This window comes from Rhinichthys klamathensis, unplaced genomic scaffold, assembly GCF_029890125.1.
Source record: "Rhinichthys klamathensis goyatoka isolate OS25496 unplaced genomic scaffold, OSU_Roscu_1.1 h1tg000110l_1, whole genome shotgun sequence".
NCBI classification, from domain to species: domain Eukaryota; kingdom Metazoa; phylum Chordata; class Actinopteri; order Cypriniformes; family Leuciscidae; genus Rhinichthys; species Rhinichthys klamathensis.
This window is the reverse complement of record NW_026606648.1, coordinates 6,868-1,160,300: the sequence shown is the minus strand read 5'-3', so window position 1 is coordinate 1,160,300 and position 1,153,433 is coordinate 6,868. Positions and strand designations below refer to the sequence as shown.

The 1,153,433-nt window shown below is 39.4% G+C and overlaps 24 protein-coding genes and 1 non-coding gene across 44 annotated transcripts; 15 read left to right on the top strand and 10 right to left on the bottom strand.

Annotated features, from left to right (window-relative positions):
- Positions 1 to 222,497: 222,497 nt before the first annotated feature.
- Positions 222,498 to 671,881, bottom strand: cbln2b (cerebellin 2b precursor). The gene is made up of 4 exons (XM_056254090.1): positions 671,863 to 671,881; positions 224,894 to 225,275; positions 223,710 to 223,829; positions 222,498 to 223,568 (listed from the first exon to the last, which is right to left on the bottom strand). Exons 2-4 carry the CDS (start codon positions 225,179 to 225,181, stop codon positions 223,371 to 223,373), a joined length of 606 nt encoding a protein of 201 aa, XP_056110065.1. The 5' UTR covers positions 225,182 to 225,275; positions 671,863 to 671,881; the 3' UTR covers positions 222,498 to 223,370.
- On the top strand, positions 240,993 to 248,960 carry fbxo15 (F-box protein 15). The gene is made up of 10 exons (XM_056254088.1): positions 240,993 to 241,101; positions 241,197 to 241,286; positions 241,629 to 241,733; positions 241,847 to 242,080; positions 244,415 to 244,615; positions 244,702 to 244,825; positions 247,122 to 247,201; positions 247,651 to 247,796; positions 248,412 to 248,536; positions 248,625 to 248,960. The coding sequence occupies exons 1-10, from the start codon at positions 241,025 to 241,027 to the stop codon at positions 248,892 to 248,894; spliced, it is 1,452 nt and encodes a 483-aa protein (XP_056110063.1). The 5' UTR covers positions 240,993 to 241,024; the 3' UTR covers positions 248,895 to 248,960.
- neto1l (neuropilin (NRP) and tolloid (TLL)-like 1, like) lies at positions 411,410 to 547,554 on the top strand. 2 transcript variants are annotated; one of them, XM_056254087.1, is made up of 12 exons: positions 411,411 to 411,598; positions 411,716 to 412,487; positions 413,360 to 413,413; positions 413,500 to 413,634; positions 414,605 to 414,853; positions 518,152 to 518,193; positions 518,293 to 518,420; positions 532,543 to 532,771; positions 537,961 to 538,074; positions 539,474 to 540,050; positions 544,614 to 544,688; positions 546,207 to 546,895. In XM_056254087.1, the coding sequence occupies exons 2-11, from the start codon at positions 412,460 to 412,462 to the stop codon at positions 544,672 to 544,674; spliced, it is 1,617 nt and encodes a 538-aa protein (XP_056110062.1). In that variant the 5' UTR covers positions 411,411 to 411,598; positions 411,716 to 412,459; the 3' UTR covers positions 544,675 to 544,688; positions 546,207 to 546,895. The 2 variants fall into 2 exon arrangements, with proteins under 2 accessions (XP_056110061.1, XP_056110062.1); XM_056254086.1 differs by lacking the exon at positions 546,207 to 546,895 and adding an exon at positions 547,522 to 547,554 and having other exon boundaries at positions 411,410 to 412,487.
- Positions 552,341 to 555,139, top strand: timm21 (translocase of inner mitochondrial membrane 21). The gene is made up of 6 exons (XM_056254089.1): positions 552,341 to 552,743; positions 553,004 to 553,066; positions 554,147 to 554,244; positions 554,341 to 554,414; positions 554,486 to 554,591; positions 554,690 to 555,139. Exons 1-6 carry the CDS (start codon positions 552,476 to 552,478, stop codon positions 554,792 to 554,794), a joined length of 714 nt encoding a protein of 237 aa, XP_056110064.1. The 5' UTR covers positions 552,341 to 552,475; the 3' UTR covers positions 554,795 to 555,139.
- si:dkey-118j18.2 (uncharacterized) lies at positions 555,805 to 567,638 on the top strand. The gene is made up of 5 exons (XM_056254091.1): positions 555,805 to 556,123; positions 556,477 to 556,547; positions 556,722 to 556,881; positions 560,901 to 561,030; positions 565,990 to 567,638. Exons 2-5 carry the CDS (start codon positions 556,528 to 556,530, stop codon positions 566,166 to 566,168), a joined length of 489 nt encoding a protein of 162 aa, XP_056110066.1. The 5' UTR covers positions 555,805 to 556,123; positions 556,477 to 556,527; the 3' UTR covers positions 566,169 to 567,638.
- Positions 600,664 to 751,292, top strand: sema5a (sema domain, seven thrombospondin repeats (type 1 and type 1-like), transmembrane domain (TM) and short cytoplasmic domain, (semaphorin) 5A). 4 transcript variants are annotated; one of them, XR_008807377.1, is made up of 23 exons: positions 600,664 to 600,868; positions 644,139 to 644,366; positions 657,024 to 657,123; positions 660,753 to 660,798; positions 680,773 to 680,835; positions 685,447 to 685,545; positions 688,686 to 688,899; positions 690,198 to 690,483; positions 690,896 to 691,031; positions 694,057 to 694,261; positions 698,502 to 698,709; positions 703,017 to 703,134; positions 705,605 to 705,786; positions 707,686 to 707,829; positions 714,929 to 715,076; positions 722,045 to 722,270; positions 734,976 to 735,185; positions 740,878 to 741,048; positions 744,431 to 744,586; positions 745,354 to 745,398; positions 746,560 to 746,771; positions 749,106 to 749,281; positions 750,456 to 750,572. XR_008807377.1 is itself a non-coding variant. In XM_056254083.1 (22 exons), the coding sequence occupies exons 2-22, from the start codon at positions 644,210 to 644,212 to the stop codon at positions 750,573 to 750,575; spliced, it is 3,246 nt and encodes a 1,081-aa protein (XP_056110058.1). In that variant the 5' UTR covers positions 600,664 to 600,868; positions 644,139 to 644,209; the 3' UTR covers positions 750,576 to 751,292. The 4 variants fall into 4 exon arrangements, 2 of the variants coding, with proteins under 2 accessions (XP_056110058.1, XP_056110059.1); XR_008807378.1 differs by having other exon boundaries at positions 749,106 to 749,292; positions 750,456 to 750,531; XM_056254083.1 differs by lacking the exon at positions 749,106 to 749,281 and having other exon boundaries at positions 750,456 to 751,292.
- A 90,881-nt stretch (positions 751,293 to 842,173) lies between these two features.
- On the bottom strand, positions 842,174 to 870,656 carry mtrr (5-methyltetrahydrofolate-homocysteine methyltransferase reductase). Of its 3 annotated transcripts, none has more exons than XM_056254080.1 (15): positions 870,516 to 870,656; positions 868,363 to 868,516; positions 868,113 to 868,266; positions 867,921 to 868,038; positions 867,454 to 867,832; positions 867,013 to 867,126; positions 865,700 to 865,853; positions 865,446 to 865,534; positions 865,065 to 865,245; positions 861,324 to 861,366; positions 860,636 to 860,822; positions 860,203 to 860,321; positions 846,474 to 846,566; positions 842,753 to 842,938; positions 842,174 to 842,661 (listed from the first exon to the last, which is right to left on the bottom strand). In XM_056254080.1, exons 2-15 carry the CDS (start codon positions 868,504 to 868,506, stop codon positions 842,517 to 842,519), a joined length of 2,106 nt encoding a protein of 701 aa, XP_056110055.1. In that variant the 5' UTR covers positions 868,507 to 868,516; positions 870,516 to 870,656; the 3' UTR covers positions 842,174 to 842,516. The 3 variants fall into 3 exon arrangements, with proteins under 3 accessions (XP_056110055.1, XP_056110056.1, XP_056110057.1); XM_056254081.1 differs by having other exon boundaries at positions 865,446 to 865,531; XM_056254082.1 differs by having other exon boundaries at positions 865,709 to 865,853.
- A 324-nt stretch (positions 870,657 to 870,980) lies between these two features.
- Positions 870,981 to 876,950, top strand: cct5 (chaperonin containing TCP1, subunit 5 (epsilon)). Its single transcript, XM_056254077.1, has 11 exons — positions 870,981 to 871,205; positions 871,692 to 871,752; positions 871,835 to 871,999; positions 873,188 to 873,386; positions 873,486 to 873,678; positions 873,768 to 873,917; positions 874,363 to 874,482; positions 875,426 to 875,611; positions 875,720 to 875,857; positions 875,937 to 876,117; positions 876,694 to 876,950. Exons 1-11 carry the CDS (start codon positions 871,101 to 871,103, stop codon positions 876,819 to 876,821), a joined length of 1,626 nt encoding a protein of 541 aa, XP_056110052.1. The 5' UTR covers positions 870,981 to 871,100; the 3' UTR covers positions 876,822 to 876,950.
- A 117-nt stretch (positions 876,951 to 877,067) lies between these two features.
- LOC130087656 (kelch-like protein 15) lies at positions 877,068 to 893,648 on the bottom strand. 2 transcript variants are annotated; one of them, XM_056254079.1, is made up of 9 exons: positions 893,400 to 893,648; positions 889,639 to 889,720; positions 887,509 to 888,220; positions 885,153 to 886,244; positions 878,411 to 878,622; positions 878,226 to 878,333; positions 877,995 to 878,137; positions 877,799 to 877,890; positions 877,068 to 877,327 (listed from the first exon to the last, which is right to left on the bottom strand). In XM_056254079.1, the coding sequence occupies exons 1-9, from the start codon at positions 893,458 to 893,460 to the stop codon at positions 877,148 to 877,150; spliced, it is 2,682 nt and encodes an 893-aa protein (XP_056110054.1). In that variant the 5' UTR covers positions 893,461 to 893,648; the 3' UTR covers positions 877,068 to 877,147. The 2 variants fall into 2 exon arrangements, with proteins under 2 accessions (XP_056110054.1, XP_056110053.1); XM_056254078.1 differs by lacking the exons at positions 885,153 to 886,244; positions 887,509 to 888,220; positions 889,639 to 889,720; positions 893,400 to 893,648 and adding an exon at positions 879,701 to 879,784.
- On the bottom strand, positions 882,157 to 882,230 carry trnat-agu (transfer RNA threonine (anticodon AGU)). The gene has a single exon. It is a non-coding gene; the product is annotated as a tRNA-Thr (tRNA).
- Positions 893,649 to 894,754: 1,106 nt separating the features above from the next.
- On the top strand, positions 894,755 to 906,697 carry eif2s3 (eukaryotic translation initiation factor 2, subunit 3 gamma). The gene is made up of 12 exons (XM_056254076.1): positions 894,755 to 894,859; positions 895,695 to 895,758; positions 897,641 to 897,768; positions 898,042 to 898,163; positions 900,317 to 900,411; positions 900,512 to 900,670; positions 902,631 to 902,765; positions 902,854 to 902,948; positions 904,086 to 904,230; positions 904,345 to 904,514; positions 905,988 to 906,160; positions 906,358 to 906,697. The coding sequence occupies exons 1-12, from the start codon at positions 894,791 to 894,793 to the stop codon at positions 906,419 to 906,421; spliced, it is 1,419 nt and encodes a 472-aa protein (XP_056110051.1). The 5' UTR covers positions 894,755 to 894,790; the 3' UTR covers positions 906,422 to 906,697.
- Positions 906,698 to 907,550: 853 nt separating this feature from the next.
- Positions 907,551 to 916,386, top strand: zfx (zinc finger protein X-linked). 2 transcript variants are annotated; one of them, XM_056254074.1, is made up of 8 exons: positions 907,551 to 907,993; positions 909,327 to 909,425; positions 909,522 to 909,836; positions 910,825 to 910,980; positions 911,056 to 911,193; positions 911,277 to 911,411; positions 913,407 to 913,556; positions 914,648 to 916,386. In XM_056254074.1, the coding sequence occupies exons 2-8, from the start codon at positions 909,359 to 909,361 to the stop codon at positions 915,880 to 915,882; spliced, it is 2,196 nt and encodes a 731-aa protein (XP_056110049.1). In that variant the 5' UTR covers positions 907,551 to 907,993; positions 909,327 to 909,358; the 3' UTR covers positions 915,883 to 916,386. The 2 variants fall into 2 exon arrangements, with proteins under 2 accessions (XP_056110049.1, XP_056110048.1); XM_056254073.1 differs by having other exon boundaries at positions 909,519 to 909,836.
- Positions 916,387 to 916,987: 601 nt separating this feature from the next.
- Positions 916,988 to 918,464, bottom strand: LOC130087653 (lipocalin-like). The gene is made up of 6 exons (XM_056254075.1): positions 918,297 to 918,464; positions 918,077 to 918,216; positions 917,912 to 917,991; positions 917,704 to 917,817; positions 917,517 to 917,618; positions 916,988 to 917,412 (listed from the first exon to the last, which is right to left on the bottom strand). The coding sequence occupies exons 1-6, from the start codon at positions 918,387 to 918,389 to the stop codon at positions 917,393 to 917,395; spliced, it is 549 nt and encodes a 182-aa protein (XP_056110050.1). The 5' UTR covers positions 918,390 to 918,464; the 3' UTR covers positions 916,988 to 917,392.
- Positions 918,465 to 919,533: 1,069 nt separating this feature from the next.
- c8g (complement component 8, gamma polypeptide) lies at positions 919,534 to 923,462 on the bottom strand. Its single transcript, XM_056254029.1, has 7 exons — positions 923,238 to 923,462; positions 922,877 to 923,013; positions 921,389 to 921,459; positions 920,742 to 920,849; positions 920,437 to 920,538; positions 920,333 to 920,362; positions 919,534 to 919,616 (listed from the first exon to the last, which is right to left on the bottom strand). Exons 1-7 carry the CDS (start codon positions 923,406 to 923,408, stop codon positions 919,606 to 919,608), a joined length of 630 nt encoding a protein of 209 aa, XP_056110004.1. The 5' UTR covers positions 923,409 to 923,462; the 3' UTR covers positions 919,534 to 919,605.
- A 2,571-nt stretch (positions 923,463 to 926,033) lies between these two features.
- Positions 926,034 to 928,301, bottom strand: msrb2 (methionine sulfoxide reductase B2). Its single transcript, XM_056254071.1, has 5 exons — positions 927,990 to 928,301; positions 927,043 to 927,140; positions 926,839 to 926,915; positions 926,420 to 926,567; positions 926,034 to 926,285 (listed from the first exon to the last, which is right to left on the bottom strand). Exons 1-5 carry the CDS (start codon positions 928,114 to 928,116, stop codon positions 926,181 to 926,183), a joined length of 555 nt encoding a protein of 184 aa, XP_056110046.1. The 5' UTR covers positions 928,117 to 928,301; the 3' UTR covers positions 926,034 to 926,180.
- A 345-nt stretch (positions 928,302 to 928,646) lies between these two features.
- armc3 (armadillo repeat containing 3) lies at positions 928,647 to 937,280 on the bottom strand. The gene is made up of 17 exons (XM_056254070.1): positions 937,214 to 937,280; positions 937,019 to 937,136; positions 936,757 to 936,882; positions 936,599 to 936,667; positions 936,314 to 936,489; positions 935,872 to 936,066; positions 935,505 to 935,688; positions 932,368 to 932,520; positions 932,128 to 932,236; positions 931,787 to 932,036; positions 931,473 to 931,609; positions 930,594 to 930,762; positions 930,385 to 930,485; positions 929,593 to 929,691; positions 929,327 to 929,518; positions 929,080 to 929,242; positions 928,647 to 928,852 (listed from the first exon to the last, which is right to left on the bottom strand). Exons 1-17 carry the CDS (start codon positions 937,259 to 937,261, stop codon positions 928,652 to 928,654), a joined length of 2,490 nt encoding a protein of 829 aa, XP_056110045.1. The 5' UTR covers positions 937,262 to 937,280; the 3' UTR covers positions 928,647 to 928,651.
- Positions 937,281 to 938,499: 1,219 nt separating this feature from the next.
- pip4k2aa (phosphatidylinositol-5-phosphate 4-kinase, type II, alpha a) lies at positions 938,500 to 965,360 on the top strand. Its single transcript, XM_056254067.1, has 10 exons — positions 938,500 to 939,400; positions 951,101 to 951,198; positions 952,377 to 952,473; positions 955,991 to 956,143; positions 956,277 to 956,423; positions 956,508 to 956,546; positions 960,322 to 960,435; positions 960,572 to 960,812; positions 963,050 to 963,153; positions 964,172 to 965,360. The coding sequence occupies exons 1-10, from the start codon at positions 939,260 to 939,262 to the stop codon at positions 964,250 to 964,252; spliced, it is 1,215 nt and encodes a 404-aa protein (XP_056110042.1). The 5' UTR covers positions 938,500 to 939,259; the 3' UTR covers positions 964,253 to 965,360.
- A 10,475-nt stretch (positions 965,361 to 975,835) lies between these two features.
- skida1 (SKI/DACH domain containing 1) lies at positions 975,836 to 979,722 on the bottom strand. Its single transcript, XM_056254065.1, has one exon. The coding sequence runs from the start codon at positions 979,207 to 979,209 to the stop codon at positions 976,795 to 976,797; it is 2,415 nt and encodes an 804-aa protein (XP_056110040.1). The 5' UTR covers positions 979,210 to 979,722; the 3' UTR covers positions 975,836 to 976,794.
- A 10,624-nt stretch (positions 979,723 to 990,346) lies between these two features.
- mllt10 (MLLT10 histone lysine methyltransferase DOT1L cofactor) lies at positions 990,347 to 1,042,865 on the top strand. Of its 11 annotated transcripts, none has more exons than XM_056254054.1 (24): positions 990,347 to 990,855; positions 992,743 to 992,822; positions 1,003,140 to 1,003,265; positions 1,003,859 to 1,003,913; positions 1,006,352 to 1,006,461; positions 1,007,528 to 1,007,631; positions 1,007,858 to 1,007,951; positions 1,014,134 to 1,014,223; positions 1,017,742 to 1,017,837; positions 1,017,952 to 1,018,264; positions 1,020,378 to 1,021,028; positions 1,025,424 to 1,025,596; positions 1,029,476 to 1,029,590; positions 1,031,755 to 1,031,827; positions 1,034,079 to 1,034,251; positions 1,035,819 to 1,036,010; positions 1,036,276 to 1,036,349; positions 1,038,566 to 1,038,885; positions 1,039,825 to 1,039,845; positions 1,040,151 to 1,040,288; positions 1,041,211 to 1,041,234; positions 1,041,540 to 1,041,630; positions 1,042,086 to 1,042,298; positions 1,042,399 to 1,042,865. In XM_056254054.1, the coding sequence occupies exons 1-24, from the start codon at positions 990,693 to 990,695 to the stop codon at positions 1,042,444 to 1,042,446; spliced, it is 3,537 nt and encodes a 1,178-aa protein (XP_056110029.1). In that variant the 5' UTR covers positions 990,347 to 990,692; the 3' UTR covers positions 1,042,447 to 1,042,865. The 11 variants fall into 11 exon arrangements, with proteins under 11 accessions (XP_056110029.1, XP_056110030.1, XP_056110028.1 ...); XM_056254055.1 differs by having other exon boundaries at positions 1,039,822 to 1,039,845; positions 1,041,214 to 1,041,234; XM_056254053.1 differs by having other exon boundaries at positions 1,039,822 to 1,039,845.
- A 24,837-nt stretch (positions 1,042,866 to 1,067,702) lies between these two features.
- Positions 1,067,703 to 1,077,965, top strand: LOC130087648 (polycomb complex protein BMI-1-A). Of its 2 annotated transcripts, XM_056254069.1 has the most exons (14): positions 1,067,703 to 1,067,888; positions 1,068,575 to 1,068,686; positions 1,068,796 to 1,068,859; positions 1,068,944 to 1,068,972; positions 1,069,472 to 1,069,526; positions 1,074,628 to 1,074,757; positions 1,074,873 to 1,074,969; positions 1,075,230 to 1,075,285; positions 1,075,541 to 1,075,591; positions 1,075,721 to 1,075,826; positions 1,076,016 to 1,076,058; positions 1,076,167 to 1,076,265; positions 1,076,457 to 1,076,537; positions 1,076,734 to 1,077,965. In XM_056254069.1, exons 1-14 carry the CDS (start codon positions 1,067,753 to 1,067,755, stop codon positions 1,077,052 to 1,077,054), a joined length of 1,380 nt encoding a protein of 459 aa, XP_056110044.1. In that variant the 5' UTR covers positions 1,067,703 to 1,067,752; the 3' UTR covers positions 1,077,055 to 1,077,965. The 2 variants fall into 2 exon arrangements, with proteins under 2 accessions (XP_056110044.1, XP_056110043.1); XM_056254068.1 differs by lacking the exons at positions 1,067,703 to 1,067,888; positions 1,068,575 to 1,068,686; positions 1,068,796 to 1,068,859; positions 1,068,944 to 1,068,972; positions 1,069,472 to 1,069,526 and adding an exon at positions 1,071,427 to 1,071,958 and having other exon boundaries at positions 1,074,625 to 1,074,757.
- A 2,244-nt stretch (positions 1,077,966 to 1,080,209) lies between these two features.
- spag6 (sperm associated antigen 6) lies at positions 1,080,210 to 1,086,808 on the top strand. The gene is made up of 11 exons (XM_056254066.1): positions 1,080,210 to 1,080,318; positions 1,080,581 to 1,080,676; positions 1,081,216 to 1,081,382; positions 1,082,888 to 1,083,071; positions 1,083,166 to 1,083,371; positions 1,084,599 to 1,084,772; positions 1,085,104 to 1,085,256; positions 1,085,836 to 1,086,027; positions 1,086,153 to 1,086,269; positions 1,086,376 to 1,086,521; positions 1,086,664 to 1,086,808. The coding sequence occupies exons 1-11, from the start codon at positions 1,080,294 to 1,080,296 to the stop codon at positions 1,086,725 to 1,086,727; spliced, it is 1,524 nt and encodes a 507-aa protein (XP_056110041.1). The 5' UTR covers positions 1,080,210 to 1,080,293; the 3' UTR covers positions 1,086,728 to 1,086,808.
- Positions 1,086,809 to 1,091,823: 5,015 nt separating this feature from the next.
- LOC130087632 (polycystic kidney disease 1 like 1) lies at positions 1,091,824 to 1,112,106 on the top strand. Its single transcript, XM_056254040.1, has 50 exons — positions 1,091,824 to 1,091,831; positions 1,092,433 to 1,092,581; positions 1,093,005 to 1,093,202; positions 1,093,297 to 1,093,465; positions 1,093,648 to 1,093,887; positions 1,094,511 to 1,094,643; positions 1,095,584 to 1,095,787; positions 1,096,190 to 1,096,371; positions 1,096,458 to 1,096,661; positions 1,096,793 to 1,096,956; positions 1,097,055 to 1,097,441; positions 1,097,906 to 1,097,977; positions 1,098,097 to 1,098,162; positions 1,098,261 to 1,098,437; positions 1,098,587 to 1,098,664; positions 1,098,827 to 1,098,969; positions 1,099,086 to 1,099,206; positions 1,099,326 to 1,099,449; positions 1,099,539 to 1,099,731; positions 1,099,819 to 1,099,875; positions 1,099,961 to 1,100,179; positions 1,101,154 to 1,101,399; positions 1,101,481 to 1,101,540; positions 1,101,686 to 1,101,834; positions 1,102,044 to 1,102,144; positions 1,102,370 to 1,102,565; positions 1,102,829 to 1,102,912; positions 1,103,005 to 1,103,212; positions 1,103,326 to 1,103,432; positions 1,103,543 to 1,103,759; positions 1,105,000 to 1,105,173; positions 1,105,299 to 1,105,418; positions 1,105,597 to 1,105,663; positions 1,106,465 to 1,106,597; positions 1,106,719 to 1,106,803; positions 1,107,548 to 1,107,709; positions 1,107,822 to 1,107,940; positions 1,108,018 to 1,108,128; positions 1,108,207 to 1,108,330; positions 1,108,431 to 1,108,514; positions 1,109,055 to 1,109,185; positions 1,109,278 to 1,109,512; positions 1,109,719 to 1,109,820; positions 1,109,907 to 1,110,047; positions 1,110,289 to 1,110,423; positions 1,110,526 to 1,110,738; positions 1,110,904 to 1,111,065; positions 1,111,179 to 1,111,346; positions 1,111,509 to 1,111,627; positions 1,111,728 to 1,112,106. Exons 1-50 carry the CDS (start codon positions 1,091,824 to 1,091,826, stop codon positions 1,112,104 to 1,112,106), a joined length of 7,620 nt encoding a protein of 2,539 aa, XP_056110015.1.
- A 775-nt stretch (positions 1,112,107 to 1,112,881) lies between these two features.
- Positions 1,112,882 to 1,116,597, top strand: pdia4 (protein disulfide isomerase family A, member 4). The gene is made up of 10 exons (XM_056254052.1): positions 1,112,882 to 1,113,185; positions 1,113,434 to 1,113,599; positions 1,113,684 to 1,113,889; positions 1,114,000 to 1,114,138; positions 1,114,255 to 1,114,460; positions 1,114,536 to 1,114,694; positions 1,114,792 to 1,114,943; positions 1,115,256 to 1,115,412; positions 1,115,512 to 1,115,745; positions 1,115,970 to 1,116,597. The coding sequence occupies exons 1-10, from the start codon at positions 1,113,098 to 1,113,100 to the stop codon at positions 1,116,383 to 1,116,385; spliced, it is 1,923 nt and encodes a 640-aa protein (XP_056110027.1). The 5' UTR covers positions 1,112,882 to 1,113,097; the 3' UTR covers positions 1,116,386 to 1,116,597.
- Positions 1,116,598 to 1,118,962: 2,365 nt separating this feature from the next.
- ezh2 (enhancer of zeste 2 polycomb repressive complex 2 subunit) lies at positions 1,118,963 to 1,130,474 on the top strand. Its single transcript, XM_056254051.1, has 20 exons — positions 1,118,963 to 1,119,328; positions 1,121,073 to 1,121,196; positions 1,121,391 to 1,121,519; positions 1,121,810 to 1,121,929; positions 1,122,007 to 1,122,127; positions 1,122,293 to 1,122,472; positions 1,122,840 to 1,122,942; positions 1,123,167 to 1,123,330; positions 1,123,439 to 1,123,536; positions 1,125,811 to 1,126,042; positions 1,126,271 to 1,126,440; positions 1,126,642 to 1,126,736; positions 1,126,866 to 1,126,906; positions 1,127,028 to 1,127,153; positions 1,128,442 to 1,128,620; positions 1,128,752 to 1,128,847; positions 1,128,968 to 1,129,049; positions 1,129,130 to 1,129,210; positions 1,129,285 to 1,129,369; positions 1,129,464 to 1,130,474. Exons 2-20 carry the CDS (start codon positions 1,121,080 to 1,121,082, stop codon positions 1,129,522 to 1,129,524), a joined length of 2,280 nt encoding a protein of 759 aa, XP_056110026.1. The 5' UTR covers positions 1,118,963 to 1,119,328; positions 1,121,073 to 1,121,079; the 3' UTR covers positions 1,129,525 to 1,130,474.
- A 328-nt stretch (positions 1,130,475 to 1,130,802) lies between these two features.
- cul1b (cullin 1b) lies at positions 1,130,803 to 1,148,928 on the bottom strand. The gene is made up of 22 exons (XM_056254049.1): positions 1,148,815 to 1,148,928; positions 1,145,423 to 1,145,765; positions 1,140,945 to 1,141,122; positions 1,140,364 to 1,140,531; positions 1,139,653 to 1,139,703; positions 1,139,452 to 1,139,542; positions 1,139,119 to 1,139,282; positions 1,138,822 to 1,138,984; positions 1,138,563 to 1,138,693; positions 1,138,100 to 1,138,207; positions 1,137,368 to 1,137,474; positions 1,136,944 to 1,136,992; positions 1,134,176 to 1,134,307; positions 1,133,418 to 1,133,535; positions 1,133,207 to 1,133,283; positions 1,132,951 to 1,133,082; positions 1,132,758 to 1,132,850; positions 1,132,415 to 1,132,462; positions 1,131,953 to 1,132,035; positions 1,131,686 to 1,131,791; positions 1,131,487 to 1,131,600; positions 1,130,803 to 1,131,407 (listed from the first exon to the last, which is right to left on the bottom strand). The coding sequence occupies exons 2-22, from the start codon at positions 1,145,560 to 1,145,562 to the stop codon at positions 1,131,327 to 1,131,329; spliced, it is 2,334 nt and encodes a 777-aa protein (XP_056110024.1). The 5' UTR covers positions 1,145,563 to 1,145,765; positions 1,148,815 to 1,148,928; the 3' UTR covers positions 1,130,803 to 1,131,326.
- Positions 1,148,929 to 1,153,433: the final 4,505 nt, after the last annotated feature.

Below are 1,153,433 nucleotides of genomic sequence, written 5' to 3'. Positions count from 1 at the left end.
ATTTTCTCCCTGATATTATCAATCTTATAAGTGAAAAAGTTTAGTCATTACTGTTCTGCTGCTTGGAAACTTCTGGGCTTGAAGCTTTGTTTTTCGTTAGTTTAGCCACTGTTTCAAATAAATGCCTAGGGTTTTGTTTATTTTCTTCTAATACGGTTGAAAAAATAAGCAGATCTAGCAGCTTTTAAGGCCTCTCTATATGCAATTGAGCTCTCTTTCCATGAAATGTGAAATACTTCTAGTTTTGTTTTCTTCCAGTTTCACTCTATTTTTCTAGCTGCTCTCTTAAGGGCCTGAGTGTGCTCGTTGTACCACGGCGTTGGTCTATTTTATTTAATCTTCTTAAAGCGCAACGGAGCAACTGTGTCTAAAGTACTGGAAAAGATAGTTGAAAGTTTCTGTCGCAATATCGAGTTCTTCTAAGCTATCTGGGATGCTGAGATGATGAAACTGATCAGGAAAATTATTAATAAAGCAATCTTTAGTGGCAAAAGCGATAGGTCTAACATATTTGTAACACGGAGTCAGCTTTGCAGCCTTGGATAAATGAAGTTTACAAGAGACTAGATAAGGATCTGAGATGTCATCGCTCTGCTGCAGAATTTCAACGGCATCAACATTGATTCCGTGTGATAATATTAGATCTAGAGTATGATTACGACAATGAGTAGGTCCTGACACGTGTTGTCTAACTCCAATGGAGTTAAGAATATCTTTGAATGCCAATTCCAAAGCATCTTTTTCGTTACCTACATGAATATTAAAATCACCAACAATTAGGACTTTATCTGCAGCCAGTACTAACTCTGATAGAAAGTCAGCAAATTATTTGATGAAATCTGTATGGTGCCCTGGTGGCCTGTATACAGTAGCCAGCACAAATCTCAGATGTGATTTATCATTTACATTATATCTTGTTACATTAAGCACTTCAAAAGAATTATATTTGAAACTAGATTTCTTAGTAATTCTGAAAATATTACTATAAATTAGGGATGGGCATTTTTCAAAAATAATGCATTCGAATATTCGGTCTCATAGAAATCGAATATTCGAATATTCGTTTAGCCTATTTAAATGACATTTAACGAAAAAGACGTTATTTTTTAAGTACATTTTTCAAAAAGTTTTTGTCACCATTTCTTAACAAGCTTACGATTAGGCAATACACAACAAGCTTACAATATATGTTAAAGTTTTCTTTTAGTTGAAAACATTAAACAGTTGGCCTATGTGTAAACAAAATATAAATAAGCTCAAGCAGCGCGAGCGGAAAAAAAACGCCTAATAAAGCAGAGTAGCAGACTGCGCCAGATATCGAACAGAACGTACACACACACACTCGCGTCAGCATGATTATCGTGTATATTGTTTCACGTTTATGTTGAGAAAAACAATAATGTCCACATGCAGGGGCGCCGCCAGCAATTTATGCTCGAGTGAGAAAACGCGCTGCACTGACAGACGATTCAGAGACACAAACGGTCACGGTACCAAAATTTCAGTATTCGGTACCAATACCAGTGAAAATCCACGGTTCTCGGTACCAATTTCGGTACCAAAGCTTAATTTAGATAAAATGTACATATATTAAAGTGTATAGCAGTTACAAAGATGGAAACTGTAGTATTAAAAACACTTTACAATAAGATTCTGTTTGTTAGATAACATTAGATAAAATGACCTAACAATAAACCATAGTTATATATACTGTAGCAATTATTCTCCTTGGGGTTAATTTAAAAATATACTAATACATTTTTAAAATCAAAAGTTTTATCTGTTAACATTATTTAATGCACAATGAATGAAGTGAGTGAACAAACATGAACAATCAAGTGTTTGTATTAAATAACATTCACAAACATTAATTCATGTTGTAAAAATATATTGTTCACTCAATGTGTGGATGTTAACACATTAAGTAATGTTAATGAATGGTATCTTATTGTAGTGTTACCAAACTATAGGAGATAAAACATGTTTTATTTGACTTAACTGTACTTTTATTTAATCCAAAACTGCCAAAAATGTCACTCTTGCCTGTCTTCAAAACTTGAGAACCCTGTAGCTGATGTCTAATGCAAGGGCTAGAAATCAATTAATTCTTTGCTGATACTTCCTCGTCATCACGGAGAGCACAGTTTGCACCGCTTTCTCCTTCTCTCCACAAGCGCTCGCTCTCGCGTGTCTCCGCTATGCAACCATAAACAGTGACGCGCCTGGAAAAACAAGCTTGCACGTCGCTTCTATTATGAGCGCGCTTCCCGCGCGCCAACATTTGAAATTTGCACGCGCAAAAAACGTGCTATGTGAACGTGTGAACGGCCCTTTATGGCAACTTGACATTAGCCTAATTCAACATATTTCCATATGTGGCTCTTTCCTCCTTTCTTGTCAACAAGTGGATTCAGAGCCAACGCATTAGCAGCGCCGCCGGTCGCCATGTCTCAGTGTTTTTATGAAGAGGACGCAACTCTGCACCTTTCGGACAGCGCATCAAGAACCGGATTAACCCGGTACTCGGTACCTAGAAAAGCTGGTACCGTAACCGTTAATTTTTTTAGTACCGACTTGGTACCGAAGTACCGAGTTTTTTGACAACACTAGGTCACGGTGTTATAAGTTTCTAACAGCACTTTGCGTTTTCTGTTCTTAAACCTGTCTCTCTCAATGAAACTTAAGGGAAGTATATGTCTAAAAAAATCATTTTGCTATTAGGTAAGTTATCATCTCTCGGATCACGCGCGCTACAGCTGCGCTTACCTGCAGTCGTAGTGATGGACAGCTGTCTTTCCTCAGTCGCCTGCTGTTTGGATTTCATGTGATTTCTCATTGTGTTGATGATATTATAACTAGAGCCCGACCGATATGGATTTTTGGGGGCCGATACCGATATTAGGGAGTAAAAAAAAGCCCGATACCGATTTATCGGCCGATATTATTTATGTGTGTATTATAATACAGTAGCAATATTATTTATGTGTATTATAGTACAGTATACCAGTCAAAAGTTTGGACACTTTCCTATTGGTGTGTACAAACTTTTGATGGGTACTTTACACAGTAGCTATAAACAGAATAAATATATTTTATAAACACGTTTTGCAATGATCACTCAAATGTGGTAATCAAACACTTGTGTGACACAGATATGTAATGGAGGCAGGGGGAATGATAGAATGAGAATTATACATTGCATGTTATATTATATTATATTCTAAATACTGTTGCATAATCTTCTCTAACGACGACTTTGTCTTTTAATTTAGTCATAACTTGTATCAATAAATATATAAAAAGTGTCACTGACAAAACCTTATTATCTTCTATTTTTACTCTTAATTCCTCTAATCTCTACCAGTGGAGGAAGAACTTAGATCTTTTTACTAAAGTAAAATTAATAATATCATAATGAAAACGTTTTTAATTACATATGTACAGTACTTTTATACTATTTTAAATAATTAGTAAGCAAAATGTACTAAACGTGAAACTAGGCTACTCTTAATGCAAAATGGCCCTATATAAAGTGTTATAATTATATACATTTTTGGAATATTGCTTGATGTTGAAACGTAGCGTTATCAGGCAGAATGAGCTTTAACACTGTGTCTACACACCGGACGCGGCCGTTACTGCTCGCGTCGCAACAGCTGTTTACCCGAGACAAAGCAGAATCAGTTTACTGTCGGAGATCGCTCGCGCCACGCATTTTAATCAATGTTTCATCAACCAATTGCCTTAATAAATAAGAAGTAGGCCTAAATATAGCAGACAATATAATCAGGACTTCTCAGCTGCGCGCTTGCAATAGTCACAAGCTCACACAATACGTGACAGAGGCTTGTAGCAGAGAAATCAATTCTGTGAATTACACTGCGTAAATCACAAGTAGGCTACTATTAACACTATTATTATTATTATTAAGTAGGCTACTACCCACCGGATGAAGAAGGGTTTGCTCTCAGTCTCCACAGGCTACATAAAATATTCATTTTATTTTATTTTTCGTGTTCGCATTTATGAGGAAAAAACAATGTTACAGACGCAACAGTTCAGCACTACGGACGTGAGCGCTCTGAAAGGGGCACTAATGCTTTGAAACTTTCACATAGACATCAAACAGAAAGCACAAAACCTTTCGTTTCAAAGTGAATTTCGTTTTGTATTAATTGTATCTTAATTTTAATCAATGTTTCATCAGCCATTTGCCTGGATTTAATTTATAAGAAGTAAATTTAGCAGACGATAGATAATCTCGACACGGAGGCGCCTGCGGGTGAACTGGAGCTTGTCTCATGAACCGAAACTCAGCGTATAGACATGAGAATTGAAATATATCTATATTGAAATGTCTACTTTTAAACAGAACAATTCAAAACGAAAGACAGACTCATGTAATCGTATGAAATGTGCATTTCTCTCTGGCGCGCGCTCACTGAAGATCGTGAGTCAGCATCGTCAACTTCATCTTTGGCTGACACTGACTGAAAACACTTGTTTATTAATAAACAATTAAAATGTCTCCTTGCTATATTTGTTGTATTCATAATCATTACTTTTGCCAGTTCTTGTGCCAGTTTTAGGTGCTTTATTGGCAGCGCCACCCTTACATGAATCACCGCACCCGCATTTTTTTAAATATTCATTTATCGGCCATTATAAATGCCGATACCGATAGTTAGGAAAATGCCTAAAATCGGCCGATAATATCGGCCCGCCGATATATCGGTCGGGCTCTAATTATAACTCAGATTAATTAATTCATTTGATCAAAAGTAATTCCCTTCTGTAAGATCATTTAGTAACATAATTTTCAACTAGTAGTCTAATTCCAAACTTCGCGAGGCAGACGACGGCGACATTATGTGATCAAATACAAACAACTTGTTAAACACGCACCACAGCGCCACCCAGAGGATTTAGTTATAACTGCGAGTTAGTGCTTGGGATTTATCAGGGATTCACTGCATTTACGGCCAGCAAAGCATTTAGGCTACGGCTTCATAAATTCAATAAAATTCGAATAGTATTTTATTTTTCGAATAATAATTACAGATCGAATATTCGTGCACATCCCTACTATAAATTACAACATAATCAGTAATATAACAGTTTATAACAGTAATCCTGGGGGGTGGACTCTAATGTAATTGTTTGGTTTTAGCCAGGTTACTGTCAAACACAACACGTCTAGGTTATAGTCAGTAATCATATCATTGACAATAAGTGCTTTTGAAGTAAGGGATCGAATATTCAGCAACCCAAGCTTTATCATTTGCTTATTTGTATTATCTGTTTTTTATTTGTTGAACATCAATAACATTTTTACCCTTTGATGGGTTTGGAAGTTTTTTCTATTTCCTAATTCGGGGAACACACACAGTCTCTATATGATGATATCTAGGTGAAAGAGTCTATATGTGATGGGATTTATCTGACCTTGGTAACGTGAGACAGCTGGCAGACGGTTGGTTTAGCCAGTCTGTCTACTTCCTGACCTGAGCCCCAGATTGTCATGTTTGAGCTCTAAGACGTGCCATATTACTAGAGAGAAGAGCAGCACCATCCCAGGAGGCAGAGGCGTCGCAATAGGGCAGGCAAGCCTGGCTGTAAGTGGTTTAGGAATAGGATTTCAAGTGATTTTGAAAAAATGGTCAAAAAAGAAAATCACATACCCCACCTTTAAGCATACATTTATATAAACGTGTTATTAGTGCGAAAATCTTTAGTCTATGGCAACTCTAATCAATATATTTACTATAATTGACATTATTTAATTAGTATCCAGCTCTTTACATTAAATTAGTTGAGTTAACAATTAGTTAATGAACTAATAAAATAATAAAACAAAGATTAAATTAAGATGCTAACTATATATTCTATATAGCATTGCTTGTTCCACCACGCAAATTACTGTTTTTAAGGTGACAATCTGTTACAGTATTGTAATCTGTTACAATACATTCTGTTATTTGAAGATTTACTGTATCTTGAAGATTGTTGTATTGTATCTTCTGTTATAAAGATGAAGATTGACATTTCGATGATTAAAAAAAATTAGCACAATGTTGTAAAAAATAAACAACTTATGTTCTGTTAGATGTTCTGTGTTTTGACTACTTTTTGAATTTTGTATAATAATATCTCTAGGTAATGAAGATATATTAACACAAAAATCGTAGGCCTATATAGGCTATTATATATAAAACATATATAAAATACATTAAAAAAGGGCCTCATTGATTAATTTTGCCTGGGGCCCCCACTCAGTGTTGGTTAACCTCTTCCAGGAGGGATGAATACCATTCTTTCAACAGGTCAGGTCTGCCCCAAAAACTTTTCCAATTGTCTATGAATTCTATATTGTTTTGCCAAATAATATAGTCCTAAGTCCAAACTAATGTGACAATGACAGTATTAGCCATATATTTTAAAACGAATGCACTGAAATATAAATGACACTTTCACAATTAGTTTTGTCTGAATTTCTATACACACAAGAGATAAACCTGTGAGCTTTTATTTTGACGGAAACTGCAGTCGAGCTTTTATTTTGGCGGAAAATAAGTTTGCAAACGCATCTCATTACAAGTCTAGTGAAATGCTTTAATCATCAACTATGCAAATGTGAAAATGCGTAACTGCGTTCCCAAATGCACACTAAATTCACCAGGTGCACAGATGGAGTTCACTGCATTCATTCACTGTGAACTCAGACTGTTGCTTATCATTAATATATTGTAAATAAAGTGGTAAATTATGTTTGTTTGTTTTTTCAGAAAAAACAAAGCAATCATACCACTTCATAAAATTAAGGGTATATTGTAAAAAGACAGGATTTGAAACTGATTTTTGGAGTTCTTTTGGAGTTCCGTTTCAGTCTTTTTACTTGGTGTCAAGGCTTGTTCGCCGACGTTTAACGCCTTGTGACTAAACAAAGGGCGCCAATGTTAGTGTGCACACCGACGCGATAAACGCCACGCGTAAAAGCGTATTTTTTTTTAAAACGCCTTGGGTTCGTTTTTTTAGTTTGACGCGCCGCGTCAAAAACTATCCGACCAATGAGATTGCCGCTTTTGCTCACGTGTCTAGAGCTTCTGAAGTTACAGTAAAACACAACTTGGGGGCGCTCAAACATAAAACGGTCTTGCCGAGCACACATACATAACGGCGAAGAAGATATATACGCCAAGTAGCGCTCTACGCTGCCGGGAAGAAATAAGACGAGGAAGATGCAAGGCCAGATGAATGTAGAGCTGCTGGCTCGTTGCTGTCGGAACATAAAGAACTATGACAAACGCGACAGCGACTACAAAAACCTTGATAAAAGAGAACTGTTATGGAGTGGTATTGCAGAGCAAATGGGCGGCATCTAATGTCAGGGAATGAATTTGCATGTTCACTTGGCTCATTTTCAGCCAAAATCGCATGGGTGTGAACACAAAAAACGCGTTGAAAAACGCTGCCGAATAACGCGTGCCGATATTCGTCCCGGTGTGTACGAGCCTTTTAAAGGTAAAAATTTACACCAAGTAGAAATAGCGATAGATACTATTAAAGGTACAATATGTAGGATTTTTCGCCACCAGGGGTCGCTAACCTCTTACAATAAAAAAGGTGTATATCGATGACGCAAAGCATTAAGCTGAATTATGGATCTTGTCGTCAAGCTGATGGATCTTTTATGGATGCGTGAATACTTCGATGTTTTTAACGTGACTGTGGTTTATGAAGCAGGGCGTGATTGCTAATGAGAGACGTATACCAGCGTCACACGCAACGCGAGTCCCGCTGATATAAAGGAATAAGGACATTTCAGTCTACCGAACTACCCGCAAGTGCTGAATTAATACTCACACAGGTGAGTTTATTAGACAAATTAAACTTGAGGTAACGCAGCGCTGTTTCACTTGCTCTAACAGTTACACTATCACACTAAACGCCATTTGAATGTGTTGAATATTGTTAGTTAGGTTGTTAGCTGGCTGTATGAGACTAGTAAGCTAGATCAACATTAGAATAACATGCAGATCATATAACATGTCATCATGTTGAACTAAATAACATTAGTTTTATGTACATTTGATCACCTGTCTATTAAAGTACATGGAACACTCGCGTCTCTGTCAAGTCGAAGTTAGTCGCGGATGTGGAGCTCTCGGCATCTCGAAAGATGTTGATCTTCGTTTTAGTCCTCTTTTTGTCTCAAAGTCTGCTTGTCATGGTCCAAAATGTTTGAACAAATCAACAGCGTGAGCGTCCTGCTAAGCATAACCCAGTTGTCCACGTCTGTCGCCATGCTTACTATGGCAGTATGAGCGGAAACCGAGGGTAACGCGGATATGACGCCATTGACTGGCGACTCATCACCCCTTGCTTACACGTCCCGTTTCCTTGGTTAAAATCGCAATTTTCTCACGATTTACAAATAGTTGGAAACATTGGGGATATTGTAATTAATCAACTAAACAAAATATATAACATTGGCCTAGTGGTTTTTGGATATTTTACTGCAAAAATCCTACATATTGTACCTTTAATACTTAATGCAAATGGTGGCAGATACTATTGCACCTTATTGTATTGTAGTATATTATAAAACAGTATGCAATAATAACAACATATTCAGTGTGTAAAGGATTATATTTATTAAAATGATAAATATATGCTGCCTTATTCAGACATAGTCCCTGTCCCTAAAGACCTCCCCCACACCTACTGTTAAATACTGAATCTACTGAATCTGTTAAACACTTCATTCCCACTAAATACCCATTAGGCACTTTATTTCCACTTTTTAAATATTTTATTCATTTTCTTATTTCAAATAAGCACCTCTCCAAGCTAATATGCGATGGTAAAAGGGAGAAGAATGATTTCAGGACAAGGCAGATTCAAACTCGTGTCAACCACATCAAAAGTTAAACCTTAATGCTTTCTAAACTGTATATCCAATCTTATAGCATTTTGGAGCTCATATATATAGTGCACCATGGTAAAAGGTATTGGTATTGAATTTAAACAGAACTGAAGTGTTGTTTATTGTTTGCCCCAGTGCACACAGAGCTATATGTGTGTTTTATTTTATTGCATGCTGGGAACATCAGCAGGCAATGCAATTGTTCCTAAGACTTGGCAGGACTTGATTTTGTCCATGGGGAATTGACTGGATCATTGGATCGTTGTCATTTGCTAATTGCTGTGATCTCATGTGAGGGACAGGTTGTCCCGCCCTCACGCCGAAAAACACGTCATCAAAGAAGAGATGTCATTGCTAGAGGGAGGGGATGTTATTTTGATTAAAGATTACGAAGGCACATAATGTGCACGGATACATCATTTATAATAAATACTGCAATATTCCATTTAAAAATAGAATTGTCCATTTTGATTTCATGGTGACTTTATAAGACAAGCAGTCTTGTCCCCAAATCCTATTTGTCTGGTACACTTTAAAATGTATGCATTTGCTTTTGGAAGACATTTTTACCAAAAGCAAGTAAGCAACCCATAATTTTTAATAAAAAAGTCAGTTATCTTTAGACATGCTGTCATGTTACATGCTGCTATTTTACCAACACAACCGTATTCCGTCATGTGCAAGTCCTAAAGGATGAGTTCTAACATATGTTCCCATAGGAGTACACAATATCAGATGATTTCTGCTCTGAAAAACACTAACCCACATTGCAAATTTTTTTATCTTTATTCATTTATTATGGATTACTACACGAATAGCTTTCTTAACTCTTTCCCCGCCAGCGTTTTGAAAAAAGTTCCCGGTCACCGCCTGCATTTTTGCTCATTTACACAAAAAGTTTCATGGCACCACAGATTTTTTTTTCTATGAATATGCAATATATCAAAAGAAAGAACAAACCCTATACTCTTAAAAATAAATAAAAAATAATGCATCATGCACTCTTTTTTATCAACACTTAAATGTGGTATAGTTTTATATATATATATATATATATATATATATATATATATAAACATTTTGAGCAAAAAGCTGAGAAAAACAAATTTTGTCAAAGACTAAATCCAGATCGGATTCAGAACGATGATCAAAACATAGAGTAGAGCGAGCCCATCAACACCCCCAAAGCTTCACAGACATCCTATAGGGTCAACATTTCATTCAGTAACATTAGGTAGTTTTGATTCATGCTGTTTAATGTTGATGAATGCATTATTTTACATATGCATCTGCTTACGTATGATACTGCTTGTTTCTGCTGCTTCTTCGCCTGTTTCGATCAGGAGATTCAGTACTCTTTCAGAAGATACGTAATAGCGCCCCCTACTGTATAACAGTAAAAACACAACATTTCCGTCAATGGCGGGGAAACGTTGTCTCACAAATTACGGAAATTTTAGTTAACCAAGCCCCACAGAAATCTAATTCTCCTGCTGTGAGGGCAAAAGATGAACCTTTTTATACCACACTTGAATACATTCATAAATATACAAACAAATGAATGAATGAATAAATAAATAAAGTCCAAGTAGCGAACTAGCAAACAAAAGTAAACAGTTTCCCCAAATGTAGCCCAACTTTTGCTTAAAAATTCTTCCTTGCTGGTATACGCTTGCTTGTTCACTTGAGCTGGTGTCAGAAACTCGTCTTGCCTCCCCTTTGTTAATCTGCAGTAAACAACACTGTGTCTGGGGAGTTTGCATTGCGTGGGGACATATTTTTACTCCAAAAAAAAAAAAAAAAGTAAAAAAGAGAAAGAAAGCAGGGGAAAGAGCTAGGGAGAGCATGATTAAATATGATGCCTCTCACACTCAACAGTTTGCACAATGATAAAAGCTGTTATGACATCCTGTTGACAGGTTAAACCGGCAAATCCAGTTAATTGACGTTGCCTCAGATTCATGTTGCCCTATCAGAGATTTTGCGAGTTTCATATCGTTAGCGTGCGCTTATCTTATTCCCCGGAGTGAGGTCTTGCGTATAGCGATGTTGCCAGCAAAACCTCTATCTTATCTGATATCATGACTAATCACTCAGACCTTGTGTAATGCATACATTCTACATGCTTTGTTTCTTTCCACTTCAGATGTGGTGGCATCCCTGGGAACTGTACCTGTTTGAATTTTATGCTGTAAAATATATTATTTGTTGTATAGAAGACACCGGGGTTAATTGTCACACAGTTGTTCACTTCATTGAATGTTTTTCAGGAAAAATAAATAAAATCAGTATAGGCACATTCCTTAAAGTGTTTCTGATCACCACTATAGAGTATAGGGATGACGAAAGACCAATTCATCACTGGTTCCATCGAGATTTTCCTATGGGGTTTTTCAATTTATGAGTAAAATAAAGCTTGTGGTAAACATAACTTGATACTGACGTTTTGGTCTACACTCCCATACTGAAAATTTACTTTTGAAGTATTTGTTTATATTTGAATTTATGTTTCTAATAAGTAACTAGATAAGACAGTTTGGGGTGTGAGTGTGTGCAGTTTACGGGTATGTTTTACACAGAAACGATACTGTACTAAAACAACAACGTTGTAAAAACGATCCCCATTCACACGGATTTGTGAAAATTACTTGAAAGGCTGTATTATGCATGCCAGGCCAGTAGTTGGTGATGTCACTGTCGCGTATATACGCATGCGCATGACATCATCGTCTTCACAAACTCACGTTTTTGTTATTTACACGGCGACGGTAAAGGCATCATTTTCAAAACCTTGCTTGAAACCCATTTTCAAAAGCTTGTGTTTTGAGGGCCCCAAAACGCCGTTGTCGTGTAAATGAGGCCAAAACGCAGAAGTTTTCCATTTTCTGTTGAATATGGTTTCATCTTGGAATACTAGAACAACTAGACCTGCTGGAGAAAACATGCATCTGCTTAATTAGACTTTTGATTCAGAACCTTATTACTGAGATCCAGACTTTGTGAAACTTTGCCGTGTGACAACTAGCCCCGGTCTCCTCAATAAGGTGTAAATCTCTTTTTCACATTATTTCATGTGGCAAATTTATGCCAAATCATGTATTGCACTGGAGATATTTTTTTTCATCTTAAATCAAATATATTTCAGTGGTAGCTACAGTCTGTCACAGGTATGACAACCTGATGTAATCTTTTTAGATTTTTCTTCTTTGAGGGATCAACTAAATGCAGATGAGAAAGATCTGAAGTGGGAGAGATTTTTTTCCCCTTCCAACATCATATTAAAAGACACTATCCTTTCCTTCCTTGAACAGTTTTCAAGTGCACGTTGCATTAAAAATATTGATTTTGACTTATTCTTTTTTTTTAAATTTGATTTATTTTTAAATTAGAGATGTTAATTAACAACAATTTATTTCAATATTATAAATGGTATTATGAAATGATGTGATTAATACATTTAAGGGTACACTATGTAACTTACTTTGGTAAAAATTAATTGCATTTAAATGTGTAAATACATCATCAATCCTTGTTATCAGTATTTGAGTCCAAGTTCAAACACTATGAAACGCTCCAATGTTAACGTACGGAGCTGTCTGAAACACTGCCAGCAAGACATTAAACAGGAAGTGTTTGTCCGAGCTCACAACGGGTTTTTCCATCATAATGTCCCGTAGGAGGCTGCAGTTTGAGGACTGCATAGGACCCTAGTTTTATAGCACCACTAGCCAACTCTACTCAAACAGAGGAGACCTGATTCAAACAGATGCAAAGACTAGACCCACGGAAATATTTCTTCTTTTTTTTTAAATTCTCTTTCCCACCTTTTTTTTTAACGTAAGAGCAGGCATGACCATTTAAAACTTGAATGTGCGGTGCTTTTGGTGTCAGCAGTCTCCAGTTATTATTTAGCTGTGCCAAAACAGTTCATTGTGCTGCTGGATGTTGTAAACTATGGTATTTGTTTTCAAATTATTTTAATTTATTATTAATAAACACACCATTGTAGAGCAATTGTTTTACTGTTTACTGAATTTTAAGTCTTGCATACACAGAAAATAGTCTTTCCAAGAAACCTCAATTTAAAACCAGAATAGTTGCACATATATTGAAACAATTAGGTTAAATGTACAAACCGGTACGTTTAGGGTTGGGGGTTGGTAAGGACTATATGTCAATTAAGTGTGTACTATTGTATTGTACAACTGAATCATTCCTGAACAATAATAAAATAAATGAATAGTAGAATAAGCAATAGTAAAGAGGTATTATAAACTGCTAACACATAAAAAAAACCATAGGGTCCTTCTTTTGTCCTATATGTGCATTTCATTAGGATACGCCATGCTTAAACATAGTGCTCATGGCATCAAAAAAATCAACTGTCAAAAAAAGTCAAGTCTGGATGTGTACATTGATTATTATTATTATTATTAATAAAAAAAAAAAATCTAAACACAATTGCACTGAAAATGTTTAATTGACATACGTGGATTGGATTGCCGTGGACTGTAGGCCAGTGACAGGCTCTTTGTTATGTTTACTCAATGCTTTACATTATTGTTTTATAAACAAATATTCATAATTGTGAGCTATTTAAATTCATTTACATATCATGATTCTCCTTGATTTAGTTTGATATTCAGAAAAAATACAGTAATATCACTCACTAACCATAATGTTTCCTCATTCTACAGATACTTCCTCATCCTCACCTACACCTATCCTTACACCTGGCCAGAATGTTGACTTTGAGCCTGCATGTGAGAAATGTTTGTGCTGTCTGCTAATTAAATATGTGAGTATTTAAAAACAACCACCAGCTGTAAATAGCATGAATGTCTGTCCCCGGGGAAGCTGCCAAGCTGTTCTCTTTCTCGTTTCTCACGAGTCACAAACAACAATTTCAAGGAGTCTCCCGTCTCTGTTACAGGGGACACGGTGTTATTTGTACAATCAGATTTTTTATGGGATGCGGAGAACGCTGCACTCGGAGGATACAAAGGGATAGTGTCCCAGAAGGCTGTGTGTGTGTACAGCTTTAAATTAATAAGGGCACCTTGCACCATTCTCAGCTGTACTCTTGTCTTACTGTACTCTCTAAATGTTTCTTCATTATGCTGCATTTTGATTCATTCTATTTCAACCATTTCATTTGCACCACAATTAAAACAACAAATCATTTAATATGTTATTTTATAATTATTAGCTGCACTGATATTTCATCAACATATCATATTATTTTAAAGTTCTGTAGAATAATTCATAGTGCACCTTTCCCTCTAAATATTAGATATGAAATTCCATTTTTCCTTTATATTTCAATGGTGCCACTAGTGTCAACAAATGGAATTGCTAAAATCATGAGTGTTTTAAAACAGGTTTACCTGAACAGCAATCTTCGGATACAAATGGGTCATAATTCGCCCGCCAAGGGATGAACACATTTTTACACATAGATTTACGCTAAAGGAGCGTGAAAACAGGAGCATTTACCCTCTGCTTATCAATAAATAATCATGAATAAATTATTCATACAGAACAAATGACAGCCAATAGTTTTGGAGGGAATATATTATGAATGGCCTAAGGATAAAATGTTAAACAACGTAAATAATTATTTCTGACTTATTTAGCTGTCGATTCAATGGGTATTTAGGATGAACCATTGATGATTCTCACTTCGTCACGAATGAATAGTTTTGATCATAATACATCACATTCATCAAATTAGATCTGAAAATCCTGCATACGCCCCAGTGTGGCTTTCCATTGGAAATGACTGACTTCTGGTGTCTAGCTGTTTGCTGTAAGTAGTGAAAAGGTGGTTTAAATTGCTTGCTTATAGCTAAGATGGGATGGGAGAAAGTATTTTAACATTGAAAAATTACACGCATTACTTTTAAGTGGTTCTTTGTTTATCCGCTGTAGGGAAAAGGACAGATGACATTTAAATAAGATTATTCAATCTTATTGTATTGGTAAACTGTGTCTGCTTTATGGTAGAAACAAAGGGGAGAGAAAAGAGACAAGACTTTGTGGCAAAGATGGATCTACTTAAAATTAGTTGTTATTGTAAAGGGAAATACCATAAAAATACAACAGTAAATTCATCAACTGTAAGTTATACCTTACGTTAAAAAAATATTTTAAAGGGTTCATTCACCCAAAAATGAAAATTCTGTCAGTAATTACTCACCCTCATGTCGTTCCAAACCTGTAAGACGTTCATCTTTGGAACACAAATTAAGATATTTTTATTCCTCCATAGACCGCAACGTCATTGCAACTTTCAAGGCCCAGAAAGGTAGTAAAGACATTGTTAAAATAGTTCATGTAAATAAAGAGGTTCAAATGAAATGTTATGAAGTGATGAGAATATACATCACTTCAAAAATAACGACTTTATATTCAACAAATTATTTTCTTCTGTGTCAGATCTCCTACGCTATTCGTGTAGTAAACACAGTACAGCGCTTCCGGGTTCTACGTCAGAGGAAGAGAAGAGATTGTTGAATAATTTTGTGGGTTTTTTGCGCACAAAAAGTATTCTCGTCGCTTCATGACATTCCATTTGAACCTCTGTAGTTACATGGACTATTTTAATTTAAAACGCCTTTGCAACGTTGCTGTCTATGGAGGGATCAGAAAGCTCTCGGATTTCATTAAAAATATCTCAATTTGTGTTCCGAAGATGAACGGGTTTTGGGTCTTACGGGTTTGGAACGCCATGAGGGCTAGTAATTAATTACAGAATTTTCATTTTTGGGTGAACTAACCCTTTAAAAGAAATGAAATTATTTTTAGTCTCTCTGTTTTGATGGTGTTTTGTGTTTGGGTAAAATTGTGCCCTGTTTTTAGTCGCCATATAGACAAAGAGGTGTTCTTTTTTTTATTGTGGATACTTGCCCTTGAAACAAGCATAAAATGCGTGTGGCTAAGATGAGGGGTGTGGACATCAGAGAAAGTGAGAACGCCTTTAACTCTATATTTTTACCATGATTTTCAGTCTGATGATGATCATTAAAACCCGAACACACCCAGAAGCTCACATGCTCTCTGACTGTAAGAGATTTGCATATCCTATTAAACACACACTCAGAACGAGCCCCTCTCCAGCTTTGAGAAGTGTTCAAGTCGTGCAGCGAGGCGCACTCCGCAAGCTGAGCCTCCCACTCTCCGGCACTGCCAAGTGCGTCATCCCCTCTCCCCTCTCGCCCTCTGGCCCTGGAGTGGCCCCTCAGCCCCTGACTCTGGATCCATCCCCACAAGAGCCTGTGTAGGACTGTTTAATATACACTGTGACCAATTATCTCCATTCGATTAGCTTCCATAATAATTGATTCTGTAGACGTCAGAAAGCACCAGGCTGCGTGTCAAGAGATCCTGAAAAAAAGAAAGTTATTTTTCCTCCCGCACTTCCACAATTTTTTCGTTCTTCTGTATTAATGTGGCAGTCAGACTAATTTATCAACTGCAATTTTTGAAGTGCCCTTGGGAAGAAAGTTGCTCGTCATCGCATACTCCTGAATTATTAGGTGGATGGCTCTGAAAACGCAGCATTGTTTGTTAATATTACTTCCTGTAAGGATGGTTTCATAAACACACACCAATTTATCACCGAGGATAAAATAGCAGAACACATTTTCGTTTTATTATTTGGGCTCGTGTGTTCTGTTTGCAACATTCATCTTCTGTGTGTTCAGGTGTCACTTAGCGCTCTAACTTAGCAGACTGCTGATGGCACAGATCCTGCTGATGTGGACCTCTTTTACTGAGCATTTTTAGTTCTTATAAAACACTCCCGTAATTCCTCTTCTCCTCTATCCACCTCCGGTTGTCTATAAGCCATTTTAAGCCCCTCTCCGGGGTGGCATTACCAGGGATAGTGGTTCATTTGTTCTGTTTACGGCAGGGATGTCCAAACTTATATACAGGGACTAACATTTGAGACCAGTCCAGTGAAACCAGCACCTGATTTGGTAGCACTGCACCGCACATATAATATCAATAATATTACATGTTGTGTATCTTGGAAATGCACATTTGACAGTAGCTTGAGTTGACAGTATAGCTGTAGCTGGAGTTGGGGTTGAGGGAAAACCAGACATGGCACCTCACCACTATGGTAAAAAGTAATAATATGGTATCTAGAATGGCTTTATGGTAATATTAGTCCAGTATAAACACATTTAGTATCAATACAAATGAACAAAAATGCTAGCTTATAACAAACATTTCTGTAATTTGGCCTATATTTCATAACTTTTTAAATGTATTTCTAAATACATGGTACATTTTTGGTGATTTGTGGGTTGAAAAGCCTTCTAACTGGATCGTTGTGGCACAATGTTTCTCTTGTTTTCCGCGTCAGTATTGTTGAGAATGTCAGGGTTGTTTTATCCGGCTTGACGTTTGAGGTTTATTTCAGAGACCTCTGCGCCAAACTGCTGTTCAGACGGCCAGTAAAAATCAGTTTTTTTGCATATCCTGATGATTCTGAAAGCATTTAAAAAAAAAAAAATCTGATTCAAACCCCATTTGGTGGTGTACAATTTATACCCCTCTCCTCTATCGCTGAGTTTTTCTTGTGCGACTGAGAAGTTCTGCAGCGCGACTCGACAGGGCGCTTATTTGGAAAGCAAGATATGATGCACCTCCATTTTTACAACATCTGCTTATCAAATTGTTGTCACTCACAGTTTACTGCTACACCTGGCCTAAAATATAGTGCCATCACCCTGTGTTGACATTGCGCAACTGCATGATTTGTAAATTATGCATGGCGGGCCACATATTTTAATGGATAAGCTGCTGGCCATTTGAAATTCGTCCCCGGGCCGGACTGTGGACACCCCTGTTTTACTGTTTAGCTCTGGTCTGTTACACTTCATTTCACAGAGGCCGAAAAGTTTTTCACTTCTCTTCTGTAACATCTTGTTGGGATAATTCTCGAAAATTGTACCGTAATCGATTGCATCTGTATTTCTTGGGAAATACTTTGTACCGATTGATATTATTGAGAGCTTGATCCCAGCTGGAGATTATATTTTGTGTGTATAGTCAGCAGATATTTACATGAGCAGAATCTGTTTATGAAATATTCTGGCTAATTTGACAATGCTTTTGCAGATTTTCTTGCAAAATTATAGTTAAATGTAATCTGGGCCTGATTATAGCAGTTTATAGATAGGCAAATCTGTAATACATATTGTGGAAAGACTTTCAAAATAGGTTCATTTAGTTGTGTCTTTCGATTAGAGAGCCTTCGTCACTTTGTACACTTCTGTTAAAAGTTGGGGGTCAGTAAGAAATTAATACTTTTTTCAGCAATGAGGCATTAAATTGATCAAAAGTGGCAGTAAAGACTTTTAAATTCTTATAAGCAATTTCTTTTTCAAATAAATTAAGTTTTCCAGAAGAATATTAAGCAGCATAACTGTTTTCAATATTGATGATAAGAAATGTTTCTTTAGCACCAAATCAGCATATTAGAATAATTTCTGAAGGATCATGTGACACTGAAGATTGAGTAATGATGCTGAAAATTCAGCTTTGCAATTACAGAAATAAATTCAATGTTTAAGTATATTCAAATATAAAACGGTTATTTTAAATTGTAATAATATTTGCCAATATTACTGTTTTTACCATTTTTTTTAAATCACATAAATTAAGCGTTGGTGAGCATAAGAGACTTTCGAAATACATTCTGATCCCTCAAACTTTTGAACTGTACTGTAGATGCAAAAGTTAGTGAGAGAATTATACAGTAACCTGTCTATGGAAATGATCAGTATTATGAATACTGCTTAATCATATTTCTCCTCACATTTAATTTGGGCAGTTATGGTGAAGTGTTACAGCTACATCAGTAGAATATGTGCATAAATTGTCCATTTTACATTACATTTTTGCATTCAACTTAACCTGGGAGTATGACGGATCAGTTTATTGATTTATGCCATAATCAACTATAATGTAGCCCAGTTAATATGTGAAACACATCTTGTACAAATGTAAAATAGCATGCACAACTTATGCACAATAAGATATCAGATATGTGTTAACAGATATATATATGGTCCAAAAGTCTGAGACAACTTATGACAATGCTGCTTTTCAGATAAATGTTATAATGTTAGTGTAAAGTAGAATTGAAAAATGAACATGAATGCCTTAGTATTTGGTTTGTATTTTGCTTTATTAACAGCAGAACTCGACAAGTTTGTGTAAATCCTGATGATCATGTTCTCCAGCATGATGTGAGAATGATCTAAAGAACATCTTGACTTCAGCTTCAGTGGAAACAGACGTGACTGTCTATACAGTCACATGATATTTGTCACAAATTTGCTTGTCATCAGTAACCTCATGGTGCAATCTGAAAAATATCAGACTTTTCTGTTACGGACCTTACTGTATGTAGTCCAACCAAGATATCACAGATATCCTAATCATAGGTCCATCGTTTCCTTGAGTTGCTTTATGAGATCCACTTGTGCTCTGAGTCTTGAACAGCTGCTTTTCCCATATCGCCACTTTTTCTGCTGTCACACGTCACATTCTCACCCAGCTGTCAGAATCACTCCCGTCTTAGACCCAAGGGTGGATCCACAGCCTATGGCCCCTCCTTTCAAATGCATTTAGCCAGCTTCCCCTCCTCTTCCTCCTTCCCTCCTTTCCCTCTTCTCACAGCATTTCTCTGATCCATTCATTGACTCCATCCACTTCCAAAGCTTTGGAAATCTGAGACATCTGGCTTCCTGGGATCAATCTCTTTGAGATAAACCTTATATCGCCAACCTCCACAGCACACTGACAGATAATTTTGCTTCATAAGCAATTAACCCTCTGGGGTCGGCAATCACGCCGGCGTGATCTGCTCGCTTTTTTTCTTATCAGTGCAAAAGAGACTCAAAATACTCGGTTGATTTTGATCTTACATTTAAGTGTTATACATCATTAGATCCTGTTAAGTTTCTATTTTTTTTGTGGATGCTTGAGGGTGCTGGGACTGCTGGGCTTGAGGGTGCTGGGACTGCTGGGCTTGGGATGCCAGCTGCTCGTGCCGACATCAGCGGGAGATCTGCCACATTGGATAGCAGTCTCTTCCACCCAAGGTGGTCCAGTGAGGCGCTACAATCATAAAAGTGTTCGTTTATTCCGGTTTATTCTGCCTAATGCGCAATCTGCTGCCACACCGCGGCTCATTCAGAGCGATTGAAAGCTGGTAGCAGATGAATTCAACAAGTGAAACGTAGCTAAAATAATTCATAATCACAATACTGAAATTAGGCTACTGAAATGTAATTGAATAAATAATGAAAACATTTCAACATAAAACATTGCAATAAAAACATTTAGGCTACATCAATGAGGCTTTACAACTTTAACAGCGAGACGGTAGCTCAGTGATCAACGCAACAACACGAGCTTCGAGGAGCTTCAATCGACCCGAGATCGAATCTCAATGTAGCATAGGCCTACATGTTGTTAACCGATGTTGTCCTACAGCGTTTATATTTTACCACCTTGATGCTTAAATAGTAACTGTTTATAACTGTTTACTTATTTAAAGTCAAGAGTTTTGTTTAATTATCATTACAACATAAATTTGCTACATTCCTGTAGAACCGCAGCCGCTGCACAAACGACAAAAACTGATGAAGGAAGATTGTCAGCCGATTGCATCAGAAAATGAAAATGAAGAAGCTCGTCTTTAGTCTGCTAAATCAGGGGTTTTCAAACTGGGGGCCGCCAGGGGGGCCGCAGCAAGTTGGAAGAAAAGTAAAAAAAAAAAAAGTAAAAAAAAAAAAAGTAAAAATATTTATATTTATATTATTATGAGTATTGTAATGAAATAGCGTTATAATAATTTGTGCATAGCTTATCTGAACATTATACTTGTAATGCTAATCTTTTAGAGATGCACCGATTGATTGGCTGGTGACCGGAATTGGACGATTTTCATGTGATTGTCGACCGGCCTATCAGTCTGACATGCTGATTTTATGCCGGTCTAATGCACTCGGGCGCCGCATGATTAACATCGCGCAACATCAGCATCCCACATGCACACGGAACGCACATGTAGGAAACCTCGTGAATTACGGCCGTTTCAGATCTCAAGCGCGAAAGGCGCGTATTTTTCGGCGTACATGTTATCAATGCGCGAGCTTCATTCACAGCGCGAGCAGGAGCGCAAAGCAGGAGCGTAAGCAGCAGTGAAGCGGGTTTCGGCACAATCTATTTTTGCTGCGCAGCTCACACTCAATTAAAGTGAAAGCACACTTTTGATGGACAAAATAAATATGATTTCACACAAAAAGTGCCTAAAATGCACATAATTTGCATGTCTAGTGTGTTTTAACAAGAACTGGAGTAGGCTATGTCAGAAAAGAAAATGAAGACTCAAAAATATTTATAGAAAATTTACCCATTTAAACTTAAACTTGTCTTAAAGGCACACCGCGGAACTTTTGGCCACTAGTGGCGCTCGACCTGTAACTTTCACGTCTAGCGTCCCTAGAGACCACATTCTCCGCAGCACTGTCGCAAAAGTCAACAAACCATCAACCGGTCAGCCCATAGACAGTGGGTCAGCCTCCCGTGTCTTTAGATTGTGTGCAGTGTTTGAGGCGGGCAGCCTTGCCGCGCTCGATTCCCTTACACTGCACACGTCTGCGGCGCATTACGGCTGCGACACGGCTACCGGAGCTGATCGCGGCCATTCTAGTCAATGCGTGTGTTTACACCGGCCGCGAAGCGGCGCGTTTCAGAAGCTTCCCAGAAGTGAGTTGGCACTGTGTGAAGGACGGAATAAAACCGTGTCGCAGCCGTAATGCGCCGCAGACGTGTGCAGTGTAAATGAGGGGTTATAGCAGTCTGCTGAGAGAGAGCGAGCGCGGCGAGCCCCGTGGGGCTTAGTGCTAACATGTCTGTGAGTGAATGTGGGCGCGGGACGGCGGGCACATTTCTACTGCACTAAAAACACCGTCGGCCTGAGCTGACTGTAACTTATGTGTTGGTTTCGTTTTACAGAAACCGTGGGACATGTTGTGTGTAGTGTTTGTGGGCACTGAGTCGTGGGCACGTTCACTACATTTAATGTACATTTGACATGAGTCGACTATTTGTGCGAGCCCTGCACTGTGGCGGGCTGTGTTTGTGTGTAGAAATGAACAATGGGCTGTGGGCATTTTATTACACTCATAACACCATCGGCTGTGGCCGGAATACCAGAAAATACTACACTACTTATATGATTTATCTGGGTCACCTTGGAAACAGCATTTGTGTGCAGGCAAGCGTCAGCATCGGTCGGGCACCCCTCCTCCTCCTGTAGCTCACGCCAGCGAGCGAACGCTGGACCAATGGTGATCCTCGTCCGGGCTTTACATTTGTCACTATGCTTTTTCTTTTTTTTTTTAGTGTCCTCTGACAAAACCTTTGCCTTCTTCCTTGTGGCTGTTGGTTCGGCCATGACGAAAACATACAGACGGCAATCAAACGCGAGTTGAGCACTCACGTCAGAATCTGAGGAAGTTGTGGGTGGTGGGGGAAGTGACGTATGCCGTAAAGCGGTTGAATTTTGTAGTTCTTTTTGTGCTCGGGTTCCTACCCGAAACCCGAAGTTACATAGTGCTAGGAAAAGCGATACAAACACCTTCAGGCTACGGCAGACGTGTCATTCAACCTATTCTAAGTCGATGTACCATCTCAATGGGTTTTGGTAATATATTATAAAGGTTGAAAAGTTCCACAGTGTGCCTTTAATTATTCAGTTTGGGTAAAACTATATGATGTTATATATATATATATATATATATATATATATATATATAGCATTTATAAATATATAATATATATTTATAAATGCTATATATATATATATATATATATATATATATATAGAGAGAGAGAGAGAGAGAAAGAAAGAGAAAAAATTATTTGTGTGTGTTGTAAAGTGGTTAGAAAAAAGGAAATCAGATCGGCTAAAATCTGTATCGGTAGGTCAAACTCAATGAAAAATTGTAATCAGCCTAGAAAATTGTAATAGGTGCATCTCTATAATCTTTCTGATAGGCTGGTATCAAACACCATCACATAATCTGATGTTCACCTAGAGGTTTTATTTATTTCTACATTTGCTGTAGTAGTGTCGATGGGTTCAATAACACATCCTGCAGAAGGGGGGCCTTGGCCAGAAGCTATTGGTATTTGGGGGGCCTTGGCATGGAAAAGTTTGGGAACCCCTGTGCTAAATTATTGTGTAATGTAAAAGAACACTAAAATGTCTGATTTTTTTTTAAACAAAAGAAAAATTGTATTCAGCAAGACTGCATTAATTAAAATTATCAAAAGGGACAGTAAAGACATTTATGATGTTGCAACAGATATGTATTTCAAATAAATGCTGGTCTTTTGATCTTTCAGTTCATCACAGAATCATGAAACAAGAATTATCCCAAACATTTGAACGGTGGTGTATAAAGGTCAGAATGAAAGTGTCTTGGAAAGTTTTGCATTTGTTTTGATTTATTTTTGTCTTTTAAATGCCTTTTATATAGAGATTTTCCAGATCTCTTATTTTAGATCTCCCAGACCCAGATTTTTTTAATCTCTGCCCTTAAATTATGAAAATGTAAATTATGAAAAATAAAAATGCAGATAATCTAAACCAACAGTTAAGTAAACACAAGCCATTTACATTTTTATGTCAAAACTTGAATTTCTACACAATTTATGACTGTCACTCAGTAGTGCCCTCATTTCCATCACAACCAACATGGTGTAGCCTACTTGGTTAACAAGGAGCTCAGTGAAGAGCTTGAGATGAAACAGAACAGATTATTTATATTATGCATCATTTAGAACAGCAGATTTTTTCTTACATGATGTTAAAATGATGATAATTTTGATAAGTTTGCCATACAATGTCATACAAATAGGACAGTATTTGTGGACAGATTACATAAACTAATGCAAATGTAAAAACGGTTTTAAATGAGTTTAAAGGAGTCCACAGGGGCAGACATGGCCATAGTTGAAGAAACACTCTTATTGAACAGATGCCATAGAAATGCTCTGTTCAAGAAACATAAATACTGCCAGAGATTCTGTTCTCCTGTGTCATTAAACAAACCCTTGACACTGTAGTCTTTATCACTAGCGGTGATGCCATGTAGGACCCTATGGAGTAAATCTAGTTGTGCTTGTTGTGGGGAAACAAGGGCAGCTCCCTCAGAGATCATAAAAAAGAACACTTAAAACTTGACAATAGCTTTTTTGACTTTTGCAGCAAGTTGGTTATTTTCTCTCTCACTTTATCTCTTACTTTCATCTTTTACACTCATGTCGAGGTCCAAGCTAGTGCCTGGGTTCCCAGGCAAGGCTTAAGCTTAGTCCCAGACTAAAATGGATGTTTGAGTTGTCTTAACTGAAAGCAACTCACACTGACATATCTTAAAATATGTCATTGCCATTGTTTTGTCTCAAGATGCACATCAGTAATGTTTTTTTTAAAGGCACATTTAAAACAGCTACTTAAATGTCCTTATTTAACTAAGGCCTACTCCTGGCTTAGTAATCTAAGCCCTTTCTGAAGAAAATGTGTACTTTTATTCTAAATTGATTTTTATGCATATAGTATTAATTTTCATAATATTTATTATAGACTATTTAGTCACACTAATATTAGGTGTCTTTTACTACCTTGTCCTTACTTAAAGGTGCAATATGTAAGATTTTAATATCCAAAAACCACTAGAACAATGTTATATATTTTGTTGACTTCTGTACTTGCATTATCCCAAATGTTTCCAACAATGTTTAAATCCAGAGAAATCAGCAATTTTAACTAGAACACGGACCGTGTCATTGTGTCGGCTGTCGATGATGTCATATCCGAGTTACCCTCGATTTCCAATTTTACTTTTGCAGAAAACATGGAAACACCAAAGACACTTTAATATATTATGTTTTATTAGACAGGTGAGCAACTGTTTGGACACATTTATCAAGAGAAATCTAATCATTGTTTTATAGCTTAACTATAGCTTAGTCGTATTGTTTGAATCATTTGTTTTCATGATTTAACACGAGTACCATGTTTTACCATGTCTCAGAGACACTACTATGTTGTCAAGTGGCTAACATGTCATAATCAGAGAGAGCTTTCTCCATCATACAATAAATTAGGGTTGTGCCGATGGACGATATCATCGTCCATCGTGATGGCTGACAGACATCACGATGTTTAGACGGCATCGGCTAAACATCGTGTGTCCCGTTTCCATGGTGACGCGTCATGCTTGGCACGTGATTCACCACAGCCAAAATAGCGCTGTATGACAGATTTAGCGCTTTTATTTATAAATATTAACAAACTTGCTTACCATGTCATGAACTATCTTCTATTCCGATTCTCAAATATGTGTAAGTGAGTTTTTGTCGTTTAAAAAAAACTTTATAAATTATCTTGATCTGTAACATGAGATGGGCGCCGTGTTCGGGCCGCAGTTCAGAGATTTCTGTCTGTTGGATTTATTACAGCGCGTGAATTCACCAGTTTCTCCCGAAAAACATGAAAGTAAGTGGCCGGTGAACTGGGAGAAAAATTGAGTTGACATTATAGTTATTTACTGCTACACTGTGTCTCTCTGATATGAATAAAAACTGTCGTCAAATATATTTGAATGGGTTGTTATTGCTGCTTCCATAGACACCATTGTGTATTTTACAAACTATAAATGTATTGTTTTGCTATAGATTATATGTATTTAAATGTCTGAAACCTAAAATAAACATTATGTGGTTAAAAACACTGAACAGTTGTGATATAGCCTATGACAAGCGCTGAACGCGTCCGTCTTTGGCTCAGCGCCAGCCATAGCGCGAAAGCACGCAGTTTGATTCTGGCAGTGATGTCACGTCACTGTACATTCGCTCCTTAGTGCTCAGCTGCTGCCGACATCGAAATTGCTGATGAGATATTGAGGAAAATATCTAGTGGAAAATGAGAATATTACGAAAATACCACAGAAATTTGGTACGAAAAGAAATTTACGAAATTTATGCACAGAGTAACTAACAAGATAACAAGGGAACAAGAAACACCTAGGGATAAAATCAAGGAGAACGAATGAACAAAAGAACTACAATCAGTGCTGGGACTGCTGGGGTCGAGGGTGCTGGGACTGTTGGGCTTGAGGGCGCTGGGACTGCTGGGCTTGAGGGCGCTGAGATTGCTGGGGTCGAGGGCGCTGGGACTGCTGGGGTCGAGGGTGCTGGGACTGCTAGGCTTGAGGGCGCTGGGACTGCTGGGGTCGAGGGTGCTGGGACTGCTGGGCTTGAGGGTGCTGGGACTGCTGGGCTTGAGGGTGCTGGGACTGCTGGGGTCGAGGGTGCTGGGACTGCTAGGCTTGAGGGCGCTTGGACTGCTGGGGTTGAGGGTGCTGGGACTGCTAGGCTTGAGGGCGCTTGGACTGCTGGGGTCGAGGGTGCTGGGACTGCTGGGGTTGAGGGTGCTGGGACTGCTGGGGTTGAGGTTGCTGGGACTGCTGGGGTTGAGGGTGCTGGGACTGCTGGGGTCGAGGGTGCTGGGACTGCTTGAGGGTGCTGGGACTGCTGGGCTTGAGGGCGCTGGGACTGCTGGGCTTGAGGGCGCTGGGACTGCTGGGGTCGAGGGTGCTGGGACTGCTGGGCTCGAGGGTGCTGGGACTGCTGGGCTCGAGGGTGCTGGGACTGCTGGGCTCGAAGGTGCTGGGACTGCTGGGCTGGGACTGCTGGGCTTGAGGGTGCTGGGACTGCTGGGCTTGAGGGCGCTGGGACTGCTGGGCTTGAGGGCGCTGGGACTGCTGGGCTTGAGGGCGCTGGGACTGCTGGGCTTGAGGGCGCTGGGACTGCTGGGCTCGAGGGCGCTGGGACTGCTGGGCTCGAGGGCGCTGGGACTGCTGGGCTCGAGGGCGCTGGGACTGCTGGGCTCGAGGGTGCTGGGACTGCTGGGCTCGAGGGTGCTGGGACTGCCGGGGTCGAGGGTGCTGGGACTGCTGGGCTTGAGGGTGCTGGGACTGCTGGGCTTGAGGGTGCTGGGACTGCTGGGCTTGAGGGTGCTGGGACTGCTGGGCTTGGGATGCCAGCTGCTCGTGCCGACATCAGCGGGAGATCTGCCACATTGGATAGCAGTCTCTTCCACCCAAGGGGGTAATCCACCAGCCGGAAACTGAAGTCTCCCCGGGCGCCGCCATTGGCTAACAAGCCTTCACCTGCTGTTAGCATTCCATTGACTCCCATTCATTTTTGCGTCACTTTGACAGCGAATAACTTTACATCTGAGACGTTTAAAGACTCCATTTGTCCATTATTTATTTCTAAAGAAACACGACAATGTATAAAATGCTCCATTACCTTGTATCTTACGTTGTGGCCCCGTAGAAGCAGTTTTTGTAAAAATAGGCTAACGATTGCGTCATAACACGCGACTCTCTGTCGCATAGAAGAGAAATGACCGTAAAGACAGATGTAGAAGCTCACACACAATCGGGGGACGTGGAGGCATAAAGTCAAGGGAGAAGCCCATAGAGAGTCATAAAGTTGCTCCTGCTGCGAGCTCATAAACAGCTAATACTCACGATCTCCGGCTCTGCAAGATTCAGAAGGGAATGATTCAGATTCCTCTTGGCACCGCTACTAGAAGACGTACAACTGTCAGTCAGGTTGCTCACGTCACAACTACGTCTTCAAGCTCAGTTTGAGCATGCGCAGTGCGCTTGGCAATCAGGAAGTGAGTGCTTCTATTTGACTTCACTTTTCTCCGTTGAAGTCTATGGGGTCGCTGTGTCCATTTCTTTTACGGTCTATGCTTCCACCCTGAGACTAATCCAGTGCCTGGATGGTACTGTCCTGTGATGGCGTCTGTATCAAGCTCTGCTCCCAAAAACTCTGTCCAGGACCATCTATGGAAAGTTGTGCTTTTTGATGTTCGTTGAGTCGTTGATGTTCGTTGAGTTGCAAAGTTACTTATAGTTAGTAAAATGACTAAAGTGGACCTTCTAAATCAAGTGTTACAAAAAAAAAATAGTTTGGTACAATGTACAGTACTTATTGTCTTCATGTTGTATTGTATTTTGCTGCTACTGAGGTGGGATTTGGATGCGGTTAGAGAGGTTTATTGGTATGGGTAGGTTAAGGGGCAAGATAAGGGTCAACAGTGTAATTATAGATGTAAATATTATAAATTAAAGAATTTATAACTACATGCAGGAATAAAAAAAAAAGTACAATGTAAAAACGTACATAATACGTGCATTGTGTCAAATGATTATGATTTAAATGATTTAAATGTTGGTATATACTGCTTAAATACAATATAAAGTTGGCCCAAATACTTGTATTTAATTATTTTTTAATATTTTTCTAAATATTATGTTTTATACATTTTTCTTCATTCCAAGTAATTTCCAATTGAGGAAATTCCCAATAGGTTTTGTTTTCAGTAAACTTCTGGGGATGATTTAGTTCCCAATTTATAGCTAAATAACACGCGGACACACACACACACAGAGCGTTTCCCAGAGAAATAAATTTGTCCACAAACCCTTTGTGTGTGAAAACAAGTGAACTTTCATTATTGCCGATTCTGTCTAACCCACAAATAACTTCACATGCGAGACAGGATGATTGATACTCTTCATCACCCGGCCTCTCTCTCTCCTCCCCCTAATTTAATTCCCAACAACTGCCATGCCCCGTCATCCATACCAAAGTGTCTTACCAATAGAGCAGCCCCTATTGATCGACAGTAATAACACAAATTCTCCTGATACATCCATGCTCAGTGCTGACGCAACAACACCAGCTCACAAAAAGGAAAACAATTCATAAAAGTATTAAAAAGCACAGATTGATTTTCTGATCAACAAATCAATCAGTGTTTCTCTGAAAATGTGCTTTATTTTAACTACTTGAAGGAAAAGCAGGCTCGCTGATCAGCTCATAGCAGAAAGCGCCAAACATCCAGAGATGAATGTGCGCAGTATCCCCTTATTAGAATGTCTATCACCCCCATGGCCTTCCTCCCACAATGCCCCGTCCCTCTTTTGGAGGTTACCACGTCAGCATCCTAGTTTTGCTCCTTAATAGTCATCAAATTTTCTATCCACAGTGGTATAATCGAAGCAGATGAAGATGCTTTTGGACTCTGATCTAAGCAGTTTTTTTTTTGCACTAAAGGAAGCCCGGTAGCAAACTCCAGTTCTGTGTTTTCTGCCGTGGAGGAGCCTTGATCACTCTTACCCTGCAGTCTGTATATTTTTCAGCAAGGCCTTATATTTACCACATCAAAGACGTTGCAAATTGCTCTGTAATTCAGGTTTGGGAAATTCTGCCACTACTGCAAAAAATCCAAACAGTCTTAATTTCCCAAGAAAGTGGCGTGTTTATCTTGAATTATTATAAACGGAGGGCCTTGTTTGTATTTTGTTCATTAAATAAAGTTTTTGCTGAGGGTGTTAAAAATGGCTCATTGTCGACTGTGCCCCCTCTGTATGGGACACCTGATTTCATCTTAGGCTCAATGAGATGTCAACCCCCCATGATGCTTTGCTCAAACTGCTTAGCTCAGCAGAGAGTGACATAAATCAGCACACAGAGTTGGGCTCATTAGGGCTTTTCACACTGCACTTAACCACGAGTTAACGTTGTCCTAAACACTGCTTTTAACTCAGAGTAAAGGAACATTTCACACTTGCAATTTAGAAGTAAGGGTTAGCACAGCTTTTTACCCTGGGTTATGAAACTCTGCTCCTGGAGCAGGATTAGTGCCGCTTTTGCGATGTTAAACCCTCATTGCGGTGCCAAACTTGTGAAAGGATCTGCTGTTAGAACGTTACAGTTATTTGCTTAGCAGCAGGTAACAGGCAGCCAGTGTGTGTGTGTCAATCTCCAAATTAATGTAGAAACTAACGTACAGTATATTTTAAATATTTGATATAACAGGTAGGAAATATACAGAGACTGAATAAAGTTATCAAACACTTCACAGTCTTCACTGCATAAATTATAAATTAAATAGATTAATCCTTATAAAAGCTACAAATGTTATTCAATCAAGAGCAGTGAGTGATTTTCTCTTTGTCTTTTGTTCTTTTATTAACAATGATTAATAATGACAGACATCACAGCAGCAGGTTTATTAGGCTGCTGTTACTTTAAAATCTGACGCACATGATGCGGATCTGACACATATCAGATGTCCTCACAACTCTTTACGTTCATTTAAGACATTTAAGAAATTTTGGCATACTTTGTGTGTTTTTGTCCCTTCAAGCGCGAAAGAGAACTCGCAGATAATTCACAGACAGCGCCAGAACAGATTTAAGCTCTTATTTTTACATCTTATCGTGCTTGAATGGTCAAAAGCACTTGAATGAATGATAGCGTGATCATATACTGTAGTGCAGCCAAAGGATGACTATACAGGTCCTTCTAAAAAAATTAGCATATTGTGATAAAGTTAATTATTTTCCATAATGTAATGATAAAAATTAAACTTTCATATATTTTAGATTCATTGCACACCAACTGAAATATTTCAGGTCTTTTATTGTTTTAATACGGATGATTTTGGCATACAGCTCATGAAAACCCAAAATTCCTGTCTAAAAAAATTAGCATATTTCATCCGACCAATTAAAGAAGTGTTTTTAATACAAAAAAAAAAGTCAACCTTCAAATAATTATGTTCAGTTATGCACTCAATAGTCAATACTTGGTCAGGAATCCTTTTGCAGAAATGACTGCTTCAATGCGGTGTGGCATGGAGGCAATCAGCCTGTGGCACTGCTGAGGTGTTATGGAGGCCCAGGATCAGGGCTCGACATAAGCGATGGCCCGGGGCCAGTAAAAGAGTATGTCGGGCTAGTTGATTGGCCAGACTAGCAAAACAAACAGCAAACGTCATACACAGTGGCGCGAAGAGTGTAATGGTGTGTTCACACCGAACGCGAATAGAGCGTCAAATACGCGTCTATCGCGTCTAGTTAGACGCTTGAACATTCGCTCGAGTTCAAATTTTTCAACTTGCGCGGAAGACATTCGCGGCAATTCGCGTCATTCGCAACGCCCGGCGCAAAATGATGTGTCTATTCGCGTCTTTGCATTGACTTTGTATGTAATCTACTCGCGCAAATAATTAAATTCGCGTTCGGTGTGAACACACCATTAGTGTTACTTCAGGTTATTTTAACGTGTTAAAATGTCAAAGAACTACGAGGCTGATACGAGAAAGAGGACATTCCCAGTGTCATGGAAAACACAGTAGGGCCTACACTGGTTGGGATGGCGGGTACCGAAACCCGGTATTAAACGAGCCCGGGGCTGAATTTTGAAAGACTGTATCGATAAGCTCGGACGTTATTGGCTCTGCTGTCGGTACTGGAGAAATGATGGAGGGTGATCAGACGTTATTGGTTGTTTTTTTACCATCTCGCTGGGTCACCAGCCATTTCTGGATAGGCCTATATTAATAATAAACCATTAGTCTGTGATGCATTTTTGCTATTCGCAGTCCAGATAGAGAGAGATCTCTCACGCGGTGCCACAGTGCGCACAGCACGACAGCCCCGCTTAATGAGTGACCACAGAGCAGAGGACAGAACTAAACATTCAAACGTAGCACACTTTAGATCTGTGATATTACTCTGATTTTATTTTAGATTTCGGCTTCCAAAGATTATAGAATATTTGAGGTAAAACCATTAAAAACTATAGCCGCATTCTGTCTAGCGCAACTTCCTTCCCATCGCAGCAGTACGCTGCCATTTCACCTTAAAACTAAAACTTTAAGACAGAATCAGCACGATCGGTGATTGTTGTAAAATGCAGTCTCTACTGTTGCTAAATTGCGGGACGCGTTTAATAATAAAAAGAGCTATTAAAAGCACAAAAATCTGCGCAAGAGATGCTGTTCCAAATGCGGCGCGAGCTCCGAAACATACCGTAACGAGACAAGCAAATTACACATTGGGCTTCATGTGCGCGTCTAAACGATCAAATATACACAAACATATGTTAAAATGACCGCCTTGGAGATTCACTTAAACAGTTTATGTCCAAAATGGACGTAGTTATGGAAATATTTGGGAGAAAATATGGTGCATCAGTAGACTATTAGATCTGCACTCGTTCTTAAAGGGGAACCAGTCTAATAAACATGCTGAGGATTGCGCCATTACTGAGAATTAAACAACAAAAGGCAAAAAGAAAATCAGCTCTTGAATGAATAACTTTAGCTTTAATAAGCATAAGTAAGATGAGGAGACTGAGAAAAAAAAGAAATAGTGATGGAGATGAGGAGAGAGCAGGTATTGACAAATAATCTACTGCAGGCTGACATTTGGTTATTTTTGCATAAAGGGGCTCTCTCTTAATTCCTGTACTCCCTTTGCTGTATTGATTAATCCTAATGTATACAATAAATATGCCTACAGTTTAATGGAAAAGTGCTTTTCCTTATATTTCTTTCAGGTCCAGTAAAAATATAGAAGGGGCCACCAAAACTCTGATCTACTGGCCCCGGGGGCCAGTGGGGATTTTTTTTTATGTTGAGCCCTGCCCAGGATGCTTCGATAGCGGCCTTAAGCTCATCCAGAGTATTGGGTCTTGCGTCTCTCAACTTTCTCTTCACAATATCCCACAGATTCTCTATGGGGTTCAGGTCAGGAGAGTTGGCAGGCCAATTGAGCACAGTAATACCATGGTCAGTAAACCATTTACCAGTGGTTTTGGCACTGTGAGCAGGTGCCAGGTCGTGCTGAAAAATGAAATCTTCATCTCCATAAAGCTTTTCAGCAGATGGAAGCATGAAGTGCTCCAAAATCTCCTGATAGCTAGCTGCATTGACCCTGCCCTTGATAAAACACAGTTCACCAACACCAGCAGCTGACATGGCACCCCAGACCATCACTGACTGTGGGTACTTGACACTGGACTTCAGGCATTTTGGCATTTCCTTCTCCCCAGTCTTCCTCCAGACTCTGGCACCTTGATTTCCGAATGACATGCAAAACTGAGCAACAGTCCAGTGCTGCTTCTCTGTAGCCCAGGTCAGGCGCTTCTGCCGCTGTTTCTGGTTCAAAAGTGGCTTGACCTGGGGAATGCGGCACCTGTAGCCCATTTCCTGCACACGCCTGTGCACGGTGGCTCTGGATGTTTCTACTCCAGACTCAGTCCACTGCTTCCGCAGGTCCCCCAAGGTCTGGAATCGGTCCTTCTCCACAATCTTCCTCAGGGTCTGGTCACCTCTTCTCGTTGTGCAGCGTTTTTTTGCCACACTTTTTCCTTCCCACAGACTTCCCACTGAGGTGCCTTGATACAGCACTCTGGGAACAGCCTATTTGTTCAGAAATTTCTTTCTGTCTTACCCTCTTGCTTGAGGGTGTCAATGATGGCCTTCTGGACAGCAGTCAGGTCGGCAGTCTTACCCATGATTGCGGTTTTGAGTAATGAAACAGGCTGGGAGTTTTTAAAAGCCCCAGGAATCTTTTGCAGGTGTTTAGAGTTAATTAGTTGATTCAGATGATTAGGTTAATAGCTTGTTTAGAGACCCTTTTCATGATATGCTAATTTTTTGAGACAGGAATTTTGGGTTTTCATGAGCTGTATGCCAAAATCATCAGTATTAAAACAATAAAAGACCTGAAATATTTCAGTTGGTGTGCAATGAATCTAAAATATATGAAAGTTTAATTTTTATCATTACATTATGGAAAATAATGAACTTTATCACAATATGCTAATTTTTTTGAGAAGGACCTGTATATACATTTGTATATACATTTTATGTAAAATACACACATATATATATAAACACACACACACACGTATATATTCTGTATATATATACATGTGTGTGTGTGTATATATGTGTGTATTTTACATAAAATGTACACTACCGTACAAAAGTTTGGGGTCGGTACGATTTTAAATACTTTTAAAAGAATTCTCTTCTGCTAACCATGGCTGTGCTTATTTGATTAAAAATACAACAAAAATCAGTTATAGTATTAAATATTATTCCAGTGTAAATCAGCTGTTTTCTGTGTGAATATATAGTAAAGTGTAATTTATTCCTGTGATCAAAGCTGAATTTTCAGCATCACCAGTGTCAGTGTCTTATGTATCAGTATAATATGAGGATTTGATGCTCAAGAAACATTTATTATTATTATCAATGTTGAAACAGTTGTTGGTCTTTCAGTTGTACAGTTTTTTTTTTTTTTTTTTTTAGGATTCTTTTGATGAATAGGAAGTTCAAAAGAACAGCATTTGTTTGAAATAGAATCTTTTGTAACATTACAAATGTCTTTACTGTCACTTTCGATCAAATTAAGTATTGATTTCTTTCCTCCAAAAAATAAAAATAAAATTCTCACTGACCCCAAACTTTTGAACAGTAGTGTATATACAAATGTATAAGGTATACAAAAACATAAGTTAATTGCAGGTTAAATGGTATTTCAAGGTTTAAAATGTAATGTTAAATACCTTTCCATTTTATGTATCATCAGAAGTTCTTTTTAATAGCCGTATCATTTTGGTATCCGAATTGGCCTTCATATATGGGATCAAAATGAATATAAGTGGTATGGCCCATCCCTAGGCTTTCATGATATCTATAAATAATCTCGGCACACAGCTCACAAGGGTAGTTTCCAAGCCTTCTCCCTGATATTACTAAACCTTGATTCTACACACACATTTGTTAATTGAGCAAATTTTGCAATGTCTGCATTTAAGGAACATTATCATTTCCCTTGAGTCATGGAATGTTATGAATATGCAGATGTCCACAGAGATAATCTTAATACATCTGTGACTGTGCAAATTAGGCAGACTATGGCTGTTTCATTTTAATCATGTGCAGGTGCAAGTAGGTCCTTGGCACTTTAATTAGAAAATGTTCTGGACTTTTTTTATGCCAGAATTGCGGGATCTGAATGCTGGCGTGTTCAGCTCGATGAAACATTGTGAGATCGGACAGTGCCTGCACTCGGTGTATGTTGTCAATGGTTTGTGCAGTGTTTAAAAATACTGTGGACATAATAGAAAGACGTGTAAAAGTGCTTTTTCTTTTTACGCTCCTTGGACGTGGAATGAACTACAAAATGTATTGAAGCTAGATGCACTTCCAACCCTGACCTCTTTGAAACGTCTTTTACTCAATGTTTTAAAGGAAAATTGTAACTGTTTTCCTTGACTCATTTTTATCAATGTTGTTTGTGAATGTGTAAATTGTGATATTTCTTTTCAATGATTCTTGTGTATGAATTTTTTTTTTTTTTTTTGTGCCGCCGTCTTGACCAGGTCTCTCTGGAAGAAGAGATAGCAATATCTCAATGATGTTACAATATCACAATAATAATAAAGAGAAAAAAGCAGAACAATGTAGTGATACATTGTATCCATAATGTCTGAATTCAATACAGACACAGAAAGACAAGAAGGCAATGCTGAGGGAATGCATTGATATTAGAGTGGGTGGCTTTCCAGTATATCGTGAATACATAATGAGCAATGACCTCTGACTCCATTGACTGTTGGCGTCAGAAAAACAGAGTTATAGTCATAGATATGTCACATTTGGCTGTTCTAGGCATGTTACCAGCACAGCAACTAGAGATGTTCCGATACCCTTTTTCCCTTCCCGATACCGATTCCGATACCTGGACTCAGGGTATCGGCCGATACCGAGTACTGATCCGATACCTGGGTCTGTACAGTATCTATACAATTGCAATTCATACTAGCACTGTATGAATTGATAGAATTATTTTATGGTGTGCTTCAGACTTATCCCTTAATTAAACATGAACACAATACATAGAGTGAACTAGAGTATTTTTATTCTCTGACATACATTTCACAGCAATATATTATTTATCTTTCTATTATTTATCAAACTTAAAATGCAGCCACACATCTAATACTGTAACACTGAAAAAAGGTATTTTAGATTTACAATATAACTGTATAAAAAAAGTGCAACAAATAAATCTAGGAATCTAAAAAAATGATATGAATAATATAAGAAAATTATCTCTTTATAATTTAAGGTCCATAAACAGTTTTGTTAAATAAACGGCATTTCGGTTTTGACATTGGCTGGTCATCCAGAATAATAAACTTAATAACTTACATGTTGTCGGTTATATTTATCGCTCGTTGGCTGTCTTTTGAAAACATTTCTCTTCGTTTGAATGAAGCTTTCAGAGATTGTTGATTCTGGCGCGGCTCATCCTTCTCTGCCCTTGCCTTTGTGTAATCGTGTTCTGCGGGGTTACTCGGTGTTACTTGAAGTTGCTAATACTTGTTCCACCCCTCAAAATTGCAGTATGGCATATGAGACATGTCGCCGTTTTACTAGCTGGTTGTCCAGTCTGAAAAACTGCCAAACTGCGGACATACTGCAGGGCGCGCGCGCGTTTTCTTCTTCGCTGCTCTAAACAGTGGTTGCTTGTGTGGAAACAGCACGACTTCCTGTGTTGCCACAAGCAACCACTGTTTAGAGCAGCGAAGAACAATTGAGCTCCGATTTGCAGCGTTACGCAAACCTAGTGTGCATAACTAGTTATTGTTGAAGAAAATGGTATCGGATCGGTACGCGGATAGCACTCGCCGATACCGATGCCAGAATTTTTATTGGTATCGGCGGCATTTCCGATACTAGTATCGGAATCGGAACAACTCTAACAGCAACTGCATTTGGGGTTCGCTAAAGGAAGCAAATGCTTTTCTAAGAGAAAGTTTTCTAAGAGAAATTAATAATTTTGCAACAGGAAGAAGTTTGATGACGTGTCTTCGCTTTAATTTAGCATGGAAAGCGACAGCTCTGCTATGAAATGAACAGCATTTCTGTTTTCAAGCTCATTTCCCAGTACATTCAGCATCTGGCTCATATTCGCGATCTCAAACAAATTCTCAAAACTATCATTTTCAACATGTTCAAAAAAAATTATTTTGACAGTGACACTAATATTTTATTACGTTCAGTACGTGCTCTCCAGTAAATCGCTGAGCCATTTCAAGTTTTACTGATGATACATCCTATTCTTTTGTTTTCTGCCTGCAGTAACTATGAGTGAAACATCACTTCATCATTGTGTATCAGACATTGCCATCTTGTGGAATAAAGTTGCACTTATTCAGTCAAATTATTTTTCAATTAAAACTGTATTTCATGTTAAAATAGAGACAAGACCTTTAAAATACGATTTTTGAAGGCAGATTAGTGTCATCTGGTGGAAGTAAAAAAAGAAAAACCTCTGTAATGCCATATCTATTTTGCACTCTTGATCATTGACTGTCACCCCTTTACTGTTGTGTGGTTTTTTTATGCATTGTGGCTGATTTCTAGATTGTAAAAATTTCTCTTTTTTATATTTTTTGTATTTCTGACCATGAACAACACAAGTGTGACTATTTTTTTTAACGTCCATTTAGGTTTTTTGAATCAAATCCACGTTTTTTTTTTTTTTTGTGGTCCCATAGTGTCTGCCGCAAATGGCACAAAATGTCATACCATTCCGATGAAGTGGCGATTTTTTAAAATTCAAACAACATTTTTTTTGTCTAAAATGACCAAACAACACCAGAGGGTTAAAAAAAATTTGTTTTAATAAAACATAATTTCTGTTAACTTTACTGGAGGAATGTTTGTTCATAACTTTGAGAGAACCTTGGACCAAATGTTATCCAAAGTTCTGAGAACGTTCCATGTTAGCTGGGTTCTCTTACGAGAGTATCTCTCGTACTGCGTAATAGCTTACGCTAGGGGAAAAACTCTTTTCCACGAGATATTGAAGCCAAAAATTATCCTTAATTTTTTATTAATGTAAAACGCTTTGCAGCAGCAAGCAGACATAGGCGAAACAGCTCGCGCGCCTATTGGTTGCTCTGCAGCAAATGCAGCGGCCTATCGAGAGAGACTCTGCGTGACGTAATGGCCAATGGGGGCAATTCGCGCCCATATCGTCACGTCCCGCCAGAAGGGGCGTGGTCTCACCCTATAAATATGCTCGTTAGGCTGGTACAAGCTGATTTTTATCTCTTCAGCGACGCACACGCATCGCTGGATCCGGAGTGAGAAGCCGCGCCGTCGAAGCAAGCCTTTCAGCGGGACGAGCTCTGGAGTCGCTGGCCCTCGCCGCCTTCAACTGCCGTACCTGCTGCGCTTTCCGGCGTTCTATATCCTTTTATACTCTGTGTGTATTTACTCTGTTGAGAGTGTTTGCTCGCTTACTTGACGCGACTCACACTTCTCTCACAAAAGAGCTGCGTCTTTTTAAAGATGCCTTCCTGTGGCTCGTGCCGCGCCCCGCTCAGCGATGGAGACCGGCACGTCATCTGTGTTTCCTGCCTGGGTGAGGATCACGCGGCTCTCGCGCTCGCTGACGGCGGATGCCCTCATTGCGAGCTTTTGCCTATGGTGACTCTGAGGACTCGCCTGGCATCATTCTCCGAGCCTTCACCGCAGCCCGCCGTGGTGCCGCGCCGCAAGAAGCGCCGCGCCCAGCGCGCTCCCGAGCTTTCTCCAGCCCGCCAAAGCTCGCCGGTTCGCCCGCCAGCTTCGCCGGCTTCGCTCGAGTCGCTCACTGACGGACAACGGCCGCCGCCTCCATCCACGAGTTTGACGAACCCACCGAGGCGTGTTCTCTTCTGGCATCCGATAGCGAGGATTGGGCGAGCTCCGTGGACCTCCCCTCCGCTAGCGTTTCCCGCCAGACCACTGGTAAGAGAGCCGGCATTGAGACTGAGCTGATGCGTCTGCTCTCTCAGGCCGTGGAAAGCATCGGCCTCGACTGGGAGGCGCCCGCGCAACCGCCGCGCAACAGGCGAGCTCTGTGGACCTCCGCCTTCTGTCCGCGAGTCGTCAAGGAAACGGGCCAGCATCAAGACCGCGAGCCCTAAAACCGCGGCTAGCTTTCTTTACGTTATAAGAAATCTACCCCGCCCCCCATGGGCGTGCGTCACCGGCAAATGAGAAAAGAGTGTGTTTTAGTCCCCACCGAGGCCGGACTAATCTCCATTTCTCAAACATTTCTCAGCTCCTCGTTTGAGCGGCTGAAAATGTCATTATTGGAGCAATGAGCCTGTTGTATAACACGCACACCTGTATACAAACGCCGACACACACAAAACTGTGATGACGCTCTCTTATCTGCTTGCGCTAGTGTAGTTCTCCCTGTGGCCCAGTGGCGGAACCCGAAGCTTTCACGCGGGAGACCCGTGTTCGATCCCGGCTCTCGCAGCAGATAAAAGTTTAGTCTCGCCGCGGCCAGACTTCCACAGAAACTTTTCGCTCGTTCGGTTCCAGAAAATGTGACTGTTCCAGTGTATGTTGCAGTAAACAAGCTGGTATTTCTACACACAAACACAGCCCGCCACGGTACAGGGCTCGCACAAATGAAATCGACGCATGTCAATTGTGCATTAAATGTAGTGAATGTGCCCACAACCCAGTGCCCACAAACACTACCACGGTTTCTGTAAAACGAAACCAACACAAGTCTTCCTAGCCTCCTAGGAAATTGACGGTGTTTCAGTCTCGCCGTGGCCAGACTTCCACTGAAATTTTCGCTCGTTCAGTTCCAGAAAATGTGACTGTTCCAGTGTATTTTGCAGTAAGCAAGCCAGTACCATGCCCGCTTGCCTGCACACAAATGCTGTTCCCACGGCGACCCAGATAAATCACATAAATGGTGTATTTTCTGGTATTCCGGCCACAGCCGATGGTGTTATGAGTGTATTGAAAATGGCTACAACCCAGGGCTCATTTCTACACACAAACACAGCCCGCAAAAATGCAGGGCTCGCACAAACAAAATCGCCTCATGTCGATTGTGCACTAAATGTAGTGAATGTGCCTACGTCTCAGTGCCCACAAACACTACACACCACATGTCCCACGGGTTCTGTGAAAACGAAACCAACACGCATTCAGTCAGCTCAGGCCGACGGTGTTTTTCAGTGCAGTAAATGTGCCCGCTGTCCTGCGCCCACATTCACTCACAGACATGTTAAGCCCCACGGGGCTCGCCCCGCTCTCTCTCCCTCAGCAAACTGCTATAAGGGTTTTGAGCGCGGCCAGGCTGCCCGCCGCGATCGGCGCGCCCCCCGCCTCACACACTGTAAACACAGTGTCTGCGTTACAGCACGCCGGAGCTCTCTTGCCGTCACTATGTTTCGGCCAGAGCCCAGATCTCATTCTACCCCTAGCTATTCACGCGAAAGTGTGGGCACAGCTTCCTGGGGTATCAGAATGGGTGCTGAACATTATATAAAGAGGCTATTCGCTACAGTTCGCTCGACGTCCCCGCCGTTATACGGCGCGCGTCGAGACGACGGTGGAAAACGAAGTATCTCATCTACTTCGAGCCGAGATAGCGAAACTACTGAGCAAAGGCGCTATAGAACCTTTATCTCAAGCTCAGAGCAAAGGGGGCCTACACAGCAGATATTTTCTGGTACCGAAAAAAGATGGAGGTCTCGGACCCATTTTAGATCTGCGACAGCTGAACAGAGCGCTTGTGAAGCGCCAGTTCAGAATGCTTACGACCAGGAAAATCCTCGCGCAAGTGCGCCACGGGGACTGGTTTATGTCAATAGATCTGAAAGACGCCTATTTCCAAATACAAATAGCGTCCCATCACAGGCGATTCTTGAGATTCGCCTTCGAGGGCCAGGCATATCAATACACAGTCCTGCCGTTCGGCCTGTCCCTAGCACCTCGTACATTTACGAAGTGCATGGATGCGGCGCTCGCACCCCTGAGACTTCAGGGCATGCGAGTCCTGAACTACTTGGACGATTGGCTGATTCTAGCTCGATCACGATCGGAGCTCATAGAACACAGGGCCGCATTACTCGAGCACCTCGAGGAGCTGGGCCTCACAGTCAATTGGGCGAAGAGCTCACTGTCTCCCAGTCAGAAAATTTCCTTTCTGGGTACCGTGTTGGACTCGCTGTCCATGACAGCACGCCTGTCACCAGAGCGCGGGCTAAATATTCAGCGCGGCGCGAAATCCTTCCGCCACGGCGCGATAGTTCCGCTCAAAAGGTTTCAGAAAATGCTGGGGCTGATGGCCTCAGCAGCCTCTGTACTCCAGTTGGGCTTGCTCCGCATGCGCCCACTGCAGATGTGGCTGAAAGCGCGGGTTCCACCCAGGGCATGGACAGCGGGTCTGTTTCGCCTCAGGGTCGACCTTCAGTGTGTTTCAGCTCTGGAACCTTGGAAAATAACCAACTGGTATCAGTCAGGGGTGAGTCTGGGGACCGCTTCGAGTGTGAAGGTGGTGTCTACGGACGCCTCCACCTCGGGGTGGGGAGCGCTGCTCGAGGGCAGACCGCTAGCTGGCCTGTGGTCAGAACGGGAAAAGCTCCTTCACATAAACTGCTTGGAGATGATAGCAGTCGACAAAGCGCTACGGCGTTTTTGTCCCCAGGTAACAGGCCACCACGTCTTGGTCCGGTCGGACAACATGTCAGTGGTGGCATACATAAATCGCCAGGGCGGCGTCAGGTCACGAAACCTTCACAGGCTGACGGAACGCCTCCTGGTCTGGGCTCAGCACAACCTGCTCTCACTGAGAGCAGCGCACGTGCCTGGTCACCTGAATGTGGGACCAGACAGACTGTCCAGGAACAATGTTCCAGCAGGGGAATGGTCGCTGCACCCGCAGACGGTCCAGCTGCTGTGGAAAACGTTCGGCAGAGCACAGGTGGACCTATTCGCGTCCCACGAAAACGCTCATTGCCCGGAGTTTTTCTCGAAAAGCAAGAACGCGCTGGCTCATGTTTGGCCCCGCTGCCCCCTATATGCTTTTCCTCCTGTCTCGCTCCTGCCTCAGGTGTTGGAACGAATCAGGGAGAACGGATGCCCAGTGCTGCTCGTAGCTCCGCTCTGGACAAACCAGACGTGGTTCCCTGCCCTGATGCAGCTGACCAGCACTGCCCCATGGCCTGTACCATTGAGGAGAGACCTCCTCTCTCAGGCGGAGGGCTCGATTTGGCACCCTCGCCCGGAGTTGTGGTCCCTGCACGCATGGGCCATCAACGGGTACCCGCTAGCCTCCCAGAAGGAGTGTTAAACACGATCGCGCAGGCTAGAGCTCCGTCTACCAGGCGGCTCTACTCCTCGAAATGGTCTGTTTTCTCTGCATGGTGTCAAGCCCAGAGCTTTTCACCTGTGGAATGCGGGGTTTCGGAAGTGTTTTCCTTCCTTCAAGAGCTACTGGATAAGGGCAGGACCCCATCCACGCTCAAAGTATATGTGGCGGCCATAGCAACGTTTGCAAAACCGGTGTCTGGCCAGTCGCTGGGGAAAAACGACTTAGTCGTGCGTTTCCTTAGGGGAGCTCGGAGGCTGAACCCTCCCAGGCCCCCTTCAGTCCCGACGTGGGACCTTTCCACGGTCCTGGAGGCCATGAAAGGCGCCCCGTTCAAGCCAATCCAGCTGGTGGACATGAAACACCTGTCGTTCAAAACAGTGTTTCTCATGGCTCTCGCTTCAGTGAAGCGCATAGGGGACTTACAGGCGCTTTCAGTAAGCGCGTCGTGTATGGAGTTTGGGCCTAATGACTCGAAGGTCATTCTCAAACCAAAGCACGGGTATGTCCCGAAATCCCTCAATACACCGTTCAGGGCCCAGGTAATTTCCCTGTCCGCCCTTCCGGTTCTCAGTGAGGAGGAGGATGCGAGTCTCCTTTGCCCCGTCAGGGCATTGAGAGCTTATGTGTCACGCTCGTCTGTTTTCAGACAGACGGAGCAGCTTTTTGTTTTGTTTGGCGGGCGTTCCAAGGGACTCGGAAACAGAACAGAGCGCCTCAACACAGCGCCTATCCAGATGGATAGTGGATGCCATTGCGCTCGCTTACTCTGCGAAGGGCCTACAGTGCCCCTTGGGTGTCAGAGCGCACTCCACGAGAGGCGTGGCCTCTTCGTGGGCGTGGTCGAGCGGGGTTTCCCTGCAAGATATCTGTACGGCCGCGGGCTGGGCCTCGCCGTCTACGTTTATAAAATACTATAACCTGGAGGTACCCGCCTTACAAGCTAAGCTTTTGGCGGTCTAAAATTCAGTGCTATCTGCCCCGCTGTGCGGCCCAGATGCTGAGTTTACTGCAGCCCCATGAGTGTTGACACACGTATGGCCACCCAGATCAGGCTGAAAGCTTTCACCCTGGCTGCGCGTTTTATTGTCATATGATAGCCCCGCTGGGTGCTTTTTTATAGGGAATGACGCTTCCAGCCTCTCTTCCTCCACTCTATGTGAGTTTATGGTGATTATGCACTACATGAGCCCTGGGCTTCGGCCCCCGGGACTTTGGTGTTGGATCCCTGTACGCACGGCGTGTTGCATTGTGTTCCCCTAGCGTAAGCTATTACGCAGTACGAGAGATACTCTCGTAAGAGAACGTACTCGGTTACTAACGTAACCTCGGTTCTCTCTAGAGAGGGAACGAGTACTGCGTATCTTGCCGTGCTTGGAATACGCTCTGGTTCGCTTCAGCGATAAAAACCAGCTTGTACCAGCCTAACGAGCATATTTATAGGGTGAGACCACGCCCCTTCTGGCGGGACGTGACGATATGGGCGCGAATTGCCCCCATTGGTCATTACGTCACGCAGAGTCTCTCTCGATAGGCTGCTGCATTTGCTGCAGAGCAACCAATAGGCGCGCGAGCTGTTTCGCCTATGTCTGCTTGCTGCTGCAAAGCGTTTTACATTAAAAAAAATTAAGGATAATTTTTGGCTTCAATATCTCGTGGAAAAGAGTTTTTCCCCTAGCGTAAGCTATTACGCAGTACTCGTTCCCTCTCTAGAGAGAACCGAGGTTACGTTAGTAACCGAGTACGTTTTCCCAAATTGGCTTTAGAGACATACTCAGAAGTACTAATAACTTTTTTTTGACTGATATCTCTTCAATTAAGGTAGTTGTAAATATTTTCTTGTTAGCTCATTTTCTGAATGAATAGATCAGTAGTTTTATATTAATGGTGTGTGAGAAATTATGACATTAAATTGTAATGACAAAAAGTAACCATGTTATATAAATGGTTACATACCTTTCAGCATATTTTACATAAACTTTCGGATATAGGTGTTTGTATAGGAAGGTTTATTATGCAGGTTGTGCACGGTTGTTAATTAAAGGTTTAAACTCTTACATCCTTGAAGGATAAAAGCTTGCAATTATTCCAAACAAGCCATGACGAAAACCATCCCTTCTTCAACATGAATTACTTTCCTCCCACTTTCAGATAAAACTCCTCAGGCTTGAAGTGCTGGCTACATACACGTGTACGCCACGATTTCTCAACTCTGGCTGCCGTTTTCCATCTCTCATTATTTTCCTCTTTTTGAAAGTCATGTCACATTTTATTTCAACTGTTTATTTTATTTGAGTTTTTTATGGTTGTAGTTTGTTTATAACCCTGCAACAATATTTCTGTCAGTTCACTTTAATATGTTTACGGGTGAATATTGACCTTTCCAATGTGGTGACCGCGCATTATCAGAAGCAGTTGTGGCATCCACTTATTATTGTCTATTTTTACAGTAGTACAGCGTGCAGAATGGATACCTCTTCAAACTAAATATTTTTTTCTCACAAATTATCAAACTGAAGTTTTATTCTGTTTCAGTATTTGCAGCTGAAGTGTGCAATTTTTACACCAATGGCGTTACCAAATCTAATTGCAAAGACTGATTGTTTTCAACCCTGTCTGTAATTGGCTGGACAATCAGATAGTCTCACCCCAAACACACACTATTGGTTGAGCCAGTGTTGCTATACTGAACTGATCCGGATTCTTTAAGTCCCACTCCGATCATATTTTGAGCTATTTTTAAACATTCCCAGTGGCCTTTAAATTATGATTATGCCATTTTTAGCCAAACTCACAAAACCTGTGCCGTTTTCTGGGACTTCTCTTCAGCCAACACATTCTCATCCCAAGGCGTCATCTAACTGACACTTTTGACCATGCGTCAACATGCCGACGCACATGGTACCCCTTAAGCGTTAATATGAGACGCTCATCCTCGGGCGTCATCTAACTGACGCTTTTGACCATGCGTCTAAATCCGACGCACATAGCACCCTTTAGCGTCAGTTAGATGACGCTTCCGTTATGGGTAGGTTTAGGTCTGGGTTAGGGTTAGACCACTAGGAGGCGTGTCTCATATTGACGCTTAAGGGGTACCATGTGCGTCGGCATGTTGACGCATGGTCAAAAGCGTCAGTTAGATGACGCCTTGGGATGAGAATGGGCTGCTTCAGCAGAGCAGCAGTAGCTCATTAGCAATTCGCCTCTGCGTTGTGGGCGGAGATCGTTGGATTGGCTCCTGACAGAAAAGCGCCACTTTGGCCGCACTGTGCTAGCAAACAGGCGGGATTGTTGAACTAGCTCCCGACAGAAAAAAAAAAAAACTTACCGGTAAAGACACAGGCTGTCCAGTTGATGGTGTCTTGATGGAAGGCACTGCATCCGGCTTCAAAAACAATTTACTGACGAAGCCCATTTTTTTTCTCCTGCCAGTTGGTGAAACAGTCTTCTGTGAAGTGCTGACCGCAAACCGATGTGTGGTTGTTAACATTGCCGTGACCAAGGAACGTAATCTATCTCTCACAGCAACATGTTTTGGTAAAGCATGAAAGCTAATACCACTATCTCTCCTCTTAGCATTGCAACCCGCTACCGCACATAGGTGTTGATCCGCCATCGTCTTCTCTACTCCTCAGAACCTGAGCGGACGGGGCGGAGGGGAGTATGAGCTTGTGGCCCCGCCCAGTGGAGTTACTACGTCACAACTCCAGTCTATTTTAGCCGGCATTTTAGCGTCTGCTACTGATTCACAGCCATTTGAATGTAGAAATACTCAGAAATACAACTTTGAGCTTATTTTTCTCAAGATATGTCCTCTAACATCAGAAAAATGCCACAAGAACATGTAAACACCTAGAAAAACATTATTTTCATCGGAGTGGGTCTTTAAAGACCCCCCCATGGTGAAAATCAAGTTTGTATTGTTGTTTATACAGTATGTCTATGTGGTGTTTTAATATGCTTTAAGACAAACCATGTGCAAATTCATAAGTCAACACCATTGCTAAGTATTTTCTGCAGTGAAACTGCAGTGAAAAAAAGACGGTTTGAAATCGCCGGTGTTTCTGACGTCACAAACTAGCCTGTAACCAATCACGTCATCGTGCTGGAGGGCTTTAGCATATCGTTACTAGCAATGTTTGGGGTAATGTATTACAAGTAATGTGAATTATGTAATCAGATTACTTTTTCAAGTAACTAGTAAAGTAACACATTACTTTTAAATTTACAAGAACATATCTGAGTTACTTTTTCAAATAATAAAACAAGCTACTTTGTTTTCCTATGTATTGACTGACTTCTCTCCTGTCCCCATGTTGAGAGAAATCGGGAGTAAGTTCAGAGACATTGTGTCCGCCGTGTAAACATGATGGTTATTTTAGTTCTAGACAAAATGTGATCATCTCACTTGCCCAAATACAGATGCAGTATTCCTAAAAATGAATAAAAACAGTGACATGCAAACTCTGAATTTAACACAAACCTGCAATAATTCAATGTTGAATTACACAAATATACTTTATGTATTTAATCTCACTTTATTAACCACTGTCTTTGCTGCTGACTTTCGCCTAACCAATTCAACCATACTAATAAGCCAAAATGACTTTAGATAAACATAATATTTGTGTTTCATTTTTTTATCTGCGATCCAGAACAGCAGCACAGCTGAAAGGTTTGTTTGAGCTGCGCCCTCTACTGTACATCCGTGAATTTGCATTTCCTTCAGACTTCAGACAAAAAATGGCTTACTAGTAGTTATTAGTTGTCTCTGCATATTCAACTGTGATAGGAGAAAGCAATTTAACATCAAGACAATGACACACTTCCACTTAAACTGCAGTATAAATAATATGAGTTACAATGTCTAAAGTCTCTTTAGTCACCTCTGTCCTCTGACCAAATAGAGCATCTTTATTTCTGGCTGCTGTGTCAATTTCCATTTCCCAGAATTGTCCACATCCTTCATTCTGAGCGTGTGCATCTTAATCACACCATCAGCTTCATTTCAGCAGAAACCTGAGCAAAACGAAGGTAAAGAACAGGAAAAGGTCAATCCTTCATCACAGCTTACAGCCGATAGGGTGATTGAAAGACATGATATTTTCACCAGAACAAGACAGGGTTGTTGGATAGCCTTCGACTTTACATAAAGCAATTGTGTCACCATAAAACAGAATGGAAAAACTTTTTTTCTGTATAATTTGACAAACACTTTCAAGTACGTGCAGAACATGTTCATTGTAGTGCATGCCCTTTTTGCTATGACCTTGAATCAACTTTCTGCATGATGATTCTCACCTTATTCACAGCGTTGAAATAGTAACTTCAACCTGCTTTAACTACAATAATACCAATGAGACCGCTCAGAATCACCTCATTTAGACAGACTGTCAAAATCAGTTCCTTCTGGAAGAAAAATAAAATAAAAGAGACAGTTAATGTTTTATTTCCAAAAAAGGAATCTGGACAGAAATAAGACATGCTGTCCATTGGGTGCATACAAGGATATCGATGTGTTTTTGGTAACGCTTCCTTTTACAGTACAGTACTTACGTGTACTTACAGTGTACTTACCTAGAAAGTACTGGCTAATATATGGTAAGTACATGGGTTAGGGGTAGGTTCAGGGTTAGTACCTAGTTATTACCCAGTAATTATAATTACTATAATAAGTACATAGTAAGTACATGGGTAACAGGACTGTAAAAGGAAGCGTTACCGTGTTTTTGCAACAATTGTTTTCTTTAATCAGAAGCAGGTCTTGTTTACAATAATTATCATTTTCTGAAGAGTTCATGCATTCATAGATCAATATAATGATTTTTAATGCCATTTTTAAAGGTTCTCTAAGCGATCCTGGTTGACGTCACTTCTTGTTGACGTTTGAACTATTGTCAAACAAAACGGAGGCTAGCTAGACCCTCCCTCCTCCTCATCTGCACACTAACCCCCCAAAACACACCCCCAAACCCTTCTTGTCGGTCATTGGCTGGAACAGTTTGTTATGTTTCGTGGAGCGGGTCGCTGCAGTTTGTTTTTGTTGCTGTTTGTGGAGCCTGGGCTGTCTACAGAGATCGCGTTTCTTTACAGTGTGTTCAGGGGACAGGCAGCCAGCGGATAGTGAGGAGATGTTTGCTGTATGTGACAAAAAATGTTTTGGCCTAAAAAACGCGTGACATCGCTTAGAGCACCTTTAATGTCACTGACATATCTTAGGTTCCTTACTATTTATTACCTTTAAACCATGCTGTTGGAAGAATGCATTGTCACAGCACACAGCCCATGAAAACTACATTTTCATTGGCTTTAGAACAACCATGGGGAGGCTAGTTTATCTACACACTACCCACAACCTAAAATTACCTACAATCAAGGCAGCGGTTGGCGAGTCACGACACTACATTACATTGAAGCTATGTGCCATTTTTAACTGAATCAGAGCCGAAACAATTCAGGCTTTTTATGCGTATCTAGTTGTTGCTTGAACTGATGCCTTCGATTCTGGTCGTTTACTTTGTTAACTCCATGAACAAACTCATTCACGAGCATGACTTTTTTAACGCTATATGATAGAAAGGACCGCGTAATTGATCCCTTCAAATCTACAGTAACATTGTGTGCCAAATACAATTTGACATACAAATCGTGTATTTGTCGCATGACACCACTACTTGAGGAAAAATGTAGCTTGTTTCTAAAAAAAATGGTTTGTACAGCCGAACTACTGTTCGAAATGTAGTTGTTACCTTTACTTACAGTAGTTACAGTCCAGCATTGTCGGCAACAGTTTGATTTCGCAGGCCATCCAGAATCTGATGTCATTGTTCAGTAATTTGAAGCTTCGAGGAGTATGTTTTTGATCTTTTATAGATTTGGATCTACTTGATATTCTTGTTTCTGCTTACGAACAAGATTTTCTCAGCCTAATAATTCATAAATCACCTGCACTGTCATCTTTCGTAGCTGTCAGACCCCTACACTCGTTCTCTTGAAATACTGTACGCATCTATAGCATAAGGGATTTCAAATATATACCTTTTGTCTCTTGACATATCCTTGCCGCTGTGCTTAAATATGTTTGTGTGACTTTGACAAAGGCACGTCACACATTAAGCCAAAAGCCTCCACACAGTTCCATGGGTTGATTTTTCTGTAAGCATTGTTATTCTTTATTAAAGCCACAATCTCAGGCAGTGGTAGCAGTGAATGAGGGCTGGTGTGCCTGAGTCTGACACATGGGAAAAGAGGAGTGATGAAGAGGTAATTAAAGACAGGAAAAGGTGAATATGATTTTGTGGGGATCTGTCGGTAATTGGACACATGAAAGACACAAGTAGGGTGCATCGCTAGTGCTGCTGCTCCTTATTAGCCGCTAATGTGAAAACCAATATTTCAGCCCACGTCAAGGTGCAGTGGGAGACGGCAGCTCTCGCAGACAAGTGTGGGGTCCCCACTGAGAGTTTGAGAGCATGCCAGGCATTGTCCTCCACCCTCCTCCTGTTTAATTCGTAGACATATCCTGGTTCAAATAGCCCTTCCTTGTTTTGGCTGAAAGCTAGCTCCTCTGTGTCAAATCAGTTGGGTTAAAGAACACATACCCTACAGAGAAATACCCATATCTTACCGCTGTAATTGGAAGAATATGCCTCGCTATTGGACTGAGTGTAGTCTGACTTTTGAGCTTTTTAGGAATTTGTTCAGTCTTTTGTCAAATATAATGACTTTTAGGGCTGGATCAAATATACAGTATATATTTCAGTTAATTGCAATCTTAATTTGAACCATCTCATTGTCAATTCTTGAAATCCTTCAAATCTTTACTCTAGTGTTTCCTTCATTGCTTTTCAGTGGTGCAAACATGTGACCAAATGACTCTAAAGAGCTGTTTTTTTGTGTGTGAATCAAAATCATGTTAATGTGTTCGTGATTGTGTTTCTCTGAGTTATTCTCCTGTTTATTGTTTTGAATTCTTGGATTAAATACTATTTGAGTATCTTCATCATTGTGCGCTTTCATTATAGCCACCGACCGTGACACAAGTTTGGTCTTATTCACAAACAACTGACTCTCTAAATGAATAATTAAAAGAATAATTTGTTTGAACCATTCATGAAACACTCACAAAACCATGAGTTACAAGTTTGAATCAGTCTGATGAATCCTCTACTGAATTCATATAGGCTACTTAATTGGATTCATATAGTTTAAAACCTCTTGAGTTTCACCGGCCCACCGGTGGGCCCAAATCCATTACATTTTTAAAACAGTAATATCCTAAAGTAATCTTGACAAACTATATATCATTTGAAAGCTTACAATCTCTAGTTTCCATATTTGGTGATCTTCAAAATAAATTACAGAGGAGCCGTAATTTATCAATTTGCAACAAGAATATTTTCATACTCCTAAGGCGTGTTTACCTTTATTTTGAAATAGTGATGAACATGAAAAATCATGAAAGAAGGGTAGAAACCTCAGTTTGTTTTCATGCCAAGAGTTTAAAAGATAGCATCCATTCAATTATTTTAGAAAAAAAGGTCTGAAATGTTTTTAAATATAAAGGAAAAAATGATAGATTCACCATTTGTGATGTGGCAGCAAGCTATAACGCACATACTTGTTCCTTTTATGTGTTTCTTAGAGGTTGAATTCATATCAAAATCTACCAAACTTCTCATATTACTTCTGAATAGGATGTCTACTTCATAAATTGTATGAAAATTGTGAAAATAATGGTTCATATCACTCAAAACAATGTAAATGGAGGCGCCCTTATATGGGCAGTAATGGAGTCTGGTTATCATCTAGTGAAAAAGTTTGGTACTGCGCCCAAACAAAATCTTATTGAAAGCTAATTTTTTGAGATATCAATCTAAAATTTGAAACACAACTTGTTCAGATTGTTGGCTTTGATTTTTTTTTGTGTGCAGTTTTAGAGTCGCCCAGGTTTTGAAAATATATATTTTATATAAAATATGAATAATTACATTTTTTACATTGTACATTTTCATAAACCCAAACTTCTATAACTTTTTTTCTGTTTCACTTTAATTTATTTCTCTTCTACAAAAATCTGCCAAATGTCTTCTCGAGACCAATCTTACGTCTATATTCCAAAGCATTCTTGAATTACAACCATTTAAAGGGGTGATTCAGGATTTTGGACATTGGGCCTCATTTCCAAGTTAGCCTTAGTGTTATTTATCAGTGGAGACAGTTTTAAAAAAATTTCATCCAGTCGTTCCAGTTGCATAGTTCGCCGGTGCTAGGCTAGCACGAGTCAACGGTAGCTGCTAGCCTGCCATTAAAAACAGTTTTACCCACTCCACAGTACACCAAAAGCAAATAAATTATAACGCCAGACTATCGATGTAAATGTCTGTTAAAATATATTACCTTTTTTAGCACACCAGGGTGACTAGGAACATGAAGTTGTCTAGCTATGACTTCTTGTTTCACAGGAGTTTAAATATGAGGAAACACAAAGGCCAAATTCCCTTAATCATCCATCACAATGAGTAAACCCAAAGAATATAGTTCTGATGTGCATCAAAAGATTGAAGGGGAATCACAAAATAGAAAGTGGCTGTAAGAAAATATAGCTAAAGGATTGAAAATCCCCATTTTGACCATCAGGGCAATAATTAAGAAGTTCCAATCAACTAAAGATGTTACGAATCTGCCAGGAAGAGGACGTGTGTCTATATTGCCTTAATGGACGGTGAGGATGAAAGTTTGAGTGGCCAAAGACTCTTCAAGGATCACAGATGGAGAATTGCTGAGATTAGTTGAGTCTTGGGGTCAGAAAGCCTATAAAAAAAAAATCAAGCAAACCCTACATCACCACATGTTGTTTGGAAGGGGTTTCAAGAAAAATCCTCCTCGCTCATCCAAAAACACACTCCAGCATATTCAGTTGCCGGACACGACTGGAACTTCAAACGGCACAGGGTTCTGTGGTCAGATGAAACTAAAAAAATAGCTTTTGGGGAGCAAACACGCTAGATGGGTTTGGTGCACACAGGGATAAAAAGTACCCCATGTGTACAATTTAATATAGCCTACCGTTGGATCTTTAATGTTGTGGGCATATTTTTCTGCTGGAGGTCCTGGACTTCTTGTTCAGATACATGGCATTGTGGATTCTATCAAATATCAACAGATAAAAAATCAAAACCTGACGCCCTCTGCTAGAAATCTTATAGCCTAATGGGCCGTGGTTGGATCTTCCATCAGGACAATGATCCAAAACAAACATCAAAATCAACACAAAAATTTGTTACGGAGCACAAAATGAAGCTTCTGCCATGATCGTCCCAGTTCCCTGATCTGATGAGTGTAGTGAACTGAAGAGAAGAAGCACCAACATGGATCTAGGAATCTGAAGGATCTGGAGAGATTCTGTACGAAGGAATGGTCTCTGATCTCTTGTCAGGTGTTCTCCATACTCATCAGGCAATATAGGAGAAAATTAAGAGCTGTTATCTTGTCAAAAGGAGATTGAAAAAAGTATTTTTAATTTTTTTTTTTTTATTCTAGGGTTACCAATAATTATGGCAAACGTGTTTTGGAGAAAAACATTTATTTCATAATGTGATTTCCCCCCCACTTTCAATTCTTTTACTTCAATGAAAGGTTAGATTTTTGGCAATTTTTTTAATGAAAGATCTAAAGGATAAACAATGCAGATTTATTTTTTACAGCCCTTTACCAGGGGTGCCATTAATTCTGAGCATGACTGTATATAGTGCCTTGCAAAAGTATTGGTAGCCCTACATTTTTTTTCCATTTTTTTTTTTGCAGTCTTATGCTAAACTGCTTTAAATTGTTTTTTCACATCAATCTACACTCCATACACCATGACGACAAACTGATAAAAATGTATTACAAATAAAAAATTTAGCTCAGGGGCATTCCAGTTTTGCTGGAGGATCTTTGAGATGTTTATACACTTCGATTTGGAAAGGCACACACACCTGTCAATAAAAGGTCTAACAGCTGAAATTGCATATCAGAGCAAAAACCAAGCCATGAGGTCAAAGGAACAGCCTGCAGAGCTCAGTGACAGGATTGTGTTGAGACACAGATCTGAGGACGACTACAAAAAATTCTGCTGCATTGAAGGTTCACAGTAGAGCCCTGAACGGGACTGTTTTCTTACAGCTCCCGCTGAACTTCTGACCACTACTGCCCACTCTTGCCCGCACCCGCAAATGTTCTGTTACAGCTTTGTAGAAATTTGTTAAATTTCAGACATTAGGGCTATGCTAAATGTTCAGAATAACAGAGATAAAAGATTGTGTTTAATTAAACTGACCATAAGATAAAGTAATGCTAGCACCACATATGACAAACACATTCAGTCAACATTTTATTAGCTATATAAAACTCTATCAGCTAGTGGAGCCTAAGACAAATTTAAGCATATGACCTAACAAGGCACAATATTTAATTGAATTATTTATAAAATAAATAAATATTAAACAAATTAAATATAAAATGAATAAAACCTCAGATATCACAGGTGTTTATGTAGCTTATTAGGCATACCGTATTGTTCCGATTATAAGACAATGTTTTTTTTTCTTAGAAATACATCTGAAAAAACATGTTTGTCTTAGGGTACATTTACACGACAATGATGTTCTAAAAACGGAAACGTTTTTTTTATTTGTACAGATGACAACGTTTTCAAAACGATCCCGTTCACACAAATCCGTGAAAACAACCAATAACGCTGTATTATGGATGCCAGACAAGTAGTTGGCTCCAGATTGCATTGAAGGAAGAGAAAGTTACTGATCGACTGCGTTGAACTTCATTTGTCACTCCTTTCTTGTTACGTGGGAAATCGCAGGACTGCGGGACCACAGGACCTGCACTATATTTTTTGACCGCCCACTCCCACCCTCAGCAAAGATATAACGGCTCGCTTCTGCGAGATTTGCATTGGGTCCTGAGGGATCCTCCATAATGCTTAAAGGGATACTCCACCGTTTTTTCATATTAAACAATGTTATTCCCTTAACTAAGACGAGTTGATACAGACCTCTCTTGTCTCAGTGCGTGCACTAAATCGCTCTGGCGCGCGGAGACACTTTGATAGCACTTAGCTTAGCCCAGTTCATTCATTAGGATCCAAGCAGAGAAGCGACCAAACACCTCCACGCTTTCCCTATTTAAATACAGTAACACGAGTAGTGTAACTCGACCAAGAATGGTGACACAAAATAAAACGTTGCGCTTTTCTATGCGTGTAAAGTGGATAACTATAATGTATGGCGGAATACCATAACAAGTGCTTGGGAGCACTTTGACTCGATATCATCACTCGTGAAAAATTCTCTCCCCCTCTACTTTTCCGGAGTGATGATATTACTGCGCCGAGTCCATAGATATATATGCGCCGAGTAGAAATGCTCCCAAGCACTTGCTGTGGTATTCCGCCATACATTATAGTTATCCACTTTACACGCTTAGAAAAGCGCAACGTTTTATTTTGTGTCACCACTCTTGGTCGAGTTACACTACTCGTGTAACTGTATTTAAATAGGGAAAACGTGGAGGTGTTTGGTTGGTTCTCTCCTTGGATCCTAATGAATGAACTGGGCTAAGCTAAGTGCTATCAAAGTTTCGCCGCAAGACAGAGCGATTTAGTGCACGCACTGAGTCGAGAGAGGTATGTATCAACTCGTCTCAGTTAAAGGAATAACATAGTTTAATATGAAAAAACAGTGGAGTATCCCTTTAACGGAAGAAGATCTTCCTAGAACTGGCCTCCTGGCCAAACTGAGCAAATGATGGTTAGAGTAGTGACCAAGAAGCTGATGGTCACTCTGGTTGAGCTCCATAATCATATATGGAGATGGGAGATGTTTACAGAAGGGCAAACATCTATGCAACACTCCACTGGTCTGGGGTGTATGGCAGAGTGGCCTGACTCAAGCCTCTCCTAGGTGAAGACACATGGAAACCCACTTGGAATTTGCAAAAACAAAAAGCTATACAGAACTCTGACTGAGAAAAAAAATTCTCTGGCCTGATGAACCTCAGGTCCAAGCGTCAAGTCTAGAGGAAACCAGGCACCATTCATCACCTGCACACTACCATCCGATAAAGCACGGTGGTGGCAGCTTCATGATGTGTGAGTGTTTTTCAGCGGCAGGGAATGAAGGACTCGATAGGGTATAGGAAAGCTCAATGCAGCAATGAAATCATATCCTTAATGAAAACCTGATCCAGAGCACGCAGAACCTCGGACTGGGCAGAAGGTTCACCTTCCAACAGGACAATGACCCTAAGCACACAGCTAAGAAAATGCAAGAGTGGCTTATGGACAACTCTGTTAATGTCCTTGAGAGTCCTAACCAGAGCCCGCTGCAGTACCAAGTACAGTACCTATACCAAGCCATCTGCCATATTAGAACATTCAAAACACTGATCAGACAGCAACATAGTGTCGGCCCAGATCCAGGTCACACCTGGTACGAGTGGAATCGTATTAACTTTAATATTTCCAACACACCGTTTATGTCTAAATGACACCACAAACGTAACAATATAGACATTAACCTCGAACACATCTCGGTTTTCATTTTGAATACAGAGTGTGTATCAATGTCAAAGACACATTTGCGCATAGGATATATTTACGGATTAATCTGATTAACACACTTATTGTCATGGTTATAGAGAGAAGCAGACAGGTGAGTAGTAATATAAACAGTGTTTATTGAACAGAGGCACGGATGTGAACTGCAGTGATGATCGGTGAGTAGACATGAAGAATCAGAATTGGATGAGGAACTGCTCGATGGTTAACTTGATATCTCTGTTATAGATGTGGGCTGGATACAGCATGCCAAACGACAGATGGCGGATGAAGAAGCAGCAGGAGATGATGGTCGGAGATGATGAACGGGATCTTCGTGGTAAGTATTCAGGTAAGGATAGGTGAGAGTCTGTGTGGTAATGTAAGGACAAGACCAGACAAGGAAGCGAAGGGGAAGTGTCTCTTTATAGTGAGGGTGATTGATGATGTGCAGGTGCGGTGAATCAGAAGTCTGGGGAGAGTGAACGAGAGGGCGGAGCGTGCTGATCTGGTGACTCCGTTACACTTATATTGAGCGATTCACAGCTGTATCAGTATATTTAACTTATGCCTTAGCCTACTCTGTCACCTCACACAATAGTTTGTGCATGTATTTGCAATTATTTCTTCATTAACAGCACATATGCCGTTGCTCATAGGCACATGGTATATTACATCAAATGCACATGCACTTCTCACCTTAGACCCTTAGCTGTTCACAAGTACCTATCAGAACTAGTCTATGCCTTTTGCAGGTTGTATGCCTAAATTAATTATTTTTGAACACCTATGAAAATTACATTCTCTATACAGTATGGAAAATTAAAATGAGATTATTGTAGGTGTTGTACACAGAACTACATTCCTCATTATCCAACAAAACAAATCAGGATTGAATGAGAAAATATGCATCAAAACCCAGTTCTTGTGGCTTGCTTCTTCATACTCCCAAAACGTTCTCCTAAAATGCTCCTAAAACATTATTCTCTCAAAACAAACAATTGCTCTGCTGGTGGTGGCATTTCCGACATTTGGCGAACACACTGACAGATATGATTTGTCAGTAGCAGCCATTATGTTTTTTTTTTAGATGTAGTTTGATATATGAAGTAAAATGGATGCAAGACTCAAGAGCTTGGTGCTCCTGGGAATAACTCATGAAAGCTTGACGACTTCTTGTCTGTGATGGTAAATTACACTGACATGCTTTGTCCTCAGCTACATGCAAAAAAGGAAAAATTGTGTTTCTTTAGGATGTGTATTTCCAAGTTAACGCTGAAACAAACCCACTTATTTGTGATTTAAATATGACTTATATGATTTCAAGCCTTTCAACCCATTTTTACAGTGCATATACCTGGGCTGGCATTTTGAGTCAGAAATGTGGAAGCAGAGAACCTACGAGCAGAGACACTGAGCTCCGGCGCATTATGACGAATGATTTTGACATACACTAGAGATCCTGACAATTGATTTTTCTGCGGCATGACACCGCGCGTCACAGGCATGCCCTCATTACCGGCCACACATCAGGTGATTTCACTGGGACCAGAAGGAGAATGTCATGTTATCACATCCACAGTGTCATGTCATGTTATATTTGCCACAGCTTGTCACAACAGTGGCGGTGCAACGCTTGTGATGGTGTTTATAACGGTTTCAGTTTGCAAACAAGCGCCTTTCAGAAAACTTCAACATCCCGCATGGCTTATCTGCAGAGAATTGTGGGATATGTGGAAGATATGCAAGTTTGAGAGAACGTTAAGAGGCTTCATTTACACCAGTTTTACATATTTCATAGCTTTCAGCATAATACCGGTAATTATTTCACAACAGCCTTTATTTTAATTCTAATTGATATTCAGGGAGAGTTTAGATACGCAGTGTGATATTTATTATATTATGTGCACGGTTTGAAATTAACACCCGCCAAATGCGTGTAAAAATCAACTGTGGTGGATAACGCTGTCCAATCACGAGCCAATGTGGCAGGTTACTTATTATGTTTACTCACTTTGCTGGGGAAGTTTGTGTAATCCAAATCTGCGCATATCTGGCTTACTTACATCACTACGCAACAAATAACGGCGTGCTTGTTCATTTGCATTGAAGCAATAGCGAAGATTAAAAAGCAATTGGGTAACAGAAAATACTTTATTATTTTCCAACATCCTAAATATTTTTGATGTTCTTTGTACTGTATTGATCTGTCCACCTAAATATATATTTGTGGTGACGAGGATGAAAGAGAAGTGAGATGACTGGATGACAGGATTTTGTTTGAATAAGAAATTAATGTATGAAATCCAAATTTTATACAAACATAAGGTCTTATGTAGTTAATCTGGTTTATTTTCTTTTTTTCCCTTTTTTTTTGGGCTAGTAGAAGTTCTGAATGGCCGGTAACTTAAAAATGTAGTAGCCAGATTGGCCGGTAAGTGAAAAAGATCATTTCAAACCCTGTTTATATGCACAGACTAGCTAGCAGTTCCTGCATAAATAAAGAACAAATAATTTAAAAAGACTGGTTCAAAAAAGAGAGAGGAAAAAAAAGAGAAGACTGTTTTGAAGGAGTATTATGTTAATCTATTTAGTCAGCTGTAACCATTTCAGTATCTTGTGTTGTTTCTTTCCACTAATACTAACTCAAGTTCATAGACTGTCCCAATTTTGTGTAAAATATCTTTCTCATCCTTTAGAGTTCACATTCCTTCATTATCCAATCCAATTTGCATGTACATGTATGCACAATATAGATTTCTTTTCAAAACTAATTTCAAGCATTTGACCATAAGCTTTTAGACTGAAAGTCTTTATGAGAAACATAAATTGCATAACATAAACATAAATGACCTGCGTCCAAACATTTGACTTGTAGTGTGTGTCTGTATTCAGAATATACATCAAATATTAATGCCTTCATAACTTAATAAAAAGTGCCACAGTCACATTTTATTTATTGTGCTGCATTTGATGAAAGGCACAAATATGTAATCCTGCAATGGAGAGTGCATTGAAAATAAACCGACTCATTAATATTAGAATAAAGCAGTCATTAGAATTAATTTTCCTCATGTAGGTTTGTTTGAAGACAACTTCTTACTCGCTAAAGTCCCGCATTTAGTCTAGTATGGATGAGAATTTGTTATATGGTGTTGAGGTTAATTGCTCCAGTAAAACATTCTATTAAGTTATCCATTTGTCATCACACCAGTGTTTTCTTGATCTAAAAATATTGCGCCAGATATTGAGTCTGTTATGATTAAATATTGATGCCCAATTTAGTCTGGTTTGCTCTCCCTGTCTCCAGTGCTTCTAAAGAACTGCAGTATTGAGTTCAATAAAAGGAGATTGTTGGCGAGCAATGCCAGAGCATAGAAAGGTCCCGAGGTCAAGTTCACTGAGGGGGTGGAAGAAATGAGCACGCTGAAGGGTTCTAGTGCTGAACGTTAACTTGTGGAAAGCCTGCACATATAAATGTCAACATAAAAAGAAAACCATTTACTCACTGGACATCATAAAGAAAATGGGCACGAGCAATTTTACAAACACGCGACAGAAGGCGGGTGATTTGTGGGGGTGAATTAAAGGGATAATTCACCCAAAAAATGAAAATTAGCCCATGATTTACTCACCCTCAAGTCATCCTATGTGTATATGACATTCTTCTTTCAGACGAATACAACCGGAGTAATATTAAAAAATGCCAAGCTTTATAATGGCAGTAAATGGTCGTTTCTGTTTTGAAGTCCATAAAAGTGCATCTATCCATCATAAAAGTGCATCTATCCATCATAAACGAATTCCACACGACTCTGGCGGGTTAATAAAGGCCTTCTGAAGCGAAGCAATGCATCTGTGTATAAAAATTATCCATATTTAAAACTTTATAAAGTAAAATAACTAGCTTCCGGTCAAACGAAAATACGGATTCCACTTAAAGGTACAATATGTAAGATTTTTGTAATAAAATAATATTGGGGGTCGGGTTGACTAGCTTTCGTGAGGCACACTCGCAAGGTCTCTCGCTCTCTGCGCGCTATGCATGTTATGCGCGCAGTATGTTCTATCTCGCTCTAGATTCCAGGAGATTTGAACTAATTTGCGGGCGTCAGGGAGACGCTTTTAATATGCGGGAGACTTGGGATGTCTGAACGTCTTTCACATGGTAACATGTGCTAACAATTTGCATTCAGAGGTTACACCTTTTGAGAAAAGAAGGGTTTAACCCTCCTTTGTGTGTATGTTATCTCTAAACTCTTAAAAACCTTATTGCCTTTTGTTTTACTTATTTGGAAATGAGACATTTGTATCAGTCGCACTAAGACATTTTAAATGATACCAAACATGTATAAAACTCGATGATAATCATTCACATTAAAGTTAAACCATTTAGATTCTTGTGTGAGTTTGGGTAATCTCTGTAAAGCCGCTTTCACACAGCGAGTTGATCCCGGGAAATTGCCAGAACACCTTCTGTGTGAATGCAAACATGACCCGGGATTGATGCCGGGTTGGGGACCTAGTAACATTGCCGGGATCAGTCCCGGAACGCGCGCTGTGTGAACAAAAGCCGTAACCAATGCCGTGTCGTAATGATGACGCTGAAGTGAAGTGAAAGCAGGCTAGTGAAACGGTACGTAATGCGCTAGTTTATGATCGAATCAGAGAAAAAAATGCACAAGCGTGGTTTCTCCAGAGAGAAATCGCAGCTCATAAGCAAACTATACACGCTGCTGAGACATTACATGTCACATCGATGTCACGTGTCTTTACGGGATTTTTACGGGTTGTGTGTGAACGCACTCTCTGATTCCCGAAAATCACTGGCAGTGTGAATGAACCAAAATCAAACGAACCTGGGTCAAATCCCGGGTCGCTTTATCCGTGTATTTTCCGGAATCTCTGTGTGAAAGGGACTCAAGAGTGAAGGATGAGGGGGAGAAATGTAGATTAGGATGAGGGAGGTGAGACCTTCGTCTCAATAGTGCACGAGGGGGAGTTCAAATGTTAATTTTCAGCAAGGTCCTTTGTCCACTCGAGGAGTGGTCGTTCCTCAACCAGTTCTTCCAGTTTTTCCAGTCTTACACACAGTGTGATATATTTCCTGCAGTTGTGTACTTACAATATCACAAAAGTTCCCAAAGATTTTTAATTTCAGAGAAATTCCAATTTTAAATAATGGCTTTTCCCTGGTAATTGTCGCCTGTCAATGATTTAATATCCGCGTTATTTCTGGTTTCCGCTTGTACTGCCATAGTAACCATGGCGACAGACGTGGACAACTGCGTAACATCTAGTGGCACGCTGTTGTTGTTTTTTGAGGATCAATATCAGCGTGGCGTTTTCGAGATGCCGAGAGCTCCACGTCCGCGACTAACTTTGACTTTGCAGAGACGCCGCTCTTTCGTACTTTATTAGACAGTGAGCAAATGTACATATAACGAATTAATGTTATATACAGTAGCTCAACATGATTATGAAATGTTAGAATATGATCAGTATGTTATTCTAATGTTGATTTAGCTTACTGCTCATACAGCCAACAAACTAACTCATAGAATAACATTATAACTTTCAACTCACTCAAATACAGTTTAGTATGATAATGTTGACCAAGTGAAACAGCGCTGCGTTACCGCACAAGTTAAATTTGTCAAATAAACTGACCAGTGTGAGTATTAATTCAGCACTTGCCGGTAGTTCGGTAGAATGAAATGTCCTCAGTCCTTTATATCCACGGACTCGCGTGTGGCGATGATATCAGTCTCTCATTAGCAATCGAGACCTGCTTCATACCACAGTGTCATGTTAAAAACATCAATGTATTCACTCATCCATAAACATTATTAGATCCATCGGCATGACGACAAGTTCCATATTTCCGCTTATGCGGCATCAACCTACGCCTTTTTTATTTTTGGGTGAACTATCTCTTTAACTGCGATTTTTCAGGATTTTCTCACGGTGGATAGTTATAAACTGGATGTGACTAGTAAAAATATATTAAAAATCTGCATTTGTAAATTTTAAGCCTTAAACTGTAGGGTTTAATATCATTTTTTTCCAACCCTGTCATTCTTTTTTGCTGATGACTAAGGGACAGTTTCTGCTCAGGAGGAATCCTCCAGTTGATGTGGCTAAGTGAGGAATGTGTCTGGTGCTGGAGGACTTTGACACGTGAAGTGTGTGTCATGACAGCTCAGAGTGACTCTATACCCACAGGCTGCTGCACGCACTGCTTTATTGATGCCAGTGGTAAGGGTACCGGGAACACATTACTAATATGTGGAGTTCTCTTCTGGAGGGAATTGGTGGAATGTAAAAACTCTGGGTACAGGAGTCCAGGAATGAGTGTGTGTGAATATTCTAACAGCAGACGCTGCAGGCTTTGATGAAGTCATTGAGACTCATGAACCCTCAAGACAGATGCATCACGCTGACAAAGTATTGCTGTGACTGGAGAAATCATTTCTTTCTCTCGTTCAGTCCATTTATTCATCTGTCATTTTTTTCTATCCACCCTTCTTTCCCTCATTTCTTTTTTTAATCCTATCCTCGCATTCGTCAGTCTGTCTGTCTTTCCTTCTTTCATTTGTTTTTGTCCCATGCATCCCTTTCCCTGCATCTGCTCTTTTCTTTCCATTCATCATCTATCCATGCATTTATTTATTTTTCCTTCCTTCCTTTGTTTTTAATCCACCCATCCATCCATCCATCCCTTTGGTTTTTGTTCCATTAATCTATTATTTCCATTTTTTTATCCATCCATTCATTCATTCATTCATTCTTTTTTTTAATCCATCCATCCCTTTCCATCTTTCCTCATCCATCCATCCTTCCATCCATCCTTCCATCCTTCATTATTTCCTTTGTTTTTTGACCCACCCATCCCCCTTTCCCTCTTCCCACCCATCCATTCTTCATCTTTTTCCTTTGTTTTTTGATCCACCCATCCCATTTTCCCTCTTTCCATCCATCCATCCATCCATCCATCCATCCTTCATTATTACCTTTGTTTTTTTGACCCACCCACCCACCCACCCACCCATCCATCCATCCATCCTTCATTATTACCTTTGTTTTTTTAACCCACCCATCCCATTTTCCCTATCTCCATCCATCCATCCATCAATATTTTCTTTCTTCCTGCTATTCTACATTCTTTACTTTTTGGATCATCCATCCATCATTCCTTCCTTCCTTTCTTTGTTTTTTTTTAATCCATCCATCCATCATTCCTTTATTCCTTTGTTTTTTAATCCATCAATATGTTCTTTGTTTTTTGACCCATCCATCACTTTTCCCCTCTTTCTATCATACATCCATTCAACCTTTCTTCTTTTTTCCATCTATCCATCTTTCCTTTCTTCCTGTTTTTTTGTTCCCATCCATCCATCCATCCATTGTTCCTGTTTAGTTTGTTCTGTTCCATTCAACCCTTCTTCCTTCCATCCATCCATTTTTTTGTTCCATTAATCTCTTCTTTCCCTTTTCCATCCATCCTTTCTTCCTTTGTTTTTAATCCATCAATCCAAACATCCATCATAATGTCCTTTGTTTTTGACCCATCACTTTTTCCCTCTTTCTATCCATCCATCCATTCAACCCTTCCTCTTTTTTCCATCCATCTTTCCTTTCTTCCTTTTTTCTTCCATCCATCATTTGTTCCTGTTTTATTATGTTCCATTCAACCCTTCTTCCATCCATCCATCCGTCCATCCATTGTTTTTTGTTCCATTAATCTCTTCTTTCCCTTTTCCTTCCTTCCTTCCTTCCTTCCTTCCTTCCTTCCTTCCTTCCTTCCTTCCTTCCTTCCTTCCTTCCTTCCTTCCTTCCTTCCTTCCTTCCTTCCTTCCTTCCTTCCTTCCTTCCTTCCTTCCTTCCTTCCTTCCTTCCTTCCTTCCATCGGTCTGTTTTTGTTCCATTAATCTCTTCTTTCCATTCATACATCCATCCATACATCTTCCCCCATCCCTTCTTCACTCTTTACCATCCATCCACCCACCCATCCATCCATCCATCTGTTTTCCTCCATCCTTTCTTCACTCTTTACCATCCATGGATCCATCCATTTTTTGTTTCCTTGTTCTATACATCCATTCTTTCCATGGACAAGGAATCCTTTCCATCCTTCTTGTCACATGGCAGTAAAGAAATTGCTACAATAAAAGTGTTGAGTACAAGTCATTGAAATAGAAAAAAGAATGACATATTATGCTGATCAGATGGGCCAATCACAGTTGATTATTCTTGAGATTACAGGGGTAGATTTCCATTTGTATCTCTGGTGCCAAAGAGTGCAAAGACGGAACATTTGTGGTTGAGTAATCAGGGAGAATTTAACATAATTCTTACCATAAAAGTATCTTTGCGGTTCACTCAGATTTGAGCAATTCACATTTGCAGATTTTTACTCTCCAATATTTGCTAAATATGAAACCAAATTGATTTTAGCAGGAGGCATGGAATGAAACAGAAACATCTATCTATCTAAAGCAGAGCTGATGGCCTTTTCAAGGAAACGACATGTGTCATGTTTTCTGATGAGTATTTGACACGGAAGCCTTTAAGTCTCGTCAGACTTCATTTGCAGTCGGAGGGTGCCGTGCACTTATGCAGTAGACTGAAATCCCTTATCTGCAGACTGGTTCAAGGTTCAGTGGCGTTGATGACGGCTCATGACAATCCCGAGGAGACCAAAGGAAGATGATCTATGGTTTAAAAAGAAATAGGAGATGCGAATCTACATGAACGAGTGAATAACAGTAACATTACTCATTTATTTATTTGAATTGTATCTCCTCTCTGTGGTGTTGGTCGGTTCTCCTTGTGTATAAATTAGAAATCTTTAGCAGTAATGCATTTGAGACACTGTAGCCAAATTAATTTTAATTACAGGTATTACTAAGCCTTGATGTGGATATAATATCATGCTTTTTGTAATCCTTGTCAGATTTTGAAAGAGGGTGCTTAGGGCAGTGTGAATGGTGAAGTTACTTATCACCTTTGAAATAAAACTTTCATCTTTTAAATAAAATACAGTATTTGACATTAGAGCGTTTCATAGTATGAATGTAAATGGTGTGTTGGAAGCTGCTTTGTTTACATTATAGATACTTTAATCAATTTGTGTTGCTTAGACTGCATACAAATTTTTGGGGGGATTGATTATTTTGTAATTTTAATTTTTTTATATTAATTCATAAATAATTATTAAAACATTTTTAATTATTAACTTGATTTCAATGCTCTTCTCAATTCACGTGTGACATTTAGTCTAAGTTATTCGAAAGCCTGCTTTCTCTTGAATGTTCACTTCAAACCACAAGAAAACAAAGTCATTGATGTTGCAACCTTTATTTCAGATTTGTCAAGGGTAGAAATGCAAAGCATTATATTGTTTTATTTTTCTCTCAAAGTTTAAAAACTTGTATCTAGATGTAAACTTTCTGATATCAAGGACACTTCTCAGATATCATTCTACCTTTCCAGCTGTCAGGATATTTTTCAGGTTTTCAAATGTTTCGCCGTGATTTTTTTTACTGATGTGCAGCATCACTCAGACAGCCACTGAATCGCACCACTAAAGATTTTTAGTAAGAAATAATTTGTTTAAAAATAAAATCTGCTCCGATACCTACAACTATCAGTGAATTTTAAATGGAATTCATTTTGTAAGGCCTTGATGTTATGTGGTATATATGCAGCATCTAAAATAATACTCAACATTTTCACCCTGTTCTTGGTGAGCATTGTTCACTCGTCCTTCAGTGATCAATCATTCATAGAATCTTTGATTCTTGCATTGGTATCTTGCCTAACATCACACCTTATAGACAGCTCTTTAGAATTCTCAATTCTGATAGGTCAGTCACATCATAGCTGTCAGATATTTTCTACTCTTTGCTGTCGTCGTCATCGAAACAACGCTTCCACAAAAAGCTGAGAAAATCTCATTTTTGTCAAAGACTTAACATAACATAACAAAACATAATCGAGTCCATCAACACCGCTAAAGCTTGCACAGTCGTATACCTCTCCGAGGGTTCAACATTTTGACATTAGCATGTAAAGGGTTAATTCGTCCAAAAATGTCAATTCTGTCATTAATCACTCACCCTCATGTAGTTGCAAACCAGTAAGATTCTCGTTCATCTTCAAAACACAAATGAAGATCTTTTTGATGAAATCTGAGAGCTCTTTTTTGTCCCTCCATAGACAGCTACGCAACTGACACTTTGACGCTTCAAAAAGTTCATAAAGAGATCGTAAAACTAATCCATTTGAATTGAGTGGTTTAGTCCACTATTTTCTGAGGAGACACGATCGCTTCATATGATGAACAGATTGAATTTAGGCTTTTATTCACATAAACATTCATCAACTCACACATCAGTTGTGGTAAACGGAAGCTCAAGCACGTTCGCTTGATGTGTGAGAACCAATGAGGTTCATTCTCATGTTATGCAGCAAATCAAATAGATTTGGTTGAGCTTCTGTTTATGTTCGCTGATTAATGTTATATGTGAATAAAAGCAATTTGTTCATCATTTAAAGCGATCAAGTCTATTCAGAAAATTTGGACTAAACTCATTCAGATAGATTAGTTTTACGATATCTTTATGAACTTTTTGTAAGTTTCACTTCTATTAACTTGCGGGCCGTGATTTTAGAACGCCAGGTCATGCACAAGATGCTACAAAAGCCCCAAACGCATCAGTGAAATGTGTCCGTCTAGTCTGTGTTTACAAAGAAAAACAATGGAATAGTAGCACAGTTGAATACAAAAACATATTCTGTATAAACGGCCCCTAACAGATGCATTGTATTTAGGTCTAGAGACGTTTTTTAAAAGTTGAATTTCTTTTAACTGTGTTTTTAGAACTTGTCATATGCGAGACGCTGCATAACACATCCTTCTAGTGCGTTTACATTGAAAAACAATGGGAAAGTAGCACAGTGGAATGGAGAAAATGAAAATGACCCTATCATCATTGCAGGCATGGGGCAGGGGTTATGTGTCTTTATCAAGGGCACAATGGTTGTACAGCACCCCTATTTGGGCTGAAATTTGGGTTTGTAAAGTTGTCAGAATTGTGAGCTAGATGAGGGATGGATAGATGGGTGAGTTTAGGACTCCAGGGACTGGTTTGGTCATGTGGGGAAAGGTGAGGTGAGGGATGAGTTCAAGGGTTTAAAGTCAGCGAGAGTGGGCTTAATCTGATGGGAGTTCATCCAGGCAGGAGAACCGTGCTGGGATTCATAGAGCTAGCTGTAAACCATATGGGACCTGAGATAGATATTCTTGTTGTTGTGTTTTAATGGTCTCTGTCGTGCAGTATAGGTTCAAAGACATTCGGTAGGCTACAAGACCAGGTGCAGTCTGATTGTTGGGGGAACAGCTTTTCATTTGTTCAAAAGCTATTGAAAGAGCAGCATTCACACCATGTTAAAATCAAAAGCTGTTATTTTAGCTATTTATATGCTTGTATATAGGTTTTTGGTTTATTTATTAAAAATGTTTAACATGAAGTTACCTTATGCAAAATAAGGCACTTAACAAACTTAGAAAAGCCTTGAAACTCAGAACAGCTTTCCCACTAATTGAAACATATTGCTTTTGAGACTGTGGGCAAAAAGCTTTGAAAAATATTTTAGGAACAAATAACACTCTTTTTATATTGCAATTGTAATAAATAAGACTCCTCTTCACTTTTGTAGGTCATATTTATTCAAATGCATGCTCCAGAATCAGGTATTGAATTGCATGTGGTATTTTTGAATCCTTATTGATAATATTTTTACAGCTGCCACCCTGAGTTGATGGGTGTTACCATGAGCAAATGGACATATTGATTTATGTGAACGCTGCCTCGGCAGGGTCACAGGGTAACAGGCTGATCAGAATTCTGCGGTTTTGGCTTCTGCGTCCTGCATATAAGCATTTGAGCTGCAAAATGACAGAAACAGAGAGGTCCTAAAAAAGGGCAAAGAGATTGAGTTGAACAGAATTTTGCTAATTTAAAAACAATTATTTTCACCCTGAAGTAAAAAGCAACTACATTGAGTGGGTGTGGCTTCATTATTGTGTATGTGGTGGTGATGTCATAATGGGAGGAGCTTCACCATCATATTGAGATCTATTAAAAATCAGTTTCGGAATATCCATGTGGTATTCTAGGTCTTATCCGTGGGTGACTGCCAAACTTTATAATTCACAAATGTACATGGATGTTGATAAAATCAACCCATTCCCATTTACAGAAATACAATAAATGAGGCATGTTGCATGTTTGTATTGTCTATACTCAGTGTATATTTTATGCGGTTTGTTGTAAGTGTGTGTCGCAGTGATTGTAGCCCAAGACAAATTTCTCCTCTGGGGGACATTAAAGTATATTTTATCTTTATCTTTTATCTTATACTTCACATAAGAATTAGGAAAATTCTTTGCCCCCACAAGCTCTTGATTTGCTATTGGCCTTAACAGATGCTGCAGACACATTGAATAAATCCAGCAGACGAAGCATTCTGTTTCTGTTTATGCTTTCTGAACACTACTCTCCCTGTGTAACTGCCTTGGAGGCCCTACATGAGAAAACACAACAGAAAAAAACCCAGCATGGGTTTAATCTCATTGGTGCAAATGCTCTCTACTCTTACAGCTGGGATTATCATCACTGGTCTGAGAACAATGGGATGTCATGGAAGCTTAAATTGAAGCACATTGGATGGCTCTTTATCATCCCATTGAGACACATTTTTTAAATGATGCTTTCACAGGGGAGCGTTGCTCTCCATGTTTACAAGAGTGTAAAACAGCTCCCCCGGTTGTGCTTAAATTCTTAAACAAAATATTAAAATAATTATGCAGATTTTTAAAAAACGATTAAATTTAGCACTGGCTTGGTGCTTCACCATCTGAGGCATATTGTTGATTTGTCATGGTAATAATTAGGTTAATAACATGACATTGTATTCATCCTATTTATTAATTTATTTAAAATCCAATAAAAAATGAATGAAAATGAAATGAAAAATCTTTTGGAGGCGCAAGAAAAAACATAAAAAAAAAACTTAAGTAGCTTCCTGGAAGATGACGTAATATTTTAACAAAATGCTTTATCAATATTTGAAAAACCAAAAATGACTCAAGACTGTCTGTCAGGTCAATAAGTCTTAGAATATCTGATATTTTAAAGTTTGACATTTTTATGTTGTAAAATGCCATGTGGTTTGACTCTACTTGGTTACTCACGTAACCTCAGTTCCCTGAGTTAGGGAACGAAGTATTGCGTAGCTATACGCACTGGGAAAACTCCTTTTTCTCGATTTACTGAAACCTATATGTAAAACGCATTTGCAGCTGCACAGCTAGCCCATTGAGCGTCTGGCTCAATCATAGGCTGTGCTGCAGCAACTGCACATCCAATGGTCCACCCGTCAAGGGGCGTGGCCTCAGCCTATATTAGTCCCCGAATTCGCCATTATAGCAGGTTTATACGACTGAAGCGACAACTAGCCAGTTAGTACAGTGCGGCCGGCTACGCAATACTTCGTTCCCTAACTCAGGGAACTGAGGTTACGTGAGTAACCAAGTAGTTCCCTTTCGAACAGTCACTTCGTATTGCGTAGCTATACGCAGTGGGAACGCTATGCAAAACGCCGCACTGAGTAACTGGTTGCCACTGCAGCTCAGGACCCCTGAGCATACAGAACAAGCCGTAATCCTAACATGTAGCTTCAATGCATTTAGGGGTGTGGTCCTGGTCAAGACAATCTCCTGAACTCCAAACTGAATGTCAGAATGGGAAAGAAAGGTGATTTAAGCAATTTTGAGCATGGCATGGTTGTTGGTGCCAGACGGGCCGGTCTGAGTATTTCACAATCTGCTCAGTTACTGGGATTTTCATGCACAACCATTTCTAGGGTTTACAAAGAATGGTGTGAAAAGGGAAAAACATCCAGTATGCGGCAGTCCTGTGGGCGAAAATGCCTTGTTGATGCTAGAGGTCAGAGGAGAATGGGCCGACTGATTCAAGCTGATAGAAGAGCAACTTTGACTGAAATAACCACTCGTTACAACCGAGGTATGCAGCAAAGCATTTGTGAAGCCACAACACGCACAACCTTGAGACGGATGGGCTACAACAGCAGAAGACCCCACCGGGTACCACTCGTCTCCTCTACAAATAGGAAAAAGAGGCTACAATTTGCAAGAGCTCACCAAAATTGGACAGTTGAAGACTGGAAAAATGTTGCCTGGTCTGATGAGTCTCGATTTCTGTTGAGACATTCAGATGGTAGAGTCAGAATTTGGCGTAAACAGAATGAGAACATGAATCCATCATGCCTTGTTACCACTGTGCAGGCTGGTGGTGGTGGTGTAATGGTGTGGGGGATGTTTTCTTGGCACACTTTAGGCCCCTTAGTGCCAACTGGGCATCGTTTAAATGCCACGGCCTACCTGAGCATGGTTTCTGACCATGTCCATCTCTTTATGGCCACCATGTACCCATCCTCTGATGGCTACTTCTAGCAGGATAATGCACTATGTCACAAAGCTCGAATCATTTCAAATTGGTTTCTTGATCATGACAATGAGTTCACTGTACTAAAATGGCCCCCACAGTCACCAGATCTAAACCCAATAGAGCATCTTTGGGATGTGGTGGAACGGGAGCTTCGTGCCCTGGATGTGCATCCCACAAATCTCCATCAACTCAAGATGCTATCCTATCAATATGGGCCAACATTTCTAAAGAATGCTTTCAGCACCTTGTTGAATCAATGCCACGTAGAATTAAGGCAGTTCTGAAGGCGAAAGGGGGTCAAACACAGTATTAGTATGGTGTTCCTAATAATCCTTTAGGTGAGTGTATATGTGAATGTTACTGTGCACCGTAATATTAATGACAGGACCGGACACATTCGGGCCCTAATCATACCGAAAGCACCTTCGCCTGTAGGGAAGGCACCTCCATATTATAGAATTTCATAAATGTGGAAGGCGAGGACCAACCGGCCGCATCACAAATATCCTGAATGGGACAGCCAAATGACCAAGCCCATAACGAGGCCATGCCTCTGGTCGAATGGGCCCTGATACCTATAGGGCAAATCTGACCCACTGAGGTATAAGCCATCGCGATAGTATCCACTATCCATTTAGACAGTCTTTGCTTAGTGACTGAATCCCCTTTGGATCGACCACCAAAGCAGACAAAAAGCTGTTCTGATTGTCCAAACGGCGCAGAACGCTCCAGATAAATTCTCAGCGATTAACCTCCCCATCCTTGTAGAAGGGGGAAGAGCCAATAACGTCACCACCTGTGCTCTGAACGGTGTTGAGAGCCCCTCCCCCCCCCCCCCCCCCCTCCCCTCCCCCCTCCCCTCGCTTGATAGATGCCAATGCCAACAGGAGAGCGGTCTTCAGCGAGAGAGGTGTATATGAAGGTAAAATGATGCCTAAAAGAATCGCGTGCGCAGGGTAAGATTTGTGAAAGTGTAGGCTACATAAGATTGCAAGCGTAAATTAAATTTGCGTGTGCAAGAGAAAATTTGTAAGCGTATAAATCGCATATCAAGTGTAAGAAAAAAATATTTGAAGCATTTTACTGTTATTGGTAAGTGTAATACATGTATTGTGAAACTGCAGCTTCATGCTAACGCAAAATAAATAGGATCTGTATTCTTCTGACTTCCATTTTTCCGCGCTTACACTTTTGGCACGGTTTTTGCGCACAAATGCGGCCAAAAGCATTGCAAGCCTGTGAACAGCTATTTGCAACCGAAAACAACAGAGTCAGGGACTGCAAAACAGATTGATCGCGTAAAACAAACTTTGTGTAAATAAATAAACTGTTGCAAATGTCTAAATTACTTATTGTGTACATGCGGCAAAAAAATTCCCGAAATAACCAGATTTGTACAGTTGCGTCTTTCTTTTACCTGCGCTTCCAATTTTGGCACGATTCTCTCACTGAATGAGTTTTGCAAGCGCGAAGAGGAGGGTGGGTCCACCTTCATCATGCAGCCAATCAGATGAGCTTCTCGCTGACACTCGATTTACTCTTATCTGATTGGTTCAATAAACACGTCAGTCTTTAGAACGTATTAAACCACCCCTTTAAACAATTCAAATACATTTTTCATGTTCGTTCAATAAACCATAAACAATTATTGCACATGCATTATTGCACATGCACCTGTGGAACAGTCCTTAAAGGGACTATTATGCCCCCTTCTTACAATATGTAAAATAAGTATCTGATGTCCCCAAAGTGTGTATGTGAAGTTTCAGCTCAAAATACCCCACAGATAATTTTTTATAGCATGTTAAAATTGCCACTTTTGGGGGCTCCATTTTTGTGTGTGTCCCTTTAAATGCAAATGAGCTGGTGCTCCCAGCCCCCTTTCAAGAAGAGGGCGGAGCTTCAAAAGCTCATGCTCCGGTGATCTCTCACAGACTGAAAATGTCAGAAACTAAGTAAGCTGTGTTCAGCCTTATATGTTTGAACCGGAGTTGGGCAATGATGGGTAGACTAGAAACAGGTTGTTTCTGAATGGCTAATTGATGAATTTATGTAGTTGATGTGGAATTAACTATCTTCAAGTCATCGATTAGCATGTTCCTGCATGATAGCTAGCATGATAATCTATAAATCGCTGTACATATGCTTGTTTGGGAACTGTTGTAACATGCCTACAGAGCCAGAACATACCGGTATATGCTGCATGGAGATAGAACGTCTCGGTTACGGATGTAACCCTCGTTCCCTGATTAGGGAACGGAGACGTTCCGTCGGATGACGACGAATGGGGTTTCGCTTAGAAAGCCTATCGACTTCAAGTATACAAAACGAGCCAATGGCAAACAAATGCCATGGGTCTGCGGAATTTTTATGGCGCAACTCCACCCCATCTCGTGGGAATAAAAGGAGAAAGCCGGCAATATGCAGATATGTTTCTTCGCTGAGGAGCCAAGACTGAACTCGGCTGTTCCAGCGGTACAGCGGAAGTGGCAGGCAGTGGCAGGCAGACGGAACTCCGAGTTCCGTCGGATGACGACGAATGGGGATACCAGTCTAATCACGCCACTTCTCAGCTGTCTTCCAGTGCCCTGCGTAAATCTGAGATCCCTGTCGTGAGACTAGCACGGACGAAGGACTCCTATTTAACACAGGAATACCAAGGTACACTGGGGAGCATATCCCAGATTTTGGGGGAATATGCAATTACTGCCAACCCAGAGGGGGGGACTTAAGAATACACATATGACCCGAGGGATGCATATGGGGAATCACTGGGGTGTCCAGCCGCAGGTGGAATATTTCAACCCCAGGGGTGGCAAGGTGGCTTGCCGAGGGAAAGACACATGCTCAAAGAGGCTTACAGTGGAAATACACATGTGGGGGTAGCTCAGAGGAGGTACCATGCACACGGAAGGCACCTAGCCGACGCGCAGGCAATAGACACTGGCGCCAGCGTCAGCAGTGCTGGAGGAGCTCAGGGCTTTCGGGGAAGCTCACCTGAGGAGAATATCGCACGTATCCAGTCCGTGGAGTGGCATGGCGAGCAAGCGAAGACACCTAACGGGTCCCATGTTAGCTTGAAAAAGACAGTACATGGGAGGAGACTGGCTCCACTCGGAGATTAAAAAATCTGCGAATGTGTTAGGTGTCGCCCAGCCTGCAGCTCTGCAGATGTCTGTTAGCGAGGCGCCATGCGCTAAAGCCCAAGAGGACGCCACACACCGGGTGGAGTGGGCGGTCACACCAAGGGGGCACGGTCGACCTTGCTGCTGGTATGCCAAAGCAATGGCGTCCACTATCCAGTGAGACAACCTTTGCTTGGAGAGAGCCTTTCCCTTCAGCTTCCCACCATAACAGACAAAGAGCTGGTCTGAGGTCCTGAAACACTGCGTTCTGTCCACATAGATGCGAAGAGCACGTACTGGACAGAGCAGTGCCAAGGCTGGGTCTGCCTCCTCCGGGGGCAGCGCTTGCAGGTTCACCACCTGGTCCCGGAAGGGAGTGGTAGGAACCTTGGGCACATATCCAGGCCGGGGTCTCAGGATCACGTGAGAGTAACCCGGCCCGAATTCCAAGCACGCTTCGTCAACGGAGAATGCGTGCAGGTTCCCTACCCTCTTGATGGAGGCCAGTGCAGTCAGAAGCGCTGTCTTCATTGACAGGAAGTTAAGCTCGACCGACTGCAAAGGCTCAAGGGAGCGCTGCGCAGGGCAGTTAAGACCACTGCGAGGTCCCAAGAGGGTACGAGAAGAGAGCGAGGAGGATTCAGTCTCCTCGCTCCTCTCAGGAACCTGACGATCAGGTCATGCTTCCCCAACTTTTTCAGACTTACCTTCTATTGGGTCATGATGTGCGGCAATGGCGGCGACATAGACCTTGAAGGTGGAGGGAGACGGCCTTCGCTCCAACCCTTCTTGAAGAAAGGAAAGCACGACACTGATCGAACATCTCCGGGGGTCTTCTCGGTGAGAAGAGCACCAGTTGACGAAGAGGTTCCACTTCCACGCATAGACGTGTCTCGTGGACGACGCTCTAGCAGAAGTGATGGTAGCCACCACCGCTGGTGGTAGGGTACTCAAACCTGCCTTGTCCCGTCCTGGAGCCACACGTGGAGGTTCCAAAGATCGGGACGAGGGTGCCACAGGGTGCCCCGTCCCTGAGAAAGGAGGTCCTTCCTCAGAGGAATCGGCCAAGGAGGTGCTGTCGCGAGGAGTATGAGTTCGGAGAACCAGGTCCGGGTGGGCCAGTAGGCGCGGCCAGAGTGCCTTGCCCTCGGTCAGGGAATAATACAGGGCACAATGGGTCGAGTCGTGAGAGGCAAACAGATCTATCTGTGCGTCCCCGAACTGGTCCCAAATCAGCTAAACCGACTGGGGATGGAGTCGCCAATCTCCCGGGAGGGGCTGAAGCCGTGAGAGCTCGTCGGCTGCACAGTTCAGGGCTCCGGGGATATAAATGGCATGAAGCGACCTCAGATGCTTCTGACTCCATAAGAGGAGGTGGCGGGCGAGTTGCGACATACGGCGGGAGCGCAGACCACCTTGACGGTTGATGTACGCTACGGTCGCGGTATTGTCTGAACGGACTAGTACATGCTGGCCCCTGAGCACGGCTCGGAAGCGGCGCAAGGCGAGCTGTACAGCCAGCAACTCGAGGCAATTGACGTGCCATAGGCGGTGGGGTCCTGTCCAGGAGCCCGCGGCAGCACGTCCATTGCACATGGCACCCCAGCCCGTGGTAGAGGCATCTGTCGTTACGACAATATGCCGGGAAGCTCATTCCAGGGGCACTCCGGCCCGTAGAAAACTGAGGTTGGACCACGGGGTGAAGGTCTGACGGCAGGTCGGAGTAACTGGTACTCGGAGAGTGCCGTGTTGCCATGCCCACCTCGGGACTCGGTCGCGAAGCCAAAGCTGAAGCGGTCTCATATGAAGTAATCCGAGCGGTGTTGCCACGGCTGCGGATGCCATATGCCCCAGGAGCCTCTGAAAAAGTTTCAGTGGAACCGCACTCTTGCCCTCGAACTGTCTCAGGCAAGTCAGCAGTGACTGCGCGCGCGCGCTCGTAAGCTGCGCGGACATGGCGACCGAGTCGATCTCCATACCGAGAAAAGAGATCCTCTGCACGGGGCAAAGTTTGCTCTTCTCCCAGTTGACCCGAAGGCCCAGACGGGCTACGTGGCGGAGCACCAAGTCCCTGTGTTCGCAAAGCTGATCTCGAGAGTGAGCTAGAATTAGCCAGTCGTCGAGGTAATTCAGAATGCGAACCCCGTGTTCCCGGAGGGAACAAGGGCTGCCTCGACGACCTTCGTGAAGACGCGAGGAGACAGGGCTAGCCCGAATGGGAGAACTGCGTACTGATATGCCTGCCCCTCGAAAGCAAACCGCAGGAACGGTCTGTGTCGAGGGAGAATGGAGACATGAAAGTAGGCATCCTTCAGGTCGATCGCTGCAAACCAATCCTGGTGCCGCACACATTCGAAAACGCGTTTGGCGATGAGCATCTTGAACGGCAGCCTGAGAAGGCAGCGGTTCAGAACGCGCAGATCCAGGATTGGCCGTAACCCACCGGTTTTCTTCGGGACAATGAAGTACGGGCTGTAGAAGCCGGTCCTCATTTCGGCTGGAGGGACAGTCTCGATCGCACCCTTCGCCAGCAGGGTAGCAACCTCCGCTCTCATGATAGGGGCATTGCCACCGACCATAGTGGAGCGGACTCCCCTGAAGCGGGGAGGAGACCGCGCGAACTGAATCGCGTAGCCGAGCCTGATCGATCGTGCGACCCAGCGGGACAGGTTGGGAAGCTCTAGCCAGGCTCCCAAGGACTGTACCAGCGGGGTCACGCGAACCACAGACTTCCCGTCGGTGGAGCAGCGAGGCGGTATGGCTGACCCAGACGTGGACGGCATAGCGGCCCGGTGTGGGGGTACAGCCATAGACCGCGTCCTGACAGAGGAGACCAGGGAAGGACGAACGTTCCGCGGGGGTCTCCTGTGCCAGGGGTCTGGCGACAGAGGAGGGTGAGAGCGGAACGGTCCGGGGACGGCGCGCACTGTCATCCGGCTCTGGGACAGAGGACGAGGAGGGGTGCACGGCCCGGGGGCGGCGCACCGTGTCGTCCGAGAACTCTGTGTGCTTAGAGATGGGAAGTCAGCTCTCTGGAAAAAGAGGTTCTCCCCCGGCCCTCCACCGGGGAAAGGAGTGGCCCTGCAACCACCTCCTGGAAAACTGCAACCCATCTCTGAGCTGCCCGTAACGGGAGTGCCGCTTTGCCTGGCATTTGGCAGGCTGCGGGGCTGGTACGGGCTGGGGCGGCCCGGAGCTGCTGGGGCCGGGCGGGAGGGGGCGAAAGTCGCAGGAGGGCGCGTTCGGCGGCAAGCTGACTGAGGCGTCTGAGCCGGCGGCAGGAGCTGGCCGCGGGGTCAGAACGTGTTTGGTAGCCTCAGTCTGCTTCTGGGCGGCCGAGAACTGTTGGGCAGAGTCCTCGGCCGCGCCGCCGAAGGGCCAGCCTGGGATATGGGGGAGTTGAGGAAGCGGGTTCGCTCAGCCTCGCGCATATCAACCAGGTTAACCCAGAAATGTCTGACCACACAAGTGGACATCACCTGACCCAGGGAGCGTGCGGTCACCTTCGTCACTCGTAGAGCGAGGTCGGTGGCGGCAGGCAGTCTCTTAAATGAGCCCTGAATCAGCCCTACCCTCGTGCATGTCATTGAGCACCCCGAAGGATGGCAATAACATGCAGTGAGACGGCAGCCTGTCCGCTGCTCTATAGGTCTTTGCCACCGGAGTAGACAAAAAACCTACAGGCATTGGAGGGGTGCTTAGGGTCGCCAAGCCAGGTGGAGGCGCTGTGGGGGCACAGATGTGCTGCCACAGAACACTCCACGGGGGGAACCCCAGTGTACCCATGGCCGCGGCCTCTCGAGGGCAGAGAAGGTGGAAGAGGCTGCTGAGCAGTCGCGAAAGTCAAAGGAGACTCTCATGATCTCATGACCTCTTCATGCACATCCAGGTAGAAAGGATTTTGGGTTCGCCTCCCCAAAACCAATCATCAGCCTTGAGTGCTCGAGACATGGCAGAGTAATCCACACATGCCCGATACTCGCGGTGCCCCGGGAAGCATAGCTGTCAACTCTGGATCAGACTCGCTATGTTGAACACCCGAGAGTGGCAACATAGACGAGCCCTCACTTCCAAAGGACTCCAGCTCACCTTGTGACGCGGCGATAGACATGATTTCATCAGCCGGGGAACTGAATGAGATGCCGGCCCGCCGGCGTCCCTGACCAGCTAACTCATTCAGAACCGCGCGGGTTGCAATGTTAAAGAGAGGGGTGTGGACCACGGATATTAATCGGCGGTTTAGTTCCACACCAGCCATCTCAGGTCACCCTGGCCACCAGCCAAAGTATTCTCTCACGTGGAGAAAATAGATCGGGGTGTGGATGAGGGGACTCTCACTCAGTTGAGCTCATTGAGTCTTGACCGTTACATTGCGATGGTCATGTTCCCTTTAGAGAACATGACGCATCCGCGAGCGCTGTTCGAACGTGATCGAAGCCCAGCACGTCAAAACAGCGCTCGTGCCCATCAGCTGAATCTATCAGGCTACCGCACTCAGAAATGCACGGGCAGATCGTCTTTAAAAAGACGCGCCGCATGCACGCTCTTTTTGTGTGAGAAAAGCTTGCAGCAGTGCTGAAGCGCCCAGGGAGAAGCACACAGCTGTTCAGATCAGCAGGCAGGAATGTGAAACTCGCTGGAACACGCCATCACACCAACACCGACTGGAAGCTGCTCGTCTTGAAGATTCTCGAAGATAGTCAGAGAATAGACTGCAGGAGTGAAGAGAACATCTTGGCTCCGAAGCAAAAACATATCTGCATATTGCCGGCTTTCTCCTTTTATTCCCACGAGGTGGGGCTGAGTTGCGCCATGCAAATTCCGCAGACCCATGGCATTTGTTTGCCATTGGCTCGTTTTGTATACTCGAAGTCGATAGGCTTTCTAAGCGAAACCCCATTCGTCGCCATCCGACGGAACTCGGAGTGACAACGAAAGGGAACAGGTATAGTTTAGTTTAATTACGGTTATAACTTATGTTGTCATCTTGCTTTTATAACATGCTGTCGCATTTGTGTTATGTATAAAGGTGAAAAGACGGAAGCGACAGCTTGAGCAGACTCCCAAATGTATGAATGACCATCCTGGACTAGAGCCTGTTTGTTTAAACGTGTATTCTCTTCCAAACGCTTGTAACATTTATCGAGCCGACTATGCTCTTTGTATAAGACTTTAACGATTGTCTTCAGAACATTTCCTTTGAAAATGTAATTCAACCATGGTGTCCTCAGTGACTCGGATGCCGGGAGTCTATGGAGACTCTTTTGTTTGTTGGTACATTCAACAACAGAACATTTGTAATGCTTTTTTGGCGCAGACATTGCAAATCTCTAGCTGATACAGCGAGTAAACAGAAGTAGCGGACTCGGTGCTTCTCACTCAGGGCAGTGTCTATGCTACTAGCGCTGATCGTCACCAGTCGTGGGTGGAGCGTCCCTACTCTCAAGAGTAGGGGGAAATCTGGAACCGTGTGTTTGGAGAGATTGTTAATGATTGTGGGGATTATAAAAAAAAGTATTAAGTGGATTTTTACCATTTATAGGCTGGTTGTTTACACACACTGTAGACACACATCTGTGTTCAATGCCTTATACAAGTGAATTTTGCATGATTGGTTCCCTTTAACACAATAACAGTTTACAGGTGGAAGAAAATGAATGTTACAGTTTCAAGGACATTAAAGAGATTTCTACTGACTCTGAAAAACACCAGGAGAAAGATGCCTATATAGGGTCCCTGAGCACCTGCGAAAACATATAGTTCTTCTGCAGGGAGGCTTGAGATCTGCAGATGTGGCCAGAACAATAAACTGCAATGTCCGTAATGTAAGACGCATAAGAGACTGCTACAGAGAAACAGAAAGGACAGCTGACTGTCCTTGCAATGCCAAACCACATGCCACCATATGTCCCCGCAGATGTGTTCGAGAACTTGCAAATTTGTTCTGTTTATGTCCCAGTTGTTGAATCTTTTTATGCTCATACAAATATTTACACATACTAAATTTATTTGCTGGAAAAAAAGCAGTTGAAAGTGGGATGACGTCTCTCTCTCTCTCTCTCTCTCTCTCTCTCTCTCTCTCTCTCGTTTCCGGTGTGAGTGTGAGCGTGAGCGTGAGCGTGTGGAGCGTCGTGAGTTTCTTTTCCTTTTTCCCTTTGTTTTTTCTTTTCTTTTTTTCTTATTTATCACTTTATTTAATTTTTTTGGATTGTTTAAGTTTATTTATCTTTTTTGGGGTCGCGTGGGGTTTCCCCTTGCGTGACCATGGCGGACTCACGAATTGGTGTTCTAAAGAATCTCACGCGGCGTCACGGTGTTAAAGTGGCGTCCGCGGTGAGTGTTGAAGATTGTTGTTTGGCAATGGGAGAAGTTGTTGGGCATGACAGTATTTTGTCGGCGTCTAAAATGAATAGTGCTGTTGTGGTCTTTTTGAAGTCGGTTGAGAAGGCAAACGAATTAGTGGAAAAGGGAATTGTTATAAATAATCTCTTCACACCTGTTCTACCTCTTTCAACACCCTCAAAAAAAGTAACATTGTCTAATATTCCACCTTTTGTTTCTGATGATACTTTGGTTGAAATCTTGTCCCGTTATGGAAAGCTGGTTTCACCAATTAAGAAAATCCTCATTGGTACTGCTTCACCACTGCTAAAACATGTAGTTTCTTTTAGAAGATTTGCCTTCATGATTTTGAAAGACAGTGAAGAACTGGATTTGACTTTTAACATTAAGGTTGACAACTTTGATTATGCTTTCTATGCTACAACTGATAAGATGAAGTGCTTTAACTGTGGTGGGGTAGGCCATCTGATTCGGACTTGCCCAAAAAAGAATAAAGATCGTTCATCGACTGATGTGCAAAGCATGATGGAGGCTAGTCTAAATAGTGATGAGGAAAGGGTTGAAGCAGGGCCTTCTAATGCTCCCATTCTGAGTGTGAAAAATGTGACTGTTATAGAGAATAGTGGCGTTTCTGGGGCTCAGAATGTAGTTTCTGATGATATCACTGAATCAGTAGAGTCTTTGCAGGAAGGTGAGTTGAATGCTACTGCTGTAGTGAGTGTAGGAGTCAGCGATGTCATTACTGAGTCAGTTTTGATAAAGGATAAAAATAATATAAAATGTCAATCATTTGAACTGTGTGATGATGCTGTTGATCTAGAGTCAGATGCAACTGAGTTTAAAATTCCAGGTAAAAGGAAAAGTTCAAGTGAAGTTGAAAGTGCTAAACAGAAAAAAACAAATGTAGTTGATGATGATGACCAAGAAGGCATGGAAAGTGGCAATGAGTCTTCAGATTCAAACTTCAGTTTTTCTCAAAGAGCTTCATCCAGTCGTGATTATGAGGTAGAAGACATTAAAATATTCCTCAAAGCAACGAAAAATAAGAGAGGAGTACGTGTCTGTGAATATTTTCCAGACATCAAACAATTTGTTGACAAAACCAAAATGTTCATGGCGGAAAGCTTATTTACAAACAAGGAAATCTATCGGTTAAAGAAAATTGTACGAATTTTAAACCCTGATCTTGTAAATGATAATAGCTAAAAAAACAGATGTGACACATGGGTTTCTAGTTTTGTTTTTATCAACTTTCGCTTGTTTTTTATTTTCTTCTTTTCTTCTAAAAATGAATGAAGTTAATATTGCTTCCTTGAATATTAATGGAGCAAGAGATATTAAGAAAAGAATGGAAATTTATGAATTTGTGAAACAAAATAAGTTAGATGTGGTGATGCTGCAAGAAACTCATAGTGATCTAAAAAATGCTTCTGATTGGGCTAGAGAGTGGGATGGTCTTTCTTTTTTAAGTCATAATACTTCACTAAGTGGTGGAGTAACCATTCTTTTTGCAAAGAATTTTAACCCACATTCTTTTCAAGTAGAAGAAATAGTAAAAGGTAGACTTTTAAAAATAAGAGCAAACTATGACAAGAATGTTATTGTTTTTATTTGTGTGTACTGTCCTGTCTCCGCAATAGAGAGAATGGTGTTTTTAAATATATTGTGTTCTGTGTTACAAAAATGTAATCAAGAAGAGTTTTTGTTTTTGGGAGGTGACTTTAACTGCACTGAATCTAATCTAGATAGGAATCATTTAGAACCTCATATACCTTCTAGAAATCGATTGATTCAATTTGTTAAGATGCATGAACTGTGTGATGTTTGGAGACGATTAAAGGGCATGCAAAAACAGTATACTTGGACTCATGTGCGTGATAGAATCATTTCTATGGCAAGATTGGACCGATTTTACGTTTTCAAACACCATTATAATATTATAAAGAATTGTCACATTGTACCTGTTAGTTTTTCTGACCATTGTATGGTCAAATGTTCAGTTTTTATAAATCTTTTAAAACCTCAAAGTGCGTATTGGCAATTCAATACTGCCTTATTAAGTGACACATTTTAAAGAGTGTTTTACATTTTTTTGGGAGGATTTTAAAACTAAGAAAGGTTTGTATAACTCCGTACAACAATGGTGGGATGTAGGAAAAGCCCAAATTAAGCAACTTTGTTTACAGTTTACTCGAAACATCACTACAGAGACTAATTTTAGAATGAGTATCTTGGAGGCTGATATTTTAAAACTCCAAGAATTGGCAGAGTCTACTGGTACAAGAGGTTTCCTAGATTTACTTTTAGATAAAAGAACACAATTGGCTGATCTACTTGGTTCTAGGACACAGGGGGCCTTGGTCAGGTCGAGATTTCAGAATATGAATCAAATGGATGCTTCAACCAAATTCTTTTTTAATTTAGAAAAAAAGAATGGTCAAAGTAGAACAATTCATGCTTTACGATCTGAATCTGGTATTCTTTTGACAGATCCCTCGGATATTCGCCAGAGGGCAGTTGATTTTTACGAGAATTTGTATAAAAGTGAAGTTGCTGTAGAGCTAGAAAACGAGGGTGAGTTCTTCTTTGAAAACTTACCTCAGGTGCCTGAAAGTATCAACACTGGAATCTCTGGCCCTCTGAGTATGAGTGAGCTACAGAAGGCATTTCAAGGGATGGTGTCTGGAAAGACACCAGGAATCGACGGTATACCAGTGGACTTTTACAAGTCTTTTTGGTCAACAATAGGAGATGATCTCCTAGAAGTGTTGAATACCAGTCTGGCAAGGGGTAAACTGCCTCAAAGTTGCCGAAGAGCTGTGTTGACCCTCCTACCGAAAAAAGGAGATCTTGGAGACATAAAGTGTTGGCGTCCAGTTTCTCTGCTCTGCAGCGACTATAAGCTTTTATCGAAGGTCTTAGCTAACAGACTGGCTAATGTAATGGACAGTGTTATTCATCCTGATCAAACCTACTGTGTCCCAGGTAGATCGATATTTGATAACATTTCTTTTATTCGTGATCTTATTGAAGTCTCCAAGATGCTAAACCTAAAATGTGGTTTTATTTCGCTAGATCAAGAGAAAGCTTTTGATCGGATAGAACATTGTTTTTTATGGAAGGTCTTAAATGCATTTGGCTTTAGTGAGAGTTTTATTAACTATATTAAAGTCCTTTATAATGATGTGGAGAGTATTTTAAAGGTCAATGGTGGTTTATGTACTCCTTTTACAGTGTTTAGAGGCATAAGACAGGGTTGTGCATTATCGGGCATGTTATATTCTTTAGCAATTGAGCCCTTGTTAAATCAGATAAGGTGTAAACTTCAAGGTGTAATGTTACCAGAATGTAGGAATAAATTCATACTGTCAGCATATGCAGATGATGTTACTGTGTGTATCAATGGACAAAGTGATATTCAGTTTTTGGTAAATTTGTTGAAAATTTTTAAAAAAATATCTTCTGCTAATATAAACTGGGGAAAAAGTGAAGCTTTTTTAATTGGGGATTGGAAAAATGATAAACCAAAACTTCCTATGGGCCTGCAGTGGGGAAAAATTGGTTTTAAATATTTAGGAGTTTTTATTGGAGATGAAGTAGTCACACAAAAAAACTGGGAGGGTATAATTGAGAAAGTTAAAGGTCGACTTGATAAATGGAAATGGCTGCTTCCAAAAATGTCATTTAGAGGGCGAGTTTTAATCGCTAATAATTTGGTGGCTTCGTCGCTGTGGCATAAGTTTGCTTGTCTAGATCCCCCGTTAACTTTGCTAACAAAACTACAAGCATTGCTTGTGGACTTTTTTTGGGATAAGCTGCATTGGGTCCCGCAAAGTGTCCTTTTTTTGTCCAAAGAAGCAGGTGGTCAGGGACTGATACATCTGCAAAGTAGAATAGCTGCTTTTAGATTACAATTTGTGCAAAGACTTTTAACTGTTTCAGATGTTTTTAATTAGAATGCTGTAGCAAGATTGATTTTGAATAGGTTGGGTAATTTTAATTTGGGCAGGACAATTTTTTTGATGGATCCACTGAAATTAAGTTTTCCTACATTACCTGTTTTTTATAGGAATGTTTTTAAAGTGTGGAATCTTTTTACTTTTCAAAAAGTGGAGGACTCAAAATCTCTTTACTGGCTTTTAGAAGAACCCTTAATCCATGGGAAGCGGTTGGACTTAACAAGCAATTGTTTTCTTCCTGGACTAAACAAAGCACTTATTGACAACAAAATAGTGACACTTGGACGTTTGCTGGAAGTAGCTGGACTTGATTTTAAAAACAAGGAAGCAACATCTCAATGTCTTGGAATTAAATCCACTCGTGTTATAGGCCAACTTCTTCAGAGATGGGAATCTGCGTTAAGTGATCAAGAGAGACTTTTGTTATTGGATTATAAAAACGAACTGTGTAATCCAGACTCGGAAGAGTGTTTTCCAGGTTTGATTTTTGCTCTTAAGTTGGATGGGTGCTCTGGGTTTCATTTTGAACAAGCTGATTCATTAACTGTTGATTTTTTTTCCTGTGACAGAAAGCGTTTGTATAAATATTGTGTAATTGTTTTTAACAAGGCAAAGTTGAATAATAGGATAGATACACCTTGGCGTGGTTTTTTTAAGTTGAATGAAGGAAAAAAACCAGAATGGAGAGTTTTTTACAAACCACCATTGACCAAAAAGACAGGAGATTTACAATGGAGAATTGTTCATGGTGTTATTGCAGTCAATGCTTTTACTTCTGTTTTAAATCCTGAAAGCACTGATAAGTGTCCTTTTTGTGATGACAGAGAAACTATTTTCCATGCTTTTTTAAACTGTTATAGACTTGAACCATTGTTTTTTGTTTTAAAGGATGTTTTTAAAAAATGCCATGAGGTATTCTCACAAGAGATTTTCATTTTAGGATGTAAATATGTCTTAAAGAAAAAGTTTGTGTGTCAACTGCTTAATTTTGTGGTGGGACAAGCAAAAATGGCTATCTATTTGAGCAGGAGAAAAAAAATTGAACAGGATGTAGTACAAAACATTGTTGTATTGTTTTTCAATTTGGTACAATCTAGAATCTTAATTGATTTTTATTATTATAAATGTATTGGTGATTTGCCTTCCTTTGAAAATATTTGGAGCTGTAATGATGCTCTATGTGTTATTTTTGAAGATGAATTAATTTTCACACTTTATTGATTTATATTAAGATTTTGTTTATTATTTTGGAGGCTATATAATTGTAACAAGATGCATTTTTGTAAATAAAAGCTTTGTGAATTCTCAAAAAAAAAAAAAATTCTCTCTCTCTCTCTCTCTCTCTCTCTCTCTCTCTCTCTCTCTCTCTCTCTCTCTCTCTCTCTCTCTCTCTCTCTCTCTCTCTCTCTCTCTCTCTCTCTCTCTCTCTCTCTCTCTCTCTCTCTCTCTCTCTCTCTCTCTCTCTCTCTCTCTCTCTCTCACTATGCACATACATGCACAACAATTATTACAATTTCCCTTTTCTTTATCATAAACACTCTCATATGTCATTGACCTGTTTTGCTTGAATGAATTAAAAGTTGGTCATTAATGTGTGATCGTGGATGTGTGTATTTGTTGCAGGGCGGATCAAATAACACGATCCCATGAGGTGTTAAGGGGGAAAGTCCGGTCCAACTACAATCACAGCATGGCCACACTGGACATCAACTCAGATTTCATGCTTTATCTTGCAGAATGATTTGAAGGACAGCGATCCCCTTTGTTCCAGCCTGCACTTTTCAGTCTGATCAAAAGTTAGCTCCTTTTGATGTTTTAACCCCTTCTTTTTCTTTGAATAAATAACCTTCCTTTGAACCATATGGTGTCCTTCTGTGCCGGGAGGAGACCGGGAGTGTTGCAACTCCCACCTGTGGTTTTAATTACGGCCTATGACGAGGTGAGTCAGCCAGGCAGAAACAGAGGAATGGGAACAGGAGTGCCGACCCCAGGTGTTTCCCCTTCCTCTGCAGGAATGAACGAATCACAAGGAGGAACGTGCAGGAGACAAAGCGTGACCTGACACTGAATGCATGTTTGCTATTCAGAATTATCATATGTTTTTAAATGTTTTTCTCTTGGTAAGAACCATGTTGCACCATTCGCACATGCATCAGATTCATCCATTGATGATTGATATTCTATGTTTGAGCTGTACCTCTCCAGCTCCTTTGCCATAATGATCAGTGGATTGCCGCGAGACCTCTCCATGGCTCTTGAGAAGAAGGGCCGAGCTGAGCACCCCTCAAATTAAGCCGGCTCCAGTTGTACCGCCCTCGATATTCGTGGTGTGATCCTTCTCTTTCCAATACCCCCTGCCCCTGGAGTTCACAGCTCCTCCGCAACCCCTCCTCTACTTCTCAACACTAGCCCTCCTTCGTTCTCTTGGCTTTTTTCTCTTCTTCTTTATGCACAAATCCTGCTGAGTGTGTGGGTATTTCTGAACATAAGCTGAAAGCCAAACCCTGCAGGTTCATGTCTTTTAGGACCGGCGCTCAGATCTAGTCCCATGTTCGTCTCAATTCCACAATGCATGGCTATATTTGATTTTCTTTGACGAGTTAAAAGCGAGATGGCTGTTTTGTAGAAATTTGGGTGGATGCAAACATGATCCATCGATCTTCTTGACGTCTCTTCCTTAATATGCACCGGAGCATTCGAAATGAAGGAAAGTATCAAATGAAAGAAACATTGCTGCCTTGAAACCATCTTCAAATGCTGCGGTTCTGAAGCTTATTAATTTCTTACCTGACATTGGTAATACTTTGAAAAGTCAGTTTTATTTTTCAGTAATGTATTCTGTGAGGATTCCTTTGAGGCTGTGGCTCCAGATTTTATTCCTGGTGAACGTTTCATATGGCTGCTGTATGTCAGATGTACAGGAAGCCTGCAGGCTCTTCCTAGGAGAACTCTGATGCAGTCAGACAACATAAATGGGGTCGTGCAAAAAACCCTATTTCTGTTTAGTTGGTTTCAAATTAGCATTGCTGTTTTCTGTAATCAGTTAGCATTTGAGCTAATAAAATTATATTGGTTAAACTCTGTTATCAGGTATTTCGTTGATATTAATTTTGTAACTTTAAAGAATACAAATTTTAAGAAAATACCTTTGATGTGTCACACTTAGTTTGTGGCAATCGCTCAGATTTTTTTAAATAGCTATGCTAATAATGCTTCAACTACATTTAATTCAGTTTATATTATGTTTCCACCCTAGTTTGGTTCTTGATGTTCGGCTTTGGAAACAGTTTATTGTTTTTTGTTACTTGATTCAGATTGATTGTTCACCCAAAATATAATCTTATCATCCTTTACTCACCTTCACTCAAAACATTTTTTTTTTGTTCACAAAATTAGATATTTCGCAGAATGTTAATGCTGCTCTTTTTCATACAATGAAAGTGAATAGTGACCAGTCATCTATCTAACTAAATTGAACTAATTAGAAACAAATAAATACATAACAAAAAAATAAAATAAAAGCACACCAGTTGCTTGCTGGTACAATAGCTTTGCATTTTCATTCCTACTATATTATAATTATTAATTAGCTTTCCCCTCGGCTGTAGATTTGTATGATTTCCATATGTACATATTCAAATTTGGCACATTGTGATGAGTTTTCAATGATTATTCGAATTATTTATGTCAACCTTGGTATTACAGTCTTTAAAAAAGTACCCCCCCAGCATGAAAGTGAGTACACGATGACAGAATTTTCATTTTTGCTGTAAGAGATGGCAGAAGTGGCAGGATTTCTTCCAACAGATAACTACTGCTCCAACTGTTATACACAGAAGAACAGTACAATGATTCCGTATTGGCAAAGTTTACCCATAATTACCTTTAATAACCCATCAGTCTGTACTGTAGTGTGAGTGTATTAATATTCATTACGTATTATGTGGGAGAGCAGTAGAGGATATAATAACAGCTAGCGCTCGCAGCCTCTGTGGTTCCGGTACAGGGCCTTTGTTGAATACGAACCACCCCATTCAAAGGTCATGTAAATGAGAGCATCGGTCTGGAGCTAGCAAGGACCTGCCAATGGAGGAGGAAAATAGTGTAATTGCAGCTTGTGAGACTGATTCCTGACATCCAGTCATACCTGAGTGGCTGTTTCTGTAGCTGAGACCCTTATTCCAATCATTGGCATTCTGTGGGTGGATTGTGGAAGAGAGTTGGGTGCTCTGAAGCACACAGAAACATGTCATAGGAGAGTTGTGGCTGTTCCTATCAGACATGTGTCACAGTGTAAAAGCGCTCTTTGTCACTCAACACAAACCCCAGACTGAGTGGCTGCTCAGGGCAGAAAAGAACTTCCCTGTTAAACTCTGAGAGGGATGTGGAGGTGTTTCACTCGCCGCCCTTCGAGAGCCCTTTACAAAACCTGATGGATGCTAGACAGAAGCACAGACATCCAAATCCTTGCTGAAGTTTTTTTTACAATTTTGATTCTTTTAGATTTATGATTTTTTTTGGTCATTTTGTCCATTTACTATTTGACTACATTTCATCTTATATAGTTTATTTTTATACTTTTATAATATACTATATATTTATATATAAATTAAAATAACTTTTCCTTCAGAAATCATTCAAGTATGCTGATTTGATGCAAGACACATTTCTTATTATTATCAATGGTTACATTTTATTTCAAAAGCCCACTTTAGACATTATGCTAACTAAGTAAATTTGCAACTACATGTCACCTTACTCCCATTAGAGTATTAGTAGACTGTTAGGTTTGGTTTAGGGTCAGTAGAATGACTATTGCTGGAACATCGTTGTAAAGTGTTAGCAGATATTAAGCAGTCAGTCTAATACTCTAATGAGATAAGTTGACATGTTGTTTCAAAGTTGCGTATAGTTAGCAGAATGTCTAAAGTGGACTATTGAAATAAAGTGTAACCTTATCAAGGTTGAAAAAAAAAACCCAGTGTTTTTGTGGAAATGTCTATGATGAGTAGAATGTTCAAAAGAACAGCATTTATTTGAAATAGAAATAATTTGTAATGTAAAAGTCTTTACTTTCACTTTTTATTAATTTCGTGCATCCTTGCTGAATAAAAATATTAATTTCTTTCATAAAAAAAAAAATCATACTGACACTAAACTTTAGAATGGTAGTGCATAATATAAAACCATTTAAATTATATACTGTATGTTACAACTAGCCCCTTCTTCTAGGTGTGTGTGCTGTTGGAATGGTATGACATTGAATCCCCTATCAATGAAAGATGTTTGCTACGATATATGACCTTGTCCAAGTTGAATTTCAAAAAGAGAAAAAGGGTAAATCTTCTTCTGAAAGACAAACGTAAAGCATAATAATTCTACATCAAGAGGTCACTTGAAGATCAATAGCCTCTAGAACATTTCAAAGGGAAGCGCAGTGACTGCTGAAACACAATATTCATAAAGTATATTCACTTCGTCCATACATTCACTATGGAGATGATTGTTGTAAATAAGTCCTTTGAGATGTTAAAATACTCTTTTTGGCTGTTTTTACTTTGTTTAAAAGCTTCAAAGGGCACAGCTAGTAGCCAGAAATAGTGTAAATTCAACCTAATATGTTTACACTATACGCAAAGACAATACTTTTATTCCCAATTTGATTTGAATATCCTGATTCTCCAGAAGAAACATTACACTAAATGGATCCCGTATAGCACTGCCTTATATTCTTGTATCTCAGATAACAGCGCCTCTTGGTTGTCATCTAAAACTTTCTCGCAGTGGTCTGACTATATGTGAGAGAGCAGGCGGGTCTTGGAGAGTCACTTTGTAGATTTTTTTTATACACTTATTCCTAAGAGACATGGAGAGCTAGCACCATCTCACTTCCACCCACAGCCAGACTACTCTCATCATAAATAATCTGCCATATCTGAATATCATGTGACAGTGTGGGAAGAGCCATTCCTGTTTCACAGCTTTAAAAATTATAAAAGCTATATTAAAATCTCAAATAAGAAGCGCGTTGGGGGTTTTGACTGTGGTTTTGGTGTGATTTGCAGGGAACATACGAATAACGGCTGTCGTAACATCACCTTGCTGTCAAACTAGCTCTGATATCGGGGAATTGTTTTTTAATGGTCTCCTGTGAGTTGTTTCAGTAAGGGTTTTAAAAGCATGATCTTTTTTGTTTTTCAGCTCTGAAACAAAAACTGCAAAGGATGTTGGGGAAAAAGAAACGTTGGTAAAAAAAAAAAATCAAGAGATATAATGTTGCAATTTCCAAGTGGTCTCTTCAGAAGTGAATTGGAGCCGTTCTCTGTCTGAGACTTGAGAAAGTTTGCCTTTTCTTCACAAGCTAGTTTTTTTCAGGTGATGAGCTGGCTGATATGACAGTTCATCAAAGCCTGGTGCCAGTCAAAGGGCACAGCTGGTGGGGATAGAGACAAAGCAGAGACACACTCACAAATGGAGGTCCGTGTCACTCAAATAATGGCCACATGTGTATCAGCCTTATCGTCACGTTTCAAACAAGCACATTTAATTTTAGATGGAAGTTAGAACGACAAGCTCACTCTATTCTAGTCGGTGTATGAATGAGTGAGTGAATGGGTGAATGTGAGGCAAATTGTAAAGCGCTTTGGTGGCCATTGGGTCTGTGAAAGCGCTATATAAATGCAGTCCATTTACCATATTCTCTATTGTAAGCCAATCAACACTCAAAAAAACATTAAATATTAAATATTGTTCAAGTCCTGATGAAACTGAGGGAGTGACGTAATGTCGTTTCGTGAGTAAATCCAAATGAAGCGGATTATTGAAAAGAAAAAACGTAGGACAGGACTTAGACCGTGTGTCCACCAATGCGATTTAAGCCAGCTGAAAACACTAGCGCTCTGCTGGAAACGCCAAGCTGTGGGCGTTTGAGAGCGCTTTGGCAGCGCAGCGTTTTTTTTCACTTGAGACGCTTTGCTTGTTATGGAATACGGAATATCCGCGGAAGTGTTATTAGTATCTCATTTCACTGATAGTTTGTTTCTGTATTGTTTCTATATAAAAATGTCGATACAATGTAAAGTGTTTGCTCTGGCTCTTGTTTTAAATTATTTTGTTCCGTTATTATGCTTGTTGTTGTCATCTGTTGTCTTTGTACAAGCAGAATGTGGTGGTTGGTCGGTGTTGTATTTGTCCCGCCCCTCCTCCACTGTGATTGGACGGCTGGGTAAAAACGTGACAGTGATGAGCGCTGCGTTTTACCCAAAGTTGAACATTCTTCAACTCTCAGCGACCAAAGCAAGGGGCTTCAGCGTGAAAAAGACGTCGTTACCCTCCCTGACGTTTTAAAATGCGGCGATCCCGTTGAAAACAATTGTAAAAAACACACTAGCCGCGGGAATATTTATTTTTGGGTGGACACATGGCCTTATCTATCCATCGGTTGTTGATTGGATGGAGGAAGATCTGAATGTGAGTTGATTGTAAGAAAGGGGTGGAGTTTAAAAAAACTTAAGTGATTGATGATGTCCAGCAATACGGTATGTCACCAGAGACAAGTCAGTCGTTTTAACGGAATATAGATATATGATATTGTGATTATGAATTATGAAGTCATATTTGTTTTTTATAAATCATTCAAGATTCCTTAATACTTCAATATTCAATGTTTTTCCAACCCCATATGCTGTATTTTTTTTAGTGGAACACTAAAGGAGAATTTTAAGATCTTTGTGTAGCCATTTTCTATACAATGACAGACCAAAAATACAATAAAAGGACCATAAAAACAGTCTGCTCGATTTGTACACTATATTCCAAGTCTTCTGAAATCGTACGATAATTTGAGACTGAAATTTAGGTCTTTGTTCAAGGAAATCTTCCCCTCTGCTGCAGCTATTAAATCTAGTTATTTTTCCTGCATATTCGAACTGGGACCATCTTGCTACTAAAGATCTTCTCTTGTGTTCTAGATTTAAAAGAAAAAGAAAAAACGGTTCGGAGTGACAAGAGGGTCGCCATTATCATTTACCATTATCTGGTAAACAATGGCAGAAAGTAATGTTTTGAGTGAACTATCCCTTTAAGTTTTTACTAAACAATCATGTCAGTGCATTGAAAGAAAGAATTCTCCCTGCAGCTAATGCGACGACATTATAGAAACGCATGGTAGGCCATGCGCTCTTGCGCAAATCGGTGATGATTTAGGAAAAGGACCTATCAGAGGTCTTCCGTCTCCCTTCTCGGTCTTTAATTGCAGTCAGTTCTGAGTCACTGCGCTCTTTTCTTGTCAGAGCTGTTAACAGAGGGCCTCAGAAGAGAGCTGTTGATGCAGTCAACACAGCCGACTAAATATAAAATAGTCCTGCTCTTAACGCTAATGGGCCCTGCTGAATAATTCAACTACGATGATAATAAAAGGGAAGGAAAAAAAAACCCTGTCTTGCATCAGTACCTTATGGGTTGGGGCAGGGACATAATTTGCTGTCAGCAGCAGTAGCTGCTGCTTCCTCTCAGGTCTTTCCTGTCTCTCTCGCCCTCTTTCTCTCTCTAATTGCATTATTCCACTGGAGATGAAGAATAATTCCTGAGGAATTTTCATCAGTCATTATGTCAGGAGTAAGGATGGTGGGGTGGAAAGAGGGTGCGAAATGTTCCTTCTCTGAGGTGTCATGCATTAACAGGAGAGGAATGAGATTTGAAGCGCGCGCACACACACACACACACACACACACACACACACACACAAACAGAAGCCGTCACAGAAAATAAGGGTAAGACGTGGGGCAACACATTGACAGGAGGACAGTGCCAAATTGGACTCTCCTCCATGTCTTCCACTGTCTTTCTAATTTCCCTCACTCGCCACTTTCCGTTTCTGCCTGTCTCTCTGCTGTCACAATTTTCCCAGAGCTTGCCTCCAGTTGCCAGTGCTATAAAACCTTGTTTATTCATTTACATCACTAAATGTAATACAAACCATATACCGTATGTACAAATCCATCTTATTTGCAGCTCCGTTTTCATCTCTGACCCATTTTAACTCCCTTTCCCTGCCCCTTGTTGTGTAAATGTCACAACAAAGTGCTTTGTGTGGCACGTAACGCTGGTGTACGGCTCACACCGAGGTGTTCTCCGCCTGGTCAGGGCAAGCAAAACCCTGTGGATAATGAGTCGAGACACTTTATGCATATTAAACCAATTTGCAAGGAGTGTAATTAGTATCATAGCAGGGGTTTGACATGGAGGCCAGACACTGTCAGCACTCTGTAGAGCTCTTTTGAAAGTCTTGGCCCACAAATTACATTAGAGTGTAAATACTGACATAAATGCCTCTATGTTCGGCGGACTTATTGCTCTCCATGAACTGTCACCAGGGTGGAATATGACTGCAGCGTCGCTCCGATCTTCCCTTTATTTTTCCCACAGAGGTTGCGTTGCTTTACGAACTTCCCCACGGTGTGGCCCCTGAATTTCCTCTGATGTTTTTCCGGCTTTCTCTCCTTCCTCCTCTTCCTCTAAGTGTTCCTGCCTCTTCCCATCTACCTTTGAGCCAGTGCGAGCACTTACATACAACTGCTGGTGATACCTTTATTTTTCAGTCTCTTCATCAATGTGGCTATTTACATAGTGAACAAAATGAAAAATTAAAGGTATTAATTGTTAAATACTTTCCCCTATTCTTCCTGAATATGCAGAGATGATTGTAATTAAGCCATTCGCATGCTGATTTATTCAAAAAGTGGGAGCACTGTGGCTCATTTTTAAAACATTGCTCTGTTTAATTGGGCATCCCAGCATAGCAACACTGGCTCAACCAATGGGCTGATTTGGGGGCGGGGCTCTCTGTTTTTTTCTACTATTGCATGTAGGGAACTATTTGGAAACAATCATTATTTCCATTCAGCGTCGCTCGTGGCACAAAATTGTCAAGTCACATGTATTTATATTGTGCTTTTTACAATACAGATTGTTTTAAAGCAGCTTCACAGTAAAAAAAAAAATATAACAGTGTTAATTTAGCCAAATCAATTGTGATGCGATCTGGGAAAACCCGTCAGATGTCGCGCTGGGCCGTTTTCAGGAAGATCAAAAAATAGTTTGAATGTCAGTCTCTTGTTGAATATTTTTTTTTCATTAAATTATTATTCTATAACATCTTGTCTCTTATCTCTGAAAATATCTTGACAAAATTCCCTTGTTTAGTGCAGAAAAATAGCGATTTATAGTGACAAGCTGAAAATACTCTTTCTCTAATGCAACCATTTCTCTAACGCCCGGCGGAGGTGCAAAAATTCGCCCATACCTGTCCGACTCTTAACACTACAAAGATAGTTTACCTATCAAAATAAACCACATAACATGTACAGTGAAGGTGTATCAGTGCACATTTCGCGCCAATCCTATTTAAACTGTAACGACACGCAGTTTTATAACGTTATCTCGAGATGGAGGAGAACAAGAGAACAACGGAGTCTGAAATAGGTGCTCACTTAAATGATCTTGCTCGCCTCAATCTGCTAATTCCTGGGGGTGTCAGTGCCCTAAATGATGTCATAATGGACTCACAGGATGAATTTTGAGTTTGTAAGCTTTCAAATGATACCTAATTTATGATGATTACTAGAATATGAGATATGAAAAAAGGCAATAAAAAAAGAGTGCCAAGTGTACCGCTGACTAGCGAGACGGTGACAGTTAATTAAACCTGTTTTTCTCAAAATTCCGTTCCTGAAAATCATAGCCAACTTCAGATAAACATAACTTTTGCTACCAACAAGCTATGAAAAAAATAAAAACAGAGTTGGAAAGGGCTTGATACCAGCTTTCAAATTTCACAATGGGGTGGGTTTTCCCAGATTGCATCACAATTATGAATCCACTTCAGTGTCAGAAAAAGCAGCTCTACAGAAGACATTAGTGTCATTATTCAGCTCAATTTACCTTAATGTTGATACAGTTCAGTTCAATAACAGTAAAATAGTGTCAAAAATACACATTAGACCTTCAAAATCATTAGCACACTGCATACTTATTGGATTTCCTAATGTTTATATGCTATAGCAATTCTAAAATTGCTAATTATAAAAAGGTTTGATGTGATTTGCTTAGTTACAGATATTTGTGATGTGTTGTAGTTACCCAGAATGCTTTGCTGGTGGGGTCATGGGGAATGACTACTTGATAAATATAAGCAGCACAGCCAACGCCATCTCACGACCAATTCGTACGAATTCGTACGAGTGATTAAAAGGTGGCTAATTCGTATAATTCATACGACCTCACTCGTACGAATTTGTACGATTTGTCTAAACCCACGTGATGGGTAGGTTTAGGGGCGGGGTCAGGGGTAGGTCATTCGTACGAATTCATACGAATTTGGTAACTCGTAAAATATGTACGAATTAGCAAAAATCGCATGAATTTGTACGAGTGAGGTCGTATGAATTAGTACGAATTAGCCACCTCGTAAAATTCGTACGAATTGCCGTGAGATCGGGCTGGCACAGCACAACGGTATATGTTCTGTCGTCTCGTAAAATTCTGTATATTCGTGCAGTGTGCGCATGTCCTAAAAATAAATTCCTATTTGAAGCTGACATATAAACGGGCACAGCAAAACACTTTATTTAGCATTCATGTTAACACTACATTCGGATTCATCAATCGGAATGGATTCAAACAAGGTGTCCATGTAAACGTGTAGCTATTGTTGCGTTTACTCTCAAAATTAATGACCATATTAAACTGTAATTTGGAGTCTGATTGCAAATATTTCTATCAATTACCAAAAAAAAATTATGAATACACATATCTCTGACAGTAAGATGTGACATGATAAAAGCAGACATTAATTTAGTCAGTGATGTGTTTCCAGGGATGTTGGCAGAAAGATTTCTTACTGCTAATTTTTTTTTTAATATTTGTTACTTAATTCTCTTTTATTTTTCTCATCTACATTTTGAGCAGTTTTTATTCAGCTATTAGTTGTAAAACAACGGATGTTTTGGCTTCAGCACATCTCCCTGTTATCTCATTGAAAAACCCTGATGACAAGCAAATGTGCATTACCATTAAGCTTTTCTTTCACTAATACGTAATATCGCCATCTGCTCCGAACTATAAGAACCCATAAATATGGAAAGTTCTTATTTGCAGATGAATTTTCAGTAATCATCACTTAGTCCCAACGTCTGAATTAAACGGTGATATTCCTCTGGGTATTTTCGTCATTACACAACAGCGAAACGTCCTGAAGGCCCCTCGCTCAGATGAAAGAAATAAGGGATGCTTCATTATTTAACAATATTGAGATCCTGATGCTAATGAGTTATTAACAAGATTTATTTAACGATTTTAGAATTATGCAGCAGGGTAATGCAACATATCTGAGGGAAATTTGTATATTATAGATGTAAATGCAAAAAAATGTTAGATGAGTGTGAGGAGGGAGATAAAGACAATGTTTGCAGCTGCATTTTAATCTGAGAAATGGAAAGTATCATTTTCATTGGATTGGTGGAAAGAATTTAATGAGGAGTGATTAAGGAACTAGTTTAGTAACTAAGCGGGAGGAAAGGTTTAGTGTTGGATATTTTTATACATTTTTTATCATTTTGTTTTTATAATTTATTTATGTTTTTTCTTTTTTTGAGAGAAGGATTCTATATGCAAAAAAAAAATACAAATAAAAAAATACACCAGTGAATAATAAGACCCTTTTGCGGTTGCCATGGCAATCCTGACAAAACTGTCAAGTTTCAAACTCTTTTATACATCTCGTGTGGGGTCTGCATGGCAACTGTCACAGAAGCACTTTAAACTGAGATCTTTTTAGCGGAGCACATTTTATATCTGGCAAAATAAGCCAGTTTTGAGAGCTATATTCAACGACATCCACTCCAGAGATTCAGCGACTCAAAAGAGCACTGTGCTGAATAAATAAGAAAGCTGGAAACGAGATGATTGTGATTCTTAGGACGTAAGCTATTGCCACACGTGATCCAAAATCAGTGAACCTCTTGTCAGCTCGAGCAAGGAAGACAAGAGGCTTTGGAATCACCTTAAGTAGGTTGCGAAGTAAATCCAATTACAGAATGTTTATGGATAGCGAAATACCACCAATACCATATTTTGTGGAGAGTGTCTGTGAAGGTACTCTCGATGGTCTTGTGGGGACACTTCTTTGAAATTTAGAGAGATACTAGATGGGATGGATTTCATTGGTGTTATTTAATTCCTGTACTTTTAAACAGAATTAAACAAAACATCTTTGGCAATGACCTGCTCTGTTCCCACTGTGTGCTTTTGTGTTGAATTAAAAGGGTTGTTTCTACAGTTAATGGGTATTATTTTGTGCAAGTATAGGCTGTTTACACTGCAAATATTAAAGGGATAGTTCACACAAAATTGAAAATGATGTAATTAATTACTCACCCTCATGCCGCTCCAAAAACCTGTAAAACTTTTGTTCATCTTCGGAACACAAATGAAGATCTTTTTGATGAAATCTGAGAGCTTTCTGTCCCTCCATTGACAGTCTACGCAACTACTACTTTGAGGCTTAAAAAAGTTTAGAAAGAGATCGTAAAAACTAATCCATATGCATTGAGCAGTTTTTTCACGGTGTGGGTCTTGTCTGTCATGTGATTCCCTGTTTGTCATGTGATCCTGCCATGTGTCTTGTTATTTGTTTGCTTATTGTTCACAGGTGTTCCTGGTCTTGTTGATTAGTCTCTCCAGGTGTCTCGGATTAACCATGCCCCCTTGTTATCTTGTTTAGCTTGTTTGCTTGTGTATTTATACCTCTGTGTTTCAGTTGTGGTTTGTCGGTCGTTGTTGCTTGTAGTGTTCTCCATGTTCCGTGTTCCTTTGTTTGACCTGTTTCCTTTATTAAATTAGCTGCATTTGGATTCTCTCACCGTTTCGTCCTTGCCGCATCATTACAGGTTTAGTCCAATATTTTCTGAAGAGACACGATCGCTTTATATGATGAACCGATTGAATTTAGGATTTTATTCACATAAACATTCACCCTTTAGTCACTGTAATATAGTCTTTCTTTATGACATTCTAGAGTTTTTTTCCATAACCAAGATTTAAATGTACAAAACATGTTAAGTAACGCTTCAGTTTATCATTTTCCTCCAGAGACATTGAAACACAGAGTAGTAATTATACTCATTCACAGAGATCAGCCTGTGCCACATGGGGATTTGCTCTAGTTCTGTCCTTTGTTCACACCTGGGGGAGCAGCAGAGCAAAGGGAAAGCCCTTCTGCCTGAATAAAACTACCTGTCAATCACTCCCATTGTCTGCACTGAGCGTGTTAGATACCTGATGCACATTTAAAAAGAAGCAGAGAAGGAAAACCTCTGTTCATAACAAAATATTGTTAACACACTCTGATGAAAACAAATGGATAAAGCAATATACTGTAGATGTAGCAATCACAAAGTTACATTCGGTTACATTTTATTTGAATGTTAGTTAGTTACATTGTACTTACTCAAATAAGTACTGAGTAATATTGATTAACTACATGTACTTATAGAGTTAAGGTCCTTTCACACTCAGTCCAAAATTTTCGAATGTGTTTTTTCGTATTCGTCATTCGGTGGCCCTGAATGGTCAAAACACATCTCATGCTTGCTACGGATGCGAAGAACACAGAAAATCTAACCCGATCCGAATTTTTTAATGACGGGCGAAAGTTTCGGAGGCAGTGTGTAAACGTAATTGACACGTAACGTGAGGTCGTAGTTATTTTTTAACCTGCGAAAAATTCGGACGACAATTTCGGACTCAGTGTGGACCTTTACGGTTAGGTTTGGTTCAGGGTTAGTTACTTGTAATTATGCATGATTTACTGTTATTACTTGCAAGTACATCACCTTAAAATAAAGTGTTACCAGCAATTCTACAAGTACAAAATATTATAATTGCAATCATTTGTAGAAACATCTTTTTAAAAGCCATTCCGCCACTGGACAATCTGTCACTGAGTAAAGACTTAGTTTTGTTTTTTTACATTTTGAATCTTACAAGGAGTTTACCCCAAAATGAAGTCTAATATTTTTTGTTGTGTCCATGGGTAGAATTGTGTTGTGACTCCTATTTTAAAGAGGAAGTCTGAACTGTTGAAGTGTTATGTTCTGACAATGCATGCGAGAGCAGAAGTGAAATGAGTAAACAAGATGAATGAAGTACTCAACTCCTGTCTCATCTGCTTTATTGCTTAATAACTCTTGAGAGATACCACATTTTTGTCTGTGGAAAACAGAATTTTTTGAAGAATCTTCACACAGCTGATTTTACCAATGTTGTATTGCCATCTCGCTAGTTATTGTAGGTATTAGAATGTAAAGTGTGGTAGCCTATACAGTATATAAAAAAATAAAATAATGTTGTGCATTAACACTTTCATTTTTCATTTTCATCAACTGTCAATATGTCCATATTGTACTTTTCAGCATGTTTCTAAAACTACAAAATTGTGTGTGCAAACATTACATACAAATAGTCTCAAATTCTTATGAAATCACACTGTATAGTCACCATGTCTGTCAAGCTCCAAAAACCACCATAAAAGCACTTTTCTCATTTTAAGAGGTCCATTTCAAGAGGTCACGATAGCTTTGTGTAAGGAACAGGTCTCTACCATCAGCCATGGCCACTTTCGCATATGTTGTATGAAAATTCTCCTTTTGTTTCCACAAGAAAAATACAACAGGTTTTGGAAGAACATGAGGGTGCATGAGTAAATGATGACAGAATTTTATTTTTTGGTGAACTATAAATGTAATATAGCAAGAGACGAAGCCTTGGCTGTTAGTTGTGTTGGGCATTTGTTGAGTGTGTGTGTGTGTGTGTGTGTGTGTGCATGTGCGTGTGCCTATAGGGCAAGAGCCACAAGACTACTGAGAGGGCAGGACAAGGTCTTGGAGGGAAGCACAGGGTGAGAGATGACTCAATCAGCCAAAAGCACCTGCTCCTGCTACTACTCAACGCTCAGGCCTATTAATACAACCACACACACACACACACACAACTCAAATAATCCTACTTTCTTCAGCTAGGTTCCTTTTCAAGCTGTCATTTTCAATCACATCTCAACAACAAAATCTCAAATATATTATTATTATTATTTTTATTATTATTTTTTTTTTGAGATTTTGGATCATGTAGTCCTTTCAGCGTTTTGTAGGGTCACAATTTAATTTTACTCGGTGATTTTAGTTTTAAGTCCTATTCAGAATGAGATCTACTACACTACACTCTTAGATAAAAAGGATCAGTGGGGTTCTATTTGGAGCCCAAGGATTCTTGACTCAAATTTTAAAGAACACTTTATGCTAAAAATATTCTATATAAGAAGAAATGTCTTAAATTACTTTATAATACTTTTACGTTTAACAGGTTATTTAATTTTTTTCTGTATGTTTACATGGTGTTTAATTCATAAAATGTAATAAAAAAATGTTTTTTATGAAAATAAAATTAAACTAAATCTATAAAATTATCCCATGATGTGAACCCCTAAACGGTTCTATTTATGAAGCACCTGAATGAACCCTTTAAAGAGCCTTTACTAATAAAGTTAACGATAACAATAAAGATTTAGTTTTAAAAATAGTTCTCAATTTAAAAAAATAACAGAGTCCACACCACAAATATAATGATAACTGCACAGAGGAACGATATTATTGGAATCACTTTTAGACAGTTTTTTTTTTTTTTTTTGTCAATCATCAGCAGCCAATTATAAAATTCATTCTAAATGTAAAAGAATAGCAGTCCACACCACAACAATAACGATAACGACACGATATAATTGGAATCACTTTCAGAACTTTTTTTTCAGCTTATGGATGATAAACACATTGACAGCCAATCACAATCCATCCAAATGACAAAACTTTTTATAATAAACAGATTGATATTGTCCGTTGGTGTGAACGCTAATATAGTTATCGTTATAGTTATCTTTTTTTTATTATTCATAAGCATGAGTGTTTGATGGAATAATAAAATCACACTGAAGTCTGAATAATGCTGAAACTTGACATCAATGTTTCATACAAAATATTGCTCCGGCTGGTTGTTTGTCAAATGTCAAGGTCATTCAAATGTTCTTCTCTGTGAATCACTGATGTAGTCCCCCCTGCTGTAGGGTCAGAAACATCTGTTCTGTGTTTATCATAATCATCTAAATTAATTAGGGATTCAAACCATGCCAATACAATACATATTTATTATTCTGCTACCACTGCATGGCTTTGAAAATTTTAATGAGACACAAGCTGGAAATGCACAAAAGCTTCATAAACGAGCTGGAAATTGTACTCTGGTGAACTGTGGAATTTTACTCTGGATTTGTAAATGCCATGAGATGTCAATCATTTAGAGCTGTGCCTGTGGGGTGTTCATTGAGAAAGCACATTAAATAGAGGCCGATGAACGTTGAGTGTATGACACTAGTTAATTCGGTGCATTACACTCTTTTGACATCAAGTAGGCTGATTGTACCGCTTAAAATTTACACTTGGAGCAAGGTGACTTTTCACTATTTACACTGACCGTAACTGTAAAAAAATTAGCCAAGATAATTTGGGGAGGAGCCCTACAAAGCCATATGGAAGGAGGGACGAGTCAACGACGAAGGCCCATAAGTCCATGGCGACGGCAGAGCCATGACTGACCAAGGTGGAGCCGGAGGGACGACAGGTCAATGGACCGAAGTGGAGTGATGGGCTTGGAGGTTCTATGTGGAGCAAATGGTACACTCCAGGGTCGAGCTGGCGAACTATCAGCCTGAGGCGGATCCACAAAGTTAACAGGACAGGTCTCCACACCATCCCCTCAGTCCACCAGTTATCCCTCTGGGACAGACGATGTTGCCTGCTCACGCACCTGGTCAGATTTGTACGGCTCGGGCTCCGGGAAGATATTGGACTCAGATTTCGGCTCTGGCGTCTATGGTGGGCTCATGTTTGACGTCTGTTGGGACGGTGGCGGTTAGTGGCACAATATGCGCGGGCTAGATTGCTGCATTGTGATCCTCCTCCATCTCACTGATGGTAAAGGGGGACTCACAATGGAACAGGACTCTATCCACAAACTTCTGGAAGCTCCCTTGACGTCCATCTCTGAACATGCTCTTGTCACTGAAAACACATTGTCGTTGTAGTGGACCAGATTTTTGATTAAAGATTATGAGTGCACATGAAGATGTGCATGGATACATATTTTAGAATAAATACTGCAATATATCATAAAAAAAAGAATTGTCAAAGCTACTATTCTAAGCTACTGTCACATTTTGAAAACGGTGAGTTCAGTAAAAATGAATATGAATTTCTTAAAAGTAGATTTCTCAATCACACCTATTATATAAACTTTGCCTAAGGTTCACAAAGGACTAGATACCCCTTTGAAAGGTCGTTCTATTGTGAGTGGTATTGGTAGTCTCACTGAGAACATTTCTTCTTATGTGGATTTTTATATCAAACCATTTGTACCCATGTTGCCATCTTATGTAAGAGATTCTATGGATTTTATTGAATCATTATATGGGGTTGACTTTGCTGTTGATGATGTGCTTCTTACTACTTTTGATGTTCAGAGTTTATATACCAACATACCTCATATATTTGCTTTAGAATTTTTTTTACCACAAAGATCTGTGGATGTAAAACCTAGTACAGCATGTTTATTGGATTTAGCAAGTATTGTCTTAACTAACAACTTTTTTCGTTTTCAGGACGATTTGTATTTCCAAATGAAAGGTACTGCAATGGGTAGTAAAATGACACCTAATTATGCTTGCTTGTATATGGGAGTTTTTGAAAATGACTTTATTCTAAATGAGTCAAATTCCTTTTTTCCTAAGATTTTGCTTTACAAACGGTATATTGATGACATTTTCATGATTACTAAGGCCACACCTGCCGAGATGTTGATGTTTTTGAATTATCTTTAACTCAAGGACTGAGCATGTGAATATCACTATGGAATGCGATCCAGTAGCATTAGTTTTCTTGATGTTCGTGTATACATATGTGATGGGAAACTCCATACCGATTTTTACCGAAAATCAACGGATCGCAACACTATTTTAAGAGGCGATAGTTTCCATCCTAGACCTTTAATTAAGAGTTTACCTATCAGTCAATTTAAGCATGTGCGTAGAGTTTGTAGCACGGATGAATCTTATACTCATCAATCCAATGATTTAACTAAAAGATTCTTGAATCGTGGTTACCGTATAGAATGGATCGAAAATGCCAAAAAGAAATTCAACGAGACATCTCAAATGCAGTGTTTGCGAACAAAACATAATAATAAAACGCAAGTTCTTAATGTTCCCATTTGCACGACGAAGTACTCAGCATTGGGTGAGGAGTTTCGTAGAGTCTTAAATAAACACTGGCATATTATTTCAAGTGATCCTAAATTGTCAGGTGTCTTTAAAAATGGTCCGAAATTAGTCTTTAAAAGTCAAAACAATCTTGTAAAATCTGAATATCCTTCACGTACAAAACAAGGTATTCCAACTCTTCCTCCAGGTAATTACAGGTGTGGTAATTGCGCCCAGTGTGCTTTTACACACAAATGTAAATCGTTTAGTCATCCACGTACTGGTCATGATATTCCGATACGGGGTACTATTACCTGTGCTTCCACTCATGTGATTTATCTAATTCGTTGTCCTTGTGGTCTTGCATACGTGGGTAAAACATTCAGACAATTACACACTCGTATTAGTGAAAATCGCAGTAACATTAGAACTGGAGATATGCACAGTCCTATTGCGTCTCATTTTAGATAAGTAGGCCATAACGTCAGCGCTTTGCAGTATATCGGTATAGAAAAGGTAACAAACTCTTCAAGAGGAGGAGATTATGAAAATAAATTATTACAGAGGGAATGTTTTTGGATTTATACTTTAAGCACTTTGTCACCTTTAGGGTTGAATGAGGATTTTGATGTTAAGCCGGTTTTATAGTGATGTTAATTTTTTGGTGTGACTTCCATTTGTTACGTGACTTGTAATTGTCACGTGACTTGTATTTGTCATATGATTTTTTGTGTGTGCCCAATTAAGGTGATCACCCGTGTCTATTTAAAGTTGACTTCACTCTACATTGATATTGTGCCTGATGAAGACCTGAGGGTCGAAACGTTGCCTTTTAATAAATTCTTTTGGAGCAGTATTTTTCAGTGTGCGGACTTCACACTTCTTTATTTGTAAATAAACAAAGGAGCCCATAAAGTGACATTTGTAGGGGGAAAAAACACTCATGAGACTGTCGCTTGCACAAGAAATGTGTCTAATGCACGGAGGTATAGCCTTTTCCTGCAAATGTTACTTTTGGGGTTCCATAGAGCAGTGGTTTTCAATCCCACCTCTCTGGACATTTTGTGTGGTTCCCTTATGCCGAGTTCAGACTGCACGATTTTCACAATAATCGGGTCACTGTTGTTTTCACACTGCATGACTATCTGGGGTAACATTCAGTTGCTGCTGTGTTCACACTGCACGATGGATCGGCGACAGGAGGTTTCACACTGCATGACTTAACAAAAGAAAGAATCGCCGACAACTTCTGCCTGGTCCGCAAACTACGTTTCACAACCAAACAAACGCGAGAAGTGATAAGGAAATAACGGAAGATCACTCGTCTGCGATTCTCTCAGATCGCGTCTTTGCTCATTCACACTGCGTGATTGTCACTCGCGTGAACGAGCACCGATTTGCCTGTGATTTCGGGCATTTGTCGGCAATTTCTCAAAACCTGTCGGCGAGCCAAAATCGGGGCTAAAATCGTGCAGTCTGAACTCGGCATTATCTGACAAACTCTCTGTTAACGAGCTGATGATCTGAGTTAGGTGTGTTAAATAAGGGAAAAATACAAAATGTGGAGAGCGGTAGGTCACTAGGACCAGGATTGAAAACCACTGCCTTAGAAGGTTGGCAGTGATATGTTTCTTTCCATATAGAAAAACACTGTGGTTTTGTACAGAACATTTTTATCAGTGTATTGGCTGGGCTGGAAGAGTGCCTTGTCTTGTTGATATGGTATTTCCATATTAAACCTGGAGTTTAACCGAGGGCTTTGAAAACCTGCTTGCTCATGAGCTACTCGCAGTCCCATGGGATCTAAACAAGACATGTATTCGCTCTTAGACCTGCACGGTGCCCTGCTCGTTTTACCCTGTCACACTTCTTTCAGTGAGGGCAGCCGACTGTTAATTAAGAAAATGTTTACAGCTCTCTGCATTAATTACATGCTTGCTGCAGAAAGTCAATGAGATTCATGTTTGGCTTTTCTCTAAAGGTGAGTATTAATAATGTTTTATACTGAGCTAATTGTTAAACTTTACATGGGTTCCAGATTCTCTCATTACCGTGATGACGTGTAAAACACTAAAATGGGATAAAAAGCTCCACTGAACACCATATATTAATTTTTGCAATTAATATATTGCTGTTACATTTATGTAGATTAAATTTTTTTTAAACGAAATTTCACGATTTTGTCTTGACTGTCGTACAGTCTGACATTAATGACAACTGAGATCTTACAGTGTGACATGGCTTACAGCGAGGATCAGGTTCGTACAGTCTGACAAGGAACAATCGTAAAGGAACCGTAAAGGGAGAGCAGGGATAATGGTAACTATCAACCATTATTTCATGTTGTTTTCTTGTCTGATTTGGTCACAATATTATAAAACAAATTGATATCACAGTGCATTTTAAACCTCTGCTGTCTTTTGCTCTTAAAATGCCTATAAAGTATAGGCCTACCGTATATAAATTATTTCCGATGGAGAATCATCACAAGTTGTTTCATTCCTTAGTGAATGAGTATTTTTGAACTAATTGGTTGAGTCAGTGGATCAAAGATTAACTCATAAAGATGTATGAATCCGAAATGAGTAGGTAGGCTACTTTTTTTGAAAAATTAATCACTTCATGCCTGTTTACAAAGTGTTCAATTGCATGAATGTGTGCAGTATGAATTTTATCCCGACGCACTACATTCAACATGTTGTCACTGTTGCGCAACTAGCATCATTTGCATAATTTCAGTGCCATTCACGTGGCCTCATGGGATAGTAAGGTGTCCATTGGCACGCAATCACTAATAGTACACAGTCAGAATCGAAGAACGTAACTAACTAATAAAACGAAACATTTTCTGAGTACATTAACAAAAACACCATACTGCATTAGGAAACAACAAGGTGTATGGAAAAACACAGAACCTTTTTTTTTGAAAACACACCCCTTGTATGTCCTTGCTGTACAGATCATTTTCCTTACTTAACACATAAAGACCTTTTTTCCAGCTCTTCCATTAAATTGGTAAAATTACATTATAACATACAGGTATACGGTCATAGATACGATAGAAGATAAGTGTTCGAGAAGTCGTGTGGCTGCAGTTTTCTCTGCCGGCTGTGCCTCAGGCGGAGGAATTGCCTGCTGTAGTGGTTGCTAAATTGTCCACAGACGGTTTAAAGGACATTGGGAGCTCTGTTATCGCGGCAGTTTATTTCTGTTTTCATTTAAGTGAGTTCAATCTTGGTTGTTTGTGATGACACAATGTTTTCTGCTGTTTCAGTACTAGAGGATGAACAAACTGAACATCTCACGTCATGTAAGAGCTAAACACTGTGATTACTTGTTACCAACCCCAACAAGTGCACTCTGGGAAACCACAATTTACTGAAAGCAATTTGTGACAGTGTTAATAATAGAACTGTCAGCGGTGTAACCTGCAACCAAGGCTGCCACTCAAGCGCTAACATAGACACATGTGTAAAGATATTACAGCCCATCTGCTTTTGAAGGATCTAGTTGTCATATATAACTCATCTCAATAGCATCATATCTATAGGTTATGGAAATGGACCAAGGGCCTCTTGTCACCTTCCTGATGATAACAGGTAACTAGCATTAAGATAAACTATTTGCTGGAGGGTTATTTGTGTCTAAAGAGGTGAGTGTCGTCCGGTTGTGATATAGTTGCTTGGAGTGATTGAGAAAAATGTCACTTCACTCAGCAAGTGATGAAATCTGACATATGGCATCAAAGCGTCATTAAGACTACACCTGCTGGAGGAGGGTCGAGGTCTTGAAGAAGATTTTAGCACAAGGGTAAGTGATTGCAGAATGAAGAAGGGCATGAAACAGCTTGGAGGCACCACTGTTGGGTAGATATAATACAGAAATTGAGTTAATAAGACCACATTGTAAGATGTTGTATGTTGATAAACAGCTAAGCGTTGAGGAGCCCAGCATGTGAAGAGCTAGATTTGGAGGATCGATTGATCTGACTCTTTAGGGATTTCATTAGTGCAGACCTCATGTTATGTTCAACAGTAAGTGATTTGCAGCCTATTTAAACCATGAACCAGCCTTTCAAAGGAAGACACCTTCTGGCTGATATGTATAATGACCACTCACAGGGGCTGTTTTATGTACCAGAATTATAGATGCAAAATAAATAAAATAAAAATTGCACTTTGGCAAATAGTTGTACAGAAAACGTGTATAGACGTGATAAGAATGTCTGCTTGTCGAAAAATGTCACATATAACTGAAAACACAGCAGAATACAGTTCTTTTCATGGATATCTAACCAACTTCACAATATTATCAATTGTATTATTATAATATAGTATATGAATTAATCAAATGAAATTAGTTTATTTCAATAATTGCTAACAAGCATCGTTCAATACTGAAGCCACATTTTCAAAATTCTTCACACATTCAGTGAAACTGTGAATCATTTTTTCATTGCTTTCACTCAAAATGCATTCAATGACCACATTTCCCAAAATCCATGAACACTTTAGTCATTCATATGCATCATCTGCAAAACACTATATATTTGGAGATTTTTCAAATGCTAACACACTGCTTTCAAAACTGATAAATACACATTCAAATCAGCATGATGGCAAACTTTATATTGAAATATATTAAAATATAAAATATTAGCAGCATATTTACAATTAAATGAAATAATAATTATTACAAACATTCCTATTTCAGTCTCTATTACAGTTGTAAAAAAAAAAATTCTGTCATCTTTTGGTAAATCGGGATGGCTTCAGAATGATTTTGTTTGGAAACATCAAGGAAGACACATTGGTGAGGAAAGAAGAGTGGCAGAGAGAGGGAGGACTAGAAGCCTCACAATACTGTGCATCCATCCATACATCTCTGTTCCATTCATTTTCCAAACTACTTGTCCTGTAGGGTCGTGGGGAGGCTGGAGTCTTTCCCAGCGTCTCGGTTCATGGGCAGGAAAACACCCTGGACAGATGGCCAGTCCATCACAGGATGAGACACACACATTCATATTCACACTCACACCTGCGGACAAACTTACAGTCTCCAATTGACCTGTCCTGTACTGTATGTCTTTGGATTGTGGGGGAAACCTAGAGGAAACCAATGCAAACACTGAAAGAACTTACAAACTCCGCACAGAAAGGCCTCCTGGGCAGCTGTGTCTCCAATACACATATGGGATTATAATAGATAATGTTTTTTGTTGTTGTTATTGTTTTGTAATTATTGATTCAGGATTTTGTTGTTGTTGTTATTTCAACATTTTATTTTTTGCATGTAAAGATGCAATATATATATATAAAATGAATTGCTTCATTGCTCATTCGTTCTTTAAACTGTAATACAGTCAGTAAAATGAAAAGATCTTATTCGTATCATACAATGAATATTTATGTGAACTTTAATATTTAAAAATTAAAGTTCAACATTTATGTTATGCTCCCTGTTGTTGGTGTTTTTAGGTCAGTGCGTTATGAATGACGTGTGTTTTCTGAATGAGAATTGTTGCCAGTGTTATGGTGGAACGAGCATAGTTTGAGAAATGTATGAAGTGTGTTGTTGGTCTGAGTGAGTTTTGGAGGTGAGATTAACTGTTTGGCCGAGATCCATCTTGGTAATGCAGACTGTGAAGAGTTTTGAAAATGTGGCTTCAGTATTGAACAATGCTTGTCAGCAATTACATTTTTTTTTTGTTGAGTATTTCATGCCATTAACTAGAAAATTTGTCCAACCCAGAGATTATTTCATCCTCAAAAAAACCCCAAAAACTTATTTTATCAAAATAGTTTTTCAAATTGCCAAAACACTAAACCCCATTCTCTGAACCCATTTGTCGCATAAATCACTCTTTCTGCAAAACCTTAATCAAGTTCAGGCTGTTAGACACCATTTGCAAATCCTATGCACTATTTTTTTGCAAAAATCTAAACACATTCTCTCTCACTAAAACACATTTCGCACTGTGAGGCACTTGTGTTGCAAAACGCTAAACACAAGTGGAAAAAGTTAAACAACTACAACACAGCTGTCATCGTTTACACACAACGGCTCAAAATTGTTCCCAATTGTTTCTAATGATGTGATCAAACCAACTGTACTGTAAGCCAGCTCAGATTAATGTTTATACCAACAATAGAGGAGGAAGAGGATGAGGATGATGAAGAGTGTTGTCAAAACTGGATCCGGCACACCAGAGAGTTTTTTCTTTGCCTGGCAAGAAACAACATTGCTTGTGACGAGGACAAAGACATGATGCTGAAGCAGAACGAATCTCTCATTGACCTTGATTTTGGAGCTGCACAACTTTTTTGAGTGTACTGTAACATGCTTTTCATTTAGAGTTTTCTTTGACTGTTACTCGTTTTCTATTCTCTCTTTTGTTTTGAAAGTGTTTGTGTCCAGGACCAGGTGCTGATTGGCTCCTGCAGGCTAATGACTGGCTCATCGGGATTGGTGCATTCGATTCCAGGCACACCTTAAAAAGTCCTGATGTCACTTCCTTTGAAGGGCATGTTGTGTTGTTGTGACTGGAGAACTGTTGGTTTAGGTGGCTGTGTAAGCGTGATTAGATGAATTTTGACTGTTAAGAGCGATCATTGTTTGTTCTCTAAAAGAATTACAGATTGTAAGTAGGAAACTGTTTGATATTTCGACCCTATACGCTGATTTCACACAGCCGCCATTTTCCCGGTGGGAAGAAAACCGGAAGTGTCACCTTTAATCATAGGAGAGTCGCGAATGCGATGGCGTATTGTTGTGTTTAACCCTTTAAGGTACTACTCATCCATTTGGTAGACCACACTTCAAGTCACTATATTTTATTGAAAAATGCATCAAGCTTAACTCAACCTGAATGAGCCATCTCTACCGTTTGGTGTAGTTGTGCAATGCTAAAAAAATCCACTAGATGGCACTGTGTCTGAGCAGCATGCCATTTCAGTGTTCCTTCAAACAGCACATGACACGGGGAAAATGTGCTCCTCCTTTGATGACGCATATCGGCGGGACTTTAAAAGGTGAGACTATTTGGTTGACATATTATCGTTTCAGAGGAGTTGTTAAACAGAATTATGTAACTTAATTAAACAAAAATAAGTCTTATAAGGGTCAAATAATTTTTTTTAAACATGCTCTACCAAACGGTTGAGTTGTCCTTTTAAGGTAGTAAAAATTAGCTAATAAAATTAGCTAATTTTGGTAAAATTAGCTATTTACAATGAAAAAAAGTGTTAGTGTTGTTAAAATTATTAATTTTAATATTCAATTACATATTTGATGAAAAATATTTGATCAATATCATTTTTTCACCATTTCTGTACTGTATTATGGTAAATATCAAGAATACCTTTGAAGAATTAATACCAATTCTGGTGTTACTATTAATTTCATAATTTAAAATTGACTATGTTTGTGTATTACTATATGACTAGCATTGTAAGAGCCATCAATAGCAGCCATCAGATTTTTTTATTGGTCAAGAAAATGCACTTAATATGACTTGTTTTGAATTTTGTTCTTTTATTATGAACAGACGTCTCAACCGTTTGGTAGAGGATTGTATCTAAAATACTGTAGGGTCTAATTATTACTGACCTATAAAGCCCTAAATGGTTTAGCTATGTTTGTGACTATGTTTAGCTATGTTTTAGACTATGTTTGTGTATTACTATAGAGGATTGTATCTAAAATACTGTAGGGTCTAATTATTACTGACCTATAAAGCCCTAAATGGTTTAGCTATGTTTGTGACTATGTTTAGCTATGTTTTAGACTATGTTTGTGTATTACTATATGACTAGCATTGTAAGAGCCATCAATAGCAGCCATCAGATTTTTTTATTGGTCAAGAAAATGCACTTAATATGACTTGTTTTGAATTTTGTTCTTTTATTATGAACAGACGTCTCAACCGTTTGGTAGAGGATTGTATCTAAAATACTGTAGGGTCTAACTATTACTGACCTATAAAGCCCTAAATGGTTTAGCTCCTGTGAATTTAATGGACCTTCTATCGCCCTACAATCCATCGCGTTCTTTAAGATCCCGAAATTCGAGGCTTCTGGTCATTCCTAGGATATCTAAGTCCACTAAAGGAGGGAGGGCGTTCTCACATTTAGCTCCTAAACTCTGGAATAGCCTTCCTGATACTGTTCGTGGCTCAGACTCGCTCTCCCAGTTCAAAACTAGATTAAAGACGCATCTCTTCAGCCAAGCATTCACATAATGCTTACCTTTTATACCACTGTTGAATCAGATCGACTGCATTAATATTATGAACAGCAGCTACGCTAATTATTTCCCATCTGCTTTTCTGCTGTTATCTCGGGACGCTAGTCCCGAGGTAAATAGCGTTCGTCAGCTCCAGTTTGTATCCAGCCTCTCACGGAGACTTCAGACGCTCCAACACCTGCGATGAGATGACTAAACGCCTATGAAGAGACGACTCGACGCCTGTGAAGAGACGACTCAACGCCGGCGATATGTTATGCCCTAAATTAATACATGATGATTAACTAACTATATTATTCTATGTACATTTCTGAAATGTACTTTCTGTAAAGCTGCTTTGAAACAATATGTATTGTGAAAAGCGCTAAACAAATAAATTTGAATTGAATTGAATTGAATTAAACAATTTTTTTTGATTGTTGTTATTGTTATCATAATTGAATAAAAAATGCAAAGAAATAATTTTTCCTTTGCTTTTTTCATGGTGCTTACCTTAAAGGGTTAATGTAGAAATTAGTTATTCTAAAAATGTACATACATTTCTTTCATACTTTAGACTATATACAGTGAAATTCATTTATAAATAAAATTATTTTTTTATATATAATTCAGAACGTAAAAAAAGAAGCAGGAACGAACTATATACATATCCTATATCGGATATTAACATCTAATAGTGTAAATCAGGTTGGTAGTCCAAGGCATTGTTGTCTATCTGTACTTCCGGGGTTCTTCCCACCGGAGCCTCGCTTTCGATTTCAAAATGGCGGCTGCGTGAAATCAGCGTATTGAATGTTACTGACACTGATTTGGACTTCCTTTTCAAAACTGTTTGTTTGAGCTTGTAAGCATTTTGTATGTCATTGTAAAGTGTGAGGGTTTGGGAAATTAATGAGTTTGACGCCATTATTGTTTATTGTAAACCTTTTGATCTCTGTTTTAGGTTAGGGAGTTAGGTTAATATATTGTACTTTTATTTTTATTTTGGTTAGGTTTTAGGAAAGAGGTCAAAGTAAGAACGTTTTGTGTGTTGTTTTGGCCGGATCAACTCCTGAAGAAAACTTCCCTATTTATTTAGATGTTACTTTTTGTTTGATTTCAATAAACCCTCAAAAGATTCCCCGCTTCCACTCTCATTTCATGTTGCGTCCTTTACCCCTAGATGGGGCACAACATTGAACTTCTGGGCTTTTGCATTTGGGCTATTGTATTTTTACAGTATGACAATACTATACAATATTCAATACAATACTATAATTGCAGTATACATGCAGGATACAATATATTCACCTTGCTAAGTTGCGATAACCTATACTTTTTCTAACTAAAGCTTTCATTTCTCTGCCCAGTGTATCACATTTTTGTATTCCACTGTGCTGCTTTTCTATTATTTTTCAATGTAAACATGGTAGATGGACATCTTTGACCGTTGCACTTGTGCCTTGAATATTTTGCAGTGTCTTGACAAGGCGGTCTAAAAATGCAGCACGCAAGTTAAAATAGTCCAACTTTTAAAAATGCTTCTCACGACCTTGTGTTTTTCCCCCATTCCACTGCTCACATTAAACATTTCTGTGGGATTTTCAGGCAGGCAATATGATTTAAACTTAATAGATTAAGCAAGTGGCGTCCAGTTTTGTGTTCAATATGTATCAGGTGGTCATCAAACATACCTGTCTGAGTGTCCCATCTGACTAAGTAACATAATGAGCATACCATCTAATTTCTAGCAATATACGTTATCCTGATTTGGGCTTCCAGCTAGCTCAGGATCTGTCTACCCCTCTCCTCGCCATGTAATCCTGATGGTCTTTAGCAAAAGCATTAATGCAGATTTCACACAGCTCAAGTTTGGCTCTAATGAGGCTGATTCATCAGAGGCAGATGCAGGGTTGCCCACAGGTTGTGATGTGTTTGGCACAGAGCTTCAGATTCTTATGCAGGTGGTTGATTGCATATGTCAGTTCTTTGGCCCTTTCACCTCTCACTGTGTTAGCTTGATCTGCTAATAGCATTACAGCGCACATTGCGTTCCACCAAGATGAGCCGCTCAGTCTCGGGGCAATGACTTTATTTCAGGCCAATTATTAAATAATGACCAATTTCGTAATAAGTAACCCGAAAAATCGGTCAAATAGAGCAATACGCCTATTGCTCCTCCTTCCTCTCTTCTGAATGCAGATCAGTGGTTTGTTGTAGCAGGAAATATGGAGGTTCTTAACAGAATGATGAATGGATGGTTTGGCTCTGGCTCACCATTGCAGTGTTTCAATATGCTGCATGCACTGAACGCTCCACTTGCCTTAGCAATGGATTCTCAGAGTGATCTGAGTTTTTCTATTTAAAGCCATTAATTATAAATGACATGTAGTGCAATGCATATGGAGTACCACAACAACTGAGTCATAATTAGCAATTGTAGAGTATGCACTGAGTCAGAGGCAAAAAGTAGAGCCAGTATTTTTCTAGTGGGAATTGTAATTCGTTCAAACGCTCAATATTATTGTTCTAAATAACAATAAGAACTGATTTTCACATTGTCTAGACTCTGGAAGGTCATGATCTGTTTTTCTCAGTAATGATTTTAATTAAAAAGCAGAGTGCTGCAGCATTAATTTAGATCTCAGAATTAAACTGAATATATAACATATACAGTATATTTAACTGCAAATATTAACATTTTTATTTAACAGGGATGCATTAATCCTAATTAGTTTTCTGTTTAAAAAAATGCTCTTTTCATAACCCTGAAAGGAATGTATCATGGTTTCCACAAACATATTAAGCACCTGTTGTCAGCATTTATCAACATGAACTGTTTTCAAAAGAAATACCTTTCAATTCTAAAGTTTAATTATCTGCTCACTTGAGATAAAGAATGCCTTTTCTGACCCACTATCTGTTAATATCCCCTCTGCCCAATAATGTCCTGTGCACCTCAGAAAAAGCCCTTACAATGGCTGTTTCCCCCTCTTACTAAGTCTCCTCTTTATCAATTCATTGCAGTAACTGAGGGCTCTTACCCCTTCCTCTTTTTTATTGCCTTTCCGGGAATTGGAGTTGAGATTCTGTCCACTTCATTCTGAAAATTAATGGGAAGTTTCTATACGGAAATGAGACGGATAATCGCATATGTCCATAAGTGAGGTGCATTTCTGTCTTTAATGTTGCAGTTGAAAACTAAATTCTTGATTTCAGGTCTGGTGGTGACGTATAACAAAAAGTCACAGAAATCAATTATGAATAGAAGTATTTTGAATTGAGATATATAATTTAGAAAACTACTGTTATTGTATATTAATACTAAAATAAGCGCCTCTAAATGTAGATATACATTCCCAAAAGGCATACAGCCTCCACTATCTGTGAAAACATTGTTTATTCCAACCTAGTGAATAAATAGTCCTTGTAGACTTTGGCCCCTATTCAAGAAAAAACTCTATTCCGAACGTGTTGTTTCTTTGGCACTTTCTTAAACCAGTGTTTACAGGAATGGCCTCTGCGTGCTAGATCTCTGTTCTCAAATCATGGCTTTCTGTTGCCCTTTGCTGTAGGTTTGATTACAGACATTGTGAAACATTGCAGTGTGTGAATTGGGGTTGAATGGGTAAACTTGAAAACTAAAATGATGATTATAAAGTTTCTGCAGGAAGATAACGTTATTATAGTTTTGACAATGAAAGAGAAATTCTCCCTGGCGGCATTTTCTCCCACTGCAGAACTGCTTATAGTAGTTCCAGTGGGAATATCGGTGGTGGACATGTAATTAGTTGTTTGTTTGTGTGTGTGTGTGTGTGTGTGTGTGTGTGTGGTAGGGGAACAATATCCCTTGATTTAATGGGTCAAAGTCTGACAAAGCCTTTTTCTTAGATGTACATATATGCTGCAGTAGCATTGTTAAAGCAATAGTTCACCAACAAACCAGTATAACTTTTTCTTCGGTGGAACAAAAAATAAATAAATAGAAGTTTAGCTAGATGTTCACCATTTTTCATACAATGGAAGTAGACTGTGAGCAAGAAATGTCATACTTAAAAATCACCAACAATACCATTAAAAAACCCATAAAAGTTTTTTTTACTTTTGATATGATATGATTCACACCCTTTATTCCAAGTCTTCAGAATTCATACAAAAATATTCATTATTCACTGATAGTCACCTTCTCCAACACAGATCTAAAATATAATTTACCTTTATTTGTATATCCAAATTTATTTATTCATTGTTTTATTCATTTATTTATTCATTATTTTTTCATTGCACATTTTTCAATTTAAATAACTTATTTTTAATATTTTTTTTGTGAAATTATTATAATCAGAGGTGCAACTTTATCAAATTCTGCAATTATTTGATCAAAAATACTGCAAAAAAACAATAATATTGTGGAATATTATTACAATCTATTGTAATATATCTTAAAACATAATTTATTCCAGTGATGGCAAAGCTGAATTTTCAGCATCATTACTCCATTCTTCAGTGTCACATGATCCTTTAGAAATGTGGTGCTCAAGAAACATTTCTTTATTATTATAATCAAGGAATATGTGCAACTTAATATTTTTGTGGAAACTGATACCTTTTTTTCTTCAATGAATAGAAAGTTGTCACTTTTGGTCAATTTAATGACGCCTTGTTGAATAAAAGTAATCATACTGATCAAAAGGTCACACTGACCGTGAGCTTTTGAATAGTTGTTTATTTGGTTTGTTCCTTAAAGATATTAGGGCTTCAGAAGACTTTTCCCTGTTTTAGCCATGCTTTCTTGGCTTGGATTGACCTGATTGATAAGCTTAAGTTTATTTTCTAGTGTCTGACCATTTAAAAAGCTGTAAGAGTGGCTGCAGAGTCAGTTGGTGAAATAGGTTATACATACACACCAACAGGTCCCTGTAGTGTATGATAGAAAAAGAGAAGAGCAAAAGACCAGAGGCCAGTTCTGCCCTCAGGGCTCAATAACTCTCCAGTCAGCTTCAATGCTTAGTCCCAAGATGAGGTTTAAATCACATTCATTGCCATCATTTTCCCAGAAAGCCGATTTACCCGATGGCGGGATTTTGAAAGCAGACTGCACTTGTTCACATGTCATCAGAGCGGCTAAAGCACATTCAGTCTGAAGTGACGAGAAAGAGAGAAGGAGAATCAAAGAATGGAAAAAGGCGGCTTATAATGGGTCACTTTTGAATGCTAAGTGATCATTACTCTGTCAAGTAGAAATGGGTTCAGGTAGTGCAGAACTCTCTTTACTCTGAGCAAGTGGAGGACTAAAACAACATATGCAGTATGAATGAACAGAAAGGTGATTTTGTTTTTAGGTGCATTACTTTAAAAGTTTGGGGTTGGTAGGATTTTTTTTTTTCATGTTGAAAGAAGTCTCTTATTCTCAGCATGGAAATAATTTTTTTCAGGATTCTTTGATGAATAGAGAGTTTGAAAGAACAGCATTTGTGTGAAAAATGGTAGTATATTAGCCTGACGTTGTCATACTCAGATTAGTCAGAATGTGAGTCTGATACTGCTCCATTGGGCTGCGATTATGGGCCGTGTTTCAACTGAACCAGGAAAAAAAATGCCTCTGCACTCAATTGGACAGACCGAATCCCGTAGGAAGGATGGCAAAAACATCTTTCCGATCGACAAATGCCTTGATCGCGGTTCTCTGTTCCTCTTTTAAAATGAATGCGCTGTCTACATCTTCTATAACAGACGTGATGGCTGAATCTACACATCTAAATTCTCCAGCGGCAGCCATTCTTTGTTGTAAACGAATTCAACCCAAGCGCTCTTTGGTGACGTGGATGATTAAGTTACCGTTGATCATCTGTCCATCATCGTATAAAGCCCGCCCCGACAATTTGATTGGTCGGAACAGCTTTGGTTCGGGCATGCTTGCTTCTCAACGGATCAAGTCCAGACCGAACTTCCCATCCTCAAATGTTGTGGGCGGGGCTAAGTTCGGCTGGCATCCAGGCTAGTAGTATATACCGCAGTGGAATTGACTAATTAAGATTCGATTTTGCATCAAAATATATTTGATACTCTTCTGGAAACAACAGCTAAAACCAGCTTAAAGTGGTTTGCTAGTCTTAGTTGGCTTAAGCTGGTTTAGCTGGTGTTGAACCTAATGGCCTAACCAGCTTTATTTCAACAGGATCCTCATTTCACCAATATCCAAATATTTTTGCTATATGAACTATATTAAAGGAAACAATTTTCATGGACAAGAACCATGTTTTGAATAGTTTTTTCTTTTGACAGATCATTTTGATTAGCTTGTATCTCATAGTGATTCTGTTCAATGCTTCATGAAAGATGGAATATCAAACAGAAGGTAATTGGCTGGAGCAAAAAAGTTTCTTCTGAAAAACCCCTGATCAATACCCAAGATTTGCTAGTAGCGAAAAGGTCAATGATCTAGTTTAATAAGCAAAGTTACTCATCAATCTGACTGAAAAAAAAAAGTTTTATTCCAGTAATCTCAGTTGTAAAAAGCATCATCACTATACTACAAGTTGAACAATCTTACTATTAATTTCTTATATTCATTTAATGTACTTGCACAATTGATTTTCAAGCTGATCATCAAAATCAATTGATTTCTTATAGTCATTGATTTTTAAAACGATTCCAAAAAGAACTACCTCGGCATCAAAAATATAAGATCTGAACAAAACGGTGTTCAAAATACTGATGGAAGATTTTTCTTTCACGTTATTTAATGAACTTAAAGCCGCAGTTTTAATGAAGGAATGGGAGGATACTTGACGACAGGGGGGTTTGTATAATTCATAAGGCCTGAGCTGTTGGATGATCTGTTTTCTTTGGGGTGGCATGTGTACTCCGTCATTTAAAAACTCATTTTTAAGTGAGTCACTGGAAAGCAACCGCATCGTTCCTCTCTGTGAAGACTATCTTTTATTTTTTCAGCCTATTTCTCAAGGAATCAAGGAGATGTTTCACTGAACAGTTTAATGAGATCATTATCTCACAGCCCTTTGTCTTTTTAAACTTTTCAAACATCTTTAAGAATAAAGAAGTTTTGGTCAATGACTCGTCAAGGTTAATTTAATTGCTATGGCTCTTCCGAGCCATTGCTATACTATTAGGATTTCTTCGCCTTTTGTGAAGGTTGAGCAGAAAGTCACGTCTTGATGCTTGACATAACAAGGGTTAGCCATGCTTTCACCGCCCAACAGTGCTTTTCACTTTGCCATAAGAATGTGATGTTGAGAGTATCGAGCAAAAGAGTCAGTTCTGGTTCAGATCAACAAGACTTTGAATGGTGCTGGTGGGGAAATCAAATGTTTTGAGTTGCTAGCATGGCTCGCTCTTAAAAGGTGGATTGCTAATCTGGGTTTCTTTTTTCCTCTAAGGAAACTTTCCCACCAGCTGAAGCACTATTGTTTTCTGATGCAATCGTTAGTAAGAATGCTTACATGCTTCGGGCTCTATCTGGATTCTGACTGAAGAACTGGAGCACATGGACGTCTGATTCCACATTCCAGTCTTGTATTTTGTGCAGCTTTGAGCAGGGTGGACCAGCTCCTTTCTACCATAATGTTCAAAGTGAATTTCAGCTGGGTGTTCCTCTTTTACATCAACAAAGCTCCTCAATGATGGCTCTCCTGTGGATTGGCTGAGGAACTTGGAGTGTCGCTTCATAGAGTCATAAAAAGGTCCCAGTGTTATGAAATTGCAAATATCGCCCTTTAAGTGTTACAACGTCTCTTTGTGATGACATGCCCTGTGAAATGCTTTAAAAAAAATTGTTTTAGATGCAGCATAGCATTTCTCTAATTGTCTTATAATATATAAAATTTATAATTTTTATACGCTCATATGATCTGAAAGAAATATATAAATTCTTAATAATATATTAATACAATTGTTTATTAAATAATAAAATAAATAGTGAGCAGTTACACCGCCAATGAGATTGCTTTCAGCAGCAGCATATCTTACGTGCTCGCAGAATTCATGTATCTGCGAATCCATGCTCTGCAGCAGCAATAATCAACAGCAACCAGCAGATCTAACCATTGCCATATTTAATAAATGAGTTGATAAATCAACTAATCGTAAGCACCACCCAGACAGCAACATAGTGTTGGCCCAGATCCGGCCCACATCTGGTACACCTGGATTCCACACGTACCAGATGTGGGCCGGATCTGGGCCAACACTATGTTGCTGTCTAGGCAATTTGACATAAATCACAATAATCAGAAAATTATGAATAAATACATTGTGTAAGCGATGGTTGAAGATTTGTCAATGTAAATACAAAAACTGTATTAAATATATAGGTTGTCAATAAAATTAGATTTTTTAGATTTTCAATAAAATGTTCCTTTTTTCCTTTGAAGAGAATATACCCATTTGATTTATGCCAATTTAATATCCTTTTATCACTGATGAAGAGGCAATGCTCTGCTAAAAGCTAATTAGGAATTAATGATATATGCATAGTCAATTAAACTACTTGGAGAATGACTTCAAGGGGACGCATAGACTAGACACACAGCTCTTATCTGTAGTCAGTTCAGAAATCATTGCAGTGTCCTTCTGTGTAGTCAGTCTGTACAAAAGCATTATGTTGGCTGAAGTGCATTGATGTCGCAATATTATAAATTAGGTTGTTTATATTTAAAAACCACACAGGGAATTCACTGTCGTCCACTGATTATTTCAGCTGAAACATGCGTCTTATTCACTTATCACAGCAATTTGGTTTTACCAGGCATTTGTTATCGTTACCTGATTTGAACAATTCCTTTAGTAAGTCGGGTGTTAAAACAACACTATCAGTGCACGACTCGTTTTTAGTTAAAATCCCCCAAGTGTGTTGATGCAGCTGATGTATTTAAAAATCCAAATGTAAAATGAAGCCAATTACACTATAAGAAGGATCACATTCATCATTTGTTCTTGATAAATCAGGAACACATGGTCAGTCACACCTCATTAAGTGACTGTGCTATGGACATGGGCCAAATCCCAATAACAAGCAGATGTCTAAGGCTGTACGACTAACCAATCATAGAGTGGACAGCATAATGCAGGATCAGTTACAGAGAGTATAATAACTATGGTGTAAAGTGAGTTGCTAACTGCATTCAATATGTATTTATACACAACTCAAAATATTTTTTTTAATGATTTTGAAAGAAGACTCGTATGCGCCACCAAGCCTGTGAGGACTAATGCTCACCAAATACTATTACAATTTAAAATAACTGTTTCCTTTTTTAATATATTTAAAATTTTATTTTATTTCTGCGATGGCAAAGCTGAATTTTCAGCATCCTTACTCAGTGTTCAGTGTCACATGATCCTTCAGAAATCATTGTAATATGCTTAATGCGCAAGAAACATGTCTTATTATCTGAACAGCTATGCTGCTTAATATTTTTGTGTGAAAATGTAATTATTTTTTTTAATGATTAATAGAAAGTTCAAAACAACATTTTAATGTTGAAATCTATCACAATAGAAATCTTTTGTTACATTCTGCATGTCTTTAATGACACTGATCCATTTAATGCATACTTGAACTACATTTTTAAACGGCACACACACGTGTTTGTGTGGATATCATTTTTTTTCAATTTCATTGAATGGACAAACACACATGAGGCATTCTTTGAAATCTCTTCATTTGTGTTCCACAGACAGTCATATCGGTTTGGAACAACATGAATGTGAGTGCGTGACAGTATTTTTATTTTTGAGTGAACTGTCCCTTTTAGTTAGCCTGGTAATACCAGACTCTGCTACTTCACTTTGCTTCGTACACAGAGTCTGGGATAGCATAATAGAGAAGTGTTTTCTCTCTCGCTAGGGGGCGCGTACTGAAGTTTAAAATCATTGGTTACCCGTAAGCCAATCAGATAAGTTTGTTTATGACGTATGTTATGCTCCGACACAGCCGCATCGAACCACAGACATCATGCATCGAACTCAAATCTATGATCGAACTTCCACTGTAAACACTTGGGCTGTGTCTGAAACCGCTCACTCGTTCACTCATTCACTAATCCCTATATAGTGTATGGCATTTAAGTGCACTATATCTGCAAGGAGTGAATGAAATGAAGTGAGTGAATTCGGACGCTGACGGTTACACTGTGCGTCGGAGAGCTGGAGCTGTCGCAGAAACGGCTTCGTCACACGTAGTGATAAAACTCCTTTTATCTTACGTTACTTACTTTATAAAATAATATTAACAACAATAACAATTATAATGATTTTATTTTGTAATTTTATATATACCTCCGTGCCAGCTTTGTAGTTTCATCGATTGAAATTGTTAGAAACTCACGCTCACAGATGACGTGGTCGTCGAGCGCCCTCAGGCGACCGTTATGATTACATTCGAATGAACAGATGATTAACGAATATTTTTAAATCATCCACCAAATTATCATCCCTTCCTTACAGTTTAACGAATTAACAACAATGCCACAAATGATTAAAACACCTGGCTTATAGTAAAACACATTAAATTGAGTTAAAGCCTAAATAATATATTTTAATTAAAAAAAATATATATACCTATATAATTTACCCTATTAATATCAGTTCATTTTAATTTTAACATTCATCTATATAATATTTTCTCAATATTTTAATGTGTTTTATTCAAGTAATGATTAATAAAAAAAAGGTAGAAAAAAAGCTGTAAAGTAATTTCTGGTTTGCACTTTCATGCGCACTCAGTCCTCTACGCATTGGATTCTGGGAAATAGTGCTTCAGCAAGTGTACATCGGATGTACACTCAAAATCAGAGGATTGTGGGTAAAAGTAGTGAACGAATGTAGGGAATGATGTCGTTCACTCGGACACCACTACAAAATGGCCGACACCCTATATAGTGCACTATATAGTGGATAGGGAGCGATTTCAGACAGCTTTGATGATGCGAGCGAAATACCCGAGTGAACATGGCTGTAAACGACTTTTTTGATCTGTGAGTGATGTAATAGAATGACTGCTGCGCTTGACAGGGCACAAACGAGCAGAGAGAGAGAAAGAGCCCCGGCCGCGCGCGCGCACTCCCACGTCTACAAACAACACGAGCGCTGTCTTGCTCTCTCTCCCTCGCGCATATTCATAAAAATCAATCGACAAGATAGTAAGAGGTCGGAAGACCGCGGTTTCACGTGGAGCATTTGGAGATTTTTAGAGATTATAGACTCTAGGAACAACATCTCAATGAACAACATCTCAACTATAAAGGCCTGTCTCATATAAGTTAGACGCCTATCTCAAGTACAAGCCAGTGCAGTTCGACGATTTGGGCAAATAAAAGCCCGGGCTATTATTTGATGTTTTACGGTATTTAAGACCTGGAAAAGAAAAGAGACACTGACCTGTCAAAAGGCTCCCCAGTTTCTCGCGGACGATCGGTAATAGTTGATAAATTAAACTTTTCCCAAAGGGAGTAGGGCCACAACATCACCTCCATTCAAAATGTTTAATACACACTCTTCGTGTTCGGGCTTCAGTTTGCTAATGCCGGGAATATTCTCCACAACAGAGCGAATTGCATCCGCGTCTCCATATCAGCGGTCGTTTTCGATTTCCCTGACCTAATCTTAAACACGGCGCTTACCGACTACGTCACGGCTTTCAGCCCGCCCTCTGTTCGTTGATTGGCCAGGCTGTTTTCAGGCCGGTGGAAAACAGAAAGATAGGCTGCTATCTCAGACTGACTACAGGAGCGAAATGAAATTAGCGGAAGTAGGAAGTCTGACGTAGTCAGGCTACCTTTTAGTTGGTCGCATCTTCATATTATTCCTCCCTCTGGCAGTGTACTGGGGAGGAATCTCTGTATATTTACAGTGGATTAAATGCAGTTTTCCTTCTTCAGAGCTATACAGCAATAATTTGTCTCATTAACAATTGATGATTTCATGCTATACTCACATTTCTACTCTTTGAGGTATTGCGCAGCACCACTACACATACAGCCACATCTCTCTGAAGCCAATTTAAGTGGCCCTTCCCGGAGGTTATTCACACCATCATCTGACACTGAAGGGAATGACCCGTCAAAGGGAACCAGAGGCGTGGAGCATGCGGTCATAAAACACCAAACAGCTCTAGTAACAAGCTTGCGTATGTTAGGATCATGCGACGTAACAACCCAAGTACATAAAATATTTACAACCTAAGTATGGTATTGAAATCCAAAAGGCTCGTAATTTGTGGCTTAATTAGTTATTAGCACCAGAATGCTTGCCGGTATGGTTGGCATGAATAATAAAAGACAGTTTGAAGGTCATTAAAAGCAAGGCAGTTCGCCGTAGAGCAGGGGGAAAGCAGTTTGAATTGCCAAATGCTGCAGATTAACAATGCCATCGCTCGGCTCCCCACGCTCAAGCGACCAGTAAAGGCAAGGTGGGGGTAATTTGTCAAGCGCTCTAGCGGGGCCATCTGTGCTACAGACTGACAAATGTCCCCCTTATTTGTCATAAGGACACATGTCGTACAAGCGCTGAATTAATTCCCCCTTTGCAATACATTTATTTGTCATCCAGGTATTTAACCGGATTTCGTCTTGCATTGCTCACACTGTATTACGTGGGCTTGACAGGACAACAGGCGGTAACGCCCTGCCAGCTTTTCCTAATACTTTACAAGGGAAGGTGCAATATGAGGTGAATCTGTTCTGAAAAAAAAAAGCGAGGAAAAGCACACTCAGCATTGAGCGTCATTGCGTAAATCAAGATACGCCAATTTTGAGGGTAGCAGCCGTCCCCATTTCCTCAGTCTCAGAGGGCTTGTAATGCGTGCATGTGATGAAATCTCCCTGTTGTTTGAGCTGTATTCTTCCATCTTGACAGCACACCCTTGAGAGCTGACGACTTTGTTGTTGCCAGTCTATTTCATCTCTTCCTATAAGCAGGCGTCGTGCAAATAACGCCATTTGGTAAATATGATGGAGTGCCATTAGAGCAGGTCAGGGCCAGTGATCTCCTAATCTCATCCCAGGCAATATGGCGCCTTCCTAGTGAACTCTCTCAGTCCGTGGCCCCTTCACCTGATAAAAAGACACAAATTATTTGAAGAGGCCTTTCCTGGAGAGGGCAACATTTCGACCTTAATCATATAAGGAGGAAGAACATAACTAGCAGTGTGCTTTATTATCGCCTTTCTTTATCTATTGCATTTCACGACAGGGATGCCAGGCATGACACAATATGTTTCCAGGGACTAGTTATTTGTCGTAAAACTGCAGCACAATGTGACACAATTACAGCCAAGAACATATCGTCACTGTTGGGCAGAAACCTCTTATCTCTGTATTTCCTCTTTTTTTTTTTTCTTCATAAACCATTACTATTGGTCACACTTGACTGAACCTCATAACTCCATTGTATCCTCAAATTGACCGTTCGCAGGCCCCTCCCCCAAAACGGCTATTGTCCAATCACACATCATAGCAACCGTTACTATGTGAGCAGGTCCGTCAAACATTGACTCCAAGCAAGATGGTGAAGCGGTGCGGCCACGGCGTTTGTAAATCGGACACTAGATACCCCGAGAGATTGTCTGGAGGAGTTGTGTTCTTTCCGTTTCAAAAGCCGAAAACACAACGTGCGCTGTCCCTACAATGGATAAAACAGTGTGGACGGCCCCACTCCCAGTTAAATGTGTCGAACATGGTTAACTCGCGTGCAGCGTGCGTGAGACTGAGACAATGTGATTAGTCAAAGACACATGGAGAAAGCAGATCAAGACGATCCACAAAGGAAGTACGTTTTCTAAAGTGTTGTTGTTAACATGATATTTTAGGGGGGAAATGAGCAGCAGTCACTAGCAGTGCAGACGTTAGAGGAGTGCACGTTCGCAACGGGGAACGCATGACGCTTACTTGACAACATCAGTTCATATCAATATCGTAACGAATAGAAATAATGTATGGTTATCTGCATCTTTCCGTCTATTATGTATAATTACTTTTTAAACACGAAAATCGCATTCAGCATGACACGCAAGCGGTTGCCGTGGTAATGACCAACCTGCTTGTTAAAGCGAATGAATAATCCTGTATCTGAGGCAAAATTACTAAATATGCAGCGCGAATTATATATTTCTAACTCCAAACAATTAGCCACTGAAACAGCTTATAGAATCTTCTTCAAGGCTGTGCTGGTTGCATTTGAGGTAACGTTACAGGTCATGGGGTTTCTCAGATTTCGCTTGAGACCGGTTTGAGAGCTTGAGAGCATTATTAGGCTCGATAGTAGTCGTGTCTCCTTCATTGCGTATTTTTATATTTTGAATATATCCCTCCACTGCATACTGTAACCCCTTTTGCCTCGATCTGGAGGATATCGCGGAGGTATTGCTCCAAAAAAGGTCACTGACGCACCTCTTCCCATCATGGCAATCTGTGGCGCTGGCATAGACAGTAAAAGAAATGGACACAGCGACCCCATAGACTTCAACGGAGAAAAGTGAAGTCAATTAGAAGCACTCACTTCCTGATTGCCAAGCGAACTGCGCAGGCTCAAACTGAGCTTGACGACGTAGATGTGACGTGAGCAACTTGTACGTCTTCTAGTAGCTGTGCCAAGAGGAATCTGAATCATTCCCTTCCGAATCTTGCAGAGCCGGAGTTCGTGAGTATTAGCTGTCCATGAGCTAGCAGCAGGAGCAACTTTGCAACTCTCTATGGGCTTCTCCCTTGACTTTATGCCTCCACGTCTCCCCGATTGCGCGCAAGCTTCTACTTCTATCTATACGGTAATTTCTTTACTGTGCGACAGAGAGTCGCGTGTTATGACGCAATCGTTAGCCTATTTTTACAAAAACGGCTTCTACGGGGCCATAACGTAAGATACAAGGTAATGGAGCCTTTTATACATTGTCGTGTTTCTTTAGAAATAAACAATGGGCAAATTGAGTCTTTAAACGCCTCAGATGTAAAGTTATTCGCTGTCAAAGTGACGCAAAAATGAATGGGAGTCAATGGGATGCTAACAGCAGGTGAAGGCTTGTTAGCCAATGGCGGCCCCCGGGGAGACTTCAGTTTCCGGCTGGTGGATTACCCCCTTGGGCGCTGGTCGTGTTTGACCATTTGTTTGACGGGCGTAGCAACAATAACTAGGGGGCGTGGCTTTTGCGAACGGTCATTTGACAGTAACACCTCATATCTCCACCCCGCCTTGTTTACAATGCAAGGATAAATAAAGAACTGGTTGTTTGAATATGTAAAGCGTTTTCTTTACTCAACAAACACTATATAAAGGCTAACGCTTTATGTGTTTGAGGAGCAGAGAAGAGTGTCTTTAATACTTTCTTAAATAGCCTGTGTAACACTCCATCTTTTATAACATGAGATTTTGTCCAAATGACAGAAAAAAACTGAGCGTCCACAAAGCTATAGAGTTTTATAACATGTAAGTTGATGAAAATGTAATGTGATTCACTCACTTCCTCAAATGCGGTCATTCCAATGATGGACAAAACAGATATGTCTGATATTCACTGGTCAAAAACGTCATAACTCCAAAACGACACAAAAAGCACCATAAAACTAACCATACTTTTCATTTTTTGGGTGAACTATCCCTTTAAGGGTATGTTTCCATAATCAAAAAACTATAACTATTCAATAATAGAATTTATAATTTATGAAGTGTATCAAGATTAAATGGTTAAATATATAAATGCAACAAAAACACCCTAATTTATATAAACATGAAGTTGTGGCTATTCATTGCATAAAGTAGCTAGTTAAAAAGCTATATGCTGAAACGAACTCAACTGTATGACTACTGAGAAATCTAGGTATGTTACTAGTGTCATTACTTTTAGTTAGCTATTCTCCAACACTGGTTTCAATATTTATGATTCAATATTTTTAGGCATGGCTGAACTCAGGAATGATGACTAGACAGCCAATCAAAAACCAATGTGCAGCAAAATTATTCTGAAATAGAAATATATTTGGGTCAGATTGAAATCAATTATGGATATCCTAAATGGCGGTGAGAGCAATCTTCAAGCTTGTGAGTTTAATCAGAGATTGAATGTAATGTTGAATTGTTGTAAATTCATATGGCGGTGGTTTACAGGTTGTTCACAAGGAAAGTCATCCAAACATGGATCTTAATCCTCACTTTTTTTTAAATTTAATTTCAGAAACTGACAACTTGGAACAAATTTATTAAATTAAATGTGTATAAATTAAATAAATTAGATAATTTCCCCATCTACAAATTACACTTAAGGAGAGATTTCGATTGCATTCTAATAATATTTTTTTAAGGGTTGTTCACTCTTGTGAGGCTTTGTTGACAGACATGTTTCAGTCTCTGACCTATCAGGAAATATGGTGAGATTATTTATGTGATATCGTTGTAATTTATGACCTTTTCAGTGCCGCAATATCAGAGGACAGGATGAAATAAAGAGCTTAGTTTATGATCGATCAAATCAAGAATAAAGTCTTAAATCAATTTGAACTTTAATAACCAATATACTGGCACATTTCGGTATCTCCCAGTATATTGATGTTTCACCTTAACTGCAAATTATATATATAATTAAATAAATAGCTTTCCTGTAGCTCAAACAGTAGAGCGTTGGTGCTTGCAACGCCAAGGTCATGGGTTTGATTCCCAGGGAAAGCAAGAACTGACAAGAATGTAAAAAATGCAATGTACTGTTAGTCGCTTTGGATAAAAGCATCTGCCAAATGTTAATGATATGGGCATCGTTGAAGGGATAGTTCACCAAAAAAATGGAAATTGTGTCTTATTTACTCACTCTCATCTAATTTCAAACCTGTATGCTATTATTTTCTCTGAGGAACATGCAGGAGGAGGATTTGGAGGAATGTACCATGAAACCTTGCAATATGAAAGTACAGTAGACTTAAAATATGTTCTTTCTTTTGAGCGAGTCATTTGGACACCTTATTTGGTGCTTTTTGTGCCATTTTGGAGCTTGACAGCTCCAGTCCTCTTACACTTCTAATGTATTAAATTATTAAAGGGGACCTATTGTGCTCTTTATTTAAAGTCTTTATTTTGTGTTTATGGTCTTCTAGAAGATTTTCAAGCTTGATTTTTCAAAAAACACTTTTACATTTTCGTATCACCTCTCTTCCTAGTCTGTCAGTAACACTCTGGCTGTGCCCAAAATCTTCCCTTATATCACTATTCCCCACATTAGTCCACTAATATAGTTCACTCGAAGGAGTGAATGAAAACGAGTGAGTGAATTGAGACACTGAAGGCTGCCGCTTTTGTATAGTCTGTGCCAGAGCCATAGAGAGAAAGAGTTGCGACACTCCCATAGACCGCCAATAGGAACTTTGTAATGCGGAAGTAACGCGTGTCGTGGAGCAGCCAATAGTTCCAAACACTGATAGTTCCAGCATTGAACCCCATTCATTTTCAGTGCTTCCGAAGTACGCTCGCTGGTAAATTAATGAAATTACTGTATTTTTTTACTTTTACACACATTAGCCGACCTCTCGTGAATCTCACTGTAAAAAATATTTTAGCAATTTAGTTATTTCAACTTTTTCTTTGTGTGTAGAGATAACTAGATTGTCCAGACAACAAGAAATTTTAAGTTTTCTTGTCCTCAACTTATCGAAATAAGTTAGTTAAACTAAAAAAAAAAACATGCAAAAAGATAACACAAAATAATGAGTTAAGTTTTTTTACAGTGTAGTCTGTAGTTATATTTTATGTAGCCAGTTTTAGTAAATGTTTATTGGAAGATTAATTGCAGCGATAGCTTACGTGACCAACACTTCACTAACGTTAGCTAACTTACGGTAACCTGATGTATATAATATATAATATTTTTAATAATATTTTATATGTATGTATATATATATAGCCTATATATATAATATTATATATACATACACACACACACACAATTCATTTATTTAAATGGGTTAGGGTTATGCATGTGCTTATATGTATTTAGGAACATAGTTAATTCACTCATTAACTATCTCTCAGGTTTAATTTTATGAAGAATATTTTTCGGTTGAATATTTACCGAACATTGCTGTATATAGTCGTTGCTTTCTACGTTATGGGAGCAGTCTATTTCCCTCCTAAATCATTCATTTGTACATGCGCAGCGTAATTATTTGTATTTTATGTTGGTTGGAATTCTGACCGGACTGCAGACCTCTTTGCATGATCCCGAGAAGGTTAGGCTAATGGCTGAATCGGAATTTATAAGCAAGATCACGTGAATCAATAGCCTAATACAGCCCAGTTGTGCTAAAATAAATATCATGAGACATCCATCATCAGATGAATGACATGAAAAAGTTAAGTTAGAGCCGCTAAAGCCAGTGCTACTACCCATGCGAACATGAACACTAAGCTTTTCCCTCCAAAAATATAGCCTAAAACTTATCTAAGTTGTCACCCTGCCTCTCCAAATGCAAAACTGACATTAACAAAATGCAATAACAGCTTAAAAAGTACTTGGGTGTGTGTTTTATTTTATATCTACCGTTTAACTCTCTGGGGTCGGCGGTCTCGCCGGCGATACCAGCTGACTTTTTTCCTTATCAGTGCAAAAGAGACTCAAATTACTCTGTTAATTTTGATCTTACATATAAGTGTTGTACATCATTCGATCCTGTTAAGTTTGTATTTTTTTTGTGGAACCTCATAATAAAAACAAAGTGTTGTGCTTTTCGCCTAATAAAGGAAAATAAACATGATGCGCGTTCTGCGTTCTCTCTGTCAGTGAAGTCCATTCTCAAACGCGTCCGAAAAATGAACTGTAACTCTGCAAATACTCAGTCAAACAGGTATACAGGCACACAGGCATGAAGCCTGAATTATCTTCTTTTAAATGAAGTAATTTATATAAAAAAATTTTTTTCTCATTTTATGTAATCTGTACGAAAAGAGAGAGATGATAGTCGTTCTCGTCTCAGCTCATTAAAGTTAATTTGACCACGCCCACAGAGCGCGCGCTCTATTCAAACACAAATGCTCTGAGGCGATCCACGCCCACATCAGCTGGATAACCCACCGAAAGAGACTCATATTACGATGCTGTGAGGAATAATAGTACTATCTTAATAATAATCCTGGAAAAAATTACCTCAGAAGTAGGCTACAGGTAGTTTCATTTGGAGGAGCAACGGATCCAGCCGAGGAAATAGGTACATTCTTTATTTTCAAGTGCTTTGTTCTAATCGCGATATGGAATAGTGTCTGTAAACAAAAAGACTGTTTGAATCGCGTTGTTGTGTGTGAATGAATTAACAGCTTTTACCTAACTATATTCCAATACTGAGATGAGTAAAAATCGACTGAAATATGTTGAAATAAAATATTTTTGTATAAGCAACGTATTAAACTGCAAATTAACATTTATATGTCCTAATCATAAAAACGATATGTTACATATGAAAGACAAGATGTCGTTTTTACTGTAAAATACTGCCACATCAAATAAGCTTGTTGCTAAGATGTTATTAGTGTTTGTTCGATTGTAAGCTATATTCAAACTAATTAATCCGCAACTGTGAAATATGTATGATAAAATGTATACTTTATACAATACAAATAACTTTATACAATAAGTATATAATACAAAGAAAGATTACATTTGAAATATAGTTAATTTTAATTGTTGTTGTAATTGTAACCTTTTTATTAAAATAGCAAAAATATATGTAGGCTACATATAAATAAATCTTAGGTAAATCTTAAAAGCTCAATATAAGCCTCCTCTTTAAATTATTTGTATTGTGTTTTATTAGTGACACATTTGGGATACATTCCCAAACTTTCTGTAAAAACAGTATGATAATTAACTGCACAATTACTAAAATTTTTTACATTTGATATTATACAATATATATATATATATATATATATATATATATATATATATATATATATATATATATATATATATATATATATATATATATATATTGTCATTGCATTCTTGTGGCTCAGTGACACACCTGAATGAAAGGGTCTTTAGTATGCAGCCCCATTATGCGCTCATTATGCGGGCCAATTGTCTTCTCAGGTGTGAATCACAGCAGGTCACACCCCTGCGCATATTGCCTTTCCAAACAAAAAGTGTCATTTTTAAATTTAAACCAATCTATTGTTTTATGTGAATGATAAGGCAGGATGATTTTCAGATCATTTTGAAGAAAAAACTCTAGGCGACAACATCCATTAGTCAAAAGTCTTGTGGACACATATTTAGTATGTGTTTTGTGGCCTTATTTCAGAAACTTTAAGTTTTAGTTTTTTCAATAACCACGCATAAACAATATTCTCTCAAAAATACAAAAATGTACATACATGTTGATAACACATTATGGTAGCCCTGTGTGTGCTAAATAGAGTGTAATTACACCTTTGCCAGTAATATGTTTATAAGCAACTGAAAAAAGCACAAATGTCAGAGTGTGTCAAAACATCTCAAGGACCCCAAAAACACCTTGGACCCCAGAGGGTTAATAATGCAATCGCTGCTGTCTGTCCATAAAAGAACATGACAGCCCGCGTATGTTTTGGAACTATTGGGGCTTACATGAACCACGTGACAGCCGTCGCGGCGACATCAAAGCGTGTCGCAACTCTCTCTCTCTATGGCTCTGGTCTGTGCTTGCTGTTTAACAATTATTTGAAACTTAGCAAACTGCCATCTTCAGTATAAGATTATAAGATTTATCTTGTACTCTATCATGGAATTTTTAAACCTTAATCAAACAATTTAATAATCAATTAAAAAATATATATTCCTGAATGATATTACACTGTACCCACATTGGACCAGCTGTTCGGAAAGTAGACGGATGGATGATTCAGCTGCAGGGCACTATCATCTTTCACAGTGCATTATGGGTATTCTCTAGCCTTGTATTTTTTTTTTTTTTTTTTCATGAATATCCCTTTAATAACTGGGAGATAAAGCAATAGTTTGTATATTTCAGACATATATTTCTATCACTCTGTGCTATGTCTTTTTTTTTTGTTCTACCATCGTAAAGATTGATTCTTGTTTTGGGCCATGCCTTTGGGCCTTATTAAATCAAAATGTAAACTCACTCTCCTCTAACAAACGGCAGAGAAAATGCCAGTGGCCGGCTCCCTGCGGGGTTGCACTCAGATTACTCTGACAAGTTAACTACCGTATAAGCTTCACTTCTCTTCTTTTATTTAGTTAGGTGATGGAATACTCTACATCTCTCCAATATTGCGGAGGTGAAGAGCGGGGTATCACCCCCTTGCCTGTTATTCTGTTTAAATTGCAGCCACTATAATGGGTATTGTATGATTATATTGTAATACATTTTGACAGGGTCTGGGCTTGACTGTGATTACCCAGTATAGTATATACAGTGAACGTGTCTCGAGATGTGTCGATTCTTGACCGTATGGCACAGTGTTACCTTTTGCATATGTAAGCACTCACCTTGACAGATGTCCATACGTGGCTGGGTGGAGGACACTATCAAAAAGGCCAAGGCAGCTGGACCATCTGGACTCCATATGGATCAGGGCTAATATCAAACTATTATCATTACTCAACACTTTGGCCAGTGGGAAAGGTTAGCAGGACGGCACCTATCTGTCAGGACACTTAGAGAAGTCAAATTTTAATGCATGGTCTTTATTGCCTTTGTTGGTACATCAGTACAACCAAGGCTGTAAATTTTGCATGTTCATTTTATGGGATCAATTATAAAGACGATTACACAATAAAGTATGCAATAAAACGAATCAAATTTAAAAAATGTCATGTCTTTGTATCTTAATTTTGGAGCGAATTACATACACTTGCATACGTTCAAAAGTTTTGGGTCAGTAATATACTTTTAATGTTTTTGGAACATTTTGAAACTTTTATGCTCACCAAGGATGATTTATTTGACCAATAACACAATTTGTTTACACTTTTATTTTATGGTGTCCTTGTTACAGTGTAATTACACATACGTACTGAGTAATTTTAATTAACTACATGTACTTACTACAGGGTTTGGTTTAGGGTTAGTAACTTGTAATCATGCATAATTTACTGTTATTACTATAGTAAGTATGTATGTAAATTTAAAATAAAGTGTTACTGCTGTTTTCTATTTGAATATATTGTAAAATGTAATTTTTTTTTTGTGGTTTCAAAGCTGAATTTTCAGCATCATTTGCTGCTCAAGAAACATTTTCTTTTTTTCAGGATTGTTTGATTAAGAAAGTTTAAAAAAAGAGTCTTTGTCTTTATTGTCACTTTTGATCAATTTAATGTGTCCTTGGTAAATAAAAAAATTGTTACTGTCTCCACTTATACTTTTGATATACACTTATATTTTTGATACTTTTTAATCGACTAATAGCCCTATTTATATTTTATATGATCAGTTTTATTACCACACTTACAATATCGTTTCATTTTCCTAAACAAATAAACTTTATAGGCCTACTTTAAACTTACACTGTAAATATTTTTAATCACCGCATTAAAATAATATTAGCTCTATTAGTGCCTGACTGGATGATGAGGATGATTATTGTACTTGCTGTGTGCAGAACACCTGCTATAAAACTTTGCCCTGAGCTTTTTTCTTTTCTTTTCTTTTTTTCCCCCTCCACAGACCGTATACTCTCCCTGCAAATGTGAAAATGAAATCCGTTGGCACATTGAATTAATATAGAGCATGTGTGCACTTCTTAAGGTGTTTAACATTCACACTTAGAGGCAGGGATAAATGTATGCCCTCATTAAATCTCAAGCAAGGATATAACACGGTTTGTTACACCGTAGACTTGAAACCACTTAGCACCCTGATTAAACGTGAAAACAAAATGGTTGCGGTGACTTTGATAAGGTGTATTTGCGATAAGCGGCACTATTCTTTCTCTTAAGCAAATGCGAGGTGTTGTAACCAGGTCGTCGCTAGTGAGGTGAATGGTGGTGACAATTATATAGGGCCCCCGCTGCTCAGGGGGCCCCACAAAACCCAGCAGTTATACTATATAGCCCCCTGTTGTATGAATAATTTTAATATTTTTATTAGTTGTATACCTGAGATTTAAATGAAAACCACAAAAACATGCAATTTGGTTAAATATTTCTTATAAATATCTGCTTCTCTTACCTCCCTAAAAATAGCTTAGTCCAATCTAAAGTATTATTAATTATTCAGTCAGTGACAAACATCAGATGGACCCAATAAAATTGCAAGCCCCACCCCAGCTCGTGAACAGAACCAATCAGAGTTGAGGCGGCAGCTGCCTGAAGTTAACGATGAACGTTTACTTTTTGATGTATGAATTATAACAGACTGATGAGGGAAAAAAAACATTATTTTGCTGTTACTTTTTTAAAATTGGTTTTATTATTATTTAACAATTTCTTACTTTTTGTTAGTTTTTATTAGTTGTAATTTTATATAAACATTTAACTTTTAAAATAAAGGTTTTACAACAACATCACCATCATCTTCTGTTATATGTGGGCCTCCATGCTCATCTATTGTACAGTATATGATATTGGTGGAGGCTGGTGGAGGCCCACATTTTTTTTAGGGGCTCCCGAATCCTCTAGCTGTACGGCGTTGTAACGGTTATATTTAGCTTGCGCTAAACTACCTAAACCTGATAATCTGTTAAAACAACTTATTTCAGCTCGAACAGCATGTGTAAAAGACATGACAGTGTGACACAACACAGCAGATTGTGAGAAAATAATCCAGTGTATGAAAAAAGGTCTCTGTTGTTTAGTTAATTGTAGCTAACAGCACCTTTGCTGTTTTGTTCATCACCTTCTTTGTTTACATTTGAGTTGAAAAGTTCACCGCACGAAAAAAACCCTTTCTCGGTTTCCTCATGGATGTAGTTCTGGAGACCCGCATGTCTCAAAAGTGTCATTATAAACCCACTCCTTCGTCTCAGAACAGCCATCAGAGCCACTGTACTGAATGTGCAGCATTCGGCCACAGATTCATCACACTCCTGCGTGTTAATTAGAAAGCAGAGCAGTGATAAACTGATGATTTAAATGAAACATCTTGTGTGTTTATCTGTCATTTGGGATGGAGGGTGGAGTACAGCGATAGGCAGATGGAGGTGGCTTATGTCTGCTCCGCGGCATGCTGGGAGAGGAACAGGAATGGCGCCAAGCGCTTCTTGCCCCATAACACACAACCCGACCCAACATGCACAAATGCGCACGTACAGTCCGTGCATCTGTCTCTGACTACCACAATCCTGGTGAGAAGTGTCTCTCATTATCTAAAATTAGCAGCTTTCCATAACGTCGGTAATGAGTCAGGGATGGGAAATATGGATCCCAAAGCCCCCCCTGGTTATTTCCTCAAATATACTAGTCATTCCCAATTCACATTTACAATATCAGTTAACACTTAATGGCAACATTGACAACGGGCTGCTTAATTTCAAGTTTCTGAGAAAGGAATGAGCTTTCTACGGTGGCCCAGTAGTGCACAAAAAAACGGAATTTAAAAAGCAAACATAAGTTCACAACACAACGGAAACAAGCCACAAGACAACGAAAATGAGCCACAACACAATGAAATAACGCCACAACACAACCAAATTAAAGCCACAACACAATGGAAATAAGCCACAACACAACAGAAATGCTCCCAACCACTATAGGGCTCTCGGAGCATGGTAAAGGTAGTTGTCCTAGTCTGCAGTCTTACAAAGATATCAATACCACGAATAGTTTTAACAGTATGTATCCTTGATTTAAAGCAATCTATTGTTTAAAGTTCTATAACGTGTCTTGACTTGACTTGAGTGCCGAATAGCAGAGCTCGTGTAAACATACATAGCTATGATCAGATGCTTTCTTAACTTCTGTTTTCTTATCACTCACATGTCATTTTTGTTGTGTGTTTATTTTGTTATTAAGAGGTATTTCAAATGTCTTTTTTGAAAATGTCAAAATGTATTAGTTTACAAATCATGCACTAAAAGTGTTTTGAATTCTTTGTTAAAGGACAAGTTCGGTATTTTACACTTAAAGCCCTGTTTTAAGATCGTTTCTGATGAAACAGAATGGTTAAGATTGAAATTTGGACACATGCTGCTGGCCCGAGAATTTTCGGTTTCTGTGGTTGCACATTAAACTTAGCAACCACAGAAACCGAAAATTCTCGGGCCAGCAGCATGCGTCCAAATTTCAATCTTAACCATTCTGTTTCATCAGAAACGATCTTAAAACAGGGCTTTAAGTGTAAAATACCGAACTTGTCCTTTAATCGATAATATGCCCCTGTTATCATAATTAGTGTGAAAAATAAATAAAAGTCGTTGTTGTTTTACTGCCACTAGTGTTCATTTTAACTAGAAACTGCAGTTGAATTGGTAAAGGCATGCATGCTTTTTTCCAATGAGCCTTGACTAAAAACATAAAAATATATTCATAAACAGTTTGTAACATCAAAACTATTCACTCAGAGTCTGATGTAATTTTTTTCCTTTTTTTTGACAAATTATTTGATTTCTGAATAAATTCCTTGGTGTCTCAACAAAGAAGAAATTCGATACATATCCTTTGCAAAGATATAATCCCAGAATGCATAGCAATGACCTTGGTGGAAAAAATACAGTAAACAATGAGCTTAGTGAAAATATATAGAGCTTAGAATATGAAGCTTAGTGAAAAAAATACAGTAAACCCGAAATGGTGGATGAGGCAAGAAAAAAAAAATCTATCTCAATATTGAGTTGTCTTTGTGGATGTTACACATTATTATGATGCTGTCTTAGAAGGTGCCTAATAAGTACTGCAACAAATCACTAGGTTTTTGGAATAGGAGTTGTTCAGAGGTCTTGGCGAATTTGATGTGTACTTGTCTTGTGGACTTGTAATGACCATTGCGAAGTTTTTGTACTTTATTAAGTGCATAAAGCAGCAGCTCTTTTGCAGGGCAGTTGAGTAGGGAGAACAACAGCATAAACAGAATAAACTATACCACCCATGAAACACAAGTATGCTCAAGGGTACAACAGCGCTGAACTGTTAAAATGGAGGAAAACAATTAATGCTTATATAATATACCACCAAGTTTATACCATTTACTATACTCTGGAAATTCATCCACCATCTGTCTGCATCTTAATGCATTTGACTTTTTAGATATTTTGAACACTGTAATGATGTATTTACATGAAAATAATGGTAGGACATAACATCATAACGACTACAGGTCATGTTTTACAAGCACTTACATGAGGTTGTTTAATCCATCATGTCAGTAAGGTACATGACAAGCATAATGTGCAGTAAAATCCTACAAAATATACAGTTTGCTGGAATTAAGGGTCATAATAATTTATATATATATATATATATATATATACACTCACCGGCCACTTTATTAGGTACCCCATGCTAGTAACGGGTTGGACCCCCTTTTGCCTTCAGAACTGCCTCAATTCTTCGTGGCATAGATTCAACAAGGTGCTGGAAGCATTCCTCAGGGAGTTTGGTCCATATTGACATGATGGCATCACACAGTTGCCGCAGATTTGTCGGCTGCACATCCATGATGCGAATCTCCCGTTCCACCACATCCCAAAGATGCTCTATTGGGTTGAGATCTGGTGACTGTGGAGGCCATTTTAGTACAGTGAACTCATTGTCATGTTCAAGAAACCAATTTGAAATGATTAGAGCTTTGTGACATGGTGGAAGTAGCCATCAGAGGATGGGTACATGGTGGCCATAAAGGGATGGACATGGTCAGAAACAATGCTCAGGTAGGCCGTGGCATTTAAACGATGCCCAATTGGCACTAAGGGGCCTAAAGTGTGCCAGGAAAACATCCCCCACACCATTACACCACCACCACCAGCCTGCACAGTGGTAACAAGGCATGATGGTTCCATGTTCTCATTCTGTTTACGCCAAATTCTGACTCTAACATCTGAATGTCTCAACAGAAATCGAGACTCATCAGACCAGGCAACATTTTTCCAGTCTTCAACTGTTCAATTTTGGTGAGCTCTTGCAAATTGTAGCCTCTTTTTCCTATTTGTAGTGGAGATGAGTGGTACCCGGTGGAGTCTTCTGCTGTTGTAGCCCATCCGCCTCAAGGTTGTGCGTGTTGTGGCTTCACAAATGCTTTGCTGCATACCTCGGTTGTAACGAGTGGTTATTTCAGTCACTGTTGCCCTTCTATCAGCTCGAACCAGTCTGGCCATTCTCCTCTGACCTCTGGCATCAACAAGGCATTTCCGCCCATAGAACTGCCGCTCACTGGATGTTTTTTCTTTTTCGGACCATTCTCTGTAAACCCTAGAGATGGTTGTGCGTGAAAATCCCAGTAGATTAGCAGTTTCTGAAATACTCAGACCAGCCCTTCTGGCACCAACAATCATGCCACGTTCAAAGTCACTCAAATCAACTTTCTTCCCCATACTGATGCTCGGTTTGAACTGCAGGAGATTGTCTTGACCATGTCTACATGCCTAAATGCACTGAGTTGCCGCCATGTGATTGGCTGCTTAGAAATTAAGTGTTAACGAGCAGTTGGACAGGTGTACCTAATAAAGTGGCCGGTGAGTGTATATATGTGTGTGTGTGTGTGTGTTCTCTTTGCTTTTTCTAAACATGAACAATGAAGCAAATTGCAGAGGCAGCATTATAAAGACCTCTTCTGAGATATAGCATTTCAGCATTTTTGTTTACTGATAATATTATGAACGCTCTAAATATTCAACATATTGTGTCTGAAACTATTGATTAAAGTCTTTTGAGATGCAGCTTTTATAGATTGTTTGGAGTATTCCACATCTTAAACTGCTCGCTGCACAGACGACCAGCATCAATAATTCAATTAGAGTTTCCTATTCTTGAAATAATGCGATTTGCTTTCATTGTCATTTTGTGCTACACACATTCGTTTGAAAAATTCTGCAACTGCAACATCCTCAGCTATTAAACTAACTAATGAGATTTGTTGATTCCATCAGTCTTGAGCGTTGTTTGGATCGCAGACACTCGGGGAGGGGCTTGTGCTAGACTTCTAAACTTCTGGACCGCAGAGTGAGACAGAGTGCTTTCATTAATTTCATTTGTTTCTGTAAAAGAGGATTATAGCGTGACCTTTCTGTGAAGCTGGACCAGCATCATCATTCGCACTCATTATACCAGAATTCGATGGGATTGAACCCGACACCTGCATCCTAAGGGGGCAATTAGACAGTGAATGAATCCTCTGCAACTTTGTAAACTTATGCTGGACGGCTGTGGCACAAAAGTGCAGGGAAAGAAAAAGAAAAAGCAACAATAACTGTTTCCGGCACCACTGATGTGCACTGGCAGAACTATTAGGTTTAATGGTATTTAGTGCAAATGTTTCTATTTTGCATTTTCATCTAATTGAATACAGTTTTTTCTTTACAATATCAGTACCAATTTAAGTACAAAGTTGAATTGACTTGAAAATTAACGTGATGTCACCATTTTGCTTTAATGACACCAAACTTTCCGTTTATTTCCAGTTTTAAATGAGATTTTGAATCCCAGATTTTATATCTTTATATTATGTTAATTTTCTAATTCCCTTATTTCCATAACAAACGCATTCCAACAGCAAGAACGAGTGCCGTTTTATGTGTCTATCTATCAAGTTTTTGTAATGAGTTTGACATATTTGAACCTCAGAATGCAGTTAAATGTGATTGTGGTCCTATGGCCACATGGGCCATTTAGCCGGAATTTTTTAAAATCAGCAGACTTTTAAAAGTTTGGTGGTATTATTTTTTTTGTGGACATTTCAAACTATTTATTACGCATTCTAAGAATACATACTAAATTTTAATGAATGAACAAAAAATATCAAAATTACAGATGTACCACATATTTAAACCCTAGTACTACTTTGTAGTTTGTGTTCGCACATAGCTAAGTCTAAAATCAATTGCTTGTTTTACATGAAACTATATATTCAGAGAGACGAAACAACACTACTCCAGCACACACTCTTGGCTCTGCAGCATCCTGACACCTCATCCCAACTTGAGTGTATTTAAAAAATTTATGAGGGCATTTACAACTGGCTCTGTTATATAAAGACCATGCAGATGGGTTTGAAAATGCTATTTGGCATAAATTAAAGCTTAATTTTTGTCCTAGATCACTTGCCTCGTTCACAGCCATTATTTACCAGAGACAACACTTCTTTGTGCATAATTATTTTGACTTAAAACAGTGGCATTGCTGGCTTTAGCTGCAGGTAATGCATTGTTCATATCTATTTAATGAAGCAGGTATGGCGCAATACGCATGAGCAGATAAGAGTGCAGGCGTCCTGTTTCACCTAATACTTTTCTTGTTATCATGAGATGTTTCTTTTGCAGATTGAACTACAGTATTACTTTCTTTACGGTATTGCTGATACGTTAAATCAGCACCTAAGCAAACGCATATTTTAAAGGTTCCGATCATTTTCTCCAACAATAGGTTTACTTGCATCCAAGGTCAAAAATACACTACAATTTTCAGCTCTTTTCTCACAGAGTCTGAAACCATTTGATAAAGAATTCAGTCTGTCTAAACCCCTTCTTTTCAGGAGCCTACTCTGTTGAGTAAAGTAAAGTCAGATGGCCCAGTCTTTTGTGATTGGTCTAGGGCTTACAGCACGTTTCGGAAACTAAACGACTATTACCATATATGAATTTCCACTCTGGAGGCTTCATCAGCACTTGTATACACAGTAATACGAACAGTTACAATGGCGTCTGTTTTACTGTAACAATTCCAGCCTGAGTCTTCATCCTTTGGAACTTGTTTTTCGCAGCATAGAAAAGAGTGTCTTCTTGACATTTCGACAACATGAACCAAACCAAGGCCTCAGCTAGAACTACTGTGTTTCAGAGCCGGTCAAAGTAGACGGTGTTCACCGTCAGCCAATGAAGACCATAGGCTGGCATTATGCAAATCTGTTACAAGACTACATAGGTTTGTGCAGGAAGTAAGACTGGAATTACTGATGACTCGGCAGTTCAGAATGGGTTCTTTCTTTTGGAAAACTCCATTTTTCGTGCACTTTTTTTTTTACATTCACAAACAGCTATACACAACATAAAAGGTCATTTCTGAAAAAGCATAATAGGGGCTCTTTAAAGTGGCATGCTGGTTGAAAAAATAAAAATAAAAATGAAAGAATGCTCTTTTCAAGTGTCGACCAGTAGTTTATAGAGAATGGCTGTTCAATTTAATATTTACTCCAGAATGTTTGTAAAGTCAATCGCGAAAAGTCTGCGGTATTAAAAAATGTCCTGAACATTTTGATTTGTTCTGAAGGTGTTTCGCTATAGCTGCAGTATTGCACATACATAAAAGTGTACTTGACACAATGATGAAAAACAAATCCAGGGTGTTTTAAGTGGGTTTTAAAACATAATTGGGAAACTATAGTCCTGGGGTTTCTGTTTCATCATAGACAGATCAATAATTCCTTGGAGAGAACCCAGCAAATTATCCCCCAGATCAAGCAGCAAAGTTCTCCCTGATGATAGGGGAGGTACCGCAAAAAGCCCTCACAAATGGCAGGGACATAATGAAACGTAGCGCACAAGGAACCCACATCACCATTTCCTGGTATCTTGCTGTGCTTTGGCAGATTTAAGGAGCAGGAAACTGGCAGACAGCATGTCTAGACCGGATGAAATTCTTCATTAATTCAGACTGTTGTTCTTCTGCTTCCCAATTTAGAAGCTCAGCAATTAAAACGACGCAGACACCAAAGCAGATCAGTTTGAAAGCTCTCATTTTCTAAGCTCTTGGCCACACTGCCTGAAATTTGAATATGGTGTGTTTTGTCAACTGCTTGATTTGAAATATGTTTTATTCTATGTATTTAAAAGTTACTTATTTTTAGTATCTAATGTAAATTCATTGTGTGTGTGTGTGTGTGTGTGTGTGTGTGTGTGTGTGTGTGTGTGTGTGTGTGTGTGTGTGTGTGTGTGTGTGTGTGTGTGTGTGTGTGTGTGTGTGTGTGTGTGCGTCAAAAGCAGCAAAAATGTAAATATTATTACAAATTATGATGTATATTTTTTTTCTTTCTGTAATAGCAAAGCTGAGACTGAGCTTTGCTATTACAGAAAAAAACATTTTAAAATAGAAAACAGTTATTTTTAATTTGTAATAATATTTCTCAGCCTCCATTACTCAGTCTTCAGTGACACATGGTCCTTCAGAAATCATCTTAATATTCTGAAGAATAGCATTTATTTTAAATAGAAATATAAATTGAACGTGTCCTTACTATTGAAGTATCAATTATTTTGATTCTTTGCAAAAAATCGTACTGATCCACAACTTTTGAATGGTAGTGTACATTTAATTTTCAATTAATGTGTAAGTAAATAATGTGAAAAAAAATAATTACAATGTGCCCTGCTTCTACCCCCACAGTCACTCTCCACTTTGTCTAATAAAAGCAACAACAATAAAAACTTTCCCAAGTGTCCACTTGAGCTTAGAGTTCATGTGGCTGTGCTTTCCATATGCTGCTAATGAAGATCAATACATAACTCTGGGCATTCTGTTTCATTTTCTCTTAGGGTTGAAGCAAAAAGGTGCTTCATGTGGTGTGTAACTGATGTATTACTTGAAAATATAACCTGTAAGTTTGATTCATTCTCTTCAGGCCATCAGTGGCCAGCCACAAGTGCCTCCATTCCCAATGAAAGTAATAAGGGGTTATCAAAATAAGCCAGCAAATGCAGTACAGCGACTGAAAGCTGAGTGATTGATATGCACTAGAATTACTTCAGTCTGGCTAACTTTCAGAACTAAAGAACAAATACTGTATAGTCTGCTTGAATGTGTCTAAAACCTCATTTTGAGGTAAAAAAAAAAGAGAAAGAAAAATGGCACTGTTCATAATAGGCATCACGTGATTGTGTTCTTTCAAATGGCCACCAATAGGTTGAGCCAAATGTGAAGAAAGCTGCAGGATATTCAGAGGCATGCTCACAATAAACTCTTAAAATTAAAGGTTTCATGGCAATGCCATTGAAGAACACTTTTTCGTTCCCCAAAGAACCTTTCAATGACCAGTTCTTAAAATAACCATTTTTTCTTAGTGTGGAGAACGTTTGAATAATCCATAAACCCTTTTTTCCATTATAAAAAACCTTTTGTGCAATGGAAGAAGGTTCTTTCTGGAACCACAGATGCCAATAGAGATCTTTATTTTTAAGAGTGTATAGTCTTCAAATTGAATGGTCAACTGACTCAAAAGTGTCTGGTAAAAAGCAGCCCCTTTTAATTTAACTATTTAAATGAATAGTTCATCTAAAAATGTATGTTCTGTCATCATCATTTCTACATCCTCGTGTTGTTCCAAAGCCGCATGACTTTCTCTCTTCTGTGGAAGACAAAATAATCTTATTACCTGTGTTAGGGGTAATGCGAGTAACATAATCAAATTACTTTCTTCAAGTAATGAGTAAAGTAACGATTACTTTTAAATTTACAACAAAATATCTGTTACTTTTTCAAATATATTGACTGACACCTCTCCTGTTCACATGTAAATCAAGAGTAATGGACAGAGGCGTTGTGTACGCTGTGTGAACATGATGGTCATTATAGTTCTGGACTAAATGTGAGTAAGCATTTACTCACCTCACTTGCACAAAAACAGATTCAGTATTCCTCAAAATAAATAAAAACAGTAAAATGCAAACTCAGAATATTACACAAACCTGCAATAATTAAACATGTTAAATTTTTCTCCCGGTTTCAAAGACAATGCTTAAGCTTAGTCCCAGACTAAAATGCATGTTTAAGCTGTTTTAACTGAAAGCAACTTGTCATTGGTTTGTCTCAAGATGCACACTAGTAAGTTTTTTTTTCTTTTTTTCTAGGGCACATTTATAAAAAGCTACTTAAATGTCCTGGCCTAATCCTGGCTTAATCTAAGCACTGTCTGTGAAACCAGGCCGTTACGTATTTAATCTCACTTTATTAACCAATGTCTTTGACATTCGATGATCCAATTCAACCATACCAAAAAGCAAAAATGAGTTTAGTTAAACATTATGTTAATGTTTATTTTGTTTATTTTTTATTGCTGAAGTAATGCTGGGTTCAGACTACATGATATCAGCTCGATTTTGGCATGATTCGTTTGCTGTAAGGTGTCGTGGTGATTTGTAAATAACAATGGGCGTCAGGACGCAAAAAATCTTTTGTTTCACGTCCCGATAGAAAGACTTGCTTGTTTAATTTTTTTTTGTCCTCCACGACAGGTTCCGTCACATCTGTGAAGTTGACCAATAGGAGCATTTCCTTCAGCCTGAGGCTTATTAGTCGCATTCACTGTCTGGCCAAAAGAGAGCGTGCTAGTGTGTGCCAGGGCCAGTCGCGTTCCCACTGTCACTTCTGGGGCTTGATCAGGCCTCCTCAAAGCCAATGGCCAGGGCTTTTTGGCTCAACAAATACCTTTGTCCAAAGCAGGCTAACTGGGGCTTGAGGAGTGGTCATAACTAAGGCTAAGTTTATCTGAGTCAGGAGAGGCTGAGTCATTGCTGCTCATTTCCCATGTTTTCATATTAGCTACCAGCTAACCTCGACATTTAAGACATTTAAAACAATTTTCAGCTCAGAACTCACTTTCAGACATCGGCAAGTGTTAATAACTTCCAATTGCGATCTGATGGTGATTCTGATCACCGTATGAGGCAGAAATATGTTATGCTAATGACCACTTATACTAACCATTGGTTTGATTTATTGGTCCCGCCCGGCACGTTGCTAGCCCTGCTTGCACTGGCCCGACAGTGGAAAAGCAGCTATTCAATTCACTTTTGGTGTGAAAGGGGCTTTACATTTGCCAAAACTTAGTTTTTTTTTAAACAAGCTAGCCCAGCCCAGGTGAGAAAAAGTAACTTTCCCCAAAGCTATCTTAAAGTCACCATGAAATCAAAATTGACAATTCTTCTTCTTTTTTTTTTATGGAATATTGCAGTTTATTCTAAATTATTTGTCCTGCACGTCATTCATTTATTTTATTTTTTAATTCTCGTGACCTCGTAATCTTTAATCAGAAAAGGCGAAATTTCCATTTCGAGCTGACTTTAATATTTATTTATACGCATTTGAGAACAGACCAAAATGTGTCATTATTCACTCATATTCAACCTAGCTAAGTGATTAGCAAAGTCTGATTAAAGAGTGAATCATTCTTTCGACTCATGAGTCAGTTATTTTAGATGAATGAACACATTGTTCTTTTTCGTGGGTTTTCAACTCACTGATTCACTGATGTGGTTGCAGCAGCTAATAGCATATGGAAGGGAAAAAGGTGGTTAAAAAACAACTTAGATGTATGTTTGTCACACAAAGCTATATCAAACGACTTCAGAGGACTTTATAGTGCACAATTTTATGACACTCAATACATTGAAAATAGTGTCTAGGATATTCACCTTCTTTATTCTGCGAAAGAAAGAAATTCACACAGGTTTGGAAATACATGAAGGTGTATAAATAAATAAAAAAGAAGTCTGTCATTTCTTTTCTTTTTCTTTTAATGGTTTGGGGGCAACTCAGCATGATCAAAAGAATGAAATTTGCTTTGCTTTGTTTCTTGTACCGTTTAAAGGGTGAAACTCGCCTGTCTCACACTTTGTTTGTGTTCAGCAGAAAAGCAGCTCATTAGGAATCAGTTTGCCTTTGATATGAATAAGGACTCGCAGCTGATTCACTCACAGTGTCTACAGTGCATCTGAATATCCCCCGCTATGGCTGAGTGTCACAGTGAGTTTATTCCTTTGTTTCAGCATTGACTTCTGCGTCTGCACCACAGTGTGACTCTTTTGGATTCATTTTTTATTATCAACAAATGCTGTGTCTATAATTGACAAGGCTTCTAATGCAGAAAGAGGAAAATGTTTTCTTTGATGCATGATGCTGTGATGATTCCATCAGCTCTTCTGATTCATTACTTTAACTCTGCTCTGCAACAACACAATTGAATTACACAGTCAATATCGCTAGTCTTTTGTGTGGGACACACCATATGAGAGACCTATGACCATCATTAATTTTCATTTAGGAGAACGATTGCCCCTCATTTGTAACGACTCTTGGGTGTATGACACATCTATAGAAGCTGGCAAATCTTCAGCTGTTTCTTGTTAGTTTTTAGAACACGGTAAACTGGAAGTAAAAATAGAAATGTTTTATTATTATTTAGCAAGGACACAATAGATCAAAAGTGAGAAAAAAAAACATTTATAATGTTACACAAGATTTCTATTTCGAATAAATGCTGTACTGATCTTTCTTTTTATCAAAGGATCCTAAAAAAATGTATCATCGTTTCCACAAAAATATTAAGCAGCAGAGCTGTTTTCAACATTGATAAGAAATCTTTTTTGAGTAGCAAATCAGAATGATTTCTGAAGGATCATGTGACAATGACTGTAGTAATGATGCTGAAAATACAGCTTTGCATCACAGGAATAAATTACATTTTAAAGTACATTCATACAGAAAACAGTGCATTTAAATTGTAATAATATTTCACAATATTACTGTTTTTTTTTTTACTGTATTTTGATCAAATAAATGCTGCCTTAAAAGATTTCTTTCAAAAACAGCATATATTGAGTGAATGATATTCCTTGCTTCAGAGCTAAATGCTAAATTAGCCAGCATTGTGAAGTGATATTGAAGTAAAAAGATCTTGCCAGTTGCAAAAAACAACAACTTTATTGCTCTAAGGAGGTGAGTGATAGCGGAACATAAAACTGAGTCCAGCTGGAACAGATGGAAGCTTGGTGACTGTAAAACCCAAAATGTCCACGGAAGCTTTTCATTGGTGACTTATGAAAGCATCCTGTCAAAACAAGTGCGATGTTAGCTAAATAATATGCTAATGAGAACCGGCTGCCGAGCCACAAATCAAGTTTAAAATGTCAATTGTTTTGGAGAGATGGAGAGTTAGTGGTTGTTTTGTTCAAAGACATCATGTCTGAAATTGACCTGGATGAGGGATCAGCGAGATAATGGGGAGCAGTCTGTGTTCGGCTTTGCCAAGTCATCATTTCTACAGTAGTGTGGAGCCAAATGCTGTAGACGTTCACTTTTGAGTTTCCACTTTTTTTTTTGTCCATATACACTACCATTCAAAACGTTGGGGTCGGTAAGACTTAAAAAAAAAAAAAGTCTTCTTGTTCACCAAGGCTGTGTTTATTTGAATCAAAATACAGCTAAGGCAGTAATTTTGCAAAGTTTTATTATTATAATTTAATTTTCAGCATCATTACTTCAGTCTTCAGTGTCACATGATCCTTCAGAAATTATAATGATATGCTGATTTGCCTCTCAAGAAACATTTCTCATTATTACCAATGTTGAAAACCGTTGAGCTGCATAATATTTTTGTGGAAGCCATGATACATTTTTTTTTTTCTCATGATGTTGTGATGAATAGAAAGTTCAAAAGAACAGCATTTATTTAAAATACTTTAGTGTTTTGTAACATTAAAAATGTCTTTACTTTTGATAATTTTTAATGCATCCTTGATGAATTAAAGTATTATTTATGTAAAGAAAATAACAGTAAAAACATATGCTAAATACACACAATTATATATTATTTTCACACTTTTTGCATAGTTAGAAAAATATACAGCTTGATTGGAAATTACGCAGAACTATTGAAAAAAATATTGTGTTTGTGTTTTTAATTCATATATTTATGATATGTTTTACGATTGAAAGTCTGGTACAAAAGTAAAACAATAAGATACATAAAAGACATTTGAAGTCTTTAAAAGTAGCAAAATGAATCATGAATGCGCAATTCCATTGTTACCGCTGTAAAACAAAATGTAAAGTCTTACAATCTGTTAGTTTTAATAAAAAACAAATACCTGGGACATAACTGTGTCTGTACTCTGTAGTTGAAGAAATAATAGGTAAAGTTCAAATAAAAAGTTTGTTTAGACAAGAGATCATAATGTTTTGAAAGAATTGAGAAGAGAAATGTCAAGAGACTGTGGGACATCCACAGCAGCAGTGTTAGCATGAAATGACTGACAATGCTAAGCACAACAAAACAGTTTGAAAATAAGCAGTATAGGCAGATACTGTACATTTGTGCTCTATGTTCGTGTTAACTTAATTCCGTGAACCTATCTGAGGTACAGAAAGAGCAGGGTGAGCAATTTGATGTCAACTCTCAGTGGATCATATTAAAAAAAGCAGACTGTTGCAGTCCACAAAAGTAAGAAAGGGCAACACCGCATGACATTTGAAGATGGAATTATTATAGATGTTTACATGCCAGGTGTCAGTGGTGTCACAGATTGGCATTCTAGTGTGCTCAGCATGGCTCCTATGCAGTAAACAGACTTCAAAGGGCTGCTACTGTGCTCACACGCTAGCCGGGCTGAATAGGTGCCTTCACTGTCTGAGCCCTTCGCACGCATCACACAGAGAGTTCATTCAGCGGGACTGACGCGCTGTGCACAGCCGGACACCAGCGTGAAAATTACACCCTTAAAAAGAACAACTTCATTCAATAATGTCAGGTATCTGGCTCTCTTTCTCTCCCTCCCTGTCTCTCGCTCACTGTCTCTCTGTTGTTCTGTCGTCCTTTCTCTCTCTCAATGACATGTTGCTCAGTATAGAGATAAACGCTATTATCATGCACTCGATGCTGTTTCCCTAGTCCTTGTGGGGAAACATGCTAAAATATGCTAAACATATATTCACTAACTAGCATTTGCTATTGCAATAGGTCTGTGACTGTATAGAGAGTGATGTCAGTACATTCTGTTCAAAAGTTTGGGGTCTGTACAATTGTTTTTGAAAGAAGTCTCTTATGCTCACCAAGGCTGCATTTATTTGATCAAAAATAGAGTAAAAACAGTAATATTGTGAAATAATATAACAATTTAATAATATTACAATTTTAACTGTTTTTTATTTTTTTTCAATTTCACAATTTTCAAATGTGCTTATATTTGAGAAAAACAGCACATTGCTTGTGTGAAGCGATCCTGGGTGACGTCACTTCTTGTTGACGTTCGAACTATTGTCAAACAAAACGGAGGCTAGCTAGACCCAGAGCCATAGAGAGAAAGAGTTGCGACACGCTTTGATGTCGCCGCGACGGCTGTCACGTGGTTCATGTAAGCCCCAATAGTTCCACAACATACGCGGGCTGTCATGTTCTTCTATGGACAGACAGCAGCGATTGCATTATTAAACGGTAAATATAAAATAAAACACACACCCAAGTACTTTTTCAGCTGTTATTGCATTTAGTTAATGTCAGTTTTGCATTTGGAGAGGCAGGGTGACAACTTAGATAAGTTTATAGGCTATATTTTTGGAGGGAAACGCTACCCAGATAGCAAAATTTGTCTGGCCCACCTCTGGGCCTCAACCTTGCTTCAATTCTGGCTGGGTCCCCGGCCCAAAACTGGCCCAACACACTGACAACGGACTCAAACAACTTCCTCTGGCCCAGATGTGGCCCACACCCTGTAAAATGACTCTTATTAATTGATATGGCCCAGGTCTGGCCCAGGCACTGTAAGACGGATCTGGCTGAGAGTCGGCTGGGTCCCCGGGCCAGATGTGGCCCAGAAACTGGCAGACAGTGAAACACAAATTCAACCGTTTAAAAAGGGTTTTTATTATAAAATTAACAAATACACTTTAATACAAACGTATTAATGAACAAAATACACTTTATTAACATTTAACAACAAAACAATTTTAAACAAAATAATAAGTGAATTGTATTTATGATTAAAAGAAAAACATCATTCTCTTTCACACACAAACTCTCTTTCACTCTTTAACACTAAATAAATTCCTTTTGCAAATGTCAAGTCACCATTAAATATATAGCCAGCCATATACAGTAATGACTGTTTCAAAGCAGCTTTAAACAGGAAAATGATCAATGATGCAAACAGAGTTCAATTTGGCTGTAAAGCTGCTCTAAAAATAAAATAGTGTCATTGTTCAGTTGAATTCAACTGTGTTTATTCAGTTCTGTTCAATAACTGTATAAAGTATATCAATTATAAAAAGAGTCCATTTTCATTATTAAGCAGCTCTGCAAAAAACAGTGATGTCATCGTCCAGCTCAGTTCAGTTCTCATATAATGGTGTCAATGCCGGCCGATCAGTAATATTAAGAATAAGTGTCCCCAACTAAGCAAGCCAGAGGTGACAGTGGCAAGAACCCAAACTCCATCATTGACAAAACGAAGAAAGAAAAACCAGGCTCAGTCGGGGGTCCAGTTCTCCTCTGGCCAAACAACGAACATGGTGTGTGTTAGGGTTCCAGGCTGCTTCACAAGTCAGATTTTGGATTGATATCATTCAGAGTATTTTATTCAGCTCCTTTTGCTTGAAGATTGGAAAAGATTACACCAAGGTAAAAGAGTAGCAAAACTCGAGAGCATGTAGATGTGAATTTGAGAATTTGTACAATAAATATTTGTACTTGTACAATAAAATTTACACTCACAGCTCTAATGTAAAAACCTCCAATGTGAAAACCCTGTATTAGGCATTTGCAACTTCTCAAATCTGCCATTGCAATTGTTTTAATTGCCCCGCCTTTCTCTCATCGCCACTCAGTTTGCAAATGCACAAGTTAGTTACGCATCTAATATATTACGAAAATAGTTGCAAAGTCAATGCGTGAAGATTTGAAATAGCAATGGCAGATTTGAAAAGTTGCAAATGCCTAATTGAGGTTGTACTGCGAATGTGAATGAACGAATACAAGTTTTGTGTCTGTCATTGTATTTCTGTGAATGGCATTTTACACATTTGTGACTACTTGTCTGCAGCTTCAAATTCAGAATACAGGTTTGTGACTATTGTCTGGGAGTGAAAATCTCAACATTCAACAGGTTTTCAAGGTCAAATAATTATTGTACAAGTTCTTAAATTCACATCTATGTTCTCCAGTTTTGCTCCTCCTTTACCTTCATAAGATCACGCCGGCGTCGGTGAGAGGGGAGTTGAAGCTGGCCGTTGGGTCTGTGTGGAGAACTGGTCTGTTTCTCGTGGATCTGATTCGATGACTGTGCCGAGGACTGTTGTGTCAACGAGGTCTTCACAGGCGTTTGTTTCTAGGTCTTGTCTAGTTGTGATGTTCTCGTCTGGCATTTAGGCTGTTGTGGTCATCTTAGGGTGCAGGTCCACCATCTGGTCTGGATGCAGACTAGATCCGGCTGACAACAGTAGCCTAACCTTGGGATAAGAATGAGACAGAGAGACTAACATTAGCATAGATGCCATTCTTTTTACGATGTAACAAATACATTTGGTGTAAGCTACCTTACCGGATGTGAATTATAGAAATGTGGGAGTGTGTTATGTTTATGCTAGGTTAAAGAGTTGTGTTTTTAATATAGATTTAAACTTATCTTGTGTCTGCCCCTGGATCTGCTGCCAGTTCATGGATCCCTCGATCTCCATTTCAGCAACATTAGCCATGAGAGGGTTTCTCTGAACTGCATCTTTTAAATAAAGGAATAGATATTGTGAAGTCAAAAAAATTCAATCTTAAGCATTAGTTTAAGCACATAGGTTAGACAAATGCTGTTGCCAGAGTTCACGCAGCAGTTTAAAATATTGGTAACACTTTATAAGGTCTCATTTGTTAAAATTAGGCTAGTTAATGTGTTAACTACAGTAACATTAACATTGACCAATACATTTGTTACAGTATTTATTCATCTTTGTTAACATTAGTTAATAAAAATACAACTGTTCACTTTTGATTTAATAATGTATTAGTAAATGTCAAAATGAAAATTAACTAAGATGAATAAATGCTTAAGTATTGTGCATTCTTAATCCATGTTAACTAATGTAGTTAACTTATATTAATGAATGAAACCTTATTGTAGCAGTGTTACCAAAATATCTGTAAAAAGTGTTGGTGTACGATTCCAAACAGTGCGTTCAGATGAAACTTCAGTTTATGTTCGCTTAGTCATAGTAACGTTATCATGCCCACTGCAGTAAAAATGTTAAGAGAACTACCATTTTAATAACATTATACAGAGATATACGCTTTATTTTTCTTTCACTCTAAAGAGCTGCTCTAAAAGCAGATTACGTTACATTCAAAAACACAAGACGTGCCAATCAATGAATTAAGAAGCTGCACTTATTTTGCAGCTTCTTTTGTTTATCTATAACGCTTTTCCGTTTCGGAGTTCCCCACAGGAGTGTTAAAACCAAATAAATCGTATTTTTAATTTCAGATTATACACGTTGTCTCCGCGGGTGTAGTTGTACTGCAGCAACAGAGTGTAACGTCAGTTCGATTCACAAATAAATGACTCTTTCGCAAACATCTAGATATTAAACACTGTTTTTATCTTGACAATTTAAACATCAAACAACTCTAGAACAATAAATTAATTAAATTACTTACTCGTTTTTGCAGCTGAATGATTCCTGAATGATTCCTCTGGAAAACGTTGGTCTGCGTCTGCAGGATCTTCCTCAGGATTTAAATTAACCGCCAAAACCTTTTTCAGGCGGCTGAGTTCTTTAATTCTAGTAGTGGCCCGAATGTGACAAAACTAACTCGGGCCGATGGTAAATACACACAGCTACACCGAGCATGGACCTGACACCAGTTGAACTGCTTTCAGCCGATACTGGCCCATACAGAAAAAGCCGTCAGTCAGCCAGATGTGTTATGCACAGTCGGCACAGATCTGGCCCATTATCTGTTCACCGATGCCGACAGTGAGCCGACACTGACGCATTTCAGCCGGAATCGGCCCAACTGTGCTTGCTATCTGGGTATTGTTCATGTTCGCATGTGTAGTACCACTGGCTTTAGCGGCTCTAACTGAACTTTTCCATGTCATTCATCTGATGATGGACATCTCATGATATTTATTTTAGCACAACTGGGCTGTATTAGGCTATTGATTCCCGTGATCTTGCTTATAAATTCCGCTTCGTGATCACGCAAAGAGGTCTGCAGTCCGTTCAGAACTCCAACCAACATAAAATATAAATAATTACGCTGTGCATGTACAAATGAATAATTTAGGAGGGAAATAGACTGCTCCCATAACGTAGAAAGCAACGACTATATACAGCAATGTTCGGTAAATATTCAACCGAAAAATATTCTTCATAAAATGAAACCTGAGAGATAGTTAATGAGTGAATTAACTATGTTCCTAAATACATATAAGCACATAATGCATAACCCTAACCCATTTAAATAAATGAATTGTGTGTGTGTATATATATATAATGTTATATATAGGCTATATATATATACATACATATAAAATGTTATTAAAAATATTATATATTATATAGGCCTACATCAGTTACCGTAAGTTAGCTAACGTTAGTGAAGTGTTGGTCACGTAAGCTATAGCTGCAATTAACCTATTATCTTCCAATAAACATTTACTAAAACTGGCTACATAAAATATAACTACAGACTAGATTCACGAGAGGTCGGCTAATGTGTGTAAAAGAAAAAAAATACAGTAATTTCATTAATTTACCAGCGAGCGTACTTCGGAAGGACTGAAAATGAATGGGGTTCAATGGAGAAACTATCAGTGTTTGGAACTATTGGCTGCTCCACGACACGCGTTACTTCCGCATTCCAAAGTTCCTCTGGCGGTCTATGGGAGTGTCGCAACTCTCTCTCTCTATGGCTCTGGCTAGACCCTCCCTCCTCCTCATCCGCACACTAACCCCCCAAACCCTTCTTGTCGGTCATTGGCTGGAACAGCTTGTTATGTTTCGGGGAGCGGGTCGCAGCAGTTTGTTTTTGTTGCTGTTTGTGGAGACTGGGCTGTCTACAGAGATCGCGTTTCTTTACAGTGTGTTCAGGGGACAGGCAGCCAGCGGACAGTGAGGAGATGTTTGCTGTATGTGACAAAAAATGTTTTGGCCTAAAAATCGTGTGACATCGCTTAGAGCACCTTTAACTATATCCTACAGAAATATAAAACAAACGTTTTTTTCCCCCTGTTTGGTGGCAACACAATAGCATTCTACTATGTTTCTTTACGGAGTGAAAGTGTGCACTCTCAAGGTGTGTTATTTATTCAATGCTCCCTTAAAGGGTTAGTTCACCCAAAAATGGCATTTCTGTCATAAATTACTAACCCTCATGTTATTCCAAACCCTATAGGCAAGGCAAGGCAAGTTTATTTATATAGCACATTATTCAAAGTGATTTACATAGAAAGGAATAAAAATAATCACAAAATAAAAGCAAGGGAAATTAAAACAGTTATAAAAGGAATAACAAGAGATAAATTCTACAGTTATAAAACGAATTAGAGTAAAATGAATTAAAGTAGTAAAAAGATGATACATATAGTAACTTCTCATCTGGCAAAACAAATGTTTATCTTATTTTGCATATAGTTTTACTCTTACAATGTGGTGTGCGGATTGGAGTCGATCCAATCCGCACACCACAGAACCTCGAGTTTAATTGACACATCAAACTCACTACTCCACCACAGACCCAGGTCATCAGCATGGTTTCATCTCTCAATTTCTCCAATTAAGTAATCAAAAGGAGGATGCAGAAATAAAATACAGTATAAGACCTTCGTTCATCTTCGGAACACAAATTAAGATATTTTTTTGATGAAATCCAAGAGGTTTCTGACCCCCCTCCCCCCATGGACAGCAACTCCATTACCACTTTCAAGGCCCAGAAAGGTAGCAAAGACATCGGTAAAATATATATATATTTTTTTAAACGGCATGAGGGTGAGTAATTAATGACAGAAATTTCATTTTTGGGTGAACTAACCCTTGAAGACTGACTAGTCAACGAATCCATCAGACAAAATCAACAAGTTGTCGTTTTGGATAAAGTGTTATTTTGCATTTCCTTTCTATTGTTGTGATAAAAAACCTTGAAGGACTTTAACTACTGAACAACCATTTAGCACATTTGACCCAACAAGTATAACATTTCTTATTTCTGACACATGCCAAGGGAAAGACTATTTTTATACCCATCACCACTCCTAAACCCCCCCCCCAACCCCCCCCCACCCCCCCCCCCCCCCACCCCATCCACCAAAATGTTCCTTCCCCATCCACACTCCTTTAATATTTAATAAAGACAGCATATTCACAAATGATGTTAGCAAGAATGCATGCTAGATCATATTGTCTCATCCAGTGTCTCGTCCTTTGCTTGCTATCAATTACAACTTTGACTCCCAACTAAGTCATTTGCACTGGATTGGTAATTTGATTTCAGGAGCTCTCTCACTTGATTTCCCTTTGCCATTAATTTAATTTCTCAGGCCCCCATCAGCAGATAGCACATGCTGAGACACCTATCTCCCAGAGCTAATCTCACCAGCCTGGATTAAAATTGAGTGCGGAGGACCGTCGCTTCATCCCTCTGTCACCATGGCATTATGAGCGCCTTGTCATTCACCTTGACAATTCTGGGTTTGGCCTAGAATTACATTAACGCATGCTTTTAGTTGTAAATATTATAATGTATTTTTATAAAATGGGTGCTAAAAAAAGCAATTGGATGAGCCACATTTCAAACCTTTGTTAAAAAAGGTCTATATACACACTTGTAACCACAAATCACTTGAAGTGTATATTAAAGTGCCCCTATTATGCCATTGCAAAGATCTCATGTAGGTTAACATGCATCCAAGGTCAAAAAAACACTTTGATTTTCTCATGATATACGTTGCATATCACCTCATTTCTCAAAGAGGTACGGTTTGAGTTAAAAAATAGTTGATGATAGTCATGATAACTCATGAAGTAATTTTGGCATGTTAATGAAAATGGCAATTTTAATGTATTTGGTCTTGGTAGACTAGATATGCTAAGGGTGCTGCTGCATCTGCTGCTGTTGTATAGACTTTCTACTGACAATAGATACACAGACACGCTTCTGTGAGCGTGTAAGATATGCTGCTGCTGCATGATTAGACATACATATATATCCAGTAGCAGATCTAGGCAGGTGGAGCTGGGGGAGGTGGAGGGTTTCTGAGAAACTCTGATAGTGCGCTGCAGGACTAGCCACACTGAACCAGACTATTTTAATGTTGAGCAAGAAAGCTTATTGAATGCAGAATCAGCAGAGGCCAATCAGCTTTTGCCATTTGGTAAAGGTAAGATATTGCATATTGCATGAAAAGGACCTATCAGTCAGCAGACCCGGGAGGGGGGTGCATATGGGGAACACTGGGGTGTCCAGCCCGAAGGGTGGAATATTTCAACCCCAGGGGTGGCAAGGTGGCTTGCCAAGGGAAAGATACATGCTCAGAGAGGCTTTCAGTGGAAATACACATGTGGGGGTCGCCCAGAGGGGGGACCATGCACACGGAGGCACCTAGCCAACGCACAGGCAATAGACACTGGCGTCGCCGTCAGCAGTGCTGGAGGAACTCAGGGCTTGTCGGGAAAGCTCACCTGAGGAAATATCGCACGTATCCAGTCCGTGGAGTGGAATGGCGAGCAAGCGAAGACACCTGAGCGGGTCCTAGTACTGGCTGGTTGAAGTTGAGTACACGAGAGGACACAGGCTCCACTCGGAGATTGTAAAATCTGTGAATGTGTTGGGTGTCGCCCAGCCTGCAGCTCTGCAGATGTCTGTTAGCGAGGCGCCATGCGCTAGAGGAGGTTCTTCCTCAGAGGAATTGGCCAGGGAGGTGCTATTGCGAGGAGTTAGGGTTAGGAGTCGTGCTATCGCGAGGAGTACAAGTTCGGAGAACCAGGTCCGAGTGGGCCAGTGAGGCGCGACCTAACCCTAACCCTAACCCTCACTGGGGGAAACGCATATTTGCGGAAGCCCCGCGGCCAGCTGTGCGCTAGTGCGTCCGTGCCGGGCGTGCCCTCGGTCAGGGAGTAAAACAGGGCGCAAAGGGTCCAGTCGTGGGAGGCAAACAGATCTACCTGAGCGTCCCCGAGTTGGTCCCAATTCAACCGACTGGGGATGGAGTCGCCATTCTCCAGGGAGGGGCTGAAGCCGTGAGAGCTCGTCGGCTGCACAGTTCAGGGCTCTGGGAATGTAATTGGCTCGAAGCGACCTCAGATGCTTCTGACTCCATAAGAGGAGGTGGTGGGCGAGTTGCGACATACGGCGGGAGCGTAGCCCACCTTGATGGTTGATGTACGCTACTGTGGCGGTATTGTCTGATCGGACTAGTACGTGTTGACCCTTGAGCAGCGCCCGAAAGCGGTGCAGAGCAAGGCGTACTGCCAGCAACTCGAGGCAATTGACATGCCATAGGCGCTGAGGTCCTGTCCAGGATCCCGCGGCAGCATGTCGATTGCACATGGCACCCCAGCCCGTGGTGGAGGCATCTGTTGAGACAACAACATGCCTGGAAACTCGTTCTAAGGGCACTCCGGCCCGTAGAAAGCTGAGGTTCGTCCACGGGGTGAAGGTCTGACGGCCAGTCGGAGTAACTGGTACTCGGAGCATGCCATGTTGCCATGTCCACCTCGGGACTCGGTCGCGAAGCCAGAGCTGAAGCGGCCACATATGAAGCAATCCGAGCGGCGTTGCCGCGGCTGCAGATGCCATATGCCCCAGGAGCCTCTGAAATAACTTCAGTGGAACCGCGCTCTTGCCCTCGAATTGTCTCAGGCAAGTCAGCAGTGACTGCGCGCGCTCGCTCGTAAGCTGCGCGGACATGGCGACCGAGTCGATTTCCAAGCCGAGAAAAGAGATCCTCTGCACGGGGCAAAGTTTGCTCTTCTCCCAGTTGACCCGAAGGCCCAGACGAGCTAGGTGCCGGAGCACTAGGTCCCTGTGTTTGCAGACCTGGTCTCGAGAGTGAGCTAGTATCAGCCAGTCGTCGAGATAGTTCAGGATGCAAACCCAGTGTTCAATTTAATTCAATTCAATTCAAATAACTGTATTTATCCATTAGGAACTTCATTCGTGTTGAGCATCAACAATGCGTGTACAGTTGCACAAATATAGCACAGTATACCACACTCACACAAGTAATAAATAGTAATAAATAAATAAATAAAGCTTGCAAAGCACAATAAGTACATGATGAATAAGCAGTAGGCATTAAAAAGGTAACGTTAAAAATAGATAAATCTATTCCCGTAGGGGAACAAGGGCTGCCTCGACGACCTTCGTAAAGACGCGAGGAGACAGGGCTAGCCCGAAACGGCAGCCTGTGAAGGGAGTGGTTCAGGATGCGCAGGTCCAGGATTGGCCTTAACCCACCGGATTTCTAGGTCTTTGGTTTATAGGTCTTTATAGGTCTTTGCCACCGGAGTAGACAAAAAAAACTACAGGCATCGGAGGGGTGCTTAGGGTCGCCACGCCAGGTGGAGGCGCTGTGGGGACACAGATGTGTTGCCACAGAACACTCCACGGGGGGAACACCAGTGTACCCTTGGCCGCGGCCTCTGCAAGGGCAGAGAAGGCGGAAGAGGCCGCTGAGCAGTCACGAAAAGTCAAAGGAGACTCCCACGATCTCATGACCTCTTCATGCACGTCCGGGTAGAAAGGATTTGGGTTCGCTTCCCCCAAAAACCAATCATCAGCCTTAAGTGCTCGGGACATGGCGGATGGTTCCACACAAGCCCGATACTCGTGCCGGCCCGGGAAAGCATAGCTGCGAACTCATACGGAACCGGGGTGTGAAAGACGGGGTGTGGACCGAGGATGTTTCGTCGGTTTAGTTCCAGACCTGCCGTCTTAGGTCACCCTGGCCACCAGCCGAAGAATTATCTCGCGTGGAGAAAATAGATCGGGATGTGGATGAGGGGATTCTAGCTCTATTAAGCTCATAGAGTCTCGACCGTTACATTGCGATGGTCATGTTCCCGCTGGGAGAACGTGACGCATCCACGAACGCTGTCTGAACGTGATCGAAGCCCAAACACGTCAAAACAGCGCTCGTGCCCATCAGCTAAATCTATCAGAAAACCGCACTCAGAAATACACGGGCAGATCGTCTTCAAAAAGACGTGCCGCGTGCACGCTCTTTTTGTGAGAGAAAAGCTTGCAGCAGTGCTGAAGCGCCCAGGGAGAAACACACACGCTGTTCAGTTCAGCAGGCAGGAATGTGAAACTCGCTGGAACTCGCCATCACACCAACACCGACTGGAAGCTGCTCGTCTAGAAGATTCTCGAAGATAGTCAGAGAATAGGCTGCAGGAGTGAAGAGAACTTCTTGGCTCCGAAGCGAAAACATATCTGCATATTGCGGCGTCTTTCCTATACCCACGCGGTGGGGCGGAGTTACGCCATGCAAATTCCGCAGACCCATGGCATTTCCTTGCCATTGGCTTGTTTTATTTCTTTCGAAGATGAGAGGCTTCTAAGCGAACCCCATTCGTTGTAATTTGACGTAACTCGAAGTGACAACGAAAGGGAACCCCATTTTCAGATTGTTCAACCTAAATTTAAATATTTATTGAATATTGGTGGATTTTATTATATTGTTGTTTAAAAACTCTTTTATAACAATTTAGCCACTCAAAGCACAGTTACTTGCATGTTTCTAAGCATACGCAAACAGTTGCTTCTGATGGACTGGATAGATTTCGCTCACTCATGTCTAATCACAAATTAGGAAACCAGTCCCCTCTAGGCAGGCACACTGTGAGCCGCCCTTCTGATGAAACTGAGACACTGTCACCATCTCAGCATGCTGAATGAGAATTAGTGAAGCACAGCCTGAAGGATTGATTGAACTGTAGCCTCTGGAGGATGATTTGCAAGAAAAACAGAGTACAGTGATCCAATGAAGGGAATTAAGTGATCAGAGTCTATTTGTAAGAGCTGTTATGCTATTGTTGTCATCACATTGTTCAGAAGTCAACTTTTTTTATCGCTTCACTTGAAATACTTAAATTAAAGTATTATAATGGTGGATCTACAAGGCAGCAATTTGTGGGCTCAAATGTATTATTAATGATTAATGTATTGTTAAATTGATGTAAATTGATTTGTCATGTAGGCCTGAAACATGTCTTCTTTTCTAATAATTTAGGATGCGTTCACACTTGACATGTTTGGTTTGATTAAAACGAACCCTGGTGCGATTGCTTTGTTAGTGCGGTTTAACTGAATAAGTGTGAACTGAATAAGTTCCGTCGCAAAATATATGTTATAAAAGCCACTTTTGTTTTGTTTTGTATCTTTAGGTTTGGTGTTAAAAATGACAGTGTGAACGCTAAGCGAACCAGGACCAAAAGAACCAAGGGAACCGAACTACAACTGCACATCCTTAACGAGCAGACTCATTATTTAAAAATCATTTTGAAAATTATTTTTTAGAAACATGATGCTGTTAATGCCTTTTTTCTATCTTCTTGGTACAAAGAATTAGTCTGCTCGTAATGATGTCAGACTAGAGGAAAGTCATCTTATTTAGCCAAAATTCTAACCCTGAGAGTACATGACTGTTTTACAGACTAGCTGGATCATTGACTGCAGGCACCTCTGTCAAGTTATAAGCCAAACTTCACAGAAAGCCCTTCCAAGGTGCCCATAACTCTTGTACTCGCACCTTTAAAGGCTAACTAAAGATAATTGCATCTGTATATACTGCGAAAGCATTCCCTTTAGCACCGAAACGAATGTCTTGATTGCTAGGCTAATCTGCTGTAGTATCACAACATTCCTTGGCATCAATATGTAGGTCAGGCTAAATGCATTACAGAATCATTTGGGCAATATGGAAATGAGATACCGCACAAAGATGTGCTGTAGTACAAATTCCGTCAAATTATGAAAAAATACTTCCGTTTTTGTGTGAAATAAGAGGAGAATTAATAAAAAAAAGTGCTTGTGTTAGCTTTAATATTTACTGTGCGAATGTACCATTCCTTTTCTGATGAGATGAGAGAAATGGAGGTAACCGGAGGAGGAAATAGAGAGGCCCGTCATGCCACAAACCCAAAAAAGACCCCCCACCCTCAATAAATAAAAACAGACTAAACCGCATTTGCGGCATAATAAGATGCAGTAATTAATGCCATCGATTCACATCCGTAAGGATCCCGACGCGGGGAATCCGATTACTTTTTATCACATTTCAAAACTCCAAGTTAGTTTCAGGAGCCTGTAACTTGGTTAGTGTTGGGCTGGAGCAGGAATGAGACGGCTGCTGAGCTTGATTGATGAGAATGCAGCAGGCAAGCTATTAAAAAACCAGTAGCTTTCATATCCCAGACAATGGCTATAAACATATTCTGAGAGCTGCATCCAAAATGACTCCTTTAGAGATAGAAAACACTTCATCGCCGTAAACCCGCAGTTTATAGGATGTTCAATACATGAGTTTACAATATACCCGTCTTTGCTGTCACTCATGTCAATGACAAATAGATATTGTGTACATATAAAGTATTCCTGTTGGCTTCTATTATTATTTGAAGATTGGATATACTGAGTTCAATTTAAAAGAAGCATTATGAATAGGCTAGTGATATTTTAATTATTCAGCAAACAAACGAGATTCACGTTTAGTCACCTGACGATGATACAGGTTTGTTAGAAGCATTATGGGCTTTATGTAAACAATGTGATTGGGAGGATGTGTAAACTTTAGATGAATTGTATTACCGTGGATAGAATTGTATACTCTTGGACAGAATGAAAAGGTTCATGGAAAAACATGTTAATGAGAGAGATGATGAAGCAATGAAAAAACTTTTTAAAAAAAGAGAAAAAAAAGGTACATTTTAAAGTCGGTCTCAGTAAAGCCTGAGGTTTAAAGGTGAGGTCATATTAGTGAAATTTTGCAGATAGAATGGCCATTGTCTATTGTCAATAGTTTGGCTATGTAAGAAGTATCGTGTGAAGCCCCTTTCAAAGCAAGCAGCTTTCATTTGGTCAACGTTGGCGAATACCTGTGAGTGTGACCAACTTGAAAACTTTGCGAAATCTGCGCTGGGAAATCACCGTCATCCTCATGTAACCCTAATTTGAAATTACTGATGGAATGGATTCCTATTGAAACAACACAATGGTATTACCGCAGTCACCACACCAGTATACGTACAGTAACTATTTTACAAGGTGGAGACTTGACATTTTTTCACATTAATTTGTATAATGCTTTTCACCATACATATCGTTTCAAAGCAGCTTTACAGAAAATACATATGTCTACATTACAATTTAGAGTGATCAGAGGTGACATTGTCCAAGTTATGTATTTCAGAAATGTACATATACAGTATATCACGCAGTAAGCTAACAATGTATTAATTTAACAGTGTATTAATTTAAGGCAGAAACAATGAGCTTATTGAGATAAAGGATACATGTTGTTAACAAGGATATATAGAAAAATGTGTGGTGTGGCTGTAAAAATTTGGCAAAATTTATGGCGTGTAAATGTGATTTTTAGAAGAAAAAAAATCAAACTCAGTTCCTGCAAGGCCACAGCTTTGCATAGTTTAGTTTCAACCAAATGTAATGCACCTGATCCAGCTAATCAAGTCCTTCGGGCTTATTTAAAAACTACATGTGTGTAGGAGCAGGGTTGGAATTAAACGCTGTGGGACTGTGGCCCTGCAGGAGCTGAGTTTGAAACCCCTGCAGTGCAGCTTACTGAAATGTTTCAACACTCTTACAATTAGCCAATAAGTTTAGAAATTGTTAAGATATAGCTAAAATCGTAAAATAAAAATTGTTAACCCTCTGGTATTGTTCTAATTTAAAAAAAATCGCTACTTTATCGGAAGGGTACGGAAAAAAAAACGGACAGCAAGGAAGGGGTTACACTCTAAATCATCAAGAGTACAAAACACACTATTATACAAATGAACTGGTGTGGCTGTAACAATATGGCAAAATTGATAATATATTGAAATATAAAATATTGAAAATAATATGTTACAAAATGTCTTTCTTTGTGTTCAGGTTTGACCGTAGTCAAATTAATAGAATTACTGACTCTTTAAATCAACATTTCAAACAAAAAATTATCTAAACCTTGACAAAAAGTTTGAGAATGTCTAAATACGTATCCAAATCCACAACCTAATAAAATGAATTCTTTTCAACGGGAAAATTTTATCATAATTATTGCATAAAGATTAATTAAATTAATTAATTAAATTAAAAAAAGTAACATAAAATTCTATTAAAATACAAAATAAAAAAAAATATTGAACAAAATATATTACATTGATTTTACTGAAGAAATAAAAAAATCACGTGTTCTGTCACTTTTGACCAAGAACAACACAAGTGTGACTCCCAAATGATCAATACCAGAGGGTTAAATAATATACATTGCATAAACTCACTGTAACTAAACATAAATATATATATATATATATATATAGCCTACTGCATAAAACGACCAAAAATGAAGGTCACACATAAGAAACTCTGTTGTTGTTCCTAAACCAGGTTTTTCTTACTCTAATACACTTATTACAGTAAAAAGAATAGTATGGATATGTAGGAATATTGCCTGTCATATTTTATGAAACTTTAGCTGGACGGGGAGCACAGCGGTGCATTAATGAGGGTCAGAAGCGAGACACTGTCATCCATTGCCCCATTCCAGAGTTTAACACTTAAACTCTTTCTCCTGCTGAATAATATTAAGTGCTGTAAGATGTCTCTGTTTTGGAATTTCAGACTTTCTAAGGATTCTATTCCCCTCTTCTTTATTGTCACGTTTTGACAGTGAACAACCACAAAGATCCTCCCTATCCTACTGTCCTGCTTCCACTAACTTCCTCCACAAAATATTATCCCAGCCTCTCCAGGGAGGTGTGCAGAAAATGTGCTTTGAAAAATAGAGAGTACCCATCCAGCAACAGCAACTGTTTGCAAATGATCAAGTCCTAAGGAAAGGATGCGTATACTATTTAATGGGTCGAATGGGATTGTTGGCTCTTACCTCTCCCTACTCCTTTATTTCATTAGCTACTGCCTTAGCTTCCTCCAAGCTTCTTTTCCTTTCCTCTTCCAATTCTACCCCCTTCTGAATCTTCCTATGTTCCTTCTTGTTAGTCCATCACTAAATGGTTCCAGAAGAGTTAACACACTGAGTTTATTCAGCACTAAAAACGATGGAGTTTAGAACGATGTGCCAGATTTTCCACACAGTGTGCAATGCAACAGTTTAATTAAGCTGAAAGCTATGTCATTTTTCAAGTATATGCAAATACATAAAGCATGTTGTTACGAACTCTCCATTTAGAGGAATATATTCTGGGTGATAAATCATGTGAGTGATGTTGAAATGCTGAGGGAGCAAGTCTATAAAAGACGTCCACAAATATGTTACATTTTCTACCAGTTTCTTTTTTTTCTTCTTTTTTGTCAAAACTATTATGTTATACAGTATAAACTGTTTTCTAACAAAAAAATAGCATAACAAGTAACTGCTTTTCCCACCTCAGAGGTCAGCATCCAGCAATTAAAATCATTCAAGAGTGTTTTATTTTGGACATAATCTGTTTTTATTCCATTCAGTATAAACTATTATTATTAACTATTTTTTATGACCATGTGATGTTTAGCTGTTTTCAACTATAAGTTTATGGATTTTTGCATTTGTTCCCTCACTGACTGAGTGACTGAGTAAATTTGCATCCCTGTTAACCATTCTGGTGTAGTTGTTTATATCGTAAACATTTTATTGAATTTTGTATGCATATTTAATGTTTATTGCTAGAAAATGTCACAGAAACACACATTTTGGTAACAGGGTTGCAAAAGTTGCAAACCCTGTTAAAAATTAATATAAAATAAAACATTTCATATAATATTTAGGAGTTTGAGCTCCTGAGGTTGGCAACAAAATCTTTCACGTAAAAAAAAAAAAAACTACTTTCACAATTGAAAAATATATATTTTAAAGAGTTAGGCACTATTTCCTACCGTATTTGTGGGAAATGCTGTAAGGTCAACATTACTGGAATATCTGAACTATTTACCAGGTCATGCTAACCAGGCTTGATATTTTGATACACAATAACACGGTGTACGGCCAAACTCTCCAGTCCCCCCCAACCAAAATACATTCTATATGATATTTATTTTCTGTATCAGTTAAGGTTATTAGTGAAATTGTGTCTTTTGGTGTGATCTTATCGGCAAATATGTCACATGCTATTGTGAAAATCACTTGTGATACCCCAGTGTTTAGTGGAGATATTGTTCTTGTAATGCAATGCAATAGGAAGCCGCTGTTTGTGGAGTCAAATTACAAAGTTAATATACGACAAAGTGTGTTCCTCAAACTTTTGAAAGAACTCTCTGCCTGCAAGAGCACTTCTGATTAAATTAGACACCGTTGATAGAAAAAGTGAGAACCAGGTTGACTATTTTTGTAGAGTCTCCTGAGATTGTCGTTTGCAGCTATCAACACTGTGTCAGTGGAGCTTATGTGATGATTGTGCAACAAAATCACTTATTTTAGGTTGAGGGGATCAACTATGGCAGCATTAAGAGTGTGTTTTCAGGTGTGCATTGAAGACAAGGCACAAGCAGATGGCACCTGTGAATATGCCCTGCACTTGGCAAACAGAGCCACCTTCAGAGTGCGCACTGCCAGACACTGGTTCCAAGTATTAATTTAAGCCATAGCTGTTAAATGATTATTATATACACATATATATATATATACATATATATAATAATTATATATATATATTAGTGCTGGGCAACGAATAATTCCATCCAAAATAAAAGTTTGTGTTTAGCCTACATAATATATATGTGTTTGTACTGTGTATAATTATTTTGTATATTTAAATACACACATATGCATGTATATAATTAATACATATTTGCATGTATATACTGTATATATATATATATATATATATATATATATATATATATATATATATATACTGTATATACTGTATATATATTTTAATACATGCATGTGTGTGTATTTATATATACAAAGTAATTATACACATTACACACACATATTGTGTAAACAAACTTTTATTTTAAATGAAATTTTCAAATTAATTGGATGATTTTCGATTAATCGTTGCCCAGTACTAATACACACACACACACACACACACACACACACACACACACACACACACACACACACACACACACACACACACACACACACACACACACACACACACACACACACACACACACACACACACACACACACACACACACACACACACACACACACATATTGATAGGATAAATGGCAGCAACAATGAACGTCTCTAAATGGATACAGTTTAACTAAGACCATAAATTTATGAAGTATGAAGGATTTTTGGAGGTGATTTCTCATCTCTTAACCCACTACATGTTTAGTGACCTGGCAACTTGTCGTGTTATGTCAGGTCTTCCTTCTCAAGAGGGTTTGCTGAAAAGAAAGGTCAGGAAAAGAGAGCTTATAAAAAGATGTGGACAGCTTCTAGCCTTCGGCTTGGCTTTAATTCCCACCAAACACACAGTCAGAGTCAGACAACACTTCTGATTTACTTCAGCAAGACTGCGCACTAGGTCTGAGTAAGATCTACGTGATTTGCTCAGTCGAGGGCTCTGACTAACCCAAGACCTGAACAGTGCCTCGGGTAAGCTCACAGGCTCTGCTCGTGCACGGAACTGCACATCCTTCATTTGTATGTGTTTAAAAGTTCACATGACAACACTTTTAAGTCTTGCTGGATTTCTCTTTTTACTCCATTCTAATATGAATGTGTCTATGCATTATTCAAACATCTCTTATTAACCCTAATATAGTGCCAACCTTATGATAAAGGGTCTAAAGTGCAAAGATCTTTAAAGTACTGACCCCAAACTAAATAAAATAAAATGACTCTGAAAGAATCTCACAAAGCCATTTCCAATACCAAAAACAATATGGTCTTTTATACAGCACATGTAATATGTAATCTTTTGGATGCTCCATTACGTTTTGATTCAAAATTGGTTTGAAGTAATTATTTAGAGGAGTCTTAACAATGAAAATAATTAGTTTAAGCCTTAAATAGAGTCTCTGATTGCAAACAGAATGGAGATGAAATTCTTGTCTGATTTCCTGAAATCTTGAGCTGCTTAATTAACAAACAGACTTAAATGTTGGTGGTGCGTTTGCCAACTATTTCCCTGCCATCACTGGCTTTCTGCTTATCACGGTTATCTTAATTAACCAGATAGATAACACCCTTTAAACTCTATTATGAAAACATGCATCCACTTCTCATCTTCTTTGCGTTTCACAATAACATGACCCACTCGACATCCTGTAAGCATTAATGCTTTGACCTGCAAATAGCCCCATTTCATCTTTAGATCAGACCTTCTCCTTTCTTATCCGTAAAGTTCTCACAGGTAATTACGCCTCCCTTTCCAAATAGTCCTGTTAATACTTATTTAGCACACATATTCTGTAATTAACAACACCCCCGCCTACTCAGTATCTTACTCAATTTGCAATCAAAGGCTGCCGTCTGCAAAGTTTTTAATTGTGCCCATGGCGATGATTTACGGTTGGTAATTACATTCCGCTTTACCCTCTATAATACCGCCAATATTCCCAGGTGTGCTCGAAGTTAGCGGTGCAAGTTAATTCGCCTCGTCCCATATATGAAATGAACAACACCCCGACAGCCCGTGTGCACGTTTCTCCTGCACGACAGCGGGCTGGCTAATATGCTCACCAATTATTTCCACTTTGAGATTTTATAGCCCTCCAGTGGGGAGTTGGAAGACAGAATGTGTGCCTTGCTATTGTAATACAGTACAATCAGATTACGTGGAACATCCTTAACACAGGGAAACACTGGAAGTATCTCATAACCAATAAATTGCTTCATTTTGAGATGAAGCCGCACAGATGCTGACTGGAGGTACTTGCCTCGACACCGGTGATGTTAGCCACGCTAATGCCTCAGCGGAAAAGGCTTATATATGCTATGACTAATAAGCATTATAGACGAAACGGCTTTGGATCTATGAATCAGTCCTCAACTGCCAATTTAATATTCAGAATGCAGGAAGGCAAATTATAGGTGACTTAGTGTTCTCTCTTTTGGAGTCCTGCCAGAGCATGTACTTAACTGACAACCATAAATAGAGGCAGTGGGATTTTTTTTGTCGCTATTAAGTGTGAGTCTTCCACTAACGCAGCACAGCAGTGAGTGGCGCTGATTTTTTTTTTTTTTTTGGATGCTTCACTTTGTAGAAGGCTTTGAAAAATGTCTTTAATATATCCCCAGCACACTGTTTGATACCTCTTCCAACCAAATATGAAAGAAAGAAAAAAATCCCACATATAAATAAATCTTATATCTAGGTCACCTTTATGTTTTTTGTATGGAAATGAGGCTGAGTTGCTGCAATATGAGCATATTTTGGCCCACTCTAACCAATTAGGAAGAGCTCCTGAGGAGAAGTGCGCTTGTGCTCCTGATACCTAATATCAGCTTTTGGAACAGAGTTTGTGAGACACTGTGGAACTGTTAGAAAGCACAAGCAAAAGTAACAGCTGTGCTCTATGATCTCACAAAGAAGAAACAGGCCTATTTAAATATATAGGTATATATATTTATAAAATTTTCTTCTTTTTTTTTTCGAATCTTCTGTTCAGATTGATTGACTGTTTTTTTGTCACAGAGACCCCAGTGATGCATGCGTAAAATAATAATAGTAATTTTATGACTGCATTAGGGTTGCAACTAATGATTATTTTGATAATCGTTTAATATCTTTTTTTCTTCTTCGATTAGTCGATTAATCTACAGATTTTTTTTCCAGATTGGTCTTTATCGATTATTACGATTATTCTATTGCCTGTTTTCTGATTAGTCAATTAATTCACATTTTATTCAAACATTTTATTATAAAATCACTCAATTAACCTATTTGTCTCTTTTAATCATTTTACTATTCACCTTTGATTAAGTGAATCTAATCTGATGGATATTATTATTATTATTATATTTAATATGACTGGTATCCTGTCTAATTATGTTTATGGCTTTATTTAGTGTCTCTGAGGCCCCATACACAAATAATTAATTTTTTAATGCGGGACGTTTGATGCGTATTATCAAATTTAAAATTAGTTTATAACCAGATTTATATAATTGTTACTGTATGTATCAACCTAATATTTCAACCCTCCTATAAAGGGGTTTCAGGGGCTCTCAGACCCCAAACAGAACATGCCAGTTGACTTTGATTTAAGACTAGATGTTTGAGGCACGAACGACGCGGCAGCATTTTACTTACAAAAGGGGTAAAATCCTTCCTAAATGCATTGCACTTGCAAAAGAGCAGGCAAGACAGCCTCATCGTTTTTCCTTTTTTTTTGTTTTTTTGTTTAACACACCATCGCTATTGTTGTCATTAAATCGCTGATCGTTTATCATAATAAAAAAAGAGTATGAGATGAAGAAAAAGGGAGAGAGAGAAACTCGGAAGAGAATGCGTGGAATGAGCAGATTAGCAGAGATATTTTTCAAGATTACGTGCCCCTTCTGTGGAGCTCTCAGATTTGTCAGCAGAAGAACAGATACAGCTCTATCAATAATCCATGGCATTGTGTATTTCCCAACTGATGCTATTATACCGCTCTGGATGACAGCCTGCCTCAACTCCATCTTCCTCTCCACCGGGACCAGAATCTCATAAACTGCTTTCAACACAGACATCTCATATAAAGGGTAATAACTCTAGCCAGTTAATACCACAGAATTATCCTAAAGTAGAGCAATGAACCTGCTATAGATGCCGGGTAGGTGTTCTCGCAGAATGCGGTAGGCAACTAAAAAGAAACTAGGAGAAAGGACCCCTGACAAATAATGCAGTTTGAATCGATTTAGAGTTTCTAAGGTTTCCTGTGCAGCGGGACACTGCATCTCAGAAGAAAATGTTTTTTTTTTTGGATTTCCTTTACCAGCAATAGATTTTTTTAAACATAACTGACATTTAGGCATAAATAACACTACATTTGCTTCATTGTTCTATATATATATATATATATATTTTTTTTTTTTCTACAACAACCATGTACCAGAATAACCATTTGATGCATTATTTGTATTTCAAAATGAAAGAAACAATTGAACTTAAAGAGATAGTCCACCCAAAAATGAAAAATCATTTATCATGTAATCACCCCCATGTCATACCAAACCAGTATGCATGTCTTTCTTCTGCTGAACACAAAAGAAGAAATTTTGAAGAATGTTGATAACCAAAGTCACAGTTTCGGTTCCCATTGACTTCCATTGTATGTAAGCAGTGGTAACCTAAATTGTTTCGTTTTTAGTTTTGTTTATGAGATTATACAATTAAATAGATAGTCCACCCAATAATGAAAATCCTTCATGTCGTTCCAAACCTGTATGACATACTTTCTTCTGTGAATCACAACAGAAGATATTTTGATAACTAAACAGTTTTGGTTCCACAATGACTTCAATTGTAGCCAAATACAATGAAAACACAAAATCTTATTTTGTGTTCCACAGATGAAAGAAAGCCATACAGGTTTGGAACGACTTCAGTGTGCATAAATGATGAAAGAATTTTCATTTTTGGGTGAATTATTTTAATAGGGGACCTATTTTGCACCATTTTACAAGATGTAATATAACTCTTTGATGTCCCCAGAATGTGTCTGTGAAGTTTCAGCTCAAAATACACCACAAATCTTTTATTATACCATGTCCAAAATGCCCCTTTTTGGGTGGAAGCAAAAACACGCTGTTTTCGTGTGTGTATCTTTAAATGAAAATGAGCTGCGGCTCCCCACCCCCCTTTCCAGAAGAGGGCTGTGCCTTTTCAGCTCCTACCTCAGAGATCCGGCAACAACAAAACAGAAACAGTATGCCGCTGTTTCCACATAACTCGTTTTTGCATTCCACTGCACTGCTTTTCCATTATTTTCTATGTAAACGCGCTAGACAGACCTTGCGTCATTTACTCACAGCACGGTTTTTAGACGCAAAGTCGCGGGTAGTGGAAAACGCATTTTTTTAAAGACTAAACTTCTTTTATCTTGAGCTCTGCATTTTTAGAACGTCGTTTCCTGCATGAGACAAGATGAGAGATGTGAGCGCAACGGTCAAACACGTCCGTCTAGTGCATGACATGGAAAAGCAGAGCTTGACATTGTTGCTCGTGGTTTTCCAAAGTAACTAGCCACTCAGCGTTTTCACTGGACACAATTTTGACATCCATACCATGGGGAAAAACTGCCATATAGATGTTTTTAATATTATTATAGCAGGGCTGTCATGTTAAGACCTGACGCACCGATCCATATACTGTTACACATGTGTTTTCTTTCTCAATTGTTTATGTTGCCAGCAGCCATATCACCCTGTAGCCCAAGACTGGTTGCCCACTGAAGCTAAGCAGGGCTGAGCCTGGTTAGTACCTGGATGGGAGACCTTCTGAGAAAACCAGGTTGCTGCTGGAAGAGGTGTTAGTGAGGCCAGCAGGGGGCGCTCACCCTGTGGTCTGTGTGGGTCCTAACGCCCCAGTATAGTAATGGGGACACTATACTGTCAAAGAGCACCGTCCTTCGGATAAGACGTTAAACCGAGGTCCTGACTCTCTGTGGTCATTAAAAATCCCAGGATGTCTTTCGAAAGAGTAGGGGTGTAACCCCGGCATCCTGGCCAAATTTGCCCAGTGGCCTCTGTCCATCATGGCCTCCTAATAATCCCCATATATACAGTATATACACTGATTGGCTTCATCACTCTGTCTCCTCTCCACCAATAAGCTGGTGTGTGGTGAGCGTTCTGGCGCACTGTGGCTGCCGTCGCATCATCCAAGTGGATGCTGCACATTGGTGGTGGTTGAGGAGATTCCCCCTTCCATGTGAAGCGCTTTGAGTGCCTAGAAAAGCGCTATATAAATGTAATGAATTATTATTATTTTTTTTATTTTTTTTTATGTTCACTTAAAACGTAACTGACTGTGTTTACATGAATACTCGCCAAGACTGAAGTTTTGACATTATTTTCCGTGTACTTGACTGTTTAAGCACAGTACGCAGTGGAAAAGAGCTCAATATAGTACTGAGAGGCGGCTTTATGTGCGCGCACTTTGGGTGTGATCACAAAATCTGCAAAAATGTGTAAAATTGTGCGCATTTTGCGCAAACCCATGCCGAAATTCAGTTAAATCTGCTGAAACACCAACAATATTCATCCGAAGCAAATGAAACGAGTGAGTGAGGGGAGGTGGGTTTGTGTGTCAACTTGCTGTCAGAGAGATTAGAGCGAGAAAGCGCAGCTGGTATCGTGTGTCTATTCTTTGGAAAATTCAGATATTTCAGTATCGAACCTATATTTTTGACAACACTAAATTGCACTTAGTTTTATTACTTCAGATGCCTTTATAAAAAATATTGAAAAATGTATATAATTCAACCAACCAAAATGGCTAGTTGGAGTAACTGCGTTACACGCCGCTGCTGAAATGGTGGGTGTGGAAGCCCTGTGGTAAAGCAATGGAAATATAGCGCAGTGGAATGGAAAAACGCTTTCTGTGTGCATAGATACAGCCAACAACAGAACATTTAGATGTTCTAAATCCTCCCCTGAGTGAGCACCTAAGCAACAGGTCTCCAGTCGTGGGCGGGGCCTGTTACATTGTGACGTCACAATGTATAGAAAACACGACTCATTTTGAGACACTGTTTATGATTTATGTGGAATATAAAAAAGGAGAAGGTGGATTTGTACCATTATAGGGTGGTTGTGTACACACACTGCCGAGTGCCGACACACATTTATGTTCAAACACCATGTAAAAGTGAATTTTGAATAATAGGTCCCCTTTAATTGCATTGTATCATAAACATGCACAATCAGTTTGAGATAAATTCATCAGAATTTCCCTACACAAAATTACTCTGGTAAATGGGCGAAGAAAGAATGTATTTAATAACCTTCCATCTTTTGCTCTTTTGTTTGTCACTGTTAAATTCCTGCGGCAGGTGTTTGCCGATAGCGGATCATAACTGGGGAAGGCCGAATGATGAACCCAGCCTGTAAAGATATTCAGTGTTTGCATTTCAGGGCACAATAAGAAAGACCATCTGTTCATGTCATTTGTGCTTTATTGTCTTCCTGCGTCTGCGGTGGAGTGTGCGTTCAGAGCGTTGTGTGGTTTGATGGCGGTAGGATTGGGGCTCATTACGGGTCTCAGCCTTCAGCACATCACAGCAGTGAGCAGAAATGAGAGTAAAGACGGTTTTGCGATAACTGCAGGTCTGAGACCGCAGTGATGGCCACAGATGGAGGATGGAGGAGAGGAGAGCAGGGATGACGTTTCCAGGGATTGGGCCCAGGGAGCAAACATGCATGTTGGCAGAGAAAGAGAGGAGCTCCCTGGAGCCGGATCTGCCAAGTCTCTTACATGGGAATGGACCTGGCAGCAGAAAGACTCTCTGTGGAAGGGCCTATGAGCGCTTAGCGAGCCAGTCTGTGTCATACGCTTTCTATTAGCATTGGAAGGACCGAAGACATTTACACGATTGATGTAAAGAATGCACTAAAGTGAATATGAAAAGTAATATGTGTGCTGGATTAAAATGATTTGTGACCTTCTTCCGCGTACAACATAAAACTGTGTCTCAATACACACTCAATACACCAACCGTTTAATCCCACCGGTCACAATTGTGGCCGCATCTTTTTTCTTATTTCTGGAAGCTCTTGTTATTAAGTTATTAAGCTGTTGTTATTGACTTTGGGCAAGAAATTCAACTTTTAAATGACAAAATAGATTGTCTTGATTAAAATCTATTAATGTCATGTGACTAGTGTGAAAGGTCACATGACCAGATCAGTTTAATTCACATCTAGAAGAAGATGTCTTCCTCAGACTACTACAAAAAGTATGTAAAACATCTTAATTAACAGATAGAACTATTATATTTTGTACATATATTCTTTAAAGGGTCTACTACTGATATATTTTGAGAATTATACTCCTGCATATATATTTTGCTCGTAAGACTTGTAAATTTGTTAACGGTCACAATTGTGACCGGTAGTATAACACAGTGGTTCAATTGAAAACAAAGGTATTGGCAGGTATTGGCAATCCTACACTGAACATATGCCACACCTGTGAGGGGGATGGATGATCTTGGCAAAGGAGAAGTGCTCACTAACACAGATTTAGACACATTTGTGAACAATATTTGAGAGAAATAGGCCTTTTGTGTACATAGAAAAGGTCTTAGATCTTTGAGTCCAGTTCATGAAAAATGGGGGCAAAAACAAAAGTGTTGCGTTTATAATTTTGTTCAGTGTAGTTATCAGTATCCCAGAAACTTTCAATGTGTTGGACCTTCTAGACGTACGTGACCCCCCTTCCCCCCTCAATTGAAAGTGACTTTGATAGTGATGGCTCAGATAGGGAGTACCATGGGAGAAACGGCCCATTTGCCAAGTAGACTATTGAATGGCAATGCAGAGGTGAACTATCTAGAGGATTAGGCAGATGTTCATGAGAACCAATTGGTGTGCCCCACACATGACCACAAACAACCCTTTCTACAATGTATGGCCCATCTTCAGTGCACTGAATGAGTGCACATACGTACATCTCCCTGAAACTGGCCTAGGACAGGGCCCAACTGTAGTCATGGTCTAGCCCATAGGGGTCTAGCCGAACAAGTAGAAGTTCCTCCAGGGTGTAACTTTGTACATGACAACCTTTTCACCTCACTAAGCCTCCTTCACGAAATGACAAAACGAGGTATTGGATGTCTTGGAATGAATTGTGTCAATAGGTCTAATTGAAGAATTTGTATGAATTCTGACTATGTGTTTCCCACCGGTCACTATTGTGACCAAGTATAAAACTTAAAGCTGCCGTCGGCAACATTGTTTTAATCATATTCAGTGAAATCGACACTATGGGCCCTATCTTGCACTCAGCGCAAATGACTTTGTACACTGACGCATGTATCATTCCTATTTTGCACCCGCGCAAAGCGGGCTTTTCCCTCCACAGACACACGTCGGTTAACTAAGAAATACACTTGCGCTCCCCGGGGCGGTTCAGCGCAAAGAGGAGGCGTGTTCCGGCGCAAACTTTCCCTCATGCTATTTTGCTGTTCTATAAAACAAATGCGCCACTGACCAGAAAAAAACTAGTCTAAAGTCAGTGGCGCGTTGCACGTTGTTCATTATGCTATTTTAAGGGCGCATGCTTGGCCATAATCAATGTAGCGTGTGCACAACGCGCATACACTTTGATTCTCTCATCTAAGCAGCAGTTTTCATTTTTGCAAATCATACATTATTACGATAGATAGATAGATAGATAGATAGATAGATAGATAGATAGATAGATAGATAGATAGATAGATAGATAGATAGATTATTTATTATAAAAGCATACATGTAGCTTACACATTTACCCAAATTATCATACGCCTGTTTAACAGAAGTTAATTTGGGTGGGTTTCTCCATCCCCAATGTCACTTCTCTGTGTTTTACGGCCCTGACAAGAACGTTGCTCTCCTCGGCTGTAAACCGCTCCTGGCGCGCGCCTGGCAAATCCGCCGTTATAATAGGAATCCACTTTAGAACAAGCGCGCCTGCTCTTAAAGGGAATGTGAGATGGCGCTCTTATTGGTTTATTTCACGTTACGCCCAAACCACACCTATGAATAATGAAGCTACTTCAGACCAACCCCTTTTAGATTTGCGCCAGGCGCAAGAGGCATTTATCCCGCCGGGAAAATAGCAACAGCGCCGGGATCCGCCCACAAAGTTACTTGCGCTTTGCGCTTTGACACTTGGGTTTCAGATCGTTAAAATAGGGCCCTATAATCCGACAGAACAACATTAATAAAGTGGTTTTAGAAAAAAACCCAAGCTTCTAACTCCACCTGGAGCCTGTTATTTGTTTTGCAAAAATCCACAGCTCCCGGATCATCGGGTCCAATCAGCGCAGGGGGGTGTGAGATCTGACTGTCAATCAGAGATCGGGCACACGCCACCCCTCGCGCACGTTACAATGACATGCACACGCCGGAAGTTCGCGCAGTAACGAAGAGTAATGGCGGATGTATCTCGCTTTGAAAACACTAACAAATCAAGTAAGCTCATTTAGAGTATAAATGACGTTAGCAATTGCAATCTATCGGTAGATTAGCCAGGACAGCATACCTCCAAATACTCCATGGTGTTGATGGATGCTGATGAGACGGGCGCGTTCACAGATAACCTGGTGCACACGCACTGACGAGCACGAACTCGGTTGGGAGGGTATCCGTTGATAGTGGGGGAGGGGCATGAGAGTTGTAAACATTCAAAATTTTGCCTAAGTCCACTCAATTTGCCAGATTTGCCGACTGCAGCTTTAATATTTCACTAACTTAACCAACATAAAATCAAAAAAGGCATAATGTTTGAGTGTTAGCAAACACAGAACGTTCCCCTAACGTTCCCGTATGGTTCCCATTTGGTTATTTTTTGGGAACCAAACGAGAACGTTCTAGGAACGTTCCCTGTAGGTTCTTTTTAGGTTCTATTTTATAACCTAAAGGGAACGTTCCCAGAACGTTCCCTGTAGGTTTTTTCAGGTTTCATTTTCCGAATAGGTTCCCAGAACGTTCCCCTAACCTTAAGGGGACGTTCTTTTTACGTTAAGAAAACTTTCCTGGAGAACCAATAGGGAACATTCTGGGAACCAAAAACTAACGTTCCCAGAACGTTCCCAGAACATAAAATTGTTAGCTGGGAGGGAGGTCTAAGGAGTAAAATGCATGTACTCAAGTTGTCAAGTTGCAAGAAAAAATTTGGGATTAAATGGGTTAAATTGACATGGCATCTAAAAAAACAGCATCTAAATTAATTAATTAATTAATTAATTTATTTATGTATTTATTTTACGCAACACCCTGTAAAATAGCAAGATGTAATGGAAATAAATGGAAATGGAAATACAACAAACTAAATATATATTTTCAAACTGTTTTTTATCTCTTTCATCAATGCTTTCACTGCCTAATGTCTTTAGACCTTTATTTGGGAGCTTTTTCCTAACAAATTTTGACGTGATTTTGAACTAGATTCTTTATTTTATTTTATTGACAAAAATAATATCAAGTAATGTTGTATAATGAGTGTCATGAGAATGTTGCTGTACTTTACTGCCCGAAAAATGTCTCTTTATTATAAACCTCCATCATTTATAAATATTTCAAAACCTTATTAAATATTTCAGAGACTAATGCAGAATTATTGGTGGTGCTTTGAGGGAACCTGTAACTCATTTTCAAATAATGCTCCATTTAATCCAGCCTCCCTTGTGCAAATTTAAATTATGTAAAGGAAATAAATCTCAGACTAAATGAAAACAGTTACTTGTTAAGATTACACACTATTCAGCTCATCCAATAAAATGAATGAAGTTTGTCTTCGGCCAACCATTGTTGCAAGCTCGACTTAAACTCATGAGAAATTAAACAAATTGCTCCTTTAATGCTGAATAAAACAAACAAACTAAAGCTGCAGTGCAAAAAAATACCCATGGGTTCTAATTATGGAAAACTATAGATATTGTATTCGTTAATGAGCGCTGCAGACTACAAAGGGAATTTAAGTACATTTTAATAAGAACAAGACAACAGCAAAAGGAAAAAATGCAATCTAAAGACAAAAATAAATTTGACAGTGTGCAGTAAATAACTATATTCAAACTACGCTAATGGCCATTAAATGTATCTTAAAAGGTCAGTATTTCATGTTTGTTCCTAAATGGTATGTGAAAAGAAAATGTCCTTGCTCAGAAAGTGTGCATTTATTTATCTGAAGAAAAATGGCATTTGAATGTGTTAAATCCATTAATCATGACCCAAGCTTCATGGCATGAAGAAGGAAAAAGAGAGAGAAAAAAGAAAAGTGTGTGTGTGGGGGTGGGGGTGGGGGGGGGGGGGGGGGGGGTTGGCAGCATACTAGCAGCAGCATATTTGTAGTTGTTAAATTCCAGAAGATTTGAGACCATGCAAATGTGTTGATTAATTACTTCGGGAAATAAAATGGACATAGATATGAGAGAAGAAATGGCAGCATTATGTTCCTCTGCTAAATCTAGCTTTGTGATGCTCTGCTCTCGGTCACTAAACTCAGAATTCTCTCCTGGTGTACAATCACAGGTTAAATACATCCCAAGATGCTGTAGCTCAAGAAGTGGATCTTTCAGCTGAATTTACGAGTTAACAAGTGTTGTGTGTAGAAAATGTTGTTCTGCTTCACTGCCAGAGGTTGGTGGGCCAATTAGCATTGACAAAGACTCCCATGTGAATAGTCTTGTGTACAGACTGTCTGGATCTCACAGACTCTGCCTTTAAGATGTACTAATGTGCTTTCGTTGCACGATAGTTTCAACACATAACAAAGCGAGGAGTTCAAGGTTTTCTATCCATACAATACCCTACGATGAAATATTATAGAGTATACAATTCGAGAGAGAAAGGAGAATTAATGAGAGACAACAAGAAAGAGAGAGACAGGGGGTGGGGCCGTCAGATAGCTCCATAAGCAACATTTATTGAGGTTAATTATACATTAATTTTACCTTTACATTACTTTTATTTTTAATTGAATTATTACTGCTTCGAATTATGTATTGTTGTAGGGTATTGTTTTTTAATATCCTTAATTGTGACCATAAATAATTATCATTTTTATTTATTCATTTATTATTTATTGTCAGCCCTAATCTCTATGGTGCATTATTTGGTAACGCTTTAGATTACAGCCCGGAAAGTACTGCGTAATTAAAGCGATTTTACAGCGTAACCTTCGGTAATTATAGTGTACCTATAACGTACTTACAATATAAGTATAAGGGAACAATATTTTAAGTTTGGGGAATAAAGGGGTAACAACCAGGAGAATTAAAAAATTATTTATACTGTAAGTATTATAGAACTAAGGGGTTATTCTACTATTATGATATAACAATCTTACATTTAGGATCAATTTAGCAAGAACATGTACCTTTTTGAAATAATGGTGAACCAGTACATACTGTATAAGCTTTATAAATGCATAGATATGTACCCTGTAATTTTTAAAATGTAATCTTTTTAACAAAAGTGCACTGAAAATGAAAACTATTGCAACTTTTGCTTAAATATTGTGGAAAGACACTCTTGTTTCATGTAGCTTGTTACCCTCTTGTTTGATGTAGTTACAGGGTAAGTGTGACATTGTGGGCTGTAAATTAAAGTGGTGCTTGTTACCCTCTTGTTTCATGTAGGGTAACAATAAAAATGCATACACACAATCTTATCACTGACTCGGAAACCTTTATTTATTATACAAGCACCACTTACCCTGTAACCACATGAAACAAGATATATTTCCCAGTATTTAAAAAAAAAAATGCAATAGTCTTAGCTTTTCTTGCCTTGAAACACGTTAGCTCAACTTAAACATCTGCACTTTTGCTATAAAAAAATAAAAAAATAAAAGTATAAATGCATAGATATGTACCCTGTAATTTAAAAAAAGCCTATACAGTATGTATTGGTACACAATTATTACAAAAAGGTACGCAGTGTATGTTCTTGCTAAATTGCTCCCAAATGTAAGATTGTTGTATCATAATAGTAGAATAAGTTCCCCTTAGTTCTATAATACTTACAGTATAAATATTTTTTTTAATTCTCCTGGTTGTTACCACTTTATTCCCCAAACTTTACATATTGTTCCCTTATACTTACATGCAAGTACTTTATAGGTACACTGTAATTACCGGAAGTTACTCTGTAAATTCCTCTTAATTACACAGTACTTTTCGGGCTGTAATCTAAAGCGTTACCCATTATTTCAACTGTCATAATGTCACTGTACTTCACTTCATTTTTATACAGTTATTGCAGAATTATGCTTAGAATTATGATTTTATATTTTAAAATATTTGCAGGGTATTATTTATTTAATATTCTTCTATAATCTTCTATAATCTACTTTATGACCATAAATAATTTTATTATTTTATTCGCCTGCCTCAATATTGTCTTTAAATGATCTATTTTTTGGTGAAATTTGGACATATGTGATTATTTTGTGTATCGTGTGTATTTTATTTTATAATTTTTTTTATTTAATTTAGTTTCTTCATTATTTCATTTCATTTCATTATTTCATTTCATTTTATTTTCAATTTCATTTCATTTCGCCCTATTATCAATGGTGCATTCCTACAAATGAACCCTGGCAAAGGGTTTCAAAAGAATGTCACCGTACTTCACTGCCACAAAACGTCTCTGTTCCCTTTCGAGGGAACTTGCGATGCGTCGATGACGCTTTGGGAACGCCTCCAGCGTGAATGCGTCTGAAGCATCTATGTCAAATATAGTCCAATGGAAAGAATGAGCGTCACGGGCGGGTGACATCATGACCAGGAAGAGATAAAAGCGTATCCGGTGCAAACCGGCATTGGCTTCTGTTGCCTCAGCAAGCGATCTGTGTCAATCTGTCTGTTATATTTACTGTTGTCTGTCTGTATATATATCTAAACACTATGGCGAAACAATTGCACAGACTCTGTGTTTCACCCTGCTTGCGTTATTTAATGAGTGGGGACACACACGAGCTTTGTATGATGTGTTTGGGAGTGGAGCATGAGGTATCAGCCTTCAAGGGGGCTGTTTGCCAACATTGTGAGAAGCTTTCGCTTCGCATGCTCTGCTCCCGCCTGTCACTTTTCGAGGAAAGTGGCCAGGCTCGTGGTTTTCAGGGTGCAGGACCCGCGTCTGCTGAGGCAGCGCGGAGAATGCATTCCTGGGGATCGTAAATGGATCTCTTTACGGGTTTGGAGACGGGTCCAAAGGATCTTTTCTCCTCCCTTTCCCGAGGGATCCATTGCTCTCTCTCCGGTATATGGAAGCCCGCGCCGCGGTTTCTTACGCCCGGGGAGAGAGACCAATGCTTCAGTGCTCTACCTCCGAGGAGGTAGATGTGCTGGGCAGTGAAAGTGACACAATCATAGGGGAATCAAATCACTTTTTTTCATTCTCTTTCCCCAGCGTATAAGGAGCTGGTGGAGGTGATTACTAAGGCTGTAGATAAATTAAATATTGAATGGCCAGCAGAGAAAAGGGGCGCTCGTCCTAAAAATAGAAATAAATTAAACGAGCGCTTCCTTCCCTTTATTGTTTCACCTCCATCACGGGGCCTTCAATTTTTCAAAAGGGGGTTGACAGAGTATGGATATGGGGCGATGCCCCAGGTAGAACAGACGCTTGCAAGCTATCTGTCTCCCGGTTCAGCATCATCCCTGAAGGCGTCGGCTTCTCTCACTAAACCATTAAAGAAAACTACTACTAATCTAGTGGGAAAAGCATATACAGCAGTGGGTCAAGCCGGAGCCTGCTTGCACACTATGGCAGTGCTACAAGCATATCAGGCTGACCTGCTGGGGGATTTGGACAGAAGTGAGGGAGTTAGGCCCGATGGAGTTCGAGAACTTCGTCGGGCCACAGATTTATCTCTCAGGGCTATTAAGGAGACCGGCTGAGCAATCGGGCGGTCTATGGCAGCCCTTGTGGCCACTGAGAGACAGCTCTGGCTCAATTTGACGGAGATCAAGGAGAAAGATAGAGCTTTCTTTCTTGATGCTCCTATCAATCCTTCTGGTCTCTTCGGCGACACGGTTATTTCGGTCGTCGAGAGTCTCCAGGAGGCCAAATTACAGAGGCGGTTAAAAAATCTCTCCCTCGCCATGTCCAACCCCCTGGGGTTGCTGGGCGTGAGCAGCTCCAGCCGTCTAGTTTCTCATACGCACCACAGCAGCCAAAGGGCCGAGGGCTGTTCTTCACGCTGAGAAGGCTTCGGCTCAAAATAAATGGTGCCACCGGCGTCAGATCAGTGAGGGCAGCCCCAACCGGGGTGGAACGGTGTACACCTCATTATACGGTGCCCGTTCCATCTCGGTGCCCTCAGGGGATCGTTCTGCCAACCCCGCCACCCTTGGTGCTTCGGGGGCGCAGCGGTCTCCAGCGTGCTTCTGGCGCAGCGTCAACTCGACATTGAGTCAGACTCGCAGAGGGGTTTGAAAACAGTCAGTTCGGCTAGTTCCTGCCAGTATGCTTCAGGTCCCCGAACTGGCTGTCTCAACTACACCAGAGGCCAGCCTCCAGGGGCTGGTTCCCTTGGTAGATTTTCTGGCAGCGCGAAAGCTACTGCCAAATATATCTCTATGGGTCCTGCAGATAGTAGTAAGAGGCAGATTCCAGTTTGGTTCTCGTCCTCCAGGCTACAACGGGGTGTTGCTCACGTTATTGCATCCCGAGCAGGCTCTGGTAATGGAGCAAGAGGTTAAGGCCCTGTTAGCAAAGAAAGCTATAGAGCAGGTGTACTCACCCGACATTGCGTCGGATTTTTACAGCCGTTATCTCATTTTTCCAAAAAAGGATGGAGAACTGCATCATATTTTAGATCTTCGTCTGTTGTAGTGTTCGGTGCTGGAACTCAAGTCCAAGATGCTGACACTCAAACAGATCGTGACTAAAACCAGATCCGAGGACTGGTTGGTCACAATAGATCTGAAAGACATATACTTCCATATCTCCATCCTCCCTCAGCACAGGAGGTTCCTGAGGTTTTCTTTCGGGGGCAAAGAACACCAGTATCAGGCACTTCCTTTCGGTCTAGCTATATCACCCCGCACATTCACGAAGTGCGTAGATGCAGCTCTGGCCCCGCTCAGGCTGCAGTGCATAAGCATTCTGAATTGCATAGACGACTGGCTGATTCTAGCGGAATCAGAACAGTTAGCGGTTCGGCATCAAGATGTCGCCCTCGCTTATATGCGAAGGATGGGGTTGAGGCTCAATGCCAAGAAGAGTGTGATTTCTCCAGTACAGAGGACCACTTTTCTTGGAGTGGTCTGGGATTCAGTCACGATGCGAGCCATTCTGTCGCCCGTTCGTGTTTTTCTTACTGCCACAAAAGAGCTAAAGCTAGGCCAGTCACGCAATGTGAAACAGTTCGAGAGACAGTTAGGCCTCAGGGCAGCAGCGTCCAATGTGATACCCTTTGGCCTGCTGTATGTGAGACCTTTGCAGTGGTGGCTCAGGACCAGAGGGTTTTCCCCGAGGGGAAACCCACTCCGTACGATCAAGATCATGTGGCAGTATCCCCGCGCCTTGGTTATATGGAGGAAACTTGTCCCATGTTCCAGTGTTGGGAGCTCTTTACCATCGAGTTGCTATCTCGACAGATGCTTCCCTCACCGGCTGGGGAGCGGTATTGGAAGGCCACTCAGCTAAGGGTTTGTGGAGGAGTCATCATCTCTCTTGGCACATGAATTGCCTAGAGACGATGGTCGTCTTCAATGCGTTGAGACATCTCCTCCCAGACCTGAGGGGCCATCATGTGCTGCTCTGGACAGACAACACGTTGGTGGCCTCTTATTTTTGATCCCTCAGGAAAATACGCTCTCTTAGGGCAGTGTATATTCCAGGGGGCCAGAATGTGGGAGCAGACACCATGTAGATGCAGGGGCTGAGGCCAGGGGACTGGAGACTCCACCCCGAGGCGGTGGAGCAAATATGGGAGGTTTACTACCAGGCAGAAGTGGATCTGTTTGCGTCTCAGTACATGACGCACTGTCCACTCTGGTTCTCCCTCTCTCAACCTCCCCTTGGGGCTGGATGCTATGGTGCAGACGTGGCCGAGGCTACGTCTGTATGCATTTCCCCCTGTTGCTCTGCTCCCAGGAGTTCTGGAGAGAATCTGCCAGGATGGAATAAGCCTACTGCTAGTAGCACCACGCTGACCGAGCCGAATTTGGTTTGGACCTAATTCTTCTCCTCGACGGCCCTCCCTTGGAGATCCCGATCAGGCAGGGGCAATATTGCACCCCCGGCAGGGGATTTGGAAACTGTGGGTTTGGCCCCTGAGGGGGCCCGACTCATAGAGAGTGGTCTCTCGACCGAGGTTGTTGAGACCATTCTAAGCTCCAGAGCTCCCGCTAAGAGGAAACTTTATTCACTAAAATGGAGAGTTTTCACTTCTTGGTGTCACCAGCGTCAGTGGGATCCAGTTAACTGTTCAGTGAACACAGTACTCGAGTTTCTGCAAGGGCGCTTTACGTCAGGTTTATATCCATCCAAGCTCAAGGTATACGTGGCGGCCATTGCGGCTTTCCACGCCATGGTGGGTGGTACATCGTTGGGTCGAGACCCCCTGATGACTCGTTTCCTTCGTGGCACATTGAGGCTGAGGCCTGCAACTCGCACTAGGGGGCCGGCTTGGGACCTTGCAATAGTTTTAGAAGTCCTGTCTGGGGCTCCATTCGAGCCCTTAGATTCGGTTTCAGAAAAATGTCTTACTCTTAAGACCATCTTTCTGCTAGCTATTTCGTCCCTCAAAAGAGTCGAAGACCTTCTGGCTCTTTCGGTTTCCCCCACTTGCCTTGAGTTTGTACCGGGGATGGTCAAGTCATTCTTATATCCAAAACAGGGATACGTCCTTAAGGTGCCGACCATGATTCTGAGGCCTATTGTGCTGCAGGCTTTCTGTCCTCCTCCTTTTACCTCTTCGGACCAGGAAAAACTGAACCTCTTGTGTCCAGCGCGAGCACTGGACACTTATGTCCATCGGACTTCTCCGTGGAGAAATACAGACCAGCTATTTGTTTGTTTTGGATCACCCAAGAAAGATCTTCCTGCTTCTAAACAGACGGTTAGCAAGTTACCAGCCCTTTGGCGGTCAGAGCTCACTCTACGAGGAGTATGGCGGGCTCTAAAGCCTTATTATTTGGGGTTTCTCTCCAAGATGTTTGTGATGCGGCGGGCTGGTCCTCACCGCTCACATTCGTGAGGTTTTACAGCTTGGACCTGGATGCTGCCCCAGGTTCTCAGGTGCTTAGTGCTTAGCTGACAACAGGCTGACACTCAGGTACTTGAAAGTTTGGCGATTTGGGTATTCTCGTTCCCAAAGCGTCATCGACGCATCGCGAGTTCCCTCGAAAGGGAACATCTCAGGTTACGACTGTAACCATAGTTCCCTGAGATAGGGAACGAGATGATGCGTCACCCTGCCATACTTCCTGCATTCCTGTGATCGACTTGCTTCGGCAATTTTCGAAGCTAATGCCGATTTGCACCGGAGGCGCTTTTATCTCTTCCTGGTCATGACGTCACCGGCCCGTGACGCTCATACTTTCCATTGGACTAGTTGACATAGATGCTTCAGACGCATTCACGCTGGAGGCATTCCCAAAGCGTCATAGACGCATCGTCTCGTTCCCTATCTCAGGGAATTATGGTGACAGTCGTAGCCTGAGACGTTTTCTAAAGTCCATCCTTTATAAATAACCATGAACAGTAGTATATAAAGAAGATTTGGTGTCCAGCTTTTATTCTGTTGTCATGTACAAGTTCAGGCAGTTCATAGTTGCTGGTGTAGTTGTATGAAAGCTTTGAATCTTTCTGGACAGTGTGTAGCCAATTATTCTCCATCACATGGCCATCTATCCGTAGGACCAGGATGATTAGTCAGATATAGTTCTAGATCGTACAGAGTATTTCTTTTAAATCATGAAAGACAATTATTATAAAAAAAAAAAAAGAATGGATGCATTTGATCTCATTTTATTAAAATTCCCCCTAGCGCCTTTTGATTAACATATTTTTAAAGAAAGGTAACCCCAAGGCTGTGATGAGCTGTCATCTCCTCCCCAGAGGCAATGGAGGCTCTGAACTCCCCCTAATGATGCGGCTGTCTTCTGCTCACATCAGCCCTGCCAGGCCCCATCAGTTTGCTTAACCAAGTACAGAGGAGCACCTGAGTCACAAACTTCAGAGCATATCCAAATGCTTTAAAATACGCATTCCCTGATCTTTTCAAGATCTCTCTTGCACTGGGTTCTCAGCTGGTTCTAGGAACCACAATTTAAAGTGGATGTTGAGTCGGGTGGAGCCCCAACATAGTACCATGTTTGTATATTATATCCCCTTACACTAACCCCACCCATCACAGAAAACTTTCAGCATTTTTACATTCCCCAAAAAGATCACTTAGTAGAACTTATAAGCTGTTTTCCTCATGGGGACCAAAAAATGTCCCCACAAGGACAAGGATTTCGGATATCGCCATCTTTGTGGGGACATTTTGACACAGAGAGAGAGAGAGAGAGAGAGAGAGAGAGAGAGAGAGAGAGAGAGAGAGAGAGAGAGAGAGAGATATTTTGGTCAACAGTCAGAATATTTTTTATATTTTATAATCATTTTCTTTAAAGTCCCTGTAAAGGCAATTTCAAAAAAAAAATTCTAAACACATTATAAATGTTAGAAATGTATTGCTAAAACATATTACAAAGACTGTGAACTGTGAAGTACTGAATTGTGGAGTTAGATCGTTAAACAGTTTTTCACCATTGCTATTTTCCGGATTTTCTGGGCGGGGCTAAAACAGGGCTCGATGACGCACTGGAGCCCTTGAGCTCCTGGACACGCCCCTACTTGATGACGCACTAAAGCCGCTGAGGCTGGCCGCTCCTAACAATATTATAGAGCACATACACATCAGTTTGCCGCTCAATCGCGAGTTACTGTCAGTACTATTATTAGTAACACAGCCTACAGATTGCTAGCTACTAGCTATGCCTTCGTCACGGAAATGCGTACTACCTGGATGCGATCACCGGATCACGTACAAAACAGATCGGTGTCCTTGTTTAAATTTCCGAAAAACGATTACATCAAGAAGAAGTGGATTAATTTTGTGAAGAGCCAACCTTGATGGAGAGCTGAGGATCACCGCCAAAACCTGCCTCTGTAAGTAATCATTTTACACGGGATAGTTTTATAAACTTTCGTCGGAGATAACTGTCTGGGATTCACTGATAATCCGCTGTTACTGGTGAATGGGGCCGAACCGACTCCCGCCTCAGCCTTCATCCTCCCGTCGCGCGGACCACTGGTGCCATTCGGCAGTGCGTGCCCACCGTGCGAGCATCCATTCCGGCTGTAGAGTTGAGTGTGGCGACGGCAGCTTTCCCGCGAGTGGGCGTGGTTTCAGCGCAGCCAGTGGACACGCCCCCAGCGTTTGAGAGCAGAGATAACTGCTCATTTTTTCAAGATTTTTGTAGCTTATTTTATGTACTTGCTGGCTTTTTTTATCATTCAAATTTGGCTGGGTGGCTAATAACACATTTTTCTGTGGTGTGACAAACTCAAAACACATACTTAATTTTGACTTTACAGGGACTTTAAGGAATAAAATGTTGTATAAAAGCAGGCAAATTATATATGATATGAAATTACTCGATATGAAATTGAGATTTCTGACTCCAAAAAACGAATTTCGAGAAAACGTTTTTTAAAGATACGTGTAATTGAAATCTACAGATGCAAATAGATAAAGTGCTATTAATTCTCTGGAATTCTCTTCCACAAGTGATTGACTGACTACATTTCTAAATCATGTCTTAAAACGAATCTATTTAAATTAGCTATTTTAAATTATCTATTGTTAAACAGCTGTTGTTTTGTTGTATTGCTGTCTTGTTTTTTATGACAATCACTCAACTGTACGGTGTCCTTGAGTGTTTTGAAAGGTGCCTTTGAATAAAATGTATTATAATTTATTATTATAAAATATATACTTAAAAGTGTATTTTTTTCAAGTCTAACTTGCACTAAGAATTTCAAGTCAAGGCTGACTAATGATAACCTGGCCCTTGCCAGATGAATTTCGCTCCGCCTAGCTTCACTCACATCCATCTGGAACCGATCCATTGAAATGGCGTTTCAGAAGGCTGGGCCTTATCAAAAATCCTTGCATATGATTGGATAAGCCACTTGTCTGTCATCTTTATCGACGTGCTATTTCAACCACTCACACCGAAGCCAACCCGTGACGCTGAAGAATCCGGTCGGGAGAAGGCACTGATCTATATAACATAGTTTCCACCAACAAAAGCCTTAAGAGCCGTTCTCTGATGTTCTTTTAATGAAACAATATTAGGTAGATTGGACAACACGGATGAAATCAATGTTAACAGCATCAATGTTAACGCTTGTTTCCTCGATGCGAGCCGCCATTGTTGTCTGAATCAATCAAAACAGTCTCACGGTCGCTTCTCCACTACGTCACATCTATGAAACTCCCGCCCTGCGTCCTGATTGGCTAAACCATAAAGTTGGTTGGAGAAATCACTCTCAATGGAAGAGGTTCCAGATGGATGTGAGTGAAGCTAGGCGGAGCGAAATTCATCTGGCTAGGGCCAGGTTAGACTAATGACACATGCTTGAAGAATATGTTTAGGGAGGGATACAAAAAAGAGAGAGATACATTAAAGAATAGTTCACCCAAAAATTAAAACTCCATCATTTACTCATGTCATTCCAAACCTGTATGACTTTCTTTTTTTATTCTTCTGTGGAACACAAAAGATATTTTGAAAATTTTTAAGATTTTGTCCATACAATTAAAGTCCACTGTTGTTTTGTACCCCATTGACCTGTACTCCATGGACAAAACCAGTTGAATCCTTCTTCAGAATATTGTATTTCATGTTCAGGTTTGGAACAACAAGAGGGTGAGTAAATGATTACAAAATTAAAAATTTGGGTGAGATATCCCTTTAAGAATATGCGGCCAAAAAAAGAAATCATGAATCAGCAATACCGGTTTCTCACCTGGGGGAATATGCTCTAAACTTGGATGGAGCAATGCCATTCTACATAGCATTAATACATGGTTATTTCTTAAACAGATTGTGGATGTTATGCAACTAATTGATTTAATGCTGTCGTCCGAACACACAGCATGCACAAATTGATTTCTTAGCCCCGGGCAGGAGTTTGCTTGTACTTACATTTTGACTGTTGTCAGTCACTTGGTTAGCACTGCGACGCAGTGCAACGTCTCACATAACCGTACGGAGCCTTGGTTTCTTCCTTTTCCAAATATCCCAAGGCATCACTGCCTGCAATTTTCAGCACAGATTGATTTTAGCACTCCTCGAAGCCAATTTGGAATGTTTGCGTGTTCTTATATTTTACTGATTTGATCCAAGACCACGAGGGAGAGTTGTTGGGAGGGAAAGAGCCAAACGCAGAGGGGGATACGGATTAAATTCCATATTAAAAAGAATGGTAATAGCTATAAAATAGCAGCTGCCTGAGGCTGCTTGGAGCAACGATGAGGCCTGTCTTTCTTGTCCTTTTTACATTATTCAATCACTGGTGAAAAGGAACACCTGGGACACTACCGGAGTGAAAGAAAAAACAAGAATGAAGAAGAGCTTCAAAATATGTAAATGTTTGAACAGGGCTGCTCATAATCAGTTTTTATGGAAACTAAGCTCTCTTAACTTGTAGTGCGAGATCTTCCGGTTTAAAAACAGTATAAGTTAAACGCATGGGGACGGAAGGGGTACATGCAGGGCAGCGAATATAGTGACAGGCAGGGACTCTGGGAGGTTGCATAGACGCTAGTGAAGCGAAACACCGAGGAACTGGAAATTGCTTCAACACATGCTCTCTCCTGTTCACTTTGCAGGCAGATGAAAGCGCTGAGAAAAATCTCCCCAATTTCCCCAAACTTCTCTGAAGTGAAGTCAGAAAAAAAAGAGTTGCGCTCTGAGAAAAAAAAAAAAAACAGGGAGGGAGAAAAACGAGAGGAAAAAAGGGAAGTTAAAACAATCGTTGAGAGAGACAGTAACATAAAGAGCGAGTGGATGCTGCCATTCTCTCAGTGGGGAGAAATACTCCACCACCGCCAGCTTTTTGCGTTTAAAAAAAGTCTTTGGCTTTGTGATAGTTCCAAACAGCGAACACAAAAGAATATTCAAAAATGCTCGAGCAAAACAACCCTCTGTCTCTTCTCACCCGCTCCGCTCTGTCAGGGGAGATCTGCGTGGGGTGGTGGAGGGGGGGATTGAACATCTGAGAGGAGTGTCAGGAGTTGCTGACGGAACGCATGCAGACAGCCACTCTTATTCCGCAGAGGGCGTTGGGGTGAACTTCTCCAACATCTCTGCTCTCTGAGACACATTTACACACGGTAAATTATTTGCTCGAGGTTTTACAGCACAAAATGGATACCAGGGATTCCGACCTTGGGAAATGTGTGTCCTCATTGGATAGTCGTGTCATTGGCTTGCGTGGGCTTTGCGTGGTTTGGCTTTCAAATGCTTTGAATGGATGATACTGTTTATAAACATCATATTTTGGAGCAGAATATGACATTGAATCCTCATATTGACATTCTTTTGATATTTTAGATAGGGAAAAGGTGTATATGCCATAATAGTATACAGTGCACTATAATGGCATACAAAAATTGTCCTTTATCTAAATAAAAAGTTATTTTTTTTATTTTTTAAGTACAATCAACTTGGATGTTTACGTCATTTCAACTTAAATTACATTAAACTGGCTTAAACAAATAAGGTGGATCTTGTATAACTTATAACTTACAAAAAAAGTTGATAATTGCTTAACTTATTTTGATGAGTTAAAGCAGTGTAATAACTGTTGTCAATTTATTGATCATATAATTTTTATAATAAACATTTGAGTCATTTAAAAAGATAAATTAATGCTTTAATTTAGCAAGGGTGCATTCATTTGATTAAACATGACAGTGGAGATTTACAGGCATAATGTTACAAAAGATTTCAAATAAATTCTTTTGAACTTTGTTGAACAAGTGACAGTTTGTCACAATATTAAGCAGCACAACTGTTTCCAACATTGATAATAAGAAGAAATGTTTCTTGAGCAGAACTAACATAAAACTGTTAGTTAAAATGTAATAACAATATTACAGTTTTTACTGTATTTTGATTGAATAAATGCAGCCTTGGTTAGCAAAAGAGACTTGTTTCATCAAAACATCCCAAAATGAGAATGCATTTATTTCAACAGCATTTTTCAGACAATCTTTTAGTACCCACAAAAGTTATAAAAGTCCACACATCTGATTGGACTACATCTGAGAACACTAAATAGACAGTTCTTTTTTCCTGGGGCGGTAACCATAGCAACAGTGCATTGCTCGAGCTGTTTGTTTTAGGATAAGCATCGGACGGTATATCAACAAAACAAAACAAAACACAAGTCCTGTCTCAATACAGATTACTGACATATCACAAGTAAATAACAAAAATAAGTAAAAGACAGACAGTTAGCTATTGTGCCAATTTGGTTAGGCAATTCATAGAAAAACTGTAAAGAGGCTGTTATTTTGTTTTGGAGTACAAAACCTTTTTCAGTCACACTTTAGATTATGGTCCAATTCTCACGATGAACTAACTATTAACTATGAATTTTGTCTCAGTAAACTCCTAATTACGGCTTATTGGTTAGTAAGGGTGTTAAGTTTAGGTATTGGGTAGGATTAAGGGATGTAGAATATGGTCATGCATTAATATGTGCTTTACACTTACCAATTAACAGCCAATATCCTAGTAATATGTATGCAGGACTCCCTGGTAGAAGAGATATTGTATCTCAATAGGACCTTCCTGGTAAAATAATAATAAGAAACTAGTTAATAGTGAGTATTGGACCCTAAACTCAACACATTCTCATCCTTTGGCGTCATATAGGTGACGCCATATGACATTTCGTCGAAATCTTATGCACATGGCATCCTTTATACCAAGAAAGTAATTGCGGTCAAATTTGATTTCATGCGGCATGCCTGAGTATTTCATGGTTAAATAACTTTTAAATAACCAACGAACGGATGCAACAGTTCCTCTTTTTGTTGTAAATCTTCATTGAACACAGAAGGCCACATTCTCTCAGACATGACGCTGATCTATTGATATTCAGAACTGTGATCCCGCCTAAGTTTTATACCGTGCTTTAAAGTAGAAAACTCTGAAACATCAAGCAGTGGAGCGCTGCTAAGATGAGAGCGGAACAAAAACAACTGAATTTCATCAAAACAGATTGTCAAACCAGATGGGATGCTCCCAAGAACTGGGCCAGGATGTGTGTGGTGCAGACTTTGAATAGGCAAACATTGTAGGATTCACAAATAGTGAACAGAGCTGCCGAAAGACAGTTAGCTCATTACTCTCTGTAATCAAAGATTACCATTAAACCACGCCTAAAATGGCTTCAGATCGCACCAATTATCCTCCCTGACGCGTATCACAATAGCAATTAAAAACTAATGTGGTGGGCTGAAGTACAATTTAGCCTTGTCAGTGGTGATTATGTGTCAAACTGTATTTTTCTCCACAGGTCGAGAAAGTGGGTGATCTTTAAGTGGACTGGGTAAAACTTACACAAACAGCTACTGTATAATTAGCCTCTGGTTTCACAGTCAACAGTGCAGGAGCAAAGAGATCTGATGTTTTACGTTATGTGTAAAAAATAAAAAATAAAAATAAAAGTTCTCATTTTTAATACATGATAGGCAACTCAAGCATCTTTTTTTTTCTATTGCTTTCCGTACCAACAACCCAATGCTGACGCCACGGCACCTTCATTCAAAGATTGAGACGTGGATCAATGAACTTCAACATGGCTAATGAATTACAGTCTCCATTTTATAGGCTGTAGTAATTTAGGATGTAAAGGAATATTTCAGTTAAGCTCAATTGACTGTACTTGTTTCATAATATTGAGAAGCATGGAAAAATTGATTCCCGCTTATCTTAAAAAAAAATTGCCTGTTAACATGATTTGAACAAACTCTTACTAACCTTTTCTGTGTAAAATCACATTCAATTTTGCATGTTGTTTTGACAACATAATGCCTAACACCCTGGAATATCCAGAAACATTATGAAAATAACTTAATAGAATACAAGTTTTAACAAGAAAAATCGACTTTTTAAAAATTACATTCTGTTTTTAATCCCCATTTACTTCCATTGTAAGTGTTTCACCGCAACCTCGATTTTGGCAGCTCCTTTGCTTCTTTTAAAAAAAAAATAACAACAATTTGTCAATTTGTGGTAGGCTAATCAACATTATACTACAAATGCGGGCACAAAAGAGTTTTATGCACTGGGAATATGTACAGTACTGTATGTATACTGCTGCATACCACAAAAATATATATGTATAATATATATATATACACTCACCTAAAGGATTATTAGGAACACCATATTAATACTGTGTTTGACCCCCTTTCGCTTCAGAACTGCCTTAATTCTACGTGGCATTGATTCAACAAGGTGCTGAAAGCATTCTTTATAAATGTTGGCCCATATTGATAGGATAGCATCTTGCAGTTGATGGAGATTTGTGGGATGCACATCCAGGGCACGAAGCTCCCGTTCCACCACATCCCAAAGATTATCTATTGGGTTGAGATCTGGTGACTGTGGGGGCCATTTTAGTACAGTGAACTCATTGTAATGTTCAAGAAACCAATTTGAAATGATTCGAGCTTTGTGACATGGTGCATTATCCTGCTGGAAGTAGCCATCAGAGGATGGGTACATGGTGGCCATAAAGGGATGGACATGGTCAGAAACAATGCTCAGGTAGGCCATAGTGCCAACAATGCCCAATTGGCACTAAGGGGCCTAAAGTGTGCCAAGAAAACATCCCTCACACCATTACACCACCACCACCAGCCTGCACAGTGGTAACAAGGCATGATGGATCCATGTTCTCATTATGTTTACGCCAAATTCTGACTCTACCATCTGAATGTCTTAACAGAAATCGAGACTCATCAGACCAGGCAACATTTTTCCAGTCTTCAACTGTCCAATTTTGGTGAGCTCTTGCAAATTGTAGCCTCTTTTTCCTATTTGTAGTGGAGATGAGTGGTACTCGGTGGGGTCTTCTGCTGTTGTAGCCCATCCGCCTCAAGGTTGTGCGCGTTGTGGCTTCACAAATGCTTTGCTGCATACCTCGGTTGTAACGAGTGGTTATTTCAGTCAAAGTCGCTCTTCTATCAGCTTGAATCAGTCGGCCCATTCTCCTCTGACCTCTAGCATCAACAAGGCATTTTCGCCCACAGGACTGCCGCATACTGGATGTTTTTCCTATTTCACACCATTCTTTGTAAACCCTAGAAATGGTTGTGCGTGAAAATCCCAGTAAATGAGCAGATTGTGAAATACTCAGACCGGCCCGTCTGGCACCAACAACCATACCACGCTCAAAATTGCTTAAATCACCTTTCTTTCCCATTCTGTCATTCAGTTTGGAGTTCAGGAGATTGTCTTGACCAGGACCACACCCCTAAATGCATTGAAGCAACTGCCATGTGATTGGTTGATTAGATAATTGCATTAATGAGAAATTGAACAGGTGTTCCTAATAATCCTTTAGGTGAGTGTATACTGTAAAAGTATATAACTATTTTGTTTATGTCAGTTTAATGTAATTTAAGTTGAAATGACTTGTATGACTTGTACTTAAGCATTTAAGGCAGCAACTATTTTTACTGTGTGTGTGTGTGTGTGTGTGTGTGTGTGTGTGTGTTTATGGTAAAGTACCTCCCAAGTCCTTTAAAGAGACTCGGATCATATGACTAATAATCACTAAAACTTGAAAATGTCAAGCACTCGAGTCTCTTGTTTCAGCAGGGCTTGTGTTAATGTTTAAGTGGTGTTTCATTAGTGTTTATTGAGGCCCTGAAGAGCAGACAGACTCAGCATAGGCTTACTATTAATACATCGCCTCTGGCTATGATTTATGCTTATTCACATTCAACCGCTTATTTGTTAGGACATAAAATCCAGTGGTCCTCATGCATTCCTGAATAAAGTGAATGTATACAAATTTCCATGATTGCAAAAAATACTTGATTACTCAAATGAGAGTTATTGCGTTGTCCTTCAGAGTGACGTGGTACAACTGAGTAGACCAACGCGTCTGCTGAAACTGCAGGTGAATCACCTGTGTAGTACTGTATGCTGAATTGATTGCGGTTGAACTTTAATTCTCCCCTGAAGATTTTTATTTTGTTCTTTTGCCTTGAAACACGTCTGAAGCCCTCCTTACGGTCCTTCTTTTCGCTGCAGGCGAGAATGACTTCAGTGGCTCGTGGCCTGATTTAATGTTTCCACTCTACCTTTTATCTGCAGGTATATGATGAGATGAACAAGTCCCTATTTATCGAGAGTGACCACTGTGATCCCACACTATCCAGTTTGTTCCGTCTGTCCCTTTCAGGATTTCTCTCATGGTGCAGAACCAAGAGATGCATCACACAATCTTTAATTGGGTCTTATGTGAAGGTGATGGTTTGTTGCCGTCAGAGGTATCTGCGGTTGATCTCTTTAGCATTTATATATTCTCTGCGCATATAAAAACTCCTCTTCTAGTCAGCACATCACTGAGCTAATTAGGGACAACATCTCACATGTCTAATATATCAAATCAGATAGTTTGCACAATTTTTATTCCATCTCAAATGAATTTCAACTTTCAGCAATAACTGTACTGTAAGACAGGGGTTCCCAAGCGTTTTTGTCAGCCAAAGCCCTTGGACGTAAAATATTTACTTGAAGTTCCACCTGAGATTTTAAGTTAATGTTTCAGTAATTTAACGACACATTTTCATATTTACATTTCTCAAATGTCTCTCAGAGGTCTATGATATGCAAGAAAACAGATAAAATATTGAATAGTTTTTGATGTCTTATATTTTTATTATCTAATAATTTATTATTAAATTATACATATATATATATATATATATATATATAGTATATATATAATTTAGTTGATGTAATGTAGTTTACTCCAAGCAACACTGTTAAAAAGTATATAATCAATAAGTTATGACAACATATGTTTTTACTTTGCTTTAACTCATTAAAATAAGTTAAGTTCCCTTTCGAGGGAACTCCAACTGCGTCGAATGACACTTTGGGGGAACGCCCCTCAGCGTAGCGCCTCTGAAGTATGAATGAAACTAAGCCAATCTCCGATTGGTGTTGCGTCATGACGTAATGTGTGACGGCACATAGGCGGAAGCTATAAAGGGATGCCGGCCACATGAAATGTCAGCTTTTTGTTCTTTAGCAAGCGCTCTGTGTCAAACTGTCAGTCTTATTTGTTCCATAAGAATTGTCCTAAATTATTGCAATATGGAATCTAGTGGCTCGGATCTCGCGTTTGCCGAGGCAGCGTGTAGATTACGGGTCTACTCAGCAATAAAGATTCTGTGACTGGGATCTCGCGTTTGCCGAGGCAGCGCGTAGATTAAAGGTCTGCATTGCAATTCAGAATCTAGTGGCTCGGATCTCGCGTACGGCGAGGCAGCGTGTAGACGGGTCTACTTTTGCAATAAAGATTCTGTGACTGGGGCGCGCTGAGGCCCCTGTCTATATATATATATATATATATATATATATATATATATATATATATATATATATATATATGTATAATTTAATAATAAATTATTAGATAATAAAAATATAAGACATCAAAAACTATTCAATATTTTATCTGTTTTCTTGCATATCATAGACCTCTGAGAGACATCTGAGAAATGTAAATATGAAAATGTGTCGTTAAATTACTGAAACATTAACTTAAAATCTCAGGTGGAACTTCAAGTAAATATCTTACGTCCAAGGGCTTTGGCTGACAAAAACGCTTGGGAACCCCTGTCTTACAGTACAGTTATTGCTGAAAGTTTAAATTCATTTGAGATGGAATAAAAATTGTGCAAACTATCTGATTGCAATGCAGATTTAAGGTCTGCATTGCAATACAGAATCTATAGTGGCTCGGATCTCGCATTTGCCGAGGCAGCGTGTAGATTACGAGTCTACTTTGCAATTAGATTCTGTGACTGGGATCTCGCGTTTGCCGAGGCAGCGCGTAGATTTAAGGTCTGCATTGCAATAAAGAATCTAGTGTCTCGGATCTCGCGTTTGTTGAGGCAGCGCGTAGATTCGGCCTACTCTGCAATAAAGATTCTGTGACTGGGATCTCGCGTTTGCCGAGGCAGCGCGTAGATTTAAGGTCTGCATTGCAATGAAGAATCTATAGTGACTCGGATCTCGCGTTTGTCGAGGCAGCTAGATTCTGTGTGGGTGCGAGGCATGCACAGTCAGCTCCTGAGGGCGCTGGCTGTGTTCATTGAGAAATATCTCGACGCACACACAGCCGTATGTTCAGGTGTTTCACCCTCGCGCCAATTGACTTTCTTCTCGAGAGATGAAAGCCAAATATATTGTGAATGACTCAAATCTTGCCGTTGCCGAGGCAGTGCGTAGATTACGAGTCTACAATAATAGGGACACACAATCTGGGAATACTGTTTTGTGCGAGGCATTCACAGTCAGCTCCTGAGGGTGCTGGCAGTGTTCATTGAGAAATATCTCGACGCGTAGGCCTACAAAATTAACCATGCGCTGTCGGATGTTTCAGCCTCACACCTGTTGACTTTCTTTTCGAGGGATAAAAGCCAAATATATTGTTACCGCTCGATTCTCGCGTTTGCCGAGGCAGCGTGGAGATTACGAGACTGTAATAATATTAAAACAGTATTTTTTGGTGAAAGAGTACCGCTTCTAGAGCCCCTCCTCAAGGAGCTTGGGGGCATAGACGGCACTCTCAGGCGAAGCCTCAGCCTAAACAGGGCGACCTGAGGGTTAAGAAGGCTTCCTCAAAGAGGTCCTAGCCAGCCTAGGTTCTCTGCTGGCTCTCTGCACCGAGGTCGTCTCTTTCGCGGAGCCCGCAGGAAATCGATGTTGCTCTCCCGCCATTAAAGACGTTTCGGGACGCATCGGTTTCCAGCGAACGCAGGCTGCACTGTCCGCCCCACAGGTTTGCGGCCAGGCAGCAATCGCGTCCGCCCATCGAGAATCGTTTTCGGTCCAGCCCTGCCGGAAATCCGCCTCAGGGGGTCGAGAACGAATCCCGATTAATATCCGAAGCCAGGCTCGAGAGCCTGGTTCCCTTCGTAAAATATTTCGATGCATGGAAAAATCTGACGAATATTTCTCCTTGGGCCCTGCGCACCATTCAAAATGGGTACAGGCTGCAGTTCAGTTTCCGCCCACCCAGATTCAACGGGGTGGTCTGGACTGTAGTCGACCCAGTGCAGGGTAGGGTATTGGAACAGGAAGTAAACTCCCTGCTGGCAAAGAAGGCTATAGATCGTATTCCTCCACCGGACAGGGAGTCCGGGTTTTACAGCCGCTACTTCATAGTTCCCAAGAAGGAGTTCTCTGAGGAGATTCAGGTTCAAGATGTTCACTATTCCCATTATCGTGAGTCAAATTCAATCCGAGGATTGGTTTGTCACGATAGATCTAAAGGACGCATACTTCCACATTTCCATACTTCCATCTCACAGGAAGTTCCTGAGGTTCGCTTTCGGGGGCGAAGCGTACCAATATCGGGTTCTTCCGTTCGGCCTAGCTCTCTCCCCTCGCACATTTACCAAATGTATGGATGCAGCTCTGGCACCGCTGAGGCTTCAGGGCATCAGGGTGCTCAATTATATCGACGACTGGCTGATTTTAGCACAGTCACAAGAGCTGGCGGTTCGGCATCGAGATGTTGTCCTCGCCCACATCCAAAGCCTGATGTTGAGACTAGGGTTGGGTATCGTTTCAATTTTAACCATTCCGATTCCGATTCTGCTTATCGAATCCGGTTCTTAACGATTCTTGGTTTCGATTTCAATATTTATTGGAGAGAAAAAGGAGAGCAAATACTTGCACAAATTCTACCTTTTATTCTTGTCACATTTAGGCTATTACCAGTAAAACTGTGACAATGCGTCTTAATTTACAATATATATAACACTTTAAGGAATTAGCATGAAAACCAATTACAAAAATATTTCATTTTAACATAAAAAACAGAACATAACAAAATATGTAACAGACGTAAAGATGTTACATAATCAGATGTAGAGTCAGCAATTCTTTTGAAGAAAAATTAGCATGTATGCCTTCTCTGGAAGTATACGTGATCTCTCTTGGCTAATTGTATCCCCAGCAGTAGAAAAAACCCTTTCGCTGGGGGTAGAAGAGGCCTGTACACAAAGGTATGATTGGGCTAGGTCAGACAGGAAAGGATATGTGTCTCTCCTGTTCCACCACCAGAGTGCAGGGTCTTCAGAAGTCATTAGAGGCAGCATGTCCCTATACATCTCCAGTTCTTTGGCAGTTTGTTCCTGGATGGACAAGGTGCTCTGAATTAGGTTCTCCTTAAGGGCATCATCTTCAGCAAAAAGCTCTTCCAAGGGAGTCATCTTGGTCTTCTTGCACTTTTGAAACTACAATGAACAAAAGAAAAAAAAGAAAAACTTTAGCCATTTGCATAGTTTATCCCTGCCATTTTATACCATGCTGTGCTCACCACCTGTAGAGTCTCCTCTTCATCCTGATGAACTGTCCCCATGTCCCTCCCTCCATCGCTATGCTCTGTCAGCTGAAAGTGAAATAAGCAATTTGAAGAAACAAAGGATTAACATACCTAGGACATGATGCTGGAAATATGTATTTGATAACTTAAGGTCTAAATGAATTTCACACTACATTCATGTTCATAATGAATAATACCTTCTCTGTTTCCATAGGATGTGCTGCTGCCAGTACTTTGTCTTTTATTCGGTGCCAGACTGTCTCATCCTCCACTTTCTGCTTAAATCGAGGATCCAATGCAGTTGCCTCTTCAAGGAAGGCTCTGACATTGACGCTCTATAAAATGTAGATATAGAATTAGAATAACAAAACATAACACAATTCTTGTTATAAGTGATATTCATTTTAATTATTCTTACCTGATAGCACTGGGACAGATCAGACCAGACTCTTGTCTTAAGAGTGGACACAAACACTGTATCTCCTTCAAGCACAGTGAAATGTTTTCTTAACTTTTGCAGTATGGGAAGGATCTGGCTGCAGGTTGGACTCTTTTCAGTAGAGACACAGAGTGTGGATGTGTACATAACTCGCATGAGTTGGACAAAGTCCTCTGCTTTTTTTAAGTCCTCATCTGTTACTCTTGCAAGTCTGTTAAGGACAAAAAAAGTTAAGAAAATTATGAATTATTCTTCAATCAGCATTCCAAAAGCTATTATACCTGTCCCTCTCCATTGTTTTTTTTAGCCGTAGATCCAAAGAGGCTGCCTGAATTGCTGCATACTGCTCAAGGAACAAACATCTCAAACATGAGGTAAAGAGAGTTCCAGCGGGTTCTGACATCAAGAAGGAGAGAGTGCTGGGGAAGATCTACAACAAAAACAGTTCTTAGAACTCTATCTTACTAACACATACACAATATCTAATATTAATTAACTAAATGATGATGAGTAATAATTCTTACTCAGAATGTGTTGCTTCTCCCGGAGCACGGTTTTGGCCATGGTTGACCTCTTCATCCAGACAATCACGTCCCAAATCTTTGCTGTACATTTTGCCACTGAGGTAATTGTGTACACACTTTGGGCCTCAAGATTAAGTGTGTGTGCAAAGCAGCCTATTTTAATGAGGTCAAGCTTTTGTACTGCCACATTCATGTTGGATGCATTATCCACTGTGATAGCTGCAACTTTGCTCCTTATCCCAAACTCATCTAAAATATCCCCAATTTCTTCTGCTACCACTACCCCTGTTTGTGCTTTGTAGACAGCTTTTGTTTTAAGGACTTTCTGATTCATCTTTCCCTCAGTGATATAATGTGATGTGACCGTGATGTAATGGTCCTGGCAAATGCTTGTCCAGCAATCACTGGTAACTGCGATTCTGCTGACCTTTTCCAGGTCTGATTTATTTTTTTATTTTTCTATGTTGTACCAAGCTGGTATCAAATGATTGGACAGATTATCCCTGGAGGGTGGGTTGTATTTGGGATTTAGGGCCTTTGTCATCTCCCTGCAGAGAAAAATGTACACTTATAATGCTTCATCTACCTAATCATAGTTTACTGTAGTATATAATGTTCTGTTAGCTCTGTTTCTGATTTGCTTTAAGACACAGGTGAATATCAAAGAAGGATCAAATCCATTGATATTGCTGTGAAAACTTTTTGCATACCTAAATGAAGGTGACTCAACTCTAGCAAAAGGATGTAACCCCTTCACCACAAATCTTGTCACCGCCCTGTGACATTCATCCACTCTCTCCTTGCTCATCTTCCCCTTCATGGCTAAAGTGAACGGACTCTCTTCAAATAAAGATTGTGTTGATTACATTATTAGACCAATAGGTGGCAGCAAGTGAGTGTTAAATGTATTTTTTTCATTGAATCGTTCATTCAAAAGATTCGTTCAGAAATGGTGAATCATCCAGCATTAACTAAAAAGTATTTATGGAGTATCAAACAAGTATTCATTCAAAAAAAAAATACATTTAATAGACTCGACTCATTAATTGTCTGATGTATTAATTCATGATCTCCATTTTAAACAAAACAACACAACAAGAACAATTTTAAACAAAACTGGTTCTCATTTTATCCAGAATTATGCGGCTCTAGTTCGAAGACGAATGTCTGCTCATCTGTGTTTTCCTGAGTGTGAGAGACTGCTATTGCTGCTGCTAGTAGCTTTATCTGGTGTGTGGAAACCTGTGGTACTGCTGCTGAGAGATCACACCGAATCGAATGCGGAGCATTCCTTCAAATTGACCCCGTGTTGAAGCAAATGTTTCATCATATTGGAGGAGCTTCCTCCCTTGCATGAAATGTCTTTCTTGCATGTTATACAATTCGCTGTATTTTCATCTTTTTTTGAAAAGCTTAACCAAACTTTTGAACGTTTGCCGCGCTCTGCCATTGTAAATATAACGTACAGCGCATGTGCGGCAGGCAGGTCCTGGCAGGTCAATACTACACAGTAAAAAAATGCTCACTGCCATTCACCGAGCGCGTGCGCGCGCGCGAGCGAGCGAGCATCACCAAAGTTAGGAATCGATAAGCGGAATCGAAATGCGCGTGTCTTATCAAATCCCCAGTTTTTGGCATTTTGGAACCGGTTCTAAAATGGAACCGGTTCTCGATACCCAACCCTAGTTGAGACTCAACACGAAAAAGAGCGTGTTGACACCAGCCCAGAGAACCACGTTCCTGAGAGTGGTGTGGGACTCGGTCACGATGCGGGCACAATTGTCTCCTGCACGGATCGAGTCCATCCTGACCACAGTGTCCGGGATAAAGCTAGGCCAAGCCATCACCGTAAAGCACTTCCAGAGAGTGTTGGGGCTCATGGCAGCAGCATCCAATATCATTCCATTCGGCCTGCTGCACATGAGGGCCCTTCAGTGGTGGTTAAAAACCAAGGGGTTCTCCCCGAGGGGAAACCCGTTCCGCATGATCAGGGTTACGCGCAGATGCCTTCGTTCCCTATCTATGTGGAAGGAAGCTTGGTTTCTGTCCCAAGGTCCAGTGTTGGGAGCGTCATGTCGCCGGAAAACCGTTTCGACAGACGCCTCCCTCACGGGCTGGGGCGCGGTCATGGACGGCCGCTTTATGACAGGCCTATGGCAGGACCATCATGCCTCCTGGCACATAAACTGCCTGGAGATGTTGCCGGTGTTCCGGGCTCTGAGGAGCTTCCTGCCGGACCTCAAAGGTTATCATGTCCTTGTGAGGTCAGACAACATGTCGGTAGTGGCCTATATAAACCATCAGGGGGGTCTGAGGTCTCGCCCTCTATGCAGACTGGCGCATCAGATCCTCCTGTGGTCCCAGGGGAAACTGTTGTCTCTAAGAGCAACATACAATATCTCAATATCTGGTGGAGTCAATATCTCAGAGGTTCGGCCCAGTGGAAGTGGACTTGTTTGCGTCTCGAGAGACGACCCATAATTGTCCACTGTGGTATTCCCTCACCCATCCAGCCCCGCTGGGGTTGGATGCCATGGTGCAGACGTGGCCGAGGCTACGTCTGTATGCATTTCCCCCGATCGCTCTGCTCCCGGGAGTTCTAGAGAGGGTCCGTTGCGACGGGATCAGTCTACTGCTGGTAGCCCCGTTGTGGCCGGCCCGAGTGTGGTTCTCCGACATAATTTTGCTCCTGGACGGCCCTCCATGGGAGATTCCCATCAGGAGGGACCTGCTGACACAGGCAGAGGGCTCAATATTTCACCCTCGGCCTGAGTTATGGAAACTGTGGGTCTGGCCCCTGAGGTGGCACAGTACCTAGAGGCCGGCCTATCAGCTGGAGTAGTGGAGACCATACTCAGCTCTAGAGCTCCCTCCACGAGGAAATTGTACGGCTTAAAGTGGAACGTCTTCACCGTTTGGTGTAGGGAGCGTGAGGTGGACCCAGTTAACTGCCCAGTGGCTTCAGTGCTGGAGTTCCTCCAAGATCGCTTCTCCACTGGTCTTACTCCACTGGTCTTACCCAAGCTGCCATTGCGGCTTTCCACGCTCCTCTGAGTGATGGGCCTCTGGGGAGACACCAGTTGGTCGTACGTTTCCTCCGTGGGGCATGGAGGATGAGACCTGTGGCTCGTACCAGGGTTCCCACATGGGACCTGGCAGTGGTTCTTGAAGGGTTGGCTGAGGCCCCCTTCGAACCGCTGGAGTCGGCTGAGGCCAAGAACCTGTCACTGAAGGTCGCTTTTCTGTTGGCCATTACTTCTCTGAGGAGGGTAGGAGATCTCCAGGTGCTCTCCATATCTAACGAGTGCCTGGAGTTTGCTCCAGGCAACATTGAGGCCATCCTTCACCCTAGGCCCGGCTATCTGCCTAAGGTGCCGTCCAGTGCGGCACCGCCTACGGTTCTGCAGGCTTTTCATCCTCCACCTCACGTGACGGCGGATGAAGAGAGACTTCACACACTCTGCCCTGTCAGAGCACTAAGTATTTACATTCAGAGGTCCTCTTCATGGCGGAAGTCGGACCAGTTGCTGGTGTGTTTCGGGTCGCCCAGGAAGGGGCTTCCCGCTTCAAAACAGACCATCAGCAACTGGATTGTCCATGCGATTTCCACAGCCTACCAGGTGCGCGGTATGCCTTCACCTTTGGCCGTGAGGGCTTATTCCATCAGAGGCATGGCGTCCTCTAGAGCCCTTCTCGCGGGGGCCCCCATCCAGGAGGTCTGCGATGCAGCAGGATGGGCCACCCCTCATACCTTTATTAGGTTTTATAGTCTGGACATTCCGTCAACACCCGGCTCTCTTGTGCTCTCGTCCTAAGTGTGCCTGTGAGCAGCTTCACACTAGGGCAGGCAGGGCACGTTGTGGCGTAGTGGGCACTTGTTCCCCCAAAGTGTCATTCGACGCAGTTGGAGTTCCCTCGAAAGGGAACGTCCTCGGGTTACGACTGTAACCCTTGTTCCCTGAGAAGGGAACGAGAACTGCGTCCCTTGGCCACGCCTTCCCCTGCCTTCTTGCTTCATCACAGAAGCTGATATTTCATGTGGCCCGGCATCCCTTTATAGCTTCCGCCTATGTGCCGTCACACATTACGTCATGACGCAACACCAATCGGAGATTGGCTTAGTTTCATTCATACTTCAGAGGTGCTACGCTGAGGGGCGTTCCCCCAAAGTGTCATTCGACGCAGTTCTCGTTCCCTTCTCAGGGAACAAGGGTTACAGTCGTAACCCGAGGACGTTTTTTTGTTATACAAGATTAAACTATTTTTTTAAGTCAGTTTAATGTAATTTAAGTTTAAATGACTTAAACATCCAAGTTGATTGTACTTAAAAATGCAAGGCAGCAACTTTTTTTTTTACAGTTTATGTAAAAAAAAATGCAATTTTTTTTAAATAATATTTTAATTAATTATGTCACACAGGTCGAGGGGAGGAATGCTCGGATGACCAACCACCCCCCCTCTCTTACTGAGCCACCACCGTGGGGAGCCGACACCACAGGCACACAACAGAGGACTACGGAGACACAGGTAAGTTTCAAAGGAGGAACAATCTTTATTGAACGATAAAACAAGGGGCATCAATTGGATAGCCTTCACTGTCCTCTAGATATCCTTCTGTCACGGGCGGGCGTGTCGCAACTGTCACGGTGTCCCCTGGGCGACAATTTAGGGACTCCGTTCACCAGCGGTGCTGCATGCTTCTGGACTCAAACAGTAAGTAGAACAGGTAAGGATATTCACAGTACCGAGAACTCCCATCGGCACACCATAATGGAACAATGGTTTGAAAGCTTACTTTTTCCCAGCAGTGCTGCAGACTTCCGAACTCGGGCAGTAAGTATAGCAGGTAAGGATCCCTCGCAGTGCGCGGTACTCTTCGGTCCACAGGAGGGAGACAGTGAGTTAAAGATTTACTTCGCCCATGATGCTGCGTCCTTCTGGACTCAAACGGTAAGTAGAACAGGTGAGGATCTTCACAGTACAAAATACTCTCTTCAATGTACAGCAGTAAGACAATGGATTAAAGAGGGTACTTTACCAGTGATGCTGTACACCTCTGGACTCGGACAGTAAGTAGAACAGGTAAGGATCCTCACAGTACACAGTACTCTCTTCAGCTCGCAGTAAGGAGACAGTGAATTAAAAGGCTGCTTCCCAAATGATGCAGTGTGCTTCTGGGCTCAACAGTAAGTAGAGCAGGTAAGGATCTTCACAGTACACAGTACTCTCTTCAGCTCGCAGTAAGGAGACAGTGAATTAAAAGGTTGCTTCCCAAATGATGCAGTGTACTTCTGGACTCAACAGTAAGTAGAGCAGGTAAGGATCTTCGCAGTACAACGTACTCTCTTCGGTACACAGCAGGAAGACAATGAATTAAAATGGTACGTTACCAGTGATGCTGTAGGCTTCTGGGCTCAAACAGTAAGTAGAACGGGTAAAAATCTTCACAGTACAATGTACTCTCTTCAGTGCACAGTAAGGAGACAATGGGTTAAAAAGGGTACGTTACCAGTGATGCTGCATGCCTCTGAACTCAACAGTAAGTGGAACAGGTAAGGATCTGCACAGTACTCTCTTCAATTCACAGTAAGGAGACAGTGGGTTAAAAGATCGTTTCTCCAGTGATGCAGTAGGCTTCTGGGCTCAAAACAGTAAATAACAATTAAGGACCTTCACAGTACAGAGTACCCTCTTCAGTGCAGCTGTATCACACTGGACTTCCAATGGGGAGCAGATATAGTAACTTTCCACAAACGTGTAAATGGGGCTAGGGCCACTTCTCAGCAAAGGCACAGCACACTTGTGTTCACTTCAATTCCACAGCCACAAATCAATGTGTATCAATAAGGCAAAAGCACTGCAATTCACTCACACATTAAGGCTGGTCAGAGGCCCCACTCCGTTTGTTGCGCTCGCTCCACGAGGGATTTCTCTCTCTCAATTCCTCCTCAACACACTCTGAAACACATAGCTCTTCCGACAATCAGATCCACATTTACTGCATCCTCTTCCAGCAATTTAAACACTCATAAGATGAAATCGGTTCACTTATCTCTTCTCTCTCCTTCCACAGCACCAATCCAGACGATAGCTCAGTCCAGCAGACTTCCCACAAACGATCACTCTGATCCAGCAAACTCAAAAGGCGATCTCCACACCCCAACGGTTTTCCTGAGGAAGCTTGTATCCAACACTGCTCCAAGTCAACCCTTTAGGCTCTTCAACACTTCCAACTCACTGAGCAACGCGAACCCACTGAACAACCCACTGAACATCAACGACCAACACTCTCTGAATGGTCCCTTTTTATCCTGGCTTGCGTAACAGGAAGCCTGTGTGAGCGCCGCTTCTCTCTCTCTCACACCTGCAATGCATTAGCGCTAATCAGTGCGGGCATGTTTACATCACCGGAGTGGGGCGTGTTGCACACAATACCTTCCCCTGGGAAACTTAGGACTCTCAAGGGGGTTCCGCTTGCCGAGCGATTTTGTCACCCGTGACATCCCCCCCTGCCAATCGGTTCTAGTCCCTAGAACCGGCGTTTCCTCTATCCCATTCGCCATACCTCGCAGGTGGCTGTCCTCGGGTGTCCCGCTGAGATCGTCGGGGTGGCGAGGGCGGAGCCGCTCTGGCTTCAACTCCAGGGTCCCTCGGGACCACAGCCCACCCTATCATGGGCACCTCTGGGGTGGGTGGCGCGCCTGGAGCCTCAGCCTCTAGCTGCGGATAGTTCGGACATGGACGGAGCAGGTTTCGATGGAGCACCCTTATTGGTCCTGACTTCCCTTCGGGGCGTACAGAGTAAACGGGAGCATCGGGCCCTTGTCGTTGTTCCACCACATATGGCGTCGACTCCCAGCGATCGCTGAGCTTCCCCTTCCCGGGGCGCCGGTTGTCCCTTACCAGCACTCGCTCCCCAGGTAACAACGGGGCCTCTCGGGCAGTCCGGTCATATAACCGCTTATTCTTGGCGGCTGCTGCACTCAGATGGTCTGAGACTCGTCGGTAGGCATTGAGCAGTTGGTGGTGGTGCCGATTCACCCAGTCAGTGGTACTATACCCTCTTTCTGCAGTCTCGGTCCCCAGGAGCAAGTCCACAGGCAAACGGAGATGGCGCCCAAACATAAGGTAGGAAGGAGCATACCCGGTGACACTGTGCACACTATTGTTATAGGCTTGTAACAGCGAGGGAAGATTCTCGGCCCATTGGCCCTGTTGTTCACTCTCTAAGGTCCCCAATAACCCCAACAAGGTCTGGTTAAATCTTTCGCACCCCCCGTTACCCTGAGGGTGGTATGAGGTCGTATGGGTTTTTCGGCACCCATAAAGGTGGCTCAGCTCTTGGATGACCCGGGACTCGAAATTTGAACCTTGGTCTGAGTGTAGAGTTTCTGGGCAGCCAAAAGGTTGTATCACTGCTCTCCAAAGAGCGCTGACCGTGGTAACTGCCGTTTGATCAACGGTGGGGACAGCCCAAGCATATTTGGTGAATAAGTCGGTCATGACCAGAATATTTTGGAATCGGTCCGTCGGCCGACCCAGAGTCAGGAAATCTATCCCTACAATATGCAGAGGTGCTTTAGGTCGTAGGGGGACCAATGGAGCTCGGACTTCCTTCCTGCGCTTGAACAATGTACACCGTGGGCAACTCTGAACAAACTCCTCAACTTTCTTTTCCATCCTAGGCCAGTAGAAATACCTCCTCAGCAGGGACAGTGTCCTCTCTTGGCCCTGATGGCCCGTATGGGTGTGATATGCAGTCAATAGCTCCGAAACTTGGCTCTCCGGTACAGCAACCTGATGTATGATCTCCTGTGTGCAAGGATCCCGCCTTGAACGACAGATTACTCCTTCTCGGAGTTGCAGCCTCTTCCACTGCCCCAGAAGCTGTCGTACCCCCACCGTCTGAGCCCGCCTTTCCTCTGCCCTCGGCATGTTTCCCTGTCTGAGGTACAACAGGAGCTGACCCAGATCTGCATCTCTCTGCTGCAGCCCTCTCCACCGTCCGGGGTCCCACCCCCAACTGGACGGAACAGGCTCCGGGGCCCCAGGGGCTTCCACCACTGCCACCAACAACTCGTCTTCAGTACCAGGGGTACAGAGGGGTGTTTGATCGTCTCTCCGGGTGGCTGGGAGTCTAGACAGGGCATCTGCGTTCACGTGTTCTCTGCCGGGACGATATTTAAGCTGGTAATCATAATTTGCTAGCTGTGCCACCCAGCGCTGCTCTACTGCCCCCAACTTAGCGGTCTGCAAGTGTACTAAGGGATTGTTGTCTGTAATCACCGTTACCTTGGCTCCCCACAAGTAGTCTTTAAACTTCTCCGTCATGGCCCACTTCATCGCCAGCAGTTCGAGAGGATACAAGAGGAACGGCCGGGTGAAGTCTGCATAGGCTAAGATAGGGGCCTTCAGAAGTTCCTGCTTAAGGTTCTGGAAGGCGGTCTCACAGGTGGAATCCCAGTGTACTGAGGCGGAGCCTTTACCACGGGCACGTCCAGTACCAGCCAAGAGTTGGTTCAATGGCTTCGCAAGCCCAGAGAATCCCTTTATGAAGCGCGGATAATATCCCCGCTTCCCCAGGCATGACCGGACCTGTCTCACTGTCCGGGGTGGCTCCCATCCTTGGACCGCCGCCACCTTCTCCGGGTCAGGGGAGATCCCTGCAGCACTGACGCGATGTCCCAAGAACTGCACCTCCTTCCGCAGCAACTGGCACTTGTCTGGCCTAAGCTTCAGCCCATATCTCTCCATGGCCCTGAACACTTCCTCCAGATGATGTAGATGGGTGCGGAAATCAGGGGAGAAAACGATCACATCGTCTAGGTAGACCAGCGTTGAGTCGACTAATTGTCCTCCTAGGCAACGCTGCATCAGGCGTTGAAAGGTCGCGGGAGCATTGCACAGACCGAATGGCATACGGTCCCATTCAAATAACCCAAACGGGGTGGTGAAAGCTGTCTTCTCCCTATCTCGGTCGTCCACCTGCACCTGCCAGTATCCATTCGCCAGGTCCAATGTTGAATACCACGCCGCTTGGGTGAGACTGGTGAGCGAGTCCTCAATCCGTGGCAATGGAAATGCATCTTTCTTCGTTACGCTGTTGAGTTTGCGATAGTCAACGCAGAACCTCAAAGCTCCCGTCTTCTTTTGCACCAGAACGATGGGCGCAGCCCACGGACTACTGCTTTCTCGGATGATTCCTCCCTCCAGCATCCCTTTCAACAGGGTGCGAACCTCGGTATAAAGAGTGGGAGGCACCGGACGGTAGCGCTCCCGACTAGGTGTCGCCCCACCAGTGGGTATTTGATGCTTCACCACCCCTGTGCAGCCATAATCCTCTTCGTGTGTTGAAAACACATGTTGCCACTTCTTCAGCAGCTCCTGAAGCTGTACCACTTGTGCCTCCTCCAGGTTCTCACCCTTCAGGGACTCTCCCATCAAATGGGCCGGCACTCCTCTTCCAACCGAACCCAGTTCTACCTCGACGGGACGGACAGCAACTTCCACCACCGCAGGGCTCACCTGTCTGAAGCAGACATCTTGGTGCTCATGCACCTGGACAGGACATACTGAGGAAACTCGGGCCAGACGTTGGTGTCGACGAAGGAGCACAGGGTAAGGATTTGTATTCCGTACTTTGACTGCGACTCGCCCACGGCGAACAACCGCCAGCCCGTGAGCCACTTCAACTGGCTGACAATCTTCATGAGGCTCTACCAGGACACAGGTACCTGACCCACGGGGTTCCGCGGGTACACGGACCCAAAGAACGGTCTCACTCTGGGCTGGGATAGACAGAGCATACCGACAGGTAACTCGACCGATGTCTTCCCTTTCTTCCATGTGATTAGCTGTGTGCACTCTTCGGCAATCGGCCAGAATTCGGTCCCAGTCCTGTTTCGCCGGTGACGGAGACGTCCGAGCCGGCCGGTCCCGAAACAATTCTTCCCAGCAATCCAGTATAACGTTCATCCCTAACAGTGCTCGATGAATGCCCAAGCAATGATCTCGGACGATAACTACTCCTTTTTGTGGGACGGGGACCCCTCGGACAAGAAAGTCTACCACGATGTACCCAGTATAAGGGATGTCCAGACCATTAGCCCCCCGTAAGGTCAGCTTGGAAGCTTCTGTTGCTTGGAGCCGATGATCTGCGAACAACTCCTGGGCCAGGCTCTCTGAGAATAACGTAACTTGAGACCCTGTATCAACCAGACAGTCTATCGTGACTCCATTAGCTTGAACCTCCACGGTGGGGCAATGTCCCACCCAGTTATCTCGTGCAGCAGGAAAAGGAGGGTCACACAAAGGGGTCCCGGCCACTTGACCCACAGTGGCCGGTGGGACTAAAAACCCCCTTGAGAACCTCGGCGAAGCCCACACTGGCGGCTGATATGTCCCGGATCTCCGCAATTGATACAGATGGGCCTTCCTTGATCATCCCACTGGAACCGGGGGCCCACAGGACGTAGGGGGCGGCGCACAGGGCCTCGCCCCTCCTCTGAATACGACCTCCCTCTCACCACTGCTCCGCCCTCGACTCGTCCTCGACGAAGTTCACCCAGCAGGTTCCGCGATAATTCCGCCATCTGTCCCTTGACATCCTCTAGCAGCTCGGTCCTAAGTTTCTGCTTCCAATCGTCCGGTTCGACAGGAGCAGGTCCACTAGCACTACTTGCTGCCACACAAACTGGGGTAAGAGTTACCTCTCCCTGGTCTATTTCCAACGCCAAGGCCTCTTGTCGCAGAGCCTCAAAGGTCATAGTGGGGTCTCGTCGAAGCTGGAGTCGTATGCCCTGGCGTACCGGCCCTTCACGCAGCCCCAAGACGAATTGGTCTCGTAGCAAGGCATCCCCTTCACCCAGTCCATGATCCGGTCGCCCCTTCAGCCGGCCGAACTGCTCCCGTAACTTCAAGGAGTATGCCCGAAGTGTCTGCGTAGGTCCTTGTTGATAGTTGAAGAACTGGGCACGAAGAGTGGCCACTGGGGTAGAGTCTCCATACAATCCAAACAAGAAATCAAAGATAGTTTTCGCAGTAGCCCGTGCGGCTTCCGGTGCAGCCAGTACTTCCCTTTTTGCTTCTCCTTCCAATGACCCCAACACAAACTGTACTCTCTGCGCGGCACTCAATCCCTGTAGTCCAGCCAGGTACTCCGTCTGTGCCCTCCAATCCTGCAAACTTAACTCCGACCCCGGTCCTCCATAGCGCTGCGCCCAAGGAGCTCCCATGAAGATCGGCATGACTTGTGGACGAGCCGCGGGTGCCTCTTCGTCCGCCATCGCGTACCTGTGGCCGCTACAACTCACGGTGTGTACCCTGTCGACTACACCACTTGATGTCACACAGGTCGAGGGGAGGAATGCTCGGATGACCAACCACCCCCCCTCTCTTACTGAGCCACCACCGTGGGGAGCCGACACCACAGGCACACAACAGAGGACTACGGAGACACAGGTAAGTTTCAAAGGAGGAACAATCTTTATTGAACGATAAAACAAGGGGCATCAATTGGATAGCCTTCACTGTCCTCTAGATATCCTTCTGTCACGGGTGGGCGTGTCGCAACTGTCACGGTGTCCCCTGGGCGACAATTTAGGGACTCCGTTCACCAGCGGTGCTGCATGCTTCTGGACTCAAACAGTAAGTAGAACAGGTAAAGATATTCACAGTACCGAGAACTCTTATCGGCACACCATAATGGAACAATGGTTTGAAAGCTTACTTTTTCCCAGCAGTGCTGCAGACTTCCGAACTCGGGCAGTAAGTATAGCAGGTAAGGATCCCTCGCAGTGCGCGGTACTCTTCGGTCCACAGGAGGGAGACAGTGAGTTAAAGATTTACTTCGCCCATGATGCTGCGTCCTTCTGGACTCAAACGGTAAGTAGAACAGGTGAGGATCTTCACAGTACAAAATACTCTCTTCAATGTACAGCAGTAAGACAATGGATTAAACAGGGTACTTTACCAGTGATGCTGTATACCTCTGGACTCGGACAGTAAGTAGAACAGGTAAGGATCCTCACAGTACACAGTACTCTCTTCAGCTCGCAGTAAGGAGACAGTGAATTAAAAGGCTGCTTCCCAAATGATGCAGTGTGCTTCTGGGCTCAACAGTAAGTAGAGCAGGTAAGGATCTTCACAGTACACAGTACTCTCTTCAGCTCGCAGTAAGGAGACAGTGAATTAAAAGGTTGCTTCCCAAATGATGCAGTGTACTTCTGGACTCAACAGTAAGTAGAGCAGGTAAGGATCTTCGCAGTACAACGTACTCTCTTCGGTACACAGCAGGAAGACAATGAATTAAAATGGTACGTTACCAGTGATGCTGTAGGCTTCTGGGCTCAAACAGTAAGTAGAACGGGTAAAAATCTTCACAGTACAATGTACTCTCTTCAGTGCACAGTAAGGAGACAATGGGTTAAAAAGGGTACGTTACCAGTGATGCTGCATGCCTCTGAACTCAACAGTAAGTGGAACAGGTAAGGATCTGCACAGTACTCTCTTCAATTCACAGTAAGGAGACAGTGGGTTAAAAGATCGTTTCTCCAGTGATGCAGTAGGCTTCTGGGCTCAAAACAGTAAATAACAATTAAGGACCTTCACAGTACAGAGTACCCTCTTCAGTGCAGCTGTATCACACTGGACTTCCAATGGGGAGCAGATATAGTAACTTTCCACAAACGTGTAAATGGGGCTAGGGCCACTTCTCAGCAAAGGCACAGCACACTTGTGTTCACTTCAATTCCACAGCCACAAATCAATGTGTATCAATAAGGCAAAAGCACTGCAATTCACTCACACATTAAGGCTGGTCAGAGGCCCCACTCAGTTTGTTGCGCTCGCTCCACGAGGGATTTCTCTCTCAATTCCTCCTCAACATACTCTGAAACACATAGCTCTTCCGACAATCAGATCCACATTTACTGCATCCTCTTCCAGCAATTTAAACACTCATAAGATGAAATCAGTTCACTTATCTCTTCTCTCTCCTTCCACAGCACCAATCCAGACGATAGCTCAGTCCAGCAGACTTCCCACAAACGATCACTCTGATCCAGCAAACTCAAATGGCGATCTCCACACCCCAACGGTTTTCCTGAGGAAGCTTGTATCCAACACTGCTCCAAGTCAACCCTTTAGGCTCTTCAACACTTCCAACTCACTGAGCAACGCGAACCCACTGAACAACCCACTGAACATCAACGACCAACACTCTCTGAATGGTCCCTTTTTATCCTGGCTTGCGTAACAGGAAGCCTGTGTGAGCGCCGCTTCTCTCTCTCTCACACCTGCAATGCATTAGCGCTAATCAGTGCGGGTATGTTTACATCACCGGAGTGGGGCGTGTTGCACACAATAACTTCCCCTGGGAAACTTAGGACTCTCAAGGGGGTTCCGCTTGCCGAGCGATTTTGTCACCCGTGACATCTAACAATTACCATCGCACACCCGCAGGTAATAGATAGGTGCGTAGGAGAGAAGCCCAAAAACAGTCAAAAATCTAAAAAAAACAAAAGGAAATCCCGCACTCAATATTTGCACAAAAGTATCAACAAATATTTATTAGCAACGTTTCATTCCTGATGAAGGTCATGAGACCGAAACGTTGCTAATAAATATTTTGTTGATACTTTTTGCAAGTATTGATAGTGTGCGGGATTTCCTTCTGTTTTTAAATAATATTTGAATTAAATGTCAAGATGTGAATTTTCTTATAGGCCGAACATCACTATTGGTCACAATTGTATTTAAAGGGCTGCACGACTCTGCATTGTAGCAATTATTTTGTCAAATATTGCAATTTGAACTGCGATATGACATTTAATTTCATAGAAATTATATCCCCATACTGTTGAGAAATCCAGACAAACAAAGTACACTACTGCTAATATAAATGGTAACTTATAAGAGTGTTCACACTTTTAAACATTCCAACTTCTACGCACTTTTAACATGTCAAATACTGAAGCTTTTATTTTGGGTAAATAGTGAAATGCAGTTAACTTCTGTCCTCATAATTGTTGGAAATTATGTGAATGTGAATGCAATATTTTCTTACAAAACAGCTGGCCGAGCAACAAAATGGACACTGCATTATATTATAGTAATATAGAGTGCAAGAGTCGAGTAAGTAAGGATACAGTAACATTCATTTTTCTTTATTGGGAAATTATTTTTTTAATGATAACTCATAAACCCTTTAAAGACAGATCTACTGTGAGCTCTGAGGCTGTTAATCAATTGTATATGCTTTTGCTGAAGCCATCTGTTTGCATTATTTTAATAGCCTGGCAAACACCTACATTACATGTTTAATGCCAAATAATCGCTACCAATCAAACAATTGCAATGAGCAAATCACACCAAAAGAACTCTTTAGCTTCTGCCCACTCCCATGAAGCACCACGAATGATGCAATTGAGCCAGCCTCTCGATGCTTTCAAACTATTTTTTGTATATATGCATATTTTGCAATAACCTTAAAATATATTGTTAATGTCCACATAACTCACAACTTTAATCAATAGTTTTATATTTCTCCATTTTTAATTTGATTGTCATTTGCAGTGCTTCATGGGATTAAAGTTATTTCTCTCATTAAAGCTGTTACATACAGTCTTGTACCTTTGCCTTTTTGTCTGTTTTCAAATACTTTTTTGCTTCAAATAGTTTGAAATGTTGTGAATCACCTCATAGCTGGTTGCTTTGGTTCATGGCCGCTGACAAAATGGGCGGGCACTGTTGCACCCTATTCATTCTGAAGTCTTCTTAGGTACACTTAATGCTGAGGAAAGTTACTTTTAAAAGTAATGTGTTAAACAGCTAAATAAAAAATAAAGCAAAAGTGAACAGGAAATGCAGATTCACGCCTGTACAGTAGAGGGCGCAGCTCAAACAAACCATTCAGCTGTGCTCAGTGCTGCCTTTCTGGATTGCAGAAGAATAGGACACAGGAGAGGACAATGGGCTCTATGCACGGCGGTATTTTCCGGTGAAGGTCTAAGGATGCTGGATTACTTCCGCCGATCGTAGAGTCCAATGCTATACCGAGAATTTATGTTGGTTTTTATACTCTATTGCTATACTAAAGAAACGTTAGTCACAAAAACAGACAAAACAGACACTCCTCATTTTGTTTATGCTTCTGTGTTTATTATATTAAATAAACATAACTATATATAAAATTACATCTAAACGTATTAAAGTTTCGTTTCAAAGACGAGAGGACAGTACATTTTGAAGACTCTGCCATAATCCCGTTTTCCTTGGTTTTCCTCCGCTTTAAATCTCCCCAACCGGAAACGCACGAGCATCCTTGCGTCAAACGCGGAAGTTATGCGTGCATATAGCCCATTCAACAACTATATAGTTGGTGAAAAACAGTATGTGACAAAAGAAGTATGTCCGAAATCACAGTACTCATAAAAGGGTAGGCAAAAAGTACCTAAACTACTTCCGCCGAGATTTTGAAGTGCACATATGATGGACTCTTGACTATCCCATGAGGCCACGGGTGAGGATTTGTGAATGGCAGTGAAGCGACGCAACTGCCGCTGGTAAGTCACATGATAATGACAACATGACGAATGTAGTACGTCCAGTTTACATTCATACTACACACATCCATACTATAGAACGTACTTTTTTAGTGGTTGTGAATTAATTACTTATTCAAAATAAGTACCTAATCAAGAGAGTATGTGATTTCGGGCTATTATTTCAGTAATAAAACAACAACAACATAAAAATGCAAAAACACAAATCTGGTTTATCTAAAGTCATTTGTGCTTATGTTTGAATTGTGTTTTCGAGGGTCAACAGCAAACACTGGTTAATAATGTGAGATTAAATACATAAAGTAGGCTATATTTGTATTATTTAACTTATTTAATTGCAGGCTAGCTTATTATTCTAAGTTTGCATGTCAGTTTTTATTCATTTTGAGGAATACTGAATTTGTTTTTGTGAAAGTGAGATGAGTAAATGCTTGCTCATATTTCGTCCAGAACTATAATAACCATCATCTTCACACGGTGTGTGTCCATTACTCTTGATTTCTATCAACATGCGGACAGGAGAGGTGTCAGGAAAACAAGTAACTTGTGTCACTTATTTGAAAAAATAACTATTTTTCTATTGTGTTGTGAATCAAAAGTAATGTTTTACTTTGTTCGTTAAAAAAGTTTTATTTTACATTACTTTACTTCAAAAAAGTAATCTGATTAACTCACATTACTTATAATGTATTGATAACAGAGACACAATATGGCACCCGTTGCGTTTTTATGAAACGAGAGATAGAGACAGAGACAAAAAAAGTAGCAGCAGTTTCAATTACCCAGAGCTCTGATATACAGCATTGCCATTGACAACGGAGAATATTATGAAACATGTGACCAACTAGAATCAAGTATTCGGGAGCTGCACCTATATTTGCAATTTGCCATATAATGTAGCCTAACATCTTACAAATGATCAAGCTGTGTTTATCCAAATAAATATTTTCAGGAATTTGGAAAATAATATTTGTAATCATACCATTTATATTTCTCCAGCAGTTCATATGAGATTTGGATAACTGCTGACTTCAGTAAATTTGGTTCTGAGAGAATATTCTCTGTACCAGACAGGGAATTCCCTGCATTCCCAGCAAACTGAATATAAACATTGATATTTCTGATTTTCCAGCCCAATCATGCTTTCCTTTCTGTTCAAAATTAAATAGGCTGTAGCATACATATGAATGTCACATAATTTATTGAAATGCAATGCATGTGCACTCACATTGTAATGCTGCTTCTGCATTAACGTTGCACTGTTTACTTACTGAGCATATTGCAGATGCAGAAGCAGGATAATTTTCTTATGTTTTGTGTATTTAAAAAAAAACACCCAATTTTTTAGGGATCATCTCGGTGCAGAATCTCATTACAGTGTTTTTAACCACTAGCTGCTGTTTGTTTTGGACTCTTTTTTTAATTATATAAGTAGCTGCCGCATGATGCACATGCCTTTTTATTCTGATTCCTTTTTAATATAGTTTCTTTGACTTGTCCTCCCCGTCATCTCCTTCATTTTTAATTATGAATTCTCTCACATGCCATACAGTATTTCTAGTGCACATTCAAGAGGAAACATGCTAAAATGACATGCTCAGGTGAAGAATGAGTTAAAATGAGCACGCATATGAATATAAATGTTCGAGCCAGAGGATGAAACATCTTTATAGAGGTGCCATTTCCCCGGAGCAAAGCTTTAATCTATATTAAAAGTATGGCACCGGTGGTTAATATCACCTTATCCCTTACGCAAAGACAACAGACAATTAAAGTGGGCTTTGAAAATTAAGGAGAGTCATTTATCAAGGAAATCTGCATTAAACAGGTAGAAAAATCCATTTGGAATGGCAATAAAATGCATTCAATATTTGTCTTGGTAAAATGGGTCTGAATGAATTGATAAAAGGGGTTTGTTTAACAGACGCCAAAAAACAGGGAATTTTGAACATATATACCCACAGCCACACAGTCATTTATGCTTTTTAAGTCAACAATTTCTCATTTATAATGCATTATTATTAATTGTTACATTAAAAAAAATAGATCTTTGGCAGTGGATCTACAAGATTGAAACAAGTAAAAACCCAATAGAATAAACTAATTCATGTATAACTAACTAGAATCAATGGTGTTCAGTTAACTTGAATAAATGGTTTTAGTTTAACTTAGATAAATGATTATCATTTTAATTGAATTAATCAAATTGTCATACAATTGATGCTTTTAGCTTAGTCCTGTGATTTACATAACAACAAACTAAATATAACTTTTCTTTACACATGTGATGTTCAGTGTTGGCAGTTTAGAAGTGATTGCTTTATTATTAGAGCAATTTGAATTCTTGTTAAACCCAAGCAAAAGCTCAACACAAACATAACAAAAACTTTTAAATACCAATAGAACATTAACCATTAACAAGTCTCACAATTTTCTCATCTTGCTTAAAAATGCATGAAATAACACTTTATTTTAACATTTACTCTCCCAATTCAGTCCCGTACAAAAGTCTCGTTTGATTGGGTTACTTGATCGAAACGTTATTTCAAATTGAAAATATCAAGGGTAAAAAGAGGAACTTTTTCAAGTCAATTTAACATAAAGCAATAACATTTGAACCAGAAACCTGATACAATGGTCTTAAATCAAAATTGATTGTTTAAATAAAGTGAACAGCATAAAAACAATGTTTTAGTGTGTAATAACATTTAAGTTTGTTTTGGTTCCTCTGTGTCTCAAGGAGACCAATTGATCTCTGTGCATCCCTCTGTAATGTCAAGGTGGACATTTCCTCAAGATGAAGGTCTCTTATCAGTGCTCAAAAGCTGTGCACAATGATGTTCGCCATTTTGATTGTCCAGGCCAATCTCAGAGGGAGCATATTGGTTTGAGCCATTTCCTGAGCTAGATTACCTTCCTCTGGACTCTTGAGAGGCAGTTATGAGCCTCTAAATTGTTAGACTGCTAATGGGTAATCGCATCTGCAGAAGGAACACAATAATGTAAAGTTTTTCTATGAAAGGGAAAGTATTTTCCAAAGTATTATTTACAGTTCTTAGTATTTTCATATTTTGCATAACAATGGTATATTGCAGTGAGAACAAAATGAGGTTTTATAAATATGATTTAAGGAATTTGATTTAGATTTGTAATTATCTATCCATCCATCCATCCATCCATCCATCCATCCATCCATCCATTGTTATTTTAAGTAAATGTCTTGACTGAATTTAAAATGTCAGGTTTTCATGATTGTAACAATTACCTATAGTGGCTACAGTAAGCGTATATTCATATTCAAATTGTTCCCTTTATTGTATTTATTTAAATTATGTAGCAATTCCCAAGTTTCATTTAATGTTTTATAAATGTAAATGTCATAAAGAGCAAAGTGCTTGTTTTTCTAAACTATTGATAAAATCACACGAACACACACACGACTTACGAAAAACCTCAATAGTTTGGTACATGAAACACGAGGCATCAATTAGGTATCAATCAAATTTCTAAACAATTTTAGTAGAGGAATAAATGCATTATGACGTCACATGACAACAAGTTACTAAACATGAAAACAAAATTAAGAAAAACCCGTGTAACTAAAAAGGTCAAAGAGTGCAACCTAAATAATTATTCATGCCCTGGTGCATGCTGGGAAGAAGGTGAATGGGACTGAAGGACAAAACCATTCATAATGCAACTCACCTGCAAAGCTTGTTGTTTCAACATAATATATCAGAGTATGGAGTAATGGATAAACTTGTATTCCTGAAAGTTGAAAAATGGTAGAACATAGGAATAAATAAATAACTTACAAATAAATAAATAAAAGATATAGTTATTCATAATGGCTGTAACTGACATCAACTTTAAAGTCACCTTGAAATCAGTATTGACAATTCTTGTTTTTATTATATATGATTTATCCTTGCACATAATTTTTTTTTAAATGAATGTGCCCTCATAATCTTTAATCAAAATAACTTCCCTCCCTCTTGCAGAGACATCTCTTCTCTTCTCTGAGTTTACTGATGCGAGGGCGGGACAACCTGTCACTCACATGACATCACAGCAATAGCAAACCACAACAATCCAATCAATTCCCAAATGGATAAAAGCAAGCCCGCCCTATTTTGTCTTGTTTACATTACAGGGAAGAAAAGACTATCGCTACTTCCTGTTCATGGCGACTTTAAAACCAACTGATAATATCTTTTAGTATGCAGTTCCAGAACCTAAATGACTCAAGTGTGTGTCTTGCTGAGAGATAACTGAGGTGGATGATCCTGCTGGGTCTACTGTATGAAATATGAGGTCTGAAACCAGCCCACATTGGAAGTTAATAAGCATTGTCTTCCTGGAGAAAAACTCGGTTTTGGGTCTGTAAACTAAAACCTACAAAAATTCAGAAAGTATTTTAAGGTGCTGCTGTTTTTACCCTCATAATTAAAAACACACAGTGTTTGGCCATCTGTGCAGGCATAAAAATGCCTGTGAGTACACTAATTTACTGCGCTGGGTGTTTTATGATCTTACTTTAATGGGCTGCGTATATGTCTACGTCAAACAACAGGCTGCTCATCTTACCATTAATTTTAACAGAAGAGGACCATCTCCAGTGCCCTCATTTTTCTTTACATTTGAAACCAATACAACATAATGAGGCCTGCCAATAATATTTACTGGTGACATTATGCACTGTCAGAGAACCAATAGCAGAGCAGAGATCGGAGCTATATGAGGTCATCAGCTGCCTTTCATGATTAGGGGGGTTAGGACCTTATACTGCTATCATAAATAACACTGACAACCACAATATAAATTATGTAAATAAGTACTTCAATCGTTCTGAGGGAAACTGTTGATTATTTATCAGAAAATAAGAATGTGCATATGAAGGGACCTAATTGTATTTATTTAGAATTGATTAAAATGTAATTTATTTCATTAGATATATGCTGACAAAAACAAAAGGCTGTCATTTTTAAGAAATAAAGAAGCCAGCTCCTTTTTGTAAATTATTCTCTCACACTCTGAAAGTGAATGGATGTCGCATTGAAAACGCAGACACTTGAAGGATATTTTGATTAAAAAAATAGTTAATTTTTATAGGAAGTAAAGAACAGTAAACTTTTATAAAAAATAAATAAAAAATCCGAATGCTTTTAGTGATTTAAAAAAATCTAATTAAGACAGAAAGGGAATAAAAAAAGGACATAAAATCTCTAGAATGCTCTTTGCAAACAACTCAGATCTCAGATTGAGCGATTCATTGAACTTTACCTGCTTTTCTATTTTAAACTGTCAATGCTTGACAAGGGTAAACATTAATGAATCATTAAGTTTTAAATAAATTATATATATTTTTTATTATATTCACATACACTGTCTTTATGGGTTTAAAACTAAGTGGATCTGAAAGAGACACAGTCACCCTTCATGCTCTTCAGTACACTTATGGCTTATGACAGGCGTTATTACAATACTGACACCTCAAATTACCCTTCATGATACAGTCCAGTACACATGTGCACATACAGTTCAGCACTCTCAAAGTTCAGTGGCTTGATTTAAAGCATACGAGCCATGCCTTGCAACTTCTTACGCTTTGATCTAACTAATACCGTATAGACATTTTGTATCTTAGTCAGTTGAGAACAGAGCTGGAGACCTTCGTGTGCATCATTTGCATGCATGAATTTGAACCTACATTCACGCACCAGCTTCCCTTTATGAATAAACAGAATTTCTGATGAACCATACTTGACCTGTGAATGTTTTGACACCACTGTAACATAACCTATACATATATATATACACATACACACACACACACACACACACACGCACACACACACACACACACACACACACACACACACACACACACACACACACACACACACACACACACACACACACACACACACACACACAAATGTTTTACATACACATTTGGGTGTGTGTATGCATGCAGATGTGTGTGTGCATTTATGTGCAGATATGTGTAAGAGAGCAAGAAGGAAAGATCGAAAAATCTACAATGAATGAAAGTCTGTGTATATGAAACAATCACAGACAGGGAGTGTGTTAAAAATGCATAAATGTGTGTGTGTGTGTGTGTGTGTGTGTGTGTGTGTGTGTGTGTGTGTGTGTGTGTGTGTGTGTGTGTGTGTGTGTGTGTGTGTGTGCGCGCGTGTGTGTGTGTGTGCGTGTGTGCGTGTGTGCCTGTTTGTTTCTACGGGCCACCAGTGGTGGAACCAAGGCTAATTTAACATCATATTGCTAAAGTATTGCTGAACAGACCAATAGACTATGAGTCTAATGATTAAAGGTAGCAGAATAATTATTAATGCATTTATAGCAGCATACGCAATTGTTTATCATCCAGTCTTGAGACATCTGAGAAGATTTCTGCAGTCCGAGTGTTGCTTCAGCACCATGGACAGTGCCGTTTTATTGTAAATCTTTTTCATCATAAAGCAAGGAAAAATAAGCCTTTTGCGCATGCGCGATTCATTAATACGAATTTTATCATTCATTTAAAATATAATCAACGTTAATAATAAAAAAGATTGAGTAAATATGTGTACAATACAATATTTTATTAGGCGGAACATTATATAGGGACTTTTCTTTTTCCACAACTTACATCTGTGAGCATTGTCACTGAACACTAATCAAAGCTACTTATTATCCGGAATGTAGAACACACCATAATGTAAATATGTATTTTATAAATTAGATAGATGTCTAGCAAAAAGTTTTAAGACGTCTCCATTGGCTGATATATGTTTTTTTTTCTTTCTCATTAATAATCACTGTATAGCAGGTGGCCTACATTTGGCATATTTTCAGTATGTTCTGCATCCAGACGACACATCATTGACAGCACAAAACAGGAATCTTCCATTCGTGCAAAAATGCTTTGGGGCCATAAAGCACTTCCGCAGCTCCACACCACACACCTCACTGGACGGAAGCCGAATCATTAAGGCTATACAAACACAAAATAAAGCACTGATAAATACACCTAGTTTGGGATTTGAAGTTCGTCTTCGTCTTAAATATCTTCTCATTTATATAGTGGTCCAGGTAATTGTCAGTTGCGATTTGTTTCCCGTCGATAAAATCCAAGAACAATCGCGACTGAAAATCGCTGCGGCCAAAAAAGGCGGGAACTCCCTGAACCGCGTCCATATGCAGTTTTGCAATGTTTCAGTTTTGTTCAAAGAACTGATACTCATTTTTCCTCGGTTTCTTGAAAGTATCATTCACAGGCACACTTTTGCGAGTCAGTTATACAGGAAAGACTAAAAATCCAGAGAACGTGGAGTATTTCCATCCGCCCATTAGATTCCCTCGTTCCAACTTGAGATGGATTCGATCCTCGCGCTCCACCATCAGTAGAACTCCGTTACTCGCCGCCTCCCGCGTGACATCCTGATCCCCAGCGAAAGCAGATATGACCGGGTACTCATTCTGCATCAGGTTAACCTAAATAACAGAACACAGCGCACTTTAGTCCTTTGAAAGCAGAGAATCGGCTTTCCACTAGGGTTCATGAATAACGCACAGTATGAGAGGTGACTGCAATAGTAGGCTAATTTGTGCAAAAGAATATGGTGCTCCGCTCACCTGTATGGTTTGTCTGTTGTAAACCTTGACCACATGAAAGCTGAAACTGTATATTCCTCTGCGTGGCGCGGTAAACACACTCGCTTTTAGGTCGAAGTGATTGCCAATGTTTACTAAGACCTGAAACAAAAGCAACACGACGCGTTACAAATCCACTAGCAAATTAAAAAGTGTGAATCTACATAAACATTTACGTTTAGCTCTGCAATTTTACACGGACACATGCGGATCTTCAAGCGCAATGTGGCAAGCTGCTTTAACATTTATTCTTTACAAACAATATTAATATATTTTTTTGTTTTTAAATAGTTTTTTTTCTAGTGAAAAATCCAATAGTGACTTGAGTCTTTTCAGCTTCATTTTTTTTTTTTTTTTTTTTTTTTTTGATAGATATTCCAATAGCGAGAAATAACATGTCATTGTTTCTGGCAACAAAATGCATTTCCCCCATTGAATTATATGGTGATCTGTTGTCCAGATATCAATTAATTTTCCAACTACCCTATGTAATACAATTGTTGCTGGTCATATTTCAGTTTTACAAGTATTCATTTGGTAGGTTACTTATTGGTTATTTGTAACTAAGTCAGCTTGTATCAGCTTGTATCAGTTCCAGTTGTACCAGTTTTAAATGTATTTATTTATTAGATACTAGCACTTATTTATAGACACTAGTATCTATCATAATGGTTACAAATACATTTCTTATCTCATTGCAAATGTTTACAGGGCTTGCCATATGCGCATTCCAAACCTGCCAACAGTCGGGTCAGTTGTAATTACAACAGGTCTATTTTAAAGACCGCGGGTCAGTTATTGTTAATCTAAACATTCCCTTGTTGTTAACCTTTGGGGTTAAGTTTAACATTTTTGACAGCACGGGCGTTTTTTGTTGTTGTTGTTGTTGTTGTTATTTTTTGTTTTGTAACTGAGCAATTTGTTGAAAGGTTGGCGACTATTTGCCATTGCACATACATCTAAATAACAATGCATACATTTGATTAAATAATGTTATAGGCTACACGGGAAGGAAATGAGATTTACGCAATTGAATTGGTTGAAAACGTACATCGTGAATATAATAGAAACAATTGTCACTTCGTAAAGTTTCTGCCTGAAATTCCTCAGCACAGCCCTACAAATGCGGTTCCTGTGATTACAAAGTCACCAACGGGACACCTGACCTGGTCAAAATAGATGGTCGTGGATGTGTTGCTCATCTCCGAAGGTTCGTGGTTTGTCCCTCTGACGGCCGAAAAAGCCACTTTGGCGCTGCCGGAGCGCACAGATATCCCAAGTGAAGAGGTGACTCCTCCGTCAGAAGAAGGGTTGGAGTCGCACACCACCAGACACTTTCCCTCCAGAACGATGGGCTCCGTGTCATTCTGGCCCATACATAGACCTATGCCACATCCCAGGAGAAAGGCGAGAGCCAGCATGGCAAAGGGTCCGGGACAGGCTGCTGGCACCATGATCGGAACAAGAATCCTGTGCAAACTGATCTAACCAGCAGCCCCTTGGAGGTTTGATGTGGCTCTATCACCAGGTCCAGACTAACCTCTCTCTCTCTTTCTCTCTCACTTACTCGCTTACTCACCGTCACACACACTCCTTTCTTCTCGTCTATGCGCATCAGTTTGAGGTGCTCAGAGTATTTGCGCAATGTTTCCTGAATGATTAAAAAAACAAAACAAAAAAACGAAAAATCAGAACAAAAATATTTTCAAAGCAATAATAGTGCACGAATAACAATTTCTCAGTAAATAGCTAAAAATCATATGGGCTATCAATATCAGACTTGACAAGATTAAATTGCGCAACGATACGCAACATATCATCTCGACTAGAAATACAAGGTCAAACAGCGTTTAGCTCACTTGATATTAACTAAATTTAAAAACAAGTTTTCCAGTTATTTTTCCCCTGTAGTAAATATCACTTCTCGAATCATTACATGCCTTTCCAATTAAATAAATAGATCAATAAAAACAACAGCAGCGTGACATTTAATATCTTAATATTTTTCTTTTGCCTTTTTTCTACTTCATGCTGACATTATGTTACCTGTTAAATCCATAGTTGTGTGTGAGCTGTGTGGCCGCTCCTTCAGCTGTCTTGAGAAGGAGTGAAGCGCGCACCCAATAAGAGTGGAGAAAAGGAATTGCTCCTTCATCCTTTTTAGAGGGCGCTTCACGCCCATCCCTTCTTTTCAAGTACAGTAATAATTCTGGAGCGGACGTTTCTGGACATAAAACCCAGGCATGACCAGAAAATTGCAATTAAGAGTTTGTTTGCTATATATTTGCACTACCACAGCCAGATTTGTTTTGGTGACATCTGTATTATTTTACATAGCAATACAAATAGCAAACATAGTTTTGCATACGGGATTAGCAGAGATGTTTTTAATTTGAAGCTGATGTTATATAGCTTATATCAGGAAATAAATGGACATGCACGTTAGAAATCTCAGCATCCAGGTGGAATGCCTTGAAAGTCAGACACACATCTTGTGCTCCACCCTGTGGAGAAGAAGTGCTATGATCCTCAGTCTGACATCAACCCTATTTCAGTCAGATAATCTCTATAACCTGTTTGGGAGGTTTAAATGAATGAAATATAATTAGTCTATTTAAAATATATATAAAAATAAATAAATTGATTGTTTTAAAGTTCTAAAAGGGGTTTGTAGCAGCGAAGCCATAGAATAAACATTTTTGGTTCCCCATAGAACCTTGTTTTTTAAGTAGTGAGAAGAACATTTAATAAATTCTAAAGAACTTGTGGCATGGGACGGTTCTGTGGATGTTAAAGATTCTTCATGGAACCATGCCAATAAAGAACCTTTTTATTTTATGTGGCATCTTTTTGCATTAAAAGACATCTTTAAAATATATATTTTTTAATTAGTATAAAAAATTAAACAAATTTAAATGTAAAAGTTTAGTTGTTGCCTTAAATTTCTAAGTAAAATCTGTAACACTTTACAATAAGGGTTCATTAGTTAACATTATAGTTAACATGAACTAACTGTACATTATTCATATTTTTATTTGTTAATTTCAACATTTACTATTAATAAAATCAAAAGTTGTATTTGTTAAGATTAGTTAATTCACTGTGAACTAACATGAATAAACAATATATTTTGTATTAACTAACGTTAACAAAGATTAACAAATACAGTAACAAATGTGTTGCTCATTATAGCTCATGTTAGTTAATGTTAACAAATGAAACCTTGTTGTAAAGTGTTACTATAAAATCAAAGTGGTACCAAAGCTCTAAAAAACGATTCGTTGGCTGAACAACCATTACTTATAAAAGTTATTAGATTTAACACAAAAAATTAAGTATTCATAACTTTCCAAACTCTACTTAACATATTTACTGTGTGTAACACAAAAATATAAGTAACTAGGTGAACTTAAATGTATGCATAAATAAAATGAAAAAACATAAGTCATGTCAACTACTATAATAATTGCTTCAAAATTAAGTAAATCGAGCATAACATTTTAAGTAACTATACAAGCCACGTGATATGCAATTTCCCGTGATGCCTTTCCAGCCAAAAATTGGAGCCATTTTGTGAAGCACATATGTGAAGACGCTGAAAAGAGGTAAGCTTAACTTTTTTTAACTTAAGGTACACTCAATCGTTTATTACATTTTTGGTCAAGAAACTAACTTTTAAACTGAATTTCAGAATTGCTACGAATTTTGCATCAACAATTAGAAACGTGTTACGAACACCTATGTAGTCTACAAGTTAATGTATGAAATGAGTGACTTTGCACGAGAGTATATTTGAATTATTAAGCGAGTGTGCTTCCATTGAATAGGCTATCAAGTGTCAAGTGTTTATAGTAGGCTAGTCAGAGTATTTATTGTGTTTTTCGAAATATATGACCATGACGTTGGCACGTATGTATTAATGGTGTGTTCACACCTAACGCGAATTTAATAATTTGCGCGAGTAGATTACAAAGTCAATGCAAAGACACGAATAGACACATCATTCGCGCCGGGCGTCGCGAATGACGCGAATTGGGTGACGCGTTTGCCGCGAACGTCTTCCACGCAAGTTGAAAAATTTGAACTCGAGCAGATTCAAGCGTCTAACTAGACGCGATAGACGCGTATTTGACGCTCTATTCGCGTTCGGTTTGAACACACCATAAGAGGACAATTCGGACGGCGCTTTCCCCCACGGATAAATTCGTAGGCCTACTTTATTAACGAAATGTAGTTGTCATTTATTATATGCAGGCTATGAGTTTTCGGATTAAAAATGTTTTACTTTCCATATTTACAAATTCCCATATATTCTATTCTCTAATATCTATAAATGGATCGCGGGAAAGGGGGGCGTCCAGGCCTTGGGCGCGGGTTAGCCTACTGGTAACGTTCGTTAACATAGGCCTACAAATATTAAATTCGAAAACACATTGGCTACAGCTCCGTGTGCACGATTTATCATTAAATAATGGCGATCTTGATTCAAACACAATATTATTCCTAAATGACAGCTACAACCCTGTCTATTAAACCTTCAAAATTATTATCAAAATAAGTAAATACCCTTTAAGCAAAAGTTTGGCTTCAAACAAAGATTGTAGATCTTTATTTACTGTTTGGCTATTCCAGTAGTGACTGACTGTTAAAATGTTTTGAAGAGATTCGTTCAAAACCTCTGGACAAAAGTCTTCATTAATTAACTTGTTTTGTTTAAATTAATAGATATTATTTAATAGACTCATTTTTATATTTATAGGCATTTAATAATGGACTAATTTGTAACATTTAATTATTGTTTTTTTCTTTTTAGATATATTTTTGATAACCAGAAAAAAAATGTGTGTGTATATATATATATATATATACACACACACACACACAACCAGTAAGATTGTTTAATGTTTTTAAAAGAAGTCTCTTCTGCCCACCAAGCCTTCATTTATTTGATCCAAAATACAGCAAAAACTGTAATATTGTGATTATTATTATTATAATTTTTTACAATTTAAAACAACTGTTTTCTATTTGAATATATTTTAAGATGCAATTTAAAAGTTTTGGGTCAATTAGAACTTTTTTTTTTAAATAAATAAAATAAATTAATACTTTTATCCAGCAAGTATAAATTGATAAAAACGTGACAGTATAGACATTTTAAATGTTGCAAATGTAAGAGGCTGTAAGAGATTTATTTTATTTTAAAATATAAAGGTACATTTCTTTCTCATTCTGTGTTTCAATGCAATTGATTTTTTGCAACAGTCTGAACAATAACAAGTGATGTTGCAAGTAAATGCAGATTTCCTGTTTTTTTTTATATACTCATAGGAACGAAGAGGAACTGGAACATCTCACATTGAGGATCATCACGAAAGGTGGCTCAGCAGATGATCCTTCACAGACTGGGGTAACGCTGGAAGGCATAGAGGTGATGAGTCACGAACGCTGTGCTAAGTGAGCTGGTCGATAGGAATTACGTTTGTGAAACTAATTACATGGAAATGCATGAATTATATCTGTTTATTTAAATAGTTTCTTCCGGAAACAACGGACCATATGAGATTCCAAGTCACAGTTCATCTCACTTAGCACGGCGTTCGTGGCTCGACTGGTCGAGACTGTTAATGGCTCCTGCCTGTATACGCATAATGTACTGTCTATATTAATTATCTTCTTATTAAACTGTCTGTACACTTACAAAGTTCTCAATGCTTCGGTTTGCATGTAGGGACCCTCATTATGCTACCGTGTTAGTGTGGGGCTATTTTGAGCCTTGTTAGTGGTATTAACTAGCGATTTACTTTTGCTTATTCTATGCCCCATATACTAGCGTTATAAGCTAAACAGTTTTTAGAGATAAAACTCTACGTACATTCGATTATCATGAAAACGCATACCAGAGAACGATCAACTCGGTAACCATGTGTTAATTACCCCTAGGTTCATTTTTCACCGGAATTGTCCTTTAAGAGGTTTTTTGTATGTTGCAAAAGTAAATATTGGAAAAATGTAAATCTTTTGAGAAGTGTTGCAAAGGTGAAAAAGTGACCTGTTAAAAGTGATTTTCCATTTGTCGATTTGCCACATTTTGTTACATTTCATGTGTGGTTTCAGGCTTTCAAACCTTTGGCAAAAAATAAAAAAATAATAAAGTTAAATGCTTTGTTGTGTGTGATTTGCATGTTTAATTTATTTTAAGACATTGAATGTACTGGAGCAGTGCAGTTAGCAGACCAATAGCTGAAGATCTAAAATAAGTTAAAATGGTTGGTTCAGCTCATTTAATTGTCTTATTTTTATATACAAATGGGCTTAAATGTTAAGTTAACAGAACTAAGATTTGTTTTGATCTCACATGGCCTGCACTGTGTTGGATTTACTTAAAATGTATATGCACCATTTTTGCATCATACTTTTTAAGTAATCCCAACTTGGAATTATTTTACATAAAATAAACAAGAAAACCTTTGTTATATGTACTTAAATATTTGAGTTCACATAACATTCTTTACTTAAAAATATATGTAACGTGATGCATATATTTTTAAGTAAAGAATGTTGCGTGAACTCAAATATTTAAGTACATATAACAACGGTTTTCTTGTTAATTTTAAGTAAAATTATTCCAAGTTGGGATTACTTAAAAAGTATGATGCAAAAATGGTGCATATATATTTTAAGTAAATCCAACACATCAATTTTTAGAGTGTGTGCATTTGCTTCAGTAACTTTGAATTTCAGAAAATTGGAAAACTGAAACTCCTAAAATCAAGCAGAAACGATATTGAAAAGTTAAATGGATGGAAACAAAGCTGTTAAAACGTGTGGTTTCATGCATGTACTGTATGCATAATTGTCATATAGCCTCATTATGAAAAAAAAAACAAAAAACACACACAAAACCCCCCGAAACAAACAAACTTGTAATAAGCTCTCAGTTCTCTGGTTTCCATGGTTCAAAAAGCTTTTCATTGAAGCTCTGGAGTTGCTGTAGAGTGTATAAGTGTAATGTTGGGTTTGACGGGTCTCAGTATATGTTATGTCCACTGAACCCATTCTTAACCTCCCTAATTAATACTTTTCCTCACTCTTCAAAGTTGCTAATTGGAACTATTATGTAAGACGATCATGGCTGACGGCTTCTAAAAAGTGAAATGGGGATGTTACTTAAATTCATAATGGAATGACTTAGCATCTTTATATCTGAAGTATAGTAGGCACTTCACAATATAGTTTTCTTGTCTTTTAGGATACTTGGGAGACTTACCCTGTCAGTTCAAAACGTCTCGGTTACGTATGTAACCCTAGTTCCCTGATAGGGAACGTGACGCTGCGTCAAACGCTTTGGGAACGCCCCTGCGTTGTGCGTCATGAAGCACGTATGGAATCAGCCCAATGGAGAGACGGAACGTCATAGGCGGGTGACGTCATCGACCAGGAAACTATAAAGCACCCCAAAAACACAAGCGCATCAGCTTCTGATAGGCCTGAAGGAGCGCTTAACGGGAATGCCGGGAGTATGGCAGAACGACGCAGCGTCTCGTTCCCTATCAGGGAACTAGGGTTACATACGTAACCGAGACGTTCCCTTTCAAGGGAACTTCGAGCTGCGTCAAACGCTGTGGGAACGCGAATACCCACGTCGCCATAGGAGCAAGTGACCGTCATGTGAGATCTAGCGCACAGCGGACGAGAGCACCTGCACGGTGAAGACCATCCAGTCGCATCACAAACCTCACTCAGGGACACTCCTGACAATAAAGCTTTGGATGCAGCCATACTCCTAGTAGAGCAGGCTCGTACAGCCAAAGGTAAAGGCTGACCAGCCGACTCATAAGCACGTGAGATAGCCTCGACCACTCACTTGCTCATTCTCTATTTAGACGCAGGACACCCTTTCCTGGGTGGCCCGAAACATACAAATAAATGTTCTGATTTCCTCCACAGGGCAGCTCTGTGGACATAAGCGTCTACGCCCTCACTGGGCAGAGCAAATTAAGTTTCTCCTGGTCTGACGACAGAAATGGAGGAGGACAGAAAGCCTGCAGAACTGTAGGTCTAACAACATTAGTAGGGACCTTAGGAACATAACCTGGCCTAGGGTATAGAAAAGCCTTAACCATACCAGGCGAAAATTCCAGGCACGAACTGCTGGCCTCAGCCTCAAAGTGCCACGAAGGAAACGAGTTATAAGCGGGTGTCTCCCAAGAAAAACTCCACTGAAAGGGACGTGGTAAGCAACCAGTGCCGCCACATACACCTTTAGTGTGGAGGGGGATAACCCTGTGGAGAAACGCTCCTGCAGGAATTCCAGCACTGCACCCACTGGGCAGTTAACTGGGTCCTACAGGTGTTCTCCATACCAAGAAGTGAAAAGTTTTCACTTCAAAAGCATATAGCTTCCTCGTGGATGGAGCTCTGGAGTGAAGGATGGTCTCAACAACCTCAGTTGAGAGACCGGAATCTAAGAGCTGGGCCCCCTCAGAGGCCAAGCCCACAGTTTCCATAACTCTGGGCGGGGGTGAAATATCATGCCGCCCGCCTGAGAGAGTAGATCCCTCCTGACCGGGAGCTCCAAAGGAGAGCCGTCCAGGAGAGAAACCAGGTCCGCAAACCATACTCGGGCCGGCCAGAACGGGGCTACTAATAGTAGGCTGACCCCGTCCCGGCGAACCCTCTCCAGAACTCCTGGTAGCAGAGCAATCGGGGGAAAAGCGTACAGACGTGACCTCGGCCACGGCTGCACCATAGCGTCCAACCCCAGAGGGGCTGGATGACTGAAGGAGAACCATAGACGACAGTGCGATATCTCCTTGGAAGCGAATAGGTTCGCCTCGGCGCGACCGAAACTCAACCCAAAGGAGCTCCACCACCTCGGGGGTGGAGTCTCCATTCCCCCGGCCTCGGCCCCTGCCTCGACAGAGAGTCCGCTACCACATTCAAATACCCAGGAAGATACATTGCTCTCAGTGATAGTAACTTCCCTAGGGACCACAGGAGGACCTGACGGGCCAACTTGTAAAGCCGGCGAGACCGCAGGCCCCCCTGACGATTTATATAAGAGACCACCGACGTGTTGTCTGACTGAACTAGCACATGATGACCTCTCAGGTCTGCTAGGAAGTGTTTCAGAGCCTGAAACACCGCCAACATCTCTAGACAATTTATATGCCCTGATAGATGATGGTCCTGCCACAGACTTTGGGCTGGACGACCACTCATGACCGCCCCCCACCCTGTGAGGGAAGCATCCGTCGTTAGCTTTACGCGACGACAAAGAGCCCCCAGCACAGGATCTTTGGATAGGAACCAAGTTTCTTTCCACAAGACCAGAGCACGAAGGCAGCGCTGCGTGACTTTGATCGTGCGGAGTGGATTTCCCCTCGGGGAGAATCCCTTGGTCCTGAGCCACCACCGCAGCGGTCTCATGTACAACAGGCCAAGGTATAACGTTGGACACTGCTGCCATCAAACCCAACAGTTTCTGAAACTGCTTTACAGTGAGTAGCTGGCCTAGCTTTACTGTTTCAAGGCTGAAGAATCGAAGCGATGCGGGTGACCTAATCCCAAACAACGCCCAGAAAAGTGGTCTCCAGGGAAGGAGATAAACACTTTTCTTCGCATTCAGCCTCAACCCCAACTTCCTGATATGCGCGAGGACGACATCTCGATGTCGAACCGCCATCTGCTCCGTAAAGTACGGGGAGATAGCTAGACCGAACGGAAGAACCCTATACTGGAATGCCTTGCCCCCGAAGGCAAACCTCAGGAACTTCCTGTGTTGTGGAAGTATGGAAATGTGGAAGTAAGCGTCCTTTAGATCTATCGTGACAAACCAGCCCTCGGACCTGATTTGTGACACGACCTGCTTGATAGTGAGCATCTTGAATTGAGCTTCCCTACCGAGCGATTTTATAGGCGCAAATCTAAAATTGGACGCAACCCCCCATCCTACTTTGGAACGATGAAATATCGGCTGTAATAACCTTGCTCCAAACTGGGAGGAGGAACCCGTTCTATAGCCCCCTTTTGAAGGAGCGTTTTCACCTCTTGTTCCATTACCAGAGCCTGCTCGGGGCCCACACTATGGGCAGAACCCCTCTGAGTTTCGGTGGACGACACCTAAATTGGATCGCATAACCTCTTACTACTGTCTCCAGGACCCACTGAGATATTCTTGGAAGGCTTTTCCACTCTGCCAAACAAATTCTACTAAGGGTACCAGTCTCTCGAGACTGGTCTCTGGTGTAATTTGAGCAGCAAACACAGCGCCCTGTAACGGCGCACCGGCAGGGAACAACTGGTTTGACCGCTCTGAGACCCTCCTCAGAGGGAGCGAGCGTCCCTCGGGAAAGCACTCGCTGGGACCGTCTACGCCCCGGCATGAAGGCGGGGTTGGCAGAACGGGCCCCTGAGGGCACCGAGGAAGAATGAGCACCGTAAAAAGAGGTGAACACCTTTCTCCCTCGATGGGGACCACCCTCAGTGTCAGAGGCGGCGAGCGTCCCTCGGGAAAGCGCTCGCCGGGACCGTCTGCGCCCCGACATGAAGGCGGGGTTGGCAGAACGGGCCCCTGAGGGCACCGAGGGAGAATGGGCACCGTAAAAAGAGGTGAACACCTTTCTCCCTCGATGGGGACCACCCTCACTTTTTTTTTTTTTTTTTCAGAGGAGGCGAGCGTCCCTCGGGAAAGCGCTCGCCGGGACCGTCTGCGCCCCGGCATGAAGGCGGGGTTGGCAGAACGGGCCCCTGAGGGCACCGAGGAAGAATGGGCACCGTAAAAAGAGGTGAACACCTTTCTCCCTCGGTGGAGACCGCCCTCAGCATGACCAATATAACTGGCCTCAAAACAGTTCTATTGCTTTTTATATATATATATATATATATATATATATATATATATATATATATATATATATATATTATATTATATTTATTTCTGTCAGGTCCATAAAGTCAAGAACACACAGACAAAATAATTAAGAATTATTTGAATAGATTGCAAACAGGTTGATGTTCCTGAATTGAAATTTGGCGGTATGGCTCTGTTCAGGGAGTCCTCTGACCTTTCATGAGCACCATGAAATAGCAGAGAGTCAGAGGACAGCAGCAGCAGCATTAGGGAACGCTCACACAGTTTTAGACTGTGAGAGCTAGAATATCCCCCCAAACAAAACCACACCTGGAAATCCTCTGTGATACAGAGGATGATTATTTAACCACATGAGCTATTCCCCCCAAAACAAAATTGAGTGTCTCGAACGGTGTCGACTGAGCCGCCCTAATTTAGCGATTTATAATAGTAAAATATTAATTAATTACTGAAATGACTAATCAAGACCGCAATAGCTAAAACATGCTGTTACCTAGATTATCTGTATTTAAACTGTTTGACAGTCTACAGTGTAAGCTCTATGGATAGATGACTAATCCACCTCTGAGAACGAGCTAGATGAATAAATTAACAGCTGATAGCGCCTTCAGGGGCGTTAACTGAGCAAAGCGCGAGCAAAATAATGATCAAATGTGTTTTATTAACGAAACAAATCAGAGACTTGAGCTCATGGCTTCTGGTCGTCAAGAATATCCCGAATATCCCGAACATCGGGACGGAGGTATCGTTCGTAAGCAGCAGAAACCACCGCCCCATAGCTTAAAGGGTTAAACCGGAGCGAGTGTCGCCGCCGTAGTTGTTGCACAATGCGTAAGAATGAGCTGTATACGGTCCGGAGGCAGTCCGCAGAAGTTAATTCCTATCACAGCAAGCTGTTTGAATCTGCGCTGCATAGTGGTAAAAGCCAGCGTGAGCAACGCGAGTTGCCAATGACAACAGATAACGCACGTAGCCAATATGATCGCATACGCATTTTTATGAAAACGACTAGTTAGATAGCCCAAATGCCACACGGATAGCATTAACAAGAAGCATGTTGCCAACACACTGATAGCATTAACAAGAAGCATGTTGCCAACACACTGATAGCTTTTAGCAATGAAAAAAGGAACTTAGCTTCGTGAAGATTTTCAGAGATGAATGGAGAATGAATCACGTCGAGTCCTGTGTCAATATTGCAGCAGAAGCGAGCAGCGAGCCAGCAGAAGCGAGCAGCGAGCCAGCAGAGCGAGCAGCAAGCATGTATGAGCAAGGTGAATGAGCTTTAAATAGGGCGCCTTGTTTGAGCTTTGGCCATTGAACAGCGAGGGGAGTTAACCAGCTAATGCGGCTCAGCTGGAGCAGATCAGCTGACGGGACAGTGTTGATAGCAAATAGCATAAGCAGCGGCTTGACTACCTGGCCTGCCAGAACTGACGCTGACGCTCAATTTTTCAAAAAGCTTTGGCTGAGAGTGCCGCGTCTGGTCCCACTGTCCAGCAGGGGGAGCGCAAGACGCGATACTCTGCTTTGCTGCGCCTATGCGATGAGCTCGTGGACGGCCGGGGCTGCTCCCGCCCAGCAGCCCCGTGGACGTGAACTTTTAATGGAAGAAACCTTTTAAAAGCTGCTGCCTGCTTCTTTTCTTCCTGAACTTATCAATGACAGTATTAACTAAGTCACTGAATAACCCCGCAGGGGAGAGAGGATCATCTAAAAGAAAGCTTTCTCTTTCTGTTTCATGTTGGAAAAAATCATTTTACCACAAATCGACAGCCTGACGCAGTTCTCGAACCACATCAGTACTGCCTCCTCACTCACGCTCACGTCCTTTAGCAAATCAGCCTGGTATATGCCTGCAATATAGACATTGTATGCAGACACGACGCAGCCTGACCTGCCGCCAAATGCACTTTACAAAGCCGAAATATTTCGCAGCTCGAAGTTCCCTTGAAAGGGAACAATCAATGCCATCCCAGCCATATGTTATTAACAGTTCTTGCATATAAATAGCTATGGTTTTAAAATACATTACAAATAAACTTCACCAGCAACACCATGCTTAGTGTCCATTTACTGTTAGGTGTACTACTGAGAGATCATGCATGTTTACTGGCCCGGTCATAGTCAACATCATCCTTCCTCACAGACTCTCCATGCACCTTTTTTGACAAGCATCACACTGTGGGTGCAGAGTGACAGGCTCTGTGGAGGTTGACGTTGAGTATCTGAGAGCCGTGGCTGACCTGGGGCCTGCAGAAGGGCGAGTAAAAGAAAGAAAACATCAAATGTCAAGCTGGGTGGGCACTGGGCCTGTGTATCACGGGGCCCGGAGCTGTTCATGCCCAGAGAGAGCAGCTCTCCCCAACCACGCGAAACGGTGAATTATTGTGAATGTTATATGACTATTTAATCTGACAGGCAGCAGACCACCATCACTCTTGAGATCGCCTAGACCGCCATGCACAAACATTCCTTTAGATACGTTCTGCTTTATTCAAATGTCAAGCAAAATATTTTACAACCATAAACTAATAAGAAAAAGTAATTGTTTCTAGTTATAACTAAAAAGTAATCTATAGTTATCTAGCTATCTATCCGTCTGTCTTATCCGTCTTATCTGTCTGTCTGTCTGTCGTTTGGTCGGTTCTGTCTGTCTATCTATTTGTCTGTCGGTTGGTCGGTTCTGACTATTTAATCTGACAGGCAGCAGACCACCATCACTCTTGAGATCGCCTAGTAATTCCTAGTAAAACACAAACATTTAGCTGACGCTTTTATCCAAAGCGACTTACAATTGCTATATATGTCAGAGGTCGCACGCCTCTGGAGCAACTAGGGGTTAAGTGTCTTGCTCAGGGACACATTGGTGTCTCGCAGTGGATTCGAACCCGGGTCTCTCACACCAAAGGCATGTGTCTTATCCACTGTGCCATCACCACCACCCCACAAACATTCCTTTAGATATTTTCTGCTTTATTCAAATGTCAATTCTGCCTGTCTGTCTGTTGATCGGTCAGGTCTGTCTGTCAGTCGGTTCTGTCTGTCGATCGTTCGGGTCTGTCTGTCAGTCGGCTCTGTCTGTCGATCGGTTCTGTCTGTTTGTCTGTCTGTTGGTCGGTTGGTCTTTCGGTAGGTTCTGTCTGTCTGTCTGTTGGTTGGTCGGTTCTGTCTGTCTGTCTGTTGGTCGTTTGGTCTTTCGGTAGGTTCTGTCTGTCGGTTGGTCTTTCTGTAGGTTCTGTCTGTCTGTTGGTCGGTTCTGTCTGTCTGTCGGTTCTGACTGTATTTCTGTTGGTCGGTCGGTTCTGTCTGTCGGTCTGTCTGTCAGTTGGTTCTGTCTGTCGATCGGTTCTGTTAGTCTGTCGGTTCTGTCTGTCTCTCTGTTGGTTGGTTCTGTCTGTCGGTCCAACGCAATCTCACAACAATACGTACGTATTTTACGAGGTGGCTTTTTCATACGAATTCGTACAACTTCACTCTCAGGTTTTCGTACAATTTGTCTAGACTCCAGTGGGTCGGTTTAGGGGTGAGGTTTGAGGTGGTCCTTCCTGATGACGCTTTTTGAAAAAACGTATGAATTGCCGTGAGATATGGGCGTCAGTTTGGTTTGAAATGTGCTGGGGACAGAGACGCATTCGGAAGTGCATTTTCAAAAGTGCTGGGTACAATGACACATTCATTTTTTTTCTCTTTCGCGCAGGTCATGTTTTGAAAGACGATGTCCTGTAGCTTAGGCCTACTGATGTAAATAAATAAAAATGTATACAAAGATGTGATGATGTCCGACCAAAAATGTGATGGGTGGGGGGGTTAAATAGTAGGCTACTTTGGGTTTAATTGGTCGTACAATGAGATCTAATATGTTGTTAGTGTCATGAATTTTCACGCGAATAAATACATAGATCAGCCTAATATAGACCTATGTATACTGTAATGGTCCAGTGGCAGAATTCTTTGCCAAGCGTGTCGGAGGTTCTGGGTTCTAATCCGCACTCGAATAGTTTTTTTCCAGCTCATAACGATAATGTTTATCAGTGGTTGTATATCAAGCAGGGACACGTTTGTTTGCATTTTGTTTTGTGATTTCACCAGAACGAATAGAGAATCTCCGCAACGGATTGAAGCGCGCGTCCGAGTGAAGACATTGCGGCGCGTGCGCAAGCCACAACAGAACACTGACTGTATCCGCGCCACTGATCACAGAGGCAACGAGCACATGATCACTTGATTAAAAAAACAACACATGTTAGCGCTAGATCGCCTCTTATTTAACAAACGAACGAAACGAATGCTCTGCTAGTTATCTGGAGATGTTTTACTTGTATTGGTACATCCGTACCGCGTGATGTTTCAAAAGTGGTGGGGACAAAATCGACCTTGGCAAATAGTGGTGGGGACATGTCCTCCCTGTCCCCCCCGTAAATGACGCCTACCGTTGGTCAGTCGGTTCTGTCTGTCGGTCTGTTTGTCTGTCTATTTAGGTTTTAGGTTCTGTTGCATAAATTAGGCCAAAACGTTTTCAACTTTTTAATGTAGGCCCTACCCAGGGCCGTAGCTATTGGATTCGGGGCCCCCTGAAAAAATATTGATGTGGGCCCCCACCACCCTCCACCAATATCATATACTGTACAATAGATGAACATGGAGACCTACATATAACAGAAGATGGTGATGTTGTTGTAAAACCTTTATTTTAAAAGTTAAATGTTTATAAAAAATTACAACTAATAAAAACTAACAAAAAGCAAGAAATTGTTAAATAATAATAAAACCAATTTTTAAAAAGTAATATTTTTTCCCCCCAATCAGTCTGTTATAATTCATAAATCAAAAAGTAAACATTTAGAAATTGACAAGAATGCAGTCTAATTTAAAAAAAAACATTTATTGCCTTATTTTTTAATAAAGATAATATGGAACTGGTAATATTATTAAATAAAGCGAATACATTTATTCATCCAAGTGCAGTGTGTTGTATTCGTGTTTTCTCGATGTTTTAAATATCATCAGCCGGCAGGTCAGATGCATGATGCAATGCGTCGTGACTCGTGTAACTTTTTTTAAAACTCTATTTACAATAGTGTAAAAAGACAGGAATTTAGACCACGTAATCATTCGGTCGATTGCGGCGCGCACCGATAATAAAAAATGACTGTACGGCAGACTGTAGACGGACGTTTTCTAATTCCCAGCGAAAAGACAATATATAACCGGTCTTTAAGAACGTCTTGATCGACTGGGATACAACCACTCTCCTTGCCTCCCTCTCCGTCTTTTCCTGGCATTTCTGGTAGCCTGATTTATGTTTTATTTTCCCCGACATTTTTCAGTCAGTCAGTCTCCTGCTCTTCCACCAAGTTCATCGTTAACTTCAGGATGCCGCCTCAACTCTGATTGGTTCTGTTCACGAGCTGGGGTGGGACTTACAATTTTATTGGGTCCATCTGATGTTTGTCACTGACTCTGACTGAATAATTAATAAATACTTTAGGTCGGACTAAACCATTTTTATGGAGGTAAGAGAAGCAGATATTTGGAAAAATATTTACCCAAATTGCACGTTTTTGTGGTTTTCATTTAAATCTCAGGCATACAACTAATATAAATATTAGAATTATTCATACAACAGGGGCCTAAATAGTATAACTGCTGGATTTTGTGGGGCCCCCTGGGCAGCGGGGGCCCCTATAATTGTCACCACCTTTCACCCCACTAGCGACGGCCCTGGCCCTACCATGCATGAAATATAATGATTTTATACCACACTTTCTAAGATATAAAGGCATCTATAAACATCCAAAGCAGCTTTACAAATTAGTGCAATACAACTAGTGAACCAGCAATAGTAAGCAAAAACTCCATAAAAGACACAAAACAAATACAACTATATTCTAATCTAATAAGCCTATATTTATGTTGCAAGGAATGAGAGCATGAACATTTAGTAAAATAAAATCCACAAAAAAAAAAAGCATTTATTTAAACTGTCAAATTGTTTACGTACGATAAGCACCTTGGATCCTAGTTTGAAAAGGTCTCGATTAGACCGTTTCAACAAACATTACCGCTCCTGGCCTGTTGGGGGCAGTGAATCTCCAGATTGTCACGTCACCTGTTAGTAGACAAAAAACAGTTGTAGCAACAATGTTTTATTTTTATTTTTGTGTAGTTTTTCCCTGGAATAAAATTTTATAATTCTATGCTGACCTGTTTAATGTCCTACCCAGTGTGTCGGAATGTACCCATTAAAATAAACCAGATGAGAATGTGTCCTGTGTCAACATTCTTTGGTGTAAGTAGTGCTTGGTTGGCACATGCGCGTGCGCGGCTGGTTACCTTGACAGCGAGATGCCGGAAGAGAAAGACTGAATGAATAACAATTTGAGAAGCACTTAAACACGTTTCAGAAGAAATACGAATTATGTCTTCGCAATCCGTGAAGACTAAGAAGCAAGATGCTGAGAAACACTCAATTATTACATCAAAATCCATGTCCAGGTTGTTTGTTACTTTTCTTGGTTATTTCGCACCATTAATGCCTCTGCACTACAGATTACAGAACTCTGCTAGACCGTTGTGTTTCATATTCTCAGCAGACAAACAAAAATGGCTGTACAACACCCATCAGTCCACAGAATGGCATCCAAACGCAGAGTAAAGGCTTGTGGAAACTCCTTAGAAAGGCAAGTTTTGCGAGTAGGTAACTTTATGATTTGTATGATCCGAGCAAGTGATCCTAAAGTATTTGATGTTTGTTTAAACTAACTGTTTAATTAGTTAAATGTTTTTTTTTTAATGTGTATTTGCTTGTTTTGTTTGTTGTTAAATAAGTTGCCTCTGAAATTCATAATTAAACTGCTTATAGGCCTATCTATCTATCTATCTATCTATCTATCTATCTATCTATCTATCTATCTATCTATCTATCTATCTATCTATCTATCTATCTATCTATCTATCTATCTATCTATCTATCTATCTATCTATCTATCTATCTATCTTTTGTTTAATCTGACTTAAAATAGGATGCCGCCAGAGATCATTCTCAGGATTCTCTCATACTTGGATGCTGGGTCTGTTTTCTGCATTAGTTTTGTCAACAAGTTCTTCCATGAACTATCAAACAACAAGTGAGTGATTTTGTTTTTCTTCAGACCATTTATTTAATTTATGTTTCTTTTTTTTGTCTCTTTTAAAGCAGAAAGATTAAAATCATTTTCTTCTCATTCTGATGTCCCTGCAGTTCTATGTGGTATCAGTTTTACATACGTGAACATGCCAAAAAGAAGAAAGCCAACCAAGAAGGTCATATAATACGTGATCTTGGCCTGGTAGGTGTGCAGGAGAGGCCAAAGGGATACTGGAGAAACACATTCTTCAAAGAAATTGCTGGCCTGAATGTGAACAAGTGGAGAAAAAAACTTCAACGCATCGACCCTTATTCAGGACTGCCGCGTCACACAGAGGAAGTCCTAAGGTTAGAGACTGTGGCTTTTATGTTTAGTTAGTTTATATGATTTTTCACGATTTTTCGACTAATTAAATGGGTTATAAATCTTAAAATCAGTGTCTCTTAATCCCTTTGACATTTTTTGGTTATTTTATCCTTCATTTAATACAACAATATCATTGGTTTGGCATGGTGACATGTAATCTGAATGTTTCTATATATAAATTTGCACGCATAAACTAAGTTTAGTTGCAGTTTATAGTTTCTGCGTTTCTAGTTGTTTTGATTTCTTCCTTTCAACTGCCTTTCTGTATATCCCTACATTTAGTAATATGCAACAAGACTTTGTAGTCAAAATAACGTCTTTGTTGTGACCTGATCTGTTGAAGATGGCATTTTCCCCATCAAATATATGTCAAGGTGTGTTTTTCCCTCCTGCAGTGTCTGGGCTTATTAAAGGTGAGTGTGAGAGTCAGCGTCTTAGATTTGCTCTGTGCTCCTGGGCGATGGGATACGGAAACACGCTTGATGATCTGCAGGCCACGGCATGCTGTTGTCTTAACCTCTGATTAGAGCTGCCGGGCCACTCAATTTTTCGACTCAAAGAGCGTGCGGCATACAGGGGGAATGAAAATAATTGTGGTCCCCTCAGAAGGCTGGGTGAATTGTAAAAATAAATTGCTTGGCCTCTACCTCTTGCCCAGACAAATCCCCATAGGTTCCTCAGTTACAAAGACACTGGAGGATGAGATTTACTTCGGTAATAATCATCTCCACTGACTTTCAGACACAAACAACAGCTATTAATCTCTCTGGGACTCTGCTTGTATCTTGTTTTACAGCATTAATTGATATCATATGGTGCCAGTGCCCACACATGATGCATCATATTAAGTATTTCCCCAATCTAATGCCCTGTTTCTTTCTGAATTAATGTCATTCATTGCTTGTATATTGCCAAACAAATATTTCCCCGCTCTTAATTAGGTTAATGACACTAATAAAATAAACAAATAATCAGAATTTTTTTCAGTATCCTTTAGCTTTCATGTTTCAGTATTATCACAGTTTTGATTCTCAAGTAAATGTATATATTTTTTAAGGATCCTCAGGATTTGTTTACAGGAAAACTAGATACAGCTTAATTATTATTATTATTATTATTATTATTTAAGCAGCTTTGGATTCTCCACCTTATTTAAATGTATTTTTATTTTCTATTTAAATTTAACATCTTTAAAATTAGTCAAATTGACTTAAAATTGTAATATTAGTTTTACATATATTAACGTTTTATATATTAAAAGTAAAAAAATTAACCATTGGCAACATTTTATTCACTAAAATGTATTAGATTTTTTGCTTTTTACTGGCTTAATAAATGCACTTAATAATAAACAATTCAAAATGTATTATCTCAAATAGACCTGCATGATTCTGGATAAATTGAGAATCATGATTTTATTTTTATAGGGATCACGATTCTCCCACTTTTCTGAATATACAACTAAACGAAATAACATGTAATTAGAAGTTCTGAAAAATGTTAATTGCTGCAGTCTGTTTAAAAATGTTTAAAGGGGTCATCGGATGCCCATTTTACCCAAGTTGGTATGATTCTTTAGGGTCTTCATGTAAAGTTTGTAACATACTTTGGTTAAAATTCCTCAATGGTTGTGTAAAACAATACTCTTTTTACCTCCTCAAAAACAGCTCTGTTCACAGCGACCCGTTTCGGTGCATGTCTCTTTAAATGATAATGAGCAGTGTTTATATCGAACTATAAACTTTTATCCCAGTACTTCTGTGGTTCATTTGAATTATTGTAAGACAGAAATAATCAAACTGTGTGTTTGAAAAGATTGTTTGTGAAGCTGTTTCATACCTACATGACAACTGCTCTCTCTGGGTCAGCGGCGGCACCAATGGAGATCTGAATGTTCCGGTATAAGTTTGTCAAAGGTTTAATAGATACAGTATAGCGAATAGTAGTCATTTAGGAATAAGATCATGTGGGTCGATTTTGATTTCTTTCAACGATTATTCGTTCAGCTCTAATCTCAAGACAATGTTATCTTTTAGTGTAATATTTCAACATTATACATTTTTTGTAGTAAAAAAAAAGTCCATCTTCAAGTGATGTTCAAGGTTTTTTTTTACAGGAAAACAAGAATAAATACACAGATTAAACATTACTTTTGTCAGCTTAGCCCTCTCGTTTATTGATAGGTTTTATGTATTTACGTTTCAAGTTTTTATCTTGAATAATTCCCCACTTCTTCTACTTCAAAAAAGGCATTGCCCTTAAATGCTCTGAGAGCAGAGGTGTCAGATGGGGTTTGTGTCATGTGTGTCTGGCAGGAGTCTGTGCATTACATGGGAGATCACAGTGACTGATGGGAGAGGACGGCGGAGCACCTTTGAGCAGTCTCATGCCTTCTTCAGCAGTACGGCTGTTTTTGTGTTCTGGGGCGCTGTCAGTTGGCCTTCTTTCAACCAGCTCACCTCGCTTGAGCTTTGTGGAGTGTCGCGGGTGCCCCTCCATTGTCCTGCTCCCTACAGGTGGGGTAAATGCCAAAAATACAAAGATACACCTTTTTTTCCAACTTAAGTGAGTGATGTAGTTGCTTCCATCTTGTGTCTTTCAGGCCGGGCTGGAAATCGGTTATGTCCAAAATAAAGCTTCAAGGAGAACACAGCGAGTTGTGTGTTGCAGACAAGATTGTCAAGATGCTATATGTTGGACAGGGCGTCACTTTGGGATTCTGGCAGGTATTTTCCAATTCTAGAATTGAGTACATTGTGGAACAAACATACATTTTGTCCAGTGGCTGAGTGCCAATCAAATGTATTTTTTGTTCAGGCATATCTTTTCTTGCCTTATCTATTTGTCTTGATGTTTTGACATTTTGGATGATCTCTTTATAATACTTTTAATCTATGAATTGATTAAAAGGGATAGATTAAAAGGCTTTTAATTTAAAAAAAAAATTTCATTTCTAATAAATGCAGTTTTTTCTAATCATTTCTAATAATTAAATAATCTTGAGAAAAAAAAAAATGTTTCATGATTTCCACACAAATATCAAGCATCACAACTGTTTTAAACATTTATAATAAGAAATGTTTCCTAAACATTAAGTGAGCATATTAAAATCTTGACACCGAAGACTAGAGTGATGATGCTGAAAATTCAGGATTTCCATCACAGAAATAAATATACACTCACCGGCCACTTTATTAGGTACCCCATGCTAGTAACGGGTTGGACCCCCTTTTGCCTTCAGAACTGCCTCAATTCTTCGTGGCATAGATTCAACAAGGTGCTGGAAGCATTCCTCAGGGAGTTTGGTCCATATTGACATGATGGCATCACACAGTTGCCGCAGATTTGTCGGCTGCACATCCATGATGCGAATCTCCCGTTCCACCACATCCCAAAGATGCTCTATTGGGTTGAGATCTGGTGACTGTGGAGGCCATTTTAGTACAGTGAACTCATTGTAATGTTCAAGAAACCAATTTGAAATGATTAGAGCTTTGTAACATGGTGGAAGTAGCCATCAGAAGATGGGTACATGGTGGCCATAAAGGGATGGACATGGTCAGAAACAATGCTCAGGTAGGCCGTGGCATTTAAACGATGCCCAATTGGCACTAAGGGGCCTAAAGTGTGCCAGGAAAACATCCCCCACACCATTACACCACCACCACCAGCCTGCACAGTGGTAACAAGGCATGATGGTTCCATGTTCTCATTCTGTTTACGCCAAATTCTGACTCTAACATCTGAATGTCTCAACAGAAATCGAGACTCATCAGACCAGGCAACATTTTTCCAGTCTTCAACTGTTCAATTTTGGTGAGCTCTTGCAAATTGTAGCCTCTTTTTCCTATTTGTAGTGGAGATGAGTGGTACCCGGTGGAGTCTTCTGCTGTTGTAGCCCATCCGCCTCAAGGTTGTGCGTGTTGTGGCTTCACAAATGCTTTGCTGCATACCTCGGTTGTAACGAGTGGTTATTTCAGTCACTGTTGCCCTTCTATCAGCTCGAACCAGTCTGGCCATTCTCCTCTGACCTCTGGCATCAACAAGGCATTTCCGCCCACAGAACTGCCGCTCACTGGATGTTTTTTCTTTTTCGGACCATTCTCTGTAAACCCTAGAGATGGTTGTGCGTGAAAATCCCAGTAGATTAGCAGTTTCTGAAATACTCAGACCAGCCCTTCTGGCACCAACAATCATGCCACGTTCAAAGTCATTTAAATCAACTTTCTTCCCCATACTGATGCTCGGTTTGAACTGCAGGAGATTGTCTTGACCATGTCTACATGCCTAAATGCACTGAGTTGCCGCCATGTGATTGGCTGCTTAGAAATTAAGTGTTAACGAGCAGTTGGACAGGTGTACCTAATAAAGTGGCCGGTGAGTGTATATTTTTTTAGTATTTTAAAAATAGGAAACAGATATATTACTGTTTTTACTGTATTTTCGATCGAATAAATGAAGCCTTGGTGAGTATAAGAGATTTCTTTCAAAAACATGTAAAAATCTTACCAACGCTACACTTACACTTTAAGTATATGTCATTATTATTATTATGAGGTAACACTTTACAATAAGGTTTATTAGTTACCATTAGTTAACAACATTAGTTAACATGAACTAAGAATGATACAGCATTTATTAATCTTAGTTAATATTAATTTCAACATTTACTAATACGTTATTAAAATCAAAGGTTGTATTTGTTAACATTAGTTAAATGCACTGTGAACTAACATGAACAAACAATGAACAGCTGTATTTTTATTAACTAACATTAACAAAGATTAATAAATACTGTAACAAATGTATTGCTCATGGTTAGTTAATGTTATTTAATACATTGTCTAATGTTAACTAATAAACCTTATTGTAAAGTGTTACCTATTATGATTATATTAATATTGTTAGCAGCAGGAGCAGGAGCAGCAGCAGCAGTAGTGGTAGTGGTAGTATTAATAATGTTTTTCTGTAATAATAATAATATTTCATTGATAATGCAACAACTCTGTGCTTCTTATACAGGACCAATGTGGAATTGCTTTTGTCATAGTGAACTTGCACAATCACAGACTTGTGGAAAGAAGTCTTCATGCGTCTAATAGGTATGCCTTTATTTCCTCTTATCGGTTTTCTCATTTGCATTTTTTTTTTTTCTGTGTTTTCAAAAGACTATTTGCATGATCCCCTTTTAATGGCATTGTCAAACCAAATACTTTTTGTAAAATTATTCTCAAACTTTGGTGTGTATTTCAATTTGCTGAATCCCTGTGGTCAATTTTTATTTTCTCTCCCTTTTTTAATCACAGATGTGTTTGTGTGAAATCAGAACCTAAATGTCAGTTATATATCACCGTCAGTATAGTTTGGTGGTGTAATAACTCCATCTTCTGGTGAATTTGGGCACTGTGTACAGCCCTGACTCATCAGTTCTTATACCGTCTCTATTACTGCCATTCTGTCGCTACAGTCCTTAGTGTGAAAAGATGCACTGACACCCACTTTGCAGTTAATGTCTTTCTTTTCCTTCCTTATCTCTCTTTCATACCGCTAGTCCATGTGCAGCAACCGGAGTCAGTGCTTTGTTTGATGATGTGGACCCGGAGTATGGTCTCCATGGATACACTGCTTACATTGAACTGCACAATACAGCGAGAGCCGTCATGTCTGACCGCTTTTCCCAGCTGTTTTGCAGGAGAGGTAAATTGTGCACTGTATAATAAGAAAAAAAGAGATCAAAGTCCAATTGATGATAAAAATGAATGATAACCTTATAAACACATGATTGAGCAGTTGGCAAATTCTACACTGAGATGACTTGACAGTTGATGGTACTATATGCTTGACAGTAGATGGCGCTAGATTCTCAAAAATATCTATGTTGTCCTGCTCTAAGCAAAATTGAGACAAAATTCAACAATTCAAAATAGTTTTTACCCTCCTGAAGTATCAGTTTTTCAACATGTATTGATGCTCAAATAGTATTCTTTACAAATATTTGATTAATTATGAAAATTTATGTATGGAAAAAAAAATGTTCACAATACTTTTCTTACAGTGTATATCACATATCTTCCTAATTACCATTCATTGATATATATTCATCCTAAAAAGGTATTCGTAAAGTTGAAATACTCAGGATTCTTTGAAAGCATCAAAGAATCCTGAAAAAACTCAAATATTAAGCAGCACAATTGTCTCAAACTAATTTGCCCTGTTTTGTAAATCTGGCCATATTTATTTTTGGGGTCACTGTAAATCTTATCTTTGGTAACGAAGTACCATAGTGCATAATACCTCTGTTTTACTCTCCAGATCAGATTTCTGATGGTTATCTACCACTGGAAGTGATCAGTGAGAATAACAGATCCCTAAATACTCATCTGGTTGGAGATGTTAGCTTGCCTTGGAGGACTGAAGCTTTACATGGAACTATCAAGGTACAGTATCACCACACTTTTTTTTAATTCACAGTACTTTATTTCAAAACTTATGTACGGATTTTCATGGTCTAATTGGTGTCTCCAGGACTGTTGCATGATCAACCTCACTCTATGGGATGAAGCCAAGCAGCCTTTTTGGTGTGTGAGTGCACCTGTTGTCATGACCAAAGCAAATCAGGACACGGTATCGTACGATTATGATGGCGAGAGATTCTCCATCCTATACCAAGACTCAGAGGGGAGGGTGGAGATGAGGCTGAAGCAGATGGAGTATAAGGAACAGTATTTTTTGGTTAATCTAATGATTTACATTTCTATCGCCAAAGTGAATAAGCACTTTGGGAGAGATTACTGAAGCCTTCACATGCCATTTCTCGTTGGCCGTTGTACTATATTTGACTTAAGAACAAGCAGGGCAGCTGCAAACTAGTCAGTAATTTAAGTCAGTAATAACAATTTATGTACATTTTTTTTGACTAAATGTTTCTACTCTATCACCAAACATTTGAATCTACATTTTCACGTATCATTACATTTTAAGGATATAAAAATCAGCTTGTCACATAAAGAGAGGTTTTCATGTCAAGTCAGATAACATTTAGATAATAGAAAAAAAAAAAAAAAAATCTAGCATGGAATCAAGAGCTAAAGAATAAAAAGGGACCTTTAAGCTGGATTTAAAAGTGCCAGTGGAGGAGGAGGAGGATCTGATGTGAGCAGGGAAGCCGTTCCAGAACTGAGAAATCTCCTTTACAGCATGAGTGGGACAGAAGGAAGCTGATTGCATGACCTGGGGGCAGAGTATTATGGAAGCTTGTTTTAACCACTGAATACAAAAATAAACAAAGGTAATAGTGACTTTTTTTATCTCACTTTTCTCTTGCAATTGCAAGTTTATTTCTTGCAATTCTGACTTTTTTTTTCTCACAACTGCAAGGTTTGTCTCAATTCTGAGAAAAAAATTGAGAATTGAGAGGTTAAAATTCAGAATTGCAAGAAATAAACTCGTAATTGCAAAAAAAAATCTGAATTTTGATATATAAACTCGTAAGTGCGAGAAAGAAAATCAGATTTGTGAGACATAAACCCGCAATTGCGAGATAAAAAAAAGTCAGAATTGTGAGACATAAACTCGCAATTGCAAGTTATAAAGTCCAAATTGAGATATAAACTCATACTTGTGAGTTATTTTTTATAATTTTTCCTCGCAATTACGAGTTTATTTCTTGCAATTTAATAGTGAGTTTAATTCTGACTTTTTAAACCCGCAATTGTTACTTTTTTTTCTCAGAATTGCGAGATATATACTTATAAGAACATTTTTTATATATATATTAAATAACTTTTTTCTTGCTACTGTGTTTATTTCTCGCAATTCTTACTTTTTCTCTCGCAATTGTGAGTTTATATCTCACAATTCGGACTTTATAACTTGCAATTGCAAGTTTATGTTTCACAATTTGGAGAAAAAAGTGAGAATTACAAGGTTAAAAAGTCAGAATTGCAATTCTGACTTTATAACTCGCAATTGAGTTTAATTCTGACTTTTTAACCTTGTAATTCTCACTTTTTTTCTCCAAATTGTGAAACATAAACTTGCAAGCAATTGTGAGTTATAAAGTCAGAATTGCAAGACATAAACTCGTAATTTCGAGAGATAAACTCACAAATCTTTTCTCACAATTCTGACTTTTTTCTTGCTATGGTGGATATAAACAAAAAAAGTCTCAATTACTTTTTTATTGTTTATAGATATAAACTCATACTTGTGAGTTATAAAACATTAAAAATATTATAAAATTCTTCGCAATTGTGATTTTATATCACAATTGAGTTTTTTGCAATTGTGAGTTATGAAGTCAGAATGGCGAGATATAAACTCACACTACTGAAAAAAAGTCATAATTGTGAGATTAAAAGGGTCACAATTACTTTTTTATTGTTTAATGCATGGCGGAAACAAGTTTTTATAGAGTATGGATGAAGGAGTTTACAAATATATTGTGGAGAAAGACCGGGCATTCTTTATAACTAAAAGCGAAATCTTAAAATCAATTTTGATTCTATTTGTAATATGTAATTGGATTCTAATAGAGGAGATATATAAATGGCATGTTCTGAACCATCTGGAGATGAGATTGAGACAGGCGTGCATACATATAATTACAGTAATCTAGGCCAAGTCCTTTTGTGAAATAAACTCTTTTAGCTGCAGATCTGAGCTGCAAGACGATTAATGATGAAAACGAATGTGCTTGTCAAAATTCATTGATGATCAAAAATGACAAATTGGTGGATGACTGGTTACAGAAAATAATGATGGAAGCCGGAGAACTTAAAATAGCAAATTTAGTTATTTTAAATGGTAAAAAGTAAAACCCATGAACAATTAAACAGGTTTCCTAATTTGAATTGAACAATAAACTGTATATAGAGTTAATGTCCTTGTCACCTAGTCATAAGTGGATGTATCTTATTAAAACGTTTTGTATTGACATAGTCAATTTGGTTTATTATAGTGATGTTGATCAGTGTTTGTTTGTATGTTTATTCATGAGCATGTCAAAACCAAAGGCACTGAATCCATTTAATTTGATTTTCCATTTAATCTTCATCAGGAATGACATGTTTTTTCTCCATTACACTTATTTCTAAATTACATAATGGATAGTTATGTTCGGTCCTGCATTAGTCTACTGGCAGAGTGTTTCTTACCGTGGAGCATACCCGAATTCTTGTACGCCAGGCAGTTGATTTCACTATATTATTCATAGGCAATAGACATTTCTATGCCCTAGAGGTAGATTATGTTCTTTTGTCAGCATCAAGTTACACTTTAAATCTCCGCTGCATTGTTTATGCAAATGTAATAGTCCATAAAATGTCTGTTGAAGTGCTTGACTTGAAGATGTATCATTCCATAACACCGAGGACAGTAAGTGCACGTAATGGAATTTTAGCGTGCGACTCCGTGAACAATATTTTGATTTCATAAGATGAAAACATGCTGTGACTTATATAGCGTAGCGATGTTCATTTGGCAGTAAAAGTCCCTGGAAATGATTGTATACTAATGTTGTTATTGTGCAGTCTCAGCATTCCTTGCATAAGACAGTTGGATTCGAGTGAGGTATAATCATGACATTGCTCTTTATTGCAGGCATTTGACACAATTCCAGAGTCAGAATAAAGTTTCGCTTAGATCAGTAATCAGAGGTGCATGTTATATGGTTGGCAGAAGAGACTGATGTAAAAAAAAAAAAAAAAAAAACCTGGATAGTGCTTTAATAAGATTGCCTAGCACTGTGTTTTTTTCCCCTCAGAGGTCAAGCTAACCTTGAAAACTACTTTTTTCCCCCAACATATTTTCTGTCGTGACTCTGATCCAAATCCATTCCCTCTAGGCTCAAATGAATTGGCTTCTTGTCATGACTGAGGCTGTATTAAAGGTTTGCCTGAAGGTTAATACCCCTTATGTTGCCCCAATATTTCAATGGTTTATTCTACCGCAGTAGATGAACAACAGTGCAATGCAGCTATTATAAAGCAGACCTGAGGCACATTTGAGTGTAGTAAAAACACTTTATTCATCCGGTAATATACTTTTTAAAAGTCGTAAAACACCTGCTAGATCTGTTAATCCATAAATGAGGCACAAACAATAACGTCTAATAATGAAAAAGGCAAGTGGATGCTATACTGTAGAAATGCCCTACAACACAATATGAAATAGTAATGGACTGTATTTGATTTACAGAGACCAGGATGGGTAATATTGAGTAAATAATTGTTGTGGTTGCTAAAATGTGATTGATTCATGAATGCTGGATATGCCTTCAGTGAGATTACAGGGAATATTTTTTTCTGTTTATAGATTATCTTATTGTTGTTCATTGCACAACTGAATTAGAAATAATTTAAAATAATTTAGAAATCCCATTAAATGACTGGCTGTTCAGAATAGCATACTCTCATCAGTACTGCAGTATATAATGTGCCCATATTCAACATTTCTGCAAAAATATGCAGTATACCTAACTTTCAGTCACATGTGAAGACATTTTTACACAAAATTGGTATCAAAATAAAAAAATGTAATTAACCACTAACTGGTTATTCATCTTTCCAGTAGATGGCAGACTAGTGAAATGAATTTCTGCTCTCATATAGACATTGAACCGCATCCATATTAATTTACAAATAAAATTTTTAGATATTGGTGAGCTGAGACTAGAAGACTGATGAAGTATTACTTATTACATTTTTGCATCAAGAGACTCTTCTAGGGACTTATAAAAAGAGGTGTGAAGATGTATGATTATAAAATTGTTTGAGATGCAAAACGAATAAAGTATAAATGATTAAAATGTGGTCAAAAAGCCATTTGTGACATTTGCAGATAAAACGATGCTTCCTGTTATTGTGTGCACAAAATCAGTTAGGAAGCAGATTACTAACTGAACTTTTTGTGATCTTTGGAATTAAAACTGCTGTCGGTTTAGCATTTAATGGCGTCTCTAATGACTGACCAGCTGAGACCTGCCCCCCCCCAAAAAAAGACAAAATAAATAAATAGTTATGCTTGAAATGAATTTGTGCAGCCTTTTAAGCCCACACAGTGTGATTTTTTTTTTTAATCACGTCATTTTATTAACATGCAGCTGAAAACTCCCAGTGGCATTTTGCAGCAACTTGGCGGTGTTCTCGCCCCCCTGATTAACATTTAACTCCGATCTGGCGGGACCTTGTTGCTACAATTAATTCTCTGTCATCCCAAACCGGGGTCACATACTAACGAGGCCGCAGCCTTCACTGTGTGACACAGCTCTGCACTGCCATTTAAACTAAGACATCCTTATACTGCTCATTTAGTAACACAATAATACTGAAATACATCTATAAATAACTCAATAGTTTGGTTGGCACGTAAGCCCCTCAATGCATTGCTATCTGTAGTTTTGACCAGAGTTTGGACTTTGACCTTCATGTTTAGTTAGGCCTACATACTAGCAAGACTGGAACTGGTTTGTTTTTCAACATCTGTACTGACTACATTGTAGAGCAGCGTGATTAATCATTAAAAGACGGTCTCGATTCAAACAACCACGTGGCCTTATTCCTGAATGACACTGATTCGACTATGTCTATTAAACTTTTGACATGTACGATCACAGCGGAACTGTGGCAACAAGTGACTAAAAAATATATTTGTCATTGAATCATTCAATGACAAAGATTCGTTAAAAAAACTCAGATTTCTCCAGTAATGAAATAAGTGAAGTCTTTATAAGTGAGTCATTGAATCATTCATTCAAACAAAAAAACAAACAAAAAAAATCCAAATTAATTAAACATTTTAAAAATATTTTTCAAAGATGACTCTTGTGCACTCCAAGGCTGAATTTCTGTGGTAAAAACAGTTATTTTGTCAAATGTTATTACATATTAAACCAATAATTTCCTATTTCAATATAGTTTAAAATATAATTTATTTCTGTGATGGCAAAACTGAATTTGCAGCATCATTACTCCCTTCAGTGTCACATGATCCTTCAGAAATCATTCCAATATGCTCATTTGGTGCTCAAGAAACATTTCTTATTATTAACAATGTTGAAAACATTTGTTATTCTTAATCTTTTTTTTTTTTTTTTTTTTTGAAACCATGATACTTTTTTCAAAATTATTTGATAAATAGAAAGGTCAAAAGAAGAGCATTTATTTGAAATAGAATGTTTTTATAACATTATTAGGGCCAGATTTACTAATCAGGGCAAATAAGCCTGAGAGCGCAATTCCAAAAAAGCGCCAAAGGGAGTGGAAAGTTCTGTGCGTGATCTACTGACGACGCGCAAATTACAAATAGAATAGAACATGGACGCAGCCGGATCATTTCCATAATGACAATGCAATCTTCCAAAAGCAGCGCAATTTTTTTTGGGCTGTAAATAATGGTCCAAATACCAGTATATGATTCAAAATCACCTTGCTGATTCATTTAAATATTCTCCCATACATTTTGCGTCTAAAAGGGAAACTCCTACAAATGCATATGCAATAAGGTCAGCCGCAAAAAGAACCCTGTCTACGCCTTTATAAATCCTGACTGAGTTTTTTAATGCCAAAAGAGGCTTTGCGCTGGCGCAGGCTGTTATTAAATCTGGCCCTTAATGTTTGACAGTTGAATGCATCCTTGCTGAATAAAAGGGTTAATTTCTTAAATCCTTACTGACCCCAAAACTTTTGTAAGGTCCGATGCTAATTAGGCCTAATGCTGGCTTAGGCCGGGTTAATATGAATTTAATTTTTTGCTTAAATGTACAATACTTTCTGAAAATTATTTCATTTGTACTGTATGTGGCTGACAAAAAAATAAAATTTGCTCTGCGTTGATAACAGACTTTGAGTGTAATCCGTCATGAAAGTTGGTTCATTTGATTTGAAAGCCGTTGTATTCATATGTCAATTCAGAAATGGAAAAAAAATACATCAATGTGATGACTTTGTTTCAGAAGTGTTTAAAAGCATTTAACTCCCATTTCTGTGTAATCCGTTCACAGTGATATTTAGGCATTTCTTTTATGTTTGTTTTTTAAGTTCACTTGGCCTCCCGTTGTTGGTCCTAAGAGTTCTCACAAGGGTGTCTTTGCTCCGGGCAAATTGTGAAAATCCAGTGAGTTTGCTGATGGAAAAGACTTTACGCTTTCTGCTCCGCTCAGGCCTGGAGATGCAGATATGTTGTCGGTGTAATGTGCATTATATGGATTGCAATAGCGAGACCCCTTGTCAAGTCGAGTTTTATTTAAATGGAGCTTTTCACAATAAATATTGTTCCAAAGCAGCTTTACAGAAAATAAAGCCTTCATACCCCAAGCCAAAGATGACTGTGTGGAAATGCATTCTTGCATTAAAAAATGGCTAGATGGAGTGCAAATGATTCAGACAGCAATGTAATAAGGATTCATTAAGGGCCAGACTTTAACACTTTTTGGCGGTAATAAACTACTGTCAGGATTTACTAAAGATATACAGTGAAAAATTGGTGATGAAAAGGTATGGACACATATGCATTTGTGGGAGATTCCCTTTCAAACGCGAAATTTGAGGCTTGCGGTCAGTTTAGTATGTGTGGCATTATTTAATGCCTTCACCCATTTTGCACTTGACATGGCTGTGTCTGTGTTCATTTGCGCGTTGTTAGTAGATCACCTGCAGGAATTTCCACTCCCATGGGATTGCAGTTGCACACTAATTTGCCCAGTTGTCAATGTCAACTGTGGCATCACTAAATGGCTAATTAAAAGAATATTCATGGATTTATATTTTTATATATGTACATTCTGTATGTTGATTGATTGATTGATTGATTGATTGCACAAACCCAGCCATTTGGTTTAAAATTTTAATTAAAAAATGTAAACCAACTCTTGGGTTTCACCCAATTTGACACAAACATAATTTTTTTTTGAGTGATTGGTTGATTGATTTGATTGATTAATTGACTGACTGGCTGACTGACTGAGGCCCCGTTTACACGTACATGGTTATTTTGAAAAATTGAGACATTTCCCTTCGTTTGTGCCCTTCGTTTACTCACAAATGGAGAATTCACCTCTGAAAACGATTCTTTCTAAAAACTCCGGCCAGAATGGAGATTTTGCAAAACTTTGTTTGCACGTTTGCATGTAAAATGAGAGAAACTGTTTTAGGCAGCCGACGTCACACTATGCAATAGAACTTGCACCTGCGCCAAAAGTGCGACCTATGTTTACATTTTCATTTGGCTATAGTGATCATGGATGTATTCAGAGTAGCAGTTGCATTTATGTTGGTGCAAATCCTTTTCGTCTGTTTGCATTTGCAAACACAGTCAGCTGCTGTCGAGGAGCAGAGACGAATGAGTGCTCTGAGGTCAGCTGTTGTTGCTATTTTCGGGATTCTGATTGGCTAATGTGGGCTTGAGCTTCTCGTTACACTTCCACCTACAGGTTTGGCATGCTCTTGACGGCATATATACACGGGTTCGTGCAAACGAACACTTTTCTGAAAACTAACAGGTGTGCACAATGTTATTTTTCAAAGCGGAGAGGGTGAAATGTCCGTTTATGAAAATAGCCGGCCACGTGTAAACCGACTGACTAACTGACTAATTGATTTGGTTGGTTGGTAGATTGACATGGCATAAAACAGCCAAATGAATACAAATAAAAATGGTGCAAACAAACTATGAGAACTCCTGTGTGAATGGCCACCTTAGATATTCAGTAGGTAGAACATACAAATTTGGATTTTTAATATTTTAGGACAGAACGGAAGTGAATATGATTTGCTCTGTTGATTGTTAGTTTTTCATATCTGTTTTGATAAAAGCTTTACCCGAGAGCAACTTGCCACCAGAGTTTATAGAACAATTGTTGTGTTGGTTCTTTTTCCTGTTGTTTTGGTGCAAAGGTTTGCGCCTGTGGCAAGCGCTCATTGATCTGTGTGAGTGCAGGGACACACATCATATCCTGGATTCCAGCTACTCTGGAGATTGCACCTTTGTTATGTGTCAGCGCGTGTTGCCATAGCTCCTTTTTCCCCTCCGCTGCCAATGAGGAATTTAATGGAAGTGTTGGTGGGCACGTCAGATTTATTGATGCTGTGGTCAGCTGGAATGCTCAGAAATGCTCCTGTTGTGTCTTTATTCGCTTTAGACTCCCGTTAGCAGTCGTTCATTATTCAGGGCCATGCATTGATGGCTAGCTTTGTGGTTTGGTGGCCTACTATGAACACACTATTCCCTCTGCTCACATTGTGGTGTTTACTAGTGTTATGAGCGAGGTTTTATGGCTCAGAGCTGATTTGTGTGCATTAGCTGAGCCAGAGCTTTATGGAAAATGTCCCAGCACTACTTTTTTATGGGTCAGATTGCTAAGCCTGGGAGACATCATCATCACACATTGAATAAACAAATCATGTTCGTATAATAATTCCTCTTTTAGTACAGCTAATGTGGAGGTATTTGATGCTCAAGTAAGCAGTGTTTATGGTAGAAGCGTATGTGAACAGTCTGCTCAGTATGTCTGCTTTGTTTATTCTGAGTCTGATGGTTATGTTCACTGAACAAATAGAGGAGAAAATGGTTTTAGTGAGGGCCATTTATTCGCCAGGTTCTTATTGTACAGTATGTAGAAGCCTGTCAGATCTGTGACCAAACAAGTGATGGCTGTTGTCATGACGATGGTCCTTCATACTGCATCATGTGATTAGATCATTTCCAGTGGAGGATACTCCTCAACAGTGGTGAAGGAAGCAGAGAAGAATCCATAGAAACTAGTTAAAATTCAAATATTCAACAGCATAAAAGTAGTAGAATATGTAGGGATCTATTATTAATTATTATTAATTTAAATAAAAATATAAATGATTTAAAATAAGTAATAATTTACATTTCCCTTGATAATAATAATAATAATAATAATTTGTTGCAAGCACAGGCACTAACTGTGCTTTGGTCCCTAATTTCCTGTAATTTTTCCATGTAATTACTATAATTGCTACTACTACTACTATTGTTGTTGTTATTGTTTGTATTATAGGAGATTTAATTTCCATCTGATACATTTCAGAATATTCAACAATTTACCAAAGCAAGAAAAATAGATTTTGAGCATGCTGTCACATTTCATCCAAACAAACCTAATTTATCATTCTCAGCTCCTGTAGAGCAGCGCTCATCTCTCACTAATGGTTTTCCCACCATTACAGATTGTAATAATCGTGAACACATTTTGATTTATATTATTTTTCCCCCCTGAAAAGCATGAAAATGCAGCATTGGCTGATATGCCTCGATTAGGTTTGGAGATTGAGGAAGTTGTCCATTTACTGAGACCATTTAGATGTTATTAGGTCTCTGGTAAGGGAGTCTGGTCCTAGAAAAATATAAAAGATCAGTTTCAGCACAGGATATGGGAATGTTGTGGTACTTGTGGGATGTTTTTTTTAATAATGCTCTGTGGTGTTTGAGCACTCCGTGCATAATGAGGAGACATCTCTGCTATGATGGTGATTGATTCTATCACACTCTGAGACCCTCAGCCCTGTCTCCACGCTGGATGATCAGTGAGGTTTTATATTAGCATGATGAATGACTTGCAGTTATGCACCTTGAGAGGTAATGTTCTTTTAACCTCGCTCAAGAGTTGTGCTGAACAGATAACAGCCGCCATATACCATGATTTAACGACTGTCACTACCAATGTGGGTAACATTTTAATAAGGAAAGAAGGTCACAACAAAATCCAGGTTGAAAATACTTTGTATGAAATATCTCCAGAATTAATATAAAAAAAAAAAAAATATATATATATATATTGTAATTAAAGGCACAGTGTGTAAGTTTCGCCTCTAGAGGTCTCTTATTCAAAACAATAACAAAGGCGTAGCTTGATGATGGCGTGAATGAGCGTGGAATCATGGGAGGTGGCGTCTTCACCAATGGAAAGCAATCCGACGGGCCTCAGGCAGAAATCATGTTCATGGATGAGCTAATGTATTAAAGTTACATTACCGTGGTATGAATCAGGGGGCCGAGAGCCTGGGACATTTTACTTTGCTGTTTTTACTATGCTTATATGCCGCAATCGGCAGCTGATGCTCCTTTCGTCTTGTTTTTTTAATGTTTATTTTACGATTAAAGGAACGTTTAATGTCCTCCCACTTCCCTGAGTTTGAACTTTGTTTTAACAACTTAAATTCACATTATGTTATTTCATTCTAATGAAATAGCCTCAAGAGCTGAATTACTGCTCATACAGGTCACTTTATTTGACAAATTGAAATTGTGGGGTAACGCAACGCTGTTTTACTTGGTGAAAACAATCATACCAATACTGTATTTGAGTGTTTTGAAAGTTATGTTTTAACGTTACTCTGTGCGTTCGCTCGATTGGTAGGAGAAACGTATTGCACATTGCAGTGCTAGATTGATATTAAAATTTAATATTAAAAGCTGGATGACTTGTATTGCTAATTGGGATGCAATCAATGGTGGAGAAAATGCTGTATTACTGTTACTACAAATAAAGCTCTATAACACGGATATGATGTCATGAACAGGCGACGCAATGACACGGACCATGACACTGGTTAAAATTACTCATTTCTATGGATTTAAACATTGTTGGGACATTATGGGATAATGTAAGTACAAGTAAATAAAAAAATCACTACAAATCAAATAAAGAATAAAAAAAAAAGAAAAAAAAAGTTGTTATTATTATTATTATTATTATTAATAAAAAATAATAAACCGTTAAATAAAAAGCAGAGTAGTAATATAGAGGTAATGTCAGTTATACTACTTTTTTTCTGGACTTTAGCAAGCTGTGGAGTGCATGTTGATTGTGAGGTCTACATTTGCTTAACATTGTAATGATTTTGGTACCATTTATTACAAAAACCATAACAGCTAAAGCTAAAAGCCATTTACTGGAACAAGCTCAAAGCAATTTAGCTAAACAATTTAGGAAATGCATTTTGGTAGACTTACATTAAAAAGGTAGTCAGGGATCTTTAGTGCTCAGCTCATAAGAAGTGGTTAGCTAATCGGCAGTCTCAGGCCATTTTTTGCTTTTGCTGAAGAACTTTAAACTTGTAATGTTATGTTTCGTTTTTAGAGTATTTGGTGACATTGAGCCATAGGTACCTAGAATATAGAAACAATGACCCAGCATATCTGTAGTCTGAGGGAGATGATTCCTCATTGGCCTTGACATGAATCTCGAGGACACGTCATCAGTTTTGTGAGCCACCTTGTATGGCTAAATAGAAACCATATCTCATTAGCCAATGTTACCCGAGACATGCAGGACAACATTCGTCAATGCCACGATCCTTTCTGCTAACTCTGCATTTCAAAAGTTACTGTAAACCTGTCTCACCTGCACTGGTGTCTTAATCAATCGGATTCGCCGATCAAAAGGGTCTGAGCATAGCCAGAGATAGCGGTTTGTTATTGTAGCAGGGATGCTATCAGTTTCCTACTATAGTGTGTTAGAATTGTAGCCTGTTGTATTGTACAACAGGTGATCATTCTATGGGTATATGATATACACTGTTTAAAAGTTTGGGGTTGGTAAGATTTTTAAAATGTTTTTTAAGAAAAGCATCTCTACTGCAATCTTTAGTGTCACATGATCCTTCAGAAATCATTCTAATATGTTGATTTGCTGCTCAAAAATTACTATTATTATCAATATTGGAAAGAGTTGTGCTGTCTGCTTAAAGGGATAGTTCACTTTGAAATTAATTTTTGGTATGTTTTAGCTTACCTCAAGGGCATCCAAGATGTAGGTGTCTTTGTTTCCGCAGTAGTTTCAATTTTGATATTTTTAGGTCAAACCGTTCTTGCCTGTCAGTCATATAATGCAGGTCCATGGTCACCACCTCAAAGAGCATGCACAGAGAAGTCCAAATTAAACATGATTTAATGACTCGTAAATGTAAGTACACATTGATGGCCTAAGACACGAAACGAGCGGTTTGTTTGAGAAAACGAACAGTATTTATTAGGGGTGGAACGGTACATGTATTCGTATCGAACCGAAACGGTACGGGCGTCACGGTTCGGTGCACGAATTTACACGGAGAATACACGGTATAAAAATAAATAAAACTGTAATGCTACGTTCACACCGGACGCGAATAGCGCGTCAGGCGCGAGTGATTTCAATGTTAAGTCAATGCAAAGACGCGTTACGCGCGTAAAAAATTCCTGCGGCGCGAATGAGGCGTAATGCGGAACTACTGTTAGATACCCGGGTTCTTTAGGGACACATAATCTGTACCATCGGCTTAGCTCTGAACGCGCGTTCACTTCAAACGTTGGCTTTATACGCGCGTCCTATTCGCTTTGGACTAGCGTCGAACTAGACGCGAATTTGACGCTCTATTCGCGTTTGGTGTGACCGTGACCGCATAATGGACAGGCTGCGATGTCAAGATTGCAATGCTGGAGTGTGTGTGTGTGTGAGAGAGAGAGAGAGGCGCGCGATCGAACAGTGGAAACATAAAAAACATACTCCGTCATTTTGTTCATACAGATCATTAAACCTGCAAAGTGTTTACTTATATTTGTGTACACTCGCAATAAAACACAACATTGTGCTTTTGTCACACTGTAAACTCTTGTCAAACTGTAACCTACAACTGTCACCCAACCAAAATCACACACACACACACACACTGTTTTAAAAGCAAAACATATTTATCCAACTCCATTTCAAAACAGTCTGTGGGTCCCATCTTTTGGACAGTCGTCATATTGCATTGGTTTTCATTTCTTGTCCTCGGAGCACTAATCTTACACATTCTACATTGATTAAAAAAAGAAAATCGAATGTGTAATGGTAGTATTATTTTATACAGAAATCAATTATTTATAATTCAGATGAGAATAATGTTACATTGTCAATTAATAATGTTAATTAAAATTAAGGAAAACAAATATATTGATCTGAAATATAGCAAAATAATTTTAAATTCAGGTACAATTACCAAACATATCGCAAGTCTTTTTGTCTTTTTATTAATTTAATTAATAAACTTATTATATAAAACAATTGTCAGTGCACTACAAATAAATGCCTTTATTAATAAAACTTATTTAAAAAATACAATGCCTTCTGCATTTTTGTTTTGCTTTTCCCTCCATTGTACCGAAATCGTACCGAACCGTGATGTCTGAACCGAGGTATGAACCGAACCGTGACTTCTGTGTACCGTTCCACCCCTAGTATTTATATCGTGTTTACCTCTTGTAACCACAGCCACGTCCAAGTGATCTGAGGGCGCGGGCGCAACTAATATTTATCCACATAACATTTATATAGCCTATCATGCCTTTATCATCTACATTCAAAAAGCTGAAGCAAGCAGCCCCCAATGGACATTCATGTTAAAAGATCAAATTTTGTACACACCTTATTAATAAAGCATATGTAGCCTACAGAATAGCAGATGAGCCCAGAATATGAACTCATTGCGTTTAATTACGCCTTAAGCGTTTTCCTCCTCCCATAGAAAACTCTTATTATAAAAAAAAAAACGCTTAATGTGGCTTAATAGGCTACTAAGACAGTGATAAAGATCAAATTCTGTACACACCTTATTAATAAACCATAGTATGTACAGAAAAGCAGATGAGCCCAGAACGTAATGCATTTAATTACACGTTAAGCGTTTTTCTTCCATAGAATTCCCATAGAATACTCATTAGAGTATTAGTAGACTGTAGTAGACTGTCAGTAGACTACTAGGTTAGGGTAAGTTGAATTGTAGTTGCCAAGTTACTTATAGTATAATGTCTGTTGGGGGACCAACGAAATAAAGTGTTAGCAGATATTAAGCAGACTGTCTACTAATGATCTAATGACAGTTAGTTGACATGTACTGTAGCTGCGAAGTTACTTATAGTTAGTAGAATGTCTAAAGTGGACTATCGAAATAAAGTGTTACCAAATTTAGCTTTTTTAATCATCCACTGAATAGATTACCAATTAAAAGGTAATGTCAGTCATTTTCAGTGAGAGTTGGTGATTTTCGGTGACATGCATGAATGTTGCGATGTTGTGAAATGAGATATAGATCTATTTTGGGAGAATTGTGATCAAATTGGGGGCTAATTTAATCAGTGTCACTAGTTTGGGTGCTTTAATGTGTTTGTAATGATACACAATATGCACAACCTAGAGAACGGTACAGCTGTCCTCTGAGAAGCAACAACAAACAACAACCTTCTAACAAATCTCCTGAGGATAACAGTCCAGATGTTTCTTTAAGCTGCGGATAAGTGTGTAAATAAACAATTGTTAACATACAAGGATATTTAGAGATATTGTGAAGTACCTTAGATCCTGAATACAACCTGCAGCTAGATGATGTTTTGTCTCCAGAATTAATTAAGGGTTATAGCAAATCATTAAATTTCCTTGACAGCACTGCAAACTGTGAAGGTGTGAAATCTTCACATTGAAGGCATGGATAAAAGACAAAAATGTGTTGTGTGCATGATAAAGAGAGAGAACATGAGTATGACTAAAATATTCAAGACAGCCTTCCAGCCAATGCAAATGAGTTCAAAACAGTTTCATGGAGGCCTTTAGAAGCACATGAAAGATGAGGAAAACAGTGAAGAGCAAATTACTCTACAGTCATAGTGATCCTGGTTCAAACAAAATTTAAATATACTAAATAATGTTCTTGCTTGAGTAAGGGAAGATCTCTGTTTAAAAAAATAAAATCACAGATCTCCTTTTGCCAATGTGATAAATGTTGTATTTTATAGCGCACCTGGTTGGGGCGAAAACTGGTAGAGTGAGACACTTTTAAGCAATATTTTGAAAAAGATGGGGGGTTTTGTATACTGTACAGTAAAGTTCCCATTGTGAAAAATAAGTAGAGTATTTATGTAAATAATACTTTAAAGGAATATACATAAAAGCTAATTAAATTTAATATTTTATGACACTTAATTGCATGTTAATTTAAATTAATTTCAATGCATTATAGTTGAACCTAAATACAATTAGAGTACAATTAAGGCAATTATGTACATCTTTATATGTAATTTTATAATTGCTTTGTTGTCTTTGAAATATGGTTAAAGTGTACAGCCGAATGTACTGACAAGCATTTATGGTAAACTAAAATATAATTTAATTGTCATTTGAAACTTGAATGTCTTGTTTTTAAATATATTTTATATATTTATATGTTTGTCACACGCCGGAACTCAACTCTCCTGTGAACGCGCAGACGGACGCTACCGGGAACCAGTGATTCTAGTTTATTAAGTTATAAATATGGATATTTTTCTTACAAAACCGCATCGCTTCGCTTCATAAGGCGTTTATTAACCCTCTACAGCCGTATGGATTACTTTTATGATGGATGGATGTGCTTTTTTTTTTGGTCTTTAAAATCTCAGTTACAATTCAGTCCCATTATAAAGCTCGGAAGAGCCAGGATATTTTTGGCTGAAAAAAAAAGGCATATACTATATATATATATAGTATATATATATAGGATGGCTTGAGGGTGAGTAAATTATGGAATAATTTTCATTTTTGGGTAAAGTAACCCTTTAAGTTGAAATGACTTAAACATCCGAGTTTATTTACAGCAGCTTTTTTTTCTTTTCTTTTTTACAGTGCTTCTGTACTTAGTCACTCATACAAGTTAATGCTAATTTAGTTTATATATGAGGGTAAAGATACACAGTTTGATTGTATTTTCAGGCTTTCTCTATAAACTTCACTTCAAAGTTATTTTTAAGTGTTTGTGGCAATGACTTTGAGGACCAAAGTCAGCTCATGGATGTGTCAGGGAGATGGGCGTCATCAGCGCTCTGTGACAAGAGCACTGTAGCGAAACAATCAGCAGTCGTGTCACAGCTCACACTGTGGAACCTGCTTCTCAAAACGCTCCCAATGTGCTGTCAGCCTCCTCAATTCTCACCAATACTTCAGTACGGTCTCCCAAACAAGCTGTTCTGAAATACACATGGGTAATGCTAGCCCTTGTCAACGCTCTGTACTACTGACAGGAATACTTCCCTTATTTCACAAAATTGCACCGCACAAGGCAAATTACAACCAAAGCTAAATTCCCTGTGCAATAATCTAGCATGATTTGTTTGGCTTCATTAGCTTGGTTTCCATCCAAAGTTACAAAAATGTAGCTTATGCACAATATTTGTGAATAAAGCACTGTTTCCATCCCATGTGTTCAAGAGAACAAAACGATCACTTCCTAGGAAATTGGCGCAAAATATCTGTAATACAAATTGAAGTTGCTGCAATTGGGGAAGAAACTGGCTTTTTTGTACATACTCTAAATTACTTGACTCAAAGTGGGCAGACAAAGCGCAATATACTGATAGGTCCATTCTGAGAGGTCATTATACCTATGTTGACAACATTGGACATTCGGAATATCACAGTCATTGACCCAAAATTCTCATTAATAGTGACATATTAGCTATCTTATTGTAATTTCTAATAAATGGAGGCTTAAGGCCGTTCAGTTTATTCTAAGCGTGTCTGTCTCTTTAAATGCTCGAGCTTGTTACAGCAGGATGGATTCTGATTGGCTGTCAATGGTTTTATCCTTCATCAGCTGAATAATATGATTCTGAAAGTGATTCCAACGATATTGTTATAGCTGTGGCAACTCTGCTATTCTTTAATGTTGAGAATGATTTTTAGAACTATCGTTATCTTTATAGTTATCGTCCTTGGTGTGAACAGGCCTTTAATCTGGATGGTCTTCAGGTTAATGCGTTACATGCTTACATATTTAGAAACCCAAATTTAGAAAAATATATATATAAAAATAAAAATGTTTTACTGTATTTTTGATCAAATAAATGCATCCTTGGTGATCAAAAGAGACTTCCAAAACATTCAAAAAAATCTTCCCAACTCCAAACATTTGAACAGTAGTGTAGATTTCCGGCCGTTAAAGGAGAACTCCGGCGCAAAATGAACCATTGGTCTAATAAAACATTGGTACCTAGTCAACCGTTCTCTGAGATTTGTTTTCATGATAATCGAATGTAAAGAGTTTTATCTCTAAAAACTGTTTAGCGTATAACGCTAGTGGGGGCATATAATAAGTAAAAAGAAATCGCTAGTTTATACCACTAACAAGACTCAAAATAGCCCCACACGAACACAGTAACATAATGAGGGTCCCTACATGCAAAACGAAGCATTGAGAACTTTGTAAGTGTACAGACCGTTTAATAAGAAGATAAAGATAAAGACAGTCCACTTCGTGTATACAGACAGGAGCCATCTTTGGAAAACAGTCTCGACTAATCAAACCACGAACGCCATTCATACAGTTCAGCTCACTTAGCACGTCGTTCGTGGTTTGATTAGTCGAGACTGTTTTCCAAAGATGGCTCCTGTCTGTATACGAAGTGGACTGTCTTTATCTTTATCTTCTTATTAAACTGTCTGTACACTTACAAAGTTCTCAATGCTTTGTTTTGCATGTAGGGACCCTCATTATGTTACTGTGTTCGTGTGGGGCTATTTTGAGCCTTGTTAGTGGTATTAACTAGCAATTTCTTTTTACTTATTAAATGCCCCCATTACTAGCGTTATACGCTAAACAGTTTTTAGAGATAAAACTCTTTACATTCGATTATCATGAAAACAAATCTCAGAGAACGGTTGACTAGGTACCAATGTTTTATTAGACCAAAGGTTCATTTTGCGCCGGAGTTCTCCTTTAATATGCTTTTAAACACCTTTACCAGTGTTCTTGGGGCTTGTTTAATGCCAACATCTCAATGTACCTCGATAAAAGTCATTGTGATTATCATTTAATGATTCAGTCTTTTTAAATCTGAAGAGAGGGAGACAATCCTCTTGTCAGCCTTTGCTTTTATGTTGCCATGGTTTGACAGCATCCCTATGTCTCCGGGGCTGTGTACCGTGCAGACGGCATGTCTGTCTGGTTTGGTTTTGACAGGGATCATCTCCACGTCAGATTAACGTGGAATCTTTTTCATGATATCAAAGCCAAATCATTTTTTTGGACTTGCATTGTTTTTACGCTGCTTGTCATTCTCTTGACAGCTAAATGTAACTTTAAAAGGCAAATAACAATGCAGGTTTCTCCTGCTTTGCATTATGTTAGTAGTGCTTATATTTGTATTGGACGAGTCGATGCAGCCACACGCAGAGATAGCGAGCGCACCAGCACATTAGGGAATTGATCATACAGCTGCTACTTCGGAAAGTGTTTGCAAAAGGCCCCAAAGGAGCCCATTCAGCTTATTCCTGTATAATTACCTCAGATGGCTAATGGAAATCGATGGCATGTCTGTCGCATCAGCTTGATATGCTGTGCTTTGTAATGAAAGTTCACATACCTTTCCAGGGCTGAACAGGAGGCCTGTTGGTTCAACCCTTTGACATGCCAAGTCAACGCTTTTGGCAGTAACACAGTAATGGAGGGAAGGCCCAGTTAGACAGAGATGCTTTCCTACTTAATTAGCCAAATTGTGACTCTCAGTGCTGAAGCTTATCTTGCCATAAAACATGCTGGGCTTTTATGAGAGGAGGTGATTTTAGTCGTGTCAGACAGAGTAGATGTTAGTGGCTGTAGGGCAAATTAGCTGTTAAACTATTCCAAAACTCAAATCAGGATACAAGATTTAATGGAGGGAGCAGATGACGCAAGTGTACAAAGGCAGTTGTAACAGAATTGTTTGTTTTGTCATTGAAAATGTTCTTTGTTTATCTAAAATCTGCTCAATTTATTCTTTGGTCAATCTTAGTCAATATTATTTCTTAATAATTCGTTTTATTGTGTGCTTTTATCTTAGAATATCTGTGTAAACAGTTCATATTCATAAGCATTCCATTTATTTCAAAGACGGTTGTTTGGCTGGCAGAAAAGAAACACATGTGTGTGTGGTTTCTGTTTTGTTCTTATTGTGTTTTTTTTCTGTTTTTGTTGTTTTGTTCTAATTGTGCTTTTTTGTTTTTTTGTTGAACACCCATGATTACACTCTAAAAAAAAAGCTGGTTAATGGGTTATTTGGCACCCCAACGCTGGGTTGTTTTTATTCAGATGGTTGTATTAAATGTTTGACCCAACATGTTTTATTGAACTCAACTTTTGATTAAAAATTACTGGCTTAAAATTAACCCAAAATACGTTGAAAATTTCAATCACACACAGTATTACTAGAGTAACAACACAGGCAACAGTAATAATCAAAAGATTAACATTTATTAATTAGCAAGAACACCCAGGAATGCACAAAAATATAGGCAAGAGTTAAAGGGCACCTATTATGCCCCTTTTCACAAGATGTAAAATAAGTCTTTGATGTCCCAAGAGTGTGTATGTGAGGTTTTAGCTCAAAATCCCCAACAGAATTTTTTTTTTACAGCATGTTTAAATTGTCACTTTTTGGGGCTGAAAAAAAACCCACACCGTTTTAGTGTGTATCCCTTTAAATGCAAATGAGCTGCTGCAGCCGGCACAGAGAGCGGGGCCTCACAAGCTCGCACTCCTTCAGGACAATCTCATCTCACGGAATGATAATATCAAAACAGAACCTCTCAGTAGCGGTGTTCATTTCGACCCGGAGTCGGACAATAATGCCCTCAGAGCCAGAGAATATATGCTGTATGGAGATAGAACAGGTATAGTTTAGTTTAATTACGATTATAACTTATTTTTCATCTTGCTTTTATCCACTATTAGTACAAGCCTGTTGTAGCGGACCGCGTCCGAATAATGGGAAAAATGTACTGATGGGTTTTATGAAGTTTATTGTACATCACACAAAAGATGAATCGTCAGTTTTACTCCAGAAAAATACCGTAAAAGCTGAATAAACAGCATAAGAAGTGCGCATTAAAGTCTTATCCATAAACTCTCTCTCTCTCTCTCTCTCTCTCCCTCCCTTTCATTATCAACATACACAGCGAATTACAGAAAACACTCATTACAACTAACAGTAAACAAATATACATAGACTTTATGCCTTTTCAGTGGGTGCTTAATAAACTGGTAAACTTTATATCTGAAAAACAACTCTGATGAACTGTAATAAAGTTCCCATTACTGCCGTGATCAGTACACTGTAATGAATTGCTGTAAAAATTACAGCATTATTTTACAGCAGCTGGCTGTATTCTAATAATACAGCATATTGCTGTAAACTGCAATGCATTCTGGGGTCGCGCGGCGGTTTGATTCAAAATACAGAATATTGCTGTAAATTTCAAATCTTCAGAGGCATTGTGATCTTCAACGGTCGTGTCGGCGGCGGCAAGAGGAGTGATTCTCAACTCTGTGGTAAGTGACTTATTATTTCAGTTTCTTATTTTTCATGTTGGGTTACTCGTAGACTATGAAGGTAACGTTATATTCGCGGTTCATATTGGTAACTTAACCCCGGATCACACATCCTCCGACCGCGGGGCGCGAGGGAGACTTGCGCGGGGCTTCAGCAGCGCGGACGCGGTAGTATTTCACACATTCCTCGGGATCTACGGACTCCTATGTTAAGAATTACATGCTTTAATGACAACAGTCGGTATTCACACGAGCTTCGTGTTGATCAGCACACTTCGTCGTGATTATTTGATGGTGTAAATCAAATCAAAATCAAGTCATCTGTTAAAATGGGTGCCGAAATTAAAACGGCGTTGTTAAAACCTTGCGTCAGACTCACAGAGGATGTGTGTCATATAACGTTAGCCTACATTTTGAATGGTGCTGTGTAATACCAGTTTTGTCGCATGTTTAATATGCCGGTGTAAAAATCCCTTACATTTCAGTACATATTAGCTATAGCCTACTCTGTGTGTGTAATTAGCTTATTGTTTGTATAATGCCTTTGTTCATTTTATTTAAAAGAAAGAGTTCCTGCACTCTGAATACTAAAATATAGTTTAAATGTAAAAAGCTGAAAAATAAAAATGGTATAGTAAAAAATAACTTTTGCCACATGTGCTATTGTTTTAGGAGACACTTTGACAAGTGGACACTGGAAGGCCAAGTTGTGTGTGAGGAGAGCATTCAGCCCAGCTTCCTGTCTGGCCTTGCCATATACTGTTCACTGCATATTACATATGCAATCAGGAGGAGGCACCTTGGAGTTCATTTAAAGGTAATGATTGAATTCTTAACAACTTCAGTACATTTTACACATGTATTCAATATCAGAACTTGCCTTTAGATATATTATCTGTTGAGTTAATGAGTCTTAGGCCCCATCCACACTACTGCGTTTTAGTTTAGAAACGGATAATTAAAACGAATACGATCTCCGTCCACACCAGCGTTTTAGCTGCGTATTAGAATTGATCTCCATCCACATTAAAACGACTGAAAACGCGGATCACGTGACCATTCACCAACACTGGGCATGCGTTAAACACAACTTCATTGATAAAATTATCCCACCATGCTCTGGGTTAACCCCAAACCGACGCTCCATGTACGGTCAACGGCGCCGCTGCACACGGGAAATTGTCACAGATCGCTCGAATAATAGCTCGACTCCGGCGCATGTAGGCAGTTATAGCGTTGTAAAATGCAGAATTTACTTGTACAACAGCTGCTAGCAAAGATATACGCCATGACTGATGACACCCAATCACAGAGCCGAGCGTGAGCCTCTACTACGTCATCGTTTCTAAAGTCCTCCGTTTTGACCCGTCTACACTAAAACGCCCTCCGGAGATTCAAAACGAAAAACGGATCGGCAGCGTTTCTAAACTTCTCCGTTTTTGCCGTTTTAGTGTGGACGGGAAGTGCAAACGTAGCAAAAGGTCTCCGTTTTTAAACGAAAACGCAGTAGTGTGGACGGGACCTTAATTACATATTTTCTGTTTCCTGGCCCTTTAGGTGCTTTGTATGTATCAATCCGGAGAGAGGAACAAAGAAGTCCAGAGGAAAATTGCCATCTAAAACGACAGGGCAAATGGTACAGAAGAAACAGGTTGCAGTGAACCCACATGTTGCCACTCTTCCCAGCAAAGTGATGGGTTATCAGTGGAATTTCTGAAATGTAAGTAACACACACACACACACAAAAATCTATTTTTTCTTTAATTGTAACCTTTTAATATTCTTTATCTGTCTCTAACTGTATCTGTCATCCCTCTATCGGTCTCTGACTATATAATTATGTTTTGTAATATATCTAATATATTGTCCTTTTCAATATTTCTAGCCACTCTTTGCATCCTGTGATGGAACAGCATCTGGAGCTGAATTATTCTCCATTTTTGATCAGAAGTTTGTTGGACTCACTTGGGGCCTTGTTGTTTGGATATGTTTGTCTGGTAATGAAGTGGTGAAAATTCATCCGTGTCTGTGTTTTTCAGAACCATTTTATTATGATCATGTAGGGGTGTGCGATATAACGGTTTTTGATCGTGGACGATTAAAATGTCTCCACGATCTGCTTTTGAAGAAATATCGTAGTATCGTGCATTTTATCAGTGGCAGTTCTGGCGCCGAGCTCCGTCTCAACATACAACAAATGTTAACGCAGAGGAACGGGACACTGCAGTTCAAAGAAGTTCATTATTTGCATGTGCTTTAAAGCCTTGCTGGTTAAACATGTAATTCACGTGCTGATGCGCTGTTCTGACGTGTGCTTTCTGAGCGCATACACCCTAAGCACACGGGCACTAAAAGCCTGTCTAACAGCGTCTGTTTACTGGACTACGTTATAAGTTATCTTTGGAGTCTTATTGCGCTAATATTGTCAAATACACACAAGGTTTACATAAACAAAGTTGGTTATGTCTAAAGTGAAAGCAAACAGAAAAAAAATGAGAGAAAATCTGCTTGTCAAATGCGTGTATATTAGACGCGTCGCGTGCAGCTCTTAAAGCGACAGTAGCCAGTTAGTAAACAAGCTGCCTCTTGTCCTTAAAGAGATAGTTCACCCAAAAATAAAAATTCTGTCATTATTTACTCACTCTAATGTTGTTCCAAACCTGTATTAATTTCTTTCTTCTGTTGAAAATAAAAGTTATTTGGAAGAATGCGGCTAACCAAACAGTTGCTGATCCCCATTGACTTCCATAGTAGGAAAACATGTACAATGGAAGTCACTGGAGTACAGCAGCTGTTTGGTTAGCCACATTCTTCCAAATAACTTTTATTTTCAACAGAAGAAATAAACTTATTCGGGTTTAAAACAACTTGAGAGAGTAAATGATGACAATTAAAATGTTTGGGAGAACTATCCCTTTAATGTTAATAAAACAACAAAACACAAAAGAGGAAATCACTCACTGCTCTTGACTGAGAACTTTAGTAGTAGCTTTAATAATAATCAATGTATAATTTATACAGTGAAGTCTATGTTGTGTTTTATTTTCGTATTTGTTCATTTATCCTAATTACTTTCTTCAATGCTACTGTTAAATACCCCTACTGTAGCTGAAAAAATAAAGCACTGTTTATTTCATTTGTATATTAAGTTGTGTATGCTTAATGTGTATCTTTGTTCCTAATTCTTAATAACAAAGAAAATAATGATAAAGATTTTTATCTACGCCACTTTGGCCTAAATGTCTGCCATTCTTTTTTCTTTTGTTACCTATAAGGCTTTTTTTTAAATAGGGACATTAGTTTGTCTGTAATGCTCAGTCACTTGCAAAATAGTAAAACCAACATGAAAAAGAATCGTGATAAAATCGTGATTTTCCTGAAAAAAATCGTGATATGATATTTTTGCCATATCGCCCACCCCTATGATCATGTTGGCCAACTTGTTTTAAATGTATGTCGTTTGCATATTTCTTCTTTGTGTGAAGGGCCATGACGGCTAATTTGTTTCAAGTAATTAAAAAATATTTAATTTCATCATGTCCATTTTTAAAAAAAAATGCAAGTTTGTAAATAAAAATTAAATCAAAATATACAAAATACACTGTTTTATTACTTTTTTTCATGCATATTTTAAAGTTATAAATTAAACAAATGTTGACCTGTTTTTCAAGATTAGGATGTTGAATAATTTGTTTGTTTTGTGAAGTAATAGGGGAATTAAGTTGTGCATTATACAACACTTAATGTATTTAAAAACAATTTGCATTTGATGAATAATTAACATTTCAAATTCAGCTGCCAGTCATTAATATTCAGACATCAGGAAAATATATTGTATATACTGCATTTTACATATTTCCTCTAGATATAGCAAATACAGAGAATCATGTAACTTACTGTAAAAAATACAACAATTTAAAAAATACTGTAATCAGAGAATACAGTAAAATTCTGTAAATTAAATTACAGACGCTACTGTAAAAAATACAGTAACTGGCTGGCAACCCTGCTGCCAGTATTTTACTGTAAAATTTACAGGTAATTTTTAACAGTGTAGGCTAACGTTAGGCATATCGCTCTGGAGACTGTAAGCTGGATCACGAACAGTTGGTACAGATCATAGACTAAAAAAAGATGGACGACGCCCCTTCGCTCTCTTCCATTGCTCAGAAGTGAAGCCGCCAGTGTCCCGATCATAGACAGTAAAAGAAATGGACACAGCGACCCCATAGACTTCAACGGAGAAAAGTGAAGTCAATTAGAAGCACTCACTTCCTGATTGCCAAGCGCACTGCGCAGGCTCAAACTGAGCTTGACGACGGAGATGTGACGTGAGCAACCTCTCTGACAGTTGTACGTCTTCTAGTAGCTGTGCCAAGAGGAATCTGTATCATTCCCTTCCGAATCTTGCAGAGACTGAGAGCGTGAGTATTAGCTGTCCATGAGCTAGCAGCAGGAGCAACTTTATGACTCTCTATTGGCTTCTCCCTTGACTTTATGCCTCCACGTCCCCCCGATTGTCCGCAAGTTTCTCCTCCTGTCTGTACGGTAATTTCTCTACTGTGCGACAGAGAGTCGCGTGTTATGACGCAATCGTTAGCCTATTTTTATAAAAACTGCTTCTACGGGGCCATAACGTAAGATACAAGGTAATGGAGCCTTTTATACATTGGCGTGTTTCTTTAGAAATAAACAATGGACAAATGGAGTCTTTAAACGCCTCGGATGTAAAGTTATTCGCTGTCAAAGTGATGCCAAAATGAATGGGAGTCAATGGAATGCTAACAGCAAGTGAAGGCTTGCTAGCCAATGGCGGCCCCCAGGGATACTTCAGTTTCCGGCTGGTGGATTACCCCCTTGGTCCCGATATGGCGCTGACATCTTGGAACTTGAGTCTGTGCAGTAGCGATCTCGGGACCAGACCTGCGTAGTAGTGAGCAGGAAGTAAAACCGCAAAATCAAGGCCCCGCCCACACTCTCGCAGAATCAATCGCAAGCACACGCTCCTGCATTTTTAAAAATGAATTATAGAAATTTAGATATTAAATTTAAAGCTCCAATCTCCTCAGTCCTCCGAAGATCCTGAAAAAAAGTCTGTTGGTGCTTCAGTGACTACTTCGCTCAGAGAACCTGTCAATCACAGCTGTCAATCATGACGTCACAGCACCACATCAAATAACTAACTAAAAACAAACTTATTTTAAAAACAAACACTTGAACTTACATCAGCGTGATAAAAATATAGTATACAGTAAATGACAGAAACCATCTTTGGAAAAAAGATATTTGAAGTGTAATTTAATTGTTTAGTTTGTCTCTTATGCCGTTGAATAACATGGGGAGGCGGGGTTTATGACCTATACTAGGACCAGCCACCGGGGGACGACCGAGACGTTTTGGCTTCACTTTTCAGGGCTTGTGCGGCACGCTTGGTAACAAAACACCAGGGCCGAGCCGTGCTAGTGCGTGCCAGGGCCAGTCGCGTTTCCACTGTCACTTCCGGGGCTTGATCGGGGCTTACTCGGGGCCAACGGCCAGGATTTCTGGCCCGTCAAATACCTTGGGCCAAAGTGGGCCAGCTCGGGCTAGAGGCGTGCTCAAGGTAGAAGACGGAGTTCATCGGTGTTATGGAAAGTTATGGTCTGCGGCAAGATGCACATTTCACTTTTTCATATCGCGCAAAATAATCGCTGCTCGAAATGGAGAATCTCCTGTACTGGTCTGCCGAAGATACCAAAGCTCTTCTGAGCATTTGGGCAGAATTAAGGGTACAACATCAATTTGACGGCGTGTGAAGAAACAAGGACGTTATAAAATACATCGATTCAGCGACGCTTCCAGTTCGGAAAAAAAATTTAAAAGTTGCGGGCACAGTATTGTACAAGGCGATTAAAACGCACAATGGACAAAGCGGAGCCAGGGCTGGACTGGGACAAAAAATCGCCCCGGGCATTTTGGCCCAGACCGGCCCACTACATATGATCATAAACACAACCGAACTTTGCACGCCCTTGAATATGTATACCAACTCCTATTAAAACCAGTAATGCCATGTAATAACTGAATCAGGATTTAGTGAAATCTGTGGTGAGTGCACCTCTGTCCCTCTAGGGTTCGGGGGCATGCTCCCCCGTAAGAAAATGTTGTGCTTTTTAATGTTAAATTCATCAATCTGGTACACTTTGAGAGTTCAAAATAAAGAGCTCCATCCCATATTCAGTGTGCAAATTGAACAAAGAAAAACCCAAAACTCTTTTAGTTGTGATATAGTGTCTGTATACATTACACTACTATATAGTTATAATATTAATCCTATGGCAATAATAGCCATATGTTGTAAAACAAATGCACTGAAAAATAAAAGCAACTTTCATAATTAGTTTCGTACTAATTTCTATACTTGAAAGAGAGAAACACATGATCTTTTATTTTGACGGAAAGAGCATCAAGCTTTTATTTTGGCGAAAAACATACAAACTTGTCTCATTACAATTCTAATAAAATGCGTAATCATCAAATATGCAGATGTGGAAATAATGCGTAACTGGGTAGTGGGTTCCAACATAGCCTAAGTGTTCTGAAAGTAGCCTAGTTCTGCTTACCACAGTTCTCTACACTCACTCATCTCTCTCCTTATCCTCCTTACTATCCTCATCAGCCACTTGAAGGGCCTTTGAAGTTTCTTTTTTTTCACGCTATTTCACTGCACATTCCTTGCGTTTCTTCTCCATCGCTCTGACTATTTTGACAGATACACACTGACACTGCTCGCTCACTCGCTCACTCAAAGCTATTTAAAGATGTGATTGGACCAGCCCAGTGTCAATCAAGAAAATAACCAATGGGCCGCTGATCTACGCGTTTCATCATGCATTCATCACGTCTGTGAGGAAAAAAAAAATACCTACGCTGACTTTTTTGTCCAATGCATTACACCGGCACAAAGATCCCAGAGGCGCCAATTAAACAAAACTAAACGCAATGGGCCGCCGATGTACGAGTTTTATGGGCCGTTCAGACAATAAATAAATAAATAAATAAAATAAAGTACGAGATGTATCGGCCCACCGGGAAAATGCCCGGTATGCCCGATGGCCAGTCCAGCCCTGAGCGGAGCCCAGAGAAGGAACTTTCCATGGTTCGACTTGATGGACGGTGTGCTGGGTCACCGTCCCTCTGTTAGTGGCGACTCGCGAGACAAGTCGGGACACTATTGCAGCCACGGCCGGTGAGTTATATACATGCTATCTTCCTAACTTAAAAAATAAATACATTCATAACACCCGCTGAAATGGGTATGACGTTTGATTCAGAAAGGCGTGTTAAGGACGGGGTTTAGGACAGCGCTGTGGGGCTACTGGCCCGGCAGTGGAAACGCAAGCCCGGTGCTTAAGGCCCAAGGCCACTGGCTCGGCTTGGCTCGCTGTTAGCTCTGGCCCGGCCCTGGCCCGACAGTGTAAACGCGGCTATTCTTGTCAACAGCTGCTTTGGCTTCGAAACAATGTTGGACTGTTTAGCTCACTCAGGGCTAAAACTGCAGTGTTAGTCAACAGTTGTGGGCGGAGCTTGTGCAAAAGTAGGCCTACGTCACATTGCCCCAAATCTTGTTCTGAGACCGTGCTTATGATTTATGGGGATTTAAAAGAAAGTACTGGGTGGATTTTTATCATTATATATAGGGTGTGCACACACACTGCCAACACACATTTATGTTCAAACACCATGTAAAAGTGAATTTTGCATAATAGGTGCCCTTTAAAGGGTAAGTTCACTCAAAAATGAAAATTCTGTAACAATTACTCACCCTCATGTCGTTCCAAGACTTTCATTCATCTTCGGAACACCAATTAAGATATTTTTGATGAAATCCGAGAGCTTTCTGATCCCCCTCCCTTTAAAAAAAAAAAAAAAGTTAATATTTAATAGGCTACCTTGCGTTTAAAATCAAATTTAACAGGCTCCTTATAACCTGCACATAAACAAACAGTACAGTGTTTTGTGAACATATGTTAGCATCCAAATTAATTAGATTCAGTATTATGACGAATAAAAATCAGTTTATTTATTCAAGGAAATAGGCGTTTCCATCACGCTAGATGACCGATGCTGACTGACACATTTAGCTGACTGACATCTCACCCCTTTGTTCGTTTGTTGCGTTGAATTAATTTACAGATACAATAAAATGTATACTATCCATTTCACCGAAGAAATGCATGTAGGGATTGAGAACTGCTCTCTCCTGACGATATTTTCTTTTTATATTGCTTGCAAATAATTTTACCATTATCTTTTGAAGTACTGTCAATGAGGAAATATGTGTTTTGCCTCTGGGCACACCTGGCTAACTGGATCACGCTAGCCAGTCAAACCTTAATGTCTTGGCTGGAACTTTAGAGGCAAAAAATTCACTACAAATTTGCACTAATCTGGAACATCTAACACTTAAACATAAGAGTTGAAAAACTATGTTGTTAATTTACCCGAGATCAAGAATTAGACGCTTAACTCAATCTTGAGCTCAAGAAAAGTGTATTTCCGTGACCTAGTGGCTGAGTGTGCCAGTCCTATAAACTGACAAAGGCCACTTTGCTGCCAAATCAAAACTGACAGCTTCTAATGAAGACAGAGAGAATTCATAGTTTCAATTTCACAGTCAGCAACATTTAGTGACTAGGGCAGAACAGCATGTAAGTGGCAGCTCACACTGCTATTAGAATAGGTAAGGTCAAATCTTTCAATGAGTAATTAATTTCACCAGCTGTTACTCCACGGGGGGAACATAAAAATACATGTGCCTGTGGACTTCATTGTTTTTAAGGAAAAGTGGTTTTAATAAGGAATTAATGTTTGCTGTGTGTGTGTGTGTGTGTGTGTGTGTGTGTGTGTGTGTGTGTGTGTGTGTGTGTGTGTGTGTGTGAACACATTTGTTAAGACTGCATAAACAGCCTACTTTAAGAGTTCGCATTTGCGTGCACAAGCTATTAAGTCTCTGCTATTGTTGATCTGTTTTGTTCTTTATTCGAGGGAAAAGCTTAAATAATCCTGTCCTGTAACCCCAATGCAGTTCTAATTGCTCGACTGAGCATTCGGTCTTATTTTGCTACTGAAATAAAAGCAGCTTAGCCATTGATATTTTCCCCTTAAACTGTAAAAATAATTGCCAGTCAAATATTTTGATATGAAAGCCAATCTCCACTTTCGAGTAAAAAAATAAGTAAGTAAATTAACTTTGCATTGTTTGTCAAATACAAAGTCATAACTTCGAGAGACATCGCAATTGTAAGTTATAACATCATTTTATTTTATAATTATTAATTATAATTAATTGTAATATTAATTGACAATTAGTTTTTTTATTTAGTAGTACAGTATATATTTTTTGCTCTGCAGCAGAAATGTGCTTCTATACAAACTACCAATTTTTGTATTAATATATTTATTGTGGAATAAGAGAAAACGTCTCGGTTACATATGGTAACCCTCGTTCCCTGAGGGAGGGAACGGAGACGTAGGTCAGACTGACCAATAGGCCAATCTACTTCGAGTGAAACTAAAACAAGCCAATGCACACTGGCATGCAATCATTTGCATCAGCTGCGCGTCCTCGTCAGCGCGGGTATTTAACAGCAGCTGTTATGATTGCACACTAGTTTTTTGCTGAGGAGCCAAACCTGAAAAAGCTGGCCGCCCCAGCGGGCGGCAGCAGATGTGGCGACGGGACCTACGTCTCCGTTCCCTCCCTCAGGGAACGAGGGTTACCATATGTAACCGAGACGTTCCCTATCGGTCAGTCACTACAACGTAGGTCAGACTGACCAATAGGAATCCCTACCAAAGCGCCACAGCTGCTGCACCCCATCCAGCGCCCCATGCAAGCCTCTACACCTTCTTGCCTAGAAGGACGATAGGAGGAGGCTACACACAGAGTGTATCTGTCACTGTTGTTCCGTAATAACCCATACAGTGAGATTATTGGATAACACTGGGAAAGCGTGCCCTTCAGTTAGGAAGGAGGACGCTGCGGAAGCCACTTACTTCAAGGAGTTATGTGGGGAATACATATGGACTAGCCCGAAGGCTGTACTACATATGAGATAGTGGGTGACTTAGCCCAGGGGAAAGACACGGGCTTCCGTTAGGAGCAGCCGTGGAAAATATACACATATGGGATCCCCGTAGGGTCACACATATGGAACCCAGCCCAGATCCGGTTCTCAAGGATTCAGCGGATAAAGGCCTGGCACCGGACGCTCCGCCATGTCCGGGCCGAGGGGTTTTTGGAGGACTCGACAGGTTTTTCACTCTGGAGCAATAAGGGTGCACAGTAGGGTGCAGCAAGCCGACAGAGCCGGGCCTCTCGGTGCTTCTACCCGTTTAGGGTGAGAACACGGGAGGAGACCGGCTCTACACCTAGGCTATAATATCTAGCGAACGTGTTAGGTGTCGCCCAGCCCGCAGCTCTACAGATATCTGTTAGCGAGGAGCCACGTGCCAGCGCCCAGGAGGATGCAACGCCTCTCGTGGAGTGTGCATGCAACCTGAGCGGGCAGGGCACGCCCTGAGCTTGGTAAGCCAAGGCGATGGCATCCACTATCCAGTGGGCCATCCTCTGCTTGGAGACAGCCTTTCCCCTCTGCTGGCCTCCATAACAGACAAAGAGCTGGTCTGAGGTCCTGATGCTTTGAGTTCTGTCCACGTACATACGCAGAGCGCGAACGGGACAGAGCAAAGCCAGGGCTGGGTCTGCCTCCTCCAAAGGCAGCGCTTGCAGGTTCATTACCTGGTTTTTGAAGGGAGTGGTAGGAACCTTGGGCACATAGCCAGGCCGGGGTCTTAATACCACATGGTTGTCACCCGGCCCGAACTCTAGGCACGATTCGTCGACCGAAAATGCGTGCAGGTCTCCTACCCTCTTGACAGAGGCCAGTGCAACCAGTAGCAAAGTCTTCATGGAAGAAGCTTTAAGTCTACTGACTGCAGAGGCTCAAAGGTAACATCCTGAAGTGCTCGAAGCACCAGGGGAAGATCCCAAGAGGGTATGGAGTGGGGTCGAGGAGGATTTAATCGTCTCGCCCCCCTAAGAAACCTGACGACCAGGTCGTGCTTCCCCACTGTTTTGCCATCTACGTGGTCGTGATAAGCTGAAATAGCTGCAGCATGTACTTTGAGGGTGGAGGGAGACAGCCTTCGCTCCAACCCTTGCTGCAAGAAGGAAAGCACAGACCCTATCGAACATCTTCGGGGGTCTTCTCGGCGAGAAGAACACCACTCGTCGAACAGGTTCCACTTCAGGGCGTAAACACGTCTCGTGGACGGCGCCCGTGCTGAAGTGATGGTGTTAAGTACCTCAGGGGGTAAGTCACCTAGAACCTCCGCGTCCCGTCCAGGGACCAGACATGGAGTTTCCAGAGGTCTGGACACGGGTGCCATAGGGTGCCCCGTCTCTGAGTCAGAAGATCCTTCCTCAGAGGAATGGGCCAGGGAGGGACTGTCCCAAGGAGCATGAGTTCTGGGAACCAAGTCCGGGTGGGCCAATAGGGAGCCACCAGAAGGACCTGCTCCTCGTCCTCCCTGACTTTGCACAGTGTCTGTGCAAGTAGGCTCACTGGGGGAAACGCATATTTGCGGAGGCCCCGGGGCCAGCTGTGTGCCAGTGCGTCCGTGCCGAGTGTTACCTCGTTCAGGGAGTAAAACAGCTGGCAGTGGGAGGTCTCTGAAGAGGCAAACAGGTCTACCTGAGCCTCTCCGAACTCTCTCCAGATCAGCTGAACCACCTGGGGGTGGAGTCGCCATTCTCCCGGAAGCACAGCTCGTGATAGCTCGTCGGCCACACGGTTGAGCACGCCAGGGACATACATGGCTCGAAGCGACCTCAGACGCTTCTGACTCCAGAGGAGGAGATGGCGGGCGAGTTGCGACATGCGACGGGAGCGTAGACCACCTTGTCGGTTGATGTACGCCACGGTCGCAGTGTTGTCCGTACGGACCAGCACGTCCCTGCCCCGTAGTGGCCTTTTCAGGCGGCTCAGAGCGAGATGTACTGCTAGCAACTCGAGGCAATTGATGTGCCAATGCAGTTGGGGAGCCGTCCACACCCCTGACACTGCATGCCCATTGTACGTGGCACCCCAGCCGGTGGCAGAGGCATCTGTGAAAACCACAGCATGCCTGGAGACCTGTTCCAAGGGGACTCCTGCCCGAAGGAACGAGAGGTCTGACCACGGGCTGAAGGTCTGGCGGCAGGCCGGTGTGATTGCCACCCGGTGAGTGCCATGATGCCACGCCCATCTCGGGACTCGGCCGTGAAGCCAGTGCTGAAGCGGTCTCATATGAAGCAAGCCGAGCGGAGTTACCGCTGCTGCCGCTGCCATATGCCCCAGGAGCCTCTGAAAAAATTTCAGTGGGACCGCTGTCCTGCCTTTGAACGTGTTCAAGCAGTTCAGCACCGACTGAGCGCGCTGCTCTGTGAGGCGCGCTGTCTGTGCGACCGAATCCAACTCCATACCGAGAAAAGAGATCCTCTGCACAGGGGCGAGTTTGCTCTTTTCCCAGTTGACCTGAAGGCCCAACTGGCTGAGGTGCGTGAGCACGAGGTCCCTGTGTTCGCATAACTGATCTCGAGAGTGTGCTAGTATAAGCCAGTCGTCGAGATAGTTGAGGAGGCGAACGCCCTGTTCTCTCATGGGAACAAGGGCCCCCTCCGTGACTTTCGTGAAGACACGGGGAGACAGGGACAGCCCGAAGGGCAGGACCTTGTACTGATATGCTCGACCCTCGAACGCAAAGCGCAGAAACGGCCTGTGTCGAGGAAGAATCGAGACATGAAAGTACGCGTCCTTCAGGTCGATCGCTGCAAACCAATCTTGGGGACGGATGCATCCGAAAATGCGTCTCTGCGTGAGCATTTTGAACGGTAGCTTGTGGAGGCTCCGATTCAAAACTCGCAGATCCAAGATCGGTCGTAACCCACCACCTTTCTTGGGTACAATGAAGTAGGGACTGTAGTGCCCCGACCCCATATCGGCTGGAGGGACCGGCTCTATCGCGTCCTTCGCCAGTAGGACTGCGATCTCCGCACGCAAGACATGGGCATCGGCTGCTCTCACTGTAGTGGAGTGGATGGCCCGAAACTTGGGGGGACGCCGGGCGAACTGAATCGCATAGCCGAGCCTGATGGTCCGAATGAGCCAGCGAGACGGACTGGGGAGCGCTAACCAGGCTCTCAGAGACCGTGCAAGCGGGACCAAAGGGACTGTAGGCGTACCCGGAGTGGGGCAGCGAGGTGGAACACAGGGACGTGGCTCGGGAGGCTCTCTCTGGGAGGCGGCCCGTAACAGGGTCTGTGTGTGCTGTGCAGCACTTACCTGGTTCCACGGGGCAGGAGGTGCAGGAGGCGGCTCGGTGGCGTTCTCAAACTGCACACTGCTGCTCACTGGCGACAGAGGAGGCGGATGAGAGTGGTGAGGATTCTGTCCCCCCACTGCTCTCCGGGTCCTCTTCGGACCCAGAGATGGTAGAAACTGCTCTTTTATTGAAAATTTGGGTACCGCTGGTTTTAAGGCCAGCGGCGGAACAAAACGAATACAGGATTTTCCACCCGGCCCTCTTCCGGGGGAAGGAGCGATGCGGTCACCGTCTCCTGGAGAGCAGTCCCTTCCATCTCCGGGTCGCCCGTCCTGGGGCCGCTTACCTCTGGCTTTGCCACCCTTCTTGGCGGGGGCCTGGACGGGCGGGGCGGCCTGCCTGCGACTGGCTCCACGGCGCCGTTTAGGTGGAGGCTGCTGCTGCAGCGCGGGAGCAGGGGCAGACGCAGGAGGACACCCCCGGCGACGAGCAGACTGAGGAGCCGCAGGCGGTGGGTTGGAGGCAGCAGCTGACCGCCGCGGCAGGATATGCTTGATGGCCTCAGTCTGCTTTTGTACAGCCGAGAACTGCTGGGCGAAGTTCTCGACCGCGTCGCCGAAGAGGCCGGTCTGGGACACGGGGGAGTTGAGGAACCGGAGCTTCTCAGCCTCACTCATGTCTGCCAGACACAGCCAGAGATGGCGCTCCTGGACCACCAAGGTGGACATCGCATGACCCACTGACCGCGCGGTGACCTTCGTCGCACGAAGCGCGAGGTCCGTTGCGGCACGAAGTTCCTGGAGAACTTGTGGATCATGACCACCCTCGTGCAGGTCCTTCAGTGCCTTGGCCTGATGGACCTGCAGCAACGCCATGGCGTGCATGGCAGAGGCAGCTTCCCCACAGGCCTTGTAAGCCTCGTCGAATAGGTCCGACGAGTACCTACAGGCCCGGGAAGGAAGACACGGTTCTCCGCGCCGAGTGGAGTTAGGGCACAGCTGCATTGCAGCGGCCCGCTCCACTGGCGGGATGCGCGTGTATCCCTTAGCTGCCCCGCCATCAAGGGTGGTGAGGGAGGAGGAGCCACCGGAACGGTTTCTGGCAGTAAAAGGTGCCGTCCACGTTCCCGTAAGCTCCTCATGCACCTCCGGGAAGAAAGGCACTGGGGTGGGTTGCTGAGAACCAGCGCGCGCCACCCCGAGATACCAATCATCCAACCTCGAGGGTTCGGGACACGGTGGAGGATTCCACACGAGCCCGACCCCGTTGGCGGCCCGGGAGAGCATGGCCATCATCTCCGGGTCCGTCTCAGGCACCGCTGGCACCCCCGAAGGAGGCAGCGGTGCCGAGTCGTCGTCCGCAGAGAAGTCTGACCCACCCTCCGATGCAGCGATCGACATCTGGTCACCGGGAGCCCCAAAGGAGACAACCGGTACACACCTCGAGGATGGTCCAGCTCTCTCCAATGGAAGCTCAACTGGCTGCGGAGCATGAGAGGGGTGAGGGCTCCTAGGGGGTTGGTTCCCCGAAGGAGACGCGCTCACCGTGATCCTCAGGTCACCCGTGCCCCCGCCCGAAGCAACCCTCCGAGGAGGATTGGAACGAGGCAGAGGCACGGGGACTCCGCCCCTTTGCAGGAACAGGAGTCTCGACCGTAGCTCCGCGATGGTCATCTTCCCACAATGGGTACATGACTCATCCACAAACGCTGCCTCAGCGTGTTCAATGCCCAGACACACGAGGCAGCGCTTGTGACCATCCTGTGAGCCCAGGTAACGACCGCATCCAGAAACACACAGATAGAAAGTCATCTTTTTTTTTGTTTTTTTTTTTAAGACGCTGTCTATCTGTGTAAGCTCTTTTAGGGACTACTCTCACTGGTGCTGAAGCACGCAGGGGAACAGTCACTGCGAACACAGACGGGAATGTGCACCCGTCTGTGCGCTGTCTCTCTCTCTCGCTGGCAGGTCTTACCGGCTGTGAGAACAGCCTTTGAGCGCTGAACTGCGCACCTTACCAGCTGTTAAAACAGCTTTTTTGAATTTGCTCAAAAAAACAAAACAAAAAAGACAGACAGAAGAGAGAGGACACAAGACTGCTCGCGCTGCCGTGCTGTAACGCCCGCACCGAACAAGGAGAGATCCAACGAAGGCTTGCCAAGTTTCACACTCTGTAGGATTACCATGAAGCGTTTGGCTCCGAAGCAAAAAGCTAGTGTGCAATCATAACAGCTGCTGTTAAATACCCGCGCTGACGAGGACGCGCAGCTGATGCAAATGATTGCATGCCAATGTGCATTGGCTTGTTTTAGTTTCACTCGAAGTAGATTGGCCTCTCTAGCGAGATTCCTATTGGTCAGTCTGACCTACGTTGTAGTGACTGACCGATAGGGAACTTAAGACGTGTTTATTCACGGCAATAACAAACAAAAATAAAATAATAATAATAAATACATAAATGTTTTGTATTGCATCCTAGTTAAATGATCTAAAAAACTGCATAAAATAGTAAGGCCTGTTTTGTCCTCAATTCAGGAAGGAATATCTGGCCTGTGCTTCAGAGCTTGAGCAGCATTCTATTCTACCACCTTTTTCATGTTGTTTGATCAAATCAGAGCTGTTGCACACATGGCATGTCTTCATTTAGAGGTCTATAAATGTTTCCTCCTTTCCTTCGTCAGTTCTGATTGCCATTTGTGATGCATGTATTGCATGATCCGCAATGTTGATGAAGGCCTTATGGCATTTGCTTTCATATGATATGCCACTGGCTTTATGATTATGAACATTTGCTGTCCTTGGGTCGTTTGTTTCTTTGGTCTTTTAGCTGAATTGCTTCAGCAGATGGCTGTGAATTACCATACACATCTCAGGGCCTGTTTGGATTCCATTTCCTGCTTGTTTGGATACTGCTGTGCTGACAACACTATTCCATATGAATTTTCACTGCCGTTTTATTCCGTGCATCATGAACCATGTTATGTTAAGCCAAGGTGAACTTGAATGATGTGAGAGGAAATCAAGTCGTTGTTGTTGTTTAGCCATTGCCAGCTGTTTTCTCAAAGCTTTTTTGCACATTATATAATATATTGAATATCTATGCATATTAATGCAAAATAATATAATATAACAATTATTTTATTATCATATTTAACTATCATATTTTGCATTATTGTTATCATTATTGCATAAATATACATATGAATAATTCAATTCAAGTTACCTATAAATGTATCATGGAGACTACATTAAGAACTGGGTTTTATTTATTTATTTAAATAAATAAAATTAAAAAAACACTAAAGTTAATAAGTTTTATTATTTAATTTAAGTAGTTAGTGTAATTACTCTTTGTATTCTCCTGTATATATATTCCCGGTGTTAATTAAAGAAGTTATTGTTGGATTTGCTGCATTATGCGATCACTATACCACGACATTCATGACAGAATAATTAATCGGAAGCGTTTATGCTGGGAAGCTGTTGCTAGGTGACACCTAACTTCATGACATACTATTTAAATGTGTTTTTCTAAGGAGGAATCTCATCTAGCCTTACCCTGGAGTTGGCTCATGGTCTCTGAATCAAATATTTAAATGAGGCGAACAAAACAATTTGATTAAAATGGAAAGAATGGTTAAAGTGGCACAGACGTATTAAAAGAAGTTTAAGGATAAATCAGAATACAAAAAAAAATATTTTCTATTTAACTTAAAGACGGAATGAACTGAACAGAACAGAACAGAACAGAACAGGGACTATAAATACACAGGGAAACATAGTAATAGACAGCTGAACGTATCAGTAACCAAGAAGACGTACTCGGTTACTAACGTAACCTCGGTTCTCTCTAGAAGAGGGAACAAGTACTGCGTAATATCTTACGCTAGGGGAAAACCTCTTTTCCACGAGATATTGAAGCCAAAAATTATCCTTAATTTTGAATTAATGTAAAACGCGTTGCGGCAGCATGCAGACATAGGCAAGACTGGCGTGCCTTCAAGAATGACGCTTCTAGCCTCTCTTCTCAGACTCTCTGTGGGTCCCTGGCGTTTATGCACTATATGAGCCCCGGGCACCTGCCCTTGGGACTTTGGTGTTGGATCCCAGCACGCACAGCGTTTTACACTGTGTTCCCCTAGCGTAAGATATTACGCAGTACGAGAGAACCTCTCGTAAGAGAACGTACTCGGTTACTAACGTAACCTCGGTTCTCTCTAGAAGATGGAACGAGTACTGCGTATCTTTGCCGTGCCTGCAACACGCTCTGGTTCGCTTCGGCGATGAAAAAACAGATTATATCAGCCCATCGAGCTGTATTTATAGGCCCAGGCCACGCCCGTCTCGGCGGGACGTGACGTAGTGGGCGCAAAGCGCCCCCATTGGATCTGACGTCACCAAGGGCCTCTCTCGATAGGCTGCTGCAGTTGCCGCAGGACAGCCAATAGGCACGCGAGCCGTCTTGCCTATGTCTGCATGCTGCCGCAACGCGTTTTACATTAATTCGAAATTAAGGATAATTTTTTTTTAAGATATTGAATTTTTGGCTACAATATCTCGTGGAAAAGAGGTTTTCCCCTAGCATAAGATATTACGCAGTACGAGAGAACCTCTCGTAAGAGAACTAACTATATAGGACATAATCAACTGAAATGAAGCACAAGAAACAAAGCACATAGGAACTTAGCCTGGTTAAAACCAGACCATTCTCAGTTGTAATTCTCATTCTGCGTCATAGACAAATCATTTCCAGAGGGGCGTCACCAACGGACGTCGCGGATAGACCTAAAACCAATCAGAGCGATGAAGGAGATGACGTATGCAGAGCGGCGGAGAAACATCTCCGAGTGTTCTTTGCTCGGTTTTTAACAAAAAGGAAACGTTCAAATCGCTTAAAACATGATTTCCATTACACGAGAGTAGATGTTAAAACTTCATGCTGATTTGTACTCGGCTTTCGCCAAGATAAGCAAAACTAAGACGTAGCTTTACAGTAAACTATGCTTCTCCATCCATTTACGCTTCTTTCCATAAGGTAGTGTGACTCCCCTTCTGTCCGGCGTTAACGGCAGCAGTGTACTTGGCGCGTTGGCGCACGCGACGGCTGCAACTACAGGACCAGCACGACAACCGTCTGGATTGAACCGAGTAGGGGACATCTCTAGGGTCTTCAAGTGGGCACCTTCCGTCCTCAGTGTTTCGTCGACTAGCCCACGACACCTCAAGAGGGCTCGACAGTGACTCTGGCGTCCCAGAGTCACCCCCCTCCGTCCCCCACTCAACTCAGCCCAGCTTACTGACCTCTACATCCCTCCTGCTGCTGAGACCTAACCACAATATCACAATCTCTCCGCGACCCAACCATACGCGCCAACCCGTTGACTAAGGCTGTCGAGCCCCACTGGTGCGTTAATATGCAGTTTCAGTGGACAACGGTTCCGTATGGCATACCACCTACCGCAAAACACAATATCTACCCAACCACCCGTCATTCACGCAATATCCACAGGAACGTATACAAACAAACCAACAGACTCTTCAAGTTTTCAAGAACTCTACGAAACCGTAGCGTGGCGGCCTGTACACAGCCAGCTAGAATCTTTCCGTCTCAACCACAGCCAGTTGCTGCTCCTTTCTGCTGCTTCAGATAAGTTCTTTACTGTGCGACGCAACTCTTGGCCACTGAATCCGACGTCTTTGAGGAACCGGGTTGTAGAGTGTGCCACAAAACCTCGACAACCCACTTCCACTGGATAAACCTGGACTCTCCATCCTCGCTGTTCTGCTTCAGTGGCCAGATGAGCATACCGCAGTTTCTTCCTCTCATATGCCTCATCTACCGCATCCTCCCATGGCACTGTTAACTCTATCAGTTGAACAATGCGTGCTGATCCAGACCACAAAACAATATCTGGTCGTAGGTTAGTGGTGGCAATCTCAGGAGAAAAATAAGCCGTTGGTCAAGATCAGCCAGCATCTTCCAGTCCCTAGCAGCTTCCAGTTGTCCTGGGCGAGAATTGGTGTTAACACCTTTTCTTGGTGGTTGCTCGCCTGGGCGGAGGAATATTGTCTTCTGCGTGTAATGTTTTGCTAGAACAGGTGGCAACTTATTGGTCATGTTACGCTTGCCTTCTAATGCTAAAGCCAAACATCGCAGTACTTGGTCATGGCGCCAAGTAAACCGACCTTGGCTAAGAGCCACCTTACATCCTGTCAAAATGTGCCTTAATGTGGCAGGTGATGAACACAAAGGACAAGAGGGATCCTCTCCTACCCAGAGGTTTAGGTTCTGCGGTGATGGGAGAACATCATATGTTGACCTAATAAGGAAACTGATCCTACTCTCTTCCATTGACCAAAGGTCTTGCCAGCCCATCTTACGTTGTTCCACACTCTCCCATCTCATCCACTCTCCCTGCTTGGCCTGTGAAATGGCCTTTATACACCTCATCCTCTCCTCCTGCTGTCGCACCTCGTTGACTACCAGCTTCCTCCTTTGAGCTGGGCCTGCCTTGTGCCATTTAGGAGGAGCTAAACTGAGCCCAAAACCCCCTCTTCCATGCTGTACCTGTCCCACGATATCCCTAATTTGAAGGGCAGCCTTTGCCTCTACTACAGATTTCTTTGCTGACCACTTTCTACCAGTTTTTAACACAGGGGCTGCCTCCCTTACACATTTGTCGCGTGACTCTACTAAGGTCATTTCCAGTCTGACCTTGGCACACTTGAACTCCTCGGTTAAAGCAGAGACTGGCAGCTGCAATATTCCTTTACTATAAAGTCCTACTCTGCTGAGGCAGCGTGGAACTCCCAACCATTTCCTGATGTATGAACTTACCAACGCTTCCAGCTTATCCACTGTTGTCAAAGAAACCTCGTACACGGTCAGTGGCCACAGCAACCTCGGCAGTAGACCAAACTGAAAGCACCAGAGTTTTAGTTTACCAGGTAGAGCACAGCTGTTTATGCTCTTCAACCCTTCCACTGCTTGTCGTCTAACTTCTCCCACCCGAACTGTGTCCTTTAGATCCCCATCGTACCATCTCCCAAGACTCTTCACTGGCTTCTCAGAAACTGTTGGTATTGCCTCACCATTAATGAAGAATGTTTTATCTACTACCTTTCCTTTAACTATCGAGATGCTCCTTGATTTAGAGGGCTTAAATTTCATTCGTGCCCATTCAATATTATCTGTTAACTTCCCCAATAACCGATTAGTGCAGGCTACTGTTGTAGTCATGGTTGTCATGTCATCCATGTATGCTCTGATTGGTGGTAGTCGCATCCCAGAAGCCAAGCGCTCTCCTCCTACTACCCATCTTGATGCCCTCATGATTACTTCCATCGCCATGGTAAAAGCCAGTGGAGAAATGGTGCATCCTGCCATTATTCCAACCTCTAGGCATTGCCATGCAGTGCTGAATTTTGGAGTTGAGAAACTGAATTGCAAATCTCCAAAATAGGCTTTCACTAAATTTGTTATTGACATTGGTACTCTGAAAAAATCAAATGCTGCCCAAAGAAGCTCATGTGGCACTGAACCATATGCATTAGCCAAATCCAGGAATGTCACATGGAGCTCCTTCCTCTCCTTTTTAGCTGACTGAATTCGTTGCCAGATAACATTGATGTGTTCTAAGCATCCTGAGAACCCTGGAATACCCGCTTTTTGAACTGAGGTGTCAATGAAGCCATTCTTTAACAGGTAGGTGGACAATCTCTGGGCAATAATGCTGAAGAAAATCTTACCCTCAACGTTTAATAGTGAAATAGGACGAAACTGACTGATGCTTGTAGCATCTTTTTCTTTAGGTATAAAGACTCCACCTGCTCTGCGCCATGCTCTAGGTACAACCTGTTTTTCCCATGCCACTTTTATCAATTTCCACAGAATTCGCAGAACTCCTGAAGCACTCTTGTACACTCTGTACGGAACTCCATCAGGCCCTGGAGATGATGAAGCCCTTGCCTTTCTCACAGCCTGCTCTACCTCTTTCCACTTAGGTGCACAGACCTCCATTTGGTATTCTGGTGGGTTGATAGGTGGTATGTCTGATGGAATTGACATAGGCTCATGCCTTTTTGCATCTGTATGCGTGTCCTCCAAATATCTCTCTAGCTCAATCCTAGATGTTTTTAAAGTGCCATTCTTCTCACTGGTGAATAACTTCTTTACGAATTTGAATGGGTCTTTATAGAAATTAGCCCTCGCACGTTCCTTCTTTTTGTAGCGTTTCCGTAGGCGCTCAGCTCTGCGTAATGTTGCCAGCTTATCTTTTATGGCCCTTTGTAAGAGATTGAGTCCCTCCTTCTGACTTTGTTCTGCTCTTTTCCATTGCTTCCTCAGCTGTCTCCTTTCTCTAACTAACCCTTCAATTTTCTGCTGCCGTCTAGACATTCCAGGAGTAGTTTGTACTTTTTCCTTCCTTTTTTCCACACCAAACCTCTCACTTCCATATGCGTAAATGATGTCCCCAAATTTATCCAGCTTCTTTTCAACTGTACCAGTTAATCTTTCCAATGCAAAGCATAGATCTGTGTTTACCGTGTCCCATGCAGTTTTCTCACAAGCTCTTGGCCATCTAACTCCAGGCCTATGCCCGTTGAGGTTCTTTTCTCTCTTATGCTGGTTAGCCTGACCGGGTTCACAAGTATGAATATGTTCATCACTAACTGTGCAAGCCCTCCTTTCGTCAATGACAGGGGTGCTGATATCCTGCGAGCTGTGGTTTGCTTCCTGTCGCTGGATTTCATTCGACTGACTTGACTGACTTCGTAAGAAGTACTGATCAATGCGAGGCCCTTGTCCCTTCTCCCTCAAGCATTTCATTTTCCCTTGATGAACCATCAAACCCCTGACCGTTGTCACCTTGCTCCAGCCACAGACACAAACTTGGAGTTCAATGACTTTACTTACTGCAGATCTTGAACTAGTCTTACTCTCCATACTCATATCCGTTTCCATTCCTAAGTTGTTAACCATGTTGTCCAACATTGAGTCATCTTCCGCCCCCGCTCTCGCAGACTCTAGGGGTATTTTTCTCTTTAATTTCTCAGAAGCCTTGGGCGGGTGTCTCCAGCATCCTGTAAACACGGAGCTGGATACTGCCGACAAGGGTAGCTAACCCTTACCAGCCCCATGTCCCCAATGTCTCTCCAGGCTGTCACAAGGTCTTTCCCTGGTTGCCAGCAGCACTATTCACCGCAGTCACTGGATGTATCCAGATCTTCATGATTTCCATTACACGAGAGTAGATGTTAAAACTTCATGCTGATTTGTACTCGGCTTTCGCCAAGATAAGCAAAACTAAGACGTAGCTTTACAGTAAACTATGCTTCTCCATCCATTTACGCTTCTTTCCATAAGGTAGTGTGACTCCCCTTCTGTCCGGCGTTAACGGCAGCAGTGTACTTGGCGCGTTGGCGCACGCGACGGCTGCAACTACAGGACCAGCACGACAACCGTCTGGATTGAACCGAGTAGGGGACATCTCTAGGGTCTTCAAGTGGGCACCTTCCGTCCTCAGTGTTTCGTCGACTAGCCCACGACACCTCAAGAGGGCTCGACAGTGACTCTGGCGTCCCAGAGTCACCCCCCTCCGTCCCCCACTCAACTCAGCCCAGCTTACTGACCTCTACATCCCTCCTGCTGCTGAGACCTAACCACAATATCACAATCTCTCCGCGACCCAACCATACGCGCCAACCCGTTGACTAAGGCTGTCGAGCCCCACTGGTGCGTTAATATGCAGTTTCAGATTATAGCTGATTCGAACGAGTGATGTTCGATGGCGGCATCCATCTTTGTAATGTAGGCTACAAAATCTGCTCCAAAATCCCAGCGCTGTCGTCATCGTGTAAAGCCCGCCCCAACGTTTCTGATTGGTGCCTCGATTTCGACGGATTGGAAATGGGCTTGAATTAGCTCTTTGCCAGACTAACTTTCAGAGCAAATCTAAATTTGCCGGAAGTTGTCTGGGTTTTCCCAGGCTAATAGGAACTAATAAGGCAACTAAACAAAACATATTCTTGACATATTACTTTTTCGTTCTTAAAGGAGCTACGTTTACAAAACACTATAATTTGAACAAAAAATCAAGCATGTGTGATTTGGCATATAGCAGCCAATTCAAATAATAAATAAGCAAGTTTTTTCATCAGATTCTGAATGTATTATTTATTACCTTGAAAGCGTGCAAAGAGCACTTCTTTTATCATCACTAAACAGCTATCACTCGTCTCAATTCATTGTGATCTCACAAAATTCCACTATAATTAATGTAGCTGACTGCACAATGAATATCTTATTTACCCTTCATAATGTCTTCACTTTATTTGCTATAAGTATAACTTATAACAAGAAGATTTGTGAGTGTGCAGAACTCAGCACTGGACTAAAACTTTTGAGTGGTGAGTGGATTCTAACTTAAACACGTCTAATTGGCAATGGGCTCTATGCACGGCGGTATTTCCGGTGAAGGTCTAAGGATGCTGGATTACTTCCGCCGATCGTAGAGTCCAATGCTATACCGAGAATTTATATTGGTTTTTATACTCTATTGCTATACTAAAGAAACGTTAGTCACAAAAACAGACAAAACAGGCACCCCTCATTTTGTTTATGCTTCTGTGTTTATTATATTAAATAAACATAACTATATATAAAATTACATCTAAACGTATTAAAGTTTCGTTTCAAAGACGAGAGGACAGTAAATTTTGAAGACTCTGCCATAATCCCGTTTTCCACGGTTTTCCTCCGCTTTAAATCTCCCCAACCGGAAACGCAAGAGCATCCTTGCGTCAAACGCGGAAGTTACAGTATGCGTGCATATAGCCCATTGCAACCAATTTCACGTTTATTTTGGCTAGAAGTGTGTTACATGGCCGAACTATATCGGGTCTATAGTTAATCTAGACGATGAAATGACGGCTATTGCTTGCTGGGTTTGCTAAGTGCTGCAAAACACATAAATAGAAACCTTTGACGCCCTGAAAACCGATCCTAGACCAGCAGTTATGGGCATATTTTCCCTCTAATAGCGATCAGAAGCAGCAGCCGTCAGTGGTTTGAGTGAGACAATTCGACACAAGTCTCAAGTTCGTGGCCAGGGGAAGGGTAAGCCCTCCGCCTAGAGACAGTTCTTTAAAATGTTGGTCTCTTTCAAAATGCTGGTCACACATTAGTACACAAAAGATTAATGATTTTGGTTCTTTACACAATTGGTCAAAACTGCAGACAAGTAAACAACCGTATCTGTTGTGCAGTCAAGAAGAAAGATGTGTCCGCTCATAGTGAGTTGAATGTTCAAAGGCATATCCATCAGATCATGAATCACAAGGATGTTGCCACTTGCAGCCATGTGTAAGTAATGCGGCAGTGCATTTGATCTATGATAATGACTGCATGCTTGATTATGTTTTGCTTATCAAGGATTCAACACAAACTTAGAGGTCACAACTTCCAAGTCTGTAAAATCGAACACACCTCAAGGATTTAGCTTCTCTGGCTAAACCCAGCAGTGAACATTCTCTGAGAAATAAAGTTATAGTTCAGCAGAGCAATCTGTGGTGCAGTTATTATTTGTGTACAGAGTTTATGGGATATTAATATTTTACGACAACTATATGGACACGAATGCACAAGTAGGACTTTATTGCGGCCTTGTTTTATGTTTGCCATTGCCCTGTGCAAGTGAGCATGTTACAATCGATGTTCTCACTAACTTAATGTTTCTGAAATTATTTTTAATAATTGGGCAACTGAACATAGTGTGCAAAGGTGAGGTGAGTCATGCAATATCTGAACCATTAGATTCCATTTCTCTTAAAGTTGGTCTGAGGGCAGAACAGATCCTTCTCATTTTGTTAGTTAATATGCTTAAGGTGTTAAAAATTTTCTACGTACCGCCATGATTTAATTATATGGATACCATGTCCATGATGTGACCAGCTCCATTTTAAAATAATCAGCATATTTTTTATAATAATAATAGATTTCTGTGCATTTCACTATAAATTGGTGTTCACCCCCCATATTTGCATATTTTGTGATATGTATATTTAAATAAGATACTAGAAGGCAGAAAATGTGTGTGGTTTCTTTCTGTTTTTTTTCTTTAGAACCCGAGACATAAACATAAGGTTTATTTTTCTTGGTTTGATGCAAGGATAACATCATATTGTTTATTTCCTTTGCATGAACTGATGGTGAAGTGCATGCAGATAATGTTACTGTATAAATGAATGAGCTCCCGGTGTTTTCATGTGTGACGGAATTACTGTTGAACAGTATCCTTTCCATGAGCTCGGAATCCCACAGCAGAAAATTACTTCTGTCAGGTGGCATATACTGTAACATCCAAAATGACTAGCCTATATCTGTTTATGCTAGATAGACAAATGCAGTAACATTTACTGGAGTGTATATGTTAGCAGCAGTACATTCATCCTCGGGTTATGAGGTCAAAAGACCACTGACTAGCTGCTACTGTAGGTTAAAAAATAAGGCTATTTCCAAAATCTTCTTTAGTCAGTTTATTCTGACTGCAACTGTTTGCCTGTAAATATATATAATCTGAATATTCAAATATACAAAACATATATCAGTCAACAACAGACATGGATGGCATTTTGCCATCAAACCAAGGGTAAACTATGACGGTTATGCCTATATGAAAAACCTTTGAGAACTTAGTTGGCAATAAATCATTGTGAAAGGCATGCCCTTTTATTGCACCAACATAAAAACAGAGGGCTTGCTCTGAATGTATGTAAATGGTGTGATTCTCCTTGTGACCACCGGATTGTTACCTCAATCAGTCCACATCCTTCATATGGCCTATAGTACACTTTACTAATTTAATTTACTTTCTGACATGTGTGTCTTATTTTTTTAAGCATTACTGTCAATTATAATAATATACAAGTCCTGCACAGTGGTTATTTTGAGCCATTCCTTTTCCATTGGCCATCTGATGCTGGTGGAGGAAAACGTTTTCTGACTTGCTGCTCCTCTAAAAAAATACCCCAAAGGGGCTCAACAATATTTAAATCTGGTGACTGTGCAGGCCATGGGAGATGTTGAACTTTCATGTTTATCAAACCATTCTGTCACAAGTCTTGCTGCATTGGTGCGTTATCATGGTGATACACTGCCCCACCTTCAAGGTACAATGTTTGAACCATTAGGTGCACATGGTCCTCCAGAATGGTTTGGTAGTCCTTGGCAGTGACACGTCTATCAATGCCATAATATTGCACCCCAAACCATCGCTGACCCACCCCCGTGCTTCACTCTGGGGACGCAACAGTCTGGGTGTTAAGCCTCTTTAGGGCTTCTCCACGCTGGGTAACACTTTACTTGAAGGGGTGTACATAAGACTGACATGACACCTTCATAACCATGACATGACATATGTCATGAATATGAAGTAGGGTTTATGCATGTTTATGACAACTGTCATTAAGTGTCTTTCGCTCAATAATGACATTTTGAATGCAAATATGACATTGTTTAAGATGTCTTTGTTATGACATCTTGACATAAACCATAACATCATAACCTGTCAGTGTCTTTGTCATGACAACTTGACATTAAATTAAGTTAAACTGTCATGTGGTTGGTTTTGACATTGGCTGTCATCAGTCCATTATAACTGTGTCATGAATATTTTTCGTGACCTCAACTACAGTGGTACAAATTGAATTTGTCATTAAACAGTTATAATGGCTTCATGACACCCAATGTCAAAACCAACCACCTGACAGTTTAATGCAATGTTAACCAGTAAAGCTAAGTGGTTTCTTAAGTTTGATAGTTAATCTGCTATGTCATGTTTATGACAGGTTGTGTTGTCTTAGTAATGTCAAGTTGTCATGACAAAGACACTGACAGGTTATGATATATTGGTTTATGTCAAGGTGTCATAACAAAGACATCTCAAACAATGTCATATTTGCATTAAAAATGTCATAATTGAGCGAATGACACTTAATGACAGTTGTCACAAACATGCATAAAACTTCCTTCATATTCATAACATGTGTCATGTCATGATTATGAAGGTGTCATGTTAGTCTTATGCACACCCCTTCAAGTAAAGTGTTACCCCACACTGTAACTCCCATGGATGTGGGAAAGACAGTGAATGTGGACTCATCAGAAAACAATACATGTTTCACATTGTCCACAGCCCAAGATTTGCACTGTTGGCACCATTGAAATGACATTTGGCATTAGAACGAGCGACCAGCGGTTTGGCTATAGCAGCCCGACCATGAATATTGGCTCTGTGGAGCTCCCAATGTACATTTTGGTGGAAACAGGAGAATTTAGGTGCACATTTAGCTGGGCAGCTGTGTTTTTATGTTTTTTTGATACAATCCGGGTTAGTACCTGGGCAATACTTTCAGACAGCTTCTTCTTGAGTAGGCAGTTACTCCTGTTGGATGTGGTTCATCGTACGTGGTGGTATGCCGACATTACCCTGGATAATATAGCTCTCAATACACCGCAAAGACTTGCTGTCCTGGTCACAGATGAGCCAGCGAGACGTGCACCAGCCGTTTTTCCTCTTTTGAACTCTGAAGGAATGTAAAAATCAGTGAAGATACGCCACTAGGTCACTATATAAATCTACAACACTATATTGGCCTGTATTTTAGTTTAATTATCCAACCCCTGTATATATAATTTGATTTGATTTGCTTTAATGTTATAGGAGTAGATTGACAAATAATATTTTATTATTATTATCGTAGAGCTTTTTAATGTGGAAAACAGCTTTTATCACAACAGTCCATGACCAAATCTCTTTCACCGTTTCAGCCTTTCATTAAAGAAATATAGACTCAATACAAAATATTGATATTCTCTAAATGAAAATAATTTGTGTTTTTCCATTGGTTGTAATCACAATGACCAAACTGTAGTGATTTATCAGTTTGCAGAAGCATCACACCCTTTTAATGATGTTGTAAAGAAACTAAAAAATAAAAATAAAAGAATTGTTCCCTATTCAAGATGTATATTAAGCTGCAGGAAGACAATTAAACTGACTTTTAATAAACACAGAGGGGAAACAAAGCACTACGCATAACACAATGTTAACACTAGAAGAGGAACTGAGGAAAACCAAGAGCTTAAATACACTAGGGCAGTCTTTCCCAACCCTGCTCCTTGAGGCACACCAACAGTGCGCATTTTGGATGTCTCCCTTTTCTGACCCATATATTTCTGGTCTTGGAGTCTCTACTAACGAGCTGATGAGTTGATTCAGGTGTGATCGATTAGGAAGAGTTGGAAAATGTGTAGTGTTGGTGTGCCTCCAGGAACAGGGTTGGGAAACACTGCACTAGGGAATCTTGTTAACAGAACAGGGAACAGGTGTGAACTAATTAGAAACCATATAAGTGGCGGGAAAATGAGAACAAAGGAAACAGGAACTAGAACTAAACCAAACCAAAACAATTAAACCAACATACTGTAGGCTACATGTGACAATATAATATAATTATATATAATAATACTAATAAAAATAATAATAATTATTATTACACAATAGTAGTAGTTCACTATACAAGATATAATGACACTTTATGGTAACTAATAGGTTAATAGGTTCTATTTGTTAAAGGGGTCATATAATGCCATTTTTGTACAAGCTAATATGATTCTTTAGGGTCTAAATTAAAAGTTTGTAATATACTTTAATTAAAAATTCTCATGAGTATTGTAAGAAAACACTTATTTTACCTGGTCAAAAACAGCTCTGTTTTCAGCACACCGTTTCAGTGCGTATGACTTTAAATGATAATGAGCTTTGCTCACCCCGCCTCTCTGTTCTGTGTACACCGTTTGTAACACAATAACACAATAACCATAACGCGTTGTTCAGTATAAACGTGGGATTATGAATTATATTGAGAACGTTGTACATAGAAAACATGCCGTAATGTACCCTGAGTGTAAACCGACGCATTCATCGTGAAGCGTGCAGCTAGCGATTTGCAAAGATTAATATAAATATTAAAGATTAATAAAACGTTACACTCACTTTAGTTCTTCTGAAGGTTCAGCAGGAACACGAATAGCTGGTTCCGATCCTTTATTCAGGTGCAGCTTCTTAGCAAAACCAGCTTTATACTGATCCTCGTTTATAAGGCAGTCCACTGAGAAATGATTCGCGCAAACACGAAAGCATTGACGTTGCTCGTGGGGAATATTCCCTTCGAAAACAGAACTCAGCCACTGCGTCTTCAGCGGTTCGGATTTAGGAACATTAAAATGACTGCTGTGTTATTGCACCCAAGAACAGAACACCACAATCGCTGAGACGCCATTCTGCTCATAGACAGTGCTCCAGCATATCAACAATGACCGCGCCGATCCGCGCGGACTATGATTGACCGGACGAACGAGGGCGGGTCTGTGTTGAATCGCTACTGTCAATCAACAATCGCGGGAGGGGCTTCCGACCGTGTGACGTCACACGGTCGAACGGCTTGATTTGAGGCAGGGGAAAACATATAAGGAGATTAAAACAAAAACAAGGGTTGGATTTTTATCATTATATGATGGTTGTGTACAGGCACTGCCAACACACATTTCAGTACAATCAACTTGTAAAAGTGCATGTACTGTACCATTATATGACCCCTTTAACATTAGTTAATTCATTAATTAACCAACTAACAAAAAGCAATACATTTGTTACAGTATTTATTAATCTTTGTTGACATAATTAATAAACAAAAACTGCTAATTCCTGTTAACTCTGGTCCATTAAATAATATTAACAGATACAACTTTTGATTTTAATATTTTTGAATTTCCGAAGTTCTTTTTAATTTTTGAAATTAACATTGACTAAGATTAATAAATACTTTAAGATTAAAGATTTACAATGACAGTATATGTATATACTATTATTGTTATTGTTTGCCAGGTCTAATCTTGTCAATGGCACTAAGATGCATAGGCTACAATAAATGGTTTTGGTTTGTTACCGTCTATTGAAAAGCAAGTTTTACAAACCACTATGAGTAAATTCAGTATCATGCCATCTTGCCATGCCATGGCATGATAAACTTGCCAAGCTTCCGTTAATGAGCCTTTTAGTCCGACTGATTTCCTTAATCACTGTAATCTCTCTGGGATCTCATTGTGCCAGTCGTTAAATGACTCAGCGTTTCTCTCCCTGACACATCATTAGCCACTTCATTTGTTTGTCCCTGTCAGAAGTCTGACACAGCATCCTCAGCCACACAAGACTTCATTGAAACTGCATTGTTTGTAACATATACAAACTGTGTCCACTGTAATTTGATGTTTTATTACCACTTATAATAAAACACAATCCATTCAGCCAAGCAGGCGAGATACCATCTGCTCAGAATGATTGTTTTGTTTACAAATTTGGGGATTTTATTAGTGTCTTTGGCCGGTGTGTTTTATAGAGAGCAGCTTAGAGACAAATATCGACTAAAATTTTTTTTGTGAGGACCCTTCTTCACACACTCTAAGCTGCCACACAGAATTGTGCAATTTATTTTAATATTCAATCCATTAAAGTTGTTTTATTAGGCCACCTAAAAATAGAAACAAACAAAGATGGTCCAGTGAAGCGTTAGACCTTTCGGATAATTTGGCCTATTCTGAGCGCAATGTGAATTAAATGAGGTGTCTGGGCTTTTCATTCAGTTTGCCACATTGATTCAATTAAGACGTGGAGGGAGAATGAAGAAGTCACTTCAGGGTTGGATGAATCTGCCCTTTAGGTTTTAATTTCGAAGTTTTATATTTTGATTCATGTCTCTTTTCATTAGCAATGGGGCAGCGGAGGAAAGAATCAGTATGTTACGCGTTTAAAAAAAAAAAATTATGGTGTACCTGGTATATTGGAGATTCAACACCACTCTTGCGTTTCATCTTGAGTGTTTGTCATGCATCTTATCCAGTCTGATGCACACTAATGCACAAATTGAGAATGATACTGTAAATTTGTGTTGAAGTGTACACAAGGGTCAAACAAAAGGTAGACATTTTAGTTTACAGGCAGAAAAGCATCTGAAACATTCTGATGTTCATTATCCTTCTCATTTTATGGTTCTGTGACTTGGCTAAATAGACTTAACGATGGGGCTTCTGCTATTCGGAAATGAAAGGTTGAAGGAGCTAATTAGCTCCCATTTACGACAGCTGATGCAGATGTTCTGCTTTCCCCACATAAGGGTCTTGTGTGACTATTTTTCAGTTGATGGCCAGCAGAAAAAAACTACTTCAAATCTAGGTCCATATAGGCTAGATTTGTTAAACAAGTTCTAAAGAGAAAAATTTTAGTAGTTTTACGAAAATGATTTACTGTCATGTAGTATTTAGTCAGTGTAAATACGGTGACATTTGATATATTTCGTGAACATTAGCCTAGTTTGTATCATGAACTACCAATTAACCTTTCTACATCTAGGTTGGTGTTATTTCAAAAATATACCATTGTTCATTGTTAATTCATGTTCATTCATTCTTTGATATTAACATTTCTATGTAAAACTTAATATTAACCTAGAATCTAGATCTAGAACCTAATCTAGTTCCTAGGTTATTAAACGCTGATTTTTTTTTTAGTTTGTGTAACCTCATTGCAAAGTTTTACCATAAATACTAAATGCACACTACCGTTGAAAAGTGTGAAGTCCGTGAGAATTTATTTATTTATTTTATTTGAAAGAAATTCCTTATGCTCCCCAAAGCGGCATGAATTTGGTCAAAAACTAGTAAAAACGTCTCGGTTACATATGGTAACCCTCGTTCCCTGAGGGAGGGAACGGAGACGTAGGTCAGACGGACCAATAGGAATCTCGCTAGAGAGGCCAATCTACTTCGAGTGAAACTAAAACAAGCCAATGCTCATTGGCGTGCAATCATTTGCATCAGCTGTGCAGCCCCGCAGCGCGGGTATTTAACGAGCAGCTGTTGTGATTGCACACTAGTTTTTGCTGAGGAGCCAAACCTGAAAAAGCTGGCCGGCGGGCGGCAGCAGATGTGGCGACGGGACCTACGTCTCCGTTCCCTCCCTCAGGGAACGAGGGTTACCATATGTAACCGAGATGTTCCCTATCGGTCAGTCACTACAACGTAGGTCAGACTGACCAATAGGAATCCCTACCAAATAGGGATGTAACGATTCACTCGCAACCGGTTGAAAATCGATAAAAATGTGTGACGATTCAAGTCGGTTGAAATGTTAAACGAATCGCGATACACGTTTTAACCAGCAGGGCGCGTTTACTGTATAGCCTACTGTGAAGTTGTGAACCTCGCTTTACAGGCACAATAGCAGCAAACACTGGCGTGAAGCTAGCGAGTGTTTTCACTTCATTCATGGAACTTGAGCTTGTGTGAGCCAAGCTCAACTTCCATAGGAATGAACTGAAAACGCATGGTTTGCTCCGCTCGCGCCGCACCAGTGTGTGCCATAGACTGGTGTGCCACTCCGTCAAACAGTAGACATGGCGACGGCAAGCGTAGATGTTGACGTTGACTCATTCAAATCGGAGGTGTGGGGGCATTTTGGCTTTCCGTAGACTAATAATAATCACCACCGTGAGAAGCACCAGTCACCTCCGTTTTCATGTAAAAGTCATTAATACGACAATTGCGAGAGCCACGGAGATCACAAGGTGCATCAGTGTTTCCTTGGCAAACCAGGTGTTGTTTTTATTTTACTATCTCTTTCTCTAAATGTGTTTTTTTTTTACTCTTACTAGTGTAATGATACAAATTATAACAAAATTAGAATCTTGCCTTTATTACTATGTAAAACCCCTGTCAATCTGGTACTAATTTTACACAGTCTTTTACATAGTGTGCGAAGGTACCAGTGTCCAACCTCTTGACCAAACAGACAGAAAGACTGAGTTGAAACAACCTTGAAGGGAATTTTTTTAATGTAGTTTTATTATTTGACAAATACATTTTAAATTAAAAAGAAATGTGTAGCATTTTGTCTGAGAAATAATAAAAGGGACACTTTTGTCTTAAATCTCATTTGTTAAAAAAAAATCGTCAGAAAATCGTATCGTGAAACCAGTATCGTGAATCGTATCGCATCGTGAGATGAGTGAATCGTTACATCCCTACTACCAAAGCGCCACAGCTGCTGCACCCCATCCAGCGCCCCGTGCAAGCCTCTACACCTTCTTGCCTGGAAGGACGATAGGAGGAGGCTTACACAGAGTGTATCTGTCACTGTTGTTCCGTAATAACCCATACAGTGAGATTATTGGATAACACTGGGAAAGCGTGCCCTTTCTATTTAGGAAGGAGAACGCTGCGGAAGCCACTTCTTCAAAGAGTTATGTGGAAAATACATATGGACTAACCCGAAGGTTGTACTGCATATGAATAATGTAGAGCTGCAACTAACGATTATTTTAATAATCGATTAATCTGTCGATTATTTGTTCGATGAATCGGATAAAAAAATGAAAAAATAAAAAAGCATTAATTTTCAACCCTTTATTGAAAAATAGAACTGACAGTGCAAAACATATTTAGAAAGTGCACAAACAGATTGCTCCTTGAACATCCCTGAGCTGTTAAAGTAAAAAAAAAAGTACTAACACAAAAAAACATACACACATCACAGGTATACTTTACATCTGCCAAATTAAATATATAGGCTTTTTTTAAAGTGCACAAAAATATTTAGATTTTTGTTTAAAGGCACTTGAGCTGTCTGAGGAACAATAAATAATTTATAACAAATAAAGAAAAATACAAATCAGAAAACATAACAGAATTTGTTTGAACGTCTGAACTTATCTACTACACTACTACACTCAGACACACACACACTCACAAACTCACACACACACTCACTCTCTCTCACTCTCTTTGTTCAGACACTTTGCATTGCAATGCAAAAATGTTAGCATGTCCACATGCTCCTGGCTCAGGCTGGCTCTTTTCTTGGAGGCTATGTTTCCTGCTGCAGAAAACAGCCGCTCAGATGGTGTTGAGGTGGCAGGGATGCATAGGTAAGACTTGGCTAGCCTGGCCAACATGGGATATCTGTCATTGTTAGCCTTCCACCACAGTAATGGGTTTTCTTCCTTGGCAAGGCTTTTTTCTCCAAAGTATGTAAGGACTTCTTTCCTCACTTGGGTGTGGACATCCTCAGCTTGGCCTGCTCTATCATCTTCTTCACCATCAGAACCAAGGAGTGAGTCAAGTAGAGTGGCTAGAGGTGTTGATTCAGTAGCTGTAGTATCGGTGGAGGTAACACTGCAACTGCCATGCTGCTACACATCCATCTTCCTTCTCTCTTCAAGTACCATTGTTTGCACTTTAGTTTGAACACGTAGGACTTCATCAGGTGAAAGAAACTTGTTCAGTTTCCTAAACCTTGGTTCAAGGACCGTCGCAAGAATCACTGTGTTTGGTGCTCTATCTGAGAAAGCAGTCTCCCTTTTCCATCTCTCCTGCAACTGCTGCACAGCAGTGAGTTGAAAAGCCCGCAGCGGGGCTGACTCGTAGACAGCACTCTGGGTGGACTTCAACAGCCCCTTCACAAGTGGAGGTATTGTAGATATTGTTGCATATTTCTGTCCACTTATGAACACAGTGGCACATTCAAAAGCCTTGAGGACTGTTGAAAGCTCTTCCAGCAGGCTCCACTGGTCTGGTTTCAGATCCAGGTACCTTTTGCCTCTCTGTGTGACAGAGCTGTCAGACAGTGTTGCTGTTACAGGCCACCTTTGCTCAAGCAGTCGGCTTATCATGTAGAATGTGCTATTCCACCTGGTGCTTACGTCTTGAACAAGGCTGTGCTCAGGTGTGTTCATTTGTAGTTGTTTCTCTCTGAGCTTACTGCTGGCTAGCTCGCTTTTCTTAAAATGTTCTACCAGACATCTTGCAGCCCCGACAGCTTTTTCAATGCTTGGATGCTTCAACGCAGCATTGATCACAAGTTGCAAAGTATGGCCAGTGCAACGGACAGAGGACCACCCATGCTTCTCCTCCAGGATATTTGCCGCAGCAACAATGTTAGCACCATTGTCATGGACTATGGCAATGATTTTGCTAGGAGGAATTTCAAATCTGGCCACTACCTGCTCCAACCACTCTGCAATGTTAGATGCAGTATGTCTGTCCTGCAGTGGCATGGTGGTGAGGCAGATTGACTGCATGTCCCAGTCATCTGTGATGTAGTGGCATGTAACACCAAGGTAGGCTTCAGTTGCTACACTTGTCCAAACATCAGTGGTGAGAACAAGTTTGCTGTTGTTGGTGTTTATTGCAGTCTTCACTTCCTTGAATGTCTCTTCATATTTTCTCTCCATGAGCTTTGTAAAGTGGGTCCTGGAGGGCAGAGTGTAACCAGGGTTCAAGGTGTGGATCATTTTAGTGAAGCCATCATCTTCAACCATCGACAGAGGCCTCATGTCAGTGACAAGTGTTACATACAGCCCGTGCCGGCCTATGCAACAGAGAGGGGAGACCACGCGGATTATTTGATTTCAAATGATATATTTATTAAAGACAAAGAATGAGTAACATAAAATAATTAAAGTCAGTATAAATGTACAACTTGAAACGAAAACAAAAACGATCAGGGTATATGAAGTGTCATGCAAAAAGAAACAAAAATCAGCAAAACGGTGCGGGAGAGAAGGAGAAGCGGTGGCCTCTTTCAACCAAGTCTGGAAAGCTTTTAACACCCAGGATACTGGAAGCAACCACACGCGGTCCTGGAGCAATCATCTGCAACACACCACACCTGCGCTCCTCTCACCTATAGGGGAGACGTAATGAACAGCAAACCGCAAAGGAGGAGGAGCTGACTGGTCCGAGACCGTCACACCCCCTCCCTTAAAACAGAGGCCCCTAAAAGGCCTCTGCAAAAACCTTCCAAACCCCACACAACAAAATAAACAATTTATTATTATTATTATTATTATTTTTTCCTATCTAAAAGTGAGCACTTAACTTTAGTTCCGAGATATGGATAATCCGCATACATTGACTGGACAGAAAAACTCTTCTGTCCACAGGCCCCCAACCCCTCTACCCTCCAGCAGCTCCAATCGCCCCTCCTCATCCCAGAACTCCAGCAAATCCTGGTACCTGGAAAGCTACATTTAAGGAGACTAAGCAGAAGAAGAGAGTGTAGAAACAGGAAGAGAGAAAAATGGGACAAGACAAAACATTCAATCCAGCCCACCCGGAGCACGGGACAAAGCGTCTGCCATCACATTGTCCACGCCCCGAATATGCCGTATCTCTAAATTGTATGGCTGTAAAAATAAAGCCCAGCGCATAAGGCGCTGACTCGGACTCTTCAAAGAGTGGAGGAATGTCAGTGGATTATGGTCAGAGTAAACAGTGATAGGAACAGCACCCCCAGCTAAATATACATCAAACTGCTGTAGACCCCAAACTAACGCCAATGTTTCTTTCTCAATAGTTGAATAATTCAACTGATGACAATTAAACTTTCTTGAGAAATAACATGTTGGCCTGTCCACCCCCTTCTCATCACTCTGCAGGAGCACCGCACCAGCCCCCACATGACTTGCATCAACCTGCATCCGGAAAGGCTGATCTAAACGGGGTGCCATCAAAACTGGAGCAGAGGTCAACAGCAATCTGTTGCTGTTGCAATCTGAGAGGTCACAGTCCATTCAAACCTCACTTTAGCTTTTAACAGGTTAGTCAAAGGGGCTACTACCGTAGAAAAGTTGGAACAAAAACTACGGTAATACCCTACCATCCCCAAAAAGCGCCACAACTCAGTTTTGGTGGTAGGAACAGGAAACTTATCAACAGCCACCACTTTAGCATGGACCGGCTTCACTTGACCCTGCCCTACGATCTTCCCCAAATATGCAACTGTAGCCTGGGCAAACTTGCACTTGGCCAGATTTATAGTGAGACGAGCGTCAACAAGCCTAGTAAAGAGAGCCCGAACACGGTCCATATGTTGAGACCACTCCTCGCTATACACAACCACATCATCAAGGTACACAGCACACCCCTGCAAACCAGATACGACACGGTTCATAAGTCGCTGAAATGTGGCTGGAGCGTTTCGCAAACCAAAACTCATAACAGAGTAAGAATATAGCCCAGATGATGTTATAAAAGCTGAAACTTCCTGAGCTCGAGATGACAAAGGGACTTGATAATAACCCTTCAACAAATCAAACTTACTTACAAACCTTGCGGATCCTACTCGATCAACACAATCTTCAACTCTTGGAAGTGGAAAAGAATCTGATTTCGTGATGTTATTCAATTTACGATAATCAGTACAGAATCTATATGTCCCATCAGGTTTACTGACCAATAAACAGGGAGAAGACCAACTCGAATAGGAAGGCTTAGCCAACCCATTATCCAACAGGTACTTCACCTCTGCCTCTAAATGTCGCTGTTTATCTTGTGACACCCGATAGAACCGCTGTCTTATTGGTTCTGCGTCACCAACATCAATATCATGCTCAATTAAATGAGTACATGATGGTGTATCTGAAAATAAAGAAGGAAAATCAGACAACAAAGACGACAGTTCTAATACACGTTCCTCTGGCAAATGTCCAAACAATGTATTCAACTCCCCCAGTTTTTCAGAGTTCCTCAGACTAGGTTTCAACATACCTTCATCAGGACCTACCATATCCTCACCACTACAAGCTGCTACCATGTAGGGAGTCTCCAAGGCCCTAGGAGCCTCAACAGCAGCGGCTAAAGAAACGGCCATCACCCGCTCACTAGACTCTGCTGTCCCAGAGACTGAAGACCTGCTATAATAGGACTTCAACAGATTTATGTGACAGAGCTGAGTAGAACTCCTACGATTTGGTGTAGAAAGTAAATAATTCAGGTCTGACACCTGTCGAATCACCCTATAAGGACCCGTATATTTTGCAAGGAAAGGAGAGTTTACTATTGGCAACAAGGCCAAAACCTGATCACCCGGACTAAAGGCCCTTGGTTCAGCTCGACGGTCATACCAACTCTTCATTTTCTGTTGGGCTTTAGTCAGGTTGTCCGTCGCCATCTCACAGGCTAAAAACAACCTACGACGAAAACCATTAACGTAGTCCAACAGATTAACAGGAGACTCAGGACTCTTTAGCTCCCCCTGTAAAACTGCTAAAGGCCCACGAACTCTATGGCCGAAGACCAGATCATTAGGCGAGAAACCCGTACTCTCCTGGGTTACCTCTCGTGCTGCCAACATTAGCCATGGGAGCCCTTCTTGCCAGTCTTTGTTAAGCTCAACACAATAACCCCTGAGAAGAGACTTCAGTGTCTGATGAAACCGCTCCAGAACACCTTGGCTCTGGGCGTGATAAGCACTACTACGTTGATGTTTCACACGCAACTGCTCGAGCACTTCTCTGAACATGCGTGACGTAAAGTTAGATCCTCTGTCACTCTGTATTGTATGAGGGATACCGAAAATAGAAATAAATTGTGAAAGGGCTTTCACCACCAATCTAGTGGTTATTGTTCGCAAAGCATAGGCAGCAGGATATCGGGTTGACTGACACATCACAGTAAGCAGGTAACCACACCCTGACTTAGATGGAGGCAATGGTCCCACACAATCAATTAACAGATGTTCAAATGGTTTACCTACAGCTGGAATAGGGTAGAGTGGAGCTGGCTTTAACACCTGATTAGGCTTCCCTGTTAACTGGCATACATGACACGTCTTAATGAAGGATGCCACATCCTTCTTTATACGAGGCCAATAGAAGTACTTCATAAGACGGTCATAGGTTTTCCTTACCCCCAAGTGCCCAGCTACCTCCCCATGAGCTGTCTGTAGGACCAAATCTCTAAACTTAACTGGTACTATCACCTGAAATACTGGATCCTCAACCCCTTCGTCAGTGTGAGAAGACCACTTCCGGATCAACAACCCGTCCTGAACCAAATAACCCCTTACTGCATTGCGCAACTCCTCAGGTTGTAAAACCCCAACGAACAGATCTTTTAATGTCGCATCCTCCTTTTGAGCTGCAACAAAATCACTATGAGAGAGAGAAGGTGGTAGATTAGGCACAATAACAGACTTAAACTCTCTAGTCTGGGAAACATCATCATTAACGCCACGGCTCATAGCCTGTGTCACTGCAGAAGCCGTAAAAACAGAAAAATTCTGAACATGAACGTCACTATCATCTGCAATAGAGGGAACATTCTTAACAATTACAGGGGGCGGTATATCACGCCAAACACGGCCTCCAGCCAGATTGTTAATTGGTAAGGAAGGGCGGACTGCTATTTTTACTTCCCCCTGTTGTTGTAATGTCTGTCTGTGTTCCCCCTGTTTTTGTTTTTTTGTTCAGTCCTGTTCAGTTTTCCCGCTCCTCGTTTGTGTTCATGTATACCACGCCCCCTTGTTATCTTGTTTAGCTTGTTTGGCCTTGTATTTAAGCCCTGTGTTTCAGTCCAGTCTTTGTGAGTTCTTGATGTTGTAACATGGATGTTGGTTGTTCTGTCCCTGAGTCCTATTTCCTGCTGTGAGTTTGTATAGTTTGTAGTTTAGTTAATAAAGTGTGCTGCATTTGGATCCTGCTTCCTCCCTTGCTTCAACCACCTTCATGACAGAAGAACTCACCAAAATGAGTCCAGCAGCCACAAGCAACCAGGCCCTGAAGAAGTTCCTTTCCTCAATGTTCCAAGATAGCCAGGGCATTGAAAGGTATGTGAAGGATTTCTGGGCGTGCTGCCATTTAGCATCTTTGGATGATGCCCAGCTCATGGATCTGTTCCGGAGCGGGCTGGACGAGAAGATCGCTCAGATGATGCCGGAGGTCTATACCGGCTGGACGCTAAAAAGGGTATATCAACCTGGCCTTTTTCCTGAGCGATTCTTCATTTACTGTGGCCGTGGAGGAGAAGTTCCGTGAACCCGCAGTATCCCTTCAGTCTGTTCTTCACATCACGCCAGTCATCAAGCCAGCCTCCAGATCGGTCTATAGCCGTCCGGGACTAGTTTCCAGCGCGGCCGATCCCCCGCTGATATCAGCACGTGCTGCCAGGAAGGCCATAGTCCCAGAGTCTCGTCCCGCCGAGCCTTCACCGCTGGTTCCGTCCAGTCCAGCCGAGCCTTCACCGGAGCTTCACGTCAGCCACGTCCAGCCAGAGCTTCACGTCAGCCACGTCCAGCCAGAGCTTCACGTCAGCCACGTCCAGCCAGAGCTTCACGTCAGCCACGTCCAGCCAGAGCTTCACGTCAGCCACGTCCAGCCAGAGCTTCACGTCAGCCACGTCCAGCCAGAGCTTCACGTCAGCCGCGTCCAGCCAGAGCTTCACGTCAGCCGCGTCCAGCCAGAGCTTCACATCAGCCACGTCGAGCCAGAGACCGTTCAGGTCACGTCTGCCCAGCCAGAGACCGTTCAGGTCACGTCTGCCCAGCCAGAGACCGTTCAGGTCACGCCTGCCCAGCCAGAGACCGTTCAGGTCACGTCTGCCCAGCCAGAGACCGTTCAGGTCACGTCTGCCCAGCCAGAGACCGTTCAGGTCACGTCTGCCCAGCCAGAGACAGTTCAGGTCACGTCTGCCCAGCCAGAGACTGTTCAGGTCACGTCTGCCCAGCCAGAGTCTGTTCAGGTCACGTCTGCCCAGCCAGAGACCGTTCACGCCACGTCTGCCCAGCCAGAGACTGTTCACGCCACGCGTGCGCTGCCTGAGCCCTCAGTGACCGCAACACTGGCCATTATGGCCACAGCCATGTGGTGTGTGTGGGCTGCGCACACACTTGCGCCAGAGCCCGCTGATCCTGCGCCAGAGCCCGCTGATCCTGCGCCAGTCCTGTTCAGCCCAGAGTTTCCTTCACCGCTGGTCCTGCCCAGCCTAAAGCCCTCTTCACTGCTGGTTCTGCCTTTTTCTCTCTCTTTTTCTCCCTCTTCACCGCCATGGCCGCCCGAAGGGTCTTCACCGCCGTGGCCGCCCGAGGGGTCTTCACCACCGTGGCCGCCCGAGGGGTCTTCTCCGTCCTGGACGCCCGAGGGTCCGACAGCTCCGCCCTGGACGCCCGAGGGTCCACAGCCTGCCCCGCCCATGTTCCATGGCCCAGGTCTGCCCACGTTCCATGGCCCAGGCCCGCCATCGCAAGACCCCGGTCCCGTTACCTGCACGGACCTGGCCCTCCATCCCTCCCCCGGGACCGCCTCCGCTCCACCACCCTCCCGAACTATGTTTCTAGTTTTGATGGGCGTCGGGAGCCGCCCATAGAGGGGGGGCTATGTTGTAATGTCTGTCTGTGTTCCCCCTGTCTTTGTGCTTTTGGTTCAGTCCTGTTCAGTTTTCCCGCTCCTCGTTTGTGTTCATGTATACCACGCCCCCTTGTTATCTTGTTTAGCTTGTTTGGCCTTGTATTTAAGCCCTGTGTTTCAGTCCAGTCTTTGTGAGTTCTTGATGTTGTAACATGGATGTTGGTTGTTCTGTCCCTGAGTCCTATTTCCCGCTGTGAGTTTGTATAGTTTGTAGTTTAGTTAATAAAGTGTGCTGCATTTGGATCCTGCTTCCTCCCTTGCTTCAACCACCTTCATGACACCTGTACTAAATCAGACTGCAGATTAACTCTGTGCAAAGGAACAGAAACAACCTGCAATCGAATCCCCCGGACTAAAACATTGTTCCCAGTACTCGAGTCAACAGAAAAAGGCAACACAGACCCCAAGATAAAAGACTCAGACGCCCCTGTGTCCCTAAGTATCTTAACCGGCACCTGGATGGAACTACCCACCAGGGAAACTAAGCCATCTGTAACAAAAGGAAAGTAACCACTTCCACCCGTTACAACTGAATCAGCCCTACCATTTCTCTCACTAACTTCAGCAGAACTCAGGCCTGATGTCTGAGATGAAGTCACAACGCCTTCAGCTTTAGCCTCAGTCTCACCCACCAAAACTTTAGCAGGTATAACTGACTCAGATACAGCAAGTGTGACCCCCCTAACAACATCAGTACCATTTCTACCAGAAAGACTCGGGAGAATAAATACTGTAACAATAAATACATTTATTGATAGCCCAGCAAGCAATAAAGTTCTTTGGCGTAGGCCCCGTCCATAGCTCGCAATCCGAGGGTCCGTACTCTGCATTTCCTGCCTGAAGACGAAGGCAGGGGCGCAGCCGACCCGCTGTGAGGTATAGGAAGGGGCCATCCTGGTGGTGGTGGGGAGGATGGAGGATGGAGGGGAAGGGACCATCCTGGTGGTGGTGGGGAGGATGGAGGTGCATGAAAGCGTCAGCATCTGCGAACTCAGACATGTGTAAGTACTGGTCTTTTATACCACAAGTCTTAGACACGATTGGATAGATGAGAAGGTAATAAGTGACGTAGCAATTGAGTCTTCCTGGCAGAACTTAACGCTAGAGCTTCCATTTCTCTGACTTTTCCCCTTTAAAACCGGACAGTCTTTCTTCCAATGCCCCTTTTTTTTTAAACAATATCGACACACATCAGCATCGTTCTTAGCCTGACCACCAGGTGTAAACGCAGAATACCTAGAGTCTCTGCGAAAACTCACAACACCTCTGTGTGACTGATTTGAGTGTGAATCTATTTTCCTCTGAGTAGTTGACTCCAATGGACCCAACGAAGAAGACCCCAAAACTCTATTGAAATGTCCAAAACGTTGTTCCTGATAACCCTTACCCGTATTGTTTTCTTTTAAACTATACTTATGTGTCAAAGCAAAATCGTCAGCCATAACTGCGGCTTCCGCTGCGGTTTTCATCTTATGCTCAAATACATGTGTAGCAACATGCTCAGGAAGGATATTTCTGAACTGTTCTAAAACAATTAAATGAGACAATTCTTCAAAAGTGGTGACTCCCACTGCAGAGCACCAACGATTGAAGTGGCTGTTCAACTCCCTCGCTACCTCTGTATACGTCTGTTTTTCTCCTTTTCTCCAACTGCGAAACCGCAAACGATAAGCCTCAGGAACTAATTCATAAATTTTAAGCACTGCCTCTTTTACTCTGACATATTTTTTCCTATCGCTTCTTGTGCTCTACCTACCAGAACACTTTGGACTAACAACGTTCTCTCAGAGTCAGACCATCCACGGTCATCAGCCACACTCTCAAATAAAGAAAAGAAAATATCGGGATCTCTCTCATTGAATTTCGGCAGCAACCTAACCATGTTAGATATATCAGGGGAACGCACAAACCCCCTAAGAGCAGTACCCTCACCTCCATCAACTGAAAGCCTACCTTCAGCGCTCAGTCTCAACCGTTCTAAAGCCACATCACGTTCACTTTTTATTCTTTCTATCTCTACCTCTCGTTGAGCTTCTCTTTCTCTCCTCTCCGCCTCACGCTCAGCTTCTCTCTCTTTACGTTCAGCTTCTCTCTCTCTCTGATCTGCCTCACGTTGAGCTTCTCTCTCTTTCTGTTGCATTTCTATGTAGCAACAATGAGTTTGTTTGGGGAAATTATTTAACTCAAATGGGGAATATTATTCATTAGATAATGAATATGTAATCGCATACATAAATTAAATTATCCCAAATAGGGAATGGACTAAACATTACCATATATGAATAATTAACACGATTGATCGTAGTAATTATTGATATATAGGTCAGTTAAGTCAGATTAATTATCAGGGTCAATTTACATGTGATTCCAAATTAGTTTGTCATGCATCCCGGTTCGTCCTGCGGACCGGAGCCGAAAACTTCCTTATATCACAAGATTACCTGCCTGTATACCGAGTGAATATTTTCCGGTGGCCACACGGAAGTATTTGCTCGTATACGGCACTTTCAGATGTTTAAAATAGTTAACCGAGGTAGAGCTTTGGCAACTTTACAGACCTTTGACATATTACAGAGACTTCAAGCATGGGACCATGAGACAGATTCGATTCAAAGGATTATGGAATTTAATAACACAATACTAAGGATTACATGGACTACTAAAAATCACGCAGGAGTAAATAATATGCATATCAAAACAAACAATTAACACAGGATTGCAATATGACGTATTTAAAAAGAGACAGTTAGAATGAGAGAGAGTGAGAGAGAGAGAGAGAGAGAGAGAGAGAGAGAGAGAGAGAGAGAGAGACAGAGAGACAGAGTGAGAGAGACAGAACAGTTCAAAACAGTGCAACAGAGACCCAAAGGATTCTAATATTAATCTAGACAACTTTAAGCAGCACTTAATTGAGATTTGTACGTTACTTGATTTAAACACGGTCCCTTTGTGTTCAGTTGTGTTACAAAGGCAGCGTGGTTGGAGTTGTCTGGAGCGTCTTCCGGTAGGAGGCAGATGTTTGCGAGTGCTTCAGCTGCGGCCCGTACGAGAGACGATTAATCTTAAACTTGTTTCGTTCGTGAATACACTGAATGAAACCGAACTATCAACTGAGGTAGATCGAAAGAAAGCAACTTAGATTTAAAACAAAGTAGAAAAACGACGAAGAAGGAAAACTCCGGCTGGAGTTTGACAGGAAAATTTAGGAATCTCTCTCTGGCGTAGGAAACTGCAAAGAGGAGAAGGTGGCGGTCTATTTTGAAGGGGCGCGGGACACGCCTTTCTCACGTGTCTGGTCCAATCGTTTGGGCGGAGGCGGGTCGGCGAACCTTATGGTACACGCCTTCCGGATTATGTGCATAGTGGATAAAACTTGTTCGAAATACACTTCTAAACTAGTATTAATAAAGGCATGCATCATATTACATTTTGGGTTGATGATTCAATCTTCTTTGATTATTCTGATTACAACCATACCAAGTTCGGCATTCCTAGGGCTTAGTAAAATGCAGATACATGATTTTTTTCGTGATTAAACGGATGTTAAATTGATCACATATCGTAAAAGCTTACAGTTATACCAGTTTTGTCACCAGGGAATCATGAGGCACAACCAGAAAAACATTTCACACATTTACAGGGTGATTTTGATCATAGTGTTCAGAATGATTGTCTCTCGTGTATGTGTGTGCGTGTGTGTGTGTGAGCGAGTTCACCCGGCGGTCGGTCACGCGGAGAACTTTTGGTCATCTTCTGTTCTGTGTATGTGTGTGTGTATGTGTATTCAGAGTTCGTTGAGACGGTGCCCCCCCCCCCCTCCTTAAAGGGGGATTCCATGTGTGTGCGCTTATCTGAATGGACAATGTTCGTCTTGTCACCTTCGGAGGGGTTCTTTCGCGTGATTCTGATTCCAAGATGGGCCCTTTGGTCACATGTCTGTGTCACATGTGATAAGCAATGCATTTCTTTGTTTAACCATTCGTGGCTGTGAGGGACCAAGCAGTCAAGGAATGAGGGACATAGAAATATTTCCCAAAAACATATTTTACTAAATCAAAGAAATCATATACAAAGGATTCAACAGGAAAACAAAGTCCAAATAATCAAATCAAATGTTTAGGCCTATAAAAGAGATCAACAAAACAAACTAAACTCAAACAACTGAGTACGTGAGAAGACAAACTAAACTGATCTCCAAGTTAAACAGCAGGGACACATTTATACAAACGGACTAGTCCATATTAACACATAAGGGAAGACAAAAACAACAAACTTCACAATACAATAACAAAATCAATACCGAGGCCGGTTACATAATTATCCTACAAATTAAGTGCATATCTTAACACCAATAATAAATCTAAGGAAAAGTACAAGCAATCAGAAAAGACAATACCAACACAAACCCTTCGACTCCCCCCCACAGTCAATCTGCTGGTTGGTAGCGGCAAGTGGAACTAAAAATAGCAGATGAAGCGGTATGCCGGCCCTTAATTCGCACGGACCACAAACGAAACTGGTGATCACCATCCGAACGCGATCACCATCCGAACCCTCCAACCATCCACTCCTCAGCAACACAGCGGTAACTTAAACTCAAAGAAAGCAATATTAATAAATGTGTGTACTGTAACTCAAATAAATCTTAATGATAAATAAACAATGTCTGCATCTTATTGCTAAATAAATATATGAACAGAAACCATTGAGGGATTGAGTAAAACCTAAGAATGTGCAGGATAATTTCCAAGAAAATCTGAGTTATGAGTGTTTGCATATATGTGTGCGACATCACCGTTCACTGATGTGTGGCTGCATCGGGGCCATCACATACTCCTCCCCTTCACCAATGTCACTGGCACAGCGGGAAAGGTAGTCCGCCGTCAAGTTCTCTCTGCCAGGGACATGTTGAATAGAGAATCGAAAGGGCTGCATGGCCAGGTACCAACGGGTTATTCGACTGTTGGTGTCTTTCATTTGTTGAAGCCACTGCAGAGCCTTGTGGTCCGTCTCCAGGACAAATTCCCTTCCCATGAGGTAATATTTCAGGGAGTCCAACGCCCATTTCACAGCCAAACATTCCTTCTCTACGATGGAATAACGGACTTCCCTAGGGAAGAGTTTGCGACTGAGGAACGCAACGGGCCGCCGAGCATCAGGAGCCCCTTGCAACAATACCGCACCCAGGCCTCTATCCGAAGCATCCGTCTGGAGAATGAAAGGCTGGTTAAAGTCAGGATTATGCAAGGAAGAATTCCTGCTTAAGGCGGTTCGGATGTCCTGAAATGCTGCTTCCGCTTCTTGCGTCCATCTGACCTGATTTGGACATTTTGAACCGACCATATCAGTCAAAGCTGCAGCTCTGCCAGAGAAATTGGTGATAAATTTGTTATAGAACCCAGCCATGCCCAGGAATGATCGCAACTCCTTGCGAGTCTGTGGCCGTGGACACATCTCAATGGCCCAGACTTTTTCCACCTGTGGCCTGATCACCCCACCACCAATGACAAATCCCAGGTATTGAGTCTCAGTCTTTGCCACAGCACATTTGTGTGGGTTAACGGTCAACCCAGCTCTCTGAAGACGCTGCATAACCTCCTGGATGTGTTGCAGATGTTGCTCCCACGTGTCGCTGTAAATCACAATGTCATCCAAATAAGCAGCTGTAAAGGTTAACCCCCATAATACCTGGTCCATGAGTCTTTGGAAACTGGCAGGTGCCCCGTGCAATCCGAAAGGAAGGACCTTAAAATGAAATAAACCCAATGGGGACTTGAACGCGGTGAGCTCTCTGGACTGGCGAGTCAATGGAATCTGCCAGTAACCCTTTGAAAGGTCGATGGTAGTCAGGAATTTGGAGTTACCCAGGCGATCTGTAAGGTCACCTATCCGTGGAGTGGGGTAGGCATCAAATTTTGTCACAGAATTGAGGTAACGGAAATCTATACAAAATCTTATTGTGCCATCTTTTTTTGGAACAAGGACCACCGGATGGCACCACTCACTCTTGGATGGCTCTATGATCCCCAGCCTCAGCATCAACTCCACCTCCTCCTTTAGTGATTCTTGGAGACGCTCTGGGACCCTATAGCTCATTCTTCTCACAACCGCATCAGGCTTCAACTCGATGTCGTGTTCAATTACAGTTGTGAACCCAGGATATTCAGAGAAAACCTCAGGTAAGCAAAGGGCCCTCACTTCAAGTTGCCGTTGGGGTGACAAGTGATCCAAACTAACATCTCCTACAACTGGCTGGGGTAAGTATTGGTCATCCAGTTCCTCTTCTTCCTCCACCTGCCTAATCATCAGGCTCTGTGCGGTCTGATCAGGACGAGGAACCCATTGCTTAAGGAGATTAATGTGCAGAATTCTTGCCGGACCGTCTTGGCCTGACATAGAAATTTCATAGGTGGTTGGCCCAAGTTTCCTTCTGACGTCAAACGGGCCTTGCCATCTCGCCAGCAGTTTACTTTCAGTACTGGGCAGCATAACCAGTACCTTCTGACCTGGGTCAAAACTTCGCTCACGTGCAGACTTATCATACCAGGTTTTCTGGCGGGTTTGCGCCTCAGCCAGGTGAGATTGGGCCAATTCAGTCATCCTCGCCAAGCGCTCTCGCATCTGCACCACATAGGACACCACATTCATCGGCTCATCCCTTTTCTGGTCTCCCTCCCATATTTCTCGAAGCAAAGCAAGAGGACCTCTCACCTCAAGCCCATAAAGAAGTTCAAATGGGGCAAAACCAGTAGACGATTGTGGTACCTCTCTATAGGCAAACAGAAGATAGGGGAGCCATTGGTCCCAGTCTTTCCCGGAATCCGAAACAAACTTGCGAAGCATCTGTTTAAGGGTCTGGTTAAACCTTTCGGTTAGCCCATCTGTCTGAGGATGGTAAGGGGTTGTTCTTAGACTCTTGATGCCCAGTAGTTTATATGCCTGTTTCAAGAGGGTAGACATAAAGTTAGTTCCTTGATCAGTCAAGATCTCACAAAGAAACCCAACTCTAGAGAACAATTGCACCAGACAGGTCGCCACATACTTGGCTTTGATGGACCTCAAGGGGAACACTTCTGGATATCGGGTAGCGTAGTCAGTTACAACAAGCATAAAGCGGTTACCTGAGCGACTTCTTTCAACAGGTCCGACTACATCCATTCCCAGTCTTTCAAATGGAGTGCCTATGATCGGAAGTGGTTGAAGAGGCACCCGACATGGGCCACGGGCAGAGACCTTTTGACATTCGGGACAACTTCTGCAATATTGGGTCACCTCTGTTTTCAGGCCAGGCCAGTAAAAGTGTCTTCTAATCCGAGCAAGAGTCTTACCTTTCCCCAGGTGGCCAGCCCAGGGAATCGAATGGCCCAGGATCAGAATAACTTTACGGACACTTTGTGGCACCACCAGCTGTATCGCCAACCCTACCCGACGATAGAGTATCCCCTGTTGAAGATAATAGCTTTCCCTTGTGAGCTCACCTTCAATATTCTCTGCATCCTCTTGCTCTGCCCGCTCCAGATAAGGAACCAGACTGGCATCCTCCTGTTGTAACTGAGCAATGTTAGTAGGCAATTTAAAGTCTGGGGAAAAATCAGAGAAAGAGTCAACTGGCATCTTAGAGGCATTATATTGAATTTTTCCCAACCGTCTCTGTCGACGAGATTTTCTAGGTTTTGCCGAGTCAACAGGGTCTACCGCATGGTCAAAGAAAGGGAGGGCCCTAAGCAACTGTTCTTCTTCCCCTTTGATCGCTTTAGCTCGGGTGACAACCATATTACATGAGGGTACCGGCTGCAACAAGTCCCAGAGCACTGGCAGGTCGTGGCCCAAAACCACAGGAAAGGGTAAGTTATCTGCTACGCCCACGTCCAAAAGGTAAGTTTGTCCTTTCACCTTGATATATACATTGGAGGTAGGAAGTAGTTTTTCATCACCATGGACACAGCGAATAGATTTCCTTTCACTGAAGTTAAGTAGGGCAGGTGGGACATACTTGTGATGCACTAGAGTCTGATCACTCCCAGTGTCCACCAGGGCCTGCAATTCCCTTCCATTCACCTCCACTGTTACCATCTGCGGTGCCCACTCAGTTTTTACTTGTGAACCCTGACGACCCCTGGGCACATAACATAAGTGAGTAGTTTTGGCTGTATTTTTAGGGCACATTGGTTTTGTATGGCCCTCCTGACCACACAGATAACAGATTGGCACTTTTCGAGGATTCTTCAGAGGAGTCGCAAATGCAGGTCCTCCAAGAGACTGACTGGCACTGGGAAAATTTCCCTGGCTTTGCTGGGGAAGGGTTAGTCGGCGATCATCCCTGTTGGCTTTCCAGACCCACGACTGACTCCTCCGTGCAGCCACGAACACATCCGCCAGTGTTGCTGCATGTGCAGCGGTCTTGGGATCATGCTCCCGGATCCAAACCTGGAGCTCAGGAGAAAGCATCCTCAAATATTGTTCAAGAATCAAAATTTCACCAACTTCTTCCACTGATCTACCCTTTGGCTGGATCCACTTCCCGTAAAGTTCCTTTAACCGCACATATAATTCTTTGGGGCTCTCAAGGGGTTCAACGTCCAACGAACGAAACTGTTGTCTGTACGTTTCTTGGTTGATGTCATATTTCCTTAAGATGGCCGATTTAACCTCCTCATACTCAAGAGAATCCTCAACATCCATATGCACGTAAGCAGCTCTGGCCTTACCCGTCAAAAGAGGAATTAAACGGAAGGCCCAATCCTCCTTCGGCCACCGGCAAACAGCTGCGATTCTCTCAAAAGTGATTAGGAAGTGTTCAATGTCATCTGACTCAGATAACTTCTCAAGTCTTGGCTCTTTAAACTGACCTACATCACGGGTTTCTGAGAGATCCTCCCGACGGGTACTGGACTGGGACAATGGACGGCCTGAGACAGCTTCCCCGTTATCAGAAACTTCCAAGGGGTCCCCAGCAGTCAGCAGAGGATTAGGAGTTGGAATTGTGCGAGCCTGCACCTCCAGCTGCAACAGACTAAACTGGTGTTGAAGACCTTTAAAGCGACGCTCCTGCTGGACATACTCTTGACTCCTGTGGCTTTCTTGAGCATCCATCTTTGCCATGTGTGCTCGGAACAGGCTTGTCAAGTCTGCCAGTGTGGGTTCTCTGCTTCCAGGCTCCAGCTCCTCCACCTCTCTTACTTCCTGCATTGCTCCATCTTCCACCAACTCCTGGAACACTTCCTCACTCTGCTCTGCTAGAGCAGGCTTTGAGATGGTTTTCCTTCCTCCCCGGTTCATGGCATATAGAGTATCTTGATCTCAGGGAAGAGAAAAATAAAAAAATAAAAAAAATAAAATAATTTATATATATTGGGAAACTATGCCCCCTACTGGCTGATCCCACCGCTGCCACCACTTGTGAGGGACCAAGCAGTCAAGGAATGAGGGACATAGAAATATTTCCCAAAAACATATTTTACTAAATCAAAGAAATCATATACAAAGGATTCAACAGGAAAACAAAGTCCAAATAATCAAATCAAATGTTTAGGCCTATAAAAGAGATCAACAAAACAAACTAAACTCAAACAACTGAGTACGTGAGAAGACAAACTAAACTGATCTCCAAGTTAAACAGCAGGGACACATTTATACAAACGGACTAGTCCATATTAACACATAAGGGAAGACAAAAACAACAAACTTCACAATACAATAACAAAATCAATACCGAGGCCGGTTACATAATTATCCTACAAATTAAGTGCATATCTTAACACCAATAATAAATCTAAGGAAAAGTACAAGCAATCAGAAAAGACAATACCAACACAAACCCTTCGACTCCCCCCCACAGTCAATCTGCTGGTTGGTAGCGGCAAGTGGAACTAAAAATAGCAGATGAAGCGGTATGCCGGCCCTTAATTCGCACGGACCACAAACGAAACTGGTGATCACCATCCGAACGCGATCACCATCCGAACCCTCCAACCATCCACTCCTCAGCAACACAGCGGTAACTTAAACTCAAAGAAAGCAATATTAATAAATGTGTGTACTGTAACTCAAATAAATCTTAATGATAAATAAACAATGTCTGCATATTATTGCTAAATAAATATATGAACAGAAACCATTGAGGGAATGAGTAAAACCTAAGAATGTGCAGGATAATTTCCAAGAAAATCTGAGTTATGAGTGTTTGCATATATGTGTGCGACATCACCGTTCACTGATGTGTGGCTGCATCGGGGCCATCACAGTGGCAAACGCCAGTGTGTGAATCAGAATCAGTAATTCAATCAAGTCCAAGCCCCATTTGCTTTGTGTGCAGTTCATGAAGAGATAAGCTGTTTGTGAATTGGTAACTTAACAAAAGTCCCATGACATGCTTTGTCATAATCCAAAGAATGAGGGGGGGGGGGGGGGGGGGGGTCTATTGATTAGAATCCAGTTGATTAAAGTCACATGGTTGCTCTGACCATATGATTATCGCTACATCTATCAACGCCTTTTGTTGCTCAAACGTAAGTGACATTTTAGAGAATTCGGTCGAAAGAGGTGTCGACGTTGCTTCTCCGAACTCTAACTCATCCATAATTAGAGATGCAGGTGACGAAAGAATATTCCTAACGTCCAATTCCGCCTGAACTGACACTCTAATCTGAAATCTAATTTCGCTGTTCTGGGTAAACCCAAATCAAAGTTATAATGTTCACAAACTTGACGCAACTGATCCTTTGTCAAATTATTCAGAACCTCCACAGATGGAGCTACAAAAAAATCCTCCAAACTAGCCATAAAAATTAAACTAATTCTACAGCATACAATTCTTACAGATAACCTACTAAAAAAAAAAAACAAGCTCACCTTTTCAAATTGTAAGTGTGGCCACAACACTGTGCATCAAGACGAGACAAAACGGAGCTGCCCTATAAAAAACAAAAAAAAAAAAACAAGAAAAACAACGATCCTCTTCATGCCTATCCCAAGGACAGAGATTTTTAATACACAATATCAGCGGTGCCTTAACTCCCCCGACAAAATGCCGTTAAAGCAGGCGTCCACGACGGTGCCCTCTGCCCAGGATAGCACAAAAATAACAAACTAAAATAACAAACAAACATTAAAACTTGACGGGCACTCGCAAAGCTCCGATGATTATCTTATCGAATACTTTATTAATAACTCAATCTTGCACGCGCAGTGCAGACCCACACTCACCCAACAATGGCACACCGCAAACTCTTCAACCTGGCTTCCTTCAAAAACAGCCCAGGCACAAATTAAACAAAAATATTCTCCTCCTCTCCGCACCACCAACAAAAAATAAATTAAATAATTTTGAACGCAACTAATTTCAAACTAATCCACATGCGTCTTCCCAATGATTCAAAACAAAACGTTCAACTCAATGAACTATCAAAGCGCTTTCCAAATCAAACGTACCTAAATGCAACGGTCCTAATATATTTAAAGCTTCTAACGCCCAGGCCATTCAAAACCTAGATATAAGCATCAAAAATATATTTACCGATGTCGTTTCAAATCCTTATTTTGACGAGCCCCCCAGTCTGTTTGTCGTTTCAGATCCCGAACGTTCAAATCCCTTGACGAGCCACCAATCTGTTACATACAGCCCGTGCCGGCCTATGCAACAGAGAGGGGAGACCACGCGGATTATTTGATTTCAAATGATATATTTATTAAAGACAAAGAATGAGTAACATAAAATAATTAAAGTCAGTATAAATGTACAACTTGAAACGAAAACAAAAACGATCAGGGTATATGAAGTGTCATGCAAAAAGAAACAAAAATCAGCAAAACGGTGCGGGAGAGAAGGAGAAGCGGTGGCCTCTTTCAACCAAGTCTGGAAAGCTTTTAACACCCAGGATACTGGAAGCAACCACACGCGGTCCTGGAGCAATCATCTGCAACACACCACACCTGCGCTCCTCTCACCTATAGGGGAGACGTAATGAACAGCAAACCGCAAAGGAGGAGGAGCTGACTGGTCCGAGACCGTCACACAAGCATGTTGAGGAAACTATCCGTCAAGACAGCAGCTTGCTGTGGTGTACATGAAGCATTTCCCATCAAGAAGCCTCTCATGGTTTGCTGTTTTTTTCTGGAATCAAAAAGATAGTATTAGTATGTGTAATAGCACAAATTACATCAACTTTAATACATACTTGCATACATACTTGTTGTTTTAGCTACTAGTTGTGTAAAGGCAAGTACACAAAGAGCAATTACAGACAAGACACACACACACACACACATATATATATATATATAATAAGAATACATTTTTTAACATTTTTAAAAATTTACAATTTAAAATAAATATTACAAATTAAGATTAATCGTTTTCTATTTCAATATATCTCAGTATTGCTGTTTTTACTGTAATTTAGATCAAATAGTTGTAGCCTTGGTGAGAATTTACACATGACAACAGATTGAAATATTAATGGGCCAAAAAAGCCAAGGGAATAAAACGTGTCTTTTGTCTTGCTAACTATAACGTTATACCACCCCTGCTTTAGCCTAGTACTGTTATTAACGAGCTAACACTAACGTTTCATGCTTATTAAGCTGGATAACGAGTAAACACCAGCACCAGAAGAGCTATTGGAGGGACGTTACATACATTTTACTTCAAAACGGAACAAAAGTAGTAATTTGTTGTGACTTACCCTGCTGTTGAACTCCCTTCCTCATCAAGGACTCCAACATGTTTACGTTTTAGGTGCTGCATCATCACCGTGGTGCTCCCGTGCCAGGCCATGTCGCTTTTGCATATCTTGCAATTAACACACTTTTTCGATTTATTTAGTGTGGAATATTCCCACACCTTGGATGATTTAGGTCGTACTGATTTCTCTGCCTCCGCCATGTTTCAGAACAATGTTACGGGTCTCTCCGATGGTCTTTCCTCTAACGTTACCTCCGCTCTGCTCTTTTTTTTTTTCCTTCTTCTCAGCTCTGCTGCGCGGCGCGCTCAACTTTTTTTCTCTGCTCAGCTGCGCGTGCTCAACATGTGACGTAATAGTCGCGCGACACAACGAATCGATAATGAAATTCGTTGCCAACTTTTTTAATAATCGAATTTTATCGATTTTATCGATTCGTTGTTGCAGCCCTAGAATAATGGGAGACTTAGCCCAAGGGAAAGACACGGGCTTCCGTCTTAGGAGCAGCCGTGGAGAATATACACACATGGGATCCCCGTAGGGTCACACTTATGGAACCCAGCCCAGATCCGGCTCTCAAGGATTCAGCGGATAAAGGCCTGGCACCGGACGCTCCGCCATGTCCGGGCCGAGGGGTTTTGGAGGACTCGACAGGTTTTTCACTCTGGAGCAATAAGGGTGGAGGATTTAATCGTCTCGCCCCCCTAAGAAACCTGACGACCAGGTCGTGCTTCCCCACTGTTTTGCCATCTATGTGGTCGTGATAAGCTGAAATAGCGGCAGCATGTACTTTGAGGGTGGAGGGAGACAGCCTTCGCTCCAACCCTTGCTGCAAGAAGGAAAGCACAGACCCTATCGAACATCTTCGGGGGTCTTCTCGGCGAGAAGAACACCACTCGACGAACAGGTTCCACTTCAGCGCGTAAACACGTCTCGTGGACGGCGCCCGTGCTGAAGTGATGGTGTTAAGTACCTCAGGGGGTAAGTCACCTAGAACCTCCGCGTCCCGTCCAGGGACCAGACATGGAGTTTCCAGAGGTCTGGACGCGGGTGCCATAGGGTGCCCCGTCTCTGAGTCAGAAGATCCTTCCTCAGAGGAATGGGCCAGGAAGGGACTGTCACAAGGAGCATGAGTTCTGGGAACCAAGTCCGGGTAGGCCAATAGGGAGCCACCAGAAGGACCTGCTCCTCGTCCTCCCTGACTTTGCACAGTGTCTGTGCAAGTAGGCTCACTGGGGGAAATGCATATTTGCGGAGGCCCCGGGACCAGCTGTGTGCCAGTGCGTCCGTGCCGAGTGTTCCCTCGGTCAGGGAGTAAAACAGCTGGCAGTGGGAGGTCTCTGAGGAGGCAAACAGGTCTACCTGAGCCTCTCCGAACTCTCTCCAGATCAGCTGAACCACCTGGGGGTGGAGTCGCCCTTCTCCCGGAAGCACAGCTCGTGATAGCTCGTCGGCCACATGGTTGAGCACACTGGGAACATACATGGCTCGAAGCGACCTCAGATGCTTCTGACTCCAGAGGAGGAGATGGCGGGCGAGTTGCGACATGCGACGGGAGCGTAGACCACCTTGTCGGTTGATGTACGCAACGGTCGCTGTGTTGTCCGAACGGACCAGTACGTCCCTGCCCTGTAGCGGAATTTTCAAGTGGCTCAGAGCGAGATGTACTGCTAGCAACTCGAGGCAATTGATGTGCCAATGCAGTTGGGGAGCCGTCCACACCCCTGACACTGCATGCCCGTTGTACGTGGCACCCCAGCCGGTGGCAGAGGCATCTGTGAATACCACAGCATGCCTGGAGACCTGTTCCAAGGGGACTCCTGCCCGAAGGAACGAGAGGTCTGACCACGGGCTGAAGGTCTGACAGCAGGCCGGTGTGATTGCCACCCGGTGCGTGCCGTGATGCCACGCCCATCTCGGGACTCGGCCGTGAAGCCAGTGCTGAAGCGGTCTCATATGAAGCAAGCCGAGCGGAGTTACCGCTGCTGCCGCTGCCATATGCCCCAGGAGCCTCTGAAAAAATTTCAGTGGGACCGCCGTCCTGCCTTTGAACGTGTTCAAGCAGTTCAGCACCGACTGAGCGCGCTGCTCTGTGAGGCGCGCTGTCTGTGCGACCGAATCCAACTCCATACCGAGAAAAGAGATCCTCTGCACAGGGGCGAGTTTGCTCTTTTCCCAGTTGACCTGAAGGCCCAACTGGCTGAGGTGCGTGAGCACGAGGTCCCTGTGTTCACATAACAGATCTCGAGAGTGTGCTAGTATGAGCCAGTCGTCAAGATAGTTGAGGAGGCGAACGCCCTGTTTTCTCATGGGAACAAGGGCCCCCTCCGTGACTTTCGTGAAGACACGGGGAGACAGGGACAGCCCGAAGGGCAGGACCTTGTACTGATATGCTCGACCCTCGAACGCAAAGCGCAGAAACGGCCTGTATCGAGGAAGAATCGAGACATTCAAAGTACGCGTCCTTCAGGTCGATCGCTGCAAACCAATCTTGGGGACGGATGCATCCGAAAATGCGTCTCTGCGTGAGCATTTTGAACGGTAGCTTGTGGAGGCTCCGATTCAAAACTCGCAGATCCAAGATCGGTCCTACCCCACCACCTTCCTTGGGTACAATGAAGTAGGGACTGTAGTGCCCTGACCTCATATCGGCTGGAGGGACCGGCTCTATCGCGTCCTTCGCCAGCAGGACTGCGATCTCCGCATGCAAGACATGGGCATCGGCTGCTCTCACTGTAGTGGAGTGGATGGCCCGAAACTTGGGGGGACGCCGGGCGAACTGAATCGCATAGCCGAGCCTGATGGTCCCGAATGAGCCAGCGAGACGGACCGGGGAGCGCTAACCAGGCTCTCAGAGACCGTTGCAAGCGGGACCAAAGGGACCGTAGGCGTACCCGGAGTGGGGCAGCGAGGTGGAACACAGGGACGCGGCTCGGGAGGCTCTCTCTGGGAGGCGGCCCGTAGCGGGGTCTGTGTGTGCTGTGCAGCACTTACCTGGTTCCACGGGGCAGGAGGCGGCTCGGTGGTGTTCTCGAACTGCACACTGCTGTTCACTGGCGACAGAGGCGGATGAGAGTGGTGAGGATTTTGTCCCCCCACTGCTCTCCGGGTCCTCTTCGGACCCAGAGATGGTAGAAACTGCTCTTTTATTGAAAATTTGGGTACCGCTGGTTTTGAGGCCAGCGGCGGAACACAAACAGAACGAAACAAAAGATTTTCCACCCGGCCCTCTTCCAGGGGAGGGAGCGATGCGGTCATCATGAAGCGATGCGGTCTCCTGGAGAGCAGTCCCTTCCATCTCCGGGTCGCCCGTCCTAGGGCCGCTTACCCCTGGCTTTGCCGCCCCTCTTGGCGGGGGCCTGGACGGGCGGGGCTCCCTGCCTGCGACTGGTGGAGGCTGCTGCTGCGGTGCGGGAGCAGGGGCAGACGCAGGAGGACGCCCTCGGCGACGAGCAGACTGAGGTGCCGCAGGCGGTGGGGTGGAGGCAGCAGCTGGCCGCCGCGGCAGGATGTGTCTGATGGCCTCCGTCTGCTTTTGTACAGCCGAGAACTGCTGGGCGAAGTTCTCGACCGCGTCGCCGAAGAGGCCGGTCTGGGACACAGGGGAGTTGAAAAACCGGAGTTTGTGAGACTCCCTCATGTCAGCCAGACACAGCCAGAGATGGCATTCCTGGACCACCAGGGTGGACATCGCACGACCCACCGACCGCGCGGTCACCTTCGTCGCACGAAGCGCGAGGTCCGTCGGGATACGAAGTTCCTGAAGAACTTGGGGATCGTGACCACCCTCGTGCAGGTCCTTCAGTGCCTTGGCCTGATGGGCCTGCAGCCACGCCATGGCGTGCATGGCAGAGGCAGCTTCCCCACAGGCCTTGTAAGCCTTGCCGGTTAAATCCGACAAGTACTTACAGGCCCGGGAAGGGAGACACGGTTCTCCACGCCAAGTGGAGTTAGGGCACAGTTGCGTAGCAACGGCCCGTTCCACTGGCGGGATGCGCGCATATCCATTAGCCGCCCCGCCATCAAGGGTCGTGAGGGAGGAGGAGCCACCGGAACGGTTTCTGGCAGTAAAAGGTGCCGTCCACGTCCCCGTAAGCTCCTCATGCACTTCCGGGAAGAAAGGCACTGGGGTGGGTTGCTGAGAACCAGCGCGCGCCACCCCGAGATACCAATCCTTCAACCTCGAGGGTTCAGGACACGGTGGAGGATTCCACACGAGCCCGACCCCGTTGGCGGCCCGGGAAAGCATGGCCATCATCTCCGGGTCCGTCTCCGGGTCCGTCTGCCGGGTCGTCATCCGCAGAGAGGTCTGACCCACTCTCCGATGCAGCGATCGACATCTGGTCTTCACTGGGAGCCCCAAAGGAGACAACCGGTACACACCTCGAGGATAGTCCAGCTTTCTCCAATGGGGACTCAACTGGCTGCGGAGCATGAGAGGGGTGAGGGTTCCTAGGGGGTTGGTTCCCCGAAGGAGACGCGCTCACCGTAATCCTCAGGTCACCCGCGCCACCGCCCGAAGCAACCCTCTGAGGAGGATTGGATCGAGGCAGAGGCACGGGGACTCCGCCCCTTTGCAGGAACAAGAGTCTCGACCGTAGCTCCGCGATGGTCATCTTCCCACAATGGGTACATGACTCATCCACAAACGCTGCCTCAGCGTGTTCAATGCCCAGACACACGAGGCAGCATTTGTGACCATCCTGTGAGCCCAGGTAACGACCGCATCCAGAAACACACAGATAGAAAGTCATCTTTAAAAAGACGCTCTCTATCTGTGTTTGCTCTTTTAGGGACTACACTCACTAGTGCTGAAGCACGCAGGGGAACAGTCACCGCGAACACAGACGGGAATGTGCACCCATCTGTGCGCCGTCTCTCTCTCTCGCTGGCAGGTCTTACCGGCTGTGAGAACAGCCTTTGAGCGCTGAACTGTGCACCTTACCAGCTGTTAAAACAGCTTTTTGAATTTGCAAAAAAAAAAACACAAAACAAAAAGACAAAGACAGAAGAGAGAGGACAAGACTGCTCGCGCTGCCGTGCTGTAACGCCCGCACCCGAGAGATCCAACGAAGAGGCTTGTAGAGTCACACTCTGTAGATTAAAGGGATACTCCACCGGTTTTTCATATTAAACTATGTTATTCCCTTAACTAAGACGAGTTGATACATACCTCTCTCGTCTCAGTGCGTGCACTATATCGCTCTGTATTGCCACAAAACTATGTTAGCACTTAGCTTAGCCCAGTGCATTAAATATGGGCCAAAAAGAGAAGCGACCAAACACTTCCTCGTTTTCCCTATTTAAACACAGTTACTCGAGTAGTGTAACTCGACCTAGGCTGGTGACACAAAATAAAATGTTGTGTTTTTCTAAGCGTTTAAAATTGATGACTATATTGTATGGCGGAATACCATTGCAAATGCTTTTGAGCACTTCGACTTTGCGCAATAATATCATCACTCGTGAAAAGTCCTCTTACCGGCTCCCGCTTCCTCTCCCCCTCCCTCTTATTTCCGTCAATACAACCAACGTGACTTTACTACCTGTGCTATTAGCAAACTGCAGATCATTTGCAATGGCGGACTTTGTAGATGATTATGACTTCTTTGTAGCAGACCCAGAGCCATATCTGTTTGAACCCGAGTACACGGAGGAGGAATTAGCTCTTATGGACCGTGAGAGGAAAGAACATTTTTACGACTGCAGGGTGAATCATCGCTGCAAAGGCGTCGCTTGCCGCGACACATGCGATTTGTCCAGGGTCTTCTGGATCTACACTGACCCCCACCTTCGATGGCAATACCTGGTCCCATTTTAAACAGCATAGGCTCTCAATTTCGGTCGGCATCTGTTCGCAACAGTCACACTTGCACCACCAATTGCTGTTTGCCCGTGGTCTTTCGCCAGCTCCGGTCTGTTCTGGATCATATCTTTCTTCCCTCTCACGGTCCATAAGAGCTAATTCCTCCTCCGTGTACTCGGGTTCAAACAGATATGGCTCTGGGTCTGCTACAAAGAAGTCATAATCATCTACAAAGTCCGCCATTGCAAATGATCTGCAGTTTGCTTATAGCACAGGTAGTAAAAGTCACGTTGGTTGTATTGACGGAAATGAGAGGGAGGGGGAAAGGAAGCGGGAGCCGGTAAGAGGACTTTTCACGAGTGAAGATATTATTGCGCCAAGTCGAAGTGCTCAAAAGCACTTGTTATGGTATTCCGCCATACAATATAGTCATCAATTTTAAACGCTTAGAAAAGCGCAACGTTTTATTTTGTGTCACCAGCCTAGGTCGAGTTACACTACTCGAGTAACTGTGTTTAAATAGGGAAAACGAGGAAGTGTTTGGTGCAATGCACTGGGCTAAGCTAAGTGCTAACATAGTTTTGCGGCAATACAGAGTGATATAGTGCACGCACTGAGACGAGAGAGGTATGTATCAACTCGTCTTAGTTAAGGGAATAACATAGTTTAATATGAAAAACCGGTGGAGTATCCCTTTAAGCATGAAGCGTTTGGCTCCGAAGCAAAAAGCTAGTGTGCAATCACAACAGCTGCTCGTTAAATACCCGCGCTGCGGGGCTGCACAGCTGATGCAAATGATTGCACACCAATGTGCATTGGCTTGTTTTAGTTTCACTCGAAGTAGATTGGCCTCTCTAGCGAGATTCCTATTGGTCAGTCTGACCTACGTTGTAGTGACTGACCGATAGGGAACAGTAATTTTGTTAAATATTATTACTTTTTCTTTTATTAATAATATTATTACTATTGATAAAAAAAATATGTTTACTATTTCTTATTTTTAATGATGAAAACAATGCTGCTTATTATTTTTGGAATTTGAAATAGAAATGTTTTGTTACATCCTAAAAGTCTTCACTGCCTCTTTTTATCAATTTAATGCATCCTTGCTGTACAAGGGTATATGAAACTTGGATATTGTGAATTATTTGTTTTCTATATTTTTTCTATTCTTTATATATAAATAAATAAACATACAATATTTTTTTAACTCATAAATAGTTAAAATATATACCAAATATATTCTAGCAAAGCATGTTTTTTTAAGAACATATTGATCGTAAATATTTGAGTAGATGTTTAATGCATCATATTGTCCTCTTTTTTTCTGTGACTTTCACTGATGGGTAAAAAAATACAGAGCAGAACTAGGGAAATACATGAGCCAGTCCTCAGCCAGCCTAACATCGAGGAGTACACACCAACCATCAGCCTGCGGCACTGAAAACATCCATCCATTCATGGGAGGCTCATCAGTGTGTGCTTAAAAAATGCCAGAAGAGTTGGGATGTCCGGGCAGCTTTTGTAATGTGAATCTGAGTCTGGCTGCAAGTCTCTGAGAGCATTGACACGGGCAGATACAAAGCTTCTGAGGTCAGATATATTCTATTAACCTGGCCGTACCACCTAACGACAGCTCTTATTTACCTGTCAGATCCTTTTTTGTGTGGAGGAAACAAACGTATTGTCCTGTTCAATGCTGCTGACAGGGCCGATATGCATTATTCATCTGCTCATGGTAATACAGCCCTGTTTCTTTCTCTCTCTTACACCTCCCTTTCCTTATTCCAGCTTCTAATCAGACTCAGAAATAAGACCTGTTGAATAGAAATGAACTCTAATGCCTCTTTCTGCATGGCTCTTAAGAGATATTATAACCACTCTGTCAGTCCAGACGCCGACTCACCAACCCACAGTCATTTAAATCCCTCAATACACACATTTCCTTCCCTTATGGACAAACTGCACATTATTTAACAGGATAGTTGACCTAAACATGAAAATTCTGTCATTTCATTTACGCACTTTCATTTCCTTCCAAGTCTGGATGACTTTATTGTGCTGAACACAAAAGAAGATATTCTGTAAGATGTTTGAAACCAAATAGCCCAGCTAACAAGGAACGTTCTCAGAACTTTGGCTAATGTTCTGGCAAGGTTCTCTAAAAATGTATGAACAAACGTTCTTCCGGTAACGTTAGAATGTTCGTTTAGAATGATCTAATGATGTTCTCAAAATGTTAGCACAAAATATTACGTATACATTGTCCAAGGAACATTTACATTTTTAAATGTTGTAGTTAATTAGTAGTGAATTAATGCTTTCATAGCTTAATGGGAACGTTAGCAAATCATATTTTGGTTACTATTTACTGCCATTGTAAAAAAAAAAAAAACAACAACAAAAAAATGTACTCGGTTACTATCGTAACCTCGGTTCTCTCTAGAGAGGGAACGAGTACTGCGTAATATCTTACGCTATGGGGGAAAACCTCTTTTCCACGAGATATTGAAGCCAAAAATTATCCTTAATTTTGAATTAATGTAAAACGCTGTGCGGCAGCATGCAGACATAGGCAAGACGGCTCGCTCGCCTATTGGCTGCCCTGCGGCAACAGCAGCAGCCTATCGAGAGAGGCCCTGCGTGACGTGATACCCAATGGGGGCGCTTTGCGCCCATTTCGTCACGTCCCGCCAGAATAGGCGTGGCCTTGGCCTATAAATACGCTCGACAGGCTGATACAAACTGGTTTTCATCACTGAAGCGAGCCAGCGCTGTTGTATGCACGGCAAGATACGCAGTACTCGTTCCCTCTCTAGAGAGAACCGAGGTTACGTTAGTAACCGAGTACGTTCTCTTTCAAGTGTATCTCTCGTACTGCGTAATATCTTACACTATGGGGAACACAATGCAACACGCCGTGCATACTGGGATCCGACACCAAAGTCCCAAGGGCAGTAGCCCGGGGCTCATATAGTGCATTAATCAACGTAGACTCACAGAGAGTCGGAGAAGAGAGGCTAAAAGCATCATTCCCCATGAAATAGCATCCCACAGGAGCTAGTTATGTTAACAGTGTTTCACGCAGACAGGGTGAACGTGTTCAGCCTGAACTGGGTATAAGTACGGGTTATTCAACACCCATGGAGCTGTTCTATCGATCAGTGAGCGATGCACAAGCAAAACTCAGCATTCTGCGCCGGCGCAGCGGGGCAGATAGTACTGAATTCTAGACCGACAGCAGCTTGGCCTGTAAGGCGGGAACCTCTAGGTTATAAAACCTTATAAATGTAGACGGCGAGGCCCAGCCTGCCGCCATACAGATATCTTGCAAGGAAATCCCGCTAGACCACGCCCACGACGAGGCCACGCCTCTCGTGGAGTGCGCTCTGACACCCAAAGGACACTGCAGGCCCTTAGAAGTGTAAGCCAGCGCTATGGCATCGACTATCCATCTGGATAGGCTGTTTTGACGCGGCCAGTCCCTTGGAGCATCCGCCGAACAAAACAAAGAGCTGCTCGGTCTGTCTTGAAGACAGACGAGTGGGATACATAAGCTCTCAGTGGGCAAAGGAGACTCGCATCCTCCTCCTCCTCATGAACCGGGTGGGCGCACAGGGAAATAACCTGGGCCCTGAACGGTGTGTTGAGGGATTTGGGCACGTACCTGTGCCTTGGTTTGAGTATGACTTTCGAGTCATTAGGCCCAAACTCCATACATGACGCGCTTACTGAGAGCGCTTGTAAGTCCCCTATGCGCTTCACTGAAGCGAGAGCCATAAGAAACACCGTTTTGAAAGACAGATGTGTCATGTCTGACAAATGGATTGGCTCAAATGGGGCACCTTTCATGGCTTCCAAAACCGTAGAAAGGTCCCACACAGAGACTGAGGGGGGTCTGGGAGGATTCAGCCTCCGAGCTCCCCTGAGGAACCGCGCGACCAGGTCGTTTTTTCCCCAGTGACTGACCAGACGTCGCTATGGCCGCCACGTATACTTTGAGCGTGGATGGGGTTCTGCCCTTATCCAACAGCTCCTGAAGGAAGGAGAGCACTTCCGTGACCCCGCAGTCTACGGGTGAAAAGCCCTGAGTTTGACACCAGGCAGAGAACACTGACCATTTAGAGGAATAGAGCCGTCTAGTAGACGGGGCTCTAGCCTGCGTGATCGTGTTTAACACTCCCTCCGGGAGGTTAGCGGGTACCCGTTGATGCCCCATGCATGTAGGGACCATAATTCCGGGCGAGGATGCCAAACCGAGCCCTTTGCCTAAGAGAGGAGGTCTCTCCTCACCGGTATAGGCCACGGGGGAGTGCTGGTCAGCCGCATTAGGACTGGGAACCAAATCTGGTTCGTCCAGAGCGGAGCCACGAGCAGCACTGGGCATCCGTTTTCCCTGATTCGTTCCAGCACTTGAGGCAGGAGCAAGGCGGGGGGAAAAGCATTCCGCATCCCTGCTCTTGGAGAAAAAGCTTGGACAGTGAGCGTTCTCTTGAGACGCGAACAGGTCCACTTGCGCTCTGCCGAATGTCTCCCACAGCAGTTGCATCGTCTGCGGGTGCAGCGACCATTCCCCTGCTGGGACGTTGTTTCTGGACAGAATGTCTGGTCCCAGATTCAGGCGACCAGGCACATGCACTGCTTTCAGTGAAAGCAGGTTGTGCTGAGCCCAGACCAGGAGGCGTTCCGTCAGCCTGTAAAGGTTTCGGGACCTGACGCCGCCCTGGTTGATTTATGTATGCCACCACTGACATGTTGTCCGACCGGACCAAGACGTGGTGGCCTTTTAACTGGGGACAAAAGCGCCGTAGCGCGTTGTCGACTACCAACAGTTCTAGACAGTTTATGTGTAGAAGCTTCTCCTGTTCTGACCACTGGCCAAAGAACGGTCTGCCCTCAAGCAGCGCTCCCCATCCCGAGGTGGAGGCGTCCGTGGACACCACCTTCACACTCGAGGGAGTCCCCAGACTCACGCCTGACTGATACCAGTCGGCTATTTTCCAAGGTTCCAGAGCTGAAACGCATTCCATGTCGACCTTGAGGCGAAACATAACTGCAGTGGGCGCATGCGAAGCAGGCCCAGCTGAAGTACCGAAGATGCTGAGGCCATGAGGCCCAGCATTTTCTGAAACCTTTTGAGCGGGACTATAGAGCCGCGGCGGAAGGATTTCGCGGCGCGCTGAATGTCCAGTCCGCGCTCTGGCGACGGACGTGCTGTCATAGACAGCGAGTCCAGCACTGTTCCCAGAAAAGAAATTTTCTGGCTGGGAAACAGCGAACTCTTCGCCCAATTGACTGTGAGACCCAGATTCTCGAGATGCTCGAGTAATGTGGTTCTGTGTTCTATGAGCTCTGAGTGTGATCGAGCTAGAATCAGCCAATCGTCCAAGTAGTTCAAGACTCGCATGCCCTGAAGTCTCAGGGGTGCGAGAGCCGCGTCCATGCACTTCGTAAATGTACGGGGTGCTAGGGACAGGTCGAACGGCAGGACTGTGTATTGATATGCCTGGCCCTCGAAGGCGAATCTCAAGAATTGCCTGTGACGTGACGCTATTTGTATTTGGAAATAGGCGTCTTTCAGATCTATTGACATAAACCAGTCCCCCTGGCGAACTTGCGCAAGGATTTTCCTGGTTGTCAGCATTCTGAACTGGCGCTTCACAAGCGCTCTGTTCAGCTGCCGTAGATCTAGAATGGGTCTGAGACCCCCGTCTTTTTTCGATACCAGAAAATATCTGCTGTATAGCCCCCCTTCGCTCTGAGCCTGAGATAAAGGTTATATGGCCCCTTTGCTCAGTAGTTTCGCTATTTCGGCTCGAAGTAGATGAGATACTTCGTTGTTTACCGTATTTTCGACTCGCGCCGTGTAACGGCGGGGACGTCGAGCGAACTGTAGCGAATAGCCTCTTTTTATAATGTTCAACACCCATTCTGATACCCCGGGAAGCTTTGCCCACGCATCTGCGTGAATTGCTAGAGGCAGAATAAAAACCGGGCTCTGGCCGCTACATAGCGGCGGCCGCAGAGCTTCGGTGTGCTGAGACATAAACACTGTGTTTACAGTGTGCGAGGCGGGGGGTGCGCCGATCACGGCGGGCAGCCTGGTCGCGCTAAATTTCTCTATGACAGATTGTGGAGAGAGAGCGAGCGGGACAAACCCCGTGGGGTTGAGCATGTCTGTGAGGGAATGTGGGCGCGGGACAGCGGGCACACTCACTGCACTGAGAACACCGTCGGCTTGCGCTGACTGAATGTGTGTTGGTTTCGTTTGTACAGAAACCGTGGGACACACATCGAGTAGTGTTTGTGGGCACTGTGTCGTTGGCACATTCACTACATTTTTTGCACAATCAACATGAGTCGATTTTATTTGTGCTAGCCCTGAACTGTGGCGGGCTGTGTCTGTGTTTGGGAATGGGCACTGAGACGTGGGCATTCTTACAACACTCATAACACCATCGGCCGTGGCCGGAATACCAGAAAATACACTCTTTTTGGGATTTATCTGGGTCGCCGTAAAAATGGCGTTTGTGTGCAGGCAAGCGGGCTGTGGTACCGGCTTGTTTACTGCAAAATACACTGGAACAGTCACATTGTTTGGAACTGAACGAGCGAGAAGTTTCGGGGGAGTCTGGCCGCGGCGAGACTTAAACACCGTGGGCCTTAGCTTGACTGTATGTGTCTTGGTTTCGTTTTACAGAAACGTGGCACATGCAGTGTGTAGTGTTTGTGGGCACTGGGTTGTGGGCACATTCACTACATTTAATGCACAATTGACATGAGTCGATCTCATTTGTGCGAGCCCTGCACTGTGGCGGGCTGTGTTTGTGTGTAGAAATGAACACTGGGCTGTGGGCATTTCTATTACACTCATAACACCATCGGCTGTGGCCGGAATACCAGAAAATACACTGCTTATATGATTTTTCTGGGTCGCCGTGGAAACGGCATTTGTGTGCAGGCAAGCGGGCCATGGTACCGGCTTGCTTACTGCAAAATACACTGGAACAGTCGCATTTTCTTGGAACTGAACGAGCGAAAAGTTTCGGTGTAAGTCTGGCCGCGGCGAGACTAAATTTTATCTGCTGCGAGAGCTGGGATCGAACACGTGTCTCCCGTGCGACAGCTTTGGGTTTCGCCACTGAGCCACAGGGGGAAACGACAAAAGCTTAAATTAGCTCGAGCAGATAAGAGAGCGTCATCACAGTTTTGTGTGTGTCGGTGTTTGTTTGCAGGCGTGCGTGTTATACAACAGGCTCATTGCTGCAATATTGACATTTTCAGCCGCTCAAACTAAGAGGAGCTGAGAAATGGAAATTGGTCCGGCCTCGGCGGGACTAAAACACACTCTTTCCTCATTTCGCCGGTGATGCACGCCCACGGGGGGCGGGGTAGCTTTCTTATGACGTAAAGAAAGCTAGCCGCGGTTTTGATGCTGGCCCGTTTCCCTGACGACTCGCGGGCAGAAGGGGGAGGTCCACAGAGCTCGCCCAATCCTCACTGTCCGACGCCAGGATAGAACAGCTGGCCTTTTCTACAGATGCAGCTATCTCGGCGTCATAATGGCGGAGGCGGCGGCGCGCGGCGGCCGTTGTCCGTTGTCCGTCAGTGAGCGACTCGATTGAAGCTGGTGAAGCTGGCGGGCGAACCGCCGAGCTTTCACAGGCTGGAGAAGGCTCGGGGACCCGCTGAGTACGGCGCTTTACGGCGCGGCACTATAGCGGGCGGGAGTGCAGACTCGGAGAAAAAATGCTAGCCGAGTCCTCAGAGTCACCATGGCAATAGTTCGCTCAGCGAGTGCGAGAGCTGGATGATCCTTACCCAGGCGGGAAGCGCAGATGAAATGGCAGTCCCCGTCGCTGAGTGCGGCTCGGCACGAGCCACAGGAACAAAGCATCTTAAAAAAGACGCTGCTCTTTTAGATAAAGAGAGAGAGAGAGAGAGAGAGAGAGATAGAGAGAGTGAGTCGCGATGGCGAACACACACTCTCAGTAGAGTAAAAGGATATTGATGCCGGAAAGCGTAGCAGGTACGGCGGCTGAAGGCGGCGAGGTGAAGGCCAGCGGCTTCAGGCTCGAAGGCTCGTCCCGCAGAAGGCTTACAGTCAGACGGCGCGTCTTCTCACTCCGGATCCAGCGATGCAGTAGTGCTTCGCTGAAGAGATGAAAATCAGTTTGTATCAGCCTGTCGAGCGTATTTATAGGCCAAGGCCACGCCTATTCTGGCGGGACGTGACGAAATGGGCGCGAAGCGCCCCCATTGGGTATCACGTTACGCAGGGCCTCGATAGGCTGCTGCTGTTGCCGCAGGGTAGCCAATAGGCGCGCGAGCCGTCTTGCCTATGTCTGCATGCTGCCGCACAGCGTTTTACATTAATTCAAAATTAAGGATAATTTTTGGCTTCAACATCTCATGGAAAAGAGGTTTTCCCCCATAGCATACGATATTACGCAGTACGAGAGATACTCTCGTAAGAGAACAAGACAGTTCTTAAAATTAGGTTGAGCAGACGTCCTGTTTTTCCCAGTACAGTCCCGTATTTCAGCTCTATTTTTAGTGCCCCGACTTATTATAAAAAATCATGTTTTGTCACATATTTCGACAAACGAAATATGATTGTGGGATACAATATACTTTTAAACCATCTTATGACGTTGACAAAAAAAGGACATATCAAGATTGCGTATAAGTAAAAGTTCTACTTTTAAAAACGTAATAAAAATACAATAATAAAAATGTAAATGACATTTGACATTGCTGTAATTAATGTTCATCTATATAAACCATGTTTGTCCCTGGATTTCTTCTTTCCTAAATTGTCTTTGCTAGGTGGTCATATAAATGCGTATATTAGTCTTCTGTCACCATCCAATCACAATTAGTTATCGATTAACTTACAATTAGTGAAGGCGGAATATTAGAGAGCGCGGAGCATATCAAGTAAGACACGATGGTGTCAAAGAAGCGTGTGTGTACATTTATCAAGGATCTTCAAAAAGAGTTTATCAAGTTATCATGTGCAGTAAGTTGTGAAAAAAGAAATGGAAGCTTTAGCTTAAGTTCTGTCAGGAAGACTCAATCAGCGCGCCATGTATTACCTCATCCCTATCCAATCAGGTGTTAACAGTCACAGTATATAAGATTGGTACTTACACTTGTCTGAGTTCGCAGATGCTGACGCTGCCATTCACCTCCATCCTCCCCAACCACCACCAAGACGGTACCTTCCCCTCCATCCTCCCCATCACCACCACCAGGATGGTCCCTTCCTTACCTCCAGGGGGTCGGCTGCGCCCCCGCCTTCATCTCAGGCGGGACATGCAGATTTGGCTAACCTCGCTTTGCTCGCTAAGGACGGGGCCTACGCCAAAGAACTCATAAATTTATGCTTGCTGAGCTGTCAATAAATGTATATAGCTTTTCAATTTATCTCCCGAGTCTTTCTGGTAGAACTCAATGTGGTGTCACACTGAATGACACACACGAGAAGCGCTCTCTCAGACAGCGCGCAATCCCGAATTCAGTTCTCTTCACGCCTGAATGATCAAATACACACAGTATCTCACATAAATACAGTTGATTATGGCTTAACTTAACATAAACAGCTCGGTGAAAACCGGATGCATCCGTGTCATACTGTACCTGAAAAACGTAGTTTATTTAATTTGAAATGTATTTGTATTTGGACAGAATGTATTTGTCCTATCGTTTGTAATTTTGCTTCTTTGTTCTTTTTTTATGTAACAAAAATAAAATAACTAAATGATATCGTTATCATGAAATAAAATGTATCATATCATGAAACATTAAATGGGGGAAGGGGGGTGCCTGTCCATCCCGTCCCATATTCCACCATGAGAAATCTGGTCACCTACTCAAAATATCTTACGACATGTGGGTGAGTAACTGAAGACAGAATCATTTTGGGTAAACTATCCCAAAAGGGAAGTCGACGTCCCAAGTTCCTCCTTTAGGAAGAACTAACCCAAAAACTATGTCATTTCGTTGGCACTTTAAATCATCAGAGTGGATCCCTCACACAAGTGGCTCTTGCCCTTTAAAGACCTCCTCCTTCTCTGACCCGCAGACCTGCTCAATATTTCTCTGAAGAAAGGTCTCTCAAGATGAGTAAAATCAATAATCTCTTTCACACCACATTCATCCTCTTGTTTGCATTTGCCTCATCAGCGAAAGCGAAACTGATCATCGGTCCCCCGCCTGTATCTGCTTGTCACTGCTTAAGATGTTGGTTTGTGAGCTGTGGCATTTATTGTGTACTGCCTTAATCGTATACTGCTAATTTGAAGTTAAAGTGAGCTCTAATGCAACTACAACCCTATCCATTAATCTAAACCCTCGCTCACTGTTGAAACCAGCATGGTCCCTTAAACCTACATGTACTGCACCTCAGATTACACAGTCAGTTTGAACTGTTCCAGAGGGACCATTTATTCATTCCCTGTCAATGTGTTCAATCACTGTGCCTGCTGTCATCATTCTATTCAATTATCCTCTTCTCCTATGCTGTGTGTTTACATGACTATGTCTCCATTCCCAGAATGCCCCGCTGCTTTTGCTGATATCTTGAAAACAATCAGAGGCCATGAAGCTCTCCTCTAAAACGCGAACAAAGAGGTAAACACATGGGCACATCAGAGGGTCAAGGTTGGTAGATGTTGGTAGAAGCCATAACTACACTATTCTGCTGCCAAAAAGCATTTTCGTAGGCATTGAAGTAAAAGTAGCATGGTTAGTAAAAGTAGCAAGGGAATGTTCTCAAATTGGTATATGAGCTTGAAAAATTGTCATCACATTATTACATCAATTAATCCAGAGAAGAACATCTAAGCTTGGTCAAATTCTTTCCAACAATATTAAGAATTAGTCGACTGTGTTGATGCTCACTTTGTTGTAACTGTAAAAAGTGGGGAGGGAAAAATCACCTAAAAACATCAATGTAGTTCTCTCTGTAAATTCTTTGTTTTTAAGATGAATTAAAAGAAATTCTGACAATCACTTTAGGGAATTAAATAGCGTATAAAATACAATGCGGTGTGACAAGAAAACATGCAAGTTCCACATGCATTAAGATTCTCAGATCAATTTTTTTTTAAAAGCTACTACAGTAATGACAGTCACTGTAAGGATCGCCATAGAAGATTGCCTGAAGCATGCCACTAGCAGAAATGTTTTTGTTCAGAATTACAGGTAAACACTTATGATCCTATCAGCAAACTGACAGATCTTAAAGGTAAACTTTGTCATTTGTGTGCCACTGTAGGTGTAGTTGTAGATTTCAAATAGGTTTCTAAGAGAGTCTTGCCCTTAAAGTGCCACAGGCACAGATGTTGGGTGCTGGGTTCTGGCTCACAGTTTCTGTTAGTCATCCCAAAGGTATTCGGTGGAATTCAGCTCTGAGCTTTGTGCTGACCAGTTAAGCTCTTCTTCACCAGACTTTCTCTGTGGAACTTTTTTGTTCTTAAATATAGAAAAAAATACCATTAATATTAAAGGGGCAATATGTAGAGTTCAGAAACCCTTGTTATTAGCGACATCAGGGGCCATTAGGTAAACTGTAGCCTGCAACTATTGCTCTTGCTCACACTCGTGCACACACTGCGTAACAAATCAGAAAGATCGTATTTATGAGTATCTGTACGAGGTCAGATTGCGCTGACGTAAGAAGTCTGCTTTAGGCCAATCATAAAGTTATTATGGAGACGACGTAATCACTCAGCGCTGTTTACAGTAAGCTTTTTAAATATGCGCAATATGATCATCACTGACCGTTACGCCACGTCTTGCAGCTATTTTAACGTGTCACGCACGCCCAGCTTTCTTTTACATTCATTAGCGTCGCGGCTCTGCAGTTGGATACTATTATGCGTGTCTCTGTGTTTTTAAGAGCATAAACGCTTTAATGAGTGACACCACAGAATTTACCAGTATTTTGGAGCTGATATGTGAATGGTCTCTTACCGGTAAAAAGCCGGAACACATTTGCTTGTGTTGTGTATTTACCGGTAAAGTCCTTCTGACAATTTTACGGTAATTTACCGGGATTGCTGTGTGAAAGGGGCTATTGTCAGGATTTTTTATTTACATCAAAATAAGCTAATTGCCTGCACAAAATATGATAGCATTGTAATATAACAATATAATATGTAACAGTGGTTTCATAAATTAAAGGGATACTCCACCGTTTTTTCATATTAAACTATGTTATTCTCTTATCTAAGACGAGTTGATACATACCTTTCTCGTCTCAGTGCGTGCACTGAATCGCTCTGTCGGGCGGAGAACTTTGAGAGCAGTTAGCTTAGCCCCATTCATTGTATATGGGCCAAACAGAGATGAAGTTAGAAGCGACCAAACACATCCACGTTTTCTCTATTTAAATATAGTTACACGAGTAGTTACACGACCAAGTATGGTGACACTAAATAAAATGTGGCGCTTTTTATAAGCGGGTAAAATGGATAACTATAATGTATGGCGGAATAGCACTTATTGGGAGCACTTCGACTCGTCGCTGTAAAATCTTCACTCGTGAAAAGTCCTCTCCCCCCCCTCTCCCTCTCCCTCTCCCTCTCCCTCTCCCTGTCATTTCCCTCAATAGAACCAACGTGACCTGCACGCCTGCAGTAGTAGTAGTTTTTTGTGCAGAGTTGACGAAGTATCAGGGAGAGGGGGGTGAGGACTTTTCACGAGTGAAGATATTACAGCACCGAGTCGAAGTGCTCCCAATAAGTGCTATTCCGCCATACATTATAGTTATCCATTTTACCCGCTTATAAAAAGCGCCACATTTTATTTAGTGTCACCATACTTGGTCGTGTAACTACTCGTGTAACTATATTTAAATAGAGAAAACGTGGATGTGTTTGGTCGCTTCTAACTTCATCTCTGTTTGGCCCATATACAATGAATGGGGCTAAGCTAACTGCTCTCAAAGTTCTCCGCCCGACAGAGCGATTCAGTGCAAGCACTGAGACGAGAGAGGTATGTATCAACTCGTCTTAGATAAGAGAGTAACATAGTTTAATATGAAAAAACGGTGGAGTATCCCTTTAATTAAAAACACAAAGCAAAACACACCCAAGGCACATTCTGTTCTTCATTTTGTAGAAGTAGAGTTAAAAAAAAAAACCTTGCTCTATTTTTGTGTAGAGTAAAGTAAAGTTCTTTTTCGTTTTTTGCTTAGAAGTAAAATAGTATTTCATACTTTTGCAGCAATAAACTGTTAACGAACATCCGAGACCATCCACTCTACTGAGTGACGTTTAGATGAATATGTAAATAATGTGCTGCATCCTTTCCTTTCAATAAAATAAGCACAGAACAAACATGACAGTGGTGAAAAAAAAAACAGCGGTTAAATAGGCATATGATCATAGCGTAGTGGATATGTTTGCACCAGCTCTGCAATTCACCGGCATCATATCGACAGATGAGGTCATTAAAATGACTTATTTATAAAGTATATATTTGAGACTTTAGACCAGGGGTATTCAATTAAAGAGGTCCAATCTCTATATTTCCTTCCAAGCGGAGGTCCAGACAATACTTTTTTGGAACAGTTATTCATTTCCATCTGGGCAGCCGTAGTACTTTGTAAAAGAAAGAAAATCTTAAACACTCAAAATAGTCATCAAAGATGAGGATCTTGGGCCCCTAGAGCCAAAACAGTAATGTCTAAGAATTTTACCAATATTTACCCCAAAATTTGTTAAAATAACCGCATCATCTGCAGATCTTAATCCGGGCCTTTATGCCTTTATCGGGAGAAAGCAACCCGCATGGAGCGGAAAAGGCTCTTATGAAGCGTGTTTGGCTCTAGATAAAAATGTTAGAGGATGTGGCGCCGAAAGATCATCACTATAAACATCCCTGAGCGCTTGTGGTGTAAACCGCTCTGTTGTTCAGTCTACAGGCTTTCATAGACAACCTAGTGAGTCAGGGAAGGTCTCGTTTTCTAAGTTTTGTTTCAAGCTGGTCACACATTGGCAATAAAAAAAAAAAGCGATTAATACATGAAAATTCTTTATTTGAAAAATAGCATAAATTGTTAACCTTTTGGTTACCATGAATTAATAACCAAGCAAGGTTATTAGAAAAAAGTTTTGACAGATTCAGCTGCAGTTTTGTTTGGTAAACAAACTGTTTCCATTTTCACATTGTTAATAAGGCAGGCTCACCCCCTGAGGTTCCTCCTGATGGCGAGATCCCTTATTATAATTGCTTTGTTGTAGCTGTGAAATCTGCTCAGAAATTGTATCACCTCTTTCAGCGGATTTTAATGCGGCATTCCACCATATCAAACCATGCGTTTCTTTTTTTCTTTTTTTACACACTTTCTTTTCAAATACTTTTCCCCCACTGCATGCAAAAAAACATAATATTGTGTTGAAGAACTTCACGTGCAAGTAAAGGGCAGCTTTTCAAAGGAACATGAAAAAGTGATATTAAAGCTGAATTTATCTTCCATGCTATGTGGCTCCTCTGAAGATTGTCCCAACCCTTCACATGGCAGTTTAATGGAAAGTGTCATCCTGGGCAACCGCCTTCTCAAGACCACAAAATAAACTAGTACATGCACTGAAGCATGACTGGAAGTGTCATCATTTGATAGCGGTGAAGAAAAATTGCATTCATGATGAAATCACAAAACAATCAGATAGTAGAAATAAACATCCCTGAAATATTGGATTCTGTTTGGTAGAAACAAGTCACATCTGTGCCTGATTTAAGGTGATATATCACAGAATGCTTATCTAGATTTCTTGGTTGTTTCATTGTTTATGGAGTTAACAGACCGATTTTTAACAGTAACAGCCTTGAATCTTTTTATATTGAAGTCTCATTTTTTTCTACTGACTACAAAAAGTTTGTGATTGATGAACCAATCTATGTATTGTGCATTCAATTATTGTCAACTTACTTTTAGTCAATAGACATGCAAAAACCTCACAGTCTCAGCTTTCCTATTTGATCAGTTTGACATTTTAAGACAACATTCAAACAATTAATTAGTTTTTTAGATCGCTAACATTTCGTAGCACGTTAGTAAACTCTAGAGAGGAACATATTGCTGAAAACTATATAGAAAACTGTTCAAAAGGTTGGAATCTTTTTAATGGTTTTCATTTTCAATATTCATCGAACATTCAGTTTATAACTGGTAGATCGCGATTCTGAAAAGTTGCAGGTCAATATGTTCAAAACTGAGAGCTGAAACCACATTGTGAGTCAAGCTCACAAACATTCAGTCAAAATGTTAAATCCCGTCATCATTTACTCATCCTCATGTCGTTCCAAACCTGTACAACTGACTTTCTTCTGCAGAATACACAAGAAGACTGTTTGAATCTGTTTTTGTCCACACAATGAAAGTCAGTGGGGTCCAAAACAACATTAGACCACATTGACTTCCATGTAATATGGATATTTTTATTATTTTCTACTATATGCAATCCAACCCATAACACACTCTGAACTTCTGAAATTGTTTACATTTTTGCCTGAGTTTAGAAGTAATTTATCTCATATATCACACACATACAAGCATTTAAGAAAATATAATATTATATAGTTACCGGTCTTCAAATTTAGAGGATGAACGCTGTTACCAGATGAAGAAAGAATGCAGCCTTGTCATAAACCTTTACTAATATTAAACCATTCTTTTTCTACATTCTGTTAAAACGGTTACTTCCATCAACCCATCGAATACTTCCACATATATATTAAAGTTGAAGTTTCTTGCGTTCAGGAACTGGTGTTTAGCAAATCATGCTTGCAGACATTAAAGGAATAGTTCAGTCAAAATAGAGATTCTGTTACTCACCCTCATGTTGTTCCAAACCTGTATGACTTTATTTTTTTTCTGTGGATATTTTGAATGTTAACTGTTTGTGTCCATATAATGAAAGTCAGTGGGGTCCAAAAAAATATTAGACCACATTGACTTATAATGGACAGATTTTTTTATGAAGTTCAGATTACTGTGATAGTGTTAACCTGTTATAATTATAAATTGTTGTATTTGAATCATTTTCACTGCTCACCTGTATTTACATGATCATATGCCTTAGTTTAGAAGTTATTTATTCATATTTATCACATGTTTACAATTTAATAAATTTATATAATTAGCGGTTCTCAAATTTGATTGGCTAAACGCTGTTTCAAAAATGTGTCATAAACATTCTGTTACCTTCCAGTTTCTTCCATCGATCCATCGCTGACTTCCATACATTATCGGTTTGAATTTTCTTCCATTCAGGTATTCCTTATGTTGTTGTCGTCGTCCAGAATCAAGTGGTTTGTCTTCGTCTGGCATCTCAGCTAAGACCTGTCCACCTTGAGTGACCCTACCAGTACTTGTGGCGTAGCTCTCAGTCAAGTCAAGTCACCTTTATTTATATAGTGCTTTTTACAATACAGATTGTTTCAAAGCAGCTTTACAGAGATAACAGGAAAATAATGCAACAAAGTTTGTTTCCAGAAGACAATAGCATCACATTCCAGCTTAAGTAAGCTCAGTGATGTTTAATTTTTGTTGTAAAAAAAAAAGAAGTTATTAATTTAGTTCATTTATATACATACATATTGCCACTCTGGAAAAAACCTTGATGTCATCGTCCAGCTCAGTTCAGTTCTCATAACAATGGTGTCAATGCAGGCAGATCAATAATATTGTTGAATATTAATTTAAATGTCCCCAACTAAGCAAGCCAAAAGCCAATGGCAAAAAAAGAGGCAGTTCTGCTCTGGCCAATGAATGAACAGTGTATGATTATGATTCAGGCAGCATAATAGGTCAGAAGTCAGATTGGATTGGAACATTCAGAATATTAGCCAGTTCCATCTGGTTGAAAGCATCGCTCAGCATCACTGATGCACTCAAGCCCTCACAGCACATCAAGCTGTAAACCATGTGAGGGACCCTAACCTATCTGGTTTAAAGCAACCGTATTTCAACCAACCACTCAAAACATCCTAACAACCACATAGCAGTGCATAAAAAACCACTCAGAAGACTCCAGCAACTGCAAAAAAAAAAAAAAAAACAGTTTAACAACCGCGCAGAAAACCATGGCAAACACGTCAATGCAGGAAACCACCCAAAACATCCTGACATCCACTCAGCACAGCTCTAAAACCCACTTAGAACAAACCAGGAACCGCATATTAACGCATTGACAATCACCAAAAACATCTTAAACAACCACACCCCAATGTGCTGCAAAAACTATAAACTTACTCTATAACTACACTGAACAAAATTATAAACACACTTTTGTTTTTGCCCCCATATTTCATGAGCTAAACTAAAAAATCTAAGACTTTTTCTATGTACACAAAAGGCCTATTTCTCTCAAATATTTTTTACAAATCTGTCTAAATCTGTGTTAGTGAGCACTTCTCCTTTGACGAGATAATCCATCCACCTCATAAATGTGGCATATCAAGAAGCTGATTAGACAGCATGATTATTGCACAGGTGTGCCTTAGGCTGGCCACAATAAAAGGCAATTCTAAAATGTGCAGTTTAACTGTACTGGGGGGGTCAAAGAAAAAAAAAACAAGTTGTTGATTGTGGCCTGTGGACTGTTGGTGCACTCCTCTTCAATGGCTGTGCGAAGTTGCTGGATATTGGCAGGACTTGGAACACGCTGTCGTATACGCCGATCCAGAGCATCCCAAACATGCTCAATGGGTGACATGTTCGGTGAGTATGCTGGCCATGCAAGAACTGGGATATTTTCAGCTTCCAGGAATTGTGTACAGATCCTTGCAACATGGGGCCGTGCCTTATCATGCTGCAACATGAGGTGATGGTCGTGGAAGAATGGCACAACAATGGGCCTCAGGGTCTCGTCACGGTATCTCTGTGCATTCAAAATGCTATCAATGAAATGCACCTGTGTTCATTGTCCATAACATACGCCTGCCCATACCATAACCCCACCGCCACCTATGGGCCACTCGATCCACAACGTTGACATCAGCAAACCACTCACCCACACGACGCCATACACAGTCTGCCCTGTACAGTGAAAACCCAACACATTCTCATCCCAAGGCGTCATCTAACTGACACTTTTGACCATGCGTCAATATGCCGACGCACATGGTACCCTTTAAGCGTCAATGTGAGACGCTCATCCTCGGGCGTCATCTAACTGACGCTTTTGACCATGGGTCTAAATCCGACGCACATGGCACCCTTTAGCGTCAGTTAGATGACGCTTCCGTTATGGGTAGGTTTAGGTCTGGGGTAGGGTTAGGGTTAGACCACTAGGAGGCGCGTCTCATATTGACGCTTAAGGGGTACCATGTGCGTCGGCATGATGACGCATGGTCAAAAGCGTCAGTTAGATGACGCCTTGGGATGAGAACGGGCTGGAAAACCGGGATTCATCCGTGAAGAGAACACCTCCCCAAAGTGCCAGACGCCATCGAATGTGAGCATTTGCCCACTCAAGTCGGTTACGACGACGAACTGCAGTCAGGTCGAGACCCCCATGAGGACGACGATTATGCAGATGAGCTTCCCTGAGACGGTTGCTAACAGTTTGTGCAGAAATTGTTTGATTTGCAAACCCGATTGTTGCAGCAGCTGTCTGGGTGGCTGGTCTCAGACGATCTTGGAGGTGAAGATGCTGGATGTCCTGGGCTGGTGTGGTTACAAGTGGTCTGCGGTTGTGAGGCCGGTCATAAAGCTCATGACTTGTGACTCACAAGTCATGAGCTCTATGTTAAATGTACTATATGCTTCTCTATATGTATGCATATGCACATACATGTAATTCATTCTGTTGGTAACCTGTGTCTTGATTTTGTAATTGCAGACACCAAGGACGAACAGAAACTTAAGATTGTGAACAAGAAACATTGAAGTGGCTGAAAAGAAGAAAGCAAAGATACATTGAAGGTATTGATTAGTCATCTTCAGTCATTAAAGGGGTCATATAATGCCATTTTCATACAAGTTAATTTGTTTCTTTAGGGTCTAAATGAAAAGTTTGTAATATACTTTAATTAATAATTCTCATTAGTATTGTAAGAAAACACTCATTTTACCTGGTCAAAAACAGCTCTGTTTTCAGCACGCCGTTTCAGTGCTTTTGCCTTTAAATGATAATGAGCTTCGCTCACTCCGCCCCTCTGTTCTGTGGGCGTTTTGACAACGCACGTGGAGTGTTGCCTTGACAACAGTTGAGGGTATATTTTGGAGAAAGAATGGCAGCGGGAGTCTCTGAGGACACATCTGTGCAATCGTATCAGTTTGAACCGGAGTCGGACCCGGAACAAGATGACGGTCGCAAAGAAGTTTCACCAATTAAGGCTCGAACAGGACGTTTCTGAATGGTTGGTTAACATAATGTCCCTTTGATCTATCTTTGTGTACTGGGAGGGTAGAGTAACTTAGTGAGATGTACAAACGCTATGTTTTTACTGATGTATACGTACTCAGTTTGTAATAACACAATAACCATAACGCGTTGTTCATTATAAACGTGGGATTATGAATTATATTGAGAATGTCGTACATAGAAAACATGCCGTAATGTACCCTGAGTGTAAACCTTAGCCGCATTCATCGTGAAGCGTGCAAGCGATTTGCAAAGATTAATATAAAGGTTAATAAAACTTTACACTCACTTCTTCTGGAGGTGCAGCAGGGACACAAATAGTTGGTACCGATTCTTTTTTCAGGAGCAGCTTCTTAGCAAAACCAGCTTTATACTGATCCTCGTTTATAAAGCAGTCTGGCGAGAAATGATTCGCGCAAACATGAAAGCATTGACGTTGATCGTGGGGAATATTCCCTTCGAAAAACAAAACTCAGCCACTGCGTCTTCAGCGTTTCGGATTTAGGAACATCAAAATGACTGCTATGTTCGTTATTACACCCAAGAACAGAACAGAGAACACCACAATCGCTTAGACGCCATTCTGCTCCAGCGTATCAACAATGGCAGACTATGATGACAGCTCGCTCAGGGCGGGTCTGTGTTGAAACGCTGCTGTCAATCAACAATCGTGGGAGGGGCGTCCGTTTTATTGACGTCACAAAAACGAACGGCTCGATTTGAGACAGGGGAAAACATATGAGGAGATTAAAACAAAACCACTGGATAGATTTTCATCATTATATGATGGTTGTGTACAGGCACTGCCAACACACATTTCAGTACAATCAACTTGAAAAAGTGCATGTACCATTATATGACCCCTTTAATGACTGATGCATATGCTTTGTTTAATGTTTTATGTTTGTTAACTTGCAAATCAATACATATTTTCTGTCTGCACAGACTAATCTCATTGGCTTGTTAACCAGGTTTATACAATCTTTCCAATACTGTCCAACAAAAAAAAAAACTTTGTCATAATCATGAAGATTAATAAAACACTAAAAACAGTGTAATCGTTTGGATGTGGATCATTTGGATTCAGTCAGATTTACTTAGTATAGTATAGTGCTATTTGTGTGCCTTCATCAACCTGTAAATTTAGTAGTTCACTCTTATTTTGTTCCTTCATAAAAGCCTATATTGTAAACTATTGTGTTGCTAAATAAGTTTATAGTGCATTATCAACATTTTTTTCATCCTGTGGCACTAGTTTGAATGCTGTTACAGTACCTGTTCATTTTAGTAACCAAAATACATATGTGCCGCTTTCACATATGGTGTGAAACAGGCCTCACAATAAAAACTCTCTGATTCTGGTGATCATTCAGCCATGGTAACCCTTCAATGCAAGATCATATGTTATGATGCGCATTTTGCACTCTGACATGCTAGTTCACCCACAGGTCATGACACCATCTTGTTTCGGAGTGTTCAATTTCCACTCTCTGGTTGTTTTGGAGAGCCACACATGATGTAAGTCACCCTTGGACAAAACATTCATCACATTCATTTCTCCCCTGAGGATGCTGAGGGGCCGTGCTTGATTGATACCTCCTCTCCTATGGTAAAAGGTTAGGGAAAGGTCTGTGCTCAATTATGTAAAATCCAGCCCAACACAAGGCCGGTTCTTACATCAGCCTGTTTCCTGAGCTGTCAATCATATTGGTGACTCAGCTGAAAGGAACGCCAGCATCTGCTGCAAAGCTTATCTGTACTGCTCAACTGCCTGGCCGCTGTCAGGTTGGCTAGCCACAGAGACATGTGGCATCTCACTCTTTCTCGCACAGGCGATACTAGATCTTTTTCGGGTGGTTTCAGACCTAGGGCCCTATCTTGCACTCAGCGCAAATGACTTTGTACACTGACGCATGTGTCATTCCTATTTTGCACCCGCGCAAAGCGGGCTTTTCCCTCGACAGACGCACGTCGGTTAACTAAGAAATACACTTGCGCTCCCCGGGGCGGTTCAGCGCAAAGAGGAGGCGTGTTCCGGCGCAAACTTTCCCTCATGCTATTTTGCTGTTCTATAAAACAAATGCGCCACTGACCAGAAAAAAACTAGTCTAAAGTCAGTGGCGCGTTGCGCGTTGTTCATTATGCTATTTTAAGGGCGCATGCTTGGCCATAATCAATGTAGCGTGTGCACAATGCGCATACACTTTGATTCTCTCATCTAAGCAGCAGTTTTCATTTTTGCAAATCATACATTATTACGATCGATAGATAGATAGATAGATAGATAGATAGATAGATAGATAGATAGATAGATAGATAGATAGATAGATAGATAGATAGATTAACAGAAGTTAATTTGGGTGGGTTTCTCCATCCCCAATGTCACTTCTCTGTGTTTTACGGCCCTGACGAGAACGTTGCTCTCCTCGGCTGTAAACCGCTCCTGGCGCGCGCCTGGCAAATCCGCCGTTATAATAGGAATCCGCTTTAGAACAAGCGCGCCTGCTCTTAAAGGGAATGTGAGATGGCGCTCTGATTGGTTTATTTCACGTTACGCCCAAACCACACCTATGAATAATAGGTTACAAAGTTACTTGCGCTTTGCGCTTTGACACTTGCGTTTCAGATCGTTAAAATAGGGCCCCTAGTCTTTTATTTCAGCCCGCCTATAAATCTATGATTAACTGAGCAATTAGCCAGTAATTTCCTTTTTTATTATTAATTTTATTATAAAAAAATATTATTATTATTTTGTTTGTTTGTCCATTCCTTTATATATTTTATTTGGTAAATATGTGTTTATTATTATTATGTTTTGTTTTTCTTTCACTTTTAACTCAAATTATAAATAATCAAATTATTGGAAGTTTGATTGTTTGTTAGTTTGTCCATTAAATTATGCATTTTATTTTATAAGTGGTATCTTTCTTTTTCTTTTTTTTCTTTTTTCATTTCAGAAAATAATTGCCTGCTTGTTTGTTTGTTTGTTTTATCTTTCTTTTTTGCTTTCATTTCAGAGATCAAATGATTGTCGATTTGTTTGTTTGTCCATTCCTTTATATATTTTATTTCATAATTATTATTTTCTTTCTTTTTTCCTTTCATTTCAGAGATCAAATGATCTCAGTTTGTCCATTCTGGTATGTATTATACCTTTTTTATTTCCTTTTTTTTTCATTTCAGTAATAAAACGCGTTTGTCCATTCCTTTATGTGTTTTTTTAAATATTTATTTTAATTAACTAACATTTATTTTAACAAAGAATCACTCCAAGAATTGCTTTAGTCAAAAGGCACATACAGGCGTCAGTTATCAACAATCAAATGCATTATTCAACCCAACTGCAAATAAGTCTTTCGTGCACAAATGCACAGTACAAACTAGAGCTGCTCGATTAAACACCTATACGATCTCATTCCTAAATGACAACAATTTGACCTTTTGGCGATTAAATCTTTGAACAAAATCACAACGGATCATTCAAATTTGCTTTTGCACTGCCGCGGAACCAGATAAAGCAGTTAGGCTATCTAGGTATGAAATGGCTTCAAATACGGTCTTTTCATCCACACAATGTAATTATTTCCGTGTTACAAATATTCAAATTTCACAAAAATACTGGGATAAAAGTTTATAGTTCAGATATCGATGGTTTCCACTTGTACTGCCATAGTAACCATGGCGACATACTGTGTAACGTCTAGCGGCACGCTGTTGTTTTTTCGTTCAAACATTATGGACCATGGCATACAGACTTTGGGACAAAAGGAGAAATAAAACGAGGATCAAAATCGGCGTGATGATTTCGAGATGCCGAGAGCTCCACGTCCGCGACAAACTTGGACTTGACAGAGACGCCGCCCTTGCATGTACTTTATTAGAGAGTGAGCAAATGTACATAAAACGAATCAATGTTATAAAGCTCAACATGATGAAATGTTAGAATATGATCAGTATGTTATTCTAATGTTGATCTAGCTTACTGCTAGTCTCATACAGCCAACAAACTAACTCATAGAATAACATTATAACTTTCAACTCACTCAAATACAGTTTAGTATGATAATGTTGACCAAGTGAAACAGCGCTGCGTTACCTCGATATCGGTCTCTCATTAGCAATTGTGACCTGCTTCATACCAAAGTGTAATGTTAAAAATATGAATGTATTCACTCATCCATAAACATTATTTCCCATAAACATTATTAGATCCATCGGCATGACGACAAGTTCCATGATTCCGCTTATTCACTGCGTCATCAATCTACGTCTTTGTTATTTTAAGAGGTTAGCGACCCCTAGCGGCGAAAAAAATTACATATTGTAGCTTTAATTAAACATGTTAAATAGACTGCAGCAATTAACATTTTGTTAGAAACTCTAGTAAATGACGTTATTTTGTTTGGCTGTCTATACCGAATCGTGGGAGAACCGTGATCTCAATTTGAAACACACACACACACAATTTATCTCAATTTATCCAGAACTGTGCAGCTCTAGTACAAAAGAGTGTAATCAGACTCCTCTTGCAAGGAAGGTAAGCGTGCTGTAAACAGAAAGAGAGAAAACTTGCCAGTGCCATTTGCTTGGTATGACATAGTTGAAATTATGACAATTTCTAAAGCTTTAGATCATGCTCCTAAATGATATGAGTCACAAAATAGTGACAGAATCAGTTTGCTATTTCTATATTGAACCATGTGAATTCATTTCATGCTGCACGAGCAAGTGCTCATTAGCAGAACTGACTCATCGTGTCCCTGAAGTCAGCTGATACTTTTCAAAAACTGCCACAAATAATGGCCAGGAATACAGCACACTGACATATTGTAAAGCGGCTCCATCATAAATGCATTACAGAGGTAAAACTGTCTGCTTTGCAGTTTAGTATTTCATCAGATTGGATTTCTGAAATCACATAAAAGTTAGAGCTTGTTGTTTTACGCAGTGCAAACTCAGTGAAAACATTTTGCCTCATTAATTGTATAAAATGTAATTTTCAGTTAATTTCCTATTCCTATATTATATCATATCATATCATATCATATTAAATTATATTATATAGATGTAGAAGTAACCTGAAAATGAGCCCAATACCATTAAAAATGCTCCCATGTGGCTTGTCTAGTCTAATTTGCACAGCGCTTTCATCCTTTTGTTAGGAGTGTCGCAAGGCGAATAAGAAATGATCTGTCCGCCTAACCTATGGCCGCATGATCAAATGAGCTTTTGAAATATTTAACTGCTGCAATCCTTAAAGGTCCCTCTGCTTTGAAAGAGTAATGTGTAATACTGTGGTTTTCCACAAATGGGTCAGCACAGACTCTGGTGGTCTATTTCCAGAACGTCCTTGGTGTGCAAATGTAAAATCACAATGTGATTGAAAAAATTCTAGATAGAGAGTGAAAACATGCTGACGTCGACAGATACGCACCACTCCAATCAATCTCTGTCACACACCAGCTGTTGTCACTGAGTGCTTTATATTTCCTATATAAAGGGGTTCAGGAGATGGATTTGTTTTGGACAACAACAGAAATCAACTGCAAGTGTTGCGAGTTAGAAGTACTCAAATGAACTTGTGACATGATAACTTTGGTTCCTACATCTGCTAGGTCCCGGGATGTATTTGCAGTCAGCGGATGAATGTTTGAAGCAGTATTTAAAGCTTCAGTTAGTTGTTGGTCAAGTGAGTTTTTGGTTTGATTGCGAATGCTTTAGTTTAACGGACCATAAAATAACTTAACAAACAAACAAAAAAATCTGATGTGTATCAGGAGTGGGAAACATTCATGTGCATTTTGTTTTGTGATTACACTGGAATAGCAGAAAAGCAATAGATTGAGAGATAGTCGTTTGAGTGCAGCTGACAACTGAAACATTCAAAATAAATTCTAGTGGCACTTATCATGCAACATATAACTTATAACGTTTGAAAGCAAGTGTCTAGTGGATCCGTTTATTAGTGGATATATTAGGGATCCTCTGATAGACGCCTGCTTTCAAATGCTCCCATGTGTATCTGTTTAAGCGCTTGAAGACCAAAAGTTTTCGAAACATTGATCATTGTAGCCACAGATATATTTGTTGAGCGTCTGAACACAATGGCCAATCAGAGACATATATGTTGAGCGTGTGAACGCAATGGCCAACCAGAGGTGTTTAAGAATCCGCTCAACAGCGCTCAAAATGCTAGAGGGAAATGCTGGTATCGTCACAATTTTTTAATTTCAGTACCGACTTGGTACCAAAGTCGGTACTTTTGACAACACTATCTCAGACACTACATTTATTTGATCAAAAATACAGTAAACACAGTAATATTCTGCAATATTATTTCAATTTAAAACAACTGTTATGTATTTTAAAATATAATTTATTCCTGTGATGGCAAAACTGAATTTTTAGTAGCATTACTCCAGTCTTCAGTATCACTAGATTCTTCAGAAATCATTTTAATATGTTGATTTGGTGCTCAAGAAATACATTAACATTGCAATATTCAAAAACATGCTAAAACTATCCAGAGTTGTCATGATTGAAATATATATATATATACACACTATATTGCCAAAAGTTTTGGGACGGCTGCCTTTACACGCACATGAACTTTAATGTCATTCCATTCTTAATCCGTAGTGTTTAATATGGAGTTGGCTCACCCTTTGCAGCTATAACAGCTTCAATTCTTCTGGGAAGGTTTTCCATTAGGTTTAGGAGTGTGTTTATGGGAATTTTTGACCATTCTTCTAGAAGCGCATTTGTGAAGTCAGGTACTGATGTTGGACGAGAAGGCCTGGCCCGCAATCTCCACTCTAATTCATCCCAAAGGTTTTCTATCGGGTTGAGGTCAGGACTCTGTGCAGGCCAGTCAAGTTCCTCCACAACAAATTCGCTCATCCATGTCTTTATGGACCTTGCTTTGTACACTGGTGCGCAGTCATGTTGGAACAGGAAGGGCCATCCCCAAACTGTTCCCACAAAGTTGGGAGCATGAAATTTTCTAAAATGTCTTGGTATGCTGAAGCATTAAGAGTTCCTTTCATTGGAACTAAGAGGCCAAGCCCAACCCCTGAAAAACAACCCCACACCATAATCCCCCTCCACCAAACTTTACACTTGGCACAATGCAGTCAGGCAAGTACCATTCTCCTGGCAACCGCCAAACACAGACTCGTCTATCGGATTGCCAGACAGAGAAGCGTGATTCATCACTCCAGTTAACATGTCTCCACTGCTCTAGAGTCCAGTGGCTGCGTGCTTTACACCACTGCATCTGACGCTTTCATTACACTTGGTGATGTAAGGTTGGATGCAGCTGCTCAGCCATGGAATCCTATTCCATGAAGCTCTCTACACACTGTTCTTGAGCTAATCTGAAGGCCACACAAAGTTTGGAGGTCTGTAGCAATTGAATCTGCAGAAAGTTGGCGACTTCTGCGCACTGTGCGCCTCAGCATGCACTGACTCAGCTCTGTGATTTTACGTGGCCTACCACTTCGTGGCTGAGTTGCTGTTATTCCCAATTGCTTCCACTTTTTTATAATGCCACTAACAGTTGACTGTGGAATATTTAGTAGTGCGGAAATTTCACAAATGGACTTATTGCACATGTGGCAACCTATCACGGTACCACGCTTGAATTTACTGAGCTCCTGAGAGCAACCCATTCTTTCACAAATGTTTGTAGAAGCAGTCTGCATGTCTAGGTGCTTGATTTTATACAACTGTGGCCATGGAAGTGATTGGAACACTTGAATTCAATGATTTGAATGGCTGTCCCAATACTTTTGCCAATTAGGTGTACATACCTATAGAAAATAATCTTACTGAAAAAAGTTTTAGTGAAATGTCATTCTGTCTATGAAGTGCATTAAAGTGCAACTAAATTTTGTCATGAAATACTGCATTTTGTTACATAATTAATTTAATCCTCAAAATCAGTACGTTATTCTTGCCATCACATACATTATACGCACCCGGGGTTCACTCTGTATGTGCTGATGGCCCTAGTTTTCAGTTTTCTTGGACAGTCCCAATCCTGACTTTGGAGTCCTGTTACGTCCCCTGGTGGCATAGAGGTAACATAATTTGGGGGCTCATCCGGGATCTTTTCTAAGTATTGAGGAAGTTCCGGTAGTTAGCATAATCCCTTGTTTTACTCTGGGAGTGTCTGTGGTGGATGGACTCAAGTGACTATAGTAGTGTTGTCAGTATTGTAGCATTGAGCTTTGTGTAGTTTATTGTTTTTGTTTATAAGCTTTGTGATGTCTCCGAATGTACACAGATTTATTGAGAATCTGACGTTAGACATTTTTGATAAATGTCGTAAAGATGATCTCTTGGCAATAGTTCTGTCAGGTCCATTAAGTCAAGAACACACAAACAAAATAATTAAGAATTATTTGAATAGATTGCAAACAGGTTGATGTTCCTGAATTGAAATTTGGCGGTATGGCTCTGTTCAGGGAGTCCTCTGACCTTTCATGAGCACCATGAAATAGCAGAGAGTCAGAGGACAGCAGCAGCAGCATTAGGGAACGCTCACACAGTTTTAGACTGTGAGAGCTAAAATATCCCCCTGTGAACAGAGCAGCAACATGACATAGCAAATGCCACGTTATGCATAAGGAGGAGCTGGGGAGGTGGCGGGCAGCAGAAGCGAGCAGCGAGCCAGCAGAGCGAGCAGCAAGCATGAATGAGCAAGGTGAATGAGCTTTAAATAGGGCGCCTTGTTTGAGCTTGGCCATTGAGCAGCGAGGGGAGTTAACCAGCTAATGCAGCTCAGCTGGAGCAGATCAGCTGACGGGACAGTGTTGATAGCAAATAGCATAAGCAGCGGCTTGACTACCTGGCCTGCCAGAACTGACGCTGACGCTCAATTTCTGTCAGGTCCATTAAGTCAAGAACACACAAACAAAATAATTAAGAATTATTTGAATAGATTGCAAACAGGTTGATGTTCCTGAATTGAAATTTGGCGGTATGGCTCTGTTCAGGGAGTCCTCTGACCTTTCATGAGCACCATGAAATAGCAGAGAGTCAGAGGACAGCAGCAGCAGCATTAGGGAACGCTCACACAGTTTTAGACTGTGAGAGCTAAAATATCCCCCCAAACAAAACCACACCTGGCAATCCTCTGTGATACAGAGGATGATTTATTTGACCACATGAGCTATTCCCCCCAAAACAAAATTGAGTGTCTCGAACGGTGTCGACTGAGCCGCCCTAATTTAGCGATTTATAATAGTAAAATATTAATTAATTACTGAAATGACTAATCAAGACCGCAATAGCTAAAACATGCTGTTACCTAGATTATCTGTATTTACTGTTTGACAGTCTACAGTGTAAGCTCTATGGATAGATGACTAATCCACCTCTGAGAACGAGCTAGATGAATAAATGAACAGCTGATAGCGCATTCAGGGGCGTTAACTGAGCAGAGCGCGAGCAAAATAATGATCAAATGTGTTTTATTAACGAAACAAATCAGAGACTTGAGCTCATGGCTTCTGGTCGTCAAGAATATCCCGAACATCGAGACGGAGGTATCGTTCGTAAGCAGCAGAAACCACCGCCCCATAGCTTAAAGGGTTAAACCGGAGCGAGTACGTGTCGCCGCCGTAGTTGTTGCACAATGCGTAAGAATGAGCTGTATACGGTCCGAAAAGGCAGTCCGCAGAAGTGAATTCCTATCACAGCAAGCTGTTTGAATCTGCGCTGCATAGTGGTAAAAGCCAGCGCGAGCAACGCGATCAGTTGCCAATGACAACAGATAACGCACGTAGCCAATATGATCGCATAAGCATTTTTATGAAAACGACTAGTTAGATAAGCCCAAATGCCACACGGATAGCATTAACAAGAAGGATGTTGCCAACACACTGATAGCTTTTAGCAATGAATATTAAAAAGGAACTTAGCTTCGTGAAGATTTTCAGAGATGAATGGAGAATGAATCACGTCGAGTCCTGTGTCAATATTGCAGCAGAAGCGAGCAGCGAGCCAGCAGAAGCCAGAAGCGAGCAGCGAGCCAGCAGAGCGAGCAGCAAGCATGAATGAGCAAGGTGAATGAGCTTTAAATAGGGCGCCTTGTTTGAGCTTGGCCATTGAGCAGCGAGGGGAGTTAACCAGCTAATGCAGCTCAGCTGGAGCAGATCAGCTGACGGGACAGTGTTGATAGCAAATAGCATAAGCAGCGGCTTGACTACCTGGCCTGCCAGAACTGACGCTGACGCTCAATCTGAACACTTCCAAATCTCAGTTTGTCCGGCAGTGATTGAAAAAAGAGATTGGAACTGTCGTTTTAGACGGTCTTTCGGAATTAAATGTTTTGCGTTTGTTAGAGAAGCAGATCAAATCAGTGAGGGAATGACGACACGTGAACGCGCGGAGGCTGACGATGAGGATGTTAAGCTTGTTGAGGCAGATGCTGTGGCAGAGGCTAAAACAGGCTTACCCTCATTTGAGCCATTTTCCGCGCCTACACCAGATTCTGGTGAGAACGTGCACGTAAAGATTCATCTTACTCGAATACGCATGGAGGCGGAAGACCGAGCATAAGCTCGGCGAGCTGAATTTGACCTGCGGCTTGAAATCCGGCAGCTTCAGATTTAGGCTGATAAAGAAGTAAAACTGCGCCGGTTGGAGTTAGAGGAGGGGAAGCTTTCGTCTAAATCCACTGGCCTGCCTGCTTCTGATTCAGTTGGCAAAGATTCAACAGAGCGTGGTTTGTCTACCACTGCTTTTGATGCAAGAAAAAACATTTCATTGGTGCCGTTATTCAGGGAGATGGAAGTGGACAGTTATTTTGGTGCATTTGAGAGAATTGCTGTTTCGTTAAATTGGCCAAAGGAAGTGTGGACATTGCTGTTGCAATGTAGGCTTTTGGGAAAAGCCATGGAAGTTTTTTCTACTTTGTCTATAGAAGATAGTCTGAAATATGAGATTGTGAAAGCAGCTATTCTGCGGGCGTATGAATTAGTGCCGGAAGCTTACCGACAAAGGTTTCGGAATCATAGGAAGAGTAGGAATCAGACCTTTGTCGAATTCGCACGTGAGAAAGGAGTTTTGTTTGATAAGTGGTACGCTTCAAGTCATGTTAATATTTTTCCATCTTTGCGTGAATTAACGCTCCTTGATGATTTAAAAAAATGCCTGAACAATTGCCTGAACGCATTGTTTTGTACTTGAATGAACAGAAGGTGATGAAACAGACGAGTTTGCGTTGACTCATAAAAATGTGTTTAGTACCATGCGTTGTGATGGAAATGGTTCCACATTATTTCCGCTGCACACCGCTGCAGCTAAAACAAGGGTACAACCAGTTAAAGAAAAGCGCGAGTGTTTTTATTGTCACAAAATGGATCATGTAATTGCCGATTGTATAATGCTGAAAAGGAAACAGCAAAATTCTTCCAGTGCACAGCCTGTCGGTTTGGTAAAAACAATTCCAGTATCAGTTGACTCTGTTTACCAACCATTCTTGTTGGAAGGTTTTGTATCTTTCAGTGGCCAACCAGATGATAAAGTTGAGATTCGGGTTTTGCGAGACACTGGAGCTGCACGCTCATTCATACGTGGGGATGTGCTGCCTTTTTCAGAAAAGTCCTGTTTGGATTGCAGTATCCAGTGCCTGAGTTCATTTTGGCCAAATGACTTGGCTGGGGGTAGAATGCTGCCAGTATTGGAAGTGTTGGATAAACCTGTGGTTACTTCTGTTACAGAAGAATTAACTTTGAAGTATCCTGAGGCTTTTCCGGCCTGTGTGTTTACTCGTGCCCAGTGCCCAGATGAAGAAGATGGGGAGAGAGTTGGACAACACGTTCATGTGCACAGATCATGTGGAAGACGGATTGTTATTGCTGAAATGGTTGCCTAGAGTAGTCGATAATGTAGAGTGTTCTACTGTTTGTCAGGTAGTTGTGTATACAGAGTATCGTGCACATGTGCTTTCACTCGCTTTTCACCCCAAAAGGGGAGGGAACAAAAATGCTAGCACATAACAAGTCCCTTGACAGTTTGAGCTCCTGGACCATCAGGTTCAAATTCCAGTCCTGACAGAAGTATTAGTGTACTTTCTTACATAAAACTTTGCCTTGTGGTTTGTTTGTTTGTTCAGGATGGAAAAGTTTGTTGTCTTTTTAGTTTTGAAAGTGGATTCGTTTTCCCAGAGTGTCACACAGATAACCTCTGAGCACCTCGGTTTGTAAGGACTGAGACAAGGAGAAAGAGGTAGATATGTGATAAGGAGTTTCTATTCTATTCCCCCTGCTCAGCCACCCTTATGACTTATTACAAAAGATACTGACAGCCTTCCTAATGTGTTGTATCTATCATGAACCTCCACTCTCACACCCCACTATAATTTGGATGCCGGTGATGGCTATATTTAGTCCATTCAATGTCAGTTAAGGACAGTGGCATATCTACACTGTAAGCATAATGGAAAAGTGGCTGATGTACACTGAACCCTCTCGCTAGTCTCACTGCATCTTCAGTTTAGAAATATAGCATGAATCATGATGATGACCTCTATAGAGAAAGGCAGTTTGTAGGGTATTTTTTTCAGTCATTTTGTTAGATTTAGTATTTGAAGTTACGTTTTTCTGATTGAAAAGTGTAATTTACAGATATTAAAATGGAATTGATATTTTCCCCTTTTAATGCAAAGAACATTTATGACTACCATAACTGAGCCTTTGTGGAGGAATGAAGATGACAAATAGCCAATTTCACATGACAGAACTCAATTGCATTTTGCTGAAAATGACTCTAAAAGAGCCGTTCTACTGGCTCTTAATCCAAGTGATGCATTTGATGGCCGTAAATGAGAAGATGACATGAGACATGAGGATGGCACAAGTTAATGTGTGTTCTTTTGTTGTGATATGTCATGTTTGACAACTTAGATATGCCATTATAACAGTCAAATTTTAAACATCACATCAAACTGGGGCCAAAAACAAATGGGTTATGGTTTAAAGGGATCATTCTGTCATCATTTACTCACCATTGTGTCATTCCAAACCTGTATAACTTTCTTTCTTCTTAAGAAAAAGAAGATATTTTAAAGAATGTTGGTAGACAAACAGTTTTGGTTATCACTGAATTCCATTGTATGAACAGAAAAACAGTGAGATGTTTCTCAAAATATTTTCTTTCAGAAAGACTTTCCCTTTAAGATCGCTGTTACAATCTTACTGGCTTTACACAGGCACAAAATCACAAGCATTTTAGATAAAAAATGGTTATGCAAGTCATGTAACAGCTTTAGTTGTGAGAGATTTTACCCGTTTATTGGAGCATTACATTAGTTGTGCAATTTTTCTTAAAAGACAGTCTTGGCCTTTGCTTCTCAGCAGGTGGTTTTATACAGCGCAGGAGATGCAGGGAACTTAAAGAGTTGTGTCTGTCTTTTCAGCTCTTTCTCCTTATGTTGGCTGCTTTCTGCTGTGTTTCCTTGCTCTTATAAGGTCGAGGTATTTGTAGCATCCTTATTTTCTGTTCGGCCAGTGTTAAGAAATTCTTACTTTCTTTTGCTGGTTCACTTCATATATATTATCAGGAAATTATAATCATAATATACAATTATATAAGAAAAGCGTATAAAAAACGTCATATGTTGCAAAAAAAACCTTCATACAGTGTTTTTTAGAACAGTGTAGGAAGCTATCACATTGGTGGTTGTCAACCAATTAGTGCTGATCCCTGATTAGTGATTATGCATGTTTACAAGATTTGGCATGCATCATGTTATAGCTATGGATAAGCAACATACAAAGAGAGAGGTTTCGGTGTTGTTACCTGTCCTCATGATGAAGCAGCAAATCATTTTAAGTGGACATCATCAGTGTATTCATAGAATAATGTATTTAATGTTGCATGTATAATGTCCAATTCACTATAGCCCTATTCAGACAGGACTAGTTTAACATGGAGAGGTGGGGTAATGTAATTTTACCACAGGATGTCTGTAATAAGAATGGCAAATTCGCACAGGATAATATATCTCAGTAATACTAGCAGAAGTGGGAGGAGTAACGTACTCGGTTACCTAACGTAACCTCGGTTCTCTCTAGAGAGGGAACGAGTATTGCGTAAGTTTAGCTTATGCTACGGGTAAAGTTCATCTTTGCTCGAGATACTGAAGCCAAAATTATCCTTAATTTTGTATATATTGTCAACGCAGTGCAGCAGCTGCTGACCTAGAGCAGGCTGTCTAGCGTGCTCATTGACTGCCTTGCGGCAACTGCAGCAGCCTACCAGTGTGCCTGGCGTGACGTCACCCCCAATGGTGGCGCTTCGCGCCCACTACGCGTCACAGCCCGCGCAAAGGGGTGTGGCTTAGCGTATAAAAGCGGGGCTCAGAGAATGCTTCCCTGGTTTTCATGATCTGAAGCGAAAATCACTCGTGGCGCTTAGCACGGCCGGTTACGCAGTACTTGTTCCCTCTCTAGAGAGAACCGAGGTTACGTTAGGTAACCGAGTACGTTCTCTTACGAGAGGTTCTCTCGTATTGCGTAAGTTTAGCTTACGCTACGGGAACACTTTGTCAACGCCGTGCGCGCCCAGCATCCACTCTATGAGTCCCAAACCGGGGAACAGTGAAAGTGGGAAATTCAGGCGGCCAGCAAGCGGGCCGACACATGTATAAGCATAAGCACCCATGGGGAATGCAGAGCGGCGGCACCGGGCTGCATGTACATGTATATCACCCCATATTAGTGCAGCTCAACCAGGAGAGCTAACGTTGAGGTAGCCTGCGCACCAGTGACGTGGGCAGATCATACACATATTAGACTGATAGAAGTCTGGCCTGCAAGGCGGGAACTTCCAGATTATAGAATCTCACAAATGTAGACGGGGAGGCCCAGCCCGCCGCCATACAGATGTCGTGAATGGAAATTCCACTGGACCATGCCCACGACGAGGCCATGCCTCTTGTCGAATGAACCCTGATGCCCAGAGGGCATTGCAGACCTTTTGACGCATAGGCAGCAGAAATCGCTTCCACTATCCATCTGGATAGGGACTGTTTCGAGGCGGCGAGACCTTTGGTGCGCCCGCCAAACGAAACGAAAAGCTGCTCGGAGCGTCTGAAAGGGGCTGAGCGCGTAACGTAAGCTCTCAGTGCCCTGACAGGGCATAGGAGGCTGTCGCTGCCCACGCTGTCGGATGCTGGCAGAGCCGACAGAGATATGACCTGCGCTCTGAAGGGAGTGCGAATCACCTTCGGGACATAGCCATGTCTCGGTTTGAGGATGACTTTAGAGTCATTCGGGCCAAACTCAAGGCACGCTGCGCTAACAGATAGCGCGTGTAAGTCCCCCACACGTTTAACTGATGATAGAGCCAAAAGAAAAACGGTTTTGAGCAAGAGGTATTTTAGATTCGTTGAATCTAATGGTTCGAAGGGATGCATCTTTAGGGCCTCTAGGACCACGGAGAGATCCCAAATAGGAACCGAAGGTGGGCGCGGAGGGTTCATCCTTCTGGCTCCTCTCAAGAAGCGGATGACCAGCTCATTCCTTCCTAGCGACCGGCCTTGCTTCGACTCAGCGAAGGCTGCGACGGCCGCCACGTAAACTTTGAGCGTGGATGGGGACCTGCCCTTATCCAGCAGCTCTTGAAGGAAACTGAGCACCTGCGAAACCTCACCCGTTCTGGGGTCCAGAGTTTTGTCGGTGCACCATTTGGAGAACACAGACCATTTAGACGCATATAGCCGTCTCGTAGAGGGGACTCTAGATTGCGTGATCGTGTTCATAACTCCTTCTGGCAGGATAACGGGTATCCGTTGATCAACCACACATGCAGAGACCAGCGCTCTGGGTGGGGATGCCAGATCGAGCCGCAGGCTTGAGAGAGGAGGTCCCTCCTCACCGGAATCGGCCACGGGGCTGTGTGTGACAGCCGTGTTAGTTCCGGGAACCAGGTTTGGTTCTCCCATCGCGGGGCTATGAGGAGCACCGTGCTGTGCGATTCCCTGATTCTCTTGATTACCTGTGGTAACACAGAGATCGGAGGGAAGGCATATAGCGGGCGGCTGGGCCAGAGTTGGGCCAGCGCATCCTTGTTCTTCGAAAAGAACACTGGGCAATGAGCGTTGTCCTTTGACGCGAATAGGTCGACTTCCACTCTGCCAAAGAGGCGCCACAACAGCTGGACTGTTTGGGGGTGTAACAACCACTCCCCGGGGGGGATATTGTCCCTGGACAATCTGTCCGGTCCCTCGTTCAGGATCCCTGGCACGTGCGTCGCTCTCAGCGAACGCAGGAAGCACTGGGCCCAAACGAGGAGGCGTTCTGCCAGGTCGCAGAGGCCCCTGGACCTGACACCGCCCTGGCGGTTCACGTAGGACACAACCGACATGTTGTCCGAGCGGACTAGAACGTGTTGGTCCTGTATGAACAGGAGGAAGCGCTTCAGCGCGTTCTCGACCGCCAACATCTCCAGACAGTTTATGTGAAGGCATTTTTCTCGGTCTGACCACAGGCCAAAGACCGGTCTGCCCTCGAAAAGGCCGCCCCAACCTGAGTTGGAGGCGTCTGTCGAGATGATTTTTCGGTGGGAAATCGCTCCCATACTCGCCCCCTGCTGGTACCAATTGGCCGCTAACCAGGGCTGCAGAGCTGAAATGCAGCTCTGAGATATCCTGATCCGCTTGTAGCCGCGCGTCCACCCCTGACAGGGTACGCGGGCATTCAACCAGCGTTGTAGCGGGCGCATGCGCAGTAAGCCAAGCTGAAGCACTGCTGCAGCTGAGGCCATACAGCCCAGCATCCTCTGAAATTTCTTGAGGGAGGCGGTTCTGCCCTTCTGGAAAGATGCGGCCAGGTGTCGAACACGGCGCACGCGCTCTGTCGACAGCTGAGCCTTCATAGCCACGGAGTCCAGTTCCATCCCTAAAAAGGAGATTGACTGGCTGGGCTGTAATGAGCTCTTGGTCCAGTTGACCGTGAGACCCAATCTTTCCAAGTGACTGAGAAGCATAGTTCTACCAGAAAGACTCGGGAGATAAGATACTGTACAATGATGCATTTTATTAACAGCCCAGCAAGCCATACAGTATATGCAATAAAGTTCTTTGGCGTAGGCCCCGTCCATAGCTCGCAATCCGAGGGTCCGGACTCTGCATTTCCTGCCTGAAGACGAAGGCAGGGGCGCAGCCGACCCCCCGGGAGGTATAGGAAGGGACCATCCTGGTGGTGGTGGGGAGGTTGGAAGGGAAGGAACCATCTTGGAGGTGGTGGGGAGGATGGAGGTCAATGGAAGCGTCAGCATCTGCGAACTCAAACACGTGTAAGTACCGGTCTTTTATACCGCAAGTATTAGACGCGATTGGATAGATGAGAAGGTAATACATGACGTAACAATTGAGTCTTCCTGGCGGAACTTACGCTACGCTTTCATTTCTGTGAGATACGAGCTCTATCTCTGACTGAGCTGGAATCAGCCAATCGTCCAAATAGTTCAGAATTCGCACACCCTGAAATCTGAGGGGGGCGCAAGCACCGCGTCCATGCACTTCGTATATGTACAGGGTGCCAGGGACAGGCCGAACGGGAGGACGGTGTACTGATATACCTGGCCGCTGAAGGCGAATCTCAAGAATGGCCGGTGACGGGGTATAATCTGTATCTGAAAATATGCGTCTTTCAGATCGAGAGATATAAACCAGTCCCTCGGGCGAATTTGCGCGAGGATCTGCCTGGTTGTAATCATTTTGAACGGTCTCCTCATGAGAGCTTTGTTCAAAAATCTCAGATCTAATATAGGCCTCAGGCCTCCGTCCTTCTTTGGTACGAGAAAATAACGGCTGTAAAAGCCTGACTCGCTCAGAGAAGGCGGCACCGGTTCTATAGCTCCTTTGCACAGCAGTTTGGCTATTTCTGCGTGGAGTAGATGTGCTACTTTCACGCTCACTGTCGACTCGGTCCGAGCGTAAAAACGCGGGGGACGGCGAGCGAACTGTACTGCATAGCCCTGTCTTATTGTGCTCAGCACCCACTCTGAAACCCCTGGAATGGTTTCCCATGCTTGTGCATGTGTGGCCAGGGGGAGAATGGCCTCCGGGTTCCGGTCGCCGCACACTGTGGGCTTCGGGAACTGAAACGGAGATGTGGGCGCGGCGCGCGCGCCCTCGGTGCTTGGACGGTGCGGCTCGCTGACAGCCGCTTTGGGCTGGTTCGCACATAACGACCCGATTACATTGAATGGGGAGCGTTTTACAATGGCTTTCTGAAGCGCGAGCGGCGCTTGAGGCGGAGCGACTGATAGCACACGCGAGCTCTCGTGAGCGAGCTCGTAGCATACATTCACAGTCTGACCGGTATGAGTCCTTAGACACGGCGGCTCGCTAGCAGCGATGGCACGCTGTTTCATATGCGAGAGCTTTGTAGCGAGTGAGCGGCGCCGGCATTTGTTAGCAAGCGTGAGCGCGCTGGGGCGGGCACGTGACTTAAAATCGCAGCCTGACTCATATGGGTGTCTGTATGCGGCGGTTCGCTGACAGCAACAGCTGGCTGTTTTCCATGAGGCGACCTGGTTACCGTGAACGGGGAGCGTGCCATGAACATTCTGTGACGCGCGAGCAGCGCCGGAGACAGTGTGTCTGTTAGTAAGAGTGAGCGATTGTGAGCGGGCACGTGACTTACACTCATAACCTGACTTACTTGAGGTTGAAATGGCCGTGTGACAGAGCGGGCATGAGATGGATGCGAGCGCGAGTTCGCGGGTGCGATGTTTACATCTAACACTCGAGCGGCATTTGCCAGCTTTATGAGAGTGGGCTCTGTGGGCCAGAGGGACACATGTTTTTGAGTGCTTGTGTGTAGGGGTGAACACTGGGGCGTGGGCACATTTCCTACACTTAAAACACCAGCGGTGTGAGCCGGATAAACAGAAAATACACTCTTTATGGGATTTCTGTGGGTCGCCGTAAAAACGGCGTTTGTGTGCAGGCGAGAGGGCATTATAGCCGGCTCGTTGGCTGCTAAATAATCTCCTGCAGTAGCCCTCTGTGGGGGGACTGACAAGGCATGGCGCTTTGACGGTGGTCCGGCCGCAGCGGGACTTAACCGTCTTTTCTCCCCTGATGTTAGGAGGCCTTCGCTTGCTCAGGCTTCAACACAATCCTCGGCCGGGGTCCCCGCGGGGGAGGCGGCCTGTGGCGGCTCTCCGAGCACGATCTAGGGCGGCCGCCCTGTCGACGCTGCGAAGCGGCAGGCTTGGCTGGACGCTGAGTGGAGCTTCTAGCAGGCGGCTTTTCACGTGAGCGGCCTGTGGCTGAGCTAGAGCGTTGTGGCAGAAACAAATTCATGGCCTGTGAGGTCTTCTGTACTTCGGAGAAGCGATCCACGATGCCGTTGACCGCTGGGCCGAAAAGACCGGTGGGGGAGAGCAGCGCGTTGAGGAAAGTGGCGCGCTCAGACTCCCTCATGTCTGCAAGCGTCAACCAGAGGTGCCTCTCTGTGACGGTTAGCGCAGCCATGGATCTGCCGATGGCCTGGGCTGCGGTCTTCGTGGCGCGGAGGGAAAGGTCCGTCGCGCTCCTTAGATCAGCGATCGCAGCTAGATCCGAGCCCTTCTAGTCCCATTCGCGGAGGAGGTCAGCTTGCAGGATCTGCAGAACGGCCATAGAGTGCAGGGCGGAAGCAGCTTGTCCGACAGCGGAGAAGGCGCGGCCGACGAGAGCTGACGTGGTCCTGCAGGCTTTTGAGGGTAGCGCAGACTTTGAGCGCCATCCAGAGGAGGGCAGGCAAAGGTGCGCTGCTACCGCTTCTTCCACTTGGGGAATGGAAACATACCCCTTCTCGGCGGCGCCGTCCACGTGGGAGAGCGTCGCGGAGAAACTGGAGTGGAGCCTCGAGGAGAAAGGTGCATTTCACGATTTAGAGAGTTCGGCGTGGAGCTCCGGCAGAAAAGGAGCAGGCCTTGAAGCCGGTGGCTGATGGCGGCGCTGAAGAAAACAGCCGTCCAGGCGGTTAAGCGCGGGCTGCTTGGGCGGTGACCACTCGAGGCCGAGGCGGTCGACGGCCTTCACCAGGAGACGGATCAGCTCGGCATCCACACCCGAACGTGTCCGTCCTGACTCCTGGATGGAAGCAGAGGAGGAGTGGAGAGATCCAGGCCATTCCTCGCTGTCCGAGGCCAGGATGGAACAGCTGTCGCCCGCGGCGCCCCTGTCCACCTCGTCCTCTGAAGCAACGGCAGTGCGGGAGAGAGACACTCGAGGGAGCCTGTCCGGCGAGTGTTTGTCTTCCGCGTCGGGCTGAGCACGGCGCTTCTTCTTGCGCGGTGATATGGAGGGCGGAGTGACAGCTTCAGCGTTGAAGAGCTCCAGATGAGCCCGCAGGGTCGCCATGGACAGCTCTTCGCAGTGGATGCAGCCTCCCGACGAAAGTGCGAGGGCTGCGTGGTCCTGGCCCAGGCAGAGAGCGCAAATCACGTGGCGGTCTCCGGCGCTGAGCGGGGCTCGGCACGAGCCACAGGACGTGCGAGGCATTCTTAAAAGAACGCTCGCGCTCTTTTAGTAGAAGTGTGTGTCGCAGCGGCGAGCACACACAGTACACAGAAACAGACAAGAGCAGTAAAAGGATATTGTCGCTGGATAGCGTTGCTGGCACGGAAGGCTGAAGGCGGCGAGAAGTCGACCGGCTTCCTCAGGCGCTTTCCTCTGCTGGCAGTCGCTGGTTTCAACGGCGGCGGCTTCTCTCGGATCCAGCGGAATGAAGAGCTTCGCTGAAGAGATGAAAAATCAGGGAAGCAGCCTCTGAGCCCCGCTTTTATACACTAAGCCACACCCCTTTGCGCGGGCTGTGACGCGTAGTGGGCGCGAAGCGCCACCATTGGGCGTGACGTCACGCCAGGCTCACTGGCAGGCTGCTGCAGTTGCCGCAAGGCAGCCAATGAGCATGCTAGACAGCCTGCTCTAGGTCTGCAGCTGCTGCACTGCGTTGACAATATATACAAAATTAAGGATAATTTTGGCTTCTGTATCTCGAGCAAAGATGAACTTTACCCGTAGCGTAAGCTAAACTTACGCAATACGAGAGAACCTCTCGTAAGAGAACTCGAATTATGCACCGCCGTCACCTCCCTGTCGTCATGTGCGTATTACGTTTCTTCCTGATATCATGGTGTGCGCAAACACATTTATTTAACCTATATTTGTATAGGCCTATATAAAACAGTTAGGTCCTGTCGGATTGTATTAAATAAATTCAGATTGTATTATGTTGGTAATAGGCACTTATCTAACGCTTAAAGAAGTTTTGTGCCTGCTTTCGACCTCCTTTTTGATCTGAATGGTGTGCGTAAAACACTTGAGTTTTGCCACAGACTTAACGTCCCACCGCCTAGAACACAACTGAATGCTTTTTCAAGCACCTCCATACTTGACAAACCGCGGAAAACTTTTTTAAAATAGGAAATGACGGAATATTTATGTACATTTTTACAGCGGGTCTATTCGCACGGGATTAGTATTACCTCAGGTAATTTTTCCGGACCTTTTTACTGCAGGTAAAAGTCGCCGTAATCTTTACTGACATTGTCTGTAATGATTACTGAGATGGCACATTCGGACGGGACTAAAATCACTGAGAACCTCTGGTAATTATTATTTTACCCCACCTCTCCACGTTAAACTAGTCCCGTCCGAATAGGGCTTATGGCCTCATCTTTCTGTGTGATCACCCTTGGACTATTATACCTTTGTTTCAGAAACATTTCCACCACATTTGCACGGGTGAGTTCAGTAATGTAATATATTGAGCCTTATCTTATGTATATTGTACATTACATTACACTAAGAAATATCACATCATCAAAAGAGTGAACAAACGTTGTTCTCAAAGTAAGGAATGCCTTATTTGATATGGTAGGCCTATTTTCAGTTAAAAAAAGATGACCTTTACTGTAAGCAAAAGTCTTTATGCTGTTGCATATCTTGTTGCTTAGCGACCAAACTCGACAGACATAGGTTGAGGTTTTCTTTAAACATTGTTAAGTATCATTGTGCAAAATGAAACAATCATTATCATGACAAAGTTAATGCCTCTGTGTCATGTAAAACATAGGGGGACATTTTTAAAGGTGATAATTAGCTTGAAAAGAAAGAACCTCGAGATCATTTTATGATAAGAAAAATATAAAATACCATTCGATTGATTCTGTGTTATTAGTGTGTAGTATTTGAGCTCACACAAACTGTATTTGGCTGTTTCACACTGTGGGCTTCATAATCTAGTGGGTCTCACATGTGGGACCAAATTCAAATTGTGAGTTTTGGTCACATGTTGGTGAGTTTGAGAGTCTCAGATGACTATTTTGTTTACAGGGCACCAGCCAAAGAGTTCCACCTTGACAGTAAAGTACAATCTGGGAAGATAGATAAATAATGTTCCGGTTACTAACGTAACCTTAGTTCCCTGAAATAACGGGAACGTGTATGGCATCAGTTTTTGATGCTTATGGGAAAAACTCATTTTTTCTCCGAATACTGAAGCCTGATTGGTTCACGTCTGTGCACCTGCACAGACAAATGGCTTTTCAGCCCACCAAAACAGCCTATTTAAGCAGCCTATCTAACGGAAGCCGTCCTGCGATGCTGTAGCCCATGGGCGCTTGATGACAAGGGCCCCAAAGCAGGCTACCAGAGATATGGACCTAAAATATGTCAGATAAAACTCATGATGCCACTTAGAAAAAGCCCCCTAGGATGGGGACCGGCTAGGCAGACAAAATTCGTGCCTGAAGGGCAGGGACGTCTAAGTTATAGAACCTGGCAAAGGGGGGCGGCGAGGACCAACTGGCCGCCACACAGATAACTCTGCTAGACCAAGCCCAAGAGGAGGCCATTCTCCTGGTGGAGTTGGTCCTCACTCCAATAGTGCACTGCAAGTCCAAGGACTTGTAAGCTATCCAGTGGGATAGTCTCTGCTTCGTATCTGGCAGCCCCTTAGAGTAGCCTCCAAAGCATACTGTTCTGACTGCCTGAACTGGCTAGAGGTTCCCATCCATCTCAGGGGGAGAGGGCCACATCCATACATTTCGTGAAGGTGCATAGAGCTAGGGACAGTCTGAATGGTAGGAGTGTAGGTTGGTAAGCTACCCTTTCGAACGTGAATCTCAAGAACAGTCTGTGATGGAGAGCTATCTGGATATGAAAGTATGCATCCTTCAGATCCACTGATAAAAAAACAATCCAATGGGCGAGAGGATGTGTGTCATAGGGTCCAACTTGACATGGTGGGACTGGCTTTCCAAGACTGGCTCTGGGCGGCGAGGGTTGAAGAGCCTTGAAGAGAGGGTTGGCAGCCCGCTTCTCTGTGGCAGGGGTTGACGCTTGCAGTAGGATAATGCGGAGGAGAAGTGCTCTTTTTGTGAAGGTGTTTGGTTTTTATTTTGGTTGGGAACCTGCTTTGGAAAGACCCTTTAGGAGTGGTCGGGCCTCTGCAGGACTTAGCCTTCTCCTCGTGCCCGAGACATCAAGGCTGCTTGGGTGGCTCAGGGTCCAGCACTAGGGGTCCCTGGCGCTTGAGAAACGGGTAGCGCTTCCCTGGATGGAATCGCTGCTTTTCCACTAAGCTTCTGCCTCTTGCTGGGCTGAGCAGGTGCGGGAGCCGACAAATTAAATGACAAATTAGGGTGACTCGGGGCACCAGAGGAACCCGCTTGCTTCAGCAGGAAATGTATCGCTTGCAATGTATTCTGTGCCAATGTGAAGCGCTCAGTGAAGCTATCCACTGCGAAACCAAATAAGTCACAGGGAGAGACATGGGAGTCCAGGAGGACTGTCTTCTCAGCATTCTTGATCTCTGTTAAATATAACTAAAGGTGGCGCTCGAGGACCACCAAATTGGCCATGGCACAACCAATCACTTGGGTCGTAGACTTGGTGACGCGCAGGGCGAGGTTGGTCGCACTGCGCAGCTCTTTAAAGGCCACCAGGTCAGGATCGCTCTCGTCCATGGCACGGAGAAGTTTGGGCTGGTAAACTTGGAGGACTATTATTGTGTAAAGGGTGGAACCAACCTGGACGCTCGCGGTGTATGTTGTGGCCGCGAGCGCAGATTTCGCTCTGCACGGCTTTAGTCTTCCAACCGAGGGCCATGGTTGGGCAGAGATTCACAGCAATAGCCTCTTCCAACGGGGGAAGTTTGTTGTAGCCATTTGCCTCCTCGCTGTCAAACGTGGTGAGGGCAGGTGAATAGGAATAATGGATGCATGCTGAATATGCACTATGATGTCATCAGTTCTTCGTAGACTTCCGGGAAGAACGGGGCTGGTCGCTGGCGGGGGGCTTGCTGGCGGAGCCCCGGCTGCTGGAACCACTCATCGAGGCAGCTGCGAATGGGCTCTTCCGGAGCCGACCATTCTAAGCCCAAGTCCTTAATAGCGTTGGTAAGGACGCAAATGAGCTCTGAGTCCTGCCGAGGCCTGACTGAGTCCATCTCTTTAGGCAGCGAGTGGGCGGAGTCATCGCCGGAGTTCGCCCAGTCGTCTGCTTCAGATGCAGCCAGAGACATTGTGTCGTCAAAAGCTGGGCTGACGTGAGCTGTTGCTCCGCCCTGTTTCTTTGAAAAATCTCAGCAGATAGCGTTCTGGCTGAAGGTCAAAAAAATATTTAACGAAAGAAAAAATACATATTCTTTTCGTTGTGCTACTGACATCAGGACACATTTTACACATAAAACCATCTTTAAGTGATATTGAGCCATTGGGCATTACCATTAGAATACACTTATGGAAGGTTAATGGTGTCATCCATAGGAATGCAGCATCATAAAGTCACTGTATTACTATCTAACATTCAATCCTATAGATGTTCATCAAGCTTTCAGCGCCAGCCTCTACTGGAGCACAGAGCATAACCCTATGGCCCTTATTCTTATTGATTATTAATCAGTGTCTCAAAGACAGCCTGGTCTCGCACCCCAGTGTGTGATTGGTGAAGATCCAGACGTCTTGACATCTGAAATGCCAGCGGATGAGTTGGAAAGAACAGTGAGGCAAAGGAGATGTAAGTGAAAAAGGCTTTCCCTCCTTTCTTTTTCCTCAAAGGAAACTCCATAATGGTGGTGTATTCTGCATTTGCTCAATTTTCTTCCCCGTTTTTGTCTGATATTTTCCATTTCCTCCTGAAAATGTCTATTTGCAGAGTAGCCAACAAACAAACACAAAAGGAGGAACAGTTTATTACTTTGAGATTCTGAGAAACAAACAACAGAGAAATAATCATAATAAATCTGAATGAATCTTTTCACAGTCTGTGAGTCACTCAATAAAATTAAAACTTATTGGAATTAAAATAAAAAAACAACGGAATACCTGACTGACTTTGTTTTTACATCACAGGGACATTGAGGATGAGTGGAGGATGATATCTGATAACATTTTATGATGAGGATGGATGGAAGTATGACTGGATGGAGGTATGTTTACTAAAGTGTGTTGCCCTTTAATGTACAGATCAAGGATTTCTTGAAAGATTAGACAAGTAATGTTGAGTTTATAATTTTTATAATTAAAGTTAAATGTTAAAAAAAAGTATATTGTTAGATTATTGAATATAAATTGGTAAATGCTTGACAGGACAGGCCAAAGTATTACAAATCAGTTGAATATGTATTTGGGTATGTGCATTTAATATAAATATACAGATTTATTTCATGTTATTTTTTTCTCAGATAATGCCTCTTTTATTTACCATTTATTGGTAATTTTTGTTAATAGTTTTGTCACTCATCAACAACAGTACTGAATAATGTCATGGGTAAAATAAATGTAAACTTTTTAAGTTAACACAAAAAATGATTAATGCATTAGTATTCATGCCATTGCTTTGGCCATTTAAATCACTTCATAAATAACCAGCTGTCACATGTTTCACATAATATCATGTATTAATTAAAAAATACATATCTGAATCTTAAAACATCACTGCTTAGTGTATTTCCATGGAAACAGCTCTACTTTAGACCAGAAAAAACCTGACTGGATTTATGACAAGGTTCTCTGAAGATGCCTGGATTTCTTCCATTATAAGTACTTAAGAGTGCTTTGTGTTGATTAGTTAAAATGAGAAAAAGTAAACTGGGAATGAATACTTTTATGGGTACCGTATTATTTTCTTTAAAGCACAATTAAAGTGGATTGAAGCTTTTGAATAGCCTAGCCTATTACAGCATATTCACACAGCACAGCCTGGTTTCCTAAAAAAAAAAAAAAAAAAACTTTTCCTTTTCTAATGCTATAATTTAATAAAACTGCAAAAAGCTTGTAAAACATGCACAGTGATTTTTCTAATATTTAAAACATATCTGAAATATGAGATTAGTGCTACATCGGCTGCACTTATCTGCATCCAAGTGCAGCTTGAAGGATCCACTTCCAGAGGAAGAAACAGTCCTGAGGTTGTGATTATGGTCACGTTACTCTTTTCTTATTGGCTGGTGGTGTAAAACAGCATTCACGCTATATGCTTTCAAATGTTTGCTTGCTTTAACCAAAAAAGAACCAATTAAATACATAAACTCAAGGACTTAAACCAAAGTTTAGTACATGCAGAGAGGTCAATGACAGTGGGTAAAACTTAATTTAATCTGCTTTTTCACAAAATGCATTGCAGAGCCAATTATTTATTGCTTTGTAAGGCAAGGCAAGTTTATTTATATAGCACATTTCATACACAATGGAAATTCGAATTGCTTTACATAGAAAAATTATTTTAAAAATCGTAAAATAATCACAATATGCATAAGAAATACAAATATCATGCATAAGAAATAAAAATAGCAATCGTGTTTAACTAAAGACTAAAATACTATTCCTGACTACCTGAATCACTAAAGATTAGTGATTCAGGGCTCCGCTGTCTAAATGGAAGAGTCAGAGAGCTTTGAATTAGTATGTTCTCTAATCAAGGAGAAAACCAAGTCTGCAGGTTGCTTCGTGTCAAAGATATAGCCCTCATAAGTAGCACACTAGTGTTCTCATTTAAGCATCACTCTTTGACAGACACAGATTTAGCTTCAATGGCAGGAGAGATCAATACATAAAAAAAATACATAAATGATCAGATAGTGCTACATCCTTAAAGCTACAATCTGTAATTTCTTCGCCTCAAGGGGTCGCTAACCTCTTACAATAACAAAGGCGTAGATTGATGACGCAGTAAATGAGCGTAGAATCACAGAACTTGTCGTCATATGCCGATGGTTCAAACGTTAATAATGTTTAAGGGGAAATAATGTTTACGGATGAGTGAATACATTCATGTTTTTTACATGACACTGTGGTGAAGCAGGTCATGATTGCTAATGAGAGACTGATATCATTGCCAGTGCGAGTCCCGCAGATATAAAGGAATAAGGACATTTCATTCTACCGAACTACCTGCAAGTGCTGAATTAATACTCACACTGGTCAGTATATTTGACTAATTTAACTTGTGAGGTAACACAGCGCTGTTTCACTTGGTCTAGCTTTACACTATCATACTAAATTGTATTTGAGTGAGTTGAAAGTTATAATGTTATTCTATGAGTTAGTTTGTTGGCTGTACTAGCAGTATGCTAGATCAACATTAGAATAACATACTGATCATATTCTAACATTTCATCATGTTGAGCTATATAACATTGATTCGTTTTATGTACATTTGCTCACTGTCTAATAAAGTACATGCAAGAGCGACGTCTCTGTCAAGTCGTGAAGCTCTGTCAAGTCCAAGTTAGTCACAGACGTGGAGCTCTCGGCATATTGAAATCGCTACGCTGGTATTGATCCTCGTTTTATTTCTCCTTTTGTCCGAAAGTCTGTATGCCATGGTCCATAATGTTTGAACAAAACAACAACAGCGTGCCGCTAGACGTTATGCAGTTGTCCACTTCTGTCGCCATGGTTACTATGGCAGTTAGGGGTGTAACGATATTTGAACCGAACCGAAAAACCGCGATACACCACCCACGATACGTATCGCGATACTCTCATGGCGAACCGAACACGCCCCGCCCCCTGCTGCCCCGCACAGCCCCGGCTCATTGCACCTCATGTCTTATGTGTACACAACGAATACAGAGCTGTTGCCTAACCACCATTAACCACATATAATCGCAATAAGCTCAGTGTTTTGTTACTTTTGATAATAAGCAAGGTGTAATCTTTCAAATTATGTCTATTTGATCACAAAATGCAAACAATAAATGCCGTTTTGGCGCTCTTAGATGTGGCGTGACAGATATCACTGTATGCATGCGGGAGCGCGGAGCGCGATCATCTCTTCCTCAGTTACAGAATAAACATGAATGGACACCCGAAGGTATGTTGAAAGATACAGTATACTTACTGAAAGGCATCATAACTCGAGTAAACAGCGGAAATACGTCAATAAAACGCTTAGTTTTTCACATAGCTTTATATTTACCTCAGGCAAGTCATTCAGTGTCCACAGCTTGCTGGTTTGCTAACTCTTTCACTAAATAAATGCTATATATTAGCCTATATATTATATTTTACTTAACCTGTTTATGATATCTTGATTATTTAATGTATGGTTTAAAATAGTTGTCATGAAAATAACAGCAACTGTGTAAATTATTATATAACAATAACAAATAAAGAGTAAAAACATGTTAATGCAAAAATTGCCTTATGTGCAGTTTACATGTTTTCATACAATTTGTTATTTGAGTGTTGATTATTATTATATCATTTAGGCTAAAAAGTCTAGGCTCTGTTGTTAAGCTTTAATGTTATAGTAATGTGCAAGTAAGGGCTGTAGTTTACAGCATTAGCAGATAATTTTGTTATCCTTGAGAAACGTTTACTTGTAATTTAATTAATTTAAAGACAAGGACACAATTTGTTCATTGATTAAAGCACTGTTTAATAAAAAATAAAAGCAATTTTAGCTTTCTAAACCCCCCCCCCACCCCACCGAAATGAACCGAACCGAGACCTCAAAACCGTGGGACGAACCGAACCGTCAGGTTTGTGTATCGTTACACCCCTAATGGCAGTAAAAGCGGAAACCAGAAATAACGCGAACATTACTGTACGTCATTGACAGGCGACAAGTGACAGGCACTATTTACAATTGTGAATTTCTCTGAATTTACAAATGCTTGGAAACATTTAGGATAATGCAAGTACACAATTGAAAGAAATATATAACACTGTGCAAGTGGTTTTTGGATATTTTGATACAAAATTATTACATATTGTACCTTTTATAACAGTGGATGAAATATTTAGACCCTTACTGATAAGTAAATGTCACTGATATTAAGGCCAAGGGTTATTTACCACACTCCGGAGGAGCAGACACCAGAGGCAGACAACCAAGGGAAGTTTAAAAGGTAAGTTTTTATTAAATTTAAAAAGGGATAAAAGCAGGGGCAGGGACGTTCGTGGCTGTGGCTTTTGTGCGATATGGGGAGGGGAGTGCTGGTAGGCACTCTTCCGTTCTTCAGGTAAGCATATCCCTCTCTTGGTGGCTCGTGGGACAGGCAGTGGCTCTTCTCGTCGTCAGACTCGTTGAATAAGCTTGTGGGACAGACAGTGACTTCTCCCGTCGTCAGACTCGTTGAATAAGCTCGTGGGACATGCAGTGGCTTCTCTCGTCGTCAGACTCGTTGAATAAGCTTGTGGGACAGACAGTGACTTCGAAGACAGAAACGGGGTACTTTACCAGCCTTCGCTCTCGTTCTGGGTGTGTTAGAACGGCGCCGTTGGGAGAAATAGGGAGGCTGGACCTTCTTTGGCGTGGGGTACAGTGCTCGTGAACGGTGGCAATAGAGGTGCGTTGAGCTGTTTTCCTCTGCACCATACACACAATCCCAGAGACCTGGACACAGCTGAGGGGACAGATCAATTCGAAAGAATCTTCAAAGTTATGGATCAATTTCATCCGTCAGAAACAGAGAACACAGTTGTTTGATCTCACCACACTCGTGCATAAATCACTCTTGTAAATCTCCACACGTGTTTAGTTCACTCTTTCAGACACAGCAAACTCACTCTATCTTCACAGCGATTAATCAACTCGTTTCTTCATAGGATGGATGAACCAAAGAATAGTGGACTCAGAAGATGAACATGGATTCAGCGATCTTCCCAGCCGCTACGGTTACTGTCAACAGGATAACACACACTGCCCACAAACACAGGTTAGTCGTACACTGGTGATGGCAATCTTCACATGTGTTTTTCTCCAAAAGGTGAATCATAAAAGGGGTGCACTTAACTTTTCCTCGGTGAATCACGTGAATCCTGCAGCGGGTTTCCACTCTATTCTGCCAGTCACTCTCTTTCTTCCTCTGTGAAGTTTTCTCACTTACTTCGTTGCGTTGCTGTTCGTGGTTTCTCTAAAAAGACTTAATGAGCATGTCTCGGGGGGCTCGACCAAGGGGGTAATCCATCGACCGGAAGTTGAAGACGGCCGGGTGCCGCCATCTTGTAGCAGAACTTCACTTGTGTTAGCATTTCCATTGACTCCCATTCATTTTGGCGTCACTTTGACAGCGAATAACTTTAAAGACTCCATTTGTCCATTATTTATTTCTAAAGAAACACGACAATGTATAAAGGGCTCCATTACCTTCTATGTTACATTATGGCCCCTTAGAAACAGTTTTTGTAAAAATAGGCTAACGATTGCGTCATAACCACTCGACTCTCTGTCGCGCTGTACAGAAATTACCATACAGACAGGAGGAGAAGCTCGCAGGCAATCTGGGGGACGTCCCATCAAGGGAGAAGCCCATAGATAATGAGTCCATAAAAGCAACGGAATACTTACTCCTGCTCACTCACGCCAAAGAACTCTTTGCTCAAGTTCCCCGTCTCTGCAAGATTAACGTTGACAATTTTCACGCACAGCTACTAGAAGATTCACGTCTGTCAGACAGGTTGCTCACGTCATCAAGCTTAGTTTGAGTCGGTTTGAGTCTGCGCGTCAGGAACGGAAGTGCTCAAAAATAGCTAAAAATGGGCTTCAACTGTCTCAACTGAGTTCCAATGAGATGGCTCTGTCCACTTCTTATACTGTCTATGGGCTCGACATGGAACACCGATCAGGTCTTAAACCTCTGGTTTCTGCGCTTGCCGCCACTCACTGCCGCTGCTACAATCCACTCGAGCACTCCTGTGGAGCTTTCCTACTGCCAGAGCATTTTTTCCCCTTACTGTGCTTCAAGCCCCTCTCTTTATACTCCTTTTTCCCGGACACATGCTTCAATGAAGCGCTACTCACTGGCTTCAGCTGGCGCTTGTTATGGTCGGAAGCCATGACAGGTAAACCCAGAGCCGGCCCGGTGTTACACCGGCATTTCTTCCCCCTGGAAACGAGTCAACAATTTTTTGGTTCCCGGTTTGTTCACCTGGTGACATAAATCTAGAGTGTGTCTACGATTGTGTGTGGGTCCATGTCCATGCCGAGTCAGATCAAAAGTGTTAAGAACAGTCATGAGTTCTTTTTCAGTTCTGGATTCAGCGTTGTCAATGTGACTGTTAAAATCCCCATAGCAAAACAGTCAAACTCAGAAGAGATTGCTGATAACAGTTCTGTAAAATCTTCGATAAAGGCTGGAGAATATTTGGGAGGCCTGTAAATTGTTGTGTTCGTTAATCAGCCGAGACAGCGATCACACAGCTTAGCAGGTACATAACTGAACTTTATTGAGCACTTGCAGAGTACAAACCCCCTGCTTGGGGGCGTGGCTCACTCAGTAGCGATCTCACCCATATGATATCATTACATCTCCCCTTCCCCAAACAATGAACTTGGCGAACCCAAGAATATTACTGTTCTGGCATAATAAACATACTCTAACCATTTAAACCAATACTTTGCCATGCTTCTATGATCACATGAAAGAAAATTATTAAATTATTTATTATAAAACATTTTGTCTTGCTTTCTTTCCCTTTACAATACTTTTCCTCAATTGTATTACAATTGTGTTCACCTCTTTTTTTTTCCTTTTTTTCTTTTTTTTTCAGGTACATATCTGAACTTTATTGAACACTTGCAGAGTACAAACCCCCTGCTTGGGGGCGTGGCTCACTCAGTAGCGATTTCACCCATCTGATATCACTACATAAATAATAATCAGTAAAATGCCTGGAGCACCTTTTAACGCTATACTCAGATATTCAAAGGACAAGTAATCAACAAATGACACTTTCTTGCATTTATAAACAACTTTAAATAGAGCAGCTATGCCTCCACCTCTGCTAACCGCTCTGCAGACATTTATGAAAGTGAAGTTAGGAGGGATTGTTGCATTGCAGCAGCTGTCTTCTAGCCAGTGAAGTATTCTAGTAAATGAAGAAACATAAAAAACAGGTTGTTTGTGTTGATGATATCATTGACTAGTGATTTATTTTTAAGTGAGCGTGTGTATAAAAGTGCAAACTTAACAATGTCAATTTTTGTCCCCACAGCAATCTCAGATTGACATTTAGTATTACCGTTTTCTCAATCACTTTGGCTTAGTTCCTGAGTGAGAATTTTTTTTCTCAACAGATCTCTGGACGGTTAGTTTCTTGTTCACACCAGATTTGAATTCCTGAATCATTTAAGCAAATTTATTTTGCTTTGGCACATGTGTGAAAGAGTAGCCATATGTATTGTCTGCAATTTGCACAATTACTAAATGCACATGGCTTGCTGATCAAAGCTGATTCAAAACTGATCAAAGTTTATTCTCAGAAAAAATTGTCATATCTCTTCACAACTTCTAAACATTCTTGCATCGTGTGAGCCATCCCATGCAAATTGATCCATTCAATTATCATAACCTGTCAGACATACAGTACATATTCCATATGACATTGACTGGTTTCTGTTTGCATGCAACATAGTGCCAAAAAGATAAATGTATACTGTATGCAAATGTGCATATTCTTTTTCTTTCTTCTTGACTTTTGCATTATTGACATTATTGACTTTACCGACTGTTCAGCTAGACAAAACTGACAGTCAGTGTCAGAAATGTAGAACAAAACATGTTATATATAAAAAACAATTGTTCCATATCCATTCTTATTTCTAATGAAAAACAATTGTTGAACAAAAAATTGTTTAATATCCATTCTTATTTCTTAAGAGATAAATGTTGTTTGACCTAGATTCATGTATAAGTAACTGTGTACCTTGAAAGTATAAATGTGAAGTGTCAAGGACTAAGCCTGAAGAAATGCCTGTCAGCAAAATACACTGGAAAAAGTGTTTGGCACTGCACTCACTTAAGTGTTTTTAAACTTTACCCATCCCCCTACCACAAGCTTTTACATTATAACATTAGGTTGTACTGAGCCATTCAGTATTGGACATGCTTTATCTACAAAAATAAATCAGGATCTGAATCATCCACCGTGACAAATTATTGTGTGCAACACACCTGTAACATTTACTCATTCTTAAATCAGCATGTGTTCTCCCATCAACTTAATACCAGGCTCAGACCTCTTGCTCTGTGAGCAGGTGTTAGATTGTTTTTCTCAGGCATGCATCCTTTATCCTTGCATCATAATTACGGAGCTCTGGATTATTTGCTCATAGTTGGAAGTTTGGTTGGCATTTTGGGGGAGACTGTGTTACTGATAGAAGAACAGTAGAGAACATCAGGTCAGTCAAAGATGCTTACAAAGCATGGCAAGAGCCCCAGGGGTGATTGGGAGGTGAAGGGACAGCAGTCACTCGACACCACAGGGGATTTGCAAGGACCAACTCTGATTGAATGTCCATGGGCAGTGCATTTTATTCAGTGCCTTTTTTTTCTTCTTCAAGAAACCATTCTGAAATTATGGAAACAGAGATAGATAGATAGATAGATAGATAGATAGATAGATAGATAGATAGATAGATAGATAGATAGATAGACAGATAGACAGATAGACAGATAGATAGATAGATAGATAGATAGATAGATAGATAGATAGATAGATAGATAGATAGAAATATCATTTTCAATAGCAATATAATTTCTGATGCATCTCTTACAAAACACTACAGGTGGCATTTAAAATGCTTAAAAAAAAAAAAAAAGGAATCAATCTTGTCTGAACTTCACCCCAGATTTTCGGATTTCACATCATGCTTTATTGGCAATTGTGTTCGCCAGAAGGCATAATAACTCAAGGGCATCAATTTGTGTGATCCAGTGATTTCAGGAAGGGTATTGCTAGTAAATATAGAACCTCCACCTCATTGATTGCCTTTCAGCTACTCCGTTGCTCAGTCCATGTACAGCCAAATGCTGCCTAATTCAGGTTCGAGCCAAAGACCATTCATCAGGATGAGGTATTTCCTGAGTGATTATACCTGTTATTTGTCCTATTAATGGAAATGGTAATGGATGACACACAGATGAAGGAGCCCATATATCAATGGATAGAGTAAGACCACTCTGTTTGTACTAATAAAGGTGCTAATCAATCAAATCAATTTTATTTAAGATTACATGATTAGGGCATCTTTGTCCAATTTCTTGTAATATAATGACACGTAATAATTGTAACATGTCAGTATTAGCATCAAAGTCAAATCTGCATGACAAGCAATTGTTGACAAAGACCCCACACATCTTTAGAGGCCCAAACCCCCGCTCTTAACTAGCATGCATAAACAACTGATAATCGTTCATATTGTTAAAATGTAATTTGATAGCGCACTGCTGCAGTTTATATTCAAATGCTTGTCCCTGCACTATGTTCATTTTTTTTGCCACCGGAAAACTGATTTCTTGACTTTTTTTTTACCAGTGCATCCATCTCATTTGTGATCCGATTTTTAAAAAGGCTACTGCTGTCCTCCACCGATTAAATTACTGTTTGTGGCTTTAGGTGTATAAAAATATCAGCCAACTTAAATCTTAAGCAAAGACTGTGGGTCAGACAATCTGTTTAGTTTATGTTATATTTATAGAAGAACATCTCTTCAGTGCCTGTGAATGTAGCTTGTAGCTTGAACAATAGATTGTATTTTAATCATGTAACTCTCAAAGTAGTTTTGGCATGTTTGGCAAGTATGGATTTGCTAATGCCAACTGATATACAGACACACTGTGAGCATGTAAGATATGTCGCTGCTGCTTGAATAGACATAAATCCTGTACCAGATCTAGGCAGGAGGAGCTGGGGAAGGTGAAGGGTTTCAGAGAAACTCTGTTTGTGCCCTGAAGGACTTGCCTACAGCAAACACTCTTTAAATGCTTTTTAAATGACTGTTTAAAAGCAATCTCATTGGCTGCCGAATCTGCTTGTGGCATGTGGTAGGTGTGATTGCTCGTAGATTGCATGTAAAGTACCTATTAGCCTGCAACATCTAGAGTTTCATGACTGAACTATAGATATTTGTTCTTCAAAGAAAATTACTCCTCCTTTAAGATCATGTGATACTGTGTTTGCCTTTATTGTCATGTTGGTATTGAGTAGGGAAGAACTTTAGCATTATCGTAATTGGCATGGAACCTTATAAGCAACAGATTTAGAGCCTGAGTTAGATTCTGCCCTCATAGACAGCTTACTATGAATTGGATCAGAGCTATTATATATGTGTGTTTTTATCCCTTTGGCACACACACTTGTAAACCAGTGTTCATTTTCCTTTAAAGGTCAGATTGCCCTAGGTATACAAACAGCAGACAGGTTAAGAGGACCTCCTTTTTGAGAACTCTGTAGGAGAGCTAGTGAAGTGAGTTTGTCCCTCATTAGATACCAGGTATTATGGCTGTGTATTTAGCTAAGAGCATTTAGGCTCCTGCGTAAAAGGCCAGTCTGGCAGTGAGTATATAGCCTCAGGGTTTTGCTGTGTACCATCATTATGAGCAGATTCAACTCAGATGACTCATCTCAGCAATACTTCATCTCAGTCACTGCCCACAGTTCTGTTCAGCCTTTGTTCTGAGGAAACCTCAGTAATAACCCGCTGCCATTTAAACACACGTTTGGAATTTAGAATGGGTTTACTTGTAAAACTTGTAGTGTGAATTTAAACTGAACTGTCAGGATTTTGAATTGGAATGACAGAAATGTATTTAATTGAACAATTTAAAAAAGAAAAAAAAGGAAATTTGTATTATAGTCCAACAAAACAACATGGTTACATAATCAATTTTGATAAATTATGGCTATTTATCCCCTGACATATTCAAATAAAAATGCATATATACCATGTGGGCAGGGCTTGATATCAGCACTAGAGGGACAGCTGCAATCTATTTGTCAACTTGGAATGAATACTCATGTTGTCTAATTATCAGTCAAACCAGTGCCCACATACAATCCATCTTGCTGAAATCCCTGTGTGGAGTCTGTGTGAAGAAGAGCTTTGTAAACTCTTGCAGAGTCTCTTGGGTGTGATTGCTGGGGGATACATATATCCTATGCATAAAACATATCTGCTGTCCTTTTCAATGACACTTGAATATAGAGGTCTAGAGATCAACTTGGCATATTTCAATTTGACATATACAGAACTGAAAATTCTCATTAAAAATTGGCTATTGCAAAATATATTGTCACGATTCCTATGTGTATTTAAACCCCCTGTACCTTTGTGTATTTAAACCCTCAGTCATCTTCTGTTCTTTGTCGTGTGTTAACGTTTAGAGCTGGTCTTTCTTCTTTCTCTGTGGTTCCTTGTGTTTATTAATGTGATTTCATCGTTCATCTGTGTCAAGCCTCTTTCATCTGGATTATCAAGTCAATGTGACACATATATATATATATATATATATATATATATATAGAGAGAGAGAGAGAGAGAGAGAGAGAGAGAGAGAGAGAGAGAGAGAGAGAGAGAGAGAGAGAGAGAGCTCCCAATTCTTATTATTTATCGTATAATATTATTAATACAATGTATATTATAATCGGATATTATTCATTATTTTTACATTATTAATGTTACATATTTTTTTACGTTATGAAGAATACAAATTCTGGAAATCAACTTGGCATGGTTGGTTTGAATTTAAGATATACAGAACTGTGAAATAAGATAACACATGCATCTCATTTCAATAAATGGCTATTCCAACAAAATTTCCATACACATGTTTGTAAGTCTGTCTTTGTGAGGACATTGATTGGTATAATGCAGGGGTTTTGTTGCACACGCAAACTTTTTTGGTCACCCCTTGCTAACAGTAAGAGAGAATAATAGATCATAACAGATCTTTTAATTTAAATACCCTAAACACAAAATGTAAATATTTCAGTGATGCTTTGGATGAACAATATATAAGCAGTGGCTGCAGTAAACTCCTTTGATGGTGCATCACGTGTTCAGCTACTTGTATGTCTTCTCTCTGGAACATGGCAGCGAATTGGTGCGTTGAAGATGTATTTTCTATGGTGAGGAACGTCTATGACTTCTGTGTCAGGCTTGTTCAGATGGTGACATGTCAATGGCCTAAAGAACATTCAGTTAAATTGGTGTTCGGCTCTGCTTTATAAAGGCAGAGCGCCAACAGCTATTCACACACTTCAACACTGTTGCAACAGATGTTTTCTTTATTTTTCCCCCCCTTTTTTTTCTGCTGATCTCCCTGACTTACTTTGTCTTCACTTTGATGGTTCAAAACTCAAACTGGTCCTCATAGAGATTGCGACACACACACACACACACACACACAGAGAGAGAGAGAGAGAGGGGCAGGCAGGAAGGCATAGATAGATAGATTTACAGATTTACATATTACATTATTTACAATACATTATACAGTATACTCAGCACTGAAGTACTTTCCACTTCAAGCGTCCAAACACATTTTACAAGAACATACCTCCTGCTAAATTATGTTTGTGACAAATGTCTTTTTGTCCTTGTCATGAGATTCAGACACAGTTCAGCCGTCTGAGTTTATGTTGAAATGTGCTGTTCCGCTGTGAATTTCAAGAAGTCTAAGATGGGTTCAGGAGTCTCCCCCCATGTCTCTGGCCTCCAATTTCCTTCAGTCTGGATGTCTGAATCCTTGCTCAGAAAAAGACTGATAACATGGAAAGGCATCTAAAAGTTTAAAGCAACAAATGAAAATGCCATTGCCACAGCAGATATCTGCCACTCTTCAATGCACACGAACGGTTCTCCTGTGCCAAATGTCTTCTGTGCATAATCTCACAATTGGAATATTGCAGTGTATTTATATTTTTTCTGCGTCATGAGAATTACCAGGCAGAAAATAATTCTGGTGTTTACACTTTGGTATTTACACTAATAACACTCCCACGTCTGCTATTGGTCAATCAAACAGATGGTCCCGCCCCCGAAGACACGCTGTAACTTTTAGTTCCACGCCCAAACTCACGGTATGGACTAAGTTTCTTTGATATTAATGTATTTTTACATGACTGGAACATCAAAATAGAGGCAAACACCAATCTATGAGGTGTTTATTCACTTAACCCCCTGGGGTCAGCGGTCGCACCGGCGCAATCACCTCGCTTTTTTTCTTATTAGTGCGAAAGAGACTCAAATAACTCAGTCGATTTTTGTCATATAGGTCATCAAGTGTTATACATCATTCAAAACTGTTAAATGTTTACTTTTATTTGTGTGCACTCATAATTAAAACAAAATGTTGTGCTTTTCGTAAAATAAAGAAAATAAACATGATTCGCGTTCTGCCGTCTCTCAGTGTGAAGTTAATTCTGGAACAGGACAGAAAATGAACTGTAACTCAGCGAATAGCTACTTGCCACACATACATGAGAAATATGTCTTTAGAAAGCTATTTTTAAATTACATAAATCATATCAAGTAACTTGTTAATCCATATATATTTCTGTAGTGTAGTGTACTGAAGTGTTCCTTTTTAATGATTTAAAGTTATAGGCTGCCTGCATTTCTGTAAATTAAAATTATTATTATTGTTATTATTACTTTATGCAGCCCTAAGTATATGCCTACAAGGCACAACAAACCTGGTGTTCATTTTATATTTTTTTGTGAATTTTAAATCGCAATTTTAACCAGAACATTCCCAAATCGTGCAGCCCTATAGTTTCTCTTGATATCAGCATGTTTACAGTTGTTGTTGTTTTTTTTTTGTGTTTTTTTTACAGGGACCAGATGCCACTGATGAGTCCTGCTGACTTAAACATTCACATGAGTCTCTGTACATGAACATGGTAAAATGAAAAAAGCAAACACCTTGGAAATGACAGGTATGTTGAGCAGGAACTGTTTCAGGAATGGCACAAAGTCTCTCTGTTTAGATCATTGTGCTCAATAATGTGCCTTTTTGTCCTTCGAAATCCAAACAATCAAAAAGCCATTCTTTTAATCTCTCATTCTTTATTCAAGTTCCCTCACAGTCCCACCTGATAGGGCCATTAGGGGAGGGTTTTTGTCTTCCCAGGTGTGAAACACATCAATATTCATGATGATTCACGGCACACCCTCCTCGCATGCAGCTTTCTTGCTTTCTACAACTTTTCTTAAAACATGTCTTACAAATTTTACATCAATATATTGTTTTATGTGAATGAGTGGGCAGGATGATTTTCACATAGTTTAGAAGCAAAGTTCTAGACTACGTGATACAATTTTCAAAAGTCTTGTGAGCAAATAATCAGTATGGGTTTTATGGTCTTATTTCAGTGACTCATAAATGTAATTTTCTCAAAACTACAAACTTTTACATACATGCTGCTCACACATTATTGTAGCAGAGTTTGTGCTGAATACAGTGTAATCAGACTTTAGCCATGAAAGTGTTACAGGTAACAGAAATAAGCACAAATGTCAGAGCATGTCAGAGCACATCCAGGTCCGAGAAAACACCTCAGACCCCAGAGGGTTAAAGGTATTTTTTGTCAGGACCACTATCATCAAAGATGATTACCAATTAGCATACAGTTTGGATTGGCAGTATGATTCTGTTCTGGTCAAGAACTCCCTGCCCATCCATGCAGCCTAGCATGGATAAGAGCAGGGAGAGCAGCAATAACACCCTTTGGGTGAACAGAACAGAACCAACATATGTATTGCAGATATAATTAATGTTTTAATGACAATAATTTAATGTGACAACATAAATCAAGATAAATGGCAGTCTGATTTGAAGAGGACTATCAGAATGCCGAGTCCTGCATGTGGACGAGAGGAGGAGCTGGGGATGGAGGTGAGTAATTATCTCCTGAGCATAGTGATAAAGCTGCTGATAATACTAAATGGACCTTATATATATGAATGCAGTGATAGGCGTCATATTCCTATAGGTAGACGTGGATCAGCTGAGAGTCAGCTGATGCAAGCATGACTGACGTGACCTGCCAGAACTACCGCTACACTTGATTTTGCGTAATCCTATTCAAATATCTTGTCAGTAATGTCGGAAATATTAGTTAAATCCTTGCTGGTTGATTCGGGAACACCAGTTGCATGCTGTGCTTCAAGACTGTTTGGTCTGTTACATTGTGCTCTTTAATATGCATAGATTTGCTAATTAAGCCCATCGAATTCTAATGATGTGGCCATGAGAGCACTCTGTCAGCTTAGAGGAAAGGTGCATTCTGCAAACCCTCCACTCTACAGCCGTGTCACTAACTAAAGGTCTGGCATGATCTAATTAGTCAAGTTTTATTGTAGTATGTTTGCCTTGTAGAGCATTGCATATCAATTTATAATCAAGAAGATGAATGTATGCTAATTTTTAATCATAGCATAATCACTTTTAGGTCACAAGTTCTGAATTTATATTCGTATTGTAGATAAACCGGAAATACCAATATTGTGTGTTAAAAAGTTCTGTGCTGGAAAATCCAGCATTTCTGTTCACCAGCATATGTCCTTATGTTTTGCATGTTGGGACCAGCATGGGATGCTGGTTTCCTGGTCTCCAGCAAGATCAGCACTATACCTGCTCTAACCAGTGTAAACCACCCTGGAATTCATGTAATTCAGTATAAGTATTCAGAAACCAGTATAAGCTAGAACAAACATGCTCGAATTAAGAACAACTGTGAGAGCAAAAGGAGAACTATCCCAGCATGTATGGACCTACTGTGAAGGAATGAGTCATTAATTAAGCAGAATCATACTCCAAAAAAGAGAGAGAGAGAGAGAGAGAGAGAGAGAGAGAGAGAGAGAGAGAGAGAGAGAGAGAGAGAGAGAGAGAGAGAGAGAGAGAGAGAGAGAGAGAGAGAGAGAGAGAGAGAGAGAGAGAGAGAGAGAGAGAGAGAGAGAGAGAGATGTCTGGCACTGTAATTGGAGTTCCAGTTCATAGGAGCTGATATATTATTTTTGAAAGTGCAAATGCTAACTCTAATGAAGCTTTTTACAAAGCCCTTTTGATAAAGTGCTGATGATAAGAAGAGCTTGGCTGAAAAGTGCATTGTACTGTACATTTGAAATTATCTCTGGGTGACATTGCCTGGTTTCTTTGCCCCAGTTGTGTTCTCTCAGGAACTATTCCACCTTGCTCTTGCAGGTAAAACAGATGCAGAAGGGGCTGGTCATCCATCCTGCAGCAGGCAGTCTCCCATCGAGCTGTTCTCCTCTCCAGGTGAACGATATAGCGGAGCTGATAGTGCCTCAGACACAGTCAAGGACTCTGCTGGCCTTGCACTTATCTCAAGTTGCTATTCAGGAGAAGTGCTCGTGTGCAGTGATAGACATAGAACAAAGAGAAGAGTCGAGTTCAAAAGCATATAACATTCAGAAATAGAAAAATATTGAGAGTAAGTGTTGAATGATATATATTTTTAAATTGTTATTTATAATATTTTTATAATAACTACATGAAAAGTTACTTTTATGTTACTTACAGTCAGCTGACTGAGACTCCCCTTCAGAGTGGAAGGGCTATGTTTACACCGTGTCCTAACCAGACGCGATGCGATAAGATTCCAGCAACAAGCGATTTTATGCATCAAAATCAATCAAACCCCACAGCCAATCAGAACAGAGTGTGGGCGAACTCTCACGGCAAGTGCACAGCAGAGAGTTGACTTGACGGCACTCGCAAGAAAACGGATAAGTACATAATCAAATTCACAAATATTACACCATTTATACATTATTAAAAAGACATACTGCGGCAGCGTCGCATGTATTTAGGACACAGTGTTAGGAATGCAAGGTTTTTTATGTATTATATTCATTCATATTGTATATATTATATAAATAACTTTTCTGCAACTTTTTCTTTGTGACCTTCCTTTCCATTTACCCTGTGTATTCTACTGGTTAATTAAAGACTCCCTAAATGTTGTATGTGCGGCAAGCATCTTGGATTGTGACAACACATCATGTTACAGGATAACATCCCTCAAAACAAGTAAAAAGAAGAAACATGGACTTACAGTCCCGCCCGTCTGTTTGGGTACTCTGGTCCTGTCTGGAGATCTTCCTCCTCCAATGTTCCCACCTGACATCCAGTCCCCTGGATCCGCCGCCTCCACTGGTGTCGTCCAGCTCCTGTGCAACTCTCTGTCTCCGCCTCGGGCTTCCTGATCCCCAGCTCATTACGGTGTTATGAATTACCCAGCTTCATCTCAGTTCTCCAGGCCCATGTTGCCACCTCAGCCTGTACCCCAGCAGCTCCACCTTGGGCTTCCAGACCCCTCAGCTCCGCCTGGGTCTCTATCGCTCATATCTGCGTCAAGCATCATGGATTACGACAACACAACACGTTACATATATATTATGTATATGTTGTTTTCTATTAATAATTTTTTTGGAAGTTAGTTACCACCAACAGGTTTAAAAAAAAAAGGTATTTTATTTGTGTTAAAAATTCAATAAATAGCTGAATAAAATAAAATAAATAGAACAGTAATGCATGTTATTTATTTGAAATAAGAACTCTGAAATGTAATATTTAAATAATTAAATTTAAGGTCCAATGAATTTAAGGAAAATGAATTTAAGTACATGACAACAAGTTGTAACATGTTGCACAGGGTTTGACAGCCTAAAGTTTCTTTGGTAACATTTTAGTAAGTAACATTAACATAAAAAAATACTGTAAAAAAAAAAAAAAAGAAAAAGCCTATTGCTCATTGTTGGTTCATGTTATGCATTTACTAATGTTAAAGATTTTATTGTAAAGTGTTACCGAATTCTGCCAGTGTTAAGTGTTTCTTTTTTTTATTGGCCAGCAAGTGGATTGTCAGGTCTTTTTTTTTTTTTTACTTTCATATTCTGTGAATTCTTTGAGTGAGACTTGAATGTCGTTCAATCAGTGCCAACTTGAATAAGCACTGCCATTTTGTGACTATTTTGAGGTATCAATCTATATAGTGCGGCTCAGAAAAAGACCCAGAAGCCTGCTTCATATCTGTGCTGATGGATGCCTCTAAACCAGAGACAAATGAAAGGATGACTTGTGTTTTAATGTGCAGAGATATATGGGAGCTCTGGGAGAGCGAGAGATGGAGACAAAGCAGCAGTCTTCTTGAAGGCAATGTCACCATGGTTAATGCACATTAGTACGCCAACCGACAAAGCATCTGACATTCATTGATAAGGCACAGATGCCTGAGGGAAACTGATGGAATGTGAATGTGTCTAAAATTGAACCAAGGGTTATGGCGTGTATCTTGGCAGAAAAACTTTTTCCTCATCTTGAGTGAAGGACACAGTCAACCCACCCATAGTAACGCCTCCTACTAAAAGCATTGGCTGAATTACTGTGGCAGGACGAAACTCAGAAGTGTCATGCAAACTTAAAATGGCACATTTTTGAGCCAAGTGGATTAAGAATGTAACTTCTGCCAAAAAAAAAATTTTATTATTTTTTTTTATTATAAATAGATAGTTTTTACCTACGATTATTTTTGCATGATAAAAAAAGTCTTTAACACAGTGTGACAGCCGCAGACTCATTCTCAAGTTTAATCGCACCTTCAACAGATTACTTGTTTAAAACAAAAAAATAATAATTTACTGTCATTTGAAACTTGTGTTAATTTTACATTTACATTGATGTCTTTTCAGATGCTTTTACATTTACAGTACATTTGCTTTTCAAGGTATAAAACACGGCTGCCAAAGCCATGCATTAACTTTTAATACAGTATACCCTGCTCACTTGTGAGTTACGAGTCATTTTCTCCCTTTCAGGCATGTCCCTTTCTCAGACTTCACTTTCTAGCTCCAGTGCTCTCGTACCAGATCCAGAAACTTGCTCTGTGGCTTCTTTTGATTGGATTATTATTCACACAGGAGTTAACCTTTTCAGTGAGTTTGCCTCCTCCATTAGCCCCACAATCAAGGGGCTGGTTGAGCTCATGACCCACGCCACAGTTAGACTAGTCTAGACTGGTTGGCAGAGAAAAAAGAGGAAGTCGCTCCAAGTAGACTCAATGAGTGTTTCATTTCATTTTCATTTTTCATTTATTCATTCTTATATAGCACAGTTTAATGCAACACGAGTTACCCAAAGTGTTTCAAAGAACAACAATCAATACATAGAGATAAAAATTCATAGAACCACATAAAACAGACACAGGCGCACTCGAAACCCCTTCATGAGCGTTCTCACATAGTGTTTAACAGATGTGCTTTTAGCCTAAATTTGAAAGTAGTAAGCGATTTGTCTGATCTAATAGAGACAGGGAGATCATTCCAAAGTTTTGGACCCACTCGTGAGAAAGCTCTATCGCCCTTATGTTTATTTTTTCTCCTGCTGACAGATAGAAGATGTGGATTCTGTGATCTCAAGGATCTGGGGGGAGTATATGTTGACAACATGTTGGACATGTACAAAGGTGCCTGATTGTGAAGAGCCTTAAAAACAAGTATGAGAGTCTTATACATAATTCTATACCGTACAGGAAGCCATTTCAATGAGATTAAAAGCGGCGTAACAGAGTCATATTTTTTGACAGACTTGATCATCCTAGCCTCTGCGTTTTGGACAAGTGGGTTGTTGTGATGACCTGCTAGTGTTTCCTGGCAGGTCATCAACACTCCACCTCATGAGCTTTCTGTTTCTCCCCGATCTCCATGCATATGTTTCGTGATCATGGGCGAAACTTCGGCTCGTTTAGTAACCTCTACTGCTTTGAATTACTCAAATGTGGAGGGACTGCATGAGCATGAATATAAGAAGTTGCCTCTGCAGCTTTAGCAGTGGTAGTGTAGACTGGAAATATGTCGCCATGCTTCCCCAGTGGTCCTCTAAGGTTTTTCCCAGCTGGATCTCTTGGAGGTGAAGGCGTTCCCATAGCGTCAGCAACTGACGCAGCATCTCGTTCCATTCTCAGGGAACCGGGTTACATACATAACCCAGAGATGATTATATTAGATTATTTTGATATAGGTATATATTTGAACATTGTATTTTTACACTTTGATAACAAACTTCAAACTTCCCCCCATTATTTTTCCCTGTTTTATCTCACCAAGCACACCAAGCTAGGCAGGACTCCAGGACTGTCACCGGTGCCCCTTAAAAAATAAATAATAAATAAATAAAAAATGCCAGAATGATTCGTTATTGCAACACAATCTAATGGCAATTTGAACTATTTTACATTTTGGTGAATGGGTGGCTAATTCATATGAATTTGTACAATCTGCTTATGCCTCAGTGATGGTTATGTTTAGGGGTGGCACTTAATGCTTTTTTTATATAAAATGTTTACATTATGTACAATTCACAATATATGAATGAATATGAAATAGCCACCTCGTAAAATAGTTCTGTTTTCATTTGAGATCCGGATTGGTTATTGATGGAATAAGTGTTCAAGCACTTTCTAAATAGGAAAAGGATCCCCTCTTTACACAGATATCCTGAAGGTGAACTAGGTCAATATGGAGCCAAGGATTGAACATGACATATGAGTATGTTTTTCCTCTAGCGCAGAAAGCATGGAGTTCAAGGAGGAAAAGACATAAACAGGTTGTTTGTTTACAGATAAAGATTCTAATTACAAACCAAGTACTCTGAAGACAGCATGCTAATCATGCCTTCCTATTCCCCAGTGAGTTTGGCTGGTGCTATATGCAGTGTTTTGGCATCCGTGGTAATTTCCTGGCTCTGAGAAGTCATTACCCAGTTGTCAACAAAACCACCTGGTCCCACGCAACACAATGGACACGCCCAGTACCATATATTTCCTCCATCTCTCCTGCATTTTCATCATTTATAATGGGACTTTTCTCTTTAAATAAACACACACACACACCAGTCTCTTGACTTTATCAGATCAGTAGCTGAAGCTGATAACAATTGCATGCACTTTTCTGCTTATCAGTTGTTGAATGAATGCGTTTTCTCTTAAGCATTTTACATTGATGTATTACTAGAGTGCTTAAGTATTTGTTAGTATCCACTGATCAATTATAGTGTAGAAGGCCGATATGGTCTCGTAATGGGCTGCAGAGTGTCTGACTGAGTGAGATGTTGGCGACCAACGTAACTTAACTTAACTTAAAGGACAAGTTCGGTATTTTACACTTAAAGCTTAAAGGTTAAGATTGAAATTTGCACACATGCTGCTGGCCCGAGAATTTTCGGTTTCTGTGGTTGCAACCCCCCACCACCACCTCCACCTCCACAATGGTTGCATAGGTGCACTCGAACAATCCTTCCTAAAACGCATTAAACTTTAGCTTACAAAGACGTGAAACTCACCGAGTGGTCTGGGGTGTTCACTGATATGCTCACACAAAAATCGCTGCAAAAGATGCTTTCCAACAGGTTTTATCGTAGTTTTTGTCCAACTCCATTGACTTGTATTGGATGTGCTGTGATGTACGGTATTACTCCGCCGCCGGAAACGGAAATGGGGTTGTTTGTATTCCTCTGCTTCTTCTGTGTATTCAATGAAATGCCAGTGGTTTGCTTGCAATTGGCAAAGGTGCATTATCGCCACCAACTGGGCTGGAGTGTCTATTATTCAAGCTCTCAACGGAAGAATGTACGGGTGTGAGGCGTTTGGAAAAATAGGTCCACAGTTTTACAACGAATGGTAAAACACCTGTTGGAAAGCATCTTTTGCAGCGATTTTTGTGTGAGCATGTCAGTGAACATCCCTGACCACTCGGTGAGTTTAACGTCTTTGTAAACTAAAGTTTAATGCGTTTTAGGAGGGATTGTTCCAGTGCACCTATGCAACCATTGTGGGGGGGGCACAGAATCTGAATATATACTGCTGATAAAAGATACCTTAAAAGATACCATCTATCTATCTATCTATCTATCTATTTATCTAATCTATCTATCTAGTGAAAACTGTTTATAATTTTTACAGAAGAATACTGTAAAATACTGTTAACTGTAATTTACCTTACTATATATAGTAAAAAACTTTAAATGGTTTAACAGCACTTTATAGGTAATTTCACTGTAAAATACTATCAAGTTTAAGGTCACAGTAAAAGGACATTTAATTCCCTGCGTTGCACATCACATATTATTACATTTTTATAAATATTTGTTTTTATCAGTAATGTACATTAGTGTATTTAATGTTACATTTAGTATTAGTTAATGCGTATTTCATTATTTTTGTGTATGACCCTGTGCACAGTCTATATACACGTATTGAACATGTTTTATGAACAAGGCTTGATTCATCGTGTGGCTTTCTATTGTGCCACATGCATTATTGTGGTGGTTATCTGTATTTTAAGGTAAAAAGGCAGATTTTAGTTGTTAAAGTAGTATATTAACATTATATCACTCAATAAAAAAAATGGATTTAAGTTTATTTTGCAGATGTGTTTATTCAATGTAATGTCTAGTATATTATGACTGGATCGACCTGGAGCAATCTGAGTTTGAACCTGGTACATACATAACTTTAATTGTTTTTTTTTTTTGTGTGTGTGTATTTTTTTTTTTACAGAACAAGTAGTTTAAAAATTAAATACGTAATTGTAATTGTGCAAGTGCATGTACTCGATGTAAAACTTAGCTATGCATTCTAGAGTTAAAATGTTCTTTCGAGTAGTAAAATTCTAATGTTTTACATAGAGAGTGATCCAATTTAGTTTCCTTCTTCCCAATTTCTCGTCCTGCAAACGCACACACACACACACACACACACTGAGTTTAGCTGGAGGACAGTATGCATGAACCTCCACCATCTGGTCTGCCAGGTCCTCTGCCAGGGAAGATTCTTTTAGTTTCACTAACCACCTTGACCATCTTTTTCACAACCATAATCAATCATTTCTGACTTTCATCATGTAGTTGGGGTTCTGCAGCCCCACTCCGTACATCCATACTTCATACTACTATGCTTTTATGAGGCATTCCACTGCTCTCTAAGTTAAATTGATCAGCATTATTTTATGTCATGCGTCCTTGTTGAAGATTTGGGCCTTAATCATGAATCACAAGCAGGATTAATTTCTGTGTAAATTGTAAGTAAAACAATTTTTACATAAATTGCCCCATTTAATTTAAATGTGACAAATTACATACGCATGGATTTACACATAATTTTGTGTTCTGCTTGTGTTTCATGAATAATGCCCATTATTTTGAACTGTCTTTCAAATTCAGTTTCCTTATATTACTCTGCACTTCAATATTTTCATAATACATTCAAATCTGAAAGCCTTAACTAATTTTATTTGCAAAACTGTCAGTTTCCAGGCAATTACTGATGTTTAATTCACAAAAAAAAAGACATTATTACGAAAGGTGAAAATGTGTTCAAAGGGGAAAAACGCTATATTAACGGTATATGAGATCTGGAAGATTGGTGAAGGCCATTTTGGGATAAATTATTGAGCTGCCACATATTGCCGTATGTGCACTGTGCTCATTACAAATGCATGTATCCATATGTCAGGCAGTTCTAATGTAAGTTTTATTAACAGAACTAGAAAGAGTTCAGTCCGTCATTTGTTTTAATTAGCTAATTATATTTCTGATATTTAGATGGTGTGTGCTTTGACTTTTAAAGGGTTAGTTCACCCAAAAATGAAATTTCTGTCAGTAATTACTCATCCTCATGTCGTTCCAAACCCGTAAGACCTTCGTTCAACTTCGGAACACAAATTAAGATATTTTTGATGAAATCCGAGAGGTTTCTGGACCAGCAACATCATTGCAACTTTCAAGGCCAGGAAAGGTAGTAAAGACATAGTTAAAATATTCAATGTGACTACAGTGGTTCAACCTTAATGAACTCTTATTTTGTTCCTGGTCCTGCTCTGACTTCCTGTGATTAGTTCCTGTTTTCAGAGATGGGCAACTCCAGTCCTGGAGGGCCACTGTCCTGCTGTCAAATAACACAAGTTTAAAGGAATGCCTGGAAATGACAGGCTGATCAGATACATGTTTGATTTGAGATGGAGCTAAACTCTGCAGGACAGTGGCCCTGACAAGGGCTTCCACTTGGTATGACACACTTAAAGCCTTTAGTTGTCTGTATCTTGAGTGTGTGCTTCAGATGAATCAAGTTAAACCTTATCCAGTAAAGTGCCATCTGCAGATAACTTCAGGAAAGCTATAGGAGAGCAGGGTCCGGTGTGGAAGGGTTTCACACTGAGATAGTGGAGTATATTTTCCTCTGAATGTACCTTATAAGCAAGATGGATGGGGCAATGGGGAATGTGCAATGGCTGTTCAATCTTTTTTCCTCTCCATTTCAAGAAGAGCCAGAAGCTCCAGCTTCCTGTGGTTAAGAGGGGAAGTGGCTGTCCCTTTCCCCTATGGAGGTGATGGGGCCCGAGGAGCGACACTCGGCAGTCGGCTCTTCCTCCCCTACCATCATGTTAATGAGGTCAAGTGATGAATTGCAGAGCCAAACTACAGGGGCAAAATGAATGAGGACCAGATTGAAGAGAGCACACAAAAAGCCAACGGCCAGGACAAGCTGGACTTTTTTGAAAACTAGTGGTAATTCATTTAAATGTCACTTGTTCAGCCTTACAATCAACTCTAGCTGAGCAGTTATAACATTAATTAAAGAAAATAAGATATCTAACCAACAACCTCATTATTTTAGAAACATGCAAACCTAGCAAACATGCATTAGCAATAGCACTTGACAATTAGAAATCTACAGATGCTTTTTGCTTTCATTTAGTCGTTTGTGGTGTACAATGTGCGAAAGTGTTAAATAATAAGCATCCTGTCAGTCAGCCCCTGTCTTGTCATATTAAGTAGTATGATAGTTTTCAACATATTTAACATCATACTACTCAAAATGTGCACACATTACTTTTGTATTACTAATATTAACTCATTTTTCTAAATTCTTCCAAATGTTTTTGTTGTTGTTGTTTTGTACACATTATTCAGGGACAAAGGTTTGGGCCCCCAAAGTTGTGTGCCCAGGGGCCTCACAATGCAGTCTTGTCTGCACCATGACAGATATCAAAATGGCTAACATCAAGGATATAGATAGAAAATAAGACAATAACTGACAGGAAGACATAGTCCTTATTAGATAAGAAAAGGAAAAAGTATATGAGGTGAAGCAAGACCCCCAGAGGCAATTCAATATAATTCCATTCTGGTCTTTATTATCAAAATCTCGTTATTTTCATTTACAAAGCTGAAGATCAGTCATAATGCATTTTCCTCTAGACTGTCAGAAAACCCTCCAAACGATAAATGCTGAATGACATAAAGAAAATATACAGTAGTTTTCTCTAGTTTTAAAAATCTAAGACGTCAAGGGAAAAATCCTAAGGGCATTTTTTAAAATATATCAACAAAAATGATGCTGGTATCACTGAATATCCTTCAGGGCCATCGGGACTTACTGACATGTACTAAAATTGCCTCTGCATGCCTTAGGATCAAAACTCGTCTAAGTCTGTGAGCTGAAAATTACTGTCAACTAATAAAGCAGTAAGTCTCTGCAAATATTTGCTCATGGCCTGGGCGCCATATACTCTCTTGAAAGAGATGCATTGTTGAATGACAACCTTGTGGCCTACTTGATTTACTCTCTATTTTTATATAACTGTCAATTTATTACCTTTTTAATTTGTTTTAATCACTAATGAATCTATTTTTTACTTATATATATATAAGGGTTTGAAATTAACTTTTTCACCCACTGGCCAATTTGGCTACTAAATTTTTAAGTTACCGGCCAGAACTAGCCTGGCTCCGCCCTCCTATCTTAAAGCTTCTGCTAAGAAAAAATTATGTGTATTATTTTGAAGCTTCCGCTAAGAAAAAAATGGCCATTTTTGTCTATGTCTATTTATGACGTATGTCTATTTAATAATAATAATAATAATAATAATATATTTTATTTAAAGCACTTTTTATAGTTTAAAAACAATCCCAAAGTGCTACAGAGTATAAACAAAGATAAAAACCGGGAAGAAAATTTTTAAAGTTAGCAAAAAGTAAAAAATGCTTGCTTAAAAAGTAAGGTTTTTAGTCCTTTCTTAAAAGAGTCTATGGCTTGAGGAGCCCTTAGGTTTTCTGATTTTATCATCATAATATTACAGTAATATTACCGTTCTCCAAAGTAATTTTCACTGCAACCGATAACTAAGTTGTGTTTGTATAAAAACAAAACAGCGAACTCAAATATGTCCTCCTTAATAGGTGACACCTCTTCTCTTCTCTGGTGACGTGTTTATCGGCACAAGGGTGGGACAACCTCTCACTCACATGACAGTGGAGCAATAACAAATGACAACAATCCAATCAATTCCCATTGGATAAAATTAAATCCCGCCCAGATATACATCACAATAGGGAAGAAAAAACATTCACAACTTCCATTTCATCTCGACTTTAAGAAGAAAATAGACCTGTCCAAATACCCACACTTGAAGTCTTGGCCACTTGAGAGCGCTTGCACACAACAGGAAGTGCGCAAGACTGTCCCAGTTCTTAAAGACACCAAACCTCAGTGCCATTAAAGAGAGAGTTTCATTAAACAGAAAAATGAAAATTCTGTCATCATTTACTCACCCTCAAGTTGTACCAAACCTGAATGAATCTCTTTCTTCTGCTAAACACAAAAGAAGATATTTTTAAGAATGTTGGCAAACAGTTGACCCATTGACCTCCATAGTTTTTTTCATACAAATCAATGGGGCCCATCAACTGTTTGGTTTCCGACATTCTTCAAAATATCTTCTTTTGTGTTCCGCACAAGAAAGAAATTCATACAGGTTTGGAACAACTTGAGGGTGAGTTAATTATGACAGAATTTCATTTTTGGGTGAACTATCCATTTAACACACACTAAACCCCTGAATACCGCTTCAGATTGTATTTTTTACAACATTTGCAACTGCTTTTTATCACTTAATTATAAGCACCACAATTACAAAATTGTGTCGCCTGTTACATAGGGACTATCAAACATTTATAAGTTTATTTTACTGATTTTTATGGAAAGAATTGAAAATCTAAATGAAGTTTTGTAAATACTTGGTTTTTACAACACTATATAAGTGTGTCCCATCGGATAATCAAAAGTTCCACACACTTGAACACTTGGGCCAAATTACAGGAACATCATGTAAGTAGACAAGTGATCAAGTGCAAAGACTTTGGTGTTATCTGATGTATGGCGCTACTTTGTTTACATTATCGATCATTTGAGTCACTTCATAGTATTCTTACATATTTCTAGTATTCATAAGATACAAGAAATTAAAGTTTGTGTTGTAATCCTGACACAATAATGTTTTATACAAAGGCACTCTTTATTCAAGAATGCCTTAATCTCATAAACAATATTTTCCTCTATGGTGGGAAAAATGTGGTAAGAGAGCTTTACACACAAACCTTAGTGAATAATGTGTGTCACTCTGATGAGTTAAGCACTACATGGAAGACTGACAGCCTCTCATTACTCACCTTCCTTTAACCTCCATTTTTTCTTAAAATGCAACGTGAAACTGGCAGGCATCAGCGAGGATAAGACAAGGTTTCTGATCCAGTGCCATACAATATACCTAAAAAAGACCTTTTCGGTGTCTCAGTCAAGCCAGATCGCTTGAAGACATGCTGTTTTGTTTAACATATAAGTAAATCTAATCTTATTGACAAGAATAAATGCTTATCTAAACTTCACAAGTTGATATTGGAAAACAATTAGCACTGAGGCCATCTATACTTTTAAAAGTTGACAAAAGTATTATTTTAGCAGATTAATGCATTTAAAAGGTACAGTCGGGAAAACGAGGGAAAGGTTTAATGACTCATCCTGCACTCTATTATTTTGTCCAATCAAATGCTCTCTAGAATGAGAATGCCCCACCCTCGAATTGTTTTTAATATTGGTAAATGCTCATATGCATCGCTTTATCAGAAAAAGTTAATTAAATTCAGTGGAGGCTATCCACACTCATTTTTGTTTCTCATTTACTCATGAATGTAGTGTTTATGTGTATATGACTGGTTTCCCATCTCCGCCGAGCTTTTTAATTACAAACAGCAGAACCGTAACTATCTCATTTCAAATGATAAAGATTCACACCTTTCATTATTAGCTTACTTTTTAGGGAAAGACGAACGAATGCTTTCATAGGTTGCATATTTCCCCATATATTTTTTTTGCACATGAGCTGAAGCAACTGAACTCTGCAGTTGGGGTGTTGCATACAGTAAGCAAGATAAGCCCTTATTTACATAATTGCCATTTTGTCATTAGTCATCCCTAAAATAACCAATCAGTGAGCTGAATATTGAGTGATTTGGTCACAAAAATATTTAACTGGTTTTGCAGATTCTTGCAGCTTTTGAAATACGGTATAACAAAAAGATCTCTAATAGGATTAGCGTGTATACATTATTCAAATCCCTCTGACAGTGCCTTGTTGAAGCTATATAGACAAAAAAAACTTCACTCTGGTTGCTATACAGAGTGTTGAATGCTAATTCATTTACCACACTTTTTTAAAAGGCTTTTTAACCTTTGATGAGGACAGATGCGTTAACAAAAAAGATGACTTTTAAGTTGTGTCGTCTGCCGCTTTAAATGCTCGAGCTCTTTAAAGTGGGATGGATTCTGATTGGCTGCCATTGTTTTATAGTTCTCAAACTAGAAAAATAATCGTTCTGAAAGTGATTCAAGGATATTGTTTCTCTGTGCTGTTATCGTTATAGACTCTTGGACTCTTTATTCTTTTATATTTAGAACGATTTTTTAAAACATCTTTATGGTTATCTATTTATCGTCCTTGGTGTGAACGGGCCTTAAATCCTTTGATTGGTGTTTTTATGGACAGTGATGATAATGATAATAGACTGCTGCATAAATCACATGAGTATCTTTTCATAAATAAGGTCCTGTGTAAGATATTCAGACAGCTTCTTGCTGAGTTTTTCCTGAGAAAATTCCAATTTCGAGAAGCACCACCACTCGACAAAAACAATCCTCTCCTGTGCTTTCCTATCAGGTACTATTGGCTGATAGTGATGAAAAGGATCTGTTTGTTTTTTTCTTTTGCTATCTGTCTAAGGAAATAAATCAAGTCCTGAGGCCACTTTTAAATTTGATACTGCCATTGCCGTGAGACAGAACTTATTGAGTGTTCATAACTGCTGGAATTTTCCAACAATACTAATCTGCTGGAGCTCTAGCATTGCTCCTTGCTAATCCCCATGCTTTAATCTGTTTGTGATAGCAATTTATGGTATGTTATTAAAGTTGGCATAAAACAGAAGTTGCAATAGTCTTTTCTTCCCTATTGTGACGTATATCCAAGAAGTGACGTACATTCGTATATCTCAAACAAGAAAAATATGTAGGGTGGGTCTTGATTTTGTCCATTGGGAATTGATTGGATTGTTGGATCATTGTGGTTTGCTATTACTGTGATGTCATGTGAGTGACAGGTTGTCCCGCCCTCATGCCAGTAAATGTCATCAGATCAAAGAAGAGATGTTTTACAAGAGAAAGTGGAAATTATTTTGACTAAAGCTTACAAGGGTACATGGATTAAAAAAAATGTGCATAGATCATTCATCATTTATAATAAATACTGAAATATTTCATTGAAGAAAAAAAAAGTCAATTTTGATTTCATGGTGACTTTAATATTGATTGCTAACTTCTGACATTAAAAACACAAGAATATGTTTTAATAAATAAATTAAGCTTTAAATATCTCTTCAGGAAAAAAAGGGTTCAATGTCAACCCTTTTTCCTTTTTTGTTCTGAGCTTCAACATTTCATTGAGCATATTACTCTGAAGATTAATACATTCAGTGTCAGAGTTTGCTTCTCAGAGTCGCGTTTTAATGGAGTGGCCCATCATTAGCTCTGTTAAAGCAGCCGCTACTGAGTGAGGGCCGTTAGGGCAGGGCAGACTGCTTTTTTACTGTCAACATCAATACACTCTTAGTTGTCAGACAGCCTATTTGGGTCGAAGGCACACTTCCGAGCACATAATATGTGCCTAAATCCAAATCTTGAAAAACTGTTCAAGCTATTTCTGAGTTCTTAAACTTTTTTTGATCATTGAAAAGCAGGGGCAATTTCTTCTAATAACTCAATTTGTGACTGGCTGTCTGTGTATACACAAAAACCTTTGATTTAGTGCTGACTTTCATGTTTTATAAAGATTAGCTGCAGCGTACTTCACATTAGCATGCTTAACCCTCTGGTCCTGCTCGTGTGGCGGTCAAAAAAAATGCTGTTTTTTTTTTTTTCAATGAAATGAATTTATTTTTTAGGTAATTTTACTCAATTATATTTACTGAATAGTTATAATCCATTTATTACCCTTTTAACCACTTTTTGAGCATAGACCTAAAAAATGAAAGTTGACTTAAACTGGCGTAAATCTTGAATGCTTTGGAGCACTTAAGGGTTTGGTCTCTTTTTAAAGAAGACACTTAGCAGATTATAGCTAAAGTGAAAAACTGTTTAAAACAGTGAAACTTAAAAAAACAGTTAAGTCTAAGTTTATTTCTATGAAAAATTCACAAAAAAAATATTTTTGAATTGTTTATGATTTACTCTAAAACTGAGAGACAAATCTAAGGAATACATCTAAACAAATTGTGCTCCAAATTTAAGGTTGATATCTCAAGAAATGAGCTTTCGGTAAGATTTTGTTTTGGCTCAGTACCAAAGTTTTCAACTTGATGAAATTCGTCTCCCATTCATTTCCAATGTAGTCATTTTTGACCACGAACAATACAAGTGTGACATGTTTTTAATTTTACCATGTTTTGTGCCATTCCGATGAACTAAAAAAAAAATCTAAAAATACAAACCGTAAAATTTTCCAGTAAAAAATGACCGAACAGCAGCAGAGGGTTAAGGGAGACTGATGTTCTAAAAACACGTGGATGATGAGATTATTGCATTATGTAAAGGCATATTTACAGGATAAAAATCACTTCAGATCCGTGTGTCTTTGAAGACGAATTTAAGATGCTTGTAAGATGCTTGTAACTTTGAAGACAAATTTAATCAAATGCGGCAATGAAAAAACTCTGTGTGTAATGGCACTTTCCGGTACTTTCTGGTATGAAATGGAGAGAGGTTGCCAAAATAGTGTGAAGACCATGCACACAACTATTTTAGGCAACAAAAATTAGTTTGGCATTTATTGCATATAGCTTTCTTTATAATGGGAGCAGCAAGAATAATAGGATTTACCTGTATGCTAATAATCTATTAATGAAATAAGATTTTCTTTCATGCAAAACGTCTCAGGTTACGACTGTAACCGTAGTTCCCTGAGAAAGGGAACGAGACGATGCGTCACTTGACGCCTTGGGAACGCCCCCAGCGTGCATGCGTCTGAGCAACAATGTCAACTAGTCCAATGGAAAGAATGAGCGTCACGGGCGGGTGACGTCATGACCAGGAAGGGATAAAGGCTCACCCGGTGAAACGCGGCATTAGCTTCAAAAAGTCGAAGCAAGCCGATCACAGGGAAGCAGGAAGTATGGCAGGGTGACGCATCGTCTCGTTCCCTTTCTCAGGGAACTACGGTTACAGTCGTAACCTGAGACGTTCCCTTTCGAGGGAACTCTCGATGCGTCACTTGACGCCTTGGGAACGAGAATACCCAAAACGCCAGAATTCCAAGTACCTGAGTGTCAGTCTGTTGAAACTAAGCACTAAGCACCTGAGAACCTGGGGCAGCATCCAGGTCTAAGCTGTAAAACCTAACGAATGTGAGCGGTGAGGACCAGCCTGCCGCATCACAAACGTCTTGAAGAGAAACTCCAAATAGTAAGGCTTTAGAGGCCGCCATACCCCTCGTAGAATGAGCTCTGACCGCCAAAGGACACGGCAGGTCAGAGTACTCGTATGCAAGTGAAATAGCCTCAACTATCCACTTACTAACCGTCTGTTTAGAAGCAGGAAGACCCTTCTTAGGTGATCCAAAGCAAATAAATAACTGGTCGGACTTCCTCATTGACGATGTCCGATGAACATAAGTATCCAGTGCTCGCACTGGACACAAGAGGTTCAGCCTTTCCTGGTCCGCAGATGTAAAAGGAGGAGGACAGAAAGCCTGCAGCACAATAGGCCTCGGAGTCAAGGTCGGCACCTTAGGGACGTATCCCTGTTTTGGATATAAGAATGCCTTGACCATCCCCGGTGCAAACTCAAGGCAAGTGGGGGAAACCGAAAGGGCCTGAAGGTCTCCAACTCTCTTAAGGGACGAAATAGCTAGCAGAAAGATAGTCTTAAAGGTAAGAAACTTCTCTGAAACCGAATCTAAGGGCTCGAATGGAGCCCTAGACAGGCCTTCTAGTACTAAAGCAAGATCCCAAGCTGGCACCCTAGTGCGAGTTGCAGGCCTTAGCCTCAAAGTGCCACGAAGGAAACGTGTAATCAGGGGGTCTCGACCCAACGATGTACCCCCCACCAGGGCGTGGTAAGCCGCAATGGCCGCCACGTAGACCTTGAGCGTGGAAGGACATAGACCTGACGTAAAGCGCTCCTGCAGGAACTCGAGTACTGTGTTCACAGAACAGTTAACTGGATCCCACTGATGTCGGTGACACCATACAGAAAAAACTCTCCATTTAAGCGCATATAGTTTCCTAGTAGCTGGAGCTCTGGAGCTTAGAATGGTCTCAGCAGCCTCAGCTTTTTTTTTGCCCCCTCAGAGGCCAAACCCACAGGTTCCAAATTTCTGGTCGAGGGTGAAATATTGTGCCCCCGGCCTGAGACAGAAGGTCTCTCTTGATCGGGATCTCCAAGGGAGGACCGTCTAAGAGATGGATTAGGTCCGCAAACCAGATCCGACTCGGCCAGCGTGGTGCTACTAGCAGTAGGCTTATTCCGTACTGGCAGACTCGTTCCAGAACTCCTGGGAGCAGAGCAACAGGGGGAAATGCGTACAGACGTAGCCTCGGCCACGTCTGCACCATAGCATCCAGCCCCAGGGGGGCTGGGTGAGTAAGGGAGAACCAAAGTGGACAGTGCGTCGTATGCTGAGACGCAAACAGATCCACCTCTGCTTGGCCGTAAAACTCCCAAATTTTCTCCACCGCCTCGGGGTGGAGTCTCCAGTCCCCTGGCCTCAGCTCCTGCCTCGACAGGATGTCTGCCCCAATATTCTGGTCCCCAGGAATATACACTGCCCTCAGGGAGAGTACCTTCCCCAGAGACCACAGGAGGATCTGGTGCGCCAGCTTGCAAAGCGGACGCGACCGTAGACCCTCCTGACGGTTCAGATAAGAGACCACCGATGTGTTGTCTGTACAGACGAGCACATGATGGCCCCTCAGGTCTGGGAGGAATTGCTTCAACGCATTGAAGACGGCCATCATCTCCAGGCAATTTATGTGCCAAGAAAGATGATGACTCCTCCACCGACCCTGAACCGAGCGGCCTTCCATTACCGCTCCCCAGCCGGTGAGGGAAGCATCTGTCGAAATCGTAACTCGATGGCAGAGAGCTCCCAACACCGGACCCTGGGTTAAGAACCAGTGTTTTCTCCATATAACCAAGGCACGAAGGCATCGCCGCGTGATCTTGATCATACGAAGTGGGTTTCCCCTCGGGGAGAACCCTCTGGTCCTGAGCCACCACTGCAAAGGTCTCATGTACAGCAGGCCAAAAGGAATCACGTTGGACGCTGCCGCCAAAAGACCCAACAGTCTCTCGAACTGTTTTACAGTGCGTGACTGGCCTAGCTTTAGCTCTTTGGTGGCTGTCAGGATAGCAGCTACACGAACGGGCAATAGAGTGGCCCGCATCGTCACTGAATCCCATACCACACCAAGGAAAGTGGTTCTCTGTACTGGAGAAAGCACACTTTTCTTGGCATTGAGCCTCAACCCCAACATCTGCATATGAGCGAGAACGAGACCTCGGTGCCGAACCGCCAACTGCTCTGATTCCGCTAGAATCAGCCAGTCGTCGATGTAGTTCAGAATACGTATGCCCTGAAGCCTGAGAGGGGCTAGAGCTGCATCCACGCATTTCGTGAACGTGCGGGGTGATAAAGCTAGACCGAAAGGAAGAACCCGATATTGGTATTCTTTGCCCCCGAAAGAAAACCTTAGGAACTTCCTGTGCTGAGGGAGGATGGAGACATGGAAGTAAGCGTCCTTTAGATCTATCGTGACAAACCAGTCCTCGGATCTGATTTGAGTCACGATCTGCTTGAGTGTCAGCATCTTGAACTTGAGTTTCTGTACTGAACGATTTAACAGACGAAGATCTAAAATGGGACGCAACCCTCCATCCTTTTTTGGAACAATGAAATAACGGCTGTAAAAACCCGACTCTCTGTCGGGTGAGTACACCTGTTCTATAGCTTCCTTTGCTAACAGGGCCTTTACCTCTTGCTCCATTACCAGAGCCTGCTCGGGATGCACCACTGTGGGCAGCACCCCGTTGTAACGAGGAGGACGAGAACCAAACTGGATTCTGTATCCTTTCTCTACAATCTGCAGGACCCAACGAGAAATATTCGGCAGAAGCTTCCACGCTGCCAGAAAATTTACTAAGGGAACCAGCCTCTCGAGGCTGGTCTCTGGTGTTATCGAGACGGCTAATTCCGGAGCCTGAAACATAATGGCAGGAACTACCTGAACTGGCCGCTCTAAGGCCCCCCTCAGAGGGCGCGAAACCGATGCTGTGCCGCAGCATAGCATCAGCGACTCGCTGGAGACCGCTGCGCCCTGAAGCACCGAGGGTGGCAGGGTTGGCAGAACGGTCTCGTGAGGACCCCGAAATGGAACGGGCACCGTATAATGAGGTGTACACCGCTCCACTTCGGTCGGGGCTGTCCTCAAAGGCCTGATGCATGAACATCGGGACCTTTTTTTTTTTTTTTTGAACCGAAGCCTTCTTCGCCTGAAGAACGGTCCTCAGATCCGGCTTCGACTTAGAAGACTTCGGTTGAGAGGGTTGCGTCCGTCTCCAGTCTCTACGTGGAGGTGCACGAGACGCAACACTCTCTTTCTGATGCACACGATATGATGAGCTCGACGGCTGGGGCTGCTCACGCCCAGCAGCCCCAGGGGGCTGGACCCGGCGAGGGATAAACTTTTTTAAAACGTCAGCTTGTTTCTTTGACTCCTGAAATCTCTCGACGACCGCGTGGACTGCGTCGCCGAAGAGACCAGAAGGTTCAAGCGGAGCATCTAATAAAAAAGCTCGATCTTTTTCTTTAATTTCAGACAGATTTAACCATAAATGTCTCTCAGTAGCTACCAAGGCTGCCATAGACCGCCCAATTGCTCTGGCGGTCTCCTTAGTAGCCCTGAGAGAAAGATCGGTAGCCCGACGAAGTTCACGAATATCGTCATGACTGACTCCCTCACTACTATCCAGATCCCCCAGCAGGTCAGCTTGATAAGCCTGGAGCACTGCCATAGTATGCAGACATGCTCCAGCTTGACCTGCTGCCCTATAAGCTTTACCCACTAACACCGAAGTGGCTTTAAGCGGTCTAGTGGGCAAAGCCGAGGCTTTCAGAGACGATGCGGGACCAGGGGAAAGATAACTGGCTAAATTCTCTTCCGCCTGGGGCATCGCCTCATAACCATACTCTTTCAGCCCTCTTATTCTCGAATGAGTGTTAACTTGAGGGCTGAAAAGACGTGATGAGTAAGGTTTATTCCACGATTTAGATATTTCATTGTGCAAATCGGGAAAAAATGGAAGCCCTCGTGGTGGAGATAATGTGGTGGAAGATAAAAAGCGCTCATCTAATTTGCTTTTAGGACGAGCGCCCTTCTTCTCAGATGGCCATTCAATATTTAATTTCTCTACAGCCCGCGACATAACATCCACCAGCTCATCATTTGCTGGGGAAATAAATTGTGAATCTCTTTCCCCCATGTGTGTGCTTTCACTCTCCAAACTCATCGCATCAACCTCCTCGGAGGAAGAGCAATAAAGTAATGGAGGGCTCTCTCCCCGGGCGGAAGAAACCGCAGAGCGTGCTTCCGACACCGGGGGGAGAGCGTTGGATCTCTCGGGTAAGGAAGGAGAAAGAGCCCTCGGACCCGTCTCCAACCCCTCCGAAAGTTCCTTTTGCGATCCCCAGGAATGCAATCTCCGCGCTGCCTCAGCAGACGCGGGTCCTGATCCCTGCGGATCGCGAGCCTGCCCACTCTCTTTATCAAAGAGTGACAGGCGAGAGCGGAGCATGCGAAGCGGTAACATCTCACAATGCTGGCACTCAGCCCCCTCGAAGGCTGAGACCGCATGCTCCACTCCCAAACAAACGACACAAAGCTTGTGTGTGTCCCCACCCGTTAAATAACGCGGGCAGGGAGAAGCACACTGTTTGTACACTTGTTTAGTTTCCATCCTTTTCCGCAACAGACAACAGTAAATAGACAGAGACAAAATGACACAGATCGCTTTTGCTGAGACACAGAAGCTAATGCCGCGTTTCACCGGGTGAGCCTTTATCCCTTCCTGGTCATGACGTCACCCGCCCGTGACGCTCATTCTTTCCATTGGACTAGTTGACATTGATGCTCAGACGCATGCACGCTGGGGGTGTTCCCAAGGCGTCAAGTGACGCATCGAGAGTTCCCTCGAAAGGGAACTCATACGAGTACAGTATGAGCAGTGTTTTCTGTCATAAATGAACATTAATTTAATTGCAAGTTCATTTTATAAGTAAGGAATTGCCTCATAATTTATGAAGAATAATATATATATATATATATATATATATATATATAGCCTATATATATATTACAGTTTTCTATATAGTTAAATTGAAATATTAATTATACCAAATCTTGATTTCAAAGAATAGATTTTTCATTGGAAAATAGATTTATTTTTATGATTTTAGATAGATAGATAGATAGATAGATAGATAGATAGATAGATAGATAGATAGATAGATAGATAGATAGATAGATAGATAGATAGATAGATAGATAGATGTTATATTTTAAGGTATCTTAGCAGTAAATATGTGTATATGTAGGCTATAATTCTTTTCAAAGATCATTTGATAAAGACGATTCATTATTCCACACACAATAGGCTATTACGAACCATTGTCACGTGAATAACAAACTCATGTAAACATAATAGCTTAACACTGCGCACATTTATTCATTGAAGAGAAAGCAGCGCGAGTGAATCCCCCATATTTACATCGCGTCAAGTTTATTGATGAATGAAGTTAACATTTTTAAAGCCAGATAAGCAAGGTGATTTTTCTTGGAAGGAATTGGCTGACTCACACGAGCCACGTATAAACCCTCGAATGAATTTATAGTGTCTGCATGCTTCGCTAATTCACTCCAATTGTCCGCAGGCTGCAGATGCTCTTCGCCAATCCAGCACTGCAGGTGCAGTTAATACTGGAGATGCTGATAGTAGTTCTGGCTAGATGTCCTTTTCTTTGCTTGTTTCTTTTCCTCATCCAGGTTTTTTTTTTCTGCCTATCCCTCTAAATTTTGCTCTAGTGCTGCCGTGTGAGGTGTTGGATTCATTGGATCCCGCAGTCTGACCGGCTTTGCGGCGCTTCTTTAAGAGAATCATCTACATTATCTTTAGTGGATAGCCTATGACGAACAGTTCCGTGTGCTGCCGCATCATGTTGACATAACTCTTTTGAAGAACTGAAAATAATGAATGGCCGGAGAGGAGCGATGATACGAATTAACTCTTTGATGTGAAGGGAAGCTGGAACGGGATTTCGTACTGCATTTAGGTTACTGCCGAGGAAACACTGGAATGAGGCTCTAAACACGTTTCTTGTCGCTGCGAGTTAGCTTGTTGAAGTTGGCTTTGCTCAACAATGGAAAAATGAATTGGAATGGATACTCTGATAAATGTTCCTTAGAGATGGAAGGAAGATTTTCCAGCCTTTTATGAATCTTTTCGTGGTGACTCTGGAAAGGTGGAGCGATCAGGAAAAGCTAATGACGGACCTATTAATCCATCAAAAGCACCAGAGGGGTTTGGAAACGTTTGGATGGAAATGTTTACATCTTTTTCTGGTTTTATACGAAACTACTAATGCATAGTTGTGGATCTCTGCTGGAATCTCCATTGTCATTGATTAATATAGTGAAATGAATTCAGGGCTTTTGACATATATGCTGTGATTTTTTTTTTTTTTTTTTTGGAAATATCCATCTTTTCTTCTGAAAGTATCCCTATCTAAATGGAATTAGTTGAGAAAGCCCTTTGTGAAAGGAATAGACATGGTACATGGGAACAGGTTCCTTCACGGTGAGTCTAGCCGCCAGTTAACTTCACTCTTCCCTCTCTTATATTTTACGCATGAGGTCTATCTGAATTTACCGGTGTGTCCTTTATTCCTTTAGTAACTTTATGTGTGATTGTAAACTGATTAAAATTATTTAATGTGTTTAGTGTTAAATTAAGCGATGCAACTGCATATGCATCATGACATTAGCCTATATAATATTTTCCCAGTTAAATGTTTTTCCTTGCTGGGAAATCCAGCTTGCTGGTAGTTGGTTATAGCTGGTTCTTGCTGGTGATTTGCTGGTCCATAAGCTGGTAAACCATTTGGACCATCAACATACCATCTAGGCTGGTCATCTTAAAGTTGTTAGTTTTTACTTGGTTCTTATCTTCTAGCTTGTCCAAGATGTTCATTAATGGTCTAAGCTAGTTGTTAGCTATAGTTGAAGTTGGAAGAACATCTAGGAAAAAAAAACAAAGCGGCTACTTGCTGGACATATTATGTTAAGGTGTACCTTTAATCAGTAGATAGTCAACTATCCAGCTAACAAATTCCAAAACAATTAGCTTAAGCTGATTTTTTTTTTTTTAATATTTTCCCAAATTTACAGTACATCCATAGCAAGTTAATTAGTCTGGAAAATGAATGGAAAATAAAGACCTAAATAAATAAATGTAATTATTTATTTTGCGTTTATTTTGTGTTGTGTTAAACACTAATAGAAATAAGAGTAACTTTTTCAAGGTATAGACCAAATTCCTTAGGGATAAGGTTTCAGATCCCTGATTTTCAACCATTCCTTGAAGTATTTCTGTTTTGTGATGTCCAGCTGTATGTTCATAATGAGTCCTCGTGATTCTATGCTGTTTTGATCTGAAATCTTTTGTCGCAGTTGTTGCAGGTCTTCTCATGCTTGGGTTGTCTGGGGCAACAAAGAAAGAAGCAGGTAATGATGTTTTGTCACAGAATACCCACCCACTTTCTATCTCCATGTTTCCTGGCAATCTCTGACATTTGACTGCTTTCTCTCAGTGAAAAACAATTCAGGAGTGCAGCCGGCAGGGCAGTGTGGAACCTGGGTGAAAGAACCAGAGGGAGGCCTCTTCACCTCACCCAATTACCCAAACAAATATCCCCCAGAGCGAGAATGCATCTACATCATTGAAGGTATAAAAAGATCCTTGTTCAAATAGTAAATGCAGCTCACAAGCAAATCTTTCATGTGACACTTGGATGGGGGGGGGGGGGGGGGTTGTTTTAAACTGTTCAGTAGCGCAGTTGCACTCACAGTGAAGGATGCAGGAGCAATCAGTTGATTGTTAATCCCATGCAGCACCACGATACTAATAAACAGAACACTAGTGTTTCATTTGCATTTATTACGGAAGGATATATAGATCAACAATCTCTCAATATTTGAAAGTCAATTTGATTATCGCAATTAGATTTCAGTAAAAAAAAAAGGATTGTCTTTCAGTCACATCTGTTGGACTGTATGCTGCAGTGCTGCTGCAAGCTGATAATCTTATTGAACTAAGAAGCTAGTAGCAATTGTCTTGCAATCTGATGGTTTATACGTGATAATCTTTGACTGTCATAATAAGATTACAAATGTTATGAGATCTTATTAGTAAATACCACTGTTAAACCCATGTGGTCTTCAATCTTTAGTGATAATTTCTTTCGATTAAGTGTGATGTTACTGTGCTTTTTCCACCAGTAGCAATACATGCATGTGGTTGCAGTCCATGTACCTTTGAACTCAGAAACTTCCTTTGTATACTAATAATGAAAATACTAATCAGACATACCCAAACCAATCTCATAAGAAAACGTAAGTATTCAACGATGTTGCTATTTCTTTTGAATTTGTGTGATTCGTGCGTAAGTGAACAGCTTTAAGAAATAAAGCAAGCATGAAGGTCCACCTCTAAACCATAACCTAACCACCAGAGGGTCATAAGCAGATTGTACAAAAAAGGTATGAATGAGATTATACAAAATTCATACGAATTAGCCACCAATTTGCCAAAACATAAAATAGTTATGTATTGCCATGACAGTATGTTTTACGTATGACATCATCCATCCTAAATTACAGCTGCCAGTCTTCATGATTTCTTTTCACTCTTTGCAGCTCCCCCGAGACAATGCATTGATCTTTTCTTTGATGAAAAGTATTCAATAGAGCCTTCATGGGAATGTAAATTTGACCATATTGAAGTCCGGGACGGGCCCTTTGGCTTTTCTCCAATAATTGGACGCTACTGCGGGCAGCAGAACCCTCCATACATCAGATCGAGCAGCCGCTACCTATGGATAAAATTTGTTGCAGATGGTGAATTGGAAGCCATGGGATTTTCTGCGAGCTACAATTTCACAGCAGGTAGGCCTACGTACTGTTTTATTCTCCTTTATGCAGTGTCAGTAATGTTTACTATTGTGAAAGACTTATTACACTAGTGAGTTTTTGGTTTTCCTTGATGGTTTTCAAGAGTTCTGGAACCGGTTTTGAGTGACCTCCGTACCCTCGGGTTATTGTTATCCTCTGCATGTCAAATTGAATTCCTGATGCAATCAGAAACTATACTCTTCAAAATCCAAGCCGGTGATTCATATAGCAATTATTGTGGGTCCATGTTGGTTCTGTCAATGATCCTAATCTGCAGTTGAGCTTATTAGTCATTCTATTGCAATAAAGAACAGCCTGTATGTTCTAATTAATCTAAAACCATTTTAAATTGTTTACCTTGATCAGCTCTTAGTACCACAATGAATGCTGACAATTCTTCCCAGGACCTGCTTCAGATGCTCAAGATTGCCAATAAAGATGCTAAGTGGTAACAACTACATCATTCCGTATATAACTGATTTCACATCCCCTCAAAGGAATCCTTTGAAAATATGTAGCACATTGCAAAATGGTTGATTTTTATCAGACGTCTCATTCTCAGTGTATTAAAATTCACTGCTTTCTGATCATTTGCTTTGATTTAAAATTGAAGCTCTGAAGTGAGTCATACTGTACCTGAGTTTAAGCGAGAGATGTTTGCGTAAATGGTGTGCAAATTGAACAGCGATAGATATTGTGTGAAGAATGCTAAAAGCAATATTTGAATAAAGCTGCAACTACAGTTGTAAATGCCCAAGAATTTCACAGAGCGGTCGAGCTTTAAGGGCCTTGCTGATGAATTACACAGCTGTACAAGAGAAAGTAGCACACAATTGAAGGCAGCACTGATTTAGAGTCGTATCTGAGAAATGAGTTTTGAGCCGAGAATTTTTCCATCCTATTGTGAGTCAGGAAGAAATTCTTTCACCAAGTTTGGAGAAACTGTTCAGCATGAATGGATTCAGACTCTCGCTTCGCAACTTGCCAGGGAAGAAACACAGCTTCCTCTAGTCTTGATAAGGAATATCAGTGGCATATAATTTACATAATTAAGGAGATAAAAGTCCCTGAATTCACTTTCCTTGATGTTCCCCCAAAAAAGTGGAGAGCGCATCTGCTCTGCTGCAGCCAATGGAAACACATGCTAATGCAGAAGGTACAACAGATGAATGAAAAGCAGGGAATGAGGAAGGATAGAAATTGCATGTCATCTTCCTTGGTGTTTTTCACATTTTATCGCTATAGAAAGAAACATGTATTTAGCTCAAAATGAATGCTTCTTGTTACAAAACGGTCACTCAATCAAAGATATGCCAATCTGCAGTGTGAAAGAGGGGGAACTTAGTCTAGTGTATTTTCGTCATGCTGGGGCTCTGGCAGCAAAACTTCTGAAATTCTCTGCATCAGACCTCATTAAGACTGCACTTGCTTGATTCATATCAAATCAGTTAAAGTGCAGCTTACTTACAGATATAATCTCTAGACTTTTCTCCTTACTGTAGTAGAGCTGTGATCAACTTGAAATTAAATCAGTTTAAAAGTATGATTCGAAGCCTGGAGGGAAAATAGGGTTTGGAAACTGTGAAGCCTTGTTTAAAGTTGTCATGAAATCAAAATTGACCCTCTTTACTTTGTTTGAGCACATTACTAGTCATGTGGTGAACAATTAATCTGTGCAAGTTAATACACAGTATAAAACATGTTTGTTGTGGTAATCTTTAATCAAAATATGACAATATGATTCCGCTCTAGAATGGCATTCCTTTACATCAGTTTGACGGCTTGGGTTGAAAGCGCTTAACCACTCTCCTCCAACCGTCAGTCTGCTATGAGCGAGGGATGGAGAGGAGGTTCCCTAAAGTAAAATCCCGCCCTCTATTCAATGTTATGTTTCACTTGGAAATACATCACTCACAACACTGAAGTAAAGTCGGTTGCAACTTCCGGTTCATGGGAACTTTAAAAATGACCAGAATACCTAAATGTTTTCATGCGGACAAAAACACTGTACTAAACAAGACTAAATACTGTTCTTGGTATCATATATTATTCAGTGCAGAACCTTTATTGTGACCAGTGAAGTCCTGAGCTAATGAGTTTATGAGCTATTTATTTTGAATAAAAAAAGAATACAGCACGACCAAGGAAGTCCAGTTCTGATGTGAATGATTTTAATGACACTTATGAGCTTGTTAATAGATCAAAATAGTGAACCGGTTCCATAAAATGGATCCAAAACAAACATTCTGATTCTCAAGAGAATGACACTTATGAGCCAATTTTTTTTAGTGAATCAAAAAAATAAAAGGTTGATCAATGTATTTTGACTGATCTGACTCACTTACTGAACAGCAAAACATTCATTTTGATTCCATGAACCAAGAACTGTCTAATACTATGCTATGTTGTTCTTAAAGCTCCAGTCCGTAACTTTTTTGGGTTCAAAATTATCCAAAATAAATTTTTGAGCAAGAACATAACCAGCCAGTGTTCAACGCTATCTGCTTGCCTTAGCTTGATTCAAAACGGTAAGCTTGTAATAATGTTTTTAATTTCACTGGTACTGGTGGATTTCCGCATGAATTTCAAGCATTTCTTTGTGTCATTACGTCACATCTGTACACATAAAGAAGGTGTCCCGGCTAGTAGGCTATATTGTGTGTGAGGATGTTGGAGGTGGAGATTTATAGCCTTTTCTCACAGCACTTAATATATATATAATAAAAATATAATTTTATATATACTTAAACGTATTAATTTGATGGCGGATCCAGAAAGGTGACAACTGGAGATTCACCCGTTGTAAAATGCAAAAGACTTCGGACTTCGGAGTGGCTACAGAAAAAAAGAGACTGCAACCGGTCCCATGCGAAAACAAGGATAAATATATGAAGGGCTTTAAATGTAGTCACGCAATGCTGATGTTGTTATCATTAACAATTTGAGAACAAAGTATAATTTGCACGGTTTGACGTGATATGATAATCAATCACTAGATTTAATCAGCGAGATTTACTGCAATGCTTTTTTCCCCTTAGTTGGTCAGAACAAAAGTGGATGTTACTTACTTGTTCAGATGACATATTCCGGTGAAAATTCTTATGTTGGTCATACTTCCAAAAAGTAGAATCTGTGATTCCAAATGACAGAATCCACACCGGCGTGATGACTGACAGCCGCACATTCTCCTCAAAACATTGGATTCATCCGCGCTGTGCCGTGCCGAGGCACAACCTACATAAAGTTGATAATTCCGCGAATAACTGCAATTGCAGATTTCGAACAGAGATGGCGACAAAGAGGAAAAACTACGGACTGCAGCTTTAAAGGGGATAGATGAAAATTCAGTCATTATATTTACGCACCCTGGTGTTGTTTTAATGCCATATTTTTCTTTATTTTAAAGACCACAAAAGGAGAAATTTTAATTAAAAAAAATCCTGCTCATGCTCGTCCAATGGCAGTAAAAAGGAAACAGATTCAGGCTTTAAAGAAACGTTGCAAAATATCACAGACTGACACACAAGCGCACCATTTCGAGAAATCAAGAGTAATAAAACGACACGAAACATGGCTCCTAAAAACATTATGCACATCCTTTCTTCTTTGATGTAAAGATCTCTGTTTTGTTACTGTTGTCGCAACAGCAAAGCGATTTCTTGCAGTCACATAAGTCAACTGTCATTTCAACGGTCATCTAACCAGAGTTTTGTGCACTGTTTTGATTAATCTTCATTTCTGTAAATGGTGTGCTTGTGTGCTTTTCTTGGAAGAGCTGGAGTGAACTGCTGCGCTAATACGGTCTCATGAACATACAGTCATGAGCCATGCACACCTGGTTTTAGCAAAACAAAGCTTTTTGAAAACACTCTCCAAAGTGGATACATTTGAAAATGCAGTTTTCGCATTTTAGTGTGGATTGTGAAAACGGAGGTATTTGAAAACAACGATTTTAGTCATGTGACGCATATTAAACCCATAGTTATTCATGTTACAGTAATACCGGTATTGTACCTGCTATGTGCTATTCACTTTCACACAGTCGCTAAAATATGTTACTTTGCACACTCTTCATATCACAGTCCTGCAAAGAGGACAGACAATTCACTCACATTTGCTGTCCTGCGGCAAAACATGAGAGCAGTTGCATTTTAGATCAAACATATAATGGTAAGTGAGTGCGACCTGGACGCATCAGTGAATTGTGAGATATTTTGCTAAATAAAATGATCCTGCCAGAAGAATTCCTTGATACAGTAACTTGATTATGTTTTGTTCTGTCTGTATCATCTCAGTGAGCTTTTATGAGGGTTTACGCATGCGCTATACAGTGAATTTAGTGTTTTCCGACTTTTCAGTGTGGATGACAAACTTTTGGAAAACGCTTGAAAACGCTAGTGTGGGCCTAGCAGAAAAAGTCTATCAAATCTATCAAATCTAAATCAAATCTATCTGGATTAATGTAAACCTCAAATCTATCTGGATTAATGTAGACATAGCATAGGATTAATGTTTCCAATTCTAAGAATTCACCAATTCAAATCAAAGAATTCAAACCTAAATTCCGCATGATTTCCATCCCTAATTAAAAATTGGTTATAATCAGATTGAAAGCAATTAATTCCAAATTGTCACTCTAAAATAATAAGGAAAAGATTCCAATCACTCTAAAATTGGTTAGAAGGTGTGGGAATGCTGTAGACTGATGTAAATCTTGAACCTGGGCAACAAGCAACCAGTTGTAGTTTAAGATATTCAAACATCACATGGCTTTAATGCTTGAGTTTTCCAATTTGGTTATAAAGTAATTAAAGGATTTTTCACTCAAGGTTAGTTTCATCTGAAATTGCAGATGCATGGCATAATCCATTGCTGGATGATTTCCAAAGTAGTGATTTAAATAGTAGAATGATGTGCGCACTGTGTGTAATTACTTCCTGATATCGTGTGAAAATAAAAATGGTTGTGTGCAGTCACTCACAGCATTCAGATGCAATTATTATGCAGACAGTGTATGAGTTCATTCCAGTTGTCAGATCTTGCTGTCTGTAGACAGAATGTGCATTGTGATGTCACTTCCTCTCATAACCCTACTATACACCTAACTGGATTAAGCAGTAAATGCAGGACACTTTGTGGTTGTTGTCATTTGTCTCTTACCTTCCCTTTGTCCATCTGTCCTACTCTTCGTCTCTCCTTCTCACTATCTAGAAAACTCACACGCTCATTCTCCTGAGTCTCACTTCCTTGTCTCCTGGGCTTGACTGACCTTATTACCCCTCCTCTTTTCTAAGAGATAAAGCTGTGTTACCAGACAAGATCTGGCTGTGTTAAATAACAGGGAAAGCTGCTTCCCTCGTGTGTCTTTCCCCAGGCCTCTGGCTGTTTGAAGCCTTCGTCCCTGCTGTAAACAGACACAGCAGTAATAAGAAAAGCAAGATTGACTAAAAAGCATTTCAGGGACCGCTTTTTTGACCCAGTGGCCATTTAATAACCTTGTTTGGGAAAGCCTCATGTGGCCTTTTCCTCTTTTCATTTTCAATAGCTTTGTCGAATGTAGGGAAAGTGGATGTTGAATGCAGGACCTGAGAGCGGTCCCTTAGATCCAAATGTCGAAACACAGTCAGGACCAATTAAGAAATATAGCTCTGTGCCTTCTGATGCTTTGTGTTGTATGTTTTTTGCTGTCACATAATAAGGTGACCTGCCAGGTAAAACGATGGATATTAAAGGGCATAGTACACCATAAAATGAAAATTCTCTCATTTAGGCCCTGTTTACACGAGAACGCTCGCGGGTGAAAACGTAAAAATATTTAATCAGATGTGCCTTTCGTTTACACGGCGACAGCGTTTTTGGGGCTTAAAAACGCAAAAAAGTGAAACCACCCTCCAGAGTGGAAATCTTAAAACCGCTCCACCGCCGCGTTCCCGTCTAAAGGGTAAAAACGCAAAAGTCTGCTAGACAGTGAAGGCATAGATCTGCTCACGGTGGCCACCTAGCCGCCTGGAGTGCATACTACATCGAATTTCACACACTTTTGCGTCACCATATGCACGCAGATTTCCCACCCATTACACTCGTCTAAACGCCACTTTTGCGTTTTCTCTTCAGATCGATTCCGTGTAAACATAGCCTTACTCACTCTCATTGTCATCCACACGTGTGCTTTTCTAGATTTTGAGAAACACGAAATTATATATATTTTTTTGCATACAATATAATGAAAGTCAGTGGGGTCTTTTTTGCTATTGTTAACTAAGACTATTAAACTATTTTTGTTAATTGAAATAGCTGACATAAAATAGAATATAAATATTAGATGAAAAATTTAATCTTAAATGAAAATGAGAAATATCTTCTTTTGTTTGGGTGTGGGAGACTAGTCAACTAAACGATGCTGCTAGTCGACATTGGACCTACTTATTTGTCCTGCAATGCCTATAGATTCAGTTAATTTTAATAAATGTGTCTATTTTGGTTAACATTGATTTAGTGAATGCTTAAGTTTAATGTACAATGATCATAATGCAAGGCAAGTACATTGCATATATAAATACATTGTGCATATTTTTCAGTGACATTCAGTATGAGATTTGACTGTTTGATTCATAGATCAAGTAGGCTATTTCAAATGTATGGCATACAGTTTTCTTGACTGTCTTTTGGCGATTTCTTGGACTAGTCAACTAGTCAGTTACAAATTTCTGTTAAAAATTAATGAAATTAGCAGTGGTGTACATATTTGGAACAACATGAAGATCATGAGTAAATGACAGAAGTTTTGGTTGAACTATCCCTTTAAATGGGTCATTTATAGGGGTTTATGAAGGGTTTAGGAGGAACAAGTTGGTTTATAATACCTGGACAAAGCCTTTGGTTTGGAATGGAAGGAGTGCGACACCAGAAAGCTGTTTTTGTTTAGGGCTTTGTTCAAATTGAATGTAAACATTGTTTACTAAACAACCCTTTTCCAAGAGATTGATGGGGATTTGGCCTTCTGTAGATATTCACCATTATCAGTGCATAAAATCCAGGATTTTACACAAATTATGATTCAAGATCCCGGTCATCATTATCGCCTCTGCTCTAATACAGTTTTTCTGAATTGCTAAAACACATTTTTTGAAACCACCACTCACTTTCTCAAAACTTTAAACACAAAACCAAAATTTCAAACAACATTCAGAGAACCTCTGACTCTTCTGGCAAAATCAAACAATTGCCTCAAAACCATTTTTTCTGTGCTCAAAATCAAACAATGCTTTCAGATCATACACACATAAGTCAATATTATAAATACTGCAGATCATCCATTAAACACTAAATAAAAAAATGGAGAACACAGAATCCAAACCATGCAGTTACAGAAAAAAAGTATATTGTGACAAAGTAAAAAATTTTTGCAATTAAGTTAAAAAGTATAGTAATTATAGTATAGTATAGTATAGTAAGGTGAATAAATTGTATACTGTGCACTGCAAGTATAGTATTGTACTGAATATTGTATAGTAGGCCTATTGAATATCTGTATATTCAGCACTTGCGTACTTTAAAAATAGTGACCCAACTGCAAAAGCCAAAAATGTTACAGTAAAAAACTCTAAATGAAAAGCATGTTACAGTAAAGTACACTCAGAAGAGTTGTGCAACTGCAAAATCAAGGTCAGTGAGAGAGATTTATTCTGTTTCAGCATCATGTCTTCATTTTGGGTTCGGACTGAGGACTTTGTCCACATCACAGACAATGAAATCTCTGCAGCCAAAGGGAAAAACCCTAAAGCCAGATCCAGCCTTTACAACATTCTCCACATCTTGCTCTTTCTTGTCCTCATCCTCGTCCTCCTTATACACCTCTTTTACACATACTCTTACTTCTCTCCCTCTTATATTTCCATCCATTGTTGGTATCAACATTCAGTGCAACATTTTGAGTCAGTTTTGGCACTCTGAACGGACTTTTTGTGTATTATGTACAGTTGGTTTGGTCAGATCATTAGAAACAAGTGTGAACTATTCTGAGTCGTTGTGTGTAAACGATGACAACAGTGTTGTAGTTGTATTTAACTTTTGCCTGTGTTTAGGGTTTTGAAACAAAAGTGCATCACAGTGCAAAATGTGTTTTAGTGAGTGAGAATGTGATTAGAGTTTTGCAAAAAGAGTTCATGAGATTTGTAAACAGTGTTTTAACTACCTGAACTTGTTGAATGTTTTACAGAATGAGTGATGTATTCAACAAATTGGTTTAGGCTATTGAGAATTTGGTTCAGAGAATGGGGTTTAGTGTTTTAGCAATTCAGAAAAACAGTAAGACCCGATTGCCCTGCTGCTGGTGTGGCTTGATTTCCATTGCACTGAGGCGTTGCATGAGCCCTGAAGTCATAAACAGCTCATTTTAACTTCCAAAACTGTTGACAGATATACGGCCAAATACAAGACCAGTAATTAACGGGTCTCACAAATGTCACAGCACATGCTATATAGCTATATAGCAAAGCTGCTGGAATAAATGCATGACATTTTTTATAGATATTGCAATATCTAGCATGTTGCAATATACATTTAGTAGTGTGTAGGCTATTCAACAGTGTATAGTGGTGGTGGTCAGCTACTTTTTCTGCAGGTTATATTGATACTGATAAACCAGTAGGTGGTGACAAGTGACTGTTTTTATAAAATAATCACGTAATCATTGATTCAAATGATTTGTTCAAACCACTGATTCCGTTACATCTGTCAGCCGCAGGTGCCATCATGTACCAACTGATGGCAGCCTAGTCCCTCAATGTTTCCATATACTCTGTTATTCTCGGACTTCATTTCCCAGAACCCTCTGCTCATTATTAGTTTATCTGTTTCAGCTGTGTCTTGTTCATTTAATCATCACCCTGTCTAGTTAAATGCCTTTTGCCTTCATTCAGTATGAAGTCCTGTTTGTTTGATTGTTTGATTTGGTTCACACTCTCTGTCAGTATTTTGAGCAGGTCCTGGTTTCTTTATATTTTCCTGAGTTTTGGATTTATTGTTCCCGTCTGCCTCAGTGGATTGTATTTGTGTTCGCTCTGATTACATGTGCTTGACCCTCTGCCTGGTATGGACAATGACCTTGGATTATATTTGTTAATAAACTGCGTTTGGATTCTCACTCTCTCTGCTGAATGCTGTCTTACCACCACAACCAAATCATTACAGAAGACTTCATCATCATGAATCCAGCAGTTGAACTAGTCCGTATGTGTCAAGGTAACCGCACACTCGAAGAACATATACAAATTTTCCTGGACATTGCAATTGCTTCTGATTTACCAGACTATGCTCTCATAGACTTTTTCTGTCACGGGCTTAACCCTCCTCTCAAGGATAAGCTAATTCATGATGCACCTCGAAGTTCGTTCATTGACTTTCTGGACTACAGTATGCGTTGTTGTTGAGCAGGTCCCAGTTTACCGGCAGTTGGTGACGTTTGCTTAAACATTTTTTGGGAGGGGGCTACTTGAGGCAAGCTCTGATTGGTGCTTGGGCAGCACTTTCCATCCATGCCCACTCTAATGCTGAAAACCCCAGTGCTTACAACGTTAGCCGGAGCTGTCATGTCACAGCCACCAGTAGCCATTGCAGTCACGTCAGAGCTGCCAGTCACCAGTATAGTCACGTCAGAGCCGCCAACCGCCAACACAACCTTGCCTGAGTCTTCAGTGGTCAAGATCAGCAACCCAAAGCATCCCGTTGTGAAAGAAGAAACATTTCAGTCTTCAGCCATCACGGACTCAATCTCTGTGTTCCCGGGTGTCGTTGACGCAGCGATGAGGATGCCAAGGCTTCGTATCCACTTTGGGGCTTGATATCTAAGTTGGTAGATCTACCTCTGAGATCGGTCAGAACGGCCGGCTTATCAAAGCCGCTATCATCGAATATTTCTGCTGATGCTTCTCTGATCCCAGAGTTCAACCCTTCTTCCTCTGTGCTTACAGTGATGGCAGTGGCGCTGTGGTGTGTTTGGTCGGCGTTCGTCGAAATGGCTTTGCATAAGACAGCTGTACATAATTCAGAGCATGTTCCAGTATATAAGTCTGTTCTTGAGCCTTTCTTAGTCTGCAGATCTGTTTCTGAGCCTGTTCCTGAGCCTATTTGAGTCCATGAGTCTGTTCCTGTGTTTCTTCCTGAACCGGTCCTAATCTGCAAATGTGTTCCTGTGTCTGTTCCTGAGCTAGTCTGCAGATCTGTTCCTGAGGCTGTTTCTGCACCTGTTAGTCCATGAGTCTTTTCCTGAACCAGTCCTAGTCTGCAGATCGTTTCCTGATTCTGTTCCTGAGCCTGATGCTGTTTCTGAGCCACTTCGAGTCCATGAGTCTGTTCCTGAGGCTGTTTCTGAGCCTGTTCTAGTCTACAGATCCGTTCTGGAGGCAGTTCCTGAGCCTGTTCGAATCTATTAAACTGTTCCGAAGTCTGTTCCTGAGCATTTTCTAGTTTACGGATCTGTACTTGTTTTTGAGTCTGCCGTGTCAACAAATATGCCGTGTCAGCTTTGAGAAGTCTGTCTGGCCCTGGTTTGCTGCTGATCCACCCTGGGAGTTTCTGGTCCCATCGGCCTGGCTCTGGTGGTTGTCGGCTCCGCCCTGGAGACCCTCTGTCCAGCCTGCTCCGCCCTGGTTGCCTGCTCTGCCTGCTACACCCTGGTTGCCTGTCCTGCCGCAGTCTTCAGGCCCTCTTCCTTTCCATGGTCCTGGCCCAACTTCCCACCCCCAGATCCGCCTCCGCTCCACCTCCCACCTGTGTTGGAGCGTCTGAAAACCGTTACATCTGTCAGCTGCAGGTGCCATCATGTACCAACTGATGGCAGCCTAGTTCCTCACTGTTCCCATAGACAGTCTTTGTTTGATTGTTTGTTTTGGTTCACACTCTCTGTCAGCATTTTGAGCAGTTCCTAGTTTCTTTATATTTTCGTGAGTTTTGGATTTCTTGTTCCCATCTGCCTCAGTGGATTGTATTTGTGTTTGGTTTTACATCATTACAATCATTACATGTGCTTGACCCTCTCCCTGGTATGAACTATGGCCTTGGATTATATTTGTTAATAAACTGCATTTGGATTCTCACTCTCTCTGCTAAATGCTGTCTTACCACCACAACCAAATCATTACAGATTCATTCAAGAATAAAGCAAGCATGAGTATTTATTTGTGAGTCATTGATTCATTCACTGAGCCAAATGGTTCAAAACACAGATTCATTCAGAAAATAAAAACAATACTGTTGTCTGTTGCTCTGAGATGCTACAATGTGATCATTTGGAATTGTTTTCGTTGACAGAGCAAAAATAGACTAGTATCATGTGCCTAAAATAAAGTTACTCAATATAAACTTGTTTATTGAACTGCATATAAAAGCAATATCACACTCGCAGTCACGCTGTTGGTTTGAAACTTTCAGTTTGTTGACATATTACATTGAACTTTTCATTGAAGAATCAAATAAAAATATATTTTTCATGACCTTTAGTATAATAAGAGTCTTTCTGTCTGTATTTTAATTGCTTATGGTTGCATTTGCTACGCTGTGCATTTTGTTGTATACTCACTCAAATATGATTTGCATTCACTGCACTCATAACTGCATGCTTCTTGGTAATAACAAATAATATTCAACTCTATTTGCACACATAGAGGATGTAGCAAAACCAGAAATAATGAATCCCAAGTCCAACAATTCTGATAAGGCCATGATGTAGTGGAGATATTTAATGTTCTAATTTGTGGACTCGAAATCATATCGAATTTAAATCATTCTAACGACATCTGAGATTAGAAAAGGGAGCTGGATATATGACTCCTCTGTGCACAAGGACCCCGCTATATTATTGAGGTGTGATGGATTCAAACCGAAAAATTGAAAATTGAACTCAGGGAATGAACTTTGGGGACATTCAGGTGGCCACATTTCACCATCTACTTTATTTTCTCAGGCCCGATAAAGTGTAGGGATGGAGAAATCCTCTGTGCAATCGACATTTCAGGCTCTGGAAGGTTGAATAGATTTACTGAAGTCCTTGACATAGCAAAATTCCATCTCGAGGCACAATAATCAGTCATTATTATTTTAGGATGGTTCACATCCTCCCCTCTATTAAAGTTAAGTGTAAGTAATGGTAATTAGCCGAGAAACTTAACAATTGAAGGTAGAGTAACAAATTAATGTAGATTTTGCATTACTGGTAGTAGCTGGAGGAAGGTAAACAAAGTATCAGTTCTAATTTTGATTGCAGAACTTTTATAGCATGCCTCTTTTGCTCGAGTCAAAGGACAATTTAATGTAAATTCTCAATAATGTCTCAGAATTTCAGAAAATGTACAGGAGTCAAATGCTTTTCCCTCAATGCGTAGAACATGTGAATAGTGCACTTTAATATGGCAGCATTTATTACCCATTAGGATGTCTTGGAAGCTTGGGGTAGAAAATTGCATGCTTTGTGTTTCGCTTCAGATGTTACAACGAGGAAAAATCTGAAAGAGGCACACGTAATGCTACTCCCTTCATAAAATGGATTCTGTTCTGGGTGGTTGAGTATAAGGAGTAAAAAACATGGGCTTCCGCTGTGAAAGAACCTAAAGTCAGCACAGCATAAATTTCATTTGAGGAGTGCAAACACAGTGAGGAATCTGAATGAGAAAATCTTGCATATGAAATCATTTATCTTTGAAAACATCAACCTGAACAATACAAAGCACTTTGGCTGTGCTTTGATGATCTTGGCCTGCTCATGTGTGCATTTCAATATCTATAAATGTATTATAAAGTACTTGGATACTACTTTTATATGATGAGTATGTTTTTAAGTTCAGAATTAAAATTTATTTGAATATTTTAGGTGGTCATATAGTCAAAAATGTCATGGTGTTCTAATATCAATATCACTAATATCATTAGAACAATTGTTCTGATAATAATGATGAAGAATTTAAAAAAAAATAAAGTTATTGAAAAGGCAAGTGCATTTAGCATGATTTTTTATTTCAAATTACTTCTGTAACTTTTGTAACTTCTGTAAAAATATAGTTCTGTCATGAAACTCTAGATGGTGCAGGCTGATAGGTGCTTAACTCAATCGTCTTTTAATCACTAATACTCTATAGGGCACAGCCAATTGGTTCCTGCTGTATCAGTAGCCAATGAGCTCGCTGTTCAACCTTTAAATATTTGGTCAGCACTTGCTGTAGCAGTTGCAGCGCACTTTCAGAAACCCTCCACCTTCCCCAACTCCACCTGTATAGATCTGCAATGGGTAATTAATGTACACTATATTGTCTGTAGCAAGCCCCGTACAACAGCAGCGTAGCAGATCTATTCTGCTAAGACCAAACATATCAATATTGTCATATCTATTACTAGGGGTGTAACGATACACGTATTCGTATTGAATCGTTGGGTACGAGGTTTTCGGTTCGGTTTTCGGTACGCATTTTTGAACCGAGCGGTTCGTTGGACCATTTTTCCTGCCCACCAAAATTTCGTTATTTCAAATATAGGTGCGTCGCGCGTGGTAAGCGTGCTCATAATGTAAGAGACGCTGGCGTGACCATAACATTGCCCAACACCAGATGGCAAATGTAAGTTAATGTAAGCGGAACGAAACTGAGCTACTCGTTATTATGTGGTTGACGAACCATTTATCAATTTGGACCAATGCAGCGCGAGCCGATCTTAATCATCAGCACTGTTACTATGTACACAGCGAAATCCAGTAAAGAAAATTGTTGAATTCGCCACTGAAGTAATAACATCGCTGCGAGATCTAGTGAGAAACATTCACAGTTCTCCGTTATTAACGGATCAAACAGCGCTGATGTGGAAACCAGGAAGAAACATTGTGCCATGAATGAACTATCCAGTGTCCACAGATCAGCAACATTCACCATGGATTTACTGTAGTAACACTAACTGTAACCATTGAAGTTTGGCAGGAATAGTAGGCTATAATGCTTTCAAGTAACATTACATCGGTTTTATTTTGACATTATGAATACAATTGCTGCCCTAAAATGTTAATCTGAACTAAAATAAACCTTTGATTATAACTACTACAATATTACATTTCATTTTGTCCAAGGAGCTGTTTTTGTTTTATATGCTCCTAAGAAAAGTCAAGTATACCTCCATCATTGCTCAAAGTAAAAAAATATCATACTTTATGATGTTAGTTTTAATAAAAATATAATTAAAAAAATTAAATCGAGGAAATTTATCTTGCATTTCTTTCTTTTTGCTGTATCGAAAACGTACCGAACCGAACCGTGAATTTTGTGAACCGTTACCACTTTTGCTAGTTTAACTACCGTATTTTCCGCACTATACGGCGCACCGGATTATAAGGCGCACCTTCAATGAATGACCTATTTTAGAACATTTTTCATATATAGGGCGCACCGGATTATAAGGCGCATAAGATACTGCCGTCAAACGTTTGACTGGGTTTGCGTTATGCATCCACTAGATGTCAACAAATGTCAACAAAACAGTCAGATAAAGTAAAACTTTATTAAGCGTTCTGACAACTCCGTTCACTCCCATGGTCACGTTGTTCACACGTTAAAGGAAAACTCCGGTCAATTTTAACATTGAGCTCATTTTTTGTACATTTGGAGTGCTGTCAGTACAGATAACAACGACAAAAACCGGTGTTGCCTACACCGTGTTATCCTCTTTTTAAAGTTTGCACCCTGTTGACTTAACTGGGAAAAGTTTTAAACCTGCTTTTAGCCTCTTAACAACCTTAATGTGTCATTACAAGTGCACAGCCATGTGAGTGAACACGGTGAATCTGACTGCAGTAAATGTGAAAGATATGAATAAAAATGATGTTTATTCAGCCAGCTCACATACCTGTATTTTCTTCCTGTTTTCGGTCGAAGTCCACGGTAGGCGATTGTCGAGTGCGCGCGCGATCATTGGTCACTAAGCAACAGTGGAGACTCAGACTGTCAGCTGTTAGCCGATGACGGTGCTGTGTGGTGTTCTCAGAATATCAGCTCAAATGGATAGTTCATCCGAATCAGATGTTGAACACACGGAGGAGGTTTGATCGCGCTCACGCAAACTCGACTATCAACTACTGTGGACTTCGGCCGAAAACAGGAAGTAAATACGGGTAACTTATGTGAGCTGGCTGAATAAAGAGATTATTCCTGCCTTCGTGAAAGCTCGGATCACAGTTGAGACTGATATATCAGCCCAGGCATCCACGATCCATTGGCAGATAGTGGCGTAAGTCGCTCGGCGCTGTCTCCCCGTCTTGGTGAACGTGTGTTCACCATCCATTATAAGGTGCTCCGGATTATAAGGCGCACTGTCGTTTTTTGAGAAAATTAAAGGCTTTTAAGTGCGCCTTATAGTACGGAAAATACGGTACTGGAAAAATGGTCGGCGTGCCCGCCGCATGGTCTAAAAGTGCAATAAACCAATCAGAGTCTCATCTCCCATTCCCTTTAAAAGCCAGCTCGCGCCATGGGGGATTGCTATTTATATGGAGGAATTTTCAAGCGGAAAGACTGAACGCTTCTCCAGGGGGGAAACGGATCTGCTCATGCGCAAGGTTAAAGCGCGCAAGCAGACCATCTACGGGACAAGCCGGATTTCACCATACCTTTAATATGAATCTTTTACATTGTAATTCTTTTATTTTTAATATTTGGCATGTTTGTGTGCTGCTGCGCGTCCCTGTGTGTGTAATAAGCAGAGTGTACGCACTTTGTGAACCCACCTATAGGAGCATATTACTAATGCGCCCTTTAAATGACAAAAAACATAATAATAATACTGCACCATTGACTTTAGACGCTCCAACATTGTGCCTGAACAGTCAGAACAGCACGCCCATGGGCGAACAGATGGGCGCAATTGCATTTGCTATTAAAACAATGCATAACTGCGTCGGGCTGAAATTAGCAGAAAACATTTGCGTCGCGCATGGCGCCGCATCTTGCCGGGTGTATGATAGGGCCCTGAGAGTTGTCATGACAGAAATATATTAAAAAACTTAATGATTAAGAGGTGTACACGCACATGTATTTTAGTTGTAAGGAAAACTGCATTCGTCAAGTAAATTCATGAGGTCTTTAAGAGCAAATAAAATGAGGTGAGCTCTCTCTCTCTCTCTCTCTCTGTCTCTTGCTCCTCCTGTCACTCACTCTCTCACCATCTGACTGCAAGCACAGTTAGTCCACATATTGATTTGGGGGGTAATTGGCTTTGGTAGAGGGAGGGAGGGAGGGAGGGAGAGAGGGAGAGAGGGAGGGAGAGAGGGAGAGAGAGAGAGAGAGAGAGAGAGAGAGAGAGAGAGAGAGAGAGAGAGAGAGAGAGAGAGAGAGAGAGAGAGAGAGAGAGAGAGAGAGAGAGAGAGAGAGAGAGAGAGAGAGAGAGAGAGAGAGAGAGAGAGAGAGAGAGAGAGAGAGAGAGAGAGAGAGAGAGAGGCTTAACAATATCTTTATTAGACCATTTGTCCTTTTACCTCAATACAATTTTCTTACAAAAAATGTCATTTCATAATTAAATACCTATTTCTACACATTTAAAAACAACATTTCATTTTCTTCAACTTCACAAAGTACTCCCCCCACTGACCAAATTTCAGAAAACATTACAATGTCACTAACCAATTTATAATATGTATACTCTATCTTAATTCTTGCTGTTATCATCCCTTTTAGTACCATTTCAGCATTGATTGGACCTGTACCTAACCTTTTATTTTTTCTGGTTTTCCATATGGACAACTTAGCTGATCCCAACAAAAAATTCAGTAAACACTTTTTCCTCCTTTCTTGAAAGTTATAAATTGGACCACTTATAAAATTCTGATAAGAAAAATTCTCCCCAAACTTTATAAAAATTTGTGTTAAAAAATTAAACATTTCCTCCAATCTAAAACAATCAATAAATAAATGATTAACCGTTTCTTCTAAGCCACAAAATAAACACTCTGTCCCCACTGCCGGATTCAGGTGTGCCACGTGTCTGTTTGTAGCTATAGCCCCGAACATCAATCTCCACTGCAAATCAGCAGTACGCTTTTCAACAGGAGACTTATATAGAGACCTCCAACCTGCCTTAAAGTTTGTCCCAAACACTTCTGACCACCTCCAAGTCTTCACTCCTCTTAGCACAGTCTGATGAGTAACCTTTACACACGTTACATAGAGTTCTTTCTTCTTAATATCTTGAAAACTCCCCAACTTAGGGTACTCAAATGTTAAAATCGAATGTCCAGTTTCCTCCATCTCCTCTTGGACCGCAGCAGATACTTTAATGGGTGGAAATGTGTAGTGCCCATTCCATTCCTGTGACAGTGCCTCTCTGCAAACTCCAGGTAGAGCTGCCCACACCTCCTCCATTATTCGTCTCAGAAGTCGAAGAGATCTCAACCCCGTAACACTCTGCAAAGACTCCGCTGTTTTCCAGTCATCACCGCTTCTCAGATCCCCCAACTTGACATACCCAGCCTTCACAAAACAGCTTTCCACAGATTTAGAGGACAAAATCCTTGTTCTTATTAATGGATTATGGAACAGTGGTTCCCCCATTATCCAGTCCTCAGGTTGTAAAATATCTCTGTGTACAATAAATGTCTTTTTCCAAGCTGTTATCATTGACTTATAAAAAGGTGTCAACTCTTTCAAATCCACTTCATCACTTTGCAATAAAAAAAGCTGCTTATCATACAATAAACCAGCTGTTTTCCGCAGAAGAGCACAAGCAACATTAATCCACCCAACGTTCTCCTCGTACAACAGTCTCTGGGCTGCTTGCAATCGAAACGCATTTATGCGGCTTCGTACATCTATTAGGCTTTGCCCTCCTTCAATCACTGGTAGATAAAGTGCAGGCCGGGGAATCCATTTTTGACCAGACCAGAAAAAATCCACCAACTTCCTCTGAATCTCCTTAATGATGTCATCCGGTGGCTCCAGCACAGTCAGTTTGTGCCATAACATAGAGGCAGTCAAGTTATTTATGATTAGGACTCTACCTCTATATGATAGTTCGGGCAATAGCCAGTTCCACTTAGACAACTTAGCGACAACCTTTCCAAGCAGACCCTCCCAGTTCTTTTCTTTATACTTTTCAGTACCCAAATACACCCCCAAAACTTTAAAACCTTCCTTTCCCCATTTCAGTCTTTCGGGAAGTTGAGGTGGCCCCTTATCAACCCAAGACCCCACAGCAAACCCTTCACACTTCGCCCAGTTCACCTTGGCTGAAGAAGACTTTTCATAAAGGTTTAAATTTTTACAAAGTGTCCGAATATCATTTTGACCAGAAATAAAAATATTTACATCATCTGCATAAGCAGACACAAAATACCTTAGCCCCGAATTATCTCCTGGTATCATTATACCTTGTAACTCATTTCTTAGCTTACACAGTAAGGGTTCTATGGCTAAACTATAAAGTTGTCCTGATAAAGGACATCCCTGCCTAATTCCTCTTTTAACAGGGATTGGACAACTCAGACCTCCTCCTATCTTAAGCATAACTGAAGCATCTTCATAAAGCATTTTTATCCAAGAAATAATATTCTCCCCAAATCCAAAGGTCTTCAACACATTAAAAAGGTATTCATGACCTACCCGGTCAAAAGCTTTCTCTTGGTCAATAGATAAAAAACCCACATCAAGATTATTTGTAATAGATAAATCAATCAGATCTCTCATAAGAAACAAATTATCCATGATTGTCCGCCCAGGAATACAATAAGTTTGTTCACTCTCCACCACAACATGCAAAACATTTTTTAGTCTGTTAGCTAGACATTTAGACAAAATTTTATAATCTAGACACATTAAAGACACTGGTCGCCAATTTTTCAACAAGCCCAGATCTCCATTTTTTGGCAAGAGTGATAGCACAGCTCTTTGACAGCTATTTGGTAGACGACCTCTTTTAAAACATTCACAAAATACATTATACAAATCTTCTCCTAAGACACCCCAAAAGGCTTTGTAAAACTCCGCTGTTAACCCATCAATTCCTGGTGACTTTCCTGTAGAGAGCTGTTTGACCGCCTTTGAAAGTTCATCAAAAGAAATCATTACGTCCAATGAATCTTTATCCTCAGGTCTTAATTTAGGAAGATCTCTTAAGAATTGGTCCATAGATCCAACATCACAGTCCATTTTACCAAACAGTTCTTTATAAAAGTCAATGCCCATTGTTCTCATTTCCATTGGATCCGAAGTGATAGTTCCATTTTTCCTTTTAAGATGAAGCATGCATTTCTTTTGTGCTTCCTTCCTTTCAAGTCCAAAAAAATAAGCCGTTGGAGCATCCATTTCTTTAATTGATGAAATTCTAGCTCGGACAAGTGCACCTTTAACTCTTTGTTCCAACAATGACTTTAACTCCATTTTTTTCTTTTTTAAAACATTCACTGAACCATCATCATCTTCATCATTCACATCAATCATTTTTTTTTCTATTTCGTTAATCTCAATCTCCAAAATTCTCACGTTTTTCTTTATTATAGCAGTAGCATTATAAGAAAATTGTTGACAAAATACTTTAATCTGTGCTTTTCCCACCTCCCACCATTGAGTCAGATTTTCAAAATTACTTTTCCTCTGTTTCCAAATTTCCCAAAAACTACAAAATTTCTCAAAAAAATCTGTATCCTGTAATAATTTTTCATTAAAATGCCAATAAAATTTAGGTCTTGAAATTTTTGCAACATTATAATCTAAAGTAACCATATGATGGTCCGAAAATCCATTCGGTAATATATTAGTGTTAGCTACTCTATTTATTTCTGATTTACTTATGTATAACCTATCCAATCTCGCTCCTGTCACAACAGAATCTAATATCCTTATCCATGTATATTGCTTCACCAGACTGTTCCTACTTCTCCACACATCTATCAACTTTAAATTATTTATGATATCAAGTAGTAAGTTACTAGATTTCGGGTGAGGCTCATCCCCATTCCTATCTAATACGAAATGTGTTGTACAATTCCAATCACCTCCTATTACAACACATGTGTTGCCATCATCATGCTGTTTTATTGCATCATTTAACTTTTGGTATGTTATTTCACGCTGCCATCCTATATTCGGAGCATACACACTAACAAAAAGAAATTTAACACTTTTAATTTCAGCTATAACTAATAACACTCTTCCTTTTTCTACCTCTATTGTTGATACAATTTTTAAATCCAACTGTTTTGAGAAGAGAATTGCAACACCCATACTAGCACTTGTTCCATGACTTAATTTACACTCTCCTTCCCACCATCTATACCACTCCAATTCATTATTACTATCAGAGTGTGTTTCTTGTAAAAAAGTTACTTTAACATCATTTAATTTAATAAATTCAGAAATCATTGCTCTTCTGACCCTATCTCTTCCCCCATTGATGTTTAAGGATCCTATTCTTACAAACTCCATAATAATGTTCCAATGGAGGGAGAACAAAGACAGAGAAAAAAGAAGAAATAGAAACACCTTTAGTGAATTATACATCATTTAAATTTCCTTCTTTTCTGGGTTTTCCCCCCTCTTATTTTCGTGACAAACTTTTTCAGACGAAACCTCTTCCTCCTACTTAATCTATCCACTCCAACTTTTTTCATCCAGTATAATACAGATCTTTCAAATTTCTTGGTATCAGTAAAGTAATCCTTCACTTCCGCCACTTTCCCGAAAGTCTCATCCAGAAAAGCATCTATTTCCTCCAAAGCGTATAACTGGTCACCTCCCATCTGAGATAGATTTGACACATCTGATCCATCTGACAAATCATCATCACTTTCTTCATTCTCAACCATCTCTCCTGAATTCTTACCCTCTGAACTCACTCTCCTTTGATCACTATCAACCAACATCACTTCCTCAACACCTTCCACCCTCTCCACTTGCTCTGTACTCCTCTCAGTTTCCGTCCTCACCATCTCCTCAACCACCTGTCTCTCACCATTAACAATATCTACTACTTTTAACACTTCAATAGTATTAGTCTCCCCCTCAGCCCCAACACTGCCTAAATCCTTGTTATTATGTACATTTTGACCCTCATTTTCCACTCTTTCTTCCACAATTTTCTCCACACTACCATTCATATCATTACCTCGACCTGTCTCATTTATCACTTCTTCTCTTTGCGGGCATGCCAATCTTACATGTCCTACAGCACCACATTCAAAGCAGCGCATTTCCCCAGTGTTCGCATACAACATGTACGATTTTCCTTCATAAACACAACGAAAAGACACGTTTAAAGTCGGGGCATTCAAAAACATAAACACCTGCCGCCTGAACGACAACACATGCTTCAAAGACTCATGTTTACATCCAAGCGGTACCATCTTGATTCCACTCGCAAATTTTCCATACCTCAAAAGCTCACGCTGTATATCGTCATCCGGAATGAATGGTGGCACATTGGAAATTACTACCTTTACAGTTGGAGATACTAAAGGTTGAACAATCACAAAAGCTCCACTTACCACTATGCCGCTCTCTACCAACCGATTAACCAGTAGTTCCTCTTTCAAAAAAACCACCACGGCCTTATTCATCCGAGACGCGGAAATGATGTTTTCATATCCCACTCGCTCAGCTACATCCAGCAACACATCCTCAACGGTTATACCCACTTGAGTGATGCATCTTATTCCGTGACGAAGCGACAGCGACGGAGCTCGCACATCCTGGTGCGATGCCATCCCTGTACTCGCCACGCGAATACTAAACCCACAACGCGTCAACTAACCTCAAACTAAAAAAACTGTACTACTAGATTTAATGTTAGATTAATATCAAATTTACTCAGTTTTGAAGTTAGAAGAAAAAGCCAATAGAAAAGAGTACCTCTCCGTAAAACCCCTCACCACCCCAAACGCTCCCAGCGTGCACCGGAAGAGAGAGAGAGAGAGAGAGAGAGAGAGAGAGAGAGAGAGAGAGAGAGAGAGAGAGAGAGAGAGAGAGAGAGAGAGAGAGAGAGAGAGAGAGAGAGAGAGAGAGAGAGAGAGAGAGAGAGAGAGAGAGAGAGAGAGAGAGAGAGAGAGAGAAATGTTGGTGGCTAAATAACGTTGTACTATTGGATTCTTTAAGTTTTGGTTGGTGGCTGCGATAAACGCAGTAGATCTCCCTTGAGTGAAAGGTAGAGTTCGATAAGCCTGTGCACATTCTGTGCTTGCAAACGAGGCCAGTGCTTCTGGAGCGACCTCTGTACTGCAGCTGGTGTGTAAAAACACAGTCCATTGAGCTCTACTACAGAGCACAAACATTATTTCCACATTAGCCTATATTATGTTATGTTTAATTTAAATCCACATTGAAAATAAAACCTGACAAAAATTACTGTTATTCATGATACAATTTATGAAGACAAGCATTTTCTAAATTGCAAAAAAGTACTGCTCTTTAAAACCAATTCAATGCTTCATTAACCAGTCTAGAATGCACCTGGCTCCCCGTTACTGAAACGATGCAAACAGCCAAATTAGTCTGGAGGAGATAAACAACAAGAGCAGGAGCCCCACGTTCTTTTCCACCTTGTCCGTGTGCACTTGTGCCAAACAGCTCAGTCTGATAGCATTACTTTAGCAAATTAGATCTGCTCCAGGCATCTCCACATTCGACTGTGTGGCATATTTGGATTTTTCAGGACAAGATTGAATGAGGATTTTGAATAAAAAAACTGTTTTCTTTCCTATGTTGACATATTACATACAGGAAGTTGAGATGGGGCATTTTAAAGGCCTGTTCCTTTGAAAGTCACCATGAAATAAAAATTGACAATTCTTATTTTTTTTAATGGAATATTGCTGTTTTGTTATAATTATTTATCTGTGATAAATGATTAAATTATATATATATATATATTGTGCCCTCATAATTTTTAATCAAAATAACTTCCCCTCCCAGTTGCAATGACATCTTTTCTCTGATGATGTGTTTGCATGAAGACGGGACAACCTGTCACTCAACTTCGCAACTTCCAAAGACCATCGCAAAGACCATCGCAACTTCCATTTCATGCAGACTTAATAACAAATAAATGATACAAAAATAAAATAAGATTGTGATATTAGCAGCATTTGATTGGACTAAGATTTTTCAAGTACACAAGTACAGGATGGCATCATTAATCACTTTTGTCTGTTTTCTCAGAAGAGGAAGATTGAAATGAATATATAGTTTTCTCAACTTTTAGGAGTACAGTAGCATATATCTATATTATATATAATAATAAAGTTAAAAAAGGGACTGATCAGACACTCAATTATTTGTTAAATTTAATTAATAATCCCACAGACAAATAATCAAGATAAAACTGGTTTTACAGCCCAAAGAAATTTAGAGAGAGTTCACTTTCACCTCATTCCTATTGAACCAGACACATAATGTCCATAAAACAGACTTCTCTCCATTAATTCATAGACAACCCTTTTATGAATAAACATGCATATCCCCAGTACATACATTGTGTGTTTACTGTTTTGTATTTTGTATTTGTTACTGTTGAATGCATGCCTTATGATGGAACTATTAGGAAATGTAACCTTATTGGTATCATGCTTCATTTGTATCAAAATGATCCCTGTTTAACTCTCTTCCCGTATGTGTATACCACCTCCACATAATCTACATTGTATGATTGTTATGTTAACTCCCCACCAACGTTTTTGAAAAATGTTGCCAGCCACCACCAGCATTTTTGATAATTTTCACAAAAGTTTCATGGCCCCCAGAATATTTTTATAAATTGGCAATATATCAAAAGAATGAATAGACCCTCTGCTTTTAACAAAATAATAATAATAATTGTATTCTAGCTTCATGCGTTCCTTTTATATTAATACCTGAATGTGGGTAAGTTTCACGTTTTTTTCAAAGATTACGTCTGGATGGGATTCAGATCAATGATTAAAACATAGATGGGGTAGATCGAGCTTGGCTACCTTGTCCTGGGTTGACATTTCATTCAGTAACATTAGGCAGTTTTGATTTATATGCTGTTTAATGATGATGATTGCATTAATTTACATGCGTACATATGATATCGCTTGTTTCTGCTTCTTCTTTACCTGTGTTTCGATTAGGAGCTTCAGTACTCTTTCAGAAGATACCTAATTGCGCCTCATACCTTGTAACAGTGAAAACACAGAAAGCTGGAAATTTGAGTCAATGGCGGGGAAGCGTTGTCTCACAAATTATGGAAATTTCCTTCAATGGCGGGGAAAGAGTTAATCAGAGTATAAAGGGAGTAAGGGACACAAAATTGCCAGTCTACTATGATCACGCAAATAAGTCAGCTTCCAAACAAAGGAACTTTTCCCACCTGAAATTACACCCTTGGTCAAGCCAAACTCGAGAGGTGCGAACTCTGTATTTGATAAAAGGGCATTATCTCAGTGACCCCCTCTCTTCTTGTTGCTGTTCATGTGGAAAAGACTGGAGACATCCAGTCCGACCGTGAAGCAGCGGAACCTCACATTGCCCCAGAGCGCAGATGGCACAGCTGAAGGGCCTCAAAGTTATAACCAGCCATGTTTTAACTTTCCACCCAGTTGAGAGGACTCTCCCAACCACAACCGAGTCAAACCAATGCTGCCTTTATGTGCTATATCGGAATTATTGTATTTACCACTGGAAAGCTCTGGGATAATTTCAACAACCAAGTTCCTGAGCTGGGTGTGCACCAGGCCAACAGCATCAGACATGAACTTAGGTGGTGCTGATGATCAAGTAACCCGCCCAACCACTAACCCTACCCTTAACTATAACTATAAGCTCAACCCCACCCAACCACTAAACGATGCTAAACCACTAAACGATGCATAACTTGATGCTAAAAGCTCCCCCCAACACCGGTGTGAGACTGCTGGCCTGGCGCTGTTCTCCTCAATTTGCTGGTTCTGCAGTTCTGCAGTTGGTTATTATTGGCTGTGGCTGGTATTCTTTATTAGATTTTTTTCCAGAACAGCTACATCGCCTTGTCTTATTGTTAAAATAGTGCATATTTTCATTTGAAGCATATTGTATGTTTTATATATAGGCTAGTGAAAATAGCCTGTATTTGACCCAAATTCTAGAATCATCAGCAAGCTGACTGTCGTCTCGGTTACTATTGTAACCCTCGTTCCCTAAAGGAGGGAACGGGAGACGTAACGTCGACGTGACGACGTAATTGGGATCACTTTAGGGAGCAGCAACCGTGGCGATGGTCAGCAACCATGGCGGCGGGACGTTACGTCTCCCATTCCGTCCTTCAGAGAACGAGGGTTACAATAGTAACCGAGACGTTCCCTTTCAGTCGCTCACGTTCGACGTAACGTCGACGTGACGACGTAATTGGGACTCCATGGAAAACGCCACGGTTGCTGCCACATCCAGCGCCCTATGCAGGACTCTCAGACCCCCAACTGGTTGGGGCGGAAGGCCTGTGTAGAGGGAGTTTGGACTGCTGTTCCGTTATAACCCACACAGTGGAACTCTTGGATAACAATGGGAAAGTGTGCCTTTGGGGAGAGGGACGCTGCAGAAGCCACATCCTGCCCGAAGGGAGGTGACATGTGGAGAATACACATGGACTGGCCGGTTAGGGGCAGTGCAACATATGGAATGTCACTGGGGTGGCTCCAGCTTGAGAAGGGTGAGACTACACCGGACAGTGACGGCAAGGAAAAGACACGGGCTCACCGCGGGGAGCTGGTGGGCACAGGAAGCACACAGGAAGAAACCTGTTCATAACGTAGGCTATAAAACCTAGCGAAGTGTTGGGTGTCGCCCAGCCCGCAGGTCTACAGATGTCTGTCAGCGAGGCGCCATGTGCCAGCGCCCAAGAAGAACTGAATCGACACGGCTGGCCGTCCATGAGAAGGGCCAGCGCGTTCCTTTGGAGGCTACAACGGCGGCAGCGCTTGTGAGGCGTGAGGGACCCACGGAGATTGCCTCGGCGGGGAAGCCCTCACGGTAATCCTCAGATCACCCTGGTCATGCACTGAAATAGGTCTATTCTGAGGTCAAGAATAGACGCTAGATCGGGGCATAGGCAAGGGGACTGCACCTCCCTTGAGGTAAGCGAGTCTAGATCTCAGCGCTGCCATAGTCATATTCCCACAATGGAAAAATGAACTATTCACAAAAGTGCGAGAGGCAACTATTGTTGCCGTCTGCTGGCGCCAGGGAACGACCGCATCCAGAAACGGAATGACATCCTGAAAAGGACGCAGGGTCAAGCTTGTGTTGCTGTTTTAATGAAAAATAAAAAACAGAAAAAATAAAAAACTCTTCAGTGCTGAAGCACCCAGGGATAGCCGCGGTGTAATCGGGGTACACACTCAAAGAGGATCGCCCACCGAGACTGACACACACACACACACACACACACACACAAGCAATGCTGTGAAAACAGCAGTTGTGAGCTGTAAATGCTCGCGGCCACCGCTGATCACGCCGTCGCACCGGCACTGGAGTTCTTCTTCTGTCTTCAGAAAGTCTTCAATAGCAGCAGTCTGCAGAAACTCAGAGTCAAAACGAAAGCTCGGCTCCGAAGTGAAAGACAGTGTGTGCGTGCGCCCGCTTCCTGTTTATACCCGGGCTGCGGGGCGGGGCGCGTGACGCGTTTCACGCATGCCAACTGTTCCTTGGCTCGTTCTGTAGATACTCGAAGTTGATAGGGCTCCCTGAAGTGATCCCAATTACGTTGTCACGTCAACGTTACGTCGAACGTGAGCGACTGAAAGGGAACTAGATAGCACAGGGAAAGTTGTTGTCAATGAATGGGATGCTAAATATCATTTTGGTTTTAATAAGATTTTCCCAATAAATAGACAAGAATAAACCTGGTGTCCTCCACGATTCCAGTTATGTACGATAACAAAGCACTTAGATGTGACAAGCTCGTAATCACGGCTTTATAAGTGGGAAGTTGTGAAATTTTCAATAGCAGGTGAAGGCAGCATATTACCACTGAGGTTCGTAATTCTTCCCTCAATCTGGAAGAATATGATCGCAACTTCACCATTGAACTATTGAACCATCAAGACTTTTTATCTGAGACTGCATGGATGCTTGTTCAATAAATTTTCTGACAGTTGATAGACGATTAATACTGAGTGTTCGCTGGATGAACAGGTTCATTGATTGTAATATTAATTCCGTTACATCAAGTTAATTCTATTAACTGATCCAAATATTTGTAAATAATTAGAACAAGTTATACATATAGTTATAATTATAGTATAACATTAACAAGTTATGCTAATTAATTATACATATTTCCATTTTGAGCTAATTTGCTGCACACACACACACACACATAAAAGTTCTGACAGAATGTTCGTTTTTCAGTGTACTGTTACTTAGCAAGGATTTTGCCAAATCCAAAGCTGCATTTTTCTTTCCTCTCTTTGTTCTGCTGTTTGCTCCATATACTGTTTCTTCTTATCTTTTTCTGTCTTTTTTATGGTGTTGTACTTTCAGGCCCAGCAGCTGGAAAGCCCATGCTCAATTTAACCACATACAACATTCATCTCTTTACCCGTCCATTCATAATGGCTTGCCTACAGTGTGCTTTATTATTATTCCCTTGCTAATCCTTACACCCATTTAACCGTAAAGAGGAACTTATACTGCGGGGCCGTGAGTACAGGAGGTTAATGGGATATCCCAGAACATGCTGTAGGAACGCTCCAGCATGTTACAAGGTGAAGGATTTAGGTGAGATTTACAGTGTTGCCTCTGGCCCTGTACATAGTTCGATCAAAATCTCTAAAATTGCTCTATATAATTCTTATTCTGCCATCATGGCTTTGTCAGTGGCATGGTGAAAGCAAGTTCAAAGTGCTTTCAATTGACCATTCGCAAAGACCCGCCCCCTTTAGTTACTGTTGCTATGTCCGACAAGCCATCCCACTCTCACGCCACATCATGTTCTCACGCAGTGAAAAGTTGCTGTAGCGCCTCAGTTAAAGCTGCTCGTGAACCGATCACCTCTTCCTTCTAGTTTATATAGCATAACATAAACATGAATGAACATCAGAGGGAATGTTGTTTCAACCACGGAAAGACATCAGTAAACATCGTTTTTCAAGTTCAAATCCACCAACTTTAATCTACTATCTCTCCTGACTGCTTTGTCGGATTGTATGATTGGTCAGATTGCCTGTCAATCAAACTCCCTGCAAAGGGTGAATTGGTTGGTATTTGGTTTCAATTGTTTGTTTTTCTTATTTGAAACTTACTTGACAGATACTTGATACCATGGATACTTGATTGCAAAAAAAGTTTTTTGATTATTAATTATATATAAAATAGAAAAGTTATTTTAAATTGTAATAATATTTAACAATACTACAGTTTTTACTGTATTTTTGTTCAAATAAATGCAGCCTTTGTGAGCATAAGAGATTTCTTTCAAAAACATTAACAAATATTTAAGTCTCTTAAATTGCATTGTTAATGTTTTTTTTTATGTATTAATAGTTAGAACAAAAATCTGTTATTGGTCCACATACACTAATATATCTCCTCATCCAGCTATAGAAATGTTTTAGATATCTCCATCAAGCTTCTAGATCAAAATATCAGATTTTTGTTTAAGGCAGTTTAGCGCTTTCTGTCAGATTTTTATAGCGCAGTGTCACAGGGTTGCCATTCGAATATGCCATTCGCTTTTTTTATCAAAGCTCTCTCTTTTCAGCATTCATGAGGCCAAGTTCCCCATGAATGTCTGGACTCGTCCGCATCTCATTCATAGGCATGATGGCACTCGGCCCGGTGAGGTCAGGGCCCCGCTAAATAATATCCCACGCGACCTGCTCTCCCCTTCAGCTATGAGGAACAGTCAGCTTTTAGCATTTTATCGGACTCGTAAGCCTTCCAGCTAAAGGTTGACATCTTTTGATACTCTATGTGCTACGCAAGGTGCGCCAACAAGTATTGAATCCACTGCAGCACTTTTTACTGCTGCTTACTTTATTAATTGATCTTACAGCACCTTTTGTTCTTGGAGGGGTTTCAGAGTGTGACATTTTCACCATTTGTGTGGAAGTTTGTGTGTTTGATTAAGGCTAGCAGCATTTGTTTACGCAAGCACAAATTGTTAGTTATGCTGCCATTTGCCGATTTCTTGGCCGCTGACGGTTAAGCGTGCAAGTCCAGAAAGTCAATTATACGAGGCTTTCCCAGTGGGAATATTAACTTCATAGAGCGGAACATCGTGGCTGCAGATCATGTGAGCTCATCGTCTCTGGCACACAAACACTAAACAAGCCACATAACAATATGGCTCCACTGACTTTTTATTTTCTGTTTGCCAAGCTCAATTAATCACACCAGTCGCATGGAAATCCTCCTATTCTGTTTTATTATATCCAGTCTCTGAAAATGCAGAGCTGTTCGGAGAGAAAAATGGGGAGATGGGGGGAAAGAGAAAGTACCGTGGCTCTGTAGAGGAGAGAAGTGTCTGATAACAGTTCTGTGCTAGTGTGCTTCCCTAAGGCCCTGTTCCCTCTGAATATTCATGGGGCTTGGCAAGAGAGCCTGCACCATTTGTAAAAGGACAACTATCTGTTTTCAACTCTGACTGTAAAATGGGCCAGTGTGCCTTTACTGTGATGACAGCTGAATTTTCCAACACAGGCTCATTGAAAAAAAATGTACATCTATAGTTAAATTTTTTGCAAAACTCAAATCACTGCAGTTTCCAGCTGTAAAACAGCAACAATTTTGATTCCTTTTCACATAAAATTATGATTACAGGGACAGATTAAAAGGCACTAATAATAAACACATTAATAAACACATATTAATTAACCAAATTAATGAACATTTAGCATGTTATGGCCTCATAACACTTTTACCATAGTGCATAATTTCAAAACGTATACATTTTTATGTTTACATCACATAACCAGCTCCCTATATGTGGCTTTCTGACAAAGTAAACTTGCTCGGTAGCTCACTGCACTTGTGATTTGGAGCGCTTGGGTACATGACACACACGTGCTGTGACACACGAGTCACGATAAAAGAGCTGAAAGACTTGTAGAACAGAAGCTAGCTAAAATGGCATGGTTGCTTCAGAAAATTATTTTTTATGCCACATTTGCTTTTTGTTAATACTATCGGGTATGTTTAGGGGTTTAGTGTAGGTGGTACGTTATTTTCAAATGCGATTAAGCATTAACCTTTTAGTGCCTCTCCCTGGACATTTCAATTCAGAACTGCTGCGAAATGAACTAACAGAATACATTGTTTACAGATTCACGTTAATCTGTTTCAGATAAAACTGAACTCTTTTAGTGCCACTGCCACTCACTGCATTTTCGTGTAATTTGAAAATGTCACGAAATGTGCAGGATGATATGTTATATCATTTTGCAGAAATGAATGCACAGGTCAACATGACATCATGACTTTGCGTAAACACACAGGTACTTTTTTACAATGAGCCTATGTTGCAATTTTCAGAAGTCATTTCTCCAGTCTTCAGTGTCACATGATGTCTTCAATACAACACTGATACCTTCAGTATGTATGTTTGTAACATTGTAAATGATAGCATATTTGATTCTCATTCAGCTTTAAATCAGACATAATCAGTTATAATTAGACACAATTAATAATAAGCAGATTAGACGTCTTTTACCAAAACTGGAGGTCAATAAATACTAATAAATGTAATAGTTTATCTTTATAAATGTGACGGAAGTAAATGTTTCACTGAGAAAAGAAATGCAATCCATTGGTTTATTTTATCCAGAATTGATTGGTTCCTGAAAAAATGCAACCAAATAATCCATTAGTAATTGGATTGACGGCTCAATCGGACTGAAAAGGGGTGGTTTATTCCTTTTCTAATCCAAACGAGAGGAAACACTTGATCGAATTGAAAACCGAAGCTGGAAAGGACTGCGCATGTGCTTTAAATGGCGTAATTACGTATGATGCTGAACGAGCTGCAGTTGTGGTTAAATAAATGTCATAAATGACTTGTGTTATTCTAAAATTGTCCTACCACAATTGTCTGGGAAGTGGAGCAGAACTACGTCCCATCAGCTCAGCTTCATACTCTAACCCACAGACACTTTATTTTGGGTGCAGGAAGTGGCATTTTTACTGTTTGATAAATATAAGCAGCACGGCACAAGTGTTCATGTGCTCGTCGTCTCCTTATGAGGACCCGAAATAGATGACAAGTCTGCTCTTTAAAACAAAGAAAATAAGCAATCTAGGAGGATAGTATGCATAAAAGTATGCGGAAAACTCTGTATATTTGTGCATTGTGCACATAAGGTAAGGTAAGGTATTTTTATTGTCCTTCTGTACAATGCTTCTTAGCCTCCTGCCTGAGGGGAGGGGATCGAAGAGTTCGTTTGCCGGGTGGGTGGATCCTACAGGATGCTCTGCTTCTGCACCTGCTAGTGTAAATGTCCTCAACAGAGGGGAGGCTGCTAGAAGTTATTTTTTGGGCAGATTTGACTACCCTCTGCAATTGCTTCTTGTCAACAGCAGAACAGTTTCCGTACCAAGCAGTGATGGAAAAGGTGAGTGTACTCTCCACCACACACTGGTAAAAAGCTAACAGAACCGGAGTGCTGAGACGAGCCCGCTTCAACCTCCAAAGAAAATAAAGGCGTTGTTGGGCCTTTTTTATAATGCTGGCTGTGTTGATGTCCCATGTTAAATCATTGGAATGTGCATCCAATGATACTTGAAACTGGAGACCATTTCCACAGCTTCTCCTCTGATGAAGAGGGGAGAGGAGGTATAACCTCTCATCCTAAAGTCCACAACCATTTCCTTCGTCTTCCCCACATTAATGCAGAGGTTATTTGCTCTGCACCAGTCCTCAAGTTCTTCCACCTCCTGTCTGTAAAAGGACTCGCTGTTGTGGGATATTAATACCACAGCCATGTCATCAGCAAACTTCACAATATAACTGCCCGGATATTTAGCCGAGCAGTCATATGTTAATAGCGTATACAGCAGGGGGCTCAGGACACATCCGTGGGGGGACCTGGTGTTAAGGATGATAGACGAAGATGAAATGCCATGGACCTTGACAGTCTGTGGCCTGTTCATTAAAAAGTCCAGGACCCAGTTACAAAGTCATGGTATCAATCTAAGTAGCAGCAGTTTATTACCTAGAGTATGCAGAACAATTGTATTTAAGGCCGAACTGAAGTCCAGGAAGAGCACCCTGACATAAGAGTCCCTGCTCTCCAGATGAATGAGAGCAGAGTGGATGACCGATGAAACTGCATCCGATGCAGACCGGTTCTCCCTGTAAGCATACTGATGGTCCACATTAATGTCGATGGTGTTCTTCATGTGGGCCATAACCAGCCTTTCAAAGCATCTCATAATTATCGGAGTGAGAGCCACTGGACGGTAGTCATTCATGCACGTCACGGCCCGAGCTTTTGGGAACGGGGATGATAGTGGATGTCTTGAGACACACTGGCACCACAGCCTGGGAGAGTGAGGTGTTAAAGATGTCAGTCAGCACCCCAGCCAGTTCATGAGCACAGTCTTTCAGAGCCCTCCCCTGGATATTATCCGGACCAGCTGCTTTGCGTGTGTTAATTCTCAGCAATGTCCTCCTCACCTCCTCAGCGGACACACTGAAAGGCAGCTCACCTGGATGGAGTGTGAGTCCAGAGAAGGGAGAGGGATTGGATGTCTAAAAGTGGGCATAAAATGTATTCAGGGCACTGGGAGGAGATGGATCCTGAGGGCAAACAGTATCTTTCCTGCTGTAATCAGTGATGCTCTTGATGCCCTTCCACATGCTCCGGGGGTCATTGGTGGAAAAGTGACCCTGTATTTTCTGTGCATACTTAGCCTTTGCCCTCTTGATCCCGACCTCTACATGTCAAAAGATCTATTCTGATTAGAAGCTTGTGACATAAACGCACACATCAACCCGATCACTTTATTTAGCATTCATGTAAACAATACATTCAGATTCATTAATTGGAATGAATTCATTCTGATTTAAACAAAAGGTGTGCATGTGAACGTAGCCAATGAGTTTGCTAAAACAATGTCAAAGTAAATGAGTTTGTCAAAACAATGTCAAAGAAGTTATTTGGCTAACAGCCCACACAAGTGACATCAGCCAAAAAGAAAAGTTCTTTCAAAAGGAAGAGCAATTCATTACTTTTGAAACCCGAACAATAATTTTCTTTGGATGCACTGATGAATCATTCACAATAAGACCAGGAACGTGCATTAAGAAAGTAAATAGGGTATATATATATATATATATATATATATTGAAAACAGATGCTTTAGTTTTTTGTAGGTATCACACTGATGCTAGTTTGTATGCTTTGGAAAACAAGCTAACACATTGGGGGCTTTCTTTAGATTCTTATTTTACAATACATGTAAGGCTGTTTCAATATTCAGTCAACGTCAATCTGGTTGTGGACTTGCTCTAGGGAGCAGGATTGAATTGTTCACATGAACAGTTTGACTGGGGGCGCAGCCAGAAACACTGAGCAAGCTCCTGTCATCTGAGAAAGAGAGAGAGGACTGTGCAGTGGATTTAAGTTCAGGCTTGGTAAACCCGCAGCTAGCCCTTAGATACACAGCCTCTAGAGTACCGCTGAACTGAGGAATAGACCTGCTGTTCCAACTGAACCTCCCAGCATGCATCAAACGACTGCTGGTTCGATATGTATTATTATGAGGCACGTTTTTCAGAGATTGCATGAGCATGTGGGCTCTTTATGCCATTGTATTTTTTTGTAGCATTTGGAGAAGCTGATTTGTGCGTCATGAACCATAAATGGACATATTGATATACAATGCAGGATGGCTAATTTAATGGTAATGAAGTCTTCTCGGTTTTGTGCAGGTAAAAGATCCTTTACTACCAGCATAGATTTTCCAGCTGACATCATTACGGCGTATAAGCGATGTCGTTTGCTCTCTCGGCGGATGTTGATTGCTTTGTGCATCAATCTTTCTTGAGCCAACGCCCCTTTGATTGATTACATACTGGAGGGGGGGAATGTGATTGGATCGAGCTCTTCAACCCACAATGAGTAATTCTATAATGTGATCTCATTAGTATTCATAGGCATTCATATGTGAAGTGTGGCTTTAGCACACATACACCGATGTCAACACGACACCGACTTCTAAAACATATCCTTAGCTTGTATAGTAAACAAGCTTGTATTAGTTTGTATTGTATAGTGTATAGTAAACTATACTAGATATTTTTGTATTTGTATTTGTATTTATTTACTATTGTAGTATTTATTAATATTTTGAATTAGATTCTATTTTTATACTTTCAGTTTTCAATTTTGTTGTATGCTTTTTTAATATTTATATTTAGCTTTACTTTTTAGTTTTTGTCATTTTAGTAGTTAAACTTATTTAATTTCAGTTACTGCAGTTGCCAAGGCCACATGTCACATTTTCTATGAAGTTTAAGTTTTTCAACTAATTTATTAGTTTATTTATTTTTATTAGTTTATTTCATATTTATTTCAATAATAATATACATTTCTAATAGTTCAATTTAGTAATACTAAGATTGCTTAGACTTGAGATGTCTATAAATTCTTTGAGGTTCGTGGAGTATTCAATTAGATTGAATTAGATTATTTAGAAAACATGGAAATTCCATTGGCAAATGATTAGATTGTTTCAAAAATAAATACATGATTACAAAAGATTACGTCTTACATGACGTCACTGTATTAACAAATTTGTATTAACAAACGTTCAACAATTTTTTAATAATAAAATAAACAAATACTAAATGAAAGTAAAAGACAGCAGCCCCTCACGGACGACTGCTGTCACATAACAAAACACCAACAAAACAAAACACAAGTTCAGGCCTGTTCCTCTCTCGGTCTTCACTGTCGTTGCTCCTCCTTTATGCTTCCGCTCCTCCGTGAGAGATGCGAGACCGGTGCGTCTCACAGGTGTCGTTCATTATCACTCACGCCACCGGCCTCGCGCCGCTCTCACGTCCCTCGGCCTCGTCCTGCTCGCCACAGCACCTTTAACTACTGGATATATTAAACAATAATGGTAAAAAAATAAAAATGTGGAGACATATCATTTATTAGTATTTATAAAATACTACTGATAAAATGCATGTATATTTTTAGGTACACATCATCATACATGAACAGCCATGTTAGTAACTACACTGATTTAAGTCTCAGATTCAGATTCTTTCTATGAAGAATCAGAATCATTCTATGAGGAATCAGATACCACTAGTGGCATTAATGGTTTTCATTCACTCCACAGATAAGTCATTTGTTAAAAAATTGCGCTGTATTCTTTTGATTCACTAAAAAGAACTAACTTAAAAATATCAGACTTTTTAGAGCCATTCGTTCAGAAACTTTTGGCCAATCCGTTTTGTACATCTCTAAAGTTGTTAATGCGTAAAAGTGTTTCCATGTTTTATCAATAGGCTAATATTATGCATTTCAGTATCCAAACATGCAAAAATGTGCACACTTTTAAGTATAAATATCTATGGTATGAATCCAAATGAAATCACACTGAGCACTATGACCCTCTCTATTTGAAAAAAAAAAAATTCAATCCCTCTGTTCTTTCAGCTTTCAGCTGTTTTGTTCATTCATTTTTCTCCTGGAATTAAAAAAAAAAGCTGAGCTTTACACATTTACTTTGTAAAATGACCCACCTGCTTGGAGGCTAATTGCATTAGAAATATAAGCGGTATTATGTGGCTATCATTTATGATGTGGCTGAAAATAGAACCACTAGGTGACTATTAGTACTAATTATGATACATTTGCAATCTTTCTATATAAGTGAACACTGTGTTCAAGCATGGCTGGCTCTCAGATGGAGGATGCTATATTCTTATTTACTTTTAAAAAAATCAGTTAATTGCAGTTAAAGACTGATTTTATGTGAATCTTTAAAAAGATAATGTATGATATAATAAAGATTGTTTGTTACTGATGGTTTTGTTCTTCTCTTCAGCATCTTTGTTATCTGAAGGAGTTAAATGTGCTGAAAAACAACCGCTCAAGCAGAAGACTGAATGGCTAATAGAAATGCTAAATTCATCTGAATGTCTCCCATGGATGTGCTGATCAAATTAAAGATTGTAAACCATAAAGAACTGGAGCTCCCTTGTCAGTCTCACTGCAGCAGGGTTTATTCTGGAAACATTACCATGTATGAGCCCATATGAATTTATTCATAAACACTATTGGTTCTTGTTTGAGTCGTTTTATATGTTGTAGGACCAAAAGTGCATTGTGAGTATACAGTTGCAGAAGAAAGTCTGTGAATCATTTAACTTCACTACTATTTAAAAGGTTTTTAAGGAAATTAATACTTTCATTCAACAAGGATGCATTAAATTGATCAAAAGTGACTGTAAAGACAAATAAATGTATCAAGATTTCCACAAAAATATTAAGTATCACAACTGTTGATAATAATATGAATCTGCATATTAGAATGATTTCTGAAAGGTCATGTGACACTGAAGCCTGACATTATGCATGCTGAAAATTCAGCTTTGCCATCAAAGGAATAGATTACACTTCAAAATCCGCCACAGAATAAAACATTTTAAAAGATAATTGCTACTTTTATCTCACAATTGCGAGTTTACATCTCGCAATTCTGAGAAATAAAGTCAGAATTGCGTGAATTTAAAGCCACAGCTGCGTATTATAAAGTCAGAATTGCGAGATATAAACTCAATTGAGTGTTATAAAGTCATAATTGTGAGATAACTCGCAATTACGAGAAATAAACTCGCAATTCTGACTTTATGACACGCAATTGCGAGTTTATATCTATGAGATCTTTTCTCAGAATTGTGAGATTTAAACTCGCAATCGTGAGTTATAAAGTCCAATTCTAAGGGGAAAAAAAGACTGACTTTTTTCCTCAGTATTGCTTGTTATATCTCACAATTTTGACTTTATAACACACAATTGCGACTTTATAACATGCAATTCTGAGAAAAAGTCAGAATTGTGAGATAAAAAACTCACAAGTCAAACAAACATATTTTCACGTCTTTACATGTTATAGCCATTCATAGTCATTAATTGTCTTTAATAACTGCTTGACCATCCTGTGGCAGCAATAACCTCCACTAAACATTTCTAGTAATTATGATTTTTATGACATTTAAGCAGAAAGCCATGTCAATCCAAAGGATTTACGTGCTTTATACTGCAGTTTTGCCTAAGGAACTCATAAAATCAGAATATGAGGTTTGACCCAAAAATTGAACCGAACTAATTACACTGTGCAGAATCATCATTACCTATTTTCAATCTTTGAAGACAGGGGTCTATTGATTATCCTGGCACATGCCTGCATGGGTGAGTTTCTAAGCTATAATTATTAGCCATTCTTTGGCTTCTTTAAGATTTCATTACAGGCATGAAAAACTCTTTTTGATCTCTTTCCGTATATCTTTTAATCCCAGCCAATTCACTGATTACTGCTTCCTTAGTAACACGTGCCTCTCAGACAAAAAGCCAATATTAGAAAATTAAAAATGATTTGAAAGGGAAGTTGTTATCGCTCCTTCCCAGAGACGCTTTAATGTAGCTCAATTGATGCATCACATTTTCCATTAACTTTTGCTCCTGAGGTTGGTTATAAATACTCTTTTTCATTTAGATAGAACAAAAGTCTGAGTAAGTTGTGCGTTATATGTTGCTGGGTCATCCCTAGGTTTTGTGACAAATATTCATTCATTCATTCACTCACTCATTCCTTTTTATCAATGGAAATCCAGTCCATAAACTATGAATAAATTTCCCTCCATTCCATTTACTGCATTTCGCCTTTGCACGGCAGCATATTCTCTCCTCTTTCCTCAGTTTGCCAAAGCCAGTTATGGAGTCACATAAGGAGGCGGGGGTCGTGTTGTATGACTAGCATGACTTGACACAGTCCCTCTGATCTGAAGAGTGCTGGCTTGATTTAGTCTGCAAACAATACCGTGTTTCCCTTTGAGGTAGCATGAGTGGAGACTGACACTAATGGAGCATATCAAAGTCACCCCGAATACTCAAACGGTCTGGGCTAGTTAATGTGCACATCAAAGGCCAGTCAGTGTGCTGTCAGTTGGTCTTGGCGCACATCACAGATATTCGTGGGATAGCCAGAATTGATGTAATTGGACTCCAACTTTAGAGTTGGTGAGTATTGTGCTTGAATGGTTAATGATGTATGCAGAAGGTGTCTGCATCGTCACTCTTAAACAGAACGAGTTAAAAAACAGGAATCATTCCATAGACATGATTTTTATACTGTACAAACTGTAGGTTTATATATGTTTACACTGTTTATCTCCTAACCATAAACCTACCCATCATAGAAAACTTTCTGCATTTTTATAATTTTAAAGAACATCACTTAGTATGATTTTAAAGCTGTTTTCCTCATGGGGACCAAAAAAATAAGTACAAATGTACTGGTATTATTATCCTTGTGGGGACATAACATATGGAATACCAGGTACACCCACACACACACACACACTGCTGCTATGATGATAAGCTGTAATTTCGAACCTCATACTGTATACAGACTCTATATATAATGGCTGCCAGCTTATCATGTGGTTGCATGTGTGCAAATACAGAGGTAAATGTTTAAGTGTTGACACTGAGGTGTTTACATCTAAACAACGGTAGAAACTGCACAATATACGGTTGAGAAATAACAATGTGTGCAATACAATGTGACAAGCATATTTAATAGAACTGAGTACAACAGAATTACTAATTATTACTTATTATGAATTATTAATTCGTTTGTGTTTATTACATGAAGATGAATTACTGTTCAAAGTTCCTTAAAATTACAACATTCATGTCATTAAAAGAGGGAAAGCTTTTAATTTTAGATCTAGAAATATATTTTTATGACCAAATTATAACAAAACATTTAATTAGCAGTTGTTTTATCAGTGCTTAGTATTTAGTGACCTAATATAACTCTTTTAATGAATATATTATAAAACATCTCATTCTTTTTATTGCAAACCCCTGTGGTGGAGAATAATTAGCAAATTAGACATCGCAATGCTTGATTTTGCTTGCACTTAACTAAATAAGCTCACAAATACACACCATATAGGGGTGAAAATAGGATTTTGGCAAATATATTGTGTTTGTTTGTTTGTTTTGTTTTGTTGGAGTGCAGTTTCCTGGATGGTAAAATATTATATCATTATGCATTGTATCATTGCGTACATTGTAGCACACTGCTAGCATACACCTCCTTCTCATTCTCTCTCTTCTTGTTACTCTCTTTATTAGAGGCACAGGTATTGATCCCAGCACCCGCTATTTGTCGCTCCTCAGTAGATTTTGTGTTTCTCCACTCATCCTTTCTCCCTGTGTGGCTTTTCGTGTGGTAGCTGAATCTGTCCATGTCCTTGTTTATCACCTCTCTGTCTCTCTATTCTCATTTCGTTCCCTTCTTTCTGTCTTCATGACATGTCTCACTTCACCCACGGATTCTCAGTCTCACTCTCCTTAGCAATTATCACACAGGCAACCGGTCGGGCAGACCCAGAATGTGAGACCGGTACCTGGGTCACACTGGTTAACGCTGAGGTGGTACATGAACAAATGTAGCGGAATCGATAACTGGAAAAGGGGTAAAATTGGTGGGAACTGCCATGCTGGTATTGAGGGAATGTTAAGTGGTGTCTGAAATGAGCTGAGGGACCATTTACACAGAGGACACCTTGTTAAATCCTGAAATGAAGCTGCTCGGATGGTTTTACCTAATCTTATCAGTGGCTCCAATGGAGGGTAGATAAAACGCAAAATCCAGAACAACTGATGAGATTTTAACTTGATGTTTATTGATGTGGGCCAATCAGTGTAAAACGTACCACTCTGAATATAAAGTTCTGGTGGAGATTTTTTGGGAAATATTTGGACTGTCTACATAAGGGATTGTTGAGAAAGAGCATGTAAAACTGAGGACTAGGGATCATTATTTTTAAAAGATATTTGCTTTTTGATACCTATAACGAAAACTTGGAAGTGGCTAAAGTAAAGAATTTTGCTGTATTTCAGTGGAATAAAGTAATTTTCTGACATTTAATTAGTTTGTATTGGCCTATATTCACTTGTAATATAATCTGCAATCTAGTGTTTCTCCTTTGTTTCTTGCTGAATACACTCCAAAAAAAAATCCCGGGTTGAAAACAACCCAATTTGAGTCACTTTGGCAATAGTGCTGGGTCAAAAGTTTGTTTAAAATTACCATACTACTGGGTTAAAATTAACCCAAAATTGGTTGGAAATTACAGGTTAGAGTAATCATCAAAAAGTGGGAGACATTCAGATGAATTTAGCCACCAAAAATGGCCAAAATAGGTACAAATAATAACAACATGGACATGTGAATGAGAAAAAGTGCAGACTGAGAATGCAAATAAGACAGTTATACAGGTAAATTAAATGGCTTTTTAAGTTGCATTGAACATTGTTGAATAAATGTTGAATAACTTACGTTTCAGACCAAATTCGACCAGTTATTTTTTATTTTTTAATGGCCAGAAAATCAGGCTTTGAGTGCCGCCAAAGAACACTCAGCCTGAAAGCCTCAGTCTGTAATAAACACTGAAAGACGGGAATAAACTGTGCGCTATAGTGAATCAGCAGATTTTTACGGTCTACGTTTAAAGCATTTTTAATCATTCCTCTTAAACACCATTCCCATTCACCAGTCTCTGCGTGAGTGATTTGGTTGTGAGAGAAAACACTCCCGTTTTAAAAGAACACGCTTCTCATTGTAGTCAGTTATAAAGTTCTCTTTACTATCCACTTCGATTCGTTTTCTACTATTTTCCACAGATCCGCGAACACGGACGGATTGGCAAAATGGTTTCGGCACAGTGAACCGTTGTAAATTGCCAAACTTTGACCCAACTTGGGTCAAATCAATCCAACTTCTTTACCCAACAGTCTCAACCCAGCATTTGGGTTGAACAAATAACCCTGCATTTTTAGAGTGTAGCTTATATTCACTGACGTCATTCTTTAGCCTATTTTATTCAGCTGGATTTTTATTTAGTGTAAAAACTGACAATACATTTTTATGTGTCTTTTTTAATAGCTAAATCTCTCAACATTTGCCAATTTTCCTCCTCCTTTAAGTTTAATTGATGAAAGTAAAAATTGCCAAGAACAATAGTCTTTCCAGCTCAGCTTGTTTTTTCATATTCTTGGCTTAAGCTTTGAATAAAACTGAAGAAAATCAATCAGGAACTGAATAAACCAGGTTGTGAAATGATGAGCTGATCAACAATGATTAATGCGAGAGTAAGTTTGGCAGGCAGATGCAAATGATTGCAACATTTCTAAAATACACAAATAAAATATATACATTTATTATTTTTTTTATTTTTTTTACATAAATATAATGGTTACCCTAGCAAAACCTGTAAAGATGATCAGCTCAGTCAAAACTGTAAATGGTAACATTGCTTTCAGAAATGTCCAAAAATCATTTAAACATAAATATCAATCACACATTGAGTTGCTACTTTTTGGCATAATGCAGCCATTCCTACTGAAGGCCTGAAATGAAGTTGTGACATGTTTAATTTAATAACCTCATCCCTGCATCTGTCACATTTTGTAGGTCAGTGGATTAAAGGGGTTATGACATGTTCTTTGAGGTTCACTTATATTGTTAAGGTAGCCAAATGCCTCGTCATCTTATTAGCGAAGCGCATGAATGGATGAACGAGATTCCCTCTTTCACTACCTGCTATCTAGCGAAACCACAGCCAAGGGAAAGAGCTTGGCAGAATCAGCAGGGAAAGAAGAACCTGTTGAACTTGACTCTAGTCTGGCACTGTGAAGAGACATGAGGGGTGTAGAATAATACACCCGCTGCTGGGGAAATACCACTACTCTTATCGTTTCCTCACTTACCCGGCGGGCTCTCGCTTCTGGAGTCAAGCGCGAGTGGGCCGGTCACCTGGTCCTCCACGCCACCTGCCCAGGAACAGTGCCCCTTCAGATTCTGACCCTCTTGCTTTTCAGTAAGAGTCCACTTTTATGACATCATAGCTTAGGAAACTATAGAAACCCACTCGCTATTGCACATGAGTAAGTGTTTTAAAAGCAGTATCCATATAAAACCGTCATGTACAGACAAAGCATTATAAAATCATTTACTTACGGTCTGTAATGCAGCTGCTGTCAGATCCAGCCCAGACAGCAACATAGTGTCCGTCCCAGATGGATTCCACGTGTTCCAGATGTGGGCCAGATCTGGGCCGACACTATTTTGCTTACTGGCTGTACAGTTGGATGCTTCATCTTTCAATAAAAGTTTCTTTGCAAACTCTCCTTTACACTGTGCCTTGTTTACAATTCAAAATGCTCAGAACAAACATATAACGCTCTGACGCCATCCAGACCGCCATCCACTTGTTTTCGATGCTGGGATCCTTCTGAAGTCTATACAAAGATGCAAACGAGCTGTTTAAATTGGACAAAGCATACGTTCATTCAGTCTTCCATTTGTCCTGTCGACAGACTTAAGTGTAGACAGCGTCAGTGATTCTAATTAGTACTATTTGCTTTTGACGCGACACGACACACATCCAGTTTAGGCAAATGTCAGCCGTTAAGTGGCTGAAATCCCACAATATCAAAATGTTAAATAAATGCTTTGTTTATAATGAGGAGGATGTTTTAATATATGAAACTTGCTAAATGTGTTAATGGAACAAAGACATCTTATATGTCAAAACATCAAGGCAAATTTAATTTCTCATGTCATGCTCTCTTTAATGTAATTACAGCAAATTAAAGGGACCATATGTAAGAATTTTGTAATAAAATATTCAAAAATCACTTGCACAGTGTGATATATTTTCTGCAGTTCTGTACTTACAATATCCCAAAAGTCTCCAAAGATTTTTTATTTCAGAGAAATTCCAATTTTAAATAAGTGGCCGTCCCGGAAAAAAATGTCGCCTGTCAATGACGCAATATCCGCGCTATCCTCGGTTTCCGTTCATACTGCCATAGCCCTGACGTAACCATGGCAACAGACGTGGACAACTGCGTAGTGCGTAACGTTTAGCGGCACGCAGTTCTTGTTTCTTTCAAACATAGACCATGGCAAGCAGCCGAGAGCTCCACGTCCGCGACTAACTTGGACTTGACAGAGCTTCACGAGTCACGACTTGACAGCTTTATTAGACAGGTGAGCAAATGTACATAAAATAAATCAATGTTATATAACGCTCAACATGATGAAATGTTAGAATATGGTCAGTATGTTCTTCTAATGTTGATCTAGCTGTTACTGCTAGTTTCGTATAGCAAACGAACTAACACGTAGTATAACATTATAACTTTCAACACACATTTAAATGCCGTTTAGTGTGATAGTGTAATGTTAGACCAAGTGAAGCAGCGCTGCGTTACAAGTTTAATTCGTCTAATAAACTGACCTGTGTGAGTAATCCAGCACTTGCGGGTAGTTCGGTAGAATTAAATGTTCTTATTCCTTTATATTCGCGGGACTCGCGTGTGATATCTGTCTCTTTAGCAATCGCGACCCTCTTCATACCACTGTAATGTTAAAAAACATGAATGTTTGCACTCATCCATAAACATTAGTAGATCCATCAGCTTGACAGCAAGTCCCATCATTCAGCTCATCACTGCGTCATAAACCTACGCCTTTGTTATTGTTGGAAACTGCGCCCTCTTGTGGCGAAAAAAACCTACATATTGTGCCTTTAACTGTGAATAGAATTTAAGTCTTTGAATAGTGTTTATGTTTTTGCTCTGCATATTTTGCAAGCTGTTTCATAAAGCAGTGAAAAGGTGAATTGTTATGCAGTATTCTTTTATAATGCGAATGATATAAGTATATATTATAATAATAGTTTTGTATGTCAGGTGCCTCCAATGGCAAATGTATGCAGTATGTGGAGGTAGCCCATTTGTTTAGTGTTGGGAATAGTGCCGCGCTCACAAACATAAACACTGGGCTCAAAGAGGCGGAGTTGGCTGTCAGGATACACACAGGAAACTGACAGGTATTTACACAATGTGTACTAATAACATCATCATGTCTGTCTGCTGCAGAATGGGGTGTAGCAGTACTTAACTTCAAAAGCATGGGGGACTTTTCTAGGAATTGTTCCAACTGACTGTTTTTCAAAGCCAGGAGAGCTGACAGGCTCGGAGAGAATATCCAACACTGCCTGCCTGTGTGTGTGCACGAGGTTGGCGTAAACTACACACACACACCTGCTGTGTGCGAGGCCTCTGACGTTATTACCAAAAAAATGCAGCTTTAAGAAAATGTGCCAGTAATGTATTGAATGCACAGAAATGTTAAGCATTTTGTATAAACATTAAAAGGGAGACTTCACCTAAAATCTTGTCATTTCCTCATCCTCGTGTCATTCCAAACCCATGGAAGCTTGTTTCTGCCAAGAAATAAAAGATGTAAAAAATGTAATTGTGACTTTTTATCTCACAATTCTGAGAAATAAAGTCCAAAACAGCTAGATATAACCTCGCAATTGCGAATTATAAAGTCTGAATTGCGAGATATAAACATGCAATTGTAAGGGGGGGAAAAGGCTTTCAGAATTGTGAGATTAAACATTGCAATTACCTTTTTTTATTCCGTGGCATAAACAAGATTCCATACAAGACTGTATATCACAAAAGGTGAAATTTTGAGCATTATACTGGTCGCTCTTTTCCAAACTTTGAAAAAAGGATGCCAAAGTGGAGTCACATGATAGTTTTGTGTGAGGAACAGACCTAAAATGAAGTCATGAGAGACAAATCAATATTTGCAATGAATCAGTTGATCCAGTTCACAAAACCGGTCTAAATGACTAGCTTGCGAATGACTGATTTGCTCACTGGAGTGAAGGATTATCACTGAATGACTGAATGACGGCTGGTTTTTGGCTTTTGGCTTTGTTTTTGTTTTTTAATTATCGACATTAGCCTGGGCTCTGTTGGTATCCTAGGCGAGATTTTACAGTAGATAGCACCCCAACAAGCCTTTATTTGCACCTCTTCCTGCTTTGTGCACCTGATCATTTTCTTTTTTCACTCCTCCAAAGGATAAGTTGCCAAGTAACACCAGCTGTGTGTTAGTTACTTGAGTTACATGTGTTTTTGGCAGAGTTGAAAGAACTGATTCACCTGTCCTGCTCTTAGATGGTTTAACAGAAAAACTTTAACTTGAACATTTGGAGTTGCAATTTCCATTTACATGCAGCAAACTATGAAGCAGATATTGAGGTTGTAACATGGGAGAGAAGGCAGATCTCATTCACACTGTAAATGTCACAGAGCTTTCGGATTGTCCCCACTGCGCATATCAGATTTAGCACGATTGATGAATCAGATTTGCTCAGAATATATAAAATACGTCTATTTTTTTCTGTCACAGGGTGCTTGTTGTTTGTGTTGTGATGGAAATGCAGTGTGTGTATGACTCAGTCATGTGTCATCCATTCTCTGAAGAACAACTCTTCTGTTCTCAGCACTCAAGCACTGTAAAACAATTGGACAATGCACGAGTGCATTAAACTAACATAAGCCAGTGTTTGTAAATTCATTAATGTGAGGCTTTAGTCAATCAGAGAGAGCCATACACTCCCACATGCAAACTCTCACTATTCACTTTTAACTCAGCACTTAGCAGACACTCTCTTCTTTTATATCTTTCACACCAGCCATCCACATACACACAAACTTTTTATAACTAAAAGTTTATATCAACTTATAGGGATAGTTCACCAAAAAGTGAAAATGCTGTCATCATTTACTCACCCTCATGTCGTTCCAAACCTATAAGACTTTGGTTGATCTTCAAAACACAAATTAAGATATTTTTATTTAAACCTGAGAGGTTTCTGTCGCTCCATTGATAGTCCAGGTAACCAAAATGTCTTGTGAAGAGATATCGCTTATACAGTATGATGACCAGATTTAACTTTAGGCTTGTATTCACATTTAAACACACATAGAGCGCATCACATATGGTAAACACAGAAGCTCATGTGTGCGTAACGTGCTAAAACCAACCACATGTTTGAGCTTCTGTTTCCCATGTGTGATGTGCTCTATGTATGCGTGTCGATCATTGTTTAGATGTAAATAAAAGCCTACATTAAATCTGTTCACAATAAGGCGATTGTCTCTTCACCAGACTTGGATTAAACCACTTGGATTAGTTTTAGGATGCCTTTAAGACATGTTTGGTTCCTCTAAGTTTTGGTTACCTTGACTTTCAATGGAGGGACAGAAACCTCTCAGGTTTCATTAACAATATTTTAATTTGTGTTTAGAAGATTAACCAAAGTCGTATGGCGTTGGAACAAGACAAGTGTGAGTAAATGATGACAGAATTTAAATGTTTGGGTGAACTAACCCTTTAAGCATACGAGAGTAGGCTAACATTTTGCTTTTTCCAATAACAAGCTATTTGTAGCATTAAAAGTGATTAATTTTAGATTAGGGGGTGGTGATGGCGCAGTGGATAAGACACATGCCTTTGATGTGAGAGACCTGGGTTCGAATCCACTGTGAGACACCAATTTGTCCCTGAGCAAGACACTTAACCCCTAGTTGCTCCAGAGGCGTGCGACCTCTGACATATATAGCAATTGTAAGTCGCTTTGGATAAAAGCGTCAGCTAAATGAATAAATGTAAATTAATTTTAGACCTTTCAGTAAATCAATCAGATTTTACTGTTTTGTGAAATAATTTGTTTAAAATGTATGATATTCATATGCTTAGTATATTTTAAAATGTTATGTATTCCTATAATGGGAAAGCTGAATTTTCAGCAGCCATTACTCCCGTCTTCAGTGTCACCCAAACTTGTATATGGTGCATATAGTCACTTCAGCTTCATGTTCTTTTTCTAAACTACAAATTACTATTAAAAATACTTTCCCCACAAGAGTAACTCGGCTGTAGTTTAAATTACGAGTAGCTCGGATCTAGGCAAGCAACCATTTCAAAGCAAGTTCTCCAACACTTCACACAACCAACCCACACCACCATCGTACGACCACATACACACATACCGCCCTCCCAGACACTCTCAAGTGGCACCTCGGAATGAGGGACGGGGGAACATATGCTCCCCTGCTGATAAACAAGGTGCTCCCTAGTTGGCTGCAATCTGAGGCAGATTGGACTCCAGTTAAAAGAGCACGCTGGCATGTAAATGAACCAGAGGGGGAGGCCATGATCTGTGGCATCCTCCCTACTGGCACTCGGTAATGAGGCAGCAGTAGTGACAGGACAAACCCTGCAGAGTGACTATATCACATACATGTGCCCATCGCGAACCCGTATGGTTCTGTCCCGTGCCCGCTCCACAGCTGAGGTCAACTCAATGTCATTATGCACTGGATTTAACTAGTTAAATACATTAAAAGTTTCTAAACATTGGATAATGTCTGCTGAAATGTAATTTTTAAGGGATAATCCACGACGCAAAGTGCCTCCACGAACTGCATTAAAATTGTGTGATGCACACCTAGACGTGTATTATCCCGCTTATACTCTACCATGGTTACTCGACAACACTGACAAGTTAAAGCTGTCGTCGATGTTTGCCGTACAAAATGTGACTGGAAGGGTTCAAATGATGTCAGTTAATATAATATTCGTCAGTTAAGGCTCATTAGATCTAGCACTCTGCCTGATTTAAATCAGACACAAAGATTTATTTGAATTTATTTGAATGAATTATTAAGAGAGAGAGAGATGTGCATGTAAATTACTTGCGTCTGTGCAGCGTCTCTCTCTAATAAAAGTGAATATGTGAGTTTAATTACTTCAAAAACAGTGATGTTACCCCCTCGTTGCTGAGTAATATAATTAAGTGATTTATTAATAAATTATAATGAAGCTAATTTATTAATAAATCTCGTGGTGCAGCGTTGATAAGTGTACGCATGCAGCGCAATCTCCCATTTCTCTGTGTGTGTGTGTGTGTGTGTGTGTGAGTGAGTGTGTGTGTGTATGCATGGGAGCTTCAATGAAGGCAGCAAATTATTATAGAGCGGTCATTAAAGGTGCTCTAAGCGATGTCATGTGTTTTTTAGGCCAAAACATTTTTTGTCACATACAGCAAACATCTCCTCACTATCCGCTGGCTGCCTGTCCCCTGAACACACTGTAAAGAAACGCGATCTCTGTAGACAGCCCATGCTTCACAAACAGCACCAAAAACAAACTGCAGCGACCCGCTCCCCAAAACATAACAAACTGTTCCAGCCAATGACCGACAAGAAGGGTTTGGGGGTGTGGTTTGGGGGGTTAGTGTGCGGATGAGGAGGAGGGAGGGTCTAGCTAGCCTCCGTTTTGTTTGACAATAGTTCGAACGTCAACAAGAAGTGACGTCACCCAGGATCGCTTAGAGAACCTTTAAACTGACTATGTGCATCACACGTTTTGAACGCACACTTAACAGCCAATCAGAACAGAGTATTCAGACAAATCATGGTATAAACAATAATACATAATTATTTATATTAAGTGATCAAACATCTTTATTATACTTTTGTTATTTTAAAATATGTACTCAATGACACTTTTTAAGACATAAGTTTATTAATTCCCCTAAGCCATTAGCTGAAAGTATCATGTTTCTTATAATTAAAGAAGCATTTTATGTTGTAAAACATGCATTAATTATAAGATTTCTTTGGAGATTAGTTCTATTAAATGTTAACGAATGAAAAGCCTACTAGACTGCTATGTCCAGCAATGTAAATTGAATAAATTCTCTTTATAACTAAATGTGGTTTGATGTTTTAATAAGTGTTAAGATGTAGCAGCACTGCAAAGATAATTGCAAAGGAACTTCCCCGATTGCTTTAATCTCTCCAGCCTACATCCATTGTGATCTGAAATTAGGCGACCACAAGAGGCAGGAACTGAAGGATTTGTGTTGCAGCCAAAGGAATGGGTGCGATAACGCACTTTACTGTGCCTTGAAGGTCTTCTATATAATCTAGCATGTGGACAGCATATAAACATATAATATAATATTATATATAATATATATTTGCATGCCAAGATGATTTTATTTTTTTAATTTAATATTTTATATATATATATATATATATATATATACATTTTAGGATACATTACAAAAAAATTAAATAAAATAATAATACAGACAGAAAATAACAGGAACAGTGGGAGACAAAAAGACACTAAAATATGTAAAGGTAAACAGATACTGAAGTCCCACAAGAAAGAAAAAAAAAACGTACATGTGCAATCCAATACAATCCTGAATACAGTAAACCCAATTATATATTGGCCAGACAATAGAGAAGTATTATCATCATCTAGGCTGGTGATTGGTGGTGATTGGTGGGATGGGGTCTAAAATCAAACACAGAGAGCCGGGTCAAGCTGGAGAGTTTGGACATGTTCACGCCAAGATGATTTTAAAGAAAATATAAGATTATAGATTTAAGATTATAATCGTTTTAAACTTTTCTATCATTTCTTCAATAAACTTTTCCCTAATTTTGAGTTTGGACTCATTATGTTTTGTCATCACCTGCCTTCATGACTCATTTGTTGTCACGGACACTAATCACGTTCATCTGTGCTTTCATCAGTCACCATCATTAACACCTGTATATATGTTCAGTTCTGTTTCAGTTCAGTGTCTGGTATTGTCTATGTTCAGTGTGTTGCTATCCGTTTGCCTTCCTGTTAGATCTTTAGAGAATAAACCTTTTGAATTGAATCGTATACGTCTTCCTCAACTGTCTGCCAGCAACCACCCGTGACAATAATAATGACCACCGACGATAACAAAGATGTATCAGATTTTTAAAAATATTTGGTAACACTTTACAATACGGGTGCACTAATAAGCATTAATTCAGGCTTAACTAATGCACAGATAATACTGAATTAATGTGTAACTAATGATTATCTAAGCTATTCATTAATGATTACCACATTAGGAACTAATTAAGAGTCTGTAAGGTTAATGTATTAGTTCATACATGAATTGTTATTAATTAAATATGTAATTGTGGATTAATTCCCTAATAACTCATTTTTTTAACTAAATAGTGTTAATTAATATGTTAATTACCAGAATGAGCCAAAGCCTTGCATTTCAACTTCCAGATAATACACTAATATGCATTAATACATGATTAATTACTTCATTGTTAGTGCAAATTCATGTGTAAATTACTACAATTACTAAATGACTAGTTAATAATGATGTGCCTCAACAAGTAAAGTCATAACATAATGATACCTGTGCAAATCATTAGCTAATGATTAATTAAAGCAGGCAACTGGTAGTTGAAGTGCATAGCTTTGACTAATTGTGGTAATTAACACATTATTTACACTATTAGTTAATAAAATATGTTATTAAGGAATTAATACACAATGACACATTGAATTAATAGCAATTCATGTATTACTTAATCTATTAATCATATAGACTCTTTATTAGTTGCTGATGCAGTAATAATTAATTAATGGTTTAGTTCTCTTATACATTAACTCATGATTATCTGTGCATTAGTTAAACATGAATTAATGCATATTAGTGCACCCGTATTGTAAAGTGTTACCAAATATTTAGTATAATATATTTTGCGATAACAACTGTCTGGATGTACATTATCCCTTACTTTTTTCTCTTTTTTTATCAAACAATCACTGTCAACTTTCTTCTTTTTTTTTCTTTTTTTTTGTTGACATTTTTCCAAAGAAGTTTGTATTTAGTTGATGATGATGGAAAAGGGCCAGCCAAGGCTTTTGTAATTTCTTCTGCAAAAAGTGAAAAAATGTATTTATATTTTAATTTATGTAAGTTATTAACATTTAATAATTTATGGAAAATTTAGCATGTGTTATTTTGTTTATTGAAGTAAAATTAACTATATTTGTTTTATCTTTTTTTTTTTTTTTTTTTTTACAATAGTTTTGACTTAGAAAGGCCACTGTAAATGATTGTGTTTTTGTTGTTTTGCTTTTTATTTTTGTCAAAATCAGATTTTTTTTCATATATTTCAGATGTGCCAGTGGTTAGCATGTGTCGCTGACGCTAATGAGACAATGTGAGTCGGCTTTCTCAGTCATGTTCCCTTTTCTCTGTCTCTGACCATCCCGCTATAACCAGGTACACTGCAGAAGTCGTCGGATCACTGTTCTTCTTACACTACACGACTGTCTGGGGTGCTGTCGTATGCACATTACACATCAGATCAGCGACAGGGCACATTACACAACATTTCAATAGGAAGAATTGCCAACAGCTCTGTCTGGTCAACAAACTATGTTTCACACCAAACACACATGAGAAGTGATACAGGAAATAACATTTGAGACAGGAGTTTTCGCGCGAGACCAGATTTCTTCTTGTTAAAATGATGCACATAAGAAGCTTGTGATCTAAGTTGCCATGTGCGACGATTTGCAGTGGAAAAAAAGAAGAATATGAAGGAGATAATGGTTGCTTGCAGAAGCTTTGCTTGCTGGTCGATGTTCTGTTGCAGGTCTATGACTCCTCCCCCTAAACTTTCCCTTACTCTGTATCTTGAGCTCTTATTGGCTGTAGGTCATCATGCATCATAGGTATTTAGCATGCAAAATATTTCATGGGCATCTGAGACAAAAAGGGCACTTTTCTCAGATCGCGTCTTTGAACGGCGAGTGAAAATTGGGGCTAAAATCGTGCAGTGTGTACCCGGCGTAAGAGCTACTGAATGACTTTTTACTCACGAGCCAAAGAGACTTAACTTACTGTCCTGTTTCATCTGTAAAAGATTCATTTTCCAATTAATCAAAGGTCAAAGTCTTTACCACCTGACCATATATCATTAATAGGGTGTTGTATCTGATCACCCTCATGTCTGCCGTCTTAATTATTATTTGGCAACAACAACACAATTATCTCTGTATTATTCCCAGTGCAAAGCTTCAATGCGTTCATACTGTATAATCAAAGCAGTCAACTTTTTTTTTATTATTCTTATGGTCAGGGATTGTTAAATGCAGGGACATGACCTTTTATTTTTAGTTTAGTTTAGTTTAGTTTAGTTTAGTTTAGTAATCATGCAACTCAATTATCAAAAATACAAAAAAATGTTGAGGGTTTTGAAAGTTCCATTTAAAGTCCCCATGAACCGGAAGTAGCGACTGATTTTACTTCAGTGCTGTGACGTATTTCCAAGTGAAACGGAACATTGAATAGAGGGCGTGAAACATTGAATTTACTTTAGCGCATCTCCTCTCCATCCCTCGCTCATAGCAGACTGACGGTTGGAGGAGAGTGGTTAAGCGTTTTCAACCCAAGCCGTCAAACTTACACCATCGGAAAAGAGACGCCATTTCAGACAGGAAGTAACTTTTCAGATTTTGATTACAGATTACCACGACAAACAGTTTGTTTCTGTGTATGAACTTGCACAAATTAATTGTTCACCCTAAGACCAGTAATGTGTGCTGACAAAGTAAATAGGGTAAATTATTTTGATTTCATGAGGACTTTTAAGACTCACTTGGCTCACATGTGAGTGAGCGATAATGGAAAGGAAGAGAGGGAGAGCAGGACAGAAGAGGGGAGGAAGTGATGTGATTGCAACACACTGCTCCCCAAGGTCGCCTATAATGGATGACTGCCCACTCAAGCCTCTTATTCTGCATTCAATCAGACCACCAATCAATTATGAGAATAGCACAAATGCCTCCCTGGCCTTTATCACAATACAGTCAGAGCTGCAGCACCTCTGCTCCAGGGAAGAGAATCAGCGCACGGCTTGAGCTACTGTTGTCTTTGACTCTCTGATGCTTCCTGATTTGGGCTTTTTTTTTTTTTTTTTTACGAGAGCATCTGCTTCAGGAACAGTTTGAACTTTGGATGGTAGCTGTGTGGCTTTATGGAGGGCTGCTTGATTGCTTTTACATGTGCCAAATGTTTGTGCAAGCCAGACTACATTTCGGAAGAGCAGCTTTGAGTCGGTTAATTTAAAGGGCCACTTCCAGGTTTTTCCAAATGACTTCAATCCGGAAACATTCACTGGAACTGGAACATGACTTTACATTGGACTAAATAACCTGAACACAGAGGGGGACCTCCTCATTTCCACACGCCACTGATCTTGACATATGGGGGCTGTGGTGCTCCACAGGGACGCAGGTTCAAGTCCCAATTCGACTCCCCCTCTCTCCTCAGTGATTGCATTTCACTCTCAACTATACGATTTTAAAAAAGGGCAAAATTCTTTGCTTTAAAATATATTTGTGCTTTCCAAGTTCAAGTGCTCTTGTCGGTTTGAGATTATAGGGGTAATGAAATCCTGTGCTTGATTCTTAGGCTCTATAGGGTTTAAATGGAAGTCTTTTATAATACTAAAAGATGGAATTATCTCTTAAGGGGGTATTGGATTTTGGAGTATGGTTGTGATTCAGGATTTTATACGCTTTTTGACTGGCTATTGTGCAACACAACTCAACAAGTTCAATTAGCTTTGAAACCGATTAAAAAAAATTCATTTGGTGAATTCATGTGACAACTATAGTTACTACTTAAAAAAAGTAATCTATTTACATAACTTGCGTTACTTTTGATGTAATGAATTTAAAATCACTAAGTCATTAAATCGTTTAAATATCTGATTGGACTATTACCTCATTTCACTCTGTAGTAAAGCTGCAGATGCAATAAAACGTCCTGAAAACAGAAATGTGAAGCTTTTTGTCACGTTACACAATTTTACTGGTACTCAAACAAAATGAGCACAGACGTGTAGGATGACACTAACAGATATTATTTACGCATTCCCTGAGGAAATCTATTGAAATCATTTCCTTCGCTTCTGCTTCTAATGTGTCAGGCTCTCAAAATTAGCTATTGTTCTGGCTTCTTTAATGATAAGATTATAAGAGGAGACGGCTCTGACAAATGTGACGCGAGTGAGACGGATATCTTGTTGATTTCACCACCTCACTCTCCTTGGCTTTGTTCACACCGCACATAAATCCAATTTATTTTTCACAACTTTATTACCCACTGTCATTTTGTAAGTGCTGTAATCAGATTTGTTTGTTTAAGCAGTGTTGTCGATATCCGATATACAATATCTACACAGGTTGCTATAGTGATGGCTGAAGCATCAGCATAACAGTGTTCATCGTCATCTCCCCTGCAGTGCTAAACTCATAAGGCGCATCAGCAACACGAACATCTGAGGGATCACTGTATTTACACAGTCACATATGCTGTGCCTGAAACTGTTTGCTTGTTCGGTGCGTAGTAAATTCCACAGGTGAGCGTAAATGATTGAATTCAGCCACTGCTGCAGACATTATTGCTTATATAGGTTACATATGCAGGTTAGCAACAAAAAACACTTCCAATCTCATTACAAAAATCTGATTTTACTCATATTTCAAAACATACATGGATGTGATTTCATGTGTTTTTTTTTCTATGCAGCAACATTTTTTTTCCATGTAGAAATCCACATTTCAAAAAGAACATTTTTATGTTTTTATGTGTTCTTTCTGTCAGTTATTACTATATTTTATTATATTTTTTTATAATATATTATAACTTTTATGTGATTTAATATATATATACTATATACTATACTCGTCATTTTATTAGGTACTCCTGTTCGATTGCTCGTTAAAATGTCTAATCAGCCAATCACATCGCAGAAACTCATCTATATATGACCACGTAGACATGGTCAAGACGATTTGCCAAAGTTCAAACGGAGCATCAGAATGGGGAAGAAAGGTGTTTTAAGTGACTTTGAACGTGACATGGTTGTTGGTGCCAGACGGTTGGTCTGAGTATTTTAGAAACTGCTGATCTACTGAGATTTTTACACACAACCATCTCTAGGGTTTACAGAGAATGGTCAGAAAAAGAGAAAATATCCAGTGAGCGGCAGTTCTGTGTGCAAAAAATGCCTTGTTAATTTCAGAGGTCAGAGGAGAATGACCAGACTTGTTCGAGCTAGAATTCAAATAACCACTCTTTACAACCGAGGTCTGCAGAAGAGCATCTCTGAACTCACAACACGTTGAATCTTGAAGCAGAGATGAGCTACAGCAGCAGAAGACACACCGGGTGCCGCTCCTGTCAGCTAAGATCAGGAAACTGAAGCTACAATTCACACAGGCTCAACAAAATTGGACAATTAAGATTGGTAAAACGTTGCCTTTTCTGATGAGTCTTGATTTCTGCTGCAACATTCAGATGCTAGGGTCAGAATTTGGCGTAAACAACACTCCATCCTGCCTTGTATCAACGGTTCAGGTTGGTGCTGGTAGTGTAATGGTGTAGGATATTTTCTTAGCACACTTTTGGCCCTTTAGTACCAAGTGAGCATCGTTTAAACACCACAGCCTAGTATTGTTGTTGCTGACCATGTCTATCCCTTTATAACCACAGTGTGTCCATCTTCTGATGGCTACTTCCAGCAGGATAACAAACTAAAATCAGCTCAAACCGGTTTCTTGAATATGACAATGATGTGCAGCCGACAAATGCTATCATATCAATATGGAGCAAATCTCAAAGGAATGTTTACAGCACCTTGTTGAATCTATGCCACAAAGAATTAAGGCAGCTCTGAAGGCAAAAGGGGATCCAACAGTACTAGCCAGGTGTAAGGTAGACCAGATCTAATGATTATAGTCAAATCTTTGTGGTACAAGTATGCCAAACTGTCTAGGTTCATGCGGCTTTACCATCAGGCCAAACAGAACAAACAAACCAGAGTCCAAACTTCTTGAAACAGAAACGTCTTCCTTAAATAAAATAGATCAAATTAATAAAACAGCGGGCAGAGTTTTTCATAGTGTATCCAGATTGCGATTGACTTCTCCTCCGTGCTGAGCCACGAATCCTGCTCTGGACGTCAAAGTTTATTGATAAATCTGCAGTCCACATGTGGGAATGTGTGAAAGCCACTCTCTTGATCTGAATCAAACTTTTCAGAAGTGAAGACCTGCACCAGGCCTGTGCATTGAACTTTTGATCAACACTGTCTAGAAAAACTGTGAGAAACTGTGAGCTCCTCTTCTCTCTCTAAATAGTGAATTATCTTTTTCATCACGTTCCTTCAGTAACTTACTGCCCAGGGATCATACTCTTTTGTCTGAATGATATATTGACTTTTTAGCAGTGCCTGTTAAGTTCAGCATTAAGTGAAATTCAAGGATTAGGATTTTTCAAAAAAGAAGATCATTTACTCATGTCATGTCTCATCTCATGTTTTATTTTCCATGCATTTACAGTGGATGAGGATCAAAACATTAAAGCATCAAAAGAGTCATTAAAAACAGTACAACTTGTGCGCATTCTTTAAAGTCATATGATTGCTTTGAATGAGGAACCATCAAAAATGTATATAAAGATTCCTTAAAAACTTGATGAAAAAAACTATTAAAGATGATTGGTTTGATTATTGAAATGAAATTAAACTGAAATAAATTAAAATATAAATATTAGATGAAAAACTTTTTATTTAAAACTTTATCAACTCGCTGAAATGAAATAAGTTAAAGGTACAATATGTAAGAATTTGTAATAAAATATCTAAAAAAAATCACTTGCACAGTGTGATATATTTCCTGCAGTTGTGTACTTACAATATCCCAAAAGTCTCCAAAGATTTTTTATTTCAGAGAAATTTCCATTTTAAATAAGTGGCCGTCCCGGAAAAAAATGTCGCCTGTCAATGACGCAATATCCGCGCTATATCCTCGGTTTCCGTTCATACTGCCATAGCCATGACGTAACCATGGCAACAGACGTGGACAACTGCGTAGTGCGTAACGTTTAGCGGCACGCAGTTCTTGTTTCTTTCAAACATAGACCATGGCAAGCAGACTTTGGGACAAACAAGGAGAACTAAAATGAGGATCAATATCAGCGTGGCGTTTTTGAGATGCCGAGAGCTCCACGTCCGCGACTAACTTGGACTTGACAGAGCTTCACGAGTCACGGCTTGACAGCTTTATTAGACAGGTGAGCAAATGTACATAAAACAAATCAATGTTATATAACGTTAGCTCAACATGATGAAATGTTAGAATATGGTCAGTATGTGATTCTAATGTTGATATAGCTGTTACTGCTAGTTTCGTATAGCAAACGAACTAACACGTAGTATAACATTATAACTTTCAACACACATTTAAATGCCGTTTAGTGTGATAGTGTAACGTTAGACCAAGTGAAGCAGCGCTGCGTTACAAGTTTAATTCGTCTAATAAACTGACCTGTGTGAGTAATCCAGCACTTGCGGGTAGTTCGGTAGGATTAAATGTCCTTATTCCTTTATATCCGCGGGACTCGCGTGTGATATCTGTCTCTTTAGCAATCGCGACCTGCTTCATACCACTGTAATGTTAAAAAACATGATTGTTTGCACTCATCCATAAACATTATTAGATCCATCAACTTGACAGCAAGTCCCATCATTCAGCTCATCACTGCGTCATAAACCTACGCCTTTGTTATTGTTGGAAACTGCGCCCTCTTGTGGCGAAAAAAACCCTACATATTGTGCCTTTAAGTACTTAAGGTACTAAAATTGCTAAAACTAACACTGAAATAGAAAATAAAGCTAAATAGAAATATTTAAAAACAAAAGAACATAACGAAATTACTAAAACTTAAATTAAAATTAAATTAAAACTGAAAATATATATTTTGTTAAGAATAATTTGTTATGAATAATACGAAAATAACACTGCTGCTACTGAATCGAGTTAGTGAATTGAATCAAGAACCAAGGATTTGATTTGTGAACAAATCATTCAGGGGTGCGTTTCCCGAAAACATCGTTAGCCAACTATGGTCGCAAGTTCCGTCGTTACCAATAGAGTTCAATGGAAATTGCGATCATATTTGGATAACGATGCTTTCGGGAAACGCACCCCAGATTGGTACCGTGAACCATTTAAACAATGTGACTAAATAAAATGATTCTTGATAACACACTGGGCCCTATTTTAACGATCTGAAACGCAAATGTCAAAGCGCAAAGCGCAAGTAACTTTGTGGGCGGATCCCGGCGCTGTTGCTATTTTCCCGGCGGGATAAATGCCTCTTGCGCCTGGCGCAAATCTAAAAGGGGTCGGTCTGAAGTAGCTTCATTATTCATAGGTGTGGTTTGGGCGTAACGTGAAATAAACCAATCAGAGCGTCATCTCACATTCCCTTTAAGAGCAGGCGCGCTTGTTCTAAAGCGGATTCCTATTATAACGGCGGATTTGCCAGGCGCGCGCCAGGAGCGGTTTACAGCCGAGGAGAGCAACGTTCTCGTCAGGGCCGTAAAACACAAAGAAGTGACATGGGGATGGAGAAACCCACCCAAATTAACTTCTGTTAAACAGGCGTATGATAATTTGGGTAAATGTGTAAGCTACATGTATGCTTTTATAATAAATTGTCTGTCTATCTATCTATCTATCTATCTATCTATCTATCTATCTATCTATCTATCTATCTATCTATCTATCTATCTATCTATCTATCTATCTATCTATCTATCGTAATAATGTATGATTTGCAAAAATGAAAACTGCTGCTTAGATGAGAGAATCTATGGGCCCTATCTTGCACTCGGCGCAAATGACTTTGTACACTGACGCATGTATCATTCCTATTTTGCACCCGCGCAAAGCGGACTTTTCCCTCCACAGACACACGTCGGTTAACTAAGAAATACACTTGCGCTTCCCGGGGGCGGTTCAGCGCAAAGAGGAGGCGTGTTCCGGCGCAAACTTTCCCTCATGCTATTTTGCTGTTCTATAAAACAATTGCGCCACTGACCAGAAAAAAACTAGTCTAAAGTCAGTGGCGCGTTGCGCGTTGTTCATTATGCTATTTTAAGGGCGCATGCTTGGCCATAATCAATGTAGCGTGTGCACAACGCGCATACACTTTGATTCTCTCATCTAAGCAGCAGTTTTCATTTTTGCAAATCATACATTATTACGATAGATAGATAGATAGATAGATAGATAGATAGATAGATAGATAGATAGATAGATAGATAGATAGATAGATAGATAGATAGATAGATAGATAGACAATTTATTTTAAAAGCATACATGTAGCTTACACATTTACCCAAATTATCATACGCCTGTTTAACAGAAGTTAATTTGGGTGGGTTTCTCAAACTTTCTCCATCCCCATGTCACTTCTCTGTGTTTTACAGCCCTGACGAGAACGTTGCTCTCCTCGGCTGTAAACCGCTCCTGGCGCGCGCCTGGCAAATCCGCCGTTATAATAGGAATCCACTTTAGAACAAGCGCGCCTGCTCTTAAAGGGAATGTGAGATGACGCTCTGATTGGTTTATTTCACGTTACGCCCAAACCACACCTATGAATAATGAAGCCATTTCAGACCAACCCCTTTTAGATTTGCGCCAGGCGCAAGAGGCATTTATCCCGCCGGGAAAATAGCAACAGCGCCGGGATCCGCCCACAAAGTTACTTGCGTTTTGCGCTTTGACACTTGCGTTTCAGATCGTTAAAATAGGGCCCAAAGTGTATGCGCGTTGTGCACATGCTACATTGATTATGGCCAAGCATGCGCCCTTAAAATAGCATAATGAACAACGTGCAACGCGCCACTGACTTTAGACTAGGTTTTTTCTGGTCAGTGGCGCATTTGTTTTATAGAACAGCAAAATAGCATGAGGGAAAGTTTGCGCCGGAACACGCCTCCTCTTTGCGCTGAACCGCCCCGGGGAGCGGGTGTATTTCTTAGTTAACCGACGTGTGTCTGTGGAGGGAAAAGCCCGCTTTGCGCGGGTGCAAAATAGGAATGATACTTGCGTCAGTGTACAAAGTCATTTGCGCCGAGTGCAAGATAGGGCCCAAAGTGTTACATAGTTATAACTGTAAATGATGCATAATTGGATGCAACTAACCCCAATCCTAACCCTAGAAGTACATGCAGTTAACTATTATTACTTAAACGGATAGTTCACTTTTTTTTGGTATGTTTTAGCTTACCTCAAGGGCATCCAAGATGTAGGTGTCTTTGTTTCCGCAGTAGTTTCAATTTTTATATTTTTAGGTCAAACCGTTCTTGTCTGTCAGTCATATAATGCAGGTCTATGGTCACCACCTCAAAGAGCATGCACAGAGAAGTCCAAATTAAACATGATTTAATGACTCGTAAATGTAAGTACACATTGATGGCCTAAGACACGAAACGAGCGGTTTGTGTGAGAAAACGAACAGTATTTATATCGTTTTTACCTCTTGTAAACACAGCCATGTCCAAGTGATCTGAGGGCGCGAGCGCTTCAGTCTTTTCCGGCAAGCGCCAGAAAGCGCCGGAAGTGATCTCTCGCGCGTGTAGATCACTTCCGGCGCTTTCCGGTGTAACCTGATTCTTTTACCAATTGGTTTAGGATACTTCTCTAATGAACTCTCATGAATGTGCCAATGAGGTTTTTTTTTTTTTTTGTCACACAAAGCTATCTTCTGGCTTCAGAAGACTTGGAATATACCACTAAGAATCATACAGTCCATTTTTTATATATTGTTATGGTGCTATTGCATCTTGGAAAAGCATTCATGGAGCTGGAAAGCTTCAGTCCCTTCATTATTGCAGAGAAAAGGGCAACATTCTTCTGCATGCTTGCAAATGTCTTCTTTTGTGTTGCACGGAAGATAGAAAGTCATATGCGTTCGGAATGAAATGAGGGTGAGTAAAAAAAAAATTTTTTTAAAACCATTTTATTTTTAATGCATGTATTTGTGTTCGTATGCAGGACTATTTTGCAATGACAATTTATGAGGAGGTTCAAGAGAGGCTTTATTAAAGCGCTGTGATATTCCATTATTTAATGATGAGCAGCATGACACCACCTGGTCACGGTCCATTACACCATTTATTGAGCTTCATCAAACTGTTTGAAAAGAAAAACATAAGCTGACATTCTGTTCAGAGATGGGTGAGAGTAGCGTGTAATTGTGTTTTAAAGCAGATAGATTGAAACCATGAGCCTGCTTCTATAAATAGTTTTTATAGTGAAGCACTTTATTTATTTTGACAGTAGGTTTAGTGAAGCATAATTGGGCTGTTTGTGTTTTAACACAGTGACAGTGTCTAAAAAGACACCTTAAACGTACAGTATGTAACTTTTGGCCACCAGGGGTCACTCAATCAAAATAATAACAAAAGACGTACTTTGATGACGTCGGGAAAGTGCGTGGGCTCATGGGAGTTGTTGTCATTGTCAAGCAGCGAATCTGGCATCTCCAGCAGAAAACATGTTCACTGACGCGGTAATGTGTTATATTACATCTCTATTGTTGTTACGTTTAGTTACGGCTTTTCACTTTATATAATGTCAATCTAATGAAATAGCCGCGAGCTACAGTTAGTAAACAAACTTGATGACAGAAAGTGAGACAGAATGTTGTGCGTGTGGTCGCTATGTCAACATACCTATATGTTGAGTGACTTATATGTGACCATAATGGTGTGTTCACACCGAACGCGAATTGAGCGTCAAATACGCGTCTAGTTAGACGCTTGAACATTCGCTCGAGTTCAAATTTTTCAACTTGCGCGGAAGACATTCGCGGCACACGCGACGCCCCGCGCGAATGATGCGTCTATTCGCGTCTTTACATTGACTTTGTATGTAATCTATGAGATCAGCATCTCTCTGCAGTGCAAGCTTGTCACGAAGCTTTCGCCATCTTTCAAAGGCTTCTACAAGGTTTAAACGTCTCTTGCTTCTTCTATGGTCCCAAAATCTTCTCGGGTAATTTTTTTCACCCGTACATTTGCGCTTTGCTGAGCTGGCAGAACGTACAGTCAAAGACAAAGAGTAGTCATGATCCATTATCATACAGACTTTTTTATACGGGTGTTCCCCTTATACTGTCAGTGTTCACTGTTCCTCTTTGAGTTTGGCGGTTCCGCCGAGTTCCGCAGGAAGGAAGACGCAAACGCGGATATGATGTGATAGACGGGCGACATAACGGAAATAAAGACACGGTCCGTGTCTTCGAATTAAAATATTAATTTCTCTGGATTTAGAAGTTAATTGGAACTGTCGGGATAATGTAAATACACAACTTTAAAAAATATATAACATAGATATAGTGATTTCTTAAATATTTAAAGCAAAAAAATTACATATTGGGGTCGGCGGTCTCGCCGGCGATACCAGCTCACTTTTTTCCTTATCAGTGCAAAAGAGACTCAAATTACTCTGTTAATTTTGATCTTACTTACGTGTTGTACATCATTCGATCCTGTTAAGTTTGTATTTTTTTTGTGGAACCTCATAATAAAAACAAAGTGTTGTGCTTTTCGCCTCATAAAGAAAAATAAACATGATGCGCGTTCTGCGTTCTCTCTGTCAGTGAAGTCCATTCTGAAACGCGTCCGAAAAATCATCTGTAACTCTGCAAATACTCAGTCAAACAGGTATACAGGCACACAGGCATGAAGCCTGAATTATCTTCTTTTAAATGAAGTAACTTATATAAAAAAAAATTTTTCTCATTTTATGTAATCTGTACGAAAAGAGAGAGATGATAGTCGTTCTCGTCTTAGCTCATTAAAGTTAATTTGACCACGCCCACGGAGCGCGCGCTCTATTCAAACACAAATGCTCTGAGGCGATCCACGCCCACACATCAGCTGGATAACCCACCGAAAGAGACTCAGATTTACGACGCTGTGAGGAATAATACTATCTTAATAATAATCCTGGAAAAAATTACCTCAGAAGTACAGGTAGTTTCATTTGGAGGAGCAACGGATCCAGCCGAGGAATAGGTACATTCTTTATTTTCAAGTGCTTTGTGCTAATCGCGATATGGAATAGTGTCTGTAAACAAAAAGACTGTTTGAATCGCGTTTTAGTGTGTGAATGAATGAACAGCTTTTACCTAACTATATTCCAATACTGAGATGAGTAAAAATCGACTGAAATATGTTGAAATAAAATATTTTTGTATAAGCAACGTATTAAACTGCAAATTAACATTTATATGTCCTAATCATAAAAACGATATGTTACATATGAAAGACAAGATGTCGTTTTTACTGTAAAATACTGCCACATCAAATAAGCTTGTTTGCTAAGATGTTATTATAGTGTTTGTTCGATTGTAAGCTATATTCAAACTAATTAATCCGCAACTGTGAAATATGTATGATAAAATGTATACTTTAGTATATAATACAAAGAAAGATTACATTTGAAATATAGTTAAAATTTTAATTGTTGGTGTAATTGTAACCTTTTTATTAAAATAGCAAAAATATATGTAGGCTACATATAAATAAATCTTAGGTAAATCTTAAAAGCTCAATATAAGCCTCCTCTTTAAATTATTTGTATTGTGTTTTATTAGTGACACATTTGGGATACATTCCCAAACTTTCTGTAAAAACAGTATGATAATTAACTGCACAATTACTAGAAATTTTTACATTTGATATTATACAATTTGCAAGCACAATTTGAAAAATAAATAAATAATTGGAACTGTGAACCAATTTTGTATTATATAGGCATATATATATATATATATATATATATATATATCTAATAGAAATACAGGCTGATGGTCGACCTGCTGGGCATTGCTGCCTGACGCACCTCCACCAGTGCCTTTTGTACAGGTGTGCTCCACCTCTTTGGGCATAAAACGGGTCATCAGCTGGGGACCACCAGTCATGGATGTTTCACTCCTTTAACCCCAGTACATCTCCTGGTGGCGGAGCGATGGCAGGGATCACTCCCTGCCACCCCCTGCTGATGCCCTAGGTTTTACTTGGCCCCCATCCCCTATGCTTCCTCCTTAGCCAGAGCCAAAAGCTGCCCCTCTCGGCCTCCTCTGCCAGTTCTTTAATAGCTTTTCGACACCCTGCTCCTGTACATCCCATTTCGCGGAGCAGGCGAACCGTTGAGGACCCAACGAAGCCCCTACATCCCACTTCAACGGGACACGTGGTGGCTTTCCAGCCAGCCTCTCTGCAGTCTTCTACCAGATCTGCATACTTGGCACGCTTCCGCTCGTTGGCAGCCTCCATTCCCTCCTCCCATGGGACAGTAAGCTCCACCAGCAAGATGGACTTGCATGACTCTGACCACATGATCAGGTCTGGCCGGAGCAAAGTTTCTACGATCTCCCTGGGGAATTGGAGCTGCCTCCCCAGGTCGACCCTCATGTTCCACTCACTGCCAGATGAGAGGACTCTAGATGTTGCTCTCTGGTGAGGGTGGTTGATTTTCTCTCCGGCCCTTGCAAACAGGATGGGACTTCTTGTTGGCTCAGAAGGTCTTCTATTAGCTTCCTGTCTACATGACTCTGCAACCTCTGCTAGCTTCCTCAACACCAGATCATGTCGCCACCTATAGCGGCCTTGGGACAATGCTGTCTTGCAGCCCGAAAGGATGTGCTGGAGGCTTGCATTGCTGGTACTGCAAAGGGGGCAAAGTTCTTCAGTGCCAAACCACTGATGGAGGTTTCTGGGACAAGGTAGGGTGTCATAGGTAGATCTAATCAGGAAGCTGAGCCTGGCTTGGGGGATCTTCCACAGATCAGACCATGACAAATGCCTGTCTGTGACGCCTTCCCATGACATCCAGCCTCCCTGCCGGCTCTGAGACACCGCCTTGATGTTAAGGCGCTCCTGCTCAGTCCTTGTCACTTCTGCCACCACCATGGCTCTCCGCTCTTCTTTGGAGGCCTTTGACCAGAAGATGGGGGTCTCGCTCCTCCCAAGGCCTGCTCGACCCTCCTGGACTCTGCCGACTATTTCACAGTGTTTCAGCCTGCTAATTGCCATGTCAACCTCTTCCTGGGCTTTCCACTTCCTCCCTGTTTGTATCTTAGGGCCAGCTGCTCTCACCAGTCGATCAGTGGATTCCCTCAGCTCCAGCACCATCCGAGCCTTCTCCTGCTTGTAACCCAGGCCAATGGATCGCAGTGGCAGCTGTAGTGTGTTCCTGCCAAAGAGGCCTACATCTGATAGGCATCTTGGCAGACCCAGCCACTTCCTGATGAATGAGTTTGCTAGTCCATCCATCTTGTTTGCCACCGAGGAGGAAACTTCGCTCATCTTCAGAGGCCACATCACCCTTGGGTACAGTATGAACTGGTAGCTCCATACTTTATACTTGCCGGGGAGCTGGCTCTGATTGATCCTGGCGAGGCCATCTGCGAGCTGCTTCCTCACTGTTTCCCCCATCTGCCTATCAGAGAGGTCTGCTGTATAGATACGACCCAGGCTACGGACGGGCTGAGTTGCCAGCAAAGGAATTTCTTCACCGCCTGCGACAAAGGTGGTATGGTCATTTCTAACCCCTTTTCTGAGGGACAGGCTGCGTGATTTGGCGGGTTTGATCTTCATCCTCGCCCACCCCACAAGCTCATCAATCCTCTTCAGCAGTCTTGTTGTACATGCTGCTGTCTGAAGAATGGTGGTAATGTCGTCCATATAGCCTCTCACTGGTGGTAGCCTTTGGCCTGATGGTAGCTTCATACCTCCAACCATCACCCTTGCCCCCATCAGGATAATCTCGAAGGCTGCTACAAATAGGATGGGAGAGATCGAGCATCCCATGGCAATGCCTACTTCCAGCTGTTGCCAGCCTGTCATGAAGTCCTGATGAGTGCAACACATCTTGATGTCCTCAAAGTACTTGGCCACCAGGGCACGAATGCAGTCAGGGATGTAGAAAAAGTCCAAGGCATACTCGATGAGTTGGTGGGGGACGGACCCGTATGCGTTGGCAAGATCCAGCCACACCACATGCAGGTCACCTTTCTCTCTCTTTGCTCTCTGGATCTGCTCCCATATGACTGCAGAGTGTTCCACGCACCCTGGGAACCCTGGCACGCCTGCCTTCTGGCAGCTAGTGTCGATGTACCCATTGCTTATGAGGTAGGTGGTCAACCTCTTGGCCAGGATGGAGAAGAAAATCTTGCCTTCTACATTCAGAAGTGCAATGCTCCTGAACTGGCTAATGGTGGTAGAGTTTGTTTCCTTCGGGATGAACACTGTAACCGCTCGTCGCCACTCTGAAGGGATGACCTTGTTCTTCCAGGCCACTCTCAGGAGGTTCCACAGATGTCTCAGGACCCCTGGGCAGTACTTGTACAGCTTATACGATATCCCATTGAGGCCTGGAGCTGAGGCTGCTCTCGCTTTCCGTACCACTTCTGCTACCTCACTGAGTTTGGGGAGATCAGTGTTAAACAGGGAGGATGGGGGGGCTGGACGAGGAACGTAACCTGGTGATCCTAGCGGCGTCGACTTCTCTGGGTCACTGTACTGCTCCCTGATGAAACTTTCCAGCTGTGATTGTGTGATCTCCAGCTTCCCGTTTCTCTTATCCTCCAGTAGCTGTCTCGCATGCTTGAAGGGGTTTTTGAAGAAGTTGCTCCTCTCCTTCTCCTTCCGCCTTCTGCGTTTGCGGATGCGCTCTGCCCTCCGAAGGCTGGCTAGGTTCTTCTTCACCTCCTCCCACAGTGGCTTCAGGCCCTCCTTCTCCTCTTTGCTTGCCTTCCTCCACTGCTTTCGGAGCTGACGCCGCCTCTTTACCAGTTGCTCGATCTCTCTCTCCCTCCTCCCGCTCTGCTTTAAAGCCTTCTGCTTCTCAGCCACTACTCCGAACCTGCTTCTGCACTCCTCGTACAGGATGTCTCCAATGCGATTCAGCTTGGTTTCCACCTGGCCACGCAGTGATTGCTCCAGAATTAAGCTTAGGTCCTCATCGAGCTGCTGCCACACAGCCACCTCATTTGCTTTCGGCCATTTAACTAGCTGCCTCCGCCCAGGTTCGTTCCTCTCTGGCCTCTGGCCTGGCTCCTGATTGCTGGGGTTTATTGATGATGGTTTCCTAAAGGTGTTTTCTTGTGTGCCACCCTCAGAGGAATACATATCAACCAAAGACTCTCCTGTGTCCTCTTCCTGCCTTCCCTCAGCAACGTTGGAACCCTCAGCGCTGTGGTTAGCGACCTGGCTTTGGGCTCCTCTTGTCTGACCTGCAGTTGCAGAGCAATGTTGCTGCTGGCCCCCCACTTGACACTTCTTCTTTCCCTGGTGAATCCTTAAACCTCTGAAGGTAGTCACCTTCTCCCATCCACACCTGCATCTTCTCAAAATCTTACTCTCGTTGCCTGTGTCCGTTCCAGTCATTACCAAAAAGTCCGTCTGGTTTGGCCCTTCTTCCACCCCGCCTCTCGGAGGGCCATCGGGTTGTTTTCCTTTATTCGTCTTCGTAGTTTGTTTAGGGTCCTGTTAAGGACCGGTGGATAAGGTAACTAGCCTGCCACCCCCGATGCAGACTTTCCTGCAGTCATCCAGTCTCTCCTGGATGTCCTCCAGTCTTCCCTGGACGCCAACTGCCCTTTCACAGTAGTCACTGGATGCCTCCAGATTAAACTAATAGAAATACAGGCTGATGGTCGACCTGCTGGGCATTGCTGCCTGACGCACCTCCACCAGTGCCTTTTGTACAGGTGTGCTCCACCTCTTTGGGCATAAAACGGGTCATCAGCTGGGGACCACCAGTCATGGATGTTTCACTCCTTTAACCCCAGTACATCTCCTGGTGGCGGAGCGATGGCAGGGATCACTCCCTGCCACCCCCTGCTGATGCCCTAGGTTTTACTTGGCCCCCATCCCCTATGCTTCCTCCTTAGCCAGAGCCAAAAGCTGCCCCTCTCGGCCTCCTCTGCCAGTTCTTTAATAGCTTTTCGACACCCTGCTCCTGTACATATATATATATATATATTGTCATTGCATTCTTGTGGCTCAGTGACACACCTGAATGAAAGGGTCATTAGTATGCAGCCCCATTATGCGCTCATTATGCGGGCCCATTGTCTTCTCAGGTGTGAATCACAGCAGGTCACACCCCTGCGCATATTGCCTTTCCAAACAAAAAGTGTCATTTTTAAATTTAAACCAATCTATTGTTTTATGTGAATAATAAGGCAGGATGATTTTCAGATCATTTTGAAGAAAAAACTCTAGGCGACAACATCCATTAGTCAAAAGTCTTGTGGACAGATATTTAGTATGTGTTTTGTGGCCTTATTTCAGAAACTTTAAGTTTTAGTTTTTTCAATAACCACGCATAAACAATATTCTCTCAAAAATACAAAAATGTACATACATGTTGATAACACATTATGGTAGCCCTGTGTGTGCTAAATAGAGTGTAATTACACCTTTGCCAGTAATATGTTTATAAGCAACTGAAAAAAGCACAAATGTCAGAGTATGTCAAAACATCTCAAGGACCCCAAAAACACCTTGGACCCCAGAGGGTTAAACTTACTGCTTTTATATAGTTTCAACATTGCCAGCGGTTGACGTCAAGAGTGTGTCTTTATCATTCTGGGATGGTGATATTTGTGTTTAATTGAGGCAGACCTATTTTTATAGGTTAATGCATCCAGTGAAATAAGTATCTGCATGTCTAGCACACCGTGCACAAATTAAAGACAGCAATTCAGTCATTTATTGCATGAATTGATCTTATCTGGAACTGTTTGCATTTACCCACACTATTCTGCGAACTAAATTCTGATCCATTGACTCGCTAAATTGGTAAGATTAAATGTTTTAATTAGAGTTGGAGAGTGGGCAGGGAGGAATGATGCACTTAATTGTCTGTTATAAGCATTTTTGGCCTCTATAGAAAGACAACAGAAAGCTGGTTTGTCTAATTCGTTGGAGCTGAAGCTGAAGCTGAAGCTGATTTCAATAATGCCACTTCATGGCATTTAAATAAAGGAAGTTTGAGTGGGAAAGAGCTCTTTTCACTGTTTTCCCAATGATTCATAACCATGAATAGCGTAATCTCTCCCTGCTGAATCCACCAGCAGTGCTGCTCCCCAGCATGTGATGCTGGTCACTGTAAATAATCATTAATCAGTACCCTTTTGCCTTGTTTTACAGAGGAATATCTCTAACGTTCTTGAAAGAAGATAAATGAATTTGCAAAGAAAAACTGAAAAAGACATTAAGGCTTGTTTTCAGAGAATGTGTTACGACCCAATATGATTTAATTTTTGTCTAAGGATTTTAAGGGAGTAACATTTATTTTGACACTCAATATCTCTAGAAAGTAGCAATGCAAACAGTGGTAGTAATAATAATAAAGGAGAAATTGGAGTATGAAGTGATTTATTCTTCCCAGCCCATAAACACAATAGGAAAAATAAACTTTAAATATTTCCAAATATAACTAATTAAACAAATAAAGAAAAAATACAATGAAATTCACCAAATGAAAATGAAGAGCACGAGTGTTGCCAAAATCAAAGAACTAAATAAAACAAAACACCTCTAACTACAACCATGAAATCTAACCTCACTAAATCAAAAGAAAAAGAAAAAGAAACATCTTCGGCCTGCCAAAGCACCCCTTAACTTACCTCCACTAACTAACAAACAAAAATTACAACACGGCAACACTCTCTAAACTAGTGAACTAATACATAACATTCGCTATGTAGCATGATGTATGTCACGTGACGTTCTAGCTTGCTCTTCGTAAGAAAACACGAGGACACACGGTCAAACCCTATCAAAATAAACTGAACAACAGATAAAAACTAAAGAAACAAATTAACAACAAATGAAGGACACAGGTCTAACATGGGCTACATAATGAACATCTACGAGAGGGGCGCGCGCGCGCACACAGCCAAAGCCCAACCAAAGCCCCCGCCCCCTTGAAGACAGCTGGCGTCGCCTTTTATAGCCAGCTTCCGGCAGAGCGTCATGGAGACGAACGAATCCCAGAGGACTAACAGGATCTGAAGCCAATCAGAATCTGAGAACAAAAAAAAACAGATCATAAGTACAAAAACAATCGTAACACACTTCCCCCCATAAGTTTTTAAACAGCGAGTGAGAAAAACTGTTTAAAGACTAAAAAAAAAATAAGAGGAAAGTAATACTTAGATTCTCGAGAGACTGTCCGCTACCACGTTTTCCGACCCCTTTTTGTGTCTAATTTCTAAGTTGTAACTCTGTACAATCAACGCCCAGCGCATAAGGTGTTGGTTATGATTGTACATTCGGGAGAGAAACACCAAAGGGTTATGGTCAGTAAAAACAATCACAGATGAAGAAGAAGAACCCAAATAAACTTAAAAAAATTGCAAAGCAAAAATGAGTGCAAGGGTTTCTTTTTCTATGGTCGAATAGTTCTATTGATGCTTATTGAACTTCCTAGAAAAATAACAGACCAGGTGATCAAACCCCCTCTCATCCTCCTGCAAAAGTACAGCTCCCGAACCTGTACCACTAGCATCAATCTCCAACTTAAATGAACGAGCAAAGTCTGGGGCAACCAGAACTGGTGCGTTAGTCAGCAACATCTTAATGCCATCAAAAGCCTGCTGACAATTCTCAGTCCACTTCCATATCCTCTTAGGACTCAACAAATCTGTAAGAGATTGCACGACGACAGAAAAGTTACGACAAAAATTGCGATAATATCCAGCCATCCCTAGAAATCTCCGCAGTTCACGTCGCGTGGTAGGAACTGGATAATCTGCTACAGCCGCAACTTTAGCGCTGACCGGTCGAACTTGGCCTTGACCCACCTCCTTTCCAAGATAAGTAATTGTTGCTTTACCAAACTCACATTTCGCCAAGTTCACGGTCAAATGAGCTTCAGCTAGACGTGCAAACACAGTTCTAAGCAACATCAAGTGTTCTGACCAGTCCAAAGAATACAGTACAAGGTCATCCAGATAGGCATTACAATTTGGTACTCCAGACAAAACAGTGTTAATCAAGCGCTGAAATGTGGCAGGCGCGTTCCGCAGTCCGAACGCCATCACCCGATATTGTAGAAAGTGATCGGGCGTGACGAAGGCAGAAATTTCGGCTGCGCGAGATGTAAGCGGCACCTGCCAATATCCTTTCAGCAAATCGAGCTTAGTAACAAATTTGGCCGGACCCAAATTGTCCACGCAATCCTCCATCCTCGGCAGAGGATAACTGTCGGGTATAGTAACTGAATTAACTTTTCTGTAATCTGTACAGAAACGACTGGTTCCATCCGACTTCCTCACTAGTAGACATGGGCTACTCCATGGACTAAAACTGGGTTCGGCTAATCCATTGGTCAACAGATAGTCAACTTCGGATTTCATCTGCATTCGCTTGACAACATTTACCCTATAGGCATGCTGCTTAATCGGGACCGCACAAGTGACTTGTATGTCATGTTGTAATACATTAGTGATTGAGGGGACATCTCCAAACAAAGAAGGAAACTCATGGATTAACCGAGTAACATCATATTTTTGGGTCTCACTTAAATCACTCAAAAAGCTTGGCATAGTTTGCAGAATTTCTGAATTTGCCAACCTTACCCCATGAGACGCATTAACTGACATTAACGCATCATCTTCTTGTAACTCACCATTAGATGGAGATGTACTCTAACCTTTCCCCGTGACGGAGGGAGCAATGACAGCAGCGACCACAGTGCTGTTCGGCTGAGAATCCACCTTACTATTAGCTTTCTCAATAGAATCTCTAGAAAGATATTTCTTCAGCATATTAACATGACACAGTCGTTGCTTCTTCTTACGGCCAGGAGTCAGAATTACATAACTAGTGTCATTCAACTTCTTAATCACCTCAAAGGGGCCATCAAAACGCGCTGACAAAGACGAGCCCACAACTGGCAATAATACCAGCACTTGATCACCAGATTGGAAATCACGTTTAACAGACTTAATATCAAAACGTTTTTTCATTCTCATCTGAGTCTCACTCAAGGTTTTCTTCGCAAAAGAACAAGCTTCATGCAAACGCTCTTTAAACTTACTGACGTACTCTAGCACGTTCACCCCAGAAGATTCCTGCTCACTCATCATCATCTCCTTAAATATTTTGAGAGGACCCCGCAGCGTGTGTCCGAAAACTAAATCTGCTGGGCTGAAACCCAACGATTCCTGAATAGTTTCACGAACTGCAAACAAAAGTAAAGGGACGCCCTCATCCCATTCCTTGTCAGACTCCAAACAGTATTTTCGTAACATCGATTTTAGTGTTTGGTGAAACCGTTCGATTGCTCCCTGACTCTCTGGATGATAGGCACTCGACACCTTATGCTGAATTTCAAGGGTTTTCAAAACCTGCGCAAAAAGAGAAGAAAGAAAATTAGTCCCCCGATCGGTCTGCACCACCTTTGGTAACCCAAAAGTAGTGAAAAACTTTACCAATGCTTTAATTACGACAGGGGAGGTAATTTTTCTTAAAGGAATTGCCTCCGGAAAACGAGTTGCAGTGCACATTATTGTCAGTAAAAACTGGTTACCACTCTTTGTTTTTGGTAAAGGACCCACACAGTCCACAAGAACCTTCTCAAATGGTTCGCCAACCGCAGGTACTGGAATTAACGGAGCCGGAGGAATCATCTGATTGGGCTTCCCAGTAACCTGACAAATATCACACGTACGACAGTACCCCGAGACATCTTTTTTCAATGCTGGCCAGAAAAAATATCTGAGGATTCGATTATAGGTTTTTGTAATCCCCATATGTCCCGACCATGGATGATCATGTGCTAACATCAAGACATGCCGTCTGTAAACTGACAGTACAACCACCTGCCTGAGAATATTCCAGTCCGTCTCTTCACTGAAATTTCCTTGCCACTCTCGTATAAGCAAGCCCTGATCTAACACATACCTCACTTTCTGATTTTTCACGGTGTCTGGATTTTCCGCCGCTAGAAAACACTTTTGCAGTGACGGATCAGCCCTCTGCGCTGAAATGACATCATCATGTGAGACAGGCAAATTCAGCACTTCAGCATCTAAAGATTTATCTTTAGGCAATTGGTCATCAGAAATAACCCTCGTGGTATTTTCAGATTGAAGTTTACCTTCCTCAAATACAGACGACATGAATGAATCAGACAATCCAATCTCTTTGCCTATTCTGCGTTTTTGCGCTCGGGTAACCACGCTTGCGGGAAACACATCAGGATATTTGTGCGCTACATCATCCACAGGGATAAAACAATCTGGCTGATCAAGGAGTTCTGGCAATGGAAATACCTTACCTCCAGCCAAATCATTTCCCAGGATAAAAGTGACACCCGTCACTGGCAATGCAGTACGAACTCCCACATTCACAAAACCCGTGATTAACTCACACTGTAAGTGTATACGATGCAATGGGACTTTTATAGTACCCATTTCAATACCCTGAATCAATACATGAGATCCACAAGATGTCTGCTCAGATAGTGGTAAAACATCAGCGACAACAAAAGATAGAGCAGCTCCAGTGTCACGCAAAATGTTTACTTCTTGCTGATTATCACGATCGCCATGTAAAGAGATGAGCCCTTTCATTAAGAACGGCGTGAATTTCACATCAATCTCTTCACCATTAGTAGCATCACTCAAATGTGCCTTCATATTATTCACCAACCCAACCGGCTTTGGTTGACCTGGCGCTTGCTTTTTTTTTACGTCATGCAGTCAGAAATAACGTGCCCTCGCTTATGACAATAAAAGCATTCTCTCACTTCTTGCGTTGGAGGTGAACTCTGTTTAACTCGGAAATTTGAACTCTGTCCAGAGAAAGAACCTGCAGTTTTCTCTGAACGGACCGAACTAAACACATTCTTGTGCGTCAACACAAATTCGTCGGCAAGAATTGCAGCTTGTGATGAAGATACCACCTTCTGTTCATTCAAATATGTCACCACCCGTTCGGGCACGCAATTCTTAAATTCCTCCAACATCATCAGATCTTTAAGCGAATTAAAATCGGGCACCTTACTTGCAGCTAACCACTTATCAAATAGAATCCCCTTTTCACAGGCGAATTCCATATAAGTCTGTTGACCTGTTTTCCTGTGATTCCTAAACCTCTGTCTGTATGCCTCAGGCACCAACTCATATGCACGAAGTATAGTGTTTTTCACAACATCGTATTTCATACTATCATCCAAGGACAAAGTCGAAAAAACTTCCTGAGCCTTTCCTACAAGTCTGCATTGCAGTAATAATGTCCAAGCCTCTTTTGGCCACCGAAGTGAAGAAGCAATTCTTTCAAATGCATTAAAATATGAATCTACTTCATTCTCCCTGAACTGAGGCACTAATACGATATGCTTGCTGATATCAAACGAAATTGTTGAACCAACATTCCCTACAGGCACAGAATGATCAGGAGCAGATCGTACAGTTGATTCAGAACGACTCTTCACAGACTCCAATTCAAGCTGACGTAATTTAACCTGCGTCTCAGCTTCTATCTCCAGTTTTCGAACCTGGAGACGAAAATTCAACTCAGCCTGCCGTGTATCAGCACGATCCTGGGCTTCCATCTGAACTCGAGCGAGACGCACCTTCAGGCGCGTAACATCCCCTGAACCGACGGACAACGGGGACAATGGCTGGAAGGGCGATAAAGTTACCTTGGCTTCGGCTTCTCCCTCCACCGTATCACCCAACCCTGCTCCTGACGCGTCAAACCTGGAGAGAGGCTTTTCAGCTGCCTCATCTTCCACCGCTTTCGCAAACACATTTAATTCAACAAGCTTTTGAAATATCGAAGCTTTAATAGACTTTTTCAACAGTTGCTTTGAAACTGGAACTTTAAAATGATCGGCAATTTCTAAAAGATCATCTTTTCGACACTTGTCTAACTGTTCAGGCGTTGGATTTTTAATAAATTCATGAAAATCGAATGAACTCATTTTTCTTACCTCATGCCATCCAATCTCTCACAGGAATTTTTCAAACGCTCCAAGTGTTCTCCACACAACACCACTGTTACAATCTGCACATACCAAAGACAACAAGTGTACAAAACAGAAAAGAAAATATATATCTTTTCACTCCGGATCAGCTGTTATAATTATAATCCCGGACGACCCCCCATTAAATGTTACGACCCAATATGATTTAATTTTTGTCTAAGGATTTTAAGGGAGTAACATTTATTTTGACACTCAATATCTCTAGAAAGTAGCAATGCAAACAGTGGTAGTAATAATAATAAAGGAGAAATTGGAGTATGAAGTGATTTATTCTTCCCAGCCCATAAACACAATAGGAAAAATAAACTTTAAATATTTCCAAATATAACTAATTAAACAAATAAAGAAAAAATACAATGAAATTCACCAAATGAAAATGAAGAGCACGAGTGTTGCCAAAATCAAAGAACTAAATAAAACAAAACACCTCTAACTACAACCATGAAATCTAACCTCACTAAATCAAAAGAAAAATAAAAAGAAACATCTTCGGCGTGCCAAAGCACCCCTTAACTTACCTCCACTAACTAACAAACAAAAATTACAACACGGCAACACTCTCTAAACTAGTGAACTAATACATAACATTCGCTATGTAGCATGATGTATGTCACGTGACGTTCTAGCTTGCTCTTCGTAAGAAAACACGAGGACACACGGTCAAACCCTATCAAAATAAACTGAACAACAGATAAAAACTAAAGAAACAAATTAACAACAAATGAAGGACACAGGTCTAACATGGGCTACATAATGAACATCTACGAGAGGGGCGCGCGCGCGCACACAGCCAAAGCCCAACCAAAGCCCCCGCCCCCTTGAAGACAGCTGGCGTCGCCTTTTATAGCCAGCTTCCGGCAGAGCGTCATGGAGACGAACGAATCCCAGAGGACTAACAGGATCTGAAGCCAATCAGAATCTGAGAACAAAAAAAAAACAGATCATAAGTACAAAAACAATCGTAACAGAATGTTTATTCAAAAAATGATTTTTCGACCCTATTTTTCTATCCTGTTGAGGAATTTCCATAGTGTGATAACTTAACTGTAATGTAAAAATTGATATAATATAACCTATATGATGTAAAGAAATTAAATGTATGCCTTTAACAAGAGAAAAAAATATTCACACACACACACACACACACACACACACACACACACACACGTTGTGTTTTCATGTTTTATAGCAGAGACATAATGATTTATATACTGTACAAACTATTCTATCCCCTTGCACTAACCCTACCCCTAAACTTACCCCATCACAGAAAACTTTCTGCATTTTTACATTTTCAAAAAACATCACTCTCCACAAGGACAAGGATCTCCAAGGATCTTTTTGGACACATTTTGTCTCCCTAATTTAGAGTACCAAGACCACACACACACACACACACCTATATTCTGAAAAACTATATGATAAATTGTCGATTTCTGCTGTTCATTTTTTTTTTTACTTTAGTTATTTATGATCTACATTGTGGTGTTTTATATTTTTATTGATAATATTTAGTTTAAATCTATATGTTTAAATGTCATTTAATGCTGTCACCCTAATAGAGATTCTCAGCTGATTGTATAGATTTTTATAAATAACACATAAATCTGACAATACAATCTCTGTGCTGAGAGAGCTTGTCACCTTTTGGTGATATAAGGAATCTTTTTGACCTTTTTGATGTTTTCTAAGAACGTATGGCTTCATGCAGCTCGTCTATGCAGGAATAAATGAACCGATGTAAACCGCTCGGCAGCACAGCAGAGTTAAGTAAGTCATGCGGTGTCCTCTCTGAAGACAAACACACGCTCTGAGAGAAAGCCTTCTGTTTACCAGAGCCAAGCGCGGCAGTCTTCCAGAGCAGATTAAAACCTCTTGCACAAACACTCAATTAATCAAGTCCGTTTTAAATTCCACACATCAATCCGCAAAAGAGTGTCGGACATTAGCACAGAAGTTACGCTGCTAAGGGATTCTGGTACTTTAATATCAACAAACTCTTACTAAAATACATCAGCAGCTCCTGTGAAGCTGAATCTTTATACTCCGTTTCAACTTTTCAAACAAAGGATTTGGGATTCTTTTTTAAGGATTAGAGGTGTTAAGCCTGTCTCTTCTGCATTTGAAGCGTGTTCATTTGTTTGTTCTTGAAGTCAGATGAGCTCTGTATCAATAGAATGCAAATATCTAGATGAATGCATCAACAGCATGTTGCCATATTTGAAGTGAGCGAATCAGCAAAAATGAAAACCCTCTGTGGAGTACAATGTCTCGATATGCAATCTGATGCTCTAATTACCTCTTTTCGAAATCACATTTGAGATTCGGCTCCGTCCCAGACCTCTACTATTACTAGAATGAAAGAGCTCTACTGTATCGTGCTGATTTATTACATGAATAGCTCAATGTGAGCAGTGTTTATAGCTGCTATTGGAAAGCATTTATTTAAACAAAATGTCAGCATGTGTACAACTGCCTCGTCAGAGTTTCACTCCGAGCAGTGTGAAAGGTGGACGGCATCGATCTGTATAAGACACAATATGTGTCCTCAGCTACACTCCAGGAAATAGGAATGCCAAACTGTTGCCCTCCTGCACTTTCCTGCTAAATTAACAGCTTGATCAATGACAGGGAGGACACCTATTCTCTTCTGATGAGGAGTCACTGTCGAAAGCAATAAAGCTGAGCCCCAGTGAGATGTGGAATAAAATGAGTCGAGAACGTTCCAGCTTCTGCTGCATGCGGTTTTAATGCAGTGAAAGACACTTGTTATGGTTCTTGTAAATGTAGCAGTGCGGTTTTGGTGTAATTTAGTAGCTATGTGGATTTGGAGGTTGCTGTCTTAAAGGTGTCCTATTATGATTTTTTTTTTTTTTGTTGCAGTCAAATCGATTAAACGCATCTAAAATAAAAAGTTTTTGTTTACATAATATATATGTGTGTGTATATATTATTATATTTATATATTAGATGTATGTCTGTATGTGTATATACTGTAGATACACACATATTTATATTACATATATACTAATATATATATATATATATATATATATATATATATATACACACATATATATATTATGTAAACAAAAACATTTTTATGTTAAATGTGATTAATTGCGATTAATCGATTGGACACAACTACTTTTTTACATTTTCAACTTTATTTAGAGTAATGTTGCTGTTTGAGCATGCTGTTTGAGTTGTGTTAGTAGTGCTGAAACTCAAGGTAAGGGGCATGACATTTCTGAATCAAGCTAGAAGTGGTTGACCAAACACAACACACTTGTCGAGCCGACCAATCAGAGCATGCTATTCAGAAGGACGGGCTTCATAGAGAACGGAACTAAACAGAGCGTTACTGACAGACTGGGAAGAGAGGTGCTGCAATGATGTAAAATGTGTGAAAGGTAATGTGTTTTGAACATTTAGACATGAAAACCTTGTATACCCCGAAAACAAAATGAAGACTTTGAAAAAGCGCATATAGGTCCACTTTAGTTTAAACATGTGGTCTTACTTTAGTTGAAAGCATGATTGACATTGGTAGAAGAAGCTTTTACATTATAATGAACCCTGAAGTTAATATCATCACTAATGACTGTTTAGGACTGTTTTGCACCAATACACTTTCTCTCTCTCTCTCTCTCTCTCTCTCTCTCTCTCTCTCTCTCTCTCTCTCTCTCTCTCTCTCTCTCTCTCTCTCTCTCTCTCTCTCTCTCTCTCTCTCTCTCTCTCTCTCTCTCTCTCTCTCTCTCTCTCTCTCTCTCTCTAGCAAAGTGGATTTTTTTTCCTAATGTGCTTCATATAGGTCTACTGTATGATACTAAATCATACTAACCTTTTTTTCCGCATGCATTAATAATACTTTGCACAGTATGCAAATGTTGCAGTATGTAAAGCTAAAATCTGCAGAAATAAGACAGTACACAAGGTAGAATGTGCACTCAAGCTGACCTTTGACATCTCCTCATTATTTGATCAAACCGCTCCTTGATCAATTTTATAGGATAAAATTGAATTAAAAATGCAAAATGACCCATTTGCTAATGAAATGTTTATTATTGCATACTGTTTCACTTATTGTTTATACACATTATCGTTTAAAGTTTGGAGTTGGTAAGATTTGTAATGTTTTTGAAAGAAGTATTTTATGCTCATCAAGGCTACTTTTTTATTAAAACAGTAATATTGTCAAATATTATTACAATTTAAAATAACTTTTTTTTTAAATATATATATTTTTTTTTAAATGTATTTATAACTGTGATGCCAAAGATGAATTTCAGAGGCAGTGTCACATGATCCTTCAGAAGTCCTTCAACTGATTACTAATATACTGATCAAAAAAACATTTATTTTGTACAGTGATACATTTATTTTCAGGATGCTATGATTAATAGAAAGTTGAAATAGAAATAGAAGTATGATGTAACACTATACATGTCTTTGCTGTCACTTTTAACCCATTTGTGCCCAAATTATTCTGAATGGTTTCATGCATATAGTCGTGTTAATAGTGTCCTATGTGAACATGTATTTAAAATCGTATTTGAACGTGTGGCAACTATAGTTGCCGGTGGGCTAATGTGTTGTATGCAACCCCTCAATGTCAAATTTGAATAGGAGGAGAACATTTGGCATCTAACTCAAAATAACTGCTTTCAACAGATCAATCTTTATTCATAAACAAATGTATTATGTATAAAAGTCGAAGAACATTCGATGCAAACCCAAAAAAGCTGCATCTAATCTCTTGAATATGATTTTTTTTAGTACAAAAACGGCTAAACTTTGACAAAAAGTAACTTTTATTGTAATAATTGTGATTTCATAATGTGTAGATATGAATCTAACTCGAAAAACTTGTGAAAAGATGTCTTTTAGTTAGACAAATAGCAAATAGTGGAGCTCTGCAGCCACCTACTGGTTAAAGTGATAATTTTTTACTTTTAAAACTGCATTTTCCAAAAGATCCCCATGAATGAAATTTAGAAATGTGGGTCTTTTATAAAGTGAATTTTACATAAAAAGCAGGTTTTTTTATAAAAAAAAAATATATATATATATATTTATTTTTTTATACATTTTGTGGAGTAAAAATGTCCAAATCTGGAGTAAAAACAATAATAAACTGAGTAAAATTAGATTTGTCTTTCTGGAGACCCCAAACAGCCCGACTGTAAACCGCAAACGAACAGCGCACAGCGAACAGGTTAAAGTGGCGGAACATAGTGCAGAACAAAGTGCAGCCATAACAGGGCATTGTGTATCAAAAAGTTAAATGAAAATAAATAAATACAAATTAATAGAATGAAGAAAAAATTACATCTAAATAAAAAAAAACAGTGCATAAAGAAAATCTCTGTACAGTAGAGATGTCATTTAAAGGGTTAAGCTATGTTTATGCACTAAACAAGACCAATAACCTTGATTTATTAACCTATTAACACAGTATACCCTATTTCCCCATGATATATGTACTTACAAGGCATTTGCCCACCGGCAACTATAGTTGCCGCTTGTACTTTTGACTAAGTATACAAAAAACTATAGATCTTTTGTAAGATTTGTTTTGTTTGGATGATTCTAGAGACCTTCATGATTATGTATATATACATATATATATATGTGTCAACAAAAAGTACTTATTAGTAACATGAAAATTACCTTTCTTTGGGAGGGTTTGCCTTCGTCATGCTTCCTGGAAGTAGGGGTAGGAAGTTGACAGCCTCATGTGACAGGAAGGACGTGAATACCTTTTTTTCTTTTCTTGAAATCCTTTAGTTGGTTGTTTGCTTGCATGTCTGAGAAATAAAACATTGATAACATCTAAAAAAAATATTAAAAAAGGAAAATGACAACTAAACACTGCGGCAACTATAGTTGCCTGTGGGCTTAAATCAATTTAATGCCTCCTTGCAGTGTAGGAGTAATAATAATAAAAAACTTTTGAATGGTAGTGTACTACATATAGCATATTTTATTTATAGGCATAAATAATGGAATATAATCAAAATACAATATATGCAGTGCAGTATGCATTAAATTATGTACATTGTTGGCTATGTTTGGAATGGAATAAAGTTAGTTGTTATGGGAAGAAGGAGGCGGGAACCGGCGAACGTTCTCAAAGTTTAATAATCATAAAATCAATAAACAACTAAACGAAAGTAAAGGCAGCATGCAGCCCCTCAGGGACGACTGCTGCCACATATAATAAAACAGAAACAAAACACAACGTAAAGTCCAGACCTGTTGCTCTCTCGTCCTCCACTGTCGTCGTTCCTCGTTTTATGCTTCCGCTCCTCCGTGAGAGATACGAGACCGGTGCGTCACGCAGATAATGCTCATCATTAATCACTACACCGGCCTCGCGCCGTTCTCTCACGGCCCTCAGCCTCGTCCTTCTCGCCACACTGGGAAATGGAAATGGAAGGCAATTTCATTGCGGAATGTGTTCTTGCATGCATTGTACTCTGTTGTGCAATGCATATTTTGGCAATTGTTGTAGATTGCCAGCGCATTCTATGCTGAAAATGTCCATACTATGCACAGTATACACTGCAGGAAGAATATGCCAGCATGCCACTCCAAATGCCTGTGTGTGTGTGTGTGTGTGTGTGTGTGTGTGTGTGTGTGTGTGTGTGTGTGTGTGTGTGTGTGTGTGTGTGTGTGTGTGTGTGTGTGTGTGTGTGTGTGTGTGTGTGTGTGTGTGTGTGTGAGAGAGAGAGAGAGAGAGAGAGAGAGAGAGAGAGAGAGAGAGAGAGAGAGAGAGAGAGAGAGAGAGAGAGAGAGAGAGAGAGAGAGAGAGAGAGAGAGAGAGAGAGAGACGCATGTGTTTATGTGTGCACGCTTGCATTTTTGTAGCAGGTTGCAGCATTTGCCATCAGGCAACACTGATAAGACAGAGGAGCCTGAGTCTGGCAGAGCCGAGAGGATGTGGTACCGCCTCCAGCTGGGGATTGGCTCATTAATTGGATTCATTCATTAGTTTGATCTACCAATTTAGCACTTTGGAAGATATTAATCAGTTGCTTACTTAAATGTCACCTGGAAAAAGCAGAATGGGAAATGGGGTCTTTTCAGTAGCTACTCCACAATTGGATAATCTGGATTGGTTTATAACCGCTATTATGAGCACACTGAACTTAAAAGCAATTTATACACTCTTGTACGTGTCCTTTTGGGTACGAGATGATGTTTGAATGTCTGCCAATTATCCAACGGCTGTTTCTTTAAAGACAGCAGGATGCTCCGCTGATGCACTCTAGAATTCTTTTTTCAAAGGAATTGAAGTCAAACACAAGTTAGCAATGCACATGTCTTGCCATTATGTTGACTGAGCATTACGCATGTGTATTCTTACGAGACTTCCTCACACAGTTTACTGATGTCTTGGCAGGCACAATTTTCAAGGCTGAAGAAATATAAATCTCCTCTAGGTTGTTATGGGTAATACTGTAATCTTCAAAAGATTATAGTCTAAGCCAGGGTTTACAAACCAAGGCTGCACACAAGCACTGGGGGAATCTGGAAGTATTGTGGGGGAATCTGGAAGTATGCATAAACATACAGTATATACACACACACACACATACACACACACTCCTATTGATGACAGACGAGGCAAAAAATGCTATATAATAGCATTAGCTTGGGATACTGAGGACGTTGTTTACAGAGGTCATGGTTTCAGTGTTGGAGGATTTACAGCTTCCATATTGTCCTCTCACAGTGCTTTATAACTGTGAAAAAATCTGCAGGATTTATGTTGGGTGTGAGAATTCCCTAGTAAATCAGGACAATGTGTGTGAGTGTGTGTGCTCATGGGTTCAAGTGTAGCATTTTGGGACATTTTTCCTCTGCGTTTATGTTTTATAAAGTAAATTCAAGTAGTTGTTTTTCATAGCGGAACTTCGAAACTGCATCTGGTATTGACGCTTTGGGTAATGCCATCAGCGTGACCGGTGTCTGAGGCACTTGTAAACAAAAACCTATAATTATTGGTAGACGGCAGTCCATGATGTCACACACGGAGCTCTCGTGAGTATAAAGGAGCTCCTGAGTTACACAGCATCAACTTTTTATCTTCAGGAGTCGCTTGTTTGTATGTGCATGTAAAATAAGTGTCTGTTGGAGCGTTCGTCTCTTGAGGGAGCTGGATGAGCTCATTACATTTTTGTGGTAAGAACTCTGCTCTTGCTTGATTTTCTCCTGAGGGAGAAAAATCTAGAGTTTGCATAGAGCACGTTTGGCTCCCGAGGGAGTTGAAGGCACTCGTGGCTATAAATTCGCAGTAAGAGGCTCTGTTTTTGCTTGATTCTCTCTAGAAGGATAATAATCTAGTGCTTGCATGGAGCACGTTCAATTCTCGAGGGAGTTGAAGGGACTCATGGCGATGCATTCACACTAAGAGGCACTGTTATTGCTTGATTCTTGCTAGAAAGATAAGAATCTAGCACTTGCACAGAGCGCATATGCTCTCAAGGGAGCTGAATGCATTTATTGTGATGTGATCCCTGTAGGAAGCTCCACCCATGGTTGTCTCTCTCTTGAGGGATGATTGTCGAACATCAGTGCCTCGTGGTTTGGGTCCTGCAGCCGCCGATGTGGCAGGGTGGGATTAATCTCTAGATTGTAGGCAGAACATAGGGAGGAACCTGACAGGAGCTTTCCTTTTTGGGCATCTCCTGCTTTGTTGTTTTCATGTCAATTAGAGAAGCTGCTCTGTGGCAGCTTCCGACCTGACTGATTCATGTTTTGTGTAGTATCTCCCATGTATTCAGATTATTTGCATATGTGGAGAGACTGTGTGAGTAACGATATGTGAGGATGCCCCAGTTAAAGAGCAGCTTGCTAGCTAACTCTTCCCTGGTGCTGCGTCCTCTTTAAAGGCTCCCGCCTTGCCAATGGAGCGAGCTTGTTCAGCTCTAGAAGAAGCTGAATGCGCTCACTATGATGAGTCGTGTTGAGGGAGCTCCCCTCTCACTTGACTTTTTTCTTATGGGATGAAAGTCAGGTGTTTGTACCTCGCGGTTTAAGCCCCGTGTCTGCTGAAGCAGCACGGCACAGGTGTGGCCTCAGATAGAGAGAGTAGAGGCAAATGTTATCAATAAGTTTGCCTCGTCTGCTTACCACCTTGCAGCTCAGGGCAAGGCATATTCAGAGGCAAGACAGGCCTGTGGGTCCCTGCACACCATGGAATCTGCCCAATTTGCCCAAAGTGCCCAATCTGCTTCTGAGGTTGGGACACAGGTGTTGCGGTGACTCAAGGCCTGCCCATTGAATAGTTCTATCTTCTGAGACAGTCGAAAAAACTGTGCAAGCCACCGATCTAGCCATCCCTGCCACAAAGAACACGGCCAGTGCCGTTCTATTGTTGTTGCAGTTGCCACGAAGGGGCATCTGTGATAAGGGGAAAGGGAAATCTTTCTTTTCGATGCTTTGATCTCACACTCTGACCTCTTCGGTCTGACAATGAGACAGTCAGAAGTTTACAGAACTGAGGTCTCAGCAGCTTTCAGAAGATATATCCCTCGCTGGGGGTCCATGAGGGCTGAAGGTTACCCCCTTAGGGTTGAGCAGAGTTATGTAGGGCAGTATAGATTCTCTTTACTTCGTTTACCTCCCTCCTCAACTACTGTTGGGTTTTGATGGAGAGTATGCTCCCCTTTGGATGGGTGCTCTACTATAGCCCTTGTTTGACAATACTAATAAGAAGAGAAAGTTTGCATCTGTCGCATATTATGCTCTAGTGCTACAAAAAGACAAAGCACTATTGGGTCTTAGGTAGAGTGCAGGGTGTGAGCTGCTCTCCCCCAATTACATTGGGGTCTTTAAGTAGGGCCAATGCTTCCCTCTGCTTCCTTGGGGTTTAGACCCTGGGTGATGAGAGTTATTGGTCAAACTGCATTATGCCCTGCTCTTGTTTGCCTCCATTTCCTCCCCAACTGTTTTTGGGTCTTGAAGAAGGGATATATGCTACCCTTTGGTGGGGTGCTTTTATAGGGATGATCAGTGTTACAAATTTATGAGTAGAGGTGTATCACAGTTGGTGTCACTTCATATCATTGTAGCATTCTATAGTTTAGCCATTAACTATAATGAGTCCAGTCTTACAAAGATATCAATAGTAGGATTAGTTTTAACATTATGTAACCATTGTATATCGACATGAAATATTCGTTCAAAATCACCTACGTGCATTAATGCTGCATATTTATACCTGAGAATGCTTTGACGCGTTTGCACAGCGCATGATGAGGGAACGTCTGCCAATTCCACCAACTCCGTTAAACGTAGCCTATAATTTGTATTATTTAAAATTACTTTTCAAATTCCAAAGCTTGTAGAGGGTTCCTATTGCCAATACTGACCTGGTAGCCTTGAGTAAATTAACTTGTTTAAGAAAATGATTCATAAAACATATAAATATCAGTTAAGCCTATGTTTACTTTCTTCACTGACACAGACGAAAATGAAAAGACCATCAGTCAAAGTTCAGCTTTAGGAGGGGAAGAAATAGGCCAGGATAAGGAGACTGAGAGAAAAGAAAGATGTAAATGAGGAGAGAGAAGGTATTGACAAAAATAATCTAATGCCCACTCAATGACATGGTTTTAAAGCTATTTATTATCCATTTTTTGGGCCTTCAAAAGTCTTAAATTGCACATTTGTAGGTCAGAGAAATCAAAATTTTAGCAGGGGAGCATGCCCCCGAACCCCCCTAAATACCTCACATTTTAATGCACATGTCTGTGGGTTGGCCTGTGGATGATAATTATACCAAAAAGTTTTGCTATACCACGATACTCAATATGTTGTCCCACGATGAGCCATTTTTCCCTGTTGCACCTACACAAAATTTGAGGGTTCCTCCACCTGCCAAATCCCATTTTAACCACTGGTCACATGGGATGCACCCGCGGGGTTGACATGCTTTTTGCTCCGGCTGGGTAATCCATAGAGTCAATTTATGCTATGCCCACTGTGTTTGTGCATATTCACAGCTTAGTGAGGCACGCATTCCCTCATCATGGCATAGTGGGTATTGGTTCCCCATAGAATCAATACCAGACACAGTGTTGAAGTTCCACTTTGAAAGAGAACGTCTCGGGTTACGAGTGTAACCCTGGTTCCCTGATAAGAGGAACAAGACACTGCATCTCATTGCCATACCTTGGGCCTGCCTGTGCTTCTTCTTCAGACAAAAGATTTGATGACGTGCAACTCATGGATTGCTGTCTACCAATCATTATTGGCTTTTTGTCTGACGTGCCTCAGACACCGGTCACGATGATGCCTTTCCCCATAGCGTCAATACTAGATGCAGTGTCTCATTCCCCTCTCATGGAACCAGGGTTACAGTCGTAACCTGTGATGTTTTGTTTATTTCCAAAAATATTTCTATAGCAGAGATCACTGATGAGCTGTGCATGGTCCAGAATCATTGATCATAAATGAATGCAGTTATAAACCTAGTTAGGTGCTTGGTATATAAAGAAATGAATACTCTATATTCAGACATCAATACTCTTATTCAGCCAGAATGAATTAAATTCATCAGTAAAGACATTTGTAATGTTACAAAAGATTTGTTTTACAAATACAAATACTTTCGCTTTCTATTCATCAAAGAATCCTGAAATAAAAACATTTCCACAAAAATATGTAGCAGCACAACTGTTTTCAACATTGATAATAATAAGAAATGTTTTTTGAGCACAGAATGACTGGAATAAATTACATTTTAATATATATAATTAATGGCAAACACATTTGTAACAACATAATTTGTAACAATATTTAACAATATGACTAATCGCATCACAGCACAGAGACAGCGCTCATAAAGATAATAAATGATATTCGCTTAAATACTGATACAGGCAAATTATCAGTGCTGGTACTACTAGACCTCAGTGCTGCATTTGACACTGTCGATCACAACATACTTCTTGACAGGCTGGAAAACTGGGTGGGGCTTTCTGGGATAGTCCTAAAATGGTTCAGGTCATACTTAGAAGGGAGAGGTTATTATGTGAGTATGGGAGACCATAGGTCTGAGTGGACGTCCATGACATGCGGAGTCCCTCAAGGCTCAATTCTTGCGCCACTCCTATTCAACCTGTATATGCTCCCAATGAGCCACATAATGAGAAAGAACCAAATCTCTTACCACAGCTATGCAGACGACACACAGCTCTGCTTAGCCCTATCGCCTAACGACTACAGCCCCATTGACTCCCTGTGGCAATGCATTGATGAAGTAAACGGTTGGATGTGCCAAAACTTTCTTCAGTTAAACAAAGACAAAACTGAAGTCATTGCGTTTGGAAACAAAGATGAAGTTCTCAAGGTGAATGCATACCTTGACTCTAGGGGTCTAACAACTAAAAATCAAGTCAGGAATCTTGGTGTATCTCTAGAGTCAGACCTTAGTTTCAGTAGTCATGTCAAAGCAATTACTAAATCAGCATACTATCATTTGAAAAATATTGCAAGAATTAGATGCTTTGTTTCCAGTCAAGACTTAGAGAAACTTGTGCATGCTTTCATCACCAGCAGGGTGGATTATTGTAATGGACTCCTCACTGGCCTTCCTAAAAAGACCATAAGACAGTTGCAGCTCATACAGAACGCTGCTGCCAGGATTCTGAGTAGGACCAGAAAATATGAACATATCACACCAGTCCTCAGGTCTTTACACTGGCTCCCAGTTACATTTAGGATTGATTTTAAAGTATTATTACTGGTATATAAATCATTCAATGGCCTAGGACCTCAATATATTGCAGATATGCTCACTGAATATAAACCAAACAGATCACTCAGATCATTAGGATCACACCAGCTAGAAATACCAAGGGTTCGCTCTAAGCATGGAGAGTCTGCTTTTAGCTATTATGCCAGCCGCAGCTGGAACCAGCTTCCAGAAGAGATCAGATGTGCTCCTACAGTAGTCACATTCAAATCCAGACTCAAAACACATCTGTTTAGCTATGCATTTACTGAATGAGCACTGTGCCACTGTTCGTCCGACTGTTTGTACTGTACTTTATTTTCTTTTTTTATTCTAAACTGTTTTAATCATTCTTATTTGTTTTGATTATTTTATTTTCTCCTATGTAAAGCACTTTGAATTACCATTGTGTATGAAATGTGCTATATAAATAAACTTGCCTTGCCTTGCCCTGCCTAATTTCCCTGTATTGTTGATCAAATAAATGCAGCCTCGGTGAACATAAGAGACAAAATATTTTAAAAATCTTACCGACCTTTTAAACAATAATGTGTTTAGCTATGTAATGTATATTAGCAAATATATTAGCATACTTCAAAGAGTGGTATTGCTGATCTCATCGTGATATTGTCAGTCTTAACATTCGGGGGTGCGTTTCCCAAAAGCATTGTTAGTCAACTATGGTCGCAAGGTCCGTCGTTTTCAGCATAATTTAATGAGTTGGTGTTTCCTGAAACCATAGTTTCAACCAAAATTCGCAAACAGCCTTGCAAAGTTGTGTGGTTGGTATGACAGCCCTCGACCTGTGGTTAGAATCATAGTTTCTTGTTTGCATGACACGTTTTGCAGGACATGCACACATGCTAGTCCACAAGAAGGAGTCTATGATTGAATCTGGAAATGAAGCAAAATAACTGAGAAAAATTAGAATTAGTCCTCAGATGCCACGTCTGTAATTTATAGCAAAAGATCTTGGAACTCAAATGGATTAATTAAAAGAAGATATTACTCCACCAACATCATTAACCAACATTGTCGAAAGACCAATTTTATGACAATACTGCTTCGGGAAACAGTTGATTTCTTCAAACGATGCATCGTACTATAGTAGTTAAGTACGGTGACCGGAAGGGGACATGTTCGGTTCACTTATTTTTGTCGTGGCCACAACATATAAACTCGTGGGAACGTGATAATATCTCGTGGGAACGTGATTATAAGTCGTGGCCACGAGATCATTTTGTTGAGGTAACGACATCTATTTGTCGTGGCCACGAGTTATGTTGAGGGAGCCACAGCGGCCGATACTGTACTGTAACCGTACCATATCATAGACTGGGCTACAGCAGAGATGGAGATGACAGAAGAAATAACATTTTACTTTAAATTAGGAATGTACGGAGCCCCCATAGTCCCACTTTGTCAAAAAAAATTATTATAACTATCTCGTGGCCTCAAGATAAGTAACTCGTGGCCTCAAGATAGTATCTCGTGGCCTCAAGATACTATCTCGTGGCCTCAAGATACTATCTCGTGGCCACGAGTTACTATCTTGAGGCCACGAGATACTATCTTGAGGCCACGAGATAGTATCTTGGGGCCACGAGTTACTATCTTGAGGCCACGAGATACTATCTTGAGGCCACGAGTTACTATCTTGAGGCCACGAGTTACTTATCTTGAGGCCACGAGTTACTTATCTTGAGGCCACGAGTTACTTATCTTGAGGCCACGAGATGGTTATAATAAATTTGATTTCCATTACACGAGAGTAGATGTTAAAACTTCATGCTGATTTGTACTCGGCTTTCGCCAAGATAAGCAAAACTAAGACGTAGCTTTACAGTAAACTATGCTTCTCCATCCATTTACGCTTCTTTCCATATGGTGGTGTGACTCCCCTTCTGTCCGGCGTTAACGGCTGCAGTGTACTTGGCGCGTCAGCACACGCGACGGCTGCAACTACAGGACCAGCACGACAACCGTCTGGATTGAGCCGAGTAGGGGACATCTCTAGGGTCTTCAAGTGGGCACCTTCCATCCTCAGTGTTTCGTTGACTAGCCCACGACACGTCAAGAGGGCTCGACAGTGACTCTGGCGTCCCAGAGTCACCCCCCTCCGTCCCCCACTCAACTCAGTCCAGCTTACTGACCTCTACATCCCTCCTGTTGCTGAGACCTAACCACAATCTCACAATCTCTCCGCAACCCGACCATACGCGCCAACCCGTTTGACTAAGGCTGTCGAGCCCCACTGGTGCGTTAAAATGCAGTTTCAGTGGACAACGGTTCCGTATGGCATACCACCTACCGCAAAACACAATATCTGCCCAACCACCCGTCATTCACGCAATATCCACAGGAACGTATACAAATAAACCAACAGACTCTTCAAGTTTTCAAGAATTCTACGAAACCGTAGCGTGGCGGCCTGCACACAGCCAGCTAGAATCTTTCCGTCTCAACCACAGCCAGTTGCTGCTCCTTTCTGCTGCTTCACACCGGCTTCACACTGGCAGTTGAAATCAGCTCCGTAATACGCAATACGCCCCCAACAGATGTCGTACTACACAGTGAAAAGCGTCGGAAGCGGGTAGAACAAAAATGGCGGAGAGATTAGAAAGGTTGATTCTGTCAGTTCTGTATGATCTCTGATGAGGGTTATAGAGATATTAATAGGAAGGCTGCTGGGTGAGGAAAGTTGCTCAGGACGTTGACATGTCAGGTCGGCTAAAAAATGTGATATAGTGGTATAATTTATACCACTATATCACATTTAGTTCGATGTCTGCCTACAATTTAATTGTATTAACTGCCCTAATAACGTTAGCAAATCATGAAAACAAAAAAAATGACATGACAATTTAACTTTTAATAAAATAAATAATGATTTTATAACGATAAGAATTCAGGTTTGTTTATCAGTATCATAGCAACGCTAACTTCCGCTGGAATTGTCGGATAGGAACCGTCCGTAGCTTTTCGCAAGAGTTCAATTTTTTGAATGCATCTGGATGACCAACGGACACGATTTTCTTCGCACCGCACTCTGTCGGACCCGTTTCGGACCCATTCGCAAGCGGTCTGCGAATCTCCATAGGAAATGAATGACTTCCGGTCGTTTCGGAGCCGTATCGGAGCTGATTTCAACTGCCAGTGTGAAGGCGGCGTCAGATAAGTTCTTTACTGTGCGACGCAACTCTTGGCCGCTGAATCCGATGTCTCTGAGGAACCGAGTTGTAGAGTGTGCCACAAAACCTCGGCAACCCACTTCCACTGGATAAACCTGGACTCTCCATCCTCACTGTTCTGCTTCAGTGGCCAGATGAGCATACCGCAGTTTCTTCCTCTCATATGCCTCATCTACCGCATCTTCCCATGGCACTGTTAACTCTATCAGTTGAACAATGCGTGCTGATCCAGACCACAAAACAATATCTGGTCGTAAGTTAGTGGTGGCAATCTCAGGTGGAAAAATAAGCCGTTGATCAAGATCGGCCAGTATCTTCCAGTCCCTAGCAGCTTCCAGTTGTCCTGGGCGAGAATTGGTGTTAACACCTTTTCTTGGTGGTTGCTCGCCTGGGCGGAGGAATATTGTCTTCTGCGTGTAATGTCTTGCTAGAACAGGTGGCAACTTATTGGTCATATTACGCTTGCCTTCTAATGCTGAAGCCAAACATCGCAGTACTTGGTCATGGCGCCAAGTAAACCGACCTTGGCTAAGAGCCACCTTACATCCTGTCAAAATGTGCCTTAATGTGGCAGGTGATGAACACAAAGGACAAGAGGGATCCTCTCCTACCCAGAGGTTAAGGTTCTGCGGTGATGGGAGAACATCATATGTTGACCTAATAAGGAAACTGATCCTACTCTCTTCCATTGACCAAAGGTCTTGCCAGCCCATCTTACGTTGTTCCACACTCTCCCATTTCATCCACTCTCCCTGCTTGGCCTAGGAAATGGCCTTTATACACCTCATCCTCTCCTCCTGCTTACGCACCTCGTTGACTACCAGCTTCCTCCTTTGAGCTGGGCCTGCCTTGTGCCATTTAGGAGGAGCTAAACTGAGCCCAAAACCCCCTCTTCCATGCTGTACCTGTCCCACGATATCCCCAATTTGAAGGGCAGCCTTTGCCTCTACTACAGATTTCTTTGCTGACCACTTTCTACCAGTTTTTAACACAGGGGCTGCCTCCCTTACACATTTGTCGCGTGACTCTACTAAGGTCATTTCCAGTCTGACCTTGGCACACTTAACCCTCTGGGGACCAAGAACGCGCCCGCGCGTTTTGCTGGTTTTTATTCACATAGCAGCAACATAGACTTAAAATACTCCGTCATTTATGGTCATATAAATAAAATTAATACATGATTATAAACTATAGAGGGTCTTCTTTTTTTGTGTACACTCACATTAACATCAAAACCTTGTGTTTTTTTTTAAATAAATAAAATAAACAGGGTGCGCTTTCAGCTCACTCTGTCTCCGCAAAAATCTTTCTGAAACATGTCTGGAAAATGAACGGAAACTCCGCTAATACTTATCACACAAACATGAAACTTACGTCTAAAGAACGCTTTAAATTTCTACTTTTAAATAAAACAATTCACATTTAAAACAAATATTCTCCTGCAATGTAATCTGTCTGAAACTAAAGAGAAGTACAGTTTCTCCTGTCTCAGCTCATTATCGTTAATTTGTTCACACCCACTCGCAGAGCGCGCTGTTCATAAGATAATGTGTTGAGGCCATTTGCAAAATAGATAAACGCCCCCAGGCAAATGCTGTAAACACACAATATTTTTTAGTCAGATTAAGATTCGTCTTGCGCGGCTATGAGGAATAATCCTGGGACATTTACCACAGAAGGGCTGGTTTATTTTCACTTCGAGAAGGAGCAACAGATTCAGCTGAGAAGTGTAAGTGTTTTGTGCTTTGTTCTAATCGCGATATAGAATAACGTTAGTGTCTGTAAACGGAAAAATAGCATATCCTACTGTTTAAATGTGAATTATGTTTCTCTCTGTGTGTGTGTGTGTGTGTGTGTGTGTCTGTGTGTGTGTGTGTGTGTGTGTGTGTGTGTGTGTGTGTGTGTGTGTGTGTGTGTGTGTGTGAATGAATGAATGAACGCACAGATACGCACTGTTACAGACGAAATAAAAGAACATTTCTTTGACTAGTTTTGGATAAAGTTTTTCAAATCAAATAAGCATCAAATAAGCTTCAAAATAAAGACATCAAATAAGCTTATGTTTTGTCAATAAACTAATCAACTAAGATGTTTGTTCCAATGCAAGCTATATCAAAATAATGAATCCTCAACTTTGAAATATGTATGATCAAACTAAGACATTTATGGAAAAAGACTATTTTCTTTTCAAGATGTTTCCAACTCTAACTTTGAACTGAAATAAAACCATGTCTATATGGTGAAGGGTGTGTGATAGAAGTGTCCAGAGTATGCACCCTGTATTTTAAAGAAGAACATTTAATTATTTGCGATACATTATTCATTCACAAAGAATTCAGGGACATTATTCATTTCCCTAAAGGTTAGAGTTTTCCTCATTTTTTAAATTAAGGCATTAAGATTTTTTATTCCTCTTCTTAGTCAACTTTAGCATGGGTGTTTTCACTTATTCTAAGCAGTGTGTGTGTGTGTATATACACTACCGTTCAAAAGTTTGGGGTCAGTGAGAATTTTATTTTTATTTTTTGGAGGAAAGAAATCAATACTTTTATTTATCAAGGAATAATTAATTTGATCGAAAGTGACAGTAAAGACATTTATAATGTTACAAAAGTCTTTTGAACTTCCTATTCATCAAAGAATCCAAAAAAAAAAAAAAAAACTGTACAACTGACAGACCAACAACTGTTTCAACATTGATAATAATAATAAATGTTTCTTGAGCATCAAATCCTCATATTATACTGATTTGTGAAGGATCATTTGACACTGAAGACACTGACACTGGTGATGCTGAAAATTCAGCTTTGATCACAGGAATAAATTACACTTTACTATATATTCACACAGAAAACAGCTGATTTACACTGGAATAATATTTAATACTATAACCGATTTTTGTTGTATTTTTAATCAAATAAGCGCAGCCATGGTTAGCAGAAGAGAATTCTTTTAAAAGTATTTAAAATCGTACCGACCCCAAACTTTTGAACGGTAGTGTATATATAATTAAAAAGCTATTTTAACCAGAAACCAGTCCTTTGTTGTGTATCTTTGGATTATGTTGTGTTGTAAATAAATCCAAACAATCTAAAAGCCATTCTTTTTTAAATCTCCTCATTCTTTGTGCAAGGCTCCTCATAAGGGCCTGATAGCACCTAATAGGGCCATTATGGGAGGGTCTTTGTCTTTCTCAGGTGTGAAATGCCATACATATTAATGAGAGTTTTTGCCTTTATGCCTCCTCGCATAAAGCTTTCTCACACTAAACACGTCATACACATTATAAAAGACTTTATTGACTTATCTGAATGAGTAGTCAGGATGATTCTCACATAGTTTTGGAGCAAATATTCTAGGCTATGTGATACAATTTTCAAAAGTCTTGTGAAGAAATAATCAATATGTGTTTTGTGGCCTTATTTCAGAAACTTTTATTTTTAAGTTTTTCAATAACCATGCATAAATAATATTCTCTCAAAAATACAAACATGTACATACATGTTGCTCAAATATTATGGTAGCCCCGTTTGTGCTATATAGAGTGAATTTACACCGTTGCCATTAACATTTTTTGTGAAAAAAGCACAAATGTCAGTGCATGTCAAAACATCCCAAGGGCCTCAAAAAACCCTTGGTCCCCAGAGGGTTAAACTCCTCGGTTAAAGCAGAGACTGGCAGCTGCAATATTCCTTTAGTATAAAGTCCCACTCTGCTGAGGCAGCGTGGAACTCCCAACCATTTCCTGATGTATGAACTTATCAACGCTTCCAGCTTATCCACTGTTGTCAAAGAAACGTCGTACACGGCCAGTGGCCACAGCAACCTCGGCAGTAGACCAAACTGAAAGCACCAGAGTTTTAGTTTGCCAGGTAGAGCACAGCTGTTTATGCTCTTCAACCCTTCCACTGCTTGTCGTCTAACTTCTCCCACCCGAACTGTGTCCTTTAGATCCCCATCGTACCATCTCCCAAGACTCTTCACTGGCTTCTCAGAAACTGTTGGTATTGCCTCACCATTAATGAAGAATGTTTTATCTACTACCTTTCCTTTAACTATCGAGATGCTCCTTGATTTAGAGGGCTTAAATTGCATTCATGCCCATTCAATTTTATCTGTTAACTTCCCCAATAACCGATTAGTGCAGGCTACTGTTGTAGTCATGGTTGTCATGTCATCCATGTATGCTCTGATTGGTGGTAGTCGCATCCCAGAAGCCAAGCGCTCTCCTCCTACTACCCATCTTGATGCCCTAATGATTACTTCCATCGCCATGGTAAAAGCCAGTGGAGAAATGCTGCATCCTGCCATTATTCCAACCTCAAGGCATTGCCATGCAGTGCTGAATTTTGGAGTTGAGAAACTGAATTGCAAATCTCCAAAATAGGCTTTCACTAAATTTGTTATTGACATTGGTACCAAAGAAGCTCATGTGGCACTGAACCATATGCATTAGCCAAATCCAGGAATGTCCTCTCCTTTTTAGCTGACTGAATTCGTTGCCAGATAACATTGATGTGTTCTAAGCATCCTGAGAACCCTGGAATGCCCGCTTTTTGAACTGAGGTGTCAATGAAGCCATTCTTTAACAGGTAGGTGGACAATCTCTGGGCAATAATGCTGAAGAAAATCTTACCCTCAACATTTAATAGTGAAATAGGACGAAACTGACTGATGCTTGTAGCATCTTTTTCTTTGGGTATAAAGACTCCACCTGCTCTGCGCCATGCTCTAGGTACAACCTGTTTTTCCCATGCCACTTTTATCAATTTCCACAGAATTCGCAGAACTCCTGAAGCACTCTGTACGGAACTCCATTAGGCCCTGGAGATGATGAAGCCCTTGCCTTTCTCACAGCCTGCTCTACCTCTTTCCACTTAGGTGCACAGACCTCCATTTGGTATTCTGGTGGGTTGATAGGTGGTATGTCTGATGGAATTGACATAGGCTCATGCCTTTTTGCATCTGTATGCGTGTCCTCCAAATATCTCTCTAGCTCAATCCTAGATGTTTTTAAAGTGCCATTCTTCTCACTGGTGAATAACTTCTTTACGAATTTGAATGGGTCTTTATAGAAATTAGCCCTCGCACGTTCCTTCTTTTTGTAGCATTTCCGTAGGCGCTCAGCTCTGCGTAATGTTGCCAGCTTATCTTTTATGGCCCTTTGTAAGAGATTGAGTCCCTCCTTCTGACTTTGTTCTGCTCTTTTCCATTGCTTCCTCAGCTGTCTCCTTTCTCTAACTAACCCTTCAATTTTCTGCTGCCGTCTAGACATTCCAGGAGTAGTTTGTACTTTTTCCTTCCTTTTTTCCACACCAAACCTCTCACTTCCATATGCGTAAATGATGTCCCCAAATTTATCCAGCTTCTTTTCAACTGTACCAGTTAATCTTTCCAATGCAAAGCATAGATCTGTGTTTACCGTGTCCCATGCAGTTTTCTCACAAGCTCTTGGCCATCTAACTCTAGGCCTATGCCCGTTGAGGTTCTTTTCTCTCTTATGCTGGTTAGCCTGACCGGGTTCACAAGTATGAATATGTTCATCACTACCTGTGCAAGCCCTCCTTTCGTCAATGACAGGGGTGCTGATATCCTGCGAGCTGTGGTTTGCTTCCTGTCGCTGGATTTCATTCGACTGACTTGACTGACTTCGTAAGAAGTACTGATCAATGCGAGGCCCTTGTCCCTTCTCCCTCAAGCATTTCATTTTCCCTTGATGAACCTTCAAACCCCTGACCGTTGTCGCCTTGCTCCAGCCACAGACACAAACTTGGAGTTCAATGACTTTACTAACTGCAGATCTTGAACTAGTCTTACTCTCCATACTCATATCCATTTCCAATCCTAAGTCGTTAATTCTAAGTTGTTAATTTTTTTGACAAAGTGAGACTAGGGGGGCTCCGTAGGAATGTCATATAAAGATATAGTGCGGTCTTTGGCATTAAGACATGGGTACGTTATAAGTGAAAGACACCTGAAGCGCATTCTTAAATTGAATGGGCTTTTTTGTCGCACGTTTGCACTGGCATGAAGTTGGTTAGACGTTGGACGATTGATATTCGCATATTTAGGGACCGTCTCAAAATTACATGCGACATTGGCATAAACGTTTCTAACTTCAATAGCATTTTAAGACAATGACTTACAGTCATAAAACCGTACATTGTTCACCCAGGTCTCATGTATGATGCACACCTTTTTTATATATTTTTTTATATTTATGACAATAAACTGTTAAATCATATGCAAATATCGCTATGTATTTCACTACTGTCACATACCTGACACCTAGATGAGCAATGTACAGTTGGTTTTATGACTGTAAGTCATTGTCTTCAAATGCTATTGAGCTTTAAATATTGTCATATTTTGTGTATGATCCCATACAGTAGTGAAATACATAGCGATATTTGCATATGCTTTAACAGTTTATTGTCATAAATATCAAAAATATTAAAGGTGTGCATCATACATGATACCTGGGTGAACAATGTACAGTTTTTTTATGACTGTAAGTCATTGTCTTCAAATGCTATTGAGCTTTAAATCTTGTAATATATTTTGTATATGATCCCATACAGTAGTGAAATACATAGCATTATTTGCACATGATTTAGCAGTTTATTGTCATAAATATCAAAAATCTAAAAGGTGTGCATCATACATGAGACCTGGGTGAACAATGTACAGTTGGTTTTATGACTGTAAGTCATTGTCTTCAAATGCTATTGAAGTTAGAAACGTTTATGCCAATGTCGCATGTAATTTTGAGACGGTCCCTAAATATGCGAATATCGAACGTCCAACGTCAAACCCACTTCATGCCAGTGCAAAACGTGCGACAAAAAAGCCCATTCAATAAGAATTCACTTTCACTTATAACGTACCCATGTCTTAATGCCAAAGACCGCCCTATATCTTTATATGACATTCCTAATTTAAAGTAAAATGTTATATCTTCTGTCATCTCCATCTCTGCTGTAGCCCAGTCTATGATATGGTACGGTTACAGTACAGTATTGGCCGCTGTGGCTCCCTCAACATAACTCGTGGCCACGACAAATAGATGTCGTTCTCTCAAAATATGAAGTCGTGGCCGCGAGAAAAATATATCGTTCCCTCAACATATGATCTCGAGGCCACGACTTTGCATTGTGTGGCCACGACAAATAGATGTCGTTCTCTCAAAATATGAAGTCGTGGCCGCGAGAAAAATATATCGTTCCCTCAACATATGATCTCGTGGCCACGACTTTGCATCGTGTGGCCACGACATAATGATGTCGTTACCTCAACAAAATGATCTCGTGGCCACGACTTATAATCACGTTCCCACGACTTAATATCACGTTCCCACGAGTTTATATGTTGTGGCCACGACAAAAATAAGTGAACCGAACATGTCCCCTCCCGGTCACAGTACAGCAGCGAGTTACGTCACTGTACGGGAAATACACCCCTTATTGTCATGTTGTCAGCTTGGAAATAAAATAATTGTTACTTTTCCCTTTTTTATATGTTTTCATTATTTATAATCAGAATTATTTAAATTTGTGTGCGCACACACACACGTTGGGTTTCCATGTTATATGGGGACTTTCCATAGACATAATGATTTTTATACTGTACAAACTGTATATTATATCCCCTAACCCTACCTCTAAAAACAACCCTTACAGAAAACTTTCTGCATTTTTACATTTTCAAGAAAACATCATTCTGTATGATTTATAAGCTGTTTTCCTTATAGGGTTTAAAAAATGTCCCCACATGGTCAAAGCTTTCTGCTGTTAGCTTACTTTCTTTGGGGACACAACGGAATACCTGAACCACACACACACACACACACACCTGAAAATGTAAAAAATTATTTTCCTGTTTGTTTGTTTGTTTGTTTTTTTCATAGCCAGGCAATATGTTATTTTGAGAGAATTGATTGTTCAGACCTTTGCTGTGAAATAATATTTAATAATAAATCTATAAATGGCGCTGATTTTGTTTTGTGATTTTGTTACCCAAGTCTTTTCATTTTTTAAAGGCTGTATCTGAGATAACAAATACAATCAGGCACCTTACCTGCTATGCAGATGTTGAAGTGGTAACGTTGAATTACCACACAAAAGAAAGCCTCTATCCTTTTTACATATTCATTGTAATTTCATATCTCCTATCTCACATTTAGAGATATGAGTGTATTTTCCTTCACTCAGATGATAGATGCCTTTAGATAACCTTTAGAGGGATCCTGTATATTACACGTGACATGGCTGACGAGACGACTGATCCCATGGGGTCTGCTGGACCTTGTGGGTTAAGTGATGCCACAAGGGGAAAAAAAAAAAAAAAAAAAAAAAAAAAAAAAAAAAAGTGATGCCACATCCAAATCGTAAATCAGTCCAGCAACCAGCTCTCTTGACCTGAAGGTCATTGTTTCATTAACTTCCTGCCACTCTGAATTTTCCATCCATATCTACCCCCACAATTTACTTTATTGCTTATGCCTTATTGATTCTTGAAGTGGTAATATTCTAACTGATCTATACAGTGTTTATAAATCTTGGCTGTTTGGAAGCAGCCACATTCTCTCTCATGTTGATTGACAGCCCATTGCCCCAGGTTTACCCTCAAATAGGCGTCAGATCTTTGGCAAAGGGAATTGAATGGACAGAAGGGTGTTTTCAACTTTACAGCAGCCCATCCACAGGGAAGAGCAGCTTTCCCTTCGGCTCACGCCGCTTATGCTGTGGGTGGGTAAACAGTGTCGGTGCTACTCTTTCACGAGATTATCAGATAAAGAATAAGGAGGATGACAGGCGAGTACAATCAGATAACACCCCTACACTCAAGCAGCCTTTCTTTTCCTCCCTCGCTAAAAGAAAGGATCCACTGTGGAAACCGAAATAAAGGGTGGCAGCTACCTTTGATTAAACTGTGAGCGGGAGAGTAACAGTCAGTTTCTACAACAAAACAAGGAAATGGTTTATTTCCGCAGTGTTGTTCTAACTGATCGCTGTATTGTTACAGGTAAAATGTTTCAGAGGATTTGTCTAGGAATGCTTAGAAAGAGTGGCTAGTGTAAGTTTGAAGACACTTGCCTTCTACTGTAGCATAAGTCCAACTTGTTCATTTTGAATGGTCTAACTAAGGCTTGTGGGAGCGCAAACTAGCTCGTCATAAATTGCAGGTGATACATAATTTGACAAAAACAAGATTTCTTCAAATGTTAATCAAAACGGGGAAAAAAATCCATTATGTCTAATGAAAAAATGTAATCACTACTGGAGATTAAATATGTGGTTATTACTGTAGGTGTCTTTACCTTCTATGTACTTACAATTATTTTATTTTATTTTTTAATTGTTAGTACAATGTGCATATTGTGTTCATGTATTGCAGAACACTTTTGCTGCTATTGAGATGGGATACAGTGGACAGGTTTGGTGTTATGATTAGGTTTACGGGTGGATTACGGGAAAGGGAAGGGTCAACAGTGTAATTATGGATGTAATAATAGATATTAATCACAGCTGTAATTACATGCAGGTTTTTAAACAATATAATTATAATGTAAAAACATACAGTATATGTTCACAGTAAGTGTATTGTATCAAATTATTAACTTAAACTCAAAGTGCATACTGTAGTATTAAAGCCAACTTTATCAAGTATATGCCTAATTCTAAGTCTTAAGAACTTCGCTTGCATTTAAAAAATAATAATAATTTAACTCTTTTCCCACCAGCGTTTTTTTTGTTTGTTTTTTAAATGTTGTCAGTCACCGGCAGCATTTTTGACCATTTTCAAAACAATTTCATGGCCCCCGTTTTTTTGGTTTTATGAATATCTAAACATGCAATATATCAAAAGAAAGAACAGAGCCTCTGCTTTTAGACAAAATATTTTTTTTTCCATCCATCAAATCTGAATCAACCAACAGTGGCTTCAAACTGTTCATTTTATTTTGAATAAGTACTGTATAGAGATGCAACATTAGGGTCACACTGTGATAAAAAAACTACCCTTTTAAGGCAGTCACTTCGGTTATAGAAGTGACTCCCAGTGTATTTTGCATTATAACACAATATTCTACTGTGTGAATATGTAAATACTGTACACTGATTGAGAGCAAGAAGTCAAGTTTTGAATGTAAGTGGCAGAACCCAGTTTCAGTTTCCACACTGTTCTGTTCTTTAATCTGCCATTTTATCTTATTTCTGCCAATGAATCTCTTTTGATATGGCGATTCTCTCTCACACACACTCGCTCTTTCTAACAATATCTTATTTCTGTAATATAATCTTTCTTATTATTTCTTTTCTCCTCAAGGCCTGATCTGAATCCTCAGTGTAGATGTTGAGCAGCATGTGTGAAATGTTAAACAAAGATGGGTTGCACAGAACCTTCATGATAAATTTTCATGCTAACTATCTTGACCCCTTGACCTCAGATTTATAAAGACAATGTGTGCAACTCTGGCACGCAAAGATTAGCCAATCACAACAGAGATCAAGGGGGTAATGCAACAAAATTAGAACTGTTTTTGCTGTAAGAAACCTTGACTCACATTATAAGTGGACTTGTAATAAAAACGAAAGTGTAGCTTTCTGCATAACCTACAGTCTCATATTGCTCATATTGTCCGTGTTCCAAAATAGGAGTGAATATGTCATAATAGTGATGGGTGTCCTCTGCGATCACACACAGTGACCCACATAAGTGCTCACAGGAGGGTGAAATGAGAATGAGAGAAATAAATCAATTTTCACCAGATCAATCCACAAATCAATCAGTCTCTCATATAAAGATAACTGGGTACAATCCAATCCTCTCTTAATGGGTGCAGACTTTTCTGTGCGTTTGTATGTGTATATGTATACATGTGTGTCTTTTCTAAGAGAAGTCGTCTTCAATGAGATTCGCTTCTGTAAATGCCATCGTCTCTGTCCATGTATGAATATCAGAGTGAACGGTGGGATCACAGAGCGAAATATCACCCATACTAAATATAAGCCGATCTAATCACAGAGGGGTGAGAGTAATTAAACTGCCCACCTATTAGTTCTGCATAGCAAAATGCCGCTTCTGATAGACTAGGCTCATTTATGTTAGGATAAAGAGTAGGGCTGTATTGAAGCATGAGATTGTAGCTATTCATTTTGGCATAAAGCAACCCACAGAACATCTGATTCGTATTGCACAAAAAAATGCAACCTTTTTAATGAATTAAATGTAGAGTTATCGGTTTGTATCAGTCTGAAACGGTTTGAATCCGACTGGAATCTGAATCTAAATTGAATCAGATCTAACCAGAAAAGCTGTTTTCCCAGGCCTAGCATATTTTGCATTGCTTTCAGAGTTATGTCAGTAAAATAATCAGTACTTATTACTTTGGGATCTAAACATTTCCCTTTGTCTTTACATTGTTTCTACAATGTTCATGAAGGTTACTTTGTCACGTTTGAATTATTTTTTTTATAGCTCCAGCCTATTATTATAAAAACTATTCTACCTTTAAATGCACTTAAAAATAAAACTAACAGTGATTGGTTGCTTTACATGTCAATTGGATGGTTTAAGTGGGTGGTTCTTGATCAGAATAAGTTGCAGTGAAGACCACTTTTTTTTAAGTTTGGCTATATGAGACTATATTGTTGGATATACAATAATGTCTTCTACATTAGACATTCTGCTCTTAACCACTATTGTTAGAATGAGTGTGATATTTGCAATAAATGTGGTTCTCCAGAGACTTTTTTAAATTAAAGTGCATTTGAAAACAAAGAAATTCAACTAAGAGAAGAATTGAGTCCACTGGGAACTGAGGAGATGTCACTGGATGTACGGTTACATAATGATGCTCCACAGCAGGTTAAAGTCTAAATTGTTCTTTAACGTTTAAAGTTGGATCTATACAATTTAGATTATGGCTTTCCATTATTATTTGTTTAGACTGAAGTATTTCTTTTTTAAGTGGAGCAGGGAGAACCTTTTTGGTCAGGTTGGCCTGATTTTTTTCAGGCCAACCCGAAAGCTAGCATCACCCTGGTTCTCTCGAGAAAACCTCAATAGGATTTTCCAATTAACATTCTTGCACGTTTTATTAATCAAGATCATATTTACAAATAAACTGAATTTTGAAGCCTAAATACAGTCACCACATGTAAAAGCTATAAGTTAGGCTATAAACAAACTATACCACAGATGCATGTCTTGAACATCAACATGATTAAGCTTCCAACAACTCTTTCAATCTTTATTTAAAGATTGAGTTAGAATAGTTTGCAAGAGTGAGTTAGTGTTGTTGTATTCAAGACTGGTCTCGGTCTTAAACAGTTCACATATCTTATTGATCAATCTCAACGTACACATTGATTGTACATTAAATGGTTAAGTTGATATATCACAGCACAGTATTTATGGTTATCAGTCATATATTTTATATCCTATTTTCTTGCTTCTTCTGTTTTTCAGATCCTGACTTTAAAGACTTAGGAGTCCCCAAGCCTCTTCCCTGTGGGTATTATTCATTCATTTATAAGCACCCTACATATGAATATATCTAATGGCTTTTCATTTTCCGTAATCTGTCTTCTTATGTCTCCTCCACTACAGTTTGTGAGTTTGAGATGGGAGGACCTGAAGGCATCATTGAATCGCAGCAGATCACCAAAGACGGCAAAGCCTTGCAGACAGAGGCAGTGGACTGCAAGTGGTACATCCGTGCCCCTCCTCGTTCCAAGGTCAGTCCCCCGCAGTCAGGCCCTGTCCCAACTTCCCCTGCTCTCGTCTAATAACTCTCCAGTTGTTTCCCTGTTGTCGTTGTGTTACCCAGCCTGCCACATTTCTGACATATGACAGCTTGTCTCTGCCTCAAGCTGTGCAGTAACCGCCTAGCAGTTCAGCATTTGGATTCCTGTTTTGCAGTCGTTTGCATTATGCGGCCATTGTGAAAACATCTCGGGGCGGATTTGTATGCGGTTAGGTGGAATTCTGTTGAGGATAAAAATGTGGCAGTTCTTGGGCGTATGACATACAGCAGAATGAGGTCTCGCAGGGCTGCCGTTGTTTTGTTTTTATGGCAGATGGGAATCAAAGGAAAAGTGTTCATGTGGAAAAAGTCAGGTGTAGTCCAGTTTATTTGGGTTCAGATTTGGTTTTATAATTTGGGCACTGTTGCCAGTGGAGCAGTTTACAGCTGCCCTTGTCTCTACGCTCTTATAAATACAATTTTTTATTGGCATCCATATAACAAATGGATTTCCATTGCACAAATCGTTCTTTATAATGGAAAAGGGGTCTTTAGATTTTTAAAATGTTCTTCACAATAAAAAAAAAAAAAGGTTCTTTTAAGAACTGTTCGCTGAATGGCATCACTGTGAAAACCATTTTGGAACCATTATTTTTAAGTGTATCAAAATACTCATTAATGCTTTAGTTTAGCCTCTTTTTCCATTTTTATGTTACAGTAACAGTGAAAAAGATTGGACTGCTCTTTTTTCCCTTTGTAATCTGATCCAAATGGGAAAAAAATAAACGTATCCTCATTAGGATATTTTATTACTGTATTGATGTATTCTGATTGGTTAATTGCATAATTCTGCAGTCTCATATTCTTTTATAATATTCCAAACTGCACAATTGACCATTGTCCCAGTTAACCAATCAAAAGTTTGGGGTTTAAAGGTCTCTTATGCTCACCAATGCTACATTTATTTGATCAAAAATACAGTAAAAGTAGCAATATTGTGAATATTATTACAATTTAATTTTGTACGTTTTTTTAATATTTACATTTTTTCGACAGCCATTACTCTAGTCTTCAGTGTCACATGATCCTTCAGAAATCATTCTAATGTACTGCTAAATAAGCATTTATAATTATTATCAGTGTTCTTATTATTATAAGCAGTTGTGTGGTGTGTTCTGCTTAATATTTTTGTCACTTTTGATCAATTTAACATGTCCTTGCTGAATAAAAATATTAATTTATTTAAGAATTTACAATATATATATATATATATATATGCCCTGCATATTAAGCAGGGAAAAGAGAAAGCATTTCATCTTTCTCAATAAAACTAAACACACTTCAGCTGGAACAGATGGGTTTGCCCAGAGTCGTCAAGTTACCTGTGGAACTGATCAGCAGCATATGACTAAACACAATAAATTGTCTCCATTTCCTGTATATCTTTAGATAGCAGTGTTGACTGGAGAGCAAAAATGTGTATTTTGCCATGGCTCGGTGATAATATTTGTGTTTATTATGATTTATTGTTTCAGAAATTGATTTTTGTTGATCTGATGTCCTTCCAGAGTCACAAATCAAAAGCATATGCCCTTGTCCGTTTCACACAGTTATTCAAGCATTTTTATCATCCACCAGCACTGCTCAAGGGAGACTAACAATTTCAGCGCTATGACTCATGATTGCATTTGTATGAATCTGTACACAATGCTTATTATGAAGACTTTGCCTTTTTTCCTTCAGAGAGTGTTGATAAACCAGTATTTATTCAGCAGACTGTGAGCAGACGTAGTATACGGCAGAGGATATGGACCACTCACAGAAAAAATATTGGAAGTAATCATGACGCTCAAGGAATGGAATAGAATTCACCCCTTTCAGTTAAAAAAAAACAGTCACCTTTTTTTATCTGAATCCGAATCTAGATATGAATTTGAATAAAAACTATGAAAACTATTAATAAAATAGTTGTATGTACACTATCTTTCAAGAGTTTGGTTTCAGTATGTTTGTTTGTTTGTGTTTGTTTGTACATGAAATCAATACTTTTATTGACAGTAGCAAGTATGTATTCAATTTATCAAAAGTGACTGTAAAAACATTTCTAATGTTAGTTTTTTTTTTTGTAATTATGTTTTTATTTTATTATTATTAATCAAAAAATTCCTAGGGGGAAAAAAATCGGAAAAATATTCAGCAGCACAACTGTTTTCAACATTGATGATAATAATAAGTTTCTTGAGCAGCAAATCAGCATATTAGATTGATTTCTGGGATCATGTGACACTGAAGAGTTATGATGCTGAAAATGCAACTTTCCATCGCAGGAAATTTTATAGAGAGATTTTTTAGATTTTATAATATATTAAAATAGTAAACAGGTATTTTAAATAAAAACAATGTGATCACATAAATGCAGTTTATGTGTGTGTGTAAAAGACGTCTTTTCGGTAACACTTTAATTTAAGGTGCTTGTAATAAGCAGTAATTAAAAGTTAATAAGACACTTAGACCTTATAAGATGCATATAAGATGCATGTTATCATTAACTAATGATAATAAATAAATTAAATTAAATAATACATTTCTCAAGTATCAATACATTGCACTTTTAGAACAGCCGAACAAACATAAATGGTAACACAAACTCCCAGGCCCTTAAAAATTGACCTTCCCAAGAGGGAGTAGTTTCCCTGATCTCTTCAGGGCCTGGACCTTTAATTAACCCTTATATGTTAATGCTTATATGCATCTTATATGCATCTTATAAGGTCTTATAAGTGTCTTATAAGGTCTTATAAGTGTCTTATTAACTGTTAATTACTGCTTATTACAAGCACCTTAAAATAAAGTGTTACCGTCTTTTCAAAACATTAAAAATCTTAAAAACCCCAAACTGTTAAATGGTAGTGTATGTTTTGTATAATATATAAATATTTTATGCATTTTTGCAAAAAAATTTAGGTAAAATGTATTTTTAATGTATTATATAACTGATTCATTCATGAATGTTATTGACATTGACATTTCACATGACATTTCACAACCTAACCATACCCTGTCACTCAAAGTTATGATATTTTTATAAACTAATTGACCTTGACACGCAGTCAAGGGGTCGGCATTTTTCAAATGTTTATAATATTTCAGCAAAACTTCTTATTGTATGCCTTTAACCTAAGAACGAAATGACTTGCCTTAAAATGACTTTTGTCCTCCTTTTCCTCCTTTCATTGGAATAATTTTCTGTAGCAGCTCTGAATCATGTTTGTCTGGCTCTGAAATCTCACAGGAATGATTGTTTGGGGCACAGATGGCAGGGAAAGCGTCGTGTCTTCCTCTAGACACCAGCTACTGTTCCTCAAATGCCTGTCCTCCCCACATCTCTCGCAGGCTTTCATATATCTCATCCAATTAAGTCCACAACAGTAAAACCTCACAGACATGTACTGTACATCTCATCTTTTGGTTTCTTATTTGATTTACTGACTGATGGGAAAAGAAAAAGGGCTGTGGTGTAGGCTATTATATCATCATGTGTTCGCAAGCAATTCATCCACAGATGCATTTCTGGGATGCAGCCGGTCCTCTGATTGCCCTCTCCGCTCTGGTGGGAACGTCACCAGATGCAGACTAATAAGTCAGCTTAGAGGGGGATGTGAACAACACCTCAAACACATCCACATGCCCTGAAGAGACAGCAGTCCCGAACTGGCCAGAGGTTGGTGTCTCGATGTCAGGCAGTCCTGGCTAATTTCTTTCCAGAGGAGCGGTAGGAGAACAAAGCTGAGTTGTTGAGATACAATTATTCTACTGGGTAATTAGACTGCACTCAAGCATTCAAGCCTGCTTCTGAGTCTGGAGGGGGCTTGTTTCAGATGGAGGGGGTGCAGGAGGTTTTAATTCATATAGTCTTTTTTTTTACTGATTCACAGATAATTTTTATAGATTTACTCTTTAAAGGCTACGGCTTTGCAATTTCTCAAGAAATGTCAGTGGTGTTCTCATACAATACTCACAATACAATGTTGAAGCTGGCTAGACACCATTCCCAGTATATATAATATATATAAATGTGGCCAGTGGCATCAGGTACTGGAGGGAAATGTATGAAACAATTATATAATTGTTGACTACGCCACCCGGTATACACCGGGAACTCAGCCCCAAGACAGGGGGCACACAGGTTCGTAACCAAAAGAACTGCGTGAGCAGAGAGACATAGGCCAGGGAGTACCAAATATGAAGCAGCTTTATTCAAATACAAAAGTTAAAATCATCAAAATAGATTAACATTAAAGGCTCAATATTCACAGGTCAAAAAGAAAGAAAAAAAAAAAACAATACTTTACAAAACTTCAAAATAAAGAAATAAATACAAAAAAACAAATACACAAGAAAGTTTAATTGGACGGAGATGGCCTGCTGTGACCCTCAATTCACACCACACACTTAAGATCTACACACACCCACTCTGGTGAAGTCAGGTCACTCAATGCACAGCACTCAATGTGAACCCCGTTAAACAGCGGCTAAACCCCTCCTCTATATAAACTTTCTTTGTCACGCTGTTTATGAAGAAGAAGAAAAGAAAAGTCTCAAACAATAAACATTGATTAACTGGCAAAAGCCAGCGCCAAAAAGAAGTTTTCAGTTCACAAACAAAATAAAAATAAGAAACAAAACAATGTATTAATTTCAGTCTCGTTTTGTAACTCAACCAAACTTAAGCCTAAACAAAAGAAAAATAAATGATATTACAAAATACGCAGAAATGAGCTCAAGACAAATAACAAAAAAAACTATAAATTACAATTCGGAGCAAAACAAGAAACAAATCAAAATGAAACAAACAGGCCACGATCGGCCGTACACTCAAAGAGCAGAGCAAACCAGCGAGAGGACAAGCTTCCACATTAATGCTCACGCCTCAGCGAGCAATCGTCCCGGCTCGCTGTTATGAGAGTTCAAGTTCGCTCCAACAAAAAAGACACAAATAAGCCCAGGCAAGACAGCAGTGCGAGATCAACAGACGCGCATCTCGTCCCATAATAGAGGTGAAACCCTTGATCCTGTCACTCAATCAGATGGTGTTCCTAACGTGGTACTATGCCTGGTCGCGGACCATAACAAGCAAGTGGGTTTTTGTTGACGAGCTCAATGCCAGGGGCAGCCTATGCACAGCAACAGAGCGGAGAGACGGTACTCCAGACACTCTCCCATTCCTAAATCGTAACTTCCGTAAAGGGGCGGTAAGGATGACAACGCATCCCAGGTGACAGAAACGTCCTCATTTTATACCCTGACAGCAACTGCTGATAGGTTCAACGTTCCTACATGACACTGGCCAATCATCAACACGAGTTAACTTCACCCTGCTACATAAATGATGATTTTTTAAAAAACATTTTTTAAATTTTGGGGGTATATATACTGTATGTATACAGTCAAACCAAAATGTATTCAGACACCTTCAATATTTCTCACATTGTCCCAGTTTATTCGCTATAGTTTAGAAAATGGTGATAAAATATGACAAGAACTCAGATTTATCAAATCAGTTGATATTTCACTGGTTTTGGCCATCTAGTTTTGGCCGTTAGGGGCTGTCTACACGACAAACGTGAAACTTTTTATGCGTTTTGGCCGTTTGTTTACATGACAATGGCGTTTTGGGTGTTTGTTTTGAAAACGGGTTTCAAAGTGCAAGTTTTTGAAAACGGTCTCTGTGTAAACAACAAAAACGCGAATCTCTGAAGACGATGACGTCAGGCACATGCGTATTATGTGTTCAGTCCATTGTGTTTCATCGGCATCTAATGGCCTGGCTGCAGAATACAGCGTGACATTTTCGCGGATACGTGTGAATGGGGATCATTTTGACAATGGGGTCGTCTGTACGCGGAAAACTCAAAGGAAAAACTTCTCCGTTTTAGGCATATCGTTGTGGAGTAAATGTACCCTTAGGCCCCGTTTACACGAGAACTATTCCGGGTGGAAACGTAAAAATATTTTTTCGGATGTGCCTTTCGTTTACACGGCAGCGGCGTTTTGGGGGCTTAAAAACGCAAAAAAAGTGAAACCACCCTCCAGAGTGGAAATCTTAAAAACGCTCCACCGTCGCGTTCCCGTCTAAACGGTAAAAACGCAAATCTGCTCACGGTGGCTCTCGTCGCGTACACGTTTACGTCACATGCATGCGCCAGTACAGGAAAATAACAACCAACATGTCAGATTATTTCCATACGTCGGACCTTCAATTTGACCTAGCAGCTCTGAAAAACATATAAGAGTCTTTTCAACAGTTGTACAAAATATTCTAAGATATGGTGTTGTTGTGTGGCAGTGCTTCACATTGCCACCTAGCTGCCTGGAGTGCATACTACATCGAATTTCACACACTTTTGCGTCACCATATGCACGCGGATTTCCCAACCATAACGCTCGTCTAAACGCAGAATAAAAAGTGATAACGCAACGCCACTTTTGCATTTTTTCTTCAGATCGTTTCCGTGTAAACATAGCCTTATACTGTCTCACAAATGAATTAGGTTGAATAGCTGTCAGCTGTTTCACGAGTTCACACTTACGAATGATCAGAGAGTAAATGGTTATGCGTATTTGGCGTGCTGTCCAGGGGGAGGGCTCCGAGCTCGGAAATTGGGCCCGAACCCAGAGTACTCCCCCGTAGGAAGATAACCAGGCAAGTGTGAGGAGATGGGGTGGTGGAGGGATGCTGAAAACTGTCGAGGAATATGGGTGAGTCGACTGCGTATATTTATAGGCCTTACTCATGCTGATTGAGTGGACCTGTTGATTATTGATAGCTGACAGCTGGTTGGAATGGTTGGAGGAACGTGTTCCTCCCGAACCTTGTTAATAAAACATCATTAAATTTAAGTACACAATTAGATAATATCAATTTAGGTCAACCAATTACCAAGCAATGCTTAATTTTGTTCAGTATGTGGTGTAAAAAGGTTGCATTAGCAATTAAAGAAAAAACACTTAAGCAAAACATGTTCAGGTCAAAGTGTCTGAATTACGGTGGCCGAGACAGCTCAACGCGCTGCAACTGAAGCAAACACAAGCAAATAGAAAAAAACGCATGCAAATAGAAAAACACACCTGCAAATAGTGTGTGTGTGTGTGTGTCTTTGTACTTATGTGTTTGGAATTATCTCTAATATTTACTCTTTATCATCTTGTTTTGTTTGTCATTATTGTATGGACCCCCTCGAAAATGAGATGGTACATTTTAAGGGGCTATCCTTGAAATAAAGAAAGAAAGAAATAAATAAAAAAACATCTTCATCAGTTTCACAACACACATGTGCTACAAATACCGAAACTCCCTGCAAAAGTTCACAACACAACCAAATACAGAAAACGCGCTGCCAATAACACAGACCACAACGGAAATGTTTCCAGGGGAACCAAATAAGTGACGAACCCGGCTGAGACGTGCTTATTGCTCGTGAGCTTCCCTATGCCCTACTCCCTTCGAAGGGCAGATTGCAGAGCCCTTAAAGTGGGACTGTGGAGTGAGCAGGGCTCTAGTGTGCTGTTAGGCAGCCGTGTGGAGCGCACTTGATGAAGGAGCAACGAAAGACAACGTAATTTCCTCATTATTTTCACCTGGGATGTTCCCATGACAACACAGCACGGTGTCCATCAGCTGGTCTTACGACAGAAATATAATGCTGTTAACATACTGGATGCAAATACATTTTTATTTTTAGTTTACAAAAAAGCTTTTAAAATATGCGTGATATATCTGTGTGTCTCAACTTTTAAATTTTGGACCCTACATTACCTAGCATTTCTTACGAAACTTTTCTTTATGAAAATGTAATAACATGAAACAATTTGTACAGTGTAACTGATGTATAGATAAATATCTTTCCTTCATGTTTTTCTTCTTTATCTTTTTTATTTATTTACTTTAGTTTCCAGCTCATTGTTCTTTTCTCATTTGTATTCTGATGACATTGAACATATATTGTTAATACATTTTGTACATTGTATACAAGTTGTATGTCATAAAAAATGTAATCTCTGTATGTTTTGCACAAATAAATGAATAAAGTATAATTTTAAGCTGTAAGCACCAGCACGCATAGATTTATGGATATCTATGCCAGCACGCCCCAGGTGGGTTCGTCACTTATTTGGTTCCCCTGGAAACATTTCCGTTGTGCTCTGTGTTATTTGCAGCGCGTTTATGTATTTGGTGGTGTTGTGAGTATTTGTAGCACACGTGTGTTGTGAAACTGATGAAGATGTTTTCTTAATTTGCGGGTGTTTTTTTTTATTTGCACCCAGGTTTTTTTATTTGCACACGTTTTTTTTCTATTTTCATGCGTTTTATTTTTGTGACGATGTTCGGCTGGATTGCCCTCGAGTGCCACGAGAGGGCGCTCCACCTCTGCACTGCCTTCCCTTGGACTGTTCACGCACACACCCTGGACTGATTACTCACACACCTGTTTCCACTGATCACTCTCACACCTGCATCTAGTTCCACACGCAGCTCCACACACATTTATACCTCACTGTCACTATCACTCTTTGCGTAGTATTGTATGACTGTATGTCACTGTCGTGGTCTATTCCTAGTGTTTCCTAGTCTTGATTCCTAGTCTGCTTTAGAGCATTTCCATGCCTGATATCCTGCCTGTGTTTCCCGACCTTCTGCCTGTGTTCCTGGATTTCGTATCGTCTGCTGCCTGCCTCTGATCTCTTGCCCGGTATTTGGACCACGATTTAGCCTTGTCTCCTATGCTGTGTCTGCTGTCTGTGACCCTTGCCTGTCTGACTACCCTGTAAATAAACCTACGCTGCACTTGGATCCCTCTGTGTCTGGTGGTTCATGACAGAATACTACGCCATAACCAGATCCAGCAGCATGTCAGCCTTGTATGCCTCCCAGTCAGCCAGTGCGGGTCTGAGCGCCGTACACCAAGATCAACTGGACGAACTCACCTCGTCGCTGGAGAGGTTGGCCAAGATGGTTTGCGGTCTTCATGTTCCTCCACCGGGACCATCCCAGTTTCAACCCGTCTCCACTGTTGTCAGCCCTGAACTGATCCCATTTCCACGTCAAGCTCGCCCAGTGAAGTACGACACGGATACGGGAGCTGATATTATGCGACTCCAGCAGGGAGATCAATCGATTGAGTGGTATGTCGAAGAGTTTGTTGAACTGGCACGTCTCACGCTTATGAGCACCGAATGTCTAATGATCTTTTTCCGCGGAGGGTTATCTGAACCGCTCCGGTCACTGATGCCCATCCATGATCCTCACGGTACTTTAATGCAGTATATGGACATGGCCCTTCTTCTGAGTGGTTCAGCTCTCACTGTGGGAAAGTGGTGGAATCTTCAGGTCCTGCCAGATTTTCACGACATGCCAGAGCTTCTTCCCGCCGAGACCGTCAGGCCTGGGTTTCGTCCCGCCGAGTCAAGTGAGTCAAGTCCCGAGTCAAGTCCCGAGTCAAGGGAGTCAAGTCCCAAGTCAAGTGAATCTAGCCCCGAGTCAAGTGCCGAGCCGAATGAATCAAGTGAGTCAAGTGCCAAGTCAAGTGAATCAAGTGCTGTGTCAAGTGAATCGAGTGAGTCAAGAGCCGAGTCAAGTGAGTCTAGTACCGAGACAAGTGAATCGAGTGCCGAATCTAACCAAGTGAGTGAATCCAGCCAAGTGAAAGATTCAAGCCCAGTGAAGCGCCGTCGCAGAAGGAAGAGGAGGACTCGTTTGGCTCGCCAGGCTCCGGAGGGCGTTCCCAGATGCCTCGCCCTGCCGGCACCGCCTCTGCGCCTCGCCCTGCCGCCCCCGCCTCTGCGCCTCGCCCTGCCGGCCCCGCCTCTGCGCCTCGCCCTGCCGGCCCCGCCTCTGCGCCTCGCCCTGCCGGCCCCGCCTCTGCGCCTCGCCCTGCCGCCCCCGCCTCTGCGCCTCGCCCTGCCGCCCCCGCCTCTGCGCCTCGCCCTGCCGGCCCCGCCTCTGCGCCTCGCCCTGCCGGCCCCGCCTCTGCGCCTCGCCCTGCCGGCCCCGCCTCTGCGCCTCGCCCTGCCGGCCCCGCCTCTGCGCCTCGCCCTGCCGGCTCCGCCTCTGCGCCTCGCCCTGCCTGCGCCCTTCAAGCTCCGGGAGGGCTTTCCTGAACCCGTGGATTTCCCCAAGTATTTTTGGGGGGGGGGCCAAGGGTCCGGTGAGGAGACCATGAGGGCTGCGCCGCCATGGTCGTCTGCAGGGGCTTCACCTCCATGGCCGCCATCTCATCCTGCTCCGCCCTGGCCTTCGCCTCATCCTGCTCCGCCCTGGCCTTCGCCTCATCCTGCTCCGCCCTGGTCACCGGTCCAGTCTGGTCCGCCCAAGCTCTGCGGCCCTACTTCCTGGTCCCGTTCCCCTGCATGGGCCTGGCCCTCTGTCCCTCCCCCAGGATCGTCTTCGCTCTGCCCCCCGCCTGGATCTTCTTTGGAGCGTCTGGAAGCCGCTCGTTAAAGGGGGGGTTATGTGACGATGTTCGGCTGGATTGCCCTCGAGTGCCACGAGAGGGCGCTCCACCTCTGCACTGCCTTCCCTTGGACTGTTCACGCACACACCCTGGACTGATTACTCACACACCTGTTTCCACTGATCACTCTCACACCTGCATCTAGTTCCACACGCAGCTCCACACACATTTATACCTCACTGTCACTATCACTCTTTGCGTAGTATTGTATGACTGTATGTCACTGTCGTGGTCTATTCCTAGTGTTTCCTAGTCTTGATTCCTAGTCTGCTTTAGAGCATTTCCATGCCTGATATCCTGCCTGTTTCCCGACCTTCTGCCTGTGTTCCTGGATTTCGTATCGTCTGCTGCCTGCCTCTGATCTCTTGCCCGGTATTTGGACCACGATTTAGCCTTGTCTCCTATGCTGTGTCTGCTGTCTGTGACCCTTGCCTGTCTGACTACCCTGTAAATAAACCTACGCTGCACTTGGATCCCTCTGTGTCTGGTGGTTCATGACAATTTTATTTGCATGTGTTTTTTTCTATTTGCACGCATTTTTTTCTATTTGTATGCGTTTTTTTCTATTTGCATGTGTTTTCTTCAGTTGCAGCGCGTTGAGCTCTCTCGGCCACCGTACTGAATAATTTTTGGTTCCAAATTTGTATACATTTTACTGGTAGTCCACTTTATGAAGAAATGTTGGGTATATGTCACAGTTTACTTTATTTTTCTATCCTCACTTAGCCTACATAAATCAACTATAGTGTCCTGCACCCACTAGTAAAAAAAAAAATCAAAAATTATATCTGGTGTCTGAATAAATTTTGGTTTGACTGTATATACTGTATGTTGGTCATAAATTGATCATTTTGTTTTGTTTGTTTTTTTGTCATAAAGAAACCATATGTCTGATCACTTAAAAGCACACATTTCCTCGTTCAGCACAAGTACACATATTATTCAGTTAGCACAGATGGTGTCGGATGAGTTTTGTGTCAAACTTTTGGGGTTGAAAATATAAAAATTAAAAGCAAGCACCACTAATTAGCGTGCAATGATAAGACTACTGTGACTGATCTGAGGACCGCCCAAATCTTTTGATTAAATATTTGCTTTTATCACATTATACATTCCTCTACCTTAGGGTTTATACGGCACTGTTAGTGATTGGCTATTCAGTAGTCAGTGGATGCACTTTCAGCATCAGTTTCTGGATTTTGCTTTCAGCTGCCCTAAGGTTGTTAGATTATTAGGAGAGTCTATCTTAATAACCAGTCAGGTTCCCTAATGCTTCATTTACTGATCTGGGAAACATTCTGAAATCAATTCGGTCTAATTACTGTCTCACACATTGTTGATATTCCTCCTAGTGAATTGTGACTAAAAAGTGCTAACAAGCTGGCACATATATGGTAGTGAGTATGCTTTCGTCTTCATGTGATTCTCTGAGCATATTGGAAACCCTCATTCTTTATGTTTCATTTGTCCAGATGTGAGTGAGTGGGGTTTATGTACAGTATGGCTATAAGTGACGCCCCCATGCTTTTTTGCTGATGATGTGAGATTGTACACACCGCAACATCCCAGAAAGAATACAGTGTCACTAGTTCATTACTTATATTGTAGGTGTGAGCATATTGTGGGTGGCAAGGACAAACCAACCAATGTCACTGGCATGACACATCGATATATAGTCCCCCTATAAAAGTGGAAAATGTGTTGAATTAAAAGCAAGATTTACTAAGGTTATTGAGTAACACATGAGCCTTTACCCAGTGCTTGAACTGGGGTGCTTCATTTACTTGTCATAATGGAACACCAAGTGCTCATTAAATGTAAAATCACCTCGCTTTATACTGCAAACTCCACCTGCTGAAAGGAGAACATTCTGTACTAATATTTGGAAGGTTTGATTCTGTCAAATAGACATGTTATCATGGTGAGGGTTATTCTAGCAGTGTATTTGGAATAGTACTGTATACCTAAAATTAAAACTCTGTCATTTACTCTCCCTCATGTTGTTTCAAAACTGTTTGACTGACTATCTGTGGAACACAAAGAGAAATTTTGAAGAATGTTGTGCTCTCTTTTTTCGATGCAATTACAATGAATGGAAATGAGAGATTTAAAAGCTACAAAAAGGATGCAAAACCATCATAAAAGTATCATAAAAGTTAGCCGTTTGGATCTTCTGAAGACATATGATAGCCCTGGAAGAGACGGAAGTTTAACCGATTTTCACTGATAGACTTTTCCTTCAGTGACCTGTTAACCATTGTGACCAAATCTGTGAGTTGAGAACAGAATCCAATTGATTTGTGAATGATTCATTCAGACTGGTTTTGTGAACAGTCAACTGATTCATTGACAAGATCTAAATAAAAGAATGATTAAAAGAAAAAAACCTGATGGATTCTTGCTACCATCGTGAACTGTGGTCACACAAAGTTATTATATACCTTAATGTCAGGATGTAACGGAAGTAGTGACTGATCTTTTCTTTCGTACTGTAACACACATCCAAATGAAACAGATTATTAAAAAAGAAAAAGAAAATTGGGTTTGACAAAGTTATGACAACATATGTTTTTACATGGCTTTAACTCATCAAAATATGTTATGCAATTTTATATGCAATGCTATACAATATTCAACTCAATTTATTAAGTCACTTTAATGTAATTGAAGTTGAAATAGCATCCAAGTTGATTGTACTTAAGAATTTAAGGCAGCAACTTGCATTTTTTACAGTGTATCGGTTGTTGATTGGATGAAGGCAGATCTGAATGTGAGCTTGCAGTCAATTGTAAGAAAGGGGCGTGTTTAAGTGGACTAGATGATTGGATGATATTTTAATTAAAAATTACAATATTTTTAAATGTTAAACATATGCATGGGTAAATCATTCACAATTAGATCAATAATATGCATTTAGAAAACAGACATGATCATTTTCTATTTCGTGCCTACTTAGTAGTAATAGCCTTGGAAAATGACAAATCATATGAAACACTTTTATGAAACTATTTTGGATATTCTTCAAAAACTCACCTTTTATGTTCCACTGAAGAAAGAAAGTCATGCAGGTTTGGAAAGACATGAGGGTGAGTAAATGATGACAGAATTTTTTAATATTTCAAACAGTGAAAATGGGAGTCTGGTTGAGGAGAGGTGTGAAGTAAGCTTGATTAGGGTCAGATTGGGTGAGAGGAGAACAGATGGTTTGTTCTAACACCTCCCTGGTTTTTAGAGAGCCCAAAGGAGCTGGCATGAGTAGATGTGCAGGTTATTGCCGTTCTTCGAGAGCTCTTCATTGCAACTTTTTGAAACCTCTCAATTTTGTGTTCAAGTTGAATTTCAAACGTAACCTTCTGTGTTCTCGTTATTGATCTCTCTGTGCAATTATCATCAATCTGAGGCTTTTCTGACCACAGAGATCTGTTGTTAGTTAAAGCAAACAAGGTTTACCAGGTGATCTAGATGTCATTGATATGACATCTGGGATGGGTGTGTTGAAACAGAAGGGTCCATTTCCTGTGTGGAAATCCCAGTGTGTTTGAAGTAATAGATTTCCAATGGGTTTAAGAGTCTGTGTTTTTGCTCTGTTCCCCTCTCTCTTAGATCTATTTACGTTTCCTAGACTACGAGATGCAGAACTCCAATGAGTGTAAACGTAATTTCGTGGCGGTGTACGACGGCAGCAGCTCAGTGGAAGACTTGAGGAATAAGTTTTGCAGCACGGTGGCCAACGACGTCATGCTGGTGACCGCGCTGGGAGTGGTTCGCATGTGGGCCGACGAGGGCAGCCGAAAGAGCCGCTTCCGTATACTCTTCACTACCTTCCAAGAGCGTAAGCCTTACACACACACACACACATTCACTGCACTTAAAGCTCTCCGTTCCAACCGTTGTGTGTGTTTACTGTATTTATTATTTAGGCCTACACTGAATGAATCTCATGAAGAAATGTATGGGTCATATTTAACATCAAAATGACAAGAAACAATCAGAAATTACACTGCTGTTCAAAAGTTTGGAGTCTGTAAAAAAAAAAAAATGTTTTTGAAAGTCTTTTATGCAAAACTACGGTAAAACAGTAGTATTGTTAAATATTATTACAATTGAAAATAACTGTTTTCTATTATAATATATTTTAAAATGTATTTTATTCCTGTGATGGATGATCCAGGAACAAAATTGTGGATCAGGTTCAGGCTTATTTGTTCATTAATGACATCATCAGTGACTAGTCGACGTCGAATCTGAAGTCGTTCAACCCCTAATATTCTGTGTATATATATACTGTATATTCCCTTTGGTTTTGGGTTGAAATAAGACCTTGACATTTCTTGACAATTTTCATGAAACCCATCTCGCCTCACAGCACGGATGGGTTTTACACCCTTGTGTACATGTTTGTACAAAATTTGACAAGCACTGACATCTAACACTTCTGTATTTATTCCCTGTTTTATGAACACACACTTAGCAAAAATGCTCTCCCACTCTCATTTTCACCAGCACATTCATACCTGACAGAACGCTAAACCGAGCAGGACTTGGGAAATGAAAACAGCTCATCCATGCGTCCATTAAAGAAACACGGGCCATTTATTTAGCTGGTCATGTCCTGCGATTGTCCTGAGATTTGAGCCACAAACACACGATAAATGTCTCACAACTCTGCTGAACATACCAGCAAACTGGTTTATACTGGTGTTTATACTGGTGCTGGTATACTTTTCGCTGGTTAGAAGGTGGTGGACCCCCACAGCCATGTTGTTCATCAACAAAAATTGTAGTTTAAAGGGATAGTTCACCTAAAAATAAAAATTCTGTCATCATTTACTCGCCATCATGTCATTCCAAACCTGTAAGACTGTCTTTCTTCAGCAGAACACAAAAGAAGATATTTTGAAGAATGTTGGTAACCAAAGCATTTTGGTGACCATTGACTTCTATTGTAAGCACAAAGAACTCTTCTCAAATTATCTTCTATTATGTTCCACAGAAGAAAGAAATTCATACTGGTTTTGGAATTGCATGATGGTGAGTAAATGATGACAGAGTCTTTAACTCACACACACAGTCTTTTCTAATGAAGCAAGGACACAAGGTGTAATACATTCTCTTTCGAAATGAGGCACATAAACTATTTGTTATTTAAATACTACATTACATTACATTGTAGCCCTGTAAAATCAGTTGCATACCTTCCCATGCTGAATATAAAGATCACTTTCCCTGTTCCCTCTGCTAAGTAGCCTTTATAAAACCACGGGCTACAGGGGAGACCACAGATGCACAGAATAACAGGATTATTCATTTAAGGGATAAGCTGTTCCTGCTGGGACAGAGCGTTTTATAGGAAACATGGGTTCTGCGGTGGTGCCCCGCCACCCGGGCGTCTTTGAATCGGCGGTCCCTTGCAGTTAGTCACATCTCTCCGGGTGGCAGCGCTAGCAGCATCAGAAACTATAAAGCGTAATGGGGGTGGAGAGAGAGAGAAAAGAAGGAACTTGAAGGATGGGTGCTCTAAAAGAGGATGAAGTATTGTGGGAACGGAGGGACAGAAAAGGAGCGATAAAGATTGAGTATCTGGCTATGAGAGGAAGTGCTGAGAGAGAGAAAGTGAAAATAGGGTGATAAAATGTGAGTTTAATGTTTAGCTGGTAGCACACTCATCATTAGTGCACACTGCCGGCATCAAACGGCTTTCTTTGTAATGGTCTCAACACCGTTCCTGTGACGCCCCATCGCCATTTGTCTTGTCCCAGTGGTCCCTAAAAACGACCCCAGCCTAAGCACGCCGTGCCGATGCTGATGGGTAAAAGATTAAAAGGAAATGATGCCACCACCCTCATTGTGCACAGAAAAAGCAGTGTATACTGTAGCAGTATAATTTATATATAAGTATATAAACAAATGCTAAATAGAATACAATTATGAAATATGTCACTTTCCCAGCAAATAAATGTAAAAATACATATATACTGCTTTTCATTTTGTAGTGTATTTCATTTTGTACTGCTATTCCCATGGTTCAGTTTTTTTGTACTCATAATGCACTAGGATTTAGAGGTCAACTGATGTGCATTCACTGACACTGTACCCATAATTCAATGCATAGAAAAATGTAAAGCCAAAAACGAGCCAAAATTATTGGTTAAGGCAGTTAGGGCTATGGAGCTGGGCATCCACAAACATTTTTGTAAAATAAAATTTTTGAAACAGTAAATTTTTTGTCACAATAAAAATAAATGTTATATATAATTTATTGTATATAAATTATATACTCTATATATATATATATAATGTGTGTATTATATATATATATATATATATGTATATATATTAGTGTTGTCAAAATGATTAATCATGATTAATTGCATCTAACATAAAAGTTTGTATGTATATATATATATATATATATATATACGATCATTTTATTCTATATACAGCATTTTTTTAACAGTAAGAACAATAACTTTTCAGATTTTATTAAAATATTTATTTTAATAAAATACAATAAATATCTTTACATGCATTCAAATATATATATTTTTTAAGGTTTTCTTTTTTATTATCACAATATCTCTTTGCCACACAATATATAAGTTCCTTTTTAATACATGAAAAATATATAGCCTTCTTTATATTTTAGCAAAGTTGTTCCTTGCAAGGGGATCGTCCTATTTGAGGGTCCTTCCTCGGCATCAACAAGTTTAAAAACCCCTGGCGCTGAAAATAGTAAATGAGCAATTTTGAGCAGAGTCCCAGACAGCAGCATAGCAGCACAGCTTCCACTTCTTCTGATTGATTGCGGGGCTTTAATGGACATTAGTGTGCGTTTAAAGAGAGAGGCGGATATCCTGAAGCATGCGGGAGAAGAACGGTTGAGGGAATGAGTCTGTGGTTTTGGTTCTGAGGCCCTTGAGGGTGCAGAAAACACATAGTGCTCTTTCTGAGATAGAAAGATGCAGCTGCGCGTCTGCGTCAGTCTTGGTGAATGGCGATAGGTGGATTTGTGTAGGAGCCCAGTGTCTTTTGTGCAGCCCTATCCAGTGAATGAACACAGGATGTGCGGTTGCCCGGGTAACACCCCTGCATAACTTGTCCAGGCACTTACTTATGCACTCGCTTTCTCCCTCTGGTTTGCTAGCCTCAGCAGCTGAACGGGGGAAACCACCATCCACTGAAAAGAGTATTGCCCAGCACACCTTTAAATAAGTGAAACTGTATGCGTTTGTTCTACTGCAGAAGCAACGTATGTTTTTAGATGAGTGATTAAGTGGTTTCAACTTCTTTTACAACCAGATTCTTGCATATATGACTAATGCAGCATATTTGAGAGCCTTTCAATCTGATGACAGACTGAATGAATGATCAATTATGTTGGATTCACTCAGAAATTGGTAGAAAATTTCACAAGTAGCCTAATTAAGAAACGACAAGTAATATTGAATTGAACATGACATATTGAAGTTGCAAGACGGAAAAAGTATTTTTCTTCTAAAACATACTTCAATAATCTGTTTTATTTAGAACTTCAATATATATATATATATCGTTCAATATATATAAATATATTGTGCAGGACCTTTATTTTTAAGAAAGTCAAGGCCTGTACGCATTGTTATTTTGTAGGATTGTGTAATTCATGCACTGGTTTATGTGTAAACAGCCACTTTACTTTAAGGTTTCATTTGTTAACAGTACATTAGTTACCTTGAACTATGAACAAACGCCGCTCTGTGCATTTATTGTAATTTCTATGGAGGTTAAGCGCCTTTTAAATGGATAGTTCACCCACAAATGAAAATTCTGTCATCATTTACTCACCCTCAAGTTGTTCCAAACCTGTATGAATTTCTTTCTGCTGAACACAAAATAAGATATTTTGAAGAATATAGGTAACAAACAGTGGTGATTTTTTTCCTATACTATGGAAGTCAATGGGGTCCCATCCGAGAAAGGAAGTCCAGTCTCTTTCAGTGCCTTATTTAGGAGAAATACAGGGCTGCAGCGCCACTTTGTGGTGGGAAGTGGAACTGTATCAGAACGTGAAGGCGAGAGTCGTGAGGACTGCACTTCTGGAATGATGAGTCATCCTAATTTACGTTGTTATTTCTCACCTGGGAGCAGCTCGAGAATACTGTCATTAATAAATCCTCAAGGTACATTCAGTCAACCTTGAAGCTGTTATTTTAGGGGTTTTTTGTACGAACTAGTTGATCTATGTCCTCTGCAGACTGCAAAATGTCAAGTGAGGTATGTGGGAAGGGAACTGGCCACACATTGGTGGGCGTGTTGCACGCGAGGTGATTGAGACCGAAGCCCCGCCCCTTCTGCAAGTCACCTTGACTTTAACTGAGCCTTCAGATAGTGATGTTGTAAATGTTATGAGAGGTTGTCTTCATGCGTATACTTTCTCATTTTATAATTTCAGCTGAGACATTCATTCTTTTTTCAGCTCAAATGGAGACTGCTTGAACACTCTCCCTAATATATTTTTCACACAAATATTGGATTAATCTGCTTTGATCTTGAATGATATTAGTGCTTTTATAAATATTAAAGTACTTGCAGTTTGTGTCTGTATTAGTTATCATCACCACATCTTGGCAAGTAGAAACTTGTGAACTTACTGAATACATTTTTATCTATAGTAGGCCTAATTTAAATAGAATTGTATTCACTGTATATGCATGCATCGACTCTTTCTTGAGGTGAAACCTGAATAATATTAATAGAAATATTACAAAATATCTGTGCTGCTTCTACAGACATGGACTTGTTTCCATGCATATTTGAAGAGCTATATTAAAATTCATGCATAGCAGAAGGCAACAGAATTTGATTTGGTTGGTTTGAGTAATGGGTTTCTAAATTTGAACTGTATTGATGCACAGACACAGTCAGATAGACATTTGTGAGATTAATTGTGTGCATGGGATAAGATTATAGACAGCGTCTTATTAACAGGAAGAAATGAAGTATAATATGACATTAGCATTATCCATTTTCCCCTCTCATCAGCTCCCTGTGAGGCAGATACTTTCTTTTGCCACAGTAACATGTGTATCAACAACACGCTGGTGTGCAACGGAGTCCAGAACTGCGTCTACCCTTGGGACGAGAACCACTGCAAAGGTAAATTGTTCTTTTTTTAAATATCCTCTCAAATCTTGAGTGGTTTGTGAGTGCATATCTCGCCCTCGTTTTTCTCTAAATGATGGAGAAGAATTGTCTTCAAATTTGTCCCCTTTTTGTTCATGTTTTATAGCTAGTCAATCAAATATATCTTCACAAACCCACAGCTGTTAAAAAAAGACCTTGTAAAGCCTTCAAAATTCTGCACTAGGGTTCATTGATTGATTTTGGACTGTAATGCTGCTGCTGCTGGGAAAAATGAGCAGGCCAAAGATATTCATTTGTATATGTGAATGACTGGCTCTGGCTGGATTTGAATAAGTGCAGTTCAGCTATATCATGCTTATATTTCACATAAGCTGTCCAAGCTAAATTAACTGAAAGTTGATAATAATGCCGCTGGGATCCTCCATAGAGAATTGTTTTAGCTCAGCTTGTTTTCCACAATAGGGGCATATGGAGAAATTGGCCTAACACTTTGACATTTTGTCTAAAACATATTTGACATCATCAAATCAAACACAATTTATCAGTTATTACCAATTAAATGTAGTATTTAATTGATGTTATACATACTCAAGTTAGTTGAATCATATTCATATTGGGGGCCCACTGAAGTTTTTTTTTTAAAGACTTTACAAAGTGTATTTTTTAGGGTTCTCCTTCTTATCTTCAGTTATTAATTAAATGTGTTTAACACATTTTTTAACACATTTACTAAAGTAGACTTGTTTCATTTTGCTTTCTATAGTTCAATTGTAAATCATGATATTAATCACAATTATTGTATTTAGCCTTAGTTTTAAACAGTAATAAAAAGAAAAGTTAAAAACAATACAAAATAAAATGTTACAAAATAGTTAGGCTACCTTTTTTTTAAATTTGGAAATTTAATGGAAAGAACATGTTTTTCATTATTCAACTTTATAATACAATGCTTATTATTTTCCACAGACCCAGATGAATAGTAAAAACAATAAGTATGAAAAGAAAAAGTAAAAAAGTAAACAAAAAATACTACAATAAATATTAAAAAATAATTCATATTAAAAATGTATATATCCAAAGACCAGATAATATTTAATCATTTCTTTTGGTTTTGGTACAATGACATTATAAAAGCCAAATGATTTGATTTTGGAAAAATATCATAAGGCCTTAGTTTGGGGTTTGTCTGGACATCTGAATGCAAATGCTTCTCTCCTCTGAACCAAAGCCAGCGCAGATGTTATACGCTCACTGTGCTACATAAATGTCAACGCTCTCCCATTAGAATGATTTACTACTTCTGTGTGCTGTTTGTAATCTCTTTGATACAACTGTTTCAACAGAAGGTAACCCACGGTGACATTGCATGCCTGCAGTAATCATTTATTATGCTTCTTGTTGTGTTTTGCAGAAAAGAGGAAAGCCAACATCCTGGACAACCTCAATAACACCAACGGCACCATCATCGGCGTGACGTGCTGCATCGTACTGATCCTACTTGTCATATCTGTGATCGTTCAAATCAAGCAGCCACGGAAGAAGTACATCCTGAGGCGGGAAGACTTTGACCCCACCATGTTCCAAGAGGTGTTCCAGGAGCCACCGCATTATGAACTGTGCACTCTCCGCAGCGCGGCGGCCACATCCGCGGACCTAGCCGAGCTGGCCGAGGACTTTGAGAGCTACCACAAGCTGCGGAGCGCCTCCTCGCGCTGTGTCCACGAGCATCACTGCGGTTCCACGCAGTTGTCCAGCAACAAGGGCAGCCACACCAACCTGAGCGCCCGCGAGGCGGCGGCGGCCATCCTGACGGACCTCCCACCACAACCCATGCGGCCGCTTCCTCCCCAAACCAACCGCAGGAACATTCTGGTAATGAGACACACCTACTCACAAGATGCCGCAGATGCCTGTGACCTAGATGATGACCTGGAGGAAGTGCCCACCACTAGCCACAGGCTGTCCAGACACGAGAAAGCAGTGCAGCGGTTAGTATCCATTGATTTTTGATGATACAAATTCATCATAATGCACATTTTGGAAGGATTAACTCCCACTCTCATTTTTATTCCTCTTTAGCTCCTCTAATCAGCTTCTCATTGTTTGTTTGTTTTAGCTATCTTATCTTTTTCTTTTTTGTTTGTTTTTTTGTTTGTTTTTTGCTTTGATATTCTCTTTTTTGTCACTGAGACAGCATCACAGTCAGAGCTGAGTTTGTAAAAGCTGTAGAAATGCAGAAGATGTATTAAGTAAATGCCTGCAGTAAGGGAAAGGCTGACACTTCTAAATGTTAATGTTCAGCTAAAGACATGCTACATTAAGATGGAACTTAGAAATAAACAGCCTTTTTTAGGTCCGTTTTCAGGGAGAATATATGTGAAATTATCAAAAGGGTTTCTGTTTTAACAAGCTTCCCTTTCGCAGTGGAACTACACTGTGTCATGGAGTTGATGCTATGGGAACGCTCCTCGTGAGCCGGAGTCTGAAGAACGTGTGTTACACAACAATTTTGATTGGATAGCGCAGCCAGCTGGCAAAGTATATAAGGGCGCCTAGAAAGAATGTCATCAGCTTCTTTGTCTCCTAGCTCTTCAGCTCTCAGGCCAGATCCGGAAGCCCACTTGGCAGCTTCTTCCGATCTGGCGGAGAGCATGATTTTGGCCTGATCTAGTTCTGAGGAACTAGATGTAATGGGAGTTGAGGCAGATGTTTTGAATGAGTCTGTCTCCTCCCTCACCCCCACACACGTGGAGCTGGTCGACGTAATGACCTGCTCCACGGCCAAGTTAAAATTAGATTGATCTGTGGAGAGAAAGGAATCTGCCCCAAGCAGGCTGGATGAGCGTTTCCTTCGGGGTCATAAGCATCCCTCTCCAGTAAGCCTTCATTTCCTCCCCAATCTCCACACTGAAGTAGCGAGATCGTGGGGGAAGCCATTTTTGGCTCGTAATGAACAGTTATGCCAACGTTAAGGGGCTCGATGAACATGGATTGGGATGCCCCAGGTTGAGGAGTAGCTTGTGAGCTATCTTGTCCCCGGTGCGGCGTCCTCATGGAATGCTCCAGCCTTGCCATCAAAGCCATAATAAAGCCATTCCTATATATGGATGGGCAGTACAGTGAGGATAATACCTCTTCTGCGTCTCACTCCTTCATTTGACACCCCTCCAGTCTGTACCTGGAGGTTATAAGTGGGGACATAGCAGGGGACTATGTTAGCATGTTTTTGGTTCGTAAGGAGTATTGGGACAGAGTATAAAAGTGGACTCTGTCGCAGCTTGCAGCCCGCTCTCTGTCGTTTGATGAAACTGCGCAACGCCTTCCCGGAAAACCTGCTCTGTATGAATGGAACCAGACAGGACAACTAGTTGTCTGTCACGTCACACAGTGCAAGAGAGCCGCTCTGGAATACAGGCAGTATTCCAGACGCTACAGTAAGTTGCTATAAGAGGTTGGGCAGTCACGCCCCTGTGATGATCGGTGATAGAGAGCAAGGGGGTGGAGCTGGATGTGATGCTCCATCCCGATGCTCTTTCACTATCTCCCTGAAGAACATTGCCATGTTTCTTGGGTAGAGCATGAAGTTGAGAGAATGGTGTTCTCTCCTGAGGCCTCTACTGGTCCTTTGGAATGGATGCTAAATAATTTTACTCTGGGAGGAGGTGGTCCCTCTGGAACTATGGCTGAGGGTCCAGGTAGCAGTTCTCTAGTCTGCCCCTCCTCTTTGGTTGCAGACGCAGAGAGGCTGCGATCTACCTAGTCAGTTCTACCCCGGCATGTATCATATAATATGGGTGATATTCAACTGCTGATATTGCCTCAGGCTGTAAGTTCTGGGTCACTAGGTCCGCTAAATGGCAATCTTTGGCTACGGCTTAGTTCGCTGATGATTTAACTGCACAGTGAGCAGACATTTGGGCAGTATGGTCAGTGTTGGGCAAGTTACTTTTAAAAAGTAATTAGTTACAGTTACTAGTTACTACTTCCAAAAAGTAACTAAATTAGTAACTCAGTTACAAATTTTAAAAGTAACTAGTTACTTAAGAAAGTAACTATTGCGTTACTTTCAAGTAAAATTAAAATTTAAATGCTCAAATGTGACCCCACCTCTACCCCTCTTTAACGGAACTTACAATACATGTGCATGTTCAATTATTTATGATAAATCTGAATATTATAATGAAATGGACACTTAATACAATACATTATTAACAGAAACATGAAACATTGTACACACATCTAAAAAAAAAAAAAAATGTTGCTGTGGGACAAAATGAGACTAGCCTCCATCAAATGCCATGTAGATATTATGTTTATATAGTGGATCAATGCAAATAACACAATAGATGTTTTGGAACTTTTGATATTTATTGCCCCTCAACAGGCCACAACTGGGCAAAATTTAACACAAGCTATAATATTGCCCAAGCAAGCTTGTTAAGCTCGTCGCCATACCTGTCTCTCGTTGACTGACTGGCTTGCTTGTGTTGTTCATTGTGTGTCCTGTCCTGTCCGACTATGCGTTATGATGGGTCGTTCGCAATTCATGAGCGTTAGCCGTTAGTGATGATGGATCGACTCGTTCGCGAATGAGCTTTTGATGGGTCGTTCGCGATTCGCGAATGAGGCGACTCTAAGAGCCGGCTCTTTTAGGTGAACGTCGGGAGCTGGCTCGCATATCTGAAGAGCCGACTCTATTTTTACAAATTTAGCCTATAGAAATTAAATAATTATGTAATAAAAATTTAAATATTATAGTCAAAGTCATTTAAAGAGCCGTTTGTGAGCCAAAAGAGCCGGCTCTTTTCAGTGAGCTGAGTCAAAAGTGCCGAATGCCCATCACTACTATGCGTGCTTTCGAACACCCGCCCAACTCTACCTCTGATTGGCTTACAATGACATTTTACTCTACCTCAGTCGTCAGCATTTATGCGCTTGTCTCGTGCTCTGCCCACTAACCAAGGAAGAACAGTAAAAAAAAGTATTTGCCTCTCGCTCAGAGATCTAGTTGGTCTGATGAAAAAAAAAAACCCAGCTTCATCAGTTATAGTAACGCGCCGCATTTTTTGGCAGTAACGGGAACGGCGTTATTAAGATGAGAAGAGTAATCAATTAGATTACTCGTTACTGGAAAAAGTAATGCCGTTAGTAACGGCGTTATTTATAACGCCGTTATTCCCATCACTGAGTATGGTATTGGGCATTTCGTTCCTATAGTGTGAACTCCATTATGCAGTGTAAAGTTCCACTTTGGAAGGGAATGTCTCAGGTTACGACTGTAACCATGGTTCCCTGAGAAGGGGAATGAGACACTGCGTCGTGTTGCCATACTTTTGGCATGCTTGTACGGCTTCCTTCAGAAAAATTAGGCTGATAAAGTTTTTTCTAGGCACCTATATATATACTCAGCTGGCACGCCTGTGACGTCACCTGACTGTGACTCCGACTCACGAGGAGTGTTACTTACCATAGCATCAACTCAATGGCACAGTGTCTCGTTCCTCTTCTCAGGGAACCATGGTTATAGTCGTAACCGGAGACTTTATGTAGACTATTGTTCAGAAGTTTGGGGTCAGTAATATATATTATTAAGCAAGGATCTTTCATTTGATCAAAAGTGACAGTAAAGACATTATAAACTTATTTTTATTTCAAATATATGCTGTTCTTTATATTTAACAAAGAATCCTGAAATAAAATGTATCACATTTCCACATTCCGTCCCTCGGATGAGACGTAAAACCGAGACTGTCCTGACTCTCTGTGGTTATTAAAAATCCCATGGCACTTCTGGTAAAGAGTAGGGGTGTAACCCCGGTGTCCTGGCCAAATCACCTCCATTGGCCCTTGCCAATCATGGCCTCCTAATAATCCCCATCCACTGAATTGGCTCTATCACTCTCTCTTCTCTCCACCTATAGCTGGTGTGTGGTGAGCGCACGGGCACCGTTGTACTGTGGCTGCCGTCGCATCATCCAAGTGGATGCTGCACACTGGTGGTGGTTGAGGAGAGATCCCCTGATATGATTATAAAGGGCTTTGGATGTACAGTAGTACATAAAGCGCTATATTAATGCCTCATCCATCCATTCATCCACCCACATAATTATTAAGCAGCACAACTGTTTTCAACATTGATAATAATAAGAAATGTTTTTTGAGCAACAAATTAGCTTATTAGAATGATTTTGGAAGGATCATGTGACACTGAAGACTGGACTAATGATGCTGAAAATTCAGTTTTGCCATCACAGGAATAAATTACATTTTAAAATATATTTAAATAGAAAAAAACAACTATTATAAGTTGTAATAATATTTCACAATAATATATTTTTTTTTACTAAGAGACTTCTTTCAAAAACAATTTAAAAAAAATATATATTTCCGACCCCAAACTTTTGAACAGTAGTGTTTATTCTTGACTAAATGAAAATGACAGGGTTTATGAAACAATTTTAAGAACTAGACCCCAAACAAATGAAATGTGCATTATAATTCCTTATGCAAAAAATACCATGATATTAAACATACAAGCAATGATATTCCAGGTTCTGCCTCATTGGGTCTCTAAACAAACATGAATCTGAGTACAACACAACTAGGGTGTAACAGACAATCTGAAGGTAAGACTTTTTAAACACACTTAATTTGTATGTATTTAAATGTTTGTCTAGTCAGTGTCTGTGAGTCAGTGTCGTGTTTTTTTGTGGGTTTTTTCTTTATTGTACTATTTATTTTGTGTTTTGTCAAAACCATTCATCATTGCCATTGAGACGGTCATCGTAGGACATATGACCATCTTGCTTATTGGTGAGGTCCTTTTATATTTTGCTTATCATGTTTTCTTTCTTTTATTTGTTTTGGCAAATTCAAGGACTCCTAACAAGGTGTCAAAAAGTATGGTTCAGCTGAAGCACATCACTTTGTTGAGGGTCATCCATGCTTGTCTTGCAAACACTTTGAGTCATTATTCAACCCCACTGAGAGGAAATTGCAGTTTGTGAACAAAAATAGGAAGAAATAACTTTAAATGAAATTAAAAACAAACAAAAACCTGTCATTGTATACACACCCTTACTTTTTTTTAAGTGAAACACACAAAGGTGAGTTTAAAAAAATATATATATACATATATATATATATATATATATATATATATATATATATATCCTGGCTTGGCAAATAATGTATAATTTACCAGTATTCATTTATATATTATTATCGGGTAACATTTTACAAGTTCGTTAACTATATTAGTTAACATGAACTAAGAACAACATGAATTTCGCATGTACAAAAACACATGTGAAACATACTTTGCACATGGGAAACACGTGGTAAATGCACTGTGAATTAACATGAATATTATTATTTTTAACTACCATTAACATAGGTTAATAAATGCTGTTAAAATAAAACGCTCATTCTTAGTTATTGCATTAACTAATGTTAACAAATTTTATAGTATATTTATTATTTTGAATTAGCTTTATTTTACATTTTTTAGTTTTCATTTTAATTTTAGTTAAAGTTCTAATGATTTTGTTGTGGTTTTGTAATTTTGTATTATTATTTTTAAATATTTCTATATAGCTTTAATTATTTAAGTTATTTAATTTTAGTACTGAAACATTTATTTCTGTTAGTTGGTGTCAGCAAGCGGTTAAAACAGACAGAAAATAAAGGATGAATCTATTTGCAAGCAGTTCTATAATCAAATCAGACTCAAAATTACACTTCTTCAGGATATCAGGAAACAAGAAATCAGCTTTATTCCAATACATTTTTAAGTAAAAAGAAAACTCACCTTTTTGTATTACACAGAAGAAAGGAAGTTTGAAACAACATGAGGGTGAGTTGGGGAAATATCCATTTAAAAAATGTCTTTAATTTATGATAGCTTTAAATTAAAGAAACACATTTTCAAAACACTCTTTAACCAATAAATGCAGTTTACTTATATGTGATATAATTTGATGTGTTTTTGATAGTCTTGATGATCAACAAAAAAGCAGCATTTCTTCATATTAATGGTGATTTTGTTGTTTGTGCTTTGCAAATGATTTTGTGTGTGTCGTACTGTGTAATGTGCAATGCTGTGTTTTTCTCATCTTCCATCATGCATTGTCTCCATCGTGTAGACTTCTTGAAAATAGTGCAATCCTGGATCAGTACGAACGGGCTTCAATGAAATATGAAAATGTGGACCGGAGATATACACCAGCATGATAATAACATGGACATTTTAAAGACAAATTTATCAAAACAACCTGCAGATGTAAAGGAGGACATGGATTCAGTAACAAAGGAAGTGACTGTGTTGAAATCGCTTTAACATGTGCTCCTAATTTAGTCGCATAACCGTTTTTTGAAGGTTACTTATTTAGGATTGCAGAACATTACATGGTAGTTTGTTCATTTACATGAATACATGTGAATCAGTGCTTTCAGGACTGTTGTAGTGCATGCATTTTATTGTCATGTTTTGCCACCAAACGTCTTTATATTTGTTAAAATGCTTTTAAGACATTGGGTATTTGTGACTTTTAGCAAACACTTTCTATCCACATACTTGTCTGAATCTTCACTTTAATGTTAAGATTTGCATGCATATTTCCTTTATCATTTTTAAGTGAGTGACTGTGCATTTAGGTACAGCATCAAACCCAAGACTAATTTATTGTTGATAGGTTTAATTACAAAATATATATATTAAAGCAAATGGAATGACATATACCCTTCCCCTCCCCTATAGTTTACTGCTATACTTACTAACTGCATGCTAAAATCATCAGATTTATAAGATCTACAGTATGATTCAGTATGGGATGTTTCATTTACATAAATTATTTTTGAAATACTGTAAACACTTTCAGTTGCTGATGTTTAGGACAAATGAAGGATGACAGTAAGTTAACATTTGCTACATTTTAGTAGCACACAAACTTTGTATGTTAACTGTGTTCAAACTTTTGTAGATGCCGAATCATCAATACAAGCTCTGTCAAAGAACAATAAACTATTATTATAAATAATGACATTAAAAATTATAAACTTTTGTTTATGTGATCCATTAACCTGCAGTGAATATCAGATGTGAGATGAAAAGATCAGTATAAAACCCCAAATGCAAGACCTCAAAACATCTCATTCTCTTTATCTTTCTTTCTCTCTCTCTTTCACACACACACACACACACACACACACACACACACACACACACACACACACACACACAGAGAGAGAGAGAGAGAGAGAGTATGGTAAATGTCCCTGATTTTTCAAGCTATATTTTTAGTCATCACACTAATTAAAATGAATTGTCAGTGTTTCTGTCTGTCTGTTCATTGTCATTACATTTTTGTTTTAGAATTTAAACTATATAAAGGAAAATAAATGCTATTGAGGAATGAATGAATTTACATTATGGATGAATTTCCACTTTCTTATATGTAGACAAAATGTCATCTGAAGTGGAAGGCACAAAGGTTTGTTTCAACTTTTTACTTCTATAAGTTTTGATGTTACAGTATTTCGTGTTTGTTTGTTTTAAATGGCATTTTATGTGTGGCAAAAAAAAAGTTTTTACATTGTGTACAAATTTGCAGCCTCACTATGCACTTTAAATGCAACATGAAAAATTAATATTTCAGTGAATGGATTTTTTGTGACTTTTTTATTCACTTGGGATGCATTGAATTGATCAAAAGTTACAGTAAAGAAATGTATGTTAAAGAATATTTTCAATTTCAAATAAACGCTGTTTGATCAATCAAAAAATCAACAAAAAATATTAAGCAACTGTTTTCAACATTAATAATAATAAGATATGTTTTGAGCACCAAAATAACATATTAGAATGATCGTGCGACACTGAAGACTGGAGTAATGATGCTGAAAATACAGTCTCCCATCACAGGAATAAATTACATTTGAAATAATATTAAAAAGTGTTCTTTTAAATTGTAATTACTGTTTTTATTGTATTTTTGATCAAATAAATGCAGCCTTGATGAGCATGAGATACTTTTTTCAAAAATACTGAAAAATATTACCGACCGACCCCAATCAATGGTGGTGTACATATTCTTTTAAACATGAATGTTAATGATCTGAAGTTTAATAGTATGTTAATTTCTTTACAGGCTATTACATCATATCCTAGACTTCTCTGTACTGACATCGTGTGGAAGCAGCCTCTAAGAACTTGAAGGGGTGCAACATAGTGACAAGTTTGCTTTTTTGTCATTTTTTAGAATTTGATGGGGAATATCTTGACCCCGACTTGTGTTCTAAAGCTGATACTGTGAAGCTCTTGGAGACTAAAAACTATTTTTCAGACACTGGACTGAAACAGAATCTACAAACTGATGTACATTTTTCATTCAGTGGAATATGAATCAGACATGTTTTTGTTTCCTCTGATTTGATGATTGTAATGTTCAGATTATTTTTCAATACAAACTGTAATGTCCTGAGTATAGGTGCATAACCTTTTTACTTTGCAGAAAGCATAGATCAAGACCTTTAAAATATTGCCAAACCATACATTAAGATACTTGAACCAACTGATAAACAGGTAGTTTGTAATCCTCCGGGTCAGGGGTGATTTTACTGTGACTATTGCCTAGTTAGATGTATCTGACTAGCATCTCAGATGTTTAAACACAAGACTTGTTCTCTTAATGTTCAACATTAAGGTCAGTTATGGTCATGTCTATGCATACAGTAAAATATACTAAGTGTGCCGAGCAAGGTTTTCAAAGAATTGGTATCAAGTTGCTTACTGATAAGAAATATTAAGAATATTAAGAAATAAGAATATTTCCCTTCTACTTACGATTTGAGAAACAGAAACCTATTAATTTGACACAGCGCATTTAGTTAATATGTTTGATTGATGCTGGACACATTGATTTAAATAAAGTGAAACAAAGGTGTTCTTTTGGACAAACATTGGAACTTTATTATGAATGACTGGATTTATTATGTATGATTGAATCAACTATTTATAGTTGATTTTATATCAAAGGTTTTTAGAAAAGAGGTTTGAGGCATGTGTGTTAACTGGTAAAATAGTTGTGATATATGATTACAAGTAAGAAAACAAATATGAACATGAATAAATAAATTTCATTTATTCACTTTAATTTACCCCCAAAATAAATGAAATGTTCATCATTATTAAAGTTTTGCAATTGAGACAAATAATGTTTCACAAACTTTATAATGTTGCCATTTGTATTTCAGTATTTGTATTTCAGTATTTACAATATACTTTAGAAACGTTCAAATGTTCAGATTATATTGTAAAACCTGAATAAAACTTGGTCTTGGTTTTGTATTTAAAAAAAGATATGAAATATTGACGTTTCTGAACAAATGGTGAATTGAGGGTTTTTGGGACAGAAGGTCAAATGGGACCGTATCTATACAGTTTATTTTCTCACCTAATGAGACCACAATCAAAATTGGATTCAATTGAAAATTGAATGTGACATCATGTGGGGGGGGGGCATACATCAGACAAGTTGACCCTGAAAATTACATAAGCTTTTGCTTGTTTTCATAATAAGGTTTTTTTTTTTTTTACTTGATTACACTTTTCAAGGACTTCAAGCATTCTTACCTCAATAAGCCTACATGCGAATTTATAAACATTGAGAAATTAAGTTGAACAGAAATAAACCTGGATGTAATGATAAACAGAAAAATCTTTCATATGAAATTATATCAAAGTATGAACTAACTTGTGTAATAAATATGCTTACACTAGCCTAAATCAATGATCTGTGCAGCCTGTCCCAATCACCCAAATGTTACCAAAAAAGGGGGTTTGGGTAGCCTAGAAATCTAGACGCACCCTAGCGGCAGCGAAAATTATTTCGCAGCCAGTGTGGTCTAGCAACTCTCCATAGGCTTTTGAGCTGTAAAAACCAAAAACTGGTCAGGCCAATCTAACATCTTGATGTAGGTCTGGCATGCCAGGCTAGGGTTTGGGCTCCGTTTACATAAAATGTCATGCATCCTTTCATTATAATATAAACTTGTGTCATGTTCAAATGGACAGGTAACATCTTCAGTAGGCTATTACAGAAATGTATGGTGTGTTGGGGTCATGTTTTTAATTTATGGCAAACCTTACACAAGGTGGAAATTCAAAAACTGTCCCAATCACCCTTAAAGGGATAGTTCACCCAAAAATGAAAATTCTGTCATCATTTAGGCTGCTCAGCCTCAAGTTGTTCCAAACCTGTGAATTTCTTTCTTCTGTTTTGATATTTTGAAGAATGTTGGTAAACAGTTTCTGGTGCCAATTGACTTCCACTGTATTTTTTTTCAAACTATGGAAGTCAATATAGCGACCAGAAACGGTTTGGTTTACAATATTCTTCAAAATATATTATTTATATGTTTAACAGAATAAAGAAATTCATACAGGTTTAGAACAACTTGAGGGTAAATGACAGAATTTTCATTTTTGGCTGAACTAGGCCTATCCCTTGCTTTAATTCACCCTAGGTTTTTCTAGAAAGTTTCTAAAATGTTTTGTGTGGTTACATTATTGAAATTTTATGTGCGGTTTCTAGAATTTTAAAATGCAACGTTTTAAAAAAAAAAAGTTAAAACGTTTCGTGTTTGTTTGTTACCGTTGTTTTACTTCCCAGATAAAAGGTGCGTTCACGCCATGTCGTAATTACCGCAATAGACTATGTGCACGTTAGCATATGCTACTTCCGGCTGCGAAACCGATAGGGGGTGTCTAGTTTCCGGTAGCCTGATGGACGACGTAGAAGTAACGTTAAACATTGTTTACTTTTCACAATGCAGCAGCGCCTGGTTACCGTAATTCCTCAAATAAAAACCGGTATTCAAATAAACGCCGGGCCTCTGATAATGGCCGGGTGCGTGATCAACGCGGACAAATAAAGGCCGGGGGAAAATTAGTGTGGATAATCTCCTAAATGACTTTCATTGAAGAGATGTTACACCTGTCCACTTCATGCGTGTTCTGTGATCTGATCGTGAAAAGACCATGTATAAATGCCATCCGAAGCACATTCGAGACAATTTAAATCCGATCGCTCAAACCACTTCTTCAGGAGGAGATCTGAGACGAGATTCCAGACGAAACTGCACAAGTGTAAATCAAATGCATCTGATTGTTGAAACCACGTATCTAAATTTTACTCCTCCCAAAAACGCTAAAAAATAAGTGTGAGAGCGTGTTATAGGCTATGTAATGTTATAGCAAGATGTGACAACGCTACTGCAACACGCATCACGGCAGCCGAGCATCTATCCATAAAGCCAACGTGCAAACTATTGCAAATTAAAGTGAAAGTAAGTCGCAGACAATTCTCCTCATCATTAAAAGTAAAGAAACGAAATGATCTTACCAGGCTTGTTGCCGCTCTCGCTTATTGCGGTCTTTTGATTTAGAAATGAGCTGATCTATCAAATGCAGCTCATATCTGTTGCTTTCGGTGACGTCCACTCCATTAAATCCGCATATAGCGTGGGAATTGAAGATTTATATCCGTTTTGCGAAAACGCATTTGTGAGCAGATTTAAGTAGAATTGTTTTGATAAATCAGAGAGCTTTCCGATCTGAGAAAACACATGAAGTGGCCAGGTGTAAACATCCCCTAATATGCATTCAAGTTCATCGTAACGTACAGCCAATAGATGGTAGTAGACAATAGATGTAACACACATATAATTTAGTGCTGCTAGTGTAACGGTCTTTTCAACAACTTTAATGAAAACGAAATTGTCTTGAGGAGCATGGAACCCAGACGGAAATTTGATTTAGATTTTTTTTAAATAAAGCGCCTGCCTCTAATAAAAGCCTGTTACCTTCTGCAGTTTAGGTAAATAAAGGCCCCAGCTTTTATTTGAGGAATTATGGTATTACCACCGACTGCCCTTTGAAAAGTGAATCGGTTTTTTTTATGTTTTAGGTCCATTACGAACGATTAAACTAACTTAACGCCGGTCCACTGATGTAAACAAGACGGCAACCGGAAACGAAGTACCCAATTTCCACCCTCAAGCCGGAAGTTAGCATTTTTCTCGTGCACAGAGCGAATTACGTGATTTCAACTTGTAAAAAGAGTTCATGTCGTCTTAGAGCTCGTACCTTTTGTTCAGTTCTTACTTGTTCACCACGTGAACAGCTCCGAATATATATGTCCAGTGATGAAATTCTGACACGGCTCTTCACGTGAATTGGTACTTTTATTTTGAAAATTAAGACAGAAAGCGTGAAGCCAAGGACCAATGCCATTTAGTTCTACTTCAATAAACGATCAGGAGACGTGTGAAAGTCATCATTAAAACATGTTAAAGTGATGCACGGTGTATCCTTTAGATTAACTGCTTATAGACCGGTCATTTATAAGGAATCATGATGTATTCTTTCTTCAGAATCGGAAGGACGACAAACTGTGTGCAGCACATATTAAAACGTGTGCATGCCAGACTACCACAACAGATATCAGTTTTACAGACACAAACGAATCTATGTTCTGGGTTAAACTGGACATTTTACCACACTCGCTCGCTTCATACAGGAGTTCGTTTTTGTAGTAGAAACGATGGACAGAAGGACACTGACAAGGTGTCAGTTTCCAGAAGTCCATACACACCTCCAAGCTCGTCTGCTACACAGAAAGGTGCGTGCGTGCATTACAGAGAATTACCGTATTGACCGTATCTTTTCCGTCAAAATACCATATTAATGGTAAGGAATTGATATTGCCAACCAGTCACTAGAAAAAGTAGGCTAAAGCAAAGATTCTCCGTTTTTAAAGAGATCCCAGCTATAAATCTACTACAGATTATATTTTGGCAGGAAGTGGAAGTATGTAACCTTAATGGTTTGATTTAGTTAGTTATACGCGCATGTCTGATTCTATGTGTCTTTCCTCAACAGTTAAACAAGCCGGCAAAGATTTCACTTATTTGATTGTGGTGCTCGTTGGACTCGGTGTAACAGGTGACATGTTTGATTTGATACCAACCAGGGCTGGATTGTGGAACATCATGGTACCGTTCACACACAAACACACACACTCCTGGCCAAAAATAATGTACCAAGCCAAAAATGGCAAAATATTTTCTCTATTATTGGTCAGGAAATTAGCAAGAATTGTACAAAATCTGCAGATCAAGTAACTTAGCACAGAATAGCCTTCCCTGAATAGCCTTCCCTGTTAACTTGCAGATAGATCTTTACAGGAAAAAGAGTCAGTGTTGTTCCAAATCAATTTGTGAGACCAAATATTCGTTATAGGGGTCAAATCTGGACTCTGACTTGGCCAAAACTTGAGCCTGATGGAATTGCAATTTGTGCAGGAAATAATATCTGATCATTTCTCTTTAGATAACAACTTTTCATTTGTGGGAAGCAAGCCATTCTGCAATATACTCCTGCACACCAAAACATTAAATGACATTTCACAGTAAAGTAGCTCAGCAATACGAGCAGCTAAAAAGGCTCCCGACACAATGACTCCTCTTCCTCAATGCTCTACTGTGGTAGAGATGCATTTATTATTATATTTCTCACCAGATTTTCAAAGACACTGCTCTGGAGCATCATTATGCACCTTCATTCTGTCTTTGATGTTTTACTGAGACAATAATGGCTTTTTAAGTAGTGCATTTGCTTAAATTTTGCAAATGTCCTGACCAATAATTTGTGGTGAAGACAATTAAAAGTGGATTGTTTAGGCAATTTGGGCTTGGCACTTTTTTTTCTTTTTCTGCCCAGGAGTGTGTGTACACTGTACAGTGTATATATATATATATATATCATTTTAAGTTTTGTAAATGTAAGTTTTTAATCTAATATTTATATTTTATTTTAGCTTTAATTATTTTTTTTAATTAACAATAATAACACTGATCCAAAGACGTGTGCCCATCATCCGGCTCACTCAAACATCTAGTTGATGATGCCATTGTTATCAAAGATCAATTAAAGATCCCCTGCTCAGACATTTCCATGCATATTTATATTATAAATATATATGTTCAACAGTATAATAAATGATCTGATTGTCATCCTTATTAGGTGGACTGCTGTACGTCGTCTTTCAAGAGCTGTTTTCCTCTTCTAGTCCAAGCAAAATTTATGGAAAAGCATTTGAGAAGTGCAGAACTCACCCAGAGGTCAGCAAAGGGTGATTAATTTGTTATGAGCTATGAAGATAAACAAACCAACTATGTTAAACATATGAATAAATTGGGTATTTGCTGTATATGAAGGTAATAGGAGCTTTTGGAGAGCCTATCAAGGGCTTTGGAGAGACCAGTCGGCGTGGCAGAAGGCAACAAGTCAGGTACAATTTTTAATATAAATAAATAAATAACTTTTGTTACACCTCACTTATGCTTTCAAGATTTTTCTTAGTCATGTAGAGTACATGAAGGGTGGAATCAAGTACATGCGGCTGAAATTTTACGTTGAGGGATCTGAACCAGGATTACGGGGAACTGTTCATTCAGAATCCAAGGAGGTACAATACATCTCAATGAAAACAACAAACAATTGTTTTAGTTTCGTGCAAAAATAGTGTTGACAAATATATAACAAACTGCTTTTTCTGTCTGACAGAATCCTGCCACTGGAAAGTATGAATTCCGGTATATTTTTGTAGAGATTGACACGTATCCCAGGAGGACAGTCATCATTGAAGACAACAGATTCAATGAGTTTTAAGTGTTAAACGCATATTAGGAATTTCAATGGTAGACATGCATTTAAAAGCTCTGAATGGAAACTGAAGAACCTGAATTTATGTCGCTACTCGGATTAATCAAGCTTGGATTTGTCATGCTTGAATTTTGTTGTGTTGATCATCACAAGATAATTTAGACTAGTGGAAGTGGAAGATCTAGATATTTGGAGAGGGCTTGTACTGAAACATCTTGTATTTTGTACAAGGATATGCATGATTGTTTTATATAATATGTGGTTTGAAATAAAGATAAACGATTTACATAAAAAAGCAGTTTTTAATTATGTAACTTGAATACAGGTTAATAAAGCAATTTGATACCTTTATTGCAAATGGTCTGTAATTCTTCCTTTGCCTGAAGCATTTAAAATATAAATGAATCTGTCCTGTTTCTCTATTCAGATTTCTTTTTTAATTTTGTGAAATTTATTAAGGTTCTTCATTGTCATTGTTTTATAGAACAGAGGAATAAATACCAACAAATATATGTAACTAACAAATATATAACTAATGATCCCTTAATTTTGCATATGCAGGTATGTTAGTCAAATGTGTTTGTTTTTTATGTCCAATTTTTTTACATGCAGTATTATGCCCAGTTTTTATATTGCAGTAGATATCTGATGGACCACAGAGAAAATGCCTTATTGATCTGAGATTAAGTAAATCTTATAAATCTTGCATTCATGAACGTCATTCAGTAACTTATTGTTCCCGGTAGATGGCGCTTTAGTACTATCTTTTTAACCGTTCATTTCTTCCGGTACAAAACAGCTGTAGAAAAATATTTAATATTATAGATAAATAATATAATATATATTATAATATATTTATATTATATTATTATTATTATAAATTTTCATTTACATTTAAATGATTAAATTACAATAATAAAAACGTAAAATAAACTATAAGGGACTTTTAATTTGACGTTCTGCTGCCATGAATCCACGGAAGTACGGACGCCTTGCGAGACAACACAAGAACTACAAAACCCCCTTCGTTTGCTCATGGAAAAAACACAGCGCTCAACATTTCTCGGAAGCCCTTGAGTGTCTGAAGTATTAGCATTTACCAATACACACACACACAGAGAGGAGCCGCCACACTCGGCCTACAGGCTGCTAGTGAGCCCGAGCTGTTTGAAAAAAATACACCTAGTAGGTGACCGTGTTTGTGTTTTATAAAGGTAAATTTATTTAACTACATTAGCCCGTTAGCAAAGAGACTTCCTCTTGTGTCTATGAGGAGTAGATGCTTCGCTAGCTGTCTAAACTGGATTATAACGCGAATTATAACGCGTTTACAAGGTGAGCTTATTTTCTTGATGAAAAGTTGTATTAAAGTCATATAACTAAAATGGGCTGTAATAAATCCCAATGAATGCACGTTAGTGGTGCGCGTGCTCTGTTATGTTTGTTTGTGTATGTAACTTAACTGTTATATGGGCGAACTAAGCTTGTGAGTTTATTTTCAGTTTTCTGTTTATGTAGTAATAACCCACCCTTGTGTGTTACACAATATATAGAAAGTAAAGTCTCTTGTAAATTGTTTCTAGAGTGACTCTAAGAATCTGAGCTGCTTTAAACATGAGATGAGGAATGTCGAAATGACATTTTCCTATGCAGACTCTGCCAATAACTCTTATTGGTTCTTATTTCAGTTTGACAGCTTGGAAGCTGATTATGGTAATTGATACCAACTGGTGAAAAGCATGGAGCTGTACTGGTACATGTAAGTTTTAGGAAGACTGTTGATGTAATTACAGTTGTATTGTCTGTTTTTTGTTTCACATCATCTTTGATTTGATTTTATATCTTTTTTCTGGTTTATTTACGTGTTGTAATAATTACAGTTATTAAAGTCTATTATTGAGACTTTTTTAACTTGTTCTTTATCTTGTTTTAGAGTCGTCATAATATTTATTATGATTAAGATCTTCTTCTACATCTGCTGGTATCGCTCAAGGCAAAGACAACTCGCTGCGTACCTCAGCAATCCCCGAAACGCTCAGATCGTCATTGTGGGAGGACGTGCGTACCTGCACCAGGTCTGTGAGAGACAAAATGTGAGTAAAACTAAACCTTCAAACTTCAGTTCAATCAGATCCTTTTTTTTTTTAAAGGTGTGGCCAAGTTGGCTGTGCGTCAGCCGCTGCTGATATAATCACGTTTTGGAAGTATGACAAAGTTTAGCTTCCTGTGTAGTACTGTGTGGGTCTCCTGGATTCAGTGTACATTCAGCAAAACAATAAGACAGACTCAAACGCAATATGTTATGGTAACTTCTGTTGACCTTAAGTGGCATTTCACAGGAGATTTGACCAGGTAAATGACAGAGAGACTGATAAGCAGACACATCTTTTCCCCTTTGATTAAGCACTTGTAGGGGGAAGAGGAATGTTGCGATTAAGCACTAAAAATGTATTTAAATCCATCACTGTTCAGTCAGTCTACACTCATACGGTAGTAGATTACACCAATATCAATATTAGTTTGTCTTATTTTCTTTTATTTTACTTTTTCATTTGAAACCGTTAATCTGTCATCAAATAAAGGCAAGTATTCATGTCAGGACTGATAATCTTCCTGTTGAATGTTAAAGTGTCAGACATATAGCTGTTTACACCTGGTATTAACATGCATATCAAATGCTTCACCTGCAACCCCTTTTGATCAGAATTGAAGGGAATTGATTTAAAAATAAAGCTCCATTACTATATTTAAATATTAGAGCAGCATGATTAATCGTGGAACGATCTCGATTCAAACACTCGATCTAATTTTTAAATGAGAGTGATTTGCCTGTCTGTTAAAACTTTCACAAGTTCAATCACAGCGAACATTCAAATGTGCATTGCCATTGACCCAGGGAGTGCAGTTGTCATGTAGGCTATAGGTGTGAATGTGAAACAGCTTCTTTTCAAACACACAGTATCATTATTTCTGTTTTACAATCATTCAAATTATCACAGAAGTGCTGGAATAAAAGTTTATAGTTTTGATATAAACACTGATGTAGGGCTGCCATGATCCCTCGGTTAAATTAGAGTACTCGATGTTAAAATATCCTCGATTGCAATTTACCCATGCCAAGTAACCGGCAAAATACTGGAAGTGCCGCATTCCACGGACGAGAATCCATGAACCGCATTATTAGACCATTTTCGAAGGCATCATGATGTATTAAAACCATATAAAAACCAACCATACTATAGCATAGTGCTATTGTGAATTCACAAAGGCTGCGATTCAGTTGAATAAATGTGGTTAGGTTATCTGTAGGTTATGTGTGTCTCAGAGTGGCTCCGTTCACTGTAAATTCAAAATAGAGTAAATCACCCTTTGAAAGTAACTTGACACTTCAAATAAAGATTGTATCAGTTACATCATTACACCAGTAGGTGGCAACAAATGTGTAAAAAAAAAAAAAAAAGATTTGCCATTGAATCATTCATTCAAGAGATGCGTTCAAAAACACTGATTTATCCAGCAATGAGACCATTGAAGTCTATGAGCGAGTCATTGAGTCATTCACTCAAACTAACTTTTAAAAAGTATATAATTAATTCATATTTAATTTAATATTTTTAAGTAGACTGCAGCAATTAACATTTTGTCAGAACCTCTAGGAAATTACATGTTATTTTGTTTAGTTGTCTATTCGGAATCGTGGGAGAATCGCAATCTCTATTTTAAACTAAAAAAATGTGATTCTCATTTTATGTAGAATCATGCAGCTCTAATATATATATAATTTAAAAAAAAAAAAAAAAAAATTGATCAAGTTATCAAAAACACCAAATCAGCATATTAGAATGAATTAGGGATGGACCGAAATGAAATTTCAGGGCCGAAACCTAAAATTCTGGATGCACTTGGCCGAAAACCGAAACCAAAAATGTTTTTTAAAAATAATTATTAATTTCTTATTTTAAATTAGTTTTTTGTATAATTGTATTATTAGAATTTTTTATTAAATTCAGTAATTTTACTGAATCTGAATTTAACCCCTTCATACTTGAATTTTTTCCACGGAGCAAAAAAGTTTTTACTTGCTTGATAATTGTTGTTCTTCAATGTAGAAATGAATCTAAAAAAAATTGCCAACTCATTTTTTAATTAGATTTTTAATTATATTTTTTTTTTTTTTTTTACTTGCATATATACATATACCATATATATATATATGACAGTATATTTGATGTTTATATATATATATATATATATTTATACATATACGTGTTTCCAAATTGTCCATGTTGCCACAACAAGCAGCAAAGTTTAAACACCCCTGTTATAGTGGAGATTGACAGATGAATAGGTGGCCCTTCACTGTTGTCCGGGATACATCAGGACAGATTAGCTTTTACACTATGAATGTTAAGTTGTCATACATTTTTTTTAATGTTGGTTGAGTAATTTAAACCCTTTTGACACATGTATTTGTACACTTGTAATCGGATCACCCAAAACAAATCCTAAAAGGCATGTTAGTCTATAGGGGAATCTTTAATATATATGAACACAGGAAATTTGAATCTGCTCAAAGGTTTCAGTTTGCTTGGTTTTCAGACTGAATTGGAGTGCGGATTCTAATGTGGTGCACATTTTCAGTGTGACATGTTATGTCTGTCATTTATCTACAGGAAAGGATTTGGTGAACTTCCACTTTTACTGTTTCACAACACTATTGTTGACCTTGGTGCTCTGCATTTTTTTGACTCATGATGTAAAACGTTTCACTCACTAAACTCAAAGCTGCAACAAGGATCTGTTAAACCAAACCGAGGGCAGGAGTGTCAGGTCTCGTGTCTGTGTTATTCGCACAGGCCACTAAATGTGTGAGCTCTTCTGTTCAGAAGAATAGTTTCCCTTGTTGGCGCACAGCACTTGTCAAAACTAGCCAGTGCCTGTGAAAAAGCCAGAAGAAGCAGTCTTGATGGAACAAGAACAGGACCCAGAGCTAAGAGCCGTGACAGTGCTGACAAAACTTTTTAGGAATGTTATTGTTTTTTTTGGCAGTTTGACTAAAGCTGATTCACTCGTACAGTTAAGTTATGGTATCTGTGACTGTATTATAAATGAGATTTCTTTAATAGAGTCTGATGTGTAGAATGTGTTCTCTGTAGCTCTAAACTGTATTGAAGCTGTAACGCTGCATTTTAAATTTCAGAAAAAGCCCTTTGTTTCTAAAAGAAAGCGTCTTGTGTTCAGAAAATCATCTGGAAGCAATTTGTAGCATAAGTATTGAAGACCGTTTCAAGAGCTTTGCCATTCAAATAAGGTTTCTATTTTAATATTTGACTGGATATTTTGGATACAATTGCAAGCTGAATTAGTATAGGATATATGTCTATAAAAAAGGTTCTAGATTATCTTAGAATTTGAAAGTTGTTTTCTCTTTCTTCTAACAGAAGTTGTTTTCTCTGTCTTCAAATGTGGAGAGAACAATATATAGGTCTATTTTTAGAAACCCAAGCTGCCTGAAGCTCTCCACACAGGAAATGCCCTTAATTTGACAACAAACAGTTCAGATAGATTATCAACTTTTAGCCTGCTTACACATTCACATGTAGTTGTTTTTGTTCTTCTTACAGTATTTTTAAAATGCAGTTTGCCCTTATGAGGTCATTTGTTACGCCATGTATCACATAATGGTTAAATGGTAACTTGTTTAATACCAAACAAACCGCTTCGATGAGCAATAGTGTAATCAAGAAGGGAAATACCAGACCATTAAGATCCAACCTAAAAGATGACCTTTTCTTTAAGCAAATGTTTTAGGTGAACTATGGAGCTGCATATGACATAAAAAATAGAGAAGTGTCTCATATCCTTTACTGGAACTGGGAAATCATTGTGTTTATCAGCCAAACTGAGACCACAAGGTCTTGTAGGTTATAAGCACATACATGGGCCTGGGCAAGGGATTGCAGAATTCCACCATTTAACAGCAAACATCGGCTGGATTGTGTTTCACTGCCATATGTATTTAAAGTCGTCTTTAAGATGCTTCTTGTGGGTAATATGTCTGATTCCCGTCTGATTGTGGGTGTTTAACTCGCACTGCTGCTCTGCTCTACAGACATCAATCTGGCCCAGCTGGTACGGAGTTCAGGACGACGGCTCGGTCGGCGAACCCTCCGCCTCTCTTCCACCTTCATCTTCACTGTCTCAACTGGACATGCCTCCTCCATATGAGGCAGTGTCTGGAGGTAAGACTGACTCACTGTACACATACACCCCAGTCTGTACTGGGACAGAAATCATTAAGAGATTAAGAAAAGTTTTTACTGGACCACTTTAAAGACCACTGATACCTAACAAGTAGTATTTCTTTTGTTGTTGTTTAGTGTTTTGTTTTTCCCCTTTACATGCCACAGTTTTAGGGACTGACATCACAATTCCAAAAACTGTATCAAATGTGTTTTTTTTTTTTTGTTAAATTTATGTAATTATCAATTCGTATCTACCGCTTACAGCGTGTGTCAGAAATGAAACACCCATTACCAAATCTGAATTTCAGCTCCAGAGTCTTCCTCAGCACTGGTATAGACAGTAATACGAACAGTGACGTTGGCGTAGTTATCATATCAATTCCAGCGCAAATCCTCATCCTTTTGAAGTGCATGCAAAGTGGATTCTCAGTGCCTTCTCAACATGTCGACAACACAAACCAAACACTTCCAGTCTCAGCTTCAACTACAGTGTTTGAGGGCTGGTCAAAGTAGACGTTGATACTGGAATTGTTGACGACTTGTTTCGGCAGTTCAGAATAATTTTTTTCTCTTGTTGTGCACTTTGCTGACATTTTACATTCACAAAAGCTATATTATACACTAGGGGTGTCGCAATATACCGGTATTGACGATAATCGTGATATTCAAAGCTTGAAATATCGACATCGTGTTAATTTAGAGTGTGGCAATATACCGGTATTGGCGATAACCACGATGTTTAAAATGAACAGGACTTTTATGATAACATGACACGTATACTCCAGCGCCAGTTGAGGTGGCAGTATTGCACCCGCTGACATCTATCAAATGAGAAGAAGACGCAGCGCGCGCCCGCGCAGCCACTCTGGTATGGGGGCTTCAAAGAAAACAGCACTTTAAAGGGAGTCGCACACCGGACGAGAAGCGCAGAGAATTCTTTAAAATTCGAACACATTATGTTCTAGGAGTTTACACACACCACCGGCACCATTCGGCGTCTGTCCGCGACGCCCAGCTCGGATTTTCAGGTGAGATTCTCAAATCATTCAGTTAACGGATGCGCTCTGACTGAGGTAAAGTGTTCAGACTGCAGACTTAGCAACGTAATTAATTGTACAGTACAATCATAACATAGTACAGACATGATCTTAATTTCATAATGTCCTCAAACATAACAATATTGCTGGCCATGAACTGAGAAAGTGCACGTCAGGTGTGCTACACGCGACGCGGCGCGGAGCCGCGCTTCTCGTCCGGTGTGCGACCCCCTTAAGCCCAATCTGCAGAATGTGTAGCCACCAACCTTTTTACCCAAGTCCGTGTCCATCACCCTGAGGATTACTCTATTTTACAGAGAGTAAATTGCGATTATTTTACTAGTCATGGAATGGGAAATGTGACATTAACCTGTTAACAGCGGGTTTCTGTTTTCATATGTTTAAATAAAGGGTGATTATTAAGTACCCCGTTTTCTTTACTCGTCTTATTTTTGTATTTGCACTTGATTTGTTTTGTTCAAATCTACATGACACCGGCGCAACAATAGGTTTAAGAGCTTTTCAGTTCTTCAGGGAACATTCAGACAGTGTTTCGCTCCAGTTTGAAACCAGATATACTTCACATGCTTGTCTTACTTCACAAAAATGTGCATTCAAATATAAGAACGCAAGAAGTAAAAATGCAAAAAAAGAAAAATTAAATAAACAAAGTAAAAATTTATTTGACTGATTTAAAAATTTTTCCCCCAAGGTTTCTATAGATATCGCGATATATCGATATCGTGAATTATTTTGGCCACAATAACCGTGGTGTGAAAAATCCAGTGGTGGAATGTAACGAAGTACAAATACTTCGTTACTTTACTTAAGTACATTTTTCACGTATCAGTACTTTACTTAAGTAGAATCAATAGTGCATACTTTTTACTTTTACTTCGTTACATTTTGCAGCAATTATTATACTTTCTACTCCACTACATTTCTACAACGTTCCGTTACATTTTCGTTAAATTTTCTGATCAGTTTTCCCCTGTCAAAACGTCACCCTGACCGTCCGTTCGTCGCACGTTTCTGTCTCACCAGTGAAGTTTGGTTGCCATAGATATATCAACCCGGTATAGCACGCAGTGTGTTTATCGTGCAATTTATACGCGAAAATTTGTTTTTACATGCATAGGACACGCATTGGTTTAGTAGTGATGTGGGGTGCGTGTGTATTATACGTTTGGTTAGAATTAGTATGGCAAGCCAAGAGGTTCAGAATTACGCCATAAATGAATCGCGTTTACAGCCAAACGCCGTCATATACGTCGTTTTAACATAATATGTGTGTTTATATATATATATATATATATATATATATATATATATATATATATATATATACCGTATATAGTAAGGGTATATAGTAAGCTTGATGTGTATATTGCCTAATTGCAAGCTTGTTCAGAAATGGTGACAAAAACTTAAAATATAACTGCTTTTCCATCATATTGAACATCATTATATGAGTATTAGGTTGAATGAGTTAGAATTAACTGTTTTATTAATCATTAGAATATAGACATTAAGAGAATAAATTGTTATGCAAGTACTTTTACTTTTAATACTTAAAGTACATTTAAAATCAGGTACTTTTTACTTAAGTAGGGTTGTCATTGTGGTACTTCTACTTTTACTAAAGTAAATATGTCTCTGGTTATTTGTACTTTTACTTAAGTACTGAGATTCAGTACTTCCTCCACCACTGGAAAAATCTAACATCGTGACAGCCCTATACACTGCATGAAAGGTAATATTCGAAAAAGCGTAATAAGGGAACTTAAATGAAACCATTCATTAAACCATTTAAATCTGTTATACAGTCATGGATTTTTTTTGGTCAATGGAGTGTTACAAAAAAGTTAACCATAAACAGTGTCATAGGGACTTGTCTGCTAATAATTTTCTAGTATGTCTGGCTCTCGGTGTATACGCCAAATCCCGAAATTGTTGCAGCGTTCATTTAGACCAGTGTTTCTCAACCTCTCCTGCAGGGACCCCCTGACAGGCCATGTTTCTGTTTTAACCCTGAAATGGCACACCTGATTCAAGTCATTAAAGGCTTAATGAGTAGTTGACTAATTGATTAATTGAACTATTCCTACTCTAATTACTCATTAAGCCTTTAATTACTTGAATCAGGTGTGCCATTTCAGAGTTAAAACAAAAACATGGCCTGTCAGGGGGTCCCTGCAGGAGAGGTTGAGAAACACTGATTTAGACTGTGCTGCACTTAAAATCATCTCTGAAAGTGATTTTCCAAGCGATCACTCACAGCGCAGCTGGAATGTGAATGATTAAATGTTTGTTGAACTATGAGCTCTTGCACTGACGTTCTCTTGTGTGTCACTGTCACAGTTTAAGTTCATCCCTAAAAACATCTCTGCATGAGAAGCTTAATACAGTAATGGTCGATATGTTTACAAGAAAATCCGCAAGAATACATATATGGTATGGTGAGCACTGTCAAGCCTCAAGCGTTAGACAAACACTAAATACTTGACATGTCTTTTCACCCTAATATGAGAAACAGCATTTCAGACACATTACATCTCATCAGGGAAAGTCTCGTGCGTTCACCCACTCTGCTTTATGCTTTGTAAATGGTTAACAGGGACAATTTTATGACAAGAGGGAGCAACAGTTGGATAGTGGGCCTGCAGACATCAGCCATCCCAAATTAGACCAATGCTTCTTAATTGGCAGGTTTTGTAACTGACACGCTGTCGTTGAGAAGGACATTTATGAACACCAGCTGCCAGATATTGACATTAAGACATGGAAAAGGTTTAAATGAATTTGGCAATCAAAGCTTTGTGCGTAGGGTTTACTTTTCTGTGCTGAGACCGATTGTTCATTCAGCAGCAGAGAAGGAAATCTCACAGCTCCAGTCATCTGTATCATTCCATGTCCATCATTTCCATTTGTGCTCTCATTATCTAACAATGTCTAATGAGTTTATAAACTTTGGATTTCAGTAAGTAGATCTGTAGGTGTCTAGAAGACCCCCAAGAACAAAACATGAGGTCGAAGATGCAACACATGCATATACCGCGTTTCCTTGACCCAGAAGAGTGAAAAATTATATCTTCAGGGCAGGATGTGGTTTTTGTCAAACTTCAATGACACATCATTCAGCGTTTCCACCGTTTCTTGATATTTGAGTGAAGTGGTGATGGAAACCCCCCCTTTTTTCCAAGTGCTGTGTGTGTAGTTTGTGCCACCTGTTCCATGGAAATATTTGGCAATATTTGCTTTTGTTTGCTATTAAAAGACCAAATAGATTGATGGTTTGCAGTGGACTGCAGCATGAAACAGGAAATAGTTTTTGTTTTTTTAGAATGACCTTGCTATTTTGCATGCATATTACATTGACGAGTCATTGGAAGGTTTAGTTGTGCAGAAAGTTGCTGAGAGTCACTAGTGTTATTCTAGTTTTATTACTGTTATTATCTTTTTTTATAATGTATTTGTATTTTTAGTGACTTTTACTTTGTCTTTTAAAAGCCCCCCCACCCCCCCCCCCACACACACACACACACACACGCCCACCCTCCTATTTCTTTTCTATTACTATTACGCTGGTTATCAGTACATTTTAAGGTAATATGCAGATGTTGGTACTTCAAGTACATTATTATATTAACATTACATCACTTAATGAAAATTTCCAGTTTATAAATCGTAAAATATACATGCCCCGATTTCGTAATACCAGAATCATTCTCATAATATTTTTTACAGTGAATATCTGTCAACCACAGCTGCCTTTTTTTTTTCTGTAAATATAACATATATAACATATATAATATATTTTATTTATTTTTGTGTTATCATTGTTGTTTTTTCTTTGTTTTCTTTTCCATTTTAAACCTTTTGCATGATCATTGTGCTCTCTCGTCTTTGTTTTGTGCAGCAAATGACCTGAAGCCTCCACCGTACAGCGAGTACGCTCAAAACGACGATACTGATGCATCCCTGAGCATCGCCATCCCGGACGCCAACGATTCCAGTGCAATTAGCGATGCCCCACCCCCTTACACGCCCAGCATCACCTCTGCAGCCAATCAGCAAGTAGACAGCCACACAACCTGAGGGAATGTCAAGTTAGACTTCTCTCAATGTAGAAATGCAACAAGGGCTTAGCAACCGCTTTAGCCCCTCTAGGTCTCGTTTTTCCATCTGGACTTATTTTCTTTTTAAGCAAACTATACAAAGATTTCACATTGGCGGTGGATCTTGCTCGTTCTCTTATGACATGAGAGAATTTGTATCGGGCACACAATAGGCGGTATAAAAATGAGACTGGCCTGATGCCATCTTCTGGCAGAGTCGAGCACTGCTCTGCCCACGCTGGTGTACCGGTGCTTTCAGTTCACCCATGCCTTATGTTCATTTCCTCCAGCAAAATCACAGCGCACAGCCACACGGCAAACACGGTTATTTCAATATTTTTTAAATGATTACTTTCAGTGGCATTTATTTGCAGCAGTGCTGAAGACTAACGCCATGATCACGTGTGGCTGCGTGCTTGAGGAACTGTAAATAGGTTAGTGGGTTGATTGATGCCAACCACATTCTGCTTAGACAATGTCGTTGACACATTTCTTTCTTTCTTTCTTTTTAAAGTCCCAAAGGGATAGGTTAAAGGTGTAGTTCACGCAAAAATGATTATTCTGTCATTTGCTCACCATCATGTCATTCCAAAGCTGTATGACTCTACGTCAATGGTAACCGAAACTATTAACATTCTTCAAAATGTCTTCTTTTATGTTCCACAGAAGAAAGTCATACAGCGTACGGTGAAATGATGACAGAATAAAATGTTTTGACTGGACTATCTCTTTAAAGTATAGAGGTCTAGCCTCAGGTTATTTATAACCTCAGTTTATGTGATGACAATTAAAAAAAAAAAACATTTGCCCTCTGAAGCACTTTTAATGTTTTGTAATTGCCTTAATTCCGTCTGTTAGTAATTGTACAATATTCCTGAATCAACCAGAGCCGGTGTGGAAAATTTGGCTAATGGTTATGACTCGTGTAAATGTGCGAAGTCCTACTCTGTGTTGTATCGCTTATCAGGTTAAATGTAACACACTGATGCATTTGAGATCACGGTGCCCTTATTAACGATTTCTGCTAACTGAAATAGACCTTCCGTGTGAGTGTGTGTGTGTAAGGCATATGTTAACTGTGTGATGAATTTAAGCAGAACTTCCTTTTGAAAATGTTTATGTGCTTTGGTGAGCGCATGAAGTCATCTCTGTGCAATTGTCAATATATCAGGTTCACATAATGGGATCAATATTTTTTTTTTTGTATTTAAAAAAAAAAGTCCACATGAAAGGATGTGATTTTAGAATATGTGTGTATAGTTCTGTCCCCCTTCTCCAATGAGCGCCCAGGCATTCACTATGTAATTTCATTTAATCATAATTTGATTTAAACTGTTAATCCTGCAACATGTATTATCTCATTTAAACTGAAGTACTGTATATGCTATTTTTGTATTTATGGAAAACCCCTTTGAATCTCTTTCAAAAAATAAAGATCGCTGGAATGTCATGTTTGAAAACGGCTCATTTCTTAGAAACAAACTCAATGGACAAGTTTCATACTTTTTGATCAGTGACGGTGATATGTGGCATTAATCTCACAGCTTCAGAAATACTGTACAAACTTACTTTGGCCACTACATTCTGACACCACAAGGGGGCAGTAGTACACTATTCTTCAGTCTCATCACAGAAGTTCTCTGCATCTTTATGATAACTTGCCATTTTTATTTTTAACAGCTGGCTCTCTATTCCATATTTCCATATCCGTAACCCTGCAGAGCCAGTGCCCTCTGTTCCTTGCTTCCTACTCTTTTGTGTGGGACGATCGAATCTCAGTCAAATCAGTGAGGTGGGCGGCTCCTGGCATTTTGCAACTTTAACTTATAACTGAAGAATGCAGCTTTGCTTTGCATAATGTTTTGAACTATTTGTACTACAGAAGATCTTTCACCACATCACATGGAATCAAACACTTAAAGAGGATGTTGGAAATGCAATGTATGTAAAAAATAAAATAAAAAAAGGAAATGCAATGTATGTTTACCTTTTTGACATTTTAGCTGTAGATTTGGCCAGTCCAGACAATTATTTATGTGACCTTTATTTCAAATGGGTTGAATCAGATCCCTTAAATGAAGTAGCTTACTTGTAATGATGTATTTTTTAAAATACTCGTAATCAAACTGTTACTTTTTTATTGATTACATGTTATTCTTACAATGGCCGTAAATTAGTTAATTTATTATCCCTAGCCTGCTATTAATTTATCTTTATCTATAAAATTCTGTATCTATTACTTTAACTAATACTTTGTCTTTGGAAGGCTATTGTCTTTCAAACACATTAAAATGTGCAAATTCAAATCATTTTATATTTACATGCATGCAGGTATTCTCCAACTTTTTGTTGGCTGAACCTCTTTGACCTATAATCTATTTAACTTGAAGTACCCCCTGAGATATTAAGTTAAGTTAGGTCAATAATAAAATGAAGTCAATAATAATAAATAATAAAATTAAGTTTATATTTTTCTGATGTCGGTCACATGCAGGTAAATAAATAAAATATTTCAAAGTTTCATTGTTTTTATTTTAAAAGGTATATTTTTTATTATTTGAATGTTCTTTGAGGTTCACATATAATGTTAGTAATGTATTATTGAAGTATATATTTATACACAAAATATAAAACATTGTTCTTTACTTTTTCATACTTCCATTTGATTTTGATTTTTTTAAATAAAAAATACAAAAAAAATCTTAACTTGTTTCTTAACTTGCGTTGGAATAATGTTGTGTTTTGGGGATGAAAACTAATTTCTAAAGTCTCGAAAACCTCTTTCAGGTTATTGCAGTGGTCAGTTAAACCAGCACCAGAACACTTTCAAGCACAGGTAATACTCGTTAAATGTTTCATCTTGTTGCTGGTGTTCATAACAAGCAGGACTTCATTTAAAGCGAACCGGTTACTTTAATTCTCCACTGCATTGTGTTTTGACACACCAGCTGAACAATGACTTCAGTGTTTAATGAGCAGTGTTTGTACCCATTCTCTTCCACATCTCATAGTAGGAACATATAAGCTGCACCGCAGGCAGAAGCACTCAAGGAGAAATAAGTGACTGCTTTTGGCCACCCTGCAGGAACACCGGAGGAGTTGCTGCAAGCACCTGCGGCCATCATCAGTGTTAGTCATGTGGATCTGCTGTGAGAAACAAATGAACACACACACACATATCAGAAATGAGTCAGCGAATGGAGACTAGAGCTTAGGAAGCTTCCTCACATTTTTCTCTGACTCATCTGTGCTGCTTCTGATTCTGTCAAATCTCCTTTTTTTTTCCTCTAGAGGCACGAAGGCTGACCTATTCTCTCTCTTTTCCTCATCTTGGTCGCTAGTGTGTGCTGATCAAGTATTCATTAGGATTATCGGATGAGCAGAAAATGTCGTGTCAGAATTATTCTTATCTGGACAGTTTTTATGAGGGTATGAACCAGATTTAAACTCTCCCAAACTGCAGCGTCTGTAGCAGCTTGTGTTTAATTGCTACTTTGACATTAGCAGTAGGAGGATAAATATACTAAAAGTTTTTTAAACAATTATACCATCACAAGTTAAAGAACATGTTTTAGTGCTGAGTATTAGATTAAAATATTATTCCATTGTTATTCCAAATAAGATTTATTAAAGATATAGTTCAACCAAAAAATCTAATTCGGTCATCTTTTGACTCCCCGTTATGTCATTCCAAACTAGAATGACTTTTTCTACTGTGAAACACAAAGGAAAATACTTAAAAAAAAGTTGTTACATTTTTCTGTTAAGTCCACATCTTTAAGGTTATTAATATAACATAACATAATATGATATAATATCAATGCTTTTATTCAGTAAATCGATTTTTAGATACAAACGTGTTTTAAAAAAAAAACGTATTCATTATTCCTCAAATCAGAATCCTCACTTTTCCTCAGAATGTCACAGTTTTCACCAAATGTATATGCAGCACAACTATTTGCAACATTGATAATAATGAGAAATGTTGAGCACCATATTCAGCATATTAGATGATTTCTAAAGGATCATGTGACACTGAATACTGGAATAATGATGCTGAAAATTCAACTTTGCCATCACAGGAATAAATTACATTTATATACAATATAATAAAATAGAAAACCATTATTTTAAATAGTAATAATATTTCACAATATTACTGTTTCTGCTGTATTTTTATTAAATAAATATAGAGACTTATGTAAAAAAATATACATTCATAAATTCTTACTGACCCCAAGACTTTAAACTTTTCAATGGTAGTGTAATTATATATGTAATATTATATGCAGTGTATATATTATTATTATTATTACTACTACTAGCCTACTACTACTGGCAGGAGGACGATTAATCTAGCGATGTGTCGTTCGCGAAGCCGATTCTTTGTAGCGAACGCGAAGAGCCGAATCTTTATTTGGGGCGGGACTTTATTTGGATGGGCACACCAGGTAGCCAATCACATAGGAGGACAGATCATACCATTATGTGAAATGAAGGGGGACACGCTCCGAAGATTGCGAGTGTAGTGGTACAGGCCAGGTACACAGAGCGACGGGGGAGCCAGATTTAAATAATGTTAAGACTTTTGCCTTTATTTATTTGGTTTGTTTGCTGTGGTTCTGTGTTCAATTGTTGAATTAAAGTTTTATTAAAATGTTAAATAATAGTAACACTGTATTTTTTTTGTAACGGAAAAAATGCACAAAAAATAAGGCTTTTATGAAAACACTAAATAAAAAAATGCTTGCCAACACACAAATCATTCACAATTGTTAAATTTGGGGTAATATAGAAAGCTCTGAGTGATACTAAATGAAGAGCCATTTGGGAGCCGTAAGAGCCGGCTCTTCTATGGGAGCCGAGTCAAAAGAGACTTCCGGACTTCCCATCATTAGAAACAATGCACTTCACGCTATAACACAGTTAACACCATATGAGGAACTGAGTAAAACAAAGAGCTTAAATACACAAGGGAATCTTGTCAACAGAACAGGGAACAGGTGTGAACTAATTAGAAACCATGGAAACTAACTAGTTGCAGGAAAATGAGAACAACTGAAACTGGAACTAGAACTAAACCAAACCAAAACACAATGAAACCAACTTATATGTGACAATTACATGTTAAATAACCACTTCATTTGTATTTTTAAATTATTTAATTTTGGCTTTAGTTTGATTTATGATGCAACAAAAAATCTTTTCGACCGTTGATGTTAGTTTCTAGTGGACAAAGTCCGACTCCCTTTTCCTCTTAATGATAACCTCGTAAATATGTTATATTATAAATTTCAAATAGTTTGTGAACGGATTTCTCAGTCCTTAAAGAGATGTCCCTGAAATCATTCAGTTGAGTGAAGATGCTGAACTGTCAGATTTTGAGAACAGTGGCTCATGAGTGGCAGGACGTGGCTGTGTGTTAGTTGGCCAACACTGTTATAATTTCTACAGTTATTTACTTTAAATCACCCAATATTATACTGCTATTTCTCTTTACAGTAAATAACTGTGATTCCCATTGCATCATGGAGATTTTCTCTGACGTCAAACACCACATACAGAGTTTTTTATATATTTTGACATAAGTTTGCTGAAATGATTAGCAATATAAGTGCTTTGGAGCCACTGCAGACTAGGTAGCATACGATATCTTATAAAATCTCTATAAAATTGGCTAACTTTATATCAAATAAGTGACCTTTGCATCATGTCTAACATATTTATTACACAGCAAATGAACCAATCAGAAGATGGGCCCTTTTCTATGTTCAGTCTCACCAGATGAAATGTATCCAGGTAAGCACTGCAGTAAAACTCTCACTAATTCATTCATACCAAATCTAGCATTCTAAACAAATAAGTTTATATTTTTGCATTATTTTGATATTTTATTAGGCAGAAGACTCTGTACCATTGCAGTCTCACCTGACCAGGAAGGTCCTAATATCAGCGCACGGGTGGGTTAACTACTGTAGGAAGGAGAACGATCATCACACAGTGATTTCTTGCATGTGTCTTACTGTGTATTTGTCTCAAACAGGGACCTCTTCACTGCAGACACAAGCTGAAATGAGCTAAATCATCGATTTCAGTCTTTCTCTCTATGGATCTCAGCATTTTTGGACAGAATTTAGGATATGTAAGTATTCAAATTTAATCTGGCATAATTTAATTTAGTTTAGCTGAAATGTTTGAATATGCTATTAACAAAAAGCTGTTTACAAATATATTCTTAAATTATAGTAAAAATAATAATAAAAATGTAAAAAAAGGAGGTTAAAAATAATTTGACCCCTCCCTCCCTCCCTCTCTCCCTCCCTCCCTCCCTCTCTCCCTCCCTCCCTCTCTCCCTCTCTCCCTCCCTCCCTCTCTCCCTCCCTCTCTCTCTCTCTCTCTCTCTCTCTCTCTCTCTCTCTCTCTCTCTCTCTCTCTCTCTCTCTCTCTCTCTCTCTCTCTCTCTCATATAGTGTTGGAACCGGGATCTCCTCTGAAGGACTGAGTACATTTGTGTTTGTGGACACGCATGCAGACCAGGGAACATTCTGATGTTGTCAGTCAAGTTCTGAACAGGAACCAATCTTTGGAGGAGTTCCTTTATTTGCAAAGGTGGACAAAAACATTGTGTTGGCTTTTTAAAGATTATTTTGATGATGACTTTTACTCCTATGCTGTGGAAAAGATTGAGGAGTAGACAGTCAGACATTGATAATAATAAGAAATGTTTCTTGAGCATCAAAGAGACTTCTTTCAAAAACATTAAGACACTTAAATACTTATATTGGCCACCAGTGTACATGAATCCAACACATTTTTGGAAATAAGTTTAATGATTTTGAAGGTGGGGTTGTGTGTCATGTATTGTGAAAATAACTGTGTTTTGTCCTGTGTTGGACATTTCCTTTTTGACTGCTTATAATTTTATTTACATTCTGCAGTTTTATGAGGTTGATATTTCATTATAATAATTGTATAAGCTAAACAACCATTGACTCTACAATCATTTTGTCAAATGCTAACGTTTTGTTTAGGATTTTGTGTATGTTTTTTTAACAATGTGTGCAGTGAATGACAGCACATAATGTGTTAATTTAACACATTTACACACATCTTTGTAACACGTTTACACACATCTTGTTACGCACCTAACCTTTCTGACAAATTTACTTTGTTAAAATCATTAACACAATGAATGAGTTAAAATTAACACAAAAAAACGTTGTCCCTAAACTCACCCATTGATGTGTAAAAATTTAACACGTAATTTCCAGCATTGGCAGACTGTTTATTTTGTGATATATATATAAAATGTTTTAAATAAAAAAAAAAGGTATTTTGTAATAATTTTGTCTAATTGATTTGTATGTCAGTAGTACTTATGTAGGATCAAAATAAAATTAATTATATATCAAAATTATGAAATCTAATAAAAAGTACAAATAAAAATAATTTCAGTAGTGTACTTTTAGCTTTGTTTTTACAGTAATGCACTGTATTACACAATTACAGTAGTTACTGTAAAACTGAAATACAGTAATGGTACTGTAAATCTTAATTACAGTAACTTACTGACAACACTGTTGCCGGTAAGTTACTGTAAAAAACCCTTGAAATGTCTAACAGTGAAGGCAGCACATCCATCCTCATAGATGTGTAGACTACTGTTAGCCCCGAGTAGCAGTTACACTTATGAGTGCAGGAAGTTGCAGTGTCATGTTTTTCGAGAGGCGCATCAGTCAGGCTGTTTTAGGTGTGACAGAGACTTGTTCAGTTATGGCTGTACTGCTCTCATTTTAACTTGAGGGAAAGAAAGGGAAAAGAAAGAAAGATCCCAATAATGAGTAACAAATGGAATCTTTACACAGACACATGTTTCCACAGTTATGTCACCATGAATTCAAAATTGACGATTCTTATTTTTATCGCCGTATTTATCGTAAATTATTATTATTTCATGTCAAATTTAAGAAATCCAGCAAGGTTATTATTATTTTTTGTATCATTAATACTTGGTGTTTTCTTTTGCTTGGGGCAAATAGGAACGCAAAAATTATATTTGTTGTCATTTACGTTCAAGGCTATTGACCTTTATACACAAATATGACGGCTTTCACTTCTGATCAGTTGTACACCCATTATTGTGGTGCATTGTGGGATTGAATGTTTGCACTCTATAACGTCCACTATGGTTTCGGACACCACTACAAATGGCTGTCCCCTTCAATTGTGCCCTGTTTTAGGGTATAGGGGATGATTTCGGTCAGTTTGTGGTTTTCTTTTTGATTGTTCCCAGGTGTTTCTTGTTCGCTAATAACGCCTTGTGTATTTAAACCCCATGTTTGTGTTCATTGTCAGGTCTTGTCATTGTCAACCTATCACAGATGTCCTCAGCTCTGTTCCTTGGTTTTCTGGTGTTTTTAGAGATGTTTTTGTACCTTTGTCTTGGTTTATTAAACACACTGCATTTGGATCCAGCATTTGGACAAAGCAATTAGCATGCAAAGGAAAGGTTGCTTTGTCTTGATGATTTATTTATTTTTTATTTTTTTTTATTTTTTTGTAAGGACAAAGGTTTTATTAGACTCTCTGTACTTTTTAATTATGTTTCATTTCAAGCAAGATGTACTGTGTACAGGCACTGCCTGCTGAATTGAGACCTGTATGGTTATTTAGAGAGAGAGAGAGGATGATTTTCAGGATCAATATTTTCCTCAAAATGACTTTGGTGCTATCTTATGTTTTAAGCTGACATACAGTGTCACGTACTGTAGGTGATTTCTCTGTTGATAACTAAATAACTTTTAGATGAAGTTGCTTATCGGATGACAGGCATGAAAACTGGCCGCACTGCAGCTTTTCACTCTCAGCTTTGAGCCAGAGATCCTCCAAAACTGCTGGCTCACTGTCTTAAACGTCCTGCCAGCCAGGTTTACTTCATAAATACTGACATGATTAATCTTGTCCTTTTGTAAAAAAAAAAAAAAAAAATCTGCATTTAAAACAGAACAACAAAGTCACTCAAGGTCAGGGGCACCTAAAAGCATTAGACAGACAACAGTGCGAAGGCAAAATGAGCCGGCCGCAACAGTGATTTATTGTTGTGTTGAGTCAATATTTTTACATAAATTAATAGGGAGGGTTTTCACAAATGGAAAATCGTCATTCCAGCAAGTGGATTTCTAACTTATGGCAAAGACTTGTGGTGATATCATACTCTTTTAAATTGACTTCTCTAATGAGTTGCAGCACTGAGACACTAATAAATAATTCTTTATCTCTAAAAGTCAAAAACACAAAAGCCAAACCACAAATGCAATGCAGATCCAATAAGAGTTGAATAGTTTCTCAACAGTGACTATGGAACATCTTTAGGAATACATTTCAAATGTATTTTTTGTGTGTGTGTATATTTATTTACTTTTTTTTTGTCTCAACAATGACTGCTAAATCCATATGCAATTTTACAAATAATAAATTCAAAAGTAAATGTAGTTAGTTAGTTAGTTAGTTAGTTAGTTAGTTAGTTAGTTAGTTATATAGGTTTGTTTTAATTTGCCAGTTTTCTTTTTGTTTTGACTTATAACAATGACTGTCCAGTCCATATTAAACATTTTTAACAATAATAATAAATTAAAAAAAAACTTAAAAAGCTGCTGTCCGTAACTTTTTTGGGTTAAAAATTATCTAAAATAATAATAATTTAAAAAAACATAACCAGCCAGTGTTAAAAAATATCTGCTTACCTTTGCTCGATTCAAAACGGTAAGCTTGTAATTTTAATTCCAGTGGTACTGGTGGTTTTCCGCGGGAAATTCTAGCATGTCTTTGCGTCATTACGTCACATCTGTACACACAAATAAGGAGTCCCGGCAAGTAGGCTATATTGCGTGAGCGGGTGTTGGAGTTGGAAGCTTTTAGCCTTTTCTCACAGCTCTTCAAATAATTAAACTCATGGCGGATCCAGAAAGGTTCAAACGACAACCACCAGTGACAACTGGAGATTCACCCGTGGTAAAAACCCAAGAGAATTCGGACTTCGGAGTGGGTAGAGAAAAAAAGAGATTGCAACCGGTCCCACGCGAAAACAAGGATAAATATATACAGTAGCACACTTGTTCGCTTAATTCACACAGTTACGGAGTTTCCTTTGTTGTGTCTTTTTTCGTTTTGCTATTATGGTAATATGAATTATTTTGTGCTAGCTATGAGAGGGAGCAAATCACCTCTACTCCAAGAAAACCAAACCCGCCTCCTCCATTGTCAAGCATTGGATCTGAATCAGATTGGTAAAGTGAAAATTATCCTTTTCCCAAAAATGATTAGAGTTATATTATGTAAAACACGTTTATACATAACAGGGATTCAGTTCATAAACCGTTTATTTCATAGCACTATGACTACTTGTCAGCAAAGCCGTTGAAAAACAGTATCCACACCGTCGCGGTGACTGACAGACGCGCAGTCTCCTCAAAACAGTGTGTTCATCCGCGCTGTTTCATGCCGATGTACAACTCACGCAAAGTTAATAATTCCGTGAATAACTGCAATTACAGATTTCAAACAGAGATGGCGACAAAGAGGAAAAACGCCGGACTGCAGCTTTAAAGGGATACTCCACTTTTTTTGGAAATAGGCTCATTTTATATGAAGGCCGTTTTTGAATCCATTCAGCTGATCTCCGGTTCTGGCGGTACCACTTTTAGCATAGCTTAGCATACATCATTGAAGTGGACAAGACCATTAGCATTTCTAAAAAAAAAAAATGACCAAAGAGTTTCGATATTTTTCCTATTTAAAACTTGACTCTTCTGTAGTTACATCGTGCACTAAGACCGCCGGAAAATGTAAAGTTGCGATTTTCTAGGCTGATATGGCTAGGAACTATACTCTCATTCCTGCGTAATAATCAAGAAACTTTACTGCCGTACCATGAGTGCAGCAGGCGTAATGATATGACGCAGCGCCTGAAAATAGTTCCGTTGTGTTGACGAAAGGTAGCCTATTTTCAGGCGCTGCGTCATATCATTACGCCTGCTGCTCTCATGGTTGTAAAATGAGCCTATTTCCCAAAAAAAGTGGAGTATCCCTTTAAAGTGTGTTTGTATCAGGTTTTGATTTGATTTTGTTCTGACTTAATAATGACCTAATTAATTAATAATCTTTACGAAATCCTAATTTAGTTTTAGTATTTTTGTTAAATAATGGGTCTTAAATATCGTATTTAGTTTCTGTTTTGAATTAAAAACAAAAACAAACAAAATTAATCTTTAGGAATAATAATTGAAACAATGAAAAATATTTCAATATTTTAAAGTATTTTACATTTTAAATCATTTGTTTGTTTGATTTTATGACTTATTTGTATATTTTTCGCTGTTATTGTGAAGACTGTCGTAAGCTCTAACCCGACAGGCGCACATGATATTTGAGGCTTATCAGCTGATTTGTTCGTGTAAACGTTTCAAAGCTGCTTGACGCTGAAGCTCATAACTTGGTGTGCATGTATGTGCGTGTCTGTCTGTCATTGTGTCTGTGAATGCGTGCCATGTTAATCCGTTGTCTGGCTCGTCAACAAGCCTCAGATAATCAGTGGCCCCCAGTTTCTTGTTACCGTCGGAAAATCCTTTGTTCCACCACATTAATTGAACAAGATTTCCATTTTAATTGAATTTCAATACCCATCTGCCTGTACTTAAAGGTGCCAGGTGTGAGATGTTAAAAGCTCATTCTCTGATTCTGGCAGAGGTTATGTGCAGTCAGACAGACTCCCATTAGCCATGTTGAGAAGAAATGTTATGGCCAGAACTGTTGCTCTGGAGAATTCTGTTTCAGCCTCCAGGCTGTATGGGTCTGCTCCATTGCGGAAACCATCTGTGATATAGGGTGTTATCACAGTTCATTCACACACAGTCTCTTTGTGCCACTTCTGATAGAGGCTAAGCTATTAAAAGTGTTGATCTGCACCTTGGCAGCAGTGCTGATGAGAGAAAGCTACAATGATACTATGCTTTACTCGATTACCTATAACGCTTGACACAGCACTTATTTGTTGTCGGAATTATAACTTCCCAAGTCCTACGTGGGAATGTGTACACGTAAAAAAATAGGTATGAAAATGAACTAGGCCTACATAATATTTAGTGTCCAGTAGCCTATATTGAACATTTGGACTTTAAGTCCCCCTGTAGTCAATAATTGTATCCCTTAAAACTCATCTTTGACCAAAATGTCATATTTCCTGTAAACATGCCTTAAAATATAGCTTGAATGTAACTCTAAACCCTTGCTTCATTTAGTATATGCGGAACCGTGAATATGCAAATTAGCCCCGCCTCCACTCAATCACATGAGCTCAAAGTACCTGATCCACTCGCTTATCTTTACTGTAAACGCTGCACAATGTCAGTGGAAATACTGGTTTAATCCAGCCATATATGTTTGAACCAGAAACTGATTCAGAAGAAGTGGAAGTGAATTATACAGGCTCGTCTACAAGTCGATGTATCAGAATGGTAATGCGTTTTATGTATCGCTCTACAATGTCGGACACATAAATGCTTATTTATTTGATTAGCCTTTTGCTTGACGTTATCAAACAGCTAATAATGTGTTGCTAATGTTACACAAACCATGTTCCCGTTTCGCCGTCTCAGAGTCAGACAGCTGCATTCTAACAATCATCAGAAACTCTTTGAAGAACTCAGAACGTCAGTGGAGAAAGGCATGTTCATCATGATATCGTAACATACATCATATACATAATTCACCCACTATATTGCTAAATGTACCCGATATTTCATATCAACAGAAAAATATACCTGGGATAACGTACTCGGTTACCTAATGTAACCTCGGTTCTCTCTAGAAGAGGGAACGAGTATTGCGTAAGTTGCTTACGCCATGGGTGAAGTCATCTTTTCTCGAGATCTGAAGCCAAAAATTATCCTTAATTTTGTATTTATTGTCAACGCAGTGCAGCAGACAGCAGACCATAGCAGACTGAGTAAGTGTGCTCATTGGCTGTCCTGCGGCAAATGCAGCAGCCTATCGGTGAGCCCAGCGTGACGTCACGCCCAGTGAGGGCGCTTCGCGGGTCAGCATATGTAAAAGACACTTGATATGAGCACAGAGCGGCACTGCCGGTCCATGTATAGACTCGGAGTAAAGGCGGCCAGCAACGCGTGCCAACACAGTTCACAAGCACACAATAGAGCAAGATTTTGCTGGATTATGTAAAGTGAAAAACCCCTTCGCGCAGCTGTTTTAGGGAAATAGGCGGCCAGCAACGCGGGTCCGCACATGCATGCTGACGCGTCATAGGGAAACGCGGACGAACTCAGCCGGCTACATACGGCGAGGCTCGCCTCGCTGAGATGAGAGTGGTCTGCACATGACAGCTGGGCAGAACATACACATCCCCTTAGACTGACAAAAGTCTCGCCTGCAAGGCGGGAACTTCCAGATTATAGAACCTCACGAATGTAGAGGGGGTGGCCCAGTCTGCCGCCATACAGATGTCGTTAATAGAAATCCCGCTGGACCAATCCCATGACGAGGCCATGCCTCTAGTGGAATGGGCCCTGATGCCCATAGGGCACTGCAGGTGTTTTGACGCGTAAGCCGCTGCGATAGCGTCCACTATCCATCTGGACAGGCTATGTTTTGAGGCGGCGAGACCCCTGGTGCCCCCTCCAAACGAAACAAAGAGCTGCTCGGAGCGCCTAAAGGCCGCGAAGCGTGTGACGTAAAACCTCAGCACTCTGACTGGGCACAGAAGGTTACCATCGTCCTCACTATCGGATGCTGGCAGAGCCGATAGGGAGATGACTTGTGCTCTAAAAGGCGTGCCAATCGCCTTGGGTACGTAACCATGTCTCGGTTTGAGTATGACTTTTAGAGTCATTTGGTCCGAACTCGAGACACGCGGGGCTGATGGACAGCGCGTGTAGATCCCCCACACATTTTACCGATGACAGGGCTATCAGAAAAACGGTTTTGAGCGAGAGGTATTTCAAACCCACGGATTCTAGTGGTTCAAAGGGGAAAGCTTTCAGGGCCTCCAAGACCAAAGAAAGATCCCAAACTGGAACCGAGGGGGGCCGCGGGGATTCATCCTCCTGGCTCCTCTGAGGAAGCGGATGATGAGCTTGTTCCTTCCTATCGTGCGGCTGCTCGTTGACTCCGTGAACGCCGCAATAGCCGCAACGTATACTTTGAGCGTGGAAGGGGACCTGCCCTTGTCCAACAGCTCTTGGAGGAAGGAAAGCACCCATTGGACCTCACAAGTGCGTGGGTCCAGGCCTTTACCAGTGTACCATTCGGAGAACACTGACCATTTAGACGCATAGAGCCGTCTCATAGAAGGAGCTCAAGACTGCGAGATCGTGTTCATGACCGCTTCTGGCAAAGCAACGGGTATCCGTTGATTATCCACGAATGCAGAGACCAGCGCTCTGGATGGGGATGCCACACCGATCCACCGGCCTGAGAGAGGAGATCTCGCCTCACCGGGATCGGCTACGGGGCTATGTGCGACAGCCTCACCAGCTCTGGGAACCAGGTCTGGTTTTCCCATCGTGGGGCTACGAGAAGTGTTTTATTCCAGTTGAGTGGCCCGTTTCCCTGATCCTCTTGATTACCTGTGGTAACAGTGAGATCGGGGGGAAAGCGTACAGCGGGCAGCTGGGCCAGGTTTGGGCCAGCGCGTCCTCGTTCTTTGAAAAGAATCTTGGGCAATGAGCGTTGTATTTCGACGCGAATAGGTCGACCTCTGCTCTGCCGAAAAGGCGCCATAGCGACTGGACCGTTTGGGGGTGTAAGGACCATTCTCCCGGGGGAATGTTGTCCCTGGACAGTCTGTCCGGGCCGATGTTCTTGTGCCCCGGCACGTGAGAGGCTCTCAGCGAGCGCAGCGAGCAATGGGCCCACACGAGAAGGCGTTCTGTCAGACTGCAGAGATTTCTGGATCTGACACCGCCCTGGTGATTTATGTAGGACACCACAGACATGTTGTCCGAGCGGACTAGAACATGGTGGCCCCTCAAGTGCGGGAGGAAGCGCTTCAGCGCGTTCTCAACTGCTATCATCTCCAGACAGTTTATATGAAGGCATTTCTCCCGGTCTGACCACAGACCAAAGACTGTTCTGCCATTGAACAGAGCGCCCCAACCTAAGTTCGAGGCGTCCGTCGTGATAACCTGTCGGTGTGAGACAGCTCCCATTGTAACTCCCCGCTGGTACCAGCCGGCCGCTAGCCAGGGCTTCAGTGCTGAAACGCAGCCCTGAGTGATTCTGATTCGAATGCCGCCGGCCACCCAGGCTCGGCGAGGCACTCGAGCGATCAGCCAGCGCTGTAGCGGTCGCATTCGCAGTAGACCCAGCTGGAGTACTGCTGCAGATGAGGCCATATAACCCAGCATCCTCTGAAATGTCTTTAGAGATGCAACGCTGTCTTTCTCGAAAGACGCGGCCAGGAGCCGGACACGGCACGCGCGCTGTGTCGACAGCCGGGCCGTCATTGCCACAGAGTCCAGTTCTATGCCCAGAAAAGAGCCTTTATGGCTGGGCAGTAGCGAGCTTTTGGTCCAGTTGACCGTGAGACCCAGGCTTTCCAGGTGGCTGATTGTGCTAGAATCAGCCAGTCGTCCAAATAGTTCAAAATTCGCATAGCCTGACCCCTCAGGGGAACGAGAGCCGTATCCATGCAGTTCGTGAACGTACGGGGTGCTAAAGACAGGCCGAACGGCAGGACGGTGTACTGATATACCTGGCCGTCGAAGGCGAATCTCAAGAATGGCCTGTGACGGGGTATTATCTGGATCTGAAAGTATGCGTCTTTCAGATCGAGGGAAATGAACCAGTCCCCGGGGCGAATTTGCGCGAGGATCCGTCTGGTCGTGAGCATTTTGAACGGTCTTCTCATAAGAGCTTTGTTCAAATATCTCAGATCTAGAATTGGCCTGAGGGCTCCGTCCTTCTTGGGTACGAGAAAATAACGGCTGTAAAAGCCTGACTCGCTCAAAGAAGGGGGTACTGGCTCTATGGAACCCTTGCACAGAAGTTTCGCTATTTCTGCACGAAGTAGGTGTGCTACTTCTCCATTCACTTCTCGTCTCGGTGGGGACGGCGAGCGAACTGCAATGCATAGCCTTTCTTTACTGTGTTCAACACCCATTCTGAGGCGCCCGGGATAGCTTCCCATGCTTTTGCATGTAGAGCAAGGGGCCGAATGGCCTCCGGGATCCGATCGCCGCATACTGTGGGCTCGAGGATCTGAATCTGGGGCGCGGGTGCAGCGCGCGCGCTCTCGGTGCTGGAACACGGCGGCTCGCCTATAGCAATAGGCGGCCGATTTAAACACGAGGTCCCGGTGGCTTTGGACGGGGAGCATATCGTGTGGGGAATGGGACACGAGAGTGTTGCCGGGGATAAAATGCTTTTCAGTAAGCGCGAGCGCTCGTGAGCGGGCACCAGACTTACATCTGCACAGCGACCGGCGGGGCGCGACCGTGAGACAGAGCGGGCAGTGAGTAGGCGTGGACAATGGGGACGTGGGCACATGTTAGGGACGTGGGCTGGATGCTGAGCGGAGCTCCGTGCAGGCTGGTCCCGATTGCGGCGTGCAGCAGAGTTTGAACGACGCGGCAAGAAGAGATTCATGGCCTGCGTGGTCTTTTGCACCTCCGAGAAACGGTCCACGATCCCGCTAACAGCTGGGCCGAAGAGGCCGGTGGGGGAGAGCGGGGCGTTGAGGAAGACAGCCCGCTCGGATTCCCTCATGTTGGCGAGCGTCAGCCAAAGGTGCCTTTCTGTGACTGTTAAGGAAGCCATGCACCGTCCAAGAGCCTGGACCGCGGACTTCGTGGCGCGAAGGGAGAGGTCCGTCGTGCTGCGAAGATCCGTGATGGCGTATTGGTCCGAGCTCTTCTCGTCCAGTTCACGGAGGAGAACGGCCTGGAAAATCTGCAGAGCCACCATGGAGTGCAGGGCTGAAGCGGCCTGTCCGGCGGCGGCGAAACCGCGGCCGACAAGGGCTGAAGTGGTCCTGCAGGCCTTAGAGGGGAGGGCAGCCTTTGAACGCCATCCAGAGGGCGGGCAAAGGTGCGCTGCCACTGCTTCTTCCACCGGGGGAATAGAGTTATACCCCTTCAAGACGGCGCCGTCAACCTGAGAGAGCGTCGAGGAGGCATGAGAGCGGACTCTCGCGGAGAAAGGGGCGTTCCATGACTTGGAGAGTTCGGAGTGGAGCGCCGGTAGGAAGGGCGCAGTCCTGGATGCAGTCCTTGGCGCGGGCTCCTCAGGCGCTGACCACTCGAGGCCGAGTTGATCGACAGCCTTGGTGAGGAGGCGCAGAAGCTCTGCATCAACGCCGGCCCGAGTACGGCCGGCCTCCTGGACTGACGAGTGCGAACCGGACCATTCCTCGCTGTCAGATGCCAGAAGAGAGCAGCTGTCAGCGACAACGTCCATGTTCAAATCATCCGCCTCGTCCTCTGAAGCGGCGGCGGCGCGGGCGGGAACCTGCGGGTCCGCGTCAGAGAGGAGGGGCGGGGATGGCGAAAGAGAAGCTCGAGGGAAAGGTTCCGGCGGGCTTCTGGGCGCCAATTCGGTCTCCGGTGGTCTCTGAGAGCGGCGCTTCTTCCTGCGCGGCCCAGCAGAGACAGGCAGAGCGGCATCATTGAAGAACTCAAGTCGAGCCCGCAGGGTCGACATTGAAAGCTCTTCGCACTCAGCGCAGCGTAGCAGGCACGGGTCGCTGAAGGTGGCGAAGACGGCCGGCTTCTTCAGTTGCTTCCTGAGTTTGCTGGTCGCTTGTTTCGACGGCGGCGGCTTCTCAAGATCCAGCGATGCGGACAGCTTCGCTGAAGAGATGAAAATCAGGGTTCAGCCTGTTGATCCCCTCTTTTATATACGTTGGCCACTCCCACTTTGGCGGGCTGTGACGCGTAGAGGGCGCAAAGCGAGCACACTTCACCAATGAGCACACTTACTCAGTCTGCTATAGTCTGCTGTCTGCTGCACTGCGTTGACAATAAATACAAAATTAAGGATAATTTTTGGCTTCAGATCTCGAGAAAAGATGACTTTACCCGTAGCGTAAGCAACTTGCGCAATACGAGAGAACCTCTCGTAAGAGAACCTGGCTTGTCTTGAGACTCCCCTGATTCGCAGCATAGTTAATGATATGCTAAAGCCCGCCTGTAGAGAGCACGGTGACGTAGAGAACAAGGATGATTTCAAACCGCATTTTTGAGACTTTGGTTCACTGCATTTTTAAGGAGAAAATACTCAGCAATGGTGTTGACACACACATGGTTGACACACATGGTTTGTCTTAAAGCATATTAAAAACACCACATAGACATAAACAACATTAAAAACTTGATTTTCACCACAGGGGGTATTTAAGCACATCAAATCTCGTATAATTCTGAAATATAAAATGCTTTTCACCACTGTTCCAATGAAGATGTTTATCATCTAAATATGGTGAATAATCTAATTAGTATTTTATTTACTAAAATAACAGTGATAGTAAAATATTTAATAGTTTTGACTATTTTGATTATTTAGTTACACTAATCTTATTAGTCTTTTTTTTTTTTTTTTTTTTACATTTGTAGTTAAGTTACTCAAGTAAGTAGTAATAAATAGCGCATGGTGTACAGCAAATATTTGATTTATAATTATTTTCTAAAGAAGTTTATTATTGTTATTGTAATATATAGAATTAGGTTGATGTGGAATGTATAGTAATATAGACACAGTATCAAATGCTGCTCATTGAATCCAAACATAAACAGAACATTTTCAATTTGAAATTGTTGTACAAAAAACAAAGATCTGCCTTAAATTAAGTATTATCAAATTGCCAGTACAGGTCGTTTCAACTTAAATTATATCAAACTGACTTAAATTTTTTAAATTTGAAATTACGACTTTGGATGATACTACACAGCTCAATCGTGACACACACACACACAAGTTCTGGACTGTTCATATTTCACGCTTCATGGCAATATGAAGCACACAATTGGAAGATGCTTTCTTGTTTGTTTGGCAGGTGCCCATGCTGGGTTCTCATAATGCAAGAGATAAACATTAGTAATTTTTCCTAACATTGTGTCTGATTATTGATGGCTTATGGCAGAGGAAATTTGTGCTGGGTGGTCTAGCAATCGCTCTCATGGTCAGGAGCTACCATTTTCTCTCTCTCTCTCTTTCAGTCTCTCACACTTTCTCCCTCCTACAGCTTTCATTTAGCAACAGAGAGGGTCTCTGTGTGATTTTACTCCTTAAATTGGCATGTAATGAAATTTGTGCATGATGTATATTAATAACCATATACATATACATACATGCATACATACAGACGTTAACTGGAATATTTTGCACAAAGGAACACAATTTAGTTCTGTGCCATAACCATTATTTTTCCAGATGACTTCTTCACCTAATATCCATTGTGACTGTCAGGTTTTTTAATGTCACAAGGCTTCAAATGAATGGTCTATGAAAACGAGAATGCGAAAACAGCCCTCCATAAAAACAAAAGAGATTCTTGCTTGTTGTCATTTTGAAAGATGCTGTTTTTACTCTAGAAACTATTGTGGCATGGCTGATAGAAATTAATTAAGTGATAATGTGGCTGTGTTCATTCAACAGCATTCAGAGAATGAGTGCAAAATGTGTGTGAGAAGGAAAGAAAAATGGACGCCGGAGATTACTCAGCAGTTTAATTAAAATTCCTGATGGAGTTACACATTAGAAACGCTCCTGAGAAACAAGTCAAGTTTGACTAGCAACTGCGTCTCACTTGTCTAATTTGATAGCCAAGATTCATTTATATATTCACTTATATATCAATCGAAGTTAAGTTTTGTCCCAAAATGTTTTGTAAAAGGTGATATAGCATATTTACTTCATTTCATTCCTTCTGAGGTAGCCATTACCTCACAAACAGACTCCATTACAATGCTCTAACAAACCGTAGAGAAAACCAAACAAAAGCGGAAAAACTTTGACTTTGTGGAACAGATTCTTCAATTGGGTGAAAAGGCAACATTATGACTCTTATCTCTCTCACTGGACTGAGACAATATGATTTGTTCTATTACAAACTAAATTCAATCCCATGCTTCACAGCTGACAGGCCACAGGATAGAATGGTGATGTTGACACAAATCATCCGATCCTAGTCATGATTTGGGAAAACCTGTTCTTTCTTCTGAAACAGATCAATGCACTTGCCGTGCTAGACGTGTACATTATTGGGATCAATCTGTTGTTTTTCATTTGGATTAGTTGAATGTTTCTTGGCTAAAATACATAAATTATACTAATTTCAGTCTTTGATATTTGTGAATACATTATGATCAACATCAGCATGATTGCGAGTGCGTTATTGCTTTTATTCAACAGCTCAATAAACGTTAATCTTAAGTAACTTACATTTTAGACACAACAGTTTCATTATCTGTTTTTGCTCTGCCAATGAAAGTAGTTCCAAAAAAATCAATGCATGATCACAGTAATTGTGTTTCATTCCTGGATGAATCGGGTTTTTAAACGAATCAATTCAAACTCAATAAAAAAAAGTCTTGTCACTATCTAGGGCCATGCCGATGTAACCTACAGAAAGAGTCAATGAAAATGCCCACCATATTAGAAATCAAAATGTATTTAAAAATTGTGAGATGCAGGGCAGTGGAATGAAAAACACAATTGTCTGTGAATGTGTGAAACTTCTAAATCATTAGCAGCTATCCACTTTATTTTTCACTCAAGAGCAGGCGCCGCCATTTTTGAAATATAAGGTGTTAGATTTCTGGTAAGTCACTTCCGCTAATCGTAGTTGTATTGTGAACCCATAGTTTTGTGTCAACTGTGTAGTTTTGACTGGCTAGCTAACTTTTAATATGGACTGCAGGCAGATTGGCATCCTTTGCACAGTTAAGGCTGATTTATACTTCTGCGTTGGACCTACGCCGGAGCCTCTTATAGACTACGCGTTGGTTTTCATTTATACTTCTGCGTCGTTGTCCCCGTTGACGCGCAATTACACATGCAGAAGGAGCATGTAAAAGCCAGGGAGCGGTTCTAGCAGACCAATCACAGCGCTTGTGGTACGCGTAGAATTGACGCGTTGTTACATTTTTGGAGAGGTGCACGTCAGGGTACGCCGAAGGGTACGCGCGCTACACACAGCCTATACGACGTAGCTACGGCGTGAGTTCGACACAGAAGTATAAATTGGGCTTTAGGGTGTGCCATAATAGCTAATAATAGTAAAAAATACCTGCAAGATATTTGTTTTGACCGTAATCCACGCCCCAGAACTCAATGTAGATGTGGGGAACCCTATGATCTGCATGCTGCAAGAAGCTTGTCGGCTTTGGTTAAAAGCATTATAGTAATGTGTGAACACGCTGGCAATGCGAGTTGCTTGTTATTTTTATGTTTTAGTCAAATAGTTAACAGTGTATCTTTTGCATTAACCATTCAATCACCATTTTGAGTTCTTTGCACGCACATGCTTAATGTGTGACACGATGCAGTTCATTGTGCATGTTAAATGACGTTATTAAGGTTCTAAACGCAGTATCTATCTTGTGTGTATTTGAGCGACACATTTGTGAGAAACCCCCCAAATTTCCGTACGTTTGCTCTTTCCCCTTCGGCAGACCCACGGAAGATCATCCCTTTAATATTTGGCCACTTCTTTACGATTGAAATGTTACAGCCACTGTCATTTCTTGAACAATAACATGTGGACATCAAAACACACAAACTCATAAGGGTTTAAACTTTTATTTTGAAGTCGCGAGGACAGTTTGCATATTTAAAAATATATTGATGTATTCTCCTGTGTTGGCATAGGTTTATAGATGATTTACTTTACAAATCTGGTGAAATGCGCACATTGCGTTCCCATATGAGCGTCATGAGCAACCAAAACTCACAGCATATGCAGAGATGGCATTTGTTAAACGAGCTGCTGAGACGCGCATCGAAGACACGTCTACTCCGAGACCCATCACAAAATAATTGAAAATGTTCTCATAAGATGTCAGGCCACTTCTTCATTTCATCCCCCCACTGTGTTATACACCGGGTGTGATAAATATTAGCCATCACGGTGTTTAATAGTGTTTTGTGTGTGCTCCCAAAACATGGCTTCTTACCTATACCGGCTAGCGTAACGGAAGTCTAACACAATTAGAAGGAAGTATGTCATCGTATTTACTTCCGCTTTGCAAAATAATGTGGATAGAGTGCAGCAGTGCCTGCACATTTTTCAGCAGTGTTGGTATCCCATAGGGATATAACAAATGTGTTTGTAAAAGCGTTATAAGCCATGAACCAAACCAGCCAGCTCCGAGGTGAATCATAACATTACAAACTTTGATTTGAAGCCAAAAAAAATTGAAAATCAGACAAAAATACAAAGATACAAGACTGTGCACTTAACAGATTTAGTGAGGGAAAGAACTACAATTTCATGAAGCATTGCAAACAGCAGAATCGAATTAAAAATGATACAGTTTTGCCTCTTTCTAACAGGATGTGGCTGCACGATGGCAGAGATAATCAGAGCAAACAGTCCTTTAATAAATAACATCAACAATCTAGGACAAAGAACTAAGGAAAACTCTGGGCTTAAATAGCCAGGTGATGATTAACGTAACTGAGGAACATGTGTGAATTCAATGAATTACCATGAAAAAAACTAGCAAAGGGAACATGGGCAAAACAGGGACAGAACACAGAGAAAACTAAACCAAACAGAACTACACGTGACATTACACCCCCCTTCTGGAAGGTGTGTCCTCGCTCCATAACAGTCCAACTGAGGAGAAAGGGCTTTGGAGAAGGATGCAGGGCAGGCAGAGGATAGGGAGCCAAGGATGATGACAGAGTAAACAACCAGGATTGAAATCCAGAGTCAAGCCAGGACGATACCCCACGGTGAAGTCGAGGGAGGAAGGAGCCATGGTGGAGATTTCCTTGATGACAGATGGAGAAGGAGCCAGTGGAGAGGGAGCCCAAAGTGTGGACGAAGAGCAGGTGGACCAGTACTACACCGCAGGCCTTGGAGGCCGCAACGGAGCCGTAGCGACGACCCTCCGAGGTGGACCCAAGGTACTGGAGGGCTGAGGTGGAGCTGGAGGGAGGGCAGAGATAGACAGAGCCATAGGAGTGGAGAGATGGAGAGCAGCTGATGGCTCGCAAGTCCATGGCGTAGATGAGGCGACATCCGACTGATGTGGCGCAGGAGGGTCGAAGGAGCCAAGTGGAGCAGTAAGGCCGATGGTCCCAGGTGGAGCCGAGGGAGGGATCAGCTAAGGCGGAGGAATCAGTGCAATGGCCCGAGGAATCAGGGCAACGGACCGAGGTGAAGTGACGAGAACATCGGCTAGAGGAGGAGTCGGGAATCCCCTTGACAGGGCGGAGCTGGAGACTGGAGGACCCAAAGCAGATCCACAGAGGGAGAAGCCGAGGGACTGAAGGGAACCAGCGGAGGCAGGGCTGAGGAACTGGCTGATTTTGAGTGAGGAGGCGGGAGAGGAAGGTTGGGAAGGAATTCTGGGAATAGAGGAGACTCTGAGCTGGGCTGGACCAGCGGGGGCACAGGAGACTTCATGCTGGGTGGGACCAACGTGGATGGGAGAAAGGGAAATTTCCTCATCCAAATTCTCAAAATATCCAGTTGAAAAAAGCTTACCCTCAGCGGTGGGAATGTGTGCGGGGTCTTCCTCCATTCCTTCGTACTCTACGAGGACTCCAGCAATTGCGGATGATGCTGCTGGCTCACACACCTGGTCAGACATCTTGTGAGGCCCAGGCTCTGAGGCAATGTATGACTGCATCCTTGTAGGCTCCGGCTCGTTCACTGCGGCAGGCGTGAATCCTCCATCTGCGGTGGGCTCTGGCGTCTTATCCATACATCGATTCGGGATGGTTGCTGGCTGTTCTCTGGGTGCGGAGCAGGTGATAGTGATGCCGGTGTGTTGAAGCACCCAGCCCAAATACTCCAACAGGGTCCTCTCTTCAGGATGGAGGAAAAGACATACCGCTGGTAAGCCCATTTTTACTTGCTCGTTTAGACCATGGAAAAAAACTAGCAAAGGGAACACAGGCAAAACAGGAACAGAACTCAGAGAAAACGAAGCCAAAACAGAACTATACGTGACTTTCTCTGATTGGTGGAATTTTCTGTAAAGCAACATGGGTAATATAGTTCTGGACCAAGAATTCCACTGTTAAACACGATTATTTAAAAAAATAAGTTAAAATACTGTGGAATGACAGCTTTAACATAAGCAAATACCATTGATTAACAACCTTGTAGCTCACATTTGGGCTGTCTTTAAAGGTTGGGTATTTTGACACAATTGTGCATATATTTTTGATCATTCAAGAGCAACAAGCCGTGAAAAAGAACTGAATGGGAGCACATGCTGTCTGAGAGAGACGGCTTTCTTTGCACGTGCTTCAGGTGTGTGTGCAGGCACCGCATTGAGATCTTTTAGCATTAAAACATTTAAACATTAAACGTTTAATGCGTTTAACATTAAACGTGACCGATTATGCCCTTTTTATAAGATGTAATATAAGTCTTAGATGTCCCCAGAATGTGTCTGAAGTTTCAGCTCAAAATACCCCACAGATAATTTATTATAGCCTACCATGTTGTAATGCCAATTTTTGAGTGGAAGCAAAAAACATGCTGTTTTCGTGCATGTATCTTTAAATGCAAATGAACTGCTGCTCCCCACCCCCTATCCAGAATAGTCTTTATTCGTCTAATAAAGACGAATAATATTCTTCTAATTATTCTAATATTCTTCTGCCTTTGCAGCTTGTACCTCAGATACTCTGCCAAAAACGAACAAAATCGTTTTGATTATCATTATCTTTTAAGATGAACTTTTTAACATTATGAACGGCCAGCTTTTGATCTGCTAGGCGGATATATTTAAATACCGCGATATAAACTATAGAAAAATCTCTAACGATAGACATTTTAAATCTTCGCCACGATACTGCCCAGCCCCAGTAAACGGTAAAACTATTTGCACTACAAACCTGTGCCGTGCGTTTATAATTACAACAACACTAAAATAATATGACCAAAAAAAAAAAAAAACACTTTTGCAATATCAAGCAGCCTTACAAGATGTTTTGTACAGCTAAAAATTACTGGAAGCAGATGACACACATTTAAAAAAATATGGGTACAGATGCGTTTTTTAAACCATGCCACACCGCAAAAGATGTAAGACGTGAGCGCAACTGTCAAACACATCCATTTAGCGCATGTTACATATAAAAAATAGCAGAAAAGCAGCTCAGTGGAATGCAATAATGTGTTCTTTGAGAATGGCCACTTTAAATAGAATTGTTTTAATTTAAATAATTTATCTTCGTAATAACTGTTTGTTGATCACCAAGAGCAAAACCTATAACTCCCCTCCAACTGGTGTCATTCTAGTACGTAACACCTATTTTTCACATCTAATCAATGATGGATAAAATTAAGTCTTCTCCTACTTTTACCCTTATTGAATATGTCAGATTAGCTCAGTAAAATCAAAAGTCAGTCCTACAAAGTCAGGATTCAGACCGCATCAGTCAGGATTCAGACCGCATCATAGCACAGAAACTGCGCTAGTTAAAATTACAAATGATTTACTTTTAGCTTCTGACCAAGGTTGTATCTCAATACTAGTTCTACTCGATCTTAGTGCTGCGTTTGACACTATCGATCATAAAATACTCTTGGATCGACTACAAAACTACACTGGTGTTCAGGGACAGGCATTAAGCTGGTTCAGATCGTATTTATCAGACCGTTACCATTTTGTTTGTTTAAATGGGGAAAAATCGAAGATAACGTCAGTAGACTATGGAGTGCCGCAAGGATCGGTGTTAGGCCCTCTGCTATTCTCAATATATATGCTGCCACTTGGTAATATTATAAGAAAACATGGAATTAATTTCCACTGTTATGCTGATGACACTCAATTATATATTTCATCACGGCCAGATGAAAACACTAACTCATCAAAATTGACAGAGTGTCTTAAAGATATAAAATGCTGGATGACGCATAATTTCCTGCTACTAAATCCAGATAAAACCGAGGTATTACTTGTTGGTCCAAAAAACTATCCACAAAACCACTTACAATACAACTTTAATATAGAAGGATGTCCTGTTACTTTATCCTCTACGGTAAAAGACCTGGGAGTTATACTAGACCACAACTTGTCTTTCGAAAATCATATTTCATATGTTACAAGAACGGCCTTTTTCCATCTTAGAAACATTGCTAAATTACGTAACATGCTATCTGTTTCCGATGCAGAAAAGTTAGTTCATGCATTCATGACCTCGAGACTAGATTACTGTAATGCTTTATTAGCCGGTTGTCCTGCATCTTCAATAAACAAGCTACAGTTAGTGCAAAATGCAGCCGCTAGAGTTCTTACTAGGTCAAGAAAATATGATCATATAACACCGATTCTATCATCTCTGCACTGGTTACCTATCAAGTTCCGTATCAATTACAAAGTACTATTACTGACCTATAAAGCCCTAAATGGTTTAGCTCCTGTGTATTTAATGGACCTTCTATCGCCCTACAATCCATCGCGTTCTTTAAGATCACTAAATTCGAGGCTTCTAGTCATTCCTAGGATATCTAAGTCCACTAAAGGAGGGAGGGCGTTCTCACATTTAGCTCCTAAACTCTGGAATAGCCTTCCTGATATTGTTCGAGGCTCAGACTCGCTGTCCCAGTTTAAAACTAGATTAAAGACGCATCTTTTTAGCCAAGCATTTACATAATGCTTACCTTTTATTATACTGCTGAATCAGATCAAATGCATTTAATACTATAAAACTTGAAGAGACTGTAGGTTATCTGTATAGGTTGCATAGTATTTGCAGTTATTACGTTCCTGTGTATATTGCGTGAATGACGGGTGATTGGGCAGATATTGTGTTGCGGTAGGTGGTATGCCATACGGAACCGTTGTCCACTGAAACTGCCTATTCACGCACCAGTGGGGCTCGACAGCCTTAGTCAACGGGTTGGCGCGTATGGTTGGGTTGCGGAGAGATTGTGAGATTGTGGTTAGGTCTCAGCAGCAGGAGGGATGTAGAGGTCAGTAAGCTGGGCTGAGTTGAGTGGGGGACGGAGGGGGGTGATTTTGGGACGCAAGAGTCACTGTCTTCATGTTTTGTCTTTTACGCCTGTGTTATGGAAATCATCATTATGAACAGCAGCTACGCTAATTATTTTCCCTTTGCTTTTCTGCTGTTATCTCGGGACGCGAGTCCCGAGAAAATGGCGTTCGTCAGCTCCAGTTTGTATCCAGCCTCTCACGGAGACTTCAGATGCTCCAATCACAAAGCCTATGAAGTGACGACTCAACACGGGCGATATGGACTCTCTATGGTGGACGGCACTGATCCTCAACAACTCGTCTTAAGACCGGCGTGCATACTTGGACTTCCAAAAAATACTCTAAATGTTCCGATCCAATCTGACTTGTAATGCTGCCCGAATCATGCACTGTTCTTCCGTTGGCCAGAGGAGAACTGGCCCCCCGACTGAGTCTGGTTTCTCCCAAGGTTTTTTTCTCCATTCTGTCACCTGATGGAGTTTTGGTTCCTTGCCACTGTTGCCTTGGATTTTGGCTTGCTTAGTTGGGGACATTTAACATTTAATATTCAATAATATTATTGATCTGCCTTACTTAAGGTGGACGTTGACGCAATTTCTTTTAGAAACAAACTTTGTTATATTGTTATATTGTTTTTGTTATATTGTTTTCATGTTATCACTGTGAAGCGCTTTGATACAATCTGTATTGTAAAAAGCGCTATATAAATAAAGGTGACTTGACTTGACTTGACTTAAAATGGTTTGTGAACACATTTCCAGCTGACTTTAAAGCACCTGCCTTTATTGTTCAACCTATAAAAGTGTCCTTTCTGCCGACGCGTGTGATTTTACTGGGATGTCACAAACCCATATCTGTGTGCTTTATCTGCTCTTTTGCTCTCACTGCATTGCATGAAATTAAACTGGCTCGCCATCTTCCACACAATCCAATTTCTAGAAAGTAAGTAGACCATGTAAGTAATTATAATGATATTTCTGGTCTACAAAGGGTGGTATATCATGATCTTTTTCATTTGTACATCTTGTTAAAATTTCCAATTTGACTCTTTTGCAGTTGTCAATGCAGTAATCCTTTGTAACATCATAACATATGAAAAGAGGGTGTTTAATGCATATTATTGTCATGTGTTGTATTTGAAAAACTCCTCTAATGAAAAATTTCTCTATGTACCCAAATCATGATGTGCTGTAAATATTATGACAAGCTTTGAAAATGTGAGGCAGACACAGAGAAGATTAGTAGTTGCAACAACCCGCCCTCTTGTCTCAAAGTTTGCGTTTGTTTGTTTTTTCTAGTGAACAACTTGGTGGCAAACTAAACTTCTTCCCACCCTGTCTGCACTTTTGCCTGACCTCTGCCGTTCACCGTGAGTAATTAAAATTAATTAACTTGTCTGGTATGTGCCTGAAACCAATTTACCCCAATGTAAACTTGCCTGTCAACAAACTGTTTTCATGTGAGTGTTTTTGGGCCGCTTGTTAAGATGCAGTGGCCTCTTCTGTGGGAGTGAGAGATGATGGATGTTTACCTGCACTGAGGTGGGCGAATCAGGATTTGAAGCCCAACTTAATTGCAACATTTCGATTAGCGAACCACACGACAACATGATCAAACACACTGTAATAATTAATGTGCTGGTTTAGGAAGGAGTCACTGAGGGCATCTGGAAATAAGTATATGGTAAGTTAAATAACAAATCTTTAGCTAATGTTTATTTACAGTTTATCATCTGTTGACTTAAATTCCAATAAGAAGCTAGATGCTAAAAATTTGGTAAAATACTGTAAATACATAAATATATTTTCTACCAATACAATTTTTGCCAGTTTTCTATATATTTTACGAAATATATTCTTAAAATAGGCCTCTCTCTATATATATATATATATATATATATATATTATATATATATATAAATTAATATATAAAAGCATTTTAAAATATGTATTTGCCCTCCATATATTTCAAACGAAAATACATTTACATGTCACATTTAAAGAAAAACTTTATTTGTAGTCTATAATACATGAAAATTTTAATAAAAATCAGCAATGAACATACTTAACAATGTTCCAATCAGTAAATAAATAAATACATAAATAATGCACCCTTGCCACAAAATTGTTTTCGTTTTGTTGTTTGATGAACATGAAAAAGAGTTGCCAGCTAGGTAGGCAGTTTCAAATTTGTGGCTGATCAGTGTATTTTAGAATGTAATTTCAAATGGTGGATACACAATATAGTTTTGGTATCTAGTAGGCACATTTGGTCTAAATGCAGGCTACTGTACGATTGGAAATATAATTTCTTGCCCCTGAAATACATTTTGAAATATATTTTGGTATATGAAGGTTGAAGCGAAATATATTTTCAATTTCAAAAATATATTTCATTGAGCTTCACTGTGTATCACAAATATGTTTTGGCCAGAATGTTTTTGCAGTATGTGACAAGATGACTTTGTAAAGCACTGTCCATGAATATGGTACAATTTTCTGTCATTTTTTTTTCTAAAGCGATAGAGACCATTTTTGGTTCCAAATATAGATATGTGGTTTTTGTTGTTGTTGTTATTATTATAAAATGCATTTTATCCATTTTTTGGCAAGCTTAACAATTCAATTCTGTTACCCAAGTTATAGTAAAAAAAAAATGTTTTTTTTTTCCATTAATTTATGTTATAAGATTTTCAATAACTACAAAACCACAGTTGGTCCCAAACGAACAAGTTCCTACTGAGTGACAGATTATTTAAGGCTAAAATTTCAACATCTTCTTTTTTATTGTCATATGTTTTGTCATCCTTCAAATTTCATATGTTTTTAACTAAATTACTTGGACAATTTAACCACCTAGATATGTGCCAAGTCTGGTAAAAGGGTTGCAAAAAATGTCAAATCTCATATAAAACACAAAATATTTGTGTTATACCCTATTTGTGGAAAGTTCCATATACAAATCTGAGTTGTTATTATCTTAAATTGCTTAGTGCACGAGCGGATGACCTGTAATTCCTATAATGGCAAGCTTTAGTCTATTTGGGTTTGAGGTGAAAAGGTCGTGACTGTGGGCTGTGGCATTTTAACCTCCGCTGAAAGGCCTCAGTGTATCATGGAGGGCAGGGAAGTTCCCCTGAAACATGAGATCTCCACATCTCCCTGCTCTCCTCGTGAGGAAAAAAAAGCATCTGATGTGAGTAAAAATTCACTTAATGTAATATATTGGTTCTGTCTTCTACAGTGTTCCTTTATGGAACCCGTTTAGCATTTGTTTTATGGGCCTCACGTTGAGCTAAAATAATGTAATTTAATCACTGTTAATATCCCTGGAAATTCGAGCCTCAGCTTTATTTCAGTGTGGACTGATTTTTAATACTTGTATAGCCACTTAAAAAGCTCATTTTCATTTTGTGCCCCTAAATTGGTTTTAAAGCTGAAGGTGAACTTGACTCGATATCGCTCAGATTACTAACTTCCCCAGTCGTACTCTTACAATAAGAAGGTTCTAATGCTATCCATCTTGTCTGAAACTGGCTGAACAGTGACAAATACAGTCTGCAACTGGCTAAACTCAAACAAAGAAAAGCGCTGACGTTAGATACAGATCCCCAAGTACATTTCATTACACCTCTTTGTCCGTTTTTATTCTCTGAGCATCATTCCATCATGAAACCCAAACTTCCTTCTTCCTACAGGGGTCAATAGTTCCAACACAGCCGGCCCGAGCGAGAGAAAAGCGAGGGAAATCACCTGACCGGCCGAGGGACGTTTCACTGCGCCCCAGCGAGCTGCGTGCAGGCACACAGAGGTGAATAATGCCTGATGGACTTACGGGGCAGCTTGACATCCTCCTTCATGGTACCCTGAGTGGCCCCAGGGACCCCTGTCACTTATGATGGAATCACTGCTGAGGTAGTTGTTTAGCTCAATGCTTCCCTTTTGTTTTAATGCTCCCAGTGGGGGCCAAACTTGGCAAACGGTTGTTTGGTGATGGATGGAGGTTGTGTACCACAAGGCTGGTTGATATGGTCCTGTTGGATAAGTGGTGACCGGTTTGGGCAATTAGGCTTTATGCTGCATGTCCGGACAAATACACTGTTTAAAAAATATATTTTTTTAAAGTATTGGCGTACGTTTTGCAAGAAAATACAACACAATGTCATGGCAATTCTTAACTATTTTACGTTTTTGTGAACTGGTGGCTAATTTGTGTGAATTAGGATTATCTCATTTGTACATTTTTGTACACTCTGCTTACGCCCCAATGGTTGCTATGTTTAGGGGTGGACCTTTACGCTAACTTTTGTTTGTATTAATACATACACTCTTATAATATAGAATATAAGGTCATATATATAGCTTAAAGGGTTCTGTCAGGTGCTTCATATAGAACCTTTTGGGGTTCCCATCATGGGATCATTTTGGATTTAGTTCTCTAAATCTTTATTTATTTTGATTACATTTGATAAATTAAACAGCTCGTAAACATGCGTTATCAATAGAAAATACTGAAATAACCTGTTAAACATAAAAGTATTAAAGGGTTAGTTCACCCAAAAATGAAAATTCTGTCAGTAATTACTCACCCTCATGTTGTTCCAACCCCGTAAGACTTTCGTTCAGCTTCGGAACACAAATGAAGATATTTTTAATGAAATCTGAGAGCTGTCTCACTCCTCCATAGGCTGCTAGGTCATTTCATCTGCCGGCCCAGAAAAGTTAGTAAAGACTTTGTTAAAATAGTCCGAGTGACTACAGTGACTCAACCTTAAGTTTATCAAGCGACGAGAATACTTTTTGAGTGCAAAAAACAAACAAAACAACGACTTTATTCAACTATTAATTTACTTCTGTGTGGGCCTCTGACGTGAGTTCACGAGAGCACCACGAAGCATTGGCGTGAGAACTGAGGAGATGATCCAGATGGGTCTCGATGTAGTGTAGATGGGTCTCTAATAGAACTTTTTGGGGGTTCTATATAGAAACCCATTGAGTTTTCCCATGAGATCAGGTTCAAAATTTCACTTTTAATTCAATGTTTTACTTGCCTTTTCTTTGTAATTGTTTGTGAAATCTACTAGCAATTTCTGAGTGAAAACTGTTTCTACTACAGACTTGTTTCAGTGTAGTCGATAATCTCGGCGCCCTGCCAAAACATGTTCAAAAACCCACATTAGAGCCAGGTGAAGGGGTCTTAACATTAGCAGACAGTTGCCTGGCAACTTAATCATTAGACTGTCTTCAAAGCTTTCATCAGGAGTCTGGAATTATGTATTGTTAAACACAGTCGTCAAGCGATACAGGATGCTTTTTGATTTGTGAGTCCTCAGAAGCCTCTATATCCTTTTTATGGACGCAATAATAGCAGATGATCGCACTTGCCTTCAGGCTGGCAAATATTTGATTGCTTTTTGGCAATGTTTTCTGGCTAATGAACACAGCAAATAAGATTGTCTCAGGATTAAGGTTTTGGTCCACATCTAAACTTGATAACGGCTTTAATCTTCTTGTGTTCCAAGAACACTGTGCATTATCCAAATGTAAATGTTATTGCCACTCATTTTGAACTTCTCACAGACACAGTATGTCATTCATGGAATTTAATACTCTGCTTTCATGTAGGCAAAAGCATATAATATTTGCGGAGTCCTTCGTTCTTTTTTTCCCTCCTTTCCTGGCTACATAGCAACTCTCTACTACAAGTAGGGCATTATATCCAAGTCATTATACTTTCCGATACTAAAAAACAGGCTTTTTCCCAAAAAAGCATTGCACCCTAGAGAGTACAATTAAATCTTTTAATCTGAATAGCAGTAAATAACTCTTCATTTCCTTTTTCACTGTGCTGAAATTTATTGGAATATTTTAATGTGGTATATAAATAAAACATCCATTGTAGACTAATGCAAGTGAAAAATTATGCATTCATAGTGTTCAAATGGAGTCCACAGCTTAAACGATAAGGAGAGGAACGGAATTGTTGGAATCAGTTTTTTTTTAACTGATTGACAGCCAATCAGTATCCACCTTACTTAACTGCAATTAATATTCCTAATAGCCTATTTCCACCATTTTTTTTATTACCGAGAACAATGTAAGTTGCTAAAGGCCCTGCATCCAATATCACATACTTCTACTATAGGCAAAAACAGTATGTGACAAAAGAAGTATGAAGTAGGCTACCCCTACTCATAAAAGAGTTGCAAAAAAGTACCAGGATGACCTACTTCCGGCCAGATTCTGAAGTGTGCATATGATGGACACTTTACTGTCCCATGAGGCCACGGGAGAGGATTTTAATGGCAGTGAAGCGAAACAACTGACGCTGATAGGTCACGTGAAGATGAGAGCAAGTCAAATGTATGGTCCAATTTACATACGGTCAACATACTTTTTCAGCGGTCGTGAAATAATTACTTACTCAAAATAAGTACCTACTCAAGAGAGTATGTAATTTCGGATGTGATTTTATAGTCTTTTCTTCCTTATGGTGACGAGTATCCGGGTGAAATGGCTTCTTGAACAAGTAAAAAAAAAAATTGGATAGGCTATATGCTTATTCTTTTGCCCATGTTCCCGTTCTCTGCAATAATAATACAAATAAAATAATAAACAGGTAAAAAAAATGTAGTTTGCTATTGCAGGTCGCAACAAGTGAGAGGAAAGGTATATTAATTAAAGATTATGAGGACACATAAGTTAGGGTTTAAAAAATGAAACGCATGGATAAATCATTTATTACAAATATTACAATATTCCATAAAAAAACAAGGATTGTCCATTTTTATGTCATGGTGACTTTAAGATAATTTGCATGTAGGCTGGCTGTTTATTTATTTGGTGAGGAATCGTATAATACTGTACAGTCAACGCGTCATATAACGAGAGAAAAAAAGAACACTCATTTATGAAATTACACTATTTTATGGGCACTGGTGTAAAGTGTGACCTCTGGTGGTATCAGAATAAGAACTTTGCAAAGCAGTCCTAAACTTTTCAGGGTGATCAAAAAATAAATAGTTATTAGGGCTTCCACTCTCAATGTTCTTCTGCAAGAGAACTGTTGCGCAAACTAGAACACCCCCATTATCGTGAATGAAGCTGTCCACGCGCTCTCTTGCAGCGCAGACAGGCTCGTTGGTTCAGTGGGACGCTCTGGTCTTGGTCTTGTTCGCGTCGCGTCGCGTCGCTCGCAGTGTAGGCTAGACACTCTCTGAACGGAGCGCTTCAACTGCCCAGAGAGTTTAGACTTGCGACTCTGCTACACGTCTTTCTCTCTGTCGTCTGAGAAAGTAGTGGAAGTCATTTGTTCTCATTGCGTTCGTTTGAGGATCAGTTCATATAGAAAGCTGCGCTCATACGGACTATTCCCCCTTTGCGGACTGTAGAGATATTGGGATTACACGTCACATTTCACAGAACTCACTGACTCTTTGCTTCTTCTCACCTACATGATAAGGAGGAATATTGTGACACTTCTTTTGGTAAGTAACCCATGCTATGCTTTTCTCCATACGCGACTCAGGTGTTCAAATAACCAGCGATATGTAGGCTAAAGCTTATATATTTGCAGTAGCCTGTCGTTCTCTTGTGCTTACAAGAACAAGTGTATCTTAAGAATGAATTCAGATCAATAGCTATAATATTTCGCATTCAAAACATTATTTATTCTATATTTATTTTTCTCTCACACACACATTAACAAGGAAAACATTGTCGAAATCATAACGTATCGGCTATGCTTTCATGTGCGTGTATTGTGGAACTTTTGCTGATGAAATCATATTTACCGCGTGGTGGTGCTGCCTCAGAGTAGTTTAGTCTGACAGAGATCAAGCTTTTGACGGCAATAAAACAGTCTCACGTCTTAATAGGATCCTGCATAAACTGCATGAATATGATTGTTAGCAGTGACATAGGCTATATAGAAAATGACTTTGTCTACACCTTGTTATTGGCAGTTTCTGTGATTTTTTTTTTTTTAACTTAATCGTGTCTTAATTACTTTATTTTTACGTGTAGCCTAATGTATATTTTTTTTAAATGATTTCTGTCAATATTATTTTCCTCAACTGAGAGGACCTAACTTCTCTACAATAAATATACTTCACTTAACACATTATTATAACTATTAAATTAAATAAACTTTTTATATGAATTTAAAGAAGCATATTTTCAATGCATAAACGACCAGCATAGAAATAATCTAAAACAAGCTGCCATGGCTACCATATGTGCATTCATGTATGTGTATTATAGCAAAGCTGTTTGCAATTTTGCAACAAAGCATCTTTTTTTGTAATTCAATATGCAGTAATCATGCGTATACAGCACAATTACCTTTGATGATTTATATTCTTAATAGTTTAAGAGAAGAAGCCGATTTTCACTTACTGGTGGATTTTTTGTTATTATTGAGACTGTGGTGATGATGAAAGACAAATGAAGACATTTTCAGAATGATAAAGACCCTTGTGGCTTTTTTTATTTGTATTAATGACTGGCAAAGATTAATGACTGCTACGTTTGATTGTCTCCTGATATTTAAAGGACAATCAATCATGAAACGTCTGTGTTCCAGTTTACCTGATGTCCCACTCTATTTTAACAGCCACACTGAACCATGACTGTTCAAGTTCATTCATTTTACCAATAGTTATATAAACCTCTCTATATTTGATTTTCCAGCATTGTGACCTTTGTAGTGTGTCCAAACTATCGCCACGCTACTATTATCATAAAACATCTCATTTCATCCAATAGAGAATGTGTCAGGTCATTAGGCATAATAGCATCAACTTGGGACATTCCCTCTAACGGTCAACTATTGTCAAATGTGATCTTTTTTAATCACTCTCTGAATGTAACAGAGTAAAATTGATCATAAAATGGAAATGATAGTTTGAAGTACTTTGCGAGCAAATGTGTTTGCTTAATGACTCTGAACACGTTCAGCGTTCCTGAAATTAGTGGTTCACGTGGCTTTCCTGTTCCATTGATCTCTCCAGACTGTATCATTATGTATTTTACCCATGCTGAATATATGATGCATTCAAGCGCTGGAAGATGTCCAAGTTCCCTTCAGTGTTTCTTTACTTGCTTAAAGGTCGTTGCACTTCAGCATAAGACTAATCTCTGTATAGTGCATGTGTATAGTGTATCACCACCAGCAGGCTTCTGGAAAAACGTCACCCTGGTCCAGATGGTTAAATTACTTCTAGATCATAGCAGTGCAAGTCCTTTGAGTTCATTCACCTGCAAAGGCACGGTCGTTAACGTCCCGTAGGACAAAGAGGCTCGGGAATGTAAAGCAAAAAAAAAAGTGCTGAATTCTGAAAGAGTATGATAAGATACCTCTGGGCAATGAGAGCAGTTCGAATTTCAGTGCAGATTCAACACGGAATCTCAGTGGACGTGTAAAAACAATCCAAAAAAAAAGAAAAATACTCCGGGGCATTGATTTTACCTAACCTCTAAACTCTTTAGCACTGTTATTGTCCTAAAGCGATAATTTAGTCAACATGAGATCATTGAGTTTATGGTTACCATCGATACAGATTTGCAAATGTCAGCCATTATGCCGTACACTGTTACATTGAAAGTATACCTTTATTATAGAACGCCCCGTGGACGCTTTAGTAATATGAAGACTGACTTAATTCCTATTTGTAACCCAAGTTATTAGTCTGCCAGTGGCCTGCATGTGTTCAGCAGCTATTGTAAAGTTGTTAGTATGCCGTCACTAGCACCTGCACAGCTTGACAACCATGAGAGCCTGTTGGTCCACTCACCTCCCCTGTTTTTATTAACATAATCAGCAGCAAACACAATACCAAAAGGGATCTTAAAGGGATAGTTCATCCAAAACCTCTGTATGACTTTCGTTCATTTGGAATAATGGAATTATGTTTTTGAAAGAAATATTTTATGCTCACCAAGGCTGCATACATCTGATCAAATATACAGTGTCACATGATCCATAAGAAATCATTCTAATATTAAACAGCAAAAACTGTTTTCAACTTTGATAGTAAGAAGAACCTTTCATTTATATTTGAGCAGCAGATTAGAATGACGTCTGAAGGATCATTTGACAGACAAGTGAAGACTGGAGTAATGGCTGCTGAGAAATCAACTTTGCCAGCAGTTGTAAATTTGAAAATATATAGAAAGAATAGAAATATTTCACAATATTACTTTTACTCTATTTTTGAACAAGTAAATGCATCCTTGGTGAGCATAAGAGACTTTTTTACGAAAGCATTAAAAATCTTAATTATTCCTGTAGTATATATATATATAGCTATATATATATATATATATATATATATATATATATATATATATATATATATATATATATATATATTATATATACGTATAGCCGGGTCCAAAGTTGTTTTGGACCCCATTGACTTCCATTGTTTGTGCAAAAATAGCTTCCTTTGTGTACTCATTTTTGGGTGAATTGTCTTTTTAAATAAGATAATTCCATTCATCATAGTCCCTCACGCACTTTTCATTTCACTGCCAGCCAGTGAATTTTTCCATTGTTTACAAGCGGTTTTGTCCCTCTCTATATTTAGCTCTCAGCTCGCCACATCTCCATTCAGGGCTGGTGCTCTGGTACTGATCACAGTCCTGGCAGTCTTGAGAGAAGAATTCAGCTATGGCTGCTACTTTGTTACCCTTGTAGAGCAAGTCAGGCTTGAGGAAACAGCTGGTCTGAAGAACAGACAGGTCAGGGCTAATGAGGTGCCAACTTATTCAATCGGTAAGACGCTGAAGGGTTGCTGTGGATACATGCAACACAACCTTGATGGCAAATCAGACAACAATGGAAGAGAGAGTGTAACATGAGGCATAATTGTCTCCTGTAAAAGTGTATTGAGGTTGCCCCAGCTACTGAAGTAGATTAGATAACTATGTTGTATGAAAACATGAGCTCTTATGTCAGGACAGGGCGGGCTGAGGTTGGTCTGATGTGGTTGCAAATCTTTGTAATTATCACTGATTGTATTTTGACTGTGATTCATATTCTTGCTCTTAATGTTGGTGATTATTCTAATTGCTGTTGTTTGCTTTCCATACACATTATTTGCTGTCTCCTTCAGGCTGTAGAGGGAATTCATTATTCGTAATTCTTTCAATTCTTTTTTTTCTTTTTTTAGAAATGGGAAATTGAGAATAAGATGTGAACAAGACATTGTAAAATCACCATCAAAATTAACAATAATTTTTTAACGGAATATTGCGGTATTTATTGTAAATGATTTATGCATGCACAGCATTATTAGCCTAATCTTTAACCAAAATAACTTCCCCTCCCTCCTGCAATGACATCTCTTCTCAAGGCAAGGTTTTTTTCAAAAGTTATGAACAAACATTCTTGTTTGTTGATTCAAAGATATCTGGTCTTTAATAACGTTCTCAAAACGTCAAAAACGTTATTTATACATTGTTCATTGAAAGTTTTGTTTCTGAAACGGGACATTCATCTAATGGTTTTTAAATGTTACTTGTTTCAGAATGTTCAGAGAACATCAACAATGTTCTCTTAATGTTCACATAACTAAGAAAAAGTGTTTTTATAACATTTAAAAAATTGGATATTTAAATGTTCAGAATAACTTATGAAACGTTGGTACACACAAAAAAAAGTTGCTGCCCTACATTTTTAAGTACAATCAACTTGGATGTTTAAGTCATTTCAACTTAAATAACATTAAACTGACAAAAGAAATGACTGTATAACTCATATAACTCATATTCTCAAGTTGAAAATAGCTTAACTTATTTTGATGAGTTAAACAGCAATGTAAAAACATATGTTGTCATAACGTATTGATCATATCATTTTCTTACAGTGTAAAACATTCCTAGAACATATTTTTGTTATAGCTAGGAATATGAGAAAAGGCTATTGCAACTTCAGTTTCATGCAGACTTATAAATAAGTCTCTATACCTATAAATTAGCAGCTTCAAAGAGTTGTTCATAATAGGGGCCTGCAAACAAGTAGAGATTTGTGCTGCATAAAGGGTTTTTTTGTGAACGTACAGAACACAAGAGAGAGACTTGTATCACACTAGAATAGTTGATTGGATGTGCAGCGCTGCCAGATTGGAGCAGGACTAGAGTAATATGCACTGCTTTGAACTGCCTCTGTTCTGCAGGTTGATGTCAATGCTTTTTAGGATGATTTTTGAGTTTTACAAAGAAAGAAAGCTGATTTGAATGTGTTTTGAGTGAAAGAGAGCGCTCTCTGCTTTGATGGAAACAGAGATGCCCACATTATCAGTGCAAATTAGCACCATCTCCCCACACTGGCTGATATGTTTACGTAGTCCTAAAACCACAAAACCTCTTTCGCTGTCATTTTAAACCGCAGTCCTTATATTTAGCCCTGACTCACTGAATGTAAAACTTCACATTGACAAATCCCCTCGGCCTCGTGTTTCCGTTCTGTGCTTGTATGAAAGACTTTTGTGCATTTAAATAAGGACAGCGCTTCAGCAGCTCTAATAGAGGTCCAGTTTATAATCCCGCCAGACCTCGGGTGTTATTTTTAGGAAAGACTTGGAGAGCATCCTGTTTATGTTTGAAACTCTGGACCTTATGTTCTTTGAGATTAAAGGATGAGAGCCAGATCAGGAGATTTTTTTTTTCTTCTTCTTTCCTTCAGCTTACCGTAGCTTATTAATGTGATGCCATTCCACCGGCAGTTGCTCTTCGGGCTGAATCATGAGTTGTCAGTCTTCTGAAAATGATTTTCCATGGTTTCTAGGCCCGGTTTAACAGACTCGTAATTTTTATGCGGGTGAATGACGTTACAAAATGAGTGAAAGGGTTGTTTGAGTGATTCTGAGTTTATGGGGACACCAAACTGCCTTGAAGATTCCTGAAGACCTTTAATCAAATCGCTGACATGTAAACGAGGATGGTTGACATTTGTTGTAAAAATGAATGGATTTATTTTTGTGGTCCATTTATGTGGAGCTTTTAGGACCTCCTTCTTGATGTCAAAATGTATATCTTTTGATTTATGGCATAATAAATTTAATGGAGCATAAATTAATAGCCAGTGAACTTGAATGATGGTCTCATGTTCATCTTTTCTAATAAAAACACTAGTCTGTACATTCAGTTTTTAAGAGCTAATGACAACAGAAATAAAATTAAATCATAGGTGTTAATTGCTGCATTTGAATGGTGTTAATAAACAGTGATTGACTGATATCCGGCAGGCTAATTAAATTACTCATAATTATTTTGATATATTTGCCTTTTGTTTTGTGATCAGCCAAATCTACTGATATATTTAAATTTATTTTGAGTACATAAATGAGATCATGTAACACTAGTCAAAGGATGACAAAAAAGAAGAGATGCTGCGTTAATAGCCCTAATTTGTTTATTTCATATAAAATAGCGGCATTTTGCGTTATATAATCGCATAGGTTTGACATCGCGATTACGATTGCGATACGATTAATCGTGCAGCACTAATAATAATAGTAAAAGGAACTATATTTAAATATAATTTATATAAAAACTATTGTATAATATATGTTATACATATATATTATGTATAATATATATATATATATATTATACATTGTATATATTTTACATATATAATGTATAAAATATATATGTGTAATATATCATGTACAATATACTGTATATATATATATATATATATTAGGGCTGTCAAATGATTAATCACGATTAATCACATCCAAAATAAAAGTTTTTTTTACATAATATATGTGGGTACACTGTGTATAATTATTTTGTATATAAATACACACACACATGCATGTATTTAAGAAAAAAATATTATTTATATATAAAATATTTATATTTATATATAATATAAATTATATATAAATCTATATACAGTATATACATGAAAATATTTCTTAAATATATACAAGCATGTGTGTGTATTTATATATATAAAATAATTATACACAGTGCACCCACATATATTATGTAAAAAAAACTTTTATTTTGGATGTGATTAATCACGATTAATCATTTGACAGCCCTAATATATATATGTATATATTACATTATATATATTTTATACATAATATATGATTATGTATAAAATATATATAATATATAATATACACACACTCACTTGAAAAAAACTAGTATTTGACCACTAATAAAAATGACATAAATGAGAACTTTTACCAACCTAAATCGTCTATTTTCAGGACTTTCCACTGGGCTCTCCATATGGTCTGTTTTACAGAAAAGCCTCCGCCTCTTTTGTAATGCAGTGCAAGTGTGTCTGATGGATTCTAACAGCATTGTGTGACCATAGACGGTGTGGGGAGAGCGATGCAGATAGCGAGAGAGCACTTAATATGTATTTAGGGCTTTTTCCAGATAGAGCTGTAGCCTCCCGCCTCCCCTGCTGCTCTGAAAGCTTGTGTCAGGCTGCGAACAGCATCCATCTCTGTCTGGGGTCCTGGAAATGTGGCAGAGCAGATAGAGAAAGTGAAGCCGGGGGTTTGGTTCAGGGTGAAGAAGGTCTGCGTCCAAAAAGAGGCTTTAATGAGTCGCCTTGGAAGGTGGTCCGAGTGGTTCTGCTCCACAGCTGTTTTAACACTGTGTGATTTTCTCACTTGCTGTTTCTGTGGACTGTAGAGTGAGACACGGGTGCTTATGGTTTTGTGTCAGTTCTGTTTTCTGCTTTCTGCACAGATAGTTTGACAGTGTTATGTGAAAACTGTGAGTGAATCGTTTGCACACAAGCTCAGACTTGCACGTGTGATATCAAGTTTGTTTCTAGAAAGAAACCTACACTTCTATCTACAAACTTGTTTATTATTAAAAAGAAGTTTTTTTTTATCAAATACATTAGATAAAAAATTTAATAAAATGGTAACTACTGTACAAACCACAATAAAAATCAGCAGTATTTCCTGTTTAATATTGTTTTAAAATATTCATGTTTTCTGTAAATCATTTAGTTGAAAAAAGTGACCATAAGTGCAGTCTAAATTCAAACCCACAATTGCACATAATGTCAGAAATATAAAGCAAGATTTTATGGCATTTTTGTACTTTTTGGAGCAGTTAAAGGTGCATTGCGCAACTTTTCATGTTAAAAATACCTGTTTTTCTATCCTATACATCCTTAAAGAACTGCCTGATGGGCTGAATAAGCCCTTCTCTGCGCACTAAGATTGCCTCTATAATCCTGTACAGTAAAATATATAAGAGGGATTCGGGCTCGAATTTGAGACTGGGCGTGACGTCATGCGCGTTCACGCTCACCAGGCTATGTCTCGCAGGTTTGTGTATTCGCCGGCGCCGCCATTCTCCACATCAGCGAAGACAACTCCTGCGTCAAAGGTAGAAGATGGATTCAAAGAGACCGGCTTGTAGTCCATTCCAAACCCCAACGCAAACTCCACGTAAAGTAAAGAAAAGAAAAATTTTGTCTAGTGCCACCAAAAGGTCCAAATTGGAGTCAGACAGGCGTCGGAGTAAGACGAGAGTCAACCTCGGGAAGGCATTCAACAAATGGAGAGATCTCCGGTCTGCTCTTGGTCTCAAACGGGATCCTCAGTTGGCTTTTTTTCTTGATAAAACGGTAAGATATAGCCCAGTCTCTAATGTCTGATACGGCAAATATATGACAACAAATGACGATGCGTAAAATGTGTAATGCTTTAGTGTAAGCTAGATAAATGTACAATCAGATTTGGTTTTACTACCATTGTCAGTGAACAGGTTCATAAACTAGGAATTGTCTTCGGAAGAATAGTACAACATAAAACATATCCCATAAAAGATGCTAAAGTTACCTATGTTTTTGTGTATGACCTACCGGTAGCCTTGTGTACTTTGCTAACATGATAAGGTGCTCATGTCCTTGACCAACAAGGAAGAACGCCGTTGCATTGGCTATATTTTCTTTTTCGTAAAAAATTGTAAATTGTTCCCGGGAATGTGAATTCGGCGGATTAGCCTGTTTGGCTTTTACAGTAACGTCATAGTGCCATTTGATTGTTTATTACCGTGAGACATTTGAGTGTACTTTGTTGACCAACTGTGTATGGTATGATTATTATTTTGAGCTTTTACAAAGTAATAACTTATATTGTTCATGAACGTGTTTCCATAATAATACACTCATAAGTGGATATAGTAAACACATAAAACAGTTCAACATACATGGAGATAGATGGAAACAAAAAACGAACTTTTCTACTACCCCCGTTTTCCCCTCACACATAAGTGTGTAATTTACTCAAATGCCTTTCCTTTCATATATTTAAAATGACTTGCAGATTTATAACTTTATTACCTCTGAAGACATTATGACTGTCAACAAAAGATTTGTGCGGCTGATGCTCTTTTGGTTATGAACAGCTCGTGCAAGCGTGCGTGTGCGTGTGATCCATGAGCGTGCACATCTCTGGTTGCAGTTTCGCTTGTCGCCAGAGGGGGCATAGTTCTGCAAAAACTCAGAAACCTGCGCTATGCACCTTTAAGCTCCGTTTACACAAAGGGAAGAAGCAGATATTTCCCTGCGGTTTGGCCTCTCATTTACACAAAAACCCCGTTTTTATCACAGAAAACAATTATTTCTGATAACGCCGGTTATGTGTTGCCGTGTCAACTGGGAGAAACCGAGAAACGGGGTTTTAGGTTCTCAAACGTCACATTCTGAGGATTCTGATTGGCTTGCATGGCTTTTTCCTTCTCCCTAGACTGCCGCCCATAGGTTTGACATAGTTATGATGGCGCTCGAAAACGTGTGCACGATGTTATTATTGAAAACGGAGGAGAGGGGGGGGGGGGGGGGGGGGGGATATTCGTTTCTCTAAATACCCGGCTATGTCTAAATGTGGCCTTAGTTTAGTATTATGTTTGTACTATTATATATTATACTATTATTAATATTTTTAATTGAATTTATTAGTTTTTTAAACATTTCTATTTCTTTTTTTTTTACATATAAAAAAAGTATTTTAGCTTATTTCATTAGGTTGTTCTAATTTCCGTTAAAGTTAAGAAAAGGCAAGTAGGATGATGCAAGCCGGATTTAAACTTGTGTCCTTGTGGCTCAACGTGTGGGAATACGTGCGCTAACCTTTAAGCCAGGTCTATGTGCTTTTGAAGCGAGAGGATGACTCAGACTGCATTTTGCTTTCTTGACATCTGATATTTGTGATGTGTCTGCACTGTTCATCTGCGCTATCCAAATCTGAGGAAGCGTCAGGGGACTTGACATCATCCCTGACAGGTGAGAATCCGCAGGCTCAAAAGATGCAGTGAAGTCAGACGGGATGTGACAGAAGAAAGAGAAAAAAAAAAACTGCTCTCCTCTACTTCATACAAAACATCATCCAACAGAGAGAATTTGACAGCTATGAGGAGGATTTTAAATATATCTTTAATCTGATAGTGTATTGCAAACGCAAAAGCTGTAGTTGTGTTTTGAAAGCCTTTAAATCTTTTGATTGTAAGTAAAAGGATGTACTGTAAATATGTGCAGATATTAACAAACAAAGCCACAAGGTCACCGTAGAAGCGTGGGCAACTGGGCATGCAGAAAGTCCCTGCCGTATCAATGAACAGCTTGATTTTATGGAAACCGAGCTCTTGCTAATCAATACAAAACCTCCTAAGTCCTGCTTAAAGCATCGAGCGGCTCCCTGAGAAGATGTCCCGCACGGCTCTCCAGCGACTGATGGGACCGTGCAACGCAATTTAAACGTGTCGACTGGCTCCTCTAAGATGGATGGTTGTTCATGTTCAGACTATATGAAGGGATCAATAGGAGATTTGCTCTTACTTGAGGCATGTGTCGTTTATTTATATTTAAAGTCTTCAAATGGTTTTCCAGTGATCTCTTTCCAGATGTCTGAGGGAGGCGCGTTAAGAAGGGGAGTGGGAGACAGACAAACAGTTCTTCTCAGCGTGAGGAGGGTTGGTGTGAATCCCCCTCTAGCAGACACCGACAGTTCCTCCCTGCTGAGAGGAGCCACTGAAACTAAACGAATCAGAGAACAGCACACGGGTTTACAAATGAGAGAATATTTTTAGCAAGCATGTTTGTTTGGTATCTATCTATCCATCTACCCGTCTATGTGTCTATCTATCTGTCTGTGTCTGTCTGTCTGTCATTCTATCTATCTATATCCTCATCCCAGATGATCTCGCCCTAATTTGTTTAAAATAGTCTTCATAACTGATGACGCATAATAATGTCTCTGATCACCAGACCAGCATTTGTCATTTAAGGAAACAAATCAATGAATGGAAAGCTCTTTCCATCTTACATCCCACTTAGAATTTCATCTTCCTTTCCTTACTTATGGCAGGTATATATATATATAAAATGACCCGTTAATACAGTATCGATCAATATTTTAGCTGGGCTATATTTTAAAGTGTCTCTCCACCTGTTTTTCCCATCATTTATTTATTTATTTATTTCTACCTCTCTACACGTGTTTCGTTGACCTCAATCCGGCTTAATGATGCACCAAAGTGATACTTAAAAGCTAATTGGTTTGAAAGGTTACTCTGATAATGATGGTCACTTATGCGGAAGGAAGCACATTTTATTTCTTCTCCATTTCAACTTTTTCAAACCCATTTTTTTTCCAGAAACAAATGATGTAACTCCATTTCCATGTCCAGTATGATTGCTCAATTTAAGGAATCAGAGGAGGCTGTGAGCCTGTGGCATCCAGGAAGTGATTTCACTCACTGACCTCAACTTACACATTCAAGAACAATTCAAATACATGATGAGCATAGTAGTAACAACTACATCAATACCACTATCCATCTTTTTTTATTTCCTTCCTTTATCCTTCTTTGCTTCCTTCCTTTCTTCCATCCATTTTTTCCTCCATTTTATCCAGCCTTCTTTTCGTTATTCCCATCCATCCATCCATCCATCCAGAGTTGACCTCTGACCTTCATCGTAGTTTCTTGTTAAATGGACTTAAAAAGATCATGGTCTTGAGCACAATAAACAAGCTAACATTCGTAAATCCTATATCTTTCATTCTATTTAAATATATATATATACATTTTAATCGATATATTTTTAGTGTATATTTTCAACAATCAGCGCCGTGTTTGAAGAGTGCGCATATGCACAAGGGAACTCTGTCTGGAGAATGACGTATGAGGGAACCTGTGATGAATCAAACATCAAATAAAGCAAATTGACATGGAACAAAAACTGGGATAGTCATTAGGTGCCATGTTCGTTAGCAGCATCTCAGAGATCTCATATAGAGTAATTAGCAGAAGTTATTACTCCTACACTTACCGTAATGCCATAGACATTAGTCCTATATTGTTGAACCAATGTCTGTTTCTGAAAACTCTTGACTAGTTTTTCCAACGATGCAACAGCACTGTTTGATTACAGTCTAAACATATGTCCATAGTTACAAAAAAGTAATCTTTCAACGGCCAGTGTTTGGTTGCGTCAAATGGATGAAACCGCTCCCAATACTTTTGATTGAGCAAATTGTATTACTTGACGTAATCTGTCTGACATCTCCATGCTAAGATTGTAAATGTTTACCTGTGGGACGCCCAACAGTCAAGTGGGGTGACAGTTCAAATGTGCTATTTAATTTGTATTCACTTTAGATAAATGTCACTGGAGGAGGGCTAGTTAGCTGCAAATAACCCTATACCTGTCGACCTCGAGTACCTGCCGTGAAACAATCAGCATGCTGTTACTTCCTCTGTCCTTCTTTCATTTATGTCTTTGTTTCTTTTCCACCCTCTACGCCTTTCAAAAAAGACAAATTCAGCTTGGAAGAGAATACTGAGTTAGGAATAAAAAGAACAGAAGTCACCTGTTGTGCTTAAAACGTCTAATAAGCCCTCTTGCCTGCATGAATATAATATCAACAGGAGTCTTTTCTGTGAATGGTGTTGAATAAGATCGAATGAATTACGGTGAGCTCTGAACCCTGCAGTGCTCTAACACACTTTTCCTCCCAGTACAGAACAAACATCTGTTTTGTGATGAATAAAGCAACATTTTATAAATGCACATTTCAGACTCCACACCTCCACACCCTTCCTTTCCAGCCAGCACACACATACCGGCAACTCATGGTTGCTAAATGGTTTTTGATGTTAAGCTGACAGAGATGACAGTGCCCTTGAACAATTATTCAGAGTTATAAAAAGACACTCTTGTTCCTTGAAACTCACTCGTTTCTCATTGACCCTGCTGAGATCGGCACTCTCGCACTCCCCCATTTCACCTGCTGACCTTTTGACGGGTCTCACAGCAGTTTTCATCCATTCATTCTCCTCTGACAGCACATAAACCGTGAGCTCAACCCTGACATCCCTGAAAGCTTTCCTTCAAACAGCATGACCCAGACTCAATTAATAGTCAGAAATAAGTTCTGTTCCAAAGCCTAGCAAGCTGCCATGCTTGTCGCTGACCTTTATATACAGTACGTAACTTCTTATGCAAAGTGCATGAGAGGCTGGAGTCTGGACTTGCAGCATACAGTATATTGGGTATTTAAATAAGACGTAATACCATTTAAAGTTTTAATCAAGGAGAATAATACTTTTATTCAGCGAGAATGCATTAAATTGATCAAGAGTGATAGTAAAGACATTTAAATTGTTTCAAAAGATTTCAATTTGAAATAAATGCTGTTCTTTTATACTTTTTATACTAGTCGTCGAAGAATTCTAAAAAAATGTGTCACGGTTTCCACAAAAAAATACTAAGCAGCACAGTTTTCAACATTTATAATAATAATAAGAAATGCTTCTTGAGCTTCTTGATTTCTGAAGGATCATGTGACTGAAGACTGGCATAATGATGCTGAAAATTCAGCTTTGCCATCACATGAATAAATTTCATTTTAAAATGTATTCAAACAGAAAAGTTATTTTATATTTTAACTATATTTCAAACTATATTTTTGATAAATCTATGCAGCCTTGGTAAACTTAAAGGACAACTCCGGTTGCCTGGGTTTCCCCATACTGCCTTGGCACAGCGCGATTTTATTCACGTTGCTAGGTAGTCTGGATACTATGGACCAAATTTTCGCCTCAGCTAGGGGACCAATCACAGAACGGGGAGGGAGCAGCAAGACGATGATGATGAGTTTGTTTATACCTATGGATCAAACATGGCAGCAGACGCGAAGTTACCTTTCGATGCAGCCTTAGATATTGTTCTAAGTAGTTTCGAACGCAAATAAATCTCTGACCCATCGTCTTCTTCCTCGTCTAATTTCTTTCGCTCTTCATCTTTTCATCAATTTCTTTCGCACGTCATCTGGTATAATTGAAACGATTTGCTATGAGCTACGTACTGGCGCATTTGATAGACATTTGTAGCACCCAATAAACGGCTCTGGGCATTCGTAAACCACGCCTCAAATACGAGAAAATGAACATGTGGTTCCCAGACCACGTCTCAACGTCAATGAGACGTGGTCTGACGTTAGCCAGGCTACAACTCCGGCGCAAAATGAACCTATGGTGTAATAACACATTGGTACCGAGTTGACCGTTCTCTGGGATTTGTTTTCATGATAATCGAATGTAAAGAGTTTTATCTCTTTGGAAAACAGTCTCGACCAGTCGAACCACGAACGCCGTGCTAAGTGAGCTGGTCGATCGGAATTACGTTTGTGAAATCTAATTACATGGAAATGCATGAATTATATTAGTTAAAATATATGGGTGATTAACTACAAGGTTAGAAGGGGTCCCATACTTTCATATGAGATTCCAAGTCCCAGTTTAGCTCACTTAGCACGGCGTTTGTGGTTCGACTGGTCGAGACTGTTTTCCAAGATGGCTCCTGCCTGTAGCCTATACGCGAAGTGTATTGTCTTTATAAAGTATCTTCTTATTAAACTGTCTGTACACTTACAAAGTTCTCAATGCTTCGTTTTGCATGTAGGGACCCTCATTATGTTACTGTGCTAGTGTGGGTCTATTTTGAGCCTTGTTAGTGGTATTAACTAGCGATTTCTTTTTACTTATTCTATATTCTAGCGTTATAAGCTAAACAGTTTTTAGAGATAAAACTCTTTACATTCGATTATCATGAAAACATATCCCAGAGAACGGTCGACTCAGTACCAATATGTTATTACACCATAGGTTCATTTTGCGCCGGAGTTGTCCTTTAAAGGGACAATGTGTAGGAATTTCTCCCATCTAGCGGTGAAATTGTATTTTGAATTTGTAAACAAATTGTGCTCTCCAGCGCCTAGCTTTTTCAAATGCTGTTGTATCTACGGTAGCCATTATGTACCAAAAAGCTATGACAGGATGTCTTCTAATAGCACCTCGTCGAGTGTTCCTTCGGGTGAACAGGTTTGTTATTTCAAACAAACTGCAACTTGACGCAACGAACAAACGAATGTTACAGTATGAATTACTGACTGTGAAACTTGCCGGGGCAGTGACAAGCGCCTCTCACTGCTCTGCTCCTCCTTTTCTGCTGCTTTCAGTTACGCTGGCTCTGAACGAAAACGCGTTGTGGAAACGCGTTGGCCTAGTACTTTTTGTCCCTCTGCTATTATAGTTTTTCAAGATGGCGGAACTACATGGAAGCCTCCATGGACCTACCCATCCCATGTATATAAAGATAATAAATTCTTCGTTTACGAGGATAAGTCAGATTATTGGCAGAGGTATTTGTACACCATTGAGGACATATTTACGAATAAAAATATTGATTTTAGATAATAAAATACCTAAAAAAGTACACATTGTCCCTTTAAGAGATTATTTAAAAAAACATTAAAGGAGAACTCCGGTCAATTTTAACATTGAGCTAATTTTTTTGTACATTTGGAGTGCTGTCAGTACAGACAAAAACGACAAAAATCGGTGTTGCCTACACCGTGTTATCCTCTTTTTAAAATTGGCACCCTGTTTACTTCAATGGGGCAAGTTCTAAACCTGCTTTTAGCCTCTTAACATCCTTCATTTGTCATTACAAGTTACCAAGTTACCCCGAGTTACCAAAATACCTGTATTTACTTCCTGTTTTCGTTCGAATTCCACAGTAGTCGATTGTCGAGTTCGCGCGCGCGATCATTAGTTATATTAGTTACCAATGATCGCGCGTGCGAACTCGACAATCGACTACTGTGGACTTCGAACGAAAACAGGAAGTAAATGCAGGTATGTGAGCTGGCTGAATTAACATCATTTTTATTAATTTCTTTCACATCTACTGCAGTCAGATTGACCGTGGTCACTCTTAATAACACCACTCACATGGCTGTGCACTTGTAATGACAAATCAAGGATGTTAAGAGGCTAAAAGCAGGTTTAGAACTTGCCCCATTGAAGTCAACAGGGTGCGAATTTTAAAAAGGAGGAAAACATGGTGTAGGCAACTACTGTGTACTGGCAGCACTTCAAATGTACAAAAAAATGAGCTCAGTGTTAAAATTGACCGGAGTTCTCCTTTAAAAAAGGTCTTACTGAGCCCAAACTTTTGAACGATAAGGAGATTACCTCAAAAACATTGAGGAGATTCCACCCAAAGTGCTTTGAGTGCAGAGAAAAGTGCTGTATAAATATAACAAATTATAAAAAATGTATATGTGCATAAATTAAAAACTAACATCAAAACCATTGCAGAAACTAACAAAAAGTACTCTGAAATGTAAAGTGAATTTTAAAAAATGCATTGCTTGCAGTCACAATGGAATAATTATTCTTTCTTCTATTTTTAAACACCAGACACTTGTTAGTAGTGCCACCCAACCTGGTCCATACGGACCTTTCGGCATCGGAAAATTTCATGTTAATTGGAGAGGGATACTGAGGATTATGCATGCTAGGATTTCCCTCTCATGCTCATAGGGGATCAATGTTCTTTGGAAACAGTTAGTGGAACATATAGGTTCAATTCACCAAGACTTCTCACCACACACATTTTTATCTACCATGCAAGATGGGGGAAGGGAAAGAGAGAGGAAGAATTCTGACGTTGATCAATGGTCAGGAGAGGTAAGAGAAAGGACTTGAAGGCATGTTCAACGGTAGTCCTGGATGATTTAGGAATCGGAGGTGTTTGGAATAATTTTGTGTTGGTCTGACTGGCCCACCTGGAGGCCACATGTGCTCTCTAGGAGCAGACTGGAAAAGCTACAGTCATCATTAAAGTGAAGGGTGAGGGGGCTCATTAAAACATTATTTATGTGAGCTGCGATATTTTATCGCCACCATACGATTTCATAGTGCTCTGTGAGGGTATGTTCTGCAGAGAGAAGAATCACTTATTGTTGGGCTTCCTGAGACGCCCATCGTTAAAAAAGAGAAGTTGGGGTGTGAGGCTGTACTGCTTCCAATGCACTCGAGAGCGCATATTTCTCCATCTTGTTAGCACCTGTTTCTGTTGGTGTTTGTTTATGAACTGTTCAGGGAATGAACTCGGTTGCTCTTAAATTTAAATGTTGACAGGTTATGTGCTCGCTGTGCAAGGTTTATGAATGTTCTGCCTCAATGTTGTTTATCTGACTGGACGACTATAAAACCGTTGACAGATTTTGTTTGGCATTATTTTTTGTAATAAAGTATAATAAAAGATTAAAAGGGTACATCTAACTAAATTAGATATGTATTTTTAATAGTTTACATTTTCTTTCATTTAAAAAATTAATACATGTGTATATAAGTTATTCAATATGTGTGTGAATATACAGTATATGTTAACATTCAAGTTATATATATATATTACATACAATAAAATACTAATTGAATTATATTGAAATAATGAAATATACATATTTGATATATATTAAAATGGAAAATATTTACTGTTCATGTCTGTGTGGCAAGAATTCGATGACTTCAGTTTCATTTTTGTGACATGCTCCAGAAAAAAGTTCACGGAGACCGAGACGGCAGAAAGCACACCCTGTTTGTTATCTTTATTTTACAAAAGCACAATCTTTTTTTTTTATTGTATAAAAATAGTTTACAATTTCGAATGATGTATTATTTGTATCTGGATGACAATAAATGACAATAAATGACGAATGAGGTAGCATCTTAAGTCAGTTTTGCTGCTATGTTCGTTCGTTGACCCCAGAGGGTTAAATTGTTAATATTTCACAATATTACTTTTTTTACTCTGTTTAAAAAAAAAAAACAGTTAACATTTAAAAATTCATATAGACTTTTAATCGGTAGTGTACATTGTAAAAATTGCACTGAACTATTTTCTATTGAACACTTTTCAGTATTAAATGTATTTTATGTTTATTAAAATTGCCCTTGCCTTGTCCATCTTTGATAGATTTATATTTTTAGTTGAATGGGACTCTTTTTTCAGCTAAGACTACATGCTGACTAAAGAAACGAGGTATCTTAAGAGGTATAAAATAATCTGAATCCTTAAATAATTTATTCATTTAATTTAATATGTAATAAATTAATATCAGTAATAAAATAAATAAATAAATAAATAATTTAGTTATTCAAGGATTCAGCTTTAACAATCACTTGTAATTTGTACCACTTTCAGAAAGCACCGTCTGTCTGACACTTCAACCACAGTTGGTGTATTTCTTGCTTGTCCAGCTGCACCCACTCGCTTGTCCTTCACTTCCCAAAGGCCTGTTTTCTTTCTTCATACTTTAGGGAAAATAAGGGTCCACTGGTGTGGCAGGCTATTTGCGGTGAGTCCAGGTGCTCCTCACCCCCGTCTGTCTGGGTGAGAGGGGAGAGGAAGTTGTGGTGTCTCTGCAGAAGGTGAATTCATGCAGAAGTTTGTGGTAATATCTGCCCTTGCAGTTTAGCAGATGGTGAGGGTTAGGAACTGGGCTGGCATTACTTCGGGATCTTTCAGAAAGAAGAAAAAAAATCAGGGAGTTAGACTTTTCTTTCTCTCAGTACATTTTTGCTAAATAAAATGATCAGACCCATTTAGATTTTTCTAGACATGCCTAAATCTCTCTGCTGGTAGGGTTAGCGTGACCCAGTGGTAACATCCAATAATACAGAGCCATTATAAAGAGATTGTTGTCCACATGCAAGAATATTTTTTTTGTTAAGAAACTGTATCAATACCGTTTAAAAGTTGTAAACGTTTTTGAGTCTCTTATGCTCACTGCATTTGATCATAAGTATTGTAAAAACTGTAATATTGTAAAAAATTATTACAATTTAAAATATTACAAATTTTAAATTTGATTTATTTCTGTGATGACAAAGCTGAATTTTCAGCATCATTACTCCAATTTATCCTTAAGTAATCATTCTAATATGCTGATTTTGTGCTCAAGAATCATTTCTTTAATTTATTCCTATTTAATGTCAAGAAAAATCCACTCTACCACGTATGTGAAACAAAAATGGAAAAAGGAAGACAATATAAGTAGGCTATAACAGAAGAAGAATGGGTAACTATGTGTAAAACACAAAAGAGTACAACAAATTCGGATTCATGGGGGGAATTTACTTGGAAAAATACAATAAGATTTCTCATAAACCCCAAAGTAAAATATTTGCAAACTGGGAAACAGAATGCTGGAGAAAATTTGGAAATGTAATGGCTGACCCTTTTCGCATCTTTTGGGACTAAAATTATTCATACTTACTAGCAGGATCTGAACAGAGAGATAAATGCAATAACTGGGTTAAACCTTGAGTGTAACATTAAAACAATGTACTTGGGTATTTCTCCTTCAAAAATAACAAAGAAGGACATATACCTTTTTAATATATTACTAACGACTAGTAAGAAGGCCAACAAGGAAATGGCTTAAGGAAGATTCCTCTGTATATGAATGGCAAGAAATTGTAAATGATGTGTACAATATGGAAACTCTGATCTTTTCAGTAAGACAACAAACTAAAAGAATTTTATCATATTGGGGGAAATGGTTGAAAAGATTACGTCGGTTACCGTATCTGGCTTTTAACCCATGGACTGTGTTGGGTGTGTAACCCTTAACATTACTTTGTACCACAGAATTTGATTTAATCATGTGATCAATGTAATACCTGTAAGTTATACTCGGTGACCAGTGAATGCCTCTGGATGTGCTTAAGTATACACCCTGTATGTACAATAATATGTGTTTCTTATGTAAGGATGAGGATGTACATAAATGTATTGTTAGTATATGTTTTTTCCTTTATTAGTTTGGAAAAAGGGACCAAATAATTTCTTTTTCCACTATATTTGGTGGAAACCATGATACACATTTTGTGCAGTATTCTTTGCTGAATAGAAAGTTCAAAAGAACAGCATTTATTTAAAATATACTTTTTTGTGTGTTGTTTTTATCCATTTAATGCATCCTTGCTGAATTTATTTTCTTAAAAAAAATCTTGATCTCAAACTTTTGAACTGTGTTATATAAATATACTAGATAGTCTGTATCACATGTGTGAATGTTGATTTATTAATTAACATACATAGCAAAAAACAATATTGGCCATACAATGAAAGTCATTGGGGTCCTATGTTGTTTTGGGTCCCAGAACAACTGGTGGCAGAATTGGTTGAATACCACATTTGCTAAAAAAAAGGGCAACATTTCCCACTGTCCTTCTCCATGAGCGATACTGTTTCACACCCAACACATACACTCCAAGGTTCACGTGGGTCCCCAAGATCTGTGGACCGCCATTGCATGTACTATATCGATACGCCAGCGAGTGCTTTGTTTAAACACTGTTATTCTGCCCAAAAGTGCACTTAGTACAGCTTGGTTAGTTCTCTACAGTTCAGAAGGTGACCCAATGTAACCTGACTTGAGTGCAATAACACAGCTGCTCAAACCAAAACAAGCTCTCGTCTGGTACTTAAGTGACTGCTGTTGGCCCAGCGCATGGCTCTCGCTGCTTACAAACACATATGAAGAGTGATGCTCTCAGCGGAACCCTAGACATCTGCTACGGGTAGGAAACTGCTCACAGATGGACCGCCCTGTTCGTCTAGGTAGTAGGGTTGACATCAAACAAATACTAGGAGCACAGCAAACAAGTTGAAAGGTCAGCATGTAAGATCGGGGCCTTGTAATGATGATGTTGAGAATGTTAATGCCAATCTGAGTCTCAGATAGCTATTTACATCATGAATCACTGTATGATTATACTTGTTCTCATATTATTTTGCAAAATACGATGTTTTAGTAGAAATTAGGACTCGCATTTTGTTTGGCTTGTTGTTTTAAGTGCTCACTTTTAACACCTAGTCTAAAACAGTCCACAACTCGTTATGCACATTTTGAAGGTGTAGAAACAATAAGCGACCACTGCTAGCGGCATAATTGGCCAGAATTTCTGCTCAAACATTTTAACGAGCAAAATTTTCTGCAGATTCTTAATGAACCAGACAAGAACCTATTCTGAGGGCTTTACACAGATTGTGTGGACTTTTGAAATTCACCTGACACGGTCTGAAATTACGTAAGGCTGTCAACCCAAAGCAACAGGAAGTTGCTTTTTTAAGCCATAGGCTGCATCCCGGTTTGCATAAACTATGTACTTCACACTGGAAGAAAGTACATAGTTTTGAGCTTGTGGTAAGACAGTATGGCTTAATACAATCTTTTATCTTTGTCACCTTACTGTCTGCGTGTGCATTTCATAGGTTGATTTTCCTAAAAAAGTGGTCTGTTTAGATTTGGTTTGGTCTGGATTGTTTAGCATCATAACCACATAGCAACACTGGCTCAACCAATGGTGTGAGTTTGAGGCGGAGCCATCTGTTTATCCAACCAATGGCAGTGGAGTCTTTGGGAAGATTGAATTTTTTTTTGCTGTTTCATTTGGTGATTTTACAGTTTTTTTCAATTGTTTACACGCAATTTTGAAAACCGGGTTCTTTTTTTCAAAATATAAGCACAATTATCCAAACACCACACTCATTTTGCATAATTCCTAGATTGTTTGCAAAATGACACACTTCTGTCAAAACATACACACTTCAGTCAAAAGATATACACATATTTGTGAAAATGCTATTAGTTTTCATTTAACCAACACAGTCCTCCATGATCAGACACTATTGCAGCCAGTTTCACACTGCTGTGATAAATAAAAAACACATTTGTAAAAAAAACTATTTTTAGGAAATAGTATGTGCTAGATTTTCGGCCAGATATTGTTATGTAAGGGATAATTTAGATGAAAAAAATTGTGACAAACGCACAACATTCTTCATGATTAGTTTGAGATATAGGGAGAATGTACACAAATAGGCCTACTATAAACTTACAAGCACTGCACAACACTGATTTCTGGAAACTCATATTTCAAGTATTTATTTACAGTATGTCTTACCAAGTAATCAACCAACAATGAAATCAATGAAACATTAAATCTGTAGACAAATAAAAATTACTGCATGAATTACAGTACATGCACTTTGACTCTGAAGAAAAGTAAAGTAAACAGAAATTACAGAAAACAACTGTAAATCCAACAAGAATACTGTAACTATTCATCTCTCCGTCTGGCTGGATCAGGCCATAAGATTTCATCCACATCACAGGCTATGTCTTCATTGGCAAGGCACCGTTGGAAGAATCGCCTTGTGTGACGAATCCACCCCTGCACAGAAGCTGCTTCAATAAGATCACAGGCCTGCTCCATTGCCTGAATGAGGGGCAAACGGTCATAGGGCCGCAGGTCGTATACCTTCCACCGCCACGCTGAAAAAAACTCTTCTATAGGATTCAGGAAGGGGGAGTATGGGGGAAGGTATAAGACTTCAAAATCAGGGTGATCATGGAACCAATTCTGGACCAGAGCAGCCCGATGGAATGAGACATTGTCCCAAACGACAATGTACCGCATCTGGTCCTATTGGTGTAATGCTGTGACAATCTCATGCAATCGGTCAAGAAATGCAAGAATTAGATTTGCATTATATGGTCCCAGATTTGCATGGTGGTGGAGGACCCCATTTTGTGTGATAGCAGCGCAAATGGTGATGTTTCCCCCTCGCTGCCCTGGCACATTGGTGATTGCCCTGTGTCCAATGACATTTCTCCCTCTTCTTCTTGTTTTCGCAAGGTTAAATCCAGCCTCATCCACATATATAAATTCATGTTGAATTTCTGCTGCATCCATTTGCAAGACTCTCTGAAACACATTACGTAAAGACAATAAGATGCTATTCAATATCTATTGCACAGTATTTTTTTTTTGTGACAGAACATTATGAGCAGTGCACAATACCACACCATAGTAAGATGAACAATACATACCTCCACATACTCATTGCGCAGATGTTTCACTCTCTCTGAATTTCTATCAAATGGTACCCGATATAGTTGCTTCATGTGTATTTGATTTTTCTTTAGGATTCGACCTAATGTTGACAGAGAGACTCGTTGGATGTTATTGAAAATATTGTCATCATTGATGATATTGGCTTGGATTTCTCGCAGCCTGATACAATTATTGGCCAAAACCATGTTCACAATGGCAGCCTCTTGTGCACGAGTGAACATAGGGCCCCTTCCACCTTGGTGTCCTCTACCCTCAATCCTATGTAAAAAAAATAAATAAATGTATATGTATATATATATATATATGCAGCCTACTGTCAAATGTCACAGTAAACATTATTGATGACAAGTACAGCAAGCTACAGTTTCAATGTACTGTGTGGTTAGCTTACCTGTTTTCTCTACGAAATGTCCGAATTACTGACGCAACAGTATTTCTGCTGAGATTTGGTTGAACTCTTTGTCCAGCTTCCATCAGTGTCAGTCCATGGTTGATAACATGGTCAATAAGTGTTGCACGGATTTCTCGAGTCAAATTTGGTCCTCGTCTTCTTTGTTCAGGTTCTATCAACCCTTCAAGTCCTTCTCTACCTCTTCCTCTACCTTCTTCTCCTCTTCCTCTACCTGGGCCTCCTCTTCCTCTACCTGGGCCTCCTCCTCTACCTCCTCTTCTTCTACCAAGGCCTCTTCCTCGATCTCCTTCTCTTCCTCTACCTACTTCTCCTCTTCCTCTACCTACTTCTCCTCTTCCTCTACCTACTTCTCCTCTTCCTCTACCTACTTCTCCTCTTCCTCTACCTACTTCTCTACCTACTTCTCCTCTTCCTCTACCTACTTCTCCTCTTCCTCTACCTACTTCTCCTCTTCCTCTACCTACTTCTCCTCTTCCTCTACCTACTTCTCCTCTTCCTCTACCTACTTCTCCTCTTCCTCTACCTACTTCTCCTCTTCCTCTACCTACTTCTCCTCTTCCTCTACCTACTTCTTCTCCTCTTCCTCTACCGCCTTCATCTCCTCTTTGACCTCCCCCTCTTATTCTCACTCTTCTTCTTCTTCTAACTCCTTCCATTTTTGTTGAAGACAGGTGAACTCACCTGCTGCCTTTTATAGCACAACTGAGTGCTGCGTTTTCAAATTAGCACATGTGTGCTTCCACGCCTGGTGGTTGTAATTATCCAATTCGTTCATTAGTGTGGTCATTGGCAATCCAGTGCTTTGTAATGACAAGGAAGTAACCTCACAATCCTTATCTGTGTCTAAGGTGTGAAAATGTGTTTATAGTTTTACAAATCACTGTGTGTAATGTTTTGCAAAAAGGGTGAAGCAGACATTGTGTGTAATGTTGTGGACATCTGTGGAGGTGTTTTGCTCATTGGAGTAGAATTTTGCAAGTTGTGTGGAAATTTGTTTTTTAGTGTGTAACCATTTGAAAAAAACTGTAATGATGGCCTTTAGAGCACATTATGCCACTTAACTTTTAGGTTCATACTCTTAAAAACGTTCCTCACATTCTTTGCTTAAAATCAAAAGAAAACCCATACTCCTGGTAAGAGCTCAAAAAGCTCGCACTGACATAATAATGATGATTTTGGACACTCTAATTCTGCTCACATACTACATGGCATAGTATATGAATAAGGATGCAGCCACAGCAAAACTGTGCTTAGAATAGCAATAAAACTCCAATCTCTACTTATATTATGTCTCAGAACGCCTTGTGGATCGTTTGATCTCATCCCTGGATTTGACTGCTCATATACTATCTAATTAGCCTGCCGGGCCGCCGTATTTCAATTACTCTAACGAGGCCTGCAGGATAAAGCATACGTCCCCTGTTAAATTTTATTGTTTAAACTTCATTGTCTGATGTCCAGACGGTAGTATTTGGATTATTGCCTCATGCAATTGTCAGACCAGTGAGTGAGAGGAGGAAAGAAAGAGGCTTGTGGTTGCATTCTCATGCAAGTATGGCTAGCAAAACATCGGCAAATCATTTAACAATACTCACTTTATTCACATATCCATCTCTTTTCTCTGTATAATTAGCTGTTAGAACCTAAAGAGCTGTGAATAATGTTGCAGACAATGTATTATTTTGCAATAATAATCTCCTACTCTACTGATCATTTTAACGTTCATTATATATTTTTTATTTTTTGTCAGCTGTATCATTTTCATTCTTATTACAGTTGTATTTTTTTTTCCAGTAATCTGTATTCATAGTTACCTGTTCAAATGTAAAATGTTATTTCTGTGTGTATTTGTTTATTCTTTATGATCGCTTGCAGATGTTGCCTTTGCAGCCAGTTTGCAAGTTCAACTCTGAGATCTTGAAATGAATCAGTCAAACAGGAAGTGATGCAACAAGTACCAGCTAATTGGAAAAGTTAAATAGCATCTCTTATAATTTTCAACAACTCCTTAATGTGGGTATAAAAAATGGCATTTCTCAAAATAAGCGTATACTGCAGTTTCACTTGTCAAAGTCCATATAAATTCAAGGGAAAGCAGTGCTGCTTTTTTCTGAGCAGAACTCTTGGTCTCTTGTCCTTTTTTATATATTTTAAAGATATTATTGCAATGTAAAATAACCATGCTCTGCTTGAATATATTTTAAAATGTAATGTATCCATGTGATGGCAAAGCTGAATTTTCAGCATCATTACTGGAGTCTTCAGTGTCACATGATCTTACAGGAATCATTCTAATATGCTGATTTGCTGCAAGAAACATTTCATATTGTTATCAATGTTGAAAACAGTAACTTTTGACCAATTTAATCCATCCTTGCCAAATAAATGTGTTAATCTTAATCACCCCACACTTTTGAACAGCAGTGTATATGTTTAATGTTTATCTCATTATAATGGAGTCTTTGGAGAATTCAATGCATGTTTTGATGTTTGAAAGTGAATCCATGGGGACAGTGTCTCATAATGCAATTATTCAGTCTTCTTAATACCTTAATTGGTTTAGATCTACATTAAAATTCATGTTGTTTTAATAATGTGCTGCATTTCAATGTGGCATACACCATCAGACTTTATTTTCCTTCTCTCTAAGATGTTAATAAGCTTATTAGGCGATGTTTTTAAAGGCAAAAGCTTCACATCAGAGGAGAAATATCTCTCTCATACACACATTTCTCCTGATTTTGCTCCACATTTCGCATCTCTAGAGACAATGGAATACAGGTCATTAGGTATTAGGCTTATCTACATACAGTAAACAAAAGTTCACAAGTCTACAAATGTCCAGAAAACATGGCTTTTGGTGAGTTTACTCACCCTCATGTTGCTCCAAACCTTTATGACTTTCTTTCCAGGAACACAAAATAAGATATTTTGAATAATGTTAGAAATGTTTTTGTCCCTACAAAGACAGTCAGTCAGGTTCAACAGCATTTGGATCTTTTTACACGTTCCTTTCCCACATATAGCACATACAGAAGTAGAATTAACTCTAGCGAGGGCCTCAGACCATAGCTCTTCCGATAGCTTGATTTGCAGCTCATTCTCCCAAGTCATCTTTAGGCAGAAGAGAGAGGACGTACTAGATGAAAGTAACATGGCGTAGACAGAAGATATACGACTACCACCTGTTGGGGCTTACAATAAATTCTCAACCAGATATTTTTCTGGTAATTGAGGGAAAGTAGGGAAGTTAGTCTTAACAAAATTGCGGAGTTGAAAATTCCTGAATGAGCCTGTAGTATGCAAGTTAAATTTTGAAATAAGATTGGTGAATGTAGCAAAAGAATTATCAATAAAAAGATCTAAAAAACAGGCCATCCCCTTATCTTCAATATCAATAGCTGGTGGTATAAACAAGTGATTATTGCAAATAGGACTTAAGACAGATGATGACTCCAACCGAAAATTGTTTCCAGATTTTTAAAGTCGATAGCACAATGGGATTTCTAGTATAACTAAAGGGACGCAGAGACAAAGGAGCAAAGACTAGTGCAGGAAGGGAAGAAGAAAGACAAGTAGCAGCTTCTAGAGTACACCGGTTGGCCTCCGGCGCATTACACCACAAGAAAATCTTAGAAATATTGGCGGACCAGTAATAAAAAAGAAAATTTGGCAGAGCTAGACCTCTATCACGTTTGTTTCGTTGAAGGATAGTTTTATTCACTTTAGGAATCTTACCAGCCCAGATAAATGAGGAGATGGTTTCATCTAGACATTTAAAAAAAGATTTAGGTAGAAAAAGAGGGAGAGACTGGAAGAGAAATAAAAGTTGCGGCAAAACATTCATTTTAATGGTCTCCACTCTCCCAACAAGAGAAAGGGGTAGGCTGTCCCATCGTTTTAAGTCAAGTTTAATTTGATCAACCAAATTCGTGAAGTTATTCTTAAGGAGAAAACTGAAAGAGTGTGAAATGTTTACACCTAAATATCGAAACCCTGCAGGAGAAAAATGAAAAGGTAGGGTAGCATTCGGACCCTATTAATGTTCAATGCATGGACAAAAAAAGCCTGTGAAATGTTCTTTAAAAAATCTTCATTTGCGTTCCAGTGAATAAAAGGTTTTACAAGTTTGGAACGACATGGGTGAGTAAATGATGACAGAAATTTCATATTTGGTTTAACTATCCCTTAAAGCTATCACTGTTTCACCTCGCCCTCCTCCTATTTCAGTTGTTATTGTGTTGATGTCTGTCTTCATATAGGTGTTAAAATATGATCAGCAAATTGCTTGGAGGATGACATAAGTGTGTACTTTGTGCTGACAGCACTGTGAATGTCTGGCTGTTCTAGACAGGACGTGGAGTCACCAGAGGAACCGTCTATAATCTACCCAACTCAAAACTCAACGCTAGCTCGGCTATGCCTGCAGCTGTGCGACATGCTCGATCCTGTCAAGACGCCACGTCATTCATAGCTGGGCTGCATCACTTTGTCTTCCTCCTTTTTTCTCTCTCATTCTCTCATTAGCGCCGTCTTATAGTTAACTTGTGCGACATTGTGTCTGCTTGCTTCTCCTTCGTCTTCTTTTTATGGGACAAATTACAACCCACACGTGATTAATTGGTTCCACTGGAGCCGAGTAATTATTTACATTCCCACCCTCTGCATATCTAAAGAGAAAAAAAAAATCTTGACGATCAAGAGTCAGCCTTTTCCCGTATGCCGTACCGATTGTGACACCAGTATCTTTTCACTAAAGTTGTTTTGGAGTTTAATTATACAGCAGATGAAGTAGTTCTCTTGTTATTATCTTCGTGCCATGACAGCATGTACTTCTGACCTGATTTACACTCGCTTACACACTGCCGCTTGGCTTCCTCAGGTTGGACGTATGTGCCCAAATGCATTGATAACTAGTTGTCCCACACTTGACAATCAGTTGAAGATGGGAAGTTATCACTATTTAAAGTTAAACTCATTCACTACCATTCAAAAGTTCGGGGTAAGTAAATAAAAAAATAAAAAAAATGAATGCAAAGTTCTGTCATTAAACTCTAGATGGCGCTGGCTGACAGGTCCTTACTCAATCTGCTTGCAATCACATCATTCTCTTTAGGGCACAGCTGAGCTGATTGGTTCCTGCTGTATCAGTAGCCAATGAGCTCGCTGCTCAACCTTCAAATACTAACCAGCATTTGCTGTAGCAGTTGCAGCGCCTTCAGAAACCCTCCACCTTCCCCAGCTCCACCTGTAAATATCTACTACGGCTAATTAATGTACACTACATTGTAAAGCAGCATGTCTTACTTGCTCACAGCAGCATGTATTGTCCTGTATGTATTGGCAGTAGCAAGTCCCGTATTTGCTCTGCAGCAACAGCAGTGTAATTGATCATTAGTTATAATGTTGTAATGTTAATTTTTTTTTTGTGGAATTTTTAGCATGCAATTTCAGATGCAGTGTATAAGATGTATTAGCTATTTTGCTAATTACATTATTATGGGTGGTCCAGAGCAATTTTATATAACATGACAAATTACAGTACAACCAACTTGGGGACAACAACTATCCATTCAATCCAATGAGCAAGCACAAAAAGAACAAAAAATCTTTTCATTGCAGTTATCAATTTTAATTTTGTATTAGCTAATACCTCCCCATCCATTTTTTGAGATCCATCTAAATGGCAAATCCTGCCTCTGAGTCAACCCAGATTAAACATTTGTTGAACCGCCTTTATAGGTCACTCATGAGTGTGAACCCTATTTATTCATAAAGGCGAACGGGTTCAACTGCCGAAGGGCTTCAATACTACAATGGCGACATACAGCTGCGGATAGTGATAGTGTAATTTGCCGCAGGTTTCACCTAGCTCTTAGAGGCCAAGCGTGTAATTAAACCTCTAAAAATGTCAAATGTTCAGAGCGACAGGCATTATGGGCCTTATCGCTGCACCTCCAGGGGGGTGTGTTTGTGTTCTGTATGCATTTGGTATATGACGGGTTAATTTGAACTGCATGCCTTTCAGTGGGAGTTTTGTGACACCTTAAGCACATACGTAGCAATTGGCATCAGCAACAGGGCACCTGAAATGTCAGTCAATCTGTGTGTTTCAGTGCGTGATTTAAACAGATTTGTACAACTTAGGAAAACATTAGATTTTTCTTGTCACCTCTTTTGAGAGATTGTGAAGGTTTATGTCTTCAAAAAGGCTCCTGTGATGTGGGGGAGGCTCACTGCCTGTGTCACGCTCTGGCATTTAAATGTCTCCAAAACCAAAGCTTCATGGAGCATGTGGAAAATATTTTTATACTGTCAACTAAAAGTGGTTCACGTTATGAGTTAGAATCAATAAGGCTTTAAGATAAAACAGCCTAGTTGTTTTCTAGAGGTTGCTCTTTTACAGCACATGAGACTTCATTTCAAATGCAGTGTTTCATTTAAATATCAGCTTGGTTTGTCTTACAATTCTTCAAGAGCAAAAAATGAGCATAAATTAGACAATTAAGATAGCCGAGCAAAGTTTTTGAGACTTCTGAAACTCATTTGACAATTAAGGTTCTTTTACTTAGAAGAAAAGAGGGCTCAAGCAAATGTCTCAAATTGCTCTCAAGTAAATTGTATTGCTGTATGGGAGACACAACTGAGACATGAAGAATGTTGAGAAAAAATTCTCATAACTTCACATAATGTTTTAGGGCTGTCAAAGTTAAATAATAATTTTTAAAGCAAATTTGATGTTGTTTATTACATTTCATTCTGCTTGAAGGAAATGATCTTATTCAAAATGCTCATAATGAGAACAAATGCATGTTTTTAGTTGATTGTGAATTTTTTTGATGATAGGATGGTGACTTTATCTGACAGTGATAGTTTTATGAGGAGATAAACGTACAGTAAGAAGAGATAGTAGTGCACCCTGGGAACCTTGATCTTGGCTTATGTGCAGATATTTCTCTTGAAAGCCTTATATGTCGAATGTACTGATGATTTATCTTTTGATCATAGGGGATATAGAGTGAGATATAGAGATATCTGATAACAAAAAAACAGATTATAGAGAGTGTTGTCTGCAGCATAACAGATAAAGTGTAACTTCGCCAATTTACAACCTGCTTTGTATTGTTACAATGTTGTTGATAGTATAAGTACATGAACTGTTTACTTTTTCTCAGTGTTACCTGGAACGATAAATTCTCATTTATTTTCAGCAAACATCTGCGAGACGATGCAAAATTTTGCCAGCTTTCTCGCAGCTGACTGCTCCAGGGCCCATGGACAGTCGAATCGACTGAAGGTTGTTAACAAAACAGTTATTGTAAGAGAAGGTTCATCACTGAAAACTGCATCGTACTTTACTCTTTAAACAGCATAATGGCAAAAATATGACGGCAACAGCCTTCAAACAGCAACAGTCCGGCATGCGATGGCGTTTTGCTTCGGGAGATTGGCCAGAAAGTGCTCCCCGTTCCTTTTCTTCCTGACAATGACGTTTCTTTCAGCTTTCCCAGCCATTTGGCCTTAAACACTGTGTTCGTAGTCATCCAGTTTGAAATCGCTTTACAGATTTTCCATTTGTGTTCTCTCCATATTTACATGTATGATTATTTGAAGCCTTTAGCCACTGTCTACAATGCTTTGAATTCTTCTCTCGAAACTGAAAATAACACCATTGTGACTTAAAGTTTGCTAAGAAGGATATCTTACTCAAGCAAAGCAGTAGGGGTGAATTCAGATCAATTGGGACCCACTGAGAGGAGCCAGATTGGTAGTGGCCTTGAATGGCAGCATGCCCAGTATATTATGGGTGTTGAAGTTTTCCTTCCTGTTTGGCGAAAGGGAAGACATCCTTTTTCTCTGTTTTGTCTAGTCAGGTAGCACCGATTTCTTTTTTTTCTACCACATATTCAGCCAAGTTTAATTGAAAGTCCATTTTGTGACTCAAATGACTCTGAAATTTCTGCACTTGTGATCTGGTTAAAAGTCAGCCGTGACCTAGATTTGTTGTCTCAAGGCACAGGTTAAATGCATCTTAACAAATACCTTTTGTTTCAATGTTTGTGAGCCTGCAGGCTCTTCTTCGTGCCTTTGAAAATGCTTCTGTATGGGTGTCTCAATGACCTTGTGATAACAGGCTGGCTCAGTTACTCTTGAAGAGAGCCACATAACTACAGAGCCTCAGCTTGCTTTCAGCATCAGGAAAGCTTTGTCTCTTACATATCCAAGGATAGTCAGTGCTAGTTCCATCAGAGGCCGTGTAGAGAAACAGATAGTTAAAAATAAAAGCTGTATACCTTGGGAGAGTTAGGGTGTGACGGGCTGAAATTGCTGGGTATGCTGTCCCAGATTTAAATCTGACTTTGTATGTGGCCAGCCAGCCCAAAACTACTGTTTAACAGCTCCAAAGCTATTGCACTGAACATAACCCTCAATATGTCAGTCTTTAAGTAGTATTGTTTTCGTAACTAGCCTGCAATTGTGGCTGCCTACCACCAACAAGTTGAATCCAGTTCCAACCAAGCCCTCCATCAATTTTGCCCAGTTGTTGGCTGTCATTGTGTGGGAGAAAGGAGAGGTTTTGTGTGTGTGTGTGTGTGTGTGTGTGTGTGTGTGTGTGTGTGTGTGTGTGTGTGTGTGTGTGTGTGTGTGTGTGTGTGTGTGTGTGTGTGTGTGTGTGTGTGTGTGTGTGTGTGTGTGTGTGTGTGTGTGTGTGTGTGTGTGTCTGTGTGTGTGTTACTTATTTTCTTTTTCTTTTTTCGCTTAATATTGACTTTAACAGATCAGCGTTTAAGATTTTAAGATAAGCGGCTGGCTGTTAATAATAATAATAATTCATTACATTTATATAGCGCTTTTCTCGGCACTCAAAGCACTTCACATGGAAGGGGGGAATCTCCTCAACCACCACCAATGTGCAGCATCCACTTGGATGATGCGACAGCAGCCATAGTGCGCCAGAACGCTCACCACACACCAGCTTACTGGTGGAGAGGAGACAGAGTGATGAAGCCAATCAGTGTATATATATATATGGGGATGATTAGGAGGCCATGATGGACAGAGGCCACTGGGCAAATTTGGCCAGGATGCCGGGGTTACACCCCTACTCTTTCGAAAGACATCCTGGGATTTTTAATGACCACAGAGAGTCAGGGCCTCGGTTTAACGTCTCATCCGAAGGACGGTGCTCTTTGACAGTATAGTGTCCCCGTCACTATACTGGGGCGTTAGGACCCACACATGTTGTCCGATAGTTGACAGATGTTGTGTGCTCAGATGTGCAATCTGTTAAAAGGGTGTTGGTTTAACAGATTGAGAGCGCACTGGACCCAAAAGCAGTATTAGATTTGAGATGGAAATGGTTCTGTCTGACTGAGAAAAATATCAGTTGAGGATAAAGAGGTTGCTATAGCGGAAAATTCCATTCTCGCTTTGAAAAGTAGTAAATGTTTACCGACTGACATGCATGCGTTGCACCTGGGAAACTGCAGTGATAGTTATTTGCTCAACCAGCTATCACTTTAATATTTTTTTTTTTTTATGCTCAGCTACTCTTGTTGCCTCTTTGTTTGTACAGATTCCAGGAGAAAATCAAGATTTTTGAAACAAATTTAGTTGGACCTTTTTTTTGTGTATTTTCTTTAATAACAAATTGGCTGGCTATGCAGCATTTTGTATGGTATTAAATGGCCAATATATAGGCCATTATATATTTCTATACATGTTGCTGTGATGAAATGATCTGTGTGTGTGTATTTGGATGGAACCAAATGTGGACGGCACTGCATCAAAATTAAATGAAAACCCAGTTTTTATATGTAACTATTCTATTTATAGATTCCATATAGCAAACATGTATTATAATATTGTATAAATAATAATATTATTTCATCTTTTTTATTACAACCTTTATCTAAAATAAAATAAAAACTTTAATATCAGCAAAATATAAAGTTAGCACTCTAATTTCAATTTCATTTTGCAGGTGACTGTGTTCACATTGTTTTAACATGAAATTAGTCTTATTGGTCATCTTAGTATCCTTTTTTTTTTTTTTTTTTTTTTTTTATATTTATATCTTAGTTTCCATAGTTACTCATTAGTTACTCACCTGTTCTTAGTTCTGTTGATTACCCTGTCGGTGTATTTAAACCCTTAGTTTCCTCTGTTCATTATTCCATGTCATCTTAACCCTTAAACAGGCAAGAGTGGAAAATGCTAAGCAAAAAAAAAAATTGTATATATCATCTGGACTTAAATAAAACATATCCAAAATAATTCTTTTAAAAATTGATATATTTGAGTTGTGTCTCCTGAGTCACGTTGCCTGATTGGGGTATAAAAAGGGATCAAGTCATTAATCTGTTAACTGTAACTGTCACTGCATGTTTAAAACAATTATATCCCATACTTCACCTGATCTAATGTTGACAAATGATGTATCATTTGAAAGCTTACGAACTCAAGATTCAGCCTGTGAAACCCGTTTTGAAATTGGACGTTGCGCTACCATAGAAACGGTACTCTAAATTATTTTATCGGGCTCCTCCCCTTTTGGGCATCGTCATGTTTCATAATTTATGATCAAATCCTTTTCTAATCTTGACAAAACACATATTGTCAGAGTCTCAAGGTTCCATATTTTGTGACAGAAGTAATATTTGGACAGAAATGTATTAATTTGTAATGGCAGAATGCATACAATTAAGTTCAATGGAATGTAAGTCACCCGGTGACTATTTTTGGTAATTATGCCTAAACAAAATCTCATGGGAACTTACATTTTTGTGATATCAACTTCAAATTTGGAACACAACTTGGTAAGATATATGGCTTTGATTTTATAGTAATTTTATAGTAAAAATATTTTGTAAAATACATATTTTATAAAAAAAAGAAAAATATTAAGTACAGTATATTTGATTTACTGTAAGTTTAAACTTCCATAACTTTTTCATACTTTCATTTTTTGAAGTGCTTTCACTTCAGCAATAATCTACAGATGTTGTTGTCTTTAAAACAAGACCAAACTTATGTCTATATTCCAAAGCATTCTTGAATTACAATCATTTAAGTTTGAATAGTGCATTTTAAATAGAACTAGTTTAATCCCTTTTTTTATACCCTAAACAGGCAACGTGACTCAGGAGTCACATACATTTCAAAATAAATAACAACATGAACAACATATTACTTACTTTTTTCCTTCAGCACCTTAAGACAATGTTCACAATTAATGTTAGCAGTATTATTATTTATTTTTTCAGAAGAAAAGTAAGTTTAAAATTAACTTATCTCAAAATCTGAATGTTCTGCACCACTGGCAGCCATGTTGGATTTAAGTCAGGCTGACTAATTGATCACAAAAAATTTTAAGCAAATCACGTGACCAGCATACTCAAGACAGACCAGGCCTTCATAAGTGATAAAATGATTTGTTGAAAAAATCGTTCTTATGCCCCATAAAAACGATGTGTCTCGTGAGTCACGTTGCCTGTTTTAGGGTTTTAATATTATGTGATTGTGATATTATGTGTCCTTTGTGATCTCCTGCGTGTAACCATTTGGATTTATCATTGAAGACTGTTTATGTTGATATTCTCTATCACCATGCATTTACTACAGCCACAGATTGTGACAACCAGAGAGGGTCTTAGTTATGTTTTATACATTTATTATTATGGAATTTAAGTATAAATACATATACTTATTGGGGCCCTTAGGAGCCAGGAAGCAGGATTTCACTTTTCCTTTGTTGTTCACCTATATATTCACTTTTGCTTCACATATTCAGAATGATATAAATGCTATTAGTTGTTTTAATTGTTAGTCCGAGACCCTCTTCCTTCCTAAACAGTCAGTTTATGACCAGAATACGCTATAATCTGGATCAGTATGCTAGTCAAAAGTCAAAAGTCTGGTTACAGTGTCGAGCATTCACAATGACCAGCTGAGAGTAACTCGTCAAATCACCTGTCTGGATGTTACAGCTCATTAAAGTACAATTCCTGTTACTTAGGCAACCCTTGCGATGATGTCAGTTCTAACACTGATGGACAATTAGGATATCTCTCAATATGGGGAAGGCTATTTCAGACAGCACGACTGAGCCTTTTTCAATCCTCAAGAGCTCGTATGAAAATGCCCTTTTATTTATTCTTTGTGTGTATTGACGCCCCGGAGGCAGCCTGAACCAGATGACCTGTGCTTTGCCTTTTCTGGACCAGATGCTGCTAATGCCTCCTCAATCCAGTTTCCTCAGGGGTGTTGGTAGAAATATCCATTTTAGTGGAGACGTCAGAGTGAAAAACAGAGACGAGAAAGATTGAAATTGATCTACAGAGGAAATAAATCTGTCTTTGACTGTCTGTGCTGGTTTGTGTTTCCTTGTTGTCAGTCTATAGTATAGGAAACCTCTATTTCCCGTCTTGTCCCATTATTGTTTTTTCTCAGGGTAAAATCTGGTGTTTTACAGCGTATGTGTCTTGTCTGCCTTGTATATAGCCGCGTTTCCACCGAAATTCCCCAGAACAATTTGTCCCAGGAACTTTTTTCCCCCCAGACCTGTTGCTGTCTGCGTTTCCACCGCGGTCTAAAGTTACCGTGAAGATTAGGCAAATTAGTCCGGTGATGTAGGACTGCGTGCTTCTTTACAGTTCCCGCTGGATTTCATCCTCTGAATTTAAGCTTAATAAAGCCCGAATCTCGTCGTCGGCCCATCGTCGTATTTTTTAAACTCCACTGTTGATTCGAATAGCAAACAACTTGTACTGCAACAGATTTTAAAAAATGGTGGTTGAAATAAAATGCTGCGTGGAGTCAACCATTCAATATGTGGTATGAACTCAACTGTAACGGGGTTCGTTGTTATGGAAAGGAGGCGTGAACCGGCGAACATTCAACACTTTAATAATAAAATAAACAAATACAAAATTAAAGTATAAGCCAGCAGCCCCTCACGGACGACTGCTGGCCACATAAAACAGGAACAAAACACAACATAAAATCAGGCCTGTTCCTCTCTCGATCTTCACTGTCGTTGCTCCTCCTTTATGCTTCCGCTCCTCCGTGAGAAATGCGAGACCGGTGCGTCTCACAGGTGTCGTTCATTATCACTCACGCCACCGGCCTCGCACCGCTCTCACGTCCCTCGGCCTCGTCCTGCTCGCCACATCAACCAATCAGCATGTTCAGCGCCCAAGTCCCACCCCTGAAAGTTCCTGAACTTTGAAAAAGTACTACCTCGCAAGCATGGACTTTCAGAGGGGGAAATATTTACCCGGAAATTCATTTAGACCCTGGTTTCTGCGGTGGAAACACACGAGTAGGCCTACCACCCCAAAGTCCCTAGTTCCTGGGGAACGTTCCTGTGGTGGAAACACGGCTTACCCAATATGTGTCTTCTTCCCCAAGTGGGTTTGAACACAGTTAAGACGCATCTGTGCAAACATGGAGAAAACACAACGTGGATGTATAGTGAAGACCACATACTTAGGTCTGCCGCACAGTATGTTCATTTAAAGTGTATAATTATGAGCTCTCACTCGTGGCTATGAATGATAGCTGTGTTAGTCAGCGACCTTGCGTGTATAGAGTCTATTGAATGAATTTAATGACACCCAGAGTTTAAGATTTTTATTTGGTTGGCCTTCAAACTGGTTTGAAATCTATGCTTTCATTTTTCTTTTTGATTATGGCTATTCTGCCATAAAGCGATAGAGAAAATAGAGAAATAGTCATCATTTACTTACCTTCATGTCCTTCTAAACTTGTTACAGTTGCATATTTTGAAAAGAATGAAAAATGTTTTAAATACGTCTTTTTATAAGTACTGTGAATTCGGACATACTTCTTTTGTCACATTTTGTCACTGTGTTTTTCGCCTACTACATATTAAGTATGTGATGGTGATGCACCCTCAATTACATCCGATTCATGTATGAATCATTCTTTTGAGTAGATATTTTCAATTATCTCTTTTCACTGATTCAATAATCTGGTTCCTTCAGTCAACAATGGTGATGAAAATGAGTATTATATCAATGCTATCATATGGCTCACTCATATTCATATAATCATATGGATCACTTTTCAGGTTACTTTTATGGTGGTATTGCATATATTTTGAAGCTTAAAAGCTCTAGTCCTCAAACAAGAACACTATTTAAAAATGTTTCTTTTGTCCACTGTAAGGAATGATATAAGGGTGAATGAAATGAAGACAGAGTGTTCATTAGTTGGGTGAACTATCCCTTTTATTCCTCCTTTCCATTCGGTTCAAGATGGAACCCGATTTCATTTTATTGCGGAAGATAGTCCAGTGATTCAGCACTGAATGTGGCAGACTAATATGTAGAGGATCCTGTGTTTCTATAGGAATAATTAGATCATATTGACCACTGTGCTCTCCCATTACTTCTCTTGAATTAGAGTTTAGCTCATTTTAGCAGGAAGCCTCTCAGACCGCAGTGTGTATGTGTGAGAGAGAACACAGCCTGTAGTACTGGTGAAATGTTTCATCACTGTCATATACATTGTTATTTCCTTCATGACAGACAATGGACCACAACAGGAATATGTCATAATGTCATGTGCAGCTACTGTATGATTAAAGGAAATTCAGTGCTTGTGTGCTGTCAATGACACCCTGACTAACAACCAGCCATTATGTTGTCCTGTTGGTAATTGGTTAAGCTTGCAGGTACCATTGTTCTGATTTTTATTCAAGGAAAGTAGAAAAAGAGCAGGAAATTACAAGGAATCAGGCAATCTGGCCAGCCAGATTCGAACTTACAGTGCCCATTTGAGCACCATAACTCAATGTGTCAGGAAGCAGACTGTAGGTACGCTGACTAGTAGGCCATATCTGATCTTTTCAAGTTGTTTCTTAGGATGTTTCGCACTTGGCAGGTTTGGTTTGATTAAAACGAACTCTGGTGCAAACGCTCTTGTGGTTCATTTATATAAGTGTGATCGCTGCCAGGGGCGGACTTAACCATTAGGCAAAGGTCGGCAATTGCCTTGGGCCCCGAGCTACCTGGGCAGCTATGAGGTCACCGAGGTCCGGACCTCTGTCATTTTTTTACATAAAAAAAAAAATGTCAAGCTCTCTGAATGATTAATCAGCCGTTTAAACCACCTCATATGAGTGTTTCCAATTCATGTTGCTGCGAGAAGCTAGCGCAGTGAACGGGGCATGAGACCGCGTTGTGAGTGAGGGCGCGGGTGCAGCCTCCGTGTTGCCAGATCCACTAATGGAAAGGTGGCAGTAGTCTTCTGGACCGGTTTTTCTGATTTAATGTGACACTTTAGGAAGTTAATAAAGTGGAAAGTTGCATGTTAGGGTTAGTGATATATTAATCTTATTTCCAAAACACAAGCTTTGAACTTATTTCGGATTATTATTATTAATTTGTTTTGTTTTTCTTGTTTTTCGTAGCAATATCTGGCAACATTTCACTGTCGGCATTAATAAAAAAAAGCTTATAGACAAACTGTAATTGCATAAAGCTACCACATTCGGTAAGACAAACGCAATGATCATCGTGATTATCTGTAAGAAATGTATAACACTATCAAAAACTATAGCATAATACAGATCTGTATGAATGAAGTTTGCCAAATAACTTACTGGCCAGCAGGAAGACGGCTCATGCTGTTTAGTTAACCTTTCACAAAGTCATCATAAAAACATTAATTAAAGCAGTGTTTCTCAACTAGAAACACTGCTTCTCAATCTATTCAGTCAGCATATTTGTGTTTTGATCTGTGTGAATTACAGAAATATAACCTACTTTTTTTCTATATTTCTTTGCACAAAACTCTCCAGAAAGTGCCATTTAATGGTTTATTTTTCAAATTTTTTTTTTTTTTACTTTTTTCGTTCTCTTTTAAAGATCGGATGGGGGGCCCCATACTATGTTCGCCTTGGGCCCCCAATTTGCTAAATCCGCCACTGATCGCTGCCATCCAAACCTTGGTGCTCAAAACAAGCGGACCAAAACCCACCTTTTCACGAGGTCTCGGTCTGCTTTCAGACAAACTCTAATGCGGTTCAATGGAATTATATATGCAACACGGATCAAAGACATCTAAACAAACTAAAAAGAGGATGTGGTGACTCTTAAAAATACAGAATGCTCAAGCATACCTGGTTCATCCCGTCATATGAGCTATGTTGCCTAATACAATTAGGTAAAGGTGTCAGAACCAGAAGCAGAAGATCTTCGCTTGTATATGGAGGAATTTCTGGCACTATATTGATTCCTTTACACATTTTCTAAGCTCTTCATGAGTTCTTAGCTGGTAAAAAATACCATCATAATGTACTCCCATACAACGAGTGCATTTATTCCAGCACACAGCATTGTTTTGAATGTTCGGTAAGTTCCGTCTCAAAATATACATCATAAAAGCTATCCAATCAATGTTAGAAATGACAGTGTGAATGCTAAGCGAACGAGGACTAAATTTATCATTTTCTTTATCACCAAAAGAACATAACAAACTAAAAGTGTGAACACAATCTTAGAGATTAAACGCAAATCAGCTTGCATAAAACACCTCTAATGGATGTTTGCACTTTTCACAAATCAACCGCTAAGTTAGTCACTAATGTAATTCGTATCTTTGCTTTTTTGTGTCTCTTTCTACTTATATGAGGGTGTGGGATAGTGTTTAAGCACTGCAATGAGCTACAATATGAAATGTTATCCAAAAACTTATTTTTTTCCCCCATCAGTAATGTTTAAAAGAAATTATGGGTTTTGTAAATATTTACACATTTCACATTACACATTTCTTTCTGTGAATGGTAAACATTTACCATTCACAGAAAGAAATATGTCTGAATCCAATTTCTAATGTACTGTATTTTGCCATTGCAAAATGTGTGTGTGTGTGTGTGTGTGTGTGTGTGTGTGTGTGTGTGTGTGTGTGTGTGTGTGTGTGTGTGTGTGTGTGTGTGTGTGTGTGTGTGTGTGTGTGTGTGTGTGTGTGTGTGTGTGTGTGTGTGTGTGTGTGTGTGTGTGTGTGTGTGTGTGTGTGTGTGTGTGTGTGTGTGTGTGTTTGTTTGATTTTCTGTCAAATGTACTGGGAATTGTTCATAAGAGAAAATCAGAAATAACTAAGTTCTGTCCAGTAGAAAGTGGTGGCTCCACTCTGTCCAGCATCTACTAACAGGAAACTGTGTGTGCATTCAATAAGACAAGGGGATGTAAAACCCTGTTTCCACGCACTAGAGACATGAGTCTCCAGACCCATCAACAAGCCATTCAGATCTGCAGTGTGTCAGTTACTGAGTCCCTGTGGCCTTGCTGATGAGAGCAACTTTGGTCTAATCGAGTTTCGTATTGCCCTTCGCACAGACTGACTCAATTTCATCTGTACTGTCATAGTGTAGAGAGGCTATAGGAAAGGAAAGATGGAGGGATTTTTGATTGACAGGTTATTGCACTGCAGTGGTAGAAGTTCTTGGCTTTGACGTGATGCTGCAAAGTCCATCCAACTGACCTGCAATCAGATTCTACAAAACAGGGCTCCCACTTTATTATGAGTCAATAAATTATTTTATTTTATTTTATTTTATTTATGTGTAATTAATTAACAGTAATTAGAGTGATTTAAAGAAATAGTTCACTCAAAAACTGAAAATTATGTCATAACATTCTTATCATCATGTCCTTCCAAAACAAAAAAAATGTTAAAAACATTCAACAAAATTACTAAAACTTTACCTGAAATTAAATTAAAATGGAAAAATATTATTAAAAATTTAAAATATGAATAAAAAAGATATCTCAAGATACTAAAACAATACTGTTACAGTTTAACTGTCCATGATTCACTTTAAAGGGATAGTTCACCCAAAAATGAAAATAAAGTCATCATTTACTTACCCTGGTGTAGTTTTATGCCATTCTCTCTGTTTCTGACAACAACAACAAAAAAATGTAAATAAATAAATTTGTCCCTCTCAGTCTCGTCCATATAATGGCAGTAAATAGTGACCAGCATCAATCTTTAAAAAAAAAATAGACTTGTGTCTTGTGCCATATATTTCAATTATACAGGGGTTTGAAATAAAACATATTAGTTCATTTAATGTATTATTTAAAGAAAATCCTGACCTTGGCCCTTGTTTTTTTGTGCATGACTGCATGTTCATGAGACTATTAGCACCACAGTTCACTCCGACTCGTCCAGAAAAAGCACACAAGTTGTAAGAAATCAAAATCAATAAAAACATGACATGAAATACAACAGAAATCAAAAAAATAGTATCCATGTACTTTCTTTCCTGAGTTGAACATCTCTGGACCAGAACTCAGGTTGAGTCTCATGAACGTGCAGTCATGCACAAAAGACCAATTTAATCTAATTTACAGGATTTCAATTTTTCGGTTTGTTTTTCACCAAACTCAATCGTATACCCCCAAAACACTTGGACAATACGACGTGTCACATGGGACCATTCTGTAATTCTTTTGCATCTTTTTTTAAAAGCTTGATGCTGGTTGCTATTCACTGCCATTAGAATATATAGACGAGCGATAGAAGGACATTTAAAAAAATATATATTTGCCGTCTAAAAAAGAAAGAAGGGCATATGGCATTAGAACAACACCAGGGTGAGTAAATGATAACTTCATTTTCATTTTTGGGTGAACTATATCCCTTTAATAGTTGTAATAGTTGCTAGTTGTAAGTATGTATTTATTTATTTTTTTAAATGAAAAGAAAAGAAGGATTAATACTGGCACAATTTATAGAATGTGCTTTATGGGCAAATATAAGAGAGTTCTTGCTCTTCAGCCCATGAATCTGAAAACAATCTATAATCGCACTATAAGTTTCTCAGGAGTGCAAAACTACATTGAGTTTTGTGTCTGTATGTGAGCAGTGTGATGGCCCCTGTGGAGCGTGTTTACTATGTTCACTGATAGTGTAGACCACTTCAGAGGAGCTAGAGTGCAGCTCCCTGTGCTGATTCGTGGAAGTGAGGTCAAAGGTCAAAGATGAGAGTGCAGGAGGTTGGGGAGATGAACGTAATGACCCCAACAGCTGCATTTTCTTTATCTGGCTACACTCTGTGCCTGACGCTCTTTTACTACAGTATGTCATGTTATGTTATTCTCAGTATATAGAATAACAGCATGTATATACTGAGCTTTATATAATGAGGGCCACTTTATATGTAATTTTAAAAAATCATTAAAAATATTTAAAAGAAAATAGTAATGTATTTATATATAATATTTGCTTTCCTTTTATCACTTAAGTCATTTTTTTAGTATGATTGGTGAAAAAAAAAAACAATACATTTTATAGGCTATAAAATGGCGTCAAGTATTTTATTAATATGTATGTTATGTTTTTAAATTATGTATCTGCTCAAATTTTAAATGTTTAGAAACAATTATGTGATTAACTTCCAAGGTAATATACAGTAAGATTTATTCATAAGAAGGGGAGACGACATTTTAACATTATCGCACATATTTTAACCATTATAGATTAGTGTTTTTAGGACCCCCTTGAAAACGAGATGATGCATCTCAAGGGGTTTATCCTAATAAAATAAAATTTAAATTTTTAACCATTATAGAGAATGCCCTTGTTTCATGCTGTGGAAATCTAACAGTTAAGCAGAAGAACAAACTTTCACATGTTATCCAGGCAAATACGATCACTTGGCATAAACAACATACACTCCAGGACTTATTTTCTCATTTTATGGTAAAAATGACAATTGCTATATTTAAAGATTATACTCATCCCCTTCAATCTTTTGAAATCCTCCCATCTGGACATAGACTCAAAATTCTGATTGTTAGAAGAAAAAGAAAAAATCGTTTAGAAAAAAATCATTTTTTCCAATGGCATGACTGGAATGATATACAGTAATAGCAAAGTCATTATCATCAGGTCCTGACTTTAAATAATGATCTGTTATATAATGCTTTTTTAAATGACTTATTAATGAAGGTTATGAAAGTTATTATAAAGTTTTACCAGCAAAATCAATCAAACCATATCACACTCCTTCAATCTTTCTCTCATTTTCTCTGCAGATTTCCGTGGCAGATGCCCAGCACCCTATGCCCCTGCCCCAGCAGTACTGAGCAGAGTCCCTTGGACCCCCATGGCTCCCCCCACGGAGGGAACGCCCCTGGCCCGCTGCCTAGTCCTGTTGCACAGCCTGCTGCTGCTGTTGCCCAGAGGAGTGCCCTGCCGGGGGGCCACACGGGCCCCGGAGTCCCCCTGCCACAGAGCTGAACACCCACTCATCTCTCACACAGGTCAGCATTTCTATCCCACACACCACAGCATTATAACAAGTTACAGGAGAGCTCTGTTCTTGATTTGGCATGTTAATTAATGGTGTTACCACTATTGCTATCTGCTTGTTAAGCTGTGACGTATCGAATACTTTTTCCGGGTCCAGGAAATTGCTCCGTTTCAAGTAAAAATACCATCTCAACAGCTGTTTATGAGCATTTTGTATTCATATCACACCTTTAAGCTAAGCATTTAAAAACTCAGTGTACAATACAGTCTCTTGGCTTCTGAACACCAATATTTTAATGATTCAGAAAAGATGAATCACTGTCTAACCAAATGAGATTGTGGTATGGAGATAAAGGTTAGGATCATGATTTTTCGGTAGTAGTACAGCACACTGCGAGTGTATATTAGCACCATTTGTTGTTTGCTTTTGGGATCTGATAGAGCGAATGGACTCGAAAATTCAACATTACAGTGTAATTGAAAGCTATCAATTTTTTAACATTTATGAGACTTTCAAAAAATATAACAACTTCTAATTTAAGTGACCTTCAAACAATCCTCACATAAACCCATAATAAATGTCATATTTAACTGTGCCCTTCAAAATATACAGAAATGATCAAGTTATCAAACAGTCTGCACTACATAAATTATAAATTAAATGTAGACTAATTCTTATTAAAGCTACAAAAGTTCTTTAGTCAAGAGCAGTGAGTAATTTTCTCTGTTACCTTTGTTATTTGATCAACTTTAATGGCAGACTATGGAGGACCAACTCTACCATATTTAAAAATAAATACAGAAATAAATAAATGCTCAATAAATAAATAAGCATACAATTAATTGCCCCAAAAAATACAATAAACAAATAAATGTAGGTAGAAATTAAATTATACAGTGAGACATAAATGTATATACCTCTTTTAATTAGCTTTTTATTTATTGTCCATTATAATCTTCAACTTTATTTATTAATTACTTATTTTTTGAAGTATTTATTTATGTGCATGTTATAATATTTTTGTCTGTTTTATTCTTCCTTTGTATTTTTTTACCCTATTTATTTCTTCAATGCTATTTATTTCTGCCTGCCGTTTTTACATTTCTGTATGCATTTCTGCCTCATTATGCAAATGAGGAGGGGCTGTGTCTTAAGGGGTCAACTTCTGCCCATAGAGAGCCTAAGCCCCTCCCCTCCACTTCCGGCTCATGGGACCTTATTTCGGAAAAAATATGTATGGTAGTCAATGGCGAGAGACAACTTATCTTTTTATTCCGTCTGAACTGTGCCCTGAATTACACATATTATGTTTGTCAATTTAAAAGATAATTATGAAAGTCAAGAAAGTCGCAGTTTGTCATAAAACAGAAGAGTGACATTTAGTTTTATGTGAAAATCGCTCAATGAACTACATCTCCCGGGAAGCGAAACAACGAGCGAGATCCGCTGCTCGTGTGTGTGCAGTCTGGTAAAAAACACTCAGGCATGACGGCGTAACGTTACGATTATAACGCAAGACTATAGAAACAATGACAGACGTTAGCTTCAGTAAAGTTAGCTTCATTCATTGAGCGAAAATGTGCGCCTTTTGGGTTTGTAGTCTTTTTAATTACGTATTTTCACAGTCTTATACCTCAACAGTTTTACATCAAACTGCGACTTTCTTGACTTTAAAATGTATCTTTTAAATTGACAATCAGGGATGAGTTCCCTAATGAATATTAATGAGTCTTCCCCTACCACCCTGCAAAAAAAAAAGAAAAGAAAAAAAAATCGCGGCCGGTGGCATGTAGATTCGACCGATGCAGTAAAATGCTAACCAACCAATGGGCAGAAGTTGACCCCTTAAGACACAGCCCCTCCTCATTTGCATAATGAGGCAGAAATGCATACAGAAATGTAAAAACGACAGGCAGAAATAAATGGCATTCAAGAAATAAATAGGGTAAACTAATACAAAGGAAGAATAAAACAGACAAAAATATTATAACATGCACATAAATAAATACTTAAAAAAATAAGTAATTAATAAATAAAGTTGAAGATTATAACAGACAATAAATAAATAAGGTAATTATTACAAAGGTAAATAAATAAAGAAGCTAGTTAAAAGAGGTATATACATTTATGTCTCACTGTATAATTTAATTTCTACCTACATTTATTTGTTTATTATATTTTTTGGGGCAATTAATTGTATGCTTATTTATTTATTGAGCATTTATTTATTTCTGTATTTATTTTTAAATATGGTAGAGTTGGTCCTCCATAGCAGACAGCATTAGTTCCTGCTGTCACTTTAAGATCTGCCGCTTCTGACAGAGACACGGATCTCACACGCGCCTCATTCTCTCACAGCTCTTTACGTTTATTTAAGACTTTATTTAACTCATTTACGTAAGACTGCTCTTATAAGGATACTCGACAAAACGGACATTTTGGCATAATTGTGTGTGTTATTTTTCGTTCAAGCGTGAAAGAGAACTTCTTTTTTCTCTCTTGTCTTGTTGCGCTTGAATGATTTAAAAGCATGAAGAAGAGCGTGATCATAAAATGTAAAGCCTAGCCAAAGGATGACAGGAAATATTTTTAACGCGTTAAACTGAATTTTTATTACATGCGTTAATGTTGACAGCCCTAATATATACTGTATATAAATCTTTAATCTGTCTTTTTGCCACATTTTCACATTATTATATACTTTCACATTGGATAGTAGTTCATCCCTCACTTTTATGCAAATGTAAAATCCTTGACATGTATCCCCAAAAAATATAAAACATAGAGTGTATGTACGACGTACATGTATGTACAAGCATTATTCAACTTAAAAACTGGCCATTATAATAGGAATAAATGTATTATAATGACATATATATATATATATATATATATATATATATATATATATATATATATATATATATATATATATATATATATATATATATATAATATAATTCATTTATAAAATTTGTTTTCTTTTTAATCAATTAAGTCAATTTGTTTGGAATGATTGGTAGAAAAAAAAAGAAACAACCAGTGATATGAGTTCCATGTGTTTGTGTAACCGGTCCTACCCGACCCGCTCCGAGCGGGGTTCAAACCGGCGTCTCCGGCATGGGAGTCCAGGGGAGTGAGGTTTACATGCACAGCTCTCACTAGCTTGCCTCCATTACATTTGTAAATAGTCCTTGAGACATGCTTTCTGACTACAGCAGTAAATCCATTTTCCCTAAACAGTGTGTTTTGGGCCAAATCATAGACATCTAATTGCATTGACAAACTCAGTCACCTTCCCTCCAGCTTAAATTACAGGACTCCCATCTGGGAGAGCAGGTATTATAATCAATGTAAATTTAGCAGGCGGATTTCAGTAAATAATTGTGTAGCTGAATGTCAAAACCAAAGGGGGTCTATTGGGGCTAATGGAGTGGAAAGGCAAGGTCAATGTTTTAGAGTAGTGATCATCAGCTCTGACTGTAAGAACTTGAGAACGAAGCTATCGGTAAGCATGAGCTAGTGAGTGTATCACAAACTAGTAGCTAATTAATCCATTGTTTTTTAAGTTGTGTCCTATGCCAGTATACCATCTGTGTTACAGAATGAGTGTGAGTTTCAATGTCTAACACCCGTCTCACACACACAAACGCTAAAACACGAACCTTTTAATTAGCACCCCATTCATAAAATATGCACCGTGAATGCAGTGGTAATGGCGTTATATCCAGCAGCGACAGGGAGGTCTGTTTCACACACACACACACACACACACACACACACACACACTGTTCATTCCAAACCCATAATGGTCCATTGGCACCGTTTTGAAAATGCAATTCCTATGATAGCTCAAATAATCTCCGTTCTCCCTGTTTGACTGAGCTTTTGAATCAAAGCTTTCAGATCACTGAACGAGCCCCAGTCTACACATTTAACAGCCACCCTGCTGCAAAACCAAATACCTGCACGCCAGCTTTCACAAACAAAACCCCTTCTTCATAAAAACATTTATTCAAAGAGCACTGGGATCTGCGGGCATGGCTTTTTGGTTTTCTCTTATGTGTTTGTTGAACTTCTCCACCAAGACTGCTAAAATAAGCCTTGAACTCCTTATGCCCTTTATGGCCTCAGCTCTCATCTGGAGTTCAGATATGCTGTGCTTTCTGTACAAGCTCTTGTATGTAGTTATTAATCCATTGTATTTAACAACAACTACAAGTTTACTAAATTTTGAAGTATGCTAAATATATATGTGTGTGTTTATGTATCTATGTATTTATTTATTTGTTAATTAAAATAAATAAAACATGAGTAAATCTGAATGTTAATCAATTTAAGAAATAAAATAAAAAGTACAAAATCTTATTTATTTATTTCTTTTATTTGTATTTTGAATAAGAGTTCTTGTCTGTATTACTTTAGAATATTTCATTTATGTTAATAAAAAATATTACATAAATGCATACTTTTAAATATGTTCATTTCAATTTAAATAGATATTGTATTTATTTAATGTTCTCTTTTTGTTTACTTTTCTACATTTCATTTCTGATCCATAGTTTGTTTACTAATCATTTATATCTGAAACTTGCCATCGTACGGCATATTCTGTTGGCGTTTATGATCTTCATTTGTATTTCGCTTAGGATAACAGTGTCTGCTACTTGATTAACTCTAAATTTGAGTTAGATAAATGGAAAATTATCAAATGTTATCTCAATATTGCCTTGACAAACTAGAATTCAACATATAGATAAAAAGGCATTGATTACTGAAGCTTTTCACACCTTAAATTGATGCTTGATACCTAATAAATATCATCTGTTTTTTTGTTTTTTTCATGCTTTGTGAAATAGTTTCCTCTGTAATTATAGTCGAACACACAGGCGGTTCAAAGGCTTTATGGAGAAGAGTGCTTGACAAAGGCTTTATGGAGAAGAGTGATTGATGGGTATGTTTTTTCTTTTTATCAAAACCTTTCAGACTTTGTCAGGCCACCCAGTAGAGTGAATTGAACATTGAGAGAAACATTTTGTTCTCTCCTTTAATTTGCCTTTTTGAATCAAGTCTGCAGTCTGCATTTATAGAGGAGAGCAGCCTATTTGGGAAAAAGAAATCAATAAAAAGGGTTGAGTCACAGAGATGTGTGTGTCGATCCAGACCAAAAGAGAGACACTGGGAGCATGAGTCTGTGTTTTCCTAAATGGAACACCTCTGTTCTCTTCTCCAGAGTGGTGCGGTGACACGTTTCTCCGTGGACTGCATAATCCATGTCCGTTTGGGATCAAAAAGTGGGAAGGACACCACGGACAGTCGGCTTTCCGCCCCCGCAGACTATAAAGAGTATAAATATACGTCCTCTCAGCTATGCCTGAACTCCAGCAGAGCTCCAATGTTAGATCTCTGTATAAAGGCACACTGGTTGACTAAAACAAAATGTCCATATATCTGCGCCATGAAGCCGTAGCGCTCTGCTCATGAGTGCCGGTTTGTACAATAATGTTCTGGACAGATGTTGCACATTCATAGTGAGTCAGGTTTGCATTTTGTTTAGACTTCAGAGAGGGTTTTTTTTTTTTTTTTTGGGAAAACAATGACAGGTTTAAGAAGCAGATGTTTCCCCACAGGTACAGTACATATCTCATGATCAGTAGGAGTTTTGTCTGCACAGGCTTGCCGGAGCTTTTGCTGCATGACTTGGTGCAGAAACAAACACTTTTATGTTTTGTAAGTTTCCTAAGTGAACATGTTTTTAAAGTTTCAGTGAAGATTAATTATCCTATTGATTTATATATGTGACCCTGGACCACAAAACAAGTCACATGGGTCAATTTTTTGAAATTGTAGATTTATACATCATCTGAAGCTTTCAACTGATGTTTGGTTTGTTAGGATAGGACAATATTTGGTCGAGATACAACTATTTGAAAATCTGGAATCTGAGGGTGACAAAAATCGAAACATTGAGAAAATCGCCTTTAAAGTTGTCCATTTATGATTGCGATTGTGCTGCATTCACTCACAAAAATAAATGTTTTATTATTTATGGTAGGAAATTTACAAAATTTCTTAATGGAACATGATCTTTACCTAATAATCCTAATGATTTTTGGCATAAAAGATTTTTTTTTTTTTTTTGACCCATAGAATTTTGGCCATTGCCACAAATATACCCGTGCTATTTTTGACTGGTTTTGTGATCCAGGGTCAAAGTACTTATAATGAATCAGTGTTGATTTATGCAACTTTTACATTCATGTCTACACTGAAAAACAAAATTTTTTTACTCAGAAATTGCTAGTAAATTTCATATTTCAAATTCAATTACATAGGCCAATTGCATATTGTATAGGCCCTATACAATACAAAGTGTATTTTATATCAATTACATAGGCCAAGGGCAACACATTGAATTAAAGTTTTTTTTAAGTGAAAAACATTAATTATTACTTCTAATTGTTTGAGAAAACTGAAATACATGCCACTCTCAAAATTAAAGGTTCCAAGAAGAACCTTTAACATCCATGGAACCTTTCCATTCTTTATAGTGGAAAAAAGGTTTCTTTTGATGATTAAAATGTTCTTCACACAAAGAATAAAAAAGGGTTATTTTAAGAACTGCTCACTGAAAAGTGTTTATGGCATCACTGAAGGGACCAAAAAAAAATCTTTTGGAACCTTTATTTTTAAGAGTGTTGTTGAAATTATAGTTTGGGGTAATACTGAAGGTTTTTTACAATAGCATTAGTTACTGCAATAGCTAACATGAAATCATAATGAACGATATTTTTACAGAATTTATAAATCTTGTTTCATGTTATTCTATGCATATTCTAATATATTTTCAACATTTTAAGTCGTGTAAGCTTTAGCTTTTGTTAATGCAAAGGTATATGAATTAACAATGAACAAAAGAATATTTATAAATAAATATTGAAATGCTGTAGAATGCTGTAGTTTTTAAGTTTGATGTAATTCATAAACTAATGTTGACAAATTCAAGCTTATTGGAAAGTGTTTCCAGGTTTTGTAATTTAACAAAAAAATGAATAAAAAGTGTCAACATTTGGTAACAATACACACTCTTTGTAAAGTGGTTTTGTCTCATTTTAGTTACAAGTTTGTCTTGAAATCCTCCCTGTGTAATTTTGGTCAGATAACTTGTTTAAGAGCCACTTTGTGCCAGAAGACCCCAACATTTACACAGCTGCGGCTTGTCAGATGTTCCTTCCTGTACTTGAAGAATCTTTGAAATGAGCAAACATATTAATGTCTATTAAAAGAAACAGTCCTTGACAGTTCAAGAAAACAGAAGTTTAAGAGAAAAGTTTTGACAGCCGGGGCCTTGAAAGCTTTAAATTGCTTCCATGCTGAGGATGATTTTTGGAAACTGCCTATGTTGTTTTACATCTTCATGCTATTTTTATTTGACATTCATTGCTAAAGTGGCTCTGACTCTTGAGTTAAAGGTTTTTGCAAGGCGATTTGAGTTTTACACATTTCGATAGTTCGTAGTAATCTGTTATTTGATGAATTTCTCACGCCTTGAATTGACGCCTTTAACATATAACCAACCATACTGTAGGACACAAAGATAAAACGAACATGAACGTCCACCATTAGCCGACATGAGTGGACTACACCTAGGTTTTAAGCTTTTAAATTACCCAGGAGCCTTAAAAGAATTAATTTACATTCTCAGCGTATAAAACTGCTTCTCAGAAACACCGGAGAACCACATTGAGCGTCTCCACATTCACTTATGAGTTCCAGTCTTGCTGGAGTTAGGGCTATCCCATAGAGACATGCAAGATTTATGGAGGAACATCGTGGTAACTGATGCTGTGGATCTTTGGGGAATTCTGCCTTCCTTTTGTATGCTTGAGACACTCTTCTTCAGAAGAAAAACAACCCCATAAGAGTTAGAGGAAGCTTTGTTCTTCAGTAAAGCTGTTTAACTGATTATTGGCAAAGCTGAATTTTCAGCATCATTACTCCATTCTTCAGTGTCACATGATCCTTCAGTAATCATTATAATTGGTAACACTTTATAATAACTGCATAGTATTGGTCAGTTAACTATTTTTTGTGAGCTCATCTAAAGTGAGGACTATTTATGCCTTGTAAAGCATTTACAAAGGAGATTTAAAGGCTCATTTATCTTTTAAACAGAAAAAGGAAACAAACACAGTGATACAGAACATAGAAACATTTAGCTGAGCCTTTGCCTTTGCTTTACAAGGCATGAAAAGTCCTCACTTTAGATGAGTTCACAAAAAAATAGTTAACTGACCACTACTAAATGCTTTATAACTATGAATTAACCCTAATTACAGTAGAAAATACATGTTAATAAAGCATTTATTAACACACTAAGTAACTATTACTATATATCTAAATAATAAGATGTAATGTACATTTAAATAGTTTATTAATCATTTACTTACACTTTCTAAGTGATCTTATGAACCACTGACAACTCCTAAATAACTGGTTTGTAAATAATGCAATACTTCATTTAGAAATGATAAATTGATCATTAATAAAGTATGAAAATACAATTATTAAACACATTATAGATATGCTTTTAAATAAGAATAAAGCATTTATAGCTGTATTTATAAACTGCTTAATTAATGTGTATTAATGCTTTGTAAATGATGAATTAACTGTTTACTAATGCTTAACTAATGATTAATAGCGTGCAGTTATAAAGTGTTACCCTATAAGATGCTGCTTTGCTGCTCTAGAAACATTTCTTATTATTATCAATGTTGTAAACTGTTTTTGCTGTTTTTGCTTACAGAGTTATAATCTGTGAAAACTATGAAAAATATTTGTCAATTGCACCCGTAGCCTATCTATATGTTAAAGACCCCCTATTATGCTATTTTAAAAGTTCCTAATTTTGTTTTGGAGGTCTCCTACAACAGGTTTACATTCATCCAAGGTCAAAAAACACTTTCATTTTCTCATAATATACATTGCACATCACCTGAAAACGGTTAGTTTGAAGATTCAGTCTCTCTAAACCCTCCTTTCCATGAACCTACTCTGCTCTGATTGGTCAGATGGCCCTGTCTGTTGTGATTGGTCTACCACTGACAGCGTGTATCAGAAATGAAACACCCATGACCAAATCTGAATGTCACCTCCAGAGGCTTCCTCACCACTTGTATACACAGTGATATGAAAAGGAACAAAGGCATGTTTTTTCTGTATCAATACAAGTGCGAGTCCTCTTCCTTTTGAAATGCATGCAAAGTGGATTTGCAGCTAAACAGCATCTTCTCGACTTGTTAACAACTAGGGATGTTAACGATTAATCGACGATAAAGTTATGTTTGGGGCCATTTTACACCTTCATCATGACGGCAATGCACGACTAATAATGACTATGATTGGGGCTGTCATATTATTACATAACATTATAAAGAGAACAATATTGTAATGAAACATTGTGAATTATTTATCCACAACATGAGTCATTCTGAATGGCACTAACTTAGTTCAAGTTCACTTGTGCATTCGCATCATTTTGTGCAGATATAATTTGTAATATTGTTTATTTTGTATGATTCATCTCATATAGGATGCGTTTCTTTAAGTTAAATAACGCGCTAGCCAGTGGCGGTTCTAGAGGGAGGCCAGGGGGGGCCAGTGCCCCTGTGACAAAAAGCTTGGCCCCCCTTGTGGCCCCCCTAAATGTGGAGTTTGAAATAATTTTTACAAAACTGTTTTTTTGCTATCGTATGCGTATTATTTTTTATTTTTCTATCTTTGTGGATTTGCATTTTCACGTGACAATTCGCATCACATTCGCGGGAATCGCGGCAGAATAACGCCTGTCTCCTGCACGCGAGAGAGGAGAGAAGAAGAAAGTTGGTAAATGTCAGTTCAGTTGTAAGTTCATTCATTATGTGCGTATGGGGTGTGCGATGTGTATTGTCTATTATGATATTGTAATCATTGTTTTAACTATGTACGAGGCACTGTGAGCTGACATAGCATTTGTCTATCGTCCTTTCACTGCTGTGTGCAGTTCATGCTATAGCCCATGTCCCCAAATTATTTTTGTCTTATATTTATATCATATTATGTTCTTATATTAGAATATCGCATCAGCAAGAGTGCCGTTTTCCCGTGCACAATTGCAACTGTGATATTTATGTTATACAACAGTTAAATTAACAATAAGTTAACATTGGGAGTTACTTTTTAGACACAATATTGTCAATATTGTTTGTTTTCCCTTTATTTCGCCGACTAGAATTTCATAATGAAACCGTAGTGAGTCTCAATGCAACACAGCAATGATTTATTGACTGAAATCCGCGTTTTGAACGAATCACTTGCTTCTTTCCCGAATAAATCAGCCGTTTGAACAAATCGTTTGAATGAATGAATCCCTCTTACAGGGACTTGCCGCCGCCTACTGGCGGTTTTAGTTTCATATTTAAAGTATCCTTTAATTAAAACGGTAAAATTAGAAATAATTGCATTTTTAAATATTGATTTAAAAAAAATCTCATAGCTTTATTTATGCAATTGTAAATGGAGTGTAAATATATTAATGCCTCTTCTGTGTCACCTCTGCACTGCAAAGATGGATTTTGATTGAATTAATTAATTTGACTGGTAACAGTGGTACTGTATAATTATTGCATAATTAAGTATTGTTGTATAAATAAGTATAATTACTGTATAATTTGAATGTTAGTGGTGATGCAAAAAGGTGATGCATAACTCTAAATAAGTTTAGAAAAAATGTCCATATATAGGTGAAAATGCCCCTGGCCTGGAAATCAATTTAAGGTGGCAAATATTGCCTCTTAATTAAAAAATGTATTTCTGTCACTGCTGTGAACTGACCACTGCATAGAATATGAAAAATATTAATATCTTCGTGAGTCAGCTGTCAACAACAGGCCTAAACCAGCCATGGCACCAGCACAAAAACACAATCAGTAAAATATTATCTAATTATTAACAAAATGTTGAAAATATTGAAATATATTTTTGTCAATATTGCACACCCCTAATGTACGGTATTAATTTTGATTTCTTTAGGTCTTAAAAAGCCTTAAATTTGACTTTAAAAAGTGTGCAGGAACCCTGTAAACGGTTAGACATATCAAGTCAGTTATTTTCAGTAAATGAATTAATAAGCTTCTTGGTCCCCATTGCTTTTGCTCTATAGTTCTCAAAATGAAGAGAAAGAAGGACATCATGTCTATTACAGTTACTGTGACTAATACTGAATATGTAATGCAAATGTAAAAATATAATGGAAATGCAAATACATTGTTGAATGATTATAAACACGGTATTTTGCCTGTTAATGCCTGCAGCAGTGCAGAAAATGATATGACAACAATAAGGTCTAAATGTAACTGGCCCCTCTAACAGTACAACTGGCCCCAGCTTGGCCCCCCCAGTTGAAATGGGCTAGAACCGCCACTGGCGCTAGCAAAGTGCTCCAGTTTACCGGTGTTCATTCAGCGGGCAGCTCAAACAGCAATGCACGACTGATAACTATGATTGGGACTGTCGAATTACATAACATGAGAACACAATTTTATTAAATCGTTGTGAAATCATTGGGTGTAGTTGCGGTTTTCAGCGCGTTGTTCCAGAAAGAGCACGTCCACAACAGGAGTACACATTGTGACAAGCACGCATCTGAGGCGGCGTTGGTGACACGTTGTAATCGTTGTTATATTTGATTTTTAAATAAGCAATTTAATTAAATGATCACTCACATCGAAACATTTTACAATCCTTCTAGCCCTTCATTTAGATCAAAAACCCTTCTCATTCATTTGGTGAGGAACAAAGCGTTTTGAGCAGCATTTGCACACCCTGTCATGCTGTTGGCTAAATGCCACTGCAACAGACGCATATTGCAGTATTAAAGCTAACAACTAATCAATTAATTGATCGTTAATTTAAACGACGATCGATCATGGGAAATTTGTGAAAATTGACATCCCTATTGACAACACAAACCAAACTCTTACAGTCTCAGCTTCAACTACAGTGTTTGAGGGCTGGTTAAAGTAGACTTTGTGTGTAGGCAGCCAATGAAGACCATAGACTGGCATTATGCAAATGTATTACATTGTCATGTGTAACAGGAAGTGAGGAATTGCTGACGATTCGGTTTGGCAGAATATTTCAGAAGAGATCATTTAATTTAACTTTATCTGTCATGCACTTTGATCTTTAAAACTTTGCAGACCTTTTTTCATTCACAAGCTATATTACACACTGCATGAAAGGTAATATTTGAAAATAATAGGGGCACTTTAATGTGAAACTACACCTCAGAGCTGGGGAAAAAGGCAATGACCAGTAGCACAACTTAACAAATTATAGCATTACTGGAACAGCTAACCCAGCAGATATCCCATTACACAGAGGTAGGTAGGCAAAAAAGATGTTAGACAGGCCAAGATTGAGGCTTTAATGCTGGGGCCAGAGGTTAATATGAAAGGCGCCACAGCAAGAGCATTTGCTATGCATACCATACACCCGCACACAAACAAACATCGATGCACTCTGGTGTCCACTAACGGAATGGGAAGTATTACAAAATATTCAACGGTATCTGGGTGTGTCTGTTTGTGATGTGCGCTAACATGTTTCCTCTCTTGTTCTGCAGAAATCGAGCCTTGGATCCATCGGTTCAGATCTGAGGGCACCGTCGATTATTCACAGCTGACCTTTGACCCAGGCCAGAACGAACTAATCGTGGGCGCAAGGTAATGGCACCTTCCATCACCGTTATGAAATTTAATTAGGACTCAGCCCATGTGTCTCAGTATACGAATGAGTGTGTTTTTCGATGTCAGAGGTTCTGACAATGTGTCTGCAAAGCCATACATTCATATTTTACTATATTTTCAGCAACACTAAATTGACACCCACTGCGAAAATGTCACGATTGCCAGGTTTCCCATGATTATTAGCCCATTACTGACAAATAATATGAATCTTCACAAAGCCACACAATGAAACTGCAGGACTTTTGTGGCAGACAAAGAACAGCATAGACCCTCCTCGCTGACAGATACTTTCATAAAATATTGCACCATGAATGTGAGAATAGGATAGGATTTCCTATGTCCAGCTCTAATTAATGAGTGTGATGATTTCCACATAGACTTTCACACTGTCCTGCCATACATCTTCAGCCAAATTAATCTCATATTCCCGATCTGTCAGAAGCCTGGATGGTCTCCAAGCAATTATTTTGTGACAACCGCAGAAACGGTTTGATATGAGGCACTGTAACAGTTCATTCACCCACAGGACAGAGAGCGGTGGAATAATTACATTTTCTCTGAGAAGCAAGGATTACCGTTCACTTCACTAGTGTTTCATTGGATCTTGAACAGATTGTTGTTGTTTTTTTTCTTGAAAGTAACGAGATGGAAAGTGTTAGTTAGCTCTCAGAACCTGCTCATAAGTGCAACACATCATTATCAAGCCTGACTCGGCTAGAGTTGGAAGTAATGCGGTTGGGGTTTTTGTTTCTCTCTAAACATCAAAATGTCTTGCTGGTGTTACAAAGAAGTACACATCAGTGCTAATGGCTCAACTGAAAAGACTCTTTTGACCTGTTGTACAGTAGATGTCTTTTATTTTGGTTCGGGTTTAGAGACAGCAAACCCCCTCAAACAAGGAGGCTGGAGCTGAAGGAATCCACTACTCTTTAAGTGCTCTTTAGGTTCAGGTTGGGAACTAGAGATGCACAATAAATCTGCAGTCATATCAATGTCAGCCGATAGATGTTACTTTTTAATATTATTAATAAGTAAAAGAGACAAGTATATTCAAGACAAGAAATTATAGACAAATTACCATGGGATGCATTATTTCTCATCCGGTAAACAAATTCATGTCCCAGTTACTTACACTATCAAAAAAGAATTTTGAAATTTTACATTACAATTTAATGTAGACTTTAAATAGAATTTAAAAGTTTAAATCTCATCAAGTTCATGTTTTTAAAAAATTGTTACATTTATTCCAAAATAATAACTCAAGGGCAAGGCAGTTACAATTTAAACAATATAATGTGAACTGATGTTCAGCGGTTCTTTTTAAAAGTCAACTCATTTTTAGATCATCAATCATCAGGCATGGTAAACGCTGTCACAGACACTGAGATGTACCTTTTATTTCACCTAGCTGGTTGTGATTACTCACTAAAAAACCCTCACAGTCATCATGTTTTCAGGCAATTTCAAGTTTAATTTTGACGTGTCAAAGTGGTGATATGTAAGTGGTTGATTTGTTTACTTAATTTTTAATTAGTCTTCCCAATAGCGTCATTTATTCATTCAGATTCGCGATGCAGAAGACGCATGAAGAGGCGGGATTTATTGCATGAACTAATCATAGCCAACCATATCCAATCATAGTGCAATGGAAGCATTGTTTTATTTTTGTTCTATTGATTATTTTCTCATCCAATTTTTTGAGGAGATGTTAAACAGATGTTCACTGCCTCCTCTGAGGAAACGCCCTTGACACACACACACAATAAAAATAATAAAAAAACAACAACCACATAATACAACGACGACACGGAACAATGAACAGACAGAACTTAGGGTTTAAATACACAGACTGGATGATCAGGAACACAGGCAAAACGGTAACAGAGAAAACAAAATACATCGGTGATCACCCTTAAAAAATACATTAGAAATTGGTTATGAGATCAGTGCATCCCTACTGAGAACTGTATGACAGTCATTTCTAGCAATTTGTGGAGATGACAATCACACTAAACAACACTGTTTATGCAGATCGCCCATCTTTCTGTGGTTAATGTACTTCACTATGGATAGGATGAGTCAGGAGCTGTGGATCAATATTGTTCAAATTGAGCTGTGAAGAGGAAAACGAAAGTCTTGTCTTGGTTGAACTCCATGATGTTTTCGGCTCGACTGGTTGTCCCTGGAGCAGATGGGTTTTCAGTGCTCAAGGCCTCAGAAACGCACACACAGTCTGGCCTAATGGAGTGTGTGAAGGTTCTCCAGCTGAGCTGCTGCTTCATCAAGGTCACTGAACAACAGGGTTCTCGTGAAGAGACTCAGCAGCTCAAGGAACATTTCTGCCAATTACCAACACCAGACTGAGCAGACCTGTCAAAGCACAGACACTTAGAATGTGGAATATTGAGTCATGCCTCAAGCTTGCTGGTCATGGAACAACATTTCTATTAACCAATCAGATTGTAGAGTTAAGGTTAAAGGTGAGGGCATTTTCCTCATAATAGGGGTGTCTTGTGGTTATGGATACATCATTTTTGAAGAGGGATATTGTTCTAGGACCAACAATTCAAAGGATGTTGACCTACTTGGCTAGATCACATTGTGCCTGATGCCCCATAAAGCTGCATTCAAATTCAACAACAAAAAGAAATAGTAATTAATAACCTACAACGAGCACAGTATGATCAGAATACCTCTATATTGATAGTGTAGTTGCATGGTCATTACAGAAAAAATGGCCTACTGGTCTGTGAAAAGGAGCCATTGATAGTGAGAAGCTCAAAAGGCTTTAACGGTAATGCAGTGAAACAATCAATAGACATGTCGATTCAGTAAATGGACCTTAATCACAGTAACCTGATTTATCATGTACTCTCTTATACAATAAGACAGGCTCCGCTTTCAGGTTATGTACCATATTGTTTGAGCAAATAAGTTTGTGCTTCTGTCATTCACAGATGAATGTAAAATCATGTTGGATGGATATGTGATTTGTAGTTCCACATATAATATTACATTTGAGATTAGAGTTGGCAGAACACTATATTGCTACACTAGATTGTATACTCAATCCAAGATGTTTGGAGGAACAAATTGTGTTGTTTTTTTTGCTGCCCAGAATTAAAATTCAGGCAGCATTTACAATCGTCTGCTGCTCCAAACAAGCATCTTACCCTTAGGGAAGGTCCAGCATCGGCTCATTAAAGTGACAGTAGGCTGCACATTTCGCAAAAGAGGTTTTTGATTCTAACACAAGGTTAGCCTTCAGCCAGGAATGCGGATCATATGAAAAATCAAACTTGAACTGTTACGCCAAGTTCAATTGAAAGTGGATGTGTATAGGGAGCATATTAATGTGATTTATTCAGCAATTAATTTGGCAATTTAGTTCTGAATCCTCTGTTTTATTTATAGACTTGTTTATCTCTGAAAAAGCTCAAACCATTCCTCTCACAACATTGGCCAATTGCTATTACACATGGATTCACTTTAAATTTTGCAACCCATAAAATTCTCTATTTATAACCGCAATGCCTCCCACCCTCTGAGACAACTTGTGTTCTGATTTGAGAGGAAATTCATACCTTTTTTGTCTTTTCTTTCAGAAATCATCTCTTCAGGCTGCATTTAGAGGATCTTTCATTGATCCAGGTGGGTGAAAAAGTGTATGTCTGTGTCTTTTCTGTCTTTCTTTTACGGAATTGCTTAGACAGCTCAAACACCCAGGATGAGACTAACAGGTGTTGCTGCCACCATGTGTACATGAATGAATGGAATGAATGAATGAATGAATGAATGAATGAATGAATGAATGAATGAATGAATGAATGAATGAATGAATGAGGCATTTTACATAGTGCTTTCATATGTATTACTCTACACCCAAAGCGCTTTACAATCATATCACGGGATCTCTCCTCAACCACCACCAGTGTGCAGCATCCACTTGGATGATGCGACGGCAGCCACAGTACAACGGTGCCCGTGCGCTCACCACACACCAGCTATAGGTGGAGAGAAGTGGATGGGGATTATTAGGAGGCCATGACTGGCAAGGGCCAATTGAGGGAATGTGGCCAGGTTACACCCCTACTCTTTACCAGAAGTGCCATGGGATTTTAAATGACCACAGAGAGTCAGGACCTCGGTTTAATGTCTCATCCGAAGGATGGTGCTCTTTGACAGTATAGTGTCCCCATCACTATACTGGGGCATTAGGACCCACAAAGACCACAGGGTGAGCGCCCCCTGCTGGCCTCACTAACACCTCTTCCAGCAGCAACCTAAGCCCCTTTCACACAGAGATTCCGGAAAATACACGGATAAAGCGACCCGGGATTTGACCCGGGTTCGTTTGATTTTGGTTCATTCACACTGCCACTGATTTTCCGGATTCAGAAAGTGCGTTCACACACAACTCGTAAAAATCCTGTAAAGACACGTGACATGTAATGTCTCAGCAGCGTGTATAGTTTGCTTATGAGCTGCGATTTCTCTCTGGAGAAACCACGCTTGTGCATTTTTTTTCTCTGATTCGATCATAAACTAGCGCATTACGTACCGTTTCACTAGCCTGCTTTCACTTCACTTCAGCATCATCATTACGACACAGCACGGCATTGGTTACGGCTTTTGTTCACACAGCGCACGTTCCGGGACTGATCCCGGCAATGTTACTAGGTCCCCAACCCGGCATCAATCCCGGGTCGTGTTTGCGTTCACACAGAAGGCGTTCTGGCAATTTCCCGGGATCAACGCGCTGTGTGAAAGGGGCTTTAGTTTTCAGTTTTAGTTCTCAGCCCTGCTTAGCTTCAGTGGGCAACCAGTTTTGGGCTACAGGGTGATATGGCTGCTGGCTACATGCCAATTATAGTGGCTTCATAAGCTCAGAGAGAAATACTTTGCTAATTTAAAAGTTGTCAGTTCGGCACAATGCAGACGTGACTGGTGTTTCGGCACAATGCCCTGTGGGCTGGCGCTGTCTGTTACAACCATATGTAAACTTTCCCTGGGCTCCATTTTGCATTTGTGTTGTTTGAAACCTAATAACTATTTGGATGACCAGATGTCGGTTTGTGCTAAATACTTTTTTTTTTAATGCAGGCACACAATCATGTTCTTAGAGTATCTGATACTAGCATCGTATTGGGCATTGATAATGATGTTCACTGATAAATATGATGAGGCTGATTAGGATTAGGGAGTCTTAAGGGATGTTCATACTGACTGCGATTAATTGCTGGACGTGGTTGCGTCTCCGTGCTTTACGAGGTGGCGGATCTCTCTCTCAGATAGAAAAAGGCACTTATTATTATTTCTTTAAAGGCACACTATGGGATTTTTCACCACTAGAGCTCGTTTATTCAAAACAAAGGCGTAGCTTGATGATGCCTTGATTTCGAGGAATCATGGAAGTTGTTGTCTTCACCTCTACAGCCGGTGGAGAGTACGACGAGACTCGGGCAGAAATCATATTCATGGATGACCGGTAATGTATTGAAGATTTATTAACGTTACAAAAGCCGTTGGAGCGGAACGAGGCCGCTGGAGCGATTGCTAATAAGAGACAAGCACGACACACGGCTCGAAAGCAGTGGAGCTTTTATTATACCTCAGACCGCTTACGCTTCTTCCGGTAGGAGGGATAACGCAGTGCTGTTTTATCAAATTAGATACATTTGAGTGTGTTGAAAGTTGTTATAATGCTACTCTGTGCGTTCACTCGGCGGCTACTATATGAGACACTTGTTGCACACTGCAGTGAGCTGTATCGATATTAGGCATGGTAAATATGGTACTCGCGGTAAATCAAGAAAACGAGATTTAAACAATAAGACTTACTGTGCTGAGCTGTATAACAATGATTCGTTTTCTGTTGATGAATGTATCCAAACAGTTGCTCACCTGTCTAATTAAACATATAATATATTAAAGCATCTTTGGTGTTTCCATGGTTTCTACAAAATAATCGAAGTTAACGCGGGTATGATGTCATTGATAGGCGACTTTCGGACACGTTCCTTGTCCTGATTAAAACTGCTTATTTCTCTGGATTTAAACATTCTTAGAAACATTTGGAATAATGTAAGTACACAAATCAACAAAATATATAACACTAATCTAGTGCTTTTTGGATATTTTGATCCAAAAATCTTACATAGTGTGCCTTTAAAAAAGCAATGAAGCAGTTTTGTCAGATTATTATGTTTATGATAATATATTATCATATTTATGATAATATATTTGTCCAATAAATCAAAGTCATGTGGTGCAACCAATATAGGGGGAAGAACAGAACAAGAAATGTTTCTCTAATATTTTTAATAATTTTTATAACATATTAGACTCTATCCCCGTAACCCAGAGAACAAAAGCAGACAAGTTAGACCTTTTTATGACAAGGCACTTGACATTAAAAAAAAAAACGTTACCTTAAAAATATGTTTAGAAATGATTATGAAAATGAATGACTTTGTCGCTTGTCAGTTGGAAAAGCTGCTCGTCTTTAGACTCTGGCCTCTCCAGTTGGACCTGAAAAAAGACCTGCATATCTCCCAAATTAGAACTTATTCCCCTACCAAATTTCAAACATAATTACCCAAGAGTAACTGCTGTCCTGTGATAGCTGCAGCAGCAGGCAAGCTACTCTCTCTCCTATTGCATTGAACATCTTATAACCCTGTAAATAACCATCCAAACATTGACGTGTTTGTAAATTTATTTGAAGCTTTTCCCAGTGTGAAGAAGTGGACTCTTTTGAGGCCTCCGAAATAGCCAAACACTGGCTGTTTAACAACTTAAACATCATGGGGGCTCCTCAAAAAGGCTAACCTCCTGGGGAAAAGAGCAAACATACCAGACTCAACTTTTGAGATGCCTTTTGTTCTGACCTGCTCACAGGGAACCAGCATCACAAAGATGAGCCCTGCCATTCCTCTCCAGCCAATCCTTTTCTCCTTAATATAATTCCTTCACTTGCCTCACAGCATGGAGTCTTGTGTGTACTTTTTCTTTTTGGTCTTTTAATGCCCTTTGTCACTGCTTTGGCTGACTTTGCTGAAGGTTTCTCTGAAAAGAGAAATGCTCTGATGAAATGTTTTGATGTGAGGTTCCCAATTCAGCTTGACCCAAAGCCCAATTCCATTGCGGTAAGCAAGTACTTGTAGGTTGTTTGTGTTTTTAAGCATTCATGACTTTGATGTGAGGCATTCATGACTTTTGTGAGGTTTTGGTTGAATATGGTTTATTTAGAACCTGTCATATTTATTTTCCCCTTATACTGTGCAACAACTTTCAAGGAAAACTGGTGATATCACAGGCGATGGGATAATATGAATGATGCCGGCAATATGGTGCAATGAGTGAGAAGTCCTGAGACCTGAGAAGGAAATGACCTAGAAAGTACTGCTTTTATCCTTCATTGATCTCACAGAATAGAGCTTTCAGTATCAATGATGCATCAGCAATAGGAAAAATAAACCTGCTGAGTGACCCATCATGTGTCTGCAACACCTCCGCTAGTGTTTAAGAGCACAGGTCTGTGAAGCATTAAAAGCCTTTTAATGGCCGGATAAATGTGGCAGTGCTGTAGTAGATGTATATCGTGAAAGTATATAATCATTATATGTACATGGGCAGGGCACATTTTATTTCATGGGCCATTGTACAAAATGGGTGTCATTTGTGGCCGTCCTGCATATGCAAAGACTTTAAAATTCGATAGCTGATAAAAAAATGTATGTATTATACATAGTACTTCTATCTATCTATCTATCTATCTATCTATCTATCTATCTATCTATCTATCTATCTATCTATCTATCTATCTATCTGTCTGTCTGTCTGTCTGTCTGTCTGTCTGTCGGTCTGTCTAAACATAATATTATACTGTTACAAATTTAAAGGCTCAGGGAAGGAGGAGGCAGGAACGGCAAACAATGAACGGCACTTTAATAATGTAATAAACATAAACAACAAAACAAAAGTAAAGCGGCAGCCCCTCACAGGCGACTGCTGCATAAACTAAAACTAAACAACATCATATAGTCCTGGCCTGGTCTTCTCTCGTCTTCCACTGTCGTCATTCCTCCGTGTATCCTTCCGGAGCTCCTCCATGGGACTCGAGACCGGTGTGACGCGCATTTGACGCTCATTCACACTCGCCCCACTGGCCTCGCTCCCTTCCCATTGCTCTCGGTCCCCTCCCTGATTGCCACATATACATTATATCCCAACATATATTAAAATTATACACAGTGCATGTGCTGTTTTTATGCAGTGGTAACAGAGAGAGCTGTTCTATGTATGGGTGACTGTAGATTGAACTATTTTTTAGGTATTCAATTCAAAATTAGGTTTGGCACTATAATTTACCGTGACTTCAGTTTCCTGCAGGTCCCCTTGCAATAATGAAAAGCAGATCAGAGTTTGAAAGAGACCCCTTTGGAAGGTGGGGCAGGTCAGATATACTTTAATGAGAAGTGAATGTCTCAGATGAGTTTAAATTTATTAGAAATCTTCATAATACAAAAAAGAAAGAAGTCCCAAAGTGATAGGCATTGTGAAATAAAGAGTGGAGGAAACTGTCAATGCAGTTCATATGTTGAGATACTGAGTTTTCAAACTTGCTGACAGGTCCAGATGATGTCCCCTAATGTTTGTATTCTGTGTATCATTTTTGTTCTGTCAGGCTTGTCCACAAGAGAGATGAGATGTCCGAAAAAATGCGTATTTGCTGAGAAAAGGAAAAACAATTGTTTTTGCAAATTATATACACTCACCTAAAGGATTATTAGGAACACCTGTTCAATTTCTCATTAATGCAATTATCTAATCAACCAATCACGTGGCAGTTGCTTCAATGCATTTAGGGGTGTGGTCCTGGTCAAGACAATCTCCTGAACTCCAAACTGAATGTCAGAATGGGAAAGAAATGTGATTTAAGCAATTTTGAGCATGGCATGGTTGTTGGTGCCAGACGGGCTGGTCTGAGTATTTCACAATCTTCTCAGTTACTGGGATTTTCACGCACAACCATTTCTTGGGTTTACAAAGAATGGTGTGAAAAGGGAAAAACATCCAGTATGCGACAGTCCTGTGGGCGAAAATGCCTTGTTGATGCTAGAGGTCAGAGGAGAATGGGCCGACTGATTCAAGCTGATAGAAGAGCAACTTTGACTGAAATAACCACTCGTTACAACCGAGGTATGCAGCAAAGCATTTGTGAAGCCACAACACGCACAACCTTGAGGCGGATGGGCTACAACAGCAGAAGACCCCACCGGGTACCACTCATCTCCACTACAAATAGGAAAAAGAGGCTACAATTTGCAAGAGCTCACCAAAATTGGACAGTTGAAGACTGGAAAAATGTTGCCTGGTCTGATGAGTCTCGATTTCTGTTGAGACATTCAGATGGTAGAGTCAGAATTTGGCGTAAACAGAATGAGAACATGGATCCATCATGCCTTGTTACCACTGTGCAGGCTAGTAGTGGTGGTGTAATGGTGTGGGGGATGTTTTCTTGGCACACTTTAGGCCCCTTAGTGCCAATTGGGCATCGTTTAAATGCCACGGCCTACCTGAGCATTGTTTCTGACCATGTCCATCCCTTTATGGCCACCATGTACCCATCCTCTGATGGCTACTTCCAGCAGGATAATGCACCATGTCACAAAGCTCGAATCATTTCAAATTGGTTTCTTGAACATGACAATGAGTTCACTGTACTAAAATGGCCCCCACAGTCACCAGATCTCAACCCAATAGAGCATCTTTGGGATGTGGTGGAACGGGAGCTTCGTGCCCTGGATGTGCATCCCACAAATCTCCATCAACTGCAAGATGCTATCCTATCAATATGGGCCAACATTTCTAAAGAATGCTTTCAGCACCTTGTTGAATCAATGCCATATATATATAACTATGACTTTTGACTCAATAAACTTTAAAATTACTGCTTATTAATATTTTTTAAGGTAGTTGTTAAGTTTATGTATTGGGTAGGATTAAGGGATGTATAATATGGTCATGCAGAATAAGGGATTGATATGTGCTTTATAAATACAAATAAACAGCTGATATCCTAGTAAAATGCATTCTAATAAGCAACTAGTTGTGAAAATTGGACCCTAAACTAAAGTATTACCATATATTCTGTGTGTGTGTGTGTGTGTGTGTGTGTGTGTGTGTGTGTGTGTGTGTGTGTGTGTGTCTGTGTCTATCTGTATGTGTGTGTGTGTGTACACGCATCTCGATAACACTTATAAGGTTTCATTACCATTAGTTAATGAACTGCACTTTTACAGCATTTATTCATCTTTGTTAATGTTAATTTCAACATTTACTAATACATTATTAAAATCAAAAGTTGTATTTGTTGTAAAGTTGTATACCATTAGTTGATGCACTGTGAACTAACATGAACAAACAATGAACAGCTGTATTTTTATTAACTAATGTTAACAAAAATGAACAAATACTATAACAAATGTATTGGTTATGGTTAGTTTATGTTAGTTAATACATTAACTAATGTTAAGAAATGAAACCTTATAAAGTGTTAGCTTTTTTTATTTTTTCACTAAAACTATAACAGTGACTATAGCATTATATACAGACAGTAATTACAAAAGATATGCATTGTATTGCTTATTTGGGGTTCTATACCGGATACATCTAGAGAGACTCTATGGAGAGACACTCACTTTGTATTATAGCAGAAAATGTTCAAAGAAATTTTCCTTAAATGCACATTGCTTATTTATTTGTATATACATAAAAATACTGACCCCTGAAACAGTGTTAATGTAAAACATTATATTAGTTGTAATGATCTTCAATGTCAAGGAAACATAAACAATGGGCTCTTGGAAATGTAGATTCTTATATGGAGTCAATAGGGTTCTGAAACCCAGATGGACTGAACAATACAGCTGCTCTCTCATTTGTCAAACGGCAGAGGTGCACGAAGAAGAGCAGATCTATTGTTCGCTCCTTATGGTCTCAGTCTACTCAGAGTCCACCTTGCTCAGCCGATTTTCCTCTGTCAAGTTTGCTCTCCCTTGAGTATTTTGCATATTGTACAGTAGCAGCAGCACTCCTAGGGCCACTGATTAATTTCCTGAATAAATGCATTGTAGTCACTTCATTGTGTTTCAAGCTTGACAAATGAATGCCGGAGTCTGTTTCCCCAGTACGCCTTTATTCAGGCAAATTGCGAGAGTAAATTTAAATCAGTTGTTAATATGCAACAGAGAAATTGCCGTCTTTATTACTGATACATATGGATAAGTTTAACACTGTGTCATTAAATAATGGAAGTATTTTATTCTAAGTGAACTGGATAAGGTCTAGCTGCTCAGGGGAATGTTTCCCAAAAGCATTATTAGCCAGCTAAGGTTGCATATTCTGTCATTACCAACATAGTTCAACGATTTGGAATTTAAACTGTTGTCCAGCTGGGGTTAAAAGCATATTTTCTTGTTAATGTTGAATTGACCTTGCTCTTGGGCACAATAAGCAAGATTACATGCAGTACATTATATAAGTGATAGGCGCTTTTGAAACAGGCTTTATGAAGCTTCAAACCCCTTGCAATCAATTTGTTTCGAACCAGTTACTGGAGCGCGTATCAAACTGCCAAAGTCACGTCATTTCAGTAGGCTTTGTTATGTCATAACTGTTTCGAAAAATTTTGAAATCTCAATGGTTCTCTGCTTGGGGACGATCATCTCTGAACCCATTAACCAGTGTCTTTACGTTTTTTAAAAAGTTTTATAAATTTGTAGACACTTTTAATGACACATTTGTATAATAAAAAGGAAGGGTTTTAGTTAATAGTCTATTATTGGCGTAAATGATGACAGAATTTTACACAACGTATACCTGACAATGATATGCTTAAAGGGATACTCCACTTTTTTGGGAAATAGGCTCATTTTACAACTCCCCCAGAGTTAAACTGTTGAGTTTTACCGTTTTTGAATCCATTCAGCCGATCTCCGGTTCTGGCGGTACCACTTTTAGCATAGCTTAGCATACATCATTGGAGTGGACAAGACCATTAGCATTTCTAAAAAAAAAATGACCAAAGAGTTTCGATATTTTTCCTATTTTAAACTTGACTCTTATCATTACGCCTGCTGCTCTCATGGTACGGCAGTGAAGTTTCTTGATTATTACGCAGGAATGAGAGTATAGTTCCTAGCCATATCAGCCTAGAAAATCGCAACTTTACATTTTCCGTCGGTCTTAGTGCACGATGTAACTACAGAAGAGTCAAGTTTTAAATAGGAAAAATATCGAAACTCTTTGGTCATTTTTTTTTTAGAAATGCTAATGGTCTTGTCCACTTCAATGATGTATGCTAAGCTATGCTAAAAGTGGTACCGCCAGAACCGGAGATCAGCTGAATGGATTCAAAAACGGTAAAACTCAACAGTTTAACTCTGGGGGAGTTGTAAAATGAGCCTATTTCCCAAAAAAGTGGAGTATCCCTTTAAAACGGGAAAGTTTTTCCTTTGAGTTTTCTGCGTAGAGACTATAAGACTAAAAACGCTGTATTCTGCTGTCAGGCCATTAGATGGCGATGAAACACTATAGATTCAACACGTAACACGCATGTGCATGACGTCATTGTTTTCAGAGATTCACGTTTTTGTTGTTTACACGGAGACCGTTTTCAAAAACTTGCACATTGAAACCCGTTTTCAAAAGTTTGCATTTTCAGGCACCCAAAACGCCGTTGTCGTGTAAATGAACATTTTTAGTTTTTAGTTGAAAACGGTGTCGTGTAAATAGCCCCTTAGTTTGTTTCTCTTCTGTTACCTGTTTAATTTCTAGTTCCTCGCCACTAATCGGTTGTCATGGACAGTCATTTAACAAGCACACCTGTCTGTATTCAGTTCATTATCTCTGTGTATTTAAGTTCCTCCCTGCATTCAGTTCTTCTTCCGGTACTGTTCGTGTGTTTGTGCTTGCATGCTGTCTCGCATCATTGTGGATTACCCGAGTTTACTTTGTGTTAATAAAGACACTTCAATTTTAATCTTCTTCATCATCTTTGGACTCAACGTGACATCCACTACCTACGTGTGATTTTGTTAATGACAGTCATATGTTGGTGAATCAACGTGGTTCAAACAACATATTATGGTTGTTATGCGGCAAGTTACATCATTGTAGGGGAAACGCCTCCCAGGATAGTCTGGTTTACCTTTGGCAGGCTCAAAGGAAATGAGGACAGGCGCTGTGAGGTGGCTTCTTATCTGAGTGACTTGTTGACCGATTGCCTCAGGTTAGACCTGCATGCCCTCTGCACCACAGCTAGCCTGCTGTGTCACTTCAGTACACATGCACTCATAGCCCTGTGCTGTTCACTTACTCTCTGTTTAACGCAGCAGTATAGCTCCTCAGCCCATAGCAGCTGTCTCGTTTGAAACGTACCAACCCGGACCTGCCATTTACATTCACTCCCGCAGCAAATATGGTAATCATTGTGATTTAAACCGGTGTTTAGCAGTTTGCTCTAAGGGGATATGCCCACGAGCACAATTCAACTCTCCGCTGTACTTACACACATGCACCAGTGAGTTTGGTTCAGCAGAAATAGAGCCATTACCGTGATCGATGATTTTATCACGTCAGCTGTTTGCGTTTGTTCAGCTGTGACTCTGGATCTTTTGTTCATTTTTATCTTGTTTATATTTTATTCAGTGGCACGGAATGGTGAACTCATGAATATTAAATAGCACAAACTGATGTTGCTAGTTAATATTCCTAGATTAAGTCAGATTATTTGATTTACAAATTAAACCATCACATTGGTACTATTCATAAAGTGATCTCCTAAATGCACTTGAATTGTACAGCATTTAAAATCAATATTTTTGCATTTATATTCAATATCAAGCAGGGTTTTTTTATTCCCTTTTTTAAAAACATTTCATTATGTGATTTTAAAACTGGAAAGTCTACAATTTACATAAGATCAATGTAGGAAATAAATGAATAAATACATGTTTGCTCAGATGTTTTTAAATGCCTTTTAAATATTATTTAATTCTGAGATGTCAACCCAGAAAGAAAGAAAGAAAGAAAGAAAGAAAGAAAGAAAGAAAGAAAGAAAGAAAGAAAGAAAGAAAGAAAGAAAGAAAGAAAGAAAGAAAGAAAGAAAGAAAGAAAGAAAGAAAGAAAGAAAGAAAGAAAGAAAGAAAGAAAGAAAGAAAGAAAGAAAGAAAGATAGCATTTTTGGTGCCATGGATTCCCGTGAAAATTTCCAGTGGGTTTTTAGAATAGCGTTTTGAGTAAAATAGTGTCTGTGATTAAAATTACTTAAAAGAAATTTCTCTTCTTTTTTTTTTTGTGCAGTGAATTGCATAAATTACACACTTTCATACCTCAAACGTGAAGTTTTGAAACTGTTGAGTGCTTCAAAGTTTCAAACAAGTTGCCACATAAGGGATTTGTTTGTAAGTTAAAGTGCACAGCTGATTTCAATACACATTTGAGGGTAGACTGTGCATAATTAGACTTATCAGAGATTTTTATCCGCTTGATTTCACATTTTCAAAAGAGTAGGAGTTCATGAAAAGTGTTGTTAACAGCATTTAGCTGTGATATTGACTTTGGCACGTTATATCATTAACTTGCCTTTTATAAGCAATTTAATGCCAATGTAAAAGAGACAGATTGTCAGTCATGTATTTCATTAACCTCTCTTACTCACCGTCACTTTTACACAATTACATGCACTGATCAACAGAACACTTGTGCTAATTTCTGAGGGCGGCTGTTTCAATTGCTTCCAGTTACTCAGCCATTTTAATTCATGAAATAATGAACCTATGAGCTCCCCTTCAGCCCTGTATGTACTGTAACTCCATCAGATGTCTGATTAACAAGGGACTAGGCTTGGACTGTGGTCTTATATGCCAATTACAGTCTGATAATGGCTACTTAGCAACATACTTCAGTAAATGCTGCTGGGACCTTTTTCCATTTACATATATAATGAGTGGAGATGTATTGGGTTTTGGTAAAAGATCACTTTTGGCTAGAATTTCTGTAATAGAGGAGGATTCAATCTCATTTATAAGCCATAGTTGCAGGGCAGGATTAGATCACCTTAAATTTCCACACTTCAGTTCAGTGTAATTATGAAAATGCACACTTAATCCAATTGAAGAAGATGCAATACTTTGTCATCTGTTGACTGTCGCCTCACAAGCTACTTTACCAATTGTTGAAATGAGCAGAATTCGTTGAATACTTAAAGCGTGCCTGTGGTTGCATTCTTCAACTCAGATAATACAAGCATGCACAACAGAAATGCCTGCAATCATTTATGCATGCCTTGTTTTGTTTTGGCAATGTAAATTCCAGGCAGAACTCTGAGAGAGCCGTGTGGTGGGCGACTCAACCCACACAGTGCTGACTGGCTCTCTTTGGCCCACCTGCTCTTGACAATGACCTCTCAGTTATAGGGTCTGCACCCAACCATCTGGAACAATGGTGCAAGTCTACCAAGCAGAAGCGGTGAAACTGTAAAGACATTAAAGAGTGCTTAAATAACTGTTGATAATGTCTGTGTTTCGCTGTTTATGGTGACAGTTATGTAACCGTCTGTATAACCTCTATAAAGAAAACCTCTAAAAGCTGAAAGACAAACTGTTGAAAACAAAAACTGAATTTATTGAGCATTGTATTCTATACCATGTTTCTTCTTTTACTTGTTCCCTTCGTTGTGGTGCTAAATACCAGTTAAATACAAAGTAAGTTTAAATATTTTTTTCTCTTTCAAGTCAAGTCAAGTCAAGTCAAGTCACATTTATTTATATAGCGCTTTTCACAATACAGATTGCATCAAAGCAGCTTCACAGTGATAACATGAAAGTAGTACAACACAGTTCAATAATATTGTTGAATATTAAATATCCCCAACTAAGCAAGCCAAAAGCAAGGCGACAGTGGCAAGGAACCAAAACTCCATCAGATTGGATGGAGAAAAAAACCTTGGGAGAACCCAGGCTAGTCAGGGGCCAGTTCTCCTCTGGCTAACAATCATAGGGTTTTAAAGAAGCTTTACAGTAAGTCCATATCAGAGAGTACCTGGAAAAAATACATTTAGTTAATCATGTAATATTTAGGGGATAACATATCGCCGGCGTTGAGTCGTCTCTTCGCAGGCGTTGAGTCGTCTCTTCACAGGCGTTGGTCTTCTCATCACAGGCGTTGAGGCATCCGAAATCCCCGTGAGAGGCAGGATACCAAACTGGAGCCTACGAACGCCATTTTTCTCGGGACAAGCGTCCCGAGATAACAGCAGAAAGGCAGATGGGAAATAATTAGCATAGCTGATGTTCATAATGATTTCCATTACACGGGAGTAGGTGTTAGAAAACCATAATCTCACAACTCTCCGTAACCCAAACTCTCCGCAACCCAACCGCAACCATACGGACCGACCCGTTTGTCTATAAGGCTGTCGAGCCCCACTGGTGCGTTAAGCAGTTTCAGTGGCAAACGGTTCCGTATGGCATAGCAGAGGACTAAAAGGTAAGCATTATGTGAATGCTTGACTAAAGAGACACGTCTTTAGTCTAGTTTTAAACTGTGTCAGCGAGTCAGAGCATCGGACCGTATCGGGAAGGCTATTCCAGAGTTTTGGAGCTAAATGCGAGAATGCCCTCCCTCCTTTCGTGGACTTCGATATCCTAGGAATGACCAGAAGCCTTGAATTTAGTGATCTTAGAGAACGCGGTGGATTGTAGGGCGAAAGAAGGTCCGTTAAGTACATAGGAGCTAAACCATTAAGGGCTTTATAGGTCAGTAGTAGTACTTTGTAATTGATACGGAACTTAATAGGTAACCAGTGCAGAGATGATAAAATCGGTGTTATATGATCATATTTTCTTGATCTAGTAAGAACTCTAGCGGCTGCATTTTGCACTAACTGTAGCTTGTTTATTGAGGATGCAGGACAACCAGCTAATAAAGCATTACAGTAATCTAGTCTCGAGGTCATGAATGCATGAACTAACTTTTCTGCATCAGAAACAGATAGCATGTTACGTAATTTAGCAATGTTTCTAAGGTGGAAAAAGGCTGTTCTTGTAACAGATGAAATATGATTTTCGAAAGACAAGTTGCGGTCTAGTATAACACCCAGGTCTTTTACTGTAGTGGAAAAAGTAACAGGGCATCCTTCTATATTAAAGTCGTATTGTAAGAGGTTTTGTGTGTAGTTTTTTGGACCAATAAGTAATACCTCCGTTTTATCTGAATTTAATAGCAGGAAATTACGCGTCATCCAGCATTTTATATCTTTGAGACATTCTGTCAATTTAGATGAGGTAATGTTTTCATCTGGTCGTGATGAAATATATAATTGAGTGTCGTCAGCATAACAGTGGAAATTAATTCCATGTTTTCTTATAATATTACCAAGTGGCAGCATATATATTGAGAATAGCAGAGGGCCTAGCACCGATCCTTGCGGCACTCCATAGTCTACTGACGTTAACTTTGATTTTCCCCCGTGTAAAGAGACAAAATGATAACGGTCAGATAAGTACGATCTAAACCAGCTTAATGCCTGTCCCTGAACACCAGTGTAGTTTTGTAGTCGATCCAAGAGTATTTTATGATCTATAGTGTCGAACGCGGCGCTAAGATCAAGTAGGACTAGTATTGAGATACAGCCTTGGTCAGAAGCTAAGAGTAGATCATTTGTAATTTTAACTAGCGCAGTTTCTGTACTATGATGCGGTCTGAATCCTGACTGGAATTTTTCATAGATATCATTTTCTTGCAAAAAAGAGCACAGTTGAGCGGATACAACTTTTTCTAGTATTTTGGACATAAATGGAAGATTTGAAATGGGTCTGTAATTTGCTAGGTTATTTGGATCTAGTTGCGGTTTCTTAATGAGAGGTTTTATTACTGCCAACTTGAATATTCTTGGAACATGACCTAAGAATAAAGACGAGTTAATAATATTAAGAAGAGGCTCTTCCACTACAGGTAACACTTCTTTCAATAGTTTAGTGGGTATTGGATCTAATGAGCATGTTGTTGGTTTAGATGCAATAATAAGTTTATTTAGCTCTTCCTGTCCTATCGTTGCAAAGCGGTGTAGTTGTTCTTGAGGGACGATAATTGAGGCTGAATCATAAGAGACCATAGAGGATTGTACATTTATAATTGTGTTTCGAATGCTTTCTATTTTCTCATTGAAATAATTCATAAAATCATTACTACTAAACTGTAACGGTATATTTTGCTCTGGTGATGTCTTTCAACGAAAATAATTCCGAAAGAAGACAAAAAATCAAGTAAGACATAATGGATCAGAATATGTGAGTGGAGCAGGGCGACAGCAATTTCCCTTCTGCTCACAGCGGTCTGTAATAACTCCCGTCAAGCTCCAGTCCATGTTTTTCATTTCCTTAAACCCACAGGATATATGCAGGTCAAAGTCCCTTTGAGGCAAGTCATTTCACTCGGTGGCCATCTTTGAAACTCCTCTTGGGCAGCTTTTTTAGTCATGCAAGTGCAGCTCCTATCTCTTTGAATGGTGACACATTAAATTCTCCAAAGCTGTTTAATAAGCTTACAATTAAATTTCATATTTACAAAACACCAATGAGATCTGACAACAACTGTCTCATAAATGTTGTTTCTAAATGCTCAAATCATGACCAGTCAATGCACATGTGCAGTCCTAAGCGTCCATCTCAGAACACTGATTGTTTATGCAATAAACAATTCATGCTTTTATATCTTCCCGTTTGGACTGCTTGCAACTCACTCTACCAGGGTAATAATAAGTCAATTCTAGCTCGGCTGAAACTAGTCCAGAATGCTGCCGCTAGACTCTTGACCCGCACACAAAAATATGAACATAATACTCCCATTCTTGCCTCGTTGCATTGGCTGCCTGTAAGATACAAATCTAGTTCAAAATGCTGGTCTTGGTATTCAAGTCCATCAATAACCTCGCTCCATCTTATCTTGCAGACCTCCTCGTAAGTCATTCCCTTCAGATCACTTAGATCCAGTGATCTTGCTCTCCTATCCATCTAAACACAAGGGTGATCGTGCATTTGTCAAGTTAAAAACGTACCTACTCTCTTTGGCATTTTAAAAATGGTTTATGTCTTATGATTGTATACTTGCTTTAAATTCTATTATTACTATGTTGATGTATTATCTTTTGTGTCTACTTTGTAAAGCACTTTGGTCAATTTAAATTGTATTTATACAGTGCTAACTAAAGAAACAGATTGTTTCTACAGCAAACTGAGCTTTTAAGGGCAGCTACAGTGACACAATGATTTTACCAATTGGTGACACAACTGCTATATTGTGTGTTGCACTTTCTCCCATTCATAGTAATCCGAGTGCACCGTCTTTGTATATAATTTATATATATATATATAGATTAAACCATTAACTTTAAGCGCTTTTGTTAATTGTTGCTAAAAAAACAACGCAAATAATTCAGACTCATGGAACATCTGAGATCCCTAACAAACATTTCAACCTAATATTGCAGAACTGCTCCTACCGTTTCTCTCTTTTGATTCTTATTAAAGTAGCATGAGTATGAAAAGATGTCATCAATCATGTATAGCCTGAATCATTGAATCTGTTAGTCAATTGATTCGTTCAACAACACTGAATCATTCAGGACACTGTGGCTTTGTATGGAACTATTTTTGTTAGCGGGGCAAAACTTCAATGTCACTGACAATATTGTGTCTAAAATGTAAGTTACTTATTTATTGAATTGTTATAATAAAACAATCACAGTCGATTGTGCGCCCTCATCACACACTCTCAGAAAAAAATAGGTATAGGCTGTCACTGGGGCAGTACCCTTTCAAAATGTACCCCCTAAGGGTGCAAATTAGCACCTTAAAGGTGAATATTAGTAGCTAAATACAGATTAGTGTACAGATTAGTACCTAAATGGTACATAGTACTTTTTGAAAGGGGACTTTTTTAAGAGTGCAGTCGTCTAGTCACGGTCATGCTTAAATTTAATTTAAAAAAAACAGTCTTGCTTTTGTGATGTTGCTTAAACAGATTGTAAGAAATAGGAAATCATATTTTTAATTTCAGAAGAAATCACAAATGATTGACAAAATACTGACAAAATGCGTTAATTTAGATAGATGTGATAGATTGTTGACAAGACAAATTTTAAAAGACAAACAGTTATAGATGCCTGTTGACATGAAACTGGAGCATATTTTACTGAAAAAATAATAATAATAATTATGCTGTGTTGGTGTCTATCCGCCTCTTCCCCATTATTCACCTTTGAAAAATACATCCATCCATTCTCCAAACCACTTTTTCCTTGAAAAATGTCTTGTGTAAAAAAAAAAATGTTAATGGCCAAGTTCAAGTTGGTTAATGGTTACGTTCAGCATTATTACATCATTAAATAGCTCTACTGATGAATGATGCTAACTAACGAATGGCATTTTTCAGACTATCCTGGAAATTCATAATGCAATTTTCCAAAGCGTAATTTAACATAATTTGTCAAGTTAATGGTTTAGTAATTACATTTAATTCACGTTTTATACCATTTTTTGCTGAGCTAAACGCAACACCTCGAGTGGGTGACTACTACCTCTTAGCCATTTGTGCTGGCACACACAAAAACTGCTTCAAGACATCTTAATGCGGTCCTCGCACTCTGAAACATTCTGCTGATGTGCAGTTTGTTTGTATGAGTGACTTTCCTCAAAATAGCTGGTTTCTAACCTGGGATCTAAGAATGAAGTCTGTTCCTGTTTCTTCTGTGACTAAGGCTTACAAAAGTTCATGAAATGCACATTTCTTAAAAAAAAAAAAAAAAAAGTAGTGTTGTGCCTCAGAGCCACTCCCTTGCTATAATTATGGCATATGACAATACATTTTGAAGCATGAAAGGCTATAGTATTCTTTCCTCAGCAAATGCCAGCGTTTTATATGCTTCTTCCTATCATTCTGCTGCTGTTATGTCAGGCAGAAAGTGCTATATCAGTTGCTAATGGTTATTTTGACACATTAAATCATCTTTCATGTCACTTTGGATGTGAAGGAGTTTCCCCGTGTCCCCGTCCCTCAGCCTTTTTCTCTGCTTTGCGGTGGAGATTTGGCATGAATGGGGCCCACGGGGAAACTCATTCAGCAGCATGACTGAGCGAGACAACAGATTTTCAGTCCTGCATTTGCACATTCACACCCTGCCTTTTCCTAAGTGTCATTCGTAAGATTCCTTATTGGCCAGAGGGAATGAAAACCTGGATTTTTTTCACCGCTGTGTTGGAAACCCGGTAACACCTTTGGTGTTCCTGGTCAAAAATGACTTGCCTACAAGAAAATAGCTTATAAATCTCTCGTTATGCTATATTATCACCAAATATTGGATTCAATATTTTTGTTAACTTGTTTTCTTTGAATTAGGACAGGTTTTGTATTTATTTTTGAAACTGACTGATTGACCTGAGCTTATATTTGTCAAAAATGACCATCCATTGAAAATACGTACGAAAATAAGATAAATGTTTAGCGTTCAGGAGAATCCCCCAAAATTACAACAATTATCAAAAAAGGATAACGTTTGGAAAGAAGAGCCCCTTACAGAAAAAACCACATGAATTTCACTTGTGCAAAATCACGATCACACGCTGGAGTGCCATGGTTGTCCACTATAGGACACTTCCCTCTTGTTCATTCCCATTCACACATGGACTACATTTCCCAGAACTCACTGCCCGGACTCATCATCCCTGAATGCTGTCAGCTGTGTCTCATTAGCTCACCCTATATAAGCCTGGTCAATTCAGTCATTCATTGCTAAGTCTTGTATGTGTCTGTACTGCATTTCTGAGCATTCCTCTAGTTTCCTGTGTCTTGGTTTTTGATTCTCTGCCTGTTCCCTTGGACTTCTCTTCTTTGCCTCTGCCCTGGACTCTGTTATTGTTTGGGCTGTTTGCCTGTGTTTTGACCTTTTGCCTGTTTTTTGGATTACGGTTGTGTATACCCTTTTATTAAATACTGCATTTGGATCCTCAACCCATGTGTTTCGGAGCAGTATATGACTGTGTCATTATATTCAATTCATGTATTCGGTCTTAAAGTGACAGCAGCCTAATATACCTAACTGTCTGTGTCATTATTTTAAATCAAACAACAAAAGAGAAAGTCACTCGCAGCTCTTCACTGAATAACGTTTGTAGCTTTAACAAGGATTCATCTCTTTAATTTACAGAGTGAAGAATTTGCAGTGTTATTTTAAATTTGATTGTTTAGTTTCTGTACCTGAATACTTCTGTTAGAAATAGCTGAAAAAAACACTGTTTATTTCATTTGTATCTTTGTTCTATCGTATTTCCTTGTGATATTGCTTGTGATTTTTTGCATTTGTTCTTATTTATTATTTACTTTATTACTGACTTGTCTTTAATAATGTTTGAACTTTATATTAGTTAGGCTAGTAGTTTTTGCTGTGGTAGCTATCGACATTGGAATTCAAAAATTGTGAATTACATGTATCTAAAATGTTGGTGTCATAATAAGTGTGTCATTAATAATGTCAAAAACAACGAAAGCAATAACTGTTTATTTATGTATTTGTTTGTTTGTTGTTTGGTTGATTGGTTGGTTGACAGGGCTAGTGTAATATTTGGCAGGGCAAGTAAAATTTTGAGCCACTGGCCCGACTGGGCCAGTAGAAATAAACCTTAGGGTTGAGCCCTGCTGTTTCCAAAGGGTCATGCGGCTGGGAATAAGTGTACTGTGTCCTGTTCAGCCTCAGGCCAGTGTGACATAACAATCCCTTCACATAAAGCCATGATCGAAGGCTCTCCAGACAGAGTAACATCTCAGCCACATGGCTTCTGCTGTGCTCTAGATCACTTCAAAATGGGGTTACTGTCTAGCCGGAGTCGTGCCACCTTGGGGAATGATAATTTCTTATTAATTTTTCAGTTCTGAAAAGCATAAAAATGGTTGCTGCGCCTCTGTAAGGGATTCTTTGATTGTTTTTTGATAGTAAGCAGGCTGCTTTCACTTGGCAAGCTTAAAGTCTCACACGTCTGGTTCCGAGCCAGAGATCTCATGGTCAATAAATGCGAGGAGCTCATTTGATATTAAAATCCATTTGGAGGCAGTTTCAGACATCAAGTTTGGCATTATCCAGCAGTTCAGTGCCAGCGGTGAAATGTGAATGCAGCCATAGTCTGCGGACGCTGTCATTGTCTCCGGGACCCTCATCTCTCAGTGAAGGACGGCACACACGCTTCCTCTGAAAAGCCTGTTGTTTTCCCAGAATGCCAGGGAACTGAATACAAGTGATTATCATCCAAGATCTGCCTGCTTTCTATAGCCAAGTTAATTTATCCTCTTAGTGACAATCGATAATACCTACCTAAACACGATTTTAAAAAAGAGTTTCTTTTACACTATATTCTAGAGCTCAGTAAATTCAAGAATCATTTTGAGGCATAATGTAGCAGATCTGTTTTGTCTTTTATTAATGATGAACACACACACCACTTCCCAATTTTAACAGGAAAACATATCATTTCTCTAATGTTCTTCTTCATGTGTGTCTGCTTACAGGAGGCAGAATGGCATTGCGATGAGTTTACCAAAGGAGCCTGTTTTAGTCGGGGGAAATCAGAGGTTAGTATCATGTGTAAACTCCCCAAATATTTCACATTTTGGTTGAATACAATGCGTGAATAATGAAAGGAATTTTTAGGGGGATCCATTTTTTTCAGGTAATTTTGGAAGCAAAATATGCAAATGAAATTGAGTTTCAATTTGTAGCAAACAGGAATTACACTACCATTTAAAATTTTAAATTTGTTTTTAAAGAAAATAATACTTTTATACAGCAAAGATGCATTAAATGAATCATTTAAAGATATTTATGATGTGTTAAATGATTTCTGCTTTAAATAGATGCTGTTCTTTTAAACGTTCTATTTATCAAATAATAAGTGGCACAACTTTGAAATTCAAAGAAATTAAAATAACCATAATAAGAAAAAGGAAAGACAACCCTTAAATTCTGCCTTAAAAGTAAAAAAATTAATACAAAAATAAAGTGTAAAACTTTGTTTATTGCAAGTGTAAAACCATGACAGCAGCTATTTATAACCTATTTATGTTTTTTTTATATATTGTCCAATACTGATCCTTACAGAAACCGCTCAAGCAGCATCCTGTTGCTATAGTAACCTCCTCAGGCAATGCGATTTCTGTTTCCATTTGGCACCACATGGAAATATGAGCTAACTAACTAGTAATCTGACCTTTGTGGTTGCTGAAACTTTGTAATATATTTCAGACCTTTTGTTTTGACTTCCTTTGGTAGGGGAGCTGGAAGTGAATTCAAACCTCCAAACCCCACTGTAATTCTCAGCCAGAATGAAGGTTGTTTTAAATGTTAACTGTACTTAAGAAAGTAATCGCCCTCCTAAAATAGCAAACCCATTATTTATGACACTACTCTTGCTCAGGCATTCCCATGTCTCTTCCACTTTGCTATGGAGTCATTTCCATGGCACCATACAACACTGACTCCCTTGTGTTTTGAAGACTGACTGAATCAGATCAGATTTGTGCTACAAAATGTTTCTTAAATCTCCTTAATATTTCACTTACTCCAGCTCTGTCAAACATGAGACGGAGGGTCCCCCTTTGCTTTATAGTATGCTACACTGAGTTAAGCCATCCTAGTCATATGGGAGCTGTATAGGGACTGTGTTGCAGACCATCCTTCCAGTCTGGGCCGAACCCCAAGGTGTATTTCTAGTGGCCCTGTGTGGTTTCAGCCTGTGCAAACGGCCCCACCAGTGTTTTTTTAATTCGCTCGTAAAAAGTGTGCTGAGGCCCATAATAAGATGGATTACTCTGACCAACATTTGATTGTAATTCAGAATTCCAGGAGGTGGCTGTCATAACTTGCTTGCAATTGTGAAGCCTTTCCATATTATCTGCACATGTGGTTCCTCAAAATATTTTTAAAGTAGTAGTTCATCCCAAAAAAAATTACATTTGTTTCCAAAAAAGTCATTCCAGACTTGTATGACTTTCTTTCTTCTGTGGGACACAAAAGGTGGCATTTTGAAGAATGTGCTGGTTGCTCTTTTCCATGCAGTTACATGGAAGACTTTCAAGCTTTAAAAGGTACACAAAAGCACCATAAAAGTGTTGTACTCCAGATGATTTTGTCATATGATAGCTTTGTGTGACGAACAGACCAATATTCACTTATCTTCCCCTCCAGTGAGTGGTTAACCATTGTGACCAGATTGTTGAACTTGATCACTCTGTTCAGATCAGGTCTGTGAACTGAATCAATTGATTCATTTCAAAAGTTCTAAATCTTTTTTTTTTTTTTTCAATAATCAGGCATCACTGCTTCCCTCATGAACTCTGTTTGAACTTCTCTCGTGATTTCACAAAGCTATGTATGGTTTCAGGAAATATAGCATGTGATTTTTATTGACCATTTTTAAGAAAGTCACTTTTTGATTATTTTACAGTATTTTTAATTGAATTCTATGTGAAATTGTCTTTTTCAACCACTGCATTTGGTTTCTTTGAGTCTGTTGCTTCAAGAACCAAGGAAAATGTTTGATGGAGTGAATGCTGTTCTGTCCACTTCATTTTGTTTATAATGCAAACAACAGCCACTATATTACGCTGTGGAGTGTAGCCATCTGTCAAGGGTTTTCATAAACATGTCACATTGTGATGTGCTAGGCATATTTAATCTCAGTTTATTTACACATACAGCAAAGTACTGCCCCCAGCCAAATTGCATTAGCAAATGTAAATCATCCTTTTCTTTTCAAGACTCCGCTTAGTGCAGGGAAATGAACGGTTTCACGAGTTAACAGCCATTCTGATGAGGAAATAAAGTTGACCCCCTCAAGCACTGCCTTGGAACACCTTTAAATCAACAGAGAGAGAGGGAGACGGGGTGACAGGGTTTCAAGTACTTGAGACAAATGTGATTTACTGGCTCAAAAAGCCTTGTAAAAACACACTGAACTGAAGCAGTATAATTCAAGAAGTCCTACAGCTGGTCTAATATGGAAAAATATATAATACAAATGTTACATAGCTTCTGTACTGTATGGGCTTCGCATTTCTGGAAGTTTTCCCTTTAAAGTACCCCCGTAGTCAGTACATTTATCCCTTAAAACTCATCTTTGATCACCAAAATTACATATTTAAACTTGAAAAAAAATATTCATGCCTTAAAATAGCTTGAATGTAACTTTACACCCTTGCCTCATTTAGTATACACGGTTCTATTGATATGCAAATTAGCCCTGCCTCCACTCACTCACACCAGCTCAGAGATCCACTCGTTGACGACGTGATTGGTTACTAGGTAGTTTGTGATGTCAGAAACACCCGCGATTTCAAACCGCGTTTTTGAGACCGTCTTTAGTTCATTGCCGTTTTAAGGAGAAAATACTCAGCAATGGTGTTGACTGATGAATTTGTACATTATTTGTCTTAAAGCACATTAAAAACACCACATAGACATATAAACAACATTAAAAACTTGATTTTCACCACAGGGGGACTTTAAAGGTACAATATGTAGGAATTTTTCGCCACAAGATGGCGCAGTTACCAACAATAACAAAGGCGAAGCTTGGTGACGCCATGAGGGAGAGTTGAACGATGGGAGATGTTGTTTTTACCATCCAGAGATGTTATGGAATTGATCATGATCACGGATGAGGTACTTTTCGTCTGATCGCAATATTTTATGTCACCATAATGAATTAACTGCAAGGAACGCGAAATGTTATACTATATTATCCTGTTACAGCTATTTGTCAAATGATTTGTTGGGTTAATGCTGCGCAGTTTTACGTGTTTATCGTTAATGCCGTGTTGTTTTACGTGTTCAAACCAATCGTACTCAAAGTAAATTTGAACGAACATTTGCAAGTAATGGCTAAATATTGTTTAACAACACATATCCGATTGTATTTAATTGCACTGCCATAATCTCGGTCAAAACACAAGTGATAAAAAGCATTACCAAAGTACAAAGCGCAATATAACTGTGAATTTTCATCAGCACAATGATCACTTGATAGTTTTTGAGGTGAATCAACATATGCATAATGATTGATCTGTCACGTCATAAAGGCCTATGTATCTCGCATTGTTTATAAGTGATATTATTGACAGTTGCATGTGTTGCAAGGAAACACAGATACATCCTTTTGTAGGCCATCTTGGAAACAATGCAGGCAGCTATTTTTGACGTAGCTGATATACACTGCGTAAATAAACACTAGCTAATTAAAACTTTTATTCAGCAAGTATGCAATAAATTGGTCAAAAGTACAAGTAAAGACATTTATATTGTTGACAACGATTTCTATTTGAAATAAATTCTGTTTCTTTGAACTTTCTATTCATTAAAGAATTCTGAAAAATTTTAATCACAGTTTCCATACAAATATTAAGCAACTGTTGAAGGTCATGAGACCGAAAACATTGCTAATAAATATTTTTTGATACTTTTTGCAAGTATTGATAGTGTGCGGGATTTCCTTTTGTTTTTTCAACATTGATAATAAGAAATGGTTCTTGAGCAGCAAATCAGCATATTACAATGATTTCTGAAGAGTCATGTGACACTGAAGACTGTATTAGTGATGCTCAAATTTCACCTTTGCTGTCAGGAATAGATTACATTTTTACATTTATTAAAATAGAAACAAATTTATTTTAAATGGTTATAATATTAAACAATGGTAGTGTAGCTTCTACTTTTTTTAGTGGAGAAAGACAGAAATATTCAAAAATATTTGCCAAGATTACATTTTGAAATAATGCAGAATAATGGTCTCATATTTTTTGCTTCATTCAATGATTTCACTAATATAAATATAAATATTATATAAAATATTATATTAAATCAATATAAATATTTTTTGGCAAAATTTTGTATTTGTGATGCTAATAGTCATCAAGGTTGTTTTGAAACAATTCAGATAGAAATTAATTTATGCTTGAAAACTGTATTTTTCAGACTGATCCAAAACGCTGTAGAATAAACAAACTCTGTCAAAAAGCTAATTGGCTCTTTTAAAAGAAAGGTGGGATTTCTATTTGTAGTGTGTTATGATGAGTTGACTTGGTGTAAATTTGTATTCATTTATTTATTTATTGCTAAACTTTCTATTTGTGATGTTAATTAGATGAGATACTAAACATAAACAAATCTTCCCTTATGTCTTTTCACAGGAGGAGTGCCAGAATTACATCCGTGTTCTTCTCGTCAACGGTGACAGGCTGTTTACATGCGGAACAAATGCATTCACTCCTATTTGCACCAATCGCACGGTAATGTAAACGCAACAATGCATTCAATATAATGCAGAGGCTTCCTGACCTATTACACTTGCTTTGTCACTGCTTTCTCTCACCCATTGACCTCTTTTGACATTTTCATCGCCGCGTGGGCAGTGTAGCATAGCATGTGGTATTTCAACCAAAGCCTGTGGTTTATTTCAGAGTTTTCTTCATGCTTCATCTCAATAGAAGCTTTCTTGAGATCTTGACAAAAACAACAAATAAGACCTGTTTTTCTAATAAGGTGGGAACTTGTAGTATTTCTAAGTCCTGTGTCCTTTGTAGAAAGTTCACACTTGTTATGCAGGTTTCGTGCAATCATTTACACTTTATCTTTGATTAAAAAAAAATCCAACGCATGGGTTGCAGAATAGTTGCTACCTATCGCAATAAGTGCCACTCAATGCAGCTGATTGAAAGATAAGCATCTCCGCCAAGTACATTTACTGACATCCCCCATTATTCCCCCTCACATCTCCTAGTTTTCATTCATGCATGTTAGTCTCTTGTGCGCGAACCCCTGAATTTGAATGACTGGATTACTCGTCTATGCTTTCCTCAAACCTGATAATGATGATGACAGTCGATTCGCGTACGATGGCAATCATCTCCTCTGTGGCTCTTTGAAGGATGGCGGAAATTATTGACTCAAAGCTAAATCACCCCAGGGATTTACCATCATGAGTACCTCGTGCCAGCAGGAAAGGACTTAGAGCAGCCAGGAAGGCACGAGTGAAAAGTCTCCATCGTGTCCTTGTAACGCCGCCAGTGAAGCTGCATCTTTAAACAAGCGGCTATCGAGACTGTAGTGCCGCTCGGTGTATAGCGCAAAACACAGCTGCCAGTGTCCTGAAGAGGAGTCTTTCAACCCTCTCCATTAATGTGCATTATGGGTAGCGTGTCCATATCTACGAAGGCTTCCGAGTGTCATTTGTCAGAAGGTGTTCCATCAATAAACGCCTTTCATCTTTCTTCGCGCCCAAGAAAAGGCACATCCGTTCAGGCATTGGCTCGGGCAGAAGTATCTCCCTGGCACCGGCGCTTCAAAAAGACTGCCTCGCCTTGCCAAACATGCAAATTTGCCTGATTTTATTGCCAGCTAAATGGGCTCGTGGGTCCTGAAGGAAGCCGAGACACTTCCAGCCATTCGCGGAGGTTTTCCTTCGAGCCAACATCAAGGATAATCCCTCTTTACATTGATTACACAGGGCAAGTGTTGCGGCCGTCAGCTGCATGTAAGATAAAAGCATTCAAGAGAGGCCACACAGGATCTAATCTGCCTTCGGGACAGACCAAGCACAATGCAGTATGTCAGATTTCCTGCTACAAAAATAAGCAAGTCACTGAAGGCATGACATTTCGAGCTGCATAGATAAATTCACTGCAACTGGAGATGCATAGCTCAATCCCAAAACCATTCACTTGTCATTTTTCTGGTAACAGATACCAGATGCATGTAAGTAAGGAGCGTCATTATTACAGAAGCTTTAATTCGATTTTTCAAATGTGTTTTTGATGCTAAATGGTTTTAATGGCATTACTGTACACATTTAAAAAAAAATAAAAAAAATAATGAACAGGATTTGGCTGCTTTCAAAGTAACCAAACTGACTGCTCTTCAAAATCTCTCCCTTGTGAAAAACAGAAGCAGTCCTTTAAATCAGTGTTTTTGACTTCAAGGCCCCCCATTGTCCACAACGATATTCCAAGGCCCTATGATTTTTCCAGTCTAACATGATTGACCGGATTTTGTAGAACTTGCAAAAATGTATTTTCATAATTAAAGTGCCCATGGCGTTTTCAAATTTTGAGAAATTACAGTATTAAAATGAGGCTTCCTCGTATATCCAGGTTTTCCAAGCGACAATCCTGGTTTTTCAAAGACATTTACCTTTACATTTATGCATTTTGCAGACACTTTTATCCAAGGTACACATTTGATCAATTCTTGCTTTACCTGGGAATTGAACCCATGACATTGGTGTTGCTAGCGCCATGCTCTACAGTTTGAGCTATAGGAAGACAAAAAACAGTGAATTAATAATAATAATAATTCGTTACATTTATATAGCGCTTTTTCTGGGACCTCAGAGCGCTTCACATATGGAAGGGGGTAATCTCCTCAACCACCACCAATGTGCAGCATCCACCTGGATGATGCGACGGCAGCCATATTGCGCCAGAACGCCCACCACACACCAGCTTATTGGTGGAGAGGAGACAGAGTGATGAAGCCATTTAGTATATAGGGATGATTAGGAGGCCATGATGGACAGAGGCCCAAGGGGCAAATTTGGCCAGGATGCCGGGGTTACACCCCTACTCTTTTTCGTAGGACATCCTGGGATTTTTAATGACCACAGAGAGTCAGTACTTAATTAAAATAAGAAAGGTCTTGTTTTGTAGTTGTTTTGGCTTTTTGAAAATCGTTTTAAAGCCTTCTTTGAGGTTGAGTCCAGTTGAAAACCACTGCTTTAAACCGATGTGTTTCGCTGATGGCTTCTCTAGTAGTTTAGATGGAGTGACTTTCTGGGTGTCTCCGTTAGCCTGCATGAAGGAACAGAAATCGGTTTAAAAAAACATGGACCAGCACGAAAAAGTCAAACCCGCTTCCTGTGGTGGCATATCCCTTGTGCCTTTTGTATACAAATGGAAATTACCTCCCTGTCATGGTAGCTTCCCTTTGCTGGCTAAATGTCACGCTAAGCAAGAATCAAGACTTTGCCGTACTGCACATAAGGACAGAACGGGTGTGTTGCGAACGATTAGCATTTAGCCATTGCAGTCGCCACTAGGCGTGACAACCAAGTAATGAGATAAACATTATTGCCGTCTCACAAAACAGCACATGACACGTCTGGAAGTAGGCCGAGCGTTTCCACAGTAATAGATGATTCGAACAGTGAAATAATTTTCACTGCCACATCAGCTCCTCGCATATACAAAATCAGAACATCTTCGAGATTCTCGCCATAGAAACATTTGGACATATTTTCTCTGCTCAAACAAACTAATACAAAATAATTATAGGTCTGGCTAGATTTTTTTGTGTTCAATCTCTATATTTACTAGCATTTCAGGTATAAGAATTGCAGTCTTTATGAATTCAATCTCTTTGTTTCTCTGCACAGCTGACTAACCTGACCGAGGTTCATGACCAAATCAGTGGAATGGCACGGTGCCCCTATAACCCTCTGCATAATTCCACCGCCCTCATCACTTCCAGCGGGGAGCTCTATGCCGCCACTGCTATGGACTTTTCTGGCAGAGACCCGGCAATTTACCGCAGCCTGGGTGGACTCCCTCCTCTGCGTACTGCTCAGTACAACTCTAAATGGCTCAATGGTAGGCTTGAGCTATTGGATGAAAAATGCTTCATTGAATTATGTAATTGTGATTGACATTACAAGAAAAATAGCAATCAAGTGACTAATGTGGTTAAAGGTTTTGGGAAAATGGCATTTCATGAAAATTTGCTTCTCTATAGGGATAGTTCACCTAAAAATGAAAGTTCTGTCATCATTTACTCACCCTCATGTAGTTTCAAACCTGTACGACTTTCTTACTGTAACACAAATGGAGATTTAGGCAGAATTACACTTTCATAGTATGGAAAAAAAGATGTAATGATATAGGGGGAGTAAATGATGACAGTTTTTTTTATTATTATTAATTTGGAGTGAGCTGTTGCTTTAAGTACCACGTCTTTTAAAAAAAAAACCTGATTCTTTCATTTTCCTGTGCCGTGTTATGATTTAAAGACATCTGTAAGAACAATATAGATGCAAAAAATAAGATGTAACTTAACAAATAATTGTGCATAGTTGGGAAAGAAAAATCCATTTTCAACAATAAGTTGTTGACTTCAAATGGTGTGTTTCAAATCAAGCTCGACAGTAATTTAGTTCTTTCAGTAACTTCATCAGTCATTTGAGCTAGACAAATTAGGCTTATGCCGTCAGGAATGCCTCATCCTCAAATCCCATAAACACTACACAAAAATGAAATCAATTTTAGTGTTTATAGTCAACGGTTGATGTCCTTCTGGCTTCTGGAGCAAAACCAGTTGAAAAACATTGGTGTTATTGTGCAGGAATATTTGTTTTGCCGCAAAAATTTGGGTGAATCATTTTCTCACCCTCATTTGATTCCAAACCTGTGTGACTTACTTTCTTCTGTGGAACACAAAAGAAGATGTTTTAAAGAATATTGGTAACCAAACAGTTTTAGTCACAATTGACTTCCATTGTATGGACTTTTTACTGTTGAGATTGTTCTTTACTCATTGATTTTTTTTTCCTCCATCATGTTGTGCAAATGTGCTAAGCTCCTCACCACAAAAGAAAATGAATTCCCTGTCAATCATCACCACCACCTACTCACTTTGATTCTTACAAAGTTGGCCATGACAGTTGCTCTTTTTGCTTTTGAGAAGCTTGTCCTTTCATGTGTTTTGAATGGGGAACGATAATTAAACGAGTGAGCACGCTTTGATCGTTTCTCACCGTAACCTTTCTCTTCTCCCATGACAAATGAGTTTGTCTATTACCTAACCATAAGATTAATAAACGCATCTCGATGGGCCAGCGGTTCTGCTCCATGTGCAATCCGTTATTAATCACTGTCATCCTGTCCCCCGTCAGAGCCCAACTTCGTTTCCTCTTATGACATCGGCAACTTCACCTACTTCTTCTTCCGTGAGAACGCTGTGGAGCATGACTGCGGCAGGACGGTGTTCTCTCGCGCCGCCCGCGTCTGCAAGAACGACATCGGGGGCCGTTTTCTGCTGGAGGACACCTGGACCACCTTTATGAAGGCCAGGCTGAATTGCTCAAGGCCGGGCGAGATTCCGTTCAACTACAATGAACTGCAGGGAACCTTTTTCCTGCCTGAGCTTGAGCTCCTCTATGGGATTTTCACCACTAATGTGTGAGTAAAGCACGGTTTGATCACAACACAGTTTTTAAGATATCTGCTGTTATGTTCAAGGTTTCAAACCACAGAAGTCAGCTTATAACCCATTATTTTCAGCAGGACCTCAATTTTGTGATGTGCCTTGTCAGCAAAAGGTTAATAATTGCCTGTGTGTGTGAGTGTGTGTGTGTGTGAGAGGTAAAAGGGATCACTATGATTTTAACTATTTGCTATTTTTTCTTTCTTTCATTTTTTGCTTACCTACTGTTATCTCTCTGGTAGTGTGAGATCTGTATCACAGTCAGCAGTGGACAGATCCATTTTTCACATTATGATCCACTATGCTTTAGATTGTCTGTGAAAAAGTGTTGCATATAATTGTGTGTGTGTTTGTGTGCTGACTGCCTACTTCTGACTCTGTTCTCAGCAACAGCATTGCCGCATCAGCAGTGTGCGCCTTCAATTTAAGCGCTATTACCCAAGTGTTCAGTGGGCCTTTCAAGTACCAGGAGAACTCACGCTCCGCTTGGCTGCCCTACCCCAATCCCAACCCTGACTTCCAGGTAAGCATCCAGCAAATGACAGCCACTTTTATGGGCAGTATGCATTCGCTCCATCTGCTTTAAAAGTTAAGTGGCACTTTCCACAAATAGGGTACAGAATAGGGCCTGAAACACTCAAATGGTCAATGAAAGAAGGTGCTTAACCTTCAGAGAATGTTGATTATCATCCTCATCACAGAGTTTTATTTTCCCTTAGATTAGTTCAACCCTGTTAACAAAATTAGGGAGCTTGATTTGTGTGATTTTTACCTAAAACTCCCAGTTTACATTTGATAAGCATTCAGACAGTGTTTTTAAAAAGGTTTACCAACGTCTAGGCTTACTGTGGAAATTGAGGAGTTTTAATATTGAAAAGGAAATGCTGATAGTTGTGTATAAATCACTAATTGAATCTGTGCTCACTTTTTACATTGTATCCTGGTTTAACTCTCTTTCTGTTAAATGCTAAAGCAGACTCTTAAGGATTATAAACATGGCTGGTAAAATTGTTGGTGAGAAACAAGTACCTCAGTGCGATCTTTACACCATGGCAGTAAAAAGGAAAGCCTCCATTATTGTGACAGGTTCTTCCCATCCCTTGCATTGCTCATTTCAGGTACTTCCATCTTGTAGACGGTATAAAATACCTTTGGTGAAAAAGGCCATGTTTAAGAAGACCTTTATTCCAGCTGCCATTGGTATTTTAAATAATTTTTAATGTATTGATGTGTATTTAATGTGATTTTTATCTTAAATTGTTGTTGTGTGGTTGTTTTGGTTTTGTTGAGCCTTTATCTAAAGACAATTTTAGGCTGATTTTTTTATCAGTTTTCACAAAAATATTAAGCAACACAACTGTTTTCAACATTGATAATGATAAGAAATGTTTCTTGAGCAGCAAATCAGCATATTAGAATGATTTCTGTAGGATCATATGACACTGAAGATTGGAGTGAGGATGCTGAAAATACAGCTTTAATATCACAGGAATAAATTACGTTTTAAAGAAGAACACAGTTGTTTTAAATTGTAGTAATATTCCACAATAATATTTTTTTGATATTTTTGTAGCCTTGGTGAACATAAGATACTTCTTTCAAAAACATTAAAAAAAATCGTACCAACCCCAAACTTGTGAACAGTAGTTTAGCTCGGGACCAAATGCTGGTTTGTAATTTTCAAAATGGCTTAGTATTACATTTTTGGTCATTAAAATTAGTTAATAATATAAATTGTTTACATGATTTTAAAAATGTGTTAAATATGGCTTTAACAGATTATGTTAAATGATGACGTATGATTTTAATTGTTTAGTACAATTGAGGACTTCTCATAATATTTTGGGTGGATACTTTATATTTTAAAAACAACCTACATTTCATTCTAGGTTAATACTAATAAAAAATGTGGGATTTGTTTCTCTACTGACAAATAGAAGTATATGTGTGAAGAGTGCCAGGTCTTTTTCTGTTGGCAACACTCTAGCAGTAAACAACCAAAAGAATAATTGACTTTCTCACCTCAAATACCACCTATGCGCGCCCAATTAAAATGAGGTGGTGACTGATGTTTTGGGTTTTATTGCCTCATGTTTTCACCTGATTATTCTCAGGATGAAAATAAATAAATATGTGAGGTGAATTAAAAAAAAATCTGAACAGTCCAATTATCCAAAGCCCACAAACACACGAATCTGATATTATCGATGATAGCGAAGAGGAGACGGTTCGTGCCGCGGTTCCTCAAGTCTCTCTCACAGTCATCCATTTACATCCATTTCCATGTCTTTGTAATGCTCACGGACGTATTAATAAAGTTGCCAGCTTGAAACATTTTTGGCAGGACAATTACAACGATAAGAACTAATAAAGCCTGTATTCATCTCCTATGGAGTATTGGCAACTTCACAATGACTGAGTCTGAAGTGCATTTAGTTTTAAGACTCTTCAGAAATCTAAAGTCATGGTCAGTGATCAGCATGGAGGAACACGTCTGAAGTATTAACCTTAAATTGCTGGTAATTGCTTGATAGTTAGAGGGTTAATCTAGGGCAGTTAAATGTGTTTTAAATCAGCGTGAGATCCATGACCAGGCCCAGATGGAGACTTTTTATTTACGTCTCCTATGCTAAATTTGGGTGAAATTCTCCGGAATGAATTTAAACACTGTAAATTGTTTGGAAACCTGTTCGATTATATGCTTCACCTCTAATAACAAACACACAAAGAGCCAGATGCCCTGAATGACGTGTTCAAATTTCCTCAAATCTTCAGAGCTTTCTGTGGAATTGGGTGCAGATTCTATGTGGGCCTTGAAATGACCCCATTAAAAGGACTTGACTACCATATCTAAACCATTTAAAAACTGTCTGATCAGCATGGACTTCTTTTTTGGATCAGCTGAATCAGACTTTCTCGTCTAGCTTATTGAAGCCGATCTCTGTGACCTGATAATTAAGTTTTTGTAGTCTACGTAGGCAGAAAAAAGTATTTTACTTTATTATTTTTCCCTTTGAACCACAAGGATTCATGATCTACAGGAGTTCCACTTTATCTAGCTTGCTGTGACATCTTCATCAAGCATTTGTCCATGTTGTTGAGGCCAGATTTACGAGCTTCAAATTTATGGCTTCCAGCGTTGATGGAAAATAGCTTGCTGTATATTCTGTTCCTGAAAGACCAACATGCACCCCATTTGAGTAGAATTACGTCTGCGTTGATCTCCAGCTGATTGATGTTGATTATATGTGATCCGGGAGAGAGTGCAGGTTCTGTGAGGCCAGCTAATTTGTTTCTTCAAAAAAGATCTTATTCAGGGTGGAAAACAGTAATTTAGGGGAAACAACTGCACTTTTCTAAATCCTTTCCTATAGGAAATTATCATGATTTCATACAACAAGCAACTGCAATCTGTGCTTGTTATTTGGGTTCTTCAGATCAACAGCTTTCAGTGAATTTTGTGAATTAGTTTTTGCCCGCAGACTGTTAATCCTATTTTTTCTCATCATCTGTATCTCCCTGTTTGTATCTCTCTGGTTCTTTCTCAGTGTGGCACTATAGATTACGGCTCCTATGTGAACTTAACGGAGAGGAATTTGCAGGACGCCCAGAAGTTCATTCTGATGCATGAGGTGGTGCAGCCTGTCGTTCCTGTGCCGTACTTTATGGAGGACAATGTGCGCTTCTCCCATGTGGCCGTGGATGTAGTGCAGGGCAAAGACATGCTCTACCACATCATCTATCTAGCAACAGGTATAGTACCACATCATCACATCTGCATTGAAAGAAAGAGAAGTAGTCTGTAAGTAGTATTTACATTTACATTTAATATAGTCTAAAATAAGCACCACATTAGATATACCTTACTGATGAAGGTTAATGGAGTTGCAGCATAAGATGCTCTACTAATAGTATGCTACTTGCTGCAGAATTGCTAATGCAGTCCATTAGTTGTGGCTAATAGGAATAAATGTTTTGCAAACATGTGAGAGTTATTTTCTGAGTGATCTAATTAGTATAGAAGCTTGTTTCCCCAAATTCAAAAATAAGAGATAACTTTTAAGGTAATGTTAAAAAGTAAAGTCACAATTGTGAGGAAGTGATGATGGCAAAGCTGAAATTACAGTAGCCATAATACATGTATATATAAACAGTATGTGTATATATATATATATAATGGCTACTAAAATTTCAGCTATATATATATATATATATATATATATATATATATTAGTGCTGTCAAATCGATTAATCACAATTATCAAACATAAAAGTTTTTGTTTACATATATGTGTGTATATACCATTATTATTATGTGTGTGCGTGCATGCGTGTATGCGTGTATATACTTTGTTTACACACATTTATACATATATATATATGTGTGTGTGTGTGTGTGTGTGTGTATACGTATATATACACGGACACACACACACTGACTGTATATACACTACCGTTCAAAAGTTTGGGGTCGGTACGATTTTAAATACTTTTAAAAGAATTCTCTTCTGCTAACCATGGCTGCGCTTATTTGATTAAAAATACAACAAAAATCAGTTATAGTATTAAATATTATTCCAGTGTAAATCAGCTGTTTTCTGTGTGAATATATAGTAAAGTGTAATTTATTCCTGTGATCAAAGCTGAATTTTCAGCATCACCAGTGTCAGTGTCTTCAGTGTCAAATGATCCTTCACAAATCAGTATAATATGAGGATTTGATGCTCAAGAAACATTTATTATTATTATCAATGTTGAAACAGTTGTTGGTCTGTCAGTTGTACAGTTTTTTTTTGTTTTTTTTAGGATTCTTTGATGAATAGGGTTAGGGTTAGAATCTTTTGTAACATTATAAATGTCTTTACTGTCACTTTCGATCAAATTAATTATTCCTTGATAAATAAAAGTATTGATTTCTTTCCTCCAAAAAATAAAAATAAAATTCTCACTGACCCCAAACTTTTGAACGGTAGTGTATATATATAGAGAGAGTATATACACCTGTGTGTGTGTATATATATATGCAGTATATAGAATGGCCGCTGAAATTTCAGATTTGTTGTCACATGAATAAATTACATTTTAAAATATATTAAAATACAAAAAGCTATATTACTGTTTTACTGTATTTTTAATCAAATAAATGCAGTCTTGGTCAGCGAAAGGGACTTTCAAAACCATTTAAAAAATCTTACCGACCACAAACATATAGATAAGTCTGTTATTCCATTCAAAAATAAGAATATGAATAGTGGATAGTTAAACTATTCTAAAAAAAAAAATCTGAAATAACATTAAAGCTTGTAATATGAAAGTAGTCAGAAAATCCCAGGTGGCCGACTTCTCATTAAACCCAGCTTATTAGAATGTTACTTTTACCATAAAAACTTTGTCGTGTGAAGACTTCTGCATTGCCATAAGGAAGGCACAGGGGAAAACTGACTGTAATAATTGCCGGTCCACTTAAATCAATCGTCTTTGAAGCAAGCAACAGTTGGTCACCAGGCTGAATAAAGGCATTCGACACATAGCAGTGATGAAACATCAAAGGCAGCGTGTGCTTATATAAGGAAAAAACATTTCTGTAAGCGGTCATTTGCTATCCAGATGCACATCAGAGCCTGTCTGCTCTGGCCTGTGCACTGCTGAAATACACTGAACTGCCAGCTACCTGTCAACAGAAATTAAATTACAGGGAGACACTTGTTGTTAAAGAACTGTGTCAAATAAACACTTGTTAAAGCGAAGAACACACTTGTTAAATTGTACAACATAAACACACAGGACAGTCAGGGTTTAAAAGCTGTTTGGTAATTGGGCAAGCAGCGCGTCTTTGATTTTATTTCTGGAATACACCAACTGTTTCCGATTATTGGCAGGAGTCAAAGCCTCATGCTGATTCAACAGCATTCACATTGTCTGTCTAGTCTGGCAATGAGGGAATAAAGGAATGGTATTGGAAAAAAAGAAAGAAAAGGAATCATTCACACCCCAAAAATGTCATTGTCAAAATGTCATGTCATTTCAAACCTGTGTGACTTTATTCCTTTGTGGAACAAAAAAATGGAAATTTTAAATGGCCATTTTTTTCATGTTTCTATTTTTAAAAGTGGCACATATGGCTCATGTCTCCTGAAGGGACATAGTGATGGAAAAAATGTGATGGGAGGAAAAAATTATATGCCAATGCTTTTGCGTTCTCTCGCATATGTTTTGCGTTCCTTCGAGAAACTTTGCGTTCTTTGCGAACTCAAAAGCAAAAGTTTATTATATTATATTATATTAATTACATTCTATTCTATTATTATAAATATTTTTTTTCCTATCTCATATTTTTTCCATCACCATGCCGCTTTTTAGGGGCTCCTTACATGCCACATATTCCAAGTCTTCTAGAACTCAAAAACGTTTGTGAACGTTCAAAAGAAAGATTCATTGACAAATTGGACATCGCTACTTCTCTCTTGAACACATCAAAGGTTGATATAAAGATTTTCAGTCAATAATGACTATCATTTTGGAATGTGCTTTTGTTACTTTATTAGTTTAGTCTTTTTTAAATATTTCTATTCAGCTTTAATATATATTTATACATATTAGTACATAGTATAACATTAGTATAACTTCAACTTAACCTTATTTATATCAGTTAGTGGTCAAAGCAACATTTCTAATTTAAGTTAAGTTTTTCATGTAGTATTTGTATTTTGTTTTATTTCAGCTTTATTTTGTTTTTTATTTGTCTTTTTATTGCTATATATATATATATTTATTTATATATATTTATGTGTGCGTGTGTGTGTGTGTGTGTGTGTGTGTGTGTGTGTGTGTGTGTGTGTGTGTGTGTGTGTGTGTGTATACATATTTCCTGGTAAAATAAAGGTAAATATAATAAAATAATAAATAGTAGTTTTAGTTAAAAAATAACACCACTGGTCTGTTTCTCACGTAAACCTCTCAAATGACTTAAAAACTTCAAAAGTCTTGAGATAATGCGCACACATTGTATGGATCACTTTTATGATATGTAAATGGTGATTCTTGCCACCTTAAATAATGTAGTTGTTTGGAAAATAGCATCCGCCACAATTCTTCAAAATCTCTCATTTTGTGTTCCGTGAAAGAAAGTCATACACATTTGGAACAACATGAGGATGAGTAGATGATGACAGAGTTTTTATTTCTGGGTGAATTCATTATTTAAAGCTTAAAATCTCAGTCATCTGTCATGGACTTCAGGATAAAGACGTGCACTCAAGATCAAAATATTTCAGAGGTGCTATAAGATAAATCCTCTGGTATGGCAACTACTCCTTTATGCGCCATGTTTATAGTGTTAGCCTAAATTCAATTTGTGCCAGACAATAGCTTGAAGTGTGAGGAACGTAGCTGGAATTTTCACAGTTGAATGAAATGAAACCCTGTTTTGACAAGGGCAGGGACCTAATCAGAGGCTCTTGTAGTATCTAAAAGTTCATTGCCCCACATGTTGTATGACTTCTATAAAATATCTGACAGACAGCTATGGCGTGAACAGAAGAATAGCAACAACTACTCCAAGGATAAAATAGATATTATATAGCTTATTGAACCAAATCAGGTCACTCTTTGTGACATTATGAGACCAATGAATGTCCTCTGTGGATTCAGCCGATAATTCTTTTCTTTCTTTTGACTGCACAAAAGCCACCCTTTGGAGAAGATAATGAATCTTCTCTGGAGAGTTGTCCGCCCTGCTTGCCCTTTCTGATCCAAATAGCACATCCATATTTAAGTTGACAGCCCAGGTGGCAGACTAGCTCTTTATAGAATTTTCATGTGATTGAAGAGATCTGAGGTCATTCTCCACTCCTGCTTCTCTGACATTATTTCCTTCCAATCTCACCAGGTCATCAGAGATGCCCCACTTGATCACCTAAACTTTTTCATCCCCCTCTCTCTTACCTTCTCCCTTTAAAGTCTAACACACTTGTTCTCGAATTCCTCTTTCTAGATTACGGCACCATTAAGAAGGTCCTCTCCCCGCTGAACCAGACCATGGGCAGCTGTTTGCTGGATGAGATTGAGCTTTTCCCTCAGAAGAAGAGGCAGCCAATCCGCAGCCTGCTTATTCTTCACAGCCGCAGTGAGCTATTTGTTGGAGTCAGGGAACAGGTCATCAAAATCCCCCTGATGCGCTGCAACTTCCACAAATCTAGAGAGTAAGTACTGCAACTTCTCAGCAGGCTGATGTGCAGCATCTCAAGGTAGAAATTCATAACTACTTTCTTAAAGAAAACAGCTCACCCAAAATGAAAATGTCTCTGTCTTTCAAAAACCGACTTTTTATCTTTGGAATGAAAAAGGAGTTGTAGATATTCAGTACAATAAGTGAATGGTGCCCAGTGCTGCCCAGCACATTTTTCATATGAATTTAGATGACTTAAAATATAGTCAACAAGTCATATGGAATATTAGGATGTTTTTTTTTATTATACCCTTTCATCAAAAAAACATATTAACTTTCTGCACCAGACACAACTTTTCTTTTCTGTGCACTTTACAATGTGGACGTTAAAGAAAAGAATGTATCCTATTTTTACTAATCCAATCTATTCACAAAGAGTAAAACCAAGTCCCAGCCTACTTTGTAGCTGACTATTTTGTTACACCCTTGAATTTTTTGTAATTCTTTTCAATGAGATTCTGTTTGTTAGCTTTAGTTAATGCATTAGTAATCTTGAACTAACAACAGACAATTTTTACAGCATTTAATCATTTAGGTTGATACCTTAATGATATGTAATTAATTTAATTGTTTTAATTGTTAATTGTTCGTTCATAACTAACGGTAATTTATATAATTATATAGAAATGAATATGATCCTAAATTAATAAATGCCTTAAAAGTATTTTTCATTGTTAAACTCATTAAAACAAGGGATTAAACTTAATAACCAATGCATTAAACCTGCACTTCATTGTTATGTGTTACCTGTTCGTTTCCCTTGCAAATGCCACATTTTATGTCAGAAGGTAAATGCAGATGCCATTTCATGATGGCTTTTAATAATAACAACATTTTGATTCCTGGCAAGATAAATCATACTAATCTTACCAGGGCGTACATGCCTGCAACTTAATTTTTCATTGCACCAGAATAATCGTAATGTCACTAAGATCTTCTGCCAGAGGGCAACAAAGAACAATCACCATGTTTGACATTGTGCCTCCAGGCCTTCATATCAAGAGCACTTCTCTAATCTTTGCTCATAAGGGGAGATGGCAGCCTGTTCATCATCTCTCTCCATTTGCATTCCAATGAAACGCGCTGAGTTATGTGAATATGAGCTGAGTTTTGCCTGATGCGCTTTTTCTATCCTGTTAAGCGGTTTAAAGATTGTGAGAGATCAATTACTCACACCTCTATGCTTTCTGACACAAAAGAGGAGAGCTTATGCAAAATTTTATTTTATTTTTTATAAACGGTCACATGCCACAACTTTTAAAAATGACTGGTTTATTCTGCTGACATTTACATTCCTGTGTCACTGTACTTCAAACTTTCCGTAACTGAATGCTTGGCTATATCTTTCTGTCTGCTCTGATGATGTGTATGATAGTCCTCAATGAGTTTGAAAAGCGATTTGGTGTGTCTCAGGGCCGTTCTCTCTTTCTGATGAAAGTCATTACCAAGACTCAAGGGAAATATTGCCAGATTAAGTTATGCCAATGCAAGCTATATTTATAATAAGAATCATGTGTGCACTTAAAGGTGTTTAACTATTTACAAGGCTCATATCGTGTTTTTATCATTCTATCCACTTATAAAATTATTCAAGTTTTTGTTCCACTTAGAGTCATTATGTAGTTTACAGCAGTGCTTCCCAGCCCTGTTCCTGGAGGCACACCAACACTACATATTTTCAAACTCTTCCTAATCGAACGGACCTGATTCGACTCGTCAGCACATCAGTAGAGACTCCCAAGACCTGAAATAGATAGGTCAGATAAGGGAGACATCCAAAATTGTGCAGTGTTGGTGTGCCTCCAGGAAAAGGAGGAAATACTTTCCAGGACCATCCTTTCTCTACCTTTTAGAGGTCAACAAGCTGGGTAACACTTTACTTGAAGGGGTGTGCATAAGACTGACATGACACCTTCATAACCATGACATGACATATGTCATGAATATGAAGTAGGGTTTATGCATGTTTATGACAACTGTCATTAAGTGTCTTTCGCTCAATAATGACATTTTGAATGCAAATATGACATTGTTTAAGATGTCTTTGTTATGACATCTTGACATAAACCATAACATCATAACCTGTCAGTGTCTTTGTCATGACAACTTGACATTAAATTAAGTTAAACTGTCATGTGGTTGGTTTTGACATTGGCTGTCATGAGGCCATTATAACTGTGTCATGAATATTTTTCGTGACCTCAACTACAGTGGTACAAATTGAATTTGTCATTAAAAAGTTATAATGGCTTCATGACAGCCAATGTCAAAACCAACCACCTGACAGTTTAATGTAATGTTAACCAATAAAGCTAAGTGGTTTCTTAAGTTTGATAATTAATCTGCTATGTCATGTTTATGACAGGTTGTGTTGTCTTAGTAATGTCAAGTTGTCATGACAAAGACACTGACAGGTTATGATGTATTGGTTTATGTCAAGGTGTCATAACAAAGACATCTCAAACAATGTCATATTTGCATTAAAAATGTCATAATTGAGCAAATGACACTTAATGACAGTTGTCATAAACATGCATACAACTTCCTTCATATTCATAACATGTGTCATGTCATGATTATGAAGGTGTCATGTTAGTCTTATGCACACCCCTTCAAGTAAAGTGTTACCACAAGCTGTTTTTTGATGCTGTGCCTTTAAGATTTAAAGTTCCCCTGTAGTCAATAGTTGATTCCTTAAAACTCATCTTCGATCACCAATCACCAAAATGACGTATTTAAACGTTTTTTCCTGTTTCTTCATGCCTTAAAATAGCTTAAATGAAACTCTACACCATAAATATGCTAATTAGCCCCGCCTCCAATCACGCCAGCTTAGAGATTCACTCGGCCAACTTACTGAGGTTAACACCACAATGATATCGCTTTTTACAAGGTCGGACACATAACGGTAATTAATATGATTAGGTTTTTGCTTGACTACTGTTATCAAACAGCTAATAATGTGTTGCTAATGTTACACAAACCATGTTCCCATTCGCCGTCTCAGAGTCAGACAGCTGCCTTCTAACAATCATCAGAAATGCTTTGAACAACTCAGATCGTCAGTGGAGAAAGGCATAAAGTTGATCATAACCTGTAATAGACATCATACACCTGCTATATGATATTGGTAAATCTACCCGATTTTTCATATCAACAGAAATATATAAAGGAATAACCTGGCTTCTTGAGACTCCCCTGTTAATGATATGCTAAAGCGCGCCGGCACGTTGACGTGATTGGTTACAAGGTAGTTTGTGACGTCAGAAACACCAGCAATTTCAAGCCTCGCCTTTGAGACTGCCTTTGATTCAACGCAGTTTTAAAGAGAAAACACTCAGCAATGGTGTTGACTTATGAATTTGCACATGGTTTGTCTTAAAGCATATTAAAAACACCACATAGACATATAAACAACATTAAAAACGTGATTATCACCACAGGGGGACTTTAAGTAAACACCCATTTTTTGCATGTGAGAAACCAGTCATGTACTCCTGCTTACTCATGGGCTGCGTCTGAAATCGGTTACTCTCTTGAGTAGGTACTTATTTTGAATAAGTAATTACTTTGTGACTGCTAAAAAAGTTTGTTCTATATACTATGATTGTGTGTAGTATGAATGTAATCTGGACGTACTACATTCGCCATGTTTACATTATCATGTGACTTACCAGCGGCAGTTGCGTCGCTTCACTGCCATTCACAAATCCTCACCCGTGGCCTCATGGGATAGTCAAGAGTCCATCATATGCACACTTCAGAATCTCGCTGGAAGTAATAGGTCATCCGGTTACTTTTTGCCTAAATTCGGACATACTTTTTCGCCTGCTATATAGTAGGAAGTATGCAATTTCGGCCTTTTGGCCTTTTCAGAAGGATGTGCAGAGCTGTAGGTGCTTCACACAGCTTGGAACAGCACAACTTTGACGGACTTTTACAGTTTATTTATAATAAGAAGAATTATTATGGTATTTTATTGTATTTTTTGTTTAATATATCATAATTGCTCCTTGTTTCACCTCTACTGTCTTCAAGTTTCAGTTGTCTGAAAGGATTTCATAAGCCGTTCTTCCAGTTTAATGTCAATAGATGGTGTTTTTTGACTGGGAAGGAAGTTTTCAGTGTTGAAACATACAGTGTGCTTTCATAAAGGAAAATTGGATTTCTCGTTATATGACCTCCTCACTTCTGCTCTTCTTTTGTCTTCTTTCAGTTGATTAATGTTGCCATGAACTTTAATATCATGGTGAGCATCTGCTCTTTCTCTCTCTCCGTCAGTGCCTGTGTGGGGGCCAGGGATCCGTATTGCGGCTGGGATCTGGTGCTGAAGAAATGCACCACCCTGGAAGAGAGCGTCAGCATGAGCCAATGGGAGCAGAGCATCACACTGTGTCCTGTGAGTATCCAGAATGCACTTCAATCATTCACGCAGTGCCTTAGCCCTCAAAGCCAAATGTTTTGTTTTTTTCATATCGAGACTCTTGATGCTGATCCAGTCTGTCGTTGAAGAACAGTGACAAATGTGGCTGCTTCAACCGTAACGTCTGTCTTGCAAGATCAACTTTTTTTCTCTCATAACAGCAGACACCCTTAGAGGAGTTTTATAACAATGTTGGGGAAACATTGTAGGTGCTGAGACAATGCAGATCTGATCTTGCTGCTTTTGCAGGAAAACTAACTTTTTATCCCTCTGTACTCAAAAAGAACATTTAAGGCCAACTGCGCATGTGCACAAGGAAACAAAGCGCAGCACAAATTGCTGTCAGCCATGGTTCTTTTGAGTGGCGTTCTTTGGTAACTTGGTTTCATATTTCCACACTCCTTTGTGCTGACATGTGCCCCTGCCTGAGGCCTCCCAGCCTGTAGATCACTCCCAGAATGCTTTGTCCAATCCATCAGGTCTCTCCCATTTACAGTGGCTCTGAAAATATTTGGACACTTATTCTTCACGTGGTTTCATGTTCTAAAGTTTACATGCAGCCTTCTGTGAGATACCACAGCTCTGAAAACACAATCCACACACACATCTGTAGACACGCATACTATATACTATATCAGGCATTTTTTTCTCACAGGGTCTTTAGGTGAGAGACCTTGTAGCTGTAGCTGAGAAATGACATTTTGTGTAATAGCAAGTTGCCTCCCACACTGCCTGGAGAAAGCAGCATGGAATTGTTGAACACGCACAGGGAAGTGCAAAAGTGTGGGAGGCTTCGCTCTCAGACTCACTAGAATGCAAGATTTAGTATTGATTTAGTTTCACACATGTTGTTTAAACATATTGGTTACACATTTTGAGGTTCAGATTTCCTTTGTTGTTGAAAACCAAAATCAAAAATGTGCCCCAAAAAGGTTAAGCCGTGATGTTCATGTGGAAGATGCAGGTTCGAATCTTGCCTTCAAAATATTGGAGAATTACATGATGCCAATTTTTTGTGTCATTTTATTTCCCAATAAAATTGTCTCATACAATACACAAAATGACTATAATAAACCTCTTTTTTTTGGACTGTAACTGCCCTAATATCGTATTATAAAAGTACCAAAAAAAATCTGAATTTCTTTAAAAAAAATTAAAAGTAATAAAAAGGCTGAAAAAATGTTTTAGTATTTCTTTCTTTTTTTTTAAGTTTAAAACTATGGGGGTTTGATATAGTTTTGTTTTAAAATGTTAATCTTGTGTCAAGGTTAGTAAGTTTCTAAAATATATCAGATAATTCAACCATCTGTTGACTTAGCCGAAATAGTTCAGGTTGTCAAATGTGATATTCAATATGAAATTTGATATATACTATTCATGATTCAAAAAGATAAAATGACTGCATATGATTGCAAAATGATGCCATTGTCCTTTGACCTATCATTTTTTGACCTATCAAAAAAACAACCACCACCAAAACCATTTACTTAGTTAATCAAATGAAATTCAACCATGAGGAACAACTGTTTTTGTGCTTGTATCACTCACACTTACAGGGCATCCCACTCATCTGACCTAATCCTTTTGGATACTAGATAGCAAGGAATCTTGTATATTTGTCCACGGGGTGTGATTGTGTCCAGGTGTCTGAGGTTGAGTGAAAGGTCTAAAATGACTTTAGTAGCAGAGCACATTAAGTCTAGATGGAGATATACTTCATTCAGAAAGCCCATCTGGAGGCTGACACAGTATGGAAATAAACAAAGAACCACATTTGTTTTCTCTGGGGAAAAAAACCCCCGTCAACTCACTGTATCATCCCCGTCTTAAAATTGGCAGAAACCCCATCTATATTTAAAGGAAAAACGAGGCCTTTGAAAATGAGGTTTGTTTTTACTTTTCCACCGCATTGGAAATGTGACTCTCTTATGCGTTCGGTACACAAAGAGCACAGACAATTTCTCTCCACACCGAGGTTCATTTATTCTTCTCTATTCATAATGCAACGACAATCTTTTCCACAGAACTCATCGTGTCTTATGCGTTAGACAACATTACCTTCTCCTTTTGTTCACAAAATATGATGTCCTGTATCTGATACCTCAGATGTTAATAACCAGAGTGCAATAACAATATTACATTAGCTATTCATTACTGCATTCTCATATAATGCCTCAAATGAAAATATTTGCTTATTGTAAAGTGGGTTCATTTTTCAAACAGGAGCCTGTGATATTTTCAGCTATCACAAATCTAATATGCTGAAAGCTACAGTATATTTTAGTTTGGATTTATCTAATAACTGGCAAATGTGACCTTATCTGCACATTCTGCAGTAATAATTCATTTTCAATCATATTTTGTTTACTTGTTTCTGTTCCCATTTACAATTTATGTGCTTTCTTTCTTTTGTGTGTGTTATATTTGCGTGTGTGTATATGTCTAGGTGAGGAATGTGACTGTGGATGGTCATTTTGGAGCCTGGTCGGGATGGAAAGCGTGTAGTCATAGCGATGGCGGCAGTGTTGGTTCATGCCAGTGTCGGACTCGAGCCTGTGACAGCCCGAGCCCTCAGTGTGGAGGGCAACCGTGCCAAGGAATCAGTGTTGAGGTGGCAAACTGCTCCAGGTATACAACGTCCTACATATGTACATACAAAGACTGAAGCACAAACAGGAAGTTACTCTTTAAAAAGCATAACAGATAATGTTTATTATGGAAGCTTGTTTCCACTTCAAAATAAAAAAATATAACAGTATTATTTTGTGATAATTGCAATTTTATGTCACAATGTAACTTTATATCTTATAGTTTCAACTTTATTTGTCTACATATAACACTTGCAACCTTATGTCTCACCATTTTTACTTTATTTCGACAATATCTCACAATTATATTTATATAATATATTGATATTTGTTGTTTTACATCTCACAATGTGACTTTTATATCTTGCAATTGCGGATTTATTTCCCTCAATTGCAAGTTTATTGTAATGTGATTTTATATCTCGCAATTGCGACTTGATTTCTTGTTATTGTGAATTTAAATTGGCGATTTCATATGACAATTGCTACTTTAACACACTGTGACTATATTTTTTCAATTGTGCCTTGATTTTTATTATAATTGTCATTTTGTCATTTCACATTTCTGATTTTATATCTCTCAATTGCAACTTTGATTCTTGTAATTGCAACTTTATATCTCACAATGGGACTTTTTGTCTTGCGATTACAACTTGAATTCTGGTAATTGTTATTGTAAATATTACAGATGTAATTTAATATATCACAATTCATATATTGTGACTATCACATAATTTCGACTTAATATCTCAAATTTACAACTCATCGCTGTTGGGCGGAAACGCATCTCCTAAAACGCTACTTTTCAGGAAATAGAAAAACACTCTATTTTTTTAATAATTAAACTCTGCATTATCAAAATAGATATTGTGGCTTTATATGTGGTCAGACACTTGGATGTGTCATTAGATTATTAACATTTTACCAAATTAAACTCAAATGGACCTAAGAAGTTTTTGCGAATAGCGAATATCAGAGAATGTCGGACATGTGTTTTGTTTGTCATTAGAACGACCGCATCGGAGGCAGAACGTGCATCACGTTACGTTTCATCAACTTACAGGTTATTACATTTATTTTAGCTATGTGGGTGCTTGGCTATGTATTCGATGACTGTACTTATTCAAAGAACCAGTTCTTTATTTACAATTGCATTGCAAACAAGCAGAAACGGTCAAAACTGCGTGAGCCACTTTATTCGGAAAAGAGGTGAGTGGGAGTTATGAGGTTTTACTGACAGTTTGGGGATCCTTAAATATTTGTAAAACCCACTGACAGACGTAAAGGGTGACCAACAGTAATGATATATAGAAAGAAATTAAAATGACAAAATAAGGAGTTTCAACATTTACTAATACTTTATTAAAATCTTGTTAACATTAGTTAATGCACTGTGAACTAACATGAACAAACAATGAACAGCTGGATTTGTATTAACTAACGTTAACAAAGATTAACAAAAACAGTAACAAATGTATTGCTCATGGTTAGTTCATGTTAGTTATTAATACATTAATTAATGTTTAATAAATGAACCTTATTGTAAAGTGTTACCGTGATTTTATATATATCGGAATTGTGACTTGATTTATTGTCATTTTTATTTCAAATATGACATTTTCTCCAAATTGGAAAGCTTATTTTTAACTATTTTTTTTATTTGACAATTTCCTGTTTTAGTGGAATTTCCTCTGAAGTGCAAATACCATACCATGAAAGAGCTGTATCTGACACACCAAAGTTGCTGTGTGATTCTGAGCTAAATTGTTTCATACAACTTTTTTGTTTCCATTTCGCAGTGCTTCATTGTAAACAGGCTTAGAATGGCCTTAACTAAGATCCTTAGTTAACAAACTGAAGGTCAGATTATAGCAGCCAGCTGTGCCAGCGTTTGATTAGTGATAATTAGTGATTACTGCTGTAATGTATCCATCCTCAGAAACGGGGCATGGACGCCATGGACGGCCTGGGCTCCTTGCAGCACCAGCTGTGGGATCGGATTCCAAGTTCGACAGCGTTCCTGTAGCAATCCCACTCCCCGCCACGGAGGACGCGTTTGTGTGGGCCAGAACCGTGAAGAGAGGTAAAGGAAAAGCAAGATAGCTCATTGCATATGCAGATTTACTCATTTTATTTTATCATTTTTTATTTTTGGGGAATTTACATTCAAAATCCACTTAGCTCAGAAATGTGAGGGGGCACGTGCCTGTTTGAAAGGGCATGACGCTTCTTTTGTTTGTTCCTTTCATTCTCACCTGCTGCATGTGCAATTGCTGCTGTGATTTCATGGCACTTGACAATAATGAATGATTATAGGCAGCTCATTTCATTGCTTTTTTATTACTCATCTTATTATGCAATGTGTATCTGTAGAAAGCTTGTTAGTGCATAACTATCAGCACACAAACCAAATGTTTGAATGGAGGAGTGAAAGAGGTTCTTCTTTATCTGCTCCATAATTTGCGTGACTGACATCCAATTAAAAATAAACATGCTAAGGCTTTTTAATTACAGGGACTGCGACCACAGACTCCACACACACACACACACACACACTCAAACACTGTAGGTATGATGCAGCGCTGTTTAATCATGGCAGAATTATGTTTAAACTACGCTGCCCTGAGAATGTGTGAGGTTTCTAAGCAACAGTGCATTGCAGCTGAAAAATTAGACCTGAAGTGGAGGGATGAAGAGTAGATGAGAGAGGCGTCTGTTTAAAACCGTTATGGTCCCTCCATTCAAGGTGCCAACTTCCCCCGACTCTCACTTTTTTCTTCAAACATTTTTATCCATATTCCCACGTTGAAAACATTATTGTGCTAATTCCCCGAAACTCAACGGATCCTCTGACAGGAAATAAAAACACGATGAAATGGAAATGAGCTCTAATATCTAAGTTGTTTCTCCTAGACAGTGGTTATCAACTGGTTTTGTTTCAGGAACCAAGTGGCGACCAACAATATCAAACAAATTGGTAAACAAAAGTAAACGAAACATGACAGTTTTGTTTACTTTTGTATAGTAAACCATTTCGTTTTAACCTTAAAATCAATTGAAATTAGTAACCTTAAAATCAGAGCCGGACAGTAACGGAGTACATTTACTTGAGTACAGTACTTAAGTACAATTTTGAGGGATCTGTACTTTACTCGAGTATCATTTTTGGGGAGTACTCATGACTTTACTCAAGTACATTTGAGAGGCAAATATTGTACTCTTTACTCCAATACATTTCTATCCATAACCGTGAGTACCCGAGTAAAATAAAAAAACAGTAAAAAAAAAAGAAAAATCTCGGACACCCTCAATTTGTTGTTTCCCTCTCAAACGTGATTGGATTGTGCAGGCGCCACTGATTGGGACAGCCTATCAGCAATCACTTTCAGCTTTCCGCCAAAGTCAACTCCATGGTCAGATTTTATATTACACATTAATGTAAGCCAAGCATTTGGTTTGATGTTCTTGAGTATGTGGTGTGTTTAACACAGATGTGGCAGTGGCATAGCCACGAGGGATTTCTGATTTTCTTAATAAAAAAAACTTTAGGAGGCAAAATATATTTTTACTGATTATGTGAATTACACTGCGCAAACCAAAGTAGGCTACTACCCAGCGAATGAAGAAGGGTTGGCGCTCAGTCTCCACAGTACATAAAATATTAATTTTGTTTTATTTTATTTTTCGGGTTTGCATTTATGAGGAAAAAACAATGTTATGGACGTGTTCTCCGTTACGGACGTGAGCGCTCTGAAAGCGGCATAAAAAATGCTTTAAAACTTTCACAGAGACATCAAACAGAAAACACAAAACCTTTCTTTAACCTGAATTTTGTTTTGCATTAATTGTATCTTAATTTTAATCAAGGTTTCATCAACCAATTGCCTGGGTTTAATAAATAAGAAGTAAATAGCAGACGATAGATAAGAAACGGAGGCGCCGGACGTGAACTGGATCTCGTCTCATAAATGAACCGAAACACAGTGTATAAGGTAGCCTACTTGCCTCTCACAGACATGTCTACTTTTAAACAGAAAAATTCAAAACGAAAGAAAACAGACTACAGACTGCTCTCTGCTTATGTAATCCGTATGAAATGTGCATTTCTCTCTGGCGCGTTCACTGCTGAAGATCGCGAGTCAGCATCGTCAACTTCATCTAGCCGACACTGACAAAGAAAACACTTGTTTATTAACAAGTGTTTATTAATAAACAATTAAAATATCTCCTTGCTATATTTTACATATTCATAATCATTCCTTTTGCCGGTTCTTTGTGACAGCTTTTAGGTGCTTTATTGGCAGCGCCACCCTTACATGTGGTGTGTGTGTGTGTGTGTGTTGTCCCCGCATTTAAGATGGGACCCCCCAAAAATTTAATTAAATTAAATAAAGCAACATGGTAAAAAGATGAAAATGACTTGATTTTACTTTCAATTCCTTTTACATTCTCCAAGGTATTAACATTAAAATTTTTCATAACTCCATGTAGGACGTTTCTGTGCATAAATGTAAGCACTGTGGCAGTAGATTAGTAATGCAATATTTAGAAAATTTACTCTTGTACTCTTGATACTCAAGTACTTTTAAAAACAAGTACTTTAGTACTTTTACTTAAGTAGACATCTGACTGTAGTACTTTTACTTGTACTTGAGTAAAATTTAGCAAGGGGTATCTGTACTTTTACTCAAGTAACAAAGCTCTGTACTCTGTCCGCCTCTGCTTAAAATGAAAAACATTAAAATATTAGAAACATAGGCCCAAATATATGCAAAATTATTAACAATTTTGAAAATGTACAGCACTGTGCACAGTAGAAAAGTTGGGGCTTAGTATTTATATTAAATTTTTTTTTATAAAGTCAATTCTTTTATTCAGCAAGGATATATTAAAATGGCCAAAAATGACAGTAAAGATTTTTACTGTTACAACTTTTTTTTTCTTCGAACTTTCTATTAATCAAAGAATCCTCAAAAAATATGAAGCAGCACAACTGTTTTCAACATTGATAATTATAAGAAAAGTTTCTTGATCAATCAGCATATTAAAACGATTTCTGAATTCCTAAAAATGCCTAAGTTATGCATGATTAAAAATAAATACATTATTTTAATATTAATCTTTTTTATTTTAGAGGGATTTTGAAAATATGACAAACTGAGCTTGGGTTTGCCAAGATACTAAAGTCTGCAATCTCATTGGAAAAAGTTATGGAATTCACCCAAGCTCATGGGGGAAAAAAAATCTTGTTTATTTCAAAATGTCCATTTTAGGAGAAACTTCTGTTCTGAGACAAAGTTGATACCTATGTGTTTCATTTAAGTGTTTTGACCTGTGAAAGAGCTAGAGCAACTGCTGAGCAATAACATTTTCGGGACAGAACGTGCATGCAGCTTGCTTTTGAGTCGCCATAGAAACACTGACATGGGCTTAAAACACGAAGAAGGCTTGCAGATTGGTATTTTTTTCTGCAGGTGACTGTGAAGCAGAGGATTTTTGCCACTTCTTGCATTTTCCATCTCCTGCCCCCCGCTTACACTCTTTATCCAAGGCGCCGGGGCACTTGATGCCCTTAGGTGTCTGAACATAAAGGCTGTGAATAATCAGCAGAAAAAGTTCTGGTGCAAGCTTTGAGTTTGGATCCAGTCTAGCTAGTCCACAAGCCCTTGCAAGTTTTTCACACCACCCATCCACTTTAATACAACACCTCGGCCAGCCCAACGGTGCATAATGGCTGTGAAAACATATCCGGGGAGCGCGTCATGCCCTCAGTTTTCATTTAAGGTTGAAGGGAGCTGAATTAATGGCTCAGATGTGCTTTGTCATTCCCTTTAGCAGGACGCTGCTTTGGACCGAAATAAGAAAGCAACATTCCTGTTTTTGTTTCCACTTGGACTGCTGCAAATTCTCTATAGTTTGGGGTCTTTTATCTGATATTGAAAGAAGTTTGGATTCACTTGTTAGTACTGTGGGGAACTTTTTTCTTTGTGTCCTGCTCAGCCAATGGGCATCTGTTCAGAGTTATTCAGCTCATATGTACAGTCACACTTTATTCCCTGTTCGCCGGACTGCTGCCAGATGGCAAAGTCTTCAGCACACCGCTCCGCTGTGGCTCGGTCACCATGAGATGTCCTCCATGAGGGTTAGAGAAAGAGAGAGAGAGGGAGTTAAAGTAAAATTAAAGTAATGGTATTAGTTAAAGTAATACTAAAGTCAAATATGTATATTCTATCATCATTTTCTCTTTCTGACTCATCATGCATGAATCAGTTATCACCACTTCTCTAATGAATTCCCACTTTGATCACTTGATTTAAAAAACACATATCATGTACAGTTTTTGATGTATTCATATTTAGTAAAACACATATCAGTTACATGATGGGTTTTAACTTCATTCAGGATATTTTGGGTAACTGCACAACTGACAGATAACTTTGAGCGCACCACCAACGGTGTGTGTGTAACCATAGCGACAAAACGACCAACTTTCGGATCCTGCATTTAAGCTTATAATTTCGTTTTTAAAAATATAATTATGTATTTAAAAGTTGCAGAATGGATTCATTTGGAGACTTTGAAATCGGCAGAGATAGGCAGGCAATGCAAAACAAAATCTTACAAGTTATTGCTTAGCTTCAACAACACTAGTCTGTTTTTTTCCCCTCCGGTCTCGACTTGGTCTCGGTCTTGGTCTGTCTTGGTCTTGTCTTGGTCTCGATACCCTCTGGTCTTGGTAGTGTCTTGGTCTCGGTTTAGGCGGTCTTGACTACAAGTCTACTGGTTGCTAATGCTGGCAAAATTCAGCTTTACGCTCTCAGAAATAAATTAAGTTTTAAAATATTCATTTTTGACAGTCTCAGGTCATGCAACCTGAGAACTTAGAGGTCCCTGATAGTGGCCCGGTCCATAATCCAGCCCTGGTCCAAAGGCATATAGGCACTTGGTGTCTGTAAACGCAGAACCAGCAACTTCCATCCATTTGTGCTCAGAAACTCTCCAAAACAAGACAGAACGCCTGAAGGCAAAGAACTGTTGTTGCAACACTCCAATACTTTGTTCTGCCTGAAATCCATTTGATAAATGAATGTGTTTTTTTACAGGCTCCCTCATTCTTTTCATACACCATCTCAAATGTGCTATTAATTACCACTTTTTTCTTTTTCTTTTGATCGTTTGTTTCTTTCTCCTTTTTTTTGTGCCAGAGCAGGGGCAAACTTGTTAAACTTAGCAAATCCGATTTGAATGAACACTATTTGCATATGCAAATTGGCAGTGGGTTTCCTTTGGCTATAAATCTTTCTTATATGAATGTCTCAACTTTTTTATTGCCCGCTAGATCATTCACAACAAGTTGCCGGGATCAATCGTTTTCCAATGGGGATGTGTACTCCTTCCTATTTTTAAATGCTTTTTCTTTTTCTTATTTGAATCTGATTATATTGTCTTATTTTCTAATTTGCACATATGCACAGATCATCAGACATCTTTGTTGAAGAAAGCGTTTGCACTTTTAATAAGGTGCAATCTACAACAAGCATAATTTACATTGAAAGGAGGTGTTTTGTAGTGAAAAGAATGACAATGACTTAAATACTCCTACAGGGTATTTTTGTTGTATTGAGAGTTTGAGTCTTAAGTAGATCTCTATGCACAGTCTGTCTATAAGCCATTTGTTCTTCATCCAAGTGCTAAATCCCCACTTTTACAAAGCTACATTCTCGAGATTGGTAGTGATGTATGATTTGCTACTTGTTTGAATGCTGTCAGTTTCGCAAATATAATGTAATTTAATTGGATGTCATGTCTTGACCTTTTATGGCATTTTGCCTGTTATAAATACATGCTTGGTTTTAATGTTATTTTAAGGTGGGGTAGGTTTAATTTCAATTAAATGAACTGCACAACTCGTACACGTACCCCCTTTATCACCTCACGTACCCCAGTTTGGGAACCACTGACATAGGGTTGCCGTGATTTTGCGAAGTAAGACATGTTCCTGGATCAACATCTTTAGTCCTAATATCCCTACCCCTAAACCTAAACCTACCCATAACTTACACCTAAAATCAGAGGGAAATTATAAGTTATTAAGAATGGTGTAGAAGCCCCTAACCCTTGTTGTAAGTCTAATCTTGACATTAACTGTAAACCGGTTCCTCAAATCTGATAGGTTGATTGAAATGTTGTTCCAGGATCAACAAGGATGTATATAAGGCTTAAATAAGGTTTGCTGGTTTCTGATTTCTGTTACATTTCTAAACAATGCAATATTTTCATTGCGACGTTCATGAATGTCTTAAAATAATGCACAATGCACAGAACAACATCTGTACTCATTTTATTCTTTTTTGAAGTCATCACAGGCTCAGGATGTTTGAGGTCATTTTTGTTCTGATTATGACCATATCTTCAAAAGGAAACTGACTTCATTTATACTTTGCTTCCTTTCAAAGATCCACTGATTGCAGTGAGACCACATGAGAGCTGGAATGATTGACTGTGTGTGTCCAATCATCATGCTTTATACCAATTACAACTACCTTTCAATTACAACTACTTGTACAACCCACGTGTCTGGGTTTGCAAGTGGACAGACGGGCCCAGAAAACCTCCTCTCGCTCTGCCTGCAGACCTCATTTAGATAAGACACAGGTCCATCATTGCTCATTACAAACCTAGGCATTTCCTTCCCTTGGAGACCTACACATCTGCTAGCCAGTCATTATTGCATGTTTGCATTTCCTACATGTTGAATTAAACAAATTTTTCTTGATTCCTTGTAAACCTCTGATGCACTTTATTTCGATAATCAACTTTAGACATACTAACTAAGTAACTTTGCAACTATACTGTATATCAACTACTGTAATGCTCATTCATTTGCAACTACTGTATATATCAACTAACTCGGAGAATGTTGCCGATATTAAGCAGACAGTGTACTAATACTATAATGACTGATAGTTGACATGCAGTTGCAAAGTTACACAAAAGATTGGAAATTGTTATTTTGAAGTAAAACTATTTGTGATCTAATAGTTTGTGCGTCAGAGGATTCATATTTTATTATAAAGGCCAATGTTTTTATACATAATCAGAATGGGTGAAAAACTGGGAGATGGGTTTGTGAAAAAAAATCTTTATTTGCATATTGAGATGTTTGTTTTAATCTTTCTTAGATATTGCAATGAGCACCTGCCCTGCCCCCCGCATGTCTATTGGTCAGCATGGTCTCCATGGGAACGCTGCACAGTTCCATGTGGCGGTGGGATCCAGTCGCGACGACGAACGTGCGAGAACGGAAACGAATGCCCTGGATGCAGCATTGTATGTCACATTCATTTTACTTCTCAGCTTGTTTATGAGACCTTGAACTGAGCACCTCAGGAAATGGAAAGTGTGTGTTCGGTGCTTATAAATAGGTTCCATTGCTACAATATTACAAGAACTAAGAGTATAAGCATCATGGACTACCCTATGGTGCGCATAATATCTTAATCATTTGTATCATATATTTAAGTTGCATGGTACGTATCATGCAACATAGTGTTGACAGCAACATAGTGTTGGCCCAGATCCGGCCCATATCTGGGCCGTGTGGAATTCTAGCGTACCAGATGTGGGCCAGATCTGGGCCAACACTATGTTGCTGTTGGGTATAGGCAAAAAGTGTCTTAAACAGTGCACAAGTTGCACCTATTGCAAGCTTTTTTCTATGGAACTATATCTAAACCAACACTACTATTCAGAAGTTTGGGGTTAAACTTTTGTGACAGAAATTAATACAAGGATGCATTAAATTGCTTAAAAGTGACAGTAAATACTTATTTTGTTGCAAAAATTATTTCAAATAAATGCTGTTCTTACCTAAAAATCCTAATAAAAAAATGTATCATGGTTTCCACAAACATTTTAAGCAACACAACTGTTTTCAACATAATGATAATAATAAGAACTGTCTCCTAAGCACTAAAACAGCATATTCAAATGATGTCTGAAGGATCATTTGAGACACTGAAGACTGGAGTAAAGGTGCTGAAATTTCAGCTTTGTCATCAGAGGAATAAATAATATTTTAGAATATATTAAAATACAAAAAAGTTATTTTAAATTGTAATAATTTTTCACAATATTACTGTATTTTTGATCTAATAAATGCAGGCTTGGTGAGCATAAAATACATTTTTCAAAACTTAAAAAATCTTACCATCCCCAAACCTTTGAACAGTAGTACATGCTCTAACAGTCAAGAGCATTTTACAATCCTAAAATACATATCCTCCTTTGGAAAGCTGGGAGGAACTTGCCGTGTGTGTTAGCCTTGCTAGAGTACGCTGGGATTTTCCAGGTATGAGCAAGCTGGGATATTCTTACTCCACTTTTAAACCAGTCACTCTCTCACTGCTAGTTTAGAATAAGTCCTGCTCACATGACCACGTTTCTCTTTCCATGCCATTCGTGGAAGTGGTTTGAATGATTTAAAGAATCTGGCACAGCTTTGAATACTTCATTTGCTATTTAAACTGTTTTATAAGAAATAGTAACATCTGTCCAGTTATACAAATCAAGGCTGTCAACCTTTTTACGATCTTCGCCACTTGATCAATGGCACTATGGCTTAAGAGAAAGTCCAGACGTTCCTGTAAATCTTAATGATAAAGCTCTGTCGTTTTAGCCTCAAGGTCAGCTGCCTCAGATCCATCACCATGTAGACGACACCAAACACACCAAAGCATCATAGGAATGCCACAGAGCGTTCATGTTGATGTATATAATTATGTATGTGTGTGGGTACCAGGGTGGTGCGTTGCCTGATTTGGATTTTTGTGCTATTTTTGTGCCCTGTGAACACGAAGTTACATATCTGTTGAGCTGCTGATCTACTCAAAGAGGTAATACTGAGAACAGATGCTTTAAAAAGTAAGCTTCATATTATTTTCTTTTACTGATGATTGCCAGACTTTGGCATGGGCCATACGTGCAAACAGCTGTTAATCGTTTTATGAAAAATGTCCCTATGAAATACTAGTTGGTGGTTGTTTTGTCAGACACAATAAAAACATGATGTGTCATTCAGCTGGTAATTTTACACGGAGATCGTTTGTCACAGTGGTTGTTGTAACCTCTCTCTAATGATAGTGATAAAGCTCACAAGAATGTTGCCAGATGTCAAAGTAGACAGAAAATTAATAATGAGTACCTGGAAACCCTTAATTGGTTGTCTGTTTGTGAGATCCTTCATATGTTCAGTGTAATTATGCTCTGATAATAAGACTCAGATATTACCATCACTTTGTCTTAGGGCAAGTGTATTTTCAGAATCAACACAGCTGAAATCTGTGACAGGCTTGAATCTGTGAAGTACACTGTTCAGTGTAAGGATTTATTCTCTCTTTCTTAGTGTTAATTAGGAATGTTTTGTGTAATGGAAAAAAATAAGAAGGTGTCTTATACCAAAAATATACTCTTCTCAGAGTGTACATAATGTCAGCCAACACACACAAGTGTAAACAATACTACTCTTTTCTTCTATCCACTTTGAACCCACCAGCCTTGCCAATTTATGCATTCAAGCGAAGGATACGACAAACTGGCGATTTATCTCAAAATGCCCACCTTGAAGAGTATCTATGGAAACGTAGTCGGTAATGGCTTAAAGTGAACATAAACAGTAGAGAAAGACAACGCATATGTATCAGTATATTGGATCTGTGCATTAGTCTTAAAGTGACAGCAGCCTGATATTCCTGCTGCTGTCTGTTTTTAATGTTAATCAAACAAACCATAAAAGACAAAGAAATCACTCACTGATCTTCACTGAATACATTTTTGCAACTTTAATAAGGATTAACCTTTATTAAATTTGCACAGTGAAGATTATATGCAGTGTTGTTTTTAAATTTGATTACTTAATTCAATTTCTGTACCTGAAAAACTTGAAAAGCCCTGATTATTTCATTATTTCATTGCTTAAAGTTTGATTATTTGTTCTTGTTCTCCAAGGCCTCTTTTTGGATGGTTTGTCCAAATAGCATGGTCATTTGCGCAATTATTCTGATTCAGTCACTCAAAATGCACTCAAAAAGTACACACACTGTATAATAGATTGCACAAGCAAAAAAGTATAGTTCATTTCTTATCAAGGCCGTGGTGTACCTTGTGTGCGAGTGTGTAGTTCAGGGCCTCAGAAGTTTTATCTCTTATGATCACATTTGGACGGTCCTCCGAGAGTTCTAGAGTTTATTAATTTCTTCTGAATATATTTCAAACTACTACATAAAACCATCCACGACCCATAAAATCTCTGCATCCCATTTCTCTACGGTGACTGTGCAGCGTGGGTATTAATTTAACCGGTCGTAGAGAGACAAGTTTTCTCCAGGGAATTTGAACATTCCCAAATGACAGCATTTTTCATTACACCCCCTGAATAAGTGTATCATTCTCACTAGTCTTGCCTGACTGATTGTGTGCTTTTCTGTACTAATAATTGAGACTATTTGTCTTGGTGGTCCACTGTGGAACGGCCAGCTGACGTGTCTCAGGTGAACCGCTGGTAATGAATGCAATCAACGACACCTGTAATGGATTGAAGTTTGTTGTTTTCAGAAAAAAAACATACTAAAGGCTGCTATCTCTGTGGAGTCGGGGGCATATAGTGTCAAAGTTGGGAGCCGAAGAATGGCCAATTACGTTCCAACACACACATCCTTGCTGATACGCTGCATTTTTTTGTGTGGACACAAAGGATTGAGGATTGTGTGTATGTGCAAAGTGGATGTAATGATGTTAGAAAGCTCCAGAGAGCGCGGGTGGGATTACTCATTAGTCAGCAGATGCCTAGACTGAACGGGGACTGGCAGAGCTTCATACAGGGCATCCCCTAATCCCTGCCTCCACTACCCATAATGCATTAGTGACGGATGAGAACTGTATGCAATACAGTAATTCTGAGGATGAAAAATATACTTGGGGAGTGCGAAGTCTGAAAAAGATGGAGAGAGAAGGGGGATAATGAATAGATTGTCGGCGGGAAAAACAAGAATGGAACAATAGAGAATTAGGGAAAGGAAGAGCCCGATAAAGTGAGATGGATGGAGAATTATAGAAATGAAAAACGTGAGCAGGATGAGTAATGATGGAGCGGAAAAAGGGAGTGGAAAAGAAAGCAAACAATCCGAGAGGCTGTATTATACACACGTAACATCATTATCGACGGGGAAACATGATTGATTTTGCTCGGTTTAGGTCGTGTCATGTTTTCACATTTCAGACATCACGGGAGGCCCGGTGCACAAGTATCAGGCTGCGTACATCAGTGTTAAATCACCATTATGATGTGCTGCACATATGTAGGCATTCGCCCAGCTGGTGAGAACATCTACCTCATTGAATCCAATGTAGCATCAGCACCGCAGCCCGATGTGTTTGAGTGCGTTCTGCTGCATTATCACTTTCACTTAATTCCCTCGAAAAAGAGATTTTTGCAGTCTTGCTTTGTAGCGAATGGAAGTTTATGAATTTTCTGATGGCTGCTTATAAGGTGTTTCATTGGAAACCAGAAAGACTATCAACATTTTTTTTTTTTTTTCACGGGCTGTTGAGGGAAGGTGTGATATTACTTTTCTAAGTGATCAGACTTCTAAGATCAGACAATTTCCTCTCCGATAATACTGAATTATAATCTATTTTAATCCACATTTGTATATTTTTATCATCATCATCATCATCATCATACTTTTATTGCAGACTCAAGGTTCAAATGTAAAAAACAAAAACAGAAAAAAAAAATATTTATATTTTTGTATATGTAATCTAATATTTGTGTGTGCGTGGTCCTGGTAAACCCTACATTGTGAGGACCAAATGCCCCAAGAAAAGATAGTTACCAGTAATTTTTGACCTTGTGGGAAGAAAAAAAATTGTCCCCATGAAGAAAACAGCTTATAGCCTAAATCACACAAGATTAGGTTAAGGGGATAGAATATACGGTTATAGTGTGTGTGTGTGTAGTGTGTACATGTTTTTCTATCCCGGTGGGGACTTAAACCTGAATGCACACAGACTCATGGGGACTCGTGTCACTGTGGGGACCTAAATTGAGGCTTATAAATCATACAGAATTATTTTTTTTGAAAATGTAAAAATGCGTTTGTGTGTGTGTTTAGTATATTCTTTCTTTATACTCCTTACTTTATACTTTATTTAAAGACTTGTACTTGTACTATAATTTATTGACCAGACTTAATGTTCTCCTAACAAGCAACAAAAGAGAAGAAAAAGTTGCAGAGGGACTCGAACCAGTAAAGTAACCACCAAACTGCACCCTAGCAACCACCCAAATTACCCCAGCAACCACCTACTGTAGTAACATGCCATATTTTTTTCATCATATTTATCTCTCAGAGTGAAGAAATAGTTCTAATATTTTAATGGCATGTTTACATAACTATTTATATGTATCGCAGCTTGTAGTTGTAGTTTGTTCATTTGTGGAGGCATCCAGACGTGGATAATGGTGCCTTGTAATTATTGAGTACCTCGTTTTGCTTTTGTGCTCTGAGAGAGTGCAGTCTACCGTTAACATTTCGCTATGCGTACTCACACAAATACAACACTAACACCCAACCCTCTTTTGTCTCTGAGAAAACATACTGCAAAAATCTCTGCATGGTAGAACCTTTCTAGCTGATGTGTTGATGCTCACTGAGATAAAAAAGTGTCGAGTCAGCTGATTTGATTTCGTAATATTTACCATCATTAAATATTAACAAGGAAAGTGTGAAAACAAAAGCAGGTGTTCAGAGCGCACTGTAAACAATGCCTAAACTTTTCCATATCTTTAACCTTGTCTATCTGCTCTTCATCCGTGGGAGAACGGAGGTGAAAAGAGACGAGTGGAGGGAGGGGAGGTGAGACAGACGTCTAAGCGCTTCACATCAGCTCTCCCTCCGTCTGACAGATTGACGGATGAACAAAAAGAACTTTTATCTTATTTTTCCAAGGTCTGGCAGTCATTCAAGGTCTATTAAGCATAAATAAATGCTGTGAGAATGGACACAGCTCCCCACTCCACCAAATGAACACATATGATTTACAGGAAATCTATAGCTCCTTGTTTCAGGACGATTTATTAAGGCGTCAGGACATGAATCTGACTGCCTCAAGTGCTAGACATTGGTATCAGAAGACGCTCTACATTATCATAAATCGAAGGATTCAAAGCTCACAACTGCTGGTACAGATCAAGGATACAGGCAGTGTGGATGTCATATCAATTATAGAAATGCAATAAAACAATCAGGAATTTAAGAGGTTAGATTTGTCCCCGCCGAACTAGGACGAGACGTTAGAACAGACAGCACAGCCGAAACTCATTTTAACTGTCCCATGCTAGTAGTGACAATTTTTGTCTTTTTGTCAGTCATTCGAGGTTCCATTCAAATCGAAATGTCATTTTAGCTTGTGTTGGATGTACTCCCTTATTTATTCCCTCATATTTCAGTTTTTTTTTTCTCCTTGAAGGCCATAAATTAAACTTGATCAATGACCTTTTCTGCCTGACTTGTTTGCGACTTGCCATGTTCAGCAGAGAGTGCGATGGACATATTTCATAGGCGCCTGCAAAATGGCAACAAATCACCAAAGCGACTTTCTCTGCATAAATGCTACATACAGTACATATATATATATATATATATACCCTCATGTCACGATTCGATACATATAACGATACTGAACTCATGATACGATATTATTGCGATACTCCAAGACATGATAAAAGGTTAACAAAAAATGTACTGTTGATTAAAATGCTAAATTTAATATTTAATTGTGGGTGTAAATGAATAGGCTTGGACTTGGTGCTGATAACCCAGTGCACAGGACAATGGTAACACCAGAATAAATATATTCATGATTCTGAAGCTGAAAATACAGAATTATTTTAGACGAATATGCTTACACTCTTTCACTGACTAGATATATTTAAAACAATGTAGGCCACTTTTTACTGGTAACATAGGACATTTGGCATTATCAGGACCCACAAATATTCCCCCATTGCATTATTATACATTATTCAACGTTATAGTAGTTTAATGTAGTACTGACACTAAAACTCTGAAAACTTTTTCTCATACAGTCATTTTTATTGTGGGTGAACTATCCACGATACATATTGTCACTATCCACGAATCCACGATAAATATTGTTGCATTTTTGTATTGTGATATATTGAGACACGATATATTGTTCAAATACAATCAAATAATATATTTTGTCGTTTTGTACAGGAATTCCAGTCCTGTAATACCCTCCCTTGCCCGGATCTAAAGAAGACCACTCCCTGGACACCATGGACGCCAGTGAATATCTCGGACAATGGCGGTCACTACGAGCAGCGCTTCAGGTACACCTGTAAGGCGAGAGTGCCGGAGCCCAACCTGCTGGAAGTAGGGAGACAGCGGATTGAGATGAGGTACTGCTCCAGCGACGGATCCACTGGATGCTCCACGGATGGTGAGATCTCATTCCGTCTCTCTTCCCTGCGATCCTTCATTTGTCACTCACCCTTTTCCTTTTCTCTGCTCTCATCTTGCTTTTTCTCCCTGTGTCTTTGATGAAGTGAGCCAGCAGTGACTTTGAGGCAAGACACTTGATCTATTTGTCAATCAGCGGAAAGACAACATGATGTGCTCTAGTGCTCCTCTCTTTCTCTCACTCTTTCTCTCTCTTTCTCTCATCTATGTGGGCTCACTACATCACATTTTGGAGTGTCTTCTTACCCGACACAAGTGCTCTTGGCTGCATTGTGCCTCCGGGAGACATGAGGAACATGCTTGTTAAGTCAAATCAGAGAATGTTATTTCTCTCAGTGGTTGGGGGGCTTCTTACATGTACTTAATTTGATTTCTCTTCCTCCCTGCATGTGTGCAGCTGCATTTGGGTTGCACATCTGTGAACTAGTTGTGGTTTGTGAACAAGCTGTTAACTGACGAGTTATGAGAGTCAAAGTGGCACAGAGGTATATAACGGAAATGCAGTGAAAACCCTGTAACAGTAAATTTTGTTTGCGAGTGATGTTTATAGACACTCATATTCTACAGTGAAGCTCTGATCTTCAACAGACGCTTACTAAGAGATGCCGCACACAAAGCTAATGACTAGAGCTTTTTTGGGGGGTATTTTCCATCTAACTAATTTCCATTTTGTTTTACGAGCGAATGGGCTAAAATGACAAAAGAAAGAACATTCACAGCCATAAAGAACAGCACAGCAACATTTCATTTGCCAATTTGTGGAAGTCATTTTGTTGCACTTGAATGCAAAAATGAGCATGAGATAATTCTTTACACACACACACACATACATACATACATACATACATAAATGCATACATTCATACATACACAAATGCATAGGTAATGTTTAGGGCTCTAGCATCGTTTACAGACTCTCATATGATTCATAAGTGCTGCATCAGTATAGAACATAAATATTAAGTGCCCAGCAAATCCATGATTAATTTCTGCATTTCAACCATTATTTAGCTTGAAGCACCCAGCTATAACGCTGCGTGGCCTGTCATGACAGATGTTTCTTCTAAGGGCTTTTGGACAGTTGTTAACTTACTGCATATCGTACCGAGGAGCCCTAGTCCCATAATCACCTCCACACTAAAGATGTGTGTTGATGTCAGTGAAGCCACAAGGGAAGATGACTTCTGAAACGAATGGGCTGCCACTTGGCCAAGATTTAGCCTCACGTCTCGGCGGGCCCATATCGATTTGAATCTGTAAGCCCCATGCCTGTGTGATAAACCACAGCATCTCATTGCATAGAGTTCATGTGGAAAAATATAAAGTGGTGGAATGAATGTGGTTACATCAAGGGTTCTAAACTTGCGATTCGCGATTAATGAGATTAATGGATTTTAAATGGGTATTAAAGGGATAGTTTGCCCAAATTTTCTCACCCTTATCTCGTTTCACACCTGTATGACTTTCTTAATTCTGTGGAACATAAAAGAAGATAATTTAAGAAATGATCTCAGTTTTTTGTCTTCTTACAATGGAAGTCAATGGTAAACAAAACAGTTTGGTTACCAACATTCTCCAAAATATCTTCTTTTATGTTTCAGAAAAGAAAGAAAGTCATACAGGTTTGAAGCAATGGAGACGTACAACAGTTCCCTTTCGTTGTCACTCCGAGTTCCGTCGGATGACGACGAATGGGGGGGTTTCGCTTAGAAGCCAATCAACTTCAAGTACTTCAAAACGAGCCAATGGCAAAGAAATGCCATGGGTCTGCGGAATTTGCATAGCGTAACTCCGCCTCACCTCGTGAGTATATAAGGAGAACGCTGGCAGCAAATAGGCATGTTTTCGCTTTGGAGCCAAGTTAATCCTTCGTTCCACAGCCATCTCTGTACTGTCAGTTCTTCAGACGAGCGAGATTCCCTGGTGTTGGTGTGACGGCGATCTCCGGCGAGCGCGCACTTCCTGCTTATCTGTCTGTGGTTTGACGGCGAGTGTGTGTCTCCCCGGGCGCTTCAACACAGTCAGTGTTTCTTTTCTCTCACAAAAGAGCTTGCACGTGGCACGTCTTTTTAAAGATGCCTCGCCCGTGCACTTCTGGTTGCGGTAGACTCGTTGCCGACTCTGATGGGCACGAGCGTTGCATAGTGTGTTTGGGCATTGATCACGCTAGAGCAGCGCTCGTGGATGACTCATGTTCTCTCTGTGGGAACATGACCATCGCAGCACTACGATCAAGACTCAGTGATCTCGCAAGAGTGAGAGCCCCCTCATCCACACCCCGATCTACTGACTCTAGAAATAGAGCTGGTACTTCGGCTGGTGGCCAGGGTGATCTGAGGGTGACGGTTTGGAACCAAGCGCCGACTATCAGTCCGTGCCCAGCCGCACCCTCTCCAGTGTTGCAACCCGTGAGTGCTCAGGGGATTCCGGCGGGACCATCTTCGGGTGCCCCGCGGGTTTCCTTTGGCGCTCCAGAGGAGGACACGATGTCTATCGCGGCATCACAAGGTGGGTCTGAGTCTGCTGGAAGTGAAGACTCATCACAGCTGCCACCTTCGGGTGTGAATACAGTTGTGCCAGAGTCTGATCCAGAGATGACGGCCATGCTGTCTCGAGCCGCCGCGAGCATCGGGTTAGAGTGGACCCCTCCGCCCTGCCCCGAGCGCTCGCGGCTGGATGATTGGTATTTGGGTCGGGCTGCGGATCCCCGTCCCCGTCAGGCCCCGATACCTTTCTTCCCGGACGTGCATGATGAAATCTCGAAGTCCTGGAAGACTCCCATGTCTTCCCGCGACCGCTCGATGATTTCATCCGCCTTTCCTCCCCTCGATGAGGCCGCTGCCCGTGGGTACACTGGGCTCCCCCCGGTTGAACGCTCTGTTGCGATGCAACTGTGTCCTCAGAGCGCTTCTTCTCGTGGTGAGCCTAAGCACCCATCCAAAGCCTGTAGGTACTCGTCTACACTAGTGGCGAAGTCCTACAGAGCTGCGGGACAGGCAGCCACCTCTTTGCATGCCATGGCCATTCTGCAGGTCTACCAGGCCCAGATGCTCAGGGACATGCACGAGGGCAGGACAGACCCAGGGCTCTTCAATGAGCTGCGCGCCGCCACCGACCTTGCTCTCCGAGCGACGAAGGTGACCGCACGCTCCCTGGGTTTGGTGATGTCCACAGCTGTGGTCCAGGAGAGACACCTATGGCTTAATCTTGCTGATATGCGAGATGCCGAGCGGTCCCGGCTGCTCGACACTCCCATATCACAAGATGGCCTTTTCGGCGGTGCAGTCGAGGACTTTGCCCAACAGTTCTCGACTGCTCAGAAACAGACTGAGGCTATCAAGCATATTCTGCCCCGACGGCCCGCTGCTGCCTCCACCCAGCCGACCGGGCAGAGTACTCAGTCTGTTCGCCGCCGAGGGCGCCCTCCTACGGCTCCCGCCCCTCCCGCCCGGCCCAAGCAGCAGCCTCCACCCGGGCCCGGTCGCGGAGGAAGCCGTAAGAAGGCGCCCCAGCCCTCTCCAGCCCCGCCCCCCGCTAAACGCCGGGCCAAGCGGCGCTCCTGAGACGGGCTGCTCAGAGATGATGTTCACTTCTCAGGAGATGGTAGCAGGACCACTCCTTCCCCCGGTGGAGGGCCGGGGGAGAATCTTTTGTTTTCCGCTCCCCGCTGCTCACCCACGGGTGGGCAGCACCCTAATGTGGTTAAAGAAAGAAGTGACACATTCATCTCTGAGCACACAGAGTTCTCGGACGACACGGTGCGCCGCCCCCGGGCCGTGCACCCCTCGTCCTCCTCTGTCCCAGAGCCGGATGACAGTGCGCGCCGTCCCCGGACCGTGCCGCTCTCATCCTCCTCTGTCGCCAGACCCCTGGCAGAGCAGACCCCCGTGGAACGTTCGTCCTTCCCTGGTCTGCTCTGTCAGGACGCGGTCAATGACTGTACCCCCACACCGGGCCGCTATGCCGTCCACGTCTGGGTCAGCCATACCGCCTCGCTGCTCCACCGACGGGAAGTCTGTGGTTCGGATGACCCCGCTGGTACAGTCCTTGGGAGCCTGGCTAGAGCTTCCCAACCTGTCCCGCTGGGTCGCACGAACGATCAGGCTCGGCTACGCGATTCAGTTCGCGCGGTCTCCTCCCCGCTTCAGGGGAGTCCGCTCCACTATGGTCGGTGGCAATGCCCCTATCATGAGAGCGGAGGTTGCTACCCTGCTGGCGAAGGGTGCGATCGAGACTGTCCCTCCAGCCGAAATGAAGACCGGCTTCTACAGCCCGTATTTCATTGTCCCGAAGAAAACCGGTGGGTTAGGGCCAATCCTGGACCTGCGCGTTCTGAACCGCTCCCTTCGCAGGCTGCCGTTCAAGATGCTCACCGCCAAACGCGTTTTCGAATGTGTGTGGCACCAGGATTGGTTTGCAGCGATCGACCTGAAGGACGCCTACTTTCATGTCTCCATCCTCCCTCGACACAGACCGTTCCTGCGGTTTGCTTTCGAGGGACAGGCATATCAGTACGCAGTTCTCCCATTCGGGCTAGCCCTGTCTCCTCGCGTCTTCACGAAGGTCGTCGAGGCAGCCCTTGTTCCCCTCCGGGAACACGGGGTTCGCATTCTGAACTATCTCGACGACTGGCTAATCCTAGCTCACTCTCGAGACCAGCTATGCGAACACAGGGACTTGGTGCTCCGCCATGTAGCTCGTCTGGGCCTTCGGGTCAACTGGGAGAAGAGCAAACTTTGCCCCGTGCAGAGGATCTCTTTTCTCGGTATGGAGATCGACTCGGTCGCCATGTCCGCGCAGCTTACGAGCGAGCGCGCGCAGTCACTGCTGACTTGCCTGAGACAGTTCGAGGGCAAGAGTGCGGTTCCACTGAAACTTTTTCAGAGGCTCCTGGGGCATATGGCATCCGCAGCCGTGGCAACACCGCTCGGATTACTTCATATGAGACCGCTTCAGCTTTGGCTTCGCGACCGAGTCCCGAGGTGGGCATGGCAACACGGCACTCTCCGAGTACCAGTTACTCCGACCTGCCGTCAGACCTTCACCCCGTGGTCGAACCTCAGTTTTCTACGGGCCGGTGTGCCCCTGGAACGAGCTTCCCGGCACGTTGTTGTAACAACAGATGCCTCCGCCACGGGCTGGGGTGCCATGTGCAATGGACGTGCTGCCGCGGGCTCCTGGACAGGACCCCACCGCCTTTGGCACGTCAATTGCCTCGAGTTGCTGGCTGTACAGCTCGCCCTGCGCCGCTTCCGAGCCGTGCTCTCGGGCCAGCATGTACTAGTCCGATCAGACAATACCGCGACTGTAGCGTACATCAACCGTCAAGGTGGTCTGCGCTCTCGCCGTATGTCGCAACTCGCCCGCCACCTCCTATTTTGGAGTCAGAAGCATCTGAGGTCGCTTCGTGCCATCTATATTCCAGGAGCTCTGAACTGTGCAGCCGACGAGCTCTCACGGTTTCAGCCCCTCCCGGGAGATTGGCGACTCCATCCCCAGTCGGTTCAGCTGATTTGGGACCAGTTCGGGGACGCACAGATAGATCTGTTTGCCTCTCACGACTCGACCCATTGCGCCCTGTATTATTCCCTGACCGAGGGCACGCTCGGCACGGATGCACTGGCGCACAGCTGGCCGCGGGGCCGCAAATATGCGTTTCCCCCAGTGAGCCTCCTTGCGCAGACCCTGCGCAAGGTCAGGGAGGACGAGGAGCAGGTCACCTTGGTAGCGCCGTACTGGCCCACCCGGACCTGGTTCTCCGAACTTGTACTCCTCGCGACAGCACCTCCTTGGCCCATACCTCTGAGGAAGGACCTACTTTCTCAGGGACGGGGCCCCCTATGGCACCCTCGTCCCGATCTTTGGAACCTCCATGTGTGGCTCCTGGACGGGACGAGGCAGGTTTGAGTACCCTACCACCAGCGGTGGTGGCTACCATCACTTCCGCTAGAGCGTCGTCCACGAGACACGTCTACGCGTTGAAGTGGAACCTCTTCGTCAACTGGTGCTCTTCTCACCGAGAAGACCCCCGGAGATGTTCGATCAACGTCGTGCTTTCCTTCCTTCAAGAGGGGTTGGAGCGAAGGCTGTCTCCCTCCACCCTCAAGGTCTATGTCGCCGCTATTGCCGCACAGCATGATCTTATAGAAGGTAAGTCGGTGGGGAAGCATGACCTGATCGTCAGGTTCCTGAGAGGAGCGAGGAGACTGAATCCTCCTCGCCCTCCTCTCGTACCCTCTTGGGACCTCGCAGTGGTCTTAACCGCCCTGCATAGTGCTCCCTTTGAGCCTTTACAGTCAGTCGAGCTTAACTTCCTGTCAATGAAGACGGCGCTTCTGACTGCATTGGCCTCCATCAAGAGGGTAGGGGACCTGCACGCATTCTCCGTTGACGAAGCGTGCCTGGAATTCGGGCCGGCGTACTCTCACGTGATCCTGAGACCCCGGCCTGGATATGTGCCCAAGGTTCCTACCACTCCCTTCCGGGACCAGGTGGTGAACCTGCTAGCGCTGCCCCGGGAGGAGGCAGACCCAGCCTTGGCACTGCTCTGTCCAGTACGTGCGCTCCGCATCTACGTAGACAGGACGCAGTGTTTCAGGACCTCAGACCAGCTCTTTGTCTGTTATGGTGGGAAGCTGAAGGGAAAGGCTCTCTCCAAGCAAAGGTTGTCTCACTGGATAGTGGACGCCATTGCTTTGGCATACCAGCAGCAAGGTCGACCGTGCCCCCTTGGTGTGACTGCCCACTCCACCCGGAGTGTGGCATCCTCTTGGGCTCTAGCGCATGGCGCCTCGCTAACAGACATCTGCAGAGCTGCAGGCTGGGCGACACCTAACACATTCGCCAGATTCTACAATCTCCGAGTGGAGCCTGTGTCCTCTCATGTACTCGCTTCAACCAGCTAGTACCGGACCCGCTCAGGTGTCTTCGCTTGCTCGCCATTCCACTCTACGGACTGGATACGTGCGATATTCTCCTCAGGTGAGCTTCTCCGAAAGCCCTGAGTTCCTCCAGCACTCCTGACGTCGGCGCCAGTGTCTCTTGCCTGCGCGTCGGCTAGGTGCCTCCCGTGTGCATGGTACCTCCCGGAGCTACCCCCACATGTGTATTCCCACTGTAAGCCTCTCTGAGCGTGTGTCTTTCCCTTGGCAAGCCACCTTGCCACCCCTGGGGTTGAAATATTCCACCTGCGGCTGGATACCCCAGTGATTCCCCATATGCATCCCTCGGGTCATATGTGTATTTCTAAGTCCCCCCCTCTGGGTTGGCAGTAATTGCATACTTCCCTAAGACCTGGGATATGCTCCCCAGTGTACCTTGGTATTCCTGTGTTAAATAGGAGTCCTTCGTCCGTGCTAGTCTCACGACAGGGATCTCAGATTTACGCAGGGCACTGGAAGACAGCTGGGAAGGTGGCGTGATTAGACTGGTATCCCCATTCGTCGTCATCCGACGGAACTCGGAGTGACAACGAAAGGGAACGTCTCGGTTACGGATGTAACCCTCGTTCCCTGAGTAGGGAACGGAGACGTTCCGTCTTCCTGCCACTTTCCGCTGTACCGCGGGGATCGCCTGAACTCAGGTTGGCTCCTCAGCGAAGAAACATGCCTATTTGCTGCCAGCGTTCTCCTTATATACTCACGAGGTGAGGCGGAGTTACGCTATGCAAATTCCGCAGACCCATGGCATTTCTTTGCCATTGGCTCGTTTTGAAGTACTTGAAGTTGATTGGCTTCTAAGCGAAACCCCCCCATTCGTCGTCATCCGACGGAACGTCTCCGTTCCCTACTCAGGGAACGAGGGTTACATCCGTAACCGAGACGTTCTGCAGTGGATTTATAGGTCATATTTTCATTGGTAAAAATCAGCAAAAACAGACAATATTGTGTCTAAAATATAACACAATATTAATTTCTTATTTATTGATCTGCACAACATAATGCTTTTTGACTTTCTCAGTTTGTGTAAATCTTCTTAGGGTTTAGAGTATTCATTTTCCCCCACATTCATTTCCCACATGTTTAGTACAATTATGTGGTTTTGTTTTATTAATGCAGTGTATACTTTTGTCTTGATATACCCCGAAAGAATGGAAGTGAAATGTGACAACATGCCCCATAGGTGGGGTACATTGTAACATGTGAAATGTTATCTAATCTAATCAAAAAAATATACAAGTCAAACCAAAATATTTTCTCAATAAAATACAATTATTAAATTTTTCATATAAAATAATGGCACTTTTTAATAATTAAAAATAAACTAATTTATAAACTAGTTTGACAACAGTTATACAGCATAGTTCAAAACATGTTTTCTCAATAGAATTCATAAAAGTATAGAATAGAATAGCATAGTTCTAATAGCGGCACATTGTAACGCAGTGTTACAACGTTCCCCAGCTGCACAACTGGGATTGAAACCCTGCTAGTGTCTTCTGCTAATTAGCGAAGCATTAAAGAACTAAATAAACTGTTAAATAACATATTGGAGATTAAAAAAATATCAGATTTGTCTAATTTTAAATAAACACAAAAAAGTACTTTTGCTATGGTTAAATAAATGTTCAGTGATATCTTACAAATATTTCTGAATTTTGGCGCAATTTTTTTCTCTATATAGTGTTGATATGGCAACTATTAAATACACTAAGTTTCGTCATGCTGGCATGTGTGGAAGTATTTAAAACTTGCCCCGCGTTGTGCCCCGCTCTCCCCTATCACATTTGCACTCATGCTCGAGACAAAAACAGCACTCTTGATACTCGTGTGATATTGCTTTATGTTGCATCATTTTTTCTATAAGTAATTAATAAGATTAACACCTTCACTCGTCAAGATGAAATTTATACATTTCATTTAATGTATATATATATATATTTAAAATGTACACTACTTTTTGTAAAATGTATTCAGCTGTAGATGAACTGGGTTAGCAGGTCTCTGGAAGTCACCTTGGCTTTTTCAAGTAGAAATCATGTGCATGTTTCTATTTTGTGAAGCCTTTGAGGTTTAAGCCTCTTTCTCTGCTTAATATCAACATTATGAAATAATTAAGATCTGTAGTATCAGCCCTGGCTGACATTTTCAGATTGGAAATACATTTGATGTCAGTCTTTGTGAAGATAAGGTTCCTTGATTTCTCTGCCTTTTTTGGAGCAAATGAAAGAAATTATCAGTGTCCGCCGCAGCTGGTCGTTATTTACACACCGGTTCAGGAGCTTTGCTTAGTGATCTGCAGTCAGTTTACTTCATTATAATGAATAGATTAACCTGAATACAAATATAAAACATTGTCAGATAACAACATCACTTTCATTGACAAACTGTTGGCTGTATTTGTTTAAACCCTGATGGTCATCAGTTCATTTTTTCCAGCATTTATAAGTTTGAACGTTCTGTCCTCTGAGATTATTAAAGGTTACAGATGGTTGGCGGTCAACTAGTCATCAGACAAATTTCTGCCAGACAGTTTACATGGTTAAAAATCTTTAAATTCACCACTTTTAAGATGCCACTGCTACAGCCATACACATTGAGACAGGTAAACGACCATTCAAGAAGAAATTAATACTTTTATTCAGCAAGGATGCATTAGATTTACCAAAAGTTCATTAAAGACATTTATAATGTTTTGATTTAATAAAAATCATGTTATTTTGAACCTACAATTTATCAAAGATTCCTGAAAAAAAAGTTTCATGATTTCCACAAAAAAAAACACAAAAAAAAAACTGTTTTTTTAACATTGATATTAATATAAAAGGTTTCTTGAGCAGCAAATCAGCATATTAGAATGATTTCTGAAGGATCGTGTGACACTGAAGGGAGTAATGATGCTGAAAATTCAGCTTTGCCATGACAAGAATAAATTACATTTTAAAATAAATTAAAATAGAAAATAAACTAATATTTTACAATATTAATGTTTGTACTGTTTTTGATCAAATAAATGCAGTTTTGGTGAGCATAATGGATATTAAAACCCAAACTTTTGATTTAATATCAATAGCAACCCAATATCTGTTGTCACGTTGCACAGTTTTTTAAGCATCCCGTCCTGTTTTTAAGATGCTCTGCCCATCTTGAGACCTCTGGGTTTTGCTCTTTTGTGATCCATCTAGCCGTTTTGAAACATAAGAGTGTCTAATGCAAATGCTTAAACCCAAGGGGAGTTCTTTACCTTTACAATACAGCACCATTTTTCTTTTAGAAGTGCAAGTGCAAGTGTTTAACGCTTAACCTTCAGTACAATAAAAATCAATACATGCACCATTATGTCTATTTGTTTGCCGGAGTAATGGCAGTGGATAGAGTGGAAATGCTGCCTAACAGTCAGGCTACTTATCTTAAAACCTTGAGTTTCTTCTGCAGCATAAGCCAGAGGCCGTAACTGATGATGGCCCGGGCTGGTAATTCGGCTATGAGTGATGCCTTCATTTGTCTCTGAAACAATAGCACACCATTTTAGCATGTGACTTTAGCACTATTTTCTCATTTAAATACCGTGCTGCAAGGACGGCTCTCTCTCTCTCTCTCTCTCTCTCCATCTCTGTCTATCAGTCTTTTTTTCTTTTTTATTTCCTCCTCCTTTTCTCTGAGAACCATCTCCAAGGCTATTTACTGTCGGTTCCCCACAGATCTGCCATCAGTTAGAATCCCACTCAGTGTGAGATTCTGCAGACCTTAGGATCTCAGCTGGCAAATTTCTCTGTGCTGCATTACACACACGTCCTTGGATACAAAATAGAAAATCTCACTGTCAGTGATTCTGGTCTCAACCTTTTACAGTCAGGCCCAAAAGTCACATCTGATAATCTGGGGTTCAAAATTAAATATAAAACTGAATGTAAACTGATAGTTTTGGAAGTAAAAACATGGGAGATTTTGAAATCATGTTGGAGATCATCAGGTTTTACACAAACTTGACCAGTTTTTGCATCTCTTGTTGTTAAAGCAAAACAGACACGAGCCAAAGAGAATCTGAAATGTTATTTTTTTCAGTTCTGTTTTTCTCTCAAATTGTTATTTAACAAACTTTATTTAATAATTCTAAAATGTATATATTTGTATCATTGAAAAACTATTATATTTAATTGAAATGAATTTATTTTGTAATCTAATAACAAATTATTCTTGATAATTACAAATAATTTAATTTATAATTAAAAAACTTACACTTTTTAATAATTAGAAATTCATAGAATTTATCATTTAAAATGATTTTTAAATGAAATGATTTTATATCACATTATATTTAATGATTAAAAACTAATATAATTTTCTCCTTAAATATGGAATTGTTTAAAAAATACTAATTAATATAATTTAAATTATATTACATGAGTTATTAAATTATATTATACTGCTAAAAATTCCATCACAGGATTAAATTACATTTTAAACTTTAATAATATTTCCCAGTATTACTGTTTTTACTATTTTATATCAAATAAATGCAGTTTTGGTGAAGACTTCTTTCATTAGCATTAAAGCGTTAAAAAAAATCTTACCAACCTCAAACCTTTTTTTTTGTTTTTTGTTTTTTGCTCCATCTAGACGTTTTTGAAGATAAGAACGTATTACATAAGTTATTTAAAAAACACAAACATTTTTAACAGTGGTCTCAGACTTTTGGCCTGCACTATTTATGAGCACCCCACACTGTTCAGTTGACCATTGGTTTCTCAGTTACCTCTTGCGACGCTGGAACGCTGTATATCACGGTAATTATATTTGCATAGGCGTTAACCACCCACCATGCAGACCCATCAGGGAGTCGATTCTAATTGCCCACCCCCTAACTTTTAATAAGCGCTGGTGACTGCTAGACAGTTTACGACGGCTCTGGGGAATAGCGTAAAAGCCACACTCCTAATCCACAAGAGCTATTCATTTTCTTGATTGTGCGGGATATAATGCCACCCATCTCACTCAGCAGATGTACCACTGATCTCATTGTCTAGCACATCACAGAATCTGGGTCGGGAAAGTTCAGAGCGGATACTTTAGCGCTGACTATTTCAAAGTATTAAATCGCAATTTGTCTTCTATGCTTTGCATCTTAACAACCAGCAAGCAAAGTCAAAATCCAATTCCACAATGTGACTTTATACTTTGGTAAAATCAATGTATTCAGTCATTTCTTGGTTAAAGTCATTGAACGCAGGAAGGTTTGTTTACCTGCGGGTCTAGCATGCACTGACACCTGTGTTCCCCTGCCATTAGCCATCAGAGCCGGGCGCCCCGCTTTGAGGTGTGAGTAGATTATGAAGTAGTCTATTACCTTTGAGAGAGCTGTGCGCTCGGGTGCTGGGGAGATTATAGGTCGACCCATGTAGCGCTACTGCCTGCTCAGAATGGATAAATGGTTGTGGCTCAGAGGGACTGTCACTGTTCAATCTCCCTCAAGGTCAAAGGTACAAACACAGAGGTAATGTTCTTTAACACACATGCATGATAATCTCATAGTTGTGAATGGCTTCAATAACTATGAAAGAGAAAATTAATTTTGCTTTCCGAGATAATCTTTTGAAATACAATTAGGGTGGTATGGATTCAAATGTTTTACATTTGTTGAAATAATGGATTAAAAAGTTAATACAAATTTTGAAATTGGAAACCCTGTCTGGGTCGAATTCCCATGTCTAATGAGGTTAATGCTAACTGTTTGTTTCTTGTTTTAGGAGATTTGTTGCGTTCTGGACGTATCACTGGATTGACAGTAAATGGAGGTTGGTCCGTCTGGGGCCCTTGGAGCCAATGTAGTCGGGACTGCAGCGCAGGTATCCGAAACCGCAAACGCACCTGCTCCAACCCCAAACCCAAATATGGAGGAATCACCTGCCTCGGGCCTGCCCAGGAGTTTCAGGAGTGCAATACAACACCCTGTCCAGGTTAGTCATATATACTCCTCGTATATAAACTTTTTCAGTCACCTTTACATCATACATAGCTTCTCCAAGCATTGCAGTTGTCACTGTCAGTTGTCTGAAATAAAATGATATTTATAAATGTCATATATTTGAATTGATAACTATAAATTTTGCTGTACGCTACTTTTCAAATGTTTGGGGTCTGTACGTTTTTTTTTTGTGTGTGTGTTTTTGAAAGAAGTCTCACCAAAAATACAGTAAAACGGTAATTTTGTGGACCCCAAAAATGTTAATGGTGGTGTATTTCTGTCAGCTTTTCTCCAGTTGTATGAAAAAAGTGTGTGTATGTGTATTTAGACAAAAAAAACGTTTCATCAAAACCAGCTTGTGATTAGTTAATTTTCTTTAGATGTTAAAGTATGTTCAGAATTAGGACAGAAATGTGTTGTTTTTGTGTACTGGTTAGATGATAGGGCAGTCAGTTATAACATAGTTCGGCTTAGTAGAAAATCTTCTGAAAGAGGTTAACATCATCTGGCTGAGCACCAGCAAAAGGAAGACACATTCATACTCTAAGTTTACTTTGAAAACCATTAAACAACACAAATATATAAAAGGTCTATCTATTCTCTCTTCAAATATATTGGCATCTGGGGTTCCATGTAGAACCTTTATCATCCATACAATCGTTCCATTGCAAAAACATTGTTTATAGTAGAAAAACGTTCTTTAGATTTTTTAAATGTTCTTCACACACACACATAAAAAAGGTTATTTTAAGAAAGAACATGCTTTTTTTAAGAATGTAGAGACATTTAGTCTGTTTCTGGTGTGCAGGGAATAAAGAAGAATTTCAGACATCTACAAACAATAAAGAAAAGATATAGCCCACTTTCTCGTACAGTATTTTTACGCATGAAGGACGATCTCCCTGTTTTAAGGTGCGAGGACCCCAATTTGCCGGCGGAAATGGAGAGAAATCTCTGTGGCATCGTTGTGTGTAATCACATTTCAGGCTAATTACACCGGCAGCGACGGGAAGGCAGGATTCAGTCATTAAAAGGCTTGTGACAATGGTCTACACCCTCTCTAAAATTGAAGGAGGGGAAAAGCTCTCTAATTAAATGAGTACTCATCGTTATGTGTGCTGGAAATATGCTGTCTAAATGGAAATGTGCTTCTTGGGTATTTTATGATACCTAACGGTGAGCAAGACACATACGGGAAATGCAGAATTTGTTTTGCGATCCTAATGAATCAATAGCCTGTTTTTAGAGATGAATGTCACCCCTAACCATCAAAGCAGGGCATAGTGTAGTTTATATAGAGTATTGCAGTCTCTCTTCATGATATGGCGGAAAACTAATTGCTTCTCAGTCTTAGTTTTACGGCAGCTGTTTTCTAACAGGAAATCACATATTTCCTGTAAAGTGACAATGGCAAGACCAGCAGGACTGCTTCATTAACAAAGACCTCCAGAGGTTTTAAGACCTATTAGCCTTATTGATGTTTTTCTCTACAGGAGTAATTGGCAACATATCAGGAATCGCTGCGCAAATTTCACAAAATTGGCAGATAAAAAATTGTACAGCAAACTCTCGGAGCGCACTGTCGATTAGTAACTGTGCTCTGCACTTCTCTAAGTTAATTCAGTCCTTGTCTACTTCCAATGAAACGTCTTAGTAGAACTTAGATTCAATAGCTCCTTTGTACAGACGACGACAGAATAGTACAGATGACTTTCATCAAGCGTATCCCAGCAGAAAGCTTGGGAAAGAACACATCAAATTGCTCTACACCTCCATAAGCGTCTTTGAACCGGAGCTCGTCTGTGACCAATATTCTCGCTGTGCCTTTTATTGGTTCCTTTCGCCTAGCTAAATCTTGACTTGTTCAAAGTCAGACCTTTGAAATGCATTATTTTGTTTTGAGAGAGGCAGACAGAGGTCTCATGGTTGCTGTTGTTGCGGCTCTGAAACGAATGAATCTTTTCTTGTCGCTGGCCTCAAAGGTGAAATGAGATGATCAGTCACACAGGGGCCGACATCAGCTTATTTGTCATTTTTCGCAATAGAGAAATTATAACAGATGGTAAAATGCAATATTTTGTTTACTTGTACCTTTAAAAAGGGTACCTTTTCTATTTTTTCACCAAATATGTGAAATACAGTGAATCATAAAATATTCACGAGCAACTATCCTGAGGTGTGACTCACAACAGACACGAAAAAGTACATTTGACCTTTTAATTCACAATAACGATATTATAGCAATGTCTATATAAATTCTGGGGGGGGAAATTAAGATATCAGTTAAATTCATCTTTAACTTTATTTTGTGTTTTCTCTTTTTTGACCAATGAATCACATTCTAAGTTCGAGGGTGGTGGAGAGAGAGGTTGTAACCACAACTGTACAAAAGCATACCAAAAAAAAGTACTTATTCTTAATACTGTATGTAAAGTGTTTTGCTTTCGCCTGTCGTCTCCTCTGACATACAAGTTACACCCGGCATAGTTGTCTTCTTTTTCCCATTTTATGAAATATTTATAATATTATCATATAGTATTAACATGAGATAAATATTTCAATTTTAAAACATTATGGTTATAACAAATACCAGTATTTTGTGACAAAAATCTATTTTTTTATTTTATATTATACATTTTTAATGATTTTCAGTGGAGAAAGATGCACCCCCTTGACCCTTTGGATTGGACTGCCCAAAAACAGTTCACCCAAAAATTAAAATTGTATCATTATTTACTCACCCTCATGTCGTTCCAAACCCATAAGACTCTTCGAAACACAAATTAAGATATTTGTAATGAAACCCAAGTGTTTTTTGTTCATTCATTGAAAATCCAGTTAACCAAACCTTTCAAGATCCAAAAGGATCTTAAAGCCATCGTAAAAAACATATGAACCGAGCGGTTTAATCCAAGTCTTATGAAGAGACAGGAAACAATGATTGATAGTATACACATACAGTGCTGGTCAGAATTATTTGCCCCCTTGGTAAATATGATCAACGATGGCTGTAAAAAAAAAATCTGCATTGTTAATCCTTTTGATATATATATTTTTTTAATATATATATATATATATATATTTTTTTTTTTTTTAATTTTAACCTTTCATTGAAGTAAAATAATTGAAATTGGGGGGAAAATCACATGCATTATGAAATAAATGTTTTTCTCCAAAACACGTTGGGAACAATTATTTGCGCCCTTTTATTAAATACTTTTTGCAACCTCCTTTTTCCAAGATAACAGCTCTGAGTTTTCTCCTATAATGCCTGATGAGTTTGGAGAACACCGGACAAGAGAGACCATTCCTCCATACAGAATCTCTCCAGATCCTTCAGATTCCCAGATCCATGTTGGCGCTTCTTCTCTTCAGTTCAGCCCACTCATTTTCTATAGGGTTCAGGTCAGGGACTGGGATGGCCATTGCAGATGCTTGGTTTTGTGCTCAGTGACTCGTCTTTGTTTTGATTTTGATGTTTGTTTTTGGATCACTGTCCTGTTGGAAGATCCAAACATGGCCCGTTATAAGATTTCTAGCAGAGGCTGTCAGGTTTTGATTTTTTATCTGTTGGTATTTGATCGAATCCATGATGCCATGTATCTGAACAAGATGTCCAGGACCTCTGGCAGGAAATAAGGCCCACAGCATTAAAGATACAGCAGAGTATTTCATTTTACACATTGGGTACTTTTTTTATCCCTGTGTGCACCAAACCCATCTTAAGTGTGTGCTGCCAAAAAAGCTTCTTTTTTTTTGTTTGTTTCATCTGACCATTTTATTTTTATGTCTGGAATCCACTCCTTAAAGGGGTGGCTCTGTCATGATTCCTGTCTTGTGTTCCTCTTGTCTTGTGTGGACTTCCCTCCTGTTCCCAGGTGTGTCTTGTTTACCAATCTCCCCTTGAGTGTATATATACCCAAGTATTGCTCATGTTCTTTGTCTGGTGTTGTCCTTATTTGGATGTTATGTGTGCGCTTGTTGTCAGTTTTGTTTGCCTTCCTTGCCCGTGTCTGCATTTATCAGTTTTGCCTGGATTTACTTTATTATGTTTGTTTGAATACATGTTTGCTGCATCTGGATCCCACTCTCATTCCTCTGAAACAGCCACCGTTACAAAAGCGATCGTGTCCCTTTTTCACAAGACTTTGATTAAACCAATCGATTCATATAGATTAATTTTACCATAACTTAATGACCTTTTTGGATCTTCTAAGTTTGATTATCTGGACTTTCAATGGAGGGACAGAAAACCTCTCAGGTTTAATAAAAAATATCTTAATTTTTGTTTCATAGATTAACCAAAGTCTTATGGCTTTAGAATGACATGAGGGTGAGTAAATGATTTTCATCTGTAAGGTGAACTAACCCTAATACAAAATTGGATTTGTTGCTTATACTTTATACCATTTAGCATTCAGTTTTTTATAGTATAGGCATTATACTGTGAAGTATATAGTAATCGGTAAGCTAATATTCCATACTAAACAGCCGAAATCTACTCATGTCAGTGACATAAGCTCTCGCCCCTCTTCTACAAACCTGTCAGGGCTAATGCTAATGTAAAATGAGACTCAGTATATGCTTGTTTTCCTTTAATTAGCACTAAGGCTGTGGTAGTGTTGTGTGAGTTGTTCTCTGTTCCCCCAGTTGTCGAGGTTGATGACCCTGAGCTTGGCACTCGCTGAAGAGGGGAGGGAGTGAATTGATGGTTCGTTTAGCCTCATTAATTAGAGCAGGGGTCAGTGTGAGAGCGCCAGTGAGATGCAGGGCTCCGGAGCAGATTGTGTGAACAGCCTCTCTTTTCATCGGCCCCTGATTCTCAGCACTCTCAGCATCTGGATTTAGCTTGTTTTGACACCATTGTAGTGATTGTACCAGAGATAACTGATAATGATGTTATTCATTCATATCGTGGTACTAGATGCATATATTTCCTGGATCTATTTAAATTAAATGGTTCAAAGACACGTGTAATCATTGTTTCATGATCAAAAACAGCCATAACCCTGCTGGAAAACCCCCCCAGCTAAAACCAGCCTAAGATGACTGTCTTATCTTAGCTGGTTTAAGATGGTCTCCCAGCCTGGCCAGCAGAAAAATGTTCAAAACCCTAAGACCATCCAATCAGCTTAGGCTATTTCTGCCTGATAATTTTCTACAACTTTCTTACCTTTTTAACAGGCCAGTGTTCTAATAACATTGTTTTATATGTAAATGAGCTATGATTGGTTAACCTCTTCGAATGTGGAAGAGTAACAACCTCACTAAATTGCTGAGCATTGAATGGGTGCTGATATTACAAATATGCTTTCTGAATGGCTCATTTTTGCAGATCATTTTCCGTTGTGAAATCATTTCTCCTTTACGGGAGCATGTGTACATTTTCAATTGTATTATTTTATTTATTTTAAATCCTTTTTTCCATTATATGTCCCATTTATATTTAATGACACTAAACAGGTTTATCATAACAAAGGTGTGAAAAGGGTAGAGGAAAAAAATGCATTTGCCCCTATTTATATAAACTATTATTACACATTTATATAGTTGGAATCACCCTCAAACAGGTCCCCAAAAATATTTTCACTATTTACAGAAAGAAATGTCAGACGCTAGTCCCGAAATTATTCATGACACGAGTGCAGTAGTAATTTGAGTGTCCTCTTTTCCTTATCTTTCAGTGGATGGAAGCTGGTCGTGCTGGTCACCTTGGTCTAAATGCTCAGTGACATGCGGAGGAGGACACTACATGCGCACACGCACCTGTAACAACCCTCCACCTGCCTACGGAGGTGACATCTGCCTGGGTTTGCATACTGAAGAGGCTCTTTGTAACATCCAACCCTGCCCTGGTACACACTCACACTTTATCACGTGCATGAACTCAACCTACGTGAACTCACACACACACACACACACACACACACACACACACACACACACACACACACACACACACACACACACACACAAAGTCACACCTTGACTCCAACAGGAAATTACATGGCTTTTTTCCGGATAGGAAGCCTTTGTCTTGTACCTGCTTTCCTTTCGTCATGTCTCGTGTCTAAAGCGGCTCGTGGGGGAATGAAAGAAGAGGAAATCAAAATGTCACACATCATAGAAAAGCAAATGTTAAAGCCGAGCTTGCGATACGAAGATAATATGCATAAGCTCGCAGCAGGGAGTCCAATAGAGGAGGGTAAGATAAGGCGATTGATGACGGAGTCAAACCTCGCACATTGATCCACGGAAAGGTGAATGGGAGAAGAGAGCTTGTATTCAAATGTCAGTCCATCCATTAGCCAGAAGTGTAGTGAGGTTACGGAGTGACCTTTTATTAGCTGCGTTCAGGTCTATCTGTCACACCATTCATTACACGCTCGCGTGTAGCTGTACAGTGCAAGTCGGGAGACGGGGGACGGGATAAATGAGGGGAATGCTAATCAGAAGACCCTGTGTGGAAGTTCTCCTAAGCTGTATTTCAACCTTTTTATGCTCCAATGTATGGGTTTGGTTTAAATTAGCTATGAGGCCAAATAGATAATAGGTTCTCTTGTGCGACAACCACATGACTCAATTTTAAGCCTTTCCTGCTAGAAAATAAAAGTCTAATGTTGTCTGGGGCCAAATTTACTTAACAGGGCAAATTTGCGTCCTGCCGCAATCTAATGCCAGATTCAGACTGTACGATATCTGCCTGATTTTGCCACGATCCGTTTGACGTAGGGTGTTGTGGTGATTCGTAAACGACAATGGCCGTCGGGACGCATCTCGAATAATGTGTCATAGTGGACAACAACCAACGCCACATCTGCGACGCTTCACGACAGAAAGACTAGCATGTTTAATTTTCCACCAATAGAGCCAAGAAGCTCTTCCGTATATCAAACATGGCGAAATGAAAGATAGGTGGAATTATACAATAGAGGAAAGGTTCGTTGAGCTGTGGCAACAATACTCCTACCTATATGATGTTTCCTTGAGGGACTACCACAACAGAGTAAAAAAACATAAATGACACTCTTGTGAAGTCAGTCACTAGTTCCGCCTTCTTGATGACATCACACGTCTAGACGGCTAGCGATGATTGGTCGGGAAGCAACGTGTAGTCTGACGTGTTTCTTGTCCACGACACGAAAACAATTTAGGAGTCAAAATCACATAATCTGACAGATCGTACACAAAAAAGGTGTGTAGTCTGAAGCCGGCATAATAGAAGCGCTTGATGTGAGTGGAAAGTTTTGTAGGTGATCTACTGAAAATGCATAAATTCATTGTCATGTCAGGCGCAAAATCAGACATGCTTTTTGGGGGCGGTAAATAATACCACTGGTTTGACAACCACAGTCCTTTGTAAATCACCTTGCATGATTCATTTAAAATAATCTCTGCCCATAAATTTAGCAATCTGACAGGGAAACTCCTACAAATGCATGTGCAAAAAGGTCAGCCACAAAAATAACTGTGTCCATGGCTTTTCACTGTAGTAAATCTTGACAGTAGTTGTTTTAATAAAGGTTTGCGCTGCTGCAGACTGTTAATCTGGCCCCTGGTTTCTTGGTTTTAAGGTCACATTTACCATTGCTCAGCAAAATTTTGTAGACAAAACTTTTGGTATTAAAAATATATAAATAAATTATAATAATAAATGTTTCTTGAGCTCCAAATCAGCATATTAGAATAATTTCTGAAGGACCATGTGACACTGAAGACTTTGATTATATTTATATTGTGATAAATTACATTTTGAAATGTAATGCTAAAGTTTCCCACAAATGCACAATGCTATTCACCATTGCACACATCAACATGAACAAATATGTTATGCATGGTTTTGTTAGCTCACCTTATAGTACACAACTACACACCTATCTGTGACAGTTGTAATTTAAAGCACAAATAACTGCACAGCACCTCTCAGAAAATCTCAGAAAATGTAGTTCAGTCTTTCAAGAACCTTTAAAGGGATACTCCACCGTTTTTTCATATTAAACTATGTTATTCTCTTATCTAAGACGAGTTGATACATACCTCTCTCGTCTCAGTGCTTGCACTGAATCGCTCTGTCGGGCGGAGAACTTTGAGAGCAGTTAGCTTAGCCCCATTCATTGTATATGGGCCAAACAGAGATGAAGTTAGAAGCGACCAAACACATCCACGTTTTCTCTATTTAAATATAGTTACACGAGTAGTTACACGACCAAGTATGGTGACACTAAATAAAATGTGGCGCTTTTTATAAGCGGGTAAAATGGATAACTATAATGTATGGCGGAATAGCACTTATTGGGAGCACTTCGACTCGGCGCTGTAATATCTTCACTCGTGAAAAGTCCTCTCCCCCTCTCCCTCTCCCTCTCCTTTCCGTCAATAGAACCAATATGACCTGCACGCCTGCAGTAGTAGTAGTTTTTTGTGCAGAGTTGACGAATTAACAGGGAGAGGGAGAGGGAGAGGGGGGAGAGGACTTTTCACGAGTGAAGATATTACAGCGCCGAGTCGAAGTGCTCCCAATAAGTGCTATTCCGCCATACATTATAGTTATCCATTTTACCCGCTTATAAAAAGCGCCACATTTTATTTAGTGTCACCATACTTGGTCGTGTAACTACTCGTGTAACTATATTTAAATAGAGAAAACGTGGATGTGTTTGGTCGCTTCTAACTTCATCTCTGTTTGGCCCATATACAATGAATGGGGCTAAGCTAACTGCTCTCAAAGTTCTCCGCCCGACAGAGCGATTCAGTGCAAGCACTGAGACGAGAGAGGTATGTATCAACTCGTCTTAGATAAGAGAATAACATAGTTTAATATGAAAAAACGGTGGAGTATCCCTTTAAGATGTCATTTAGCAGGGTTTTGTCACATTTAAGAAAATTGTCCTGACTTTCTTGATTTACTTTATTTTCACATTTTATTTTTTAATACATTTTAATCAGAATTACTTTGCCTAATTTTTTTATTCTATAAAAACCTTTTTATTTTAAATAGTAACACATCATTTCAAAGCAGCTTTACAGAAAATGCATGAGTCCACATTACAATTTAGAGTGATCTGTTATCAGAGGTAACTGTCTTCAGATAACGCAAAAATAAATAAATAATATGAAACGAAAATTTCAATCTTAACACATAATTGCATTAACAATATTAAATTAGATGGGCACTTCACATTCCATCCCCTCTACATAACTTTGCATCAGAGTTGGACTTTTTGTCATCATTTACAGAGAGCTGGTCTGATTGGTCCGAATGGTCCCCCTGTGACTCATCAGGGTCTCAAGTTCGCCTTCGACACTGTGACGTCCTGTTTCCCACCGGCAACCAGTGCTCTGGCAACAGCAGTGAAACACGTGCCTGTCTGCCCATCTCCAACTTCATCCCAGGTGGGCACACACACATATACACACCCAAACACTTGCCATATCGACCCCTGGACAAACAAGGATCTTCCCTTATTGACAAGAAGTAATGCAAGAACACCAAACCATTGATTTCTGCAGTGCAGGGATAATTAGCCTCTCATCCCCTGCCTTGTCTAAGTGGCACGATCGAACAAGTGCTTTACAGTGATATGTGTCATGTAGCATTTGCATTCATACACTCGATACCTGAGCTAGTTCTGCTGTGAGAGAGAAGTCCAACCACAAGTTTTACAAACTCAAACATGAGGTAGCTAATTGAAAGAAGGAACATCTCATCTTTAATAACTGTACTTCCTGCTCTGATGATAAGCGTCTTGAAAATGATGAGTTATTATGTGATCAACCATTTTGTAGAGATGGAAAAAGCTAAACATATGATCGTCAGGGGAGTTATTACCTCGCTTTCGCTTACACCATAGCACAGGGAGTGAATTTTTAAGACTATTCTATTCTGTAAAGCTTGTGTAAATATTGTCTGCCCCGCAGAGTCCTTGTATCTTTCAGAGTAACATTCCATTACAGCTCATTAGAAAAGTTTTATAGCTCATTTACTTCCATTACTGATCATAAAAATGTGTCGCAGGTGCTTTCCTTATTCAGCTCTTTGAATTTCGCGATAATGGGTTGAGTTTGAAATTTGCTTGCTATAATGTTCTGCAACTTCTAAAGACTTCTCATTTATCAGCCTGACGGATTCATTTCCCATCTCCCTTGATTTTTTTTCTCAGAAACGTCTGTTGCACGTTCAAGTCAGGAGGAAAGATGGTGTGGAGGTAAGCAGTGTATGCAGACTCATAAGTAGTGTACAAGCAGCCTTGTTATCACTCTGCTGGGGTTTGACTGTACATTATCCCATTTAATACACGGCTACTTGCCAAATAAATAAATATATGGACATGAAATATTGATTTAAGTTAGTAAAGCTTATAGCTTAGATCAGCTGAAAGTTTCCGGTAATAAAAAGCCGTTTTTTTGTGGGGTTTTTTAAAGATATTTATACTTTTATTAAGCAAGGATGCATTAAATTGGTCAAAAGTGAAAGTTAAGACATTTATAATGTTACAAAAGATTTCTATTTCAAATAAATGCTGTTCTTTTGAACTTTGGGTATCACAAATATATAAATAAATCACAAAAAAAAAATTAAACAGCACAATTGTTTTTAACATTGATAATAATAAACGTTTCTTGAGCTCCAAATCAACATATTAGAATGATTTCTGAAGGATCATGTGACACTGAAGACTTTGATTATATTTATATTGTGATCAAATTACATTTAAAAATGTATTAAAATACATATATTATGTGAAAAATATGTTTTTATTGTAATAATATTTCACAATATTACTGTTTTTACTGTCAAATAAAAGCAGCCTTGGTGAGACTACTTTCTAAAAACATAGTGAACAGTAGTGTATATTAAAATGAACTCCTCCAAGGTCAATTTTATAACAGAGAGAGAGATCGCAGAGATGAAAGAAGCAGAGATGTTTCCATGAGCAGCAGTTAAACATAAGGTTCAGTGTTTATTATAGAAAAACATCTGACTGCTCACTGTCACAGATGACCAATCAGAATCCAGTATTCCAGAGAACATAATTCTAGGTGCAATTTATCCAGTGTGCAGCAAAAATGATGTTCAACACACTGATTGCATAGACAATGTGCCTCAATGCTTTTTTTGGGAACCATTAAACAAATGTGCATTTGGAATGGTTTGTAATAGTAAATTTTTCCCATTTATAGCAATTTTGGCTGTTCATGTAGATTCAAAGGCCAACAGCGATACTGGCTGTAATTTGCTATAATGTTTAATTGGCTCAGGTAATGGATGATTGATATCAACTGGCTTTAGGATCAATGCTTGAAGCCACAGCCATCTTGCTTGCGTCAGATCATTTAGCCATTAGCTGTTTTGCCTCCCTTGCCAGACTTCAACGTGTTCCACATGATCGCCGTGGGCCTGAGCAGCTCTATACTCGGATGCCTGGTGACCCTACTGGTGTACACTTACTGTCAGAGATACCAGCAGCAGTCCCATGATGCCACAGTCATCCATCCCATCTCTGCCGCCCCCCTCAACACCAGCATCACCAACCACATCAACAAACTGGACAAGTACGACTCAGTCGAAGCCATTAAGGTGGGTGTTATTCACTCATGCTATCCGTAAATGTTGTTTATTTCTAGAGATAAGACGATGGATCCAGTATGTGGTCTGTATGTGTGAGTGTGTGCGACTCTGTCTTGTGTCTAAATCAATTCATACATTCATACACTGCTTTCTCATAGGTCATTTGAAAAGTTTAGATTCAGTTTGTATACTCAGTGTTTGTGTGAAATTGTCTCAAATGAAATCAGAAACCAATATGTAGCTCATGTCAGTAGTTTTCTGAGAATGTTATTGTTGTTAGGCTACTTTAACCCTGAAAAATGTAAATTATTATTACATAATGCATAATGCAACACACTGAGATTTAGACATATGGATAATTTTTTCATAAGCACAGCAAAAATAAAGCTCACCATCATTTTTCACATTTAGTCAGAAGGACAGTTAATGCTTCATTAGACTTGAATACAAGACTCATGACTAATTACAGAAAGTGCTCTTCAGTTATTGCTTGTTCAGACACTTTTGTGAAGTTGCATATTTCATCAGCTGGATGTATTGCAATAGAATAGCATCATTTACACAATATCCCGAGCCCAGAAGGGTAATATAGCAAATTACTTGTTCTTTTTTACTGTCCTGAGACTGTAGAAAGTCACCAGCTCAGCTTCATCTCTACTGATGACAAGAATGAATGAAACTTCAAGGCTACACAATATTATTGCCACGCACAACTTACTTGTCGTATTGTTTTTCTCTTCTTCTGAATGCTGTCAGTTTGTTACTGTAAGTATGGAATATATTTTCCCATACAGGATCTTTAAAGGCTACATGACATTAAAAATTTCCCCTATTTACTTTCTTAATACATGTTACTGTGCATGATTCATCAATATGTTATTCCAAAGAAAGAACGTCTTTATAATATTTCATAAAGATGATTTGAAAATACTTCTGAAATGGCTAACATCACCTAGACCATGTTAAAAAGGAAAATGATGTTAACTAATAGCCAAAAAGCTGGTTTGACATTGTTTTAGGCACTGGCTTAGGAAATCCAGTCATTTAAAGCTGCCTAAAGTTAAAGGGAGAATTCACCCAAAAATGAAATAGCTGTCATTATTTACTCTCCCTCATGACAAACCCATAGGACTTTTATTCATTTTTTCTCTCTAATTATTTTTGTTCAGTCATTGAAAGTCCACACAACCAAAACTTTCACACATCAAAAAGTCATCCAGAAAGTAATCCGTATGAATTGAACAGTTAAAGTCTTCTGAAGAGATAGATTACATATGGATTACTTTTTGTAATTTGTAAGTTTTGGTTGTGTGAACTTTCAATGGATGGATAAAAAATTATAAGAGAATGATAAGAGAGTAAATGATGACAACATTTTCTATTATTTTATGTAATAAAAGGTTACTATAGTAATAGCAAATGGCAATACATTTACCAACATCATGATGCTTTTAACTCTTTCCCCGCCATTGACGGAATTTTCCGGCTTTACGTATTTTCACTGTTATACGTTAGGGGGCGCTATTATGCATCTATGAATCTCCTGATCAAAATACAGGCGAAAAAGAAGCAGAAACAAATGATATCATATGTAAGCAGATGCATATGTAAAACAACACGAACGCGTTCATCAACATTAAACAGCATATAAATCAAAACTGTCTAATGTTAATGAATGAAATGTCGACCCAGGACGAGTTATAGGACTGTGAAGCTTTAGGGGTGTTAATGGACTCGATTTATGTTTTGATCATTCTTAATCTGAACTGGATGAAGTCTTTGACAAAAAAGCGTTTTTCTCAGCTTTTTGTTCAAAATGTTGCTTTTTTTTTATTAAACTTATCCATATTCAAGTGTTGAGATAAAAAAGAATGCATGAAGCTAGAATAAAAATGTTGTTTTAAAAGCAGAGGGTCTGTTCTTTCGTTTGACATATTGCATGGTCACATATTCATACAACAAAATATTCTGGGAGCCAGAATTTTGTGAAAATGATCAAAAATGTAGGCGGTGGCTGGCAACATTTTTCTCAAAACGCTGGCGGGGAAAGAGTTAAGAGTGAGTTGAAAAGTTTTTGTGTTTTTGGAGCTTAATAGCCACAATTGACCATTCTGGTATGAAACAGCATTATGGATAAAATCAACTCCCGCCCAACATTTTGTCATGTTAATTACTATGTTTCACATTGAAATTTGTCACATTAAGGAAGTAAAATGGGTTCCGAGGGCCGTTTCATGTTGACTTTAATGATATAGCTTCACAAAAAGACCATAAACGACAGTGCAGGCCTTCTTTCCGCCTTCTGTTGCCCTGAGGATGATTGTGCTCCATTCCTCTTTTCAGCCTGACGTTTCCGTTCTCTTGCCTTTGGACGAGCACCACATTTGCCAGCCTTTGTCTTCTAACACTGGTGTAGCGCGAGGCCTGGAGATTTTCTACTAACTCTTGACCGGCATTACCATCCTCTCCTCTGACTCTCAGACCTCTCGCGAATCCCTTCTCCTTCCCCTGACCCTCGTGTACGTGGCAGGTGTGCTCGCCCATTCGTTCTGTCTGCATATGTCACCAGCATTTCCCATCATCCCACAGAGCAGATACTCAGGCTTGTGAGAAGGCAGTGTAATTTTGGTGTCGTGATTATGGCTGTCTACTACCATTTTGTTGCATGCGTATTTTTCCCCCATCTCTTTTATTCTCTATACCTTGTAAATCGGATTAGTCTTTTCTTCTAAATTATTATTTTGCTTGCTTGTTATTGCCACCCCGCTGAGCTCGGTTTTAGCTTACAGCTTTGTAACATTTGCTTTTAATTGTTCTCTAATTAGGCTATGTAAGAGACTTTGTGGTTTAACAAAAGACTGAATAAATATCTTTTCATCATTATCTTCAAATATTTTTTTGCATTTTGTTATTTTAATAACCTTTTGAAAAGAAACATCTTATTCATATTTTTTTATATTTGTTTTCAATCTAATCTTGTAATATTTATGAACCTTGTCAGCTTACAGAAAGTTGTTTTTCTTTATTTCATTTATCAAAACAAGTCTTTTATTTATTTATTTGTATTTTATTTTATTTTATATAAATAACCTTTTAATATAAAACCTTGCCACCTTAAGTCACTTTTCTGTTTCATACATTTCAAACTGCTGTCTTTAAAAAAAAAACATTATTTAAATAAGCAGATTATAATAAATACATTTCAGTCATTTTAATTGCTTATCTAATAAAAACTATTGTATTTAAAAAGTGTCTTCTTTAAATTGCTGATACAGAGCTACAATGAAACCATGTTGAGCGTATGGTGGCAGAAACAGCAAAAATCCGTTTCTGGTTTTGTATAAAAAAGTTTGTTCACTTAGCCATTTCCATGTTGTCTTGATGCTGTGACGTTTTGACTGCTCTTCTTTTTCTGTGAATGATACTAACTTCCTTGGCCGATATTTTAAGTTAGTAATATAATAGTCAGTGTGGATCAGTCTTTCGTTAAACCCTTTTCATGGTTTGACCATCATTCCGTCTCAAAGCAAAATTTCTGTTGAATTTTTCAAGTGATTTGTGATTTGATTTCTTCTTTGCCTAGATCCACAACCCAATACAGTCTGACTCTTCATCCATGCAAAAAAAAAAAAAAAAAGCATTTTCCATTTCTGTTATCTCTGTTACTAAAACACCTTTTTCTTTCATCCACAGGCTTTCAATAAGAATAACTTGATCCTGGAGGAAAGAAATAAGTACTTCAACCCTCAGCTAGCAGGAAAAACATATACCAACGCATACTTCACCGACGTCAACACATATGACGACTTTTAAAAATGGATCTGTGATTCCAGTCATCTTCCCCACATCAACTTCAGCAGCTAGTGATTTTTCTTCGTGGGTTGCCTGGATAAATAAAAAGACATTTTAACTGGAACCATCATCAAATGTCAATAAAGCTGTACAGAACCATTTTCAGAGTTAACAAGGACATCATGCTCTCCAATTGTGTGGACATCACTAAATGAAATTGAACAATGATGAACAAATAAGGCAGGCGATTTGATTCAACCGTGACGCCGATAAACTCTCGCTGCAGAAATGGCACATGGACGATTTGCATGATTCTCATTTAATGTGTTTTTCTTTATCGTTGCTTTTTGCATGGTTGGTCGCATACCAGTATTTGTGGGCGGGGCCTGTGTCCTAAATGGGTGGAGCCTTCTCGGACTGCTTTGTCTCCTATGCCGAATCAGAAGCCCCTGTGCCTCACTGAGGACCTACGGTGGTCTCCAGTGCATCTGCTTGCCCTAAAATGGGGTTTTGCAACACGTCATCCATATGTAGATACCAAGGTGTCTGAAAAATGTGTTCATGTATCTCTCATTATAGGGGCACTTGTTAGTCGAGCGCTTAGCAGTGGTGGGAATCTCTGTGTTTTTGTTGTACAATACACTTTTCATGACACATATGTCAGTGTAGCTTTTAAAAATGAGTCTATTCTGAAAAAAAAAAAAAAACGTATTTTAAAGTAACCCTGTTCAGTCACCAAAACAAGACATGAATTGTCATATTATTAACATTTGTCTTTGTGGTGCAAGGTCTGCAAAAAAGAGAGAATGTGAAACATTACAGGACCTTTTTATGTAAAACATTGAACATTTTAATATTATCAACATGTTTCTATTTGTTTAGATGTTTAGTGGTTCAAGATTTCATGAAGAAATGAATATTACCTGTAAAAAAAAAAGAAAAAAGCTTTCAGCACAAAAACGGCTTTTTCCAGCTCTATTTTCTTTCATTTTAAAATATTTAAATGAATTTACTTATAACTTAACCATCCATCCATCATGGAGATGTGCTTGGGAATACACTTTTTCAATTTCTACTAATTCTTTTCTACTTGTAAAACTTTGTTTGCTTGTTTTATGTGCATAAATTAAAATTGCTTCATATAAGTCACTGTGTTCGATCAGTGAAATGTTACATGAGTTGTTGCTTGAATTCACATATTTAGTCAGTCCAGCTTTGGTTGGGAACCCTGCTTGTGGCCACAATGTTAAATGATATTCACACAATCAAATAGATTTTGCGACACTTTCAAAGTGAAATGTCCAGTGTGTGGCGCTAAAAACACGTTCTATTTTCTCTGAAACAGATGACCTTGCATGTGGCTTAACGTTTTATTACGTTGGTTCTATCACTGCAGTTTGGAAATTAAATGCATGCAAGTAGCGCTAAAAGGTTAATGCCATATCACGTTTGAAATTAACGTAGGCCTACTGGTCCCCTACCATAAAACTAAAAGATAGTGAGATTTTTTTTTTTTTAAACGAACAAAAAAAATGGTTTGCTGAAGCAATTAACCATACCGTTTTAGCTTCCTGTGTGAGCTCTTGTGGAGTGTCGTGTTTCACGGACCTCATCTCTCCGCATCGAAACTGCAACGCTGTATAAGGTGAGCTAATCGAGTAACTCTGTCAGACTGGTCATAGATGGAGCAGATTATGTGATGCATCAAAATGTATTCGTTTACAAATCATGCACTTTGGTAAAAGTGTTTTGTAGATCATAGTGCAAGGGACCGCTTGAAAATACGATCTTTATTAATCTGCCTGATTCTGCCACCTCTGTAACCAGAGCTCTGAGTCTGAACATGTTCAAGGAACGAAAAAAACGAATCGGTTACCTAACGTAACCTCGGTTCTCTCTAGATGAGGGAACGAGTATTGCTCGGGAAAGATTCATCTTTTCTGAGAAATTGAAGCCAAAAATTATCCTATAATTTTGTATCTATTGTCAACACAGTTCAGCTGCAGCAGAGCATGAGCAGGCTAGCTAGCAGCTCATTGGCTCGCTCACAGGGAACTGCTTAAGCCTATGAGGAGACACGAATGAAATGAAGCGAACGCTAGTAGCACAAGCACGGCCAGGAACGCAATACTCGTTCCCTCATCTAGAGAGAACCGAGGTTACGTTAGGTAACCGATTCGTTCTCTTACGAGAGGTTCTCTCGTATTGCGTAAGCTAGCTTACGCTACGGGAACACCTGGTCAACGCCGTGCGTGCTAAGCATCCACTATGAGTCCCAGGGGGGACCCCGGGGAACCCTTATGAGTGGGAATAAAATATGTACATGAGACAAAGGCCAGCGGAGCGGGCCGGGGATTTGTGAAGTACATAAGCACATGATAAGGAGGGACAGAACGAGACCGGTCTGCGTGAATAACTCCCTATAGTGCAGCTCAAGCAGAAGAGCTGTAACATACTAGACTGCTAGTAGTTTAGCCTGCAAGGCGGGAACTTCCAGATTGTAAAATCTGATAAAGGTGGAGGGGGAAGCCCATCCCGCTGCCACACAAATATCATGAATGGAAATTCCGCTGGACCAAGCCCACGATGAGGCCATGCCTCTAGTGGAATGGGCCCTGATGCCCAGAGGGCATGGCAGGTCTTTTGACGCGTATGCGGCTGCAATGGCATCAACTATCCATCTGGACAGAGTCTGTTTCGAGGTGGCCAACCCTTTGGTGCGCCCACCGAACGAAACAAAAAGCTGCTCAGCTCGTCTGACCGGAGCAGTGCGAGTAAAGTATAATCTCAGGGCCCTGACCGGACACAGGAGATTAGAGTCAGATTCGCTATCGGATGCAGGCAGAGCCGATACAGAAATAACTTGTGCCCTGAATGGGGTACCAATCGCTTTTGGGACATAACCATGTCTAGGTTTGAGAACGACTAAGGAGTCATTGGGCCCAAACTCCAGACAGGAAGCGCTGCTGGACAGCGCATGAAGGTCCCCCACACGCTTCACTGACGCGAGCGCGAGCAGGAAGATAGTCTTGAGCGAAAGGTATTTGAGCTCCACGGTGTTTAACGGTTCGAATGGGGGGGCTTTCATAGCTTCGAGAACTATGGAAAGGTCCCAAATCGGCACCGACGAGGGGCGTGAGGGGTTCATCCTTCTAGCTCCCCTGAGGAAGCGGATGACTAAGCCATCTTTGCCCAGTGACTGGCCGCGCCGGGGTTCAGCGAACGCTGCGACGGCTGCCACATACACCTTGAGAGTGGAAGGGGACCTGCCCTTATCCAGCATCTCTTGGAGAAAAACTAGCAAGGAAGGAACCTTGCATGACCGTGGGTCCAAGTTTCTGTCGGTGCACCACTTAGAGAACACAGACCATTTAGACGCATAGAGCCTTCTAGTAGAAGCCGCTCTAGCCTGCATGATCGTGTTTAACACTCCTTCTGGCAAAGCAACGGGTAGTCGTTGATCACCCACGCATGAAGCGCCCAGCGCTCTGGGTGGGGATGCCAGATCGTGCCGCGAGCTTGGGAGAGGAGATCTGTTCTGACTGGAATGGGCCACGGGGCTGTCTGTGACAGCTGAGTGAGCTCCGGAAACCAAGTCTGACCTTTCCAACGCGGGGCTATGAGGAGCACCGAGTGGCGTGTTTCCCTGATTCTCTGAAGCACCTGTGGTAGCAGAGACACCGGAGGGAATGCATAAAGCGGGCGGCTGGGCCAGGTCTGGGCTAGCGCGTCCTCGCGTTTTGAGAAAAATATTGGGCAGTGGGTGTTTTCTTCTGAGGCGAAGAGGTCCACCTCTGCTCTGCCGAATATTCGCCACAGCTTTTGGACTGTAAGAGTGTGCAGGGACCATTCGCCAGGGGGAATGGGGTTCCTGGACAGACTGTCTGGACCGTCGTTCAGATGGCCCGGCACGTGCGTCGCTCTGAGCGAGAGCAGGTGACACTGGGACCAAACTAGGATGCGTTCTGTCAGCCGGAAGAGAATTCTGGATCTGACACCGCCCTGACGGTTTAGATAGGAGACCACAGCCATATTGTCCGAACGGATCAGCACATGGTGACCGTGAATGCGCGGCAGAAAGCGCGTGAGCGCGTTCTCGACCGCCAGCATCTCCAAACAGTTTATGTGGAGGAGACTCTCCTGAGCTGACCAGGGGCCGAAGGCCGGTGAGCCCTCGCAGACCGCACCCCAACCCATGTTGGATGCGTCTGTCGAAATGACTTTTCGGTGAGAAAAGGTCCCCATGGAAACGCCCCGCTGAAACCATTCTGTCATGGTCCATGGCTGCAGAGCTGTGATACAGGTCTGCGTTACCTTTATCAGCTGGCGGCCCGTGGTCCACGCGCGGTGAGACACACGGCTCTTCAACCAGAACTGAAGCGGGCGCATGCGCAGTAACCCCAGCTGGAGCACTGCGGAGGCTGAGGCCATGTAACCCAGCGCCTTCTGAAAAGTATTCAGAGTTGTGAGTCTGTTCATCTGAAAGGATGCGGCGAGACGCTGCACACGGCGCGCGCGCTGTGTAGACAGGCGAGCCGTCATCGAGACCGAGTCTAGCTCTATACCCAAGAAGGAGATAGTCTGACTGGGTTGAAGTGCGCTCTTTGTCCAGTTGACAGAGAGGCCCAGGTTTTTCAGATGGTCGAGGAGGACTGTACGATGAGACAGTAGCTCCCTCTGTGATTGTGCCAAAATCAGCCAGTCGTCCAAATAGTTCAGTATTCGCAGCCCCTGACTCCGCAGGGGGGCGAGCGCCGCATCCATGCACTTCGTAAATGTGCGGGGTGCTAGGGATAGGCCGAACGGGAGGACGGTGTATTGATAAACCTGGCCTTCGAAGGCGAAACGTAAGAATGGCCTGTGAAGGGGATTTATCTGAATCTGAAAGTAAGCATCTTTCAGATCTAGTGAAATGAACCAGTCCCCCTGGCGCACATGCGCGAGGAGTTTTCTGATAGTGAGCATTTTGAACGGTCTCTTCATGAGAACTTTGTTCAGAAATCTGAGGTCTAAAATTGGTCTGAGGCCGCCGTCTTTCTTTGGAACCAGAAAATAACGGCCGTAAAACCCCGACTCGCTCATAGATAGAGGGACTCTCTCTATAGCCCTTTTGCACAATAGTTTCGCTATCTCTGAACGGAGCAGAGTCACTGCTTCTGGGTTCACAGTAGTCTCTAGCCGGGCTCGGAAACGTGGAGGGCGTCGGTGAAACTGTAAGCGATAGCCTAGCCTTATTGTGTTTAGCACCCAGCGGGAAATTCCCGGAATAGCTTCCCACGCTTTGAAGCGTAACGCTAAGGGGTGAATGGCTACATGGTCCCCGTTGCTGTACACAGCGGGCCGCGCGGGCGCGCTCATCGTGTTTATAACAGCGGGACTTACACTCAGAGATGAGTTTAAGGGCCGTGTAACAGAGTGGGCAGAGGTGGGACGCGCACACGGGCTCGTGGGCGCGCTTATGTACTCTGACACTCGAGCGGGTAGGAACCGCTTTATGAGAGTGGGCTCTGTGAGACACACGGGAACTGAAATGCTTTTGTGTATGAGTGAACACAGTGTTGTGGGCACATTTTCTACACGTGAGGCTTTTATGCTCTTTTTGAGATTTCTCTGGGTCACCGTGAAAACGGCGTTTGTGCTCATGCAAGCGGGAAAGGGAACCGGCTTGGTAATGGCGGGGTACACTGCTGTAGTAGCCGCGTGAGCGGGGACTAACAGAGGGCGAAACTTTGACGGCGGTCCGGCCTCGGCGGGAGAGCGCCGTCTTTTTCTCAGCTGTGCTAGGCAGACTTAGAGTGATCGGGTTTCAGCGTGATCCTGGACCGAGGCCCACGGGGAGGCGGCGGTCTGTGGCGGCTGTCGGAGCGAGAACGAGGGCGGCCGCCCTGGCGTCGCTGAGAAGTCTGACTGTGCTGAGCTGGGCGCTGGGGTGGGGCTCGTGCAGGAGGCTGGTCACGTGAGCGGCCTGCAGAGGAGCTAGCGCGACGAGGCAGAAAAAGATTCATGGCCTGGGAGGCTTTCTGCACTTCGGAGAAACAGTCAACGATACCCGTGACAGCAGATCCGAAGAGGCCGCACGGAGAGAGCGGGGCGTTGAGAAAAGCGGCGCGCTCGGAATCTCCCATGTCGGCGAGCGTGAGCCACAAATGTCTTTCAGACACACAAATGGCGGCCATACATTTCCCCAGGGCTTGAGCAGCAGACTTTGTAGCGCGAAGGGCAATGTCCGTAGCGCTCCTCAAATCCGCGACTGATGGGGGATTTTTTCCGCTCTCGTCCCACTCACGCAGTAAATCACCCTGTAGAATCTGGAGGACGGTCATGGAGTGAAGTGCAGAGGCTGCTTGGCCGGCGGCTGAGTAAGCGCGCGCGTGGAAGCTCGAAGTCGCTCTGCAGGCTTTAGAAGGAAGCACAGGTGATGTGCGCCATCTCGTGGAGGGCGGGCACAGATGTGCGGCGACCAGGTCCTCTACAGGGGGAATGGAAAGATAGCCCTTTTCTGCGGCTCCGTCCACAACGCGAAGCGGGGCGGAAGAGTCGGAGCGAGTTCTGGCAGAGAGCGGGGCATTGCAGGACTTTGTGAGTTCCGCGTGCAGTTCGGGCAAGAAGGGCGCGGCCCGTTTAGTGACGGGAGTCGAGCGCTGGCGGAAATAGCTGCCGTCCATGCGGTTGATGGTCTGCTCGGGGGGAGGAGACCAATCGAGCCCGAGGCGTTCGACGGCCTGTGAGAGGAGGCGCACTAATTCCTCCTCAATTCCAGCGCGGGTCCTAGAGGATTCTCGGGCCGAAGAGGCGTGAGAACCGGACCAATCCTCACTGTCTGAAGCGAGAAGCGAACATGTCTCCTTGATGTCCGCGGCGTCGTCGGAGGCGACAGAGCGGCCACTCGGCGGCAACTGTATGTCCGGAAGCGGCGGAGAAGGAGAGCGGGAGGCGACAGGCTCCGGCGGGATGAACGCTTCTGGCTGGGGTTCCGGCGGCCTTTGCGAGCGGCGTTTCTTCAGCAGCTTTTGTGGCCTGAAGTCGAGCCCGCAGGGTCGATAACGGCATCTCCTCGCAGAGATCGCAGCCGCCATCGGCGAGGGCGAGCTCGGCGTGCTCCAATCCGAGGCAGAGAGCGCAGATGACGTGGCGGTCTCCAGTCTCGAGGGGAGCGCGGCAAGAACCGCAGGAGGAAAAACGAGACATCTTTACAAAGACGCTCGGCTCTTTTAGATACACACACACACAAAACAAGAAGCTTTTGATTAAAGGATATGAATCCGTCGGATGGCGCTAGCTTGCAGGACGGCTGAAGGTGGCGAAGACGGCCGGCTTCCTCAGTCTCCCAGATGCTCGCTAGAAGGTGCCTTTTCTACGACGGCGGCTTCTCTCAGGATCAGCAGATGCGTGTAGCCTCGCTGAAGAGATGAAAATCAGAATTTACAGCCTGAGAGGCGAATTTATACTCTCTGACCACGCCCGTTTCGGCGGGCTCTGACGCAATGAGAGCAGGTCAGACTCTCATTGGCCGAGAGTTCATTCGTGTCTCCTCATAGGCTTAAGCAGTTCCCTGTGAGCGAGCCAATGAGCTGCTAGCTAGCCTGCTCATGCTCTGCTGCAGCTGAACTGCGTTGACAATAGATACAAAATTATAGGATAATTTTTGGCTTCAATTTCTCAGAAAAGATGAATCTTTCCCGTAGCGTAAGCTAGCTTACGCAATACGAGAGAACCTCTCGTAAGAGAACTTGGAAACTTTAACGCGTTACATAAACAAAAACGAAATCAAGTTGAATGGTTCTGAACATAAACGCTTATTTAGTTAGTGGTAGCAATTTCAAAACACTGCTTCATAAAGCTTCGAAACCCCTTAATCTCGTTTCGAGTCAATGGTTCGGTCGGAGCATGTATCAAACTGCCAGTCACGGGATTTTCAGTAAACGAGGCTTCATTACGTCACTGAGAACCAAATAACTTTTTCTGTGGGTTTTACCTGATTTCTGAGCAGTTTTATACATTTGAAGACGTTTGAATTAGACATTAGTATAATTAAAATGAATAATGGTAGTTAATAGTCTCTTATTAGCATAGACAGTATATGAAATGGACAGAGCCATCTCATTGGAACTCAGTTGAGACAGTTGAAGGCTTGAAGCCCATTTTTAGCGATTTTTGAGCACTTCCGTTCCTGACGCGCAGACTCAAACGACTCAAACTAAGCTTGATGACGTGAGCAACCTGTCTGACAGACGTGAATCTTCTAGTAGCTGTGCGTGAAAATTGCCAACGTCAATCTTGCAGAGACGGGGAACTTGAGCAAAGAGTCCTTTATCATGAGTGAGCAGGAGTAAATATTCCATTGCTTTTATGGACTCATTATCTATGGGCTTCTCTCTTGACGGGACGTCCCCCCGATTGCCTGCGAGCTTCTCCTCCTGTCTGTACGGTAATTTCTGTACAGCGCGACAGAGAGTCGAGTGGTTATGACGCAATCGTTAGCCTATTTTTACCAAAACTGTTTCTACGGGGCCATAATGTAACATAGAAGGTAATGGAGCCCTTTATACATTGTCGTGTTTCTTTAGAAATAAATAATGGACAAATTGAGTCTTTAAACGCCTCAGATGTAAAGTTATTCGCTGTCAAAGTGACGCCAAAATGGATGGTAGTCAATGGAAATGCTAACGCAAGTGAAGTTCTGCTAAGATGGCGGTACCCGGCCGGCTTCAACTTCCGGTCGATGGATTACCCCCTTGCTTATTAGCCTGTTAAGCTAGGTTAAAAAAATGTAATGCTTATCACATGACATAGATATATACAGCTAGATGTCGCCTTGGGGTTCCAAGCAACAACAAAACCGCCGCCATCTTGGAACAGGGGTCTTGTCATAGGAAGTAGCTAGGTAACGCTGCTATCTCCGACTGTACTTCGAATTCATGGATTTTCTGACTTTTGTGCTGCGTATGGATGTTCACACAAACGAAATCTGAACTAGGAAAAATGTTTGTAAAAAAAAAAATATGTTTTTTTAATTTTTTCTGGACTCAATGATAAATACATGTCTGACCATTGTAACGAACCCAAAAAAACTAGAAAATCGCATTCATGACGATTTATGGTGATTTTATTTCCGTTAGGTCTTTGCCTACATTGACGCCTAGGCCGTGTGTCCTGTCCACCAAAGCGTTTTTTTTCCATGCGCCTGGCATATGTTTTCAATTATTTTCAATGGGAGCGCCGCATTTTTAGAATGCCATGAGTGCAACGAGGCGCTGAACGTTTTTTTCATGCTGAAGCGCTGAGAGCTCTGCGTTTTTGCCGAGAGTTGGGAAATTTTCAACTTTGGGTAAAACGCAGCACTCATCACTGTCACTTTTTACCCAGCCGTCCAATCACAGTGGAGGAGGGGCGGGACAAATACCACACCGACCAACTGTCACAACATTCTTTCTGTACAACGACATCAACTGACAGAGCTAACCGAACAAAATGGATGAAAAATTAATTTTTAGTATGAAACAAATTATCTGCGAAATCTGTTACAAGTAAACTGTGCTGAGGATATTCTGTACCATAGGAACGAAACGTCTCAACTGAAAAAACGCTGCGCTGGCAAAACGCTCTCAAGCGCCCAAAGCTAGGCGTCTTCAGCAGAGCGTCTTGCGTTTTCAGCTGGCTAAAAACGCTTTGGTGGACACACGGCCTTATGTATTAAAGAGGAGGGGCTCCCCTGTTCCATGATGGCGGTGGTTTTGATGCATGCTTGGAACCCCAAGGCGACATCTAGCTGTATATATCTATGTCATGCGATAAGCATTACATTTTTTAACCTAGCTTAACAGGCTAATAAGAGACTATTACCATTATTCATTTTAATTATACCAATGTCTAATTCAAACGTCTTCAAATGTATAAAACTGATTAGAGATCAGGTAAAACCCACAGAAACAGTTAATTGGTTCTGTTAGAGAACCAATTAACTGAAATAGAGACATACCTAACCTAAGCCTAACATAGGTATAGAGGCATGTTTTTCCAGTGACCCTATGCTGCTCTAATTGGGCATAAACACCACAGTAGCTGCCTTTTTTGACAAGAACTCTCCATTGCCGCCTTTAACCAGTGTGAGACAGTAATTGAGTATCATAGATCTACTCGTACATGTTTGTGTGAACTAGAGGTGTTGAAATCACAGGTTCCCCTGAGGATTAATCACAGTTTACTTTGACTCATGATCATGGTTGCGTAACGCACTAGTCTGGTTCTGCAGGCTCTCAGGGTGTTTTGGTAAATATGTACTATTTGTTCATTTGTTTTGTTAAAAAAACGGTATGTCTGAATTGCTTCATTTAAGACTTTTCTAGTCTGTAAACATGGTCTAAAATGACTAATGTGTCTCTCTGACCCAGCGCGCTCCTCATATTGACATGCTTGATGTAAAGCCACCTGGTTCGACAAACAACCACCCACAGTCCCACACGAAAAAACAAATTGGTCTGTTTTCACAGACAGGGCTTAGATTAAACTCAAAGGTTAACTCTGCTTTAAGATGCTAGGTGTTTTACTTGAAATAATGTTTGTGTCATCACATATTGTAACATGGCAGGAGCTGAAGAGATGGCAGGCATAGAGTGGATTTAAATGCAATGTTTTTTTTTTATTTAAACAACAAACAAACATAAACTGAACCAATAACATGACCATGATGCATACCATCTACATCGACAACAAACATCCACTGACAAGGAGCAAGGGGAATACAAGGGGCTACAAGCTAACAAGACACACCTGGGAGGCTGGGAACAATCAGACTAATCAACAAACGAACTACAAATGTGGGATTAGAAACAGGAAATACAACAAAGGTCCTCACAAGACATGGGAAACATATAACACGTATGTCTTTATATTCAAGTGGCACAGGGTTACCGACACTGGTGTTTGTTTTGGGGTTCTAACCATAGATATCCATAATAAAGGCTAGATGTCTTACGGCGGAGTCTCTATCGTCATTACCGTCGGCCATCTTGTCACAGGCAAGCTTTCTGGCGGGCTCTGTGGTACCTGATGTAAGATGAGTGATCAGCACGAACACAAATACTCTTATCTCGTTGAAATCTTGATGGATTTACAAACGGTTTGGTTTCTTACAAACGTTATTAATGTGGCTATAATTCTGGATGATTGATACACTTATTATTCATAAGTGTGCAGTGTCATAACTACATCTCTGACCTTTATAACAAACCAAACCGTTTGAAAATCGGTAGATAATTGAGCAAGTTATGGTTATTTAAAAAGTATATGCACCATTAAAACACAATGTTACGAGTGAGCGAGCTGCCTGTGACAAGATGGCTGCCAGGTGCGGACGAGACATCTAGCCTTTATTATGTGTCTATGGTTCTAACACTTACAATTTGTCTAACTGCATGTCATGTGATGTGACCATTAACCGTCATCAGAAAACCGTGACCATGCGAAATGTCTTCTTAATTTTTTTTTTTAATATTTAAAATAAAATTCTCAGGGGCTACAAATCAAAGGGGTTCTGCAAAGATGCACTGACAAAAACAAATGATGTAGCCTAGCATATAATTTACTATCTGGATCATTCCTATGGAGCATTTTCATATTTCATTATGTGTCTTAATACTTTGGATAAAGTATTAAACTCACAATTTTTACCAGAGGAAATAACTAATAAATAAAAAATATGTATTTTATTTCCTCTCGCAATTTTACAATTTTTAAATTAAAGTCACGTCCTTTGACATCATCCTCCATGAAGTGACACCATGTTCTGATTCTGTTTTTTTTTTTTTTTGTCAATTTTAAAAGACGATTAAAAAATATCAAAATGAACTTGTTAAAACTATCAAGTTCTTAGTTCCTCACTAAAAAAAAGCGTCTAACTTTAGCTCTTTTTTTAAATGCTGTTAAGCATCCTTTCAAGTATACCATTGTGTAAATAACAGTTATAATATAAGTTATAATAAAGAAAGTTCCTGATCATGACAAGAGTATATTTCCGAAAGCATGTTTTACAACCAGCTTGTTAATTAAGAAAAAAATTATGATTATTGATTATTTCTGAAATGCTATATATTCAAATTTATTTATTAGGATAAACCCCTTGAGATGCACCATCTCGTTTTCGAGGGGGTCCTAAAAAGAAGATTGTTGAATGTTAAAAGACATTTTTAACATTTAACTTGTTACAGCACAAGCAGTGAAAATCTGATTTGAATGCATTGAGCGGCTGTTGAAATCAATGCAGGTGCTCAGCTAAAGGCACTGTGGCCTGTGGGGGAATCATTACATTCAGATACGGACACTGCTTCAGTCAATGCCTGCTTTATCACCGCTCTCAGCAGTGTTGCCAAGTCCACGGTTTTCCTGCAGAATTGGGCTAGTTTTACACTTCTTGGGCAGTTGTGGGTAGTTTTTCTAGTCAAGCAATTTGGCAGGTTTTTATTGGGCAGACTTGGCAACCCTGGCTCTCAGCCTGAGTTAGGCTTATTAATGCTAAAGCATATCACATTACAAAAACAATCACTAAATAAAATAGATATAACTCACAAAACATGCTTCATATGCATTATTTGGCTTTTGTGTTGATTATCCTTCAACAACTTCAACATTAACTGCTCTATAAGTGGCAAGTTCGGAAATAAAAATAAATCGCATTACAGGTATTTTGGAAGGTTATGACTTTGTTGTTCTTCCTTGCAAAATTTATGATAATTTTCTGTTCCTCTTTTTTCTTTTTCTTTTCCTTCCCCTATTAAAATATGGTATTGTGTGTGTGTCTCTGTGTATAAATACAATTATTAATAAACAAAAACAGCATTTTGACATGCAAAAAATAATCATCAATCACCAGTGTAAATAATGCAGTAAACTGTTATACGTTGAACAGTAAAGCAATAGTTCCCATTATTTATTTATACTGCAATGCATGCTGGGAAAGCATAGTACTCACCACATGTTGGTAACAATATAAGACTTATTTCTATCTGTCTGTCTAAGATTCCTTGGAAAAATAATAAGTAACCATTTTTAATGGGGAAAAAACACTCATAATGTGACGTTTCATTTATTATCAAACTGATTTAGTTCCGTAAATGACGACAGAATTGTAATTTCTGGGTGAACTGTTCCTTTAAAGATCTGCTTAATTTCGTCTAATCTTCTTATGATTTCTTTGGATTAATGATAAAAAGCATAACTGCTTATGTTTGCTACATATTGAACATGTGCACTTCTATTTGGTTTATTTCTATTTTAATTTATGTAAATATTGATGACATATTTTTCATCTTTCTTGTTATTAATCCATAATTAATTTCACTATCATCTAATAATAAAAACCCCTGGCTTTCTCTTACAGTTCCTCCACCTCAGACGCACTGCTGCTGTGTTATAAAACACTTTCTCCGAAGCACAGTTTGTCTTCAAATATTTACCAGGTAAGTTATCATTCTGACTCTAGTAAGATCTCAATGAAAAAGCTTATAAATGAAAGACAAGATAAAGGCCAGAGTTTTTAACCTTCTCGAGATGTGTGATCGCCCATCACTTTTGAAAAATTGGTGAGCCTCATGGAAATCATATCAAAGAACAAAATCACAGTAAAACAAATGGGCTTTGGACTGCACAAAAACCATCACGGCAGCTTAGTGTGCTCTCATTCTTTCACTCAAAGCCTATAGCTCAGATTTCCATCTCTTTATGTGGTATGATAAAGCATGAGACTGTAGCAAACAGTGAAGAAACCCCGCACGAACGGCCGCCGACTTGTTCAATACTTTTGTTTACATCCAGTTACACCCTGTTCTTTAAAAACCTACACACATTTAATTCACTCTGCTTTTTCATGTATTCACCTCGCTTTAATTAGAGGTTACGACCTCCATTATAAAAGCTGCTGCGGGGAACAAAAATGACCAAAGAAAATGACAGTATTTCATTTACTCCTTCCCTTTGCGAGTGTACACATGTACTTGTGTGCATAAGTAATGCAAGATGTGGCAGCAAAATAATTATTGCCTTCGCACATTTCAATGTCGCACAGATTCATTTTTCAATGTCACACAAAATCTTTAACATTGTTCTATTGCCTTCTCATGTAGTACACTGCAAAGTTAAAGGTCTTTATTCAGGCACATTCATGTTGTTCCAAACCTGTATGACTTTCTTTCTTTGTGGAACACAAAATGAGAATTTTTGAAAGAATATCCTGTTCAATCCTAACCTCTACATCCGACCTAAATAAGTAGCAATATCTGACTCATGAACACATCATTCTTTTAATGACTCTGAAATGAACTAGATTTGTTCATACATCGGACTGACACCGTTCTCAGTGGTTCACAGCCCAATGGAGAAGAATATTATAGTGAATAACAGCTTAAAGGGATAGTTCACGCATAAATGAAAATTCTGTCATCATCCATAAGACTTTCCTTTATCTTCAGGAACGCAAATGAAGATACTTTTAATGAAATCTGAGAGATATCTGTACCTCCGTTGAAAGTCTATTCACGCGAAAGAGATTGTAAAATAAATCCATATGATCAAGCGTTTTAATCCAAGTCTCCTGAATAGACATGTATGCTGATCAGTGAACATAAACTTTGATCAGTGAACATACATAGAGCACTCAAATATGATAAACATAATCTCAATCGCTCAACCGAACAAACCTCATTGGTTCTTGTGGAAGTTTAAACGTGCTGGTGTAACGGTAACAGTTTAGCTTCCGTTTACCATATTTGGGTTTTCTATGTACGTTTGCTGATCAATGTTTTTATGCGAATAAACGCCTAAATTAAATCTGTTCATCATGTAGATTGTCTCTTCAGAAGACTTGGATTAAACCGCTCGATTCATATACTGTAGATTTATTTTCACAAGCTTTTACAAGGACAGAAATCTCTCAGATTTCATTAAAAAATATCTTCATTTCGTGTTTCGAAGATGAATGAAAGTCTTATGGGTTTGGAACGACATGAGGGTGAGTTAATGATGACAGAATTTTCATCTTTAGGTGAACTATCCCTTTAAGGTATCGTTCACTGCAGTCCTTCACTCTTCCTTTAATTCAGCAAGGGTTCTTCCCTGAAGCGGTGTCAATGCCAGGCTGTTGATGATTGCTGTCAAAGAGGAATAATTCACTTGCTGTACTGAATACTCCAGCAATTTACAGTCCGTAGCCTGTGCGCAGGGCTCATGGGAAATGGATGTTAGCTCCCTCTGCAAAAGCGCCTTATATCAGTGAGATTAGCCATCTTGACTCTGACACTCCATCTCTCATGCCTTTCATGACCTTCTGATCCTCTCCAAGATGGTTTCTACTGTAGTTCAGCAACCACGCTTGCTACATTTGTCTTCACTACCCTTTGATACTCTCCTTTAACTCGGTGTAGGTCCAGGTCAGCAAATTGTCCATCAGATAATCCACTTGGAAGCTGATTTCTCTACGTTTGAGCGATTTCATTGTAGCAATTATCGCTGCTTCATTGATGACGATGACTTCGGTCCTTAAAACCTCACTGTCCTTACAGGAAAAATAAAATTAGCATTATCACTATCTGTTAGCGCTAATTAGCAAGACATTTTTTTTATCTTTTTATTGTTCATTTGATTTAGTTGTTGTCCTCGCTCACCTTCCCCAAGTGTCATGCCTGTTTTCAGATCATACGTTGTCTTGTCAGCAACACTGTCATAATGTGATGTGCTTCCAAGTGAAACTGAATATCATGAAAAGAAAAAGATTATATAAAATAATAATTTTGTTGACAGATTATTGGAACATGCGTTTGAAAAAGTTTTGGAGATAAGAGCTGTACTTGAATGATTAGATCCAAGATCTAAGCCGTGAAGTAAACTGACTTGCCTTGACGTAATAACATCCACTGATGATTCATGCAGAATAAGACCAGAAATATTTATCAAGAAGGCTAATAGAGTTCATTTGATTTCATGTTGCTTTAAAGTTAAACAAGTTTTCTGCCCCTCTATCATATAGCACACAATCCCTGCCTCTTTCCCAGCCTTGACCAATGTGGAGGTGAGGCCATGAAAATTATTTTTCCACAGTTCTTAGCAATGTGTGAGGTTGCTGATGCCACTACTATTGTTGTCACCTGCTGGGAAGCACAAAGCAATTTCTCGGAAACACAGACACGCTGTGAAGTGCGTGGTGTGAGGCTTAGTGTGTTTGTGCAATGGGATTTGTCAAATAGAATTCTCAACACAAGGAGATGAAGGAGAGATTTCAGCCGCAGTGTACGGTTCCCTCGCTGCCGACTTCACTTTAAATATTCTTGACACAATAAGCAGCGTTGTCACTCAGTCAGCAGGGCCGCTGCTATAATAGAAAAATGGACAGAACCATATGCGGTTTATATTATGATGTTATTGAAAGATTTGCAGAGGAAATACTCAGCATTTTATGTCTTGATGATGACTGTAACGGTGCCAGTTTTGTTTTAAGATACAGAAACGTCTGAGACCACAATCTGGGATTTGGGATCTTGAAATAAAGAATGTTTTAGGATTTTGAGATATTTAAAACAAAGACATGATATGACAAAATAAATAAGAAATATGTATGATTTCTAGGTCAAGTACATTTGTGACATTGATCGTGTGACTTTGTACAGATGTTCTTGCTTCCATTAAAGCTAAAGATGCTCTTTGGATCATCTAACATCATGCTGGAGAACATAATTAGCAGGGTTCCCCATTACAAAATATGTTATTTATCATTTAAACAAGGAATCTTAAGATTGTCTTGAAGATTTTCTTTTTCTAATTTAATGCATTTTTCCCACTACAAAATATTTTTCCTTCAAGGAATCTTAAGATTGTTTAGAATATCTTTCTTCTAATTGAATGCATTTTTTATGTTCATATTTATCATTTATCCAAGACATTTTAAGATTATTTAAAATAAATTAAGAAGAAATTGGTAATGGAGAACTCCACAAGTTTGAAAAAATGCATTAAATTGGAAAATTTTCATTTAAGCAGTCTTAAGATTTCTTTGTATAAATGATGATTAATGATTTGTAATGGGGGGAAATGCATTACATTGGGAACAAAAGACATTCCAGACATTCTTAGAATTCCTTGGATAGATAATAAATAACAGATTGTATGTTATTTATAACACAGAATAGATAATACATTTGTAATGGAAAAACAATGCATTAAATTACAAAGAAAACTCAACTTCTAAACAATCTTAAGATTCTATGGATAAATGGTAAATAACATAATTTGTTATAGGGAAAAATGCATTAAATTAGAAAAATGACTTTTGCTAGTGGCCTCATATTGTTGGAACCCATATGTCTTCATAAAGATCTGATTTCAAATGAATCTTCAGAATGGGAATGAGTCGTTCTCATAGAGTAAAACAGTCATTGCTGAGGTGCGTGAGGTGAATACTAAAATAGATGAAGGTGTCTCTGAGCCAGAGATAGACAGATGATGTTAGTCCCCACAGTCCTCCTCATCAGACATCTGGACCCACAGGTGGCTAAACAAGCCTGGGAATCAGCTGCGGGAGCCATGGTCCAAATCCCTGAAGCTTCCTCCCACCTCCAACCCAACCTATGTGCCAATCCCATTTAAAGAACTGACATTTTTGATTACCAGCTGCAGTGTCCATTTCCCCCTCATCTATTTGGCTTTTAAAAAGGTGAATCAGAACAGTTGTGTTCTGCCTCTGCTGACACTTTGGCAGGCTGTAGCAGCATCTATGAGCTCATTGAGGGTCCAGCCATTTCCTTTCTCTGGAATGGTATCAATGGACGTTTTATGAGATGTTTTCTTTCAGTTGCCGTTGAGAGTAATCTATGTCAGTGCTTAAAGAGACAGTTGCCTGAAAGTTTTCTTCGTGTCATTCCAAACCTGTATGCCTTCCTTTCTTCTGTGGAACAATTTTTTGGAGAATATCCTGGATCGTTTTTTTTTTATATAATGAAAGTGAATGGTACCAGGGTGCTGTAAAGCTCCAAAATGACTAAAAATCATAAAACTGGCCCATATGACTGCGCTTTGGATCTTTTCAGTGAATCAGTTTACCTAGTTCACAAAACCAATCTGACATGTTATTTATCAATCAGATATGTTTAAGATTTGGCGATGACAGAATCGTTGCTTTAAAGATCTGCTTAATTTCTTATAAACAATCTTTGGATAAATTATGTTTGTGACGAATCGTAAAAATATGAATTTGGATCCCAATATAAAACTTAAAGCAACACACTTACGGAAGTTGGATGAGACTTCAGTACTACACTTTGTTGTCGTAAATCAGTGAAAGAGACCACCTGTGTCTCAGTTTGAGTGTCATTTCAAGATTTAAAAACAAAACTAACAAGTAATCCATCATGCCTCTGGGTCTCAGACGTTGGGTTTGTAAGTGTGTCACCTCTGATGTTGATCTCTCTAAAAAAGAGTGCTGACAATTCAAGTGAGGCACACAGCTTTCATCTCTAGTCTTACATCTTGCTTAACACATATCTTGCATTAAATGTTCATGTTGGTTTCTGTTCGTGAACTAGTTCCCTTTCAAGGAAACTTCTATGCTGCGTCAGCTGCTGACACTATGGGGACGTGCCCTCGCGGAACCTGGCGTCTGAGGCATGTGTACAAACACACCATACATTTGCCGACGCAGTGCGAAGACATCGCAAGGTGTGCCTCAGCATATAAGAAGGGTGCCTGAGAACACGCCATCAGCTTCTTTGTCTTCCAGAAACCGCTTATTTGAGTGCTGTGTGAAGATAGTGGTGTGTGAAGAAAGAATAAGGTAAGGTAAGTAGAATAATGGCGAGCAGACTATTCAAGCGCTCTGTGTTCCTTAATGCCTGGTGATGGTCACGAGCTGTGTTATTTGTCTGGACGTTCTATGCACGGTCAGCCCTAGAGGGGGCAGGGTGCATTCATTGCGATGATTTCTTATTTTACGACTGAAGGGAGTCAAGCCGCTGAAGATGAACGATATCTGCGGAGTCATAAGTGTGCACCTCCGGTAAGCCTTCCCTTTCTCCCAGACCTGCACAATGAGAAGTCAGGTGCGTGGAGACATCCATACACTGTCCGGGTGGTCCATTCGGCTTCGAGTTATTCGAATGTAGAGGGGCTGAGCGAGCAGGGTTATTGATGGATGCCTTGGTTGGAAAGGAATTTAGTGTATTACTTTTCCTCAGGGACATCCTTATCACTGAATGCTCCCGCTTTGCCCTCTAAACCACATCAGGCGACATTGAGGTTGGTGGGCAGAGTGTATGCGGCAGCAGGGAAGACTGGTGGAGCTCTGTACACTGTGGCATTACTTGAAAGCTTACCAGGCAGGTCTTCTCGATTTATCTCCTGAGGCGGTCTCCGAACTGTGTATGACCAGATCAGGCTGACCCAGACACCAAGCAGGCAACCCGCTCTATTGGCCGGGCAATGGCTGCTATGGTAGTGACGAAGAGAAATCTCTTGCTTAATCTGTTAGGGATCAAGGAGTCCAATAAAGCTGTCCTCCTTGATGCCCCTGTCTCTCCATCAGGGCTGTTTGGATCTACCGTTGAGACGGTGGTGGACTGGTTTAGAGAGGCGAGAACGCAGTCAGCTGCCTTTGGGTTGTATATCCCTCACCGGGTTCAGGCCCCTCCTAAGTCATCTATGCCCTTTCCAGAAACGAGTTCCTGGGGAGAAGAGCAGATGCCTGGCCTTCCCCTCCAAGGAGTGGGGGGCAAAGGTGGCGCAATAGGAGAAAGCCGTAGACAGATTAAGGAGCTGAGGGTGTGGTGAAGAAAGAGAAGAATGGTTGAGCAGGGCTAAGGCCCAAGCTCTCGCCCCCTTTTTTCATTCCCTTCAGCCCCAACTAGATCATCTGTGCCCTTTCCAGGAACAAGTTATTGGGGAGAAAAGCAAAAGGTGAGTGTGGAGAAAGCTAGCTCTCCTTCTGTGGAACCTGGGGTGAAATGAATCAAGTCACACACAGATCTAGGTGCTGAAAAAAGTGGTTGAGCGGGGATTTGGTCTAAGCCTGCCCCCTTTTCATTCTTTTACTCCTTCCTTTCTTCTAGTCTCCCACCCCCCACCCTTCTTATAAGCTGAGGCACACCTTGCGACGTCATTGCACTGCGTCAGCCGTTGTATGGCATGTTTGTGCACGTGCCTCACACACTGGGTCCCGCGAAGGCGCGTCCTCATAGCGTCAGCTGCTGACGGAGCATCTCGTTCCCTTTCTCAGGGAAACAGGGTTACACTCATAACCCCGGACGTTTTCGTGAACAACCTGCTGTGATGGTTGTTAGACATAATACACGCAATTTCAAATACTCTTCAGACACAACCTCTATTTAATATTTTTAGAAACATTCAACTGTTGCTCTTTGTGAAATAATGGACTTAAAACGAGCATTAGAACCTCCTTATTGATTTGTAGATTGTGTCTTATTGATTCAGTTGTTAACAATGTACATTAATTCAGAGGTTTTCAAACTTGTTGGATGCCACAGACACCTAAATATAATGATCCCCTTGCAACAAGAACCACTTACTAAAATAAAAAGGCAGAAATATATTTGCATCTAAATTTATACTGTGTAAATATTAAAAATATATAAATATGTAAAACACTCATTTGAATATTAACAGTTGAAATGACCTTTTTTGCAATAAAATAACAAAATAATTTAATTTAATCTCAAGATTTTCGTCTAGTGTTTAGAAAGTAGAATGAAACCACAACAAATGCCTTGCTTTTCAACATTTATTTATTTATTTATTAATATAATTCTTATTTTACATTTTTGTTTCTCTTAACATTTTTGCTGACCCCTTATCAGTTTGAAAACCCTTCTTTACCCATTACTCATAAATATTGTTCAAATTTTCATATAGATTACGTTTCTCTTAGGTGTACATTTTTTTTTTTTTGTCCTCTAAGCCAAAATTCGCACAAAATAATTTTCATCTGATGGCAGATATTTATACTACTTATTTTATCTTTTCCTACAGGCAATCAATAGGTGCATCTCAGATGTACATCTCTTAGATTACATATCTAAAATAGTTTCTTATCCATTTTTAAGGTTGTTCAAAACCGGTCATAGACATGGTTTTTGTGATGTAACATTGTTGGGATTTTTTTTTTTCATTGTAAATTCATATGGAACTATACTATCCATTCCATTGAGCTCAGAATGCAATGACAAGACTCACCTTATATGAGCAATCTCCAGAGAGAATGAAAATTTCTGTGCTATACTGTACGAAACACAGTAACCCTCCCCAGTCAGAAGATTGTCAGGGAAAAATCAGCCACGTCTTAAATCCCATTGTGAGGCTGTTCTCTGTCTGATGATGCCATTTATTTTCAGCCTAATTCATGGAGATGATTGCCTCAGTGGATGTGCTGAAAGTTACCTGTCAAGTGAGATATAAATATTGCATGGTCCAGGCATGCTGTGCAAAACAAGGCGTTGTTCAACAAAAACCGAGATGGGTCAGGCTATGTGTCTCTTTTGTCTGTTCCAGATGTGACCTAATTTATTAATCATATAGAATCTGCAGACCAAAAAAAAAACAAGGCTCAGTATTGAATTTTGTCAGTGAAGAGTGTAAACTTGGAAGATGCTTGTTACTTTGATTGCCACACAAATGAAACAGGATTCATTGCGGTTCTCTTACGAGAGGTTCTCTCGTATTGCGTAAGCTAGCTTACGCTGCGGGAAAGATTCATCTTTGCTGAGATATTGAAGCCAAAAAATTATTTCATAATTTGTATCCATACACAACGCAGTTCATCTGCGGCAGACCTAGAGCAGGCTAGCTAGCAGCTCATTGGTTCGCTCAGAGAGAACTGCTTAAGCCTATGGGAGAGCGGGGCTGATCCCGCTTCCAATGAGAGGCGCCCGCGCGCTCATTGCGTCATGGCCCGCCAGAATGGGCGTGGTCATGGTGTATATAACAGTCTCTCCCAGGCTTATATGTTGATTCATTTCATCTTCAGCAAGCTGCACGCTTCTGCTGTCCTGAGAAAAGCCGTCGCCGTCGAGAAGGCATCTCTCTAGCGAGCTCCCGGACCCTGAAGAAGCCGGCCGTCTTCGCCACCTTCAGCCGCCCTGCAAGCTAGCGCCATCCGACGACTGTATCCTTTCTCTTTTCTCCATTATATCTAAAAGAGCCGAGCGTCTTTTTAAAGATGTCTCGTTTTTCCTGCGGCTCTTGCCGCGCTCGTCTCGAGGACGGAGACCGCCATGTCATCTGCGCTCTCTGCCTGGGACTCGAGCACGCAGAACTCGCCCTCGCGGATGGAGGATGCGACTTCTGTGAGAGCCTGCCGTTGTCGTCCCTGCGGGCACGACTTCTGGCAGCAAAATCCGCTCCCGCGCCGCCTTCCTCTTCGCCGCGTAAGAAGAAACGCCGCTCCCAGAGGCCGCCGGAGCCCCCAGCGGAACAATGCGGGCCGCCGCCGCCGCCTCCCGCTTCCCGCTCTCCCTCCCCGCCCCTGCCGGACATACAGTTGCCGCCAAGTGGCCGCTCTGTCGCTTCCGATGACGCCGCGGAGGAGAAGGACTCCTGTTCACTGCTCGCATCAGACAGTGAAGAATGGTCATCTCTCGGATCCACGAGAGAATCGGCGGGGATCCGCGCCGGGATAGAGGAGGAACTAATGCGCCTCCTCTCACAGGCCGTCGAACGCCTCGGTCTCGAGTGGTCTCCTCCACCCGAGCAGGCCCCGAACCGGATGGACGGCAGCTTTTTTCATCGGCGCTCGACCCCCGCGTGCAACCGGGCCGCTCCATTCCTGCCTGAACTTCACGCAGAGCTGACGAAGTCCTGGAATGCCCCGCTCTCGGCTAGAAACCGCTCTGATATATCCGCCTCGCTGCGCTCGGTGGACGGAGCCGCCGAAAAAGGTTACTCAGCCATGCCGCCCGTCGAGGACTTGGTCGCCGCACACCTCTGCCCGCCCTCTGCTAGATGGCGCTCTTCCCCCACGCTTCCTTCGAAAGCTTGCAGAGCGACCTCGAGCTTTCATGCTCGCGCCTACGCCGCCGCCGGTCAGGCCGCCGCAGCGCTACATTCTATGTCTGTCCTCCAAGTATTACAGAGCGATATTCTCCGTGAGTGGGCCGAAGGCGGTAGAAACCCCTCCCCCGCTGTCACGGATCTGAGAAGTGCTACGGACCTCGCCCTTCGCGCCACTAAAGCCGCCGCACAAGCTCTGGGGAGATGCATGGCCAGCCTTTGTGTTGCCGAGAGACACTTATGGCTCACGCTCGCCGACATGGGAGATTCTGAGCGCGCCGCGTTTCTTAACGCGCCCCTCTCCCCGACGGGCCTTTTTGGATCTGCTGGCACGGGAATCGTCGATCGCTTTTCTGAGGTCCAGAAAGCTACTCAGGCGATGAATTTGTTTCTGCCCCGCCGCGCTAGCTCTTCCGCGGGCCGCTCTCGCGAGCCTCCTGCCAGAGCTCCACCACAGCGCCCCCCTCCGCAGACTCAAACAGCCCAGCGCAGACAGGGCGGCCGCCCTCGCTCTCGCTCTGACAGCCGCCGCAGACCGCCGCCCCCACGAGGCCCGCGACCTAAGATCACGCTGAAGCCTGATCATCAGAAGTCTGCCTAGCAAAGTTAAGAAAACGACGGTGCTCTCCCGCTGCGGCCGGACCGCCGTCAAAGCTTCGCCCTCTGCCAGTCCCCGTTATTTCGCCGACTGCTGTAGTGTTGACCACCACAAACAAGCCGGTGTCCCAGCCCGCTTGCGAGCGACAAAAAGCCGTTTTTACGGCTACCCAGAGAAATCTCAAAAAGAGAAAATTTGCCAGTTGTGTAGAAAATGTGCCCACAATCATGTGCTCACCCATACACACAAGCATAACATATCCCGTGTCTCTATCAGAGCCCCATCACATGAAACGGGCACAGCCCGCTCTAATATCAGAGAACATAAACACGCCCACGAGCTCGTGCGCGTGTCCCCTCTCTGCTCGCTCTGTTTCACGGCCCATAGACTCCTCTCTGAGTGCAAATCCCGTTGCCACACACATTCAAAGCGCGCCCACACACTGTGTCCAGCCCGCTATGTGCAGCAATCAGGGCGATATAGCCATTCGGCCACTAGCCGCATGCTCCAAAGCGTGGGAAGCCATTCCAGGCATTTCCCCGTGGGTACTAAGCATTATAAAGAACGGCTATCTGCTACAGTTTCGCCGCCGCCCGCCTCGTGCGCGCGCGCGGCTCGAATCTACTGTCAACCCGCTGGCCGCCGGCACGCTCCGCTCAGAAATTGCGACGCTGTTGCAAAAGGGTGCCATAGAGAGACTCCCACCATCTATGACCGAGTCGGGGTTTTACGGCCGTTATTTTCTGGTTCCCAAGAAAGACGGCGGCCTCAGACCGATTTTAGATCTCAGGTCTTTGAACAAAGTGCTCATGAAGAGACCGTTCAAGATGCTCACTACCAGGAAACTCCTCGCGCAGGTGCGCCAGGGGGACTGGTTCATCTCTCTAGACCTGAAAGACGCCTATTTTCAGATCCAGATAAATCCCCATCACAGGCCATTCTTACGTTTCGCCTTCGAGGGTCATGTTTATCAATACGCCGTTCTCCCGTTCGGCTTATCTCTGGCGCCCCGCACATTTACGAAGTGCATGGATACGGCGCTCGCCCCCCTGCGGAGCCAGGGGCTGCGCATATTGAATTATCTGGACGACTGGCTGATTTTGGCCCAATCACAGACGGAGCTTCTGTCGCACCGCGCAGTTCTCCTCGACCATCTGAAAACGCTGGGCCTCTCTGTCAACTGGACAAAGAGCTCCCTTCAACCCAGTCAATCGATTTCCTTTCTAGGAATAGATTTGAACTCGGTCACGATGACGGCTCGCCTGTCTACACAGCGCGCGCGCAGTGTACAGCGACTGGCCGCCTCGTTTCAGATGGGCACCCGCTCACCTCTGAAAACTTTTCAGAGGATGCTGGGTTACATGGCCTCAGCCTCCGCTGTACTTCAGCTGGGCCTTCTGCGCATGCGTCCGCTTCAGCTTTGGTTAAACAGCCGTGTACCCCACCGCGCGTGGAACACGGGCCGCCAGCTGATCAGAGTTACGCAGACATGTCTCACGGCGCTGCAGCCATGGACAGTAGCAGAATGGTTTCGACAGGGCGTCACGATGGGGACCTTTTCTCGCCGAAAAGTCATCTCGACAGATGCATCCAACACGGGTTGGGGTGCAGTCTGCGAGGGCTCACCGGCCTTCGGCCATTGGTCGACACAGGAAAGCCCTTTACACATAAACTGTCTGGAAATGCTTGCGGTCGAGAACGCGCTTTCGCGCTTCCTCTCGCTCATTCGGGGACACCACGTCCTGATCTGTTCGGACAACATGGCTGTGGTCTCCTATCTCAACCGTCAGGGCGGTGTCAGGTCCAGGAATCTCTTGCTACTGACACACCGCATTTTAGTTTGGTCTCAGAGCCGCCTGCTCTCGCTCAGAGCGACGCATGTGCCGGGCCATCTGAACGACGGTCCAGACATACTGTCCAGGAACCTCATCTCCTCAGGAGAATGGTCCCTGAACACACAAACGGTCCAAATACTGTGGCGGCTATTCGGCAGAGCAGAGGTGGACCTCTTCGCGTCAGAAGAGAACGCTCACTGCCCAATATTTTTCTCAAGGAGCGAGGACGCGCTAGCCCAGGAATGGCCTCGCCGCCCGCTCTATGCTTTCCCTCCGATCGCTCTGCTACCACAGGTAATTCAGAGGATCAGGGACACACGCCACTCGGTGCTCCTCATAGCCCCGCATTGGGAGAGTCAGAATTGGGTTCCGGAGCTCACTCAGCTGTCGCAGACAGCCCCGTGGCCCATCCCAGTCAGAGCAGATCTCCTCTCTCAGGCTCGCGGCACGATCTGGCACCCCCATCCACGGCGCTGGGCGCTACATGCATGGGTGATCAACGACTATTCGTTGATTTGCCAGAAGGAGTAAGAAACACTATCATACAGGCTAGAGCACCTTCCACGAGAAGGCTCTATGCGTCTAAATGGTCTGTGTTCTCAAAATGGTGCACCGACAAACATCTGGACCCACGGTCATGCGAGGTGCCGTCTTTGCTTGTTTTCCTTCAAGAGATGCTGGACAAGGGCAGGTCCCCCTCCACTCTCAAGGTTTACGTGGCAGCCGTCGCAGCGTTCTCTGAACCCCGACGCGCTCAGTCCCTGGGCAAAGACGAGTTAGTCATCCGCTTCCTCAGGGGAGCTAAGAGGATGAACCCTCCGCGCCCCCCTTCGGTTCCTATCTGGGATCTTTCTATAGTTCTCGAAGCTATGAAAGCACCCCCGTTCGAACCGCTCGAGTCTGTGGACCTAAAATACCTCTCGCTCAAAACCGTTTTTCTGACGGCTCTGTCCTCAGAGGGCAGGGCAGGCATTTAGATGCGTAAGCAGAGGCGATAGCGTCTACTATCCATCTAGACAGTGTCTGTTTAGACGCGTTCAGACGCGCTGAGCAGCTTTTCGTGTCGTTTGGGGGGCGCACCAAAGGTCTGGCCGCCTCTAAACAGACACTGTCTAGATGGATAGTAGACGCTATCGCCTCTGCTTACGCATCTAAATGCCTGCCCTGCCCTCTGGGCATCAGGGCGCACTCCACTAGAGGCATGGCCTCATCGTGGGCATGGTCCTGTGGAATTTCCATTCATGACATTTGTGTGGCCGCGGGATGGGCCTCCCCGTCCACTTTTGTCAGATTTTACAACTTGGAAGTTCCCGCCTTGCAGGCAAAATTACTAGCTGTCTAAACGACCAGCTCCCTAAGAAGCTGCATTACTGGGAGTCCCTCACACAACCGGTTCGCCCCTTGTGCTCTCCTTAAATGCTTATACACTTCATGTGCCCGCTCTGCCGGCCTCATACATGCTTATGTATACACTTCATGTGCCCGCTCTGCCGGCCTCATAATACATTCACTCCACGTTAAAAATCCCCCGGTATCACCCTGGGATTCATGAGTGGATTCATAGCGCGCACGGCGTTGACCAGGTGTTCCCGCAGCGTAAGCTAGCTTACGCAATACGAGAGAACCTCTCGTAAGAGAACGAATCGGTTACCTAACGTAACCTCGGTTCTCTCTAGAAGAGGGAACGAGTATTGCGTTCCCGGCCGTGCTTGCGCTACTAGCGTTTCGCTTCACGCTGAAATAAATAAACATATAAGCCTGGGAGAGACTGTTATATACACCATGACCACGCCCATTCTGGCGGGCCATGACGCAATGAGCGTGCGGGCGCCTCTCATTGGAAGGGGGTTCAGCCCCGCTCTCCCATAGGCTTAAGCAGTTCTCTCTGAGCGAACCAATGAGCTGCTAGCTAGCCTGCTCTAGGTCTGCCGCAGAGGAACTGCGTTGTGTATGGATACAAATTATGAAATAATTTTTTGGCTTCAATATCTCAGCAAAGATGAATCTTTCCCGCAGCGTAAGCTAGCTTACGCAATACTCGTTCCCTCTTCTAGAGAGAACCGAGGTTACGTTAGGTAACCGATTCGTTTTCAAGTGCTAACATAATTATTTATATATTATACTTTTATTAATTATAAATATATAAATAATTTAAATATTTACATATATGAAACTTATATTAATATTATTTATTATATAAATGAATTGTCAGCCTTAAAAATTATGGAGTTATGCATGCAAGGACTGTAGCCACTACTGAATTTCATCTGATGTAATATCATGCAGGTATTTCTTTACTGAATAAGCAATTAGTTTAGTTATATTTGTTCAAATTAGATCTGCTTTGAATGATACCTTAGTGAATACAGCATAATTAGTGGTTGCATAGACTCACGTCTGAATTGTGTGTGATGTGAGTGTCTAACCGTAAATAAAACTGAAAGTGGAGGCAGGTGGAATATCATTGCTGACAAGGTAGTGGCTGGTGTTGGAGTGCATCATTTACATTACCCTCCATGTGAGAAATGGATCCTGTCATCAGCAGGGCTCATATCCACTGCTTTTAACATCAATACACCTCTGGGTGCTCTAAACGCCTTTACAGATTAATTCAATGTGTATTCGTTTCCATGAACACTGTGAATTTCTGCTCGAGTTTTGGCTTTACATTTTAAATGGTGGTTAAATACTGAAAAGAATGCATTAACAGTTCTTGAAAATTTCAGAATGGCTTTAGAAATTCATTTGTGATGTTTCAAATGAGCCCCGTGCCATCTTTTAAAGACAACAATACCGTTTAATCAGTGAATGTGATAGTCTGCACTATGGCATTTCAGGGATTGGTGCTCAAAAGTAAATTGAGAACCTTAAAAGAGATGAAGAGTGAAAGAACTGAAGTGATGAAGCATCTGGCTCATCCCTCAAGAATAACGGTTCTAAAAAACATTGTTGCATATGGTATGACTAAACGCTGTTAAATTAATGCACACTTTAATTATCACTGACATGCCGCAAGACAACGCCGCTTTTTCTCTGTCTGCCAAACCGCAAACTCATCTACATAAAAAAAAATGTTTGTACCATATGCAGTCTGGTTTAGTGTATAAAAGAATTACAGAATTGATCATCAAGGCTTTTATTCGCTCTGCACCTGTATTAACAGGTTACAGTCTTCATTAGCAATGAGATTTTGGGCTGTTTCTGAGAAGTTGTAAGCAGTCACAGCAGCAGTGTTTTATTCCTCAGTGATTATTATTCTTGAGTTTTTATTTATTTTTTAAATTGATTTGGAATTATTCAATGCTCATTCATAAACAGAGTTTTGTTTAGTTCCTGTATAAATCAGCATTTGTTTGAACAATTTGGTTGAATGAACGATTCCATGACTCATTTGTTAAGACATACTTTATGACCTCCTTGCACAACGACATATGCATGTTTATTTTTCGGACTAGTTTCTTTAGTTTGGACATGCATAAAATGTTCAATATTGTTTATATTCTAAGAGCATCATCTGATTGCTAATATCATTTGTAGAAAGCATAATCTTGGCAGAGCACTATCTCTACATTTGAATAACCTGAACTAGGATATATTGATCATTGACTATGACTTTGACACTTCTGTAATACTAAGCATTCTCTGATATGTTCTATCTCTCAAATCAATTTTCATTTTCCACTTTGTCCCCCGACCAATAATAAAATGAATCTAAACCTGAGTGTAATACAGAAACTGATATCATTTCCCTGGATAAATGTTTTCTCTTTAACCTTCCAATTAAATCCATGAGTGTATTAAATGAGCTTTAGGACGAGTTATTGATTGCTCGCACTCTTCAAAGAATTACTACATTAAACTTACTAAGAGTTAAGAAAGAAAACATAGCAAGACACTGAATCGGTTGAATGTTACCCAGAATGCCCCTCAAAGAACATGCAAATGAAGGTCACTGTGCAGTGTTGCGAGGCAAGCGTGGTTGTTAATATTCTCAGCTATGGCACCTTGCTCATAGATAAACCCCTGATGATCCATCAGACATCCACTTTGACGAATGACTTCACTCTGCATTCATTAAAGGAGATGGAGATCATAAGATTTCTAAACCATAGGAAACAAAAAAAAACTGCAATATCGTTCAGGACACACGGAGCCCCATTAACCTCCTCTGCAGGTATTTATCTTTATTATCATCAAGCAAATTATAATTTGTCAACATGGTCCTGATTCCGGTAAACACAGCGTTTAACCTTAAGAACTTTACAGGATTACAGAAGATCAAATATTGTTTTAAGTACACAAATGTTTTTGTCAGAGTGAGTCTTAGGGGGAAAACAACAAGATAAATGGCTTGAAATATAAGTTCTGCCCTCTATCTGGGAAATCTATAGTTTTATGAATGAATGATGACAGTAATAATAAAACAAATCTCCCTTTAATGTCAGTATAAACTTTTTTTCAGTGGAGTGAGATTTGAATGTTCCTGACTTTCATAGTTAAATATTGTGGAAATTGTGTTTTTATCTCTGTGCTTTTAACTTTTTCTAAAGGACTGTCATTGTTTAAATCATTGTTTAATGTTAAGTTAAAGGACTTAATAGCATTTAGTCTTCAAAGCTATTCAAACAAGCTGATGTCACACTAATTGTAATACCACTGAATAAAAGATACGCTGTTAAAAAATAGCTATAATTTCACTGCAGTTCTCAAACCTCCAAGTCAGAGCAAAAGTAGAATTTGAAAAAGTCTGACAATGACAGCTTATAGTAAATCACGATTGCCAAGCTCCTGCACTGTATTCCTAGTCTTCTGGAAGCCTATGACATACCCTTATGATAAAGAAGTTTGCTTAATTGTATTGAATGTGCACTTGCAGTGTAAATCTTAAAAGTCTATTTTTAAAGGTCCCCTGACATGGGGTTATTTTATTATTTTATAATGTTTCCTGGGTTGCCCTTATAATGTTAGTATGTTTTTTAGATCAAAACTAGTCATAATTTATAAATAAAAGGCCTTTTTCCTAGCCTGATTTTAGCCTCTGATTTTAACACTCTGTTTGAAGGAGCGTGTCTGCTGTGGGATTCAGTGTAACCAGCCACTGCTGTGATTGGCTGACAAACTTGCATATGAAATAGCTACATATTACATGTGAAACTCTCTCGAATACTTCTACTACAGCTATTATATGTTTTTACTATTACAGCTATCGAGATTAACGAATCGTGAGAAGTTTTTAAAGTATTTAGATCTATTCCCATCACATAAAATGTTGCCGTGATGAGCATTGAGCAAGCAGATGACAGTCTGTTGATCGCGAGAATGAAGATCTTATTATTCCCACGCAGTTTCTGCTCTCTCTAATGCTTTCCCCAATGCAAACACGATGATGTACATACAGTAAGAGCTTTGTTGTGCAGTGTAACGTGCGTCATTGATTTCATAACGAGTTGTCCAGATAAACTCGCGCTGTGTGGAAAGATTGTTCTTTGATCGCTTTCTGTATAATTTGTTCACAATTTAAATAAGATTATTTTCATCCTACTAAAAGAAACGATGTGAAGTTGATATTTTAGTCACTGGCTTGACTTATGCATAAACCGTATTGAACGATATTGAGAGAAAGATTAACTTACCTGTCTGAACTTGAACAATTACACATCAGAAATTGTTGCTTGGTAGCTCGATCGATTCATTTTCAGACGTTCATCGAGGCCAGCTCTGTATTGGCCCAAGTTGAGGAAACAGTCGTCGGTGAAATGTTTGGAGAAAATAAAATTTACCCATTGTTTCTTCAGAGGCTCGGGTGAAAGAACTAAAAAATACCTTTGTGTTCATTTGTACATCCGAACACTGATCAACTGCCATGCTTCGCTCGTTTGCAAGCCATGATATCTCTCGAGGAAACCGTCTCAGGTTACGTATGTAACCCTGGTTCCCTGAGAGGGAACGAGACGCTGCGTTTGAGACGCGGTGGGAACGCTCTGCGTGATTACGTCGTGAAGCACATGTAAAATCAGTCCAATGGAAGCCCGAAACGTCATAGGCGGGTGACGTCATAGACCAGGAAACTATAAAGCACCCCTGAATTCAGACCGCGCCAGCTTCTGAAAAAACCTGAAGCAAGTCGATCAGGGCATGCAGGAAGTATGGCAGGTAAACGCAGCGTCTCGTTCCCTCTCAGGGAACCAGGGTTACATACGTAACCTGAGACGTTCCCTTTCAAGGGAACTTCGAGCTGCGTTTGAGACGCGGTGGGAACCCCATATCCACTACGCCATAGTGACAAATGCCCGTTCTGTGTGAAGTCCTTGCGCACACTAAGAAGCAAGCAACCTCGCCCCTGGAGTGGAGAGGTCAAGGTCATAAAACCTGACAAATGTATGTGGAGAGGACCAACCTGCCGCATTACAGATATCAAGAAGGGAAACACCCGAAATTAAGGCCGTAGAGGCCGCCATACTACTTGTAGAATGGGCCCGTACAACCATAGGTGAAGGCTGACCTGCCGCTTCATAAGCCAATGATATAGCCTCAACTATCCATTTGCTCATTACCTGTTTAGATGCAGGGCACCCTCTCTTGAGTGACCCAAAGCAGACAAACAATTGTTCAGACTTACGCCACAGGGCAGCCCTGTGAACGTAGGCATCTAATGCCCGAACTGGACATAACAGGTTCAGTTGTTCCTGATCTGGGGTATTAAAAGGTGGAGGATAAAAGGCCTGCAGCACTATTTGGCCCCCAACATTAACTGGGACCTTAGGAATATAACCCGGTCTAGGGTAGAGAAATGCTTTCACCATACCAGGTGCAAATTCCAGAAATGAGGGAGCAACCGACAGGGCATGCAAATCTCTTGATAGACGAAATAGCAAGGAGAAATAAAGTTTTTAGAGTGAGGAATTTCTCTGAAACCTCTTCAATGGGCTCGAAAGGAGCCAAAGCCAGACCCTCAAGTACAATGGCCAAATCCCAAGCCGGTGCTCTAGAGTGCAATGCAGGTCTCAACCTCAGTGTACCACGGAGAAAACGAGTAATAAGAGGATCTCTCCCGATAGAAGTACCCCCCCGAGGGGTGTGGTAGGCAGATATAGCCGCCACGTAAACCTCTAGGGTAGAAGGAGATGACCTAGCAGAGAAGCGGTCTTGCAAGAAATCAAGAACTGAACCAACAGGGCAGTTAACAGGATCTAAATGACGTTCACCACACCAGGTGGAGAATAATTTTCATTTTAATGCATATAGTTTTCTCGTGGGAGGAGCTCTGGATTGGAGAATGGTCTCAACGACCTCAGTCGAGAGACCGGATTTTATGAGCCGGGCCCCCTCAGAGGCCGAGCCCACAGTATCCAAACTCCAAATGAGGGTGAACTCCCAGGAGCAAAGATATCGGGAAATGCGTACCGGTGTAGCGTCAACCACACCTAATACATCACATCCAGTCCAAGCGGAGCTGGATGTGTGAGGGAGAACCAAATAGAGCAATGCCTTGTACAAACGATGTGAAAGGTCGACTTGACTTTAGTTGACCAAAGTTCTCCCTAAGAAGCTCCACCACCTCGGGGTGAAGACTCCAATCCCTGGGCCTCAGCCCCTGCCTCAACAGGATATCTGCTCTGATATACGAGACCATCAGTGTGTTGTCCGCCATTCGCCGAGCGACCACTCATGATCGCCCCCACTTGTGAGGGAAGCATCCGTCGATAGCAATATGCGTCGACAAGAAGCCCCCAACACTGGGCCTGGGCGAGGAACCAAGGTTCTTCCATATGACCGAGGCACGAAGGCATAGCCGCGTGACCTTGATCATGCGAAAACATATTTCCCCTCGGAGAAAACCCCTTGGTCCCGAGCCACCACTGCAGGGGTCTTGTGCAGAAGGCCAAAAGTAATTACGTTGGACACAGCTGCCATGAGACCCACCAGTCTGAAACTGTTTCACAGTGAGTGACTGGCCTAGATATACCCCAATACGGCTGTGAGAATCGCTACACCTAGAAAAGTGGTCCTCAGAGCACACTCTTCTTGGCGTTGAGAGGCAACCCCAACATCCTTAATGAGACAGAACGACATCTCGATGCCGAACTGCCATAAACTCAGATTGAGCTAGGATCAACCAATCATTGATGTAGTATAATACGCGAATGCCCTGGAGTCTCAGAAGAGCCAGAGCTGCATCCACGCATACTGTAAAGGTGTGGGGTAATAAACCTAGGCCGAATGGAAGAACCTGATAATGGTATGCTTCGCCCCCGAAAGCAAACCTCAGGAACCTCCCTCATCTTCTTTCTGAAACAATGAAGTAATGGCTGTCTGCTGGGAGGAGGAACCCCTTCTACAGCTCCTTTTGCAGAAGTGACAGTACTTCCTGCTCCATAACCAAAGCCTGCTCGGGGTCCACCACTGAGAGGAGGACCCCTAGAAATCTGGGCGAACGAGAACCGAACTGAATTCTGAAACCCTTTTCTATAGTGTGCAGGACCCACTGAGAAATATGTGGCAGTAGTTTCCACGCTGCCAGAAATTTACTAGGGGAACCAGTCTCTCAAGACTGGCCTCTAGATTTGTTTGAACAGTCACTACGGCGCCCTGAAGCGGCGAACCGGCAGGGAACAACCGAACTGTCAGCGCTGCGACCCTCCTCAGAGAGTCGCACCCCAGAGGTCGCCGAGGAGAAACGATTTCTCAAAACCGTCCCTGCCCCGGAGGAGCCTTCAGAAGCCTGATAGCCTCGTTTTTTGCGACAGGACTTCTTGTCTAAGCTTTATTAGAGATGATGACAGTCCTCAGATCTTGCCTACCTCTAACTAGCTTAGTTCCTACGACCCTCCTCGGAGGATCGTTGAAAAAAGCAGGCACTTCGGCGCCCTGAAACGGCGAACCGGCAGGGAAACCGAACTGACTGCTCTTCTTTTTTCTTATTTGAAGGCTCGTTTGGGGACACTGACACCTTGGTGCCCTGAAACGGCGAACCGGCAGGGAAACCGAACTGGCAGTGCTGCGACCCTCCTCAGAGAGTCGCACCCCAAAGGGCGCTGAGGAGAAACGATTTCTCAAAACCGTCCCTACCCCAGAGGGGACCACCCTTAGAAGCCTGATCGCCTCGGCGTCAGGGCTTCTTTGTCCAAGCTATTTTAGAGATGAAACAGTCCTCAGATCTTGCATGTCTCTAACTGGCTAGACTGCGACCGCCACCCAGGTACCCCTCAATTGTGGAGGAGCCCGAATGGCGACGCTCTGTTTTGCACTTTGTGCTGAGAGGAGCTTAATAGGCCGTGACTGCTCCCGCCCAGCAGTCTCAGGAACATTAGATTGGTGAGGAAGAAACCTCTGGAACGCCGCTGAATGGTTTATTTCTTAGTTTTCTTGAAAGCGGAGCGTCCAAAAGAACAGACATAACTATATCTTTATTTTCCTTTATCTTTATATCAGAAAAACTTATATATATATACATATATATCACTCTGCAGCCACCAGCAGGAAACAACCGAACTGGCAGCTCTGCGACCCTCCTCAGAGAGTCGCCCCTCACATTCATCCATGTCCTTATATACTTTACCCACCAGCGCTGCCTAATAAAAATGTATTCATTATTTAAGATGGCTGGTGGGTAACGTCGGGGTTAATAACGATGACGCCGACTCGGGAGAGAGAAAGCTCGCAAGCGTCTCTTTAACCCGAGGCACTGTCATACTATGATACTTAATACCCAAACATTACTATAGTTAGACATCTGGGGATAAACACATAAATACAAACCGGTTTATTCCACAATCTCGACACCTCAGTGTGGAGATAGGGGGGAAAAAACGCAGTCCCCGACGAGGAGGCTGAGATACAGAGTTTTCCTGTTTTAAGATACAGTTCATCTAACAAACTCTTCTTTATTTTCAATCTCATAATGTTCAGCTGGCCAGTAAATATTTAACTGGCAACAGCACTAGATAAAACCTCCTTTTTTTAAAAAGCTCCTCTTTATTCAGCAGAGTTATGAGCTGACTTATTTATTCATTGAAAACTCAAACATCTGATTTGTATTTGTTTTGTATTTGTTTTGTTCTCTTTCTTTTTAAACAAAACACTAACGATACCAATTCCTCGGAACTGGAAATCGCAGCACACTAGATCTGGCATGTGAAAGCTGAGATAGGGCGGAGCCCGTCCCAACCCCCGCTGTCAGATCCGTTGCGAACCCCGAAATACGAGCCGTCTCCGTGCCTCGGCAACAGAGAGAGCCGCGCGGGGAACGCGAACCGAACCGTCCTCCTCGAAGAACGCCCGGCGGGAGCGGAGCGTCCTCACGGACAGCTTCTCGAAATGCTCACAGTCAGCTCCCTCGAGAACTGACTGTTGGCATGCTCCACTCCCAAACAGCAACAAAAAGCTGATGTGTGTCCCCACCCGTGATGTAACGAGGGCAGGGAACAACACAACGTCTATAATCTTGCTTGCTCGCCATAATGATAGATAGTGATATATATTGGGCTTGACAAACAACAATAAATAGACAAGGACAGATTTCACAGAGAGCGCTTGCTGAAGGTACAGAAGCTGGCGCGGTCTGAATTCAGGGGTGCTTTATAGTTTCCTGGTCTATGACGTCACCCGCCTATGACGTTTCGGGCTTCCATTGGACTGATTTTACATGTGCTTCACGACGTAATCACGCAGAGCGTTCCCACCGCGTCTCAAACGCAGCTCGAAGTTCCCTTGAAAGGGAAACTCAAATCGCGTTCGCGCGTTCGCGCGTTCGTACTTCCTAGCTCACTTTCTCATGGGTGAGCCAAATTCTCTGGGAGGGCAAAGCAGAGAAGGGGGAGGTAACCTTTCCCCTATATGACGTCATATAGGGGAGATTCAAGATCAGCTCGTCTGAGATCTCATTTTCTCACAGGGAGAGAAAGATAGCCAAAACTCGGTTTACACCGACTGAAATTTCTAGACACGAGGGGACCAAATACAGGCTAGGGGAACTAATATTAATGTTAAAAAACCTCAGAAAGTGAAAATTTCATGTCAGGGGACCTTTAAAGAAGTAGCCTTAATTCTAACGGTGTTGAAAGAAAAGGTTCTATATAGAACCTTAAAGGGTTCTGTCAGGCACTTCATATATAGAACCAATTAGGGGTTCCCATTCATGAGAGAATTTTTTCTTGTAATACTATTGAAATAAAAGGCAGGTTTTGTGGAGGCGTCTATTTGATGTGCATGTTTATCTGGAAGATAGCCTACACATAAAACATCTTTAAGATGTTTATGATTTAGAACAGGGGTTCTCAAAGTCTATATTCAAAGGTCCAAATCTGAATTTTCATCAATGTCAAAGGTCCGATACTTTGGGGGGGGCTTACATGCGCTTCATGAGACACACACGCGCATTTGCACACACACGTAAGGTCTCTCGCTCTCTCCCTTTCTGCTGTACGCGCGCTGCACGGTTTGGAGCTCGCGAGCTCTAGATTCCGAGAGATTTGAACTAATTTGCGGGCATCAGGAGCCGCTATCAATATGCGGGAGACTCCTGGAACTTCCGGGAGATTTGGGCTATCTGTGAACGCATACCTCTCTGTCCAATCATCTTTGAAAACTCTATTTTCTTCGTCAACTTTTCTTTTCCTGGACAATGACATCCTCCACACCCATTCAAACGCTTACGCCGGGAAGTGTCGCGTCGTGGTCGCGCCCGATTACATCAAAAGTCACACGCTCACTGGATGTCATGGCAACTAAATCACGGAGGAAAACTTTAAATATCTCGCCTTCGTTTTAATTTTGGACCATCATAAAAAATAAACAAATGATTTTAACATGCGTTTATCAAAATAGGAAATCCAGACTTTTAATCCCTTACACACAATTAGGGCTCTTGAAAGTACGAAATGGTGGCGGGTCCGGATTGAATTCCCTCCGGGTCCGGACTTTGAGAAGCACTGATTTAGAATATGATGTTTATTTAGAATGCATGAAAATGCAATTTGCTGTTGTCAGGATTCCATCCATGTCACAATCGCCATCGCCGCCCACTCATTCCCAATCACCCAGTCGGACACTCCCCCGTTCACAATCACCTGATTACTAATCACCGTCACCTGTGTCCCATCACCCACATGCACTATAAAGCACTCACCTTCACTGCATTCACTTGTCTGGTCTCGTCGATACATGACTCACAGACTCTCCTTCAACCAACCTGCTACTTACCAGCTTCCCGATCCTTCTGAATCCATCCATCTCCAGTGTGACTGCTTCCTACCCATCTGCAAGAGAGAAAAGGACATTATCATTCAGCTAAGCCTGTTTAATGTTTCAAAGTCATTTGATCCTTACCTGTTATCTCCGACTGAGTATCCATCTGCACAAATAAACGTTGATAACTTACCATCCAGTCTGTTCCTTCTGTGAGCCCTGACAGTTGTTTTATGTATTTTTTAGTGCTGGGCAACGATTAAAATTTTTAATCGCGATTAATCGCATGATTTTCTTGCGATTAATCGCATTGATACGCGCAAACTTTAATAATGAATTCTAAAGTAGTGTACTACTCACTTTTGATTTAAATGTACTGCTATATACACAAAAGTGTAATAACATGTGGTTTGCAAAAACTTTAAACAAATAAGGTGCTTTATACCAGCAGTATTCCCTTTACACAGCAATAAAATATTTATTGTAAATCTCAACCTAAACATTAATGTAATCAAATCAAATATTAAAACAAAGCTATTTGCCACTGCCAGGGCAGTTTACCTTTTATCTAGCTTGTTAAAACGAGTCCAGTTTTCTTGTTTTTTTTCTTAACACGTATCAACAGGTGTCTTTTAGCAGCAGAAACAGTCTGTGTAGTCAGATGTCATGAGATATAGGCCTAAGTCGACCAACGTTACTTCTCTGATAGTAGCGTTTGGTCATGCCATGGTTTCCCACGTACACTAAGATTGCATTAAACAGAGATAAAGCCCAATTTATACTTCTGCGTCGAACTTACGTCGTACCCTGACTTGCACCTCTCCAAAAATGTAACAACGCGTCAATTCTACGCGTACCGCAAGCGCTGTGATTGCTAGAACCGCTCCACGGGTTTCACATGCTCCCTCTGCATGTGTAATTGCGCGTCAACGCGGACAACGACGCAGAAGTAAAATCAACCAACGTAGTGTATAGCGACACTACGAACAATACAATACACTACGAACGACACAGAAGTATAAATCAGCCTTTTAGAGTGAGGTGAATTGGTCGAGCGCAAGGTGCAGTGACAAGCGGGTGCGTTCTGTGAAACTGTTGCGGTCATGCTCGCCTCACGCGCTCGCCTCACGCACGCGCCCGCGCGTTGCCGAAGTTGAATTGTCTAAAAGGACTTTGATTGTCTATAACTTTTTGTACACGACGCGCAGTACAAATCATTGGAAGAGAGACTGATCATCGGCTCGCTGTTTGTGAGTTTCCAATATTTAAAAGTTATCAGGACATCAACAGAAGGGAATTCACATTGCAGAGCATCCCCGCTAAACTACACGCAGGCACATCAGGTAAAGTTATGTAGCCTATAATTTTAATTTAAGTTAAAAAGACTACAGCTGCGTAGCGCACAGAAGCCGTTGCCGTGGTTACTATCCATAGAGCGCCTGTCATTCACTCGCGGAGCGCTGTCTCCCTTTCTGTTCACCTGAGAGAACCTGCCAAAGCCCCTCCACTGCTGGTTTGGGTGGGTTATTTGCTGGCTGACCAACATCCCACCCCTCCTGTGATCATGGTTTGACTGTAGGCCTATGTCTTATTCAGAGCCAGTGTGCAACGGACTTTTAAAATAAAAAAATAAAAAAAAACTGCGTTAACGTGCGATAACAAAATTGTCGGCATTAATTAATAAATGCGTTAACGCGATAATAACGAGTTAACTTGCCCAGCCCTAGTATTTTTATTTATTTATATTAAACTCTGCATGAAATGGAAGTTGCGATAGTCTACTCTTACCTATTGTGACGTATATCAAAGTGAAACGGCTGTTTTTTTTTTTAAACAGACCTATGCCTTTAAATCCAACCCAACTATTTCTCCCCTTTTCAGTCACACACTTCATTTTTCGCTCTCACACCATTCAACGCTTTCCTCACCCAAAAAAATCTTCTCTGGGTTTTCTGAATCTATGGTCCAGAGAGTATATTTGACACCTTTCAGAGAAAATTGAGATGCACTCTCAGCAGTAGACCTCTCTCCTCTGAGGGAGTGCATGTAGCTGACTCAACCGTTACTCTATGTGAAGATTAACAATGGACTTTTTATATACATATATCCAGCTAGGAGGAATATGCTTACAGGACTCTGCTAACCACAGGGCCCAGTTCATTGAGAAAAGAAGAGAGAGCAGGTGGTAGAAAGCCAAATCCGATTGACATTTTCCCCTGATGAGTAGACAGCATGATGAAAGCCCACCCAAAGCCTCACGTCAAGTACCACCAGGACCAATACTCCTCAGTCATTCTTCATTAGGTTGACTTGCTTTCGTTTTGGTCATGTGGCAGTGAAGAGCCAAAGAAATGTCTGTGGAAAAGAATTGGACTGAGATGTGATTTATTTTCCTCCTCAGTCAGGTAATGTTCATCCCCTTTCCTTCATCTGAAAAACTCCTTCTCTCTCTTTGTGTTCGTTTATTCTGGCCAGTGGCCAGGATGGTAATAGACTAGGGAGTTGTGTTTCATTGACCGCACTAGAAAAAAATGTAAAGAATGTTTGAATTCGTTCTGAAACAGCAGATCTGGTTGGCTGGAAGCCATGAGCTCTACATTCAGATAATTTGTTTTAAAGAGCATCATCTTTATTTCTGCATGGACTTTAGGCTTTTTTTTTTCTCTCTCTCTCTCTCTCTCTCTCTCTCTCTCTCTCTCTCTCTCTCTCTCTCTCTCTCTCTCTCTCTCTCTCTCTCTCTCTCTCTCTCTCTCTCTCTCTCTCTCTCTCTCTCTCTCTCTCTCTCTCTCTCTCTCTCTCTGTGTATGTTTAGGTGGATGTTTCATTATTTTTAGCTCCTGTGTTTGTTTATATCGATTCGTCCTCATTTTCCTCATCCTGTCATTTGAAGTTTTGACAGCACTGAAGGTGTCTAGGTCTTATACTTTACATCAGGGGTAGATACATCTCGTATATAATAAAATGCCATCCAAATGAAAACAGATTGTGAGGCCAACCATGCAGCACCTTGGGCCTCCATTACTGGGTTGGCTTGCTGAGCGCAGAAGACGGATGAGACTATTCATTTTCAGTGCCGAACGGCCTCACTGCGTAAGTGGAGCATGCAGCAAATGCATGCGGTTGAACACATCCCCAACATCAGCTAGTTTTAGGGAAATTTAGTTTTGTAATGAGTGTTAAAAAATAAATGATGCCCTGAATAGGAAAATTTGTTGCATATGTTGTTTTTTTGGCTGGGAGGTTGGCATGTGGGGACGGTTTCAAGCTTGTGGCATAAATGGGAACAAAGTTACTATTTTGATTATAAAATATTTGAGCATTGCTTCATTAAACTTTGTTGAATTGTATCCCTGCATATAAACTAAATATTTACTCCTAGTCTCCTACACAGAGTAACAGTTGATATAAAACAGTAAACTACATAAATTAGCTCATGATATATACCAGCAGTAGTCAAATGGTGGACCATGGTCCAGTCCCGGACCCTGGCTCACGGGACCACGGGACATAATTAAGCAGGACAACGGAGCGATAGACACCACAAGTGCTTAGAGTCGTTTCCTGTTATGATTTTTCAGCGCTACATTGTCTAATATTTTTATCTAGAGCCAATTGCACTTCATTCAAGCCCTTTCCGCTCCGTGCGCGTTGCTTCTCTCTCCCACTGAAGACGTGAAGCGCCACATTCATTAAGAGCTGCAGATGATGCGGCAATTTTAACAATAGAAGCAGAAACACGGTGAGCAGCAAATAGATGCCTTTGCTAAAATGCTGCAGAAAACAAGAATGCAGAAAATAGATATTTTTATCTGTCATACAGATGACTCTGACGGTTTGACTAAACCAGGTTTGTGACAGTTTTGTTTTTTTCCTTACATTTATCATTATTAATCAGCAGCATATTAAGAGCACTTCATAATAAACAATGTTATAATTTGGAAATGTATTTATAGATGGCAAGGGAAGACAAACAAAACGTTGAAATTACTATAGTTAACTTTGTTTTGTGCTCATGATGAGAGTTTTCATTATTAGATTATGTATGTTGTTTGTTTTTAGTTTATTACTTTGAGCAAAAACAAAAATGGTCCATACTTTTCTTAAAAGGTAACCCCTGCACCCCTAGTATGTTTTCTCCGATTCAATGTCTTCTATGTGTCATACACGTAGGTCTCTAAATGTATAATAATAATAATAATAGTCTAATAAAATATCTGATCTAACCTTAATATATGCATATCCAGTTGGTAGAAATATTTACTTTTTTTTGTAAATATTGGTTAAAATTCTTAGACATCACTGCTTTGGCTTTGGTGACTATTTTGAGTGTTTAAGATTTTTTTATTTTACAAAGTATACAGCTGCCCCGATGGAAATGTTTAACTGTTGTTGCAAAAAATAATTTTCCGGACCTCCACTAGGAAGGAAATGCAGAGACCGGACCTCTTGGAACTTTAATTGAATACCCCTGATGTACCATATGGTGTTGATACTTACACTTGTTTACATTTTAAGAGAGCCCTTTATGTGAATAACTATTTTCACTCTAAAAAGAGATGTGTTAAAAATGACACATGTTGTGTCAGTTTTAACACATGTTGTGAGTGTGCTCAGGGACAACAACGCATGTTGTGTCAAATTTAACACAATGGGCCCTATCTTGCATCCAGCGCAATTGACTTTGTACACCGACACATGTATCATTCCTATTTTGCACCCGACACACAGCAGACTTTTCCCTCTACAGACACACGTCGGTAAATTAGGGAATGGCGGTTCAGCGAAAAGAGGAAGCGTGTTCCGGCGCAAACGTTCCCTGGTGCTATTTTGCAGTTCCAGAAAACAATTCCGCCACAGACCAGGAAAAACCTAGTCTAAAGTCAGTGGCGCGTTATTCAGATGCTATTTCGTCTGTCTCCTCGGCTGTGAACCGGCAAATCCCCCATTATAATAGCAATCCGCCATGGAACAAGCGTGCCTGCTTTTAAAGGGAATGTGAGATGACGCTCTGATTGGTTTATTGCACGTTACGCCCAAACCACTCCTATGAGTAATCTAGCTACTTCAGACCAACCCATTTTAGAGGTCTAAGGTTCGCCCACAAAGTTACTTGCGTTTCGCGTTTGATACTTGCATTTCAGATCATTAAAATAGGCCCCAATAAATGTGTATGTCATTTTAACACACAAATTGTGTCAGGTAATTACATACTCAGGTGTAATTTTAAAAATAAAGCAAAAGGGCAGATGTAAAAATATTAACCATTTAATCAATAGTCGAGTACAGAATGCATGTGCACACAAAGTACAAGACAATGTTTCAAGCTCAGTGACTGGACAGACTCACTGTACTGTACATTATTCAATTATTCACGCTTCAACCCCTAATTAATAATGCTGCTTTTGATAAAAGTTCATGAAGAAATAACAGTTAACCGAGTTTGCACTTTGAATTAAATTAAAATGTAGCAACTGAAAATATATTGTATATTAATAACTTTTATTTACACTGGCCTGTTTGTTTGAGAACATTGCAAACACTGCATACAATGCACATTGATGGTGAGTAATGGCGTGCTCTTATAAAATTATGTGTTGAAAACAACACAACCTGTAAAAAGAGATGTTAAAAATGACACATGTTGGGTAGATTTTAACACATTAGTGTGTGTGCTCAGGGACAACACATGTTGTGCACTGTAAACAAATTACTGAAATTCAGCATACCTGTAAAAGCAGCTAAACAAGAGCAGCTGTGAATTTACAGTTCTTTACTGTAATCTTTACAGTATGAATTAAACTCATTTCAGAGAAACGCTTTTCCAGTTCGTCATAGTTTTTCCCACCCCAACAAGAAAACACATCACTCTCTTCTCCATACAGAAAACACAAAAGTATCAGACAAGAGTCACAAATGTAACAAATTATTATGTCAGGAAAATTTATCATCAGTTCAAAGATAATCAATACAAAACAACAAATGTTCTGGAATAAAGAGAAGACGAACCCGACATTAGGAAATAGGCTACGTGAAGCTGCCGGACTCCCAGCCTCACAGGCTCATCTGAAGTACAGAAAAGGCCCTGGGGCCTCATTTATAAAACTTTGCGTAGGATTTGCGTCAGAAGTGGCGTACGGATGAAACATAGGACGTGCGTACGCACAGAAATATTCGGATTTATAAAACCGTGCGCACGCACATCCTACGCATTTTTCCCTTAATAAATCACAATCAATTCTAAATGTAGCGCAGCTTTTGCGGCTTCATGTCACGCCCATAGTTGCCCATAAATAGTCCGTGAAACGCCGATAAGTTAATATTCATCGATTGCGAAATCATGGCAAACATAGAGAGGAAACCAAAAAAACGTAACTTCACTCAATGTGAAGTAGAAGTTATCGTTGGCGAGGTGGAAAAGAGGAGAAAAATGTTGTTTGGAGGGCACAGTGTGGGCATTAGCTACTAATGCCAAAAAGGCACTTGAGTGGCAAAAGGTTGCAAACGCCGTAAATGCTGTAGCCTCAAAACCTCGGACTGTGGCCGAAATAAAAAAGAAATGACAAGCTACAGATTTCGGTTATAATCTACTTGGAAATGGGAAATAGTTCAGCGCAAATGTAATTTCTTGCAGCTTTCTGAATGGTTGAGACATAGGTCTACGGCATACGTTATTTTATCAAAAATAAAACAAACTAAAGGCATATGCATGAATACCATGATTCCGTAGCTGATGAAGACATGTTTACTATGAAAAGAACTTTCCCCAGTGCAAATACATCTATCTATCTATCTATCTATCTATCTATCTATCTATCTATCTATCTATCTATCTATCTATCTATCTATCTATCTATCTATCTATCTACCTAATTGTCTATCTATCTATCTATCTATCTATCTATCTATCTATCTAATTGCATCTATATCTGCTCCGCCTGACGGACACATTGGCGAGAATATCAGTTTTGTACATTATTTCGTTCTGTTTACCATCTTATTTATGAGGATGAATTGTATAACATGCCAATATTATTGCAGAACATATTTCACTTTTCTTTTTGTAAAAATGTGTTAATTTGCATATCTGTTGCAGATCGATCAAACGGGTGTTCGTGTAGGCTGTTAATTGTAAGACTTGCTTTGTGAAGTGTTCATGTTATTTATGAGAGGCAGTATTGCCATTTATTTTACACAACGGTCTACAGTTTCACACACTTTCACGTGTTTCTTCCATCTGCCGACGGTGTCGCCATTTCTCATTTCACCCGTTTTTGTGCGTACGCCTGGGTCAGAGCTTGCGTGAAGGACCGCACATTTTACCGTCAAGTTTGCTTTTTATAAATACCAATTATTGCGTAGAGAGCGGCGTACGCCTTCTTTTGTGCGTACGCAACGTTTATAAATGAGGCCCCTGATCTCTAGTTGCATTTCATTATATAACCAGACCTCATTTCATATGTAAATATGAGTTCACAGGGGAAATTTACTGTGATCACCCTCCCGGACTTACTGGGGGCAGAAGTTGATTTCCATGGTACCATTTGCTAACAGTGGGAATTAGCATTGAGTTAACACCTTCTGAGAGTAGGAGGGTTTACGGTTACCCATCCACCCTCCTTTGTGTGTATGTTATCTCTTAAAAACCTATAAAACAAATGCGCCACTGACCAGAAAAAACCTAGTCTAAAGTCAGTGGCGCGTTGCGCGTTGTTCATTATGCTATTTTAAGGGCGCATGCTTGGCCATAATCAATGTAGCGTGTGCACATTAGATTGCAAACTCTATGGGCCCTATCTTGCACTCGGCGCAAATGACTTTGTACACTGACGCATGTATCATTCCTATTTTGCACCCGCGCAAAGCGGACTTTTCCCTCCATAGACACACGTCGGTTAACTAAGAAATACACTTGCGCTCCCCGGGGCGGTTCAGCGCAAAGAGGAGGTGTGTTCCGGCGCAAACTTTCCCTCATGCTATTTTGCTGTTCTATAAAACAAATGCGCCACTGACCAGAAAAAACCTAGTCTAAAGTCAGTTGCGCGTTGCGCGTTGTTCATTATGCTATTTTAAGGGCGCATGCTTGGCCATAATCAATGTAGCGTGTGCACAACGCGCATACACTTTGATTCTCTCATCTAAGCAGCAGTTTTCATTTTTGCAAATCATACATTATTACGATAGATAGATAGATAGATAGATAGATAGATAGATAGATAGATAGATAGATAGATAGATAGATAGATAGATAGATAGATAGATAGATAGATAGATAGATAGACAATTTATTATAAAAGCATACATGTAGCTTACACATTTACCCAAATTATCATACGCCTGTTTAACAGAAGTTAATTTGGGTGGGTTTCTCAAACTTTCTCCATCCCCAATGTCACTTCTCTGTGTTTTACGGCCCTGACGAGAACGTTGCTCTCCTCTGCTATGAACCGCTCCTGGCGCGCGCCTGGCAAATCCGCCGTTATAATAGGAATCCGCTTTAGAACAAGCGCGCCTGCTCTTAAAGGGAATGTGAGATGACGCTCTGATTGGTTTATTTCACGTTACGCCCAAACCACACCTATGAATAATGAAGCTACTTCAGACCAACCCCTTTTAGATTTGCGCCAGGCGCAAGAGGCATTTATCCCGCCGGGAAAATAGCAACAGCGCCGGGATCCGCCCACAAAGTTACTTGCGCTTTGCGCTTTGACACTTGCGTTTCAGATCGTTAAAATAGGGCCCTATTAGCCTGGCATGCCAGACCTACATCAAGATGTTAGGTCTGGGAACTCATCATTGACAGGGCTCAATCTGATGGGCGGGATAAACGGTTGTCTTTCAAATTCTCTCAGCACGCAATTGGATAGCGCTACAACCAATCAGAGCAACGAAGAAGGGGACGTAGTCAGCGGAGCAAGTTGATATATTAAACTTTTACCGTATCCAGTCCATAGCTGTCAACATTGAACATTGAAAATAACATTAAAAATTGTTTTTTACACGACCCACAAACTTTAAAAATAAAACACTAATCATTAAAAGTCTAAAGAGTTTATAACTAGCCTATGTGTGAGAGAGAAAGAGACAGTGTGTGTGTGTGTGTGTGTGTGTGTGTGAGAGAGAAAGAGTCATTAAAACATTTTTTGTCATTAAAATAATAATATCATAGAGAATGTTTAAATACTAATATCAGCTTACGAGGGAAACGGAGGTGGAGTAGTGGTGCTTCGGAGTGCTGGAGATGATTCGGAGGTCCTTTACCGATCAGAGCGCGCGCTGACACGGAGTAAATAAAGCCTTTATACTCGACGCGTCCGCACGAGTGCGGCAAAAATGACAAGTTGATCGTTTCGCCACAGCTTTTTTGTAACAGCGCGCGCGGCGCCGCATACGAGGATGAATGACTTCAAACCGAATATGTCCGAGCTTGCTCTGACCGTCGCAACTCTGCCGTCATTGTGTTAAGCCCGCCCACCAACTCTATACACGATGTGATTGGCCTGACCAGTTTTTGGTTTTTCCAGCTAAAACGTCTATGGAGAGTTGCTAGACCACACTGGCAGCGAAATGATTTTTGCTGCCGCTAGGGTGCGTCTAGATTTCTAGGCTAAGGGCCCTATATCTTTAATGATAAATACCCAATTGAGAGATTAATGTATTTATTGTATTAGGATATCTTTTAAAAACAAAACAACACCAAACTGTACATTTAAACAAGTTTAATTATACATTTATAAATAATAATATCATTAGTAGGCTATAGCCCGTAATTATCGCATATTCACAGCAGATAGGCTATTCCATATCCATTCAACATAACTTAGAACAAGATAATAACAACTAAAAGTATCTTATTTAGATTTTCTTTTGACAGTGAGAGAGACAATGTCACGGTTTATGAATTCGCTGTCTCCTTTCTCGTCTTGTTGTGTGCGTGTGTGTGCGTGGTCGCTGATCATTGCAGCTGATCAGCACGCCCGCTGCTTGTGATCAACGCGCCAGCTATAGCGGATCAGCGAACCCTTTTTAGTGTCACTGTTGTCGCCTAGTCTTTGTCAGACCGTCGTGGATGTTTCCTGCGTGTTTGTTCCCTGCCTGTATCCGTTTTCCGTGTGTCATCCATCCGTGTTCAGCACTCCATGGCTCTACACGCAGCGTCCCTGTGCTGCCAAGGGCTTCATACCGGACATTTGCACACCTTAAAGGTGCATTGCGCAACATTTCATGTTAAAAATACCCGTTTTTCTAACCCATACATGCTTAAACAATTGCCTGATGGGCTGAATGAGCCCTTCTTTGATCACTGCGATTGCCTCTATAATCCTGTACAGTAAAATAAATAAGAGGGATTCGGGCCGGAACGTGAGACTGGGCGTGACGTCATGCGTGTTCACGCTCCCCTGGCTATGTCTGGCAGGTTTGTGTATTCGCCGCCATTCTCCATATTAGCGAAGAGCGACAAAACTTCAGTCAACTTTCGACAAAAGTAGAAGATGGATTCAAAGAGACCGGCTTGTAGTTCATAAACCCCAACGCAAACTCCACGCAAGACAAAGAGTAAGGCAGTTTCGCTTGTCGCCAGAGGGGGGCATAGTTCTGCAAAAACTCAGAGAGGTGCGCAATGCACCTTTAACTCTCCCAGCATCTGACCAGCTCTCAATAAACATATCTGTCATTTTGCAATTGAATCTTCTGACTATTTCCTAACAGACAAAGGTCAACCGCGGGAAATGTAACAAAAGAATACCGTGAAATTCAGTGCGGTCAATATGACCGTCTATGGCCGAAATAGGTAAACACAACTGAACATCATGCTGTAGAATCATAGGACTATTACAATCAATAAGATGAAATCTATAACAACCTCAACTTCATAATCAGAGAACAGACTCTGGTCAAGATCAGGCCACTAGATGTTGACAAGGCCAATATCAATACACTCGGCTTTTATAACTAATTTGTCTTATAAAGACATGGTTATTGCAGCCAGAGAAAAACTAACGTTAAATAAATCAAGAGTCAAGAGCCCAACTAAAGTAAACACTGATCACGATTATGGTTACTTCAAAAAACAAAAAAACAAATGTGCCCTCAACCACTTAAGTGTGCACAGCAAACAAAAATGAGAAGACGTGCTCCATCCTGGTGCTCCACACTCACGACAAATGTGTTCACCCAAGTGTCTAGCCTCCCCCTCAGCGTACTCAGCCTTGACTGGAACCAAAAAGAAACAAAGAAAAATTTGTGGGAACAGTACTATTACAAAATCACCCCAAAATTCATTTAGACACAAATATCAGATGGTTGACAGAATTAGTTGGCGCGCAAATAATCCGCCTATCTCGTCAGCGTTGCGGTCCCTAAACACAGAGGCAGGCGGTGGTTAGACGGAAAATACACACTGTGATATGTTTACACCACGCGGCCAACGGCCCAATCATACTAGCCAACCAACCTTGATGTTGAAATAAACTAACCCAAACCAAAAAGAAATGAAAACAACCAAAACAAAAAAAGGGCTGCTAAAGTTAAACTTAAGGGAAACAATCTCCCATCACACAAAACACGAATAACCAAATCATGAAAAACAGCAGCACGACCTGAGTTGACCACCACGTGGTACGCAGAGACTGCAAAATAAAACAAAACAATCAGGCAATGATTTGTTCCAAAAAAAATATACAAAACCTTCCAGAAATCATACATACCACACAAGAATTACACGCACATCGCGTTGTCAGGATACATTCGCGGATGTTCTGATGAAACACACAATAATCCCCATTAAACTCGACTAACACCGTAGAAAGCACGCCACAACATATTGCGATAGCCAACATACCTTAAGCTTTCAGGTGAGCGCTTGACGCCACTCCGAGGGGACGTCGTCGAAACAGCTACAACAGTCACTTCAGAAATAAAACGTCTCTGGTTACTTGCGTAACCTATGTTCTCTGAATAGGGAACGAGACGCTGCGGAAAGCGCAGTGGGATATTCTCTGAATGTGCCGATTGTCTGAAGCCTTATAGAATCACGCCAATTCATTGGCTGATGGCGTCCGCGCGATATGGCTCCGCCCCGACGCTCTTACGTCGCATCACTACATATTCGCGCGCGCGCCATCTGCTCCTCAAATTTCTCTGCCGAAAAAAGCTGTCAGCAGCGCGAGGAGCTTGGCCGTTAACGCAGCGTCTCGTTCCCTATTCAGAGAACATAGGTTACGCAAGTAACCAGAGACGTTCTCTTTCATAGGTTCACTCAACGCTGCGGAAAGCGCAGTGGGAACGGACTACCAAACTCGCCAAGCAAGAGCGCTTTTATAACTGGTAGATAAAAGAGACAACGACCGAAATGAGTTCAAACAGAAAGAACCTGGGAACCCGGGGTCATGTCCAGATCCAAGCTATAGAACCTTACAAAAGTGTGCGGAGAGGACCAGCCTGCCGCAACCCAAATATCCTCCAAAAGTGCTCCGCTGAAAAGAGCTTGAGAAGATGCTACACTTCTGGTGGAATGTGCTGCGGTGAAGGCAAGCCACGCACCCCGTAAGCCAACGAAATAGCCTCTGTGACCCAGTGAGAAATCCTCTGGTTTGATGCAGCAAGCCCACGGCGGCTAGCACCGAAGCAAACCAGAAGCTGGTTAGATTTCCTCCAACCGCCTGAGCGGTCTACATATATCTTAAGAGAACGAACTGGGCAGAGCAAGTTAAGCTTCCTATCTTCCTCAGACGAAAATGGAGGAGGGTGGAAAGCGTTAAGGTTAACTACCTGTGAGTGGAAAGTTAGGGAAAGAACCTTGGGGACATACCCTGGTCTCGGCCTCAAGGAAACTTTGACCAGGCCAGGGGCAAAGTCCAAGCAAGACTCGCTAACAGAAAGAGCTTGTAGGTCTCCCACCCGCTTTAATGAGGACAAAGCTAACAAAAGAGAAACCTTGAGAGTCAGAATCCTCTCCGGAGCTGACTCCAAGGGCTCAAAGGGGGCTTTCGTCAAACCCTCTAGGACAACAGAAAGATCCCATGAGGGAACTCTAGGGGAGCGAGCCGGTTTCAGGCGCTTCACCCCACGCATGAAGGCAGAAACTAACCTTAATTTGCCCAGGGGAATCTCATCCGATTCCCTATGCGCTGCAATAGCCGCGACATAAACTCTGAGAGTGGTAGCGGCTGCTCCAGCAGCAAACTTCTCCTGCAGGAATTCCAGTACTGAACCAGCAGGGCAGTTAACTGGGCTCCTATCATGTGCTAAGCACCAAGTCTCAAACACCCTCCATTTGGAAGAATATAATCTCCTTGTAGAAGGGGCTCTAGCACTCGCAATGGTCTCCTGAACGTCAGTTGGGAGACCAGAGCTTAATGCCGACGGCCTCTGATCGGCCAAACATACAGCTTCCACATGTCTGGGCGAGGATGCCATATCCTGCCCTGTAGCTGGGACAGCAGATCTTCCCTGACCGGGATCCTCCAGGGGGAAGATTCCAGTAGAGGAATTAACTCCGAAAACCATGGCTGAGATGGCCAGAACAGAGCTACCAGGAGGAGGCGGACTCCGCTCTCTCTCACTCTGGCCAAGACCGCCTGGATCAGTTTGATGGGCGGGAAGGCATAGAGTTTCTGCGTTGGCCAAGGGTGAGCGAACGCATCTATCCCCAATGGGGCTGGGGGACTCAGGGAGAACCAAAGCGGGCATTGGGACGACTCTTGAGATGCAAAGAGGTCCACCTCCGCCTCTCCAAAAACCACCCAGATCGGGGCCATCGTCTGGCGGTTCAACATCCATTCCCCCGATCTGAGTTTCTGTCTCGACAGAAAATCTGCTGCAAGGTTCAGAACCCCTGGGACATGAACCGCTCTTAGAGATAGGAATCTGCTATGAGACCACAGGAGAAGGTGACGCGCATGCCTGTCTAGGGTGCGCGACCGAGAACCTCCCTGCCGGTTCACATGAGACACCACTGCCATGTTGTCTGTTCTGACAATGACATGATGACCCTCCAGAAGAGGGAGGAAATGATGCAGAGCCAGAAAAACGGCTCTTAAAGGAGTAGTTCACTTTTGAAAAAACTTTTGCTGATAATTTACTCACCCCCATGTCATCCAAGATGCCTATGTCTTTCTTTCCTCAGTCGAAAAGAAATTTAGGTTTTTGATGAAAACATTCCAGGATTTTTCTCCATATAATGGACTTAAATGGGAACCATACGGTCCAAGGTCCAAAATACAGTTAATAACAGTTTCAGATGCAGCTTAAAATGTCTTTAAACGACACCAGACGATGAATAAGGGTCTTATCATGCGAAACGATCGCTCATTTAAAAAATAAATAACAAGGTTTAAGTTTTATAAGCTCACATGCTCGCCTTTCTCTGTTCTGTGTAACTCTCCTGTTCGAACTCGTTCATCAAAATGAACAAATCTTTTTCCGAGTCAATTCGTTCATTTCGGTCGTTAAATGAATCAAATGACTCGAAAAAAGATTTGTTCATTTTGATGAACGAGTTCGAACAGGAGAGTCACACAGTGAAAGTTGAAGTTGGGTTAAAATTTTAAATTACATTTTTAACCCAACATTTGGGTTTGTCCATATTTTACCCAATTTTGGGTTAAAACAACCCAGCATTGTTTAGAGTGCACACACACACACACAGGGCTCTCAAGTGTCACGCATTGAGCATGACAGTCACTCATTTCGGTCTTTTGTCACGCACTCCCGCCACACATTGTATTTCTCACGCGGAAAAATGAATTATAATATATTTAATATGCCGCAGCGCCCAAAATGTCTCTGGCCGTGACGCTCTCACTTTGGACCCGGCAGGAATCAAGCGCGTCTCCCCTGTGTTGTTAGTCGAGCTACACAAAAGCCAATCAGAAAATAGCACTATTGTATCTGGGTATGATTTAACGCAACAACCAATGAAAAAAAAAAAAATAATTCATAAAACAACCCCATTCCCGCGACCTGTCCAATATCTAATGGTGTGTTCACACCGAACGCATATTTAATTATTTGCGCGAGTAGATTACATACAAAGTCAATGCAAGAACGCGAATAGACCATAAGGCTGCCACTCTGCAGAAGCAAATTCCATCCTATCTTCGATGTGTTGTAGTAATTTTAGCCGGACAGTGCACATGACAACTGCTGTAAATGACATGAAATATTATCTCAGTCCTCGCGCATCTGATAAGGCCTCATTAGATAATTTACAGGACGATTTTAGGCAATCGATTGCTTCAATCACACTAGGGAGATGGTGAGCAATGGGTCTTACTTTTTCTTTTACTGTCTATGGTCTTACCGTGTCAATTCGCGCACTCCATCGTGTGTCACTCACTTGCGCTGCTGACCGCGAACTGGCGCGAAGCACTGGCGTTTTGACTTACGTACAACAAAAAATAGCCTACTCAGACCATTTTCAGGAGAGGGGTGTTTCATTATGACACAGGCTACATTTTACTCAAGCAACATTAAATAAAATGCATTTTTTTTCTCATTTTCAACAATAAATGGTGCTATTTTGGTTAAAAATAAAATATGGTAACCTTTGCTTATATTTAGGATGAACATAATTATTGCTGGACTGCATGGGCCCCCCCCCCTAGCGGCTGGGCCCCAGAAAACGTTCCCCTTTATCCCCCCTTATGGACGGCCCTGGTGTAGCCGAACCGAATTGTGCGAAGAACCCAAGACGATACTCCTGGTAAGCGCTCCCACTCTGGAAGGAAATGTGATAGAAGAGGAGGGATGTTGTAATGCAGACGACATACCTGAGTGAGGGTGCCGTGCTGACGCTCCTGGAGTAAAGAGGTTGACTGTGCAGGAGGGCCATCGGCGTCCTGGCGCGTGATGGGAGGCATCGATGCTGGGGTCATGGTGACCAGATCCGCCTGCTCCGGAGGAAAATGGAAAGTGCCTCCGAGGATGCGGCCGGCAGTTATAGAGAGGGTGAGGGGTGAGGGGAGAAAGCGTCTCCTTCCTCCCGCACCGGACTGAGTAGAGAAGGTGAAATATGACCTGCACTTCGAGACACTCTGAGTGGCGAAGGTGACAGGGCAAGGAAAGGAGAGCTGGGAGGTGGGCAGAAACGCTTGGGCGGTCTGACCCAACCTTGAGGAAGCAGAGGAGCTCTCCTTTTTCTGACCGGAAGGTCAGGAACGGCTCTGGGCCGCCGGAGCAGTCGGTTTGTCGGACCGCTTCAACTGGAGGCGCTTCTGAGGCCGTTGACGGGGAAACGGGCGACCGCAGGCTCCCCAAACCGTGGTAGGTGGGGGATGCCCCGGTTCGCTTCTTCTGGAAGAGAAATCCGGTCTATGAGAGGGACGTTCTCTGGGTCGCACCGGGGGGGGGGAGCAGAAGGTTCCCTAGCCCTCCTGGGCATGAACTGTCTGAACGCAGCCGATTGGGATTTGGAGGAGCGGAATTTCTCAACCACTGCGTTGACCGCCTCACCAAACAACCCCGTTTGAGAAATGGGGGCGTCCAAGAGGAAAACCTTCTCTTTGTCACGGATCTCCGTGAGATTAAGCCACAAGTGGCGCTCCACCGCAACAGAACCAGCCATAGAGCGACCTATAGCGCGTGCGGTATGCTTGGTGGCTCCTAAGGCTAAATCCGTAGCCTTACGAAGCTCCTTGACTGCTTCAGGAGTCACGCCGTCGCCCTCGTCCATTTCCTTCAGGACGTCCGCCTGGTAGGCCTGAAGAATGGCCATAGTGTGCAGGGTCATGCCTGCCTGCCCAGCCGCCATGTAGGATTTCCCAATGAGAGAGGAAGTAGTCCTACATGCTTTAGAAGGGAGGAGGGGGCGCGACTTCCAGGACGGCGCAGACGACGGAGCAAGATGGTCGGCTAAAGTTTCCTCAATCACCGGAATGGCGGAATAGCCCTGTTCCACAGAGCCTACCAGGTTGGTAAAATCAGCAGCAGCCGCATCAGTGAGGCGCGAAGAGAAAGGCTGCTTCCAGGATCTGGAGATCTCATGATGCAGATCACTGAAAAATGGCAGCTTCCTCCGTTGAGGCCTAGAATTAAGGCCACTGAGAAGCCTTTCGTCGAGTTTTGACGACTGAGACTCACGTGGCTCGTCGGGCCAATCAATAGTGAGCTTCTCCGTAGCGCGCGAAAGCACGTCAACGAGCTCCGCGTAGGCCGCAGTAGGCCGCGCTTCCTGGCCGCTCGGCGGGATAACCTCGTCGGCGAGAGTAGGCCCGAAATCCTCGGAGTCGGAAGCCTCGGTAAAAAGTATGTCCTCCAGCCCAAAAGAAACCGCGTCGCGTGCTCCCGGGCTGGGGCGCAAATAATCGTGTGAAAATTCGACTGGCATGCCTCGCGCGTGCCGAGGGGAGGGAGGGAGAGAAAGAGCGGGGCTCGTCTACTCGAACTCCACATCCTCAAGCTCTACATCCGAACCCCATGTCGCGGATCCTCGAGAGGCCTCGGGAGCGCGACAGGGGGAGACGAATGATTCCCTCTCAAAGACCGCGAGCCGCGATTTGAAGGGTTTTGAGCAACACATTTTCACAGAATTTGCATTTAGACGATCCTATAAGTGCCTCACGTGCATGTGAAAAACCCAAACACTTAACGCACTTACTGTGTGGGTCGTCGTTAGCGATGTAACGAGCACATGGCGGAGTACAGCGTCTGTAATCCATGGCAACTTCACCGTAAGGAGCGCCGAGAATAATCCTTAGATGTAGCTCAGAAAAATCACGAGCGAAGGGCAACGTGACCGCTTCGTTCTGAAGGTAGAGAAATCTGAGGAGCAGATGGCGCGCGCGCGAATATGTAATGATGCGACGTAAGAGCGTCGGGGCGGAGCCATATCGCGCGGACTCCATCAGCCAATGAATTGGCGTGATTCTATAAGGCTTCAGACAATCGGCACATTCAGAGAATATCCCACTGCGCTTTCCGCAGCGTTGAGTGAACCTATGAAAGAGAACACATACTCTAAGCATTTAAAAACCACACGAGCCGTGCACAACTTCCGTCACCTACCTCAACTATAGTGATCCTGAGAACCGGACGAGGGGCGGGTATGACGCAGCCTACGTTCTAGGGCTTCCCGTATACGCACTTAAATACACCGCCCCCCATTTACCTCATCCAACCCCATCCCATATAAGGGTCGTGACGCAAACAGGAGACGGGACATCCCCTCCTACTACATAAAGTAAAATTTAAAAAAAGTACAATTCTGTGAATTACTTTGTGATTTTATGTGTTTTTGCACATAATGATATAGTGGAGATCTGTTAGTGCTTAATGATCTGTTGGGATTTAAAGCGTTTTTCTGTTGAGTTTTGTGGGCCACCATTGTGCTGAAGAGTAGAGTCTGAGCTTCAGTTCAGGATGAGCAGAGAAACACTGATGTTGCTTTATTTAAAGGCAGTGACTGTGTAGTTGCTGATGCATTGATGATCTTTTTGTTAAGTTCTTCAACTCATTCATATGTGCTGTTGTTAACTAGTAGGATTTAGTTAAATTGATGTTTCTAGTTAACTCATTTAAGTCTTTTTCTTAGTGGACTCAAATGAAATAAGCTCACAGTATAAATATTTAATGGCAATTGACCAATCAATTTCCTCAAATGAAATGAGTTATCTCAGGTTTTAATTCAGTGCATTATTAATAACAGTAATGTGACCACCCAGAATATTTGGGTCTCGAAATATTTAAGTATTTGTATATATTTTATTTTATATTTATATATGTCTATTTCAATTTATTTACAGTATATATATGTTTTATTTAAATTACTTTAATTATATGAGTTTGCACTGAACAGTCCAGTTGCATTTTCTAAATTCTGAGGGACAGTTGGGAGTTGAGTGTTGCCATGACGACTGTGGCGCATCCTCAAACAACACAGAGAGGACCACTGGAATAAAACACAGTTTTGTCTCTCTTACTCTCATTTATCACTAAAGGTTAGTAAAAATGATCAAATTTAAGAAAACAACAGTTATTCAGATGCGTCTACTATATTAGTTCAATTGGGTGTTTGTTTCATGAATGATTTTGGTATAGTTATAATAGAAAAGTCTGTTAGTGTATCATCTGTGTGAAACAACTGTGAGAGAGTCTGAACTATTGTATTATTATTATAGTTGTTGTTTGATAGTGTGTATATTTGTTTACTTATTTATTGAGAGTTCATGGTATTGAAAACTATGATTAAATAAAACAACACAGAGAGGACCACTGGAATAAAACACAGTTTTGTCTCTCTTACTCTCATTTATCACTAAAGGCAGTACTACAGTAACATACTGTAAAGATTACATTAAAGAACTGTAAATTCACAGCTGCTCTTGTTTTGCTGCTTTTACATGTGTGCTGTATAATTTTACAGTATAATTGTAGTTATATGTACGTATGATTTGCAGTACTCATGTAAATTCACAGGCTTACTGGCAACCAAAATTGCCAGTAAGCCTTTAGATTTTGTAGATTTTAACATATGTAGTGTGTGTGCTCAGGGACAACACATGTTGTGTAGATTTTAACACATGTTGTGTGTGCTCAGGGACAATACATGTCAAATTTAACACGCAATGTGTCGTTTCTTAACACATCTCTGTGTTTATATAAGGACTACACATTTTGTGTTACCTTTAACACAACTAATGTGTTATTCCTCTTACACCGAAGTGTGTTGAAACCTTTTACACACTAATGTGTTATAGTTACACAAATTGTGTTAGATATGGATTACATGTGCTGTACACAGCAAAATCCCCAGAGTTAACTTAACTCTGCTCAGAGAACATTTGGTCCCACTCTAAAGAGAGTTAAAGTAACTCTGAATCCGTGTTAAAGTTAATGAGATAATTAAGTGATTAATTAAGTGATGATTGAGCATTAGTGATGAACACCTGCTGGTAACAAGCAGAATCAATGAAGGTAAGAGAAACACAAGAACTACAACTGACTTCAGCCACAGCCTTAGATGAAATCAACTGAAGATAAAAGAGGTTAAATCTCTCAAGATCTCAGCAGAGGAGGATTAACCCTCTGGGGACCAGAAACGCGTCGGCGCGTTTTGCTCGTTTTTTTTTCACATAGCAGAAAAATAGACTTAAAGTACTACCATCATTTCTGTTCATATAGAGCTAAGAAATATGAGAAAATAATCTGTTAAATGTCTACTTTTTTATGTGCCCACATACAATCGAAATAAAATATTGTGCTTTTGTAAAATAAAGAAAATAAACAGGGTGTGCGTTCTGTAGGGTTGGGTACCGAAACTCGGTGCCAATAGGGAACCGGTTCCGACGTAAACGGTAGTAACCAGACCGAATAAGAACGACAATTTCGGTGCCTGATTTCGGTGCCTGACTTAATTAGGCACACACGCACACACACACATGCACAGTCTCCTCTGTCTCGCATGCGCGCTCTTGCTCGCAAGGTTTGGCTGCATTTCACGTGTAAAATTACGCGTCAGAACGCCCTCTGGGTGTGCCGATAGTCTGAATCCATATAGAATCAAGCCAATTCATTGGCTGATGGCGCGGGCGCCGCCTCGACGCACTAACGTCGTCATATTATGTTGGCGCGCGCGCGCCATCTGCTCCTCAGATTTCTTTGCCGAAAAAGGAAGCTGGTCGGCAGCGCGAGAAGCTTGGCAGCGTCTCGTTCCCTATTGAGAGAACATAGGTTACACCAGTAACCAGAGATGTTCTCTTTCATAGGTTCACTCAACGCTGCGTAGCTAAGAAGCAGTGGATTTGTATTTGTAGGCTGCTGTATCACGTGCCGTTTAAACTGACGCGCTACAGCGATCTGTCACATTTCAAAGAGCCAAAACGTTATTTATTGTGTGAATCTCGTAAAAATATTGACAGAATCTGACAGCTGTGGATTTGTTCCATATCAAAAGTAACCTTGTCTGTCGGTGTCAGTGTCCTCTTTGTCCGCGATTTTTCTATGCGTGAGAAAATGGATGTGTGTGGCGTGCATGAGAGCGTGTGAAAAGGGTCATTTGCGTGAGTCTCACGGTCAATGCGTGAGATTTGGCAGCTCTGCCTGCTAGTAATCTCTATTAATCTCCAGTATTATTACATTGTTTGATACAATATTGTTTTATTTGATATTATGTAAATGTGAATTTTTATTTTATATTGGTTTTATTATTATTTGTATTTATATTGTTTAAAGATTTAAGTTAATATTGTGTCCAGTTTGGCCTTGTAAATAAAAGGGTATTATTTTTTGATAAAGTGTGTGCGGTTTCGTTTTCTTAAGTACCGTTTCAAGAACCGTTTAAGCACCGGAACCGTTTAAAAAATACCGAGTAGGTACTGGTATCGGATAAAACCCAACCGATACCCAACCCTAGCGTTCTGCCTCTCGGTCACCGTGAACTTTTTTTCTGGAGCACGTCTCTAATCTTCAACACAACTCAGCTAATACTATTCACCCAGCCATAAGCAATATATCTTTTAAATCATTTGAGTTTGTACTTTTAAATGATCCGATTCAAAACTAAAATTAATATTCTCCGTTTATGTCATCTATATAAAAAGAGAGACGTGTCAGCCCATCTCATTATCGTTCTCTCAGCTGATTATCTCTGGTAATGTGACACGCCCACGGAGAGCACGCGCTATTCAAACGCAAATATGTGAAGCAACACATTGAGACGCGTTAACGCCCATAAACTCTGAAAACACACATTTTTTAGTCAGATTAATCTACTGTCGTCTTGCGCGGCTATATGAGGAACAATCCTGGGACAATTTACCATAGAACAAGTGCTGGTTTATTTTCACTTCGAGGAGGAGCAACAGATTCAGCTGAGAAGTAAGTGTTTTATGCAAGTGCTTTGTTCTAATCGCGATATAGAATAACGTTAGTGTCTGTAAACGGAAAAATAGCATACTGTTTTTGTGAATCATGTGTGTGTGTGTGTGTGTGTGTGTGTGTGTGTGTGTGTGTGTGTGTGTGTGTGTGTGTGTGTGTGTGTGTGTGTGTGTGTGTGTGAATGAATGAATGAACGCACAGATACGTACTGTTACAGACTAAATAAAAGACAACATTTCGTTGACTAGTTTTGGATAAAGTTTTTACTCTAAAATAGACATCAAATAAGCTTTTGTTAGGAGTTTCTGCTCATATGTTAAATATATAGTATGTTTTGTCAATAAACTAATCAACTAAGATGGCATAGTGTTTGTTCAAGCTATATCAAAATAATGAATCCTCAACTTTGAAATATGTATGATCAAACTAAGACATTTATGGAAAAAGACAATTTTCTTTTCAAGATGTTTCCAACTCTAACTTTGAACTTTGAACTGAAATAAAACCATGTCTATATGGTGAAGGGTGTGTGTGTGATAGAAGTGTCCAGACGTATGCACCCTGTATTTTCCTTATATAAATCCAAACAATCTAAAAGCCATTCTTTTTTTAAATCTCCTCATTCTTTGTGCAAGGCTCCTGTAATGATATGGCCTGATAGCACCTAATAGGGCCATTATGGGGAGGGTCTTTGTCTTTCTCAGGTGTGAAATGCCACACATATTAATGAGAGATCACGCCTCCTGCATAAAGCTTTCTCAAACAAAACACGTCATTAAAAATGTAAAATACTTTATTGACTTATCTGAATGAGTAGTCAGGATGATTCTCACATAGTTTTGGAGCAAATATTCTAGACTATGTGATACAATTTTCAAAAGTATTGTGAAGAAATAATCAATATGTGTTTTGTGGTCTTATTTCAGCAACTTTCATTTTTATTTTTTTTCAATAACCACACATAAACATTATTCTCTTAAAAATACAAACATGTACATACATGTTGCTCACTTATCATGGTAGTCCCGTCTGTGCTATATAGATTTACACCTTTGCCATTAACATGTTTATAAATAACTGAAAAAAGCACAAATGTCAGTGCATGTCAAAACACTCTGGTCCCCAGAGGGTTAAACAACTTTACCAGCATTAACAGCTTCACTTATAAGTACACTCACCTAAAGGATTATTAGGAACACCATACTAATACTGTGTTTGACCCCCTTTCGCCTTCAGAACTGCCTTAATTCTACGTGGCATTGATTCAACAAGGTGCTGAAAGCATTCTTTAGAAATGTTGGCCCATATTGATAGGATAGCATCTTGCAGTTGATGGAGATTTGTGGGATGCACATCCAGGGCACGAAGCTCCCGTTCCACCACATCCCAAAGATGCTCTATTGGGTTGAGATCTGGTGACTGTGGGGGCCATTTTAGTACAGTGAATTCATTGTCATGTTCAAGAAACCAATTTGAAATGATTCGAGCTTTGTGACATGGTGCATTATCCTGCTGGAAGTAGCCATCAGAGGATGGGTACATGGTGGCCATAAAGGGATGGACATGATCAGAAACAATGCTCAGGTAGGCCGTGGCATTTAAACGATGCCCAATTGGCACTAAGGGGCCTAAAGTGTGCCAAGAAAATATCCCCCACACCATTACACCACCACCACCAGCCTGCACAGTGGTAACAAGGCATGATGGATCCATGTTCTCATTCTGTTTACGCCAAATTCTGACTCTACCATCTGAATGTCTCAACAGAAATCGAGACTCATCAGACCAGGCAACATTTTTCCAGTCTTCAACTGTCCAATTTTGGTGAGCTCTTGCAAATTGTAGCCTCTTTTTCCTATTTGTAGTGGAGATGAGTGGTACCCGGTGGGGTCTTCTGCTGTTGTAGGCCATCCGCCTCAAGGTTGTGCGTGTTGTGGCTTCACAAATACTTTGCTGCATACCTCGGTTGTAACGAGTGGTTAATTCAGTCAAAGTTGCTCTTCTATCAACTTAAATCAGTCGGCCCATTCTCCTCTGACCTCTAGCATCAACAAGGCTTTTTCGCCCACAGGACTGCCGCATACTGGATGTTTTTCCCTTTTCACACCATTCTTTGTAAACCCTAGAAATGGTTGTGCGTGAAAATCCCAGTAACTGAGCAGATTGTGAAATACTCAGACCGGCCCGTCTGGCACCAACAACCATGCCACGCTCAAAATTGCTTAAATCCCCTTTCTTTTCCCATTCTGACATTCAGTTTTGGTTCAGGAGATTGTCTTGACCAGGACCACACCCCTAAATGCATTGAAGCAACTGCCATGTGATTGGTTGATTAGATAATTGCATTAATGAGAAATTGAACAGGTGTTCCTAATAATCCTTTAGGTGAGTGTAGAAGTTCTTTGTGAGAATGAACATTAATTAATTTAGGTGTTGATGTTTTATTGAAAATATTTGGTCATCATTATTGTGATCAGTGTTTCATTTAGTTGGGCAGTTTGACTCTTGGATTTTGATGTGAGTTTGTGGTCTTTGTAACAGTGTTTACCAAAACACATAATTTGTTTCAAAGAAAGCCAGAAACAAAGATGATCAGGTGATCTAGTTTTCACCATTATAAAGTACAATAAGTCACTATTCTTATCCCTGACCAAAAGTGGTTATTTGTTGTTAATTTATTGCCATATGTATGTCAGTTTCTTGTATTATTATAATTATTTATTATTGCCCATTATTCATTTTAGAAAGTTTTTAGTATTATCCTAACATTCAAAAGTTTGGCATCTGTTAGATTTTTTATATATTTTAAAATGTAATTTATTCCAAATCATTACTCCAGTCTTCAGTGTCACATGATCCTTCAGAAATCATTCTAATAGGCTGATTTGTTGCTCAAGAAACTTAAAAATTATTATCAATGTTGAAAACAGTTATGCTGCTTGATATTTTTGTGGAAACTGTTATTTCTTTTTTATGATGTTTTGATGAATAGAAAGTGTAAAAGAAAAGCATTTATTTAATATAAATCTTTTAAACATTATAAATGTCTTTACTGTCACTTTTGATCAATTTAATGCACCATTGCTAAATAAAAGCATTCATTTCTTAAAATAAAAAAAAACCTTAGTGACTCCATTAAACATTATTGGTCCAGCTAGGTTGGTGCTAGACCAACTCAAAAACAGCATTAACCAGCATGAACTTTGTGTCCAAATTTAAAAATTTGACTGCACAGCCTAAATAGAAATCTTTGATTTAATGAATGAATGAGGCATTTATATAGCGCTTTCATATGTACTACTGAACACCCAAAGCGCTTACAATCCTTTGTTTAGTTAAGTACTTTTTAGTATCCGGGAATCTTGCTGTTTCATTGCAAAATAATATACATTGTCATTTTAGCTTCAAAGGTTCGCTATAAAATACATTTCTTCATTTAAGAAGTGAAGTATTATGTTCATTTCAGCTAATTTCATGTGTTTTCGTGTTCTTTGAAGTCTCAGCTATTGCACTTCCCATTTTGCGAACGAGAAACTGATTAAATTTCCCATTCTTGCTTAAAGAAAGATTTATTCCTCTAATTGGTGGTTTTGAATAAAGTTGTGCTGTTTCTTTTCTCCAAAAATGAATATAGGCCTACTGTACATTTCAAAGGACCTCTACATTTGATTTTTTTTTTTTTTTTTTTTTTACTAAGAGTAGGCCTATCTAAATTATAATAACTTCAGGTGATCTCAAGTCTGGTTTCTATTCCTGTGCCTATTTTAAATTACAACTTGTAGATTGCAAATAAAAAAGTCAGAGCTGTTGAGTGCAGTGGTGTTTTTTAACCTACTGCTGTGAAGTCCAAGCAAAACCAGATACTACAGCCAGATTTCATATATTTAGAGCCATGGAAATACTGGATATAATTCCTATATAATTCCAGTTTTCATTAAGAGTTCTCATTATCTACTATAGCTGTATTGTTTGCTCTTGGACTATCCTTCCTGACAGACATTAAAAGGAATGCTTACTTGAAATTTGATGCAGTGTTTATTACAGCCATAAATGCTTTTGTCATTGTGGAATACATGATCACCACCCAGTCACCAGAGAGTTATTCTATGCACTTACCAGGTTTGAAATGTAATTTACTCTCTTTGTCCCTTAGTGGCAATCAAACCTTAATTTTATGCATCATAATTTGACCTGTGATTAACAGCCCTGATCGAAATGGGCCGTCCATAAAGCGTAAGACGGGGAATATCAGATGCATGATTCGATCAGGTCTTCTAAAACTGACTTCATAGAGACTTAGTTTTTGTTCATTTATAGTCAAATCAATCAAAGCTTCACCTTGAAGTGTGTATATCAAGATTGCACATTGTAGAAAAATGCAAGCATAACTGTGATGTTATATGATAAAATAGTTATAAAATAGTTCTTCTAACTTCTGTTTTTAGTCACACCTGCTTCCATTTATTTGTGATCACAGCAATGCACAAAACAACTCCATTAAGTCCAAAGGCTTACATATTTAGAAAAATATTATAAAAATATAATTTTGTCACATTACTTTAGAAAGAATGAGCACAAATTTGAGCACAGAACGTATTACTTTAAAATTTACGACAAAATATCTGAGTTACTTTTTCAAATAAGTAACGCAAGTTACTTTGTTTTCCCATTTAATGACTGACAGCTCTCCTGTCCGCATGTTGAGACAAATCGATGTGCAGAGGCGTTGTGTGTGAACATGATGGTTATTTTAGTTCTAGACTAAATGTGTGTGTCCATTTACTCATCTCACTTGCACAAAAAAAAGATTCAACATTCCTCAAAATGAATAAAATCAGTGAAATGCAGAATCTGAATAACCTCCAATAACTAAATATGTTAAAGAAAACATACATTTTTATGCATTTAATCTCACTTTATTGACCAATGTACTTGCTTCTGACCTTCGATGAATCAGTTAAACCATAAGCAAAAAATGATTGTTTTTATTGGTAAACTTTTTTCTCCTGTATCCTATTCTTCCGTTGTCCAGAATGGCAGCACAGCTGAAGGGTTTGTTTGAGCTGCGCTCTCTACTGTACAAACGTGAATTTGCATTTCCTTCAGCCTGAGGCTTATTATTGAACTTAAACTAAAGGGTCTGTACATTTGCCCAAAAATATAACTTTTTTGTTATAAAAAAATCAAGCCCTGCCCAGGTGGAAAAAAAGTAACGCAAAAGTAACGTAACGCTTTACTTTTCTAAAAAGTAACAAGTAACGCAATTAGTTACTTTTTAATGGAGTAACGCAATATTGTAATGCGGTAATTTTTAAAGTAACTTTCCCCAACACTGGTGGATAATGCTACCAAATAATGACCATGGTATAAGCAGGATAATTCATGACTAGCTGTGCATAAAACAATTTGAATGTACTCTACGTCATGCATTAAAATAGTTGCACAGCTAGCCGTGGATTATCCTATACTTTGATATACTAAAATGCTCAGAACTTTATATTAAGCGCTTCAAACTGAATCATGAACTTACATGGCTACTGTCAGTTTTCCTCAGTGTACAACTTACTTGCCTGTAAATGTTATAAATTTACATATTTTAATTTTGCATAAAGGATTATCCTAACTGCAAGTGAGTCTGTTTAACTTTGCAGATTTCCAGTCAAATAGATGGAGTGGATTAGAATGAGAGTGCAATAATTCTAACCTTACTTAATATTTTGCTAACATATTTTGCATCCAAAAGTGTAAACACTTCAAATCTCTTCCCCCAATGAATACAGCACCATAGACTTATTTAAAGACAGACATAGTTTGTTCAGTAAACTATGAAAGCTTGTTTCCGCCACAGAATAATAAATAAAAAGGGTTCTTGCGACTTTTTACCTCACAATTCTGACTTTTTTTCTCACAATTGTGAGTTTATATCTCGCAATTCTGACTTTATAACACGCAACTGTGAGTTTATATCTCGCAATTCTGACTTTACATCTTGCAATTCTGATGTAAACTCGCAATTGTGAGATAAAAGTTGCAATTATCTTTTAAAATGTTTTAGTCTGTGGCGGTAACAAGCCTCCATAGTAAACAACCGTTTAATAATAATAATAATAATAAAACATTGTTTTTTTTCCCCCTGCTGTTTCGTAAACACTGAACCATGGCTTAAAACCAAGGTATGCATACAGAACTACAGAACTGTCATTTTTGTGTATACCGTTGTGTTTGAGTTTTGTGTAGGTCAGTATATGAGTCAAATTTTTGTAAATGTCCCCACTCAAATAGTAAAACAAGACATGTGAGAACATGGTCTTCGCTTTTTAACAGGCTCATTAAACAGCCAAATCATGTATACATAAGGTTGTGTGATGGATAGATTTAGATTTAGCACTGTATCTTCTTTTCATCATCTTTTCATCTTTGTGTACTTGAAAGCCCTACAATTAAATGCATCTAAAAAATAACCTAATTTAAACCTGAGCGGACCGGCCCACTGCTGAGATTATGCTATAGAGGAATTTTTAATTAGGATCTTATTAAGAGCTTGACAACAAACATGATTCGATTTAGAATCTGCATGAGGATGGTAATTATAGCTCACACTTCTGCATAAACTTGTCAAGGACTTTTCTGAAGGGAGTGGCATGGGAAACTTATGTCCTTTGACGTACATTCAAGAACTTCATAGAGGTTGTTTAACCCTCTGGGGACCAGAAACGCGCCCGCGCGTTTTGCTGTTTTTTTTTCACATTGCAGCAACATAGACTTAAAATACTCCGTCATTTATGGTCATATAAATAAAATCAATACATGATTATAAACTATAGAGGGTCTTCTTTTTTTGTGTACACTCACATTAACATCAAAACCGTGTGTTTTTTTTTAAATAAATAAAATAAACAGGGTGCGCTTTCAGCTCACTCTGTCTCCGCAAAAATCTTTCTGAAACATGTCTGGAAAATTAACGGAAACTCCGCTAATACTTATCACACAAACATGAAACATACCTCTAAAGAACGCTTTAAATTTCTACTTTTAAATAAAACAATTCACATTTAAAACAAATATTCTCCTGCAATGTAAACTGTATAAAACTAAAGAGAAGTACAGTTTCTCCTGTCTCAGCTCATTATCGTTAATTTGTTCACACCCACTCGCAGAGCGCGCTATTCATAAGATAATGTGTTGAGGCCATTTGCAAAATAGAAACGCCCCCAGGCAAATGCCTTAAAAGCAGCAAGTTTCATAATAAGATTCACTCACTTTCCTGCGCATTTGGAAGATGACACGATACACCGGCGCGGAAGCTCTTCAGCTCGTCCTGGACAGTGACGAAGAGTTCACATTTTCCTCAGAAGAAGAGCGGGACTCCGACGATGAGCGTTTGTATTTTGAAGAGCGACTTGATCCAGCCATGGATACAATTTCGGATGAGTAAGTCTTTTAGTTGAACTTACATTAGTTGACAAGCTATTTTATATAAACATGTACATATTTTACTGGTTGGACTATTTCCAGACTTGCCATCCAGTGGCCTATTCAGAGTATTGAAATTTAAAATATATCTTAATAGGCAGGTTTTACTTACATTTAAATTGTCTAGCCTATAGGCTAAATGCTGTATGATATGTAAAATGATATTTAAAAAATATTATCTATGTTTAGATTATATTTTGACTAGGCTATAGTGTTTATGCTGCCTCATTATCATCAACTAAGCGTGTGCTTGCATTGCCTCGCAAATATCTGTTGTAAATGTGCTGAAATGTGTAAATATGCCCGGTTGATGAAGTGCGCAAATGTGTTAATGTTTAATGTTAGTGCTATCTCCGGTAATGGCACATTGACACGCATATACAGCATGCGTCTACCATTTTTCACATCAGTTATTCATACTATAGGCCAATGGTACTATACTTTGAAATATTTATGTAATAATAGTTTTCAACTTTTTTTAAAGGAATGTAGTTGCAGCATCACTACCTTCACCTGCCACTCGGAGGGCGCGCAACACAGTCGAAAATCAGAAAGAGTAAGTAGATATTTACCCACTATTTTACAGATGTTAGTTCAATTTTGTTTATATAGGCTACTTAGTGATAATATATTTATTTATATTTGGAGGTTGGTTGATAATGTTACATATGTTTTATCAGCATGCTAATGCCTATCAGTTATACATGTGCTGGAATAGTAGGCCTACTCTGTAAATTATGATAATAAGTTTTCAACTTTTTTTGAAAGGAATGTAGCTTGCTCACTCTCACCATCAACTGGAACTCGCACTAGGAGGGCACGCAACAACACAGACGGAAATCAGAAAGAGTAAGTACATATACCCACTATTTTACAGATGTTAGTTCAATTTTGTTTATATAGGCCTACTTAGTGACGATACAATATGCATATGTGCCTGTGTGGCTTTGCAAAAATTGTGTTGTTGTTATGCATGCTAATATTACAATTAGTGATTGGTAATGTTAATATAAAAGCTTATTTTTTGTTATTTTATCAACATGCTGATTGTCCATCAGTTATGCATGTGCTGGCATAGTACTTTGTTAAACCTTTATTAATATTATTATTTTTATAGGAATGTGGTAGCATCACTCTCACCTTCACCTGCAACTCACACTGGGAGGAGGGCACGCAACCGGTGTCGCTCAGTTTTGAGAACAATTGAAAATGACAAGTAAGTAAGTAATGACAGGCGTGGTCTGCGAGGATAGCGATCTGCCTTTACTTTTGTTATTTTACTCACATTTGATTTGCTTAGAGCCCGCATCAATGGGGCATAAGCATTTACTGTGAGATACCTGTCTTTAGTTTTGTTTATTTTACTCACATTTGATTTGCTTAGAGCCCGCATCAATGGGGTATATGCATTTACTGTGAGATACCTGCCTTTAGTTTTGTTTATTTATCGCTCACAATTGCTTTGTTTATAGCCGACTGATTATTTATTTATTTTACTCACATTTGATTTGCTTAGAGCAAATTTAGAACATTTAGTTTCTCCACATAGAGTAATTACAATAAAACAGATTGAAAACCTTTGAATCTCCTCTCATTCTTTGTTCAGGCTGCCTCACTTGATGGGCCATTAGCCATTGGGAGAGTGTCTGTCACACCCCTGGTCTGAAGCTCATTAATATTGATAGGCCATTACCACTCCCACGCATAAACCTCTTCTGACCAAAAAACTGTCATACAAAGTATAAATGAATGTTATTGTGTTATGTGAACGATCAGGCAGGATGATTTTCACATCATTTTGAAGCCAGAACTCGAAGCGACAACATCCATTAGTCAAAAGTCTTGTGGACACATATTTAGTATGTGTTTTGTGGTTTTATTTCAGCAACTTTCATTTTTATTTTTTTCAATAACCACGCATAAACATTATTCTCTTAAAAAAACAAATATGTACATACATGTTGCTCACATATTATGGTAGCCCCGTTTGTGATATATAGAGTGAATTTACACCTTTGCCATTGACATGTTTATAAATAACTGAAAAAAGCACAAATGTCAGTGCATGTCAAAACATCCAAAGGGCCCCAAAAACACTCTGGTCCCCAGAGGGTTAACTATGAAAGGTAATTTCTAGTGATGGGTATAGTTGGTTGTCAAGTCACATTTTTTGTTAGCTGGGAAAGTGCTATATAAATAAATATGTTCTAAAAACGTTTTGCTAACATTCCCATTAAGTTATTAAAACATAATTTCTGACGTTTAAATGTTTTTAAAAAGATTACTTTTTTTTTTGGTTATACGAACATTAACAAAACCCTCCATTTGATCATTTTTCAAATATTATGGGAACGTTTTGAATGTTTTCTAGTACTAACATTTAAAAAACTGTAATGTTTTAGTTCATGTTCCTTGAACGATATAAAAATTATATTTTTGTGCTGACATTTTGAGAACATTATTAAAAAGAAGACCGTACACTTTTGAACAAATGTTGTCAGAACCTTAGCCAAAGTTTTGAAAACATTCCCTGTTAGCTAGGTTATTGTTTCAAAGCAATTACACATTAATACAACGGGAAAATAACTGTTAATGTTGTAAAATGTATCAGTTATGAAACACATTCAATTTAAATCGCTTTAAAGTAGTTGTACAGAAGACAAGTGTCATTATTCAGCTCAGTTTAGTTCAGTGTTCTAATTCAGGTCAATGTTGCAAAGTTGATCAATTATGGAACCAGTTAAATTCAGCTATATAAACATCTCTAGTGTTATTATTCAGTTCAAGTCAGTTAAGTGTTGATTCATTTCAGCAAAAGTGCCTATGTTGCAAATTTAGTGTCATTATCCAGTTAAATTTAGATTCCATCCAATAGTATCTGTACAGCTAAATCGATGATATTACTGAATATTAATTGTCTTTTAAACAGCCCAAGAAATGGGTAAAGCATATCTTTGTAATGAGGTTTTTATCAAACCTATGTTTTTTTATCTTTTATAAACAAAATCTTTGTGAATAAAATGTAAACATGTCTACTTGTTCCTTGGCCGTTCTTTTTAAGAGTGTCAGTGAGATTGAAGACGTGCATTTTGCACATCTGACGTGCTCTAACCCCTGCCTGGTGATTTATTGAAATATGTGGCTAATGTTCATTTATAGGGCAACCCAAAGGTCATGTTCATAAATCTGCCTCCTGATTAGCTAACTTTTTTCAATTAACAAACTTTAATCACTTAACACAAAGGATGCCCCAATGAGAATGTTAAGTTCTCTACACTACATTAAGTATTAGTTTTTATGATGTGGCATGGGTGTTCATCTCATTATATTTCCCAGTATTGATCAGAAAGTAGCATTTTTACATTTATTCATTTAGCAGATTTATTTAACTTTAAAAGCAAATTGTCATAAGAGTAACCAATATAGTACACAATGCCAAGATTAGTAAAAAAAATTGATATGTAAACTTCCTAGAACAGAATTGACTGCAGAAAAGGAGAACAATAAAAATAAATACATTTAAGATATAACTAAATTATAAAAAAAATGTTTTTTAAAAGAACAAGATACTCTGTAATTGGGAAACAGTGGAAACTGTAACGTGCAGTCTTGTTTCAGTTTAGTGATTCATGGACTTTTAGTTTGGTTCTCATTGTTTTTCCTTTCTGTTTCCTTGACTTCTAAGTATGTTTGCATTTGTTGTCATAGTGATTCATTAGTTGATTGATTAGTTCCACCTGTTCCTTGTTCCCCAAAAACATTCTTACTGATCGCAAACTTGAATGGTTGAGTTTAATATTTTAAAAAACCTTTCAAGAAAATTAATTGGAAAAAAAAATACTTTCAGCTGTTGAAAAAGTAAGTGTCACTAATGTGATGAATGAATGAATGATTGATTGATTTGTACAGATAAGACATACGCCCTGATTGAAATTAACAGTCGTTACCATTGCATTATCTTCCATTGTGTATTTTATCATTACTCTACTGTTATCTCTGATTTCCTCTAATGGAGATAAAGCGTTTCATCCCCTACAAAACAAAAATACTATGCTTTAGTACAATTACTAGATGATTTATTAAACTGCTGTTGTCCACTTTGGGTGTAGATAACAATCATTAATCCAATTAGTGATGAGCCACTAGAGCCTGGACGACTCTGGAGAACAGGTTTCGTCATTAAAATGATTAAGCCCACATATAAGTGTCTCTTACGCACATTTATCAGTGATGATTAAGGAAGTAGATAAGATGAATCTTGTTTCAGAGTGTTTTTAGGTTGTTGGTTAGACGTTGAAAAATACAGTTGCTCGTTATGAATAGTTATTGCTGTTACAAACGGAGAGTAAATAAGTGCCACTCGAGCTATTTCTGTTTCTCCTAAGCACTCAAAGAACCAAATGCAGCTGAAATAGCTGATAACAAACCAGACTAAAGACAAACACGATGCATGATTTTGAACATGATTCAAAAATGTTCAGTCAAGACTGCTGTACAACTCTACAGAATGATTTAAATGTAAATGTTTAACAGTGGTGCACACACATTTTAAAGCAAATACATTATGCATTACTTTAAATAATGTTAGGGAACCGGTTAAATTCAGCTATATAAACATCTCTAGTGTTATTATTCAGTTCAAGTCAGTTAAGTGTTGATTCATTTCAGCAAAAGTGCCTATGTTGCAAATTTAGTGTCATTATCCAGTTAATAATGTTAATATATTTTCCTATATTAAATGTGTATAATATTGCTTTACATAATCTTTTTCCCTGTTTGTTTACTGTGTATGGACTTGCTCCAAAAGTTTATGTTGTCAACATGTCTTTTTTGCCCAAAGGCCTCAAGTCCAGTTGGGGTCAAGGTGGCCCATAGCCCATGGAAAGCGGGTCACAGAGAGTAATTAAAGTACCGTGTAATCTGTAATGGCTTTACTGACTTGTGGTGTTTGTGGCATTTCTGCTGTCCAGTCTAATTTCTTTCCTAGTCCTTTTTTTTCTTTTTGTCTGTCAAATTGCAGGTCAGAGACATGAATGTGTGAGGTGAGGTTAATGTTCTGACCTCTAAATGTCATCTAAAAGGATTTATTGAGCCGACGGGCTTCTTAGCACCTGCCAAAAGGACAAGAACGGCTGGGCAAAGAGAGGACATTATATCATTTGCAAGCAGAGAGAGTGTAACATTAAAGGGGTTCATATCATGAGAATATTCCTTGATTTTCTGAAATAAGAGTTTGATCTATTATGAAAATATACTGTAAAAACTTCCTAGTTCATTATAAAGTTCTGTAACTTACTGATGTCAGACAGATTAATACATTGACACATGACCACTCGCCAGCGTTATTATAGTTAACTGAAACTAAAGCCATAAAAATAATTTATTGCTTTAAATAAAGTAAACAATTAATGAAATAATATATATAGACTGTTTTTAGGTGGTTAGTTAATATTTATACAATATTAAACTTATTTTATTTCAGCTAGTTGCAAGGCATTTACAATTTCTATTTTTCATTTAGTTAAACTTAATTTACTAAAATAACTAAAATTAAAATAAAAATTAATAAAAACTATATAGGCATATTTTAGAAAAACAAAAACTTATCAAAATGACAAAAACACAACATTTCTAAAACTTTCACTAAAATGAAAATGCAAAATATATAAAAATAAAAACTAATTCAAAATACTAATAAAAACTATAATAGCATCTGAATGATACTAAATAGCACTGCCACTTACATTTGATCCACATTGAAATGATTTATTAATAAATATAATATATTATATTCTATTTAATTCATGTAGCCTACTCTGTTCTCTAAAATATCTCCCTAAAATGTCAATGCCTTTACCTAATATACATATCAATAATCTCCAGAAATATATCATGTTAAATACCAATTTTTGGTAATTGATGCTATTTTTCTTGTCTAGACTGGTCTAGATAAACGTTATGGAAGGAATAGTTTTTTTTGTGGCAAAAGAATAGAAGTCGTGCACAGTGCACTTTTTTCTTTTCATAGCCGGCAATAAATGGTTTTGCAATGTTATCAATATTTCATCGTGGAAGTTACAAATCTTCTCCGACACAATGCTTTGCTGAAGACTGCTCTCTCACATTCTCTCTTCTTCCATTCTTTATTGTTCTTGCTGTAAATACAACAGAGCTGTATGAGTCTGAGTCCCAGACCTTAATTAAAGCTGTTTGTTTAGTTTTCATCACATTCCATCATTATGCATTGAGAAGAAATGGGCACAGAAAGGGAAAAAGAGATTCCTGTATGCATTATGGGGGTTCATGCCATGCTGGATTTCATTTTTAACACAAGTATAATTGGCTCACTTATCAATCTATGATAATCAATCATATATGAAAACCCATATCAGTTTTTATAAGGTTGAAAAAGACCATATGCTTCAAATCGCTTCCTTTGTTTAACCATAATTTGTCTTTCTGAATGATTTTTGAGAAGTTCAATGTTCTAAAGCTAACCGTGTTTAATTGTTTTCATCTGAGTGAGATTGAAGTAATTATATGTCTTGAAATGATCCATAATGTGATGATGTTCTTCACCGTTTTATGCCAGCGAGGCATGTCAGCGGAGAAATGTAACCTGTCTAGATACAAAGGGAATGACTGATGGGAGATTTAGAACAGATTTCTTTATCAAGAAATGTTTTTGAAATATTAGGACACCAGGCTTGTGCGTCATCCAGAAATGAATTGAGAATGCTTTTTTGAGATAGCAAACAGGATTAAGAAGTGTAATTTGAATACAATTAAAAGTAATTATTTTATTTACTATATTTGTTTATTTTATTTCGATATATTTAATAAATTAGCTTGTATTAAATAGGCCTATGTAATACAATTGTACGATTTGTGCGTTTCCGGAATATCTGCATTGGTTTCTATAGCAATGACGTTGCGTTGGTATACGCCAAAAACAACAACCGCAACATGGAGGGGTTTGCAATAGAGATGTTGTCTAATTTAAATTTTACAACATGATAATGTGTAGTCGCCGCGCTGGACTATGCTACACAGCATTGTTTCGGCAGAGACTCAGCATGTTTCCTATAACAACGTCTGACGTTTTACGTGGCGTGAGAAATGGTCACATAAACCATGCCAAATCCAATTAGAGCAGTCAGACTGAAACGGATTTCCAGAGATGTGTTTTGAATAGGATTTCAAACTTTTTGTAAAAATCACATTTCATGTGATTTTTTTGCTGTTCACATTAGCTAATTCTGATCAGATTTCAGTCGGATATGCACAAAAAATCGGATTTGGACTGACAGTCTGAATGTAGCCTACGAAGCCCCTCCAGCCGAAAAGCGAATTATGCTCTGATTGGTTGGCTGGACTAGTGTGTTGTGATTGGTCAACCGCTTTGAGTGTGTTTCGGAAATGTCACGCCTCTTACCATAAACTGGAGTTTCAACACACTACTAACGCAACTCAACCAGTCCTCGCCTGTGTTTTGTGCTCGGTGATCTTTTTGCGTTGTAACTTTGCAGACTTTTTTCATGCTCAAACGGCTTGATGTGGCCAAATCAATTGAATTTCATATCATGAATGGAAAGGCAGCCATTTTTTTTTTTTTTATTCTGAATTTTGCAGAACACTGTTTAACACCATCCAAGGTAAAAATGATCAAAGCTCAAACTATCTCAGTTTTGAAGAGCATGAACTGATGGAAAGTTGACTTATGACCCAACAGGTCACAGCTCACCCACTCTACAGCCTCCCTCTGATAAAATAAATTCAGCTCTTATCAGTGCTAAGAGACAAATTCTTCTCAAACATCTGTCTGCATAATGAGGTGTTTGAGACAGAGTTCATCGTGGCCCAGTTTCTGTCTGGCCTGCCTGCTTAATGACTTGCAGAAACATGAAGAGGGGAAAAAAGAAAGGACCATGGAAATGAATAGAAGTGGAACTCTCTCCGACTCCTCCAGGCTTGCATTTGAAATCTGTGGATAATTTCCGGGGGGAAAAAATCTGACATGAGAGAATTGGTTGGAACTGCACTTTAATTTAATGTCACCTTTCACCCTAAAAGTCACCGGCACTAGCAGTTAATGTAGTGAAGTACATTCTATATGCGTAAAAAAAAAAAAAAAAAAAAAAAAAAACATTGTATGATCATTGTCTGTCTATGGCAGGCATAATTAGATTTTATTTTTTATTTTTTTTATTTTTTTTACACAATATTAATTTAAATTTTAGTGAGCACAACTGGTCACAAACACCCCAGAATATGCTTTTTTTTTATTTACTAATTATATATATATATATATATATATATATATATATATATATATATATATATATATATATATATATATATATATATATATATATATATATATTAGGGCTGTCAAACGATTAATCGCGATTAATCACATCCAAAATAAAAGTTTGTGTTTACATAATATATGTGTGTACTGTGTATAATTATTTTTAATACATAAATACCCACACATGCATGTGTATTTAAGAAATATTTGCATGTATATACTGTATATAGACTGAATGTACCCTATATAACATTTTATATATAAATAACATATTTTTCTTAAATATATACGTGTGTCCATTTATATACAAAATATTTATACACAGTACACACACATATTATGTAAACACAAACTTTTATTTTGGATGCGATTAATCGTGATTAATCGTTTGACAGCCCTAATATATATATATATATATATATATATATAATGTATGTATATGTGTGTGTATACATACATACATATTTTATCTTTATAAAAGAAGTATATTGAAAAAAAGTATATTGAAATTACAGCATTGTAAATAATAAAAACTACAAATCACTCTATGTACAATTTAACTTTGGTTAAATAAAGGCCCTTTATTTGACCTTTGACCTTGCAGACCTCCCTCACGCTGTGCTGTAAGAAGCCTGAAGTTCATATTAATTAGCACTATTAGATGAGTTGTCTATCTAATCCTCCTCAATCCACAAAGAACATTCTTCACAATATGCTCAAAACACCATAATTAGATCTTTCTATTATTGAGCAGCCATTAAGGCGCAGGAACTTCCTTATTGCAAGTGACAGGTATAATCAAATTAAGTCAAACATATCCTTGTCCATATTAATAAATAGTGTCTCTGAACCCTTCCATGTCAGAAGATTACATCTAAGGTCAATAATTATCGTTAAAGGAATTTGCATTCTATAGCATTATAGAATAACTTAACCTACGCTATATTATGGTTTATAAACTCATGATATTTTGGGGATGTCTTACCTAAATGGTCAAAAAAAAAGTTTCTTGAAATCAACCAATATTTACTTTTCTCAACTGGCTTTGAGTATACATAAAAACAAATGCTAGGCCAACATTTCACCAAATGCTGTCAAAATTAATCTGAAATAGCTGCTTGAACTTAATTTTTAGGTTTTAGGCAACATTATTGTCATTTATTGTCATAAGATTCATTTTTGATGTTTTCTGAGTTTTAGTTGTGTGGTGATGCTAAAAGCTATTGTTAGATGTTTTAGTTATTCTAATAACATACTATGTAAGAATAAAAAAAGTTCACTGAGAGGTTCTTTGTGGAACCAAAAATGGTTATTCTATAGTATCACTGCGAAAACACCCTTTTTGGAAACTTTATTTTTATAAGTGTAGGCCTACTGACCTTGACCAAGTTTCTCAACAAACAGTTTTATACAATGCATGTAGCAGGTGATACTAAAGCAACAGCACACATATGAGCACTGAGTAGATATGTGTTTTTCTTCAGCAAATCAGTGAAATGGAAACTCAATATAAAGTAATATGAAGAATATTTTCAGTGTAATGTATGAAGGTAGAGGCCACTATGCAGAGCTATGTTTCTTTTCTCTTTTTTTTTTACAATGATTGTATTAACCTGCAGAAAGAGGGAGTCGGTGAGGTGTAAATCTTACCTCTGATTATGTAGGTCAGCCCGTCCGCTAAGGGAAAGTGAATTTACCTGTTTTCCAACCCTGTGGAAAAAAGCAAAATTAGTGTGTCGATCAATATGAGCCACATAACAATATATTCTTAAGTCATGCCAGTGCTTCTGAGAAGGCCATTATACAGATTGCTTACAGTTCATTGCTCTTTTGCATTGACAAGTCCAGCAGCGCTTGTGCACGATTAAAAATAAGAAAATCCTTTTCATGCTCAGGGGCGGCTATCTCCATTTCACTGTCCTCCGATGATTTCATTTGACCTCATCTGCTGAGATGGCAATGTCCTTGCATGAGGGAATGATTGGTCAATCCATCTTATTTTGACTGAATGGTGACCAATGAATGATGGCAGAGCTGATATTATTCCAAAATGAGGAAGCAGAGCTCCTCTGAACGTCAGCAATTACAGTGTTATCATCACCTGCCCAGACGGTATAAGGACTTATGGCTTCAATCGCAACCGATGCTCTGAGTGAGTCTAACCAGAGGCTATTTTCCACACTCCTTCACCAAACGCTTTATAGCCAGATTCAACAATGAAGCACTTAAGCTCGGATCTAATGACCGCATCACACATGGAGAGAAGGAAGGTTTAATACCTCCATTTCTTTTTTCTTCCTGTCACTTTCTATAAAGCTGTTCAATTTAAGAATACGGCCAGGGTGTTTTGTCCCGCCTGGCAGTGACTCTCCAAGAACTAAAATTGATAAAAGATAAATATTATGAAATAGCTATATCAAATAATGCGCTCTTCTTATTTATTTTTTATTTTTTTACAGTAACACTGGACATTTCTCTGTAGACAGCATCTCTTTTGCCTTCATTAAAGAGATAGTCAATGTGAACTCATGAGTATTCAGTGCTGTCGGGTAGAAAACTTGTATCTCCATGTTTCGTCATTTTAATATTTTTTTCATAAATTCATTACTTTTGGTCACCCACCCCGCCTCAATATTGAATTAAGTGCTTTGGACCGACTTTACTTGTTTGCAATGTAATTGTAAATAAAGAACTGTTTCTTTGAATAATTACAGCATTTTCTTTACTCAACAATATATATATATATATATATATATATATATATATATATATATATATATATATATATATTTAAGGGGAGGTGTTTCTGCAATTTATAGTCATATTTTCAGTATAACTCAGAGGTCTGGTTTCAAGTATAATTCTTTTGAAGTGATGGTGCTTTAAATAATGGTATAGTGTAAATGATAAATCCCTAATTGTTGATAAGTCCTAAATGTTGGTGATTTTAAAGTGCACCTATTTTGGATTTTTGAAAATGACCTTTCATGTAGTGTGTAACATAGCTCTAAGTGAATGAAAACATCCTGCAAAGTATTAAATCTGAAAGTGCACCGTATATAAAGTTATTGTCTTTCAAAAGTAAGAGTCAACTCTGAGTCAATGAAATGAATCGTTTTTCAAACGAGTCATAAGCCGTTTTGTTGTGACATTAAGACGAAACATTAGCATATTTCCCGCCCACTTATTGCACGCGCAGACACCAGGGAAAACTTCAACCTCATGTCGAAAAGACACTGTGCTCTCATAGTCCTTGTGCTGTGTGTGATCTAACAGGCACACGGTAGCGAGTCGTTTAGAAACAGCAATAAACTCTACTGCAGAGAAGGGAAGACGAGTTTCCGTGAACTTTAATTTAACAATGTAAATATACTTCTGTCCCTCACATTAAGCTTTGGAATGGCTCCAGATGACTTTGAATATATTGCTGAAAAACGTCATTAGTGCTTGTCTATTTCTTTTGGTCCGTGACTCCCCCCTTGTGCCGTAGGCCTATAAAAGAGCACAATAATCTCGATTGTCTGAAACAATCACGGTTAGATCAAATAATCGCGATCAGACGGTTATTTAATTATTGCGACAGGCCTATTTAAAAGCCACATTTTTCTATCTTAACAATATATCTAAATTGCGACATTAAATTTTAAATTATGCTCTCAATGACTAATACAGTTAGCTTGTGCGTTTATGACCTCAAGACTAGATTACTGTAATTATCTAATGGGTGGTTGCCCTGCACGCATAATAAACAAACTCTAGCTGGTCCAAAATGCAGCAACTAGAGTTTTTACTAGAACCAAAAATGACCATATTATCCCTAATGATTTTTTTATGCACTGAAACTATCGGATAAGAATTGAACAGAATGATGACATCACTGTTTTCTGCAGAGCTGCTTTATAGCCGAATTGAACTAATTTCAGAATTGAGGATCTTCACACGTTTCTTGAATGACTTAAGCTGCACAATAACAAAGCTGCTTTACAGCAGAATTGGACCATTATTTTCCTGTTGATCACTGTAAAGCTGCTAAAACGCTGTAGAAATAAAGGTGACTTGACTCTTATTTTAGGTTTTTAGGATTGGTATCTAAAATATATCCATAAAATGGTAAATCTATAAATATATATTTATGATATTAAATATTTTGTTCCTATAGTTGTAAATACGTAATGCTGCTTACATTTTAGATGCCGTCAGTCCATCCATATTGTATGTTTCAGAATAAAGTATATTTGTTCCTGTAAATGTTATCTACCCTTTTAACAATGACACCAGGCTGAGATAGTCCACCCAAAACTGAATATTCTGTTATCATTTACTCATCATCAAGTCATTCCAAACCAGTCTGACTTACTTTCTTTTGCTGAACAAGAAGATAATTTCAGAAATCTCTTCTTTTTTTTTCTCTTTTTTTTGTCCAAACAACAAAAGTCAATGGGGTCCAGTGCTGAACCCCGTTCACTTTAATTATATGAGCAAAAACTGTTTTTCTAATATCTTTTTTTATGTTCCACCAAACAGGTCATACGGGCTTGAAACAACATGAGGGTTTATTGTACTTCATTTCAGAACTCCAAATATGGTTATTCACAGACCCGGCCTAACCCAACCAAACATTTTAAACAACATTCATTTATTCATTCCACTGGTGGAATAAATACGTTAATATATATGCTCTAAGTTCTTGAAAACATCAACAGTTGGCCTGGTAATTACACCAAAAGAGCGCCCAGGGACAAAACCAACACTAGCTATCTGCAAACCGTCAATAACGCATAATTATTTCTTTGGAGCTTCCTGCACTTGTGTGAACCCCAGAAGCATAATGATGTAATGTCCATCTTCAGTACATTCAGAATATATACCCTGTGTACTAATCTCTAGCCCCTAAGCGTTAGACCCACAGTCAACAACTAATTAAACACATCTCTAAATAGAAACTCCATGGCCTCTCTCCACGGAAGGGGATGTTTTTCCTCTCCTCACATTCATATCATTAAATACATTAAATGCATAGGGAATGATGCTGATATTATTCAGACCCAGTCTCTGCAGACTTCATGTCAAACCAAAGGATGTTTGAGTCAGGTGTTAGGTCCCAGTTCGCGTGGATCGGTCTGAATGTGTCGGATAAGATGAAAACCTGAGGCTGTTCAAAAACCTGCAAGTAAATGGCGGGATTAAAGCCAACTGGAAAGGCTCGGTGTCATAAATCACAGTCTCGCTGATGGAGTGCCACAGCGCTGCGACAGGAGTAATGCGTTCTTTACATGCATGTGCAGCAGAGCCAGTGGATTAGAGTTGAACATGGTGTCGGTTCCAATTCAATACAAGCCACATGACTAGCTGCACTGCACTGCAGCTACACTTGACAGGATTTACAACCCCCATGTTTTCTAAGCCCACTGGTATTTTAATATACAAAAATGGACTGAATTTGTCTTGATTATTGGTGAATCATGTTTATTGTAAAATAATACTTTATATTTTAGCCTCAAAAATACAAATGCAAATATTTATAAATAATTTACCACATCTCAAATTACTGTTGTTTAATGGGATTCCATAGCGTAAATGATGGTGGTGGAAATTAATCCTTTTTTTTATTTTTTATAAAGTGGCCAAGTCCAACTTGATAAAGATAATTTCATAGACCATCCTAAATACAGGCAATGAAATAATGTTCTCTCATTTTTTGCATAATTTATTTTAAAAAATCAGCTTGATTGGAAATGATGCAATACTGTTCACAAGCTAAACAAGTACACAAATCTTTGACAAATCTTTATTTGTCTCAAGGGCAGAATTGTGTGTTGTATTATAAATAATATTATAACATTAAAAATACACAATCGTTCAAATGTTTGGGGTTAGAACAACTTTTTTTTTATATATATAAATTGATTCATCAAGGATGTAGTAAATTTACTGTTTGCTGTTCTTTTGAATTTTCTGTTCATCAAGGAATCCTAAAAAATATATCATGGTTTCCGCTTTCCACAAAAACAAAAATGTTTCTTGAGCAGCAAATCAGCATATGAGAATGATTCCTGAAGGATCATATGACACAAACATATGACATAAATTACATTTTTAAATATAATCAAATAGAAAACAGTTATTTTACATTGTAATATTTACATTTTAAAATGTAATAATAGTTCTGTTTTAATGTATTTTTATCAAATAAATTAAGTCTTGAGCTGAGACTTTTAAAACATATAAAATCATTAAAAATCGTACTGACCCCAAATGGCCGTGTCTACAATAAATATTGATATGGTTATGGTATTACTTAGCTTTTTGTATAGATTATCAACATATAATACATTTATAAAAATATGAATTATTCTTATATTTTAAGATTTAAAAGCTGGGTCAATAAGAAGCAATTGTTTGTGTCCTATAAAACTTTAAAGCTGCAGTCCGTAACTTTTTTGGGTAAAAAATTTGAGCAAGTACATAACCAGCCAGTGTTCATAACTCTCTGCTTGCCTTAGCTCGATTCAAAACCGGTAAGCTTGTAATAATGTTTTAAATTTTAGTGGTACCGGTGGATTTCCACAGGAGATTCGAGCATGTCTTTGTGTCATTACGTCACATCTGTACACATAAAGGAGTCTCGGCTAGTAGACTATATTTCGTGTGAGGATGCTGGAGGTGGAGATTTATAGCCTTTTCTCACAGCACTTGATATAATAAACTTATTAATTTGATGGCGGATCCAGAAAGGTTCAAACGACAATCACCAGTGACAACTAGAGATTCACCCGTTGTAAAATGCAAAAGACTTCGGACTTCGGAGTGGCTACAGAAAAAAAAAGACTGCAACCGGTCCCATGCGAAAACAAGGATAAATATCGGAAGGGCATTAAATGTAGTCAATGACGTTGTTAACATTGACAATTTGAGAACAAACTATAATTTGAACGGTTTGACGTGATATGATAATCGATCGTTAGATTTAATCAGCGAGATTTCCTGCAATGCTTTTTTTCCCTTAGTTGGTCAGAACAAAAGTGGATGTTACTTACTTGTTCAGATGGCATATTCCGGTGAAAATTCTTATGTTGGTCATACTTCCAAAAAGTAGAATCTATGATTCTAAATGACAGGATCCACACCGGCGCGATGACTGACAGCCGCACATTCTCCTCAAAACATTGGATTCATCCGCGCTGTGCCGTGCTGTGCCGAGGCTCAACCCACGTAAAGTTGATAATTTTTCCGCGAATAACTACAATTGCAGGTTTCAAACAGAGATGGCGACAAAGAGGAAAAACTACGGACTGCAGCTTTAAAGGGGTCATATAATGCCATTTTTGTACAAGCTAGTATGATTCTTTAGGGTCTAAATTAAAAGTTTGTAATATACTTTAATTAAAAATTCTCATTAGTATTGTAAGAAAACACTTATTTTACTTGGTCAAAAACAGCTCTGTTTTCAGCACGCCATTTCAGTGCATATGACTTTAAATGATAATGAGCTTTGCTCACCCAGCCTCTCTGTTCTGTGCGTACACCGTTTGTAACACAATAACACAATAACCATAACGCGTTGTTCAGTATAAACGTGGGATTATGAATTATATTGAGAACATCATACATAGAAAACATGCCGTAATGTACCCTAAGTGGAAACCTTAGACGCATTCATTGTGAAGCGTGCAGCTAGCGATTTGCAAAGATTAATATAAATATTAATATAAAGTTTAATAAAACGTTACACTCACTTCAGTTGTTCTAGAGGTTCAGCAGGAACACGAATAGCTGGTACCGATCCTTTTTTCATGAGCAGCTTCTTAGCAAAACCAGCTTTATACTGACCCTCGTTTATAAGCAGTCTGGTGTGAGAAATGATTCGCGCAAACATGAGAGCATTGACGTTGCTCGTGGGGAATATTCCCTTCGAAAACAAACTCAGCCACTGCGTCTTCAGCGTTTCGGATTTAGGAACATTAAAATGACTGCTGTGTTCGTTATTACACCCAAGAACAGAACACCACAATCGCTTAGACGACGCCATTCTGCTCATAGACAGCTCCAGCATATCAACAATGACCGCGCCGGTCCGCGCAGACTATGATTGACAGCTCGCTCACGAGCGAGGGCGGGTCTGTGTTGAAACGATGCTGTCAATCAACAATCGTGGGAGGGGCTTCCGAGCGTGTGACGTCACAAAATCGAACGGCTCAATTTGAGGCAGGGGAAAACATATAAGGAGATTAAAACAAAAACACTGGATGGATTTTTATCATTTTATGATGGTTGTGTACAGGCACTGCCAACACACATTTCAGTACAATCAACTTGCATGTACCATTATATGACCCCTTTAACTAATAACTACTTGGCTTTCTAACATCAATAAATCCAGTTAGTTGTGCATGTTATTGCCCCAGCTCTGGTTTTACATCAATAAAGGTGTTCTGTTTTTAGGCTTGAATAAAACAATTCACATGTATCAAGTAAAAATTAGGTTACAGCATTAGAAAGATGGAGAGTGTATCACAAGTGCATTTATTTATGTGACATGACCTACCTTGAGATTGCAAATTATATTTTAAGTGAGAAGTGAGAAAAATCTGTTTTACTCAACAGACCTAAAAGTCAGATTAAAATAAACACAACCATAAAAAGGCTTTTGTGTATTCCAAACTCATTCACTCATTTTTTTTTAATGAGTACAGACTTTTCATTTTTACGTAAAGCTAATTAGAATTACTAGAGATTAGTTTTACACCTAAAATTGTCACACTCAACCGGTTATCATAAAATCACAGATTTTCCCCATAATAATGTCAATAGTTAGTGTACGATAACTACTGGATTATCAAATACCTGGATTTAAAAGACTTGCAAAAGGGTTTAGCTCTCAAGAATGTTTCTGTTTAGAGTTTGTGCCATAAAATCGTTAGCTCTCTCCTCAGTGAAAAAAACTGATTTAACACAAGACAAATGATTAACCCAAACCCCCTCAAAAACATTCTGTCCTCTTGGTTTCTTTATATGAAGCCTACAACCACCATTTCAGGGTCATTACCGCTGCACTCATTAAATGGAAAATCAATTAGCTTTGTACTGAAGGCCTTTTAGTTATTATGAGGACTAATTGACTCCCCTATCGCCCTTTTTACACCGCAATACCTGAGATGGATGTGCTGTACATTTCATCTACTGAGATTTTTTTTTTTTTTTTTATGCTCAGGACTCATGTTTGCTTTCAAGCTATTTGCCTTTGATGAGCAACTTTAACCAGTTGGTTGGGTTTTTTATGTTGGTGTTCTGAACTTAAAATGAATCAATCTGCTGGAAAATGTCACATTGACACAGTAAACCGTTTGTTTCTCATGGAATGGAGTCAACTATTCATGGATATCAACAGTGAAAGCTAACACCATTCATTTTATAAGCTTATGTGGAGGGAAAAAATCACTTTCTTTTTCAGTATTTTGTCTCGTTTTCTAGTAAAGTTATCTAAACATCCTTTAAAAAAACATATATATTTAGTTAAAGCTATGGTATACGATTTTGAAAATCGGTCGAGAAAGCCTGAATTTTTAAAAAACTAATCCCCCCCCTCCACACACACCCCTCCCCTCTGTGCTACCTGATCCCTCCCACCGGGAAACGAACTGAACTACGTCACTCAGTCAAGCTGTGATCACCGGTAGTAAACATCGGAACTGAGATGTAATGTCAGTTCATGTAATGTTCAATCTAATGACCTCGCTAATGACACATATGTAAAATTGCCTTTAGACACTTGAACTTAGTTGCTTCATCAACAATTCAATGTCACGTTTGAGTTCACGTCAACGCAAGATTAGCAACACATGAAATGTTCTAAACTCCCCACCACCATTAGTATAATACTACTAGTATTGCTAAGGTTTTCAGTAATAGTTATTGCAGCACACAGCGCATCTTATTCAAATTTCGATCGGCTCGAACAGAAACCCGCTAACTTAGGCCAACTGAAATATATTCAAGGACTTCAAGAAATATAATTACTTTGACCCGTGATAGGCGATGCTAAACGGCTAATATTCCAATGCCGACCGGCAGCATGAGCAAGTTGTCAAACTAATAAAAAGCTATTTTTGTAACACGTCCATAAAAGTATAAATAAATGTTTACCTGCTCAACAAAAAGTCAGCCGTGTCAGCGTCGGTCTTTAGTCCCAGATCTTCCTGAAGCTTCCTCCAACGGTCAATGGTGGACCCTATATTTATCCTACTCAAAGTTCGGCGTTCTTCACATTTTTTTTTTTAATCTCTGCTCGTTCCTCTAATGACTTTCTCTTTCGTCCTTACTGTAGGGGCAAGCAGGGGACGCTTGCTGCTGTCTTTTTTTATCCATTGCTGATATGCTACTTAGCTAGATACCATAGACTGTCAGCTGCTTGCTCGCGCAATTTCATGACGCAGGAGGGGTGCGGTGGGGTGGAGACGCGAGCGCCAGGCGGAGTTTCAGTGGAGCTGGTGATTGGATGAGAGCAGTTGACCAATGTAAGCTGTCCGGCCGGACAGCTTACATTGGTCAACTTCTCTGCGGCTGTACAGCCAATAGAGTGAATGGATTTTTTTCATTCTTTTTTCTATTCATATTGTTAGGATTGTACTATATAACCATAACCAGCATCTAAACGAGGATATTAATAATGAACAATCTTTGAAATCATATACCCTAGCTTTAAGTAGTGAATAATATGATTGGCAGGTGAATAAGTGTTCAGACTTGATTTAGAGAATATTTATTTTTCTTACCACTTGTTTTAAGAATAAACCTCACTAGATTTCTATTAGATTTGTGCTTAAAACAGTGCATTCAAATATTTGGTAATGAGGTAAGAAAAATCATTTTCCAGATATAACCTCTTAAAACAATCATATTAATTAATATGTATTAATAATATATTATTATTAATATTTTTTGTGATAAAAAAAACAAAAAACAAAATAATTTGTTTACTGGGAAACAAAAAATAATGATTAAAATTATTTTTGATGTGTAGGATGATCGGATTAATAACTGGGAATTAACAGGTGAGCTTCCGCCCTTTTCTTTGTAAAATTGGAGGCTATTTTTAGTGGAGTATTTGACCTTTGACCTCTTTTTTTTAATATAGCACAATAATAGTTATAATTATTGGGTAACCCACAACTGAGAAATCTCTACTGAAATGAGTTTTGTATAGGTCTATAGAGATCATCAAAACCCTCTTCAACTCTTGGCAGACTTGATAATGTCATTATCCTTCTACTTACAGTGGTGATAAAATGTCAAACCTAACAATATAATTTCGCAGAAACGGTCAACTATCATGGACATGGACGTACTAGGATAGAAACTGTGGTGGGCTGAAGCAGAGGTTCCTCTAATGATAATCATTACCTCTAGCACACAACTTTCTGCTTCATTTAAGCCATTCTTAACAGGGAGATCTATCATATCCACCAGCATGATGCAAGTTTGTGGCCTTCGTGATTTATTCAGATTACCATTTCACTTCTATGCACCCCAGTCATAAAGGCACCTTGAACCGTTTTAATTAAGAGCATCTAATTTAGAAGTAAACCCATCATTAATGCAGCACGTTCATTACGGGATTCATTTATGTGCCTTGCAGCGCTGTCCTGAGAGCTATTCCCCAGTACAGATGCAAATAATACTCGTAAACAAGCAGAGAGGCTCATGGGATAGAAAAGAAGGAAATTAAAAAAAGACAAAAATCTGATGATTCAATATCCCCTCGCTCTTTTGGCTTTGTCAATTTTTAACAGGGTCAGCTAAATCAAACTTCACAGAGGATTTGATTTTTATTTATTTATTAAAGTGTTTGAACAGAAAAAAAAACGCAAGAATGCTGTTTACAAAGTTAAAGAAATAGTTCACACAAAAAGGAAAATTCTGTCATTAACTCACCCTTGTGTCGTTCCAAACCTGCATGACTTTCTTCTGTATCATAAAAGAAGATATTTTGAAGAATTTAAAAAGGTTTTTTATTTTTTATCTATACAGTAAAGTCAACACTGGTCCCATTGACTTTCAGTGTATGGACAAAAAAATGTATCACAGTTTCCAAAACCAAATGTATATTGAGTGCGATGCTGGAATCTTGTCGGCAGAGCAGATTTTCTCCACTTAACCTTATTTTCCTTTGATAAACATGATTACCAGTGGAGGACAGTAAATAAGTATTTTTATTTCTTTACTGTACTTAAGTACATTAAGTATCTGTACTTTATCAGAGTATTTTTAATTTGGGAAACTATTACTTTTACTTTCACTATATTCCACTGCATTATATTGTACTTTTTACTTCACTAAGCTTAGTTCCTAATTATTTCGAACTGAAGATTCAAGAGCGATGTCTGATTTGTGAACAAGCTGATTCTTTCCAATTAATCTGTTAAATTGGTTTACAAATCACACTAAACGATTAATTTGTGAATCGGACTGATCCGATTGCAGCTGATATTGAGTCAACAACTCATTGATTCAAATGATCCGATCAAAATGAGCTAAGAAACGGGATATTGTCAGAGCTTGAATGTGTGCACGACTGAATTAAGTTGCTAATGCCTAATTTTAGTATTGATTGTTGTAAATGAAAATCACATCTAGGTCACAACTGTCAGTTATTTGTGAAGTAAATCTGCTGTAAAAGGGCAAGCTGTTTAAGCTCACTGAAATGCTTGAATGTGCACACTTTGTGTCACCGTCTGTACAGTGATTTTAAAATAATGCAAATTAATATCCATCCATCTTCCCTGCTGCTGTAGCAGTTTCACATGATATAAAGCTGTGTTGGCATAGCGTTCATCTTAAAATGTTAGTGCATTTTTGCCCCTGTGACGTCTTCACATTATATTGTAGCCTCATATTTAGCTACACACATTTATTTCCTAATTTTTTAAATACTATATGGTATATTATTTCCCTTATTTGCACACTTGAATTATCTTTTATTAATTTGATAGTACCAAGTTTTAGTAATAAAATAAAACGTTTGCTTATTTGCATATCAATACATATTAAATGTCTGCACTAATCTTATTAGTTCTGACCAATGACTAGTCCGACTAGTGCTTCTTTTACTGGAGTAATATTTTATTATGGTATCTACTTTAACTCAAGTACTTGATTTGTGTACTCCGCCTGCCTCTGATGATTACCATACATTTGGTTGTATTTTCTGTGTAAAAACATCATTCACTGCTTTAGTGCAATTTCATTGTTTCCATAAAATTTCAAGTGCTTGTTTTAAATTTTAAGTGCCACACTTATAAATTCATGACCGTCCCAAATCACAGCGCCATCAAAACTCAACGCTGTTCAGTCTGAAAGCTTGGAAACCCTCTTCCCGCTCTGAGACGACATTTATAATCCATTGGATGGATCCCTAAATTCACAACCGATCCTAAAGGGGTTGTGTTCATAACTTCATAACCTCATGGATTCTGTAATTATTCTTCCATGATTACACTGTCTCATTACCCTGCTGACCCTCCGGAGTGTTGACGCGAATCATCGCCTTCAAGAGTCCTCCTGCACAATCAGTGTTTACCAGATATCAGCAACACAGACAGAAAACTCTTAAGTCTGTTCTTTACGCAATAACACTTGAGACAAAAGTGGTCTGAGACTCATGTAAAGAAAGGTCATAAGGATGATTAATGCCACCAAACTAGGGAATACAGAAAGAAAACTGATACGGATCTAATGTTTAGCCTTAGAACGATTTTAAAAATATCGCAGCTCACATTGTGTTGGAGGAATTACGAGCCGAGTCCAATACTTTACGAGCACCTCCTGACAATTTTTAAACATGTCTAGTGTATAGGTTGTTCCCCATTGCCAAATCATACAAAACCATGTCACATAGGCTAGATCTATGAATATTATTATAGCCCAGTGGCTGCAACATACACTCACACACACTCAAATTGTTTTTGTTGAAAGGCATTGCTGTGCTGTTCTTTGCTTTTCACCAAATCATTTACACACTTGTCTTTTTTTCTTTTCTTTCTTTTTTCTATCCGAAGCTATAGCAGCAACATTGAAAGCTGTTTAGCACGAAAGCTCATGCGATTGCCGCCGGCTCTCGGTGCAGTACAGTCATGCCGCGGCGTCGATGCGATTTATCAGGTTAACTGACTCGTAACGTGTGCAATGGCTCACGACCTCCCGAGTGTCCGAACTCGCTCAGTGTACGCCCGCCTTAAGAGATAATCTACTGTCAGCCAGTCATTGTCACAAGAAAATAAAAGCCTGAAAAGGTTCATTTTGCGAAAATTACCAGCTCATTATTTGCGACGATCATGGGCAATTGATGAGTGAGAAAAAAAGATGACACCAGTTGTATAGATTGATAAACACTTTTGTGTTTTCGCGTATTGATTACTGTAATGCCTTGTTCGCTGGCGTATCAAAAGTAACCTTAAACAGAATGGAGGTTTTACAAAATTCGGCTGCCAGAATCCTTACAAGAACTAACATACGAGACCATATTACTCCCGTTTTGGAGTCTTTGCACTGGCTTCCCATTAGGTTTAGGGTGGATTTCAAGATTTTGATGCTTACTTACAAGGCACTGCATGGTTTGGCACCTCAATATTTGACAGAGCTTTTAACTCCATATAGTCCAAAACGTGATCTTCGTTCTTCAGATACTGGTCTTTTAACTGTTCCCTCAACCCGTTTGAGATTAATGGGAGACAGGGCCTTTTCTTCATTAGCTCCAAAACTTTGGAACTCTCTACCGATTGAGATCAGGCAAGCCAAATCTTTTGGAATCTTTAAATCTCAGCTTAAAACTCATTTTTTTAGGTTAGCTTTTAATTGATTTATTGTCTTTTATGCTTGTTGTTTTTTAATGTTTATTTTACTGTGTATTATGTCTCTTTTGTGTGTTGTATCTTTGCTATTTTAATTGTTTTTGTACAGCGCTTTGAGATGTACATTTAAAGGTGCTATAGAAAATAAAGGTTATTATTATTATTATTTGTATGAAACAAAAAAAAGAGTCTGTTGTGACAACAGTGTTGACCAATCGTTTTCAAAAGCATTATGAACAAAATGTTTAAGTTAAGAAAATATACTCCATATAATAATTTAAAAAATCAGCTATACTTCAAACTTACATTTTCTGTGGAACACAAAAGTAGACATAAAATTACAGTCCATTACAGTCTGCATGAAACAGAAGTTGCAATAGACTTCCCTATTGTGACGTATATCCGAGCGAAACTTCTTCTGGAATGAAAAAAAAGTAGGGCGGGACGTGATTTCATCCTTTGGGAATTGATCAGATCATAGGAAGTTGGGCGTTTTACATTTACACGACAACTATGTACGTGTAAGAACTTGTGTTTTTTTAATACAAACAGCAATGTTGCCAAAATGTTCCCCATTCACATGGATCCATGAAAAACGATTTTAAAAATCTGTATTCTGCTGCCAGGCCAGTGGTTGGCGATGTCACTTTGTAAAGAAACACTACGTGCCTATAGACTGAACACATAATACGCATGATATCACTGTTTTCTCAAATTCGTGTTTTTGTAGTTTACACAGAAACAATAATGGTATCTTTTTCAAAAACTTGCACTTTGAAACCCGCATAAGAAGTTTTCTGTTTTTAGTTGAAACCGGTGTTGTGTAAACGGCACCTAAATGGAGGCAGATCTAAATTTGTAGTCAGTTGTGGAAGATATTTAATCCCACCGAGACACACGTCATGAAGAGAACAGACATCATTTTTTAGGGGGAGGGGAGGTTATCGTTTTTGATTAATTACAATGCACATAAATAAAAATTAAAAAAAGATTTGCAGTGATAAATCATTTATAATAAACACTGCAACATTCTGTGGAAAAAAAAAGAAGAATTGTCCATTTTGATTTCATGGTGACATTAATACCCAAATAACTTTTACTGATACGCATTTTATTTAGGTCTACTTAAGTACAGATATTGTGATATAGACAATTAACATGTTTCCTTACCCTGACAGATTCGAAAAAATATTGGGCAACAACCAACTCTGTGAACTGGTATAAATGCTGTGGATACCCGAGATGAATTTCAAACCTAAATAGCTAAATGTTTGTTGGGAAAAAAATTGATGATGCTATACTCTCTAATCTTAAAAAAAAAAAAAAACTGTTGGAATTGGAAAAAACAGAAATGCTGCAGATGATCCTGGATTTGGCAGCTTCTGACAGTTTTCCCATCCAGTCTGTCATGTTTTGGTTTCTCGTGTCTAGCGTCCTCCTGTCTTCTGAGTCTGATGCATTATGCATATTTTACCTGAGCTGTATCTAAACCCAACACAAATGGTCCTCAAAGAATGAAACGGTTATGCGGGGATCCTCTTTATTAATTGCATAAAAGGCACAGTTAAACCGTTTTGACCAAACCCATCTAATCGAAGCGTTTCACCGCACCCTCAGATTATTCTCTAAAAGCCTTGAGACTTAAGCCAGTTGAAAAGCAGTTTGTTAATGAGTTCAGCTATCACTCAATGGCAGCTGAGGTGCATATTTGAATTGAAACGGCCAAAAAGGAGCTTGCACATTTGTCTGTGAATAAGATGCCATTTGTTTGTGTACTATAGGGTGAGTTCAGGTTGATTGGGACACTTTTTGCCATTGAGATGACTGGGAAAAGTGTCCCAATCAAACTGACCTGTGTGTTCTTTCTTAGCTCCAGATGTCCTGTAGATATCGCTTCTCCTCACGAAGTCCTGCTACTATCTTCATAGCATCCAGTTTATCGAGTTGAAGTTCATTTCCTATGATCTCCAGTAGTGTGTCATTCACATCTTTTGCCATGTTCTTAGCATCCCTGTAAAATCGTGAGATATTGTTTCATTCCTGGTGAACAAAATGTGGCAGTCCACAATAATAAATGGTAAACCATGGTATTTTGTACCCACCCACAGACATAAAGACAGCCTTTGTCTTTAAGAAGGATGCTGGCAACATTTTTAGCATGGAGAAGCAAGTTATGCTGGACATATGTTGGTCTGTTAACGGTTCCCGCTGCATCGGGCTCATCTCTGGAGAAGCACACGATCAGATGGCTCAGGGTTCCATTATGCGCAAATCTCTCCAACTCCTCTCTGGAAAAAAGCAGTAATGTGCATATTACCGTGTTTCACTGTCATTTAGTCATTGGTTGTTTTTGCAGTGGTTAAGCTAAACTTGTGCATTAAAACATCCAAATGGCAAATTAGATTCTCTCAGATTTTGCAGGGGTTAAGTAACAACAATGGAGCTCATTAGTGTGTTGCGTTTGAAACTCAACTTTTCATCTCCCTCATCCATCTGGCAAGAAAGTTTATAAAACCTCAAGGCTTCTGTTGTAAATCGTTATTGTAACAGCTTTTATTTCAGCTCTGAATAAATGTTTGGGTGCTATTTCAACCAAAATGAGAGATGGAAAAATGTGAAGTTAACGGACATGGTTCAAGCTCAAGGTTTGAGCCTCTTTTCCAATTGATTGCTCTGCTTGTCTGTTACCTCGAATGTTCAATTGCCAAAGCCAGGCACTTTGATTTTTTATAATTGCCTTAAAAGAACAGTTCATCCAAAAATGAATATTGTGTCATTATTTACTCGCTCTAGACAAAAGGAGAAATTTTGTACTGGTAAATTTTTTCCATTTAATTACAATAAATTGGGACTGGAGCCTTTAAAGGTGAACTAAGTAACTTTTTTACCTTAACCGAACAGCTTTGGAGTCATTGTAATGTTTATATTACTGATTTAGTGTTGAATGGTGGTCGTCTCGCACGCCCCTGGTGCCTGTGAGCCGCAAAACCACCGTTGCAACTTTGGGCCGGCGGGCCAGCGGGCCGCCGTGTTAGGAAGTATCGTGTGATATCAGGTCTCGCGAGGTAACGAATTGCTTTACGGCATTAAACAGATCTGATAAAATTCTGATAAAATGAGCATCAAACAGAAATAACCCGGCGCCGTATACATGTGGTGTTCGAGGCGCACATACAATACAGACTGCCGCGCAGCTCTTAAAGGGGCCATACCTTATTTCCACTCGTTACAGCGTCCATCCTACTGAACAGGGACCGGTGTACAGGGGGAGGGGATCCGGCCGTGAGTGTGAGCCATCTCTGCGTGAGTGCTATTCACGACAGTACAAGTGCTCCACAGCGACTCTAGGGGTCGCTGTTTAACAAAAACGGAATTCCTACTTAGTGCTGCTTTAAGCTTCAAAAAGAACTCCGAAGCACCATAAAAGTATAATAAATGTGGAATTGTGCACTACCAAGTCTTCTTAATTTACCAAGTCATAACCAGATCATCGAGTCAGCCAGTTGAACTTGGGGGGTGAATTTTGGGGTGAACTATAGCAAAAAATAGTTGAAGAACAACTTTTCAGGTATCCGATATAGATTTCCACCAAAGCTAAAGAGAAAAGGAGGATGATTGAGTGAAATTTAAACAGATGGATGAAGCAAGCGTTTGCACACATCTGGAAAAATAGCCATGTTTAAATGATCACAAAAACCTGAGTATTGGCACGTACTCTAAATATCACCACTTAAACAGAGTTTCCAAAGATCTGAATGCAAAAGAACATCTTTTTTTAAAGCTTCTAAAGAAAATCTTGACTTCAGTGACTTGGAAAAGTAATAGGACATTCAGTTAAGTTGTGCGGTTTAATATTTTTGTAGAAACAGTAATAAACAATACTTTTTATCAGGATTCTTTGATGAATAGAAAGTTCAAATGAACAATTTTTTTTATAGAAATCTTTGTATACATTTATTCTGTAAGAAAACCGCACAATACAAACTATATGATTACTGCAGGTTAACTAAGCAAAGCCAAGAATTCACCATCTAAATTATGAAACTGCTTGTCATTAACAATCAGGTATTTTTATTGTACATGCTTCATGGCTTTGTTTTTTTTTAAAGGTTTTTGAGTGCATATGCATTGCTTACGGGGTCCATCTGGGAGCCACATCCATCTAAACTGGTCCCGGCGAGCTGGCTTTCTGGTCACAGATATTGAATGTTTTTCTTGTTTTTTAAAAAAACAGACTTGAGTGATCATTTGTTCTGAATCTACGCCACCCGCTACCCCTCCTCATGTAATCCAAATCCATAAAAACAAAGAGACTCATTGGTGATGGAGGGGCTAAGACAAGTGTTCTTTGTTTCAACAACAATGATTGAAGCTGATTTCACCCTTTTAACACTCATATAAGTATCATGTTTGATTAGAATTGATTGCAGACGCCTTGTTTTCTTTAGCAGACTGCCTGATGGCCAGCCTGTTTGCTTTTTGTGTTTCAGTGAGTGCTGAGTTTTGCAAGCCAGGTTCAGACACTTTCTCATCTCAAATGCCACTGGCACTTTCTACTTTGCTCATTAAAGCATAGCAGACAATGAGGGTGTTACACTGAACAACACAAAACTCATTTCATTGATTGACTTAATCAATGCAGAGGGGGGAAAAATGATAAATGAAACCAGAGTGCGGACAAACGTGAATAAGAAATGTTAAACAATCCCTTGATGTTCAGGACCAGTGAAGGCAAAGATAGACTGAAATGGCGTGTCAGGACCTTGACTTTGAATCTTGTTTTTATTAGCTCTTGTGTCAAGTACAGCCAAGCATGGATACAACGCTGTGTGCCGCCCCTCGGTCACAACACACACTTAATACTCACCAATCCAGGCACCAATGTCATTACTCAGGACCTTGTGTGTGAATTATGACTGTGTGCCTATGGGACAGCCAGACCCCAATCATCTTATATAATGTCTCGTATCATATGGCCCATACTCTCAGAGGGAGCACTTTAATTTCATTGCTTTCCCAATCATTACTCTCAAGGACAGTGCAACAGGAGCCTCTGGCTGATAGCAACCAAGAAGAGACAAGACGCCAAGAGCCTGTGTAAAGCTGGCATATCGAGTGAAAAATACTCTCAGGTTGCAAAGGGGGCAGGGTGGAAGAATTGTTGTGCGTGTCTGTCTGCACTGCGATTCATTTTCTAAATCTAATTTTTTTTCTTGTTTTCCAGTGAAAAATATCTACACATACATAAAACAAAATAACTTTACCTGGGAAACAAAACTGCATAAAAAAATACTGCTTTTTAGAGAATATCTTAAAATTAAATGTACTTTTCTTAGCCTATTTTTTTTTTTATCTTTAGGATATAACTAACAAAATATAAGTTGGCAATAGGGTAAAAATTAAGTTCAAGATTTTTTGAACACCACTCTAATAATAAACACAATTGCTTCAAGTACATTGATATCTTTTAAAAGGGACAGTTCACATAAAACTGAAAATTGTCATTAATTACTATTACGACCCTCATGTCGTTCAAACACTTAAGACTTTCGTTCATCTTCAGAACACAAATGAAGATCTTTTTGATGAAATCTGAGAGCTTTCTGTCCCACAGATAACAGCTACGCAACTACCACTTTGACAAAAGATCTTAATTTGTGTTTCGAAGATAAACAAAAGTCGTACAGGTTTGAAACGACACGAGGGTGAGTAATCAATGACAGAATTTTCATTTTTGGGTGAACTGTCCCTTTAAGGCTGTTTTGAAGTTTATTCTGGAAAATAAGACAGACAACAGATTAAGAAATTTGTGAATACACTCACCTGAAAAGAAAGTCTTTGTCTTTGTGGCGACATCCAAAAAAGAGCCACGTCTCTCCAAAAGTTGCTTCCTGGTTTGTCTCATGTTCTTTCTCTCTGTCAGGTCAAAACAGTATTGCAAAATTGAATATGATGTCTCTATAAAAGTAAGTGTTATAACTACCAGAAGCACTATTATAAAATAGCCTCTATTTAAAATGACTTGGTTTTTTTATGATATCTATAGAGCTGGTGGATGGCCAAAATAATGCCAATTAAGGAAGTCAAAATGACCTAAACTTTACCAAATCAATACTAAAATAAATAAAGCAATAGAAGCCTTTCTGTAGGTTTAATAATACCGAGTGCAGACTCAATTCAGTAGCCAAGGGCTGTCTGACTGACAGGCGGCTGCTCTCTAATGCTCACATGCATATTTATGTGTTTATGCCTCACTGTAATATGTGCAAATGGTCTAATGTTCTTATTTAAATAAAATGTATCTTGGTGAGTTATTAATGTGGGGGGGGGGTCTGATTTGTGTCAAAATATGCGATCCGTGCATTAAGCCTATTAGACCTGCCACAATCTATTGTTTATAATAATAATACAAATAAAAAACACCTGTATTGACAATAATAAGAAAAAACCCTCTTGCTCTAAATTTAATTAACTTTGTTCTTTATTACTGAAAAATCACTTGAATGTAAGCAATATTTACTTATGTACGCACTACCATTCAAACGTTTGAAGTCTGTAAGTTTTTTTTATTGTTTTTGATACAAGTCTCTTATGCTGGTCAATGCTGCATTTATTTGATAAAAAAAAACACAGTAAAAACAGTAATATTATTATTAAAAAATTCTATTTGAATTCTAATTTTCCATCACTCCAGTCTTCGGAGTCATATGATTCTTCAGAAATCATTTTAATATTTAGAAACATTTCTTCTTATTATCAATGTTAACAGCTGCCTAATATTAAACCGTGATACATTTTTTCAAGTTTCTTTGATGAATAGACAATTCAAAAGCGACAGTAAAGACGTTCAGAAGATTTCTATTTTAAATAAATGCTGTTCTTTTGAACTCATATGTTAAACCCATGGCAACCCTATCATGCCTATATATATAACGAATAAATGTGGGTCTTTGCCATTATTAATTTAAGTTCATCTAAAAAAACCTGACATGTTTATTATTCATAGACAGATAGTCAGTATGTTTTAGAAATGAAAGATGGACAAGGAAATGCTGCTGATAATCTCAAAATGGTAAAATATTAGTTGATTAATTTACCTGACTGCTCGCTTATTACAAATTTAAAGCTGCAGGCCGTAGCTTTTTTGGGGTTAAAAATTATCCAAAATACATATTTAAGGAAAATACATAACCAGCCAGTGTTCAAAACTATCTGCTTGCCTTAGCTCGATTCAAAGCGGTAAGCTTGTAATAATGTTTTTAATTCCAGTGGTACTGGTGGATTTCCACGGGAGATTCGAGCATGTCTTTGCGTCATTACGTCACATCTGTACACATAAAGAAGGAGTCTCGGCTAGTAGGCTATATTGTGTGTGAGGATGCTGGAGGTGGAGATTTATAGCCTTTTCTCACAGTACTTGATATAATTAAACTTATCAATTTGATGGCGGATTCAGAAAGGTTCAAACGACAATCACCAGTGACAACAGATTCACCCGTTGTAAAATGCAAAAGACTTTGTGAGTGGCTACAGAAAAAAAGAGACTGCAACCGGACCCATGCGAAAACAAGGATAAATATCTGAAGGGCTTTAAATTTAGTCACGCAATGCTGACGTTGTTAACATTAACAATTTGAGAACAAAGTATAATTTCCACGGTTTTGGGTGATATGATAAGCGATATTTAGATTTAATCAGCGCGATTTACTGCAATGTCAGAACCAGAACAAAAGTGGATGTTACTTACTTGTTCAGATGACATTTTCCGGTGAAAATTATTATGTTGGTCATACTTCCAAAAAGAATAATCTGTGATTCTGAATGACACTATCCACACCGCCGCGGCGACTGACAGCTGCACACTCTCCTCAAACATTGTGTTCATCCGGGCTGTACAGTGTCAAAGTACAACTCACGTGGAGTTAATAATTCCGCGAATAACTGCAATGCAGATTTCGAACAGAGATGGCGACAGAGGAAAAACTGCGGACTGCAGCTTTAATAATCTTCTGCATTTTTTATATGTTCCAATTCATAGTTTCATGATGATGAAACCATTAAAGCTGCTGTCCGTAACTTTTTTGGGTTAAAAATTATCCAAAATAATAATAATTAAAAAAAAACATAACCAGCCAGTGTTCAAAAATATCTGCTTGCTTTTGCCCGATTCAAAACGGTTAGCTTGTAATAATGATTTTAATTCCAGTGGTACTGGTGGATTTCCACGGGAAATTCGAGCATGTCTTTGCGTAATTACGTCACATCTGTACACATAAAGAAGGCGTCCCGGCTAGTCGGCTATATTGCGTGAGGATGTTGGAGGTGGACATTTTTAGCCTTTTCTCACAGCATTAAATAATTAAACTTATGGCGGATCCAGAAAGGTTCAAACGACAATCACCAGTGACAACTGGACATTCACCACTTGTAAAACCCCAAATAATTCGGACTTCGGAGTGGGTAACGTTAGAGAAAAAAGAGACTGCAACTGGCCCACGCGAAAACAAGGATAAACATCGGTTCAAAACGGACGCAGAGACGGCTTTTTTTCTTTTAGGACAGGTAAGACATTTCAATAGTTCAATCGTGTAACAGTAGCACACTTGTTCGCTTAATTCACACAGTTACGGAGTTTCCGGTCTTTATTTGTTTAGCTATTATGGTAAATATTTTGTGCTAGCTATGAGAGGGAGCAATTCACCTCTACTCCAAGCAAACCAAACCGGCCTCCTCCGAAATTATATATAGTTTTAAATATGCATCGGATTACAGATACGTGTTTTTTTTTTGTGTTTTTTTTCTCAAAGAAAACCAGTAAAGAAACATTAATTTATTGGTATGACAATTAGAAATTAGACTGCACAGAAATAGAAACTGAACTACAGGGTAATCATAACACACATTAAATGTAGTCACAATGCTGATGTTGATAATTTGAGAACAAAGTATAATTTGAAAGGTTTGACGCGATCGTTATATTTAATCAGCACGATTTACTGCAAGGCTTTCCCCCCTTAGTTGATGTGGATGTTACTTACTTGTTCAGATGACATTTTCCGATGAAAATTCGTATGTTGTCATGGTCATACTGTAGACCTACTTCCAAAAGTAGAATGTGTGATTCTGAATGCCAGTTTCCACATCGGCGCGGTGACTGACAGACTCGCAGTCTCAAAACATTGTGTTCATCCGCGCTGTTTCATGCCGATGTGCAACTCACGCAAAGTTAATAATTCCGCGAATAACTGCAATTACAGATTTCAAACAGAGATGGCGACAAAGAGGAAAAATGCCGGACTGCAGCTTTAAGTAGCATGTGGCGTTTAACTACTCTTTTAACTGCGGTCTTACCAAAAAAAACACAAAGTCACTCTTTGTAGAGAGAGGACGTTGATATTTATCTGGGTGGGTTCTTTTGAGCAAGTCCTCCAAAAGATCTGGCTGTGTTCCCAGAATTCCCTACACTAAGGTGACATACAGGTACCAGGCACTATCTGTACACCACACCTGCTAAAGGTTGACAGACTTCTCCAAAGAGATAAAAGAGAAGACGTCGCACAAACACAATCTAAACAGTCTTCGGGCCCTAGAAAAAAAACAGCACACTGTCTACTCCACTGCGTCTTTACTCCAACATGATAATAGAGGAAGAGATCTCTTAGAGATGCATTACACAGGCCAGAAGCAAACTCCAGTGTCTACTCCTTCAGCCAACCTAAATAAAGCATTCAGAAATAGGTCTGAAACTTTCAGAGGTTTTAAAAGAAGTGAAATGTTGAAACACCCAAAGGACTTTCAGGGTGAGATGCCCTTCATCATGCTGATATCACTCAAAACGCTGCAGTGAGCCGAGTTTCAGACACTAAGCCCTCCCCATCTGCTGAACGTACAGTTTAATTGCGATTAGATTACTAATGAGCCACTGTGTGGATGAGATGACCAGGAAAACAAAACAGAGCTTCTCTTCAAACATCTACAATCTGTTCTTTTTCATTTCATGTCCTTGCCTCAGTGACCCATCACATGGAATGAACAACTGGCAAGCAAAGCAAAACGCTCCCTTTCGAGTCGTGCTGTCAGACAGTTGTTATTGTGATGCATCTACATTTAATTAAGTGGCATGTTGAGCAACGGGCAGTCAATAGAATACTAATGGTTTGTTTACTGACTGATGTTAATGAAATAAAACATGCATCTTTTTATACTCCAGGTATATGGATGTTTTAGAAGTTGTGTAACATCAATAAACAAAATGATGCATATAAATTAGGCATCATAAATAAGTCACGTCCCTTCAAGCAAGTCAGTTGTACTTGGTTGGCAGCCATCTTGGTAGGCAAGTACACAAGTACTTCTACTTGAATGCTGAAAGACCAAATTATACCTCACATAATTCTAACAATTGTGACTTTACGCCTTACAATTGCGAAAACTCTTTAAAAATGCAAATTTAAAATCACGACTCTATACTAGGGATGGGGCCGATCCGATCCAGTATCGGTATCGGGACCGATACCAGCGTAATTCACGTATCGGATTTTCCCGATCCAACCTGCGGATATATCCGATATCCATGAGCCATGTCTGCGCTTTAATGTAGTCTGCTGAAACGACTCCAAAAGTGATTCCCGCGGCCCGCCGGCTAGTCTGCTAGCTGGCTGCAAACTGTGGAATGGATATCCTGAACGGAGGTGCGGCTCAATGAGACACAGAGACCCCACCTCAGGAAATCCATTCCGCAGTTTGCAGCCAGCTAGCAGGATAGCGTTGAGCTGCCAACATGTTGTGTGGAAATCCTATGGTGGAAATACTTCACACTGGAAACACCACAGCAGAGCAAGACAGCAAAATTGCAATGTTTGCAAAGCCGTATTAATTAAACCATTTGTCTGTGATGCATGTTTGCTATTCGCAGTCCAGAAGAGAAAGAGAGAGATCTCTCACGCGGTGCCACAGCGCGCACAACACGACAGCCCATCAGCATGATCGGTGATTGTTGTAAAATGCAGTCTCTACTGTTGCTAAATTGCGGGACGCTTTTAATAATAAAAAAAGCTATTAAAAGCACAAAAATCTGCGCAAGAGAAGCTGTTCCCGCGTCGCGCGCTCCGAAACAGACCGCAACGAGACAAGCACATTATACTTTGGGCTTCATATGCACGTCTAAACGATCAAATGTAGCCTACACAAAAATGTCAAAATGACCGGCTTGGAGATTCACTTAAACAGTTTGTCTAAAATGGACGTAGGGAAATAGTTGGGAGAAAATATGGTGCACTCGTTCTTAAAGGGGAAGCAGTCTAATAAACATGCTGACGATTGCTCCATTACTGAGAATCAAACAACAAAAGGCAAAGAGAAAATCACTCACAGCTCTTGAATGAATAACTTTAGCTTTAATAAGCATAAATCTATCTATGATAAACTTTGCAGTGCTATTTTACTTTTGATTACTTTATTATAATTATTTTTAGACCATACCTGAAAAATGTTAGTAGACCTTCCTGAAATTACAGCACTGTGTAGGCCTGTATAATGTGTATCTTTGTTTAATTGTCTATCTTTTGTTTATCTATTGTTTAATATATATATATATATATATATATATATATATATATTGACATGCATACATACGTACATATCATACTTGCCTGTAGAGAGGAGTTTATTTCAGCATCATATAAAATCAACAATAATGATAATAATAATATTAAAGCAAACACAGCTCTGGTATCGGAAAAGTATCGGTATCGGCCGATATCCAAATTCAGGTATCGGGATCGGATCGGAAGTGAAAAAATGTGGATCGGTGCATCCCTACTCTATACCTCACAACTGCGATCATTTCTCAAAATCGTGATTTTATACCTCACAGTTGTGACTCTCACAACTGCGATTAGGGCTGTCACGATTCCTTGATTAAAAGCAAGTACTCGTTTAAAAAAAAATTCCTTGATTGCAATTTACCCGTGCCGATTAACTGGAAAAATACTGAAAGTGGCGCATTCCACAGACGAGAATCCATTAACCGCATTATTAGACCATTTTCTAAAGCTGCACAATGTATTAAAAAAACATTTAAAAATCATAATGTAGCATAGTGCTACTTCAGAAAGACTACGATTCATTAAATATATATTTATTTACATGTGTGTGTGTAGGTTACATGCGTCTCAGAGGGGTTAATGCTCCTCCACATTAACTGTTATCATTTACATGTGTGGAGCGCGTCTCAAACTCCATCTCTTTTGAGAGTTTGGTTGGCTTATAACGTCCATATGGGAGCACAACGTGTGCTATTTGATCAGATTTGTAAGGTAAATCATTTATAAACCTACGCCAACACAGAATACATCAAAAATTCTAAATATTCAAACTATTCATCACAATTTCAAAATAAGTTTAAAGCCTCACTCTGATTTTGCATGTTTTGATGTCCACATATTCTTGTTGAAGAAATTACAATGGCTGTAGCATTTCTATCACCAAGAAGTGGCCAAATATTAAATGTTTGGCCAATATTAAACAAGGATTTGAGCTGTAAAGTGCAACAACAACAATCAAAAGGCACTGTCTGGCACCCTCTGCAGGCATTTACTATAATACATAATGTACATTATTTATATTATGTATATTACATTATGTATTTTAACAGTGTTGTTCAATAAAACCATATGTATGAGAACTTGCTTTTGATACTTTATTTTAACCAATTATTTTTGCCTCATTGTTATTATTTTAAGTCATTTTAAAGGCTATTGTTTGCTTAGTCGATTATTTTTACGATTAATCGTAAAAAAATATTTGTGGTCATAAAAATAGACCCGATTACTCGATTACCAAAATAATCGTTAGTGACAGCCCTAATTGTGATTTTTGCTATGAGTGGTTTGTCTGCAGCCCCTTATACAGCCTCTGAAATAAATTCTCTACTTTCTAGATTTCCTAAAATAGTTACACAGCCACTAATTAAATGGTAAATGAAACAGACAATACATGGGAAATGTTCTTCATTGAGAGTAATCACTTTATGCATTCTTTTGATTTGAAATTTAAACAATGAACATAACCAAACACAGCCTGTCACATCCATTTCCCATTTCCCATATTTTGTGAGACATGGTTAACGTTTTGGATGCTTCTTTTGGTCACGCCCACCTGCTCAAAGCTTGGCTCAACTGAGTTTGGCATTTGAACAAACAGAGGGTCCACAGTAGAGCCATTAGCATCTGGGAGTTCAATATCCAATCTGGAAATGGGCTTCAATAAACTAGCTTTAGTGGAGCTTTATGCTGCCCCAGAGGGGCCGGTACCAATATGAAAAACCTGGATTCCATTTTGTAACACCATGCAGACCAGCTCCCCTCCTGAATACAAATCAACTGTACTGCGACATCGAGGACGACATATCCGCATCCCTAAAAAAAATGACAGCCTGCAGTTGGGTAGAATAGGAGCTAAAGCAATAGCTGGTACTTTTTCATATGTACAATGAAAGTGAGTCAGTGGCCTAGTCTGAACATTCACCTTTATAAATCATACTATGTAATCCTCCTCCTCACTTTCCTCTGAGACTATGCACTGCATTGTGAAGGCAAGGGACATATGTGATATCAGATGTAATTGTAGTCACTCAGAATAACATTCTCTAACCTGTGAAAGGCACACAAAGTGCAAACAAAGAAATGGATGTGCAAGAGCATTTTAAGACATTTAACCACACTTTTACTTTTTCTACAGAACATGCAAGTGAACTCAAATGTTTGGGCTGATTGCCAAGACATTGGTATGTTGTCATGTTTCTATGTGGTTGCTAAGGTGTTTTGGGTGGTTGCCAGAGTTCAGAGTTGTTCCGAGTTATATTTATTTAGTGCATTGCTATTCTGGATGGTTGCCAGAGTGTTGCTAACCAAATGCTACAGTGTTGTGAGGAAATTTAGTACGTTGCTATGCAGTTGCAACAGTGTTCTGGATGGTTGCCTGAGTGTTGCGAAGTCAAGTCAAGCCACCTTTATTTATATAATGCTTTTTACAATACAGATTGTTTCTAAGCAGTTGCCAATATGCTGGCTAATCGTGCCACGGCAATAATTATGTATAGTAAGTCTTCCAGTCTTCACCTTAAATAGCGCAAACTGTATGGGAGCGCTCATTTTAGCTATTTATGGAAATGTTTGTGTAAATGCATGATGTCCTTTTTATTGTATTTATTGACTTGTTTTAACTCTTGTTCTTAATCATCTTGTGCATTGATTAATCATGTTTAATTAAAACATTCAAAAAAAAAATGGTATGCTCCAATTGGTAAGCAGGAAAATGTGCATTTAAGGCAGCCGTCACTAGAGGAAGGAGGATTGGGGGATGGATCATGGTTTTTGAGTGAATTTGAACAAGGTTATTGTAGCGCTGCTTGAACGCACTGAAACTCTGGCCTCATTAGTTTAAGAGGAGAGTTCGTACTGTTTTAGTACATAACGGTTCTAGTTTTTAGACTATTTTTATTGATTACCTATCTTTTCACAGCTAAAAGTATTCCTAATATGTTGGACCTTTTATTGAACATAGCCTACTTTTACCTGTTGAGACATGCCTTCATTAGCGCCATCCGAGTTGTGTTAATGTGTTTGTGATGTTTGAGTTGGGGGAGGTGTGACACGTAAAATGGGCATTTGCAAGGTTGTTATATAGCAAATGTGCTTTATTTTTGTAATACTGCTAGCTTCCACTTGTCGCAGAAACTACTTCACCTATAGTTTTTGCTTTTGTTTTGAAGGCAGTCTTATAGTTTTGTTCAATTAATTCTGTAGACGTCAAATCCTTTCTGCCTAAAGCTCACTGGCAGCCTGCAAACAGATGAATTGGCTTTGTCCTTGTGTGAGATTTTTGCCCAGTCTCCCACTTTCTCCACAGCACAATACATTTCCGGCTGTCTGCCTGCTGCCATTGATTTACAGATGAGGAAAATCGAAGCATCCCATGCTGTTTGCTCCTAAAGAGGAAACGCCGAGCTTTGTGACACAAACAATGTCCTGTTGACAGAATGGTGATCGTTATCTTTAATTGAAGGCTGGCATCAAGTGTAGCTGTATTTAGGAGAATCTCAAGTTAAGAACCGCATTGAAACAGTTCAACAGCACACCGCCTTGACTAATCGCTCTTATATTCTTGCAGATGCTTGCGTCCAAGAAAATGTTTTTGTATTTCAGAATAGAAATGTGTAAATTGCGGTCATATTGTCTTTCAACTGAGCAGGCATTTTACGTAATAATAACTGTGATAGAACTAAACTTTTTCTTACTGTAAACAGACATTTCAGAGAAACTGTGATTTTGGTTTGAGTATGACACACAATGAATGTGAAACCTAGAGAGGTAATATTAAGGAAACTGCTTTACAAGATGATATGCATCTGATATGCAATGAAACTGCATTGTGATACACATGTTGTGATTCTTGACTACAATGTATCACAAAATCATAATTAGATTTAAATTGTCTGTATTAGTTTAAATGGTATTGTGCAGTTTGCTTCACTTTTGTCCAGTAATAATAATGCTATTTTTATTAATACTATGCAGAAAATACTACTACTATTAATAATATTAATTTATGTATGAAGAGAAGAGAGAAAATAATAATAATAATAATTTATTATCCACTAAATGTGCAAAAATATTAAAGGCATATTATTTAAAAAAAACTTAAATATTAAAAGAAGAAAATCTGTCATTGATCTATGGCTTGGGGCCAAACCAAACATGCTCTGCTGCATGACTGCCTCGACCTTGATGTTTTGGAAGGTGATGTGGTGTTTGAGGACAACTTTTGTCATTCATCATTAATGTCTCATCCCACTCTCATCGGCCCCCAGACATATCTGAAACATTCATCAACCACGTTCGGCTCGGACACTAGCCCCTGTGATTACCTGTGACCCTTGTGTCACTTACAAACTATTCGTGTACACACACAGCAGGCATCACATCACCGACCCGCCCTGCACCAGGGCAAACGGCTTCATTCATATGTAGTCCTGGCGTGTCACTCTTCATGGGCCCCTGGCACTGAGTATAAATCACACACACTGTGTTGACAGGCCTCCACAAGACACCTTTACAGCCAGATCCTAAATTTATGTCCTCCATTGTAACACCAGGGTCTTCAGAAACACTATTAGGCATCACAGATAATGTGATGGGGAGCAGGTCAATAGCACATTTACACTTTCTCTTCCTCCTTCAATCCTTTTAGATTTATCCTAATCACCCTAGGGGTGTTTTATGCTACTTTTACATATGAGAATCAATAAACTTCCTTCCTCTTTTAAAACCTGGTTTATTTTTTTGAAGATGTGTGATAAAAAGGTTGTTTTTTAACACTTACTGCTCTGTGGAGCATGGAGAGCTACCTCAAATAAAGACTATCATTTTTGTACTGACAGCCATGTTTGTGTCTTTACAATGTGTACAATGTAATTCATTATGCTAAGACCTAATGTAATAAACTCAGTGTTCACTATTTTAATACATTATACAATTATATAATTTTCAGCATCATTCCTTCAGTCTCACATGATCCTTCAGAAATCATTCTAATATGCTGATTTGGTGCTCAAGAAACATTTCTTATTATCAATGTTAAAAAACAGTTGTGCTGCTTAATATTTATGCGTCAGCAGCCATATCACCCTGTAGCCCAAGACTGGTTGCCCACTGAAGCTAAGCAGGGCTGAGCCTGGTTAGTACCTGGATGGGAGAACTTCTGCGAAAACCAGGTTGCTGCTGGAAGAGGTGTTAGTGAGGCCAGCAGGGGGCGCTCACCCTGTGGTCTGTGTGGGTCCTAACGCCCCAGTATAGTAATGGGGACACTATACTGTCAAAGAGCACCGTCCTTCGGATGAGACGTTAAACCGAGGTCCTGACTCTCTGTGGTCATTAAAAATCCCAGGATGTCTTTCGAAAGAGTAGGGGTGTAACCCCGGCATCCTGGCCAAATTTGCCCAGTAGCCTCTGTCCATCATGGCCTCCTAATCATCCCCATGTATATATATACCAACATAGACAGTAAAAGAAATGGACAGAGCGATCTCATTGGAACTCAGTTGAGACAGTTGAAGCCCACTTTTAGCGATTTTTGAGAACTTCCGTTCCTGACGCGCAGACTCAGACCGACTCAAACTAAGCTTGATGACGTGAGCGACCTGTCTGACAGACGTTAATCTTCTAGTAGCTGTGCGTGAAAACTGCCAACGTTAATCTTGCAGAGACGGGGAACTTGAGCAAAGAGTTCTTTGGCGTGAGTGAGCAGGAGTTAGAATTCCGTTGCTTTTATGGACTCATTATCTATGGGCTTCTCCCTTGACGGGACGTCCCCCCGATTGCCTGCGAGCTTCTCCTCCTGTCTGTACGGTAACTTCTGTACAGCGCGACAGAGAGTCGAGTGGTTATGACGCAATCGTTAGCCTATTTTTACTAAATCTGTTTCTACGGGGCCATAGTGTAACATAGAAGGTAATGGAGCCCTTTATACATTGTCGTGTTTCTTTAGAAATAAATAATGGACAAATGGAGTCTTTAAACGCCTCAGATGTAAAGTTATTCGCTGTCAAAGTGACGCAAAAATGAATGGGAGTCAATGGAAATGCTAACGCAAGTGAAGTTCTGCTACAACATGGCGGCACCCGGCCGGCTTCAACTTCCGGTCGATGGATTACCCCCTTGTATACCAATTGGCTTCATCACTATGTCTCCTCTCCACCAGTAAGCTGGTGTGTGGTGGGCGTTCTGGCGCAATATGGCTGCCGTCGCATCATCCAGGTGGATGCTGCACATTGGTGGTGGTTGAGGAGATTCCCCCTTCTATGTAAAGCGTTTTGAGTGCCGAGAAAAGCGCTATATAAATGTAATGAATTATTATTATTATTATTTTATCTTTATGAATAGAAAGTTAAAAATAGCAGCATTTATTTGAAAGATGTATATATATATTAGGGCTGTCAAACGATTAATCACATCCAAAATAAAAGTTTGTGTTTACACAATATATGTGTACTGTGTATAATTATTTTTAATACATAAATACCCACACATGCATGTGTATTTAAGAAATATTTGCATGTATATACTGTATATAGACTGAATGTAGCCTATATATAATGTATATTTTATATAAATATAAAAATGTTATATATAAATAACATTTTTCTTAAATATGTACATGTGTGCATTTATATACAAAATAATTATACACAGTACACACACATATATTATGTAAACACAAACTTTTATTTTGGATGCGATTAATCGTGATTAATCGTTTGACAGCCCTAATATATATATATATATATATATATAAGGCCCTGATATAGTTAAAGCAAAATCGAAGAGCGAACTGGCGTGACATAATTTTGAACAAAATCAGGCCAAAACAAAGTCTGCTCTCGGTGTCCGAGGCGTCTGACACACACACAAAGAGCAGACAGCGACAGGGAAACTGAGCGTGTGATTAACTGCGTCTGTCCTTCTTCAGGTCAAGTCATATATTCGTGAAAAAATCAGTTTGCCATCAGTTGTCAGAAGTAGTAGCATCTTTGTCATAGTATCTTTCACATTTAAGGGTTCAATGCATTAAAATCAATGCCGTTGATCTCTATGAAGTGAAACATCAGCTTCAGCTTCGATTGAGGCTTGTGAAGTGGCGTTCAAAGTTAAACTAATTTCAACACCTTGTTTCATTCATGAATGAATCCACATTTTTAAGCCTGCAATTACAGGGTATGTTCAGTTTTAAAGTCTTGTAGGCTCTTTAATAAGCTAAATTATCCTAATATGGATAGCGTTTTGCAGAAGGTCTGTTTTTAAAAGGCCTATTAAAATGTTCATAGTAAAATGAATATTTGTTGTGCTTATTTAATTCTCAATTAAAACAATTACAACATTACTGTAACCAAGACAACATTCTGTGGTATTACTTTATCTAAAAAAAAAAAAAAAAACAAGTTCACAGTGACAGTCAACAGAGAGCTGACATATTACTTATTTAGAGCTTGAATGATCGGGATCGGTATTGGCCGATCATGATGATAAGAAATCAGTAGTCTGTATCAGAGTGCCGAATTACAGAGATCATGCGAACATATCTACATCGCAATGATCAAATGCTTTCTTAACAGCTGTTTTCCCACAGCTGTCATTTTTGTTGTGTGTTTATTTTGTTATTGTGAGGACAGCGGGAAGCACATATTTACATATCATTCTAAACGCCTCAGCAGCTGTGGGATGCTCACTAACAGTTGTAACTTTTTCTGCCTATTTTAAGATTTAAATCATTTGCATTTAGTGTCTTTTAAAAAAATGATCAAAGTAGTATAGATTTATAATATTGTTAAGTTATGGACCATTACATGAACATGATTACCAGCTTACTGATCAGCAGAATTTTGGAATTCACACAAAAATGTTGCATAGCATTTCACACTGCTATTACTACTTAAAATTGCATGACAGGAAAAAAAGGGTGGAAAAAAGCCATGTGATTAACCTTCAAAATGTACCTTTGTTGAAGAAATCCAATGAAGGGGGCCACACCTGTCCCAGGGCCCACCATCACTACAGGAACAGAGGGGTCGGATGGTAAGTGGAAGGTGCTGCTTGGACGAGGTCTGACATGTACCTGGACGTGACATTTAGATCCAATCAATTCTAAGCGGGGATGGGATGCCTATATTCTGTAATCCTCCACACATCTATGTAACCTTAACAAACCCAATTCCATACATTTTGTAGATAGCATCTAAACCAAAAGCTTTTATGTTGTTGTTGTTGTTGTATTCTGCTGCAAGGATTAGTACACTTTCTCCAGAGCTTATTTCTGCCCAGCTTTTGCCTCAATCAAACAACCCAATTCAGCCAAATCCTCCCAGGGACTGTGAAAAGCTAATTTGGAGGTGAACGGGCTCGCTAATGTGTAATGCCTACAGTGCTAACCTTCGGCAGGGCTGATGTGCCTAGGCACTCTGAAGCAGGTACCGTCCCAAGGGGCTGCAAGATTGAGGAGACGTGATCAACCAGCCAGCCTGTGCACAACCCCGTCCTCGCTGGATGCTCGGGACATGCAGGGAACTCCACAACATTGAACACGAAATGAACTTTCTCAGGGTGCTGAAGGCTGGAGCTGAGGAACGAGACAGAAAATAAGAGACTAAGTGCTAACAATCTAGAAACAACCCTGAACATGAGCAAGTCGGTGGACCTCATTATCTCTCTCTTAATGGCCTGCCTGTATCGGGCCCTGGGGACCCCTGCTGACCGGACTTTAATATTTCATAGCCCTAATGTTTCTGTGTATTCTACCAGCATCAGCGTACCGAACATGAGACATTAGTGTAGATGCCCGACCACTTACAAGCCAAAGGAGATAGGCAGAAAACAAATGAAAGTGGCAGGCGGTTCTGAAAGGAATGTCCTTTGCATCCAATGTTTGACTTTGATCACAACAAATAAAGTATCATCAAGCAAGAGTAAGTGCCACACTGAATTCATGTCTGTCTATAATAAACCACACGACATCAAAGGAGGATAGAGACAGAAATAATGACCTAAAACCTGGATATGTCTCTGCTTTAATCTGTGCGTCCAAATATAAAACACAGGTGTTTCAAACAAGGTCTCTTACCTGGCAGCAGAATAGGCTCTGGGCTGCAGCTTTGGCAAATGTTCTGTAATAAAGCAGAGGAGAGATCAGAGATGGAGATGGCATTGTGACCTTGAGGTTATTCAACTCTCTGTTACCCAAGCCTTTTGAGTTTATCTATAGAGAGCCAATTTATCAGAATAGCTAAATTCACAACACAGTATTTAATTTAGTCTGTCTTTTTAGGACAATCTTGATGTTAAAAGTACAAGTACAGTACATATAATCAATTGAAAAGTTAAGAAGATTTTTTTTAAAAGATACTAATAAAGCTACTTGTAAACCGAAATATCAGATAGGCTAATAATTCAAGGCCAATAATTTTGTATATTTTGCATTCATTTGGTTTCCAAAATCTCCCCACAGCCAATGGATTTTGAACATATAAAGTATCTTAATATTCAGCAAAGAATCCTAAAATAAAAATTTGATAAAAAGAAATGTTTTTGAGCACCAAATCAGTATTTTAGAATGAGTAATGATGCTGAAAATTCAGCTTTACCATCACAGGAATAAATTACATTTAAAAAATATATTAAAATAGAATAAGAGTTATTTTAGTTATAATCAGCACCCCTGTCATATCAGCATAACCCACATCATTGACCACTATTACAGATATGGATGAACTGAAATTTCTGCACCGTTTTGTCTAAAACTGCCCAGTGGTCCATAGAGAAAACAGGTGGAAAATGTGAACAGGCACAATTTACCATTCAACGATTGAATCTTCAACATGCGTAAAAAGGGGCATGCATGTGAAATTATACAGGTTTAATTGAATCGGATTTAAATGCAAATGATGATGGATGATATAGACAGAAAAAGTACAACTGAATTACACACTCACTTAAGACTCTGGAAGCATATTAGAGTTTCCTAGTTGTGCCTTAAAGTCTCAAACCAAAGAAGAAATCCCGCCCTTGGTTATTGACACATTAATAAAGAGCGTTTTCCTATTCTTGATGCAGAGGCTGTGAGGGTATTTAAAGTAACTTCTCATATTCTACATAAGAAATTGTTTCTACAATACAGAGAAGCTTCTGGTCCCTTTCCGTTCGGTTGGTTTTTCCGTTTTCAAATTTTGCAGGAAGAACATACTGTAATCGCTTACAAAAATATTACAATGTTCAAAATGTATAATTATACCTTTGTTTAGTTATTCCAAACAAATGTTTGTGTTTAAATTACTATTTTTGAATTTGGTTTCACCCAATAATATTAAGTTCACTGCGGACTCGTGAACGCGGATTGACAACAGAACCGGAAGAGAATACAATACTGAATAAAGTCGTAGTTTTTGTTATTTTTGGACCAAAATGTATTTTCGATGCTTCAAAAATTCTAACTAACCCACTGATGTCACGTGGACTACTTTGATGATGTCTTTATTTCCTTTCTGGACAAGGACAGTATACCGTGTATACATTTTCAATGGAGGGACAGAAAGCTCTCGGACTAAATCTAAAATATCTTAAACTGTGTTCTTACGGTCTTACGGGCTTGGGACGACATGAGGGCGAGTCATTAATGACATAATTTTCATTTTTGGGTGAACTAACCCTTTAAGACCTCATGCCATTAGTTACAATTATTGCAAAAGGCTTTTTTTACACTTAACAAAATGCCCCTTGTTAAAGGGATAGATTACCCAAAAATGACAATTCTGTCATCATCTACTCACCCTCAAGCTGTTCCAAAACCTGTATACATTTTTTTCTTCTGCTGAACACAAAAGAATATATTTTGAAGAATATGGGTAACCACATTGACTTCTTCCATAGTTATTTCCTTACTATGGAAGTCGATGGGGTTCCATCCACTGTTTGGTTACCCATAGTCTTTAAAATATCTTATTTTGTGTTCTGCAGAACACAAAAGAAGTGGTTTCTCTGCTCAAATAAAGTGTTTAAAATTCCCCTTCATCAGTCAACAACTGACATACAATTTTCTCCAATTCGCTGAAATGATGAATCAATTTGAAAATGTTCATTTCAAGCACACCATATGTGGATGCCGAAGGTCCTCAATATTATCAATTAATTACAATCAAACATTCAATACAGTGAGCAGCTGTTGCAATTACAGCCTCTCATCACCCTAAACAAATGCATCAAAAAGGCACATGGTGTTTTGGTGAAAAACTCTTAAATGTCAGAAAAAGCCTGAAAGTCAGGAGAGAAACAGTTTGACTGATGACAATGATCTTACTATCAAGAACACACCAGTGCAGAGTGATTTTAGAAATAAAAATGAATGTGCTGTCAGACGCTGCTGAACCAGCATCTCTGTCGATTTGTGCCATGGGGAATGACCATGTTAATCCTTAATTTGCCAGTCACAGTAATATTTAATGCAGATTAAACTTTACATGTACACACATCCAATGCAACAATCCACTGGCCACATCCGCATAAATCAGTGAGGGTCACTGCATTATGATTACCCTGCAGTTCGCCATATCTAAAGCATGCTATGCATGCAATAATAATTTCAGCTATACCAGCTGTTTCTCAAAATCAAGGTGACTGCACATTTCTCACATTGATAGATAATTTTATTGCATATCACAGCAGAGGCTTCTTGTACAAAAAAAAAAGATCCACCAAATATTTTTAGAAGATTTATATAAGGTTTATTATTACAAAATATCATCTTTGTATTGTCAACTTCAATTACATGGCACAGTGCTTTCTTATACAGTGTGCAAAACTTACACTACCAGGCGGACAGAAAATTATTTATTTATTTTTTAAGAAATTAATACTCTTTTCGGAATGGATGCATTAAACTGACCAAATGTAACAGCAAATACACTAATAATGTTGTGATTTATATATATAACAAATAAATGCTGTTAAGAATCCTGAAAAAATGTATCATGGTTTCCACAAAAATATTAAGCAGCACAACTGATAATAAGAAATGTTTCTTGAGCAGCATATTAGAATAATTTCTGAAGGATCATGTGACACTGAAGACTGGAGTAACAGCTGGAATGGCCGTCACAGGAATAAATTGCATTTTAAAATATATTAAAATAGAAAAGAGTTATTTTAATTTGTAATAGTATTTTGCAATAGTACTGTTTTTACTGCATTCTTATCAAATAAACACAACCTTGGTGAGCATAAGAGACTTCAAAAAAAATTCTAAAAAACTTGACCCCAAACTTTTGATATGGTTTGAGAGAGTCAAAAGAGTGTTTTTAAAGAGCAATCTTATGTCTTTATATAGACGAGCACATTGTTCGCAACTAGCATCATCCACTCAAATTGCTGAACCCAGTAATAACACATTATATTTTTTTCCCTTAAAATGGCACTGAAGGCCTTTAACATAATTAATTAGATGATTAGTTATCTTAATTGACAGCCTTCATTTTTAGTTTATATTTGCTGATTTTATCATTCTCCTTGTGTGCCCTAATATGCTTTGGTTAGACTCTCAATACAGCTATTGCAAGTTTAAAATGTATTTTTTTCAGAGGCTATGCGTGCAGTTAAAGAACAGTATTTTGCCTTTAAAAGGAGAGCAAAAAAGCAAAGCTGGACCTCTGATCCGATGTTGTTTTACTGCCACCTGGTGGTACCGACACTGAAAACACTTCCAAACATCAAGCACATTTACCATGCAAACTGCATATGCTGATATGGAATGTATGAAATGCAGAAAACATCCCCATTCCAGTAAATTCAAAGCAGATCACATGTGTTTACTGACCGAACAGGAGGCTGAGCGGAGGTAGGCAGGATGGGAATGCCTGAAGGAGATCCAGCACACATACGTTGGTGTCCCTGATAAAACTGTTGTAGTCTGCTGAGCCTTCTTTGCTACACAGTTCCAGAAGCCTTCTTTTCTCTGAACTGCTCCGAGTGAAGTCCGCCAACGCTCGCACAAACGCCTGAAAGCACAAGAGAACAGCATAACAGGGTCTGTCCAGGAACTTCAGACTACAGCCCCATGAAAGCCAAACAAATCATCCCCACCGGTACATCAAAAGCACTGTTGCGTATAAAGTGCGCTCTAGTGCAAAATCAAAGGTTCAGAACTTAAACAGCACAGAAACTATAACATTAAATAAGGTTAATAACACAAAATTACTTTTTTTGGAATGCTCCTTATCTCCAAACCCCAGGTGAGAATAAACTGCAAAGAGCTGTTCTGTGGGATGTGAAGTGGAACCTTTGCTGCTGTAAAAGAAAAGAAAAACTGGCTATGCATTTATTCAACATTTCTAGTTGTTCAATCTTAATCTAGTTCTCTGACTTGTGGGCAGAATGCATTATTTTATCTCTTTCACAGTTTGAGGAAAATGTTCCCGGTATCACTGATTGTGTCAACAATGGCTGCAATACCTTTCTTACTGCTGTTTTTAAGCAAGCTGACTCGAACAGCACAATTCCTTTGCATTTGCAGATCCAGTCTGAGCAGCAACTCTTCAACTTCACTAGCTCTGTTTGGACAGAGAATATCAAAGGAGTCTCCAGGCTGATAAGCAACATCCTGTTCCTGAAGAGAGAACATTTACTTGCACAGAGACCAAAACAGAGGAAAACATAAACATGACTATTTGACTGATCCAAAACTATGTTCTAAACTAAACTTTTAAAAAGCATTACTGCAGTTATAGGGGTATATAGTAATCTAAATGTAAAATTGGGTGTCTTGAGCGTGGTGTGTGTGTGTGTGTGTCTGTGTATATATATATATATATATATATTTTAGATATACATAATGTAATACAATATATACACTACCGTTCAAAAGTTTGGGGTCGGTACGATTTTAAATACTTTAAAAATAATTCTCTTCTGCTAACCATGGCTGCGCTTATTTGATTAAAAATACAACAAAAATCAGTTATAGTATTAAATATTATTCCAGTGTAAATCAGCTGTTTTCTGTGTGAATATATAGTAAAGTGTAATTTATTCCTGTGATCAAAGCTGAATTTTCAGCATCACCAGTGTCAGTGTCTTCAGTGTCAAATGATCCTTCACAAATCAGTATAATATGAGGATTTGATGCTCAAGAAACATTTATTATTATTATCAATGTTGAAACAGTTGTTGGTCTGTCAGTTGTACAGTTTTTTTTATGATTCTTTGATGAATAGGAAGTTCAAAAGACTTTTGTAACATTATAAATGTCTTTACTGTCACTTTCGATCAAATTAATTATTCCTTGATAAATAAAAGTATTGATTTCTTTCCTCCAAAAAATAAAAATAAAATTCTCACTGACCCCAAACTTTTGAACGGTAGTGTATATATATATATATATATATATATATATATATACACACACTATGTTAGATTACTTTTGTCATCATCTAACGCTCAATGAAAGGTAATCTTTAAAAAAAAAAAAAATGGAATAACAAATGTAATCTTCAGCCAATTCCAAAAATGATTAATAATAATGTTTTGATGCCTAAATTCACTTGTAGCATTTAAAATGATTGATTTTAGTTTTTAGAATTGTATTATTATTTATTATTTTATCGGTATTAAATGTATTCTATAAATTTCTTTGTTATCGGTGATAATTATAAACAATTATATATAAATACAAATAATTTGTTTATGATTAAAATAATTATTAGCTCATTTGTATCACCCAGAATTGTAATATTGGTGCATCCCTACTGAAATAAATGTGGACTTACCGAAATATCAAGCTCCAGTAAGATGGAAGATTTTACTGCATCATATTGAGTTAATTGAACTGCTTTTGAAATGGACATTTCACGATAACCATCTTTACCAGATGGGACTGTCTCCTGTGAACGGAGGATTTTTATTAGCACAATAATAGACACAGTTAAAGAAATTCTATTTTATCTCATACCATCTATACCAGACAGTGGTTTTCAACCTTTTTGACTCAAATGCCCCCCATTGTCCAACACAATTATTCAAAGGGCACCCCAGTGGATTATTCATAAAATGCATATGTTCCTAAATCCATGCTTACATAAATTGTTGCAATGATTTTACGCAAATGGTAACAGAAACAGAATCTCTGAATTCTGTCTGTCTTGTGTTTCTTGAAAAAAGACCCATTAAGATTAATCTCTATAAATGTTGATTTTCCATGAAGTCCATACCCCTTCAGTGGACGCCTGCTCCAAAACAACCTCTAGATATGAAGGGGGAAGAGCAGGAACTTTAAGAACGGACTCTGACAACGGTGGTACAGATTGCTTCAGAGATGCAACCAACGTGGTAGAGTGAGTCTCGGCATCACTGCTGTCAGATGTAACAGTTTTCTCATTTTGTGAGTGTACTTCACTCAGCTTCAAAAGATGAAGATCAACTTCTAGATCTGACTTGTTTTTTTCCTGGCCGGATGCATTTTTATGATTATTGTCCTGGGTGCAGTCACTACGGGCAGCACCCGTTTGATTTGAAGCGGACATGCCGGAGAATGTTTTTTTCAGAGCGTCCCAGAGTCCCTCAATCCAAGGATCCACCACTACTTCAAGTCTGGAAAGAAAAGAGTCCCTGAGTTTGACAAGGCAATATATCAGAAAATCTGCCTTTTTAAATTTTGTTATTTAACATTCATGCTTACCCAGTGCCGTCATCTGCATGCCCAGTGGCATAGAAATGTTTAGCACCAAGTCGCTGCAGAAGGCTGTCAATGGTCTTGCCTCCGTTGCAGAAATTTGCATAGTTTGTGTCTCCGAGAGCTGCATATATAACAGCATAAAAAAAAGTGCTGATAGGTGGAGCTCACGCTTGCATAACAGAAAGACCATCTTACCTAACAGTGCATAACGCAGATGGGAGAGGTGGTTGTGCGGCAGAGATTTATTCTTGATCTTTCTCACAAACTTCTGAGCAGTGTCTGGAGGATCACCATCACCGGTTGTGGAAACCACAAAAACAACTGGGCGGATTTCACTGTCCACGTTGTACTGGGAATGCATGGGAATGCACAAGTTGCATCAGTCAGTTCTGATATGTGACTGTCCCAGATTTGATATCCATGAAAGTAATGGTAAGAAACATACCTTGTCCTGGTTGCTCAAACAGCTGATGTCAGCTGTTAATCCATACTCAGCTGCTTGTTCGCAGATCTCTTCAGCTATTGACTGAGCCTGACCACGCTGAGATCCATACAGTATCAAGAAGCGAGCAGCAACTTCACACGGCATATTATCATAGCTGGACAAAAAGGAGTTAAGAGTTTTTAAATCATTTCTGCATGTTATGAAAACACTCTTAGAAAAAAAAGGTACAAAAGCGGTCACTGGGGCAGTACCGGTACTCTTTCAAAAAGTTCACCTTTGTACATTTTAAGTGTGCATAAAAGTACCTAATGGTAGATATTACAAACCTTTTGAAAGGGCACCGTATCAAAGACTGTATATAATCCAATTCTATGGTTTTAAGTATCAGGACATTAAAAAAATCATCTGGTGTTAGCAGGTCTTAAAATGAGGTAAATGCAACCTCAAATGAACAACAACACATGACATATAACACAGTGTCATTATTTATTTAACAAAAATAAAGCCAAAATGGAGAAGCCATGTGTGACAAGCTAAGTAGACCCAATGATTCAGTTGCTTTTAGAGACACTTTTAGCAGCAATAACTTGAAGTAATCATTTTCTGTTTGACTTTGTCAGTCTCTCACATCGTTCAGGAGGAATTTTGACCCGGTCTTCCTTACAACGTTGCTTCCGTTAATTGAGGTTTCCGGGCATTTGTTTATGCACAGCTCTCTGAAGTTCCCGGCACAGAATTTCACTGGGCCAGTGCAACACTTTGATTCCTTTCTTTTTCAGCCCTTCTGTTGTGGATTTGCTGGTGTGCTTGTGATCATTGTCCGATTGCATGGCCAAGCTTTAGCTGTCGGACAGATGGCCTCACATTTGGCTTTACAATACTTTGGTATACAGAGGAGTTCATGATCGACTCAAAGACTGCAAGCAAGGTGCCCAGGTCCTGTGGCTCTAAAACAAGCCCAAATCATCACCTCTCCTCCACCACAGTGCTTGACAGTTGGTATGAGGTGTTTGTGCTGAAATACTGTGTTTGGTTTGCGCCAAACGTGGCGCTCTGCATTATAGCCAGACATCTCCACTCCACGTCTGTCCGAAGGACATTGTTCCAGAAGTCTTGAGGTTTGTTCAGATGCAACTTTGTAAACGTGCTGCCATGTTCTTTTTAGAGAATAGGTTTTCTCCTGGCAGCCCTTCCCAACATGTCAATTTTGTACAGTATTTTTTCTAATTGTAGTGTCAAGACATGAACTTTACCATTTAACATGTTAACTGAGGCCTGTAGAGTCTGAGGTGTAGTTCTTGGGTTTTCAGCAATTTCTCTGAGCATTGCATGGTCTGACATTGGGGTAAATTTGCTGGGACGTCCACCCCCAGGAAGATTGGCAACTGTCTTGAATGTTTTCCACTTGTGAATAATCTTCCTTACTGTACAATAATATACTTCAAATTGTTTGGAAATGGCCGTAAAACGCTTCCCAGATTGATGGCAATAATTGCTTGTCTAGATCATTGCTGATGTCTTAACTCCTTGGCATTGTGTTAATGTTAATACACACCTGAATGCTTCAGACCAGCAAACTTCTGGTCAAACTTCTGATCACACTTGCTGATCAGTTAATCAAAGGCATTTGATTAGCAGTGCCTGGCTGCTCCTTTACCCTCTTCATTCCTATGGAAGCAGTAAGGGTGTCACACATGGCTTCTCCATTTTGGCCTAGTTTTTGTTAAATAAATAATGATACGGTATAATGGCATGTGTTGTTGTTCATCTGAGGTTGTATTTACCTAATTTTAAGATCTGCCAAGGACCAGATAATTTTTTTATGTCCTGATATGTAAAACCATAGAATTCAATAGGGTGTCTTTAATTTTTCACATTAATTTATATATTTATATATATACCCATATGATGTGTATGGAGCAAAAAACATAATCTTTCACATGTATAAACTGGAATTACACAGCTGCGATCTTGTAACTATTTACATAAGCCATGTAAAAATGCCAAAGAAATCAAAACAGCCTGCTATTTCTTTAGAGTTGACAGTGCTGTGTTAAATACATCAACAACTCTTTTAGACTATCCAATCATCGAAATAGATGTCAGTCAAAAATGTCAAATGTGAGCGGTGGAATTCAATTGATAGAATTTACCTTGAATTTACAAATGACAACTCCAACCGCGTCTTCGGCCGAGAAACAAACTGATTTCCTCACTGGCATGCTTTCATAAGTATGAACTGGTGGAGCAGGTAACCGGATACTACGTTACTGTGGACTCGCACATGGCCTTGCAGAAATAAACTATTTGTAAATAAAAGATAAACTAGTCAATAATAAACCTCAATATGTCTAGTCAATCTGTATGGAGTATAAATCTGTGGCTGTCTGGCTGAACTCGCATTATTTGTTGGAGTTATCGCGATAGTAGGATGAACCATTATTAAATTGCTTAAATTTTTTTATTTGGTAGATATGTTTCTTTCTTTTTCTTTCATAAATTATTTTCTTAAGTGTTTTCAATTTTATAGAATTACTGACTCGATGACGCTTACAAAATTTACTCAAAAATGCCGGTGATGCTATGACACCCTCCACTTGGTTTGGTCCGTCCCGCCCCAAGATTCTTCCAGAACTAGCCGGCAGATCCGCGCGTCGAGGTGCATGGCTAGAGGATAAAACTTCCTTATATAAATTCGTTTTAAAAGGCTGTGCATTCCTCTAGGGCGGAGATTAAAAATGTCCGCAATGGGGACCCTTGCGTTCGATGAATATGGAAGGCCTTTCCTCATCATAAAGGACCAGGAAAAGAAATCTCGCTTGACTGGCCTGGAAGCCCTGAAGGTACAAAAGCTAACGGGCTAGCGGTCTCTCTAAGCTTTTTGACGGTTCATTTAATCATATCTATAATCCCAAAAACAACAAACTGTTTCATGTTTTAAACTTATTGCTTGCACTGTGCTTTTGTAGTCTGACATGGAGAGAATGAATTCCTTTATTGCGTATTCTATTGTCTAATGCGATCAATAATGTGCCTCATGTCTAGCAGCGGATGGTCCATGTGCTTCCTCTTAACTGCGTTGAGTCATGATGCGCAAACAGGGAGACATTAATAAATATCGTTTTTATCCACGAGAAAGCTGCAATTGTCCCTTGACTTTACTTTTATGTAAACTGCTTATTGTGCTTATTACTTTTTAAGAATCCTATCAAGTTTATTGTTGTTTGTGACGCACCTTACTGTCTGTCAGAACAATATGAGATCATGCAGTATCAGAATGAATCTGTCATGTGCGTATATTTTATTCTAATATTATTCGTCTATTTCAGTCTCACATCATGGCAGCAAAAGCAGTTGCAGGCACCCTGAAAACATCACTGGGGCCAAATGGTAAGTCCTCGGTTCTGCATGTAAGTTAGTCTTTATGGTCCATTCCTTGCTGTTTTCTTAAAGCGGATTAATATGTTTACAGGGCTTGACAAGATGATGGTGGATAGGGATGGTGAGGTGACCGTGACCAATGATGGTGCAACGATTCTCAGCATGATGGATGTCGACCATCAGATTGCCAAGCTTATGGTTGAACTCTCCAAGTCTCAAGATGATGAAATTGGAGATGGAACCACTGGTGTTGTTGGTGAGTTTGCGTTTCTTTCAGTCCTCCCCTGACTAAACATAATAACCAGCTGAGCTGTCTGCACATGGGTTGCAGAATTTGGCTTTGTAATGCTTGTCATTGATCAAACTTCACATATTTCCCACTGCATGTTTTTTTATTACATATTTTGGTTTATTTAATAATGCTTCAACGTACCATTAAATTGTATGAGGGTCAGAAATTACATCGGGCTCATCTAAAATGTCAAAAAAATTATTTGAATAAAATATACGATAAAAAATAAGTTTTACAATGTAACGAGACAGATATTGGCTCTGCTGCACACCCCTAGTCTTTTCTTCCCTATTTGTGACGTATATCCGAGTGAAACGGCTTCTCGAACAAAAAAAAAACATGTTGGGTGGGATTTTGTCCATCAGGAATTAATTGGATGGTTGGGGTTTGCTATTGCGGTGACTTCATGTGAGTGACAGGTTGCCCCATGCCAGTAAACGCATCAATAAAGAGAAGAGATGTCACTGCAAGAGCGAGGGCAAGTTATTTTGATTAAAGATAACCAGGGCACTTAATAAAAATAAAAAAAGTTAAATGTTCACAGATAAAAATACTGCAATCTTCCATAAAATAAGGATGGTCAATTTTGTTTTCATGGTGATTTTTAATACTTTTATTCTGCTAGGATGCATTAAATTGATCAGAAGTGACAGTCAAAGGCATTTATAAAATGTATATACAAGACATTGACAAAAGATTTCCATTTTAAATAAATGCTGTTCTTTGAAACTTTATATTCATCAAAGAAATCTTGCAAAAAAAATCCATTTCAGTTTCCACAAAAATATTACTCGGCACAACTGTTTTCAGTTGATAAGAAATGTTTCTTCTGCAGCAAATCAGCATATTAGAATGATCATGTGACACTGTCTTGGCTTCTGGAAATGTAAGCTTTGCCATCACAGAAATAAATTACAGAAAGTCCTACCGAGCTTAGACTTTTGAATTGTTTTTTTGTTTTGTTTTTTTTAGATAATCTAAAATTTGATATGTAGCTTATAGCTAGACAGTAGACATGCATGAAATCTATAGTAGTAGACATCTTTAAATATGTTGAAGTTGATCTCAAGAGTGCTATATTGTAGTATGTTTGCATGTTTCTTGTTTCATCAGTGTAGCTTTATAGCCTAATGTGTGTGTTTGCCCCTGTAGTCTTGGCAGGAGCTCTTCTGGAACAGGCTGAGCAGCTGTTAGACAGAGGCATTCACCCCATCAGGATCGCCGATGGTTATGACCAGGCTGCAAAGATTGCCATCCAGGAGCTTGACAAAATTGGGGATAGTTTCCCAGTGGATCCCAACAACACAGAGCCTCTTATTCAGACAGCCATGACCACGCTAGGGTCCAAAGTGTGAGTGTGTCTGTTACTAGTTGTTTGAAATGTACAGTTTATTACTGAGATTATTGTAAGGGATTATCATCAATGTATTCACTTTTTGGGGGGTCGTAGGATCAACCGGTGCCACAGACAGATGGCAGAGATTGCTGTCAATGCCATCCTGACAGTTGCAGACATGGAGAGGAAGGATGTCGACTTTGAGCTCATAAAAGTGGAAGGAAAGGTCGGTGGTAAACTAGAGGACACTCAGCTCATCAAAGGTGTCGTTGTGGACAAAGAGTTCAGTCACCCTCAGATGCCCAAGGTTTGTGTTCACTGTTAATAATCATTCCTGGTTGCATATGTGTATGCATACGGTCTTCATTAATGAGTATGTTTTATATATTTCTCCAGGTACTGAAAGACACAAAAATCGCCATCCTTACCTGCCCGTTTGAGCCACCCAAGCCCAAAACCAAGCATAAGCTTGACGTGACCTCAGTGGAGGACTATAAAGCTCTGCAGAAGTATGAGAAGGAGAAGTTTGCAGAAATGATTCGACAGGTCTGTATATTGCTTGTTCTGTTTGCGTACTTAAGAGATTGTTTTAATTCAATATATTTGTATTTAATATGAATATGAATATTTAATATTGTATATTATTTAATATGCATTTATAATTTGTATTTCAGTGTATTTTTCTAAAGCTATAAAATAAAATTTAATGGCAGTTTTATTTTACATTGACAGATTAAAGTGCCTTAAAGACATCTTATCAGTTTCTTTGTTTGCATTTTTTTTTTTTTTTTTTACAATTATGTAGCAAAAAATCTTAAACAATGGCAATGATGTTTTCTCAATCTGCATGACAGCCCTCGTTCAGTATAGAGTTATTTAGAGCTACAAATTGAATATTCTGGATGTATTGCATTTTAATGATAAATGTATCACTGATCATACAATTGAATTGTTTTTTTTTTATCTCCCTCTTCCAATACGTCTTCTAAAGGTCAAGGAGACTGGGGCTAATCTTGCCATTTGCCAGTGGGGATTTGACGACGAGGCCAATCACTTACTCCTGCAGAATGAGCTTCCTGCCGTCCGCTGGGTCGGTGGACCTGAGATTGAGGTTTGTAAAAACTACATTGCAATACACTACTGTTTAAAAGTTTGGGGTCAGTATGTTTGTACATTAAAATACTTTAAAAACAGTAATATTGTGAAATATAACAATGTAAAATAACTTTTAACACATTTTAAAATGTCATTTATTCCTGTGATGCAAAGCTGAATTTTCAGCATCATTACTCCAGTCTTCAGTGTCACATGATCCCTCAGAAATCATTCTAATATTCTGATTTGGTTCTCCAGTAACATTTCTTATCAATGGTAAAAACAATTGTGCTACTTAAAGCATGAAATCAAAATTGACCCTATTTACTTTGTTAGCACACATTACTAGTCTTGTGGTAAACGATTCATCTGTGCAAGTTAATCCAAAAAAAAAAAAAAATTTGTCTTCAATAAAAATCTGAAATTGTACTTCCCCTCTGGAATGGCTTTCCTTCTCTGATGAACCAGATCCAATGACAGCAAGCTGAATGGAACGCCTACTTTTTTAGATCCAATCAATTCCCAGCGGAAAAAGAGCCACGCCCTCTTTTCTTATTCAATATTCCATTTCACTCTGAAAATGTCACATTACTGAAGTAAAGTCGATCGCAACTTCCAGTTCACAGGGACTTTAATTTTTTTGTAGACATTTGATTTATTTGTTATTATTATTCTTCATTAAGTATAAAGTTCAAAACAACAGCATTTCTTTAAAACAAATCTTTTGTAACATTATAAATGTAATGTTCACTTTTGAACATTGAACACTTTTGAGTCACTTTTGCTAAATAAATGTACAGTATTAGGTATTTAAAATATACCTTTCAAAGAAAAACTTCCAGACCCCAGACTTTTGAACTCTCTGGTATCTCACAACGTCTTCAGCTTTATCACTGATGGGTAACTAATGTCTGTTGAGAGTATGAACAAACTATGACACTTTATACAAACATTTCCAGCTCATCGCCATTGCTACTGGAGGACGTATCGTACCCCGATTCAGCGAGCTGACCCCAGAGAAGTTGGGCGCTGCTGGGTTGGTGAAGGAAATTTGCTTTGGGACCACTAAAGACAAAATGCTGGTTATTGAGGAGTGCAAGAACTCCAGAGCCGTGACGATCTTCATCCGTGGAGGGAACAAAATGGTAAAGGGTTTTAAGTGCTAAATTGGGATTTTGCCCCCTCAAGATATTAAATTAGTTTTGGTATCATGGTTACAAATTTGCAATTGTCTATTCATCTGAATCATTTAGATTATCGAAGAGGCTAAGAGAGCTCTTCATGATGCTCTGTGCGTCATCCGTAACCTTGTAAAGGATAACCGCATCGTGTACGGTGGAGGTGCCTCAGAGATCGCCTGCGCTCTTGCGGTCAACCTGGCAGCTGATAAGGTATTTTTGCCGTCATCTGTTCTCTACATTCTGAGGTTTTTGTTAAGCATATTTCTAAAACGCTCTGCTTGGATTCCAGTGCCCCTCTCTGGAACAGTACGCTATGAGAGCGTTCGCTGACGCTCTTGAGGTCATCCCTATGGCACTCGCCGAGAACAGTGGTTTGAACCCTATTCAGACGATGACAGAGGTCAGAGCTCGGCAAGTCAAGGAAATCAACTCTGCACTTGGAATTGACTGCCTACATTTATCAACAAATGGTATGAACTTATTTAATATACTTCTTAAAATATAATTCTTTACAATACTCATCAACAGAATAGGCAAATGTAAGAAAAACAAAGTAAAGAATTATATTATTAGTAGTGCTTGTGTAAAAGGAATTTAGAAATGATTTATGTAAGATTTTGAATTTTCTAAAAGTCTTCATTTGATTAAAAAATACAGTAGAAATGGTAATATTGTGAAATAATAGAATTTAAAACAACAGTTTTCTATCCAGTTTTCAGTGCCACATGATCCTTCAGAAATCATTCTAATATGCTGATCAAGAATCATTTCTTATCAATATTGAAAACAGTTGTGCCACAGGATTCATTGATTAGAAAGTTTAAAAGAGCATTATGAATTTACTCTAAAAAATCTTTGCTGTCACTTTTGATCAATTTAATGCATCATTGCTGAATAAACGTATTAATTTCATTTTTAAAAAATCTTACTGACCCCAAACTTTTGAACAGTAGTGTAGTGTTTTTTTGTTTGTTTTTTATACTTTTTTTATTAAATGTAATTGGTTCAGTCTTAAACTGATACAAATTTGACCTAAATCTTTACAGACATGAAGAAACAGCATGTGATCGAGACCCTCATTGGAAAGAAACAACAGATTTCTCTGGCCACTCAAGTAGTCAAGATGATTCTGAAGATAGATGATGTCAGGGGCCCCGGCGAGCCTGAAGACTGAGCGACGCGCCGCTGTGCTGAAAATGAACGGTCCAAGCACTTCTAAAGGAATGTGTCGAACCTGTACTGTTATTTATCATTTGATGCAGTTCAATGTAGTACCGAAGTGATCATTAAACTTTTGTTTTCAGATTTGTTTATTGGTTGTCATTGACATTAGATTTTTGAATCTTGAGTAGAAAAAAAGTGCTGTATTAGTATACATGCAGAACTGCAAAAGCTTTCAAATAATTTCAAGTTAATGTCATCAGATTTACTGCTTTTTATCATTAGACTGTCATTAGAAAATGTTTAACCTTCACCTCAGTTATTTTAACCTGTTGCAGTTTACAAGTACTTCTTCAACCAGTTGATCATATCTTTCCTGGCTTCCTCGATGTAGGGTTTATCATCTGGGTTAATGTCTTCTCTCTTGCGATGGACAAACCCATGTGTCTGATTAGGGAAGATTTTCACTTGGAAGTCAGCAGTGCACTTTTCCTTCAGTCTTGTCTCTAGTGTGGTCACCTTGGTTAAAAGTTAGAGAACAATAAACATCATTAAATGATTGTTTGGCCAAAGTTTATGGCCCTGAAATAGGTTCATTTATTAATCCAGTGACTTCATAACACATTTACCCCCATTTATTGTTTCTCATTCTTAAGAGATAAAATGCAAATAAATCCATATTAGACTGAATACTCGAAGATAATTTTAAAGAGAATTGTGATTGATTATACTTAAATTGTGCTGTTTGGTGCAAATCTAATAAAGCTCATTTTCCATGTCACGTGAGGCAGCAATAAATCAGGACTATGATGGAACATATTTATTAATGTCAATGTTGAAACCATTTTTTTTTTTCAGGATTCTTTAAAAAAGAAATAACATTTATTTGAAATTAATTTCTTTAAAAAAAGTTTCTGATCCTAAACTTTTGAACGCAGTTTAAGTCTTAAAAGAAATGTGCTCTTCATATCTTAAATGACCTCAGCTTACCTGATCAAGAGGTATCACTGCATCATTTTCTGCAAATATGAAGAGGGTTGGACTCTTAAGGTCAAACCTGTCTTCCCGCTCTCTAACGATACCTGGGTTAAATGAATGTATATATACAGTTGCTAGAATTGCAGACAGCATATTGACATACTTTCTGTATTCTTGACTGTTCATATAGATGCAACAAATACATTACCATAGACTGAGACGCCAGCTTTAATTTCTTGATACTGAAGAGCAATGTAGTGTGTCGCAACACCACCCCAACAAAAACCCACAACACCTATATGCTTTGCACCACACTGCTCCTTCAGGTACCTCAATACAACATCCACTTCCCTGGAAAAACAACAAGATTGTTTAGTTTTTCCTTTGAAGGCATGGTCAGGTGCATCAGATAAGAGCATTCAGTTCATTGAAATTGTACTTTTTGATGTCTGTAGGTTTTTTGTCGTCAAGCCACTGCTGAAATGTTGACCAGTCATGAGATGGGCTCCACGCCTCTTTTCCAACAAAGAAATCTGGACATATAGCACTGCAAATGCAAAATAATCAAGTAAGAACAGGGATATCTGAACAATTTTAATATTTATAACATTATAAAACATTTACATGTATCCATTGGCTGAGAGCATGTCAGCTATGTATCTGGTGTTTGGAAGCTGCCATCCATAAATATCTTGAATTACAATAATGGCCTTTTCTGATGCTTGAGGCTTCACCACATAAGCTTTAATGTGCTCGATTTGAACTTCCTCTCCAAGACCTCCATATTCAATCGTATCCCCGATATCACATGGACAGGGCTTTGCTTCGTTTGCCATCTGTTCATAAAAGAAAAAAAGGGTATGAACCTATTCAATCCCAAATTTCCCAGCAATGTATTTCATTCCTCGAAACAAACTGTTTGTGACAGTATGTGGGTTATTCTATTTCAAACAATAAAGTATATATTAAATCTAAAAGGCAATTGTGAGGAAAAAAGAAATGATAAACACAGAATATCTTCACATTTACTTGATTTAACTTAATGTAACTTTTTTTCCCCCTTTATACTGTGATCTATTAAGTGATAAACAATTGTGCATTATGTTTACTTTCCAGTGATAGTGATTTTTATGAGATGGAGCAATCTACAGGCTAGGCTACATAATAATATATCCTTAGATATTATCTATATCAAATATGGTAACTGTATACTATTTGTATTATTTCATGTATATTTGCTTCCTTATGTGGAACTTTGACAAAGATAGAATCTTACAGATGAAGTTCTTACAAACTGTAATTACCCAGCTAACCACAATGTTTGGTTCCCAGAACGTTAACGTAGGCATATAGATTCTTGGTTATAAAATATCCTGAAAAATAACCATTAGCCTACAGAACGTTATGTTCGGGTTCTCTTTGCAACGTTTGCAAAAAACTCTGCAACGTTCTGGCTAGTTTAGTTTTTGGTTCCAAAACCCCACAGAGAACATTTCTAGAGCGTTATTATTTGGTTCCCAAAAAAATGCCAAACGGGAAATATGCTCACGTTTGCTGTGTAAACAACACGAAATCAAAACAGTTTCCACTTTATTTTACAGTCGACCACTCCGTGCAAAATAAATCGACATCTTTTTAGACTCTTCAAAACAATTTGGCCACATATGTTACGTTATAAAATAGGTTCAAATCTTAAAATAGGAACTATGGAACTACTGAAATGCGCCGCATTCTGACAAAAGAAAGACGTGAATGAATCACGTGATTACATTTGGTTCGTTAATCCATTTAAAGTTTTCAAAGCAACATGACTCCCAACAAACATTCGGTAAAGTTGCACTTAATGCTGATATCGACAACAACACAGGCCGCATTCAACATTGGTTTTTGCTTTACATTTTGAAATGCACTTACCGCACCGCTGAACCGAGAAACCTCGAATTTATTTCCCTGTGAGGAAACGACAAATGAAAGGTTAAATCCGATTCTTTATATCGATGAACAGACTGCAGAATTCAGTGTTTGTCCCTTTAAGCAACGCCCACCATTCCATATGCGCTCGCGTCTCTGTACTTTGTTCATTATGAGTTAGCAAAATTATATCAGTTGAAAGTAAATGGATGGGTATGCTTTAAAGTGTTATATTATATATTTATTGCGTATCGATTCGTGCACCGAGGACATTCGTGCCCTATATTTAGAGTTCCGGATCATATCTGTCCCCACAACAAACAGAAAGCTTGATTATGATACGATAATATGAATTGTAGACATGAACAACAATGTATAAAGAAGAGCATGTAGGCTTATTGTTTAATGCTGTTTTATTAACTGTTTTTTTTTTCTTATAACACAAAAAAAAAGCATTTTACAACAATACAATGTGAAAAAACACTGCCATTGCTTAATATAATCTGCATTTTACAGATCCATAAAATAAAGAGTTCACATGCAAAAGCCTCTAAGTGCCATCTGAAATTTTTTTCAATTTTTTATCAAGCTCATATATTGAAGTGAAATTTCAGTAATTTCACTTAAATGACAATGAAAATTACCTATTAATTGTCATTTAAGTGAAATTACTGAACTAAAATAAACTAGCTTGATAAAAAATAATCATTCTCGAAGAATATTTCAGATGGCACTTAAAGGCTTTTGCATCTGAACTTCAAATATAAAACTAAATAGGCCTCTACATAGCCTACCTTCTACTGTTTGATTGGTGTATCATAATTCTGAACATGCCTGGAGATTGACATGATAGTCAAATTAAAGATAATTTTTTATCACATTTCCAGCATGTTATTATAAAAATGCAAAATAATACAACTTATATAAAGCAAGACTGATACATAGCCTACATCTGAACTGGGTTTTCGCAAAAGTAAGATCCTCTACTAAAAAAGCTTAAGGTATGTTTGAAACAATTGTTGTCATTGTTGTTTTGTTTGTTTGTTTGTTTTTGATAGAGGTTCCTATAAAAGGTATTACTCATTTTGTTTCAAATCAATCCATGGATCATAATCTGAGTTGGAATGTCCATCTAATAAGAAATTGTAACTGATTTGCCATAAAATAAATTAGAACATTTGGAGCATCTAGGTCCACCTGTAACATATTTTTGCAATGTGGACAGACTGATTCTAGCTTTTGTATTTTTCCAATAAAAATCGCATTTTAATGATTGAAGCCAGAAGTAGGTTTAAATGGGATCAGTGAAAATAAATCATTAATTTGAGGGAGGATTTTAATTTTGACAGTTGCTATCCACCCCAGAGAGAGAGCCAAGTAATTACAGCTTTTTAAATCATTCCTCATTTTAGTTAATTGGGGTAAAACTTAATTGAACCATTTCTGAAAGTTATGGAGAAATAAATATGCCCAGGTATTTAATGTCACCTCTAGAAAATAATAAGTATGGGACCTGGGCTACTGCCGAAAGTATTGTTGATTTTTTTCCAATTTATAGTATAATCAGAAATCTGAGGAAATTATTATTGCCTGTATTTGATTGTTGATAACTGGATATCTGTTAAATCTGGGTTATCTTTGAAGAATATAAATCGCAATAAAATGATTGAAAAATCTGTTTTATTTCCTCTGATGACTGTGCATTATTCCCAGTGGAATCAATCATAGCAGTTATAATTGATTTTTCTCTTTTGTGTTGAAGTTGATTTGCTTAAAATTGACCAGATTTGTTATAGCCTATTCATTATATCTAAGCCGTTGCATCATACGCATGTAGAGCACGTGTTTAGATGCTGACTGCTTTTCTTTAGTTTTTCATGACTATTAATCTCACTTCAATTGCCCTGTGGTATAACAAATTAATTTCTAAAAGTTCAAATATTTGATGTATTATCTCAGTTGCAAGCATAACTCTTAATGAAACAACGTCTCTATTGTTGGTTTGCCACCAGAGGGCGTACTGTAACCGTTTTTTGTGAAGTTTACCATACATTCAGATTCGTATGGTAAGGATAAACGTCACGATAACTTTATAATAATTATATTATAATATTATATTTAACATAATACAATGGTTTAATAATACCGCATTGAAGCTATTAATTTACTGATTAAATTGCATTTAAAACAGTGGTATAATATTTTTGTATGTTACCATTGTTGCTGTTTTATGAATTGGTTTGTGTTTAATAATTGTTTGACCCTTTGAATTTTGCAGACAAGCCAATAAAAGGCCTGTGATAAATACAGGTATGTTATGGAAGCAAGTGCCTAAACAGAAGTTAAAATATCCTGAGAAATATTGAATAACGTACTGATAAATAATCAATAATATTAGTGCAGTGTAATAGTAAAGGCTTTAGGCTATGTCCCTTACGTGTGAATGAAGTGCACTCAAAAGGCACCGCTGGGATTCGAACCCAGGATCTCCTGTTTACTAGACAGGCGCTTTAGCCATCTAAGCCACGGCGCCACGTGCGCGCCCTCCCCAATCCATGTTTTTTTTTCTAAACTGAAACCGATTGAAACCAATTTAACTTTCGGGATTCATTCGAAATTCGCTGATCTTTTTTGTGCAACATAGTTAATCACCAAATAAATCATATTTATCGTGTCTGTAATAGCCAAAAGACACGACACATAACTTTTATCTCATTGATGTGTAATGTCCTGACACAACCAACGCAAATTGCCAAATTAATTTAGAAATTTTAGTTAAAAAGCTTTCTCTTACGGCTTTTATAGTTCAGTTATCCTGTAGGACGGCCATTGTTTTACAAAATAAGGTGTTGAATGCATCATAGAAAAATAAAATTGAAATGTTTCAGATCAATTCACCATCGATGATATAGTGAGAAAACGATGGGTCTCAAACTAAAACATTAACATTCTGGAAAAGTCCAACAAGATCCCAGAATTCAGTTCAATTGAGCTGAATAAAGTTTGTATGATTTTTATGGACTGTTTCACCAAAAAAACGAAATTGTACAATGTAGTCACAATTACAAGACATTACTCTGCAATTGTGAGATATGAAATTACAATGTTACTTAGATATCGTCACAATTGTGAGCTTAAGTTGCAATTATGAGAAGTAATGTTGCAAGTACCCTTTTTTTTACTCTGAGGCGAAAAGTATTGCAATGAAAAATAGGCCCCCCAAAAAACCTCTTGAGGACAAAACACTATTATTTAGAAAAAAATGTATTTCATTCTGGCAAAATTAATATTCTGGATTAAAATTATTATAAGTATGGAGAATTGCTGTTTATTGTTGGAAAGAAGAATATTTAACATGCGGCTTTATTCTACAAACCAAAAAGCTTCTATATTGATCCAATCCAGTCGCTGCAAAGCACTATGGACGATCCTAATTTATCTTTAAAGAGTAGGCCTACTTAAAAAGTACCAAGAGACATCTGGCCACGTGACCAAAAATACCCCTGTCTGCCAAATGCATAAAGTTTCTTTTAACTATCCAAAGCGACTTACATTGAATTGAGGGTATACATTTTTATCAGTTCATGTATTCCATGGGAATCGAACCCATGACCGTGGCATTGCTAGCACCATGCTTTTTGAGCTGCAGGAATGCATTTTTCTCAATATACCGCACAATTCTGTCAGACATGGCGACACACGAGCTGAAAAACCGGCTTAGGATTGCAGCACACACCCTGCTGATGGATCCTCTTACAGGGATAAACCCACCGGATAAGATCCTGATATCTAGAGAAGACAGCGTCTTAAATACACGTTAAACTTAAACACATCAGCACAGCAGGTGATTGTATTCAATTAGAAAACCCAGAGAGCTGAACAGTTTGAACATTTATTTCTGGAAATTAATTACAAAGTCTTCAAATACCAGTGAACCACCAGATTTTGGTAAACAAGTTAGCAATCTGATTATACTCCTCTCAAGAACAAGATACAGGGCTATGGATTATTATTATTATAGTGGAATAATTGTCTGTTATCCTACTGAAAAAAATAACAAGACAAGGTTATAATCTACCGCTGTGTCTGATTATTACAGTTTGACCCTTACAGACCACAGTTTGGCATCTATATGTACATGAAAATAGCATGAATTTTGGATGACAAATGTCACACAGCAGAGACAAAAGGTCAAAGTTAGTGTTTGAGGAAGTACAAACCAACCAGGAACTCTGAGGAAACACAGCTTCACATGTAGGGTCTATAATAGTAAATTAAATATTGCCAAACACCTTCAAGATCTGGCTTAAAGGGATAGTTCACCAAAAAAAAAAAAGTTTCTGTCATCATTTACTCGCATTTATGTCGTTCCAAATCTTTCTTTTCTGTAGAACACAAAAGATGATGTTTTTGACCATGCAGTGAAAACCAATGGAGTCCCACTGAATTTCATAGCACAGAAAAACAAAAACAGACATTCAAAAAAATTATGCATAATCCCTTTTACTGCAACTGATATTAATACCCAATGAATGCCTGAACTCGTAGAACTGCTATTAGTGTTTCTTTTGACATTAAACACAAGATGCATATGTGCTTTAGCCCTTTGCTGGTGAAACAAAATGTGAGACACACACACACACACACACACATAGAAAGTAGTTCCTTACATTACATGAATTGGATCAAGGCAAGGCTTTGCCATTTTAATAAATAAGTTAAAAATAAGCATAAGCACAACTAATAAAGGTCGGAGAAGTAGGAACTACGCGTCCCCTAATCTCTGCTGTCCCCTTTTCTCCCTGTGCAGTCAGCAGTGGAGGACTGGTGTTATTGTAGAGCAGTAATATATGCCCTTATTCGAGTGCAATGCTTGTCAACGTCATCGTCAAGATTACAATCATTACAGTCATTATCGTCAAGATCCACTACAACATCACTAGTATCAGCACAAATGCATTCTTAGATTAGTAAGTGTGAAAGAAAAAAAGGGGACTGGGAAGTTCTTTCATTTCTTCATGAGTTCCTCTACTTCATTTAGTCTTCTTTGCATTTTTCTAACCACTCCTAGATGTACCAGACTACTTGTCGTGGAATAAGCACACATAAAACATGACTTCCTGTGAACAGAATGAAGGGATATAGAAGAACGTCACAATGTGGTGAAACATGAAGAGTATTATGTGCTCTACAGGATGATTACAGTGCAATGAGTCAGACGGATGAGCAAAAAGGTCATCTGTATCCGATTTTTATGAGAACGCCAATGCTTAGAACAAATATCAAACCTTCCTTTCTACAATGAAAGCCTAAAAAGGATTTTTCTTCTTCTTCTTAAATAAGCACTGGCCTACAGTTTAAAAGCTTCAACAGTATTAGTATTACTTGTCACACCTGTAAACGTTTGTCTCCTAAACCGTCTAGAAAGTACAAAGACTCAGCTGCAGCGTCTCACATGTTCCAGAACGTATTCTGGGAAGTGCAAACTACACACTTGCAGTCCGTCCAGTTTGCAAGGCATCCTAGGATACTCGTCCTCTTTCCATTTGTTCTCCTCAGGGTCAAATGTGAGGATAGAGTCGCTGTAATGACCGTTGTAGCAAAGTCCCCCGAGCACCATGATCTGTTTGTCCAACACTGCCACTCCATGCCCACTGCGTCCTATAGGCATTGAAGCCAAAATAGTCCACTCGTCGGTGTCTGGGTCATAAACTTCTGTCGACGGGCAGCCCTGGGATTCGAAAGAGGCACGCAGTATCACACACACCCCGCCGAAGACGTACAGCTTCCCGTTGTGGGAGATCATCTTATGGAAGCAGCGAGCGTAGTTCATTTTTGACTTGTTCTCCCAGCAGTTGGTGAGGATTGGCGTGCGCCGCGTACGATGATCGGACGTTCCTTCCCGTCCCGGGTCAAAGACGCACACTTGTTTTGAGGTGGAAGAGGAGGTGATGCCGCCAGTGATGTACAGCTTCCCGTTGAGCACAGTGCCTTCGTGGCCGTACTTGTTTACAGGGTAAGGATCTACAAACTCCCACTTGTCCTCAACAATGTCATAACGCTCCGTAGAATAAAACGTCTCGTCGCGAGTGCGGCCTGCAACGGCATAAATATACTTCCCGATGACGCCGACGGCAAACTCTGATCTGGGAACGGACATGTCGGCCATGCGTAGCCAGGAGTTCTGTCTGGGATCGTAGCGGTAGACCTTAGAAGAAGCGTGGAACTCTCCGTCCGGGCCTAACTCTTCACCACCCAAAAGGAAAGCGAAGTTGTTGACGATGGCCAGGCAATCGGGGCGGAGCGGTACCTGGGGGCCTTCTAGTTCCCACCACACTTTGGGCCGGTGCAGGAGGAGGATCTTACTATTGACCATGCTGTGGCCGATCATTCCACGGAATACAGCAGTCTGGGGTCTCACGGATCTGATGCGGTTGGACTTGGTTTCTGCCAGCGGTTGTTCGTTCACCTGATGGAAGTAGCTGAGCGCCTGGTCTACTTCTAGCCTCAGTTGGCGGGAATAACGGTAGAACTCTGATGTCTTCACCTATGCAAGGATGAAGAAAAAAACACACCTGTCAATGACAGGAAACTTCCAACATACAAGTCATACATACACTACCGGTTCGGGATGCACGATATATTGGCCACAATATCGGTACCGGCCGATATGTTCATTTTTAATGTTATCGTTATCGGCCCGATAAGAAAATTTGGCCCATATATTAAAGCAGATAAATAATGGATTATTTCCTTCAGCTGAGACACTTCAGATGTAACTTCGGATTCACCATGATGGTTTTGAATTGCTTGAAATATGATTGGAATCACTTCAAAAAAGGAAAATACAGTTAAGTGGAACATGTGCTGTCATAAAGGCTCAGCTGTCATATTAGTTACATAATTCAAACAAAATGAGAACATTATAATTATATAAAACTTTGGATTTAGATTTATCGGCCAATATATCGGTTATTGGCTTTCAAATATAAAAAACTATCAGTTATCGGTATCGGCCAATATTTTCATTTCGGTTCATCCCTACTATCGTACTAAAGTTTGGGGTCGTTAAGATTTTTTTAAATGTTTTTGAAAGCTCTTTTGCTTACTGAAGCTAAATTTATGCAATAAAAAAATACAATAAAACAGTAATATTGTGAAGCATTAATATAAACTAAAATAATTGTTTTCTATTTGAATAGATTTTAAAAATGTCATTTATTCCTGTGATGCAAAGCTGTATTTTCAGCATCATTACTCCAGTCTTCAGTGTCACATGATCCTTCAGAAATCATTCTAATATGCTGATTTTGGGAGTTAAAAAAAAACATTTCTTATTCTTATTATGTTGTTCTGATTAAAATGTGTGTGAAAACCGTAATACTTTTATTTCAGGATTCTTTGATGAATAGAAATATATATATTGTACTGACCCCAAACTTGTGAACGGTAGTGTACAATGATTTGCATCATGTTTTTAATGCAATTTAATGCCATTTTTGTAAAGAAAATGTAAAAATATAAACAAAAGTATTCTGTATAACCTTACAATTTTAAAAAAGTTCTGTTCATCAAACAAAAAGTCATACATAATTAAACAAAACAGCAAATTATATCATAGAGAGGACCTCTGTAGATCTTCATATATTTCTTAAAAAACTGCATAATTAAATTTAGGTTGTAAAGTGTCATGTGGTACAAGTCTCCAAAAACTTAATGATATTCATGAATTAGATATTCAAATGATTTTTTTCCTTTTTCTTACTTGTCACTGACCCCTAAACACATAATAAACAAGGAAGCATTGTTACCTTCTCAAAGATATTGGCAGGGGTCATGAGGCAAAAGCGCAGGTTCTGCACCACCGCATCCGTATGTCTCCATCGTCGCCGGTCATGTCTCAGCCAAGCCTGCACCGCCTCATACAGCTCAATTTCCGGAAATCGACTCAGCTGGTCACTATCCAGATAAGCCATCAACTTCTCCAAGCTCAAATAGGACAGGAAGTCCGGTCGCGCCATCAGAGGCACAAAGTTCTCCAGCAGAAACGCGTCAAGCTGCTCCTGCACGCCTTCCACGCCGACGCTGAAGTCTTCCAGCAAGCGCATGACCTCAGCACAATTCTCTAAGCAGATCTTGGCCAGTAGGAAGGAGCAGCAGAACTCTACAGCCTCTGTGAGTTGCACGTACATGGCAGCCTGCAGGATCTCTTGCACCGTGATCATGCTTAACTCTAATGAACCATAATACATGAAGCGAAGGACGTGACCAAACCCGGCTGCCGTCAACCCCTTCATGTGAATCTTATCCTGGTCACGTTCCCGCATGTCAGCCGTGAACATGACCCGGAAATAGTCGCTTTGCGTCGCTAACAGAGCCTTGTGCGCCTGGAAGTGGTGCTCCTCGATGAGAAGAGTGACATCGAGCAGCAGTCGCTCCTCATACAAGGCTCTGAAGCCCGACGACACGCTGCCATCATGCACTTGGGAAAGGTACACCTCCACATCCCCCGCCATTAGGCACCTGCAGAGACAAAAACAAGCTTATAAATGACACGTCAAGGCAAGTCGATATGTCCCAATTTAGCTGGTCATCTCTGCAAGGTTAGGAGGACCATAACTGTGATGAAGAGACAGACATTTACCATTTTCTCCCAAGTATTTTATAGACTTAAGTCTCGTCTCAGAGTTCAATATCAATCAACACAAAGGTAAAGGCCTGTTAAAAGGATAGTTCACCCAAAATAACATATAAAAAGAAAAAGAAATGAACACTTTTATTCAGCAAGCACACATTAAATTGATCAAAATTGACAGCAATGACATTTTTATAACATTGACAAAAGATTTCTATTTCAAGTGAATTCTGTTCTTTTGTACTTTTATCAAAGAATGCTGAAAAAATGTTTCAGTTTCCACAAAAATATTAAGCAGCACAACTGTTTTTAACATTGATACTAATAAGAAATGTTTCTTGAGCAGCAAATCAGCATGTTAAAATGATTTCCTAAGGATCATGGGACACTGAAGACTGGAGTAATCATGCTGAAAATACAGTTTTGTCATTACAGGAATATTTTTAAAAATATAATAACATAGAAAACAGCTTAAATAACTGTTTTTATAGTAATTTTAATCAAATAAATGCAGGTGAGCAGAAGAGACAGTTCATTTTTAAAATCTTACCGACCCTAAACTTTTGAGCAGCTGCTTAATTCTTTGAGTGAGCTATCCATTTAATACAAGATAAAATGATGCAAACCTTTAATTAAGTGCTTGTTGAACTAAATAGCACTTCCTCAAGTTCTTCATCAGCCAAATCATCAGAACTATTTGTAGTTTAGTGAATAATAGATGGTATAAAAACATGCCAGACTTTAATAAAGCCTCTGGAAGGACTTCAAGAACTTTCACACCTCAGCACTTCAGTTTCTGCTGCTGAAAGCCAAACTCTCTCGAAGCTCCCCCACACACTCCCCCTCTACTGCACACATACACACACAGCACACTCACCTCTGATTGGCCACGGGCATGTCACAGGGGGGTGTCCGAGCCAATCAGAGGACAGTACCTCTGTGTCCGTAGGAAATTAAATTCTGAAGATATTCACCTAAATGACAAACCGAACAAGCCCCAATCATTAAAATTACGAGAAAATCACCAAAAGACTGAAATGCTAAAGATGCATCAACAACTGAATGTCCCACTGTGTGCAAACACAATTACTTGAGGCATAAATGGAGGTAGAAGATGACAATACTTTTGACAAAATATCCCTGCTTGCACATTGAAAATGGACCATAATTGTGCAAAACAGAAGCCTCGTATAGTTTAACCATTATTTTGAATATAAAAATGAGGTGAGAAACATTTAAAGACACTGTATCCTTAACTGGTAAGGTGGCTTGGAGAAAAGCAGAAGTTGATGACTTTGTGACTTACCTTTTAGAGGCCTCCTGGCCAACGGTCGGCTTCACAGCGATGAAGGGACGTTCACATTTCCTCTGCTTGTACTTGCCCTGCTCTAAAAAGAGATGACATCCAGATGATGGAAAATAGACAGATTATGAATGAAAGTTGATCTTTTTTCATTACTGTGTTATTACTTATTATAAAACAGATAGTTCCAGTCCTTGATTGTGATTGGTTGAGCTGCGTTCGAAACCGATTTAAATTACTCTACAAACCGCATTACATCAGTATTACTGCGTCACTGCTTGGCAAGATGGCCGTTCCGCTTCTGAAGAACTACATTGCTTAATGGAAGAATAATATTTTTATCAACAGCATTACATTTTTGTGTCTGTGTGTTTATTTTATAAAAGCAATAAGGCCCGTGAAGCTGTGATTTACAGTGAATTTAGAGCAGCTCTGATTCGTGCCCAACAACGCCCCTTAGCTGTCCTAAATGCACTATGTGTAAACTATGACTTGACATGGCTTATTACTTATTACTTATTACTAATTTACATGGTTAATTAGTAATTATTACCAAATGTTCATTAGACACTGAGCAACATCTGATTATTATTTTTACGGTTGAGTAAGTGCCTATATGTAATGTGAGGGACTAAGTTACATTCACATGCACTCAGTTGACAGAAAACTAATGTCCTATTCAAAACAAACTGCATCCATTTGGCCACAAAATGTGGAATATCCCAGAATTTGTTAAAATATGATTTTAAATTCACTACCGCTAAATGCGATTATTTTAATTATATTATAATATAAATTGATACTTTTATTCAGAAAGGACACAAAAAAGATCAAAATTGATAGTAAAGACATTTATAATGTGACAAAAAAAAGTTATTTTTCAAACAAATCATTTCTAAACAAAGAATTGTGAAAAATATTTATCACGTTTCCACAAAAAATCAGCACTGTTTTCAAAATTGATAATTAATCAGGGATGCACCGATAGGAATTATAATTTTTTTGACCAATATCGATTTTAACCAACAACTATTGGCTGATTGCGATACAGATATTTGTCGCTTGCTCTCTTATTTTAACATTGGTCATTCAAATAGATTAGTGTTTCGATCATGTTTTAAATTAGCAAAGTTCAAAAAAGCATGCATTAATGCATACTAGCTAGTTTATTGCTGCATCGACAAATAATTTCTATTGAACATGGATTGGATCTATTTAAAATTCAACAGACCAGCATAAAAACAACAGAACAAAGATGCATATGAAATAAACTACTTTTCAGTTAGGTCTAACAGTAGTTTACAGGTACAAAAATAAAGTAAATCAAATGTAAAATATATTCTTACTTGTATAAATTAAACATATATTAATCCTTATTAAATTAAAAAAAGTTATTTAGTCAAAAGTAGTGTTTTTTTTGTCTTTTGTTGTTTGATTAATATTAAAACAGAGACAGTAGCGCAGCAGGAATATTAGGCTGTTATCACTTTAAGATCTGCACGGATTCAATATACTGGTACACAAGCATTTTATTTCTCAACACTCATTTAAGACACAACTGACAATGGTTACAAGGATGCTCACTAAAATGGCCATTTTTATATCATTTTGTGTGAATTAGAAAAAGTGAAAGAACTCAATTCAGTATTTGCGCGCTTTCTAAAACGCTGCTTTCCGGACGCGTGCTTTGGATTTGCGTGCACAAAACTTCTCACACAGTAGAATAGAGTAGAATCAAAGACTTTATATATAGAAAGACAGTGCATTCATATTACTATGAATGGGAAAAATTAAATAAATCCCGCCTTCTAAATAAATAGCCTCTTCACTGAATGATAAAGTCATTGTGTCACTGCAGCTGCCATTAGAAGCTCCAGTTGCTATAGAAACAGTCAGTGTTCTGAGACACACGCTTAAGCACATTGGCTGGTCCAGCCTGAAAAATATTTTTTTTAACGTTATTTTAACATTTAGAGACCACATTAATTTAATCGTAAGCTTAGTGAACAGCTTTGGAGAATGTCCCCATTCAAATAGATAGGATCTGCACTTGCATGACTGAAAAAGCTGCCCAAGAGGAGTTTCAAAGATGGCCGCCGAGTGAAATGACTTGCCTTAAAAGGGACTTTGGTAGAATTGAGTTCTCCTTGGCATCTTCTTGCACTTGAATATTTAAATTTGCAAGGTTTAAAACACGTGCAAAGAACAAACTTTTGTGAAGATGCAGCACTGGCCTGATCGGGACAGTGACAGTTTCGTCAAGCGTCGTTCACGTTGGCCCCGAACAGTCCTTATTGTTGAGCCCTGCTGTATTTTGTACAGATTTCATTTTGTTTTAGCAAGTATTTAATTATTTTACCAAGAGAAAAACGTTGTATTATGCAACAGACAGTATACAACTCAGTGCCTTCATGCAGTTAATTAACAAACTATCAGTTTGTTATATCAGCCTTTTCCATGCTAAAGCCGATGGTTTTAAACTGATCAAAAATCGTCCGATAAATATCGGCGCCCGATACATCGGTACATCTCTACAGATATTAATACGAAATTTTACTTGAGCACCAAATCAGCATATTAGAATGATTTCTGAAGTATCATATGACACTGAAGACTGGAGTAATGATGCTGAAAATTCAGCTGTCACCACAGGAATAAAATCCATTTTAAGATATACTAAAACAGAAAACAGTTATAATATTTCACAACATTACAGTTTTACTGTATTTTTTTTATCAAATACAGCCAAAAGGTAGTGTATCAAACTACAATGAGACATCTGTGTGTTATATGATACAACAATCAGTCTATTTTCCAGTAACCACTAGGATGCCTCTGGGTTTTAATTTAGGCCTATACATTTATACAATACCAGGGGTCTCAAACACATATAATCACAGTATAATATACAAAGTACTATTTTTAGAACTGTATTCTCTGATTCTGTTCTTTTCTCTGACATTAAATGGGCTTTCAGGTGTAAAACAGTTTGGATAGTTGTTAATAAGAATTATGATACATTATGTAAGATATTTAAGTATAACATGAGTAGCTCTCGACCACTTTCAATTTTAAAAAGTAGCTCTCAAATGAAAAAAGGTTGGAGACCCCTGATTTATACAGTTTTAATGTATAAATACATTTTGTTTTTAATTAATTTACCTTGTTTTGACTGTCGCTGTGGTAAACTTCTCTGTGTTTAGGGGAAAATGTGTCCTAGTAAATAATGAATGTTTACAGTCACCTTATCTTAATGACAAATGGGCCTGTTTTACCAGTGTTCAACCTTACATTACACTCAACGTGGTTTTATATCCATTCAACTTCAATGACCTCGTGTTCAGATCCTCAGTAAACGAGAAAACAACGCTTGGCTGATTCACAGAAAAGTATTATTATGAATTCTGCATGGCATGTTTTGATTTCAGTTGTTTTGATTCTAAAATAAAATTACAAAAGTATCTGAAACCGACTGGATACAAACTGTGAACTGTGATCTAATGATCTGTCTATCTAGGCAGCATTTATAGTCAATGAGTCGCTTTACGTGCATATGATTCCCAAACATGCTGTCTATCTAGGGAGCTCACTGGGTCAATATCAGAGGCACAGCCAGTAATTACCGCTGACACGTCCCAACGAATGTCAGCCCACGACATATTAAACAATTCTGATGTTTTCGGCTACAGTGAGATCAAACGAGCAAGTTATTAAGCCTGACAACGTTGCGTGTGTAAAATGAAACAATTCCAGCAGGGTTTTACCTCGGCGATGCGACTCCACGCAACCCCGCTTCGACCAGGGAGCCCGAGGTCCTTCGGACATGGAGTGCTGCTATTAGACAAAGACCAGAGAAATTAAATATGAAATCTCATTATCGAAGGAAACATGCTGCCCATTGGCGCCTTTAGGTGACAATAAACCAGTGTTATTTGGCCTGAATTGCTAAATGTTGTCTGTCTATAGCCTCCACTGCGTTCGTAGACGCCATATTATTGTCTGCACTGACGTCATTTCCCGATCATTTGTCGGTCGGACGGAAATATTGGAGTTTGTGTCAATATTTTCTGCCTACATGTACAAAATGTTTTAGTTCACCGTCACATTACAATACCATTACAATTGTTATGAAAAAATAAATCATGACATAGCCTATATTATGATTGAAGTTCTAACGTTACTTTCCTTATGAATTAAGAGGTAGGGAAGGAGCGTGTGAAACCTCCTGTTTTATGAGAGATAACGATAGATAGATAGATAGATAGATAGATAGATAGATAGATAGATAGATAGATAGATAGATAGATAGATAGATAGATAGATAGATAGATAGATAGATAGATAGATAGATAGATAGATAGATAGATAGATAGATAGATAGATAGATAGATAGGTGTGTGTGTATGTGTGTTATTTTTGCATGTGTTTATCATTTTTCTTTGTATGACTGTGGGGCCAAACAATATGTCCGTTATATGTAATAAAAAAAAAAAAGCACAATTATAAAATGTACAATTTGTCATGTTTCACATTACCACAAATAAAATAATTGCCTCCAAGCATAACTACTAAAATATAATATAATAATAAACTAACTAATAAAAAATAATAATATTTAAATAAAGGGTGAAGATGTCAATTTTCTTAGGCCGGACATCACTTTTGGCCTCAACTGTTCGGTACTTGTCACTAGTAGTGACAGTACTGTCAAAACTACAAAACACGTGACGTCATAATTCGAAGACGGACCCAGGTTTCATCCCCATCAATCCAACGTGTGTTCAAGTTTTCTACATGTTAATTACAGATTAGATCAAATATGTTGTTGGATATGTTAGTATTTTAAGTTTGTTTATGATCATTATAATCTAGGATGCCATTTCCGATCTGTTTTCTCCTTCATGGGATTTACTGGCCTTTTCTAGAAACTGATTGCATCATCCCATGCTTACAGGACGCTGTTCGATAGATGCGTTATAATTATTTACCTTATTTTTGGTGTTCTGCCGTGTAATAGGGAAAAGTAGAACATTAACTATATGTGTACATACAACACTACATAATAATTAGACAGTTTATAAATTAATGGCACACATGTATTTGTAAAAACGGTCAGGCGTTAGCTTGATCATACTCTCATTCCTTTTCTTTCAAGATGGCGGGCGACGAGTCTGGAACAACGTTGGGTCAGCCTCATCTTTCTAAACAAGACCTCAGTACATTAGTAAGTCTTCATATTTTGTTATATAGTGTAATATAAAATGTTCAAGGTGTACTGGCGCCATCGCCAGTTCGTGTTCAGTGCTCTTGTGCTCTCTGGTGAAGGCAGGCGTGCTTGTTCGCTGTGCCGGTGAAAACTCACCACATGATTCATTCTGGGATGTAGAAGGACCCCGTGTAGAAATTACGGATATAGATATAAGTTACATATATAAAAATGTCGTGAAACCACTGCCTGTTGTCATTACCCAAATGTCATTCTGTTTAATATAGTTCCTGTCTTGTTTTACTTTGGTCATGTGCTAATCTTACATACTTCTGAGCTAATTATTCACCGGTGTCTCATGTAATGTACTCGACAGTACGTTAGATCTTCCCTGATAGCAAACTTTATTAACATGCATTCCTTGAAATTAACATAGTGATTATTTTTGATACTATGACCTATTTATTAATTGCTAGCAAATAATACAATAAAGCCCTAAAATAATTATTGCAAGCTACACTCTGAATCAAAAGCTAGCAATAGCAATTATTTGATTCAATTTAAGCTTGCAACAGCAAATTGCAGCTTCTCTTTTTTAGGGGGGGAAACCTTTTCTCTCTCTAGAGAGGCTGTTACATGATTTGGAAGAAAAAAAGTCAAGTATTTATTTTTGGTGCTTGTCGCCCATGACTTGATTGTTTTGAATGTTTTGATGCATTTGTCACTACTGATATTTTTTGTGTGTTTTTATTTTATTTTATTTTTTTCGTGTACAAGGTTACACCTAGTTTGTCATATTTGTTTTGGAAATTTGTTTGATGATTAACATTAACAGATCTGCTTTGCTTTATAGGATGTGAGCAAACTGACTCCTCTGTCTCAAGAGATCATCAGCAGACAAGCCACAATAAACATAGGTGAGATTTCTTTGAACTATTTTCTCCATACAAAGTCACATTTGATCCAAATCAAGGTTTCAAATTAAAGTTAAAGTCACCATGAAATCAAAATGAACAGTTGCAGTATTTATTATAAATTATTTATCTGTTCACCTTTTTAACTAATAACTTCTCCCTCTTGGATCGACATCTCTTCTCTGATGATGTGTTTACTGATGCGAGGGCAGGACAACCTGTCATTCACATGACATCACAGCAATAGCTAGGGCTGGGCGGTATGACGGTATATATCGTTACCGCGGTAGAAAATGTCAACCGTAACAGATTTTTTTATTCCGTGTATACTGGGACATGCAAATAAGTGGGCGTGGTTAACTCGCATGCAACGTGCGTGAGACTGAAACACTGAGAATTGTCAAAGAACATGGAGAAAGCAGATCAAGAGCATCCACAAAGGAATTACGTTTTCTAAAGGGTTGTTGTTGTTGTTAACGTGATATTTTCGGGGGGAAAGGCGCAGCAGTTAATTAGAGCAGTGCAGCACCCTACAGTTTAGAGTGCACGCTCGCAACGGGGAAAACATTAATTGACAATGACAGTTCATATATCAATATCGTAACGAATTGAAATAACCTTAAATAATGTTATCTGTATCTTTCCGTCTCTTATGTATAGTTTTAAACACGAAAATCGCAGCATGACACGCAAACAGTTTGCCGTGGTAATGAACAACCTGCTTGTTAAAGCGAATGTATTATCCTGTATCTGAGGCAAAATTAATAAATATGCAGCGCGAGTTATATATTTCTAACTCCAAACAATTGGCCACTGAACCAGCTGATAAAAGCTTCCTTTGATTCGATACTGATTACAACTTGACACTCAAATTAACCGATCGCATTTTACTGATGCAAAAGACGCGCGCGTGCACACGCACTGAGAGGGAGCGCGGTGTGTCAGTGTTCACCGGGCTATGGTAAAAAAAAAAAAAAAAAACGACACAGTTACAATGTGTGCATAATTTAAACCAGGCTACTTAGTCACCATTAACAGTAGGTGCTGTTCGGTTTTCATACTGCTGCTCTCCTTCTTGTCACTTCTGAACTTGACCTTCTCTTGATTAAAGCTGCAGGTGACGGGTTGCCAGATATCACAAAAAGAGCAAAACAAGCTCCTTAAAAACGCAGTGTATAAGCAGACAGGGCAAAAATGTACCGGGGAACACATTTAAACATAACTAGTATTACTATACTAGAAAATTAAAAGTAAGGAAGTAACTAATTTATTATGAATAGAATAGTTCAATATAAAATATTCAGATATTATAAACTGATTGATGAAGTAAAGCATAACATGAGATTGAAAAATTATTCAGCAACACTTTATTTAAAGTTTAATTGCACCTATGAGTTGTATTTAATATCAATCAGTTTGGGGAAGTTCATCTAAAAGTTGATAAGTGTGTTTTGTTTATATTTAGCTATCAAAATAGTTTACCAAAGAAATAATTTACCAAATAAGAGAAAAAGAAAACAATGTGAAGTACTTTTCATTTCTAAAGTATTTGGGTTTATTTATTATACAATCGACTTTTTGTCGATTTTTCGAGAATAGCTACATATATATTATATAAATAACTATATCGTGATATATCGTTACCGTGAAATAAAATTAGTCATACCGTGAAATAGAATTTTGGTCATACCGCCCACCCCTAGCAATAGCAAACCACAACAATCCAATCAATTCCCAATGGACAAAATAAAGTCCCGCTCTACATTTTTTCTTGTTCGAGAAGTCGTTTTCACTGACTCGGATATACAGTCACAATAGGGATGAAAAGATGATTGGAGCTTCTGTTTCATGCTGGCTTTATTTATACATATGTGTTTGTCTTTAGGAACTATTGGTCATGTAGCCCATGGAAAATCAACAGTGGTGAAAGCGATCTCTGGAGTTCACACTGTCAGATTCAAAAATGAGCTGGAGAGAAACATTACAATCAAGTTGGGTTATGCTAATGCAAAGGTAACAACATTGTTTGATTTCAAATCTCTAATTATTGCAAGCTACACTCTGAGTCAAAAGCTAGAAATAGCAATTATTTGATTCAATTTAAGCTTGCAACAACAAATTACAGCTTACGTTTTTATGGGGGGGATTTTTCCCCTCTAAGCGAGGCTGTTACAAGTCATTTCTTATGAAGAAATGTAAAGTATTTATTTCTGAGGGTTTGATTTTTTTTTTTGTCATATTTGTTCGCTTGAAGTTTATATCTTTTGCATTGAATCCCTTATCTAGGTGTATAAATTGGATGATCCAAGTTGTCCACGGCCGGAGTGTTACAGGTCATGTGGCAGCAGCACACCTGATGAGTTCCTCACAGACATTCCTGGCACCAAAGGCAACTTCAAATTAGTTCGGTATGTTTTCTAATATACATAACAGTTTTTGCTGCCTAACATTTTTGTGGAAGCAATGATACCAACATTTGTGGTAAGATTAAAAAAAAAAAGAGAGAGAAATAAATACTTTTATTAATCAAGGATGAATTAAATTGTTCAAAAGTGACTGTGAAGACGTGTATAATGATGCAACAGATTTCTATTTAAACAATGCTTTAATAAATTTAGTAAATAATTATAATTAATTGCAAATAAATTCTGCTTATTGAACATTCTATTTAAAGAATGCTGAAAAAAGTATCTCCATTTCCACAAAAATATTAAACGGCACAACTGTTTTCAACATTGATAATAATAAGAAATGTTACTCGAGCACCATATCAGCATATTAGAATGATTTCTGAATATGACAATGAAGAGTGAGTAATGATGGTAAAGAAATTCAGCTTTGACATCACAGGAATAAGTTAGTATCTGATAAAGTAATAAATAGAAAAATTATTTTAATTTGTAATATATTTTACAATATTACTGTTTTTCTGTATATTTGATTAAAAGCAGCCTTGGTGAGCATACGAGACTTCTTTCAAAAACAAATTTTAAGATTTTCAAACTTTTGATATGTGTGTGTATGTGTATATGTATATATATGTGTATATATATATTAGGGGTGTAACGATATTTGAACCGAACCCGAAAAACCGCGATACACCACCCACGATACGTATCGCGATACTCATGGCGAACCGAACACGCCCCGCCCCCTGCTGCCCCGCCCAGCCCCGGCTCATTGCACCTCATGTGTTATGTGTACACAACGAATACAGGGCTGTTGCCTAACCACCATTAACCACATATAATCGCAATAAGCTCAGTGTTTTGTTACTTTTGATAATAAGCAAGGAAGGTGTAATCTTTCAAATTATGTCTATTTGATCACGAAATGCAAACAATAAATGCCGTTTTGACGCTCTTAGATGTGGCGTGACAGATATCACTGTATGCATGCGGGAGCGCGATCATCTCTTCCTCAGTTACAGAATAAACATGAATGGACACCCGAAGATATGTTGAAAGATACAGTATACTTACTGAAAGGCATCATAACTCGTGTAAACACTCAATCAGTGTTTCAACAGCGGAAATACGTCAATAAAACGCTTAGTTTTTCACATAGCTTTATATTTACGTCAGCCAAGTCATTCAGTGTCCACAGCTTGCTGGTTTGCTAACTCTTTCACTAAATAAATGCTATATATTAGCCTATATATTATATTTTACTTAACCTGTTTATGATATCTTGATTATTTAATGTATGTTTAAAATAGTTGTCATGAAAATAACAGCAACTGTGTCAATTATTATATAACAATAACAAATTAGAGTAAAAACATGTTAATGCAAAAATTGCCTTATGTGCAGTTTACATGTTTTCATACAATTTGTTATTTGAGTGTTGATTATTATTATATCATTTAGGCTAAAAGTCTAGGCTCTGTTGTTAAGCTTTAATGTTATAGTAATGTGCAAGTAAGGGCTGTAGTTTACAGCATTAGCAGATAATTTTGTTATCCTTGAGAAACGTTTACTTGTAATTGAATTAATTTAAAGACAAGGGCACAATTTGTTCATTAAAGCACTGTTTAATAAAAAATAAAAGCAATTTTAGCTTTCTAAACCCCCCACCCCACCCCACCGAAATGAACTGAACCGAACCGAGACCTCAAAACCGTGGGACGAACCGAACCGTCAGGTTTGTGTATCGTTACACCCCTAATATATATGTATATATATGTATATATAGGTTCTTGGTGTACTGGCACACAAATACCAGGGGCGTGCGGTCCATATTTGCTGCTAATGCTCTGCATACCCATGCCATTCGTGGACTCGCTAATTAATAATAACACTTTAAATTACTATAAATTGCCTTGATTGAGGCGTGTCATAAAGCTTACATGATAAAATGTTGGTAATACGTACATAACAGTCCATCATTTATTTATTAGCCAAACAACAGTAATTTTCTTCAAATCTGCCAGTTTCTGAGGGTTTCAGGTGATTCCAAAAGGCAATACATGTAATATTATTCAGTTTGGTTAGTGTTTTTTTTTTTTTTTTCAACACTTCTGAATTCAGTCTTTATATTTAGTTTATATAATTCTTTTTAGACATGTCTCATTTGTGGATTGCCCGGGTCACGACATCTTGATGGCCACCATGTTAAACGGTGCCGCCGTAATGGATGCTGCTCTACTCTTAATTGGTGAGTATTTACCTCGCAACCTTTAGCGCTTTTTGTCTGGCAAATAATGGCCTCATCCTTACGTTGTAAGAGTAGCTAAAGATCTTTTTTACTCTTTCAGCTGGCAACGAGTCATGCCCTCAGCCACAGACGTCAGAGCATTTGGCAGCCATTGAGATCATGAAGCTCAAGCACATACTGATTCTGCAGAATAAAATCGACTTGGTGAAAGAGAGTCAGGCCAAAGAGCAGTATGAACAGATCCTGGCTTTTGTGCAGGGTAAGTGTTTTAGCTTGATGTTCTTCTGAAATTTTCATAATTTGCTGGTAGCCAAACAGGAAACCATAAAAGTATCATTGCAGTTTCGAAACTTGGAGAGTAAAACTGAAGAAATCGTTGTACATGTATACTACCATTGAAAAGTTTGGGGTGGGTACGATTTTTCAAATGTTTTTGAAGTCTCTTATGCTCACATCGACTGCTTTTATTGGATCAAAAATACAGTAAAACTGTAATATTATTACAATTTAAAGAACTGTTTGTTTGTTTGAATATATTTAAAAATTTAATTATTCATGTGATGTCAAAGCTGAATTTTCAGCATCATTTCTCCAGAACTTTCTTCTTTTCTTCTTCTTCAGTGTCATTTCTTCAGTCTTCAGTGTCACATGATCCTTCAGAAATTATTCTAATATGCTGATTTGTTGCTCAAGAAACATTTATTATTATTATCAATGTTGAAAACTGTTGCGCTGCTGAATATATATTTTTTTAGGATTATTTGATGAATAGAAAGTTCAGCTTTCATTTGAAATGAAAATCTTCTGTAACATTATAAATGTTTTTACTGTAAAACTTTATCAATTTAATGCTTCCTTGCTGAATAGCGTTTCAATATATATATATATATATATATATTTTATTATTATTATTTTTTTTTTTTTTTTTTTTTTTTTTCAAATCTTCCTGACTCCAAAATATCGAAAGGTAGTAAACCTTTCCCAAGGTTGAAACTTAAAAGGGACAGTTCATCCAAAAATGCAAATTTGTCGTTTACTCACCCTCAAATTTTGAAACTTGTATAATGTCCTAATTTAGGCGTCTTTACTAAAAAGGACACCAAAGACCAAATGATATAAGGAGTTTTCAAAAATAATTCAGTGTATAAAATGTGTACAGTGCAACAACAAAGAGCTTGTGTACATGTTAGCCAAGTCAAGTTGCGATAACGAACAGGACTACATGGAGATGGCAAAAAAAAAAAACACCTTGACCTGACTGCATTTACCTTACCAGTACACGGATCCATTCAGAATTACTGAACACCGCAACATACACATGACAAATCAAAACATTATCTTAAATGTGTGTGGAAACATCATGAATGTACTGACATGTCTTTGTATAAATACAATGAATGTGCGATCAGTGCATCAAGAACGCACATGCATGGTTTGTTGGCACATCAATATTACAGACTCGCGCGTGCTTACTGTACCACTTCTGTACTTCACCGCAATCATCTTTGCCTTGATTACAATTCAAATCCATCAAAGCATTACTAGCAAGATGCTGGTTTGCTTTATCCTGCCCGAGAAACGTAGTTTGCGTATCGTCTGGCCATACAGAGGTAGGATGTTTTGACGTTCAGTCTGTATTTCACACAGCGTGACGCGTATTTCATGGTGACTCGCGCTCTTCAGAAACATTCACTGAATATGACAGAGCTCGTGTTTTAAAGCGAAACACACTGGAATGAATAATTAACTGAAAATGCAATGCAAGTCTCTATTTTCTCTGCCATCTCTGATTTAATCTGCCTGGACTTCTAAGATCATCTAACTGCCTGACGTAAATTACGTTAATGATGCAATTTCACATGCTTCAGTAATTTGCGTTAAATTATTTTAACGCGTAAAGGATTTTGTATTAATAGCATGCGTTAAACATGTTACCGTTGACAGCCCTGATTTTTTTACATGTTAATTTAAAAAAAAAAAATTCTCCATATAATGAAAGTGATTAGTGACTGAATCTGTCAGACTCCAAAAAATGCATTTCACACACATTCAAGTCTATGACATAAGGGTGAGTAGATGATGACAGAATGGTAATATTGGGTGAACAATCCATTTAACATGGACCCTTTCTATTACTCTCTATATTCATAGCTTATGTGTCCTCTATATTGCATTGTACAGACTGATGGATAAACTTTCATTAATTTATTTTCTTACAGGAACAGTAGCAGAGGGAGCTCCAATCATCCCAATCTCAGCCCAGCTCAAGTACAACATTGAGGTTGTCTGCGAGTACATTGTAAATAAGATCCCTGTGCCTGTCCGTGACTTCATCTCTGAGCCTCGCCTTATTGGTAAGTGACTGTTTTAATTTGAAGGCTGCTAAAGAGGATTCCCTGTGCTCAGTCAAATTTTAGATGAGTGATTGTGTTTTTCCCACAGTAATCAGGTCATTTGATGTCAATAAGCCTGGCTGTGAAGTAGATGATCTGAAAGGTGGTGTAGCTGGAGGAAGTATCCTCAAAGGAGTCCTGAAGGTAACTTTTGACCTGTTTGATCCAATTTAAGCAATGCTATAGTGCGTCTCCTCTTCATGGACTGCACCAGATTTGCCGGTTCTTGCCCTGAGATGTTACTACACTCTTCCACCAACACACTTGCATGTGTTTGTGTGTAATTTCAATTCATCCCTTTTCTTGAAAATGGTTTAAAGATTGAAATGTGAGGTTTATCTTTTTATAAAAAATAATTTGGTTTCGTCAACCTGTATTTGAACAGTAAAGTTGTTTAAAGTGCCCCTATTATGCAATTCAAATATTACCTTTCATGCAGTGTGAATATAGCTGTTTGTGAATGTAAAAGGTCTGCAAAGTTTTAAAAAGTGCATAGTGTACAACAAATAGGTGTTGTCTCCTAAAAGAAAGAATTGATTCTGAACTGCTGAAAAGAGTTGTCAGCAATTCCAGTTTCACTTCCTTTTACATACCTACGTAACAATGTAACATATTTGCATAATGCCAGCCTATTGTCTTCATTGGCTGCCCGCGAACGGAATTGATACTGAAAAAAACCTTGCCATTGTTACTGTTTGTATCACTGTGTATCCAGTGCCAAGGAAGCCTCCGGAGCTGAAATTCAGATATTGTAAATAGTCGTTTAGTTTCCGAAACAAGTTGTAAGCGATAGACCAATCACAATAGACTGGGCCATCTGACCAATCAGAGCAGAGTAGGCTCATGGAAAAGACTGTTTAGAGAGACTGAATCTTTGAACAAACCGTTTTCAGACTCTTTGAGAAATGAGGTGATGTGCAATGTAGATTATGAGAAGAATATTAAAGTTTTTTTGTTTTGTTTTTTACATTGGATGTATGTAAACCTATTGTAGAAGACCTCCAAAACAAAATTGATAACTTATAAAATAGCATAATAGGGGCACTTTAAATCATGGCTTTACAATCATTTTATGGATTAGTGTGTTACCATAGACATTTTCCTACCCCGCTTATACGGTATTTATTTTATTTGTGCATGTCTTAAAAAGGTCTTTAAAACCTTTAAGATTTGATTGAAAAACCCTGCAGATACTCTGTGAAACTCTTTCATTGTCTGCTTTACTGCTGCTATTCCTGTTCCTCTTTTCATGCTGTCCTCCTCTGTTTATTTTTGTTCAAGGTTGGACAGGAGATTGAGGTCAGACCAGGTATTGTTTCGAAGGACCATGAAGGGAAACTAATGTGCAAACCCATCTTCTCCAAAATTGTCTCACTATTCGCTGAACACAATGACCTCCAGTATGCTGCTCCTGGTGGCCTTATTGGTATGCAGACTTCAACATTACTGAAATAATGTAATATTTGTTAATTGTTTGTTGTTTCTTTTGTAGTACTAAAGTGAATTATTTAATATTTGCTATGCACATTTTCTGTTGCAGGTGTTGGCACCAAGATCGACCCTACACTGTGCAGAGCAGATCGTATGGTGGGCCAGGTCCTCGGTGCTGTGGGGGCTCTTCCAGAGATCTTCACAGAGCTTGAGATCTCCTACTTCCTTTTAAGAAGGCTGCTTGGTGTGCGCACTGAGGGTGACAAGAAAGCAGCCAAGGTAAAGCAAAATCTCCACTTACTGTTCCACAAGGTCCTGGATTTTGAATGAGACAAAATATATGTATGTGTTTTAATGCACCAAAGCTGCATTTATTTGATCAAACATAGTAAAAACACAGTAATATTGTCAAATATTATTAAAATTTAAAGTAACTTTTCGAAGTCTATTCTTCTATTAAGGATTAGTTCACCCAAAAATTTACTCAGGCTCGTGTCGTTCCAAACTCGTGACTTTTGTTCATCTTCAAAACACAAATGAAGATGTTTTAATGAAATCTGAGAGAATTCTGTCCCTCCATTGACAGCCACGCAACTACCACTCTTTTGCTTCAAAAAGTAAATAAAGAGATCGTAAAACTAATCCATATGAATTGAGAGGTTTAGTCCAAATGAACAGATTGAATTTAGGCTTCTTTTTTTATAACTTTATTTTTTTTTGACAGTTGACAACACATTTGACTGTTCACTTTGGAGGCAAATTTTTCTGACATTTATCTGCGAAAGACACTTGCATAATGAGAGTTTAGGCTTTTAACATATAAACATTGATCAGCGAACATAAACAAAAGCTCAAACCGAACCTTATGATGTGCAGGAACGAACCTCATTGGTTCTCGCTCGACAAGCGAACATGTTTGAGCCTCTGTTTACCACAACTGATGTGTGAGTTAATGAATGTTTATATGTGAATAAAAGACTAAATTAAATCTTTTTTTTTTTTTTTTTTTTTTTTTTTTTTTTCACAATTTAACACATTACACACAACACAATCACAGAAAACACCAAGAAAAATACCGCTAAGTATATCGACAAGACACACAACAAAAAAATAAAAAAAAGAAGAAGAATCTACACAGTCTGTGGGTTATCCATTATTCCATTTAAGTTGATAATTGTATAGTCTCTATATAATTTAATACTAAGGCCCATGTGGTTTGGAACTCTTGCAGTCTTGAATGCTGTTTACTTGTAATTTCTTCAATGGGCAATAAATCTATTATCTGATCCAGCCATTGACCATTGAAAGCCATTGAAAAATTAAATCTTTTCATCAAATAAATCGCTCGTCTCTTCAGATAATTTGGACTAAATCACTCGATTCATATGGATTAGTTTTACGATCTCTTTATGAACTTTTTGAAGCGTCAAAGTGTCAGTTGCGTAGCTGTCTATGGAGGGACAGAAAGCTCTCGGATTTCATCAAAAAGATCTTCATTTGTGTTCCGAAGATGAACGAAAGACAGCATGAGGGTGAGTAATTAATGACAGAATTTTCATTTTTGGGTGAACTATCTTTTAAGAAAAAAACAATCTTGGTGACCATAAACTTAAGAATGATAGTGTGTGTGTATATATAGTATGGTATGCAATATATATACATCACTTATTTAATTTATTTTTTTATAAACATTCTGATTTTATTGTACCTGCTATTACAGTTTCTGATTTTTCTTATCGATGTGGCTCACAGGTTCAGAAGCTGTCGAAGAATGAGGTGCTGATGGTAAACATCGGCTCGCTGTCGACGGGAGGCCGTGTTAGTGCAGTGAAAGCAGATTTGGCCAAGATCGTGCTCACTAACCCTGTGTGCACAGAGGTGGGGGAGAAGATCGCCTTGAGTCGCAGAGTGGAGAAACATTGGCGGTGAGCAAAATTGAATTCAAGACCTGTTGTTTTGTGGAATAATGTGCATCAGTGAATCATGCACAATGAGACCAAGAACTTGTTTTGAAGTAAATGAGTAGGGTCAATTTGATGTCGGCTGTGACTTCCAAACTTTATATATTTTTCAAATTTCATTATTGCAGTTTGAACAGTCATTGACACCTCTCTTCCTCTAGTTTGATCGGATGGGGGCAGATCAGGAGAGGGGTAACCATCACACCCACAGTTGATGACGATTGAGGAGTGACCCATTCTGTCAATGGCTCGCACCGTCTCTCTGCCGGACATAATTATTAAACCATTTCACACACTCTTGTGCACAGGTCAGCGCAAAGTGAAGGGAAAGGCTCTTTTTGAGTGGAATGCACTGGCCCTGTATTTTAAGATGTTCACCATCCTCAGTGGAAGGATTGGTGTCATTTATATGAGAATTGCAATGAAAACATTATTCCTTGGCTTGACAAAGAAATTGTCAACATCTTTCAGTGATGACAAATAAAAACCTTTTGGATCAAACCATTTGTGTGCTCTAATTTCTGAAAATTTTACTTCATTTCAACCACAACAAGACTTTCCTATTAAAACCTAATTTCAAGAACAATATTTGCAAAGTTAAGATGTTATTTTGACAGCAAAGCTTGATAGAAAGCATAATCCTTTTAAAAAACAAACAGATCAAGCAGTTTTGTGGTAAACATGCAGGTTCTTAATAGTGTCCAAAGGCATTTGATGGTGTGCAGTGACATTATTTTTTATATCCTTTATTCAATTTAAATATCCTGAACAAATATTGCTTTATTAAAAGCATGATTAAGGTTATCTAGAATAATGTAATAAGAGGTTTTTGAATGAGCAGCAGTTTTGTCTTAACAGTGGGAGCTTTAATGGGTGTATTAATAACCTCAGTACTGGTGTTAAAGGAAAATAGACTCAATATGATCATCTCTAGGCCACATAATTTAATTTACTCAATCTAATGAGTAATTTTAAAATATATATTTGAGAAAGTATTATAATATAAGTATTGGAATGAATAGTCATTATTGTTATTTCTATTTTCTGTATTTTTGAATATTATTATATATGTTTGCTTGGTTCTCGGTCTGTAAATAGTTCTTCTTTATAAAAGTATTTTGGCCTGTAACTAATGTTAGAACAAATTTATTTTATGTTCTAGCGAGTTAATTCCTTATAAGAAAATAATAAAAACGTAAAACCACCGGATCGCCGTACATACAGTAAACTGTATGAATGTGCTACCCAGCTAATATTTCCAACCAAAACAGTTTGTGTAATAATACGCCATAACGGTCATTTAAACCATTTTATAAGCATAAATCCATAACTGGCTAATATCCCGAGCTCGCTCATTCCGCATCATACGCATTTCACGCCGCCACAAATGAAACCCCATCAAAATACTCATTCACAACCGACTTCCAATGCGCTGAACAAAAACAAAATCATTCGTTTGAGTTTTAGTCAAAACCGCCTAGTTTTACATTCGCCGAGGCACAGAAAAAATACAGCATATGGGCCTGCCAAAAGAGCCGGACTGCGGCCACTTGTCTGAGACTCCTTCCGCATTTTCCTGCGGCTCCGAGGCAGTGACGTGCGGCTCTGAAGGCGGCGTAAGCGCCGGAGGAGCTGGAGGCTGCAGCGCCGCGGAGCGCATCAGACTCGGCCCCTCCCCTCCGCGCTCTGCGGCGGCCCGCCCTGCTCACACAAGAGCCCCGTCTGCGTTCTGCCCGAGTCTGGGGGTGGGAGAAGGAAACCCGTACGGCCTTGGAAACAAACAAAAAAATATAACAGGTAGGCCGCCGTGTTTAACAGAATCTGAACGTTTATATTTGTTAAATATGCATCTGATGGGATATTTTGGAGTGAATTGTGTATTTATCTGTTTGAGAGATTAACGCCGTTGTAATGGCGCGTAGGCCTTTGTTAGCACCGAGCCGCGGCCTTCAGAGGCCTAAAGTAGGCCGCGGAGACGACACTCCCAAGACCTGCAAGACTGATTCATAAGCAATTACACATTTATTTCATTTGTAGATGGATTACGCAAACAGTAATTGTGTTGTAGATCATTTTGACTGTCACTGTGCTGGCATTTAAGTATATATTTACAAGGTTTAATTAATTATTTTAATGTATTCAAAATGGCGATGTCGCTTAAAAGGGGGCGTGGCATGTGGGTTCTAACAGTGGGCGGGGCTCTGTTCGCTCAAGTCTCCGGGAGGGAACGCCCCTTCTTACTGTCAAACAGTACAGATGGGAATAGAAGGGTCAACACTAAATTACAGTATCAGATTATGGGATTCATGGGAGCCTATTTGGCTTACAGTTGCTGTACTAAAAGTATAATAAGGTCATTCCTATTGTGCAGTAAAATAAATATGCTTGTGTTTAAAATAGTTATACATAAATGTAGACTTTCAGGAATATGCACTGGTCAAGATCAGGTGATTAAAAATAATTAATAATTTGATAATTTACATGATAGCAAGTTAAAGTCCAGTGAGGAATTTTTTAAACAATTTTTATTTGAATATGATTGAATTGATTTCCATCTTTAAAAATGTGTTTATTATTTTATGCAATGTATCAAGAAAGACGTGATCATTATTTTCATGTTATGGCATATAACTGATAAATGGCGGTTACTGAAATTCTATAAAATTGTATCTAAATTAAAAATAAAACACTAATAGCAAAAATCTATTATTTTAAATTTATAATGCACAGTATATTTCATTTTTGAGATATGTTAAATATTACATTTAACAGTGTATTACATTTTATTCTAAATGATTAAATGATTTTCATCTTGAAAATTGTAGGCTATTTATTATTTTATACAATATATCAAGACTATGGATCAAATGTATTGCATAACAGGAATGACGATAATTGCTTTAGTGATGGAACTACACAAAAAATATCCATATTTGACCTGTTATTTTATTACTTTCTTTTGTGATGTTATGGTTATCTTTGTGCTGTCCTAGTGTATTATGTAATCCTATTGCAAAATAATTCTGATATAATATATAATTTAATGCTGATTTTTATGCTGTGAAATTCAGACTTTTTAGTCTTATGTTCTTGTTATGTTCTGATGGTTTTCTTTTGCGTTTCCCTTCAGGTCTTATATTATGCAGATAACCAGTGGAGACAATGGATGAAGATGTAACGGCTCTCTCTCTCCATTCCCATGAGCCCAAGATCATATTCCATGGGACAGGTAAAGCAAACAGTGACTATGATAAAGTCTCTGATTGTTGTTTTATGAGTATAAAGATATTTATATACGCAAATATGTGTGTTCTTCTCCAAGAAGAGGGTGAGGGAGAAGACGAGGTGGTGGTAGAACTGCAGGAGTCGGTTCTCGTGTCTGACGTGGAGGGTGAGAAGATTGCGGTGCACGGCCTCGCACATGAGGAGCTGGTCATCCAGGAAGCCATCGAGGATGTGGTGGCGGAGTATGTGCCATGCTCGGATGAAGACGAAGATCTGGGCACTATTGCGGTGGAGACCTGTGTGATGTCACCTGATGATGTGGCTCTGGAGGATGAAGGACTGCGGGTTGATGTGGTGACTGACGCTCAGGTACAGGAGGATCCTGACACCTGTGGAGACTACCTCATGATCTCTTGTGAGTCGCCTCAGCCAGTGAGAATAGAACATTTCTTGAAAAGGATCTGAATATTAATGACTCATTGTTCAGAGAGTTGCTTTTGCTGGCAACAGTAAGCAGCCTACAGTTAGGGTTCAGTCATATTTACCATTGTTCTGCAAAATTTCAACGGAAATCCATTAGATTGGGAATTTTTTTTTTGCAATGGGTTCAAGTTGATCATGCGAATTCTCCCATTGACCAACAGAAAGCTGCTTGGTTTGAAAGTGACATATATGTGAGCTGGGCTTAGCTACACTGTTAAAAGACAATGGATCTTTTTTGTTGAAATTTTGCCAATGTTACTGCACCTTTAGACTGTATTACGTGTTTCTTCTTATTATTTAGGATGCAAAATATATTGGTACCAATACCATATCAGTTATCGGCCATTATTTATTATTTTAAGTTATTGGTTGATATTGGATGTTCAATTGTTCATGGTTATTTGCTCCATTTTTACATTTAGATTACATTTGCCATCATCTAACTCTCACTGAAAGTTAATTTTTCAAAGTAATAATAATTTAATAAAACTGTTAAATGTAGTCTTTAGGAATGAATCTCCATTTTTCATACTGAATATTATAATATTGTGATGCCTAAATTTACTAGTTTCATTTAAAATTAATTGATTTAAATAAAGTAGTATGGAATTTTAATATGAAAATGTAACAATTGTCATAACAATTAAAACATCATACTGTACTTCATAACATGAAAATAATTATCAGCATTGGTGCAAATCTTATTATTATTAAAGTTAGTGATTCATTCAACACCAGTGTATTTAATCGTACTGCTGTTGCTGGCTTTTAAAGCTTCCACTTTGTGTCAAACAAGTGGTAAATAAATGTAACGCACAGTTTATTACTTTATTCTTTTCACCATTTGACAATACATGCAGGACGCAAGAATATCCCTGTTGCTTGTTTGTCACCATTTGCTTGTCTTGGGTTTATTTCAGTGGATGAGACTGGAAAGGTGGTTTCTGATGGGGATGCTAAAGTCACCATTGAGGGCACTTTAGAAGACGCAGAGGATGTGGACAAGGATGATGATGAGGGTCAAGAGGTCATCAAAGTGTACATTATCAAGGCTCACTCAGGGGAGGAGGACTTGGGTAAGTCAGTCTCCTGCATGTCATTATACTTCATTACAAACATTTGGTGTTTACACATTTATGATTCATTTACAGGAGGCACCGTTGACATAGAAGACGCAGAGCTTGATGTAGATGAAACTGTGGAGCTGGTGGATCACTCTGGAATGCCTATAAGACAGAAGATGGTGTACATGTCAATGGATGAAGCCAATCAAAGCCAGGATGACATCAGTGAGTCCTGTTACTGTCAGTTTGTTATGAAGGCATTTCCTCCAAGTGCCTCTGCTGATACTGTGTGTTCTTGATGTCTACAGATGTGGCTAAAATCACAGATGAGGTCTACATGGAAGTGGTGGTGGGTGGTGAGGACCCTGGAAATGCTCAGCGAACACTTGACAACGCATCACTCAGCAAAGACTTTATGCCTGTGGCCTGGGCAGCTGCTTACAGTAAGTCAAACACATACACGTCTTATTCAAAAGTTGCATTGTGCAATGTTTTCCACAAACAAAATTGATGGCTACCAATTTACTACATTAAAGGTGCTCTAAGCGATGTCACGTGTTTTTTAGGCCAAAACATTTTTTGTCACATACAGCAAACATCTCCTCACTATCCGCTAGCTGCCTGTCCCCTGAACACAAAAAAAAACTGGGCCAACCCGCTAGAGCTTAGATTGGGCCCAAAAAATCAAGCCTGACCCTACCCGAGCCCGTGCACGTTGTGTCCGAGCCAGGCCCGGCCTGACACATTAACTGTAATTATGAACCCGAGCCCGATTTAAACCCGCCCATTTTTTAATACGTGGGTCGTTATAACTGACGTTCTCAACTACTTTCTATGTTACTTTCTCCCGCCCGCAACTTTTATGTTTTGTTCCGCTCCCGCCCGCAAATAGACTTTTTCTCTGTACCTCCAAATACTTTCAAGTTAGCCTACGTGTCGCCACCATACACATCAGCATAAATGCTCCTGATAAATTATTTGTTATTAAAGCATTAACACACAAACCACTGTTAATTTAACATAAAAGCAAGCAGGCTACTGCGTGACTGAATGCGCGCAAAGTGCGCTCCCTTAATAATTCCTAAAAAAATGACATCAGTTCATCGCGATCTCACACATCTCTGTTATTATCAATGAAGCTCGCTGCACAATGAATCTTTCATAATATCTACACTGTTTGTTATAATTAGATGATTTGCCAGCATACAGAATTCATCACTGAACAAAAAGTCCGTTTTGAGCGGTGAGGGGAGTCTATCTTAAATGCTTCTGATTGGCCATTGCGTTCAAGAAATCAACACATATGTCTGTGATTGGCTACATCGCTCAACGCTGCAAACATGTTATAAATAGAAACTCTGGCCTGTAAATCGTTTCTATTTTGTTTTAGTTGTTCTTGTTGCTTTTCTGCAACAGATGAATAAAAATGTATTAGTTTTTATGTTTTATTCATAGATATTTCTAGTTTCCGAGAGTCCCACGAATCGTTTTATTCTCCCGCAACCCGCACATACAGAGTGAGTGCATTACCGCCCGCGCCCGCGCTCGCACTCGGCCGTCAAATCTAGTCCCGCGCTGCACTCTATTGCCTTGGGAGTGCACGTCTCTAGATCTCTAGATATAGTGGCGGGAAATATCGGCCCGACCCGGCCCGCGGTCAAGTTCGGGCTCGGGCTCGGGCTCGGGCAGAGAATCTAGGCTCTACAACCCGCACCACGAACCATAACAAACAGTGTTCCTGCCAATAACCGACAAGAAGGATTTGGGGGGTTAGTGCGCGTACACATGTGGAGGAGAGAAGCATGAAGAGGGAAGTTAGAATTATATTCTCTTTAAGTTTGATATGGGCGACACACGACCAAAGAGACGACATTCCGATGAACAAATTGCAAAGACGAGGGAAAAGGGTCAGGGTCCCGAATTTACATGGGAAAAGCCTGAGAACTCCGCCGGCAGAAGGGCTTCCAATCCAACATTCAGGTAGCACTGTTTTTGCTGGACAGGTGGGTAAATCCATTTTTTTGTTTTCTAAATGGACGTTCATGTTCGCGTAACCAACACAAGGGAGGGGGAGGGGACTGGATGAGGAGGAGGGAGTGTCTAGCTAGCCTCCGTTTTGTTAGACAATACTTCGAACGTCAACAAGAAGTGACGACACCCAACATCGCTTAGAGCACCTTTAATTCTGTACATTTAATTATAATAAAAAATATGCATTTATGTCACCTAACTCATTTGTACATTTCCTAATAAGGAAATTTTCTTACTTGGAGATGGACATATGCAGAACATTCATTTAATTTAACCAAGTTAACCGATAATCACAATTTAATAATTGAGCCTTTTATAATAAATACATTTGTCTTTAATTTATAGTACAAATGTGTTGGGGATATGTGTTTTGGTTCTAACCTTAGAAATGATGTAATGTGTGTCAGGTGGGGAGGAGAGTGAAAGCTGTGAGAACAGGAATGGAGCAGCCAGCGCTCTGCTGCACGTTGATGAGTCTGACGTGATCGAAAGACTCAGTCGTCAACGAAGCAAGAACAAGAGCAAAAGACGTTCAGAACTTCGTCACATTCAGACAGGTACATCTCTACTGCTTTTTTTATATTTTATTGAATTTAATCATATAATTTGATTCATTACAATTGTTAGGTACATTTCCACTCAAAAGTTTGGGGACATTAAGATATTTTTCTCACCACGGTGGAATTTATGGGATCAGTAAATAGAGTACTCTTGTGAAATATTATTCAAATTTAAAATAACTGTTTTCTAATTGAAAATTTTTAAAAAATATACTTTTTGTTCCCTGTGATGGCAAAGATGAATTTTCAGAATCATTACTCCAGTCTTCAGTGTCACATGATCCTTCAGAAATCAGTTGTGCTGCTTTATGTGTTTGTGGAAAACATGATAAATTTTTTCAGGATTCTCTAAAAAAAAAAATTGAAAGTTTATTTGAAGTTAATTTCTTTTAAACAATTGTACTGACCCCAAACTTGTGCTCTTCCTCATATATATATATATATATATATATATATATATATATATATATATAATATAATTAAATATAGCTCAAAATATATTTTTAAAGAACTTTTTTCTGCTAGAACACGTTAAATTAACCAAAAGTAAATAGAGATGAAATAGAGATGAGTGACAGTGACAGTAGAGATGAATAGACTAAAGTGACAGTAAATATGTTTATAAATGTTGCAAAAGATTTCATTTCAAATAAATGCTGTTCTTTCTAACTTTCTATTCATCAAAGAATCCTGATAAAAAATATGTCATGATTTTCACAGAAATATTAAGCAGCACAACTGTTTTGAACATTGATAAGAAATATTTCTTCAGCAGCAAATCAGTATTTTAGAATGATTTCTGAAGGATCATGTGACATTGAAGACTAATGATGTAATGATGCTGTAAATTCAGTTTTGCCATCACAGGAATAAAATGCATTTTAAATTATATGAAAATCTAAAACAGTTATTTAAAATAGTAATAATATTTCACAATATCAAAGTTTTTACTGAATTTTTATTCAAAAAAGTGCAGCCTTGGTGAGTAAAGGAGACTTGTTTCAAAAGCATTCAAACATCTTAACAACCCCAAACTTTTGAACAGTAGAGAACATTATATTCATTTTGGTTTCCTTTCTCAACTTCAGCAATCATCATTGGACCTTACGGCCAGCCTCTTACAGTGTACCCTTGTATGCTGTGTGGGAAGAAGTTCAAGTCGCGCGGTTTCCTCAAGCGCCACGCCAAGAATCACCATCAGGATGTCGTAAACCGAAAGAAATACCAGTGCACGGACTGCGATTTCACCACTAACAAAAAAGCCAATCTCCACAACCACATGGAGATCCACACCCTCAGCAGTAAAGCCCCATTTGAGTGTGAAGTGTGTGGAAAGGAGTTCCACCAGCAGGCGACGCTGTTCTCCCACCGTCTGCAGCACCACCACCGAGAATCCAAGCTTCAGATCTCACCACCCACCAACAAAATGCACATGTGCAAGTTCTGTGAATATGAGACGGCAGAACAAGGACTTCTCAACCGACACCTGCTCGCCGTCCACAGCAAGAATTTCCCTCATATTTGCGTAGAATGTGGGAAGGGCTTCCGGCATCCTTCGGAGCTGAAGAAACACATGAGGACCCACACCGGCGAGAAGCCCTACTCCTGTCTTTACTGCGACTACAAATCGGCCGACTCGTCTAACTTAAAGACGCACGTGAAGACCAAGCACAGCAAAGAGATGCCCTACAAGTGTGACCGCTGTTTCCAGACGTTCGCCGAACCCGACGAGCTGTTACAACACGGACTGACGCACGAGGAAGCCAAAACGCACCATTGCACCCACTGTGACCATAAAAGCTCCAATTCCAGTGACCTGAAGCGCCACATCATTTCAGTTCACACCAAAGACTATCCACATAAATGTGAGGTCTGTGGAAAAGGCTTCCACCGGCCATCCGAGCTCAAGAAGCACTCGGCCGCACATAAGGCGAAGAAGTTACACCAGTGTAGGCATTGCAATTTCAAAATCGCAGATCCGTTTGTTCTCAGCCGGCATATTTTGTCAGTGCACACCAAGGAACAGCAGGCTTTTCCTGACAAAAAGAGTCTTAAGAAGACATTTGGACTCGGTGCTCATGGGGGTAAGAAAATTTTGGGCGGCACCGGTTTGTCCAAGGGCCATCGGGAGCGGCGGGTATACCAGTGCCAGTATTGCGACTACAGCACAGGTGATGCGTCTGGCTTCAAAAGGCACGTGATCTCCATCCACACCAAAGACTATCCTCACCGCTGTGACTTCTGCTCGAAAGGCTTCCGCAGACCGTCGGAGAAGAATCAGCACATCATGCGGCATCATAAAGACCTAATGCCTACTATGTGACCTTTGCAACACCAATCAGAAAGCCATCAGGAAAAGGTCCGTTCTGATGTAGCTGTGGTCTTCAGGGCCAAAAGCTGACTGTTGGAAAGCCAGCTAGAGGCTATTTCAGAGAAATTAAAAATCCACCTACTAATGTGTCCGGTCACAAGCTACACTGCTGTAATGTTTTGAAAAGACGCATTACTCCAAAGTTTAGTCAATCTTTGTCGAGAGTCTAAAACCGTTGTTCTGACCAGCTTTAGATTAAATGCAAAAATAGATAAACTTGCATATTAAATCATCAAGGGTGGACATTAAGTTTTATGTTGGTGCGTCTGGTTATAAATTTGAATTATGACTCCTGTATCGCATGTTACACAAACCATGTTTGAATAGCATTGATGATTGTGGCGTGTATATGCACATGCGTTTACAAGTACGGAAGTGCTAATGCTTTATTGACCGGTTTCTTAGCTTCAGATAAGCAGAATGTCTAATTAAAATGAATTGGGAATACTCATCTTATGCCCTGGCTGCTAAAAAAATATAATTTGAGAGAAAATAGGCTGTTCAGATAGGCAGATAGGCTTTGGGGAAAAACTAACCCGATCCAAACCAAAATGCATCGTCAACATTGGTGCATTAATTTAAAAATTCCAGCTGATATTTAATAAAGAAAATGACTGGAGTGTAATGTAGAACAGGGTTTCTTGCTAATATTTACATGAAAAATTATATTGCAAATAGTTCTCAGCTCAAAAGGAGATCTTGAGATTTGATCAGTGTGCAGTCATCAAATCAGGCCGAATGGCTGATAATCTAAATTTGTTTTAATTTAGACGCTAGTATGTTTGTGTATTTCTTGAATGTTGCCGTTTGGCTTCTGGTCTGTTTGTTGTAAAACTCACCCTCAAATTATTATTATTATTATTAAGATGTTTAGGATAAATTTTATTTTTTACACAGATACTGAAAATGTATAATTTGGAATAAAGAGATTCTTAAAGATGTTATGTTATGTGTATAAGAAATATTTGTAAATACAGAAGTAATAAACAGTATTTTGTGTCCAAAATGTTTATTTGTTTCTTTATAAAATTGAGAATTTGAATGAATCACACCAACATTTGTCATTTGTAAACCAATTTAATCCAACAGCAGTAAACAAAACCACCAACAACAAAAAAATAAAAGCACTGTTCATAAAAAAATGTGTGGCATTAGTGACGAGACCAACATCAACAAATTTGCATGACAATAAAGAAACATGAGTTCCAACTGAAAAGTAAAATGCATCATTTGGATAAGGTAATGCTTTGCCATTCTGTCCCCCTGCTTGAGATGTCCTTTGAAAAGCTATGGAGTGCAAAATTGATTTGTCATCATGTGTGAACAACATAACTGTGTTTAAGGCACAAAGTGAAAAAGAACAAAACCGAGCAGACGAAAGCCAGCAAATTCAGATCTGTTTTCAGATTAAACGATCAGTCCAGCTGAAGTTGTCTTTGTCCTTATTTGGTTGATGATACCCTCAGGCATCTGAGCACTCTCCTGTAAAAGCAGTTGACAGTCAAATGTTAGTTTAAAAGATTCATGTATTATGTAGGCTATATATTATGTATTATAACTGAAAGGGACTTGATAATTGACTGTACCGTTTTGTGGCAGTATGGCAATGTTTTCCTCAAGGATGCCGGTGTCCAAAGAGAACTGCCTGAATTTCTCCTTTAAGTCATCAGTAATTTCTGCGGTACGAACTGTGATCATGACACATTTAGAGTTCGTTCAGCATATATTTGTGAAAAACATTTCATCTATATTGTGTAAAAAGCGAGCTCTTACTGTAAAGTTTGTTGAGAACCTCAGACACATCTCCCTTGGTCTTGATGGTGTGAACGAGCGCGTACTCGTCAAATTTGGCGTCAACCACGCGCATGTCATTGTCATTTTCCCAACCTGATCAAATCGAACACATTTAGTCCAAAGGAACAAAGTACGATGAGAAAAAACAATCTGACCATTCGATTAAAGCAAAATCAGGAAGACTTACGCTGGCTGTGGAAAACAAAACGTCCTGGAGTCTCGGTTTTCTTGGCGAGGTGCGACATCCTCCAGCAGGAACCGTCACTCCTAGAAACAAATGAAGCAATTATAGATATTATTTTGTAACAATGAGAACATTATCAAAACTACAATAAAGCTAACTTAAGCTTACTTCAGATTCGCGTAAGTGAGGTCAAGGTCTCCTTCCTCGGTGGCCACCAGCACGGCAGTTCCCATTTTCATGTCTGCCTTGTGACTGACAAACCATTTTGCATTTGTAGCAAAGCCAACGAGATACCACTTTCCTCCCATCTGTAGAGAATACAAAGAGTTTAGTCCAACTTAACCTGAGAACTTCCTCAAATCTTATTAAAAACTCTGAGATAATTTACCTTTTCCAGGTCGAAGTCAGTCATGGGCATGACTTCAGCGGAGGCGAACACCGCACAGAGCAGAACGCACAGCATCTTCAATGCGACAGTCATGGCTGTAGAAGTGTATGGTTCTCTCTCTCAATGCAGTTCAGAAGGAAAAGTTGGGCTGTGAGGAGGAAACGAATGGCAGCCCCTGTTTTATCCTCAGTGAGCCCCTCAAACCCTCCTTTCTTCAGTCCCTCCCAGTCCCACTCCCACTCCCAGCTCCAAAGGAGGAATGATAATTACAGTCGTTACACAACGTGCAACATCCACGTGCGGATTTTTCCAGGTATATGTGGGTGTTCGTGAGCACTTTTAATACTTTTTTGTCCCCCTCAGGCCCCGTTTGACCTTCAGAATGCATGCAAAACATTTTTAATGTTTTTGAAAGAAGTCTCTCACATGCACGCATGTATCTGATCAAAAATGTTGTGAAATATTATTACAAATTTAAAAAGCCTGTTTTTAATATATTTTATAAAATGTAATTTATTCCTGCATTTAAAAAAATTATATGATTGATAAGTTATGACAACATTTGTTTTTACATTGCTTTTAACTTATCAAAAAATGTTCACCTTTTTTACAAGTTATTCAAGATTCAACTATTTTTTTTAAATCAGTTAAGTTGCATTGACTTAAATATCCAAGTTGATCGAACTTAAAAAGGCAGCAACCTGTTTTGAACGTTAGATTGGAAATTATGTCTGAATTAAGACTAAATAAAAGTGATTGTTATAAAATGCAAAGCAAAATATCAAAAATGCATTGTATCCATTTGCTCTTTGATTTTCATGTGTGTCAAGTATTATATGACAGGTGCTGCAGAAGCAACTCATTTTGAGTTGAAACGAATTCATTTCTTTTCCATAAGAAAATGATTTCCTCAGGATACTTTTTGGAATGTTGGACGTGCAACATGTTTACCCCTTGTGTTGTGTAACTCCGAAAAGTGTGGGCAGGCAGAGTTTCGTTTTGAGAGTTACATCACAAACCACACTAACAAAATTCCTTTGTCTTGTTTTATAAGAACTTTTTTGTTACATCAAGAATGGCTTAGGAAAATCACCACTTTCAATGCTTATTACCAAGGATGTAACCTAATATTATGGATTAGGATGATGCACCTTGTTGGTCCTGCTTATTATAGTGATTATGTTGAATGCTATTGTTCATGATCAAACTATAAAATATCATTTTTAAAACACACACCTTGAAATTACATAATAACTTTATTGTTGTAATTCGCACAGAGCTCACAATCAACAATACTGGCCAGTCAGTCTTAGGTCATATCTGGTGGAGAAGAAATGATAGAGTTGTTAGGAAAAAATAGAGATTATACAAATTTATGCAGTTTTTTTTTTTTTTTTTTTTTTTAGTTACAAAACCGAATTGAGGTTATGCAAGTTTAATAGCAACACATGCCTCTAAAACAGAAAACGTGATTTTAACAAGCAGGAGATGCACAAATGCCTGGATTGGCTCTTTTTGTAGGATGTAAATTTTCCTTCAGCCAATCAGTAAATGTTGCCTGACTCCAAGCAACAGCACTACAGAGTAGGCTATAGATTACAATAAATTCTTTGACGGCACTGAGAAGTTAAGAAATCTGATTCGTTTAGCGAATCGATTCGTTTGAATCAATTCGCAGAACTTTTCGCGCAGGGTTTTATGTGTTATTGTAACCTTATACGTAGTGAAATATTCAGTTAAACAGTTTATTACTCTGTATTCAAATACTTTGTATATTGTGTCAATGATGTTAATTATTGTAGATTTTGTATAGCTAGGCTACGCTTTGCGAATCGGTAGCCTACGTTTGAATCATTAAAAAAAAGAACCGTTACAAAATAACGTTTCGTTCGCGAATACGACATCAGAAAGCAGTTCTATTTATATTAGAATGTAACAATTATTTGGTTACTTCACAATATATGCCAACGTATCGTTCTGTAAATGTAGCCTTCATAATGAAATGTCATTTATTAAAAACAAACAATAGATCTTACCCAGGACCTTCTCTGTGGACTCGCAGAACCCTGGAAAAGAGTCTAGAATCAAAAAGAGTGTTTGGCTATTAACTATTTTATAGGCTATTTGTCCATTGTCTCACCGTAGTCTGGATACTGGAAAATGACGTCCAATCCCAAATTGAATGTCTTTGCACGATCCTCAAATTTATCCACGATATTATCAGGAACTTCACTCGACCGTCCTTTCAAAATAAACGAATATTTTATTGAAACAATGCATTTTTCCACAATAGCTAAGGCTACTCCACAATATGTTTTACAAATGACCATTTGTAAAACACATGGGCTTTTTAAGGTAACCCTAGATAACCCTAATGGAAACACTACAAACATGCCATCATGACATGGGGTGTGAGAAGTTTAAAATAGACACTAGAACCCCTACCATATAGTTTCATGGTCATTTTCCCTGCTCTCTTCAAAACCAACATAGCATATGAGCTGTAGTCCGTCTCAAGCACCATTATGTCCATATTCTCAGTAGGTCTTTTACCTGAATAAGAGGATGATAAAAAGATGTTGACACTTAACATTTTATATAAAAAATTAAACCAAGTGGCATTTATTTTTTAGGGTTTAAATTATGAACACTAAATAGGCTACTGTTTGAAAAGAAGACAGCAATTCGGAAAGGGGGGGGGGGGGGGTTGTCAAGAGAGAAATGCTGGTAACACTTTGTTACAGTGTCCTTGATATGGGCTACACATGTACTTATACACATACAGTAATAACAGTAAACTGTGCATAAGCAACTGACATTAAACAAAACCCTAACCATAACCTCAATATCACTAACCAAAATGTTATAATGGGTTAAACATATAGGTCTACTGTCAAAAGACCTTTATGAAAGTATTATACTTCAACATTGCCGATTGTCTGAGCTTTTTCCCAAACATGCCAGATGTAAGCAGTCCAGGTCAATGAAAATTTCACAACTAGAAAAACCCATCGGTTAGATAGTGGTATTAACGACAGGCTTTGAACTCTGGTCTGGTGGTCAGTGGAGTTCAGTCTGCACCAGATACCTACCTTTGAGAAAGAGCTGGCCCGGGGTCTTTGTTTTCATGTAGTCCTGCTTGATTTCCCAGCACTCAAAATTGCTAACAAAGGGCGAAAAGCACAATGGATGAATATATATAAATTATCATTTAAAAATGATTTAATTGATGTAATTTATTATAAATAATGTATGTATGTATGTATATAATAAATTATATATAAATATAATTTATTATTACATATGTATTTATATTTATGTTTTTGTACGTTTAATTTGAATGATTGAATATTTTAGACATGTCTTAGCAATTTAAATAAGAGACACTAATTATTTTGAGAAAGCAAGTTGTCTCTTGACTATGCTTTTGCTTAATTACATCAGCTGTATTTATACGACAGTGTATAAGGCTGGTGCCGAGCTGCCAAGGACTCAGAGAGGGCTATTCTCTGAGAAAACAAAGCACTTATCTGGAAATTAACATTTGAACTCTCTCTTGCAAAATTAGCATCTTCATCCGAGGAGCAATCACACTCACACCTGTTTGATCTCAATTTCATTCTCTCTTCTCCATGCTGAGATCAACTGAAAACTCATCCCCACAGAAGTAAACCAAAAGATAATAAAGGTTTTAGGAGTTTAGAGATAGCCTATTGCTTACTGTGGAGGGTGTGTCCTGCAGGGTCTTTGATGCAAATTACCTTCTGTCCCCAATAAGGTGTAAACTCTAATTTACCTGACTAATATTAAATAATTATATCTGATTTTATTCTGATCATCTGTGGAATGATTGACTCTAGTAGATTGTTGAATCCATGTTTTGTTTCCACAAATCTGTCTTCAGGGTTAAATACACAGAGCTGGGGTTTAGATGGAGCATGGGGAACATCAGGCGATATTCTAGATTTCTGACTAACTGCTTGACCTTAGGTTGTTATACGGTTGCATTTACTATATGGGACTAGACAAAAATACTATTGAAATAGCAAGCATGGGGCGGCATTACTTAATAGTAGCCATAACCTCTGATTATTGTTGTTATAAGTTGTTATAGGCCCATAGGCGACTTTAGGGGACTAAACAGAACTACTATTTAAAGGGATAGTTCACCCAGAAATTTAATTTCTGTCATTAATTACTGTCATTGTCATCAACCTGTAAGCCCTTTGTTCATCTTCGGAACACAAATTAAGATATTTTTTTATGAAATCTACTAAGGGGGAACTAACCCTTTAAATAATAGCAAGCATAGGCGGCCTATTAAATAGGTCTATAGTCATAACTACTGACTAATGATTAGACTGGCGACTCGAGTTTGTGTTTGAGGATGTGCATTTTTTTTTTTTTTTTTGAGAAACAAAAAAACTTGATCTTGTTAAGTCTCATAACCAAGATGTAATTAAGGGCCAACTGAGAGCAAATCAAACTGATTATACTAACTGATTATAAGTGAACTACGATCAGCTGGGAGTACTTGAATTCAGTAAATTGCTCCCCCTTGTGACTTAAGGAGTACTTACAGTTTTCTCACAGTGCTGACAGACACCTTGGCACCAGTTATAGTCCAAGTTACAGTCGTGCTCTCCACTTTGAAGCCGCTCTCCAGAAGATTCCTACACCGTGATGCTACACTAAGCAGGTACCACTTCCCACTCATCTAGAGAGAGGGATTCTTTTCTTCAATCTTATATATCAGATAGTGTATATTTCAGTAATAAACGGTGCATAATGCATTAATGAAGAAACATATCTGCAGTCTGTTGAAACAACATTGGGCAAGTTTAATGGCCTAGCAATGTGAATAATGTTCAAATGATGCGCTTTTATTCAGTTTGCCAAAACGAAATAACTTAAATGCTATGATGACATGTTGAAATATACCTGATCAATGTTGATGTTTTGACCTGGAGCTAGTCTTTCAATAGCTTTTTCTCCCTCGGTTTTCTTTGGCTTTGGTGGTGTTGGTTTAAAACGTGCTCTTCGTGCCTCGACAGGCTCCCAGAAACCGAGCCACACGAGCACAAAGAACAGATGGAGCCAGAAGCGAATCATGAAATCAGCTGTTTTTTTTATCTATTGCTTTACTAAAACCCGTTATACCAATCCTCCCCTACAGCTCTGTTAGAAGTTTGCTAGTAGCCTAAGAGTCAGTCAACTGTCCAGTGTTGCTACACAGATTAGGATGATGACCCTCTCATCAGGTTTATCATTAACCACTCGACAAACCCACACAAATACACATACTGTCGATTTCTAACAATGTTCACTTTAATACAACCAAACATGTAATTTACAAACTGTTTGTCATACACTGTAAAAAAAAAAAAAAAAAGAATAAAAAAAATTGCCGCCCCCTTTTGCATCCTTATGGACATTTTTGTCCTTTTCAGTTTTTGTTTTTTTTTATCACTTTGCCTGTGTTAATGCTAACTGCATAAAATTTGGCACAGGTGTGTATTTTTATTGTAATTTTACTATTTCACCGCCATTTTCTTAAAAAAATATTTTTTTGCACTAGGTACACAAAATACTCCCACTCAGTGCCTTTTGGACAAAAATGTCCCCATTGAAACCCATTTAAACTGCCATTTTTAATCCCAGTGCCATTTAACTATAAAACGATGCAATCTTTGTTAAGAGGCTTTCATTCTGTTGGCAAGGCTTCAAATTTTAAATTTTTACTATTTTTTACCAGATGGTGCCATTTTTCCAGGTTTGGTCTATAAAACAAATATCACTTTATTCCGGTTTTCTGCTTCGGCATATTATAGAGCCAATTGGATAAATTGTGCAACGATAATTGTGTGGGTGTGTTGGTATGGATGTCTGAGTGTGGTTTGTATGCGTGTAATAAAAAAATTTGTGTGTGTGTCTGTTTGTGTGCTTGTAAAATTTGAGAGAGAAAAACTCAATTGCAAATCTAAAATCCAATCACTGTGTACACCAGAGGAGGTTTGCTGGCACCCAATGGGGAAAATCTGTTACTGCACCCAAACAAAATCTTACCGAAAGCTCATTTTTTGAGATATCAACCTCAAATTTGAAACACAACTTATTTAGATTTATGGCTTTGAATTTATATCAGTTTTAGAGTTCAACATGTTTCATAAAATATATATTTTATATAAAATAAGGATAATAATGTTCATAAATAATTTTCATAAACTTAAACCTCTATACAAAATGTTTGGTTTCACTTTTTTCACTTGTTTAACTTCAGCAATAATCTGCCAAGGGTCCTCTTTAAAATGAGACCAAACTTAAGTCTTTGCTCCCAAGCCTAACATTTTTATGACCGTTTTTTGACATGGACATTTTTGTCCACTTTGTAGCTATGTGTAACTTTTTTTTGTTTGTTAATGCTAACTGGATGAATTTTGGCACAGGTGTGTATTTTTATTGTAATTTTACTATTACACTTCCATTTCCTTTGAAAAATCTTTTTTGCACTAGGTCCAAAAAATACTTCCCTCTCAGCGCCTTTTGGACAAAAATGTCCCCATTGAAACCCATTAAAACTGCAATTTTTAATCCCAGTGCCATTTAACTATAAAATTATGCAATATTTGTTAAGAGGCTTTCATTCTGTTGGCAAGGCTTCAAAATTTACATTTTTACAATTTTTTATCAGATGGTGCCATTTTTTCCAGGTTTGGCCTATAAAACAAATATCGCTTTATTCCTGTTTTCTGCTTCGGCATATTATAGAGCCAATTCGATAAATTATGCAACGATATTTGTGTGGGTGTGTTGGTATGGATGTCAGAGTGTGGTTAGTATGTGTGTTATAAAAAAATATGTGTGTGTGTGCATGTGTGTGTTTGTAATATTGAGAGAGAAAAACTGAACTGCAAATAACAAATGCAATCACTGTGTACACCAGAGGAGGTTTGCTGGCACCCAATGGGGAAAATCTGTTACTGCGCCCAAACAAATTCTTACCGAAAGCTCATTTTTTGAGATATCAACCTCAAATTTGGAACACAACTTATTTAGATTTATGGCTTTGATTTTCTTGTCGTTTTAGAGTTCAACTTGATTTATAAAATATATGTTTTATGTAAAATATTTTTCATAAATAATTTTCATAAACTTATACCTATATAACTTTTTTTTGGAATTACTTATTATTATTTTTTTACTTCAGCAATAATCTGCCAAGGGTCTTCTTTAAAATGATACCAAACTTAAGTCTGTGCTCCCAAGCTTCACATTTTTATGACAGTTTTTTGACATGGACATTTTTGTCCTCTGTGTAACTATGTGTAACTTTTTTTAATTGATGCACAAGGGTTAAGTAATCAACTTCAATGTTTAAGTCATTTACATTAAACTGACTTAAAAAATAGATGATTCTTGTATAACTCATAAGTTGACATTTGTTTTGATGAGTTAAAGCAATGTAAAAACACACGTTGTCAACTTATTGATCATATAATATTTTACAGTGTGCACTCTGAAAAAGAAAGTTTCTTTTTGCATCAATGGAACCTTTTACATCCATGGAACCTTTGGAACATTTATTTTTAACAGTGTTAAGCATGTGCATTTTCAGATTTTAATGTACCGGCAAAAGTACAAGATATCAAAATGCAACATAACAGTGGACAGGAAAATAATGACACCTTTTTGAGGTGAGAGATATGGGATGTTTAATCAACCACTTTCAATTCTTTCTTTTTCTTTTTTCCAAAATAAACATTGTAAACTGTAACTCATATCATACTACAATGAAGATTTGTTATTCAAATGCTAGGCTATTTGTTTTCTTTATTTTCAGTGTATAACTGTAAAATCCTTTCCAGTGATATAACTGTCTCTGCATTATTTTTCTCTGGGCTTAAAGTTTAGGGCTACGCTGTTGATGCAGAATCTCTGGCCAGTCGGATCTGGACCATCATCAAAGACATGTCCAAGGTGGCCATCACACTATAAAACAAAATGACATGTTACAATGGTATCTGGGAACCTAAAATAAAGAGTGGAATTTTTACTTGTTACATTGTGTGTTATCATTGCCAATAAAATAACCCAACTGGCTGACAATTTTGTCCTGCACACACATGTTTGCAGATAACCTCTGTTCCTGTGCTACCAAGCGAGTTGTCAGGGCGACGGACAATGTTGGCATGACTCTCGTCTTTTTCCCATGTCCCGTGAGCCTCAGAGAAGGACGGCCACCCAGTTCCTGCATCATATTTTGCTTCTGAGCTATTGGAGCCAGAGGCAGAATTGTATTTATCTTTGCAACTTATGCAAAACATATATTTATATATATATATATTGATATATATATTGATATATATATTGATATATATATTGATATATTTATTATATATCCTATATAATTAAAATATTTATTTATGTTCATTTTATATTTGATCATTTAATTTTTTTGTTATAATTGTAAATACTGTCAATAAAGTATCAGAGTGTCTTAAAGTAGAATTACACAATTTTAATTGTATTTTTTTATTCTTACCTAAAAAGAGGGGAGTCACAGCAAACACAGTGGTACATACCCACCTCATTGTGTTTCAGGTAGATGCCACTGAATGGCTAGAAAATAAAAGTGATTTACTTTCATAAAGAAATATGGAAAGAAAGTATTCATGCAATTTTGTGCATATGCATACACATGCATCTTGCATAATGTTCTGTAAACATTATTATTGCTTTAACTTACCACTTCTGTGCCTTTTTCTCTCGTAACAACATACTGTTCTGGGGTCAGCTTCCTCTGCCAATCTGTGGACTGGTCATAACGTGTCAATGACTGCAAACCTGTGCAAACAGTCATAAAATCAGTACATTTTTGTCCCCATCACATATGTAGGCTACACTGGATTACAAATGAAACCCACAATTTGTAAAGATTTGTATAAAAAATAAAAGCAGTTTATTAAGAAGTAATCCATGTGTTTATTTCTTTTTACATTTCCCTATAATGAGAGTGTTTTAAATGTCATCTTGGGAATATTGTTTTAATTCGTAACAATTTTTCAGGTTTACAGGTTTCACATTCCATCATGTTGGTCTTCTGTAGTATCCCTTTAACAAAAGTCTGGTCTTAAATGACATCATTCTCTAGGAAGTGACATTTCTGGTGAGAAAACAACACCATTATTTACAACACTGATTGTGATAGTATTGGATTTGTGGTATTAGCTGGTTTGTCTCAAATACCAATTTAAAACAAAAGAAATCCGATATATGATCATATCTAAGAAATATATAAAATATATACATTTATTATAGGCTATCTAAAAATTTCTTTAATATAGCTAATATTATTTACTTATAAAATTAAGATCATTATCAGTTAACAGCTGCTATTTTGTATTTTAATTGCATTTCTATTAACAACACAGGTTGATTTTATTATTTTATTTTTGAAAGATCATGCATCACACAATCTGTTTGTTTTGCAGGCCTTTCTCAAAGCCAACACTGCATTTGAGTAATCAGGTCACGCATGCATGTTCTGAACTACATGACTAGAATAACTGCACTTTGCACCGACTCACAAGATAACTAAATGCAATTGCAAACACATTTAAGTACACAAAATATAATACAATTACAATTGAAAGAATATCTTGAGGTATAATGTAGTTCGAAATAAAACCCTACCCGTTGACGTAGAAATAATCCGAATCCCTACAAATATCCTTTTTTGAGGTAAAATTGATTTGGCAGTCGCTCCGCTGGAAACGATAGAGGAGACACGAACTAGAAAACGTGACATTTTTCTCGACATATTATTTCATGCAGTGAGTTTCTCCACTAGTTAACATGGGCTACTCAATAGACTGAAAAGAAGCTGAATTGAGCTCAGTTGTCTTCTCTTCATTCCCCCCCTCACAGCTCGACCACCGGAAAACGGTCACAACTCACACACTTTATGGGTCACGGTCGACTGGCTGAAACTGATCAAACTTTGCACCCTTTGTCACTACTAACCGCATCATGCATGTCGAAGTTTTTACAAATTAGATTTTGGAGTTCCTTGTTTTCTGTCTTATCGGAATGTTTTCGCTCTTATCATCATAGGATATTGAGACTTTGACCTTCATAAGGGAGAGAAACGTAAACTTCCTCAACTATATTATAATCAGAGATAATTCAATGGAACGGAGATTTGACCAGAGTACACATTAGTTTTGATAATACTTTATTGGGATTTAATTCACTTCAACAGATTATAATAATTAAAATATGGCTTAAAAATATGCCTTAACCACTTTGCCACCCGCCTCATTGTTTCTCAAGACACCATAGCTTATATATGGCTATTAAATGGTCTGATATGCTAGAGCTCCTGGTGAGTTGCTTTTCATGAGGTTTCCAGGTTGGTGCATGAGATCTATAATATAGCTTTCAGGCTGAGAGTATCCATGACGTTTCTTTGGACCAGTGATGAGGATTTCGTTCCAGGCACGGTTGTATTCTCCTCTAATGAGACTGCAGCTCAGCCCAATTCGGTCTGCAAGAACCTAAAAAGTATTGCAATTAATCTCTTACACAGAAATGGGCTGCAATTAAGTTCATAACCACCACAGACATTTATGGGGACACATCCCAACAAATATTCACAAAATATTTTACAATCCTGAAGATGTGTTTTGGTTAAAACAAAGTCACTGTCAGGTCAGTTTTATACACAGTCAAGCAAAGAGAGGGTCCTGTCAATAGCCCAAAGAATCTCTGGAGCATAAATTACCTTGAAAAGCAACGCTCTATGAAAGTAGATGCCCTTTTTTATCTTTCCAATGAGAATGATGTTTGAACAGGCTTCAAACTTCAGCTCACTAATGTGAAGTTCCCACAGGAAGTCATGCAGCTTCTCTGGCTCAACCTGTCCGCCCATTGCCTCACACACTAACCTGTGAGAAATGATCACTTGTCACATTTCAGCCATGTGGATGTTGAATATGGGATGACATTGACAATGAAAAAAAAAAACTCACATGGCCAAAGCCGTATACATTTTGACCTCATCCTGAAGTGGCGAGATGGATTCGGCAGCCTCCTTGAGAAGGTTATGAAATGCAGCGTCATACGGCAAGCTCCATGCTTCATCTACCACCGTCTGCTGTGACTTACTCTCATCCTCATCCTTCTTTTTCTCATCCTCTTTGTGACCCTTTCCCTTCATTTTACTTTAGAAAGACAGATGAGAGTGAGAAACATGGTTTACAGGAAACCCATCTATAAGTATACACAACACACACACCTTGGTGTTTTGCTGCTCCTTGTGCTGCTCATAACAGATGAGGACATAGTTTCTGTTGGACTGTCTGGCTTACGATCATCTGGTCCCTTGGTAATAAATCTGATAGAAGAGAAAGAAAGAATGAGCATTTTTAAACCTTGACATCCACTAAGCAAAAACAGCAAACTACTTCGCAACATTTCCTAGAGCTGTGGATCAAATGACCTATGTGCTCACTTGGCAACCAACTAATTTGAATGGTAGAACCGAATCCACAAACACAAAAACAAAAATTTAAAGCAGTCAAGTCAAGTTCTGTTCACAATTTAGAATCATTAAATGTAATTAACTTAAATTGAGCATAAATTGTGATGTGCCTCAGTGGCAAAATGTCCATTTCTCCAGTGGGAGCTCTAGGCCAGATTCCAGAGCCAATGCGTGCAAAAGAATTTTCCCCGGGGAGAAATTCATCTATCTACATCTATTTGTTGTGCAACAGAGGTATTTAATATTCAAGTGTGCTGCTGTAGAACTAATGGCGTGGAAGAGGACAGGCTCTGAAAGTCTTTATTCTCCACAAAGAGCTTGTTTTGTCACTAAAGTGAGATTGCAGAAGTGAAAAGAGATCTAAATACTAATGAAAATAGACTAAGTGTGCCCCCAAAATGACTATGAATACACTGAATCAGTAAAGAAAACTGCTATTTGTGGAGCTGTTTCATACAATGTTTGACGTTGGAGGAAGTTTCATGTGACAGTAATTTAAAACAGTAGGTTTGGATTTCATAAGCATAACCCTTGGCCTTAACATACTGATCCGGGGGCTTCCCATTAACCGCAATAATGGCTCGATGTTGGTTGACCACTTGTTTTGATAGATCCTCTAAGGTAGGAACCTGATGACCCATTCTTATCTGCAGAAGGAGGAAGAGAAAGCAAGAGAAAAGAGAAAGAGTTATTGATTTGTGCAACCTCTACGATTGAGGGTTTCTTTTTCTCTTGAAAAACAGTCACATTTGGACCTGTCCAGGGTCGTAGAAGCCATCAGTGGTTATATCGCAGGCTGACAGGTGTCCTGTCAGACTATACTTCATCGATAGACTGCTGTCCAGAAGCTTCTGTAGTGCCAGCTCACTAAATTTGTTGTTACGGTGTGGTGACAGGTTGATTTCCTGGAGTATCTCTAGAGCTCTGTAAGATTGATGACAACAAAACCAAATGACAGAACATTCAATGAAGTTACCCTTCAACAGCCAAAAATATCTTAAAAAAATGAATTTCTCAAAACCTGTCAGAAACATGTCCAACAGGTCATATTTCACCCCCGAATCAAAAGAAATCAAGAATGTTTTGGCACCATCAATATTTTATTAGTAGTAGTATTATATTTATGATATTATTTTTATGAAAATAATAATGTAATGTAATGATAAAAAGTGTGAGAAAAAATTATATTATTTAAATTATTATTTAAACTATTTTTGTATGATGGCGGTATTTGTTGTTCTTCCATTTATTTATTCAAATGTACTTAATGTAAAATTACTGTGATTACAATATAATGAAAATGGCTACTACTGAGAATAATGTGAATTATGTCAAATGTCCAGATACATTACAGGAATAAGACGTTTAAATAATTAAATTTTTTTACTGTCATGAAAAATAATCACAAATGCAAAATCTGTTCCTAAAGTAGGCTTCACTTTCTTCCAGAATTCTGATATTTGGGATTTACTGCCATCTACTGCTTTTGCTTTAACAGTTCATTCTAATGTTGTGTGTGTGTGTGTGTGTGTGTTCTTTTTAAATCGAAGTCTGATAACACCTATTTGAGTATAATATATATAGAAATGTTGAACTTGAAACATTTAGTGTATTAAAGCATAACAAATGCTTACCCAGCATTGCACAAGTCTAGGGCTGTTAATTCATCGTTTGCACACACACTAATTGCCCAGCAAGCATTTCTCCGAATTTCAGCATGGATCGATTTAAGCAGTTGAGCTAAAGGTGACAGGCCTCCAACATTTTTCAGCTGCATGTAAAGTAAAACAGAAAAACAATCACCAGAAAACGCACATAATGCAATGTAGAACAGTGTCCATTTACGTCGTTCACACCCCTGACCCAGAAAAAAAAGTTAGTTTTTTTTATAAACGGTGGCGATTGTGTAGACCTTTGAAATTGAGGCTTTTGTGCAGTGCACTGCTACCTCTAGCCTGGCCTCAGCATCACAGGCCAGTGAAGCCACAGCCTGCATTGCACTGATGAGTGTGTCGTTGTCAGTCGAGTGTAGCAGCTCCACCAATGCTGGCATAGCTTCATGGGCCAGAATGCTTCTGCGCAGCTCCTCCTGCGATGCCATGTTTGTCAAGACTGATGCCGCATACACAGCTGCTCCCATGCAGCTGTCTCGCAGCTGTTGCACCAAGAGCTTGTCACCCCCTGCATCATATATAGCACTGAAAAGGGAAAAAGAAAGGTACATTACTGTAGAGTTGTGCAATCTACTTATTGACTATAGAATCTTGTTGCACTTCAAGACTGACTCACTAAGCATTGAGATTGTTGCTGTTGGTCAGGCTGGACAGGGCCTCTGCGGCGGCCATTCTCAACTCACTTGCTTCACTGTTCAGCAGCTGCACGATGGGCCCGATCGCATCTGAAACGCACAGACACATCAGCTCTTCAATGACACAAAAGGACAAGATGATAAATTGAACAAAACTAAAGCCAGATTGAATTAAAAAGGGAAATAAGTCTGGGGTCTACTCTTGATGTAAATCAGATTACCCAGGCATCTGAAGGTCTCCTTGCTGGAAAGGTTTTTGCTCACTGCTGCCACAGCCTGGCAAACAGCAGTACGTACACTCTCATTCTCCTGCATGAGAAGGTCAGTGAGGGCTTTTTCTACATTTCGGTCATGCAGAATTTTTCTGTTCTCAACTTTATGGAGAGAAAAAAAAAGACATTTTTACACAATTAAATAAAAATAAAAAAAGCTGCTCTGTCTTTTGCTTTATACTAGTTTCTACTACTATACTCTGTCAGACAAAATGAGCAAAACTTAAGCTACACCTATATGTTCCCTTAGGGTACTAATATGTACCCTTTAAATCGTCTTAAGGTACTACTTTGTACCTGTAAATGGGCCAGTGACAAATAAGGTTTTCAACTGATAAAAAATTTAAATAGGTTAAAACTGCACATCAAAGTAGTTATTATCTTTATGGGGATGTTTTTTACTTATTATTAACATCTCCATTTTAAACAATGTATTTAAAGCGGTTTAACTGAGAAATATGTGACGACACCAGTCAAAATGTCATACGGGATAATGTTAATGCATTTTCTAAATATTATGATAATACAACTTTTCAAATAAAAAATACTTAATAAATATGTAAAGTGATGCAGTAAACAATATTTAAAGCTCAGAAAAAAAATCTGCACAACTATTTTTTTCTCATTATATTGTGATTTCTTTAAACGTGACCCTACTTGTTCAAGTTCTTTACACACATTTTAACACTGCAATGTGATTTAAAATGCAAAATGTCTGAAAAAGTTTTATAGGACTTGATATCATGTTATTATTGTTTCCTCAACTCCATTAAGTGAAATTATGCATTTCAATGGGAAAAAACAGCGTTATCCCGCCTGACTTAAATTGTTACCCGGTATGACACCATATGAGTTAACACATGAATTGTCATTTTTACAACACTTACACATAATAATGTTCATAAATAATTAATGTTATGCAATGTTTTTCCAAGGAAATTAATTAGGCTCCACTTTAAAGAAATAGAGATGTGGTTTTCAGTGTGTAAACTGTTACACACAAACTCAGTGTGGTTTCTTCCCAGATTTGGCAAGTAAATACATTTAAACCATTTTTTTTTCATGTTTATGAATATCAAAGCAGCACAACTTTTCAACATTAGGTTTAATTTATTACTGAAAAGTACCTTGAACCATTTTACTGATCATAGTCACACTACATCAACATTCATAAATAATGTAAAGGGTTAAAGTAGGCGACCTTCACTGATTTCACTGAACAAATTTACAAAAGCATCTAATTGAACAATATATTTATAAAGAAAAATCGTATTAATGGGTTGAACACTGAATCACTAAATTTCATTAAATGAACGCTAAATGTTATTTTAGACAATGTCTATAGTAAATGTAATGTAACTGTAATTGAATATTCTTATGAATTTTATAATTTGCTAATATTCAACTAAACAATGTTAATGATATGTTAATATCACAATTTGAATGGAAATTATGCAAATTAAAGCTGAAAACTGTATAAGAATATATTGTCAAACACGTCATCCAAGATAACGGATGACATTATGGGCTAACAACTGTTATCCTATATGACAAAATTGTTATCCAGTATGACAAAATTGTTATCCGGTATGACAAAATTGTTATCCGGTATGACAAAACTCAGATTAAATCTTAATCAGGCAGTGTTTTTGGCTACCTATAGAAATCTGCAACCTTTACCTTCAACTTCCAAATATGTAAATTCATCCTAAATAAACATATTGACATAAAATCCACATTATATATGTTATTTTAGCGTTATCCCATATGACACAGGATTTTACTACGTAGTGTGCTAGTGAGGAAAAAGGGTAAGTTAAACACATTTTATGAAAGACATAAAAGACTTTCCCCATTGTTTGGGGGTCCTTTAGGGTTTTCCTGATTGTGTAACATGCTGTCTCACATCGTGTCAAAATAAAATTTACAATAAAATTGCTCCAATTTGCTTGTTATCCCGTATGACATTGGCTGACAGCCAGTTTTGGGACAGAATGCTCCAAAGCATAACAATCAACTGGATGTCATATTCTTTGTAATATTTCAATATATTGTTGTCAAGACTCATACAATAATGCCTGTGGCAGAGATGTTAGGGTTTATTCGATTTTTTACAGTTTGTTTGGCTTTTTTGTATGTCACTCTAAGGTCCGGACAGTTATCCGGTATGACATTATGAGACTATAATGTCTAATAATTCTTACACTTTGTAATACCCCTAATTAATAGATTCAATAAATGTGCTTTTTATTAAACATTTTCTTATTTTGACTTCATAAAGCAGTTTGGACATCAAAATTCCACGTCACGTCATTGGGCCAAATACAAATATGCACCCTTGAAGAAGTATGTCCTCTTAAGGTACTTATATACAATCTTAAAGTACAAATATGTACCCTTAAAAAAAAAATATATATATATACATAAGTACAAATAGCCTATACACCCTTGAAGTACTAATATATCCTCTTATAGTACTAATATGCAACCTTAAAGTACAAATATGTCCCCTTAAAGTACTGTTGCGTCCTTTCTTACTTTTTGGGTAAACTACCCATTTAAGAGGACATATTACTACTTAAAGGGTACATATTTGTATTTACAGTTACATATACAGGTAGTACTTTAACGGTACCCTTACAATATGTAAAAATATGTCCTCTTAAGGTACTAAAATGAAAACTTAAAAGTAATATGTACCCTTCTGGATAGTTTGTCCAAAAATGAAAATTCTGTCTTCACCCTCATGTCATTACAAACCTGTATGACTTACGTTTGTCTGCAGATTTATTATTATTTTTTTTAATGTAAAAAAATAGAAGAATGTTGGTAACCAAACCATTTTGGTGACCATTGGCTTCAATTGTATGCAAAAAAAGAAAAAAAAGAGACCTTTCTCAAAAGATCTTCTCTTCGAAGATACAGTACATGGGTGCGATTAAATTATAATAGAATTTTCATTTATGGGCAATAAAGCCCTAGTGACAAGCTGTTTAACAATTACTGCACATGTTGTCTGACAGAATATAGAGCACGAACTGTCATTTTGTCAAAAAAAGTATAGAGATATGATGATTTTTTCTTACTGCTCTGTGCCATCCTGGCTATGGCTTTGACTGCATTAGCCTGCGCTTCAGGCAGTGTGGCCGTGCCAACAAACTGCAGTATCTGTTCCAGACCGCCCATCGTCTGAATAAGCTGCATGGACTCGCTGTCTTCCAGACAGTTACAGATAACCCTGAGAGCCCCCTCATGCAGATCACTAAACTCCTGTAGGGAGGAGACACACTGCCATTACTGCTCAATCATGTGTTGCTTGATTTTGATTGAAGCGCTTGAATTGTCCTCAACTTGCGTACAAGAAGTTTGATTGCTCGTAATGAAGGTGACTAAGGAGCCGTTTTGAAATGGCTAAATGCTCATGAATAATTCAGATGAGAATAATTAGCCTACTTTGGTTGCAAGGAGCTCCAGGACTCTGTCAAAGCCCTGTGCATTTCTAAAGGCCACACGGGTTTCACTGTCAGTGGTGATGTTCTCTATGGTGCGCAGTGCAAGTTGCTGAATAACTGGGAACTCTGAGCGGAGCAGATCCAGAAATGGGGGGATTCCATTTAGACGCTGCACAGCTGCACGATTCTGAATGTCCTGAGTGGGCACAAAGCAAAAAAGAGCCAAAACAATTGATTTTAACAGTGTCCTTCTGGAGTTCAAAGGGTTATGCTCTTAAATCTGATCAAATATCTATGACATCATTGAAAATACAAATCGTTTCAAATTCAATTTTCATCTAACAACTGTGTTTTGTTAGTGCTGTATAATACCACCCTGACAAATGCCTTTTAGTCTGATTCATAACAGACCGTCTGTCTGACTCTGACATCTGTTGTCTTACTTGTACAAGATTAAATATGCACTCCACAGAATTTTTCTTCACATCAGGATCCGGGCTAGACAAGAGCTGGATAAGAGGTTCAAGTCCGTTGTGGTCAAATATCTGGACCTTGTAGGAGAAGTCCACTGACAATGACGTCAAACACAATGTGGCAAACTCATGGACCACAACATTCTCTGAGGAAAAGAAGGAGGCAGGTCAGGTATGTACAAAAGAAATTAAAAGAGCGAATAATACATATATATAATGCACATTGAATCCAAAAAAAAAAAAAAAAGCATGTACCTTCAGGTGACAGTTTGCTGATGACTGCAGGTATCACATCCAGTGTCTTCAAACACTTTTTAACTTCATCTGTTTAAATATCCCAACAAAAAATGTAAACTATGTTGCTGCTGAACATTCTTTGATTTGATTTGTGCCTATTTTTGTACCCTACGTACTGTTAGAAGCCATGACGCCCAGAGCCATGACAGCATTCCTGCGCACAGTCTTGTCCTCGTGAGATATGAGACGAGAAAGAGGTTCAATCGCTCCCAAGCACATCAAAGAAGTCTTATTCTCATCACCTAAAAATATATAAGCACAACAGCAAAAACGCATACAGGAATCAATAAAGGAGAGCCACACAAGGGAACATAGTGAGCACTTACCTCTGCAAAATTGTCAATGACCTTAGACTGTAAGACTAGATGACGCTGTTACCTTTTTCTGCGAATTTGTGGATGGCTTCACAAGCTTTTGCCAGCACCTCTTCTTCAGGAGAGCTGAGCATGAGAACCGCGGTCGCTGCTGTTTTGCTCTCGATGGGTAGAGGGTCGAACTGAAACAATACAACTTGTCTGTTAGGTTAGAAATATTTCCCTGGAAAATCACACGAGTGGTGAAAAATGTTCTCACCACATCTTTCGGGAATGGCTCGGCCTCTTTTTTGACCTTTTTCCCCATCTAGATATCAAAAACTCCAAACTACATAAGGAACAGTAATTCAACTTACACAGAAAACCCTCCAAAAAGATCAATAATAACATAAACATATTAATAGACTATTTCTACGAAACACAATTATAAACAAAGTCTACAATCCATAAAGAATACCTGCTGCGCTGTGCGTTTGGTTTTCTGTTTAGCCTCTGTTGCTAGGTGACAGGTGTAATTTAACATTTCACCTGTAGGTGGGGCAAGAATCACTCTGAAACATACTTGGACAATTATTTATTTATTTATTTGTTTGTTTAAAATATGTCGGTCATGAACCGTTAGGTGGCTCCGAAGTAATAATTTATTAAATTATGATAATACAAAATAATGGCATTAATAATTAGAAAAAAATAGGTCATCATCAAAATAACAAGCTTTTCTGGTGAATATCAACAGCAATAGTGCAATTAAATCATGAAATATGCAGTAATATATTCTTTAGAAATCTTGTATAATGTATTATTCATTGTTCTAGAATAATTTAATCTAATCTGAAAGCCCTATTTATTAAATGCAATTACTCATACACTATGTAATCATATTTATTTAATACAATATTTTATTCGATAAATTAACCTAATAAATTAAATTAATAAATGCCTTGAAAAAGGCATTTAATTTCCTCCATCTAAAATGGTATGAACTCGTCGGAAAAACAGCTGTCATTGGAGTAGACCTGGACCTCTGATGATATTCATGTTCAGACTCATGGACAGTGGTAGCCTACACTACACCACCCACTCCGTGACATGCTCGCTGGAATGATGAGCATGTTCAGCAGTGGGTGTTGCAAGAGGGAGCAAAATAAAGTTATATGAATGTGATATACTATACAACACACCCACCCAGTGTGTTTTTGACTTGGTAAATTAACCCATTCTTCAAGTACAACTATAAATGCACCTGCGCAATACATCTATCTATCTATCTATCTATCTATCTATCTATCTATCTATCTATCTATCTATCTATCTATCTATCTATCTATCTATCTATCTATCTATCTATCTATCTATCTATCTATCTATCTATCTATCTATCTATCTAGAAACTATTTGTTCAGCTTTTATTTAGGCTATTCTAGCCATTTATTCATTTTTTTCTCTAAAACTACATACTTTTAATTGACCTCAATTAAAATAAAGATTTGACTTATAATTCAAAATGTATGTGTGTGTGTGTGTGTGTGCGTGTGTGTGTATGTGCGCGCGCGCGTAGCTGTCAGTCCTTCAGTCGGGGAGTGCGGATGAGCCGGATACGCCAACTTTAAGCAATGTAGATATAGCTGACAAAATTCACACCGAATTCAGACTCGAACCCTTTCCACGCTCGGAATACTGGCTTCGTTTAAAAGTAAACATCTTTTCGGGGCAGACAAACGACAAAGAAAGAAAGAAAGTGGGAGTGGGATTTTGCTTGAGACATATTTGCTGGCTTAGCCTGACTGGGGTGCGTTAGCATGCTAATGGAGCAGCGCTGCAGTGGATGTCTCTCCACCCGCTCTTTTTTCCTCAAATTAGACTGACGTCGTTCAGATTACATTTCATTCTCTATTTTCAGTTGTATCCGTCAGTATTTCTATTGTTTTTATTTAAGTGAAGTGTTAAAAAAGCTCCCGAGGGGAGGCTGGCTTGTCAGGCTAGCTAGTTAGCAAGTAAGGAAGGCTTACTAATGAAGTCTTAAGGAGCTTTTGCAGTTACGGGCGAGAACTTAAAATAACACCGCGTTTTGCTCTTAACTTTAATGTTATATATATCAGCAGACTGTTTTAGCACATTTGGCGAGTTCTTCATCTGTCCAGCGAGCTAATACATAGTTGAGTTGGTACAGCTAGCTGGCTGCGGTTAGTTAGCTAACTGAACGTTATGCCAAATGATATTTTATTAAGAGACAGTTAGGACACCACTAGCTTAATTAAAGGACTTGTCACTGTGTGATAGTTAATTTATTGTTATACAACCAACAATGGCCTCGGCTGGTAACACTGTCTCATCGTTTGCGAGCAAAACAAAAACGAAGAAGAAACACTTCGTGGCTCAGAAAGTGAAGCTGTTTCGTGCCAGCGACCCTCTGCTCAGTGTTCTCATGTGGGGAATAAACCATTCGGTGAGTCAAACCTGCAGTCTTTTTCTTTGTTTGTGTCCGTTATTGATCAATGATTTAGAGTTAACGAGGAAAGAGAAGTTCAGTATGTCTCGCAACCGACAATTGGCACCATCTGTTGGATCCATGCACTTCGGGATCATCAGAGGTCTGCTTTGATTTTCTGTTGCTTAACCTTCAGTTTATTGACCAATATTCTGTTTTGTTCCTTAAAACACTTGCAGTTGTATGTTCTTAAAGCATGTGAACCAAACCTGTCAATGAATTGTTGACTTCAGGATATTGTTCATGTCAAAAAACTAATTCCCACATGCCCCTATTGATGCAAACTACCGGTAGTTTAAAACCTTCATTTGTTGTCTGTGCAGTAATGAATCAAATTTGTAAGTTCTCTATGTCCTTTTATGTGCATGCAAAGAGGTTGCAAAATAATATCTGTATCAGTAGTGGAGCTGTGGGTGAGTAATCGTTTCCTGTTGGAAGTTTTGGTTGCAAGATGATAAGCTTATGGTTTACTGAAGCAAGACTCATCTCAGCTGATACTGACTGTTATTGTTTGCACCATTAGTTGTCTTTGGAGAGGAAAGCCTCCTAGATGTGCTTCTCTTATAGGCCTGCACATTTCAGTTGGTAGTGTTTTTATATTCATATACTGGCTGTTTGACTGTACTTTGAGGTGAAGAGAGGCAGTATTTGCTCTAATAAAAAATGTATTCATATTTAGATGTCTTGGTGTCCCAAGTTGTCCGGTTATGTTTGGTGTGACAGTCTTCACCTCCATCTATTTGTTAGACGTTTCTCTATGAATTAACTGTCTTAGACCAATCACACTGCACACCTTTTGTGTTCTACATGAAAGTTTCTTAAAATGCCATTCTTTGGAGGTCTTCAGAAATGCAGCTTGTTTTTAGTTTCTCTACACTGTCTGGTGACATTTTCCAAATGGTAGATTTGTTTAGTTGTCTGAGATGTAATAAAGGTTTGTTATTTTCCAGTCACACATACCATTCTTAAGGGTAATTTTTCTGCTTAATTTGTTTATTTACAGTAGATAAATGTAGCCTGCATGGATGGTTGACATTTAAGAAAATGTTCCAGTAGACCAGGGATGAAAATAATGCATCTTTTTGTTTTGTATTCATGGCCTCACTACCCATTGTCAAAACACTGAAAAGGTATCCAGAAATGTACATGAGTCTGCGTTAATATTAATATTAGTGTTGATAGTTTCTGTTCATTGGTTATAGGTTAGTATTATTGGGTATTTAATTGGACACCCTTTTCCATCTATTTTTATGTTTTTGATTACTTTTGCCCTAATCTAACCTTAACTTGCATTGGAATTTTTTTAAATTATTAAAAAAAAAATATATATTTTTTAAATGATTATCATTAGTTTTTTATTTATGGAATATAATTACTTATTTAACTAATTATATTTTTTAATAGTAATAAAATGAAAAGTAAATATTGGCTAATATCTGCAATGGCCAGAATTATATAACCTATTGTTGCATCCCTTGTCTTAAAGGCACAATATAGATATTTGCATTAAAAATATCCAAAAACCACAGCGCAGTGTTAGATATTTTGTTCATTTTTCTACTCGGATTATCCCAAATGTTTCCAACAATGATTAAATCCAGAGAAATTAGCAATTTTAACCAGTGTGACGTCATTGCGTCGCCTGTCAATGGCGTCATGTTTGCATTATCCTCGGTTTCCACTTTCACTGTCATAGAAACCATGGCAACACAGTAGGCCTATTCTATTGTAGCGTCTATCTAGCCACTCTGTTGTTGTTTCGCATAATTTTCATGGACCACAAGTATTCGTTATCGTTTGCAGCAGGTTCTCTCCAGAGAAATGATCAAATGATCCAAGAAAAGTTTAGGACAAGAGGAGAAATAAAACGAGGATCAATATCAGTGTGGCATTAAAGGTATAGCGGAGGATTTTCTTTTTCCGGGTGGGTAGCCTATACTATTGGTCCACCTAAGTGTCAATCATTCTGGTGATATGTTTACGTAAGGCCGTCGTACGTGCTCGTCCCTATGTAGTTTTCGCTTTCTGCGCATGCGCACTTTCAGGTGTATTATGTGTGATGAGTTACGGTTTCAGCCATTCCTTTGAAAATGGCTGAGGGTCGAAAGAGAACAAATGTATACGAAGTGTATGATAAGAAGAGAAAGGCCGCAGAATATAGAAACAAGACCAGAGTGATTTTGGGTGAATATTTCACACGCTGGCGTGCGCTAAAAGCACAGGTTGGGCTTCCCACTGATGCCGCAGTCGCGAAGATTCTACTAGACAGGTAAAGTTTGTCATGCTATTTGGAGAAATCCATTTAAAATCACTGCTAGTAAAAGTTTAATAGGCGTTCCCTCTCGGGAGCAAATAGAGTGTTGCGCATGTGCATTTTTAAAAAAATTGGAGAGGCTTCTCTAAAATTCGGAAAGATCCTCCGCTACCTTTAAGACTGTTTAACAAGTCAATGGCAGTGTAATTAAACACAGTATATGTTAGCCTACATAAATAATAAGTCAGCCTTTTGCAAATGCTGTGGCTACGTTTAAATGTACTTTAGTATGAATGTTTTGAACACAAAACTGCGCTGCATTACTCCACCATTTAATTTGACAAATAAAGTGATAAGTTAGCATTAAACATTGTTACTTTCAGCTTATTCTTTAGAATAAAATAAAATCATGTGATCAAACATAAGTTACAAAACTGTATTTCATTACCTCATCCATGAACATGATTTGTGAGTCTCTCCCATTGATGATTGAGGTGAAGACGACAACTCCCATCATGCCACGCTCCTTCACAGCGTCATCAAGCTACGTCTTTGTTATTGTTTTGAATATGTGATCTCTATACTGTGCCTTTAAAGTTTGTGATGTAACTGAATTAGCGGCAAAACTTTTATTCGGCAAGACATCTAAGTAAAATGATTATCGAAAAAGAAGAAAATGTAGGCTGAGGACATCTATCCATCTATCCATAGTTCGTTTGTTGATTGGATGGCAGATCTGACCGTGAGTGTGCAGTCAATTGTAAGAAAGTTTAAGGCAGGGTTTAACTAAATATTACTATACTAATATAAAGTCTAGCATGTCACCAGTGAGAAGTTATTAGCCTACATTTTGATTCAAAATTACAAACTAAATATATATATATATAACATACGCATGGATGAATTGTTCAAAATACATAGGGTGAACTTCCATTTCATTCCAACTTTTAGCTGTAAAGTGTTTTATGTTAAAATTTTAAACCACAGCCGATTGTTGGGTTGTTTTGCATAATATAAACATCAACAGAGAGCTGTGGGGCTTTGTGCCATGGGTCAAAGCAGAGGTCAGGTCTTGGTCTTGTAGGGCTGGAATGGAATTGGAGAGGGGGAGGCCAAAAATCACAAGAGAGAAGCGGAGACCAGATCCTTCCCTATCTGTGACAGCCCCATCAGTTAAATACATTGACTGCCACTGACTGGAGCTAAGCAGCGCTACTACACTCTGTAGGCTGAAAGTGGGCCTTGAAACCTAACCTAGTGTTGGATATTTTAGATATCAAGCAACTCTGAGAGCATGTGGTCAAGAAAGTTGAGGGTGGAGTAGTTGGTGCAGCTCTCTGTGGTGCTTACACTGCTAATGAATCATGCATGCAGCTGCAGGCCCTCACTGAGCTCAGACTACTAAACAGAAAAGCAGCGGCTCTTGACCACTAAGGACCACGATGCTTGAATTTGGTTAGCAAACAGCATTGAATGGGGAATATAATGTAACATTATTCTGTCTCATATCAAGGAGCACCTCAGCTTTTGTGTTCTCAAGCTGTCTGTTTTTGTGCGTCTAAGGCTAATTTGTATATGCATTGAAAGTGATATGAGAATTAATGCTAATAAGGGGATATTCAGTTTAGATGATTATGAAATCAAACACTGTGGGAAGCGGTTGTTTTAGTCCAGTTCAATCACTTTGCTGTTCTGCCACCCTCCCCTTTCTGCTTACTCTGTACAGGTCTTTACTCTCTCTTAAGCTCTTTATCTATTACTTTTCTCTTTGTTAAGCCCTCCATACTTCCTAGACTCTCCCGCCCTGATCAAGAGTTGCTCTGTCTGTGTTTGGATTGCATAAGGAGTTTCTAAAAATACTCAAGATTCAGCAGCCAATCTGTGGCACTGCAAGACACTATTTTATTTTTACACTGCCTAAGGCAAATGCTGATCATCTTCAAAGTCTTTTAAGCTCAATCAGAATGCTTTGATTAGGGCAATACATGCAGATGAATTTAACATGCTCTCTCAGTAAGGTGCATTTCTGCTGAACTACACGTGGGATACTATTTTCCATTTACTTTGTTGTAGGCGTATCAGGTTCAACAAGAGATTTGCTAATCGCCATGACAATTTGTATCTGTGTAGTCTTTTTTATGTGTCCATACTAGTAAGGGAAGATAAATGAAAACTAACACTGATAGTTAGTTCATCCATAGGCATCTCATTCTCTTCTTCATTTGCAAGGCTTAGCTTATCACGCCTACACAAATTCAGTGTGCCTAAGGCCCTGTTTACACCTGGCTGGTATTAAGATACATTTTGGTAAATCGGACCACAAGTGGATGATGGTAAATAAAGGTGTGAACAGGGTCTAAAACGTTTTGAGCTTGTCCACTTTTGACCGCTTCCAGAGGTAGTCAAAAACAAATTCGAACAGATAGCTTTCTTAGTGTGAACACTCATGTAGCGGAATGTGTTTGAACAGCCACAAAAGACCATCTGCTCTCCACCTACTGACCTAAACATTATGTGAAGCGCGCTAGCAAGATTTAAACTCTCAGCTGGAGACCCAAGTTTGGTTTGAAGACAAAAAACATACTAAGCACAATGTTCTATTGCTTTTCCTGATTTCTAACACGCACATACTTCGTTCATCACGGTCTTGCGCATATCAGAGCAGAAATGAAAGCTGCTACTCTCCGTTTTTCTGTTCATATGAAAATTGCATGATCTTATTTCATCCATTATTTCGAAAGATCTGAAAAAGCCTATGGATTTACTCGGCCATTGACTCTCTCCATCAATGAAATCAAAACAGAAGTGGTTGAAAGTGGACAAAAGTTGACCAAAATGCATTTTAATATCAGGTAAAATAGGGTCTAAGTTTGTTATTCATATGAGGGAGGGCAGCACAGGTGAATGACTTGCGTAATGGATTTACCTCAACCTTGAGTAGGACAAGATCAACATGTACCTCAGATTTGGTCATACACATTCTCACTGCTATCTTTAAAACAAAGTTATTACAGATTGTAGATGATCACACACTAAATGCTTCGTCAGGTTGCCTAAAATCTGTGTTTTAAAACTATTCTTGTTGCTGTTACTATGTATTCATTTTTAACCACTGTAATATAGCAGCTCAGTATCAGCTCCTGATGAACTTTAATTTTAGAGTGTCTATATGAAATAACTTGCATCTGAGGTTTTAATGCATGCGGTCAGACCTCACATGTGACCTTTAGGGCTTTTTCTTTAGCCTTCCTCAAGAATTTGAATGAGCTATTTGGTTAGATAGATTCCTTCCTTATTTCCAGAACACTTTTTCTTTGTATCAAAGCCTACATTTTTTTAATGGTTTTCTAAACAAAGTGTGTTGACATGGAAATGTGTTATAGGGATAGTTTTAATGTTGACATGAGGGTGAGTAAATGATGACAGATTAATAACTATGCCTATATAACATATTATCATGTCAACACTTCATTTAGAAAGCCAAAGGTTTACTCACCCAAAGTGTTGTGCACGAGTAAATGATGACAGAATTAAAAATTTTGGATTAACTATCCCTTTAAGGTAAATCAACAAATCAACACTCTTGTGTAATTTGTCAATATATAATTTTAACCTGTTTCAGATGTTATTGTAACTTGATTTTAGACTCATAGGCTCATATGCCATAAATGAAGGCATTGTTGACGTCAAGAGGCTGAAATACCGAACACCCCACTATGATGAATGCACTGCTTAGAAACAAAGAGCTTTATAAACATCTGGTAGGAGGATGAGCATTCTCTGAACTAGGCTTCCTGTACTGATGGAGTGCAAGCTTGTCAGCTCTGTAGCGGAAAACCTGACTTTGCTGCCATGGAGACAAACAGGAAGTGGTAGTGCGAAACTTGGCCGATGAGATGAGATAAGTGCTTACTTCTTGAACAAATGAAACCGTTGCTGCAGGCTTATAAAACACCTATAACGTGGCCTCAGCACGATGGGGAGTCTAAAGCAGTCGCCTTTGTATGTTATTTCTGTTTAAAGTATGAGGAAGGTAGTTGAGGAGATCCTGTGCAGCTGCTCCTGGGTTTGTTGAAAATGTTAGGCCACTATCCCTGGATCCTCAAAGGATCTAGCATGTAGGTGGAAAGTGGGACAGTGGAGTATGTTGTCTACTCCAGTTTCTCAGTTTCTAATCTTGTGCAGTGCAACGTCTCTAAAACTGCTCACGGAGTAGAATTTATTGGATCAAGGTGACCAGCTCCAATGGTTAACTGATTTTTAGGCAGCTAAAGACACACTTGTTTCAAACCAGCATAGGCACTTATTCACATTAGATGTTTTCCATGTAACAAAGTACATTTTTGTTTCATTATTTTATTAAAGACAGGGCATCTTGAGTGGACACGTTCGATTTTTCAGGATTAAGCCAGTCACACAAGACTTTGAGCATGCAAAATTTCTTTGAACACTGCAACGGTTGTGATATGATGTCACGCTCTGCAGTGTCTTTTTTTTTATAAACATGAATTCAACATATAACAAATAGTAATACATTCAAAATGTAAAAATATACATTCTACTCAACCTTTACTGCAAAATTATCGTTCTCTTAATTCAGCCGCAAGAGGACATGCCATGAAGTAGGCTATCAATCTTCTACTAATCACATGTCTTCACATGATTCTAATTCGAAGGTCAGAGTTCACCAAACTTGAACTTCGGAATGAAACTTTTCGCATAAGCTTGCATTTGTGGTCTGACACATTCTCATGCATATGAATAGAAGTCAATGGAACGAAAGTGTAGTGTGACCACCTACTGAGTGACCACCCCTTTACTGCGTGTTAAAGGGATAGTTCAGCCTAAAATTAAAATGTTCTCACCTTGATGTTGTTCCAAAACTGTATTAATTTAGTTTCCTCTGTGAAACACAAAAATGTTGGTAACCAAACCATTTTTCTTACCATAGACTTCCATTGTGTGGACAAAATACAAACTGAGAGATTCTAAATAACTTCTTTTGTTTTCATTTTGGGTGAACAAGTATTGTTTAAATAACCATTGAAATCACTGTCAGCAGTGTTATTTTAGTATTATTTATACTATTATGGTATTTATTAATAATGGTTTATTAATAAAAAATTTCATTTGAATATATTTTTGTTTAAATTTGAGTAATTTTGTTATGTGCTTCTGTGATTTTAAAAAAAAAATGTAAAAACTTTTTTTATGTTTATATTGCTTTCATTTATTTTTAATTTCAGGTTTAATTTGAGTAATTTTAGTACACAAAAGAAGATATTTTGAAGAATGTTGGTAACCAAAGAGTTGATGGACCCCATTGACTTCCATACGGAAAAAATTGTATGAAAGTCCATGGGGTCCCATCAACTGTTTGGTGACCGACATTTTTCAAAATATCTTCTTTTGTGTTTAGCAGAAGAAAAATAAATGCATACGGCTTTGGAACAACTTGATGTTGAGTAAATGAGTTTTCAGTTTTGGGTGAACCAACTATCCCTTTACTTAAACTTGCGTTTACATTTGTAATGTTCTAAATTTCATTGTAAACCGAGGAATTCATTTAGAGATGATTTATCTTTCAGTGTCATTTTTGCCTATCATTGTTATGCACAGACCCAGGTGTCGGATATAGGCTACTGTTTCACAAAGAGTAACATATACAGTTCCTTATTTGTCCATATGGTATATAGAGTCCTAGGTTTTGTCTCCAAAATAGGCTGTAGCTGCTGAGAGTGACTGAGAAGGCCCCCTACTGTAGCTGACGTGGGGTCACAGAGATGTTTTCCGCTCGCTGTTGCTTCACCATTGCCAGTAGACAGGCTTAGTCCTCTAGAAAGCACCGCTCATACCTCATCCTGCTCGCACATGTTTCTGCAAGCGCCTGTTGCCTCTTAACCCCTCACAACACCGCTTAGCTTTAATTGCATTTTAAATAAACACCGCATTAATCCCATCCTGCGGGAAAAAAAGACATTGGCTTTACTGTCACTATGCCGCTGCATTTTACATTCTGTTTAGAACAAAATATCGTCAGTAAAAGGTGTTAAGAGACGGAGATTTTCATCTCCTTTGCTTTTGGTTAGCACTCTTTTGGTTTGTGGGTGATTTAGTGTCATGTTCTCTTGGCACTCATGCCGTCTTCAGCAGCTCTCTGCCTGTAGCTCTCTTGATCTTTGATAAATAGTGTGTACAACAGCCTGGCGGAGGAGCAGTTATGTTTCTTTTGTTCAGACAGCCCATCTATTCTATTAAAAGGATGAATGGTTTGTGTCAGCACAATCTAAAGAAAAATTAGTTTCTGTTTTAGTGATGAGTGGGCATAAACATTTATGAAATTGGCTTCCTGTGTTCATAGTTTTCGCTTCCTCATGTGACATTTAATTTCCTTGACCACATAAAAAAATATTCATCATATTTACAGTCCATAAATGAATCATTTTTGTTGTAATCTACCTAATTTCTTCCTAAATGTGCTCTTCTTACCTAGGGCTTTAGCATAGCCTAATTTCTGACCACAGCGTGAAAGATGAGCCTAACTCACTAAGCAGTAACCACAGCATGCATTACAGCCTCTTTACACTTGCTTATGTCAGGAGAGAGGCGTTTTAAAGGGTTTCAAGTGACCTTGTTTAAAATGCCTGACTTCCTTTCGCAATTTGCATTCTTGTAAAGGTTTTCAGTAACCCAAAGCCTGCTCGGATTGACCCATAGGTTTCCCCTTGGAACCCCACTCATGTCCTTTTTGACAGAAATAAAGGAAAAAACATTAGAATATAGTCTGTCAGTCACTGTTATTTAAGTTTGCATGTAATGTGACACTTTGCAGGTCTAAATGCCTAGATACCTAAGGGGCTGTTCACATGTCACGACTTTTGCGCGCTCAAGTTTGGCATTTTAAGGTGCGACAAGCGTGCTCGTGTTTTTCCCAGGCGCGTCTACACCATTTATCCTTTGCTGAAACTTCTTCGTCTTCATGGAGAACCCGGCTCATGATTGCTTAGCAACGGCAGTGCTTTTGAAAAGAGGAGAAAGTGGCGCGGGCAGCGTTTTCCACGTGTTTTCAGACACTCGTGCATGATCATTTGACACATTTTTATTTAGGTTACCTTTGCCACCATCTAATACTTACTTAAAGTTAATCTTTAAAAACACAAATAATTTGATGCCTAAATTCACTTGTAGCATTTAAAATGATTGCTTTTAGTGTTTATTTATAATCTTATTTAGACAAAATAGTAGGGCTGCCCCCTAATAGTCGACTAAAGTTAGTCTTTGTTTGTTAACTTACAAACTTTGTAAAGTTAGGCTTGGTCATCCAAATTTTAAATAGTTACATAAAAAAAGACTCCACAGGAATTGGCAAAGTTATGCAGTAAAAAATCGTTAACATGGCAGGTCCATGCGGTAATATGTTAGTTATTACCGCATTATACTTATATATATTATTATTTTACATATCAATGCTTTCTTATCATTCTAGGGTAATTAGCTATACATCAGTGTATAGGTTTTAAATTGCAGTTTTATTATGTTATAACAAACAAGATAAATATTCCCAAGGAAAGCCAAATAATTGACTCTTGAATGTGTGACATTCATGAAGAGGTTTTTCAAAATTGATATGCAGAACAAATGAGGTATAATCACATTTGCTCAAAAGAAAAGACATTCTACCTTCTATAGGTAGCACTCCTTATCCACAGTGCATTTGGCTCTGAGACACCCTTTAAATCCAGAAGCCTGGCATTCAACCAGCCAATAGGAAAGTCTCTAGAGACTTCAATGCTCTCCATTCTCTGAGAGGTCACATCACAGTGGGTCGATGCAATATCTCCTTGTTTTGGAAGACAACCTGTCTCACTCCTTAACTCAGTTAAATGGTTTGACTGACAGGCAGCGAGCCCATAAATGCAACTTCTTTGACCTTTGGTTGCTTTACTATGTATTTTAAGAGGAAACGAAGCGATTAGCTGTTACTCACGCCTTGATTAAAAGCCTTTTTCTTACTGATTAGATCTATGTGAGATCCTAAATGACTGCCATCTTCTGTAAATGTCAGAAGATAACACAATTTGGTTGCATTTTCTCTCATTTCTATTTATTTATACCTTTTATTTTTATAGATTTATTTACATGCACCCTGTAAATATTTCTACATTACTCACAGGGATGCACAATATATTATCAACCAACATGAACATAATCTTTAGCAAATCTGAAAATAAATATAATTGTTTTTATACTTTACGTTAAGATTTTGTAATGCCCAATTTAATCAGATTGATTTAATTTTTAATTTGATTTATTTAGACAAAATAGTATCATCAAAATAGTAGCTATTTAATGTCAGCCATTTATTGGTTATTGGCCTTAACATGAAAATAATTATCAACCAGAATTTTAATAGCGGCGTATCCCTGTTTTTTTTTTTTTTTTTTACAGTATATATATTTATTATTGTCCGTTTCTGCCGAGATTCATAGGCTAATCTTTGATCTCCCATGGTGCTTCGTGCCTATTTGACTGCTTATAATAATCCTAGTGCATTCACATCCTCAAACAAACAAATATATCACAGTAATTAAAGCCTTCTGCAGTCCTCTTGAGTTTAGTTAGCGCTATTGTTATTTATTTATTTCTTAATAGAGGGAAAGAACCTATGAGTCACCAGATTTCTTTGTTGGGATGAAAACTGTCCACAGCAGTTTTAAATTCCCACTTCTCACAATGCAGCAGTTTCCGTTATTACAGTTTTATTACAAGTGTTGTTTTCACAAGAGCAAACTGTGCAAAGCAGGAACTGATGACTGTTGAATGTAGCACATTGTTTTAGATCCTGAGCAGAGCAAAACAGTGCATTGTGTCACAGAGATATCGCCCTCTGATGAGCAGAACACATCACTCACACTGATGCGTTCCTGTACCCAGCACATCTCAGCACCTACTGTTTGTGTGCATTAATTGGTTCAGTGTCAATTATGTTAATCTAAAAAAATGCGTGTGAACTGACTTGTAGCAAGTTTTCAAATGGTAGAATTTTGTAGCTTAGTGATAGCCAACAGACTGTTTAATCAGCTGATACTTGGCCATTTTCACATTATTTCATCAGCATCTGCAGTTAACCACACCCAGCTTTGTCTGTGATTTTATGTTATTTTTTATTATTATTAAATAGTTATATTCCATAAAATATTTTAAATAAGTTTTTTTTTTTTCATAAGTTTTTTACATCTCCTATTTTGAATTGTATTATATGTATAGGCTGCCCTACTCTCAAGATATTGGTATTGGTCATACGTTTTCTTGCCCATATTGGGTGACCACTACATTTGACTCCCATTTAAAGACTCAAACCCTGAACAAGTAACCAGTAACTGAATCTCTCTCCTTCTCTCTAGATAAATGAGTTGAGCCATGTTCAGATCCCCATCATGCTTATGCCTGATGACTTCAAAGCCTACTCTAAGATTAAAGTGGACAACCACCTTTTCAACAAGTGAGTTCCTCTCAAACTTTTCACTGTTCCCCATTCTCAATTGCTATGATCCAACTTTTAATCATGTGTTATAAAAGGTTGGTGAATCTCATGAAAGAACATGTCTGAATCATATATCATAAGAAAAATTCTTTGTACTGTAATGGTATAATATATAGTAGTCACCATAAAAATCAATGGATTAATGTAATATTGCAGTATTTATTATAAATGACTTATACGTGCACATCATGATTATTATTATTTTTTTTAATTCACATGCTCTCGTATTCTTTAATCAAAAAATTCTTCCTCTCCCTCTTACAACGACGTGTTTACTGGTGTGAGGGTGGGACAACCTGTCACTCACATAAGATCACAGCAGTAGCAACCCACAAAGATCCAATCAATAGAGTGCTGCAGGGATGATGTTTTTTTTATGGTTTAATTTTGGTTAAAAGCCTGAAATAAGGTGGTCTCTGGTGAACACAAGCTTTTACGTGTCTTAAAAAAGGCAGTTGCTAAATCACGTTGTCAGGGACATTAAACGCCATCACACGGAACAGGTAAACTAATCTACGCATTAGTCTGCTTTCACAGCCTTGTTGTGTTTATAATCGCACTCTTCCTAACTATTCTAACTCACACTTTCAGAGAAAATGCTTTTTACTATAAAGATTGAAATATTTGGGAGAAGCTTGGTGGTGGTGGTGATGTATGTTGAAGTCGAGCGACCGTGGTGTAGTTCATTTATAGCCTAAGGTTAACTTTTTTAATTCTGGCAATTGTATTTAGGCTTCAAAATTCATAAAAGTTGTTAATTTGTGAAAATTACTTTAATGGCCAAAACGTGCAAGTACCATAAACTTTTGTTGATCACAGAGCGTATTTTTTGCGACAATTCAAAAGTTTATGGAAAAATCATATTGGGTTTTTTTGTCGAGAGAACCAGTGTGATGCTAACTTCTGGGTTTGCCTACAAAAATATGTCATCGTTGCAGCACTCAGTTCCCAATTGACAAAATATCCCAGCATTTTTTTCTTCTTTCGTTTCACTCTGATGTTCGTCACTCTAGAGAAGACTCGTAACGTCCGTTTCATTGTAAATATACAAATGACTGACTTTTCTTTGTGAGATTGACCCAGCCAACTCTAGAGATGTGTATTCACTTTTATCTCTTTGCTGCTTTGCTTTTCAGAGAGAATATGCCAAGCCATTTTAAATTCAAGGAGTACTGCCCTCTTGTTTTCCGTAATTTGAGAGAGAGGTTCAACATCGATGACCAGGACTTCCAGGTAAGCTTTGTGAAAGAGAGAAATGATCCAAGGTGTCACGTTCAGTGTCTTAAAACCACAGCGTAATACTGCAAAACACCAATGTACTCCCTACTAAACAATGCCAAATAGATTGAGGTCTCTGTGAGAAAAGCCCATAATTACCAAGAAGTAATTTAGTCATTAACCACTCGATTTGCTGTCGTAATGAAGACCATTATTCCCCATAATAACACAGCAATGTCAGAGCTGCCCTTGCATCCTCCAGCCTCCCACGTTCAAATGTTCTTAATTGCCTTCATATCCCTTTCCCTATATCCCTTTCATAGAAGAACATACCTTTTTTAGCAAGAATAGTCGCAATCAGTGTGCATTAGGTAGAAGGGCTTTTCTCAACATTTCTAATTTTGGCTAATGAGGAAGATATGCCTTTGCGTTTCACTGTAATCAGTTAGAGCTCAGGGTCTTGGTTAGAGCTCCCTGTCTGCCTGTGTGGGTTTAAAAGGCATTACATTATGACTGTAACCCTGACACATACAAAAAAAACATCAGCTTCCCAGAATGTGCTTATTTTATGATCTTGATTAGAGACGTTCAGTACGAGCTGTTTACTGGAAGTTTACTGTAGTTTAGGCTTCCTATGTTATACATCAGAGATGAATGAAACCTTTATTGCACTAAGACAAGCACAACATTTAGCAAATTTAAAAATGTGTTCATACAACTACATATTTTCAAAATCAGCTAATCAATTTTAAGGACACCGATAACAGTGGTTCTCAAGATGAGTTAAAATAACTTAAAACCAGACAAAATATCCATTGAAATAAGCCAAAACAACTACAAATCAAGATATTTCTTAGTTTAAATTCCGCCCTCGTCAACTGTTGCTTGAAAAACCTGGATATATGAGGTAGCGTCATTTTAAAAATGTATTTTCTAGCTCTGACAATGTAAATGAATAAAATCTATGAGCATTTTTATTATGAATACACTAATGTTTAGTCTAATCTAAAAAAAAAAATTTATCCAGTAAATCAAGAACGACTGGAAGAGTCATGGTCCCTTGAAATATTATTGTGGACAATGTGAGGTCTTGGAATCAAAACGTTTGAGAACCACCCTATATAATTAGGCTAGTTTAGGACAGCTTTTCATGTTGGTCATAAGTGGGCGGTACTTGGGACCAGACGTTATGCCGCAAGTCAAGAGTCTGGCTATGCGAAACTACCTGCATGATAACAGCTGTTTTGTAATACAGATCTAGCATAATCCCGCTATGATTTCCTAGCTGTGTGTTTTTTTCAGTCCGCCCTATACGTCCTCTGACAGCTACCTGCCTCATCATCACTATTTTCAGCCCATCTGTGCACCACTTCCCTGCAGAATGAGCCATCAGCTGAACAGCTACAGGCCCTAACCCGCATGACTCAGCCTGGGAAGCCTTTCAAAATCTCATATCCTGCTTTTGGTTTTGTGTATAATGAGTATACTTGGTGAATATGGTGAGGGTATCCATGAGGAAATCCAACCACATAGATTTGAGGTACAGAGACGCATCAAAGAGGCGATAGAAATATGTGTTGGTGTGTATGTTACATGTTTGAGGTAGCAGACCTTGGAAATGTACGTAGAGCTGCTCAGTGCAGCTGTACCCGTCACTCGCCCTCATTGAGAAGAGACCCTCCGGTCTTTTCATGTGCTTTGTGTCCACAATGAGCTTTTTTCCTGAAATTGGTACAGACACAGGGGCAGTTGAAAAATAGCTGTCTTAGTGTCTACATCTAAGTGGTCATGTGTTGGTGGGCAGGGCGATTACAGTAAAACTCTCATACCCTTTTTCCACGAGATCCAATGCTCAGTGGTGAGTTCTGTCAACCTCATTCAGAACTTGAACTTCAGAACTTTCGGCATGACATAACTGACTTACTACTTAAACTTACTACTTAAACTACTTAAACTTAAACTCAGCATCACAGGCTTATTTTTGGCTGTGCATTAGGGCGCCACGATATTGGAAAAAAACTGTCATTGCGATATTTAGTTTTTCTGCGATATGAAAACAATTTCACCTGATTATTTGAATAGCTCTATTTGTAAAGAATTAATCGTTCTAGGATGATTGGGGTTATTATTTAGGGTAGTGCATCTGCATTCTGCATAGAAAATAATAAACAAATTACAAGCATCTGAATACAATAGAAAAAAGACACTGATGAAATAAGCAGTGCTTTGTTTTTTAAGGTAAATTAACTATTCAGGTACAGACATTGTATAATCAAATGTAAAATAACACTGCATAGTCTTCGCTGTATAAATTAAATATGATTCATATAATTAATACAGTTTATCTTTGTTAAAGCTACAAAAGTAATTTTCTCTTTTGTTGTTTGATTAACTTTGGTGACACAAACAGTATTCAATAGAATGCACGTATCCAATACCGTAATGACAAACATCCGTTTTCTTTCTTTGTTTACAACTCGTCGAGACGGGCATTTTGACTTAATTTTCCGTGCACATGTCCGTTCAAGCACAAATAGATAAGAAAGGGAAGGGAATTCGGTGTTCACAAACTTCCCTTGCTGTCTGCGTGGCTCTGTGTGCGAGTTCCATTCTTCTTGCATTTGATGTTTAAACTGACAGGACTTAATAACACATGCAAATGATAAACTGTCACTCTATGATGGTTAAACTTTGCAATTAATCTGCGAATCGCATGCGTTCCGAGCCAGCCGTACGGATCACGGATCAACTACGAACCCTATACTACATTGCACATCCTGCGATGTGACCATCGCGGATGCGTACATCGTGATATCGGTGCTAAAACGATACATTGTGCAGCCCTACTGTGCATATTCTTATTTTTGAGTATGTATTATTAAAACAAATGTAAGAAATGAATACATTTATTCAGCAAGGATTCATTTAATTTGATCAAAAGTGACAGTAAAGACTTTAACATTGTTACAAAAAAATACTGCAATAAAGTAATAAAAATACTGTAATAATAAATTCAAATACTGTAAATGCTGTTCTTTTGAAGTTTCTATTCATTGAAGACTCCTGGAAAAAATGCAAACTTTTATGGTAATTACATCATCTTGCATTCTGGATAATGACATTATTGGTTCCTGGATCGAAACAAGCAGGTGTGTGCTGTACAGCTGATTTTTCTGGCTCAGAACTGTAATGTGTAACAGGGCCAGATTGTGTGGAAAAGGGGAAAAAAATACTGCTTTTTAGATCCACAATTTTATGGTGTTAATCAGTTGCTAATAAACATTTGTGGTTGCCAAAGTGTGCTTAAAGAAAATGTGTAAATAAATGCAAAGTTGAACAGATGCTTGTTAAAGATGGTAAGAGAAATTGTCTGTTTCAACTTTTCTGCTTTTTAAATTACCATTCATTTCTAATTCAGTGTGATGATGTTTAGATCTTACTTCATGTATAAATGAGTGCAAGACCTGTCAGTTGCATCCATTTTTGTGTTTGTCTATGCCAAGACATCTTCCTCTTTTCTATGTGTTGGCAGAACTCTTTGACCCGTAGCGCGCCCCTTGTCAGTGAAGCTCAGGGTCGTAGTGGTGCTCGCTTCCACACCTCCTACGACAAGAGGTACGTCATCAAGACCATAAGCAGCGAGGACGTAGCTGAGATGCACAACATTCTCAAGAAGTACCACCAGGTGAGAACACAAAAGCTCATAAATTCCCTATACAAGTGCTATATACATTTGATTGATGTTTTACCAATAATTTTTAAATTTACATGCAGATTTATAATGAGCCAGATGGTTATAAGTTCTTTTCTCGCTGCAGTATATCGTGGAATTTCATGGTACCACACTGCTGCCACAGTTCTTAGGCATGTACCGCCTCACTGTAGATGGAGACGAGACTTATATGATTGTCACACGCAACGTATTCAGCCATCGGTTGTCTGTGTATAAGAAATATGACCTGAAGGTAAGGATTATGAAAAATGAGTGGCAAAGTCAAGCCAGATGATGATTATATGGTTTGACATGTTTACATTTTTCTTCTATGTAGGGATCTACCGTTGCCAGAGAGGCAAGTGACAAAGAAAAGGTCAGTTTCACCCTCAAACTCGAACTAAATTCTGAAGGGAAAGCAATACGTTTTCCTTTATATACTGTATATATATAAAATAAATTTATTGCATATACACTCACCTAAAGGATTATTAGGAACACCTGTTCAATTTCTCATTAATGCAATTATCTAATCAGCCAATCACATGGCAGTTGCTTCAATGCATTTAGGGGTGTGGTCCTGGTCAAGACAATCTCCTGAACTCCAAACTGAATGTCAGAATGGGAAAGAAAGGTGATTTAAGCAATTTTGAGCGTGGCATGGTTGTTGGTGCCAGACGGGCCGGTCTGAGTATTTCACAATCTGCTCAGTTACTGGGATTTTCACGCACAACCATTTCTAGGGTTTACAAAGAATGGTGTGAAAAGGGAAAAACATCCAGTATGCGGCAGTCCTGTGGGCGAAAATGCCTTGTTGATGCTAGAGGTCAGAGGAGAATGGGCCGACTGATTCAAGCTGATAGAACAGCAACTTTGACTGAAATAACCACTCGTTACAACCGAGGTATGCAGCAAAGCATTTGTGAAGCCAAAATTGGACAGTTGAAGACTGGAAAAATGTTGCCTGGTCTGATGAGTCTCGATTTCTGTTGAGACATTCAGATGGTAGAGTCAGAATTTGGCGTAAACAGAATGAGAACATGGATCCATCATGCCTTGTTACCACTGTGCAGGCTGGTGGTGGTGGTGTAATGGTGTGGGGGATGTTTTCTTGGCACACTTTAGGCCCCTTAGTGCCAATTGGGCATCGTTTAAATGCCACGGCCTACCTGAGCATTGTTTCTGACCATGGACCATGTCCATAATGCACCATGTCACAAAGCTCGAATCATTTCAAATTGGTTTCTTGAACATGACAATGAGTTCACTGTACTAAAATGGCCCCCACAGTCACCAGATCTCAACCCAATAGAGCATCTTTGGGATGTGGTGGAACGGGAGCTTCGTGCCCTGGATGTGCATCCCACAAATCTCCATCAACTGCAAGATGCTATCCTATCAATATGGGCCAACATTTCTAAAGAATGCTTTCAGCACCTTGTTGAATCAATGCCACATAGAATTAAGGCAGTTCTGAAGGCGAAAGGGGGTCAAACACAGTATTAGTATGGTGTTCCTAATAATCCTTTAGGTGAGTGTGTGTGTATATATATATATATTATAAGTATATAGCTTTCCTGTGTCAGTCAAGAGTAGTTTTCTGTGTTCAGAGTATATTGGATGTCAAGACTCTTTGTTGTTTGTGGGTTTGTTAAAGATGGTTCATTCTGTAGTGGCTAATCATTTGTTACTTCGAGCAGCTTAATTTACTGCGAAGCAGAGAGTGAGTATAAGAGTGAGGCGTGCTGATTTTAGAGCGTCTGTGTGATTATCGGGTGCGCAGATGTAGTTCTATCCTATACTTAGTGTGTCAAGGTGAAGCAAAGTCCATGGTGCTTTTTTAAGCTATGGAGATTAAACCAAGAGGCTGTAAGCTGCAGTGGCATCAACACTGCGAATGTAAATAAAAAGGATCAATTAATGACAGACTGTTTCTGTCTTAGTCATCATAAGGTACTAGAACTTAACAAAGAAGAAATATGTTAATAGTTAGCCATTGATCCTTGTAATTTCATGTGTCTTTGTATTAAACAAATGTAATTTTTTTAACAATTTAATTTTTAATAGCCAGATTTTAAATAAGGAGAATCAGCATCTTTATCTAAAACAAGACGAAGCAAAAGAGCCTTGATTTCAGAGAAAATATCTTTGTTCTTACATATTGCAAATTATATATAATTATATATATATATAATCTAAATATTAAATGGAATTATAATATGTTCTAATAATATATATTCTAAAAACTAGTCTTATAGTCATTACACACAGTTTTGCATCTCAAGTCAATTATCTGGCTGTTAGAAATGTTTAGGTATTTACATTAGAAAAACAAGACCAAAATGCTGATTAAGGAAATTATTTTTTTTGCAGTCTCTCATCTGCCACATGGATTATGAATACAGTACTTACATATTTATTCTCGGCTCTTTGAATAAATGCTGAACTTGCTGCTGTTCTATTACAGGCCAAAGGCAGCTTTACACATGACTCTTGAAACTGTGCCAATTTAAGGTCACTGCTTAATAGGGATACTGGCCGTCACTGTCAGCCCTGTGTCCCACATATAGGCTATAGGATATAAGGCTTCACCCCCTTCTCAGAGGACTCACTGTTTTAGCAGCCATTAAGCTGCTTGTTGCCTGGCCAAGTCATGAAGAGTAGTAGAAAGAAAGGTTGATTTTCTTCACACGCTCTGTTTTCCGAGAACAGCCTCTCTTTTTTTTTTAAATTGCGCCTGTACATGTCGGTGCAAATGTGGACTTTAAAGTAACTTTCTCAGAAATATTTGCAAAGACAAATATTTCTATGTTCTGGTTTTGCTTCAATGCATAATTTTATTATTCACACAATGACTTGAATCATTGATATACTTTTGTGAAGTTTACTGGCCATAAATACTTTTTTTTTCCACGTAAAAGTAAAGTCAAACACACTCGTAAAACAAGCCAGAGCCATTTCTCCCTAATCGCACATCAGATGCTCTCTCTCTGGTTTCGAGTTCTCGTCTCAAGCCATGGTATGCTGGCAGTCGACCTAGAATAGGTTTTGTCTTTAGGGTTTTTTTCCACCATGAAAATAACCATAGAAGCTGGTATGGCATTAAGAAACAAACAAATGAACTATGCTGTGCCATATACTGTGCGATTCAGTCCTGCAGCAGGTTAAATATTATATAAAAAAATGTTTGGAAGGTAGAGGTTGAAAAATAAGGGCTTAGAGACCAAAAAATTGTATGTCTTTGGAATAACATATACAGATGAATCTTACACAATAAGATTGGGGACGTGTATAAATCTGTAATGAATGCAAACTATTTCATCAGTGCCCTAATGTCTGTTCACTTTTAGTGTGCACTTATATTGTTGTCCTGTTCAAAGTGCTTTCCTCAACCTTTCCTAATGTTCTGCAACCCACCAGCAGGGCACACTTCAACTATCAATGATTTACCTAGATTTCACAACAGTTTGATAGGTGTATGTTTGCTTTTAAAAGTTGGGAAATCTGCAAACGGTAGAGGCTGTTAAAGTCCATTAATATGGTATTTACTGGAGTCTGGAGCAAGGCTACCAAATGAGCTAATTACAGAGAATTGCTGGAGTGTGTTCATTCTGGAGGTTTAATCACCCCGGAGGACATATTCTCGCCCGCATTCATTTTCATTAGTTCGAACAAGCCATAAAAAGTTATTACTTAATTATTAAGTAGTAGTGAGTAATAATTACTTACAGCTGAGTCATATTGAGTCGTAGCTGATTTTGGTGTTGGCGGGTCTACATTAATGTCAATGCATTGTAGCTACATACATCTTAACTCGGTTTAAAAGCACATTTCTTTCTTAGGCCATTCTGAATATCTCTAAGCACAAATGTAGATCAGCTAAATCAGCCAAACTGTTAGACTGCTGCCTCATTTGTTCATATGAGGGTCCCTTGACACTACATGCAGCTGTACGCGCCAAACAGCCTCTTTATTGTGAATCTAGAGCACCCCCTGGTGTGCTGCATGATATTACATGACATGACCAGGGTATCAGGATCTGAATTTATTTGAATGTTAATGATGAATCTCTTATGATGTTCTTAAAACTGTCTATACGTGTAAGTGAGCATCTTTAGCACACTAAATGTTGTTTCTCACTTTTCTACCAGGCTAAAGAACTCCCTACGTACAAAGACAATGACTTCATCAATGATGGACAGAAAATATACATTGACGAGGAAAGTAAGAAAATCTTCCTCGATAAGCTTCGAAAGGATGTGGAGGTAAATGATTTAGAAGAATTAGCTTTTTCACTCTGTCTGCCTGGTACGGGCACAATGATGTATTTATCTTGTGTACTTCCTCTCTCCTTCTACTATCAATCTGTTGTCTTTATTCTTCCGTCACATCTCTGTCTAGTTCCTTGCCTTGCTGAAGTTGATGGACTACAGTCTTCTGGTTGGGATCCATGACGTGGAGAGGGCAGAACAAGAGGAGGTGGAAAGTGAGGATAATGAGGGAGATGAGGAAGGAGAGAGTGATGGAGGGATTGTTGGGACGCCTCCTGACAGTCCCAGTAACACCCTAGACAGCTCTAAACCACTCTCACCGGGAGACTTCGACCCCAGTATTGACGTCTATGCCATCAAAAGCCATGACAGTGAGTGAAGAAAGTTTGAAATGGGTCCTGTGAAGATATTCCACTGTATATGATAAATAGTTAGAGCAGCATTCGAAACCATTGTAAATTACTCTACAAACATACACCTGTGACCTCATTAAAAAAAATATTTTTATGGACTAACCGTTTTATAAAAGCAATAAGCCCCGTGTCTACCGTGAATTTAGAACAGCTAAGAGAATGCTGTGTTGTACCTAACAATCTCTTTCAGCTGTTCTAAATTCACTGTAGACTATGGCTTCACGGGGCTTATTGCTTTATTGGACATATGCTTTATACCAAATCATTTAATTGTGTTTATATGAGAACCTTAAAGTAGAATGAAATCAAAATTGGCCCTATTACCCTTTTTTGAATGCATGTTCCTGTGGTTATTGTGAACGCTTCATCCATGCATGATATTAGGGCTGGGCGATATGGCTGAAAACTGTATCACGATATCAGTGTTTCATATCGGTCGATATCGATAATTATTGATTTTTTTATGACCCATTTAAAATAAGGACCAGGAGAAAAAATATATTACATTTAAACATTTTTATTTTAAACTTAACCTTCCTCTGATTACAATCCCAAGACAGAAATGTCAACACAACCATGGAAAACTCAAATAATTAAAATGTAAACATAAGTCTAAATTCACAATCAGACCTGCAAACTCCTCAGAGTAAAAAAGGTGACAGTGGCGCGGCGGGACGTGGGTGGTGGGGGTTTGTGATCGTACGTGCCCCCTGCTTGATTTTTTTTTTTAGACATCACGGTTCGGTACGATTTCGGTACAATGGAGTGAAAAGCAAAACAGAAATATAGAAGGCATTTTTATAAATGTCTTAAGCCTTGTATTTTTTAAAATAAGTTTTATTAATAAAGGCATAGAACCAGTTTATTTATAGTGCACTGATAATAGTTTTATATAATTGGTTTATTAATTAAACTAATAAAAAGATAGATATGAGATATGTTTGGTAATTGTACCTGAATGAATTTAAAATTAATTTGCTATATTTCAGATCAATATATTTGTTTTCCTTAATTTTAATTAACCCTAACTTTATTCTCATCAGAATTATAAATAATTGATTTCCGTATAAAATAATACTTCCAACAAATTTAATTTTCTTTTTTAATCAATGTGTAACTTAAAAATAAACAGATTAGTGCTCTGTTTTGAGGGCAAGAAATGAAAACCAATGCGAAATGATGAATGTTCAAAAGATGGAACACACAGACTGTTTTACAAAGGGGTTGGATAAATATGTTTTGCTTTTAAAACGGTGTGTACAGTTGTAGGCTACAGTTTGACAAGAAATACAGTGTGACAAAAGGACAATGTTGTGTTTTATTGCGAGTATAGGCCTACACAAATATTGTAAACACTTTGCAGACTGACTGATGTCCTGTATTAACAAAATGACGGAGTATGTTTTTATGTCTCCACTGTTCGATCGCGCCCGCGTGTCTCTCTCTCTCGTGCTTCTCTCTCTCGCGCGCGTGGACACACACACACACACACACACTCCAGCATTGCAATCTTGACATCGCAGCCTGTTCATTATGCTGTGTTCACATCAAACGCGAATAGAGCGAATTATCCAATAATGTTTCGCAATTCTAGCCTGCATGGCATGCAGATGAAGGGCACTCATTTTCTGCTTATCAATCGCCGGTTACTGATGAGGAACCAGCAGCACGAGACAACGATGGCGCAACCAAACTTTTTTTCTTTTTTTTGATGGCGCAACCCATAGACATAATAAATATGTCTATGGCGCATCCAAACTGACACGTTACATGATTGCCTGAGCTTGTCACTCCCTACGTTGCTAGGTTACCAGAGAGCGAGTGCCTTTGTTAATGCAACCAAACTTGCTTCGCAACCTGTGGTTTCTTCCGACGAAGGAAAAAAAAAAAAAATATCGAACGTTTTATCGAACACATTTTTTATTGATATCGTTCACGTGTCTATCGCGATACATATCGTTATCGTTTTATCGCCCAGCCCTACATGATATTCTTAAAATAAAAGTCTTCTAAGTTTTTAGGCAGGTGGTGAAAATAATATTAATAGTCAAACATTCTGTTCTGTCTCCATGCTGGTATGTAACGGCCACCATTCACAATCAAATCAATTCATGATTGATAAGCTAAGACCCATCCTACTTTTTTCTGTACTATGTCACATTATGAAAATGTATTGCAAACCTTTTTTCCCCCAGATTCTCCCAGAAAGGAGGTGTATTTTATGGCTGTTATTGACATCCTGCAGCATTATGATGCCAAGAAAAAGGCTGCTCATGCAGCCAAGACAGTAAAGCATGGGGTGAGTGCTTTAAAAAAAAAAAAAATTTATTTATTTATTTTATAACATTTTAAGTGTCATTTTATTAATATGTAGAGTTATATCACTATAAAAAATTCATGTTAAAAATGTATGTTAAAAAAGCGGCAGCTAGAAACTGTAAAACAACATTGACAATGTTTCTGGTATTATGGGATGCCATGTTGGTGGCTGAATATTTTACAACTTATAACTGTGCATTTCATTAAGTTATAATATTAATATACCAAGTTACTTGAAGTACCAAAATCTGCCTTTTACCTTAAAATGTACTGATAACCAGCGTAATGATACAGGTGGTAAAATCGAGTAATGATTCAGAATTCATGGCCAATATTTGTACATAGACGTTGCACAGTCAGGGTCACAAACACAAAACACCAACAGGGTAAAATATGACACTTAAATAATGCAATAAACATTCACTAAATAGCAGAATAACAAATGTTATTTATTGTTAATGTTATGTAATGTAAATATAATGTTAACATAAATAACAAAAACACCCTGATGTACATTACCAATAACAAAAATAAGAATAAACAAAATATATTTATGTTAAATATATATTTTAGTCAAATAAGATGTCACGCAGGGACTTTTGGGAATGTCATTTTACAGTTTTGTGGGGTTTTTTTACCATAAATAAAGACAATTCTTAGTTTTTACGTCTTCAAACCATACATTTGACAGTCTTTAAGAGTAAAATGATATATGATGTGATGTTAAACCATGTACAATTGTTCTATGTGTACGGTAAGGTAACATAACCAAATAACAGGTTTTTACTTTTTCTTTAAAAAATTGCAAACATTTTTACATTGTAAGTAACATCATTAACCAAAAAATACTTTTTTAACATGTACCAAAGGTACTTTACAGAGGATTATTTGGGGTATTTCTCTGTCATCTCCTTCGTCATGCATGCATGACTGAAACCTTTATAACTTTTATCAAGGCATCAACCTCCTGCTTTTTTTGTTTTGTTTTTTTGTCGAAGGCTGGGGCAGAGATTTCCACCGTGAACCCAGAGCAGTACTCGAAGAGATTCTATGATTTCATCACTACCATTCTGCCCTAGTCCGAGGCAGCTGAGTTGAGTCCACAGGGATGAAGAGGGACGCCAGCGGAGGGGTGTAGTTCACTCACTCGCCTGCTCTGCCACAGGGGGGCACCCCTACAGCAGCTACAACCACCATTCGTTTACATTTTGATTTTCATCTATTCGTTCTTTGTTTTTGTGGGACCATGAGAGTGATGGAAAAGGACAACAGTTACACCTTTTTTGGGGGGATAGGGCTTTTTACTGCTTTCTTATGCATGCCCCTTTTTCTTGTTTGTTCCGTTTGATACTTTTCTTGCCTTTTAAAGTGGAAGAGGACGGAGAGAGGAAAGGGAGCGCATGTGATGTTCTGTGGCTCAGTTAGTAGAATTATGTCTCTGGATAAGGAGGCCAAAACAGAACTTCTCATTTTATCACATCCCTCCCCGAACTCACATCACGCAGCCCTCGACTGCCCGTTCTGAGGTCAACAGCTTCGCAGAGAGGCACCTGAAGCACTTGACCCCACGCCACGGCACCCCGCTCACTAACTCTCCTTACTCGCAGTCCTCTTCCTGCTCTGGACAGACTAACAAGAAACGCTCTTTGAGCCATTTACAAAAGGAGGACCCATCGCCCCCCCAATTGCCTTGTGTGGACAGACAGATGAATCTGACTGTTTTGCATGTTCCTTCAGTGTTCTGAGGCAAACGCGTTTGAAATGGAGGCGGAGGTTCTGGTAGGTATTTGTTTTTTGTTTGTTTGTATTTTGTTTGTTTTTTGTTTTTTTCGTTTTGCAGCAACTTGACAGGAGGGAGAATGAAGACACTGAGGCAGCAGGATCAGTGGTTTCTCTTCAGTCATCAGTGAATTCTGTTACATTAGTGATTCAGTTGCCATCAGCACCTTAAACTGTTGCACTTTTTATTAGGATCACTCGGTCTGTTACGAGCTGCAACGATAGCACTATGAGGCACTGTTCAACGCAGCCTTGCAGTTTCACGTGTTCTCACGCATACGCTTGTTCTCAGCAGACAAAACATAGTTTACCTCTTGCATCGTACCAGGACACACCATTTTGTGTTGTGTTTCAGTATTCCATGGAGGTTTGGGGAAGGGGTGCTTTGTGTATTTTTTTTTTTTTTTTTTTTTAAACATCGTTTCTTTTTTTTTTTTATTGTGTATATGTCTTGTGAGTTTTGTTAGAAATTCTTTTGAACGTTCAAATTGGCAGCAACATAGATGAAACGTTGTATATTTTGCACATTACGAATGGAACCAAAATGTTCACGGAATCCTGTTGGTTCAGCAGTGGTATTTACAAGGGAAACATAATACCTGTAACAGAGGAGAATACTTTTATAAATGGCATTGAATTAGAAGCAGGTAATATGACTTAGAGATTAACATTTGTTCCTTAACTTTTCTAATTCAAAGAAAAAGCCGCCTCATCCTATGTTGGTTTAGACTTTTTGATCACTTGCACATATTTTTTACATAGAATTTTAATCCACCAGAATTTTAAAGCACCACTCTGTGTGTGATTTGGTAAAAGTGTTCTGATAAATGAAGAATGTTAAAATCCTACAACACAAGTACTGTCTAAAAAAGAAAGAAAAAAGAGAAAAAAAATGCATGTTGCATTATTTTTAGTGTTCAGTCTGGTTTAGCCCAGAGATGGTGTATATTCCATGCTTGGTCATATTTTTTTTTTCTTTTCTTTTTTTTCTTGCCCTAAACTCCCCATTCCCCCACCCCAGGTCTATTTTTTAAGATGGTCCCATACCTGCTTTATACTATGTTTTCAATGTATACACTGTGCAAGAGTCGTGCCTTTTTACTCCAAATTATTTAATTCTGTATTTTTTAATCTTTTTTTTTTTTCAAACAGAAGTCAAATGTTATTTTCTAATATTAGGGTGGTTGTTGGAAGAAAAAAAACACAGATTTTTCAGTGTTTTTTTTTTTTTGGATGTTTTGATGTTTTAAAATGTGCTGTTTCTTCAAATGAATACAACACATACTTTCTGTTCACAACAACACAACACTGAAAAGGTCACAATTTCTTCTTGACCGGCTAATTCTATGTGCAAAGCCTTTTGGACAAGAGTGTGCATTGTGAATTTGTTGATATGAGTAGGTGTGGCTCTTGTTATAGTGTTAATTGTAAATTGTGTTCGGGCTTTCTCAAAGCATTTTTATCTGGAAGTATTATTCGGCACCAATGTTACAGCGTCCTTGGTTAGTGTTTCATTTTCCTAATAAACTGAGCGCTGCTTGTGCCCTTGAAAAACCATTGCACAGGGAAAAGAAGCATTTTTTATTGTTCTCATTGGGTAAGAAAACAAACCCTTGTCGTCTTGGTTATAATATTCGCAAAGAACAAAACAACAACAACATGGGCATGACAAAAGAGGCTGTTTTAGCGGTAGACTTTGATAGTGTCATCAGAGCATCGCTTCAGCTTCTAATACTGGATTCACACGCAGCGATGTATATGTGATTTCACTAAATGTGAAAAGTGCTATAAGATACAGCTTCACTTTACGCCTTCTTCAAAAGCCCTCCACCATGTTCTTCATTTGCCAAAAGCATTTTGCTCAATGTGTTCATTGATGCACTCATCACATAAGCTTTGGGGGGGGAATGTCATGTAGATACTTTTTAGCCATTCGATTTTTTTATTTTCTAAACATCAGTGGATGACGTGTTCGGCTGGATTTTATTTAAATATGCAGGTTTACAGGCTTATTGAAAGAAAAAAATCCCCTCGTTTGTGACTGTTTTAATCTAGATAGTGAAGGTGATAGAAGTGATGGAGAATCGCTGGTAATCTGCATCACACTCACAGATATGAGTCTAAAAGCTGTTGTTGAGGGCAACCAAAGGGGAGGCTGTCTCATGTGTTATGATGTAAACCGATATACACTCCATTCCATAAGCATTGCTCAAAACAATAAAGCACTTTGTCTGCAATTTATGGTGCAACGTCTCTTCATGTTTTCTGCTCATTTAAATTGCGTTAATAAGAGTCACGCAGAGAATTAACTCATTTTATGAAAGCTTGATAATTAAAATGCATGCAATTGTACAGTTTACTCTGTAAATAAATGAGTAGCCAATTGCTTAAATGTAAAACGCTTTTTAAAATACCGGAGAACATGGAACAGATCAAACATAAGCTAAACGCAATTGAAGAGAAAGTACAAAAAAGCGCAATTAGAATAACTATCAATTAATATGTTATGGTGTGTGTGTGATCAGAGTACTATTATTATTAAATTTCGGAGTAGGCCTACATGGCTTAATTTATACGCGAATAAGAGGCTGCGCGGGATCGTAGTCGTAGGCTACTTTTGTTAACCTTCTAGCTGAAGAAACACTGAGATTGCATCTTTCAACAAAAACATTGGCGTAAAATTTGGAAACGGACGTATTTCACGAGCTTAAGACAGTCCAGCATGTTGAAAAGGGTGATGTTTATCGTTCATATCCTTTATTCGCTAAAAACAATAAATGGCGTCTTACATCCTATCCGTATTTGCTTTCAAGTCGCCATATATCCATTTTTACGCACAGGCCTGTTGCAATGACTTGGGCTGAGTGCTCATCTTTTACCAATTCGTTCGTCTATAATAAATTGTCTTCTAAGCTTGTTAAACATTATATAAATGTTAAATGAAGAAATCTGGAATGGTCACGCCAACCTCAGCGAATACAATAAGCGCACAGACAGCTCAGCTGAACTGATTTAATGTAGGCTACAACAACATTGAACATTAAATATATATATATATATGTGTGTGTGTGTGCCCACGAACACTCTCGGAGGTTAACGATGTGAACCAATGTGTTTAAGAATACTACAACTGATTGTGTAGATTCTAAAGAGTTTGCTCATCTCCCCCACAGGGAAAGTCACAAATTCAGCACCAGCAACAACCACTTATGATAGCCTACGGGAAATGCTTATAATAGGCTACTTAAATAGCCTAAATAATAGACTAAATTGGGATTTGAGAACGTAAAATTCATTTTTAAGGGTCAAGGTCAAAAGTCACAGACAGTTTAACTCGTTTCTTATAGATAAGTTCTTCTAAGTTCTAAATACCCGGCCGTTCAGGACACAGTCCCCCCGCCCGTACCCCTGTTACCTTTCATTTTGAGGCCTGTTCCCCAAACGCCCAAAGTCATGTTATAATACTTGACATATAAAGCTTGCGTAAATAAAAAGCCAGGGCGCTCATTTATGGCTTTATTTAGTATATTAGGCCTACTTGTTATTTATTTTTTCCTTCTTGTTTTGTCTTCTTCCTCCTCGTCTGCAAAGACTTGCGGCATCATCTTTAACTGTAGACTTGGACTGACAGAGCTAGGCTACCAACATTTGGATGAATGGCCCACAGAGAAATATCAAAGATCAGATAGGCTAGGCTATTCTGATTTCATTCTCAATTAACATTGCTCTGTAGAACTCTATTTCTATTGTATTGCTATAGCCTATACAATCGGAAATTCACCGTGCATGCATCACTCTTATTTGTTTTGCGTTTTCAAGTAGCCTATAGAACCGCGCATACTATTAGTAGCCTATTAAAGAATTGGTCTTTGAGTTTACTTACAATTTAACACACTAGGCCTATAGTCTTTAATTTGGAATTATGCGCTGAAAAACAAACCACCGTTTGCAAAAGATGACTTCATTTTTTCTTTCTTTTTTCCTCCAGCACTTTTATCTCCTCATTTTATCACTACAGAGCAAGTGAGCCTATAACATTTACAATCATGTACCTCAGAAACATTTTCTTCTTCTTTTTTTTATTATCATATTTAATTTGATCATGTTTTATAAGGCCTATAACAAAACATTAAAAAGTAAAAACTTTGTTGTCCCAACTTTACCTTAACGATGAAGCAATAGGCTACTTCACAATTTTAGATAACCCAATTTTTTATCATCATCAAAAATCAAGCTAATCCCCTTTTGGAGAAATTAGCCCAATATTCATTATTTAATTAGTTTGACGGGAGTCAGGGTCGCTGGGTGTGATTTGTTCATTCCACCTTAAATCCTCCTGTCCTCCCCTTTAAGAGAAAATTCTCCAAAGGTTCCCGCCCGAGCGGGGGCGCCAATAGCACGTGCAATGACGATACGTTTGCAAGCCTAATTTTTAAGAGCTGTCACTTATGCTTCTGTTCTTACTCAAACACGTCGAGAAATCGCCAGTAATTTATCATTTATGTTCACGCAACTCTTGTAGGCTATAGCTCACAGCACAGTTGGTAAAATATGAGTTTCATATCCGAACACATTGTTTTATGTGGTAAATTCTACCTTCACTTATCATCACCCGCACCGTTTCGTCTCTTTCTCGGCATCGGCTTTTTCCTCCACAGCTCGCTTTCTTACCTGTTTACTCAATAGTAGTAGACTACTTTAGTCGACTTCTATTTTGATAAAGACATTCACATTTGAGGTTAGTTGGGAAAACATAACAAAGTCCCGTTTATATAACACATGACCTTGTCACAAATTCCGCAGCGGAAAGAAAAGAACAAGCCTGTACAATTAGAAATTTTCGTTCTTTGTAGTCCAAAGACGCCACGTTAAGGTTTATTAAAATAGCACCTATTGTCAACACTAGTCGTTATAATAATAGGCCTATAATAATTTTAAAATTATTCTGTAGGCTAATAATAATAGCCTATCGCATCGCTGTGGCAACAAAACTCGTTCTAAAGGGACGAATCAAATCATTAAACTTATCCAAGCAGCACAAGTTATTCACATTTTGAATATTTGCCCAACGAAAAACAGACCAAGAGAAATGACCAGAATAAAAGCTATTCTGCCGTTGCCTGCTGTGCGGAAATCGACTTGACCATGTGGCTGCCAATGCAGGCTTGTAGCAGGCAAAGGGTTTTCTTTTCTTTCTTTCGGATAGCTATTGACAACCAAAACAAAGTTGTTTTACAAATACATCTACACCAAGCGGTGAAACGGTAGTGAAGAGCCAGTCTAAAAGCGACGGTTTAAATGGTACATTTATTTGACTTTGCTCACAGTTAACAGGTGACATTTTTGTTCTGAAAGGCTGGTCTGTTTTCTAAATGTTAATCTTTGTTTGAAAGAATTATCTTTAGAATATGCTAATTCCCTAGCACTCTACTGCGGATTGGTTAAATAATGTACTATCTACTTACAGTGATTGTTAACAGATCTGCTCGTTAATTGGTTAAATCCACGTTACCATAAAATCATATGGAGATTACATTCTGTGATTATTTATTCGTTTTATGTATCCTAGTGTGCTTAAACCTCTTTGGGAATGCCTTGCGACGTTAAACTTCTAATAAGTGGCCTATTCAGAATGGTCATAATTGTAAGGCAGGCTCACAGCAGAATGCATCACTACATTTTTCATAAGTGTTATGAAAGACGTACGTCACCTAATGGAACAGTTAAGGGAGCTTGTTGTTTTGGATCAGTGACTTTTTTTGACAAGTGTTTCTGAAATAAACGTTGCTCGTGATAGTGTCGGGTTTAATGATTTGTTTGACTACAGCCCAACTCACTAATTATTTCACTAATATCATTAATGATTTTGACACGTGAATTATTGGTTAACACTTCAATTGCCCTTGTCTATAGCATAGTGATTGATCTCCAAAAGGCAAGAAATAATTAACTGTTTCCGTATCGTTGTAGAGTATTGAGAAGGATTTTGCTTTGGTTTGTTCATAACTTGCCAGGTGAATTAGGCCTATCAATTTGTTATAGGCCTACCTTTTTTACGTAGCCTAGTTTTTTCAATGAAATGTGAAAACCATTTGCAGTAGTAAGACTCATAAGTCTGATTTATTTGATCTTATTGCAAGCAATTAGCCTATTTTTGTAGGAAAACGTTAACAGTGCAAGAATCTGAAATAAAAGTATCGCTTAATTGTCTTAATAAAGATACATTTTTATGTTTAGAAAATGTAAGAACTCTTGTCATCAACGTCACTATCAACTTGATTTGCAATTTAAAATTAAGCTTGTCAGAACTCATCGATAATTAACAGAAAAAACACGAATTAGCCTACTCATATAAATAGGCTACACGATATTTTATATTAATCTTTATTTTAATTTGTATGCATGAGAAAAAAAAGTGTCCTTTTCAAATAGTTTGAGTGGAACTTTTGCTTCAATCCGTATGAGTTTGATTTTTATCTGGGAGCACAAGCCCTTTATGATTTTAATAGGGAAAACTGGGATTACAAATTTACAAGTGACAAATGTCTAAAGTTCTGAATGAAAGGACTAAGCTATTTGAAAAAAATCCTCGTGGACTGGGGATTCACGGCACATGTCAGAGGGTCAATATGCATTTATTTATTTATTCATTTGTTTGTTTATTAAACTTGTTAATGGAGAAGCAGGGGGTATTTAGCCTATTTCGAGTTTTTAGTAACTGAATTCTGTGGCTGAACTCAACACGATCTACGCTGTTGAAAATACAAACGCTGTCGAGTCAGTAGCCTAAGGTGAAATCTGAGAATAATGATTGGTCATTAAAGTTCATTTGCTGTTGAACAAAACCCTAATTGCTTAATCAAATATCTCTGTCTCTTATAATGTATATTTAGTTGTCACTGTCTGAAACAGAGAAACTGTATCTTCTTTTTGGAGTTTGTGTGGGGGTATTCTTTCAGGATACGCGTTCAGTTTATGCAGATAACGGAGGAATCTCTTTCCATGAGGCCGACGATCGAGGACCTCAGTCAATCAGAGCTTCCTCCTTAAGCCTGTTACTCTGATATGCGTGCGATTTATCAAAGTAACTAATGCTTATATTAGCCTACTCCTCCAGGTTAGCCTATGGTTTTCATGTTTTACAACGTTCTGGAGTAACTTAGTGGAGTAATAAGCATTAGAAAAATCGACAGGTCGAACTGGTGATTTGTGGGATTAACAACATGGTGATGAGTTTTTTGCAGGTCACGTAACAGCATTATTTTCCTCCCACGTCCTGATCCCATTACAAAAGAAGCTTCCACGAGGCCGCTTATCCTGTTGGTTGAACCACGTGTCTAAATATAAGGCGAACGATGGATAGTTGACCGAAGTGTTTGATAATACGATATATTTATGCAAACCCATATAGCCTACTTTAAGATTATTATTGTCTACTGTACGCGCTACAATGATTCTTTTTTTGGATTGTTTTGGCAATTTGGAGTGGTGTAAGCCTGTTTGTGATAATAGCTACAACATTTAAGTCTATTGTAAATTCATCACTTTATTGGTCGTCTTTCACTAGTGTGAAAACAATCAAACCAAATACTTCTACATCTATAAACAGTTTAAGGGCTAATTTCTCCACAGGTTAGTTCTTTTCTACAGTAGCGATCAACAACAGGTTGAGCATCAACTTGTTAGGAGATTGAGAAATCTTTTCCTACTGAACAGGCTAATGGTGGCCTGTTGAGTTCTGTGAATGAAGCCTCGAGTCCATTCGATGAAGTCAGGCCTCAAAATTAGCTAGTCAGTATGTTTCACTGTGCAAGATCCGTCTAGCTGCAGTGTGTTCGCCGTGCTTAATTTGTTATTTACCATTTCTAATTTCTAGGCCTTAACTAGGCTAGCCAACTTTTTTCTTTTCCCTTTTTTAAAGGGCTTTTTAATACGGGCTGTGTTTGAAATGCGTTTGCCTTTAAAGTAGAACATTCAACCACTGTCCGGTTTTTGATAGCCTAAATCATATATTGGAGACGTTTGACCGTGTATTCATAATTCGTATTTATGTAGCCTATGCCAAGCGATTATCTCTATAATCAAATCATATTTTTTTATCATTAAAGGAAAAAAAAATAATGATATTTTTTTTTAAATCATATTTATAATGTAAGTTCACATGAACACTTTTATAGCCAATAGGCCTATAGCCTACATTTCACAAGACGTAGTCCCATGCTGTATCGCTACTGTGTGTATTTCCATTGTGTGACAGATTTATTGCCTTCAACTGTTTTGGAAGGCTGATTTGCTTGTGGACGAAACAGCTTGTGTGGAAGCATAAACAATACCAGTAGGCCTAAATATTTTATATTATTTTATTTTAGGCTATATTTAGCTGTAAATAATATTTATTTGCTATTGCAATTGCATCATTTTATTAACATTTTTAATTCATATCTAGAGATTTGTCTTGTGGCCTTTTTCGTCCCAAATCTCTAATGACTAAAATAATATGATCACACTGAAATACAATATGCCTATGTTATATTGATATGAAAGGTTTAATAAATAAATCACTGATACTTATATTTAGTTAATTATAAAAAGGTAAATCAGGTGAATTTAAAAGTAGGCTATTTAGAGATATTTAGAAGGACACCAACCTTAACCATCTCAAAACCCCCTCTCCACATATTTACCACAGTCTACAAACAAGTGGCTGCTGCGACTATGGCACTTGATTTCCTATGCACAAATGATCAAGTTAGCAATTTAATTTGTCGCTTATATCTCAGGAGGTTCCGTTCACTAGGAACCAGCAGCGGTGCATTTACGTTCTGGCTTATTGCGCGCCGTTATGGAGTAATTTTTCAATCTTTTTCAAAGGCTTTGTCCTTAATTTCTTCCTCCTCATTCTCTGCTTTTAATCTTGCTCTCCTTGGAGAAAAGAAGTCAGAAGAAGCAGTTTATCTTGAGCAGCTGATCGTAATATCTTATAGCCTACCAGAGATATTATGCTGCCTCTTCTCAGTCTCACACAGAATAGCCCATAACAAAAACTATATGAAAACATGGTAGTGTAACCAGATCATGTCTGTTGTAGAAATCCTCATCTGAAATGTGCTGTTTCTAATCACCTTTCCCGTATATTTTCCCTGATTAGAGTAGGAGTAGCCTATATCCTAAGCGCGCTCATGTGTGGTTATATAGGCTTATAAGTAGTGGGATTGAGTGCATAGTGTGTATAGCAGGGCACGAGACCATCAGTTTCTAAACCCATCGCCCACACCAACACTTTTCTTTACAATAAACAACTTATCTTAAAGTTTGATCTTGCTTAAACCGCATATTACCCAACACCTCAAGAAAGGAACAAACAACGTTTGATTATAGCCTACTAATAAAAAATAATATTAATGAATTAAAAGCTAAAAATGAACGATCATTTCACATCACACTCAGATGTATTTAATGAACAGTTTCACCATAAAAAGAAAAAAAAGAAAGTGCTTCAAAATCCACCTCACGTTTTCAAGTTTTCATTTCGAGTGCATTTATCCTACACAACAATGGTATACAAAAAACAGGAAAATCACAAAAATAAATATGCATTTTTATAAACACCCAGTGACTTCAATTTAAGAAAAAAAAAACATGTCAAAATCTGACCTCAAGTATTTTAGCAAAAGCAGAGATATATATATATATATATAAAAATCAAAGTCCACCTTGACCAGATAAATCCTAAACTACCATGTTTACAGTGAGTCATTTTCCCATTTCTGTTCATTGTGGAGATCGTGAAATTCTTTAACTTAATGGGGTTGTAATGTGTGCGTTACATTCTGTTTAATTTGGCTAGTTTTGAATTAATTCCTGCGAAGTTGGGACGACATAGCTATTATGTCAGTCCGCAGTGCACTTTGACACAGAAAGGAACAAAATTTTCCTTTTAGACGCTCGAGAGAGCAGACATTAAATAGTCGCGTTAAAAAAATATAGGCCTACTATATTTTAATCATTCACCTGTCAGAGTTTCACACTATCGCGTATTGGAACATTCAGAAAGCGATGCAATTTCGCCTAATACTCTAGTGTATACCCCCACTTGCACACGTTAATCAAAGCACACGTAATGGGCCCATACTTTAATACGTTAAATACCCTTAAAGTCTATTAGGCCTACGTGTTTTCTCAGAATGACGTGAACCCGGTATAGCCTCGCTTTAGCCAAATCTGCATAGTCTATGCCTATTCAGTGATTACTCACATGTTTTTATTTTATTTAGGTGTGTGTGTGTGTGTGTGTGTATGTGTGTGTGTGTGTGTGTGTGTGTGTGTGTGTGTGTGTGTGTGTGTGTGTGTGTGTGTGTGTGTGTGTGTGTGTGTGTGTGTGTGTGTGTGTGTGTGTGTGTGTAGGACATTAGAATGTGGTTGGTTTTTTTCTTTGCCCCTCTGAAATATAATCAGAAAATGTATAGGCCTAATTTGGTTCCTTGGCTGATCCAATCAAAAATAGGCTACAATTAGCTTTTAAAGGCTTTTGGAGGCTGTCTGCTTTTGCTGAAGTAAACAAATATGGTGGGCTACGTCATAGTACATTCATCACAAGGAATTTATATGGGGCAGGGTACTCTAGTAGTTGAACACCAAGTTAACACTTGAATGTTTTTTTAAAGTTACACTTTCGAGTGCCAAGGTAATCCATATCCTTGGAAAACAGGCCTAGTGAAGTAAAATACAATCAAAACACCATATGAAAAGAACAAGGCTACTTGAGTCAAAGAGAAATAAACATTTACTAAGTATACCCTGACCAGAATGTGTGTATATTCCATTAACCGAGGTCTATTTCTTTGATTTCGTCACGTAGCCTATGTAAAACGATGTTGTTTGCAGCTATGTATAGGCTATAGGTCGCTATCGGCACCATTTACAATAAGAACGACCAACAAAACCTCCTTTTAAAAGCAAACGAACATATTTAAAAATAGCACCACATTAATAATTAGAGATTTTAAAATGTTTTTTGGGTTAACTTGCGATGGCTCTTTTGCGGAAGAAAATCGAAAAATAAAAACACATCACTAATTCACCTTAATGGGCATTAGCAAAGTGCAATACATGGTCAATTTGTGCTTTAGCTGTTCTATACCTTAAGCTATGAATGTGCTATAGAAGGAGATCGATTTGGTGTTTTCCCTCTATTACATCGTGCAAAATCAAACAGCTCTTGATTGTCAGTTAGTGGGCCATTGTGTTGGGCCTACCGTGAGAGTTAGCCTATGGTGTGCTGCGTGTGAGTGAACACAACCAGGCACCAACAATTGGGGAGCACCCTTAAAATGATTAAATAAGAAGGGTATGAATCATTGGCCAACAGTAATCCAGAAATACAGTATGTAGATGAATAAAAAAATAAATAAAAAAATTGGCCCAAAATATACCGACAAAGTCAGATGTTTTAAAAACAAAATCAGCATGTTAGTTGACACAGACCTGACAATCACTATATCGCCATCCTTATGAGAGATGGTTAACCCTGCCTGCAAAATGAGCCAACATTTGCTCCATTGGAGTCTAGTCCTTCAGGTCACAAACAGCTCCACAATGTCAATAATGTTATTTTGAAAACAACCGTTTTTTGCCAGCCCAGCTTATTATAAATACCTCCGTATATTCCCGAGTCCCAAACCTCGATGAATAGACCCGCCTGTGTTATATGAGGAACGGTGTGCGCTTCATAACAACAGGCCAAGAGACCTATGCATTGAAAACAACGATGAAAACAAAACAATATATGCGGGAATCAGTGCTTGTCACAGTTTTAAGACATTACCCCCGAACTCAAAACAGTTCAAGGGATAACAGAGGCTTTCCTGAATTTGTGGCTTGGAGGGGGAGGAACAACTGAATGACCGAGCTGCCATCCCCACACTGGGTGAGAACGATGAGGCAGTTGGTTACTTCTTAAAGAGTTCAAAGAGTAAGCGGGACTCAAATCCCCATCGCTGCCAAGAACAAGAGACGGCGGAGAGGGAAAATTCTCCATGAATCTGAAGGGCTTTTTCAGAGATGCTACATTTGCGCTCGCTCGTTTGCGTTTGCTCGAGCCTGCACAGTCTTCATTCGATCCCTCGTTGCTTGCGAATTTTCCGGCAGAACGGGGGCTCCGGTCAACTTTTGCAACCGATTTCGCGGATGTCCTCACACTCTCGGCTTTCTTACCCAGAAGCATTGCCTTGTAATTTTTTCTGGCCCTTGCCCCATTTTTGCATTCCCCTTCCTCGGAACAAGGAGTGTTTAAAGTGCTTCTTGATTCCTCGTTACAGGGAGGGTGTTTTTGAACAGAGCTCTCGGTGGCGTTGCAGTGGTCCGTTTCCTTAAAATGATAATTGATGCGCTGACCATCAGAGTCGTTATCCTTACATTGATATTCCAGGGGATGATTTGCATATTCATATTCGTCAAAAGTGTCCTCGACTTTAATCTTCACGTTGTTGAGTAAAAATGGAGGCGTTTTAACTTTCCGGTTGCCCTCATTGTTAAAGCCTGAGGTAGTGATGAGCTCCTCGGCCTCTGTTTTGATAGGTTTTAGAGGTGAAGGCAGTTTGAGGGAAGTTTTTGCTTCCCTCCTGGAATTTGCTGCTAATGAAAGATTGCTGTCAGAAGACTTACAAACCGTTATTTCTTTGTCCTGAACACAGTGGGAGGCTTGGGAGCATTTGCTTGCAGAACCCGGTATTCTTTGTTGGGGAAACGCCTTGTTTCCATTTGCATTAGGTGTGAGCCCAGTATCTTTAATTTTGTTAGCGACAGAGTCTGTTGTCTTTGGATCATTTGAAAATTCAAATTCAAGGCGAGATGGTGCTTCAGAGCCCTCATTTTCTCTTAAATCTGGGAAACAGGTATGTACCGGGCAAAACTTCTGCACGTTTGCGGCATCACCATCCCTGTGTGTGTCCCTGGACGATGTGAAGTCCGATTTTTGTGTTTTGCCAGTTCTTTCACAATCCAAAGTTGTCTTTACTCCTTGGTTAGTGGGTATGTTCTGCACATTAGGCCTGTAGTGAAAAGTTGGCTGTAAGAGCAGAGGTGCTTTATTAGTGTTGAGACTTGAGAACCTTGCACGCCTGAAACGAATACTCTGTACTGAAACTTGACTGGATACAGAGCTGGAATCAGACTGAGACGAACTCTCTTCGTCGCTACTGACATCTGAAGAGTCCGACAGAGAGTCATCCTCCTCCTCCTCCTCATCTGAAGTCCCGGAGTTGCTGGTGGTAGAGAAACTCGACCCGAAATCCGAATCGTTGTTCACCCGTTCTGAAATGGAGCTAGATTCCGTGTCGCTGCTGCAGCTTTCCTGAAAATGTCCAGTATGCCGAGGATCAACGTATAATCCATGCTCGAGGTGATGAAACTGGCTCAAAGATCCGTGGGGAACTTTTGGTTTACAGCACTTCGGGACGACCAAAACCGGATGGCTGCGTTTGCTCCTCGACCAAAACTGCCTCGCGCAGCTCTCGCGCTTCCTCTTCCTTTTGTAAAGTAGATCTGCGTTGCCTTGGTGCTTCGCCTGCGCTGCAATGGCGGACTGATAGATCAGCGGTTGCCGATTCACAACGTGCCGAAAAAACGTATGTTTCTGATTAAAAGCCACACAATTGTCAGGTATTTGATCTGTTTCATAGTTTTTAAAGGTTGTAGATGCCGACTTCGTGACCGGTTGAAAGTCACGGGCGAAGGATTTACTGTAAATTTGAGGTAGATTTGAGTGAGTGCGAGGGACAGGGTCCTGTCGAACAGCTTTATTTTTGAATGAAAAAGTCTGTGGAACGCCATGCAAACTCAACCAAACTTTCTCTCTCCAAAAGTCACTTTTGGCAGCTGTGTGATTTTTGCCGTCGCACACTTTTTCCGAGGCATTTTTTGTCTTTTCCCTTCTTTTGTTTGATTTCAATACGCGCTCAGTTTTACATGAAAAGTACAGTGCCTCAACGTCCTCTCTTGAAATCAGAGTGCATTTAGCTGCGTGGAAAGCTATAGAATTTATTGCTTTGAGCTTTCGCAGTTCCTCCAGATCACAGTGATGCTTCTTCACGTTTAAATGGTCCATTCGTTTGTGTACAGTAGTCCGCGGAATATTTTTCAAGAGGTCGGTGAAGACTTGAGAGAGGGCAAACATCTGTTTGCCTTTGATAACCAAATACCCAAGCTTTACACCCTGCATTTCCTCAAAACCGGATTCCAAGTCCCCCATTTTCTTCATTCCATTAATTCCAACATTTAGCGCGACGGATGTCCTTAAAGTAGCTTTAGTGCTGCTTCTTTATTTCATGGCATTCTGCTGACCGGTACAGCATGGGCTGTGACATGTCCACACTGCGTGATGAACAAAAAGTTTTAAATAGAAAAACAAAAATGAAATGGCCTGTTTGAATGAAAACAATCAGTCCATTGACCTGAGCACTGCATGATCGATGGAATGTGTGTGATGTTGCCGACAGGCTGGCTGCTGCCTGTCTGAGCTCCTGTATACCTGCGCTCCCTCAGCTCCCTTCCCATTTGGCCATGAGGAAAAGAGGAAGGTGAACTGCACTGCCAGTGAGAAGGATAAAAAGCGAAGAGAGTAGGGAAGCGAAAAGGAGAGGGAGTAAGCGAGAGAGAGAGAGAGAGAGACAGAGAGGGAGAGAGAGAAATAGAGCCCAAAATGCAGCTGCTATTCCCGTTGCTGGTTTAGTCACAAATAAAATGACAGTGGGAACTGAGCAAGGCCGGAGACACCTTCATCAATTAATGCCCCCAAAGTCGACGCTGATTGGACGTTACTGACAGGTGATGCAATAAAAATGGATATTCCACCCATGGCCACCCCCATCCCCCTAGCTGATTACCATACTGTTGTAATCCCACCTCTCTTAAAGCTAATAATTCACTCGTGATAAGTTCATGCTTAGAAATTAATTTTGTCGGAGTATTGTTACAACTTTTTTTGTTTTGAAAAATGATTTGGCTAATGCTGACAAATAGGTCTGGCACATTGATGTGGAGCTTATGTAGCCTATATATATATGTACCTATATATATAGGCTATATATATATGTGTGTGTGTGTGTGTGTGTGTGTGTGTGTGTGTGTGTGTGTGTGTGTGTGTGTGTGTGTGTGTGTGTGTATATAACAAATTGAACATTGTCGTGATGTCGTTATCGCATTTTATTTATATGCGTTTTATAATTTTAAATGTCTTTATTCTACATTCTGCACATTCGGATGCATTTATTATTATTATTATTATTTTTAATCTATTTAATTTCAGCGAGATGAGCATGTTTAACTCAAACAGAGATAAAACCTGGTATTTGAAGTAAACATTGTTTATTTACAGCGGCAAGTAAAAAATCCGAATGAAAATATCGATGGTTGCATTTTTCCAACCCCAAAGCTCATTTGAATTCAGATGGGAAAAAAGATTAGTAAACGATTGTGTATAGTGTTTTTTATTTCTTTGCATATGTAATCGACATACATCACAATATACATTAACTCAGCTAATCTCTGTCTCCGTGTGTGTGTGTGTGTGTGTGTGTGTGTGTGCGCGCGTGCGTGCGTATGTGTGCGCGCGTGTGTGTGTGTGGCATCTGTGTGTGTAAGCACGCCTTTATGTGTGTAGAATAATTTAGCCAGGGTTTGAGAAATCTTCAGTTTTTTGTACATATTTGTACATATTTTCACATTTTATAGAGGACATTTTATAGAGAACAATGTAAGAAACACGTGTGTGCAAAAATTAAACAAATACGAATATTTGTAGGACAGGTAAATGTTTCAAAGTAAAATCGTCGTAATTGTTCACTTCTATAGCCTACTAGGTCTGCGTATGAGTGTGTGTGAGTTAGAAAGATAGGCTATTATTCAAACTCTTTTGCGGTCGAACAAAGTCCATTTTTTCACAGATCAGGCAGGCCTCCATCCCGCTTCCTACCAACGTGAAAGAGAAAATAACGGGTCTTCACGAGCAAAGACTTCCCCCTCCCCCGTTTGTGTCGGTGTACAGACATATGCCGTTTTACAATGGTGAAGAAAGAGAATGAACAGAAAAAAAGTTCAATACAATACTTTTTTTTTTTTTGCATATAAGTTATTTGACAGAAAATTATTCTGCTAAACTTAAATGCACATGTAGGCACATTATGATTACACAAAACTCCTAGTAAAAACTTACAAACATTGTGAAACACTAAACACCCCTGATACAGTATTCCACATTTCCACTGTGTTCATTGTAGAATACAAGGTGCGTGGATGTATGTTTTTCATGGAATGATGCTGCCTTCAATGCCTTCCACTTCTGAAGTCGTGATTATGAGCTTGTCGCATTCAAGTGCTTTGTTGTCAGAAAGAACAGGAATCATGGACAGGTTTATTCTTACTTTTTTATAGGAAAACTCTTATTAAGCCAAAATGATATTTAGCGTCTCCTTCATTGAAAACCATAGGCTATAAACATTTACCACGCTAAGATCTGGCGATTCTGGAATTTCGGTCAAATACAGGCTATTTTCGCTGTGTGTAAAACGGGGATACGCTATTCAAATTATTATTAATATTTGTAAATATGTTTCAACGACAGGACAAGGCGATGTATAGCGCTGTTGTGGAGAAAACTAATAGGCTAAAGAATACCAGTCACATCAGCAATCGTTCTCCCCTCCACATGTTTAAAGTTTGTGGCCCGCCCATCTCGGAAACTTGGGTATCAAAATTATCCCCGAGCTTCCCAGTGGTAAATAGCCTACGACTTGAGAGGGCGTTCATGTCCAATTTTTAATTAGGAAACTCGAATTTACGATCATTCCGATAGCACGTGAAGGCAGCAATGACCTGGCAGGCGTAAAAGTCCTTGCTTTTCAGGTAGTTTTAGGACCCAAAAGAAATCGATGTTTTGCTATACATTTAGGCTACGACTGTTTTAATGACTGGAAACAGATAATTCATTAATTTGTTCAATTTCAATCATTCCAACTTTTGAATGTAAATGACCTGCCTGCTCCTTCACATAGTGCCAATAGGCCTATAAAAAGGAAATGAGTCAGGATGAGCAAACCAGCGTCATATGGTTTGAACTTGTATCAGGCCCTGACGGTGATATTTACTGACGGTGCTTTCAGCGTATATACATTTTTGTTGGAAGTGCTAGTACAGGATATCAGTTTGTCATTGCAACCTATTAGGCCTACTTAATATTAATTGATTATTGATATAGCTTATAGGCCTATTGGTTGAAATACTTTTATGGCACACTTGAATAGTTTGGATCAATTAAACCCTCTGTGCCGTCATCGTATTGCTATTGATGATGAATTGTAAAATGCTAGCTTAATTACCATTATTGCGTCCGCGCTTATGGTTGTGCCGTGCACAGAGCTAGGCCTATATATAAGGTGGAAGTAGGTCGTGTTAATACACACTCGGTCTAATCCTTCAGCGTTGAGTCCCAGTGCAGCTCCTTATTACTGTGGGTCCTGCTGCAGCTGCTTTATCGAACAAACACAATGTTTATGAATGTTTGAAAATAAGCTATTTAATAACACCAGGATTAAAAAATAATAAAAGAAAATGTGTAAAATATTGCCAACATGTATTAGCCTAATTAAAGGGTACAAATTTGCATACAAAAATAAAATAAAATTGCGAACTCTTAGGCTACATTGATATCAGAGTTTCAGAGTTTTTTTCCCCCAGAGTTTCATGCTTAGCCTATATATTAGTATCTCTCTTGAAGACAGTTTATTTCCGCTCAAAGAGTTTAGCAGCTATGCAGTAACCAAAGTGAGCGATTAGAAAATGTCTCCAATATTGTTGGACCTGCAATGAGCTGTATTATGTAACATGATTATTTTTCTTGCGTATACATTGGTACTTTAATGTTCTGCAGTCTATCGCTGTTGATATTCAATTTTATTCCAACCTCCGCTGAACTCTCTATAACTTTTATCCGAGGGGCACACCTCATTTGAAAGACAACATGCAGATCCTGGTTCTTTGATTCTGAAACCTCACAGCTTGAACAGTCCTCAATTGTGACATGAGTGATAATGATTGATCTTCAACCCAGTGTGCATCGTCGTGGGTGAAGAGTTGAGGGGTTGGTTTGCCTTTAGAAATGTTTTGCTGTCCCGTTTTAAGATTTACTTCAAAAGTTGATCACTTTTCGAAAATCAAGTTAACTAAAATTAATCATTGATCAAAGAACGCGCACAACGTTGGGAAACACTAATAGCGAGTTCTGGGGAGCCTTCTTTGAATATATTTATTTGTTTACACTATGCAGGCTATATTATTATATATGGGATGCAAATAAATTCATTAAGAAGCACACTAGCCTATATAACTATCACAAAGCTGAGTTAATCTGACAACAAACACAAACCCAATTGTTTCATTTTGATCACAAAGACTATTGGAAGTGCCATGCAGACGTTATAAATCAGTGATGAAATACGGGGATGAATTATCATTAAATAGGCTATTTAATGCTGTTGCATATATATTTATAGCTAAAGGTAATGATTTCTTACCCATTTTATGTGAACAAATCGGCAGGCTAAAACTCGTGATTTCTTTAATAACCAAGAAAAGAATACAATTTTGATCGCTTCTTGGGAGAGTTGAGTTGGACTCGTTTATTCCGGTGAAATCAGGATGGGCCCTGGACCCTCAAACGTGACGGACTCACCGAGTGGGGGTCCGGGTGGGCTACATCACTACAACGTGCGCGGAGTCTCAAACAGCATGGGAAAGACGTCCGGTGACAAATAAAAATGCGCACTGCAGCCCATTTATCATTATGTTAAATCAAGTAAATGTGCACATACTTTTCACTAAGGATCGCGAGCTCAAAGTTTGATGAAGAAGATTCTCACATTAGAGAACGTGAGAGGTAAGAGGACGTTTGTTCGTCGCGCTTTAGCTAACAATAGGAGAACAAAGAACACATTTCCTTTGGATGTAAGTTGTTTAGTCATTTAGGAGGCAGCGTTTCAGCGATTTCGAATAAGTTTTTAGAATTTTTCTGATGACGAATTTAGACAACTATTTAAGTTTTAAACATTTTAGTAAAATCTCTTCTTTGCATTCACGATAACTTGGCATAAAGTCACAGAGGAAGTATAAAGATTTATATCCCTTTAAAAGTTCTAGCACAATCAAAACATTGCACGACTACTCCAGCAAATTATTGTTGTCGAAATGCTCCTTTCAATGATGCAGTAGGCTTAGCTTAATGTTGAGCGACTTTCAATAACATGACGAAAACATCTCGTGGGACGAATACTCTAAATGGAGATAAACCAACACATCTCTCTCGTGTACACACGTGTACACAGAACGTCTGTCGTGTCCATGAAAATCATGAGGCACACTTTAACAATAAGAATACTTAAAACAATATCCATTTACGTCTTTGAAAGCAATCATTAAAAGTAATCAGATATGTATGCCAAAAATGTGATTAGTTCTATCCCATCTTAAGTACATTCTTCTTTCAGAACGTATGAGTTGGTACATGCAACCTGAATTTACAGAGTGAGCTGGTTGGGGGTGGGCTGAAATAACCTTTCACCCTGCTGTGTCATATCTGCGTATGTGCCTGCCCCTGAGTTACCCACAAGTCTTTGCGTAAAAGAGAACTCGTGTTGCTACAGGCAAACTAGTTTTGTGCTGTTGTAACAAATTGGTACAAACGACAGAATCTGTCATTTATTTTTGTTAGATTTTCATTCTAACGATGCTAATCTTGATTGCACGGTATTATTGCTTTGTCTTCTGGGCAAGTTTCATCTTCGTAAAGCCAGAACCATTCAATGTAATCCTGATTTTAGAATATTCTCCTCTGATAAAAAGTCCCTTTTTTCTTCCTTTAAGAAAATGTAAAAACCTTTAAACTCAAAGGTTTCTAAAACAAAGTATCCTTGAGTCTGTTGTAAAGAACCTTTCATTTTTTATATTGACAAAATGTAGCCTAATATTGTATTGATTTATAGCCTAATTCAATCTCTTTTGATGTCCGTATACCCCCCTTGTTTTTTTCCCTCTTCTCACTGTTAATGTCTGTATCCTTTCTTTTGCAATAAAAAACAACTTTTCCTACCACTTCGACTCCGGATCGGGGGCACCCTTGCCCTTGACAGGAAAAAAAAACACGTCGCCCATTTCACCTCTCTGTTTGACATTCGTTACAGACCTTAACACCGTTGCGGAAGATTATTTAAGCGCAAAACCAGTGTGCACCCTATGTGAAAAGAAGCCAATATCACCTATCCTCTAATAAATAAAAACTATCCTTGTTAATCGCATACAATGACTGTTGTGGATTCCAAGCAAAGTAAATAAGCCTGAATATTTATTGGGTCTATAGAAACCGACAACAGCAAGAGGCAATAAAAAAAGAGGAAAAGATTATGTCGTATACACTGTAAAAACAAACCTATAGAATCTACCCAATAAAATTGAGGTAACAATTTGCACTCACTTTGTTTGGGTAGATTTCATCCCATATTTTTGAATAAAGTGTACCTACATTTAATGGCTATGACATACTAAACAAAATTAGGTAAAGTCTACCTAATATTTTTCAATACGATACACAGCTAATTACTGAGTAATAATTACTCTATTGTTAGCAGGCAAAAGTCCATCTACTTAATTTTTATTAATAATAATAAGTCAATAGAAATAATTAAACATTACTTATTCAGAGATGGTTAAATTTACCTAAAAATGGCCAGACACAGGATAGCTCATGTATTACTTTTTATTGACCAAAAAACAAACATTTCAAACTAACAAAGGAACTACAAAAGAGTCCTCTTACATTAATATGACTCACATTACATACAACTTCTTCAACACTGTCCATTTAAAAATAATGGGAAGTCAGAATATACATTAAAAGCAACAGTCTTAAATTTCTCACACATTTTGTTATTTCAAACACAAAGAAATACACAATTTGATGTAATGTGTGGTGGTGGATCTATAATAAGAGCAGAGGCTGATCTCATTTACCTCAAAGGACTGACATGCTATATGGATACAAACAAACATTTAATTTTTTTATAAACTTAACACAAATTAATAAAAAATAACCATTATTCAACATTAAATTTTAAGCGACATACAACTTAATATCACTCACGTGATAACACTTTACAATAAGGTTTCATTAGTTAACATGGTTAAATGGTTAGTTCACCCAAAAATTAAAATTCTGTCATCACTTAGGCTACTCACCTTCATGTTGTTCCAAACCCATAATAATTTCATTCACAAATAAAGATCTTTTTGATGAAATCTGAGATATTTCTGTCCCTCCATTTGCAGTCTACACAACTACTGTACCACTTTGAAGCTTCAAAAAGTTCATAAAGAGATCGTAAAAATGTTCTGAAGAAAGACAATCACTTGTGATGAACAGATTACATTTAGGCTTTTATTAACATATTAACATTAATCAACTCCCACATCAGTTATGGTAAACGGAAGCTAAAACATGTTCCCTTGATCTGCGAGAACCAATGAGGTTAATTCTCGTGTTACGCAGCATGTTTGAGCTTCAGCAAGAACCAATGAGCTTCTGTTTGTTCGCTGATCAATGTTTATGTGAATAAAAGCCTAAATGTAATATGTTTGTCATATAAAATGATTGTCTATCTTCAGACAATTTGAACTAAACCGCTTAATGTGTCAATGGAGGGAGAGAGAAATCTCAGATTTTATTAAAAATATCTTTATTTGTGTTCTGAAGATAAAAGAAGGTCTTACAGGTTTAAAACGACATGAATGTGAGTAATTTATGTCATAACTTTCATTTTTGGGTGAACTATCACTCTAACTACTTTAGTTAACATGAACGAAGAATGAACAACACTTCTACAGCATTTACCAATAAATTATTATAATAAAAAGTTTTAATTTTTAACATTAGTTAATGCACTGAGAACTAATATGAACAATGAATGACTGTAGATTAGTAAAGATTAATAAATACTGTATTGCTCATTAATAGTCCATCTTAATTAATGCATTAACTAATGCTAACAAATGAAACCTTATTGTAAAGTTTTACCACTTAGCCTACGTTATAAAACTTCTTCAACACTTCCCATTCAAAATAAACGCCTTCATGGGATGAAACATTCTGTGGTTGAACTTATAATTCTTCTTGCACGGTCTTCAACTGTTTTCATGAAGATCTTTCTGTGGAAGAAACAAAGTAAGACATTTTTTAATTATACATTTTTGATTATAGATTTAATCAAGACATAAATTAACTGCATTTAGGCTTAAATCAATGTAAGCTTGCTTAAAAAACAACAAGACTGCTTTTACATGATGCACAATTACATCTGCATGATGCAAAATCAAAAGAGGAGAGCAGCAGTTAAAGTTAGGTGATATGCTAGCATAATATATGAACAATTTTGTGTACGTTAAATATTTGTAAAGGAGGATATGGATAACAAATTAAGCACATCGCGAAACCATGCATACGAAAAAAATTAACAAATTACCCAAATATATTAACACCAAACCGTTTTTGACATAGGGCCAACATTAAATGAAAGAACCCAACAGAAAGGCACACAATAATTATCATATCCGTCAATAATAAACAAAAACAAAAGTAGGCCTACTTTATAATTTGATCCCTTCTAACACACATATCATCATATAAATGCAAGGAAACCACATTAACGTTAACAGTTTTACTGCTATTATTATTTTCTCTACGTTAACGTTACCCTGTCCTCAGAACGTCAACAGTCTCTCTCTGTAACTTACAGACGCATTGCGCGCTGCGACTCTGTTGTGTTCACTAATTTCAGCCATGTACATAACACTAATGGCATATGGAAGCGAATATTTTACTCATAAATGTAGATTTTTACTCGCATTTGCAGGTGTATAAGACCCTGTAACTTAGCTATCAACGCGAAATCGACCAACCTCAGACTAACGTTAACGTTAGATATCATCAGCTATGGGTGTGGCGCCGAAAGGATAACAGAACACAGAAGCGAGCAAATTACAAATCTTTTGGTAAATTTGACTATTAAATAAGTTAACATTTGCGTTATATTATATCAACACGATAAACAACAACAAACAAACAAAATAAACTTACCTAGAGCTCAACACTTCGTCATCTCGCTGGAAGACGTTGAATTTGAATTCCGTGATTCCCGCATGGACGTTGAAGTTGGCGCATGCGCAATTTGTGACCACTGAACTAATATAATGGGGTATGTTTTACTCATTCTTTTAAGGTTGCAGATATTACTTTTAATAAATAGGTAGTGTAGTTAGAATGTACTCATTTTTATATATTTTACTTGCTAACTAATATACTTAAGTAAAATATAACTGATTTGCACAGGTTGTATTTAACACCCTCCTGCATAATTTTTTACAGTGTACAGACATATGCTTTGTAAACTCTCTTTTTAAAGCAATGAAGAAAAAATAGGCCTACATAGGCTACATACAAACATATTGAGTAGTGTGATTTAAAAAGTTTTTTCCATGATCAATAAAAAACGACAAAATGCTTTATTGTGGCGAATCTATCTGTCAACATCTTGTAACTCAATTAGCTAAACTTACGTGGTGTTATTAAAGGTTCCAAAATCAACAAATCATTGCAAATCAACATCGCCCCCACCACAAGACATTTCTCCGACAGTGAGACTCTGATCAGGCACAACTCCTGAGTCAAAAAGGTCTGAAGCAGGGAAAACAAAATAGGGCTAATTCTACAATAGATAGTTGCTTTAATATTAGACTGTCCGCGGGGGGCAGTTTATTTTCAATGACATTTAGGCTATAGGCTACTGCATCAACAAGCACTATCAGAGAATTGAGATGGACATCACGGAAGGTCGAAATATTTATTCAACGCTAAAGGATACTTCGGCGTCGGACCTATGCGCCTGAGCCATAGGCTATGCAACGCGTTGGTTTTCATTTTAAATTGCCTACTTCTGCGTCGTTGTCCGCGTTGAGGGAGCATGTGAAACCCGAGGGAGGGGTTCTAGCACACCAATCACAACGCTTGCGGTCCGCGTAGAATTGACGCGTTGTTAATTTTAGGAGAGGTGCACGTCAGGGTACGCGTGCTACATGCCTACGGCGTGAGTTCGACAGAAGTATAGGAATTGGGTAAATGCCAAAATATTGGCACTGCGGAATTATCTTGATACTCCAAAAACATGTTAAAATGTTTATATAAATAATTAATTCTAAAGTGACCAGATCAAAAAACGCTGGAAGCCGCAGAGGTGCCAATCTTGAAGATTTATTTCTTCGTGTCATCTATCAAAAGAAAATCGTGTAAAATGTTTTGTTTTCTAATTGATGAAACGTTAAAAATGGGATATGCCTATCGGGCAACTACATTTTAAATTGAGGAAGTTTAATAGTGCGCAAAAAGTAGGTCTACTATATAGGCCTAAGCACATTCATAAATATGAGCGACCCACGTTGTAACCTGATTTCCACAACATGTAAAAAAAAGGCGAGTGTTGTAGTAGCCTATTACAGGTCTGTGTTTTGTAACGGGGTCCTCATTGGGTCAAGGTCTGTGCTATTTCGTTTTAAATGAGTTTATTTGTACGTGCACTATTTTGGCGCTAAAAGATTTAAGACAAACAAGCCCGATACATTGTTTACTTTTTTCTAGATGTTAAGCGGCACTTTTGTTTTTCATGGTCCCACAATGTCAAACATGGCCCATATGCAAGCAGCCTTGACATTAAATAAAACTGGAAGCTTATATGCTATCCCTAAACGTTTGTTGTTCGTTCATTGGTTAGTGTTGACAATAACCTCTAATCTTTGCCTTAAGTAAACGACATGCGTTTAGGTCACACTTCGGCATATAGGCCTACCGCTCACCTTAATTGGAGCAAAAGGCTCTTTATATCTATAACCTATACATAAGCCTAAATATTACAGTAGGCATATCTAAATTGACTAAACATTAAATATAGGACATGCCTGCTTAGGGGATTAAATTATAAGAATAAGTTTAAACGAGCTCCACTTAGCCTAATTAATGTTGAGAGCACAAGTCCATTGTATGCATAGTTAATTTCTTTGCCTTTATCTTCTATAACGTTTAAGTAAAGATTATATATACCACTCAAAGTTTGAAAATACGTGGTAACCTACTGAGGATAAACTGCAGGCCTAATTATTTTTTACAGTTATTTAGCACCTTAGCGGCATGCGTAACCTGAACCTGCATCAGAATTCTCATTACAAGCCACATTCTAAAGTGAAATGTACGCAATACTCTTTAAAGTAACGTCTTTTCAGTTCAAAACAAAACTCCCAGACGATCGTACGTAGAACGAGAAGAGCAGTGCACTATAGCTTGTCCCACGGTCGCGGTAAAATTCGATGGCGTTCGCCGCGTGGATCAAACAGCCTCAAGAGGCCTCTTCCACTCCACTGGCTCCCCTGTTCTGCCTTTCGGCGCATGCGCGCACACGCGCCTCCACATCCCGAGAGCCTCCAGTACGGGGTTTGTGTGTTGAGCCAAAAAAAAAAAACCGCCTTCATCCACAACGCAACCGAAATATGGCTTTTCATCGAAATGGAACATAAAATACGGCTTTCAGGGGAGATAGGGATTCGTGAGAAAAACGCCCGACCGCATTTTTGTTGGTCTTTGTGCGTTGCTGGTGGTAGATGGTATCCAGCGAGCTGTATCTGGCAGAGGAAGACGACGACTCGGCGAGTAATATGAAGGAGATGATCGGTGGTTGCTGCGTCTGTTCGGATGAGAGAGGCTGGGCCGAAAACCCCCTCGTCTACTGCGACGGTCACGGCTGTAACGTTGCTGTCCACCAAGGTAAATATAAAAGACTATTTTATTTCACTTGAGGCGGGTGTTTTGATTAAGTTCCCGTCTGTTGTGGTGAGAGAATTAGCTTAGCATAACATAGCTTAGCCTAGCTTAGCTCAACGAACAGTCAGTATAACATAAGTTTAACCACTGGCGCTTGTTTGTGTTATTGGAACGACAGTAAGGAAATGTTAAATATTTTAACGATTCATTTGGAGTGTTTTAAGGTGTGGTGGTTGTTGTGAAGCAACGGTTCGCCGAAGGCCTGTTTGTGTGCTAATGTTATGCGTTAGCACGAGCGCTACACGGCTGTAACAGCATGCCGCTCATGGTTGTTCATTATCACCACTGTCTCAGGACCAACAACGTGTCAGTCACAGCTATGGAAACAAAGATGAGTCACATTCAGACAAGCTCTGTAAGTCATTACAGCTAGGCTGATAACACACATTTATGGCTAGTCAGCAAAGCTGTCAACAAATTCCGGACTCTTAACAGGATCTTGACTGGTTATCCCACGTGTAGTTATTTGTCTTGCATTTTTTTTAGTTTGTGGGACGCTTCAAGATGTCACAGACAGTAATATCTTGGTTTCAAGAATATTGTCTTTGTGGGAACCTCAATGGCTACAGACGTGTGAAGCAGAAAAATATGAGTTTTGAAAATCAACTTTTATGTTTTTGATTTTAAGTAGAAATCTGATCTAGTCTTTAAACTGACGGGCTGTCATTGAAGTTTAGTGTTTTGACATTGAGGTCCTGTTGTTGATTTCTATTAAGGTTCTATTACATGCAATGGAAATATTCCAACTTGATTAACAAGTTTTTGCCTCTACATGCTATGTAAATAACTGACAAGCTTAGTTCAAATGTGTTATCCTAGATTTGGTTTTAGAGCTGTCACTTCGTTCCTCAGCATCTGTTTTGTTAGGTCGCTGAAGATGATCCAGTACAAATGGGTAAAGTTGTCACCTTTAGACTTGTAGACAGATGATATTGTTAGTGTTTGGGCAAGCGTCTGATATGACTATTGATTAGCTGACTGTTTGTGACATTGTTGCAGCAAAACATTTTGCTTAGTTTTTGCCTGCCATTGGAAAGTGGAATTGCATGTTCATTCGTATTTGCACAAAAATAACTATGAAACAGAAATTGGAATACTTGCATGTCTTTAAATTTTGTTCAGTGTAGAAATTACATTTTGTCAATGGCTAGTTTTTCCATCAGCTATTTTAAATGTTCTCAGCTCTAATGTATCAAATAGATTTTATATAGCCTAAGCCTATGTGAAATTAAACAAACATGCAAAGACCTTTGTATTGGACAAAAAATAGTGAATAGTGAACCTGGATCTCGTTTTGGTCTAGCTTTTCTTTCACACTGTTGTTTGTTTAGAACCTAGTTTAGGTTGAGCTAAAAATGACAAAATACTTATGAGTGATCTTCACTGTAAATTAAAACAATAATAATAAGACAAACTGTTTTGAGACCAGTGACACAAGAGAACATGAAAACTTCTCACATGATTTTGTTCTGCAAAGTGCTCAAACTGCATTTTTGTTTCGTCTGCTTATCAAGATATAATCTAACGGGTTTCTTCAAGTGCATCCAGGCAACAGTATTTCCTGTAACATGTCAGTGTTACAAGAAGTCACGTGCCACATGAGTTAACTCAGACTGTGCAAAAATTACCTATGTTTGATGGCGGGTGTTAATTTCATACCCCGATGTTGTTGCACTACAAAAAGCTCTCACATTTCTTAAAATATAATTTTTAACACTCTCACATTAATCTCGAAACTTGACAGGAAGAGATAGTAAAGCTGTCAGATTTACAGTAGTTGGAAGAAAGTCTCGTCATCATCTCATCTGTCCTTCATTCCTGTTGTTTCAGCCTGCTATGGTATTGTCCAAGTCCCCACAGGCCCCTGGTTCTGCAGGAAATGTGAATCACAGGAACGTGCTGCCAGGGTGGTGAGTTTCCTCTTTCCAATCTTTATACAAATCTTTCAGGCTATCTGTTTTGCTGAAGTCCAGATCTCCTTCCTCTTTTTGTACATTGTGGATTTGTTTGCAGTTTCCATTAGACAGATAATATTTATTATTGATACTTTGAACTGGTAATTGTAACTTGTCTCTTATAGTTTTCAAGTCAAAAGCTTTGGTAGCCAGGTTGAGGGACATATTAAAATAAACATGGTTGAAGGTCAGTCAATGGACATTTAGGCATTCAGTATAATGCCCTGTGATCAGACAGTCTAATCTTGTCAGATCAGAATACAGTGCAATTAAGACCAGGGTATGCATGGACAAACGTCATTTTTATCAATGTTTTGTCTGGTAACTACAACTAGGGCTGTGTGATTAATCTAAACTGAATTTCAATTTTGGCACTCGATGATTATGAAAACACGATAATCAAGATAAAACGATGATGGTGCCAGTGGTGCGTTTTCGCTCCTCGTTAAAAGCCCAGACTCGCATGTAACGTGACTTTCATAAAATGGGATGTGCTTGATATTAAAAAGAGTTATTAAAAGCATGAAAGAGACCTTGCTCTGTTCCACATGCAGCTTTCTGTGGCCGTGCTCCGACACGGAGCAGAACACGGTGGGACAAGCAAAGTGAACTTTGAGTTTCGGGTGCATGCATAAAGGTAAACCCGGTTGGTTATGTCTTAAGTGAACATAAACAGATGGGAGAAAATAAAATGTGTATATAAGAATTGTGTGCATGATGCCTTAAAGTGACAGCAGCCTAATATATGCATCTGATGTTAGTCAAAAGAAAGAGAAAATCACTCAGTTCTTGACTGAATGACCTTTTTGTAGCTTTAAAGGTAGGGACCCACCAAACCGACGCCAAAGAACTAGCGCTGATGAAACCCGACTGTGTTGTCGCTTGCGTCGGGGAAAAAATCTGTGCTTGAACACACCAAAAGGACTACAGGCTACTGTCAAGCATGCACGTTCTGCATATTGGAGATAAGTCTATTTAAGCAGGTATATTCGTCATTCAAAAAGGGAAAGCGAAACTAAGACTGCAGGTATACAAACCATAAACAAAGCAGCGCTTGCAAAATTAATCGTTAATCAAATCAAATCAAATCAAAGTTTATTTATAGAGCACCTTAAAAAACACACTGTGTACCAAAGTGCTGTACAATTTCAAACGAATTAGATAAAACACAATAAAATATAAGAAAGAATACAATATAAAAATTAAGAAGTAGTACAATACTATAGATATAAAATCAAAATCTAGCGGTCAGCAAAGGCCTCATCGAACAAATATGTCTTAAGCTGAGCTTTAAACATGGTTACAGAAGTAGAGGATCTGATGAACATTGGTAACCCATTCCACAACTTGGGAGCAGCGACTGAGAAAGCACGATCTCCTTTAGTTTTTAAGCGTGACCGAGGAATCGTTCAAAATTAATCGTTTCATTGAAGCAACGGTAATAAACCATTATCGATTATAGCCTACTGACGTTTCTCTGACCTCCTTTGTCACACACGTGCATCTCATGCTAGTGTAAAATGGTGGAGGGAGGCGATTGTGAAACACAAAAGCGAGTAATAAAAAATGCACCTACTATTTTAAAATTTACAGCATGTGTGTCCATGCGAGTTGATTGCGAGTGTGTGAACGTTATTGTAACTTAAGTACACTTGACAGTTTCATGTGCTTTTAGTATTTACTAGTGTTTGTTCTAAATGGTCCTGTCGTCTGTGTTCAGGCTTAAGTTTTGTTTGATGTTTGCTACATTCAGGAAGTGTACTTTCTTGGAACAGATAAAATAAAAAGGGAGTTCATATATATCTGACTGCTTGTATTCTACGAAAATGTATGTATGTGCACTGCAGTAATTTTGAAAAGTGAGGAGGCAACGCATCGTGAAATCGAATCGGTGACATGATAATCGTAATCGAATTGAATCGTGAGACCAGTGACGATTCGCACCCCTACTGACTGTTTTGAATGTCAATCATGCTGCTCACATTCTTTACGAATATCAATCATGCTGCTCACGTTCTTTACGAATTATATCAATCATGCTGCTCACGTTCTTTATCGGCTCATGATATTATGAAAGTATTTGAGCATTTCGAATGCTAAGGTAAGATTACGTAAAATTGCAACAGCCTTCTGTCTGTGCCATCATGACGACTTTGCTTGCTTTCATCACTTTTGCTCGTATTTCTCGTTCACTGATTCGTTTGCTAAACTGAACAGCCAATCAGAGTTCTCTCACCGACTGCCCGAAGCCGATTCTACAAGTTGAATGGGCCAAAAAAAACAACCCACTGCATCCGGCTAGAGCCAACGGTGCAGAACACACTGGAAAAACTGAGTCGGCCGACGCTCAAAAAACTGCCGACGGTCGGCTTGGTGTGTCCCTGGCTTAATAAGAATCAAAGTAAGTTTAATTCTTAGTGAAGAATTAAGAATGCTGTTTTATTTTTCTGATTCAATTTCTGTAGTAGGCTGTTAGCTGAATACTTATAGACTTACATGAGAAAAAAAAAGCACTGATTGTTTCAATTGTATATTTTCTTTTGCATTTGTCCTGCTGTTTGTAATTAGGTTTTTATTGTATTACTGACTGTTTACATATTGTGTAAATCACAATTTTTTTTATTTAAAAAAAGTTCACGATTTTCCCATGATTAATTTGAATTCGTTAAGTCATTAATGAATTATTTGAATCAGCTTTTTGAATGAATCTCTTGAATGAATGATTCAATGACTCACTCATTTTGGGTGCTTCTCAAATGGAAGGCTGATGTCCTAGTAAGACTGCATATCTCGGCTGCCATGTCATCAAGCGCAGCTGAAGGCTGTCTCAATTTGAAGGATCATTGGAAGGCAGCCTTCATTTTGCATCCTACATTCAGCTCATTCTAAAGGATGCATCGAGTGTATCTTTCGTGTCCTTTAATCACTTACAATCCTTTGCACACATTCCAATTCACAAAAAAAGAACTGACGAAAAAACCAGTCGGCAGCACTGAGCTTGTCTGAGTTCATTATGAAATGTAAGACAAAAATAACATTTTCAGAGATGAAGGCAATGCATGTTATCTTTTGTTTTGGTGTAAATTAATCACTTAACACTAAAGTGCCAATAATGTAAGCCATTGGGAGACCACCAACAGTTGTCATTCACTGTATTGCATTAATAAAAGGCCAGTTAATATAAAGATTTTTAATACAAAGTATGTTTTCCAAAATTACATTTTCATGCGGTGACCATGGTGTGCCGTAGCCATGTGCACTTACTAGACTGTCTCATTCTAGCTTTCAATGCTGAGTCGTCGTCTAGCCTAATGACGCTTTTCCGCTGCATGGTACGGCTCTGCTTGGTTTGCTTTTCCACTGCAGTTTTGTATCGCTTCAAAGTGGGTGGGATTATTGACTGATTGTAAGTTGCTGAAAGGTTCCCTGGTTGCGCCCCATCCAGCTCCTCGCTGGATCCGCTCCTCGCTACCAACGAGAGGAACGTCTGTACCTCGTCTACTGACCACAATTCAGCCATTTCTTTTTTTTAAATTTTCGTTTAAAAAAAATTGTGCGGAAAAATGATACTGCGGTGGCTGTTGCTGACTATTTAAATCTAGCAGGTTTGGTGTGTCGTGTAGCAAATCCAACGACGCTGGTAGTGACGATTCTCTCTGACCAATCAGTGATCTGCAGTGTTCACACGTCACATTTTAGTATCGGTACGGCACGCTTGGAACCTCAACAGAGGTGGAACTATTTAAGTGAGCTGTACGATGCAGTGGAAAATCGCCCAAAAGTGAGCCGTGCCATGCAGTGGAAAAGTGTCATAAGGAGCATCAAAAGGACTGGACTCAGCCTCGCTAGGATACAGCCTTCTGTTTGAGAAGCACCCAAAAGACTTAACTTGTTTCATTAATGGATGAATTAGTGTTTTTGAATGAATCTCTTAAATTAATGCGTCAAATGACACATACATTTTGACACATACAAGTCACTTGTTGTCACCTACTGGTGTAAGGATGCCAAGTTCAAGCTGTTTTTATATCCTAACTTTTATACTAGTTCTTCTGTCATAATTTGAATTATTGAAAGACAAAAATAATTATACTGTGTGGTGGTAAAAAAAAAAACACTGTTTGTGAATTTGTTTCACACCTTTACATGACATCTCTGTCTAGGTCAGAGGCAGCGCCAACGCAGATTTGAATGTTCGCTGTGATCCTATTTGTCAAAGGTTTAAGATCACATGGGTGTTTGAAAAGAGATCGCAACCTTTTAATGATTAATCGTGCAGCTCTACAATATGGTCACATTTTCATTAAAAAAAATTCCTCATGATCTTGTATTGATTACTTTAGATTAAATCAATATTTTTGTATTTTGTTTTTTTAATTTTTGCATTTATATCATGTTCAACAACAGTTCAGTTATTATGAAGCAGGTTGTCTATGCATAAACTCTGAGACTACATTTTCTCTGTTTGGTCTTTTAAACATTTTTTTTTGTTTGTTTTAAATCAGTGTCTGGAAGTGGGCTGAAACACTTAACCTTAAATCACATATTTACCAGTGTGTACCAAACCGTAACGTGGGGTGTATGTAAAAACTGTATGACTTGTCAGGACTCTTAGGCCTGTATGCATATCATCATTTTCAAATACCTCCGGCTTCACAGTCCAGGGAACTACACTGCGACCAAAATGGTCGCATATGCGACCTTTTGAAATGCCATTGCGACCCTAATTTTTAATGGGTCGCAAATGTATCACCGTTTGATTATTTTTGTACCTATATGTTTTAGGCAATATGCTATGATTTACTATGAGCATTTATTAAAACAGAAATGTGTATTTTAAGAATACGTTTTATAACGTTCTCTGAGCATTCAACACATCAAGTTGGCTTCGCGCTTGTTTAACTGAGAGAACGAGAGAGAGTGAAAGCCGCGCGCGCGCACTCTCTCGCCGTCTTCACACTGTCTTGCTCTCTCTCCCGCCCTCGCTCATATTAATGAATTGAGTTGACTGAATATCTTTGAGAATACACGATGGTATTTTTTTCCTGAACTACCACTGGTTGTGAATTGTGCTAAAATAACATTGCCTCATCTTCTCTGAAAAGCTTTCCACACAAATATGACATAAACCACACTTTCAATAAACAAAACAAAAAAATCTATCTAGTGATGAAATGTTTTCTGTGTTGAGAGTGAGACAAATCTTGTGCGATGTCCTAAACTGCCTGGATAATCACACAACGTGTGCCGTGGTCCGTTAATGACACGTCCGATTCGCGAACTAATATGACTCCTTTGAACCGATTCACTTTAATGAATGGTTAAAACAACTGATCTGTCCAACACTGAACTCAAGAGACATAAATCAGAAACACCTTACAATAAGGTTCCATTTATTAAAGTCTAGTTAACTACATTAAAACATTCTATTAATATTAGTTTCTATGTGGATTTACTCCATGACAAAACCACCCCAGTCATTCTAGAATGATTCATTCTTTCCAAATAGAGCTTTTTGTTTGAAATTGTTTTTATATCGCAATATATATCACAGAAAAATCAAATATCACAATGTCATTTTTTACCAATATCGTGCAGCCCTACTGTAAATTCTGTGGGCCTTCAGGACTGTCCAAATTTGTAACTGCGTCAAAACAATTCAAACACAAATCATTGAAGCTTCACTATGACAGTATGAAGCACGCGAAGTGGATTATATTTATTTTATTTTTCCTTAAGAGTTCAGAAGTCTACCCATCTGTGCCTGCAATAGCATGTTGAAATCCAAAAGAAATTCATTTAGCACTTTATTGTGTAGGCCTACTGTATTTTCTATTGCAGTAAATCTATCCCAACCAATTTTAAAGAAAACAAGAAGGCATTTGGTTTAAAAGATGGCAAGTAAAATAAAAAGCACATCTGTATGCAATACAGTTTCATTATTGGTCATTATTATCCAGAGTAGCTTACTATAAATAATTTGTGCGACCAAATCATGTTTTGCGCTAGTAACTGAAAAAGTAAGTAGCGCAAGTGCCACCAGTGGAAAATGTTAGTGTAGTTCCCTGCAGTCCATACTACAGCGCGAAAATGGCGTTTTCAAATTTATCCGCTTTGGAGAGCGTATTCCAAAAGCTACGTTTTCATTGACCTAAAACCCCGTCTCAGTGGACGGAAGGCCAAACCGGAAAGAAAAATATACGTTTTCAAACGAAAACGTATTAGTGTGGACATGGCCTAAGGCTATAGGCAGGTGAGGCACTTGCCTACCTACCCCTGGCTAAGACATGGCTTCAGAGTTCATATTTCTCTTTTTTTTTCTATCAGTAATTGAATCACAGTTCTGGCTATTTGTGGAGCATTTTCTGTTATGTAGTAACGTATAGTGATTACCGGTACTTGCAAATAAGAAGTCTGCTTTTTTCTTTTATAAATTTTCACATAATATATATAAGAAGCAAAAGTTGAGTGATGAATGCTCACTCACAGAGTCTCTACGTTTTTATTCAACTTTGTATTATGTATTGTATTCAATGATAACGTCCTGAGTAATGACCCCTTTTCATAAAACATGCTATAGCTTAAAATACATGCTGTTCTAGTATTTATAATAGAAGATGGTGGTTGGGGTAAAGGAAACATAAATGGTTAGGATTGGCAAAGTTGTGTTGGCAGTTAAAGCGGTTTCCTTGGAGCTCAACGATCTGATGGCTGTACATGTCATGTACATGTTACTTGTGCGAGCTGTCAGGTTGGCATGAAACCTAAGTGGCAGTTTAGAGCAGAAGAATAGTAGGTCACAAGAAGGGGAAAGCTGTCACGTAACCCATTATGTGGGCCTTTTTGTTGAAGGATCTGGATTCATGGCAAAACAAGGCATCCCACATAACACCTTTTATGAGGTTAGAGACATTATTCAATGGCAGCTGCTCTTATTTTGAAAAGGAACAGGATTTTTCTTCCATATTTTTAACCACAGGTTTGTCATGTAATATTTTTGTGGCCTTTTTGCCACTTCTAACCAATCCAAACCCAAAGATTTGTGAAAATCATAGCTTGCCTTGCACTATCAGAAAGATTTCTTGCTGGAGCATTTTTAAAACTTGAAGCCTTTTTTTGTATTCCGAAAGCATAATTGACCTATCGGTAAGTCCCTCCCCTCGAACGCAGATGAGCCAATGGCAGTTGAGTATCAGTTGCACAAGGACCGGAACTCGGACATCTTTAGGTTTCAGCGCCATAGAGAAACATTGGAAGATCCGAAGCTCTCATCGGTTTGATGGTGTTTATGCTACAAAAATTGTAAAACGATGTGCCTGGGGTACTTTTAACACTGATTCCAGGTATCCTGAGAGGATGGGCATGGGTATTATTCATGTATTGAATCACCGTACTGTGCGCTCCTTCACCAGCGCGTTTCAAAAGTGTGATAAGATTTGCGCGAAAAAAAACAAATATCTGCGCAATACGTCTAAAGACGGTTTATTTATAATATCAATGATGTGGGCGCAGTAACCTGGTTCTCTAAGGATTCAACCCCAATCTCAATGAAGACGAAAACGTTAATTTTCTGGTTGTCATACTCTCATTAAATTACAATTAAAGTTAGTGAGTCCATGCTAATGTACAAACCTAAATAGCTAACTGTTCTCATGTCATGTACAGACTGGTCTACAATTCAGTGCCTCTCCATATTAAACTGATTAAATGTAAATTTATTTAATAAGTACTAGGGATGCACGATGATATCGGGACAACATCGGTATCGGCCGATAAAAGCTTAAAATGACCATCATCGGCATCGGCCGATATGAATATTTCTGCCGATGAGTCTTGCCGATAGGGTGGCGTGTTTCCTATACGCACGTGACGACCGTGAACGAAGCATGAGCACCAGCAACTTAAACTTCCAACTAGGGGTGTGCCGTGCGTCTCACGGTTTTTGATCGTGGACGATTAAAATGTCTCCACTATCTGCTTTTGAAGAAAAATCATAGTATCGTGCATTCTATCAGTTCAATTCTGGCGCCTTCATCTCAACATACTGTACAACGCGACGTACATTCACATCACATCACATCACATCACATGTAAACGCAGAGGTAGAGTTACACTCACGGTCACGGGACACCGCAATTCACAAAATTTCATTGTTTGCATGTGCGTCAAAGTCTTGCTAGGTAAACATATCATTCACGTGCTGATGCGCTGTTCTAACATCCGCTTTTCTGAGCGCGTACACGCGACGCTCACAGGAACTAAAGCCTGTCACAGCGCCTGCATACTGAACTAATCTTTCGAGTCTTATTGCGCTGATACTGTCAACACACAAGGTTTACATAAACAAAGTTGGTTATGTCTAAAGTGAAAGCAAACAGAGAAAATCTGCTTGTCAAATGCGTGTATATTAGACGCGTCGCGTTACTCGCGTGCAGTTCTTAAAGAGACAGTAATAATATTCTGCCGCTTGTCTTTAAAGAGATACTGCACCCAGAAATAAAAATTCTGTCTATCTAATGTTGTTTCAAACCTGGATTCATTTCTTTCTTGTGCTTAAATATACTATGGAAGTCACTGGAGTCCAGCAACTGTTTGGTTAGCCACATTCTTCCAAATAACTTTTATAATTTCAACAGAAGAAAGAAACTTGAGAGAGTAAATTATGACAATTTAAATTTGTGGGAGAACATCCCGTTAATGTTAATAAAACAACAAAACACAGAGGAAATCACTCACTGCTCTTGACTGAGAACATTAATAGAAGCTTTAATAAGCTTTTTTTGCACTTAAAAAAAAAATACAAATATATCGGTATCGGCATCGGGCAAAATTAGTTTGAAAATATCGGCATATCGAATATCGGCCAAAATCCTATATCGTGCATCCCTAATAAGTACCCATTACAATCTTGCGGTACATTAACAGTGTTGATCCTGGATGTTGTTTTTCTGTGATCGTGACGACCGTAACGTGAGGCTTCTCCCGGTTGCATTGTGATCTGTAAACCCTCGATTCCAAATTAATCTTGTTTCCCACCATATTATTTTTAAATCTTTTATACCGTATTTTCCGGACTATAAGTCGCTCCGGAGTATAAGTCGCATCAGCCCTTAAATGCGTCATGACGAGGAAAAAAACATATATAAGTCGCACTGGACTATAAGTCGCATTTATTTAGAAATTTATTTAACAAAATCCAAGACCAAGAAAAAGTTATTTAAACAGACTTTAATTCATTAAAACAGAAGGCATTTAAGTTATTCACCTACACACAATAGCACAAAGAACAACAGGCTGAATATGTGTCCGGTATGTAGTTAACGTAACACAGTATATTCATCTCCTTAGCAACTACCAGGGCGTGGAGATGCAACTGCACCGTTGACAAGCCTCTCCCGGCAGCGCGTTGTTCAAGCACCCATCTGTGGACTCGTTCCTCCAGCTCTGGCCATCTTGCTTTCAGCCCGCGATTAGCTTTCTTTGTTTTCTTCATTTCAGTTAGAGTAACCTCTGCTTTTCGCCAGTCCCTCACAAGTTTCTCATTCACTCCAAACTTTCTTTCTGCTGCTCGATTACCGTTTTCAGCTGCATATTTTATTACCTGCAGTATGCAATCTGCAGAATATGATTTTCTTTTTGGGGGCATTTTGTTTGCGTTCAGTCTAATATTTCAGTTAATATCAGTTGTTTTCAGTTAATTTTTTCAGCGGTAAAACTAGCTGTAGTCTAGATCGCATAGAGCGCTCTCTCGTGGCTGTAGACGGTAATGTCACCCCCAATTTCGGCAAATGATGCATTCACGTCATACCACAAATACATCAAAAACTCGCAAATAATAATCTGGGGCCGTCAGCGATCCTGTGACGAGTAAATCTTGGTAATTTTGATATATAAGTCGCACCTGACTATAAGTCGCAGGACCAGCCAAGGTATGAAAAAAAGTGCGACTTATAGTCCGGAAAATACGGTATATCCCTACATGGCATATTTAAGTCCCACTTGAATGCTCCTCGATGAGAGGTGGTCCTTCTGTGTCCAAAATTGATCAAAAACATCTTGGGACAAGGTTTTCACACTGACAGCTGTCATTGTAAGACAGTTAGCAACTCCTTTTGTTAGTCCGAGTTAGCAACAGTAACTAAGGGGGGCTGGCTTACCGATAGGTCAAATATGAAACCAAATTGCTGCATTTGTCCTCATTCCTCCACTTACTAAAAATGAGCCCATTTTTTTCCCCTATTTGTGCCCTGCTCTGCCACTTCGTTCCCAAAGATTAAAGGGTGGAGGGGGAGAAAGCCGAGCTGGCAGACCCCTGAAGGAGGAGGACTGTCCACCACCTGTAACAAAGAGGAGGAGGACAGCAGACTGAGCAGAAGCTTAAAAACTTTGAACATAGTGGTATGTGGCAAATAACGGCATGGTTCCAAGCACAATGTTATGCCCCAATATCTAACCCTGTTCAAGGCTTTGAAGATGAGTGAAATGTCATAGTGTATATGCATGATATGCTGTGTAATAGGCCATGTGTCAGGTCCCATTTTTTTTAGGACATTTTCAACCATCTGTGGTTTTTGTTGTTCAAAAAGGGTAGTAACTGTCTTTATTTGATCATTCGTCTTCTATTCCGAGGGTTTTTTCTTCTTGTCCTGCCATTTGTTTCAGAAAACGGTTGTCTAAACCAGTTTTTCTCCTTTAGCAGAGCAGATCCTATTTTATCCTTGAATATAGAAGCAGCTCTTCAGGGTTGCAGCAGTGGATTTTTTCCAGCTCCTGTGAACTATCAAAGGCTCTTGTCTACAGTTTCATTGATCACTTTTGCCAAGATGCTCTGTTCTCTAGTTTCAAGGAAGAAAATGATGTCTAACCTCTAAACTCTGCTTAAGTTTGATGTCCATGTCAGAAGTAGAGCTCCTGAAAGCCCTCAGAGCTGTGTCTGGCCTGCAGATCGTTAGATGGAGTGTGGATTCATGTTATTTCTCCTCTTTTCGCAGAGGTGTGAGCTGTGTCCCCACAAAGACGGAGCGCTGAAACGAACAGATAATGGAGGTAGGACATCTAACTTTATGCTGATTGTTTTTACTTGCTGAGGAAAAAACAGTATTAAGCCTAATCTACATGTCATTGGCAAGAACAGACTGCAGTTACTCAGTAGCTAAATATAGGCCAGTAGCATAAAATATGTTTTTGATGGTTGAGTGTGTAAGAGACAAAATATTTGATAAAATCTTTGGGTTAGCAGTTTTACTATTATCTCTCAGCCCAGTTTTATTGCGAGGTGATACAATTATGTGAAGCTCTTGAGAGGAACATATGCGCTGATGAGGATGACACCTTTCTATTTTGTCGCCTCTAATGAAAGTCAATGTAAAAAAAAAATATAGTGAATTGATTATCTCTTCTATGGAGTATTTCACTGATATCCTCTGACAGTTTTAATTATCACAGAAATTCTACTGTCTAAAGGATATAATACTGTGTCTCATAAATAAGCTGTTAATTAGTTCTATGCATCTTCATATGTCTCACCTCAAAATAATCTAATTTGGATTTCAGATTTCAGGAAAATTTTACAATGAATAATTTTTTTTAACCATTTCTTCTTTTAACATCTAAACTGCTTTTGAATGAACCAAGAGTTTGACGTAGTCTTGGAATTTTTTTGGCACATGGGGCAGATTTTATCTGCTTATTTTTCAGAATAATTGAGCAAAGGGGGTTAGGAAGTGTGCGTGTTTGTCTCTCACCTTGTTTTTATGGGTGGGCGGTCTCAGCGGGGTCATTGTGGGGCTGAGAGGGGGCGACTCTTCTTCATGCTCCGGGTTCACGGCAAGGGCAGTTCAGAGACTGTAAACATGGCATGGTACACAGCTGCAGGACCATGCCCCATCTTTAGGGGTGGTGAGCTGTTTAACGGCCATGAGGGAAACATCATTGCCCCAGGCTTATGGTTTAGCTGTTTCAGACCATGTAATCTCTTTTTTTGGCTTGGATTTGTAAAGCCTTTTGAAATGTTTCGAGATAAGCATTCCATGTTTTGTCATTATTTACGAGTAGGAGTGAAGAATTCTTAAACATAAATTTTAGACAGAGCTTGTTTGAACCATATCTCACAAGTGAGATTTAAGTGTTCACGATTTGCTTTAGAGAAACCTTTACATTTCAGCCAACTGAGAAGTAAAACTCAGCTGCAAAGTCCTCCTCGTTCCCCAGACCAGCTCATGGAGAGGTTTTTACAGGTGTTGCTACTGCTGAGTTATGCAAACACAAGAATAATCCCAAAGGAAAACACTGGAGCAGTGGCATATACCTGCCGCAATAGCATGTTGAAACGCATGCAGAGAAATAAAAACCCATCCCTTGTTCATAGAACATTGCTAGAGCCTTTCAGTTTTTACTGTTGCTTTAGTCCCCAAGATTTCACTTGTTTAACGAGAATCTGAAGAAACAAGATTGTTTGAGGACTTTATGCTCAGCTAAAGACATCTTTGGCAAATCATTCTCTTTTTAAGTGTGCCACCCTTCTGTTTGAGGGGTTTAGAAGTTCTTTGGGGTGTGCTTGGGTTTTATTGCCTGGTTTTATAGGCTTCTGCTGGATTCTTGGAGGGACTTCAAAACAACAAAACCCACCTCCCTGTCCCTTTAGGCTGGGGTCAAAGACAGTTCATGGGTTCACCTTTAAGTTTAGGCCTGTTATTGTGCCCTTGCGCTGGATAACCAGAACTCATTTGCTCAGGTTAATTTCAACGATATCAATAGCATCTGCTTTCCTTTCACAAACATATTGCAGAATATGGTCATTAAATCTAAATCAACTCCGTTTAGGGGTTTTGTGGTTGAGACAGTTGATGTGGGGAAAAAGTTAAGTAGTAGTCTGAAATTATGATACAATATTTATGTAGTGTACTTGTGGCTGACACCCTATGGTTCAACACTTGGTCTAGACGCTAGGCAGGAGAGAATATGCCTCTGCCTCTTCCAGTCCTGGGTGTTTCGTCTTTGCGGTCACACTCAGCCCAGATGCTTTAATAAGTGTTTTTCACACTGTGGAGGAAGCCAGGCGTGCCCTGTAGGCAATGGCTGTAAGCAAACAAATGAACGTGGGCTCTTTAAAAAAAATAAAAAAAATAAATGACAGAAAATGATTGTGACAGTCAGCAGACACACATATTCAATTTAAATGTTTCTTTTATTGCATTATCCATGTTTTTAAGCATCATATTTGTATTATAATTAATTAATGAGAAATTTAAATGTTATGCAATTGATTTATAATAAAAATGAGTGGATTGTATTTTAGTGATTTGTAAAAAACAACAAAAAAGCTTATTTATTTTTGCCATTTGATGGTATTTTCAAGCACACTTTTTTTATGCAGCTAAACCCAGTTGCAACTTCAAAGCTAGTTCCCATAAAAATAAAGGAATAATTTAATCTTAGCCGTTTAATATAACATCTACTGATCATATATCATGTGTCTTGTTTAGGTTGGGCCCATGTGGTTTGTGCTCTTTACATCCCAGAAGTTGAGTTCGCTAATGTATCCACCATGGAGCCTATTGTGCTTCAGTCTGTCCCCCATGAACGTTATAACAAGGTAAGTTCCCTAACCTCTGAAAGACAAACGCTTTATAGTCTGGATATCAATTGAAAAGCAAAGGCTCAACATAAGAGCCTCATAAATCAGCTCAACAATGTAAACAGTATGCATGTAAGGAGTTTAGGTCTATACTGTGAATGTGTTTTCTTAAGGGACCAAGTGCTACATTTATCAATCTTGTATAAACATAGAATGTTGCTATTAATTATGCTACAAAGCTGAATGAATGAAAACTGAGATTCATGTTATGGGAATTTACACATACAGTCTAAAAATTAAAAGAACCAACCATACTTATTTGCCATTGAATTTCCTAATCCATTATGGAAAATAAAAAAGTTTAAAAAAAATAATTTTATATATTAAAATATTTAATAGGCTACAAATGTATTTTATAATCCGTATACAGTAAACTGACTTGAAAATGACTGAAATGAAATGAAATGGTTTGTATAACTGATGGGTTCTGGGATACTCGCAGGTGTATGTGTTTACTATTGTGCATCACTGTAATTCAAGAGTAATTGTAATTTCCAAAGTCCAAATGTTTAGACGTTAGCTTAACTTTATGCTCAACCGCGAGGGTAAAAAAACAAAACAATGTTAGATCAAGTACTTATGGGATATGCCATGACACCGTTCTTTCATTTTTCATTTGAAAACCTAATTACGTTTTGTTTTCTATGGATGCCCTTCAATGCAGTAGATAAGTAAAATACAATCAGTTAGTGTTATATGATTTGGATTCAATACTGTGTCTGATGATTCGCAGGACTAAGGAGCCAAGTTTAATCTCATGCTTGAAATAGTGGGTTTAAAATCTGGGATAAAATAGATTCAGCTCTGTTGGTAATTGAGTCCTCACTGTGAGCCAATTTAAAATGGCATGGTTATCACTTGCCTAATAATCGAGGCGCTGGGAAGGGCGGCTTCTGAGAGACTTGTTAAATTGGTAGAGCCTTCACGCTAAACAAGCTGTGGGCCGTGCAGCAATGCATTATATACCATAATAACTGCTTTCTGTATGTGAGAAATCACTTTGGTGACTGTTTTTTCTTTCTAGACGTGCTACATCTGTGAAGAACAGGGCCGTGAGAGCAAAGCTGCTTCTGGAGCCTGCATGACATGCAACAAACATGGCTGCCGACAGGCCTTTCATGTCACATGGTGAGTTGCAGAGCCCTAATATTCCAGCTAATTGTCCTCATAAGCATCTTAATATCCTCAATTATGTAATCTGTTAAATGGATCGGAATAGCAATGTTAACTACTAACTTCCCTTTAATCGAATTAAATCTTTTTACTTTTATAACAAATAGTTGAATTATAACTGTTTTCATCTGCATTGTGCACAGTCTTTTTAAAGCTGCTTTTTCTTTGTCTTTGAATGTAGCGCTCAGCTTGCTGGGTTGTTGTGTGAAGAACAGGGCTCAGATGCTGATAATGTGAAATACTGTGGATACTGCAAGTATCATTACAGCAAGCTGGTAAGAATCTGCTTTTTCTAAACCATACTATACTAACTATAACACCCTGACTCAAAGCACCGTTGCTACTGATTCCAAAGCATTCATGCATTTAAAGTAGGGGTGGGAATCTTTGGTCACCTCACGATCCGATCCGATTCCGATTCTGGGAGTCACGATCCGATTCCAGAACGATTCTTTATCCCCCCCCCCCTCCCTTATTAATTCATTAGTTTACATAAGTAATTAAGTACTTTTTAAAAAATAATTACAAATTAATATTTTTTTATTAAAACAGTTGTATGTTAAGAAATTTAAACTAATATAACAAATAATAAACAAAAAGAGCTTTCAGTAGCCTATAGATTATCTGAACGTTTTCCATTCAAGAACTGTGAGTCATTTTTCTTCATCTTTACTGTTGTTTTTTACTATGACATCATAGACTGCGGGAGATCTATTAAGCTGTATTCACTCACGCATCTCTTTTGAAATAAAAGAAGTAATGCGGTGTGTCCTGTCCGTTTAATCCCTTAAGACATAACTGGCTGTGTTTACGTTAATTTTGCACAAGTACATTAAACCACTACACGGAGTCGCACAGCCGCATGCGCGGCAGCGCGAGCAGTCTCACAAACAAAGCGCGCGTCAGCATTTGAAATTGAAAGCAGCCTTCTGTTAGTGAGGTTCATATTTTAAATATATAAGTCCACTGCATTCCAAACCACATAAATGATGACTTCGTAGAGCATTTGTAAGGAAAATACCGACGGGCGAGACAGCACTTCAAGTGTAACGTCAAAGAAAGCGCGCGTCTCTCACAGCGTGTGCAATGAAGCCTGTGAATGTCCTTGTAATTCGCTTCAACCTTTCCGAACTTTATGAAAGATTATTTTACGGAAGGTTCGAGTGGTGTATGTGTGTGAGGAATTGGAATCAAGCAGAATACGTGTGTTTCTAAACCAAACTAAACGTCATCGCACATCTGGTTAAAAACTATAAGCTCAGAATCGATTCTGGAATTCTCAGAATCGATTCAGAATCGTTGGAGAGAGAATCGCGATGCATCGATGGATCGATTTTTTCTCCCACCCCTAATTTAAAGGTTGTATCAGTGATTTCAGGCCCAAAAAAAGCCCAAACATAAATGATCACATTCATGTAATCTTTCCTAACAATCTGCTAGCTGCTCGCCCCATAAGCAAAAAATGCGTCTCTGTAGGCAGCCTAGGCTCTGAGATCTGCACACATAAACAATTGGTTTCACCAACCACTCAAAACCAAAATAAAGTGTTCCAACCAATCACCGTCATGGGTTCGTTGATAGACGCTGGCTTCTTCTTCAGCTCCGACTTCCCGTGTAGCCGTGCACGAGCGCAAAACCTCACAACACCCACCCCCTGTCGGTGATTGGATGGAACACTATTTATTTTGGTTTTGAGTGGTTGGTGAAACCAATTGTTTTTGTGTGCAGATCTCAGAGCCTAGGCTGCCTACAGAGACGCGTTATTTTGACGGCCTGCTTATGGGGCGGGCAGCTAGCGGATCGTTAGGAAAGATAAGATGAATGTGATCATTTATGTTTGGCCCTTTTTTGGGCCTGAAATTGCTGATACAACCTTTAATCACTGACATTACAGAAATTCTGTCATTTTGAATTAAACCATTAATGACGTTTAGGCCGGTGACACTGGCTGCGTGGCGTTTCTGTTGCATGTCAGCTGCGTGGCGGCTGCGTCGCGTTTTCTGTGTCTTTGCACACCAGAAACGTGTCTGACGCGGCGCAGCTGCTGCTAGGTGACGTACAGGAAGGACGTATTGTGGAAGCCCTATACTTCATGTTAAGCATAAATATAAAGCCTACTGATAAAGACACTGTCAGCAGTATTGACAGCAAAATAGACTACAGAATATTTCGTTCTGTATTGACAGGTGCAATATTTGAAAATTGATCATTATTTATTTTTAAATTATATTTATATCTGAATTTATGTCAAAACCTAGACTTTCAACCATCAAAATGTAATTTATTAATATGTATTTGTGTACAAAATAACATATAAACATCTTTTCCTATTCTATTTTGCCTGGAAACGCTTGCAACACGCTTGCAACACGCTTGCGTGTAGCGTGAAAAATAGGCGTCGGTTCTATTTCTAGCATGCACGCGTTTTCCGCGTCTGAGACGCGCGTGCGTGTCACGCAGGCAGTCTGCAAGCTCTAACCTGTTAACATGGGAGCCGAAATAAAAACGGACACGCCACGCAGCTGAGACGCTTACGATGACGCAGGTAGTGTGTCACCGGCCTTAGGCTGAGTATAAATAGTTGCAGTACTGAAAATGTGTAATATCTTTACGTTGTGCATATACAAATAGATACGCTTCCGTTCAAAAGTTTAGGGTTAGTAAGATTTTATTTTTAGGGAAAGAAATTCATCATTTTATTCAGCAAGGATGCATTAAATGGATCAAAAGTGACCGTAAATACAATTAATGCTACATTTAAAAGATTTCTATTTCAAATAAATGCTGATCTGTTGGTACTTTTTTTTTTTTCTTCAAAGAATCCTGAAACAATATTACAGTTTCCACATAATAAGCAGCACAACAGTTTTCAACTGTTATAATAATAAGAAATGTTTCTTGATCAACATATTAGAATGATTTCTGAAGGATCATGTCACACATGTGACTGGAGTAACGACTGCTGACAATTCAGCTTTGCATCACAGGAATAAATTACATTTTAAAATATATTAAAACGGTTCTATAAATTTGTGACAATATTTCAAAATATTACTGTTTTTACTGTATTTTTGATCAAATAAATGTAGCCTTGGTGAGCATAAGAGAAAAACCTTAGGGTGCTTTTACACTTGGTTCGATTGCCTGGTCCGAACCAGAGTTCGATTGCTTCCCCCTCGTCCCCCTGCCCTCGCTGGATTGTTCACGTTCTATTATTTGGGTCGAACCGTGGTGTGTTTGCGTCATCAAAGCAGTTTACCCCTGTTGGATGGTAACGACGATGCAGTGAAGGTGGCAAAATAAATAGTGTTGCTCGCCTCACTTCTATATTTTGGTTTTTGAACCTTTGGTTTTGTTTTACAAGTATCAGTAATGACACTTCCGTCTATCTGCCGCGAATGTACTGCAAATGTTCTAAAGAACGCGGGAGTCCATTTGTGCTGAATCCGGGCAAAAATTTGATATGTACATTCTCGCTGCTTGAAGTGCATCAGTCATGCTTGTCAGGAAAGTGAGTGAGCACACACAAACACAGTTTTATCAAATCTTACATCATTAATAGCGGTTCACTTCCACGATTTAGTATGATTACGTTCATATCAGCAGCGAGAACCATACCGCAGTTCACATGAACCGTACTCCAGAACGCTCTGGCTCAGTTTGCGGGTGCTCACCTGAGTTCGGAAAAGAGAGTTCACATCATCCAAACGAACCAAACTCTGATGTCATTCGAACCCGGGTGCGCACCAAAAGTGCTTGTGTGTAAGCACCCTTACAGACGTCAGACCTTTGAACGCGAGTGTATATGGTTTTCCCATAAATTATATGTATTTTCTTGTCAATTAGTATTTGATGGTCATGGTTTGTGTATTTTGCCATTAGTGCTTCATCTATTGAGGTATACTTCATGTCTCTAGGGCATTTCTAAAGCACTTAAGTGACTGATTTTTGCATTCACCAATACATGAATCATGTTGAGCACATCATTGTGACCATGTCATCATTGTTCAAGCTGTTATTGCGCATCTAGAATCGCACGTGAACTCGCCAGGCTCACGAAAAAGACACTCCCTCATCTGGAATATCTCTCATTTCTCGAATGTCTGGCACTCCTGGTCCAATTACAGCTGCTGAAAGCTGAGCTGTGGCATAAGCCCCCCGTCCACCCCCAGTGTCCCCTGCCACCCCCACCTCGATCTCCCTCAAACCCTTTAACCCCTTAATCTCATTGACAATCAACAGCAACTCACTGGACCTTTGTCTGTGGTTCTCCTTTCCTCTCCTTCCCATCATCCCCCCTCTTTCCTGCATTTCCCCCTTCACTCTGTCTTAATACCCCTCTCAGAAAAAGCGGGCTAAGGTTTCAGAGAGATACAGGGAGTGCCCAGTGGCAGCTCTCGGTGACAGCATAACGGCCTGTGGTTTTCCGTCCAGCTTTGCTCGGTCCTTAGTGGGCTTGGGTGTTTGTGTGTGTGTGTGTGTGGCAAGGGGTTTTACTCACTCCAGCCCTGGAGCTACACTGAGCTTTAGAGCCACAGCCCCCTGCTGCTTCTCAGATTCGTGCTGTGTGTGTGTCTATCCTCCCACTCAACAAAGGCTTCTCAGATACTGCTAGTCCTCTACAGGTTTTCTGAGTGAGGGGCTGGAGGCAGGGCCAGCGCTTTGTGATGTTCTCATAGGGGATTGTAATGAGTTGAGGATTGAGGGATAGTGATGTTTATTTATGTATACACCATTTTATTTCATTCAGCACTTTTGACTACTCTGGTTACTGGGGAATAGACTCTAGGGGCATAGTATTTCATGTTTTGTTTTTCAGATTGGTTAGTGTTGTCAATTTTATGCATTCATTCATATTTTACGTTTTTTTTTTTTTTTCATGGTTTCTGTTCGGCTTTTTGGCATCAGTGGTTTTTAAATATATATTTATATAACAAAACATTTTAAATACATAAATATACTCTACCATTCAAAACTTTGGGGTCAGTAAGATTTTTTTTTTTAAAGTTTATACTTACATTCAACAAGGATGTGTTAAATATATTAATTATTAAATATATATAAATATATAAAAAAATATATTTATATATTCTCCTTTTGAATTTCTATTCATCAAATAATTATGAAAAAAAGTATTATTATTATTTTGTTTTTCCACAAAAACATTAAGCATATTATCAACATTTATAATAAAAAGAAATGTTTCTTGAGCACCAAATCAGCATATTAGAATGATTGATTGATTGAAGACTGGATTAATGGATGCTGAATGTAACACTGCCATCACAGAAATAAATTACATTTTGAAATATATTAAATAGAAAATGGTTATTTAAATTATATTTTACAGTATTACTTTTGCTGTATTTATCAAATAAATGACTTTTCAAAAACATTTTAAAAAATCTTACTGACCCCGAACTTTTGAATGGTTTGTATATATTTATATAAATATATATTTGACATTTTTAAATGTATATAAACATTTTTTTGTCTCCCATTTTGTTAGAATAAAGTGACAATACCTTGCTTGTTTTGTTTGTTGTCATCTATTGTGGTGATTGCTCTATTGTACAGGACAGCATGATGTTTCTGCAGGATGTACCATGTCTCCCTGTCACCATGTTAATGGACTGACAGCATCAGCACAGTCTCGTGGATTAATAGTTCAATAGTGGGCTACTAACCCCTGACTTTTCCATGTAGGCCTTTGTTTCAGTGGGCTGCTGGTAAACAAAGACCATTTTGTGACCTGAGGTTTTTTGTGGCATTTGTTGTCAATAGCAGCTTTAGAGACTGTTGACTTAAAAAGAAATGTGGCACATTTTACAAAGGTGTTTTTTTGTCAGTTTGGATGTCATGCATCATGGCACGTTTTTTTTTTTTTTTTTTTTTTCGTAAATATAAAATCAGCTGTTTCTGTTGGTAAATGGAGAATATTGTTGTTTGTAGTTGTATAGAGAAATCAAATATAAGTGACAATATGTATTCTTTGGCTTTCCTGAACTACATTTCCATAAGTAAAATAGCCTTGGATGCTGGCATGGCATTAAAATAAATAAATAACTAGGTTAACTTGATTAGCTAATGGAAGTTACATTTGATATGATAAAATTCAATGGTTATTCCATCAAAAGCAACTTGCATTAGCTGATCAAGTCAACCTATGGAAATGTTTGTTTGTTTATTTATTTTAATGCCATGCCAGCATTTATACCAATCAGGATTTATATATATATATATATATATATATATATATATAAAAAACCTGATTGGTTGTCATGACAATGTTTTTTTTTCTTCATCTTATTTTTTCCGCAAATGTCTCCTATTTGCTTCCTTTGTCTCAAAACGGGCTATTTTCTTTGCTGCTAGAAGAGAGAGAAGTGAGAAGTAGGAAAAAAGGGTAATTGGACAGACTTTAAATGTAACTCGAAGTTCCTTTTTCACCTTTTAGAGAAGGAGCAAAGGCCGTGGTAGTAGGGCTCAAAGCTTAAGTGATTCTTCCACTCACTCTTTGGATAAGCACCATGACAAGGAGAAGAAGGTAAGGCAGCCTCCAGATCTACCTCACTTCCTGCCATGTGTGATTGATGCCCCCCTCCTCACGACTTCAGACTATGAGGTTAACGAACAAAACCAAAAACTCTTTGTTTGTCCGAAATATGCGAATTACACGAGCCACTGTCACCCTGTGCCGACCCTCACATGCACACTTTTTATATCCCACAAAGCTTTTAAAGCCACAGGAGGGAGAAGAGTGCCTTTTATCACTCAAAGTGATTAGTATTTTGATGCTGCCACAAATTATCAACATAAAGAGTGCTGTATGCATAAAAAAGCATCCGTCATGGCCATTAGTTCCACAGAGTCTGTTTAATCAGTATTGATAGGTAGTGTAGTCATTTGTTCCACTAATTTACTATACGCAGCCATACCGAATGAAACGTAGCATTATTAGCCCTGCTCGCCTTTTCATTTAATTCAATTAAGCGTAGGCCCTGCAACATGGCCTCATATCAGTAAATGTGTACGTAATGGCAGAAGACGATCCGTAGTGCATGTAAAAAAACATGTTTGATTGTGCCTCTTGTCTGTATTTTTCTCTTTTTACTGTAATAATGGTGGTATCTGAAATACTAATCCAGCAGACCTCATAGTGTGAAATGTGTGGAGGAGCTCATCACATCTATCCATCGTCATTTATAATTTTCTGCCTGTCCCTAAGCAGCTCCCACCGGCCACATATTTCAAACACTCAGCAGCCTCTGTACAGCCATCTTAATCAGCGATAGCTTGCCTGAATTGTTCTATTTGAACCGGATCAGTAAAATGGCTCTCAGTGTTGATTTAACATTTATTCAAACGTTTCATTGTGTTGTTCAGTTTTTGAAGTTTGTTGGAAGGATTTACATTTAATTATTATATGTTTAATTGTCTGTCCTGAACCTTTTTTTCTAAATCTTTTTTTTTTTTTTGTCATTTAATAATTCTGCTTAATAGTTGTTTTTCAAGCAGTGATATTTTTTTGACATAAAAAATAAAAACGTAACAATTGTGGACTTTTGCTATTCTGCAAGCTTACCAGCCTACATATAAAGTCACGGTTTAATTGTAAAGTGTGCAACCACACATGCATTTATTTTTTATTTATTTTTATTTTACTATTATCTTTTAAAACAAATTCATTATTTTGATAAATATAAATCATTTTAAAGTAATGTGAAGAAAGTATTAGACTGCATTTGAGAAACTGTTACATTTATGTGCTTAAATGTAAATCTGAATACTCACGATAGTCAGATGAGCACTTACAGCGGGCAGTGCAGGTCATTGAGGCTGTTGGTTATTTGACACAAATTCATTAAATTATTTGAATTTGTTTGAATGCGTTTACATTGGAAATGCATACCAAAATGGAGTGGATGGTGCTCTTTTTAGCTGCTCAAAGACCGACACTGCAGCCTGTATAATCTAGGTCAGCGAAAGATTAAATATGAGATGCCATTTAAAACCGTTTCTCCCAGAATTATTCTGATATTTAACATCTTCGCCTTATTCTGCATTGAGAGGGGTTGACATTAACAATGATTCGGGTTGGAGTTGTATTCTTGAAGATCGTGTTGTAAAGTGCTCTGTGCTCCGCCATGGCTATTGTTACGACGCCTGATTTGCATTAGCAAAGGGGGCCCATCCCCCCTACTCCACATTCCCAGGTCAAAGGTCGGGGGGGCTCAGATGTATACCTAGCTAATTCCAAACCCCAGGGCCAAACAACAATAGAGGCTAAAAGCTTCTCAATTTGCAGCTAGTTCAGATGTGCTCTGAGAGGCCGTCGAGAGCGGCATCTGGGAATAAAATGATGTTTTCGATCTCTCTTCCTTCTCCTGCCTCACATATCTTAAATTCTAATCTGTTTTGGATTTTAGCTTTGTTTTCTGGATGATTAGTTTTTGCTTTTGTATTTAAACTTTTTTTTTTCTTTTTTAAGATTTATTATATTTATTCATTTCCGTAGTTGAATTTTAATACTTAGCCTGAAGCCTGGGGAGTAATTTCTTTGTTCATCCTGAAAGAGATTTGCTACATTTCACTAATCTGCTGAAGGCATTGATGAATTATGATAAATGCCTTGGCATTTTTGTTCTCTCTTTTTTCAGTCACCTCTGCCTGAACTATTCATCTTTGTATAATTAAGATAGCTGTCGTCTTATGTCAAACTCTTTCAAGACGTTTATGTCAGAATTTTAATTAGACCAGTAAACAGCAGTTCATACCTGCATTTTGTCATTACATAAGGGTCTAAATATCTAGTTGGTTTCAGTTTATTTATTTGATGGAATTAAGATTAATGTTGTGCATTTTTCTTTTTTCCATTCATAATCAGAGCCAAGTAGTGACATGATTTTTTTTTTTCTCATACTAACACTGCCTTGTCAACACCTTTAGAAACAATGTTAATTAAGACTAAGAGTCTTGTCTTTGAATCCTTTCGAAATTAGCTCTTTTCTTGTAGAGCAAATGCGGCATAACAAAGCTTTGTAATTTCAGTAAATGCCGTTATATTTATAATTATTTTGTCACTATAAATAAACTTGTCATTTTGGTTTTGTGGTTAAAATTATGTGATTTGAAGCATAAGCAAAAAATATTTAAACAAAACAAAAACAGTGACATTTGTTTTGGATATGTAGGTTGTAGATGAAAACCAATAGCAATGCATATTCAATACAAATACAAATACAATCTTTCCCAACCACTTAAAAAAAATTCCCAAGGTACTTATTCAACACCTTCATTTCCAATGTGTATGATCTTTCTGTTCTAAGAAAATGGCATTTAAAATGGTATATGCAGGAAAATGGTAAATGGCGTAGAAGAAGCAGAAGCTCATTTTCATTTTCATTGAAAAACTTGAGCCTGAGGGCCACTGGAATTGTCCCCGTCACTTGCACAGAGAAGTAGCATAAACTGTTATGTTCAGAATAATTGTCGATTCTAACTGAGACAATGGCTGGAAGATGACAGAAAGGGGCGGAAAAAAAAGATAGACGTTTGTATATCGCTCCAGTGGGGAATGTGTAAATATTCTCTACGAATGGTTCAGGATCACTGCATATTTTTACAGCCATGCTCTTAAGAACAGAAACGGAGAGGTTGGAGGTGTTCGATTGGAGTGCGAGGTGTAAATTTGTTCACGCTCCCGTTTCTCGGGCGCAAATAGAGCTGTGTACAGCGGCACTAGACTGGGGTGTAAATTAAGCTGCAGTAGACTCTGGTCAGGCCTGCAATGTGAATCCTTTCCCATCCAGAGGAATACCTTTTGTTTTTCTTTACAGGAAGATCTTCATGGGCAGCACAAGGGGCTCTCCTTGCCCAGATTGAATGCATGCAAACAGAATGGGACTTGCATTGTTTCACCTTTTTGCATTTCCCATCTTTCTGTCTCTTTGTTTTCAGAAATGACAGTGTAGGCTACAGTCCTTACCAAGTTGTACTGGCTTCAGTCAAAACCTTTGCTGTACCATCTTCATTAAGTTTTTTGTTGTTGTTGTTTCATCACAGAAACATAAAGAAAGAGATCGCCACAAACCAAAGCACAAAAAGTCTTTGGAAATGACGCCTTCCCTGGTGCCAGCACTGATGGTGTCCTCTGAGAAGGTGAGTCCACCTGTCTGTTAGTCTAGGATATATGCCTGAGAGTTTATCAAATGTCAACAAATAAGTGCATTCTAAGCCTTTTTGCCCATGCGTGCATTCCCTTCTTGGCCACAGAGCTACAACAGCAGCAGTGGCGGAAGTGTCTCCTCCATCTCCTCCACTCAGAAGCGACTTGATGACAGTGGAGGCCGTTTCACCAATGCCAACTTCCAGGAAGTTCCATCTCTCTCCAGTTCCAGCTCCAAGGATGGCGGCTCCTCGGATGGTAAGAGCTCGGACGGCAAAAGCAAGAAGTCCAGCAGTCACGGCACCAGCTCAAGCTCGGCGTCCAGGGGCCGCAAGTCCGTGCCGAGCAAAACCCACGGTCCTGTGGTCACCACGGCGACTTCATCCACGGCCCCCTCCTCGACCAGTCCTTTTCAGCAAGGTGAGACTTTCAAACATGCCAACTTCACTTTTACTTCAGATTGTTGATGAGGTGAATTGGTAAACACCCTCTGCATGTTCCTGAATTGAACGGCCAGATTCAAGTCTCGTGCCAACTTCCTGTGCGTGACATTTTGAGTGAGTCTGTTGTGACAGAGCTGGATGGAAGCCAGAAGCCGTAAGCTTGGCATGTGTGTGCGATAAGGCTGTCGTCTGGCTGGCTGCCGCTGTAATGTGGTGCGGCGAGTCTTTCTGAACTGGCAGTGCTGTGGGTGGCGTCTGTGTGTGTGTGTGTTTATGCGTGTTATGAGGGAGGTTTGGGAGTCAGAGGAGAAGCATGTTCCCTTCCTTTCTGCTATCATGCCGTGATGGAGGGATTGAAGCAGAGGTCACGTCTGGAAAATTCAGACTAATCATTAATGTGTCAAAGTGCTGCAGGGGCCTCCTTGCTGGAGTTACGCGCAAACTTCAAGGAACCTGGAAGAAGAAACAATGCAGTGTTTTCTCAGCAGAGCGCAATGAGATCAAAAGATGTTGGAGATTAACTATAGAGTCTAATCTTCTGGCTGAGAGTGTCATATTCTCTGGGCTGTTGTGACAACACCTGACACAGACCCAGCCCACACAACTGTCCTGTTCAGCCACCCTGATGTAATATCCCAAGTATATGAGAGATTACAATATCAGCAATCTTTTATTAAATTGAGTCCTTTGTGTTTGACAATAACAGAGAGCTGTAGTAAAATGTAAAGTTTTGTATATTGCCGCTTATGTGAATCTTGTTGTTGTTGTTGATATAAGAACGGCAGATAAAAAGTAATATTCTTTTAGGTAGGATTTAAGATTTTAAGTTAAGTTGGCTCTCTTTTCAGACAGATTTTGCTCATCTTCAGGCAGTAAATGGATAGCGGTGCTTAATCAAGGATCCGGCGATAAGATACAGCAAAATTCCTGAATGTGTTTTTGGAACAATTACAAAATGTAGCTAGTTATCTATTTGTCATGGCAGATTTTTTTGTGATATTACTTCATCTATCTGTGTGTGTTTAAATGTTTGGGGGATAGACTGCACAGTAAAATTGGGAAGTAAAGTCTCTGCAGCCTCTTGCCACAGCTGTGAAAACATACACGTCAGAGTTGTTTCTCTGGCTTTGGTTAAAGGACGAGTGCTTGCCTGAGGCGAGGGTCTGAATGAACACCTAGATCTGGGTCACCATTTTGGCCTGCCTAGTACCTGATTGTTTGGCTTCCTGCGAGTATGACTGGTCCACCAGATTATGAAATTTCCTGATTTCTTCAGAAAATAGTTTTCAAAAATATTCTCAAATACTTTTTTTTTAGAATTATCAAGAAGAATTTTGAGTTTGAAACTAAAACATTCTCACCTAAGAGGTAAAGTTAAGTCATTGTGTTTTAAGTTTTATTTTTGTATGCCAGATCAGGAGGAAAAATTAAGCATCAGGTCATTGATCCTCCTGCCTATTCAACATTTCAGAGTTTTTTTTTTTTTTGGTATTCATTTCGGACAACTAATATAGTTGGAGTCAGTAAGATTTTTCTTTTTAAATCTTACCAACCCTTTTAACTCTTTCGCTGCCAGCATTTTTGAAAAAAGTTGCCATTATTTTACATATGCATCTGCTTACATATGCTTTCACTTGTTTCTGCTTCTTTTTCGCCTGTGTTTTGATTCTGTACTCTTTCTGAAGATGTGTAATAGCGCTCCCATACAGTATAACTGAAAACACGGAAAGCCGTCAAATTCCGTCAATGGCGGTGAAGCGTAGTTTCATAAATGACAGAAAATTTCGCCAATGGCGAGGTAAGAGTTAAATGGTAGTGTATAATGTGGCAAAAGTTGCTAAACTATTATGCACAGAATTGAAAATGATTTATAAAATATTACAAGCTCTTAGTAAAGATGATTGTAGTGCTGTTGTCACGTTTGGCGTCCAGCTATGCTGTGTTTCTGTGTACTTAAAAATTGATGCTGTAAAAAGGTATTTTTATGACCACATGCCACACCTCTCTTTTGGTTTATGCTGATTGTCTGTTAATATGATTGTGACATTAAGGTGCACTTTTATCTCTATCTCTTCCTTTTTCTCTCTCAGGTCTTTTATTAGGCAGCAGCAGCAGCAGTAGTAAATCAGCCACTAGTGGGTCTGTGGTTCAACCCACATCTGATTTCCTCAGCTTCTCTGATCCCAGCCTGAGGGCCGGCGACTCGTACACGCCTCCATCCTTTGGCCGTTGCCATGTGAAGGGTGGTGCAGAAAGCGGAGCCTCTGAAGGCATGGTGGCTCTCAACACCTTCAGCGTGATGTCCCTCCCCCAAAGCTCCAGCAAGCATTATGAAAACTGTCACCCTGCTGGAGAGCTGGGCGGCCTGGCCTCTGCCGGCTACAAACGACCCCAGCCCTCCTCGTCCTCTTCCTCTGCGACATCATCTTCATCTACAGGTGAGGATGGAGTGAAGAAGAAGAAGAGAGGGAACTGGAGGAACCGGTATGGACCGTGCTTTACCACCCAGGACAGTAAAACCACTGATACTGGAGAGCACGGATCCACAATGCCCTCATCCACCTCCCCTTCGCCATCCTCCATGACCACCATGTCCTGCCGCGGGAGCACCGTTAGCAGTACTGGAGGTGTGGGAGCGGTGGGTGCTGGTAGCAGCAGTTTGGGGATTCAGAAGTCCCCATCCCTCCTCAGGAATGGAAACTTACAGGGTATGACTGTCAGTTCCCCACCTGCTGGACCAGGTGAGCAGAGAGAGCCATAAGATGCATTTCATTTGTTTAAAGTTTGCTTAAATTCAGCATGAAACTAAAATTGATCCTGTTTATTGTGAATTGTTCAAATGTGCACAAATTCTCGCTAGTAAGGAAGAATTATTTTGATGTTGTGGATGATAGCAATACAGTGCATAACAATAGGGCTATACGATTAATCATTTAAATCATGATCAAGATTTCTGCTGTTCTTGTTTACACATAATCGTCTTTGACATTGGCACATTGGTTATTTATCCTTTTATTTTTTATTTTTTGACATTTCCGTTATCTTGCATTGGAAACAAACCTCTAGCTTTCATGCTTTGGGTTGCCAGATGTCAAGAGTTAAGATCCCTCATTCAAAGCTTTCTCTTAAATGGATACTTATTCTTTCTTCCTAGTGTTTTACTTAATCATCTCAACGTGGCAACCATGTGTACCCAGTCTCTCTGCACTGTATAAAAATTCTGATGATCTTAAAACACAAACACACAAAAGTTTAGCTTTTGAAATTTTTTTTCTGAAGTCCCATCCTGTTTCATGTTGACTTTGAGGTCCATGGTTATGTCTATCTTTTTCAGCCCATGTTGTTTTTTTATTTCTATCTTTCACATTCACAGCCTCATTTTTATTCCTTTCATATTACAAATGACGTCTACCATTGCTGAAGTTATTTTTTTCTTTTTAATGTGTCTACACACTCTTTAATCCAAATATTCTCTCCTAATGTTCTTTTCGAAAATTCTTTCTTCATCTTTTCTTGTCTCTGTTTTTTTACCTTTACTGTTTTTCTTTTCTTTTTCTTGGACCCATACAAATGAAAGCATATAAAAAATGGGCTATCATAAATTGGCATGTTTTGGTCGATCTGAGATAATTATTTTTCAGGAATTACTCGTTGGAGGGTCTTTTCAATATCCCAGTCAGTTCAACTCCTCTAATTCATCTTAATCTTCCCATGAATTGCAGTTTTTTACATCTCTATTTATTTAAAAAAAAAAGAAAAGAAAATCAATTTGAGGTCTGCTTTTCTCGAATAGAAGCCTGGGAACCAGCATGATGTTGTTTTGGTCTGTGCTGAAGCTCATTAGGATAAAAGTGGATGGAGGTGCTCTCTAAAGTGCTTCCTCATTCCTACCTGATTGAGAGCTTAGAGTGGGCTGCTGAATCTCCATAGAGATGCACATTAACCTGTTGAGCCCGAGGGAGCTGGAGGAGGGAAGGAGCCCGTAACAGGCAATTAGTTAAAATTTTATTTGTTCCTCCCTGTCGTTGTCTTTGCTCGGGATCTAGAGTGAGCCGACATCACTTACTGGTTCAAGATAGTGTGTAGAAATGCCCTGACCCCTACTGGCCTTCCAGTTCACTGATGTGGAGCCAGAACTTGCGATCTTGGTGCACATGCTACGTTCTTTCTCACTCATTTGCCGGCACTATCTCGCTCACACCTGCTAAATCTAGCCATTGACATAAGCGCTCCACGCACACATGCCAGTTAGAATGTTAAACGGGCCTTATCTGTGGCACTGCACTGTTGCTTGGCAACCATCCGGCTTTTTTGTAGTTTCTTTTCTTCTGATTAGAACTTAAATCTGGTGTGTCTTTTTTTCTCTATCACTCCCTGCTATGTGCCGTCTCACTATCACCCTGTCCCCTCTCTCAAGGATTTTTTTGTTTGTTTTGTGCTTTTCTCCCACCCGTCCCTGCCCTCACCTGTTCCTGGCCTTTGGCTGGACTGTAAATATTTAGCCATTGCTAATGCAGGGCTACAGCAGAGTGCTCCACCTCATCTATCTGTCTCACCCTCCCTCTATTGCTCCCAGCCCTCTTTCTCTTTCTCTTTTTTTTTGGATGGATGGATGACTGGTTTATCAGGGGAGCAGTGGGGGCTATTATTAAATGCAAACATCCATCTCAGCCCCGGCCGGGTGTAGGGCTTTATAGGGTGTTATTTGGAGAGGATGGAATGATTCTTGTTGGTTTTCATCTGAAATTAGAAGGAAAAGCTGGGTGAGACAAATGAGCACAATGTACTGTTAAGGCTGGAAGACTCTACACAACTTTTGATAACTGAACAGATTTTAAAACACTAGGCATTGTACGCTTGTCGACTTAGAATAGGGTTACAGAAAAAACTGGCCATCATACACTAAACGGCTGAAATTCACACATCACCAGGATTTCAAGTTGATCTGAGCAAAACTTATGCAGAAATGTGAATGTGAATCCCCCAGACTGCAGATCAGGACAAAAGTCATGTAGCATATTCCATCCTTTAGGGGCTGTTCACACAGAATATGGTTTTGGAGGGGAGGGGTTTATGTAAATATATTTCAGATGGACTTCTTTGTAATATTTTTTCTTTGATTTCTTTGTATCTTGCACATGATACAACGTGAAACTAAAAATGTTGCACACAAGTTAAAATAAGTTCAATATATTAAAAAAATGTATTTGTTTTTTCTTTTCACTGCCCTGCGTCTTGCATTTTTAAATGCTAAAACGTATTATGCGTCACAATGTACCTGTATGACTTTCTTTTCCTCTTTTAAAGAAAGAGAATGTTTGAACCATATTTTCCATACACTGAATACAATTTTGTCCATCCATACAATGAAAGTCATTTAAGCCCCATTGGCTTTAATTATATGGACAAAACAACACAGAGACATTTTTCATCACATCTTCTTTTATGTTCCACATAAGAAAGTCACACAGGTTTGGTGATATTACAACATGATGCACATAATGACAGAATTTCATTTTTGGGTGAACTATCCTTTTAAGCCTGGATTTATTACTCTAGGATGAAACTGTGCAGCTGTTCTGACCTTTCAAGTAAACATTGACAAGCAATGCATGCATTTGCTGCATTAACTGCAGCCGTGCGCCTTAACTTATCGCTCTCTTTTGGCACACATTAGAAACATCAAGCCTGACTGACTGTTCACATGTGATGGAACATATCTTGAAGCTAGTAACCCAACGCAAAACACTTCAAGACATCGATTACTGTTCATGATACCACATTTAAATTAAAAACATCTGCCACGTCAAAGGCCTAAATATGTTCTACTGCCGTGCAACAATACCTCGAATCAGTCCCTCCTTTCTTCTCTTCGTCCGTAAGGAAAGTGCAGAGGATCCTTATCAGGTTCTGGGCCTCGTCATTAACCTCCCTCTGAACTCGCATGGATTTTCTGCTGAGAGAGGAGACAGGGGTTTGACTTGAAATGCTGGCTAATCTAATTTGAAATTTCCCCTCTTCCCCTGATTTGATAAGAGGGGGGGTTTCAGGAGAAGATGTTAAGTCCTGATCGATCGGTCTCGTTCGATCAGCACCAGATAACAGGATCTTTGTCCTTGCTTTGTTTGGTCACTCATGTCTTGTAACCTCTAATCAAATGCTCTGTTGGTTGACCTTTTCTGAAATGTTAATTATTTACCAGATTACCAGATCAACACGATGATTTAAAGATTGATCCAATCATTAATGCATCAAGTTAGCCGTTGGTATTCACAAATCTTCTAAAAGTAAAACGAATTGGGATTAAATGGAATACCGTGACACAGTGATGTCTAAGCTTCCTTTCTATATTGCATATGTCCTATGTGGAGTTCAGAGCTTGGTACTGTAAATGCTTCACGTGGTACCTCTCCGCCCAACAATGTTTCCTTGTTTCAGCAGTGAATGTAGACTGCCGCGAGCCATTCATTCCTTTGTGTGGCAAGGGGGCCTCTCTCGTTCCTCCAATGGGTCAGCCTGGGCCATCAGCTGGGTTTATTTGAGATGGTGGCAGGGGAGGAGGGAGAGAGAAAAGAGGGAAAAAATCAATTAAACAACAGCAACAACAAACAGCGTGCATGTCATGAACCGGCACATAAATATGAATGGGCCGCACTCCGGCCACGCCTGGAAAGCCCTCAGTCATTTTTGCGGAAGAAATAGTGAGTCGTCAGATTCAGGGAACTGTTTTCTGGGTCACCGGGAGGCCGGTGCAGAGTGCATGTTGAGAGGACTCAGAAATGCTTTGTGCTCGCTCTCGATGTCTGCTGTAATGAGGGCCTGGTCAGACAGGCCATTCAAAGTCCACAAAGTTCATCTCAGGGGCAGCGAGAAAGATAGATGGATAACCAGTGAAGGTATATTGGAGGACAGAGGTTGCCCTTACAGCTATTAAAACTTTGCTTTTACCACTAGATTACAGGTCATAACCTGTGTTGATTGGTTTCACATCCCCCAGTTGCTATGCCAGATCTCCTGCTGATAAACAAAACAATGTTATGTTTGACTGAGAATTAGAAGAAAATGTTTGTCTTGGAGATTATTGAAGATGTGCTGTTTTACTTATATAATTTACTGTAATTGCTGTCTTTTTGCAGGTTCGTACCCCAGCAGTAGTGATGTAGCCTGCTCGTTGCCCAGTACGGTGCTTGGAGGGTCTCTGTCCGGATCCAATTCCGAGTTACCTGCTCATCAGTCTGTGGTCACTTCAATGCCCACTCTCACCTCACTACCCCCGACCGCCCCGTTCACCAGCACTTCATCTACACATGTGAGTATTTGGTTTGCTTTTGGTGAAATGGGTGAATGAATAAAAGAAATCGATTTGAGCATAAACATGTGATTCAGCATCCCTAGGCTATATTAAAACGGCATAAGATGTTTTTGTTTAGGATTTAGCTACTAATACACAACCATTAGGTCAGTAATGTTTTTTTTTTCAGCTAATGCATTAAATTGATCAAAAGTGACAGTAATAAAATTCATATAAATCATCATTTCCACAGAACAAAGCTTCACACACAACTGTTTTCAACATTGATAATAAGAAATATTTTTGGAGCAGCAAATCAGCATATTAGAATGGTTTCTGAAGGATCATGTGACACTGAAGACTGGAGTAATGATGCTGAAAATTCAGCTTTGCCATCACAGGAAAAATACATTTGTAAAATATAATCAAATAGAAAACAGTTGTAATTGCAATACTATTTTACAATATTAGTTTTTACTGTATTTTTTATCAAATAAATGCAGCCTGAGAGAACTTTCGAAAACAAAGAAAATCTTACTGACCGTAAACTTTTGAACAGTAGTGTACACATGCGAAGAAAAGTAATACAGCTAATTGCACAGCTTAGTTTCTGCTCAGTGCTCACACATATCTGTAATGCATTATCTCTCACAACATTAACCAGTTAAATAGAATTTTACTCATAGTTTTTGTACTGTGTTAATTTGCTCCAATTTTATCAAGATAATTGCTGTTTAAGCACATTCATGGCACAAATAGTAATTAACTCCTAAAAGGCTCAGATGTAAACGTTGGGTGCAGCTATTTATGTTTTAAGTAACTCGCATGTGATGTGATTTTTCCCTTTTTTCTTTTTCTACAGAACAAATGAATTTGGTTCTGAAGTGCCCAGGTTGTGCTAATGCAATATTTATGTAATTGCGACAGTAATATTAACAGTAAGAAGGAAGCCATCTAAGGGCCGCATGTCTACATAACATGTCAGTGGGAGAAGTAAAATTTGTCACTTCAGACCTAATTTTTCAGCTCTTGAAAGACAGTGTTTTGAGTCATTTAGGGTATTTATTACTAGGCTGCTTAAGTATATGGTCTTAACGGATGAATGTGATTGTGTTTGCATTAGGTAGTCAGAGAAGTATGTGTGGTCAAATAAACAGAACGACATTGTGAGAAAAGAGCTGTAATTGGCTTTATATTTGCTATATATGTCGCTTTGAGTCAGTAATTATATTTATATATAAATAAAGATATTTTTCTATGTTTTTGAAAGAAGTCTCTTATGCTCATCAGGGCTGCATTTAAAATAAAAGTAATAAGTGTTTCTATTTTAATATATCTTAATGTAATTTATTCCTGTGATGGCAAAGCTGAATCTTCTGTCACATGATCCTTCAGAAATGATTCTAATTCTAAATGCTCAAGAAACAATATTATCAATATTAAAAACAGTTGTGCTTCTTATTTTTAATATATATTTTTTTGTAACATTATACATTTATTTACTGTCATTTTTGATCAATTTAATGCCTTTTTCTGAATTAAAGTATAAATTTCTTAATGAAACAATATTTAAATCATTAATAAATACAGAATGGATGAATCGGCGACTTCAGAATCCCCTCCCACTCATTTACGAACTCCTGCGTGTGTTTAGATGGCAATAATAAAGTAAAGTCATTCTTACAGGCTCCCAGTGCTGCTCCAAATAGGCCCTTTGGAAGCGCACTAGAGACTGAGCACCATCTCTGCCGCTCTCCTGAGCATCTTTGTCTTGACTTGCACTGCTGTAGCAACCGGTCGTTTCCAGGCAACAGGGCTTTGTTTGTGCAGATCTGCCCTCTCTGCAGGCAGGGTGGCCTTACATTAGGAGATGAAGTAAACCCACTGATGGCCTTAATGCTGCAGGGCTCTCGGCGGTCCAGCCCTTTCTAACGCACGCTTGCAAATATCATCCATTAGTCCTAAGCTTTATGGCATAAAGAGATTTAATATGATGTACTTTTTTCTTTACTAGATAGTTAGCAGATCAGTAAACAGGTGATGTTTTTAAAAGTATGTCTGGGGTCAGGAATACAATTCATTTTTATTTGATGTATAACATGGTGTTTTATCATATATTCAGTGCAAACAATCATCCATCAGCATGACTGTCCCTGAGATGTTTTTCTTCTCCATCTCTAACACTCCCTTTGTGGATGGAAGAATGGTTGGACGAAAAAAAAAATCAGTGGTTGCAAGCTGGGCAGCGGTGACCTTCGACCCCAGCACACACCCCCTAGGCCCACCTCTGTCTCACTATTCGTTAACCTCTACAATGGCGCTGAGAGCCGTAAGCCTCAAACAATCCGGCTGTCCTTCTTTTCCCTGTGCGGGCGTATTGAGCTCTGCTCGCTGATGGGATGAGGGCTGACAGGCTGGACGGAGAGCTGTGTAGTGGGATGAGGGGTTCTCTTCATACTGGTCATGCTCCCTCCTCTCGCCTGAAAGAGGAGTCTGAGGAATAGGGAGGGCCTGCGGGGCCGTGAGGGGCCAGGGGAATGCAGGATATTACCTTATTTTTTTTTTTTATTTTTTTTTTAGAACCATACCATTAATATTTATTATAATAATGTTAATAATAATATTAGAAGAATTGCTATGCAATTTTTTTTTTTTTTTTTTTTTTTTTTTTTTACAATGTTAATAGGCAAGGCAGTTGAAATTCAATGTCAGGTTTAGGGTTGGAGTACCTGATAGACTTCACTCCATGTCCAAATAAAGCACAAAACCATAAAGCACATTTTTACATGTTGTAGTTGTTAGTTGAAGAGCCATAAAAGAAGCATGTTTTCAAGGTTGGTTTAAACATTGGCATTGTATGGGTGTCTATTCATTGGCCATTTGCAAGAGTGGTTTCCACCAATTGTATTTCAGTCTGATATGGTCAGAAATCCTTAAGTTAGACATAAAGACATTATTCTAAAATAACAGCAAGAAATCCAATACATTGTAATTTCAGCAAGCATTATTTCCTGTTTGGATCAGATAAGGCCTTGATGTAGATAAAGCAAAGAAAGGAAAAGGAAAGAATGTATTGATTTTATGAAAATATGCAGTGCGAAATAGGATGTGTTGTATGAAGTGCATAATTGTATTGATCCCCGCCCCCATCATATATACACTACCGTTAAAAAGTTTGAGGTCAGTAAGATTTGTTAAAAAAATGCTCTTATGCTCACCCAGGCTTTTTTTTTTTTTTAAATGTAATTAATTCCTGTGATGGTAAAGCTGATTTTTTTAGCAGCCATTAATGTCACATAATCCTTCAGAAATCATTTGAATATGCTGATTTGAAGAATATTTTATTTTATCCTTGCATTTATTGCATCCTTGCTGATAGCAGGGTCTGTAAATTTGAATAAATATGAGTAATCATCTCTTTTATGTAATAATTCTTCAGTTCTCGATAGTTCTTCATCCTCCCAATAATTCTCTGCTATTTACAAGATTGTTTTACAGCAAAGGTGTTATTTAAATGCGAGTCATGTGAAGGTTTGTGTGGTTTCCACCATGCTCCAAGTTTGTTGAACATATGCTGCTATCTCAGAAGCAACACCGCAACCAATCCCAACCACTATTAGGGAAATAGCTTAATTGGATTAAATAATTAGCTGCAGAAGCACATGGTCTGCATGTTGTTCAGGGCTGTGGATCTGCTGTTGCAGGCTCAGCCAATTCTCCTGGCTCACAGGAAATACAGCTGACATGGTGTTTTATCATCCAGCTCTTTGGCCAACGCTCACGCACACATTCAAACACGCACATGCAGGGACACGCACTTAGGCACCCGAAATATTTGGAATTTGACAGGTTTTACATCTTTAGTCTAACTCTCTTTCTTATGCTTTTCTTCTTTAGTCAAACTCACTACCGGGATCCTTTAACCTGGCGCCATCCCATATGTTCGGAAACAGGCTGAATCCGAACTCCGCTATGGCTGCACTGATTGCCCAGTCCGAGAGCTCCCCAGCAGGTGAGACACACAGACGGGGAACCACACTGATTTTTAGCTGGTACCTCCCACTGGCACAGAATTCCCTTCTCAAATCCTTTCTTCCTGCTTCCTGCGCTCTCTTCTCCCATTTCTCCTCATCCTCCCATTCTTTCTCCACTCCCCTGTGCATGTGGAATGTGTGGTCAGCTGTATTCCCCCCCCCCCCCACCTCCTCAGGTCGCAGAGAGAGGGAGAGCCAGAGAACAAAACTCCCCGGGACAGAGAGCTGAAAGTGTGCATACCTGTTAAATGAAGCATGCTACCACTCAAACATTTCATTAATCTGCACAATGACCGCAGTGATGACACAGAGGGGATTGCCCTGGGTTTAGGAGGCAGGCATACCTTAGACTCCCTCCCTCTATCCTGGGCCACTCAACACTTTCCCTGGACCCTGCCTAAACCCTGGGGGTCTCAGTCATGAGCGAATGGGCTTGCAGGACCCTGTCATGGGGGTTGGGGTGAGGAGTGGGACCAGTTGAAAGCAAGAGAGAGGAGAAAAAGAGGAACACAGCCTTTGAGGAATAATGGATCAGTCATGCCCTCCTCCTCAAACAGAGGTCAGGGGGTCATTTGACTAACAATAGGAGGAAGAACACCCGTCCTTAAAGAGACCACCGCTCGAGACTGGAAAGCTTGCGTGCTTTTAGCACAAGCCCGACTCTTGTCTGGTGATTGTTCTCAACGCAGCACATCTAAATACTGATATATATTGAAGCTTATATTTGGAGTTAGGGTTCTTTAGGGAAATTAATACTTTCATTCAGCAAGGATATATTAAATTGATCAAAAGTGATTGTAAAGACATTTATACTGTTTAAAAAAGATTACTACAAATAAATGCTGTTCTTTTGAACTTTCTATTTATCAAAGAATCCTGGAAAAGGTTTCCTAAAAAAACTGATTTTAACGTTGATGATAATGAGAAATATTTCTTAAGCAGTAAATCAACATGGCTGTTGGAAATTCAGCTTTGCCATCACATAAATATATTTCCTTTTAAAATATATTAAAATATATTTTAGATTTAAATTAGTTATATTTACATTACTGTTTTTTCTGTACTTTTGATTAAATAAATGCATCCTTGGTGAGCTGGGGTGAGCATAAGAGCACTTCTTTCAAAAACATAATTATATATTATCTTATTATTATGTATTCTAATGTAACATTTAAATTAATAACTGTTTTGTTTGCATCTTGCATACATGCCAGGTATATTTCAGCCATTAGCCACCCTGTTGTCTAAATATTGGCATCGGTCAATATAAAAAAAAAAACACTAGTCTAAACGTTTGTCATGGGATCCGTGAGACTAACACTAGGCTTGTTAACATTTTAACAAAGTACTTGTTCTTTCCTTTCAATTCTGGTCACCTGTTGCTCATAGGTTTCCACTGTCGTTCAGTCCCCTGTTCTTTCTGTGTTTTTTATTTATTTTTTTATTTTGTAAAATGATACCCGGTGCTTTCAGGTCCAGTCTGCACTGCAGCCCCAGGGCTGATCCAGGGTCAGGCAAGGGGTCAGCACCATAATAAGTCACACCAGACCTTGGGCGGCTTGCACTGATGTGCCTGCACCCCCACTGGAGCCAGCCTGTGCTTGAGGTGGTAGTGGGCTGGAAAGTGTTAAAAAGAACAAGACTGTTGAGAAAAAGGAAAGGGGGGAAGGAAGCAAGGAGGAAGAGAAAAATGGGATTGGCTAACTGTGATTTGAAGGGGGTGTGGAGAAAAAAAAAGAGAGAGAGAGACAGAGAAAGGAGGGAGGGGGTTGTGCTTGGCGAGGCGCATATGTGATTCATTACTTTCACTGCAGAAAATGAAAAGCAGTGTCTGGCATGGGGCCTGCAGGCAGGGCGATGGGAGCCTCCACGGGAAAGAAAGAGCTGGGGTGAGGGGAAGAACGGAGGGAGGGGGAGAGAGAGAGAGAGAGGTGACTCAGTGACACACTCGGTGGTGTCAGTGTGCAAGCTGAGCCGCCAGAGAGACCACTCTGCAGCCCCTAGATGGATTTCTGCGAGGGAGATCTGATGTCTACCAGGCTCACTTTGGATCGAGCCTGACGTTCCTGCATTTCCCAGGCTTCTCTTGTGCCCACATCTGCACTCCGGCTCCTTATCGACTGCTCTCTGTTTACCTTTCAGATCAGGAGCTAGGAGACGGAGCTCTCGGCTTCTCCAGAAGAGGAAACTCACCAAAGACAAGCCTCTCCCCTCGGTAAGTCCTATTTACATTCCTGAGCTAGACTTCCCCTCCTCCAGGCTCCGAGATTTTGCTCGCCCTCCCTTCCCCCATAGAACACACTCATTCACTCACTCCGCTTCCTCCCTTGCGCGCTCACCTTCCGAACAGCAGGCATTTTGAACACTCAGCTGTTGCCCTTATCGCAGTTAAAGCAGCTTCAGAGTTTGATGTGGCAGTGATGTCTCAGAACGCAGAAAGAAACATTCTGTTCATTTTCTGTAACCCAAGATATAGCATTTTTTGCCCTGTGACTGAGGATATAAATGGATTAATATTCAAGTGAATATACTGCCTCCAGGATGTAATATTTTTGGTTGACAAGGTATGTCGAGTTTCATTTAGATCGCTTCTGTTACTTAAGGAGTGGATTATTTAGTGTTTTTTGTGTACTTTCATTGCTGCTTCAGTATATTTCATGTATGGATATGAATATAAACAATATTTTCAAATGCTGTAATCGACTCTTTTCAGATCAGTTTTATCTTTTTTGTGGAATGCATTTAGCTCAATATCAGTGTAAAATCTTAGCTTGTCATTTTGTGTGTAAACTGTTTTGCCTGTCAGCAATTTCAGTATTTAAAGTATAAGGGGACATTCACACACAACACATTTTTGCTTTCCACTGTGCTGCATCTTGTTCTTTTTTGTGAATGGGCCTTAAATATATCCCACATGTCCATGAATCTCATTCAGAAGCATTCTGCACTGTTTTCAGATTGACTGCAAAAATATGTATCTGCTTTTTCTGTGATCCGCACCGGAGCAGCCATGCAGGATGATATGGATTCACAGTCCTGTGCTGGAGATTTATTGCCTTGTGGTGCGGATCTCAGCCCAGTCGTAATTACCCCAGAGATAGATTCACGTTCGCCAGAGATCCCTGATGTAGAGCCCAGAGCTGGATGCATTCATAATAACACAGAATGCTGTATGTCCAAACAAGAGCGTACTGAGATTTATGGTGTCAGAGACGCAGGCCCAGGCTCTCTCGCTTGCACGAGCTTTGAACTCTGTTTGGCTTTACAGAGCAGTGCGTCTGCCTCTGAAGGCATGATGCCAGACAAGGAGTTCAGCTGTGTTGTTAATACAGCAGTGGTCTAGTATCTGTTTGTAAACAAAAACTATTACTATATTTACAATTGGAATTCTACCACTTAGGGCTGGGCGATAAATCATATCGAGATCGCAATGAAATTTACATCAATAACTATGATAAGCTCTGGACATTTTAACTCAATGGATTAATTTAACAGCCTATCACATGGCAGAAATAAACGTGACAACAGCCAGTGAGTGCATGTTGCTAATGAGTGATTTCTACGTGTCTTTGTGTGAATGAACGCCGTTGTTTCATCTGATACACAAACTCACACACGTGGCACTGACTGTTTTCAGCGTCTGCCTTCTCAATATATGAACACGACATGAACACATGAACTTCATCTCCAGAGCTGGTTTGAGTCACTTCACAAGCTTTTCACCATTTCATTTGAGAAAAAACACTGTCAAATGCACACTGAACCTGAAACTAAAACGGAAAGATCCTCACAACAAACCGCCTAAAGAAAAGTTTAGTTCAACTTCAAGAAATTATGACAAATTTCTTGCTACTGTATACTAAAATCTACTTCTAATTTCTAAGGAATATCATACAACCAATATATTTATTCATCCATGTTTTACATTTTTAGTTCTGTTGTGCAGTTCTGTATTTGACAAAAAATAAAAATTTTAATTAATTTTTAAGTTTTATTGTAAATTAATTGTTGAATTTTCATTTGATTACATTTTAAAAGCTTGATTAAATTGTTAAAGTTTATATAAATATGTATTAAATCATACAAAAACCAGTCCCCAAAAAATAAAATAAAATAAAATGGAGAATTTAGGGGAGAGTAAAATGGATTTCATGGGGACCTAAATTAAAAGGTAGCTACTCTATGGAGTTTAATTGTGAAGTTTACATGATTCATTCTCAAGGTCTAACAAATATGTGGAAAGCGTTTCCTTCCCCATTAATGGTACATTTAATTTTGTGATAAATATCGATATCGTATGATATGGAAAAAATATATTTTGTTAATATTTTTGGCCATATTGCCCAGCCCTAGTACCACTGATGCTTAGCTTACCTGCTCTGACATGAATTTACATTTTAAATTCACAATGAGACAAATTTAGCTGTGTATATGTATCTCACTTGTCGTCTTGTATATGATTTTAGGTCTCCGTTAAGTGGGCTTCATATCCGATATGACTCGTCAGGACCGTTGGTTTCAGGACTCGGCTCTGGTTCGGATGCGCTGCCCCCTGTGGCCACCAGCATTGACCAGCTGCTGGAACGGCAATGGAACGAAGGACAGCAGTTCCTCCTACAACAGGGCCCGCAAGGAGATGGTGAGAGGCTTTTTTACACTTTTATAATGATGTTGCTTCTGTGTACAATACTAAACCTCAACACTCAAGCACAGAGTTGTTTGGCCTTGTCTTGATGTCACTGTGTTGGTCTTGCTGCGGATGTTGTTTAGCCATAGGATCCAGTTAAACCAGCTTGAGTATTAAACTTTACGTAACTCATCCCTCAGAGACATGAATAGTTCCTCAAATTATGTGGCTTGTTGAGAAGGCAAGTGCTATTTTTTTAAGTGATACAACTTAGGATTTTCAACTGGCAGATGATAAAAAGAGCAAAAACAAAACAAAAAAGCAGAGCCATTATTAGGGACAAAATGTAATAGAGACTTCCAGGTTGACTCTTTTGACCTTGGCAGTAAACAACCACCCAGAACACCTTAACAACTGCATAGCAACATGCCATATAGCAACAGCAACACCCTGGAAACCCACTTACTACACACTGGCTTTTGCATTGAAAATATTACAACAGGAATTCATTGATTTTTACAAGTCTAGCTGAGAGGGTTTACAGTAGATATCAAAAGGCATTTTAAATTAATTGCTCATTAGCACACTAAAAGCCTTTATTATTTATGGTCATTGAAAGTTGGCTCATCTCATGAAAATTGTTGCTGTTATATTGAGTTTAATTCATCCCTTTTAATCTCAGGGTGCATAATGATAAACTTGGGTCTATTGCTTTCACTCAATATTTTATTTAAAGCAAGAATAATTACTTACGTCATAAATGGTATTTTACTGCATGTCAGTCAAATAATATGCCTGTTTGAAGCCTGTAATTACATCCGTCCCCATAACGTGAGTAATTAATTTATTGGTTAATGCCACCGTAATTATGAGCTTCATTACCTGTCTGTAGCTTGTGTAGTTTCATGATCGGCTAAGTAATTTTTGTGATGAGGTAGTAGTGAATTTCTCAGTAGCGGCAGGTCGGTTTGTGGTGTCAGGATTGTGTGAATGAGCAGCAGCTGTTTCTGTAATGATAGAGGCTCCTCTGACGACGTGGGGGAAGTCTGACAAACGCATGGAGATGCCTGCACAGGAAGCGCTAGGACGGTTGTGTTTCTGTTCGCCGCTGATATGGGACCAGTTCTGCGGTTTCACTGACAGTGCATCTGGTTTGCATTTGGCTCGGGTTTGCCGCCCCCCTGATCAGTGCCGTGTGATCCTCCACGAGCATGCGGGAAAGAGCGGAAGTCTGTCGTTGTAGTTCCTTCTGGAGGTCTTGAACCGCACTTGTGCCGATGTAGTTTTCGTGCTTGTGGTATCGGGTTCGCTGCTTCTGAAAGACTTGATGTCGGTGGTTTGTAACCACTTTTATTTTTGCCGTCAAATCTTGTCAAGTCCACTTTCTTTTTATATATCACTTCATACTTAAATTACAGATTGTTTAAAACTTCTTCACTGTAATGAACAGGAAAATAACACAATCGATGCAAACTTTAAATGTAAGACAAATTGTAATTCTGCTATAAAACTGCTCTAAAAAGATGCTTTAAGATTATTTGATGGGTAGGTTTTTATGTGTGTGTTGTTTTTTGTCCAGTTCTGGGAATGCTAAAGTCCCTGCACCAGCTCCAGGTGGAAAACAGGCGCCTGGAGGAACAAATCCGAACTCTTACCATGAAGAAGGAACGACTGCAGCTCTTGAGCGCTCAGCTCTCTGTGCCTTTCACCCCCGCGAGCACCACGGCCACCACTGCCTCATCTCCTCTGTACCCCAGCAACACTCACCCAGGTGAGCAGTCTCCACTACCTTCTGCCTCTTGTCTACCCGTACAGTTTTCACAAACTCCATCTGGACAGTCACAGTCCAATCCCACCCCAAACACCCCCTCCTCCCGATGAACATAATCACACATACACACATACGAGACCACCTCTCACCCGTCCGACCCCCTTCCTCCCCTCTGTTCTGCTCACGGAGCCTCCTCTCCCAGCTCAACTCTAGCTAATCTGGTCTCCGCATTCATGTCAAGTTGCAAAATCTCTCTCTCCTCCAGACATGCTGCACAGCAAGAGCATTCAGCTAGGCAGCAGTGTTTTAACAGAGTCCTCTCAACCCTTGCCCACTCAGGTAACTTCCTCTACCCCTGCTCTGCAGATGCCATCTGCTGGGACTGAGCACCTCTTTAGTTGAGTCAAGTGTTATATTATGTATATCTGTACATAGTTGAGTGTAGGGCTGGGCGGTATGACGATGCATATTTTGGCGACGATGTAAAGTGTCTATCGTTATAGATTTTGCTATATTGCTTATGTCACAGTATGTAAATATATCTGCGTAGCACAGTACTACTTAGTTATTGACATGTTAGGGTGATAAAGAAACATGTATGAATAAGAAAATAAGGAGGATGTGCATGATGTTAATAAGCCTAAAAGCCATGAAAAAAAGTTAACTCAATGATGTGCTCGTGCTGTCTGACACAGACTCGAAGTGCTCGCAAGGAAATCCACCTCTCAGACAGCATGTGATCCCCAAATCGGTTCTCTTTCGTGACTTATTGCATGTAAAAGGTGAAATACACACTCACAATTGTCAAAAAAAGGCCCATTGTGGGGAGTATTCACATAAACACAGTCAGTTATGTCTTAAGTGAAAAATGTGTCAGTATGATATAGCCGTGCATGAGGTCTTAAAGTGACAGCAGCCTAATATACCTGCTACTGTCTGCATCATTAATGTTAATCAAACAACACGAGGAAGAAAATCACTCACTGCTCTTGACTAAATAACTTTTGTAGCTTTAATAAGAATCAATTTATATTTTGTTTATACATACAGTGAAGCCTATGCAGTGTCTTATTTTTACATTTATTTAATTTACTCAGTACCAATACCAGTCAAATTTCACGGTTCTTGGTACTAATTTCAGTATCATAGAGAGAACTTTTGTGACTATTGTTTTCCTTTTCTTTTCTTTTTTTTCATTTTTTTTTTTTTACAATTTGAAAATTAAATATATTAAATGAATTTAGTTCATTATTAATACTACTAATTCTTATAAGTAAATCCATTAAAAAAAATAGCTTGCAACCTTCAAATATCGTTCAGTTAAACTTGCCTTAAAAAATCTAATGAAAGGTTTGTAATAAAATGAAAAACAAAGAAACGCATCACAGGTAACAGAACAAGTGGCAGGTCTATTGCAATTACACTTTAAGACTTAATGCACGGATCTGTTTCGATATATCAGATTTTTTTGACCTGCTTGTTGTCAAACATCACAGTTTCAGATTCAATCCCTCATTTTAAAACAGTTGTCACTCTCTAAACTTTGCAGTGTGTACTTAACAGCATGAAAAGTAACACTTTTCAAATTATGAATGGGTTTTATCAGAAAGCGATCAAAGAGCGCTGCCTTTTTAATCAATGAAGCTGATATCACTTCAGTTTAGCTGCAATGCAGTCTCACTGAGTGAAAACTCCTGTTATAACTAAAAAAAATCTGTCAATGAATGAATCTCTTATTTACATCGTCGTTATACTTTGTTGGCTATAACGAAATGATTCATTCATGCTGAACAAACTCCTTTTGAGAGATTGACTAACTTGAACGCCTCTGATGGGCGATTGGGTTCATGTGCTCAACAAACATGTCTGTGATTGGCTACAATGCTCAACGCTGCAAGAAACCTTGGATGCTCTTCACAGAGCTCTCACACAAATACAGACAGGAGTATTTGAAAGCAGAGCTTATCAGCGGGTAGTGAATTAACACGGTCCTCGTACTACCTGTACTGCAGAAGGACTAGTACCGTTACGTTTTTTAAATTTCGACTTGGTACCGAAGTACCGGTACTTTTGACTACCCTAGTACTTACTATTCGTTAAATAAACCTACTGTACCTGAAAACTTAATTTGTGTTTGTCCTTTTGCTTTTTTGTTCTTATTTTTAATTACTTAAAATAAAATTAAAAATAACAATTGTGATATGTATATGTATTAGTGTATATATATATACATACACACATTAGTTTTTCGTGAAATAAAATTTCTCATGACGTAAAATAGGATTTTGGTCATATCGCCCACCCCTAGTCGAGTGTTTCAGTGATGTGATGGTGTAGTACGTAGTTGCATCGTAAAGTCAGATTTTTCTGATAATTGGTGGCTGTGTGATGTTTAAGTGATTTGCAGCTTCCTGTAATTTAAAATGTAATTCGTATGATGATGCATCTTTTTGGTTGGACAGGTACCGGAGGTGCCTCTCTCACGTTGACCTCTCTTTTCTCCCTCTCTCTCTCTCACGCTCTTGTGCTTTCTCTATTCTTTCTTTTCCTTTCAGGATCCCCTGTCTGGTGGCCATAGTAGCGGAAGTAGCACGTCCTCTCTCTCCACCCCTCCTTCTGCGGCCCACAGTCCCCCCCAGCAGCAGGTGAACGGAGTCGGCATGGCCGGGGTGGCCATCCAGCCTGGCAATGCCAACTCGTCCCTACCTGCCATAGCCGGGGTGACTGGCCTGATGGGCGCTCTGCAAGGGAACCACCTGGCCATGGGTGGCATCGTGGGCGCCATAAACCGAGTGCTCCAGAACAACAGCCCCCTGCCCCATCCCTCAACAGCTACCAGCACATCCCTGCCCATGTCCAACAGCCTCAGTAACAGGTACAAACTGGCACTCGTCTTCTTAGCCTTTAAGTAATAAACTTGATTCATTTGGGATTTACTTTAAAGTGGGAGGCCTTAGTTGAGGATCCGTATTTCAGGGTCATGATAACATGGTCTGGATTAGCGATGAAATGGCAGGTGATTCTGATAAAGATGTGGAATTATGTGCGAATCTCATGGAAATATTAAATTAATAAAGAATAAATGCAACGTACACTACCATTTATAAGTTTGGGGTATGTATGCAAGTTTTTATGTTTTTGATAGAAGTCCTCTATGCTCACTAAGGCATGTAATTGATAAAAATAATACGGTAATATTATTACCATTTAAAATAACTGCTTTCTATTGTAATATTTTAACGTTGTTTATTCTTTTGATGGTAAAGCTGAATTTTCAGTAGCCGTTACTCCTGACTTCAGTGTCACATGATCCTTCAGAAGTCATTTCATTCTAATTTGCTGATTTGGTGCTCAAGAAGCATTTATAATTATTATTTTGTTTAAATCTGTTGTGCTGCTTAATATTTTTATGGATTTTTTCTTTTTTTCTTTTTTTATAAATATGCAGCTCAAAAGAATAGCATATAAATGTCGCTGGATCAATTTAATGCACCTTTTTGACTAAACAAATATGAATTACTTTTTAAATAAAACTTTTTGACACCAATCTTTTGAATGATAGCGTATAAATATACTATATTAAAATACTTTTTTTTTTTTTTAAATATGTATTTTTTATATATATTTATACATTGTATTTTTAATTGAAATAAACCTTTTGTTTGTTTTATTTTTATTTTGGGTGAATTGTGACGGACATGTTCATGAGATTCATCCATACAGCTTGGCACTGTGATGCATTCATATTTGCTTAATTTCATATCTTTTCTGCTTCCCGATCTCTCTTTTGCTTGCTCTTTTTGGAATGCAGCAGCATGGCCACTGTGAAAACCAGGTGAGGATTGGCTTGTTTGCCCTTTTTTCCCCACACTTGCTCATTTAGTTCTTACACCTTTGTGTTTTTGCGCCTGTGCGTCTGCCTCTGAAACAAACTTGTCTTGTAGTTCAGATTGAACAGCTGATGTTGTCTTATTAAACGGCCCTCCTATCCATTAGTTATCATTAGTGTTCTTACTTTAGCATACAGAAAGCATTGCATTTTAATTTAGATTTAATACTTTTGTCTGGCAATGGCCAAGATGTTTTTGAAATGTTACACATTTAGTTTTCTTATGGGGGCTTATGCACTTTTGTTTGCAGTGCTCTGCAAGGGAACCACCTGGCCATGGGTGGCATCGTGGGCGCCATAAACCGAGTGCTCCAGAACAACAGCCCCCTGCCCCATCCCTCAACAGCTACCAGCACATCCCTTCCCATGTCCAACAGCCTCAGTAACAGGTACAAACTGGCACTCGTCTTCTTAGCCTTTAAGTAATAAACTTGATTCATTTGGGATTTACTTTAAAGTGGGAGGCCTTAGTTGAGGATCCGTATTTCAGGGTCATGATAACATGGTCTGGATTAGCGATGAAATGGCAGGTGATTCTGATAAAGATGTGGAATTATGTGTGGATCTCATGGAAATATTAAATTAATAAAAATAAATGCAACGTACACTACCATTTAAAAGTTTGGGGTATGTATGCATTTTTTGTTTTTGATAGAAGTCCTCTATGCTCACTAAGGCATTTAATTAATAAAAAAAAATACTGTAAAAATAATAATATTATTACCATTTAAAAAAACTGCTTTCTATTGTAATATTTTAACGTTGTTTATTCTTGTGATGGTAAAGCTGAATTTTCAGTAGCCATTACTCCTGACTTCAGTGTCACATGATCCTTCAGAAGTCATTTCATTCTAATTTGGTGCTCAAGAAGCATTTATAATTATTATTTTGTTGAAAACAGTTGTGCTGTTTAATATTTTTGTGGATTTATATATATATATATATATTTAAATAAGTTCAAAAGAATAGCATATAAATGTCGCTGGATCAATTTAATGCACCTTTTTGACTAAACAAATATGAATTACTTTTAAATAAAACTTTTTGACACCAATCTTTTGAATTATAGTATAAATATACTATATTCAAATACTTTAAAAAAAATGTGTATTTTTTTTATATATATTTATACATTGTATTTTAATTGAAATAAACCTTTTGTTTGTTTTATTTTTATTTTGGGTGAATTGTGACGGACATGTTCATGAGATTCATCCATACAGCTTGGCACTGTGATGCATTCATATTTGCTTAATTTCATATCTTTTCTGCTTCCCGATCTCTCTTTTGCTTGCTCTTTTTGGAATGCAGCAGCATGGCCACTGTGAAAACCAGGTGAGGATTGGCTTGTTTGCCCTTTTTTCCCCACACTTGCTCATTTAGTTCTTACACCTTTGTGTTTTTGCGCCTGTGCGTCTGCCTCTGAAACAAACTTGTCTTGTAGTTCAGATTGAACAGCTGATGTTGTCTTATTAAACGGCCCTCCTATCCATTAGTTATCATTAGTGTTCTTACTTTAGCATACAGAAAGCATTGCATTTTAATTTAGATTTAATACTTTTGTCTGGCCATGGCCAAGATGTTTTTGAAATGTTACACATTTAGTTTTCTTATGGGGGCTTATGCACTTTTGTTTGCAGTGCGGAAAGGCTTTTCACCGAACAGCACAGGCAGATCCTCCTCCATCAGCACCAATTGCAGCAGATTTTCAACTCCCAACAGGTCACGCCGGTAAGCGGAGCACCTACACACTCTCCAGCACACATCCACAGAATATAGCATTCACAATTCTTCATGTGACGTTCGACATCAGGATAGCCCACATTGCAGCTTATTATGGCCATGATCAATCTTATTAGGCAAGATGATGCTGTCCTTTTGTAATGTAATGTTTACGGGCAGATGAATCCGAAATCATGCATAATTCCAAGAAAATTTGAATATACATGTTTGCATACAAAACACCATGTCGGTTAACCGGTTAATTATGAGCATCCATAATGGGTCTTTCTCAGAAGTGTTTATTTTAGCATCCTGGCTGCTTGTAGAAACAACTTGGAATTGCAATTTTGAGGGAACTCTTGCCACTTTTCTGTGCAATATGCATCAGACGGTCTGTGGGCAGTCTGTGGGTGTGCCATATTTGTCTAGACTTCTCATCATACTCTGTTTGTTTGTCTGTTTAGGAACAGCAGCAGGTTCTGCTCTATCAGTTAATGCAACAACAGAAGCAGCAGCAGCAGCAACAACAGCAGCAGCAGAATGACATACAGCTGCCAATCAACAGCCTCCTGCCCGGCATGCAGCCAGCCATCTCCACAAACCCCTTCCTCGCCATGCACAACGACAACAACACTCCTAAAACTGGAGCTGGTACTGCAACTATCAAACAGACAAAAGTATTGACACATATGATTCATTTTGAAATATTCATTATAATGTAGAGATAGCACTTTGACAATGCTGTGATTATTGAGAGTGTGTGCTTGTTTTATTCAGAGACTGGGGGAGAAGGCTGTGTCTGTAACAGGACAGGAGAAGACCTGATGCTAAAACAAAAACAAAAAAAAACATCATGTTGGAGGAGTTCTGCCTTCTGGATCCCTCTCATCTGTCCACCCCAAGAGGCTGGCAATCTGAGAAGAGCAGCAAGACCAGAACGTTCACCCACCGCACGAAAGCCTCACCAGCACCAGCCTTGATTTGAACACACACACACACACACTTTTGCCAGTTTGATGCCCATCTGGCAAACAACATGCTGCACTGAGTTTGAGTAAATCACTTCCTGTAAACTTACTGGGTCCCATGGGGCCCAAATGACAGGCTCACACACATATGTGCACACAGACACAGTCTTTCTCACTCTGCCAGTGTGCTGAAAATGACACGCTGGTGCGAGTCTCTGTGGGCGGAAAGTGTAGACGGAGGTCTCGGATGGTGGCGCTTCTGGAACAGTATCTGCTCACCGCTGTTACCTCTCTGTACCCCTTTAACAAGGAACGTCTCATGATAATCGTAATAAAAGCCCTGTCATAGTTGTCCGTCTGTGTATTTAAAGGCATCAAATGTTTCAAAGCTGACATTTGTGCACCATGAAGGCCTTCTCTGCATCCCGATCTTGAGCTTCTCCTTTGAGGAGGCGTCCCAAAGGTCCACAAATTTGTCTCACTGACCCTGCTGCACTCTTTGAAGAGCAACTACCTCTCAAGCCAGGACACATAGACGAGGCCCTGAACCCAAGTGCCTGGCCCCATCTCCAAGCTCTCAGCGAGGGGCCGCGTGCTGGAGACGCTGCCAGTCTCTTCCCCCCTCCCCCTTTTCCAGTCAATCCATTTTTGTGAAATTAATTAATACCAATCGGCGTCACTCAGGCAATACCAGTTCAGAGAGTCGCAGATCTCTGCCTGTACAGTGATTACACTGAAGAAAGAAAAAAACTGATTTCGAATGTTTGTGTTGCATTGATCATTTTTGAAGCCACCTTTCTATTGTTCTTTTTTTATTTATTTGCATTTGTTGCATGTTGGGCGCAAGGTAATATTTTAACGCTCAACTCACAAAATGTTTTTATACTACTGTACAAAATTCTCAGCTCTTTTGAGTCTTGTAAACATTTTGATGAACATGTCTGGTGTTTGAAGTTATAAGAAAAGAAAAAAGCCTACTTGATGATTTTTGTGGTCTTGTAAATACGCCTGTTTTTCCCCTTTTCTTTTTGTTGCTATGTAAATCAACAGATACATATTAAGAATAAGCTGTCAGAATAAATAAGATTTAGTTTAGCACACCTTTACCTCTTTTCTGTTGTAAATACATATTTGTGATTCACTTAGTGGTGTGAAGGACTGTTTTAAAGCACTGTCGGTGTGTTCAGAACTTTTTCAACAGGCTTTACACAAGACTGGTGACTGAATAAAGTGTATTAATTTATTTTTGTATGTGCAGGGACTTCTCTTTTTTTTTTTTTTTTTGCACCGTTTTATTGATGTGGTTTTATACGTTATAGATGTGGTATGTCCACGTTCTCATGTATCTGTACAGAAATTATGCAAAATCTCTAAAGTTTGTATTTAAAACATCGAAAGTGAAACCACACGAGTCCTGCTTCATATTAAGAAATTCTGAACACTGAGATTGTAGTGTTGCGCTTTTTTCAGAGATAAATTAAAATCTGTTTATAACAATTCTTGCATCTTGCAGTGCCTTTTTTTTACTTAAAACAATAAAACCGAATTTACTCCCTTAGATTTTAAGTACAATCAACTTGGCTATTTAAGTAATTTCAACTTAAATAACATTAAACTGACTTAAATGAGTTGAATCTTGTATAAGTTAAAGTAATGGAAAATATGTCGTTATAACTAATTGGTTTATCATTTGCTGTAGCGTAGCAATTCAAATAAGATGATTAGGTTTCTACTGAATTTCTGTATGCATTTAAATCCAAGTTGTGCTAAATAGAGACTTGCAAACTACTTTTCATTAAAAGAATGTCTCATTTGTAATACAGGATCATAACAAGTATTCCAATTACAGAGTTCTCTGGTTAAATTGGCTCCAGTTAAAATGAGAAGGAATTATATGAAGTGCTTTTAGATTCTAATTAAAATATATTTCCATAATTTAAAAGGCTATTCCACCCAAAAAAGGAAATTTGTCATTTACTCACCCTCATGTTGATCCAAACCTGTGTGTAATTCTTTCTTTCTGCTGAAGAATGTTGATAAAACTATTTTGGTTCCTATTGACTTCCATTGTATTTTTGTCCATACAATTGAAGTCAATGGGAACCAAAAATGATTGTCAACATATCTTCTTTTGTGTTCAGCAGGAGGTAAAAAGTTTGGAGCAACATGAGAGAGAGAGTAAATGACAGAGTTTTCATTTTTGGGTGAACTATCCCTTTAACACTTCCCCCTTAACTACAATAGTATAATTATCGCACAGCCTCAATGTAGTTGCCACACTAGAATGTTGCATTGACATTTATCAGTGTCAATGCATCAGCCACATGCATTATTTCTTCCACCCATGCATGATCAGGAAAACAGGCCTGGTTTCACAGACAGGGCTTAGATTACACCAGGATTAGGCCTTGGTTTAATTAGGACATTTAAGAAGCTTTTATAAACATGCCTTAGAAAAACACATTACTGGTGTGAATCTTCAGACAAAACAATGGCACTGACATTTTAAGATATGCCGGTGTAAGTTGCGTTAATTTAAAACAGTTCAAACATGCATTTTAGACTGGGTTTAAGCATTGTCTGTGAAACCGGGGATTAACTATATAACTATTTCCCCCTTCTACTCTCAAGAACCCCCATATTTCTGCAGTCTGTGCTTGTGTTTGCTATTTGGGGAGTGGAACCCATTCCTCAGCATGACCCCCAGGGACCTGCCCACTGTCCCTGCCCAGCTCAGAGCGCTCCTGCTGTGGGAACAGCAGGCCCCTCTCTCCCCTCAGCTTCATCAAGCTGTCCACACTACTGACCACCACCCACTGACCCCTGACCCCTCCGCCCCAGCCTGATACGCTCAAAGCGGCACGCACACAATGGGGCCAGTGACAGCATTTACGCATCTAAAAAATCTTCGCTTTATTTTAATCGGATGAAAGCATTCTTGGACATTTGTAAAACGTCACATTTTGTGGGGCGCCGCCGCGCTTTTCCCATGATTAAATAAGGAACAGACCTTACTAACCCTTACGAGCTAAACATGACTTAAGAGGTGTTCAATAATATTTTTATTCCATTTGCACGGCAGTGATAAATCAAATATTTAGTCCCTTTCCACCCAGTTAGTGATGTCTTTGTGTAAATGCCCGCTCAGAGAGCAGATGGAGTGATAGGAGGACGAGGGCATAGAGCTGCTAAAGCCTTGTGTCGGTCACTCCCTCTCCACCAGGTGCACTGGAGGGGGGGATTCAGATAGAAAAATCCCACTAAAGATCCTTAGGGACGATTCATTTTCACCCCTGCTGCCTGTAAGGAATGGATTCAGCTTACAGGTAGGTAACAAAAGCTGCTAACTGACAGAGCTGAAGGGGAGGTGACTGATTTATGCTCCTTTTCTTTCTCATTCTCGCTATGTAACCCTCAATGACCATGTCAAATTGGAATTTAGAAATATTATTCGACCACAATGAAAATGTGTGTTTTGAGCTCCGGTCTGCTAATTAATTGAGCCATTAAAGACGGCCTGTGTTTAAAATTCACGTTATCATTGCTCATAGGATGAGACGAATATCTGAGGTGAATTACTGGAGCAGACTTTTGTAAACAGAAATCATTGCTTCTCTTTTATTCAAATTTATCCAATTCATCCTCTTCCTGTGCTAATCTGTACTGAAATGTTTATGTTATTTAACGGTTTTATATAAATTCTGTTAAATAATTATCTTTATTATTATATAATTATTAGTGCTGTCAAATTGATTAATCGTGATCAATCGCATGATTAAAAACAAAAGTTTTTGTTTATATAATATATGTGTGATTTATATTATATATATGTGTGTGTGTATACATACACAAACACACACACACATATATATGCATACATGGCGTGTGTACGCACACATATATATATATTATATAAACAAATATGTTACATGTTAATCGATTTGAAAGAACTAATAATTATATAATTATCCTTTGGGATAAATTAGAATTTATATATATATATATATATATATATATATATAAAAATTCATAATTCATTCCTAATCATATATACATATTCAGTCTAATCATATATACATATTCAGTCTGTTTAGTGTAGTGTTTAAAATAAAACATGCATTAATTAATTAGTGGAATTATTAGCAGACGGTATTTGCTTAAATTATTTACGTTTATTAATTTTCTAGTTAGTTTGATATTTATTTGTTTTACAGGGATCACAAACAACAAAATAACTCATTGGAAAAGAATGAAATTTTAGTAGGCACAAAAGGGTGCAAATACAATTGCAATTTATAATAATAATTTTATTATTATTAATTATTATTATTATTATTGGGTGGTCTCATGCTATCCTTTATTTCTATGTAACATTTCTTTTTCTATGTAATGACATTTTTCTATTTGGTTCTTTATCAAAAGAAAAAGCTGAATAGGATTAAAGGCCCAATCAAACATCCTTCCAGATGATTCTGAACCACTGAAGCCACATGTTTGTACTATTAAATCAAACCCATCAGCAGAGATCCTGCCCACTCTCAGCATCTAATGCACTGTTCACTTCTTTCTTTCTTTCTTTCTTTCTTTCTTTCTTTCTTTCTTTCTTTCTTTCTTTCTTTCTTTCTTTCTTTCTTTCTTTCTTTCTTTCTTTCTTTCTTTCTTTCTTTCTTTCTTTCTTTCTTTCTACCACCTTTCTTTCTCCTCCCTGTTTCGTTCATGCTGATGATTTCCAACTGTTCACGCACCATTCTGTTACATCTGCTTCTGCTTTAGTAATTAATAGCTCACTTTCCTCTCCCAGTCAGATTCTCTCTCCCCCCCCCCCCCCCCCACACACACACACACACACACACCTCCGGCCTCTCTCACACACACTCTTCTCTCTCCTGCCTTATCAGACCTGTCAATCATGTCCAGGCTGTTTAAACACACCGCTGCTGCCTCCCCCCTCCTCTTGCTTTCTTTCTCACTTACTCTCTATTTTTCTCCACCGCTTGCTTTCTCTCTGACTTTCTTTCTCTGTCTTTCTCTCTTGCTTGTTGTATGCTCTATCTTTCTTCACTTCTTAGCTGCACCCCTCCTCCTCCTCCTCTTCCTCTGGGTTTATTCATTCACATCTTGTGAGTTTGGACACTCCCCCTCTTCAGTCCCATCCCCCTTGTTTCCAGCTGAACTCCTCCTGTCCAACATCAACGGTTTCAATCAGTCTGCCAGAGGCCTATGGGGACACCAGCCCTGGCTCTCCTGGGCAGCCCAGAAAGGGGCTCTCCTGGGCAGGCCGGGGCTCTCCTGGCTCTCCTGGGCAGGCCGCTTCTGTCCATTTGGGTGCCTGAACAAAAATATTTGTAGTTTTGAATTTTGAAGCTGAATTTTGTGGTTAAATGACTAACTAACTACTAAATAAATAAATAATGTGTGCTACATATTTTCAATATTTAATTAAAACATTAATTGATTGTTTAGTGGGATTATTATTATTATAAGCTAAAGATATTTTATCATTACGAAAAAAATCACAGAAAAAAAAAAACAGTAAAAAGTCTAAATCATCATATTATAAGTCAAAAGGTATAAATACATTTTTTTCCTAGTGTGTTACTGAAAAAATGTGGTTACACTTTTTATTTTAGTGTTTGTAAAAAGTATAGATCAAAAAATATAAATACAATGTGAAAATGTGGTTACAGATTTTGTTTGAGTATTTTTAAAAACTTTATAAAAATGTATAAACCATAATATTATAGGTAAAAAGTATAAATACAATTGCGGTTTATTAAATCACAAAGCTTTGAGAAAAATAATTTCCTGAAAATCATCTTCCAGGCTTTGCAGGTCACATTCTGAATTGCTCCTGCACAGTTGTGTTTCACCGGGATCCTGTGAGTTTGGAGCTGTTCCTCCGGCTCGAGGGGCCCGTCTTACACTCTCCACCTCCTCTCTGTCCTTACAGTATGTGTCCTCCCCCGCCATTGAGGGAGATTAGCGGGGCTGGGTACAGGGATACAGTCCTGGGCCTCCCCCAAACTCATCCTCCCTCCCACGGCTCCTGCGATGGACCCCCACAGGTTTCACTCCTGTTGGATAATGGTCCCAGTGTGGCCCGGTGGGACTCAGACACATCTTTCTTCATACGCAGACAAGCTTATTCTTCTTCCGAAGTAACGCCACCCCCCTACCCCTAAACCGCTAAATGGACGGGACCAAGAAATACACGCTAATAAGTTTAGAGCAACTGATTAGAATCAATCCTGCAGTAGACATGCTTATTTATTTTCATACACAGAGCCAGACAGTCAGAAAAAATAGGAGAGGAGACATTTTTCCAGTGTGTCTAAACAATGTTTGTTTCAACATTTTGTTTCAGTGTTTTTTTTGTTTGTGCTATATGTCTCAAACTCTTAAATAGTCTAATATTCGGTAACACTTTATTTTACAGTGTCAATGTAACACGTTGTACAGTAGTTAATAACAATACAATTACGCATAACATGCAACTAACCATAACACAAACCCTGATCATAAACCTAACCCTATAGTAAGCCTACATCTATTAATACTTAAACGTATATGTATAATTCTGTAACTTAAAATAAAGTGTAGCCTAATATTCCCATGTTTATCTGCTACTAAATAAGTTTAGAAAGCTACTGTTTATCTTTAAACTGTGTAAATTACTGTGAAGTACAAAGATTACTATTGTTACAGTTAATTCACTATTTCGGTGGGTTGTAACACTAATGTGTGTGTGTGCAAGAATTTATTGTGTAATTAAATCTACTTATATATATATATATAGGTAGTGTGTGTGTGTGTGTGTGTGTGGCATACATGGTGATTCTAGTATTTTAACATGCAATCAAATTAAACAAAACCTATGAAAGTGATTTCACCTTTGTTGCTTATTTCTAATTAATCTAATTATTTCTACATTTATTAAAAGAACACCAATATTAGGCTACTTATAAATAAAATACTTCAAGAGCAAGGCAGATAGAGTAAAAAAAAAAAAAGTTCAATATAAAAGATTATTTTCTCCTTACTGTAAAGTGACCATTTCAATCTCCGCAGTGGTTTTTGCAGGCGGTTGGTGCGGATTGGGAACTGACCTCTGCATGTGGGAGAGGGGGGTCTGCGCCCCTGCGTGACATTAATCTGCCCTGTCACCCTGTCTCTGGGCTCAGCACAGGAGCATACGGCACAGGAAACATGTCCTAACTGGAAGTAAATCGCTCTAATCAATAATGTCACATATTGGCTGCATATACCTATCTTTCCATCATATCCATAAATAACTTGTACATAAACACAAACGTGTTTCTACTCACAATCCGTTTATTTCTCAGCCGTTTTCATTCAGCCGGGGTCTGCACGCTCACACACTCTTTCCCTGTGCTGGGTAACAGCAGGCCTCTCAGCGGTGTGTGCTGATTTTCACTGCCGCAGCCGGAGCTGAACAGCAGCGAGGAACAGGAGCTCAGCCACCGCGAGATAACGGCTCCAAACCGCACGCTGAAACACTGATAATTATCCATAAATGTAGAATATTATGACAGGGTATGAACTTAATCAATGACGTATAATAGAGAAAATACACGTGCATTTTCCTATGCATGTTTTACAAAAGACAAATAGCTAAACGGCTGTATAAATGGTTATGATATTTACGCGGATCATTAAAGCTGTTATAAAACAACGGAAGAACACTGTAGAATTATTAGTAATTTTAACGGGAAAAGAATGCAAAGAAATTACAGTAAAAACGTATCGTACACGGTAAAATGTAAGTAGACAATTTCAAAAGACGTAATTTTACTGTAGCCTACATTTTTGTAAAAAATGTTTTTGAGGCTAGATGTACGATGTTTAGGCTGGCTACCTATAATTTACGGGAAAATTGGAGGTTGCATTTTATCCTTTTCTTGCATTTTTTTCTTGTGTGTTACTCTGATGGTGTGTTTATTTAGTGTCTTTGCTCTGAATATTTGTTGTTAATAGGCAACAGCTGCTGGAAAGGCCAAATCTGAGGAACTTCTTGTCATCATATGGTTTTACATTGTGCATTAAGTTGTTTTTTAGTACATATGGTGACAAACAGATTTTAATAAGCTGCTATTAACAATAAACGATTTAATAAGAGTATATTAACAGTAGCCTACAGTTACAGTAATTTAAGAACACACACACACACACACATATATAAAACTGTGTGTATGTGTGTGTGTGTGTGTGTGTGTGTGTGTGTGTGTGTGTGTGTGTGGCTTAGTAAATAACATTCTTAAGATGTGTTGTTGTGTTCTACCTTTATTTAGTAATATAGCCTATATATATTCAAAATTTAAGTTGAAGGAAAAATACAATTAGGATTTTTATTATATATAGGCCTATATAGAAAAACCATCCTCTGCACGATAAATTATAATTCCGGCAAACGTGATAAATGTGACAGACTATCTTTGAACATCATGTATTAATCGGGTAAAAATAGATATCAGTTCATTATCTGAGCAGCCCCCATCATAATTAATAAAATAGTCCAAAAGGGGGTGGGGTGTACTTTAAATTATTCTTATTCCCTATAATGTCCCAGAGAAGGAGTAAATTGCATATAATTTCTTGATACAAGAAGAGCTATTCATTTTGTTCTGGGTCAGGAGAGACATGCAGTGATAGGCTCACCTGCCGCTAGCTTGTTAATTATGGAAATGTGAGTTAGAATCAGCTGTCACTATTATGCTGCAGAGCCACTCTCATGAGAGAGGGATGTGTGTTTGCGCGCGTGCGTGCGTACGTGTGTGTGTGTGTGTGTGTGTGTACAGGTTTATATTACATTGTGGGGACCAAATGTCAGCACATATAGCCTAGCCTAAATTTTTTTTTTTTTTTTTTTTTTTAAATGTAAAAATGCAGAAAGTTTTCTGTGATGGGTTTAGGGGTATACAATACAGTTTGTAAAAATCATTACGCCTATGCAGAGGCTATAGCGAAACCGGGTGTCTCTCTCTCTCTCTCTCTCTCTGTGTGTGTGTGCGTGCGTGCGTGTGCGTGTGTGTGTGTGAGAGAGAGAGAGAGAGAGAGAGAGAGAGAGAGAGAGAGAGAGAGAGAGAGAGAGAGAGAGAGAGAGAGAGAGAGAGAGAGAGGAAGCAGGCCCTTTCATTTTAAGCCGTGCAGTGAACATGCATGTCATGGACAGGGGCTGCTTTGGGCCACTGCACATCTCAGGAGACTTCATTAATTATTCAACCCTTTAACTCCCAGAGAGAGATGCCCGTTCGCTGTATGTGGCCGGTAACCCCAGTAAAAGACCATTACAGTTACCTGAGTATAAGCAGCAGATTATGCGTTGCTATGGAACCAGCGAAAGTAAGATTCGGAGCATTTATTAACGATAACATCAGCAGGACTGACGCTCATTTTAGAGGGAACTCCGAGAAGTGTGTATTGTGTAAAAAAGATTATGTAGGCAGAAGGCTAACCAGAGGTGCCTCTGGGTGAAGAGGGGGCCAGTTATCATTTCAAGTTAAAAAATATTTTTAATTCAATTTATAAATTATTACAATTATAAAAATATAATCGAAATAAATTAAATCGAAATATATAAAATTATAATAAATCTGTTACACTTAAACGGGTCGCGCTGAGGGCTAATATTTTGAATTGTAGCCTGTAGGCCTATGACATTTCGGCGTAGACGCCATATTTTTTTTATTTATTTTTTTGCGAATGAAAATATGCGAGCGATGCCTACACGAAAACTCACTCACTTCAACATATCTATTTCATCAGCTCAATGATGGCACCTGGAAGGCTATAATAGTAGGGCTACACATGACGTCTACTACGTAAGTTTGAACACATTTAAACAAACAGGTTAATAAACATAGGTGGACAACAAAGTCAACCCCGAAAGTCCTCTCCATGATAGAATAACAAACGCGCGCTCTGTCTGTGTGTGTGTGTGTGTGTGTGTGTGTGTGAAGGATGGGGTCGACTAAATGCCTCTAGTGTGTTCCTCTTGTGAAATGTTATGCCTAAACAATGCTGTGTATTTTTAGGATGTAGCCTACGTTTCACTGGCGTTTTTACAAGCATAAATAGACTACAGATAGTAAGCAAACGGTTCTAGTAGCCTATTATAAAGTCTTTACTTGGTAATATTACATTATAGGCTATATTAAACGTTGCACCTGATTAAAGTAGATTTCAAGTAAAAATTTATTTCAGCTTATATAAGTGAGTGGGCCTACAACACAACATAACTAAAGACATAGGCCAATATCTCTTCAGATAAGGGAATGTACCATGGCAACTACTCTGTTATTCAAACCCCTGTAAATTCCAAAGTATTTTCCATTTAAATAAAAACATGTTCAACCTAAGGCTGACATATAAAAAGGATGAGGTCATCGAATGTCAGGTGTGCATTTATCAATGTAATCTATGAGTCCAGAGACCTCCCACAAACTCCCTTGACCTATAACAGCACCGCGACTTGAAAGAAGCACAGAAATCAAGTTCATACCACACATAAATAAAAATATAAACAAGCACACAAATCAGATTCTAAACCCTTAAGTCTCTGGAGTCCACTACATCTTTTCTCAATCGGTTTCATATGATAAAAAAGGAGTCTGGTGAATTGTGTTGCCTTTTAGTTATTTGGCATTAGACATCTGTTGAGCCACATGGCCAGTATTTTGCAGAGTGGAGGACACTTGTTTTGAAGGATTAGCTGACCAAGACGGTCTCTGTGTCTTCCCTCGCTCGCTATGTTTTATTAAACGTGATCGGAAAGTTTGTAACTACAGGTGTTGGACACATGAGAGACAGGGACCAAATCAAGTCCAAGACAAAAGATAACAAAATGTGAATGTGTTTTATGTTCTTCAGAGTGTGAATGGTTTTGATGCTTTTAGATTTGCTGGGAGAGAAACCGTGCTTAAGGTTAAGGGAGAGGGGCCGTACGAACACTGGCAGCTACACAACACCCACAATTAGTGGTGTTTGCTGTGCTTTGTCTGCATCAAGCTGCAGCACAGGACACATAATGGCCACCGTCAGTCCGGGGAGAGGGATTGAGAGAAAGAAATGCTGCTTTTCAGATCAGAAACAATGAGGCCCAGGCTAGAATAGCCTCTCTCCACAATATGTGAAAGGCCCATCTAGGATTTGATTGCATAACTTGTAATATAAAATGACTTGAAGAAATACAGCGGCCAAATTTGAGTTTTTAATGAACTAGGTTCAGTGAGTCTGTTTTGAAACTGCAATTAACTGGTTACAGTCATGGTAGGACAATTATTGATTCATTTTTTTTTTTAACATGGATTAGCACTGAGGTTAATTTTAAATAACTGCTTTATAATGAATATCATCTTGGAGAGTGGTAATGGGCCCTTAGAAAGCGGCTGTTTGGATTGGATCATTTCCAAAGCTTTGCATCTCAAACAAAATAACAGATGTATTACTTGTACAATTATAGGCTCGTGAAATAATAAAAAACATTTTCCAATGTGAAAATTAAGTGTACAGCCAAAAACTGCTTTCACCGTTTTTTTTTTCCTCAAAAAAAAAAGTTAAGTAAACAATCAGAAGACATAAAAACGCATTACCTAAACCACCAGACAGCAGGTTAAAACTCAAATTATAGGAACAAATCAATAAAAAATTTAAACCTGAAATATGAAGCTTATAAAAGCACTTACATTAAGTATCATTACTTTTACAGTCGTTTCAGGGTTTATGGTGTTACGTTGTCATTGCAAGGGAGTGTAAAACTGGATATATCTTTACATAGAAAAGGTTAATAAGTTAATCGGTATAGGCTAGCACTTTTTTTTCACAAATATATTCTGAAAATATATATTTTTTTTACAGTGTAGTAATTACAATAACTGGGTAATAACCCTGAACCTACCCCTAAACCTAAACCTGAACTTATGTGTAGTTACATGTGTAACTTATGTTAACATGTAGTTACCATTTAGTACCCAGTACTTTCTTAGGTAAGTACATTGTAAGTACATGTACTGTAAAATAAAGTGCAACCAGTTAATCACGCTAAAATCATTTTATCATGCATATTATTTACGTCTTGTGAAGCTCCACTGTTCAGTATTTTAATGCTTGGCTTGACCCTGTTCACTTCCATTATAGGTGCCTTACTGTAACTCCGATTTTCGCCTTTGTTTAAGAAAAGGAGAAACAAGTGGAAATTAATTTTACATTATGCCACAAATACTATTCCTTCTCAAATTGCCACTTAAAAATACTTTCCAAATGAACATCATCTTACGGGACATTTGAAGCGAGGGGTTAGTGCAGAATCCGAACTCAGCCTGGGCTACGGCAGTCTTTGTGGTCACCGGAGAGGGGAGGGCCCTCTTTGTTCTGTCAAGGACTTATCACAATCAGAATGTACAGTGTGTCAGGCACAACCCGGCATATATCAACTTCAATCTCTTTTTAATGAGAAATTCTGCCCTCTTTAATATGTGCAAATTAACCTCTCCCCCCCCCCCACCCCCCTCCACTCCTGAAACCTCTGTATATGCACACCCTCTATCTATATCTGTCCCTCTCTTTTCGCCTCTCCACCTCCCTCCCTGCTTTTCCCCCTAGGGGCAGAACCCTACGATGGACATAGTGCTAGATTAACCATCAGGCTGAGCAGAGCACGAGAAGCTTCAACACTATTCAGACCCATACCAGCTGCCTGCCTGGCCCTTATATTATTACCGTCATTATTCTTACTATTATCCATTTTATATTCAAGCCATGTTGATTATAATTTTTGAATTACAGCTAATAAGGAATTTTTAAAAACAGAGAGTGGCTCCAAGGCTGGCACGGTGGTGTGCCATAATTTAATAGATTTCCTGGTAAGGGATCCATTTCCCTACAGCGTCCCCAGCGTGAGGTCCAGTGAGCTGCCAGAATCCTACAACCCCCCCCCCCCCCCCCGATTCTTTTTTTACTTAATAGGCAAAAATATTGTTTGACTGTTTCTGTAGAATAGCTAGGAAATTCTACCAAAAAATTCTGCAAAAAACACTTGGTTTGATTTTATGTTTATATCAACAATTAATTGACGGCTTTAAGTAGGCCTATTGATAGATTTGTTTTTACTGTGAAAGTGCCTTAAAATGGAATCGAAGTATTATTCAATACCAATTTATGATTTCGAATAAAATAAATAAATAAAATCTAATCCTGGTTTTATAAAAACATAGATAAGAGTATGTTTTTACAGAATAATTTTTTTCCAATTGTAATTCTTGTTAATAGCCAGTGTAGGACAAAGAGCCTTCCCTCATTCTTCAAAGAATCTCTATATATATCTTTTATGCTTGTGGAAAATGTACATGCAAATTGAAGCCATCAACAGCCAGTGATGAAGTGAGAGTACATATTGTAAACAGTGTGTGCCGTTGCTATGGTACCCATTTTCACTTCATAAGTGGGGAGGGAGAGAGTGTGCAGCGGGGAGACTGTCCATGCGTCGCCATAGTGATCAAGATGCCACGCAATCCTGCTATTCTCCACAGCAACTTCTGTTTTCCCAATCACACAGACAAAGAAACTTTATATATAGTAAATGTGCAGAAAGAAAGACAGATAATAACGGCACAACTACTTTAAAGTCACCATGAAATCAAAAATGACCATTCTTATTTTTCTACAGAATGTTGCAGTTAATTATAAATGATTTATCCGTGCACATCATTATTTTTTTTTTAAATTCATATCCCCTCATGATCTTTAATTGAAATTGTTAACCTCCCCTCCCCCTCGAAACGGCATCTCTTCGCGACGTGTGTCTCGGTGGAGGGTGTGACTAAATATCTGAGATCTGCCTCCATTTAGGGGCTGTTTACACTACACTGTTTTCAACTAAAAATGTAAAAAAAAAAAAAAAAGATTTGGCCGTTCATTTACATGATAACGCTGTTTTGGGGGCCTGAAAACAAAAACTGTTGGCTAATCCGTATGAATTTAGTACGCCCTTACTCATACGACCTCACTCGTACGTTTTTGTATTATTTGTTTAGACCCCAGTGACGGCTGACGGGTAAATTTAGGGGCGGGGTTAGGGGTTGTACTGCCTGAAGACTTTTTGAAAATTCGTACTTATTCGTATGATTCAAATCGTACAAATTCATACGAATTAGTCACCTCATAAAATACTTACGAGTTACCATGAGATCGGCTTGAGTTTCAAAGTGTGCATTTTTGAAAACGATGCCGTCTCCGCGTAAACTACAAAAATGTGAAATTGTGAAAATGGTGACGTCATGCATATTGCATGCTCACTCATCGCCAACTGGCCTGGCATGAATAATACAGCGTTTTTAATTGTTTGAACAAGGATCATTTTGACAACGTTGTAGTCTGTACGCAAAAAACTCGAAATGCCTACGATCCACTCAATTCCTGAGTATTAACTGAATTAAAAAATATATTCCACCAATTAAATGAAATGGTCTGTTGACCCAGTAGTGGAAGTACTGACCTGCTTGTTCAGGGAACAGGCAATTAGCAGAAAAATTCAAACTTCTCCAGATCATCATTAAGTTATTCAGCTTCAGAGGAAATTGATTTTTTTTTTACCCCTTCTCCCTTCAAATTCCATTTAAAGCCTCTCTCCATTTCAATCCATAGGGTTTCTGAACATGTTGCCATTTACTGAGCCTAAAAGAGTTACCATCTGAACAAGTCTGTCTTTCTCTGGTGTTTTTAAACCAGATTTAGCCTACTTTTCCACTATTTCTGATAACTCATTCGCCACCTCGTTTTTACCCCCCCCCCCCTTTCTTTTACTTCCACTTCCATTACTCTCCGAACACTAGGCCAAGAATCAATGCTACATTGATTTTCCTATCAATGGACATTATCATAGATCAGGCATCTGCTAGCACTGGCCTCAATCCACGTGCCGCCTGTTGCCACGGGGACAGAGAGATTTCATCACTCCTCGGTCTCTGACAGACAGACAGACAGAGAGAGAGATGGCTAAAAAGCAAGGGATGGCAGGGAAATGCATGCACACACGCAGGGTAGAGGATCAATACATGAAGTGCAGATGATATTGAGTCAGAGGGGATGTTGGATTTGACTACCAGAGAAAAAAAGTGCAGCTTTTGTCACTTAGCAAGAGAGAAGAGAGCAGGTTTCAGAGATCTCCTGGAGTTTGCACATACAATATGCACCAAAATCATAAGACAAGCAATGTCTGGCAACAGAATATGATTAGCCACAAAACATGCAGCTAAATATACAACTCTCCTTTTAACACATATCCATACACATACATTCATATCCAATATCTGAGAGATTTAAGCTGTATTTAAACAATCCTTTAAGAGGACCGCTGACAACAGACAATACAAAAATCAGCCCATATGCAATAAATGGAACACATTCCTGCAAACCTGCTTGAAATCAAAGTTCTGAGGGAAATATGGTTAGCAAAGATAATTGTCTCATGTGTGTGTATGTGAATGTTTGATTTCCTCGATCCCCAGTGAAAGCGGTGAAGCCTGAGGCCTATAATGACCATTTCAGAGCTCTTCCTCGCTTAAACATGACATCCCCAACCAAAAATCCATTTTATTCATTTTTAATTGTCCAATAACTACAGTTTCAAAGGCTGACTGATATTATATAATATAATCAAAACATTTTTCTTTTTTTTAGCTCTTGTTTGTGAAAATTTTGTGTTGAAATTTCAAGTCTTAAATCTAGATTAGGTCTGGAAATTACATTTTTACTGGACAGGTTCAAAAACATAAATAAAAAAAAAAAAATCTTTAATTTTAAATCTCTTTAAGTTTAGATTTGTATAGGCTATTTGACAAAAACAAAACACTCAAAAGGCAAACAAAGCATGCTGCATTATGTGTTGTGAGTAGCTTGCTCATTCTTGTTTTGTTTAACAGGTTGTCCGGTCAGGGGCATGCATGCAGTAGGCCATCCGTCTGTTTGCAGCAGAGTGCTTCTAAAGAGCAGAGAAACACAAAGCATGGCCTGTCAATCAGAGCACCCCAGTCCCCTGGTGTAGCATTGGAGAGGCCTACCGAGAGAAGAGGAAGGAGGGCAGCAACACCACTTTCTCTTTGGTAATGAGTGTTGTAAGATGGGGGTTGAAATAATTGTCTTGAGTTGTAGAGAGAAATCATAGCCTAGATATGATTTCTCTCTGCGGTGTAATTCAGTTTATAATGTGCATTTGTGTATGTGCGCTTTTTTTTTTTTACACAGATGGGCACAGATTTGTAGATAAATAAATAAATAAGTGTTTTAATAAAAAATAAATATAGTGTAGAAATAGGTGTGTGTGTGTTTCGAAGAGAACCTCATGCACAGGCTATTTGTTTCAAGCAAGCAAAGCGATACAAATAAAAACTTATAGAAAGGGGTAGACAGGAGGGGAACAAAGGGAACGCTTTGCCTTAAAGCGCGCATATGAAAGCCGATCCCTCACCGCAGAGCTGCTCGGACCTCCTGCACTAGGAATTTGAGAGCTCGTGGTCCGCTTGAGCCTGATTGTAAAATGCTTTCATTTGTGCCGCATTTGTAGTCGACAGGGAAATGTCACAGGATTCGCCTTCGGAGCTTCAATAGAAAAGGAAACTTTGTCCTTTTGCGTTAATTTGACTCGTTATAAAACCCAATGATTGACGTGTGTGTGTGTGGTGGTGCGTGTTGCAAAGAGAGAGAGAGAGATACAAAGAAAACCTAGTAACATCAGCATTAGCCATATTTGTATTAACCCCTCTGAATACCTTGCTTTCAATGGCCTTATCCATTGCCGTTTTGGACGTTTAAAAAAAGCAAACTCTGAATGATTAGTTAAACTCAAGTTGACAATCGAAAAGCGCGCACGCGCGCACTATACAGAAGGCCGGCCACTACGAGTTAAAAATGTTCCCGTTTCTCCAATGCAAATCCTTGCACAATTACCTAAACACACAAGCAAAAAAACAACAACTATATTTGTTATACATAAGAACTGCCATGAAGCTACGATGGATAGGCTACATAACAAGTTTATATAACAGAACGGATGATCTTTGCAACAGCCTGTTTTAAATCTCTCAGATTTAAAATAGCGTTAAAAATTTAATTAGTGTCTAGTATAATGCCTGCAGTTCTAAAATGGAATAAAAAGTTCCACAAATGCGTTAGCTCTCCTGCACGAATAGAGACAGTGAGGCTGAGCAATAGGCTACATGCATGCATTGAACTGTTTCTCAGTGTTTTGAGAAGTTATAGGCTATATAAATTATACATGTAGCCCATATAATATGTCACTTTAATAACGACATGCAGTCAGATAAGTCAAAAATAGCTATGTATTTTATGCGTTATGCTAATAGCTTCTGTTTACGTTTAAAACAATCAATTTAACAAAATGTCTTCCGCGGGATAATAGCCTATAGGCCTATTAGGTCTCTTTAGCCTGCGCGATAACGTGCTACAATTAAAGATACACAAAAATGAAGCAGTGTTTTATACAGCAGGATACTGCATTCAACAGTGATTGCGACCGCTGCCAAGATGTTTACTTTAGATGTTTAGATGTTTAGATGTTAACACTGTAAAAAGAGTGGACTCAAATGAACGGTAGCCTAAGCATGTTAAAATGTCAGTTCCTGGATGTATGAAATGAGGGAAGAGCAGGAATAATTCCAAATGTGTCAAAAAGAGGAATGACGCTCGGTTTTCCGTTCCGCTGAATGCAAAGGAACAGCGGTCATGGTGTTACTCGAGCGGCTGCTTTTCCCACTGACGCTCGCAGGAAAATCGCAGCAACGACGTTGTGCCAAGCGATAAAACCAGGCTTGAAATCTGCATTTGGGGTGAATGTGGACCGCACATCTTTGAAAATACGCGACAGACTTGTTCTAATCGAGTAGGCTAAGCCCTGCATGTCTTCTTTTTAGATGCACAAAAAATAAAACGAGTAGCCTAATAAAGTCCAAGCAAACGTTATTTATATTGACATAGGCTATAGGTAAAAGAAAACTACAAAATGCCTTTAAAAATATTTTGCCCATAGCATTGTGAATTATTTCATAACTTGGTTTTTATAACTTTGGTTAGCCTATATTATATGAGTAGGCTATTTAATAATTAATTTGTAATATTATGATTAACACCATCTTCCTTAAATATTTAGCCTAAATCTTGTATAGGCCGCAAATAAATTAATCAACCAACAAATGCGGTGTGGCAAGAGCCAATCATTGAGGCAGAGTAGCCTAGGCTACTACTAAGCATATCTATAATAAACGGAATTGGTGACAAATTAGATCGATCGAAATTGTAAATAGCCTACAACATTACAATAGCAACCCGGGCCGTTTTGAAGTTCAGCTATTGTGCAATACCATTCGTTGGTTGTGAATTTTAGCCATATTTCAATTCCCGACTGCCCGCAGCCGTTTGGTCATTGTCCTCCACCACTGGCTTATGTGGCCATTACGGTCAAAAAACGAGGTAGGCCTATTTTCTGACTCAACGCCCACACTTACATCCCACCACTGCCATCAAGCGGCAACGGCTGCGCCCCCGCTTCGTGTAGTAGGCTATATGTTTGTGTGTGCGCGCGTCTGCGGCCTACGTGTGACATTCTCTGTAATCACGAAAAAGGAAACTTCACGGTTTTGGAACGTTTTGTTCGTAATGCAATGAAACGAAATCTTTAGTAATTTTGGTCCCTTAACGAGATATGACTAGTTTAAAATTAAGTGAAAGATTAGGGTTATGTTTAAAACATCTGTCAGAATAACAGCGATATTTCAGAAATAAAATAAAATCCAAGTTATAAAAATTACTTTTGTTAAAGAACTAGACCAGAAGTCAATGTCAGTGCTTGCGGTCAATTTTGCTGACCGATTTTCAACAAAATCATTCGTTAATTTAAATAGTTGTAAAGCCTATGCTATTTTTAATTCCACAAAGTTATGACAGCATGGTCCTAAAATGATGTTACGAATAGGCCTATCTGTTTATTTATAATTTATTGACAAGTAGGCCTAAGGAGATTTTGTCCTGGCCTTTATCAATAATTGCCAGGTCAAATTCCATGGCTGGTCTTGTCAAAACTTTTGTTTTTGATTGCCCAACTTGGGCAAAACATTTTACAATTAAATATGTTATGGTAGAAAACATAGCCTATAAGCTAACAACAAGTAGCCTATACATTAAAAGCTGAAAAGCGCTGTTAAGTCAAATTTATTTGTAGGCCTAGGCTATAGGCTACTTTTCACAATAGGCCTACACATCGTTTCAATACAGCTTTATCTGTCATTTTGAGCTTTAAATCAGGGGTGGCCTCTTGTCATTCCTGAAATATACTTTAACCCTTTGATTTGGTTGTCTTGTGATTGCTCGAGAGGTTATATAGCTAGCAACATTCAGGATGCAGGAAAAAAGCTGTGGTGATTGATTTGAATTTGGTCCACAACAAAAAGAGGGCTTTGCTTCCTATAGGGGGCAGAGTCACTCTCTGAAACCACGTCCTCGTGCGCGCACGCACGCACGCACACACACACACACACACACACACACACACACACATTGAGACTGTATAAATCATGTCATGTTTTTTCTGCGTCCTGAATGTTGCTGAATGGCCTCTTGAGCAATCAAAAGTCAACATCTTGAGAGTTAAAGTAGCCTAGCCTACATTTCAAGAATCACAAAAGGCCTCCTCTCATTTAATGCTCAAAACTGACAAATAATAAGATCATACATTTGCACATTTAGCAGAGCATTCTGAGTTTTGTATTCTGCGCATTGTGGCATCACCGTTTTAATACGGTGATAAAGCAACAAGTCTCGCCCAGCTCATGATCTGTTTACTCTTTAACAAATAAGCTGCAGGACTACAGGGAGGGGCGGAGACTCACAGCACTCACTTTTGGCACTGTGCCCACTCTGAATGAGATAGAGCAAGGGGTTGGCACGAAGAACATTAGGATTTCCCAAACCTCACTAATAAACTGCCAACAGTTCACAGGATGAAGCAACACGGCGGCTTGTAAAATCGAGGGGGCAAAGTCATTAGTATCAGTGGGAAGTGAGCAAACGTGTATTTTATTATAGCTACGTTTAGTGAGTGAACAAATATAGCTCTCACGAGCCCAAGTTAAACGCATTGCCAAAGCAAATAGGATTATTGTGAGTTGAGGCTCAGCAAAATTGCGGTGTTGCGGTATAATATGTGTTCTTTTGTCTTCGCAAATTTACAGTCGTCTTCACAGAATCTCGATCGGGATCGTGGAAATTATTATTTTTTTTAAATTTCGACGACATGATCAAACGACCAATATTTAAATAAGCCATCTGTGGTGTGTAAATGAAAGTATACGGTCTAATCTTGACAAAAGTACCCGAAGAGTTAAAATGTGTAGCCTACGTAGGCTACGGCTTTGTAGGATATCAAAACTTAACAATTAACTTTTCCACGCATGCAGTTTTCGTTAGGCTACTTTTATTCACCCAAACAACTTGGCGATGTGCATCGACGATTCAAAGAACAATGAGAAGAACGTGTTTAGTCGCACTCGATCATTTGCATTTGATATAGGCTACCATGATGCTCGTGTTCAATGCATGGTCGCATATGAATTGACATGATTTCTTTCAAGAACAAAACAAAAAACGAAAGTTCCCTCTCGCGTGTCTTAAAGGAGACGTAACCATATAGGACCCACCCCCAGCCACACACACACAAACACACACACACACATTACAATGAGGCCAACTTTCTTTTTCTTTACACTTCACGAGAAATGTCCGGACAGCTGACGTAATTAAAAATAAGATCATCATACAAAATAAATGCTGTGCAGCTTGTTTGTTTCATTTATTTATTTATTTTATTTTTTACAGGGAATTAATTTTGGCATTTCTGTAATATATTTCCTAAGACGTATTTTACAACAATGACAGTCAAACTGTAAGTCCCTATTATATAAAAAGTAGGCTTTTTTTTTAAACTATTTTTTTCAGGCTATCTTAAGATAATTTGTGCTTCCGGTTCCATTTTTATGTTCTTAATTATTATTTTTTTTAACCTTTTCCTTTCTTCTATAGGCTATGTTATCACTTTTATTTTTTGACATTATTTTCCTGTTAAACAATTAACTCACTCTTAGAAAATTTTATGAATGCTTAGTAGATTCTTGTAATTAAAAACCAAGAAAGTCACTCAGTTTAATATTGTCATGCTCAATCAGAACCGCAGCAAACACACCATGTTGGGTTTAATCTATCAGGTTTAATCATTAATACTAAGAAAATATGTAAGTGTCAGACGAAGTTCAAAATAGCCTAGAAACGTTAAAATATCTGTTTTGACAGTTTATATGCCTAGCCTATCTCACCATATTCTCCACTTGATTCCTTTGTCACGTGTCCAATTAGTTCCTAGAAATCCCAATGTTGGCCTATGAATTAGCCTAATAATCTGTTCACGTTGTAAACTTTTTGGAGGGGAATTTTAGAACCATTAAAATGCTATTGTATTCCAATAAGATGCTGATTTTAGACGAACCCAAACGTTTTTATGTCGCAAGGCGTCCACTAAGTGAGCTTGCAATCTAAACAAATAACTTAGGCCTATAATAAATAAATTCATAGCTTGTTAGATATATGGAACAGATGAACGGCTTTTAATTTTTTGTTTATTGCCCCTCTTATAGGCTATATTGAATGTTGCTTATCTCCATAAATAAGACTTCAGAGATGAATTTATCTTTGTAGCAGTGGGTTCAATGAAAAACCTTTACCATGTGGAACCTTTCCATTGCTCATAAGTTTCTTTTTGGGTTCTTTAGATTAGCCTATTAAAAATGTTCTAAAAAATGTAATCGCTGTGAAAACCCCTTTTGGAACCTTTATTTAGTTTTTGATTTAATTGAATTATTTAACGAATTAATTAAGCAATTAATAATCAATTAAACTAAACATTTGTTGACTTGTTCAAATTGTGGTTTAATACTTAATTGTTTGATTACGAAATTTCAACAATAGAAATTAAATTAGCAATCAATAAACGCACGTCTGTATGCAACCTGAACCAATAATGCCTTTTCATTTTAAACAAATACTGAGTATCATGCGAAATATTTTTTTTACTTCAGACTTAAGATATTTAATCTTTTTTTTCAGGCATAGGCCTAGCCTACCTGCTTTCACAATTGTCACTTTATAGTTTAGCCTACTGCATGATCATATTTATATTAGGCTTATTATAAGCCATTACTTTGTAGACTTTGCTAGGCTCTTGGTATGCTTCTGTTATCCTATGCTATTAAGACAATTCACGAAGCAATAGGCTACAATTGTTATTTTAATAAACAGCCTAATGGCTATTAAATAGGCGATCTCCTCCCCCTAATAAAAATCTCATGTGGCGCAAAAGGTTAATTTAAACATAGTTGTCCCTTATTAGCATGAACTTTCTTCTGAACATTTGCTGCTGAAGAGCCTCCTAGTTAACAGCTGGTTGTTTGGCATCTGGAAATTTTTCAGTGAAACACTTAATAATTCCACGTCACATCCATTTTGTTGAACAACCTCTTGTCTCGGGCATTACCCAAAATGGCCGCTGTTCAGTTTGAGGGTTAAAAAAAAAGCAAAAAAAAAAAAAAGCATCTTCAGCTAGCCGAATTGTGTATCATGACGATTGATAGGTTTTTATCAGGTAATTTGGGCCCAATGTATTCCTACAAGAAGTAATTGGGAGCATTTAACTGCTGTCGTGATGTGTTTGAGTAACCCCTTAAATGGCAAGGTCGACTGGATATTTTAATGACATCAGTTTAGCCTCAAAACGGTGCTTCTGTCATAAGTCAGAGCAATGACATAATAGCCTGCTGTTTTATTTTTCTTCTACATTTGTTGTTCTTCTTTAACTAAAATAAACTGGTTAATATTGGCCATCATGCATATTCTATAGCCTATGCCATTTGACTTAGGGGTGGTAACGTAAATAGCCTACTGACCAACTTTGTTGTATCGTAAAATCAAGCAGAGTCTTAAGGCTTCAATTAAAACTTTGCAAAGAAAAGTGTGCTATTAGCAGAATGTTTTTAACTGAGTAGGCCTGCCTGCATGGTGAGATGTTAAAAAGCTTAATTTACCACATGAAAAACCAATAATAGGCCAACTGACATTTATTGCAGAACTATTAGCCTAATATAGCATCAGTTTGGGAAAATGTTTGAACAAACAGCCGAATAAAAATAAAACATTTTAGCCTACTTTAAAAAGTGTATAATTATATTAGGCCTATATCATTGATTATTGTGAAGTGTGTGGTACTTTAAGGAATATTTCACGTAGCCTAAACGAAATAAATAAATAAATAGCCTAAATAAATACTAAAGTATTTTAACAGGAAAAAATATGAGGATCTCACCATTCATTCAGTATTTTTTCTTGCTGGCAAAAAGATTAATAACCATAATAAAACAACGGTTTATGAAACAACTTTTTTATGAACAACACGGGTTGCTAGGAAATTTGATATAGGCCTAAGACTAAATTAATTCCAAACTAATTGTTAAATTAATTAGGCCTAATTAATTTTTACTGACCATCACAATGACCATCAGATCTGCGACTGAAAGTTTCGACAGCAGCTATCAGCGGCTACCTGACAATCACCAAAAACCAAGAAAAGAAGAGCAAAGTTTAAGATTAATTTTATTAAAATTTCTCGCCATGTCACAATATCAACCGCCTATACATTGGCTGAAGTTAATTGTCACAGATTTGTGCAGACAATTTATGCAGACCTTTTCTCTAAACTGAAAAGGCTATTACGACGTGGTTCGGACCTATCTAATGGCATTATCCATTTTATAAAATTGAACCATTACTTCAAAAATCTTGAACGCAAAGAGACAAAAATAATTGTGTTTACAGTAGCTATGCGGTAAAATATTTTGAACTAGTTTCTTAAATTTCTAAACATCTATGGTAGCTATATGATAAAGTGTACATTTTTATACAACTGTAGCCTACATAATAGGCTACGAATTAAGGTTTTATCTATTCAGTGCTGATGGTCGCTTGTAGAAAATAACTTTGATAAGCTGATTTATAATTAGCCACTGCACAAAATAAATTCCAATTAGAATATATCTTACCGGATGTCATACGAGAAATATGAGTTATTTGTGTTTTATAGAACGCAGAAACCAGTGTTCTGAAGAACCTATGTGACGTCAATAACTTTTTAATATAGCCATAAGTGAAAAAACTTTTTAGGGCTCAAATAGGCTAATGAATAAAACAGAAATGGTTACGACAAACAAAATCGGCGTAATAGCTGTAAACGCGTAGGCTAACATTAAAGAATGTATCAGGCTAAATTAAAATTTCGATTTTTGTAAATTCTAGATTTATTTGAACGTAGCCTAGCCTACTGTAGGCTATTTCCATGGTGTAGTAGCCTAGTCTATTTATGAAAAGTTCTAAAGTTTCGCTCAAAACAACATAACATTTAATTTGTAATAAAATCTCTTGAGCAGTTGCCAAGGTTATCTTTCAAAAGTGTCTTCGGCAACTGATTAACAGAGCTACGTCGCTCATCAGAATTGAGCATGTCGATTGGGCTCATAGCTATCAGAATATCTCTTCGCGTAACAAATTGCAAGGTGTGTAGGTAAAAGCGGTAGCCAGGGTATTTAATTTGTTGATTCAAAGCAGTAGCCTATGCAGCGGTAAGACAGAACCGACAACCGAGCTTGCCATGGGTAGCCTACCCTAGGCATTTAAGAATTCAACCTCCACACGAATCATTCTAATATAATTTGAAATATAAAAGGTTATGCAGCAGAATAAATGGGCTGCTTGCACGTAGCCAGATTGACAAAGGGTTACAGGCGAGTGTTTTATCCTATAGCCTAAAGACATGCAGGACAGGCAGTAGCCTAGAAATAGGCTACGGAAGAGATCTTGCCAGAGATGCTGTCAGCCATTATGTGTTTTATTTTATTTTATTTTTTAATCCTGGTTATATGGAAATAACATAATGAAATAATGTAAACAGCGAGTAATGCACGCGTTGCGTCTCTGTTCTCCGACAATTCGAGTCCTGAGATCAGCTGACGCGCTCATGTGACCAAGGCTATCTGCAGCTCAAAATGGAGTTGTCGGAATCAGTGATGAAAGGGCTTCAAAACGTGGCCGATCCAAATGTGTTCGACCTGAAATCATTTACGATATTCACAGAGCTCGTATTCGACAGTCTGGTCTCGCCTCGATGCGAAAGTGTTTTAGGTAAGATGGTTGAGTTTTTTCTTTGTGCTGCATTACTTCCGGTTCTTTCCACGCAAGAAGGAAGTCGCGCTGCGCTGTCTTTTTTTGATGTTATTTTCTACGGATTGGCATATTATATGTCGTCTAGCCCATAAGGATTGGCAGAGTGTGATCGTCATCCGTGCTCGCGGTGTGCCTATTGTTCTAAGTCCAGTACATCAATCCCTCTGCTTAGCCGTATTAGCTGCTATGTGATGACCAACACTGCATTCTTTTTCTTTTAGAACTGAATGAATGTATAAGGACTCGTGAACATTTACTTGATTATGGTCAAACGCATGCTTGTAGTGGCCTGCGTTGTCTTTCGTCTAAGTAAAAAAGTGAAGTTAGGCTATCTCATCTGCGCTAGCTAAGTTACCCGCTAAGCATATTTTTCCGTCTCCTTTTTCCCCCTCTCTCTCTCTCTCGCTCTCTCTCTCAGTTTGTAGCCCATATTCTATGTATGTGATTTAGTTTGTATGGCAAATAAGTATACATTTGTATCGCCAAAAGCATTGTTAGCATAGCTGGTTCAGTTCCAAACAAACAACGCAAGAAGGCTATAGCTTACATCTCTCCATCTCTTTCTCCCCCCGCCCCTCTCTCTCACGGCACGCACGTAGTAGCTACAACAGCTTTTCTTGAGAGCAATTTTTCATCTATCGCAGGTCACCCAGAATTGAAGCACATCGATCAGGCGACCCTGAAACACTGTCATTCTGCGGCAACGACCTTCATTCTGGAAGGAGTAAAGCAAAATGCAGATAAATCAACTATTAGGTAGGCTAACATGTTCCGAAATGATCTTCTGAAGATAAAATAAACTGTTCAACACTACTTCTTCTTTCTTTTTATTTTTTCATTCTGAAAATATCGTGTGCTCTTTTAGCTCGTGTCTTGAAGACGCAAGGTTCCAGATCGAAAGAGTGGACTTATTGTATACTTCACTCCAGGTAATGTTTTGTATCAAAATGCTAATCAAAATGCCATTAAAGTGCAGTTGCATTGCAGTAAAATAAATGTTTATTTTCTTTTAGAAAAACAAGACAAATTTGGAATATTTGTTGTCAAGGTGAGAAATATTATTATGTAGCCTAAATATTTTATTGTAAAAGGCATCTGCTACCTATTACACGCACTTATTTATTGGAAATTATAGCCTACTCCTTGTTCGGCATATCGCAGAGTGTTATGAATCAACTGTGTAACTCTAAATATGACCGCAGCCATAAGCGGTTTTTTATTAGTTTTTAAAAATTGCTTTATTGTTCCTCAGCATTGATACATGTCCTCCCCATATAACTGATGCTGCATGGCGTCTTGAGTATTGCATAAAGGTACGTTGTTTCTTTAAGTTAGTCAGCGTTGACAGCTACTTATAGCCTATATCTCATAATCATTGTTTCTCTCGGCAGAATAGTCATTTACATAAAGTCAATCAGCCGTCATACCTGATTTCTTTGAACACCGAGGTATGTAATTCCAGATAGCCTACATACAATAGCTATATGTCCAGTAAATGTTTTTTCTTCTTCACTTTGAATAAACTCTGGTTACTTTTGCAGAGGGGTGGCGCTTCTTCGGAAATTAATTTTAGTTGCACCATGGAGCAACTTCAGGTATTTATTTTAAACGATTTGCATCATTAGTTTGTTTTATCCTAAATTAGGCTAATTAATAATTAAAAACAAGTAAACATGTCATGATTTACTTCAGCCTAGATCGTTGATCAAGTTGTTTTTCTAAAGGTTTGGGTTGCTTTTATTAGGCAATATTTAAGCCATGTCTGCATGTTATTTCATTAACATCAAGATGTGTTTTTAGCATAGAACCTATACTTTATCCTATACAGTGTTGCATTTTGTGGGCCTTCCTCATTTTACAAGAATTCCTAGTCTAAAGAAACATACAGACGATAAATTGCAATAAATTATTTAACATTTCTTTATAATTATTTTTGACAGTTAATTGATAGGCTATAACCCGCTAATTCATGGTAAAGATGTAGGCCTTTCCTGATTATTTTCTATAATGTCAGGGTTGGGTTTCTGCATCTGGAAAAGCCAATTTTATTATCTTAGTCATTACACAGATGCCTGTGTTTGTCGTAGGGGTGACACAAAGGTGAATTGTCGAAAGATCAAGTCATAAAATTCTCATGCACTCAATCATCGTCACATCACTTAACAAATATCTTTTGCTGTTGACCGGACCGAAGCCAAAAAGGTTGCCACGGCGTGAAAATAAATGTATGACAAAACCGATGTGTTTTAATCTGTGATCACGATTGACTAATTGACTTTGCTGTATGTTCAATAAAAGAGCAGTCCGCATATCATTCACACACTGTCAAAACAGCTGTTTTCTAATTTGAGTGTTTATGTGTGGTAACTTGCATAAAACTGTTTTTCAGAGGATTTTGTAGGTTTATTGTTAGCCTTTAAGAGTTTGAGAAGTTTACGATGTCAACCAACTGATCATCTTTAAATGATAGAGTGATTTGGCACTAAGAAGACAACAGCATGACAGATGCATTATCGCATTGTTGGAGCATAAATGTAATTTTATGTTTAGCTCAGATATAGAAATAACCTATGAAATTGTAAAATAAATCATTGTAGCCTAATTTACATGTCCGTGCATTTGCTGGTGGATAATCTGGATTGTTTGAACTGTTTAGGATTTGGTTGGAAAAATGAAGGACGCAGCAAAAAGTCTCGAGAGGGCATCCCAGTCTTGATTCCTGGATTCCTGAATGTCTTTTGGATGCCGAGGTTTAACGAGGCAAAGTGTCTTTCTTTCAGGACGCACTCCAGTTTTTTTCTTGAGTTATTTTCGCATAGCCTATATCGAATAGGCCTATATGCTGTAACTTTTTTTCTTCATAAAATACACAATAAAAATATATGAGCAAACCTGCCTTTGTGTAAATATGTAGGCTATAGAGCTCAGTCGGCTGTCTTGATAAACGGATGTTTACGAAGAAATCGACATTTGTCGCAAGTGTCTGGCCTGGATCCCCTTGCTGATAGGCAACTGCTACAAATAACGCATTATATTGACTATAAATTGTTTAGGTTGAGGACCGGGTTTTATAGGATAAGTCAATCCTAATATGCGGCATGTTTGTTACTGTGCGTCATTGAGTTTCTAGAAGCAAAATAACACTTATTTTCTAGGGGACTCCCGACCATAAGTGGATTTCGTAGGCTACTACTTTGCATCTGCATCACATTCACCACCATGAATTAATTCAGAAACGGGCTATCGGGTTAGGTTGGCTACAATAGCCTATGTTTTAACATGTGATAGGCTAATATATTAATTGCTTTCTCAACACATTTGCGCTATTTAGCCATTTAACCATCTTTGTCTATGAATAGATGCTATGTGACTCGGGTTTTATGGTAAGTTGATCTTGCCTCCGTTATGAATCACATTCTCCAAAGCTGTTGACGGAGAGAGATCATTTTGCAGAAAAAAGTAGCAAACGGTTCAAAGCTGACCTACAAGAACCTATCCGGCTGTTGTGTAAACCTAACGAGCTGGACCACAGTCAAACAGACTTTGAAACGCAATTCTTTGTTATTTGCGGAACGCGAGCAGCGCTGAATACACCGACACATATTCCCAGGCCACCCTTAAGGAATTAGATCACGTGATGCACGGGGCGGTCGAACTACAAGCCATTTTGGGGACGGTGTCAGTTTCCACTGAACCATCAGCGCAGGATTTTTCAAAGAGAAGACTGAAGGAGCTAGCCTAGAGAAAACGCACATCAACCTGACCGTTTTACTAGCGGGAGGTCTAAATACAAGACCGCTTACAAGATCTGGAACCGAGCACGGCACACACATCGACAACCGGACCTTTTCTATATTTTTTTTTATTATTGAAATGCGCCCTGCTCCACCGTTCTCTTATTGCAATTGACAGCGTCTGCAGCCCTTTTCAAGATGGCCGCTTGGCTCGTATTCATTTTCTACTGAACGACTTCTAACTTTCATTGTCTAACCACCTCCAGGCTCGACTATTCACTCCAGCTCAGTAAGGTATGTGTTCTTCGATATCTTCCCTTACCAATGTCAAATTTCAGACTGTGTACTCAAAATGCATCTGTGTTTTGTGAGTGTAAAATGGAGACGTGTGTTAGAGTGGATGCGGGAACTGACAGCCTCGCGTACGCAACATTGTCTCCGTCTCTCCGCGTGGTTATAGATTTGAGTTAATTTATCTAATAATATTGTGTCCTGTCTGCGCGAATGATTCTCATTTTGTTGTAGGATTATCAGTTATTGCCATCATCATGTTTGATTGGTGTTTCTGGCTTAAATTGAATGGTTTAGTTATTAATGAATCCTGATGTGCACGCGAAATCGGGTAGAGACGGGTCGTCTGTTCATGTGAGGCTGAATTCTAAAGGATTTTGCGATTGTTGTCACATCTAATTTTATAGATATGCGATCTGTATTATGTTTACGACCGGGCAAACTCGTTATTTTGCTGAATTGTACCTATTTGTGTGTTTTCTTAACTTAAATTTACATGGTAACCTAAACTTGTCCTGTTGTCGGATGCACAGGACAAAGCTTTCAGTGGTTGACAGTAATCATTCACTACACGGAAGATATGTGGTTGATAAAACAACATATTTATGAACTCAGGTAGGCTACTTATTTAACGTATTTAAAATGTTTTAGTGGTTTCTTTCATTTATTCAACTTAACAGAAGAATGCTGCTTGCTTACACAAGGTTTGTATGGCTCTTACATCAGTTTGTTGGACTTTGACAAAGCACATTTGTCTACTATAGCCTACTCTACCATTTAGATGTAAAATATATATATATATATATATATATATATATATATATATATATATATTTAAGCTCAAGAATTAGGCTAGTTATCCCTTCCTACTCTGCGGAAGCCTTGTTGTGCTGTGTGTTGTCATGTCAAGAAGAAAAATATATTTTAATATTGGACTTTGTCGGCGGGTTGTTTCAGAATGTGTTTTTTAAATATTATTAACTTGCGCACTTCTTGATATAGGAGCGGCAGCTTTTCCCTTAAGACTTGGTGAATCATTTTGCATATAGACTAACTTCCCTAACTCCCTGAAGTTGTGAATGTCAGAGCTAAATCTATAAGTGACGTGTTAGAATATTGATTAGCCTACTTTAACCCGGTCTGTCATCATTTTGATTACATCGAAATAGGCCAGACAGGTCTTTGTAAACTCTGCACTTTCTCACGTGGCACAATTCATGTATAAGGGTCGTTTCCTTCTTTTGACAGTTACTTATTCTAGGCTATATGTATCACCATGCATCACCAGAATGCTTGTAGTCAGCGTTCAGTTTGTGGTTTTGTTTTTATAACCAACCGAAACGCTTGCAAGAACAAGAACTCTAGCATCGTTTCTGTTTGACTGGTGGATGGTTCACTAAATAAATGTTAGTCCATGAACGCCTTGTCAAAAAAAAAAAAAAAAAAAATCCTCTAGACCGATCTTGATTTGAAAGCTGTCTTACGGACCATTTAGCTTAATCTTTATTTATGTATTGATATCCTCTCGCGTGGAGTAACATCACTATGTTTATGCTTAAAGTTTTCTCGTGTTCTCGCTCGAGTAGTTTTGTGTAGGCTAGTCCGATGGCTTGATTTGTCACTGTCACATGACAATGTACGACTATATTAGCCTACAGCAAGTAGGTTAACATTGCCCAATTAACCTTCAAAACGCATTCTATAAGAATTAGTTTACAAAGGTTACTTTGGTATGCTTCATCCAGCACGAGTTTGAGAAGTGTCACGTTCATCATTATGTGTTCTGTTTAAAGTTCTAGCTTACTCTGGTCGTTTCTCATTGTTGTGAACTCTCTCAGCACTTTATAGCACTTTGTCTTCGGCTATCAGTGAATGCCCGACGTAATAATGTGTTTCAAAAACAGGATTAATGAACAGTATAGGCTATAGCAACGTATGACGATAGTCAAGATGTCAAACGGGCAGCCTATAGTTTAATGCAAGGTGCATTCATTGGCAATGGGCGATTACAAGATTAGTGCTGGAGGGAGAGACTGTCAAGGCAAAACGGAGATCAGCATCATCGGTAATAAAGCTGTTCATTCTTTTATTTCAGCTCTTCATGCGAGGTCTTAAGATAAACTTTATTTTTGGAAGGCCGTTATCGCATAACATGCACACTATTTCATGTAGGCTTTATTTAATCGGCGAGATTTAGGTTTTAAATAAAAATTGGCGCTTCAATGCATTCGTTTCTACGCGGAATGTTCCATTTCAGCTGTTTGGTACGTTGCCATGTGACGCAGCTTTAGTTGCTATAGAAACCATAAAAGGTGTTCGTCACGTAAAGTTAATTTATGTAGAATCTCATGACGGATGCGTTATAGCCGGTGAGTTGTGCAGTGAACTGTCATGTCGTGTTCGGTGAATCTGACTTTGCAGCGAATTAACGATCGCTTTACATAGCAATTGTGGGGTTTTACTGCACCGAAGACCCATGTTTAGGAGATGACCTAACATTTTTAATGGTTGTTAAGCGATTGTTAATTGCCCCAATTTCGTTATTACCTGCATATGTATACTCAACAGTCCACAAAAACAAAAATGTTAGCCTCTCAGCTGATTGAGTAGTCATAGCCACACTCTGGCATTTGCTTAGCTTTGTTTATCTTATTTTGATGTCCTTGCAGGCTCTTTTCCACCCCATGACGATGCATCGTACAACAAGGATCAAGATTACAGAGCTCAATCCCCATTTGATGTGCGTCTTATGTGGTGGATATTTCATAGATGCAACAACAATCATAGAATGCTTGCACTCATGTAAGTAGGCCTATATGAGATGTGCTGCCCTATTTTCTGTGGCTATATTGGAATATATATCATGCAACATATTTAGATAATGTGTCTTATCCTGTGATATTTCTCTGATCCTCAGTTTGTAAAATGTGCATTGTCCGGTACCTGGAAACCAGTAAATACTGTCCCATATGTGATGTGCAGGTCCACAAAACAAAGCCACTTCTCAATATTCGGTAACCTTTAAAATCACTCTGTTCCATCTTTCCACTTAGTAGGCCTAATAGTAATAATTAATACTGATTTGCAAGCATAATTAATCACCATCCTGTTTCTTCTTATCTGAAATTATGTATTTATTTAGCATATTCTTTTTATTGTGGATGCCTTTTAATAATTAAGAAATAACATTTGAGTCGGTCGCAACAGGACTGTCTAAATTGCAATAAAAAATACCTGACCTTTACCTGATCAACATCTACACTTCCTCCCTCAGGTCTGACAAAACTCTACAGGACATTGTGTACAAGTTGGTTCCTGGTCTTTTCAAAAGTTAGTCAGTCATTGTATAAGATTGTAATTATTGTTTGTATTTAGTCACACATGCTTGATCTGGAAATGTCAGTGTACTTGTTGCATGTGTAACATACTTACTGTAATAAATTATGCATAATTACACACAACTAAACCAAACCCTAACCCTATAATAAGTACATGTTGTTAATTAATTTACTCAGTACATAAATGTATAATTACACTGTAACAAGGATACCTTTAAATAAAGTGTAACCGAAATGTTGTTTTCAGATGAAATGAAGCGTAGAAGAGATTTTTATGCCGAACACCCGTCTGTTGATGGTAAGTATTGAAAACAAGTTTGTTGAACTGTTAAGGTAACTGTTTGAAGAGTGTTGTACAGCTGTGTAGTCTAATTGTTAACATTTGTTTAAATTAAAGCCACTATTCTTCTTTCATTTTATTTCAAAGCTGCAAATGGATCAAATGAGGATCGAGGGGAAGTTGCTGACGAAGACAAGCGAATCATCACAGATGATGAGATAATCAGTCTGTCAATTGAATTTTTTGATCAAAGGTATGTTTTTTTTATTGTCAGTGTATTCTGTTATAAAAGTTGTAAAAGTGTGTAACATAGCCTTTTTTTGAAATAGCCTTTCTGCTATAGTGTTAACTAAATATGAAAGATATTTGATACAAAAATTGACAAGTTATAATTTAGCACTCTTTTTTTTTTCTTTTTACAATTATACGATTTATTGTTTAGGGCCCAACAGCAAGGCTGCACAGATGAGAGGCAAAATGAAGAGGTAAGTAAGATCTGGAATATTGATTCTTATTAAAAAAGTTTTTTTTCTGTGATAATGGTGATTGCACCAATAAAGCTTATCTGAATAAAGTATTTGTGTTAAAAACAGGTTAATAATAAAAGATACTTACAATGCCCTGCTGCCATGACTGTGATGCATTTGAGGAAATTTCTGAGAAGCAAAATGGATATACCTCCTACTTTCCAGGTAATGTGATCAATGTTATTGTGGATGTAGTTTAATTTGCAAAAGAGTTTCTGGCCTTTTTTAACCCTTAGTAGTTTGTTACAGATACAGATATAAAGAGGGTATTAAGATGGTATTTGTTATCATTTTCAGATTTTGCATCTATTGCAGTGTGATTTTGGTGCTTGTTTTTAATATTATTGTTCTAATAGATTGAAGTTATGTATGAGGATGAGCCTTTGAAGGATTATTACACATTAATGGACATTGCCTACATCTACACATGGAGAAGAGTAAGTTCTCAAATATTTTTTTAGTGTCAAAAGAGTACTAACTGTGACTTTACAAACTCCATTTTAAAACGTAATTTATGTATATTAAAATATCTTAAGAATGATAATTGGTTGCTTTGTGGATTGCGAATTTTGGTTGCTCAGCATCCGGCGTTAAATGATAAAGTGCCTTCTGTTATTCTCGCACATTACTTAGAATGGACCACTGCCTCTGAAATACCGCGTGCGGCCCAGCTGTAAAAAAATGAAGATTACCCATCCGCAAGATGGCGTGAACAGCACTAACCGCTCTGAAAGCGACTCAGCCAGCGACAAGGCCAGCAGTCCCGCTGGAGTCCCATCCACCTCCTCACCACTACCGAGTCCAAGCACACTGGTTCAGCCTTCACAGCCACATTTCAGCCATGTTTCCAACCCTATTAACGGCACGACGATGACAAGCCCAAATCGACAGTTCAGCTTTGGCAACAAAGTGCGAAAGACAGCGCTGAACGGATCTTCCACGTCGTCGGGATGAGAAGAGGGACTACGATAAAGCCAACGCCAGACATAATCCAGCTATTTCCATGCCAACGTAGTGTCATGTAGAGGCAGAGCCATTCTTTTTGTCATTATTATCAGTATATTATACATGTAACTTTAACGTAGTGGAAATGACGCGCTTCTTTCGACACATTGCTGGATTTTCTAAGTTTGTGTGAGAAAGTTAGAGGCCCATTTGATTGCAAAGTGGAGCGCAGAGCGACGGTTGCGGCATTTTCAGAATGCAGAAATGACTGAATTATACCTTTTTATATATTTTTACTCTTGGTCTACATTTTCCCTAAAAAAAATTGCGTTATCAGTTGCTTGTATTTTACATGTGTATTATAATGTTCTTTAAAAGCATGTTAAAAAAACATTTACTTTTGATTTTAGTTTGCCTTTTCTGGGGTAGTTAGGCTACGGAACATTCCTGGTATATTCTTGCCTTTAATATATCAAAGAAAGGCATATAGCCTATATAGTTCAAATTTAAATGACAAAAAGACTATATTAGAACTGCGCGTTCAAAGGGATAAAGAAATGCAACTTTTAAGTTCTATTTGGCTTAATAATTTTTATTAGAAGTTCTTGGGAATTCAAGTTTAGTTTTTGCAGTTATTGTACGATATGCTCCACTGTGCCGGTTCGGGCCGTCAGGTTGGTTTCGAGGTCATGCTCAAGTCCTGTACAGCATGCACACATATCTTTCAGACTGCTTTTCAAGCAATTACATACACGAATTTGTCGTTAGACAAACAGCTACTGCCCCAACTTATCCTTCTGGACAAGATTTTGATGTCTTCAGTGTTCATTGTCTTATTGGTCGATTGTAGACTATTGACAGCTATTGTATTGTGACTGTTGCACAGTATAAAACATCTAAATAAACATTTTACACTTTCACATCGCCTTGCGTTTTAATGCTGCTTCGAATCAGATAAAGAGAAATCTACAAATAGGCCTACCAAAAGTAGGCTATATTCATGCATTACTTTAACATCCGAATAAATGTATTCGGATTTCTAATTATGTAAAATAAGTAGATATGCCTATTATGGTGCAAAACTTTTAAAGTTGTCAATAAGCTCCAAGAAATAACCATCAAAGTGGTGATAATGGTGATGTAGTAGGCCAGGCCTACAGAACATTCGTTTATTTATTTTTTGCATAGCAAAAATGCAGATATGTCAAAGCGCGGATGAACATCTATTAAATGCTCGTGCGATATACTGGTAACTGAAGCATGCTATCTGGTAAACTTATGACTAAATCCATTTGACCGGTTTCAAAGTCTGTTGTGACGAAGGTATTGAGAGGCAGGTGCTACAAACTTCTCCAGTTGTGGCTTATAACTAGCCTGTGTAAATTACCTAGTCATTCCTGGTCGTTAGAAACGGAAAGTGTCGGTGAATCTCTCCGTGAGGACATTTTCACTGTCTCGACATTTTGCACTGATTTACATTTGCACTTACTCTGAGGTAATGAAAGCTATTTATTGTTTTGTTATTGTCTATTACAGATTTATATTTTAGTTGACAGGTCAGTTATAATCTGGTCTTCAAATCTTGTTGGATCTTGTAGTTTAAGGCAACTCAGTCGGCACAAGGTTTATTGTGTGTTGGCTATCCGTATGTTGGGACTTCCAAGAGACTTAATTCTGTCAAGGTTAACGTTTGGAACAGGATTATGGCTTTTATTTATTTATTTTGGCCAATCCATAGTTACAAAACTTGGTAACAATTTATTTTGCAGTCTTGTTACACACGGAACATAGTTACTAGTAATTACTATAAATTGTGCTTAATTACTGCCTGACCCTATACTATAGTAAGTACAATCTTAATTATTATTACTCAGCACTTAGGCCTAAATTTATAATTACACTGTAACACGGACACCTTAAAATTAAGTGTAAAGCCTTAAACTTTTACTTTTGACGTAACAAAGATGAAGTCGAAAAATCAAGACACCTTTAAAAAATCCCTACAAATGATGTTGACTGAAATTATTTGTTAGGAGTGAATTTAGAGGTGGAAATGAGCAAAGCCAAGTGGACATTCTAAAATAAATGTCATTGTTTAAAAAAGTTTCTTCAATAATCATCTATGCTCGCTTTGCATTGCCTTGGCTGATGTCATGGTGAACTCTTAAGAAAAAAATATAGGCCTACATGTTATTTTAAATTCAACAGTATTTAAGTATTGCTTCATGAGAGCATATCTGTGTCAGAAATGACATTAAAGTGCATAAACTCTTCAGCCTTGAGCTGGCGTATAAAGGCCTGATTTGTCAGGGTTTTTCATAAAGGCAGATAGCCTTTCTCCACTAATGGCCCAAATAAAACCAAAATGACAAGCTTAGATTTTTTTATTACTATTTTAGGCCTATATAGGCTAACTATACAAAATATTTTCTAACAGGCTACGCAATGTGTAGCTACAGTATACTTAAAAGGGTTGGACTTTTTTTATGTTTAATGCAGCCATGTTACAGGGGAGAGAGTGCGTGAAATGCAACAGATAGGCTACAACTAGGCCTACAGTCGACATAAGCAATTATTAAAGGGATTCGGGAAATTATGAACTATTTGGTACCCAGTTCAAATGACCACCTTCTTAAAGTGAAAGCAATTAAATCGTAAAAACAACTTTTAAGTGAACAAGCACGGACGGGAAGTTTGTATTCAGCTGCTCGACGAAAGACTCTTTTCCCCCACATATAATCACGAACCAGCAGGCAATAGTGTATTTACCTTTCTAAAACTTCTTTAACGAAAATGCGAATGTGAAGACTAGTAATTATATCACTGCTGCTGTGACTGCAGTTGTCTCTGCAGTAACCGTACAGACACGAATGTGAGGGCAGCTGTCGCCCTCGCAGCTGCTCTGTCCCGATTTGACACCGTTCTTGAATCCTGTTTAATACCCCAAACTAATTAGGGATTAATTAGCATACTATTACATCTGGACATCACCTGGATTCGGCACTTATCCTGATTTGAACAGATATGCGTGTTTCTGCACGAAACATTAGAAGAACATTGACAGCACGCTCACCGAACGAACGAGATGCCTATCACTTCCGGTTTGTTGCCAAGACAACAGTTGCACGCCTCCTCTAAACTCAAAGTCACAACAAACGCTGTTTCCTAATGGAAGTTTAAACGCACAGTTTGTCGCATCCACGCAGCTTTTTGTCGTTTTTGCTCCGATTTAGGATACTGATAAAACAATGAGTCAACGGCAGGTTTTACAAGGTGAGGAAGTCAGATCCGTTGAAGGATATATACATTAAAAAAGTTAATGCAATGATAAACTCGCTCAGATCATTAAAACCACTGGGGTTACTTAACTTACTTTTCTTACTTTTGCAGTTTGTTGACATCATTTTTGGCATTGACTCATCTTATATGCCGGTCTATGTTTAACTTAAATTACTGTCAGTAATCTGTCCTATCTGCAAACCCAAATGTGTAAAACGAGATTATTATAACATGAATTATTATTATTATTATGCAGTGTTTGAGCAGTACCAGAAGGCAAGAACACAATTTGTGCAAACTGTAGCAGATCTTGCAACAAGACCACAAAATACTGAAACACTTCAAAATGCTGGTGAGTGTCTGAAATATTTATATTGTGAAAAAAAAAATAAGATGTTTTCTGCATGAAGAATGGTATGGTATCTGCTTGTAATGGAAATAATTTTTCAACTGATCAAATACAATTTTCCTGGGTAATACTAATTACAAGTGAGCTTAGACATTCAAGGTGAATTATAACATGGGCTGTGTTTTTTTTTTATGTTTTGTAACAAATTCACCTAACTCAACGACCTAACCTACAATGTAGAGTATTTTAAACCCTTTCAACACACTCAGGACTGATGGGGGGAAAAGGATCTAAATCAATATGTTTCACCAAAACACTGCACAGTACAATGAATTGTTTCTGGGCGAAATATCTTACAAAACACGTTAACAAGTTACGTTTTTAATTAATAAGGAACGCATACAGTAGCTCATCATTTTATAGATATATTTTATTATATGATTTGAACCTTTGAAAGTATTATCCTCCCCTCATCTGCTCTCAAGTGTCTTTCCACTCCTGTTTTCTCCCCTGCACAAATGTGCTCACTCTCTCTGGCTTAGGTGTAATGTCCCTTTTGAGGCCTCTCCTTTTGGATGCAGTCCCAACTATTCAGCAGACAGCAGCCCTGGCTCTCGGAAGGCTTGCCAACTATAACGATGACCTGGCTGAGGCTGTAGTAAAGGGAGACATTCTTCCTCAGCTTGTGTACTCCCTGGCTGAGCAAAACGTGAGTTTCTTTAGTTGAGCCGTTCAGCTTTCACTGAAATAAATAGTTTTGCCTTAAGGCGTCAGACTTTCATGCCTAAATTTGCTTTTGCACAATGCAAAAACTTGTCAATGTCAGCCAGGCAAACCATGTTACTGCAATTTCCAATTTAATTAATATATTTTTGTGCTTTTCTCATTTAATACTTGCTTTTTAATGTGTTGTGATAAGCATAAAGTCAAAGCAAAAGCAGTTTGTTTGTCTACATTCTTTATTTAAATTATATGATTTTAAACAGTAACATAACTGTGAGCAGGAATACAGATACTAAAAATGTACATATTGTTTCATTATAAAAATGTAAAGTGCATGGTAGTGCATCAACTCCAGATCTCAGATCACATCTTGGTTTGACTCCTGGCAAACTCTCGGATCATTGTCCAGATTCCACAATAACCCAGCAGAAAAAAACAACAACTAAAAAGTGGTCACCCAAAGTTTTTACTCCAAAACTTTCTGTTAGATTACTGTTACACTGTCAGAGAGGCTTCATTAGAACAGACTTACTGTTTGTTAAAGGGATAGTTCACCCAAGAAATGAAAATTCTGTCATCATTTACTCACCCTCAAGTTGTTCCAAACCTGTATACATTTCTTTCTTCTGCTGAGTCAAGTCAAGTCAAATCACCTTTATTTATATAGTGCTTTTTACAATAGAGATTGTTTCAAAGCAGCTTTACAGTGATAATAGGAAAATAATGCAACAAAGTTTGTTTCGGCTGTACAGCAGATCTAGAAGAAAATAGTGTCATAGTCCAGCTGAAGTAAGTTCAGTGATGGTTCATTTTTGTTGTAAAAAAGTTATTCATTTATTTCATTTATCTATACAGCTGCTCTGGAGAAAACAGTGATGTCATCGTCCAGCTCAGTTCAGTTCTCATATAATGGTGTCAGTGCAGGCAGATCAATAATATTTTTAAATATATTAAGTGTCCCCAACTAAGCATGCCAAAAGCCAAAGGCAACAGTGGCAAGGAACCAAAACTCCATCAGGTGACAGAATAGAGAAAAAACCTTGGGAGAAACCAGGCTCAGTTGGGGGGGCAGTTCTCCTCTGGCCAACGAACGAACAGTGTATGATTATAATTTAGGCAGCATTTCAGAAGTCAGATTGGATCAGAACATTCAGAATATATTTTGAAGAATGTTTGTAACCAAACAGTTCTGGGGCACCATTGACTTCCATAGTTTTTTTTTTCTCCTCCATAATATGAAAGTCAATGGTGCCCATCAACTGTTTGGTTTCCGATATTCTTCAAAATATCTTTCTTTGTTTTCAGCAGAACAAAAAAACTCTAACAGGTTTGGAACAACTTGAGGGAGAGTAAATGATGACAGAATTTTCATTTTTGGGTGAACTATCCCTTTAAAGGCAGTTTTGCTGGTGATTCATGAACATTCTAGTGTATTTATTGTTCAATTGCTTTGTCCTTTCCCTCTGGATTACTGGGGTATGAATTACACAGCGATTCTATAAGAAAGCAGCTGCATTCGTTCTTCGGGCTGTTGCTAAGCACTCCCCAGAGCTGGCCCAGGCCGTGGTGGACTGTGGAGCACTGGACGCTCTTGTCGTCTCCTTGGAGGAGTTTGACCCTGGGGTCAAAGAGGCTGCGGCATGGGCAATAAGCTACATTGCCAGGCACAATGCACGTGAGTTTGCTTCAAAAAGGGTTCTGCTTTTATATTTATTTCTTACAATTTGTCAATGTTCCTTTTGTTGTTCATCTTCACTCCTGGTGTGCAGAGCTGTCTCAGGCAGTGGTTGATGCCGGAGTGGTGCCTCTGCTTGTGTTATGCATCCAGGAGCCTGAAATTGCCCTGAAGAGGGTTGCTGCTTCCGCTTTGAGCGATATAGCCAAGCACTCCCCAGAGCTGGCTCAAACCGTGGTGGACACAGGGGCAATCGCCCACCTAGCACAGATGATCCTAAACCCAGATGCCAAATTAAAGGTGACACAGTCTACACTCTTAAAAATAAAGTTTCTGAAAGGGGGATTTCGCAGTAATGCCATAGAAGAACTATTTGGGGTTCCTCAAAGTACCTTTTTAAAAGAACCATCTTAATTTGAAGAAGAGGTAACACTTTAGTTAGGGTCCTTATTAGCATGCATATTACTTGGATATGGGCTGTTTTTTAGGACTGCCACATGCCTTATTCTGCATGACCATATTCTACATCACTTAATGCCACCCAATACCTAAATTTAGCAACTACCTTACTAGCTATTAATGAGCAGTAATTAGGACTTTACTGAGGCAAAAGTCATAGTTAATAGTTAGTTAATAGTGAGATTTGGACCCTAATCTAAAGTGTGACCTGAGAAAATTTTAATAATCTAAAGAACCTTTTTCCACTCTACAGAACCTTTTGTCTAATTGAAAGGTTCCATGGATGTGAAAGGTTCCTCATGGAGCCACTAATTCCAAAAAAGGTTCTTTATTTTTTAAGAGTGTACAGATATTGAAATCAATGACATGCAGACTCAATAGGGCTTTTTACACTTGAAATAGTTAACCCTGGGTCATTCTTAACCCAAGAAAAAACAGAATTTCACTCTGCTCATATTTTAGCCGGGGTTAACAATTAATCCTGGGCATTTATAAACTGATGGTGCACACTTTACATTCCTAAACCCTTTGTTAATGTTCTTAATTTGTGGTGTCAGTGACATTGATTGGATGAGTCGGTACAAAACCTGTTTACATAACTAGCGTTGTGCAACCTCATATACATTGCCGACTATCAATTCAATATAACTCTTCTTAACTCCAATTTATTCACCAACAATAACTCCATTTTCCCCTCAAATGCTGAAACTACTGTTTACAACACGCAATGTTTATATGATCATCAAATTTAAAGCTTGTGAATATGATGCATCTGATTGGTTGTCTGTTACTAACCATCTAGCCATAAACATTCAATCACAATTTAACACTTTACATGCTTGGCACCGCAATGCAGGCTTAAACCGGTGCTATCCCGGCTCCAAAGCAGGGTTTTATATCCCGGGGTAAAAAGCAGTGCTAACCCCGCTTCTAATTGCAAGTGGGTAACTTTCCTCTACCCGGTGTTAAAACTGGGGTTTAGAACAACGCTAACCCCAGGGTTAAGCACATGTGTGAAAAGCCCTAATGACTTAATTTGACAGTAGGCTACATTTTTACTCTTTACAGAGGCAGGTTTTTTCAGCTCTCAGTCAAATCGCCAAGCATTCCGTGGACGTAGCCGAGATGGTGGTGGAGGCCGAGATATTCCCCGCTGCGCTGGTTTGCCTAAAGGACCCTGATGAATATGTTCGGAAGAATGTCGCCACTCTTATTCGGGAAATCACAAAACACACCCCAGAAGTACCTACCACATACATAACATACCCACTAAATGATTTCAAGATGCTTGGGTAACTTTGGAATCTCTACTTTGTCAGCTCTTTGACACCCCCTGTTTAAATAATATGGTGTGAGGCAGCTAGTCTGTAAACCATGGAGAATGTGGGTCTGTTATTTATCACCAGTGCAACACAGGAAACAGACAATTGGTAACCACATAGTCATTGCATCACCACTTTTTTTTCACCTGCCCAAAACGGTTTTGCTTTTCTGGTCTGCCTGGCTAATTATTTATCATTATGTCACACTGACTTGTGTGTTTGCTTGTGTGCATTGTTTGTTTCCTACTCAGCTGTCTCAGATAATAGTGAATATGGGGGGTGTAGCAGCTGTGATTGACTACCTCGGGGACTCCAAAGGGAATGTTCGCCTGCCTGGGATCATGATGCTGGGCTATGTGGCTGCACACTCCGAGAACTTAGCCATGGCTGTGATTGTATCTAAAGTATGTTATAACATCCTTTCTTAAGATTACATGTAAAACTTAAAATTGACAACATATACTGTTCAAATGTTTGGGGTCAGTAAGATTAAAAAAAAAAGAAATGAATACTTTTGATCAATGGGGACCATTAAGACTTTTACATTGTTACAAATATATATATTTCAAGTAAATGCTGTTCTTTTGAACCTTCTATTCATCAAATAATAATTCATGGTTTCCACAAACATGTTACTGTCATAATAAGAAGAAATGTTTCTCGAGCAGCAAATCAGCATATTAGAATGATTTCTGAATGATCATGTGACACTGAAAACTGGAGTAATGATGCTGAAAATACAGCTTTGCCATCACATGAATAAATGACATTTTAAAATATATTAAAATCTGTTATTTTAAATTGCACTAATATTTCACAATATTACTGTTTCACTGTATTTTTGATCAAATAAATGCTTGGTGAACATAAGAGACTTCTTTCAAAAATAGAAAAAAATCTTACCGACCCTAAACTTTTGAACAGTATAGTGTATTTCTCTCATAATACTGAGTATGATCACATTTGATTCTCCACTCCTGTAGGGAGTGCCACAGTTGGCTATCTGTCTGGAAGAGGAGCAAGACGACCACCTCAAAGCAGCCACAGCTTGGGCGTTTGGCCAGATTGGCCGACACACACCCGAACATGCACGAGCTGTTGCTGTGGCCAACGCGTTCCCTAAACTCCTAAATCTCTATTTGGACACTGAAAGTTCTGAAGACCTGCAGGTCAAGGTGAGCAATGGTCCATTAGTAAAGTAACTTTTTTCAAAAAAATGTTTTTTTTTTTTTTTTACCAATATCATTCATTTTTTAGTAACTCTTGCCTCTTCTTTGCTTTGTTCACATACTCAAAAAAGGCAAAGAAGGCATTGAAGAGCATCCTTCAAAAGTGTACTTATCTACCAGCACTGGAGCCTCTTCTCTATGAAGCTCCCAGCAACATTCTTAAACATGTCATCTGCCAGTTCAGTAAGGTAGCGGGAACTTACTGTTTTCATTAACACATTTTATGAAAGCTGCATTTGTTAATGACAATGAGAACTCTTTAATGAGCTTTTCTATTTCCTCCCCATCTTAAAGGTTCTTCCTCATGACAGTAAGGCACGGCGCTTGTTTGTTACCAGTGGTGGTCTGAAGAAAGTGCAGGAGATCAAAGCAGAACCTGGTTCTGCAATTCAGGAATATATCAATGCAATCAACAGCTGCTACCCTGAGGAGATTGTCAGGTTCATGGATATTTATGCGAATAATAAACAGCACCGTGATAAAATATTTTAAAACTAAACATGCTTTTATAATGCTGTAAACCCTTAGATTGAATATGCTGTATGTTTTTTGGTGTTCCACTGATCGTCCTTTTTTTCACAGGTATTATTCCCCTGGTTACTCTGAGACCTTGCTGGAAAGGATTGAAAGCTATCAGCCAGTGTGAACATGTGCAACACTTTCTTTACTGAAACACTATGGATGTTTTACTTTTTAAAAAGTGAACTTGTGAAAAATAAAAAGTGAAAAGTGGCCATATAGCAATGATCACATCTGCATCTTATTTCAATATAAAGAAAATGCATTAAAATGCATAATTTAGTTTGTTATTGTGATTATTAATTCAGATATTTGCTGTTTTTGATCAACAGCCAAGTCTATATATTTTTTGAAAGACCTGTCTTGATACATAAAAATAATTGATCAATCCGGTACTTGTTTTATACAAAAATAAAGTCTATTGATTTATAATGAACCAGTAGGTATACACTTCCATTTAATTATCAGGGTATTGAAAGTAGTTGATTGTCATTTAAATGCTTGTAATATTTTGTGCAACCATTTGAGGCTACCTGATTATTAAGATACATTTTTAGGTGTTGTGTAAATTACCCTAGATTCAGGCATTTTGAATAAGGTATAATCCATGCAAGAGCCTGTGTCATTGTGCAGGGTTATGTTTCCCAAAAGCGTTGTAAGCCTAAATGGAGAGACAAAAAGCCTATTAGAATTATGGGCTCTTTCCCAAAAAGGATTGTAACTTGAGAAGACCTTTAAATTCACAGATCTAAGAGTGCTCTAAAGCAGAGATTTTCAAACTTGGGTCTGGAGACCCCCATGGGGCCAAATTGGAGTGCTAGGTGAAAAGTTGAAAAGCATATTGAAAAATAATAGTAATAATAAAATATTAAAATAAATAAATTTGGATAAAATAAATAAAACATTGATTAAAAAAAACACAAAATAAATAACAGTAGGCTACAGTACAGTTATATAGTTAGTAGAAAGAACGTTACAAATGTAACATAACAAACTAAATATTTTTCCACTGTATATAATATTCATTTCCACAGTATAAATTTGTTTGTTAGGCTACACATGAAAATATATAGCTGCCTTTTACATTTTAGTATGAGGGGCCCGTGAGTCGCACCAGGATGATCATATTTGAGGGTCCATACATTACATCTAAAAGATTGAAAACTAAATTAAAATATTCGTAGACTGCTAAACGCATCGCTAGCAGACAGAATCACCTGCAGGACAACCGTAAAACTACACCTAAGTTTAACAGTACAGTTATTACTCACACTTTTGGCTTATTCCTTTAATGTCAGGATATTTTATTTTATTCCTTTATTTAAATCAAAAAAGTGGGATGATTTGTAACCACGTAGTTTGCACAAAAAAAGAGGTGACATTATTGTTTCAGGCAAGTGAGGGCAATTCAGAAGGTGGTCCAATAAAATATGCTACTTTGCACTTGTAGGCTTATTAAAAATTGGGTCGAAAACATATCAATGAAGAGAATATCATGTCGTTCATGAGAACAGGAGCCGAATTTCTACTCCCTTTCATTTTCATCCACTTCTACAACACTCCTCCTCCGCCTTCCTCGAACCCACGAAGCATTGCGGTCACCATTATCGCTTTAGGGAGCAAAGAGCCGACCGCTCAATTTCACTCGGCAGTAGCATAGGCTACTGGCAACACGATGGACCTCGTTCGTTAGATTTAGGCTAACCTTGTCCTTAGCTGGATCACACACACAGGGCTACAAAACAGTAAACGCTGCCTCCATCTCCACTGGGCTGGCCCTTGAAGCTTGCATTGAATTTGTGAAAATAAAAGATTGCAAAAGGACATCAGATGAACAGATCAGCTGTTGTGTCAACGTTCTGAACAACCGAGTCGCACAATTAAAATTTCATAACTAGGAATTTTTAGGATAATAAAAACAGGCCCTAATAACGAGCGATGGAAATGTAACAAGTCCTGAACAGACAGCGCGTTGTTAATTTTTTTTTAGGAAACACTCATGTAAAAGAAACGAACGTTCGTAATATCGGGAACGCTATCTGAGAAACTGCATGGGCCCCCATGAGATTTAATTTCCATTGGTAATTATGAATTCACTCGTTATCGCCCCCTGCTGTCTGATTTATGCATAACTGTACAGATTAAAGAACAGCTGTTAAACATATGGCAGCCCATGCTTTGTTTATTGTTTCCTCTTCTGATGTCAATCAGATTACTTTTTCATTTGACACTGTTTTGTCATGTATTGTCTCCATCCCACAGCTTTGCCCTTGATTATGAAATAAGAATGCCAGATCACTTTGTGAATGTAAAATATAAAAAACTATAGGCCTAGGGCCCATTTTGATTTTGATTTAGTCCGAAATGGTTTGTAGGACTTTAAACTGAAATATAATAGAAGTATTATAATTTTCATATTCTTTGAGGTAGGACATGCCTTGACACAGTTATTTATTTACTAAATTAAGTCTGACTTGCCTGCATTACCGTAAGGTTGGAACAAACGTATATCAGTTGTGGCATCGTTCTTTCAGCCACTACCACATGCCCAAGAAACGGAAGAAGCCTTGAAATAATTAAGCCATATACGCTTGAGGCTTTTAAATGAGAACCCACAAACCTTCGTGTGCAGTGCACCAGACTGCAAGCTGCGATTCAGTGCAAAACCGACACTGCAAGTTTGTCTTTATGCCTCTTCCATTTGAGACTATTATGACATGAGGATGTACTCAGATTATTATTTTTTAATATACTTTCTTGACTAAACAGTGTTTAATAGTCTACCCAATCATTCAAAATGATCCAGCTCTTATGTCTTATTAGGCCTTCTTGTGCCCCTTGAAACGTTGATAGCGACTTCAACGAACATTCACACCCGTTAATAAAGTTAATATGAGCCTAATTAAAGTTAATTGTCAAACAAATATTTTCCTCGGCCAACGTCATATAAATATGTTGGGGCTTAATCTGCAACAGAAATGCTCATGTCTTTGCTTTCTTGTAGCTAATTTATTTTCTATAAAATCTGTCCCAATTCACTTTAGGCTACACGGAGTGAACTGTTATTTTGTAATATTTTTGGTTGATTTTTAGGCTAATTGTTGAAACAGTTCTACCATGTTTTTATTTTTATTTTTTATTTTTTAAAGGTATTATAATATTTAAAATGTTTGCTTTATTGCATTTATTTTGCATTAACGTTTTATTTATTTATCTTTTTTAAAATGAACTTAATCCTATAAATATCAAAATATTAATTTATCGTCTTAGGCCTAGGCCTTTTAAGTAGTAGGCTAAGCCCTAGGCTATATAGCCTATAAACATTTTGAGTTAGCCTACTTTTATAAATTAATATGACTGTTAAACTCATATCATCGACTGGGAGGGTTTTCTAATAGGAAATTATTTGAAACAAAGTTCATAAGAAATGTGCTCAGGCTATCGATTTGTTTCCCGTATAAGTAGCCTAACACACAAGGGGGCGCGATTCACCCACACACCCAAAAAGCAAAAAACACATCTTATTTAACGTGTTATTGTCTATATAGCACGAGAGATTACTCTCGGTGGAAGCTAGTTTTATTCAACCCCGTCATCCATTGTGCCCTTGGGCGTCAATGACCCTGGCGTCAATGGTCCACTTCAGCTCTCATTCATCACTGTGGAACATGGACACATGAAGTGGCAGGCTCTGTTTTCTCAGGGGGATGTAACCGTTGGTTTGGTCAGCACTTGTCGTTATGTTGTGGGTCACTAACAATGTGTTCATGCCTCACCTATAAATGCCTATTTCTCAATAATCCTGACGTGCTCGGAAAAGTCTTTGAAGCCAAAAACATCACTGGCATGTGATCAGTCAGACTTTGTGAGACTCAGCAGGCTCTACACATGCATTCATCTCACATTCTCACATCCTCTGTCTTAAAAAGAGTAAACAAACATAGGCTTTTCCCTCTGAAACGGACCACAAGGATGAACAGCCTACTGCCTACACAATTTCTATCTCATAATGCAAATATTTTAGCAATTGCATTACGGTCTGAGAAGAGCAAGCGGCACTTATGTTTCGTCATTTATCCGAGTATAGGCTATCTCATCTCCACCAGTTTCATCACATGAACAAATGTTTAGGAGTAGGCTATTTTAGATTATTTAGAGATAGTTTTTTGTTGTGCCTTCTCTCATTCTATTCGGTTTCCAGTTTGAATAGGCAACGTGCATATAGGCTAGGCGTTGTTTATCCTGTGTGAAACTTGCATTCATTGTTCTTTGCATGAGTAGAAGCTGAATTTGCATTGTGAAGGTGCAATGCTCACTTGTGAAAACCCTCCTAGGGAATCAAAAGTAGAAAAGAACGGGATCTATCTTAATGGTCAGCACCCTCAAGCTGATGATTTTAACAAATACTATGCAAATGATTCATGATGAAGTTCCCTGGTCCCTTTAAATGCATGCTAAACAGATTGTGATCAGTTAGAATTTTAAATAGCTATACAATTTAAATAAAAACATATATCACTATATCATAAAATAGGATAAATTCATTACAATAAAAAGATTATCTTTTTTTTGTTGTTGCCGTAATTAGGGATCCCTGACTGAAGGCATAAGAATGCAATCGATCATTGGAACGGCAACTGTCAATCAAGAACAGACACGCCTCCTTTTCACCTGTTCACTGACACCTAAACGAGACAAAGAAATCGTTCGCGATATCGGCGAGAGACATTCCAATTGATAAGATGTTTCTGTTCTGTCGGACCGTATTTTGTTTACTTATTTTTGCACTCGTGCATGTTAAGGGAAACTCGGGATATGGTATGTAGCAACTCTGAAATAGCACGTGACAAATAAGGCCTTGATGAAACTCTTACGCGAAGATTTGTTTATAATATCAAATTACACTTTTTACAGCTGTTCAATTGTACCTTGGATTTAACAACTGTAGCTCATTGGAAAACCATCAAGATTCGAAGCGTCCACTATGTTCCAAGCCATGTTTCAGTGAAGGGTAAGAGTCCTTTTTTTAAACAACTTTATCTAGCCTACATTATTCACTAAGTGAATTGCACTGTAAAATGTTTTGTCATGTAACTTAAAATGTGAATAATGAAATAGTATAAATCTAAATATGATCATATCCAAATTGATTTTATTTAACTAAAAAAATTGAACAAGGCTATAAAAACATATATAAGTTACATACATGAATGCTTGACAAAAATGGAAGTGTAGGCAATATAATAACAGCACAATACAATTACATTTTTTATTCAATTAATTAAAATATCACAAACAGTTACAACATAAAAATATAATAAAATGCAAATATAAAAAACTAAACAAAAAATCTACAATGTTATACTCCTTAAAATACAATGCATTATTAAATTAATTTAAAAGATAGAATTAGCCTAAAATGTTCTGCTTTATGCAACAATAAAAAAAAGGTATATGCAAAGTTGCATTTTGATTGGATTTCATTCACTTGTATTTATTGTAAAGATACTTGCTTGAAATGTTCTGTTGAGCTATGTGTCTTTTATTGTTAAACAACAGTGTAATAATATGTGGGCAAAACAATAAGACAAAACTATAATCAGAAGTTGGTAATCTCTGTGATGCTGTATTCTTTCACTGTATTGTATCAGTTTATCACAAGAATATTGCAGAGAGTTTCACTTCCACAATGTATCTAGTTCAGACCATCCAAGAAAAAAGTCTGCATCTAGATATACATACATTATTTTGATTGTGAGTTTGACTCACTATCTGCAGGTAAGTTTCAGTGTTTTGTATTGAGAAGCATGTCTGGTTTTGATTTGCCTACAGATGCTTCTCCTCCGAGTTTGTCCCTTATGGGAATGAGACGGGCTGGTTGGCAGTGTACAGCAGCAGAGGGCCTTCTGTTCATGATGCCACTGTAGCTGCTTTGATTGACAGGGTGCAGATTGGAAAGCCCCTCCTCCTGGAAGTCTCAGGTTATTGTCAGCCTTGCCATAGCAACCCTTGTGCAATTTAAGTTGCTTGTAATTCAATAGTGCTTTTAATTAAATTAATTTAAATTGAATTGAACACAAGATACAATATTCTTTTCTCAAAAATCATCTAAGCAATGCAAAGTAATCCCTTGTATATTTGATTATATTTCCAGTCATACCAGATCTGAGCAAAGAAAACATTTCCATGGTTTTCATTACATTTAGTGGGAACTCTGGTCCTCGGGGCTTGCATAATATGTCTCTTATGGCCAATGGATACTTCACCTGCTACATAGATGCAATATTACCTGCTGCTGGATTGTACCATTTAAGTATGTTTACTGGACAGTGCTATAGCTACAAATATGGGAAGAATGAAACAGAGTAAGCTTTTGTGACCACCACATGTCTTTGTGTTTTTAGATGTGACCATGACGAACAGTATCTATACTCATTCTACCAGCTGGCAGATTAGAGCATGTCCCTCTGGGACCGAGTACTTGAATCTCATGTTGTCCAAGAGAGGTCGGGATATCCCGTCCTTTGCCCCTCTGCCCACAGACACAGAGGACAAGCAGCAGGATAAAGCCTCAACCAAACCCACAGACAGTCACAAGCGAGGTGTGAGGTCCATTCATAAAGAAAAGCTACTCCGTTATACAAACCTAGCAACATCTTATATTTTTCTGCTTTGAATGTGTGATGTTCTTTCCAGCTGTTTGGATTTTTTCGGACAAACGGGCATATGCAACACAGACAGACATCAAATTTGTAGCAGTAACAGAAGTGCCGAATCCTCTATACTTTCATTGGAGATTTGAGGATGGACCTGAAATAAAAACAACATCCAGAATCTTCAAAAAGAGATATCGCCTCCCAAACAAGTGCTCTTTGTTTTTGTTTATTTCTATTTTCATATAGACAATCTAAAGAGCTTTCAGTTACAAAAGACATGTTTCATACAGATTTTACTGAATCAGTATTTTACTTGTCTCTGTTTACTGCATTTATACATTTGACTTTTTTTTAAATCTATCTATATCTAATCTATATCTATCTTTTTCAGATACAATGTCACTGTCAATGTGTCTAACGGTCTCACATCCATCAGCTCAGATATTTATCCTGTTGTGATTCAGAGAGCTGTGCAGCCCAACAGGCTTCTGTACAGTCCCTCAGTTTTATCAAACCGTTCTGTAAACTTCACCTGCCGGATCAGCTCAGGAACTGATGTCTCGTATCTTTGGAATTTTGGAGATGGAACAGAGCGAGACGGATCACGCGCTGAGCATCATGTCTTTAACAGGTAGAAATTGTATCGTTCTGGTGTTCCTTTTTTTGTCACACAGGGTATATACAGTAAATAGCAGATTTTCTTATGCTCACCAAGGTTGCATTTATTTGATCAAAATACATTAAAGACCGTATTGCTGTGAAATATTATTACCATTTAAAATAACTGTTTTGAATATATTTTAAAATGCAGTGTATCCATGTGATGTCAAAGCTGAATTTTCAGCATCATTACTCCAGTCTTCAGTGTCACATGATCCTTCAGAAATGATTCTAATATACTGATTTGGTGCTCAAGAAAAAAAAAAATTATTATCAATTTTGAAAACAGTTGTGCTGCTTAATATGTCTGTGGAAACCGTGATACATTCTTATCAGAATTCTTTGATGATTAAAAAGTTCAAAAGAAAAGCATTTCTTTGAAATAGAAATCTTTTGTAATATTATAATGTATGAAGTCATTATCCCATGTTTGGAAATGTTTTTTTCCCCCTCTCATTACTTATTTATTTTTAGATCATTTTGTAGCAGTTACTTCTTACAAAATCTTGTCCTCAGTCATAATTGTTGGTTATTATTTTAATTTTAATTTGATTTGATTTATTGTAAATGTGAATTGTTTTTATTTTTCTATAGAACTGGAGAGTACATATTAGAGGTTATTATGTTCAACCTAGTGAGCTCAGCCTCTTTAACAGGGCACATCTTTGTCGTTGAAGAATCATGTCAGCCTCCTCCGGTGAAAAACATGGGCCCAAATAAAATACAGGTACAAGTTCTCTATATGCCACTATTAGACAACTATACTCCAACAGTTATACTAGGAGACATCACTAACAAAAAGGTATCTATACACTGCCGGTGAAAAGTTTGGAGTAATTAAGGTCTTGCCAAGACGGCACTTATTTGATCAAAAATACTGTAAAAAGAGTAATGTTGTGAAATATTATTACAATATAATATAGCCTAAGTTTTCTATTTAATTTTTTTTTTTAAATGTAATGTATTTCTGTTGAATTTTCAGCATCATTTTTCAGTCTTCAGTGTCACATGATCCTTCAGAAATCTTGATCTAAAATGCTGATTTGGTGATCAAGAAACATTTCTTATTATTATCAATTTTACTGCTTAATATTTTTGTGGAAACCTGTGATACTACTACCATTCAAAAGTTTGGGGTATGTACAAAATAAAGAAATGTATGCTTTTATTTAGTAGGGACATTAGACATTAAAGACATTTATAATCTTACAAAAGATGTGTATTTCAAATAAATGCTGTTCATTAAACTATTCATCAAATTATCCTGAAAAAAAAAATGATCATGGTTTCTACACATATATTTAGCAGCAGAAAGTTTTCAAAATTGATAATAAGAACCATTAATTATAATTGAGCACCAATTATTGAGTATATTAGAATGATTTCTGAAGGATCATGTGACACTGAATACTGGATAAATTATGCTGAAAATTCAGCTTTGCCATCATAGGAATAAATTACATTTTAAAATATATTATAACAAAAAGTTATTTTAAATTGTAATAATATTTCACAATAGTACTGCTTTACTGTATTTTTAATCAAATAAATGCATCCTTGGTAAGCATTAGAGACTTCTTCTTTTAAAGACTTAAAAAAACCTTAATTATTCCAAACTTTTGACCAGCAGTGTATATACTAAATAAATTTTGCTTGCATACTTCTAGGTGTGGCGGTATCAAAATGTCCATCTTGCTGTGACGTTTGAGGCTCAGATTCAGTGTAATGTCTCCAGAGGTCTCCTGTATAGATGGACTATATACGACATGAGCGGACGACCGCTGCTCCTCCCACACATAGACACGACACGGCAGTATATTGATCTTCCGAAATACCTCCTTCATTATGACACATACAAAGCTATTGCAAAGGTAATGTCCTTTTGTCACTTTTCTGTTTTGCTTAGAGCTCCGATAATTCAAATTCTTATGTTCCCCATGCAAGGCTGCATTTATTTGATCAAAAATACAGTCTAAACAGTAAATATTATACAGAAATATTATTACAATTTAAATTAAAATCCAGTTTATTCCTGTGATGCAAAGCTGAATTTTCAGCATCATTACTCCAGTCTTCAGTGTCACATGATCCAGAAATCATTCTAATAGGCTGATTTGGTGTTCAAGAAACATTTCTTATTATTATCATTGTTGAAAACAGTTGTGCTTCTTAAGGTAGCTGTCTGCTTTCACTTGTTTCAGCTTAACTCCTCTACATTTAAAAAGATATATTGACATAAAGAAATACTAACAAGAGTTGTTGTCATCCCAAAGGTCCAGGTATCCGGTAATGTGGTGTACAGCAACTACAGTGTTTTAATTGAAGTGGTGCGCAGTCATCCTGTCAGTGTCATCAGCGAAGCCACAAATATTTTCATCAATCGTAAAAGCGGCATTATTGTTACTCTAGATGGGCGAAAATCACACGACCCAGATTTCCCCAATAATACTTTAAGGTACGTGACAGTGCTTGTTTATTGATTACATTCTGTCATTTTTGCATTAATCACATCTGAAATGTTCATTTTTGTTTCTGTTTTAGTTACGGCTGGTCATGCAGGCCTGTAAACACAGAAGAGAGCAGCTGTTTCAACAGGAACATCGTGACCACTTCAGCAGTTCTTGTATTTCCCGCTCTTGCCTTGAAACCTGACTTTGACCTGCTTAAATTCACTCTTACTGTGTACAGTGGCCATCAATCTTCTTCATCTGAGATGTTCATCACTGTAACATCAAAACGTGCCAGGTGGGATTTAAGTGGATAAATGAAAATAAAATAAAAAAGATTAAAAAAATACATAATATGCAATGTATAAAAGTAATGTACAAAGTTGTATATCACGCATGTAATGAATCATATTTTTTTATTCTTGGCAGCAACATTCATATGTCTTGTGAAGATTGCAGAGAAAATTCAGTGAACTGGAATGAGCAGTTTTCTGTTTCTGCTCTCTGTGATGATTGTGGTTTCAATGCAAAAAATGTAATCTATCACTGGAAACTTTACATTGTTAATGCCTCAAGCAAAGCTGTTACAGAGGGTAAGTACAGTCATTCAGAAATTCTAATATTTACCAAGACATTTTAGTTTGTGTTTTTGATTAATTTGAAATTGTTTGCTCTTGCCTTTTTCTTTCAGTTCCATTCTGCAGTAGTATGGATCTAAGTTTACCCTCTAAAATGGAGGAGAGCTTACATTTCTCCCAGCCTGCTGCGACACCCTACACTCCAGCCCATTTTACTGATCCCTCCGTTCCAGATATAGGCATATCTTTGGCTCCTTATCTTTTATCTAAAGTTATTAGACCTGACCTTACAGCCCCAGTTACACAAGATACACTGACTTCAATGATGCATACGAAACACCATAGCGTTAATGTACGCACGCTGATTGAAAGTCCCAGCACAAACCTGTACCACCGTCCAGCATTTCCAACTATCAAACCTCCCTTCTTTCCTTCCTTCCCTGGGGAAACAGAGTCGTCTGGGGGTCAGTGGGAGTTTCATGGTTCCTTACCAGCCCCAGGTAAGGTGTCATTGACTGATGTGATCTCAATACTGTGTACTGTGGGGAGAATGATCGTAACCATGTCAAATAATGAATTATGTAAAAGTTTTTAAATTTGAATTAGGTTCCCTATTATAATAAAGCTTTTGTTTTTATGGCTTGAAACAAAATTAGCTCTGTACAGAGCTATGTTGTTTATCACGATTTCTATTGCAATAAAATGAGATTAGACGCCATCTGGTGGTAGATTGTTTTTGGATAATTTGGACATTTAACAATCATTTTTACAATAGGAAGAGCTCATGCTATTTAATAGATCAGTTATCTAACTCAATGAGAGCATTATGGCAACCTAATAATAATGATATCAATGATTATTACTATTAGTAGTAGTAGTGATGATAATAATAATAATATTATAATAATAATATGAATACAATCAAATTTAATAAATGGAATAACTTTGTGAACTACATTTGCAGACTTGCATACTGAGGACATGATTTACACAGACATTTACGAGACAATATCAGGTGATCGTCCCTCGCTACCAGGTATTTTACTCTTAATAAGTAAACAAAGGACTTTACATCCTGAAATTAGACATTTTATTTTAGTGAACAGTACTGAATAATATGACTGATGCTCATATGATATTTTTGGTGCTGTTTAGAGTATGATTACTATAGTTTTGGAATTGAAGAGGCTGATCCTGGTGTTCCAGTTGGCAGACCTACAGGTACACGTTTTTAATGCTCTGCATCAAAAGAGCAATAATGATTTCTAGTATTTAAATGTTGTAGTGTGTTTGGCTGTGTGTGTCTCTGTGTGTGAAAGGGACCAATTCAATGGGATTTAGTTGGAATGAAGGATCATTCCCTCACTCTTATGACAATGAGGGTGATAATCTGGTGGACCCCAACCTGTTTGGCCCTGCAGTTTCTGAGAAGACCCTGCTGGATCTGGACCGACAGCTCATTCATCAGTCTGTGTTTGAGTCTTACACTCTCACAGGTATGTGAGAGCACTCACAGCGCCTATTATAAGGCCACAAAACCTTCTGAATTACATATACATTTCTATAAAACTAAGTTGACATAACTCATTTTACATATGAATTGCAAAAAGAACCTTTAGTTGTCTTTGTCTTCTTTTTCCTTTAGGATTATCTTCTGCGGTCGTCACATTTAAACCCTTCATGCTTGAACCAAAGAGTCTTTATTTGCTCGAAGTGTCTGCAAGTGAGTTTTCCATCTCATTTTGGAAATTCAAAATGAAGATTACCATTACAAGTGAAAATTAAACGAACTAACAAATGAATAAATAATCCATTAAATGTTTGTATTTCCTTTGTCCGAATGCTATTTGCATCTTTTTACTCCTTTTTTTTCTCACCTTGTCAGGTTCTGAGGAGCGGCTACAAGGGAAAAGCCAGCTGTTCTTCCACACACAAGCTGTTCCGGAGGGAATGAGCTGCCAAGTGCAGCCCAGCACAGGCTCTGAAATCCACACTCATTTCAGCGTCTTCTGCTCCTCTGGAAAAGAGGTCTATGTTTTTCCTTGTACTCCTTTCGACATATTCATATTTTGTATTTTTTTGTAATATTCAACATTCATTTTCTCTTTGATCTGGTCTTGATGTAATTGTGTTTCTGTGATCAGGATCTCTTGTATGAGTACAGTTTTAGTGTTGGAAACGCTGAAAGGAAACTCCTTTACGAAGGCAGGGATTTCCAACATTACTTCAATCTTCCTAGTGGAGATCCTAATGACGATTACAAAGGTACAAAGAAGCCATAATAAAGCAGACAAGGTCATTTCACGTTTACATTTTTTTATGATCTCACGCGATCAAGCCACATCTTATCTATTCTCATTCTCAGAACACCTCTTTTTCCACAGTCACAGTCTATATTGAAATAAAGAACAGATTTGGAGCAGCGACCAAACTATGTCCTGTGACAGTGACTGTTCATCCAAGCTTTCAGAGAGACTCATCCTCCCAGCCCAGCCCTGATCAAGAACTGTGCGGACACAAAAATTACTCAATTCATTAATACTCACATCTTTACCTGACGTATTAGGATTTTAAATGACTTTTATTCCTTCTTCCAGGTACATGTACGGAATCGGTAACCTAACCGGTCTGAGTAAGATTGGAAGCAACCGAGACATCATCAACTACATCTCTGTTTTGATCACGGTGCTGAACCGCTTGAGTCTGGACCCGGAGTCTTCTGTCGAGCATCTGACACTCACACGCGCCGCCCTTGTTTCAGCGGCCTGTCAGCTGTCCATCACTGACAAGGTCTTACCTAGACTAAGATTCTCTAACTGACATTTTTCAACTACAAAAAACCCCCCCTCTATATTTAACTCTGTTCTTGTTTTTTAGGGAGATTTATTTGAAATAATTTACAGTCTTACTGATTTGATAAGAATCTCCAGTCAAGTGAGTATAACCCAAGCTTGGATTTATTTTCAGTTTTATTTATAATGTTTTATACATTTAGCTAATTATTTAATATCTGATTTAGGTGACATTTCACAGTGCCAAAGAAGTAATCCAGCATGTTCACGACATCACATCCCTTTTACATGAGTCCAAGCCTCCAGAAGGCCATACATTGGACATTGGGATGGTGAATGCACTGGTATCTCTCCTGTCTGGTGTGTTGGAGGCTCCAGTGCTTTCGTCCAGACCAGGACACCAACTCACAAACAAAGTGCTTTACACCATCACGAATTTAGTATTGGTAAGAGAGGCAACCCTGATGCAAAGTTGATGTGTTAGTTTTCAAAATGACATAATATCAACATTTTTTTATGGAATAAAAAGGAGGGAATGGCTGTAAGGAGGGAATGTTCTCGGAACTTTGGCTAATATTCTGGCTACACTCTCTCAAAGTTATGAACAAATGTTCTTCCTGTCATTTTTATAGAATGTTTGTTGAAAGTTGTCTGGTCTTTAATAATGTTCTTAATTCCTTAACACAAAACCATTATTGATTCATCATTTATGGTGGGTTCTTTTTCTGAAACGTTTTAGTAAGACATTTTTAAATAATTACTACTTGATTCAGTGTTCAGAGAACATTCAACATTCCCATAATGTTTGCAAAATTATAAAATTGAATGTTTTCTTAATGTTCTCATAACCAAGATTTTTTTTTTATTCATTTAAAAAAACTGGATGTTTTGAATGTTCAGAAATAATGTTTTCATAACTTAATGGGAACATTAGGAAACGTTCTTAGAACATATTTTGGTTACACTTTATTTCAAGATGTCTTTTTTACAGTGTAATTAATTATACATTTAAGTACTGAGTAATATTAAGTAACTACGTGTACTTGTACTTACTATAGGGTTAGGATTAGGGTTTGTTTTAGGGTTAGTTGCATGTAATTATGCATAATTGTATATTTATGACTATAGTAACTAACTACATGTAACAATGACACTGTGAAATAAAGTGTTACCCGTATTTTTGTTAGCTGGTTAAGTCCTTTGAAATGCATCTTCTAACTTGTTTAATCTACCATGGGATCTGTTAATTTGATCTGATTATTATAGCTTTGTCTGTGTTGTAAACTGTAATACCTTGTTTTAGTCACTGTAGATTTCAATGTAACCATGCAGTATTTTAGTCTTATTTTCATTATCAATGTGGGATAAACAGATCTCTTCTGAGATTCTGTGATATTAACCTTGTACATTTTGATTGCAGGAGTGTATGCTATCCAGCAATATCTTGCAGTACAATGTGAACACTACTTTTATGGAAGTGTTAGCCTGGAAGGATGGCGAGTCTTATTCGATGGTGAAAACATTTGGCATTACTACGTTCCACCTCACTGATTTTCTCGAGATGCAATTTCAGCAATGGAGTAGCAATAGCCAGCACAAGCCCTGCATCATTACCTGGCTCACAGTGTACAGGCACAGCCCATATCGCTGCTCCAGAGACATGCAGGTACACTAGAAATGCATGGCTGAATTTGAGAAAACTTGCTTTGACCTGTGAAGCAAATTACACTCTGATGTGATGTTACAGTTCAGTGGAGAGACAGCAGACATTCGACTCTACAACTGCACCACTAGGAAGGAAATCCAAGTCAGACATCTATCTACACCAGTTACCATTGAGTTTCAGAGAAAAGAGGAGACAAAAGTAGATATTTTTTACTGCTTGATTACAAATAGTTTCCTCTATAGGCCTATTTGGTTACCCTGAATTGTGTTTCTGCTTGTTCCAGCAGAGCAGACATACAGAGTTCACTCTTCTGCGCAGTCAGGTGAACAGTCACCAGTTCAACATGACGTCACTGACCCTTCAGAGAGCCCTGCAGATCACTGTGCAGTTTAACAGACCAGCTGAACGCCCCTTTCCCATTCTGCTGCTGCTTAGGTGACGACATTGCTGCATTTCAGTGATAGGTCTTCTACACTGTAAAAAAAAATATTTTCATGATTTTTTTTTTATCACAATTATTATTGAAATGACTTAAATATCCAAGTTGATTGTACTTAAAAATGTATGGCAGAAACCTTTTTTTTTACTTTTTTTTTTTTTACAGTGTAGTCAACCATTATGTGAAATCTAACATCTGTTCACAGAATATACCAGCAGCCAACACCTAATAAGTACAACGAACAGAAAATATATCACTGGAAAGGACAGACAGCTCACATCTTCCTCTCTCAATCCTATTTGCATGGTTTGATTAAACATTTTAGTCCATACATTATTGTTTTTGGCACAAAATAGACAACATTTATACAAATGAAATGTAAAAAAATGATTTTATATAGATTAATTATAAATGTTAAACATTACTGCCATTATTAGTGTTATATACAATACATACATTATACACACACACACAATATATTAATTATATACAAATATATATAATTTAATTAATTTCTTTTTTTATATCCAGCTACTGGTGCTGTCTTCCTGATGCTTCTCAATGCAGACTATAATAAAAGCCTTAGCAATAAGTACATTGCCAGAGCTGTGAACTACACACTTAGCATCGAGTCTGTGGAGTGTCTTTCCTGGGATGGTGTGAAAGAGAGGAAGCCCAGGGGTTGTTTTTCTCATGGTGGTGTTTCCCCAGACAAGATCTACTGCAGGTATGGATTATACAATAAATGCTCCATCTAGTGGTAAGACAAAAAATAGTTGAATGTATTTTGATCTTTTATAGTTAACTCAAATGTTGTAGTAATGGCTTCAAATGGTCTTACAAATAGGTTTGTTACAAGATTAAAAAATGAATTTCTTAATAGCATCCCCTAATATCAATTACTGTGACAATCATTTGTTCTGTAGTACTAATAAATTGTTCTCATGTACTAATAAAACTAAAAATGCATCTGATGATCCTTTTTTTCAGTTGCAGCCACCTGGCATCATTTGCAGTATCACATGAGAACATCTTAAGCAGCTTCAACTCTGCAGATGTTTCACAGTTTATCCAGTACACCTGCAAAACCTCTCTCCAAATTGATCAGATCTGAATATGGTTGCTTTTTAACTAACACTTACAGATATTCTCCTCCTGTCTTGCAGCTCCAAAACCAACTACACACTGATCATTTTGTCAGTAATATTCCTGGCTCTCTATGTGGTGGTGTTGGTCTTGTGTAAAAAGGCTGATGTTTCCATTCAGAAAACTACAGGCTCATTCCTGCTTCCAGAAAACAATCGCTCGGACAGATTCCTCTATGCGGTCACCATAGATACAGGCTTTAGATCTAGAACCAGAATGACAGCAAAGGTATTAATCATTGTGAGCATTGCTGGATACAATGTGTGCATGTATATTGTAAGTTGCATGCATTATATACGTTACAGTTGATTTCTGAATCTCTATTTGTACAATGTTGTCAGGTTCACATTGTTCTATATGGAGATGATGGTGTCTCTCAAACAAGGGAACTCAGCAGCTCTGACTCCAAACTCTTCACATGCAACTCAAGGAACACTTTTATTCTGAGGTAAATGCCATTTACCGTTATTGATAGAGTACAGCCATTAACTTAAACCTAATTTAACCTAGTCTAATTTGTTAAATTTTTGATCATTTTATTTATCTTTCACTATTCAGCTCCCCAGAGAGTCTGGGTCGGGTATGGAAGGTGCATCTTTGGCATGATAATGGAGGCTCATCTCCTAGCTGGTACCTGAGCCATGTGCTGGTAAAAGACCTGGTGCAGGGGTCCAGCTGGTTCTTCCTGGGCCAGTGTTGGCTGGCAGTGGATGAGGGAGATGGACGGGTGGAGAGGAGTTTATCTGCTTCTGAATGCGGGCTGACATTTAAACAGGTGAACCCCCATGTTGTTAATGATATACAGCTAGTTAAATATTTCTATATAGGTTTTTTTTTGTGTCTGTGCAGTGTTATTATAAAGGGATAGTTCACCCAAAAATGAAAATTCTGTCATCATTTACTCTCCCTCATGTCTTACCAAACCTGTATGACTTTCTTTCTTCTGCAGAACACAAACGAAGATATTCTAAAGAATGTTGGTAACCAAACATTTTGATTCTCATTTACTTCCATTGTATTTTTTTTCCATACAATAGAAGTTAATGGGAACAGAAACGGTTTCGTAACCAACATTCAAACATATAAAAATATCTTTGTTTGTAAATGATTTTCATTTTGGGTGGACAGTTCCTTTTAGTAAAGAACATCTTTGTCTATTTAATTTGACTGCAGCATTCATATTTAAACACATTATTTAAATAATACTCTTTAAAAATGTTTTCATCTTTGTTACATTTGTTTATGAATTTAATAATCATTCCTGTCATTTTTACTCAGTTGAATCAAGTTTCAGGTTGATTCAAAGCGTCTGAAAAGCTGACATTTTTGCACTACACTGTAAAATAAAAGTAATTTTTAAAAAATATAATCAACTTGGATGTTTAAGTCATTTCAACTTAAATTACATTAAACTGTCTTTAAAAAATTAGTTGACTTGCATAATATATAAAAAAAACGAAAATTGGTTAAATTATTTTGATGAGTTAAGCAATGTAAAAACTCATATAATGTTTTACAGTGTACTTATTTTTTTCCTTAAATGTTGTTTAAAAATTTAAGGCAGCAATTTATACGTTAAGCTTAATTTTTTTGGCACAATACAGTGTATGCTGTATTTCTGCTATTATTTTACTTTCTCCTTCCTTTTATTCTTATGTCATGATGAATGCTGTCTAAGCTTGTTTTCCTCCTCTATTAACCTTGTTCGGTTGTTATTTGTAGCATGGATCTGTTTATTAACAAGAGACATGGAAGTCATATACATATTAAGGGTTATAAGTACATATGTTATCAATCAGTGGTATCTGTATATTGTATGATATATTATCTTTATATGGAGAAAATCTAAATAACTAAATAAAAATATGTTTTTTGGCACAATACAAAAACATGATTAATTAATGATATAATTTGTCATATCTACATACAATGATGATGTCGTTTTTTCTTTGAATATGTCTGAAATGGAATCTAACAAAAAAGTCTTGTGTTTTTCCTCTATGTATTTGAGAAAGTTTCTATATCTGAAACTCACAGAATACTTGGAGGACTTCCATCCGTGGCTGTCTGTGTACAGCCGTCCGTCTTTCAGCTCTCACACACACACTCAGCGTTGGAGTGTGTGTCTGCTGCTCCTGCAGGGCTACATGTGTGTCAGCGCCGTGCTCATAAATCTTTTGGAAGAACAGGTGTTCAGTTCAACATAGAAATCAATACATGTCAACAAATACTGTCAACATATGTGTGATTTTGTTTGTTTCATTTTCACAATATTGAGACATAACGTCTTTTTTTTCTCTACACCAATGGGCAGTGCTTTTTAGAGCTGGGCCTTATTGATGTTTCACCGGTTTCCATGGTAACAGGCCTGTGGAGTGTTCTTGCTGTGATGCCGGTGGGGGGTCTGGTGTCCCTGGTGTTCCGTGTCGGCAAGGTCAGAATTCCCAGGCTGCCTGAAATTGTCCCTTAGTTTCTTCTTGCCACACAGTTAAATTTTGAATCTACTGGATGCATTAATTCAGACAACTATATTTATTATGTATGATATACAGTATATACATATTTAGTTATTGTTTTTATACGCTACAGATTTTTTTCTGTGTCCATTTTAGACCATGTCCCGTAGTGTGTCTGGAGAGCATTATAAGGTTACGGTGCCTGATGTCTACTCTGTAGAAGGTATGTTACCATGTGTCACTCCACTCATTCAATATAGTTTAATGCAAAACACTTTCTATTGGTTTGTCTGTTTCACAGATCACCATGATGCTTTTCTAATGAATGATTGTATATTTGAATCGTATCTGTCATGGAATAGATTTTCCCACTGGACTCGCAGCTCTTGGAAAAAAGAGTAAAAGGTGTAATGTACAGATCAGTTAAATATGCTTTATATGCTCAGCTGAATGATTTCAGATCGCACACATTTGCAGGTTTGTAAATTCATTAGATACAAATTTAAGTATAAAAAATATAATATTTTACTATACTATAATGATACAGATTTTTTAATAAGTAATACTTATTTAACAAATATATATATATATTTTTAAATAAGTTTGGAGTCAGTAAGATTTATTTTTTAAAGAAAAAGACATTTATAATGTTACAAAATATTTCTATTTCAAAACAAATGTTGAACTTTCTATTCATCAAAGAATCCTGTGTGTGGGTATAACAAAAATATTAGGCAGCACAACTGTTTTCAATATTGATAATAATAAATAGTGTAGCAAATCGGCATATTAATATGATTTCAGAACGATCGTGTGACACTTCGAAAATTCACCTTTTCCAGCACAGAAATAAATTTTATTTTAAAATAGTTATTTTAAATTGTAATAATATTTCACAATATTACAGTTTTTACTGCATTCTTGAGCAAATAAATGCAGCCTTGATGAGCATAATAGACTTCTTTCAATATTTTTCTCCTTTCCTCTATTCATGTTGTTGTTGTTTTTTTGGTTTTGTACACAGACATCCTAGAGAAGCGGCAGTTTTGTGGTGGTAGAGTCCGAAGTCTTCAATCCTGGTGTTATTATGTGGGCTGGACCCTCTGCTTGACTCTCTCTCTTACATGCGTCATCATCACGGGAACTCTTGGAGTAAAGTGGGTGATCCTTTGTACTACTATATTCTGTTGGAGCTTGTATATTACTTAAAAGTGTCTTTGTCACAATATTTGTTTCCCAAATATATGAAAATTAGGATTTAAATTTGTTACCCTACAGGTTCAGCAAAACAAAGACTCTTCTGTGGGCTCATTCTGTGTTCTTTTCTCTTGTCTGCTGTGGCTTTGTACTGCATCCAGCTATGGTAAATCATCTTGATCCCGCACACACTGTGTAGGGTAGCTGTACATGGTTTCAATTTAATATTTGGCCCACGTTCTGTTCTTGGATCTTAGGGTGTTTTCAGACCTGGCTCATTTGAAGCGTTTGTTTCAGAACCTGGTGCGTTTTCTCCCTTAGTTTGGTTTAGGCATATATGAGTGAATGAATGAGTCATTTATATAGCACTTTCTTATGTACTACTGTACACCCAAAGCGCTTTACAATCGTATCAGAGGATCTCTCCTCCACCACCACTGCAGCATCCACTTGGATGATATATGAACACAGCAATCGCGCTCAGATCCGCACTAAAACAATCGTTACGAGATTGACTGAAGAAGTCTCTGCCCGATTGAAAACTAACTCTGGAGTGGTTCGGTTGAGGTCAGAAAGTAATTCGACCCAACAGACAAACGAACCAAGCGATGATATATTTCATAACTGGAAATGTGTTATAAAAAGCAGCAGTGTCTGATTCTGTGAGTGAGCACATTAGTAATGGCTGTTGAAAACCAAAGAGCATTTCTTTTCATTTTAATATATTATGTAATTTGGTATGCTTTGAAATGTTGCCTTTTGAAAGTGAACTGAACCAAGAAGAAAATGCAACATTGTAACAAATCAAGTCCCTGTTTTGGAACAAAGCAAACGATCTACAGGTCTGAAAACGCCCTTAAATACGCTCTATATATTGAAACCTGTTTTAAATGCTTATTTCCTCATACAGATACTCATAATTACTATCGCAGTGTCTCTGCTACATCGAAAGAGGTCGAACTGGTTCCACAATCTAAGTGTAACTGAGCCTGTCACTGAGTTATTGAAACACGAGGACCAAACCATTGAGGATGTCTTGGTTAGCAAATACCAGCAGTCCCATTTTGAAAAGGTAAAATCATGTAAACATGTTTCTGTCACACTGATTGCAAGAAATTGCAAGAGAACTTTAGATTGAATAATAATCAAGTTTGCAAGTACTCTGCATTATGTTTGATGAGCAGGTGCTCGCTGCCCGTCAGAGAGCCAGGTATCTGCGTCTAGTGCGGCCACCCAATTCAAGAGAGTTGAAGTGTGTGAGAGGCCAGATCAAGAAACAGACTCTCCTTCACAAAACCACAAGGTCTTACTATTTAATCAACCTCAACACTTATTTTTTTCTTAACCTTTAATTTCAAAAATTCACTTTTGCTTCAACAGGGATTTGATGTTACACCTAATCATGCTGTCGACGATTCTATTTGTCACTTATGGAAAGTCTGCCAATGACAAGTACCATTTGAATCAGGCTATCAAAACTCATTTCACAAAGTAAATACAGACATTCTCATTTAACCACATTACTTGTCATAAAATAAAAAAGTGCTAATGTTATTTTCATATAAACAGGGGTCCGCAAAATTCATTTCACTCCATCCAAAAACATGCCGATTGGTGGAAATGGACAACAACCACTTTCCTAGAGAGACTATATGACAATGCCAACTGCCATGAGAAAGGAATAGAAAATGAAGTACATTTTTAATTATTTATTTGACATCTGTAGCTATTTGAAACAGGATTTAAGTGGCTTTACAAAGAATAATACTGCTTACAATGTGTTGCTTTAACAGACAGGAGATATTAGAGGTGCTTTCTCTTTTATTGGGAGTCCGGTTATTAGAAAGATCAAGAGCACATATAACTCATCATGCCAGGTAAATCACCAACGCTGACTGTTTCACAGTAAAAATTATTCCTTTAATGTGAAGATATATTAGATACATACACATAACATTTGACATACACTCCAGATCAAAAGTTTGAATTAGGATTTTTGTTATTGAAAGAAGTCTCTATGCTCAAAAAGGTTGATGATATTGTGAAATATTATTACAATTTAAAAGAACTTTTTTTAACTTGAATATATTAATTTATTCATGTGATGGAAAGCTGAATTTTCAGCAGCTATTACTCCAGTCTTACAAAACCATGTGACACTGAAGATGGATGATGCTGAAAATTCAGCTTTGCCATCACAGAAATAAATTATATTTTAAAATATATTCAGAAAATAGTTTTTATATCATTTAAAATAATTATATAACATATTTATTACAATATTTATTTTTAAATTGTAATAATATTGCTACAATCTTTTTCATCAAAAAAGTGCAGCCTTTGTGAGCATAAGAGACTTCTTTAAAAAAAAAAAAAAAAAAAACTGATTTATTCCAGTGTGTTTTCTCTATGAACAGATCTTGAATTTGTTGGGCAAGAACAATATGAAATCCTCTGATAACCAATCTGTGGCAAAGAGACACTTACTTTGTGGGAAACTTGGGTGTTATGAGGGAGAAAGAGTGAGTGTGAGCCTGGGAAAAACAAGGTAAACACTGTTAATTAATAATCTTTTATGTGAACAGTAATTTTAATATATAATCTTTTATTTTAAGAATATTTATTGCATTGCTAAAATAGGTTCACAGCAATCAAGTCATTTAAAAAGCTTCTGGATACCAGCTGGATGACACCATTCACCCAGATTGTGATGGTCCAATTTCTCCTGTACAACGGGCCCAGTAACCTCTTCACGTCAGTCACCATTCTAGTAGAGCAAACCTCAACAGGAGCTCTGATACCCTCAGCAAGTGTTCAGTCCACTAGACTCTACCATTTCCCAGCTGCCCTTGACTACAGTGTTATGACCTGTGAGGTGAGCATCTTATTACAGCTCAGACACATTAACATTAAGTTTAATGTGGAGGGTAAATGTGATATCGTTATTGATTGTGAGTATACAATATGCATAATATGATACCATAATAATATTACACAATTTTATATTATATATATATATATATATATATTGTGAGTATATTTAACTTAATATTTTTTTCCTCTGTGTCATTTTACTTCTAGCTTCTTTTCTTTTCATTTATTCTGCTTCATATGTATTGGCAAATATATGTTATGACTCAAAGAGGATGGCTTTACTGGAGAAACATTAGGAGCTGGCTAGAGGTGACATTACACTCTGTCTAATACATTTCGACATCATACTATGTATTTTTAATGACTTTACTCTGCTAATTTTTTTATATACACAGGTGACAGTTATCATCTGCAGTCTTTTACGATATATCTGCTCTGTGTACAACTTTATGCTAAAAACAGAGAGGATTGACTTCCTTCAGAAGGTGGATTTTAAATTACCTGTTGATCTAAGCCCCATCTTCTTTTGTGAGCAGGTAGGACATATCAGTTTAATTCATTATACTCTATTTCTTAGTATCCCACTATGTGAATATGCCATAATGTGAATAAACCGCAGATGAACATTTCAAGAAAAAAAAAAACTGGCACTCCATGCAGTTACATGGCCCAAGTGAACTAAAATTGTTCAGACTTGCTGAAAGCGTTCTGAATTTAGCAAATGGTATTCACTGGCAAACAGATCATTTTAAATATGACCATATATATAATTCACAGCTTTCTCAATCACTCCTTGGTGCTGTTGTGAACTTGCTTCTTCTGAAATGTGTGTCCTTACTACGACTAAACAAAGCAGTAGCAGCAGCTGTGTCTACCTGGAATCTGATCTTCTCCAACCTGCTTTGGTTACTGGTAGCCTATTGATTTACATAACACAATATGTTAAAATCAGTTCACCCCATTAATGTAACCGAAGGCTACTTCCCTTAAATTACTTTCTTTATTTCTATTTAGGCACCTGGTGTTATTGTCGCAGTGGCCCTCTCTGGTCTCCGCAACTTGATCCTTTATTCCTTCCCATTTACTGGTATCACTAGATCTGCTCATTTGCTCTTCACTCATTTCTTTAGCTTGAGCCACTTTAGTGACATTTACCTCCAAACCCAGGTCCCAACAACACTTTATTTTGGAGCTATATTTTGCACTATGATTACATTGAATGCTATGGTATGTATTGGAATATCAAATATCTATTATTTATGAATGATACACCGTGTATATTTAAGTGCAGTTATATCTCAGTTTACTTTAAAGTGTATCTTTTCATATTGAAACTACGTATACCTCCTAGACTGGTTTGATATTACTCTAAAATAGTTTTTCCCCCTTCAGGTAATTGCCACCCTTACCATTTTTGTGAAACAAACAAAGACAACTAAAAAAAGAAAACATTTACTGACTCTCTTTGAGATGATCTATTATGTCAAAGATATGGCTTTACTCATTATTGGAAAAGCCAGTCCCAAGCAAACTGACCATCATGTCCACACTAATGTAAGCACTTCCTGCAATCATTAATACAGTTTCTAATATGTAAACACTATTGTCTGCATCATTGTTGAGATTTTTTTAATTGTTTAAAGATAAATCTGCATTTCTTTCCACAGAGCTTTTACTTAACAGAGTTCGAGGATCTCATGGATGAGCTGTTGTTTCATCTCTGCACCATGTCAGACAGTCTCCACAACACCCTGCCAGCAAAAGAAAATCTAATTGAAGCCCAGAGCAATTTTTCTTTCCCACTTTCTGACCATGTTTATTACTCCGACTCAGAGGTGATTATTTTCCTTTTGCACTGCACTCACATTATTCACACTGCACTGTGCAAACACATATGTATGAGACTTATGTGTGCACGTTGTATATAATGTTTGTTAATATTATTAAAAGTTAAAGTTGATATTATATATTAAATTGCATACTGTTGTTTTGTATAGAGTATAACTTTTGAGGGAAACTGTGTGAATAGCCAGCCACACAGATTGGGGCAGAAACACAAAGAATTCCTGGATATGAGCAGTGCCTCATTTTTGTCATATAAGGAAAACACTCACAGGTAGACATGATCTCTAAGTCAAATACAGTTGATAGATGATGTACAATATGAATGAATGTCAAAATCTAACACTGTAATTCACTAATTAATTCACTTCAAGATTACCACTAGAACACAGAATGTCTCAGTATGTACACCAAGGCAGAAGAAGAACGCAGGAGAAGAGCCTTTCAAGAGGGCTGAGGAATTTCAAAAACCCCCTTAAAGATCCTGTCAGAGAGTCAGAAGAGATTCTTTCTTCAGGCAAGCAGATCCATTGTGCACCAGCCGAGTGGAAGGGCATAGTGTCCTCTAAATCAAATCCAAGCAGAGTGGCAGATGAGCATAATGATGCCCTCAAGACTCAAATCATCACACAAGTGCAAAGGCACACAGTTCATCCAGCGCATGCCAAGGCAGCTGGACAGTCAATCGAGGGAATGGACAATTCTGTAGAAGAGCAAACGGTTATTCCAGGTTACATTCAACAATGTATGTAATACAAGAAAAAAAAGAGATGTTCAGTGTGTAGTTGTAAATTCTGTAAGATAAGCATTTTCAAGCCATTTGAGTTTCCTCTAAAATTGTACTTTATTAAAACTTTCACGTTTTGTTCTTTGAACAACATTGTTTACACAATCATACCTCAAACTTGATATTTGATTTGAAGTTAAATGCGTAAAGGCTAAAGCACTACTACCACAAATACATGGATTGTTTGACAAATTGGACAACTGTGACTTGTTTATTAATAGTTTAATCATTTTCTTAAAAAGTTCTAAATTCACTTTTGGAGTATAACAGTGAAATTCCCGAGGGAGGCCCTTCACTTGTGAGTTAGCCATAATGACTGACCAGTTTATTTATTTTATTTTACTATTTTCTTTAAGATAATAAAATCAAACTTTCTTTTGCCAATTTACATTTCTACATACATACAATTTTAGTAAATAAAACTTTTACATGTCTACCCTTTTTGTCTCGTTTACTGTATTACTACACAGGAAGTACGGTAAATAACTTAAACTGAAAACTTAACATTGCTCAATAGAAACAGTATGCATGCATAACCATAGACAGTAAAAGAAAGTGCATAACTTGCTCCTGGTTACTCTTCCTGGATCTCGTCCTTTCCCTTTCACTTAACATCCAATCAGATTGTAGTGCATGACAGACCACCCAATTGCAGTTTTGAACGTGCATGAGCTGCGGACTTTAGTGGCGATCGATGATTGGCCAAGTCTTTGCGCTACCAGCCAATCAGAGCGTGGCAAGTCAGACAAGTTCAAGTAAAGGTGTGGGGAAGCGAAGCGAAGTGATAAAATAGCATTGAGAGAAAAATGCGTGTTTTGTGATGAGCTGAGCAAAAAGCATTTATTGCAAGCTGTATCATAACTATCACAGTATTTATTCCTTTGACTACCGTTAGCAGTGTATGCGCCTCGGTTTAAGCCATCAAGCTAACTAAAGGAGGCGAGAAAATTACAGATCATGAAGAAGATAACCCTTGTATTGATTGTGCTGCTTGGAGTGACACACTTCATATTACCAAGCCGATGCGAAGAAGATGCCAAAGATGGTAAGATCTCTTGCAGGATGTTAATATCTAAAAATCTTTTGAGTGTTTTGAGATATTCAGAGCCGTTGCATTTGCTAGCAAGATGTATTATTGTTGTTTAGGGCAACAGCAACAGCATGTTAGACTGTTGTGGAGACCATACAGATTTATTTTGTTGCACCTCAACAAAGACTTCGAAAAAAAAACTAAGAAGGAAACACGAAATATTGATTTAGCTTAATCCATTTCATATTTGTTAAATATTGTAGATTCAGCTGAAGATCTAGGGGACGAAGATGACGACGATGATGATGATGATGATGCAGATGACACTGAAGTGAAGGAAGAGAATGGGGTGCTGGTGCTGACAGATGAAAACTTTGAAACCTTTATGGAAGGCAAAGACACAGTACTGGTGGAGTTCTATGCACCATGGTAAGTTTTCTTTCCTCCACATCAGTAGGACACACGTCATTGCCTGTCAAAGACCTTGGTCATGTAAATATTGAACTTTTTCAGGTGTGGCCATTGCAAACAGTTTGCTCCTGAGTATGAGAAGATCGCTCAGACACTAAAGGAGAATGACCCACCTATTCCTGTGGCAAAGGTTGATGCCACTAAGGCTAGTGCTTTGGGCAGTAGGTTTGAAGTGTCTGGATATCCCACCATCAAAATACTCAAAAAAGGGGAGCCGGTGGACTATGATGGGGACAGAAGTGAGCATGGTGAGTGCACTAAAATTTCATTTAAATTGATTTTTTTTATTATTATTTGAAATCAGTTTCTTTCCTGGTGTATTGTTAATCAAGCATGGTTTTAACTTTCATTTTTCCAGCCATCGTGGAACGGGTTAAAGAAGTTGCCCAACCAGACTGGAAACCTCCTCCAGAGGCCACCCTAGTCTTGACTAAGGATAATTTTGATGATGTGGTGAACAATGCTGACATCATTCTTGTGGAGTTCTATGCACCTTGGTTTGTATATTTAGAGTCCCATGCAGCTTATTTATTAACTTGGCATGTAACCTCTTTGCCTTCTTTCTAAACCATCCGTGTGTCTTTTTGAGAATACTATGTTTAAATTCAAACAGGTGTGGCCACTGTAAGAGACTCGCTCCTGAGTATGAGAAGGCTGCTAAAGAGCTCAGCAATCGCACTCCTCCTATTCCACTGGCTAAAGTAGATGGCACTACAGAGAGTGATTTAGCGACGCGGTTTGGTGTTTCTGGCTACCCAACCCTTAAAATCTTCAGAAAGGGCAAAGCTTTCGATTACAATGGTCCACGGGAGAAGTTCGGTAGGCATTCACCCGTTGTCTTGGTGACTTGGTGAATCGTTGGGAATTTCAGTCTCCTCATTCTTTTTCTTCTAGGTATTGTTGATTATATGTCCGACCAGGCGGGTCCTCCATCAAAGCAGGTGCAGACACTGAAACAGGTTCAGGAGATCCTCAGAGATGGAGATGATGCTGTTATTGTAGGCGTTTTCTCCAGTGAAGAAGATGCAGCATATGAGATCTATCAAGAAGCATGTGTGTATTATGCTGTCTGAAAGTCTTCCTTCTCAAATGAATGAGATTTAATCTTTACTTTTCATTTTTTCTAACAACTTGTTCTCTTTTGCTGCAGGTAACTCTCTGCGAGATGACTACAAGTTCATGCATACGTTCAACAATGAAGTCGCAAAATTCCTCAAGGCTTCACCTGGTGAAGTAGTCATGCTCCATCCAGAGAAGTTTAGGTCTAAATATGAGCCAGCATCTCATTCACTAACAATTAAAGTAAGTTCTGCATCTTTAATGTTTCTGTGAGATCTTTGCAAACCAAGCATGGCACTATTGTTAAGGTGCTGTAACATTACCGGTAAGAAGTTAATTTCAAACCAAACCATTTTCTGTTGGTCAATGTGGAAATTTCACTTGACCAACTCGAACCCGTTGCGAAATCCGTGTGGGGAAGGCTTTCGCCCTCAAGTTAAAATTCCTATTTGTGTATATTCCCATTTAATGACTGGATTTTGCCGGTGAACTATGGTAAATGTGACAAACCCCAATTCAAGTTTCCCTAAAAGATTTTTTTCTTCTTCCCTAAAGGACTCCACACCCGCTTCAGAAGTTCAAGAATTCTTCAAGAAACACATACTACCTTTGGTTGGACACAGAAAACAGAGCAACGAAGCAAAGAGATACACCACACGACCTCTTGTGATTGTTTATTATGGAGTGGACTTCAGTTTTGACTACAGAGTTGGTATGTAGCAAAGCCGTGTAAAAGGAATTAAGATCATACCTGTAGCGTACAATGCAAATGCTTTTGTTCACTACTGACACACAAATGATTTCCACCCAGCCACACAGTTTTGGAGGAGCAAAGTGCTTGAAGTAGCAAATGACTTCCCAGAGTACACATTTGCTATTGCGGATGAGGAAGACTATGCTGATGAACTGAAGAGCCTTGGACTCAGTGAAAGCGGGGAGGAGGTGAATGTTGGAATTCTTGGTGAGGGAGGGAAGAAATATGCCATGGAGCCAGAAGAATTTGACTCTGATGTGCTCCGAAGCTTTATCATGGCCTTCAAAAAAGGTAAGTTATTGGTTTATGTATTCCTTATGAAATTAACATGGTTGCACAACTTAAGGCTTAATAAGAATGATTGTTGAAATATTGAGTTAAATCTTAAGCCAGTATTGTAAGAGGCTTTTCTAAGAATGCAAATGTAAGAGTGACAGTCTTGCATTGGTGTTGAGCACTACTTTTGTTGCCACAAAGTTCAAATCGATGACTACATCTCTTTTCTTCTCTGACAGGTAAGCTGAAACCTATTGTAAAGTCTCAGCCTATTCCCAAGAGCAACAAAGGACCAGTGAGGGTTGTGGTGGGCAAGACTTTTGATGACATTGTCATGGATTCAAAGAACGATGTCCTTATAGAGTTCTATGCACCATGGTGTGGCCACTGTAAAAAGCTGGATCCAGATTACACAGCTCTTGGAAAGAAATACAAGAACGAGAAGAATCTTGTCATTGCCAAAATGGATGCCACTGCTAATGATGTGCCCCACGACAGTTATAAAGTAGAGGGCTTCCCTACAATCTACTTTGCTCCCAGCAACAACAAGCAGAGCCCAGTCAAATTTGAAGGCGGCAAAAGGGACTTGGAGGAATTTAGCAAATTTGTGGAAAAACACGCCACAAAGTTATCACACACAAAAGATGAGCTCTAAGAGATTTATAGAAGCCATGAACTTTATATAAATGCAGTTCCCTGAGAATGGAAGTATTCTGGGGGCTTGGAGACCTTCAGAAAAGAGAATGTTTTGATTTGTTTTTGTACTTTCTTTTGTTTCTGGGATCAAAACATTCAGTATTTTCATTCCAAACCAAGCACTGTTTATTTCTCCCAAGTCTTTTAAATAAAATAATGTAAAAATGTAAATGGAGTGGTTGTCATAAATACGCTGTGGTTGTATACTCATTCTTGATGACCAGCCTACTTAATCTCATCTGGTTGTTAAATCTTGATGTCACATGTCAATGTTCAAGTCCAAACGTTCCCTCAGATGCTTGAGAACAGTGCTAATATACACTCATGGTTTACTGTAGTACTGAAAATTTGCAAACCTAACCTTTGTCTCCATGTCAGTTGCCCAGTATGGATTTCATGTTTGATGAATCATTAAAATATTGGTGTCTGGGACTCTGAGGCTAGAGATTGTAGTATATTTTTAAAAGCTTAAATGGTGATAATGTGCTATAAAGGAATAGTGCTCATAAATCGTTGGTAAAATGGTATTCTCACTTGAAACGAAGTTGAGACAGAGATGGTCCTATAAAAAGCGTCTTTGATACTTTAGACCCGGACATAAAATCAAGCTGATTGATTTTAATCACATTCATAAATCTGTATTACAAATTCTTATAATAATTTGCTATAATTTTTCAAAGAAAACTAAAATTTGGTCATCTGAATGGTGTTTAGACTCTTCATTGAATCTGTTCCATTTGTTCACGGTCTATAGATCTGTGGTCTATAGACTTTGTTGCCTGTTTTAGAAAATCAGTTCAATTACTCTTGCAAGAGAAATTATATACAATTATTTAGTGATTAATCGTTTAGTTGGCTGTATTGATTTTACTTTTAGGTCAAAAATACATGGATTTTTTTCAGGCAATTTCACTTTCTATGGCAGAAGGAAGGGAGAGTGTCAGGCAGTTTTTCCAGCTGGGGCTTTGGGCCCTCCAACTTAAACTTAAAAAACAAAACAAATATGATATACAGTGATGGTCAGAATTATTTGCCCCCTTGGTAAATATGATCAAAGATGGCTGTAAAAAATAAATCTGCATGGTTTGTCCTTTTGATATTTTATTTTTAAAAAAAAAGCTAAAATCTAACCTTTAATTGAAGTAAAAGAATTGAAAGTGGGGGGGAAATCACATTATGAAATAAATGTTTTTCTCCAAAACACATTGGGAACAATTTACCCTTCGCTAAGCCACGCCCCAAAACCGCCACTGGCCAATCGTGTCTTAGCAACAGTAACTAGGGAGGGCGGGGATTAGCAAAGGGTCAATACTTTTTGCAACCTCCTTTTTCCAAGATAACTGCTGTGAGTCTTCTCCTATAATGCCTGATGAGTTTGGAGAACACCGGACAAGAGAGACCATTCCTCCATACAGAATCTCTCCAGATCCTTCAGATTCCCAGATCCATGTTGGCGCTTCTTCTCTTCAGTTCAGCCCACTCATTTTCTATAGGGTTCAGGTCAGGGACTGGGATGGCCATTGCAGATGCTTGGTTTTGTGCTCATGTGACCCATTTTTGTTTTGATTTTTGTTTTTGGATCACTGTCCTGCTGGAAGATCCAAACATGGCCCGTTATAAGATTTCTAGTAGAGGCTGTCAGGTTTTGATTTTCCATGTATCTGAACAAGATGTCCAGGACCTCTGGCAGAAAATTAGGTCCGCAGCATTAAAGATACAGCAGAGTATTTCATTTTACACATGGGGTACTTTTTTATCCCTGTATGAACCAAACTCATATTAAGTGTTTGCTGCCAAAAAGCTCTTTTTTGTTGGTTTCATCTGTCCACGTAGAACGACTACAATATGTCCCTGCATATGGCTTTGGACTTTTTAATATAATATATTGTGGCATGGTGTGGTGTCAGGGACCATGTGATGATGTATAGAGTAGTCTCTGCATCGTTTTTCGAACTGTCCAAAAGAACCGGCACAGGGTAGTGATTCGGACTGCCCATCACTATTGTGATGGCATTGCCCCCGTTTGGAGTGGGTGGTACTTATTAATGAACCGGTTGACCCAAGTACAAACAGTCTCACAGGAAGTCGAAAATAGAATGACATGTTGACTATATCGACTTACTGGCCATATGGAACTGTTTTCTTCCAGTATATGCCACAACTACATCGTGCTTTTTCTTTTGTCTGTACTAGAAGAAAGTAACAAAAGCACAAATCTTTGCATTATATAGCAAACACATTAACATCTGCTGTTCTTTGCTGACGTTATTCGCGGCAATTACAAAAAATCCGAAGACTGCCAATGCCATATTGCGCGCCGGTTTAGTAGTTTTACAAAACTGTATTTCGTTGAAATAGATCTTGAAATTCAAAATGAAGAACAAAGAGAACTTCTTCGCATGTCCCCCACTGCAGTCACGCACCCGATTCGCCCAGTCCCTGATAGGATCTAACCAATCAAAACTCGTAACAATGAGCAGCTCGAACATGGCTTGTTCTGATTGGCTCATCTGTTTGGCGCTCGTTGATTCTGCAGTGCGCGAGGTGGGCGGCGAATTCTGAGTATAAACGACACACTGAGCGGGTTTGAATACTTACAGAAACGGAAATATTAAAAATTTACATACATTTCAAATTCGCTTACAGCCTGCCACACTAAAGAGAGGGAAAGACGCCTGATGTAATAGATGCGAGAAAAGCTAAAGGCGAATTAAACGCCTGTCTTTTGTTTATCGAGGCTCGCCGGTATTGGTAACGCGGACGCGCGGAGGTGAAAGGACCCTCTACCGCGAGCTAGCTGAGTTAGCTAGCTCAGTTAACCGCTCATCTTCACTCAGGGACGGCGCCGACAGACTGACGGAAAAAGTCGTTTGTTTGGATGTGGACTGGTCTCCTCCTTCAGGTAGGTTCTTGAAGAAAACAGTTAAGAGACGGTTGTCTCAGTGTTTGTGAAATCACATTTAGTTTCTGGTTAAGACAGCCCAGCTAACCAGTTAGCGACTTTAAAGAACTTTGAATTGAAACACTGGCCAACAGTCGTGTTAGGTTTGATTACAGACAGTTAGTAGTCAAATTGTGCATGTTATACTCTACTGTCAAGTCATAATGAAGTTTGAGGGATAATCCAGTAAAAAAATGAAAGATCTGTCATTTACTAACACTCACTTTGTTCCAAACATGTATGACTTGCTTTCTTCCGTGGAAGGAAACAGAAGGGGGATGTAGTCACCATTCACTTTCATTGTATGGGGAATAAGATGCAATGGAAGTGAATGGTGACTAAGACTGTCATTCTGCTTAACATCTGTATGTGTGTAACTCAGAAGAAAAAAAAGTCATAGGCTACAGGTTTAGAAGACCATGAGGGTGAGTAAATGAAGACAGATTTATCAATATTGGTTGAACTATTCCTTTAGTATCGCAATGTAAGCCTTTTATTGGCTCATCGGTGTCATTTCTTAATTGTTATAACAAGACCTACTGATTTCGTTAAGTTTTGTGAGTAAACATTGCTTTGAAACGTGCTATAAGGTTTTGTTTCAGTTTTCAAGTAGACGTCACTTCAGTATGTTTATTACACCAGCAGGGGCGCTATTGAGCTCATACACCTGTCACACCAACACCCGGGATAACATAAATCCCAGTTTTGGGAATAAAGGTGTACCCTATTGCACTTGCAGAACGTTTCATATGAAGTTTATTCATGGATAATAAGGGCTATTCCCCCAAATTTCTCATCTTACTACATTAGATTGAGTATGTGATTTTGTGTTGTTGCGGAGAAGACTGGGAAAACTTGTGAAGTTACAAGTGGCACTTTGTCACTGTCTTGCACACCACCACATGGCTCAGCTGCTCGGTTACATTTTCAGCCTACGTATCTGCAGCATGTTAGATAATCTCTACAGTAATAGAGTTGGTTTTTCTCAGAGGAAAATTATGTTCTTTCATAGCTCAGGAGGCTTTAAGGAGCTCTTAGGTATGTTTCAGTTAAGTTTAAACTATAACCCAAAATGCTTTATGAGAAATAGCCTAAATTAGGAGAGACTAATAATTCCATTGCTATATATAGTAAGAAAGAGTACATAACTATAAATATTTTGGTTCAGCATAGACCTTAGTCTTGTTTTTATTGGCTGGGCAGTTAGTACTCAGTATCTTTTGTAAACAACATTGAACACACTGTTCTTATATCCCTCACAGCCTTGTTTACATTCATGTCAAAAAATAAATATGCCGCTACCCTGACTAAGATCTATTATTTAGATATTTTTCTTGGAAAAAATTGATGAGAAATCTTGAAATCTGGCTTGATTGCAGTCTTTTATCCCGGCAAATCTGAGCACAGGCTGAGACATTGTTGAGATTGCTTCTGAAATTTCCGGCAAAAGTCTCTATTTAATCGTATTGCTGTCTAAGAGAAACAATTGAGATATTAAGTAAATATCATAATCATATGTAATAACTTTCAAGCCATGTGGCAAGAGAATTGATCTGTCACTTCATTGCATATGAAAACTGTGTGTGTGTAATTTACTGGTATACATTTACTAGCTATAATTTTCTGTTAAACCACCTAACCTCCATGTTGTATGTTTCTATAGTGTGGCTACAATGAAATCTAAAACCATACTGTATGTCTATAGGGAAGCCATGGGATTAACCGGGAAGAAATCGGAGAAGGGTCCTGTTTGCTGGAGGCGGCGAGTGAAGTCTGAGTACATGCGACTGCGGCAGCTCAAACGTTTCAGGAGGGCAGACGAGGTCAAGGTGATCCATGAGCTTATGCAGCAGAGATTAAGCTGCTTGTATAGTCTGGTGTTGGTCAGGCTTTTAGGTGTCACGTGATGTGGACAGTGCAAATGCACTGTTATGATGTATAACATAATCACAATGTTGGAAACAATGTTGTCTGCCTTTCTACTGGAGCTTCTCACATTGACATTTATTTTCTTACTGTACAGAGCATGTTCAGCTCCAACAGACAGAAGATATTGGAGCGTACAGACATATTGAACCAGGAATGGAAACTGAGACGGATACAACCTGTTCATATTATGACACCTGTGAGCTCCTTGCGTGGGACCAGAGAGGTTAAAACAAATTCTCTAATTCAGATTCTCCTGAAGTGTGTTATTAATGCCATTCATGCTTTTGTCATTTTCCTCAATGTCATTTTTTTTTTTTTTTTTACTTCTCTCTGCTTTTTGTCTTTTGCCTTGGGGTTTTGGTCTTTCGAAGTAAAATGGTGTTTATAGTAAATTGATCATTATTCTGCAAATGTCTTAGTAAATTACTTTTTAATGTCACCTTTCAAAAACATAAAGGTGTGTTATAAATAGTGACTGTCATTGAGATCTAACACAACTGAATCATTTTGCAGTGCACTGTTGATAGTGGTTTCTCAGAGTTCTCCAGACAAGTCATTCCTCTCAAAACGCTGAACGCTGTGGCCTCTGTGCCTGTCATGTACTCATGGTCTCCACTCCAGCAAAACTTTATGGTAAAACCAAATTCCTTGTGTATTTGCAAAAATCAAAGTATTAAAATACAGGCTTTTAATCTTGTATTCTGTTTAAGGTTGAAGATGAGACAGTGTTGCACAACATCCCTTACATGGGTGATGAAATCCTTGATCAAGATGGCACCTTCATTGAAGAACTTATTAAAAATTATGATGGAAAAGTTCATGGAGATAGAGGTTAGGGATCTCTTTTTTTGGGGGAACTATCCCTTTAAGAATTGAGTCACAGTTATCTGCTTAAGCAGAGCTAACATTTACACAGTTGCAAAAATCCCTATAATAGACCAAGTTCGCTTGAAAAAGGGTATTGATTTCTTGCCCTATGTTTTGCTTTGTGTGTAGAGTGTGGCTTCATAAATGATGAGATATTTGTGGAGCTAGTGAATGCCCTTAATCAGTACAGTGATAATGAGGAAGATGATGAAGAGGAGGATCAGCATGATTGCAAGTTTGAGAAGATGGACCTCTGTGATGGAAAAGATGATGCTGAAGACTCTCACCAGGACCTACTGATTTCTGAGAGTAAGAAAATTTAAATGATTTTTAGTGCAGAGTATGTAAAAAGTCTAGTTTTGATACAGATTCTAAGAAGTTCAAAAATGTTTTAAGCTCCACACATTTTAATTATTTCTTTTTTTAAACATGCTCTCAAAGATTTATTGAAGTGCACATAAACATTGTTAAATGTATTAGCATTGTAGCATTTATATATATTTTTTGGGACAGCAGATATTTTTCCTGTTCAATGCATTTTTTTTTTAAAAACAAATCTATAACATGCCCTTTAGTGCTGACAATAAACAGGCATTTTATTACATGATGCTACATGTTATAGTATCTCGTATACAATTCATTCTTTAACTTTGTGCTTTCATATTTTATGCAACAGGTCACAACAATGACGGATCAAAAAAGTTTCCCGCTGATAAAATCTTTGAAGCCATTTCTTCCATGTTTCCTGATAAAGGTTCAACTGAAGAACTCAAAGAAAAGTATGTCAGGAAACAACTCCTCTGCAAGGAAACTTTTCACATGATTGATAAATTTAAAGGGCAAATAATGTGAAGCTTGCTTTCAAAAAGTTTTTTTTTTTTTTTTTTAATTTTAATAAGATTAATATTTAGATATCATCCATCTCACATTATTAAAAATTTTTTTTATCAAAGTACGATGGTTTGTGATCGTTTTAATTTGAGATACTATATCTTTTTTGCAGATATAAAGAACTCACGGAGCAGCAACTCCCAGGGGCTCTTCCTCCTGAATGTACCCCCAACATTGACGGACCAAATGCAAAATCAGTGCAAAGAGAGCAGAGTCTGCACTCCTTCCATACACTCTTCTGCAGGCGTTGCTTCAAATACGACTGTTTCCTTCACCGTAAGCAATGAAGCAAATGCTGTCCTTGGACCTTTAAAATCAGATTAGCCCTTTTTCTGTGCAAAGATGGCATTTTTTTTAAAGATGCATTCCTCTTTTGATTTACAGCTTTTCATGCAACTCCAAACACATACAAGCGTAAGAACATGGAGAATCTGGTGGACAGCAAACCTTGTGGCATTTATTGCTATATGTATATGGTTCAGGCAAGTGCATTTCTCCACTTAGTAAAGTCTGCCAGTGTATGAACGATAGTTAAAGGGATACTTCACCTCTGGAAAGATGAATGTGTATTTAAAATGGGTCATTTATGTAGAAGAAATGTGAAATTATGAGAGCTTTCTAGGTTTTTTTGAATTTGGAGCTTTCTAGACTGAGAAAAGCCAGAAAATGTATTTTTGGCTTATGTGGATGAAAGACAACAACTCCCAGAATGCACTTGCTTCGCTGCCCTAGGAGGCCACGCCTACCGGTAACACAGCGCAGTAGTTCAACAAGTCTAGGCTACTAGTGAGTCTCCATGATGAGTCTGCCCGAAAATGTGTTTTGAGATCGCCCAAAAATGTCCGGGATTCAGCTTTTGCGTTCTACAGTCGCCATTCATTGTTTACTGCGGCGAGCAGGACGAGTGAGGCACGCGGGAGAACGGCGCGAGGCCGGTGGCGTGATTACCGATGAGTGACACCTGTGAGACGCACGGTCTTGTATCTCTCAAACGGAGGAGCGGGAATTTTCTTAGCAATGTTAAAACGCACATCAACCGATCACTTGTTTAGCGTTCATGTAAACACTACATTCAGATTCACCAATCGGAATGAATTCAGTTAGATTGAAACAAAAGGTGTGCATGTAAACAATGAATGGCGACTGCAGAAAGCAAAAGCTGAATCCCGGACATCAACGGGCAGACATGTCCGGGAAAAAGAGGATGGTACTACTCTGCTTTCTCCACAGAACAAGAGCCTGCTAGCTTAGCTTCCAAAAAAAGATGTCTGAAACTATGTGTACATTCTGTGAGTGAGATCCCACCCTCTATGGGTGGGTTGAGAACAAGCGGGACAGCCCCTACTACTGGGTGTAGTCTTTAGCCTCTGGCCAAAAAATCCTCCGATGACGCAAAATGACTATTTTTGCGTCATCGGAGGATTTTATCCAGACAAAAAATACACAAATCTCTCGTCTCAGGGGGATATGAGGGTGGAAAGCACGGTAATTCGAAAATACTACAGGTTTTCTACTAATACAAAGCTTAATGCTAAATCCTGAAGTATCCCTTTAACCCTGAAGCCTGGATTAAAGGTACACTGTAACTTTTGGCCATCTAGTGGTTAAAAAAACAAAACTGCATGCATTTAGCAGAAGAACATTGGGTCCCTCTTTATATTAAGTGGCTTTAACTACTATGTACCAACATTGAAATTAATAATTTGATACAATGGACTTATTGTGTACATGCATGTTTTTACATTGTACTTATTTTAAAAAGACCTGCATGTAATTACAGCTGTAATTACACTGTTGACCCTTCCCTTAAACCTTAACCCTACCCATACCACCACACCTGTCCCTAACCTTACCCGTATTACACCTCAATAGCACCAAAAGTGTTTTACAATACAACATGAACACAATAAGTACATTGTACTTACATCGAAAAATAAGTACATAGTACCGTACCGTACCTAAAGCCACTTAATATAAAGTGGGACCGAACATTGTTTTGGTTGTGCTTTGGCTCTGCATGACTGTGTGGATGAATATGACTCTTCAGATAATGCTTATAGATCACAATAGATAATGCTTCACAATAAACTCTGTTTGAGAGCTACATATGGCAATTTATCTGTTCAATAAAATACCTTACTCACCTGTTGAGTAATAACAACGTCATCTCTGCGCCACTTTTACGACATTTCAAATCACTCAGTTCTCGCCATCTCTGAAAAGCCAAGCCAATGTTGATTCTCCTCATTACAAGCTCTGTCATGTTCTCTTTTTGCCAGCGGTCTCTCCTCTGTTCGGGTTTTTTATAAACTCGGAGTTCCGAGATTTAGCGTGCTTAATGTCACCCTTTCTCGCTCGTTGTGACAACTAACATATTTCACTCCCACACCATACATGCGCCAAATTAGCCGGAGCCACTTTTCTCTGTTTACGGATATGACAAGACATGCCAGGTTGAGTGGCGTATTTACTCAGTTTCCCGTGAAAACCATCCCGACAGGTCTAAAATATAAACACTTATAATATGCTTACTATAGTGAATCAGGGTAAGAAGTATTTTGACTCATTTAAATTGTTAATTTTGAACAAAAACAGTTACACAGTGTACCTTTAAGTATGAGCTAAGTATGTGTGGTTTGAGTTGGTTCTAAATTGCAATTGCAATCATATTTTCATTGTGAAAGTGTTTGCACTTTTTGCATTTATCTGACTGTTAACTCTGATTAACCCTCGCAATGGCATACCTCTCTCCTCAGGATGGCATGGTTGGGGAATACCCAGCAGGGGTGGTTGCTGAGCGTGCCAAGACCCCTTCTAAGCGTACTGTAGGCAGACGGAGAGGAAGACTCCCGAACAGCAGACCCAGCACCCCGACGGTTAACGCTGAGACTAAAGACACAGACAGCGACCGAGAAGGAGGGGCAGATGGAAACGATTGTAATGATAAAGACGATGATGACAAAAAGGATGAGACCACAAGCTCCTCAGGTAGTGATCAAGCGTCTATGAAATGTAATCACATCGATGGGGTATTTGATTGGGTGTTGTCAACCATCATGCTAATAACGTCACATAATCAGTAATGCCACAAATGATTTTATATTTGTGTTTTGGAGCCATGAAATTGTATTTATTGTATTTATTTTTTTTCTGTTATTCTGTTCAGATTATATTTTATTTCCATTTAATAATTTATCTTGTGTTATTGTTGTACAGAGGCAAACTCTCGCTGTCAGACTCCAGTGAAGTTGAAGTTGAGCTCAGAGCCTCCTGAGAATGTGGACTGGAGTGGCGCTGAGGCCTCTCTCTTCAGAGTGCTCATCGGCACTTACTATGACAACTTCTGCGCTATCGCCAGACTCATTAGCACAAAGACTTGTAGACAGGTATGTGCACCTGAGAAGACGGGTTTTGATGTCACATTTTATATTGCAGTGTTAATAATACTGTTTAATGCTAATCAACTACACATTTGCTGTGGAATTATTTTGAGGAGCTGGTAATTACACATTACCACAAACAGTAATTAAAAGAACAGTGCTTTGAATTCTTGTTTTAAGAGTTGTTCCTGTTTTGGGACTTGTCAGGTTTATGAATTCAGGGTAAAAGAATCTAGCATCATTGCACGTGCACCTGCGGTAGATGAAAACACTCCTCAAAGGAAGAAGAAGAGGAAACACAGGTATGTTTTTAAAGTGATACTTGTAAGAGTCTGACTACCCTTCATTTTGTGTTTCACTTTTAGTATTTCCAATATCATTGGTGCATTTCAATCATGTAAAAACCCTGTTGCTTTCTTGGGTTCTTCTAGGTTGTGGGCCACTCATTGTCGGAAAATTCAACTAAAGAAAGGTTTGTCTCTTTACTGTGAAAGGCCAGCTCGTACATTTAGATGGCAAGATTGTGCGCTCACTATTGTGAAAATTTAGGAAGAATGCAAGTATGCATTTTTATGTGAAATTTATGCTCTCAGATGGCTCCTCCAATCATGTGTACAACTACCAGCCATGTGATCATCCGCGCCAGCCGTGTGACAGTTCTTGCCCTTGTGTCACCGCCCAAAACTTCTGTGAGAAGTTCTGCCAGTGTAGCTCGGAATGTGAGTATACATACACTAGGGCTGCTCCGATCGGTATCGGCCAATAATCACATTCTATGACTCAATTGGTAGTCACTAAATTTGGCCGATCTCACAAACCAATCCCAATTTGATGACTTAAAACACGCTGTGATGTCAAACTTTATTGGCGTAGTCACATGTCATTCTAAAGAAACATCACGCCTCTGTGTGTGTCTCCGAGAGCAGATGACACACACACACACACAGAGCAGACAGGGAAACTGAGCGTGTGGTTAACCTCGTCTGTCCTCCTTCAGGTCAAGTCATATATTTGTGAAAAAATCAGTTTGCCATCAGTTGTCAGAACAAGAAAGCGGTATCTTTGTCGTAGTATCAAGTTTTTTACGTTTAAGGGGATTTTCCATGATTGGAGTCAGCGCCGTTCAATGCATTGAATCAATACCATTGATCTGTATGAAGTGAAACATCAGCTTCAGCGTTATCCAGGTGATGTGTTGCTAGTCGGTTGAGCCTTGTAAAGTGGTGCTCAAAGTTAATTTCAACACCTTGTTTCATTCATGAATTTGTAAGCGTAGTAGCTGAATGAACGGTTTAACCATGACTCGCTCATAAAGACAGTCCCTTGCCATCACCTGCTGACGTAACAATGTAACTGCATTGATTGACAGCCTGCAATTGTTCAGTTTTAAAGTAGGCTTTTTTAATAATACAAAGTATCCTAATATGGATAGTGTTTTGCGGAAGCTCTGTTTTTAATGGCCTATTAAAATGTTCATTGTAAAATTAATATTTGTTATTTTTAGTTATTTGATTCTTAATTAAAACAACAATTACAACAATAATGTAAATAATATAACCAAGACAACATCTGTGGTATTACTTTATCTGGAAAAAAGTTAGCAGTAACTGCTGCAAAAATCTTGATCGGAGCATCCCTAACACACAGACCGACACCAGTTATCCAGCTCAAGCATGCACATTGTGACACCCGGTTTACACGGAAACACTGGAAAATAATCTGGTTTGGGCTTGGAAAGAGAAAATACAGTGTAGTAAAGGTTTCTTATTCTAAGTTGAAATCATTTTCATTTTGACCTACTTTTTAAATCAATTGTTTTTCAGCAGAGCTCTTGAGTTTGAATGATTGGCACTGAATGTAAATATATAGCTTTTATAACTGAGGTAAGGGTTTTATGTGTTCATATAGTGAATATATATATGTATGTGTTTCCTTTTATAACAGCCATGTTTAATTTGAAACGGTCATGTCTGTCAGGAGTCAGGAGTTATTTTTCTGTCTCTGTAGGTCAGAACCGGTTTCCAGGTTGCCGTTGTAAGGCCCAGTGTAACACCAAGCAGTGCCCGTGTTACCTGGCCGTACGAGAGTGTGACCCAGACCTGTGCCTCACCTGTGGGGCAGCTGAACACTGGGACAGTAAAAACGTCTCCTGCAAGAACTGCAGCATCCAGAGAGGAGCAAAGAAAGTGTGTTTTATTCTGACACATCAGCATGAAGATGATTGTCATTATCCTCAAATATAAACAAAGTTAATATTCTGTTGCTCGACTGTTTAGTCGATACACTCACTTTTCTTTATTTATGCTGGGTTTTTTAGCACTTGCTACTGGCTCCGTCTGATGTGGCCGGATGGGGAATCTTCATCAAAGAGCCGGTTCAGAAGAATGAGTTCATCTCAGAATACTGTGGGGAGGTGAGATGTTTATATATACATGTATATGTGTATTTCTTTTTTTTAAATTAACATATTACTCTGCGTGATGAACTAATGTGTTTCCTTCTAACATGACACGTTTCTATTTTTACCTGCTAGATCATCTCCCAGGATGAAGCGGACCGCAGAGGCAAGGTCTATGACAAATACATGTGCAGCTTCCTGTTTAACCTTAACAATGGTAACTAACCTCCTCCTCGCAAACATTGACTGTTCACATCCTCCTCACTGGCTGACAACCTGCCAACTTTTCACCCACAGACTTTGTTGTTGATGCAACTAGGAAAGGAAACAAGATCAGGTTTGCCAACCACTCTGTGAACCCCAATTGCTATGCAAAAGGTAAATCACTCGATATTATGCTAGGAAGATGCAGAGTGTAAAATGTGACATGGTGTGTTCCTCTGTCCTCACAGTGATGATGGTTAATGGGGATCACAGGATTGGCATATTTGCTAAGAGAGCCATACAGACTGGAGAGGAACTGTTCTTTGACTACAGGTAGAAAAAAAAAATGCACAGGATAATTTTCTTGAAAATCTTCGTTCAGGAGCAATTTATAAAATCTACCCTAATGTTTTCATATCCCTTTCAGATACAGTCAAGCCGACGCTCTGAAATACGTGGGTATTGAACGTGAATCGGAAATTCCATAAAGCCATCTACCTCCTTGAACAAATGCCTTAACTCTTCAGGAATTCTCTCTCCACATGCATTTCCAATACAGTTTTATAGGACAAGGGCATCTAATTGAAAAGGTTTAACAGTAATATTTGAACGATTTCCTTTGACCTTTCTTTCTTTCACTTGACCAACAGGCTTACTCTGGGATACACTTTCTGATAGTAACTTGAACATTCTGTCTTGTTTACAGCTGGTTTTATTAGAGAGCCATTTTATTATGTATAGTTTTGTATCTGGATTGTAGTTTTTTTCCTGAGTTATTTTGACAATATCTTCGGACCAAATTTCACATTCAAACCGGCTGTATGTTTATAATGCAAAACCTATTTATACCACACAATCCCCAGCTCAGTTTTAAGGTTTGTTCTATATGGAAACCAAAGCCACTGTCACTGTTTTGCATGTAGATCTCTCCAAAATCATGCTGCAGAGGTTTATTACATGCATTTTCTGGTGCCAATGCGCTGTTGCTGTGAAGATGAAACAACATGGTGCGTCAGGAAAGGAGGGTAGACTCAGTATCATATTTTTACGGTGCCTTCACATGTTTAAAGAACACTGAATAGTTTCTTGAATTAGATTTCTTAAAATGTTGTTGAATGGTGTACTCAAATTGTTGTATGCATGAACAAAGGTTTTAAATGGAGTTGGAATCAGGTAATGCTTCATTCCTCACTGTACGTGTTTTGTAAGGTTTATCCAGACACAGTTGCAGCTATGTACTTTAGACATCACTAAATGTAAGGAGATTAAATAAGGTGCTGTTTTTGTCCCGGGTTACGTGAAAAAACAATCACTTTTTTTTCTGAACGTGGGATACTGTAAAATCAAAGCAATAATACCAGGCTTGACTCCAGAAGTTTAATGTCCCTATTTATTTTGTGGAAACAAGTTTTATAATTTATTGATGGCTATTGTTTTATTGCTGTGATTTGTTTAGTGAATATTGAGTTATTTCTTAGGAGCTAGATACGACAGATTTGTTCAGCTCTATTCAATTCATATTTCTCCTTTGAGTCTGTCGAGCCACTCTTGTTTATACTCTTCTTCCCTGAGGGGTTTTGACCACTCCATCTCCATGCTTCTGCCTCCAATTACAAGGTGCTGTTTAATTGTTTACAGGGACTTGTTAAACGTGATGAAATAAACATTGAAAACAATTGTTTGCTGTACTGTTCAAGCATTACATGCTGGAAAATTAACTCAGCCAATAGAACAAAGGATGAACAAGACCTAGCAATGAGAAAGCATAAAGAAAAATTAAGTTTATTCATGACATTTATAAAATGAACTGCACTATACAAATGGTGCTCTCATTGCTGGTAATAATGCAACTCTAACCAGCCAGCCAGACATGATTATAGTCAGTGCTGCTGAACAGTATTCCTCTTAGTCACAGGTATTTCTGTCTGAAACCAATCTGTCAGTTTTCCAAAAGTCATTGGAATTACAATTAAATTAACCAGCGTTTTTGTCCTTTTACAATGATAGGCAATAGCATGCAACCCTGACTCTGGGTCCCACTATGAGTATAGTTCAATGTCCAGTATTTACACATTAAAAAGTAAATGGCAATCCTGAGCAGCTTAAGGGCTTAAAGACAAAGACTGGCCGCTTTAGCAGTCTGGGTTTAAAGGGAAAAGTCCAGTGTCAAATTGTCCTACTTGGCAACAAGGTCTTGAGATCTTGATAAGAGAATCCTCTGTGCCCACTGATATTCCTTAAAACATCAGACAAATATCTAAGGAAGGACAACAAACTTCAGAGGACATTGTTATGCCAAGTAACTGTAAGTGTCTTTTTCCCCATCCACACGTTCCAGGTATTCCTTCTCTATCAAAATGTCAATGCATTTCTGAAAAAAAGACAGATTTTAATATTTCTAACAAATGTTTCATAAGCAGTCAGAATTGCAGAGTGCTGCAGTCCGTTACCTTGATGACAGGAACACGAGGTTTGAATCGTGAGGAAAGTTGGTTCAGCACTTCTGCCAAAAGCTGCTGGTGCTTTAACAGTTTCCTCATCTTCATGATTCTCACGATAGCTGCCTGCGCACAAGAACACAAGACAACATGTAGAATCAAAAGAAAGTTTGATTTGAACTTCAAGGGTTTGTTCATTTATTTTGAATACCTGTATGAGGAGCTTCCTGTCTTCCTCAATGTTCTTATGTGTCGTCTCCTGCTCTTGTTTCTGCTCTGTCTTCATTGGCACATTGATGTTCACCCGTAACTTTTTACTGCGCACAGTGACAGTGTAGATCGACAAATGTGCAACATAATACTTAAAAATATTAGTATATGTACTAATACAGTTTTCAAATGTTACTGAAAGTCGATTAGTTTATACTATAAAGATCAAACATGAAACTGTAAGAGAATGCTGAAGGGAGGCATTTACTTCTTATAGCCCAAGAAAAGTTTGATTAATGTATCAGGCTTGAAATCCATTTCATCAATGTTTGCATTCTCATCCTCCAAGACCTACAAAAACAAAATATATATATATATTAAAAGAAAAAATTGTAAGTCTAAATCATATTTAGATTTCATAATTGCATTTTAAATGTATAGTTACAACAAAACAGTTGTTTACTTAAAATAAAGAAAATATAAACAGCAGTTCTCAACTAGTTTGGCCGTGGGACCCCAATTTTCCAATGGCCATTAAACCTGACCCAAATTTTTAGGAATTTGAATCAAGCATTAAACTGCAACTGACCGAAAAGTCAACAGCTTTCATACATGGCTGTCAAAATAAAAGTCTTGCATGAAAAACAACAAAACGTGTTTTGTTGTTTCTTTGGGTCGTGACCCACCGATTGAGAAACACTGCTATAAGCAACCAGTTGTCAACACTTACCAGCAACTTTGATTTCAAGAGGATTTGTAAGACCTGAATCAAAATATCCTGTGAAATGCAAAAAGAAAAAAAAGATTACTTTTTAAAACTGTATTAATAAAAAAAAAAAACTCCTCGCCTCCCCCATACAAACATTGTAAAAATAACTTTACTTTTAAAGTGTTTTGAGGAATATTTAGACTGGTAATTCAAATAGCATGTTTTGGATAATTCAAGTGGATTAAAAATGTATATTTAGTTCAATATTTTTCTAAGTATGAATTTAATATGTAATGGAAACCAATGTATATTTATTGATATAAGACTTGTTATAGTTTGTCTAAAGCAATGGCCCTGGACTCACTGTTTTGATCTGTGTGCTGTCAGCCAGTTGCTGGACGGTGTAGCTGTTCTCTGTGTTGAACTGGAGCAGGATGGCCATCTGGAAGGTGGAGGCCTGCGGACACACGCATAAACACATGCGTCTGACACTGAGTCCTACAAACTTCTTAATGAGTCCCAGCATGGCATGAAGCAGCCATGAAGAAGGAACAAACCTGCAGAGTGTATCTGTTCTTGAAGCAGTTGGTGACCAGCTCTCCTTTGGATAGATGGTAAAGCCACGTCAACTTCCGGCCGCTGTGTCTGCTTCCATAAAAAGCTGTAAATCTTTGGTAACTCCGCTCCAACTGTGAAAAACAAAGCCGTTGAAAAACTATCATCAAATGGAAGTGTAATCACACATTGTTCTCAGCTCGTGGAAGGGTGTGAAGGGCTTTGAAAATGACACGGTTAAGCGTCTGAGCGTCTCACCTCGGATGGTAAAGCGAATGTGCAAGACTGCTGGAACGGCCATGAGCCAGAGCTCAGAACCTGGATACTGAAATCCACTGCGAGACAGATGGAGCCGGAGTCTTTCATTTGCATTTTTATTCATCAGTAATAACATGCAGGTTATATTATAAAAACACTCCAAACACAAACAAACATGAGGAATCGATGTAAAGCCAGGGTGAGCACTTACAGTCCAAAGGCTCCGAGTTGGAAAGGTGCTTTTTGAATTGCTCATTCAAGTCTTTGCTGACACCGATGTCCTGGAACATGCGCTGGAGTTTGGAGGTGTACTCGAAACCACATGCTTGCTGAGGGTGGGCAGAAAAAACTCCTCTCAAAAAAACTGATATCGATTCATAAATCCTAAGAATCGATCTTTTAGTCTATGTAGCTTTTGGTTGATGAATGAAAACTTTGTAGTACGCCTCCCATCCAATAAATCACAATAACCTTTGTGTTTTGTTACTTTGGAAATTAACAAGTCTCAGCATGATTATATTATGAAATTCAAACAATAAATACCATTTCGACACAAAATAATTGAATCCAAAGCGCATTCACGGAACAACTTCCGGTCTTGAGTCAACAACACGCATGCATCATGGTGCTTCCTCTACTGGATTGCAGGTCAATATTTTCGTAAATAAAGTGGTAAATTATCTTTTTGTGCAAACAAAGCACTTCATAAAATTAAATGAATTTGATTAAAAATGCCCCTTTTTTTGTATTAAAGCCACCATTTAAATGTCTATATAGTATTAGCATTATTTTAAGAGATTTTTTTTTCCTTGAGAAAATTTGCCATGTACTGTACCTGATACATAGCCCAATTAATCAATATGAAATCGGAATTCAATCGAATCGCAAGCTTGTAAATCGAAATCGAATCGTGAAATTTGTGTCAATACCCAGCCCTAGAAGGAAAAGCATCTAAACAAGTGCACAGACCTTCAGTTTGGAGATCATACTGGCCTCGGCGTCGTCGCTGGCACTGTTCTGGTGCACCAGTCTTTTGGCCAGCATCTTGGCATAGAACTTCTGGAACACGTCTTTATCCTCAATATACTTGAAAACCACCATCTGATGAGAAAGGATGTTGGAGAATCTTGTCAGTCACATGAATTGACTTACATTCAACAATTTGTGCATACTGTGCAGAGTTTGATGTATACACAAAACACATACACACCAAAGAGCATGCAATGCACTCTACTATTTCCAGCGTAATGAACGAAAGCATTAAATCAACCATGATCTCTTCCTTGACTCGTTATTTGATCAGACTGACAAAAACGAATGTTTTTGAATGAATTTGGATTATGCACAGTGTAAAAAGAAAAATAAATTTGATTGATAAAAGACCGCAAATTCAAATAACCATTTAATTTCTAAGATGATAACTGGACGGTGCACACGGAGAAAATACTAAACATTTGCGGCATACCTTGTACTAGTTTTTTATAATGCAGAACAGTATATGCTGTGCTGTATGCAGTACTTTAGTGTTCCATTCAGAACAGTCTTTGTCACAGATTAACTAGGTCCTTATTTCCCAGGTCCTTATTTCTCTGGTGCAGAAAAAACAGACAGATTCGCAGAATTCAAACATAAACATGGAAATTTCTGTATACGGAATGTTAGGGAATTTGGTAGGTTTTTAATTAATATATCAAAATAAGGGCGGTACAATTGATCAAATTAGAATTGAGTGATGGACTAGTGTCTGCGATTATTAAAGCGTGAAAAGTCGCCGCCATGTTCTGCATCTAGCACGCGTGATGCTCAGTGTTTTCAGCGTCTCACACACTACACATAAACGTCATCTCCAGTGCTGCGCTGAAAGTTCACTTTACCAGCATTTCATAATTAAAACAGAAAGAAAACTATCATCAAATAGAACACACAAAATTAAAAGGTCTTCACTATAGACCGTCATAATAAATATATTTGGTATAACTTAAAGAAATTATGAGAGAAATATATTACAATATATAATAATAACCTGTTGTGCAGCACTTTATTTGACAAAAACAATTCAATGTTCTGTTGTAAAGGAATTGGTATAAATTGGTATATTTAATTTATTAAGTTTTAAGAATTCCAATCAAATTTAATTAACGGATTAAAATCTAGAAATATTAAAAGGGAAAACACTATTCTCACTCAAACACTAAGGCCTGGTTTCACAGACAGAGCTTAGATTAAGCCAGGATTAGGCCTTAGTTAAATTAGGACATTTAAAGGGATACTCCACCAGTTTTTCTTATTAAACTATGTTATTCCCTTAACTAAGACGAGTTGATACATACCTCTCTCGTCTCAGTGCGTGCACTATATCGCTCTGTATTGCCGCAAAACTATGTTAGCACTTAGCTTAGCCCATGCATTAAATATGGGCCAAGCAGAGAAGCGACCAAACACTTCCACGTTTTCCCTATGTAAACACAGTTACTCGAGTAGTGTAACTTGACCTGGGCTGGTGACACAAAATAAACCGTTGCGCTTTTCTAAGCGTTTAAAATTGATGACTATATTGTATGGCGGAATACCATAACAAGTGCTTTTGAGCACTTCGACTTGGCGCAATAATATCTTCACTCGTGAAAAGTCCCGGCTCCCGCTTCCTCTCCCCCTCCCTCTCATTTCCGTCAATACAACCAACGTGACATGCGCCGGTAGTAGTAGTTTGAGCGGAGTTGACGAAGTAACAGGTTGTTGGAAGCTAGTTTGTATACAATCATGGTTAAAACGTGCATCGTAAAGGGTTGTGAAAATAAGGAGAATGTACATAGTGCTGTCATTTTTCACCGAATTCCAACACACCACATACAGCGGAGAGCTTGGTTAGCTGCTTTCGGGAAAGCTCCGGTCTGTTCTGGATCATATCTTTCCCTCTCACGGTCCATAAGAGCTAATTCCTCCTCTGTGTACTCGGGTTCAAACAGATATGGCTCTGGGTCTTCTACAAAGAAGTCATAATCATCTACAAAGTCCGCCATTGCAAATGATCTGCAGTTTGCTAATAGCACAGCACAGGTAGTAAAAGTCACGTTGGTTGTACTATTGACGGAAATGTCAGAGGGAGGGGGAGAGGAAGCGGGAGCCGGGACTTTTCACGAGTGAAGATATTATTGCGCCAAGTCGAAGTGCTCAAAAGCACTTGTTATGGTATTCCGCCATACAATATAGTCATCAATTTTAAACGCTTAGAAAAGCGCAACGGTTTATTTTGTGTCACCAGCCCAGGTCAAGTTACACTACTCGAGTAACTGTGTTTACATAGGGAAAACGTGGAAGTGTTTGGTCGCTTCTCTGCTTGGCCCATATTTAATGCATGGGCTAAGCTAAGTGCTAACATAGTTTTGCGGCAATACAGAGCGATATAGTGCACGCACTGAGACGAGAGAGGTATGTATCCACTCGTCTTAGTTAAGGGAATAACATAGTTTAATAAGAAAAACTGGTGGAGTATCCCTTTAAGTAGCTCCTATAAATCTGCCTTCGAAAAAAGAGCATTACTGGTGTGCATCATAAGACAATGTGACATATTGTAAGATATGTCAGTGCAAGTTGCTTTCAGTTAAACCAGCTCAAAAATGCATTTTAGTCTGGGACTAGGCTTAAGCCTTGCCTGTGAAACCAGGTATTGATGTTTGCTCCAAGTCCAGATCCTTAATGCACTAAACTTTATTTCTGTGGAGGACAGGGAAACTCACCACTTGGTTGAGAGTATCTTCTAGCTCAGCCTCCTCTGGATTCTTTGAACTAAACGAAACACACGCTCAGTTAAATCATCTGTGGAATATGTACACACCTGCAACTGCAGAATCCTAAGAGCAAACAACCTTTCCTAGACTGTTTGCATGTCAAATTTCATCTTTTGAGTCCATGCACTAGTGGTGGAATTTCACACACAGAACCTTGCTAATGTACTTTTCTTTCTTGACATATTTTGTCAATCCTAAAGAAAATATTTTTTAAGTAAGTCTGCTAGAATACTGCATTTAAAGGGTCACGCCTCAAATACTAAAACATAAACTGATGTGTTTGCAATTATGGCAGTGGAACAGACTTTCACTGGATTTCATTGTCATTTCTGGCTAACAAATGTATGACATGAACATGAATGAGAGAATTCACCTCTTCTTCAGTAAGGAGTCACAGTATCTGGCCAGAAGCTCAGGGGATTTGCTGGAGGACTGTGCCATCTTTGTTACCGCATTATTATTAATAAATCTTCCGCAGGCCTGAAGAGCACAGATCACAGAGTGAAAGTTACACCAGAGCTGTAAATAAACTCTATAGCTAAAAAAAAAATTTCAGTTTACATTTCCAAACATTCCTTGTTTTGCCATTAATTGTAATAATCCAGTGAGATTTTTGTATGCACAAGGAGTCTGACAACAGCCGGTATGATCCACACGCAGATCTCATCTCAAGTCTATCATCTCTAGTCTGTGATTACATGAAGAAACAGAACAACACAGAGTCAGACTAAATCCAGAAGAAACCAACCTGCAAAGCTACAGTACCGTGAAAGGCTTTAGGCACTTGTAAAAATGCTGTAAAGTGAGACGTTGCCGCAATTCTTCTGGATTTAGTCTGTCTCAATTTTTGTCTGTTTCTTCATGTAATCACAGACAGACTCAATGATGGCGAGTTCAGATCGCGTGAAGCTCCGGCTGTTGTCAGACTCCTTGTGCATACAAAAATCTAACTGGATTATTACAATTAATGGCAAAGGGAATGGTTTGGAAATGTAAACTGATATTTCCTACAGGCAAACTATATAAATAACTGCCATAAAACCATTATTTTTGGTGAAAATACCAACATGCCTAAGACTTTTGCACAGTACTGTAGATCACAAACCTTATCGAGTGCCGCCACAAACCCAGCATCATTATTGAACGCAGACATGACGAGGGCATTGTATTTCTTGTGAACATCCAAGATCGTTTGCACGTAGATTTTAGGATCCTGGAAAACAAGTTCAAACTGTGATCAAATTAAGTTGTTAAAAAGAACAGAGTTACTGGAAAACATGAACAAAGACCCTGGGGCTCACATAAAGCAAAGGTTGAGTCACATCTCTGAAATACAAAAGCCTAGTTAGACAAAAAACTATTCTCATGGTAAGAATAGATCTGCTATGCTTCAATACAATGAAGCGAGGCCCTGACTTCAGGGAATTCAGGTTCAGCTGTGCTTCCAACAGGTTTGGCACATTTTCAGAAAATCAATTTATCAGTTCAAATCAAATCAATCAAATTTGGAATTTGAAAGTATCGTCCACACCATCACTGTGTCTTTATGCCGCAACACCAGGACTTACATTGAGTGCTGAATCTCCACATTTCTCGATGGCTGCCAGTCCTTGATTATGAATGTGGGACTCCAAGAGTTTCTTGAGCTCGCCCAATCCGTCTGTGATCCGGGAAACAAGGTTGTACATCCGACCGAGATCTGCAATTATAAACAAAGTGTATTGACTGTCAAACTAAATGTCTCATTTTAAATGTTCGCTTTTTCAAAATGAAATGCCAGAAGATGTATTTCCTCCGAAAAAAGGTGACATTGCAGCACTGGCTGACCTTCATTCTTATCTGCATCTAGAAGGTTCTGGAACTCCGTGTGAAAGATCTCCAGGTGTTTCTCAATGAGAACCTGCTCACACTTGCGAGCCAGCTCGTCTTGTGTGCTTTCGTGGAGATACACCTGTACCCGCCGCTGCTCCTCCAGTAACCGTGCCTCTGCCTGCACACATGAACACACATGATCTTACAGTTTTAACACTAGAAAAATGTATGCTTAAATATGTAGTAAAACAAATTTTCTCAATACAATCCCCTGCAACTAGCAATATTCACATGATATTGTCACTAGCTTACCTTTTTCATGTATTCAGTAACAGGGTTTTGCTGGAGGAACTCTGTGCTTTCCCGTGTATAGAAGCGTTCGGTGTCTGCCAAAAACTGTGTTTCAAAGTACTCCTTGTAAACTGATAATGTCGGCCCCTTCACAAATGCATCATCCTCATTCAAGCCCAACTCGACTGGAAAAGACAAACCAAATCACAACATAATGCTTCAAAGGTCCAGACAGCACTGGGGTTATTCCACTTACTGTACATGACTCGCGCAAGATTTGAAAATATCCTTACAGGACATCTGGCTCAAGTTTTGTGAGAGACAATAGGACAGATGTAGCACTGCCCCACTCACCATAGGACTGCACCACTCCACTGATGAGTCTGGTGTTAATAGTCTCACCATGTCTCTCCTTCTCAATGAGTTTTAACACAGCGTTTGTCACCTATATAAAATAAAACACAGGGGTATATAAATATACATATACTCATTTACACACACGCACACTATTAAACATTACCAAAAAATGACAAAAAATATAAACAGATGACTCACCTGCTTGTTAAGAGGTCTAAATAAACACTCTCTCCAGGTGACCAAAGCAAGCTGTAAAAGAGACACATTATTTTATTACTGTTTCTTACTGCAATGAGGCATGAGATGACTACTGTTTTAAGAAAGTTAACTTTATTACAACTGCACTATAAAAGACTATATTTAATAAGTAATTTTGTTTTTATACTATTACTAATAATAATAATATAAAACAAATCTAAGTAATAAAACAACAATCAACCATAAAACAAATCTGAATTATAAATTTTCCAAGACAATTATTTCATTATAGTTCAGGGCCGAAAAGTAAGTTCAGCCTACCTAGGTAATAAGTTTAAATCACTGGAATACATCACAGTAAACCAAACATTTAGGTTCTCAAGGCATAGAAATACATGCACAAGATCAAGAAATGCAAGATTTAGTGCCAACAAGTCAAGCTCATTTGTCAAGTGACAAGAGAAGTTCTGACAAGTTAGACAAGTTAAGAGAAGTTCTGTAATCAAATCTCTCACAAAGTCTCGAGGCAAATGTTAATTAAAGATACAGATGATGTGTGATCACAGGTAAATGCATATATTGACTATTATGAGCAATAAATATAGCTTACTACAATGTAGTGTAGTCATTATTCCAACTCTTATGAACAATGTGTGTAAATGTAAAACAGGAATCTATGAGTTAGGCAGGGGCCTGTGGTGTTTCTCTTACAGAGTAGATTTCATAAATTCCTTTCCGTCCCTCATCACACTCTCGGCGCACCCAGTGTCTGTTGAGGTAAGCACAGATCCCGTTTAATACTTTACTGGAGAAGCGATAGTCCTCCCACTGCTGTGTGTAGAACTTCAGAACGCTCTCATCCATCAGGTCCTCTCCATCCTGCCAGACACACACAGATGGAGGAGTGAGAAGTCAGGAAGATGTCTGGAGAACTGACAACAACTCACACTGCTATCCATTCTAGTGCCAGTAGTCAATGTAAATATACATGGTCTGTCATTCAAAAAATATAAAAATTCCAAAATAAACGAATAGAATTCCAACATTCTGCAAGGAAAATTAGGCATAAAAAACACTACAATAGTTTACTATACGGTTTAATATTTTTCTAACAAGGCATACAAAGAGAAGTCTAGTGTTCAAATTAGATGAGCCTTCATGTTATCTGCTTTCAATAAGATCAAAGACAAACTTTTTTTTTTTTTTTTTTTTTTTTTTTAGAATTGACCAACATCAATATGATCCCTAATGTACCATGCATCCCAGACAATAACCACAGTATAGGCCATTACCTTGAGAAGGTTTGTCAGGTAGCTCCTCAGAAACTCTTTCAGTCTTTTGTAGAGTTCTAGTCCGACAAACTGAGCCCCACCAGGTGTGGGAGTTTTCTTGGAGGGTTTGGAGGGGGGGATGCCAGCACCCCTGGCCTGGTTGGACTGGTGCACGCTGGTACAGTAGTTATACACATGTCTGAACAGTAGGTTAAAGTCTTAAGATAGCAAATGAGGAAACGATGACAGACAGATCATAAACCAATATTACAACAATCTTTACACTGACAGGATGCCGTTCCATAATGATGATGCTTTCAATGTCAGCTTCCAAGTTGCTTTGTCTTTGTAGCTGTATCAGGGTACAACAATGAATACATACTGTGGATTAACAGTGCCAGATAGGTGTCTCTTACACACTTGGAGTTTACTTCTGTGATTGAAACGCAAAGAAAGTGTGTTTCTTTGCGTTTCTTTGTGTTTCTTTGCAGTGTGTTTCAATGCGAAAGCACAACCTTCTGAAAACAGACGAAATGGGAATTGAGGTGCTGCAATAATGTACAGTATGTAAAAAAAGTGTGTTATACACATGGACTGTAAAAATATCAAAAAACACTTTTTGTACTAGGCTGTAAAAATTTCTGCTGTAAATTTGGCCATATTAACATGGGGGTTTATGGGATTGACTCTCTTTTGGAGCCTGTCCTAGCGGCCAGTTGATGAATTGCAGTTTAAGTCACTTCCGTGTTGGATTCAAGAGAGACCGGAAGGTTGTCGCTTGGTTTTATATTAAAGCATGCCAACCTCTTCTAGTACACCCAATAAACAAAATAATGACCTTTTAAAATAGGATAATATGTCCTCTTTAAAATAATCATGCAGGAAATTATAATTGGGGAACCAAAGAATAAACCTTTTTAAGGAACTTGTACTATTTCCAAGAAGCTTAAAACGGCCCATTTCAAATCCAAAGGTCACCTCTCAATATTAAACAACAATGAGACAGTACCTTCAGTCTCAGTGCTCAAGCCTTTGAGAAAACTTCTGTTTTAATAGACTTTCCAAGACATGATCTACTCTGACACGCAAGAAGCCGTCTAGAGAAGCTTTTATGCATCTTGTACAGAAATAAGTCAAGGATATTAAAAGTCCTCTACATGGGTGTGCATTTATTGCAAGCTGTTATGTCTCATTAGCTTAGTGCATTCGCTTAAAGGTCGTGACCACATAAACAGTGATTACCAGAACAATTTTGTTTGTGTGTGTGCGCGTGTTAGTTTTTCTGGGTGCTAAGTTTCACACCTTTATCACTAACCATGAGATCCAGCACTTTTGATACTATAAACCTCCATGCAGAGAGACTCAGATTCTCAGCAGTGCTAAAGAAACCTGCAAAAAGAGCAGCAAGTTTTTTGTGTGCACACAGGGCCAAACGCAGACAAATAAAAGACATTACTGAAGATGTAGAGAATGACATCTGTGGGTGGCAGATGAAACTCAGAGCAATTACGCCTCTGTGTCTGATGTGGCACTAGTGGGTGAAATGCAAAACTGCTAATTTGAAAGCGGACAAAGGCCCTTGTAAGTTTTAATTTCCCCGACACAAACTGTCTGAAGAGCTCTAGAATGAAACACTCGTTGGCAGTGAGATGCATGGCATTACAAAAAAGCCAAATAAAAGTAATAACGCCATGTACTTTGATTTTACATTGTTTTTTTGATTCACCCTTCCCCACCACGGAGGAATTCGGTGTTACGAACAACCACCCCTTATTAAAAGAAAAAAATCGGATCGGTTTGAATAAATGATTCAATGGCTCCCTTATTAATACTCCACTTGTTCCATTACCGGATGAATCAGTGTTTTTTTGAACGAATCTCTTAAATAAATTATTAAATGACTAATACATTTTTAAGTCACTTGTCACCACCTGGTAGCGTAACGATTTAATCGATACAATCATTATTTGAAGAACCATGTTACTTTTAAAAGGTGATTTACTCTATTTTGACCGCTTCTGTAGACATCAGTGTTTTTATCCGAACTATAAATCCAGTACTTCTTTGATAATATGAACATTTGTAACAGATATAACCAGTGCTGGGCATGTTACTTAAAAAAAAGTAATTAGTTATAGTTACTTCTCACAAATAGTAACTGAGTTAAATCATTATAAAAGTGACTAATACCAGGAAAAGTAACTATTGCGTTACTTTTTTTTTTAAAATGTTCAAGTAAGCCTGTCAAATAACTTGGATGCCCCCAATATTAAATGTTAAATTAATGAAATGGACAGTATAGAATAAATTATTATTATAAAACATTAGGGCTGGGTAAAAAATATCGATTTCTCGATATTAATCGATTCTCATTTTTACGAACCGATATCGATTCTTAAATCTCAAGAATCGATTAGTCATCCTGTTTTCATTTGATGAATGAATGGAACATTGTAGCACGCATCCCATCCAATAAATCGCAATAATATTTGTGCTTTGTTACTATTGATACTAAATAAAGTCTCAAATTTCAAATTACGTCCATTTTCTTACGAAATTCAAAAACATAAATACCGTTTTGGCGCTATGGCGTGAGATCGCTCTGGCTCAGCTCAGCTCAAGAGAAGCAGCAGCGCGGAGCGCACATGATCTCCTATTCTGCCTTAATAATACCAGCTACAGCGCGAAATACACATGAATGAACGTCTGAAAGTGTGTTAAAAGATAGAGTACAAATTATCGAAATCCGTATCATGTCACGGCTCAATCAGTGTTTCAACCGTGGAAAGACGTCAGTAAAACAACTTGTAAACAATGTCATGTAACGTCACATTTACCTCAGAAAAACCATGTGACCATAAACTCGTTAGTCAGCTAGAAAAATTAACTCTAAAGAGGAGCATTTTGCTAAATATATGCACCATATTACATATTCATTATAATTTTTAATGTTCTTCGATATTTAATGCATGTTAGAATAAATCTGGCAAGTTTTTATGACAGCCACCATTTAAATGTTTATATTTCATATAACTTTATTATTATAAAAATAAATAAGTGTAATTTAAGTGTTTGTATAGCTACAAATCAGTTAATTTTTACCTTCAATATTATAGTAGGCTAATGAAGCCTAGTAGGCTACAACTGACTCCCATAGTTTACAGCATTAGTTAAGAGATTTGTTTTCCTTGAGAAAATTTGCCATGTATTGTACCTGATATCCAAAATAATCAATATAGAGTCGAATGGAATTGGAATCGAATCAAATTGCAAGCTTGTGAACCGAAATCGAATCGAATTGTGAAATTTGTGTCAATACCCAGCCCTATAAAACATTGTACACTAATCTACACTATTGTAATGTTGCTGTGGGACAATGTGAGAGACACCTATTCAATTCAATAGCCTATATTATTTTAAATACTATCATTACTATAGTATAACAATAAAACATAATAGATGGTTTAGAACTTTTAATATTTAATATTGCACAGACCACAACTGGCCAACAAATAAATCTAAAAATAAATTATGCTTCTTAAGAAATGCACCAAAAATTAATAAAAAAATATATATACATACACTTTTTTTGTAGTGCAAAATATTATTATTTTTTAGATTTTATTTGTATAACTATGTAAATTAATTAAAATGTTGCAGATGATACCAATAGGCTACAGAGATTATTCTAATGCTGAAATTTGTAATTTATTTATAAACAAACTATATAATGCTCGGACACCCTCGGTCTTTCTCACGCACTGTCGAGCGCGCTCTCGGACACACTCGGTCTCTCTCGCGCAGTCGAGCACACTCCTCTCGCGCAGTCGAGCGCGCTCTCGGACACACTCGGTCTCTCTCGCGCAGTCGAGCACACTCCTCTCGCGCAGTCGAGCACACTCCTCTCGCGCAGTCGAGCGCGCTCTCGGACACACTCGGTCTCTCTCGCGCAGTCGAGCGAGCTCTCGGACACACTCGGTCTCTCTCGCGCAGTCGAGCACACTCCTCTCGCGCAGTCGAGCACACTCCTCTCGCGCAGTCGAGCGCGCTCTCGGACACACTCGGTCTCTCTCGCGCAGTCGAGCGAGCTCTCGGACACACTCGGTCTCTCTCGCGCAGTCGAGCACACTCCTCTCGCGCAGTCGAGCGCGCTCTCGGACACACTCGGTCTCTCTCGCGCAGTCGAGCACACTCCTCTCGCGCAGTCGAGCGCGCTCTCGGACACAATCGGTCACTCTCGCGCAGTCGAGCGCGCTCTCGGACACACTCGGTCTCTCTCGCGCATTGTCGAGCGCGTTCGCTTCGTTTTTGTCCAGTCCGGCGCCTCATAAACACACACAGACACACACACACACACACTGTTGCTGTACTTATTCTCATTTCAAGTGCAAAATTCACACACATTGTACCACACCTAACAAGACAAAGACTTTCAGTGTGCTGGCCACAGCTGCTGCCCCCATTAATCCCCATTCATCCCGCAGTGCCTGGTAAGATACGTATAGAGTTCCATGTAGCGTGACTTAGCCATGCTCTGGCGTGTATAGACCTGCTGTATTCCTGCTCTCAGGTCATCCCAGATCTGGTCCAGCCCAATCTGTTTGAGCCCGTGGGTGTTCTGGCCCCTGTTGGATGACATTGTCTCTGTGCCGGTCTGCTCGTGTCAGATAAACCCTCTCTTCTCCCCGTTCTGCTCCAGAACACTGCTTCTTCACATGTAGTCCACCATGCTGGAGGGCATTCAGACAGGATCAGTTCAGGGATGAGTACCGCTTCACTTCACAGATGGTGCTGCAGGCTGGTCTAGGGTCACAGCAGCGTCCAAACACTTCCGTAGGGTATCTGCGAGAGCAAACAAATCAGGTTTGAAATAAAATAATCACACTTATTTTAAAATGGAACAACATAAAGCAGATGTAACAACGACAACAGGTTATGCATATTGTTATGCATTACATAGAGTATTATAAACAACAGTTACAGGTGTTAACAATAGGGCAGAACTAGCAATTATTCTATAGGAAAAAAACAAAAGCAAGAGCCAAAAAAAAAGATTCATCCAGGTCTTCTAAATAAAATGAACTTAGATACATATTTCAGAGAAAAAGCAAATCTAACAAGGCGACTTATAGGACTAAGCATCATACCGGAACTCATGTGAAGGGACAAGCATTGGGTCAGGGTTATATTTAGCGGCATGTCTACTGTGTTGTGGTGCAGAGGATATGAATTTTGCTGGTCATTGTTTACATGTTATGACGTTCGAGATGCCACATTTTAGAGGCAAGAGTGAACGAGGGTTGGTGCATCAGAACATGTGACCAGCAGGATTGGGTTTAGCTGGGTTATTAATAGCATTTCCCACATAGTTCTTTCTAGGGCTTCTTGTGTACAGTTGTTTCTATAGCCAGCAGGATGGCTAATATGTTCAAAATCTCTTGAGTGATATGATCAGGATTAGGATTCTGTTAGGATTCAGACACATATCGCAGTCAAATTTGGATGTAAATGCTCAAGTATCTGCTAAATTATTATTTTTCTTCTTCTGTGTAACTTCTGTACATCAAGAGAGGCAAAGTCCCACAACTGACCCAGCCCTGCTAAAATCACTGACCCAGAGATTGAGAGGTTTTACAACAGGGGACATAAACAAGATGGAGTGGCGTCACACCGTTAGGATCAGCCCAGCTTATGGTGACATATATAAGAGGCGCAGCTGTTGAAGAGGACACTGACTTTTTATGATCCCTCACCTATTTAACACACTAAACTCATAAATGAACACAGCTTTACGATATATGCTGCGTATAAACTCTTCTTTCAGCCTCTGTAAGTGGGATAAAAAGGTACAAATTCATCATTCATTCATTATTACCCATAATATTTCAGTACTTTTAAAGGGGTCATCAGATGCCCATTTTACACAAGTTGGTATGATTCTTTAGGGTCTTCATGTAAAGTTTGTAACATACTTTAGTTAAAATTCCTCAATTGTTGTGTAAAACAATACCCTTTTTACCTCCTCAAAAACAGCTCTGTTCACAGCGACCCGTTTCGGTGCATGTCTCTTTAAATGATAATGAGCAACTGCTCACCCCACCCCTCTCTTCCGTGGGGGGTGTCGACACAAGACACAAAGTGCTGCCTTGGCGGACAGTATACAAAAGGCTGAGGGCGGAAATATGCCAATACGGGACAGTCCGTTAATGGTCGTGGGCGGAGCATGAGCAATATGACATCATATTGCTCAGAAAATCCAAACGGCTTGATTATTGAGAGCGTTTAAACTTTTTGAGGATTAAAAAAAAATGGATGGATATTTTTCATTGTATGGTGGTTGTGTCCACACACTGCAAAGACACATTTATATGCAAACACCATATAAAAGTGAATTTTGCATCCGATTACCTCTTTAAGGCACTGTATTAAATATAAAACTCAAGCGCTTTGCTTGATCATTGTGGGAAAACAGTTTGTGAACGTCAAACTGCTTGAGCCTGGTCACATTTAATCTTATTAGAAAAGCCAAAGCAAGGCTAGACTCTCTGACCCACATTCATCAGTAGGACAGGATCTGTAGGTTATCAAAGTTTCAACAATTACAGTCAGAGAAGGGCCCAGGAGTCCTTTAAGGTAAAAAAAAAAAAAAATCACATTTTGCATTAAATGAATATTTCACCCCAAAAAAAGAAAGAAAATTCTGTCATCAATTGCACACCTTTATGTGATGACACACCTTTATATTATTTTCTTCTGTGGAACAAAAAATGAGATGTTTTGAAGAATACTGGTAACCAAAAAGTTAATTATCATTAGCAATACATTTTGTCGTGTTCGCAAAAGAAATTCATACAGTTTTGGAATGACATGAGGGTGAGTAAATGATGACAATTTTAATTTTTGGCTGACTATTCATTTAAATGTTCATCAACTGTGGGTTGGATCACATTGACTGATTCAAAACAAAAGGATGACACAAAGCACAACAAATACAAACACTTTTCTTCACCAGTCAGCTTATTCATCCCAGCTTATTCATCAAGCCTGAAAATGATTTTTTAATGTGCTTTATGTGTGACAACTATTTGTATTTTAATATTATACTATTTTGCGGCTTAAGGCATCAGGCAAATTGTCCACACAAATCATAAATCTACATGACTGTCATGACAGTTTAATCGTCCCTATTGTAAAACAATTAATATTTTTTGGCATCTGAGGACTCCTTTGCCAATAAAGCATGCCAATATTAGCATGATTCATAAGCTAATCTCTAGGAAACCTTTTATTGAGGTTATCATTTACGAAGGTAACTTACCACACATTGGCATATGAGGTTTAGGAAACTATGGGTTCAAAATAAAACCCATTCTTGGTCACTTTTGGCCAAACAATGCAATCTAGATAACTTAGGCATCTGAGACAGCAGAATTCATGTGAATGTGTATAACTCACTGTTCACTCTTCAGACGGCCTCAGCATTTATCTACCGCCTACAACACCTTACCAAGAGCATGTTAACATCCTAAATATACAATGTCTTAAATTTCATGTCTGTTTTGAAAACAGTATCAACACATTAGCAATGCTAGGTAGCAACTCGCTAGCTTCAGGTAACGTTATCCTGGTAAACTGACGCCGAGGAGAAATGTTAAGACATATTAATGCCAGATAAACGAATGACATTAAGATATAACCTAGAAAAAAGCCAAGCAACACTTGTTATTAACCTACTGAGGTAATACGGCGAAGCTTTTGAGATATTGATGTAAAATGGCCACCTATGCATTAAGTCGTTTACAATACCACAAAAACGTTTGTCATCCTTCTCTAGTTATATGTCCTGCCAAACCGGAGCAGCTGACATGTATATAAAGATATTTAGTCTTACCTGTACCCGTTTCTAACGTCGAGGTGTATGAGGTTGAGGCCCTATGCTGTGTCTGACTGGAGGTGATTGGGAATTCCGTATTAGAGCGAGTGAAGCGTCATACGCCACATCTCAGAGAAATACAGCGACCTCTAGTGTTCACTTACTTCAGGACTCTTAGCGTCCATATTCACACCCGACCAAGCATAATCTATTACATTTCCCCTTTTATTGATATGTTCTAATGTATTTGTTGTTATTTATTCTCTAAACAACTCGACTACTTCAATAGCTGCCTTTTCATCCCCTTCATACGTGTTTTTGTGTCCTGTACTGGTTGGCACTTTTGTGAAACTGTTTCATTTTGTATGGTATTGGTGCAATGAATGGACTATATTGTGAACTTTGATAATACAGAGCCTTTTCATGCCCTCAGTATCCAGTGATTTAAATTGTAGTTGTTCTTTATAGTAGTGCACATAACTAGCATTCACCCACTTCTTTACATAAATTCTATTGTTACAAAATAATAGTACTTGCCTCACATTATCCAAAAGCCATGCAATTGGTTTATTTCACTGGACAAAGTATCCAATTTTCAATATCCCAACCAGTCATAACCCCAAATGATACATTTTTAAATATCCCAACCTGTCATAACTATATATTTTTCTTTTTTATAGGAATAATAATATTTATGAACATTTTACTTATTTTACAGATGAGTCTCATACAATGAAACTGCTCCAAAATGACATATAGCACAAAATAAAGAAGGCCTTCAGGGGGGTCAGAAAGGGAATTGCACATACACGATATATTTGATATATAATGAACCCAACTTTCACACGCAATTGATTGACAGATAGACAAAAAAGTTTGGGATTATTTCAGAAAACAGTTTGCTTCATACATTTAGTTTAACCACATTAAAGAGGGCATATGTTATCTTTCTACTTAAATCTTTGCCCATGCAATAAATGCACATCCCTTATATAGCACATTTAATTCCACTGCTAATATTAATGGTATGACCCATTGCAGGAGTGGCCAAATTTACAACTTAAAACCAGTCAGAGATAGATCTTTATATTTACACAAGGCTTCATATTATGGGTAGACTATATTCTTTGACACCCAACATCGTGTTTTTTATGTCCTGGGATCAAGCCTTCTTTTGGGCGGTCAAACACCCCTGTAATTTGCACCCTGCCTACAAAGTAATGCCACACAAAAGTTGCAGGCTCCACTCTTTGACTGTTGGGATGCTGTAGGCTTGTTCTTTGGCCATTATATCTGGTTACTTTGTGTTTCCTTTATGATTTTACATTCTGCTCTTGGAGAGATTTTAGTTGGTCGACCACTCCTGGGAAGATTCATCACTGTTCCGAGAGTTATCCATTTGTGGATTATGGATCGGGGGAAGTCCCATCATCTGATCTAGTGCTGTCCAACCACTTCAGCTGTGAAAGGCAAACAAATCCGTTTTCAAATCACTTTATTTTCTAAACATATCCAGCTTTTTAAACCTTACTGTGCATAGACAACTGCTTCTATCAGTTTACCAACTCTGGTGACTGCAACATCGCTTTGGTTTTTTTCAAGGCAAGTTATTTATATAGCACATTTCATACACAACTTATTACATGACCACAAAAAAAAAAAAAAAAAAAAACTTTTAGGCTACTGCATGGAAACTTCCATCTTTTTCAAAGATAAAACACTGCCAATTTACATTGATTTTCTTGCCTGCAATTCATTAGGGGAAGTAGGCCTTATTTAAATACATTTAAAACAAAATACAGAGTTGAATCCTCTTTTACTGTCTATGGTTGAATCATTGTTTATTGAATTGTGCATCAAACTGAATCATTCTACTTGCAACCCGCTTTGATTCGAAACAGTCAAATCGACTCCCTGTCAACCCAAAGATTCACAATCAAACGTGTTCATTTCAAGACTCATTTTAAGACAATATTTGTGTCAATACATAAGCAAAGCGAACTAACAGCTAGTTAGCTTCAGTTAGGCTGCTGAACAGGCGCTGAGGAGAAATATTAATGCCAAATAAACGAGTAGCATCGTAGAATAACCAAACATTGTTATTCACCTGTTACAATGTTAATGACATTTTGAATGAACAATATATTAGTCTTGCACTGTTTAATTGACAGTACAGACAGCCAGCCTGTATTGTAAAATCAATCTCAAGAGATATCAAAATATGTCCAGCCCTTGAATCAGGGCATGTAGTCCAGGCAAAGTAACTCATTTTGGAGCCAAAAATAGAACTAATTGTAAAATATTTTTTTTTCAGCATAGATCATTTCTATAAGGTGTCCAGAACAACATACTAAAAGTCCTAAGAAATCCTAGTTGAGGAAATATGTTAAATTCTCATCAATCCGAGATGTGTGCCAGTAAGGCCAGACAACACACCAAATGGGGCTATTTTTTTCCTTTACTCCTATCAAAACAAAACTTTATACAATGAAAGTATCCATGAAAAGTAAAAAAAAATTGTATTACAAGTTTCTTTGAAAATGAATTTTAATATGCAAATGAGCTACACTAATCGAATATGCCCAAAATACACCCAAATAGGCTTCATTTTTTCCTTTACTCCTACCACAATAAAACTTTACACAATGAAAGTCTACATGAAAAGTAAAACATTTTGTATTAGAAGTTTCTTTGTAAATGAATTTGAATATGCAAATGGTCAATAATATACTAATCGAATATGCCCAAAATACACCTTAATGGGCTTATTTTTTCCTTTACTCCTATCACAATCAAACCTGATTGACAGCGATTTAGTACTATAAAAAGTCGCTGACGCTGAAACTTCAAGCTATTCGAGCTCTGTCAGTCCCGTCGCGGATTTTTCAAGTGTAGTCAAATGCACAGGAGCTGTTTCTGGCACCAGAACCAAAGAAAGCAACAAAAATAAGACAGATATGGTGCATAAAGCAGACGAAGGAGTTACTTGGTCCCACGGTGTGTGACAATCTCCTCTATATCCATGCCATTTTAGGCTGTGATTCTACGTCTCGTCTATTTGGCATAGGAAAGGGAATGGCACTGAAAAAAGTAAAGAATGACACTAGCTTTCTCGAACAAGCGGTGTTCAGCCAGTCACAGGAAAATGTGGAAAAGGCATCATCATTGCAGCAGGTGAAAAAGCTCACTGTATGGGGGCGAAAAAGATGAATCACTGGATATGCTGAGATACAGGCGATTCTGTGATAAAGTAACTCAGAACTCATCTCCAGTGGAACCTCAAACTCTCCCTCCAACGTCAACAGCTGCAAACTCCCATAGTCTTCGGGTCTTTTACCAAATGATGGAGTGGAAAGGGGGAAGTGAATGTATGGACCCAAAAGACTGGGGGCGGCATGTTTTGGATGGTAGATTTATGCCAATAATGATCGATCAGCCTGCGGCACCACCAGAAATACTAGATGTAATCCGCTGTAGTTGCAAGAAAGACTGCAGCACAAAGAGATGCACATGCAAAAAACATGGACTCCCTTGCACTGCCATTTGCGGAGAATGTCGTGGTACTAGCACAAACTCACAGTTGCCTGATTTATCAGATGAATATGACCCAGAGGGGAAGTACTAAGCAAAGAACAAACCAGGAACCGATATAGGGGGTGCCAGAACCAAGAGCCACAGAGAAGGGGTCGAGGATCCAGGCTGGATAAAAAAAGAAAGAAAAAAAACCTTAAAAAAAAAACAAAAAAAAAAACACCTCCCCTGTTGTTGCTACCTTGTCATGGTGGGGAGGCTTGTGTGCCTTTGTGACCCCTGAAGACTATACCGGCGGGGGTTATACCCCTGACAGGTACTACCAAGCCAGGCAGTTTTCAGGTTAGAGGCCAGTCTAAAAGCAGCATTGCCGTCACCCATTGGCAGTAGGATGATTGGGCCGATTTGTCATACATATGAAGGGTGTTTCTGCCTATGCACATTAGGACATATTCAATAAGTGTGGAGCTCATGTGCATATTCAGATTCATTTCAAAAGAAACTTGTAATACAAAAAAAGTTACTTTTCATGTATACTTTTACTTTGTACAGTTTTATTGTGGTAGGAGTAAAGGAAAAAATGAAGCCTATCTGGGTGTATTTTGGGCATATTCGATTAGTGTATAGGTCATTTGCATATTAAAATTCATTTTCAAAGAAACGTGTAATACAAAAAAATATACTTTCATTGTGTAAAGTTTTATTTTGATAGGAGTAAAGGAAAAAAATAGCCCCATTGGGGTGTATTGTTGCCTGGCCTTATTGGCACACATCTTGGATTGATGAGAATTTAACGCATTTCCTCAACTAGGATTTCTTAGGACTTTTAGTATGTTGTTCTGGACACCTCATAGAAATGATCTAAGCAGCAAAAAATTATTTTACAATTAGTCTGTCATAAAACGCTACTTTGCCTGGACTAATGGGAACTGCTGGAAGGTCAATAGGTTACTGTCGTAACCCCGGTTCTCTGAAACATCGAGTGGAGAGATCCACCTATGGGAAGGGCATCCGTACCTGACCTCTGCAGAAGCATCCAATTGCACCAAGTCTGGCTAACAGACAGAAGCGCGCAGCCAAAGCCAGGTGAGGCCACACCCCCTTAC

Bases quoted from the DNA above. Each gene is read 5' to 3' on its own strand.
- LOC130087632 (XM_056254040.1), top strand. The intron at 1,092,582-1,093,004 runs GTTATTGTCAGC...TTGTGTTTTTAG, and splicing joins CCTCCTCCTGGAAGTCTCAG to ATGTGACCATGACGAACAGT. The intron at 1,103,760-1,104,999 runs GTGAACCCCCAT...TATTTGAGAAAG, and splicing joins GCGGGCTGACATTTAAACAG to TTTCTATATCTGAAACTCAC.
- neto1l (XM_056254086.1), top strand. From the start codon at position 412,460: ATGGTACATGGGAACAGGTTCCTTCACG. The intron at 413,414-413,499 runs GTAATGATGTTT...GCTTTCTCTCAG, and splicing joins GGCAACAAAGAAAGAAGCAG to TGAAAAACAATTCAGGAGTG. The intron at 532,772-537,960 runs GTAAGCCTTACA...CCCTCTCATCAG, and splicing joins CTTCACTACCTTCCAAGAGC to CTCCCTGTGAGGCAGATACT.
- sema5a (XM_056254083.1), top strand. From the start codon at position 644,210: ATGGCTCCCCCCACGGAGGGAACGCCCCTGGCCCGCTGCCTAGTCCTG. The intron at 735,186-740,877 runs GTTAGTCATATA...CTTATCTTTCAG, and splicing joins CAATACAACACCCTGTCCAG to TGGATGGAAGCTGGTCGTGC. The intron at 744,587-745,353 runs GTGGGCACACAC...TTTTTTTCTCAG, and splicing joins CATCTCCAACTTCATCCCAG to AAACGTCTGTTGCACGTTCA.
- skida1 (XM_056254065.1), bottom strand. From the start codon at position 979,209: ATGAAGAAAATGGGGGACTTGGAATCCGGTTTTGAGGAAATGCAGGGT.
- msrb2 (XM_056254071.1), bottom strand. From the start codon at position 928,116: ATGTCGAGAAAAATGTCACGTTTTCTAGTTCGTGTCTCCTCTATCGTT. The intron at 927,141-927,989 runs GTAGGGTTTTAT...CTGTTTGCACAG, and splicing joins GATTATTTCTACGTCAACGG to GTTTGCAGTCATTGACACGT. The intron at 926,916-927,042 runs GTAAGTTAAAGC...TTTATTTTCTAG, and splicing joins GAGAAAAAGGCACAGAAGTG to CCATTCAGTGGCATCTACCT.
- cul1b (XM_056254049.1), bottom strand. From the start codon at position 1,145,562: ATGTCATCCAACAGGGGCCAGAACACCCACGGGCTCAAACAGATTGGG. The intron at 1,139,704-1,140,363 runs GTAAGAGAAACA...TCTCTTTTACAG, and splicing joins GAATTTATGAAATCTACTCT to CTTGCTTTGGTCACCTGGAG. The intron at 1,133,536-1,134,175 runs GTCTGTGCACTT...GCCCACCCTCAG, and splicing joins GTATGATCTCCAAACTGAAG to CAAGCATGTGGTTTCGAGTA.
- mllt10 (XM_056254053.1), top strand. From the start codon at position 990,693: ATGGTATCCAGCGAGCTGTATCTGGCAGAGGAAGACGACGACTCGGCG. The intron at 1,014,224-1,017,741 runs GTAAGGCAGCCT...GTTTCATCACAG, and splicing joins ACCATGACAAGGAGAAGAAG to AAACATAAAGAAAGAGATCG. The intron at 1,034,252-1,035,818 runs GTGAGAGGCTTT...TTTTTTGTCCAG, and splicing joins ACAGGGCCCGCAAGGAGATG to TTCTGGGAATGCTAAAGTCC.
- fbxo15 (XM_056254088.1), top strand. From the start codon at position 241,025: ATGTCTTCGCAATCCGTGAAGACTAAGAAGCAAGATGCTGAGAAACAC. The intron at 242,081-244,414 runs GTTAGAGACTGT...TGTGTCTGGCAG, and splicing joins CACACAGAGGAAGTCCTAAG to GAGTCTGTGCATTACATGGG. The intron at 244,826-247,121 runs GTATTTTCCAAT...CTTCTTATACAG, and splicing joins TCACTTTGGGATTCTGGCAG to GACCAATGTGGAATTGCTTT.
- c8g (XM_056254029.1), bottom strand. From the start codon at position 923,408: ATGATTCGCTTCTGGCTCCATCTGTTCTTTGTGCTCGTGTGGCTCGGT. The intron at 920,850-921,388 runs GTAGGTATCTGG...CCTCTTATTCAG, and splicing joins GGGCCAGCTCTTTCTCAAAG to GTAAAAGACCTACTGAGAAT. The intron at 920,363-920,436 runs GTGAGACAATGG...ACTCTTTTCCAG, and splicing joins TTTCCAGTATCCAGACTACG to GGTTCTGCGAGTCCACAGAG.
- cbln2b (XM_056254090.1), bottom strand. From the start codon at position 225,181: ATGGTGCCAGCAGCCTGTCCCGGACCCTTTGCCATGCTGGCTCTCGCC. The intron at 223,830-224,893 runs GTCAGGTGTCCC...CTTTTGTTTCAG, and splicing joins CGACCATCTATTTTGACCAG to GTCTTAGTAAACATTGGCAA. The intron at 223,569-223,709 runs GTGAGCGGAGCA...TCTGTTATTTAG, and splicing joins ACAACAGACAAACCATACAG to GTTAACCTGATGCAGAATGA.
- spag6 (XM_056254066.1), top strand. From the start codon at position 1,080,294: ATGAGTCAACGGCAGGTTTTACAAG. The intron at 1,080,319-1,080,580 runs GTGAGGAAGTCA...ATTATTATGCAG, and splicing joins TCAACGGCAGGTTTTACAAG to TGTTTGAGCAGTACCAGAAG. The intron at 1,085,257-1,085,835 runs GTATGTTATAAC...CCACTCCTGTAG, and splicing joins TGGCTGTGATTGTATCTAAA to GGAGTGCCACAGTTGGCTAT.
- timm21 (XM_056254089.1), top strand. From the start codon at position 552,476: ATGATGTATTCTTTCTTCAGAATCGGAAGGACGACAAACTGTGTGCAG. The intron at 552,744-553,003 runs GTGCGTGCGTGC...TTTCCTCAACAG, and splicing joins CTCGTCTGCTACACAGAAAG to TTAAACAAGCCGGCAAAGAT. The intron at 554,415-554,485 runs GTACAATTTTTA...GATTTTTCTTAG, and splicing joins GGCAGAAGGCAACAAGTCAG to TCATGTAGAGTACATGAAGG.
- pdia4 (XM_056254052.1), top strand. From the start codon at position 1,113,098: ATGAAGAAGATAACCCTTGTATTGATTGTGCTGCTTGGAGTGACACAC. The intron at 1,114,139-1,114,254 runs GTTTGTATATTT...AAATTCAAACAG, and splicing joins GTGGAGTTCTATGCACCTTG to GTGTGGCCACTGTAAGAGAC. The intron at 1,114,695-1,114,791 runs GTGTGTATTATG...CTTTTGCTGCAG, and splicing joins TGAGATCTATCAAGAAGCAT to GTAACTCTCTGCGAGATGAC.
- zfx (XM_056254073.1), top strand. From the start codon at position 909,359: ATGGATGAAGATGTAACGGCTCTCTCTCTCCATTCCCATGAGCCCAAG. The intron at 909,426-909,518 runs GTAAAGCAAACA...TTCTTCTCCAAG, and splicing joins GATCATATTCCATGGGACAG to AAGAGGGTGAGGGAGAAGAC. The intron at 910,981-911,055 runs GTAAGTCAGTCT...ATTCATTTACAG, and splicing joins CTCAGGGGAGGAGGACTTGG to GAGGCACCGTTGACATAGAA.
- ezh2 (XM_056254051.1), top strand. From the start codon at position 1,121,080: ATGGGATTAACCGGGAAGAAATCGGAGAAGGGTCCTGTTTGCTGGAGG. The intron at 1,122,473-1,122,839 runs GTAAGAAAATTT...TTTATGCAACAG, and splicing joins GGACCTACTGATTTCTGAGA to GTCACAACAATGACGGATCA. The intron at 1,128,848-1,128,967 runs GTGAGATGTTTA...TTTACCTGCTAG, and splicing joins TCTCAGAATACTGTGGGGAG to ATCATCTCCCAGGATGAAGC.
- LOC130087648 (XM_056254069.1), top strand. From the start codon at position 1,067,753: ATGGAGTTGTCGGAATCAGTGATGAAAGGGCTTCAAAACGTGGCCGAT. The intron at 1,075,827-1,076,015 runs GTATGTTTTTTT...TTTATTGTTTAG, and splicing joins ATTGAATTTTTTGATCAAAG to GGCCCAACAGCAAGGCTGCA. The intron at 1,076,266-1,076,456 runs GTAATGTGATCA...TTGTTCTAATAG, and splicing joins ATATACCTCCTACTTTCCAG to ATTGAAGTTATGTATGAGGA.
- eif2s3 (XM_056254076.1), top strand. From the start codon at position 894,791: ATGGCGGGCGACGAGTCTGGAACAACGTTGGGTCAGCCTCATCTTTCT. The intron at 902,766-902,853 runs GTAAGTGACTGT...TTTTTCCCACAG, and splicing joins CTCTGAGCCTCGCCTTATTG to TAATCAGGTCATTTGATGTC. The intron at 906,161-906,357 runs GTGAGCAAAATT...CTCTTCCTCTAG, and splicing joins AGAGTGGAGAAACATTGGCG to TTTGATCGGATGGGGGCAGA.
- mtrr (XM_056254080.1), bottom strand. From the start codon at position 868,506: ATGCCGTGTGAAGTTGCTGCTCGCTTCTTGATACTGTATGGATCTCAG. The intron at 868,039-868,112 runs GTAAGATGGTCT...TTATATATGCAG, and splicing joins TCTGCGTTATGCACTGTTAG to CTCTCGGAGACACAAACTAT. The intron at 860,823-861,323 runs GTAAGAGACCTT...CTCGTTCCTCAG, and splicing joins AGAGCCTATTCTGCTGCCAG to CTCCAGCCTTCAGCACCCTG.
- pip4k2aa (XM_056254067.1), top strand. From the start codon at position 939,260: ATGGCCTCGGCTGGTAACACTGTCTCATCGTTTGCGAGCAAAACAAAA. The intron at 952,474-955,990 runs GTAAGCTTTGTG...ATGTGTTGGCAG, and splicing joins TCGATGACCAGGACTTCCAG to AACTCTTTGACCCGTAGCGC. The intron at 956,547-960,321 runs GTCAGTTTCACC...CTTTTCTACCAG, and splicing joins AGGCAAGTGACAAAGAAAAG to GCTAAAGAACTCCCTACGTA.
- si:dkey-118j18.2 (XM_056254091.1), top strand. From the start codon at position 556,528: ATGGAGCTGTACTGGTACAT. The intron at 556,548-556,721 runs GTAAGTTTTAGG...ATCTTGTTTTAG, and splicing joins ATGGAGCTGTACTGGTACAT to AGTCGTCATAATATTTATTA. The intron at 556,882-560,900 runs GTGAGTAAAACT...TCTGCTCTACAG, and splicing joins AGGTCTGTGAGAGACAAAAT to ACATCAATCTGGCCCAGCTG.
- LOC130087656 (XM_056254079.1), bottom strand. From the start codon at position 893,460: ATGTCCGAAGGACCTCGGGCTCCCTGGTCGAAGCGGGGTTGCGTGGAG. The intron at 888,221-889,638 runs GTAAGTCACAAA...TTGTCTCTGCAG, and splicing joins GGCCAGGAGGCCTCTAAAAG to GTGCCTAATGGCGGGGGATG. The intron at 877,328-877,798 runs GTAAGCTGAGGT...CTTTTAACCAAG, and splicing joins CAGTGATACCTCTTGATCAG to GTGACCACACTAGAGACAAG.
- armc3 (XM_056254070.1), bottom strand. From the start codon at position 937,261: ATGGGGAAAAAGGTCAAAAAAGAGGCCGAGCCATTCCCGAAAGATGTG. The intron at 932,521-935,504 runs GTAAGAAAAAAT...CTCTCCATAAAG, and splicing joins AGCCAGGATGGCACAGAGCA to TTGAGAACAGAAAAATTCTG. The intron at 931,610-931,786 runs GTAGCAGTGCAC...CTTTACATGCAG, and splicing joins ATGCTGAGGCCAGGCTAGAG to CTGAAAAATGTTGGAGGCCT.
- cct5 (XM_056254077.1), top strand. From the start codon at position 871,101: ATGTCCGCAATGGGGACCCTTGCGTTCGATGAATATGGAAGGCCTTTC. The intron at 874,483-875,425 runs GTTTGTAAAAAC...AAACATTTCCAG, and splicing joins TCGGTGGACCTGAGATTGAG to CTCATCGCCATTGCTACTGG. The intron at 875,612-875,719 runs GTAAAGGGTTTT...TGAATCATTTAG, and splicing joins TCCGTGGAGGGAACAAAATG to ATTATCGAAGAGGCTAAGAG.
- LOC130087653 (XM_056254075.1), bottom strand. From the start codon at position 918,389: ATGACTGTCGCATTGAAGATGCTGTGCGTTCTGCTCTGTGCGGTGTTC. The intron at 917,992-918,076 runs GTAAGCTTAAGT...ATTTGTTTCTAG, and splicing joins CTCACTTACGCGAATCTGAA to GAGTGACGGTTCCTGCTGGA. The intron at 917,413-917,516 runs GTACAGTCAATT...CTGCTTTTACAG, and splicing joins TGCCATACTGCCACAAAACG to GAGAGTGCTCAGATGCCTGA.